The 1,097,830-nt window shown below is 40.3% G+C and overlaps 58 protein-coding genes, 5 long non-coding RNA genes and 4 pseudogenes across 123 annotated transcripts; 61 read left to right on the plus strand and 6 right to left on the minus strand.

Annotated features, from left to right (window-relative positions):
* Nucleotides 1-108,813: 108,813 nt before the first annotated feature.
* Nucleotides 108,814-109,485, plus strand: LOC120432837. Its single transcript, XR_005608123.1, has 3 exons — nucleotides 108,814-108,869; nucleotides 109,046-109,097; nucleotides 109,450-109,485. It is a non-coding gene; the product is annotated as an uncharacterized LOC120432837 (long non-coding RNA).
* Nucleotides 109,486-201,474: 91,989 nt separating this feature from the next.
* etf1a (eukaryotic translation termination factor 1a) lies at nucleotides 201,475-208,301 on the plus strand. Its single transcript, XM_031759811.2, has 11 exons — nucleotides 201,475-201,638; nucleotides 202,023-202,133; nucleotides 203,497-203,672; nucleotides 203,926-204,065; nucleotides 204,219-204,357; nucleotides 204,453-204,643; nucleotides 205,226-205,355; nucleotides 205,438-205,611; nucleotides 205,716-205,780; nucleotides 205,874-206,021; nucleotides 207,564-208,301. Exons 2-11 carry the CDS (start codon nucleotides 202,048-202,050, stop codon nucleotides 207,644-207,646), a joined length of 1,332 nt encoding a protein of 443 aa, XP_031615671.1. The 5' UTR covers nucleotides 201,475-201,638; nucleotides 202,023-202,047; the 3' UTR covers nucleotides 207,647-208,301.
* A 1,364-nt stretch (nucleotides 208,302-209,665) lies between these two features.
* fbxw11a (F-box and WD repeat domain containing 11a) lies at nucleotides 209,666-223,304 on the plus strand. Of its 2 annotated transcripts, none has more exons than XM_031759815.2 (13): nucleotides 209,666-209,818; nucleotides 214,552-214,620; nucleotides 215,358-215,577; nucleotides 215,844-216,030; nucleotides 216,286-216,376; nucleotides 216,845-216,982; nucleotides 217,701-217,819; nucleotides 219,320-219,569; nucleotides 219,777-219,895; nucleotides 221,040-221,150; nucleotides 221,230-221,308; nucleotides 221,653-221,817; nucleotides 221,926-223,304. In XM_031759815.2, the coding sequence occupies exons 1-12, from the start codon at nucleotides 209,780-209,782 to the stop codon at nucleotides 221,812-221,814; spliced, it is 1,584 nt and encodes a 527-aa protein (XP_031615675.1). In that variant the 5' UTR covers nucleotides 209,666-209,779; the 3' UTR covers nucleotides 221,815-221,817; nucleotides 221,926-223,304. The 2 variants fall into 2 exon arrangements, with proteins under 2 accessions (XP_031615675.1, XP_039473966.1); XM_039618032.1 differs by lacking the exon at nucleotides 209,666-209,818 and adding an exon at nucleotides 212,231-212,326.
* A 2,899-nt stretch (nucleotides 223,305-226,203) lies between these two features.
* Nucleotides 226,204-235,620, minus strand: fgf18a (fibroblast growth factor 18a). 4 transcript variants are annotated; one of them, XM_039618053.1, is made up of 6 exons: nucleotides 235,011-235,619; nucleotides 234,004-234,867; nucleotides 230,579-230,618; nucleotides 230,309-230,489; nucleotides 228,515-228,621; nucleotides 226,204-228,386 (listed from the first exon to the last, which is right to left on the minus strand). In XM_039618053.1, the coding sequence occupies exons 2-6, from the start codon at nucleotides 234,033-234,035 to the stop codon at nucleotides 228,114-228,116; spliced, it is 633 nt and encodes a 210-aa protein (XP_039473987.1). In that variant the 5' UTR covers nucleotides 234,036-234,867; nucleotides 235,011-235,619; the 3' UTR covers nucleotides 226,204-228,113. The 4 variants fall into 4 exon arrangements, with proteins under 4 accessions (XP_039473987.1, XP_039473993.1, XP_031615679.1 ...); XM_039618059.1 differs by having other exon boundaries at nucleotides 226,204-228,383; nucleotides 234,004-235,620; XM_031759819.2 differs by having other exon boundaries at nucleotides 230,309-230,486; nucleotides 234,004-235,619.
* A 39,158-nt stretch (nucleotides 235,621-274,778) lies between these two features.
* On the plus strand, nucleotides 274,779-281,492 carry si:ch73-233f7.1 (uncharacterized protein LOC100537710 homolog). Of its 2 annotated transcripts, XM_039618069.1 has the most exons (5): nucleotides 274,779-277,287; nucleotides 277,378-277,491; nucleotides 279,982-280,040; nucleotides 280,251-280,378; nucleotides 280,687-281,492. In XM_039618069.1, exons 1-5 carry the CDS (start codon nucleotides 274,969-274,971, stop codon nucleotides 280,989-280,991), a joined length of 2,925 nt encoding a protein of 974 aa, XP_039474003.1. In that variant the 5' UTR covers nucleotides 274,779-274,968; the 3' UTR covers nucleotides 280,992-281,492. The 2 variants fall into 2 exon arrangements, with proteins under 2 accessions (XP_039474003.1, XP_031615681.1); XM_031759821.2 differs by having other exon boundaries at nucleotides 274,779-277,491.
* Nucleotides 281,493-284,803: 3,311 nt separating this feature from the next.
* Nucleotides 284,804-287,853, plus strand: LOC120432848. Of its 2 annotated transcripts, XR_005608134.1 has the most exons (3): nucleotides 284,804-284,860; nucleotides 285,491-285,602; nucleotides 286,167-287,853. It is a non-coding gene; the product is annotated as an uncharacterized LOC120432848 (long non-coding RNA). The 2 variants fall into 2 exon arrangements; XR_005608133.1 differs by lacking the exon at nucleotides 284,804-284,860 and having other exon boundaries at nucleotides 285,154-285,602.
* Nucleotides 287,854-289,780: 1,927 nt separating this feature from the next.
* LOC120442188 lies at nucleotides 289,781-293,761 on the minus strand. The gene is made up of 6 exons (XR_005614554.1): nucleotides 293,725-293,761; nucleotides 292,922-292,982; nucleotides 291,107-291,860; nucleotides 290,606-290,705; nucleotides 290,406-290,501; nucleotides 289,781-290,263 (listed from the first exon to the last, which is right to left on the minus strand). It is a non-coding gene; the product is annotated as an uncharacterized LOC120442188 (long non-coding RNA).
* A 1,446-nt stretch (nucleotides 293,762-295,207) lies between these two features.
* Nucleotides 295,208-298,725, plus strand: LOC116336029 (protocadherin alpha-C2-like). Its single transcript, XM_039597961.1, has one exon. It carries the CDS (start codon nucleotides 296,308-296,310, stop codon nucleotides 298,723-298,725), a length of 2,418 nt encoding a protein of 805 aa, XP_039453895.1. The 5' UTR covers nucleotides 295,208-296,307.
* A 333-nt stretch (nucleotides 298,726-299,058) lies between these two features.
* Nucleotides 299,059-301,643, plus strand: LOC116336030 (annotated as a pseudogene).
* A 2,748-nt stretch (nucleotides 301,644-304,391) lies between these two features.
* On the plus strand, nucleotides 304,392-307,056 carry LOC120432788 (annotated as a pseudogene).
* Nucleotides 307,057-308,428: 1,372 nt separating this feature from the next.
* On the plus strand, nucleotides 308,429-310,830 carry LOC120432854 (annotated as a pseudogene).
* Nucleotides 310,831-311,164: 334 nt separating this feature from the next.
* On the plus strand, nucleotides 311,165-313,753 carry LOC116336031 (protocadherin alpha-C2-like). Its single transcript, XM_039597975.1, has one exon. The coding sequence runs from the start codon at nucleotides 311,354-311,356 to the stop codon at nucleotides 313,751-313,753; it is 2,400 nt and encodes a 799-aa protein (XP_039453909.1). The 5' UTR covers nucleotides 311,165-311,353.
* A 1,071-nt stretch (nucleotides 313,754-314,824) lies between these two features.
* On the plus strand, nucleotides 314,825-317,319 carry LOC116336032 (protocadherin alpha-C2-like). The gene has a single exon (XM_039597981.1). The coding sequence runs from the start codon at nucleotides 314,899-314,901 to the stop codon at nucleotides 317,317-317,319; it is 2,421 nt and encodes an 806-aa protein (XP_039453915.1). The 5' UTR covers nucleotides 314,825-314,898.
* Nucleotides 317,320-317,689: 370 nt separating this feature from the next.
* Nucleotides 317,690-320,248, plus strand: LOC120432793 (protocadherin alpha-C2-like). The gene has a single exon (XM_039597984.1). The coding sequence runs from the start codon at nucleotides 317,798-317,800 to the stop codon at nucleotides 320,246-320,248; it is 2,451 nt and encodes an 816-aa protein (XP_039453918.1). The 5' UTR covers nucleotides 317,690-317,797.
* A 784-nt stretch (nucleotides 320,249-321,032) lies between these two features.
* Nucleotides 321,033-323,456, plus strand: LOC116336033 (protocadherin alpha-C2-like). Its single transcript, XM_039597991.1, has one exon. It carries the CDS (start codon nucleotides 321,033-321,035, stop codon nucleotides 323,454-323,456), a length of 2,424 nt encoding a protein of 807 aa, XP_039453925.1.
* Nucleotides 323,457-327,285: 3,829 nt separating this feature from the next.
* On the plus strand, nucleotides 327,286-340,291 carry LOC116336034 (protocadherin alpha-C2-like). Of its 4 annotated transcripts, none has more exons than XR_005614560.1 (3): nucleotides 327,286-327,453; nucleotides 336,668-336,703; nucleotides 338,556-338,597. XR_005614560.1 is itself a non-coding variant. In XM_031759826.2 (3 exons), exons 1-2 carry the CDS (start codon nucleotides 327,488-327,490, stop codon nucleotides 336,677-336,679), a joined length of 2,352 nt encoding a protein of 783 aa, XP_031615686.2. In that variant the 5' UTR covers nucleotides 327,468-327,487; the 3' UTR covers nucleotides 336,680-336,703; nucleotides 338,556-340,291. The 4 variants fall into 4 exon arrangements, 3 of the variants coding, with proteins under 3 accessions (XP_031615686.2, XP_039474018.1, XP_039474013.1); XM_031759826.2 differs by lacking the exon at nucleotides 327,286-327,453 and adding an exon at nucleotides 327,468-329,827 and having other exon boundaries at nucleotides 338,556-340,291; XM_039618084.1 differs by lacking the exon at nucleotides 327,286-327,453 and adding an exon at nucleotides 332,567-335,699 and having other exon boundaries at nucleotides 338,556-340,291.
* A 9,932-nt stretch (nucleotides 340,292-350,223) lies between these two features.
* LOC116336037 (protocadherin alpha-8-like) lies at nucleotides 350,224-352,593 on the plus strand. Its single transcript, XM_031759828.2, has one exon. The coding sequence runs from the start codon at nucleotides 350,224-350,226 to the stop codon at nucleotides 352,591-352,593; it is 2,370 nt and encodes a 789-aa protein (XP_031615688.2).
* A 1,069-nt stretch (nucleotides 352,594-353,662) lies between these two features.
* LOC116336038 (protocadherin alpha-8-like) lies at nucleotides 353,663-356,586 on the plus strand. Its single transcript, XM_039598009.1, has 2 exons — nucleotides 353,663-356,020; nucleotides 356,500-356,586. The coding sequence occupies exons 1-2, from the start codon at nucleotides 353,663-353,665 to the stop codon at nucleotides 356,584-356,586; spliced, it is 2,445 nt and encodes an 814-aa protein (XP_039453943.1).
* Nucleotides 356,587-357,239: 653 nt separating this feature from the next.
* LOC116336023 (protocadherin alpha-C2-like) lies at nucleotides 357,240-545,937 on the plus strand. 15 transcript variants are annotated; one of them, XM_039618150.1, is made up of 4 exons: nucleotides 357,240-359,597; nucleotides 530,478-530,542; nucleotides 534,275-534,360; nucleotides 542,888-545,937. In XM_039618150.1, exons 1-4 carry the CDS (start codon nucleotides 357,240-357,242, stop codon nucleotides 543,193-543,195), a joined length of 2,817 nt encoding a protein of 938 aa, XP_039474084.1. In that variant the 3' UTR covers nucleotides 543,196-545,937. The 15 variants fall into 15 exon arrangements, with proteins under 15 accessions (XP_039474084.1, XP_039474063.1, XP_039474038.1 ...); XM_039618129.1 differs by lacking the exon at nucleotides 357,240-359,597 and adding an exon at nucleotides 442,106-444,542; XM_039618104.1 differs by lacking the exon at nucleotides 357,240-359,597 and adding an exon at nucleotides 458,742-461,227.
* On the plus strand, nucleotides 360,750-363,119 carry LOC120443523 (protocadherin alpha-8-like). The gene has a single exon (XM_039622377.1). The coding sequence runs from the start codon at nucleotides 360,750-360,752 to the stop codon at nucleotides 363,117-363,119; it is 2,370 nt and encodes a 789-aa protein (XP_039478311.1).
* Nucleotides 363,812-366,300, plus strand: LOC116336041 (protocadherin alpha-2-like). The gene is made up of 2 exons (XM_039622420.1): nucleotides 363,812-366,166; nucleotides 366,259-366,300. Exons 1-2 carry the CDS (start codon nucleotides 363,812-363,814, stop codon nucleotides 366,298-366,300), a joined length of 2,397 nt encoding a protein of 798 aa, XP_039478354.1.
* LOC116336042 (protocadherin alpha-3-like) lies at nucleotides 366,941-373,248 on the plus strand. Its single transcript, XM_039622426.1, has 4 exons — nucleotides 366,941-369,271; nucleotides 371,855-372,193; nucleotides 372,481-372,610; nucleotides 373,201-373,248. Exons 1-3 carry the CDS (start codon nucleotides 366,941-366,943, stop codon nucleotides 372,586-372,588), a joined length of 2,778 nt encoding a protein of 925 aa, XP_039478360.1. The 3' UTR covers nucleotides 372,589-372,610; nucleotides 373,201-373,248.
* Nucleotides 385,733-388,231, plus strand: LOC116336049 (protocadherin alpha-8-like). The gene is made up of 2 exons (XM_031759838.2): nucleotides 385,733-388,099; nucleotides 388,187-388,231. Exons 1-2 carry the CDS (start codon nucleotides 385,736-385,738, stop codon nucleotides 388,229-388,231), a joined length of 2,409 nt encoding a protein of 802 aa, XP_031615698.2. The 5' UTR covers nucleotides 385,733-385,735.
* LOC116336050 (protocadherin beta-15-like) lies at nucleotides 388,535-394,066 on the plus strand. The gene is made up of 3 exons (XM_031759840.2): nucleotides 388,535-390,892; nucleotides 393,523-393,967; nucleotides 394,053-394,066. Exons 1-3 carry the CDS (start codon nucleotides 388,535-388,537, stop codon nucleotides 394,064-394,066), a joined length of 2,817 nt encoding a protein of 938 aa, XP_031615700.2.
* On the plus strand, nucleotides 395,035-401,756 carry LOC116336053 (protocadherin alpha-3-like). The gene is made up of 3 exons (XM_031759843.2): nucleotides 395,035-397,392; nucleotides 399,865-400,620; nucleotides 401,733-401,756. Exons 1-3 carry the CDS (start codon nucleotides 395,035-395,037, stop codon nucleotides 401,754-401,756), a joined length of 3,138 nt encoding a protein of 1,045 aa, XP_031615703.2.
* On the plus strand, nucleotides 401,828-404,673 carry LOC116336054 (protocadherin alpha-8-like). The gene is made up of 2 exons (XM_031759844.2): nucleotides 401,828-404,185; nucleotides 404,662-404,673. Exons 1-2 carry the CDS (start codon nucleotides 401,828-401,830, stop codon nucleotides 404,671-404,673), a joined length of 2,370 nt encoding a protein of 789 aa, XP_031615704.2.
* On the plus strand, nucleotides 405,060-430,568 carry LOC116336055 (protocadherin alpha-3-like). The gene is made up of 2 exons (XM_039618169.1): nucleotides 405,060-407,417; nucleotides 430,521-430,568. Exons 1-2 carry the CDS (start codon nucleotides 405,060-405,062, stop codon nucleotides 430,524-430,526), a joined length of 2,364 nt encoding a protein of 787 aa, XP_039474103.1. The 3' UTR covers nucleotides 430,527-430,568.
* Nucleotides 418,630-421,176, plus strand: LOC116336060 (protocadherin alpha-3-like). The gene is made up of 2 exons (XM_031759848.1): nucleotides 418,630-420,984; nucleotides 421,159-421,176. The coding sequence occupies exons 1-2, from the start codon at nucleotides 418,630-418,632 to the stop codon at nucleotides 421,174-421,176; spliced, it is 2,373 nt and encodes a 790-aa protein (XP_031615708.1).
* On the plus strand, nucleotides 423,005-428,399 carry LOC116336061 (protocadherin alpha-8-like). Its single transcript, XM_039622446.1, has 3 exons — nucleotides 423,005-425,350; nucleotides 428,192-428,248; nucleotides 428,355-428,399. The coding sequence occupies exons 1-3, from the start codon at nucleotides 423,005-423,007 to the stop codon at nucleotides 428,397-428,399; spliced, it is 2,448 nt and encodes an 815-aa protein (XP_039478380.1).
* LOC120443570 (protocadherin alpha-3-like) lies at nucleotides 446,886-447,857 on the plus strand. The gene has a single exon (XM_039622452.1). It carries the CDS (start codon nucleotides 446,886-446,888, stop codon nucleotides 447,765-447,767), a length of 882 nt encoding a protein of 293 aa, XP_039478386.1. The 3' UTR covers nucleotides 447,768-447,857.
* LOC116336065 (protocadherin alpha-10-like) lies at nucleotides 455,400-458,022 on the plus strand. Its single transcript, XM_031759853.2, has 2 exons — nucleotides 455,400-457,889; nucleotides 457,993-458,022. The coding sequence occupies exons 1-2, from the start codon at nucleotides 455,511-455,513 to the stop codon at nucleotides 458,020-458,022; spliced, it is 2,409 nt and encodes an 802-aa protein (XP_031615713.2). The 5' UTR covers nucleotides 455,400-455,510.
* On the plus strand, nucleotides 461,971-464,385 carry LOC116336067 (protocadherin alpha-3-like). Its single transcript, XM_039622466.1, has one exon. The coding sequence runs from the start codon at nucleotides 461,971-461,973 to the stop codon at nucleotides 464,371-464,373; it is 2,403 nt and encodes an 800-aa protein (XP_039478400.1). The 3' UTR covers nucleotides 464,374-464,385.
* LOC116336070 (protocadherin alpha-8-like) lies at nucleotides 472,639-475,074 on the plus strand. Its single transcript, XM_031759857.2, has one exon. The coding sequence runs from the start codon at nucleotides 472,639-472,641 to the stop codon at nucleotides 475,072-475,074; it is 2,436 nt and encodes an 811-aa protein (XP_031615717.2).
* Nucleotides 475,946-476,826, plus strand: zgc:123181 (uncharacterized protein LOC735300 homolog). Its single transcript, XM_039618176.1, is given in 2 exon segments — nucleotides 475,946-476,667; nucleotides 476,669-476,826. Coding segments are annotated over 2 exon segments (627 nt in total). The 5' UTR covers nucleotides 475,946-476,067; the 3' UTR covers nucleotides 476,696-476,826.
* On the plus strand, nucleotides 492,661-494,088 carry LOC120443583 (protocadherin alpha-10-like). The gene has a single exon (XM_039622478.1). It carries the CDS (start codon nucleotides 493,342-493,344, stop codon nucleotides 494,086-494,088), a length of 747 nt encoding a protein of 248 aa, XP_039478412.1. The 5' UTR covers nucleotides 492,661-493,341.
* LOC120442231 lies at nucleotides 511,143-515,780 on the minus strand. Its single transcript, XR_005614577.1, has 3 exons — nucleotides 515,562-515,780; nucleotides 511,360-511,474; nucleotides 511,143-511,264 (listed from the first exon to the last, which is right to left on the minus strand). It is a non-coding gene; the product is annotated as an uncharacterized LOC120442231 (long non-coding RNA).
* A 12,320-nt stretch (nucleotides 545,938-558,257) lies between the features above and the next one.
* Nucleotides 558,258-562,644, plus strand: LOC116336077 (protocadherin gamma-A11-like). Its single transcript, XM_039598019.1, has 2 exons — nucleotides 558,258-560,645; nucleotides 562,582-562,644. Exons 1-2 carry the CDS (start codon nucleotides 558,258-558,260, stop codon nucleotides 562,642-562,644), a joined length of 2,451 nt encoding a protein of 816 aa, XP_039453953.1.
* Nucleotides 562,645-562,676: 32 nt separating this feature from the next.
* LOC120432813 (protocadherin gamma-A12-like) lies at nucleotides 562,677-565,206 on the plus strand. The gene is made up of 2 exons (XM_039598027.1): nucleotides 562,677-565,162; nucleotides 565,201-565,206. The coding sequence occupies exons 1-2, from the start codon at nucleotides 562,778-562,780 to the stop codon at nucleotides 565,204-565,206; spliced, it is 2,391 nt and encodes a 796-aa protein (XP_039453961.1). The 5' UTR covers nucleotides 562,677-562,777.
* A 168-nt stretch (nucleotides 565,207-565,374) lies between these two features.
* On the minus strand, nucleotides 565,375-566,171 carry LOC120442268. Its single transcript, XR_005614609.1, has 4 exons — nucleotides 566,098-566,171; nucleotides 565,900-565,973; nucleotides 565,736-565,808; nucleotides 565,375-565,598 (listed from the first exon to the last, which is right to left on the minus strand). It is a non-coding gene; the product is annotated as an uncharacterized LOC120442268 (long non-coding RNA).
* A 2,195-nt stretch (nucleotides 566,172-568,366) lies between these two features.
* Nucleotides 568,367-850,247, plus strand: LOC116335353 (protocadherin gamma-C5-like). Of its 37 annotated transcripts, none has more exons than XM_039618250.1 (4): nucleotides 568,367-570,792; nucleotides 841,998-842,056; nucleotides 845,909-846,006; nucleotides 847,528-850,247. In XM_039618250.1, the coding sequence occupies exons 1-4, from the start codon at nucleotides 568,387-568,389 to the stop codon at nucleotides 847,809-847,811; spliced, it is 2,847 nt and encodes a 948-aa protein (XP_039474184.1). In that variant the 5' UTR covers nucleotides 568,367-568,386; the 3' UTR covers nucleotides 847,812-850,247. The 37 variants fall into 37 exon arrangements, with proteins under 37 accessions (XP_039474184.1, XP_039474284.1, XP_039474219.1 ...); XM_039618350.1 differs by lacking the exon at nucleotides 568,367-570,792 and adding an exon at nucleotides 574,253-576,709; XM_039618285.1 differs by lacking the exon at nucleotides 568,367-570,792 and adding an exon at nucleotides 583,933-586,343.
* LOC116336081 (protocadherin gamma-A12-like) lies at nucleotides 578,533-581,069 on the plus strand. The gene has a single exon (XM_031759867.2). The coding sequence runs from the start codon at nucleotides 578,541-578,543 to the stop codon at nucleotides 580,950-580,952; it is 2,412 nt and encodes an 803-aa protein (XP_031615727.2). The 5' UTR covers nucleotides 578,533-578,540; the 3' UTR covers nucleotides 580,953-581,069.
* On the plus strand, nucleotides 601,340-604,538 carry LOC116336085 (protocadherin beta-15-like). The gene is made up of 2 exons (XM_031759872.2): nucleotides 601,340-603,809; nucleotides 604,527-604,538. Exons 1-2 carry the CDS (start codon nucleotides 601,407-601,409, stop codon nucleotides 604,536-604,538), a joined length of 2,415 nt encoding a protein of 804 aa, XP_031615732.2. The 5' UTR covers nucleotides 601,340-601,406.
* LOC116336086 (protocadherin beta-16-like) lies at nucleotides 608,680-611,290 on the plus strand. Its single transcript, XM_031759873.2, has one exon. The coding sequence runs from the start codon at nucleotides 608,771-608,773 to the stop codon at nucleotides 611,183-611,185; it is 2,415 nt and encodes an 804-aa protein (XP_031615733.2). The 5' UTR covers nucleotides 608,680-608,770; the 3' UTR covers nucleotides 611,186-611,290.
* LOC120443587 (protocadherin gamma-A11-like) lies at nucleotides 617,695-620,170 on the plus strand. The gene has a single exon (XM_039622495.1). The coding sequence runs from the start codon at nucleotides 617,747-617,749 to the stop codon at nucleotides 620,168-620,170; it is 2,424 nt and encodes an 807-aa protein (XP_039478429.1). The 5' UTR covers nucleotides 617,695-617,746.
* On the plus strand, nucleotides 669,011-672,313 carry LOC116336093 (protocadherin gamma-A7-like). Its single transcript, XM_039622499.1, has 2 exons — nucleotides 669,011-671,422; nucleotides 672,305-672,313. Exons 1-2 carry the CDS (start codon nucleotides 669,011-669,013, stop codon nucleotides 672,311-672,313), a joined length of 2,421 nt encoding a protein of 806 aa, XP_039478433.1.
* Nucleotides 672,715-675,165, plus strand: LOC116336094 (protocadherin gamma-A2-like). The gene has a single exon (XM_039622503.1). The coding sequence runs from the start codon at nucleotides 672,715-672,717 to the stop codon at nucleotides 675,163-675,165; it is 2,451 nt and encodes an 816-aa protein (XP_039478437.1).
* LOC116336095 (protocadherin gamma-A3-like) lies at nucleotides 676,193-679,596 on the plus strand. Its single transcript, XM_031759882.2, has 2 exons — nucleotides 676,193-678,715; nucleotides 679,570-679,596. Exons 1-2 carry the CDS (start codon nucleotides 676,268-676,270, stop codon nucleotides 679,594-679,596), a joined length of 2,475 nt encoding a protein of 824 aa, XP_031615742.2. The 5' UTR covers nucleotides 676,193-676,267.
* Nucleotides 679,614-683,237, plus strand: LOC116336025 (protocadherin beta-16-like). Its single transcript, XM_039622512.1, has 2 exons — nucleotides 679,614-682,217; nucleotides 683,211-683,237. Exons 1-2 carry the CDS (start codon nucleotides 679,767-679,769, stop codon nucleotides 683,235-683,237), a joined length of 2,478 nt encoding a protein of 825 aa, XP_039478446.1. The 5' UTR covers nucleotides 679,614-679,766.
* On the plus strand, nucleotides 683,289-686,621 carry LOC120443597 (protocadherin beta-16-like). The gene is made up of 2 exons (XM_039622522.1): nucleotides 683,289-685,902; nucleotides 686,615-686,621. The coding sequence occupies exons 1-2, from the start codon at nucleotides 683,414-683,416 to the stop codon at nucleotides 686,619-686,621; spliced, it is 2,496 nt and encodes an 831-aa protein (XP_039478456.1). The 5' UTR covers nucleotides 683,289-683,413.
* On the plus strand, nucleotides 686,970-689,772 carry LOC116336096 (protocadherin gamma-A10-like). The gene is made up of 2 exons (XM_039622529.1): nucleotides 686,970-689,507; nucleotides 689,752-689,772. Exons 1-2 carry the CDS (start codon nucleotides 687,069-687,071, stop codon nucleotides 689,770-689,772), a joined length of 2,460 nt encoding a protein of 819 aa, XP_039478463.1. The 5' UTR covers nucleotides 686,970-687,068.
* On the plus strand, nucleotides 705,156-708,059 carry LOC116336102 (protocadherin beta-16-like). Its single transcript, XM_031759888.2, is given in 1 exon segment — nucleotides 705,156-708,059. A coding segment is annotated over 1 exon segment (2,430 nt). The 5' UTR covers nucleotides 705,156-705,629.
* On the plus strand, nucleotides 709,094-711,639 carry LOC116336103 (protocadherin beta-16-like). Its single transcript, XM_031759889.2, has one exon. The coding sequence runs from the start codon at nucleotides 709,198-709,200 to the stop codon at nucleotides 711,637-711,639; it is 2,442 nt and encodes an 813-aa protein (XP_031615749.2). The 5' UTR covers nucleotides 709,094-709,197.
* On the plus strand, nucleotides 712,168-714,701 carry LOC120443613 (protocadherin gamma-A11-like). The gene has a single exon (XM_039622544.1). It carries the CDS (start codon nucleotides 712,272-712,274, stop codon nucleotides 714,699-714,701), a length of 2,430 nt encoding a protein of 809 aa, XP_039478478.1. The 5' UTR covers nucleotides 712,168-712,271.
* On the plus strand, nucleotides 715,164-717,772 carry LOC120443614 (protocadherin gamma-A1-like). Its single transcript, XM_039622547.1, has one exon. The coding sequence runs from the start codon at nucleotides 715,313-715,315 to the stop codon at nucleotides 717,770-717,772; it is 2,460 nt and encodes an 819-aa protein (XP_039478481.1). The 5' UTR covers nucleotides 715,164-715,312.
* On the plus strand, nucleotides 721,924-724,483 carry LOC116336105 (protocadherin beta-16-like). Its single transcript, XM_031759892.2, has one exon. It carries the CDS (start codon nucleotides 722,084-722,086, stop codon nucleotides 724,481-724,483), a length of 2,400 nt encoding a protein of 799 aa, XP_031615752.2. The 5' UTR covers nucleotides 721,924-722,083.
* On the plus strand, nucleotides 731,487-734,124 carry LOC116336107 (protocadherin beta-16-like). Its single transcript, XM_039622576.1, has one exon. The coding sequence runs from the start codon at nucleotides 731,704-731,706 to the stop codon at nucleotides 734,122-734,124; it is 2,421 nt and encodes an 806-aa protein (XP_039478510.1). The 5' UTR covers nucleotides 731,487-731,703.
* Nucleotides 739,059-745,512, plus strand: LOC116336109 (protocadherin beta-16-like). Its single transcript, XM_039618373.1, has 2 exons — nucleotides 739,059-741,620; nucleotides 745,114-745,512. The coding sequence occupies exons 1-2, from the start codon at nucleotides 739,236-739,238 to the stop codon at nucleotides 745,228-745,230; spliced, it is 2,502 nt and encodes an 833-aa protein (XP_039474307.1). The 5' UTR covers nucleotides 739,059-739,235; the 3' UTR covers nucleotides 745,231-745,512.
* LOC116336117 (protocadherin beta-16-like) lies at nucleotides 763,125-767,109 on the plus strand. The gene is made up of 2 exons (XM_039622584.1): nucleotides 763,125-765,679; nucleotides 767,071-767,109. The coding sequence occupies exons 1-2, from the start codon at nucleotides 763,217-763,219 to the stop codon at nucleotides 767,107-767,109; spliced, it is 2,502 nt and encodes an 833-aa protein (XP_039478518.1). The 5' UTR covers nucleotides 763,125-763,216.
* On the plus strand, nucleotides 766,685-773,379 carry LOC116336118 (protocadherin beta-16-like). Its single transcript, XM_039622595.1, has 3 exons — nucleotides 766,685-769,664; nucleotides 771,941-773,032; nucleotides 773,374-773,379. Exons 1-3 carry the CDS (start codon nucleotides 767,286-767,288, stop codon nucleotides 773,377-773,379), a joined length of 3,477 nt encoding a protein of 1,158 aa, XP_039478529.1. The 5' UTR covers nucleotides 766,685-767,285.
* LOC120443628 (protocadherin beta-16-like) lies at nucleotides 776,202-779,155 on the plus strand. Its single transcript, XM_039622631.1, has one exon. The coding sequence runs from the start codon at nucleotides 776,750-776,752 to the stop codon at nucleotides 779,153-779,155; it is 2,406 nt and encodes an 801-aa protein (XP_039478565.1). The 5' UTR covers nucleotides 776,202-776,749.
* Nucleotides 803,303-805,829, plus strand: LOC116321917 (protocadherin gamma-C5-like). Its single transcript, XM_031741893.2, has one exon. The coding sequence runs from the start codon at nucleotides 803,343-803,345 to the stop codon at nucleotides 805,827-805,829; it is 2,487 nt and encodes an 828-aa protein (XP_031597753.2). The 5' UTR covers nucleotides 803,303-803,342.
* On the plus strand, nucleotides 807,223-809,754 carry LOC116321814 (annotated as a pseudogene).
* LOC116321733 (protocadherin gamma-C5-like) lies at nucleotides 810,468-813,247 on the plus strand. The gene has a single exon (XM_031741691.2). The coding sequence runs from the start codon at nucleotides 810,684-810,686 to the stop codon at nucleotides 813,198-813,200; it is 2,517 nt and encodes an 838-aa protein (XP_031597551.2). The 5' UTR covers nucleotides 810,468-810,683; the 3' UTR covers nucleotides 813,201-813,247.
* LOC120442260 (protocadherin gamma-C5-like) lies at nucleotides 814,086-816,786 on the plus strand. Its single transcript, XM_039618380.1, has one exon. The coding sequence runs from the start codon at nucleotides 814,268-814,270 to the stop codon at nucleotides 816,737-816,739; it is 2,472 nt and encodes an 823-aa protein (XP_039474314.1). The 5' UTR covers nucleotides 814,086-814,267; the 3' UTR covers nucleotides 816,740-816,786.
* LOC116319445 (protocadherin gamma-C5-like) lies at nucleotides 817,649-820,753 on the plus strand. Its single transcript, XM_039618382.1, has 2 exons — nucleotides 817,649-820,258; nucleotides 820,687-820,753. The coding sequence occupies exons 1-2, from the start codon at nucleotides 817,805-817,807 to the stop codon at nucleotides 820,696-820,698; spliced, it is 2,466 nt and encodes an 821-aa protein (XP_039474316.1). The 5' UTR covers nucleotides 817,649-817,804; the 3' UTR covers nucleotides 820,699-820,753.
* A 16,871-nt stretch (nucleotides 850,248-867,118) lies between the features above and the next one.
* LOC116335261 (protein diaphanous homolog 1) lies at nucleotides 867,119-962,598 on the minus strand. 2 transcript variants are annotated; one of them, XM_039618410.1, is made up of 28 exons: nucleotides 961,819-962,598; nucleotides 939,427-939,453; nucleotides 938,158-938,319; nucleotides 937,468-937,569; nucleotides 936,004-936,134; nucleotides 933,798-933,875; nucleotides 933,648-933,711; nucleotides 932,753-932,892; nucleotides 932,359-932,464; nucleotides 932,085-932,195; nucleotides 931,722-931,840; nucleotides 929,846-929,962; nucleotides 927,639-927,754; nucleotides 925,805-925,869; nucleotides 923,999-924,178; nucleotides 921,327-921,878; nucleotides 919,837-919,951; nucleotides 919,671-919,679; nucleotides 885,124-885,222; nucleotides 884,926-885,020; nucleotides 884,442-884,543; nucleotides 883,817-884,056; nucleotides 883,280-883,409; nucleotides 882,933-883,057; nucleotides 882,579-882,743; nucleotides 881,973-882,105; nucleotides 877,868-877,957; nucleotides 867,119-869,650 (listed from the first exon to the last, which is right to left on the minus strand). In XM_039618410.1, exons 1-28 carry the CDS (start codon nucleotides 961,915-961,917, stop codon nucleotides 869,463-869,465), a joined length of 3,660 nt encoding a protein of 1,219 aa, XP_039474344.1. In that variant the 5' UTR covers nucleotides 961,918-962,598; the 3' UTR covers nucleotides 867,119-869,462. The 2 variants fall into 2 exon arrangements, with proteins under 2 accessions (XP_039474344.1, XP_039474351.1); XM_039618417.1 differs by lacking the exon at nucleotides 939,427-939,453.
* Nucleotides 962,599-983,806: 21,208 nt separating this feature from the next.
* Nucleotides 983,807-1,041,260, minus strand: LOC116321639 (short transient receptor potential channel 7). The gene is made up of 12 exons (XM_031741578.2): nucleotides 1,040,655-1,041,260; nucleotides 1,035,470-1,036,232; nucleotides 1,024,966-1,025,148; nucleotides 1,018,365-1,018,529; nucleotides 1,010,801-1,011,017; nucleotides 1,009,267-1,009,500; nucleotides 1,006,416-1,006,680; nucleotides 989,743-989,938; nucleotides 988,763-988,981; nucleotides 986,494-986,574; nucleotides 985,469-985,544; nucleotides 983,807-983,980 (listed from the first exon to the last, which is right to left on the minus strand). The coding sequence occupies exons 1-12, from the start codon at nucleotides 1,041,140-1,041,142 to the stop codon at nucleotides 983,841-983,843; spliced, it is 3,027 nt and encodes a 1,008-aa protein (XP_031597438.2). The 5' UTR covers nucleotides 1,041,143-1,041,260; the 3' UTR covers nucleotides 983,807-983,840.
* Between the last annotated feature and the right edge of the window lie 56,570 nt (nucleotides 1,041,261-1,097,830).

Genomic DNA, 1,097,830 nt, shown 5'->3' on the forward strand with positions numbered 1-1,097,830 from the left:
CCTGGAGAAAGGCTGGACTCTGTCTCAGTCTGGAGTTGCCCTTCTTATAGACCCTGTGCATGAGAAAATGCTAACTTCCTGGTTTGAGACCGGATGTAGGGTTGTACATTTCCAGTAGCTTTACTTTGCAGTCAATCGCTACTGCGAAGATATACTCCAAAATCATGTCCAAAACTCGAAAACGGAAAGATCGCATTAAGTTACAAAGAGCAGAAGGTGGGAACACTCACCACTGTTGTGTCATCAAAAATCTAATGATCAATTTTGACGTTTAAAGAGTTTAGATCAATCAGTTGTTTACATCACTCAACACAAGCAGAACTGCATTACAAAATCAGAAGACACATCGTCCACATTCAGAAGCACATCTCTGTATAGTGACTGGTCTTATGATTTAAACAGGCAAATGTTCAGCATTCAAGCTACAGGTGAGGAATAGTCAAACCAGATGTTTCCCCCGTTATGTTGATATTAGCTAGTCAAGTACACACCTACACAGCATGTTAACAAACCGTGACAAAAAGCCACACAAAAAATGAATGATTGCTGGTAAGGGTTTCTATACATTAGTATTTACGAAGGGTATGTTGTGACTTACCTTCAAAATTACAGTGGTCCCTCGCTATAACGCGGTTCACCTTTCACCTCGCTGTTTTGCAGATTTTTTAGTGCAAGTTTGCATGCTTTTTTATTTTTTTTTTACATCACATTGTGTGCTATGTCCTGATCGCTACAGATTATCTCTTCCGTGACATCTCTCCTGTACAGTACAGAATCGCTGCATCGATCGCTAGCAGTGTGACTCTGAAGTGCAGTACTGTATGTCCACGATGTCGACGAAACGTTTTGCACCGTCAAAAAATAAAATTGGCTACTTGATTTCACCTATCGCTGGTTATTTTTAGAACATAACACCCGCGATAAACGAGGGACCGCTGTTTACAGTTACTGAGAAATATAAAATTTGAATTCCTTTTCTCTTTTGCTCTGAGGCGCGGAGGGAAAAATATCGACAAGTCAATGAACATCATTTACAGATATATTGGGTAAATGCCCAAGACATCTTTAGAAATGTAAATCGCCTTGTTTGGAAGGTAAACAAGGCGCGAATAGGACACCGGAAACAAAGCTCCCCACAGGAGTTTCCGCATCGGAAGTAGCATATGCTAACGTGCACATAGTTTATTATCTCCTCAGCTTGCTTCCTGTACGTTGGGGTTTTTAACCAGTGGATGACAGGATTTGTTCCTTGCACCTTGGGGTTGGGGAATGGGTGGCTGTTCTAAAATGGCTGTTGGTGTGACAGTAGAAGATTATCCGTCTCTGCCTGTTAGCCTGTTAAAAAAATTAGAGGTTTAAAAATGTATTACAGGGTGCATCGCATAAGACAGCTTAAAGCTACATCCATTGAACACATGAAATTAATTGAATTGCATGGGAATACATTGGTACTAGGTGAACATTAAATGTCAGAACCAAGCTGGATATAAGAGGTAGGGCAAACACTTGAATTACAGTTGCTGTTGGATCATTGGAACAACATGTAATATATATGTCATTACATTTTAATTATTTTTCACCTTGAAACAAAGAAGCTCTGAATAAATTTTTAAGGTATAAATCTGTCTTAAATCCAAAAGCATAAAAGTTTATAGCAAAACCTCTGTTTAACCAGTGGTTGAAAATCTGTAGCAAAACAGATGTTTGTTGAGGTGGAAATTATGTCCAAATTGGAAAAATTTGAATTTTTAAAAAGAATTCAAGCAGCTAGAGGAACTTTTTAAACTGGTAGCTCCAGAGGGACAAACATGGAAATTATGACACACATATTCAATTTTTAAATATTTTTTTGTTATATGCTACATTATTTTAACTGACTGCATTTGAATAGAAAAAGAACACAGATATGGCCCCAACCCTAATCACACCAGCTTGACTCATATCTAATGTCTATCATTTAATATATAAACTGATCCAATGCTAACCTGGATTTTTTTTTTCCTTCTACGGCATCAAGCAGATTTGAATCATTGTTGTAGTGAAAAGTGAACCTATCTAGACACTTTGACTCTTTTTGGTAACCTGATTCTGTCTTTCAACAGTGGTTGTGGTTTAAAACTAGTAACAACATGACTTCTCACATACTTGTGTTAAGGATGTTGTACTTTATATCAGCATTTCTCTTGAGCATATCAAGACAATCAATACTCTTTAGCCAGATCCCCAAACCCTACCCATTAGCCACAAGGATGGTATTTATTACAAATGATAATGGTCTAAGTGCTAGCTTGCATGTCATCTGCTAAGAAATCAATGATAGAATTGTAGCTGTTACTGCACATTTCCACTCTCAGAGGAAAAAAAATGAAATAAAAACACATTTTCAACAAATATAACCATAAAGAAGCTCACCAGCATGTAGTGAGCTAATAGGGTAATAGGGTAATGTAAGGGAAAGCCTTTTGAACCGATATGGGTTCCACTCAGGTATGGGTCCTTTCTTATTCATTTGCTTGCCTAATCTAATACACAAACAGGCATGTATAATTATCATCCTTGCTGAGAAAAAATAAAAAAACATGGTCATTAATACTAAGAGTGACTTGCTTCTGTTTCATTTGGAAATCTGGACAACACACAAACCGTTCACACGACAGCCACACCTAAACAAACACACACACACACACACACACACACACACACACACACACACACACACACACACACACACACACACACACACACACACACACACACACACACACACACACACACACTTATCTACATAACCAAAAATCCATACAGTGATCAATTACTTAATCTCTGACTGACAGCCTTGACTGGAACCTTAATGTAATCAATAAGTGCCTGAGAAAGTTGGGATGCACACATACTTGTGCACACTGGAGGACAGATAAAGGGTAATATATCATGTGACCACTCCAGGTTTTGTCTTTTAAAATTATAACACTTGCAAATGTTTGGCAGTTGTTAGTTTAGGACAAAGTAGTTTTTTGGGCATGATGTTGTACAAGAGTACTTCACTAGGATATTTATTCATTGTATTTTGCCAGAGATATGTTCATGTAAGGACTTACATTAGTCTGTAAAATTGAGAGCCATTAGGTTCGTAGTAACATTTGAACAGAGAGTATGTGTTTGACCTCATACTATTTCAGGTCTTTTCAGCTAATCCCTTCTGAAAACAGTGCATCACAAAGTGTTTTATGGATCACCACAGCCCCAAGCTCTAAAGAGAAGCAGCAGTGACTCTACTTTAAAAGGAAAGTAAAATACATGAGAGGATGACATATGCTAAGCTTTCCCTGTTCACTTCTTTCTTTCTTTACTTTACTGTCACCTTCAACTTATCCTCTCTAATTGCATACCTTTGTATAATATGGTGGTCTGCAGATAGTGTGTAATAGATAAGGGCAATTTAGCAAGAAGACGAACCAGCTTCAGATAGGCTGCTATAAAAGAGCTGACTAAGTCACTCCAGGTTGATCAAATTATCCACAAAACCACAGACTTCACAGGTGATCCAGAGGTACTGCCCTAGATACAGTAAATAGAACACAGAGTAAAATACAGACAGTAATGTCAGGTCATAGCATTTTAACTGAAGAACATGTTGTAGTGCCCTATGATAAAAGAAGAAAAAGAAAAGTTAAGGCAAAAAATTAACATGGTTTTAGTTTTCAAATTATTGTCTAAAGGTAAAAAAATAAATGTCCATTGTTATCAATAGACTGTCTCCAATCAGCTGTACAGCTGACATAAATTTATATTAAGCCTGTGTTATCACACATATGAAATTTTGCTTTGCTTGCATTATTTTCCATTGACATACAATTTATTTTCTTTTTACTATGAAAATAAGCATTGGCAACAAAAAAGCCTTCACACCAATTTCTGTCCACCACATTATCCACAGATAATTTCACACTTGCAAATTCTTATTTGTTGTGGGTTACAACCCCAATTTGATCAAGGGAGGGTAGGAAGGAGACTATCGGAGAATATCAGGAGTCAAGCAGGTCAGTATTTCAGTCTTCATTGTTATGATTGCAAACCTATGTGCATGTGTTTAGGACTAATAACTAAAACATGGCTTTACACTGGCGAGAATACAAGAGGGATTTAAAGTAAATAGCATAAAAAAAGCATTATTCTGAGGGTAAATAGGTAGCAAGACTAGCCAAAGGACCCAGAAGTGCAGCTCTTCAGTTTTTATCTATCACGAGTGGATGGCGATTGACTACAGATCCCCTGCTTCAGCCAAGAGTGTGAGGGAAGGAAGGGCTACAGCTGAGGCCCACAAAGCCCATGGAGTGTCTTTACTAGCAGGAGGCAGAAATTTCCTCAAACAAACTCTGACACAATGCCCTGAGGCACATGCTAGACAAAGTTGGTGAACATGGTATTTCATTTATTTATTTATTTATTTGGCTTCCATGTCTCGTGTGGATTCAGAAATTTAAAGTTATAAATGTGCATCCAATTTAAATTTCTGAACAGTTTGATAGGATTCCCAAGCAATGATTCTCCAAAAGGCCACAAGGAATGATTTATGTTAAATCAATGCTTGCAGCCTTTTTGACACTCTTTGGATTTCAGTGTTGAAAACTTTTCTACAAGAATCCAGTTTGGGTCACAGAAGCACATTCTTCACTAGCTTTTTGCAAAGGCTCTTTGTTTTGCTTGCAGCTTGGTGGAGAATCAATAATATCTACAGCACACTTAGATAAACTCATATATATAAGATGAGCACTCCTTGATGTTTCTCTAAGTATTTTATCTACCAGCCCAACGTATGATTGTGCTCCTGGTGGTATAATATGGTGCCTAGAGTTTGCAGTTTCCTGTGATGCCCATACAGGACAGCAGATCTCTACCAGCTTCAGGTTAATGACTTTTTCTCAACCATCTGGAAAGCCTCAGGAGGAACAGTTTTTCCTCTTTTCTCTTGTCATAACAGAAGTCATTGTATCAGGGTGACAGCCATGCTGTCGTTTTGACAAGCGTCACAGGCAACAATGTAATGAGACGTGAAGGGAGAGCAGAAATGTTTGGCACAAATGTTTGGAACTCAAACAATATCAATCACAGTCAGCTTCTCATGTCTGCCCGTGTTTCTCTTTGTGTGGGGATTTGTGTGTCTGTTACACAGCTGCTACATCTCCCAGGGATAGATCCCAGGATAGCTCATCAGATGCAATGCTGAGGAGAAAAGAGGAATGCACAGTGGAAATGATTTCTCTATCCCTTGCTGGTCAAGGAGTGTTTGGGTAAATTCATACAGTGTGTACAGGGATTGCTCTGCAACAATTTCCTTAGCTGAGGTGACAAGAAGCAATTGTTTATAACAAAACTACGGTTTAGATTCTTCAGATTTATTTATAAAGTAGCAAACCTAGTCTGTTAAGCACATTTACAGGCACCACTGTGGTTTTTAAAGTTGACACTAGTTTTAAAAGGTTATATCAGAGGTTATGTTCTTTGGTTTGTGGCCAAGCAGATATAAACCAGTAATAAAATGAAAGTCAAGCAGAAAAAAAAATCTCAGCTCACATTCCTAGTCTATGGGTGCACTACTCCTATAGGCATCCCCATACAGCAGGGGTGTCCAAAGTCCGGCCCGCGGGCCGCGTCCATTTTTAATTGGCCCTCAAGTAATTTTATAAATAGAATAGAAAATGGCCCGCACTTCAACTTTTGCTTGAGTGTATTGCACTTCTTAGTTTTAACACCAGGGGGAGCTACTGATGATCAAGGCAGTTGCTCTACCAAAAAGGACAATCACAGAAGAAATTTACCCCAAGTTACCAAACATGGCAGAACCAAAGAAGCGAAAGGTAGAAAGTGAGTGCAGAAAATTTCAGACACGGTGGGAGAGTGAATATTTCTTCAAAGAATTCAAGGGGAAGTGTGTCTGTTTGATCTGCACTGAAACTGTGGCAGTTATGAAAGAGTATAATGTCATTATGAAACCAAACATCAGGCGTATGCATCATACACTGGTGCTGAGTGAGAGCAGAAATTAAAGCAAAGGGTAGCTATCCTGCGGGGTCAGCAACAGTATTTTTTCGTGCTCAAATTGTCCAGGAAAAGGCTCCAATAGCAGCCATGAGGTCGCCCAACTCATCGCAAGACATGGCAAGCCTTTTTCAGATGGAGACCTCATAAAACGCTGCCTCGTTAAAGTCACCGAAATAATGTGCCTGGAAAAAGTGCAGGACTTCAACAACGTCAGCATGTCCAGAAATACAGTTGTGCCACGCATTGAAGACTGTCAGCCAACATTAAACTGCAACTGTCTGATAAAGCTGTGCTTTTGATTTTTACTCCATCGCATGCGATCCGAGCACCGATGCTACAGACACCGCACAGCTGCTATTTTTTAGTGGACGAGAGCACGAGCACTTTAGGTGAGTAAAAAATATATTCCACAGTACCGGTGTGTTAATATGCATGCATGTGCAGGTACACATGCTTCAAATATCAATAATGCGCATCAATTCTGTCGTCAAAGGAGTTTGCAAAGAAAAGCGTCTGGACTTCTTTAAGTTGCTTGAAGATGTTTCACCTCTCATCCGAGAAGCTTCTTCAGTTCTAAGGTCAAATGGCCGAGAGTCCCAGATTTAGACCCATCAATTCTGTCACTACCCTGCTTTTGCGCACCACTTTCTTATATGCGTTTTTCTTGTTAACACACAGAGTACACACCGCTGTGCACAGCGCACGCACACGCAAAGTCAGCTGATCTCATCTGATGCAGATTTGCTCCTTGATCAAGTGACATTTATCTGGAGTTTTGGCACGAGTGGCGTCGGATCAGCACCGCAGCTGGATGGCCCGATTTACATACCCAGCACAGCTGATACTCACCAGAATAATTTACTAAAATTATATGCACTCCTGTTATTAAGTCCAGTTCAGTCTGTTAATGTTGATAACCGTTTCAAACGAACGTTAATAGGTGTGTTGCTAAGTCTAATAACTTAAATAACAAACTTGAAATGTCCCCGTCCCATTTTCCCCTTTATTGTTTTTTCTCTGTGCTGTAAATCTTCTGTCCAAGAAGAAATCTGCTGCTGTTCTGAGAATGAGCTACCAACGCTTTTCCTTAATAAATCAATAAAGATCCATTCATGGAAAGCTGTGATGAAGGCAGTTTTGTCTTTAATTATATTCAACAATATAACACATTTGACCACTTTTAAATGATTTTTCTAACTTTAATACACAACAGTTAAGGTTATATACCTAATTTCTAGTAAGTGGCCCAGCCCCTCCTATATTTTTATGTATGTGGCCCTCAGTGAAAAAAGTTTGGAGACCCCTGCCATACAGTATGATATGTATTTTCTCACTTTTTTGTTTCTTGAAAAGTGGAGAAAAAACCAAATTTATTTCCAAATAGATGAAAATAATATTCATTTTCCTGTTGCCTGGATACATACTCAACATAAAAGTCCATGTTATGTGTTATGTGTTATGTTGCATTAATTAACAACACTAACTTTATATAACCTGCAAAAGTGATGGCAAATTCAATGAAATTCTAAAAGTCAATATCTTCTCAATCGCAAGCACTTAAGGATTGATTATTATCATTTGGTTATTTTTCCAGAGGTTTGTTAAACTATGCAATACAACCTCAGTGTTAGCAAGCAAGCAAGCAAGCAAGCAATTTATATAGTACTTTCAGAACAACACAGCTGAGCACAAAGTGCTGTACACTTGGCATGCCAAAAATGATACATGAATAAGTAAAAAAAAAAAAAAAAAAAGATTTATCCAAAATAAATAAATAAATAAGAGTGACAACAAATAATAAAATGAGCACAAATAGCGCAAAATAAAAAAAGTATAAAATGATAATTAGAATTAAAAACAATAAAATGAGCACAATAGATTAAAAACAATAAAATCAATAAAATCAGGGTCATACAGTCTCATATGCCAAGGAGTAAAAATCGGTTTTAAGACACGTTTTAAAAGTGGACAGTGAAGGGGCCTCTCTAATGTGCTGGGGCAGATTGTTCCAGAGATGAGGAGCGGCAATAGAGAAGGCCCTGTCCCCTCTGAGCTTCCTCTTGGACCTGGATACCTCCAGGAGCAACTTGTCAGCTGACCTGAGAAACCTGGGGGGGGGAGTAAGGATGAAGAAGCTCAGAGAGGTAAGGTGGGGCAAGACCGTTTAAACATTTAAAAAAGGAAAATTAGAATTTTAAAATGAATTCTAAAATATACAGGCAGCCAGTGGAGTGAGGCGAGGATGGGAGTTATGTGCTCTCTTTTACGATTTCTGGTTAAAAGTCGTGCAGCAGCATTTTGGACCAGCTGCAGAGAGAGAAGAGAAGACACTGACTAATCGTGGCTCAAGAGTTTGGAGTCCGCCTTGTAATCGGAAGGTTGCCGGTTCGAGCCCCAGCTCGGACAGTCTTGGTCGTTGTGTCCTTGGGCAAGACAGTTCACCTACCGCCTTCTGGTGTTGGCCAGAAGGGCCGATGGCGCGATATGGCAGCCTCGCTTCTGTCAGTCTGCCCCAGGGCAGCTGTGGCTACAACTGTAGCTTACTGTAGCTTGCCTCCACCAGTGTGTGAATGGGTGGATGACTGGGTATGTAAAGTGCTTTGGGGTCCTTAGGCGGGGCTAGTAAAATACAAATACAGGCCATTTACCATTTACTAACTCCAAAATACAGTGCATTACAGTAATCTAAACAAGATGAAATAAAAGCATGGATTACTGTTTCAAAATGCGGCCTGGATAAAATAGGTCTTACCTTTGCCAAGCGCCTTAAATAATAAAAAACTGGACTTGACAGTAGCCCTAATTTGAGTGTCCAACTTACAATCACTGTCCATCTTAAAACCCAGGTTAGTAACAACAGGTTTATAATACTCTGCCAGGGGTTCTAAGTCAATAGCGGATCGGTCACAAGGTCCGCTAGGACCAAACACAATCACTTCAGTTTTGCTTGAATTACATCTTAAGGAGTTCCAAGATTTAATGTCTTCTTGACATGCTAGAAGTGGCTTAATAGAGGAGGCATCTTTCTGCTTCAGAGGCAGATAAATCTAACAGTCATCAGCATAACAGTGGAAGGATATTCCATGCCTTCTGAGGATAGTTCCCAGGAGCTGTAAATATAATGAAAAGAAAAAAGAGGCCCTAAAATTGAGCCCTGCGGGACCCCAAACTGAAGAGCAGCAGAAAAGGACTCATAAAAAAAGAAAGATAAAACCTAAACCAATTCAAAGCAGTACCACGAATGCCTGCAAGAGGGTGTAAGCGAGACAGTATAATTGCCAGAATCACAGGTAAGAAGGACATCATTAAAAGTGCTATAAAGCTTTTTAAAACCTGATTGAAAGACCTCTCGTTTAAAAAATCCATCAATTGGCAGTGTACAATTTTCTCTAAGATTTTAGACAGAAAAGAGAACTTGGAGATAGGCCTGTAATTAGCCAACACAGTGTGGTCCAGGGCAGGTTTCTTAAGCAGGGGTTGTACTACTGCATGCTTGAAATTAGCAGGGACTACACCAGATATTAAACTGCTGTTTAAAACAGTAAGAACAGCCTGCCCTATGCTAGGAAACATCTCCTTAAAGAGTTGTGGTGGGACAGGACAATTTGGAGAACCAGGGGCCTCAGGTGGTCAACCACATCCTCTAAATAAGAAAGAGTCACAGGCTCAAACTGGTTAAAAACAGTAGAGAAAGGGATCGAGACAGAGGGGTCAGACTCAGGGGAAGAAATGAGAGCCCGCCTGGTTGCAACCTTCTCAATGAAAAAACACATAAAATCATTAGACAGCCACAAAGTGGCCTCCAAACAGCCACTTTGTGGAGCATTTAAGACTAAGTCAATAGAGTTAAATAACACACGTGGATTGTGACTGTTGGATGAAATGATTTTAGAGAAGTATTTTCTTTTTGCCTCTTTGACCGTATCCTGATAGAGGCGCCAGCAGTCCTTTAGGATTTGAAGAGACACCTGCAACTTGTCCCTCTTCCATCTGCGTTCAGCTCTACGACACTCCCTCCTCACAGCCCGAGTGGCATCATTAAACCAAGGCTCAGTTTTAGTCTTGGGCTTCCTGGTTTTTAATGGTGCCACAGAGTCCAGAATAGTTAGGCAAGAAGATTGAAACCAGGAGCTGAGGTCCTCTGTGTCCAAGGGAGTGAGATCAGTGGGGACAGACAGCTGGCTAAAAGAAGTGGAGAACTGGGCAGCAGTGGAAGGGTTAATAATCCGACAGCGGCAAACAGGAGCGCTGGTTTGAACTGTAGTGCGTGAAAACACAGCATCAAATAATACAGCCATATGGTCAGAGAAGGCAGTGTCAGTCGCTTCCACGTCAGACACAGGTAGACTGTGTGATAAAACCAGGTCTAGTGTGTGTCCGTGTTCTTGTGTGGGACCAGTTACGGACTGGACCAGATTAAAAGAGTCAATAAGGCTTAAAAACTCCTTCACCAGAGGTTTGTCAGGACAGCAGACATGAATATTAAAATCTCCCACAATAAGAACATGACCGTAGTTGGGCATAATCTCAGCTAGACATTCTGAGAAGTCATTTATGAAATTTTTATTGTATTTAGGGGGACGATAAATAACAGCAAAGAGCACGGAGTTAGAGCAATTGACCTTAAAACATGTGAGCTCAAAGCTGGAAAATAAGGGCTGTAAAAAACACTGTTTACATTTAAAATCCTTTTTAAAAACATCCGCCGTACCTCCTCCTCTCCCTGATGTCCTTGGTGTGTTAAAATAGGAACAACCCCCTGTTAAAAGTTTGCATAAAATACTGGACTCACCAGTGTTAAGCCAAGTCTCAGTGACACACATGAAGTCCAGGTGATCTGGTGTTTACCAGGCCAATCCTCACAGGAGCTGGGGCAGAGGCCTGAGACCCAGGGGCACAGGGAGCCCGACACAGCGGCCTCGGATTGCAGAGGTTCGCCTGGCGCACATTGAGCCGAGGAGGACAGGGGTCACGGAGGTGCGGAGCGTCATCCTGGCCGACCAGGAATCCACAGGGTCCAGGAAATGTCAGTGCACAAAAACTCCAGGAAATAGTCTCTGTATTCCTTTGACCGTAGTGAGATGCTGCACCAAGGAGAGCTTGAGTTTAACCAGCCGGCCGCTTCGCCTACCCCGACGCCTACGCTGGGGAGGTAGCATGACAGCACGGCATAGGCCGGTTGGTATTTGTGACAGCAGCGGGTACCAGGAATTCTGTCCTCCATTAGAAAATGGAGCAGTATTTTGTCCAGAACTTCAGAGATTCAGAAGATCGTACACTAGTAAAGACCCGATTTCTTGAGTGACACATGACAGGAGCAAAATAAAAACAAACAAAACTGACAGTGACAGACAAGCAGCCACGTACACCGGTGCCATCTTGAGTGGACAGACGAGACTAAAGTTTAGATGTTTGGTTTCCTCCTAACGTGCTGCTGTGACAAACAGCATATCAGCACGAACACCAGCTGTCAGCACGGCGGCGGAGGGATGATGATTTAGGCTTGGGCACCTTACGATCACAACCGTGAACTCTGTATACCAAAGTAAAATGGAATCCAATGTGACAGCATCTGTGTGACAGTGACAGACTATGGCTGTGTCCCAATTCATAGTTTGTGTTTTTAATAGTTAATCGTTTGTGGGGTTTTTTAGCTTCGGTTAATTAATCTTAAAATCCTATTCTAACACGACAGAGATACAATTGTCATTTAAATGTCATTTAACTGATTTTTCTACCAGTACAACTCTTTGTCACAGACTGAATTATCACCTGAAAATGAAGAGAAGAAGACACATTTTTATGAATTCTAATGGGCACATTAAAGTTTATTTTGCAGTAAATAGTTTAGAGTTACAAAGTTTTTCTGCAGTTAAAACAGGAAGTTCAAAGAATGCTGCAGACTCTATTACTTGAACTCACTTTGAACACAGGTTTGTGACCTAAGACCTTCATGAAGTTGGGATGTTTTTGATTCCATGTGTCTATCATATTCAAAAACTTTGAAATGAGCTAAAAGACAAATATAATTAACATATAACTAAAAGTGGGAAATCATATTGAAACAAGATTATTTTTTGCTAAATCATAAATAATCTTAGCTTTGTATCCCAGCTTTGTCTGTCTTATAAAGATACGTTTCCAAACAAATAGTGATCATTTTATTTATTTATATGTATAATTTACACACTATTATATTTCCATGATGCATGCAACACACAATAAACAAAAATTAAGCTGACTGCATTTTTAAAATATCTTCTAAAGATATTGCAATAGTGCTGCTTTTGGCTGCAACAATCTGGACACTGTTACAGCCCTAGTGCTTGCATGGTGGTGTACATGCACATCCATTCATCTACATGCAAATATGCCTCACAACTGAATTCATCAAACAGCACCAGGCTAAACGAATCTCTGGCAGCAATAAGGACAGTATCTTTGAAAGAAATCCATGTCTACAAGCAATAGTCCAAGATGGCCCACTGCCAAATTGATGGGCACGTCAAGAAAAAATCAAAGATCCACATCAGTTTGAGTTTCATTGTGCTCCAAGTATTGATCAGCAATAACCCTGTTCACCTTAACGCTCGTAGTCTTTCGAAAAGTCACAGTCTGTGTCTCTGTAGAGGACAGATCGAATCCAGTGCACAGGACAGCCATAAACACCCAGATTCACTTCATTCATACTGGAAAACTCTGAATTTTCACTGGAATAACAGCACAAAGCCATTTGTTGCATTTAGATAATGTTACAACTAGCGTTGACTGTTTTTTCCCCCCGTTTACTCATCTGACCACCAGCTACAGTTCCCTTGTGTTGAATAGTTGAGAAGGCGTGCTTAAAGAAGACAAGGTGTTGATTGGTGAAAGATGTTGTTGATCTGAGAAGAAACACACTCTCTTTTAACAATGCTCTGCTCTGTGCCCCAGGTTTTCACTTCTGTTTGTTCGCTTTTTAAAATAGCCCAGTTTGTGTACAATGGTGAATCTCCCTCTGCATTTCAATTGAAAGCCTCTACAGTTTCCCCAACAACAACAACCCCTTGTTGGCTTTTATGTATTGCAAATAGTTGTTATAAGTAACTATGTGCAGTATGCATCTCAGTGGCCCTAAAACCATGACATGTTTGCACATCTCCACTCTACTGGAGTGAAACACACAACAGAAGTAACCGGTGCTGCTACAATTATGTTTGGAATGGAAAAACATCACCAAATGGCACAAATGGGTAACCCTGCATGTTTGAGAGGTATTTATTATGCCTTATTAAGCGGGGCCATGCAATGAACGTTTGTTAACTCATGGAGGATTGAGCCAGCTGAAGTGGAAAGAGCAGAGCAGCGTGGTGCTAGGGTCACAAGTGTGTCCAACAATTACACACGAAATGGTTCGGCTATCTCTAACACACACACGTGATAAAATGCCCCGGGAAATGATGTGTCAGACAAACACAGCATGGAAGCAGTGGCAAGCTCTGACTTTACTGTAGATGCATAGTGAAAGAATGACACCTACACTGTAAAAAAGAAAATGTTGAGAAAACTTAAAATTTCAAGGCAACATGATGCAAGAGATTTTTGAGTTTTCTCAACTTTTGCCAACTGTTGTTGACTCAACTAAGATTTACAAGTTCTGCCAACTTGGATCTTCTTGTTCACCTAATTAGGATAATCCTGGAAGTCTAACGAAGAAATTCTGGTTTCAATGCCATGTATTTCTGCCTTCACCAAACACAGATATTCTTGTTGAGTAATCATACAATTCTTACTCCAGTGAGTTGAAAATTTACCTATATAAACAAAGGAAAATGTATGTTGTTATTATACTTGAAAAAACACTTAATAAATAGATATAGAATAAAACAAAGCACAATTCAATGTTATCTAAAAGCTTATTTATTTTGTTCAACAGTCTTTTCAGTACATTTCAGAATGTCATGGGTAGTAGGGTGAATTTCTGTTAAAAAAACAAAAAGAAAGAAAGAAAAGAAATAACAAACAAACAAAAACGTGTTGCCAGTTTCTTTTGGGTGCTTTGAGCACCCCAGCAGAGACGTTAAAATTCCAGAGTCCAGAACCAAAAAGAAAAGTGTCCAGCAACTTAATAATTCATGCACACACACACACACACACCCCCTGACCGTCTTGTAAAAGCTGAACATAACTATTGCACATTAAATAGGGTAGTGCCACAAACGATTGCCTATGCACCCAGACATTGACATTTTACACAGGCTTACTATGATGAACTATGGAAGTTAAAAGGTATTAGAAATGTTACCATCAATGAAGAGGAAACTAACACTATAACAAATCTTTTAAAATACTACAAGACAAATTTTCACCATATATTCTCAACAATACAGATTCATCTGACTAAAATTTACATTTCGAATAATGATTTATCCACTTCACCTTCATATTGTCCGACCAGGCCAAAATAAGATGGCCTGAATTGCTTCAAAGGTAAAACTCATCTGCTTTGGGTAATCAATGTTGAGGGCATACAGAAGGCCAAAGAGGTGTGCCAGGGCAGTAGAGAGATCTGGAATGTTATGTAGCACGATGTCCCCTTCCAACACAACTGGATGTTCTCGCACAGACGTATCAGCATCGTCATCTTGTAGGATGGTGAGGATGGCAACTGATGCACCGTTCAACACTGGTTCCAAAATGTCAGTGTCCTGAAGAAAAGTAAAATAAGAATTATTGAAAGCTAAGAAAAACTAAAGACAAAACAAATTTCTAAAGATTTTAACTTTAACCTCTATACCATGCTGGTCGTTTGACCCATGGAGGTTTTAAGAAGAAAAAGCTTATTTTTTTTTAATTAATGCCACCTTGTGAGTTTTGTACAAAAATATTTTCTGCTATGGAACAACCACTAACAATGCCCAGCAGCTGCTCAGCAGAAAAAAAGGAGTGAGAGTTATGACAACTGCAATCCCCACTATAAAATTATCTGGACTGCACTGAGAAAGTGTACATTTCCATTTTGGATAAACTCATCCTTTAAAACATCTCATAGCAATTAGTTTTACTTGCATTAGTTTTTGTACTTACTAAGCACTTCAGGAAAACCTCTGTTGCATCTTGTCTTGAGGAAAATGGGCAGGCCTCTCAGTGCCCGTTGGACACAGTGTTGGATGTCTAAAGAGTGTTCAGTGGAAAACAAAAATTTCAATTAGTGAAGTAACATGGTGTACTATACACAATGCAAAATCAGAACTCTCATAGTAATGAGAGTAAAGCACAGGTCAGACCCAGCAACACGCAAAACGTACAACCCCCCCCCCAAAAAAACAACAACACCACCATGTTAACAATTTTACTTTCTTTTTACAAATTAAATAAAATACTGCCAAATAAGAACAAAGCAATGACTCATGACATTCATTTTTACGGACATGTCCACTGATGTGTGTTTTATTTGAAGCCAACATCTTTTCAGTTTCTGTTAAGAGAAAAGTATACTCTCTTCTGCAAATGTCAGATAAAGGAGCACTTCACTCACCTGTTCATCAAGTTTATCCAGGAGGTCTTCCATCTCCTCACCAAGAGCTCCTTCTTAGACCAGTACAGTTTCAGCAGGCCAGGCACAACTTTGTCAAGGGATGCATTGAAGGTCCCCAGGAGGTCTTTGCTTGTGATCCGATGAAATGTTCAGATATCTAAACAATACATTCACCAAAATATTGTCATTTACTCAGCACAGAAAATTCCTGGGTAGCTGTCTTGGACAGTCTGCACCATGTTATATGCCTGACTGTGTCATCAACAGCAAAACCTACCTACTTCAAAAATCTCTCATGAATACGTCTTTTGCACTGGAATAGAAACACCTCCCACAAAACCCAGTATCAATATGAAAATACATATTATGTTCTAAGTTGCACCAAAATCTGTGACCAATCAGATTCTGTGACCTGCCTTAGTATTCTTTCCCTAACAATCTCAGACTATAGAAGTCCTATTTCTAGCACAAAAGAAAAAAAAATACATGCTAAGTCAAAATTATGAGATTGCCTTTCTGTTTCACAATTTCGATTTAGCATGGGGACTCTTGTACTGGCAGAAATGTTCAGGGTAAGGATTTCAATATAACACTGGCAAGGGCCTTGACTGGAGTGGTAGCACAAGATAATAAAGTTGGCCAATGCATTACCCCAGCAAATACCGTACTGCTTCAATATAAGTATAAATCATGCCCAATTTGAATAATAATTAAATTATAAATAAATTAGGACAGTCTTACCTCCTCAGAGGAAAACAGCGCAGGTCATCTCTCCTGGACCTCAGATACCATAGGCTGACACTCCACGACCTCTCTCCGCCTGAGAGAAAATGTTTGCAATAATGAAACATTTCAATATAATGTAGAAAAAAACGAGAAAAAAAAAATTACGGATCGGACTCCACGATCCTTACTGCGCACGATGCAAAGTCGGACCGTACAGATCGCGTCTACCCGTGGAATTGTACATAAAATCAATACTTAACTCCACCAACAAAAAGGCTCTCAAAACAATACAATACTTTCCACAGCTTTGAAGGATGGGTCAGGTGTATCCTTCGTGGCCCACCCTATGCCAGAATTCATAGCGCGCGGCCAGCCGATTCTAGTTTCAAACAATGGCGGCAGCCACTTAGTTTTAATATTACTCTTATTACTCTTTCTGGGTCACAAAGTAAACTTTTAAGGTATTTTCAGGCGAGAATGTAGCTGTGTAAATTTCAAATATCTGCTCAGTTTATTAAGACAACACATTTTGCAAAAATGCTTCTACGTTTTCGGAGACGTCTGTTACCACCAGCTTCGATAGCTAGCTGGGATTCAAGGCTCGCTAGAGCAGCGAGAACAGCGAACTCCTGGCATATCATTTTCAACCCCCGCGCGGTCCTTCGCTAGCTTAAACATGATATATAAGTCCCTTAGATGACTTAAATATGTTATTGTTTGGCTTTTTTTTCAGTGCTTTACTCGTTCCACCCTCCTGGGTCCTCAGGAGGATGCAGCCTAGCGCTTGTAGAAAATCCTAATAACAGATGTCGTTAGCTTACCTGCTAGGGCAAATGGCGGCAGCTCCGCACCTGTCCAAAAAATGGTCAAATAATACACTCCAACTTCAGACCAGGTAAAATCTGTAATGGTCGAAAAATTGTAATTTTCATCCAATTTTGGCCACGTTTGTTCAAAGTTTCTTAGCAGGTTTTCAGTTCAGAACACATCGACAAACCACTATCACACAGTCTGCTCAGACTCGTTTGGTCTAGTTCAAACTTATTCAGACCACGACGTGTGCCAGTCACCTACGGGGTTTCCACGGTTCCCAACTCGACTCAAAAAATCTACTCAAAAGTTGATAATCTTTGTTATGCTCGCTAGAAAATCTTAGTTAGGACAACAATGGAAGAAATTTGTTGGGCAGACAAGCTATTTTAGGTTGTAAATGGAAAGTTTTATTTCTAAGTCAGTTTAATTTGAAAACTTTACTCAAATCAACAATTACTAGTTATCGTTTTTACAGTGTAGTTCCTGCTGTCAGATCCGATGTGGTAACAGACAAACCAGTACCATCACTTTGCATCGTCCACCAATAATTTCATCAAAATTGAGATACAGATGATCAGAGCTTTTGTTAATTTTTTTCAAAATACAGTTCACTTTTTAGTGTAGTATGTAAGTCTTTTACTGTCACACAAACCCCATTCTCTCATGTGCGATCTGTGTTTTGGTAAGACTTTGCTTTCCTCTTTCTTGGAGGACTTCCTGTTTATTGTTGTAAACAGGCTCGTTTCACTGAGGGTTTTTTTTTGTTTTGTTCTTTTGGTCACAGTTACACACACAGCTATAGACATTCACACCTGGAGGCAGCTTAGTACAACCACAGTGTGATCTGTCATCTGAGTAGCTCCACTGGAGCAGTAGGGGATTAAGGACCTTGCTTAAGAACAACACAGTGGTTGACCTAGAGGAAGGGAGGAGGCTTTTCACTATTCTCACCCAGTTTTTTCTTGCTGGTCCAGGAGTTAAAGCAGTACATCTAACATCTGTATAATAGGAGAGCATCTGGTCCTTGAAGTATTAAAGTGAGATCTGTGTGTACAGTCTATCAAAACCCATTATTTTGTGGGTGTTGGGGCGTGTTGTTTCAGGGTGTGATCTGTCATTTTCTAGCCTGTGACCTTCACTGACAGACACAGTCATTGATTGCAGAGTGTCTACTCAGGTGACCTAAGCAGCTTCTTTTTGATGATGGTGTAGTTTTGCTGGTTAAATCAGACAATAACCTCCAACACGTGCAAGGCTGATTTGCAGTCAAGTCAATTTTTGTCTAGTTAAGATTGTGATCTCATCTGATCCTTTTCTCTTCACTACCTATTGCTTCTCCAACTCTTCATTGTCTCTTGGTAGAATTTTGTTTATTAAACCAAAGACAGAAAGCCTGCTGCTGCTCAACACACCTACTTCAATCCTAAAGAAATTTAAAAAAAATCTCTGTCTGCCTCTCAGCTCAATGTTTGTTTGTCCTCCAAGTCATTTTTCTCCTCACTTCCTCTGCTCCTTCCCTCTCCAATCTTGCCGATTCTTCCTTTTTCATGAAGTGCTGACACTGACTGGTACTGATTAAATGCTGCCAAGTAAAGTAGGTGCCTTTATTAGTAATATTTCTGGATCTACCTCTCTAACTGTGTGTGAGAAATTCTCTTTCTAACAACCATATGTCTGATCGCCTGCTGTGGCAGTCACTAGCTCTAAAGCCGTGTCTGCTCTCTGTATGTATAAAAGAGACAGCGAGCATGTCTCAACTGAGTCACTTGACGAGGATTAGATATTGTCATCTTTTATCAGCAGTGATTTCTTTGCCAAGCTCTGACAGTCTCTAAGGGGTTGCCATTTTGCAACATCTTTTCTCTTGAGTGTGTATTTAGGGAGAACACACACGCAAATGGATTCTGCATAGTTTTATCTCCGATCTTGAATTTTCAGGTATTAAATGCAGAGCAGATTTTGATCAGCTTGTAGATAACCTTCCCTGTAAGTAGTAGTAAATTGGTCTCTCATTCGTCAGGGGAACCCAGGATTGCACTGAGAAAAACAAACTATGACAGATATAAGAGATGCATATTAATTAACCATGTCAAAAAGATGCACATGAGGGATAATCATTTTACTGTACACTAAGTCACCTTGTGTATACATGTCTCGTTCCATTAGAAGCATATAGACGTTGATTATTGTGCCAACACACTTTTGCAGGGAATTTGCATTTTAGTTGTTGAGCTGTAACATAAAGAAACAAATTAGATGAGATGATGCCGAGCAACGGGGGAAACGAGGTCTGCAGCAGAGGTAATCTAATTCCCAGAGGCTTCACTGGGAGGGCGAACAGTCAGGCATGGGATGGGGGAAAGAAAACACTTGATAGCGCATCACTAAGCCAGAAGTATTAGAGTGACAGTCTCGAACAACAGCATATAAATATACAGTGCAATTTAAAATACATCCACATTTAGTTTGTATGTGATAAATTGAGACAATGGCATGAGACATTTTCACATAAAGACACAATGACATATTCAAATGGATTGAAGAAGCAGTACCAGCAACCTGGGGCCTTCTTAGATTGACTTTGCATATTATCCTCATGCTTATGTAACCCTGGTTAACATAGTTGTCAATAAACAAAAGCCTGTTAGTAAAAACAGTCATAAGAAACATATTACAGGTGATAAATAGAACATAATGGTTAGAAAATTCATTAAAAACATCAGCAATGATATAATTCATGGTATAAGATTTCATTTGTGTTTAAAAACATGTTAAAAGGTTTAAAAACTTGCTAATTCATGGTGTTTCATGTTAATTAAGGTAAAATGGCTAAAATATGTGTTCAGACTCTTATTGTGAAAGGGTACGCTGCAGCGTGACTCCTGTGATAGCCACACCCAAGCGGGTTGTACCTTCTTTTTGAAGCTGGAGAGGGAGAAATGCAGACAGTTCTTGCGGAGCTGCTGCCTAAACGAGTGAAAAAAATATTAAAAAACAAGCCAGAAGTCTACATAAAGCCATTGTTGTACTCTGGAGAATATATTTTTGTTTTTCCGACCTGTCTTTGCCTTGGTGACGTTGTGAACGTAACGAGAACGGGACTTGGTGAGTTCAGAAATTGTATTTTATTTCATGCAAGAAATGTTTTGTTGTATTATATTGCTCATTTCATGCAAATGGAGAGTCAAGGTAGCAGATTTATGTTGTTTTATGTTAAAAAACGGTGGATTGGTGCTTAACCGACACACAGGCTGTAGTTCAAAGGCCTTTGACGGTGTTTCAGCGCGCCATATTGGCGTCGCCTCATTTAAGACTGAATAAGCTGGAAAAACGGACTTTTACTGTTATTTAAGGGCTACCCGTGTGTTATTTTCAAATGTTTATGTATATTGCTTTGTTGTTATGGTAGGCCATTAAGGTTTGGATCGGGAAATGCCGAACTAGAATCGGAGTTTGATCCGCTGAGCGAGAAACAAGATGGCGAGCCACCCAGGGACCCATTGAACTGTACCGAGCAGGAAAAAGGAAACTGCCCCCTGCTGGACGTTGAACTCTTTCACTAAAAAACTGGTAGGATTAATCCATACACCTCTGCAAAAGAACAGTGGACTTTCAAAGCACTGGATAATCGTTCAGAGCAATTCCAGGATTTATAGTTAAAGGACACGGAGACAATTTTCTTTTGTTTATTTGTTTGTTTAAGGGATTTGTTCAGCCTTTTGCTGAATTGTTTTCAGTTTTTACATGTTTTTGTAATTTATTTTGGACAACCAATTTTAATGCTGTAATGGTGTTAATGGAAATGTAAATAATTTTGTTGGGTTTAAAACAAAATAAGAACGGGTTGAAATTTAGAGGTGAACTTAGACCAAGATTAAATTAAATCTTGGGCTTAAAAGAACTAAACTTGATTTAAAATAACACAGTGTTAATGCAAATAGATCAAAGGATAAACTTGAACTTAGAACTTGAAATGAATAAAACAATAACCTAGGTTGAAAATAACATCCCTTTAAAGCCAAATAAAAGGTTTTGAAATAAATAGGATAAATTAACAGAAATTACTGAACTAAAAGGGAAAGAAAATATCTTGTTTCCTTAAAGGTGTGTTGAATGTTTTATGTAATGTGTCTATAACTGTCTTTTCTCTGTCTTTTTCAAAATAACAAGCCGGCAATTTAAACGTATTTTCTGGTCTGTGGTCTTTATCACATCCTACACTCATTACTACTCTAGTAGCCGAACCTAACTGGTCCTAGTATACTGTAACGACTCCAGAAGTGTTACAGAAGTGGCGAGCCAGCCAGGAGTAGTAATTGATCCCCAAGCTTGTTTTCCTGACCCAGACCTCAAAAATAGGCCAAGTCCGGCAAAATGGAAATAGTTGACAGAGAGAATGTTAAAATCCCAAACTCAGTTATTGTTAGTGGGATTACAGGCACAGACGCTGATGAAGCTTTAAAAGACTTTTTAAACAGATATGGTCGAACAGCGAGAACCCTTAAGATAGATGATCCCAAGTCTTCTTACCACAAAAATGTTATTGTGGAGTATGAGAGTGGGGCTGCTCTGTCAACACTTGAACCCTTACTACCTTACACACTTGAATGTCCGAATGAAGTCACTTATCAGATACGAGCCCTGTCACCTGAGTACATCGCAGCTGTTACCAACGTCGCCACCAACAGTTTTTTCAATGAACTGCAAAGCATTGCTAAACTTAGTGGCAAATCTTTTGAAGCTGTTCTGCATGAACACCTTTCCCAATGTGCTCAGTCAGTCACACACAGCATAGAAGCTCCTACCCCAGATGCACAAAGTGAACCAACAACCCAGGTACAAGCAAATGACCAACCTATCCAAAGTGAAACTGCAGAACCAATCAAAGCTAACGAACGCATCAGCGATTCTGAGTCAGTCAACCAGACACAACCAGATCTACAAACTACCATTCCACAGAGCTTTATAACACACCCTGAGGTGCAAAAGGTTGTAGTAGAGCACATTGTGCGGTGAAGCTCTTGTCTCACCAGTGAACGCCTCTTTCCGCCTCAGAAATTTTTCAGGCAAACTGCCCTGTCCTAGTCATGAGGTGGACTTTGATACATGGCGCCACAGTGTAGAGCTCCTACTTCAAGATCCCAATCTGTCTGACTTGCAACGCCATGGAAAATCTTAGACAGTCTTGTACCGCCTGCTGCCAACGTGGTGAAAACTCTCTGGGCCCTGAAGCTTTGCCTTCAGCTTATCTTGAACTACTCTATTCAGCTTTTGGCACTGTGGAGGATGGCGATGAGCTTTTCGCCAAATTCCTCAACACATTGCAAGATGCAGGTGAAAAGCCTTCACACTACCTCCATCGCTTGCAAACAGCTCTCTCAGAAGCTCTGAAAAGAGGTGGTGTCGTAGCTGGTGAAGTAGACCGACACCTTCTGCGTCAATTCTGTCGGGGGTGTTGGGATAATGCCTTGTTAACAGATCTTCAGCTCGAAAGGAAAAAGACAAACCCCCTCATTCACTGAGCTGCTGCTACAGTTGAGAGTGGAAGAGGACAAGCATACTGCAAAAGAAAACCGAATGAAAAACATTTTGCTGCCACCAGACCAAAAGTAGCCTCTCACTCTATTGCTGCAAATGCTGACTTTCCTGCGCTCACCATGCAAAATGATCTAACTGAAATGCGAACACAAATAACTGCGCTGCAGAGTGAACTGACAAGATTGAAACCCCAGAAAGTAGACCCACCAGTAGATGCTCAAAAGATCTGGTCACAGAACTAAAGGCACAAATCAGTCAGCTCCAAAGCCATCTCGCAACATTAACCCCGAACCCTCCTAGGAAAAAGTCCAACCCTCCAAAAGCTAATGCTAAGACCAACTCTAAAGTACCAGAACAAACCCCTTGACATCCCAAGCTGCGAAGAGTAGGCCCAAGCCTGGATACTGTTTCCAGTGCGGCGAAGACGGCCATATTGCCTCTGTGTGCCCAAATGACCCAAACCCGTCTTTAGTCACTGACAAAAGGAAACAGTTGAAAGAAAAACAGTTACTGTGGGATAGACAAAACAAGCAAACACAGCCTTTAAACTAAAGGGAGCCCTCATTGTGGGACAAATGGGTGCTACGGATAAAACCAGTCCCACCGAACCTTCAGATAAGCCCAAAACCGATTCTCAAACAGTAAATCAGCCACTGTGAAACTACCCAAAGGTCTAATTGGAGCTAAGTACACTGCTCAAGTAAAAATCAATGATCAAGCTTGCAACTGCCTTCTTGATACCGGATCGCAAGTGACCACAGTGTCCCGGTCGTTCTATGAAAAGAATCTTGCAGACCTTGAAATCCATCCAATACAGGACCTGCTAGAAGTCGAAGCTGCAAATGGTCAGAATGTCCCATATTCAGGCTATATTTGTGTCGACATTACCTTTCCAAAGAGCTGTTTTGGTACTGAACTTGCTGTGTCTTCTCTTGCATTAATTGTTCCAGACACACGCTCTAGTGTTCAGTCTTCTCTCTTAATTGGCACTAACACTCTTGACCTTGTCTTTGAAAGCCTCTCCTTGGCTGATACAGACCTCAGTATCCTGCCTTATGGTTATAGAGTAGTACTGAGCGTGTTACAACAAAGACACAAGCAAAAAGAGGACGACAGCCTTGGTCTTGTCACTCTGTCAGGAAGGAGCCTGAAGTCATTCCTGCAGGCCAAAGTCGAGTCTTAGAGGGTTTGGTGCACACAAAAACTGAACACTCAGGCAGGTGGGTAGTGGTCGAGACCCCCTCTACATCCTCCTTGCCAGGTGGTGTCTTGGTCACCAACTGTCTACTTACCCTTGCTGAGAAACCCTCACAAAAGCTTCCAGTGGTCCTGCGAAATGAAAGTAAGCATGACATAGTTATCCCTGCGAAAAGTGTCATTGCTGAAATGCATGCTATTCAAGAGATCATACCAAACAGTCAGATCACAGAGCAGTCTAAACAGACTCCCAGCTCAAACCCTGCTGAGCTTAACCTTAACTTTGCTGATTCTCCAGTCCCTGCTGAATGGAAAGAACGAATCACACAAAAGTTAAGTGCTATGTCGGAGGTTTTCGCACTACACGATACAGACTTTGGTTGCACTAACAAAGTGAAGCACCAAATCAAACTGAGCGATGAAACCCCTTTAAACACAGACCCGTCCCGTTTAACCACAAGATCTTGGCGCTGTGCGGAGGCATTTGCTGGAGCTAAGCGATGCAGGTGTCATTCGTGAATCCGAGTCGCCATTTTCCTCACCGATAGTGGTGGTAAGGAAGAAAAATGGAGACGTAAGACTTTGTGTAGATTACCGCAAGTTGAATCTGAACACCATCAAAGACGCCTACGCGCTTCCTAATTTGGAAGAAGCGTTCTCCGCCTTGACAGGATCGAGTGGTTCTCGGTTCTTGACCTCAAAAGCGGGTACTACCAGATCGAAGTGGATGAGGCAGATAAGCACAAAACAGCCTTCAGATGTCCGATGGGGTTCTTCGAGTTCAACAGGATGCCCCAAGGCATAACAAACGCTCCCAGCACATTTCAAAGGCTGATGGAGAAATGTATGGGCGACATCAACCTTAAGGAAGTCCTGGTCTACCTAGACGACCTTATAGTTTACTCCGAAACCCTCGAACAACATGAGACCCGCCTTCTCCACGTGTTAATCGTCTCAAAGAATACGGTCTGAAGCTATCGCCTGAAAAATGTATGTTTTTTCAGACGTCAGTTCGGTACTTAGGGCACATTGTCTCCCAAAACGGTGTCGAAACAGACCCCGAAAAAGTAGCGGCGTTAAAAACATGGCCAAGTCCCAAGAACTTGAAAGAACTCCGCTCCTTCTTAGGGTTTGCGGGGTATTACAGACGGTTTATTAAGGACTTTTCTAAGATCGTAAAACCCTTACCAACCTAACTGCTGGATACCCCCACTGCGGAAAAGCAATGGCTCTAAGTCCAACTACATCCAATACTTTCAGCCAAAAGCTCCTTTCGGGAGAGATGGACAGAGAGTTGTCAGAAAGCGTTTGAGGCGATTATAGACAAACTGACTTCTGCCCCAATTTTAGGCTTTGCCAACCCCAAGTTGCCTTATGTATTACACACAGATGCAAGCACAACTGGGTTAGGGCAGCTCTTTATCAAGAGCAGGAGGGAGAGTTATGGTAATTGCATACGCAAGTAGAGGACTATCGAAAAGCGAAAGCCGTTATCCTGCTCATAAGCTTGAGTTTCTTGCCCTCAAATGGGCTGTAACGGAAAAGTTTTGCGATTACTTATATGGCAGTCCTTTCACAGTAATAACTGACAGTAACCCTCTAACTTACATTTTGACCACCGCTAAGTTAGATGCGACGAGCTATCGCTGGTTGTCCGCCCTGTCCTCTTTCGAGTTCCAGCTTAGGTACAGAGCAGGCAAACAAAACATGGACGCAGATGGCCTGTCTCGTCGTCCGCATCTCGAGCCATTAAATGACCTTGTCTCTCTGAAGGAACAGGAGCGGATCCGTCAGTTTGTGCAACACCACTTGCCTGGCACCGATCCTTTCACTCACGTTCCCACTCAAGCTGTCAGTGCAATCTGTGAGAAACATCTAGTCCTCCAGTCTCTTGACACAGACCGTGCTCTCGCCTGCCCACTCGTGACATCTCTGTCTATGTCCGTTGATGCTGTTCCCGACAGTTTCGACCAGTGTGATGCTTTTCCTGTCATTCCAAGCTTGTCAGAAGAAGAGTTAAGACAAAGTCAAAGAAACGATCCTGCTATCAATGAAATCATACACCAGCTTGAAACAGGTGAAACATCTCCTCCTACTGTACGCAACGAGATCCCACAACTTAGCATCCTTCTGCGTGAGTTAAACAAACTTGAGTTGCAGAATGGGATTTTGTACAGAAAAAGGCAAGTAGATGAAGAGGCCCAGTACCAGCTGGTTCTTCCTGAAAGTCTAAGACCTATGGTGTTCAAAAGCCTTCACGATGACATGGGTCATTTTGGTCTTGACCAGACCCTTGATTTAGCCAGAACCAGATTTTTCTGGCCAAAAATGGCCTCAGACATAGAACAAAGGATCAAAAGCTGCAGCAGGTGTATTTGCAGAAAGACCCTGCCAGAGAGGGCGGCACCCTAGTAAACATTCAAGTCACCAGACCTCTAGAGTTGGTGTGTATTGATTTCTTGACAATTGAACCAGATCGCAGCAACACTAAAGATGTCTTAGTTATTACAGATTTCTTTACGAAGTATGCTGTAGCCATGACTACTCCCAACCAAAAGGCTAAAACTGTAGCCAAGGCCCTGTGGGAAAACTTTATAATCCACTACGGTTTTCCCGAGAAGTTGCATAGCGATCAGGGAGCAGACTTTGAATCAAAAACGATCAAAGAGTTATGCGACCTAGCTGGAATTCAAAAAGTCAGAACTTCACCCTACCATCCCAGGGGAAACCCTGTGGAGAGGTTTAATAGAACCCTGCTAAACATGTTGGGTACACTCAAAGACGAAGACAAGAAACATTGGCGTGACTTTAAGCCTCTTGTGCATGCGTATAACTGCACCAAACATGAAAGTACAGGATTTACGCCGTACGAGTTAATGTTTGGCAGGCAGCCTAGGTTACCCATTGATCTTGCCTTCAATGTCCCCCTGAACCATCGCCAGCAGCAATCTCACTCACAGTATGTTAAAGCCCTCAAATCTCACCTTCAGGAGAGCTACCAACTGGCTACCAAAAATGTTAACAAAGTTGCTGAACGTAACAAAGCTAGATATGACAAACATGTAACGGAATCTGTCTTAGGTGTTGGAGATCGCGTGCTTGTAAGGAATGTTCGGATTAGGGGAAAAAACAAATTGGCTGATAAGTGGGAGTCCATCGTCCACGTGGTTGTAAGTCAAAAAGACAACCTCCCAGTATACACAGTCAAACCCGAGCATCACCATGGTCCCACTAGAACTCTCCACAGAGACCTTTTGTTACCTTGTGGGTTTTTGCCAACTGCCCCTGAAAATCCTCCAGCAGTCCAAGTAAAGCCTCATCGGCCAAGCACACGTCAACACCCAACAACTGATCCTGATGAACCTGAACTTGAATACCACTCTGAGGAGGATAACTACCCTCTGTATTACCCTCCACCTCCTCCCAAGGAGATCTCAAGGTCGATTGAGGAATACAAAGTAGTCTTTCCTCCCAAGGCTAAGTCAAACCATGCTAATGAGCAACCCAAATCAGACAATTCTCAAGTCTCAGAACATGTGACAGTGTCTGATATTGCTGAAGAGCACATGGACATGACGGAAACTGTAAACTTACCTGACTGTGGAAACCTACCGGATATGGAAAACTTACCTGAAAATGACAAAATACCTGAAATGGAGAAACCACCTGAATTGGAAAACGTGCCTGAACCTGCAAAGGAAGGAGCTCAAATGACTCAACAAAATGAAATGGACAATGCGTCGGATTCATCGAAAACTAATGATGAGGAAGCAACTGAACCTCAGGTGAATGGAACTGAACCTGTAAACAATGAAACTGAAAGAAATGACCCTGAAGCAGAGCAATCGGTCAGAAGATCATCCCGAGAAAGAACAAAGCCCAAACACTTAACCTACCCTCAATTAGGCAACCCTCTTGTTGGCATAGTTCAATCTTTGTTCCAAAGCTTAAGTGAAGCTGTGACAGGCTCCATTGAAATCCATGATATCCAGGTAGTCTGATCTATGCATTATGCAAAGGGACTTGCATACATTTAAGAGGGGAGGGTGTAACCCTGGTTAACATAGTTGTCAATAAACAAAAGCCTGTTAGTAAAAACAGTCATAAGAAACATATTACAGGTGATAAATAGAACATAATGGTTAGAAAATTCATTAAAACATCAGCAATGATATAATTCATGGTATAAGATTTCATTTGTGTTTAAAAACATGTTAAAAGGTTTAAAAACTTGCTAATTCATGGTGTTTCATGTTAATTAAGGTAAAATGGCTAAAATATGTGTTCAGACTCTTATTGTGAAAGGGTACGCTGCAGCGTGACTCCTGTGATAGCCACACCCAAGCGGGTTGTACCTTCTTTTGAAGCTGGAGAGGAGAAATGCAGACAGTTCTTGCGGAGCTGCTGCCTAAACGAGTGAAAAAAATATTAAAAAACAAGCCAGAAGTCTACATAAAGCCATTGTTGTACTCTGGAGAATATATTTTTGTTTTTCCGACCTGTCTTTGCCTTGGTGACGTTGTGAACGTAACCGAACGGGACTTGGTGAGTTCAGAAATTGTATTTTATTTCATGCAAGAAATGTTTTGTTGTATTATATTGCTCATTTCATGCAAATGGAGAGTCAAGGTAGCAGATTTATGTTGTTTTATGTTAAAAAACGGTGGATTGGTGCTTAACCGACACACAGGCTGTAGTTCAAAGGCCTTTGACGGTGTTTCAGCGCGCCATATTGGCGTCGCCTCATTTAAGACTGAATAAGCTGGAAAAAACGGACTTTTACTGTTATTTAAGGGCTACCCGTGTGTTATTTTCAAATGTTTATGTATATTGCTTTGTTGTTATGGTAGGCCATTAAGGTTTGGATCGGGAAATGCCGAACTAGAATCGGAGTTTGATCCGCTGAGCGAGAAACAAGATGGCGAGCCACCCAGGGACCCATTGAACTGTACCGAGCAGGAAAAAGGAAACTGCCCCTGCTGGACGTTGAACTCTTTCACTAAAAACTGGTAGGATTAATCCATACACCTCTGCAAAAGAACAGTGGACTTTCAAAGCACTGGATAATCGTTCAGAGCAATTCCAGGATTTATAGTTAAAGGACACGGAGACAATTTTCTTTTGTTTATTTGTTTGTTTAAGGGATTTGTTCAGCCTTTTGCTGAATTGTTTTCAGTTTTTACATGTTTTTGTAATTTATTTTGGACAACCAATTTTAATGCTGTAATGGTGTTAATGGAAATGTAAATAATTTTGTTGGGTTTAAAACAAAATAAGAACGGGTTGAAATTTAGAGGTGAACTTAGACCAAGATTAAATTAAATCTTGGGCTTAAAAGAACTAAACTTGATTTAAAATAACACAGTGTTAATGCAAATAGATCAAAGGATAAACTTGAACTTAGAACTTGAAATGAATAAAACAATAACCTAGGTTGAAAATAACATCCCTTTAAAGCCAAATAAAAGGTTTTGAAATAAATAGGATAAATTAACAGAAATTACTGAACTAAAAGGGAAAGAAAATATCTTGTTTCCTTAAAGGTGTGTTGAATGTTTTATGTAATGTGTCTATAACTGTCTTTTCTCTGTCTTTTTCAAAATAACAAGCCGGCAATTTAAACGTATTTTCTGGTCTGTGGTCTTTATCACATCCTACACTCATTACTACTCTAGTAGCCGAACCTAACTGGTCCTAGTATACTGTAACGACTCCAGAAGTGTTACACTTATGTGGATTCTCTCTAGGTGCTTTCGCTCCTTTCCACAGATTAATGACTCAGACGTTTTGCAGGCTGGATTAATTTGTGCCTACCAGTAGGTGGGATTGTTATTGTGAATGGATGTCTTTCTTATTGTGTCAAGCACATGAACGTAGGTGGTAATGCTATTGTGAATGCATGTCTTTTTCTTCATGTAAGCCCTGTGACTGACTGGCAACCTATCCAAGGTCTATCCGCCTCTGCCAACTGTCACCTGGGATAAACTCTCTTACTTTGAAATAGACGACTATAGCTAATGAATAGATGATAAATTACCCCCCCAAAAACCCATAGCTGCTGTAGCTTTTCCGTAATGCAATTTTCCAACATCGTCTGTTCTTTTATGAACTATTATAGCAAGCAATATTAAGCACTATAAGAAAAAAGCTAATAAAGCATGGTTCCCTGAACCATATATCATCATAACTGTTAAAATAGTACCAACAGTACCTATAATGTGCACTTTATGGCTGACCCTACTGTATTTCTCTTCTAATGCATTGTATTTTATGATGATAGCTAAAAGTTCAAGAAAAAGTCCAATTTGGTACCGACAATGTGACTTTGCATTATCTTTAGATCAGCTCAGAATTGTAATCAAACATATATTCACCATCCATCCATCCATCCATCCATCCATCCATCCATTTTCTTCCACTTATTCAAAGTCAGCTCTGTGCAGCAGGCTAAGCATGGTAATCTAGACTTTCCATTCCTAGAAATACTTTTCATTTTCTCCCTTAGGGTATCCCGAGGCATTCCCTGGCCAGACAAGATATGTTTATATTTATATATTGCTGCCATATTTGATCCCAAAAAGCCTTCCAAATCATACTCTTCTTATTTCGGTGTGTGTATTTCTTTTTGCAGTTTTAGATTCATGGATGACAGCTTAAAGCATGTTTTGTGTGCGTGGTCATTTTGTGTGCATCCTAAAAAACAACCTCAGATCCAGTATGTATAGTGCTCAAAAAATCACAACTGCTCAAAATGTTTTTGCTATATGATAAAACCAAAGACAGTGACAAAATGCATGTATGTAACAACTTACTATTGTTATTATAAAGTTATTAAAGTCAGTACATGAAATTTATTTCCTTGCAGATATCCCACGAGTAAGTGGTATTATTGCAAAGTGGAGCAAAAGCCATGAAGTTGCAGTTACAGAGCAGGGTCGCCAAGTGCTGAGGCGTATAGTGTATAAAGGTTATGCCATGGTCTTCTAGTCCTCCCGGGCTTCCTGCCGAGGTTTATTTTCTCTCTCTCTCCTTTTCTCTCTCTCCCTCCTCTCGCCTTTTGTTTATGTTGATCTCCCCACCAGGGTGAACTCATTGTGAGTTCCCGCTTTTGGCCCACACACCTGTCAGCAATCAACTCACCCGTGACTCATGAGCTCGTCAGCCATCTCTCTCCAGCAGAGTGGAACTATGACGTGGGGGACTGAGAACTGCTGGCTATTAAACTTTCCTTGGAGGAGGGGCGACACTGGGCCCTGTTCTTTACCCACTTTCACTTTTCTATAGCTTACAGACACACCCAGTTCCCACAACATCAAGCCCAACACTCTATCCCGGCAATACTCCATCTCCAAGGACACGACCGAAGAGGCCACTGCCCTACCACCACATTGTTTTTCATGTTTCTCAGCTAAAACCATATCTCTCCAGTCCTTTCCTGGATCCTCTCCACCCACCCGGATAATTGACGGCTATCCTGCCTTTTCCATCACCAGGATTATGGATTCTAGATACTGTGGGTGGGAGGGGTGTTCAGTACCTAGTGGACTGGGAGGGTTATGGTCCTGATGATGGTCCCCTGTAACGGGTAGTGTTATGGTCTCCCAATTCACCCAGGCTTCCTGCTGAGGTTTTCTCTCTCTCTCTCTCACTCTTTGTTTATTCCAGAGTAGCTTTTTCCACATTTTTGTCCATGTGTGGATATACATCCTTGGCAGTGTCTGCAGTCGTGTTTGTACAGTGTGTATTGTTTAAAAAAAAACAGCCTTCAAAAGAACAGGACAGCAAGCTGAATTTCTCATCAGCAAAATTTTGAGAAAAAAGCAGCTAAGCTTGAATAACATTATGACCACATTGTCTGAAGGTAAATATGAATGCATTAATGTTTTCAACTCAGAGCTGCTTTTCAGTTGGTTGGGAAAGTAAATAAGATAAAAGTGTAAAAAGTAATGGGTGTAAAAATAGTATTTTGAGAATTGACATCTGACAGTTTTCACATATTTACACTTAATGATTGGTAGTATGTTATATTTCTGCATGTAGAACAATTTTTGAGTATTGTTGTAATTATGAATAACTAAATATTTTAATAGAGCATTTCAATAAATTATTTGATTTGATTTGTTGTTTTATTTTTTTCAGCAGTATATTTAAAATAGGAAAAGAAAAAAATACTGTGCACAAATGCTACAATCATTAACTTTACTTTTATGATTTTCTTTTTTTCTCTATGTTGAAAATATCAATACCAGAGCCTGGTTAATTTTCAATTTTAACTATGTAATTTTTTGCAGTTTTTTTTTTTTTTTAAGATTTGTTGATAGAGTTGCAGAGAATAAAGAGAAATTAATTAATAATCCTTCTTATGCATATTCTAAAAATAGTCTGGTCTATTATTAGTTAATTCTCAGTTTTACTCTTTCAGTCTCGGTTCCTCTTTTTCTTTCTTTTCCCCTGCTTTTATTAGAAACATTTCATTCTTGGTCACCTCCTACTGAGTTTTTTTTTCTTTTTGTCTGTCTTTTCACCTTTGCCTCCTGTCTGTCTCTTTCTCCATCTGACGTGTATGTTCTTGAGAACCATGTCAGCTTGAATTGGTCATTATCTGCTTTTATCCCTCAAGGGCAGGTATTCAGGTTTCCTGGAGTTATGTCAGTGTGTGTGTTTGTGTGTGTGCGTGTGTGTGTGCGCGTGTGTGTGTTTGTGTGTGTGTGTGCGTGCGCGTGTGTGATAGAGAGAATGAGCACTAGAGAGGGAGACATGTCTGCTTCAATAATTCAAGGGATTGTTGTTCTGTGTTGTGAGTGTCTATGGGAAGAGAGAAAGAGAAGGACAAGAGGGGAGAGCAAGAGCAAGAGAGCAAGAGAGAGATTGGGATGGGCAAAAAAAAGAGCAGCACAAAAAGACGAGGTACAGAAAGACATGCCAAATATGATCACTGTAATCTTTAGTTCTAAATTACCCCAAGGTTTGTTACTACCTAATGGAGTGTTAATAGTGGAGTAAAAGTGTGATGATGACAGTTTTATGCATGTTTCAGCGTTACAGCCTGTCAAATTTTAATTCTTGTAATCTCTCCTAAATTGCGTTAACCAGGCACAAAGATTTTGACCACAGAGCACAGAGCTATGAATGTATGTCGCAATTGAATGTAACAATGTCTGTTGGGCTGCACTAATCATACTGTAGCTAGAGACAAACTTAACAAACTGGGTGCCAAAAGGTTTGCTGCTCCAATCCCCAGCAAACTGAGCCCTGGACCACAGCACATAGACACAAACAACTGCAAAAAGACTCTCAGTTCCATTTTATACTCAATGGATATCTAGCCGGCCAACAAATTTTGTGTCCTTGATGAAAAGGCCTTTGTTCAGTAAGGAGAATCTTCCATTTTCAGGCCAACAGAAGGATTTCAGCTGCACTCACCTCCAGTTACTCCACCTCAGCAAAGAAATCCCATGGTTTTAGCTTCTCCACTTACCTGCTGTACTGTTTTCCAGCTATTGTGAATATTTCTAGAAGCATAGGCAGTTTTACTAAAGGGATGATCTCCTAATCAAGCACACTTGTACTCAATTAGGAGATCATATAACACTTCCCACTACGCAAAGTTTTATACACATATAATAAATTCCCCTCTCGCCCCTGCAGGTGGTCTATCCTTCAAGCTCGGGTCCTCTACCAGAGGCCCGGGAGCTTGAGCGTCCTGTGCAGTATCTTATCTGTTCCATGACTGAGCTCTTTCAATGTTGATCCTGGGATCTGCTGGAGTCACTCGCCTAGCTTGGGAGTCACCTCACCTAGTACTCCGTTTACCACTGGGACCACTGTTACCTTCACCCTGCACATCTTCTCGAGCTCTTCTCTGAGCCCTTGGTACTTGTCAAGCTTCTCGTGTTCCTTCTTCCTGATGTTGCTGTCATTCGGTATCGTTACATCTATCACTACAGCTGTCTTCTTCTGCTATATTATATATATGTGTGTATATATATATATATATATATATATATATATATATATATATATATATATATATATATATATATATATATATATATATATATATATATATATATATACATATATACATATATATATATATATATATACATATATACATATATATATATATATATATATATATACATATATATATATATATATATATATATATATATATATATATATATATATATATATATATATATATATATATACATATATATATATATATATATATATATATATATATATATATATATATACATATATATATATATATATATATATATATATATATATATATATATATATATATATATATATATATATATATATACATATATATATATATATATATACATACATACATATCTATATCTATATATATATATATATATATATATATATATATATATATATACAAATATATATACACTCATAATACATATATATATATATATCCTGATGATACAGAACACTGCATTTTTTTTCAAAATGTATTTTGGATAATATTATATGGAAGTCAAAAATTTTTGACTAACCAAGATAAAACCAAATTTTTAGTAAAAGAAGTAATAGGGTCTAAAGCATAGGGTTAAATATTGATCATAAAATTGAATTCCGTTAGGCATATTCCAAGCCATCAAGCGAGAAACCTAGGAGTGATCTTTGACTCAGATTTTAACTTTGGCGCTCATGTGGGGTCTGTAACTAAATCCACCTTTTAGCACTTTAAAAATATAGCGATTTTGAGAAACTCGCTTTTATATCAACTAAGCTCGACTACTGCAGTGCTCCACTATGTGGTCTACCACTTCAATTGATTCAAAATGCTACAGAATGTGACTAGAGGCAGAAGAAGAGAATAAAATTTTTTTTTTTTCAAAAATTCAACAGGTAATGTTGCATTATATCATAGTCACAATCATCTTGGCTAATTTAATTTGTTTTGTTGAAAATGTTGCCTTCAGTGTGTTGTATGAAATTTATAATTGTATCTCTGCAGCTTACTAGAGTTTAGAAACTGAAATATTCCAACACCACGGACAGCTCCTTGGTGTTGGAATGTTGTTTTTGGCTGCTCCGACTGAAAAAAGCTAATGATTTTCCCATGCACTGCACGTGCACATCAACATCTTTTCCCCCTGAGGTGATGTGGTTATATTACAAAAAAAAAACAAAAAACCCAACAACAACAACAAAAAAAAACACAAACTAAAAACTGACTGATTTGAATTGAAAAAGATATTGTGTGATAAATTGTACAGTTATTGTTAAAAACCATGTAATTTAATCTTGCGATTAAAGCAATCGAGGTGTTATTTGTATAATTTATAGAAATGTGTGGTGTGAGACAGTTGCTTAATTTAACTGCTTCTGTCACTTTACCGTGTCTCATTCTACCTTTCTAACGGTGCCGGAGAACTTGGGCTGTAAACAATGTGCTGTGTGCTCATGTGAGTGTTGCTGACTCTGCAAAGTGTGTTTGTGTCAGAGGTAAATTGCCGTAGCCCCTTTGGTGTGGAAAGCAGCAAAAAGAAGATAAAATATTCAAAGCTGCTGTCCTGTGTGTGTATGTGCCTGTGTGCATTGTGTGTTATTGTGTTTGTTGCAGAGCGGCTCCTTGGAGCAACACTATAGGAAAGCCTTTGATTTTAGTTTCAAAGCATCAATGTGTGCACACACATAAGCACAGTGGCCAGTTGTCTCCTGGTTGTGCCTGACTTGTAAATCTCTTCATTAGTGGAAGTCCAATAGAGAAATCAAGGGTTCTGATTGGAGTGTTGAATCTATCATCACGACCCCCAACATGACTCACTTGAGCCTCTAATTAAAGCTCTAAATCACTAATTCCCTTAAGCCTCTCCTCTCTTCTCCTCTACTCAACATACCATCAACATTTTAGGGATTGTTTGAGGTCAGACAATTTCACATATCACCTTGTTGTTTGACATGTAGCTTTAATGTGCTTGCCACCATTTCTCTGTCCACTGCAGCACTCAGCCTGCCTTACTGGGATATATTTCACTTTATGCTAACCAAATCATTGTTATTGTTTAATGGGTTGATTTGATGGCTGAATAATGAAGCCCAATCAATGCTTTTTTTTCCTTCACTAACCTTAAAATTAAAAAATAAAATTACCTGCTGATCAAAATTAGTACAGTTAGTTCATCAAATAGTTTTAGAGATAGTTCACTCTAAGTGTTCAATGTCAAAATGTCAACCTGATGGTGGCACTACAGGAAAGGACGACCACAGTTAAATCAATAGAAAAAATAACATGAAAAGGAATTCTTTTCACACGTTTGTTTAAATATATGTTTGTTTAAACATAATTTTATCTTGTTTCTTTGTTTTGTGTATGTAGGGAAGCACACATATCTGTCAGCAGCAGTGAATTGTTTTGTCATCAGCTTACATTGCTGCATGACCGACAATTTCATTTACCTAATAATCGAGATAATGACATCATTCATGCGGTATATGGAGGGTTAAATAACCTTGTTAGGAAGTGCCAAGTGGAGCTGTCAGCACGCCAAGCTGTACAATAAAGCTGTCACCCCACTCTGTGATAAATCAAACTGGTGCAGCATAACATATGTCAGCTCTGTGTTGATATGAAGTAAATGACCAATATAGCCAATGATTAAGCTATAGGACCTGTTTTTAATTAATTCAAGGTGATTTTAATACTTGAAGTTTTAATACCCCATGCATTCAGTGTCTAGTGTTTGTATTTGGCATACAACATTTGCACAGATGTTGTCAATACACACAGTAGTAATCAGAAAGTGTTTGGGATATTTGCAGCACGCAGATCCAAATCACTGAGAAAACATCTAAGAACATCAAACACTCGGGGATATACTCTGTGAGATAGATCATTCGGTGACTTTTAGGTTTTTGTTTTACATTACTTTTTGCAATTTTGCCTCCAGATGCCAGATATTGTAGTATCCTAAAAATGTGTTGAGAAACTCTTTTATGTCTGGATTTATAAACCATGTAATATTGCAATAAACCTGTGGCCTTTTGATGTCACTGGTCTCTAAGCTTTAACATACAACAGCAAAAAAGCTGCAGTGCAGCACAGAGAATATTCATTTTCTATTCTTTCACTGTAACTTGTCAGCTGCCACTTTCACTCTGCTTGTTCTATCAGGTACATTGCTTTGTGTCTCAAGAGGGTGTGTAGTTGGCACTGCAGACTATAATCATTTTTTCTAGCGTTAAAAAACAAAACAAACAAATAAAACTTTTTTAGCTCCTGAAATGACACTTTTCAAAAATATGATAGAACTCAGCATGGGTTTGGCAAGTCATCTGGCAAGTCAAAAGAGAGAAAAGAAACAGAAAAGAGGTGTAATAGCTTGTTAGCTACACTCGTTATTTACTTATCTATCTGTCTATATGTCTATCCATCCATCCATTGTTACTGAGTTCGTCTGAGTGTTGAATCTTTGGGGTGTTTTTCTTGTATGTTTTTCTTTGGGTTTCTTATTGTTCTTACACCCTGAGCTTTTGAAAAACTCCCTTCAGGGTGAAGATTTTCAGAAACTCCAAGAAGTTTTCTTGACTGCACCTTTTTCTCCTTGTTTTATGTCAGACTGTGTGCCATGCTATTGTTTATAGGCTTCTGACTGGCTAACATTTCTGTGCAGTTAGGGTTATATTGCAGCATGCTCTTGACAGTGTTTGATATCAGTTTGGCATTTTCACATAGATGGGAGATCATCAAAGCAAAAATGGAAAAATCCCTGCTTGAAAAAAATACCTATATACACGTTGACATAACCTCAGATTTTTATTTTGAATGGTTACACTGAGTTTTTGGTTTAGCTATTCTACCCCCCCCCCCCCCCACACACACACCAGTATCCCTTGTTTCTTCTCAGTTGTGAGTTTTTGCCTCAAATTATGTCGTTGCCTCCTTAATTCCTGTTTTACTTTGTTTGCATCTCTTTTGTCTTGTGTGAGTTTTACACTTTGTTCTTGACTACCTTAATTCCGTTTAGCTGTTTGTTGTTTCCCTGTTGTTTCTACCTGCCCAATTAACCTCAAGTGTATTTCTAGTCCTGTGTTCCTTTTAGTCCTTGTTAGAGTCTACTTATGTACCTTGTGACATCCCTGGTTAATGTCTTGAATATTTAAATGATTTCTGATAGTTTCCTGCTTTTCTCTTTTCATTATTACCCTGGATTTTCTGCAGCAACCTAAATAAAAGGTTTGTTTTCAGTAACTTTTTGCCTGCATTGCGGTCCATCTTCGCTGAACGGGATGTGCTGAATAAAAATGAAACTATAAACTTTACCATTGAGCATTGAGGCACTTTACTAACTGTTGACCGAGCATATGGAGGTGTTTCTTGTCACGCTAGTTTGACAGCTATTGTGTTATCATTAAGCACTGAGATTAAACATTGACTTCTGTTGCTATTTCTTTACATTTTTATGCAAATACATTTGTCCTAGTAAATCTTCTGATTTTCTTCACACTGAGTCTAAAGCAGTCTTTCTATTACAGTACAATATGCTTTACGTGCGCTTTTGGCCAGATTTGTGAATTTGAAGAAAAATAATTAACTATGAATCATTGCTGACAGATTGGAGTCGTGTAAGCTATGATTCATGGTTAACTGTGGGATTGAAAGCAGCTAGGTGTCCCTAATCAAAAAATCTCATCCTATTTACAATGAGGAGGGTGGAAGGCAAAAGGCACAGTGAGGAGAAGCAGCTGCTAAAATGTGTGGCAGGGAGTTGTGGAAGATTGTCAAAAAGACCCTATCACCTGACCAGACACTTTCACCCCTTTTTCTTTCGTTACTTTTGTCTTTGATCCTGGTACCCTGTGTTCTTTTACCAAAGGATACCCCCTCCACTGATTAATGCCATCCCTCCCTTCTTTTTCTTTATAAATGGTATGCTTGTAGATTGTCCATAGTCAGCTTACCTGCCCTTCACTCTCTGGGTTGGTAAGCCCACTGTATACTAGAATACTTAATAACACACCACCACAGCCAACCCTGGAAAAACAGGACATGCAGTCATTTGTTTGACAGAGCAAACAAGGGTGATAGAATATGGAAGGGGGAAAAGACACACAGGAATGTTTGTAGTTCATCCTGCTGGTTTTTCTGTTCTCTGTTTACCACCCTCCAGTTTCCCTGCCTTTTCTGCTACCTCTTTTTGTTTCATGAATATTTTCCTGAAGGCATGTTTTCATTATTCTTTGCTTTCTCCCATATCCTCACAGCATCGACTCTTTGACCTATTGTCATCGATTCTCTCTTTTCTTCTGAAACTGTGACAGATACACTAGCATGAAGGGATTACTTTGAATAACTTTAAAGCAGCGTTAGAGTAATATTTATCAAGTCAAGAAAAGTATCACCCAGGTGTGTGTGTAGTTTGTGAAATTTAAATTTATTTAAGGTCAAGGAAAAAGGAAGGAGGAAAAACAGAAAAGAAGAATAATGGAAAGAACTTTACTATTTATATATATATATATTATTTGTATTTTTTTTTCACAGCTATTCTGCCCAGAGACAATAAAACTGCATTCATAACCATGACCATGGCATTATAAATTCACTTCTGTGGGGTTTTTTTTTCTTGAGTGTCTCAGTGTTCATTCTGGTGGGTGTGTCTTCTGGGCTGGCAGACAGTGCAGCATATTGATAAGCAGAGTAGAGCCTATTATCTTGTTTGGCCTGCAGCCTGAATGCCACTGGTGATTTTCTGTTTCTGGTCATAAACCACATTCACAGTTATCACAGAGCCAGCGGGGCGCAGGGTGGTTTACGTCACGTGATGTCTGCAATTTCTTTATTCATTAACTCCAATCTTCACAGCCACAAGTCTGGTTTGTTGTCATTGTTTCTTTTCATTCAGTCATTTCTCGCTCATGTGTTTGCTGTGTGCCTCTAGCAGGCTTCCTCCGGGACAAAATTTGTCATCTAGAGAGGAAATGAAACATTCTTTATTTTATCTGCATTTGAAAAAGAGAAGTCCCAATATTTTTGCTTTTTGTAGCCTCCTCGTCTTGGCACAGCAGCAGCAGCAGTTCAGATATCTTGCTCTGTTGTCAATGTGTCTGGTTCCGTTGTATTAAAGGCACAGTAATTCAAAATCCCATTTTGTGCCATTTTGTGTCAAATCACCATGGCAACAGTCACAATTATTGACATAATCTTCCATATTTTTTCTGTTTTTAGGAGATGTGTCACAAGAGTCTTTGGTTTAAGAGTTTAAGTATGAGGACTGGCAACATATTTGATTTCATCCAATAATAAATGGGTGAGGACGCTAAGCAGTAATGTGTTTATGCTCCATCTAGCCCCTTCAGTGTTCATCACACAGCAGTCTGTCTTTATCCACTATTTCATAAGCCTTTAATACTCAAAAGAAAAGCTGAGATGTAAGAGATTTGTTTGGATCTCAGCATAACTCCACCCTGAATTCTTCTTCACCTCGATCTACAGCCTTCGTTTAACTCGCTCTGTCGGTGAATATATCATCAGGGAAACAGACTGAAGAGTGAAACAGATGGACTACCTATAACTGAGGCATTCAAAATAATATAATCTTACGGAGTCCCTGTTGTTTGTTTAGCAGGTGGCCATTATCAGTTCCTGTGCCAAAGACAATCCAAACCAGCAGCTGGTGTTAGCTGAATAGTAATTTGGGACTCTGATGTATCCATTTTAGAAACATGTTATTAACTGAAGTTTGTTGTTTGTTATCTGTAAAATGCAGCCAGCGTTGTAGTAAACAGCTATTTATTTTTTATAGAAAACCCCAAACAGAGTAAAGAAAAGAGTAAAATACAAAATCATGTCAAATTCAATTTTAATGTGAACATCTTGATTAATGCTTGTGTCATCTCTGTAATTATGGTGATCATAAATGCTGTGACGATGATGGTTGTGGTTTGGATTACTTTGCTTACTGGCTGAAGCCGTGCTTGTGATTCAGTCAGACAACTCTGCCTGCTTTTGACTCATTCAACAAATAACAGCATTGCGCAGAGGGAGAGAGGAGCTTAATAAGATTGTGCCAATCTTAAAAAATGTGTTTTTATCTCTGTGTGTTGCACAATGCAAAATAAGCAAAATATATATAAAAAAATCACCTGCTGAATAAAAAGCAGAAATGTCATAATTTGTAAGTAATTTGTTATTTTGAAATTACTCTCCAAGTTATGGAAAAAGAATGGAATTATGTATATTTCTCAAAATGAGGATGTCTTATCTTAGGAATATCTCATTTAAAAAAATAATCAGCAATATTGTCTATATTATCTATTCCAATGAACTATTTTGTAATTCCAAAAATGTCTTTACATAATATAAGGTGGATCACTTTAGCATGAAAGTCACTGAAAGGCGACCAGCAAAAAAGAAAAAAAAAGTGTTAATTTCCCTCCTAATTAACAAGTTCAGTCACCAAAGAGTGGAGCCTGAGAATATGAGGCAGGTGTGACTCGGGAAGCCCTCATGTGACATAAGATTAAAAGACAAAATGTTCATCATGCAGCAGATCTAACAAAAGTCACTGGATTAATTCAAGGAGAGTGAATCGGTTTGGTTGAGGCTATGTAGCCTCACTCTCAACCAAAACTGAACCCAAAAACGCTCATCTAAACTTTGAAGCGATTCATAGTAAGTTAAACTCTGGTGTGTACTTTATTCTATTTTCAGCACACTACAACATAACAAGTATAATCCAAATGGATGATAAAAGAATTTTTTCATAATGAGGTACTAAATGAAAAGGGTATGGTTATTTTTCCAGCACCAAGCTCGCCCAGGCAATACATATTCACGATTTTACATACACCTCTGTGTAATCTGAAGAAAACAAGTGACTAGCCTTGTTTATTTATTATTGATCAGGGTAAAACACCAGAGGTGCTCTTGCTGCCTGTTAAGTCAGAACACGATAGATATGGCTAAAGGGAGCATTGATTTTTTTTTCTTCTGCCTGGAAAGCTTCTTATAATCATTAAAGTGCAATGAGACCTCAATTTGTTTTGGTGACATTAATATTTGTAAGTGGTGGCTCTTTGCATTTTCTTCTGCCCTCTCCTCATTGTATTTATGTTCAAATGGTTTAAGCAGTCTATACAAAGTCATATCTGTATACATAAGCCCACGCAAAATATCAGATTGCTTGTGTAGAGAAGAGAAGAATTTTTTAAAAAAAGAAAGAACTACTGTGTATGTTGTGTGTTTCTTGGTGCTGAAGTAAATGCAAACAGGCTGTTTGGTGAATTTAATTTAATGTTTTCTTAATTTAAGCAACTACTACTACACTGACACAGTTGGTACAAAGGTGCCAAACCAATTAGTGGTTTAATTGGTTAATTTCAAATTCTTACATGTTCCAGGTTCTCACAGGATCTGATCTATATATGCTCTACCCTACAAATATGTCCCACCTGCCATCAGATACCCTGCTGCAATAATAGGCTGCCTACATGAGGGGATAGATGCCACTGATGTCAAGATATGAGTACTCCTTACAATGCACACAGCTTTTCACCCAAAGTCCAGCACCCTGAGGCTATATGAGCAACAGAAGGGGGAGGGCAAGGATTAGTGAGTGTCAAAGACACAATCCAGGATGAAATGAGAACCGTCCATGAATACATCAGGTAGATGGCCCTGTGAGATGAGCTGTTACACGAGTGCCTCAGGCTGCTGAGGGCTGATAAGGCACAGCAGAAGAAAATACTGTAGATCAAGAAGAGGACCAGGCTGCTCCATGGAATGCACCATCAACAGATAAAGGAACTAGTTGGCATGTGTGGCTAGAAAAGTCTGACCTAAAGGACTTGTGGTGCCATGATCAGAGCCTCTTTCTTGTGCATGGCGGCACAAGAAAAGATTCGAAGCACGAGATCGATAGAGACAGGAGTCCCACAGCTGAGACAAGCCAAGTTGCAGGATGTGTAAAGGTGCCTTTGAGATTCATTAGCTTGAAGTACCACATTTAGCAACAATGACTAAAAGTAATGGTTTTCTGTATGACTTTATCGCAGTTTATCACGTAATGTGGAGAAATTTAGGCCCACTCTTGTTCAAAATGTTTCTTCAATTCAAAGAGTTCACTTCATGTTTGTCTTTGTTTATTCACAGAGGTCTGGCCACAGCATTTGTTTAATGCTCCAGATCAAGAAATGGACAAAACTTGTGCTTTTATACAGGTGCTCAAACTTGCTGATGATCAATTAATCAAGAGCATTTGATTAGCAGAACCTACTTACCCTCTATTCTTGTGGAGGCGGTAAGGTTGTAATTAGTTTTCGTAGCAATGAGTGCTTTCTTTTTCATATGACTGCATATTTGTATGTGTGTCTCTGTGTGCATTTGGGATAAAAATTAACAAATTAAAAGAGCATTTACCCTGCATTTTGAAAAATTACTTAAGCAGTGCATCTAAGTGTGAAACCAGGGGATCATTTACATGTGTGCACATGTAAAACATTGGGAGTGACAGACCTGTGCAAAATGAGTGTGCCACCTCATTTCAAAAGCTTTTTGTTCTAAGTTATGAAATAAAAAAAAAAAAATGAAGTAGGAGGAGAGTCATGCCATGCACATTTTTAGCATTTTCTGATTTTAGATCAGTTAACTGGGTTCAATAATCTGCAAAAGAGGTTCACAGTTTATATCCAACATAAAAAAACCCACCCTGAAAGCAGTGCTATTCTATTCAGTTTGGCCATTTATGTTTCTCAGCTTTTCTGTAGAGCACCATTCGCATAAAAGTCCTGTTTACTGTACATGGGCAGGCAGTACACAGGCACAGTGGGGGTGGTTTAGTTAGTTAAGATGCCTCTGGATTTACTTGCTAGCATTTAACACAGAGTGTCTTTTTTTAAATGATCCCACTGACTGTTTAAGCGGCTATTAGTCTGTTTTGTTATTCACATCAGGACTCTAAAACTCTGGAGTACCTTCAGCAGCAAGCTGTGCTTCACAAAGCTTCATCCAAGATAAATCAGCATTTGCAGCATGATTCCGGGACACTTTTCTAAGTTTGTGTGTTAACTTGGGTAATAGGAAAGTAGAAAATTAGTCATTCCAGTGGTCCTCAGCACTTGATTTATTAATAAAGTTTTTTAATAGTTAGGTTACTTTGGGTGTACACACTGATTGTTTCAAAATCTATATCACATGTATCCAAATGCAATGTGGGTAATGAAAAGCAAACTTCAACAAAAATTACTTCTGCTGAATGTATTAAACAAGACACTCGACTCCAGTGAGGATATGACGGAGTGCCGACTTGATGATGTAATAAAAAACTAAAATAGCCTCTCTGGAGCCTGTCTGAAAGGCAGAACTGACTGATGCTGACAATGAAAAATGTATTTTCACTTCCAGTGTCATCAATACTTGTTTTTTGCAAAATGACATCACAGCTGTTCGGTACATTCATGTACTGAATGTGATGTCATATTTACTTCTCCTACAGAGCTCTTGCTGTGAAGCTGAAGAAATGCACTAAATAGACGATTGGCACTCCATGACCAGGCCGATCAGACTGAAGATAATGCAACAGGAAGACAGGGAGTTGTATTCTCAAGAGGACTCATTAGATTCCTTGTAGCACTGGTTGAGAGACACTGGGAAAGATTTTGAAATACTGTGGGATTGCTATTAAGATGATTTGAGAGATTTTATAAGAAGCAACACCACTCACTGAAGTGCAATGATAGAATTGGGAAAATTGTAAATAAAACTGGGAAATAATGAATTATGTGATTTCCTTCTTTGTTTCTGAAGTAAGACATTCAGCTTCCTCTAAGATGATGTGAAACGAGATCACAGCTGCTGTGTTTCTGAGAGTCGAGCATGTGCACGTGTTGAGCAGGAATTAGTCTTTGAAATCTTGACTCTTTGATCAGTGATAATGCGGGTGCTGCGCACGTTCTCCTCCTCATGTTTCCGACAATATACAGTCGACAACAAAACCACATCTTTGGTGTTCTTTGGCTGAAGAAACTGAAACTTAAAGTTGAAATATGGCCTTTAGTGACAAAGATGAAACAGATAATAATACGCCTGATAAATTAAATCCCTTGTTTTTCAATTCTTACTCCCAGGAAGGGATTAAATGTGCTAAATGCGTTGTCTTCTTTTTGGGGGGAAGGATGGATTGCTACTTTTTTATGGTGAAGCACTGAACATTAGGGCCAGCCTTGATGAAACTGTAAAGGAGAGATGATGCAGCTTCTTAGCTGCTGACCTGGGGGCCTGCATCATTCATGGTTAATATGGTTCACACAGTGTGGTTGTTGTTGTTTTCTTGTATTCAGCTTATTCCTGTGCAGTGTGACTCTCCCTCTTCCCTTGGGTTTACTCAGGACAAGAAAGTGAGTAGAATCCTTGATTTGTTTGTGCAGGCTTTGGCTTTAAAACAAACCACGCTACTGATGCATACACACATGCACAGGATGTGGCATGGCAGCTAATATGTTTATTGAGGTGACATCATGACGTGATTGTATTTTATATTAAAAAAATTAAAGGTCAACTTCAATGCAACATGAGTCTATTCATCTGGAGAGTTGTGGCCCAGGAAGCTGTGTGGGATGTTGCCTGCTGGGCATAGCAGCTATGTGTATGCCAGCTCAGTTGTAAATTACTTTTTTTATATATACTTTAAGTACATGCACATTTTATGGCTCCAAAACAACTGCTCACTATTTAAATAAATAACAGAGTAAGAAAAGAATGAAATCATAGTCCCTCTGCATTTTGGTAACCACACAGTTCCTGTCTTTAGAACTACTTCCACTCCCTTGCAATAATAAAGAGACTTGAGAATGACCTCTGACACCGCATTGTAAAACAGAGATACGAGGCCTGTGTGCTCAGCTGCAGGGAAACTTTTTAAACTTTTCTCCACTAAAGAATCCACATTCTTCAGCTAAAAGGTCACTGACAAAAAAGAGAAAAACACTAGCACTACCGTGGCTTCCCTGAGGTGGAGGCCTCTAGGAACTACCAAAGAACATCATGGTGATTATGTTTGTTTGTTTTTTTAACTGATTTTGTCTCTGCATGTGAGAACAAACTGGTCAGCATCCCATACGTACAGCACAAAGCCTCTGCTAGTGGGGCACAGATGACCACAGAGAAAAATATAGAGTGAAAGTGGTTGAACTATGACTATGATTAATGTATTTAGAATTCAACTTGAATCCTGTTTTTGTTTGTTAATGAAATAAAATTTACAGGAGTGTGGCTGTAAACTTTTCCCAGCTACTGAAGTGGGGCATGCAAGGGAAAGTTTGAGAACCTACAGCCTAGAGCAGGGGTGGGCAATCTCAGTCCACGAGGGCCGGTGTCCCTGCAGGTTTTAGATGTGTCCCTGAACCAACAAAGCTGATTTAAATGGCTAAATTAACTCCTCAACATGTCCTGAAGTTCTCCAGAGGCCTGGTAACGAACTAATCATGTGATTCGGGTGTGTTGACCCAAGGTGAGATCTAAAACCTGCAGGGACACCGGCCCTCGTGGACTGAGATTGCCCACCCCTGGCCTAGAGGAATGTCCCCTGGCTCAGTTATACTGTTACACTGCACTTTTAAGGTTAAAAAAAGTGTTATGCAATTGGAGTCAATTTGCAGTTTTCCATAGGTATTGATTTGAACTTGCACCTGCTTTTCAAAACAAGTGCACTTGGCTGTGTTTATTATGACTGTGCATTTGTGTGTATATTACACTATCTACTAATTAAGTATTGATTACTGCAGCAGTTTGCTTCTCTTCAAAACCAGATGCAAAGCCATGTGGCTGTGAGTGAAGCTTCATCATCTTCTTGGCATCACATCTAATATTTAGCACTATACCTGCCTGTTCATATAAATGAGACACTGCCTGTCAAAGCTGTAGACATGAATATGGGATTGAATCCAGATGAGCTCTACTCCAGGAAAGCAAACACCATTTTATATTAACTTTCTCTTCTTTCCTCCTCTCCCATCTCAACGCATTCCCTTAATATCTTCTCACCTCTGTCAGTCCATATTTCTTCTCTGCGGTGTATTTGTTCTCTTTTTTTTTTCTCTTTCTCAGAAATCCTTGAAACTGACGTACTTGCCATTCATTCTGATTCCAGTCATCATCCATCCTATCATCTACACATCCCTCTTTCCATTAACATTGTTTTCACCTTTGCCTGTTTTTCCAGCTGTCCTCCAGGCCTATTATTGGATAACTGCAATCCCACTGACAAGCTTGGAGGGTGAAAATTCACTTGTTGCATTGAAATGCAGTTTTAGAGGCAAACTTTGTTAAGCCAAGTTCAGAGAGTGAGAGCCTTTGCACATCCAGTGATAAATAATATTCATTGTCCCTTTCTGCAGAAATACATTGTTTAGTACTCTACGTGTACTCAAAATACGAGTTGATTCATGTGTATATGGCAATGGTAAGCCAGGCAAAAGCATTTCGTAGAATGTGTAGAAATGTTGTATTCAATATTAGAGGAGTGAAGCTGTGATTTTTTTTAGATGTTAAGAGTGCTCTCCAAGCCAGAGGTGGCTCTAGTGTGCTATTCATTTCAAACTTAGAAAATGCTACATCCCAGTAGAGCCAGTGTTTGTGTGTTTATATAGTATACAGATATCAAATATTAATACGACATAGTTCACCATGTTATTTTTCAGGCTGTGTGCAGTACATCTTAAAGATTAGTCGCATATAATGCTTGCATAATCTGTGGGTAAAGACACTGTAAAACATACATATAAGTGATATATATATTTTTGTAACCCTGTTTACTTTTGTCAAACCAAAAGAGCAACAAGTGCATAGCTTTTTTAGTGATTTAATTCTTCTTCCGTTTAATAAATATCATTCATGTATTTAAGTAAAGCCCCCCGGCAAAAAAAAATGAATAAATAAAAACCAGCCCAAAGAGACTTTAAATAATCACAACTACTATGCTACTGTGGAAACATGGCCCTAAGAGGTCAAACACACTGCTACTTCAAAAACACCAGCAAATAGAAAAATGCTGCAAAAGAACACAAAACACATGTACGCTGAATTAATTAAACACAACAGAAACAGAAAAAGTACCACAGAAGAGGTGTTTTGTAGGAGGCAATAACATGACTGTCCAGCAACAGAGGTAACAAGCTAACAGTAAACTGCTACTAGCAAGCAAGTATCCACAGTATTGTATGAATCCCATGATTAAAACACGTATTACCTTGTGTCTTTTTCTCCCTCACAGCACCAATGAATCCGTTGTTTCTTTCAAGCTTGTCTCAGTGCAATCCTTTGCATGTTTTGGTTTCTGTCACTTCCACAGCTCTTCTGCCATGTTGTTGTCCAAAAACATTTCCATTGTGTTTTGTGAGCTTTTGCATCCTTTTACTATTTGCGGGTGTTTTTTTTTTTAATTTGCAGTGCATTTGACCTCACAGGGCCACCACACTACAATGCAATGAGCCTTACTTCTCATACTTTTTGGCTTTGGCTTCTGGGCTTTGGTCATACTGAGGTTTATCATTGCCCAGAGTTCTTTGCTGCTTTGTGTTAGCATGCTGCCTGTAAAGATGCTTACAAAGAACCAGTATAAGTAGAACCAGCTGTTTCTGTACTGGACACAGTTTGCACTTTACCATCACACTCTTGTTGTTGTTTTTTTGCAATAATAATAAAATAAAAGTCATGTCTGCACTGCTCAAAAGTTGTTGACACTACCGATTTCTTCCTCAGTATACATGAAGTGGATTTAGCAGATTGTAGCGCTAGTGTGTTGGAAGAAAAAAAAGGTATGTTTAATGTTTTTTTTCCTTTTCAACCTCAACTTTCAACATTTTTAATGTAACTAAAAACACAATTGCAACTGTAATGTGATTACTGAATTTAGTACAGTGATTTGTTAGCTTACTGCTGAAAAATATTATGTAATTTTGTACACCTGCATTTATCTAAATATGGCTTGAGTGCCAGCAGCTCAGTTGCAAACTTGGTGAATTCTGTTAGCAAAAGGAACATATGGATTTTTAATCAGTCCCCATTCTGAGTCTCTGTGATGACATGAACGTCACTGATGTAATCCCAAAAGAAGTTGTTATGTGTTTTGATTGTCAGCATGTATACAAATGAACATGTATACACACTGTCAGATATGTACACATATCATTAGGAATAAAGCCTATTAAGGTTTTGTTTATCCAAATGATGAAGGAGAGTCAAATTAACCTAACAGATATTCTATGCAAACAGCTTACACGGTTGCTTTTTCAATCATTTTTAAGCCGTCGATGCTGCACTGCAGAGACACCATCCTACTCAGGTTAATATTTAATATTTACTCATTTATTTTCTTTTTCTCAAAATAAGGACTATTGTAGTTACTCTGGTATTTCATCAACAACTTTCACTGAGACCTAAACAGAGATATGGCTTTTTAAATATCTAACAGTTAACAGAAAAGAGAGCTATATCTACAGGAAATGACACAAATAAAAACTCTAATACAGTTTAGTACAGTTTTTATTTAATTTTATATGCCAAAAAATGCAAAACAGTCACTCAAGACTTAAAGAATTATAGAATGTTGATAGTGATATTTGATCTGTTTGGCATTTGGAAAGGCTTGTCAATGTAAATGAAGAAAAGAAAAACATTATACAAAATCTAAACTTTATCTACATTTGTACTCTTTCTCTAGTTGATTGGCATTACATAAGTAACCAAACCCCAAACCTCTTAATTTGATAAAGCTTCATGTTACAGTCATACTGAGAAATGTATGAAAATGATCCACTCCTGTCTGTATGTGCCGTGTATAATACCTTTGTTTTGGGTTCTTCATATGGACGGTTCAGTTTCCTCTTCTCTATTCATTTAACTGTTGTTTTTGTACATAGATAAATAGAACAACAAAAACTTGTCCATCGTCTTTCCTGTTAAACTTGTCCTTTCCTTGCTCCTCAACATCTTGAGATAAAATATCACTTTATTCTTGTATGTGTCACACAGCACTGAATCAGCTGTTAAATGACTTCCTTGCCTTAATTCTGGATTCAGAAGAAAAAGCTCAGCACCTTAATCAGATCTGATGTACATAGCATACACCATTACCAATGACCTTTACTTCTTTTCCTCCTCTTTATTCCCTCCAGCTCTCTCATCTGTCCTTAACAATTATTTAAAGTATGTGCAGTTAAGTTATTAATTCACTGTTGTTATGCTTTGATAAGTATGTTAAAATTCACTGCAGGATCCTGCCAAACCTAATTCTTCTCTCCAGTGGGGATGTTGTCACAAGAGATTTGTGCAGAGCTTCAGACCTGTGGCTGATTTGAATGCACAGCAGGTGTTGGTGGTTAGCCAGATATTATCATTTTAAACAGCTTGCTACACATTATCAAAATATCAAATGGCCAAAGAAAAAATAATCCTGTCAATAATCGTGTATGTGTTCAGCAGCACTCACATTATTGCTGTGAAGTATTACAATTCTGACTTACATCATAAAATGTATCAGATAAAACATAAAACATTTAACGATTGCTTATGATTAAATGCTCCCTTGCCAACATGCTGCAGAATGGCCAATTTTGTAACTGACTGAATGTCTATAATTATTCTATGCCCCTAAAAATAATTAATCCCCAGTTTGGGAGATAATAGCTTTTCATTTGCCTCAAGACATGTTAGTGGATAGAGAAGTTATACTGTTATTTGAAATTTACTCCACTGATTGTCAATGTTTTACAGCAGGTTTTGCTTCATATCCCATTAGAAGAGTCTGGATTGATCCATTATTTGTTTGTCTTTTACTACAAAAATTGGAAATTTTAGATGTTTTTAGGAGCAATATTTATTAAAACATCTAAAAGCATACATAAAAATACAGTATATAAGGCAAACACAGAGGTTTTACACTTCTTACAAGCTAAAAAGCCTATGAGCACCTTTATCCTTCAATACAACTTGAGCTCTCTTAGGTAACCTTTATGTAAAACTTTTAAGTAGTCTTGAAGAACAGCTCTCTTGAAGGACATTCTTTAAATGTTGGCTGCCTTTTATCCTGTTCTTTGTCAATATGATCCCACACTGCTTCAAAAATCTTAAGATCCGAGTCCTGGTGGGGCCAATCCATGACTGAGAGTAATCCTGACTAACCAGGTACGTTTTACTGCAAGGACACTCACTGTTGCACCTCTCACCTGACTTCCTCAGTACACACTGATGATAATTTGAACCAGAAATGTCACATTTGGATTCATCGGTCCATAACCTGTTCAGTCTAGCTCTTATGTAATTTGGCATACCTCAGCCTTTTCTCCATGTTTCCCTTGCTGAATTATTGGTTCTTGACAGCCATCTTTCTACTGAGACCATTTCTGATGAGGCTTCAGTGAACAGCAGATGTGTCGGGCTGAAAGGGCCAGGTCCATCTTTCAGCTCCTGTATCAGGTCTTTCCTCCTATTTCTTAAGGGCATGACTCATATACTGTTCCTCTGCTTTTGCAACAGGCTGCTAGCAACAAAATGACACTTTATTAATAACTGTGAGTTTACTTTGTCTGCCACTTTTGAGATAATGCGGGTCATAAGAAAATGTGCATTATTTTTCAATCAAGAAATATTTTCCCCACCAGACTAACAAAGTAGACCAACTCCCAAAATGCTTAAAAGTTCAAATAGGTTCCTGGAATAATTGGCTTTCACTTCCTTAACTGGCAGTGTACTTCTTTTAGTGAAACTTCAGCAAGAACTCTAATTGAATCGGACTATAATGCCTTGATAATATTGCACTTCACATTTCCATAAAGGTTAATTAAGTCTAGCTCAGTCAGAGGAGAGTTAAATGAGACTGAGAAAATCAGAGTGAAAATAATAGCTGAAGTGAAAGATTTAAAGTCAGTAAGAAGAAAAAGAAAGAGTAATGTAAGATCTTCATAAAGTTTGAAGTTTGTGTGTATATGCACAAGGTAGAGTTTGTTTCTTTTGGTTCATTTTGTAAAAAGTTGCTGCTTAGTCAAGGTTGACCTTCAGGTACAATATCCTTCCCCTTACTACATGTATCTAACTATCATTCCATCAGCATTAGACTGAAAGCATTTCTTTTATACTTTATATCTCTCATAATTAGACAGATTGAAATAGTAAAAAATAGACAGAAAACGAAATGGGGACATTGTACTGATTCCCTTGTGGTCTGTTTTGTTTGGTATAAAGAAGAGACAGGCTCTGATTTCATGAAATTTAGGGCAAACATTACTGCAAGCACAAGACATAAAGAGAGAGTGCAGTAACAATGAGAAAAGTATAAAACATTTAACATCTAAGGAGGAAAAACAGTAAAGAGTCGCAGTTAGAAGAGCATTTTTGTATTTTTCTTCTTTAAATATGGAAGTATTTTTTGCTGTTTTGCTGCGTGTGTGAGACTGGATTTTTGTAATAAGCTCTCAGCGTTGGTTATAGCACACAGTGGCATTTCTTTGAATAAATGTGGAGGTGCCTTTAAATACAGAGAGTTTGCTAATATAAAGAAATACACAGAGTTGTGTAGACTTAAAACAAAAACTGATGGCAAAACCATGAAACTTGTGTGATCCTCTGCTCAGAGTCTTAATAAGTAGACTGTGGATTACTGCGCAACTGTATTTAATTAGGGTGACTTTCCTTCTATTGCTCACACCACACAGCGGTACACAGAACTAAACTCGTCTCTAGACTAATGAAAAAGAACAGATCTGCATAATAGCATTCATTTACAGTTTAGAGAGTTAGATGGCATCCATTTGCAACACTTTCCTAGAAACTGTGTTTATATTCAGCTAATTTATTTTGCCAGTTACATTTTGATAAGTAATGTAGTGGCTGAGCTGATTATATTTACTTGCTTTTTGGGGAAGGGATCAGAACAATATGCAACTGCAAATGAAGGAAGGTGGTCAGGATCAACACTTTCTCCTAGAAATGTTCCTTATATTCAGCTAATTTTCAGCATGAAATACATTCTGAAGTAGAATGGATAATGCTGGTCAAAATGCATTTTCCATTAACACTATGAGAAAATCATAATAGTTTGGAGGGGGGTATATGTTTTCCTTTGTTTTTTCTTTCCTTTCAAGATGGCCTGCTCAGCCTTTTTTAGTTTCACCTGTATCTTCTTTCTAATGAGTTCTTTGTGTATTTATAGCCCTTCCCCTTTGTTTGTCTTTATGCATCGCAGTATACATGTCACAAAGTTTATCTCTGAGTGGGGCATGCTTTCTTTGATCTCATTTTTCATTTCTCATTCCTCTTCACAATTGTTTGCTTTATCAGGCTATTTCTGTGTGTGCATATGAATGCTATTTTCCCCCCTCAAAATAATAGAAATATAATTAACAAGCTGCAAAGCTGTTTGTATTAACTGTAGCAGAGCAGCAACATATCCACATAACTATTTTGTCTATAGTCTACCAGAATATCCAAGTGGGTGGCGATCAGTCTCACTCTCTTTAAACAGAATGGTAAACGGCCTGTAATTGTATAGTACTTTACTTAGTCCCTAAGGACCCCAAAGCGCTTTACACTACATTCAGTCATCCACCCATTCACACACACTGGTGATGGCAAGCTACATTGTAGCCACAGAGCTGACAGAGGCGAGGCTGCCGGACACTGGCGCCACCGGGCCCTCTGACCACCACCAACAGGTGAAGTGTCTTGCCCAAGGACACAATGACCGAGACTGTCTGAGCCGGGGCTCAAACCGGCAACCTTGCGATTACAAGACGAACTGCCAACTCTTGAGCCACGATCACCTGCCTCCAACAAAGAATGACTTTGTTGCTTTAGTACCTACAGATAGGATTAAGTGTTTTAGTGTGTCAGTGGTGATTTGAACATAACCATAGATCTTTTGAAAAATAACCCTGACAAATGTGGTGCTTCACTGCCTAAAAAATGGATGGATTATAAGCATAATCTGGTAGCAGTTACAACTGAAACTAATTTAGCATCCAGTAAGTAGATATGACTTGTTGGGCTGTCATATTGTTATGAGCATTATTACAAGACAAGGAAGAAAATGAGTTTTCCCATCCATGCATTGGCTGTTCTTTTTTTTTTTCCTGTGTCCATGTTATCACGTATATTTGTGAGCAGGATAAATAATTTAGTGCTAATAAATGTGCTAATAAATGTGCTTTAAATACCCTTTTAATTGCCTTTATCCTACTTTACATTTCACATCTAGATTGACTTTGAATGTGCAAACCTGGATTACTTTTATTTAGTTGGAGCGCTTTGAGATTATTTCATTTATATGAACTCCTGCTATCATGCTAGAGTATCATGCACCTAAATATCAAATGGACGTGCATGGGTGGGTGGCTGGGTTGCTGAGAGCTCAGTTGTTCTGTAACAGATGCTCGCTATGGCAACAGTGAAAGGTTCTTTATCTTAATTACATATACATAACCTCCCTTTACGCATTTGCAGACTTTAAAAGGATAATTGCTAGATTGCTATGCAATATCTTCATGAATGCAATAACTATCATTAATACTGTTGCTTTTTAAAAATAACCATTTTCCACTGAGACAAAGCGAAAGTTGCCATTCCTAGTGGAGCTTGACACATACTGTGAGTAAAAGTTCCAATAATATATGTCATCTGATATTTTTAAAACAAACAGTGTGTTAAATCATGGGATCATTTTCCTTAAAACAGAGCATACTGGGAAGACAGAACCTAACTTTACTAGACAGCGCTGGGAGCATTGTATATAATAGAGTCAGAGCTGCTTTGCTGGACAAACTATTTGACACTATTTCAAAATTAACTCTCGCATATTTTTCTGTATACCATTATCCTGCTAAAAAAATGTTTTTTTTCCCCTCCTTTTTCATTATGCTGAGTTCCTTTGACTTTATATTTACTTTGGTTTGTAAGGAGTGTTTCAGACTATAACAGATTTTTAAATGGGAAAAGTCTTTACACGGGCTCCTGTTTATTTTATAAAAGAATCAGTCTCTGTCTTGTTGTGTAGATTTTTAATTACTTTACTCACAGCCAATGTTTTGTTAATGTGAACTGCCTTGCAAGCACTACATTGTGTTCTTTTCATGGTGGGCAATTTATTAAATGGGCGCTACCTTAGTTACAAGAGCTTATTTGTGTAGTTTGCTTTGTTATATAAAGAGGACACTACATTAGGCCTGTGGCCTCACTCATCTGTTCTTTCCGCTCATAGTCACTCTTCTTTTGTACCCTCATTTAACACCATGCCCTTCACACACATATTTTCCAGCTTCCATTTCTTCATTTTTTACAATTGCTTTCTTTCTACTTGTGGCTGTCCCTGCCCTGCACACCCCAATTTTTTTTCTTTTTTATATACCTGTACAGCTTTAGATTTAACAGTTTTGAAAAAAAACTAAAAGGTATTATTTAATGAATTTTGCAGGGAGTGATAATCATATAACAGAGATGCTGTAACAGCCTGTGTTAACTGTCTGTGTCAATCGCTGTCATGTTGTTATGCCATCATATTCTTAATGAAGAACTTGATAACTTCTTATATGTCTGTTACGGTTTAAGTCTATTCATCAATATGATTTATAGCCCTGCAGCAAATACTGGCATTTCTAGCTAGTATTAGCAGTACTAGCGGAAAGTTGCATTGCAGGTACGGGATATTTAAGGTAGAGTAAGGGAGAAACCAAGTCCATGAAATAATTAGTTTTGTTATACTCAAAAAACTTTTGAACAAATTTTTGAGGGAGCTATTATTTTATCATCTGTTTGAACAAATGTATTATAAATGTAGGTCCAATGCCACACTCCTAGTGTGTGCCACAGTCCTTTTGATCAGTAAGGTACATTAAAAGTAAAGCAAGTTTCAGATTTTTTTTGCCCGGCAACCCTGCAGGCTACTGCACAAGTGTCACTGAAATCGCCAGTCATCTCCTAGTTGACTTATGATATAGCTTCTACAGCTCACCTACAATGCAGTCTTCTTTTCTGTCTTCACTCTGTTTCCATTCTTTTATTTGGTATATTCTTCTAAACTAAAATAGCCTAAAACTATACAAATTATGAAGGCTTAAATAATGCAAGGTTAGTGTGCCTCACAAAGGTGAACTCTTATTTTTTTTAAAGAACAAATATATTATGAAATCAAGATGTCCTATTTGATTAATGTCTTTTCTCTTTCATTTCTGCCTCCTTTTGGTCTTATGTGTCGAGTTATTTTTTAGTCTCGTTTAGTGCTTTTACTGGTTGTTTGAAATGTTTTTGATCTAGTAGGTGAAGGTCAGACCAGTGCTATACTTTCAACAGCTGGATACAAAGATCATAGACATAAAGTCGAAATGGAGTTACTCGTTGTAAAAGCACAAATGGAAATAAGCTGTGTGTGTGTTCCTGTGGAGAGAGATAAGGTGACAGGCAGAGGTCATTCTGGCCATATCTTGCAGACAGCCTTGCTTGCCCTGTAGGTGGTTTAACCAGACATCTGCTGAACTCACATCAGATCCTGCAGGGCGTCATGTCTGCCACCATTCCCCTCAGCTGACCTCGATCAGCATGCCAAGATTTTCATAACATACGACAGAATAAGAGATGTAGCTTTTGTGCCAGAGGCTGATATCAGATCAGGTCTTAAAGGTTTGGTGATTATATTGTTTCCCTCACCATGAGCATTTCCTTTTAAACAATGATTGGAAAATAGAGTTAAGGGAATTTACAAGCTACAGCATACCAAACAGTTTTGTGGGTCAGTGAGAGGATTAAAGGGGAGTTGTAGCCTCTGGTTTCCCACTTATATATTCCACGGATGTCTCACGTTGATATTGAAATGTTAAGTGAAATTAAATTTCTGTCTGGATCCAAGGGGCTATGTAGTTATAATTTCAAGTTAGGGCTGGGAAAAATGGAAAAATAATCTTACCACAATATAGTTTTTTTTTTATATCAGTTGATATCGACAAATATCACACTATAAATCAAATCACTATTTCCGTCAAGCTTAAAGGTTCCTCTTTACTCCTCAGAGAAGATATAAGGTTAACAAGGGTTACATACTTCAGTTAGCTGCTTCTGACATGTCTGATTGTGGTTACTACTGCCATATCGTTTACAATAAAATAAGCTGTCGCATTCATGATATCACTGTCTCTTCGTTTTCTTTCATGATGCATAGCACTAGAAAAACTACTCTTGGATTGTGCACAGTCTAAAGATCAGACTAGTTCAGATAGTAAAAATGATTTATGGTGTCTTTGGGGAAACATGCTTTTAACACAATTTGAAGTACATGTTACTCTGCTTCTTTAAATATTATTTATTTTCTTTAAAAACGGAACATGATAAAAGTACTGTAGAACATTATACAGCTGTCTTTTAAATAAACATATATACCAGTTACACTAGCTTCTGTTTAAGATTCATTAATTGGAAAGTAACATCTAACATCATGACATCTGACATCATCTGGAGAAAGGAATTATCACTGGAACTATCACAGTGGCAGAGTTGGAATGTCGAGGGCCCCGTCCAGATCTGGCAGCCCCCAGCTCATGGTTTCATAAATGATCTTACATTCATATCTACATCAGTGGCAGGCTATAGTTGGCTCCTTCGTGGACTGGAGAGACTCTGACTTGAGCAAGCATATCCTTTAAGTTGGCTAAGACCAGATCCCTGTTCCTAAAGAAAGGGAAGGTGGAGGACAAGCACAGTTTCTATGCAGAAGGACCCCAAGTCCCATCTGTGGGAGTTCCCCTTGGATGAGGCAGGCCCTCAAACAAAATATCAGGAGCTTGCTAAAGTGAACCCAGTGAGGTGTGCTGCAGGAGGTTACTGGAGTAGTCTCTGCACTACAGACTTAGGCTTCTTGGCATTAGAGGATTACTGGAGAGAGAGCCACCAAAAACATCAGTGAAGCTTTTTAGAGGCCTTCCAGGTGGCTGTGAATAAAGAGAGGGGAACCTCTCTTGAGAGGCACAAGCCTGGGCCTGATCACCCAGGTGATGGTGTCTGAAGACTAAAGACCCAAAACACCCGATGACCCTGAGCTCTTCACTAATGATGCCTCCAAGCTGGCCATCTGTGCCGATGGTGTTTCTTTAACCATGAAAAACTAACATCTTAATCATGAAAGGTCAAAAGCTTTAAGTGGTACCAAAGAACAAACAAACTGAAAAACTACAGTGCTGTGAGAAAGTATTTGTCCCCTTTCTGGTGTCTTATTTCTCATATTTTGCATATTTGTCATATGCAAAACATTTTTATAAATAAAAATATAAAAAAGACATGGCCAGTGAGCCTCATATATGGATCAGATGTGTGACTTAAACAAAAATCTAATCTGGTAGAAAAGTATGGCAGAAAAGTGTTTCTCTACACTGGATTTCCTGACAGGAAGACAGCAGACAGTACGGGTCGGCAGCAACACCTCCAGCACAAGAACACTGAATATGGGGGCTCCCCGTATTCAGGATGTGTGTTGAGCCCCCTGATCTTCACTCTGCTGACCCACGACTGCACACCATCACACAGCTCCAACCTTTTCATCAAGTTTGCAGATGACACACCTGTGGTAGGTCACATCAGCGACAATGATGAGACCTACTACAGGAGTGAAGTTAGCCATCTGGCCGAGTGGTGCAGCAACAACAACCTGTCCCTGAATGTGGAGAAGACTAAGGAGATCATCATAGACTTCAGGAGAACTCACACCCTGCACACCCCACTAACCATCAATGATGGTGCTGTGGAGAGGGTAAACAGCACCAAGTTCCTGGGTGTGCACATCTCAGAAGATCTCTCCTGGTCAAAAAACACTGCATCACTGGTCAGCAAAGCCCAACAGCGACTCTACGTCCTCCGCAAACTGAGGAGAGAAAGAGCCTCAACCCCCATTATGAGCACCTTCTACAGAGGTACTGTGGAGAGCATCCTCACCAGCTGCATCACTGTGTGGTATGGCTCGTGCATTGGGTCCTGCCAAAAAAAATTACAATGGGTAGTGAGAGCAGCGGAGAGGATCGTGGGTACTTCTCTTCCCTCCCTCCAGGACATCTACTGCACCTGCCTCATCCGGAAAGCCCTCTGCATTACAGGTAACTCCACTCATCCGTCCAACAGCTTCTTCAGTTTGCTGCCATCAGGAAGGAGACTGAAGAGCCTCCGGGCCAGAACCAGCAGACTGAGAGACAGTTTCGTCTATCAGGCTGTGGGGATGCTGAATTCACTCCCTGCTCTCACACACACGAACTCCAGACCTGCATTCACCTCTTCCCTCTGAACCCCCCACCCCCCAAACACACAAACTCTGACCCACAACCGTTGCCCTTTCACTGACTGCCCCACTCCCATTCGCACATGAACTTGCCCACAATCACTATGATTGTGTTGGACACTGCTGTTTAAATAACTGTATAGTATTTTATTGTGTTGTACATAAGGCTTTTATTTTATTTTATTTTTTCCTTTTTTTTATCTTTATAGTTTTAGTGTACACTGAGGGCCATATTAAAATATAAAAACATAAAGTTAAGTTTTAAAAAAGTAAAATAAATGGATAAAACTTTACACTCAGTTTGACCATTCAGACATTTTACACTGCAACTCACCAAAACTATTTCCAGTAAAAGGTTTATCATTAATCCTTTTTTAAATCTAATCTAATAAATAGATACAATTTAAAAGAAAATTAAATGGAAAAAAATAGTATTCTTGCACACAAGCTTCCTCATAGATTGTGAACTTAATTTTTCATTTAGCCTATTGTTTGCTGGGTTGGTACTTCTTCAGACCTCTGTTTGAATTATGAGCATGTCCTTCATTTTTCTGTTAGGTTACAACTTAAGATTTTTGATTTATTCTTTACATTTCTTTAAACTCTTAAAATTTGCAGAAGTCTTGAGCAACCCATAATTTCTTTATATTTTGCCTAAGACAGGCCAGACTTTCACCTAGTTTTTCTTTTTTTCAGTGGTCTCCAGGTTTTATGAAGGTATATCAAGGTTGTTCTTTGGACATTGGGTGCTTTTTAAATCATTTTCCGTCCTGTCCTCGTACCTTAGAAGAGAATGATTTTCATGCTCTGTTTTAACCTTCCAACCATGCAAATTAAAATGTATTCGACCAGCATTAACTTGATGAATGTGTGTGGGTGTGTAACTTATCAGCTGTTTGGGCTGAGTTTTATGGGGGCTGGGATGATGTTTTTGGATTGAACAAACAGAATCAAACTCATGGTGCTTTCCTGAAAACGGGATATTAGCAGACTTCCCAAAAAAATGCAGTCTATACTACTATGTGAATTCCTTAAATTTAAGGTTTTCCTACTTGATATTCAGTTTTTGTTGTTTATGTTAAAACCTTTTAATTTGTTTCAAGGAGGAGAGTAGATACTCTTACAGTTATCCCAAGATAAAAAATACTGATATTCTGATGTTAGCGTTTTCATGAATGCAGCTCTGTGCTGAAAGCTGTTTCTCTGACTGAGTAGACCTACATAAACTAGGAACAGGATCAGGACCACTGGAAAAAGAAAAAGTGGGGACATTTTTTTTCTCAGTTCTGAGAAAAAACTCATTAAGACCAGGTTGAACGTTAATAACTGTTAATTCTCTCCTATCTGTCATCACATGGACTTTTTCCACTTATAAATCAATAAATAAATACTGCAGGTTAAACACTTACTCGCAGGACATGCACCAGTTGTTGGATTTGGAGTGTCTCTTTCACAGTGCCAAATTTTTAAAACCAGAGTATTAAAATAAATGGCAAAGTTGATGTAGTAAAATTAGTGGCAGACAGCTTGAGTAAGGTACTGGTATCTATATCAATATTTTGATCTATCAGGGTCCTGTCATTAATGAAGCCATTTTAAGTGGCTGTATCTACTGTATACTACTCTGCTTCATTGTCAGATTTCAAAAAGTCAAAATATCCCCACACTACTGAAGTCCTCTGACTCTTCTTTCCATCAATATCTTTGAGTTTTTACCCTCAGGCTATGTCTGTTGAAATGCCGTGTTCAGTAACCCTATTGTTCAAGCTTTGCTTAACATTTTCTGTTGTCAATTTGTCTTTTACCTTGTCCACACTCCTGATGTACTGGTGTGTACCGCTGCAGTAACCCTAACATTAGCACATGTGCTGCTGTGGTGGCTGTTCCTCTTATGCTGTGTACATCAAAATAACTTGAAGTGGCGTTAACCCTATTTCAACCATGTGATTTGTTAGGTGGTACTCCTCTCATTGTCTTTGGCCTTTTGTGTTTTCTCTGAAAACATGGATGGAATGAATTCTGGCAACTTTATGAAGACGTGATCTCACATTTCTATCAATGAAAACATATTTTGCAGTAATTGTCTTTTTTTAAATCACCCAGCTCTATTTTAACCATAAGCATTCCATTTGCAGTGACCGGTTTTTAGTAATATGTACCGTATATGAGCAGTAAAGTTTTCTCGTTAAGCTTGTTCTGTATTATCTTCAACTACTCCCACACACTGATCATGACCTGCAGTGCCTGGTGTGCTGTTGTTGCCAAAACTACTCCACCTCACTGAGAAATGGACTCTGAAAGAGCTCTAAAGGTGTCCTATAGTATATGGCACAAAGTAAGCTGGTGGATACAGCCGCACTTTAAGCAGTGGCAGCAGACTGAATGTAATTTGGATGCAACTGTATAACTAGGTAATAAATTATGCCTTCAGACACTAGACATAACAAACAGTTGAGTTATACATTGTACTGTTAATAGGCACAGTTTTAGAGACACAAGCCTAGACTACTGCATGTCAGTAAGTGAAATGCTTTTGTAATTTTACTGTGGCTCACGAGAATGGTTCCTAATTGATTAAATTAATATTAAAATGGTTAGTTTTATGTCTCTTATGCCAAGTCTTACTAAAATCTTGAAGTAATCCCTAAGGAAGAGAAACATTCATCTAACTGTGGAAAAGACACTTGATTAAGTGTAGGCAGACATCCCTACCCAGCAAACTGAAAGCTTTAATGGGAATTTTGAATTAAAGGTATTGAAACTGATATATTTTCTTGATCTAAAAAGTATGATAATACCTCTGTTATATAATTTTTAGTTTATGAACCTTTCTCTCTGTTTAATGGTTTTTATGCAAATACTGTATAAATAAAATATTTTGCTGGGTATTTTGTTGTGTTTTTTTTTAATGTGATTTGCTGTTTGGAATTGTATAACTGCAGATTACAGGGCACTGTAAATCTCTCTTTGACATTACACTCTTTAGACAATACCTAGAACTACATTCAACATGCACTTTACAGCTACATGTTTCAGAAAATTACTTGCATAATCATTATTACAAGCAGAGCACACAGCCTCCACACTTCATAAGTTTTGTGACCCTAACATAAAAAAAGTACAATGTATTGTATTAAAAAGAACAAGAACAAATTTAATTGCTATATGTAATTGTAATAATCCACAGGTTTGCAGCTTTCTCTGTGGGTGTTCTCTACTTATTGTTTACAATGGCTTGTTAGGCACATTAAAAAAGTGACTAAGGCGACTAAAAGACTTGTTTTTATGTGCTTATGAAACATGCACATCTTTTTTTCTTGGGAGGATGGCTGAGGACTTCATAATGGGACACGGATTCCGTTTTTTTCCCCATTAAGTCTTTTTGTCTCATGCACATGTATGGTGATGCAGATAAAATTGTACAATGCATACTCAAAGGGTGTCACATTATTTCAGTGATGAACATGTGGGGATGATGGATCAAGAAACAGAGCAACTGACTAGCAAGGGCAGGAGACATTGCTTTAAAAAACATGCAAACTTTAGATAAAGACAGTGAACTGCAAAGCGAGACTCTTAGTTTTTAATAAAATTCTACACGGTTTCTCAACTCTTGTATTGGTTTTTCTAGTGGTATAGTGGGTAACACATCTGCTTGGTAAGCTGAAGGTTGCTAGTTTGATTCCAGCTAGAGACACCAACCCTTTTCGTGTTGTGTTGGGAAGGGCATCTGGGTTAAAACTCTTGTATCTAAATGTTAACAAACTGTTTGGATGGAATATCTAAACTTGGCTCTAGAAAAAATGGATCAACAGGTGTTGTTGGGTCTGTCTAGCACAGGCCCACCGCTGGAACGAGACAATTTAACTACACCGCAAAAGCATTAAACACCAAGTAGGCAAAGTTCGGTGGGCTACTCATGCATGAGGGAAGCCTGCCCAGAGCCAAGTGTCGTTCCATCCACTTGACCTCCGTCAGACTCTCAGCCAGGTTCCCCATAGCACTCCTTTTATTGTGGTTACATGAATATGCATAGGCTCATTAACATATGACATCTACATACACACAAAGAGTACCTTGCCTGTGGTTTTGTAAGTATGTGTGTGTGTGTGTGTGTGTGTGTGTGTGTGTGTGTGTGAGAATGTGAACCTGTGAAGACTCCCCAAAGCTGGTGCCAGGAGTCTAGCGGTCCATCTAAACAAAAGGCTCTTATACTTAACCAGATACAGAGTGGGTGTCCTCCCATACCATAAATCAGTAAGAGCAAGATATAACCTCTCTCCTGAGCTTAAGTTGTGTGTGCATGCCAGAGCACTCTGGAATAGTGATGGGATTTCCGGCTCTTTTTAGAGAACCGGCTCTTTCGGTTCGGCTCGCTAAAAAGAGCCGGGTCTTTCGGCTCCGAACCGGCTCTTCAGGTTGTTTTGTTGCTTTAATTAATTTATTATTAACAATAATATAAAATTATGCACAAAAGAAATTACTAATGTAAAAAAAAAGTGGTTTTATTTATATATAAATATATGCGGTGGCCCCTAGAGAGAAAACACGTACAAACTCCAAAGCACATGTCTAGCATGAACTGAACTTCCAAAATAGAGCTACTTAGATCACTTAAATTACTGTTGTTTGTGTATTTATACACAAGCATTCATATGTAATCAAATAATTTAAAAAAAATGTTCATTTACCTGCTACTACCACACACCAAATCCGGTCGTTAGTACTTGCTGGCTTGTGTAGCCACTAGGTAACAAAAGCTCAACACTGCGCCTAGCATCCTGGAGCACTTTTCTTTTGTACGTGTTTTGGAGTTTTTACGTGCTACTGAGTTTTTACGTGTTTTAGAGTTTGTACGTGCGTCGGGGTTTGTACTTGCTTCGGAGTTTGTACGTGTTTTGGAGTTTGTATGTGCTTCAGGGTTTGTACGTGCCTCAGAGTTCGTACGTGTTTTGGAGTTTTTACATGCTATGGAGTTTTTACGTGTTTTACAGTTTTTACGTGTTTTACAGTTTGTACGTGCTTCGGGGTTTGTACGTGCTATGGAGTTCTTACGTGTTTTGGAGTTTTTACGTGCTTTGTCTCTGGGGGTCACCGTAGATATACTTTTATTTATTCACTCCACATAAAATGTAATAAATCATATAATACAAAAACCAACTAGTCACATTTCAACTATTTAAATTTTCAGCTTTTTCCTTTTACAAATTTAAACACTGCAAACCACAACACAATTAAATATAAATTAAATATAAATTAAAAAATGAAAAACAAAAAGAACATGCATATTCTCTGTCATATGGGCCTGCATGAATAAACTTTCTGACTCCTTTATCATCTGCAACTGAAAATAGCTGTGGATGATTACTATACCTTTGTAATGTGACGTTGTTGTCCCTGGCTCTCTTTCTCTCTCTCTCCCTCCCGCTCTGTTCCTCTGCTAGTGAGTGTAATTACCGCCCCTCCCCCCAGCGAAAAGCACAAGGCTCGCATGCAGAGTGAAGCGGAAAAAAGGGCGAGAGAGAGGGTGAGAGAAAGAAAAAAAACCCCCGACGGCTCGCGATAAGGAGCCGGCTCGCGTCGTTCACTTCAAAGATCCGGCTCTAAGAGCCATTTCGTTCGCGAACGACCCATCACTACTCTGGAATGCACACAAAATTTGCTGACTATTAAGGATCAAACCTCTACCAATCTACAACTAATTATAAAACTCTAAGCATATATACGTAGATATTTCTAAGCATAAATGACAATCAACAATACAAAACCTAACAGGTGTTTTGTATTTTTAATTCACTTAAACATGTGTGGACGTGTGTATGGTGGACCCTGATACTTAACGTGGCAAGTAGAAAGTTGGAAATGAATATGACAGCAGCCTTCAGTCCAAATACTGGGAAGTTGACCAACCTATGGATAAGAAAAAAGAGATACCCAGGGATATAAACAGGCTTGTAAAAGTCATCTAGTGACGGATTACTCGAGCAGAGGATTTCTCTGATATAAGAGAGAAATACTCGCACATGATGAGAAAAAGGATTTTGGAGAATGGACACAGAAAGATGCTCAGAACAAGAAAGAAACTGTGGCCTTTTGAAAAATAAAATGTATTATCCCACATCTCTTACCAACAAAAAACACGACCCCGTCACATTTCTCTGGCACTATTTTGTTACTCTCTTTTCTCAGCCCCTCTTTTTTCTTCCACATCAGTTTTTTATGCCCCTACCAAGTCCTCGGGGTGGAGACCAAAGAGTAAAAGAGATCCATCAGTGTTTGCTAAAAAGCCTTGCTGGCTCATAAATAAAGAAGGTGGATGAATTAGGAAGTTAAATCATGTTTGGTTGTTAATGTCATTGCCTACAGACAAACATGAAATACTCTGAGTGTTTGGCCGCTTTGCTCCCTCCCTTAGGCTCTGCCACCACCTTATTATATGATGAGACGTCATAGCATGTGTGCGTGTAAAAAAATGGTGCTGAAACATCATACCGTATATTTTGGAGTAAGCAGAAATATATATTTTTATACTGAAATATAATAACTGCACTTGATATTTTGGAGTAGCTCTGTGTTGCTACTGTATGGCTCAAATAACAGAACTTAAACATTTTTTGGTGATTATTTATTTATTTATTTTTAATATTTTAGAAGTTGTACCACATGTAATTGATAATACAATATCACAGTTTTAGAGCAGCCTTTGATCATATAACAGGAACAAACCTGTTGATTTTACTTATACTCTATCAAGTACTATATTTTTTTCCTTTTTATTTATTTTCAAGTTTGTTGAACAAACAAATTGTAAGGAAATGCATAGTAATCAGCATTTTACGCATTTGTTTTTCTCAGTTAGGTAAAACTTTGCGCACTTCAGCTGGGAATGCAGAAAATCAAACACTACTATGAACTGGAAATGCCAGCAATCAGAACACACACTATAGCATAGCAATATAGCAATATTCTAACTTTTCTATTAAATTCTACCTGGTTTTGAGGTTACTTTTGATTTTATTAACTTTAGTCCAAACACATTTAGACATAGTAGTGCACAGTAGTCATCTCAAACAAGTATCACAAAATTATTTCACTTTAAATTGAAAAAGTAAACTTGCATGGACCAACCACCACCAACACTTTAATCATCACCCACCACGATAACGTCAAGCTGGACTTTAAACAGTTTGAATTCTGTGTCTCTCTACTCTTCCTCCAGACTCTATGATCTTGATTTGCAAATGAAATACAAAAATTACTTAAACTGAAAAGAGGACTTTTGACAGTCCACTTCTTTTCCTTAGCTCATGTAAGATTCTACTGACACTGGTTTAGGACTGGCCTAATATCAGTAATGCAGCAGCTTTTGCCCCTTTCCTGAAGACAACTGCTTGTGGTGGCTCTTGATGCACTGACGTCTGTCTCTGTCCACTCATGAAACTCTCCCTCTCAGCATTTCTTGACAGTCCTCTCAAGGCTGGGATGATCCCTGCTGCTTGTGCACCTTTATGCTTTTCCCTCTCAGTGGTGAAAGGCAAAAAGGCGGGGTGGATGTAGCATCTACTAAACTGAATGTTGGCGGTTCTGTGGCTGCTTGGGTCTGCACGCCAAATATCCTGGATATTTGCAAAATACCAAGTTGCTCTCCAAAGCACCCATCAGAGTGTCAATGTTAGCTATAAAGCACTTAAGGATAGGAAAAGAAAAATAGTCCTTGTAAGAATGGACGTGAATGTGTGAATGAGGCATACTGTATAAAGCGCTTTGAGCGTTCAGGTATAGTAGAAAAGCACTACCAGTCCATTCCAGTCATGCTTTGATAAAACACTCTGTGAACAGACTCACCCTTCTTGTGGAGTGTGTCAGTGATTTTCATCTGGACAATTGTGAAGGCAGCAGTCTTCATCAAATCAAAAAACTTCTTCATGATATTCACAATTAAAATAGGAAATTCATTATTAAATAGATTTGAGGGATTAAAACATTTTGCTTAAATTTTGAATGCTTGGTTGACAGCAGTCACATAACGTTAGGAGGCTCAATATATTCTTCTGTGTAAGTCTCCAAAAGTTGATTCTGTTCATCTAGATGCAGAGTTTTTAATGGAAACACTGAAAACGCTACGTCCAGATGAACAGAAGCAACTTTTGGAGATTTACTTACCTGGATGATTGAGCATGCATCAAGACATCTTCTGTGTAAGCACTTTTGTTATATGTCTGCAGTAGAGAAAGCAATAACAGACGTCTATACTCTGAAGTTGTCTTACCATGTACATCTGCCAGCTGTTTTCTTGTGCAAGCTTAAACACAGTAATTTCATTTCTTCAAATATAACCCAGACATTCACATGGATATGAGATGATGCTGAAAGGTTACTGTGACCTCAGAAAACACAATTGTTTGTGACAACTTTGGCTGTAAAAACGTAGATGTCACTTATGAAGTATGAACAAACTAACACTAACAGAAATATCAAAAAGGGCCAAATGTGTGCATTAACTCTTTAAAACCGGTCGGAGTGGGCACGCTCCATTTTGCGTAACTATTTTTAAATCCCTGCAGAACCGGAACCACCTAAGTAATTTTTTTTCATATGAAACCGGAGGAGTTGTACTTACCATCAGCTTGTCCTAGGTCATGGTTTCCTTTGCAAAAATTGCATAAAAAGCACTGGCAGCAACAAAAACATAATAATCCAGAAACAGGCTTTGCCGATCCGATCAGCTGTTCAAAACACTTCCTATGTTGGAATAGACGTATGCAGGAACTATCGCATGTCCGCCATTACTTGCCCAAAACCGGAAGTGATGTCATTTTCGCGGAAAATGTAGTTTTTTACCTTCGAGGCCTTATAGGCCTTATAAGCCTTATAAGCCTATAAGCTGGTGTTTTTAAAAGTCATGTTTGACTTTATGCTTTTCTGAATCGTTTCTGGGATACTTAGAACTCAAATTGCACTGCTGGAAATAGTTTATTTTGATGCGCATGCTGGTTTTTTTGCAAATTTGGATTATAATATTTATTTTGGTTTTTCCTGCAGTATATAAAAACTATAAAGACGCTCAAATTAAATTTCCTGTGGTTGGAAACTATTTTGTGCAACTTTTTTGTATTCACAGTTTTGAGGGATAAACCTCTTAAATTTCTCTAACTAGAAATATATGTAAAAAAAAAAAAAAAAAACGATTTTCAATTTTTTTTGTAGTTTATTGCATTTTTTTTTTGCAATTTATGTAGTTACTATGGACTTAATGCATACATATTATTAAAATTTGGGCTATAATGGTTGTATTGATGTATAGCAACTTGAAATGCTCTCAAAAATGCCACTACTGCATGTAAAAATATAAAGATAAGCTCTGGCGGACTTGGTTCTATGGTAGGTCTTAAAGGGTTAAGTATAAGTATCACTTCAAATGTGTCAGAAATGTACAGAGTTGCCAGGATGAAGAAAAAAAGATAACCAAGCCTACAGCTTGTCATTTAAACCAGATAAAGATACCATAGCTAATGCACACAGAAGGATCAAAGCTCAGCCCTATGGTAACATTGAGCTATTTCTAGAGTTAGGTTCAAATCTGACACCATGGTCTGTTAGTGTATGCTAACATGAAAGCTTTAGCAAGGGACTTTGCAACACTATAAATGTATAGGCAGCATATTAAAGATCAGTCTCTTCAAAAAAGCATAAAAATATTTATAGTTGCCTCAAATTATGATTATTCCTTCTTGTGTGTCATGTGATTATAGTTTATAGAGTCTTGGGGAGATATTTGTGCACTTTGTATTTCTTGTTTGAACTTGCAGTAATATACGATATGATCTATACAATAGAATAAATACCTCAGTATACCCACTGAAATTCCCGCAGTTATATAAGTAATAAGTAACATCCCATTAACAAGGGATTTCAAAACAAATTTGTTTTGCTTAGACTTTTCAAAATAAAATCTCAAAATTGTTTTTACATTGTACATTGATGAGTCATTTGTTCAACTAATAAGTATTCTGGGTGCTGTGCCAGGAGCAAAAAAGATTGCTAGGAAAGAAAAGCTGCCCTTTTCTGAATTTTGTGTTACCTTATTTAATTTGACCAAATGGTTCAGTGGCTTTTCCCGTTTGTTTTCCTGCTATGCCTCTGTTTCTGACCATTATTATGATTCAGTAGCCTAGATGAGATACAAATGAGATGAATTCTAGCCACCAATGGCATTACCTGCTGGCAGTATGTGTGTGTGAGAGAGACAGAGAGAACCACTGAAATTAACTATCTGCTGGTTGCTTGTGTGTATCTTTGTGATGAATGTGTGATTATCAGAGAACCGCAGCACTGGGGTGTTTCTGAGCTGCAAAAAAACAAAGCACTCTGGCCATTTACTTAGATACATCTCGCTGGACTGGGCTGGATTCCCTTTCACCTTCAGAACTGTTAGTTCTTCATGGCTTAGATTCAGCAAGGTGCTGGAAACATTCCTCATAGATTTTGGTCCAAATTTACATGGTACCGTCACACAGCTGCTTCATTAATTTCATACTGATCGTTCCTAATAGTTAGGAGCAGGGGATTTCTGTTTGGTTACCATACAACAGCGAGGTTTGGACTGCTTGAATGGCATTTGTGTTAACTGTGCTGCAAAAGGGTGGTGAAAATGTGTCAATCCAATGAGAAAGGGTTAACACATTTCCAAGAGGTGTCTTCTGTACTACTGATATAATGATGATGAAAGCTGAGTGGATCCCAGTTTCTTTAGGTCGGTCAAAAACTATAATCTAGGCCTTAACTTTATAGTTGGTTTATGTGATGGTTGCTGCTGGCTGATCACGTGATCTACATAAAATGAATAATTTAAATAGCTTGTGCTAAGTCCCAATAATTGCTTCTAACAGTGAATTCAGTCATTTAAACACTGTCACCAAGCTCCAGTTTTTATTTTTATTTAATTTTTTTTATGTCTCTACTGGATGTAATTGTTCACAATCTGCAGTGGCATTATGTAGCCTTGAGGCAGAGTGGTCACACATTCACTCTGCTGTTCCTTCATTAACACGAGAGCATAGAAGACAGAGCCTCACTGTGACACCAATAGAGCATTTATTAGCTATACTCAGCTGGCCCCCTTTGGCATTAGTCCACCGGCCCTCTGGCATTATGTCTGTCTGCAGCTTATTAGCATTTCAGTACTTCAGGACGCACTGCAGAGGGGCAAGATTAGGGTGAGACACACAGAAAGCTCAGGGCAAGGGAGGAGTGTCATGATGAGTTAAGCTAAAATAAATTTAAGTCCAGTGAAGTCCAATTGAAAACAACATTTAGTACTCTTATTGGCAGTCATAATTATGAAACTTACCAATTAAATTTGTCTATCTAGTTCATTTTGTGCTGTGGATCATAAGCTGTTGGCTTATGAATTTTGTGATGAATGTTGATTAGGTTTATTGATCAAGTTAAGGTGTGTAACAGAACCTGTGTCCTTTTCCAGGAAACCTAACTGTTGTTAAAGTTGGTGGCTCTTGTGTAACATGGTGCTTTCTCATTGTTAATGTCACTATTTTTTTGCCAAAAATGAGGCAAAATGCAGAAGCAGTCCTGTGAACAATTAAAAACACCCCATTATTCAGTAACTTGTAGACCACCAAGGTACACTGATGGAGCTGAGGCATTGAACTTCCACTGTAGTCAATGAATGTGGGTAGGTCAGGGACATATAGTAAAATGAAAAGGTTTTCACAGGACTCTGTGCAGTAGACTCCATGATTTGGAAGTTTGAAGGAACCTGAAGTAAATGTTTTCTGTATGACTTTATCAGCCTCTTAAATCTTTGTGTAAGGATTTTGGCTCACTCTTCTTTACAACATTGCTCCAGTTCATTGAGGTTGGTGAGCATTCATTTCTGTACAACACTCTTAAGGTCCTTTTCGTTCAACCCGAGGTCTGGACTATAACTGGCCATTGCAGCCTCTTTATTCTTTCCCTTTTTATCCTCTCTGTTGTTGAATTGAGGGTGAGCTTGGGGTCATTGCCTATTTGCTTGACCCAATATGGACCCAACCTTATACATCATATAAATGGCCTCGGATTTGACTCAAGAATATTTTTGTATACAGAGGAGTTCATGGTCAACTCAGTGACTGCAAGGTGCACATGTCCTGTGGCTGTAAAACAAACCCAAATCATCACTATGCTTGACAGCTGTTATGAAATCTTTGTTGTAATATGCAGTGTTTGTTTTTTGACAAACACAGCACACTGTGTTATGTGTGTTATCTCCACTTGGTTCTTTGGACAGATGAGAGTGTTCCAGTGGCGGTGTTGTGTTTTTTGTTGTTGTTTTTTTCAGATTCAGTTTTACAAACCTGAGCCGTGTTCTCTTTAGAGAGAAGCAGCTTTTTCCTGGCAACCATTCCAAACAAGCCACACTTGTGATGATCACGAAATTTTTAAAAATCTAACTGAAGCCTGCAAAGTCAGACATGTATCTCTTTGTTTTTGTTTTGCACTTTCTCTGAGCATTGCACAGTCTGACCTACAGTAGCGGTGAACTTGATGGGATGTTCACTCCCAGGAAGATTGGCAGCTGTCTTGAATGTTTCCCATACAGGAATATTCTTTCTCAGTGTACAATGATGGACTTCAAATAGTTTGGAAATTACCATATAACCCTTCCCAGATTGGTGGGCAACAATATTTGGTTCTCTAAGATCACTGCTGATGTTTTCCACACCCTCGAAGGTTCGGTTAGTATAGAGGTGATCATACTTGGCGATAATGAGTCAAATCAAATACATTCATTTTTCACACACACGCAAAACATCTGAAAACTTTACTGATCACTTTTGTGAACAAAGGATCGAATCGAGTTTGCATAATTTGAAATGAATGTTCATGAAGACATATAAACTACTGGAACTTGTCTGGCTGTACTGCAATTTTCTGTGGCTTTCTGTGGCTTTTCAGTTGGTAAGTTCAGCCTCTGAATTCAACTTTTTCAGTAAATTATTTTCCCATTAGTTTCTATGACAGATATATTCTAACTTTACAAGAGCCTCTGGCTAAATGTATGAATTTTCTTTGATGACAGAACTTTGATGAATCAGACATGCCTGAATGAAAACTTGAATTGTGCCACAAGGATTTGCACAGCAATTGTGTGAATTTATTTGTATGTAAAATGTCAGCAAATCAATCCAGAAGGCCACAAAGAATCAATGTACACTCTGTATCTTAATCTTTAGATTAAAGTTAGGTATACAGTCATGTTTACTCTTTTTAAGTGGTTCATCTCCCCTCTCTTCTATTCCTTACTTTCGGTTATCCCTCAGTACCTAAAAGCTAGAATCACATTTTGGAGAATATTTTAAGAAGCGCTAATTGCATCTTGTTTTGCACTTTGCTTTCTTCTATTCCCTCAAGAGCTTGAGTGGAATACCTTTAATTGTGTACCAAACAAACCCCAAAAGTCTCCTTTGTTTAATCTTCTCCTAAAACCTCCTTTGAAAACAATTAATGTGATAACGCAGGCATTTGGTGTAAGCTACTGCTGTCCTTTTAACAGACATACACAAACAGCAGTCACTGGCATAGCACTGGGATCGTCTCCTCATTTGATTCCTTCATGTTTCAGATGACACTAGAGTGAAAACATTCAGTGCGTTTATTGTGCTTCAAATGAACAAACAACAGCTCGAACCTTGTGCACAAGCACCAAAGTTTAGAAATAACTAGCAATGGAAGAAAAAAACGGTTTAAGATAAGATAAGATAACCTTTATTAGTCCCACATGTGGGAAATTTGTTAAATTTGTTTAAATGAGATGGCTGATTAACTGAGGCAATGTCCTTCTAGAAGAAAATCTCACCTCTTGGCAACAAACATGGTAACAGCTCCTATGGGCAGAAATCTGTGCCATCAGAAACTGAATTTGAATAAGTTAAATTTGAATTTGAATTACTCAGATTGAATCTGAATTGTAACTTGAATGAAAGCTTTTGAAAACTGAATTTGAATTAGTCTAATTTGAAATTGAATTTATAGTTTGAAAATGAATTGATTTGCTTTGAAACTGCATTTTATCCTTTAAAAATTCAGCTCTCGAATAATTTCAGATTCACTTCTCACCATTCAGTTTCAGTTCTACAATTCAATTTCAGTTCCAAAATTCAGTTTTTTGGGACTTACATCCGGTTCCGGTTCAAGCGCAGATTAATAGAACTACGGACTGATAGCGTTACTGACGGAATCTACAGCGTCTTGAGCTGAATTAAGACTTCAGAAGTCATTCGTCATGTCGAATGACCAGCGGATAAACTCTCAGGTTGGTAATAAATGTATTACATGTATAAGAACAAGTGTCATGTTAACAAATGATAGCCGTACAGTAACCTTTATGCTTATTGTAGCTGCTAGCTAAAAACGCTAATTTAGCGTAGTTTGCCCTGGATTCAGCTTTGACAAACAAATATGATCGACTGTTTCTAGTAGAATTCCAAAGTTGTCATCTTGTACCCTCTCAGAGCCCTGTATGCTTGCAGAGACCCTACAGTAGGGAAACATGCAAAACGCTGTCCAAACCTTTGTATTTTAGCTTTATTTATGTCTTACACAGCATCCCAACTCTTTAGCGAACTTAATAACTTTAGCTAAAGTGAATAGTTAGTCTAATTCATTAGTGCAGCATTACTGGATCACCTCTGTTTGAAGTAATATAATATGATATACAACTATCACTGTGTTTAACTACCATGATAATTCTTAGGGTACTGAGTGCATGCTTAATTAGATTTTTTTTTTTTTTAAACATACTGCTCCATTGCTATGTTTGACAGGCTGAAGTTGTCGGGTCACCTCCTAAATCGACCATCTTTTACAGGTGTTTTGTGCCAGAAATGGAGTGTCCACTGAAGACTGAAGATACTGAATCTCTCGCCGTGCCATTGATCCCTCCTGTGCCTTCATCTAGACAAGAGACATTAACTTAACCACTCTCACATGCTCTGTACCTACATCACCTTCCCTGACAGTCGTAGCTTGGCTCATCTGAGGGTGAAATTATAAGAATGTGTTATTTTGCAAAGTGCTCTCTAGGGTTCCTAAATAAAATATGGCATTGAGGTCATTTCTTTTGAATTAATCCTTCTTCTGAAATATAAGAACCTCTCCTGGTTTAAATGGCACTTTCTGTTCCTTACTTCCTGTTCCACTCCCAAACCCAAATAGATGCTGACAAGCTGACACAGTAATATGGAAGAGGGAGAGAAGCTGGAAAGGACTACTACAAATAAACCCAATGCCTAACAATGAAAAATGTAAAATAAGAACAATAATAATAATAAAGATAAAAGATGAAGTAACAAGTTTTTTTGTTTATTCCAAATGATCATCCAGATGTCTGTGACATGTGATGACAAACACCATAATGGAAGGCCTTTGTCATCACATGCTTAAACTCATCATATATTTTTGCATATGCTGAACAGGCAGTCAGACATGCTGTAACTGGGGTAGAAAACTGCATGAACACCATACAGCAGGGTCTCAAACTCCAGTCCTCGAGGGCATGGAAAAGTTGCATGACACCGCCCTCGAGGACTGGAGTTTGAGACCCCTGTCATATTCCATATGACAGGTGTGGTTGAACTTCATGGAGACTCTGAAGTTTCTCTTCTCTTCTGGCAGGACAGGAATGTGGCCTTGTCCTGTGAGCCACCGTAAGGATGTACTTAGAGTAGAACTGGACTGTCACCGGCCTCAGGCTCTTCACCTTTTCAAAGACAAAGCAGTCATTTAGATAAAATATTAGATATTGTTTACCTGTAAATGCACAAAGAGAATTTAGAAATGTAATTATTGTCAAGAGTGAACAAGCACTGATAGTGTAATTTACAGCTGTGGCCAAACGTTTAGAGAATGAGAAGTGTTGTTTGTTTATTTACAAAGTTTGCTGTTTCAGTGATAGTTGTATATCATATTATATCACTTCAAACAGAGGTGATCCAGTAATGCTGCACTAATGAATTAGACTAACTATTCACTTTAGCTAAAGTTATTAAGTTAGCTAAAGAGTTGGGATGCTGTGTAAGACATAAATAAAGCTCAAATACAAAGGTTTGGACAGCGTTTTGCATGTTTCCTTACTGTAGGGGTCTCTGCAAGCATACAGGGCTCTGAGAGGGTACAAGATGACAACTTTGGAATTCTACTAGAAACAGACGATCATATTTGTTTGTCAAAGCTGAATCCAGGGCAAACTACGCTAAATTAGCGTTTTTAGCTAGCAGCTACAATAAGCATAAAGCTTACTGTACGGCTATCATTTGTTAACATGACACTTGTTCTTATACATGTAATACATTTATTACCAACCTGAGAGTTTATCCGCTGGTCATTCGACATGACGAATGACTTCTGAAGTCTTAATTCAGCTCAAGACGCTGTAGATTCCGTCAGTAACGCTATCAGTCTGTAGTTCTATTAATCTGCGCTTGAACCGGAACCGGATGTAAGTCCCAAAAAAACTGAATTTTGGAACTGAAATTGAATTGTAGAACTGAAACTGAATGGTGAGAAGTGAATCTGAAATTATTCGAGAGCTGAATTTTTAAAGGATAAAATGCAGTTTCAAAGCAAATCAATTCATTTTCAAACCATAAATTCAATTTCAAATTAGACTAATTCAAATTCAGTTTTCAAAAGCTTTCATTCAAGTTACAATTCAGATTCAATCTGAGTAATTCAAATTCAAATTTAACTTATTCAAATTCAGTTTCTGATGGCACAGATTTCTGCCCATACAGCTCCACCAGCAGATTTTAATCCTCTGTATCTAGAATAAGAATAAGAATAAGAATGTGAAAAGTTAATTACCATTGTGGCTTCATTAACAGCTCATTCCAGAGTATTTTCATGAATAGCATGAATGCTATGTAATCATCTTTGTAAACTATCTGATCTTGTCAGACTCACAAACCCCAAATGAATGCAATCATGTAGACACTGTACTTTTATCTACATAATAATCATGATTATCAAAGATCAATGAGAGTCTGAATCACCTTTAGTGTGAATAAATGGGCATGTTTCTGGGTTTGTGAGATAGTTCAAAAGTCTCTGATCCTTGTTACCTTTTCTTTGAGTCAACTGTGTCTCATTAAGCTTATCATTCCTTTTCCCCCTTTTTTCTCTTTTTGTCTCTTTGTCACTTTAGGAAAGTTATTAAATACGATAATATACCAAAATACCAAAGAGCAGCAGTTTGTTATACTTTTAAAAAATCATGCTGCTTAGCCATAAAAGAAGTAATGTCAACTTTAACGCTCAATTTGGATGTAGCTGTTTAAGGGCCATATATGGGATCTTGTTTGTGAATTGAAGACTGCTTATTCTTTTCAAATTCCCATAAGCGCCAACTTTTGTCATCTTTTTGGCTTTTGCCATATTGCTTATTCATATTGCCTTAGATGCCCTTCACAGCCTTTATCAAGATTAGTATCTGTTATCATCCACTGTAGTCAGTGTAATCACATCAATTTTTTTACATTCTGTAACTGATTTCAAGTTTTTACAAAGACCAGCTGGTTACACATATACCCTCAACCTGTAGGCTACCACTTTAGATCGTGAGGCAATTGTACAGGTAACCTGGTGGAAGGCAAAAAAGTTTGTTTCCAAACACGGTTCAACTTAGACTGACTGAAAAAGATACAATAAAGAAGGTTTGCAATTAACTGCCTTCTAATTTATAAACGCAGTGGGATTGTTAGCAAGTTGCAATCAATCTCAGTGAGTCTGTGCCAATGACTGCAACGTGTTTGTGATGCTTTTCTTTGTAATAGGGGACTAAGCTGGTTACACTCTTATACAAATGTTCTCATCTCATTTTGCAATTGCTATAGTAACTTTGTCACTATTTGTGGAGGAATTTCTGAATTTCTGTTTCAAATTAGCTACTTAAATGAATGTAAATAGGTAATTTGAATTTCTCTATATGTAGAGGGAAACAAGAAAAAAAGTTATTATCACAAACAGATTGTATGTAATTACTGACATGACCCCATTCAATTGCAACTTGACTCCATCTTATTTCGCTTTTATTGCTCTCTTGATGACCACTAGAATTCACAGACCTGATTCCCATCTTCCATCAACAATTTCAAATGCAACAAGGTGGCAAGTTTATTGCACATGGTTGTGATCATTTTGGTCAAGCTGCGATCTCCAACCACTGTTTTCTCTAGTATGACTAAAGCATAGCAAATGGAGCTTTGTAATATTATATTCTTGTACAAACAGGAATACCACAATTGAATTACATTGTATGCATGCAGGGGAGAACGCATACTACTGGATCAGCTTATAATTTTAAAACCTGATGAATTTAATCAAAATTGTTTTTACATAATGGCACATTTCAGATCTTCCTTTTACTTGTGTCTAAAAACTCAGCTTCTGACATGCATTCAGTATAGTACTGATCATACTAGATATTTGATCACTTTACTGGTAAATAACAAGTTAATTAACATCTACTCATTCACAAATAAAACAAATACGCACTTTGGCCAAGAATATAATCAATTTTCATACGTAGTTTTGTAAAATTAGGGCAAAAGCAAACACATTTTTATTTTAAATATAAAAAAAAGAACCTTATTAGTTTTTCTTGGTTGCAGTCACATGGAGCAGGAGCATGAGTATAGTCGGCAAAAGCATGGCCAAGTGTGCAAAGAGAACCTAATGAGTCATTTTCCTTTTTTAAAAGCAAGAGTCAATTGTTCTGATATTTAGGGGTGAAATTGTTGTCCTCCCACGCGCTGCAGTTCCAGTTATCACGTCTAAACCTGCAGTCACGAATAATAACCAGTCTCTTCCACACATCTTTGTAGAATATGGCCTCAACAACCCCGACAGAGCAGATGACTAAAAAATAATAATAATAATAATAATAATACATAAAAGCAAGTCTTCCACCACCCCCATTTGGGCATCTCTGCTCTCTCCTCATCAACATCAAATTAGTTATGCAATTAAAAGGAAATAAGTGCTCATTTTTATGCTGTTGCTGCTGAACATGTACCTTCATATCTTACTGAGCAGAAACACTTCATAGAAAAAAAATCATGGAAATTGCCAAGAAGAATGTGTTAACCACTACACCATTATTTTAGAATTAGACGACTGAAAACTAGTCATTAATGATTTTATTCAGGTAGACATGAAATTGACAAATGCTGTCTCTACTCAGGTTTCCTCTCCTCACTCTTCAGGAACTCAACTTCTTAAGCTAAATTTACAAATCCCCAAATAATATTAATACATTAAAAAAAAAAAAAAAAAGCTTTGTTGGCGTAAACACCGAAACTATGGACCCGTGAACAACCTTTGTCTCTATGGTTAGAAAACACATCCTGGAGAAGCTCACAATATCTGACTTTGGAAAAAACAAAACAGAAATTGGACAGAAGTGGACAAATGCCAAAAGAGAACCGCTCAAGTATGCTTTGAAAATTTTCTATCTACAAGCTCAGATGTTCTTCTTTCCTCTGAATGTAGTTTTACAGATGTAAAAGCAGTTGTACTACTGTGGTATGCTCACCTTTTCACTTCAGTAGTGGATGGGATGATTCTTATCCTCTTGCTGGACAGTCAGGAGGTAGCAGGGTGTTCTGTGAGGGAACTCGGTCAGGAAATTTCTTTTAGTTTGAATTTTATTGCATTCACAACCGAGAAGACCTCGAGTGAAACCTGCACTCTTGAAATTGATTTATTACTGAATATAAAATCCCACCTATAACCATTTTTGAAGGGCCAATTCTTTAAAAATTAAAACTCTGTTTCTCATGGGTCCTACTTTCTCATTCTTTTGCAAGTTTTAGTTGGCATGTTTGATATAAATTCTTTAGTCACTCTCTTTTGACCTTTTGCTCAAACTAAATTTACCCTGTTTCCATCTCTTTTATTTAATTCCAGCTTCTTACAACTCATATAGCTCCTGATAATGTCTGCCTTGTTTTGTCTCCTCTTCCTTCCTGCCTCATTTTGTCCTTTATCCATCTCATCACTCTTGTTCTTATGGAACTTTTTTTCCTGTATAAATTGCACATCTACTCATACAAACGAATACAAGATCCCATTAATATGACAATGCTCTCATCACTGAAGAGACTGCAGCCCACTGAGTATAGTACATTACTCCTCGGCTCTCTTAAATCATCGTCCCTCCTCAGCTCTCTTCTCTTCATCCTCCAGTTAAGTGGAGCAGCTCCAGATTGAACCCCTTAGCAACTGTCATCGTTCGCTTGCTCTCCCATCAATTTTCTGTTCATGCAGCATTAAAACAGTGTATCAAAACCATATTAATGCACAGAGACAGACCCACAGCTACTAGAGAAAACTGCTTATCATTTGGAAGCATTTAAATTACTGGTAAAGTGATGAATCCCCTGTTTTATGCAACAATCTGGCTCACTTGGTGCTCTATGCTGTTATTACATATCAAGCTACACTCTCCTCATTTGTGGTTATATTTCATTGGTATTTAAAATGGACACTGGATCTCTCTGTCACTTCTTGCTCGTTTTTTTCCCCATTACATAAACTGTTGTAGGAGCAGGGTCTCATCAAGATCACATTAACCCTCAGAGGAAAAAAGGAAAGAAAGAGACGTGCTAGTGACTTCAAGAGGTCATCTATCTCCTGGGTTTTCTCTCATTTTTCCTCTGCCGGCTCAGCTGGATAATTCAATATGTTCAAGCCAGGACAAAGTGGTGTTCTTTTGCATAATTTTATTAAACAACATTAGCTGCACGATGAGGGACGTGACAGGAAAGAAAGAGATTTGAATTAGAATGTGATAAAATCCATGAGAGAAAGGTGAGGGTGTGAGTAACGTGTGCTGTGGTACTGCCAACACTTGGCTTCAGCCTCTTAGAGACAAGATTTTACATAACATACTCAAGTTCCCATTAATTCTATTGAGGTCACCCTGTGATTTCATACTTCTAAAATCATCTTCTGATTTCATGAGTATGAACCCCTCCCTGGTTTCAGAGGGGCGTGATCCTAATAAACTGCATTCTGAAGCAGATGATTTATTTTGCCCCAGCTGTGCGAAAATGTGCTTTAGTGTGATTACCATGGTTATAAAAAAAAATGGCTGTTCAGTTATCAAATGCCTATCTCTAAGATAAAGAGCTACTGCCTGTGATGTGGACGTGCTACCTAGATATTGCCGGGCTCATCTTGGCACTCAGTTACCACCTCTGCAAAATTACTCCTGGACAGAACTGGGATGCCCCAGTTTTGCAGAATTACACATGTGTACACACTGAGTGTATTTGCTGGTCTTTTTGTCTGTGTGCTGGTGTTAGAAAGCAATTGGAATGAGAGTCAGCACCGAAAAGTCTCAGGTCATATAAAAAAGGCTACTCTGACTGAAAGAGGGAACAAATATATCTGAGTCTTAATTTTGACCAGAATGGCCAGAATGCAAAAATCAGCAAAGTCCAGAGGCAAAGTTACTGATATATGGTTTGATCAATGGTGGAACCTGTGGAAACCAATAGACTGAGGAATTAAATTCTTGCAGAGCGATACTGAAAGGACAATCCCTGTCCGAGCTTTGCTGGTAGATCTATGCAGTTTTCACACAATCCTAGTCCAGTCCAGTTTAAGTAACAGATCAGTGAATTTAAGAGCTGTGCAGCTTTCATGATGCTATCTTCTGTGGTGATTACTTTTATAATGATATCAGTCAAGTTCTTACAGCTCTTGAAGGTTTTAACAGCAGTAGCTGTTTTGTTTTTTGTTGCACTAAGTATGAGTTAGACTTTATATATTTCTTCTGTCTTCTAATCAGCGTAGCCCAGTTACTGCTTCACAGTTTGTAGGCTACAGAGAAGACAAACGTCTGATACTGTGCAGAGTAGGTCAGTCAGAGTTGTGATGAGAAGGTTTATTCCTCGGTGAGTTGCTGCTGTGAGCGATAGCACTGATTGTCGAACGATTGCTCCCACGGCATCCGCTCCAGCTCACTTTGATGTTTGAGGACAGGGGTGTTGTGACAGCACATGCTGACTTCACATCTGGGTCCCATTCCCTGTATACGGATAACTGAGTTATAGCTGAGGTTGTTGACAGTTTGGAAAACGCCCAGGATTTTCTGTTCCCTGAAGCAAACTTTGGGTCTATCTTGTTACCAGAGCAGCATCTCAAATCTTCAAAGTCACCGGTTTAGTCAGAGTTTAAGCTTTTTTTTCTTCTTTTTTCTTAATCTGTGAACGTTTTCAGATATCGCTGGCCTTTTCAGTAAAGCACATGGTCCGAGTGCTAATATTGTTACACACATTCTCAAAGAACAGCAAGATCCTAAATGCACCACATGAATTGTATAATCGAACATGCAGCTATATTAACAACAGCACTCGACATTTAACATTGCAACATTTATTGAACTAGAAGGAACCCAGTACAATTTGTTTTCATAACAAAGACTAATTATTTTTATTAATAGACAAATGAAAAACCAAATGTTATTATGCCAGTAATATAGAGGTCAATTATTTGTTGGCGGTTAGTTTCATTCATAATTAATTCATTGTAACAGACATTATTATATATGTGCATACTACACTGCATTAAAAGAAGTAGATGTCATATGAACGAGGTGTCGTTTAGTGTCTCTGATGTGACACACTCATTCATGGCCATAGTCAGATGGGTGACATATGAATGTCTGTAGTGGGTACCTTTAGGCATTATTTTTCAACTTTGATGGTTACCCATTGAATAGGCATATTTTACCCTAAATACGAATTCCCAATTTATTATTAAGTATTTCTGGTACCTAAACCTAATCAAAGCCACTGAAAGGAAAAGGAAAAAGAGACTGAACACAAAACTAATCACCCAGAGACTTGAAACACGGTCTGCTGGCTTAGAAATTTGGGCTCTATCCCATTACATCCCCCCCCCCCCCCGCCCAACCCCTTCTTATGCAAAGCCTGTTAATTTTAAAAACCGGATGTCACCTCCTAGCGTCCAGTATTGCAGCTGGTTTGTCAAAGCACTGTTACCAAAGGACGCCTTATGCATATCTCTGTGACCCCCATCAGCTCAAGACAACAAGGCAATGTTGGACTCACTGGGATGAGAATGCATTGAACCACCCATCATAACAGCTACTTCACATTCACCACTGTATTCACTCTGGTCTCTGGCAATACATCTGCCGAGTTTGAAGTAGATCACATGAACAACTGTTGAGATAAGTGAAGAGACAGACAGACACAGAGAAGCTTTTTAAAAACATTTATTAGTAACATTATATAAGAACCAGAATTGCTTGTCTTCTCCAACCTCGTGATTTGTAATTCTGCTCCATTCCTTGTTCGTCCCATTCCCTGGCAGCTACAGGCAGAAGAGATGGAGTGAGTGTGTCTGTCTTATTGTTTGTCATGAAAATAGGATTTCAGCAGATGGATGGAGAGATTCTGAAGGAGAAATGTAATCTAAAGGGAGCAGCACAGAATGGATGGATTGTTGCTGCAAACTTCCTTTCTCCAAACTCGGGGTTTTGTGGCTCTTAGTAGTCTCTAAGTATAATGTTTCTGCACATTTAATATACAAAAAGACTGCACAGAAGGTATCTTTGACTTCTTCTTAGTCTTCTTTTTTTTCTTTCTTTTTTCTGGGAGGGGAATCAACACCAGGTGGGTTCTTAGATGCTGTTGAAATATAATTTTTCAGGCTGTCAATTTGAATCTCAATAAAAAACATTAAATAGAAGATTATCAACCAATCACACAGAGTTTGACTACATAAAAGTTTTTGGGAAACTTTTCAAAAGTTTTTTTAAGAGCATACAGGCAGTGTCATCACTATGTGCAGACATTAGCTCTATGCCTTCCAGTGACATTCGATATTCATTGATCTAGCCTTTCTTTAGACATCTAAATCTCCACATCTTACATTTTTTCTTTAATGAGAGTGGAAAAGAAGAAGCAGTTGAGTCTGATTATTAGGCTGTTATTGACTGGACACTGAAACTCTCAGACATATTTTCCACATTCAAGCAGAAGGGAAATCACTGTTATTTATCGAAAGCTTTGTGCTTTTGGTAATGGAATATTATCAGCAATTAATATTATCCTAAGTTCCACTAGTTTTATTTCTCTTCAAAGAAGAGAGCTGTTGTGGAGGTATGTTTACTGTGCAGTTTGCTTGCCTATTTGTTAGAAAGATTATCCACGTATCTTTCTTGAAAATTGGAAAATAGGCTATTCCAATTGCCCTTCCAGTTTTCTGCTTGGTTCAATCTTCAAAGATGGCCTGCTATTCCCCAGGAAAGCAGTGACTGCACTGTGCCCTTCAATTTACAGGAATGGCAGAGCTGCTGTGTTTTTACAGTACCTGAAATATTGTGCTTTTGGGAGAACTAATCCATACTTTATCTTACCTTTCTTCCATCCCAGCCCTATCCAAATTTTAAGGTCTTAAAAATGCTCTTATTTCTCTTACTGCATTGATCTTCATTTGTCTGAAACAATCACCTCCCTAGATAGCAGTAAGATCCAAAACAAAACCTGCTTAGCTTATAAATGAGCCAGAACAATATCAGATTTATTTCTTGGTGATCAACTTAAAGTCGCTCCTGTATTTTATCTCCTCTGTTTTTTGTGATTCTCATATTATTCAGAAACTGGACAGGATCATTTGTCTTCAGCTGATTTATACTCTATAATTCTTCTGAGATGGAGGTAAGGAAGAACAGGTAAGAATTCAGTCATGAAATCACACGTTGGCTTTTGAAACAATCCATCCATCCATTCATTCAGAGTCTTTCATTTCTATTTACTGTCTTCATTGACAGGAAATCGTGCTTGCCAGATAAATAAATAAAAAAAATACATTGATTTAAAAAATCAAGACTTTGAGAAGTTTACATATTAGAAAACTTGCTTGGAGTTAGTGTACAAAATTAGTTTGTGAAACAGATGCCACATTTGCTGATTTGAGGTACTCATCTTCTGTGCACACAGCTTTACAAAGTAAGTGATAATTAAGTACAGACTGAGATTTCCAATATATTCATCCTTACTTAAAATTCAAGCGTAGTGGTTTAGTGAGTTAGATTAAAATCTGAGTTTAAAGCTTGGCCATCATCTACTATCCAGATGCTTGAGTCTGTAAGTACAATGTGACATAGGTAAAGTATGACTTCCAAAACTATTAAAAAAATATGATCCGTGATATAAAAACACAGAACAAGACTAAAAGAACAAAGTGACGCTACAACTTAGTAATCTTGTCATCTTCAGAAGTCTGCTGCCTAATTAATTTGTTCTTGTATTTGATCAGTGATTACTATTCGGTTTGCTTAAAGCTTAAGAACGTGGATTTTTCTGAAAGAAGATCTATTCCCAGGTCTTGAACTATGTAAATAGCATTATGTTGCGTGACGTTCTGCTTCTGCTCTTATCTGTGTGCTTTCTATTCTGTCTCTCTCTTGAAAAATAACAGTCAGTACTTCAGATATTAATTTCGTAAGTAAAAAGACGTGTGTTGATATCCAGGCAGATGAGCTCGATGAGCAGAACTAAACTCATTAAGTCAAAAGTCTGCTCTGCTCGTTCTTTCACATCATTCCCCAGTCTGTCTTTTCTTTTTTCTTCCTGGCAGCTGTCTTTAATATCCAAACTCTAGTCACAACATTCCCGCTAATTAATCTGAGCATTCATTCTCTCTTTTCTCACTCATTCAGTGCTTGATGAAGTAAACTTTACAGACACAGACCTTTATTCCTCATGTTTTGCAATAATATAATGTGACATTTAACCACTAACTCTCTCTTTCTCTTCTCTCCAGCCAGTCTTTGTCTCTTTGTCATTTTTCTTCATCGTAATGTGGAGACTCTTCCATTGCTCGCCCTGCCCACACTTCATGCTTTGACAAAACACCATTTGGAATGACTGACAGCCAGGCAAATAAGGCCAATATTTAGTGCAGGGAGATGTTCATTCTTTCACTCACTCATATTTTTCAGTGCAGAAAACTTTCTTCAGCTTTTTTTTTCTTATCTGACTTCCTCTACCCATATGGGGATGGACTGATGCATGCTGGGATAAGACTGTAGTAGTAAAACTGTCTTAAACCTTTGCACCTGTTACCTCGGTGCAATGGGACCTTCTCCGTGGTTATGGTGGGTGGAGGGAGACAGGCGGTATTGTTTGTGAAGGTATGCCCTCCTCACCCCCAAATATATCTACACACAAGAGAGATATCTATGCTTTGCAAGAAAGAAGCTACGGCTGTTTCATTCTTCACAGATTTTTCCAGAGATTTATTGTGAACTGAAACCAGATGCTCCGTTTTATCCACAAAGCGGAAATCGTACATAATCACTGCCTGGCTTCTATATCTGTCATAAGCATGAAATGCATATAGGCCTCTTATGTTAGTAATAATTCAGTATTTCAGCATATTGAAAATAAGTGTAATTACTGCAGTAAAATATCCAGCAGTGTTTTAATTCTCCAAATTGTCTCTGTGGCTAATATGAACTAATTACACCATGAAAGTCTTTTGCCGTTGTAAAGTTAATGGGATGTTCAAACTAAAGCCACAAAGGTAAATAGGTTCGGATCAGTTAACTCTGGTTCTTCATCAGCACAGAGCAGCCAAATAAAACTAGACATTCACAAAGCAAAAGCAGCGACCGAATAGGCTAAATCCCCTGACTAAATTAAATTTGTCCTTGCAACATCGTCTGACAGCCGCACAGAGCTCACAGGAGGACGGATTATGTTCCTACTCTCCGCTCCTTTTCCTCCCCTCCGTTCTCTCTGCTCTCCTATAATGGAGTGTCTTTGAACCTGTGTTATTAAACATTCGCCTCAACCGCTGTAGGGACATGCCCATCATTGTGGACACGCACACAATCGCTATGAACATCCTATTATGAGACGGCAAAAGACTGTTACAGCGTCATTAAAAATTCTTTAAAACAGCCTTTTTGAATTACTTCACTGTATCAAGCTTGAGGAAGGCAAGTTTAAATTTCAGCAGTGTACAAGCTGATATCTGACATTTGATGAATGCTAGATAACAGTAATTTGAAAAATGTTTTAATGGTTTGCTGCTCCTATCAACATATGAGCTGATAATCAGATTTGTCCAAATAAATGAACTGGAATAAAGGAAAAAACACAAAGCACAACAACAAACTGCTCATGCTTGCAAAATTATAAATCATGTGTCATCACAGAGACAATGCAGGTCATCATTAACTAGTAGAGGAGTTCAAAAATAAAGAAAAAAGGTATTTTGTAAGTTATTTTATTCTTTATGCACATGATGCATTATGACCTTAGTTACTTGTCAAATTTGGTAACCTTGTGTGAGTTGGAGACATATGATCATAAGACAGCCATATTAAATGTGTCATATTTCATTTTTAAAAAAGAGAATTCAGAATGAGAAAGGGTTGTGCAGGCGTCCTTTTTTTCTTTTCGTTTTGAGTAGAATATGGTTACAGCATCTGCAAAGAATTCATGGATATAACTGTGCCTCTTTATAACAGCAGGTTTGTAAATGAGTAATAAAAACTTTCATGTTTTGTTTACTTACAGAATACACTCACATAACTGAAGAGGAAAGAGTGTAGGGAGAAGAGGAGTGAAGGCACAAAAGGGAATTCCACTAAATGAAGAGCTTGTGAAACTGATGGATGTTGCCACTCTGAAAGATGTATGTGACAATCTTGATCCTCTGTGTTCCCCTGACGATAGCTGCCACATCCTCATCCTTCACATCTAGGTGTCAGAAACCCCAGGCGATGCTGGTAATCTGTCTGAGAACAACACAGCAGCACATCCAGAGCTGCTGAATCATACAAGCAAGTTATTACAGGCACATGACCTCTGTTTGCCCTTTTAGCTTCATGTCATTCTGGTGTGTGTGTCTTCTTCTTGTGTTTACCCATACTATCTTATGTTCACGTATCGCTCAGTTTACAAAGAGCCTGCTTTATCACTTATTTGGCTTGTGCACTAACACCACCTCAGAAATACAACGGGCTAATGTCTCTGATGTCAAATCTTGAGTGCAGTTTGCAGACTTCCTTGAAATATAGACTTAGTGCTATTTTAAGTAGCACGTAGTAGGGAACAGCTGCAGGACCACTTGTGAAACACACTACTATGCATATGGTAGAACTGCAAACTTTGTCTTGAGGTGATTTGTTGAGTTCTGGTGTCCTGTTTTATGTGTGGATAATTCATATAATAATAATACTTCAATACTTTAATACTTTATACTTTTCAATAATACTTTACCCAGTATGGTTAAGGTTTTGGCTGGTATGGCTGGCTCAGAACTAGAATGTTTTTTCTCCTATTTGTTTGTAAGGATTTTTCTGTTTGAGCAATTTCTCCTCTAGAACTGCTTCTCTAACCTGTGGGATTCCACAAGGTTCAGTGCTCGGCCATTTATGATTCTCCTTTTACATCCTTGATTTAGCCAGCATTATTCAGTCTTTTTCTGGCATTTCTTATCATTTCTATGCTGATGACATTAAGCTGTATGTGTCTTTTAAGCCTCAGCAGCTGCATAGGCTGTCTGCCCTAGCTGACTGTTTATCCCACATAAGTGACTAGCTCTCCAACTATTGCCCTGTTATAACACAGTATAAATGAAGTCATGATTATAGCTCCTGCTGAAATACATTTAGTAATCAAGTCAAGTTATTCCTCCCTTTTGCTCATCTGCCAGCAAAGTGTTTATAATCTTGCCATAACATTTGGTTCTTCTCTGGAGTTTGATGTAAAATCTTTCTTATGTTCCTGTTTCTTTCATTCAAGGAACATTTAAAAATTGTGAGCTACGGTGTCCTCTACTGAACTGGAGAAAATAGTTCATGCATTCATGTCATTGTGCCTAGATAACTATGCCTTATTTACCAGCTTGTATAATTAATCTCTTTCATGCCTCCAAGTAATCGAAAATGCTCCTACTGTATTCCTTACATGTTCTAGTAAGCACACTCACATTATGCCTATTATATACTCTTCACATTGGCTCCCAGTTCATTTTATCATTTGTTTTTAAAATGATCAAACTTACATAGAGAGCACTAAATCAACAAGCTGCAGACAATTTATCTCAACTTCTTGATAAACACACAGATTAAAGACTAGGGGGAACAGAGGTTGTCCGTCCATGGCACCTAGTCTTTGGAACAATCTACCACTCGAGCTACCTTTAACTCTCGAAACCTAAGCTTGTGAATTCGATAACTCGAGAACAAGCCAGTGTAGGAGCTTTAAGTTGATACCATAGGTGTATCTACTTAAAATCATGGGTTTGAATCTCAGTGATCTCAGTGAAGGAAGTCAGGTTAAACTCATGCCTTAGGCGCATCTACTGCAAATCTCTGAGTTTGAATCCCAGTGACCTTGACCTCAAGTTTAGGGGTCAAGCTTTCTGAAAATCTTGTGAATGTGATAACTCAAGAACAAGGCCATGTAGGGTTTTGACATTGATGCCATAAGTATGTCTACCCAAAGGCTGAGGGGTAGCACTGGCGGTTGCCAGTATCTGGGCGTTTGGGCTGTGAGTCTATTCTTTAATTTACTTATGCGTTTTAAAATTTTTATTTCAGATAAAGTCATAATTTTGTTTCTTTTCATCTGTGAGTGGGTCTAAGTCTTCATTGTTATTCAGGATATGGCATGTTCATATATTGGGAAGCCAAAGATGACCTGTCTCCTCCCAGGAGTATTTTTAATTTTGAGGTTATTAGCTCAATAAAAGTTAGAATTAAAGTAAATTTGTTAAAGTGTTCCTTACTTTCATTTTAGAAAGAAGTACATCTCTGTTTCAACCTCAACTGTAAAATGGTGATCACATCTTGTGTTCTTCTAGCTCCAATGACTTTTTGTGACTCCTTGTTCACCAGTTTGTGGTCACTCAGCCAATTAGGTAAGGGTAGGTAACCTTAGATAGCATCCTAATCTGCTTTGGCCTTTAGTTTCTTCTTCCCCTTCTTCCTGGCTTTGTTGTGAGACTGATCGGGATGCATTTGACAGGGGCCAGTTAGCAGCACCAAATGGCATACGGGACTCTTTTCTGGGCTGAGCTCTTGAGTTTGGAAAGCTTTGGGAGTGGAGGATGTCTTGAGGGCTGGACTAAAGGTGATTAAAACTTTCAGTGCCCTCTTTTGGATGTTAATTATCAGTTGGTATTTGATTATTCTGCTTTATAACCAATTATTGGTGTTTTTCTGTGTCTGTGTAAACTATATCTACAGAAGTCTATATATACTAGAGATGCTGTTGGGTGTTTAGTCAAATCAGTATAGCTCTGGTGAATGAATAGATCCATAATATTTTACTGTGAAATAGGCAGGATGATACTATGAAATATTTTATTTAATAATATATTTTGTAATGTATTTTATTATATTTTATAATTATTTTATTGTATTTATTTATTTATATATTGTATTTTAGAATAGTTCTCTCTCTCTCTGAATTTATTCATCAGACTCTATAAGTTGTCTTTTATTGATACTGTGTATCCACCAATTTACTTGAAGGAGGTATTCAGTAAATCAATGCATGTGTATTCAAGTGTATATTTGACCTAATGTGTGTTGGGAAAGCGAGAACTGCTGGGTTTTGTCAGCTCTGTTTCCCAGGAGTGTGTATCGATCTCAGACAGCAGACATGAAAAACTTAGGGAGTGAGGGAGTACGGGAGACAGGTGCAAGGAGCGAGACAGGAAGCAGAAAAAGAAAACAATGTCAACAAAGCAGTTTTTCATAGCTGACCTGCAGCTGATTGATAGAATTTCCTATGAGAGGCTCACTGCCTGCAATCCCTAGGTATGTAGTAGGAGACACATTCCCCCAACTTTAATCACACGTGGAAACAAATCTGTGAAATAGTTCAGTAAAACAAGAATACAAAAAGTTTACAAAATCTCTATCGAGCCTGTCGATAGAGATTTTGCACAACAGCTATCAGTTGCAAATCACTATTTGCTGCATGTCTTTTAGAGCTGAGACATGAAGTTTTGGCTGCATTTGGAAAATTCATGGTCAGCCTGATTCAAATGTGAGTTTTAACTTATGATTTAGCTGACAGAACTAACTTGAAATAGCAATTTCAGATCAATTAACAAATACCTGGAGGCCATAATAAGACCAAATTTTCACAGATCCACAAAATGAGGGAAAAAAAAGAGAAAACAAAGAAATGCTCCCTTGAGGTTGAACCCTCAAGTTTGATTTATATTTTTCATTAGTTTTCCCCTTTTGCCACTTCAAGTCTGAAATGTCAGCTGTCTTAAAAGATATTTCATGATTCCAGTACATTTATGGTCCAGGGAGGTTATAGTAACAAAACCCAGATATTGTAAAGGCGCTTTCTTCAGGGTCAGCTATGCCCCTTATGAAACTCATAAGCCCTTTCCATTAAAAAAGGGAAGAAACAAAAAAAGCACTCTGCTCATCGTTCATGTCTGTAGCTGATGGACATTCAAGGTTCCACCTGCGCAGTTAACCATATAATATATATATATATATATCCATAGGTCCCTCATCCTATTCATGTAACCCCTTCCGCCAGGGTTACTTGCGTAGTAGCATTCCAACAACGCCCTGTTTTCGTCTCTTGCCCACCGATGCCTTCTTGTTCCAGTAGCCCACTTGTCGTCAGGGTGCCCTGGTTCCTCAACACCTCAACACGCCCCAGGCAGGAATCGAACTTGTGATCTTCTGCTCCAAAGGTGTGTAGTTTAACCACTACGCTATCCAGCTGCTATGTGTTTCCTTGGAGTTTGTTTTTGTTGATCTTGTTTTTGTTTTGTGTTGTTGTGTTGTTGTGATATTGTGTGCAGCAATATCAGGAAGAAGGAACACGAGAAGCTGGAGAAAGGGCTCAGAGAAGAGCTCGAGAGGATGTGGAGGGTGAAGGTAACGGTGGTCCCCGTGGTAATTGGAGCACTAGGTGCGGTGACTTTTTTTTGTTTTTTTTATATATATATATATATATATATTTCTGTGTGTGAAGTGCAAATTCAGCAGTATGTTGCCCATTTCATTTAACATCTTATTACTAACATAAACTCTCAAAGGAACTAAACATCTTCATTTTTTTAACTGCTTATCTAAATCAGGGCCACAGGGTTGCTGGTATTTATCTTAGATGACAGTGGAGAATAGATGGGCTACATCCTAGACATACTGACCACATAAAATGTGGTCAGTATGTTGTTCACAAAACCTCCACTGATTAAGAAAAGCAATGGGATCACTGACTTAACAAAAAATAAGTAAATAAAGTAAGGGCAGTATGGCCGCTGCAGATGAATAGTCTTATATTTAGTAATGGGATATGATGAAATAATAATTATGCTAAGTTCACAGCTTACACTGCATTAATAAGAAAGCATAAAAGAGGCTTTGGGAAATTTAATTAAAGCAAAAATATGGCCCATTCTGACACTGGTCTAGTTGGACTGTGATTGTGGGGTGCAATCACTAAATAAAAAAAAATAATCCGCACCAGAGGTATCCATAGTAGCACTCCTGTTATATTAAACATAAATCCAGCTTAACATTTTAGTGTGACTTTGGCACTTGCTCTACTATGAGGAACATCCTGTAGCTTTTGTCTTCTCCTGGCTGTAAATGTTATCATAAAGACTTCCTAGAAGTTGATAAGGGGTCAACCTGGCACCTCAAGGTCTGGCTATCTTTTACTTTGACTCCTTTCCCTTCTTTGTGTAATGGGTTTTGTCGAACAGAGAGAGAGAGGACCGGGGTAATTAGAGTGCTACTTTTATAGCTGAGGATTCTACATGGCCATAACATTCAAGCAGTGTTTAAGATTCACAAAAAAATGTGACACTTATTATAGTGCTGGCATTTTGTCTTATCTATAACAAAGGATGGTCTATTGATTTCTGACTTTGTCCAGTCTGAGCATCAATGTGTTTGTTTGTATCTGTGTAATCTGAGGTGTTCGTTGGTAATCCCTGTTTCTGATGGTCTGCGTCTGTGTGTTTGTATATGTGTTTGCAGAAAACTCATTTCTCAGTGTGTGATAAGAGACTAGAAAATCCTGTTCAGAGCCCGAGGCAGAGTTTATCAGTGCCTCTAAATCTAAGTAAGACACAGGAGACTTACGGTTCATAACACATCCTGACAGAGGGGTATCTACTTTGCCCCTTCTCTCACATTGTCTCTTTAAGTCTCATTGTAAACATTTGAGCATCTTTCTCGGATCTTTCGGATCCAAAGGTAAATATATGTTTCACAGATAAGTCTGTTTTGGTTCCCCAGTGGCAGTATCCCTGATTAGCTAATTATAGATCGATCTCCAACCTTCTTTTTATTTATACCAAAAATTCTTGAGTAGTTGAATGGGAGACAAAGCCTTCAGCTTTCAGGCCCCTCTTCTGTGGAACTCACTCCCAGTTTGGATTCAGGAAGCAGACACTCTCTCTCTATTTTAAATATTAGGCTTAAAACTTTTCATTTTGGTGAAGTTTATACTGTAGATAGGGCTGGATTGCAATAGGCCTAAGCTGCTGAGGGCTTCCCATAATACACTGCGCATTTCAACTTCACGCACCTCTTTTCAGTTTCTGTGTGTCTATGCACCACTATGCATTTAATCATTAGTTATTATTAATCTCTGCCTGTCTTTCATAGTATGTCTTTTGTCTTGTCTACCTTCCCTCACACCCAGCCAGTAGTGGCAGAAAGCTGTCCCTCCATGAGTCTGGTTCTGTTGGAGGTTTCTTCCTGTTAAAAGGGAGTTTTTCCTTTCCAGTGTGACCAAGTGCTTGCTAATTGCGCGTGTTCTGATTGTTGGGATTTCCTCTCTATTTATTGCAGGGTCTTTAACTTACAATATAAAGCACTTTGAGGAGACTGTAGTAATGATTTGGCCCTATATAATTGAACTCAATTAAACTGATTAGGTCCCTCATGAAATTGTGGTCTGCTATAGTCCAGTTTTTTCATTCAAATGGCCCCGCAGTTGCCGTTTTTTAGTACTTTCTGACACATACAATTGCAAGGACCAAAACTTTTTGAACCTTTTTCAGATATTTCGGCAAAAATCATCAAGTTCTTGCAGGCCTTCAGTTAGCCTTTTTTTTAAATTTGAAGAACAAAGATCCATCACATTTTGATCTTTACAACACATGTTTATTGACTCCAATAACTGCATGAACAACTGTGATATTTGAGGACTTCACAAAAAGAATTATTGATGCTCATCGGCTTAGAAAAGATTATAAAACCATCTCTGAAAATCAATAGTCAGATAGACTGTGTACAAATACAGGAACTTGAAGATCACTGTTACACTTCACTGGAGTGGGCAACCAACACAAATCACTCCAAAAGCAAGGCATATAACAGGCTTAGAGTTCTCAAAGGGACCCTGGGTAACTTCCAAGAAAGTAAAGATGACTCTCTGAATAGCTATTGTTAATGTCCATGAATCCACTTGAGAATACTAAATGAACAATAGTATGCATTGCAGTGCTGGAATGAGAAATTGCTGCTCTCCAAAAATAAAAAGTAACACTTCCGCCTGTGTGCAATTTATTAGAAACTGTTTAGACAAACCAGAAGGCTATTGGAACAATATTTTGTGGATAAATGGGACCAAAGTAAAAAGTTTTAACTTTGGAGAAAAGAAAACATTTTATTTTATTATCAACCTGAAACATGGTGGTGTCTTGGTTTTGGTTTCCTTTGATGCACCTAGGCCAGGACAGATTGTTATCACTGATGCAAAAATGAAGCCTGAATTATACCAGCTAGCTCTAAAGAAAAATATATGAACATCTGTCTGTGGACTAAATCTAAAGAGAAAGTGGGTCATGCAGCAAAACAACCCTCAGCATTCAAGACGATCTACCAAAGAGTGGTGAAAGAAGAAGAAGAAGGCGGATGCTGTTTTGAAATGGCCAATTCAAAGTCCTCACAGTAATACAGCAAAAAAGTTGTGGAATGACCTCAAGCGAGCAGTTCATATGAGGAAACCCTTCAACATCCCCGAGTCAAGGCTGAAAACAATTACTTGCAGATATTGCTGTGCAAGGGGATCACACAAGACATTGAAAACAGTTCACATACTTTCTCCCTCAGAGATATTTAATATTGGATTATTTTTCTCAATAAAATGACCAAGAGTAATATTTTCATTTCATTTGTTTAATTAGATTCCCACAGAACTTGTGTAAAAATGTTTTAGGTCATATTTATGCAAAAATATAGGAAATTACATAAAACATTTCTCCTGCAACTGTAATAAACTATGATTATTATTCATTGCTTATTTTCCTCTACTGTACTTTATGTTAACAATTTATGTTTAACACACTTGGCATTTGCCTGGTATGCCAAATGAATAAATTCCAAACAGAGATGAGTGGGAGTGAGGAGAAGGAAAAATTGGATAGTGGAGGCAGTGAGTATCAACAAGAAATGTATTTCAACACTTTAAAGTTATAGAGAGGAATGGAAAAAAGAAAGAAACCACTCAGATCAGCCTTGAGCCAACAAAAGAAGGCGTAAAAGAAAAGAGAAAGAGAGATGGTGTAATGATCTAAGGGAAAGGTATTGTTGGGATAAGTGGCATTTATTGACTGACGGGAGATTGACAGTTCACGCAGAGAGAAATTGAGAGAGGACAAGCAATATAGAGAAATGAATGTCCTCACAGGCAGCAGTGGAATGAAAAAGGCTCAGAGTGAGTGAAATGACAGAGAGGGAAGAAACACTGGATGTGAGAAAGAAGTAGAGACAGATAAAGGGGGGGAAAAAGTGATGGAATTTCCAGAGGTTTGTATCTGGAAAAGGGCACCACGTTACAGATTCACTTCAGCCTGAGGAAGAATGATATTTAGAAGGTGAAGGCAGATAATGTTAGGATCCTGCTCTCTTTCTCTCTGCACCACACCTACGGAAATGAAGGGCTCAGAAATGTTATCTGTCTACACTGGTCAAAGGATTTTCTCACACACACGCGCGTACACACATGCATGTGCACAGGCGCACACAGACAGACACACAAATACACACGCAATCCTGTCTTTCAGACTATGCAGACATGTGCTTTCAAAACTGATTTTAATTGGTCTATAGAAGAATAGAAAGGTATTCACACACATACAAATTCACGGATGACACACGCAGACCGCCTTTAATTTGAGAAAAATTATGAACTCAGTTCCTAGACCATATAATTCTGTTTTCATTTCTCCTTCTCAGGTCTAGTGTTTTTTCACAACTCCATTATTTTACAGCAGCCAAAATAAAGTGGCTTTCACCAACTTTAATACATGTAATTATGACTTGCGTGTGGTTGTGCTTCTCTGTATTTTGACTTGAGTGTATGTTTGATTTAGGAAAGTTAGACTGTTGGACAGATTTAAACATTTTACAAATTGAAAATCCTTTTTATCTTCATGCAGCACATGCAAAACAGGCTAATATCTGAATGAGCAGGGATGCTGCAGCATACCCCCTCCTACACAAACAGCCTTGGGGAATATTAACATATGGTTATCTGTATGATTTGCCAAGAATATTGAGTTTTTGTTTTGTCTCAGTGGGAGTCCGAGAAGATTGTTTTGCTGATAACCTTGTTATGACCTTTTCAAAACAGTACTCATAGGAAAAATCTGCAAGTCACATCCAGCATCTCCTTACAAAGAAAGAAAAAGTTACATTTCAGAAAGTCTGAATTATTGTAATGATCATTAAGTTTTTAGCAGCATTATCAGTTAAATTTAACTTTGATTAAATTTAGTAAAACTAAATTTAATAAAACTTGTGCCCTTGTGCCTTTTAGTTCTCTCTCTACACCGAATCTTTTCTATATGCAGCTTTCAGTTTTTCCAGCAGTTTTGCACTCAGTTTCATTGACAGTGTTAGCAACATTTCCTCCCCACTGTGTGAGCATTTTGATTGCAAAACTGTTCATCAGACTGACCCAAACTGCCTGGCCTCAGATGGATCTATAATGATCATTTTCTAGTTCTTTGAGCTGTCTTCACATGTTTTGGTTTGTTTTATCCATTTTTCCACACATCTTTGTCTTTCATCCTTCCAGTGACCATCTCAAAGATCCTTCCTGTTTCTGAAAACTCACCAAGATGGAGAATCAACAAGTTAAAGCTAAACTTTAACCACCTGCTGTGTTGTCCACTGCCTGAAGAATGGCAAAGTCTTCAGTAAGTAGTGGTACTGAACCAAAAACCCTGGGGGAAAGGAAGGACAGGTGAGATCAAGGGGGTGGGGGTGGGGGTGGGGGGTAAAGAAGGGAGAGATAAGTGAAAACCAGACATGTGTTGCCTCGAGCAAGTGACAAGGGAGGGTTGGTAAGATGAAAAATTAAGGCCACAGAGACGATATGAGTGCAGGCCAAATTCATGGAATTCGTGTTGCACAGCAGTTTTTCGAATATTGATGTTCAAAGAGGTAGAGATGAAGGAATGTAAGAAAGAAAGAAAAGGGAAATGAATGAAAGAAGAGATGTAAAAAACAAGAGAATGAAGAAAGTAAGGAGAGAGAAAGAGAGGTTGTAAAGCTAGATAGAGAGAGCTTGGTTGTACACTGAGCAGAGTGTTGCAATGACTCTAAAGAATAAATCCTGTAGCTGTCAGAATTAGATGAGTCCCATTCAGGGTCACTGGAAAAGTCTCACCGCTCAGGCTGAGTTGCTTAATTGCTGTTCACAGATCTCCATACCTGCGTTGTATTTTTATAATTTAAGCCAAAGAGACTGTATTACAAATGCACAAAAAAAATATAGAAGGAACAAAAAAAATAAAAAACAGGTCTAGCCTTATATTGGGACAATAATCTGACTCAGTGTCATGGCTATAATTGTTTAGTAGTCATGAAATGAGATCTGTTTGCCCATGCACATAGACATAAGTTATCCTCTTTTGTAACAGGCAGTATGTCTAAAAGGGTGATTCAGACAATTTTTGAGACACATCTGGCAGGGCCCAGGTAGAAAATAAAGCTTTGAAAATTGTGGTTAAAGTTTAATTTGAACCCAATCCATGACCTTTTTCTGAATCTAACAAAGTTTATTAGCTGCCTAAACTTAACAAAGGAACGGGGGAAAATAAAAGTGAAGAGCCACCGAAGGGTAAAAATAATAAAAATCAAAGTGTAAAAACATTCGCCCTGAGAGGGATTTGATCTGTAGGCTCATAGAAAAAAGAAAAGAGGAAGAGCTGCAATTCATTTCAATGAAGACAAATGAATATATAGAATTTTGTGTTTAAGTCACTAACCATTTCATGACAGTTTTCAAATGGCTGTTAGACTGTGTCACATCATAAGAAGTGGTGTAGTAAAGGAATAGTAGAAAAGCACAGGAAGGCTTTTAGTTTTGTTCTCCTGTGCTTTTCTCTCAGCTCTGATATTTATTTGTTTTGTTTAATGTCTCAGATTGTCTCCCACTAGCCTCCAGCCGCGTGCTTCTTTGCATTTTCTTTCTCTTCCTGGTCATTGTTTGAGTGCAGACAAATATGGCAAGGAGACTGACCACAAATCAAGCCCTTTTTCTGTGCCATCTGGTCTGGAAGGGTTTGCCTTTGTTGTTGTTGTGTGTGAGTGTATGTGTGCATGTTTGGCTACACAGGCTCCCATTTGTCTGGCTGTCTTTCAGTGTTAGCACTTTGATCTAGTTGGACTGCTGTGTGATTGTCTTTTCTCAGCCTACATAATCTGAGCTGCTGGAGACGGCCTAAAGAACACTTCTTTAATTTTGAAAGCTGTGGAACATCACAGTAACAAGTGCACTGTCTGACTGACACAATCCCTACAGTATTATATTTTGGGTGAACATTGAATATGTGATGATTATCTTCTTGGGTTTTCACATGCATCACTATCACAAAGCAGCATTTTGTCACTTTTCTACTTTCATTTTATTTTTCTAAAAATTCTTTTGCACAAAAATATGTTAGGCTCTGCACTCTCTGCTGTGTCCACTGGCCACCACCATTAACACCTTTAACCTTTTTAAGCCCAGACATCCGATTTAATACATCAAACCACAGAAAAAAGATGTCATAACTATTAGAGTTGAAATTCAGACACCAAAGACTTGGACTTCATAAGTGACATCAAGCAAATGTGCAGTTATTGTTAAACCAGTGCTGAATCTGCTAAAGAAAATGACATGATTTTGGAATCTTTTCATGCCCTGTATAATTTATTTATTATATATAATGTAACTGGCTATTTGTGGCTTTACTGTGAGTATGTTGTGTAATATCCTCATCTAATGCTATTATCTGTCAAGACTGTCAAAACTACAAAGGAATCTTAATTACTCTGACCTTCTTTAAATCTTGGCAAAGCAGCATCCTTCTGGAGACAGACACACACATAAAGGGTAACAGCAGCAGTGCGCTTATCTCTTGGCTTTGAAAAAAAATGGGTACATAAAAGCAGCAGTGGCTGACTGCCTGAGAGCATATTAAATCTTAATAAGGGTTGTTTGTAGAAGAGTTAGGGGTCTGAGACCTATGAAACCTATGAGACCTATGAACCTTAGTTACTGACCTCTTAAAGTTGAACCTGTCATTTTTTTAGGTGCATATGGAGATTAATATTAACTAACTTGCTTTGTAGATACAGTAAGTTATTGCAATATTTCATTTTTTCATAGAAGCATTTTCTTGTAAATACTGCTTTTGTTTCAATGGCGCTGTACCAAACTCCTACAACAAGCAGGTATGGTGATCCAAACACCATGATTCACTGATTTATCTGACCCTTCTTTTATAAATGAGCCAGTTAATATACCTGCGTGGGCTCAGTCTCTCATTTGCAAGCTGGATACACTGGCAACAAAGGTAAAAAATACAATTACATTTAAAATATGCTCAGTTACAGTCATAAAAACATTGCCAGGTCAACTGTATTAATAAGAGTTTCTGTAACATGAAGCACGGCTAATATAGTCTACAAGAAATAAAAATGTACAAAGAGTGTTACAAGGGTGAAAATAACAGAAAAGAAGCACAACCCCAATTCCAAAAAAGATGGAAGGCAGTCCTGCTCTGCACTTGGACACTTCTACTATCAAGCCATGCTGGTTAGTAGATAAAGTATGTGGTCTAACGTTGGTTTGGTGAACTCTGCAAGGTCTTACTTGAAAAAGACATCATCTGAATGGGACCATATATTGATTTAAAACCTTTATATACCCTTCAGCACTGACGGTACCTTTCCGGATTTGCAAGTTGCCAATTTCATTAGCACTATTCCCCCATACCATCAGGATTGCAGACTTTTGAACTGAACACTGATTGCAAGCCCAATGACCACTCATCTTTAGTCCAGAGGATGTGGTGTCCATGTTGTCCAAAAGAATTTGAGATTTTGATTCGTGTGACAGTGTAACAGTTTTCCACTTCCTCTTTGGTCCATTTCAAATGAGCTTTGCCCCAGAGAAGACAACAGACTCTCTGGACCATGTCCATGTATGGCTTCTTCTTTGCATTAAAGAGTGCTAACCTACAATTGTGGATAGCAAAGATTTCTGGACATGTCCCAGAGTCCATGCAATGATTTTCATGACCAAATCATTCCTACTTTTAGTGCAGTGCCGACTAAGGGGCCCAAAGATCACAGGCATACAGTATAGATTTTTGGCTTTGCCTGTTGTGTACAGGGATTGCTCCAGATTCTTAATCTGAATCTTTCGATGATATTATGTAATGTAGATGGTGATCTATTTTAAAGTCTTTGCAATTTTACTATGAGAAACATTTTGCTAAAATTGTTTCACAATTTTGAAGATTAGTGAACCTCTTCCCATCCTCCTGCCTCTCTGACATGCTCTTTTTGTAGCCAGTCACCTTACTGACCCATTTCCAGTCCATCTAATTAGTTGCGAAATGTTCCTAGAGCTCTTTTTTTTAGTGCAACTTGCTTTTCCAGCCTTTTGTTGGCCCCATTCCAACTTTTTTAATGGCGTTACTGCCATCAAATTCAAAATAAGCTAAGATTTTTTATGAAATAGTAAAAAAATTCACTTTAAACACTTAATGTGTTTTCTATATTCTATTGTCAATAAAATATGAGTTAACAAGATTTGCAAAGCACTGCACTGAGTTTTTATTTACATTTTTACATTACACTTTTATTCTACACGTGTTGCATTTACTTATTTATCCAAGGGGCTCTTTAAACCGCTGACTAAAAATCCAAACATTTCTAATTTGTTCAAGATGGAAACTATTTATCCCACCTTGCAGTGATATGGCATTGTTAATTACACACCTAAAATATCTAAAGCAGAAGTAATCGTTAACCTGAATGACACAATTCAGTGTTAAATGTCACATTATTTAGATATTATTTATTCCAATCACAAAGCTATCTGTTTCCACTTCCCAGAACCTTTATCAAGCTTCTTTAGTCTGAAAAAAAGAAGGTAAAAATGTTTGAGGAAAGAAAAGAAAGATGAAAACTCCTTTGGTTTACCCACACCAGCACAGATGAATTATGCATGTACCCAGGTCTTGAGCCATCTGACTGACAAGCTCTGCCCGTGGTACTGAAACAGCATTATCTGCATGTAGCTGCAGGACTAATGAGCACCTTCAGCCAACATTATAATGCAGTGTAATCCAACAACTAAGTAATACAATACCACCAAGTTTATAATTCTTTTTTTCTGTCCACAATTTGTTGGAAAAGTGTTGTCATAGTTATTTTCTATAGCGGCCTGATGGTTAATGGCTGTGTGACACACAAAGGACAAACTTACAGAACTGATAAACTATGTGTGACATGTTTTTGTGTCAAATAGTGGAGGAAAATAACTAAGTGAGCAGGTACCAATTTCCCAAGCTACGATAGCTGTTTTCCACTGCTGTAGCCCGCAGTCTGCCATCTTTATTTTGATTCAGAACAAACACCATGGGAAATAATTTAAAACCTGTTCTAAAAAAAAAAAAAAAAAAATCCTCCATGGATTGAAATACTTTTTAATCTAGTTAATGAAAAAAGTGTTTGAGGTCTTGGACCTTCAGAATAAGAGTCATTTTATTTGCATGTTGGTTTTCATCAAATATGGCTGGCTAATTTACGTGCTGAAAAAATAAAAAACAAACCAAAACTCATAAAAATTGTTAGCACTATGGTTACACCCACAGCTAAGAAATAAAAGGCTCAACAAAACTCAGTGACTACAACATGAACAGATGATACCACACCTGAGTTTAAGTTCACAGACAAGAACCATTTTATTATAAACAGAAATTATAGCAAATTAAGGGTCTGGAGGCCTGGCAAAAAGTAATGAAAAAGGTGGAAGGAATCTGAGCCAACTGTCCAATGGGCTGTAGGACCTAGAAAACTAATGACATAAGAAAGACTAAACAAACAAACAAGAAAGCTCTATGAAAACATATAAGTTTGATCTAATTTCCTTGCCTTTCTTTCTGTAGCTCCACTGGGGTTTCCATCCTGCACCTGTCTTTTTATACGTCGTTTCTTATTTTATAAAGATGGTACAGCACCTTTCTATTTTATAAAATACATAGCACCATAAACACAGACGGATGAGGCACGAGCAGAGTAACATTCAGACCAGCTCTAAGTTACGCCATTCATTTTGGCTTTGTTAATTCGTTACATCCTCATGGGAATGCACCAGAGCATTATTGCAGCCTACTGTACTATTAAAGCAGGCTAAGCTTGGTATGTTTATCACAGTCAGTGCTGGAGAGTTAGTTTGTTTTGCAGAAGTGTATAATTCAGTTACATAGTTTCATTTTTTTGAGTAGCTATCAAGTAAAACTGCAACATTTTTTAGTCAAAGAAAAATTATGTTTTTTTTAAATCATTTTTAGTTGACCTTTGCTTCACTGTTTTCTTTTACTGCAGCCCCTTTTGACAAGCTTTGGCCTTTTTTGTCATGTCTCTGACTACAGGTAAGACATGCCACTGGAAGATGTCCTGAGCAAGAGTTGCTCATGCAGTAATAACATTATTATAAAATCATCATAGAAAAATCTCCAGAAACTCTTAATTACTGCTATTTATGAGAAATGTTCTTAGATGTTGTCATGTGCTGTTTTAGAAAAAGCCTAGATACCAGAATAATCTTGCATGAAAGGAAGGTGCTATTGTCAATTTGACCTTCTTTAATTAGGAAGAATTTTGAAAAGCATTTTCTAGATTTCTCCTTCATTTTTCTGTAGTTCAAAAAATTTCAAAGTCAGGTAGCTGTGTGTGCCACTTCAACGCTTCAGTTTGCTTTTGTTGAAGTAGTTAATTTCACATTTTGATTTATCATGTGGATCATTATCCTATTGTAGAAGCTGGACTCTTTTCAATTTTAGTGACTTGGGTGACTGCAGGACATTGGACTAGAATTTGCTGATATTATTGAAATTCATGCTGCTTTTCTCTGTGGAAATAGTGAACAAAAGCCATGTTTTTTCCCGAACAAGTAAAAGTGATTTCACCCACAATAGGTGGACAAGCTATTTTGTAGTTTTTTACTGCTCATGCTGTTCTCCTGTAAAGCTTGTCCTTTTACCTTTCCTTTTCTTTGTGTCTCCTTCTGATGATAGAAATGTCTCTGATTTCCTTTTTTTAATCATAATGCATCACTGCAGCACTTATGAATAGAAATAAGATTGTGCACAGTATGCCTAGATTATTCTTTCCTTCTGTTTGCGTTTGCTTGCCTTATCTTTCATGGTCTATTTGACCAACTTTTAACTTTATTTGACTCCCAGATCTTCTATTTTTCTCTTTGGATGAAACAACCATTAAGTCAGAACATAGAGAAACTTTCCCTCTTTCACTGGGGTCTTCAGTTGCTGCTGGCCAGCTAAGTGGTGGATTACTCATTATTAACTCTATTCTGCCACCTATTAATTTCCTTATTCATCTCTTCTCCTTAACTCAGCTCTCCTTAATCTTTGTGGGGACCAAAATTTGGAAGTTTACTATACTTGTGGGGACCAACAGCTGTTATGGGGGACAAAATCCCCATTTCCACGAGTTTAAAGGCATTTATGAGACTCAAAATGTGGTTTTAGTATCAGAGTTACAATTGGTTTAGGGTTAGGCATTCATTTTTGATGGTTAGGGTTAGGGTAAGCAGCTAGGGAGAGCATTATGTTAATTAGATGTCCCCACAAAGATATGAAAACACGACTGTGTGTGTGTGTGTGTGTGTGTGTGTGTGTGTGTGTGTGTGTGTGTGTGTGTGTGTGTGTGTGTGTGTGTGTGTGTGTGTGTGTGTGTGTGTGTTGTGTTTCGTGACATCTGAGGACAATTTTATGATAACACACTCACAAAATGAGGACGCTTCGGAAAAATGAGGACATTTTGAGGTCCTCATTTTCCGAGCCTTCTAAAGTGTTCTAGAGGCCCCCAACATGCTCCCAAACCAAAAATCTCGAATGTCCTGAAATATCACAATTTTATGAAAAGTGTGTTTAAGTGTGTTTAGCGCTTTTGCTCACTTTCAGTTTCGCCGCCTACTGGCCAGTTTTGGAACAAAACACACTTTTAACACACTTTCAGTGACGTCACTCTGTGAGTCCTCATTTTGTAGGTGTGTCAGACACAATAACACATTTGACCCAGGTTATAGTGACGTCACTCTGCGAGTCCTCATTTTGTAGGTGTGTCAGACACAATAACACATTTGACCCAGGTTATACCCTTCTTGGGGCTTAAGCAAGGGTAACAACAGTTAAATCAGGCAAATCTTGACAAAATGAAGGTCTTTAGATTCAGTTATTAGTGCCTGCACATCTTGGGGTTTTTGTTGTTGACAAAATGTCTCAAAATATAAAGTTTCAACATTTGTGTAATTATATTACTGTTATTTAATGAGTCTTACTTCTCAAAATCAATGCACAAATTGTCTGACCTTCACTAAGCAGAATGATGTGTGTGCAGATTTTGACCCTTGAAGAGTTTATATTAATCTGCATTAATATAATTGCATCTGCAATCTGCAGTTGAACTTAGAGATTCCTGCCGCTGTCATGTGATTCAGTATGATCATCAGGCTCAGTCTCGACTCTGAATTCCAAGAGGGCAGCAGCATGTCTCCTTGTTGAATGTCTGCTTTGAATTTTGGGTTGTTTTTTTTGTTTTGGTTTTTCTCCTCTGCTACTACCAGAAGTTGTCTGCACCACACCAGGGCCTGTGCTGCTAGCATAAACCAACTGAGCCTCAACCAGGGCCTGTGCTGTTTTCTGAGGCCATCTGCACCGCACCAGGGCCTAGCTAGACCCATAGGCACCACACCAGGGCCTTTACTGCTGTGTAATCAATTACTGTAAATGTACATGTTATCAGGAAATGATCAGACGGCAGAGGGTTTTCAGGAAACACTGTTAAATGTTCAGTTTCTATTTCATATGTTAAAACAAGATCTAGAGTGTGATAAAAGTGGTGGGTGGGTTCTTTTACATTTTGAGAGAAGCCAATTGAGTCTAATAACAGATTAAATGCCATGTTGAGGCTGTCATTTTTAGCATCTACATGGATGTTAAAATCACCCACAATAATTATTTTATCTGAGCTGAGCACTAAATCAGATAAAAAGTCTGAGAAATCAGACAGAAACTCTGTAAGGCCCAGGTGGACGATAGATGATAACAAGTAAGACTGGTTTCTGAGTTTTACAGCTGGGGTGGACGAGGCTAAGCATCAGGCTTTCAAATGAATTAAAAGTCTGTCTTGGTCTTTCGTTAATTAATAGGCTGGTGTGAAAAATTGCTGCCACACCGCCCCTCCGCCTGTGCTTTATGCATTTCTGGTAGTTAGAATTACTCGGGGTGTTGATTCATTTTAACTAACATAATCATCCGACTGCAACCAGGTTTCTGTAAGGCAGAGTAAATCGATTTGTTGATCAATTATTAAGTCATGTACTAACAGACTTGGAGGAGAGCGCCCTAATATTTAATAATCCACAATGTTTTACTCTTTGGTTCAGATGTGGATACTGTATTGTTCTTTCTTTTGATTTTTTTATGTTTAAATTGTTTTTGCTGGTTTTTAGTTTGTTTTTGTCTGTTTGGGAGCTGACACGGTCTCAGTGGAGATGGGTTTTGGGGGTAGCAGGAGGAGAGAAGCTGCAGAGAGGCGTGTAAGACTGCAACTCTGCTTCTTGGTCCCAACTCTGGATAGTCATATTTTGGGGGCTTTAATAAATTTGTCCATATTTCTAGAAATGAGAGCTGCTCCATCCAAAGTGGGATGGATGCCGTCTCTCTAACAAGACCAGGTTTCCTCCAGAAGCTTTGCCAATTATCTATGAAGCCGACATCATTTCTGGGACAACACAGACAGCAATTTAAGGAGAAATGCAGCTAAACAGGTCACTCCTGGTCTGATTGGGAGGGGACCAGAGAAAACTACAGAGTCAACATTGTTTTGGCAAAGTTACACACTGATTCGATATTGATTTCAGTGACCTCCGATTGGCGTAACTGGGTGTCATTACTGCCGATGTGAATTATGATTTTACTGAATTTACGCTTACCCTTATGTGGTGGCGCGAATGAGGAATAACCGGGGACGGTAACTAAGATGTTGACAACGCCACCTGGGGAGGGAGTTACACCCCAGGAAAGATATCTCTAGCCAATGTAAGTGTTACACTGGCAACCAAAGCCCACAGACTTGTTATTAACGGCAAAGGTGAGGCAGGTGAATTTTACAAATCAAGGTTTATTAAGAAGAACTACTAAAAACATAGAATTATAAAATCAAAGAGGCACCTAAGGTAGCAGGGTTGAGACGGCAAAATAGTTAATTAAAACGACCAGACTCCCTACCACGATGCTACCCTAAAACAATCACAACATGATAAAAGAGCAACTAAACAAAATGGTGGAGACCGGCCACTTGAGGAGGCAACCTACAGGAGGAGTGCCCAAGGGTGCCACCAATTACTCACCCATGTGATTTCACTGCAGACCTCACTCACACTAAACGGTGCAATCTACCTATGCCCGGTGTGTACACTCGCATGCATCGGGAGGATTCCACCTCACGTGCCTAGCCCCTCAACAAGCAGCCACACCTCCACTAAAGCAATAAAAGAAAGCATAAAACATTAAACAGATTAGTAAAAGATCTACATAAAACAAATACACCCCAAATTACTGTTTGTTATAAAAGCATTGCGTAACAAACAAAACAGCATATGACAAGACAGCAGTAGTATAGTGCAAGCCTGCAACAAAAGAGGGAAACAGTTGTCAAAGTCCACCCTACTATGCCACGTTATGATGAACACAAGAGTCCCACTTACCACTCTCTAAAGGGCAATACTAAACTGAGTAACTTTCCTGGAGATCTGCAGCGCTTAACTGCCTAATGCTCGCAGCCACCTTGGATGGACAAGACTACCAAATGACTCCTTCTGGTAGTGAAGCGCAGCTGTTTCTTATAAGCCTGCTAATTGTCAACTGGGAAGGTGTGGATGTTAGTGGTGCGTTTGTGGACATCATGTAAAATCCTACCCCAGAATCTACTTCACTACACTTAGCCAGCAGTTTTAAATTTCCTTCAATGTCGCCTGCTCTGGCCCCTGGAAGACAATTAACTATGGTTGCCGGTGTCTCTAGCTTCACATGTCTGAGAACAGAATCACCAATTACCAGAGTTTGACCCCGACGGTGTGTCGCCGAGTGGGGAAAAACGGTTAGACACATGTATGAATTTGAGGAATGGACCCAAAATGCAGACACAAAGGAACGTGAAAGAAAATTTTAATATTAACAGAAAGCAAGCTGTTTATTAAGGCTGGTAAAATAGGCAGAACCAGCTTCCAGTTTGGATTCGGGAGACAGACACTATCTCTACTTTTAAGATTAGGCTTCAAACTTTCCTTTTGCTAAAGCATATAGTTAGGGCAGGATCAGGTGACCCTGAATCCTCCCTTAGTTGTGCTGCAGTGAACGTAGGCTGCCGGGGATTCCCATGATGCACTGAGTTTTTCCTTTCCAGTCACCTTTCTCACTCACTATGTGTTAATAGACCTCTCTGCACTGAATCATACTTGTTATTAATCCACAGCATGTCTTTATCCTGTCTTCCTCTCTCACCCCAACCAATCACAGCAGATGGCCCCGCCCTCCCTGAGCCTGGTTCTGCTGGAGGTTTCTTCCTGTTAAAGGGAGTTTTTCCTTCGCACTGTCGCCAAAGTTCTTGCTCATAGGTGGTCGTATGATTGTTGGGTTTTTCCTCTGTATCTATTATTGTGCGATCTACTGTACAATATAAAGCGCCTTGAGGCGATTGTTGTTGTGATTTGGTGCTATATAAATAAAATTGAATTTAATTGAATTAAAAGATTACAAAACAAAAGGCAGAAGTGAAGCTAAACAATAACCTAACCTGGGGACAAACCATGAAACCTGACATGGATACAAACATACCTGGAACATGGAAACGTGGCACCAAAGACAACAGATGACCTGACACTGAACAAATGAGGACAGGACTTACAGTGGCTTGCAAAAGTATTCGCCCCTTGAACTTTTCCACATTTTGTCACATTACTGCCACAAACATGAATCAATTTTATTGGACTCGCACATGAAAGACCAATACAAAGTGGTCTACACGTGAGAAGTGGAATGAAAATCATACATGATTCCAAACATTTTTACAAATAAATAACTGAAAAGGGGTGTGTGCGTAATTATTCAGCCCCTGAGTCAATACTTTGTAGAACCACCTTTTGCTGAAATTGGATTCCATTAAAATTGATTCATGTTTGTGGCAGTAATGTGACAAAATGTGGAAAAGGGGACGAAATACTTTTGCAAGCCCTTGTAAGTACACAGAGAGACAATGAGGGGATGAGGAACAGCTGGGACAAATCAGACCTAACAAGACAAGGGAAACAAAACTAGACTCACTGCATATAGGACAAGGACTTTCACAATAAAACAGACATCACAAGGGTAATCTAATAAACAAATGAACTTAGCTAACCTAAAGAACTTATAAATAAACATCGACATCCAAACAAACTAAAACTTAAAATGCTGGGTCAACAAACCCAGGAAAGTGACAGTAAAATCATTTATTATACACATTATACTTATTTTCTTAAATTGCTTATCTATTATCTGTATTTTCACTTGAGGGTCTAGGGTACTGCTCTTCTTTTCATGACAAATTAGGACATGTTTATGATAACACACTGACAATATCAGGCCAATTTTGGCATTACTCCATCAGTGAACAGCATGCCCATGCTAACTTAAACTAGACCAGCAAGCTAACCACATGTGTATTTAAGTGTTACTTAAGAATAGGAACCAAACAAATTAACGGAACGAAATTAACTGTAACAGCAGTTTGCAAAACACTGTGACACTTCTCAAGTGTTCCTACCTCAAATACAGCGAGTGTTGCTGTGTTTTTGTTGTTAAATGGACGAGGAGAGCCCGTGGCTGGTGAGAGGATGCGGCATTTCGTCAGTGGAGCATAGAACGACGTCTGTGATTGGACAACAAGTGAGTAACGCTGCATCTGATTGTTCGAAAGCCTCAACCAAAGAGCTGCTGGTCACGGCAAGATACAAACTCGCCGGAGCTCTGAGTGAACTGCACATCCGGGACCTTCAGCACTCAGCAGAGATTTGTCTTGACGTATGTATTTACCTTTGATATCCATGACTCGACGCACATTTAGCAAGGTAAAGTTGTATGTTTAACAAGCTAATTAACGCTAGTTAAACGGAACTAAAACAATACACAATCGATTTGAACAAACTGTGTGATGAATGATGATAAATGCTAAAAATTACTTAAGATTTATCTTCAACAATAGATATTAGAAGTTTAATTTAACTGTTTTAAATTCCCACTGGAGTTAAAGGGACCTGTGGCCTTGCACGTGCTCTGCATCTTCAACTGCACAGACAGTCAGTCTAAGCTCTTTTTAAGTGTAGCTAACTGCAACACACATTTTTTTTTTCAACACAAGATATGTTTGGGGGATTTAAATGTTAATAATAATGTTTTCGTATTTAGCACAAACCAATAGGGTCTGGGTCTCTGGCCCAGCGTTTCTGACGTTATTCTAAGGTTTTTGAGTTTCTTATGTTTAGTGGCGGGTTAGTTGAGTTTGGCTTAACGTTATTAACATTGTTTTAAGGAGTTTATGTTAGGGTTGTATATTACAACGTTTGTATTTTCATGCCATTTTTCCTGTTTTATTTTGAAAGAGTCTGTTGTGTTCAGTTCATTAATCTCACTGACCTGTTGTGTCAATAGAATCATTTGTGCCAGCTACTTCCCTGCTCTCCTTCCATCCTGTCTCAACCTCCAACAGGAAAGTAGAAGTCCTCATATGGTAGGACCAGTGATTGTAGTGTGTGTGTTACACTGTCCTCATATTGTTTTAAGCTGTGAAGGACATGAGTGTGTTTCAGTTGCCTTCCTCATGTGGTTGGATCAACAACTCTAGTGTGTGTTACACTGTCCTCATATTGTGGGTAGCAGAACTGTACAGTGTTAAGTTTCTTTAGAATCTGGTATAAGGAAGTCGGATCCTTCTGTAATAATGTTCACTGATACAAATATGATCTGTAGTTAATTATCTAGTCGGGATTTATACTAGAGAATGTTTCTGACGTTATATTGTTGTCTTTTGTTGCAGACACCAAGTGCTGAGGTCCTGTCTCAGCCTCATACTTACCCACTTCATTCTTCCAACAGGTTACACATCATATTTTTGTATTTGGTATCAAGTATATGTGTCAGATGGGCCTAGTGCATAAATGAAATGCACTTTAATTGTATTAAAACAATCAGTTTCAGTCAAAGTTAACCAAAATCAACATTAGCATTAGGAGAAAGTAATTGTCTATACCATTTGTTAGTCCAAACTTTCCCGTAAAGCATCAGCGTGATCTTTATTCTGACTACATTTGATATTTTGTCCTTTTACACATGTTTTTGTCCATTTAACCTCCCGCTGATCAGTTTACATGATTTAATTTCTGGGGAAATAGATGCCTTTAAATCAGTGTTGGGTTTGGAGCTTTTATTGACAACAGCAGAAGAAGTTAGAAGTCAGGAACATGAACTCTACATGTGTTCAGTCGTCATGTCCTCATATTGTTTTAAGCTGTGAAGGACATGAGTGTGTTTAAGAAGAAGTCCTCATATGGTAGGACCAGTGATTGTAGTGTGTGTTACACTGTCCTCATATTGTTTTAAGCTGTGAAGGACATGAGTGTGTTTCAGTTGCCTTCCTCATGTGGTTGGACCAACAACTCTAGTGTGTGTTACACTGTCCTCATATTGTTGGTAGCAGAACTGTACAGTGTTAAGTTTCTTTAGAATCTGGTATAAGGAAGTCGGATCCTTCTGTAATAATGTTCACTGCTACAAATATGATCTGTAGTTGATCATCTAGTCGGGATTTATACTAGAGAATGTTTCTGACGTTATATTGTTGTCTTTTGTTGCAGACACCAAGTGCTGAGGTCCTGTCTCAGCCTCATACAGACCAATCGGTGAGTGACATACCCACTTCATTCTTCCAACAGGTTACACATCATGTTTTTGTATTTGGTATCAAGTATATGTGTCAGATGGGCCTAGTGCATAAATGAAATGCACTTTAATTGTATTAAAACAATCAGTTTCAGTCAAAGTTAACCAAAATCAACATTAGCATTAGGAGAAAGTAATTGTCTATACCATTTGTTAGTCCAAACTTTCCCTTTAAGCATCAGCTTGATCTTTATTCTGACTACATTTGATATTTTTGTCCTTTTACATGTTTTTGTCCATTTAACCTCCCGCTGATCAGTTTACATGATTTAATTTCTGGGGAAATAGATGGCTTTACATCAGTGTTGGGTTTAGAGCTTTTATTGACAACAGCAGGAGAAGTTAGAAGTCAGGAACATGAACTCTACATGTGTTCAGTCGTCATGTCCTCATATTGTTTTAAGCTGTGAAGGACATGAGTGTGTTTCAGTTGCCTTCTTCATGTGGTTGGACCAACAACTCTAGTGTGTGTTACACTGTCCTCATATTGTGTGTAGCAGAACTGTACAGTGTTAAGTTTCTATAGAATCTGGTATAAGGAAGTCAGATCCTTCTGTGAATAATGTTCACTGCTACAAATATGATCTGTAGTTGATCATCTAGTCGGGATTTATACTAGAGAATGTTTCTGACGTTATATTGTCTTTTTTTGTTGCAGACACCAAGTGCTGAGGTCCTGTCTCAGCCTCATACAGACCAATCGGTGAGTGACTTACCCACTTCATTCTTCCAACAGGTTACACATCATGTTTTTGTATTTGGTATCAAGTATATGTGTCAGATGGGCCTAGTGCATAAATGAAATGCACTTTAATTGTATTAAAACAATCAGTTTCAGTCAAAGTTAACCAAAATCAACATTAGCATTAGGAGAAAGTAATTGTCTATACCATTTGTTAGTCCAAACTTTCCCTTTAAGCATCAGCTTGATCTTTATTCTGACTACATTTGATATTTTTGTCCTTTTACACATGTTTTTGTCCATTTAACCTCCTGCTGATCAGTTTACATGATTTAATTTCTGGGGAAATAGATGGCTTTACATCAGTGTTGGGTTTAGAGCTTTTATTGACAACAGCAGGAGAAGTTAGAAGTCAGGAACATGAACTCTACATGTGTTCAGTCGTCATGTCCTCATATTGTTTTAAGCTGTGAAGGACATGAGTGTGTTTCAGTTGCCTTCTTCATGTGGTTGGACCAACAACTCTAGTGTGTGTTACACTGTCCTCATATTGTTGGTAGCAGAACTGTACAGTGTTAAGTTTCTTTAGAATCTGGTATAAGGAAGTCGGATCCTTCTGTAATAATGTTCACTGCTACAAATATGATCTGTAGTTAATTATCTAGTCGGGATTTATCCTAGAGAATGTTTCTGACGTTATATTGTTGTCTTTTGTTGCAGACACCAAGTGCTGAGGTCCTGTCTCAGCCTCATACAGACCAATCGGTGAGTGACTTACCCACTTCATTCTTCCAACAGGTTACACATCATATTTTTGTATTTGGTATCAAGTATATGTGTGTCAGATGGGCCTAGTGCATAAATGAAATGCACTTTAATTGTATTAAAACAATCAGTTTCAGTCAAAGTTAACCAAAATCAACATTAGCATTAGGAGAAAGTAATTGTCTATACCATTTGTTAGTCCAAACTTTCCTTTAAAGCATCAGCGTGATCTTTATTCTGACTACATTTGATATTTTTGTCCTTTTACACATGTTTTTGTCCATTTAACCTCCCGCTGATCAGTTTACATGATTTAATTTCTGGGGAAATAGATGCCTTTAAATCAGTGTTGGGTTTGGAGCTTTTATTGACAACAGCAGAAGAAGTTAGAAGTCAGGAACATGAACTCTACATGTGTTCAGTCGTCATGTCCTCATATTGTTTTAAGCTGTGAAGGACATGAGTGTGTTTAAGAAGAAGTCCTCATATGGTAGGACCAGTGATTGTAGTGTGTGTTACACTGTCCTCATATTGTTTTAAGCTGTGAAGGACATGAGTGTGTTTCAGTTGCCTTCCTCATGTGGTTGGACCAACAACTCTAGTGTGTGTTACACTGTCCTCATATTGTTGGTAGCAGAACTGTACAGTGTTAAGTTTCTTTAGAATCTGGTATAAGGAAGTCGGATCCTTCTGTAATAATGTTCACTGCTACAAATATGATCTGTAGTTGATCATCTAGTCGGGATTTATACTAGAGAATGTTTCTGACGTTATATTGTTGTCTTTTGTTGCAGACACCAAGTGCTGAGGTCCTGTCTCAGCCTCATACAGACCAATCGGTGAGTGACTTACCCACTTCATTCTTCCAACAGGTTACACATCATGTTTTTGTATTTGGTATCAAGTATATGTGTCAGATGGGCCTAGTGCATAAATTAAATGCACTTTAATTGTATTAAAACAATCAGTTTCAGTCAAAGTTAACCAAAATCAACATTAGCATTAGGAGAAAGTAATTGTCTATACCATTTGTTAGTCCAAACTTTCCTTTAAGCATCAGCGTGATCTTTATTCTGACTACATTTGATATTTTTGTCCTTTTACACATGTTTTTGTCCATTTAACCTCCTGCTGATCAGTTTACATGATTTAATTTCTGGGGAAATAGATGGCTTTACATCAGTGTTGGGTTTAGAGCTTTTATTGACAACAGCAGGAGAAGTTAGAAGTCAGGAACATGAACTCTACATGTGTTCAGTCGTCATGTCCTCATATTGTTTTAAGCTGTGAAGGACATGAGTGTGTTTCAGTTGCCTTCTTCATGTGGTTGGACCAACAACTCTAGTGTGTGTTACACTGTCCTCATATTGTGTGTAGCAGAACTGTACAGTGTTAAGTTTCTATAGAATCTGGTATAAGGAAGTCAGATCCTTCTGTGAATAATGTTCACTGCTACAAATATGATCTGTAGTTGATCATCTAGTCGGGATTTATACTAGAGAATGTTTCTGACGTTATATTGTCTTTTGTTGCAGACACCAAGTGCTGAGGTCCTGTCTCAGCCTCACACAGACCAATCGGTGAGTGACTTACCCACTTCATTCTTCCAACAGGTTACACATCATGTTTTTGTATTTGGTATCAAGTATATGTGTCAGATGGGCCTAGTGCATAAATGAAATGCACTTTAATTGTATTAAAACAATCAGTTTCAGTCAAAGTTAACCAAAATCAACATTAGCATTAGGAGAAAGTAATTGTCTATACCATTTGTTAGTCCAAACTTTCCTTTAAGCATCAGCGTGATCTTTATTCTGACTACATTTGATATTTTTGTCCTTTTACACATGTTTTTGTCCATTTAACCTCCTGCTGATCAGTTTACATGATTTAATTTCTGGGGAAATAGATGGCTTTACATCAGTGTTGGGTTTAGAGCTTTTATTGACAACAGCAGGAGAAGTTAGAAGTCAGGAACATGAACTCTACATGTGTTCAGTCGTCATGTCCTCATATTGTTTTAAGCTGTGAAGGACATGAGTGTGTTTAAGTAGAAGTCCTCATATGGTAGGACCAGTGATTGTAGTGTGTGTTACACTGTCCTCATATTGTTTTAAGCTGTGAAGGACATGAGTGTGTTTCAGTTGCCTTCTTCATGTGGTTGGACCAACAACTCTAGTGTGTGTTACACTGTCCTCATATTGTTGGTAGCAGAACTGTACAGTGTTAAGTTTCTTTAGAATCTGGTATAAGGAAGTCGGATCCTTCTGTAATAATGTTCACTGCTACAAATATGATCTGTAGTTGATCATCTAGTTGGGATTTATACTAGAGAATGTTTCTGACGTTATATTGTTGTCTTTTGTTGCAGACACCAAGTGCTGAGGTCCTGTCTCAGCCTCATACAGACCAATCGGTGAGTGACTTACCCACTTCATTCTTCCAACAGGTTACACATCATATTTTTGTATTTGGTATCAAGTATATGTGTCAGATGGGCCTAGTGCATAAATGAAATGCACTTTAATTGTATTAAAACAATCAGTTTCAGTCAAAGTTAACCAAAATCAACATTAGCATTAGGAGAAAGTAATTGTCTATACCATTTGTTAGTCCAAACTTTCCTTTAAGCATCAGCTTGATCTTTATTCTGACTACATTTGATATTTTTGTCCTTTTACACGTTTTTGTCCATTTAACCTCCCGCTGATCAGTTTACATGATTTAATTTCTGGGGAAATAGATGGCTTTACATCAGTGTTGGGTTTAGAGCTTTTATTGACAACAGCAGGAGAAGTTAGAAGTCAGGAACATGAACTCTACATGTGTTCAGTCGTCATGTCCTCATATTGTTTTAAGCTGTGAAGGACATGAGTGTGTTTAAGTAGAAGTCCTCATATGGTAGGACCAGTGATTGTAGTGTGTGTGTTACACTGTCCTCATATTGTTGGTAGCAGAACTGTACAGTGTTAAGTTTCTTTAGAATCTGGTATAAGGAAGTCAGATCCTTCTGTAATAATGTTCACTGCTACAAATATGATCTGTAGTTAATTATCTAGTCGGGATTTATCCTAGAGAATGTTTCTGACGTTATATTGTTGTCTTTTGTTGCAGACACCAAGTGCTGAGGTCCTGTCTCAGCCTCATACAGACCAATCGGTGAGTGACATACCCACTTCATTCTTCCAACAGGTTACACATCATGTTTTTGTATTTGGTATCAAGTATATGTGTCAGATGGGCCTAGTGCATAAATGAAATGCACTTTGATTGTTTTAATACAATCAGTTTGAGGAAAAGTTTCCAAAATCAACATTAGTATTAGGAGAAAGCAATTGTCTATACCATTTGTTAGTCCAAACTTTCCTTAAAGCATCAGCTTGATCTTTATTCTGACTACATTTGATATTTTTGTCCTTTTACACGTTTTTGTCCATTTAACCTCCCGCCGATCAGTTTACATGATTTAATTTCTGGGGAAATAGATGGCTTTACATCAGTGTTGGGTTTAGAGCTTTTATTGACAACAGCAGGAGAAGTTAGAAGTCAGGAACATGAACTCTACATGTGTTCAGTCGTCATGTCCTCATATTGTTTTAAGCTGTGAAGGACATGAGTGTGTTTAAGAAGAAGTCCTCATATGGTAGGACCAGTGATTGTAGTGTGTGTTACAATGTCCTCATATTGTTTTAAGCTGTGAAGGACATGAGTGTGTTTAAGAAGAAGTCCTCATATGGTAGGACCAGTGATTGTAGTGTGTGTTACACTGTCCTCATATTGTTTTAAGCTGTGAAGGACATGAGTGTGTTTCAGTTGCCTTCCTCATGTGGTTGGACCAACAACTCTAGTGTGTGTTACACTGTCCTCATATTGTTGGTAGCAGAACTGTACAGTGTTAAGTTTCTTTAGAATCTGGTATAAGGAAGTCGGATCCTTCTGTAATAATGTTCACTGCTACAAATATGATCTGTAGTTGATCATCTAGTCGGGATTTATACTAGAGAATGTTTCTGACGTTATATTGTTGTCTTTTTGTTGCAGACACCAAGTGCTGAGGTCCTGTCTCAGCCTCATACAGACCAATCGGTGAGTGACTTACCCACTTCATTCTTCCAACAGGTTACACATCATGTTTTTGTATTTGGTATCAAGTATATGTGTCAGATGGGCCTAGTGCATAAATTAAATGCACTTTAATTGTATTAAAACAATCAGTTTCAGTCAAAGTTAACCAAAATCAACATTAGCATTAGGAGAAAGTAATTGTCTATACCATTTGTTAGTCCAAACTTTCCTTTAAGCATCAGCGTGATCTTTATTCTGACTACATTTGATATTTTTGTCCTTTTACACATGTTTTTGTCCATTTAACCTCCCGCTGATCAGTTTACATGATTTAATTTCTGGGGAAATAGATGGCTTTACATCAGTGTTGGGTTTAGAGCTTTTATTGACAACAGCAGGAGAAGTTAGAAGTCAGGAACATGAACTCTACATGTGTTCAGTCGTCATGTCCTCATATTGTTTTAAGCTGTGAAGGACATGAGTGTGTTTCAGTTGCCTTCTTCATGTGGTTGGACCAACAACTCTAGTGTGTGTTACACTGTCCTCATATTGTGTGTAGCAGAACTGTACAGTGTTAAGTTTCTATAGAATCTGGTATAAGGAAGTCAGATCCTTCTGTGAATAATGTTCACTGCTACAAATATGATCTGTAGTTGATCATCTAGTCGGGATTTATACTAGAGAATGTTTCTGACGTTATATTGTCTTTTGTTGCAGACACCAAGTGCTGAGGTCCTGTCTCAGCCTCATACAGACCAATCGGTGAGTGACTTACCCACTTCATTCTTCCAACAGGTTACACATCATGTTTTTGTATTTGGTATCAAGTATATGTGTCAGATGGGCCTAGTGCATAAATGAAATGCACTTTAATTGTATTAAAACAATCAGTTTCAGTCAAAGTTAACCAAAATCAACATTAGCATTAGGAGAAAGTAATTGTCTATACCATTTGTTAGTCCAAACTTTCCCTTAAAGCATCAGCGTGATCTTTATTCTGACTACATTTGATATTTTTGTCCTTTTACACATGTTTTTGTCCATTTAACCTCCTGCTGATCAGTTTACATGATTTAATTTCTGGGGAAATAGATGGCTTTACATCAGTGTTGGGTTTAGAGCTTTTATTGACAACAGCAGGAGAAGTTAGAAGTCAGGAACATGAACTCTACATGTGTTCAGTCGTCATGTCCTCATATTGTTTTAAGCTGTGAAGGACATGAGTGTGTTTCAGTTGCCTTCTTCATGTGGTTGGACCAACAACTCTAGTGTGTGTTACACTGTCCTCATATTGTTGGTAGCAGAACTGTACAGTGTTAAGTTTCTTTAGAATCTGGTATAAGGAAGTCGGATCCTTCTGTAATAATGTTCACTGCTACAAATATGATCTGTAGTTAATTATCTAGTCGGGATTTATCCTAGAGAATGTTTCTGACGTTATATTGTTGTCTTTTGTTGCAGACACCAAGTGCTGAGGTCCTGTCTCAGCCTCATACAGACCAATTGGTGAGTGACATACCCACTTCATTCTTCCAACAGGTTACACATCATGTTTTTGTATTTGGTATCAAGTATATGTGCCAGTTGGGCCTAGTGCATAAATGAAATGCACTTTGATTGTATTAAAACAATCAGTTTCAGTCAAAGTTAACCAAAATCAACATTAGCATTAGGAGAAAGTAATTGTCTATACCATTTGTTAGTCCAAACTTTCCCTTAAAGCATCAGCGTGATCTTTATTCTGACTACATTTGATATTTTTGTCCTTTTACACATGTTTTTGTCCATTTAACCTCCCGCTGATCAGTTTACATGATTTAATTTCTGGGGAAATAGATGGCTTTACATCAGTGTTGGGTTTAGAGCTTTTATTGACAACAGCAGGAGAAGTTAGAAGTCAGGAACATGAACTCTACATGTGTTCAGTCGTCATGTCCTCATATTGTTTTAAGCTGTGAAGGACATGAGTGTGTTTAAGTAGAAGTCCTCATATGGTAGGACCAGTGATTGTAGTGTGTGTTACACTGTCCTCATATTGTTTTAAGCTGTGAAGGACATGAGTGTGTTTCAGTTGCCTTCTTCATGTGGTTGGACCAACAACTCTAGTGTGTGTTACACTGTCCTCATATTGTTGGTAGCAGAACTGTACAGTGTTAAGTTTCTTTAGAATCTGGTATAAGGAAGTCGGATCCTTCTGTAATAATGTTCACTGCTACAAATATGATCTGTAGTTGATCATCTAGTTGGGATTTATACTAGAGAATGTTTCTGACGTTATATTGTTGTCTTTTGTTGCAGACACCAAGTGCTGAGGTCCTGTCTCAGCCTCATACAGACCAATCGGTGAGTGACTTACCCACTTCATTCTTCCAACAGGTTACACATCATATTTTTGTATTTGGTATCAAGTATATGTGTCAGATGGGCCTAGTGCATAAATGAAATGCACTTTAATTGTATTAAAACAATCAGTTTCAGTCAAAGTTAACCAAAATCAACATTAGCATTAGGAGAAAGTAATTGTCTATACCATTTGTTAGTCCAAACTTTCCCTTTAAGCATCAGCTTGATCTTTATTCTGACTACATTTGATATTTTTGTCCTTTTACACGTTTTGTCCATTTAACCTCCCGCTGATCAGTTTACATGATTTAATTTCTGGGGAAATAGATGGCTTTACATCAGTGTTGGGTTTAGAGCTTTTATTGACAACAGCAGGAGAAGTTAGAAGTCAGGAACATGAACTCTACATGTGTTCAGTCGTCATGTCCTCATATTGTTTTAAGCTGTGAAGGACATGAGTGTGTTTAAGTAGAAGTCCTCATATGGTAGGACCAGTGATTGTAGTGTGTGTGTTACACTGTCCTCATATTGTTGGTAGCAGAACTGTACAGTGTTAAGTTTCTTTAGAATCTGGTATAAGGAAGTCAGATCCTTCTGTAATAATGTTCACTGCTACAAATATGATCTGTAGTTAATTATCTAGTCGGGATTTATCCTAGAGAATGTTTCTGACGTTATATTGTTGTCTTTTGTTGCAGACACCAAGTGCTGAGGTCCTGTCTCAGCCTCATACAGACCAATCGGTGAGTGACATACCCACTTCATTCTTCCAACAGGTTACACATCATGTTTTTGTATTTGGTATCAAGTATATGTGCCAGTTGGGCCTAGTGCATAAATGAAATGCACTTTGATTGTTTTAATACAATCAGTTTGAGGAAAAGTTTCCCAAAATCAACATTAGTATTAGGAGAAAGCAATTGTCTATACCATTTGTTAGTCCAAACTTTCCCTTAAAGCATCAGCTTGATCTTTATTCTGACTACATTTGATATTTTTGTCCTTTTACACGTTTTTGTCCATTTAACCTCCCGCCGATCAGTTTACATGATTTAATTTCTGGGGAAATAGATGGCTTTACATCAGTGTTGGGTTTAGAGCTTTTATTGACAACAGCAGGAGAAGTTAGAAGTCAGGAACATGAACTCTACATGTGTTCAGTCGTCATGTCCTCATATTGTTTTAAGCTGTGAAGGACATGAGTGTGTTTAAGAAGAAGTCCTCATATGGTAGGACCAGTGATTGTAGTGTGTGTTACAATGTCCTCATATTGTTTTAAGCTGTGAAGGACATGAGTGTGTTTAAGTAGAAGTCCTCATATGGTAGGACCAGTGATTGTAGTGTGTGTTACACTGTCCTCATATTGTTTTAAGCTGTGAAGGACATGAGTGTGTTTCAGTTGCCTTCTTCATGTGGTTGGACCAACAACTCTAGTGTGTGTTACACTGTCCTCATATTGTTGGTAGCAGAACTGTACAGTGTTAAGTTTCTTTAGAATCTGGTATAAGGAAGTCGGATCCTTCTGTAATAATGTTCACTGCTACAAATATGATCTGTAGTTGATCATCTAGTCGGGATTTATACTAGAGAATGTTTCTGACGTTATATTGTTGTCTTTTGTTGCAGACACCAAGTGCTGAGGTCCTGTCTCAGCCTCATACAGACCAATCGGTGAGTGACTTACCCACTTCATTCTTCCAACAGGTTACACATCATATTTTTGTATTTGGTATCAAGTATATGTGTCAGATGGGCCTAGTGCATAAATGAAATGTACTTTAATTGTATTAAAACAATCAGTTTCAGTCAAAGTTAACCAAAATCAACATTAGCATTAGGAGAAAGTAATTGTCTATACCAGGGTGCCCAATCCCAGTCCTCGAGAGCTACTGTCCTGCAGCTTTTAGATGCATCCCTACTCCAACACAGCTGAATCAAATAGTTGGATTACCAATTCGGCATGCCATCAAGTCTGGCAAAGGCCTGATAACGAGCCATTCATTTGATTCAGGTGTGCTCGAACAAGGACGCATCTAAAAGCTGCAGGGCAGTAGCTCTCGAGGACTGGGATTGGGCACCCTGGTCTATACCATTTGTTAGTCCAAACTTACCCTTAAAGCATCAGCTTGATCTTTATTCTGACTACATTTGATATTTTTGTCCTTTTACATGTTTTTGTCCATTTAACCTCCCGCTGATCAGTTTACATGATTTAATTTCTGGGGAAATAGATGGCTTTACATCAGTGTTGGGTTTAGAGCTTTTATTGACAACAGCAGGAGAAGTTAGAAGTCAGGAACATGAACTCTACATGTGTTCAGTCGTCATGTCCTCATATTGTTTTAAGCTGTGAAGGACATGAGTGTGTTTAAGTAGAAGTCCTCATGTGGTAGGACCAGTGATTGTAGTGTGTGTGTTACACTGTCCTCATATTGTTTTAAGCTGTGAAGGACATGAGTGTGTTTAAGAAGAAGTCCTCATATGGTAGGACCAGTGATTGTAGTGTGTGTTACAATGTCCTCATATTGTTTTAAGCTGTGAAGGACATGAGTGTGTTTCAGTTGCCTTCCTCATGTGGTTGGACCAACAACTCTAGTGTGTGTTACACTGTCCTCATATTGTTGGTAGCAGAACTGTACAGTGTTAAGTTTCTATAGAATCTCTTGTATAAGGAAGTCGGATCCTTCTGTGAATAATGTTCACTGCTACAAATATGATCTGTAGTTGATCATCTAGTCGGGATTTATACTAGAGAATGTTTCTGACGTTATATTGTTGTCTTTTGTTGCAGACACCAAGTGCTGAGGTCCTGTCTCAGCCTCATACAGACCAATTGGTGAGTGACATACCCACTTCATTCTTCCAACAGGTTACACATCATGTTTTTGTATTTAGTAATCAAGTTTATGTGTCAGTTGGGCCTAGTGCATAAATTAAATGCACTTTGATTGTATTAAAACAATCAGTTTGAGTCAAAGTTTCCCAAAATCAACATTAGCTTTACTTCTTTGTGAAGATCTTAGGAGAAAGAAATTGGCGTACCATTTGTTAGTTCTAACTTTCCCTTTAAAGCATCAGCTTGATATTTATTCCTACTAAATTTGATATTTTTGTGTTTTTGTGTTACATTGTCCTCATATTGTTTTAAGCTGTGAAGGACATGAATGTGTTTTTGTAGCCTTTCTCAATTGGTAGAACCAACAACTCTAGTTTGTGTTACATTGCTCCTTTAAAGTGCTCCAGTAGAAAGCAAGGTTTAAGAACATTTTGTATTCACATTATAAACTATAAACTAGAATATTTTCTATCTTTTCTTGCATTCACATTAAGATATTTTCTTTTGTTTCCATTTATGACAGCTGGGAAGGTGAGAAGCAAGTGGACAAATGATGAAGTAAAGGTTGCTGCAAAGTACCAGGTAAAAGGAATGTGACTGCTGCTTCCAAGCAGAGCCGGCAGCTCGTAAAGGCAGAGACTGGGTTGCCATAAAGTACTACATCCACAACAGGATCATTGCATTAAAAGAAAGATGCAAGGAAAAAAAGAAACAACCAAGAGAGATACTTTGTTGCTTCCACAGTTATGTCAATATTGTAGTTTTCTGTATTGCATTGTTCTTACTCATAAATCTGTGGTTTATGCTGGGTGCTTTTTCCAATTAAATGATAAGAAAGGCAGATAATGTTCCACGTTTTTATTGACATGAACATTCACTACAAAATGAATTAATGCATTACAATATTAAGACTTAAAAAGTAGACTGACCACATTTGACCTATGTCTTTTTTTAAGTCTCTACACAGCTCATATTTACTGTTTTATTAACACATAAATGTCTGATATTTCTGTCAGAAGTTACCCGACTGGTGAGCATTACTATTGTGCATCCATGCCTATTATATTGTAATCTCAAAAGGAGCCAAGCTTAAAAATACAGAACCTACCCTTACCTGGTCCTTATAAGTCATATATACTTGAAAATTATGTGTTTCCATGGGCTTCACAATTCACCTAAACATGAAATATCAGTGTGTGACCTTATGGTACTCATAAGTCACATAAACCTGACAGTGTCCTCACAAGTAGCATTAAATTCAGGTTTGACCAAAATTTCACCCTAGCCAAAATCTCAACAGATGGGCGTGTTCCTGGAAGCATGGGTCAAACTTTGTGTGATTCCCATGCCTCTAGGACCTTCAGAAAGGCACGTTCCCATTTGTCACATTTTTGTCATAGGTCCTGATATTTCACGAAAACACGTATGTGTGTGTGTGTGTGTGTGTGTGTGTGTATACAGTACAGTCTTGTGTATCTGATACTTTGGTTGATCCATCTACTGTCCACTGAGGTCTATGTGGGTGGCTGACAATAAGCCTTTCTTAATGACAAGTTACAAATAAAAAGTATTCCTGAAGACTACTTAAAGGAATTGCAATTTCATAAAGAATTTCATACTGTTTTGGCACAAACACCTCCCATTTTCCTAACAAAATGTAAAGAAATGAGGGGTAATTCAAGACTTTTGCACTGTACTGTACACTTACTGTAGGTGGTTGGTATGCTAAGCACTGGCACTGTTGTTTAAACAGTAAATAAACAGTAGAAGTAACCAGTGTCAAAGAACCACTGTTAGTGGTATCAAAAAGATTAGAGTAAAATCCGATCAGATTGCTATCTATTCACATCAGTTCACTTCAGTTCAATTTAATTAAATTTAATCTATAATCACCTTAAGGTGCTTTACTGAGGTTGAGACCATAAAGTATTACCCCACCAAACAGACGATCACCTATGTCTCTTCTGTTTACCAGCTTACATTGTGAGAATCTGTAGACAAACAGATAAAAAGATAGCACGCCTCCCTTGTTTAATATCCCCTCTCACCATAACACATAAACTCTGTGAGTTTGTTGATTTCACTATTAACATTCACAGTTTTTACCCTGCTTACCATAATCTTTTTAATCAGCCCCTCCTCCTCTTAAAAGGCTGGCTGGACGTCATGTTTCTGGCTGACCTTCCAGCCCTGTTTGTTTTCATGAGTATATGTGTGTGCGAGAGCGAGTGAGTTGCTGGCAGCTGATCTAGTCTGGAAACAGATGGTGTTTGATATTGTTGCTGTATAAATTTTTTGATGTCACTCATATTGAAATTTGTCAAGTTGAAGCCAACATTTAAAGGTTGTTAAATGTCCACAGCTACAGCTGTGCTTTATTATATTTATCATCTACCCATTCACTTTTGCTTAATGAAAGAGGCTTGAAATTTAGCTTGAAATTGTCTCAACGAATTGGTTTGCAGTTTTTGACGTCTATCTGAAGACAACAGTCAAGTACCCATGTGAACAATGACAAATTTCACTTGTGGCCAATCTGAGTGGATCCACTCTGAGTGGAAGAGATAGTGAGCACTGTGAATATAGCCTATGTACTCTGCAGTATTACTGAAGGGAACATCAGGCTTTGGCTGTCTTAATTGTCAAATCAAGCCATTTTCTTCTGAATTCGAAGAATAAAATTCCCATTTGCGTTTCCTCGGACAGTCTTTCTTGACGAGCTGGGAGTAACTTTGGAAATTATCCACTTGATTTGATTAACTCACCACTTGCTGCTAGGCCTCATTTGTTATTGGGCACATTTTGGAAAATAACTTTGCACAGAGCTGTGAATTTTTGGGACGTTGACAATTCTTGTCAGACCACGGCTACATGTGTACAGCAGTACTCCATGTATCCACATGACTATCACATAGAAGCAAAATCCTAAAAAAAATTATTGCAAAACATTTGTAACAAATCATTTATACAGTAATAGAGATAATTGTTGCAGAAACTCTTCTTATGCACACCTTACAGGTGTGCTTTAAAATTGACTTGCATAGTTACCCTGCAGTGCCATTTATTGTTCAAATGTGTGAACTTTTTAAAACAAACTTTTTAAAGTCAATAAAGAAAACTTTGCAAACAAAAGAGATATTTTTCTGTTAGAGAGAAAGAGAGAGAGAGAGAGAGAGAGCGAGAGAGAGAGAGAGAGAGAGAGAGAGGAAGAGAGACTTCAGGGTAGAAAATAATTGATGAGGCTGAAAAACATGTCTCTTGCCAAGCAGGGTTGAGACCGCAGATACCTGACACTGCAATTTGTGTGTGTATGTGTGTGTGTGTGTTGGTGGTAAATGGCTGTTGTTCACACTAGTGTTGGGAGCAGCTTAAATAATATTTAAAGTGACAGTGGATATAGAGTCTTTGTCTATATTACAGTAGCATATTAGCTGTTTGTCAAAAAGTAATAATTATGTAACATATGTCTAATTTTATGAAGCAACTTGTATGTAACTGAATCACTTTTCTGATTTTCTCTTTTTCAGTACCTTGAAGTAAGAAGATTAAAAGGTTAAAGTCAAATAATAAAGTCGGTACCCTGCCATATATATTTACACAGAGTTTTTTTTCCATTGTTAGACTAAATTATCAATGCCTCTCTGCTTTCTGGTCAAGTCCCTGTTTTTTGTAAAAGTGTTGTTATTCACCCACTGCTAAAAAAAACCCAAACTTGATGCTTCTCTGCTTATCAACTATAGACCTATCTCAAAATTAACATTTATTGCCAAGAGAACGTTGTGGCCAAGCAACTCACAGCGGTTCTTGCTGAACATAACTTTCTCGATCATTTCCAATCTGTTTTTCGTAGAGCTCATTCCACCAAAACTGCACTTCTTAGAGTGTCCAGTCATATATTGATGAATTATGATGCTGGTGAGTGCACTGTTCTATACTGTTGTTGGACCTGACCTCTGCCTTCGATACTGTCGACCATCATATTCTGTTAGATAGACTAAAACACTGGGTGGGTATATCAGGAACTGCTTTGGAGTGGTTTAAATCCTATCTGTGTGAACGATCCTTTTCTGTGGCTACCTCCAAGTTCAGGTCCTCTCTCACTTCTCTTGCCTATAGTGTGCCACAAGGTTCTGTCTTGGGACCCATACTGTTTTTGTTGTATCTACTCCCTCATGAGCAGATTCTCAGCACTTTTAAGGACATTTTGTATCATTGTTATGCAGATGATATTCAGCTATATATCTCCTTTAGGCCACATGATGTTGAAGTCCTTGTCTTTGCTCCTAATAAATTTGTACCTTTGGTAGTAAAGAATCTAGGCCCCTTCGCTTCTTTTGTTAAATCTTCTATCTTGGTGTTACATTTCACTCAGCTCTGTCCTTAGATATTCATGTTAAATCTCTGGTCTCTGGTCCAAGCAGAGTCCTATTGTGTCATGTTCCGAACTTGAAATGATTATACATGCTTTTGTAACTCGTTGTTTACCTGTCTAAGTAATGCCTCCTTGGAATGTCTGCAGGGTGTTCAGAATGCTGCTGCAAGGCTTTTGACCAAGGCTTCACTCCCCTGCTGATCCAGCTGCATTGGCTCCCCATTAAATTCAGGGTCCATTTTAAGATAATAATTCTGACCTTCGGGGCTCTGCACAGACTAGCTCCAATTTACATCAGTGATCTGCTTCATCCTTATATTCCCAGCAGGTCCCTGAGGTCTTGTGACCAGGGCTTGCTGGTTGTCCAGCACACCAGAATAAAAACAAAAGGTGGCAGAGCCTTTGTTTCTGTGGCTCTCAGACTCTGGAACTCTCTTCCATTGAGTCTGAGATCTGTAGACTCTGTCAGTTCTTTTAAAAAACAGTTAAAAACCCATCTTTTTAAACTTGCCTTTGGTTGATGTTGTTTTATGTTCTAGCTTCTGTCAAGCACTTTGTGATTTTATCTTGAAAGGTGCTACATAAATAAAATTTTACTTACTTACTTTACTTTACTAAATATACCAAAGGTAGTAGCAAATATCTGCAATGATATGAACTGTGGCAGAATTTAGAATGTTAAAACAAATAGCAGAACTTCACACCACATACAGTATTTGAACACTTAAACCAGGTTGGGGTTGAATACCGAATTCTGCTTAGAAAGTGAGTAATTTGACCTAAATGTAGAGGTAAATATAATTAATATAAATAATAATAATAATAATGATATAATTTCTCTAGTTTTCTCTAGTAGAAGGGTCCTTCTATTACATCACTTAGCTTATTCTAGCAACATTGGACCATCCTTTATGAAGGAAAGGAGATGGCTGGCCCATAGTTTTTCTGTCATGACATAACCTGTTAATTTTTTAAATGTTAAACCCATTTAAACATTTTATTCCACTTGTTATGATGTTGCTGCTTTGTGTGAAGCAAATTGAGTAATGGGTTTAACAAAGAACTACACAGTACATGCAAAGATAATTAACCATTATTTGACTAATGAATGCGAAGAATATGTTGTGTTTATGCCCTTATTCTGGCTGTGACTGACTCTCAGCTTTTAGGATTATTATAAAATTAACTTTGCTTGAGAGATGCTGAAAGTGTTACATAATTTACCCCAAAAATACAGCAGACAAAGCTGCATCACACTTTAGCTCCAACCCAGTCAAGCAAATGATTAGGTCAGAAAGTCAGACACAAGAACATATTTCAGATAGAGGCTGGTCAATTTTCAAAATAAAAGACTAAACACTCTGTTTCTCAAACACACTCTTTACTTCCTTTGAGCACCTTGGTTCTTCTTTCTTATAACCTTAATGCTTTCAATTAAGGTAAGGATAAAGGGATAAAGAAGAGGTATTGCAAATAATCTCTTTATAGCAAACATAGTAGCTAATTAAACTTTAGCAAATAGTGTTTTCTAAACATCAAAGCAATGATATAACAAAATAAATTATCATTTCCTTGATTTCCTTGACCTTTCAGTTCAACTGTAACTAAAACTTAGTATAGTCTTGTTCATTACTTTTCTTTCTTTTGCTCTTATTTGTCACATGTTGTTAAAGCAATGTTTTCTTTATAACGTTGTGTTTTCTCAAGTTTCTGTGCCATTTTACTATCTACATGAGTGTATTTTTTTTATTTTATAAGAGCTTTGAACACTTCAGTGGTGTTTTATCATTTTAGAAAAGAAAACATTAAAGCACAATAGTTTTCCCAAACAAATCTTCTTACCTTTGTTAGGAGACCATTATTTCCTAATTCAGTAAAGGTGTTTCGCCCTGCTGAACAGAAGTAAGGTGTCGCTTTCATTCAGGTTAAAATAAAGGCTGAAAGGTTGGCTGTGGCTGAATCTACTCGACTCTCATATTTGGTACACAAGTTCAGGATGCATCTTTTGGACTTTCAGTGTGTTAAAATAGTTTGCTGAGTGAACAAACCATGAACAGGAAATGCGCAGCTTTCAATCATTAATCCAACTAATTATTTTGCATCACATCAGATATTGCTTTATGATGGTACTGTTTTGTTTTTCTTTTTATTGTAGCCTCATAAGTTTTCCTTTGCTTTAAGTTCCTCTTTGTATTTGGTTTGGTTTTTAATTTCTGGCTATTGTCCTTATTTTACTTTGAAAGTTGTTTTTTTCATATATCTGACTTTGAGTTTGACTTCTTCTTCTGTGGTTGTCTTTCTTTTCTGCCAGTGTTTCTAGTTTTTCTCAAGTGCCTTATCTTCCCTGATTACCCTGTGTGTATAAATAGTGCTGTCCTTCGCCTCAGTATTTCTTGTAGTTGCTATATATCCACCCCTATGTGCTCCTTGTTTTTTTGTTTGTTTGTTTTTTGTCTGCCTCTAAGTCCTGCATTTAGGGATTATATCCACAACACATGACAGCCATGCGTCTTACACGGAAAATGTATTTACTTTATCCACAGAAGAATGTAAAGTTGATACATTAGTTAAATATCAGTGGATGAATATTCTTACTTTTGGTGTGGTTGTTGTTGTTGTTGTTTTTTAAAAAAAAAACTTTATATGTAGACAGTTTTTTAAAGTTTTGTTCAAAATAGTCAGAAATGTCATTGCTGTTTACTTATTTACTCAATGCAGATGCATTAAGACTTGTGTAGCCTTCATCAGCTTACCTGCTCTATGGAGAGGAAATGTTTCATTTCCAGGTTATCCATCACCTTGTCATGATAAATCAAAGGTCATCTAGTCGACCAGGTGGGCAGGGTCACTCTGCCTTCCAGAGGACAGCTGGACAGTGGTTTGATTGATGGACAGCAGTGGCCTAGAGATTCTTCTACTACCTGGCAGTTTGATGAATGGTTTATTTTTTCACAAGGACAAACACAAGACAGATTTGTTTGCAAAATGGGGAGCGCTGTATCATTGTTGGACTCAAGTGAAATGGGGACTATGCACATCTGGTTGTAAAAAGTGTATGTACTTGTCTTTGTGTTTCCCAGTTGGTGGTCATAGCTTTTTGCTTTGGCTTGATTTCGTTTATTTATTTTACCCTGATTTGGTATTAATGTCTATACCTGCACAAGCTACACAAGTAAAGAGGTTTTGTTTCTTATGTCATAGCTGCTGGTTTCCTAAAAAAATCCAAATTGCTGTAGCACTCAGTTTTACAGTTTGGTAATAATATGGTCATATCGGTGTAATAAGGGTAAAACGGCGCAGTTATAATGTAGATGTTATTATCACTTAATTAGCAAAGCAACATCGACGTAAACATAAGTAATACCGGCAACTCTTGGATGATACTTTCACATATTAGAGTAATGTTATTAGATTGTAGTACTACATTTAATCCTACCTTATGTCCCCAGCATCATTGTTACCTTGTTTGTTTGAAGGTAACAATGATATTACTTTAGTAATGTTATTACCTTCTTGTTTCCACCTTATTACTGAGCCGTAACAGAACGTGCTACCCAAATCACTTATGTTTAATTTTATGTGGTGTTTTCTGCTCACACCCTGTTGTGGATATGTTAGTGTAGTGTTACCACAGTCTATATGTTACTTTCAGTGCTACCTGTTGCATTATTGTTGGTTTTAAAGCCAGATTTACATGACTATGCTGTAACTGTATTGTCATTTACTGGGAGAGGCTGTCACCAGAGCATTATGTTTAATAAAATGCCCAGCTCATATTGCTATCTGAGAATCCATTAAATATGACATAGCCTCTAAGGACAATGGCCATTTTGTGGGTTTCTAATGTGACCAGCCGATATAACTGAAATTCAGTTTTTGTCTACAGACTTTAGAAATGTAGATACATTTGAAGGCTAAAAAAACCAAACAAAAAAAAAAAAAAGCCAAATTTTCATTAAATAATTCCCAGTGTTTTTGAGGTTGAAACTAACTGTTACCAAGTTTAAAATGGATTTTAATGCTCAAATATCCAAATATCACATCCCATTAGAATGCCATCTTAATTTATAAAGAGTGGGAGCAATAACAGTGATTTTTTCCTTTCCTGAGTGTGGAAATCTCCTGCTCTATTATCCATTGCTACCCAACAAGTCATTAGCACTAGAAGTGAGTCCTACTGGACAGAGATAGACATAGTGTTGATCTCAGGCCTCAAACACAATGCAATTCAACAGGTATATGTGTTTTAATGAATGGTAATTTAAGTGTGAGAGGGAAAGAAAGGAAATAATGTCTAGGGCCTTTCCAATATGTGCTCTCACTGCATCATTACCACAGTAGATGCAATTGCTTGGATTATAGACAGATTAGGTCTCTGGCTTCCCCTTGGTATTTTACCTACAGAGAGTAACTCGCATACTATGTTCTTTCCTCACTTTTCACAATTGTGACCTTTTCTAATTTGAAGTAGCAATTTGATCACTATATAATAAGCATGCACTACATGCTAAACTATGAACAAGGCCTTTTTTGTCCCCACAGCAGTATCTTGGGAAAAGGTGATACTCGCTTTGTTTGTTTTTTTGTGGTTTGTAGAGACATTGCTGTTCTGTCTGTCCAAAAGCCAATGAGAAAGTTTTAAGCTGCTCTGTCAGCCAGAAAAGTAGTTATTATATGCTAAGGTTATAATAAATCAAGTGTGAAGTCCTTTCCACTGTTTCCTGTGTGAACAGTCCCAGGTCCAAATTCCCTCTTTCTTACCAATTTGGCTCGGGCTAGAAAGAAACGAGAAGAATCCACACACAAAAGGGTTTCAATTTCACATTTAGTTTATCAAACCAAATATGGGTAATAGAAGTGTTAGACATGAGTAGTGAAAAGAGTGAATGGATGATTGAAAACATATGTAGGAGTGTTAGGTAAGGCTATAAGAACTCCTGCGCCCTTTAGGATTTGCCACAGCAAATCCTCTAAATGTCCTCCATCACTATATCCATAAATCTTTTCAAAACACCTTAACAAGCCAAGAGGATCACATGGATCGCATGTGGAAGCTACCCAGAAAGATGTAGTGAGGATGGAGAGCAGGCTTTATATCTTCACCCACTCCCACCTCTCAGGTGCAGCCGCTTCTTGGACAGCTCACCCAAATTGGTGCCAACAGAAAACAAGGGGAGCAGAAAGCAATGAGGCTGCCAGACATTGCCACCAACAAATTGATAATTATTGTGATGCTAACAACTCACAATGATTAAGCTTTAAAATGACTGAAATACAAAAAATCTAATATTGTGCCCATTTAGCTCATTTGATAATGTCTTTGAAAATAATTTAAAACAAAAACTGTGTAGTGTGCATGACCTTTTTTTAAATGTTGTTGACAGCGTAGACACTGCCTTATTTAAGCCTGCATATCCTTTCATTAGATTATGACATCTGTTTAATGAGTGACATTTTTTTAATATACAGCACAAAACATAGAAAGAAATCAAAGATATTCACAAACATTACATGAAGTGTTGTCTCATTGTTGAGACAGTTCAAATACATAAAAAACCTCAGATGACAGCCTAAACAACAGTAAACTGTAGTGTAGGGGGTGGGCGGGGGAGCAGGTAGTTAAATTTCTGTCAGATTAGTTTAAGATGACAAGAGTAAAGAAAGAAACATGATGAAAACAGAGTTGACAGCTGTGCTCGCAGAAGTGAGGCAGGGCCAACTCCTTCAAATATGAACGAAATGCCACCTTTCACCACAGCAACAGATTTCCATTAATTAAAGGCAGTGCCCTTTGATAGATTTTCTGTTTTACCAAAGAAGAGTTAAGGAAAACATTCTTAGTTTAAAAAAACCTTCTATTTAAAGATAAGTACATACAGATTAAGTATCTGAACTTAATCTGACAAAATTGTCATCTGTGTACTGTATGTAGAGGAACTTTGCTAACTTTTTTCCATTTTATATGCATTCCCATGAATATTACAAAGAAAAAAATGATAGAGACTTTCACAGACGCTTGCACAATTATTTTTTCTGCCCTCTTCACACAGTAAACACCGTCAGACATGCGCATGCAGGTGCTGTTTGTATTTATGCAGGCTCAGGTTCACAGGTGGAGCTCTGAATCGCTGTGTAATTGCATTTTTGAACAGATTTTTGCAGCTTATCCAAGCATTCAGGTTCTGAGTGGGAATATTCGCACATGCATACAGATTTATGACTGAGTCCTGAATTGGCTTCGCTTAATATATGGCGCAGACCTTTCCTCTCAGCCCCTTCATCTGCCTCCTTATCAACAACAATATGGCACTTAACTGGCTTAAATTGTAAAGCTCTCGGCTCTAAACAGGAGAGGGAGGTTCATCCAGGACTGGGAGGCAAAAGAAGAAGGGAGGCCTCCTGTGTGTGTGGGCTGGCAGACAGTGCAGTGTACTGATAAGGGGGTGAAGCTTATTAGCTGTTTGGCCTGGAGCCGAAATGTCACCGGTGATTTTTTAGTCTCTGGCTGGAAACATAGTCATTGTTTCAGGGCTAGAAGGATGGTTTCCATCATGTATTCATGTAGCATTTGTTTTGGAAGAAGCAGGTCTAATGATTAATGTATATGTGGATTAAAGATAGTATGTAAAGTGACGCCTTAGTTAGATGTGTATTTGCACATATAATAGACCAATATAGATGCACTGCACTCAACCTTGTTTGCCTAGTGAATACTGAGAACAAGCGGAAAACACAGAAAGTTTAAAATACTTCTCAGATTAAATAAAGAAGTGGTATATTATGATCTTTCTTATGTATCTAAGCACAATATGAAAAGCAATTATGAAATGGACCATACGAAAGAATTGTAAGGTACTGTGCAGTTCTTTAAAAAATTATGTTATTATTATTATTTTTTATTTATCAGAAAATCACAGAGCAGTGAGGAAAGGTGTTTTATAGAGTTGAGGTCAGGAATCTGTGCAGGCCAGTCAAGTTCTGCTACACCAAACTTGCTCATCCATGTCTTTATGGACTGCTTTTTGCACTGGTGTCATGTTGGAACAGGAAGGGGCCGTCCCCAAACCGGTCCCACGTGAAATTATCCAAACTGTCTTGGTATGCTGAAGCATTAAGAGTTCATTTCACTGGAAGGGACTCCTGAAAAATAAACCCACACCATAATCGCCCCTCTACCAGACTTTACATTTGGAGACTAGTACCATTCTCAGTTAACTGTAGAATATTTAGGAAATTTCATGACTAGACTTGTTACACAGGTGGCACCACAGTACCACGCTGGAATTCCCTGAGCTCCTGAGAATGATCCAGCCTTTCCCAAATGTTTGTAGAAGTAGTCTGCATGCAGATGTGCTTTTATACACCTCTGGCCATTGAAGTGATTGGAACACCTGAATTCAATGATTTGGATGGGTGAGGGAATAATTTTGGCAATATAGTGTACCTGCCTGGATTGTATATTTAAACATTTTAGCAATATATCAATTATACCAAATATTTATGTAGAAAACAAAGAAATTATTTGGGTTTGCCACAAAATTCAGAATGTAAAACATATGACCTAACATAATGTGTTGTTAATAAGGGAAAAACCCCAATACTTTCTCAATTCTTTTACTGTTTTAGGACATTTATGATACACAAACCCAATAAACCGTGTTTTTGAATACAGAAAACTGAAACAAAACAATCACTTAAAGATTGCTATAAATCTGTATTCCATCGCACTTTTTGACTGATTGTTGTATTCCAGTTTTCTCCTCTGACTTTGAACAGCATGAGCTACTTTTGGCTGCTCCCTTATTCACAATGGTTTGCCACAGTGGGGAGCGCCACATGTTTGATTTGGCAGCTTTTTACACTGGATGTCCTTCCTGGTTCAACCCCAAAGGGATTTGAGTCTCCTCCTAGGATGGAACCAGCATGCTTTCACTTGATGGGTGAATAATTGCAGATGATTTTTACAATTTTTTTTTAAACAACCAATTTTTCTAAAACAACCAATCAAAAAATGATAAAAAATAATGATAAACAAATGATACTCCGTCCTGATTTTCTACTAGTATTGCAAATCATTCAAGTTTACACCACTTTGACTGCCATCACAGCAAGACAGTCAAAGGCTTGAATCCGCCAGCCAGCTTTCACATTTCTTTTTAAAGTTTGCATGTTCTCCCTGTGCTTGCGTGGTTTCTGCCCAGGTAATCCTGCTTCCTGACACATTCAAAAGACATGCATAGGTTAACTGGTTATTCTAAACAGACAATAGGTCAGTGTGTGTCACTCTGTATTATCCCCACAACAGACTGGTGAAGGACTGTTGACCCGTCCAGGGTGTACCGTGCTTTTCGCTCTGTGACATTTGGGATAGGCTACCATTGCTCTGAATTGGATAAATGGAAGATAATGGAAATATACTAGTATTTGCCATGTACCATAAAATCTACACATAATATTCTATGTCTTGTTTAGTGAAGAAATTGCAGGTCTAATGAGTTCTTCTTTAGTCAGACTTTGTTTGCATGCATGTTAACCTAACCACAAGCAACTAAATCTTTCACTCTCAGTTATTCAGTGCACTATATTTCATTCCTTTCAAAGACCAAAGGTTGAGGCTACTGAGTTTACATCTATAATTATGCAGTTAAAATATCAGGTCCGCTGTTTGTGCCTGCTGAGCCAGAATAGGATAGATACAGCTGAGAGGGAGATTGATTTTACCTACCTTTGCAGTTCTTCTGTTTTCATTTAACTGCAGAGGAACCTCAGATTGTACTGATGTCATTAATATCTGCAGTGCAGTGTGACTGTGGTACAAATGGTAATAAGATATTGTTGTGAAAAGAGAAACTATCCTGCTTCCACATGATTAGTTTTACACCTTTTACCTCACCATGTTGATTATTTGTTGCACACAAAGCACCATACATTCACTAAAACCTACTTTCAGTAGTGTTTAATTTTTGGGCTGCATATATTTCAGCGCCATATGCTTTACCACTGCATAGAAGATAATGGATGGGTAGAGCCAAAGAAACAAAGAGCTGAGGTATGCCGTATGATGAGGAAAGAAAAGAAAGAAAAATGTGAAAAGAAAGCCATGCGAGAGGGTGGACTGCTGTTTATCTAATAAATTGGTAGGAAAAATGGCTTCATGCAGTCTTTTCCTCTTTGTTCAAACGTTGCTTTATAAAGTGACTTATGTTGCACTGTCAGAAAGCGCGTGTGTGCACTGAATAGTAATGCTGTGTGTACACTGTATAAATGTGACCTGGAACATATTTTTATGCTTCAAGAATATTTTTCTGCACTTTGAGTGCGTAACTACATTGATTGTGTTTTGAGCACCTCCACAATGCAAGCTGTTTAGTCTTCTGCCTAAATGGCTCCAGTGTAGATACAGAAACAGACAAATTCTACAGCTACTGCTCTGTAGACACGGGAAAAGTTTGCATCCATATATTTTGGATTACCTTACAGACAACTGATTTACAAATAATATTTAAGAATAAAGCAAAGCAAAACAATCCATGTTTTCAGACTCAGCCATGTCTAATGTAGCTTGCGTCAGACTAAAGGTCTTTAAACACTGGACTCGTAAAATCTGTGTGAATATTTGTACATCAAAAATATTTGGGGGACTTATTTATTATTAATGCAGCTGTTTACCACAACTGCGTAATTTCGCTGAATGAATTTGCAGCATTTATTGTTTTTGAATGAAGCTTGATTTTTTTTATTATCTTATTAAACAGATCTGTCCAATCAGGCCAACAAGTGGACTCATAGCTCAAAACATGCACTGTTACCGAATATACAAATATTAAAATAGCAATATTTTACTTAAGATAGACAACTAGACGCTGGTCTGGGTCAATCAGCTTACTGAAATTGTTATTCTCCCTCCTCAGATGTGGTCCCAACTCCGCCAACAAGAGCTCAAACTGCCCCACTGACAGCCTGAAATATGTATGAAAGCGGCCTCAATACAGCATCAACTCCTGGATCAAACCATGAAATTCTCCCTGTTGCTGTCTACACTTAAGAATTGGATGAACCCAGAATTTTTGTTTTTTTCATTTACTTATATAGAACCATCAGGATCACTTCATCTTCGCTTGATGTCTGCTTAATTTTTTTTTTCACAGTGCACTTTTTGAGAACGATTATTGTACAAAAACGGAATGTATTCAATGTAAATATACATTAGAAGGCAAGTTTGGATCTGTGAAATTTGGAATTTCGTGTTGCTTTTTTTTTACAGTGTGCTTGTTATGTAATAGACTTAACAGATCAGATTTTCTTTAATAGCTTTTACTGTTTAAATACTCTCACAGTAAACAATTTTTAAGAAAATCCAAAATATCACTAAATTATCATAAATCAGAGTGAACTGTCCCACATTTTTCAGTGCTATTGTTTTTTATGAAACAGTAATGCAAAAATAATTAGTTTCTTGGTCTACTGTAGTTTAATTACAGCTCTCTCTTATGTCTACACCTGTCACTTTACAGTTGAATGCCAACGCTTGAGGGCAAGACTATGACCTAACAAGTGAAGAATGCATGCCTTCCTTGAATCCCTGGTGAACGTGACTGACCTGACTCACATAGATGAGTGGCTGGATGGTCAACCTACACAGATCCATTTAGGTCCTCTTCACCAACAACAGCACAGTGAACTCACCAAGTGTGCATAGGCTGATGTACTAAGTCAGAGCACTGGTATGCTGGTATAGTACAAAAAAAAACTTTGAGGTTTTTTTTTTTGTAGAGTGAAACAGTCACTCATATTATAAGCCTTTTATGTCACTTTAATACATGGTAAAATAGTGTTTGGCATGGCTGTGCCTTCACACAAAGATAAAGTCACTAAATTTATGATAGTTCATGAACTGAATCCTTCCTGGCTTTTGGAATTAACCTCACATGTTGTCTTTCTACTGACTGAATTAAAAGTTGACACTTCGGGTTTCAACGCCAAAGGAAACAAACCCAGAGGGTTGTCTGCATGACTAAAATCTTAATGCAATTTTTTTATTTTTATTGATTTAACATATTGAAGTTATTTCTTCAGTTAAGTCAGATCTTCTTGAAATTCAAAAACTCATAAGGCAAGTTTGAACTAATTATTTAGCATCAGTTAACTCACATTTCTAACATAGCAGGGGACTAAATAATATGTTATCACCATATAAGCAATGAATATGGAGATAACATATTATTGTGCTTTCCATATCTGTTGTAATTAATGTCAGGGCGCTGTAGGGTAGCAAAGATGCATGCATGAAAATCTAATAGGGAAGAATGTGATGATAGAAAAAGACTTTCTTTGTGTGGAATTTCTGCTCATGTCTGAAAGATGGAAGCTTCTGCACAACATCACAAAAATAATTTTGCTGAGTAGCAGTTTCTATAGTAACGACCACACATGACACCTCCATTTCTTGCTGGAGGTCTCCTAAGCTCTGCTTGGTAGAGCAATTTTTCCCTGCAAATCCCCTTTGGGAAAATTCCATCCCGGCAGGATTCATTAGCGTCTCAAGATGTTTTGCGTTTGATTGACAGTGAGACCAGCAGAGCTGGTCGAGAAGAAGTGGATAGCTGTTAAGATAGATGATGAATCTTCTTGTATTCCTGTTTTAAGGAATTTGGATTCAGGTTACCTCTCTGCTTTCTGGCTTTGGATAAATGTTTATAAAAGAAGTCATATACTAGATCTGAATATGGAAACAATAGCCATTTTTGTAATTAAAAAATGGGAGCTTTTTCAAATCTGTAGCCTCAAACTGTTAAAAACTCAGTGGAGACGGACCCAAGAGCAGGACAGGACAAATTTATTGCAACTTCCAATTGGGAATTTAGCTTGTAGCTGTGAGTGAGGCAGGCAACCCGAGACAGCTGCAGGCTCAAAGAAGGCCATCAGCAGCCTCCAGCTAGTTAGTAGGTCCTGAGGCACAGAGATAATAACTTACTAAACTGTTCTTTTTTTTTTCAGAGTGAGAGTAGCTGTAAGCATCATACTCGTGTCCCAAAGAGTCTAAAAGTTATATCAAGTATGTTAAAAAAGCTTCAGTAGTAAATGGGTATAAGTTATATGGGGGCGGATCAAGTGCAATGTGTGTTTAGGGTTTTTATTTCCAAAGTTGATTTTTTTCTTCTAGTTTTCATTTACTTTTCATCCTTGTAGCAAACAAATTGGTCTGTTGATGAAGAATGCCCTGTTTGCCAGTTGGGTGTATTTTTGCAATAAATATCAACAGAGTGAAAATTGATAGTTGTGTACATTTATAACAAGTAGTTATTCAAATATTGAACAAAATTAGTAAAAATTGTAGTATTTACTGATCATCCATAATATTTTGGTTAGCTTGTCATTATGTTTGTATAAAATAATTTCAATATGTATATTATATATTATATACAGGATGATTTTTTTTTTTTTTTTTTTTTTTTTTAAGAGGGCTGTGATTTTTTTTATTTGTCAAATGGAAAAATAATGTATGCACCACAATGAGCCCATATATTCCTTTTTATTTAGTAGTGCTGTTGCTGTAGAATTAAAAGAATAATTCTGTGTCATAGTGTTGGTTGAATACAAATTGTGTGGTTTTTCCCATATTTCTAACGTGCCAATTTATTTTGTTGTGATTTATTATTAGCCAGACCCAAATTTGCTTTAAATGACAAATTTATTTAAGATGGAGTGATTTGTGCAAGTCTGGGATGGTATGTGTTAACAGCTGCCCATAGATCCTACCTACCGGATCTTCTTTTCATTGATATTGCTGTTATGACTGATGAAGCCGAGCTGTTGATTACCTGGCTTCTGTAAAGGCACGGTTACTATACTGGTGTTAGCTTATGCCCGTGCAATAAAGCTTATAAAAGGCAGCAATCAGATGTCCGAGCCTGAGTACGACACAGTTTCATCAGTTAAAACACACCCTTACGGTGGGAGTTTACTAAATTAAAGGTAGTTAGCTTAGTAAAAACCGTACACAAATTCAAATGCAGATCAGGAAGCAGAGTAATATAAAAGGCAAGCTCTACTGCAAAGTTGATGGAAGTCAATGGAAAAAAAAAACCAAACAACCCCAGGTAAATAATCTAAAGGAACTCACGAAGAAGACAGAAGTAAAAAACATTAGACACTCTAACAGGGAGGACTGGACTATTTATACACAACCAGTTGATTACTGATGGGAAACAGGAGAGAGGGCTACACAGGTGAACCCGATTAAAACTACTGGAAATAATCAGAGAAGACAGAAAGGAGGCAAGTCTAAAGCAGGACATAAAAGAAAGCAAACCTTCAGAGTAAAACAGGAAACAGTGATGACAACCTGAATACAAAACACTTGACAACAAGAACAGGACAAGAAAACACCAAGTGACTAAGGCATGAACACAGAACGGGACAGCGAGGAAACAGATATCAAAATACGAATGCAGGCTTAATGCAAATCACAACACTAACACTAGCAGCAAGTAATCTAGACTTCTATTCAAAACTTCACAGAAACTCAAATAAATGTCCCACTGCAGTGAATTCCTTGGAAAATAGTCTGCTTTGATGACTGATTTTTTTCTGCTTTCCTGTCAAGGGTCATCTGAGGCATTTCAGCCTATTTTTCTCACATCTGTTCAAATTTCTGCACAGTGAAGGAGAAAACCACTGCTCCACTGATAGAGCTCAACAGCAGACTTCGCAGTGTGAGAGTCAGAGAATATGTGAAAATGACTGAGCTCTGTGTTCTGCGCCATCATTAACCACAAGTTCTAACTTGTGATTGATGCAGTAAATGATAGTCAGGTTAGGGTTGATCTTTCACACAGGAGTGTGGATGGATCCTCTGTATGCGCCCGTTAAATCTGCTGTACCATCAGTTGAAAAGAAAACAAACCGTTCCCATAGCATTTCTTCAGAGATGCCCTTCATAGCAAGGGGTTCTAGCAGGATGCCAAAGACAGTAGCCCCAAGCCATGACTGCATTTCAACAAGTTGAAGTAAGAAGCTGCAAATCTTAACTTTGTAGGGAATTCTGATGAAGAGGATCAGTATGTGTTGAACAGTCATTTGTATCATTTTTAGGATATTTTGTAGGAGTGTCTTGTAAAAATTATTTTTCTGCTTTTAGTGAAAGTCCGAAAGTGAAAGCCCCCAAAAAATATTCGGTTGTTTTGAATTTGTTAGATGCAGCATGTCAAAAATGTTGGAATGGGACAACAAAAAGCTGAAAAGTAAATGGTACTAAAAGGAAAAATGTGGAGGAACATTTTGCAACTAACTAGGTTAACTGGTAAAAGTGACTGGGTATAAAAAGAGCATCTTGGAGACAGAGTTTCTCAGGAGTTCACTAGTCTGCAAAAACTGTGTCTATAAATAGAGGAAACGTTTTCAAAATAATGTTCCTCAACTTAAAATTGTGAAGCCTTTAAATATCTCATCATCTATAGCACATTATATTGTACATATTCATCAAAAGTCCTTAGCAGGGGCAGATCTACTGTGGTGGCATGGGGTGGCATGTGCCACCCTAAAATAATCTCTTGCCACTCCTAGTGCCACCTTAGTTTTGCTTATGGCAATGTTGTTTATTAAAACAAGCTAGCATTAACACTTTGAGCCTAGCTACAATTAATAAAAAAATTCTAAAACTGAATATATTGCATATGTACTTTAAACATATACAGATGTTTGCCCCCTACCTGATTTCTGGTTTTTGTGTTTGTCACACTTAAATGTTTCCGATCATCAAACAAATGTAAATATTAGACAAAAGTCTGATAACACAATAAACACAAAATGAAGTTTCTAAATGAAGGTATTTATTATTAAGGGGGGGGGGAATCCAAACCTACATGGCCCTGTTTGAAAATGTGATTACTATCTATACTCTATTGTGAATAAAATATGGCTTTATGGGATTTGTAAATCAGTGCATTCTGTTTTGAGTTACATTTTCCGCCTACACATGCACATGCACTTATCTACACAATCTCATACACGCACATTTTCATACACCAAGTTACCTTTTGCACAATGCTCAATCTTTTGCACAACCCACTGTCATTGTTGCACTTTTCTGTTGCACTGTTGTGTCTGCACTGTCTTGTGTCTGTATAGTTCTGTTCTGTCTGGTGTTGTCTTTGTTTAGTTTTTTTGCAGTTTTTGCACTTTATGTAGTCCTGTGTTGATTATCTGTTATATGTAGCACCATGTCTTGGAAGAACGTTGTCTCGTTTCACTGTGTACTGTACCACTGCACATAGTTGGAATGACAATAAAGTCACTTGAAACTTGACACTTGACATGATCCCAACTTTTTTGTAGCAGTGTTTGTATATGTAGCAAAACTTTATTTTCTTCATCATATTACCTTATATCCAACAATTATAGTAATCAGCACATATCAAGTATTCATAGCTTTTCTCTGTTACTGTTAAAACAAAGGACCAAGAAAATTTTGAAAAAATAAAGAGTATTGGAGCTGATTCAGCATTTGTTTTCTACAACTCCTGAGGTTGTTTATCAAAAGTATTGTAGGTTACATCAATAAAAAAAATGTATTAATGGGTTCCCAAAGGAAAGTAAACATAGGGTGGTAGGATTTAGGCTGATCTCAGCATTTGTTGCAGATTTATTTCTCTGACTTCCAGAAAAGCCTACGCATTAAAAAAAATACTTATTTTCTGTTCCTTTTTAAATAAGATTGAAAAATCATTGTAAGGAGTTTAAACTGACATTGATCATGGCCTGGAATAGTCTTTATATCTGCTTTTCTTTAATCAGCTTGAAAAAGCTTTATAGACAGATACATTGGAACAAACGTACATCAACTTTCTTTCTTTGTGTTCCACAGTCATTTTCTCCTTCACGCTTTTTCTGTTATCAGCACATATCATGCTCTGGGGTAACAGGTGGGCAGTTGACAGCTTATAATTGTCACTCTAGTCTATAGCCTGATCTAATGTGATGATATACCAACAGAGATGAGAGAGGGACAATAAAATTGAAATGCTCAGAGGAAGCTGAACACTTTCAGAAGCGGAGTGAAAAGGGGAAAAGGCAGCTACATCTTTGTTTTCACACCATGGAGAGGTTATCTGTGAGAGCAGTGTGTGAAAACTGGAGCAGAAAGCTGAGACTCACACATATACTCTACAGTTAACATCTTAATATTAGTCCTCATGTGAGCTTTTCTCTTGAGCCAAATCAAGTTTGTGTGACTGATATGATATGGCAATAGCAAGTGTTTAAGTAAGCACACTTCATTATATGTAAACGCAATGGGCTTAAAACATGTATACACACATGTTTTGTGTACCACAATGTATTTGCCTTATGTTAGAACCATAATAATTACTTAAACAGGAATAAAACATGGAAATATTCAATCAGAAGAGGTATAGCTGATACATAAGAGAAAGGTAAAGGTCAACAGTTTAGCAGTTTGGAGAACTCTTCTCTCACTTCATTCTCATTATTTTCTGAACTGTACAAGTTTCAGTCACACTCATGTCTGTTGGCAGTGAAGTAATCTTGTTACAACTTTTTGGTTAATTAACTTGAGAGACGAGATATTATATTATTTATCTGTCTACCCTCATTATTTTGTGCCATTGTTTTGAAGCAGCCGCCTGCCAGTTGCTAAGATATCCCTACTCTTCCACTTTGTTTTGTTCTCATTATCTGGTTTTTTTTTTTTTTTTTACCCTTGCTCATCTTTCTGTCACTTTAGATTCTTTCTCCACACTTTGTCAAGTCATCCCAGAAATGGATTTAATTTTCTTACTCAGTCTTCATATTTTCAGCGAGAAAACTAGTATAGTATTCTTACATTGTAAGTCCTCTGTTTTTCTATTTAACAGTGCTCTTCTTCCAAAATGTTTTTGCCCTTAGACCAAATCTTAATTAAAGCTCTCTTATAGACTAAAGAGGAAATGACAATGCACCTTCACAACTCTGAAATACAGTGTGTCTTGCATTTGGACTGCAGACTGTCATTTATCTGTTTCACTTTGACTTAGAGTTCCTTTGTGTTATATACAGTGAAACTAACACTATATTATACTTTGCAGTAATACCACTTACAGCTGATTGGGAAATATCTAGGAGAAAAGACATTTACCAAACTGAATTCTTGCAGTGGTAGCATCCTATTACAGAGCCACACTCAAATTCAGTGAGCTCATTCTTTCACAAATGTTTGCAAAAGCAGATTGCATGGCTTGGTGCTTGATTGTATACACCCTTGGCAATGGGATGACTGAAGACACCTGAATTCAGAGATTAAGCATTGTGGCTGCTTTTGTCTGTGTAGTGTACGAGCAGAACAATCTCATCCACAGTGAGAGTACCGGACTCCACCAAAAACAATGCTCAGGGAATTGGCAGTGTGATTAAGAGATGTGGCTGAGTACTTTTGTCCATATTGCGTTTGTGTGTGTTTGTGCATACTGGTAAGAACACCACACTGTTAACATAAATTAATGATTTCACACAGGCAGTCAGCCCCTGTGTTCTGGAGTTGCTTTAATGAATCAAAGGTTCGCCTCCCAATAAACAGCCAGCCTGTGTTACTCTGTGCTGGTGATCCTTGTTATGTCCACATGCACACACAAATGTGGCTGGCATGATTGCTCCTAGATATCAGCTAGTGATTTTTAACCAATATAATTGAAAATATGGGACAATAGGGACAGCTCAGTGTCACAGATTGGGATCTTGTGCTACACAAAAAAGAAAAAGAAATGGCTTGGGCAGACTTTGGCTTCAGTAAACATGGTACACAGCTGAAGAAAATGAATAAATACTGCAAGGAAACACATATGTCACTCCAAAAGAAACACAATTTTTTGTTTGGTGTTAAATTATTACTCGATGTCCCGCTCCATTATTTTATGCTTTTGCACTTCCTGCTGTCACAGATGTGCATCAGCAAAAGTCACAGAACTGGTGGTATTAAAGGTATTAGCAGAGTGTGACATCAGCTGTGAAGTCACAAATCAAGCACAAGAGCCATATATTGTACATAAATGATGGCTGCAGCCTCTGGGTCTGAAGAATGAGGCCAATACGAAAATGCCATAAACCTACATTCTTTCTAATAACAAGCAGGTGGTGACTCGTTTGGTGGCAGAAAGGAGTTCAGTTGTATAGAGTTTGGAAAAAAAAAGTTATGTACTTTTCATTCCCATATGTAGACAGCTTTCCACAATTTAAAGATCTAAACCATTTTAAGGGCCCAAACTTTTTTACTGCTGAATTGAACTTGCAGATTATATTAAGTTCTATGTTTTTGCCCAGCAGTGATATATCGGTTGCTCTACAAAGTCTAACTACAGTGTTTATATTTGAACACAAACCATATGATTACATCACTTGACAGAGACCTAATTTGTATTGTGTTGTGGAGTACGTAACCTACTTAGTGGGAGTTATAGCTCACTGTAATGTCTCCCCAGTGGCCTTCTTGAGCTAAGGAGTGTCTGTGTGTGTGTGTGTGTGTGTGTGTGTGTGTGTGTGTGTGTGTGTGTGTGTGTGTGTGTGTGCGTGCGTATCATAATCATCTACCGCTAAGGCAATGCGAACCACCAATCATTAAACTTCCAACACAGCAACACCCACACATTTTCACAGTTTTTTGTCTCCCTTGTTCTCCCACAATGAAAGAGACACAAACAAGTAAAACAGAGCTTATAAAGTTAGACTTTTTTGTATTGCAATTGTATTATTTAAATTATACACATATAATGAATTATAAATTATTATTTGTATGGTCTAAGTCTACTTCTTCAGTGTTGTGATATGCTGCAAAACCATAGAATTTCTAAGGTTAACGAAATGTCCTTTTGAAGAGATCATCTTTTAATCCGGTATCTCTGCAGCTGTGCAAGCCAGACACTGTGAAATCCAGTCATCTGTCTTACAAAATCCATGCTGTCGCATCTGCAAATCAAATCTACCTATTAACTGTACCATGAAGACAGCAAATGAGCTACTCCCGAATGGCCTCCACAAGTCTATCACCTAATGGATACAGAGGACTGCAATATTCTCCACAGTATCCCAGGACACTCTGTCCAGCTGATGCAGCAGCTGTTATCAGAATGCAGCGGATGCATGTAACCAGCACAAGCGCCGGAAGGATGTCACCTGGGCCATCTGGCTTATACAAATCAGTGGCACAACTCAGTGGTTGAAGTCTTGCGACTGTGCAAACGCAGGGTAGATTTAGTGTTCCATAAATTCATGACAGTCTTAGTACCCGCTCTCTTTGTCAAATGAGTTTCACTTAGCTTTGGAAAGTTGGCAAAGTGCTTTAAATAGTGTTTTTATTAATTATATAGTGATAAAGAGCATTTTTACTCTAATTTATTTTATTCAAGCCTAAGTGACACATTAAATTTAAAAAAAGAATCCTGACTGGCATCTGTTATTTATTCCTGCCTGGCCTCACTACGCCAGGAATCGGTTTGTGCAATTACTCTAATACTTAATTAGTATAATTTTACACACTTCCCTCTGTCAGGTACAGTCTCGGTGCATTCATTTCCATAAAATGTACACCGAAGATAGCAAGAATGACCCTGAATGCTTCTAATTGCAAATGTGTCTCTGTTTCTTATATTTGGATTTTTTTTTTTTTTTTTTTGTTAACAATGTGATGTAGCAATTGCATTATACATTTTGATGGTCTTCTAAATCTAATTCACAACTGCCCGGGCTTTGTAGACAGTGGGATGAAATATACACACATAACTCTTTTACCCATTAGTTGTGAGAGAGGAAACAGGGAGGAGCAATAAAAAGATGATTAGATCACAAAAGACAGTTTTATGTTCTTTAAATCACCTTAAAGGGTTTAAGTGACATCAGGGTGACATGGGAAGAGTTAATGCTTTTGAAAAGAGCATATGTAAATAATAATGAGGTTCTTCCTCAGACTTAAACCCTTTTAATACCATAATAACCACTAGTGTTGTGACACCTAAGTTAGGAATAGTAAGTCAAACTGTGCAACCATTGCAGCAGTTTTGTGTTGAATGACAATTTTGCTCTTAACTGAGTTTTTACTTGTACTATACTTTTATTTTGTGTACCTTTTTTACCTCTTACTTTAAACATGAAAACTCTTGTTCTGATGGGAGCTCATTAAAAGCTCTAATGATCTTTTACCACGCTAATGAAAGTTTATATCTTTACATTTGGTATTAAATTTCAGGTTTTCTCAGCTTGTGTTGCATCAGTTTAACCATACTTGAATCTATTATCCATGGCAAAGGATCTGGAATACAGAGTGTTTAACACGGTGCTAAACAATATTTTTAGACAACCACCCAATGTAAGGTTCACGGCACAGCTGCCCTGAATTAATAATATTGGTAATTATCAATAATCATTTTTTTTACGTTCCAACATACACAAACACACACACAAGATTTTTAATACTAAAATATAACTATTTTTGTTATCCATGAGTTTTCAAATTCACAATTTTACAAAACAGCTGAAAAAATAGTAAAGCACGTTGTTATTTTTTATTCAGATGCTAATTACAGTTATTTACGTGCATTCCTGAAAAGCAAAGTAGTTTTATTGGTTGAATCTTATTTTATCTTTTTCAAATTTGGGTATAAAAGCATAAATTGAATTTCTTATTTGCCTGATAAACAACTATATTAGTTTTAAAGTTTTTGACAAATTTGAATAATATAAACAAATTCTGACAGGTGATCTGATCAATTTATTAAGTACTGTATAACCATGAAACGTGTGCATTTTTATGTACCAGCTGCAAGCACATAACCCTCCCACAGAATCCAGAAATCCACTGACAGTTCACTACATTGCCCTTGTAAGCGCTATTGAATTAAATAGAACTTGCCAGCAGCTTTTCCATACACTGATCCAGCACATCATCAAAAATCAGTTTGGTTTAACAAAGTTAAGTCATTATTGAGAACATGCACAGACATACCATCAATTATTCATAGTGAGTTACCTTAAAGAGCTCCTTAATTTGCATAATGGGCCATGATCATAGCTCTGCGTTATTGTGCACTGAAGATACATTTTAGCCAGAGGAATAGGTGAGGGCAGGATGGGAAGCTGCTTCTTCTCTTCTTGAATTTATCTTTCACTCTTACTCTATATTTATCACTCTCTCCACCCTTGCTGTGTTTGGAATCACATGTCACATCAAATAAAGCTATCTGGCTTGTGCAGCTTTAGTACGTGTGTGTGTGTTTGTATATGTGTGTTTATACTTTTACTACTCAAATTATAGGGCTATTCCTCTGTTTGGCGAAGGTAACCAGTCTCCCTGTCCTCTAAAGTGACAGGAACGTGACTGTTTGGCAACTTGTAAGCATATGTATTCTGGCTAGAGTGAAGTTCACAGCCAACACCAAATGCCCATTACACTTTTCCCTAGTTTGACTTCAGTGTTCAGAATCAATAGTAGTAGATAGTTTACAATAGAAACTGTATAATTATTTCAGACCTTTCTTCCTTATAGCATCTATTTAAAGAAATGAGATAATTAATTTAGAGAGTTTCTCTGACTATTAATGCAGCATTACCATGTATTAAGTGCCTATTACTTACATATTTCACTAGTGTGTTGAACTATTAAGAAATATAAAATATTCAACATACATCTATGAAAAATGCACTTTTTTGTGAGCTCAGTACAATTTTTATACATTTGACTTTGACTTATTTCATGGTGCTGCACAAGCATATTGTCTGTTACACACACATTTCATTTCCCAGTGAGAGCTAATGTGTATTGACATTTTGAATTTCTCATATATAGACCTACATTTGGCAGCATACCGGATAAGTATTTGTAAAAAAAATAAAAAGTGAGAGGTGGTCAGTAAACCCCACTATCACATTCACAACAGCAGCGACACCTAACACATAGTTTATAAAAGTCAAACACTAAAAGCAAAGTGGCATTACTGATAAAAAAGGTATCAGTTAAGTTGATTTTAATTCAAAGATCAAATAAAGCTCTTTCATACTACATGTGGCCATTTAAGTTCTGTATATTTATATTTTCAACATAATTGTCTTTTCATTTCTTTCTCCCTCTCTTTTTCATCTGCGTCCTTAACCACTGCTGTCTCCAGCCTCATCTACACCTCACCCTCCTCCTCCTCACCTGAAACCTCATCTCCTGACATAAGAGAATTTGCATTTTTAGCTCCAATATTATTCCATTTACTTATTGTCAGCAGATGACTTATAGTAGAAGGTAGAGCAGGTCCACTACCAATTGGAAGGTCAGAGGTTTAATCTCCAGCTCCTGTTAGTCTGCATATTGAAGTGTCCTTGGGCAAGATGCAGAACTCTGAGTTGCCCCTGATGCATCCATGGAAGTGTGTGAATGTTAGATTAGAAAAAAAAGCACTAATTTGAAAGTGTGTGTCAGTGAAAGAAAGAAAGCACTATGAGTAAAAAAAAACATTAGAAAGGTACAAGTCCATTTAGTTTGCACAAGCAACCCTCTGAAGAGAGCAAGCTGCGTCAGCTGGTTATAAGCTAATTATATCCTAGCTAACGTTAGGCTTGAGGTCGCTTGAGTGTCCTAAAAATCATACTTTCCCAGTTTGATTGCATTTTCACACCATATGAGAGTTTATTCGCTAATTGCCCAAGTTTGACAGGACAATAGTTCCCTTCAGTAACACTGACTAAAAGTGCCTAACACTGCCAGCAAAAACAGCAGAATTTACCAACATAAGGGACATTAACTCATCAAAGTTTTAAAGCCACCTCAAGAGTAAAGTGCCATGGATGCTTCACACTAGGGATGTTGACACCTGAGACAGTAAACTAACAACCTTTTTACTACAGATGAACCCTGGACAGCGTTTGGTCTGAATCAGGAGTAAAAATGTAGTATACTGTAAAACATATAATTAGCAAATATCAATTTTTCATTCCTGATTTATTGTTTGGTGTTTATATGTTAAACTATGATGTGTACAAAATTTCTTTTATATAAGACCATCCTTGGCCATTATGATAAATGCAAAGCAGATGACGGCCATCAAAGGTTACAGAGGCACTGCCATGATGATACATAGCTGTACTTTGCTCTCCTACCTCAGTAAGTGTTTCACTGCCATTGCTAATTAGATTTCAGATTCCTGGTTTTTATTTCAAAACCAGGCAACCATGTTTTTCAGGTTGTAGCTCCTGTAACTCCTAAACTGAAACAACTTTCCTCAGTCCATTGGCTGACTCAGTGGTTTGTTTAAAAAAGCTGCTGAAAAATGCTCTTTATAGGTTAACTTTTCCTTAATTTCCACCCATTGATGCAGTACAGTTACCTTACACTTATGTATGATTTTATTAAAAACTGTGAAGCACTTTGTGTGTGTTTTAAAATGTGCTTAGAAAAAGTTACTAATAATTAGTATGAAGTTTGTCTTTCAAACAAATCCAGTCCCTGAAAAACCTACATGGATTTGACCAGTCTCAGTTGCTTGTCTCTTTTTATGTATGTCTTTTACTGACTCCATTATTTTGAGATCCAGGTGTAGGCTTTGTTCTTTCCTTTGTTGATGACAGCTCCATATTTCTTGATTAGCCTTTGAAATATAGATTTGATTAAAAAATACAAAATTGCGTGAAATGTTTAAACATTTCTAAAGTATTAAAACAGTACCCACATCCTTTTTAAACCCACATCCTGACATAAAAAGCCCCACATAATATTCAATATCAGTACTTATGCTATGAATTAATAGCTCTTATTTTTTTGTTAATAAAACCTACTTAAATGAGAAAAGAGAGAGTGTAAGGTAAGAGATGAATAGAGGAAGGATTTTAAAAAGGGTGCTTTATTTGTGGTTCATTACATGCATTAATCCATCTTTCCCCTTATTTCTTCAGGCTCGCTCTCGCTCTCTCTTTAGGTCTGATTGCATTTGATGTTTTATAATTTCCACTGTAAATAGAAACTCCACCCTATATGCATATTCTTTATTATCTACAATATATAGTCCGTATATTGGTGTGTGGCTACCATGAGTAACACTGGCCAGAATCTGCACAATGGCACTTGTTTTACATTTATCAGAACAATGCAACAAAAGTTTATTGTCTAGCTCTATTGTGACAAAACTGTTAGAAGCACTTTTTATCTGCTATTTTCTTCTAATGCATTCAACTCACTTTCTGTGTATTACTATTTATCTCTAGCTGCTCTTGAATTTCATTCACTTCTAGTCCTATTTGTTGACTGATATTTTAAACAGTTGCATTAGCTGCTGTTTAATACAGCAGGTCCAGTTCTTTTATTGTGGTAAAGTGAAACAGAAAATAGCCATCTCATGCTTAAATAAAGGGAAAAGATCGCATAAGAAAAAATAAAATATAAACCATGTTGATCCAGTGCACATAGACATTCCTCTACACGAAGCACCTGTCATGGTTTGTCCCTGTTCATAAGCAGACCCATAATATCACAGGTCAGCACAGTTATCATTTTCACAGTGGCAATACCTACCATTATCGTGAGACTAAAGTGTGTAATATTGAGCCAGTGTACATTGAGTCAATGTCATGTGACTCTGTCAAGATGCTACTTGAAGTGTAGACATTGCCTGTAGAGCTGTGAGGGAGTGTGTGTGTTAAAAATTTAGTTTATTGAAATTATGAAATTTTTTTGGGCTCCCAGGTGAGCTGATGCATTGTTCTCCTTGTTTGGCCTCTGTTCAAGGAGGTTATTTGTATGTGAATGTCAGTGCAAATGGGTACGTGGAGCTTGACAGGAAATGTTTAAGGCAAAGCAAAAACAAAATAGAGCCTCAAAGAGACAAAGACACACTGATGATGACAAATGAATCAGTTGAAGAAAGACTGAAGCTTTGGAAAGTCAGATTGGTGGGGGGGGGGGCACTGAGTGAGCTGCTGTGTGTATCTCACAGGGAAAGAGAGCTTTTTCACGAAGCTCCAACCAGCTGAGCTCACTTTGATAAAGTAGGAGGACTTTAGCTGTGGGTTACGATTTGGATCGGGTGTGGGTGATGAAGCAGTTTCTCTAGTAAAGCGTGTGCCTGGCAGCACACTGGCTTTGGATTTTGACACAAAAGTATCTCTCTACGTGTTTTCTGAGTTGGACGTCAGCAAGTTATTCAGCACATACACAATCAGCTTTATTTATATTTAATGTTGTTGTGAGCATGTTTTGACTGCAGTCGTCTTCTCTCATGTTAACCTTCTGGTACAACATTTTGCTAGTAATTAAATGTATTTTTCAAGCCAAGGCATGACTTTTATTTCCACTACAGCCTCAACGCAGGGAATACACATGGAAATGGGCTGTGCTATACCAGTTACATGTTTTTATTATTGTCCTCTTCTCTACCTAAATGCTCTTGCTTCACTCCTTTGTTCATGCTCCAGATATAAGGATTATTTTACTGTCAAAGGCTCCAGCCCTCCCACGACCCTGAACTGGATAAGTAGAACAAAAAAAATGGATGCATTTCAGCAAGATTGGAACTATGTTAGCTAAGGCTTTTATTGAGAAGAATTCACAGGAAATACAACAGCGTTAGCATTAGCAATTCATTTAAACAGTGGCCCTCCAGTGAAAATCACTGAACTCCATTGGTTGTAGCTTTTCACAGCGTGGCTCAGTGCAACTAAAACCTGATGATGGAAAAGCAGTTTTAATCCTCTGCAGCGCATCACCACATATCACACATCTGTTTGCCAAAATCCCATTTGTATTGCATGCAACATGAAACTGCGATTTATTAGAAATATTTTGGCACTGATGTCCCTACTTTGATCATGCACCAATTTGACTATAATTACGTTAACACTCTGCCCTAGGAGAAGGGGAAAAAATGCATTGAAAGCTACATTACATAGAAGATTGCTGTGTAGGTGGGTGGAGAGGGGGAATCATTTTCAGAGTACAGCCCTCTAATCAGTATTTAACTTCAAACATTTGCTTGTGTGGCTAATTGAGGATGACAGATGAAGAGAGGCTAGCTGGCTTGCCGAGTGTAATTGGAGGCTAATTCTCTGTGATTTTTCTCATCTCAATGGGACAGATCAGTGGTCTGGGGAGGGGAGATAATCAGGTGAACAAATCACTGTAGTCTGTCTCTAAATTCATGTTGAACTGCTGGACCTGATAAGCCAAGCTGATTACTAATGAGAGCAGCGCAAAATAACTACATGCTACATCACTGATTTTCCTTTTCTTTTTTTCCTCCCTCAAAAGCCATCTCAGTCAGACAAAAAAAATTGACTATGTGCCGCAAAAAGCATTATGCTGCATTAAAAGACGCTCCATGCTGGTTTGAGTGATCGTGTGTGCAAGTCTATGCACACTCCCCTCGTGTTTTGAAGTCATAACACTAATGCCACCTGGCATCCATTTTATTTTGTGGTGTGGTTTATTGATGCATTATAAAAAATTTATGATTTAGGATTTTAGGTGAAAAACTACTGTGCTTCTTGAAAAATTACAGTTCTTAAGGCTCCTTAAATATTTGCATTTTAGTCACAGAAAGAGACCAAAAGAGAAATTGGATCATTTCAAAGGAGTAATGCTTTATTTTGATTCTCAATAGCCTGGTGACGAATATATATATATATATATATATATATACCTGAAAATAATCAGTTTAGCAGGCATGCACATAACTGTACATACGCATTTCTGCTGCCTGTCTCTGCAGAAATATATATATATATATATATATATATATATATACATATATATATAATTTTATTTTATTTTTGTCTTACTATTATTCTACTGTGTTTTTCTTAAGGCTAAGATCCAGTGACAAATTCCTAGACCAAGTAAAATGTATGTTTTTGATTTGTTTTTCATTTCACGTACGCTTATGGGCAACTTACGAACAAAAAACAAAAATAAATCTGTGGCGATGTAAATTATTGAGAACAAAAGCCAACATTTTTAACACAGAGGGTAGTTGTCCCAGATGGCTCTGCATGTTGACTCATGTCCACCTGTCACATCGATAATGTTCCAGTTTACATGATCACAGTCCACCACAAGCAATGATTTATTTTTGTAAAACTTCACAAATAACAACTTTAAAGAATTAGTTCATCTACAAAAGAAAAAAGGAGGGTTGAAAAGAAAGCAAAAGAATAGAACAAAAGAAGTAATTTGAGGAAGAAGAGCTAAAGGATTTTGAGCACCCTTGCAAGGTTCTTGCAGCTGAAGGACTACACTATGATTCACTTTAACAGTTTAAGTAAGGGTAGTAGCAAGCACAATGGGCAGGTTTACCCCTTTAATCATATTTATAGTTCATATACATAATGAAAAAAGTCTTTCTCATCAGTTAGATGTTTACAGTGATGCTTATAATGAAAAATGTAACAGTAATGCAACTTTTTACACTTCCGCATTCATACACTATCTTTGGTTATCACTAGTACTAATTTGAAAATCTTTGATGTTTTGTAGAACATAGCTGAAAATCCTCTGAGTGGGCCCATGATGGCACAGTTTCATGTGTTATGGTTTGTGGCATTTGTGCCCCTCAGGCAGTTACAGCGGAACTCACTGTTGACACTTTGACCCTGGGGGAAACACTGACAGTGCACAACCCTGTGAATAACAGAAGAAAAACAAAAAGCCGAGCTTGCTTTTTGCTTTTTATAATCCTGACCTAAAGTGTGCTACCTGCAGGCTGGTAACCTACATGCTATTTCACTGCAGTTTTGGTCTCTGGCTCTTATCGATAAAGATAAAAACATAAAAATATGATCAGTTTGAGAGAAGCTGATGTTTTAACTGAAACTGGATATTCTCAAATGCAAAGGGTCAGAATGAGGCTTCCTTGTAGTGATGGAGCAACTTTAAATAAGATAAAATTATCCCTTTTTATGGTTTGTGCTCAAGAACTCTTCATTCAGACCTCATGTTAAGCGGGCTGTTTTAATCTTACCAGCTTTTATTTTGGTCTGAGTTAAATAGAAACAATTGTGTTTGGTCAGTAGATAATTATTCATACAAAATTTGAGAACAGGCAAGTATATCTTTTGGAAATGATGAAAAGTAGAAGTAGTTTGTAAGAAACAAAATTGATTTATCCAACACCCACTACTGTTCCCATACATAATTTCTTCTGTCACTTTTTTCCTGTATCTAATTATCCCTTCTCCTACGATTGTTATTCACTTTAATTCGGTCGCTCGCTCTTGTCTGGCTTATTATCCTCCACTCTGCACTGTGTTTCAATTTGTCTTCTTTTCTTTGAGGTACTTCCAGTTTTTTCCCTTTACCAGTAGAAGGACAATTGTGAATAAACATAGTTAAGACCTGTTGGGTTTAGCTGTTAATTATTTGCATGTATTTCACACCTAGTTGAACAAAATGGTTTGCTCATTATTATCTCATCACTCTTTTGTTTCATATGCACTTGTTTGAATCTTCATTAGAGCAAACAAGCACTGTAACCATCTGCCCAGTTTCTCATTTCCTCATTTGAATTCAGGCCCAAACACAATGAGTATGCATATTTATGGAGTTTTTGGCTGAAGATCTATGAATAAGCTGAGAATCTGCTGCTTTTTTTCTAAACCTTATTCTGAAAACATAGTTGAGATATGCCATTGTGTTTACAGTGGGTTTCTGGTACTGCTTAATAAGCTTGTTTACATTGTAAATAAATGAAATCTAAAATGTTTCCATCAACTGTAAATTTAACTCCCAGATCAAGTGTTTTAGTCTTCCTACATTCATATTGACCTTATTGTAAATATTTAGAATCGACCAAGTTTCTGCACATGCTCACTGTCTTGATAAAAATGCCAACTTGAAAAATGAACTTGTTTATCCTTAGTAGAGGCATGTTAAGAGTTAAGACCAAAACAAGAACAACAGTTGGTCTGTTGGACAGGCAATGGACATACATCTTCAGAAAACTGATCCAATGTCTGAGAAACAATCACTTTTGTGCATGATCAAATTCATGTGCATCTATGCTTGTAAACATGAAAAAATGGAAGTTTCTGCAGCCACTGATTGGTCTGATCGGTCATTCCAACCTGCAGTGGTGGTAAGAAATCCTGTCCATGTATTTCTTTCACATCTTTGTTACTGTGGACAATATTATTCACCACCACTCTCCACCTTGATTTTACTTTTTATCATTACAGTGGGCGACAATACAAGATGACTATTTACTTTAAGTATTTTTCTGTAACATAGTGCTTTGTGGGCATTGTTGCCATCAGCAACAATACAGAGGCATGGTGACCTCAGAACCAAGTGTTTGCCGAGAAGACTTAGATTTTTAGAAAAAAAATATATATATATATGTTTAAACAGTTGCAGAACTTTTTTACAGGACCTTTGAAACCTTGAACTATTTGAATTCTTGTACAGTCTCTGTGATATTTAAAATATAACGATAACAATGTTTAATACCATTGTGTTGCCATGGTGATGGTCTCCTGGCTAGCAGATTTTATTTGACATTCAGCTGAGCGTGCCTGTAGCAACTACAGCTGGTCTTTTGTGTGTGGATGTGTGGGTTTGACAGTCTGTTAAATGAATGTAATACTTCACACTTAGGGACATGGTAGCTCCGGCAAGCATACGTCGACCATGTGCATAGAGAGCGAAGTGAGAGAGATGAGGCCTTGAACTGAAGTTGTAGTTTCAATGTTTGTGTAAGAAACTGTTATCGGATAAGGTCTTCAATTCCTAGCTGTAACTCTGTTATCACAAGATTGATTATATCTGTTGCAGGACCGTTGCACTGAGCTTCATAAGAAAGGTCACACAGCAGAGGATGTGTTGGCCCAAGTGATGAGACCTACCTACTTTCTACACTTTAAAATTTTTTAAACCTAATACAACATTTTCTTTTTGATCACCTTCTTTTCAAAAACTTCCAACATGGACATGTGGGCAGCAATCCCACACAGACACAAGTTAGTGCAGGCTTATTAGTGCACACAGCTGTATACACAAACACACACACTTAACACAAACCTACACCAAATACAAAAGTGGCTGCCCTTGCTCTCAGCTCCACGGACATGACTGACTGGCTGCTGCAATTCAGGTTGGAGCAGCCACCTTGTAGTCATTAAAATGTCAGTTGTTTCTTGACATTTACTTCCTTTCCTATTTACCAGCAAGCGAAAAACCTTCTCAAAAAATCTGATACACTTGCTGCAAAAAAGTGAGAGAAATATGCAAGGACATTTTAAAAAGTCACTTATTCTTTTTGCTTTCTATTCAGTGCCATGTGGATTCCAGTGTCCCGCTTCATAATGTCCTCTATAAGCTTGTACTCCTTTCTTTCAAAGTCAAATTATGTTTTCATCACCTGCATTATTTTCTGCTCTGTCCCATCAGTAATGGTTGGAGAGTTGCCCTGAAAAGGTCTTTAACCCTAAACAAATAGATGAAAAGACATGAGGGGAGGAAGAGTCCTTTGAAGCAGATATGAGTGGTGCTGTCAGCAAGGCAAATTTCACTCAGCATGCCCAGCAGATTTATGAGTTTGTGATTGTAATGCATTATCTGGTGAAGGCAGCCAACATGACGATTGCAAGCAGCAGACAGTGTCCCATTATCATGGGAAATCCAGAGGAGCATATGAGAGTCAGACTGGGCAAGGAGACACAACTAGAATGCACACTATACAGAAATTCACACACAGAAAGACATGTGGCTGTAGCCACTGGTAAGCATGGAGTTTATACATTATGAGTCATCTTATTCTCCACACAAGCTGCATTTGCAATAAGATGTTGCTGTCTGGTGTTGGGGTCAGCAACCTTTACTATCCAAAGAGCCATTTTTAAGCCATTTCTGATAAAGAAAAAAACTGGATGGAATCTCAAAACATATTTAGGCCACATAATAAAGCTGATACAGCTTGTACATATAAATGAGTTAGTCAAGATTAGCAATAAGTGCAGTTATTTTACATGTAACTACTTTATAGTAGGGCTGTGCGATATGACCAAAATCTCATATCCCGATATTAAGACATCTATCGTCCGATAACGATATAAATCCCAAAAATGTAACATTTTCTGTAAATTCTGTGAATGTCGGGCAGCTCGACTTGCCTGAAGTGTTTCCAGCTGGGCGTCGTGTACCTGGAGTCGAGTGTTTTAACTGATGCATGAAACGATACATTTTTAGACATAGGTTGTAATGGCCGCCGTTTTCTTTGTGAGTATTTATTACACAGCGTGCTGCGGGGAAAAGCCTGTTCTAACGTTTGAGTCTAAGGTTTATTTTTTAGCACCTGACGGCTCTTTTTTTGCTTCTCATCCGTAAATACTCTGCATCTTTCACGTGATTCAGTTTATTTTGAAAAGTCTCAACAGGATCTTGAGCTTTATTGTGAAAGGTTTATGTGGAAAATAAACAAGCGGACACGAGGTGGTTTTACCGTCGTTGTTGCTAACGACAACGCATAAAAACAAGCGCTTGTCCGTCTGTAGTGTGGTTATATTAAATATAAGAGAAAGAGAGAACTTTAGGAAATTGATATAGCCACTACAGTGACCATCAAAATAATGAAAAAATATTGCCGTAAACAGTTTATTTTGCGACACCACGAAACAAACGATAGCGTAAAATGAAACGATAGACGTTTTTATATCGTCATCCGACATATATATCGTTATATCGAACAGCCCTACTTTATAGTGTGCCATTTATGATTATGTGGCATTGAAACTTTGTATTTCAGTTTGCATTTATGAAATTATGAAAAAACTGATGTGGGTTTTTTTTCATTTAAAACTTTTTATTAGTAATAATAATAATAATAATAATGATGATGATCCATTAGCATACATATGTCAATTTTAAAATAGAATAAAGCTATGCAGGCCACTTTAACTCCTAGTTTAAGACCAGGTGAGTTGGAGAAGATGTGCATTTTAATATATGTGCTATATGAAATGAGTCAAATCAAAAGTAGCCTACTTTGATAATAAATAAAACATACAGTGGACTAATAGATTTAGAAATAATAAAGGTTTTAAATAAAGGCCAGGACCTTTATGATCTTGACTGATAGCCAGATGCATATGATGCTAAATAAAATAAAAGTGTTATAAAACAACAACAACAACAACAACATTGATTTGTTTTCAGATTTGTTGTCATCAAGGTGTTTAGACATGATCAGGAAGGGACAATTTCCAAACTGTTCCCATAAAGTTGGGAGCATTGTGCCAACTTTAACAGGTACAGTTCTCCCAGCAACTCCGAAACCCAGAGTCATCCATCAGATTGCCAGTCAGCGAAGTGTCATTTGTCACTCCAAAGAACACAGTCTGATGGCGGTGTGCTTTACTGCAACGATACTTTGCATTGCGCTTAGTGACATGAGGCTTGGATGCAGCTGTTAAGCCATGTAAACCCATTCCATGAAGTTCTCTACGCACTGTTATTGAGGTAATCTGAAGGCCAGATGAAGTTTGAAGGTCTGTAGCGATTCACTCGATTAACTCCACTGACCCAGCTCTGTGATTTTACATGCAGTATCGCTTTGTGGTTGAGTTGCAGTCGTGGCCAGTTGCTTCCACTTTGTTATAAAACCACTAACAGTTGACTGTGGAATAGTAGTGAGGAAATTTCATGACTGGACTTGTTGCACAGGTGGCATCCTATCATGGTACCACAGTGGAATTCATTGAGCTCCTGAGAGCGACCAATTCTTTCACAAAGGCTTGTAGAAGCAGTCTGCATGCCTAGATGCTTGCTTCTATACACCTGTGGCCATGGAAGTGAATGTAATACCTAAATTCTACAATTTGGAGGTGTGAGTGAAACTTTTGGAAATATAGTGCATTACATTATTTCTATTTACCTAAAGTTTTAAACTGATATTATTTTTTAGCATAACCCTTGTGAACTCATTATGCACAGAAATAACCTGAAGGAGAAGCTCTCACACACATCACATCTTCCAGTCATACATACTATAATCAAAGTGTCTACTGAGAGACACACTGAGTCAATGCAGAGCAGGGTAAAAGAGGCAATGCTGCACTGAGGAGTGAGCAAGCAGACTTCTCAAGGGGGATAAAGTCAATTAAATACTCATCAAACAAAAGAATAGCAGGAATTTGATTCTGGCAAGGTAGTAATGTCTCTCTTCCTCTTACCCTCTGTGTGTGCGTGTGCGTACTGATGATAATCAATGGGATGGATAAGATGGAGCAAGTGCTAGAGAAGATACAGTAGAGCTGCTGATGTAGTTGAAAATTCCTGATATGCACAAATAGCAGAGTCAGAGCCTACAACAATGAGCTATGAATCAATGGGAGTCTGACTGTGGTGTGTAAACAGTGCTGAACTGGACATTTATAGAGGTAAATAACACAACACGGAACAAAAGAAAGCTCATTCATAATTGTGTGAAGGACATTAGCCAGGTTGTGACAAACAAATTTTCAGTCGGGTGTGTATCTGATTTTGGAGTTCAGCCCCAAAGCCATGCATTCTTTCTCTGGAGGAAATATAGAGCCTGCAGCCAGAATTGCTCCCCTGCCACACTGTTGTACCTTAATTAGCACAGGGCTGAGTTAAAGCATGGTGTGCTAACCTCCTACAGCAAAAAGGGGAATAACATCTGTGCCAAAGAATCAATTTTTCAACCCACTGCCCCTGTGTTTTCTGCTGATTAGAATTTTGTTAATCAAGCCTGCTCTGCAGACTATTGCAGCTGGACAACAAAGACAGGGGGAGTGTTGATCTCAGATAGACCAATAATGCCATTTAACGTTGATCAAAGAAAATGCAACTACTTAACACAAATTCACATCAAATCATTGATAAACACTGAAACAATGTAGCTTTTTCTCTAAATTTTCTGGAATAAATTCCAGATTTGGAAGTTCTAGCTTTTAATTGTTACAACTGATTTCTAAGTTTTTATATAGCTTTTAATTAAATGTTATTGAACTCAAGATACTAAAGGGTGTCTCAGTGGATTCCTTTTTAATATTCTCTAAAAGATTTTATGATTAATGAGGAAGATAAGTTGCAAATTAGTTATATTAAGGGCAGCCATTGCTATTCCTGGTATAATGAGAGTTCATTGAGAGTTCACATGGAACACCTTATACCTTTTTACTGTGTTGTTTTATATAGGATAAATGAAATTCAACAACAATGGGATATAGGATGAGCCACATATTTGTTTTATCCTGCTAAAAAGAAGGTCCTGTTTAATTCCTGACTTTATTGAAACAACATGAGCATTTAGAGCAATATATAATTAATGCTAGTGGATGGCAATATAGCAATAGTCTAGAAGGAAGGCATAACTAACGAATGCTACTACATTGCACTATTAATGTAGCTCATTATCTTTATTTATAGATCACTTAAAAAATCTTGTTTAAAGCTTTACATAAGGAAATTACTTAAACACATTTTGCTACCGCAGCATTATATTCATAGTTCCTGTGTGACGAACCCTGGTTTTTTGATTTGCTTTGGAGTATTTGGGTTCTTATTAAGAGCATTCTGTTCATTTTTTCTCACTGATGTTCATTCTAACTGCTACTTAAGTTTTTCATTATTGTTAGGTTGACACTGTCATGGTCTCCTGTCCTGGCTCACAATATTCTCTTTTTCTCCTTCTTGCTTATATCTCTCTCTGTCTCTGTCGTCCTCTTTCCTCTCAACCTGAAAGTCTGTGCGACAAACCACCAGATAACACCAGCATTTTGTTTCATGGCCAGGGTCTGTTCCAGGGCTCATGCCCTCTGATTTTACACACCTGGGGGTAATGGTCACACCTGCTTGTAATCACTCATCACCAGCTATTTAAGTTGGAGGAATTTCTTCAGCTGGTCCCTGAGTGTTGAAGTAACCACATTAGTGAATGCCTCGTTGTCCACTGCAGTTTAGCGTTTGTGTTGCATGGGACGTCAAAGTCCCATGTTTGAGTCCACCCTAACCCACTGGTTGTGCCAGACGTTCTGATTGCTGTTTTAATTGTATTATCATCCTAGTAATCTTGAGTATTTAAGTTCTAGTCATTAAGTACTTATGAAGTTTTGGATTCCTGATTTAATGCCTTCATTGTCCTAATACCGAGTTAGATTTGTTGCTTTATTGTCCAGTCTTTGTCTTTTACTTTACTTTATATTTCAGTTCAATTCAATTTAGTTTTTTTCTTGTTGTGCCATATCACAACAACAGTTGCTACAAGAGCTTAATATCGATAAGGTCTGGTTTGTTATTTTAGTATGTTGAGCTTTAGTTTTATCTTAATATTTGATTTCTGATAACTATGTAGTTTGCTGATAGTTTCATAAGCCCATTTTAATACTGTACACCACTAAAGCAAGTTTTGTATTTTTGGTCCTTAGTCATTAGTGTAGTGATTTACACATTCACCTAACAAGTCAAAGACTCCTTGTCCAATCCTGGGAGGACACAAATTCCCTTACGGTTTGTGTTAAAGAAGGACATCTGTTGAGAAAATCTGCCAAATCAAATATGTGGAGCTACCTTCTGTGGTGAATAAGGAAGCAGCCAAAAGCAGTAGCTTCATTTTCTGCTTTGAGTTTATTTGTTCTCTGCTGTTACCTGGTCTCTGTGGTGTTAGTGTAAGTCTTCTTTTATCCATGTTTAATTATGTGTTCTTTGGGTTGTTTCTTAATTTACTTTTCATGGATGGTTTGGCTAGTGTCTTGCTTCGTGTCTGTCTCTTCCTGATTGTCTGCACTTGTGTCTCGTTCCTCCAGGTGTGCCTTATCCCACCAATCCTTCCTCTCTTCCTTGTAATGGTTTCTCTTGTGTAATCCTCAGTGTATCCTCTTATGCTCCTTCACATTTCCTAGTTCACTGAATTTTAGTTTTGTTGGAGTTTTATATGAAGTTTGGTCTTTATCAGCCTCCTATAAACACACACCTTTTGTGGAATATTCTGCCTGGAGTTTTCTGTATTTGGGTCTGCCACATCCAAACTATAATCTATACTACAATGAATTTATCATCAAGTTCTGCCACTTATTGCCAAGTTATTACATAAGATGGAAAATACAGCAGTAGTTTACATCATCTCATCTAATTAGCTGTGTTCTGGGCATTGAAGTTTGTTTTATCATTGACTGCATGGTGCATGTCTTTGTCATGGAATTGCATTTTTTTCCTTTAAAAAATGTCCATGTTCAATTTATGAAATGTTATTTTCAGTATAGAAACATGAACAGAAGTTGTGAAAATGGCAGTCGTTCCCATGCTATCAGTTTTTTTTTTCACCATTTTTTTTTTTTTTCATGTATTTGGTCATTGAATTTTTCATCGTCACTGAACAAAAAGTCAAAGTAACACTTCCATCTTTTCTGTCAGCAGCCGAGAGTCAGTTTCTTCCCTCTGAAGTCAGTGTAGTATCTCTGGGATTTTTGGCTATAGCTGATATCAAAGCTCACTGATAAAATGATATAAACCTTCTACTCGCTTCCATGCATGAGCACACACATACAAACACACTCTGCACCAAAATATATCCTGCCTTAGGCATCAGTCTCAAGCTCACCACACATACCACACAGACTCACAAGTTCAACTTATGTCTTTTTATAAATCTTTTAAATGGTCAACCTTGACAAGCCTCCTGTTTTATAGAAGAGCCCCCTCTTAGCTTTGCAGTTTTGTTATGTTTGGGGGGTTTTTTCTTTTTCAAAAATACAGAGTACTTCCCAGACGGTTTATGATGAGGAAGTTTTGAATCCTTCGTTCTGACCTTGAGTGTTTGAAACACACGAGGGTTTTTGTTTGTAGAAGAGCTCTCAATCAGTGCTGGATGGTGTATGAGTTCAATTTCAGTGTGTGGGCTGAATTATGTCAGTGTAGTTTCAAATTTGCTGTTGATTGATGTCTTTTTTTTATTAACCATGCTTTAAGCCACATTAACTTTATTACTGTGCTATACCTACATTTAAAAAATTTGTTTTTTAACTGCTAAATTAATTTTGGCATAGAATAATGAGCATCTAATTTCTTTCATTTGATTTGACTGCTGTAAAAGGCTGGTAAAAGGTGAGGAATAGAGGGTGGATGAGGACTTCTTAACAGCTATTCATTGTCTTTCATGAGTGTCAGAACTACTAATTTGGTACATTCTAGTTGGCCATCTTATCAACTTAGGCAAAAAATTATAACTGGAAGACTAAAAATTATTATTGGAGGTCCTCCATGCTGACAGCAGTCAGACTGTAAAATGAACACATGCTATATAACTCTTTATGTACATATGTAAAATTCTCTGAGTGCATTTACTGTTTATAGCAACTATTTGTAAATAGTAGCAATTACCCATTGAGTTTTTTTTTTTAATTTATGCACTTTTTTATTTTTATTTTTATTTCTTTTCTACTTTTTCAATTTTTTTCATTTTTCTAATATATCTCTAATTCCATTTGTCTTGTTGACCCTTGTGCTGCTGTAAAAACACAATTTCCCCAGTGTGGGATTAATAAAGTCTATGTCTGTGTCTGATCTGCGGGATCTTATGTTCTATCTTGAATCATCTTGCTGTGGTCTGCCATAAAAATGAGTGAATTTGGTGAAATGAATAAAGAAAATTGACTTGTAATATAAAAAAAAATACAAAGCAAAGGAAATACAAAATCTGGACATGGTCAGCAACAATACTAACGTATTGTGTGCCAAGAAAATCTCCCACACACCATTTCACCACAACCAGCATACTGTCGCTACAAGAAAGGATGAATCCACGTTTTTATGTTGTTCATGTCAAATTTTGGCCCTACCATCTGAATGTTGCAGCAGAAATCAAGACCCGTCAGACCAGGTAAGGGTTTTCCCATTTTTATTTTCCAAGTTTGGTGTGCCCGTGCAAATTGTAGCTTCAGTTTGCTGCTCTTAGCTGATTAGTGGTTATTTGAGTTACTGTTGCCTTCCTATCAGCTCTGAACTGTGGTATCAACAAGGCATTTTCCTCCAGAGAACTGCCGCTCACTAGATATTTTCTCTTTTTCAGTAAACTCTAGAAATGGTTGTGTGTAAAAATCCCAGTAGATTGATAGCTTCCGAAATACTAAGAGACAGCCATGCGGTGTTTAAAGTCACAACTTTCTTTGCCAAGTTTAAACATCTGCTGGTTGTCCTGACTATGTCTACATACCTAAATGCATTTAGTGACTGCAATTAGATTTTATAGATGTTTCACCACAACAGTACATACAAAGTTTTGGAAGAAGTTGCACACCTTTTGGGGGCAAATTAGTTGACACATACTGCACATAGTTTACAGAAGACCAAACATCTCCCCCAAAATGTCCTGAACAGTTAAAATTCCTTAAACATCTAAAAAGTCAGGGTGACTTTATACAGAGAACAGCGAGAGCAGGTAACTTTATTCCTTCTCAAGCTATTGATTACTATTGATTACTATTGGAGTCCTACTAACAGTCTGACCCCTGTGTTTGTGTTGTTCGTAAAACATCATTATTGATGTTATTCCAGCACAAAACTCTTTGGTGTGAAAATGCTACTATTGGTTCAATAAAGAGGCACAGTGTGAGTTCTTTAACTGAAAAGTCATTCAATGGGTTAGCTTTATTGGATGTGTGTTTGTAGGAGTGTCCTTTTTTTAAAGTACAAAATTTTGGGAGAATATTTAAATAAATCATGCAAATATGATTTGCTGAGGTTTGAGGGAAGCTGTGTAATGCTGAATCTGATACTGAAAAAAGCATATATTACTGTGGTCATGATAGTTAATGGGATTTGTGATAGTTTGAGTGTTCATTTATGGCATGTTTAGAGCTGAGTTCCTTTCTTCTTCTCAATAATAACACCAGCATTTTATTGAAACCAAGCAGAACTGAACTTAACTGAACTGTTTCACGTTTTTAATCACATTTCTAAATGGAAAATGGTACATAATTAAAATGTCTCTGCATACAGAGAGATTTTCATGCAGTTTCTCTTTTTCTTTTGCTTTGCTCTTTCAGAGCCATACATATCATGTAGGAATGTTTGATGGGTTATGTAATATTGAGTTTAATAAGTTCCTCCTGCCTCAGACAGCTTACCTTCAGCCAAATCACGATGACAGCTTGGACGACTCATTTTTTTCTTTGGCTTACTTGTACAAAAATCAGTTAAAGTGACGACTGAATTTCAACCACTTACAACAGCTGTAAATATTTCATTTCCTTCCTTGGAACAAAAATTATGGAGTATCACTCTACACCTCTGTATTTGTGTTGAATAGATGTGCCTAACAAAGTGGCCAGTAAATGTAATTTTTAAAATGTAAATACAATATATAGGCCAACGTGAATTGTTTTTAGTAATGTTGTTTTATGCACAACATTACTATCAACGATTCTGTATAAAGACTGAAGGTTGGACGTATTTTCTTGGTGTCCATTGTGTGTTTAATACCACGCTTGAAGGAACATGTTTAAACAGCCAGCTGATCCCAACTCTTTGAGGACAATTATTGATTAAGACATTGGCTTAGATTTAGTTCAGCTGATTTTGTTGCTGGATGTGTAAAATAAGAATTTATTGATTAGAAAACACATTGCTGGAACAGTAATTTGTGGGCTGCTTGAGATCAATAATAAAAGATGCTTATGCTCTTCATATCTGCTTTAGTACCTCTGATGTAATTATGTATTGGAAAGGGGAGTGGATTAAGATTGATCGCAAGTATAAGAGGGTAGATAGATGCACCTTTTATGCATTAGTGATAATTTGATCCTGTACAAAGCTTTCTTGTCATCTTCTCTCTAACTGTCAACACTTTAGGTTTACTGATGAAAAAGGAGGGATTTCTTACTCAGAGTAATCATCTGATTAAAATGCCACTACTGCTTAACTGGAAAACACACATAATAGATGTTTATTCCTTTATCAGCTTGAAAAAGATGCATCATTTGCATCCAGTCTGATATTGGACAATTTCTGTGGCCACGGGAATGAAAACAGTGGTAATGTTCAATACTTAATTTGCTGGACATTAAATTGGTGCTATCACGTTATCTTCCCGGAGGCAGTCTCTGTTATTTCATCCCTTTATCATTCCTCTCTGACATCACTGGCTCCAGCGTTTCTCAGTGAAGGAGACTTTATCTCCTCCTGGTCTGGTATTCTTTGAGGTTTTTCATTCTCTCTCTTTTAGTTCTTTTTCCATTTTGTCTAGCCTCCAAGGTAAAAGAAAAGAAAAGACAGTTTTAATTTGTTTATGAAGCTCTGAAAGTGATACAAAATTTAATTTAAAAAAAAAAAAAAGCAGAAATATGTCCTTTGGTAATGGTGGTTAAACCACCTGTTTATTTATGTTTGCTCAGTTTTTCTTTTAATTTAATTAGACACTTTAATTAACTTTAAAGTCTATTTTTCAGGAGCAGACTGAGAATCACAAAAACACAATTACCACACTAAAACAATAAAACCGTAGATTAAACAAGGAATTAATAAACGCAGTTACAAGAATAATAATAATGAAGCTTTAAGGCTATTTAAAGAAGCATGCTGTATGAAAGCAATATGCAGTTAAATGTTCATCTGAACCCACTTCCACCAGCTAGTTTCAGGAATTCGCTGTGAGGAGTTTTGGTACAACGAGAAAGTACAAGCAAGCTAACGGCTGCCAAAATTATAATAATGCATGTTATTTTATTCCTATTTTAAGGCTAAAGGTGTAATCTGTACATGTATGCAGTGTAAAAAAATCAAATTAAAAAAAAGAGTTGTTGGTTCTATGAAACACTTTTGTTGTCTTTATTATGACTGCAGTTTCCAAGAGGAGAAAAATATTTCACATTTAAATTTTCTTGCAATTAATTTTTTTAAGCTTGTGCTTCTTTTTTAATTATTTATGTTTTCTGCTAGAAGTCTAGTTCAAAGTGTTGCTGTCACTAAAAGCAGTAAGCAGTTTTTTAACACCTTGATTCAGAGACAAACAATTGCACTTCTAGCTAAATCACTGCCAGTAATGAGTGTCATCCACATTGCATTGCATTACGATATTATGTAATACCTAAGGTGAAAAAAATCTAATTCTAATTACTTTTTTATTCCTTGCCATAAAATTGCATGATTGGCAGATTCAATAATAATACGTTGAACGGGGTCTGCTGTGAGCTGCTTAATGTCAGCAAAAATAAGTAATCAAGCAGAAAGCCCCTGAACAACAAAAATAATAATTTGAAAAGTAGCAGTTATTGCATGCTGGTATTTTTGTTTGCGTTGCGGTTTTGTGAAGCTGAACAAAATTCCTATCAAATATACTTGATGCCGTTTTTCTTTTCTGCTGTCACTTACTGTATGTAGTTCTGTTGTCAGCACTCTACACTTTAGCTGAAATATCTCTATATAATTCCTTCATGTTACTCTGTAAATGTGACCAGTACAATAAGGGAATGCACAGGCCCACAACGGCTACCCTCCAAGTAAAATCTCCTAGACTACTGAAAGAGAAAATTATAACGCTCCCATAATGCAGGATCTAATTAGTTGCTGGCACTGAAAAAAAAAAAAAATTATGCAAACTTGTTGCCTTAGAAAAACTAAGTACAGTTTACAACTGAGTTTACAGTTTGCAATATAAAATAATTAGTTCAACTGACATAAACATTTAAATTTCATCTTAATTAAAATACATAATTTGTGGTAACTTTATTTAAATTTTGCTTGATTAAAAATTCTGTGCAACTTAATCATCACATTACACTTTGTCATCCTTGAATTTAGTTCTAGTTCAATAACACAAATTAATTTATCAATGAACACTGCACAAAGTATAATAAAAATAAAAGTTAAATTAATAATTAGAATGTTTCTTGGGCTGATTTACCAACTTTTATTTTCAAATGCAAACAAGTGCTTCCAACAATACCAAATAAACCAATACTTGATACTGATCTCGTCTATACACTGCATTATAATGTCATGCTAAAAAAGGATTTGAGAACAGCAATAGAAAAAAGAGAAATCCTTGGAATTCTGAAATTTCAGTGGACTTACAGAATAACAAACAATCACTGAGCAGCTCAGTTTTTGACGTAAAGCATATCACTTCTGTCAAACATGGTTTTACTATAGCTAGTATTAATGATTTCAAAGCTAACAGCAGCAGCAGCAGAATAAATGTGGGGGTGTAGTGGAGCATACTGTGTGCGACACTCCCATGGTTCTAGGTCTTGAACCCAAGTTGGGGGGGGGGGGTTCCTTTTAAATTCTTGGTTATTCCAGTGTTCACATTTTCATAGTTTTGTAGTTCTAACTTATGTTTGTAATTTTATTTGTTCCCACAGTGTTTCCTCTGTCTCATCCTTCTGTGCCTTTCCCCCTGTCAAGTTTACCCATGTGTCTGTATCTCCCTATTTATTGTTTCTCACTTGTGTTTTGTTTTGATAGTTATTTGTCCAGTGAGTCAAGTTTTACTTCTCTCCCCCTGTCTTGTTGTCTTGATTTAACATTAACATCTGTGTCACTACTCTCTTATTTCCTTGATTTATTTCATGTGTATAAATATTCTGATTAAACCCGTGTGTATAAATAGTCCTGTCCTTCCCCTCAGTCTTTGTCTTGGTGTCTGTTTCCTTGTGTATGCCCTTTTTGCAATTCTTACTTCTGTCTGTCTGTAACAGACATTTCCTCATTCAGAAGTACATTCAACCTAAACATTTAACCAAAGTAACAAAAGAAGGTTATTAAGATAAAGAGGTGGGATATCTTTGAATGAGTTAATTATTTGATCTCAGTCTGACTAAGTGTTGGTTAGCCTGTGCACCAGAGAGATCTCCCGTCATACGAAGTTGAATGTGCCTGCAGTAAATGGTAAATGGCCTGTATTTGTATAGCGCTTTACACAACCAGTCATTCACCCATTCACACACTGGTGATGGCAAGCTACATAGTAGCCACAGCCACCCTGGGGCGCACTGACAGAGGCGAGGCTGCCGGACACTGGCGCCACCGGGCCCTCTGACCACCACCAGTAGACAACGGGTGAAGTGTCTTGCCCAAGGACACAACGACCGAGACTGTCCAAGCTGGGGCTCGAACCGGCAACCTTCCGATTACAAGGCGAATTCCCAACTCTTGAGCCACGATCGAATTTTAGGCAATCACTGACTGCAAATGATTTAATAAGAAGGTTGTGATAAGCACTTACTATACTACTGTAACTCTACAGAAGCCACATACTTAGTGGTATCAGCACAATGAGTAAAAAGTCTACCTTAGTTGGTTCAATCCTGGTGGCAATGGAAACTTTAACACTGGAAGCTTATTAATTTAATGTAATATCCATTTTTACATTGAATATGCTGACACACAGAGACTGGAAGATCACAAAACCTTTAACAAGCCAAGTATTTTCTATTCCAGGATGAATGGAAAAGGAGTGAAGTGTGGAATTACTGAAAGTGTACGGTAGCAGATGGTTGGAGTGATCCTTGCATTACAATTGATTGGTCAATTACTAAGTCAGTGCTGCTCACTTTAGTTCAGAATTGATCAAACTCTTTGCTTCTGTCATTCTTCAAAGGCTCTACTTCCATTTCCTTTGCCCTTTCACTACACTTTCTTTCTACTTCTTTCTTCTTCTCTTCTGACCTCTCCTGTCATCTTCTTTCCTCGTCAGTTGCTGCATCTTTCTTCTCATCTCACTTTTGTGATTAAGTCATGCAGTCATTTTTCCTCTCAGCTTTCTTCACTTTTCCTTCATTCAGAGTAACTCTATAACTCAGTCTGAGGCGTAAGATGACATTGTGCATTCAAAATTTTCTGAATCTCATTTGATTATTTTGGTATTTGTTTCTGAGCAGGTGTGAGTTGATGCATGCCCATCTTAAATTGCCTTTAAATGTAATCCTTATCCTTTCATTCCTTTTATTTTCTGGCAGGGAAAGAGATGTTGGTCAGATTACATTGAGCACTGCGCCTAACCCTAAATTCATAGAAGATTTTTTAAAATGTGATTTGAGTTTTCACTGTATGTCACAAAAGGATAGAACATTTCAGTGTTATTTGTCACGGTCTGGCTGGCAGACCGTGGGGATGTAGGGGACCCAGGCACGGAGCTCTGAATAACAACAGTGCGTTTATTTACAATGTGGTAAATAACGATGCACAATTAATCCCCGTGCTCCCCAAGACTCTCGTGCGTGTCTTCCAGTGGTGTCCGTGTTCGTGCTCCCCGCTGTCGTGACTGTGCACACCCTGTGCGTGCTGCCCTTCCTCTCCACGTTCCTCCTGTAGGAAAACAATAGAGGCAGACGTTAAACACTGACCCCCGCGGGCACACACACGATCGACACTTCCTAACACACACTGACTTGGGAGTCTAACGCAATGATCCCGCGTCGGTGGGAGCTCCAAGACTCTCCCCCGACGAGGCCTGATCAGCAGCAGTTGCGTGGCTTCGGGTGTGGCCAGTCCCCTAGCAGGGCCACACCCACCAGGCCTGAAGGCGCCTGTAAACAAGGGTTCAGATACACCTGCACCCATACACACACACACACATATTCATATCTACAAGGACGGAGAAGAGGGGGCAGCAAAACACCAAAAATACATTTAATATAACACAAGTCCATGACTGCCCAGGGATCCTGGGTCGCTCAGACCCAGGACCCTGACATTATTGGTGATTTTAAAAAGGACTTTGACAACAAATATGTGTCTCTAATCTTCACTTTTTGTATCTATTAAGCAGTATCTGCTGACCAGTTACAAACACTCTAGTATTGAGTAAAAAGCTGTAATTTAAAAACATTATTCATGTGCAGGCTTTTGTTCAATGATCCGTGTTAATTACCTTGACCGAGGAGGTTATGTGATTGTTTTGGTGTCTGTTTCTTTATTTTCTCTTTAGCTGATTTATTTGAGAAAATCCACAAAATGAATTTGCATGTGAACTTTAACAATGATGGGGTTTGATCAAACTTAGAAGTAATAAACTTTTGGAATTGATTAATCAGGAAACATTTTTTATCTCCACAAAATATTTTGCAACAAATTCTCACAAATACATGTCCAAATTCAAATAAGAAAAATTAGGATCCATCATTGGCAGACCAGATCCAGATGCATTTATGGATCGAGGGAATCAATTTGTCCATGATGTACATTTTCATTTTTTTCAGATTTATGCAGACTTGGACTGCTGTCGTCTATTCATAATTCCTGTGTCATTTCATCAGGGTAAGAGCTCAAAGAGAAAAGGGGCAACAAGGGATGATGTGATTATTCTGCATGATCAGAAAGAAAATATGTACACTTCTATAGCAGTAACTTAGCATGTATACAACTGCACAAGGTGTGATCAGGTCAGGGATTAGTTGATGTTTGCATCAGACACCAGCTGTGGTTCAAAAACAACCCATTAGGCACCTAATGGAGACAAGGCTGCTCTCTTTTTGCAAAGTTCCCAGCCACATGCTAATGATCTGTACACAGCAACTTAATCTCTAAGTAAGCAACCAAGAAGAACCTTACAGGAAAAAACATGTTTTTCTTTTTACTTTTCATGCACTCTCCATTCTGAGGGTATATATAATATACATATAATTTTTTTTTTATAGCAGTACAGTGAACACCGTTCTGTGACAGTTTACACCACTGTCCTAATATATAGGGTTGTACCTTTGCTTCCTCTCTGGTAAGCTGATAGTACATCTCACTCTATGGTCTTGTAGCTATTATACACTGGAGTTGTGCACCGTTAACAGCTACATTTCTGTTTTGTCCCCAATCTTGTTGCTGTTTTACTGCAGTTATCTTCTTCTAAAAGTTCTTTCACCTTCATTTGTTTACTGTGCCACTGTGTATGCCACGTGAGAGTGGGTCTGTGTTGTTAGTCTAGTGATGGAGCAAAATGTGCTGTGCCTCAGTGCCAGATTGAGAAACTTGTGGCGATTTCTGTGGAGGAACATATGTGGAGGTGCTTTAAACAAAATCATGTAGTTTTATATAATGAAAATAAAAAGGGGGGGTAATCACCATGTGGAAATGAATGAATGAACTGGCTAAATCCTTAAATGTTTGATTATGAGAATATGAACAAGAAATACTTATTATTATTATTTAGTCAGATGCATGCCTTTGTAATGCATGTTTGTGTAAAATAGTATGAGTTACTGGTAAAACTTCTGAGCATGAATTCACTACCAAAATCTACATAATCAATCTCATCCTCATTCCTTGAATGTAAATAGGAGTTTTTTTGCACTGCATGTGAGCTACAGTGAATAATAGCATGTCACTGGGCATCTCCGTGTCAAATGATGTGTCTAAATGCCTGCATAATGGACGCATCTGTTTATTGAAGATAATCCTATCCATCTTTCTCTTGCCCTTATTCTGTGAGGACTTCCCTTTGTATACAGTTTTTATTAAGATTCGATCCATGATGTTGCATATTTTTATGCTTAAAGTTAGACTACAGAGCTTACTTTCTATAAAAACAGTCTAATGAAGGATTGCATTCACACAATAGAAGCTAGTAAATATTTTTGTTAAAAAAATTTTGTTTACTTTGGATGGAGGAATTTTTTTTTTAATTTTAATTTGTACTATTAACCTAACCACATGCTTATTTAAATACCGGTATTATTGATTACCAGACATGATATGTCTGTATTTATACATGTTTGCATGTTTGTATGTGTGTGCAGCTGTTCTTGGACACATCTAATGTAGTGGAAACTCCGCAGATGGGGTCTTGAGTACTTTGGCAGACAGACAAACCTGTTTGTCTGTTAGCATATTTTGTCAATGAAATCTCACCCATGCAAACATAAAACTTGCATATGTGTAGTTTGCATTAAAATGAACACTGTGTTCATTAAGCTCATCACAACCTGGTCTCTAAGTGTAATTCTGAAAGCTCAGCATTTGAGCTATTTTACAGTGCAGCTGACTTAAGATCAGTATTATTTTACATCTCTTCTTTTTTTTTTTTTACTAACTCAGCCTTTTAAATCAAGTACTCATTCATTAATGACTTTTTTAGCTTGACTGTCTAAATGGTTGACTATCTAAAGAATATTAGTAGTGTCATCAGCAGTTAAACAGATCTTTTACTATCTGAGTGAACAGATTGGGCTCATATATAGGTAGTTACAACCAAAATTGGTTTGACTTGACTGTGTCTGTACCATAGCTTTCTTTAGGTCAGTGGTTCAACCCACTGACCTAATGTGCCCTGCTACTGGTGGACCCCACAAGCAGGGCACAGAGCCAGCGCAGGTGGGATGTAGTCCAAGTGGTGGAGCAGGTCGTCTACTAATTCGAAAGGCCTAATTGGAAATGATTGATCCCGACTCCTCCAGTCCATTTAGACTAGATACTGAACCCCAAGTTGCCCCTGATATATCCATTGGAGTGTCAGTGTTTGTGTGTGTGAATGTATCATTTTGTTATAGATAAAAACACTGTATGCATGTGTGTTTGAATGAGTGAATGATATATATATATATATATATAGTAAAAAAGCGCTTTAAGTGCTCAACTTTTATTTAACTAAAATTCAATTTGCCCTCTGTTTTTTTTATTGCTAATGATAAATAAAAGAAAGAAAAGAAATTAGGCATGTGGAGCATTACCTTTTTTAGCTTCCATGTGAGTCAACACATGTTCTCAAAAGTGATCAAAACCAACATGAGTCAGGTTGTGTCAGTGACTGAGCTGCGTAACATGTTTTCTTTGCTTTGTTTGATGTGATTTTTTTATAAACCCAAGTAAACAAAACTGTAAGACAGAGAAGAGACAGAGGAGTGAGGGGGGTGAAGAGAAGAGAGAAGAAAAGGCAGGAGGGTAATTCCACACTATGATCCAGTGTTTGATATTTAACTTGTGGCTAAAATCAATACTTTATGTTTGATGAGAAACACACAGCCTTCCAGCTTGACTATTTACTACAGCTTCCTCCTAGCTGCCACACAAACAATGACTAAAGACATATTTACTACTCAGTCCAATAAACAGTCTATAAAATTGGCTCCATAAGTATTTGGTTAGTGATATCATTTCCATAACTTTGCCTCTATTCATCACTACAGTATAAATTAAGCAAGCCAGATGGCTTCAGATTTACTTTAATTAAAAATACTGTCCTAACAATTTAGGAATCACAGCAATTGTACACATGTAGCCTTGACATTTTCATAGGCTCAAATTTAAATGAACAATTAATGCATGAGCAGCTTCATGGCCGGGTGTTACCTGCTTGTCTTTTGATTTCATGGCAGATTCACAGCTCCCCAATGAATGCTTCCATATGAAACATAACTGATGTCAACCATGTAATGTTAGCAACAAAAATTTCTGGCACAACTTCACCTACTTTCAAGGTGCATAGAGAGGATGAGAAACTTACAACGCAGGAACTCCAGCAATACTTAAAGGTAAAGAGGAACAACTTGTACCAACTATGTAATGTTTGACGACTTTTTATCATTTTATCCTTAGGGTTTGGATCTGACTCTGTCATTATAGTAACTGCAATTTAGGGTTTAGGACAAGAATAGCGTTCTCCCTTCTGGAAACACTATATAGTTTTGGTAACAGAGCTGCATGATAAGAACTAGAAGAAGTCACGACACAGGAATCCCAGTCAGCTAGCTGTGAATGCACTGGACTATTCCTGGCACTATTTTCACGTCAGCACACATCAGTGCAATCAGACATCACACAGACTTTGTAATAGGGGGCTGTGCTGGACATTTGGGTTTTCACATGCACCTTTTTCGTTTGATGTCTGGAAAAGTTCACTGCTGGAGTGCATGTGTGAAAATGGCTATAGCTAAGGCCTAAGACCTTACACTATATGTCATTTTTAGGCAACGTGATGCCTTGATTATATAAGGAAAATCACAAAGAGACAGGAAGAGGTGATGACACTGCAGCAAAGGGACCAGGGAGCACTCAAACATGGGCCAGGGCAGTAAGGACTGGGCCTCAGCATAAGAATCTTGCAGTCCTCAATCAGAGCCATACAATATTATATATATTCAACATCAAAGATTTTAGGAAGGGTATGCAGAAAAGCACACTTACAGAAACTGTGAATTAAGGGCTCCAAGTCCCTTTGTGCACTTGAGGCTGTTTCAAATCCTCATGGACATGGGTGTCTGTGAGTGTGGACATTAGAAATGGGTCATTGTCTGAAACAGTTTTGTTGATATCACAAAAATCCTGTAGATGTCACTGTCTCTACAGTTGCAATTAAAAAAAAAACAGATCGGTAATCATAGTTGGGATCAGATTCATTACTCTATCTATTCTTTAAATATCCCTGCCTCTTTTTCTGCTTCCTCTATAGCTCTACTGCTCCATGCCATCGTCCCCTCTCCTTTTTCTGCTGCATCCTTATTTTTCATAGTGACACTTCTGCGTAAAGGGCAGATGGATGACCTACACATCTTGACTGTAAAGATGAATCACCAGCCTTACCAAATCACTCTTGTCCCATTTTATGAAAGCTCCTTCAAATACAATGTTTTCTCTCTTTTGTCTTTTGCTTTACTATCAGCACAGTAAAGCTTTCAGATTGCTAAAGGTTAGCAGGCAATATATATGAAGGTTTACTAAGATATCTGCAACTGTAAGTTGCTTTATACAAACAAGAAAAATACAAGCAAGTATACATGTGTATATATGTCAAATGCAGTGAGACTTTTGTATATAAAAGTGTATGCTATGATATGGGGTGAATGGCACTGATGTATATTTGCTCACATAAGTTCTGCTTCTGCAGAAGAACATTAAACATCCTGCTCATGATTTTGTACTGACACAGTGACACCATCCACAATATTTCCATTAATTTTCTTCTATCCAATTTACATTAACATAACCAGTGTTGGTCAGTTACTTGAAAATAGTAATTAGTTACTAATTACTGATTACTTCTCCAAGAAAGTAATCCTGTTACTTTAATGATTACTTATTTTCAAAAGTAATTAGTTACTTTATAACTTAGTTACTTTTTAAAAACATGATACACAACCTTAATACGTAATAAAGCAGTAGACCTTTCAGCCTAATTCTATTTCTTCTGCATAATGCATCATATAAAATTGAATCAAAGGAAAAATTCTCTTCTTAAAAAATGTTGTATTAGTTATAATCTTTTAACTTTATGCATCAAGCAAAAATTAAATTATATGCAACAGTCTTTGACTTGAAGAAATTTGTTTAACATTAAAACCTATTTTCTGCATATTCTAGAATATAAAATAAAATAATTTTTTGTGTTCACACTCACTCTTTCAAATAGATGCAAGTGGAACACAGCAAAAAAAAATAAATAAATAAAGTCAAAGTTTTATTGGCATTAAGTCCTGTTGTTCTTAAATCTATTTTCACCTGTTTAGCAGCAGTGTGGCGGGCGGAGATTTGCCCGGTGCCACAGCGGTCATGTCAGTGGGGGGATCCGGGGGTGTCTCTGTGAATTTCACATTCCCGTGGCAGCATACTAGGTGCTTGCTCAGATTTGAAGTTTAATTTTTCACCCTAGAAAAAAATTTTCTACCCATGAATCTACAACGGACGCTAATGGGTTTTTTTTTCACTTTTTACGAAATCAAACTCAAAGTAATGTCAGTACTTCCAAGCTTTAAACATGGCCGTATTCTCGCTCACACTCCATATTATCCATTGTTGTTCTACCCAGGTGTCTGTTGCTGCCACGGATGTTGCACGCTCTTACGTCATTGTCATGAGACACTCTCATAAACAAAATTGCAGTTTAGTAACGCGGTAATGCAGCGTGCTTACGGGAAAGTAACAGTAATCTAATTAGTTGGGGTTTTTTGCAATAGTAATCCCTTACTTGTTACTTGAAAAACGTAATCAGATTACAGTAACACGTTACTTGTAACGCATTACTGCCCATCTCTGAACATAGCACACATCTGTTAAGAGTGGAGGATGAAGCCTGAGTACCCAGAGGAAGCCCAACAAGGACAGGAAATGTCCACACAGAAAGATGGAAAAGCTCCAGACAACCAGGTTCAAACCAGGACCCTTCTTGCTGTGAGTGCAAAAACACGGTGCCATACTTTTTTAGGGTAAATAAAATATATCATGTGATGCACAATGCTCACATCATTTACAAAAAGCAGAAGTGAAAAGACAGCAGCTTTAAGGGACATTATCAGTGATGGCCCAATCCATAATTAACTGTATGGTATGGATTTACAAAAATATGTCTTGTCTTTGCTCTGTCTATTCAGAGAATGAGATCAGCCAGAGTGCCTCAAGATGACTTCAGCTTGATAAACGCTTATTTTCACAGGGGCATCTACTGAAGGAAATCACTAAGCCCCTTGTGCTCTGAAAGTACAAGTGTTCTCTATGTATTCCCGGCAGAGTAACGTCAACATTTATTACGTGTCTGGCTCATCCTTAAGTGGACCTGAGTCTGTAGTGTTTCTGAAACAAACAGTTAACAGGACATTTTGTCTCCTCATATTGTGTTGCTTTGTGTGCATTCCAGAGTGCAACAGTCTTTTCGCTCCAGCTTTCTTACTGCCAAGCAAAATCACTTCCATCACAGGCAGCAGCATTGTCTCTGTCCACAACAATTTGGGTCACAACAAGTGAAACAGAAAGAAAGGCTTTTTTTTAGGCTCATCCTGGGCCACAGTGCAAAGCCAAGGACAGAGGCAAAAATGAAGAGAGGCAGAAAATAGCTGAGAATGACACAAGGAAAGACTAGTGCAGAAGTGAACAAGTTCTGTTCTTGGTTTTGTGTGTGTGTGTGAGAGATATGCCGCTTGCCTGATGACTCAGTGGTGGATGTGTTAACTGACACACTGAATGTTTGCAATACTTGCTAACTACTAGCCAAGCAGTCATAAAATTTGAAAAACTGCAATGTAAACTGGAAATGGAGAAGGTTTGCTTTAGTGCTGCAGCCAACGTGTTTTATAAGTCACAGTTTTTATGCACCTTTTACTTTAAAGGTAAACAGCATCAATTTCCAGTTGCAGTTTGTGTTGCATGCTTTCTCTACCACTACCTGCCTCCAGAGTAGCTAGACAGTGTTTGTACAAAAGTTAATCACTTCCATTTCCGAGTAGGCAGGCAGCAATGTACTTCAACTAAAGCAATCACAACCAGGTTTTGCCTGCCAGTTAGAGAATACAGATTTATCCCTAGCAACAGGTGGTTTCCAGGGAATCATTGGCCGCTATGTAACTTTCCCAGCAACTACCAACAACCTAATTTTTCCCTCACAATCGGTTGTTGCCAGACGGTCAGGAATGGTCTCTGGATGGGCACTATCTGATATCCTCATGATGGTGTCTTTCCTACATCATCATAACAATCAGGGATCGACATTGCAGCTGACTAGTTATGTTGTCGGATCATTCAGTTAGCATTAGCCAAAAAGCTAGCCAAAGCTATTAAAAATCATCTCAAGCAAACCAACATGAGTTACCAAACTTTGGTTAACAAACCTAACATATAGCCTCACATAATATTTTTTATATTACATGAATTAATAAAGAAAACACTTGAAATGCATGTGCAAACATTGCCCCCCCAACAATAAGCTGTACAATTTTCATTGTTTCACAGACACACACACACACACACACATATGCTGTATGAGAGAGAGAGAGAGCTCGATTGTGTTCCTATGGTAACATTCAAGACTTTGTATTGGTTTTCTGTTGACAGATTGAGCAGCTGGGTTAGTCCAGTCACATTTAGGAGCAGTTATTTGATAAAGCAAAATAAGGAAAATGGAAAACACTGAAAATGTTTTTCTGGTGAATCTCTTACACAAATACATTGTTCTCTTGTGGCATGGAGATTGACTTGATGGAAGCAAAACAGTCTGAAGTCAATAATGTAGGTAATGCAGAGCTGTCCCTTTTGGAAAACAAAAGCTTATTGCATTTTATTGTTATTTGTTCCTTCAGCCTTAATTTGGGCTCGATAAAATGACATTTTAGAGAGCAGAATAATCAGTTGGGCTTTCTGCAAAAAGCACAAAAGCACAACTGCAGCCCTCAATATGTTTTTTTTATCTAATATGGGCAGCTAACCCGTTTGAAGTGCCATTACCTAAACAACTATGGGCATAAAGACCTTCTTTAACTCTTGTCACTTTTTCCAGGATGAAAAGCTGTCAACAACAAGGTGTGCTAATGCTTCTAGAAACAAGGGGTGTGAGAAAAGAATGTGTTTTCAAAAGCCTGATTAGTCTGACAGAGGGAATGATAAAGTTAGAGGTGAACAGATATGATTTTGCCCAAAACCCAACTTGGGCTCTTTTGTACATCCTAAAATCATCAAAAATTAGGTCTGTGGACTTGGTAGATTTGGTTTAACTGCCTCTCACAGCAGGATGCAGAAAGAGTTATGGTAAAAATGGAGAGAAATATAGAATTAAAAGGGAGTGAGGAAAGCAAGGCAAACAGGAATGAAACCAGGTAATTATACCAGGTTAGTATAATAAAATTGAGTTGTGTGTAGAATTATAAAAAGCTAACAAAATGTCTGGTATGTCTCCAGTACTAAGCATGCTTCATTGCACCTTCCCTCTAGAGAAGAATATAAGTCCCAATGGGTCTCTCTCTATAGTTTCCATGGTGTCATTGTGTGTATGTAGAACTCAGCTTGCTGAGTAGAACTCAGCTGCCATTTTTAAAAAATTAGCATTTGTTAACAAAAACAACAAACTGAGCCAATGTTCTGATGCTGCATAAACCTCCACACTCGCATCCACACTTACTGAGATTGACTGAATTAGGATGTTTACATTATAGCAAGCCATCAGAATTCCCTGGCCATTATAATGACTGTAAAGCTTTACTAACACTGAAATGTCAGTATGCTGACACACTTGCATAACAACAGTATATGATGTTAACAGGGTTAGGGAGTAAAGGAATACATGTACTGGCGTTACATATTTAAAATACAAAATATGAGTAACAGTATATCGTTACAGTTACTGCTTAAATAGGTGATAATTAGAATACAGTTACTTTGCTGAAATAAATGGATTACACGGCGGTCATTTATTCTTTTATATGCTAGGCTATCCCCTCTCTAATTTTGGAAATTCCATGCATTGCCAGAAACCCAAACAAAACACCCAATAAGAGGCTATAATGTAAGCGTCCTGCTAATGTTGGTGGCATCAGTTACACAGTGGACCCAGAGCCAGCACAACAGAGCCAGCACTGTGCGGACAGGAATGCATTTCTTACTTGGAAATTCCGACACCACTTCACATTTAAAGACGAAAGGAATGGGCGAAATCTGACCATGCAATGCAAACTCTGTTGCTCTCAGCGTCAAAAGACTCCAACCTAAAGAAACATCTAGAAATAAGTTCTTTTTAAAAAACTAACGTTAGCCTACTGCAACTACCTTTTTTTAGTTGTGGTACCTGGGTTATGTGCCACTTCAGTATCTTTGATGTAGTATTGCTGTGTGATTTATTACTAGTACTATTACTGAAGGCTGCATTACAACCTACTAGCTGCAAATAATCATATGCAGATCTGAAAGCAGACAGAAAGAAAACATATTACTGATACAGAAACAGTTTTCTATACGAGATCACTGCAAAAAGTGCAGCCTTACCTAATGTCCACCCTACTGTTACTCGTTTTATATTAAGATTTAAAAATCTACTTGGGATTGCTTTCAGAACTGCACATGATTATTTGCAGCTAGCAGGTTGTTAATGCTATCCATCAAGTCTAACAGTCTGCGGTCTATGAACTAACCTCAGCTAATGCCAGCTAACAATGTTAGCTCGGTGGCGAGTAGCCTTCAGTAATAGTAATAAATCACACAGCAATAGTACATCCATGTAGTTGTAAAAGCATGACAATATATCAAGTAATCCAAAGTGTTCAGAATACGTTATTCACATTGAGTAACCTAACAGAATATGTTACAAACTACATTTTGGGGCATGTATTCAGTAATCTGTAGTGGAATACATTTTAAAAGTTGTGTTGGTTGTGTATCATGGACAAATCTTCTGGTATTAGTCAAAGCCATAAATATTTGCTTTCTGTCCAGATAGTTATAAATATTGTATGTTTCTTCCAGGAAGCCTAGATGCTGATTTACATTGGCTGTCTTTCCATGAGACATTCACTCTATATTTCAACACTGGGCTTCTAGGGTTTCACAGTAGTGTTGATCTTGGCATCTGTTTCCTCAGCAATTATATAATTTTTTTTCCAATGCACTGCCTGCTGGCATAGGTGATACTACAGTTTTGACAAAGTCCTTTATTTGGGAATTTCTCATACCTATGGTTTGCTTCAGCTATCTGCTCCTGCTCCGCACAGGAGATGTCTTAACAATTCATCTTTGATCCCTGATTGAACAGATGCAAAGACTTTCATTTAGTAGTTACATCTAACTACTGTCTTTATGTTCTCTTCTAAATTCCTGGTTACTCTTGCATTGCATAGTGGTTGAAGCACTATGACATTTCCCAGGGTCCTGACGATCATTTTGGCCTTTCAACTATCAAGTTGAGCTGGACCAGGGGCGATTCTAGGTTAAAACTTTTAGGAGGGCTCAGCTCCCAATCATAGTGTCATGCATGCATTGCCTTGTGATTAATAATATGCTGTTTGCAAATGTAGTCAACCCTTTTCACATTTGCAAACCTAAATTCAATTGCATAAACATTACAATGTTATCTTCAAAAGCAAGCTAATTAGTTGGAAGAATAATTCTAGAATTTTAAAATCAGAACAGGAACAGGATTTTTTTTACAAACTAAAATAATAATATACATCAGCTCCTTTGGCTGGCAACTCCCAATATACCGGCAGACTAGTGGATCAGAATGTTAAAATTAGCTAATAATCTCAAGTGATAACAGCTACATTAGCTAACATTTTTGAGCCTTTTAGAGAACAAATAAAAATAAGCAGACACTTTATAAGTCACAGCAATGTCCCCGCATTATCAGAACAGTTTGACCTTTTGCTATATTTCAGCAAAGTGTGTTCCAAATCTGCATCACTGATTTTGTGCCATGAAATTACCTCTTTAATAACTGTTTAGGCTAGTGATGACAAACCACAGTCTGTGTGAGCGCACTGTAACATGACATTAACAACACTGGGCATACAACCTGTTTTCATTCTATCCTGTGCTGTCATCAGTAGAAACATTAGAAAAAGATAACATCTGAAGATAATTCAAGAAAATAATACTAAAATACGCTATTATTAATAATATTAATAGTTATTTTTGAGGTGCTCTGAAAAGGGTCTAAACTCGCCTATGAGCTGGACTATTATAAAAAGCAAGAATGAGTTAGCAAAACAGAATAACTGCATCACCCTGTATGCTCTCACCACAGTATCCATGAAGCATGAGTGCACACCCCAGAATACACTAATCTGAGCAGGCAGTCAGCCCCACTCTACCTGCTTTACTACACATAATGTTAGACAAGTCGCTAATAAATGATCAAAAGATAGATATCCAAGGGATAGAAATCAAAATAAACAAACAAAAAAAGGCACACTTAACTTATTTATATTGTTGTAAGTTCAGTTTTTTGATACTTTTGCTTGCTGCAGGAATATAAAGATAGCCATATGAAAATTTTATGTTCCATCGAATTCTATGTTTAAAAAGCTAATCTAATGGCTGTTAATGTAGTTTGTCTTGTGCATTTTGTAGAAAAAAAATCCAGCATAAGGATTATAAGAATGCCGATTACATAGAAAATAACACACTATGTCAGACTCATTTCATGCATATAATATTTTGCTTGTCATACATTAAGTGCAATGCCAAAAGGGTGATGTATTTAAACATTGCAGGTGTGGCATGTGCTAGGTGCTATCGTGTGCACCCTAACAGCATGCTGGACATTCCAAAACAGTAACACTAAACATACTCGCCAGTCAGCTTCAGGTGGATGCTGTCTGTAGAAAAAATCCCCAGTTAATGCACTTCATTTGCAAAAGTTGAGGTTTCTACACTGACAGCAACTTTATATTGTCTTCCTGTTTTATTAAATCTGTCCACAACTCTCTTTTGTCAGCCTTACCTGAAATATAAGAACAGATTGAATAGTGTGGCTAGAGTGTTTTTTAAAAAATTGACGTGTTTGACCTTGAAAGACTTTTCTTATCTGTGCTGGTTAGGACAGATAAGTCTTTCCTAGATGATCCTAGTCACCCCTTGTCTAAGGACTTTAAGTTGCTGCCATCTCACCATGGACACATTTTGCCAGTATGCTTGATATTTGGCTCTCTGTGATTTTGTCTTCTCTTTCCAAATTAAATTAAGTTTAAGGGTCCCAGTTTTGGCACACACAGTGATCCAAAGAATATCAGACATATGAGGTATGGTGTAATGCACTATAATGGCACAATATTTAGTCTAACAATATTGTTTCAGTACAAGGACACTAAATATCATTATTTAAATATATAAATTGCGAATACAAATTTAACCTTTTAGTATTAGAATAAAATCTACTACTTTTTCAGTCCATCAGATGGTGCTGTTGAGTCTTTTATGTTTGTTTGTTTGTTTTTTCTTGTGAGGTCACAAGAGGTTATGATCAGTATGCAGGAGGAAGTTAGTAACACAAAGATGGAAACGTTGGGGAAGAAATCTAAAGAGACTTCCACATTTAAATGAAACAGTTGGGCATATTTCCAATTTGAATATGAGACAAAAGATATGATACATGGGATTTCCGAGGAGTATTATATAATTACTATGAACACGAAGGTTCATCTGGGATAACTTAAGCAAAGATGGAAAAGCTAGCAGCTAGCCTCAGTCAAAAAAAATCCAACCAACATTGGATACACTTAGCTTGACAAAGCTACCTCCCAATTCAAAGCGAGCAAAGAGAATAACACAATCCATCACCTACTTTGTGTGCAAAGACCTGCATCCATACAATGTTGTGGAAAATTGGGGCTTTCATACATGTTCAAGACACTGGAACTCTGGTACGTGCCACTGCAATGTATTTTAAACATAGCTGTACCCAGGCTCTGCAGAGTAGTGAAGTATAAAGTATATAAAATTTGGGAAAGTTTAAGTACAACAGAAGCAATTGCATTAACCTGCAATGTGTGGACATTGCAAGTTAACACTGCAAGTTAAAATCATAAGTGATGACAATACAGCTCATGATCTACTGACTGATGTCTCACATTCAGAATATCCTTAATGGTATAGTAGTCCAAACATGTCTGCATTCAGTTAAGCTAGATTAGAATGTAATATAAACTGTTTGCCCAGTTTGTCAGATTCATGCAAAAGTAATGATAGGCTTTAGTGACAATATTGGTCAGTTTGTCTGTTATACAATGACGGTTTGCACCAATACGATGACTTAAGATTTAACTGGTAACTCATTTTCATCTACAGTCCCTGGGCGGGTCAAACAGTGACTGCAAAATCACATCATCAGGGAACAAGTTATGCTAATACAAATGCAGATTGGCAACCAACATAATAGGCTAAGCGCTTTAACTAAAGTTGATTTAAAACAGACTCTAACAGCACCCGAGTCACATGTAACAACCACATCACATATAAATATAACACAGCATAATAATAATAATACATCTAAATATAATATATGTCATAAAATATAAAGTAAACATAAGAATTTCAAAGTGGTAGGTGATTAATGTTGGCAGGTATGATTTCGCAAAATCTGCCTTTTAACACTGTCAGGAAAAATGAAAAGATGTGTTAGTTTTCAAATATTCACAAAACTTGTTCCATTCCCCGATAGCTTTATAATATTAGATAAAACAGATACTGAGAACGTTTACCTTTGAGGACATAAGTTACAGCTGATAAAAGCTGATAAATTGCATTATATGTTATTGTTATAGTAACTAACTACAGTAATATAGTCTTATGACTTAAAGAGGACACGAAACACTACACATTGTTTCGTGTCCTCTGTCTGTTGTTTGGCTAGCTGCACTCAAACAGAGAATCCACCTGTTAGTCATAATGTTTGGGTTTGTGAAGGGCTTTATAAATGAGGACTCTGTGGAAGAGAGGCTGTTGGAGTCACCAGACCGACAAGCTGGAGTCAACACTACAGCTTTTCCTTACTAGGCCGGGTGTACTGAGCTGTGGAATCAGCTGGCAAGGCAGAGGTTCATATGATGCAATCAGTTCTATTTTATGCAATAAAATACTATAAAATATTTCCTCTTTTCCCAAACACAACCAAACAGTTTGCTACGTAACACGTTACTACATGCATATCACACCAAAAACATAACTGTTTCTTACCAAAGACAATTGGAAATCCTAACATCCATCAGTATGTCCACAGGAAAAAAAAATATAAATATCTCCGCATTACAGTCTCCTTCACTGGGTGTGTGAGATGATGCGAGGGAAAAAAGGTCTCTAAAAAGTGTTGTATCTCTTTCTCGGAGCCTCCGCTTTGTTTGTTTTGTCCATCACACATATCAACCTATTTTTCCTGCAGCGATACAGCTGATGAGATTCCCAGTCATGCTCCTGTAAAAAAAACTTAGCCTTGTTTGTGGTGTTGTGTAGTAATGTATGTAGTAAACTGTTTCAATGTACTTGGGCAAAGAAAGATTATTTTATTGCAGAAAATAGTGCCGATCGCATCAGCTGATTGCACTGACTCCAGCCTGCCAGTCTGGTGAACAACCTGTTACCTGACTTAAACAGGCTGTCTTCCAAACAGTCTTCATTCATAAAGTGTTTTACAAAGCCAAACATTATGGCTAACAGGTGGATTTTCCTGTTTGAGTCCAGCTAGCCAAACAACAAGCTGCCAGACAGAAAGGGAAAGTGGACAATATATCCTCAGTTTCTTAACATAAAACTCATTGTTTCAGCCAGGGGCAGCACAAAAGTGGTCCACTTGAACTGATTTTTATTTTTAGTGTCCATATTTTCCTTTGAGTTAACTATTCTGTCTGCAGTTAGCTAATATAAGCTAACATAAGTCTATCCGGTCTTTAAGTGATGGCGTATGAACCCTGCTTCCGGGTCCAAACTACTCTGTGTTTATCAAGGCTGTTGTGTTTTTAACATGTTTTGTATCTTGCTTTGTATCTTGTTCTATTTAATCTGAACAATCCCCTAAAAAATTGTCCATAACCATCTGGAACCGTCACGTTAACTTTTATTGAGTGGAAAAAAGTTTGCGTTCATCCTCCAGCTTCACTGTGTTTATATTATGCTAACCATAGCTGTGTAGCTAGCGATCACGTAGCACATCATTATATACCAGCTAGCCCAACTTCAGCAACCCTACAAACATCACTATGTTTAGTTTTCTGTCTTCAATTATGTCTGAAGTGATAGCAGAGCTGTACGTTTTCATTTTTCAGAAATCCTTCAGTCAGAACATGGTATATCATCTTTAGATGGAAACTAGCAAGCTAACTCCCTGCTAACTTCTAACTCTGTTAAACTTCATAAATCCTGTTTTCATGGATGCCTGGATGTTAAACTTAGTTGTTACAACTGGTAGAGCACCCACACTGATCATTTTATTAAAGATGAAAGAATTGAGACAGTTTGTAACTCTCAGTGATGCTGCAGTGCTTGTTTGACTTTGGACTAGGAAACAGCTAATGACATGAGACTTAAAGACCAGATTACATTAATACCACCAACCAACCACATGATGTAACATTTTGTACTGACAGAAGATGGCGCTACACATGTTCTCAAACTTAACCTTTAAGCACTTATTGTCATGGTCCTCGGTCATGCGACCCAGTGTTTCTGAGTTTCATGTTGTTTTGTTATTTCATCTGCATTCCAGTTTTTTTTCAGTTATCTAGTTATTCGGCCATGCCTAGTTTGCAGTTTAGTTCATGGTTTATCAGGTTCCCCTTGTGTCATGTCTACGTCTCCATATTTCCTGTTTTACTTTTAAAGAGTCCAGTAGGTTCTTTGTTCATTGTATTTAGTTTCACTTCCCCTGCCCTGTCATTAGGTTCATGTGTATCAGCTGTCCTCCCATGTGTGTCCACTTCCCCTAATCACCTCCTGTAGGTACTTAGTCTGTATGTTTCAGTTCAGTCTTTGGTGATGATAACAGACGATCTGACATAGTCACAGTCATAGTGTTTCATAGGTTTGCCTCTAAGTTTTGTTGTGTTACATAGTTTACTTGCGGTCTTATTTAATGAATCATTTCAATGTAAGCAGCTATCTCCTGGAAGTTTTCAGTCTTTTGAATATGTGGCTTTACAACTGAAGGCCCCATCCAAAGTTGTGTTTCTTAATGTTTACAGGCCTCCCAAATACTGCACAGACTTTTTTAATGACCTCAGTGAACTGCTGTCTGTGATCTGTGTTGATTTCGACTGTGTAATTATTGTTGGGGATTTTAACATCCATGTGGACAAGCCTCAGGACAAAGGGACTAAAGACCTGAGTAACACTCTGGGCAACTTTGGGCTGACTCAGCATGTAACAGAGGCCACACATAATAGAGGACACACTCTTGACCTACTGATCTCCAAGGGCCTGAGCATTTCAAACGTTACTGTGTCTGATGTGGGCCTGTCTGATCATTACTGTGTTTTCTTTGAAAGTAAAATCTCAGCCCACACAAATATATCAACAGCAGTGATCACAAAACGGTGTATAACTGAACACAGTAGTGAGATCTTTAACCAGGGATTCCCATTAACACCTGACCTGTCCAGAGGTTCAGTCAATGAGCTCGTCAATAGCTTCAATGCTAAAATGTTAAATGTAATGGATACTATTGCTCCCATTAAGGTGAAGGTTATCTCTGGAAGGAAAAAGTCTCCATGGAGAAACTCCACACTGGTGAAAAATGAAAAAGAGAGTGTAGGAAAGCTGAGCGCAGATGGAGAAAACAAACCTCCAGTTTCATTATGACATCTATAAAGAGAAACTTCACAATTATAACTTACAACTGAGGAGTGCAAGGAGGTCCTACTTCTCTGACATCATCACCAAAAACAGTCATAACGCTCGGGTCTTATTTTCTACAGCTGACAGGCTAACAAACCCTCCTGTGTCAGTTGCAGCTGAACTTCATTCGACCATGGCCTGCAATGACTTTGCCAAATTCTTCACAGACAAAATCCAAAAGATTAGACAAGCAATTAATACATCAACAGCAGATCCAGGAAATGTACTGTGTCCACCGAAAAACTGTTTAAACACCATCAAACAGTTTCACCCTATTAACAGCAAAGACCTGGAGGACATCTTAGGTCAACTGAACTCCTCCTCTTGCTGTTTAGATGTCCTGCCAACAAGTTTTTTCAAAAAGGTCACAAAGACTTTGGAGTCAGACCTGTTACAGATCGTCAACTTTTCTTTAATATCAGGTGTGTTTCCAGAATCACTAAAAACTGCTGTAATTAAACCTATACTGAAAAGGACAATCTTGACAAGACACAAATGAACAACTACAGGCCGATCTCAAATCTCCCATTTTTAAGTAAGATTATTGAAAAAGCAGTTTCTCAACAGCTCAATTACTTCTTAAAACAGAATAACTGCTATGATGCCTTCCAGTCAGGTTTTAGACAGAACCACAGCACTGAAACCGCTCTGACCAAAGTGTTTAATGACATATGTCTGAACACAGACAGTGGAACAATGTCAGTCTTAGTTTTACTGGATCTCAGTGCAGCATTTGATACAGTTGACCACAACATATTACTCAAACGACTGGAGAACTGGGCAGGTCTTTCAGGAACCGTACTAAACTGGTTCAAAAAATACTTAGAAAACAGGAAATACTTTGTATCAATAGGTAACTTCACATCTGAGCAGACAAGTATCACATGTGGAGTTCCCCAAGGTTCCATCTTGGGACCCCTTCTGTTTAACATTTACATGCTCCCACTGGCACAGATTATAAAGAACAACAAAATAAACTATCATAGCTACGCAGATGACACACAAATATATATCACAATGTCACCAGGAGACCGAGGCCCTGTACAGGCTCTTGGTAAATGCATTGAGGAAATTAATGACTGGTTGTGCCACAATTTTCTCCAGCTAAACAAAAATAAAACTGAAGTAATAGTCTTTGGAGCCAAAGAAAAACGATTACAGGTCACCAGAGAACTTCAATCTATACACCTAAAAACCACAAACCAGGCAAGAAATTTGGGTGTAGTGATGGATGCAGACCTAAACTTAGAAAAACACATTAAGACAATAACAAAATCAGCTTACTATCACCTCAAGAATATTTCAAGGATAAAAGATCTGATGTCTCAACAGGACCTGGAAAAACTAGTCCATGCATTCATCTTTAGTAGGCTTGATTACTGTAACAGCATCTTTACAGGTCTACCTAAAAAATCAATCAGACAACTACAGCTCATTCAGAACTCTGCTGCTAGAGTCCTCACTAAGACCAAAAAAGTGGACCACATCAGTCCAGCTCTGAGGTCTTTACACTGGCTGCCTGCCCGTCAGAGGATAGACTTTAAAGTTCTGATGCTGGTCTATAAAGCTCTGAATGGTTTAGGACCGAAATACATCAGTGACCTCCTGACCCAGTATAAACCTTCCAGATCCCTCAGGTCATCTGGATCCGGTCTGTTATCAGTCCCCAGAGTCAGAACCAGACACGGAGAAGCTGCATTCAGCTTTTATGCTCCTTATATCTGGAACAAACTCCCAGAAAGCCTCAGATCAGCTGAAACACTCAGTTTATTTAAATCCTAGTTGAAGACTCACCTATTCTCAGCTGCATTTGAATAAAGCACCAAATCCACACTTAAGTTTAAATTTCGAAACCTACTTTTTAACTACTGATTTTATCTACTGTTCTGATTTTATCTACTGTTTTGATACTTGATTTTATATACTGTTTTGTTTGTTTGTTTGTTTGTTGTTTTAATCAAATTTAAATCATGCTTTTTATTTGTTTTTGTTTTTAATGTCTCTGTAAAGCACTTTGAATCACCTTGTTGTTGAATTGTGCTATATAAATAAACTTGCCTTGCCTTGCCTTGCCTAGTGTTCATAGTTTCTTTATGGTGTTTTCACTGAGTTTCATAGCCCTTAGTTTACTCAGCGTTCTCAGTCTTCTTTGTTTCTTAGTTCCATGTTCTGCTATTGCTTACAGCCAAATAAAGGCTCGCTTTTTGTTAACACCTGCAACTACTCTCTCTGCCTCTGCTTCTGGGTCTCATAACAAACACACCGATGCACCCCGCCGTGACACTTATTTCTTAAGTCCAGCTTCACAGACAGTGTTACAGCTATGTCAGGTTTTGAGAGCAGGGATCCATGATGCAAGTTAGCCTTTATATGTGTAGCGTTTCATGTCCTCATTAAATATCATGATAATATATTATGGGATCTTTGGTGATGTTCACCTTTATTTGACATTGAAGTGAGCAGACTGGGATTTCCACTGAGGCTCAAAACAGTAAGTGTCTGGAAGCAGGTCAGAGCTGCACAAAGAGATGACCCTGACCAGGGCCACTGCACATCAGCTACAATACAAAATGATACATATCTTTTCTTTTATGATACAATGAATGTGAGGAATATTTTAGGCAAGATTTGTACCAATCTGATACTAAGATGTGTTCATGTTACCCAAACGACATCCACTTTTGATCATTCCCATTATCATCTTTCAAAGTAAGTTTGCCTCATGAGACACGCCTTTGTCTTCATTTAATGCACTATATTAAATCCTTTGAACTGATAATGCCTTTTCTCTAGTCAATTTGATTAATGCAGCTCAAAGAAAATCAATTTTCCACCATCTTTCTGCCCTGTTTCATCCCCTCCCCCCATCTTCCATTCCCTATCAGTCTATCTGTGAGGTTGTCATGGTGGTGGCTCCAGTATAATGATTTCAGACTGGTTTAAAGCTGCACTGCATGAGTGAGGGCATGGATTACTGTATGTACCAAACTCACTGACATGAAAACTTGATTTTCCTGGGGCGTTAGAACCAGGCCTTGACTCTCTGCAACAACCAGGAATGCTGTTACAATAGATAAAAATGGTTATCTTTGTTGTGTGCATGGATCACAAATGTTAAAATAACAATTCAAAATAATTTCACTCTTTATTTATTGTACTAAGGCATCAAGAAATCTTGGTATATATACAAATTGCTGTGATATTTCTTTTGAACAGCAGATATTTATGCAATAGATGTTCCAAAATAGCTGCATTTGGTGCGTGTCTGCAGCCACTAATATGTATTTCAATGAATGTTCACATGAGTATATTCAATTTTCGAAGGTTATATTGCTGGTACACATCGATATACCATCAGACTGCAGAAAAGCTGAAAAATTTATGAGAGGACCTGTTAATCCCTCCTTTGGGAATACTATCCAAGCTTTTGTTTGCTCTAGCTATTCCAGCTTCCTTTAATATTTATCAGTTTACATTATAAAAACAAAAAATAAGAGTCTAACTTAAACGACAAAACAAACCAAAATTCTCACTCCCTGAGGTGTGAAAGACTATTGGATTATGCCCTGGGTCAGTGAGTGGTTTAGGGAGGCCAGCTGGTCCATATTACCTTTGGGCTTAACCCCTTCCCAATGCATCATTAAGACTGACTGAGTGTCCTGGCCTCTAAATTGAGGTTATTGGTCTTAATTCACTGCGCTGATAAACTCCTAATAGCCTACATTGTGTGGACATGAAGCATGTCTTGTCCTATGCCTCAAAAGACCTCATTTATATTTATGACAACCTTGAGTTTCCATTCCCGATTAATCCACTTAATATGAGAATGCAGATCCGTAAATCTCCTTCTGCCTCTTTGGTGGAATGTAAGAGAGCCAAGGATGTGACAAAAATGTCAACTCAGAGATTTGCAAGACCAGAAAAGACATACTTGCACCCAAACACCCCTTGTATTGCAATCCCAAATCTTTGCGCTTGTCTCAGAACCAGAAACTCAGAGGCACAGCAGATGGCTGGCAGACACCAACATATATCCGCATACCCATGCAGCTCTTCCTAAGAAGATTGGTTTAAGTCATAAGCAAGCTATTGAAGTGCCGATGATCATGATCCTCTCTTTCACTATGGAGAACAGAGAAAGAGAGCCTGAGAGACAGACACATACTGAGCCACAGATTAGCTAGTCAGCAGAGAATAAGTGCTGCTTAATTCCCTGTGAAGAGTTCAGAGGTTTCTGTCTGTTGTGAGCTGCAATGCACTCAGTGGAGGAGCAAATGTTTTTATGGGTGGAGAAGCATCAACTCTTTTACATTTCAGTGACAGGAAGGTTACAAGAGTCACAGAAACAGGTGTCACAGTGCTTTGATTTGTTTTATGCTTTTAGAAGTTTCTTTTAAGTCTGATTATGTAAAAGCCTGATTTTGATGCATCCCCACTCCTACTGTATTTGCACCCCACTCACATCTTTTAAAGATGACAAGCAAGTCTGTGTCCTTTAGTACCACTGAGAGTCCCTCATCCCACCTTCCCTTCAACTCAACTTAAGCAGATGGCCACAGATGGGAAATAAAGCCACAATAAACCTGGCTGCATCTGTTTTAGGACGCAGTCCTGGTAAAAAGAAAGTACACCCCTTTTCATTTCTAAGGTTTTATGTATCAGGACATAATTGAAAGTCATCTGCTCCTCAAAATTAGGTGAATAAAACCTCAGATCACACCCAGCATATGACATTGCTGTGTCACATTTATTTAAATATCTAAGCAAAAATACAGAAGCATTGTGCGAAAAACTAAGTACACCCATACTGCTTCCAAGGACTTCAGATGGTAAGTAGAAGCCAGGTGCTGCTAATCAGATGCACTTTACTGATTAGTCATTAGCAAATGTGAGTTTAGAATGATCAAAATCTGCAAACTGCAAAACTTTCTGCTTTCATAAAGTGTGTTAACACAATACCAAGGAGGAAAGACATCAGAAATTATCTTGAGGTCCATCAATCTGGGAAAGGTTATAAGGCGTTTTTCTTAACAGTTTATAGTTCATCATGCTGCAATGAGAAAGGTTATTCGCAAGTGGAAAAACATTTAGGACAGCTGCCACTCTTCCCAGGAGTGTATGCACCAGCAAATTCACCCTGCATGTTGCAGTGCAATATATCACATTCAAGAACTACATCCTTTGGACAGATCAGACCCAAGTAGAGATATTTGGCCATAATGCATAGCATGATAAACCAAACACCATATCAGCACAAACGCCTCAGTCCAGCTGTCAAACACAGTAGTGGAGGAGTGATGATCTGAGTGTTTTTTTTTTGTTTTGTTTTTTGTTTTTTTTACAGCCACAGAACCTGCAGCCAGTCAGGTGACCATGAACTCTTTTGTATTCCAAAGTATTCTATAGTCAAATGTAAGGCCAGGAATATCTGTTCAAGAGCTAAAGCTTGGTGTAACAAACAAATTTCTTCTACAGTGATGTGAGAGACTGATAAAGTCATGAGGTAAATGATTACTTCAAGTTATTGCTGGTAAAAAAATAGTTATACAAGCTATTGTATAATATCAGGTATGTTTAGATTCCACACACTGCTTCTGCATTTTGGCTTAGATTTTGTTAAATAAATATTGACACACTGTAAAATGTCATGTGGTGTTGCTTATCTGAAGTTGATTTTAAGACATGCTAAGCACTAGATGATTTTTTTGTATTAAGTCCTAAAGTGTAAAACATATTAAATCCTAATATGTAAAAATGACAGATGATTTGCATTCTTTTACCATGACTGTAACCTATCCAGACTTGTACTTACACTGGTAACTATAGGTCACTAGTACATACACAGATGTAACTATGACAACACAGACTGTCACTCTTTCCCTTGATTACATTATTACCTGCATAGGGTAAAGCTTGCTGTAAATACATTACCTTAAATGTTATAATGTCCTGGAACTCTCTGGCTCTATGTGAAAAATATCCGAGTATCCGAGGGCAGAAAGACTCATTAACCACTTTGCTTTAAGCGTCAACTATTGGTTTTAATTTACAACATTAAAACTACATACAGTGTTGTCTGATTTATTTAAGAGAGAACAAATTCTTCATTCAGAATCTGGATATAAAACCTGATGAAATGTCAGAAAAGACAGCAAAGCAAATTGTAAATTTATCTATATACTTAAAGTAAATTCAGTAATACAGTAAAAAAAGAAAAAATATATTTTTCCCCTAAATTTATTATGCTTAATATTTAACACTGTGAAAATTAGCATAATTATTGATCATATTACTTTGTGTAGTCCACTGTACAACACAGCCACAGGGGGGCGCACAAGCCAGTGAACTCTTGGTGCCATTCCCAAGCCTACATAAATGGAGTCTGGAAATCAAAGACATGATGTTGAATGTTGTCAGTATGCATGACCCACAAGTTGGATATCAGTTAGGAAAAAAAGGAATTTTGAAATAAGTTGGATGAAGTGGTGGAAATCAACAGAGACTTCAATCGACATGTAGGTGAAGGGAACAGGAGTGATGAAGAAGGATGCTGAATAGGCAGCTGCCAGGCAGGAGGAAAAGAGGAAGATAACAGAGAAGATTCATGGATGTAGTGATATAGAGGCAAATGATCCACCGTTGTGACCCTTAAAGGGAGCAACCAAAAGAGGAAGAAGACTGTAATGCACTGCAGTCTGTAAAGCAATGCATAAAATAAATAAATATTTTTGCACATTGCTTTCATACAGTAAGTTATTCTCTGCGTATCTGTGCTTATGGTACTTGCAGTACTTGCTTCCACTTTGTTCTTTTATGAAATACACTGAAAACCAAGTAAAATTAACTGTTCCCATAACATGATATGTTGTTGGCTGTTGATTTATCTTTCAATGATTTCACTGAATAATGAAATCATTAAAATAACTACAAACAACATGTCTTTGAAATGTTTGTTTACTTTTAGTCAGTATGGTGCTTTCCACATCCCTGAAAATCAGAAATACAAACTTATGATTTAAAAATATGAAACAGAATTAGAATCATTAAAACATTGGAACGTGTGTCATGATGTAACTTTCTGACTGGTAAAACCCAATCATAAACCCTGGAAAAGGAGAGCACAGGAGAAAAAAATGTTTTAAAACCTGAATTTGCCACTATTATCATGATTTTAAAAATCTAATTTTTAAACACTTTAGCTAAAATATAGGGAATCAACAACCTGTCAGCCTTCTGTCCTCATCTCATCTCCTCATAATGCTCATATCTGATGACCAGGTGAAATAAGGACTAGCTTGCCTGGCCAGGAGAGCTCCCATTCACAGCACAGCAAGCACCATCCATTTCCAAGTGACAGATCATTACAGCTCTGATGGTCGACAGATGGTGATGAATTGGCACTGATACCAGAGCTGGACAATTTTAGAGGCAGTCAGTTGCGCAAACTGCTTTATCACACTTTCTCCATGATGTTGCCATCCAGAGGGTGCCAAATGATGTCGGAAACACCACAAACCTCCTCCCACTCTCCAAGCTCCCAAGAGAGTAATACTGAAGGGATCATCCTTGAGCTTGTTATTTGAAGCACAAACAGATGTTTGATCGGATAGAAACAGTCACAATTCACTAAAGACGCTGAATAACATCCACCATATGGCAACCTAATAACGTCTAACAAATTGCATGCCACATTGATAATACAAACACACAACAAAACCTGACCTCATCCCGCTGAGTAATGCAAAGAAACAGAAGCTCTAATGATCCCATGTAGTTCACCAGTTAAAAGGAATAAGTAAGACGGTGTGGAAGCCATTTATTTAACCAATGCTGTCATCTAGTGGTCTAAATCTGTTTAGGCTTGAGTATTTCTTAACTTCTATTTATGTTTTTTTTTCTGTGTAGATCTTGTACTGATGAAGGAAAAATCTCAGATTAACTATCCTGCATCTATTAAGCATATTTATGTCACGGTTTGTGGAGACAGACCGTGCGGAGGAGGGTGTGGTGGACCCAGGTGCGAACACAAGTGAGGAGACGGGAGTGAACTTAAACAAAAAGCGAGCCTTTTATTGTGGCTGATGAACACGAATAAAGCAAACAAGAACGAGAGCAGCACAAGAGCAATAACTAAACAGAAACCTAAACTGGGAACAAACTATGAAAGCTAACTAAGACAGTGACCGTGACTATGGCGAGGAAAACAGACGACCTGACAACGACACACTGAAACAGAGGACTTAAATACACAGGAGGTGATTAGGGGAAGAGGAAACACACAAGGGCAAACAGCTGACATACATGAACCTAATGACAGGACAGGGGAGAGTACAACTAAGCACATGAACACAGAACACAAGACCTTTTACAAAATAAAACAGGAAAGAAGGAAACTAGACATGACACAAGGGGAACCTGATACACCATGAACTAAACTGCAAACTAGGCCTGACCGAATAACTAGATAAGTGAAAAGAAACTGGAATACAGATGAAATAACAAATTAACATGAAACTCAAAAACACTGGGTCGCATGACCCAGGACCATGACAATTTATATATATGTCATTTAGGATTTCTTCGAGACTTTTATTGCCGCTCAGTTTTCATATATATTGTTTGTAAATACATGGTCTTTTTAGAACAATAGTGATGATGTCACAGTGAGAAATCATCTCATTTATCCTACTGGACTATACAGATTGGATTACTGCTACAATACATGCAATATATTGATTGTAGAATTTGTTGTAGAACATATTTTAACACACACACAGACACATGCACACATGAATATGAACCTGCTGGGCTCAGTGAATAATCATTGACTTGACCTAACCACACAATGGTTACTCTGCATTCACACTACAATTTTAGGCTTACACATAGCTCACCCAGTAGCCTACACCTGCGTCATCAACCAAAATGGCAGAAACAGATCAGGTGACTGACTTGACACACCATTTTTTTAATGATATTATTTGGAAAAACAGTTCTGTACTACCACTCATGCTAACTGAAAGCCAATCTCTCTCTGGTGCACGTAATGGGTGTCATTACCTATATGGGTCATTATCCATATGGGACAGCATTGCTGCAAAATTGCTGAGGGAGCCATCTTAAGCCAAAGTGGCAGTTAAACGTAATATCTGGTTGATGAGTATCAACACTAGGACAGAAGACAATGAAAAGACTTTTGATGTTCATTAACTGTATTACCTATGTACTTACCAAAGTGACTTAATTAAACACTGATAAACAGCATGTATGGACAGTCTTGTTATGGAGTATATGCGGTGTCAAATCATAAACTACCATCTGAATCATGATATTAAGCATTGTAGAAGAAAGTGAATAAAAATGTAATTGTTTTTGTTCATTTTCGAGTGTTGGCCTTATAAAATGCAATTAAAAGTCAAAGGACTGCTGTAAGTAGAATACAGTGGCAGTATATAGTAAGAGTTTCAGGATAAAAAAGCCCAGCTGAAGAGTACATTTGTTCTTTTTTGTTAACTCCAAATACAATTCTTCAAACCTAAAGTCATCAGAACTCTTGTGCTTAGCAAAGGAAACATTTGATTATAAGGTTTTAGTTGAAAATCTATCCTATCCTTTAAACACCCCAGTCGGAGAGATAAATGTAGGTTAAGTGGTAGGTTGTTATGTAATTTTCTGACTGGTAAAACCTAATGATTATGGTTAAAGTTGCAATATGTAGACTACTTTACCGGACAAGGGGGTCGCTGTTGTTTCGCACCAGTGTGCAGTGGCCACTCTGGATTCAAAGGTTTTGTTTTTTAACCATAACTGGAAGCAAAACAGGGTGAGGATTATATCTGGTGCTGGACATGGGCAGTTGCAGATACCATAGACATGTCCTTATCCCTGTTCTATGCTTAAAGTCAGCCTGAATGACTGATGCACCGATGTCCACACAGAGCTTTACACCCACCATCTGTTGATAAAATTCACATTATTCGAAACCAAGTGGACACTTACAGATGTGGCAAATGCTGGTAAACTAAAAACAGCCACTGTTAATTCTGGTCTTGAAGTAACTAGCCAGAGGGTAAATCACTCAATGCAGTTATCCACCTGCTATACAAAGTGCGCGTGTCACCATTTCTGTGCAAACAGGTTAGTAAGGAGAGAGAAGGAGCCACATACTGTTTGTAAAAGATAGAGCTAGCCATCAATACATCAACCATTAGCTGGTAAAGTCCCACTACGAAGCTTTAGTCTGAGTGGTTTGACCATCACCATTTGCATTTGGCTGAGAAGATGAGAAAATCTATCATTGACTTGTCTATCACAAGGCAAGGCAAGGCAAGTTTATTTATATAGCACAATTCAACAACAAGGTGATTCAAAGTGCTTTACAGAGACATTTAAAATGGGAAAAAAAGAAGAAGAAAGGAACAGTAGATAAAATCAGTAGTTAAAATGTAAGTTTTAGAATTTAAGCTTAAAAGTAAAACAGTGTGGATTTGGTACTTTATTCAAATGCAGCTGAGAACAGGTGAGTCTTCAACCTGGATTTAAATAAACTGAGTGTTTCAGCTGATCGGAGGCCTTCTCGAAGTTTGTTCCAGATATATGGAGCATAAAAGATGAATGCAGCTTCTCCATGTCTGGTTCTGACTCTGGGAACTGATAAAATACCGGATCCAGATGACCTGAGGGATCTGGAAGGTTTATACTGGGTCAGGAGGTCACTGATGTCCTAAACCATTCAGAACTTTATAGACCAGCATTAGAACTTTAAAGTCTATCCTCTGACGGGCAGGCAGCCAGTGTAAAGACCTCAGAGCTGGACTGATGTGGTCCACTTTTTTGGTCGTAGTAAGGACTCAAGCAGCAGAGTTCTGAATAAGCTGTAGTTGTCTGACTGATTTTTTAGGTAGACCTGTAAAGATGCTGTTACAATAATCAAGCCTACTAAAGATGAAAGCATGGATTAGTTTTTCCAGGTCCTGTTGAGACATCAGATCTTTTATCCTTGAAATATTCTTGAGATGATGGTAGGCTGACTTTGTTATTGTCTTAATGTGTTTTTCTAAGTTTAGGTCTGCATCCATCACTACACCCAAATTTCTCACCTGGTTGGTGGTTTTTAGGTGTATAGATTGAAGTTCTCTGGTGACCTGTAATCGTTTTTCTTTGGCTCCAAAGACTATTACTTCAGTTTTGTTTTTGTTTAGCTGGAGAAAATTGTGGCACAACCAGTCATTAATTTTCTCAATGCATTTACCAAGAGCCTGTACAGGGCCTCAGTCTCCTGGTGACATTGTGATATATATCTGTGTGTCATCTGCATAGCTGTGATAGTTTATTTTGTTCTTCTTGTATCAAATGCAGCACTGAGATCCAGTAAAACTAAGATTGACATTTTTCCACTGTCTGTATTCAGACATATGTCATTAAACACTTTGGTCAGAGCAGTCTCAGTGCTGTGGTTCTGTCTAAAACCTGACTGGAAGGCATCAAAGCAGTTATTCTGTGTTAAGAAGTAATTAAGCTGTTGAGAAACTGCTTTTTCAATGGTCTTACTCAAAATTTGAAGATTTGAGATCGGCCTGTAGTTGTTCATTTGTGTCTTGTCAAGATTGTCCTTTTTCAGTAGAGGTTTAATTACAGCAGTTTTTAGTGATTCTGGAAACACACCTGAAATTAAAGAAAGGTTGACGATCTGTAACAGGTCTGACGCCAAAGTCTTTGAGACCTTTTTGAAAAAACCTGTTGGCAGGACATCTAAACAGCAGGAGGAGGAGTTCAGTTGACGTAAAATGTCCTCCAGGTCCTTGCTGTTAATAGGGTGAAACTGTTTCATGGTGTTTAAACTGTTTTTCGGTGGACACAGTACATATCCTGAATCTGCTGTTGATGTACCAATTGCTTGTCCAATCTTTTGGATTTTGTCTGTGAAGAATTTGGCAAAGTCATTGCAGGCCATGGTCAAATGAAGTTCAGCTGCCACTGACACTGACAGGTAGGGATATTTTAAGCATAACATTTACTTTTGATTGGAAAAACCTCTTGCACTCTCTTGCTTTTGTACCTTAGTATAACAACTCCTCTGTAGCCACCACACTGCAATAAAACATGTTTCCCCTGTGTTGCCATTTTCTATACTGCCCTGTATTATGTTTTTCTACAAGCTAAATAGTTGAGTTTAATCCTATGACCCATTGTTAACCCAGAAAATATGATTCCTTCCCTTCTGTTTCTCCTTATTGTCTTGAATTGATCATTTTTCCTGAATACTGTTTTTGTCCCTGTGTCCCACCTGTGCTGCCATTTCTTTTTAGTTTTTTAATAATATTAGTGCATTTACTTCCAGTTTACAAAATGCCACCTCCACCTTGTCTCATTTAAGTGACTCTTTGGCCAAAGCAGCTCCCATCTGATTCCCCCTAATACCCAAATGTGCCAGTACCCAAATAAACTTAATTTCCCTCCCCTCCTCCACTAGGTAGAAATACAGCAGGAGTGCTTCTGTAACAGGCCCTGTTGCAGTGAGTGTGAAGACGGATTACAGTCCTGTAAAACTTGAGAAATAATGAACAGAGGAGACGTGCCTCCGCTCACCTGGTCAGTCTTGCCAGAATTTATTACACAGGCACAAGCAAACATCTTTGCTTCTTTTGTTACTTAATTTAACTACAGCTATCTGGTTTCCATCAGTTTTGTTCACCATCAATCAACAGTATGAACAAAGAAGGCAAATTTGGTTTAAAAAAATTCATCCATTCTCCTCTGCTTATCTGTATCAAAGTCACAAATACAAATACAAATACAAAAAGGAACCCACATTATCATGCTAATGGTTTGTTATGAAGGAAGAAATCCACATCCTTATATACTGAACTTTCTAACATTTCTCATGAAACCTAGAAGAAATGAACCAAGTGGACTGAAACTGTAAACATTAAATGAACTGAAGCTTTGGATCGTATGGGAGTGAGAGTGAATACTAAAGGACAATAGTGTCTGCCATTACCCACACCTATAGTGTACTTACTCAAAGTGGAAGAGCCGACGTAGCCTAGATAAACACAGTGAAATGCACTGCACGTCATAAACTCAGCCTCAAATAACATGAGACAAACTTCACAGTATTCAGTGTCTGAGTGAAGTCACTTGGGTGAGTAATGAAATGTTTCTCCCATCTAAAAGAGGCTGCACAGTTTTGAAGATAAATAAATAAACAAATAATAAAAAATCTTTGAACAGATGAAAACAAGAGTTACTGAAGACAAAACTAAAGGAAGATAGACCCACAAACAAGCAGCAATTAAAAGAAGCTGGAGTAAAGGCTTGGCACGGAATAAAGCATTTTGGTGATGTCCATAGGTTCATCCAGTTATTCAAAACTATCCTTATATTTAAAATTAGTTCATGTTCATTTACTTTTAAGCCCCTGGAAATAGAGGGCAGTGTATAACAAATGGTTAGAACTAAACAACAAGAGTCATGTATGGACATATTAGTTTTGCAAAATCAGATAACTTGTTTTGCAAATCAAGTTCAACTGGCAACTAGAAACTGCAACTGTAGTCTTCGGGTTTTACGACTTTGACTACAAGCCCCATAATCCACCTCTTACCAGCTTTGGCGATATTCTTTAGGTTCCGTCCAATTGTTATTGAGATTCCTGCAATTGACACGGCAGCTAAGGCATTTCATTGGTTTCTAAGTGGTTTCCAGGAAGTGAACGCCACCGATCTAACCACCTCCCACATGTGAGCCCCCGTCGTTAGCACCACGCGCAGCGTGTAGAGGAGAGAGAAACCGGTCGGGAAAGCAACGTCATTCCTCGGACCACCGACTTGACGTAGCGCAGCAGACAGAGAGCGGAGCGGAGCCGCGTTGTCCGAGGCAGGTAAAGTACCACCCAGTATATGCCGATATTCATAGGGTCTAAAAAGCTGGCAGTTGGTTTCCATATTGTTTCCAGGGGAACACGAGGAAAGTAGGTCGTATTAGATAAGAACAGGGTGGACGCTAGGGCCTGGTACACTGTAGGCCTGGTTTCCCCCGCGCTCTGCATTGAGAGACACATCCCGGTTAGAGTCTTTCCTTTACGGTCAGTCCAGCTGCCAGCACTGGCAAGGTGCCTTAACGGACACCGCGCCACTAGTTTGGAGAGGTACACGGTTCCGCGATAGATAAATTAATCTATCCGGTAACACTGTAAACGATAGTCAGTTTGTTAACCGGCGGGTTCAGCGCAGATGTTTAGCTCTTCTTTTTCCACGTCTTTCAGGTGCTGAAGCGATCACAGCAGAAAGATGGCGGACGACCCCAGCGCGGCGGATAGGAACGTGGAGATATGGAAAATCAAGAAGCTGATCAAAAGTTTGGAAGCTGCCCGTGGGTAAGTAATACATTTTTGTTGCATTTCGAGGTAATTGTCTGGCCAGCAGTACTTGTGTTTAAGGGTTCGGGTGATTGTGTCAATGTATACCGCCGCAGCAGCTGGAAATGGTATAAATGGGGCCGAATTTGGGAGTGGTTAGCTTAGCATAGCTAACTTAGCTAACCGTTGCTTTTGCTTGTCGCTAGTTAGCCAATTGCTAGGCGCTAACGGATGTCGTATTTAATCTCCCTGGAAGTTGAAAACATTGTTTATTTTGGACAAAACACATTTTGTTTTTGTCAGTGTTTTTATGTTGTAGCTGGCATTCCGCAGATTTTTATTCAGTTCAAGCTAGTAAGGTTGATGCTAGTTTTGTTGCTAATAAGAACCGCTAATAGACGTCATCTTTGGAGAGAGGCCGGCATGGGTGTCTTAAACCAAAAAAAAAAAAAAAGCACGTTGACGAGAAAGGGAAGGCCGGCTAGCTTGTAGTTACAGTTTCACATGCTGTGATACAGTCCAAATGACGTTCGTCTGCTCTTTTTACGCGCAAATCATACGACAGAGCATCTTAATTTCCTCTAGAGTCCACTAAGTTAGTCACCTCATGGCAGCCGAACTGCCTGACGGTTCATTAAAGCGTTACTGGTTTCAAACTGGTGAGGTCAAAAAAAATTCGAGATCAGTTGTTGGCCGACAGGGTCATTGAGTGCCTCTCGAATTATCAAACAAGGCATGTGAATGTGGGTGTTACTTAACTGGCTTGTAGCTTGCTCTGCGACAGTTTGACGTCTAGTGTTGCGCAGAATTCGCTGTCCTGTGCTCCCCTGCCTGCCATGTCACACACTCTGTTGACTGTTTGCCCTACATTTATCCAGCCTCTTCTACCTGGGTGTGTGTGTGTGTGTGTGTGTGTGTGTGTGCGCGCGCGCGCGCGTCCAGTGTCAGCCTGTGCTGCTGTGATTCATCTGTTGATTGGTTGTAAATGAAAGGACAACAATGCAAAGTAGCAAGACTTAAACTTAGTCCTTGTTTCAAGGACAAAGATTGTGTACTGTGTAACCGAAAGCCCATACCATTTGTCCCTCAACCTGCCAGACCTTGTCAAGGTGATATTTTGCCAAGAAGTGCTGTGTATTTACAAAACTAAATTAGAGCAAACAATTACGCTATCTTGGAGGTATATTACATGGCTCAACTGGTTTGGCGTAATCAAAGTTGATTATTATATTGGCTTGATATTAGATGCCACTTTCACCATGGCATACCTAGGAGTGGCATAATTGTCAGTTATTCAGTCTATTCCATCACTTCTATGGCTTCTTGGCTGTGTACAAATGCTGTTATATGCACTAACATTACATCCTCACTCTCTCTATAGTAATGGCACCAGCATGATCTCTCTGATCATCCCTCCAAAGGACCAGATATCAAGAGTGGCCAAGATGTTGGCTGATGAGTTTGGCACGGCTTCCAACATTAAGAGTCGAGTCAACAGGCTCTCTGTTCTCGGGGCCATCACCTCTGTACAGCAAAGACTAAAACTCTACAACAAGGGTATGCATTTAAAAGAATGCCTATTTTCTTTTGGGAAATGGTAGTGGTTCTTGGGGGCAACAGAAAAGAAATTCATATTGGCATATCATTTTATTATTGTAATATTTAACGCTATTGTAGCCGATAATTGTTCCAAGGGGGTTTTTTGAAAAAAGAGACAACTTAAAACATAGGATGTATTTACTTTCAAAACATTCAGCTGCAGTCCTCCTTTGAATATTTATGGTCTCTGGCTTTTTTCTTCCCTTCCCAGTGCCACCCAATGGCTTGGTTGTGTATTGTGGCACAATTGTGACAGAGGAAGGCAAGGAGAAGAAAGTCAATATCGACTTTGAGCCTTTTAAACCAATCAACACCTCCCTGTACCTCTGCGACAACAAGTTCCACACCGAGGTGAGAGAATTTCCTTAGTATTTTGATGCACATGCAAAATGTTTCTTTTAGAGAAACTCTGTGGTATGTAAACCTCGCCTTGGTCTTTTTATTATTCTTTCTGTCTTCCACATTCTTATGATCCATTCTTCCCTCACTAACGTCCCAACACAGGCATTGACAGCCCTGCTTTCTGATGACAGTAAGTTTGGCTTCATTGTGATCGACGGTAGTGGGGCACTCTTTGGCACACTGCAGGGCAACACCAGGGAGGTGCTGCACAAGTTCACTGTGGACCTACCCAAGAAACACGGTACTGAACTGGAATGTTTAGAAAATACATTTTACGTTGTTTGTTTTGTTTTTGTTTATTTGTTGTTTTTTTTAATCTTTGCTTTGCTCTTTCAGGCAGAGGAGGACAGTCTGCTCTGCGTTTTGCTCGACTGAGAATGGAGAAGAGACACAACTATGTGAGAAAAGTAGCTGAGACAGCTGTCCAGCTCTTTGTGTCCAATGACAAAGTTAATGTGGCAGGAATGGTCTTGGCTGGCTCTGCTGATTTCAAGACTGAACTCAGCCAGTCTGACATGTTTGATCCAGTAAGTATGATGTAATGAAACAACATTTTTTTTTTTTCTTTCACAAAGTTCTCACTGCAGTGAATAGATGTCCAAAAGAAGGCTGGTGACCTTTTAAAAGTTTTTGTTCCGAGTTGTATAAATATGTATATTTAATAACTATCTAATATTGTAAGAAATAAACACTGGTATTTGGTAGTAGTGATGAAATAGTTACATAGCAAGTTTATTTTAAACTTGGCACGTGATGTGTGCAGCCATACTGTAAATGGAAAGTGCCTTCTTTAATTTGCGAGTAAGCCACTGATATAGCTAAATCTTATGTCTTTACAATCAATAATGGAATGTGGTTGCACAAACAAAGAAAGAGACAGATATGAAAATCTGCATATCCCACACTTTACTGCAAGCTTTGGTTAGCAGTTAATGAGTTTGAGGGACTTTCCAAGGCTTTGGGGAATATAACCAGCAGCATAGTCTATCATTATTGTCAGCATATTTATTGTGGTAGCTTTCTCCATTTTCTTTATCTTGTCAGCAAGTTTATTTGGTTCCTACTCTGTCTGTAAGTTAAAGTTACTCACGACTGTTTAATTTCTACAGAGGTTACAGGCCAAGGTTCTGAAGCTAGTGGACATCTCCTATGGAGGAGAGAATGGTTTCAACCAGGCTATTGAGCTTTCAGCAGAGGTCCTGTCGAATGTGAAGTTCATCCAAGAAAAGAAGCTCATAGGTGAGTGTGTGTGTGTGGTTTTCTTTTTTTGTTAAAGGTAAAACCTTCAAACTTTTTCCTGATGATTCTTCTGTTTTTACAGGGCGGTACTTTGATGAGATCAGTCAGGATACAGGGAAGTACTGCTTTGGTGTAGAGGACACACTGAAAGCCCTTGAAATGGGAGCTGTGGAGATTCTCATAGTTTATGAGAACTTAGACACCATGCGTTATGTTCTTCGTGTGCATGGGGCAGAGAGCAATGGAGCAGAGAATGGTAAACGAACGACTACAGTGTTATCTGCAGTAGCTGAGACAAAAAGCAGTAAATGAATTCAAATTGTGATCCTACAGTTCTAAAGTTTCTCATTTGTTCTTCAGATGAGAAGACTTTGTACTTAACGCCAGAGCAGGAGAAAGACAAGTCTCACTTCACAGACAAGGAGGTACGTGCTGCAGAAGAGGAACTGATCTCTGGGAGTTAAGTTGGACCCATTCCCTGTGATGTGATGCCTTATTAACGCTGATTGTGTTTCTAGACGGGGCAGGAACATGAGCTGATTGAGAGCATGCCACTGCTGGAGTGGTTTGCGAACAACTACAAGAAATTTGGAGCCACGTTGGAGATAGTAACAGACAAGAGTCAGGAGGGGTCCCAGTTTGTCAAGGGCTTTGGAGGCATTGGGGGTGAGCACACCGTTGTTTAATAACAGTTAAATGTTTGATCAAAATAATTTTAGGAATATATTTGATATATGTGGTTCAGTGATTATTTCGTCATTGGGTTGTTATGATGATCTAGTAATTGTACTTGAGTATAATTCATGTATTATGCACTTGAAGATAGTAGCAGTAGAGAAGACAAACAGTTCCTCTTCTGCTTATTCTGATTCATGCTTCATCTTGGTACAGGTAAGGCCTTGTATAGACACTGTTGTCCAGTAGAAATTTGTATTATAGAGGGCTTCACCATGTAAAATAGGAGAATTGGGGCAGAATTGTTAGTTCTATAAAAAGTAGAGATACTTGTGGCAATTTAAATTGGTTAGAGGTGTAATACATTTAATGAGGATCTTAAAAGGATTTCAGGACTTTGTGCTTTTCACAATAGAAACACCATCATTCCAGAACCCCTAAAAGCACTGTTGTTGTTTTTTTTTTTTTTGAAGAAGTAGTAGTAGTTAAGTTGTTAATTTTCACATAATATTTTATATTAGAAGTAATTTTAGACACAGGAAGCATTTAACTATTAGTGGTTTTATTAGTTACGCAAATTGTTTAGGTTATTTAATTATAGGTAATAAACATAAAATATATTTTAGAATTCAGTAATAAACAAATAGTACAAAAATATAATGCCCAACACATCTAAATAATTGAATTATTGTAGAAGAAAACTGTTATGGACAAGTTAAAGGAATTTTGAGTAACAGGTTATGGTCGTTATGTTAAAACAAAAGCATTTATTAGAAAAAAGAGCACTATTGTGAAACAATTTGAACATTGTAAAACTGACGTCACAGTTGGCTGAAATAAAACAAACACAATTTCATTAATTATTGTGAAGTTTTATCGCAATCCACCTATATCTGTCTTACCCATCATCCACACTGTTCCACCTCAGTTTGTAGCTCTGCAGGCCTGGGACTCTTTTAGGTATTCTGCTCTGGACTTCGCTTTTTATTAGGCCCGAGTAGATCGCCATACTCAGGGTTCTCTGCTCAGTTCAGCAACCCGCCTGGTTCTCCACATTCCACACTTCTCCGGCTCCATATCCCATCCATGACCTGTTCAGCCTGGCAGAAATTCCTCATCTTCTATCCAACTACAGTCCCCTTTATATTTATCTATCAATGACATCTAGCCAGCTCTGGCTTATGCAGTCTTCATATCAAAATGAGTGTAAATGATACATGTTGCTAGGCAACCAGGCAGGGTGAGTGGATTTTACATTAATTTCTGTGGGGTCAAAGTGACATGTGGTAGGTACATCTTTTTATTCCACACACTCCTAAATGATGAGTGAATCCATTTTTAGTTAAAGTCATGAAATCTTTCTGTCTTTAGAGTTTTGTTTTGTTTTTTTGTAACCCCAAAATGACCACCTTGGCACTTCTAATACTAAAGTCTAATACTTTCAGAACTTCATGTTTTTCCCTGCCACTGTTTAGCCAAAACAAGTTGCCATCATACCACACTACTTAATCTCTCATGTTTTGTATTCCTCAGGTATCTTGCGGTACAGGGTGGATTTCCAGGGCATGGAGTACCAAGGAGAGGACGATGAGTTCTTTGATTTGGATGACTACTAGGTAGTCTTGGACTGATATTGGGAGAAAAAAATGAATGAAGAAATAAGGAAATAAAAATGCCACCTCTCTTGCAGCAAGCGAGAGGTGCAACTGTGTTGACCATATATATGACAGACACACCTTCCAGTTCACCTGTTGCATACACAAACTTGCACATACTTACACAACAAAATGCATCACACAGGCCGAAGAGGAGTGAGATTTTCTTTCATCCAGAGAGGGAGAAAGCCCTTCCTGAATAAATCCCTGCCTTAGAGTGCTGGTTCCTTCCCCTAGTTGGATTGGACTTGACTCATTTTTGTTCTTTTCTTTTTTCTATTGTTTTTCTTCCTCCCCTCGATTTTGAATGAACACAACAGCAAGTTCCCAGATTCCTCGTTGCCGCTGACCCCGGTCCTAAGATGAACTTTGGATTCACTCCTGACATACAGAAAATATATTTTCCTTTAATGCGTCATCATGTCCCTATCCTCCCTCTCCCTCCCTTCTATGCTTTCTCTCTCTCTCTTTTTTTTCTTTTTTGCATTTCATTTTTTTTACTGGTAACTGCTGCTGTTGTATTTTATGAGAGTGGGGGATTTTTTTTACCTGGGTTTCTGTAGAGAAAGGGGGACAAAGTATTAAATTTCAACTGCTGAAAACCATTGCTACCTCCTCATCTGCTGTGGTCTCACTCCTGTGCCATCTTATTTACTTAAAAGGCTGACCTTTTCCTGACAACAAATTGATATGTTGAAATGCTCCGTTTGTGAGTGACGCGTGCATGACTTTTAGAGAATTTAGTTATCTTATTCAATCGTCAGACTTGCCACGTAATGTTAGTTTTCTACATTTTAAATTGCAAAAGGTAGTAAAATCACATCTTTAATATAGCTATTCATTATAAATCTTGGCCTTTACATGCAGTCATTTCTTTAAATGAACTTCCCTTAAATGAAATATCCCGTGTACACATTGGATTGCATTTGTACATTTATCTGACCGCTTTTATAAATCTAAATTAATTAAAAATCTCAATTTGTCATTGCATTCCTGCTGACAGTTTTTATAGGATGTGTTGGTCTAGAAAATTGGTTTTAACATTTGCGTGTCTAATAGGGGAACAAAGGTAAGAGCTAATGGCCAGGTTTTCATTCATAATGCAAAGAGCAGAATTCGTGAAGACGTGTTCTCTAAACATTTGTAGAGAATGACCTTGGTAAAGTATGCCTTAAATTATAAATATAGCAAGCTGAGGAAGTAAACCTACACTGGTGAATGATGAGTTTTCTGGCTCCAGTTGCTGAGAAGGCAAACAAACTGACCTGCTTATTATGGTATTAAAACAGTGATGGCGTAATAGACCGGAGGGTTGGGGATGTGAGTAATTCAAACCCATACACTTCAGTGCCTAAGGGATTCACGGGAACTCAACAACAGTTCAGCTAAGGTGAAGTTATCCCGAAGATCCTGGTTTATTGCCTTGTCTGGATTACTCGGCCTAAAAAACAAAAAAGCCTGGACCAGGCTTTGCTGTGTCTGTATTGATGGAGTTTCAGGTTTTAAGCTGCAATGTTAAGTAATCATTTATTGAACTGGTTTCTGATTGTTATAATACTTGTTAGTGGTTCTTGTTACCACTTTTGATTATCTATCACTACTTAGTTAAATTCATTTTACCCATGCATAATCCTTCTGAGTTAACTAAAATGTGTATTTGAAAACTTTAAATTAAGCTTCATAAAGTATCTGTTTCTGTCATGCCGCATATTTAAAATAGCCAACATCCTGCAGCATCTCAGAGAAAAGCTATGCGGATGATTGATTTTGCCTTGGTGTATTCCTCTTCAGGATAGCAACAGCATCTTCATCAGTTTGCCTTTTTGTTTGGGGGAGTCACCGGGGAAGCCTTGGTAGCACGGCAGGCCAATCAATAAAAGGCAAAGAGGCGAAACCACGCCTACTTAGCCAAAATCTGTCCAATCGGCGTGTTATTAAAGTCCATGGGCGTTACCACCCCCCCCACCACCCTTTTGACACTGCCCTACCAAAGCTGTGTGGCTGAGCGAAGTGGATGACGTCTCTGAATTTGCGGGCCGCCGACGCAGGGCTGGGTTTCCATTTTCATAGCGAGTTTCGGGGGGGATCATCAACATGGAGCAGGAGATGGAGGACAAAACGGTGGAACTGGTGGTAAGATCTTTTTCTATATGGCATTATGAACAACCGAATTAATCGCTGTCAGTGTTTTGTTGAGGAAATCGCCGAGGCTCGATTCGACGGCAGGAACGGGCTGAAGCGACTTGTCGGGAGAGGTGGAGGAAAAAGGAGGGGGAACCAGAAATCAGAGGGAGGGCCTGAAATTATCGATACATTTTGCTACGAATGCTCCACATACTGGTTGGATTGATTAACAAGTCCCAGACATCTTTCTCTGATAGATTTAAAACCTATGTTGGTTTGGGTACAGTTTGTACATAATGGGAAAAATTAATAGGTTGATGTGCAATCGTCGGTCGAAGGCAGACGAGAATTCTTGGGGTAGCGTTTACTGCGGTGACGCTGCGCCACTTTAACTGGGCCCTGTCTGAGTCTTAGCTAGCCGCCATGCTAATACTGACTAGAATGTCGTGAACTACGTAAATTTACGGGCAACGCGATGTTATATCATGTAGATTTAGGGTAAGACTGCTTACTCGGTAAATGGTGTGTCAGTCACATCTTTATATTTTATGTGAACCTAGCTAAAATCATAACAATGCGCTGCTTGTGTGTTTATATTTTTTAAAGTGCGTAGAAGGAAGTGTATTGCTTTTTCATTCACACAGCGTTACCTCCACTAGCGAGCATTAGCAATTAGCTTAATAGCTAGCTTGCTAAATGCGCTGCTTGACACCAATTTCTACATTAAAAACAAATGGCTGACTATGTCTAGCAAAACTATTTTCGTAACATCAAACATAAATTAAGACGACGGTATTATTTTCATTTTTAGTCAATTAGATTTTGCCAAAAACTATTGGGTTTGTTGTACATTGATTTTCTGCCTCGATAAACTAGCCAGCTAGGCTAACTGTAGCCTACCGACCGCTAACATTTACTCTGTGGGGTCAAAGTGGTCGTAAGGAAGACGTCAATTAATACGAGGATCTGATCTGTTATGTCAGCGAAACTGACCTTTAAAAGAATTTCAGTTTACACGTGTTTGGAAGATCTATCAGTTTGTGCAACAAATGCAGTGGTACTGTACAAATTAAAGGTTGAAACCCGGGCCTAGTAAATAATGTCTTATATTCCTTAATAGAAAATAAGATGTATTCCTGTTAAGTTGGAAAAAAGTTTCCTAAAAGAGCACCTAATACATACTTGTACTAAAGAGTCATTTGCTTAAGCATTACAGGTGTCTATAGCTGCTGTCTACCAAAAGTGATTCCCTAGATGTTTGCATTAGTTTTTATGTCTAATATACTTCTTATCTGTTGCTTTCTTGGCCAGATGTCTTAAAAAACGTTTTGTTAATCTCAATTAGACTTTTTAAAGGAGGGATAAAAATCACCAGACATCACTAAGGGGCTTAAAAGTTTATCAGGAAAAATTGGAGGTCTAAATTGCAATGTGGGTAAATAAAGTGAAATTTTTGTATGGTTTGAGTAGTAATTTGGCCTTTCATTTGAAGTAAATGGTAAACCTTAAAACAGAATTTAAGTGCTTGAAGAGCCTTACAACATGTGTCCTGTAATAAAAGCTATTTATCATATATTCAGCCCATGGATTTCAATTCAACGTTGGTCATAATTTTCTTGAGTCACAGGATGAGGAAAAAAAGCTTAACATGCCATTAAAGTCATTAAATTACACTAAAAGATAAGACAAAGTGGAGCATAAATTGTTTACCTACACAGAAAATTGAGAATTTTGTCTGGGTTGTGTCCATGTATTTTATTTAATTTAATTACTTTATTTATTTATTTATTTATTTATTTACTTGTCCCAGTGTTATTCACTAACCTCTCATGAGAGTGGGGATGGCAGAACAGTGGGTGGGGCTCATGTCAAAGCAAGAGTGACATTAATTGACGATTGATACCATTGCCCCTCCCTCTCCTCTACCTATCCCCACCCAGTTCATGTCTAATAATGCTTCCGTGTGTATGTTTATCAGTCTGTATCTGTGTGTGACGGGGTGTGTGTTCCTGCGCTCACCGTGCCAATCTGTGTAGCTCTAATACTGGTTTTTCCCCCTCACTATCCCCCACCTCCTCTCTTCCTCCTCTCTCTCCACCTTTGATGGTTACACGCTCACTTCCTCTCAATTTCAAACCAAACCATATTTATTTATCCATTCTTTTTGTCCCGTTACACACATTTACACTCCACTTGTCCTGCTCCTCAATCCCCACCACTTCCATCCATCTATCCATTCATTGATCCATCTATTCACTCACCCTTTTTGGTTTCCACCTCCCAACTTCCCTCATCTCCCCCCCCTTCCTTTACTTCCCACGTCTCTCTTGCTCTTCCCTTTCTCTTCCTCCCTCACCCTGTCCACTTCGTTCTCCTCCTCCCTTCCTCCCTTCCTCTCTCTCTTTCACACAGTGCTCTGTGCCTCGCTCTCTCTGGCTGGGCTGCTCCTCGGTGGCTGAGAGTTTGTGTGCACTCAGGTGCCTGCAGAGCATCCCCTCCACCCGGGCTCACAACCAGGTTCTGCCTCTCTCCTCTTAATTCTGCTGCTCCTCCTCCTTTCCCTTCCTCCCTTGCCATCTCCTCACCCTTTACTTTTTCTTTGTCCACCCCACACAGCTCCTCATACCACCTTGGTGCACACAGCACCCACTCAACCCCTCACCCTCCTACCTCCTCACCTTTCGTTGTCCTGTCCTCCCTGTTCGAAGCACTCTGCTCTTGGGTTCTTCTTTGGTGCCTCCTCAAACACTCTCTGCTTAAAAGTAATTTTATTTATACAAAGTACTACTTTCAGATCTTTTGAAACAGAACAGTGAAAATGATAAAGTTGCCAGTGCTTTGTCTTGTTTAACCAAAGAAAAAAAAAATCTGGATATGCCAAGTTTGGATATTAAACCATTTCCTGACTACTTTGGTATGGTAAGAGATAGGATGCAAGGGTACCAGAGAATAACCATGCACTGAGGAGTATTGTTTTCTCTCCTTCTACCTGGAGGTGTGAGGGACGAGGTGGGGGTCTTCCTTCAAGCTCTGAGAGGCTATATGTTTGCTTGCTTGCCTGCCTACCTAAACCTGGTGTCTTTTGTGTCTGTGTGTGTGTGTGTGTGTGTGTGTGTGTGTGTGTGTGTGTGTGTGTGTGTGTGTGTGTGTGTGTGTGTGTGTGTGTGTGTGTGTGTGTGTGTGTGTGTGTGTGTGTGTGTGTGTGTGTGTGTGTGTGTGTGTGTGTGTGTGTGTGTGTGTGAGAGAGAATTTTATTTCTTTTTGCTTCTTCTTTTATTCTCTGCATGATCATTAACACTAGTAAGACCACCATGCCCTCTTATCCTGTCTGCTTTCGTAATTGAGAAGACCAGTATGGCTTCTTATCCCGTTTGACTTGGTACTTGGAAAAAAATCCAAGTACCAAGTCTTGGTATTTGGATCTTTTTGTTTGTGTGGTTGTACTGATTGCAGCCACTCAGTTCTGTTGATTTTGCTCAAGCTCTTCCTGTAGCAGCATCACCAAAAGATGGTTATCTGCACTGAGCAAACTTGCAACAGCTCACACTTGAAGTATAAAAAAAGTAAAATAAACAACAGTATCTACATGACCGTGCAAGCAGCTTTCAGGATAGAACTTGTTTATACTGCAAAGAAAACTTTCAGCTCCTGAAAAAAGCTTTAACAGATAGGCTTTTATAATATATGGACCAACAGGTACACACTGTAGATTTGTCCCCCCAACATTACTGTTTTCAGATGATACCTATGGGTCATTCATCACCCACACATGTATACAATAGCACTGACCCGCTCTGAAGTAAACCTCTTTTGTATCCCCAGGTTCCCAAACAGGAAATGTGTACATTAAGAAGTATAGCAGTAAACCTATAAATTGCATTGATTAATTTGTGTGTTTCAAACGTAGATATGATTTAGATGGTTTTTGCTTTTTTTATTTCTGCCGAGTGTACAGTTTGTTTTGAAGGCCTGTTAGTTCAGGAATATGCTTTTTTTCTTTTTCTTTTTTTTTTTACGGTTAATCTTACAGAGTAGAAACAAGTCTCCTAACATCGGCAGTTCAAAGTGTATTTGTAACAACTCTAAATGATAAACCAGGAGCCCCCAAGAGTACAGTTGGTCTGTGATTTTTTTTGCTGGACGTGTCTAATTAGGAATAAAAATAGTTGTCTGCCGTTGGCTTCCAAATAAGTATACATACTCTAAGAAGGCTAATAGTTTTAGTTGAATGTACAGAACATGTCAGTACATGAGCTGTGGATAACAATGTTAGTATTAAAGTTTCTATGGCATGTTTGCAGTCCATTTACAAAGGATGCTAGAAATGGCTTAGATCTTATTTTCTTTCTATCATTTGTATCTCTAAGACCAATATCTCTTTTATTACACTTATACCTGAGCTGAGTGCCAGTGACATACCCAAGATTTTGCCCTTTAATTTCCTGTCCAGACTATTTGACCCACATCGCAGACAAGCAAGAGGATAGATACTTTGTTTTTATCTTCTTTATTTTTTTCTTTCCTCACTTTGTGTGTGTGTGCGTGTGTGTGTGTGTGTGCACGGCTGTTTGTGCGTGCACTTCTCAGAAACTTGATGGTTACCCCCTCCTTGGCTGTGTTTGTTGCATTCTTGCGTCAAGCGCTATCCACACTGCTGCCTCAGCTCTCAAAGTGCCTTCAAACACAGAGTGAGAATGAAACACTAACCTGTGGCACGTCTTTGTTTTGTTCTTTATCCGCAGAACACATCAGGGATGGAGTCACAGAACCTTGTGGACGATCTGTCGCCAAAGAAGAATACAGTTCTCAAGGTGTGCTTTATTACAGTATTTCAAATGTACATACAACATTGGTATGGTTTATTATTTAAGAATTGTTTTAACTTTTGTTAAAGCTTCAGCTGACTTTAAAACATTACAATTTGGACATTTTTGGATTCTTAAAATACAGTAACCATTGATATTTACATTAAAGGTTTTGCTGTCTTCTGCTGCAGTTCAAATGAAAAGACACCACTAATCAGTCTCTCTCTCTCTCTACTGTGTGTCTGGAGCTTTATTGTGTGGCAGTTAAAATTTATTTTTAACTTTCAGCAGCATTAATCCCCTTCATTCACGCCTATACATGGGCTTCAATAAGCACCGCAACTTTGAGCTTCAGTGTCTCCCCCACCTTCTTTTCTCAATGTATTTATTTTTATTTAGAAAGCTTTCTAGACGGGGAAAAATAAAATCATTTAAAGTAACATTAGATTGCATTACTTGAAAAACTACATTTGAGTTCAAGTCATTTTTAATGCCATAGTGTTGGAAACTTTGCACTGAAGAACTTCAAGGAAGTTCACCAATCCACAGGTGACACTCCCAGTCAGCATTTTCTCTTCATACAAAAATGAGCTGCTGCTCAAAGTTTGGTATACATTTCCTGTGTAACAGTGGGAGCCTAAAAGATTTAACTGACTGGATTTGTGTTATGTGACTATTTATCAACATCTTCTCAGTCTAACACAACTAGACATTTCATCTTCATGTGCTCCTGATCTTTACAGCTTAGTAACGGTCCTGTTGTGGGATCTCGTAAACGCCCGTCAGAGGGGAACTATGAGAAGGAGAAGGAGCATTGCATCGCGCTGTTTGACCAGTGGTCGGAGGCCGAGCAGGTGGAGTTTGTTGAGCGCCTGATTTCCCGTATGTGCCACTACCAGCACGGCCACATCAATTCCTACCTCAAACCAATGCTGCAGAGGGATTTCATTACTGCGCTGCCAGGTACGAACAGAGATTAGCGGATGTTTGTTACCCACAGGTTTTGCGTGTGTGTGCGTTTAATTTAGAATATTTCTTATTTTAAAAAGTAAACAGAAATATAAAACCCTTTTTAACCTTTTATAAGCATTTTTAAGGAATAAACACAACTTGATTTATTGATCGTCTTTGAACATTTCTGAATAAATGAGCTCTGGGGACAGATAAACTAACGAGATGAGGTAATGTCACTGCTTGCACTTGGTCACCTCTTTTCCCCCTCTGTCTAGCCCAAGGCTTGGATCACATAGCGGAGAACATCCTGTCTTTCCTGGATGCACGCTCGCTGTGTGCAGCAGAGCTGGTATGTAAGGAGTGGCAGAGGGTCATCTCTGAGGGTATGCTGTGGAAGAAGCTCATTGAACGCATGGTCCGAACTGATCCGCTCTGGAAAGGCCTGTCCGAGAGACACCAGTGGTAAGAACGTATGCAGGCACTCCCAGATGCAGATTAATAAGAAAATGATATTGTAATGTGTATTGAAAGAAATCTGTTTAAAATAGGGGTAAAAGAATTTAAAAGGTTAATTTTACATAAAGGAAAGCCTGAGGATAAAGTGGAAAGGTTATTCTTGGCTGGGCTTTAGTGTCTGCCTCATGTGCAGAATTTCCCAGTGCACAAAGGTGAGTGTCATTCTCTCTTTTTTTTTTTTTTTTTTTTTTTCCCCCTCAGGGAGAAATATCTGTTCAAGAACCGCACCTCAGAAATCCCACCCAACTCTTACTATCACTCCCTCTATCCCAAGATCATTCAAGATATAGAGGTAAGTCATAACGCTTGATGTGATTACATTCTCATTATCTTTATGACTTTAGTTTTTTTTCTTTTTCTTTTTTTTTTTTTAATCAGTTTGTATTATTGCACCAGATATCATTTGTCATCGTGATTTTAAAAAATGGACTTAAGTAGGTAAACCATTTATAGGCATAACTGTATAAGTTTGAAAGTAACAAAATTCGTTACTGAGCTTCACATGGATTCTTATTTTGGATTCAGCAAAGAGCAATGTGAATGTAATTATCCTCTCGAATGATTAACGTGTGGAGTTTTATTTTCACTTTCACATTTTGGTGCACTCGTACAAATGCATGCTCATAATGATTATGAGTAATAAACGAAAAGATGATTATTGTTTTCGTGTTAAATTATCATGACAATAATGCTGAAACCATTTCGTAGCCTGGTAGATGTTTCATCCGTTACAGACCTCTTTGTTTCTCTTTCCCTCTAGACTATTGAGGCTAATTGGCGATGTGGCAGACACAACTTGCAGAGGATTCAGTGTCGCTCAGAAAACAGTAAAGGGGTTTACTGTCTCCAGTACGATGACGACAAGATCATCAGTGGCCTTAGGGACAATTCCATCAAGGTAACCGAGACTTGGTTATAAATAAACCGTACTGTTTACGAATGGAACAAATTCAGAATTCTTCCTATAAGTAAGGAAACTACTAAGATGATGTAACACAATGTACAATTCAGAAAGAGGTGAGGGGGGGGAAACAAAATGACCAACAAAATTGACATGCAGGAGTAATTATTATTGATCCTATTTTGTGTTTAAACACCAGCAGCAAAGATGGGGAAAAATTTGGTGTGGGTGTGTGTCGTTTGTTGTTTTTTTGGGGGGGGTTCCCCTGGGGGGTGGGGTGGGGGCTCATTATGGCTTACCATCTTGGTCTGAACCAGCAGAGAGTGAGACAGAGAACAAGTGAATTATAGGAAAGAAAGTCTCAACTCCAGACCTGCTGTGTGTTCCACTTATCTGTCTGTCTGTGAGGGGCCCGTGAGAAGATGAGGATGAAGAGAAGGGGTGGATAGAGGGAGGAGAAGAGCAGATTTGTCATCTTATTGTTATGTAGGAGGCTGACGCACAGCAAGGGAACAGCTGAATGGCTCTTATGTACATCTAGAGCTCAGTGCAGCAGTAGGGAAATGGGGCATGAACAGTGCATGAACGTTGCTGTGAGACTGGGCCAGTCTTGGCATGACCCAAATCTGCATTCTTTTAAAAACCATTTATTCTTTAATTGTTCATATCTTCCTGTGCTTCACTCATCTCTTCAATTTTCTTCTGCTCCTTTTAGATCTGGGATAAACAGACTCTGGAGTGTCTGAAGATACTGACCGGTCACACAGGCTCAGTATTGTGTCTCCAGTATGATGAGAGAGTCATCGTGACCGGGTCTTCTGACTCAACTGTCAGGTACAGCGCATCTTTTTCCAGAAATAACACAGGGCGTTTTTTGGAGTAGGTCAAAGCTATGTCAGCAAGATGAACAAATGGTTCAAGTTACTGAAGAGAAAGTTGTGGAAGTCTGAATAAAGCAGAGGACACCACTCGGTGTGAATACATCGTATCACTCTATTTACTTCTGTTTTTGCTACGTTTTCATTTTCAACACTCATAATTTTGTTTAACATTTAAAAACTGTCTGAAAATGGTTTTTGTTTTTTTTTGTTTGTTTTTTTTTTTTTTACACAATCCCCTGACATGGATATCTATGTAGATAATTGGAAGGCATTCTTGGTTTAAAGCCATAGGAGATCCTATGTGGTACAAGGATTTTCTGTCTGCATTTTCTTTTTAGAGCTCTTAGATTGGTAAAGTAAAATGTAAAGTTCAACAAAGCTGAAGAACATCACCTAGAACTTGGACTTTTTTCCAACAAAGAGCTCCAATTTGATTAGAAAGAAAAAGCAACCACTCAGAATCCTTTACACTGTTCTCCCATCCACACAGCAGTTTATGCTATGAGCTTGAAATGCTTGTCTCATATCTACATTTACAGCCAGGTTAATATTGCCAGCTAACCTAACTTGCATGTCTTTGGACTGCAAGAGGAAATAAGAGCACCTGGAGATTTTTAGTAGTCTTATATTTATTTTTTTTTTTTTTAAAATTTGACATAATTTAGTAATATGTTTGGTTAATTTGCTTTTCTAACAGCATCCCATCAATCTTGTAAAAGCTTATAATGCTCAAAATACTTTATGCATGTATTCAGGAATCCTAATGTATGCTTGTTTCACAGCCAGTCATGACTAAAATAAAATGAATATAAAAACTTTAGCATATATCCTATCAAAATGAATTGGATTTACTGTCATTATTGGAGATAGTTGGATGCGTTTCATTGCAGATATTGAACGTTTTGGCTTGTGGTGTATAGGTTGACTCTTGTTTGGCTACTGCACACAGAAGCTCAACATTATTTCTCTTATTACTTCACACTTCAGGCATACTCACTGGGCAGTATCCAAGGAAAATGTGACTTCACTTCCTTAGCAACAGTTTGACAGGCACTTTGTTTGTGGGTTTGGTTGTCAGCTTTTCCAGAGTGTTGTGCGTTTGACTCTTAGCGCCTTAGTGCAGCTCAGTGTGTGTACATGTGTGCACTGTGAGATGCTCTCTATTACAAATCTAGAAAAAAATTAAAATCTCTTGTGTCTCTATTGTTTTTCATTTTCCTTTGTTTTACTTCCATGTCCTTTCCATCTCCTTTTTGACCTCTCTTCCTGTTGCCCCCATCTCATTTTTCTTTCCTTCAATCATTTTCCAATGTGTCATTTCTTCTTTCTTTGTTTTTACACCCCATCCCTTGACATGTCTGTTTTTCCTTCTTGCCATGTTCTGTTTTCTTCCTCTTTCTGTCACCTTTGCCTTTAACATTCGACCCTGCTGACATCTCCCTCCACTCTACAGGGTGTGGGAGGTAACGACGGGTGAGGTGCTGAACACATTGATCCACCACAATGAGGCAGTTCTTCATCTGCGTTTTGCAAATGGGTTGATGGTCACCTGCTCCAAGGACCGTTCAATCGCAGTCTGGGATATGGCCTCGCCTACTGACATCAGTCTACGCCGCGTCCTGGTGGGACATCGGGCTGCCGTCAATGTGGTTGACTTTGACGACAAATACATTGTGTCTGCCTCAGGGGACCGCACTATAAAGGTGACGACAGTTAGAGAAATGTTCCTTTACAAATCATTTCATTTTTTTCTTTTTCTTTTCCAGAAATATTATCCATCTGATAAAATTTGGATTAATTTGATGTTTTAGTTTTATTTATCAGTACAACAGATGTACATGATTTAAAAACCCTCTGACTAAAAACTTCCTTAAATGTTGTTACAAACTTTGTGTTGTCCCCCTGTCTAGGTATGGAGCACCAGCACCTGTGAGTTTGTTCGTACTCTAAATGGTCACAAGCGGGGAATTGCCTGTCTACAATACAGAGATCGTTTGGTGGTCAGTGGCTCATCTGACAACACAATTCGGTATGTGTGTGTGTGAAATTCATGGCTAAACTAGCAAAGATATGTCCTCAAATTTAAAATCCGATAGTCAGTTAAAACCGGAGTCTTTGTTAGCAGATAAAGTCATGCTATGTAATACAGGCAAGCAAAGTAATTTTGGATTATGTAGAATACATGTTAATGTTTCACTATTAAACACCTCTTAAATAAATGTGTCTGGCTAACATGTTCAGCCTCCTGATGGGGCAAGATTACAGTAGCTGAGGTTATGATTGGTTGAATATGCAAAAAACAATATCTGATATGTTCAGTTATGTTTACATCTTTTATTTGTATTCACCATCAAATGACAGAATGAGTGTAGAGGGCAGCCAGTGTAATGAAGATCCCAGAGTTGGCTTGCTTATGCTCAGTTTTGGCAACAGATATATTTGTTAAATACTTTGATGCAGCATCATTCTATGAGCAGACATCATCATTATTATTTTAGTGGTGTACATAAGTGGAAATCTTAGGTACATCTTGGAGATGTGCACCCAATCACCTGACTCTTACCTGCAACCTGTCACCTAACAGCTCCGTCTAATCTCTCCGTCTTATTTGAATCCCTGCAGTACTCTACAAACTGATTGCAGTTGAAAAATCTTTGAAACTTCCTTCTGTTATTTTGATGCATTTTTGATGTACAGTAGAATTTGGTTCCAAAGCTCAATGTCAATAATGTGTTGCATTTATATTTCTTAACTTGCTGTTTTCACAGGTGAGATTTTTATGTGATTGCATCAGCAGTGACATAATACATAATCAGCAGACACGTTAGGGCAAATGGATAAATATTGAGTCTTTGGTCTTAGCAGTCACTTTATTTGGCAACTAGATTGTGCCTTCATGACTGACTTAAACATAAGGAGTTGCACAACTGTTAGTTGTCTGTTTTGAAGTCTGTCAGTTTCAGAGGTTGTAATATTTTACCTGAATTTAACATGAACACTTTTTATTTACAAGCATTTGCAATTTCTTTTTTTCTCAACAAGTGAGCTGAAAGTTTAAAAGTCCCACTTTGACTTGTCAGTGTTTGATATTTGATATTTTGGCACAGATTGCTGTGTAAACACTGCAGGGTCTGGATCTTGGTGTTTGTTTACAAAGGCTTCTCTTTCTGCAGGTTATGGGACATAGAGTGCGGGGCATGCTTGCGAGTGTTGGAAGGTCACGAGGAGTTGGTGCGCTGCATTCGCTTTGACAACAAAAGGATTGTCAGCGGCGCCTACGACGGGTAAGTCATGTAAATACACAGTTTTGTGCACAGACTTTTGTTTTGGGTTTGTTTTGTGACATTTTGATTTGCCGTCCAGCAAAATTAAGGTATGGGACCTGCAGGCAGCCCTGGACCCACGAGCCCCAGCCAGCACATTATGTCTGCGCACTCTAGTGGTGAGTAACAGCGATTTAGCAACCCAAGTGTCTGACTAATGAAGTGAGTGCAGCACATCTGGGTGAGGGGGGAAAAAAAAATGTTAATGTTTGCTTCTTCTTACTTAAAAATACAAGGAAATTTTATAAAGAGCATTATGAATCCTCTTTATTAAATAATTGTGTATATAGAGCACTGGGCATGGATGATTAATTACAAATTAACGGTGTGACTCTGGTGGAAAACCCATTGTTTGAACTTCTAGTCGGGCCTCTTTAATTTATGGAAAACAGTAGTGCTATTAATAATCTAGCTCTGTGCGCTCATCATGTTAAAATTATTTCCTAATTTGTTGTGTTTTCAGGAGCACTCTGGTCGCGTGTTCCGTCTGCAGTTTGATGAGTTTCAGATCATCAGCAGTTCTCACGACGACACCATTCTGATATGGGACTTCCTGAACGTCTCAACCAACGGCCAGTCAGAGGGACGGTCTCCGTCGCGTACCTACACGTATATTTCTAGATAGCAGGTACCTAGATACACCTGGTTCCCTAAAACCTTTCTATAAAAATCCACCATTCTGTGTTTACCCTTGTGGTGCAGACTCATTGTGTGACACTCTGGCTTTCTCACCCAGGTGTCACCATCAACCGTACCCTTTCTTGGAGGAACCCAGGGCTGATTGGTTGATGGGTGCATCCGTCATGGAAAGGAGCCCATCTCTTCTCGTTCCTCCTTGTCATCTCTCTGTCCATCTCCCACTCAGACCCCACCAACTCCTCCTCTCTGCCAGTTCTGACAGACTCTAAGCTTGTGCCCATTGCCTGCCAGTAAAGCGACATACACACACAGGTCAACACTGATGAGGATTCCCTACTACAAAACCAATGCAGCGCTCCCAAGAAGCTCACCTTCTACTACTAATTTATGTTTTGTAAAGTACACTAATGACAGTATTAACTTAGATCTTATATAAGTCACAAGCTTCCCCACCCCCCCACCCCCAACCCTTCTTTTTTTTTTTTGTTTTTTTTGTTGTTGTCCCCTTGATACAAACTTAAAGCAGCTTCTTCTCCTCAATTTCAGTCCCAGCCAAAACTGGTTTCCACTGATATGGAATCGCTTATAGATATATATTTATAAATATATATTACATAGACACACACATGCGCACACACATATGTACACACACACGCACAGTGGCACAGTTGGACAGAGGATGACCGGAGCTGTGATGCGGGAGACAGAGACTCTTTACTCAGCTCTAGGAAAGAAGGGAAGGATGGGAGCTGGAGGGAGTGAATGAGGGAGAATTGTTTGGGATTGCATCCCTTCCTCCCTTTCACTCTCTCTTATGTCTCCCTGTCTCTCTCTTTCTCTCCACCCACCCCACCCTTCCCACGCTCCCTCTCCCCCAACCTCCAGAGATGCACACTCGTTTGGAATATGGGGGTGCGCGCGCATACACACTCAAAGTTTGCAAGAGTGTGTGTGTATGTGGACTTGTGAAATGGCAGAACGGAGCAGAAGCGTCACAGACATGCATGTGAGGGTGCCTTGGATACAGCATCCTGGTACACCTCTGCTCTTTTTTTTTTTTTTTTCTTTTTTTTCTTAAACTCTTCTCTTTTCTTTTTTATTACTGTTATTTTCTAATTTTATTTGAGTATTTTTGGTTCTTAGTACAAAAAAAAAAATCATACTAAGCGTAGTCCTCTTTCTTCCCACCCTCTTGCTCTTTCTCTGTCTTCTTCCTCATTCTTTCTTCTAATCTTGACCTCTTGTCCTTCTGTCCCTTTCACACCATCTTTCTCTCCTTACATCATCATCATCATCATCGTGCTTGCTTTGGTTATGAGAGAAGCTGGAATTCAAGAGCTCAAATTTAGCTGTAAACGGAGTTGTCTTGTCAAAAATTGTGTTGTATATTAAAAATGATTTTTTAAAGAAGAAAATGACCTTATTGTGAATAAAGTACTTGACAGTGGTGGAGTGTTGAGCCAACTGTAACATGAATGAGTGTCTAGTTGTCTATCTGTTCTCGTCTGTGTGGATGGTACGTGTGGTGTATGTGTGTGTTGCACTGCCTCTCCATCTGACTAAGAGTTCATTAGGCCTTTATCTAAAGTATATTGTAAACAGGCTAGATGGGATGGAAGTAGCTGTTCTTACCTACAAGAAGACAAAAATACCCTTACACACAATGACACTTAATGTATTTTGATCAGATTGCTTGCAGACACACATTGTTTGCGATACATGCAAATCTGAAAGAATGCTGCATGTAAATACTGTCTGTCAACATGGAACATAGCCCTTTGGCAGGTACTTATCTTTTACCCCATTGCGTTTTCTTTTTCCTGTTATTTTAAAAATTTAAAAGGATGGCAAGCATTATAAGAGCACACCTCGTCCTCAACATGTACATTAGGTACTGTACAAAATGTGTAACTTAAAATCCATGGGGAAATGATCAGTTCTCCCTACTAGTGATCACTTATTAATTTCAGTCTCCAATTAATGCAGGCACTCAGAAAATGAGTGCCAGTGGCTGAGAGTTTTGAATTTAACGGAAGCCAGTTTGCATCTTGGCAAAGATATAGATTTTTTTTTTTTTTTTTTTTTAAGAAAGGAATACATGCTGGTGAGGTTGTATTCCCTGTTGCTACTGTTCAAGTATTGAATGCAGCCACCAGGTGGGGGTATAAACTCAGCTTTCTCCTACAGGCCAATCTGTTTATGAGACTGTGCCTCTCTGACTGTTGGGTAGCCAGGTTTGGAGTCTAAACAACCTGTTACAGCAGATCACATGCCCACTGTTGTAAACACTAACTGTGAAGGAGGGATGTATACTTTAAAATGCTTACAGTGGAAGATTTCTAGCAAAGCTCTGGGTAGTGTAGTTGAGTTCTATAATACATTTGTTATTGTGCAGTGTGTTTTCTCTAGGAGGAGGAGAAGGAGGGGAGGTGGCCTGCTGAGGGGGTTGGTTTTCTTCATTTCTGGGTTTAGTTCAGTATAGTAGAATGTTTCAAATTCTGGGAATAAGTTATGTGGGATGGATTTGTGCTTGGTGGAGCACCATTAATATATGATGTGTGTATGTGTTGGATATGGGTGTGTGTGCTTCCTCTGGGTCTGTGGGATTTTGGCCCATAATTCCTGCAGCTCTCAGGTCACAGCTCCGTTCTCACGCACATATTTGGCATTCCTTCCTCGACATGATTACCATACACCTTCCACTCCGGGTTTGGCTATGCGGAATATTTCCATCATTCCCGAGTGGAACTGGAGCAACGTTCCAAAAATGAACAGCTCGCCCCGCCGCCACCACCCCCTACTCACTTGTCTTTATCCTATCCTATCCCTCCCACCTCACTGTCTCCTCCTTGTACAGCCCCCCAGTACAGATTCCTGCTGCTTTGCAACAGGAATCCTCTGGTACAACCCTTTCCCCCCTGAGTCAGCTGTTTGTGTCTGCAGACATGATTGGGTCATTTGGCAGTGACATCTTTTCACTGACCTCCTGCTAGGATAGGGAAGGAAGGGGAGGGATGGGGGATAAGATGAGCAAAGAAGCAACTATGAAACTGTATCTCACTACTGCTTCTTGTCTGATCCTCCATGATGGAAATTGACTGCAAAACTTTACAGCAGGGAAGTGACTGCTGGTTTCTGCACAGCAACTAATGCTCAGTATGTTTTTTTTTTAAAAGTATTTTCAAAGGGTTCCTGTGTTAGGCTGGTAAATCTTAGAGATGTATTTTCCATGCATTTTAATGTCTGAGCTACAGTGACTAATTCAGCCCATACTGACTATGAAAACTTAAGAACCTGTTCTGCCGAGGTTTTAGTCCCCTGCACCTTGACTCTGTTAGAAATCTGCTGGTAAAAGAACTTCTACTTTGGACGGTGTATTTTTGTTGCTGTATTTCAACTTGCATTTGAACTTCACTGTACCTCCCAAACCTCGCTGGTGAAAAAGAGGCAGGTTCTTGCCATTACTCAGCATTCCTGTGGTATTTGCTCAGAAACCCTTTCAAAACTTTTATAGTTTAATAAAAAAAATGAATAAAATAATGTGGGTGCTATCAACAAATTTTAATTTGCAGTCAGTATCTTGTTATAAATGCAAAAAGTAAGCCTCATACAAATAGGCAAAATTGGTTGTTGTAAGTTATAATTTTATATCAAAATACTTGATACTGTTATTGTGATATTTATCTCCTGCATGCTTAAAACATTAAGTTACATACTGCAAACCCTGCTCGTCTCAGGTTTACAGCATTAGATCACGAACTCTCCCACAAACATAAAAAAGAGATTAAACCTATGACTACATAGTGTAGTGGTTTACACATTTGCCTAATAAATAAAAGATAGCTGGTTTGATTCTGGGAGGGCACACAAATCCCTTGAGGGTTGCAAAAAGCAGGGCATCTTACATAAAAACAAAACAAACATGAGGATTGACCTGATCATAGCTTATGGAGCTCAAACCTAATGCCTTCTAAAGCTCTTCAATCAAAGGTGTTGTCTTGAGATTTAGCCTTTTCAATCAGTCCAAAAACCAAACAGTGATGAATCTGTTATTTAAATCCATTATTTTATCATAGTTTTATTTAGACTATTTTGTCTTTGTGTGTGTGTGTGTGTGTGTGTGTGTGTGTGTGTGTGTGTGTGTGTGTGTGTGTGTGTGTGTGTGTGTCATGGTGTGAATATTCATCTGTAAAGAACAGAGCTCATACTCAAATTGTTAAATTGTCTCAGAGGCTGATTGGTGACCCGCAGTTGAACCCAGATACCGGTAGATGTGGCCTAGACAGTTACAGTGGTTAGCTGGGTCCTGGTGTTACTTAACCAGTTTGCATAGTGAGTTTCTCTTCCTCTTGTAGAAAGGCTTCTAATGCCAAAGTATAGAACAACAAAAAACAGCTTTATTCCAGCAGCTACCACTCAGACGAAGAAGTCATAATTTTGCAATCCTACATGATGCTGCATAGGTTCTGTTATAATTTATCTATCTCAGTGTGTTGTATTTAGCTTATCTTTTGTCTGTTTGTTCAGAAGATCTGCATGTGAGGACCCTTAATGCAGACCAAATCTACGTAGAGGTGAGCCTGAACCTGAACCTGAAAAAACACGTTCTAAATGATATAAAACACAGAAAGCTATCAACCCATTGTATTACAGTAGCTAGAACTTACAAAACTTTTAATATTTGGCTAAATAAATTACTTAGATATTTAATCTTTAAATTAAAACAAAAAGGCTGCCAAGTGATAGGTTTTCAAACAACGTATTAATCACTAGAAGATCAGATCAGGCGTGTCTGTGAAAGTGGCCCTTTAAACAGAACGTAGCAGGTGAAGAAGAAGTTGAATGAGGACGGGAGACAAAGAAAATGTTTCTGTAAGGTTTACTGAGTCGAGAAAGACTGCTGCACACAGAGCTGAAATAAATAAATGAAATAATTTTATCATAATAATTATAGTAACCATCATAGTAAGATTGCTTATTTAGGGTTTCTGTCTTCTTTTATATATATAATATATATATAGAACTTTCAATAAATTGTTCCCTTTAATATTTTTTTCTCCTGTGTTTATGCATGAGACTTTGGTTTGTTCCACTGAATGTCCTGGTAGCAGCACTCTGTATCCACGGTATCGCACAGGAGCATCATCCCCTGGGTCGTTTCCATAGCGATGCTAAAAGAAAAGGCACCCTCCCCGGCGGGCTCGGCCCCGGCACTCATCATCCTCTCTGCCTAAAGGCTAAGGATGTCATGTCCTGTTGGGGGGGAGGATTCATGAAGAAGGTTGTCTTCCAGTTGTCTTTGGTCAGTTGTTAGTTTGGTTTTGCTGTGATTTTGCTGGCTGTTTTTGGTGCAGCTTGTTTTTTTTGTGTATTTTTTTTCTTATACATTCCAGTTCCTAAAGCTTCAGTCCCTGCGGTGAGTTGTCACAGGTTCATGCAGGGACTACATGGTCCCTTTCCAGAGTCCCCCGTGATCCAGCTTCACTCATGGTTGTTGCACTCGCTCACTCACAGACACACACACTCTAACATACATTTCTCATTGACTTCTTGCAAACATGCAATTATTCAGGAAGCCACTCATTCGAACATTCCCTCGTTCACCCTGCCATTCACCCAATAGCCTCACAGGATGGCACTAATTTAGCAGTGAGACAAATAAGTGCGACACATGTCAACAGTCCATTACTGGTCCCTTTGATCTGAGCAGATCACTATATCCCTTTTGTCCATTCCACCATTTTCATGTCTTCTCCATCATTCTTTCCCTTTATCTGCAGGCTAAGCACCCACTCTCTTGTTCAGTCAGTCTTTCTCACCCTTGTCCGTTTTGCATGGTCCAGTTGTAATCCCATACTTGACATTGTCCAGCTGGTACAGAACAGGAGACACAAAGGCCTTGTGGTTTTTGTGGTTGTGAACTAAAGGCCTTTGTAGACCCCACGGACTCTGGCTGCCCTTCAGGTTCACTGTCAGTGTATCTAGAAAATGAAGGGAAGCATACCAGGTCCAAAGAGCTTCCAGCATGGGACCAATTATTGGTCTCGTTGGTCCAGTAAGGGGAACTTAAACTGAGAGGAATGATCATTAACTAGGGAGGCTGTAGTGGCAAATCAGGTGTAGAGCTAAACCCCATGAATGATTCATTAATATTCTGGTCAATGTTTTTCCCAACAAAGGGAAGTGTTCAGTCGTGTGTGACAGAAGGAATGAAAGGGTTAGCTATTGGCAGGCTCAGGTCAAGGCTTTGGATGACAAGACAGTGGGTGCTAGAGTTAGCCACAACTAGCGGGGCCCAGTAGCGCGCACCCTCTTGCCCCGCTTGCTGACGGTGGTGAAGCGAAATGGAGTGGTGAGGTCAGGCTGCTCTCCCGGTGGGAAGCGTTTCATGAAGTGTACATCCTGCTGGTTGGGAAGCGTCTGCGGACCACGGCGAGGACGCCCTTTTTTAGTAAAGCCAACATACCAGCCCGTGTAGCGCGCTGACATTAGAGCTGTGTAGTGGTTTTCTAGGACCTTTTCCACAAAGACACAGTCTGCACTTCGATTACTGGCCTTCTGAGAGAGCAGAAAAACCACAGGTATACACACACACACAGAGGGAGAGAGAAAGAAAAAAAATGGCTGGTCAGAAACAAATAAGAAGATATTCTGGATTAACATGTATCTAAAAGAAGAAGTCTCACCTTTCCTACCAGCTTCCCACGGCGGTTCATGCACAGGTAGAAATTGGTTTCTTTGCCACGGATTCTCACCTGGCTACCAAAGGTATCAGCCTCCACTACGAGCTGGGCTTGTGAAGGGACATACAAAGGGACATACAGACATTAGAGCCATAGGTAGTGGACACATTATGTACTTTTATATAGTCAACGTTTAAAAATTTTCACCCCACAAATAACAAGACAGAAAGCTCACGGCGTCCTAAATTTAGGGCTTGTTTAGTTTTGCATATCGGCCTAGCCAAGAACAACATTCAAGCTGACACTGACAGACCTTTTGTTGAGGACCGTAGATTACTGACTGCTGTTAAATCTAAACCAGCCCTTTAAAGCAGATAAGGCATTCATACTGAATCACAGTTGTAGGATTCATAGTTGCTATTAAACACACTGATAAATCACAGACAGATGTAAATGTCTCTGGCTGGACAGATGGTTGTCAGATAAGCCTGGTCACACACATGGATGTGAGCCCGCTGACCAGAAATGGGCCTTGTAAAAAAGATAAGAGCCAAGACTAGATGGAGCACCGTGAGCAGAGAGGAGCGGGAAAACACTCAGACTGAATGTCTGTGATATTGTTGTTTTAAAGTGTGTGCATGCGCTCTTCTGCCTCTGTGAGAGTGTGCAGGTGCATGTGTGTTTATCCTTCATCCTTCCAGGCAACAGCGCTTCACTAACTACGCATCTTTAAAGAGCGTTTGCGCCTGTTTAAAAATAAAATCCCTAAAACGGTTCCTACATGACCTTAGTCAACAAAGGGGTCAAGAGAAATCAATACCTCCCTCCCTCTTGCCCCCTTCGCCTCTCTTCCCCCAACTCTCTTCTCATCTCCCTTCTGTTCTTTCACTTAATGTTTAGACTTTCGTGCACTTGCTTCATAGCTTCTCTCTCTGCGCTTGGTTCCCATGTGTAATGCCTTGATGCCACAGTTGGTTAGATTTAGGTGGATTTGCTGTCTTTCAGGTAGTATTTGTCCAAAGAAAATCCTCCCTATCTCTTGTATCTGGAGTCTAGTTACTAGCTTGACATGGTGTGTTTGTGACCTGGCATCCATATCAATGCAAAGGATGTGCTGCTGAGCCACATGCAGAAATGTGAACTCCACTTTTATGGCTTGGCTTTCTTCTTCCCATTGATTCACGGGGGTTTAAGAATGGGTTAGCCATCATTACAGACAGAGGAGGAAGTGGGGGATGGACAGGGACAGTGTTAGAGGATGGATGGAAGAAGAAGGGGGGTGGGTGGGGGGGTTCCTGCTGTTTTAAATCCAGAGGAGATAACAGTGAGGATGCAAAATCAATGGAGGGATCGATGAAGGAGATGAGTTTCTAACACTCAGCCAGTCACTCTACCTGCCAGGCTTCTCCATCTAACTCACACTTTATTTCACACACCAACTTCTCTCTCTCTTTCTCTCTCTCTCTCTCTCTCTCTCTCTCTCTAACTTTCTTTTTCTCTCTAGTGAATCATTGAGTCAGCAGCCAGTCGATGAGGTCTTTGTACTCCCAAGACAAGCTCCACTGCCCCTCTGCCAAAGCCTGGGGAGATGTGTGTGTGCTTTTGTGAGTGTGGCTGCACAGTTGCATTCTGTCTCCATTCATGCATGCACTTGGTCAACCTTTAAGTCTTTGTACTTGCAGCTGTTAGATAGTGTGAGTGTGCACTTCGGTGCGAGTAAGCATCTTTCTCAACGTGCATACACACACATAACATTTAAGCTTGTCCACTTTACACCGTGTGTGTTGTGTGTATTACCATATTTGTCTCCATCTTCACCCCGGGCACTGATTTTGCGTCCCAGCACCTGGACGTGCTTGCCGCTGGTTCGGCTGTAGAGCTGGTATACTCGGTGGTGTCGCCGACTCATGGTGTCTCGCACCTGTGTCTGGTTCTCCACATGCACACTGAAGTTGACTCCATCCATACCAAGTACCTGCTGGAACACCCACACCCACCCATGAGTAAAGATAAATATACAACTTTCATGCCGCACAATCACTCTTTGTCATGCCTGCTGTTTCTCACCTGTAATGGATTGCACATCACCAGCAACATCTGGATACATCTGAAATAATATAAAACAGATGAGCTTAGAAGAATGTAAGCAACACTGAATGCTGGAAGAGTCAAGCATGACACCATCATTTCCATCTCTTTCTTCTCTGCCGTTCTTTCTGTTCAACATCTCATTTCCTTATTGGGTCATTACTCACAGTGCTGGGTGTGCTGCTGGCACAGCAACTTGACATAAAGACAGGCAGATGTCCAAGGATCAGCAGACAGACAACACCCAGAGCAGTGTTTATTGTAATGCTACCAGCCTTTTGCCCGAACCCAATTTCTGACCCGTCTGTGACTTTTGCCACACCAAAATCTGGCCTGCAAATGACCTGATTGGAGCATAGCAAAAAATGGCAAACATGCCAAGACAGCTAGAACATGTTTTGGTTTGGACATCTAAGGGAGTGGGCTTGCATATTTGGCTGCTCTGCATATGTAGACAGCTGAGTTGGACTACAGGTGTACACTCTACTGTGATGTGGCTTTTAAGAGCTGTGGACTGTGGTTAAATTTAGAAATGAATAGACGAGAGCAAGAGCTACTGAAACACGTGGAAAGATAATTTATGAAGGAATTGACTGGTGGTGATGCTGCAGGCAGAAATAATAAATACTGCACACGTAGAAGTATACTTTTGTGTGTTATTTCTTATTTGTTATCACTCTCTAGCTAAACCTTTAAATGATGTTTAGATTTAAACACTTGGTTACAGTTACAATTATAATTTTTCTCACTTCATCACATTGCTTAATTGAAGCCTGGACCTTGACCTTGGATATATTGAATGTTATTTACAGCCTCAGAAAGGGAGTGATTGTGTTGCGCAAAGCCTACTTTGGCAGTCCTTGAACTGCTCTAAATTAGTGGCTGAAGACTTGATGAAGTTCAGAACCCAGTGTGTGGGCTGAAAAGCAATTCTACGAATTTTGTCTTTCCCCACCTCATCTTATGCTATCTCTCTGCGTGCCTCTTCTCTCTTTCTGCTCTGCTCTTTTTCTCCCCTATCTCTCTTCAAACTTCATGGTTTCTCTGCGAACTCTACCTATTCCTATCCATGCCTGCCTCCTATCTTCCTTTATGTTTAGGGTTAGCGAGGTGACTCCTCCACACTGTCATGGGCATGCACACAGATGTGCAGATGTGTGCATGGTGTATGTGTGTGTACAGGAGAAGCAGGCAGCTGACAGCTGGGCTAAAGCAAAAGGCATACACTCTGCTGAGAGAGGAAGGGAGCAAGGAGATGAGAGAAGTGCACGACAAGGGAGGAAGGTGAACTGAGGAAAGAGAAAGAGAGACAAACTCAAAGAAGGCTGACAGAGAATAAAAGAGGGGAGATAAAATCAGAAAGAACAGGCAAATGCGCAGATGTGAGGTGGAGGAGACACGCTGAAAAAAACAACACAACACAAGGTTATGCATCTCAAAATGAGAGACAGACGTGTAACCACAGTGTAGACTGATGTGAGAAGTAGACAAAGAGATAAATAACAGGAAAGAGAAGAGGTGTTCAGCTCATGCCCATGGTAACACGCTACTGCCTCCTGCCACACACACATGTATAAACAAAACGCCATCACAACCCTTTTGTTTCCTTTCTCTTTTCCTTCTTTCTCAGTATTGCCTTGCGTTGGCTTCTGAGTCGTTCTAATAGATGCAGACATCCTGGGAAATGCAGTAGAGCATTGGCCCTCACATTTTGCCTGCGCAGGCGAAAAAACCTGAGCGCCTGTGCATTGTGAGGACTCTCAGCTGTTAAAACACCACGGCTGCACTGCTGCCGAGGACACTGTAGGAAAAGTGCCTCAGCACTGGATTCTCCCGCTCCCACAAAAACCACAGACACTCCATATTATGCCAGCCACAGAGAGAAAAAGAAGCAGAGAGGAAAGAGGGAGACAGGATCAGCCAGGAGTGGGGGGAGGGATGAGAATAGGAGAGAGTAAAAGTTGGGGAGAGTAAAGACAGAAGGAGGTATGGAGAGAGGGAAAGCCCGGTACACCTTGGCCAGTTGCCAAAGCAAGCAATGATCTGACATCATAAACGTGCGTCCCAGCAGATCTACCATATGGAGGCTGTGGTTAGACGAGCAGGCCTTAGCACTGAGGACTGGGCACCGGTGTGGAGTGAGAGTGGTCGACCTGGTGGGACTTAGCACAGAGCAGCGGTTTCAGCTGTGTGTAGCAGTGGTTAACGTGGTAGGCCAACGCTGGAGCAGTGGGCTTCAGCACAGTGCAAAGAGTTTCAGATGTTCTGCGGCAGGCCTTCGTTAAGAATACTGGTTCAGCGAGTGGGTGTGTGAGTGGTATTGGCAGTAACAGGACTTACAGCGCAGCATTTGCAAAAACCAGAGGGCCTAGACATTGCTCTGTGGCTTTAGAAGAAGAGCAGTAACAGGTTGTTGTGGCTAAAGGCCCTTGGTTTTTCTCACTGGCTGAAGAATTATGATGAAGTTGGTTAAACAGTATGTGGATGAATAAATGGAGCTGTGGTAAAAATGATAGGTGAAGCAGAGATGAGTGGAGAGATGATTGGCTCAAGGAGACCTAAACTAAAACCAGCAGACTAAACAGTGAGCCTGCTCATCTTCAGACACTGCCAGGGGCGTCATCATTCATCGGTTATTAATTCATACTTTTTTTCTTTCTTTTTTTTTAACTGAGCAAGTATCTATGGAAAAAGCATTATAGGCAAGAAAGCAAGAGAGATGTATGTAGTTAGATGGGTAGGTGGAGAAAGGGTGAGGGAGACACACAAAGAGAAGGAAAGTCAGGAAGACACCAGCAGCAGCAGCACACACCCTGTCCAGGTTGTGTGAGGAATGAGAAGTATCTGGAGATGACTGCCATCTGGGAGAACACAGCCGACACAAAGAAAGAAAAATAAACCCTTGGCTTTTAACAAGACACACCTCCAATAGGCAAACTCGAGCCCCTTGAGCCCATATCCTCCTCCCTTAGATTTGCTCTTGGCACTTTATCATTTTCCTATTACACTAGATAAAGCTTGTGTTATTTGACTTCTGAAATATTTTCAATAGGAAAAAACATTTTCTTGGAGATGAGAAATGGTCTTTTCTAAGCCAGCCTGGCCATCCCTGAAGTAAGTGCAGATGGTGATGGAGATGTTTATGGCAGGTTTTATGAGTTACAGGGCCCTGACTCTGACCCAGTGACCCTGAACTGTCAGCCAATCAAAACAGAGCTCTATGGCATGTTTTCTATGGGGACTGATTAGGAGTGATGTAATCGCTATACTCTGCAACCTTTCTCTCCATCGTCTTCTCGCCTACCCAGAAACTAGTTTAAACAACTGAAACACAATAGAACCTGAGGAGTGAAGCAATAATATTTCATGATATTATGATGATATTAGTAATAGAAGTGACTTACAAGACGGTCAGCGTGGAAAGAAGGGACCACATTGCTTCCCCCCTCCACTATGGAACTTGTCCCAGAGACAGTCTCCTTGCTCGGTTTGAGCCAGTCCGACAGAGTGGCTCAGAGTCCCCCTCTGTGTTTTGAATCCGGTGGATGTTGTGCAGAGTCAAAGAGTGAGCGGACACTCCCGTTGGCATCGGCGGCGTTGTGCCCCGGTTGCCCCGGCGTAAGTAAATGTGCGGGCACGGGCAAGTTGGGGTCTGAAGCTGGGTGAACTGTGCCACTGTGACCGCCGGGCAACCTCTTAACAGCTGTCCAGACCGGGGAAGGAACGGATGGGCGGGGGAGCAAAGGGTTAGAATTTTAAACGCTCGCTGCGCGTACCCGACAAAGAGAGGAACAGGTGAAAGCGCGCTCACGCCTTACAGATAGCCAATTCCAATCGACCCTGTTGACCCTCAGAGTGATGCTTGGCCGAGTGAACAGATGCGGCGCGTGCGTAATCTTTTGTGTAATCCAATGCGTAACGTTTAAGCGTAACAGCAGGCTCCTGGACACCAAAATGAGTTATGTGGTTGCTGGGATGAGACGGGTTGTTTGCCACGCCGCAGACGGGAGCAGGAGGCAGGTTTAGTCCCAGTAGAGCAGGGTCAGATGCTGTTGGAGGTGGGGTACCTGGGCGTGCTGGTGGAGGAAACTGCGACCTGGAGAAGGTTGCTCTGCGGGCGCAGGGTAATGCAAGGTGGGCACGGTCATGTCTGCGCCCCCACGCTGACTCAACTGGTCTGTGGCTCAGGTGACACCGACCAACAGCGTTTGACAAAGTGGGTGATAAGGTCCCGGAGCGGTCCAGCTCAGAGGGGTATATGGAGAGTGCTGAATGAGAATGGGAGGGGAAAATAAAGGGGAAAGAAAGATGAGTAAGGGAGGGGTGGCTGGAGATGATGGGAACAGCTGTGACTGGGTGGCGGACTCAGCCACCCGCGACACGGCGAGGAAATGACAGCCGCACTTTGCACCTGATTTTCCGGACTTCCCCGCTTTCCTCAGCCGCTGGTTACCGCCTGGCTGCAGTAGTCCTCCCTGCGCCCTCTCGACACAATACCTGCCAAAACACAGCACGATGACATCACCTCCAAAATGTTTGAAGGGGGAAAATGCAATCCGATCTTTTTATTTATTTATTTTTTTCAAACGCAGAAAGTTTAAGCAGTTTCTCTGAAGGGGGGAAAACACCAAAGTCTCTTCGTTCCGAGAAAAACCAACTCCGCGGTGGAAGAGGAACGGAGTCGAGTTCAGCAGTTTGAGAAGTTAACGCGAGCTCGCAGGAAACATGTTTACGCAAAATCTCACTGACAGATCGACTCCCAGTGCAAAACCTGCACAGCTCCTCTTTCCCATATATCTGTTTCCCTGTTTCATTCAGGCACCAGAGGAGGAAACGAATGAGGGAACGCAAAAAGAATCCAGCCGTGCGCTTTTATCCACTTCACTGGTATTATGTAGATTCTTCTCCCTTTCAAAAAATTCCAAGGTTTCTTTTCTTAAAAAAAAGAAGCTCTTCTCGAGGGGGGCTGCACAGGAGAGGCGCGTCGGCAGGCACAGACCTCACTCCAAGAAAAACCAGAACAAGATTTTAACAGACGCGGATCAATCCTCCCTCCCTCCCACCTCTCTCTCTCTCTCTGCCTCTCTCTCTTTCTCTCTCTCACACACACACACACACACACACACACACACACACACACACACACACACACACACACACACACACACACACACACACACACACTTATTGGATCAAAATGGGATTAGTTAGTCGCTCTGCCCTGCCGACCAAAACTCACACTGCACAAATATCCATTTTAACAAGTGCTCCGTTCCATGTGAAAACATCTGGTAATGAGGTGAGATAATTTCAGTTGTTTACAATACAAACCGTTTTGTTTCAATAATTTTCTCGAATCGGGCACTTTTACTCTGTACTTTGTCTGTCCTGTTACAGCTAATATTTGTTTGTGGCAATTCTTGAATCAAGTCAAATGCATTGGAAACAATTAGAATGATGTCATAGTACCGGGAGTAATTCGCTTTTCAAAAAAGAAAAAAATAAGTCCCTTTCAGAACAAATTGGCTTGTGAAAGTATTTTTGGCCAAAGAGAATGTATTAATAAAAAAGTGCATTTAAAAAAAATCTCACAACATAAACACCTGCCTTAGCCAGGTGAACAAATCTCTGATGACCAAAGCAGACTTCTTGCCCTCCGTTATCTCTCCAAAAGATAACATCACCTCCGTAGCCTCAGTGGCCCCGGATTTTGGATAAAGGTTGTAAGGTGGAGAGGGCAGAGCACCATCTCTCTCTCTCTCTCTCTCTCTCTCTCTTATTCTCGCTCAAACACGCGCACGCGTTCACACACCCTTCAGAGTCGCCGCACTTTCAAGTGATGTATTTTGACTCCCAATTTCATAACTTTTAAGTTAAACCTTAAGAAGGAAAAATGAAACGGAGAATGAGAGACAGTCGGGAGGGCGGTATGTAAGCACGGACACGGATCCAAAACGAACATTTCTCAGGGATTTCGGCAGCAACGCCCGCTCTGCGCTCCCAAAACTCCCTCTCACCGCCGCACAACCGCAGACGGTCAGCCAAGCCAACACAACACTCCTGCCATACCTTTCACACACACACACACACACACACACACACACACACACACACACACACACACACACACACACACACACACACACACACACACACACACACACACACACACATAGGGAAATAATAGAGAGACAGAGTAAATTTATCCTTGTGTGTGTCTGTATCTGTGTGTGTGCAACAGAGGTTGGTGGGTGTTGGCTTTATACATCAGGGACACTTATCTTGGCTCCAAGTGCAGGCTTATTCTTTTCAACATTGTAGGCTACTTTCAAATCACACACACATGCAGAGACTTCTGCAACTGGACAGAGTTGAGCTGGGCTGGGTAGGGGTTGACTGTGGTTGAATGCCTTTCCAGTCATGCTCCATAGACAAGCCTCTGGCCTTCTTTCCTACTACTGGCTCTCTCTGTCTTTGCACCTGTGTCTGGGCTCTTTTTCACCACTCACCACAATGCTGCAAGGGACACGAGTGTAAATGTTGTGAAGAGGGATTTGAACCACATTTTGGTGATGAGGTATGGGCCTGTCTGGTACTCTTAAGCCCAGATGGAAGGGTTCAGAGCAGGAACTATAGCACATCTTGAAGTAAGAAAAAGCAGGCAGAGTAGCTCAGCTCTATTCATTTACAGTATAAAAAAAGCCTAAGCATAGTAGGCCTTTTGGCTTAACAGTAGAAGGAGATTTGTATTTTGTAGTAACAGATTTTTCCAAAGGTTCACATTGTGAAATGAAATTTATGCTACACAAATGATCTATTGGAAACGAGCAATAATGTATCTTAGGTCATCAGTACAAACTGGGTGCAAAGAGAAAAACAAAAGACAACTAAAAGGCAGTAGAAGGCAAATCTGGGGTATGTTCCCCAGTTTTTTCAGGTTTGATACCTTCACTCATCAGACACTGGGACGATTTTATGTTGTCCTTTCACGTCAGGGACCAAGGGAGATGGAGCTCTGTATGTCTGTATGTTCTCAAACTTTGGACCTGCCCCTCTGTTCTGACATCAGAAATGTTGACATAAAAGAACAATTTTAGTCATTACTCAAAATCCGCGTTTTAAGACTAGACTTTGGTGTCCCCCAGAACTTTGCATTGTCTTAATTTCACTTTTATTTACATTGTCTTTCACGCAATAGGCTTTAAACTATGTTGATATTGTTAGGAACTTCCTGTATGTTAGGCGCTTTAAAAAGAATAAAAAATTAAGGCCAGTCTTCACAATAAGCAGTTACATCAATGTACGTTACCTTTGCATGCCGCTGAAATAAAAAACCTACATCAACAACCTTTAAAATAACAAACGTCACATGAAGCCAACCAGACCTTTTCTTTGCTCTTCTCTCCTTCTGTCACCTTTCTTTTGCCCATTCATTTTCTGCCTGACCTATCTCTCTCTTTAATCTCTCTGGCTGTTTTTTTTTTTTATCTGCTCACTCTGTCCCTCCCTCTGTTTGCAGCCAGCATATTGATTGCCCATGTCTTTGCCTCTGCAGCTCCTGCTTATTGATCCTTAACTAAGACACACAAACTTGTATGCACAAACATCCTCAGATACATGGATGTACCTTTCCCATTTCCCAATAGCCCAAAAACCATCTTACTTTGCAGCCCAGCTTTGTCACACACATTGTTCATACATGTACATGTGCATGTGCTCCCATGTGCATAAACAGAACCAAAGCAGCACTCACCAGGACACCAGATATTTTTTGCATATACCCTCTGTTGTGTTGAATAGACTTGGCATTGATGGACGTTATGCCTTTGTGCTCCTCTCGTGACTCATTAAAGTGAATGAGACCCGTGTGTGTTTGTGTTGGTGTGAGTCTGGGGCCCTGTAGCTGCTGTAGGTCTGGGCCCAGCTCTCTCTTCGTATTTTTCTCTTTCTCTTTGACTGGGCCTGCAGGCTTCTTCCAGGGAGCCTGGTCAATATGGTCATTCTGTCAAGCAATTAACATCGATCAGCGCTCGTCAATACCGTCAGCACCCAGACAAAGACCCAGGGTGCATTGCGTGCGCTCGCCCTTTCTCTATCACAGTCCAACAAATCCCCAAACAGCACTCTCATTATATGAGGGCATTCTGCCCTGACCCCAAGGTCATCATGCAGGATTCAATGTTATGGGTGACTGGAGTACAACCTAATGCAGAGCTCAGAGGGTTCTGAGCCGCAGGCCAGTTGTTGACTCATTATTGCAGTTGTGCATACATGTGTGGAGGTGTGGAGAGGGAGTCAAATAGTTTGGTTTAGATATAGGCAAAGACAAGTTGGCAGGCATGCAATATCGTCCCCCTGCTGTTTATTCCAAAGCGCTAGACATTTTGAAAACTTTGAACAGTATAAATGCAATCCATCATTCTGGTGACATACTGTGCGGACTTGGAAATTTCAGATGTGTCAAGTGCAGTGGATTGTGTCCAATTAACTTTGTCTATAAGATATGGGCTGTATATGTTAGCATGTGAAGAGGGATCAGGCCTGTGTGTATGTGGGATCTCAAAAGGGAGAAGAAGACTTGTGGCTTTGATTAATACCTGCAGACATGGACCCTAAACTTCACATCAGATGTTGAGATGTCAGCCTAACATTGGTTTCTGGTATAGATATCCCTACTCTGTTAATCATGGGCCAAGTTTAAACTGTTCCCCAATGTGTAAATGTATGAGACACTTAATAAAGGCCCTTTGATGACAGGGGGCCCATGCAAAGTCAAGGAATGTGTACAGTGTGCCTGGCTTTGAAATGAGAACCTGTTCGCCACTTGTCTGCATCTGCAAGATGAGAGAATCGACAGCTGCAACTAAGCAAGAGCAGGAATTAATTAGTGGAGAGCAATAGCGAGCCATGGCTGAGATGAAGAGAAGAGCAAAATATTGTTTTTATTAGCAGCGATGTTGGTGGTGCACAGCCTGCTCCCTTCTCTTGCTTAGGAAGATTAATCCAGTGAATATGAACGTTTACTCCGCTCCATCTCAGAATCCATTGCAGCTGTTGTCTCTATACATAGCCCAGCTGAGGCACTGGAATAACTTTACTTTGACACTTTCAAGTTGGAGGGTTTGATGCTGCTTTGGACTCATGTCAGGGTAATTATTCACGCAATCTATCTTGTTACTGTTAGGCCAAGTCCTAGTCCTACAGAGTGAATTGTGCTCAGGTAGTTGAGTTTCTCAGACACCTGTATTCTGGTCAGCAGTACAGTTTTAATTATGTAAGTTATTTAGTGGTTTATTGTCATTATTCTGAGTGAGCTTTGACAAAGTACGTAATAATACAAAACATGTGTACCTTGATTAACAAAGAGCATAACGCTGCCTCTACAGTATATCCAGAAACATATCAAATCCAGCAGCGGGACTGTCTCATCATTGCCTCGGTGCCATCTGGCAAGACCACTTGTTGAAGTTTGGATATTTTGCACTGATGAAGTGGTATGTGAAAAAAAAAAAACATAAACAAAACAAAACAAAACAAATACATAAAGACATCAAACTTGGAAGGCGCCATCTTTATGCACCTGGATCATATATCAATAACATAAGGAACTCATGACAGAACCTCATACCAGAGGCCAACTATTCAAAAACGTTTGACCATCCCAATAGAATTAAACTGGAGGCTGAAATGAATTTCATCAACAACAAGGAACAGCTGAACATTTAAATTGCCAGTGATGTCCAAAACTAGCGATATATGCTACAAAACTACAAGATAAACTAATAAAAATCAAGTGGCGAGATGTACGACAGGAGTGGCACTGCACTCTGTGACGCAGCTGGGGCTGTTTTGTGTGCTCTGCGAGGATGTACAAGTTAATTGCTTTTGACCAATGATGTTTTACATAAATATGCAATGCTCTGCGACTGGGTGGATGTTTGTTTAATTATGGTCCTTGTGGTTGTGTGTGTTTGGTTGAGGGAGTGTGCCATGACCCTCAGTGACAGCCTGTGCACAGCTGAGCGCGTGGGGTTTGTGGCTATAGTGTGAATGGTTACTGGTTATATGAAAAGATTGTGTCAACAGGGGTATGCATAAAGTTGTACGTTCCATGGCTGAAATGTGTGTAAGAGAGTTCTCCTGCTTCCCATTCACTGTGATGTGAATTGCAGCTGTGGTTTGTGTTGGACGCTGATGTGGCGTGGCTGTTTTTTTTTCTTCCCGTTTCATGTTCAGATGCTCAGTGATGGAATCCATGAGCATGGTAACCTTCACTCCTGTCATCTTTTTCTGTTCATGTCTTCCACACTCCTCCCTTTTCTCTTCCTCCCCCTTGTTTTCAGTAAGTGCCCTTTACTCTTCCCTTCTCCTCTGCTCTGCTCTCCTTTGTTCTGCTTCAACTCCTGCTCAGTGGGTCCATTTCTCCCATTCTGTTTTTTCCCTTTCCCTGCCTCTTTAGCCTTGCCACTGGGCAGAGGAGGAACTGTAATGTTTATGAAACCCTTTAATGTGCTATGTAATTACCCTGGCAACACCTCCCATCATTACTCATGCCAATAAAGCACCTTCAAATTGACATGTCAGAGTCGGAGAGAAAAAGAAAGAGCGAGGGGGCATAGCACACACTTTCCATCATCTGCCCTCTTTTACCATTAATCTCTCTCCTTTTCTGGTCTTTCCGCAGTCTCCATTTGTTCATCTTTGTTTTGTCATTTCTTTCATTCTTTCCATCCACAGTTCCTTCCTCTCTGTCTGCATTGCCTTCACTCTGGCTATCTGTGACTTCTTCCAGATGCCCAGGTGGCAGGCAATTACAGCAGAACTGCTTTTGGAATAATAATAATAATAATGATAAAAAAAACATTCTTAAACTTCCTCCACAGAGTCTGTTTTAGAAATACTTCTCTGCATGTTGGAAAGAGAGTGAATGGGGAAGAAAGGAGAGGAAGAGAGTGCAAATTATAAAAAATAACACTTAAGGTAGGAGTGTAAATGAGGATGCATAAAATAGGCAGGCAGCTGCTGAAGCAGGCATGAATGATGCATTCCAGAAACTAATTGTTGTGAGTAATGCAGAAATGTTTGTTTATGCTAAAAACTTCCATATGCAATTAACACATAGTCTTACAGCAGTCCCTCCCTTTCCAGCGCACCCACCCATACTAGTCCTCCGGTCACTATACCTCCCACTTAGACAGCTGAGCCCCTAGCCCTTCTTGTATTAGCACTTATGCTAAGACCCCAAGGTTTTTCCAAACTGTAATGTGAATGCTAAAGCCCCCTTTAAGCTCTTACCCTAATACCCTTTGCACACCTTCTTTTCATTATTGTCTTATTCTTCCTTTGTCCTGGCAAAAATCATCATTTGTAAGACAAATATTATAACAAATTAAGCAGCAAAAACAATGGGTGGGTGTCTACCTGACGTCAGCCTGCATTTCATTAGCAATCGCTAGGCTAACACATTCCATATGGAGTAGCCTGCAGGGTAGCCCCCTGCTGCCCAGGCCCAGCCCAGCCCAACCCAGCATGGCCCAGCTCAACTTGGTTGCCACAATCTGCCCCCACCCTCATTCTCAGTCGGCCCCCAGTTTGGACCCCATCCGGGCCCCCACCATTATGTCATCTTTAATTTGGACTTGTCACACATCACCTGACACCTACCCCCGTCATGCTGTAACCTTTTGTCCCGTTGGAGCAAAAAAGCACTCCGGAGGATTTCTCCCCTCTCTTTTTCTCTCCCACTTTGCCTGTTGTTTTATTCTCCCTTTTCTTCTCATTCTTCCTCTTTCTCTCACGCTCTCTCCCCTCACTCACACTCTCTCTGTTGCTTCTGTCACTTTCTCCCTTTCTCTCCTCAGCCTCTCACTCCATTTAGGCCCACCTGCCTTTCACCATTCAAACACAGGTCTGATGTGTGCCCGTGTGTGTGTTAGAATTGGTAGGAACAATGAAGAAAAATTGAGACAGGATTTTGATGACACATCGGCTCAGTCACCCAGAGCCCTTTTTCCTAGACCCCCGACAAATGAGCTGAATGACGATGATGTATGGGAAGTGACAGTCACAGGGAAAGTAAAGTGTTCTGGAGAGAGCTAAATTATAGAGCATGACAGGATTCTGGAGTGAGACGAGTGTGTTGGACAGAGTGGTGGACTTCTGGAGAGCGGCACGGCCTTGGAGCTGTCTCCTGTGATGGAAACATGGAATGTGATGGATCTCTGGAATTTGCTTGAGGAAGAACAATAGACAAAAAAATGCAAAGAAACATAGAAATAAAGAAGAGATGCATGACAATAATCAGGAAGTTATGTGTTCAGTGTGTTCTGAAACAAAGCTGTGCTTATAGCATTTTGTTCTTGGGTCTGCACATACTTATACATACTGAGCATCGCTTGTACGTGTGTGTGTGTGTGTGTGTGTGTATGTGTGTGTGTGTGTGTGTGTGTGTGTCTGTAACCATGTGTGTTCCATAAGGCCCCAGTGCACTAGCGTTGCCTTGCACACACCCATGTGACTTGCTGGGTGTCTCTGGTAGCCATCCCTCATCACTGCTCTGTTCCCTCAGGTTTCTGTTGTTGGCTTAAATCTCCTCTTCTGCTATGCTGCTTTATTCTTTGTGTTAAGCACTATTCTATTGTACTCTAATCTATTCTATTGTTTAAAGCGTAACTACCTGGGGCACTGATATAGTTTGTTACAAATGATACGATACATTTTTTATTATCTTTGACTGCTTTGAAAGGCTAAGAAGGACTGATGGAGGATTAAACTGTAGTGACAATAAACTGAGTTTTTAGAGCTCTATTTTTGTATCGTGCAAGTCATGGGTTCAATTAGCCTCTGTAATAAAAAGATGAATGAATCAAGTAGTGACAGCTGGTAGACAACTATTAGGTTAAATTATTCTCTTCAGCTCAATAGCCTGTATTCAGCCGCGTTGGGGGAAAGTAATTTTTATTATGAAGGAACTATTTTGGACCCTAATGATCCTGTGAGAACTGCACTGACCCAAGTGAAAGGAAACTTCAGAGGCTATAAATACCCAAACAGCTACACATTGGATAAAATACTGAAAGTGGAAAAAGAACAGAGAAACACATAACAACAACATTAAATTGACTTGTTGTTTTGATATAATTCTTTAGTCTGGCTATTAACCAAAGCCAAAAAATATTCCCACACAGCCACCAAATGCTAAAGAAATCAAACAAATAGATGCTTTCATATAAACCCATGGGTCACAGCATGGAAATCATGGCCTTTATAGGCACAATGATTATCTTTGAGAGGTTTTTGTTGAATAGGGTAACTTGTCACTACTGAGAAAACGAAAAATGAGAATAACCTGCAAGAAACTGTATACAGGTACGTAACAAAGAATGTTTTCACTCTACACTTCTTCTTTTAGTTGCTGCTTTTAGAGGTCACCACAGCGGATCATCTGCCTCCATCTCACTTTATCCCTCTTCTGCCACACCAACACTCTGCATGTGCTCCATCACTACATCCATAAATCTTCTCTGTGGTCTTCCTCTTTTCCTCGTGCCTGGCAGCTCCATATTCAGTATAATTTGTTCAGTATATCCACTAACCCTCCTCTGCACATATCCAAACCACCTTAACCTGGAAAACTAAGTACATCCCATGATTCAGTAGCTTGCAGAACCGCCTTTAGCAGCAATAAATTTAAGTAATTGGTTTTTGTTTGGCTTTATCAGTCTCTCATATCTTTGTGGAAGAATTTTGGAAAACTACCCTTTACAACATTGCTTCAATTTTTTTGCAAGCATTCATTTATCCATAGCTCTGTCATGGTCCAACCACAGCATTACAGTTGTGTTGATATGTAGACTTTGACTAGGCCTGCAGTCAAGTTTTTTTTCCTTGTAATGCTGTACTTGGGATCATTTTCCTGTCCAGTTTTAGCCAAGCTTTACCTGCCAGACAGATGGCCTCACATATGATTCTGGAATACTTTGGTATACAGACAAGTTTATGTTTCACTTAATGGCTGATGGCATCCACATTCTGTGGCTGCAAAACAAGCCCAAATCATCACCCCTCCACCGCCATGTTTTATAGTTGATTGAAGATGTTTGTGTCCTCATACTATGAATGGTTTTCTTCAAATCTAGCACTGAGCATTATGGGCACATATCTCGACTTTGGTCTTGATGTCTCCAATGGGCAATGTTCCAGAAGTCTTGAAGTTTGTTCAGATGCAACTTTGCAAATCTAAGCCCTGCTACCCTGTTGTTTTCAGAAGAATTCTTAAAGGCTCTTTCAAAGGAGATTTTCTCCTTGAACTCCTTCCAAACAAGCCATACTTGTTCAGTCTTTTAATATTTGTGATGTCATGAACTTTAACATTTAACATGCTGAGGCCTGTAGAGTCTTAGATGTAGCTTTTGGCTTTTTTGCAATTTCTCTGAGAATTGCACTGTCTGACACTGGAGTGTATTTGCTGGGACGTCCACTCCTGGGAAGATTGTGGTATTTAGGTGTGCTAACAAACACACCAGGCCAGCACCCTGCCAAAATGTCTGTTTTTATAGGGCTGCTAACACTTGCTGATGATAAGTTAATCAAGTGGTTTTGATTAGCAACACCTGGCTCCCACTGACCTTTTTAATTCCTGTGGAAGCTGTAAGGGTGTGCTTAGTTTTTCACAGAACTGCAAAGAATCTTACGAAAAGTTTCTTTTTAAGATGAATGAACAAATGCATAAAAGAGGAATTTAAAACAAATATCTTCCAGTAGTGCAGGCTTTAGAATGTACAGCATAGGTAGGTGATTACAGACTGGTCCAAAAAAACAACTCTATCGCTAATTTTCTCACTCATGACAAATATACTTTGGATAGACTTTAATATTATTCACTTTTTAAAACTGGCTGCTTTGATTGACAGATAGTATCAATCAAAGCAGCTTGCTAATGTTTGCTGAAAACTTAGCAGTTTGCTCTTTTATCCTAAGATGTTTACTTTTGATCCCAGTGATGGGCATGGAGTTTCCAAACTACTGGGTGATATCATGGTGGCTATTTGCACCTTTAAAAAAAAAAAAATCCTATCATATACCATAAATGGACCCAGGACAACTGTTTTCAATTCACAATTCCAGTATTTGGACTGCAGTACACTGAGTTGTCTTTTCACATAAAATAAGACAATGATTATGAATCTGTTCTTCTTTTTTTGTATCATTAGTTTCTGAGTTCTGTTTAGTCTACATCACACTTCATTTATAGATCTCATATAGGTAATACATGAAGGTTTTCACCTTTTTTCTGCAATGAAACAGAGATGTAGCACTGCAGCTGTGTTTCCAACCAATAACTGTCACATTATGTGAGCTGTACTTTCAACACACAGCTAAAATCACAATGCTTACGTATTCAAAGTAGTGCGACTGGCTTATAAAATGACAGTGGTGGAATGGTAAATACCAGAGTGACAACATCAGACGTTTGTTTAGTGAGTTTCGAGTGTCTGGTTGCACAGTATGCTCAGTAGCAGAGTGTTTTCAGTGGCTGTGGTCTGTGTGTGTGTGTGTGAGAACGTACAGTTTGCTCATATGAGTGCACTTTATAATAAGCGTGTGTGTATGTTTGTTAATCGAGTCAGTAGCTTGTTCATCCAGTAGCTCTGTGTGTGCGTGTGTGTGCGTGTGTGTGTGTGTGTGTGTGTGTGTGTGTGTGTGTGTGTGTGTGTGTGTGTGTGTGTGTGTGTGTGTGCTGGCTCTCTGTGGGGTTGTCGGTTTTTCATGCTGGTTGGAAGTTTATGATCAGTATTTTCCGGCTTGCATGACTTAGCGTGTGAAAATCCATTCACACCCAACACAAACACACACACACGCCTACACACAAACACCCATACATAGACACACACACAGTAATGGTGTGGATCTTGATGATATTCCATGTTGTGTCCCTTACAGTATGGTAGTCTTGGTAGCGGTGCTTTGTGGGGGGAGTCAGTGCGTGTGTGTATGTAACTTTGTGTATTTGTGAGTGCAGCTGCATGTCGGTGTGTGTGGAATGAGTGTAAAAGACATCAGACACCGCCGTTAATGGGTTTAATCAATGACAGATGAAATTCTTGTTGTTTTTCTCACCGCAGCACCGTCTGCTCCAATAGAAACAAGGCACAGAATGTGCAGAGAGGTTGATGGGGAGGACTGAGTTTGGAAATCTCACTTATACGTTCAGCCGCCATACATATACATACAAACACTTGCACACATATTCATAAACCCAGAGAGGAAAGTCGCTCTATTGGCATGAACTGGCTTGCATTTTCCTCTGCCATAGAGTTTACGAACTGCATGAAATATGCATATTACAAATAAACTATGCATAGACTGGTTACTCATATATGTCCACACACACTCACTCACATACACGCACTTGCCAAAGTTTTTTCTGTGCTCCAGCTGGGGACCCAGCTGCAGTGATGTCATTGCTCGCTGCCACTTTGCTGATTGTGACTCTTATTGAAAGCAGAGCAATTTGATTCAGCTTCAAGAGCGGTCACAGTGCAAAGACATGCACATGCATACACACAATGCACCAAAACTAAAATAGATTATGCACGTACGCCCCCGTCAGTTCATTCCATCAGCATATTTTGAGTGTGCGCACACATGGACACACAAAGTGCTTTAATGTTGGATCATAGTGGCCACATCACTTTCACAGCACTTTTCCAAAGTAGACAAACAGATTGAATGCTCAGGAGATGAGATGGAAAGCAGGGTTAGAGAGAAGGAAAGAAAAAAAAATATGCCCTTGAAGACTTGATTTTGACAAAGAGAAAGATAAGAAGAGAGAGAGGTAAGAACGCAGTATTGACAGTTTACTTTGAGAGTTGAGATAAGAGAGATGAATTTACGCAATGAGGGAATGTCTCCTTCTCCAGGCTATCCCCAAATACATCCATCTCCTTCACACATACACGTTTATGCACACAAACAGCTACTACACTGCACACTGACAAATAAAATCTCATAACTGTGTGCAGATTTGCGTACGTACAGGCACACACCCCAAATAGTTCACCAGAACTTCTTTTAAACGATCAAGCTTTTCTTCAATCTTCAAAACATCATTCTCTTAACCTCCTCATCAGACACACACACACACATTGACAAAATCAGTTACAAGGCTCTCTGAAAGTCCTGCCAGTGTAAAACCTGCAAACATATGAGAACAGGCCTGAACATCTGGAGTTGTCCCAGCAACCCCCCTTTCTGGTCTTTGCACTGTGTCCTCAATGCCAGTGGCACAATTTCAAGTTCTTAACCCTGCATCAGTTCCTCCGTGAGACCTTTCTACCCATTCATGTCCTTTTCGCCTGGTCCCCTTCACCGTCCCCCTTTTGCTGCCACCCCACCCCACCCCACCTATCCCCTCCTCCCTCCCTCTGCCTTGTATACACTCGTCTGTTGGCATGTCCTCTGTCTTTCCAACCTTTGAAGGCTTTTCAGGCTGCTAATAAAAGACAGGTCCCCACCACAACAAAAGAGCTCAGCGCTGCCTTTGAATAAACAGTTTATTTCGCTTCCCCCCTCCCTCCTCATCAGCCCCTCACCACCCCCACCCCGCCTCCCATGCACCCTACCCCACCCCTGTGTGTGCTTTTTCACTCTTGGCTAAGGGGGAAATATGTGCACTTGCTATGTTTTTTTTCCATGTGATCACAATGCTCTGGAACAGATTAACAGAAGACGAGGGAGGGAGAGAGCGATGAAAAAGAGCAGAAGAACAGAAAGAGAGAGCAGGTAACTGTGGCAAAGTTGGCTTTTTTGTATGTGTGTATGTCTGTATCTATCAATCTATCAATTGCATATTGGAACAGATGCTCTCCTCCCATCTCAGCATCTTATCTTCAGAGCACAACAGCACACTCCTACAAGCACCTGTAGTCTGCACTCTGAGGTAAACTCCCTAAACCACATTAGGCCTGTGTACACTGGCAACACCTGGCTTTTCCCAGTGGGATTCAAATAAACATCTAGTTGAAGAGAGACCTGTTTTGTTGGATAAACTGGAACAACCTAGCTTTGAATCTGAGCGTAATCCACCACATCCAGGAGAATCACGTCAAAGTTAAGTTGACAATTTGTGCTGTTTACATGTGTAGAAATATTTCTCTGGCTAGAAGTGACTTGTAAGGCATATTTGAAAAGGCGTATTTTCCCCCAAATGTAAATAAGTTCTCAGTTTGTTGGACCTGGACCGAGTGTGGCCCTGCAAGCTGGAAAGACACTCAGCTACTGAACGGAGCCCCAACAGCTGGGCCAGGAGCAAGCTGGGTAGGACAAAATGCTCACTCCAGCAGACCTGTACAAACATAAATATGATTCAAAATATTTGAACTGCTTGAGGTGAACCTTAATTTGCCTCATCAAGACACTTATACAACCTCAACATGGCTGAAAATCACTTGGAAGATAAGTTTATTAAGCACTTGTTATATGTGTTTTTTGAGCAAATTCACCTACTTTTTTCCCCCTACTCATTGCAGCCCAACCCACACAAGCCACAGCCAGACTGTAATACAACCAAATGCTGCACTGGACCAAACCACAACTCACTACTTAACATCCACCAGCAAACTCTTTCAGTCTCTCATAACCTTTAGCTCTTTAGGGCTCTTTCTTTTCTTGTTTGTCCACTGCTCCTCCCTCTGCCTGCTTCTGTTTTAGCCTACCTTTGGCCTTCCTGTCCTCTCCTCTGGTTCACTCTTTGAGTCTTTCTGTCTTTCTTTATATAGGGTTGCACAAGAACACTGCCAGTTTTCCCAAAATAAACTTTTTTTTGGCTATTTTGACACTATAATCAAACCCATAAAGGCTAATGCTCTCAAATAGCCAGATGCATTTCTTCTTTAATGAGCGCAAAAGTTTTCAGCTGTGCTAACATTGCTGAAAAGGGGTTTTCTAATGATCAATTAGCCTTTTAACATGATAAATTTGCATTCGGTAACAGTGTGTGCCATTGGAACAGAGAAGCAATGGCTGCTGAAAATGGGCCTTTGCACAGCTACATAGATATTCCATTAAAAATTATGAATGATTTATAAATAATTATGTCATTAATCATTAATTGCCATGTACATGTCTGATCAATTTTATGTTATTTTAATTAAAACCAAATGTGTGTTTCTTTCAAAAACAGCAACATTTCTCAATAAGTAGTTTTCAGTGGTAGCATAGATACTTATATAAGTATGTGTTCGTGTGTGCGTGTGTGTGTGTGTGTGTGTGTGTGTGTGTGTGTGTGTGTGTGTGTGTGTGTGTGTGTGTGTGTGTGTGTGTGTCTGTATGAGCCACCACAGGCTTGTTGGAGCTATTAGAGTGCTGGCTGAGGAGCACAGCATAGACGCTCCAGATGGGCAACTTGAGGTAGACACATGTAGATTCACATAACACATACACACCGTCAATACACACAAAAGACATACAATGTCCACAGACACACTGTGCATATTAATGATGACAGAGTGACCGAAGGAAAATTAATACCTACAATACGCACAAGTTCATAAACAGACTTTGAAATGTATGCAAGCAGTTGATTGCACACACACGTTTACTTGCACACAGCTGGTATGCACAGCTGCTGCACACTCGCCCCATGATGCTCGCAGTGAATGATGGACAGAGTGAAAGTGAGGACGGGTGACACAAAAGAGCATCCCTTCATCTCTGTCACTCAGCTAATCCCTCTCCTCTCTCGCCCATTACTTCACTCTACTTCCCGCCAGCGAACCCCCTCCCCCAAAACCCTCGCCCTGTTCTGTGCGTCAGCCGCTAACTCTTTTCCTTTTCTGTTTTCCTACTTTCCTCTCCAACATCTATCTTTTTCTCTCTTTTCCTTTTTCCTACTCCTACTTTCCTTTGTTTGGTGCTATATTAAAAAAAAAAAAAAAAGAGGGGAAATTTGGCTTAAAACCAAAGTAAAAGCAGTGATGTACTACAATGGTAGTGGGCAACATTTCAATACTGTAACTGCAACATTTTTAGCTACTATTTTATAGAAACATTACATTAAAACTAATTGCCAAATGCAGCTGTCAAATAAGTTAACTTCTATTAAAAGTAAGATTGCTCTTATGAATTTAAAGTATACAGTACAGTACCTGAGCAGATCTCATTTTCCAAAATGGGTTACTAGCACCTGCACAGACAGGGATGTTTTGAAATGCTTACAAATCAGTGTGTTTTTCTCTGTCCTATAATTTGTAACATTTATTTGCCTCTATAACCCAATCTCTTATAGTTGTGCACTATGATTTGTTGCATAAGGGATTTTTTTAAACCAAACGTTTTTGAAAATATGATTCTCTCCACCTTTCTGCTTTGCAGTGTTCATTGTGTTGGTGTAAACTTTTTAAATTCAGCTTTTTTACTCTCATAAAAAAATACTACAGCTCACACTTATTTTTTGCACAGCAGCCTGGCTAGAATTTCATATTTTCCCAGCAACATTCATTTTGCATCTCCCTCTTGGCCAACAGGAATTTACTGCTAGCTACAGTGTTACCCCTATGGTTCTCCCATTTGTCATCCGTCAGGCCCAGCAAAGTTATTGGAACGTTGCAGTTGTGCTTCCCGTGGCATGGATGCGGCTGGCGGGCACGTTCTTGGGGTTACAGTAAAACAAGCATCTAATGACACCCCCTGTAACCACAGCAAAGGGGGGGCACGCGTCACCAGTGCTAACCCAGGAAATGCTTTGGTTGGCCACAGGGTAATTGGGACTGTCCCATGTAATTTGGGCAGAGAGGCAGGCAAGTCTGGCCAGAACTCCTGCACTTGTCTCTCCCTGGCTGTTGGTCAACCCCACAGCACCACAGAAATGACAAAGAGATGGAGAGCTGAAGTAGATAGGGTACCGAAAAGAAATTGAAAGAACGACTTGAGACAGAATACTGAGAGGCCGCATGAAAAGAAATCAGTGAATAGAGCAGAAGGAAAGTGCAGAGATTGACAGACTGGATTAGTGGTGTGTTGATGTGTGTGTGTATGTGTTTAAAGAAGTGTCACAGCAAAGGAAGAGAAAGTGAAGCGTGGCGTGTGTATGGTGGGCATTATTTTTCCCTGTGCAGGTTCCCCTGCGCTGAGGCAGATGGAAAATAGGAAAGGGGAGCAGGGGGAAATTCAGCTTAGTCAGGTCTTCTGCTCCAGCAGTGTACTCATCAGTGTGTGTGTGTGTGTGTGTGTGTGTGTGTGTGTGTGTGTGTGTGTGTGTGTGTGTGTGTGTGTTTTCTCTGTCTGTCAGGTCCTCTTCACAAGCTCCGCTCACTTTAAGTGGGACAGACAGCTCAAAGACTAAAGAGCTCTCTGTGTGCTGGCCTGAAACCACAGGTGTGTGTTTGTGCACAGACACTTGTATGTACTGTATGTGTGTGTGTGTGTGTGTGTGTGTGTGTGTGTGTGTGTGTGTGTGTGTGTGTGTGTGTGTGTGTGTGTGTGTGTGTGTGTGTGTGTGTGTGTGTGTGTGTAAAAATTTTCTGTGCATATATTTCTGTTTTCTGTGCACAGGTTTAAATGTGGTTATTATGCATCTGTGTGTATTTAGACATTTTTTGTAGTGTGTGTTAGTGTGTATGCCTTCATAACACTGTTTAGCTTTGATGTGACTAGTTATCAGGTGTTTCTGTGTATGTGTGCATAGCTGTCTGCATGTGCACCTACGTATGTGTAGCCTTAAACCTCACTAAACACAGAACTACGTACTAGAGTGTGTGTAATGTCTCTCTGTGTGTTTGTAATGGCTACTGTGTTATACCTGTCTGTCTCCAAAGATCTTTTCGTATTAGTGGAATTAGACAGCTTCTTCCGCATGTTGTCTGCGTGTGTGTGATCTGTCTGTGTTTCTTTAGCTCACTTGTGTGTGTGTTTGTGTAGCTAGGGAGCAATATGTCTGCTTACTGCGTATGCATGTGCATGAGTGTGCATATAGAAATGTGCAAGAATGTGTGTTTCAGGCATCGGGGTCACCGACAGGTCCTCATCTGCTCAGACCAGACCAGACAATGAGGAGGGGAGCGGCATGGTGTGGTGCAGAGTACATCGGTGTGTCGTGGAGCAGCCTCCAATCTGGGACATGGCCTTGGGCTGTAACTAAATGAAAAATGAAAGAGCACAGCAACAGGGCCTTAAATGTTTCCAAATCTGAGACTGACTAAACCGTGCTAAACATAAAAACATACACAGAGGAGACTTTAAGCAGATCTCCCGCAGAACAGCACCCCATGACCTGCTTTCAGGGCCTTGTTTTGGCTCAAGTCCAAACCCGGTCAGGTACACACCGAAGGCAAATTCCCTACTAGCAGACTCCCTTTATTTACCTTTCCAATGCTGCTTTGTTTTCAGGATTAATCAGAGTGTAGCGTTCACAAGAAGAATCCATGACTGTAATTGAATGCATTTTTAACTTCAATAAACAACATATTTAGCAAGTGTTGTTGTTGTTTTTGCCCCAGATGCTTGCGTAACAGTAATATGTTTAACAAAGCACAGATGCTGAATTAGCCTGAAGACATAGGTCTGCATTACAGAGGGAGAAAGACAAGGAAACAAACTTTTTAAGAATGTCCCTACCTTTCACATTGCTACAAAACACACTACCTCATCAAGCCAAGGCCAAAGGCTGAGTCCAAAGAAAGCGAAAACAAAAACCCCAAAACACTCTGACCTTTCTTGAGATCAGGCTGACCTATTAAACTGGTATCATGTTTTGTTTGTGACATTTGGGCTGTGCACTCCACATGTAGCTCATTGGGGGTGGGGGTGGGGGGGTTACAGGAATAGGCTTAAGTGAAAACACAGGGGAGGCGGAGAGAAGGAGATGGTGTAAAATGTGATGAAAGAGGAGATGAGAAGGAACACAAAGGGAGAAATATACAGAGAGAGAGTCTAAATGGCTTGGGATGAGGCAAACGTGTTCTGTCATACAGAGGGAGTACGAGGTACTAATACAATTTTAAGCCTTTTGTGCTGCAGTTGAGGTTACAAGTTCTTTCAATTCAGGAAGGACTCTCCAAAACTGTTCCAGTACTCCTGCACCAGTACAGCAGACAACGCCAAAGCTCTGCACAGCTGGGAAAGTCCAATCTGACTCATTTGTGGACTTCATTCAAATTCTATGCATCTACAGATGGAGAAATAGTGCTGCAGTGCAAATAAGTTTGGAATACTGAAATGCAACGGTGTGCAGCTCACATTCTCTTCTCGTCTATTTTGATGGTTAACCCCGGTGATGTGAAACAAAAGTAGTAGCATCTTTGACTCTTTTTGGGTTTTTTGGCTTGGGTAAAGAATATGAGGAAAATATAAAGGAAGCAAGAGTAATTACTAGAACACACTATATGCTTTGCAGATGAGACTTATTGATTATGTGGGCCCATCCATCCATCCATCCATCCATCCATTCATGCTCTTCCATTTCTCCTTTACTCCTCTTTCTACACTCTCTTCCCTCCCTCCTTCTCCCTCATTCGCTGTCCTCTTTCATCTCAGGCCAGACATGCCCAACTGCAGCCAATTAGCATTTTTCTCCCTCTTTTCTTTCTCCCCCTTATCCCCTCCGTTTTTGCCCTCTCTTCTCTCCTCTCTGTTTGTTGTGTAAATTAGATTTGGGGGCTCTAGACAGATTTTGTACTGTTTAAGCTCTCTCTTTCTTCTGCTCTCTCTCTTTCTTAACATGTATAAACCTGCTGGCAATTAAACATTTATAGAACTGGCATGCCCCCATTTATCCCATCTCACTCCGTCTTTTCTCTCGCTCCCGCCCACCCTCCTGAGCCATTCACCTCTAACCTGCTTTTATCTTGCTCTGACACTCTCTCTTTCTTCTTGAATTTTCAGCCTGACACTTGTATTGTGTCCTGCCTCCTCACCTTTCAACACCTGCTATACAGGTCGTGCAGTCCCCGCGTTGGTCCGTCCTCATCCTTTAGTTCTCCCCATCGCTCTCTCTCTCTGGGTGGAATAGGGGACTGATTAGTGAGAACACATTCAGATTTTCCTTCCATGTGTCGTGCCAGTGAAACGCCTGTGTGCCCGCAGCATTTAGGACAGCTGTGCCAGGGAAGAAGTGGTGTTTGTGTGTGTACGTGTGTATGTGTGTGAATGTGTAGTCAAGCATGATAGTGTGGATCTTAAGCGTTTGAGAAACAAGGGTTAAAAAGCAACAGGGCACTAAAGAGCAGTTGCATAAATGAGGAACTATGTAACTGGTTGTACAATGTGTGTGGTAGCTGAGTGTGTGTGCAGGCAAACTGTATGTTGTACATGCTGACTGCTTACACATCACAGATGTTTGTGTACCAATAGTGGTTTATCAAGGTGTTTGTCGATGCATGTGAGTAGGTGTAGGCTACGTGTTTTCAATTGTGGGAACTTTCATTCAGCCCTTGCAGTCTATGTAATGCATGGTACTGTGAAATCTGACCCCCCCACTCAATGCACACACCCTCACTTACACACCAACTATAGCAGCCCCTCTCCTTGCTTGTCCTCCAGAGCCGCCCAGAACTCTGCATTAAGGCACATGTGGAAACAATTCAGTCAATGCTCTGAGCAGGGTAGCCCTCACACACACAAACAGACATATACACGCACTTCACCCCCCCCACACACACACACACACACACTGACACAAGAGATACGCTCACCCTTTACATATTCTACACACAGACATACACACACTCAGCATGCGATCACATGTTACTCTTATCTGTTCCTTGTTGAGGTGCTCATTGCTTGGCATTTGACAGTGTGTTAACTCTACTGTGATCCTAAACTGCTATCAGGTTGTCTTCACTCAATCATTGAGTCATGAGTATCCCCAGGATTTCTCAGGGTTTATGGCGGAGGTGAGCAAGAGGTCTACCCATTCAAAATCATATGTGCCGAAGGAAAACTATAGGTTTTAAGTGAATTTCTAACACTGTAATTGTTGCTAGCTATGCTATGCTAGTTTCCTGGGTCACACTGCAGTCTTTGACAATAGCATGTTTTCTGCTGTGGCAGAAAAGGTATTTCTTTATTGAATATCCACATCATTACTGGCATACACATTACTAAACACCTCACTAAAGGATGAAGGCTGTGTCATATCGGATGTATTGCTGGGGACACGGCTAAGGGCAGTGTTGTGACTGAGATCATTTGGTTGAGGGTGGTCTCATTTTTGGGGTTTCCTTCCTGTTTCAGGCTTCATCATCATCAAAACAGATGATGTCACACTTCTGTGTAATCTCATAATGATCAGTTCAGATAACATAGAATAAACCTCCACTGGCTATGTCATCTACCTTTGCTGATACTCGCATGCTTAAGGCGACAAGCAGTGTACTAATAGACAAAACTGCAAGCAACAAAACATTATTCAGAGGAAGCAACTGGAGATCTAAAGTGGTTTAAAAAAGGGTTGTGAAATGTTAAAAAATTTGTCATTCTGGTTTGTTATTTTTTTCTGTTTTTGTATTTTTAAATTCTGCTGTTTGACTTGAAACTCTATTATTTTACTCTTGTGTCTAATAAGTTTTACTGTGGATGTAATTGCCTAGCCTTCCTGTGTTATGACACTGGATTTATAACTTATGCGATATGCTGAGTTATTGTAGCATGCTGAGTTTTGAAGACATGATCGCTAACTATGTGACGTTAACTATCCCACCACGGCACGTGTGACAATGTAGACATTGTAACACACAAGCCTAGAGACTCATCTGCAACCATTTGACAACCACCGGTTGTGGGGGGAAAATGTGTATTTCCCCAACTCGTTGCGAGTGATTGATGGAGATTGATGGCAGTCACTGAGAAAATTATTGCTAAAGACCCAGCCATTGAGGCCTATAGACATGGTCAGTGACTCTGTGGTAATGCCCTGTCACCAGGGAAAAACATGTATTCCCCAACTGATTGATGAAAACCTCCTTATGATTGCTTTGGTCGCTAAGACATTGCTGCATTCTGAGTTTGAATGGAAGTAGTGAGCTGGTCTACAAACACTGTGCACATACTCGAGTTACAGTGAAACTGTAAAAAGTGTGACACAACTGGAAATTAGAACTGTTTGCTTTCAAAGTAAAATCTGCAGCTTATGAAACATGTTGGCTGCACTGTTGAAGAACACATTTTACTTTGAAGGTGAACCTCTATTTCGGTTTGCATCACACTTTTTTATTACCACTGGGCGAGTAGTTGGCAAATATCTACAGACACACATGAAAAACTACAAGCAACCAATGCAAACAGGTTTTTGATGCAGCACTTTCTTTGCAACTGATTTCACCCAGTGACAACCAGCAGTCTACATGAATCACTGCCAAGCAACCAGTGATTGTATCATGTTCTATATGTCACTGCCTCAAAAAGTGGCAGTTATGAATTTGATTTGATTCGACTTGATCTGACTTTAATTTGATTTGACTGATGGCACCTCCTTTAAACTTGATATAGATATATTTTGGCCATGGTGATTCTGGCGTACAGTGTAAAAACTGTGACTGGGGTTAATTAGTGTCTAATAGGAAAGTAACAGTAACTATTACTCAGTAAAAACCTGTATGTGTAGTTTTACTTAAATCTAAGCATAATTAAACATTTTTGAGATTTTCAGTTATTTAAATTTACACACTTTTGTTTGGGGTAAATTAAGCAATGGTTTGTTGAGCAGATTTAACAAAAACATATGAGTACCATGAAAAATCTAATGGATTTAACTGATGAAAGCATTTTCATTTCAGTCATTGTACACTTCTGCCCATAGTTCGTTGTGCCACGTGCAGGACATACACGCTTCAGCAGTGGACAATCTCCATTTTGTACGAGGTAAGACAATCTTAATTTGTTCAAATATACCACACGTTTTAAACAATAACGTATAGCAGTTTTGAGTAAAATTTCTAAACAGTATGATATGTCAAAATTAGATTAATAATGATCACTGTAATGATAGTATTGTATTTTTAAGCAAAATGACACAAAAGGGACTGCTCATGTAGTTTCTTTTATGTTGCTATTGCTCTGTACACAGAGCTGTGTAATAATCTGTTTATTACACTAAAACAAATTTACATCAGGGGAATGTATTTAGGAGATCATAGGAGATTATGATCTACTGAAATGTATCAGTTAAATTTAAAAAAGAATTCTTACGATTTTATATTGCTTTGTATACTAGCATTAGCCCTCAAGCACTTCGGGATTTCTCTGCACAACTGGTTATGCACTTCTTTGCTGGAAATCAAATCTGATTTACACATTAGCATCACATTAGTTGGCATCTCTAGTGATAATACGCTTATTCTTTTATTATTATTATTATTATTATTATTATTATTATTTATAAAGAAACAGAATTCACAAGATGTTTTGGGGGTTTTTTGTGGATGATTCTTCTTAATTTCTAGATCACAGATTATTTTGGACTGCTATTGATAACAGCAATAGTTAGCAGCATGGATAATGCTAACAATACTGCACAAAGCAATATCAAATCCCTAGAAATCCCTTTTAAACTCCAGCTACACATTTCAGTAGTATGGTCATATGAAAGTACTAAGCTAAGGCTTGTACTATGAAGCATGATTTCAACATATTCAGTTATATTAGCCTTTAATGGTGTACCTATTTGTAGTTGCTGATCTCATTTGTCATCTGCAGTCTAAGCATATATTTGAATTCTGTTTTTTTTTTTAATTCTTTACTCACACTCTGTTAAACACCACTGTGGCTGTAGCTGACAGAATAAAAACTAAATGTGTTTTAATGTTAATTTAATGAAATATTACCCCATTTTTTAATGATAGAGCTGTGATACTACATTTTTCAAGTAACGAGTAAAGTAAGGCATTACTATTGCAAAAAAAGTAATTAGTTACTTTCTCGTAAGTACGCTGCATTACTGCGTTACCAAACCGTGATTTTGCTTGTGAGAGTGTCTCATGACAATGACGTATGAGCGTGTGTAGCAACAGACGTGTGTAGAGCAACAATAATATGGAGTGCGGGAGAGAGTGCGACCATGCAGTGTTTAAAGCTTGGAAGTAATTAAATTACTTTGAGTTTGAGTCGGTAAAAAGTGACAAAACATTAGCGTACACTCTGCGTGGGAAAAAAACTTCTTTCTACAGTGAAAAATCAAACTTCAAATCTGAGCAAGCACCTAACACGCTGCCATGGGAATGTGAAATTCACAGAGAAACCCTCGGATCCCCCCCACTGACATGACTGCTGCGGCAACAGGCAAACCTCCGACGGCCCCACTCTTGCTAAACAGGTGAAAATAGATTTAAGAGCGACAGGACTTAGTGCCGCTGAATCTTTGATTTTAGGTATTTTTTTTGCTGTGTTTTACTTGCATCTATTAGAAAGAATGAGTGTGAACACAAAAAATAATTTTATTTTATATGTTGGAATAAGCAGAAAATAGGTTTAAATGTGAAATAAATTTCTTCAAGTCAGAGAATGTTGCGTATAATTTAATTTTTGCTTGATGCATAAAGTTAAAAGTTTAAAACTAATAAAACAATTTTTAAAAAGAGACTTTTTCATTTGATTCAATTTTATATGATGGATTATGCAGAAAAAATAGAATTGGGCTGATAGTGAAGTGATAAGTAACTAATTACTTTTGAAAATAAGTAAACAGTAAAGTAACAGGATTACTTTCCTTTAGAAGTAATCAGTAATTAGCAACAAATTACTATTTTCATGTAACTTGACCAGCACTGCTCATAACTCACAGAGTTGGCATTTTCACTGACTTTCATTATTCATTTTAAATGGCTAAACTTATTATAAACTTTCATAATAGGAGCTCTTTTCCGGCATTACTGTCCAAAGCCCAGAAAGTGCACATCTTTAAAACCACTCTACAGTGTTTTTCATGCCCCACACACTACTGTATTGCTTTCAATCTGTTCAGTCTGGGTGTTCAAGCTCTTTATATTTTTCCCAAATTATAGTTTAATTTTGAGTTAAAAAATCAGAAGCTCTGTTGCCAGTACACATATTAATAATTGTGAACGGTGTTGCTGTATCTTTAAAGTTTATTTTTTGTCACAGAAACAGTATTATGTCAAACTTTACTCACAGTTTTGGCCATTGTTCTCTCCCATTGCGGCTGTTTAGTTTCGGACGAAATGCATCCTGGGATACTTGGCTGCACCTGGTGCACACAAGTCACTACCAATGCATCCTCAATAGAATAGGCGGTGCAACAACACATCTTTTCATTGTTAGCATTTTTGTCTTGAATTGGAACTGTACTTAGGCTGTGACTGGTGACATTTCACAAGTACATAAGATCACAAGTATGAATTTTGAGAAACCAAAAGGTACCCTGGGTGTGTTGAACTTTTTTTGTAGTAGAGGCCTCTCTTTAGCAGGCAGACTTGTTTTGTGACTGATCAGTAGAAATAATGCCAGTTGGCTGTCTGTTTTGAAGCACCTTAAATCCCCAAATTCATCATGTAAATGCTTGTCCCAGATTAACTGTTTCTTTGTCCCATCTTCTTTCACCCTCCCACTTCTCGTTCTTTTGATAAAGGAGCTCTTTTTCTTTGGGGTGGTTGCATTTCTAACAGTAGAACTATTCATGTATCTGTAAAGCAAATTAACTGAAGGTACCAAATGTACCAGTATCTGTAAAATTGATTATCTAGCAGCTTTAATAAGTAAATTAGCTCTAGAGATTTAAAGCCATAACCAGTCACTGTAACAATTAGTTAGCCTGACTGTTAACCAACTCTGTAATTTCATATGGTAATAGCATACTACTGAAATGTATCTGTAGAGTTTAACAGAGAATTATTAGGGTGTTGTGTTGCTTCTTACAGTAGCAAAGCTGCTAGCCTCTGAGCGCTTGTTAGCTTCGAAGTGCTAGCTAGCCACTAAATGCTTCCAGATTTATTTGTGCACTTCGTGACATTTTCTTCTTTGCCATAAATTACATCTGATTTAGTGCAGGGATATTCTAACCTGGCAATCTGATGGCAGCTGTGAGAGAAAGATTTATGGGGAACTAATCTAATGATGTCATTTTTCTGATGATGTCATTTTTCTATGCCGTTTACAAAAACAAACGGAAATAGATTTCATTAAAGACAGGTTTGACAAAAACTGCTATCTAAAGCTTCTTTAAACTGGGGCCTGACTAGGCTGGCCCCACTCCACCTTCAGCTGTCAACAAGATAGTGCCATACTAAGCAGTACTGTGGCACTAACAGTTCGTATAATCATTGTTATTGTAGCCATGAGGGATATCTACCCTTATCTACCTGAATGCATAAACAATTCTATTTGGACTGTAATTCTGTTGTGGCAAAACCTTTTGTGTTACAATCAAGTTTCTCCTTGGCTGGGTCATAGCTATTATAGGCCTGCATAGTCACTGTCTTGTCTTATTTGTCTTTTTTTGTAAATTAAACAGTTATAGCAATTAGTACTCATTATGAGAGACTGGACAGTCTGGAAAGTCTTACCTTTTGAAATGCCCTTGACTTGTGATGTTCATCAATTAGCTGCTTTTGTTAAACATACTGACAGTGACATTGATTTTGGTACAGAAACAATCACTAAACAAATTTCTATATTATTTTTGGCTTTATTGATGAGTAAAACTATATATTTTTATGTGAAACATTGTCATGTGTATATTTATTATTATAACCAAAAGAACCTATGTCATAGTACATTATGTATATCTGGAGAATTCTATGTTCTATTGTTATTTTATTGTTGTAGTGTTCACCTTCAAGGGGTGTTACTGTCAGCAAGGGTAAATTAGTGGTTAATCTCTGATGTCTTTGACTTCAGGTAGTGTTCTGGACTTTAACTGACTATGATCCCAGTTATACGTTTAAAATTGATACTGATTGATTGATACTACTATTAAAATGTATTAAAAGTAAATAATTAGAACTAAAAGAATTGTCTTAGACTGTACTTCATAAAATTTTGTGTTATATTTTGCAGTGATAAAATCTATTTAAAACATGAAAAAGGTATTTTAAAAACTTTCAGAAAAGCGCTGAAGGGAAAATATTAAAAAAAAATATGTATCAAGAAATCTCTGTATTTATTTGCATACAGTGCTTTATCTTACAGACATCGATTGCCCATCTGAGTTAGTTTTGTGGGGTTCACTATCTAACCCAAAGTTTCCGACAGACCTTATGATTAGTGAACAGCCCACTCTCTTGCCACAGCCTTCCCAGGAGGAAGCTAAGTAGCGTAAGGGCAATGTCAAGTTGGTGGTCTCATTTTTGAAATATTCTCTTTTTTTGCTAGAAGAAAAGACTTAATTATTAATATAATGGCTCGACAAGAAAAAAAAAGGAAATCCACAAAATCTAAAATGATCCTCCTTAGAGTTTCACCGAGTTCATCTGACTTTCCTATTGTTCTGAGTATTGGTCAGTTTAATGAGTGCTGTCAAACAAATCCTGCTTATGCTGGCAAAGTTAAACTACCAGCTGTAGTCAATCATGATCGCTAATGAGAAGCTAACAGCCATTGGCCCTTTTCAAGTTAAAAGACATTGTATGGATATATTTAAACCTGTATGTATACTGTTGAGCCTGTGTTGATTACAGAAAATCAAATATAAATTCAAACCTGTCCACCCAATTCTTGTTTTTTAACTTATTAAAGTTAAAGGTGTATCATTCGACCCTGGAGAAAGAACTTTTCAAATAAATCATTAAAAGCCCTAAATTACCAAGACATCATGCGACATTACATACGCATGATACATTTATGTAAATTCCATCCATAACTGTAAATAATATATGAATTAATACATTAATAATGAAGCTTACCCAGACAGCACCCTCAATCACTGCGACATTGGCAGTATTCATTCAATCATGCTCCATCCAACACAGCGCTGTGACATGGTGCAGACATAGCATATTTGCCCTGTGTGGGTGGTGTTAGCCCCTACATAGCAGAGACATGTGTTTGCTCATTGGGAAGTTTCTACATCACTTAGCGCTGCTTTGCCTACATTCTACCTCTCTCTGCATGACCCACATGAAGAGGGATTCGGTAGTGCACTGGGAGATTGCTTGGGGCTCATAAATACTGTATTTGAAACAACAGATTGGGGTTCGAAACTCAATCAGGGAATCCAACAATGGCTCCCTCCATGCTATCCAATGGTACTTGGGAATATGAGCAAGAGATAACTAAAGCTTACCAGCTTGGACATCGCCCAGATTAACAAGGTTTGTGTCAGGTGTTGAGGAACAAGGATATGCTGATGAGAAATGGACTACTGGAATAAGGCATACATGGAGAGGGGTTATATGTAACACATGTGGGAACTATGGCTGGATAGATCATTTTTTAATACTGAACAGATGTTTGTAGTAGCCTACACATTGAATTTTAGCATGTAACTGTAAAAGTATTTAGGTGTTATATTTCTCTATTTGTTCAATTAATATTTAAAGATTATTACCATGTATGTAGATGGCATAATATAGGAAAGCTTGATGCATTTATTAGACAATAGTTTTGGTGAGATACAAGGAAGATCATTGGCTTTTGAATATTACATAGAGAGCAGTAGGAAGTTGCTGTTACATGTTACATCTTTTTCGTGAGAAAACAATGTCAGTGCTATCTGATGCCTCCCTTGTCAGATTGCGCAGGCAGCGTCAGTGAAGTGGAGGTAGGTGACACTGCCCCGACGTCTTGCCCATTAAAAAGATACATTAATGCTACCGAATCCCTCTGTATGTGGGTTACGCAGAGAGAATTGGAATGTAGACAAAGCAGTGCTAAGCGGTAAAGAAACAACTTCTTTCCAATGAGCAAACATGTCACTGCTATGTAATTCCTGCCACTACCCACACAGCAGATATATGTCGGTAATACATTGCTGTGCTGTCTGGGTAGGCATAGAGATAAATACTACTTCCATATACGGATCAGTTACAAATGGTGGCCTGATGTTGCGGTGGTTGTCTCACAGCAAGAGGGTCCTGGGTTTGAATCCATTGGCTGACTGGGGCCTTTCTTGTGTGGAGTTTTCATGTTCTCCTGATGCCTGTACGTTCTCTCTCTGGGTACTCCTCTTACAAAGACATTATGTTGTTCGGTGATTCTAAATTGACCGTAGGTGTAAATGTGAGTATGAATAGTTTTCTGTCTCTTTGTATTAGCCTACGTGACAGCCTGTCCAGGGTTGTCCTCTCTCCTCCTTTGACAGTTGGGATAGGCTCTAGCCCTCTCATAACCCCTGAATTCGATAAGCGGAAGAAAATGGATGGTTACAAATGAAAGGAAAAACCTAGTGAGGGGATGGATCCATTAGCTAGAGTATGCTGTCTGGGATCATTTTTGCTAAAATGGTTTGGGTCCGCTTGTCCCCTTAGAGAGGCAGTTTGAATGGGTTCTTTATCCATGATGAAACTCTTCTCTCCTGATATAAATTCCAGGATAACAATCGATCCACGAACAGGTCACCAGGGGTCAGTGAGCAGTTCACTGAGTGTAAAAATGATGTGAATCATATGCCATGGCCTTCCCAGTAACATCCCAACCCAACTGAACACCTATGAGAGTTTTGGGACTCATGTGTGAGCCAATACTCTCCACTCCCAGCATGTAAGATGATCATCAAAAATGATTAGATGCTGGGGATAATATTCTCAGTGAGGGAATATCTTTGAGAAAAATAGTGCTCAATCTCTCAAGCTGTGTTCCAGAGACCTGGAGAATTAATAACAAGGCTCAGTGAAACTGTTCTGGTGGCACACGGCAGGCCAAAACTTCATGTTGGTTTTTCCTTCAATTTGTCACCTATCCCCATATACAATTTCATCTGAAATGAATTGGCTTGAAACACACAATTTTAGGCCTAACTTTATTTCCAGAACCTCCCAGTTCTGGGAATAAACATGAAGTAAACTTTCAATGATGTTTCATTTCATGTTTTTGTTCCAAACCTGCAACGATGAAATGGTCGTTTGACTTAAGCTTAGTAAGCGCTTACATGGAGCTGGCATTTAGAGGGACTGCATTTCAATACACTTTTTCAACTCCAAAATCCGTGCAATGATTGCTGCTCGTCTCTGATTTTAAGCTACGTCAAATGAAAGCTTGAACACATAGTGATGGCTCTGTTTTCAAACAAATGATAAAGGCCCCGGACACAAGAATTACTACACTTTGCACTTTTACCTGTGTTGAATAGTCACACGTATTTCAAATGTTGTTATCTAAAAGTGTGAATGTGTGTGTGGCAGGTCAAGAAAGAGCAGAGGCTGAGTTGTTTTTTGATGTAGCCAAAGTGCAGAAACAAGCCAATTTCTATAATTTAATATTTCACTGCCTTCACATCTGGAGCTGCATGTAAAAATGGAAAATAGAGGGGTGGGATAAAAGACTGACATGAAGAGAGGGGGGAAGAAAGAGTAGAGAAAAATACACCCGCTTCTCCAGCACACACATCCCTAACCTTCATTCACTCACCACATGCTTGTCTGTGCACACACTTTTCACAGTAACAGAGGATGCATACTTGCTGCATATACTTCTTATATTTCGTTTTTCTTTCCCTCTCTCAATCTCAGTCTGCCTTTTTTTTCTTAGACATACATACACACACCACTCTGGAGTGACTGGTGTTGTAAGTTGGCGTGAGCGTGTAGGTGATCTGGGTGTGATTACTGCTTGGCTCCCCGACAACTCTGATGATGACATTCAGTGCTTTGAGCTCCTCTGGCCTGGGCCTGCTCCAAACACAACCAGGCAGAACAGTCTCTCTACCTCACAACCATGCATACATATGGCCTACATACTACTGAAATGCACATTGTCTGTCTGAAAGCTATAGCGTTTAGATGTCCTTTCGGGTTTTGGTATGACAGTGTGAAGTTTGGCGGTTTCAAAAAGAGGGGAAAAAACAAAATGGCAAGAACAACAACGAGCAAAAAAAATCGTGTCACCTTTCTCTGTCTGAAACTTTACTCTCTATGCACATCACTGTTTTGTTGTTTACTCAAGTTCAACCTGCTCTTGAGTCCACTGCTGCTCCTCAAATCTCTTCGATCTGTCTGTGTTGTCACCGCCTCTGTCTGTATTCCATTTGCTTCAAGTGTCTGTTTGCCTCATTGAAATGCCAAGCTCAGAGAGCAGCTGTGTGTTGGATCGTTGCTATCAAGACAGAGTCATTATATGTACACACACACACTACTCTCTAAGTTGTAGGGCTTTATGCCCAGATTGTGTTAATCCTCTCTGTCCTCCACACATTTCTCTACACCCATCAACGTCAACGCCGCTTTGATGAAGACACACACGCACACACACACACACGTACTACTCTCCATCATTATCATTGTTTCAGCTGGAGAAGAGTCAGCGCTTTTGTTTGTAATTACAGGGGTTTGAAGTGAGAGGGAAGAATTTTCAAGAAGAGAGAAGAGGATGGATGGAAAAGAGGAAAAAAGAAACAGCAGGTCAGAAAAAAAACACACACCAGTATGTCTGTGACATATTAGTCACATTTTACCGTAATTGTTGTTCGACCCCATCCCACACTTGTAAAAAGAAGAGAAATACTTTGGGAATGTGCTTTGCAGTGGATGGCTTCCAAGGTTTTGTCTGGTGTGTTTCTGTACAAAGGGCAAAGGAGCTTTGTGGCTGGCTGGTATGGCTTTAAAAACATTACAGCTAAGGGCAGAGGCCTTTTCGCTTCCTAAGCCGAGGGCTTCAGTTAGGATTGACCCCATCAAAGCAGAATAGATTGTGCCATTTGTAAAGGTACTAAAGAGTCTTCAGCTTTTGCTTTCCCTAAAATCTAAATGAATCCCTTAGTGCAAAACCCAAGATAAAGGAAACATGAAACCAGCTTGGTTCTTTTCCATCTGGACATGAAGAGATAAGCCAACCTGAGGATCTTGAAGACAGAAAATCCAATTGATTGATGAACAGGGTGATTTTTCAGCAAATCTATTGATTCATCCACAGAAACAGTCTGTTTGGCAGGAGCATGTTTGACTGAGCCACAAAAATGTTCAAAAACAACACTGCTGAATGATGACAGGCACGTGGCACAGTGCAACATCCACACAGCTTGTTGCGATCCCTCAGGGTTCATAAAACACAAGCCTCGTTAAAGCCAGCGCCCCCACTGTGACAAGCAAGCCAAGTTCACAGTTGAGGGATAAGGGTCGCCATGAGTAAAATCAGAGGACAAGGGAGACTTACTGTAGTAAACACTACTTGTCAGTCCTACCACTAATCCATCTCTTTGGGATTTTCCTGCTGTGAATATAACATCATGCCAGATTTCTGCACTTGGTGTGCCTTTGCTCTCTTAGATCTTTAGTTTTTTTGGACAGTTTTGCACACTGCTATGCTACATTCATCGTGCAACAATTCGTGCAACATTTTGTAAAATAAGCATCGGTTTCACTTTTTTTGTCCATGAGCACTGTTCTAGAAAGTGTAACGTGTTATGCAAAAGCACAACAACCTACAGCAGAAGCATATGTACAAAATGCATACATTCACACATGCATCTGTTTTCGAACTGGGGAGGTGTGTGACCAATGTACGTCCTCTCCTGACTCCCGATGTTGCCCAACAGGGAGTGTTTGTGTGGTTTCCAAAGGCAACGGTTAGAGAGGGTGGGGGAGGCTGAAGCAGAGAGGCAGGGCTGCAGCCACACGTTCTACTCTGGTTTGTTTGCATGTCTGATTGCTGTATACATGTGTGTGTGCCTGTAGAAGCTGCAGGTGGGCTTTTTGCACGATGTCACTGAGTGGCTGTGTTTGTGTATGGTTGTACGTGCACGTGAATTTCTATGTGCATGTGTGTGTGCCTGAGCACAGTGTGGAAAGTGTTGTTGTCTACAGGCTAACTGTTACTGACAAGCACACACTGACTACTGGAGTCAAAAAGTTAAATGCACTCTATGCTCTTTTCTTTCCCCGGAGGCTCCCTCTTTCTGCCTCTCTAACTTTCTCTCCTCCCATTTTTATTTTCTATATTTTTCTCTCTGTCATTCTCTCCTGCTTTTTCTCTCTCCCTGACGATTTCTTTCTTTTGCTCCCTCCCCTCTCCCTCCATCTCTGATGATTTTAGCAGAGGTGTGACTCATTGGGCATCGAGCCACAATGTCAGGTAGTGAGGGGAGGGCGGGAATGAGGTGGCGAAAAAGACAGAGAAAAAGAGAGAATGGGGGGGGGCAAGTTGTGTTAAGAAGTGGTGAGGTATAGTGGAGGGGGGGGGAGTCAGAGATATGCAAAATGGAGTGGAATGTGCAAGAGGAAAAGAGTGAGAGTGAAAGAAAGAGACTGGGGAAAGGGAGGGGTATAGTGTCAGCATAAGGAAAACATAAAAAAGGAGGGAAATGAATAATTTCTGCAAACAGTTTCCGTCACAATTGAGTTTTTTCTCCTCCTTGCATGTTTTCTCGATTGCTGTGCATGTTTTGGCCATGCAGCACACTCTCTGAGCTGACCAACGTGTTTATGTGCAAACCTGTTCATAGCTTAGTCTCCATTCATGACTTTTTTATGCTTTAAAGTAGCTAATTACCATGGGGGTCATTAATATACTCTCAGTAAAGTAGGCCAAGAGGAAGCAGAGAGGTGGTCAAAAGAGTAAGAGGGTAGAAAATGATGGGGACTGGAAAGAGGGGAGCTGGAAGTAGGGACAGGTGGAGTGGAAGCACAACAGAGGAAAGGTGGTGTGAATACAAGAATTTAATACAGAGAGGTTTACACAGGCACATTCATGTTCATGCGGCTTGTCAATCAGCTGTCTTTGTTGCCCCTAAGGCAGGGGCTCTCCACTCTCATCTCTGCCTTGGCACTCACCCACTGACACACACGCACATGCACACCCAAACACAGACACACACACACACACAATCTTGGCTGATGTAACGGACATTCTGGAATTTTCTGTTTTGTAATGAAACATTGTACTGAATGATTTTTTTAAAAATAAGTCCTTAAGTTCAGGTCACCCTGAGAACACACACATAAACGTGAACAAACACACACATACTTAACCTTTGGCTTCTGTCCTCAGTAGACACTGCATTTGTGCCAGCTCTGTGTCTCTGTCTCCTCTCTGTCTCTTCCTTGTTTCCTTCCTCGTGTTTTTCTTCCCTCCCTCCAACCTCAGATCATCTTGTTGACAATCTTGGGAAAAATATAAACATTAAAAGATCAAAGGCGACTGTGTCAACACTGCTGTTTTATTTCACCTATTACACTCCTATTAAGGTATTTGTAATGTTTCAGGTGTAACCCAACTCAGCTCCCTTTGGGTTCCCTCAACACTGCCCCCTTCAGACAATTTTCTCTCACTGAAAAAAAACCTCTCAAATCTGTGATTTACTTTGGCAAGAAAACGCAGGGACGAGTGGGTAGAAAAACATTAAGCATAGTATAAAAAGAATTCTTTGCCACTTATTTTCATCTTGCTCCACAAAAGCAACATTTTTACTGTGCAATTAATTTGCTGCGGTGCTGTACATATTGGAATAGATATGCATTATGATTAGCATGTCCTGATCCATCCACTGTACTTCAGTAGTGGTGACAGAGGCACGAGGAAGATCAAAGTCATCCTAATAGATTTCTATCACCACTCCCACCTGTTCCCTCCGGAATTTCCTCTCTTCCCAGCATGTGTGCATGCGTGTGCACGTCTGTTATGTCTATCAGTCTGTTTGTGTTTCTGCATGTGTGCTTGAGTTTGCATCTGTTACCAAGTGGTTATGGACCTGTATGCCAGTGTGTGTGCATATATCTGTGTGTGTATGCATGTGTATGTGTGTAGTCTGTTTCAACACGTCTACTACTTGCGGGAATCTTATAATCTGGAACTGGAATATGTGCTCATGTCTGTGTCTGTCTAGCCTTGCTCCACCTCTCTCTTTCTCTTCCTTTCTCTTACTCTCACTCCTTGACAACTCTAATAAGTTTGGTAGATCAGGTTACACCCCTTGATACAACATGCCAGCTTCTCCCTTTTTTCCCCCTGTTTTCTCTAATTTGGTCTTCTTTTTCTTGCCCATTTCATATAACTGCTCTGTCTCAACAACAGACAGTTTCTCACGAACATGAGGAGACACACGCACAGCAGACGCACACAGACACAGACGGGGAGTGAGACAGACTACATGCACACGTCTGTCTCTGTAGGCCTCTCAGGTTGCTGACATTTTCCATTTTTGCGCATATAAAGTAATAATAATAATATTAGTGGGTGTGACAGAGCAAGGGTCCATTCACTACCACTGCCAGCCTCCTATAAATATCCCCCTTCTTCGGGGGAATCCGAGAAGCAGCAGAGACCTTCAGTTTACACAGCTGAGGAGCATGTGGAGGAAAACCTCTATTCTTTCTCTTTCCCTCTTTTTCCTGCCTCTCCTTTCCCCTATTCCTACTCTTCATTTTCCCATCACTTCACTGCTTGGTTATGCGACCATGTGTCTTTAACATTTTTTCTGATCTCTTTGTCCTCGCTTGTCTCTTCTCACCTGTCTTCCTCCCTCATGATTTCATACTCATATCTCTCAATCTCGCATGACCTCCCACCTTTCCTGTCACCTTTACATCTGCACTTTTCTGTTAGTCTTCTCTGATGGATATTATGGAGAAGCACCAGACAATATACAGCAGGTTATTATGGGAACTGCAGAGTGATGAGGTGAAGCTAACTGCAGGTGGAAGTCATCCTCCCTTTCATCACATCTCTCTATTTTGTCTCCTGACTCACCCACTTCCCTTTGCCCCCCAACACACGTGCCGACACTTGTTGAGCAACATCTGCTTAAGTAATCAAAAAAATCTCTTTCTCTCTCTCTCACACACACACACACACACACACACACACACACACACACACACACACACACACAAACATACATAAGAGATGTCCAAAGTAAGATGTCCAAATATGATATGTATTGGCCTTATTTCACGTGTGTGTATCAGATTGGGAGACAAAATCTGGAAAATAGACTTCGCAGGTACTTTGTTGGTCTTTGGCTCCTCCTAGTGGATATTTGGTGTTAACGTGGCTCTATTGTTTCCTTCACTTTCTTAAAAGGAAGACGTCATTGAAAGCCCACCTGTGAAATGTCATCACCTTTAAAGAAACTAGCAGTTGACGTGTAAAAGTAAAGGGGAGTAGAGAAATTAATGAGGTTTGTTAACCATTGTGATACCAGTAAATCAACCAAAACGCTAAGCCGTTTGTCTGCGCTCAGTAACGTGATCACCCTAACCCTGGCATTAACCCCGAAAATCAGTTTACACCAGCCATGACACAGCCCGAGACGTGCTCATACAGATAAAGAAGTCGTATCGTACTCATAAATCCGTCGCATTCATAAGCCTGACGACGATATTTTTTCATCTCTGTAAGGTGTTTTTGCAGTGCCTTACTTTACGTTTTTGTCGTTCAGCTTCTCTTCAAAACTACAATAAAATTCCTTAAATGTGTAACTTTGTGACGTAAAACACAGATCTTATACAATTTTCCTTGACAATGTATATAAATTATTTACACCATGCGTACATCATGCATGACAAAACAGCGTGACACGACTATAATTAATGATAATAGACATAGAGTGGTTAAAAAAAATGATACCTAAAAAAATTAGAAAATTATTCTCTGACACACACAGATTAATGAATCAGACAATAAGTAAGATCAAAGGAAAGTAAGTGTATAAAGTGTATACAGTTTGGTTCTCTTTTGTTCCTGTTTCTCTGACTGTTATGCCGATGAATATCCGGTAGATGGCCCCCTAGGATCACAGAAAAAAAAACAGAAAAGCAGTAAAAGTCTCAAGCCAGAGAATAATGGCTTCTGGAGCGAAGTGACATGGCTCCAGAAACCTTTGACAATTTCACATTGGTGCTTCGCTCCTTTAGCAACTTTTAACTGAGAAGTAAGTTCTGTGAGAAGGACACCATTGCAATGACTCTCATGTAATCCTGTTCAATATGATCATTTCACCTAACCTTCAGTGTTGACTAATAGTCACATCCAGCTTCAGCTCGTTGGGCTCCCCAATGATGGAGAATACAGGCGGAAACACGTTGGTTTCATTAATAAACTCCTTCAGTTAAAACCATGAACTGGTGTTTTCTGAGCCAACTTATTAATGTGGTATTATCTTTATCACCGAAACACAGATTGCTTTGATGATTGAAGAAAATATAGTTAAAAGACGATGCTATGCTTTTGTAGAAGGGTGATTTGGGGGCCATCATTACCTAAAAACACACAAGGTGAATAAATAATGCTTTATGCTTTAGGGTGAAATGTTCAGAATTAATTGTATAGAGTAGATACTGATAAGGGTTCATTTTTAATAATTCTAAAGCTATGTGAATAACACTGTGAGCAAATATGAGCACTTTAAGACTAAACACATTATGGTCTCCACTAATAAACTGATGTTCAGTCTTGCTTGTGTTTCTCTTGGTTTCCTGTGTGGTGCAGAACTACAGATAACCTTATCCGAGTTAATTTTGTATCAGCATAAAATTATCCAGTGCTGTTAAAGAGAAGCAACACTTTTCTTTGGCACACAATAAATTTTAAACCGTTCCATTTATTGCGGTATCGCATATTGTCCAATAGATGGCGCCACAAGATCACGAATGGAAAAGAAATGTAGCGTTTCAAGTGCACTTACATGTGGACATTATGAGCCAAATAAAACATAGACTGCACTAAAGTAGAACTGAAAGCGCTTATAGAGAAAACACCCCCCTTTATTTCAAGTGCATAAAAGAACAAATGAGTTTCTAACTACTTTACCATCCTTCATCCACCCACCAGTACTTTTTCATTCTGTGGGGAGGAACGGGTCACGGTCAGATGGCTTCTGAGCGGTAGTTCAGAGAAAGTAGTCTTTTTGTCGGACAATTGGGTGAGCGAGGCGATAGGGGCGGATGAGTCCGGCTTAATGCTGCGTGTAATGCATGTTAATGTTACAGGCACCGAGGGACCGCCGGCCCGAGTGCTCTGGGATTATTTATCACAAAACATTTGTATTCTTCCGTCGGAGAACGGTTGATCCCGGATAGCTGCACACTAAGCCTTCACTCCGTTAATTAAAAAGAAGAGAAAAGCAATGGAACTGGTGGTGGTGGTGGTGATTTTTTTTCTTTTCCAGAAATGTAATCATTTCTGGAGAAGCTTAACCATCTGCTTGAGGTTAAGTCTACAAGCAGATTGTATTTTCTGCTTATTTAAACCTGGGGATTTTAGTTTTTCCTGAAAAGGGGAGGGGAATGCATGTCAGTGCTGCTTATTGGAGACATAGAAGTGCCGCAACTTTAGTTCCCAGGGGAAGTAAATGTAATGTTTTTTTTTCCTGCGATATCTTCCTCCGGGATGCGGATTTATGGTTTGATAGCATTGCGGTTTTATTAAAAAAAAAAAAAAAAAAAAGCAGTGACCTTTGTTACCTCTCCTTTAAAAACCCAGCTGAATAGGAAGAGGGAAAGTTATTCTCTCAGTTGCTTAAGAGAGACATGTCAGACACAACCATCGTCTTCAAGTGGAAGTATTCCCTTTGGCCCTGTTTGATTTGTTTTGAAAGTGAAAAGATCGCAGCAACATTAGACTTTGTTTCCCTGATCACCCTCAAAGAGGACCAACCATCAACACGATTTTCCACAGAGGTCTCAGTCCTCAGGTTGTTGGGAGCAATTTATAGAAAAATGAAGCGTCTAGTGTAAAAGAAAATGCTGCCCCTAAGAAGCAGAAATGTTTGTTTCTTGTTCTTTCTCTCTCATCTCCTTCTCGCTTCTTTTCCTTTTTAGTTGCTAACAAGCCCAATGCTGCCCGGGGGCCAAGGCTGTGTCGTCAGTCCCATGAAGAGACTTTCAGATTTCCACCATTTTTTTTTTGGCATTAGGATGCTAGTCGTGTCTGTCTGGAGAAGAACCTGAATTCACAAAGGCAGCCTTTGGTCGCACTCTAACTCTGTCTTTAACTGCTCCCTGCCTCTCACTGCTTGTCTAACTGACCAGGATATACAGGAAAGCGATTAGATGTGAACAAACATGCGCGGTGCTCTAAAGAGTTGTTCTCTTTATCTCAAAACTATAATGGCACTCTGATCCTGCCTTTTCTGTTTATGCCAGTCTGTAAACAAATCACCTATGAGATATTTATCTAATCCCAACCACAGTATAATACCTGATTAGAGACAAGTATGATTGAGGCTTTGTGACACTGCTTTTACGTTGATTATGTTGATACATGTACAGACCCACTTAAGTGAATTAAAGGCGTGTAATGCCTATTTGTATGGGTCTTTTGTCCGTTTATGATTCTCAAAGTAATCGTTTTAAGTTCCAGAACCTGTAGCTCACGCTCATTTAAACACTGATTAAAAATGAATACTGTGACCTATCAAAGATTCTTTTTGGAAAACCCAATTTCGTATGTGATGATTAATGAATGGGACTGTTTTATAGTGTGGGCATTCATCTTCAAAGGGCTCTAATTAAAAAGCATTATGAAGTCCCAGGAGCCTACTGTTAGTGGCCACGGGGCCATTTGAGGCAGAGCGAGTGAGTGCTTAAGCTTGTGTGTTTTGTTTACTGTATTTCAACAAGTAGTCATGGGACCTCAGAAGAATAGTTTATTATTTTTCTGAAGGTGCAATGGGGATTGCAATAAAACAATAAAACGATGTTGGCTATCACCACGGTCCTGGCGCAGTAAGGCACTGGGAACACCAAGACAAATCCTTACTCATCCTCATCTAGTAAACCCAGCCTAGGAAAGGACACCCGTGACACACTTTGACTCCTAATCCAAATCTGGCTCTGACGTCTGGTATCAAACTTACGCCCTGTCCTCAATTTAATGGGTCAGGCAAACAGACACGCGGGTGTGAAAGGGTTAAACGTCTACAGTAATTAGAGTCGCATTTCGCGTCGGCGTCCTCCAATACGGAGCTGCGAGAAGCCACGTCCACCCCCTCCATCTCTCTTTCCATCTCTCTCTCTTTCCCTCTCTCTCTCTGTCACACACACACACACACATACACACGCACCTCCCCACTCCTCCAAGTGCCTAATACACTGTAAAATCAAAGCGCGAGCCTCCCCCGTTCATACCGGTGTTGCGCGTGGAGCACAACACCGAGAGAGGTGCTTTCACTCTGCTCCCGCTCTCTCATTCTAAGTGTTCAGCAAAGTTACCCATACAGATAAATGTGACTAACTTCAATCTTAGGACAGGCTCCTTTTCTCTATTATGTACAGCTGAATGTCTTTATGAGGCGAAAGATGTCCGTGTGAGGTGCTTTTACGCACGGGGCTGAAATGGATCACATTCTCTCCAGAGGCAGCTGGGTGCCGGTGACTGGCCTGGTTATATGTCTGCTTTTGTGCGCGTGTGTCGTGGACTTGGTTCTCGCGCAAATTCGCTACTCCATCCCAGAAGAGCTGGAGCATGGAGCTTTTGTGGGCAACATCGCCGAAGACCTAGGTTTGGATGTGGCAAAGCTGTCAGCCCGTCGGTTTCGTATCGTTTCTGGCGCAAAGAAACAGTACTTAGAAGTGAACTTGGAGAACGGGATTCTCTTCGTCAACGAAAAGATAGACAGAGAAGAGCTTTGTGAACGAAGCCCAAACTGTTTTTTGCACTTACAAGTAGTCATAGAAAACCCGTTAGAACTATATAGAGTTGAAGTGGAGATTTTAGACGTGAATGACAACTCCCCCAGTTTCCCGTGGAGCGAGTTTAATCTTGACATCACAGAGTCTGCTGCGCCCGGCTCTCGTTTCCCGTTGGAGAGCGCCCAGGACCAGGACGTTGGCACCAATTCTCTGCGCTCATACCTGCTGAGCGCAAACGAGCACTTCGCACTGAACATCCAGACGCGCAATGATGGGAGTAAGTTTGCTGAGCTCGTGCTGGACACCCCACTGGACCGGGAACAGCAGAAAAAGCACGAAATGGTTCTGACTGCTTATGACGGGGGCTCACCGGAACGCTCCGGGACAGCGCTGATAACTATTACAGTTTTGGATGCCAACGATAACGTGCCTGTGTTTGACCGCGCAGTTTACCGCGCGAGCCTGGTGGAGAACGCACCGAGAGGGACGCTGGTGCTGAAACTGAACGCCACAGACCTGGATGAGGGCTCGAACGGGGAGGTTACTTATGCGTTCAGCGGACACGCACCACTGAAGGTGCGCGAACTGTTCAGCGTGGACCCGTACATGGGTGAAATCCGAGTGAAGGGTATTGTGGACTACGAGAAAGCAAGTGTGTATGAGTTGTATGTGCAAGCGAAAGACAGGGGACCCTCGGCCGTGGCCGTACACTGCAAAGTGCTGGTGGACATCATGGATGTAAATGACAACGCTCCCGAAGTTATCCTCACATCAGTGTCCACTCCCGTTCAGGAAGATGCGCCAGCAGGTACGGTGATTGCGGTTATCAGTGTTATGGACCGGGACTCGGGAGAGAACGGAAACGTTGACTGCCAAATTCCAAACAACGTTCCCTTTCAGCTCCACTCATCTTTTAAAAACTATTACACTCTAGTGACAAGCGAGTTTCTGGACAGAGAGACCGTGTCCGAGTACAACATCAGCCTCACAGCACGAGACCTGGGGTCTCCTTCGCTCTCCACCAGGAAAACCATTCTCGTTCAAGTGTCTGACATTAACGACAACCCCCCGCGGTTCTCCCAACCTTCATACACAGTTTATGTGACCGAGAATAATGCCCCGGGCGCTTCCATTTGCTCTGTAACTGCATTCGACCCCGATTCTAACCAGAACGCCTATCTGTCTTATTCTATTCTGGAGGGTCAGATTCAGGGCATGCCCGTGTCCACTTATGTCTCAATCAACTCTGACAACGGCAACATCTACGCACTACGCTCCTTTGATTACGAACAATTAAGAAACTTTCAGATTCTGGTACAGGCACAGGACGCAGGCTTCCCCCCTCTCGCGAGTAATGTCACAGTTAACGTCTTTGTCTTGGACCAGAACGACAACGCACCTGTTATCGTATCCCCACTGCCCAAAAACGGCACCATGGCCACAGAGGTGGTTCCGCGCGCAGTAGACGCTGGCTATCTGGTTACCAAAATAACAGCAATAGACGCAGATGCGGGGCAGAACTCCCGCTTGTCCTATCAGGTGCTACAGGCTACAGACCCGGGGCTGTTTAGCGTAGCTCTGTACACGGGAGAAATCAGGACTATTCGTCGAATAGTAGAAAAAGACGCAACAAGACAGAGACTGGTAATATTAGTCAAGGACAACGGGCAGCCACCGCTTTCTGCCACTGTCTCCATTGTCCTCACAGTGGTAGACAGCGTGCCCGAGTCCCTGTCAGATTTCGGGGACCTCACACTCAGCCCGCAGCCCCCTTCAAACCTCGCTCTCTACTTGATCGTGTCCCTGAGCACGATATCCTTAATATTCCTGGTGGCTATCATCGTGCTGGCTGCAGTAAAGTGCTACAAGGATAGCGAGACTCTCAGCGGGTACAACCTGCCCCCCTTATCCTGCTGCTGCTGCGGGGGGTTTCAGCCAGAGCCGCCCCCGGAGATGTTCAAAAAATCCAACCTCAACCTGCAGATTTCATCCGCCGCCAAAGTGCCCACGAACTGCATGGAGGTGAATGGAAATAGCAGTCTCTCTCAATCATATTGTTATAAAGTGTGTCTAACCCCCGAATCAGCCAAAAGTGACTTTATGTTTCTGAAGCCGTGCAGCCCGAGCAGCACACCGAGGAACAACGAGGCAAAGAGCGCGGAAAACTCGTGGAACGCGCAAAGCCGGAGCGCATCTGTGAACAACGGAGCAACTACTCCCAGTGAGGTAGAGTTAAATCAGCATATAGTATAAAACAAAGGAGAGGGAGCTGCTCGTTTAATTCCACCCCATTCCACACACTGACACAATAACAACTATCAACTCAGTTTCCATCAGATGTGAATCTAGACTGTGACATTCTTCCATGAAGGTCAAATCGCGCATGCCATACAGGCTTGTACTCAACTTGAGGAAAACCTCAGTAAAGTCCCTCTTTTCTTCTATCACTCCCTCGTTAGTGTTTTCGCACAGCGTGTCGTCTCGACAGCGTTTTAATATAATTGTGGCAATAATGAATTCTAATTGTGTTGCCCATGTTAATGTTTTGCACCCGGGAAATGAAATGAGACGACGTGAGATTACATTTTAATTGACATGTTAATGAAAGTGTAAAGCCCCATCTTGCGAGGAGCATATGCTGCGCAAAAAACCGTGTCTGAGAATGAAGTGAGATGTCAATTACTGTGCGAGAGGAAGATGAGATGTAGTTCAGGCAGTCTCCTCCGTTCAGTCTTGGTATCAATTCAAGCATTTAATAATAATTCGAGAACTAATTATAGAGATTGTGACCTGCGAGAACAATGTCTACATCATCCAGTGTTGTTGCCACACAGTTTTCATGCAGTGACGTGGCGCCTGCACACACCTGCTTCCAGCGTATCTACCTGAACAAAAAGTCAAGGTTACAAACATGAAGGTGAATGGCAGCTGTTTGGAATTGTCAGCCTTGGGTTCAGGCAATCCATGTCACGGGCACCCGGGTTTGCTAACACGCCTTCTTGTTTTCAAACTAACAATATAGGACAGATAACCTCACTAACTATGCCTCAAGGGCACAAGGACGACCGAACCATTATACCAGACACAATGTGGCGTATTCGCAAGAGGGGGGTGGGGGGTGGCTGTCCATTATTGATGAAAAATGGCAAATGGTCGGTTTTGGGGAGACAGGGGAGGACATCGCGAGGGGAGGGGGCAAGGAGAAGGAGGGGGCGCAAGGACATGGCTGGACTGAGACGTGGACAGCCTGTAGATCGGCCCCAGCACTGTCCTCTGAATGCGAGGAGAGAAAGAGAGATGTGGCTTCATATTTGTCGAGCAAGGGTGGGGAAGAGGAGGGGGTGAAAGGGAAGGAAGGAGAGGGGAGAAAGGAGACGAGGAAGGGGGGGTAGTTTACAGAGGCAGGGTGTCTACGCCCGTGTTTATATATATATATGTGTGTGTGTGTGTGTGTGTGTGTGTGTGTGTGTGTGTGTGTGTGTGTGTGTGTGTGTGTGTGTGTGTGTAATCTTAATAGACGGAGCAGCAGACCATAAATGTGTGCGTAATTCCGATTCCGGTATGAATCGGCCCTGACTCTTTGTCCCCTCCGCGCTTTGATTAATAGCGTGGAGGGGACAAAGAGTCAGGGCCTTGATACCAGACTCCACCAGGCTGACTGAGAAATGTCAGCCCGGTCACTGACACATACACCTCTGGCCACAAGAGGGAATTCGAGGTCACGGTGAATGTGCCGCCTGTAGCTAAACTCCTTCAGGAGAAAGTGTCCTTCTTGTTATTAATTGGCTCCACCAAATCACCCGGTGGTGCCCCTCGGCGTGCTCACGTGAGTCACAGTGAGGTCGTCTCTGTCGCGTCAAAGACAAATCACAACGAATCACAAATACTCGAAGCAAGCGCATAACCGCGCTTAAGTTGACGGATTGAAGGTGAAAAGGGAGATTAAACACACATCCAAGCGTGCACGACACACAGGACAGGTAGGCGAATGTGTGCCATGAATGCGTGGCGAGACGTGCTGGGTTGCTCCACTTACAGCTGCGAGAGCCGCAAACTTTTCAAGGCTCTCTGCGAGACTTTTAATTAAAAACCTTGCTCGAGGAGCGTCAGGCAAATATTAATGTAAAATGATGCATAAAATCCACAAAACAATGACGTGTGTAATTTTCTTAATTTCCTCCCTGGCACGGTTCCCTTTGAAGATTAAAATCATGTTTCGTTTCATCCCGGTGGGGTTCTAATTGGTTTTGTGCATAGCTGGCTGAGGAGAGTATTTTGAATACCGATTCTAATAATAGCTTACGTCGCATTCTTCTCGTTAACAACTTTAGGTGAATTAATGGAGCGTGGAATCCATAGTATGAGAATCAAACTGGAATAAATATCACTCGGGTGCTCTCTTTCACCCTTCCCGCTGCGCCACGGAGGATAAAAGCAAAACTAAGTGACAGGCGAATCATAGCTGGAGGCGTCACCACCTCCACTCTTGAAATGAGCATGTTCTGCCAAACATCCACGGGGCGGCAGCCACGATCCATCTGAAAAGAATCGTGTCTTCAATTCAGGAGGGATCCCAAGAAAGTCTACTCCTGTCAGCTATCAGTGACCTCTATCATAACAGACATCGTTTGGATGAAATTAAAAATAGAGCCACACGGAACTGATCTTTAACATGAATACCCTTCCATTAACTCTGACAATATCTTCCCTCTGCAGCTAAAGCAGCCAAACACAGACTGGACTCTCACGAAGAACCAAAACTCCTCTATTAAAAGGTATAGTTCTGAACTCTGACCTGATTTCTGTAGAGCAGCATTATGCCCCCCCCCCCAACACACACACACACACACACACACACACATACGTATGTGCTCAATAAAGCTGTAAAGCATACAGTCTGCATAAAAAATGCTCATGTCAATATGATTTGCATTTTCATAAATATGAGTCAACAGTGCTGTTACACAGACTTATTTCGTTTGTAGTTACAATTCCATAAACATGGATGGCACCCTCATGCGAAAAGCCATGCATGCAGACCCAGAAAACTATGTCACCTCAATGGCACCTGGACAATACTGGACCTGGGGTACTCACATGAGAGGCATGAAAGGTGAGAGAGGCTAAATGCATTCCTGCTTATGTATGCATATGGAGTATTTCATCTATACTATAATATTCTACTCGCAGCGCATCCTCGTTCTTTAATTTTTTGACTTTTTTTTGTTATTCTCTTAACTCACTTGTAGCTGACGGCTTACCTCATCCTCACTAAACTGACCACTAAACAGATCACTGCTCCTTTTACTGCATTTAATCGTTAACAGTCCTTACAGCAATTTTTTTTTAAAGCTGTAAAGACATGAGTCAATATTGGATAATAAGCAGTTGTTTCTTCTCTCCGTTCTCCTCATGTTATAGATTATAAAATGTCTCCTTCACCCAGTGGGATCCCCTCTCGCCCCTGGACTCCTCGGTGTACACCTCCTCCCCAGCAGCAGCAGCCTTCAATCCCCTCCCACCCGCACCCACACCCACCACCCGATTACCACCACAATGTGTACATCCCTGGGACGCCATCAGGCTTTTGCACCCTGAGGCCCGCCGCACAGCGAAGCGACCTAGATGTCCACAATTCATTCTCAACTTTTGGCAAGAAGCGACGTCTCCAGATGTCCCCCCAGGGAGAGACTGCGATCATAAATAATGACCTGTACAATGACTGACTTTTCAATAACTGCCCTAGTGGATGATTAAAAAGATGGATAACCTCATATGAAAACAGAGGTAGAGCCCATCCAGTACATAAATTAATGAACATATGATTTATAAGTGGTATGAAAATAGAAAGGGAAAGAGGAATAATGAATGGACAATCTGTTTTGAAGAAGGATAATGAAGGTCTGATGGCTATTTATTTGACATGCCACTGCAACATTGTCAGCATATGTGTCTGTTTTTATTATTAGAATTATCATTATTATTATTTAGACAATCAAACTGGAGCAGCAGTTACATCCAAAATAGTTTTCGAAAAAGCATTCGTGGACAATAATTTTGCACATCTTTATGAATTTATATTTTTTGGTTACATGAAAAAGAAGACGTGCTTTTCCTTTTTGTATCTTTGTTTGCTAACAGAGCTTGTGTGAATATGACAAACAGTAAGTATGTATATGCAAGCTGCACCATGAAGCAGACTACTGTAATGGCAGGGGAGGGTTCCTTCCTTTACACATGTACTGTATACATTTATGAAAATAAAGTATTTTTTTCATATGGCCTTGCTCTTTTCTTTCAAGCAAGCGTTTGTGATCTGCTGTAATTCATAAAACACAGTCCCTGCACCAAAACGCAGATTCAGTCGATGTGCACGCATAAATGATTTAGATGTAAGTTTTCCAGATCTATGTTTAATTAGCCTGAGTTAATTATTTTGAGGTGAAAAAGTTCCAGAGCTACTCGTACAAGGGTGAAAAGCTTTTCGCCTTGGTAAGCTGTTTTCCACGGTGAGGAATAAACATAGTAAAATGCTAACATATGCTAATTGGAGTGCTTGCATTTCCATTTGCCCGCAGAGAATAGTGGGGTTCATTAACTGAACAAACAGAACCTCCTCTCTCGAAATATCACTTTAATTAAGACCACGAACAGGAATACAAGAGAGGAAAGGGTGGTGGTGGTGAGGGGGGGCTCTTAACTCCAAATGCCACACCTGAATCTGAGCAAGGGGGCCTGTGGCTTCTCTCTCTATGTATGCCCTTTTATTTCTTTCTTCTCTGGGAATTAGTTCACAGCATCAACAGATGGGAGCTGGCCACTGGCCAGAAATGAGCAGGGTAATTAGGTTGTCCTATGGCTCAGACTGAAAATAATGTCGTTAATAAGGAAACGGGTGTCCATAGAGAGCATGGAGGGGAGCAGACTAACCTTCTCTGTAGTAAGGTGATCCACAGGGACAATGGAAGGGGCAGCCATTTTTAGATCGGCTTGGCTCATTTTCAGGTTTTGATCCTTGAAATAAAGTGGAAGTTGGACTTTTCTTTTCTTTTCTGTTTTAAACACGTTCAGAAAAGCCAAATTAATGTATATAAAATAGATCACATACATATCAGCTTCCTTTAAAGTCAGCAACTGGTGAAATTGTAGTTAAATGATAAAGTATAAAATCTCAACGTTTCTTCTCTTACAGCGTAGCAGGACTTGTAACGCAGACAAACTCGCTTCATTTCCACATCATTTAACCATTACTGTCGGTCGCACTGGGAGCTGTCCATTGTCATAGTGCTGAAACTGCTTTGTCCATGTGTTCTTTTCAATCCAACAGCAATGTTTTCTGTTGTCCACCAGAGGGCGCTTCGAGCACGGTGCAGCAGGCTGGATTTAATGCTTTCACAGCAGCCTCTCACATACATAAATCATGACCCCTTAAATGTTTTATTTTCTCATTTTTAAGTAGTAATAAGAAAACAAACCCATGAGGTGTAAATTATGCACGTAAAATACAAATAAATTACATACCCCCCCCCCCCAATGTCAGTGGTAGGTTTATCCCAAAAAATACCAATAATGCAACAACATAACATAAGATGAAAACACTGTTACAACAACCTTGCATTCATTAATGTCAAAAATGCACTACTTAGATGAAGCAATTGAATGTTGCAGCTTGCTGTGGTGAAAAGCTTTAAATAATGTTGATTACATTAATCTCTGTTTGTTTGTTTTTTTAAATCTTACTCTGCAAAATAACTACTACAGTTTCCCCCAAAATATAAATAAATAAATAAAGTAGTTGAGTAAAAAAACACACAATTACACAAAGAATGAATAGATGAAATGTGGTTTAATAATTCAAGTAAAGGACAAAAAAAAGAACAAGTGCCTCCGAACACTACTTAGTAAACTGTAAGTTAAGTTATTGTTAGGGACAAAAGAAATATTTTTTTAATGTGTATCTGCTCATTATATTGTTTTATGTACTTTAATAATGAAGGCTTGTACAGCAAGGCCACTTTTGACTCACAAACTAAGTGCTCAGCCAGACTGAAAAACAGGAAGTTTTAGTGCACAGGCATATTAATAGATAAGACACAGAAAAGAGGAACTTTCCATATAAGTAATGTTTGAGACTGTGTGACATGTAAAGTACCAAAATAACACCTATATGAGACACAGTTTATGATTCTAATGTTAGAGCTCTTGCAACTGGCGTTTGAGCTGTGCAGGGCTCTCTCTCTTCCGGAAGATGATTGAATAAAAAGAAATATAAATGTTTTAACACACTATGAGTCAGTTTTCTCTGTTCTATCATGGGGACAAAAGGATCGGGGTTTAATATTATTTATATATTATAGATGTTTAAATTTGATTAATTTATGATCACAACGTTTTCACAGTAAATATACTGACCAGTTTTTCACAAAACAGTTCCCCAGTAGAGGGCATCATTGAGTAAAAATTATTTTAGTGATCCACTTTTTTTTAAACTCTTATCCAACCCAGGGGGAATTGTTCGCCTCCAAGCAAAACTTGTTGGACAGAAAATATAACAGAACATATTTTATTTTGTAAAATTATTAAGTGTTTGGCTGGGCAGGTACAAATGACTTAATGTAGAACTATAGCAAAAACAAAATTAAAAAAAAAATCTGGCTAAATGCATTAAGACAGGTGGGTGAGGACACCATGTAATGTACAAACAAAACAAACAAACAAAAACAAAAAATCTGGTCGAATTTCAGTGGGAGTCATGCTGTCTGTTGCATGGGCCCCCACTGTTGCTCATCTTTTGTGTCTCTGAAGCCCTTTATGACTCTGTTTGCTTAGGGTTGTTGTCATGTGGGCAGATCAGATGCTTCACTAATGGTCTCATGTGTGATAACATCTGAGCCTATATTGCAAAGCCTAGTGCGTTCTTGGCGCAAAGCATAATGAAAAGGTAATTTAAAAAATTTTAATAAAATGTAATAAAACTTTGCCAGTCGAGGAGTACTACCACTACTACCACAGATATTAGTAAGCCACCATTTTCAACACGTTCTCACTCCAAACTCGTCAAATGTGTGACGCATGGTCAGGCTCCCTCTGCTTCACTTATCGACGCGCAGGGCACCCCCCTCGCATTGAATACTATAGCGCTCCCTAAACGTTGTTTATTGACGACAAGAGATTTCCGCTGAAGAGCCTGTTGTCCGTATATTTATACATTTTCGAAATCACATTGTAGTGACGTGTACTGAACACAATATATTATATAATGTAAGCAACTACCTGAGAAACAGCAGATGCAGCAGATACATTAATTATAGGCTATTACTTTTGTATCGTTTATTGCATTTATGGAGGGAGAGGTGTATGCTGGGTAATGGCACAGCTAGCGACTGGGTGACTTTATTCACCCGCTTCGGCTGTTATCAGTCCATACAAGGGGCGTTAATAGCAGAAATCAGTCCCATAGATATGGGCCATCTCCACCTGCTACATTGTTCAGAAGGTTGTTATCATCCATCCAGATGGAGGATCACTAACAGGAGCGTGGGAAGACTCCAGAATCCACTCTGGGTGGAATCCGGTGGATACAGCAGTGTTACAGGTAAGGCCATTTAAACGGACAGCATTTATAGAATGACTATTAAAAGTCAGCGAGTGTCAATAATGTTAATGTGGTTATGTTAGTAATACACCGAGTGCTAATATAACAGCTTTAAGATGCATTTGTAGATATTATTACGTGTTTTACCGTCTTTATGGTGCTAGCTTAAAGTTACGGTGTAAACGTTAGCTTATATTGTAGTAGAGCTGTTACTGTTTAAACGATGTTAGGACAGAAATATTATTACATTTGAAGATTAAAATTTAGCATTATGGCTGCTGGTGGTTTGTAAAGCCTTTACTCAGCTGTATTTTTGTTACTAATTTATGTTTGTTGTTGTTTAACACAGATTTCAGAAGAGCAAAGATGAGCACTGTTGCTTAATCCTTAATAGTTTAACTGGATTGGAAATCAAAAAAATCCAGATTCTTCTTCTACAGAAGTTTCATTTGTCAGTGTGGATCTGCTGAGTCACCTGAAGAACTCATTTCATTCATTCTCCACGATGTTGATTTACAGAAATGTTTCACAGGAACTGATTCCTCCCAAAGGGTGAACTAGTGTGTTTCCATAGATTATCTCTGTATGAATGTACTTCTTAAATGAAGGCAAGTGTTTGTCCTTTTTTAGTTCCTCAGGTACAGTACGTGATATTAAGGACAGCGGTCATCACCGGGGGAAGACAAGAAGCAGACGTACTTCCAAGAGGGAGCTGCAGTGAGGACACAGCCTGATCACTGAGGTCAGAGCTCAGAATCTGAAACAGCTCAAGTTTATATTCTAGGGGTTAGAAAAACAAAAACAAAATCTATTTATAAAGAAACCTTTAAATAATATTTCAAATAATAGTCATAATTATGATTATTATTAGAAATATCATTTAAGTGGATGTTCTGTCACACGTATTGTCTTAGCCCTGCGATAAACTGGCAGCCTGTCTTTGTCCTGTATCAGCTGGGATAGGCTTCATTCTCCTGCGACCTTGAATTGGATACATGAATTGTACTGAATTGTATTCCAATTATGTAATCTCATCATTTACAAACTCAAGGTATCTAATCAAAATGTAAGTAATAATGATAAAAATGGGAAAGCAGAAATAAGTGTGACATGAATGTAAATGTGTGAGCTGACATAGAGGACAGCTACATGTAGTCTGAAAACCTTTGTTGTCAAGTTTGCAGGTCAGCACGAGACATTCTTACATAGAAGAGTCGGTTAAAGTCTCTAACTCAGTGAAGCATTATTGGTCTAGTCTGTTTGGATAACTCATCTTTTTTGTGGTTTATTGTCTTCAAACCAGCAGACAAAGCTGATGGCAGAAGATGTTTGGAGAAGAACTTCAGGCCGTGTACTGAAAAGGTATTTTTTTCTTGTTATCAAAAGACATTTGGAGTGACGGCTTCTACAACTGTGCTGATGTAAAGCTTACTGTCTAAGAAGTCACAGTGTTGATATTCAGCACAAAGAGAAAAGCTCACTAGTTTGAATTTATTTACAATCATAGTTTTATAAATTCTGACTGTAAACAGCTTTTACAGCTTTGATATTGTTTGACACTCGATATCAGGTGATGGGATTTAATTTAAAGGTTTCTCTGTCCCAATGAGCCATTTACACTGACCAGTGTTTCACTTGAACTGTAACACATTCATTATTTAGATCCAACATTTCTGAGAGAAACAACTGAATGTAAAAAGTGGCAGCCCTCAGGCCAGGTTTAATTGATAGAGATATATGCATGCATTATGAAATTTATGTATCCCAGATAATTGTTATTCATCTAGCCCTGACAGACCCACCTCTTCCTCCCAAGTTAACTACAACCCAAAAGAACTAGTGGGGGTATTTACACACTCACAACTAGTGTGGGGTAAAAAGAGCCACCAAAAACCTGTCAGCCTGCACAGCTACAGATGTGCTAGAAGCTATAAGAGTTAGAAGCTCTGCTTATCGAGAAACTTTCTAAGCCTTACAGGGGACAGGTACTCCAGCCCAAATAACATGATATCACCCCACATACAGCCCAGCCATAAAGTGAACCAAGTCATTTAGTTAAAGACAGCATGGGACCAAATGCATGTAACCAGCCTGCATCAACCTGACATTTCTTCCTCCTGAATTAAATGAATGAATGGATGAAAGTTAAATGACTACAAACCTAAAGCCGCTAGTTCCCACACTGGAGTTCCCTGACACTGTGTTTTAACTGTATTTAGCTTGTATTAACAGTTGTAACAGGGTAAGCTACCTGAGACACTGCATTGAACGATTGTTTCTATCTTAATGGTTTCAGCTCAGATGTTCTGCTTTTTCCTTTCAGTAGATCAAAGCAGCTCGTGCTCTGTCTGCTTCCATTTTGATGGCAAGAAGAAGTTGCGTTCATGGTCTCAGTGGACAGTCATGGTCACACACTGCATGTGGTTTTAAAAGCAACATGTCTGTTCACCATAACAATGGAGATGTGTAATATTAGTGCAGCTACGGTTTGTTCTTGAACATCAGTTCTGTTTTCTACTTTGACCACTTAGACCAAAAAAGTGTTGTTTTCAGATCCTTTCTTTTAAATCTATAAAGCACCTGTTCATTTTTTATTACAATTAGTTTCACATAAATGTTAGTGTTTCCTTTATGATCTTTTAATGCTTACACTACACTGTACACGTCTACATTAGAGACATTTCTGTTATCTATGTATGAGACTGGGCTGCTTGACTACAATTTGGAAGTGGATGCAAAATCACACGGATCGTGCTATTGTTTGTTTTTTTAATACGATGGACTGAACGCAGGAGGTATCTGACTAAGCAAAGATTAATCTGATCCCATTTCTACCTGTCTCTACTGTTTCAACTGTAACTGTCAGGATATATATTTATTCCAGCTCTCATAGGGCAAAGGAATGACTCAGACTTGTTAAATGTTCTTTGATTAGATACACAATATGAAGTTCACAATTTTCTTACAATTAAAACTATAATGACAAACATGAACAGGTGTCCTTATTTCTGAGACATGATTTTTTTGAATGTGTTCACATTTAGACAGTGTGCATTTGTATGTTGAAACTGTAATGGTGAACCTGAGGTGATGGTCAACAGAAGGCAAATATATATAAAACAATATTGAAGTAATCTCTTTACCCTCTGCAGCGTGTGGACGCTGTGCACGCAATCACCTTATTCACTGTAGTAAACGTGCACCGCTAGCTCACGTGACTGACTGTCTCCATGGTTACATCGTATATTATTAGCTATGTAAACAGCTTCCAAAGATACCGCCATAGCTCTCTGCAGCTGTGACATTTTCACGCTTTGCAAATCATTTCACGTTTTTGATAGTTATGAATAAAGAATGTGTTTTTAAAGACATGCTAGGCGGTTGCTATGGTGGTTGCTGTGGACTAGGGTGGACCGCGCGTCCGATTCCTGTTATTAGCTGTCCGCCGTAGGAAGGCTGCGTTCCATTTAGAAGTAGCGACAGTCTGCCGTAACTCGAACTCAAACCCCGCTTTGTTCTGCAATTAAAGGCGTTTTATAGCCGTTCATGATACGCATGCACACATATAAAACACTTTGCTTCACCATGAGAATGCAACTTTACTAAAACCTTTAAAGTATCTGATATGAGATAGAAAAATGAAGCAACCAAAGATTTAATGGTGAAGACTCTGGGTTCTGTAGTTCACGTTTTACAGTCCTGAATGACTCACTGCACATCCATATAATTTAATGAAGTTTAGAATGCACTTTAAATTTAGACTGTTGCTGTTTAATTTTTTACATTGTTACTGTGTTATGTCATGAATAAGGTTCACCTGCTAGGGGTTTGATGGATCAGCTGGACAATACAGTCAAAGACAGACTTCATTCATCATATGCAAGAATCCTAGTTGGATTTTTGTTTTCACCCAAATATTGAAAACAACTGTGACAGACTGGATACCTGGTCAGGGTGTACATTACCTTTCACTCAAGCATCCCAGGACAGAGCCCTGCCCCACCATGAGCCTGGGTGGATACGTGGTTATAATATAAAATGACTGATACTGAATATGAATATTTCATGAAAATCAAATTATAATATGAATTCCTAGGTTTTTGTTATATCCAGCAAGAGTAATATTGATTACATATGTCTGAATTGCTAACCCTAACCCTAGCTCAACAGACCACAGTGCCCTGGACTGTCAGTATTATTACATGCTGTGAACATAAGTAGCTTTGATCACAGTTTATGTTATAAAGGAGAAGGAATATTGAAAAAAAGATCAACATTGTGATATTATTTCTTCCAAACTGACCAGAAACATGCTTGTCAGACTCTCACAGCAATGGATCAGACTCACTCTGCATGACGGCTCAGGCCAATGATGTTTGTTAAATTGTCAGTTGTTTAGTGCTTCTGTACAGTTAGGGTCACCGTCTCTATTTCAGTATAATTAATATGCAGAAAACACTAAAAGTTGATTGTCTTCCAATATTCTAGCATAATTAAAAAACTTTGACTTTGTAAGTACATATTGTTACAGTCCTAATGCCAGTATGATTCTTCATAACGCCTGCTTTGAAATACTGAACTTTAAAATTTACCTGATGAAAGATAATTTACAGTGGCAGTCTGTCAGGATAATTCTGACTACAAGATCACTGTATTAATCTGAATCCTTCTGAAATGTGCTGTGAATGAATGCTGATGCAACTCACTGTGGGAAAGCTGTTAATAAAATGAAACTGTGACACATGCAACACATTCAAAGAGGAAGAGGACACAAAGGGAGGACACGCAGAGGCTGTGTTAAAGTCAGAAATCCAAATCTTTAGTCAAAAACAGGCAGTGGTTACAAACAGGAAGACAAGCAGTCCATTAAACAGTCTACAGGGTCAAACATACATTGAATTCAAACAGCAGTAAAAAATAACTGAACACTGAAAAACTTAAAGCAATGTGTGATGCAATAAAAGGAAGCAGCGCAGTATATTCACTGAATTATCATCAATTACAAAAGAGAAAAACAATGATTTCTAAGGATTATTTTCTTAAATGCAGTTAGAGTGTGGCTGGTAAAGATGGAAACATACAGAATGTAAACTGTGTGAGTTTGGTGAACTTTGTTAGTAACAAATGAGGTAAAAAAAAAAAAACCCCAAAACAGACAAAACACAGAAAGAGGCTCTCAGTATTCATTAATAATTAGAAAGCATCTAAACATTCTGGTCGTGGATTTTTACAGTCTTAGTTCTACTCGCTGTCATCATTATAATCATCATGATCAATGGCGAGGTCCTGAGGTGGGCGGGGCTGTCTCTGGCGATGAAACCATGAAGAAACAGCATCTGGCACGTGTTGGTTAAACAACCCAGTACTGGTGTAGTTTCCTCTCCAGCTGTTTGACATTTGACACTTCAACATTAAAGGGAAGAAGAAGAAACAGTGTTAGGTCAGGTGACCACATGGTTTCTAAAATAACTGACAGGAAGTAACCAGGCTGTTAGAAATGGATGGCATGTGTTTAGCGTTACTGTAGTTAGGTAACTCTACTTACCAAAAACAAAGCTGCTGAATGTTGCAGGAACATGCTCATGTGTGGTGATCATTCAGTGCTGCAGGTCAGACAGTCCAAGACTGATATCCTGCCCATCTGAGAGTTTGAAAACACACATGCAATGATTTAATTGTATTACAGTCAAAGTGGGATGTTCATTTTTGTCCTTTAAAAATGTTTGTGTATTTGAAAGTACTAACATTTAAGGATGACTCGGATTGTCTCCTGTAAAGGGGAGACAACTGATCCACGTCACTTTACCTGGATGATGACTCCTCTCTCCCTCACTCAGAAACACTCCTAATATAACCAAGCAAATAAATAATACTGAAGATTTACTCACAACATTACAAAAACATCAAACACATCTCCCTTTGATTCCATTTCTCCATTCCTGCTGAACATCAGGCAACAAATATCACAGTAAATCACAGTAAAATGTGATTTCTCTCTCTCTCTCTCTCTCCATATATATATATATGTGTCAGGAGAGATCATGATGACAGAAAACTGTAAACAACACTCTGAAGTCAAGCTGCTTTTCTTGTTTCTGTGACCTCAGCATGCTGACAGACTTGATGTTGCTAAAGATTTTAAAAAGTGATAATTACAGGGAAGAAACTTCTCTTTTTCATCCAGTTAATCAAACATATGATGCCTCAGCTGTCTCAGTCCTATAGCGTTCTGCAAATACAACTAACCTGAGGAGGCTTGGATTTGGCTGCATGTGCCCCTGTACATCCTTCTCAGCAGCACACATGTGGGTACCATTTAATCGCACTTCTTCCTGAGCTTTGCTTCATCACAAGACTAAAGGTGGCATCCCGTGTCACAGTCTTATCATCATCCAGTTGAGGAAGAAACATTTACAGGTCTCCTAGTTTTGTTTTCTGATCCTGCAAAAAGACTGAGGACAGCAAAGCCCAGAGAACACGAGATACACAACATCCAACATTCAGACTCAACAGCCTCCATAAATGAAGAGCACTAGGTTGGTCCAGTTATACTAGATATAAGCATGCTTCACATTACTGTGTATGAATAATAATCAAGAGACAAACTTTGAAGATACAGAGCATGATGTCCCATAATCAGATTGTAAACAAATATCCAGCAGGCTTCTTTGTTGCCAGAGGTGATGATTCTCCCATCAGGGATCAGTAGCGTGTGGTATAGGCAGCAGTCACTGAAGTGTTACTGTTTCAGATAAGAAAATCTAGCACATAAAAGCCAGGGTGGGAGGGATCTCTACAAACTGACTTACCTCTGCAAGTGTGAGGCTGTTCCTCCAGCTTCAACAAAAATCTGACTCTCCAGTCACAAACAAAAAACTCCAGCTGGGAGATAGAAAACGGTGTCTGGGTCTTGCTGGATGTTGCTGGTCAGAGTCCACACATTAGCAGAGTGCTTCTTGGTCCCACTGACCCATGTGGACAGCGACTGTGGAGAACTGTTCTGGAAAATGGAAAAGAGAATTAAAATGACAAAAAGCCAAACAGGATTTCCACAAAGACTCTCTTGGAATCAGCAATCAGAAAATCTTTGGTTCATATTATAATTAAATATGACCCGACTCCTTAACTGTAAGCAGTTAAGATCTGATTTGATTTACATCCTTTACGCAGCACATGTGTCCAGGCTGTCAGGTAAACATAGAATTAATCTCAGGTAACATGACTCACAGTAGAGATTCAGTAGGAAAGATTGCCAGCTCTAATATTATTGCCACACCAACAGCTCAGATTTCTAGAAGTATTTAAACAAATGTCAGTCTATCCATTCATTTTCTTCTGAATATTCAATTCAGGTTCACAGTGGGAGGGTGGGGGGTATCGTGGAATTTTGTAAATAAAGTCTGCAACACAGAAAGAGCTGTGATCAAGCTATTTATTACTGCGCGCAGGAGAGCCAACACACATCAAACATCACAGTTCACAGTCATGCCAGCTCTGCCACAGAAGTGGTGCTCCTACTCCTTTATGCATTCCAAGGAAAAGGGAGGAAGTTACAAACTGATCATACCACACTTCACGCGCCTCGCTATGAAACCTAACGGATCAATGGTTATGCTGTTTTGTGCCCTTGGCCTTATCAGCACCTGTAAAGGGAGTTGTTTTCTCAAACTCCTGATGCTGAAGTAAGTTCATCTAGTTTTAGAAACTTTCACTGAACAGTCTATAACCGTGTCACAACTAAGCATATGCATAAGCATTAAATACTTTAAATGAGAATAATAGAAAATTTCTAATACAGGAGCCAGAGCCTGTCCCAGTAGTCATAGGTAGAGCACACCTGGACAGGTCACCAGTCTGTCAGAGGACTAACAGAGAGACAGACATCAGAGTAACAAATCTATTTAAAATTAATGTAAGCTTGCTGCAGCTGTATGTATGAACATGTGTTTCTGTGCTCGCAGTCCACCTCTCAGGAACCTGCAGTTCATTTTTAGTCTACTTTAAACAGACCTCACAAAAGGCTGATGTGGCTGGATCAGTAGTCTGATTTAAGTACGATACCTTTGGCCAGGGATTAATCTGGTACATCGCTTCACTGCAGTCTTATGTATTTTCCCCACACCTGAAAAAAAAAATAAAAATTGATATTTACAAATAACAGATTCAGCTGTTGCAGCCTGACTCAATCTGACTCTAGATGTTCAGCACACACAGAGACACAGAGGGACTGTTCAAAGTTTAGTGTTAACCTGAGTCACTGATCATTTGCAGTATTACAGAGTCTGGCAGTCTTTGCATGATGTCCACGTCACTGTAAGTTTCTAGCTGACTCTCAGGTGTGACAGGTGTGCCAGCAGGAAAGAGTAATAATAACCTGCATCCTGAGGTTTGTCATGCAGGATTAAAGGAGCCAGGCTTTGTTCACACAGCTAGGATTGTATTTTATACTGACCCTGGGTCAGTATAAGTATCATACAGTTTAAACGAAGCACTGAAACTTGCACATATTTATTACAGATGCATTGAAGCTAATCGGGATATTTACTGTCAATCTGTGGCTGCGATTAATCACTTTACTGGAAACTTTATTAACTAGTAACTTCATCAGTCATGACAGAAGCTAATATTTCTGTCCTAACATCGTTTAAACAGTAACAGCTTTACTACAATATAAGCTAACGTTTACACCGTAACTTTAAGCTAGCACCATAAAGACGGTAAAACACGTAATAATATCTACAAATGCATCTTAAAGCTGTTATATTAGCACTCGGTGTATTACTAACATAACCACATTAACATTATTGACACTCGCTGACTTTTAATAGTCATTCTATAAATGCTGTCCGTTTAAATGGCCTTACCTGTAACACTGCTGTTCTCGACGCGAGGGGGGTGCCCTGCACGTCGATAAGTGAAGCAGAGGGAGCCTGACCATGCGTCACACATTTGACGAGTTGGGAGTGAGAACGTGTTGCCATTTTATGTGTAAGATGGCTCCATGTACATTTTTAAACTTAATTTTTAATCTTTAAGATAATTAAATAAATGTAACGATCACTTCCATCAAATCTTTTATATCAGGTGTGCATGGATCTTTTAAATGTAAAGTTGTGGCTTCAGATAATAAAATGTTTTGAATAAAGCATTCGAAACCATGAAGGTACATAAAGTAGTGACTCAGACACATTCACATTCTAGTGACCAGTGCTCTTTCTAAATTAGTTTCATCTTCAAGAAGTCTAAAATTATTTTGACCAAGACTATTTATTAGAGAAAGTCAGGTTTCACATTTTCAGAGGCATTTTTTAGCCAATCCTTACAGTATATGTACAAGGGCAATGGCATTTTAAGCAGTGATTGATTAGAAAATAATACATGTTGAATTAACACAAAAAGCTACAAAAAGTGAAGATTACAGTTGGGTGTGACCTGCTTAAAGCACCGCAAGGAGGCCTAGAAGCATCCATAGTTACAGGCCAGACTCACCTAGTCCACTTGTGGGACCAGAAATAATAGATAATCAGATAACTGAGGTTAGAGTGTTAGAGGCTGTGATGATCTCTGGCACTCCTTTTGGCTCTTTTAAACACAGGGTTCTCCTCATCATGACGAACTGTCAGCTTAGGTCTTCAAAGGAAACTTCAAGGATTCAAGGAGCTTTATTGTCATTCGCATCGCATGTTTACATGAGGTGGAATGAAATTACATACACATGGTCCCGGAGCGAAAAGAAACAGAATAACAAAGAAACAGTATTCAAAATAGTAAGTAAATTAATAGTTAAAAAACAAAAACAAATACCAGTACCAGTCGGGAGTGTGGATATAGAAATGTAGGTATAGATATAGGTATAAATACTTTAGCAGCAAAAGGGCATGATGACCAGCATTGATAAAGTGACGGTGTCAGTAAGTGTCTTATTGTAAACTGTGATGTAATCCAGTAGCAGTACAGAAGGTAAACCACAATACCCAGGCCGGTGATGTGTAGCTCTCTCTCTCTTCTGTGAACATGATGATCCATCCATCCATATACCGTGGAAGTCGCCAGTGAGCTTTTTATTACATTTTATCAATCCCAGCCTCCTTTGCCTTAAAACTATTGCACAATAACACCTTTCCTTCTACAGGCTTCTCACAAGAACAGTTATGAGTGTATTTTAATGAGCAGATAATAATTTTATTGCAGCCCAGGCATACTTCCAGGCACTAAGTGTACTGAGTGTATCCTTGACTATCATAGAGCTCACACTAATTAGAACATTGCATAACATATTTTTTCCATCAGTAAGATCTGTCTGTGGATTGCAGCTTGTACTCTGGCTTGCAGAGTACAACAGTCAGACTGAAATCAGGAACATAACGGTGCATGATAACTGTGTGGAAACATTTCACATACACAGCCAGTGGTGGGAGGTAAAAAGCTGACCTTAGTTCACCTTTTTGTCAAGAACTTTGACAAAACAGTAATCTAAAAGGAGACAAATTGCATGGTGACAGATTTTGCTAAGGCAGCTGCAGTAAACTCTGACACATGCTCTCTATCTTTCACTACAATTTGGCTGCTATGTTGTAGAGACCAACTACATGCGGATTTCTTGACTGTTTCCATATTACAGGCAAAACAAAACAAAACATGTTTTAAACTTTTAAAAATTAATATAAAAGTGAATGGAAATAAAAGTCACAAACTACAAACTGTAAAGTAGCATAAGCACAGGTCATTTGCCAGCTTAGGGCAGTAGTAGGCTGGTGTCAAGTATTAACAGCATTAACAGGCTTGTGTATAAAGGCACAGAAAGCTAGAAAGGGTTATGACTTTATTATACAATCATATACCTCAGTAATGTAGGAGCTGTTGCATACAGCTGTTTTAAATCATCTAGTGGCATGTAAATAAAATAAAGACATGCTAACTTACAGATAGTAGATTGTTTTATCCTCCATGATTTTTTCCCTTGTTATAAAGACTAATATTTGAAATTAATACTTTACTATTATAAAACAAACAAAGAACTGGCTTTTGAAGACATGCCTGATGAATGAGAGATGTTTTCAGGATAAAGCACGCAGTGCTGCTCGTACGCCTGTGTGTGTGTTTGGGGATGTCATTCCGTGCGTCACTGCCTTGCGAGGCCACAAAGCTGATTTCAGAGCTGAAAAATTCAATACACTATGTTCAGCGTGTATCACACGGTGTCACTGTTGACCACTAGAGCACACTACCTCTGCTTCTCTGAAATCATGACACACCCATTTGTAAAGGCAAAGGACACTGCTTTCTTAAATGGGCGCTTATGATTATTTACACACAGAACCTTAATTCATTCATCTCTATTGTTTTTCTGGATTTTTTTTTTGCAAAGATATTCTGTGAAATCTTAAGAATCACAGACATAAAACGGCTTTTAGGATCTGGCTTATTTTTTTCCTGCAAAGGAAAGGATGAGATTTTGCATTGCCGTCTTTGTCTTGTGTGCAACATGGCCACCCGCTTTGTCGGTGACACGGTACTCCATACCCGAGGAGAAGGAAAGGGGATCTGTTGTGGCTAATCTGGCTGCAGATCTGGGACTTGAGCCTGGAGGTTTGGCGCAACGAGAGGTAAAACTTGATATTTTTTCCAACAAAAAATACCTGGATTTTAACAAAAAGACGGGCGAACTGTACATCGTAGAAAAAATGGACAGGGAATATCTTTGTCCGGCGAAACCCGCGTCCTGCTTTTTAAAGCTCGATGTGATCATAGAAAGCCCCTTACGTATCTTCAACATCGAGCTTGGAATAACGGACATAAACGATAACGCTCCACATTTCCGACGGGACAGAGTAGAACTCGACGTTTCAGAATCTGCAACGCCGGGCGAAAGGTTCTCCCTCCCCAACGGCGTGGATCCAGATGTCGGTATAAATACAATTAAAACGTACAAACTCAGTGTTAGTGAACACTTCACAATCGAAATTCAGACAGGTAGCGACGGAACTCAGTATGTAGACTTGGTGTTGACCAAATCGTTGGATAGAGAACAGACTGCTGTTCATAATTTAATACTGACTGCAGTGGATGGCGGTGTCCCGGTGCGCTCTGGCACTGCTAATATTATTGTAAGAGTACAGGACACAAACGATAATCCCCCACGGTTTGATAAGCAGACTTATACAATTAACATGACGGAAAACACCCCAATAGGGACCTTAGTGATGAAGCTCAACGCCTCGGACCTTGACGAGGGTTTGAATTCAGAGATTGTGTACTCATTCACACTTTACACGTCGGAGAAAACACAAGAGGTATTTTCACTGAATCATAACACTGGAGAGATAACTGTGAAAGGAACTATAGACTATGAAGATATGAAATTCTATGAGATGCACATCGAGGCCAGAGATAAAGGCACGCATCCTTTGCTTGGTCAGTGCAAAGTGGTCGTTAATGTGAAGGACATGAATGATAATTATCCGGAAATCATCATACAGTCTGTTAAAAACACAGTGGAGGAGAACGTAGCAGTAGGAAGTGTTATTGCACTTGTAGACATAAGTGATAGAGACACGGGAGATAACGGAAAAGTAAGCTTAAGTATACATCGACCCATGCCCTTTACAATTAATACATCTTCAGATCGACCGATGCATTACAAGCTCATTGTGTCCGAGCCTTTAGATCGCGAAACAGTACCTGAATATGACATTACTCTAATTGTAACAGACGCAGGGACGCCACCTTTATCTGATAATGAAACAATAACTGTCCATCTGCTCGATGTTAATGACAACGCGCCACAGTTCCCCCAGTCATTTTATACTATACGTGTCATGGAGAATAACGCACCTGGGGCCTTGCTCAGCTCACTCACTGCCTTTGACCCAGACCTCCATGAAAACCAGTATCTAGTTTATTTCATAATAGAGAAGGAGATAGCCAACACCTCCATGTCTATGCTGTTCTCCATCAATCCAGAGAACGGTAATCTTTACGCGCTCAAAACCTTTGATTATGAGATCGAGAAGGAGTTTCTGTTCCACATCGAGGCCAGAGACTCTGGCTCTCCTCCTCTCAGCAGTAACGTGACCGTCCACATCATTATTGTGGACCAGAACGACAATGCTCCAGTTATTGTGTCTCCTTGGCGTGCACAGGGCTCTGTGGTGGAGGAAAAGATCCCCAGATCCACTGATAAAGGATCCCTGGTTGCCAAGGTGATAGCCTTAGATATAGACTCAGTGCACAACTCTCGGATCACCTACCAGTTTCTACAAGTGACTGACGCCACCTTGTTCAGTCTGGACCAATACAATGGAGAGATCCGGACTATGAGGATGTTCAGTTACAGAGATCCACGCCACCAGAGACTGGTTGTTGTAGCCAAGGACAATGGAGAGCCTGCTCTCTCTGCTACAGTCACCATCAAGCTGACCACAATGGAGACTGCTGTTAAAGCCTACTCTGACATGACTGAGGAGCCTCTGGAATATGACATCTTCTCAGACATCAACCTGTATTTGGTCATCGGTCTGGGCTCGGTGTCATTTCTGCTGCTCATCACCATATTGGTCACCATCGTGATCAAGTGTCAGAAACCCAAGCCCAGCAAAGCAGCTCCTCCCTCCAGGAACAGTGTGATCAGTGAGAGGAACTCCACCATCGCAGACTCCACTCTGGTCTCCAACGATGCCTACTGGTACAGTCTGTTTCTAGCAGAGACCAGGAAAGGAAAGCTGGTGGTTAGACAGCCTCTGCCAAAGGGCTCCAGGTACATTGTGTCCAGCATACCGAGAGGGACAGGGCTGACAGACACTAGTGACTCAGCAGCTTCTACTCTGCAGGTGAGAGTTCAGCGTCGATACTTGTATTTATGTTGATGATTTTTTTATATTCATTATTCATTCATCATATAGAGTAGACTCCTTTCACGATTTAAAAGTTCAGGAGTGATTTACTTTTATTTAAGCTCATTAATAGTATCTCTAAATGCACCTTTTATTTTTTGTACTATATATATATATAAATTATATTTATTGATTTTATACATTTTCAAATTGAAATTTATTAAAGAATATTCGGGGAAACATTCAAATCTCTGATATAATATTAAATATCATCGGTGTCGCTGTTCCGTTAGTAAAAAGTCGAACTACGAACGTAACCAGCATTAACCGTGGAAGTCGGGATACGACCAGACAACTCAGTGGTGCTGAAAGTGCACTGCGAAAAGACGTATGGCCATTTTACTGCGGGAACAACATAGCGGGAAAATTTTTGTGTGAAAATATTTGTCGTCAAATCTGGTACAGGAAATTTTTATATTATTGGAAAGTAAAGAATATCGTTTAAACTGCTGCAAGTCCGTGAACAACAAAGGGTTCCTCGTAACAATGGAGTCAGAGAAATGGTACGTGCTGTTCATTGCTCTTCTGTTTTCGATCGTGGATCAGATATCGGGTTCAGTAACTCATTATTCGATGCCCGAAGAAATCAAAGAAGGATCCGTCGTGGCTAATCTCGCCACCGATCTCAGTCTGGATGTTAAATCACTGAATCAGAGGAAGATGCGTCTTGATATCATCGCGAACAAGAAATATCTGGATGTGAACAAAGAGACTGGTGAGCTGTATGTTGTTGAGAAGATTGACAGGGAAAATATTTGCACCACCAAGTCGTCAGCGTCTTGCTATCTTAGACTGGAGGTTATATTAGAAAACCCTTTACGAATATTTAATATAGAAGTAGAAATTCTTGATATGAACGACAACGCCCCACAATTTCGAAGAGACGCCATACATTTAGATATATCTGAAGCGACGGCAAGAGGAGAAAGATTTTCTCTGAGTAATGCAGTCGATCCTGATGTCGGGTCCAATTCAGTGAAAACATATCATTTGAGTGAAAGTGAATATTTTAATATAGAAGTTCAGACCGGAAGAGATGGAACGAAGTTTGCGGATTTGATTTTAAAACAGACATTAGATCGAGAGCAGCAGGCTGTTCATAATTTGATACTCACAGCTGTAGATGGAGGAACACCTGCTCGTTCTGGCACTGCCAGTGTTATTGTTCATGTTCTGGACACAAATGACAATCCACCTACCTTTGAAAAAGAAAATCTTAGTGTTAAAATATTGGAAAACTCTCCGATTGGAAGTCTTGTTATTGATCTTAATGCAACAGACTTAGATGAAGGGTCAAATTCTGATATAACATATTCATACAGTTTATATACGTCAGAAAAAACACAGGAAACATTTAATCTGAATCCTGCCACTGGTGAAATTACAGTTAAGGGAATGCTGAACTATGAAGATTTCAGGATTTATGATATGGAAGTTATAGCTACTGATAAAGGAGCGAACAGTTTATCAGGGCAATGTACCATAAAGATTCTAGTAGAAGACATGAATGATAATCACCCAGAAATATCAATTAAATCATTTCAGAGTCCAGTGACTGAAAACATCGAGTTAGAAACAGTGATAGTTGTAGTTAGTGTCAGTGATAAAGATTCAGGTGATAATGGAATAGTTGATCTTCGTATTCCAGATAAAATGCCTTTCAAACTGAGGGAGTCCTCTGATAACTATTATGAATTAGTAGTGTCGGAGCCGTTGGACCGTGAGAAGGTGCCAGAATATGACATCACTTTCACTGTGACAGACAGAGGCTCTCCTCCTTTATCTGACAATGAAACTATGAGTCTAGAGCTGCTGGATGTTAATGACAATGTCCCACAGTTCCCCCAGTCATTTTATACTATACGTGTCATGGAGAATAACGCACCTGGGGCCTTGCTCAGCTCACTCACTGCCTTTGACCCAGACCTCCATGAAAACCAGTATCTAGTTTATTTCATAATAGAGAAGGAGATAGCCAACACATCCATGTCTATGCTGTTCTCCATCAATCCAGAGAACGGTAATCTTTACGCACTCAAAACCTTTGATTATGAGATTGAGAAAGAGTTTCTGTTCCACATCGAGGCCAGAGACTCTGGCTCTCCTCCTCTCAGCAGTAACGTGACCGTCCACATCATTATTGTGGACCAGAACGACAATGCTCCGGTTATTGTGTCTCCGTGGCGTGCACAGGGCTCTGTGGTGGAGGAAAAGATCCCCAGATCCACTGATAAAGGTTCCCTGGTTGCCAAGGTGATAGCTTTAGACACTGACTCTGTGCACAACTCTCGGATCACCTACCAGTTTCTACAGGTGACTGACGCCACCTTGTTCAGTCTGGACCAATACAATGGAGAGATCCGGACTATGAGGATGTTCAGTTACAGAGATCCACGCCACCAGAGGCTTGTTGTTGTTGCCAAGGACAATGGAGAGCCTGCTCTCTCTGCTACAGTCACCATCAAGCTGACCACAATGGAGACTGCTGTTAAAGCCTACTCTGACATGACTGAGGAGCCTCTGGAATATGACATCTTCTCAGACATCAACCTGTATTTGGTCATCGGTCTGGGCTCGGTGTCATTTCTGCTGCTCATCACCATATTGGTCACCATCGTGATCAAGTGTCAGAAACCCAAGCCCAGCAAAGCAGCTCCTCCTCCAGGAACAGTGTGATCAGTGAGAGGAACTCCACCATCGCAGACTCCACTCTGGTCTCCAATGATGCCTACTGGTACAGTCTGTTTCTAGCAGAGACCAGGAAAGGAAAGCTGGTGGTTAGACAGCCTCTGCCAAAGGGCTCCAGGTACATTGTGTCCAGCATACCGAGAGGGACAGGGCTGACAGATACTAGTGACTCAGCAGCTTCTACTCTGCAGGTAGGAATTTGATATACATATATGGTATTTTATCTACATAACTAATACATTTAAATTAATTATCTTTTTTTTTTTTTTTTTAATTTTCCCTTTAACTTAATCCACAAAAAATTCAGTGAATTATTCTAAAATCTCAGAAATTATCATGAGGTACCACTATCAAATGCACTATTTAGTACATAACCAACATAGCAATAATCCATCATCATGATTTAGCAGCTTTTAATTGTGTTCAGGTCTTGTCCTCAAAAGTCAAGTCTGCAGTTAAAAGAACAATCTAAAAACCTGCGTTGTAATAGCAGTATGCAGGGCCGTTGCTAGCCATTTGGGTGCCCTAAGCACAAATGCTTTATGGTGCCCCCCCCGCCACTTAAAAAAAAAAAAAAAAAACATTAATACTTTTGAATTTCTCAGTGGAATTTGTTTAATTAAATAACAACAAACATGACAGTTAAACAAATAAATAAGGTTAAAGGAGGTTAAAAATACTGTTACAAATAAATACTCAGGCCCCTTTGGAAAATTAAAATCAGAGCTGACATTAAAAGGACCTCTCCGCACAATTTCAACACGATCAGCATCTACAATGTGAGCTGGCCAAAGAGCAGGATCGGTTGAAGGGGCACACATGTCTCCACAGTGTCACTTTCTGATAGTCTCTCAGTGACAGGACTCTCAGTGGTACTTGTGTATGGAACTGTACCTGAACTGGTGGTTGATGGTTCTTGTTCTTCTTGGCTAGGGATTGTTGCAGGGTCTACAATGGCTGGTGGTTGATGTCCAGGGATGGCACTACTACTGGATGGTTCATCCTGTCCTTGAGATCCTCCTTGAACATATTTAAGCATTGACCCTGCATACAAGAGAAAATATTCAGGGATTTTACAGAAATACAATTTTGAATCTACAGTAGGCTCTACGAAAAATTGCATTATAAGACTAATAAATTAAGTAAGTCACTGGTACATTTAAAAATTACTAACTATATTTTACATGTATAGATTTTCATAATGGCAAATGGCAATATAAACATGCTGTACATAATTTGATATAAATGCTAAAGTAGGAAATCTATATTACTGGAAGATATAGGTTTCATATTACACTGTAATATGAAACCTATATCTTATTTATGCCGCATAAATAAGATATGCGTCTTTATAGATATCCTGAAATGCAGCAACATACAAAGTAATCTTGTCTAATCTGATAATAATACTTGACTGCATCACTGACCTATCCCAAAGTTAAGGTTAATCAGTAGCATGCATGACGTTAGCCAGCTAGCAACCTGAGGAGGGAAATGCTAGTCTCACGATTGCTAACGTTATCTGAAAACCGTCAATTGAGTGACCATGATGAGTTGCTTTTAGTAGTCCATTCTATATTCATATCCACAACGTAAACAAACTACCCAACATCAATCATTTGCAACATTTGTTAACACAGTATGAACACTGCTAACAGGAGCTATCACAGAGTTGACGGACATGAGCGTGCAAGCAAGGGCTACAATAATGAACTTTTTATTGTTATTATTTAAACATTGCCTTACCGGCAAGCGACGCCTGAGTTTCATCACGCTTCCTCTTCTTCTTTCTTTTCTCCGCTCCCGACTCCTGTTGCCGTTTCGAGGCCATGTTCAAACAGGTGTTTACCAATACCGAATTGAGGCATTATAGAACAGACCACTGGGAGTGGGGGCGGGGGCACCAGGAGGAGACTGGAGACAGGGCACAAAGCAGATTCACCCCTTTTCTCGGGAAAATTGTTTTATGTTGCTTTTGTATTGTTTAACCATATTAATGCATATGATATTTATAGTATTAATATGGTTTACTTTTTTTTTTTTTTTTACCCTGATTTTTTGGTGCCCTACCGGCCATTTGGTGCCCTACGCAGTGTGCGTTATGTGCGTTTGCGGAGCTACGGCGCTGGCAGTATGAATAAAGTATATTTAATAAAAGAAATGCAGTATTCAGGATCCACAAAGCTTAACTTCTTCATGAATTGTTCACGTTTATTGATTCTTATATACTTTTATGTTAGTACTGTTAGCACAGTTGTTTTCCTCATTTAACAATCAGTTTTAGGTGCGCCGTTATCTTCATGTTGTTAGAGTACCTTAATCTAAACTAACTTATCTGGCTGTGGGCATTCTTTACAGCCATTTCCTCCGTGTTCTTGTTTTTGTGTAAATAAAATGTAATATCATGTATTTTCAATATTTTTCCTGTGCATTCTGTATATGTAATATTGGCAACTCGTGCATTTATGATTAATACAATTGAGTAATTTATTATCTCTAATAATTTGTATTTATCAGTGGTAAAGAGCGACCAGATCACTAAAGTACCATGGTCACAAAGAAATGCGTAGAGAATCATTAGATCTATAATGAGACATTATAGAAAGTTAATGATAACTCAGAGTGCTACCATATTTGAAAATCGTCTGCAGCATTTTAGTAATATCTCGTTTTATAATGTAGAAATCGTGAGGTCATTAATATTCATTGCTTTGACTGGTGGATTGTGTCTGAAATTTGATTGTTTTTTCAGCAATAATCAATTTGAACTCATTACATTTAGTAAACGTCACTTTTTATGTTTTGGGACCATAATTAACGGTACCCAAGTCAGTGTGTATCAAAAACATAAATATATGCAAAAACCAACGAAAATCAAGGATAATTTGAAGACGTATGGTGTTCATTGCGGCTCAAAGACTGACAAAATCTCAGGGGTGGCGCTGTTCTATCAGTAAATTGCAAAGCAAAGAACATAAAAGCAGAAAAGCGTGATGGTCTTGGCACGTTTAGAAGCAAGCGGACAGCGTCGTGGTGCTGAAACTCCGTTGTGAAACGCGCTGGCCTTGATTTAGGTTAAAATGTGCTTTGGAATTCATAAAATGTGTCTTTGGCTCAGAAGAAACAGGGAATTTTTTTAAATGAATATTTCTAGAAACAAACATTATATCGTTTGAAGTATGATGAACTCCCATACAAGACGGCTTTCCAGAACAATGGAGTCTTACGAGAGGTACGTGATCCTCGCTATTATTTTTTCTTTTGCTCGGTACACATCGGCCTCTGTGGCTCATTATTCAATACCAGAAGAAATGAAAGAAGGATCCGTCGTGGCTAATCTTGCCACCGACCTCGGGCTGGATGTGAAAACACTGAATCAGAGGAAGATGCGTCTTGATATCATCGCGAACAAGAAATATTTAGACCTAAACAAAGAGACTGGTGAGCTGTATGTTGTAGAGAAAATCGACAGGGAGCATATTTGCCCTACAAAGTCATTAGCGTCTTGCTATCTAAAATTAGAGGTTATACTAGATAACCCAGTAAGAATATTTAATATAGAAGTAGAAATTCTTGATATGAACGACAACGCCCCACAATTTCGAAGAGACGCCATACATTTAGATATATCTGAAGCGACGGCAAGAGGAGAAAGATTTTCTCTGAGTAATGCAGTCGATCCTGATGTCGGATCCAATTCAGTGAAAACATATCATTTGAGTGAAAGTGAATGTTTTAATATAGAAGTTCAGACCGGACGAGATGGATCGAAGTTTGCGGATTTGATCTTGAAAAGACTTTAGACAGAGAGGACCAGCCTGTGCATAATTTGATACTCACAGCTATAGATGGAGGAACACCTGCTCGTTCTGGCACTGCCAGTGTTATTGTACGAGTTTTAGATACAAATGATAACGCACCGGCCTTTGATAAAGACAATCTGAATTTAAAGGTAATGGAAAATTCACCGATTGGAAGTCTTGTTATTCGTCTCAGTGCGACAGACTTAGATGAAGGGTCAAATTCTGATATAACATATTCATACAGTTTATATACGTCAGAAAAAACACAGGAAACATTTAATCTGAATCCTGCCACTGGTGAAGTTACAGTTAAGGAATACTGAACTATGAAGATTTCAGGATTTATGATATGGAAGTTATAGCTACTGATAAAGGAGCCAGCAGTTTAACAGGACAATGTACCATAAAGATTCTAGTAGAAGACATGAATGATAATCACCCAGAAATATCAATTAAATCATTTCAGAGTCCAGTGACTGAAAACATCGAGTTGGACACAGTGATAGCTGTAGTTAGTGTCAGTGATAAAGATTCAGGTGAAAATGGAATAGTTGATCTTCATATTCCAGATAATATGCCTTTCAAACTGAGGGAGTCCTCTGATAACTATTATGAATTAGTAGTGTCAGAGACATTAGACCGTGAGAAGGTGCCAGAATATGACATCACTTTCACTGTGACAGACAGAGGCTCTCCTCCTTTATCTGACAATGAAACTATGACTTTAGAGCTGCTGGATGTTAATGATAATGTCCCACAGTTCCCCCAGTCATTTTATACTATACGTGTCATGGAGAATAACGCACCTGGGGCCTTGCTCAGCTCACTCACTGCCTTTGACCCAGACCTCCATGAAAACCAGTATCTAGTTTATTTCATAATAGAGAAGGAGATAGCCAACACATCCATGTCTATGCTGTTCTCCATCAATCCAGAGAACGGTAATCTTTACGCACTCAAAACCTTTGATTATGAGATTGAGAAAGAGTTTCTGTTCCACATCGAGGCCAGAGACTCTGGCTCTCCTCCTCTCAGCAGTAACGTGACCGTCCACATCATTATTGTGGACCAGAACGACAATGCTCCGGTTATTGTGTCTCCGTGGCGTGCACAGGGCTCTGTGGTGGAGGAAAAGATCCCCAGATCCACTGATAAAGGTTCCCTGGTTGCCAAGGTGATAGCTTTAGACACTGACTCTGTGCACAACTCTCGGATCACCTACCAGTTTCTACAGGTGACTGACGCCACCTTGTTCAGTCTGGACCAATACAATGGAGAGATCCGGACTATGAGGATGTTCAGTTACAGAGATCCACGCCACCAGAGGCTTGTTGTTGTTGCCAAGGACAATGGAGAGCCTGCTCTCTCTGCTACAGTCACCATCAAGCTGACCACAATGGAGACTGCTGTTAAAGCCTACTCTGACATGACTGAGGAGCCTCTGGAATATGACATCTTCTCAGACATCAACCTGTATTTGGTCATCGGTCTGGGCTCGGTGTCATTTCTGCTGCTCATCACCATATTGGTCACCATCGTGATCAAGTGTCAGAAACCCAAGCCCAGCAAAGCAGCTCCTCCCTCCAGGAACAGTGTGATCAGTGAGAGGAACTCCACCATCGCAGACTCCACTCTGGTCTCCAATGATGCCTACTGGTACAGTCTGTTTCTAGCAGAGACCAGGAAAGGAAAGCTGGTGGTTAGACAGCCTCTGCCAAAGGGCTCCAGGTACATTGTGTCCAGCATACCGAGAGGGACAGGGCTGACAGATACTAGTGACTCAGCAGCTTCTACTCTGCAGGTAGGAATTTGATATACATATATGGTATTTTATCTACATAACTAATACATTTAAATTAATTATCTTTTTTTTTTTTTTTTTAATTTTCCCCTTTAACTTAATCCACAAAAAAATTCAGTGAATTATTCTAAAATCTCAGAAATTATCATGAGGTACCACTATCAAATGCACTATTTAGTACATAACCAACATAGCAATAATCCATCATCATGATTTAGCAGCTTTTAATTGTGTTCAGGTCTTGTCCTCAAAAGTCAAGTCTGCAGTTAAAAGAACAATCTAAAAACCTGCGTTGTAATAGCAGTATGAATAAAGTATATTTAATAAAAGAAATGCAGTATTCAGGATCCACAAAGCTTAACTTCTTCATGAATTGTTCACGTTTATTGATTCTTATATACTTTTATGTTAGTACTGTTAGCACAGTTGTTTTCCTCATTTAACAATCAGTTTTAGGTGCGCCGTTATCTTCATGTTGTTAGAGTACCTTAATCTAAACTAACTTATCTGGCTGTGGGCATTCTTTACAGCCATTTCCTCCGTGTTCTTGTTTTTGTGTAAATAAAATGTAATATCATGTATTTTCAATATTTTTCCTGTGCATTCTGTATATGTAATATTGGCAACTCGTGCATTTATGATTAATACAATTGAGTAATTTATTATCTCTAATAATTTGTATTTATCAGTGGTAAAGAGCGACCAGATCACTAAAGTACCATGGTCACAAAGAAATGCGTAGAGAATCATTAGATCTATAATGAGACATTATAGAAAGTTAATGATAACTCAGAGTGCTACCATATTTGAAAATCGTCTGCAGCATTTTAGTAATATCTCGTTTTATAATGTAGAAATCGTGAGGTCATTAATATTCATTGCTTTGACTGGTGGATTGTGTCTGAAATTTGATTGTTTTTTCAGCAATAATCAATTTGAACTCATTACATTTAGTAAACGTCACTTTTTATGTTTTGGGACCATAATTAACGGTACCCAAGTCAGTGTGTATCAAAAACATAAATATATGCAAAACCAACGAAAATCAAGGATAATTTGAAGACGTATGGTGTTCATTGCGGCTCAAAGACTGACAAAATCTCAGGGTGGCGCTGTTCTATCAGTAAATTGCAAAGCAAAGAACATAAAAGCAGAAAAGCGTGATGGTCTTGGCACGTTTAGAAGCAAGCGGACAGCGTCGTGGTGCTGAAACTCCGTTGTGAAACGCGCTGGCCTTGATTTAGGTTAAAATGTGCTTTGGAATTCATAAAATGTGTCTTTGGCTCAGAAGAAACAGGGAATTTTTTAAATGAATATTTCTAGAAACAAACATTATATCGTTTGAAGTATGATGAACTCCCATACAAGACGGCTTTCCAGAACAATGGAGTCTTACGAGAGGTACGTGATCCTCGCTATTATTTTTCTTTTGCTCGGTACACATCGGCCTCTGTGGCTCATTATTCAATACCAGAAGAAATGAAAGAAGGATCCGTCGTGGCTAATCTTGCCACCGACCTCGGGCTGGATGTGAAAACACTGAATCAGAGGAAGATGCGTCTTGATATCATCGCGAACAAGAAATATTTAGACCTAAACAAAGAGACTGGTGAGCTGTATGTTGTAGAGAAAATCGACAGGGAGCATATTTGCCCTACAAAGTCATTAGCGTCTTGCTATCTAAAATTAGAGGTTATACTAGATAACCCAGTAAGAATATTTAATATAGAAGTAGAAATTCTTGATATGAACGACAACGCCCCACAATTTCGAAGAGACGCCATACATTTAGATATATCTGAAGCGACGGCAAGAGGAGAAAGATTTTCTCTGAGTAATGCAGTCGATCCTGATGTCGGATCCAATTCAGTGAAAACATATCATTTGAGTGAAAGTGAATGTTTTAATATAGAAGTTCAGACCGGACGAGATGGATCGAAGTTTGCGGATTTGATCTTGAAAAAGACTTTAGACAGAGAGGACCAGCCTGTGCATAATTTGATACTCACAGCTATAGATGGAGGAACACCTGCTCGTTCTGGCACTGCCAGTGTTATTGTACGAGTTTTAGATACAAATGATAACGCACCGGCCTTTGATAAAGACAATCTGAATTTAAAGGTAATGGAAAATTCACCGATTGGAAGTCTTGTTATTCGTCTCAGTGCGACAGACTTAGATGAAGGGTCAAATTCTGATATAACATATTCATACAGTTTATATACGTCAGAAAAAACACAGGAAACATTTAATCTGAATCCTGCCACTGGTGAAGTTACAGTTAAGGGAATACTGAACTATGAAGATTTCAGGATTTATGATATGGAAGTTATAGCTACTGATAAAGGAGCCAGCAGTTTAACAGGACAATGTACCATAAAGATTCTAGTAGAAGACATGAATGATAATCACCCAGAAATATCAATTAAATCATTTCAGAGTCCAGTGACTGAAAACATCGAGTTGGACACAGTGATAGCTGTAGTTAGTGTCAGTGATAAAGATTCAGGTGAAAATGGAATAGTTGATCTTCATATTCCAGATAATATGCCTTTCAAACTGAGGGAGTCCTCTGATAACTATTATGAATTAGTAGTGTCAGAGACATTAGACCGTGAGAAGGTGCCAGAATATGACATCACTTTCACTGTGACAGACAGAGGCTCTCCTCCTTTATCTGACAATGAAACTATGACTTTAGAGCTGCTGGATGTTAATGATAATGTCCCACAGTTCCCCCAGTCATTTTATACTATACGTGTCATGGAGAATAACGCACCTGGGGCCTTGCTCAGCTCACTCACTGCCTTTGACCCTGACCTCCATGAAAACCAGTATCTAGTTTATTTCATAATAGAGAAGGAGATAGCCAACACCTCAATGTCCATGCTGTTCTCCATCAATCCAGAGAACGGTAATCTTTACGCACTCAAAACCTTTGATTATGAGATTGAGAAGGAGTTTCTGTTCCACATTGAGGCCAGAGACTCTGGCTCTCCTCCTCTCAGCAGTAACGTGACTGTCCACATCATTATTGTGGACCAGAACGACAATGCTCCAGTTATTGTGTCTCCGTGGCGTGCACACGGCTCTGTGGTGGAGGAACAGATCCCCAGATCCACTGATAAAGGATCCCTGATTGCCAAGGTGATAGCCTTAGATATAGACTCTGTGCACAATTCTCGGATCACCTACCAGTTTCTACAAGTGACTGACGCCACCTTGTTCAGTCTGGATCAATACAACGGAGAGATCCGGACTATGAGGATGTTCAGTTACAGAGATCCACGCCACCAGAGACTGGTTGTTGTTGCCAAGGACAATGGAGAGCCTGCTCTCTCTGCTACAGTCACCATCAAGCTGACCACAATGGAGACTGCTGTTAAAGCCTACTCTGACATGACTGAGGAGCCTCTGGAATATGACATCTTCTCAGACATCAACCTGTATTTGGTCATCGGTCTGGGCTCGGTGTCATTTCTGCTGCTCATCACCATATTGGTCACCATCGTGATCAAGTGTCAGAAACCCAAGCCCAGCAAAGCAGCTCCTCCCTCCAGGAACAGTGTGATCAGTGAGAGGAACTCCACCATTGCAGACTCCACTCTGGTCTCCAACGATGCCTACTGGTACAGTCTGTTTCTAGCAGAGACCAGGAAAGGAAAGCTGGTGGTTAGACAGCCTCTGCCAAAGGGCTCCAGGTACATTGTGTCCAGCATACCGAGAGGGACAGGACTGACAGACACTAGTGACTCAGCAGCTTCTACTCTGCAGGTAAGAATATAATCAACAGATATGTTTTTCTTCTTTTTTCCCCCAATTATTGACATCGATGGTTTCTCATCAATTGTCTCTTTTATTTGTGGGAGGTAATTAACAAAAATAAGCGAGGTCATGAACAAACCTTTTCATTATCTTAAAAAGCACCTGGAGTCAATCAGTCACACCTGACAATACAAGAAAGACATTAAAATATTTATAACTTATCTTCATGCCAAGCATTTCAAAACATTATAAAATCCAAAAGGTGGCGCTGTTTGGTCAGGAACAGCTCAGACCATAACGTCATGACTGTGTGTCGTCGCCATTATTGCGTGTAGTAAGAGAAGCGACAGTTTCCAGGTCCCGAAACACCCCTGTTAAACCCGTCTTGGTCATTTTACCCTGGGATATAGCTGGGAGTGAATCGGCTGCATATTTTTTAATCAAGGAGGGAAGAGAAATACTGAAAACTGCTCCACACATACAGTATATCTTTTGAATTGCAGTGAACCCTTAAATAACGGGAAAAAACGGGTCCCACGAAACAATGAGTTCATTTAAGAGGTATGTGCTGCTCGCCGTTATTTTTAGTTCTGTATATAGCGTATGGGCCTCAGTGACTCATTACTCCATACCCGAAGAAATGAAGGAAGGGTCAGTTGTTGCTAACCTTGCTACTGATCTCAGCCTAGACGTTAAATCACTCGGTAAGAGGAAGATGCGGCTTGATCTTATCGCCAACAAAAAATATCTGGATGTGAACAAAGAGACTGGTGAGCTGTATGTTGTTGAGAAGATTGACAGGGAATATCTTTGTACAAAAACGCTGACGGTGTGTTACTTAAAAATGGAAGTAATACTAGAAAATCCTTTGAGAATATTTAATATTGAACTGGAAATTTTGGATATAAACGACAACGCCCCACAATTCCGAAGAGACGCCATACACTTGGACATATCTGAATCAACGCCGACAGGAGAAAGATTCTCTTTGAGCAATGCCGTTGATCCTGATGTGGGCAGTAATTCAGTGAAAACGTACCATTTAAGTGAAAGTGAACAATTTACAATTGAAGTTCAGACCGGAAGAGATGGGTCGAAGTTTGCGGATTTGATATTAAAACAGACATTAGATCGAGAGCAGCAGGCTGTTCATAATTTGATACTCACAGCTGTAGATGGAGGAACACCTGCTCGTTCTGGCACTGCCAGTGTTATTGTTCATGTTTTAGACACAAATGACAATCCACCTATATTTGATCAATCAATCTATAATGTAAAAATAATGGAAAACTCTCCGATTGGAAGTCTTGTTGTTGATCTTAATGCAACAGATTTAGATGAAGGATTAAATTCGGATATATCATATTCATACAGTTTATATACGTCAGAAAAAACACAGGAGACATTTAATCTGAATCCTGCCACTGGTGAAATTACAGTTAAGGGAATGCTGAACTATGAAGATTTCAGGATTTATGATATGGAAGTTATAGCTGCTGACAAAGGAGCGAACAGTTTATCAGGGCAATGCACCATAAAGATTCTAGTAGAAGACATGAATGATAATCACCCAGAAATATCAATTAAATCATTTCAGAGTCCAGTGACTGAAAACATCGAGTTGGACACAGTGATAGCTGTAGTTAGTATCGGTGATAAAGATTCAGGTGATAATGGAATAGTTGATCTTCATGTTCCAGATAATATGCCTTTCAAACTGAGGGAGTCCTCTGATAACTATTATGAATTAGTAGTGTCGGAGCCGTTGGACCGTGAGAAGGTGCCAGAATATGACATCACTTTCACTGTGACAGACAGAGGCTCTCCTCCTTTATCTGACAATGAAACTATGACTTTAGAGCTGCTGGATGTTAATGACAATGTCCCACAGTTCCCCCAGTCATTTTATACTATACGTGTCATGGAGAATAATGCACCTGGGGCCTTGCTCAGCTCACTCACTGCCTTTGACCCTGACCTCCATGAAAACCAGTATCTAGTTTATTTCATAATAGAGAAGGAGATAGCCAACACCTCCATGTCCATGCTGTTCTCCATCAATCCAGAGAACGGTAATCTTTACGCACTCAAAACCTTTGATTATGAGATCGAGAAGGAGTTTCTGTTCCACATCGAGGCCAGAGACTCTGGCTCTCCTCCTCTCAGCAGTAACGTGACCGTCCACATCATTATTGTGGACCAGAACGACAATGCTCCGGTTATTGTGTCTCCGTGGCGTGCACAGGGCTCTGTGGTGGAGGAAAAGATCCCCAGATCCACTGATAAAGGTTCCCTGGTTGCCAAGGTGATAGCCTTAGATACAGACTCTGTGCACAACTCTCGGATCACCTACCAGTTTCTACAAGTGACTGACGCCACCTTGTTCAGTCTGGACCAATACAATGGAGAGATCCGGACTATGAGGATGTTCAGTTACAGAGATCCACGCCACCAGAGGCTTGTTGTTGTAGCCAAGGACAATGGAGAGCCTGCTCTCTCTGCTACAGTCACCATCAAGCTGACCACAATGGAGACTGCTGTTAAAGCCTACTCTGACATGACTGAGGAGCCTTTGGAATATGACATCTTCTCAGACATCAACCTGTATTTGGTCATCGGTCTGGGCTCGGTGTCATTTCTGCTGCTCATCACCATATTGGTCACCATTGTGATCAAGTGTCAGAAACCCAAGCCCAGCAAAGCAGCTCCTCCCTCCAGGAACAGTGTGATCAGTGAGAGGAACTCCACCATCGCAGACTCCACTCTGGTCTCCAACGATGCCTACTGGTACAGTCTGTTTCTAGCAGAGACCAGGAAAGGAAAGCTGGTGGTTAGACAGCCTCTGCCAAAGGGCTCCAGGTACATTGTGTCCAGCATACCGAGAGGGACAGGACTGACAGATACTAGTGACTCAGCAGCTTCTACTCTGCAGGTAGGAATTTAATGCAAAGATATGCTATTTTATTTACACAATAACATATAAATATTAAGTTTTTATTATATTTTTTCTTTTAACCCTTGCCTTCATTTATTAAAACATTCTAGTGAATTATTCTAAAATCTAAGAAATTATCATGAGGTACCATTTTCAGATGCATTGCAAACGTAATATTTTGAACTATTCTCCTAATTTTTCTAAATGAACTATTATTATTGTTTTATTAACTCGTGTTCATGCATAACTTAGTTTCAGTGAATTCACATAAACTTTCAAAACCGTCCAGGAGGCAAAGGTGTCGCATGCACAACCTAATATACAACGAAGAAATTAATAACTGCAATAAATACGTTTTTTTTAATCATGTTTCTTCAATAGGGGTGAATAAGACTTTTCTAAAAAATATATATTTAATTTAATACTTGGTACTGATTAGTGTTAACAAAAAAACAGGAGTGACTCACTGCTTTATCTAAAGGGTCACCAACATGAATAACTAGAAACCCATAGAACACAGGATAATAAGTGGAAAAGTAAATAATCTTAAGTGAATTATATTTGCAAATAATCTGCACATTTTCAGTGACATGTCGTTTCCACTGTTACATTTTTGAAGCGATTGGATGTAACAATTTGCACGCATAAACTTTGTATTAACTATGAATGTAATTTTCAAAATTACCAAATTTAAGCCCACTGAAAGGGAATAAACGAATTTAACCCAAGTGATCCCACCTCATTAGTTGTGATATATATATAGCAAGGCCTGGTTGTTTACGGTCCGCACTGCATACATACATGAAAAAAGTATGAATCGAAAATAATTTTTTGGCATATCATGTTCAACGTAGTTAGCAAGATCTTGTAAAATCAAAGGGGTGGCGCTATTCTATAAGTAAAAAGCCGACACACGGACGTCATGTAAGAACACCGTGGTGGACTGAGAAAAGAGATGAGCAAGCGGACAGCTCCGTAGTGCTGAAGGTCCCCTCCGTGGGGCGCTGGCATTATTTTGACAAGGAAAAGGTCGATATTGAAATGCCTGTTTGCCTGTGATGAAAGACAGAATATCAAAACTGAATATTGCTGGAATCATATACTTGATCGTTCGAAGAGCAATTAACTCACTTAAAAGACGGGTTTCCAGAACAATGGGGTTCCATAAGAGGTATGTGCTGCTTGCTGTTATTTTCTCTTTTGTTCGATACACATCGGCCTCAGCGACTCATTATTCAATACCAGAAGAATTGAAAGAAGGATCCGTCGTGGCTAATCTCGCCACCGATCTCAGCCTGGATGTTAAAACACTGAATCAGAGGAAGATGCGTCTTGATATCATCGCAAACAAAAAATACCTGGATGTGAACAAAGAGACTGGTGAGCTGTATGTTGTTGAAAAGATCGACAGGGAACATATTTGCACGACCAAGTCCTCAACGTCTTGCTATCTACGATTAGAGGTAATACTAGAAAATCCAGTACGAATATTTAACATGGAAGTAGAAATTCTTGACATGAACGACAACGCCCCGCAATTTCGACGAGAGACTATACACTTGGACATATCTGAATCAACGCCTACAGGAGAAAGATTCTCTTTGAGCAATGCCGTTGATCCTGATGTGGGCAGTAATTCAGTGAAAACGTACCATTTAAGTGAAAGTGAACAATTTACAATTGAAGTTCAGACCGGAAGAGATGGATCAAAGTTTGCGGATTTGATATTAAAACAGACATTAGATCGAGAGCAGCAGGCTGTTCATAATTTGATACTCACAGCTGTAGATGGAGGAACACCTGCTCGTTCTGGCACTGCCAGTGTTATTGTACGAGTTTTAGATACAAATGATAACGCACCCGCCTTTGAAAAAGACAATCTGAGTGTAAAAGTAATGGAAAACTCTCCGACTGGAAGTCTTGTTGTTGATCTTAATGCAACAGACTTAGATGAAGGATTAAATTCGGATATATCATATTCATACAGTTTATATACGTCAGAAAAAACACAGGAAACATTTAACCTGAATCCTGCCACTGGTGAAATTACAGTTAAGGGAATGCTGAACTACGAAGATTTCAGGATTTATGATATGGAAGTTATAGCTGCTGATAAAGGAGCCACCAGTTTAACAGGACAATGTACCATAAAGATTCTAGTGGAAGACATGAATGATAATCACCCAGAAATATCAATTAAATCATTTCAGAGTCCAGTGACTGAAAACATCGAGTTGGACACAGTGATAGCTGTAGTTAGTATCGGTGATAAAGATTCAGGTGATAATGGAATAGTTGATCTTCATATTCCAGATAATATGCCTTTCAAACTGAGGGAGTCCTCTGATAACTATTATGAATTAGTAGTGTCGGAGCCGTTGGACCGTGAGAAGGTGCCAGAATATGACATCACTTTCACTGTGACAGACAGAGGCTCTCCTCCTTTATCTGACAATGAAACTATGACTTTAGAGCTGCTGGATGTTAATGACAATGTCCCACAGTTCCCCCAGTCATTTTATACTATACGTGTCATGGAGAATAACGCACCTGGGGCCTTGCTCAGCTCACTCACTGCCTTTGACCCAGACCTCCATGAAAACCAGTATCTAGTTTATTTCATAATAGAGAAGGAGATAGCCAACACCTCCATGTCTATGCTGTTCTCCATCAATCCAGAGAACGGTAATCTTTACGCACTCAAAACCTTTGATTATGAGATCGAGAAGGAGTTTCTGTTCCACATCGAGGCCAGAGACTCTGGATCTCCTCCTCTCAGCAGTAACGTGACCGTCCACATCATTATTGTGGACCAGAACGACAATGCTCCGGTTATTGTGTCTCCGTGGCGTGCACACGGCTCTGTGGTGGAGGAAAAGATCCCCAGATCCACTGATAAAGGTTCCCTGGTTGCAAAGGTGATAGCCTTAGATACAGACTCTGTGCACAACTCTCGGATCACCTACCAGTTTCTACAAGTAACTGACGCCACCTTGTTCAGTCTGGACCAATACAATGGAGAGATCCGGACTATGAGGATGTTCAGTTACAGAGATCCACGCCACCAGAGGCTTGTTGTTGTAGCCAAGGACAATGGAGAGCCTGCTCTCTCTGCTACAGTCACCATCAAACTGACCACAATGGAGACTGCTGTTAAAGCCTATTCTGACATGACTGAGGAGCCTCTGGAATATGACATCTTCTCAGACATCAACCTGTATTTGGTCATCGGTCTGGGTTCGGTGTCATTTCTGCTGCTCATCACCATATTGGTCACCATCGTAATCAAGTGTCAGAAACCCAAGCCCAGCAAAGCAGCTCCTCCCTCCAGGAACAGTGTGATCAGTGAGAGAAACTCCACCATCGCAGACTCCACTCTGGTCTCCAACGATGCCTACTGGTACAGTCTGTTTCTAGCAGAGACCAGGAAAGGAAAGCTGGTGGTTAGACAGCCTCTGCCAAAGGGCTCCAGGTACATTGTGTCCAGCATACCGAGAGGGACAGGGCTGACAGACACTAGTGACTCAGCAGCTTCTACTCTGCAGGTAGGAATCCAGTGTCCGCCTTTGCAGTAATTTCTGTGCTTTATAAACTTTATTATTTGTATTTGTAACATGTACAAAACAGCGGATTCTTGCTTTACATGCTCGACTTTTTCAGGTAAATAAATACAATTTACTTTGGTAAAAATGCAAAATACAATTGTTTCATTATCAAAACTAACCTCACGAAATATAAAATGAATACTTCAGTATTTTCTTTTTCACTTTTCCCCCTTCCGTTAACACAGGTAAAATATGCTATGATGTTTTCGGTGGCGCTGTTCCGTCCATAAAAGGCCAGCCCATCAACGTAGTCACAATGCTAACTACGTGTGAGCGAATCGGAAAAAGACCAAACAGCTCCGTGGTGCTGAAAGTGCGAAAACGCACTCGCAAACTTTACCGCGGAAAAAGCGGTGCGATAAAATTATGTTTGAACGTGTTTCGGGTCCAAGAGCTTTCAGCGCAAATTAGTATTGTTAGAAACGTCAAATATTCCGAGTGAAATGATATGATTCGATACAAAACCAGGGGTGATTTTGTAACAATGGAGTCGTTGAAAAGGTACGTGCTGCTCAGTCTTTTTCTGTTTTCGATCGCCAATCCACTCTCGGCCTCAGTGACCCATTATTCGATACCAGAAGAAATGAAAGAAGGATCCGTCGTGGCTAATCTCGCCACCGATCTGACCCTGGATATTAAAACACTGAATCAGAGGAAGATGCGTCTTGATATCATCGCGAACAAGAAATATCTGGATGTGAACAAAGAGACTGGTGAGCTGTATGTTGTTGAAAAGATCGACAGGGAACATATTTGTAATACCAAGTCGTCTTGCTATATAAAACTAGAGGTAATACTAGAAAGCCCGTTACGAATATTTAATATAGAAATAGAAATTCTTGACATGAACGACAACGCCCCACAATTTCGAAGAGACGCCATACATTTAGATATATCTGAAGTTACGCCAAGAGGAGAGAGATTTTCTCTGAGTAATGCAGTCGATCCTGATGTCGGGTCCAATTCAGTCAAAACATACCATTTGAGTGAAAGTGAATATTTTAATATAGAAGTTCAGACCGGAAGAGATGGATCAAAGTTTGCAGAATTAATTCTAACAAAGACATTAGACCGAGAGCAGCAGGCTGTTCATAATTTGATACTCACAGCTGTAGATGGAGGAACACCCGCTCGTTCTGGCACTGCTAGTGTTATTGTTCATATTCTGGACACTAATGACAATCCACCTACGTTTGATAAAGAAAATCTTAGTGTAAATTTAATGGAAAACTCTCCGATTGGAAGTCTTGTTGTTCATTTAAATGCAACAGACTTAGATGAAGGGTCAAATTCTGATATATCATATTCATACAGTTTATATACGTCAGAAAAAACACAGGAAACATTTAATCTGAATCCTGCCACTGGTGAAGTTACAGTTAAGGGGATGCTGAACTATGAAGATTTCAGGATTTATGATATGGAAGTTATAGCTACTGATAAAGGAGCCAGTAGTTTAACAGGACAATGTACCATAAAGATTCTAGTAGAAGACATGAATGATAATCACCCAGAAATATCAATTAAATCATTTCAGAGTCCAGTGACTGAAAACATCGAGTTGGACACAGTGATAGCTGTAGTTAGTGTTAGTGATAAAGATTCGGGTGATAATGGAATAGTTGATCTTCATGTTCCAGATAATATGCCTTTCAAACTGAGGGAGTCCTCTGATAACTATTATGAATTAGTAGTGTCGGAGCCGTTGGACCGTGAGAAGGTGCCAGAATATGACATCACTTTCACTGTGACAGACAGAGGCTCTCCTCCTTTATCTGACAATGAAACTATGACTTTAGAGCTGCTGGATGTTAATGATAATGTCCCACAGTTCCCCCAGTCATTTTATACTATACGTGTCATGGAGAATAACGCACCTGGGGCCTTGCTCAGCTCACTCACTGCCTTTGACCCAGACCTCCATGAAAACCAGTATCTAGTTTATTTCATAATAGAGAAGGAGATAGCTAACACCTCCATGTCTATGCTGTTCTCCATCAATCCAGAGAACGGTAATCTTTACGCACTCAAAACCTTTGATTATGAGATCGAGAAGGAGTTTCTGTTCCACATCGAGGCCAGAGACTCTGGCTCTCCTCCTCTCAGCAGTAACGTAACCGTCCACATCATTATTGTGGACCAGAACGACAATGCTCCGGTTATTGTGTCTCCTTGGCGTGTACACGGCTCTGTGGTGGAGGAAAAGATCCCCAGATCCACTGATAAAGGATCCCTGGTTGCCAAGGTGATAGCCTTAGACACTGACTCTGTGCACAACTCTCGGATCACCTACCAGTTTCTACAGGTGACTGACGCCACCTTGTTCAGTCTGGACCAATACAATGGAGAGATCCGGACTATGAGGATGTTCAGTTACAGAGATCCACGCCACCAGAGACTGGTTGTTGTAGCCAAGGACAATGGAGAGCCTGCTCTCTCTGCTACAGTCACCATCAAGCTGACCACAATGGAGACTGCTGTTAAAGCCTACTCTGACATGACTGAGGAGCCTCTGGAATATGACATCTTCTCAGACATCAACCTGTATTTGGTCATCGGTCTGGGCTCGGTGTCATTTCTGCTGCTCATCACCATATTGGTCACTATCGTGATCAAGTGTCAGAAACCCAAGCCCAGCAAAGCAGCTCCTCCCTCCAGGAACAGTGTGATCAGTGAGAGGAACTCCACCATCGCAGACTCCACTCTAGTCTCCAACGATGCCTACTGGTACAGTCTGTTTCTAGCAGAGACCAGGAAAGGAAAGCTGGTGGTTAGACAGCCTCTGCCAAAGGGCTCCAGGTACATTGTGTCCAGCATACCCAGAGGGACAGGACTGACAGACACTAGTGACTCAGCAGCTTCTACTCTGCAGGTGAGCCACTTTTTTGAGACACGTTGATTGGGTGTAATATCATTCAGAAAATGTTCATTTTACAACCCAGTACTGGATTAAATAGCTCTATTCCTATACATTAATTTAGAAATGCTCCCTTTGTTTGAGATGCAAGTTTTAATCAAATGTCATCCTTATTATTCACACTCATGTTACTCTTTTATATGCAGCACAGTTCAGTGATGTCCTATCCTAAAACCTTTATTCGACATTTAGTTCAATTTAGCTATCTAAAGGAAACTGATGAAACATACTATTTTAGGTGAAACAAACGTTTTCCCTTTTTGCAGTTTAAATAAAATGGTTTGGAAATAAAACGCCACGTTTTACAGAAAATGATATGAATATAATTATTCTATGTTGTGCAGCGACCCATTCAAGTGAAAGTAAAAAAGTAAAATACTCCCACGAAAACGCATCTTCCACATCAGCCGTGTAAATCATTACCAATAAACGTCCTAAGCATTTTTTTGTGTTTAAGTTTAATCTCGGGGCAAATTAGTAAATTACTTTTGCATTAAAAAAAATATTGCGTGATGGCCATTTTATTTCAGGCAGAGGCGCTGTTTCCCAGTCTAACTTACGGGACAATAGTGACATCACGATCGCCACCACAGTGAAATTTTAAATAAAAGGAAGAGAACGGAAAATGAGCAGCTTCTGTTGAATTTGGATTTCAAGCATTTCCAGACATTATACTTGCATTTTCGGGGGAAATTTAACTGACGCCTACCTTTTCTTTAAAGTCCACTTATTTTAAATTGCTTAAGAAAAAAAGGTCGTAGTAAGAATGAAGGGTTTTGTCTGCTTTGGACACTGGAGAAGGTATGTGTTGATATTTATTCTTTTCGCTTCCCATATAACGTACACTGCAGCTGTAACACACTACTCTGTTCCCGAGGAACTGGAAGAAGGCTCTGTTGTAGCAAATCTAGCCGGGGATTTGGGAATAGATGTGAAGACACTGGTCGAACGGAAAATGCGTCTAGAGATCATTGCAAATAGAAAATATATGGACGTGAACAAAGAAACAGGGGAGCTGTACATTGTTGAACGAATTGACAGAGAATCTCTCTGTCCCGCTAAGACGTCATGTTATCTGAAAATGGAGGCAATAATCGAAAATCCCAAAAGAATTTTTTATATAGAATTGGAGATAATGGACATAAACGATAACGCGCCCCACTTCCGAAGAGACACCATAGATTTAGACATTTCAGAAGGGACAGAGGCTGGAGAGCGTTTTTCAGTGAGCAACGCAGTTGATCCAGATGTTGGATCGAACTCCGTGAAAGCCTACCACTTGAGTGATAGTGATTATTTCACAATTGAAATTCAAACAGGAAGAGATGGATCAAAATTTGCTGATTTGATCCTTACAAAAAAACTAAACCGAGAGGAACGCGCTGTTCATAATTTAATTCTTACAGCCGTAGATGGCGGTATACCGCCTAGTTCAGGAACTGCTACTGTTTTTGTTCACGTTTTAGATACAAATGACAACGCCCCTAAATTTGAAGAAGACAGTTATCAGGTTAGTGTACTGGAGAATTCTCCAGTTGGAAGTATTGTTATTTATCTTAATGCGACAGATTTAGATGAAGGCTTAAATTCAGAAATAGTATATTCATATAGTTTGTATACATCGGAAAAAACACAGGAAACCTTTAATCTAAACCCTACGACGGGTGAGATTACTGTAAAGGGGGTGTTAAATTATGAAGATTTCAGGATTTATGATATGGAAGTTATAGCAACCGATAAAGGGGTTAGTGCATTATCAGGCCAATGTAAAATTAAAATTACTGTAGAAGACATGAATGATAATCATCCACAAATTTCTATTAAATCATTTCAAACTCCAGTCACTGAAAACATCGAGTTGGACACAGTGATAGCTGTAGTTAGTGTCAGTGATAAAGATTCAGGTGATAATGGAATAGTTGATCTTCATATTCCAGATAATATGCCTTTCAAACTGAGGGAGTCCTCTGAGAACATTTATGAATTTGTAGTGTCGGAGCCGTTGGACCGTGAGAAGGTGCCAGAATATGACATCACTTTCACTGTGACAGACAGAGGCTCTCCTCCTTTATTTGACAATGAAACTATGACTTTAGAGCTGCTGGATGTTAATGATAATGTCCCACAGTTCCCCCAGTCATTTTATACTATACGTGTCATGGAGAATAACGCACCTGGGGCCTTGCTCAGCTCACTCACTGCCTTTGACCCTGACCTCCATGAAAACCAGTATCTAGTTTATTTCATAATAGAGAAGGAGATAGCCAACACCTCCATGTCTATGCTGTTCTCCATCAATCCAGAGAACGGTAATCTTTACGCACTCAAAACCTTTGATTATGAGATCGAGAAGGAGTTTCTGTTCCACATCGAGGCCAGAGACTCTGGCTCTCCTCCTCTCAGCAGTAACGTGACCGTCCACATCATTATTGTGGACCAGAACGACAATGCTCCAGTTATTGTGTCTCCATGGCGTGCACACGGCTCTGTGGTGGAGGAAAAGATCCCCAGATCCACTGATAAAGGCTCCCTGGTTACCAAGGTGATAGCCTTAGATACTGACTCTGTGCACAACTCTCGGATCACCTACCAGTTTCTACAGGTGACTGACGCCACCTTGTTCAGTCTGGACCAATACAATGGAGAGATCCGGACTATGAGGATGTTCAGTTACAGAGATCCACGCCACCAGAGGCTTGTTGTTGTAGCCAAGGACAATGGAGAGCCTGCTCTCTCTGCTACAGTCACCATCAAACTGATCACAATGGAGACTGCTGTTAAAGCCCACTCTGACATGACTGAGGAGCCTCTGGAATATGACATCTTCTCAGACATCAACCTGTATTTGGTCATCGGTCTGGGCTCGGTGTCATTTCTGCTGCTCATCACCATATTGGTCACCATCGTGATCAAGTGTCAGAAACCCAAGCCCAGCAAAGCAGCTCCTCCCTCCAGGAACAGTGTGATCAGTGAGAGGAACTCCACCATCGCAGACTCCACTCTGGTCTCCAATGATGCCTACTGGTACAGTCTGTTTCTAGCAGAGACCAGGAAAGGAAAGCTGGTGGTTAGACAGCCTCTGCCAAAGGGCTCCAGGTACATTGTGTCCAGCATACCCAGAGGGACAGGACTGACAGACACTAGTGACTCAGCAGCTTCTACTCTGCAGGTATGGAGAAACAAGGAGTGAGATTTTTACACTTGTTCTATGTTTTTACTTCTCATTCTCTGTTTAATCAACACCATTAAGACTGTTAATCCATTATTTTTTAAACCCGCTCAACCAAATACCAAGAAGAAAACAAATTATGTGTTTATTAATCAAACTGATTGTCTTGCTGTGCTTTTGTTGGCATGTAGTAACTGCAGTTGAATGCTACAAATTATCTACATTTTAGGTAAATTAGGAGGACAGCTGTAGGAACAGCGACACTAACAACTATAACAACTACCTTTGTAAAGCATATCAGCATTATACTTTCGAACTCAGTTAATTCAAGCGAGAGATAACACAACGCGTCGCTCTTTACCACAAAAAAAAAAAAAAAATTAGGTCCACGTGACGTCACCATCGAGATAACTGAGCAAAGTAACAGAACCTCCATTTTTACATGGCTCTTTCTTCTAGCAGCCCGAGGTCATAGTACATAACCTCTTTGTTGATTTTCATAGAGGTGTGCTTTCTTGGAACCGAGACATCGATTTTGCGCATCCAGAGGCGTTTTATTTGTGAACGAGACAAACTAATAATCATGGATTTTAAATTATGTCATCGCTCTGGGATGAGGTACGTGTCGATGCTCATTTTTTTCTGTGTGGCCGTCTCCGTTATATCTGCTGTTACACACTACTCAATCCCCGAAGAGATGGAACAAGGTTCCGTGGTCGCTAATCTAGCATTGGATTTGGGTCTGGACGCAAAATCACTGGGTAGACGCAAGATGAGACTGGATGTCATCGCTAGTAAGCGATATCTTGAAATCAATAAAGACACAGGAGAGTTATTTGTTTCTGAAAAGATTGACCGCGAATACATATGTAACAGCAAGAATCCATCGTGTTTTCTTAAAATGGATGTAACGATCGAAAATCCAATTCGTCTGTTCAACATTGAGGTTGAAATAATGGACATCAATGACAATGCGCCTTTTTTTCGTAGAGACACGATGCATTTAGATATATCCGAATCGACCTCGCCAGGGGAGCGCTTTTCCCTACCTAATGCTGTGGATCCCGATTTCGGTTCAAATTCAGTAAAAAATTACCATCTTAGTGAAAATCTACACTTTGCGCTTGAAATTCAGACCGGGAGAGATGGTTCAAAGTTTGCAGACCTGATTTTGAAAACATCTTTAGACAGGGAGAAGCAGGCTGTTCATAATCTAATACTCACTGCTGTGGATGGTGGAGTCCCCACCCGCACAGGTACAGCCAGCATTATTGTTCGCGTGCTTGATGTCAACGACAACGCCCCTTCTTTTGAAAAAGCAAAATATGTCGTAGATGTGATGGAAAACTCTCCAATTGGGAATCTAGTAATTAAACTGAATGCCACTGATTTAGATGAAGGATCCAATTCTGAGATTGTTTATTCATACAGTTTGTATACATCAGAAAGGACCCAAAAGATGTTTAACCTGAATCCAGAAAATGGTGAGATCAGAATCAAAGAGATGATAAATTATGAAGATTTAAAACTTTATGAAATGGAAGTTATAGCCAGTGATAAGGGACCTAACTCATTATCTGGACAGTGTAAACTTACAATACAGGTGACAGATATGAATGATAATCACCCAGAAATTTCCATTAAGTCATTTCAAAGCCCAATAAAAGAAGACACACCCACAGACACAGTGATAGCTGTAGTTAGTGTCAGTGATAAAGATTCAGGTGATAATGGAATAGTTGATCTTCATATTCCAGATAATATGCCTTTCAAACTGAGGGAGTCCTCTGATAACTATTATGAATTAGTAGTGTCAGAGCCATTGGACCGTGAGAAGGTGCCAGAATATGACATCACTTTCACTGTGACAGACAGAGGCTCTCCTCCTTTATCTGACAATGAAACTATGACTTTAGAGCTGCTGGATGTTAATGATAATGTCCCACAGTTCCCCCAGTCATTTTATACTATACGTGTCATGGAGAATAACGCACCTGGGGCCTTGCTCAGCTCACTCACTGCCTTTGACCCAGACCTCCATGAAAACCAGTATCTAGTTTATTTCATAATAGAGAGGGAGATAGCCAACACCTCCATGTCTATGCTGTTCTCCATCAATCCAGAGAACGGTAATCTTTACGCACTCAAAACCTTTGATTATGAGATTGAGAAGGAGTTTCTGTTCCACATTGAGGCCAGAGACTCTGGCTCTCCTCCTCTCAGCAGTAACGTAACTGTCCACATCATTATTGTGGACCAGAACGACAATGCTCCGGTTATTGTGTCTCCTTGGCGTGCACAGGGCTCTGTGGTGGAGGAAAAGATCCCCAGATCCACTGATAAAGGATCCCTGATTGCAAAGGTGATAGCTTTAGACACTGACTCTGTGCACAACTCTCGGATCACCTACCAGTTTCTACAGGTGACTGACGCCACCTTGTTTAGTCTGGACCAATACAATGGAGAGATCCGGACTATGAGGATGTTCAGTTACAGAGATCCACGCCACCAGAGGCTTGTTGTTGTAGCCAAGGACAATGGAGAGCCTGCTCTCTCTGCTACAGTCACCATCAAGCTGACCACAATGGAGACTGCTGTTAAAGCCTACTCTGACATGACTGAGGAGCCTCTGGAATATGACATCTTCTCAGACATCAACCTGTATTTGGTCATCGGTCTGGGCTCGGTGTCATTTCTGCTGCTCATCACCATATTGGTCACTATCGTGATCAAGTGTCAGAAACCCAAGCCCAGCAAAGCAGCTCCTCCCTCCAGGAACAGTGTGATCAGTGAGAGGAACTCCACCATCGCAGACTCCACTCTGGTCTCCAATGATGCCTACTGGTACAGTCTGTTTCTAGCAGAGACCAGGAAAGGAAAGCTGGTGGTTAGACAGCCTCTGCCAAAGGGCTCCAGGTACATTGTGTCCAGCATACCGAGAGGGACAGGACTGACAGATACTAGTGACTCAGCAGCTTCTACTCTGCAGGTATGACAAAAAAAGGCACTTAAAGACACTTTCAGCACAGATATATAAATCTTTTGGTGCACTTTTATGAAATATTGGCATAAAGGAACATGTTGAACAGAAAATTTCAGAAAATATTTTTCCTTTTTTTAAACATTGAAATGTTAAAACCCCTGTTATGCCTTCTTTTTAGCACCCAAAGGTGCATCTATTGTGTATAGAAAAACTTCCAAAACTTATAGCTTTAAAGGTTAGAAATGTGCACTGAGACATAGTGTCTTCATTCTGATTCTGGTCAAAGCTGTCATTTAGATATAATTTGAGCATTATCAAATTTGTTTTTATTAAGAGTTGATATTTATAACCTTTGCATTGTTTGGATAACACTTAAATATGGGTGGATTATAGTAATTTCTCGAAATTTAACTAAATGAATTCCAGAGGCCCATCACTTACACCAGAAAGTCATTTTAAATTGCTGGGATGTATTTTTCAGAAGTCCCTGATGGAAAGCCTAATGCAGAGTCATTTGTTGTGTCTTTATATTTTACATGATGCAATTTAGCCTATGTTTAAATAAAATTATATATCATTATGACAAACACGAAGAATAAAAACTACAGTGAGAAAACAGAATAAACAGGAAGTATTTTCGCAGTATGAAATTCAAATCTTAAAGCAGGCAAAAACACAATTAAAGTATTTTATAATATTATTGTTTTTTGTTTTTAATAAAAATAAATTTCGAGTTGTTTAGGACTCGGAAAATTTTCTAAATACTGTTGATGTCGCTGCTCTTCAGTAAAATCTAATCACATGTGACGTCATAATTCTCACGATACTTCATTGTAGGCGTTGTAGACGGCATATTTTACTCGAAGCTCGGCAGACAGCGGCATAAAGATCTTTTCTCAAGAAATTATCGTGTTGCCTTTCGTCAGAGATTTGAGGATTACTTCACCTTGTCTGAACATAGGAGAAATTATAAGATTTTAAATACGCATTCTTTTCCTTAATGGCTCACCGTAATCTCAAGTTTTCCCGAAGATGGTATGTCTCAGTATTTCTTTTTCTTTTTCCCATCATGAATCCGGTATCGACAGTCACCCATTATTCGGTTCCCGAAGAAATGGACGAAGGTTCTGTTGTTGCGAATTTAGCAACGGATTTGGGATTAGATACAAGGAGTCTGAGTAACAGAAAAATGCGCGTTGACGTTGTAGGCAATAAAAAATATCTTGACATAAAAAAAGACACAGGAGAGCTGTTCATTTTAGAAAGGATAGACAGAGAGTTCTTATGTCCTCTAAAGACCACCACCTCTTGCTTTCTTAAATTAGACGCTTCCGTTGAGAATCCAGTGCGAATGTTTAACATTGAAGTGGAAATCGTGGACATTAACGACAACGCTCCACATTTTCGAAGGGGGACGATGCATTTGGACATTTCTGAATCAAGTCCAGTGGGGGAGAGATTCTCACTGAATAATGCTGCAGACCCAGATGTTGGAACAAATTCTGTGAAAAATTACCATCTGAGCTCAAGTGAACATTTCTCAGTTGAAATTCAGACCGGGAGAGACGGGACAAAGTTTGCAGACTTGATTTTAAAAAAACCTTTAGACAGGGAGAAGCAGGCTGTTCATAATCTAATACTCACTGCTGTGGACGGTGGCGTCCCCACCCGCACAGGTACAGCCAGCATCATTGTTCGTGTGCTTGATGTCAACGACAACGCCCCTTCTTTTGAAAAAGCAAAATATGACGTAGATGTGATGGAAAACTCTCCAATTGGGAGTCTAGTAATTAAACTGAATGCCACTGATTTAGATGAAGGATCCAATTCTGAGATTGTTTATTCATACAGTTTGTATACATCAGAAAGGACCCAAAAGATGTTTAACCTGAATCCAGAAAATGGTGAGATCAGAGTCAAAGAGATGATAAATTATGAAGATTTAAAACTTTATGAAATGGAAGTTATAGCCAGTGATAAGGGACCTAACTCATTATCTGGACAGTGTAAACTTACAATACAGGTGACAGATATGAATGATAATCACCCAGAAATTTCCATTAAGTCATTTCAAAGCCCAATAAAAGAAGACACACCCACAGACACAGTGATAGCTGTAGTTAGTGTCAGTGATAAAGATTCAGGTGATAATGGAATAGTTGATCTTCATATTCCAGATAATATGCCTTTCAAACTGAGGGAGTCCTCTGATAACTATTATGAATTAGTAGTGTCAGAGCCATTGGACCGTGAGAAGGTGCCGGAATATGACATCACTTTCACTGTGACAGACAGAGGCTCTCCTCCTTTATCTGACAATGAAACTATGACTTTAGAGCTGCTGGATGTTAATGATAATGTCCCACAGTTCCCCCAGTCATTTTATACTATACGTGTCATGGAGAATAACGCACCTGGGGCCTTGCTCAGCTCACTCACTGCCTTTGACCCTGACCTCCATGAAAACCAGTATCTAGTTTATTTCATAATAGAGAAGGAGATAGCCAACACCTCCATGTCCATGCTGTTCTCCATCAATCCAGAGAACGGTAATCTTTATGCACTCAAAACCTTTGATTATGAGATCGAGGAGGAGTTTCTGTTCCACATCGAGGCCAGAGACTCTGGCTCTCCTCCTCTCAGCAGTAACGTGACTGTCCACATCATTATTGTGGACCAGAACGACAATGCTCCAGTTATTGTGTCTCCTTGGCGTGCACACGGCTCTGTGGTGGAGGAAAAGATCGCCAGATCCACTGATAAAGGCTCCCTGGTTGCCAAGGTGATAGCCTTAGACACTGACTCTGTGCACAACTCTCGGATCACCTACCAGTTTCTACAGGTGACTGACGCCACCTTGTTCAGTCTGGATCAATACAATGGAGAGATCCGGACTATGAGGATGTTCAGTTACAGAGATCCACGCCACCAGAGACTGGTTGTTGTAGCCAAGGACAATGGAGAGCCTGCTCTCTCTGCTACAGTCACCATCAAGCTGACCACAATGGAGACTGCTGTTAAAGCCTACTCTGACATGACTGAGGAGCCTCTGGAATATGACATCTTCTCAGACATCAACCTGTATTTGGTCATCGGTCTGGGCTCGGTGTCATTTCTGCTGCTCATCACCATATTGGTCACCATCGTGATCAAGTGTCAGAAACCCAAGCCCAGCAAAGCAGCTCCTCCCTCCAGGAACAGTGTGATCAGTGAGAGGAACTCCACCATCGCAGACTCCACTCTGGTCTCCAATGATGCCTACTGGTACAGTCTGTTTCTAGCAGAGACCAGGAAAGGAAAGCTGGTGGTTAGACAGCCTCTGCCAAAGGGCTCCAGGTACATTGTGTCCAGCATACCCAGAGGGACAGGGCTGACAGACACTAGTGACTCAGCTGCTTCTACTCTTCAGGTATGGGACAAGTTTGCATTCAGCATTTTTTGTATACTGATGTACTCTGTCAATGTCCACCCCTCCACTTACAATTGATCAGTGTTGGACTGAATCATTAATTCAGCTTTGGAATTTGAATCCATCCCAGTCTAGTCAGTTTACTTAAATGTACTGACCTCTATTTTTTTAAGTGTTATATTTGGCATTTGGGTCAATAAGCAAATCAGAGTTTCTCTCCATCAACATTAGTGTGGTCAAAGGAATAACTTTGTTAATCTGACTGCATATCTACTAAAGGAATATTTGTTGGGAAGAATGAAAAATAGCTTATTGTTCAACTGTACGTTTTGTGTGTACATTTTTTTTAAAGAATTACACCCAAAACATGTAACAAAGGAGGATGAGAGAGTAACAGTATACAAAAGTTGTCTAAAAAGAAAAATTAGACATGTTTGAGGAAATTAAATGTGTCATAAATGAGATATTTACATTTTGTTTAAATATTTGCAATATTCTGACCATATAGCAACACACCTAATGGTGAAACCTGTCCACTATGATTTTTGGGAGGAAACTTCTACACAGTATACATGCATAACCACAGAGACTTACAAATGAGCCTTTGTGAGAACTGAGATTTTAAGTAGGCTGTGCTAATAGAGCCAAGGTCCAAAACTCAGTAGAAACACTGCAAATAGAGTGCATAAAACCACAGACAGTAACATGCCCCACCCCAAAAAAGAAAAGAAAAGATAAGAAAATATTACATAGTCAGTTCAAGCGTTCAAATAAATATATTAATAATCGAGCATGCACAAACATTTAAGAACGAAAACCTTCATATATAGACGCACTGAAACTGTACATAAACTACAAAAATACAGACATGCTTGGTGTGTTTGTTTAGTTTTGTTGACTGGTCTGATCACTAACTGGCACTTACTTTTCTGTACTTGGCTGAAATTCTTCTTCTTCTTCTTCTCATCATCATCATCATCATCATCATCATCATCATCATCATCATCATTATTATTATTATTCCTCCAAAAGTTGAATCTGTTCATCTGGACGTAGCGTTTTGTGGGAGAAACGTTTCGTCACTCATCCAAGTGACTTCTTCAGTCTCAGCTGACTGCAGGTTTCCCCAAACCTCATAAACAGTACATTTGCATAATGACTGAAACCAGCCCACTGAAGGAACAATGGGCTGTGAGGTCAGTTCCTTAATCATAATTATGCAAATTCCCATGACCATTGATCAACAATCACTGACCAAAGCCCACTGATCAAAGAACACTGATCAATGGCCATGAGTACCATTCACAGAGAGTTGGGGAATGGCTGCAATCACAGCATTGTAAGATGGCGAAAGATGTACCCTTAGGCCCCTCCTCGATTCAGAGATGGTCTTTCCTTTTCACGTAAATGGCCTCCTTGAATCCGCGCTCAAAACAGCATTCCTCCCTGTCCAGGATGTGTACATCCTCATCGTTGAAAGAGTGTCCACTGGCCTGTAGGTGTAAATAAACTGCAGAGTCCTGGCCTGATGAGGTTGCTCTTCTGTGTTGTGCCATCCGCTTGCTAGAGGTTGTTTGGTTTCCCGATGTATAAATCCTGGCAATCCTCCTGGCACTTAACAGCGTACACTATGTTACTCTGTTTGTGTCGGGGACCCGATCCTTGGGTGGACCAGTTTTTGGGCGCAGCGTGTTTTGGGGTTTAAAAGCCACAGAGACCCGGTGTTTAGAAAAATGCGTCTCAACTGCTCCGATACTCCTGACACATATGGGATCACTACAGGTTTTCGCCTGGGCGGCGGTTGTCCTTCTCTCCTGGATCGGCTGGAGCTTTCTTTAGGTGCCTTCCCAGCTTTGACAAAAGTCCAGCTGGGATAACCACATTTACTCAGGGCCTTCTTGATGTGCTGTCCTTCTGCCTCCCTGGCCGCTGTGTCAGTGGGGATGGTGTTCGCTCTGTGTTGTAGCGCCCCTGATGACACCCAGTTTGTGCTCCAGTGGATGATGAGAGTCAAACCTTAGATACTGATCCGTATGTGTAGGTTTACGGTACACGTCAGCTTTTAGATGTCCCCCATTACTGATGGAAATCTCACAGTCTAAGAAGGCTAACCTGCCACTTTTCATATCCTCCCTGGTGAATTTGATGCATTTGAGCATCTTACAATGCTGTGATTGCAGCCATTCCCCAACTCTCTGTGAATGGTACTCATGGCCATTGATCAGTGTTCTTTGATCAGTGGGTTTTGGTCAGTGATTGTTGATCAGTGGTCATGGGAATTTGCATAATTATGATTAAGGAACTGACCTCACAGCCCATTGTTCCTTCAGTGGGCTGGTTTCAGTCATTATGCAAATGTACTGTTTATAAGGTTTGGGGAAACCTGCAGTCAGCTGAGACTGAAGAAGTCACTTGGATGAGTGATGAAACGTTTCTCCCACAAAACGCTGCGTCCAGATGAACAGATTCAACTTTTGGAGATTTACTTTCCTGGATGATTGAGAATGCATCAAGATATTATTATTATTATTATTATTATTATTATTATTATTATTATTATTATTATTATTATTATTATCATCATTATCTTAACTCTTTCCATTGTCTGTTTGAGTGCACACTATATCGAGTAGCTTGCCTAAATTTTATGTGTAAAGCAGCAGGCAGGCATTGTGTACCTTGCCAAAAGCGAGAGCAAACAGTCTTTAGGTGAGTGTGACAAACACCCGGGTGATGTATACAGTTTATTAAATCGCAATAAAGTTTTATGGCACAAAACATGTAATATAATTTTAGCGCCGTTTCAAAAGTAGATGTGTCCTGCAATTTAAACGGCCTTTATTTCATTCCTTAGGCACTGAAAACAGACAGAAAGGACGGGAAAATCGGTAGTAACCGCCATTCGCAAAGCGCAGTGATACATTTGATGTCATTATGTGTCCAGTATTGTTTCGTGCATCAGCGCAGGAACCCTCGCACTCCGCCAGGCAAACGGGATACTGTGTTATAAACTCGGTGTTTTCGTAATGATAATTGCGTAATAAAGAAAAAAGTGCGTGAAGAAATGCAAAGATACCGAAAACTGGGAAGTACTTCACGTGCAATCACTAATTCACGTCCCGCATCAGCAACTTCTTAAACGGGGATTGAGACCCCCTGATTCTGTTGTTATTTAATGAAAACAACTGTATTTTATTTTTGTTTTTTTTCTTTTTCATTGAAAAAGTTGCACAATTGTTTCAGTCGCTGTTTTGCAGAAAAACACACCCATTAGTGAGGTCATCGATTTCACGTAAATGTATTGGAGGAAGGAGAGTAGGTGGTCCCATTTAAAATGTACGTCACGCGTGAGGAAGAAACATTTTCTCTCATGGTGTCCGTTTCGTGTGTTTAGTCAACAAGAGGACGATTTACCTGCGTTTCTCCAAATTTCAAGGTGTTTCAGAGTTACGGAAGCTTCAGGATGATGCACCATCTCAAACAGTCATGTGGGACAGGGTACGTTTCCCTGATTTTCTTTCTTTCTGCTATCGTGAATACTGCGTCTTCAATCACCCATTATTCTATTCCTGAAGAAATGGAGGAAGGTTCTGTTGTTGCAAATTTAGCAACCGACCTGAGATTAGATGTGAAGACGCTGAATGAAAGAAAAATGCGCGTGGATGTAGTAGCTAACAAAAAATACCTCGACATTAACAAGGTAACGGGGGAGCTGTTCATTTTAGAAAGGATTGACCGTGAGTTTTTGTGTCCATCGAAGACAACATCATACTGCGTTCTTAAATTAGACGCTACTATCGAGAATCCTGTGCGGATGTTTAATATTGAGGTTGAAATAACGGACATTAATGACAACTCTCCACATTTTCGAAGGGGGACGATGCATTTGGACATTTCTGAATCAAGTCCAGTGGGGGAGAGATTCTCACTGAATAATGCTGCAGACCCAGATGTTGGAACAAATTCTGTGAAAAATTACCATCTGAGCTCAAGTGAACATTTCTCAGTTGAAATTCAGACCGGGAGAGACGGGACAAAGTTCGCAGACTTGATTTTAAAAAAACCTTTAGACAGGGAGAAGCAGGCTGTTCATAATCTAATACTCACTGCTGTGGACGGTGGCGTCCCCACCCGCACAGGTACAGCCAGCATTATTGTTCGCGTGCTTGATGTCAACGACAACGCGCCTTCTTTTGAAAAAGCAAAATATGACGTAGATGTGATGGAAAACTCTCCAATTGGGAGTCTAGTAATTAAACTGAATGCCACTGATGTAGATGAAGGATCCAATTCTGAGATTGTTTATTCATACAGTTTGTATACATCAGAAAGGACCCAAAAGATGTTTAACCTGAATCCAGAAAATGGTGAGATCAGAGTCAAAGAGATGATAAATTATGAAGATTTAAAACTTTATGAAATGGAAGTTATAGCCAGTGATAAGGGACCTAACTCATTATCTGGACAGTGTAAACTTACAATACAGGTGACAGATATGAATGATAATCACCCAGAAATTTCCATTAAGTCATTTCAAAGCCCAATAAAAGAAGACACACCCACAGACACAGTGATAGCTGTAGTTAGTGTCAGTGATAAAGATTCAGGTGATAATGGAATAGTTGATCTTCATATTCCAGAAAAGATGCCTTTCAAACTGAGGGAGTCCTCTGATAACTATTTTGAATTAGTAGTGTCAGAGCCATTGGACCGTGAGAAGGTGCCAGAATATGACATCACTTTCACTGTGACAGACAGAGGCTCTCCTCCTTTATCTGACAATGAAACTATGACTTTAGAGCTGCTGGATGTTAATGATAATGTCCCACAGTTCCCCCAGTCATTTTATACTATACGTGTCATGGAGAATAATGCACCTGGGGCCTTGCTCAGCTCACTCACTGCCTTTGACCCAGACCTCCATGAAAACCAGTATCTAGTTTATTTCATAATAGAGAAGGAGATAGCCAACACCTCCATGTCTATGCTGTTCTCCATCAATCCAGAGAACGGTAATCTTTACGCACTCAAAACCTTTGATTATGAGATCGAGGAAGAGTTTCTGTTCCACATCGAGGCCAGAGACTCTGGATCTCCTCCTCTCAGCAGTAACGTGACCGTCCACATCATTATTGTGGACCAGAACGACAATGCTCCGGTTATTGTGTCTCCGTGGCGTGCACACGGCTCTATGGTGGAGGAAAAGATCCCCAGATCCACTGATAAAGGATCCCTGGTTGCCAAGGTGATAGCCTTAGATACTGACTCTGTGCACAACTCTCGGATCACCTACCAGTTTCTACAGGTGACTGACGCCACCTTGTTCAGTCTGGATCAATACAATGGAGAGATCCGGACTATGAGGATGTTCAGTTACAGAGATCCACGCCACCAGAGACTGGTTGTTGTAGCCAAGGACAATGGAGAGCCTGCTCTCTCTGCTACAGTCACCATCAAGCTGACCACAATGGAGACTGCTGTTAAAGCCTACTCTGACATGACTGAGGAGCCTCTGGAATATGACATCTTCTCAGACATCAACCTGTATTTGGTCATCGGTCTGGGCTCGGTGTCATTTCTGCTGCTCATCACCATATTGGTCACCATCGTGATCAAGTGTCAGAAACCCAAGCCCAGCAAAGCAGCTCCTCCCTCCAGGAACAGTGTGATCAGTGAGAGGAACTCCACCATCGCAGACTCCACTCTGGTCTCCAACGATGCCTACTGGTACAGTCTGTTTCTAGCAGAGACCAGGAAAGGAAAGCTGGTGGTTAGACAGCCTCTGCCAAAGGGCTCCAGGTACATTGTGTCCAGCATACCCAGAGGGACAGGGCTGACAGACACTAGTGACTCAGCAGCTTCTACTCTGCAGGTATAGGTCTTTAATTTTTTTGCATTTTCAACAAACTCTTTTTACCAAATGATACCTACTACTTACTACATTTTCTTGTTTAACAAACCCCAAAGTGGAAAAAAAAATGCAAACCTTTAATCACTGGTACATACTTGCAATATCTGCCATGGAAATGTTTTTCTCTTTGCATGAGAGACATTGCAACCTTTAGAAAATGACTACAGATTAAAAAATGCCAACAATAATGTTTCACATGTGTGAAACCCAAATATGTTTTTGCTCTGGTGTCAATGTGTTTAGTTTTATGTTAACTGGTCACAGGCACATGAGCAAAGGCACACGAGTGAAATAAAATTCATTTTGAAACAAACAGGAGAAATTTATTTTGAGATCAGGTAGGAGTGTGACTTTGTTTGCAGGTTTAGAAGGAGTTATATTGTCCTTACCATTTTGTTTTGTTTGTTTGTTTTTTGCTGTTGATGACATGACTTTTCAACATGAAGAAGATACAGAATATGAGATTGCTGGTCATCAGAACAACTTCAAACTTAAGTCTGCACTATGTTTGCAGCAAACTATGACCTTAGGGCAGGCACTGCATCTCCAGTAGTTGAGATGAACAGGTTTTGAGAGAAGAAACAGAAATCTCTTAATTTATTGGTTAGAATAAATGACCTAAATATGATACAATTTTTGCCATTATTCTATGTCATATCTGTCTGTCTGTCTTTCTTTCTTTCTTGGTAAGTATGGTACTCTAAATGTAAAACTGTGTTTTGACCTACTTCTGTAGCACACATTGTAACAGTATTCCCTTCTAAGGTTCACACTAACCATGCTTATTCTGTGCTATTTATAAGTCATAACATTCAGTTTATAGTGCCAACTCTGTGATCATTGGATTCATACACACATACACAAAGAATCCTTCTGTGCTTGTACTGACCTGACCACTGAATTGCTTTTTTTTTCTCCCCACTCTAAAGTACCCTAAATGAAGGAAGTCCGCTCTGCAGTTGGAGGTATGCAGAAGTCTCACTCCCCCGCCCTGGATAACTTTTCTATTAATTAGTACAGAACTATTGTTTCAATTTTTTTTGTGTTTGTTTTGTTCTCGGTGGATGTTAGTATTATTTAATGTCTTGTATTTCATTTTCTTTGAGGAGGAGATTTTTTTTTAACTGGCTAAAGATCACTTGACTTAACATTACATGCATTTTGCCACTTTTGTGTCAGCTTTAATGCTTACAGTCTCATCCATTAGGCCTAATGAAAGCTTCTTATACAGTCTAACCAGCACAGTGATTAACAGCATGCTAATATATTTGAGTACTATGTTTTCCTCCTTAATACCTTTATATTGTTTTGGTGCATAAAACATTACTATCATGACCTTTATTGACCTCATACAAGGAAAAAGATTAAACGAAAATAATCGTAATGGCTTACAGTCTTGCTTACAATTCAGTGAATACAGTCATCCAAATTAAGTAGTATTAAATTAGTATTCCTGTCATAGTCATTGCTTTTGGTGAACAAAGTGAGACTCATGTTGAAAAAGTAAACAAAAACAAACAAAAAACCCTTCACTTCAGTCAACATTGTTGTCATTTGCTGGCTTAGGTTCTGGCCTTTGCTGTTACAGGTTTTTCTCAGTTGCTTTGGTAGATTTCTCAAAACATTTTCAACACTCTCTGCATTGAAGATTAATTACCAAGAGCAGCACATGCATGCAGCAAAAAAACAAAACAAAACAAAAAAACTCACTCAAAACCTATGTGAAAATTAACTTCATGTGCTAGCAAAAATACCTCTGACATCAACATGGAAAGTGTGAACCAGGGATATTTTGACCAAAGACAGTGGGTTGTTATTTCGAATTTCCTCACTTCTAGTCTTTTCCTCCAATTTTTTTCACTTTGTATCAAAGTGAAAATTCTGTGTTTGTAATGAGCCACTTACATTTCCATGTAGTGTGAGGGTAAACTATGTTTTTCCTGCAATTGTCACAATATAAACTATACTAAATGGGGAAAAAAAAAACAAAAAAACTCTGGCCCCAGGTTTTCATACTTCACATATTTTTCTGACAGTTCAGCTCCATTTTTTTTATTTTAAGTTTAAAGTGTCATACTTGTAACATACACCTATAATACAGTTTAAGATTAAAAACTATTCCATGGAGCAAAAGAATAATTTATATTGATGACAAAGACAAATACAACCCATGAGCATTCAAATTGTCTAGACCTGCTGAAAGATTTGGATAAGCAGCAGCACAGTGCTGTGAATGATTCTGTATATTGCTTTGACAGCATTAACTCTGAGCCTAAGCAACTGAGAAAAACTGAAATATATGCCAAGAAAAAAAAATGCCCTTAATTGAATCACTATGTTCTCAAAAGAATCGTGTGTGCATGTCTGTTCATCCCCTAATGATCCATCACTTCTATATTAGGACTATTTCCTGTTTTTGAATGTTTGTAAGTGGAATTGGGCTGTGCTGTTAAACCGGTGATTCTACTAAATGTTTCTGACTTCACAGAATGACACGTTTGAACATGAATGACACAATGTCTGTTGTAGACTGAACTGTGACCTAAATCTTTGTGCAGGAGACATGCAAAGAGAAACCAGTCACCGAGTTACCTAGCAACCACTCTCCTTCACATAATTTTGCAGCATGGTATTCATAGACCTGCCACTTCCCCACTACATGTTCAAGGATCCGCCCAATCCCTCAACCCAGTCTGTCCTCTGCTTGAAGCCCCGTATAAGCGACAGACGTCGGCTGCATGAGATGTGTCAGTTTGCCCAGTCCCAAGTGCTCTTGTTCTTTTTTTGAAATTTATCTAATTTTCATCTTGTTGGCAGGCATCCACAACCAGCAGCAGTAGTTCCACATAAGACCCCCATCCACCTGAGGCGTACAGGATTAACACTGACAAGAATGGCTTCACAGAGGAAAGAAGAAACCTCTAACCATACACCCCCCTCCAGGTCTGTCCTGCTGAGTCTGTAAAAAAATGGCCCAGCGCTTTGTCTTTGAACCCATGAAAAGCCAGTCAACAATGCATCCCTGTCCATTCAGTATGCATGATAAGACAGCATGGTTTCAACCACACTTCAACTGTCATATATTAAAAAGAAAATTTCAAGAGAAGATGCAATGAAATGGACTATCTGAAAAACTGTGCCAGGGGATATTAAAAGAAGCCACATCAAAGAGTAAAAAAGTGGACATGGAAATGTTGAAATGCCTTGAAAATACACTCTCTCTCTCTGTCTCTCTCTGTCTCTTCAAAAAATGAAACGCATAAGATATCATATTTTTAACTGCTCTGCTTTGTCTTGGTCCACTACAGCTTTGTTGTATGATAAATAGGGTAACTAAGGTGTGAAATAGCACAATTAACTAAACATCAGAAAAGCACCAACCTACAGTTTTAATGTATGAAATAAGAGAAAATCAGTATTTTGTAAATGTGGTAACTTTGAGTACTTTTATGTTTTGTACTTAACTTTGTGCTTTATATGTGAACTAGGCCTGAAGATACTGTATGACTTAGAGTGCTGAGAGATAAGATCAATAAGTGTACATAACAGAAAAGATCAAGGCCTTTAGCCATTATGCCTTTAAGTTGTTTTTGCATGGAAGAATTCAAGTACTTTTGACAGCTTTAGTTATTTTATTATATTAAGCAACATTTTTGCAGTTAAGTCTCACTGTTTCACTTGATTTTTTTTAACAATATGGAAAGATTTTAATGGGACAATAATGGCAGTAAATCAGTGTAACACCTTTAATCATGATGTCCTAAGAGGTTTAGAAGATGTCAAAAAAATCTATAAAACAGCTGACAGCACAATGACATTGCTTTGGACTCAGAAAATGATTTAATCAAAGCCTAAATTAAAATGTACAATATCCCTTATTGTTTATTTTATGAGCTCCTCCAGAATGACGCTTGGATTTTAAATGCAACACAAGTGAATACAGTGAGCCTTTAGCACTCTGTACAGTATATGCACCACAAACATGAACATGTACAGTCACCTGTCAATGTCTAAATCCAAGTTCTGGCTGTTCCTTCATTTTGATGTCTTCTGCAGTGTTTAAAACCGAAGAACCAAACATGTTCGTTTAATCCTTACACTTCAGAAACAATGTTGTTATGGTTGATTTCACTCAATGAAAGCTGTTCTAATGTTTATCACTGACTAACTGTATGTCTTTGGATATGCATATGCAGCACCTTATCTAGGATACAGATATAATTCATATATACAGTATCTCATTTGTATGTATCTATGAATATGCCTTTCATTTTCAGTACCAGTGCTTTTGCAACTTTTAATGTGAAAAAAGTGGAACTCCTGTGCCATAAGATTTATGACCCCAACTAGTATGTTTAGCACAGCTCATAAAGCATTACTTTTAAGAAGCTCAAATATCTTAAAAACATATGCAGTAAGGGCCTTTGTACAGTGGTACTTTTATGGTGCAATATATGGTAACTTGTGTAATGTGAGCTAAATGTGATCTGTGGTTTGGTCTGTAAGATTCATTAAATACGAAACAGAATAAACTAAAAGGCATTTAGTACTCATTTTGGATAACTGGATTATTTAATAATTGTTTAACACTCGTCTATTATAATAAAATCCCAGCTGTCTTAGGGCGAGAGACAGGGTACACCCTGGACAGGTCACCAGTCTGTCGCAGGGCCAACACTTAAACAAAGACAACCAATCGCACTCACATTAACTCCCCCATTCACACCTATGGGCAATTTAGTGTTTCCAATTAACCTAACCCACTAACTAACTATTTAAAACACACACACATATATATACATATATTACATTGAAATGGGACTATACAATGTATCATGCTGTGTAGTAATGATATCAAATTACAATTTGCATGTTATGTACTGTTCTGTGTTTTCTGATCACTGAAGTGAATTGAATTTATCTCCTTAATTCATGAACACTACAATGTTGGTTTCAAAGTACAATAAAACAGTAACAAGGTAAGGCGAGCGATAAAGAATTCACTATAATTTATTATATATATTTTTCTGTAATTCCTTCAGCAATATAATAAAGTTATTTTATATCAGAATAACTCTTGTTCCAAAAAAAAATAAAAAATCAAGAAAACAAACTCACTAAATGATGCACTAGTGCAGCAATGGTTTTCTGCAACAAAGATAAGCATTGCTGCATAAATAACTGAAAAACATCACTACTGCATATGTTAGTTCAGCTCAACAGTCTTATCGTAAATTTTCTAGGAGCATGTCATGGTGCACAGATGGATGCTACAGATACAGAGCATTTAATTGTATTTCCATAATGAAAAACCTAAACTATTAAAAAGTTAAAGCTGTCTTTAATGGAAAAATGTCACAATGTACTTTGATCTTTTTGCTTTATGGTATTTTTGTACTAAACTAACCAACTTTTCTTGATTTTATCTATATAACAAAAAACAAACAAACAAAAAACTTTAGATATTTAAAGAATATAACATGTGAAGTGAAAGCAAGAGGGACATTTGGACAGGTAAGTATTTCAGGAAATCTATGAGGGTTCCTCTGTCATGATGGCAAAGGGAATGGCTCCAGCTATGTGTCTGTACTGCGCTGCCTTCTATGAGCCTATATATGCACGATGTGTTAATATATGGCCAAACAAACAATCATAAGAAAAGAGCAATCACATCATGACTCTTCAGTATATGAATCTTTAAACAAAGCCTTATGAATCATGATAAATGCCACGAGCTGTGTAATAAATTAAGGGCATATAAAAACATTTTGTTATAATGCAAGATGTTTTGTTTATCATGAACACTGTTTTAAAGATAATGAGTGTATTTGTATTTTATTCAGTGGCTGGGTGAAAGCAGAAGGCTGTCTCTCTTCGAGACTCTTTGTGTGCAGACATGACCTCATCTCCCCTGAGAGATGAGGTCATGAGGAGGTAATAATAGTATTCAGGCTAACAGCACTAGTTATTTTAGCATCTTCTATTCACACTTTAATTTCATCACATTTTAGTCTAACCAAGCAAAACCTCCATATATGTCTGCGTTTATATATGCAAAACAAGAACAAAGGCTTCTAAATTGACTCTAGTTATGATTAAATTGTGTTGGAGCAAATTGAAGTAGGAAACAGGATGAGAAAAGAAACATTTCTCCGCCTCTTTCTTCATTGATATGGTTTCTGTTGTCCGCTGCTCTGCTCCACTAACAGACTAGCACAGTGATACATGACACAGCAATGCACCAGTGTGTAACAAACGCACTGGAACAACAACCAGCTGGCACTAGTAGGTTAACACATGCACACCACACATCAGTGGTTTTTATTTATGTCTGGTGTCTCAGTTGCTATCTATCTATATATGTATATATATCTATATACATATATATAGATATATATGTATATATATATATATATACACACATATGAATTAAGACTATTGAGGTACATGGATGCAGTGTATTTGTCTGCAGAATTCACAGCTTCCGCACCCCTCCCCCTCTCCTTCTCGCGAGGGCGCCTGCTTGCTGTCAGCACCACGGACAGAGACCCACCTAAAAGAGCTGCGTTGCCATGGCGACCTGCTCTGCTCACTGGAGTTGTGAAGGTGCCTGTAATGTAATATCCGCAAGACTGCACCACTCCCTCAACTTAAGCATGCACAGCTTCCAGGCTTGGCTGTGAAAATATAACTGCAACCTTCGTTTAGCAGGGGTTTATAATAAAACAGAGAAAATATGTGCTTTGTAACACTCTGCATCACTGCTGCAGCAAGGAGGGGGTGGTCGAGGTTGAAAAGGGAGGAAGTGATGCAGAATGCTGCAACATTCGTGCACGCGCACGTATATATTTAGCGTAAATCCAAAACCAATACGTGGGGTAGCAAGTGGGAGGGTGCGAGTATCTGAGTGTATATGTAGGTCACTTGCTTTTCTAATTGTTGTAAGGAGAATTGTTGTGTTCTTCTTTCTCTTACAATTCCCCACGCATTTCTATATGCATTGCGGTAGAGAGGCAAGACTGCTGTAAGGGCAATGTGTTATTATCAGATAAGATCAATGTGTTCCACGTGAGTGGACTCTTAGCTGTACTTGCAGGTTGATTCCATACGATGTCACTGCTCACATCTGAAATAGGCTAAACACTGTGGGTGTGTGCTGGAAGACCGCATACAGTGTAAGCAGAGAAAATGTGTTCAGCTTTAAAAATAACATAAAAAATTAGTTAAACCCTTGTTTTACATGTCAGTCCTTTTAGAATGTTTTCCTATTGTTTGCATGGACATTTCCTCCCAAAAAAGATGTAGTTTGCCAGAAATCTAAAAGAGAAGAAAAGCTCAGAATAAATAGTTCAGCTTACTATTTATTGAGAGCAGTTAAATGCAGGGATCACAAGAAAATCTATTGGTTACTCCACGATGGTCAGCTGAAACGCAAGAAAGTGAAATCTGTCAAGACTTAGGACGATATTCAGGACTTACTGGGAGTAAAACTTTCAATTCTTAAGAACTATGTGTGTGTGTGTGTGTGTGTGGGGGGGGTGTTGTACTTCACAATGTACTTCACAATGTTCTTGTACACTTTAAAAATAAAAAGGAAATACGTGTCGGCTCATACTTTCTATTTAGTGTTGTGTAAAATGCTGATGTGGTTTAAGCATCAATATTCGGGCTAAATGGAAAGGGATGGGTTATATAGCCACTGCAGCATCGTTACAGTGACAGCGGGTGGTGCTATTACACTACATATCACCACACTGACGGCGTGTGAATGGCCATCTTTTCTTCTATATGTATACTCAGTAACAACCAAAGAGACGGGTTGACAGAACGACCTAACAGACGCCCTCCTGCTAAAATTACGGCTTTCGCAGACTTTTAATCTTTATTTTTCGTTCGAGGGAATTAAAAATTTCTAAATAAGCTTGTTTAAGGATTTTTTCCACCGCCAATTAAAAAGCTTTTGATAAACAATGTGGATCATGGACCTGAAAGCACGATGGAAGGATGTGTGGTTTTCTTTTTGTCTGGCGCTGCTGATTCTGACCAAATTAGACGGAATCTCTGCTCAGATAAGGTACTCCATTCAGGAAGAATTAAAACCAGGGACAGCGGTTGGAAATGTAGCCAAAGACCTCGGACTGGATCTTGGGAGACTGGCGGATAGGAATCTTCGTGTTGTGCAAGGAACAAAGCGAGATCTGTTCGAGGTAAATCCAAGGGATGGAGTTTTGTTAGTGAACCAGAGATTAGACAGAGAGGAGCTGTGTGCAAAAACTGCCCCATGTGTCACGAATTTAAAAGCAGTTGTAGAAAATCCACTCGAAATGCATCAGGTCGTAGTTGAAATCCTCGATGTAAATGACAATTCGCCGAAATTTCCTGAAGAAAATTACACACTGGAGGTGCTCGAGTCTGCCGTAGTTGGGTCTCGATTCCAGCTGGAAGGAGCACACGATTTAGATGTAGGTTTGAATTCATTACATTCATATAAGCTAAATTCAAACCAGTATTTTCGTTTGGAAACAGAGGAATTTGGGGACGACGGGAAGGTTCCGTTCCTAGTATTACAAAGACCTTTGGATAGAGAACATACAGCTCAGCATTGGTTACTATTAACAGCTACAGATGGAGGAAAACCATCAAAATCTGGAAATATGAATGTTACTGTTATTGTATCTGACATTAATGACAACCCACCAGTGTGTGAAAAACAAAAGTACACAGTAACAATAAAGGAAAACGCAACTGCGGGAACATTTCTGCTGACAGTAAATGCATCTGACTCAGACGAAGGGCTGAACGGTGAGATTGAATATTCTTTAAAGAGTAAACTTAGAGGACTCTCGTCCGATACGTTTGATTTGGATAGTAAAACTGGAAAACTAGCTGTGAAAGGACGCCTGGACTACGAGGAAACCCAAGTTTACGAGATTAAAGTACTGGCTGCGGACAAAGGTGCTGTGGCTCTTTCCACACTCTGCAACGTAGTTATTAGAGTGGAAGATGTGAATGATAACCCACCAGAAATAGAAATCACATCTTTTTCGAGTCGCATTCCAGAAGATGCACCCCCTGGAACCGTGGTGGCATTGATGGGTGTGACGGATCTTGACTCAGGTGTGAACGGACAGGTGGTTTGCAGCGTGCCCCTTCATTTGCCTTTTGATTTGAAGCCCTCCCCTGACGGTCAGTCATACTCTTTGGTTACCAAAGATTACCTTGATAAGGAAACAACGCATATGTATACCATTACAGTAACAGCTAAGGATTTAGGAAGCCCAACTCTGTCATCAACGAAAGTAATACAGGTAGAGGTGCAAGATGTTAACGATAACAGGCCTCTTTTCACTGAAAGCCCGTATACCTTTTATGTACCTGAAAATAACAAGGCAGGAATGTCCATTTTCTCAGTCAGTGCTACTGACGCGGATGGAGGTGAAAACGCGGCAGTGACATATTCACTTGTCCGTATGAGCCCGGGGCTCACTATAACCACGTTTTTAAATATAAACGAAGCAAACGGAACGATTTCAGCACTAAAAAGTTTTGACTTTGAAACACTGAAAACTTTCCAGTTCCAAGTTGTTGCCTCAGATTCTGGAACTCCGTCATTAAGCAACAACGTCACAGTCAACGTCTTCATCCTGGATCAGAATGACAACGCTCCAGTCATCCTGTATCCACTCAGCTCCAACGGTTCTGCTCAAGGTGCGGAGGAGATTCCCCGAAACGTCAACGCAGGACACTTGGTGACTAAAGTCAGAGCCTATGACGCTGATATAGGATATAACGGCTGGTTGCTCTTTTCACTGCAAGAAGTGACTGACCACAGTCTCTTTGCTTTGGACCGCTATACAGGACAGATCAGAACACTTCGCTCATTCACAGAGACAGACGAGGCTGAGCATAAACTGGTAATACTGGTCAAAGACAACGGCAACGTTTCTCTCTCAGCAACAGCTACTGTGATTGTCAAACTTGTGGAGCCCAAAGAGGCTTTTGCAGCTTCTGATGTTAAAAGTACAGCAAAAGATGACGAGGACAGCAATGTCATATTTTACCTCATGATAACTTTGGGCGCAGTTTCTGTACTTTTTCTCGTCAGCATCATTGTGCTGATTGCAATGCAGTGCTCTAAATCCACAGACTATACTTCTAAATATCTACCAGAGACTAATTATGATGGGACACTGTGTCACAGCATCCAGTACAGATCAGGAGAGAAGCGGTACATGCTAGTTGGACCCAGAATGAGTATAGGATCTACTATAGTACCAGGAAGCCATGCAAATACACTTGTGCTTCCCGACAGAAGAGGTGCTACTGAAGAGGTAAGACCTTAATACCAATCTTATGCACAACCATGTTTATCCTTGCGTTCCTCTAAATTTTTTGCTGTAATGCTGTCTCTGAAACTCTTGTCACAATGTGGTCTTTTAAAGCATGTGTTTCACTTTTGTTCAAATGTTCCAATTATGTAACTGACATATATGTATTATGGAACATCGGTTAAAGTTAGCAGTAAAAAATTTATATGCTTCCGAAGCCAATCTGTTCTCTTCAAGAAAGTCCCACTGTTTGCCTTTCTTGCTGCTGACAAACATTAATCAGTTTAAGTAAGTGAAGACAGTGTTATTAAAAATAGAAAAACAAAAACGATAAATACAGTTATCGTTATAGACATTTCCTCTTTTGACTGTGTCAGCGTAACTGCGCTGTCCAATGTGCTGAAATTGTTTAATTCTGGGGAATTAACTATTTAAGACAACAGTCATTTCACCGGTCTTTCAAAAAACGTTTAGATGTCCATTTCTCTCAGCATTCTTACGCTCCGCTTCTGTGGAACATACAGTATATCTCTCCTGTCTGCCCTGACTTAATTATATCACTATCAGAAAGTCTGTAGTGGGCGGGATTGCGTGCCCTTTAAGTATTTTCCACTGAAGGCATTATTATTGATCCTATTTACTTTCTAATAAAAGCCATTTGACTGACATTTTTGAGTTTCTGACAGAATACCAGATATGACGGCGACCAGCTGTAACAGGCAGGCTTCAGTTTCCTCCAAAGCGTTAGACATCGAAAAGTCAAAAGTAAAGTGGCAGGAAAAGGGAACAGGTGAACTGTAGTGGTTTTGTATCATACTGTACCACTTGGTGTCGGTATGGCATAGGGAATGATTGTGCGCTTCATTCTATACAGGCCCTGCCCATCTGTGCTTCCTATCTGGTGGAGGTGTACACAGGGAGTGTGCAAAGGAGGCTAGGTATCAAATAAAACGAACAGTGGTTAATTTTTATCAATGGAATTTCATCTTTTAGAGATTCGTGAACATATTCTAATAAGACTGACTCCATAAGCGATGGGATCACTGAGTTTGCCTCCGAGAAAGCCCTTATATATTTACCTCGGGATGAAGGAAGGAGGACAAAGACACCGTGCGAATTGCTGGTGGGTCGCCGTGATTGTGTTGCTGTGCTTTGCGGAGAGGATTTTGGCCCAGTTAAGATACTCCGTTCCAGAAGAAGTTCAGGTGGGATCTCCTGTTGGAAATGTTGCAAAGGATTTAGGACTAGAGATCAGCAGTTTAACTGGCAGGAAATTTCGTATTGTTTCGGGTCCAAATCACGATCTGTTTCAGTTAAATCAGAACAATGGAGTGCTGTATGTTGGGAAAAAGATGGATCGTGAGGAGCTCTGTGATGGAAGCAAGGTTTGTTTTATAAACCTGAAAATTGTTGTTGAAAGCCCACTGGAAATACATTATGTTGGAGTTGAAATAACCGATATTAATGATAATTCACCGACCTTTCCAGAAAGCGAACAGCGACTGAAAATCGCGGAGAATACTCCTCCAGGGAATCGTTTCCAAATTCATGCCGCCCGAGACCCCGATTTTGGTGCACATTCAGTTCGAAAATACATACTGAGTCACTCGGATTTCTTTGATATTGAAGTCAGAGACAGTGAAGAGGACAAGATGCCGTTTTTAGTGCTAAAAAAGCCTTTGGATAGAGAGCAAAAGGCAGAGCATCGTTTACTGTTAACAGCCGTTGATGGGGGGAATCCAGTGAAATCAGGAAGCCTTAATTTAACCATCACCGTGCTAGACGCGAATGATAACCGACCTGTGTTCAGCAAAGATGTATATACTGTGTCACTGGATGAAAATGCACCAATAGGAACATTTGTTGTAAAATTAAATGCTACAGATTTGGATGAAGGTTCCAATGGCAACATTGAATACACCTTTGGTAAAATACAAAAGAAAAAAGTGCACGACACCTTTGAATTAGACAGCATAACCGGTGAGATTCGTGTAAAGGGAAACGTAGACTTTGAGAAAACGGAGCTGTACAGGCTAGATTTGCAGGCTTCAGATAAAGGTCAGCCACCCTGGACAGCCGAAAGTAGAGTTGTGATTAAAATAAAGGACGTGAACGACAATAAACCAGACATTGAAGTAACGTCACTGTCCAGCTTAATCCCAGAGGATTCAAAGCCCGGCACTGTCATCGCTCTCATAAACGTTGTGGACAAAGATTCAGGCGTTAATGGGAAAGTTATTTGTAAAATATTACAGGATGTTCCATTTGATCTGACGCCATCACTTGAGGAAAACATGTACTCGCTCGTTACAAAGGGCCGTTTAGACAGAGAAACTGTTTCCCGCTATGATATCACAATAACAGCTACTGACTGCGGTAAACCTCAACTTTCAACAGTGAAAACACTGAGTGTTCAGGTGTCAGATGTAAATGATAACACACCAGTTTTTAGTCAGAATCCATTTGAGTTGTATTTGATAGAAAACAACACCCCGGGCGCACCAATATTTTCTGTAAGCGCAGTTGATGATGATTTGAATGAAAATGCAGCAATTACATATCACATCCTGAGAGGTGATGGTCTACAGGATGCTATTACATCTTTCCTGAATGTACATTCGGATAATGGACAAATCACTGCGCTGAAAAGTTTTGACTTTGAAACACTGAAAAGGTTTCAGTTCCAAGTTGCTGCCTCAGATTCTGGAACTCCGTCATTAAGCAACAACGTCACAGTCAACGTCTTCATCCTGGATCAGAACGACAACGCTCCAGTCATCCTGTATCCACTCAGCTCCAACGGCTCTGCTCAAAGTGTGGAGGAGATTCCCCGAAACGTCAACGCAGGACACTTAGTGACTAAAGTCCGAGCCTATGACGCTGATATAGGATATAACGGCTGGTTGCTCTTTTCCCTGCAGGAAGTTACTGACCACAGTCTCTTTGCTTTGGACCGCTATACAGGACAGATCAGAACACTTCGCTCATTCACAGAGACAGACGAGGCTGAGCATAAACTGGTAATACTGGTCAAAGACAACGGCAACGTTTCTCTCTCAGCAACAGCTACTGTGATTGTCAAACTTGTGGAGCCCAAAGAGGCTTTTGCAGCTTCTGATGTTAAAAGTGCAGCAAAGGATGTTGAGGACAGTAATGTCATATTTTACCTCATGATAACGTTGGGCGCAGTTTCTGTGCTTTTTCTGGTCAGCATCATCGTGCTGATTACAATGCAGTGCTCTAAATCCACAGACTATACTCCTAAATATTTGCAAGAGACTAATTATGATGGGACACTGTGTCACAGCATCCAGTACAGATCAGGAGAGAAGCGGTACATGCTAGTTGGACCCAGAATGAGTATGGGATCTACTATAGTACCTGGCAGCCATGCAAATACACTCGCACTTCCCGACAGAAGAGGTGCTACTGACGAGGTAAGGCCATGTTTTCAATGAAACTGTTTCGGGAATGAAAATAAAATTCCCTCCTGGCAAACACGACTCTCTAAAACATGCGACCCATTTTTACTATGCAAAGCAAATAAGTTTAATCAGTGTTTTTTATGTCCGTATTGAAGTTGTGTAGTGCAGAAAAGTAACATGATATATATATAGATAGATTTTGTAATGGTATGTTTTAAAAACGGTACATAATGATGTCAACAATTTTGCTCGCTGGGTTAAGTAGACGACTCAGATGGAGTAAGCCCATTGCAGAGGGCCGCGTACGAAGCCACTCCAGTCCTGTTACTGCGTCAGTTCTCAACTATCTTATCATACAAAAAACAAACAAACAAACAAACAAACAAACAAACAAACAAACAAACAAACAAACAAACAAACAAAAATCAAACAAAAATCTTCAAATGATGAGAAAAGTCATAACTTGGTCCACATGGTGTCAGTGTCATATCAGCATCCAGTTTTTGTGTTATAGTACTGGCCCTGCCCCTTCGACAGAGGTTTTGTTCTGGTGGACAGAGGGGAGACGGCATCTTAAACAGACATAAGTGTAGCCGAGATTTTTACGTGGGAAGCTTCGGAATATGGGGTATATTTCTGACTCGATGTTTTGTTTTGATACTTTAATGTTAGACCATTATCTTGGATGTAAAGACCTGTGAGTGGATACGCTGTTTGTTATCTAACCGAAAGATGGAGGCAGGAGGACAAAGACGAGGAACGCAATGTTGGTGGGTTGCTATCAGCTTTTCTCTGATGCTCAGCTGTGTGGAGCGGGCATCAGCTCAGATAAAATATTCGATTCCAGAGGAAGTAAGGGTAGGAAGTGTTGTTGGGAATGTGGCAAAGGATCTGGGACTGGACATCAGTTTACTGGAGGAACGACGGTTTCGTATTGTCTCTGGAGCTGAAGATGCTCAGTTTGAAGTAAATCCGAACAATGGCCTCTTGCAGGTTCATGGAAAAATCGACCGAGAGGAGCTCTGTGAAAACATTTCCCCATGTTTGATAAACCTAAAAATGGTAGCTGAGAACCCCATGGAAATACATTATGTAGGAGTGGAAATCATAGATGTAAATGATAATTCACCCAGCTTTCCTGATGAAGAAAAAGTATTAGAAATTTACGAGTCCACTCTCTCGGGTAAACGATTCCAGTTGCCAGCTGCACACGATGCAGATGTTGTTAGTAATACTGTACGCATGTACAAACTAAACCATAATGATCACTTTAGTTTGCAAATTCGAGAGAGGGGAGAGGACAAGATACCATTCTTAGTTATACAGAAGCCTCTGGATCGGGAAAAGGAGAATGAGCATAAATTGATCCTGACAGCAGCTGATGGCGGAAATCCACCGAGATCGGGGACTCTTAATGTCACAGTCATAGTCCTCGATTCAAATGATAACCATCCTTTTTTTAGCGAAGAAGTTTATTCAGTAACGATACCAGAAAATGTAGAAAGGCACACAAGTGTAATTATGATAAAGGCGAATGATCTGGACGAGGGTGTAAACGGAGAAATTGAGTATTTTTTTGGAAGCGAACTTGACCCTAAATTATATGATACATTTAGCTTAGATAAGAATACTGGGGAAATTCGAGTGAAAGGAGAAATTGACTTTGAGAATATTGAGGTATACAAGTTGGACGTCCACGCCACGGACAAAGGACAACCGCCAATGAGTACCGACTGCAGGGTGATTATCAAGGTGCTGGACGTAAATGATAATAAACCTGAGATAGATGTGACATCTTTGTCAAAGGTGGTATCAGAAGACTCCAAACCTGGGACTGTGGTGGCTTTGATCAGTATTACAGACCAAGACGCGGGTTTAAACGGTAAAGTAATATGTAGTCTTTCAGACAATGTCCCATTTGATTTAAAACCGTCATTTCAAGATAATATGTACTCTTTAATTATTAAACATAAATTAGACCGAGAATCAGTTTCCCATTACGACGTCACAATAACAGCTACAGACTGTGGCGTGCCTCCTCTGTCCACATCCAGAACTTTGAGTATTGATGTGTCAGACGTGAATGATAATGCGCCACAATTTGCACAGAATCCAGTTGAACTTTACCTGGTAGAAAATAACGAGCCTGTAAAGCCGATTTTTTCAGTTTCTGCCTCAGATAAAGATGTGAATGAAAACGCGGCGTTAACTTATCGTATAATCAGAGATGAAAGCCGTCAACAGAAAAACGCAGTATTTTTAAATATTAATTCTGATAATGGACAAATCACTGCGCTGAAAAGTTTTGATTTTGAAACGCTGAAAACTTTCCAGTTCCAAGTTGTTGCGTCAGATTCTGGAACTCCGTCACTAAGCAACAATGTCACAGTCAACGTCTTCATCCTGGATCAGAACGACAACGCTCCAGTCATCCTGTATCCACTCAACTCCAACGGTTCTGCTCAAGGTGTGGAGGAGATTCCCCGAAACGTCAACGCAGGACACTTGGTGACTAAAGTCAGAGCCTATGACGCTGATATAGGATATAACGGCTGGTTGCTCTTTTCCCTGCAGGAAGTGACTGACCACAGTCTCTTTGCTTTGGACCGCTATACAGGTCAGATCAGAACACTTCGCTCGTTCACAGAGACTGACGAGGCTGAGCATAAACTGCTCATACTAGTCAAAGACAACGGCAACGTTTCTCTCTCAGCAACAGCTACTGTGATTGTCAAACTTGTGGAGCCCAAAGAGGCTTTTGCAGCTTCTGACGTTAAAAGTGCAGCAAAAGATGATGAGGACAGTAACGTGATATTTTACCTTATGATAACTTTGGGCGCAGTTTCTGTACTTTTTCTGGTCAGTATCATCGTGCTAATTGCAATGCAGTGCTCCAAATCCACAGACTATACTTCTAAATATCTGCCAGAGACTAATTATGATGGGACACTGTGTCACAGCATCCAGTACAGATCAGGAGAGAAGCGGTACATGCTAGTTGGACCCAGAATGAGTATAGGATCTACTATAGTACCTGGAAGTCACTCAAATACTCTCGTGCTTCCTGATAGGAGACGTCCTTCTGAAGAGGTAAGACCATGATTCAGTTTTAACTCTCTTACCGGATGTGACTCTCTTTAGAAGCAAAACATATAATGCTCTGGATTTAAAGCAAATATAGCACCTGAATTGTAGCATTTTTGTTAACACTGTTCATGGTCATGATACGTGGTTAAACTATTAAAATTTATGTTATTTTGTATTCTTCTTAATATGATAATGCAGTTTTCTGTGATCTCTTTTTTCTAAAAGTTTCACGTGTTTATTTGTTGATTAAATTACACAATTCTGTGGCTATATTTATTTAGGCGTCAACGAGTTTTTTGTTTGTTTTTATTAGAAATCTATAGGTCCCTTGTAGATGATTCTTATTTTTCCCCTTCCATTAGAAAAACGGTGATACATGCCTTCAAACCTGGTCATTATTCAGTTTCGTCAAAGTCACAGTTTTTGTTAAGGGGAGTCATGGCACACGAAGCTAAATTGCTTTGACCTAAAGAAAAATATGACATTGACATATACTAATACAAATATGATGTTGACTGGTACGATCAGGGAAGATGATATAAAAGCTCTGAAGTGCGTTAACTGATCACCACACTCTTTTGAACAAAGAAAAAGAAAGAAAGAAAGAAAGAAAGAAAGAAAGAAAGAAAGAAAGAAAGAAAGAAAGAAAGAAAGAAAGAAAGAAAGAAATTGCTTCGTAGAAGTAATTCGTTATTCGGATGTATTACTTTAAAACACATACGTTAGCAAAAAGTTGAAACATTTCTAGACACGAAGCGACAACTTGCAGACGGGCTGATTTTGCAGTTTATGTGATGGTTTTGTTTATGAACATATTCTCATGTGTTCAGTCCACAAGGTGTCAGTGTCATATCAGCATCACATTGGTAATTTTAGTGCTGGCCATGCCCCTTTCATAGAGTTCTTGTTCTGGTCGACAGAGAGGAGATGGTACCTTCGACAGAAACAAGTGTAGCAGTGATTCATACATCGTTTGGTTTGGATTATGCGACATATTTCACACTGGATATTTTGTTATTTAGACTACTTCCATTGCTCAAAGGACTTGTAAGTGGACATATATTTGAAAATATAAAGCGAAACGATGGTGGCAGGAGGACAAAGACGAGGAACGCAGTGTTGGTGGTTTGCTCTCAGCTTTTCTCTGATGCTGAGCTGTGTGGAGCGGGTTTCAGCTCAGATAAAATATTCAATTCCAGAGGAAGTAAAGGTAGGAAGTGCTGTTGGAAATGTGGCAAAGGATCTGGGACTGGACATCAGTTCACTAGAGGAAAGACAGTTTCGTATTGTCTCTGGAGCTGAAGATGCTCAGTTTATAGTAAATACGAGAAATGGCGTCCTCTCTGTGCAAGAGAACATTGACAGAGAAGAACTGTGCGAAAGCATTTCTCCTTGTCTGATAAACCTAAAAATGGTAGCTGAGAATCCCATGGAAATACATTATGTAGAAGTGGAAATCATAGACGTAAATGATAATTCACCCAGCTTTCAAGAGGAAGAAAGCATACTAGAGATTTCAGAGTCTACTTTCCCAGGTAAACGATTTCAGTTGCCAGCTGCACATGATCCAGATGTTGTTACTAACACAGTACGGATGTACAAATTAAACCATAACGATCATTTTAGTTTGCAAATTCGAGAGAGAGGAGAGGACAAGATACCATTCTTAGTTTTACAGAAGTCTCTGGATCGGGAAAAGGAAAATGAACACAAACTAATCCTGACAGCAGTTGACGGAGGAAATCCACCGAGATCAGGGACTCTTAATGTCACAGTCATAGTCCTCGATTCAAATGATAATAACCCTACATTTAGTCAAGAAGTTTATTCAGTAACAATACACGAAAATGTAGAGGTGAATAAACGTGTAATTACCGTAAATGCAACTGATTTGGATGAGAGTTCAAACGGAGAAATAGAGTACGTTTTCGGTGGTCAGCTTGACCGAAAGATTTATGAAATGTTTAGCTTAGATAAAAACACGGGTGAAATTCGAGTAAAAGGAAAGATTGACTTTGAGAAGGTGGATGTTTATAAGCTAGACGTCCACGCCACTGACAAAGGACAACCTCCAATGAGTACCGACTGCAGGGTGATCATCAAGGTGCTGGACGTAAATGATAATAAACCTGATATAGAGGTGACATCTTTGTCAAAGATGGTATCAGAAGATTCCAAGCCTGGGACTGTGGTGGCTTTGATCAGTATTACAGACCAAGACGCGGGTTTAAATGGAAAAGTAATATGTAGTCTTTCAGACAATGTCCCATTTGATTTAAAACCGTCATTTCAAGAGAACATGTACTCTTTAGTTATTAAACATAAATTAGACCGAGAATCAGTTTCCCATTACGACGTCACAATAACAGCTACAGACTGTGGCGTACCTCCTCTGTCCACATCCAGAACTTTGAGAATTGATGTGTCAGACGTGAATGATAATGCGCCACAATTTGCACAGAATCCAGTTGAACTTTACCTGGTAGAAAATAACGAGCCTGGAAAGCCGATTTTTTCAGTTTCTGCCTCAGATAAAGATTTGAATGAAAACGCGGCGTTAACTTATCGTATAATCAGAGATGAAAGCAGTCAACAGAAAAACGCAGTATTTTTAAATATTAATTCTGATAATGGGCAAATCACCGCGCTGAAAAGTTTTGATTTTGAAACGCTGAAAACTTTCCAGTTCCAAGTTGTTGCGTCAGATTCTGGAACTCCGTCACTAAGCAACAATGTCACAGTCAACGTCTTCATCCTGGATCAGAACGACAACGCTCCAGCCATCCTCTATCCACTCAACTCCAACAGTTCTGCTCAAGGTGTGGAGGAGATTCCCCGAAACGTCAACGCAGGACACTTGGTGACTAAAGTCAGAGCCTATGACGCTGATATAGGATATAACGGCTGGTTGCTCTTTTCACTGCAGGAAGTGACTGACCACAGTCTCTTTGCTTTGGACCGCTATACAGGACAGATCAGAACACTTCGCTCATTCACAGAGACAGACGAGGCTGAGCATAAACTGGTAATACTGGTCAAAGACAACGGCAACGTTTCTCTCTCAGCAACAGCTACAGTGATTGTCAAACTTGTGGAGCCCAAAGAGGCTTTTGCAGCTTCTGATGTTAAAAGTACAGCAAAAGATGACGAGGACAGCAATGTCATATTTTACCTCATGATAACTTTGGGCGCAGTTTCTGTACTTTTTCTCGTCAGCATCATTGTGCTGATTGCAATGCAGTGCTCCAAATCCACAGACTATACTTCTAAATATCTGCCAGAGACTAATTATGATGGGACACTGTGTCACAGCATCCAGTACAGATCAGGAGAGAAGCGGTACATGCTAGTTGGACCCAGAATGAGTATAGGATCTACTATAGTACCTGGCAGTCATGCAAACACGCTTGTGCTCCCTGATAGGAGACGTCCTTCTGAAGAGGTAGGTCCATTGTGCGATTTTAAATCAAGGTTGTTTTGGTTGTCAGGACCTAATTTCTTTTACGATGTATCATTAACTTTTGAAACATATGAAGTACATGATGTAAATGTATTTAAGGTTTTTAATCATTTTATTTTATTCTTCTCTTCTTTTTTTACACACTTTAATTTCAAACAGTATTTTAATTGCTATCACCATTATTTTGAAAGACTGCCCATTATATTCTGTAGTCTTTTGACACTGCACAAATTGATATCCACGTATGCATGGGGCGGAGATTAGTTTAGAAAAGTTAAGTAACTAAATAAAGGAGGTCACGCCACTCAGATTGGGAAACTGCGGCAAAACACATGCATATTCATTAGCGTTGTCCATGGGCCGGTGACTTTCAGACATACGCTCGTGGTCTTCAAGTTCAAATCTATTTTTCCTTTCAGACCTTTCTGTGTTTAGCGCTAATCCTATGTTTTCTGTCACAGTTATTAGAAATCACTAATTGTGTCATATATAACTGCGTCGTGGAAATAGTAATATACCTGTCCACTGTTCGAATGGGATCCTGTTAATTCATCTGAAAGGTGAAACTGAGCAATACAAGCCTGAAACTCGCGTGTGCTGTGTCCTCGATTATTTTTCATCCAGTCTGCGCGCAGTTTTATCAGAATCACATGTGCGTTTGGCTAATCCTGCATCATTACACAGCATTAATGTAATACTGACAAATATCAGAATTCACTGTTGCAATTAGTCATTATGATATACTGTACGCGTCTATCAGCTGATCATCATATGACGCAAAAATACATGAAACTTGCTTCCTGAGACTCTGAAATATGTGACAAATTAAATCCATCACGGTACAAAAAATTCTTAAGAAAACATTTTTAGATTTGTTTTAGTAGTGGCTGGGATACATTTGGAAACATACTTGTATATTACATGTAGATTTTTGCTCTAAAATTAGTCACAATATGTTCAGTCCACAAGGTGTCAGTGTCATATCTGCATCAAACTAATATGTTTTTGCGCTGGCCCTGCCCCTTACACAGAGGTTTTGTTCTGGTTGACAGAGAGGAGACGATACCTTAGACAGAAACAAGTGTAACCGTGATTTTTCCATGAATACGCGGGGAACATGGGAAGAAGTGTTGATTTAGGCTACTTCCTTTACGGTAAACACCTGTGAATGGATACAGTATTTGTTATCTAAACGAACACGATGGAGGCAGGAGGACAAAGACGAGGAACGCAGTGTTGGTGGTTTGCTATCAGCTTTTCTCTGATGCTCAGCTGTGTGGAGCGGGCATCAGCTCAAATAAAATATTCGATTCCAGAGGAAGTAAAGGTAGGAAGTGTTGTTGGGAATGTGGCAAAGGATCTGGGACTGGACATCAGTTCACTGGAGGAACGACGGTTTCGTATTGTCTCTGGAGCTGAAGATGCTCAGTTTGAAGTAAATCCGAACAATGGCGTTCTGTATGTTCACGGAAATATCGACCGAGAAGAGCTGTGCGAAAGAATACATCCATGCATCAAAAATATAAAATTGGTAGCTGAGAACCCCATGGAAATACATCATGTGGGCGTGGAAATCGTGGATGTAAATGATAATTCACCCAGTTTTCAAGAATATGAAAAAATATTGGAAATGTCTGAATCCACTATAACAGGCAGACGATTTCAGTTGCCAACTGCGCGAGATCCAGATGTTGTTACTAATACTGTGCGCATGTACAAATTAAACCATAATGATCATTTTAGTTTACAAATTCGAGAGAGAGGAGAGGACAAGGTACCATTTTTAGTTTTACAAAAGTCTCTGGATCGGGAAAAGGAAAGTGAACACAAACTGATACTAACAGCAATTGACGGCGGAAGTCCACCAAGATTGGGGACTCTTAATGTCACAGTCACAGTCCTCGATTCAAACGATAACCATCCTACATTTAGTCAAGAAGTTTATTACGCTACAATAAGTGAGAATACAGATGCGGGTGCGTTTGTAATTAAGCTAAATGCGACTGACCTGGATGAGGGAATAAATGGACAAATTGAATACTTTTTTGGTGGAGAACTTAAGGATAATTTATATGAGATTTTTAACATGGATAAGGACACTGGTGAACTTCGAATCAATGGGGGAATCGACTTTGAGAAAACTGATATTTTTAAGTTGGAAGTCCATGCCACGGACAAAGGACAACCTCCGATGAGTGCGGATTGCACAGTAATCATCAATGTCTTGGACGTAAATGATAATAAACCCGAGATAGAGGTGACGTCTTTGTCAAAAATGGTATCAGAAGACTCCAAGCCCGGGACTGTGGTGGCTTTGATCAGTATTACAGACCAAGACGCGGGTTTAAACGGTAAAGTAATATGTAGTCTTTCAGACAATGTCCCATTTGATTTAAAACCGTCATTTCAAGATAATATGTACTCTTTAATTATTAAACATAAATTAGACCGAGAATCAGTTTCCCATTACGACGTCACAATAACAGCTACAGACTGTGGCGTGCCTCCTCTGTCCACATTCAGAACTTTGAGTATTGATGTGTCAGACGTGAATGATAATGCGCCACAATTTGCACAGAATCCAGCTGAACTTTACCTGGTAGAAAATAACGAGCCTGGAAAGCCGATTTTTTCCGTTTCTGCCTCAGATAAAGATTTGAATGAAAACGCGGCTTTAACTTATCGTATAATCAGAGATGAAAGCAGTCAACAGAAAAACGCAGTATTTTTAAATATTAATTCAGATAATGGGCAAATCATCGCGCTGAAAAGTTTTGACTTTGAAACACTGAAAACTTTCCAGTTCCAAGTTGCTGCCTCAGATTCGGGAATTCCGCCACTAAGCAACAACGTCACAGTCAACGTCTTCATCCTGGATCAGAACGACAACGCTCCAGTCATCCTGTATCCACTCAGCTCCAACGGTTCTGCTCAAGGTGTGGAGGAGATTCCCCGAAACGTCAACGCAGGACACTTGGTGACTAAAGTCAGAGCCTATGACGCTGATATAGGATATAACGGCTGGTTGCTCTTTTCACTGCAGGAAGTGACTGACCACAGTCTCTTTGCTTTGGACCGCTATACAGGACAGATCAGAACACTTCGCTCGTTCACAGAGACTGACGAGGCTGAGCATAAACTGCTCATACTAGTCAAAGACAACGGCAACGTTTCTCTCTCAGCAACAGCTACAGTGATTGTCAAACTTGTGGAGCCCAAAGAGGCTTTTGCAGCTTCTGACGTTAAAAGTGCAGCAAAAGATGATGAGGACAGTAACGTGATATTTTACCTTATGATAACTTTGGGCGCAGTTTCTGTGCTTTTTCTCGTCAGCATCATCGTGCTGATTGCAATGCAGTGCTCCAAATCCACAGACTATACTTCTAAATATTTGCCAGAGACTAATTATGATGGGACACTGTGTCACAGCATCCAGTACAGATCAGGAGAGAAGCGGTACATGCTAGTTGGACCCAGAATGAGTATAGGATCTACTATAGTACCTGGCAGTCACGCAAATACTCTCGTGCTCCCTGACAGGAGACGTCCTTCTGAAGAGGTAAGAACATATCTCGATTTAAACTGAAGGTCCTTTTGCTTGTAAAGAATATAAAGATGAAACGTCCTTCTACCAGAATCATTTTTTCCTTTAAACATATAATACGATTAGTGTTTAGAATATGGAAGAAATGTGCTAAAGGTTTTTGATTTGTATTTTTTTTTTTTTTTTGGAACTGAATTAGAAAGTATTTCACTTACTACCTCTAAAAGTTGTCTCAAGAGGCTACCCATTATCATAACTAGTAGCACAAATTTTTGGAAAATAAATTGTTAATAGGGCGGAAAGTGCTTCATAAAAAAACCTCAATGAATAAAGAAGATAACCCATATATCGGGAAACTATGGGCAAAACAGCGGTATTCTTAAGCGCTGTCCGTGGTTCTGATAAGAGATCGCGTTTAGTCAGCTAGTGGTGGTGTTCAAGTTCAAATCTGATGGTTTCACATTAATTTATTTGCACTGTGAAAGTGATTAACACAGCCCCTAAATTTACTTGAGTCATGCTATCTTTTATTTTCATCCAGCCTGCCTGTAATTTTGTCTAAGTCACATTTTTGTTAAGGAAATAGAGTACGCATTTGGCAACTACTGCAGCGTTACTAAACAATAATGTCACACTAACAAATAGAGTTCCCTGTTGCAGTTAGCCCTGCATGATATATTAGTGTGTTTACTAAATGTCACAAAAATACTAAGATAAACAAAAAGGACTCCAGAAACTGCACAAGTACTCCATCATTTGAACATATTGCTGTACAAATAACAAAGAAACAGCAAATAAAAAAAATGTTCAGTAAGAAAGAGTGTTCATTTTTAGTGAGCAGACTACATGTTGGAAACATATTTGTGTAACACATGTAGCTGTTTGCTTTAAAAATGAGTCACAAGATGTTCAGTCCACAAGGTGTCAGTGTCATATCTGCATCAAACTGATATGTTACAATAGTGGCCCTGCCCCTTCCATAGAGGTTTTGTTCTGGTTGACAGAGAGGAGACGGTATCGTCCAGAGAAACAAGGGTAGCCGTGATTTTTCCATGAATACGAGGGAAAATGGGATGCATTTCAGACGGGATATTTTGTGATTTATGCTAATTTCTTAACGATAAATACCTGTGAGTAGATACAGTATTTGTTATCTAAACGAACACGATGGAGGCAGGAGGACAAAGACGAGGAACGCAGTGCTGGTGGGTTGCTATCAGCTTTTCTCTGATGCTCAGCTGTGTGGAGCGGGCATCAGCTCAGATAAAATATTCGATTCCAGAGGAAGTAAAGGTAGGAAGTGTTGTTGGGAATGTGGCAAAGGATCTGGGACTGGACATCAGTTCATTAGAGGAACGACGGTTTCGTATTGTTTCTGGAGCTGAAGATGCTCAATTTGAAGTAAATTCGAACAATGGCGTTCTGTATGTTCAAGGAAATATCGACCGAGAGGAGCTGTGCGAAAGAATACATCCATGTATCAAAAATATAAAATTGGTAGCTGAGAACCCCATGGAAATACATTATGTAGGAGTGGAAATCGTGGATGTAAATGATAATTCACCCAGCTTTACTGATGAAGAAAAAATAGTAGAAATTCCTGAATCCACTCTTCAAGGAAAACGTTTCCAGTTGCCAGCTGCACGGGACCCAGATGTTGTTACTAATACTGTACGCATGTACAAATTAAACCATAACGATCATTTCAGTTTACAAATAAGAGAGATGGGAGAGGACAAGGTACCATTTTTAGTTTTACAAAAGTCTCTGGATCGGGAAAAGGAGAATGCACACAAACTGATACTGACAGCAATTGATGGCGGAAATCCACCGAGAACGGGGACTCTTAATGTCACAGTCATAGTCCTCGATTCAAATGATAACCATCCTACATTTAACCAAGAATTATATTCAGTTACAATACCTGAAAATGTTGATAGGGATACTAGTGTAACTACGGTAAAGGCAACCGATCTGGATGAGGGTGTAAACGGAAAGATTGAATATTTTTTTGGTGGCGAACTTAACACTAAATTGTATGATACATTTAGCCTAGATAAGGACACTGGTGAAATTCGAGTGAAAGGCGGAATTGACTTTGAGAATATGGAGGTATACAAGTTGGACGTCCACGCCACTGACAAAGGACAACCTCCGATGAGCACTAACTGCAGGGTGATCATCAAGGTGCTGGACGTAAATGATAATAAACCTGAGATAGAGGTGACATCTTTGTCAAAGGTGGTATCAGAAGACTCCAAACCTGGGACTGTGGTGGCTTTGATCAGTATTACAGACCAAGACGCGGGTTTAAACGGTAAAGTAATATGTAGTCTTTCAGACAATGTCCCATTTGATTTAAAACCGTCATTTCAAGAGAACATGTACTCTTTAGTTATTAAACATAAATTAGACCGAGAATCAGTTTCCCATTACGACGTCACAATAACAGCTACAGACTGTGGCGTGCCTCCTCTGTCCACATTCAGAACTTTGAGTATTGATGTGTCAGACGTGAATGATAATGCGCCACAATTTGCACAGAATCCAGTTGAACTTTACCTGGTAGAAAATAACGAGCCTGGAAAGCCGATTTTTTCAGTTTCTGCCTCAGATAAAGATTTGAATGAAAACGCGGCTTTAACTTATCGTATAATCAGAGATGAAAGCAGTCAACAGAAAAACGCAGTATTTTTAAATATTAATTCAGATAATGGGCAAATCATCGCGCTGAACAGTTTTGACTTTGAAACACTGAAAACTTTCCAGTTCCAAGTTGCTGCCTCAGATTCGGGAATTCCGTCACTAAGCAACAACGTCACAGTCAACGTCTTCATCCTGGATCAGAACGACAACGCTCCAGTCATCCTGTATCCACTCAACTCCAACGGTTCTGCTCAAGGTGTGGAGGAGATTCCCCGAAACGTCAACGCAGGACACTTGGTGACTAAAGTCAGAGCCTATGACGCTGATATAGGATATAACGGCTGGTTGCTCTTTTCACTGCAGGAAGTGACTGACCACAGTCTCTTTGCTTTGGACCGCTATACAGGACAGATCAGAACACTTCGCTCATTCACAGAGACAGACGAGGCTGAGCATAAACTGCTCATACTAGTCAAAGACAACGGCAACGTTTCTCTCTCAGCAACAGCTACTGTGATTGTCAAACTTGTGGAGCCCAAAGAGGCTTTTGCAGCTTCTGATGTTAAAAGTGCAGCAAAAGATGATGAGGACAGTAATGTCATATTTTACCTCATGATAACTTTGGGCGCAGTTTCTGTACTTTTTCTCGTCAGCATCATCGTGCTGATTGCAATGCAGTGCTCCAAATCCACAGACTATACTTCTAAATATCTGCCAGAGACTAATTATGATGGGACACTGTGTCACAGCATCCAGTACAGATCAGGAGAGAAGCGGTACATGCTAGTTGGACCCAGAATGAGTATAGGATCTACTATAGTACCTGGAAGTCACGCAAATACTCTCGTGCTTCCTGATAGGAGACGTCCTTCTGAAGAGGTAAGAGCTTAAAAGTGTGATGTCACATGTTTTTGTGCATTCTTTTCCATCAATTAGACTTTTTTGATATCGTCTAAATTTTCTTTTCTTTTTTGAAATTACAATTCTAAAGTATCATACCTAAAGACCACAGTGCTCACACTAAAGTTAGTTTCATTGACATTTTGGTCACGATAAATGGTGATTCATAATGCTTCTACTCAATCGAATATGGGTCTAGGTCATGTGGGCGATCCTCATGAAAAACCAGTGGAATTGCACGTTACCAGATATCTTGCATGCTACTTTGGTGAACGGCACTTTTTTTCTTAAATCAAATATGTGCTGCTGAATAGTGTTGGTCAGGGGTGACCTTCTTTATTCAGAAGTGGGTTAAATAACATCTTCTGAGATAATCAACATATGGAACAAAATTTAAACCCCCTGATAACGTGTTTTTCATTGTTGGAATAACGGTTTCTTTTTATACACTGTAATTTATAATTCTGTACTTCTCCAGTAACCTCTGGGTGTCAGTATTACATTGACATACTGGAGACCACTTTATCCATCCTCTCACAAAGCTTTTGTTTGCCACTGCTAAAAGCAGAGAAGACGCTTGAATCGAGCTCGCAATCTTTCCAAATCGTGCTTTATACATTATATACAACAGGCAATGAGCTAGGTAGTCCAAACATTGTTTTGTAATCTGTTGTTTGATTACAATGGAGAACGAAAAACGAAGTCGTGGAAGGAATGGGGTCTGGTTTATTCTCCATGTAGCTTTGCTGCTGTTTGTCGGGAAAGGGGCTTCGGTAGAAATAAGATACTCTGTTGCAGAAGAGGTGAAAGATGGAACTGTTGTCGGAAGTGTTGCAAAGGATCTTGGTCTTGATATCAGCTCTTTGACCAGCCGGCGGTTCCGTGTTGTGTCTGAATCTAAGGATGCGTTTTTTGATGTAAACCAGGACAATGGGGATCTCTATTTGCTTAAGAAAATCGACAGAGAGGAGCTTTGTCTGGGCAGTGGGGCATGCCTAATGGAGCTAAAAATTATAGCAGAAAACCCTTTGGAAATACACTACGTGGTTGTAGAAATTATTGATATTAACGATCACTCCCCTGTTTTCCCCGAAAAAGAACAGAGGTTTGAAATTTTTGAACAAACCATGGCAGGAAGACGATTTCAGCTGCACAGTGCTCGGGACCCCGATTCTGGAATTAACGCAATTCGTACATATACTTTAACGTCAAACGAACATTTTGAAGTAGCAATCCGTCAGAGCGATGAGGATATAATACCATTTTTAGTGCTGAAGAAATCGTTGGATAGAGAAAAAATCAACAAATACACGTTAACTGTCACTGCAGTTGATGGAGGAAAACCTCCGCGATCAGGCACCATAAATGTTACTATAATCGTTCTTGACACAAATGACAACCGTCCAACCTTTAGTCAAGAGAGCTACCAAATAGAAATAGATGAAAATGTTCAAGTAGGGACTTCAATATTTAGAATGAATGCGACAGACCCAGATGAAGGTTCTAGTAGTGAAATTGTATACAGTCTTGGAAAAACACTCAAGAAAAAAGTTTATGATATATTTGAACTGGATAAAATAAGTGGGGAAATAAGAATAAAGGGAATAGTGGACTATGAAGAAAACGACGTTTATAAATTGGATATCGAGGTATCAGATAAAGGAACACCTCCACTAACCGGTGAGTGCAGATTAATTATAAAGATAAAAGACATCAATGATAATCCGCCAGAAATTGAAATCACATCGCTTTCAAATACAGTGTCTGAGGATTCAAAGCCCGGCACAATGATTTCACTCATCAGTGTGCGAGATAAAGACTCTGGTGTGAATGGGAAAATTATTCTCAGCATAACCTCAGACTTACCTTTTGAATTAAAACCATCATATAAAGAGAACGTTTATTCCGTTGTCACTAAAGATCTTTTGGACCGAGAGAATGTATCTCAATATGAACTGACAATAAAAGCCACCGACTGTGGAGAGCCCCCTTTATCTACTTTTAAAACTTTGAACATCCAGGTAGCAGACGTAAATGACAACAGACCACATTTTCCGATAAATCCACTACACTTTTACCTGTCCGAAAATAACGTTGCTGGGAAATCAATATTCTCCGTAAGCGCAGTGGACAATGACTTAAGTGACAATGCAGCCATTTCATATCGCATTGTGAAAGAGGGCAGCCAAAATGACATTATGTCATTACTAAGTATAAACAGTGATAACGGACACATTTCCACGCTGAAAAGTTTTGATTTTGAAACGCTGAAAACTTTCCAGTTCCAAGTTGTTGCCTCAGATTCTGGAACTCCGTCATTAAGCAACAACGTCACAGTCAACGTCTTCATCCTGGATCAGAACGATAACGCTCCAGTCATCCTGTATCCACTCAGCTCCAACGGTTCTGCTCAAGGTGTGGAGGAGATTCCCCGAAACATCAACGCAGGACACTTGGTGACTAAAGTCAGAGCCTATGACGCTGATATAGGATATAACGGCTGGTTGCTCTTTTCACTGCAGGAAGTGACTGACCACAGTCTCTTTGCTTTGGATCGCTATACAGGACAGATCAGAACACTTCGCTCATTCACAGAGACTGACGAGGCTGAGCATAAACTGGCAATACTGGTAAAAGACAACGGCAACGTTTCTCTCTCAGCAACAGCTACTGTGATTGTCAAACTTGTGGAGCCCAAAGAGGCTTTTGCAGCTTCTGATGTTAAAAGTGCAGCAAAAGATGATGAGGACAGTAATGTCATATTTTACCTCATGATAACTTTGGGCGCAGTTTCTGTACTTTTTCTCGTCAGCATCATCGTGCTGATTGCAATGCAATGCTCCAAATCCACAGACTATACTTCTAAGTATTTACAAGAAGCAAATTATGATGGGACACTGTGTCACAGCATCCAGTACAGATCTGGAGACAGGAAGTACATGTTAGTTGGACCCAGGATGAGTATAGGATCTACTATAGTACCAGGAAGCCATAAAAATACTCTGGTGATGCCAGACAGAAGACGGCCATCTGAAGAGGTAGGATAAATTCATGATGATCATTTTAATGCAATTGCCTAATTTTGCCTCACCTATTGGATAATCTTTACTACTCCCTGTCGTTTTTTAAGATAATGGAAGTGCTGGCACGTGGTATTGGCGAGGCATCTTAGTAGTTTTGAGTGATGTCCTTCTATTTGTGCTGTAAATGTGTTAGCACTGTTACCACTGAACACATTTTGTTTTCCTGTCCGATGTGGTTATTGACCATCGAAGAGAGAGGGCATCGAGCACGCTGTTGTTAATGATGTGATTTTAAGACTTTTCCACTGTCCATGGTGCTGAAAAGCTCTTATTAAGGTATTTAACTGTGCTCGGTTATCACAGGGCACTGAACGATTAAGCTCTTTACCTACTACATTGCAAAGTCAGTGCTTGTGATGATGCCCTAGGATATTTTTGCCTTGTCACACGGATAGTCATTTGAATAAAAAGTGTAATATAGTAAATGACAAAAGTTTCTGTTTAGTCGAATCTGTTTTTCCCCATTTCCTACTAAATGTAAACGCTGAATGATCCTGTGGGTGTCAGTGTTACTATAAGGAAGTGCGAAATTCCACTCAGCCCCTTGTAATGTGTGTGTTTTCACCTCGGCCACAAAGAATATCAACGTTTCGATTTTCGCCTGTGTATTTTTCTTTTCGCGAAAACGGACGTCTGGAGTAAAATCTCAGGAAAACTGGATGATTACTAAGTGGAAAAATACGCGTGGATTTTATTACATATGATTTTGCCAAAGGACAAAGAGGCAGAATGATAACTTGGCCTTATCCTCTGGTTTTCGCCGCGCTCTTCTGCTGTGTGGAAGTGATTTTAGCTCAGATTAAATATTCGACTCCAGAGGATGTTAAAGCGGGAGCTGTTATTGGAAATGTTGCCAAGGATCTGGGGCTCGATGTCGGTACACTGAAAAGCAGGCGTTTTCGTATTGTGTCTGGAGCCCAGGGTACGCTGTTTGAGGTAAACCCGAACAATGGGGCGTTGTATGTACACGAAAATGTGGACAGGGAACAGCTGTGCGATAGAAATGTTGCCTGTTTATTAGATCTAAAAATTGTTGTTGAAAACCCCCTTGAAGTCCACTATGTTACTGTTGAAATAATAGATACTAACGACAATAGACCCAGTTTTGCTGAGAAAGAGAAGGTAATAGAAATAGCAGAGACCACACTGCCAGGAGCACGATTTCAGTTACCAGGCGCTCGTGACCGAGATGTTGGAGTAAATGCGGTGCAGCTTTATAAACTCAGTCAAAACGATCATTTTCATCTTGAAATTCGAGACAGAGGGGAAGATAAAATCCCTTTCCTTGTACTGCAGAGAAACTTGGACAGAGAGCGGAAAACAAACCATAGCTTGATTTTAACCGCTATGGATGGGGGGACGCCGCCAAAATACGCAAATCTGAGCCTTAATATAAAGGTTCTTGATATCAACGATAACAGACCAGTATTTTCTCAAGAGGTTTATTCCGTTACATTGCAAGAAAATGCCCCATTAGACAAGACTATAATCAAAGTCCAAGCAACAGATCTAGACGAGGGTATTAACGGGGACGTCGAGTATACTTTTGGGGGTGATATTACTTCCAGTGTGTTGCGACTATTTACTTTAGACAGACTCACGGGAGAAATTCGAGTTATCGGAGAAATTGATTATGAGACAGCCAATGTTTACAATTTAGATGTCCAAGCCTCAGACAAAGGTCAGCCGCCAATGACGACTGACTGTAGAATTATAATAAAGATTCAAGATGTCAATGACAATAAACCAGAAATAGAAGTGACTTCAATATCCAGCATGGTCCCCGAGGACTCAAAACAGGGTACCGTGGTCGCTCTCATTACTGTTACAGACGCTGATTCTGGTTTAAATAGCAAAGTCATATGTCATCTAACAGAAAATGTGCCATTTGAATTAAAACCGTCATTTAAAGAAAACATGTACTCGTTAGTAACAAAAGAATCACTAGATAGGGAAACTGTGTCACATTATGACATTTCAATAACAGCTACAGACTGTGGTGAGCCGCCTCTTTCCACCTTTAAAAAGTTGATCATTCAGGTGTCAGATGTGAACGATAATTTTCCGGAGTTCTCACATAATCCACTAGAATTATACTTGACGGAAAATAACGCGGCTGGCGTGTCAATATTCTCTGTCAGTGCATTTGATAAAGACTGCAACGAAAATGCAGCAGTGTCCTATCATATACTCAGGGGGGGAGCTGGCCGCAATGTTATGGCATCCATTGTGAATATACATCCCGACAGCGGACAAATCACCGCGCTGAAAAGTTTTGACTTTGAAACGCTGAAAACTTTCCAGTTCCAAGTTGTTGCCTCAGATTCTGGAACTCCGTCATTAAGCAACAACGTCACAGTCAACGTCTTCATCCTGGATCAGAACGACAACGCTCCAGTCATCCTGTATCCACTCAGCTCCAATGGTTCTGCTCAAGGTGTGGAGGAGATTCCCCGAAACGTCAACGCAGGACACTTGGTGACTAAAGTCAGAGCCTATGACGCTGATATAGGATATAACGGCTGGTTGCTCTTTTCACTGCAGGAAGTGACTGACCACAGTCTCTTTGCTTTGGACCGCTATACAGGACAGATCAGAACACTTCGCTCATTCACAGAGACTGACGAGGCTGAGCATAAACTGGTAATACTGGTCAAAGACAACGGCAACGTTTCTCTCTCAGCAACAGCTACTGTGATTGTCAAACTTGTGGAGCCCAAAGAGGCTTTTGCATCTTCTGATGTTAAAAGTGCGACAAAAGATGATGAGGACAGTAATGTCATATTTTACCTCATGATAACTTTGGGCGCAGTTTCTGTACTTTTTCTCGTCAGCATCATCGTGCTGATTGCAATGCAGTGCTCCAAATCCACAGACTATACTTCTAAATATCTGCCAGAGACTAATTATGATGGGACACTGTGTCACAGCATCCAGTACAGATCAGGAGAGAAGCGGTACATGCTAGTTGGACCCAGAATGAGTATAGGATCTACTATAGTACCAGGAAGCCATGCAAATACTCTCGTGCTTCCTGATAGGAGACGTCCTTCTGAAGAGGTAAGAACTTAACACTCTTTTGTAAAAGCATTTTCCCTTTCCGTTTTCGGCTTGCTTTACAATATCAGTTGTAATGGTAGCAAGTAGCATAGTGGTGCAGTGGTTCGCGCTATTACTTCAAAGCAAGAAAGTTTGGGTTTGTCTGGCTGGGTGGAGTTTGTACACTTTCCGAGCCACTGTGGTTAATGTGCTAAACACCAGCTTTTTTCCTGCTGTTTCTATTTAGATCACATTCACTGCAACTATAAAGCCATACATATACAAATAACAACAACAATAACAATAATAATAATAATAATAATAATAATAATAATAATAATAATAACAACAACAACAACAACAACAACAACAACAACAATAATAATAATCATAATAATAATCCTTTGTAGGTTTGTAGGTTTTTTCCCTTTCTTTTTTTTTCTTTGAGCATGTGTTGGGAACCTTGACTGGCTCTATTGGTAGTTGTTTATATGTCACTTTTTCCAATTAAAGTTCTGTGGGAGAGCCTGTGATCGCTATCCATGGTGCCAAAAACTATCAGGCTATCCAGTGAAGGAATGTTAAAGAAACACAATGATTGATTAATGCCATTATCTGTTGGAGCAAGTTATCAGCAAGTTTTTATGGAGTAAACCGAGAGAAAGACCGGAAGAGACTAGAACAATGTTAAAATACTAAATATCTATTGGTTGTTCGAGATCCAGTCAACTTTAATTCAGTTCTCAAGCCTAAAAGAGGATTCAATCAATGGGAAAAAGAAAAAACAAGCATATGTGGTCCTTTCTCAGCACAGCCTCTGGGTGGCACTATGAAATCAGAAAACCTTTAAGAACATTGTCCCTCCCCTTGCAAACCCTTTGTCTGAGCTGAGCAAAGCACTTGGACCAAATATACCAGCCGACAAAACCCTGTTGTTGGTTTTGTAAATGTGTGGCCGTAAGCGAGTCGGTTATTGCTCTTAGCATTAACTGTGGATTTATATGCTGTTGAAAAATGATGGAGACTCCAACAAGTCACTACTCCCGGTTTGCCTTTTATTTGGCGTTGATGCTATTTTCCGGAAGAGAAGCTTTGGCTCAAATAAGATATTCTGTTGCAGAGGAGGTGGAAGATGGCACTGTTGTTGGAAATGTTGCGAAGGATCTCGGGCTTGATGTAACCTTTTTGGGTGACCGACGGTTCCGCATTGTCTCTGGAAGTGAGGACGGTATTTTTGAGGTAAACCAGAATAGCGGGGCATTGTATGTCAGTAATCATATCGATAGAGAGGAGCTCTGTCAGGGCAGCGGTGCTTGCCGCATGGAGCTAAAAATTCTTGTAGAGAACCCTTTGGAAATACACTACATAATCGTAGAAATTACTGACATAAATGATAATTCTCCTAGTTTTCCTGCAAGAGAGCAGACATTTGAAATAGCTGAACACACACTGCCAGGGAAGAGATTTCAGCTGCACACTGCTCGCGATCCCGATGCTGGAATTAACTCTATTCGTACATATACTATAACCTCAAATGAACATTTTGAAGTAAATATCCGTCAAAGTGATGCAGGAAAGGTACCGTTTTTAGTGCTTAAGAAATCACTAGATAGAGAACAAAATAATGAACACAAGCTAGTGATGACAGCTGTCGATGGAGGAAAACCTCCAAGATCAGGCACATTAAATGTTACCATAACTGTTCTGGACAGTAATGACAATCGTCCAATATTTAGTCAGGAGATTTATCACTTGTCTATAAAAGAAAACATACCCGTCGGTGCATCAGTATTTAGAATGAATGCGACAGATTATGATGAAGGTGCTAATGGAGAAGTTGAATATACTCTCGGAAAAACTTTATGGCAGAAAGTTTATGATATTTTTGAACTGGACAAAACAAGTGGAGAAATTACGGTCAAAGGAGTAGTGGACTATGAAGACAACGACGTGTATGAACTGGATGTTGAGGTATCGGATAAAGGAACGCCTCCATTGATGGGCGAGTGTAGACTAATTATAAAAGTACTAGATGTCAACGATAACCCGCCTGAAATCGAAGTTACATCACTTTCAAACACAGTGCCTGAAGATTCAAAGCTTGGCACCGTTATTTCACTTCTTAGTGTGAAAGACAAAGACTTCGGTGTGAATGGAAAAATAATATCAAGCATTATTAATGAAGTGCCTTTTGAATTAAAACCTTCTTATAAGGAAAACACATTCTCATTGGTCACTAAGGATGTTTTGGATCGAGAGGTGTTGTCCCATTATGAAATAACAATAAAAGCCACCGACTGCGGTGAACCTCCACTATCTACTTTTAAAACTCTGCGCATTGAGATATCAGATGTAAATGACAACAGTCCACATTTCAAACAAAGTCCTTTAGAGTTTTATCTCGTAGAAAACAACGCTGCTGGAAAGTCCATATTTTCTGTAAGCGCTTCAGACAATGACTTAAATGACAATGCAGCCATTTCATACCACATTGTGAGAGAGGGGAGCCAAAATGACATTATTTCATCCCTAAATATAAACAATGATAACGGACAAATCACTGCGCTGAAAAGTTTTGATTTTGAAACGCTGAAAACTTTCCAGTTCCAAGTTGTTGCCTCAGATTCTGGAACTCCGCCACTAAGCAACAACGTCACAGTCAACGTCTTCATCCTGGATAAGAACGACAACGCTCCAGTCATCCTGTATCCACTCAGCTCCAACGGCTCTGCTCAAGGTGTGGAGGAGATTCCCCGAAACGTCAACGCAGGACACTTGGTGACTAAAGTCAGAGCCTATGACGCTGATATAGGATATAACGGCTGGTTGCTCTTTTCCCTCCAGGAAGTTACTGACCACAGTCTCTTTGCTTTGGACCGCTATACAGGACAGATCAGAACACTTCGCTCATTCACAGAGACAGACGAGGCTGAGCATAAACTGGTAATACTGGTCAAAGACAACGGCAACGTTTCTCTCTCAGCAACAGCTACTGTGATTGTCAAACTTGTGGAGCCCAAAGAGGCTTTTGCAGCTTCTGATGTTAAAAGTGCAGCTAAAGATGATGAGGACAGTAATGTCATATTTTACCTCATGATAACTTTGGGCGCAGTTTCTGTACTTTTTCTCGTCAGCATCATCGTGCTGATTGCAATGCAGTGCTCCAAATCCACAGACTATACTTCTAAATATCTACCAGAGACTAATTATGATGGGACACTGTGTCACAGCATCCAGTACAGATCAGGAGAGAAGCGGTACATGCTAGTTGGACCCAGAATGAGTATAGGATCTACCATAGTCCCGGGAAGTCATGCAAATACTCTAGTGCTTCCTGACAGGAGACATCGCTCTGAAGAGGTAAGACGTTGCCCATTATTTTTTTAATTCGTTTAATTCCTATTTCACAAACAGACGCCCTGAAACAGTACTTACTGGGTTAGTTTAACATCTATGCAAATATAAATACACGTTTTCTTTTAATTATTTTGGTCTCAGCTTTTGAGAAGTTTCCCTTACAAAGTTGAAAAAAAGTTGAGAAATGTATATTTGTGACGCGTGGGTCTTACACGTTCCCATCTTTAAATCTAGAATTAGTTAACTTATGGGCAGTATGCATCAGCTTTGTTGTTTTAACACATATCTACTTTCGCTGTGTGAAAGAAACTCTGTATAACTACTTGATGCCCATGGCGATCAAAGTATGTCAAAATGAAATTCATCCCATTCAATCTGAGTAGTGTCAGATCCATGTTTCCTAATGCTTCTTCGTGTGCATTAAGTTCTATGGCAGGAAAAAATAGTACAGTCGCTTTAATTTGTAAGGCGGAAAGAAAGCATATAGAGAAGACAAAATATATTTATAATATGAATGACGTTTTGTAACACATCTCCTCTGGGTGTCACTCTTACATCGGAAGAAAAAAATGACTCCGTCCCTCCTCTTTCAGGGCTTTTGTTTCAGATTGAGGAGGGGAAATCGCATATTAAAACCAAACCCACCAGCTGATGGACGGTTTATATTTTGCAAATATGCTATAACTTGCTGTTTGTCGACCCAGGGAGCTTCTGTGTATGTAGGTACTGTTAAATAGCTATGAAGATCACTACAGGATCACGAACGATGAAGGGTTACTGGTTTGTTTTTCATGTGGCGGTATTGCTGCTTTTTGGGAAGGAGGCTTTTTCTCAGATACGATATACGGTTCCAGAGGAGGTTGCAGATGGAACTGTAGTTGGAAATATTGCGAAAGATCTGGGCCTTGACATCAATTCCTTGGCTGATCGACGTTTTCGTGTTGTGTCTGGAAATACGGACGCCTTTTTTGAGGTAAACCAGGACAATGGGGCTCTCTATGTTCGCAAGAAAATCGACAGGGAGGTTCTCTGTCAAGGAAGTGGCGCATGCTTACTGGAGCTTAAAATTCTTGTTGAAAACCCACTGGAAATGCATTATGTAGTTGTGGAAATTACTGATGTAAATGATCATTCTCCTAATTTCTCCGAAAGAAATCAGAGATTTGAAATAGCCGAACATACACTGCCAGGAAGGCGGTTCCAGCTACACACCGCTCGTGATCCTGATGCAGGACTTAATTCCATTCATACCTACACCTTAACACCAAACGATCATTTTGAATTAGATGTCCGCCAAAGTGACGAGGACAAAATACCATTTTTAGTGCTAAAAAAGTCGCTGGACAGAGAGCAAAAATGCAACCATTCGCTTGTGGTTACAGCAGTTGATGGGGGTAAACCTCCAAGATCGGGAACCCTAAATGTTACCGTTATTGTTCTAGACAGTAATGACAATCGCCCAATGTTTACTAAGGAAATTTATGAAATTTCAGTCCCAGAAAACGTTTTGGTCGGCACCAAAATATTTAAAATTAATGCGACAGATCCAGATGAAAACTTAAATGGAGCAATTGAATATAGCCTTGGAAAAACTCTGAAGAAGAAAGTGTATGATATATTTGAACTGGATAAGTTAAGTGGGGAAATTATAGTACAGGGACTGATTGACTATGAAGAAAATGACGTTTACAAACTTGATATTGAGGCGTCCGATAAAGGAACACCCCCACTGACGGGTGAGTGCAGAGTCATCATAAAAATCACAGATGTTAATGACAATCCACCAGAAATAGAAATCACGTCACTATCAAATTCAGTATCCGAGGACTCCAAGCCTGGTACAGTTATTTCTCTACTCAGTGTAACAGATAGAGATTCCGGAGTGAACGGAAATATTATTACAAGCATAATCTCAGACGTGCCCTTTGAATTAAAGCCGTCGTACAAGGAAAATATATATTCACTTGTAACCAAGGGACTTTTGGATCGAGAAAAAGTGTCTTATTATGAAATAACAATGAAAGCCACGGATTGTGGTGAGCCTCCACTATCTACTTTTAAAATCCTTAGCATTCAAATATCAGATGTAAACGATAACATCCCACAATTCTCGCAGAATCCACTACAGGTTTACCTGTCAGAAAACAACGTTGCTGGAAAGCCAATATTTTCTGTAAGCGCGACGGATAAAGACTTGAACGACAATGCAGCCATTTCATATCACATTGTGAGGGAAGGAAGTAAAAATGATATAATGTCTTTCCTAAGTGTGAATTCTGATAATGGACAAATCATTGCGCTGAAAAGTTTTGATTTTGAAACACTGAAAACTTTCCAGTTCCAAGTTGTTGCGTCAGATTCGGGAACTCCGCCACTAAGCAACAACGTCACAGTCAACGTCTTCATCCTGGATCAGAACGACAACGCTCCAGTCATCCTGTATCCACTCAGCTCCAACGGCTCTGCTCAAGGTGTGGAGGAGATTCCCCGAAACGTCAACGCAGGACACTTGGTGACTAAAGTCAGAGCCTATGACGCTGATATAGGATATAACGGCTGGTTGCTCTTTTCCCTCCAGGAAGTTACTGACCACAGTCTCTTTGCTTTGGACCGCTATACAGGACAGATCAGAACACTTCGCTCATTCACAGAGACAGACGAGGCTGAGCATAAACTGGTAATACTGGTCAAAGACAACGGCAACGTTTCTCTCTCAGCAACAGCTACTGTGATTGTCAAACTTGTGGAGCCTAAAGAGGCTTTTGCAGCTTCTGATGTTAAAAGTGCAGCAAAAGATGATGAGGACAGTAATGTCATATTTTACCTCATGATAACTTTGGGCGCAGTTTCTGTACTTTTTCTGGTCAGTATCATCGTGCTGATTGCAATGCAGTGCTCCAAATCCACAGACTATACGTCTAAATATCTGCCAGAGACTAATTATGACGGAACACTGTGTCACAGCATCCAGTACAGATCCGGGGAGAAGCGGTACATGTTAGTTGGACCCAGAATGAGTATAGGATCTACTATAGTCCCGGGTAGCCATGCAAACACATTAGTTCTACCCGACAGGCGGAGAGCATCTGAAGAGGTAAGACGTTTTCGTGAAAACTTTAGCTTGTTTTCAGTACCAGTGTTACTCATCTAGTCACACTCAGGTTATACATTTGCTGCATGTGTTACCGTTTCCTTGAAATCACACTGAAGCAAAACAGTCATCTTTATGATATGTCCCGCTTTGCATTGTGGTGTTTTTGAAAATGAAGTGCTTTAAAACATGATTACATTTCATTTTTCACTGTAGTTACCTTTGAGACCGTTTTAATTACCAATACTATTACCGATATTATAGCTAAGCTGCAATAACCAGAATACTTTCTTGTGAATAGGAGAAGTGTTTTTGATATTACTATGTTACATTTTCCGGTTACGTTTGTCAACCTCCGCTTTCTGTTGGTGTTACAATTACAGGTATCTTTGGTAACGAGAGCAGCTATGTCAAGAGCAGCTATCGCTGTCTGTAGTGCTGAAGTATACTGTGGTGCGTTGCCGGTTCCATTCAAAGTAGGGTGTCAGATTAATATACTGTTATGTAAAAGCAGAAAAATTAAATCTTTCTTCAGTATTATTAAAAAATGAATACAAAATTCAACTGGTGAAATTCAGGGGAAAGAAATACCTCAAGTATCCTTAAGTAAGTGGATAGAACTCTTTTATCGCTATTGTCCTTAGTGACAAATTTTGCACATAAAATACATACCTGTAATGGTCCTTACTTAAAATCATCAGAAATAAACATACAGAGTTGTCCTCTTGGTGTCACTATAACATAAATGGCCATAAAAACACAGTCCCTCCCCTAACAAAGCTTTTTGTCTGGTGGTTCACAGCAAAGAATGCATAATATCTAAAAACGGGAGTCGGATGAGACCGTGGAGTGATCGTAATCGCAAATATAATTATTATAGAAACAGATTCAGGTGTTGTCGTGTGCAACTGGACAACAATGAGGAATGGAAGACCGTATCGATGCTGTGAGTGCTTCTGGGTTGCTTTTTATTTGACACTGCTGCTGGTTTTCGGAAAGCGGGCTTTGGCTGATTTGAGATACTCTGTTCCGGAGGAGGTCAAAGAGGGAACTATTGTTGGAAATGTGGCCAAGGATCTTGGTATTGACAAAACCTCTTTGACTGATCGTCGCCTCCGTGTTGTTTCTGGATTTAAGGACGCGTTTTTCGAGGTAAACCCGGACAATGGGGCTTTACAGGTTCGTAAGAAAATCGACAGAGAAGAGCTTTGTCACGGTAGCGGTTCATGCCTTAATGAGCTAAAAATCCTTTTTGAAAATCCCCTGGAAATGCATCATATTGCTGTAGAAATTGCTGATGTGAATGATCATGCCCCCAGCTTTTCTGAAAAGGAGCAGACCTTTGAAATCGCCGAGCATACATCACCGGGAACACGATTCCAGCTTCACGCGGCTCGTGATCCTGATGCTGGAATAAACTCTATCCGCATATACACACTAACGTCAAATGAGCATTTCGATATTGAGATTAGTCAAAGTGATGAGGACAAAATACCATTTCTAGTGCTGAAGAAATCTTTAGACAGAGAACAAAAGACTAAACACTTGCTAACTGTAACAGCAGTTGATGGAGGTAAACCTCCAAAATCAGGCACGCTTAATGTATCCGTTATTGTTCTTGACATTAATGATAATCGCCCGACATTCAGTCGGGAGACTTACCAAATTGAAATAAAAGAAAATGTCTCTGTTGGTGCTGTTGTTGCAACTGTAGCTGCTATAGACCCAGATGAAGGCACTAACGGAGAAATAGAGTACAGCCTGAGCAAAACATTAGCGCGTAAAGTTTATCACATATTTGAACTAGATAGTGTAAGTGGACAAATTACGCTAAAAGTAACATTAGATTTTGAGGATTCTGAGATTTATAAACTAGACGTTGAAGCATCTGATAAAGGACAACCTCCATTAATCGGAAGGTGTAGAGTAATAATAAAGATACAAGACATTAATGATAATGCACCAGAAATAGAAGTCACGTCACTGTCAAATACAGTAACCGAAGATTCAAAGCCTGGTACAGTTATTTCACTTATCAGTGTAACGGATAAAGACTCGGGACTTAATGGAAAAATAATTACACACATGACCGAACACGCACCTTTCGAATTAAAACCTTCTTACAAGGAAAACATATATTCCGTGGTCACCAAGGGAGTGTTAGATCGGGAAACTGTACCAGAATACGAAGTAAAAATAATAGCTACAGACTGTGGTGAGCCTCCTTTATCCAGTTTTAAAACTCTTAGCATTCAGATAGCAGATGTAAATGACAACAGTCCACAATTTCCCCAAAATCCATTACAATGTTATCTGTCAGAAAATAACTACGCAGGTGCGCCAATATTTTCTGTAAGTGCAGTAGACCTCGATGCAAATGAAAACGCAGCTATTTCATATCATCTTCTGAGAGAAGGTGGTGAAAATGATGTAATATCTTTTCTAAATGTGAATTCAGATAATGGACAAATCACCGCGCTGAAAAGTTTTGATTTTGAAACACTGAAAACTTTTCAGTTCCAAGTTGTTGCCTCAGATTCGGGAACTCCGCCACTAAGCAACAACGTCACAGTCAACGTCTTCATCCTGGATCAGAACGACAACGCTCCAGTCATCCTGTATCCACTCAGCTCCAACGGCTCTGCTCAAGGTGTGGAGGAGATTCCCCGAAACGTCAACGCAGGACACTTGGTGACTAAAGTCAGAGCCTATGACGCTGATATAGGATATAACGGCTGGTTGCTCTTTTCACTGCAGGAAGTGACTGACCACAGTCTCTTTGCTTTGGACCGCTATACAGGACAGATCAGAACACTTCGCTCATTCACAGAGACTGACGAGGCTGAGCATAAACTGGTAATACTGGTCAAAGACAACGGCAACGTTTCTCTCTCAGCAACAGCTACTGTGATTGTCAAACTTGTGGAACCCAAAGAGGCTTTTGCAGCTTCTGATGTTAAAAGTGCAGCAAAAGATGATGAGGACAGCAATGTCATACTTTACCTCATGATAACTTTGGGCGCAGTTTCTGTACTTTTTCTCGTCAGCATCATCGTGCTGATTGCAATGCAGTGCTCCAAATCCACAGACTATACTTCTAAATATCTACCAGAGACTAATTATGATGGGACACTGTGTCACAGCATCCAGTACAGATCAGGAGAGAAGCGGTACATGCTAGTTGGACCCAGAATGAGTATAGGATCTACTATAGTACATGGCAGCCATGCAAATACTCTAGGGCTTCCTGATAGGAGACATCGCTCTGAAGAGGTAAGACGTTGCCCATTATTTTTTAAATCCTTTAATTTCTATTTCACAAACAGACGCCCTGAAACAGTACTTACTGGGGTATTCTAACATCTATGCAAATATAAATACACGTTTTCTTTTAATTACTTTGGTCTCAGCTTTTGAGAAGTTTCCCTTACAAAGTTGAAAAAAAGTTGAGAAATGTATATTTGTGACGCGTGGGTCTTACACGTTCCCATCTTTAAATCTAGAATTAGTTAACTTATGGGCAGTATGCATCAGCTTTGTTGTTTTAACACATATCTACTTTCGCTGTGTGAAAGAAACTCTGTATAACTACTTGATGCCCATGGCGATCAAAGTATGTCAAAATGAAATTCATCCCATTCAATCTGAGTAGTATCAGATCCATGTTTCCTAATGCTTCTTCGAGTGCATTAAGTTCTATGGCAGGAAAAAATAGTACAGTCGCTTTAATTTGTAAGGCGGAAAGAAAGCATATAGAGAAGACAAAATATATCTATAATATGAATGACGTTTTGTAACACATCTCCTCTGGGTGTCACTCTTACATCGGAAGACAAAAATCGACTCCGTCCCTCCTCTTTCAGGGCTTTTGTTTCAGATTGAGGAGGGGAAATCGCATATTAAACCCAAACCCACCAGCTGATGGACGGTTTATATTTCGCAAATATGCTATAACTTGCTGTTTGTCGACGCAGGGAGCTTCTGTGTATGCAGGTACTGTTAAATAGCTATGAAGATCACTACAGGATCACGAACGATGAAGGGTTACTGGTTTGTTTTTCATGTGGCCGTATTGCTGCTTTTCGGGAACATGGCTTTTTCTCAGGTACGATATACTGTTCCAGAGGAGGTTGCAGATGGGACTGTGGCTGGAAATGTTGCGAAAGATCTGGGCCTTGACATCAATTCTTTGACTGACCGACGTTTTCGTGTTGTGTCTGGAAATACGGACGCCTTTTTTGAGGTAAACCAGGACAATGGGGCTCTCTATGTTCGCAAGAAAATCGATAGAGAGGTTCTCTGTCAAGGAAGTGGCGCATGCTTACTGGAGCTTAAAATTCTTGTTGAAAACCCACTGGAAATGCATTATGTAGTTGTGGAAATTACTGATGTAAATGATCATTCCCCTACTTTCTCCGAAAGAAATCAGAGATTTGAAATAGCCGAACATACACTGCCAAGAAGGCGGTTCCAGGTGCACACCGCTCGCGACCCTGATGCAGGAATGAACTCTATTCGTACCTACACCTTAACACCAAACGATCATTTTGAAATAGATGTCCTCCAAAGTGACGAGGACAAAATACCATTTTTAGTTCTAAAAAAGTCGCTGGACAGAGAGCAAAAATGCAGCCATTCACTTGTGGTTACAGCAGTTGATGGGGGTAAACCTCCAAGATCAGGAACACTAAATGTTACCGTTATTGTTCTAGATATTAATGACAATCGCCCGATGTTTACGAAGGAAATTTATGAAATTTCAGTCCCAGAAAACGTTTTGGTTGGCACCAAAATATTTAAAATTAATGCGACAGATCCAGATGAAAACTTAAATGGAGCAGTTGAATACAGACTTGGAAAAACTCTAAAGAAGAAAGTGTATGATATATTTGAACTGGATAAGTTAAGTGGGGAAATTATAGTACAGGGACTGATTGACTATGAAGAAAATGACGTTTACAAACTTGATATTGAGGCGTCCGATAAAGGAACACCCCCACTGACGGGTGAGTGCAGAGTCATCATAAAAATCACAGATGTTAATGACAATCCACCAGAGATAGAAATCACGTCACTATCAAATTCAGTATCCGAGGACTCCAAGCCTGGTACAGTTATTTCTCTACTCAGTGTAACAGATAGAGATTCCGGAGTGAACGGAAATATTATTACAAGCATAATCTCAGACGTGCCCTTTGAATTAAAGCCGTCGTACAAGGAAAATATATATTCACTTGTAACCAAGGGACTTTTGGATCGAGAACAAGTGTCTTATTATGAAATAACAATGAAAGCCACGGATTGTGGTGAGCCTCCACTATCTACTTTTAAAACCCTTAGCATTCAAATATCAGATGTAAACGATAACATCCCACAATTCTCGCAGAATCCACTACAGGTTTACCTGTCAGAAAACAACGTTGCTGGAAAGCCAATATTTTCTGTAAGCGCGACGGATAAAGACTTGAACGACAATGCAGCCATTTCATATCACATTGTGAGGGAAGGAAGTAAAAATGATATAATGTCTTTCCTAAGTGTGAATTCTGATAATGGACAAATCATTGCGCTGAAAAGTTTTGATTTTGAAACGCTGAAAACTTTCCAGTTCCAAGTTGTTGCGTCAGATTCGGGAACTCCGCCACTAAGCAACAACGTCACAGTCAACGTCTTCATCCTGGATCAGAACGACAACGCTCCAGTCATCCTGTATCCACTCAGCTCCAACGGCTCTGCTCAAGGTGTGGAGGAAATTCCCCGAAACGTCAACGCAGGACACTTGGTGACTAAAGTCAGAGCCTATGACGCTGATATAGGATATAACGGCTGGTTGCTCTTTTCACTGCAGGAAGTGACTGACCACAGTCTCTTTGCTTTGGACCGCTATACAGGACAGATCAGAACACTTCGCTCATTCACAGAGACAGACGAGGCTGAGCATAAACTGCTCATACGAGTCAAAGACAACGGCAACGTTTCTCTCTCAGCAACAGCTACTGTGATTGTCAAACTTGTGGAGCCCAAAGAGGCTTTTGCAGCTTCTGATGTTAAAAGTGCAGCAAAAGATGATGAGGACAGTAATGTCATATTTTACCTCATGATAACTTTGGGCGCAGTTTCTGTACTTTTTCTGGTCAGTATCATCGTGCTGATTGCAATGCAGTGCTCCAAATCCACAGACTATACTTCTAAATATCTGCCAGAGACTAATTATGATGGGACACTGTGTCACAGCATCCAGTACAGATCAGGAGAGAAGCGGTACATGCTAGTTGGACCCAGAATGAGTATAGGATCTACTATAGTCCCTGGAAGCCATGCAAATACATTGGTGATGCCAGACAGGAGGAGAACATCTGAGGAGGTAAGACTAACATATAGCACATACCGTGCATCCAGCTCAGATGTGTCTCAGCTGTTACTTGGTCTGCAAGATTAAACCTTTTGATAACTCATGATGAATGAATTAATGGGTTCGTTGCTTTTTGTATCCATATCAATACAAAAATGTGTACAAATACAAAATAATTACGAATACTATGAGTTTGTTTGTTTTTAGATTTTTTTTAGTAGAAATATCGGAGAAATATATACAACAACAAGCACTACTACTGCTACTAACAACAACAACAACAACAACAACAACAATAATAATGCTGAGAAGAAGAAGAAAAGAAGAAGCAAACATTGCGCAGCGTTTTGTGCATGTACGTTCCTCCATGTACGTTCTTCCGACTTGACGTGTTAAATTGTTACTGTGGCGGAGTTTACTAATATACACCGTTTATTTTCTCAATAACAAATGAGACTAATAAAAAGTCTCTGACTGTAAAGATGGCGGAGCCCTGCCCTTAGCATATTATAGTGTGTTTGCTGCAACTTGAGTTTATCTGCTGACTTATGTTGAGGTGGCTGTTGTTACTAACATATAGAAAAACCTTTCAGAGTATAAATCGTCTAAAATGTTGTCCTCTTGGCGTCACTGTTACACCGAGCATTCCATAAAGGAATTAGGTCCTCCCCTAAGAAGGCTTTTGTTTGATACCGCACAGCAAAGCGGATGTGAGTCGGATGAGACGGTGCCATATGTTTTCTTTACATACTTTACGAAAAGCCAAGGATATATAAACTAAGCTTCCTTTAGAAATAGGTTTTATGTGTAAATGTGTTGTTTGAGAAGGATGGCCGAGAGAACACGCAGCAGATCAGGCAACTGCTGTTGCTTTGCTTTTCATTTCTCTTTGCTGCTGATTTTCGGAGAGCAGGCTTTCGCTGAACTGAGATACTCGATTCCAGAGGAGATGAAAGAAGGGACTATTGTTGGAAACGTTGCTAAGGATCTTGGTCTTGACAAAACCTCTTTGGCTGATCGTCTGTTACGTGTTGTATCGGACTCTAAGGATGCGTTTTTCGAGGTGAATCCGGACAATGGTGTGTTACTGGTTCGTAAGAAAATCGACAGAGAGGAACTGTGCCATGGAAGTGGTGCATGCATGATAGAGCTAAAAATGCTTGTAGAGAACCCACTGGAAATCCACTATGTAGCTGTAGAAATTACTGATGTTAATGACCATTCCCCGAGTTTTTCTGAAAAACAACAAACCTTTGAAGTAGCAGAACAATCATCCCCGGGAACACGATTGGAACTGCATGCGGCCCGTGATCCTGATGCTGGCATAAATTCTATCCGCACATATTCATTATCTTCAAATGATCACTTTGATATAGAGATTAGTCAAAGTGATGAGGACAAAATACCATTTCTAATTCTGAAGAATTCCTTAGACAGAGAAAAAAAACATAAACATTTCCTCTTTGTAACCGCGGTTGATGGAGGTAAACCTCCGCGATCAGGCATGCTTAATGTTTCGATTACTGTTCTTGATACTAATGATAATCGCCCGACGTTTAAACAGGATACTTATCAAATAGAAATAATTGAAAACGTTTCGGTTGGAACGACTGTTGCAAAGGTAAATGCAACAGATCCGGATGAAGGGGCAAATGGGGAATTAGAGTATAGCCTTAGTAAAACATTAGCGCGTAAAATTTATGAAATATTTGAACTGGATAGTGTAAGCGGAGAAATTACACTGAAAGGAGGGTTGGATTTTGAAGATTCCGAGGTTTATAAACTAGATGTGCAGGCATCAGACAAAGGAACGCCTCCTTTAACAAGCAGGTGTAGAGTGATTGTGAAAATTAAGGACGTCAATGACAACCCACCGGAAATAGAAGTCACGTCACTGTCAAATACAGTGTCTGAAGATTCAAAGCCTGGTAAAGTTATTTCACTTATCAGTGTAAAGGATAAAGACTCTGGAGTTAATGGGAAAATTATTTCACGGATAACTCAGGGCATTCCCTTTGACTTAAAACCATCCTATAAAGAAAATACTTACTCACTTGTTACTAGCGGGTTTCTGGACCGAGAGGTGGTGTCACATTATGATATTACAATAGAAGCTACAGACTGTGGTGAGCCTCCTTTATCCAGTTTTAAAACTCTTAGCATTCAGATAGCAGATGTAAATGACAACAGTCCACAATTCCTGCAAAACCCATTACAATGTTATCTGTCAGAAAATAACTTCGCAGGTGCGCCAATATTTTCAGTAAGCGCATCGGACAACGATGCAAATGAAAACGCAGCTATTTCATATCATCTTCTGAGAGGAGGTGGTGAAAATGATGTCACAGCTTTCCTAAATGTGAATTCAGATAATGGACAAATCACCGCGCTGAAAAGTTTTGATTTTGAAACGCTGAAAACTTTCCAGTTCCAAGTTGTTGCGTCAGATTCTGGAACTCCGTCACTAAGCAACAACGTCACAGTCAACGTCTTCATCCTGGATCAGAACGACAACGCTCCAGTCATCCTGTATCCACTCAGCTCTAACGGCTCTGCTCAAGGTGTGGAGGAGATTCCCCGAAACGTCAACGCAGGACACTTGGTGACTAAAGTCAGGGCCTATGACGCTGATATAGGATATAACGGCTGGTTGCTCTTTTCACTGCAGGAAGTGACTGACCACAGTCTCTTTGCTTTGGACCGCTATACAGGTCAGATCAGAACACTTCGCTCATTCACAGAGACAGACGAGGCTGAGCATAAACTGGTAATACTGGTCAAAGACAACGGCAACGTTTCTCTCTCAGCAACAGCTACTGTGATTGTCAAACTTGTGGAGCCCAAAGAGGCTTTTGCAGCTTCTGATGTTAAAAGTGCAGCAAAAGATGATGAGGACAGTAATGTCATTTTTTATCTCATGATAACTTTGGGCGCAGTTTCTGTGCTTTTTCTCGTCAGTATCATCGTGCTGATTGCAATGCAGTGCTCCAAATCCACAGACTATACGTCTAAATATCTACCAGAGACTAATTATGATGGGACACTGTGTCACAGCATCCAGTACAGATCAGGAGAGAAGCGGTACATGCTAGTTGGACCCAGGATGAGTATAGGATCTACTATAGTACCTGGAAGTCATGCAAATACTCTAGTGCTTCCCGACAGGAGAAGAACATCTGAAGAGGTAAGATGCTTTAAATGGCCAAAACTCTAGTTTTGCTTTAAGTAGAGATTGAGAACAAACTTGTCTTGATTTGCCATTTAGAGGTGTTGGTGAATGCTGTCAGTGGTGATGAAACCACGCGCTATTTATCTTCTTCTTTCTTTCCTAACACCATGAAATTTGACATGTCTTTCTTAACACAAGTGCAAGTATTAACTTAAAGATGAGATATTTTCAGATGTACTATTATCCAGGGAAAGAAATTCTTTGATAGTCACTTGGTGTCACTATCTGAGCAGAAAAGTGTTTAAAGATAAGCTCTTTGTCAGCAGTATGGGACCTCCTATTTGTGGGATGGGTTTCACTCGATGCTTCCTCTTCATTTAGAGCATATATTCAGCTTATGTGAACCTGATACTGCACGGTAGCCTGTCTGGTGATATGAATATTTTTTATTATTTTTCTCAACTCGTGGAAAACTCGGTATTGTAAATCACAGAAGAACATTTTTATCTCCTAATTATGGAGCGAAAACGGCCTGGAGCATCAAAAGACAAATTGCGGTGGATCGCTTTCATTGTTGTAGTTATTCTAGTGTGGAGCAGCGCTTCGGCGCAGATCAGATATTCCATTGCCGAGGGAGTCAATGAAGGAACTGCTGTTGGAAATATAGCGAAGGATTTGGGATTGGAGAAGAATACATTGAAAGAGAGAGGATGTCGCATTGTTGAGGGTTCATCGGAGTCGTTTTTTCACGTTGACCAAAACGATGGAATATTATATGTTGACCGTATTATTGACAGAGAGAAGGTTTGTGAGAGAAACATTGCGTGTTTGATCAACCTAAAAACAGTGCTTGAAAACCCTCTTGAAATTCACTATGTGACTGTGGAGATTCAGGATGTGAACGATCATGCTCCTAGCTTTTCAGTTAAACAGTACCGTCTCGAAATTTCGGAGTCAGTTTTACCAGGTTTGCGCCTCCAGCTGCAGGCAGCGCATGACCCCGATGTTGGTCAGTTTTCTGTCCAAGAGTATAAGCTCAGTCCCAATAATCACTTTCGATTAGAAGTTAAAGATCGCGGAAAAGAGGGAAAAATACCCATTTTAGTCTTACTCAAGACGCTGGACAGGGAAACAAAGAAAATTCACAAGCTACTTCTTTCAGCTATTGATGGAGGGAAGCCAAGTAAATCTGGAACAGCTGAAATATTTATTGATGTGTTGGACGTTAATGATAATATGCCAGTTTTCAATGAAGACACGTACTCGGTACTTGTGAACGAAAACACTCCCACCGGTACAACAATAGTAAAAGTAAATGCTTCTGACTTAGACGAGGGATCAAATGGTGAGCTTATCTATTCTTTAGGTAGCAATGTAAACCACAGGATACGCGAACTATTTCGTGTTGATCCAAACACCGGTGAAATTATTATTCAAGATGTGCTAGATTTCGAATCAGAGGAAAGTTATGAAATTGATATACAAGCGTCTGATAAAGGCTCGGCTCCGTTAAGGACAGACAAAAGTGTGTTGGTGAAGATTGTTGATTTGAATGATAATGCCCCTCAGATAGAGGTCACTTCGTTTTCAAAGGCATTACCCGAGGATGCAAGACTGGGAACTACTGTGGCATTAATCAGTGTTATCGATAAAGACTCTGGTCTTAACGGGAAAGTAATTTGCTCATTTAATGAAGAAGTCCCTTTCAAACTGTCACCTTCAACACACGACAACATGTATTCCATAATTACAAAATCGCCCCTGGATAGAGAAAAGCAGGCCATATATGATGTAACAATAGTTGCAAAAGATGCAGGCACACCCTCGCTGACTTCTGTAAAAAGCATTACTATTATTGTATCGGATGTGAATGATAACAGGCCGGAGTTTTCGGCGAACCCTTACACTTTTTATGTTACTGAGAACAATTTACCAGGAGTTTCACTGTTTTCTGTGAGGGCATCAGACCACGACGAGGGTGAAAATTCCCATATTTCATATCATATCCTGAGAGACGAAAAAGAGAATAGTAAACTTTCTTCATACAGTCTTAATATCAATTCTGATAATGGGGAGATTTTAGCGCTGAAAAGTTTTGACTTTGAATCGCTGAAAACTTTCCAGTTCCAAGTTGTTGCCTCAGATTCTGGAACTCCGCCACTAAGCAACAACGTCACAGTCAACGTCTTCATCCTGGATCAGAACGACAACGCTCCAGTCATCCTGTATCCACTCAGCTCCAACGGCTCTGCTCAAGGTGTGGAGGAGATTCCCCGAAACGTCAACGCAGGACACTTGGTGACTAAAGTCAGAGCCTATGACGCTGATATAGGATATAACGGCTGGTTGCTCTTTTCACTGCAGGAAGTGACTGACCACAGTCTCTTTGCTTTGGACCGCTATACAGGACAGATCAGAACACTTCGCTCATTCACAGAGACTGACGAGGCTGAGCATAAACTGGTAATACTGGTCAAAGACAACGGCAACGTTTCTCTCTCAGCAACAGCTACTGTGATAGTCAAACTTGTGGAGCCCAAAGAGGCTTTTGCAGCTTCTGATGTTAAAAGTGCAGCAAAAGATGATGAGGACAGTAATGTCATATTTTACCTCATGATAACTTTGGGCGCAGTTTCTGTGCTTTTTCTCATAAGTATCATCGTGCTGATTGCAATGCAGTGCTCCAAATCCACAGACGATACTTCTAAGTATTTACAAAAGGCAGATTATGACGGGACACTGTGTCACAGCATCCAGTACAGATCAGGAGACAGGAAGTACATGCTAGTTGGACCCAGAATGAGTATAGGATCTACTATAGTTTCGGGCAGCCATGCAAATACATTGGTGATGCCAGACAGAAGACGCCCACCTGAAGAGGTGAGTAATAACTTGTTGCCATGTATTCTACCCCGAGTAATGATTTTTGTCATTATTCTTAATGGTGGTGAAACTGGATTTGGATAGAATTTCGACAATGACCTCAAACACGTCTGTTTAGTGATGCAGTAGCGATAACTATTTGTCAGCTTGATATCATAAAATGTACTAATACACATATTCACGAGGTGGCGGTACCTTGTCAGTATAACGCCTTATAGCGTCTCTGCACGTCATAACCGAGTCCACCGCGCTACATGCAGTCTGGTTTGAGAGTGTTTAGTTGAAAGACTTGCTCTAAGCGTGTGGTGACTATTATTTTATACTGACAAATAATATACGAGAAGTGGATTTATTTCTTGCTGCTATGGAGACAAAAATCTAAACATGTGGCGAATGATGGAAGCGTTTGGATTTTTACGTTTACCTCACAGTATGAAACAAAGGCGACGGGAATCATGGCGACAGCGATCACCACTCATCAGCGTTTTTATTGCGCTTTTATTTTTCACAATCGCTTCGGGACAGCTGAGGTACTCTATATCAGAAGAGCTAACAGAAGGGAGTTTTGTTGGGAATATCGCTAAGGATTTGGGAATAGATCTGAATATAATGAAGCAGAGGGGATTTCGTATTATATCTGGCTCGACTGAACCTCTTTTCAATTTAAATGAGGATGATGGGGTCCTTTACGCAAACCGCAAAATAGACCGAGAGGAAGTATGTAAGGATAATAATGTTTGTGTAATTAGTCTCAAAACTGTGCTTGAAAACCCGCTAGAAATACATTATGTCACAGTGGAAATAGCGGATTTAAACGACCACTCTCCTGCATTTCCCGACAAAGCTCAGAAACTAGAGATCTCCGAGTCTGCATTACCAGGAGCACAGTATCAGTTACAAAACGCTCACGATCCGGATAGTGGCACAAACTCTATCCAACAGTATAAAATAAGTCAGAACGACCATTTTCGTTTAGAGATTAAAGACAGAGGCAAAGATGGTAAAACTCCAACTTTAACGTTAGGTAAACAGCTAGACAGAGAGGTTAAAAGTAGCCATAAATTGGTGCTCATGGCTATAGACGGTGGAACACCTCAAAAGACGGGCACAGTTGAAATATGCATAGATGTTTTAGACGTTAATGACAACATGCCAGTGTTTATCCAAGATACATATTCAGCAGTACTACAGGAAAACACCCCGGCTGGCACAACAGTCATTCAGGTTAACGCAACCGATTTGGATGATGGTCCCAATGGGGAAGTAGTTTATTCATTTGGCAGTGGCGTAAAAGCTAAAATTCGAGAGCTTTTTGATATAGACTCTGTTACTGGGGAGATAATTGTCAAAGGTCACATAGATTTTGAAGAACAAGACAGCTATGACATTGATATACAAGCCTCTGATAAGGGAAGCATTCCATTTAAAACTTATAAAAGTGTGATAATTAACATTGGAGACATAAATGATAATCCCCCTGAGATAGAAGTGGCATCGCTGTCAAGTGCAGTTTCAGAGGACTCTAGACCAGGAACAACGGTCGCGCTTCTCAGCATTACAGATTCAGACTCTGGGTTAAATGGAAAAATAATCAGCTATATCGCAGGGGACAGCCCTTTTACGCTAACTCCGTCAATACAAGATAACATGTTCGCCGTGGTCACCAAGTCACAGCTGGACAGAGAGCAACAATCAACATATGATATAACAATAATCGCAAAGGACGCTGGTGAGCCAGCCTTAACATCGGAAAAGACAGTAAATGTGTTTGTGTCAGATACGAATGATAACAGTCCGCAGTTTTCAGCGAGTCCCTATAAGTTCTTCATTAACGAAAATAACCCACCGGGAGCTTCTGTGTTTTGTATAACCGCATACGACGGTGATGAAGGAGACAATGCGATTATCTCATATCATATTCTTAGGAATGTGGGTCATGAAAATAAAGTTACATCATTTCTAAATATTAACTCCGAAAATGGGGAGGTTTCAGCGCTGAAAAGTTTTGATTTTGAAACACTGAAAACTTTCCAGTTCCAAGTTGTTGCCTCAGATTCGGGAACTCCGTCACTAAGCAACAATGTCACAGTCAACGTCTTCATCCTTGATCGGAACGACAACGCTCCAGTCATCCTGTATCCACTCAGCTCCAACGGTTCTGCTCAAGTTCTGGAGGAGATTCCCCGAAACGTCAACGCAGGACACTTGGTGACTAAAGTCAGAGCCTATGACGCTGATATAGGATATAACGGCTGGTTGCTCTTTTCACTGCAAGAAGTTACTGACCACAGTCTCTTTGCTTTGGACCGCTATACAGGACAGATCAGAACACTTCGCTCATTCACAGAGACAGACGAGGCTGAGCATAAACTGGTCATACTGGTCAAAGACAACGGCAACGTTTCTCTCTCAGCAACAGCTACTGTGATTGTCAAACTTGTGGAGCCCAAAGAGGCTTTTGCAGCTTCTGATGTTAAAAGTGCAGCAAAAGATGATGAGGACAGTAATGTCATATTTTACCTCATGATAACTTTGGGCGCAGTTTCTGTACTTTTTCTCGTCAGCATCATCGTGCTGATTGCAATGCAGTGCTCCAAATCCACAGACTATACTTCTAAATATCTGCCAGAGACTAATTATGATGGGACACTCTGTCACAGCATTCAGTACAGATCAGGAGAGAAGCGGTACATGCTAGTTGGACCCAGAATGAGTATAGGATCTACTATAGTTCCGGGTAGCCACGCAAATACACTAGTGCTTCCTGACAGGCGGAGGACATCTGATGAGGTAAGATGAACAGTCTACCTCTGTTCTGTATTTTAACAACTCAAAATGGTCATTTTTACTTTAATGATATGTTCACGGATCAAAAATTAAATCTATTATAATCAAATCATCGTCCTCTAGTTTATATTTTTCGAACTGAAATTATTAAAATCACCTGCCTTCATACAGTTGTTAAAATCTTCTTTGCCACTATATATAGAACTTGTTTCAAATATACAACTTTTTTCTCGTTATGTACTATCAATATTGGAACAATGGGTCATGATTATAGGTCCTTTATGTACATCACTTATATTGCTGCTATGTTGTAGCTAGCATTAGCATACATGAGGATCCTAGACTCGTTAGCTTCACAGCTTCAGCTTATCTGTCCGTTTTATTACCCTCTAAAAAAGCCAGTGTAAATACTCCTGGTATTTCAGTCGGATTTGTATTTGTTTTGTGTTTGTCTGGAAGTTTACCTTTTAGTGTACATTGTCGCTTTCCGCGGTGCTGAAATTTTCTGGGGCAAATTCGTGTCCCTCCGAGTGGAATTGCATTACAACAACAAGCAGCGTAATCATGAACAGCAACAGCACATGCATGGAGTAATGTCAAAAGAAATTTGGATAGAACGGTTTTGCTTATCTTTGTTTTAGAATGGTGAAAGTGAAGTAGGGTGAATGTTTTTCTTTTTCTTTTTTTCTAAATTTGGTTACATTTATTATCTCGACAAGTTTGCTGTTTCTAATGCATGCTTCTTTTTGAAGTCTGCAGTGTGATTGTTTGTCACTTGGTGTCAGTGTAAGGACAAATAATGCTTCCACAAGGTTACAATTATATACACAAGAGCCATCCCCTTCCTTTAAAACAGTCGAATGGAGGACGTTTCTGTGTGTGAAGGACCAGACACAATTTAATCGCTAAGAATTTTTATTCTGAAAAACTGTCAGATTGTAATAATGGGTGTGGCGGAACAATCCTATTTGAGTGTATGAGTCTAGCGATTTGAAAGTTGCTTCATTTCGCTGTTTCATCTTTACGCCATGGAACAAAGGCGATCCCTAACGTGGAGAACGAGGACAATATGGATTGTATACATTTTGGTTTTGGTTCTGGTCTGGAAGACCGCTTTGGGACAATTTAGATATTCAATTTCAGAGGAAGTTAGAGAAGGAACTGCTGTTGGAAATATCGCGAAGGATTTAGGTCTCGATACGGCTACACTGAAAGAGAGGGGGTACCGCATTGTCTCCGGCTCAGCAGAGCCTCCTTTCCGAGTAAACACAGATAATGGGATCTTGTATGTGAACCGAAAAATCGACAGAGAGGAAGTGTGTGACCGAAACAAGATGTGTGTTATCGACCTAAAAACAGTGTTAGAAAATCCACTCGAGGTGCACTACGTGGCAGTGGAGATTCTGGATGTAAACGACCACGCACCGATCTTTCCTGAAAAAGAAAATACGTTGGAAATTTCTGAATCTGCACTACCAGGAGCACGATTTCAGTTACAAGCAGCCCGTGATGCCGATAGTGGTTCGCTGTCTGTCCAGCAGTACAAGCTGAGTCACAATGAACATTTCCGTTTAGAAGTGAAAGACCGGGGCGAAGACCGTAAAACACCGAGTTTAGTCCTTCAAAAATCACTTGATAGAGAATCTGTTAAAACTCATGTGTTGCTTCTGACAGCCTTTGATGGAGGCAAACCTCCCAGATCTGGTAACATGACAATAATTGTTAATGTTTCCGATGTTAATGACAACCCTCCTGTTTTCAGTAAGGAGGCATATAGTGCGCACCTCAAAGAAAATTCTCCTTTTGGTACGACTGTGATTCAAGTTAATGCAACAGACCTGGATGAAGGATTAAATGGTGAGGTTGTGTATTCATTTGGAAATGACGTGGAAGCACGGGTACGTGAACGTTTTGACTTAAATCCGGTTACTGGAGAAATTATAGTGGCGGGACTCATAAACTTTGAAGAAAGCGGCAGGTATGAAATCGACATTCAAGTATCCGACAAAGGAGCAGCTACAATGACAACAGACAAAATCATCATTATTAATATAATTGACGTAAATGACAATGCACCAGAGATTGAAGTGACATCTTTTTCTCATGCACTCCCTGAAAACTCAAAACCAGGAACCACAGTGGCGTTAATTAGTGTCAAAGACTCCGATTCTGATTTGAATGGAAAAGTAGTATGTTATGTAAGCAAAGATGCACCCTTTTTGCTCGCACCTTCTTTACAAAGTAACATGTATTCTCTAGTAACGAAACATGTTTTAGACAGAGAACAACAATCCCAGTATAATGTCCTGATAGTTGCTAAAGACGCAGGCGAACCTTCCTTATCATCGGAGAAAAGTATAAATATTGTTATTTCAGATGTGAATGACAACAGCCCTGAGTTCTTACAGAATCCATATACTTTCTACATAACTGAGAATAACAGCCCAGGGGCGTCGATCCTCTCAGTGGCAGCCCGTGACAATGATGAGGGAAGCAATGCTCTTATTTCATATCTTATCTTAAGAGAAAGGGGAGGAGAAAATACGCTCACCTCTTTTCTAAACATTAATTCTGAAAATGGAGAAATTGTGGCACTGAAAAGTTTTGATTTTGAAACACTGAAAACTTTCCAGTTCCAAGTTGTTGCCTCAGATTCGGGAACTCCGCCACTAAGCAACAACGTCACAGTCAACGTCTTCATCCTGGATCAGAACGACAACGCTCCAGTCATCCTGTATCCACTCACCTCCAACGGCTCTGCTCAAGGTGTGGAGGAGATTCCCCGAAACGTCAACGCAGGACACTTGGTGACTAAAGTCAGAGCCTATGACGCTGATATAGGATATAACGGCTGGTTGCTCTTTTCACTGCAGGAAGTGACTGACCACAGTCTCTTTGCTTTGGACCGCTATACAGGACAGATCAGAACACTTCGCTCATTCACAGAGACAGACGAGGCTGAGCATAAACTGCTCATACTGGTCAAAGACAACGGCAACGTTTCTCTCTCAGCAACAGCTACTGTGATTGTCAAACTTGTGGAGCCCAAAGAGGCTTTTGCATCTTCTGATGTTAAAAGTACAGCAAAAGATGATGAGGACAGTAATGTGATTTTTTACCTTATGATAACTTTGGGCGCAGTTTCTGTACTTTTTCTCGTCAGCATCATCGTGCTGATTGCAATGCAGTGCTCCAAATCCACAGACTATACTTCTAAATATCTGCCAGAGACTAATTATGACGGGACACTGTGTCACAGCATCCAGTACAGATCAGGAGAGAAGCGGTACATGCTAGTTGGACCCAGAATGAGTATAGGATCTACCATAGTTCCGGGCAGCCAGGGAAATACACTCGTGCTTCCTGATAGGAGACGGACACCTGAAGAGGTAGGGTTATTTTACATTAGCTAACAGCTGCGTAATTGAGGTTTTTGAATGGTATATGGGAGAATTTCATTTCATTTAAAGCGTTTTTTAGTTCAATTTTTATTATATTTAACAAGAGAAATACTTTTACCAGTACTCTGTGTTCACTCTCCATGGTGCTGATTTGTTGGTGCCACAAATGTCAGGCATTAGTAAACACTGCAAACCGTTTTCCTCTCCCACTTGTGGGTTTTTGGTAAGGTTATTTGTGTGGTATTTTTTGCTGATGTTTCCTACTTACTATATGCTAACTACACAGTTACAGTAAAGTACAACACATATTGTGTATATTTCCAAATCCATTCGAGTGTTCAGAGTTGGGTTTTGTGCAAATTCCGGTCCTATCGGTCAATGAAGACCTGTTTACGTCAGCGTGAGAATATAACTCAACTGGGGGATTTTAAGTTGTTGTTTTTTTTAACAGTAGTCTGTGTAAATAATAAATCCTAACGCTTGATGTCAGTGTAGTTCAGTGGTTCTCTGTATTTGGCAGTACCTTACGTCACGAGTGGTATTTCAACCGAGCCGATATGCTATTTTTCTCTCAAATAGCAAATTTCAAGGTAAGATCGTGATTCACGGCAACGAGTGTGTTTTATTTTCAGAGCATTCCCCCAAAACAGATCCTGGTTAACGTACAGCATCATCCGGCACTGGCTGGCTTTCCAAGCAGGGATTTTATGGACTATTTTCAGTCATCTTTCAGTCATCTTTGTCATGGAACAAAGGGAAGGCAAAGCACGGAAGGACCGGCGGTGTTGGTTCGTCTTCATAATTGTTTTGGTTATTTTATGTAGCGGAGCTTTTGCACAGATCAGATATTCCATATCTGAGGAGGTTCAAGAAGGAACCATCGTGGGACATATAGCTAAGGATTTGGGGCTTGATAAGAGTGCACTCACAGGCAGAGGATACCGCATTGTAACAGGCTCAACGGAATCACTGTTCCAGGTGAATCAAAACGATGGCATCCTGTATGTGAAAAGAAGGATAGACAGGGAAGAGGTGTGCGAACGAAGCAGTGCATGCACCATCAACCTAAAAACCGTGCTAGAAAACCCACTAGAGATTCACTATGTGGCAGTGGAAATACTAGATATAAATGATCATTCTCCCGTTTTTCCAGAGAAAGAGAAAAGGCTTGAAATTTCGGAGTCGGCTCTACCGGGAGCGAGATTTCAGCTACAGGCCGCGCGTGACCCCGATGTGGGCCAATTCGCCATTCAGCAATATAAACTCAGTCATAATGAATATTTTAGAGTAGAAGTAAAGGACCGTGGCAAAGACCACAAAATACCGTTCTTAGTTCTGCAGAAGCAGTTAGACAGAGAAACAAATGAGAAGCACAAGTTACGTTTAACAGCCGTTGATGGAGGGAAACCGGCGAAATCAGGTGATATAGAAATCACTGTGGATGTACTTGATATTAATGACAATTCCCCAGTGTTCACCAAAGAGCTGTATTCTGCTACACTTAAAGAAAACATCCCCACTGGCACTGTAGTCATTCAAGTGAATGCAACAGATTTGGACCAGGGTGCAAACGGTGAAATAATATATTCATTCGGTAACGAAGTCGATCCAAAAATAATGGAGCTTTTTAGTATAGATGCAAACACTGGCGAAATTCATGTAACAGGTAAATTAGATTTCGAGAAAAGTACAAGTTATGAAATTGATATTCAGGCATCTGATAAGGCACATGTTCCATTAAAAACTGGCAAGAGTGTTGTGATAACCGTTGCTGACGTGAATGACAATGCACCTGAGATAGAAGTGACATCATTTTCTAGTTCTATCAAGGAAGATTCAAAGATAGGAACTACAGTGGCCCTCATTAGTGTCACTGATTTAGACTCTGGAATCAATGGTAAGGTCATTTGCGCAATCAAACAAGGAGTCCCGTTTACGTTATCTCCATCATTACAAGAAAATATGTACGCTATAGTTACCATCTCCCAGTTAGACAGAGAAATTACTTCGCAATATGATGTCACGATTATTGCAAAAGATTCAGGTGAACCTCCCCATTTAACTGAAAAGACTATAAGCGTGGTTATATCAGATGTAAACGACAACAGTCCAGAGTTTTCAACAAGTCCTTACACGTTTTATATCACAGAGAATAACAGCCCAGGAGCCTCCGTATTTGCGGTGACAGCCTCTGATCGTGATGAAAATGACTGTGCACGCGTTTCCTATCATATCATCAGAGACGGAAGTGAAGATAATAAAATCAGTTCATTTCTAAATATAAACTCGGATAATGGGGAGATTTTAGCGCTGAAAAGTTTTGATTTTGAAACGCTGAAAACTTTCCAGTTCAAAGTTGTTGCCTCAGATTCGGGAACTCCGCCACTAAGCAACAACGTCACAGTCAACGTCTTCATCCTGGATCAGAACGACAACGCTCCAGTCATCCTGTATCCACTCACCTCCAACGGCTCTGCTCAAGGTGTGGAGGAGATTCCCCGAAACGTCAACGCAGGACACTTGGTGACTAAAGTCAGAGCCTATGACGCTGATATAGGATATAACGGCTGGTTGCTCTTTTCACTGCAGGAAGTGACTGACCACAGTCTCTTTGCTTTGGACCGCTATACAGGACAGATCAGAACACTTCGCTCATTCACAGAGACAGACGAGGCTGAGCATAAACTGCTCATACTGGTCAAAGACAACGGCAACGTTTCTCTCTCAGCAACAGCTACTGTGATTGTCAAACTTGTGGAGCCCAAAGAGGCTTTTGCATCTTCTGATGTTAAAAGTACAGCAAAAGATGATGAGGACAGTAATGTGATTTTTTACCTTATGATAACTTTGGGCGCAGTTTCTGTACTTTTTCTCGTCAGCATCATCGTGCTGATTGCAATGCAGTGCTCCAAATCCACAGACTATACTTCTAAATATCTGCCAGAGACTAATTATGATGGGACCCTGTGTCACAGCATCCAGTACAGATCAGGAGAGAAGCGGTACATGCTAGTTGGACCCAGAATGAGTATAGGATCTACTATAGTCCCTGGAAGCCATGCAAATACACTCGTGCTTCCTGATAGGAGGAGAACATCTGAGGTAAGGCATAACTTAATATATGACGTTCTTCCCCTAAGTTGTACATTTATTTTTAATCACTAGTCATACAAAAATGCATCCTTTTCATCTCCCTCACCTCGATCAGAGCAGCTTTGATATTTTAAAGTGTCTCCTTGGACATGTTGAAATTCGACTGCTGCAATTTGTTGACATGTCATTATATAGTATTACTCTTTTGCTCCATTTATTATAATACCTTGTTATTCTGAAATTATTGAGCAACAAATCAAGGTTGATTTATTTCAGACAAGTGAGTATTTTTAGCTACCAGTCAATTAATGAGATACAAAAATGTGCGGGACTCACTCAGTGAAAGCAATTTGCAAACTAAATAACTATCCTTGGTGCTGAAAAGTGCTTTGCTTCGTTTCAAGGCAATTCTGCAGTGACGCGATTTGCTTAACTTGTGAGATAACAACAATAGAAATTTACAATACTCGCTGGTACTGCGTGAAATAAAGAGATTATAGTTTTTTAATTTGTGTTGGATTTGTAATCTTCTGATGGACACTAAATCTCTTCTTCGCTTTTCATAAACCGATCACACTGCTCTAATAATCCAATATGTAGCCAATTTTCTGTAATGAGAATAAAACTCGCATGGTGTCAGTGCGACATAGAAAACCTTCCACCCACAAGCTTGTCCTTACTGCTTTTTGGTTCCACCTCTTAACTATTTCACATCGACAAGGGGAGCATCGTTTCGCGGATTGTTCTCTGGGTTTACACCAGTTTTTGCATGTACAAATATCACAGGAGTGTTTGCAAGAACGAGGTTGTTGGGTTTTTTTGCATTTCCAAGAGATTTATAGTCATTGTAATGGATTATTGAAAAATTTCGTTTTCACCATGGAACAAAGAAAACGCCAGTCGGAAATGAGGAGAGGATATCTGGTCGGATGCGTATTTGCTGTGCTTTTGTGGACTGTAACATCAGCGCAGTTGCGATACTCGATCTCCGAGGAGGTTAACGAAGGAACTGCCGTTGGAAACATAGCAAGAGATCTGGGATTAGATAAAAACACGTTGAAAGACCGGAAGTATCGGATTGTTTCAAGTAATGCGGATCCCCTTTTCTATGTGAATCCAAACGATGGTGTTCTGTATGTGAGCAGAAAGATTGACAGAGAGGAAGTGTGTGCGCAGAGCAGTGTGTGTGTAATAAATGTTAAAACTGTGCTAGAAAACCCGCTGGAGGTCCATTATGCTAGAGTAGAAGTACTGGATATAAATGATCATTCACCCAGCTTCCAAGACAACCAGACAACCCTTGAGATTTCAGAGTCAGTATTACCTGGGACACGATTTCAGCTCAAAGCAGCACGTGACCAAGACAGTGGACAGTTTTCCGTGCAGCAGTATAAACTTAGCAACAACGATTACTTCCGACTGGAAATTAAGGATAAAGGAGATGATGGAAAAATACCTATTTTAGTTGTTCAAAAATCCTTAGACAGGGAAACTGCAGGGAGCCATGTATTATCACTGACGGCGCTGGATGGGGGTAAACCTCCGAAATCAAGCGAAATGAATATTCTGGTGAATGTTCTTGATATTAATGATAACGCTCCTGCTTTCTCTAAAGATGATTATTCTGTTACGCTCAATGAAAATACACCACTTGGTACAATAGTCGTACAAGTAAATGCAATAGACTTAGATGATGGACCAAACGGAGATGTAGTTTATTCATTTGGTAAGAGTATAAATCAAAAAGATTTAAATCTCTTTGCTATCAGTCCATTAACAGGAGAGTTAAGCGTTAAAGGATTGATAAACTATGAGGAGAGGGAAAAATACGAAATAGAAATCCAGGCGTCAGATAAAGGTATGGCTCCTCTAACTACAGAAAAGAGCGTAAAAATAAAGATTGTTGACTTGAATGATAACGCACCTGAGATTGAGGTAACATCATTTTCAAGCTCAATACCAGAAGATTCCAGACCTGGAACTACAGTAGCTCTTATTAGTGTAAACGACTTGGATTCTGGTCTTAATGGAAAAGTTATTTGTTTCGTAGGTGAGGATGTTCCGTTTGCTTTATCACCATCTTTACAGGATAAGATGTTTTCATTAGTGACCAAATCCCCTCTGGACAGGGAAAAACAGTCACAATATGAGTTGACAATAACGGCAAAAGACGCAGGTCAGCCACAGTTATCATCTGAAAAGACAATAAGCGTTACGGTGTCAGATGTGAATGACAATAGTCCAGAGTTTTCACTGAGCCCATATACTTTCTATGTTACTGAGGGGAATAATCCAGGAGCTTCAGTGTTTTCTATTAAAGCCTCTGATCGTGATGAAAATGACAATGCGCGCATTTCCTATCATATTATCAGAGACGGAAGTGAAGATAATAAATTCACTTCATTTCTAAACATAAACTCTGAAAATGGCGACGTTTTAGCGCTGAAAAGTTTTGATTTTGAAACGCTGAAAACTTTCCAGTTCCAAGTTGTTGCCTCAGATTCTGGAACTCCGTCACTAAGCAACAACGTCACAGTCAACGTCTTCATCCTGGATCAGAACGACAACGCTCCAGTCATCATGTATCCACACAGCTCCAACGGCTCTGCTCAAAGTGTGGAGGAGATTCCCCGAAACGTCAATGCAGGATACTTAGTGACTAAAGTCAGAGCCTATGACGCTGATATAGGATATAACGGTTGGTTGCTCTTTTCACTGCAGGAAGTGACTGACCACAGTCTCTTTACTTTGGACCGCTATACAGGACAGATCAGAACACTTCGCTCATTCACAGAGACAGACGAGGCTGAGCATAAACTGCTCATACTGGTCAAAGACAACGGCAACGTTTCTCTCTCAGCAACAGCTACTGTGATTGTCAAACTTGTGGAGCCCAAAGAGGCTTTTGCAGCTTCTGATGTTAAAAGTGCGACAAAAGATGATGAGGACAGTAATGTCATATTTTACCTCATGATAACTTTGGGTGCAGTTTCTGTACTTTTTCTCGTCAGCATCATCGTGCTGATTGCAATGCAGTGCTCCAAATCCACAGACTATACGTCTAAATATCTGCCAGAGACTAATTATGATGGGACACTGTGTCACAGCATCCAGTACAGATCAGGAGAGAAGCGGTACATGCTAGTTGGACCCAGAATGAGTATAGGATCTACTATAGTTCCGGGCAGTCATGCAAATACACTAGTGCTTCCTGACAGGAGACGCACATCTGAAGAGGTAAGGAATATTCAACATTTTCCAGTTAAATAAATGCACAGTACTTTCGCATTCATGCACTGATTATAATTTTTGAAAATTTGTGTTTACAACTTATACTTATGGAAACAACTTGAGCGATACCCGAGAACATCTGCCAAGATTTTATTCGTAAGAATTATTCGTCTCTCTCTGTGTCAGTATAAAATTAAATGAGCTAGGCTTTTCTTTAAAATACGAGAGATACGTCATTTTAGCCATAGAGTATGTTTAATATATTAAATGCCATTCTGAAGTCAAACAACTTTTAAAAAACATCCAGCTACAAAGACAGATCAAGGAACTAAAACAAATTTTTTTTAAAAAATCAGTCTTTTAATTAGGGGTGTTTTTACGTTTTTTTTTTTTCTTTATAAAAAATCTCAACGATAACAACGCATAACTCAACTGGACCAAGGTGAAGTTTCTGACTATCGCTATCCATGGTGCTGAAAATCCTGTTTCAAGGATGTGTAGTTGTAACTCATATAACGAACCAGGAATCTTAACGTGTTCTTAGCAACAATTGTAACGATACAGAGTAAACATTTAATATTCCTACATGATGAGAATACAACAAAAGAAGCATTGGGTTGGTATTACCCCAGGGTACTCATTTTACTTATTTTTAACTAATGCATTACTAGTGTGTTGTCTGCAGTTAGACTTTTGGTCATGTGGTGTCAGTATAATGGAAGCAAAGTCAGGATTAGTCGTTTGTCGTTACTGTGTGTATGTTTAAGATGCTTGGACTCATAATTTAAGCACACAAGAAGGAATAGCCTCAGCCAGAGTAGCGTGTGATTGAAGGTGAAGGTTTGTCTCTTTTCAACTATCGATCGCGTTTGGTCACAGATTTACAGGCAGATAGATACAGAACAGTGTACCATTTAGCTGGTACGCTAATACTTCGTTTCACCGAAGAGAAACTCTTGGTCTCATGGTGTCAGTACAACATCACAAGTCAGCAGTGTGTGACGTTGTCTTATTGTAATGTGGTTCCTCCTCCTGATAAAGCTCTCACTTCGACGTTACCGCATTCTCTTCTGTTCTCATTCTTCCCTGTAATTGCGATCATTTTTTTTCCAATGTAGGAAGAACAGGACTGTTTACAATAGGGAAAAACACTGTTCTATCACGACGTCGCGATGTTTTCTGTGATAGATTTTTGAACATTAAGGATAAGACCATGGAACAAAGAAAACGTGAACGAGAAATAGCGAGAGGATATCTGTTTGGATGTGCAGCTGCTGTGCTTTTGTGGACTGTAGCATCAGCGCAATTACGGTATTCGATCTCTGAAGAAGTTGAAGACGGAACTATGGTTGGAAACATAGCAAGAGATCTGGGATTAGATAAAAACACGTTGAAAGACCGGAAGTATCGGATTGTTTCAAGTAATGCGGATCCCCTTTTCTATGTGAATCCAAACGACGGCGTTCTGTATGTGAGCAGAAAGATTGACAGAGAGGAGGTGTGTGCGCAGAGCAGTGCGTGTGTAATAAATGTCAAAACAGTGCTAGAAAACCCGCTGGAGGTCCATTATGTGGAAGTGGAGGTTGTAGATATAAATGACCATGAGCCCATTTTCCACGAAAAAGACAAGAAATTGGAGATTTCAGAGTCAGTGTTGCCCGGAGCACGAATCCAGCTAAAAGCTGCGCTTGATCGAGACATTGGTCAGTTTTCCGTGCAGCAGTATAAACTTAGCAACAACGACCATTTCCGTTTGGAAGTTAAGGATAAAGGAGACGATGGTAAAATACCTATTTTAGTTGTTCAAAAATCTTTAGACAGAGAAATAGCAGGAAGCCATTCACTAATACTGAGGGCCCTTGATGGGGGCAAACCTCCGAAATCAGGTGACATGAATATCCTGGTAAATGTTTTGGATATTAATGATAACGCACCTGCTTTCCCTAAACATGATTATTCTTTTACACTCAGTGAAAATATTCCCCTCGGAACAATAGTCGTACAAGTAAATGCAACGGATTTGGATGATGGGCCTAACGGAGAGATAGTTTACTCATTTAGCAACAGTATGAATCAAAATATATTAAATCTATTTGACATTAATTCAATGACAGGGGAAATAACTGTTAAAAATTTAATAGATTACGAAGAAAGGGACAAATATGAAATAGAAATCCAGGCATCAGATAAAGGTTTGGCTCCTCTTAGCACAGAAAAAAGCGTCATAATCAAGATAGTTGATGTAAATGATAACGCACCTGAGATTGAGGTTACTTCGTTTTCAAATTCCATCCCTGAAGATTCCAGGCCTGGAACTACAGTAGCTCTTATTAGTATAAATGATTTGGACTCTGGTCTTAACGGAAAAGTGATCTGCAGTCTCAATAAAAATGTACCCTTCAGCCTGTCGCCATCTTTACAGGACAAAATGTTTTCATTAGTGACCAAATCCCCTCTGGACAGAGAGAAACAGTCACAATATGAGTTGACAATAACGGCAAAAGACGCAGGTCAGCCACAGTTATCATCTGAGAAGACAATAAGCGTTACGGTGTCCGATGTGAATGACAATAGTCCAGAGTTTTCACTGAGCCCATATACTTTCTATGTTACTGAGGGGAACAATCCAGGAGCTTCAGTTTTTTCTGTTAAAGCCTCTGATCGTGATGAGAATGACAATGCGCGCATTTCCTATCATATTATCAGAGACGGAAGTGAAGATAATAAATTCACTTCATTTCTAAACATAAACTCTGAAAATGGCAACGTTTTAGCGTTGAAAAGTTTTGATTTTGAAACGCTGAAAACTTTCCAATTCCAAGTTGTTGCCTCAGATTCTGGAACTCCGTCATTAAGCAACAATGTCACAGTCAACGTCTTCATCCTAGATCAGAACGATAATGTTCCAGTCATGCTGTATCCACTCAGCTCCAACGGCTCTGCTCAAGGTGTGGAGGAGATTCCCCGAAACGTCAACGCAGGACACTTGGTGACTAAAGTCAGAGCCTATGACGCTGATATAGGATATAATGGCTGGTTGCTCTTTTCACTGCAGGAAGTGACTGACCACAGTCTCTTTGCTTTGGACCGCTATACAGGACAGATCAGAACACTTCGCTCATTCACAGAGACAGACGAGGCTGAGCATAAACTGCTCGTACTGGTCAAAGACAACGGCAACGTTTCTCTCTCAGCAACAGCTACAGTGATTGTCAAACTTGTGGAGCCCAAAGAGGCTTTTGCAGCTTCTGATGTTAAAAGTGCAGCAAAAGATGATGAGGACAGTAATGTCATATTTTACCTCATGATATCTTTGGGCGCAGTTTCTGTACTTTTTCTCGTCAGCATCATCGTGCTGATTGCAATGCAGTGCTCCAAATCCACAGACTATACGTCTAAATATCTGCCAGAGACTAATTATGATGGGACACTGTGTCACAGCATCCAGTACAGATCAGGAGAGAAGCGGTACATGCTAGTTGGACCCAGAATGAGTATAGGATCTACTATAGTTCCGGGCAGTCATGCAAATACTCTAGTGCTGCCTGATAGGAGAAGGACATCTGAAGAGGTAAGAGATATTAAAAGTTTTTATTTTGTTTTACGAAATAAGCATATTTCTATTCATGAATTTGTGATGGCTTAAGAAAGGTTACGTATTCATAACCAGACCTCTTACAAAAAACCCTAATGTGTTTCTGGCAACATATGCAGTATTTTATGTCCTAAAACATTTTTCCACGTTTGTCATATTTTGAAGCTTCTTAACCTGACACATTTATAATATACTTATGTTTATCTAATATATGTAAATATCAATCCTTATACAATCATCTTAACCGGCCGTAGTTTTCCTTGTGGTTTGTAATTGCTGTCCATGGTGCTGAAAAGGATTCCCATGCTTTCTCTGTTCCTCGAATATTACAAGTACAAAAAGACAAACGTACTGTTTGTAGATAATTTAACGTATTGTTTTGGCTTTAGAAAATAACGTTAGATCATTTTCTGAAAGGCCGTGTTTTTGGTTTTTGTTTTTGTTTTTATTAGGGGAAGCATTGAGATCTCTTATTGACTCTGGACACCACATCTTTATCTTGTCTTGTGGCTTGACAGTAAGAGTTGTAGCCAAGTATAAAACAATTTTGCATTAAACAGATGTGATAAAAACTGGACGAATTCTCTGCTGTGAGACACCTGCTCGCATGGTGTCAGTGCGATAACAAAAATCAGCAGCTCAAGCTGTTGTCGTCATAACTTTGTAATCCGTCCTCCTCACACCAGTCTCAGTACAACATTAGCACGGTTTTTCTGTTCTTATTCTAGTCTGCGTTTGCCTCATTTTACCTGTTTAAAAAGGGAGTATTTGTAATCAGGTAACCCCTGGAGTCTTTTTTAAACGTCAAAGAACTATTTGTGATGGATTACTGGTGATTTTGGATAGAACCATGGAACAAAGAAAACGCCAGTCGGAAATGAGGAGAGGATGTCTGGTAGGATGTGTAGCTGCTGTGCTTTTGTGGGCTGTAGCATCAGCGCAATTACGATATTCGATCTCTGAAGAAGTTAAAGAAGGAACTATAGTTGGAAACATAGCAAGAGATCTTGGATTAGATAAAAACACGTTGAAAGACCGGAAGTATCGGATAGTTTCAAGTAACGATGATCCCCTTTTCTACGTGAATCCAAACGATGGCGTTCTGTATGTGAGTCGGAAGATTGACAGAGAGGAGGTGTGCGTGCAGAGCAGTGCGTGTGTAATAAATGTGAAAACAGTGCTAGAAAACCCACTGGAGGTCCACTATGTTGAAGTGGAAGTTTTGGATGTAAATGACCATTCACCTACTTTTTCGGAAAATAGTGCTACACTGGAGATTTCAGAGTCAGTGTTGCCCGGGACACGATTTCAGCTGAAAGCCGCCCGGGATCGAGACAGTGGTCAGTTTTCAGTGCAGCGATATATAATTAGCAACAACGAACATTTCCGTTTGGAGGTTAAGGATAAACGAGATGACGTAAAAATACCAATTTTAGTTGTTCAAAAATCTTTAGACAGGGAAACTGCAAGAAGCCATTCACTAATAGTGACAGCACTTGATGGGGGTAAACCGCCGAAATCTGGTAACATGAATATTCTCGTAAATATTTTGGATATTAATGATAACGCGCCTATTTTTTCTAAAGATGTTTATTCAGTGACACTAAATGAAAATGTTCAGGTAGGAACACCAATTATTCAGGTAAATGCAACAGACTTGGATGATGGCCCTAACGGAGATGTGGTTTACTCATTTAGCAACAGTATGAATCAAAACATATTAAGCATTATTGATATTAATTCACTAACAGGACAATTAACTGTTAAAGGTTTAATAGATTATGAGGAGCAGGACGGATATGAAATAGAAATCCAGGCATCAGATAGAGGCCTGGCTCCTCTAACTACAGAAAAAAGTGTAAATATTAAGATAATTGATGTGAATGATAACGCACCTGAGATTGAAGTTACATCATTTTCCAGCTCAATACCAGAAGATTCCAGACCTGGAACTACAGTAGCTCTTATTAGTGTAAATGATTTGGATTCTGGTCTTAATGGGAAAGTGATCTGCAGTGTAAATGAAGATGTACCGTTCATTCTATCAACATCCTTAAAAGACAAAATGTTTTCATTAGTGACCAAATCCTCTCTGGACAGAGAGAAACAGTCACAATATGAGTTGACAATAACGGCAAAAGACGCAGGTCAGCCACAGTTATCATCTGAAAAGACAATAAGCGTTGCGGTGTCAGATGTGAATGACAACCGTCCAGAGTTTTCACTCAGCCCATATACTTTCTATGTTACTGAGGGGAACAATCCAGGAGCTTCAGTGTTTTCTGTTAAAGCCTCTGATCGTGATGAGAATGACAATGCGCGCATTTCCTATCATATTATCAGAGATGGAAGTGAAGATAATAAAGTCACTTCATTTCTAAACATAAACAATGATAATGGGGACGTTTTAGCGCTGAAAAGTTTTGACTTTGAAACGCTGAAAACTTTCCAGTTCCAAGTTGTTGCCTCAGATTCTGGAACTCCGTCACTAAGCAACAACGTCACAGTCAACGTCTTCATACTGGATCAGAACGACAACGCTCCAGTCATCCTGTATCCACACAGCTCCAATGGTTCTACTCAAGGTGTGGAGGAGATTCCCCGAAACGTCAACGCAGGACACTTGGTGACTAAAGTCAGAGCCTATGACGCTGATATAGGATATAACGGCTGGTTGCTCTTTTCACTCCAGGAAGTTACTGACCACAGTCTCTTTGCTTTGGACCGCTATACAGGACAGATCAGAACACTTCGCTCATTCACAGAGACAGACGAGGCTGAGCATAAACTGGTAATACTGGTCAAAGACAACGGCAACGTTTCTCTCTCAGCAACAGCTACTGTGATTGTCAAACTTGTGGAGCCCAAAGAGGCTTTTGCAGCTTCTGATGTTAAAAGTGCAGCAAAAGATGATGAGGACAGTAATGTCATATTTTACCTCATGATAACTTTGGGCGCAGTTTCTGTACTTTTTCTCGTCAGCATCATCGTGCTGATTGTAATGCAGTGCTCCAAATCCACAGACTATACTTCTAAATATCTGCCAGAGACTAATTATGATGGGACACTGTGTCACAGCATCCAGTACAGATCAGGGGAGAAGCGGTACATGCTAGTTGGACCCAGAATGAGTATAGGATCTACCATAGTACCTGGGAGTCATGCAAATACACTTGTGCTTCCCGACAGGAGGAGAGCATCTGAGGAGGTAAGACATTTGCATCACAGTTCCTGGTATCAATCCTTACTTACATTTGTTGTATTAGGAGCGCGTCTGGAATGAAATTAATGGCTTGCTTTCGTAAAGAAATAACCATTTATGAAGACGAAAAGGTCGTTTACAATGAATATTTACTATTCTTAAAATAATTAAAAACAACTTGTGAAATTTCTCTTTGAACAGTGATGAACGTGCGAATTTTTTTTCACAATCTCGACTGTTTCTCTTCTTTTAACAGTTTTCTTCTGTTCTATTCTCAACCTTCTTTTGCTTAAAATACTGACATAAATGAAATAAGGGGCCTGAGCAATCCAAAAGCCTCAGCATTTGTCGGGCAGCACTGGAGTGCACATCATTAGCAGTTCTTTATTGGACTCGTTTGAGTTTCTATTGAGCTGAAATATTTTTTTAAAACTTACTGATTTTAACGCAGCGTGTTGACTCATATCACTTAATTTTGTCGTGTAATAACTGTTTCTTGTATAATGTTATGCAGACCCTTCTGATGTTTTTGACATTTGTGTCACTTTTTTTGTCAAACATGAAAAAATCTGTTATAGTATTTTTCCCTGCAGTGAGAAAGTAGATCGCGTGGTGTCAGTGTAATCCAAACAGGAAGCCTTGCATGAGTTTCCCACCAGGGTTGTTTGGTTCCACTTCTTTTTCTCGCGGCCGTTGTTGAGCTTACTACCGTGTTTCTTTGGCATTATGTTCGTCATTGTAGACAGAAGATGAGTATTTTCATATAAGGAACGTTTGGATTTTGTCGTTATGTTGCAGCAATCGATTATCTGAAGGTATACTTGTGATCTGGGGTGTAACCATGGAACAAAGAAGACACGAGAGGCGAAGTGGGAGAGGATCTTTCCTTGGCTGCATGGCTGCTGTGCTTTTGTGTACTGTGGCTTCGGCGCAGATGCGATATTCAGTCTCGGAGGAGGTTAACGAAGGGACTGTGGTAGGAAACATTGCAAAAGATCTGGGAATAGATAAAAGCACGTTAAAAGAGAGAAAGTATCGGATTGTTAATAGTGATGTAGATCCCCTTTTCCATGTAAATCCAAATGACGGCATCCTGTATGTGAGCCGGAAGATTGACAGAGAAGAGGTGTGCGCGGAGAGCACTTCGTGTTTAATAAATCTGAAAACTGTACTAGAAAACCCGCTGGAGATACATTACGTTGCAGTGGAGGTGTTGGATGTAAATGACCACTCTCCTCGTTTTCCACAGAAAGAGAAAACGCTGGAAATTTCAGAGTCTGCGTTACCCGGTGTACGTATACCGTTACAGCCCGCACAAGATCCAGACGGCGGTCCTTTTACCATTCAGCAGTATAAACTTAGTTCAAACGACCACTTTCGGTTAGAAGTAAAGGACAAGGGAGAAGATGGGAAAATACCAATATTAATTGTGCAGAAATCTTTGGATAGGGAAGCAGCGGGAACCCATTCATTAGCACTGACGGCCCTGGATGGGGGCAAACCTGCTAAATCTGGAGAGATGACAATTCTAATATATGTTTTGGACATTAATGATAACGCACCTGTTTTCTCCCAAGATGTTTATTCTGTTACGCTTAATGAAAATGCTCCTGTGGGTACAGTAATCGTCCAAGTGAATGCAACGGATTTAGATGACAGTCAAAACGGAGATGTCGTTTACTCATTTAGCAGTGTTGTTCATTCTAGGTTATTGAAGCTTTTTGACATAAACCCTGTGACAGGTGAGATAACTGTAAAAGGGCAGATAGACTATGAGGAGAAGGACAAATACGAAATTGAAATTCAAGCATCAGATAAAGGTCTTGCTCCTCTATCAACACAAAAGAGTGTAAATATTAAGATAGTTGATGAGAATGACAATGCGCCTGAGATTGAAGTTACTTCATTTTCCAGCTCCATCCCAGAAGATTCCAGACCTGGAACTACAGTAGCTCTTATAAGTGTAAATGATTTGGATTCTGGACTTAATGGAAAAGTCATTTGTTCCTTAGGTGACGATGTTCCGTTTGCATTGTCACCGTCGTTACAGGACAAAATGTATTCATTAGTGACCAAAGTCCCTCTGGACAGAGAGAAACAGTCACAATACGAGTTGACAATAACAGCAAAAGACGCAGGTCAGCCACAGTTATCATCTGAAAAGACAATAAGCGTTACGGTGTCAGATGTGAATGACAACAGTCCAGAGTTTTCACTCAGCCCATATACTTTCTATGTTACTGAGGGGAATAATCCAAGAGCTTCGGTTTTTTCTGTTAAAGCCTCTGATCGTGATGAAAATGACAATGCGCGCATTTCCTATCATATTATCAGAGATGGAAGTGAAGATAATAAAGTCACTTCATTTCTAAACATAAACACTGAAAATGGCGACGTTTTAGCGCTGAAAATTTTTGATTTTGAAACGCTGAAAACTTTCCAGTTCCAAGTTGTTGCGGCAGATTCTGGAACTCCGTCACTAAGCAACAACGTCACAGTCAACGTCTTCATACTGGATCAGAACGACAACGCTCCAGTCATCCTGTATCCACTCAGCTCCAACGGTTCTGCTCAAGGTGTGGAGGAGATTCCCCGAAACGTCAACGCAGGACACTTGGTGACTAAAGTCAGAGCCTATGACGCTGATATAGGATATAACGGTTGGTTGCTCTTTTCACTCCAGGAAGTGACTGATCACGGTCTCTTTGCTTTGGACCGCTATACAGGACAGATCAGAACACTTCGCTCATTCACAGAGACAGACGAGGCTGAGCATAAACTGGTAATACTGGTCAAAGACAACGGCAACGTTTCTCTCTCAGCAACAGCTACTGTGATTGTCAAACTTGTGGAGCCCAAAGAGGCTTTTGCAGCTTCTGATGTTAAAAGTACAGCAAAAGATGATGAGGACAGTAATGTCATATTTTACCTCATGATAACTTTGGGCGCGGTTTCTGTGCTTTTTCTCATAAGTATCATCGTGCTGATTGCAATGCAGTGCTCCAAATCCACAGACTATACTTCTAAATATCTGCCAGAGACTAATTATGATGGGACACTGTGTCACAGCATCCAGTACAGATCAGGGGAGAAGCGGTACATGCTCGTTGGACCCAGAATGAGTATAGGATCTACTATAGTACCTGGGAGCCATGCAAATACTCTAGTGCTTCCTGATAGGAGAAAGACATCTGAGGTAAGGCATATTTAAAGAACCTTTTTCCCAAAACCTACTCTAAATGCATCAATATGCACCAGGCACAAACTGATTTGTTTAGTGTAAACCTTTATTATATGACAAATGTATGTCAGAAAAAAAGACATTATTATTTTAACAGAGACTAACAAAAAAAAAAGAAAAAGAAAGAAAAAAAAAACCTTTTTTAAATTTACCTGAATCTATAGGTTTCACTGAGTCTGACTGAGTTGGACAACTTTTTAGTTAAAATGATGACGAGATTGTGATCATGGTAAAACTAAGAATTCTTTTGATGATTTGGCATGACATGGATTTGCTGCTTTTAAGTAGAATATTGAAAAGTATGCACAATAATGTTTATTTCTTTGACAAAGCATACTTTATGGTATATACTTTTCTATGGCCTTAGCATACTTTTAGAAAAAGGGGTACTCATTTGTTTAACTTGGCAAACTTTGTGTGTTGGTCATTACATTTTCCTTTATGATTAGAAGGTTAGTAGGTCTCAGTTGCTTGAACTGGACAAGAACAAATAGACGAAAGGTCATTGTCTGTCTTTTCATGCTGTCTTGCCAACTTCATGTCCTTTTTCTTGAACATTATCTTTCATAATCCAAGAAGACCATATTTTCTCTGGTAGTAGCAGATAAGATCAGTCTGCAAAAAAAACTGACTGAATGTACTGTAGCAATAGATTACAAAAAGTTAAAATTCCTCTGGTGACTTGTGTAGGAAATGTAATATTGTCACAAAATGTAGCTAGAAATTCTTGAAGTTTATGGCAAGTGCTGTCCATGGTCCTGACCATGTTTATGCTCACTTCACACTAAACAGTCCCAACAGAGCTCTATTAGCTGTAACTGATATGACATATAAATCAAATTTAATGACATGAGGTAATTTAATTTACTGGTGATTTAGAGGAAATCTTCTCCACACTTTCAGATACTTTTTTCTTTGAGCGTTTTTTCAAGAGTGCACTACCTTATAATTTATTTACAAATACCCCTCAATTTATGTCGAGAACTTCAAAATAAGAATAACACATGAGTTTGAACTTTCGATTAAAGTTTCACATAGTTCTGATTTTCTGTAGTGATTGTTTTGCTCACAAGGTGTCAGTATAGTGAAAAGAGGCAGCATTAAATGTGTTTTCTATCGTTGCATTTTGGTTCAGCCTCTTGATAGCGTCCCGGTTTGGATATTACAGCAGTCGTTTCTGAGCTTGGGAATACGCTGTTCGTGCTTATGCTCGTTTTAGGAAAAGGGTGATTATTCTTTACTCATGGACGATTTGTGATGGATCGCTGCAGTGCCGGTTTGCTCTTATAAGTGACACTGATGCTTTCGGGTGTAACCATGGAACAAAGAGGACATGAGAAAGGAATGGGGAGACGACGCGATGTCATCTGCATTGTTGTCCTGTTTTTGTGGAGCTTGGCGTCGGCACAATTGAGGTATTCGATCTCAGAGGAAACTAACGAGGGAACGGTTGTTGGAAACATCGCAAAAGATCTAGGATTAGATAAAAGCACACTGAAAACAAGGAAGTACAGGATTGTTTCTAGCAGTGCTGAACCCCTTTTCCACGTAAATCAGAACGATGGTATCCTGTATGTGAGCCGAAAGATCGACAGAGAAGAGGTGTGCGCGAAGAGCAGTACGTGTGTGATAAATGTTAAAACTGTGCTAGAAAACCCACTGGAGGTCCATTACGTAGGAGTAGATGTGCTCGATATAAATGACCATGCTCCAGTTTTTCCAGAGGAAAATAAAATACTGGAGATTTCAGAATCCGTTCTACCCGGAGCACGATTTCAGTTAAAACCTTCACGGGATCTAGACAGTGGTCAGTTTTCTGTGCAGCAGTATAAACTTAACCACAACGACCACTTCCGTTTAGAAGTGAGGGATAAAGGAGACGATGGTAAAATACCTATACTGGTTTTACAAAAAGCACTAGATAGAGAAGCAGCGCACAGGCACTCATTGGTGCTGACCGCACTAGATGGGGGAAAGCCACCAAAATCTGGAGACATGAACATTTTGGTAAATGTTTTGGATGTTAATGATAACACGCCCATTTTCTCAAAGGATCTTTATTCGGTTAAGCTTAATGAAAATGCTCCAGTGGGTACAGAAGTCATACAAGTGAATGCAACTGATCCAGATCACAGTCAGAACGGAGAGGTAGTTTACTCATTTGGCAACAGTGTGAGTAATAATGTCTTTAACCTTTTTGATATTGACCAGTCAACAGGAAAGATAACTGTAAAAGGTCTGCTAGATTATGAGCAAAAGGATAAATATGAGATTGAAATTCAGGCGTCAGATAGAGGTTTGGCTCCGTTAACTACGGAAAAGAGTGTAATTATTAAGATTGTTGATGTAAATGATAACGCACCTGAGATTGAAGTTACATCATTTTCCAGCTCCATCCCAGAAGATTCCAGACCTGGAACTACAGTAGCTCTTATTAGTGTAAACGACTTGGATTCTGGTCTTAATGGAAAAGTCATTTGTTCCTTAGGTGACGATGTTCCGTTTGCATTGTCACCATCTTTACAGGACAAAATGTATTCATTAGTGACCAAATCCCCTCTGGACAGAGAGAAACAGTCACAATACGAGTTGACAATAACAGCAAAAGACGCAGGTCAGCCTCCGTTATCATCTGAAAAGACAATAAGCGTTACGGTGTCAGATGTGAATGACAACAGTCCAGAGTTTTCACTCAGCCCATATACTTTCTATGTTACTGAGGGGAACAATCCAGGAGCTTCAGTTTTTTCTGTTAAAGCCTCTGATCGTGATGAGAATGACAATGCGCGCATTTCCTATCATATTATCAGAGTTGGAAGTGACGATAACAAAGTCACTTCATTTCTAAACATAAACTCTGAAAATGGGGACATTTTAGCGCTGAAAAGTTTTGACTTTGAAACGCTGAAAACTTTCCAGTTCCAAGTTGTTGCGGCAGATTCTGGAACTCCGTCACTAAGCAACAACGTCACAGTCAACGTCTTCATCCTGGATCAGAACGACAACACCCCAGTCATCCTGTATCCACTCAGCTCCAACGGCTCGACTAAAGGCGTGGAGGAGATTCCCCGAAACGTCAACGCAGGACAATTGGTGACTAAAGTCAGAGCCTATGACGCTGATATAGGATATAACGGCTGGTTGCTCTTTTCCCTCCAGGAAGTTACTGACCACAGTCTCTTTGCTTTGGACCGCTATACAGGACAGATCAGAACACTTCGCTCATTCACAGAGACAGACGAGGCTGAGCATAAACTGGTAATACTGGTCAAAGACAACGGCAACGTTTCTCTCTCAGCAACAGCTACTGTGATTGTCAAACTTGTGGAGCCCAAAGAAGCTTTTGCAGCGTCAGATGTTAAAAGTGCAGCAAAAGATGATGAGGACAGTAATGTCATATTTTACCTCATGATAACTTTGGGTGCAGTTTCTGTACTTTTTCTCGTCAGCATCATCGTGCTGATTGCAATGCAGTGCTCCAAATCCACAGACTATACTTCTAAATATCTGCCAGAGACTAATTATGATGGGACACTGTGTCACAGCATCCAGTACAGATCAGGAGAGAAGCGGTACATGCTCGTTGGACCCAGAATGAGTATAGGATCTACTATAGTACCTGGGAGTCATGCAAATACTCTAGTGCTACCCGATAGGAGACGAGCATCTGAAGAGGTAAGACATTTATGTTGGAGAACGGAATAGTTTGCAGTCATGTGATATTACTTCATTTACCTTCTATAACGTCACAGAAAGGCATTTTGAGCGGCCGTTATTCACTGTCCGTTTTCCTGACATAGTATTCATGTCCCGATTTGAAAATTATTTTAAAATAAATTTAAATACTATAAATATTTTGTATAAAAATATCAGAGTATTAGTATGTAAAGTTATTATCTGGAAACATCTAACGTTTTTCGGAATCTAATTCTACTGTCTCCACTTAGAACCTTCTAATTAGCTAATGAGGAAAACTTATTTTGAGATTCCTCTAAGCCTGTAAGTCAAAGTAAATAAACATGCTCCTTTAGAATTTCCTGGAAACAGCTGCAGTATTTTGACTTTCTTGCAATACGCAACGAATTCGCACGGTGTCAGTGTGTTGGCAAAAGACAGACTGTATCTTGTCGTCATTGCATTAGGGTTCCACCTTTTTATTATCTTCGCAGTTCCCTACAGACAGAATAAGTCGAATGGGTGCAGCGATCGTTTTACAAATTGTCCGGATTTGTTACGTCTTTTGAAATAAGCATCTCATTGGTATGTGCGTGTTGGACTCTTTTCTTATGACACTGTGACTGACACCGCGAAGGATTGATTAGTTTTGTTTTAATGATGGGACAAAGTGGATGCGAACGAACGTGGATGAAAGGACGGAGGGTTGTGTGCTTGATCGCTATGCTTCTGTGCGGTGTGGCATCGGCTCAATTAAGATATTCCATTTCTGAGGAAGTTGAAGAAGGAACTGTGGTTGGAAATATAGCAAAAGATTTGGGATTAGAGAAAAGCACACTAAAAGGCAGGAAATACCGGATTGTAACCAGTGCCACAGATCCTCTTTTTAATGTGGATCAAAACGACGGGATCCTGTACACGAGGAGAAAAATCGACCGGGAAGAGGTTTGCGAGCGGAGCAGTACTTGTACAATAAATCTCAAAACGGTGCTAGAAAACCCACTGGAAGTCCATTATGTTGCTATAGAAGTGGTGGATTTAAATGATCATTCTCCCACATTCCCTGAAAAAGAGACAAAACTGGAGATTTTTGAGTCTGTGCTACCAGGCGTGCGAATCCCGCTGCAACCCGCACGAGATCCAGACAGTGGCCCCTTCTCTCTTCAGCAGTATAAACTTAGCTCTAATGACCACTTTCGTTTGGAGGTTAAAGACTCAGGAGACGACGGTAAAATACCTATACTGATTGTTCAAAAATCTTTAGACAGAGAGACTGCAGGAAGCCACACGCTCATACTAACGGCCATGGACGGGGGTAAACCTCCGAAATCGGGTACTATGAATGTTCTAGTCAGTGTTTTAGATGTAAATGATAATGGCCCCGTCTTCTCTAAAGATGCTTACACAGTGACGCTTCATGAAAATGCTCGGGTAAATACAACAGTCATTCAGGTAAACGCAACAGATTTAGATGATGGACCCAACGGGGATGTGGTTTATTCATTTAGCAATGGCGTGAATCGTAAATTCTTTAAGCTTTTTGATATTAATCAGAAAACTGGTGAGATCATTGTAAAAGGTTTAATAGACTACGAAGAGAGAGACAGATACGAAATTGAAATTCAGGCATCAGACAAAGGCCTGCCTCCAATGGCTACACAAAAAAGCGTGATTATTAAGATAGTTGATGTGAATGATAACGCACCTGATATTGAGGTTACCTCATTTTCCAGCTCTATCCCAGAAGATTCCAGACCTGGAACTACAGTAGCTCTTATCAGTGTAAATGATTTGGACTCTGGGGTCAATGGAAAGGTTATTTGTAGTGTAATTGGTGATGTCCCTTTTATTTTATCACCATCTTTACAGGATAACATGTATTCATTAGTAACCAAGACCCCTCTAGACAGAGAGAAACAGTCACAATATATAATAACAGTAGTTGCAAAAGACGCTGGCCAACCATCGTTATCATCTGAAAACACAATAAGTGTTACGGTGTCAGATGTGAATGACAACCGTCCAGAGTTTTCATTCAGCCCATATACTTTCTATGTTACTGAGGGGAATAATCCAGGAGCTTCAGTGTTTTCTGTTAAAGCCTCTGATCGTGATGAGAATGACAATGCGCGCATTTCCTATCATATTATCAGAGATGGAGTCGAAGATAATAAAGTCACTTCATTTCTAAACATAAACGCTAATAATGGCGAAATTTTAACGCTGAAAAGTTTTGACTTTGAAACGCTGAAAACATTCCAGTTCCAAGTTGTTGCCTCAGATTCTGGAACTCCGCCACTAAGCAACAACGTCACAGTTAACGTCTTCATCCTGGATCAGAACGACAACGCTCCAGTCATCCTGTATCCACTCACCTCCAACGGCTCTGCTCAAGGTGTGGAGGAGATTCCCCGAAACGTCAACGCAGGACACTTGGTGACTAAAGTCAGAGCCTATGACGCTGATATAGGATATAACGGCTGGTTGCTCTTTTCACTGCAGGAAGTTACTGACCACAGTCTCTTTGCTTTGGATCGCTATACAGGACAGATCAGAACACTTCGCTCATTCACAGAGACAGACGGGGATGAGTATAAACTGGTAATACTGGTCAAAGACAATGGCAACGTTTCTCTCTCAGCAACAGCTACTGTGATTGTCAAACTTGTGGAGCCCAAAGAGGCTTTTGCAGCGTCAGATGTTAAAAGTGCAGCAAAGTATGAGGACAGTAACGTCATATTTTACCTCATGATAACTTTGGGCGCAGTTTCTGTACTTTTTCTCGTCAGCATCATCGTGCTGATTGCGATGCAGTGCTCCAAATCCACAGACTATACTTCTAAATATTTGCCAGAGACTAATTATGACGGGACACTGTGTCACAGCATCCAGTACAGATCAGGAGAGAAGCGGTACATGCTAGTTGGACCCAGAATGAGTATAGGATCTACCATAGTTCCGAGTAGCCATGCAAATACTCTTGTGCTTCCTGATAGGAGACGCACATCTGAAGAGGTAAGAAAGGCTTTATTTAAACAGTTGTTTTGAGAGTAGTTCACAATTCTCAGACATTCCAAAAAATACTGACTCAACATATTTAGAGCTTGAATTCCGTTGACATAAATATGTTCAAAGTGCTGCATTAAACTTTCTCTTTATAACAGCTGAATAGAAATAGAACACAAATGTGTAGTGTGTATTGATCACCCAAACTAGCTGTGTGTGTGTTAATGAGATGGTTGGTGTGTGTTTGCTAACAAGTAACGAGCTGATCTGTTAAAATCATAAATTAAACTACAGTTAGTGTGCTGTGGTTTTATATTAATGTTTATCCCTTTTGCATTTGAAACTGAAATTATCTAATAAATCAGAAACAGACAACCTTTCGACTGAACATGATAGATTTAATTTTAAAAATTCAAGAAAGAAATAATTGCTTTTCAGAACTAGAACACCTGAAATATTTCTTTGGAAATTTTCCCACTTTAGAGGCCCCTGACAAAACTGTAGCAGATTTCAAGGAATTGCAGGGAACCGAATTGTATCACTTAAGTTACTGGGTGTTATATATTTTCCAAATGGGGAAACCACAGTGATGACCTTTTAGAATGATGAGCGTGTTCAGAGCAAATTATGGCGCAATTTCTGACGTTTAAAAGACATTATCGACAATGACACCGTGTTTTAATACATATAATGTTGTCTTATTGTCGTTGGATAGTTAAATCTATAACGCGCATGTTTATTTAGTTCTCATAACATTTATGTGTGCTGAAAGTGTATCAGACTTTGTCAGTGTGCGTCTGCCTGTGGTCGGTAGTGTTGCTGTCCGTAGTGCTGAAAGTTGTTTCAGTACTACAAGCCTTTTTATTAGAAATAAAACAGAAATAACTCATATAGATTTCCAAAGAAGGAACCTTACAAATCACCGATAATATATCTTATTCTTAGCAGAACGCTGTTTTGCTTGCTGCAGTTGCCAAATAGTTTTGTTGCTTGAATTTAGTTGATTTTATTTTATTTCTTAGGTTCACGGTGCTGCAATAACGTTGTATATCGCATGGTGTCGGTGTAATTACAAATGTTTTCTCTAGTGTCTTTTTGTCGTCACCAACTGGTGCAACCCTGTATTTTGGCATTTCGTGCAACGAGCTTAAATAAGAAATCAGCTGTTTATCGTTCTCAGTGGTGTGCACAGATAGGTTTAAATTATGGAGAGCAGGTTAAAAAAGAACCCTGCTGCATTTTATTTGTAAACGACACAATAATTGATCCTGAGGTCATAATTTTATTCTGCACATAATGGAACAAAGAGGACGGCCGACGTGGATCGAGCGATGGAGATGCATAGCCTACGCGGTGGCATTGGTGATGTTTTGGAGCGAAGCCTCGGCTCAGATCAGATATTCCATCTCTGAAGAGGTTAAAGAAGGAAGTGTTGTTGGAAACATTGCGAAAGACGCGGGGATTGATAAGGTTACGCTGAAGGAAAGAAAGTACCGCATTGTTGGCAGTTCAAAGGAACCCCTTTTTCATTTGAATCAAGACGACGGTGTTCTGTATGTGAGTAGGAAAGTGGACAGGGAAGAGATTTGTGAAAGAAGCATCGATTGTGTAATAAACCTTAAAACAGTGCTAGAAAATCCTCTGGAAATCCATTATGTGACCATAGAGGTGGTGGATGTAAACGACCACTCCCCCGTCTTTCCAGAGAAAGAGAAACGACTTGAAATATTTGAATCGACGATACCGGGTGCAAGATTTCAGCTCCAACCTGCACGAGACCCAGACGGTAGCCAGTTCTCTGTTCACCAGTATAAACTAAGTCACAGTGATCATTTTCATTTGGAGATAAAAGATAGAGATGAAGGTAAAATGCCATTTCTAGTTTTACAGAAGCAGTTAGATAGAGAGGCTGCGAGAGAGCAAAAGCTTCTCCTTACCGCCATTGATGGGGGGAGACCGCCAAAGTCTGGGACAACGCAAATACTGATTGAGGTACTTGATGTTAATGACAATGCACCTGTTTTTACAGAAGATGTATACTCTGCTATGTTAAATGAAAACGCAGCCCCCGGCACGCTAGTCATTCGGGTTAATGCCACAGATTTAGATGAGGGAGCAAACGGTAAAATTGTTTACTCTTTTGGTAAGGAAGTGGAAATAAAACTGCAAAAACTGTTTTATATAGACTCGACCACGGGCGAAATTAAAGTGACTGGTGAAATTGATTACGAAGAAAATAAACGCTATGAAATTGATATAAGAGCGTCTGATGAGGGCACTATCCCTTTATCAACAGACAAAAGTGTGATAATAAAGGTAATCGACCTGAACGATAACCCACCCGAGATTGAAGTTACGTCATTTTCTAAGTCAGTTCCCGAAGACTGTAGGATTGGAACAACAGTAGCTTTGATCAGCGTGAATGATTTAGATTCAGGTCCCAATGGAAAAGTCTCATGTTTCATACCTGAGGATGTTCCTTTTGCTATATCGCCATCCTTCCAAGATAATATGTACGCCATAGTGACCAACTCACTGCTGGACAGAGAAGAAAGGTATTTTTATGAACTTACAGTTGTTGCAAAGGATGCTGGTGTTCCATCACTCTTAAGTGAAAAGACAATAACTGTGGCGATATCAGACGTGAACGACAACAGGCCTCAGTTTTCAGTCAGTCCTTACATATTTTACATCACTGAAAATAACGATTTAGGTGCACAATTATTTTCAGTAAAGGCGTCCGATTGTGATGATAGTGATAATGCGCGCATTTCATATCACGTTTATCGGGACAACAGCGAAGGCAGTATGGCATTGTTTTTAAATATTAACTCGGAAAGTGGAGATGTTACGGCGTTAAAAACCTTTGACTTTGAAACACTGAAAACTTTCCAGTTCCAAGTTGTTGCCTCAGATTCTGGAACTCCGTCACTAAGCAACAACGTCACAGTCAACGTCTTCATACTGGATCAGAACGATAATGCCCCAGTCATCCTGTATCCACTCAGCTCCAACGGTTCTGCTCAAGGGGCGGAGGAGATTCCCCGAAACGTCAACGCAGGACACTTGGTGACTAAAGTCAGAGCCTATGACGCTGATATAGGATATAACGGCTGGTTGCTCTTTTCACTGCAAGAAGTTACTGACCACAGTCTCTTTGCTTTGGACCGCTATACAGGACAGATCAGAACACTTCGCTCATTCACAGAGACAGACGAGGCTGAGCATAAACTGGTCATACTGGTCAAAGACAACGGCAACGTTTCTCTCTCAGCAACAGCTACTGTGATTGTCAAACTTGTGGAGCCCAAAGAGGCTTTTGCAGCTTCTGATGTTAAAAGTGCAGCAAAAGATGATGACGACAGTAATGTCATATTTTACCTCATGATAACTTTGGGTGCAGTTTCTGTACTTTTTCTGGTCAGTATCATCGTGCTGATTGTAATGCAGTGCTCCAAATCCACAGACTATACTTCTAAATATTTGTCAGAGACTAATTATGACGGGACACTGTGTAACAGCATCCAGTACAGATCAGGAGAGAAGCGGTACATGCTCGTTGGACCCAGAATGAGTATAGGATCTACCATAGTTCCGGGTAGCCATGCAAATACTCTAGTGCTTCCTGATAGGAGAGGCACATCTGAAGAGGTAAGAATGTCTCTCTTAATTGGAATATCTCATGAAGTAAAATTAACATTAATATATTTTGGAAGTGCTTGAACGAGATGATTTTGTTTATGTTGAAATGATTTCGAGTGCACTTTTCCCATGTTTTGCTTGACCCCTCGACACGAAGTTGAAGCTTTTAAACACTATTTACAGGGAGTGCAGAATTATTAGGCAAATGAGTATTTTGTCCACATCATCCTCTTCATGCATGTTGTCTTACTCCAAGCTGTATAGGCTCGAAAGCCTACTACCAATTAAGCATATTAGGTGATGTGCATCTCTGTAATGAGAAGGGGTGTGGTCTAATGACATCAACACCCTATATCAGGTGTGCATAATTATTAGGCAACTTCCTTTCCTTTGGCAAAATGGGTCAAAAGAAGGACTTGACAGGCTCAGAAAAGTCAAAAATAGTGAGATATCTTGCAGAGGGATGCAGCAGTCTTAAAATTGCAAAGCTTCTGAAGCGTGATCATCGAACAATCAAGCGTTTCATTCAAAATAGTCAACAGGGTCGCAAGAAGCGTATGGAAAAACCAAGGCGCAAAATAACTGCCCGTGAACTGAGAAAAGTCAAGCGTGCAGCTGCCAAGATGCCACTTGCCACCAGTTTGGCCATATTTCAGAGCTGCAACATCACTGGGTGCCCAAAAGCACAAGGTGTGCAATACTCAGAGACATGGCCAAGGTAAGAAAGGCTGAAAGACGACCACCACTGAACAAGACACACAAGCTGAAACGTCAAGACTGGGCCAAGAAATATCTCAAGACTGATTTTTCTAAGGTTTTATGGACTGATGAAATGAGAGTGAGTCTTGATGGGCCAGATGGACGGGCCCGTGGCTGGATTGGTAAAGGGCAGAGAGCTCCAGTCCGACTCAGGCGCCAGCAAGGTGGAGGTGGAGTACTGGTTTGGGCTGGTATCATCAAAGATGAGCTTGTGGGGCCTTTTCGGGTTGAGGATGGAGTCAAGCTCAACTCCCAGTCCTACTGCCAGTTTCTGGAAGACACCTTCTTCAAGCAGTGGTACAGGAAGAAGTCTGCATCCTTCAAGAAAAACATGATTTTCATGCAGGACAATGCTCCATCACACGCGTCCAAGTACTCCACAGCGTGGCTGGCAAGAAAGGGTATAAAAGAAGAAAAACTAATGACATGGCCTCCTTGTTCACCTGATCTGAACCCCATTGAGAACCTGTGGTCCATCATCAAATGTGAGATTTACAAGGAGGGAAAACAGTACACCTCTCTGAACAGTGTCTGGGAGGCTGTGGTTGCTGCTGCACGCAATGTTGATGGTGAACAGATCAAAACACTGACAGAATCCATGGATGGCAGGCTTTTGAGTGTCCTTGCAAAGAAAGGTGGCTATACTGGTCGCTGATCTGTTTTTGTTTTGTTTTTGAATGTCAGAAATGTATATTTGTGAATGTAGAGATGTTATATTGGTTTCACTGGTAAAAATAAATAATTGAAATGGGTATATATTTGGTTTTTGTTAAGTTGCCTAATAATTATGCACAGTAATAGTCACCTGCACACACAGATATCCCCTAAAATAGCTCAAACTAAAAACAAACTAAAAACTACTTCCAAAAACATTCAGCTTTGATATTAATGAGTTTTTTGGGTTCATTGAGAACATGGTTGTTGTTCAATAATAAAATTATTCCTCAAAAATACAACTTGCCTAACAATTCTGCACTCCCTGTATATTTATCTGCATTGTAACGTCAGCTCGCATGGTGTCACTGCGTGTGAAAATGAACGACTCCCGACTGTACGTCTTCTACGTCAGTAGTTTTGCGCTACAGTATTTCTCGACAGGGTGCACTTGCGCTTTGGGGCAATGGCTTTAAATCTTTGATATCCTCAGAAACATTATGTTTAGGTATCCTGGAATATTTGGTTTTCATCAGTTCCCGTGTTTCGGTGTAAATTCATATTTCAATGTTTAACCGTCCTGTTCGTACTACTTTGCTTATTCTGTGAATTCGCCATGGCACGACGGGGATGCGGAGTATTGTTGGAGCGCCTGGTCGTCTTTATTGTTTCCTTGGCTCTCACTATGTATTCTTCTTCCGCACAGCTGCGATACTCTATTCCCGAAGAGCTTACGGTGGGTTCTGTTGTTGGAAATATCGCTAAAGATTTAGGGCTGGATCAGAGTGCTTTGCATGCTAGAGGATTTCGCATCGTTTCTGGATCGACTGAACCCCTGTTTCAACTCAACAGCAACGGCATAGTACACGTTAACAGAAAAATAGACCGAGAAGAGGTGTGTGAACGGATATCCACCTGTATTCTGAACATAAAGACTGTGCTGGAGAATCCCTTAGAGGTCCACTATGTCGGCATTGAGGTTTTAGATGTAAATGACCACTCTCCCACCTTCACGGACAACCAGACGCATTTAGAGATATCCGAATCTGCTTTACCTGGGGCGCGATTTCAGCTACAAGGCGCCCGTGATCCAGACAGCGACATGTTTTCTGTTCAACAATATAAGCTCAGTCAAAATGACCATTTTCGTTTGGAGGTTAAGGATAGAGAAGAGGATGGCAAAATTCCTGTTTTGTTTTTACATAAAGCGCTGGACAAAGAGGCTGCGCGAAGTCACAGATTGCTGCTGACAGCAGTTGATGGAGGAAAACCCGCTAGATCAGGGACGATGGAAATTATTGTTAATGTTTTGGATGTGAATGATAATATGCCGGTTTTTGCCAGAGACTCATACACTGCTGTACTTGATGAAAATTCCCCAATTGGCACAACTATCATACAAGTAAATGCCACAGATTTAGATGATGGTTTAAATGGGGAGGTGGTTTATTCATTTGGGAGTAATGTAAATAAGAAATTACGTCAACTTTTTGAAGTCGATAGCAATACAGGTGAAATTATTGTGAAAGGGCCCATAGACTATGAAGAAAAAGACCGATATCAAATTGATATTAAAGCTTCTGATAAAGGGACAGCCCCCCTGGCAACAGAAAAAAGTGTTAAAATAACTATTGTGGACTTAAATGACAACACACCTGAAATTGAGGTGACATCCTTTTCAAGTGCAGTCCCTGAGGACTCCAAACCAGGAAGGACAGTAGCACTGATAAGTGTGAATGATAAAGATTCAGGTGTCAATGGAAAGGTGATGTGTTCTGTAAGTGAAGGTGTACCTTTCACATTAACGCCTTCATTACAAGAAAATATGTACTCTTTAGTCACCAAGTCACTGCTGGATAGAGAGCATCAACCGAAGTATGACATTAGAATTGTTGCAAAAGATGCTGGTAACCCGCCATTGTCATCTCACAGGATAATAAGTGTGACAATATCAGATGTGAATGACAACAGTCCAGAGTTTTCAACAAACCCATATATGTTTTATGTGACTGAAAACAAGGCTGCTGGAGGATCTTTATTTTCTGTCAGTGCTCATGATTGTGATGAGGGAGATAATGCCCATATATCATATAATATTATGAGGAATGCTGATGAAAAATTGACATCATTTCTAAGTATAAACCCTGAAAATGGAGAAATTGTGGCACTGAAAAGTTTTGATTTTGAAACGCTGAAAACTTTCCAGTTCCAAGTTGTTGCCTCAGATTCTGGAACTCCATTACTAAGCAACAATGTCACAGTCAACGTCTTCATACTGGATCAGAACGATAATGCCCCAGTCATCCTGTATCCACTCAGCTCCAACGGTTCTGCTCAAGGTGTGGAGGAGATTCCCCGAAACGTCAACACAGGACACTTGGTGACTAAAGTCAGAGCCTATGATGCTGATATAGGATATAACGGCTGGTTGCTCTTTTCACTGCAGGAAGTGACTGACCACAGTCTCTTTGCTTTGGACCGCTATACAGGACAGATCAGAACACTTCGCTCATTCACAGAGACAGACGAGGCTGAGCATAAACTGGTAATACTGGTCAAAGACAACGGCAATGTTTCTCTCTCAGCAACAGCTACTGTGATTGTCAAACTTGTGGAGCCCAAAGAAGCTTTTGCAGCGTCAGATGTTAAAAGTGCAGCAAAAGATGATGAGGACAGTAATGTCATATTTTACCTCATGATAACTTTGGGTGCAGTTTCTGTACTTTTTCTCGTCAGTATCATCGTGCTGATTGCGATGCAGTGCTCCAAATCCACAGACTATACTTCTAAATATCTGCCAGAGACTAATTATGATGGGACACTGTGTCACAGCATCCAGTACAGATCAGGAGAGAAGCGGTACATGTTAGTTGGACCCAGAATGAGTATAGGATCTACTATAGTTCCCGGTAGCCATGCAAATACACTTGTGCTTCCAGATAGGAGACGCACATCTGAAGAGGTAAGAAAGACAATTTTATATCTAGGTAGTTATGCTATAATGTTAAGGGGTAAAAAGAAGCTGATCTTACAAAATAATCTACTCAACAGGAAGCATCAAGAAGCATAAAAAAATATTCACTGTGTGAAATAAGTAGGCTGTGTGTTGATAAAACGGCTTACATGTGGTTTTCTGGTTGGTTCTCACACATTCCAAACTGCTAATTCATAAGCAAATTGAACTGCATCTTCTATGCCGTGTCTATACCATAATACGGTGCTCTGCTTTTGAAGTTTAACATTATTTATAATACTAATATCACCCAAATATCCAACAGATACTTATTATGGTTTGCATGTATTTATGTCTGAGTCTGAATGAAAAACTGTGAGCTTTGTGCTGTATACACTTGTTTTGTTTTTTTTTTCATCTTTAATTGCATCTATATATCTTTCCTGTCTATGAGGTTTCTTACATGGGTTTAAAGCAACTGAATGACTGGCTATGAGATTTCTTGTGGTTTGTGCTTGCTGTTGCTGTTGAGGTGATTCAATGGGCCATGAATGGCTGGAGCTAAGACAGAGAAGAGCAGAGAGTGCCTGAGGCGCGTGTGCAGTGCATCACAATGTGCAGCAAGTCAGGTGGGGTTGTTTCAGCAGGGATGAGAATTCATTCCAGGAGTGAAAAACAAGCAATATAATTTTACTTATATTTACTTTTTATTTGATTGGCTTGTTGTGCTTTGGAATTGAGAAATACTGATGTAGAAGACTGTATATTTAGCACACTGCACACAAGCTTCAGAGTGCATGATCCCCTTTGACTTACTGAAAATAGGTCACATTCTATGACATGTGTGAAGGTCTGCAAGCTACAGTCTGAGAGGTGATTCTCTATCGAACATTGTGTGTTGCCCATAGCAACACACTGGGAGATCCACCTCTCAGACTCTACTGGTTTCCACAGACTAGCATGCACTCAACGGTCTTAGCAACAGCAGTGGAAGAGGATGAACGAGGGAGGGATGGAGAAAGCAGTAGAGTAGGGGGAGGGGATGTGGCTTTTGTACAGCTCATCTATAGAAACCTCACAATATTTGATGAGAATTGGTTTATTTCTATATAAACTCATGGATTATAATGCCACATTCAGCACTGTAAACTAGGAAGCACATGCTGCAGATAGTAAAGGAATAGCACAGGCAGGTATATTCTAGCTTTTAATTAGATATTTCATATTATGGGGGATAATCTATTCACCCAAAAAACTGGGTCAGTGTTAGATTCCCTACACAGGAAACTGACAGAAAAAAAAGCATATTTTAAATTATAAACATATATGTCTGTGCTGAAAACTGGTGCTGTATGAGAAGCTACTGAGCAACATGTGAAATAAAGCAGCAAGCTAAAGCTTGAATACAGGAAGGTAAAGGATTTGTTCAGATTCAGAGTAAGAGAGGCTGGCCACACTTTCTCTGTAGTTCATCTGTCCAGATTTATTTAGCTCTGCTAGCAATAACTGCCCCTCTGAGCGTATGTGTGCATGAATGAATATTTTATATGCACGTGTCTGTGCGTGAGTGTGAGAGAGATAGAAATCAGGCTTTGTGTGTGTGTGTGTTGCAGTACAGCAGCAATGCTAAGCTGTGCCTGGACAGCAGATGCCCAGAAAAGATGTGATTAAAAATGAGAGCATCTCATTAAAACTAATAAGTGCTTGGAAATGTCATTGGATCACACAGACTGTGAGCTGACTGCATGTCTTTTAAAGAATTATACTGTATTTTTATTTATTTTATTCCTGCGCCATCATAGTTTGCTTTTTAATAGTTAGGAAAAAAACAAATGGAAAGAGGAGTGGATGAGCTGCAATTACTTTAATGCAAACACATGGGATGCACCTTTGTTGTACAGTAAATCAACATTTTTTATTATGTATTGTACTATTGCAAAAACAGATGAAAAAAATTTTACTGCTGCATTTGAAACTTGCTGATCTTAATTTAGTTTGATGTAAGCATTCATTCTGTATGCTTTCCTCTGTGGGGGTGTGGCTGCTTACTCCAGTGGCTTTGTCTGTTTGCTTGGCTGGCTCAGAAGATCTCTGCAACTGTGTTTGCATGCGGAGTGTCTACACAAAATATTATCTACAGTGCAATTACCTAAGTGTGTCTGTATACATAGCTTTTATTAAATAGGTGACAGCACGTTCGTCATTAAACTGCATTCATTGCAGTTTGGGAATGTAAGAAGCCAATGTACAACAGGAGTGTGTAGTCATTTACCTTCTATTTACCTTTCTTTTTGTGTCTTTTCTTCTAAAGTAACACATAAAATGCTGACAGCTAAACACACTCATATCATGCTTCACTCTACTTGCCTTTGTGTTTGAACTTATTCTCCTCCTAATCCCTATCTCAAATTTTATGAAAAATAACCTGCATTCTTTTTTTTCATTGTTAATTTGCCATAAGTTTTGTTTTTTGCTTTTATAGCAATGAGTGTTCCACCAATATACTACTCCATGCAGTACTCACTGTTCTGCCTCTGCTCTGAGGACTGCTTATCCTTCCTCTTTTTTTTTGCAGCTTCTCTCTCTCTCACTCTCTCCCCTTTCATACTGATTTTGCTCTCAGTAGTTCCCTTCCCCCTTCCCACTCTTGGCCTCCTTTTCCCACTTCCTTGTTTCTGTTCTTCCTCTTCTCCTTCATACGGTGCACTTCTTTATTTCCCGGGCAATATCTGACTTGCTTTCTGCAATCTCTCTCTGGTTATGCCACATGCTCTTAAGCTGTGTGCTGCTGCGCCTCATGCCTGTAGGGTCATAGCAGTGGATGCTGAATGTGCTGTTGTATGTCAGTAGGGCACATTCTCCCTTATTGCTCCAGCTTTGTATGAGGACGCCGCCACTCACATTGAGGTCAGAAGCAGTGATGGTAATCTAATTTTGCACACATAGTGCAGTACAGCAAAAACAGCTACCATCTTCATGTTCACACTTCACACATGCACACTTGTCCCCATAGATGCACATCCAATATCACATCACCGATATCACATACTGTGTCTAATCCTCTTTATTCAAAGGCACTTTCACAGATAAACTGATTGGTGTGTGTGTGTGTGTGTGTGTGTGTGTGTGGGCAACGACTTAGTGAGTTTCTCCCAAGTAAGCTTTCATGTTCTTTAACAACTTCCAACTTTTCTCAGATGGTGCCGTTGTGGATAGTCATATTACAGCACACAATTCTTTCTTAATAACAGCCTTTATTACAGAAAGGCAAGGTCTGAGTCTTCACCAAGTGCCATTACACTACTTGAGTGTTTTACTCCAAAATGGAAAGGGGGGACAAAACATGATCACAAATATTTGTTTGTTCGGGAAATAAGAAGGCATGCACAATTTTAACTTTGCTAAATCTGAATTGTGAAGTTGAGTAATGAGAAATGTATTTTTTGTTTAGCAAAAACTTAGGTACCTGGAACTGTATTTAAAACAATCAGGTTAACTTATGACAACTTCGGCTTTTTAAACTGATCAAATGCATCTAATATTTTTGTATAGTTAGACTTTTCTTGAACTAGTGCAGACAACACTCTGTAACAATACCTAAAATACAATGCAAAAAATAACTTTCATGCTTTTTTATATTTTATGATGAGCATACTAAGTAGATTCACATTGATTTTTATTTTTAAGGTGCAATCACTCACTGTTGATTGGAGATTTGTTTTTCACTATAGAAAAACTGATGTGGCTCAGTGGAAGAAGTCAAGCAACACATTGACTTTGACAGTCTGGTTTTTATTAGTGTTGAACTGAAGCACGTGATTTGTAGATGTTTCCAAACAAGTCATTATCTGAGCTGCTATTTACTACGTATCTCTGGTAATAGTGAGTGCTTGTGTTTATATCTGTATTTCCTCTTAGTAAACATTTAGGCAATATGGTGCTGGTTAATCAGGAGATTGATGTCAATATCAACAAGCATTGCAGCAATGCATCTTTTAGTGTTCTTAGTAAATAATCTGTTTGTTGACCTCAGTGTGCTGCACTTTGAACACAGAATGGCGGAGAAGGGCTGAACGAAGATGTGTTTTGTGTCAAGATGTTTTTATGTCAAGTTAAACTCAATTATTTAACTTTACCTTTGAGTCTTGTATATTCAATTTTAAATTTTCCACTTTTGTATGATTAATGCATGACACTTACTGCAGTTTCGACCACATGAACCACTCACACAGTACAGAAAATACCCTTATTTGATTAAGCTCATTTAAAAAACACAATAAATCAACTAGAAACATGACAAGAAGATGCCCTGGATTTTTTCAGTTGCCTCTGGACTAACAGGGCAAAAATAGAAGTCAATGGGAAAAAAATTTAATTGCAGGCTGCATTCACATCTGTGTGGCAACACTGCTTGGCACAACTCCTTTAGCTCTTGTCATTTGCACTGACATGACTGAGTTAGAGCCATGTGTAGCTTTAATGTCAGCTGGCAAAAGCTAGGCAGTACTCATCAGTATTTGGGTCAAACTTTCTTTAGTGTTGATAAAGATACAAATAGAATTTATCGGGTGTCCAGCAAAATTTGACACAGCAAATCATAAAGAATAATAGCAAAAAGAAAAAAAAAATCAACAGAATTCCTATGTCTTTTATTTTTACTGTTTGAAAAGGTCTGACCCTTTGCCATCTCTACCACTTGGTTATATAAGCCATCAGTTTCATTATCTCTCAGTCCATTGACTCATGAGTCCCATAGATTGGTTCTTGCTACTCTTATTTTAGAATCACTCTAGTGCAGCTGAATCAGTCCACGGAGGCCTTTCTCTGGAGCTTTAGCCGGGTCAGCTTCTCTAAGTATTAAAAACATTGCACCAAAAAAAGGCATTTGCATACACTATATCCATGTGTCCCTTTAACTCCTTGATGGATGATATGAGCCTAGCTTAGTGTACTGCATTGTGATGATTTGTTCACTGTCTTTATCTCAAGCTCTCTTAGCAATGCTTTACTTTCCTAACAATAGTCATATTAATAGTATCATAATGCTTAACTGTACTTAAGTCTAGCCATATATGTCTGTTTGTTGTAATGCAGAGTGATTGGTAGCTTTGTTAAGTGCATTTAGCCATGTGCAGTGTTTACAAGTTGTTGTTTTTCCTCTTTTTTTCTGAATCAACAGAGATAAGAACAGATGCTGGTCTGTGCTGCTCTTGTTTGGCATCAGTGCTCATACAGCCAGAACATCTGCTGCTGTGCTTAGGTCATCATGCCATGCCCGGAGGTCAGGGCAAGGATACACACAAGACAGCCAGCCATTAAGCAGAAAACTAGTAAAGACACATATGGCTTAAAATCCACTTTTAATTTATCCTGTACCAAAACCTAAAAACAGCATAATGAAGTGTCCTGAGACCTAGATTTAGGAAATAAGAATTTATGGAATTGTGAGAGAAAGCATGAATGAGTGAGGGAAATTCAGAGTCTGTTGTTTAGATGCTGGGTATAGCCTTGCTAAGAGGATTGCCTTCTTATCCTTGCACTGCTCACTGTGGGGTAAATGGGGTAAATGAGGTATACGGTCACAAATGACATATACTTGTCTAATTAATACCGTATTTGTTGCCACACATGGATGGAATCAAATCTTGGCCATTAGAGGGATTGAGTCTGTAGCTGCAGGGTTCCTCTTCCCCCGTGTGGCTATTTGGCCTGCCTAGTTCCCCTACTAAACATCTTGAGTAAAGTCAGTGCCTTGTTTATTCTTATCTTTCTGAATGTTCCAGCCCAGCTTTCAATGTGCAAATGTTTTATTCAATGCAACCAAAACGCAACACTTTTTTTCCCTGCAATGTAGATCTGGCAATGCTCTGTATTGCATGTCACACCCCTCTTTCACTCTTAATGTTCTCAATCTAATTTGTCTTAAATAAAAGTTCTACATTGTTTAATACAACACAAACCACACATTATCCCATTAAAATAGGTCTTATTAGTTATATTATTAAAACTTTTTTTTGTGTGTGTGTGTGTGTTTATTTATGATCATATGACTGATATGGTCATGCAGACACAGTAAGAAAGCCCATTTTAACAGTGATTAAAGCTACAGTGTAAAAAAGTCTCCTTGTATTCGCTGTGTTTTTAAAATGGACATTCAGCTCCTCCAGGTCATTTTTCTTAGTGTGTGATGCAGTGAGTTTTTCTGTTCAGGACGTGAGTCATCTCATCCCACATGTAGCTTTTCATTTTGCGAAGTAGGTCTGCTGGGTTTATTTCAGGAGGAACCATCTGTGATAAAAAATGAATCAGGAATGTGGGCATTTAGGGTTGGTGCTAGTATTATTTTAACAAAGAAAGATGATAGGCTATGTCATTCCCTGTAGTCACACAGACAGGCATACACACACACAGCAGGCTGTGTTTTTGTGTTTACATGTCTGTTCATTCCTAGACCTTTCTCTGTGTTTTCTCTGTGTTTCCCGCCATCCAATCTAGTAGTGTATGAATAAAACAATAAGACACGGGTGTGGAAGATCCGTGATGATGCTGTGGCTCATACCACACACTCTCCTCCCACTAACTGCCCCCCCACACCCCCACCCCCTCTTTGTTCTCTTCATTACTACCCCATTTTTCTCAGCCTCATATGCTTTCCTTCTTATCTTCATCTCTCCCTCAGTTCCTTGCCATTTCTAACTCAATTCTTAAATCAGTGTATTTGTCTTCATATCTCTTCATTTCATTTCTTAAACAAAGAATCTCTTCTCCTCCTCCTACGCATTCTGATTTCTTTTTGCTGATATTCTTTCTTATGCCCTCTCCTGTCGCTTTGTGCAACTGCAGGCTCACAGAAAATGGCTGACACATTTTGTAAGCTTGTTTACTCTTTCTTTTGTTATCCCCCAGTTCTCTTTTTTTTGCTCAGCCTGGTGTTCTTTTTGGTTTGACTTGGTTGCTAACTGCTATTACAAAGCTTAGTTGAAGCTATACAATCCTTCCTTGCCTCTGAAAACATTGGTGGCCTCTTTTCTCAACTCTACCTCCTCTTTCTCTATAAACTGGAGCTATGAGCTGAGTTTGTTAGAAAACCTTTTTCTCTCTCTTCGTTATGGCTTTAGTAGGGACACGTGAAGCATAGCCAAGTCTGGTGTTGCTTTTCAAAGCCAGGTCCTAGAGGAAAAATAATAATAATTTTCCCCTTCATATGAATCCAAAGTAACAATTTTTCAGCTTGTTGCTGTTGACTTAAGTTAAATACTTTTTATACAGGAGGATGAAAGATGGGATTACATTAACAATGTTGTTAGAATTTGGAGTTGCTATTTTTATGTGGCTATTTGCTGTGGAATTGAAGTAGCATGTTTTCCAAGTGAAATATCCTGCTTGTTAAACATAATATATAACGAAAGATAAGAAAATTAAATAACCCAAGTTTGTTTCTCTCTCTGCAGTTATACAAATCACTACAAAAAGTGACCTCTGGCACATTGCTATTCAATTTTGTTAGATTTAAGGTAAGGATGGGTATTTTGGTTAATGTTAGGGAATATTTTGGTCACAGCATTATTTCTTAAGTTTGTTCATGATCTGCATAAATAATCATTATGCTGTTCACAATTACTATTGTTCCTGTTTTCAGAAAACAATACATTTAACAATAATGTGTTTCATTTATTATTTTGTGGTTCATAAACCTACAGCTATCCCTTATTTGGGGGAAATGGCTATCAGAATTTATTAATTATATTTGTTTCATGTTTTTTCATGCTTGTTGCTATTATCAAAATGATAGGTATAAGTGTTGTGTTCAGTCAGACATTGCATTTCTCATTATTTTGGTTTTAGTCACAAAAGCATGTCACTCATTCAGAGACTATGAGCCTAAGGGCCTTTTAAACATTAATCCCACACACTGAACAACAGCAGCTGTACAATGGCTAGTGCAATTAATTTCTTATTTATATTATACTTTAATTGCAGTACCACATAATTGAGATGTACCATTAGTTTCAACAAGAGTGTCACTCTGTGTAGCTCTGCTTCATTGCTTATAGTGTGTCAAATTATGTTAAGGCTTGATTTTATAGTAGATAGTAAGATCAGGTAGCAAGGGATTTAGCAAACAGATGAACTCAGTCTTTCATGCAGACCAAAACTCACAGTAGATACTGGGCCAGATAATCTATCCATCACATTAAAGATAATGAAGTGAGAATCTGCTTAATGGGAATGAGGGGAGCAAAGTTGTGCAGAAACAAAAAATGTGCTAAAAAAATGATACCAAAATAACAAGATGTTTATTCTGCTTGTTAACAGACTGCTATAAATGAGGTGCTCATAATAAGGCTGGAGTGTAATTGCTCCCTAAGCCCTTTACTGCCTGATGTTTGTCACTTTGTTTTGTTCTCTAGCAGAGAACTAAAGTAATGAATTATAGTGATAATGCTTCTTATAGAATAATGATAGAAATAGATAGAACGTGTGAAATGGCATGAAAATAGTCAGTACTTTGGAAGCAGTATAATAGAAACAATCCAGTGTAAACCTGCAACGCATGACCTTTGTGAAAGCATCATGTTAGATCTCCATGCATTATATAAAAAGCTGTACATTTGGCAGTTTGTTATGCCAAATGTTTAAAAGTGCCAAAATATTGCTGCTGTTCCTTCAGGTGTTTTCAAAAGAGAATTCCTATCCAAGGAGTTTTTCATCTGCTATAACTGTCACTATCCCCATTTGTGTTGGATTAGGGCTTCTGTAAAGTATGTAAAGTGATAATTCTACTATGTTGCTCCTCCAATATGATTAGGTGGAATCATCTTAACGATGCCATGAAGAGCAGCTGTGAAAGACAGCAGCGCATAAAGTAACCTAGGATTTCACTCAGCTTTAAACTTCAGGCTAATGGCTAGACAGCATTATTATCATTATTATTATTATTAGTATTACTATTATTATTATTATTATTATCATCATTATTATTATCGTTATTATTATTATTATTATTATTATCCCATTCATGCATCCATTCTCTTCCGCTTATCCTTGTCAGGGCTGTGGGGGGCTGGAACGCCCTACCAACTACCATAGGGCGAGAGGCAGGGTACACCCTGGACAGGTCACCAGTCTGTCACAGGGCTAACACATAGAGACAGACAACCATTCCCACTCACATTCACACCTATCGGCAATTTAGAATTACCAGTTATGTAATTCTAGCTGTCAGTAGCTGACATCCCCATCTAACCTAACCTCACTAACTGCATGTCTTTGGACTGTGGGAGGAAGCCGGAGTACCCAGAGAGAACCCACACAAACACAGGAAGAACAGGCAAACTCCACATAGAAAGGCCCCGGCCAGGTGGTGGAATAAAACTCAGACCTTCTTGCTGTGAGGCAACAGTGCTAATCACCGTGCCACCGTGCTGCCACCATGTTGTTTTCTTTAATTTGGTATGTATTTGCTTTGTCCTTGACTTTAGACTTTGCATTCTCATACCCACTTAAAAAGATCTGTCCCATTAAATTACTTTTTTAAGCTGCATGTATTGTATGCTAAACATATGGTGTGAGAGGACTGTGAATTCAACTTTATAGTCTGTAAGAAGCTGTAGTTTGTGTTGCTGTTGGATTGTACTGAACAATACAGAGGTATGTTTCTGATATTTAATTGAATAAAAAGGGCCCGACATATTAAAAACACAGCTTCAAAAAGGCAACTGAATTGAGTAACACTAAAGCAGAATGCCATAACAATAATGAAGGTGGCACTTATTTCAGCAATCATGTATCAGTGAGTCTTAGACAGAAAACATGTGGGTAAACATTAAACTAGCAAGTGGCAATAGGTTTTTCTTCCCTCACTGTTCAACAAACTCCTCAGCCAAAAACACACATGCATGCAAACTAACATGAACACTCAAACAATATGTGACACTTAGAGCATATAATTTATATCCCTATCATCACACCTTAAGAAGGAACATTATTTTGCTGCTTCACAAGTAGATGTTTAAGTTTTGATGTTAATGAGAGTGGAAATTGGTGTTTGCTATTCTCGGTAAACGGAAGCATAGGAGCCCATGCTTAAACGATTTCTAGGCAAGTTATTATTTTATACATAGTTATCTTCATTTCTGTGGAAAGTGGAGCAACCTCACAGAACCATCTCACTCATTTCTCAGTGTCAGATTCTCTGCAGGCCAGCGCTCTCCTCTATAATTCATTTTTTTTATGCCCTTGCACCGAAGCTCTGCACTTCGAATGCACCACTGAATGATGCATGTTCCATGCTGGATGGCTATTAAGAAAGTAAAAATAGACATTACACAAAGCTGAAATGGTGTGCAGGTGTAATGTGCATGTAAAATATATATGAGACACTTAAGTATGGATAAATTATGCCTTGCAGCTCTTTGTGTGTAAATTGTGTACAGTAGAAATGTCCAATGCTTGCCATATATTCTGCATAATCTTTACTTGTTTTAATTTGTAAATGATAGAAGCATTTCTCTGTTTTCCTCTTCCTTTTCTTTGTTTTGATATGTATCAGGCTGGATGAGATTGTGCAGGTATTGTTAGACTCAGTAGCTGACATCAGCATCTTCTTTCCCATCTGGGAGAGTTGACATTTTAATTTCCGCAGGCAGAGGAAATGTGTAGTAGACACACAGCCTGCTAGTGTATCTTTAGCAGTGATACAATTTTTGAAGTGTGTGAGGGTGCTAATCTAATTTAAGGCTTTATAGCTTTCCCTGCCTCTGATATCAGTCTGTCTGTCTGTGGATATGGAAACTGCAAAGGAGAACAAAGAGAGTGATTTTTTTAAAAGGCTCCCCCTTGTGGCAACAAGTGGAAACTACCAGCCTGTGTAAATATCAATGCATTCAATGATTTAACGTGTTACCACTGCACATACCACTGCATGTGGTAGTATATTGAATAGTATTTTTACTGAGTTTCTCATGCAGTATTGATCTGCAGATAGCAGGTCTGTCCCCATTTTCCAGCCATACACAAAAACAGTACACTGACCTATTCCCCAGTGAACTGTTTGATTGACAAATCTAGGTTATCCATGCATATGAAGCCAGATTTATTCTTAATCCCACTGAGAATTGTTTGAGTCAAGTTATTTCAGTGTGTGAGTGAGGGAGAAAAAAAGAAAAGAGGAGGAGATGACAGAGACAGACTGTACCAGATGCTGTCTGTGCTCTATGTTACACTCCATGGTTGAATTTAATGTATCATTTTTTTTTTTTTTTTAGTTTATATGGTTGTGTTTAAATGCCTTGTCCTTGGCTTATGTACTGACGGCTCATAAAGAAGGGTGTGGTGGAGGTAGAGGGGGAGGCAGGGTGGGGCATAGACAGGGGCTGCATCTGCGTCACCATGGGTACCAGAAGGGAGATAGTGAATCAATTCTGGGTGCTTTCTATAGCACTGCCTTTGTCGCTAGGCACAATACTGAGCCAATCAGAGTGTCCATTTCAGCCACAGTGACCAATCAGATTTCTGTGCTACCTTTGCTGTTACCAAAGCCTGTTGAAGCTCCTGTATATTGACAGCTTTGATTGATGCTCTGTTTTTGCAAATTAATCCATGGCTGTTTTTCTGCTTGCACAACCAGTTACTGAATTACACATTTTAAAATCAGAGTCACAATGCTGAACTATATGTGAATGGAATTCATGCTGTCTCTCATACCTTTTATATTTCTCACTCTCACACCTCTCTCACACAAACCACATAAAACACACAGAGTCTGATCAGCCCTTCATGTATTTGAACTCCAAACTGCAATGTTGCCATTCATGCTGTGCAGATGCTTGTTACTAACTAGATACAGTGTCACATATTCAATAACACATCATCTTTGATCAGCCCTGCTCTGCACGTTAGTGATCATTTCCTAACTGATCAAACTTACGGAGGTTCTTACACTAAATGAAAACATTGCTAGTGTAAATGCATTGTTGAATACATTAAAACATAAAATGAAGAGTGAAGTTTTTTTACATTTTAAAGAAAAATACACTATATGGAAAATGTTTTCTAAATACTAAATAGTATATGGGATCCCTAATCCTTAGGGATTAATAAAGTATGATGATTCTGATTATGGTTATGTTTAATATTTACTTAGTTGATAGGTCACTATACTGTATTAATTCCCCAGCTAGTCTGTGACAAATCATGACACAGACAGAAATAATCACACTGTAGCAGTGGAAGGATGTTGCTCCTGTCTGTTGTTTTACAGTAGAGTAACTAATTATGTGATATTTGGGCATTGTGCCATTGTTTTCCAAATGAGTGAACACTGTGTTCTATTGTGTTGGTGTGCCTCTCAGGGCTGTGTGCATGCGTATGTTTGGGCATGCTCCATATTGCTGTGTCCCGGTTTTGATCTTGTTGCGGCTCATGTTTCCACGGACCCGCCCCTGTCCTACTTAGTCCAGAAACCAGTGAAGGCAGACGCAGATTTGGAAATAAATGATTAAGTGGTAGTTGGTTTTAAAACTAGGAGTGATTCATCTTTTCTTGCATCCTTCCTCGCTTTATTATATTTGAAATAGATTATTTCACACATTGTGTAAGTAGATAAACAGCTGATTGCATGCCCAGCTTTCCAGTACATAGATATTATTACAGTTATGCCCATATGCACATAATTGTATGCACAGGTGTCTAGTAAGTGGATATTAGTCTATATAGTAAATTTACATCTGAATATGTCAGAGCTAAAATGGATATAAGATAATTGAAAAGTAATTTTTCCATTATTGCATTATGTTACACTATTGCAATAGTCAAGTGCTGGATAACTCATATCACACCTGCTTTTCTGAGAATAAGCAAACACTGCATATTAAATGGGTCCAGTGCATAAAGTGCACAAAGTGAAATGGATTTGAAAAGTGAAAAGCATAATATAGTAGTACTAGAAGTACTAATGACTTATACACAAGGAGTAGGTTGCCCTCTTGTGTCATGATGAGATATATGCCACATAAAAACCCCACTATGACATCAGTATCTCATCATATGAAAAGGGTGTAATGTGCAAATGGCAGAAGGGACTATGTTTGTGTGTTTGAGGTCTCCAGAGGCCTGGCACCAAGAAGGTAGGATGTGCATGGCTGAATGCAAAGGTCAGGCTCTCTGAGGGTTTGTGGGGGGTGGAAAGAGAATCAGACACTGCTGTAAAAGTGCTGTGACAGTAAATGTGCTGCTGCAGTGCTACATTACCAATGTACAACTGCAACCCTGCACAGTCTGGTGAGGTATGGTTCGTGTGTGCTTGAGTGAGTTTGTGTGTGTGTGTGTGTGTGTGTGTGTGTGTGTGTGTGTGTGTGTGTGTGTGTGTGTGTGTGTGTGTGTGTGCATATGCATTCATGCCTGTGCCCAAGATGGCGTTGCTATGGAGACGAGAGCTGTGCAGAGGGAGAGAGGAAAAGTGGGGGTAGGACTCGCCTTGAAGCATTTTTAGATCACACCCTTCCCCTATCTACTCACGCACACAGATCAACAGTACAGTATACATCCTTAGGACATACACACACTTACTCATGAACACGCACACAAAACCGATGGCTATGTGAAGGTGTGAGATGCTTAGATGCAGGCAATATAGAAGCTAATGTGGTGGCTGTACTGTATGTGGTAGTATCCCTTTAATAATGCAGTGAACACGCCTAAAACAGTGCTGCTGACTGCTTCCGCCCCTGCAACCCCCTCCCTTCACCTACCTCTCACTGCTTTATCTGACCCTTTCATCACACTGCCAGTGGTGATTCTAGTTTCACCTCTAACATTATCATGTTATGGGCAAACAACAGACAGAGAAGAAGGTTAAGTACATGTGTACTTAACCACTAGACTTATTTTTAACAGCTCTCATATTTTAGGAAGCAAATACTATGATTTTTTTTATACAACAGTTTAATCACTATTAATTATTCAGAAGTTTCAATTATTATACCCAGAGGAAGAGTGACTTTTATCAATGCATGCATGCATCGGTTTTAAAAACAAATCAGCACATCCTCCATCACCTCTCTCGCCTCAGGGGTGCCACAGCATTCTGTCTTGGGACCGTTACTGTTTCTGTTGTATTTAGTCCCTCTTCTTCAACTTCTTACCTCTTTTATGGATATTTCGTATCATTGTTAGGCAGATGATATTCAGCTATATATCTCTTTTAGGCCACCTGACGTTTCTAAGCTTTAAATCTTGCAGTCCTGCTTAGATTCCATCAGAGATTGGATGGCTGATAATTATCTTCAACTAAATGCTGATAAAAATGAAGTCATTGTCTTTGCTCCTGAGAAATTTGTTCCCCTCGTGGTTAAAAATCTAGGCCCTCTTGCTTCTTATATTAAACCCTCCATTAGGAACCTTGGTGTTACATTTGACCCAGCTCTGACGCTGCACACACACGTTAAATCTTTTGTTCGCTCTTGTTTTTACCATTTAAGAAATATTGCTAAGCTTAATCCCATTGTGTCACGCTCTGAATTGGAAATGATTATTCATGCTTTTGTTTCATCTCGCTTAGATTATTGTAATTCCTTGTTTACTTGCTTAAGTAATGCCTCCCTGGAATCACTGCAAGGTGTTCAAAATGCTGCTCCTCGGCTTCTGACGAAGTATCCCAAATACTCCCATGCCACTCCCCTGCTGATTCAACTGCACTGGCTCCCTGTCAAGTTCAGGGTCCATTTAAAGATTATAATCATGACCTATAGGGACCTGCACAGTGTAGCTCCAACTTACATCAGTGATCTTCTTCTTCCTTATCGCCCCACCAGGTCCCCAAGGTCTTGTGACTAGGGCTTGTTGGTTGTCCAGCATACAAGGTTAAAAACAAAAGGTGACAGAGTGTTTGTATCAGTGGCTCCCAGACTCTGGCACTCACTCCCTTTGAGTTTGAGATCTGTGGACCCAGTCATTTCTTTTAAAAAGCAGTTAAAAACTTATCTGTTTAAACTTGCTTTTGGTTGATTTTGTTTGTTTGAGGTTGTATGTCCGTTTCTGCTTCTGTGAAGCACTTCGTGATTTTTATCTTGAAAGGTGCTATATAAATAAAATTGTACTTTGCTTTACTTTACTGCACGTGCATTTACCTGTCTAGGTGTATAAAGTGTTAAAAAATCAATTGTTAATTTTGCATTAGTGTTTAGACAACTATGTTTTGATTAACTAAACATTCTGCATGTTTCCCAAAGTAACTCTATCACCGGATGACGAGGTGTGGATGGCCTTATGGATATGCTCAGTAACCCACCACTAATTCCGGGGTGTATTCAGAGCTGCTGGCTCCTATACTGTGTTTCATCTATGTGGAACTAGGTTTTCTATAATTACAGAAACCATGGATTTGTTTCTTTTAAAAATGTATTGTTTGTTTAGCATAAGAAAAAAAATGGTTCATCCTCCCACTGGGCCACAAAGAATACAAAGTGTGACATTTATGCAACATTCATATGTGTTTCATGGTGACTTTAGGAGAATGATAACCCAGACTGAAGTCCTGTAAGGTCAGAGTAGTGTAGTCTGGCCCTAAAATAAACCATGAATAATAGAATTTCATCACGGGTTGTATAATTCCGATGGTGGATATGTATGCATTTGCTTGTGTATGTTAATAAACCGCAAGAGCACTATACTCTCTCTTCTATATTCTACCTACTGTTTTCTATTACATGCATTAGGAAAATGAGCACACAGATCATCCTATGTGAGCCATTATTATTATTAATATTGTCTATGGGGGCTGACAGATGATTGTAGTTGTGGGATAATATTTTCAAATCAAATCATGTTTTCTGAGGAATGGAAATAGGGCAGGAGTTTCTGAATCTAGGGCTTAATCATGGGATTACAAACAACGGAACTTTCATAAGCTCATGACTACTGTCTCTGTGAAAATGCGGAGTAACAGTAAAATGCAACAAAAATACAACACGAGACGCAGACACCCCTTCCTGTGCTCATATGTGCAGAAGAATAACTAGGTACAATTAAATATATTTATTGCCCAAAAGGCTGAAAGAGAAAAATTTAGTAAAAGATAAATAAAGAAGCCATTGATTTGGGTGCAGAAGAAGAAACTGTACTATTTTTTATGGCTTGGGGAGGGATTTTTTTTACTGTTTTTGTTTGTTTGCTTGCTTGTTTGTTTGTTTTTACGCACTCTTAGGAAAAAAATACATACAAATTTGTAGACATAAAACTTGTGGTGAAATTCACACATTGCTTTATATGCATGGCTGAATGCTAAAAAATATCAGGCAGCCTCCAACTTTTTATCCATTTATTAAAGCTCACATTAGTAGTTAATAGAATCTACAAATAACTCTTAAATTGAATGGAACAAAGAGGTTTAGTGAAAAAAGGTAGAGCAAAGTGGGATGTGATATATTTGATACTATCACTTTATACAAGGACACTCATTCGGGTGTTGTCCATGGTGCAGAGAAGAGTTGTTCCGAGTTCTGATGTCAGTTAAGCTTTTCAGATACTTTTGGTGTGACCTGATGGCTGCAGGAGAAGCAACTGTTTTCACTGGCCTCTGCATTGCGCTCTTTTCACCACGTGGCCTCGCTGTTGATCCATTAGTTACAGCCCTACTCTTTAATAGAACTTGGCCCCTCCCGTTTACAAGCGATATGAACAATTTCTGTCTTTGTTATAAGATTCAAACGACGGTGGAACAAACAGAATACTACAGTCAAAAAGCTCCCTGATCGTCCATTATTTTCAAAATATCTGAATGCCACTGGAGCTCAAATTTATGCTTTGTTCATACTGAACAGAGATGTCGCCCTTTAAATTGAGCTATTTTGGGATGTATTTGTGCCTTTTTCTACTGGATGTTTACTGGCAGACGGTGGCTGGGCAGCTCTCCTATTCCATCTCAGAGGAGGTAAACCCGGGGACCCCTGTTGGGAATATCGCTAAGGATCTAAACCTGAATTCACAAGAGTTGGAATCTCGTATGTTTCAAATCGTTACTGGATCAAAGAGACAATTTTTCGAGGTAAATCTAAAGACTGGTGTTCTGTATGTAAGTGATAGAATAGACAGAGAGGAGCTCTGCTCGGAGGAACTAAAATGTCCAGTAAGTGTAGAAGCCGTAATAAATAACCCATTGAAGCTTTATCGTATTGATGTAGAGATCTTAGATGTAAACGACAATGCTCCTTTGTTTACAACCAAACTGCAAAATTTATATATTGCAGAGAGCACATTGCCTGGAGTGAAATTTGAATTATCGGAAGCAACTGATGCGGATATGGGGAAAAACGGGGTAAGCACTTACAAATTAAGCCAAAATGAAAATTTTTCGTTGGCCGTGCACAAAGCAGGTGACCGTGTGTCTGCTGAGTTGGTGCTGGAGAAAGCCTTAGACCGAGAAAACCAGGCAGTCATCACTATGACTCTGACGGCTGTAGATGGAGGGACCCCACCGAAATCCGGCACCTCGCAGCTCGTTATTAATGTATTAGACAATAATGATAATATTCCGATCTTTAGTGAATCCTTGTATAAAGCAAAAATTCCAGAAAACATTCCCCTGGGGTTAAATGTAATCACAGTGAACGCCACTGATGCAGATGAGGGTTTAAACAGTGAGATTGTATATTCGCTGAGAAGCAAAGACCAAGATCACGTACTTGATATATTTGAAATTGAACCTCAGACAGGTGTCATTAAGGTCAAAGGGAAAATAGACTTTGAAGAGAGGAGGGCTTTTGAGGTACGTGTTGTGGCCAGTGATAAAGGGCATCCTCCGATGTCCGCTCACTGTAAAGTGCTGGTAGAAGTGGTGGACTTAAATGATAATGCTCCTGAGATCACGGTGACGTCCTTACATAGGAAGGTAAAAGAGGATGCTCCTGTAGGCACCGCAGTTGCACTTGTATCTGTCCTCGATAAAGACGGTGGAAAAAACGGTGATGTGGAGATCCAAATTAAAAATAAAGCGCCATTCAAACTCGAAACTAACTACAAAAATTATTATTCGCTGTTAGTTGATGCACCTCTGGACAGGGAGACAGTCTCTATTTACAATGTCAATATAATCGCTAATGACAAAGGGATTCCACCACTTACCAGCACAAGTGTAGTTTCCATACACGTTTCTGATGTCAATGATAATGCACCTTTGTTCACGGAGGCCGTAATTAATGTTTATGTGAATGAGAACAGCCCAGTGGGAGCAGTGATTAAAAGAGTGACTGCAACTGATGCAGACATAAACCAAAATAGCCAAATCAGCTATTCATTGTTAAAAATTGGCAATAACCAGCTGCTGTTATCTACAATGATTAATATCAACTCGGAGACAGGAGATATAATCAGCCTGCAGTCTTTTAATTACGAGGAGTTAAAAACATTCCAGTTTAAAGTTCAGGCCACAGACTCTGGTGTTCCTCCGCTCAGCAGCAACGTCACTGTCAACGTTTTAATCCTGGATGAAAATGACAACAGTCCCACGATTCTCGCGCCATATTCTCAGCACGGCTCCGTTAACAGTGAGAGCATCCCCTATTCTGCTGAAGCAGGATACTTTGTGGCAAAGATCAGGGCTGTAGACGCAGACTCTGGATACAATGCGCTGCTTTCGTATCACCTGTCTGAGCCCAAAGGAAACAACCTGTTCAGGATCGGAACCAGCACCGGAGAGATCAGGACTAAGAGGAGAATGAGTGACAATGACCTCAAAACTCACCCCTTGGTGATCTTGGTCTCTGATAACGGAGAACCCTCCCTGTCAGCTACAATGTCTATTGATGTGGTGGTGGTTGAAAGCACGGCTGAAATCCAGACTCAGTTCAGACATGTGCCTGTAAAGGAGGACAGCTTCTCGGATTTGAACCTGTATCTGCTGATTGCCATTGTGTCGGTGTCCATCATCTTTCTGCTCAGCCTCATCACTTTAATAGCAGTCAAATGCCACAGGACAGACGGCACTTTCAGCAGGTATAGCGCCCCCATGATCACCACCCACCCTGACGGGAGCTGGTCTTACTCTGAAGCTACTCAGCAGTATGACGTGTGTTTCAGCTCAGACACGCTCAAGAGTGACGTAGTAGTTTTCCCCGCCCTGTTTCCACCTGTAGATGCAGAACTGATCAGTATTAACGAAGGAGACAATTTTACCGGGACTCAGACTTTACCTACCAACGAAAAGGTGAGTCCATGAAATTTTAAAATACTTGCACATTGTCATTCCTCGTCATTGCAGATTAAACGGTACCAATTTTTCTTATCTTAGCATGGTGATTCTGATCTTCTGATTTAAACTAGATTCCATATATATATATCTATATGTTTCATCTTTAAAATGTTTACTTGTGCTAATTTAATAATATCCATCATTTGGACAGCATTGTGGTGCGTTTATGTAGCTGTCCATGGTGCTGGTGTAGGCATTCTGGTATAATAGATGTGATCTGGAGGCCGCAATAATTATAAGTCACCTTTCTGATATGTGCATTGCTCTTTGTCTCTGGTTACCCAAAGGACAGACAGAAAGCACATTAAGCTGATATACGCCTTGACAATTGTATTACTCATGTTTGCAGTTTTGTGAAAAGGAGATAGGGCAAGGTTTAATTCCTTTTGGTTTATATATATTCTACATCTGTCTTTAAATAAATATATGAGGGAGCTGGACATTATTTGCCATTACCAGATTGGCATCTTGATGCATTTATCTTGAAGGCTTAAACAAACTTATGAGATTGTTTTGTGATAATGTAGTATTTTTAAATAACCACATGGGGACATTGTAGACCATCACATTTCATAGTGCTCTTGTTTGTTCGAAGCTCCTCCTAGATTTAGATGATGGTGACGATGATGCTTTGCAGGGCTTTGTTACAAGAGGGGCAGTATGAGAATACATTGTGCGATCATCGCTTTGTCCTTTACTTCTTATATACACGGAAATCTGGATTCTTCCACTCTATTTTCACCTTGAAGACTACGGTCCATATGCTGTGCTCGCACAGGATAGAAAATGTCGACAATGAGGATACGCAGTTCTTTTGGGATTTATGTAGTCGTTGTTCTTTTGGATTGCTGCTGGCAAGTGGTGACTGGGCAGCTCTCTTACTCTGTATCAGAGGAGGTAAACCCGGGGACTACTGTGGGAAATCTCGCTAAAGATCTAAATCTTAACGTGCATGACTTGAGGACACGTATGTTTCAGATTGTTAGCGGATCAAAGAGAAATTATTTCGATATAAATTTGAAAACGGGTAGTCTCTATGTCAGTGAAAGAATTGACCGTGAGGAGCTTTGCGCAAAAGCTGCAATATGTACTGTTAGCGTAGAGGCCGTGATCAACAATCCACTGAAGCTTTATCGTTTAGATGTAAATGTAGTCGATATTAATGATAATGTGCCACATTTTCCTGAGAATTTGCAGTATCTTAATATTGCGGAAAGTACTGTGCCAGGGGGGAAATTTGGATTTATAGGGGCATCGGATCTCGACGTTGGAAAGAATGACGTTAGCTCATACAAGTTGAGTCCAAATGATTACTTTTCTTTAGAGGTCCACAAAGGAAGGGATAGTGTGTCTGCCGAGCTGGTGCTACAGAAAGCTCTAGACCGAGAAACACAACCTACTCTTAATCTTACCGTGACTGCTGTCGACAGCGGAAACCCACCCAAGTCAGGAACATTGCAAATCATTATAAATGTCTTAGACATTAATGACAACGCTCCGGTTTTCAGTAGCGCTTTGTATAAAACACAGATTCATGAAAATCTTCCAATGGGTAAAACAATTATATTTTTAAATGCAACAGACGCAGATGACGGATTAAATGCTGAAACTGAATATTCTTTTAGAAGTAAAGGTCAGGATCATGTTTTAAATGTATTTCAAATAGACTCTAAAACGGGAGCGATTTCAGTTAAAGGTAAAATCGATTACGAAGAAAATCCTGCATTTGAGATTCATGCTGAGGCCACTGACAAAGGCCAGCCTCCGATGTCTGCTCATTGTAAAGTGTTGGTAGAAGTGCTGGATCTAAATGACAATGCTCCTGAGATCACGGTGACGTCACTACTAAATACAGTGAAAGAAGACGCGGAAGTAGGTGCAGCCATTGCACTTGTCTCGGTTTTGGATAAAGATAGTGGGAATAACGGGGCAGTGAAAGCTGTGATTGCAAGTAAGACTCCATTTAAATTGGACACAAACTACAGAAATTATTACTCTTTAGTAGTTAATGGTCCGCTTGACAGAGAAACTACAGACGAGTACAATGTTACTATAATAGCAACTGATGAAGGAGCTCCTCCTCTCTCCAGCACCAGCATAATTAGCGTTCATGTCTCTGATGTCAATGACAACTCGCCTCGCTTCTCTGATCCGATACTTAATATTTATGTTAAAGAGAACAGTCCAGTAGGAGCAGTCATTAAAACTCTGACTGCAACTGATGCTGATGTCGATAAAAATGGTCAAGTGAGCTATTCTTTTTTAAAAAGTAGCAGTGACTCACTACCGTTTCCTACAATGATTAACATCAACTCAGAGTCAGGAGATATAATCAGCCTGCAGTCTTTTAATTACGAGGAGTTAAAAACATTCCAGTTTAAAGTTCAGGCCACAGACTCTGGTGTTCCTCCGCTCAGCAGCAACGTGACTGTCAACGTTTTAATCCTGGATGAAAATGACAACAGTCCCACGATTCTCGCGCCATATTCTGAGCACGGCTCCGTTAACAGTGAGAGCATCCCCTATTCTGCTGAAGCGGGATACTTTGTGGCAAAGATCAGGGCTGTAGACGCAGACTCTGGATACAATGCGCTGCTTTCTTATCACCTGTCTGAGCCCAAAGGAAACAACCTGTTCAGGATCGGAACCAGCACCGGGGAGATCAGGACTAAGAGGAGAATGAGTGACAATGACCTCAAAACTCACCCCTTGGTGGTCTTGGTCTCTGATAATGGAGAACCCTCCCTGTCAGCTACTGTGTCTATTGATGTGGTGGTAGTTGAAAGCACGGCTGAAATCCAGACTCAGTTCAGACATGTGCCTGTAAAGGAGGACAGCTTCTCGGATTTGAACCTGTATCTACTGATCGCCATTGTGTCGGTGTCCGTCATCTTTCTGCTCAGCCTCATCACTTTAATAGCAGTCAGATGCCACAGGACAGACGGCACTTTCAGCAGGTACAGCGCCCCCATGATCACCACCCACCCTGACGGGAGCTGGTCTTACTCTAAAGCTACTCAGCAGTATGACGTGTGTTTCAGCTCAGACACGCTCAAGAGTGACGTAGTGGTTTTCCCCGCCTCGTTTCCACCTGTAGATGCAGAACTGATCAGTATTAACGGAGGAGACACTTTTACTAGGACTCAGACTTTACCTAGCAAAGAGAAGGTAAGAAATTAGCAAAAACAATGCAATGCATAAATTCATGCCTAAGACCTTAGGTAATCTCCCTGTTTTGTTTCTTTGTTGTTCTTGTTTTTAAGTGGAATATGTTAGTAGTAAATTCACAAACTATTTAAAGATGTGATTTTTTTTTTTTTTATCGGTTTGGAGTTGAGTTGAAATGTACAGTTGTTAATAAGCCAAAATAAACAAAGTTCATGAGCCTTTCAAGTTTCGACAGAACGTTATTGTCGTTATCCGTGGTGCTGAAATCAGAAAGGTGCGTGTTGCCGGTCATTTGGAGGGTGCATCAGGGGACTTAATTGGGGCACGGTCGACAAAGACAAGTGTTTTTCCCTGGAAACTTGGCATACAATTCATGATAGATCTTTTTATTTAGTGGAGAATGGTGTAAAGTTTCTTTTATCACATTTAGGAAGGCAATTCAACCGCTTATTCAATCACCTTCGCTCTCATACTTTAGAAATTAGGAAAATGTGTTTATTTTATGTCATAATAGTAGTAAGTTCTTGCTGTATCTTTCTGGTGTCGAAATATTTTCAATAAGGTCTGTCAATTCTAACTCGTGTACTTTTAGGCGGGGTATCACCAAGAGGAAACTTGTGATTTTTTTTCTTTGTTAACTGAGAATTAATCAGAATGGGAAAAGGAAAAAAAAAATCCTTTGAAATGCACCATAACATATAAGTTAACAGGGTTATGTTCATAATTAATGAGAAGTTGATCGCCTTGGACGGGTGGGTAGTCATTTAATTGTTGCTGTTCCTAAAGCTTAAATGCAGTTATTTTACATTACCAGATGGCGGCACTGAAGACCATGGCATCTAGATGTAATTTCTAAAGGCATAAGACTCCACCCAGAAACAGAGGATGATCTTTCTCTGGGCTTTGTAACAAAGAGGCGCAGAGCGAGAGAGAAAGGGCGAAAAATTTATCAGGCTGACTTGTGGTTGCCTTTGTTTGCGGATATCTGACGGTTGGTGGTGGACACAATGTGTGCCTGATTTCGGTGGATTTAATCATGCATTTCCCAACAAAAACAGATATTTTGCGGGCTTATTCTGTGGCCGTGCTGCTGAATTATTGCTGGGAAGCGGTGTCTGGACAGCTCTCGTACTCTGTATCGGAGGAGGTAAATATTGGGACATCTGTTGGAAATATTGCCAAAGATCTAAATCTCAATGTACAGGATTTAGAGTCTCGTAAGTTTCAGATTGTTAGTGGATCACAGAAGAAGTATTTCGATGTGAATTTAAAAACGGGTGTTCTTTATGTCAGTGAAAGAATCGACCGCGAGGAGCTTTGTGGTAGGGCTTCAAAATGTACTGTCAATGTAGAGGCGGTGATCAACGTCCCCCTGAAGCTTTATCGCTTAGAGATAAACATAAAAGATATAAACGACAACGCACCTGTTTTCTCTGAGAAGCTGCAATCGCTTGATGTTCCAGAAAATACTTTACCGGGAGTCAAATTTGGACTGATAGAGGCATCAGATTTGGATGTCGGTAAGAACGGTGTTAATACATATAAACTTAGTAATAACGATTATTTTTCATTAGAAATTCACAAAGGAGAAGACAGCGTGTCTGCTGAGTTAGTACTGCAGAAATCGTTAGACAGAGAGCAGGATTCTGTTATAAAACTCACGCTGACTGCAGTAGACGGAGGAAACCCACCCAAGTCAGGGACATCGCTTATTATCATTTCCGTGATGGATACTAATGACAACCATCCCGTGTTCAGTAGGTCTTTGTACAAAATTAAAATTCCTGAAAACTTGCCCAGTGGGTCTACAGTGCTTACGCTGAATGCAACAGACACAGATGAGGGTTCAAACAGTGAAACTGAATACTCTTTGAGAAAAAAAGGCCAAGATCATATTTTAGATTTATTTGAAATTGATTCAAAAACGGGAGCGATTTCAGTTAAAGGTAAAGTCGATTATGAAGAAAATCGTGCATTTGAGATCCATGCGGAGGCAAGTGACAAGGGCCAGCCTCCGATGTCTGCTCATTGTAAGGTGTTGGTAGAAGTACTGGATTTAAATGACAATGCTCCTGAGATCATGGTGACGTCACTACTAAATACAGTGAAAGAAGACGCGGAAGTAGGTGCAGCCATTGCACTTGTCTCGGTTTTGGATAAAGATAGTGGGAATAACGGGGCAGTGAAAGCTGTGATTGCAAGTAAGACTCCATTTAAATTGGACACAAACTACAGAAATTATTACTCTTTAGTAGTTAATGGTCCGCTTGACAGAGAAACTACAGACGAGTACAATGTTACTATAATAGCAACTGATGAAGGAGCCTCTCTCTCTCCAGCACCAGCATAATTAGCGTTCATGTCTCTGATGTCAATGACAACTCGCCTCGCTTCTCTGATCCGATACTTAATATTTATGTTAAAGAGAACAGTCCAGTAGGAACAGTCATTAAAACTCTGACTGCAACTGATGCTGATGTCAATAAAAATGGTCAAGTGAGCTATTCTTTCTTAAAAAGTAGCAGTGACTCACTACCGTTTCCTACAATGATTAACATCAACTCAGAAACAGGAGATATAATCAGCCTGCAGTCTTTTAACTATGAGGAGTTAAAAACATTCCAGTTTAAAGTTCAGGCCACAGACTCTGGTGTTCCTCCGCTCAGCAGCAACGTCACTGTCAACGTTTTAATCCTGGATGAAAATGACAACAGTCCCACGATTCTCGCGCCATATTCACAGCACGGCTCCGTTAACAGTGAGAGCATCCCCTATTCTGCTGAAGCGGGATACTTTGTGGCAAAGATCAGGGCTGTAGACGCAGACTCTGGATACAATGCGCTGCTTTCTTTTCACCTGTCTGAGCCCAAAGGAAACAACCTGTTCAGGATTGGAACCAGCACCGGGGAGATCAGGACTAAGAGGAGAATGAGTGACAATGACCTCAAAACTCACCCCTTGGTGGTCTTGGTCTCTGATAACGGAGAACCCTCCCTGTCAGCTACTGTGTCTATTGATGTGGTGGTGGTTGAAAGCACGGCTGAAATCCAGACTCAGTTCAGACATGTGCCTGTAAAGGAGGACAGCTTCTCGGATTTGAACCTGTATCTGCTGATCGCCATTGTGTCGGTGTCCGTCATCTTTCTGCTCAGCCTCATCAGTTTAATTGCAGTTAGATGCCACAGGACAGACGGCACTTTCAGCAGGTACAGCGCCCCCATGATCACCACCCACCCTGACGGGAGCTGGTCTTACTCTAAAGCTACTCAGCAGTATGACGTGTGTTTCAGCTCAGACACGCTCAAGAGTGACGTAGTGGTTTTCCCCGCCCCGTTTCCACCTGTAGATGGAGAACTGATCAGTATTAACGGAGGAGACACTTTTACCAGGACTCAGACTTTACCTAACAAAGAAAAGGTAAGCGCACATTGGTCTTAAAAATTCTGCAATGTTATTTAGTGTGCAAAACTACGATCGAGACCCGAGTATGAATCAATAGGGTTTCACCCGAATTAAATTAAAAGAACTTCATTGCCACGGAAAAAAATGGGGATAAATCCAGTTCAAGTTAACTAATAAAATAAATCACTTGGATATATTTTGTTAGGCTTCTTTTATACATACTAATAGTTAGTGGTATTTACTTCTAGCAAAAGATGTGCAGATTTTGAATCATGCCCTACATGTTGTTCTTCATAGTACTGAACGGACGATTATGCACGATGTCAACATGCTGGGCAGTTATACTGTACTTTACTGTACTAGTTGCCCGGACACCGTTAACATCTAGAATATTTATTTCTAAGCGACTATACTAGTTTAAATAATGTCTCGCTAAACATGTGTTCGAGTATTCATATCCTTTGTTAACCTTAACAGGTTGGACCCATGTTTATTCAAAACAATTCTGAAAAAAAACTCTTTTTACTTAGCTTGATTCTGTTCATTTCTGAGTTTTGTATTGTGAATATTTTAATTGTCTCACTCATGTAGAAGGTATCATTTATTACACTATGTGTCTATGAGAGTTCATTCATAAATTTTTATGAATGTATGAATTTAAAAAAACTGAATGAGAACAGTATTCAGAATAATGCCAGAATGGCAGCACGTCATGGTTATTGTTCCGCAAAACACACAACTGTTTAGCTAGATAATAAAGGAAACTTAATTTCCTGATATTGAATGTACTTCTTGAAAATGTCCACACGGGGACATTGTAGACCATCAGATTTGAATTTCATCTCTGGTGTCTCGGACTCCTCCCAGAGTATATTTCTCTGGAATTCAGACAAAGAGAATCAGAGGGCGAAAGAGAACGGCGCGACAACCATTTTCTGGTTCATGGGAGATGAGCCAAAAAGCATCACTCTCATGTCTTACTCTATTTAATTGTTTGACTTTCTTAATGTAATATGCGGGTTTGAATTAATTCTGCTTCCCGCTGAATGTAAGAATGAATATACTGGGTAAATCGAGCTGTATATGGATATATCTCGTCTTCGTGCTGCTGGATTGTTACTGGGAAACGGTTTCTGGGCAGCTCTCTTACTCCGTCTCAGAGGAGGTGAATCTGGGGACTGTTGTCGGAAATGTCGCGAAAGATCTGAGCATCAATGTCCAGGATTTGGAGCCCCGCATGTTTCAAATCGTTGCTGGATCAAAGAGGAAATATTTCGAGGTAAATCTAAAAACTGGAGCCCTCTATGTTAACGGGAGAATAGATCGAGAGGAGCTTTGTGGTAATGACGCCAAATGCTCACTCAGTATAGAAGCTGTTATTAATAATCCGCTGAAACTGTACCGTATGGAAATTACGATTTTAGATGTAAATGATAATTCTCCTTCATTTGAGAGTACGTTGCAATCAATGAACATTACTGAGAGCACAGCGGCGGGAGCAAAATTTCCTCTGCATCAAGCTCACGATGCAGACGTGGGTAAAAACACTGTAAACACCTACAAGCTGAGTCAAAATGAACATTTCTCTCTTGATGCACACAAAGTTCAGGGTGTAACTCCTGAGATGGTGCTTCAGAAAGTTTTAGACAGGGAAAAACAGTCTGTGATTACGCTCACACTGACTGCCATCGATGGGGGAACACCTGCTAAATCCGGAAGCATGACAATAATAGTTAATGTATTGGACAGTAATGATAATCCTCCGGTTTTCAGCCAAAGGTTGTATAAAGCCAGAGTCTATGAAAATGTTAAAATAGGCACATCAATAATTACATTAAATGCGACTGATTTAGATGAAGGACAAAATGGAAAAGTGATATATTCATTTAGTGAAGTCGGTCAGGGGAAACAAACTAATTCATTTGTTATAGATGGGAAAACAGGAACTGTAACGAATAAAAGGAATATTGACTATGAAGAAAGTAATGCTTTTGAACTTCGAGTACAAGCCAGTGATGGAGCCTCTTCCCCTCTCACGTCACATGCCAAATTACTGATTGAGGTTTTAGATGTCAATGACAACGCACCTGAAATTTCACTCACATCGTTGTTGAACACTGTTAAAGAGGACGCATCAGTTGAAACAGCCATTGCTCTTGTTTCAATATTTGATAAAGATGGAGGTAAAAATGGGATGGTGACATGTAAAATTTCCAATACCGTTCCTTTTAAATTGGAGTCAAATTACAAGAATTCATATTCATTAGTTGTGGACGGTCCTCTTGACCGAGAGACTGCACCTCAGTACAACATCAGCATCACTGCTACTGATGAGGGCAGCCCACCTCTCTCCAGCACGAGTGTTATAACTGTTCATGTGTCTGATGTAAATGACAACAAACCTCAGTTTTCAGAAAGTGTGATCAACATCTACGTGAAAGAAAACAGTCCAGTAGGAGCAGTTATTAAAACAGTGACAGCAGCTGATGCAGACATTGATCAAAATAGTCAGGTGAGTTACTCTTTTTTACAAAGCAGCAGTGACTCAGTGCCGTTATCTACATTATTAAACATCAACTCAGAGACTGGAGACATAATTAGCCTGCAGTCTTTTAACTATGAGGAGTTAAAAACATTCCAGTTTAAAGTTCAGGCCACAGACTCTGGTGTTCCTCCACTCAGCAGCAACGTGACTGTCAACGTTTTAATCCTGGATGAAAATGACAACAGTCCCACGATTCTCGCGCCATATTCTGAGCACGGCTCCGTTAACAGTGAGAGCATCCCCTATTCTGCTGAAGCGGGATACTTTGTGGCAAAGATCAGGGCTGCAGACGCAGACTCTGGATACAATGCGCTGCTTTCTTATCACCTGTCTGAGCCCAAAGGAAACAACCTGTTCAGGATCGGAACCAGCACCGGGGAGATCAGGACTAAGAGGAGAATGAGTGACAATGACCTCAAAACTCACCCACTGGTGGTCTTGGTCTCTGATAATGGAGAACCCTCCCTGTCAGCTACTGTGTCTATTGATGTGGTGGTGGTTGAAAGCACGGCTGAAATCCAGACTCAGTTCAGACATGTGCCTGTAAAGGAGGACAGCTTCTCGGATTTGAACCTGTATCTGCTGATCGCCATTGTGTCGGTGTCCGTCATCTTTCTGCTCAGCCTCATCATTTTAATAGCAGTCAGATGCCACAGGACTGACGGCACTTTCAGCAGGTACAGCGCCCCCATGATCACCACGCACCCTGACGGGAGCTGGGCTTACTCTAAAGCTACTCAGCAGTATGACGTGTGTTTCAGCTCAGACACGCTCAAGAGTGACGTAGTAGTTTTCCCCGCCCCGTTTCCACCTGTAGATGCAGAACTGATCAGTATTAACGGAGGAGACACTTTTACCAGAACTCAGACTTTGCCAAACAAAGAAAAGGTAAGGAAGTATTAAATTTCGTATTCACTGCTGCAGTTCTTTGTTTGGAAATCTTAAAAGCCTAATGTAATTTAGCTTCATCTCGTAGTTTTCATCATCTTTAGCAATACATTTACACACTTCTTAGCTGTGACTAAAATAATACAAATGGGAAGAAATCACTGTTGCTGAGTTTACAGCACGACAGGATCTTCTCCAACGCTGTGTTGTTGTTCTCTTTTCTGTTGTCACGTGAATTTTTCATGGTAGATTCGCATTATCATGCTTTCGCCGCTCTCCGTGGTGCTCAACGTATGTGTGCTTGTCGGGTTCACGTGCACGGTTATGGATGTGTTTTGGCATATTTAATAGACGTTAAACAACGTATCACAACATAGATAACGTGTTTAAACATACCCCTATATATTTAACATTTGTGCTCGCTTCTCTCTTCACTTTAAACAAACAAGTGTATTTGCCAAATTATTTTTTTAAATTTAGCCTTTAAAATATCACATACCTTAACATCTTTCCGTAATAAAATGTTAACTGTAATCATTCGTTTAACTGATGAACTATTATTTCTAACCTCTAATCTAGTGATTTACACCACCCTTTTTAAACACTAGGAATATACAGTGCACCATTGTCCGCCGGTTTTGGTGACGTGTAATGCAGTTAGAGGAAGTGACCACGTGGGGACGGTACAGACCGTCACATTTAGACGTTCTGGTCGATGACTTAGGGCCCCTCCCATCCTACATTCAGCAAATGATGCATTTGTGTGCTTTGTTACAAAGAGAGCTCGGACGACAACGACTGGTGGTCTTTATTTGAGAACATAGAGAAGATTGCTTTGGAATAATTAAACATTCATTTCCATTTCTTGGTTGCTGTGACATATTATCTGGAGTTATTGTGCCTTCGCCTGCTGTGTAAATATGCATTTACCGCATAGCAGAAGCTTTGTGTGGATTAATCTGTTATTCGTGCTGCTGGATTGTTATTGGGAAACGGTTTCTGGGCAGCTCTCTTACTCCGTCTCAGAGGAGGTCAATCTGGGGACTGTTGTCGGAAATGTCGCGAAAGATCTGAGCATCAATGTCCAGGATTTGGAGCCCCGCATGTTTCAGATCGTTGCTGGATCAAAGAGGAAATATTTCGAGGTAAATCTAAAAACTGGAGCCCTCTATGTTAACGAGAGAATAGATCGAGAGGAGCTTTGTGGTAATGACGCCAAATGTTCACTAATTGCAGAAGCTGTTATTAATAATCCACTGAAACTGTACCGTATAGAAATAAATGTTTTGGATGTGAATGACAATTCACCCTCATTTCTCAGCACATCCCAGACAATTAATATTACCGAGAGCACAGCGGTAGGAACAAAATTTCTGCTGAAACGAGCTCACGATGGAGACGTTGGAAAAAACTCTATAAATGCCTACAAACTGAGTCAAAATGAACATTTCTCTCTAAATATACTTAAAGGGGGTAGCATAACAGTCGAATTGGTGCTTCAGAAAGTTTTAGACAGAGAAAAACAATCTGTGATCAAACTCATACTACTTGCAATTGATGGAGGAACACCTCCTAAATCTGGAAGTATGACCATTATAGTAAATGTCTTAGACATTAATGATAATCCTCCTGTCTTTAGTCAAATGCTGTATAAAGTCACCATACACGAGAATGTGAATATTGGGACATCAATAATCACCCTGAATGCGACTGATTTAGATGATGGAAAAAATGGGCAAATATCATATTCTTTTATGGAAATAGACGAAGGGAAACAAACAGATGTGTTTTCTATAGATGAACAAACAGGGACTGTAACAAATAAAAGGAATATTGACTTTGAAGAAAATAATGCTTTTGAACTTCGAGTACAAGCCAGTGATGGAGCTTCCTCGCCTATGAGTTCACATGTTAAATTACTGATTGAAGTCTTAGACGTTAATGACAACGCACCTGAAATTTCAGTCACATCACTGTTGAACACTGTTAAAGAGGACTCATCAGTTGGCACTGCCATTGCCCTTGTTTCAATATTTGATAAAGATGAGGGTAAAAATGGGATGGTGACATGTAAAATTTCTAATAATGTTCCTTTTACATTAGAGTCAAATTATAAGAATTCATATTCATTAGTTGTGGACGGTGATCTTGACCGAGAGACTGCACCTCAGTACAACATCAGCATCACTGCTACTGATGAGGGCAGCCCACCTCTCTCCAGCACTAGTGTTATAACTGTTCATGTGTCTGATGTAAATGACAACAAACCTCAGTTTTCAGAAAGTGTGATCAACATCTACGTGAAAGAAAACAGTCCAGTAGGAGCAGTTATTAAAACAGTGACAGCAACTGATGCAGACATTGATCGAAATAGTCAGGTGAGTTACTCTTTTTTACAAAGCAGCAGTGACTCAGTGCCGTTATCTACATTATTAAACATCAACTCAGAGACAGGAGACATAATCAGCCTGCAGTCTTTTAACTATGAGGAGTTAAAAACGTTCCAGTTTAAAGTTCAGGCCACAGACTCTGGTGTTCCTCCGCTCAGCAGCAACGTCACTGTCAACGTTTTAATCCTGGATGAAAATGACAACAGTCCCACGATTCTCGCGCCATATTCTGAGCACGGCTCCGTTAACAGTGAGAGCATCCCCTATTCTGCTGAAGCGGGATACTTTGTGGCAAAGATCAGGGCTGTAGACGCAGACTCTGGATACAATGCGCTGCTCTCTTATCACCTGTCTGAGCCCAAAGGAAACAACCTGTTCAGGATTGGAACCAGCACCGGGGAGATCAGGACTAAGAGGAGAATGAGTGACAATGACCTCAAAACTCACCCCTTGGTGGTCTTGGTCTCTGATAACGGTGAACCCTCCCTGTCAGCTACTGTATCTATTGATTTGGTGGTGGTTGAAAGCACGGCTGAAATCCAGACTCAGCTCAGACATGTGCCTGTGAAGGAGGACAGCTTCTCGGATTTGAACCTGTATCTACTGATCGCCATTGTGTCGGTGTCCGTCATCTTTCTGCTCAGCCTCATCAGTTTAATAGCAGTCAGATGCCACAGGACTGACGGCACTTTCAGCAGGTACAGCGCCCCCATGATCACCACCCATCCTGACGGGAGCTGGTCTTACTCTAAAGCTACTCAGCAGTATGACGTGTGTTTCAGCTCAGACACGCTCAAGAGTGACGTAGTGGTTTTCCCCGCCCCGTTTCCACCTGTAGACGCAGAACTGATCAGTATTAACGGAGGAGACACTTTTACCAGGACTCAGACTTTACCTAACAAAGAAAAGGTAAGAACACAGTGTTTATAACAGCTTACAATTTTACACAAAAGAAGCGCGTCATCTTACACTGAACTTGTCTACACGTGGTTAATTTCTCCTGCTTTCAAAGATTACCCTTTACAACTGTCCGCAGCTTTAAGCCAGTCTTTTCCATTTAAATACTCGCTGTTTAAATGCCACAGAAGAGAAGCCAGCATGCAGATAAGGAGCTTTTGGTGGTTTTGTTTAAAATTAATATAATCTCTGCATGTGACAATATTTATTTGATTTTCCTTTCCGATTGTTTCATATATATTTGCGCAGTTTTGGGGTTCGTTTCCTTCTTGTTTGCGTTTTTTTTTTTCGTTCATCGTTGTCTTGTTGCTCTTTAACAGTCATTTCACTCGATGTTGTAATAATTCAGATTTTGCTTGTGTCCTTACAATTTCTTTCAATATACCCTTTGCATATACCTAAAAGATAGCGATATTTTGTGAATACGCCGTTTTCGACACACCGCAACGGGTTTCACGCCTTGGGTGGTATATTTCATTTAAAGGCTGAAACAAGCGAAAAAAAAGCAAATATGTTCTAAAATTAAAACAAATAAATAAGACAGTGTTACACACTAACAATATAAGCAGTGTTTTTTTTTTTTTCTAATAAGTCAACCTGATGTTTTCTGGTTCTGTAAAACTGGACTGATGATATTTATGTTATTTTCCCTTGGTTTCTGTTGTAATTGGTGTAGAGAGCCATAAGAGGGCGGTGTAGACCATAAATCAGAGACATAAGTCCCGACGCCCCTCCCAGATTATTAACGTAATGATGTCTTGTTGGGCTTTGACACAAAGAGACACAGAAGCACGGAGAAAAGGCTCGAGCATGATCTGCGCTGAGGACGACACTGAAGAAAATTGATAAAATTTCCTGTCAATATTTGACATAAACGGGACCCATTTAAAGTTGGTTTGATGTCCTTTTGGATTATGGCTTCAATTAACACAAGTCCTGTGGTGATATACTTGTTTTTCGTCCTGCTGGATTTTTATTCGGAAACGGTGTCGGGGCAGCTCTCGTACACGATATCAGAAGAGGTGAATCGAGGGACTTCTGTAGGAAACATAGCCAAGGATCTAAACCTAGATGTCCATGAGCTGGAGTCTCGCATGTTTCAGATCGTTAGCGGATCAAAGAGAAAATATTTCGAGGTAAATCTAAAGACGGGCGTTCTCTTTGTCAGTGATAGGATAGACAGAGAGGAGCTCTGTGGAAAGGCCACGAAATGCACACAGAGCGTGGAGGCTGTGATAAATGCCCCACTCAAGCTATATCGCTTAGAAATAAATATTCTAGATGTTAATGATAACTATCCAGCTTTCAGTACTGACTCGCAAAGTATTGAAATAGCAGAAAGCACATTACCCGGGACTAAATTTCTTGTATTGTCAGCCTTTGATGCCGATGTGGGGAAAAATGGCATCAGTATGTACAAATTAAGTGCAAATGAACACTTTTCATTAGCAGTGAATAAAGGAGAGAGCGTATCTGCTGAACTAGTCCTCCAGAAACCTTTAGACCGAGAAAAACAAACAGTAATAAGACTCACGCTGACTGCTGTAGACGGCGGAACACCACCGAAATCCGGAACCTCACAGTTAATAATCACTGTCTTAGACAATAATGATAACGTCCCAATATTTACCAAACCACTGTATAAAACAAGTGTCACTGAAAACACGCCGCCAGGCACATCAGTGATAACTGTGACGGCGACGGACAGTGATGAAGGGCCAAACGGGGAAATTTCATATTCACTAAGCAGCAAGGACCAAGACCATGTTCTCAATATATTTCAAATTGATGAGCACACGGGATTATTGACAGTTAAGGGGAAGATTGACTTTGAAGAGCACCCGGCTTTTGAAATCCGCGTGCAAGCTTCTGATAGAGGCTCTCCTCAAATGACAGCACAGTGCAAAGTATTAATAGAAGTAGTGGATTTAAATGACAATAGCCCTGAAATATCTGTAACCACCCTCGGTAACACTGTAAAAGAGGATGCAAAAATAGGTACTGCTATTGCACTTGTGTCAGTCGTGGACAGAGATGGGGGTAAAAACGGAATAGTCCACTGTGATATTAAAAGTGAAAGCCCCTTTAAGTTGCAAACGAATTATAAAAATTACTACTCATTGGTAGTAGATGGTCAGCTAGACAGAGAGAGTCATTCCCAATATAATATCACTATCACAGCTACAGACGATGGAATCCCAGCTCTCACAAGTACGAAGGATTTTAATGTTTATATTTCAGATGTTAATGACAACCCCCCTAAGTTTTCAGACACTGTGTTCAATGTGTATTTAAAAGAAAACAGTCCACTGGGAGCTACTCTGCAACGAGTATCTGCACTGGATGTAGATATTGATCAAAATGGACAGGTAAGCTATTCCATTGTTGAGAGTAAAAGTAACTCCTTGCCAATCTCGACAATGGTAAATGTAAACTCTAAGACTGGAGATATAATCAGCCTGCAGTCTTTTAACTATGAGGAGTTAAAAACGTTCCAGTTTAAAGTTCAGGCCACAGACTCTGGTGTTCCTCCACTCAGCAGCAACGTGACTGTTAACGTTTTAATCCTGGATGAAAATGACAACAGTCCCACGATTCTCGCGCCATATTCTGAGCACGGCTCCGTTAACAGTGAGAACATCCCCTATTCTGCTGAAGCGGGATACTTTGTGGCAAAGATCAGGGCCGTAGACGCAGACTCTGGATACAATGCGCTGCTCTCTTATCACCTGTCTGAGCCCAAAGGAAACAACCTGTTCAGGATTGGAACCAGCACCGGGGAGATCAGGACTAGGAGGAGAATGAGTGACAATGACCTCAAAACTCACCCCTTGGTGGTCTTGGTCTCTGATAACGGAGAACCCTCCCTGTCAGCTACTGTGTCTATTGATGTGGTGGTGGTTGAAAGCACAGCTGAAATCCAGACTCAGTTCAGACATGTGCCTGTAAAGGAGGACAGCTTCTCGGATTTGAACCTGTATCTGCTGATTGCCATTGTGTCGGTGTCCGTCATCTTTCTGCTCAGCCTCATCACTTTAATAGCAGTCAGATGCCACAGGACAGACGGCACTTTCAGCAGGTACAGCGCCCCCATGATCACCACCCATCCTGACGGGAGCTGGTCTTACTCTAAAGCTACTCAGCAGTATGACGTGTGTTTCAGCTCAGACACGCTCAAGAGTGACGTAGTAGTCTTCCCCGCCTCGTTTCCACCTGTAGACGGAGAACTGATCAGTATTAATGGAGGAGACACTTTTACCAGGACTCAGACTTTACCTAACAAAGAAAAGGTGAGTCCATAAAATCTACAGATTCCTTCTCTTGGTTCTGATTGCATCAGTTTCCATAGCGTGATGCTTTTCAGTTACTGTTTTTAACAGAAAATATTTAACAACTGACATAAGAGTGGTCTTGACTGTTTCATTATTTTTTTAATCACTGTTGTTAGAAATTCTGTACCTTTAAATTCATTTGTGCAACAGAAATGTGTGAAATATCATACCTTTGCTCCATTATTTTGTCTGATTTTATATTTTACTATTCATTTTTCTTTAGCTACTTTCCTTTAACTACACAGCATGTAGTCTCTTCCATCAAGATGAAAAGTCAAACGGTGCTCTCCGTGGTCCTGAAATGACAACTAGTTTAGTTTTGCGATCATCTCATTGATTGAGCATCTGGGCTTTCTCTGGGTTGTCTCTTTGTAAGCTGTAATGCACTCTTAACTATCTTTGTATCACAGAAAGAAAAATTATATCAATTTTGTTCTTTTTCATGAGCCAGTAGGTGTGGACAATCACAGTCACCACAAGGAGACGGTATAGACCGTAACACGACAGCTTCCGTTTTGTGTTTAACGCTCCTCCCAGAGACAGTCCACACGGTGTTGTAACAAAGACAGTAGTAGGTGTGGATACATTGCGACAACCACCCGTCTGGTCTGAAAATTGGTGGTATATGTACTACATTTGTTTGAATTTTTTTTATAGGAATTTCAAATTCGAATGTATGCCGTGTTGTGCTGAACGGAATTATGCCTTTATCGTGTCGCAACTGCTTTTCGTTGATATACTTAATACTTCTGATACTGGATTATTGTTGTAATGAAGCGTCTGGGCAGCTCTCTTACTCAGTCTCAGAGGAGGTAAACTCGGGAACAGTTGTTGGAAATATCGCCAAGGATTTACATTTAAACATACCAGATTTGGAGACCCGTATGTTCAGGATTGTTGGAGGATCTAAAAGAAAATATTTCGAGGTAAATACGAAGACTGGAGTCCTCTACGTGAATGAGAGAATAGACAGAGAGAAGCTCTGCGGGAAAGCTGTGAGATGTGCCGTAACTGTCGAGGCTGTGATAAACGAACCTTTAATGCTGTACCGTATAGAGATTAATATTCTTGATGTCAATGACAATTTTCCGCATTTCATTACAAAATCACAGAATATAGACATTCCCGAAAGCACATTACCCGGGATAAAATTCCCCCTACTGCAGGCCTACGATGCAGATGTTGGAAAGAACGGCATCAACACATACAGGCTGAGCTCGAATGAACATTTTTCATTAGCAATAAGCAAATCAGGAGAGAGTATTTCGACTGAGTTAATGTTACAGAAAGTCTTAGACAGAGAAAAGGAACCTCTGATTAAGCTCACGTTAACAGCCTTAGATGATGGAAGTCCACCGAAGTCTGGAACATCAGATATTATGATTAATGTTTTAGACATTAATGATAACACACCAGTGTTTGCAAAGTCGCTGTATAAAGTGCGTGTGTTTGAAAACGTACCGATAGGCACTACAGTCCTGACTTTAAATGCTACAGATGCAGATGAAGGAACAAATAAAGAAATCATATATACACTTAGCACAAAGGAGCAGGACCACGTGCTGCAGATTTTTAAAATCGATCCGAACACAGGCACGCTGACGGTGGAAGGAAATGTGGATTTTGAAGAACACCCCGTGTTTGAGATTCGTGCACAGGCCAGTGATAAAGGCCAACCTCCGATGTCCGCTCATTGTAAGGTGCTGGTTGAAGTGTTGGACCTAAACGACAATGCGCCTGAGATTTTTGTGACGTCATTACTGAATACTGTGAAGGAGGATGCCAAAGCAGGCACCGCTGTTGCACTTGTTTCGGTGATAGACAAAGATGGCGGTAAGAACGGCGAAGTGCATTGTACGGTAGATGAAGATGCTCCCTTTAAATTGGAAACAAACTATAAAAATTATTACTCATTGATAGTGATTGCCCCCCTAGACCGAGAGACGATCTCTGGCTACGACGTCACCATAATAGCAAGCGATGGCGGTAGTCCCCCGCTCTCTAGCACCAGTATTATCCCTATTCAAGTTTCTGATGTTAATGATAACGCGCCTCAGTTCTCATCATCGATACTTAACATTTATGTTAAAGAAAACAGCCAGGTGGGGACAATTCTAAAAACAGTAACCGCCTTTGATGCAGATATGAACAAAAATGGTGAAGTGACTTACAGTTTTTTGCAAAGCAAAATTAATTCTGTCGCACTGTCTACATTATTAAACATCAACTCAGAGACTGGAGATATAATCAGCCTGCAGTCTTTTAACTATGAGGAGTTAAAAACGTTCCAGTTTAAAGTTCAGGCCACAGACTCTGGTGTTCCTCCACTCAGCAGCAACGTGACTGTCAACGTTTTAATCCTGGATGAAAATGACAACAGTCCCACGATTCTCGCGCCATATTCTGAGCACGGCTCCGTTAACAGTGAGAGCATCCCCTATTCTGCTGAAGCGGGATACTTTGTGGCAAAGATCAGGGCTGTAGACGCAGACTCTGGATACAATGCGCTGCTTTCTTATCACCTGTCTGAGCCCAAAGGAAACAACTTGTTCAGGATCGGAACCAGCACCGGGGAGATCAGGACTAAGAGGAGAATGAGTGACAATGACCTCAAAACTCACCCCTTGGTGGTCTTGGTCTCTGATAACGGAGAACCCTCCCTGTCAGCTACTGTGTCTATTGATGTGGTGGTGGTTGAAAGCACGGCTGAAATCCAGACTCAGTACAGACATGTGCCTGTAAAGGAGGACAGCTTCTCGGATTTGAACCTGTATCTGCTGATTGCCATTGTGTCGGTGTCCGTCATCTTTCTGCTCAGCCTCATCACTTTAATAGCAGTCAAATGCCATAGGACAGACGGTACTTTCAGCAGGTACAGCGCCCCCATGATCACCACCCACCCTGACGGGAGCTGGTCTTACTCTAAAGCTACTCAGCAGTATGACGTGTGTTTCAGCTCAGACACGCTCAAGAGTGACGTAGTGGTTTTCCCCGCCCCATTTCCACCTGTAGATGCAGAACTGATCAGTATTAACGGAGAAGACACTTTTACCAGGACTCAGACTTTGCCTAACAAAGAAAAGGTAAGAATATGGATGAATTAAGTATTTCTAATTGCGCATCTTGTGTGATGGGTGTAAATTAACGGTCAATGGATAAAGTTTTCCTAGGCTATCTAATTTTTGGTATATCCTGCCTAAGTAGGGGGGAAAAAATCTGCAATTTGACTTAAATACAGAAATACTACGAGTGTAGTACCTTGGAAGAAACTGTAACTAGCTCTGGTTTCTTGTGATACTTTTCCCATCTAAATTAGTGGTACATGCTGGATCATATTTTTTCCTTGCAAATTTTAGTGCACTTGGGGATTTGGTGCATCCATCTGTCTTGTGGGGCTTGGAACACGGTAGTCTTCAACGTAGCGCAGTAGAATAAAACTCTAGTTTTAATGTCTAACATGGAATTTTTAAATTGATTTTTGTGTAGCCAGAGTGACGTTCTAACTGAGAACCGTAAAGAGCATCGAGAAATCATGCATGTTACTCCCAGAAACGTGTGGAATACATGTTAATTAATGAAATTTTCAATTAGCAAATAATGAGGCAGATCTGCTTTTTTGTATTAATGTACAGTATTTTCAGATTAAATCACAATTTTTATATTCAGTATCCCTGGTTCTGAGTGGACTTCGTGTGTGCTAGGACTCCACAGACGTGAAAAAAGACTGATTTGATGAACCCTGAAAAACGGCAAAAAACGTTTATCGATTTTATTTGTGTCGGAAATTGTCTTCGAATTTCAAAGCTCTTTAGTTACAGGAAAATCGCTCAGCAGTTTCCTTTAGTTAACTTTAGCGTGAAAAGACCATCTTGAAAAGTGAGTGGAATGACATGCGGTCACAATGTTTCCGCGGTGAATGTTTCAGCGTAAAGGCAGTAGGACTGGCATCTACACTGCTGTAGAACTGACGTGTAATGACATATTGGAAGTTGAGTGTAGTCCTTCCGATTGTCCACACGGGGACATTGTAGACCATCACATTTAAATTCTCTCTTTAGGGTCTCGGGGCTCCTCCCAGATTCAGAGGATGATGATGTTTCTCAGGCGACTCAGACAAAGAGATTTAGAGGGCGAACGAGAAAGGGACTGAACACTGATTATGTTTATAGGAAATGTGCCAGAATAAAGGGGGGCGCCTTTGGTTTTTTGGATGTTTAATTGTTTCATGATAAACGCCGTGACTATTTGACACCTTTTCTTGTTGAATGTAATTATGACTGGACCCGGCAGATCGAGCTGTGTGTGGATATATCTCGTCTTCGTGCTGCTGGATTGTTACTCTGAAACGGTTTCTGGGCAGCTCTCTTACTCCGTCTCAGAGGAGGTGAATCCGGGAACTGTTGTCGGAAATGTCGCAAAAGATCTGAGCATCAATGTCCAGGATTTGGAGCCCCGCATGTTTCAAATTGTTGCTGGATCAAAGGGGAAATATTTCGAGGTAAATCCAAAAACTGGAGCCCTCTATGTTAATGAGAGAATAGATCGAGAGGAGCTTTGCGGTGATAAACCCAAATGCTCACTCAGTGTAGAAGCTGTTATTAATAATCCACTGAAACTGTACCGTATTGAAATTATTATTTTAGATGTGAATGATAATTCCCCTTCATTTGAAAGCACGTCGCAAGAAATCGACATTTCTGAGAACACAGCGGCAGGAATCAAATTTCCTCTGCATCAAGCACACGATGCAGACGTGGGAAAAAATTCCGTAAATACCTACAAGCTGAGTCAAAATGAACATTTTTCATTGACTACAAATAAAGAAGAGGGTGTAACTCCTGAGTTGGTGCTTCAGAGAGTTTTAGACAGAGAAAAACAGTCTGTGATTAAGCTCACACTGACTGCCATCGATGGGGGAACACCTGCTAAATCCGGAAGTATGACTATAATAATCAATGTGTTAGATATTAATGACAATCCTCCAGTTTTCAGCCAAAGGTTGTATAAAGCCAGAGTCTATGAAAATGTTAAAATAGGCACATCAATAATTACATTAAATGCGACTGATTTAGATGAAGGACAAAATGGAAAGGTGATTTATTTATTCAGCAAAGTAGGTCGTGGGAAACAAATAGATGTGTTTTCTATAGATGAACAAACAGGGACTGTAACGAATAAAAGGAATATTGACTTTGAAGAAAATAATGCTTTTGAACTTCGAGTGCAAGCCAGTGATGGAGCTTCCTCGCCTATGAGTTCACATGCTAAATTACTGATTGAAGTCTTAGACGTTAATGACAACGCACCTGAAATTTCAGTCACATCACTGTTGAACACTGTTAAAGAGGGCGCATCAGTTGGCACTGCCATTGCCCTTGTTTCAATATTTGATAAAGATGAGGGTAAAAATGGGATGGTGACATGTAAAATTTCCAACAATGTTCCTTTTAAATTGGAGTCAAATTATAAGAATTCATATTCATTAGTTGTGGACGGTCCTCTTGACCGAGAAACTGCACCTCAGTACAACATCAGCATCACTGCTACTGATGAGGGCAGCCCACCTCTCTCCAGCACGAGTGTTATAACTATTCATGTGTCTGATGTAAATGACAACAAACCTCAGTTTACAGAAAGTGTGATCAACATCTACGTGAAAGAAAACAGTCCAGTAGGAGCAGTTATTAAAACAGTGACAGCAGCTGATGCAGACATTGATCAAAATAGTCAGGTGAGTTACTCTTTTTTACAAAGCAGCAGTGACTTAGTGCCGTTATCTACATTATTAAACATCAACTCAGAGACTGGAGACATAATCAGCCTGCAGTCTTTTAACTATGAGGAGATAAAAACGTTCCAGGTTAAGGTTCAGGCCACAGACTCTGGTGTTCCTCCGCTCAGCAGCAACGTCACTGTCAACGTTTTAATCCTGGATGAAAATGACAACAGTCCCACGATTCTCGCTCCTTACTCTGCGTTTGGCTCCACTATCAGTGAGAGCATCCCCTATTCTGCTGAAGCAGGATACTTTGTTGCGAAGATCAGGGCTGTAGACGCAGACTCTGGATACAATGCACTGCTTTCTTATCACTTGTCTGAGCCCAAAGGAAACAACCTGTTCAGGATCGGAACCAGCACCGGGGAGATCAGGACTAAGAGGAGAATGAGTGACAATGACCTCAAAACTCACCCCTTGGTGGTCTTGGTCTCTGATAACGGAGAACCCTCCCTGTCAGCTACTGTGTCTATTGATGTGATGGTGGTTGAAGGCACGGCTGAAATCCAGACTCAGTTCAGACATGTGCCTGTAAAGGAGGACAGATTCTCGGATTTGAACCTGTATCTGCTGATCGCCATTGTGTCGGTGTCCGTCATCTTTCTGCTCAGCCTCATCACTTTAATAGCAGTCAGATGCCACAGGACTGACGGCACTTTCAGCAGGTACAGCGCCCCCATGATCACCACCCACCCTGACGGTAGCTGGTCTTACTCTAAAGCTACTCAGCAGTATGACGTGTGTTTCAGCTCAGACACACTGAAGAGTGACGTAGTGGTCTTCCCCGCCCCGTTTCCACCTGTAGATGCAGAACTGATCAGTATTAACGGAGCAGACACTTTTACAAGGACTCAGACTTTGCCTAACAAAGAAAAGGTGAGTCCATGAAATTTTTAAATTCTTGCACATTGTCATTGCTCCTCATTGCAGTTTAAATGGTCCATTTTTTTTTCTTATCTTAGCCGTGGTGTATCTAGTGATTTAAACTACAACTGTCAGATGCTGTGTATTTGATGCTGAGTTTTCATCTAAATCACAGCTGTCTATCTGTTAGATATTTCAACGTGTAGTTCAGCATTTGTGGTCTTGTGTTTTTTCCTTTTTCTTTTTTTCTAGAAGATCTTACGATATGTGTGTACTATGACTGATAAATTGATACATATCTTGTGCAGTGTAGAAAAGGTTATCATTGTTCTTCAAGGTTGAGTTGTGATTTACATATTCAATTGAGCATTTTGAACAAAAAAATTTCAGTTATTGGATTTAATTAAAGAAAATATAGAGAAAATATTAACGAATACTGAATGTGTATTAAAATGCAACGTTTTTTGTTCGTGTCATTTTTAAAAGGGAGAATATGCTAATGTGGGCCTGCTCCATTTTTGTGCCGTGTCTAAATTAAACTGGTTTTGCAGCGTGAAAATCACTCTCCATGTAGCTGTGATGACGCTTTAATAAACACAGAAACATTCAAATTAGCAAAAGAATATAGAAAAAAAGTGTTCGGATGATTAATTAATATCCTGCTTAAATTTTTTTTAGTTGTTTGTTTGTTTGTGTTTTTTAAATCTCCTTAATCGCAATAAGACGGTTCATTTTTTACCTTTACTTCTAAGTTAGCTTCCAACAGAAATAGTACTCATAAAAACACAGAATAGCCGAATGGCATACATAATCATGATGGCAACGTCTCACACTGGGGTTAATATTTGACTGTTCGTTTATGAGGGTCAAGTGTATTAATACGTTTGATGATGTGTGTAGTTCTCGCAAATGCCCACACGGGGACATTGCAGACTTTTACATTTGAGCTTCCTCTTTGAATGGCTCGGGGCTCCTCCCAGATTCAAATGACGATTATGTGTATCAGGCGATTCAGACAAAGAGAATCAGAGGGCGAAAGAGAACGGTACGAGAAACGCTGATATTCTGCTATAGACCTATTGATTTTTTTCTATTTATGCCGTTACACACCGTGTCAATTTTTATGCTTTTTCTCCTTGAACATAATTATGACTAGACCGAGCAGATCGAGCTGTATATGGATATATCTCGTCTTCGTGCTGCTGGATTGTTACTGGGAAACGGTTTCTGGGCAGCTCTCTTACTCCGTCTCAGAGGAGGTGAATCTGGGGACTGTTGTCGGAAATGTCGCGAAAGATCTGAGCATTAGTGTCCAGGATTTGGAGCCCCGCATGTTTCAAATCGTTGCTGGATCAAAGGGGAAATATTTCGAGGTAAATCTAAAAACTGGAGCCCTCTATGTTAACGAGAGAATAGATCGAGAGGAGCTTTGCGGTGATGAACCCAAATGCTCCCTCAGTGTAGAAGCTGTTATTAATAATCCACTGAAACTGTACCGTATTGAACTGTTAATATTAGATGTCAACGATAATTCGCCTTCATTTGAACGCACGTCGCAGGTAATCAACGTAACTGAGAACACGGCAGCAGGGGCAAAATTTCCTCTGCATCAAGCTAACGATGCGGACGTGGGAAAAAATTCCGTAAATACCTACAAGCTGAGTCAAAATGAACATTTTTCATTGACTACAAATAAAGAAGAGGGTGTAACTCCTGAGTTGGTGCTTCAGAGAGTTTTAGACAGAGAAAAACAGTCTGTGATTAAGATCACACTGACTGCCATCGATGGAGGAACACCTGCTAAATCTGGAAGTATGACTATAATAATCAATGTGTTAGATATTAATGACAATCCTCCGGTTTTCAGCCAAAGGTTGTATAAAGTCAGAGTCTACGAAAATGTTAAAATAGGCACATCAATAATTACACTGAATGCTACTGATGTAGATGAAGGACAAAATGGAAAAGTGATGTATTCATTCAGTGAAGTCGGTCAGGGGAAACAAACTGATTTGTTTTCTATAGACGAACAAACAGGAACTGTAACGAGTAAACGGAATATTGATTTTGAAGAAAGTAATGCTTTTGAACTTCGAGTGCAAGCCTTTGACAGCGCAGTTTTTCCCATGAGCTCACATGCTAAATTACTGATTGAAGTCTTAGACGTTAATGACAACGCACCTGAAATTTCAGTCACATCACTGTTGAACACTGTTAAAGAGGACGCATCACTTGACACAGCCATTGCCCTTGTTTCAGTATTTGATAAAGATGGAGGTAAAAATGGGATGGTGACATGTAAACTTTCCAATAACGTTCCTTTTAAATTGGAGTCAAATTACAAGAATTCATATTCATTAGTTGTGGACGGTCCTCTTGACCGAGAGACTGCACCTCAGTACAACATCAGCATCACTGCTACTGATGAGGGCAGCCCACCTCTCTCCAGCATGAATGTTATAACTGTTCATGTGTCAGATGTAAATGACAACAAACCTCAGTTTTCAGAAGGTGTGATCAACATCTACGTAAAAGAAAACAGTCCAGTAGGAGCAGTTATTAAAACAGTGACTGCAGCTGATGCAGACATTGATCGAAATAGTCAAGTGAGCTATTCGTTTTTACAAAGCAGCAGTGACTCAGTGCCGTTGTCTACATTATTAAACATCAACTCAGAGACTGGTGATATAATCAGTCTTCAGTCTTTTAACTATGAGGAGTTAAAAACCTTCCAATTTAAAGTTCAGGCCACAGACTCTGGTGTTCCTCCGCTCAGCAGCAACGTGACTGTCAACATTTTTATCCTGGATGAAAATGACAACAGTCCCACGGTTCTGGCACCATATTCTGAGGACGGCTCTGTTAACAGTGAAAGCATCCCCTATTCTGCTGAAGCGGGATACTTTGTGGCAAAGATCAGGGCTGTAGATGCAGACTCTGGATACAATGCGCTGCTTTCTTATCACCTGTCTGAGCCCAAAGGAAACAACCTGTTCAGGATTGGAACTAGCACCGGGGAGATCAGGACTAAGAGGAGAATGAGTGACAATGACCTTAAAACTCACCCCTTGGTGGTCTTGGTTTCTGATAACGGAGAACCCTCCCTGTCAGCTACTGTGTCTATTGATGTGGTGGTGGTTGAAAGCACAGCTGAAATCCAGACTCAGTTCAGACATGTGCCTTTAAAGGAGGACAGCTTCTCGGATTTGAACCTGTATCTGCTGATCGCCATTGTGTCGGTGTCCGTCATCTTTCTGCTCAGCCTCATCACTTTAATAGCAGTCAGATGCCACAGGACAGACGGCACTTTCAGCAGATACAGCGCCCCCATGATCACCACCCACCCTGACGGGAGCTGGTCTTACTCTAAAGCTACTCAACAGTATGACGTGTGTTTCAGTGCAGACACACTCAAGAGTGACGTAGTGGTTTTCCCCGCCCCGTTTCCACCTGTAGATGGAGAACTGATCAGTATTAACGGAGGAGACACTTTTACAAGGACTCAGACTTTACCCAACAAAGAAAAGGTAAGGCTGAACCTTAGATAATGTAAGGTGAGCTGTAACATGCAATAAAAATTTCTACTTCATGTTTTGTTCAAAAGTTTAGTTAATTTTCCACTTATTAATTTTATAGTGTATTCAGATTTCATAGGTTTTGTACTTGTGTTTTATGTCAAAGGGTAAAAAATGTGTTACGGTAGAAACTTTTACAGTAAAAGCTTAGACATGAGCTATACAACATATTTTGAGGGTTTCTGGAGAAAACAAAACCCTTTTAGCTTGTTGTCATTCAAATGGTCTGCAAGGGACTGTTCACTGACATTTCCCCTGGGCTCTTTTTGCAGTCTTTAGAAAATCTAGCCTTTGACATGATAATTTTGCCAGCAATCACCAGTCATTTTGAAACAAATCACACAAAAGTGAAATATATCAAACAGTAACTAAACTCACTGTACCTGCATCAAACTGATCAAGATTTAAAATAAGCACTTCCATTTAACAAAAGTTAGAGTCAGATTTTGTTTTGTTTTTTGGGTTGTTTTTTTTTCAAGCAGTCTTGATATAAACTTTTGTTTGTAAATATACATGTTATCTATTCACTTTTAAATTAAATTAATATACACTAATAAAAATTTTTCCTGGATTAAAGCTGTGGCTAGAAGACAAAACTAGAAAACAAAATCACATTTTCAACTATGTCTATTTGTTGACTTATGAAGCCTGTTTATGTTTTCATTTGTAATTTGTTTAGAAATAACCTTTTAACAGCGTGTCCCTTAAGGTCAAATAACTAAGGTCTAATGAGTGCCTGCATCAAGATAATGATACTCTCTCCATGGTTCTGAAATATGTGGCGATTACATTATACTGTATTATTAGGATCTCACAATATAAAGGAAGAAGGTGTGAGTGACGCGATTAAGAACAAGTCTTATTATTTCAAACACAACAGCAGGATTTGATTGCATTTATTCCTTAACTGTAGTTACTTAAAATGACCGTGGGGCGACAGTCTAGATCGTAACACCGCCGGCATGTCGCTGATGGTTGAAGGCCCCTCCCACAATAGAAGGATCATTTTGTCTGTGCTTTGTTAGAATGAGAGGCAGAACGAAGTGGGGAGGCTTGAGAAAAATGCACTGGCATTTACTTTAGTCTCACAAAATACATTTCGCCGCCAAAAAGCGAAAAACAGATCGACATAAGGATCTATGTTGTATGGAATTATGCATCTGCCAAGAAGAAAGGCGTCCTTCGGCATATATCTAATGCTTGTTGTCTTGGAGTATAACTGGGGAGCGGTGTCCACTCAGCTCTCATATTCCGTGTCTGAGGAGGTGAACCTGGGGACTTCCGTTGGAAATCTCGCCAAGGATCTGAACCTAAATGTACAGGATCTGGAGTCACGTATGTTTCAGATTGTTACTGGATCAAAAAGGAAGCATTTCGATGTAAATTTGAAGACAGGTTTTCTCTACGTGAGTGAGAGAATAGACAGGGAAGAGCTCTGCGCTAAAGCTACAAAATGCACAATAAACGTGGAGGCTGTGATAAACAATCCGCTGAAACTTTACCGTATTGAAGTCAATATTCTTGACGTAAATGATAACCCCCCGTCTTTCAGTGCCAAATCTCAAACTATAGACATTGCAGAGAGCGTGTTGCCGGGAGCTACGTTCCCCGTGCTGTCGGCTTACGACGCCGATGTGGGGAAAAATGGTGTTAACACTTACAAGCTGAACCAGAATGAACATTTTTCTTTAGCGGTGCACAAAGGGGACAGTGTTTCGGCAGAGATAGTTCTTCAGAGATCGTTGGACCGAGAAAAGCAGGCTGTAATTAAACTCACACTGACGGCTATAGATGGAGGGACACCTATTAAATCAGGCACGTCAGAGATCATAATTAATGTGTTGGATATAAATGATAATATCCCAACTTTTAAAAAATCACTGTATAAAACAAGTATTAAAGAAAATGCACCATCAGGCACTACAGTAGTAACAGTGTCTGCAACTGATGCTGACGAGGGTGCAAACAAAGACATCGTATATTTACTTAATTCGAAAGATCAGGATCGTGTATTAGAAATCTTTGAAATTGATTCGCAAACAGGAATGATAACAGTTAAAGGAACTATTGACTTTGAAACAAACCCTGCTTTTGAAATCCGTGTGCAGGCTACGGACAAAGGCCACCCTCCGCTAACAGCACAATGTAAAGTACTCGTAGAGGTGGTAGATCTAAATGACAATGCCCCCGACATCACCGTGACGTCACTGCTCAGTACAGTTAAGGAGGACGCTGAAAGTGGCACTGCTATTGCACTTGTTTCGGTTCTCGACGAAGACGGGGGCAAAAACGGTGAAGTAAAATGCGAGATATTGAATTCGGTCCCCTTTAAATTGGAGACAAATTATAAAAATTATTATTCTTTGGTCATTGGTGGCGTTCTAGACAGGGAACTTATGTCGCACTACAACATCACTATTAAAGCTACTGATGAAGGCAGCCCCCCTCTCTCTAGCACCAGTGTAGTTACTATTCAGGTTTCTGATGTAAATGATAACGCACCTTTGTTTGGAGATACCGTAAATAATATATATGTGGCAGAAAACAGTCCTGTCGGGACTGTTTTAAAAACAGTATGTGCAACTGACGCTGACGCTGGCGAAAACGGGCAGGTGAGATATTCATTAGTCAGTGATAACGCAGGGCCGCTCTCTACAATGATCAGCATTAACTCAGAAACTGGAGGCATAGTCACTCTACAACCTTTTAACTACGAGGAGTTGAAAATGTTTCAATTTAAAGTTCAGGCCACAGACTCTGGTGTTCCTCCGCTCAGCAGCAACGTCACTGTCAACGTTTTAATTCTGGATGAAAATGATAATAATCCAACAATTCTCGCTCCTTACTCTCAGCACGGCTCCGTTAACAGTGAGAGCATCCCCTATTCTGCTGAAGCAGGATACTTTGTAGCAAAGATCAGGGCTGTAGACGCAGACTCTGGATACAATGCGCTGCTTTCTTATCACCTGTCTGAGCCCAAAGGAAACAACCTGTTCAGGATCGGAACCAGCACCGGGGAGATCAGGACTAAGAGGAGAATGAGTGACAATGACCTCAAAACTCACCCCTTGGTGGTCTTGGTCTCTGACAACGGAGAACCCTCCCTGTCAGCTACTGTGTCTATTGATGTGGTGGTGGTTGAAAGCACAGCTGAAATCCAGACTCAGTTCAGACATGTGCCTGTAAAGGAGGACAACTTCTCTGATTTGAACCTGTATCTGCTGATCGCCATTGTGTCGGTGTCCATCATCTTTCTGCTCAGCCTCATCACTTTAATAGCAGTCAGATGCCACAGGACAGACGGCACTTTCAGCAGGTACAGCGCCCCCATGATCACCACCCACCCTGACGGGAGCTGGTCTTACTCTAAAGCTACTCAGCAGTATGACGTGTGTTTCAGCTCAGACACGCTCAAGAGTGACGTAGTGGTTTTCCCCGCCCCGTTTCCACCTGTAGACGCAGAACTGATCAGTATTAACGGAGGAGACACTTTTACCAGGACTCAGACTTTACCTAACAAAGAGAAGGTAAGGCCAATGGCTAATTTAGTTTTATTTTTATTATTCCCCTCCAATTATTATGATCATTAACAGTGAAATAAAACTTTACACACTGTACTACAAAATATTCTCTTTGTAGTAGGCTGGTTTAAGTTACAAAAAAAAAGTCGCTGTGGCTGTAGTTTAGACTTTTGCGGTGTCCTTTCTTTTGACTGCATATTTCGCTGTCGCTGTCTATGGTACTAAAAAAGTTTACAAAACTTGCCCCATGACATATCCGTAGCTGTAGGGAGTTATTGTCTTTTTCTTGACAACAAATTCAGGTAACAGTGTCTTTTTTGTTTTGGGGGGGGGTTTTGGTTTGCTTTTGGTTTTTTGGTTTTTTAAATTTAGGCAGTTTTTAAGTTTACTTGCTATAAGCCTGTAAGTCTAATTGCAAACGACTAAGTGTAAAGAAAAACTGGATTTCTTGCTTTGTCATTTCAGATGAATACAATTAATAATTTGAGATTTGATACCTGATTATCTGTCTTACTTTGAAAATGGAGTGCAAACGTTAGCACCTGCAATACTGCTTGGTGATTTCAAATGTAAAACTTGCGGTGTTTCACCTGAATGAGAATAGTGACCTTACTGAATATATATTGTTTGGATGAATCAACAAAGAAATGCGACAATAAATACTACGATGCCATTGTCGGTGATGGCGTAACTTCAAATACAGCGTTATTTTTTAACGTACGTATAAAAATCTTTTAAATAACTCACTGTATTTTGGAATTGTGTGATTATGGGCGTGTCTGAGTGAACAGGAATAATTTAGTTCTTACCAATGTGTGTAGTTTCTTCATATTACCACGTAGCGACGCTGTAGACCGTGGCACAGAAAGGTGGACGCTCCTCCCAGGGTAAAAGCGGAATAGCTGTGGTTTTCATTACAAAGGGACGAGGGAAGGGAAGGAGCGGCATAATGGAGCATTTCTCTTTAAAAATATCACAATCGCCTTGATTTTTGTCACATCCTATCATCTACCGCTGGGAACGGATTTGTGGATATATTATTTGCTATATTCCGGCGGAAGTATGCATTTAACGACGAGAAGAAGCGCTATTGTCACATTTCTTTTGATTATGCTCTTGGCTCATTATTGGGAAGCGGCGGCTGCACATCTCTCCTATTCCGTCTCAGAGGAGGTGAATCCGGGGACTAATGTCGGAAATATCGCCAAGGATCTAAACCTTAACGTGCAGGAGTTGGTCTCCCGTTTGTTTCAGATCGTTGCATCTAAAAAGAAATACTTTGACGTAAATCTAAAGACCGGATTTCTGTATGTCAGTGAGAGGATAGATCGAGAGGAGGTTTGTACAGATGAGCCCAAATGCACGGTTAACGTAGAGGCTGTGATAAACAATCCGCTAAAGCTTTACCGCGTGGAGATAGAAATTAGAGATGTGAACGACCACTCTCCATCCTTTAACACGAAATCTCAAATACTGGAAATTGCAGAGAACACACTGCCTGGGTTTAGATTTGCGCTATCGGAGGCAAGCGACGCTGACGTGGGTAAAAACAGTGTTAGTGCATATAAGCTGAGTACTAATGAATATTTCAGTCTTGCCACACATAAAAGAGGAAAGAGCATATCTCCGGAGTTAGTGCTGCAGAAAGCCCTGGATCGTGAGAAACAAGCAAGTATACAGCTTTTGTTAACTGCAATAGACGGAGGGTCTCCACCAAACACGGGGACATCAGAAATTGAAGTACGTGTGTTAGACATTAATGATAACGCACCAGTGTTCAGTAGTACTCTTTACAAAATTAAAACACTGGAAAATAGCCCGATTGGCACTACGATCTTCACCTTAAATGCGACTGACGCTGATGAAGGAACAAATGGTGAAATAGTGTACTCCTTACGAAGTAAGGATCAGGATCATATTTTGGATATTTTCCAAATTGACCCTGAGACAGGGGTTATTTCAGTCAAAGCCAAAATCGACTATGAAGAAAGAAAAGCTTTCGAGATCCGAGCAGAGGCTAGAGACAAAGGCCAGCCTCCCATGGCAGCCCATAGTAAGGTGCTGGTTGAAGTAATAGACTTAAATGACAACGCTCCTGAAATCAAAGTGACGTCACTTCTCAATGCAGTGAATGAGGACGCTGAAATAGGCACTGCTATTGCACTTGTTTCAGTTCTAGATACAGATAGTGGTAAAAACGGTGAAGTTGAATGTGTAATCTCAAATAAAGTTCCGTTCAAACTGGAGACAAATTACAAAAATTATTATTCTTTAGTTGTTGACGGACATCTAGACAGAGAGGAGACCCCTCAGTACAATGTCACAATTTCAGCTACAGATGAAGGGAGCCCTCCTCTTTCTAACACTAGTGTTATCACTGTTTACCTTTCTGATGTTAACGACAACGCGCCATGTTTTTCACAGTCTTTAATAAATGTTTTTGTGAAAGAAAACAGCAAGGTAGGAACAGTTATAAAAAGGGTGACTGCAGTCGATATTGACATTAGCAACAACGGTCAGGTGAGCTATTCACTATTAGATAGTAATAGTAAATCACTTCCTCTCCCCACAATGGTAAACATTAACTCAGAAACTGGAGACATAATCAGCCTGCAGTCTTTTAACTACGAGGAGCTGAAAATGTTTCAGTTTAAAGTTCAGGCCACAGACTCTGGTGTTCCTCCGCTCAGCAGCAACGTGACAGTCAACGTTTTAATTCTGGATGAAAATGATAATAATCCAACAATTCTCGCTCCTTACTCTGAGCACGGCTCCATTAACAGTGAGAGCATTCCCTATTCTGCTGAAGCGGGATACTTTGTTGCAAAGATCAGGGCTGTAGACGCAGACTCTGGATACAATGCGCTGCTTTCTTATCACCTGTCTGAGCCCAAAGGAAACAACTTGTTCAGGATCGGAACCAGCACCGGGGAGATCAGGACTAAGAGGAGAATGAGTGACAATGACCTCAAAACTCACCCCTTGGTGGTCTTGGTTTCTGATAACGGAGAACCCTCCCTGTCAGCTACTGTGTCGATTGATGTGGTGGTGGTTGAAAGCACAGCTGAAATTCAGACTCAGTTCAGACATGTGCCTGTAAAGGAGGACAGCTTCTCTGATTTGAACCTGTATCTGCTGATCGCCATTGTGTCGGTGTCCGTTGTCTTTCTGCTCAGCCTCATCACTTTAATAGCAGTCAGATGCCACAGGACAGACGGCACTTTCAGCAGGTACAGCGCCCCCATGATCACCACCCACCCTGACGGGAGCTGGTCTTATTCTAAAGCTACTCAGCAGTATGACGTGTGCTTCAGCTCAGACACACTCAAGAGTGACGTAGTGGTTTTCCCAGGCCCTTTTCCACCTGTAGATGCAGAACTGATCAGTATTAATGGAGGAGACACTTTTACCAGGACTCAGACTTTACCTGAAAAAGAGAAGGTAAGGAAATGCTGCTCTGAATAAGTGAGATTTTTGTATATCATTGAATGTCAGATAATGAATTAATAGATGTGTTAAATATGTGTTAAATATACGGTGGCCCTGAGAGGCCAAACGAACTGGAACTTAAGAAAACACCAGCAAAAAGAAAAACACTGCAAAAGCAACAAACACAACGGAAATAGGAAAAACGACAACAGAAATAGGAAAAAAGAAAACACAAATAGGAAAAACGAAAACAGAAATAGGAAAAAACAGATTTCCAAAGGCAAAAGGGAAGTGTTTCTGGGGAGACAATAACCCGACTGACCAGTTGGAGGAACCCAAAACAAGCTAGGTGTGTTTTTTCATGATTCATATAATACTGACGACGGATTTTTAGGCTAATAGTTAGGCTAACACAATTACCTCTCATCTTTTCTTTCCTCACAAAACCGATAGATCCTCCACTTCTTGTAAGTATATCCCAGCGCAATTCTTAGCATATTTTGGTTCCTCCAACTGGTCCGTTGGGTTATTGTCTCCCAGAAACACTTCCCTTGTGCTTTTGGAAATCTGTTTTTTCCTATTTCCGTTGTCGGTTTTCCTATTTCCATTGTGTTTTGTGTGCTTTTGCAGCGTTTTTTTTTATTGCTGGTGTTTTCTTAAGTTGCAGTCCGTTTGGCCTCTCAGGGCCACCGTATAAATATCAAAAACATGTGTCAGAGTAAATCGATAAATTCTTCTTAAGAACGTTAACAACTTTTAAAGGGCATCCTAAGATTTTTATTGGTTTACGGCCACATAAAAATTAGTGGCACATGGTTTAATAGCTGTATTTTGGTAAATTAATGGGTACTAATTATGTTTAGCAGCTGCACCGCATGCATTCAAAGTGCACTGAACCGCTGTCCATGGTGCTGGCAGCAGCTTTCTTCTGTTTTGTGTCGTTATAGTCAGGTGCTGTCCGTTGTGCTGACTATTCGGCCGTGTACAAAAATAAAGATGAATAATAATAATAAAAAAAGATGATTAAAATTACAAACGAATTTATTAAACTGTATATTTCATCCAAAAAACCGTAACTTGTGGATTATTCTGACATGGATTTTAATTCTGTTATATCTTATATTAAAAAAAAACATCTTCTATTTCGGGCCATGTAACCGAATATGTCACAAGATGCCGCTAGAGACCATGCAAAAAAATACTGTCGTTGGTGTTTAGAAACTCCTCCTCATTTAATGACGAAAAGATGAAACGTCACCATCTGGCATTGCTTTGTGAAAGAAGCGCACAGACGATCAAGGCCCTAATGAGTGAGGATCCTTGGCGAGAGTGGATACATGAAGGGATATTTTTCATACTGGGCGTTTCTTTCCAGGAAGTATAAATCAGGATTTCATACTTTTTGTATAAACAGCGATGGCTGCTCGAACACAATGGGATAATATTTGGAGCCTGTTGTTCAGCCTTCTTTGTCTCTGTGAATGGTCCGTGGCTCAGATATCCTATTCCATTTTTGAGGAGGTGGACAAAGGCGCTGCGGTGGGAAATCTAGCGAAGGATTTAAATCTCAGTGTGCAGCAGCTTCAGTCAGCGGGTCTTCAGATTACATATGGGTATAAAAAACCGTATTTTGATATCAATCTTGAATCTGGAGTACTTTACGTTAGCGAGAGAATAGATCGGGAGGAGCTATGCCCTAATACGGTAAAGTGCTCTTTAAATATCGAGGCCATATTGAGTAACCCTCGCAGTCTTCATCGAATTGAAGTTGTAATCAATGATATTAATGACAATGCCCCGTCTTTTCAAGAAGATATATCTACAATTGATATGTATGAGTCCTCATATGTCGGAGAAAGGCATCCACTGCCGATAGCGCATGACCCAGATGTTGGCGCTAACTCAGTGAAGACTTATAAATTGAACGCGAATGATTATTTCTCTTTAGATATACAGAGTACTGGCGACCAGAGTGTGTCTGCTGAGTTGGTGCTGCAGAAAGCCTTAGATCGAGAAAAACAAGCTGTTATTGAACTCACTCTGACTGCGATAGACGGAGGAAAATCTCCCAAAACGGGGACTTTGCAAATACAAGTTAATGTTCTGGATGTGAACGATAATTCACCCGTGTTCAGTAAATCTCTCTACAAAGTCCAAGTAATTGAAAATGCAAATATTGGCACACCGTTACTAACACTGACTGCGAGTGATTTAGATGATGGTATTAATGGTCAGGTTGTGTACACATTTACAGAAAGAGGACGTTTAAACCCTGATGACAAATTTTCCCTGAATAATAATACTGGGGAAATTACTGTGCGAGGAAATATTGATTATGAGGAAAACCAGGCATTTGAGATCCGCGTTCAAGCCCGAGACAGAGGAACTCCTCCTCGCAGTGCACATGGCAAAGTTTTAGTTGAAGTCATTGACGTTAATGACAATGCTCCAGAAATCTCAGTGTCTTCAATCATGAGTTCAGTGAAAGAGGACGCTGAAATAGGCACAGCTGTTGCTATGGTGACTATCACCGATCAAGACGGGGGTAAAAATGGCCTCACAAACTGTAAGATAACAGGTTCTGTGCCATTTAAATTAAAATCCAACTATAAAAACTATTATTCTTTGCTAGTGGACGGGCTTCTTGACAGAGAGACTGTTTCCCGATATGATATATATATTGTAGCTACAGATGAAGGGACGCCCTCTCTGTCCAGCACAACTGTTATCACTATTCACGTTTCTGATGTAAATGACAACCCTCCTAAATTCCCGAACTCTCCAATTACTCTGTATGTGAAAGAGAATAGTCCGATTGGAACTACTATTCATAAACTGACAACGACAGATTTGGATTTAAATGAAAACGCAAAATCAATGTATCATTTAATTAGCAGCTCTCCCAAGACCACGCAAATGGCTTCAATGGTAACTGTTAATTCAGAGACAGGAGATATAGTCAGCCTGCAGTCTTTTAACTACGAGGAGTTAAAAGATTTCCAGTTTAAAGTTCAAGCCACAGACTCTGGTGTTCCTCCGCTCAGCAGCAACGTGACTGTCAACATTTTAATCCTGGATGAAAATGATAATAATCCAACAATTCTCGCTCCTTACTCTGAGCACGGCTCCATTAACAGTGAGAGCATCCCCTATTCTGCTGAAGCGGGATACTTTGTGGCAAAGATCAGGGCTGTAGACGCAGACTCTGGATACAATGCGCTGCTTTCTTATCACCTGTCTGAGCCCAAAGGAAACAACCTGTTCAGGATCGGAACCAGCACCGGGGAGATCCGGACTAGGAGGAGAATGAGTGACAATGACCTCAAAACTCACCCCTTGGTGGTCTTGGTTTCTGATAACGGAGAACCCTCCCTGTCAGCTACTGTGTCGATTGATGTGGTGGTGGTTGAAAGCACAGCTGAAATTCAGACTCAGTTCAGACATGTGCCTGTAAAGGAGGACAACTTCTCTGATTTGAACCTGTATCTGCTGATTGCCATTGTGTTGGTGTCCGTCATCTTTCTGCTCAGCCTCATCACTTTAATAGCAGTCAGATGCCACAGGAATGACGGCACTTTCAGCAGGTACAGCGCCCCCATGATCACCACCCACCCTGACGGGAGCTGGTCTTATTCTAAAGCTACTCAGCAGTATGACGTGTGTTTCAGCTCAGACACGCTCAAGAGTGACGTAGTGGTTTTCCCAGGCCCTTTTCCACCTGTAGATGCAGAACTGATCAGTATTAACGGAGGAGACACTTTTACCAGGACTCAGACTTTACCTAACAAAGAGAAGGTAAGGGTAAACTTTCTTTTGTGAAGCTTTTAGGTCAACCGTAGCATAAAAAAATTGCACCTGTACTTCACGGAGACACTAACAAGGACCCAGGCTGAACCTGTTAAAGCGGTATTTAACATTTCCAGTTGTGTTATTTCATTACAGAAATTAACCAGTATATTAAGTACAGTTTGGAGAACATTTTATATTTTCTGTTTTATTTTCGTTTTATACATGAACACTGTGGATTCGGTGGTGTGTATATGTGTTTTTTCTTCTGTTCATTATCAGACAAAATCAATCAACTTATGAAGTTGATTTACATATAGTATTAAGTTAATTTAGTAACATTTCAGATGCATTTTACCAACAGTACAAACGAATGTGAAATACTAAGAATCGCTCACAAACATCCGTTGACTTTTTATGAAAGAGATATCGTGACAGTTGTGGCAGATCTCCACGTGGTGGCACCGCAGACTGTGACACTGAGATTTCTGTGTTGTAGTTTCATGCTCCTCCCAGTTGTACAAGAGGATGTGGCTCTCCGGGCTTTTTGACAAAGACGGTGCGAAAGGACCGAGGGTGTATATATTATTTTGTACATGTACATGTACGCTATAATTTAGCGCATATCTGAAATTGTATTTTTAGTAACTATAGAAATTGTGAGAAGGTGGCCTTGTTGGGATCTGCGTTTCAGTTACGTTGTGGATTTATGCATGTACCAATGAGGACGTCTATTGTTTCATATCTGGTGCTTGTGCTGCTGGAGTGTTCTTGGGAAGCGCAATCTGTGCAGCTCTCCTATTCCGTGTTTGAGGAAGTGGATGTGGGGACTTCTGTCGGAAATGTCGCTAAGGATTTAAATCTCAGCCTTCAGGAATTGGAATCTCGCATGTTTCAGATTATCAGTGGCTCTAAAAGAAAATATTTCGAGGTAAATCTAAAAACCGGTGCTCTCTATGTGAATGAGAGAGTAGACAGAGAGGAGCTCTGTGCGAAGACCCTAAAATGCACAGTCAATGTAGAAGCTGTGATAAACAATCCTTTAAAGCTCTATCGCGTAGAAATAAATATTCTAGATGTCAACGACAACGACCCGTTATTCACGGAAAGATCTCAGATTATAGACATAGCAGAGAATACTCTGCCTGGGATGAAATTCGCTTTGTCTGAGCCTATTGATGCAGATGTGGGGAAGAATATGGTTAACGCTTTTAAGCTGACGCCCAATGAATATTTTTCTCTCGCTACAATCAAAGGCGGAGAAAGCGTCTATGCCGAACTAGTCTTACAGAAAACGCTGGACAGAGAGAAGCAGCCTGTGATAAATCTCACAGTGACTGCTGTAGATGGAGGGACTCCATCCAGATCTGGCACGTCACTAGTTATTATACATGTTTTAGATATAAACGATAACCCACCAGTGTTTAGTACCCCCTTGTACAAAACTCGTTTATTCGAGAATACACCAATCGGGACAAATGTGGTTACGCTAAATGCAACAGACGCAGATCAGGGAACAAACGGTGAGATAATGTATTCTTTGAGAAGTAAAGGGCAGGATCGTATATTAGAGATTTTTCACATTGATCCTGTAATGGGGGTGATCACGGTCAAAGCTAATGTTGATTATGAGGAATATACAGCGTTTGAGATCCGCGCAGAAGCTTACGATAAGGCCCAGCCACCGATGTCTGCTCACTGTAAGGTGCTGGTTGAGGTAATAGACGTAAATGACAACGCTCCGGCGATAGCAGTGACGTCACTCCTCAGCAGCGTAAAGGAGGACGCAGGTGTAGGTACTGCCATAGCACTTGTATCCGTACTCGACCGCGATGGCGGTAAGAATGGTGAAATTAAATGTAAAATAAAAAATGATGTTCCCTTTAAACTAGAAACCAACTACAAAAACTATTATTCTTTAGTCGTTGACGGGGCCCTTGACAGAGAAATTACCTCCCAATACAACGTTACAGTTTCAGCGACCGATGAAGGGAGTCCGCCCTTAATGAACACAACTGTGATTACTGTTCGCGTTTCTGATATAAACGACAATTCGCCTAAATTCTCAGAATCGGTGGTTAATGTCTACGTCAAAGAAAACAGTAAAGTTGGGGAGATTATTAAAAGGGTAACTGCACATGATGCGGACACTGACCGGAATAGTCAGGTGAGATATTCATTTTTAGAGAGTAACAGTAAATCAGTGCCGGTGTCTACAATGGTAAACATTAACTCAGAAACTGGAGACATAATCAGTCTGCAGTCTTTTAACTATGAGGAGTTAAAAACTTTTCAGTTTAAAGTTCAGGCCACAGACTCTGGTGTTCCTCCGCTCAGCAGCTACGTGACTGTTAACGTTTTAATCCTGGATGAAAATGACAACAGTCCCACGATTCTCGCGCCATATTCTGAGCATGGCTCCGATAACAGTGAGAGCATCCCCTATTCTGCTGAAGCGGGATACTTTGTAGCAAAGATCAGGGCTGTAGACGCAGACTCTGGATACAATGCGCTGCTCTCTTATCACCTGTCTGAGCCCAAAGGAAACAACCTGTTCAGGATTGGAACCAGCACCGGGGAGATCAGGACTAGGAGGAGAATGAGTGACAATGACCTCAAAACTCACCCCTTGGTGGTCTTGGTCTCTGATAACGGAGAACCCTCCCTGTCAGCTACAATGTCTATTGATGTGGTGGTGGTTGAAAGCACGGCTGAAATTCAGACTCAGTTCAGACATGTGCCTGTAAAGGAGGACAGCTTCTCGGATTTGAACCTGTATCTGCTGATCGCCATTGTGTCGGTGTCCGTCATCTTTCTGCTCAGCCTCATCACTTTAATAGCAGTTAGATGCCACAGAACAGACGGCACTTTCAGCAGGTACAGCGCCCCCATGATCACCACCCACCCTGACGGGAGCTGGTCTTACTCTAAAGCTACTCAGCAGTATGACGTGTGTTTCAGCTCAGACACGCTCAAGAGTGACGTAGTGGTCTTCCCCGCCCCCTTTCCACCTGTAGATGCGGAACTGATCAGTATTCACGGAGAAGACACTTTTACCAGGACTCAGACTTTACCTAACAAAGAGAAGGTAAGATGCTTTCAACCACTAATTCCGGTTCAAGGGATACCACCCCTGTCTGTATTTTGATACCCGCACATAGCATAATACTGTAACATCAGCATACATGGTTTAATGCAAAATTCGTAAATTCATGCAGAAAAGTAGATTACATACGTTTTTTATTAGAGTAATGCTGCAAATATGACTGACCTCACTGAAGTATTTTCTTAATCAATCGACTATATGAAAAGTCCTGGTTTAATACCGTAAATAACTAGTAATTATATGGTCTGAAGCTGCATAATGGGAATGGCGCTCTCCCCGGTGCTGATTTCTCTTTGTCTGCGAGTCTTTGGTGTTTAGCTTCATGTCCTGAAATAGCTTATTTGTGAGACTCAACACCATAGGCTTGTATAAATAACATTTTGAAGTTACATGCCCATAAATGATCAGCTGGTCCATAATTTGTACCATATAATTTAGAGTACCTAATATGTTCACCTGGAAAGGCAAAATCGTTTGGTTATATAACTTATAATGTTTTAACCTAATGTGAAGATTTTCTCTGTTCTACTTAACAAAACTCTTCTCTGATTGCGTAGTTCCAATTTACCTGGCTTCTTTTAGTGTGCACGACGTTTTCTGCAACACAGAAAGTTAATATCTTATGACATCTGATATTCGTGATCCATTTCTTGTGTGTTTGGGAAAACAAACAATCTCTAAATATTAAATTGTTGTCAATAAAAGGAACAGTAGATGTCGCCCTAGACCACAAACTCACTGATGTAAATTATGAGTTAAAGCTCCACCTTCACTGTTGGTGAAATAAGAGACAGCCTCTGCATTTCTGTCCGGGTTAGTAAATCGCCTCGTCTTGAACGATGGTATCTACGTGTAGAGAGCTTGGCTGTCTTTCGGATATTTGTCTGCATTAGTGAATGAAGTGCGTTTATTTCCCTGGAATAATATCTACAAAACAGAATGAGTCTCCGACACCACAGAGAGCGGGAATGGATATGGTGCGCCATTATTCTTTGTTTATCCCGCTACTGTGTAGCTCAGATTTCCTACTCTGTTTCTGAGGAGGTGGACAAAGGCACGGTAGTGGGGAATATCGCGAAGGATTTGAACATTAATACACAACAACTGGAGGAACGAGGATTTCGGATTGTATCGGGATACAGTAAGGCATATTTTGAGGCTAATTTACGGACAGGAGCTTTGTTCGTTGGGGAAAGAATAGACCGAGAAGAGCTTTGTCCTAATTTACCAAAGTGTTCTTTAAATATGGAGGGACTGTTAAACCATCCCATGAATATTTATCGCATTGAAGTCAGCATTGTGGACGTCAACGATAACGCTCCGACATTCCTTGAACAAATCCATGTGTTTAATATCTCCGAATCGTCTTCAACGGGAGAGAGGTATCCGCTCCCGGCAGCTCAGGATGCAGACACTGGCAGCAATTCAGTGAAATCCTACAACTTAAGTCCAAACGAGCATTTCTCCATAGACGTCAGTAGCGGAGGAGACCATTTGTCTGCTGAGTTAGTGCTGCAAAAAGCTTTAGATCGAGAGAAACAATCCGTTATTAAATTAACATTGACAGCCGTTGATGGGGGAAAGCCTGTGAGATCTGGCACCATGCAGATTTTTGTGAATGTCATAGACGTTAACGATAACACGCCTTCATTTAGCAAGCCGCTTCATAAAGTAATCGTCAGTGAAAGTGTGCCTATAGGTACAACAATACTCAAATTAAATGCAACAGACTTGGACGAGGGTTCAAACTCAGACGTCAGGTATTCTTTAATGAAAAGAGGAAATGTAAATTCCCCTGAAAAGTTCATTGTTATTCCTGAGAGCGGTGAAATCATTGTGAAGGGTAATCTGGATTACGAGGAAAACACCGCATATGAATTACGAGTGCGCGCTACCGACCAAGGCTCTTCCCCTCGTAGCGGTTATTCTAAAGTGCTGTTAGAGATTGTTGATGTCAATGACAATGCACCACAGATTTCAGTAACTTCACTTATGAGCCCAGTAAAGGAAAATGCTGAAATTGGAACAGTAGTTGCATTTGTGACTGTAACGGATAAAGACGGGGGGCAAAATGGCCTCACCACTTGTAAATTGAAAGATTCCGTCCCATTTAAGTTAAAGTCAAATTACAAAAACTATTACTCACTGATAGTTAACGGTCAGCTTGACAGGGAGACACTATCACAATACAGTGTAACTATAATCGCTACCGATGAAGGCACTCCGCCTCTTTCAAGCACTGCTGTAATCACTGTGCACATTTCTGATGTTAATGATAATGCACCGAGTTTTCCAGATGGCTATATAAATATTTACGTGAAAGAGAACAGTAAAGTGGGAGACATAATCACAAAAGTGACAGCATGTGACGCTGACACAAATGAAAATGCTAGATTAACTTATTCATTAATGGAAAACTATCCCAAAGAATTTTCGATTTCAACTGTTTTAAACATCAACTCAGATACTGGAGATATAATCAGTCTTCAGTCTTTTAATTACGAGGAGCTGAAAATATTCCAGTTTAAAGTTCAGGCCACAGACTCTGGTGTTCCTCCGCTCAGCAGCAACGTCACTGTCAACGTTTTAATCCTGGATGAAAATGACAACAGTCCCACGATTCTCGCGCCATATTCTCCGCATGGCTCCGTTAACAGTGAGAGCATCCCCTATTCTGCTGAAGCGGGATACTTTGTGGCAAAGATCAGGGCTGTAGACGCAGACTCTGGATACAATGCGCTGCTTTCTTATCACCTGTCTGAGCCCAAAGGAAACAACCTGTTCAGGATCGGAACCAGCACCGGGGAGATCAGGACTAAGAGGAGAATGAGTGACAATGACCTCAAAACTCACCCACTGGTGGTCTTGGTCTCTGATAACGGAGAACCCTCCCTGTCAGCTACTGTGTCGATTGATGTGGTGGTGGTTGAAAGCACGGCTGAAATCCAGACTCAGTTCAGACATGTGCCTGTAAAGGAGGACAGCTTCTCGGATTTGAACCTGTATCTGCTGATCGCCATTGTGTCGGTGTCCATCATCTTTCTGCTCAGCCTCATCACTTTAATAGCAGTCAGATGCCACAGGACAGATGGCACTTTCAGCAGGTACAGCGCCCCCATGATCACTACCCACCCTGACGGGAGCTGGTCTTACTCTAAAGCTACTCAGCAGTATGACGTGTGTTTCAGCTCAGACACGCTCAAGAGTGACGTAGTGGTCTTCCCCGCCCCGTTTCCACCTGTAGACGCAGAACTGATCAGTATTAACGGAGGAGACACTTTTACCAGGACTCAGACTTTACCTAACAAAGAGAAGGTATGTGCTTTTGAGTTTTTATTTTAGTGCTTTCTGTTTACAATTTAGATTTTATATTCACTTCATTTCAAAAAGTCATCAGACTCTCAAATTAAAGCAACAAAAAAGTAGGAATCCCCCGGTTGTCATAGCCGTTAATATCAGCGCTTATTGTAATATCAGCACTCGCGATTAATCTTCTTATCTACTACACCTCGAGAACAAAATGATCGTGCCCATTTTTTCCCTTGTTTTTTTAGATTCCTGTCTGCTTAACAAAACATTGCTCATACTTGTGGCTACAGCGCTATCCGTGGTGCTGAAACAAAGATGCAACGTTATGATTGAACTCTCAGTGCCAGTATATTCATAACCTTTTTTTTTTTAATTAAAATTAGTTAAAAGCACAAGGTCATATGTTGGCGAAGAGGTGTTTTTTTCTGATTATTGTATCACTTTGGTATTATTTCGTTTTAATTTGCTGTGAATTCACCTTCTTCCTAAATACACTGCACCACTGAGGTAAAATTCTAGCCTTTAATGGCTCTTCAGAGTTTCGGATTTATGTCTAAAAACGGATATGCGCAAATATTTAAGTATTATATATAAAAACTGACAACTGACCAAGACAAAAACTACAAGACTGCAAATGTAATTGTAAAATATTTGTAATGCAACAAATCATGGGGGCTTAATGTTGCTCATATTTCTCTTGGGTCGTCTCACATTTGCCACACGGTGTCGTTGGAGACCGTAGAAACAATTGTATATCTATAACTCCACCCTGTACGGGAAAACTGAGGCTGTCATTGGACACCAGTTTAAAGACACACTGGGACTGTACTGTGGCGAGAAGGGCTGCTTCTGCTCGATAATGGTGTTTATAGCGGATATTTACAGGATATAGAATCATCTGGATTTACAGATTTATGCGTTGACTGTTCAACTATGGGAAACCGAGATTGTGCATGGATTCATATGGTTGTACTTCTTTGTCTCTGTCACTGGTCTGCTTCACAATTATCGTACTCCATTTCCGAGGAGACGAACAAAGGCACTGTGGTGGGGAATGTCGCAAAGGACTTAAACCTCAATGTACAAGAGCTGGAAACCAGGGATCTGCGTATTATTTCGAGTTACAGTAAGAAATATTTTGACGTGAATTTAAGAACCGGAAGCCTCTTTGTTAACGACAGAATTGACAGAGAGGAGCTTTGTCTAAGCACGGCGAGGTGTTCCCTAAGAATACAGGCTGTTTTAAGCAATCCAGTGAATGTGCATCGCATCGAAGTGACCGTGTTAGATATAAATGATAATTCACCAGAATTCATTGAAAAGTCATTTTCGTTAAATATATCCGAAACAGTCTCAGCAGGAGAACGATACCTACTGCCTATAGCGGAAGATGCAGATTTAGGCAGTAACTCGGTGAAGGCCTACAGGCTGAATCAAAATGAACATTTCTCACTTGATGTACAGAGTGGCGATGAACATGCAATTTCTGCTGAATTAGTGCTGCAGAAAGCTTTAGATCGAGAAAAACAGTCGGTAGTTAATCTCATTCTGACCGCTGTAGATGGAGGAAAACCTGCCAAATCAGGAACACTTCAAATAACAGTAAACATAATAGATTCCAATGATAATGCACCGGTGTTTAGCAAATCTCTTTATAAAGTGAGAGTGACAGAAAATTCTACACCCGGAACCCTTGTGGTTAAGTTAAATGCCACAGATTTAGACGAGGGCATGAACAGTAAACTAATGTATTCTTTCATCAAAAGAGGCAGCAGTGATCCATCAGATATGTTTGATCTCAATTCAGAAACAGGAGAAATTACAGTGAAAGGTGGATTAGATTATGAAGGGACGCATGCTTATGAAGTGAGAGTACAAGTAAAAGATCACGGCATCTCTCCTCGTAGTGCGCATGCTAAAGTGCTTATAGAGATATTTGATATGAATGACAATGCCCCACTGATATCAGTGACGTCACTAATGACACCGGTAAAAGAAGACGCTGAACTGGGGACTATCGTTGCTTTGATTACAGTAAGTGATAAAGATGGAGGGAACAATGGTGCAACTAGCTGTAAGGTAGTTGGATCTGTTCCGTTTAAACTCAAGTCCAACTACAAAAATGATTATTCTTTAGTTGTAGATGGACTGCTGGACAGAGAAAGCACTTCTGTTTATAATGTCACCATTACAGCCACAGATGAAGGAAATCCACCTCTGTCCAGTAAAATGGTAATTACTGTTCATGTTTCTGATGTTAATGATAATGCACCTCGATTTACGCAACCTGTTATTGATGTGTATGTGAAGGAAAACAGTCCAACGGGCTCAGTAATTTATACAGTAAATGCCTTCGATGCTGATCTAGATGTTAACGCAAAGGTGACTTACACACTGTTAGCTAGCTCTCTTAAAAACATTCCAGTTTCATCTGTTTTAAATATAAATTCAGAGACAGGAGATATAGTCAGCCTGCAGTCTTTTAACTATGAGGAGTTAAAAACTTTCCAGTTTAAAGTTCAGGCCACAGACTCTGGTGTTCCTCCACTCAGCAGCAACGTCACTGTCAACATTTTAATCCTGGATGAAAATGATAATAATCCAACAATTCTCGCTCCTTACTCTGAGCACGGCTCCGTTAACAGTGAGAGCATCCCCTATTCTGCTGAAGCGGGATACTTTGTGGCAAAGATCAGGGCTGTAGACGCAGACTCTGGATACAATGCGCTGCTTTCTTATCACCTGTCTGAGCCCAAAGGAAACAACCTGTTCAGGATTGGAACCAGCACCGGGGAGATCAGGACTAAGAGGAGAATGAGTGATAATGACCTCAAAACTCACCCACTGGTGGTCTTGGTCTCTGATAACGGAGAACCCTCCCTGTCAGCTACTGTGTCGATTGATGTGGTGGTGGTTGAAAGCACAGCTGAAATCCAGACTCAGTTCAGACATGTGCCTGTAAAGGAGGACAGCTTCTCGGATTTGAACCTGTATCTGCTGATCGCCATTGTGTCGGTGTCCGTCGTCTTTCTGCTCAGCCTCATCACTTTAATAGCAGTCAGATGCCACAGGACAGATGGCACTTTCAGCAGGTACAGCGCCCCCATGATCACCACCCACCCTGACGGGAGCTGGTCTTACTCTAAAGCTACTCAGCAGTATGACGTGTGTTTCAGCTCAGACACACTCAAGAGTGACGTAGTGGTTTTCCCCGCACCGTTTCCACCTGTAGATGGAGAACTGATCAGTATTAACGGTGGAGACACTTTTACCAGGACTCAGACTTTACCTAACAAAGAGAAGGTAGGACATTTGTACTTGTCTTGTAAAACGTCATCGTGCAATCATAAAATTATAGCTTCTGCAATTTCTTGTGTAGTTGGTGTAGACATACATACACATTCTGCACCTTTAGTTGAGCATCAGTTAGGCACTAGTACACCAAGTCTTATTCCCTGTCCTCAAGACTTCCAAACTGTTTGAATAACCTTTGTGGCATTATGCTGAAGATGAGTAGGTCACCTTAAGCTGTAGCATCACTTTTAAGCTTTTTCAGCATTTAAGACAGCGTCTTGTTTTTTTGTTTTGGGTTGTTTGTGGGGTTTTTCCTTTTCTGTTTTTTTTTTTCTTCAACCATTTTTATTTTCGTTTTGAACTTCAATAACAAAACAGAAAACAAACAAACAAACAAATAAACAAACAAAAATAAAATGATTAGATTTTTTCTTCACACACCAAACCCCACAGCAACCACTCTCTCATTACTCCTCTGCCCCTCAAGTTACAGAAAGCCAGTTAGTGAAGGGGACCAAATGGTACAATTTATCTAATAAATCATAGGTCACTTTTTTCGTAAGATGCCAACTTAACCATCGTCATTAGCCATTCCTCATAGTGAGGGGTTTCTTTATCCGCCAATGTCTTTACAAGACCCGCTTTTGCCGTAGTAAGAGCTGGGATAATCCTTTTTTTTTTTTTTTTTTTTTTTTTTGTATTGCAGGAAAAGTCTCTCAATCGGAAAGTTCTGTAGTTATACCAAGTATGGACAGTTTTGGTGAGATACCAAATCTTCTTTTCAAAACACTGAAAGTGACCTCCATTATGTTTTCCCACCAGTCCCGAAGTGTCAAACAGCTCCATAGGATATGTAAAATCGAAGCATTTTGACCATCACATCTCCAGCAATCGTCTGTGGGGGCCAAGTTCCATTTATACAATTGTTGCAGTGTTCGATGCCACCTATGGATTATCGTAAGTTGGATAAATCTACTGCCTATTTCTTTATACATAGTATTAACGTTATGGAGACATGAGTCCCATTCAACTGAAGATATATCCAATGCCAGGTCCTGGGCCCAATAGCCCTTAACTTTAAGAAGAGGGTCAGCTAACCGATCCTGCAATAAATGATAAAACTTAGAAGTGATACCTTTACCCAAGGATGATCTCGAGAGCAGTACGTCCACAGGGCTGCCCACAGGACAACACAAGGGGGTTCCCAGCCACTTCAATAGTGAGCTGTGTATTTGAACATATCATAACATATAAATTCAGAGACTGGAGATATAATCAACCTGCAGACTTTTAACTACGAGGAGTTAAAAACTTTCCAGTTTAAAGTTAAGGCCAAAGACTCTGGTGTTCCTTCGCTCAGCAGCAACGTCACTGTAAACATTTTAATTCTGGATGAAAATGACAACAGTCCCATGATTCTCGCACCATATTCTGAGCACGGCTCCGTTAACAGTGAGAATATCCCCTATTCTGCTGAAGCGGGATACTTTGTGGCAAAGATCAGGGCTGTAGACACAGACTCTGGATACAATGCACTGCTCTCTTATCACCTGTCTGAGCCCAAAGGAAACAACCTGTTCAGGATTGGAACCAGCACCGGGGAGATCAGGACAAAGAGGAGAATGAGTGACAATGACCTCAAAACTCACCCACTGGTGGTCTTGGTCTCTGATAATGGAGAACCCTCCCTGTCAGCTACTGTGTCGATTGATGTGGTGGTGGTTGAAAGCACGGCTGAAATCCAGACTCAGTTCAGACATGTGCCTGTAAAGGAGGACAGCTTCTCGGAATTGAACCTGTATCTGCTAATCGCCATTGTGTCGGTGTCCGTCATCTTTCTGCTCAGCCTCATCACTTTAATAGCAGTCAGATGCCATAGGACAGACGGCACTTTCAGCAGGTACAGCGCCCCCATGATCACCACCCACCCTGACGGGAGCTGGTCTTACTCTAAAGCTACTCAGCAGTATGACGTGTGTTTCAGCTCAGACACACTCAAGAGCGACGGAGTGGTTTTCCCCGCCCCGTTTCCACCTGTAGATGCAGAACTGATCAGTATTAACGGAGGACACACTTTTACCAGGACTCAGACTTTACCTAACAAAGAGAAGGTAGGCAACAAAACACCACCCTTAATCCATCTTAACAAGACTGTTTGACCTCGATACATTATTTTGAACATGACAGGAATTAGGCTTTGTTTTAGCTTTCTGTATTTTCAGCATTTAGCCAAAAAATATTTAAAGTTAATTTCTGGGCGCAAAACTTCAATGCTTAATGATATTTTGAGATGTAGTTATTAGTTTATTTATTCGTCTTCACAGTTCATAAAAAAAATAGCTGATCTTTTCTGGCCCTTGATGTCGTGCTATCACCTCCTTTCTTGGAATAATTCTCAGTCATGTTTATGTAATCAACACGGTTCGCCATGTTGACCAAAACCACAAACTCAAATATGTGACAGCTGCTGTCGTTTTCTTGTGATGTGAAAGACGTGAAATTTTATGTCGTGAAAACTCACTGTCCGTGGTGCTAGACATCGTGTACCAAGCTCAATACGAGGTGATTGTGTAGAATCATTCAATAACACTAACAAGATTTTCCCCTTACATTCTAAATACAACAAGTTTTTATTTCCACACAAAAATGAAACATTCACTATTGCTTGAGATATTCGGCTATGTAGTATGCTGTTAGTAGTCTTTGTCCACATGATGTCGCAGGAGACCATAGATGAATGTGTTCATGTAGTTAAAACTCCTCCCTGCACGGGAAAAAAAATGAAATCCTCATCGGCCATTGCACACACGCGGAAGGTGCTGTGTCCATGAGAGTAGGAGCTCCTTATATCACTTATTGCTTTGGGTGTACATATCTCGAATGAGGATTAATGTTCACTTGTGTTCACTTCTTTTTGTGGATCAACAATGTATATTCGACCAAAGGAGGAACACGTCTGGATTCGCATTGTTGTGTTTCTTTGTCTTTGGCACTGGGCTGCTTCGCAGTTAGCCTACTCGATTTCCGAGGAGGTGAACAAAGGCACAGTGGTGGGGAATCTCGCAAAGGATTTAAACATCAATGTACAGGAACTAGAAAACAGGGATCTGCGTGTGGTTTCCAGTTACAGTAAGACATATCTTAACGTTAACTTACGGAGTGGGAATCTCTTAGTCGAGGAGCGGATAGACCGAGAGGAGCTTTGTCCACTGACTATAAAATGCTCCTTAAACTTACAAGCTTTTCTAAGCGATCCAATGACTGCACATCGCATCGAGGTTAATATATTAGATATAAACGACAATTCGCCTGCATTTCTCGAAAACAGGCATGACTTAAATATTTCTGAATCATCGTTAACGGGAGAGCGATATTTTCTCCCTGTGGCTGTGGACGCAGACATAGGAAGCAACTCAGTGAAGACCTACAAGCTCAGTCAAAATGAGCATTTCTCACTTGATGTGCAGAGCGGCGGAGAGCACGGTGTGTCTGCTGAGCTGGTGCTGCAAAAAGCTTTGGACCGAGAAAAACAGTCAGTAATCAATCTATTACTGACCGCTGTAGATGGAGGAAAACCTCCAAGAACGGGATCATTACAAATACATGTGAATGTAATCGATGTAAATGATAATATTCCCGCTTTTAGCAAACTGCTTTATAAAGTGCGTGTCAAAGAAAATGCCACTCCCGGAACACTTGTTATCAAGTTAAATGCCACAGATTTAGATGAAGGCATGAACAGTAAAATCTTATATTCCTTCATCAAACGAGGGAATATTGATCCATCAAATATTTTTGATCTCAATTCAGAAACAGGAGAAATCACAGTGAAGGGTGGATTAGATTATGAGGAGACGCCTGCTTATGAAGTCAGAGTACAAGCGACGGACCAGGGTCCCGTTCCTCGTAGTGCACAAGCTAAATTACTGATTGAGATCATTGATGTGAATGATAATGCCCCACTGATATCAGTGACGTCACTGATAACGCCAGTAAAAGAAGACGCAGAGCTGGGGACTATCGTTGCTTTTATTACAGTAATTGATAAAGATGGAGGGAAGAATGGTGTAACTAGCTGTAAGGTAGTTGGGTCTGCTCCGCTTAATCTCAAGTCCAACTACAAAAATGATTATTCTTTAGTTGTAGATGGACTGCTGGACAGAGAAAGCACTTCTGTTTATAATGTCACCATTACAGCCACAGATGAAGGAGCTCCACCTCTGTCCAGTAACAAAGTCATTACTGTTCATGTTTCTGATGTTAATGATAACGCACCCAAATTTATGGAGCCTGTTATTAATGTGTATGTCAAAGAAAACAGTCCAACAGGCTCAGTAATTTATACAGTAAATGCCTTCGATGCTGATCTAGATGTTAACGCAAAGGTGACTTACACACTGTTAGATAGTTCTTTTAAAAATATTCCAGTTTCATCTATTTTAAATATAAATTCAGAGACTGGAGATATAATCACTCTGCAGTCTTTTAACTATGAGGAATTAAAAACATTCCAGTTTAAAGTTCAGGCCAAAGACTCTGGTGTTCCTTCGCTCAGCAGCAACGTCACTGTAAACATTTTAATTCTGGATGAAAATGACAACAGTCCCACGATTCTCGCGCCATATTCTGAGCACGGCTCCGTTAACAGTGAGAACATCCCCTATTCTGCTGAAGCGGGATACTTTGTGGCAAAGATCAGGGCTGTAGACGCAGACTCTGGATACAATGCGCTGCTTTCTTTTCACCTGTCTGAGCCCAAAGGAAACAACTTGTTCAGGATCGGAACCAGCACCGGAGAGATCAGGACTAAGAGGAGAATGAGTGACAATGACCTCAAAACTCACCCTTTGGTGGTCTTGGTTTCTGATAACGGAGAACCCTCCCTGTCAGCTACTGTGTCGATTGATGTGGTGGTGGTTGAAAGCACAGCTGAAATTCAGACTCAGTTCAGACATGTGCCTGTAAAGGACGACAGTTTCTCGGATTTGAACCTGTATCTGCTGATCGCCATTGTGTCCGTGTCCGTCATCTTTCTGCTCAGCCTCATCACTTTAATAGCAGTCAGATGTCACAGAACAGACGGCACTTTCAGCAGGTACAGCGCCCCCATGATCACCACCCACCCTGACGGGAGCTGGTCTTACTCTAAAGCTACTCAGCAGTATGACGTGTGTTTCAGCTCAGACACGCTCAAGAGTGACGTAGTAGTTTTCCCCGCATCGTTTCCACCTGTAGATGGAGAACTGATCAGTATTAATGGAGGAGACACTTTTACAAGAACTCAGACATTACCTAACAAAGAAAAGGTAGGTAATTTGAACTTAAGTCTTGTAAAACGTCACAGTGCGATAAAATCATTATGTCATTTCCTGTTAACAGTTCTTACATATATACAAATTATACACCTTCAATTGAACAATCGTAAGAACCAAAACACTAAGACTGACTCCTTCTTTTTGAGTTTGCTTGACAGAACTTTGGGGCATTTTGCTTAAAATGAGTGACATAATCTGTCGAATAGCGTTTAACCCTTTCACTCTCTTACGAGCGATTTTTAAACTTAAATTAGTGCGTACAAAACTAGGAGGCGTCAAGAGTACCTTTAGTCACTTATTTATTTAAGTAAACAATTCATGTCCCACAGTGGGTGATCGGTGTTGGTACTTGTCACTGTACTAATAGGCTTGTTTACTCTCGTTGACATATTTATATTTTAATGTTTATATAACCTACAGTGGCTGCCATGGTGACTCAACGTGCAACACACGGTGTAGTACCAGGTATCTTTTTTTATTCAAGACGAGTATAGAATGTCATGAAAAGTCGCTGTCCGTGGTGCTAGATTGTATGGTGCCATATTTAGAATATGTGCATTTTGTGTCATCATGAAGTGAGCAAAGGTTTTGTTTTTTCTTCTTCCTCTTCTTTTTGATTCTAATACATGTGTACGACTGAAAAATAAGCAATAATGGACTTTGAATAAAAGACATTATGTGTGTTGAATTGTTATAACGTCACACGTGCTCGTTAGCTCACCGAAATACCGATTTTTTCTTTTTTATTGACCGGGTTTCACACAACACAATCTAATTTTTAGATATTTCCATGTCCACACTGACAGTAAATATTCACGGTTACTATGTAGTATGCTTTTAGCAGTCTTTCGCCACATGATGTCGCAGGAGACCATACACCTGAATTTGTTTGTATTGTTAAAACTCCTCCCTGCACGGGAAAAAATGAAATCCTCATCGGCCATTGCACACACGCGGAAGGTGCTGTGACGATGAGAGCAGGAGCTCCTTAAATCATTTATGGCTTCGGGTTTACATATCTCGAATGAGGATTAATGTTCACTTGTGTTCACTTCTTTTTGTGGATCAACAATGTATATTCGACCAAAGGAGGAACACGTCTGGATTCGCATTGTTGTGTTTCTTTGTCTTTGGCACTGGGCTGCTTCGCAGTTAGCCTACTCGATTTCCGAGGAAGTGAACAAAGGCACAGTGGTGGGGAATCTCGCAAAGGATTTAAACATCAATGTACAGGAACTAGAAAACAGGGATCTACGTGTGGTTTCCAGTTACAGTAAGACATATCTTAACGTTAACTTACGGAGTGGGAATCTCTTAGTCGAGGAGCGGATAGACCGAGAGGAGCTTTGTCCACTGACTATAAAATGCTCCTTAAAACTACAAGCTGTTCTAAGCAATCCAATGACTGCACATCGCATAGAGGTTAATATATTAGATATAAACGACAATTCGCCTGCATTTCTCGAAAACAGGCATGACTTAAATATTTCTGAATCATCGTTAACGGGAGAGCGATATCTTCTCCCAGTGGCCGTGGACGGAGACATAGGAAGCAACTCAGTGAAGACCTACAAGCTCAGTCAAAATGAGCATTTCTCACTTGATGTGCAGAGCGGCGGAGAGCACGGTGTGTCTGCTGAGCTGGTGCTGCAAAAAGCTTTGGACCGAGAAAAACAGTCAGTAATCAATCTAATACTGACCGCTGTAGATGGAGGAAAACCTCCAAGAACGGGATCATTACAAATACGTGTGAATGTAATCGATGTAAATGATAATATTCCCGCTTTTAGCAAACTGCTTTATAAAGTGCGTGTCAAAGAAAATGCCACTCCCGGAACACTTGTTATCAAGTTAAATGCCACAGATTTAGATGAAGGCATGAACAGTAAAATCTTATATTCCTTCATCAAACGAGGGAATATTGATCCATCAAATATGTTTGATCTCAATTCAGAAACAGGAGAAATCACAGTAAAGGGTGGATTGGATTATGAGGAGACGCCTGCTTATGAAGTCAGAGTACAAGCAACGGACCAGGGCGCCTCTCCTCGTAGTGCACATGCTAAATTACTGATAGAGATCGTTGATATGAATGATAATCCTCCACAAATATCAGTGACGTCCCTCATGACACCGGTAAAAGAAGACGCAGAGCTGGGGACTATCGTTGCTTTGATTACAGTAAGTGATAAAGATGGAGGGAACAATGGTGCAACTAGCTGTAAGGTAGTTGGATCTGCTCCGTTTAAACTCAAGTCCAACTACAAAAATGATTATTCTTTAGTTGTAGATGGACTGCTGGACAGAGAAAGCACTTCTGTTTATAATGTCACCATTACAGCCACAGATGAAGGAAATCCACCTCTGTCCAGTAAAGTGGTAATTACTGTTCATGTTTCTGATGTTAATGATAATCCACCCCGATTTACGGAGCCTGTTATTAATGTGTATGTCAAAGAAAACAGTCCAACAGGCTCAGTAATTTATACAGTAAATGCCTTCGATGCTGATCTAGATGTTAACGCAAAGGTGACTTACACACTGTTAGCTAGCTCTCTTAAAAACATTCCAGTTTCATCTGTTTTAAATATAAATTCAGAGACTGGAGATATAATCAACCTGCAGACTTTTAACTACGAGGAGTTAAAAACTTTCCAGTTTAAAGTTCAAGCCACAGACTCTGGTGTTCCTCCACTCAGCAGCAACGTCACTGTCAACATTTTAATTCTGGATGAAAATGACAACAGTCCCACGATTCTCGCGCCATATTCTGAGCACGGCTCTGTTAACAGTGAGAACATCCCCTATTCTGCTGAAGCGGGATACTTTGTGGCAAAGATCAGGGCTGTAGACACAGACTCTGGATACAATGCGCTGCTTTCTTATCACCTGTCTGAGCCCAAAGAAAACAACCTGTTCAGGATTGGAACCAGCACCGGGGAGATCAGGACTAAGAGGAGAATGAGTGATAATGACCTCAAAACTCACCCTTTGGTGGTCTTGGTCTCTGATAACGGAGAACCCTCCCTGTCAGCTACTGTGTCGATTGATGTGGTGGTGGTTGAAAGCACAGCTGAAATCCAGACTCAGTTCAGACATGTGCCTGTAAAGGAGGACAGCTTCTCGGATTTGAACCTGTATCTGCTGATCGCCATTGTGTCGGTGTCCGTCGTCTTTCTGCTCAGCCTCATCACTTTAATAGCAGTCAGATGCCACAGGACAGATGGTACTTTCAGCAGGTACAGCGCCCCCATGATCACCACCCACCCTGACGGGAGTTGGTCTTACTCTAAAGCTACTCAGCAGTATGACGTGTGTTTCAGCTCAGACACACTCAAGAGTGACGTAGTGGTTTTCCCCGCACCGTTTCCACCTGTAGATGGAGAACTGATCAGTATTAACGGTGGAGACACTTTTACCAGGACTCAGACTTTACCTAACAAAGAGAAGGTAGGACATTTGTACTTGTCTTGTAAAACGTCATCGTGCAATCATAAAATTATAGCTTCTGCAATTTCTTGTGTAGTTGGTGTAGACATACATACACATTCTGCACCTTTAGTTGAGCATCAGTTAGGCACTAGTACACCAAGTCTTATTCCCTGTCCTCAAGACTTCCAAACTGTTTGAATAACCTTTGTGGCATTATGCTGAAGATGAGTAGGTCACCTTAAGCTGTAGCATCACTTTTAAGCTTTTTCAGCATTTAAGACAGCGTCTTGTTTTTTTGTTTTGGGTTGTTTGTGGGGGTTTTTTCCTTTTCTGTTTTTTTTTTTTTATCTTCAACCATTTTTATTTTCGTTTTGAACTTCAATAACAAAACAGAAAACAAACAAACAAACAAATAAACAAAAAATAAAAATGATTAGATTTTTTCTTCACACACCAAACCCCACAGCAACCACTCTCTCATTACTCCTCTGCCCCTCAAGTTACAGAAAGCCAGTTAGTGAAGGGGGACCAAATGGTACAATTTATCTAATAAATCATAGGTCACTTTTTCGTAAGATGCCAACTTAACCATCGTCATTAGCCATTCCTCTTAGTGAGGGGGTTTCTTTATCTTTACCTATGATTTATTTATCTAATAAATCATAGGTCACTTTTTCGTAAGATGCCAACTTAACCATCGTCATTAGCCATTCCTCATAGTGAGGGGGTTTCTTTATCCGCCAATGTCTTTACAAGACCCGTTTTGCCGTAGTAAGAGCTGGGATAATCCTTTTTTTTTTTTTTTTTTTTTGTATTGCAGGAAAAGTCTCAATCGGAAAGTTCTGTAGTTATACCAAGTATGGACAGTTTTGGTGAGATACCAAATCTTCTTTTCAAAACACTGAAAGTGACCTCCATTATGTTTTCCCACCAGTCCCGAAGTGTCAAACAGTTCCATAGGATATGTAAAATCGCAGCATTTTGACCGTCACATCTCCAGCAATCGTCTGTGGGGGCCAAGTTCCATTTATACAATTGTTGCAGTGTTCGATGCCACCTATGGATTATCGTAAGTTGGATAAATCTACTGCCTATTTCTTTATACATAGTATTAACGTTATGGAGACATGAGTCCCATTCAACTGAAGCTATATCCAATGCCAGGTCCTGGGCCCAATAGCCCTTAACTTTAAGAAGAGGGTCAGCTAACCGATCCTGCAATAAATGATAAAACTTAGAAGTGATACCTTTACCCAAGGATGATCTCGAGAGCAGTACGTCCACAGGGCTGCCCACAGGACAACACAAGGGGGTTCCCAGCCACTTCAATAGTGAGCTGTGTATTTGAACATATCTCCACAATTGATCAAGCTGCAAATTATCTCCACAACTTGATCAAAGGTTAAAAAACATTTGGTCCCACAGTCAACCAAAATCTGATAGATAGAGGATGCCTGCCTTACGCCACTGTAGCCAGTCAACCGGTGTCCCTCCAATTAAAATTCTTTTATTCCCCCATAAAGTTGCTAAAGGAGATTTAATAAAATCCCAACGACCCGCCTTATGTAATTTACACCACAATATCTTCGCATTTGCAATTATAGGATGGGTGAGTTTGTGGCTGGTGTCAAACAGCTCCTTTCAAGGAGAAATACCGCCATTAACTTCCGTCTCTATTTGGGACCAAATGGGTTTGACTGCTGCAGTAGGTAACCCAGCTCTAAGTTGTTTCACATTCATCACCCAATAATACCATTTGAAGGTAGGCAGTAAAAATCATCCGCTCTTTGCACAGGCTTGAAGTTTTTTAATTCTTTTGTTCTTTTTTTAATGTGACATGGTGCGTGTAAATTTACCAGGCTTTAAATGCCTATATGTTTTCTGTCACTTCTGTATTTACATAAACGGTTCATTTATTACTGAGTGATAGAGGTTCGTGGCACTATGCTAATATGCTACTTTTGACTGCTGAACAACGTTTCAGTGACATTTTATAGTCTACGCTGATTACCATGGTGGCTGAGCCTTAAACGTTGACTTTTTGTAGCAGTTGTCAGTTTGTTGTAATGTTCAGTGACTGTGCTTGAATGTGGTGAAAACTCGCTGTCCGTGATGTTAGACGGTACGTTCCCCTGTTTAGGACGTATGGATGTTGTGTTTTCATACACTAAAAATCAAAACATTTTCCTTTCATGGTTTAAAAAATTCATATTAAAACAGAATAACAATTTCTGGAATTTGAATCACAGTAATCATTTAGTTGAATTTTCATAATGTTACAGATGTTCCTTTAGTCACGAAACTAGCGACCTTTTTATCAACCAGATTTCTCGCTTACAATAGCAATAATATATGTTTTTATTTCAATATTCACAATTTTTAAGAGGTATTTAGTACTCTTTATTGTCTTTTGTTATCAGTCTATCACCACATGATGTCGCAGGAGACCATAGACCTAAATGTATTTGTGTAGTTAAAACTCCTCCCTGCACGGGAAAAAATGAAATCCTCATCGGCCGCTGCACACCCGCAGAAGGTGCTGTGATGATGAGAGCAGGAGCTCCTTATATCATTTATGGCTTCGGGTGTACATATCTCGAATGAGGATTAATGTTCACTTGTGTTCACTTCTTTTTGTGGATCAACAATGTATATTCGACCAAAGGAGGAACACGTCTGGATTCGCATTGTTGTGTTTCTTTGTCTTTGGCACTGGGCTGCTTCGCAGTTAGCCTACTCGATTTCCGAGGAATTGAACAAAGGCACAGTGGTGGGGAATCTCGCAAAGGATTTAAACATCAATGTACAGGAACTAGAAAACAGGGATCTACGTGTGGTTTCCAGTTACAGTAAGACATATCTTAACGTTAACTTACGGAGTGGGAATCTCTTAGTTGAGGAACGGATAGACCGAGAGGAGCTTTGTCCACAGACTATAAAATGCTCCTTAAAACTACAAGCTGTTCTAAGCAATCCAATGACTGCACATCGCATAGAGGTTAATATATTAGATATAAACGACAATTCGCCTGCATTTCTTGAAAGCAGGTATTATTTAAATATTTCTGAATCATCGTTAACGGGAGAGCGATATTTTCTCCCAGTGGCCGTGGACGGAGACATAGGAAGCAACTCAGTGAAGACCTACAAGCTCAGTCAAAATGAGCATTTCTCACTTGATATGCAGAGCGGCGGAGAGCACGGTGTGTCTGCTGAGCTGGTGCTGCAAAAAGCTTTGGACCGAGAAAAACAGTCAGTAATCAATCTAATACTGACCGCTGTAGATGGAGGAAAACCTCCAAGAACGGGATCATTACAAATACATGTGAATGTAATCGATGTAAATGATAATATTCCCGCTTTTAGCAAGCTGCTTTATAAAGTGCGTGTCAAAGAAAATGCCACTCCCGGAACACTTGTTATCAAGTTAAATGCCACAGATTTAGATGAAGGCATGAACAGTAAAATCTTGTATTCCTTCATCAAACGAGGGAATATTGATCCATCAAATATGTTTGATCTCAATTCAGAAACAGGAGAAATCACAGTGAAGGGTGGATTGGATTATGAGGAGACGCCTGCTTATGAAGTCAGAGTACAAGCAACAGACCGGGGTACCGTTCCTCGTAGTGCACAAGCTAAATTACTGATTGAGATAATTGATGCGAATGACAATGCCCCACAAATATCAGTGACGTCACTAATGACACCTGTAAAAGAAGACGCAGAGCTGGGGACTATCGTTGCTTTGATTACAGTAAGTGATAAAGATGGAGGGAAGAATGGTGTAACTAGCTGTAAGGTAGTTGGATCTGCTCCGTTTAATCTCAAGTCCAACTACAAAAGTGATTATTCTTTAGTTGTAGATGGACTGCTGGACAGAGAAAGCACTTCTGTTTATAATGTCACCATTACAGCCACAGATGAAGGAGCTCCACCTCTGTCCAGTAACAAAGTCATTACTGTTCATGTTTCTGATGTTAATGATAACGCACCCAAATTTATGGAGCCTGTTATTAATGCGTATGTCAAAGAAAACAGTCCAACAGGCTCAGTAATTTATACAGTAAATGCCTTCGATGATGATCTAGATGTTAATGCAAAGGTGATTTACACACTGTTAGATAGTTCTCTTAAAAGCATTCCAGTTTCATCTGTTGTAAATATAAACTCCGAGACAGGAGATATAGTCAGCCTGCAGTCTTTTAACTACGAGGAGTTAAAAACTTTCCAGTTTAAAGTTCAAGCCACAGACTCTGGTGTTCCTCCACTCAGCAGCAACGTCACTGTCAACGTTTTAATCCTGGATGAAAATGACAACAGTCCCACGATTCTCGCGCCATATTCTGAGCACGCCTCCGTTAACAGTGAGAACATCCCCTATTCTGCTGAAGCGGGATACTTTGTGGCAAAGATCAGGGCTGTAGACGCAGACTCTGGATACAATGCGCTGCTTTCTTATCACCTGTCTGAGCCCAAAGGAAACAACCTGTTCAGGATCGGAACCAGCACCGGGGAGATCAGGACTAAGAGGAGAATGAGTGACAATGACCTCAAAACTCACCCCTTGGTGGTCTTGGTTTCTGATAACGGAGAACCCTCCCTGTCAGCTACTGTGTCGATTGATGTGGTGGTGGTTGAAAGCACAGCTGAAATCCAGACTCAGTTCAGACATGTGCCTGTAAAGGAGGACAGCTTCTCGGATTTGAACCTGTATCTGCTGATCGCCATTGTGTCGGTGTCCGTCATCTTTCTGCTCAGCCTCATCATTTTAATAGCAGTCAGATGCCACAAGACAGATGGCACTTTCAGCAGGTACAGCGCCCCCATGATCACCACCCACCCTGACGGGAGCTGGTCTTACTCTAAAGCTACTCAGCAGTATGATGTGTGTTTCAGCTCAGACACACTCAAGAGTGACGTAGTAGTTTTCCCCGCACCGTTTCCACCTGTAGATGGAGAACTGATCAGTATTAATGGAGGAGACACTTTTACAAGAACTCAGACATTACCCAACAAAGAGAAGGTGAGTTGGTTTTAGTCTTTTAGTCCATACTACAGATTTGTACACAAACAAATGGACACATTCCTTGTCTAATTTCCTTTTAAAAAGTCCTATCTGTAGTATGTGTAAAATTAGTCTCTATTCTTGCTTTTGCAAAAATGAACTGGCAGAAATCACAATGGTAACTAAAGATTGCTAATTAAAATACTAAACTAAAAAAGTTTCCTGGATGACAATAGCCTAGTTTCTTTGTTTTTGTTAAGGAACACTGACATAAATCAACCAGTGCTCTGTCTTGGGTTTTTAAGTAGTATAACAGTTAAACTTGCTTGATGTTAAGATTTTTCTTTTGTTTTATTTTATCCATGTACAATAATCTCGCCCTGTTTTATTCAGTGAAATTGGAGGAATTAATGGTAATTCTTCACACTTCTTCTATATCTTAACAGAGTTATTCATTCTGTGTTGTTAGCCCGTTTAAAGGGTGTTTTTGGTCAGTAAAACTGCATCTGAGAATAAACTATACTGATTGTGCTCCTCTATTTTTAAACCATAGTCATATCTAATTTGTAACGCATGGGGTCGGTATTGACCACATGTTTTAGAAAGCTGCGATTTTTTCAGTCTCCTCCTTTACGTATGAAGCGTCAGCTGGGTGGCAGTGCTTTGTGGGAAGGACAGGAATGGCGATAAAAAGCAGAAAACCAGAGAGGATAAAATTTTACACGTCGGCTGGTTCTTTGGTGTTTTGTAGATGAAAATACTTTGAATCGCGTCTCCGTCTTTAAAAGCAGCGATGGGAAGTGGAAGGAATAATGAAATTCTGTGTTTGCCGATCGTCCTGCTTTTATCCGGCTGGTCTGCGGCTCAGATATCGTACTCTATTTCTGAAGAGGTGGACAAAGGGACTGTGATTGGAAACCTCGCAAAGGATTTAAACGTCAATGTTCGAGATCTGCAAACGAGGAATCTAAATGTTGTGTCTGGATACAGTAAGAGATATTTCGAAGCTAATTTTAAAACAGGGGATCTTTATGTTAATGAGAGAATAGACCGCGAGGAGCTCTGCCCAAACGTGATAAAATGCACACTAAACTTGGAGGTTATACTGAGCAATCCTATGGTACTCCGACGCATCGAAGTCACGATTGCTGATTTAAATGACAATGCGCCGACCTTCGTAGAGAAATCGTTTTCACTGAACATTTCTGAATCTTCACCCGCGGGCGAGCATTTCTTGCTTCCGCTGGCTCTTGATGCAGACACAGGCAGTAATTCGGTAAAGACTTACAGGCTGAGTGCAAATGAATACTTCTCTCTAGATATACAAGGAGGCGGAGAACACACTGCATCCGCTGAATTGGTGCTGCAGAAGGCTTTGGATCGAGAGAAACAAGCCGTCGTTAAACTAACACTGACCGCTGTAGATGGAGGCAAACCTCCTAACACCGGAAGCGTACAAATTATAGTCCATGTTCTGGATGTAAACGACAACACACCAATGTTTAGCAAAACACTTTATAAAGCACGTGTAAATGAAAATGCTCCAGCCGGATCATTAGTAATTCATCTCAATGCCACAGACTTAGACGAAGGGGACAACGGGAGAGTAATTTACATTTTTGTCAAACGTGCAAACTTCGATCCAGCTGATTTGTTTTTTATAAATGCCGAAACTGGTGAAATCACTGTTAAGGGTCATTTGGATTATGAAGCACAGTCAGCATATGAAATTCATGTGCAAGCAACAAACAGAGGTCCGTCACCTCGAAGAGCAAATGGGAAGCTATTGGTTGAGATAGTTGATGTAAATGACAATGCCCCAGAAATTGTGGTGACGTCACTCATGAACCCTGTCAGAGAAGATACTGCAATAGGAAGCGTTGTCGCTTTGGTGACAGTGACTGATAAAGATGGAGGGGAAAACGGTCAGACTCGCGGTAAACTTGCTGGTTCCACTCCTTTTAAGTTGATTTCAAATTACAAAAACTATTACTCTTTAGTTGTAGACGGACCTCTTGATAGAGAGGAGCGGTCTGTTTACAACGTCACAATTATAGCTAACGATGAAGGTATCCCGTCTTTATCCGCCTCCAGTGTTGTTAATGTTGAAATTTCTGATGTCAATGATAACGCGCCTCGTTTCGCTGAACCTGCAATTAATATTTATGTAAAAGAAAATAGACCAGTTGGTGCTCGTCTCTATACTATCAATGCAGTCGATCCCGACATAAATGAAAACGCTAAAGTAACGTATTCGTTGGAAGGCGATTCAAACAGTATCCCAGTAAATTCATTTGTAAGCATCAATTCAGAAACAGGAAATATAATCAGCCTGCAGTCTTTTAACTATGAGGAGTTAAAAACTTTCCAGTTTAAAGTTCAGGCCACAGACTCTGGTGTTCCTCCGCTCAGCAGCAACGTGACAGTCAACGTTTTTATCCTGGATGAAAATGACAACAGTCCCACGATTCTCGCGCCATATTCTGAGCACGGTTCCGTTAACAGTGAGAGCATCTCCTATTCTGCTGAAGCGGGATACTTTGTGGCAAAGATCAGGGCTGTAGACGCAGACTCTGGATACAATGCGCTGCTTTCTTATCACCTGTCTGAGCCCAAAGGAAACAACCTGTTCAGGATCGGAACCAGCACCGGGGAGATCAGGACCAAGAGGAGAATGAGTGACAATGACCTCAAAACTCACCCCTTGGTGGTCTTGGTCTCTGATAATGGAGAACCCTCCCTGTCAGCTACTGTGTCTATTGATGTGGTGGTGGTTGAAAGTACGGCTGAAATCCAGACTCAGATCAGACATGTGCCTGTAAAGGAGGACAGCTTCTCGGATTTGAACCTGTATCTGCTGATCGCCACTGTGTCGGTGTCCGTCATCTTTCTGCTCAGCTTTATCAGTTTAATAGTAGTCAGATGCCATAGGACAGATGGCACTTTGGGCAGGTACAGCGGCCCCATGATCACCACCCACCCTGACGGGAGCTGGTCTTACTCTAAAGCTACTCAGCAGTATGACGTGTGTTTCAGCTCAGACACACTAAAGAGTGACGTAGTGGTTTTCCCCGCTCCATTTCCACCTGTTGATGGAGAACTGATCAGTATTAACGGAGTAGACACTTTTACCAGAACTCAGACTTTACCTCACAAAGAGAAGGTGAGTTCACCAAAACCTTGGGTTTGGTCTTTGATTTAATCGTAATATTTATTTGTATAGCACTTTTTAGCACACAGCTTATGAAACGGTTACTGAATGGTACTGAAAGCCAGGATTCAGTCGAGCTCCTAAATGACTTTGTACTGAGTACGCTGTCTATGGTGCTGAACTGACCATCGACCATCATTTATTTGCCAACCTTTTGTATTATAAAAAGTTGAACAATATGTTGTGAATTTTACACTGAAATTTTCTACAGCTTTGCCTATTTTTACAAATAATAACCGTTTCAAAGATCCAATTACGACACATGTACTAATATTTCTTATGCTTGGTAAATATCATACATATTTGGACCAAACAAACAGTTGGTGTCGCTCGAGGCCATAAATGTATTTATGGGTCAGGGTTTTTTGGGGGGGGGGTTTGTGGGGTTTTTTCCCCAGACTCCTCCTCTCCCTGCGAGTCTGCCGTGGTCCACTAGTGCTTTGTCAAAAACAGAAAAGTAGCCACAAGACGGAAACGGCTTTCTCTGTTGGTCACCTCTAAAGTGGATATGTTCCGAAATTATTATTTCGTTCATTGTGTGACAGCGACGAGGCATGGAGGACAAAGACTCACAATGTGGATAAAAATCATAGCTTTGCTCTGTTTGTGTGACGCGTCTGCAGCACAGCTCTCGTTCTCCGTTGCCGAGGAGGTTGACAAAGGAACGGTGGTTGGAAATATCGCAAAGGATTTACACATTAACGTTAACGAGCTGGAAAAACGGGACTTACGAATTGTCTCCGGGAACTCAAATAAGTATTTTGACGTAGATTTAAAAACTGGTGCTCTGTATGTTTGCGATAGGATTGATCGTGAAGAGCTCTGTCCAAATACGGCGAAATGTTCCCTGAGCGTAGAAGCCATTCTGAGCAACCCGATGCATCTGCATCGCATAGAGGTGCAGGTTACTGATATTAACGATAATGCTCCATCCTTCATTGAAAATGAGAAAATTTTAAATATTTCAGAGTCTTCTTCCACTGGGGAGCGATATCTGCTCCCAGTGGCAAACGATGCAGACACGGGCAGCAACTCGGTAAAAAGCTACAAGCTCGGTCCAAATGAATATTTCTCATTGGACGTGCAGAGCGGCGGACAGCACAGTGAGTCTGCTGAATTAGTGCTGCAAAAATCTTTAGACAGAGAGAAAAAATCTCTTATTCACCTTGTTTTAACAGCTCTGGACGGAGGAAAACCTCCCCGATCTGGAACATTAAAGATAGTTGTGCATGTTATGGATATAAATGATAATTCTCCAGTATTTAGTCAGACTCTGTATAAGGCCCAGGTAAGTGAAAATGCCCAGTTTCAGACCTCTATAGTTACTGTAAGTGCCACAGATTTAGATGAGGGAATAAACAGTGAAATAGTGTATTCGTTTATTAAAAGGGGAAATTTCAAGCCAGAAGCTTTATTCTCAATAAACCCAGGCACGGGGGAAATAACTGTAGTAGGAGAAGTAGACTATGAAGAGAATACAGCATATGATATTCGTATACAGGCAAGAGATAAAGGTACACCATCACAAAGTACGCATGGTAAATTGTTAGTGGAAGTAATTGATGTGAATGACAATGCGCCTGAAATCACTGTAACTTCTCTTATGAGCCCAGTTAAAGAAGATGCAGAGATAGGTACAGTTGTGGCTTTGGTGACTGTAACAGACAAAGATGGGGGCAGTAATGGACTCACCAGTGCTAAACTTCTTGGGGTGGTGCCTTTTAAACTCAATGTAAATTACAAAAATTATTATTCATTAACAGTTGATGGGCCTCTTGACAGAGAGAGTATTTCTCAATATAATGTAACCATGATAGCCACTGATGAAGGCACTCCACCTCTTTCTATTAGTAGTGTTATTCCTGTTCACATTTCTGATGTGAATGACAATGCCCCTTTATTCTCAAAACCTGTTGTTAATGTATATGTAAAAGAGAATAGTGCAGTGGGAGCTATTATATCAACAATTACTGCCGTTGACCCTGATATAGTGGAAAATGCCAAAGTGACATATTCCCTACTCAGTGACTTTTCAATAAGTATTACAATAACCTCTGTTGTAAATATAAACTCAGAGACTGGAGATATAATCAGCCTGCAGACTTTTAATTATGAGGAGTTAAAAACTTTCCAGTTTAAAGTTCAGGCCACAGACTCTGGTGTTCCTCCACTCAGCAGCAACGTCACTGTCAACGTTTTTATCCTGGATGAAAATGACAACAGTCCCACGATTCTCGCACCATATTCTGAGCACGGCTCCATTAACAGTGAGAGCATGCCCTATTCTGCTGAAGCGGGATACTTTGTGGCAAAGATCAGGGCTGTAGATGCAGACTCTGGATACAATGCGCTGCTTTCTTATCACCTGTCTGAGCCCAAAGGAAACAACCTGTTCAGGATCGGAACCAGCACCGGGGAGATCAGGACTAGGAGGAGAATGAGTGACAATGACCTCAAAACTCACCCCTTGGTGGTCTTGGTCTCTGATAACGGAGAACCCTCCCTGTCAGCTACTGTGTCTATTGATGTGGTGGTGGTTGAAAGCACGGCTGAAATCCAGACTCAGATCAGACACGTGCCTGTAAAGGAGGACAGATTCTCGGATTTGAACCTGTATCTGCTGATCGCCATTGTGTCAGTGTCCGTCATCTTTCTGCTCAGCTTTATCAGTTTAATAGCAGTCAGATGCCATAGGACAGACGGCACTTTCAGCAGGTACAGTGCCCCCATGATCACCACCCACCCTGACGGGAGCTGGTCTTATTCTAAAGCTACTCAGCAGTATGACGTGTGTTTCAGCTCAGACACACTCAAGAGTGACGTAGTGGTTTTCCCTGCCCCGTTTCCACCTGTAGATGCAGAACTGATCAGTATTAACGGAGGAGACACTTTTAAAAGAACTCAAACTTTACCTAACAAAGAGAAGGTAAGAATGTTGACACATTCAGTGCAGAAAGGTGAATGATTTTTTCCCTCCCAAATTATCCTGTATCAGCTTTTTACTTAAAAAAAAAAGCTTGCAACACATATTAACTTCATGTAGGTAGGTAGGTAGGTAGGTAGGTAGGTAGGTAGATAGATAGATAGATAGATAGATAGATAGATAGATAGATAGATAGATAGATAGATAGATAGATAGATAGATAGATAGACGCTAGGACTGTTTGTGTCTTTTTAGCAAGTGGTAAATCAAAATTTGTTTTATTCTATTAAAACCCTTAATGCGTTCAGCATCTCTTTTTATGCTGGTTTGTGTTGTTTATGATTACCACAAGATGTCGCCAACAGCTCATGACGATTGGGAGTTCTGTTTAACGCTCCTCCCTCTACAGCGGGTTTGTAATTCTTTCTTTGTCACAGCAGTAGCAGAAAATCCACCCTGTATTGAAGAGCAATAGACTGGACGTACTCTTATGGAGCAATGTTACCGTCGGCGTAATTTTTTTTCTAATTAACTTGATTAGTAGGATATGAAGAGAATGCTACAAGGGACTATTTTCCGGAACTGGATTTATTATTTGTCCCCTGTATTTTACATATGGAGTGAAGCGGCGGCACAGATTGTGTACACTATTACGGAGGAGTCGAGCCAGGGTAACAGTGTGGGAAATTTGGCAAAGGATTTACATCTAGATGTTAATGAACTGGAAGCCAGAGGTTTTCAAATTTCAGGACCTAATACGAGGTATTTCGAAGTAAACGTTAAGACGGGAGTACTGTTGGTAAAAGACAGAATAGACCGAGAGGAGCTATGTTCTCGAAATGTGAAGTGCTCACTGGAAGTGGAAGCCATTGTGAGCTCCCCGCTGAATCTATATCGATTCGAGGTTAAAATTTTGGATGTAAACGACAATGCGCCCTCGTTTCGGATACCGGAGGTTGTTTTGAACGTGTCCGAGTCAGCATTTCCTGGTGAGAAATTCGCTCTCCCAAAGGCATTTGATGCAGATGTCGGAAGTTATTCAGTAAAGAGCTACAAGCTGAGCCAAAATGAACATTTCACACTGGATGTGCAGAATGTTGGAGAGCCCACTATGTCTGCTGAAATGGCACTGCATAAAAACTTAGACCGCGAGAAACAGGCTGTTATCAAATTAACACTGACGGCTACAGACGGTGGAAAACCTCCTAAATCAGGCACGTTACACATCACCGTTAATGTGCAAGACGTCAATGACAATATTCCAGAATTTGACAAACCCCTGTACAAAGCCACAGTGGTCGAGAACACGCCGCGCGGTGCAAGCGTAATTTCCGTGCATGCTCGAGATTTAGATGAGGGTCTTAATGGAGAAATACAATATTCTTTTATTAACCAAGACAATGATAACGATGTCGACAAATTTGCCATTAATCCCATAACAGGGGAGATCACAGTAAATGGGGAGCTGGACCACGAAAAACACAGTGCAGTTGAAATCCGAGTCCAAGCGAAAGACAAAGGGCAAAACCCAAGAGCATCTCATTGTAAAGTTCTCATTGAAATCACAGATGTTAATGATAATCCACCAGAAATTTCAGTTACATCTTTAGCCAACCTGGTGAGGGAGGATGCATCCCTAGACACAATGGTTGGGCTTTTAACGGTGAAGGACTATGACGCAGACAAAAATGGCATCGTTCAGGTTAGAATACTTGATTCTGTTCCCTTTAAAATTAAGAACACATATAAGAATCATTACTCTTTGGTCGTAGACGGAACTCTAGACAGAGAACGGGCTTCTCAGTATAATTTAACAATAATGGCGACAGATGAAGGGCTACCGCCTCTTTCCAGCACGAGCGTGATTACGGTTCACGTTTCTGACGTTAATGATAACGCACCACATTTTACAGACCCTGTGATAAACATTTTCGTAAAAGAAAACGGTCCAGTCAGCACTGTTATTTATACCATGAGTGCAGATGATCCTGATGTAGACGAAAATGCAAAAGTAACTTTTCAAGTCATAAATAATAACAAACACGATGTTATAGGGTCAGTTATTAACGTGAACTCTGAGACTGGAGATATAATCAACCTGCAGTCTTTTAACTATGAGGAGTTAAAAACGTTCCAGTTTAAAGTTCAAGCCACAGACTCTGGTGTTCCTCCACTCAGCAGCAACGTCACTGTCAACGTTTTTATCCTGGATGAAAATGACAACAGTCCCACGATTCTCGCGCCATATTCTGAGCACGGCTCCGTTAACAGTGAGAGCATCCCCTATTCTGCTGAAGCGGGATACTTTGTGGCAAAGATCAGGGCTGTAGACGCAGACTCTGGATACAATGCGCTGCTTTATTATCACCTGTCTGAGCCCAAAGGAAACAACCTGTTCAGGATTGGAACCAGCACCGGGGAGATCAGGACTAAGAGGAGAATGAGTGACAATGACCTCAAAACTCACCCACTGGTGGTCTTGGTTTCTGATAACGGAGAACCCTCCCTGTCAGCTACTGTGTCTATTGATGTGGTGGTGGTTGAAAGCACAGCTGAAATCCAGACTCAGTTCAGATATGTGCCTGTTAAGGAGGACAGATTCTCGGATTTGAACCTGTATCTGCTGATCGCCATTGTGTCGGTGTCCGTCATCTTTCTGCTCAGCCTCATCACTTTAATAGCAGTCAGATGCCATAGGACAGACGGCACTTTCAGCAGGTACAGCGCCCCCATGATCACCACCCACCCTGACGGGAGCTGGTCTTACTCTAAAGCTACTCAGCAGTATGACGTGTGTTTCAGCTCAGACACACTCAAGAGTGACGTAGTGGTTTTCCCCGCCCCTTTTCCACCTGTAGATGGAGAACTGATCAGTATTAACGGAGGAGACACTTTTACAAGAACTCAAACTTTACCTAACAAAGAAAAGGTAAGATATAAAATCGAGTATTGAAATCAATTGCTCTATCTGAAGGCGTTTGGTATGAGCACTGTCCTTGGTACTGAAATCATGGGCGCCTGTTAGAACTGTTTTGCAATATTTACTGCATCACGCTACACTGGGGGTACATAGCCATTTAAATAGACTAATAGCGTAAATTAAGCAATTAGACTGCATTGCATTGCAGAAAGAGTTCGTTTAAAAGCTCACCGAGAGCCCAAGAAGTCTAACTTGGATACAATAAGTCTTACTGTTGGTGTTGTGTGGAATCTCATCACAACAGTAACATTCAGTGAACTCACTCCATTCTCAATGCAGGACAGTGCTCGGACTCGGTACTTACGAAGGGAGCGTTCACTGACCATATACATTTTAATACCGGTTTTGTCACAGTTTTAAGGGGTTTCACGAGAAATTAGGGGATCAGGATCTAGCAGAACCTTATCAATAACAAAACACGTGGGGAACAATGATGTCATAGTCTCCGCTACCGACATGGACTTTTACTAAATCGGTTGCTATAGCACCTAGGTTACGAAAAAATTAGCCAGAAGAACAATAGTAACAATATTCACAATCTATGGAGCTTGAAATGTCCTTTCTAACGTTGTTTGCTTATTCACAACAGGTAGACAGATAGCCCCAGCAGCCGCACTCACTGCAAAAGGGATCAAAAATCTATTTAAACATAAGACAACTTATAAAAACAACTAATATGCTATAACCAGCTTTGATTTACAAATTTGCTTATTTGAGATTTCGCTTCTACCAAAGAGAGCAAAGAGAATTTGAACACACTTACTGTTTTCTTGGAGTAGAAAGTGATTTTGCAGAGGTGGTTGTGATGAGTTACTGTCCTGACAAGTCTGAAGCAATCTTCTGATAATCCATCATAGTTCGCGGTAATTCGGTTACTAACGGAAGCAAAGAGGAAGCAAAAACTTATCGGAAGAATTGAATGAAGCAGAAAGTCGTCTGCGTTCTTTCTGTCATGCAGAGAAAATATTCTCCGTGAGCGCGAATACAGTTCGTATGTGATTTTTTTTTAAAACTTCTTCGCTTGGCAACACACCGTTAGCAGAGCAGAGCTGACCGATACTGAGCTCAGTGCTGCTGCTGGTGGCTCCAAGCTGTATTGCAACTATTCTCTCAGCTAATACTGTTTAGAAAATGTCTAAATTGAGATCCACTATTGCTGATCCGACTTTTCTCAGTTTAGCTCAGTAACTCCTGCTTCTTTGTTTTTATTTACTTTTATTTTGTGTCTATTTGTTTAACTGTGCACTCCACATTGACTTTTAGTCACATCTTCATTTTGTCTCATTTTGAAATAGGACCCTTTCTTGTCTATTAGTATTTGGTTCTCATGTGGTGATCTTGTTTTTTCCATATTCTGTGAAACCTAGTTGGCAGACTACAGCTTGAAGTGAACGTGTTTTGTGATAAAGCACTTAGTTATTGATTATACTTGTGTTTTGGATGGGATGTTGATTCCACTCAGTTTAGTTTCCATTTGGAGTCCATAGATGTACCCTATCCTGTTTTATGGCTGTTCTGTAATCAAGATTTGGCTACTGAATCAAATCAAAAGCATTTTGATTTCATGATTTTGCATTACCCAAACAAGATCGAAAAGGGTGATGCTTTTATGGAAATGCAATCACGAAACCAGTATCTATTTCCTGATCATGATATAGATTATTATTAGCCTCATAACATTTCTTTACATCTTTATAGAATGTTTAAAGAGGTTTTGAACTGAATATCTGCTTCCAGAGTGCAGTTTCAATGGGGGGTTTTTCTGATGAGGTGTCTTGCTTTGTTTTTTGTTTTTTGTGGGGGCGGGGGTTGCTAGGCAGTTAACAGGCAGAGTCTGTCACTCTTAGCACTAGTCATCATCATTAAAAGTATTATTGAAATGTATGAAGTCAGGCCATGATATTACTATTCAGATAGTATTTTTGGCTTTTACCGTGTCTGTGACTGATGTTGCTACAAAATGAGATGCCAGAATAAGAAGGCTTTAGCTGAGAATAAAGAGACAGTAGTTAGATCTAACAGCCAGAGGAAGGAGACTCTGTATTTGTCTATTTGCACCGACATCAAAGTTTAAGCACTAAGTGTTACATCTGCATCTGCTGATGCTAACATGTCCAAAAATAGCCATGCCAATTAGAAGCAGAAATGTCAGTGGCAAGTTACAAGGATGTAAGTTCTCATAAACACAACTGAATCACATCAGTAATGTATGCCTGCACCAGCAGCACTGTACTGATAGATATAATCAAGGCATTTGTTTTCTTGCTTGCAGTTAATTCATTAAGCTCTCTTTGCATTTTGTTCACCTTTTGTCTGAAAATATCCACAAACTTCCACACAGATGTTTACTTTTGGAATTTGCTGGTGAATCTGATGCCTTAGTGGATTTGTTAGCCTTTTCTACAGTTGACATTTAGACTGGTAGCAGCAGAAGCACGGGTGTTACTCATAAGTGTAACTAATAGTCAGTTATGTTCAAGTATCAATAAGAATGTTGCATTTGCATCGTCAAGAGAGGAGGTTAAACAAAAGTCAATGTAAGTAAAAATACCCACGGAGGATTCTAGACATGCAGGGCCTTTAATTCTCTTGGGCTGTCTCAGACATTTCAGTCAGTCACTCTATCAGCCATTAGAGCTCTTAATTTTCCACTGTTTGTATTCATACTGTCACTGCAATATACCCAAATTAATTGTTTATTAGATATTTTGAAAAATTAATATGGCTACTTTTTAATGGATTGGTATGCAATGTGTTATTGCCCTCATACTACTGTCACACCTCCTTGCTTTAATATTATAGTTGTCAAGCTCTACACTTGCACTCGATGAACTGTTAAACACAGTTAAGCTTTTATAGGCCACTGTGATAGTTTGTTTAATAATAGATAGGCATTTAACTGTGTATATACACATATATATATCCATGAAGCAAGATCCTCTTTCCCCTCCCCCCTCTTCCTCTTCTCTGAAGAATCAGAGAATTACCGTCCATTTTTCCTGACATGTGGAGCACTGCAAATACGATCTAATATATTTTCATAAACATCCATAATGTGTGCATAGAGCCCTTATCAGCTAGTGTCAAGCAGCAAAGAAGCCCCTCGTATTCTTTGATCCCATTAGATTTTTAACATCTGTTCGTGACATTGTATGCATTTGATATCGCTTTTGCTTTAAACTGGTGGAATATGTTCAGATAATGCAGGTTACGTTTGGTAGTACACTGTGTAACGCCGGATGTGTGATCCTTTGAGTCACTGAGACGGTATGACCTCATTTCAGGGAGTGGTTCAGCCCAAACAAGCGTGGCCTGATCTGTCAAAACTCCGTTCGTTGGCTGGCTCACCGTGAAGACGACTGATCCAGGGTTCCCCCCCTCTTTTTTAAATCTCTTAAACACACTTTGAATACTGTGAGCGAATAGTATGGGATGTGCAGCTTATAAGTGGGTCAGCGTGTGATTTAAATATGACAGCGCTATGTGACTGAACCTGGCATTGGTGATTGCGTTGCTCTGTGTGCGACACAGTCTCTGCTATATGCACAAACTCTCCGCACACCGTGGATGCTGAAACAATGTCTGAAGCTGTCTCTCTGCGGTAAAGGGATCTACTAGCTTGTGTGCTCTTTATGCTGCAGCTCTCTGTGAATGTGTATGAGAGAGGAAGAGATGGGGGGAGGGGCAGGTAATTTTCCGCTACTCGTTGCAGTGGCAGCAGCGGCAGGGAGCTTCAGTACCGATCGAGGTATCAGCTCCGCTAGGCTCTTACACCCCCCACCCCCCAGCTCGGCTCTGCGGCTGGGCGGGGCCGACAACACCCAGTGTCAATCACAGCTAAATCGGTTGGGTGGGGCAGAAGCTCAGAGAGGATGAGGAGGAGAGGCTTTTATCCAGGCAACCATCCAGACAACCATCAGAACATGTGTCCCCTGGTGCTCCAAAATCTATTAAATTATTGATTCTGAAGTACATTATCGTTGTTGAAGCTAAGTATTTATGGCTTGCAACATGACAACAACTCATGCCGGATGAGTTCAGCAGTTGGATAGAAGGCATTACAAAGAAATGCCCTCGCCTCAGTTATAACGAGGGTGACTGACCAGCACAGATTCATTCGTTGTTCTTTATTGTTCTCTCTTTGTCTGTATGTCACACAGACACACATCTTATGTAGCACTTCCTGTTTGTCTCCTTTGCAAGGGTGTGTCCTTTGTGACAGAGTGAGGTTAGTGCTGCTGTCTGTGGTTACCATGACGACTGTTCTGAGCCATAATGAAATGATGAACTAGTCTGTTTCCAGGGAGCTGCCAGTATACACCCGCCCCCACCCAGGCATCCTTCCCAGCATGTGTTACATAGATGCAAGCACAAAACAAACATGGTGGATATGTTGAGAGAAACAGAGAGAGAGAGAGAGAGAGAGAGAGAGAGAGAGAGAGTGAGAGGAAGGGAAGGATGCAGTCCTAAGATGCAGTGCATCTTCAGCACAAATGTCTAGTCAGACAAAGCAGGGAGCAAAGTGAGTGAGGGAAAAGCGTGTGAGATTAGAGAATCTGTTCCAAAATAGGAGAGGATTTTGAAGGAAGTCACATGCAGAAGCACAGACAAGAGCCTTGAGCATGAGATGGTGAAAAGAAACGGGAATTTGTGAGGATGTGATGGACAAAAAAAGCGCATATAATAAATGCCCTGCAGCTAACTGAGGACACCATGGGCTTACAATTGGTCACAGATAAAAGGAAGAACTTATCACCACCCCTCCCCTACTCACCCTCTTCCACTAACCCGTCTTCCCCACATGCTCCCTCTTAGTGGCATTTGGATGTTTTTCGCTGTCGTTAGATTAGCTTTGTCATGCTCAGAACCATGGCTTCCATCCTCCCATATGGGAAGGATAGAAAGCCAGGGCATCCTGAGAGGGAAGTATCCAAAGCCTGCCTGCATTTTCTGATAGCTTTGTTCAGTGCCACAAGGAAAATCTGTTTGATTTATGCATAGCCTGAATCAGGACAACCAAGAACCCTTGCAGGGTCCCACAGGGATGGATTGGTGTTCTCTTAAACCCTTTATTTTTTTTTAGAAAAAAGGTACACAAGAGATCCTACCCAGAGAATGCCTTTTACACCCACTTACTGTGTCCACCTGAGCAAAAGGATTGGCTTATCATGGGACTTTTGTTTTGAAGATTTTAAAATGGGAAAGTTCTTGAGCACAGGGGAGAGAAAGCATGAGAATTCAATTCTGTCACAGTGTGATAAGCCTATATATTCAGCAGTAGCACTCATCAGCCTCTGCTTTTTGTATTTTTGCATTTTATACAAAACACACATCATGAGCATGTGTGTGTGTGTGTGTGTGTGTGTGTGTGTGTGTGTGTGTGTGTGTGTGTGTGTGTGTGTGTGTGCGTGTGTGTGTATTTTGAAATCTTTTTAATTATGTATGTGTGAGATTGGCAGAGATACTATAGATTGTGACATTGACAGTCTCTGCATTGCTCTATCTCATTTTACCTCTGCAGGGTGCCTTTCCTTTATAGCTTGCTTTTTCCATTGAGGTCACTATACTGAAAACGATAAAGAAAATGACTGCCACTGCAGCTTGACATCTGTGCCCTTGCTCCCTCCCTCCCTCTCGAACACACGCACACTCATATATGGGATTAGACTTTAGTGCTTTGGCTTAATGAGAAAGCCTGGGGATGTGCGGTGGGGCGATAGTCACGTGTCCTACCCTTGTACTACCAATTTATTCCAACAGAGGGACCAATTTCACTGTCTTTTCCACCTCTATTCGCTCCTGCCCAGACTTCCTCTTCCACATGGAGAAGGTTTAGATGTGTAACACTAATGACCTTGCCTTTTAACCTATCCTAAATATACTGTTTTGTTTTTTTAATTTAATCAGTAGAAGAAGATATTCTTTTACTCACTTCCTCTGTGTTAAGGAAGTATATTTTTATTTTATACACCCACCAAAGGCAATCAAAATCTTTTAAAATAATATTCTTTTAGACACAGGCTTATGATACTCCCTCTTCTTAAAAGAGCTGTTTGCGATATTTATTTCAGAACATTTTAAAAATTCATGACAGACATCTGCTCTATTTTTTCTTCTCACCTTCTATGTGAACAAGCATTAAGAAAAATGAAAATCTTATAAGTGTCTTGCCTCCATCTGCAAATACTAATATAATGTGACTATGGTCATATTGCACAAAGAGACTTCAAAGCAAAGTTTTGCACCTCTTCAGTTACGTAAGGTCATATTGTCAATGATACTTCTCTGGCATTTAAAAAAAAACGAGAGAAAAGCATCAACAGATCTTCTGACATCCTTTCAGACACAGCCATGTTATTATAGAGTGGTATTTTTCCTTGTAAATGCCTACAGCCACAAATGCCCTTTAAGCTTGAATGACTGCCTTTATTTGTATGTGTTTACAGAGGGAATGATGGAAGGACTTATACTTAATGATTGCCCAACTGTGACCATTTTCTATGAGGGTCTCTGTTGTCAGCTCTAATTCACTAAAATGGGGTGTCCCATATGAAAAACTCTTAGGGCAAGTAATATGAATGGCTTTTAGAGTACCCACTTACAGTAGTAATGAGGTTGAAGAGAATGTTATTAATATCGTGATCATCTTGCATAATTGATTTAATGGGGCTGTTAATATTCTGCTACAACAAAAGGAACAAAGGCATAGTCAGAATTTTTCTCTGTCACAAGCTCGCACGTTGAAAACTGCTGCAAAAGTCACGAAACGCGTAAGAACCCAATATGTCCCTCAGCCTCATCAGCTGGAACAGCGGTTGTCGGACAGAAGCCCAGCTTGAGACATCCCAGATTGGAGATTGCAGAACGTGTGAATATTTAGGGAGAAATAAATGAAAAAAATAGATGAAAACCGAATCTTTGATAACCTGTGATTTTTAAAAACTGTGCAAACTGCAGTAAAAGGAAACACAAATGAGCCAATTAGCGCTTTGAAATCAGTATTTGTTTAGGCGTGACAGACGTCTGTTTGCAGGTGGGACATTGTTGATAACTTTATCTGCAGCACCCTTGAGTGAAAAAAGAAAGAAATAATCTAGAGCTCAGAGGCACGCAATTAACGCTGAAACAGATGGGCGTATATGAAGTAGGAATGAATATTAGACAGCTGTAGAAAAAAAAATTGCGCTGGGAAAAATAGCGAGGAGGGCGGAAAGGAATGTAAAAGATCGGTGCAGAGAACACGTGTAAATTCAGCTCTGTGTTTGTTGTTTATAAGATAAACGTCGACTCTCTCCGTTTTTGTATCATTGCCAGACTAGAAGGTTTAAACACCCCAGCGGGAAAATCTGCTAAATGTCACGGTTAGTGTGGCAGACCCATATAAACCCAGTGATGCTGCTCGCTCTCTTGATAATGCACATGTAGGAATCCACTAAGGATTTAGCACTAAAAATATTAATATTCAAATGATGTAATGTGAAAAAACATTTGTTAACAGAACGTCTGACTTTCGTACATAACAGTTGACTGCTTCTCCAATTACGCCGCCTATTCGTGTCGTCTTGGAGTGTGAAGAATCGCTCTGTATCCGTTCATCCACTAGCAGCATCCCAGTGAGTCACTGTCTTCTCTTTGTCTACCGAGATGCCAAGCGCTGTCATCGCCGTGGGCAGACCGGGCGTGGGTGACAGTGGCAGAGCACCAAGGAAGAGAAAAGATTATGTGGGCGGTAGACGCTCATCTTGGCCCTGTGGCCGTGTTGAAGAGGATTCGGGGTTTCACAAGGCCAGATCTTCACACTTTACAACTTTACACAAGTTAGTGTTTAAAGAGTGCGGACAGATCACATCACCACTTTTTAGATATCGGTACTCTACTGGATCCATCACCGAATTTGCTCCTCTTGATTCGCGTTTGGCCCAAGGCTCCACCCAGTTAGCTTCAGTTAACTTGTATACTGGGAACCAGAGGTGAGCAGATCGAGCCAAATATCATATTGATTCCAACTGGTATTGGTATCAGATCCATACTAGCGCGACAGGATCGATACTTCTCATCTTCTAAGTTCAGTAAGTAGCTCACTGAACTGTGGGCTACTTACGTGGGTTTTAAAAAAAACACCACATAAAATACACACTGCTCTCGCAGTATTATAGGTTAGAAATATCGGTATCAGTATTGGTATTGGCAGTACTGACATTTGTTTACTTGGTCTTGGATCGATACCAAAATATGCATCATTGTACTGGGCTACTAAGCACCGAGCTAGCAAAGTAATTTAAGGGCACCCTGCGAAAGATGTTAACCTTACCACCTGCTACACATGCGCAGTTTATTCCGTCACAAAGTTTGGTCTGGAAACTTAGGCACCAAATGTGAAATTGCATTTGTGTTTCGTTTTCTTGGATGAAACTTAAACCATGTGTTTGGTGTAGTGTTTTAGTAGCTGCGAGCTTTATGCGCTATTAATTAAGGACGTGATGCTGATAACCGAGGGAAGGCGTGCATGTTGGCATCCTTCTAACGCTGTAAGTGCTTCACCAAATCCTTATGTGATTACTCAAGAATACTGTAGTTTAATTGTGCGCATAATCTGTACTGCCTATTAGGGGAGAGTCCTGCCTTTTATTTTGCAGATGTGGAATAGGCTAATATCTGGAGCATTTCTCTGTGACCCGGTTAGTCTGGTCACCATTGAACAACTCTGTATGCTTTTTCTTTTATATGGGACTGAACTACGGTGCTAATGGCTCTGCAGCTCCGATGTTAAAGTGCAAAACATTGTCAGCTGTCACTGAATGGCAGAGCGGTAAGGAAGGAACAGAAATGTGTTTGTTCTGACAGAAGTCACCTGTCTCGCAGCACTTAACACGTGATCAGGACGGGGTTAAAAAGACAAATCGTGGTCAGTTCACCCGTCACCTCCTCTTACCCCCACTGCGTTTTTTGTGATATAAAACTGGACTTAATAAATCCCTCTTTATATTGAACAAATACGCTTAACATTGTGTCACACCTTTATGTGGAGCCCTTCTAAAATTGTTGCATTTATGTGTTTCTTTTATTCCAAAACATATCTCTTTTCGTTGGAGTAAAGCGTTTTTGTGTTGTTCTGGATTTGCATCAGCGAGGAAGTCTAATTTCCAGGCTGCTTCCTAAATCAGTTTCCCAGCACACAATGAAAAGGGCGGTGGCACTCACAAAAAAGAGGGAAAACGACTGTGTTCATTTCTTCGAAATCGGTACACAGATACCGCTGCAGGTTTACCTTGATTTGTAGATAGATACATCGATAAAACTCACAAGGTTTGGTCTTTTGAAGTTTAATTTTATTAGACGGTGTTTGATTATTTTTGTCGGAGGTGCTGAAATGCAGTCAGCGTCGTTTGAGCGAGAAGCTCGCCCTCCCCCTTTGCCCACAGACAGCATCGCCACATCGCAGGGAGAAAGAGAGAGAGCAATAGGCGGCATCTGTGAAAGGAGTCAGGCTTGCTAGAGGGATAGATTCGTTTAATAACACCACTCAGACAGACAAAGCAAAATATGGATGCGGAGGAAAAATTTTCATTTATGCAGGCACCTAAAAAGATGCGGTGTTTATCCTGCACATAGTCGGAGTTATGCGCCGTCTGTTCCCTCGTTTTTAATGAGGCGGGTGGGGACCCACAGCAAGCTGAAAAGGCGGAAAGATTTATCCAACCCGTCCGCAAATTCTGCCTGCCTGCGATGGCTGTGACGGCGCGATGCTGCTACAGTGTAAAAGGGAATGTGCCTTTTTCTTTATATTTGGTTATCGTCGTACTCAGTGGCCTTACAAATGCACAAATTCGATACTCCATTCCAGAGGAGCTGGAGAACGGAGCACTGGTAGGTGACATTGTCCGAGATCTGGGTCTGGATCTAAGAAAACTTTCCACTCGACGCATCAGAATTACATCGGACAGTGGACGGAGATATTTCACCATAAACCACAAAACCGGGAAACTGGTGGTGAGTGACCGCATTGACCGAGAGACATTTTGTGAATTCAGTGGCACCTGTTCACGCAGCCTTGAGGTAGTATTAGAGAATCCGCTTGAGGTGCACAACGTGGAGGTTGAGATTTTGGACGTGAACGATAACGCGCCACAGTTCCCTCGAGATGAATATCAGCTTGAGGTGTCCGAGTCCGCTGTGCCCGGGTCGCGGTTCCACATCGAAGGCGCTCAGGATGCAGATGACGGTTCCAACTCTGTGAAGCAGTATCGACTCAGCCCAAGCGAGCACCTCACTCTAGACTCAATTAAAGCCTTCTCTAATAATAAGCAGATTGAGCTCATTCTCAAAAAGTCCTTTGACCGGGAGCAGATGCCCTCTCATCAGCTTATCCTGACAGCAATGGATGGAGGCACCCCACAGCGAACTGGCACGGCCAAAATTAATGTCCGTGTGCTCGACGCTAATGACAACTCGCCCACATTTGACAGCTCTGTGTACAAAGTAAAACTGTCTGAAAACTCTCCAAAGGGTGCACTTGTAATCAAGTTAAATGCAACAGATCCCGATGATGGCTTAAATGGCGAGGTTTTTTACTCCTTCAGCAGTTACACGCCAGAAAGAGTCAGACAGATGTTTTCTATGGACACAGACACAGGGGAAATTAGGGTAAAAAACAACATAGACTACGAGGAGACAAACTCCTATGAAATGTATATACAGGCAATGGACAAGGGGCCAGCCCCCACAGCAGTGCACTGTAAAGTAGTTGTAGAAGTTTTGGATGTCAATGACAACATTCCTGAGATTGTACTGTCTTCACTCTCCAGCCCTGTACGTGAAGATGCCCGGGCTGACACAGTGGTAGCATTGATCAGTGTGATTGACCGTGACTCTGGACCAAACAAGCAAGTAACTCTGGAGATCATGCCCAATTTGCCTTTTAGGATCAAGTCCTTCCGCAATCACTATACTATTGTCACATCAGCTTTCCTGGATCGTGAAACCATCTCATCCTACAATGTCACAGTCAATGCTGTGGATGGAGGCACACCACCCCTGTCATCTCAGATGACCTTTAAAGTGGATGTTGCAGATGTTAATGATAACCCACCTCGTTTTGAACAGACGTCATATACTGTTTATATTACAGAGAACAATGCTCCTGGTGCATCTCTCTGTGTTGTTAAGGCCACAGACGCTGATGCTGGAGAAAATGCACGGATCACCTATACCGTCCTCAATGACAACAACCATGGCATCCCTATAGCCAGCTATGTCAGCATCAAACCTGATAAAGGTGAGGCCTATGCCCTGAGAGCCTTTGACTTTGAGAAGCTGCGAGAGTTTCACTTTCAGATTAAAGCCCAGGACAACGGTGTACCTCCCCTCAGTCGTGTGGCCACAGTTTATGTTTACATTATGGATCAGAACGATCATGTGCCCAGGATAGTGTACCCACCTGCCAATGGAAGCCGCACCATGGAGACACTAATGAAGAACGTTGAAGCAGGAGTGTTGGTTAGCAAGATTACTGCATGGGATGGTGATGCTGGCCAGAATGCTTGGTTGCTTTATTCCCTGGAGCAGACCAACACAGATGTTGATCTGTTCAAGGTGCATGAGTACACAGGTGAGATCCGCACCACACGGCGTGTCATAGAAGATAACTCCACCTCCTTCATTCTGACCGTACTGGTGCGCGATAATGGACTACCCCCACTCTCCTCCACCGCTACAATCTATGTACACGTGATGGAGTCCCCTCCAAAGTTGGCACCTGAAACCAAACGCATCATCAGGGCTGACAGTGGCCTAAAGCTTTCCAGTGTCACTATCTACCTCATCATTGCCTTGAGTGCCACAACCTTTGTATTCCTGGTCACTGTCTTTGTGCTGGCAATTGTGCGATGCCATGCCTATTGTACCCAGCCTGGCTCCTGTTGCCCTTGTTGTGTGTCCAAGAAAAATGTGCCAGAAGGAGGCGCTGCAGCAGCTGGAGGTGGGGGTGCAGCAAGAGCTGCAGGTGGAGGCCAGCAAGTCAACAATGTGGCCCTGCGACGTGACCTCAAAGTGGAACCGCATTATATTGAAGTGCGGGGAAATGGGTCTCTCACCAAAACATACTGTTACAAGACATGCCTGACTGCCACGTCAGGAAGTGACACTTTTATGTTCTACAACACTGGACGGCCGCATAGTGGCACTTGGGGTTCAGGCTACGTCACCAGTCACAGTGGACAGAGCCAGATATTTGTACGGCGTCTCAGTATGCCAGATGCAACAGCAATTCAGGTGTGTTTGTGGTCTGATCTGTGTGTTTGTTATTTTAGATTTCTTTAACACTAAATGAAGCACACCATAAAAAGAAAATCTCAGGGTTTGCTCTTGGGCAGTGTTTTAGCAGTGGGCTTGCAGCTGAAATTTGGGGCTGTGGGGCTGTGATGTTCTAAAAATATATTGCATGGTGCCACTCCCTGTGATTGGTTAGTTCTCTTAGACTAACTTTTTTGATCTATGTCTGCTAGGAGTAAGAAAGTGTTTTCATCATGATGTTAATGCACATAGTTTTCATCTTCACATTCCTTATCTTTAGGTGTTGCATCTTGATAATGGTTTGGTATGACAATGTGGATTGCTTCCCTGGATTGTGTGGTTATTTGAGTGAATGGGTGGGAACATTTTGAATTGAATATTTGGTAGACTACATTTTTTTTCCTGTGTGTCACATTGTTTGATGATTCATGGTTTAAAATCTTGAAGTGTGTCTGTCCTCCACAGTAAACACTGAGTCTGTATATCAAGATGCAAATCCTCCTCTCACTGACTGTATCTTTCTTTCCCTTTACTTATTTTGTTTTCAAAACAAACTGGTAGATTTAGCATTGCTTGTTCACCTGTGACCCCACACAGTCTGTGCTGTTTGTCTAAGGTCATCTTTGTGCCACAGTATTCAGTAGTTTTAGAGGGCAATGGGTGGTCATCTCTAAGGACTGAAAAAAGGAGAGAGAGAATCTGTGAAATAGTGCAGTTTGCCAGCTGCAAGAGCCCCCAGTTCCACTGCACCAAAATATCCTCTTCTGGTCACGTACTTCTTTGTTACTAAAGAATAAGCCGGGCTCTGGGAATTGGTAAAGAATACAGAAATGAGACAGAGACTGAGTTTCATTCAGCATAGAGCTTCATTTTATACATTTATTTCTTTTCTCTTCTTTCTTTTTGTTAGGTGGAAGTTTGAACTGTTTGCCTCATTTGTGGTTAAAGTGAAATGGCATTATTTTGGATGCATATTATTTGTTTTTTTTGTTGTTGTTTTTTTAGTAATTATGTTTATCTCAGAGCCTGTCTGAACAGTGCCGAGAATGCAGGAGAGAATAGGTGATAAAAAGAGAGCTGGAGAAAATGGTAATTGTTCAGCTATCACTTGAAGTGTTCCTCATTAAATGCCAGTCATGTTCGTTCTTGATATGTAATTAAATGGAAGCGATGTGTTTCTCAGTGCCGTCTGTGGATTGGCTGCCTCCACACAGATGAGGCGGGGGATAAAAGGTGATTGGACACAGAGTTGATGGCGGAGGTGTGAGCTCTGTATCCATGCTAGGAGTGTTCACTCAGAAGGAGAGGGAAGAATGAAGGAAAAGGCGAGAAAATGGGAGTCCGACACTATTCCTGTTCCTTAATTCATCACGTATTGTGAGGCAAGGAAATTAAAATACCGAAAAACCCCATGGGAATTTTTTTTTCATCTTCACTTAATTCATATTCTCCCTTTCAAGTGATGAAATAGGATGCGTTGATTTCTCATTCTCTTAGGTTTTTATTTCTTCATTGTGTTTGTTTTTGTTTACATTTACTGTGTGAATGCTTTAGTTTTGTGGGTTTGTTTTACCTTAGGAGGAATACTAACTAAATTACAGACATATTTATGTTCCAGATGTTTCTATTTAATGTGTGTATAGTTTACTGTGTGTGATTTCATTTACCCCCATAAACACCATACGGCCAGGCAGACCAGTTTCCCTTTGGCCACTGCTGTGTAGCAACAGGGCGAACATTAAGCAAAGCTGTTTAGTTCCATTTTGTGGACAATCTGGTCTTATTTGTAGGGGTTATTTATTTATTTATTTCTTGTTCCACCCTCTTTATTTCAATTATTTACAAAGTAAAATGAGCAAAATAACCTGTGTTAACTGTGTATTTAATGCCAAGCTAATGTCTTTTCCTTCCTTCTAAATTACTGATCTGTTCACCGATTGCTTTTTGGTGAGCAATTGTCTCCATATAATTAAGTTCACCTTTAGTTTCTAGTATGAAAAGATGCTACAGCACTCTATATCCCTGCAGACATTATGCTCTGTTTGAAAGACTCCAGGAGGAATACCAGGCTTCTCTCATTAAGACCAAATATTGGATTTCAAGGGTGATGAATGTCCACTGCAGACTCATGGAGGTCAATGCAGCTTCAGTTGCAAGTGAACATCTGTCATATTTGAAAGGAAATGGGATTGTAAATGGGTCTCTTATGAGCTGCATGGCCAGTCAGGGGGAATTTAGTGTCCTTGGGCAGGTTGGTTTGTCTTTGTCAGTGGTTTAGGATGAGATCTGAGAAAATGCTATCTCATCTCGGTTATGTGGTTGCTGCAAACTGCCCATTTTGACGCATTGTGAGCCTCATCTTAGGAAGCTGCAAACAAACAATTAGTACTATAATCGCTTTTTTCAGGATATATGTTGTTTTACCTTTGTGTCTGAAGTCTCATATTAGGATCTCATTAACAAATTGCACCACTGACAGTTAATCCAAGATTGTGGTGCTCAGTTATCCCTCTTTTGTAGAACTGTATGAGTCTAAATGCAGAGGGACTTAATCTGATACCTGCCCCCCCCCTCTTCCTTTCTCCACCTGTGACCTTCACTGGGCTGAACTGACAGAGGGAGGTGGGTGTAGAGTAAAATATACACTGGGCTCTTCACAGTTACCATGGTGAGATGTGTCAGACTCACTCAAGCAAATTGTGTGGCAGTGAAACTCAAGGTTTTGATCAGCGTAAAAAAGACAGAACAGAAGGAACTGAAATACAGAAGAGTAGGTGGTGAATATATAGAGGCAGGGTAGAGAAAGGGTGGGTCTTTGGTGAGAAGGAAAAATCTAGCTGATGATACCATCTTAAAAACATACTGATTAAGCATTGCTGAAAAACATGCCCAGTAATGGTCTGGGAATGGAGAGGAAGGAGAAGAGACATTGGGTTAACAGCTGAAATTTGAGTCCATCATTAATATATAAAATGAAATAAGAGTTCTAGTGGTGATAAACACACAACACCCAGCTGAGTCCAAGAGGACTTATTCTGGCTGTGTGGCTTCAGGTCTTTTGTGAAACACTACAGGGTTGGTAGGCTGCTGGAGCTGCTCTCAAAGTCATTTTTCCTTCAAAGTCATGGATGAGAGTAGGGAGGGAGGGGGGAAGAAACTAGTGTGTGAGGATAGGAGGCCATGAGCACACCTACATGATTCAGTCCATCAGTCATTTTTTCTGCAAACGAAGAGGCAAGCTATCGCTGCTATAGATTGTGGTTGGGTGCCTTAGCTTGTGTGTTAATGTGTGTGTACTGCACTAGGAGTTGTTGCCATGACTTATTAATGAGATGGTATTGGCTTTCACCTGTACTTAAGACTAAATTTCTCTCACTCTCTCTTGCAGCCCAAGGCACCGAATTCAGACTGGAGATATTCAGCCTCCCTGAGAGCAGGAGGTGTAATGCAGAGGTAAGAATCCAATTTTACTTTTTAAGTCTCTTCATACCTCACTAGTTGATTTCCAATGTTTGGTGAAAAACAAAAGGCAAACAAAGAAAAAAAAATCATATTTTTCAAGATTTAAGCCAATAATTAATTCCTGCACAGTTTTATAAATGACTGATCTGAAGTAGTTGACAAATTTTATTAATCCCTATATATGGAAGTTGCATAACCTATTCCCAAATAGTATATAGAAAAAGATTAGTGTCATATTTAAATTCTATCCGATGTAACATCTAAACATTAAATAAATTAATGCAAACCCAAGTTAAACCTTTCTTTCTCCATCAGAGGCCAAAAAAAAGTTTTGTTGGTGTCATTATCCCTCCAAATATCTGCATATATAGATATTGATCTAGCATGCTTCCGCATATTATGTGGAGTAATTTTAAAATGAACAAAGACCTGCAAGTACATTGGGGTTACTTATAAGTTTATCAGTTGAAGGTAGTCTGTTTGCAGTGATGTGAGTGCTGCCTTAAGTGGAAGGATTTACTCTTAACATCACCCATTAATTACCATTTTCCACTGTACAATATTTTTATTAAACATATAGTTAAGGTGAATTTAGAGAAGTACCTTAGATTTGATTTAGGCATTTTGTTCAAATAAGCAGAAATAATTAATCTTTAATACTGATAATTGTGAGGAGAACCATAGTCAGTGCCAAAATTTGTATGGATCAGTGGACTGAATTAAAGTAGAAGCAGGTTGAGATGCAGAATAAAACGATGCTTCAGAACAGCAAATTAAGATGGTATGTATATTTTTGTAAAATCATTTTATATTGGTAACTCCGTGCTGTGATAGCCTGCCATGGGATAATGAATCACAGGTATGTAATTGTACAGTTTAGGTGAATTTTAGGCAAATTCACCCTTGAACAGAGGCTCTGCCATCCTCCCATCCTTAGATAACAGATATTTGGGACACCTTTTAAAGACATGTAGATATAATGAAACTGTGCCCTCTTTTTTAATTAATTAATTATTTTTTTAGTAAAACCACAATGTCTTAGCCAGACAGTATAATCTTCCTCTTTTCAAGAGGAAGTGAGACACAGTGAGATTGGACCATGGTTTGTAGTAGCATTTCTGTTGCTGCTGTTTAACACTACACAGAATGTGGTGTTTTTCAGTAGAGCAAGGGGTGTTGAAGTCCCACAGAGTTGGTGTGAAAATGTAAGAACAGCCATCTGTAATCCATAATCCAGAACATGTTGGGAAAATGTGGAGTAACTACTTTAATCCTAATCTGAATGAAGCTGTTCTGGGATTTCTGCACCATTAACCAACCCCCACTGTTATTATAGTGTGTATTAAAAGAAACATATGGAGATAAGAAAATTGTGTTTTGAATCTATACCTTCAGCTCTATAGGAAAAGAGTGATGCAGCAATAAGAAATGCACTCAGGGATTGCTCTATGTTACCATGTCCAGATGGGGACCTGATGGGAGGGCAGCAGAATCAAAGAGGGGTCGGTGATGAATGAAGGGCAGGTTATTTAGGTGGAAACATAGCTAAAAGGAGACACGGATTGTGCTGCACGACCACACTAGTGATCACATTACAAATTACAAAATCGAGGGTCATGCTCATGAGATGGCACCATAATTACAAACAGTTACATGTTTAATGAGGTAGGAAAGTTATCTCTATCTAGCCATCTCATTTATTGCTTGACTAAATTAATCTGTCCACATCTTACAGATGGTGGCATTTTAAAAAATATCAGAAGTGTTAATGCCAAACAACCAGAAACATTGCTTAAGACACCCATGCTGAGAGACACTGGTCTCCTAAGGCCCTTGTGCATATGTATATGCATGTCGTAGTGTGTATAATTAAAACAGCTCCAATCATTATTTATACTTAGTGCTATTGTCCAACCTGTAATTGAATGGAGTGGCACATCTGTCCTAACACAGATGCAACCTGAAACACTGAATCCAGTTTTGGTTTCTTTTTATTATTTAAACATCATCTCTGTAGATACAAATATGTATGTACTCATGTATGCAATCTGATGCCAAATTATTAACATCGCATCATCTGAGTGTCATTAATGTTCCACAGATTCCCTCATAATTACAGCAGAGATTATTGAAGTTAATGTGTCTGAGTGAAACAGTCTAACCTAGTTAATCTTTCTCATGACTGACTCTCTCTGATGTGTTTCAGGTTGACTATCACTGACTATCACTAAGCATCATGGAATTTTCATCTGTTTATACAGTATCAGAATCATATCTTGTATGAGAAGTTTTGGATACAACACCCGAAAAACCATTTAATAGCAGTGACCTATTTCATTTTTTTTTTAAATCTAATCCATGGGGAAAGCACATTTTCCCCTGTGTATTTTTAAAAAGTATGAGAGTATGAGTTAATTTTGTGATCATAGTAGCTATGAAATAAAACAGTTAGTGGCTGAAAAAACCTGAAAATGGATAAGAAAATGGGTGGTTGCAGAGACTATCATTAGCTGAAATATATACTGTCTGCCTATTGTCACTGTATTGTCCTTTAATATTTAATCAGTGTACCCTGTTAATGCTGTTTCTTAGCAGCGCTTAAAATTCTATCCATCACCAAATCGCTTCTCTTCATGCATCAATGCATAATCTAGTTCTAGTTGTATACTATTTTAACTGTTCACGGTATTTAAAAGAAAAGAAAACTACAATATAATCAGTTGCAAAACTTTACTTTATTACACTGGTTCTGGTTCAGATTTCTGACAGACATTAGATTTCTTGTTTTAAAACACAATTACTGACAGGTTTTTAACCACAGAAAATACTGCACATGGATATTTGTAAAAAGAAAGAAAAAATTTTCTATATATCTATTTTTTAAGCTGATAATTGTGAGGAGAACCATAGTCAGTGCCAAAATTTGTATGGATCAATGGATTGAATTAAAGTAGAAGCAGGTTGAGATGCAGAATAAAACGATGCTTCAGAACAGCAAATTAAGATGGTATGTATATTTTTGTAAAATCATTTTATATTGGTAACTCCATGCTGTGATAGCCTGCCATGGGATAGTGAATCACAGGTATGTAATTGTACAGTTTAGGTGAATTTTAGGCAAATTCACCCTTGAACAGAAGCTCTGCCATCCTCCCATCCTTAGATAACAGATATTTGGGACACCTTTTAAAGACATGTAGATATAACGAAACTGTGCCCTCTTTTTTTAATTAATTAATTATTTTTTTAGTAAAACCACAATGTCTTAGCCAGACAGTATAATCTTCCTCTTTTCAAGACAAGGCAGACACAGTGAGATTGGACCATGGTTTGTAGTAGCATTTCTGTTGCTGCTGTTTAACACTACACAGAATGTGGTGTTTTTCAGTAGAGCAGAGGGTGTTGAAGTCCCACAGAGTTGGTGTGAAAATGTAAGAGCAGCCATCTGTAATCCATAATCCAGAACATGTTGGGAAAATGTGGAGTAACTACTTTAATCTTAATCTGAATGAAGCTGTTCTGGGATTTCTGCACCATTAACCAACCCCCACTGTTATTATAGTGTGTATTAAAAGAAACATATGGAGATAAGAAAATTGGGTTTTGAATCTATACCTTCAGCTGTGAAATTCAGATGTGAAATCTTAACATACTATTAGAAAAAACAATCTTAATGGATATTGTTTATAATATGTGTGCAAAATATGTGTGTGTGTTTTTCAGTTCAGTGCATATGGAGGAGTCCTCAGTAATGCAGGGAGCCCAGGGGGTTCTGGTTCAGAACTGGCCCACTGCATCTAGTGCTGCTGGTAAGAATCTCGCAAGCTACTTCCACCTAGAATAAGCACAGTTAATTAAATCTCTGGCTAAAGATTAAAAAATTACATATATATATATACTGGGAGGTCTCCATGATACACATAGTGCTAGTTTAGTCCAGAAAGTCTAAAACAGTGCTCAGTGATTCTGTGTCAAGCACAATTCTTGACACAGGTTCATACAGGTATGATGGAATTTTCTGTTAATAAAGTATGTAATTAAAACATCCCAGTTCTACAGTCATGAGAGCTCTGTCCTTGGGACGTCTCAGCTCCTCTTTTATACCCTGACAAAACAACTCCCTGTATCTCTTCAGTTACGACAGTTGCTTATCCGACCCAGGTTGTTGCTGGGCAGGGAGGACTCGGACTCTCTTTCTCCAGGAAGCACCTGGGCTGGTCTTGAGCATAGCAGTTGAGCATAGCTAAGCAGTTACACCAGGTCATATTGACACACGTGTCCTTCACCTAAGAAATAAAAGGTTATACAAAATTCTACAGTGAAATTCTAAGCACCTAAATCTAAATGTGATAATAAACTAGAATGTTTCCCATTATAATGTGCAGTTAAGATTGTCATACACCAACAACAGCACATCATTTAAAGCTTATCAAGGAGCGTGTACAGTGGTTATCAAGTACAGGACTGTAATAAAATGATCAAGACAGAGATACCATCTACGAGATTGCCTGACCATCGCTTACCACTTCCTACTGCCAAAGGGAAAGGAAATGACATGTGCTGGGTAGGTGGAGATGGATATCTCTGCTCTCTTGTAGCAGGAAGAGAAAAAATTTAGAGAAGGAGAGGAAGTCAGAGTGACAATAGTTGATTTAATTATCAGCAAGATGTTTAGGGAAGCATAAGCTACTGATTCACAGAGGACTAATATTAACATAAACACATTAGTGAAGCGTAATTATAAATGATTACAGTCATCCTCCTTTAAATGTGGATTAGGGATGAGCTAAATGTAACAGCATTTTTCAATATTTAAATGCATTTGTAATCTTTTAAAATTAAGATAAAAAAATGAAATTGTATCTGTGCATTGTTGCTTGCACTGAATGCAATCACATGCAAGTCATCTATTGTTGTTGTCAGGTATTATACAGATCCTGCAAGAGTGAAAAAGCCTCAAAAGGGCTACTATGCCATTGTCATTCATAAAGTTAGGAATTTATCCTAAATGTGCTAAGCAATTATGACAATAGAGTGTTCCACTCAAAGATAAAAGTCCTTTTACTTACAGAAAACAGGAAATTATACATTTTTAATATCTGGCCTTTATTAGGGTGAAAAGACCTTGTTAATTATTAAATGAAATACTGCAAAGAAGATTATAGGCAAACAATTCCTGCAAACAGTAAGAGCATGATAACAAAAATGCTAAATGACAGCTTTTATGTGAGCTCTTACAGGTATTGTAATGCCAATCGCAGTGCATTTCCAGTGCCCATAACTAAAATTTAAGACCAAAGTAGGACTGCATACACAGAATTAGCACCCTCAACGGAGGGATTTCAGTTGTGAACTCTTGACTTTTGTCATGATCAATGGATCCAAAAAGATTAGGAGTTAAATAGAGGAATGGTGGAAGTGAAGACAGGCGAGCAAATGAGACTGACGTATGTACATTAAGAAGGTTATAGCAAGGATGAAATTGCAATTAGATTTAGATAAAGGGGTGATTTGTAGTAATTAAGAATGTGGAGCTGGCCTGGCCTGGTATCTTTTATAGACAGGAGGTGGTGGGCTCAGCAGGCAGACAAACTACCCACACAGTGACTACTGTTTCTTCCTATCCACACGCACGTATGCACAGCCTCCTCCGCTTTGCCATCGATTTCTTGCCTTGGCTGAGGACTTACAGCCTGCTGGCACTTAAAAACCTGCGAGATAGAATAGAGAGGAATAATTCAGGGACAAAAATGTCAGATAATATTTAAAACATTTTGTTTTAGTGGAGGAAAAGAATGAGAATGATTCGTGTTTTTACTTTCCTGTTGTTTCTGTTTATAATATCTCAGAAATGAGACATTGTGAGATAGTGATTTAATGTGGCCTGTCATATCAGTATGAGTCATAGGCTGTACTGTTTATAATAAAAATAATGTTTGTTAGGCCAGCTTTAGAGTGGATTGTTAAGAGAATTGTTTGGGTGGTGAAAGTACAGGATGCTGTTCTATCACAAAGTCTGTTTCATTGCTCCAGTGTGAGACGCAGAGGGACAGCCGACAACGCCCCTGTTTTTTCTTTTTTATTTAGTATATACGGATTTGCAAAGCGGTATCAATTTGTGTGTCTGTTTTGTTGTCTTGTGTTTTCATGTGAATGTGTCTGTGAGTACTTGGCTGTGCTTCTAAGTGTGTTTTGGCTGCCTGCTTTGTGTGCTGCTCCTGCTGTGACAGATGGAGAACAGCCCACGCCCAGATTAACAGGCCCATATTAATGAAATCAGGGTTCTGGTTGGTGTGTAACTCTCCCTCTTCCTCTCCTTTGTCCATTCTCTCTCGGTCTTTGTCTTCTGTCCCCGTCTATTTCACAGCTTAGTCACTAAACCAAGCACTCACTGGGACTGCACAGAGAGCTGCACAGCACTGCAGCAAGGGTGATGGGAAGGAGATGGGTAGGTTGTAATGTAAAGGGTTTGAAATAAAAATCCTATCAGACAATAACGGACAAGGTGACGATGAAGGTAGGATCAGAATGATGGAGAAGAAGTGAGAAAGAAATATGAGTCTCATGTTGCTGGGGAGTGGTTTGACTAGACAGAAAGGGAGACAGTGCTTCCAGTATTATTCTCCATCACCATAAGCACTGTCACCATGACTCCTTCTTATGTCCTACTGCTTCACTGGAGGATGTAGTTTCCATAGCAACCATTCATGGCTGCTAATATTGGCAGGGCAGGCAGGAAGGTGGGGAGAGCTGTTATGTTTGGGGGGATGGGAGGGTGCAAACATATGGTATGGGACAAAAGATAATGGAGAAGAGAAAGCATACTGGGGGCAAAGGAAAAAAAGCACCCTGTAGCATCAGGTGAAGGGCAGTGGGAGGTGAAATGCAACACCATGAGCAAAAGGGAATGACAGAGTTAAAGGAGGAAGGGATATGTTTAGATAGTGAGAGTTGGAGTGAGGAGGGTGACCTACATTCATTGGGGCGGTGGTGTACTGCAGAGGTGGATGCAGGTTTTGTGTTTTCTGTATTACGCTAGATCTTGCATGCAAACTGAAATGTCTCATATACACAGAGGAACAGAAAAATGTTTTAGACTTAATAGTGGCCAACTACAGTGGCAACAATTAACTGAAGAGTGAAGTAAAAAGGACAAATCTGAGGGAGACAGTTTAGAGAGACAAGATGCTGCATTATACTCATTTAGTGCCTCTTTCCCTAATCCTAGAATTGCTCTCCAGAATATAGGGGCATAAAATCATCATTTACATTCACTTTGTTAGTCAGTCTCATTTGAAAGGAAGTGTGAATTTGCATAAGTGGTAAGTAAAGAAGACTTTCCGACAGACCAATGCTCAAATTCAAGCCCATGTGCCATAATTTCTTGATGCAGTTTTTTGGTTAAGGGAGTGGTCTTAAAACTGTAATATAATAACCAGAAAAAAACATGTAGTGAAAGTAAGTTGACTTAATATGAGTTTAGTATGAAAAATAGGAAATTTGCTGATAGTATTATACTGACCATAGAATTAGGCTAGACACTTTTGTTCTGCAAATTTTTGGATTAAAAAAAACATATTGGCCTTGGGAGATGGAAACTGAAAGGTGGCATGCCATAACACTGTAAGAAGAACTATTTTAAGGTGTATCTAATGTTTTGTGTGTGCGTCTGTGTGTGTGTCTGTGTCAGATTAAAGGTAAGGTAGAACAGTCGAGAAGCTATGTGGGACTGTTTCTGAATTTCTACTCACCATCTGCCTTCTATTCCTAGCTCAGACATTTGCTTTCCTTTACTGTCAGTCTGTTCTTTTATTCCATCCCGTCTTTAAATATCTTGCCAGTTCTTTCTTTTCTCCCTCTCTGGAGAATAAATTGATATCAACTTTTTAAATATTTTTGTTATACCACCTGCATGGCTACATAAACCCTATATACACAAATAAGAATATCTCAAACTTCCACTCATACACTGAAAATTATTGTTATTTTACATTAAATTTAAACCCTGTCTCTGGGGACTTGTGTCCACCATCTGCCACATGATCTAGGTGGGAGCAAATAGCATAGTCGTCAATCTGGCATGAAACCCAAACAGACACATCCACACACATACATACTGTATATTAATGCATAATGTTGTTGAATACCTGCAAACACCTGCAGCTGCATAGTATTTTTACCCTTAGCTGTATCCTTATTTCATTTGCTGTCAGCACAGTTTAGAATGTATGGTGATTTATTCAGCTACCCAAATGTATTTTTCTATCAAAACAAAGGCAGTAAAAAAACAAAACCTGGATGCATGAATTAGAAAGGCTTTTAGGTATACTGTATTATCACATTTTGTTTTTATTAAAATGTACACATGCTCAACGCTCAGCACAGAACAGTAACAGAGACTGGTGCAATTTTGGAAAAGGGTGTGGTCCCACTGCAGTATGGTAAAAGCAAAACAAAATATACCTTGAGGATCTTTTAATCCATTTTTTTTCTCTGGTCCCACCCTCCGTTTTGGTGGTGAGTGCTTCATATCTGCATCCATCCTTGCACATTCTGGCTCCCTTTTCTTCCTCCTCTTCCTCCTCCTCTTGCTTCTCAGCTTGTTATGTAACACTGCACTGCGCTCCACTGCGCTTCTGCCCGAGTGGCCGATGGTAAGGCAGGACAAGCGGATGAATAAAGTAGATGTGGCAAAATGGAGCTGGGGTGATTTGAGTGGCTGTGAAAACCTTTGGCTGCACAGGGGGAGCAATAGGACATTTGCATGCAGAGATGCTGGACTGGGGACTCCAAATATCAGCTCAGGAGAGCACCGACAGTAACCCAGACCTCTAATCCAAAATTATTAATTGGAGTGGCTTGTATCTTTCTAGCAGTGCAAAAGCAGGAGGTTTGCACACAGGGGCAATAGTCATCACTAGTAAATTATGAACATCCTCATCTCTAGTTATCACTGATGGACAAACTGTTTAATACCCAGTCACATTAATGTTACTGTAAACACTGTTAGACTTGATTAAGACTCTTGTCATTAACTGGAGGAATGGCAGTTGGATGACTGAATTTCCATGCTACATTAGTTGAAAGGTCAAGGGAAATGAGAGATAAACAGAGAGGAAAGAGGGTGTGGCATTTTAGTCTGCAAAAACCATGAACATTTAAGATTGATGCAATAATGTTTAGATCAGTGTTGAGTGAGGCGAGTGTGTCACCACTGTGAAGCTAAAGAAGATGGAATGAATAAAAACAATTGAAGAGACATACAAGAGGACACATTGAAGTGCTAAATATAAAAGTGACAGATGTGCAGTTACATCTCAGGTCTAATACACATCACTGTCTACTGTAGTTAGTAACATCAACATGACCTATGAGCCTTACAGAGTTGGGATTCTGTTATGATATTACCTTCTTAGTTGCACCAAAAGCGATCATGACCAGACTATAGTCTCACTTCACCCCACATCCTTATAATCCCACATAACAGTGTCTTTTTTTTTTTTTTTTTTTTTTTTATTAGCGTCACTCTGCTCAGCCTTACTGTTTCCCATCTGCGTGCTCCCAGCGTGACTCATCACTCTCCAGGGTGTTATTCCATTTATGATTGTAACTTTGCATGGAGGCACTGCTGTCTCATCAAATTCACACATTGAATTAGACAGGTAATTTCTTAGAGGCAAAAGACTGGACACTTTAGAGCAAAGCTTTGCCAGTATTTCAGTGTTATGCATTTTCATTTAGCTCTTCAGTTTTTCTTTTCTTTGTTTCTCCTCTGCTTTTGTGATTATAAAATCAGTCTTATATTTCTGCTGGGGGGAAAGGGACAAGGGCTTGTCCATGGGAGAAAGGCTGTCATCTTAATGAATGTGACTTTTTCTGTCTCTCGGTCTACATTTAGAGAAAGCCTGTCTGCCCTGATCTTCTCAGTCTCTTTGTCAAGTTCTGTCTTCTCTCTATAGCTCTTACAGCTGTGTTGTCATAGTCAATGAAAGCATAATATTTGTGGGCTATAGCAATGGGGAATGATGCAAATACATGGCCCACTTTATATTTTTCATTTTTATTTCAATTATTATTTTTTAGTGTATTACTATTCATTGTTTCTTAAAGCCCAACCAACTGTCTAAAACACATATATTCAAATTCCAGTGTAATAAAGTGCAAATGAATATGCAAGTTTTTACACTGGAGAATCTAAAACTTTAAATTGCTTATTTGTTTTGCTTGAAAATTACTGAAATGTTGAACCGATTGTTAGTAGGTGCCTGGTAGTTTCTCTGTACCACCTAATTATGTCAGCTATTATTCAAATTTGGAAAAAAAAAAATGCTGTTTTCTGATTCAGCTTGGGCAGTTTCCCTACAAGACACGCTTTAGAGGAGTACCTGCCTCAATCATATCTCTTTGTGGACACATCTCATCCCAACTATTAGCACATGTTGCTCATAGTTGGTAATGGCAAATGGTAGAAGTTTAAAGGAGGGAACGAGTCTAAGGAATAATGAAGGAAAAAAATGTAAATTAAATAGAAGATAAGAATTGGATTTGGTTTATTCTTCTTCAACTTGATGGAACCCAAGTGTTTGGGTGTATCACTCTTTCACTATAGCTGCTTTAATTCCTATCAATGTAATGTTTATGTGGGTTATTCGAATGTATTGAAACAGTTCCTCCAGTTCTGCCTTTGCTCACATCTACTGTTACATTCATAAAGTGAGAATTATGTTTTTATGTCTGAGGTTCTTTTTTAACTACACAAGCATACCGACATAATCAGAATTAAAAAGTTATATTTAGTGTATTTAAAAGTTTTCTGTCCCAGTGGCTTAGTATTACGTTTTCAACTGCAGATTAATGTTATGGTCCTGCAGGCCTCTCAGGTCTTACTTTGGTAAGACACATTTTTACCAAAGAACAACAATTTTCTTTCGCTGCCTCAGTTGAACCTCCCATGTGTTTGTGCATCTCTTCTGGCCTGTGCATTAGGCCTCTGTATTAGGCATTGAAAAGCCACAAAGCAAATTTAAATGTCAGGAAATTACCAAACAGTGAGTGCTGTTGAGTGCTTTCTGTAATAGTTATAGAACTGCCACAAAAACAAAGCCTTTCATGTCTGTATTTAGGCTGACATTTGACTTGAAATAAAAAAATGTAAGACATAGTGTGTAACATGAAAACTCAGTAGGTAATAAAAGAATAAGCTAATTTTGGAAGCTGGTATTCTTTTCTCTGGGTACTGCATGAGGTCACACTTCTTTTCCCAGACTCTGTTACTTTTGGTTGAATGGACCGTGTTCAGTTTATCTCCTCTTTGCAAAGAACACAGAAAAGGAGTCAGAGTAATATAAGGAATATGAAAAGCAAGTGTGGCAAGTAGGTCATTTCTGTGATGAAAGAACCAAAGTGACTGCTTTATGTTATCATATTCTGTGCAATAACAAAGTACCAACCAACTAAGTAAGGATGTGATCATGCATTGGAGCATGGTCAGGCTGGTTGTCCAGGCCTTTCAAAATACAGCTGTTTGTGACTGAATAATGGTGTGTTATGTCTGCATCCATTCATAAACATGCTTCCATTTGTTTAACTTCTTGTTCATCCTTACCATAAATGTCTCTCCTCTAACAGTGCAGTGTATAACCCAAGAGCTGGATGCAGCAGCTAATACATTATCTAATAAAAGTGAAATGTTTCTCCAAGGTAAATTCCTCTCACAGCTTCAGTTCAAGACCTTTCTCAGCTTTTAACATAGTAATTAAAGCCATATTAGCTTGGATAGGTAGGGAGATTTTAATTTACTGCCCACTTCATATTCTTTTTCTTTAAACCTCCCACAAAGTTCAACCACTTCCCACCTTTTATATCATGTCATGTCTATTGTTACCAATAATTATGTACTGATAAGATTTTTTTTCATTGACTGCTGTGGAGATCATTGACATTTAATTGCATTTCAACTTTTAACCTAGTAAATCTGATTAATGTATATGAATGCGAAGGACAGATTTTCCCTGTGCTTTTCATTTACTTTACAGTAGCAGACTACACAGTGATTGCCTCTTATAGGCATGCTCTATAAGCTCAAATGATTACTTTTATCTGATATCATTAAGAAATTAAGAATCAAAAATAGAAATCTGATGACATGAAAACATTTGAAGGACACAGAATAATGGAAAGGATGACCATAAAATACCACCATAATTTACCATGATTTATTTATTTATTTTTTTTGTAGCAAACCTATAGTGTGGTTGCACACAGCCACCACTGAGTCATTTCAAGAAAAAAAGAAATGTGATATAAACTATTATTCCATCTCTTATTTTCTTACAGATGGTGAAGGAGGAGAGGTTTCGCCCCCAATGGGTGCTGGCGTAGACAGCAACAGCTGGCACTTTCGCTATGGCCCCGGTGGTCCCGGTGCACCTCCACAACACCTAAAACCTGGAGAGGTTCCCCCAGAAGCTTTCATTATCCCTGGCTCCCCTGCCATAATATCTATCAGACAGAACCAAGGAGGAGAGGACGACAAGAGTGATTTCATTACCTTTGGAAAGAAAGAGGAGGCCAAGAAGAAGAAGAAGAAGAAGAAGGAAAAGAAAGACAAGAAGGATAAAGGAAAAGATGATGGAGATGAGTAGGAGAGAAGATAATTAAAACTACAAAGTGGAAAAGGGTGTTGTTAAAACAGAGGTATCAACTAAAGTCCACTGGGAAAAATACATTGTCAAAACTATTTCCTAATTTCACATTTTAATCATAATATTAATTAAAAAATCTCTCTCCTTTGTGAACCTGGCCTTTTCAAGAATTATTTTACCTTCAGTTCCTGATTGTGGTAAATTACTGATCTTGCCTTGATTGAACAAATAATGCAATACCTAATAAAATTATAGAGTTTTCCCCACACTCCTATGTGCCTACACACCCCAAGTCAACTCATGACATCCTTTCAACTCCTTTAACCCACTGGGCTTATTGGCACCTCTGTCTTACCCCATCCAAACTAGTGTATAAATCACTCCCTCTCTCTCTCTCAGAGGAGACGAGATGCTTTTACGAGAACAACTAAAAGCTGTGCCAGCAAAGGAAAAGAAGAAACATAAAAAAAAAAGACTGAGACAGATTTCAGCAGTCTGGAGCTGGACACACTCTACTTGTAAATATCATGGGCGAGAGTCACCTAAATTAAGGCTAACAAGAAACTGCTGCAGATTCCTCTGGTAATTACCAACAGTGTTTCCTGAGATCTCAATGAAACCACATGCACATACGCATGCTCACATATTCAAACATGCAAACACAAACTTATCAAGAAAAAGTGGACACAGAAAGCACTTGACACTAAGAGAGAGGGAGCAAAAAACAGCTGGCATAAAAGAAAAGTGCTTGAAACCAGACACTGCAAGCTTTTTGCCCTGCACAGTTGCCTATGAGGTGCACATCAACTCTCTCAGGATTGATGCAGCATGATTTGCAATCACTCTGTATTTGCTCACTGCATTGAAAGAACACATCTTCTATCAGAACCCCAACTGAGGAATGCAGAGAACACTGGAAAGATGGAGAGAAGACACCTCACATTCTCCTGAGTATCACCAAGGGGAGAGTCCAGCAGGGCTGGCACATGACTCCATGCTGAGTCAGTGGACTCTAATGAAAACTTTGAGTTCATCAGGAGAGTCTTTGATAACACCATCTTTCCTCCCCCCACTGCAGCAAAAGCCTAATGCTTTCTGCTTTGAATGTTTGGTAGCAACCAGTCCTTACCCAATACCTTGAGTTTACAAATGCTCACCTGCTTGTACTTGCCCCATGCTGCCAGGAGCCATCTTCTCCTGCCCAAACCGCCTTTTTTTGTGACAATGAAGTTTGTAAACATGTTATGTTTTCATTCATTTTCTGAAGAGATTCATTATAACATACTCTTTTCTTTTTTTTTTTCTTCATAGCTTTAAATGATTTTTGCTTGACATACCCATCACCGTTTATCCTCAAACACTGACCCTAACCCCCTGCCCAGGATCAGTCCTGGGAGTGGCCCGTTCTGAACATTGTGGTATGCTGCTGAGAGCAGCATGGAGTAATGTGGATGAGGCCTGGGGAAACCCAGTTGGGGAGAGGGGCTATGCCCTGAACTCTTGTCAGATGTTTCTTAAGTGCAAAACGGTTTAGCGCTTTTAACTTGTGAATAATACACTATGTGGTTCATTTCCTGTTTGTAGCCACTAATGAGAGGGGACCAGGTGGGATGAGGCTGATTACAGGGACCCTGGAGGACTGAGATAGAGTGAGGAGACAGGTGCCGTGGGCTGGCCCTCCCTCTCCATGTACAAGAGAAGTTCTCCAGCTGATTGTTCTCATATTAGCTTGTATGTACGCTGTAAATGTAGCGTAGACTAGATTGTCTCTACATTAGCAATTGAAACTTGATAAGAATATGGGCAACTAAGGACTCTGATCCCAGAGCTATATCCCACCAATCCTCTCTCAAGAGGTTTTGAAGTAGGGGCACACACACTAGCCTCAAGGTCTGCTTCTGTTGGTTCCCCTCCCCCTGCCTGTAACTTGTTGCCACATCTCCAGAGTTTTGCGGCTCAGTATGACGTCACTCCATTAAGTGGCTGCTGCATGTACTGCTCTAAGGAAACACATACTATATAGAGAAATATATATAAATAAATAGATAGATGGCTATGATTTTATTCTTTTGTATTATCATTTTTCTTCATTACTTGCACAGGAGATATTTGTATGTACTTCTGTCTCTGCCAAACATCGATGTACTAAAACCTTCACGCTCCACAGATGTTGTATGGCATCCACTAAACCTCTTTAGATATTTGTAAATGCTATAGTGTGATACCTTTCAACGCAAGTTTATTATTTTTTCTTTTACCAATGATAATTTTGTTTTGGAGAACAAACAAAGCAAGAAAAAATGAAAAAAAAAATCACTCTGTCTGGCTTTGACATGATGACCTAACTAACACTGTATTATTGTAACTGAAATATGTATGATCCTATGATGAGCTATCACTTCCCTTTCACTCTTAAAAAATAAAAAAGAGAAAAAAAATCCAGTGTAAAAAATAAAAGGATATATGTAGTGTATGCTTGTGTTTAGTGCGTGTTCATGCTGTCATTCTTTTCCAATGTATGGTGGTGAATTATGGTGGCTATGTGCTGTTCTGACTGGATCAGCCAAGATCTGTTGTAAAACCCTTTTTTGTACACCCTCTCATCAACTGTGACAGTGATGTAGTGAATTTCATTTACTTCATTTATTTTTTTGACTTTTTATTTTCCATAAATGGATACAGTGGTAATGTGTTTGGTTTATAAATCACTAATAAAATTTGCTTTATAAAAATACATGTGAATATATTGTCTTGTGTGTGTGAGAGAGAGAGATAGCTCTGTGCTTTTCCCCTGTTATTTGAAGGTCAATTAAACAGTGACCAAGTCTATTTCAGGTTTTTAGGGAAAAAAATAAATTTTTTTGGACCCAATTCATGTGCACTTTTAAAATACTACACCTATTTAAACGTTGCCTTTACAATTAGAAATTTTTGGCTCAGCAAGATAGAAAGCAAGTGCATCTCCTTACAGAGGGCAGGGCAAACAAAATATCTGCAGGCAGCTCTTCTCTGTCACACATGCTCACATCCTTCTTTCTCTGAACTGACATGCAGTCAGGTACAAAGACTCGTTCCCTGCAGAGATGAAAGACAAGCACATTGAGATACTTAGTTTGGGTGCCTAATTTCTCCTCATTAAAAGCTTGGTCACAGGTGATCCAAATGGTCCCATGTGAAAGTAAGCTTCCAGATGCATCATAATTTAAGAGAGTGGCTAAGTAGATTTGCTGTATCCCAGTGTGTGAGTTTGTCGAAACACCTACACAGTAGTGAGCCATTACTCATTCTGGCCTAGATAAAATGCAGCATTGATAATCAATACGTTTATCCAGTGTGTCAGGAAGTTCAATAGTTTCCTACTTTAGATTGTTTAAAAAAAATCAAATTTCCTACTTTGCTTTTATCTGTAGTCTTGGTTGAACAAAATATAAGACTTTTTCAATGCTGAGTTAATAGCCCAATACTAATGCTAATAAAGTCTCCTTCTTTTCAGTTTTCATCCAAAGAGGGGAGACTGTGATGAGAGAGGTTCAAGAGTTCATGTTTTTAAAAAAAATGCTTGCAAAGATGCAACATCCTTTTCTTTATTTCATTCTCTCCGGGAGACAGTTTCCATGGTTACGGCTATTTGGGGAATAGTCTCTATAGCAACAGCCTTATATACTTAGCAAGCACAGGAGGGTTGAAACAGCAGGGTGCCCTGGATGGGTGTGTCCTTTTATATGCCACAGACAGCATTTCACAAATGACTATAGCTACTGATTTGAAGACTCAATACAGTAACTCAAATTCCTTTTCTGACAGGAACAACAGATAAGAAAACACTTTAACCAAAAGACCTATGCCCACACATTCAAAATGCCTACAGTAACACATTCCCATGAGGATTTAGAAGATATGTTGTGGTATTTGTATATTTTAGCTCATTTGAGGTATACAAACAAATTAGCAAACAAAACAACTGGATTGGTTGCAGAAAAGTAGCCTGCAGTGTTTGGTCTGCAGAGCAGTGAATCTCTGGCTAATGAATATGGATATATATTATGACATAGCAAACAGAAAGAAGCACAACAGAGGGCCACTTGCTCACACTATTTACACACTGTACCTTTCAGACACAAATGTGAATGAATTAAAACACAACATAAACAAAGACAACACAATATTTTATAGGTCATGTAAGGAACTAATGGATGAAGGCCAGAACAAAAAAATGTCTATAACATAACAGAAAGGAAATGCCATATAAATGTGCACTTATCTGCAGTGACTCAGGAAAATCATCCTGTCAAGAAAGCAAAATTGAGTGACTTGAGTTAAGATGGTGAGATTAATGTGCGGAATAATTTTGGCCTGTGGCAAAAACAGAGCTACAAGTTATAACTTGGAAAGGCAGTGCCTCTGAGAAAGTGCAAAAGAGTTAAGGAAACTGGATTAGACAGTAGGTTGAGAATTAGGAAAAAAAATTTCAGCCTGATTAAGACAAATGATCTTGAAGGGCTTACTGGTAGCTGAAACATTTATAGCACCCAAGTTGCAATTTGTACTTAATAGGCTGAGTTTCTCACAGCATTTACCATACTTTAATTAAATGTATTTATCTTTCAGTCCTGCACCTTACATATGGCTCACATGCACAGACCACAAGTCGAAATCAATCATCCAGGGCCAGCACTGAATCCCATAAAAAGCATATAAACATTACATGAGCTCCCATCAGAAACTGTAGCGATTTGCAAGTGTAATAATGGGAAAAAATGCTTCAAAACAATAACTGATCCCCATCAGTCACAGGACGCAGACAATCATAGATCACATGATGGGCTAATATGCCAACAGCTCTATGTTCTGTACATTTGTGAGGGTAGGAGCCTGATTCACCTTCTAATAAAAACTAGCAAGAGTATATAATCAACATTACTGCTATATGCCAATTCATATGTGAAATATGTGCAGAACATAAACAGAACTGCTGGACTTCATTAACCATCATGCAGTGTGTGTAGAACGTCTCAGTGCTTGAGAAAGTCCAGCATGAAAGTGTTAATTTCACCTAAATGCATAGACTATTATATGTTGGCAATGTCAGACATTTCCAGAATTTTTTACAGTGAGGACATACAGTGAACACATATGAACACATAGTGGGGAAACACTACACGAATAGCCCACTGCACTTGCCACTTATTCATTAGTGTTGCATTCTTTTCATAGGCAAGAGTACTAAGTAAAAGGCGCCATCTACTGGTTAAAATATGACAGCACGTTTGACCACAATTCAACCAGACAGGTAAATAAAGCTAAGCATTTTTACATTATTTGAAATTTCACTCCTCTCATAATCAAAATTGGCATTCATTATGGAAAGATAATTGTTAGTATTTCTAACATTCATGCAACTGAAGGGTTTCAGTTCAGTTTTGATTTTAAATCATTATTTAAATTATTAACTTGCTGTTACCTTTTTCTTTCTTATTGAATAAAAAAATTCCCCCTAAAATGTGGTTGTTTTCTTTTGATCAATTTGCCATTTATTGTTAGTGTATTGTATGGATCAAACAAAAAAGATAAGCAAATAAACAAAAGAAAGAAAAGAGAAAATGTTTTAAGAAAAAGGTTGGGTCAAAATGCACATATTTAGTGTAAAATCAAGCACAATGTCTACTAATATAGATAATATAATTAATTTTAGGAATAGACATGCATGTTCCGTTTACTCCTTTCCATATAATTCCATTCCAATTTCCACATTTTACATGCAATAATATTTGGCTTACATTATCATGCATAGACCAGCTCTCTCTGGGTTTTTGAAATAATATCTAATCAGTAAGATTAATCAGTAAGATTAATCAAGGGCTATAATTTGTAAGGAGGGTTTAAGAAGGCTTTGTAGATATTTAAGACACTAATTCACATTTATGTTCCAGGATTGTTAGAAAGGTTTTTGGTAAATGTTGTGCTGAAAGGTTATCTGTTGCTTCAGTCATCCCAGAGCAAGCGGTTTTTATTTTGTTTTTTGTTTTTTTGTTTTTGTTTTGTGCATGCATCTGCCTCTCACTTCTGACCCATATACTTCCTTCTACTGCCAAGAAGCATGCACATTTCATAATTCTGCTATAGTGACAGTGGTACTTTGGCCAGCCCCAGATCTGTAACTCTCTTTTTCACTTTCAATCGTGATATAACATTTTTAACAATACTAACTTTCAGCCAAATAACTGACATTATATATATAGCACAATATACAGTGATGCAATTATAATCATAAAATGTCTCTATCGCCCACTGGTGTCTGGCTGCAGTATAGGTCATAAACCTCTCCTCGGATGGGACCGGGGACAAACTAAGATAAAAAAAAGTTCTCCTCAGATAGTTTTTTTTCTCCAAAGATGCTTACTTTCATTATCAGTAGTTCTCATCACGCTGATTTGTGTTTAAAGGATCTCCTTTCTTTCTCTCTCCACTGGGTCCAGAGGGCATCAGAGCTGACCCTCTGGATCACCCTGTTCAGTCTTTTTCTGTCTCAATCTCAGCCTGAAAGACCCCGACAAATAACTGCGTAATTGGTTCGAATACAGTGTAATTTAATGACCACATTGTTTTGAGGCAACATGGGCTAATTTGCTGAATTGTGATAATTTCCATAATACAAAAAAATTGAAATGCCTTGATAGAGTTATTGTTAAAAGTTTTCAAATGACTCATGAGTATAGGACTGTTTTTGATTTATATTTAGGATTTTATAGTGGATATATAGACTTAGAAATACTGTTTACATTTGAAGCAACCATGTGGTGAAATTTCTTATTTTGGCATTCAAAGGTCATTATGAATACAACAGTGCTATTCAGGAAATTTTGCACAGCCTGAGGGATTGATAGAGAAATGTAATAAAAACATAACTATGAGAAAGTGAATGAGCTGCTTTCTTTTTGTTTGTACTGAAGCTAAAATATCAAGTAATGAAGAGTGGATATGGTAGAAAAACTGGTACACTGAGTTTAACTCTAGTAAGCAATATGAAAGACAGTCACAGGGCATACTTGTGACATCCAGAAACAAGAACAGAAAAAAAAAAAAACACAACAGGTGAATTGGTCATATACTGCACAAACTGAAACTGCCATATGATACCAGAGAGGCTTACTGTCTGCTGTCCTTTGTTATAACCTTAAATACTGTTAAAGGGGAACTTGGGAAGTCTTGGGGAGTTCTATTTTCATAAAAAGCTACAAAAAATGAGTCATTGTTGGCTTGTAGAAGACTATAAATCTGAAAAAAACAAATCTGTCTGTGGGTGGACTTAGAAAGTGAGTAAGGTTGCCAGACTCATCTCTGCTTAAAACTTATGTAGCTGCTAACACCAGAATTTAAGATTCAAAAAATTTTTTTTTTTACCCTCAATAAGCAACATGAAGCAATAATTTTGAATAAAATGCAGTGAAATATTTAAAATCAAGGGTTTATTTATCCAAACACTTAATCTTTGGGGGAAATGTGTCTGGTATAAGCTAAATTTATATCAATCAAATAAATGTTATTTGATCAGATTCCATTAAATTTAACATTTTGCATTGTACTTGTGTAAATAATGCAGTCATAATGTAGATTTTAGTACACTTTTGTTTTAACTAAATATATATCTTCTTTATTTATTTAAATGAATTATTTTTATGATTTTGAATCCGTTCAAAGGAGGATACAAAAGTGAGCATAGAAAGGAGGCAAACAAAAAGGTTGTAACAAAAGGTTATTTCATTGAACTTATGGATGACAGAAAAAAGTCACAGAGGGGGAGAAGAATGAGTCCAAACAAGAGTCCAACGAAGGTGATTCAAACAGAAGAACAATGCAAATCCAAAAAGAGAACAGTTGGACAAAGACAGCGGCAGGAAGTAAAATGAGCTAAAACATCTCATATTTATTGAATTTATTTTTGCCTCCTCATTACCTCTTTCCTCCATCCTGTCACCCCAAAATTATTCTTAGTACACCCTGACAAACAATGACACACAGCTGAAATAGTCTTCATACTACTGCTTCTTTGTATTCAAAAGTAGTTTCAGTTATTTGACCTCAGATCAAAGTTTTCCCCTTCAATATTTGTCTGTATCTGTGTCTCTGTTAAAGCTGTAATCTCTCTCTCTCTCTCTATATATATATATATATATATATATATATATATATATATATATATATATATATATATATATATATATATATATATATATATATATATATATATATATATATATATGGGCTGGCCAAAGGAGGAGATAGAAGCCACTGACATAAAGACATGGAGGGTTTCACCCCAAGTCCAGCACCCTGAGGCTGTACGTTAAGCGGAAGGAAGGGGGCCGGGGACTGGTGAGTGTCAGCACCACAGTCCAGGATGAGACAATGAACATCCAAGAATACATTGGGAAGATGGCCCCAACTGACCGAGTGCTCAGTGAATACCTCAGGCAGCAGAAACCCAAGAAAGAGGAGGGAGACGAGGAACCATCATGGAAGGACAGGCCCCTGCACGGTATGTACCACCGGCAGATAGAGGAGGTGGCTGATATCCAGAAATCCTACCAGTGGCTGGACAAAGCTGGACTGAAAGACAGCACAGAGGCACTAATCATGGCAGCACAAGAACAAGCTCTGAGTACAAGATCCATAGAGGCTGGGGTCTATCACACCAGGCAAGACCCCAGGTGCAGGCTGTGTAAAGATGCCCTGAGACAATCCAGCACATAACAGCAGGGTGCAAGATGCTAGCAGGCAAGGCATACATGGAACGCCATAACCAAGTGGCCGGGCATAGTGTACAGGAACATCTGTGCCGAGTATAACCTGGAAGTCCCGAGGTCAAAATGGGAGATGCCCCCAAGGGTGGTGGAGAATGACCGAGCTAAGATCCTGTGGGACTTCCAGACACAGACGGACAAAATGGTGGTGGCTAACCAACCGGACATAGTGGTGGTAGACAAACAGGAGAAGACGGCCGTAGTGATCGATGTAGCGGTTCCGAATGACAGCAATATCAGGAAGAAGGAACACGAGAAGCTGGAGAAATACCAAGGGCTCAGAGAAGAGCTCGAGAGGATGTGGAGGGTGAAGGTAACGGTGGTCCCCGTGGTAATCGGAGCACTAGGTGCGGTGACTCCCAAGCTAGGCGAGTGGCTCCAGCAGATCCCGGGAACAACATCGGAGATCTCTGTCCAGAAGAGCGCAGTCCTGAGAACAGCTAAGATAGTGCGCAGGACCCTCAAGCTCCCAGGCCTCTGGTAGAGGACCCGAGCCTGAAGGATAAACCGCCCGTAGGGGCGTGCTGGGTGTTTTTTTTTAATCTATCTATCTATCTATCTATCTATCTATCTATCTATCTATCTATCTATCTATCTATCTATCCAGCAGCTCAGACCTGACCGAATCCTTTTTTCTCTTTAATATATGTTTCTCTGTTGTTTTGTGTTTATTGTTTTTGTTTTTCTGTTGTGGACTGCTGTCCCCCACGATGGAGCTCAGAATTCTATGGACAATGGTGTTCTTTATTACATTTTTTACAGCGTCTTTGTCCGGAGAGCGCATGGAGGTCCGACCTCCCATTGTTTACAGCAGCCCTCGGAGCCTCCGCTGCCATGCCTACCGCCGAGCAAGCTAACATCCCCCGCGAGGTGAGGAGGAAGAGACGCGGTACTCGGGCCGGGATCGGGCGTCGCAATAAAGTTAGGAGGTACCGGCCAGCGATTCCATCTATTATTGTGGGGAATGTGAGATCTCTCCCCAATAAAGTAGACGAACTGGCAGCCCTTACCCGACATCAGAGGAGCTACAGGGAGTGCAGTCTGATGTGCTTCACAGAGTCGTGGCTAACTGCGCTAACTCCGGACTCACACATAAACATGGATGGTTTTCATCTGATCCGGGCCGACAGAACAACAGAGAGTGGTAAGAAGAGAGGAGGGGGTCTGGCTGTGTTTGTGAACGATAGATGGTGTAACTCTGGGCATTTATCTATCAAAGAGACGCTATGCTGTAAGGACATTGAGCTGCTAGCGGTTAGCATGAGACCGTTCTATCTACCGCGAGAGTTTACACACGTGATTATGATAGCTGTGTATGTCCCACCCTCTGCTAGCGCTGCAGCAGCCTGTGAGGTCCTGCACACTGTAACCAGCAGACTCCAAACACAACACCCTCAGGCCCTTTTCCTGATCTCTGGGGACTTTAATCACATCTCCCTGTCCTCCACTCTCCCCACCTTCACCCAGTATGTTACCTGCCACACCATATACAATAAAACATTGGACTTATTGTATGCCAACACCAAGGAGGCATACAGCTCATCACCTCTTCCTCCCCTGGGGGGCTCAGATCACAATCTGGTTCATCTCCAGCCTGTGTATAAACCTCTAGTACACAGAGAACCAGTAGTGAAACGCACAGTAAGGAAATGGTCAGCAGAGACTGAAGAGGCCCTGAGGGACTGTTTCCGTTCTACTGTGTGGGACAACCTCTGCAGCCCCCTGGAGGATGACCTCAACAGCATCACAGACTGCATTACAGATTACATGAACTTCTGTGTGGACAACACCGTACCCATCAAAAAGGTACGTTGTTTTTCTAACAACAAGCCATGGATAAATCCTGAAATTAAGGCTCTCCTCAAGGAGAAGAAAAGAGTCTTTAGATCTGGAGACAAACAGGAGCTGAGAGTTGTCCAGAAGAAGCTGAAATGGAAGATAAGGCAGGGAAAGGAAAACTACAGGAGGAAGATGGAAGAGCAGCTGCAACAGGACAACATCAGAGGGGTTTGGAACAGCCTGAAGACAATCTCAGGACAAAAACCAACCCCCCATGCTGCAGGAGACTTGGGGTGGGTGAATGACCTAAATAAATATTTTAATAGGTTTGATCAACCACCCACCCCTCCCACAGCATCATCCCCCCTGCTGCAATCTCCTTCATCTTCAGGGACTGCCTGTCCTTCATCTCAGGACTTCACACCTCTCAGCTTCACACCTCCCAGCTCCCAGTCATTACACCCACCCCCGGCTTCTGTGGACTCCAACATACACACCCCTCCCCAAAATCCACTCTTTCTATCTCAGCACTTCAAGTGAGGAATGAGCTTCGCAAGATCAAGGTGCGGAAGGCTGCAGGTCCAGATGGCGTCAGCTCCAGGCTCCTGAGATGCTGCGCAGATGAACTGTGTAGCATCCTAGGTTATCTGTTCAACCTGAGCCTGTCACTGGGGAATGTACCACAGCTGTGGAAGACCTCCTGTGTGGTACCGGTACCAAAGACCTCCCATCCCAAGGACCTCAGCAGCTACAGGCCGGTAGCCCTGACATCCCATCTGATGAAGACCCTCGAGAGGTTGGTTCTAAACCATCTCCGCCCCCTGGTGAGGTCTTCATTGGATCCGCTGCAGTTTGCTTACCAGCCTGGCATCGGGTGGAGGACGCCATCATCTACCTCCTGCACCGAGCTCTGACTCACCTGGAGAAGCCTGGAAGCACTGTGAAGATCATGTTCTTTGATTTCTCCAGTGCTTTCAACACCATCCAGCCACGACTTCTGAGAGACAAGCTGGAGCTATCGGGAGTGGACCACCATATGTCCCAGTGGATACTGGACTACCTCACAGAATGTCCACAGTATGTGAGGTCACAGGGCTGTCTCTGACACGCTGGTCTGCAGTACGGGGGCCCCACAGGGAACTGTGCTGGCACCGTTCCTCTTCACCCTCTACACTGCAGACTTCTCCATCAACTCCCCACGCTGCCACCTACAGAAGTTCTCTGACGACTCTGCCATAGTTGGTCTCATCACAGGTGAGGACGACTCAGAGTACAGACAGTGGACTCTAGACTTTGTTGACTGGTGTCAGCAGAACCACCTGCTGATCAACGCCGGGAAAACCAAGGAGTTGGTGGTGGACTTCCGGAGACGCAGACCCACCACACTGACACCGGTGAACATCCAGGGAGTGGACATTGAGATAGTGGACTCTTATAGGTACCTGGGTGTTCACCTGAATAATAAACTGGACTGGAGCCACAACACTGATGCTCTTTACAGGAAGGGTCAGAGCAGACACTACCTGCTGAGGCGGCTGAGGTCATTTGGAGTACAGGGAGCGCTTTTAAAGACCTTCTATGACTCTGTAGTGGCATCTGTCATTTTTTACAGTGTGGTATGTTGGAGCAGCCGTTTATCGACAGCTGAGAGGAAGAGGTTGGATAAACTCATCAGGAAGGCCAGCTCTGTTCTGGGATGCACCCTGGACCCAGTGCAGGTGGTGGGAGACAGAAGGACTCTGGCCAAAATAACATCTCTGATGGACAGAGTCTCCCACCCCATGCATGGAAATGTTGCTGAACTGCAGAGCTCCTTCAGTGACAGACTGCTGCATCCTAGATGCATGAAGGAGCGTTTCCGCAGGTCCTTCCTCCCCGCAGCTGTCAGACTGTACAATCAGAACTGCTCCCAACAAACATAGATGTTTACATCTGTGCTGTAACTGCAATAAGTTAATTAACCGATTCGCACTACAACCTGGTTTGCCTCTTATCTGTAGTTATTTATATTTAATTTAATAACTGTACAGTACTCTCTGTATATAGTAACCATTGTCCTTAATGTAAATATGTAAGAAAAATTGTGTATGTTTCTGTTCTGTGTACTGTGTACTGTTTGTTTGTATATGTCTTTTTGGCTGCTGTTACAACCAAATTTCCCCTTGTGGGACAATTAAAGGATTATTCTATTCTATTCTATTCTATTCTATTCTATTCTATTCTATTCTATTCTATTCTATTCTATTCATCTATCCATCCATAAATAAATGTATGTATGGTATGTATGTATGTATGTATGTATGGTATGTGTGTGTGTACACACACACACACACACACACATACATACACATATATATATATATATATATATATATATATATATATATATATATATATATATATATATATATATATATATATATATATATATATATATATATATATATATATATATATATATATATATATATATATATATATATATATATATATATATATATATATATATATATATATATATATATATATATATATATATATATATATATATATATATATATATATATATATGTATATATATATATATATATATATATATATATATATATATATATATATATATATATATATATATATATATATATATATATATATATATATATATATATATATATATATATATATATATATATATATATATATATATATATATATATATATATATATATATATATATATATGTATATATATATATATATATATATATATATATATATATATATATATATATATATATATATATATATATATATATATATATATATATATATATATATATATATATATATATATATATATATATATATATATATATATATATATATATATATATATATATATATATATATATATATATATATATATATATATATATATATATATATATATATATATATATATATATATATATATATATATATATATATATATATATATATATATATATATATATATATATATATATATATATATATATATATATATATATATATATATATAAGGTAATGATGTTGCATTTTGTTTAATGGTTGTTGTCTCTACTCCTTTTTCATTGTCTGACTTTGTGGCTCCTTCTGCTCACATTTCTGGTGCAAGGTACCTAGAGAAGAGGAGAAGAGGGACAAGAGCAATCGAGAATGCAAAAAGTAAGAAATAAGAGAGGGGTAGATTGAAAGGTTAACCTAAATACTAAAGACAAAATAGTTACCATCACCCTTTAATTGAGTCCATAGTGCTATCTACTATTCAAAAGAATCTTCAGACTCTCCAAAGGCAATTTCAGTGCTGTCAGAGTTTTGTTTTCTGTTTTTAAATTTACTAGATGACAACTAGTATTTAGGGGAAGGAGGAAGAAGAAATGTTTTGGCGTGGTGAAGATGACATGGCATAGAAGCAGCTCAGAGAATTGTTTCACACACTGTTTTCTGTAGAGAGATAGAAAGAGAGAGAGAGAGAGAGAGAGCAAATCTCATTTCTCATTATGGAACCTGGGATTCTGTAACAGCTAAGGGCCCCAACTGGGACAAAGTGTGAATTCAGAAAAAGCAGTATTGATAATTTTATAGTGGAAGTGGCTCCCAGTGCTACTGGCTACTTGGCACTCTGCTGTCTCTGTCCATGGTGCTGAAACAACTAGGCACAATTTGTTCTTTTCTAAATTTGTTTTTATCTCTGATATTACTACTTCCACTCAGTTCTAGTACACAAGTCCTTTGCTGTTCCTGCTTGTAGTAATAATCGTGTAATATTTTAAATGTTCATTCAATCAAGTCCTGCAAACACTTTATTAAAAATGGAAATGGAGAAGTAGAATTCCTTAAGCACATCATGCATATCTTTTATCAGAAGAATTTTATTATAAATATATTACCTAGATTACATTTCAGGAACACAATATGATTTCATAGATTTCTCAAGAGTTAACACTTGTAACAAAATGATTCAAAGTGAGCACATTTTGCACATGATTGCCTCGGGATCTGTAATGAGTCAAACCTACGGAAAAGAGACAGCTGTAACCGTGGTGCTGAAACGTTTAGTTTTGTGCCATAATTAAGCCTTAATATTTGACACCATAATGTATGCGATGCTCATCAATGATGAAAAAGCATTCCGAGAAAGATTTGTTTTACGTATGATTAAAAAAAATATGGGTTTAGAGACTCTTCATATGATGACATGTAAGTGTAACTAGATAGAAACAACTCTTGGTGCCGCTGTGGGCTAGCACAAAAGCAGCACATTCATCTCCACCCACTATTACTGCATAAATATCAGTTATAGTTGTTCAGAGGAATCCGCTCGTTACACGAATTCTGTTTTGTTTCCATCCTTTAAGAAATCTTTAATTTTTTGGAATAACACTTTGTTTTTGTGGACTGCAATTTCTTCTTCTTCTTCTTGCGGGTCTTTTGTCCCATGATGGCAGACGGCAAAAGATTTCCGGCGGTAGACCCGATCTTCTGCTTTGCTTGCTTTATTGTAACACTGCAGCTCGCTTACGGAGATCTGAGCTATTCTTTTCCCGAGGAGATGAAACGAGACTCCGTGATTGGAAATATAGCTAAGGATCTCGGTTTTGATCTGATGACTTTATTTTCCCGGAAAGCTCGTGTTGATTTTGAGGGAACTCGTAAAAGCTACTGTAATATTAATCTGAGAACGGGGGATCTGATCACATCGGAGAGAATCGACAGAGAAAGCCTTTGTGCCAAGAAACCTTCATGTGTTGTGCAAGTGGATCTGGTGTTAGAAAATCCGTTAGAGCTTCATCGTGTAAGTCTTCATATACAAGACGTGAACGATAACTCGCCAAAATTCAAAAAGAATTTGATTGAGATGGAAATACACGAGTCGGCAGACAGAGGTAACCGCTTCTCAATAGAGCAGGCCCATGACGCAGATATAGGTCAAAATGCTGTGCAAAGGTACGAGCTTCAAAAGAACGACAACTTTATTCTGGCTGTTGACAGCAACAAGGTTGAACTCGTACTAGAAAATACTCTTGATAGAGAGAAACAAAGCGTGATGAATTTACTTCTCACAGCTTTGGACGGTGGATCTCCTCAGAGATCCGGTTCCGTAGTAATACGCGTCACTGTGCTGGATGCTAATGATAACGCCCCAGTGTTCAGCCAGGCCGTTTATAAAGCCAGTCTGCCTGAAAACTGTCCTTTAGATACAATAGTGATTAAAGTCAGTGCCACAGACGCAGACGAAAGACTGAACGGAGATGTAACATATGACTTAAGTCACGTGTCTGAGGATGATATAAATGTATTTTCTATTGATCCCAAAACGGGAGAAATTAAAGTAACTGCCATGATTGACTTTGAAGAAAGAAATTCTTTTGAAATGAGAGCAGAAGCGAAAGATGGTTTAGGTCTAACTTCTTACGCCAAAGTGTTAATAGATGTCACTGATGTAAATGATAATGCACCAGGGATATATGTAAAATCACTCACTAACCCCACAGCGGAGAACGTGCCAACTGGTACAGAGGTGGGCATCATTAATGTTCAGGACAGAGACTCTGGGAATAACGGGCAGGTCCGCTGTTCGATCCAACAGGGTGTCCCCTTTAAGTTGGTTCCTTCTATTAAAAACTATTATTCTCTGGTGACCACAGGACAACTGGACCGTGAACTAGTGTCTGATTACAACATTACAATCACTGCCACTGATGAGGGCTCTCCACCTCTGTCCTCCTCTAAAAGTGTTCAATTATCTGTAGCTGACATCAACGACAACTCACCTGTGTTTGATGAGCAGTCGTACAGCGCATATGTGAGTGAGAATAACAAACCGGGCTCCACTTTATGTTCCGTTAGTGCTCGAGACCCCGACTGGAGACAGAATGGTACAGTGGTGTATTCTCTGTTAGCTGGTGAGGTGAACGGTGCCCCGGTGTCATCCTACCTATCTGTGAACGGAGACACGGGTGTGATCCAAGCTGTGAGGTCGTTTGATTACGAACAGTTCAGGAGTTTCAAAGTCCACGTGATGGCCAGAGACAACGGTTCTCCTCCTCTCAGCAGCAACGTGACCGTGAGTGTGTTCATCTCAGATGTGAATGACAACTCTCCTCAGATCCTGTACCCATCCCCGGAGGGCAACTCCTTCATGACCGAGCTGGTCCCCAAAGCTGCACACGGAGGCTCTCTGGTGTCCAAAGTGATCGCGGTGGACGCGGACTCCGGACAGAACGCCTGGCTGTCCTATCAAATAGTCAAATCCACAGATCCGGGACTTTTTACCATTGGTGTCCACAGTGGAGAGATCAGGACACAGCGGGACATTTCTGAATCTGACAGCATGAAACAGAACCTTGTAGTGGCAGTGAAAGATAACGGACAGCCCTCTCTGTCTGCCACCTGTTCCATGTATTTACTTATTTCTGATAACTTGGCTGAGGTGCCAGAACTGAAGGATCTGTCTTATAATGAGAGCAATTCCAAACTGACCTCTTATCTGATCATCGCGCTGGTGTCTGTGTCCACGTTTTTTCTGACTTTCATTATCATCATCCTGGGATTAAGATTTTGTCGCAGGAGAAAGCCCAGACTGTTGTTTGATGGAGCAGTCGCCATCCCCAGCGGTTATCTTCCTCCTAATTACGCAGATGTTGATGGCACAGGAACTTTACGCAGCACTTACAATTATGATGCCTACCTGACCACAGGTTCTAGAACCAGTGACTTTAAGTTTGTGACATCATACAATGACAACACGCTGCCTGCTGACCAGACTCTGAAGAAAAGTCCATCAGACTTTGCTGATCCGTTTGAAGTTGTGGAGACATTTGAAGAGGTAGGGATGCTCAGAACTTTTCCATTTTACTTAAAGGTCTTTAATATTTCTCTGGCTACATTGTTCTTTCACGAATTACAATCGAAGAGGCATCGTTACACTGTCAATCGAAATTGTTTTTTGCAACACGAGAGTATGAAACAGTGTATTTAATGTTTATCCCTTAAATTCACTATTCCCACAATAGTTATGGCAGCAAAAAGTTGCCACCATCGCCAGCTCGGGAATTTCACCCAACGAAATAACTAAAAGCACCAGTAAGGCGCACAGGTTCATTCCACTAAAGATGTGGCAGGAGACAAGGTTCCGAAATTCGGAAATGCAATTTTAGTATTCTAAAACAAAGCAATACAACGCCCCCACCCCCCCAAAAAACAAAAAAACCCCAAAACAAAACAAAACTAGTTTTTAAATTTCTATACATTCAACCATGGGGGGTGGGGTGAATGCTTTAATGTAACTTTACACCAAGGAAATCCTATAATAGGCTACATTAACGTAACAACAGTTCTAGCGAAACAAATTAAACGATTCTTGGTGAAATAAATATAATTAGAACATTAACCTTACCTCAGATATGTACACAAACTTACATAAATTAAAATAAGGCCTCAATTAGGATGTCGAACACGGTCCCAGCTGAAGTGGCAGAGCGATGAGCAAAGCACCGCTGAATGCCGCTGACGCAAACAATACCAGTGAACAAATCATAACATAACAAAAAAGAAATAAAGCAGCATAAACGAGAACCAAAGAGAAGTACAAAACGGAGAAACACAACAGCGAGGCATCCCGAAGAGAGGCAGCAGCTTTAATATATGAAAAGTGACATATTACATTTAATAAATCGGCAATTTAAATTCAAAGCCGAACGCAGAGGAAAGGGCAGCTAATACATACCAGGCCCACTGAACTACTCCACCTAGACAGGAGAGGAGTGCTTCCCGACCCAGCAGCAACAGATAACACAACATGCCAGCAATTTCTACCTTGCAAACAGCTCGAGGCAGACAATAGTTTGTGTCCTAAACTACCAATATTGAGAAGAGCGCGATACATACCTCTTCTGTTGTATCATGCTCGCCTGGGGGGTGGGATGGTTAACTGTGGTTAACTTCACACCCTAGCACAAAAAGGAGACGCCACAAGTAAGAGGCTTCTGGACTGATGGAACATTTTTACAAGACCTCGCCATGTTTAATCGATGGTAAGGTCTTAGGAAGTGTAATTAAAAACGGGCTATTGTCTCTGTGTCAGCCCAGGCATGGTTTTCGCTTCATGACTATGAATGGACGAATTATTATTATTATTATTACTACTACATACTCTTGGAACAGTGGGCCCTAACAACATAAAATGTAAAAACAGCTCTGTGTGGCACTGAAAGGCTCTTCTGGTGTTCTCGCGCAGCCCCGTAGGAAAATGTATTTTTGTGTCTCGGCTATTCAGAATGCATTTCTGTCATATTAGTTATTTTCATATGTAACAAAATGTATAATGTATTGTAACTCATCCAAATGCCCTGACGCACTTTAGGATAACATGTTCTTTTACTGTTAAAAATGTACAGTGTTTATATACTCAAAGTTAAGTTGGCCCTCTCTTTTGGAGATTTAAACATTTTGCAATAATAATGTTTAGGAATACAGTTTATACAAAGTTTTACCTAGCAAAAGCAAAGGCAATATATGTATAAATTACAATCCACATCTCGTTTACACGGACAGGCATACGGTATACCTGTGAAGTGAAGACCTTCATCCCGTGCTTAGTCTATTATATTGCAGAAATCACACGGACGTTTTAAGCTGATAAGCACAGGTAATTTAAATATGATGAATTGCTGCCACAATCCGGATTTAAATTGTGAAAATATTTCAATGCGTTCTGGTGTGAAGATGATAAAGTAACTCGTGGTGTCGCCCTTGTCTAACAGAAAATAATCTCTCGCCACTCCACCCACTATTGCATCGAAATCAGTTGTAAAGTGTCTGGATAATCTGGTAAAATCCCGGATAGAGATGGCGCAAATTCTTACCAAATAACCGAACATTTAGTTGTTTTGGTCCGACCTTCTTTTTTTGTGCTGCACAGTACATTTTGTTTGAAATTGACGGTCGATCTTTGTCAGAATGCGGGACAAAGGATTTTCGGCGCAAGGCCCGATCTTCTGCATTTCTTCCATTTTTGTAACACTGCACCTCGTTTATGGAGATCTGAGCTATTCCTTTCCCGAGGAGATTAAACGAGACTCAGCAATTGGAAATATAGCCAAGGATCTCGGTTTTGATTTGAGGACTTTATCTTCCCGGAAGGCTCGTGTTAATTTTGAGGGCACTCATAAGCGTTACTGTGATATTAATATGAGAACGGGGGATCTGATCACATTGGAGAGAATCGACAGAGAAAGCCTCTGTGCCAAGAAACCTTCATGTGTTGTGCAAGTGGATCTGGTGTTAGAAAATCCTTTAGAGCTTCATCGTGTAAGTCTTCATATACAAGACGTGAACGACAACTCGCCAAAATTCAAAAAGAATTTGATTGAGATGGAAATACGCGAGTCGGCAGACAGAGGTAACCGCTTCTCAATAGAGCAGGCCCGTGACGCAGATATAGGTCAAAATGCTGTGCAAAGGTACGAGCTTCAAAAGAACGACAACTTTATTCTGGCTGTTGACAGCAACAAGGTTGAACTCGTACTAGAAAATACTCTTGATAGAGAGAAACAAAGCGTGATGAATTTACTTCTCACAGCTTTGGACGGTGGATCTCCTCAGAGATCCGGTTCCGTAGTAATACGCGTCACTGTGCTGGATGCTAATGATAACGCCCCAGTGTTCAGCCAGGCCGTTTATAAAGCCAGTCTGCCTGAAAACTGTCCTTTAGATACAATAGTGATTAAAGTCAGTGCCACAGACGGAGACGAAGGAGTGAATGGAGATGTAACGTATGACTTAAGTCCAGTGTCTGACGACGACATAAATGTATTTTCCATTGATCGTAAAACGGGAAAAATTAAAGTAACTGCTGTGATTGACTTTGAAGAAAGAAATTCTTTTGAAATGAGAGCAGAAGCGAAAGATGGTTTAGGACTAACATCTTATGCTAAAGTGTTAATAGATGTGACTGATGTAAATGATAATGCACCAGTTATAAATCTAAATTCAATGTCTAACCCCACACCCGAGAATGTGCCAACTGGTACAGAGGTGGGCATCATTAATGTTCAGGACAGAGACTCTGAGAATAACGGACAGGTCCGCTGCTCCATCCAGCAGGGTGTCCCCTTTAAGTTGGTTCCTTCTATTAAAAACTATTATTCTCTGGTGACCACAGGACAGCTGGACCGCGAACTAGTATCTGATTACAACATTACAATCACTGCCACTGACGAGGGCTCTCCACCTCTGTCCTCCTCTAAAACTGTTCAGTTATCTGTAGCTGACATCAACGACAACCCACCTGTGTTTGATGAGCAGTCATACAGCGCATATGTGAGTGAGAATAACAAACCTGGCTCCACCTTGTGCTCCGTTAGTGCTCGAGACCCCGACTGGAGACAGAATGGTACAGTGGTTTATTCTCTGCTAGCTGGTGAGGTGAACGGTGCCCCGGTGTCCTCCTATCTGTCTGTGAACGGAGACACGGGTGTGATCCACGCTGTGAGGTCGTTTGATTATGAACAGTTCAGGAGTTTTAAAGTCCATGTGATGGCCAGAGACAACGGTTCTCCTCCTCTCAGCAGCAACGTGACCGTGAGTGTGTTCATCTCAGATGTGAATGACAACTCTCCTCAGATCCTGTACCCATCCCCGGAGGGCAACTCCTTCATGACCGAGCTGGTCCCCAAAGCTGCACACGGAGGCTCTCTGGTGTCCAAAGTGATCGCGGTGGATGCGGACTCCGGACAGAACGCCTGGCTGTCCTATCATATAGTTAAATCCACAGATCCGGGACTTTTTACTATTGGTGTCCACAGCGGAGAGATCAAGACACAGCGGGACATTTCTGAATCTGACAGCATGAAACAGAACCTTGTAGTGGCAGTGAAAGATAACGGACAGCCCTCTCTGTCTGCCACCTGTTCCATGTATTTACTTATTTCTGATAACTTGGCTGAGGTGCCAGAACTGAAGGATCTGTCTTATAATGAGAGCAATTCCAAACTGACCTCTTATCTGATCATCGCGCTGGTGTCTGTGTCCACCTTTTTTCTGACTTTCATCATCATCATCCTGGGTTTGAGGTTTTGTCGCAGGAGAAAGCCCAGACTATTGTTTGACGGAGCAGTGGCCATTCCCAGCGGTTATCTCCCTCCTAATTATGCAGATGTTGATGGCACAGGAACTTTACGCAGCACTTACAATTATGATGCCTACCTGACCACAGGTTCTAGAACCAGTGACTTTAAGTTTGTGACATCATACAATGACAACACGCTGCCTGCTGACCAGACTCTGAAGAAAAGTTCATCAGATTTTGCTGATCCGTTTGACGATATCACCACATCTTCTGAGGTAGAAAAACGTAACTTCTTTCCCACATATACAATTAGACTTAGAACTTTTATTGTCATTGTACATATGACAATTGTACATATTGTACATATACATCTTACATATGTATATATGTATACATGTATACAAATACACACACACATATATATATATATATATATATATATATATATATATATATATATATATATATGTGTGTGTATGTATGTGTGTGTGTGTGTGTGTGTGTGTATATATGTACATATGTGTGTATATATATGACATTTTTCCACCAACTGTATTCAGGAAAGCACAGTTTTAAGTTTATATTTTTGAGTGAAAACAGTCACATTTAACTATTCCACTGGCTCAACACAAAACTGCCTTTCAGTGTCTGAGACAACAGCAACATCAAAGTCCATATCAGAGCTCAATCAGTATAGACAACAGTAGTGACCTGTCAAGAAACAAATATACAAAAAGAAAACAAATTGTTCTTTGGAACCCATAATTCACAGTTCAGCTGACAAAGAAGTGCACTGTAAACTCTCTTTTTAACTTGTACATTTTTAAGAGGGAACATCATGAACTCACTTTGATTTCTCTACACAGCCGTTGTGCCAGGACAAGTACACGCGCAGGAATCACACAGCAAGTGATCTCCCCTCTGAATCAAACAGAAACATAAAAAGTTGTGCAAAGTGAGTAACAGTGTAAACTTAAAAACTTTGAAATCTCTTAGGACACTCTGTCATTACCCACGCCAACCCGCTCTTCAGTCCTGCTCACAGCACGTGACCCTTGAACATACACCCGTGGCACGTTCAGAACTCTACAAAAATCATCACAAACACGGAGTCATCGCATAATAAACTTAGCTTCTTATGCTAATTACCGTCTCCGACAAAACCGACGACAAAATTTTGCAATATTTTACACTTTTCTAGCACATTTACCTCACGTGTAGATAGAGGCTGCAAAAGTTTGAGTTGCTAACTCTCCAGTGCTCCGACTTGCAGTGCGCAGTGCGTGACGCAAACCTGAGTACATGCATGCTTTGGCTTAAGGTGGCTCTTAAAGGGACAGTGTACCCCCAAACAGTGTTGCCAACTCCTCAGTAAGGAAAATCGCTATTGGCTGTCCTAAAAGTCGCTAGAAGTCGCTAAATGACGTCATCACCTAATTTGCATAATTGGTCACGCTAATGTAATTGTAACCTATGTTGTTGGAGAGAGAAATAACATCGTGGAAGAGACCTAAAGTGAGTAAAAAACGTCCTACATGCATTTAGAATTTATTTAGAACTACAAATTAAATTTCTTTTAGCAATTATTGTTTTTTTAATGTCACAATTCCAACCCTGCTCCTTTACCCGGGCTTGGACCGGCAAAAGTGACCCGAAATAGGCACTCTGGTGGAGTTACTTTGTGTTTGTGTGTGTTTATAAGTAGTTTTAAACCTTGTGATCCACAAAACAGCATAAGAGTAAAAGATTAAAAGAAGAACTGACTGCGTTACAGCACCCGCTGCTTGTTGAGAGTAAAAGCGATACGCGCTTTCACGTCTTTTTTTAGCGACTTTTTATAGAAAAAAAGTCGCTAGGGGGTCTGAAAACTCGCTAAATATAGCGACAAAGTCGCTAAGTTGGCAACACTGCCCCCAAAACGCAAGGTCTAGTCATCACCATGACAACTCTACAAACAGGCTGTTAAAACACAATCACCTCTTCTTAAACCTTGTTTTTATGTATAGTGTTAGTTCGCTTGGCTACAGTCTCCCCTGCTACGAGTCAACGTCCTCGGTGACCCCCTCCACATCCACCATTCCCCTAAATTTGGTGGCGTAGAGAACCATACCAGCTAAGACCTGGGAGACTACATCTGGACTTCAAAAGTAAACTCCCAGCCCATTGTTCCTTCAGTGGTGCTAGTTTCAGTCATTATGCAACAGTCATTAAGAACAACAACTCAGCGTTTAAGAAAAAATTGGGGCCATTTTAGCATTAATTAAACCCACAGACAAATAACTCAATTTATTTTCCAAGTAATGTAACAGTTTTTGGCTTTGCTAACATAACTGAATTTGGGATGAATTTGAACTGTGATTTAAGAGTAACAGGTGAACACATGCAATTGAAACAGATATTTTACTTGCAGGAAATGGACCTTTGTATAGCTACACAGAAATTCCAAGAAAAAAAACATCTAATTATTTCCAATAATTCATTTTTTTTTAAATAAAATAAAATTTGTAACAATTCTAATTTAAAATTATATTAAATGAAAATAATTTGCTTTTCATTCAAGCAAAACGACATTTCAACATGACACTGAAACTTTTGAGCAGTGGCATTGAGCGCCAATGACATTTTGTTTAAAGAAAAGTGTATTTAAATTGCAGCAGTAGCCTGCTCATTCTTTTATGATGTCGTTTCCAGGTCTCGGCAGGGTCAACTGATTCACTTTTTAGGCAATATGATGGAAACAAAGCTTCAGTTTCGGATGCAGCCTTGCAGTAGTTAGCTTTGGGTAGAGTTTTAAAAATAAATTAGTCTTTACAGTTGTATAGTTATCTCTCATTGATTTTAGGAGACAACACATTGCGCAATAACCATGCCAAATCTTACAGTGCCCGTCCATGGTGCTGAAACGATTCAGGGTTTCTTGGAGTAACTGGATCTGGAGACTTGTTTGGTATCTCCGACATTCCATGTGAATTTCAGTAATCAAAACTGTACGTTTGTGTAATTCAGTTACCTAAGCTTATTGTCTCAAAAAGGAGAACCTTAGAACTTTTGTTTATTACAAAAATGTAAAATAAATTCAAGAATGTAAGGGTTTGTTGAAGCTCAAACAGTATACATTTGAGGGTAACAAACCAAATATCATTTTAAATGACTGTTGTGGCATGACATCGGCATCTTACTCAAGCATTCTTTGCTAACTGTGCCTAATGTTTTTTTAAAATAATATTCGCAACTGTTAAATATGGCCGAGAGCGGTCTTGGAGTGATTTACTTTTTTATGAATAATAGGTGACTCGTGGTGTCGCTGTTGACTAACGGAAAATAAGCACTCGCCACTCCACCCACTCTACTTACTGATTAGATATCAAATGCAGACTGCTGGAAAAACGCATATATCCGAACCTTCCGAACCCCATACCTTGCTGTAAAGTTCTAAGGATTGCTGTGTATTTTGGAATAGATTTCACTTTGCCACTGTGGACAGTATAATTGCTGCAAGATGGGCTCTTTTCGAGTCAGGATGGGAGACAAAGGATTTTCAATAGCAGGGCCGATCTTCTTCTTTGCCTCCTTTATTGTAACGCTGCGCATCGCTCATGGAGATCTAAGTTATAATATTCAAGAGGAGATGAAACGAGACTCCGTGATTGGAAATATAGCTAAGGATCTTGGGCTTGATCTGAGGACTTTATCTTCCCGGAAGGCTCGCATTGATTTTGATGGATCTCGTAAGCGTTACTGTGACATTAATATGAGAACGGGAGATTTGATCACATCGGAGAGAATCGACAGAGAAAGCCTTTGTGGCAAGAAACCTTCATGTGTTGTGCAAGTGGATATGGTTTTACAAAATCCTTTGGACCTTCATCGTGTAAGTGTTCATATACAAGACGTGAATGACAACTCGCCAAAATTCAGAGAAAATTTGATTGAGATGGAAATAAGCGAGTCAACCGAGAAGGGTAGCCGCTTCTCAATAGAGCAGGCCCATGACGCAGATATAGGTCAAAATGCTGTGCAAAGGTACGAGCTTCAAAAGAACGACATCTTTATTCTGGCTGCTGACAGCAACAAGGTTGAACTTGTGTTAGAAAATAAACTTGATCGAGAGAGACAAAAAGAGATGAATTTACTCCTCACAGCTTTGGACGGTGGATCTCCTCAGAGATCCGGTACCGTAGTCATACACGTCACTGTGGTGGATGCCAATGATAACGCCCCAGTGTTCAGCCAGGCCGTTTATAAAGCCAGTCTGCCTGAAAATTCTCCTTTAGATACACCAGTGATTAAAGTCAGTGCGACAGACGCAGACGAAGGAGTGAACGGAGATGTAACGTATGACTTAGGGCACATATCTGATGATAATATGAATGTGTTTACTATTGAACACAAAACGGGAGAAATTAGAGTAACTGGTGTAATTGACTTTGAAGACAGAAGCTCTTTTGAAATCCCAGTGCAAGCCAAGGATGGTTTAGGACTAAAATCATATGCCAAAGTTACAATAGAGATTACTGACATAAACGACAATGCACCAGCGGTTTCTCTGGAATCGCTGTCTAACTCCATTCCTGAGAACGTCTCGCCTGGTACAGAGGTGGGCATCATTAACGTGCAGGACAGAGACTCTGAGAATAACGGACAGGTCCGCTGTTCGATCCAACATGGTGTCCCCTTTAAACTGGTTCCTTCTATTAAAAACTATTATTCTCTGGTGACCACAGGACAGCTGGACCGCGAACTAGTGTCTGATTACAACATTACAATCACTGCCACTGATGAGGGCTCTCCACCTCTGTCCTCCTCTAAAACTGTTCAGTTATCTGTAGCTGACATCAACGACAACCCACCTGTGTTTGATGAGCAGTCGTACAGCGCATATGTGAGTGAGAATAACAAACCTGGCTCCACTTTATGTTCCGTTAGTGCTCGAGACCCTGACTGGAGACAGAACGGTACAGTGGTTTATTCTCTGTTAGCTGGTGAGGTGAACGGCGCCCAGGTGTCCTCCTATCTGTCTGTGAACGGAGACACGGGTGTGATCCACGCTGTAAGGTCGTTTGATTACGAACAGTTCAGGAGTTTTAAAGTCTACGTAATGGCCAGAGACAACGGTTCTCCTCCTCTTAGCAGCAACGTGACCGTGAGTGTGTTCATCTCAGATGTGAATGACAACTCTCCTCAGATCCTGTACCCATCCCCGGAGGGCAACTCCTTCATGACCGAGCTGGTCCCCAAAGCTGCACACGGAGGCTCTCTGGTGTCCAAAGTGATCGCGGTGGACGCGGACTCCGGACAGAACGCCTGGCTGTCCTATCAAATAGTTAAATCCACTGATCCGGGACTTTTTACTATTGGTGTCCACAGCGGAGAGATCAGGACACAGCGGGACATTTCTGAATCTGACAGCATGAAACAGAACCTTGTAGTGGCAGTGAAAGATAACGGACAGCCCTCTCTGTCTGCCACCTGTTCCATGTATTTACTAATTTCTGATAACTTGGCTGAGGTGCCAGAACTGAAGGATCTCTCTTATAGTGACAGCAATTCCAAACTGACCTCTTATCTGATCATCGCGCTGGTGTCTGTGTCCACCTTTTTTCTGACTTTCATCATCATCATCCTGGGTTTGAGGTTTTGTCGCAGGAGAAAACCCAGACTGATGTTTGACGGAGCAGTGGCCATCCCCAGCGGTTATCTCCCCCCTAATTACGCAGATGTTGATGGCACAGGAACTTTACGCAGCACTTACAATTATGATGCGTACCTGACCACAGGTTCTAGAACCAGTGACTTTAAGTTTGTGACATCATACAATGACAACACGCTGCCTGCTGACCAGACTCTGAAGAAAAGTCCATCAGGCTTTGCTGATCCATTTGAAGATTTCGATACTTCATTGGAGGTAGGATTCTGAAATATCAAATTTGCAGTGTTTTGTTATTTCTTTAAGTTTTTACATTTATAGCACCGTCTTTGATAAGTAGAACCTGAGGCTTCTTGTTATTTACAGGGTCTTTCCTACAGTACCTCACCTTTCTTGCATTTATTTAGTGTGTTCGTGTATGAATTTTAATGTTTTTCAAAATAACGCCTTTCATCATATACAAACAAAGTCAATCTGCACTGTTAATGATCTTTCGCATAAAAGACGAATAAAGGTCCTATATTCAAGATTTACTTATTAGTTCATGTAAATTCGGAAGTCCGTGTTTAGTTCGTGTTGTAGTGATTAACGCATTCGTTGTTTAAGGAACGGAAACCTCCTTCCATTTTTAAAGAGGCACAGCGGGGAAATCCCCGGCTTGCGTCAGGAAGTGCATCCGACGTCAAATCCGTCAAATCAAAACCTTCAGCTATCCGCGGTAGCGATAGTCGGGGAAGTAAGTGACCAGTCGAAGGGACGTTCTGTGCGTTAAAAATCACAATTATAGTTAATGGGCATTATTATCAGTGTAGTATTAAAATGACTAAATCACCTTTTAAACTACCGAAACAATAACCATCACATATTAATCACTTCCTGCTGTCAATATTGATAATCTCATTTCTTGTGCTCGACTCATTGTCATCTCATGTACATCCACATTGCACTTCGGTATACATTAGTGTTACCGCATGTTACAATGTTGTTCTCAAAGGTGTGTTGACAGTCTGGTGGATGGTGAGCGCTACATGTTTATTTCTATTCCGTTGTGACGCCAGAGAAGGAGACTGAAAATGTAACTCAACTGATAACGCCACCTGGGGTTGGAGTTGCACCCCAGGAAATTTCACATTAACCAGTGCAAATGTTTTACCAGTTACAAAGACACGCGGGCTGATTATTGACAAAGAAGAGGCGTGGCAAGTCATTTTCAATAGGTTTATTTAACGAATTAGCTGAATAATGTGGAGATACAAAGAAAACAGCACATTTAGTGGCAGGACTTCCAATACCACCGTACCTTTAACTAAAACACCACTACCAGACATTGTTTAAAACTACAAGACTCACTGTCACTGTGTTGTTCCAAGTAAAATAGCAGCTCAACAAAATAGCCAATTAATATGGTTAAATACAGGTCACTTTGGGAGTGCCCAAGGACTGCCACCAGTTCCTCACTCGTCACCTCGCATTGCAGTTGTCACTGCAACTTAAATGGCGCTTTATAATCGTATCCCGGCGTTAACACTCGCATGCATAAGAAGGAACCTGACCAAACGTGCCTAGCCCCTTAGCAAGCGTCCGTGTCTAAAACTAAAGTGAAATAAACCTATAAATCAAGCAAGAAATAGGGAACAACTCAGTGAAAAATAAACAGAAGAGGAGTGTATGTATCTACATATAAAACCTTTAAGATACCACATAAATGCACCATGAGGCGCGCCCACGCTGGATCCCAACAAAGTGCGAGGTGGCACAAACGGCACAGGACAAGATTAAACATGATAAAGCAAAATTAAAACAAAACAAGACACTAGAGGACACTGAAAACAACAACGAGAAACAACAAGACTCAACAAGATGGCAGGAGGGTACCTATAACAAGAGAAAAGAACAGTTATCCTTGGTCCACGCTATTATAAACCAAACTGCAGACTTCATACGAGGATCCTACTCACCACTCGACTGAATCTGATCTGCAACATTAAGATCAAGCTGTGATCGTCACCATATATGAGAGGAATTAATACCAAACGCTAAATCAGTGAATAGACCACAGCTGCTCCTCATAACTAACCTCTGATTAGATCGCTGGGGGACCATTAAATGTTCACGCTGCGTTCACAGACACCATGTGGGAACAAAACATCTTCTACAAAATCTAACCCACTAGACTAACATGAAACTTCAAGCCAACAAAGACACTGATTTGTTAGGTGGTTGTCAAATGCCCGTGAGCTCATTAATACTGGTTAGCTACTAACATTTGCAGCACTGACTAAGTAAAAATGAATAGGTGTCGTGTGTTCCCGGTGGGACTGTTGTAGTCCACAACTCATGGATGACATTAAGAAAGAAGTTCAGTTTCAAATTCAAAGAAGTGCAGTGTTGACTGACGTGTACTTTACTTTGATATTTCCTTTGCTGCTGCTTGGATATGGAACGCCAGGACTGACATAATGAATTAATTAAATACACCATTAAATAATGAATTAAATGTGGCAAAAATTAATTAAAATGTGAAATAAATAAATAAATAAATAATTAAATGTGGCAATAATTATTTAATTAATTAAACGTGTCAAAAATATTTATTTAATTAATTATTTCCAATTTTAATTAATTATTGTCACATTTAATTCATTATTTAATGGTATAATTACTTTATTATGTCCGTCCTGGCGTTCCATACTTGGACAAGTAGTACTTTGTTTGCTTTTTGTCTCAGATAAAGAAATGCCATATGAAGCTTGTACAACACAGTGTATTATTGCAGATTTCATAAAGGGACTGTCTTGTCTTCATGGTTATGAATAGCTGGAGTTTAGCCATTAAGAGATTTCCCTTTCAACGCTTCATGTTGTTTGTGCTAAAAGTGGTGTCATCACTTCAGTATTTAAAAACTGAAACATAACACCAAGTTCACATATAAATGTGTATGTGTGTATGTCCGACCGCGTGCGTGCGTTTCCGTTTTAAGTTACACGACCTCAGGTTTATCTCGTGACCTCCTGACCTGTGTTGAGCATATGTTATGAAGCTGTGAGTCAATGTACAAAAATGCATGTAATGTGTTTAATTATAATCATGTCCATCAGCAGTAAGATGACACGTACATCGATGCATCATTCTAATAATGTCTACTCTAGTATAAAGGCTGACTTTTCGTAAAAAGACTATGTCTACTTCTGATTTGTTGCTTATCTATATTTTAAAGAAGTAGTTGCTATAAATCGGAAATAAATAATTGAAATTGCCATTTCAATTACTTTTTTTTTCTGTGTCTGTGTGAGTGTTGCGGCATTTGTCTTCTTTTCTGTATAAAAACGGTCTCAGTATTTCCTCTGCCGCTGTCCATGGTTCTGAGCCTTGTCATTTACATTCTGTAGCTATAATTACTGATATTTCATGTACTGTCTAGTTTATTTTCATTATAATATACCGAGAACATAATTCGATATTCCAATTTAGTGTATCGACGGGAGTAAAAACTACCTTCATGTGATTTTTTTTCTTTCTTTTTTTTGGACATGAAGACGTTTTATTCAAACGCGGATGTGAAGTTAAAAAGACACATGGTGTCACTGTTGGCTGGAAGAAAAAGAACATGCAGCACTCCACCCATCGTGAATTCAGTTTTTTTGTTTTTTTTTCATTTATCAGAAGCGCTAAATCCTGGGACATAGTTCTGTAAAAACTGGTGTGGACTATTGGATTTCTGACTGATTTGGGATACATATGTTGTTTCTCTCTGAATAGCCAGATAAACAAGCGGAAGACGTTGTTTCATTTCAGGATGAGAGACAAAGGATTTTCAGGCCCGATCTATTGCCTTGCTACGTTTATTGTAACGATGCGCCTCGTAAGCGGGGATCTGAGTTATTCTTTTGCCGAAGAGATGAAACGCGACTTCGTTATTGGAAATATAGCTAAGGATCTCGGTATTGACCGTGGAGGCTTTTCTTCACGACAGGCCCGTGTTGATTTTGAAGGATCTCGTAAAATGTATTGCGACATTAACATTAGTACTGGGGATTTTACTACGATGGACAGAATTGACAGAGAAAGCCTTTGTGGCAAGAAGCCTTCCTGTGTGTTAAAAGCAGATCTAGTTTTGGAAAATCCGTTGGAGCTTCATCGTGTAAGTCTTCATATTCAAGACATAAATGACAACTCTCCACAATTCAAAGATCATTTAATTGAAATGGAAATAAGCGAGTTAGCAGATAGGGGAACACGATTTCCAATAGAGCAGGCCCATGACGCAGATATAGGTCAAAATGCTGTTCAAAGGTACATCTTACAAAAGAACAACCATTTCATTTTATCAGTTGACAACAACAACGTCGATCTTGTACTGGAAAATAAACTCGATCGAGAAAAGCAAAAGGAGATGAATTTACTCATCACAGCTTTGGACGGTGGATCTCCTCAGAGATCAGGTACCGTAGTCATACACGTCACTGTACTGGATGCTAATGATAACGCCCCAGTGTTCAGCCAGGCCGTTTATAAAGCCAGTCTGCCTGAAAACTGTCCTTTAGATACAACAGTGATTAAAGTCAGTGCCACAGACGCAGATGAAGGAGTGAATGGAGATGTAACGTATGACTTCGGTCATATATCTGACAACGATGATAAAGTTTTCTGTATTAATCCTAAAACGGGAGAAATTAAAGTGTGTGGTTTGATTGACTATGAAGAAAAAAATTATTTTGAAATGAAAGTGCAGGCTAAAGACGGTTTAGGGTTAACATCTTATGCTAAAGTGTTAATAGATGTTATTGATAATAATGACAACTCGCCAGTTATATACCTGAAGTCACTGTCAAATCCCATTCCTGAGAATGTGCCACCTGGTACAGAGGTGGGCATCATTAACGTGCAGGACAAAGACTCTGAGAATAACAGACAGGTCCGCTGCTCCATTCAGCAGGGTGTCCCCTTTAAGTTGGTTCCTTCTATTAAAAACTATTATTCTCTGGTGACCACAGGACAACTGGACCGCGAACTAGTGTCTGATTACAACATTACAATCACTGCCACTGACGAGGGCTCTCCACCTCTGTCCTCCTCTAAAAGTGTTCAGTTATCTGTAGCTGATATCAATGACAACCCACCTGTGTTTGAGGAGCAGTCATACAGTGCATATGTGAGTGAGAATAACAAACCTGGCTCCACTTTATGTTCCGTTAGTGCTCGAGACCCCGACTGGAGACAAAACGGTACAGTGGTTTATTCTCTGTTAGCTGGTGAGGTGAACGGTGCCCCGGTGTCATCCTATCTATCTGTGAACGGAGACACGGGTGTGATCCACGCTGTGAGGTCGTTTGATTATGAACAGTTCAGGAAATTTAAAGTTCACGTGATGGCCAGAGACAACGGTTCTCCTCCTCTCAGCAGCAACGTGACCGTGAGTGTGTTCATCTCAGATGTGAATGACAACTCTCCTCAGATTCTATACCCCTCACCGGAGGGCAACTCCTTCATGACCGAGCTGGTCCCCAAAGCTGCACACGGAGGCTCTCTGGTGTCCAAAGTGATCGCGGTGGACGCAGACTCTGGACAGAACGCCTGGCTGTCCTATCAAATAGTCAAATCCACTGATCCGGGACTTTTTACTATTGGTGTCCACAGCGGAGAGATTAGGACACAGCGGGACATTTCTGAATCTGACAGCATGAAACAGAACCTTGTAGTGGCTGTGAAAGATAACGGACAGCCCTCTCTGTCTGCCACCTGTTCCATGTATTTACTTATTTCTGATAACTTGGCTGAGGTGCCAGAACTGAAGGATCTGTCTTATAATGAGAGCAATTCCAAACTGACCTCTTATCTGATCATCGCGCTGGTGTCTGTGTCCACCTTTTTTCTGACTTTCATCATCATCATCCTGGGTTTGAGGTTTTGTCGCAGGAGAAAGCCCAGACTATTGTTTGACGGAGCAGTGGCCATTCCCAGCGGTTATCTCCCTCCTAATTACGCAGATGTTGATGGCACAGGAACTTTACGCAGCACTTACAATTATGATGCGTACCTGACCACAGGGTCTAGAACCAGTGACTTTAAGTTTGTGACATCATACAATGACAACACGCTGCCTGCTGACCAGACTCTGAAGAAAAGTCCATCAGACTTTGCTGATCCATTTGACACTCTGGGTCAATCTATAGAGGTAAGACACTCACAAATCTTTCATCTGTTTCCTACACTTTTTGTTGTGTTTCTTTTTCTTTTTTTAAAATTTATTTGTAAGACCGTTGTTCATGTCTTTATCTTGCACATGTAGTATTGTCGTTTACTATGAATTGCTTATCACATGATGAAAACTGCGACAGACTGGCGACCTGTCCAGGGCGTACCCCGCCTCTCGCCCTATGAAAGCTGGGATAGGCTCCAGCGCCCCCCGCGACCCTGAAAAGGATAAGCGGAAGCGAATGGATGGATGGATGGATGGATGGATGGATGGATGATGAAAACTTTCATTCAGAAATACCGTATGGCATGTTGATCTCGACTATTTTACTGTTTTTCTTTACTTATTGTGTAACTTACATCTTAGTTTGTTATTTGCGGGTGATATTTTACGTGATTTTGTATACTGTTGTTATGTTTTTCTGGGTCCTTGTGTCAAAAAGAGTTAATGAAATAACTCACTCTTTAGCAAACTATACCATATAAAACAATGCAGACTGATGCCATGGTTAACTTATTGTAATTGTTTGCTTTTATCAAAATAATTTATTCACACTATTGAAGAGCACGTGGCTGCGCGTATAGCAGAAACACATTTTGTATCTTTGCGTGGTTGGTCCTGCCAAATCTCAAATTAACTGTCCTTGGTGCTGAAATATTCCTCAGGGCCTCAGAGACCCACTCACTGTAATTGTTCTTTCTCTCTCCCCCCCTCTCTCTCTACCTGTCTTTCCCTCTCGCGCGCGCGCCCTCTCTCTGTAGTTGTGCTCTTTCATTTAAATCGACGTCATTTCTAGTAATTGTCTGCGACCATGGATAATATTAATAATAATGATAATAATTATAAAAGTCATTAGTGTTGTTACTTACGGATTATACTGAATTCTTGTTATTTTGCTGAGCTCAGCTCAGAATATGAAGTAGTCAGGTATACCATTTTACATTTGAGTTTGATTTTTAACCTGGTATTAGCGTACGTAAAACAGTCTCAACAGAATTTTCTGTCATGTTTATCTATGTGACCTTCAAAATAATAGCAATATCTACATACAACAGTTTGTTTTTCATTTCTTCTTTCTTTGACAACGGTGAAGAAACATTAGCTTAATTGTATCTAGAACATTCGTCCCGCAAATCAAATGTTCTTCAGTTCAGTTGTATTCTGTGAACGAAGAACACAAGATGTGTTATATGATGAGCCTGTTTATAGTTTATGTACCTGAGGTAAATGAATGACATTTTATCACATACAGCGCATGTGTGTAGGGATTTCTTGTTTGCCAGTATATACACTCGTTAGTTGTTTGTCGTTACAAACTGATTATAAAATGGTTACTGGGGAGGTACTTGTGACCGTTCTTCATGCACAAGTGGAATGATGTTCCTTGTCATCAGCAAATCGTGAAACACTATTTTTTTTTCTTTTAGTTAGTGTTCGACGATTTCTCGTAGTTTTGGTGTTTTCAATAAGCTCGTGTTTTGAAACGCCAATTCAAAGTTTATTTAACGATAAGTGAACATGACTTGTGTTTTCAGACATCGACAAACATATTTAATCACCTAGTGTGAGGATAAAAGGCAACTCGTGGTGTCGCTGTTGGCTGATAGCACACTGACACACACCACTCCACCCACTGCTACTACACAGATGTCGACTGTAATTCCCTGAGAACCAGTTACGTTTGCAGACATGTTTCACCGTGTTTCATCGTAATATTACACTTTGGATTGTTGAATCGTTTACGAATCACGTTGTTGTTTTTGCTCTGGAAAGTGCATCAGAAGCACTGCGGTCACGTTTTTGTATCAGGATGGAAGACAAAGGATTTTCAGGGTTAGGACTGATTCTCCGCTCTGCTTTGTTTGTTGTAACGCTGCGCCTGGTTTATGGGGACCTGAGTTACTCTATTCCAGAAGAAATGAAACGAGACTATGTCATTGGAAACGTTGCGAAGGACCTCAGTGTTAATTTTGGAACCTTGGCTTCACGACAAGCTCGTGTTGATTTTGAAGGATCTCGGAAAAGGTACTGTGATATTAATATGAGAACCGGAGATTTGATAACATCGGAGAGAATTGACAGGGAAAGCCTTTGCGGGAAGAAACCTTCTTGTGTTTTAAAAGTAGATCTGGTGTTAGAAAATCCTTTGGAGCTTCACCATGTAAGTCTGCATATTCAAGATGTGAACGACAATGCACCGCAATTTAACGAAAATTTGATAAGAATGGAAATAAGCGAGTCAGCAGAGAAGGGTAACCGCTTCTCAATTGAAGAGGCCCATGACGCAGATATTGGTCAAAATGCTGTGCAAAGATACAGCCTACATAAGAACGACAACTTTATTCTGGCTGTTGATAGCAACAGAGTTGAACTCGTTCTACAGAATAAACTTGATCGAGAGAAACAAAGGGAGATGAATTTACTCCTCACAGCTTTGGACGGTGGATCTCCTCAGAGATCAGGTACCGTAGTCATACACGTCACTGTACTGGATGCTAATGATAACGCCCCAGTGTTCAGCCAGGCTGTTTATAAAGCCAGTCTGCCTGAAAACTGTCCTTTAGATACAACAGTGATTAAAGTCAGTGCCACAGATGCAGATGAAGGAGTGAATGGAGATGTAACATATCAGTTTGGCCATGTGTCTGACAACGACATAAATGTATTTTCCATTGACTCCAAAACGGGAGAAATTAAAGTAACTGGTGTAATTGACTATGAAGAAATAAGTTTTTTTGAAATGAGGGTAAAAGCAAAAGATGGTTTAGGACTAACATCTTATGCTAAATTGTTAATAGATGTGACTGATGTAAATGATAATACACCATTTATATACCTGAAGTCACTGTCAAATCCCATACCTGAGAATCTGCAAGCTGGTACAGAGGTGGGAATCATTAACGTGCAGGACAGAGACTCTGAATATAATGGACAGGTCCGCTGCTCCATCCAGCAGGGTGTCCCCTTTAAGTTGGTTCCTTCTATTAAAAACTATTATTCTCTGGTGACCGCAGGACAACTGGACCGCGAACTAGTGTCTGATTACAACATTACAATCACTGCCACTGACGAGGGCTCTCCACCTCTGTCCTCCTCTAAAAGTGTTCAGTTATCTGTAGCTGACATCAACGACAACCCACCTGTGTTTGAGGAACAGTCGTACAGTGCATATCTGAGTGAAAATAACAAACCTGGGTCCACTTTATGTTCCGTTAGTGCTCGAGACCCCGACTGGAGACAGAACGGTACAGTGGTTTATTCTCTGTTAGCTGGTGAGGTGAACGGTGCCCCGGTGTCATCCTACCTATCTGTGAACGGAGACACGGGTGTGATCCACGCTGTGAGGCCGTTTGATTATGAACAGTTCAGGAGTTTTAAAGTCCACGTGATGGCCAGAGACAACGGTTCTCCTCCTCTCAGCAGCAACGTGACCGTGAGTGTTTTCATCTCAGATGTGAATGACAACTCTCCTCAGATCCTGTACCCCTCCCAGGAGAGCAACTCCTTCATGACCGAGCTGGTCCCCAAAGCTGCACACGGAGGCTCTCTGGTGTCCAAAGTGATCGCGGTGGACGCGGACTCCGGACAGAACGCCTGGCTGTCCTATCATATAGTCAAATCTACTGATCCAGGACTTTTTACCATTGGTGTCCACAGCGGAGAGATCAGAACACAGCGGGACATTTCTGAATCTGACAGCATGAAACAGAACCTTGTAGTGGCAGTGAAAGATAACGGACAGCCCTCTCTGTCTGCCACCTGTTCCATGTATTTACTCATTTCTGATAACTTGGCTGAGATACCAGAACTGAAGGATCTGTCTTATAATGAGAGCAATTCCAAACTGACCTCTTATCTGATCATCGCGCTGGTGTCTGTGTCTACGTTTTTTCTGACCTTCATCATCATCATCCTGGGTTTGAGGTTTTGTCGCAGGAGAAAGCCCAGACTGTTGTTTGACGGAGCAGTGGCCATCCCCAGCGGTTATCTCCCTCCTAATTACGCAGATGTTGATGGCACAGGAACTTTACGCAGCACTTACAATTATGACACGTACCTGACCACAGGTTCAAGAACCAGTGACTTTAAGTTTGTGACATCATACAATGACAACACGCTGCCTGCTGATCAGACTCTGAAGAAAAGTCCATCAGACTTTGCTGAAATGTTTGATAATCCAGATGAGTCTGTAGAGGTAGTACACTTTTTAAAAAAAATCTAATTTAACGTTGCAGTGTAATGTTATGCACTTCAGCTACTTTCTTCTCAGTTTTTAAATCTGGTAGAGGTGTTGATTCATAGGAATGTATTCACTGGCACGCATTTTCTTAATATTCCTTTTTTTGGCACAGCCCTCTTGAAGTGACTGATGTGTACCTTTTGTTTCGAAATGTCACTAGTTATGCAGTTATTTTACTGGCTTTTGCCATTTTAAAAAAGATTAAAATATTAAAAAAATATTTTACGATTATTACTTGTCTGCACCTTGTTGAATTATAACTTTAGTCATGTTTAAGTGAAAATTGTCAGTCATCACAAATTGACATTCTGAAATACTGAGTGGTCAATAACATTTATCAATTTAATTATCAGTTAATTCTCTGTAGGACATCCGGGAGTTCAGTGTGCCTAATGAGTCCATTGCTTGCTGTTAGATGTGAAGTTCCACTAGTCAATTTAATATTTTGAATGATATAATTCGTGTAATCACGAGCTCGTTAAACTTGTACTTGTGCTACTGATGAAATGTTTTAAAAATAATTTTAGTACATTTATAGCAACTGGTTTTAAGTGGTGTTCACTAACTACGTTTAACACACGTCACATTTACTTAATGGAAAAATAAGCAAATTCTCTCTCAAATTTCAAGAACACTTAGAATACTGATTAGTTTTGTCCGTGGAAATTGTGTGTCTACTGCAAACGCCTATTAGATGTTGTAGTTCCAGGCGCTTTTTAATCATCAAACAATAGACTAAATAAAATTATTATTCTTTTATTCTTCGTTAAAAATGTCTTTCACTCATTTTCTGTGCCTTATGATTAAACACCCTCTTGTTTTTTTCTTTTGCGGGACTTTAGATTCTCCAATAAATATTAGTTTTTTAAAAATATAGGACTAGTGTTATTTTGATGTGTTTTTAGAAAAGTCCATCATGTTGTCACTTTCAGAAAATTTAAATGAGGGATGTATGTACAGTTAAGCCCATAATTATTCATACCCCTGACAAATATTGACTTAAAGTTACTTTTGTTCAATATGCAAGTTCTTTTTTGAGCAGAAATGACACAGGTGTCTCCCCAAAGATAATAAGACGATGTACAAGAGGCATCATTGTGGAAAAAAATATTTCTCAGGTTTTATTTATATTTTAGCAAAAAGTATCATGTCCAGAATTATTCATACCCTTCTCAATAATCAATAGAAAAAAGCCTTTATTGGCTATTACAGCAATCAAACGCTTCCTATAATTGCAGACCAGCTTCTTGCATGTCTCCACAGGCATTTTTGCCCATTCATCTTTAGCAATGAGCTCCAAATCTTTCAGGTTGGAGGGTCTTCTTGCCATCACCCTGATCTTTAGCTCCCTCCACAGATTCTCAATTGGATTCAAGTCAGGACTCTGGCTAGGCCACTGCAAAACGTTACTGGTGTTGTCTGCTAACCATTTCTTCACCACTTTTGCTGTATGTTTTGGGTCACTGTCATGCCGAAATGTCCACTGGTTCCCAAGGCCAAGTTTTTCTGCAGACTGCCTGATGTTGTTGTTGAGAATCTTCATGTATTGCTCTTTTTTCATGGTGCTGTTTACTGTGATTAGGTTCCCTGGTCCATTGGCTAAAAACACCCCCAAAGCATTAGGTTCCCACCACCATGTTTGACAGTGGGGATGGTGTTCTTTGGGTTGAAGGCTTCTCCATTTTTATGCCAAATGAAGGCAACATCATTGTGACCAAATAATTCAATTTTTGTTTCATCTGACCATAACACTGAAGACCAGAAACCTTCTTCTTTGTCCAGATGAGCATTTGCAAAGGCCAAATGAGCTTTTGCATGCCTTAGAAGTGCCTGGAGAAGTGGCGCTTTTCCTTGGTCTGCATCCGTGGAACCCAACAGTGTCCGTTGGACTGTCTGGCTTGAGACATTGCCACCAGCAGAGCCCAGATTCACCAGAATGGCCTTGGTGGTGATCCTTGGATTCTTTTTCACCTCTCTCACTATTCTCCTGGCCAGCACAGGTTTCACTTTTGGCTTCCGACAACGTCCCTCTGAGATTTTCCACAGTGCGGAACATCTTGTATTTTTAATAATACTTTGCACTGTGGCCACTGGAACTTGAAAACATTTGGATATGGCCTTGTAGCCCATTCCTCACTTGTGAGCAGCCACAATGCACAGCTGCAGGTCCTCACTGAGTTCCTTTGTCTTAGCCATGACTGTCCACAGACCACCTGCAGAGAGCTGCTGTTTTTCACCTGTTGAGTTGATCAAAACAGCTATTTCCAATTAATCAGGGTAATTAGGATGCTTTAGAACAGCTTTGACTATTTGGAATGGTATGGAACCTTGGATTTTCCCAGAGACTGTGACAGTTTGTAAAGGGTATGAATAATTCTGGACATGATACTTTTTGCTCAAATGTAAATAAAAGCTGAGAAATATTTTTTTTCCACAATGATGCGTCTTGTACATCATCTTATTGTCTTTTGTGAGACGCCTGTGTCATTTCCAGTCAAAAAATAACTTGCTAGTTGAATAAAAGTAACTTTAAGTCAAAATTTGCCAGGGGTATGAATAATTTTGGGCTTAACTGTATGTCTTTTCCTCACCCTTGAAGCGCTGTCTGTGGTGCTGAATGAAACGTTGTGCTTTTTTGTACTTTAACACAAAATCCAAGTCCAAACTTGCAGGAAAAAGCGGTTTCTTTTGTGAATTAAAATGGGCAACAAAACGATTACGGTGGTCGTTGTGGCTGTAACTGTGGCATTTTATACTAGCTTATAACACGTTTATTTGTAATATCTCAAATTAACTCACAGCGTCGCTGCTCACTAGCAGATACGAAGAGGCTCAATTCCCCACCCACTACCAACGAAGATATTAGTCTAAAACTAGAGCTGCCATTGTTGTAGTCGCGGTATACGTTGTTTTGTTATCACTTTGTGTAATATTCCCAGCGGACGGGGCAGTTTTGTATTCGTGTCTTTCTTGGGTGAAAAAATGGCCCTAAAAAGACAAGCCTCACTCTGTTTTGTGTTCGGCTTTGCTCTGTTTTTCGAGATAACCGCTGCAGACCTCAGCTATTCTGCACCGGAGGAGATGAGACCGGGATCCATTGTTGGGAATATTGCCAAGGATCTCGGCCTGGAAGTAGCAAAATTGTTCACTCGTAAAGCCCGGATTGATACAGAGGAAAACTACCAGCATTACTGCGACATTGACCTCAAGACTGGAAATTTTGTCATCAGGGAGAAGATTGACAGGGAGGAGCTGTGCGGGGAGAGGGTTTCGTGCATGCTTAAATTTGAATTAGTCGTGGAGAGCCCTTTGGAGCTGCACCGTATTTCACTGCTTATTCTGGATGTAAACGACAATTCACCTGTTTTCCCTAAAGATACAGTTAAGTTGGAAATAAGAGAATCAGCACTTAAAGGAGCTCGATACCGCGTCAATGAAGCACATGATGCAGATATTGGGCAGAACGCAGTCAAACAATACAGTTTACAAAAGAATGACCATTTTGTTTTATCTGTTCGAGAAGATGTTGATGGGACTAAGAGCATCGAGCTGGTGCTCGATAAAGAGCTAGACCGCGAAAAGGAGCACGATTTAAATTTCATCCTGACTGCAGTCGATGGTGGGAATCCACAGAGGTCAGGAAGTGCCGTTATACACGTTACTGTGTTGGATGCTAACGATAACGCGCCAGTGTTTGACCAGGCCGTTTACAAAGCCAATCTACCTGAAAATTCTAATCTGAACACTTTAGTTGTAATTGTAAGCGCAAGTGATGCAGATGAGGGAGTGAACGGGGAGGTGTCGTACGAATTTAATCGCATTACAGAAAGAGCTAAAAAGGTTTTTTCTCTGGACAGTAAAACAGGAGAGATAAAAGTCATAGGAATGGTTGATTTTGAGACAAATTCAAAATATGAGATGCGTATAGAGGCCAAAGATGGTTATGGGCTTTCATCTGACGCTAAAGTAATGATCGATATCACCGATGTTAATGACAATGCACCAGTAATATATATAAAGTCAATGATGAACCCCACTGCAGAGAACGTGCCAACTGGTACCGAGGTGGGCATCATTAACGTGCAGGACAGAGACTCTGAGAATAACGGACAGGTCCGTTGCTCCATCCAGCAGGGTGTCCCCTTTAAGCTGGTTCCTTCTATTAAAAACTATTATTCTCTGGTGACCACAGGACAACTGGACCGCGAACTAGTGTCTGATTACAACATTACAATCACTGCCACTGACGAGGGCTCTCCATCTCTGTCCTCTTCAAAATGTGTTCAGTTATCTGTAGCTGACATCAACGACAACCCACCTGTGTTTGAGGAACAGTCGTACAACGCATATGTGAGTGAAAATAACAAACCGGGCTCCACTTTATGTTCCGTTAGTGCTCGAGACCCCGACTGGAGACAGAACGGTACAGTGGTTTATTCTCTGTTAGCTGGTGAGGTGAACGGTGCCCCGGTGTCCTCCTATCTGTCTGTGAACGGAGACACGGGTGTGATGCACGCTGTGAGATCGTTTGATTATGAACAGTTCAGGAGTTTTAAAGTCCACGTGATGGCCAGAGACAACGGTTCTCCTCCTCTCAGCAGCAACGTGACCGTGAGTGTGTTCATCTCAGATGTGAATGACAACTCTCCTCAGATCCTGTACCCATCCCCAGAGAGCAACTCCTTCATGACCGAGCTGGTCCCCAAAGCTGCACACGGAGGCTCTCTGGTGTCCAAAGTGATCGCGGTGGACGCGGACTCCGGACAGAACGCCTGGCTGTCCTATCAAATAGTCAAATCCACTGATCCGGGACTTTTTACTATTGGTGTCCACAGCGGAGAGATCAGGACACTGCGGGACATTTCTGAATCTGACAGCATGAAACAGAACCTTGTAGTGGCAGTGAAAGATAACGGGCAGCCCTCTCTGTCTGCCACCTGTTCCATGTATTTACTTATTTCTGATAACTTGTCTGAGATACCAGAACTGAAGGATCTGTCTTATAATGAGAGCAATTCCAAACTGACCTCTTATCTGATCATTGCACTGGTGTCTGTGTCCACGTTTTTTCTGACTTTCATCATCATCTTCCTGGGATTCAGGTTTTGTCGCAGGAGAAAGCCTAGACTGTTGTTTGATGGAGCAGTGGCCATCCCCAGCGGTTATCTCCCTCCTAATTACGCAGATGTTGATGGCACAGGAACTTTACGCAGCACTTACAATTATGACGCGTACCTGACCACAGGTTCAAGAACCAGTGACTTTAAGTTTGTGACATCATACAATGACAACACGCTGCCTGCTGATCAGACTCTGAAGAAAAGTCCATCAGATTTTCTCGAGGCGTTTGGGGAGTCTGACGACCCTCCCCAGGTAAGAAAAGACTGAAATAAGGATTTTTTTGACAAACGTGTCATGTCAATTTCTACATGGTACTTGCCAATTTCGAGCAACGTTCTATTGCAGTTAGTTTTTTTTAAATACTATTATATCAAATGTTCTTAACTAACATTTATCATATGAAAACAATTAGTTCACATCCCATTCAAAATTAACTTGCCAGAACATATTGTCAGAAAATATTCAACCATTATTATTATATGTTTATTCTTCTTCTGCAGTATATTTTAAACTTTTAATTAAGTCTCAAGTTACATGGCGGAGGTTGTAAATGAAATTGCCGATAGTGACACTTGATTTGTCTTTTATAGCTGAAGTTTCACAGTTAGCCCTGTTTTAAAAACTTATGGACCCCATGTTCCAGTCAGAAATTACTAATTACTACTTATTAGAATTTGTTTTGTATTTGCTTTCTGTATATTTTATGTTTCAACTTATCACGTTTTACAACAATAGAATGCAGACCTTAAAGATGCACAGTACTGTCTTATGAGCATAAATACGTTTTTCTGCCATCAACCCTTATTTCTTATCTATCAGATCCGTTTGCTTTTAGGTGTTGTTGCTCCACTGGCATCAAGTTACTGATTTATCTAATAACTTAGTATGTTATATGTCAATTAGAAATAGTGGAATTATATTGTTTTGTCTTCCAAATATTTTTCTCATTGGAAGATGAAAAAGTTTAACTGTCTACTTACTTTTTAGAACCCCATCCCTTCTTTATGATGTTACTTGTTTTCCTTTCAGCAATGGATCATCTTCAGATTGATTATTATTGCACTCTCAGTAGAGAATTATTTGAGTAATAACTCACTTTGAACAGATACCGTAAGGCCATAAACAGACATAACACGAGCCAACAGGATTCTCCCAGAAAGCTTTAGCTCATCTGTTTATGGAGAAATGTTTAAAACAATAGGTATTGTGCTTTCAGAGGAGGATCATTGGTAAATACAAGTATATTGTGTTTCTTTTTTGGCAAGTCTGCTAAAATGGCCCTATAGCTACATGCATCCCTTGAATAGTTTGATTCCAAGTTAGTACAGTATTACAAGTTTATTAAAGTTATTTATTAACTGCGACCAACAGTAATGGGCATGCTCTTTGGACTAGAGGTGCTGCCATATGACTAGTGATTTGCTACTTTGACTTTTCTTCTTTTAAAATGTTGTAACTTACTGACAAAGACTGTATTTTTCTTTTATACAAGCTGAGTGTGAGGACTCATTTGAGTAGACTCTGTCCATGGTGCTGAACACATAGAAGTCGACCATATGGAAAGTAGTTTGGAGACAAATTTTACATGCTGCTATTTTCATTCAAATTTACTCGCAGAGAAAATGTAAAGTTTAATCGCAATTTAAACTAAATAACACAATATTGCAATTTTGTAGGTAAATGCTAAATCCTGCGGTCACTGGCGTTAAAACAACGTTATAAGTGTGCACTGCAACATGGTTTTACTTACTTCCATCACAGTACTCAACAGATTCTTTGATCCTAGCAGAAACTGTGGCTGTAGTTACTTGCTTTAATGAAATTAATACAATTTAATATATTAAGGTGCTTAATCGTGTTTATATGTGAAATAGTTGCATCACGTCATTAACCTGTCAATCTGGTATTTTACCAGATGTTCTGTCTGAAATGAACACATTGTGTCGCTGTCTACCAGATTACTTTGAAACATTGTAACGCCAACGCCATCGTCTCCACCCATTGTTCCTACGCTTTGTGTTGGAAGGAACCATTGGAATGCATTGCTGATTTCTGTATTTGGATTTGTTTAATTCACTCCATCGCAAACGCGTTCGAGAGGTGAACTAACTCCGTTAAAGCTTTTCTTTGCTGGCGGATGTTTCTGTTTTTGTAATTATGGAATACAGTGGATTTTTAGAGCCTGGCCTGATTACCCTCTTTGTCGTCTGTATACTTGCGCTGCAATCCGTGTGTACTGAAGTAAGCTATTCTATCCAAGAGGAGCTGAAACCAGGAACTGTCTTTGGAAATATAGCTAAGGATCTCGGTCTGGATATTACTACATTGTCATCTCGCAAGGCCCGTGTGGACGCAGAAGGAGATAACGAACGATTTTGTGCCGTTAGTTTACAGACGGGAGATTTGAGCGTTGCCGAGCGGCTTGACAGAGAGAGTCTTTGTGACACGAAACCGTCATGCATTTTAATCCAAGAACTTGTACTGGAGAATCCTTTAGAACTACATCGTATAAATCTACACGTTCAAGATATAAACGACAACTCTCCACAATTCAAAAGAAATTCCATTAAAATGGAAATAAGTGAGTCAGCAGAAAAGGGGACTCGTTTCCGAATAGAGGGCGCGCACGATGCGGATATAGGCAAAAATTCTGTTCAGAGGTACAGTCTACAAAAAAATGATAACTTTATTTTAATGGTTGATGCAAACAAAGTCGAGCTTGTTCTTGATCACAAACTCGACAGAGAAACACAGCGAGAGATTAATTTACCTCTCACAGCTGTTGATGGTGGTTCACCACAGAGATCAAGTACTGTTATGATACATGTCACCGTACTGGATGCTAATGATAATGCTCCAGTATTCAGCCAAGCCGTCTATAAAGCCAGCATACCCGAAAACTCTCCTCTTAATACTGTAGTGGTTAGAGTCAGCGCTACAGATGCTGATGAGGGGGTGAATGGCGAGGTGTCCTATGACTTTGGCCATGTGTCAGATATCGATGAAAGGGTGTTTTCTATTGATTTTAAAACTGGCGAAATCAGAGTAATTGGTACAACTGATTTTGAGAAAAAGAATGCATTTGAACTGCCAGTCATAGCCAATGACGGTCTGGGATTAAGTTCGTCTGCAAAAGTTTACATAGAGCTAACTGATGAAAATGATAACGCCCCTGTAGTTTATTTAAAATCACTGTCTAATCCCATACCCGAGAACGCGCCAACTGGTACAGAGGTGGGCATCATTAACGTGCAGGACAGAGACTCTGAGAATAACCGACAGGTCCGCTGCTCCATCCAGCAGGGTGTCCCCTTTAAGTTGGTTCCTTCGATTAAAAACTATTATTCTCTGGTGACCACAGGACAACTGGACCGTGAACTAGTGTCTGATTACAACATTACAATCACTGCCACTGACGAGGGCTCTCCACCTCTGTCCTCTTCTAAATGTGTTCAGTTATCTGTAGCTGACATCAACGACAACCCACCTGTGTTTGAGGAACAGTCGTACAGCGCATATGTAGGTGAGAATAACAAGCCTGGCTCCACTTTATGTTCTGTTAGTGCTCGAGACCCCGACTGGAGACAGAACGGTACAGTGGTTTATTCTCTGTTAGCTGGTGAGGTGAACGGTGCCCCGGTGTCATCCTATCTGTCTGTGAACGGAGACACGGGTGTGATCCACGCTGTGAGGTCGTTTGATTATGAACAGTTCAGGAGTTTTAAAGTCCACGTGATGGCCAGAGACAACGGTTCTCCTCCTCTCAGCAGCAACGTGACCGTGAGTGTGTTCATCTCAGATGTGAATGACAACTCTCCTCAGATCCTGTATCCCTCACCGGAGGGCAACTCCTTCATGACCGAGCTGGTCCCCAAAGCTGCACACGGAGGCTCTCTGGTGTCCAAAGTGATCGCGGTGGACGCGGACTCCGGACAGAATGCCTGGCTGTCCTATCATATAGTCAAATCCACTGATCCGGGACTTTTTACTATTGGTGTCCACAGTGGAGAGATCAGGACACAGCGGGACATTTCTGAATCTGACAGCATGAAACAGAACCTTGTAGTGGCAGTGAAAGACAACGGACAGCCCTCTCTGTCTGCCACCTGTTCCATGTATTTACTTATTTCTGATAACTTGGCTGAGGTGCCAGAACTGAAGGATCTGTCTTTTAATGAGAGCAATTCCAAACTGACCTCTTATCTGATCATCGCGCTGGTGTCTGTGTCCACGTTTTTTCTGACTTTCATCATCATCATCCTAAGTTTGAGGTTTTGTCGCAGGAGAAAGCCCAGACTGTTGTTTGACGGAGCAGTGGCCATTCCCAGCGGTTATCTCCCTCCTAATTACGCAGATATTGATGGCACAGGAACTTTACGCAGCACTTACAATTATGACGCGTACCTGACCACAGGTTCAAGAACCAGTGACTTTAAGTTTGTGACATCATACAATGACAACACGCTGCCCGCTGATCAGACTCTGAAGAAAAGTCCATCAGATTTTCTCGAGGCTTTTGGGGAGTCTGACGACCCTCCCCAGGTAAGAATACCACGTTGACGCCGTTACACCTATGTTATGCAACAAAATTTCAACTTACTTCGGAAACACATCTTCGGTATCATTTTCTTTTAATCAAATTAACTATTTTCATAAAACTTTTTTCTTTTCATAAATGAAAATACTGTATATTACAAAATGCATGAACTTGAGTTAGTAAAGCTCCCAATAACATCATTAACCGAGAATTTCACTACTAACTTGTCATTTTTGTTTTAATATCAGTTCATGTCATTGGCCTGATTTCAACTGAATGAATATATAAATTAATTAATTAATTAATGAAGAAAAAAGAAACAAAAATTACACAAATAAACGACACAATACTGGATTTTTCACTGTGAATGTTCCTAAGGTTCAACTCTTAGTTTGGTAGAGCGCATACTGTAAACGTTTGCCGTCATACATCATAAAACTCCGTTTTGTTTGTTGTGATTATTATTACAATGTTTTCTTGAATATACTCACAGTCAAATATGTTGTGTTAATTATTCAACGAAATTCTGCAGTTGGATTTACCAATTCATTAAAAAAAACAAAAAACAAAAACAAAGCAAAACAAAAAACTTTGCAGAATAATATAATAATGAGAAAAAAATATTTTTTCCTTCATAATAGTTTCGTCTTTTGTTACAGAGCAGAATTGTGTATTCAGCAACTCTTTATTTTAGGCCTAATTTTTGCTTGGATGTTGTTTCAGGTTGACGATTTTTGTTATGAGTTTCTACAGGTTTTTGCTCAATTACATTTATAAACAAGAAATACATGTTTGTAGCAACAGTATCATACAATCCAGTAGTACATTATATTGCTAACGTACCGTGGGGTTGATGGCTCTGAACAGATAAAACAGAACCAAATTAATCAATAGAAAGTGCCTTTTGTCGTCTGTCATTCTTCTTGGGATAAAGTCTCTTTCGATTAGCTGAGTTTCTTGCTTTTCATCAACTTGAGGCTATTTTGTAATGCTTGTAGGATGCAGCGAGTGTCGCTGTCTACCAATCGAAAATTGTAAAACAGGCTACAGATGAGACAATCAAGCGTCTCCACCCACAGTGTTAAAGCTTATTGTTTGCCACTGCACTGTACTCCTTGAATTCAGTTTATTTTTTGAGTGATGGCATATTTCGTGTTTTCGGTGAACCTTGTCTGGACTTTCGTGTGTTTTCTTCTGGCAGTAGAGCTGTGTTATGGCGATGTGAGCTATTCTTTCCCCGAGGAAATGAAACACGGATCGGTGATTGGAAACATAGCCAAGGACCTTGGGCTTCAAGTAAGCAGTCTTTCTGCTAGGAAGGCTCGGATTGCTCTTGAAGGAAACCGTAGACGTTACTGCGAGATAAACGTTGATGCTGGAGAACTGGTCGTTGGTGATCGGATTGATCGAGAGGAGCTATGCGGAGCTAAGGTTTCTTGCAATTTAAAATGTGAACTTGTACTCGAAGATCCACTCGAATCGCACCGGATATCTTTGCAAATTCAGGATGTAAATGACAATCCACCAGTTTTTGTTAAAGATGTCGTTAAATTGGATATTGGTGAATTAGCTCCGAAAGGTTCTCGCTACAGAATAAATGCGGCACGCGATGCAGACATCGGACAAAATGCTGTTCAGAATTACATTTTGCAAAGGAATAATTATTTTGCTCTGAACGTACTAACGAATGCCGTCGGCACAAAATACAGCGAGTTAGTTTTAGACAGGGAATTAGATCGTGAAGAGCAGCAAGATGTGGTTTTATTGCTGACAGCCGTCGATGGTGGTAATCCTCCTAAATCAGGCACAGCAGTCATTAAAATCACAGTACTGGATGCTAATGATAACGCCCCAGTTTTCACTCATACAATCTATGAGGCTTCTCTTCCTGAAAACTCCCCTATAGATACAGTAGTTGCAACAGTGAGTGCTACAGATGCAGATGAAGGAGTTAATGGTGAAGTAACATATGAGTTCAGCGGAATAAGTAATACAGCAAAGGAAATATTTTCTTTAAATGAAAATACAGGAGAAATTATACTTGCAAGAAATGTTGATTACGAAGAAGAGTCGAAGTTTGAAATGCTAATTGAAGGGAAAGATGGTTATGGCCTTTCTACAGAAACAAAAGTTGTAATAGATATAACTGACGTCAATGATAACGCCCCAGTCATCCATATCAGTTCTTTATCAAACCGCATACCCGAGAGCATATCATCGGGTGCAGAGGTGGGCATCATTCATGTGCAGGATGCAGACTCGGGGGAAAATCAACAGGTCCGCTGCTCCATCCAGCAGGGTGTCCCCTTTAAGTTGGTTCCGTCTATTAAAAACTATTATTCTCTGGTCACCACAGGACAGCTGGACCGTGAACTAGTGTCTGATTACAACATTACAATCACTGCCACTGACGAGGGCTCTCCATCTCTGTCCTCCTCTAAATGTGTTCAGTTATCTGTAGCTGACATCAACGACAACCCACCTGTGTTTGAGGAACAGTCGTACAGCGCATATGTGAGTGAGAATAACAAGCCTGGCTCCACTTTATGTTCTGTTAGTGCTCGAGACCCCGACTGGAGACAGAACGGTACAGTGGTTTATTCTCTGTTAGCTGGTGAGGTGAACGGTGCCCCGGTGTCATCCTATCTGTCTGTGAACGGAGACACGGGTGTGATCCACGCTGTGAGGTCGTTTGATTATGAACAGTTCAGGAGCTTCAAAATCCACGTGATGGCCAGAGACAACGGTTCTCCTCCTCTCAGCAGCAACGTGACCGTGAGTGTGTTCATCTCAGATGTGAACGACAACGCTCCTCAGGTCCTGTACCCATCCCCGGAGGGCAACTCCTTCATGACCGAGCTGGTCCCCAAAGCTGCACACGGAGGCTCTCTGGTGTCCAAAGTGATCGCGGTGGACGCGGACTCCGGACAGAATGCCTGGCTGTCCTATCAAATAGTCAAATCCACAGATCCGGGACTTTTTACTATTGGTGTCCACAGCGGTGAGATCAGGACACAGCGGGACATTTCTGACTCTGACAGCATGAAACAGAACCTTGTAGTGGCAGTGAAAGATAACGGACAGCCCTCTCTGTCTGCCACCTGTTCCATGTATTTACTCATTTCTGATAACTTGGCTGAGGTGCCAGAACTGAAGGATCTGTCTTATAATGAGAGCAATTCCAAACTGACCTCTTATCTGATCATCGCGTTGGTGTCTGTGTCCACGTTTTTTCTGACTTTCATCATCATCATCCTGGGTTTGAGGTTTTGTCGCAGGAGAAAGCCCAGATTGTTGTTTGATGGAGCAGTTGCCATCCCCAGCGGTTATCTCCCTCCTAATTACGCAGATGTTGATGACACAGGAACTTTACGCAGCGCTTACAATTATGACGCGTACCTGACCACAGGTTCTAGAACCAGTGACTTTAAGTTTGTGACATCATACAATGACAACACGCTGCCTGCTGACCAGACTCTGAAGAAAAGTCCATCAGACTTTTTTAAAACTATTGAAGATTCTTTGGACCCCCTGGAGGTAGGCTTTTTGCTTTTGAATCCGAATTAAGTCACTTGTTCATGTTCCTCAGTGTTCAGCAAATTGATATAAATAGTGTTGAAAGTCTATAATATTCCACTGTTAATATGCTAATTTAATTATTTATTTATTTATTTTTTTTAAATAGGGCTGATACAGAAACAAAAACTAAAAAATGTCTTAACTTTGAACTGGCCTTGAAACTTAACGGCCAGTCTCAAACTTTCAGTTATTCTTTTGTGGTTTTTAAAATAGGGAAAAAATTAAGAAAAAAATTAAAATGAAAAGCTTTATAAACTTTTGGAGATATGAGATAACATATCCATATAGTTTCTCTTGTGGCTTTTTGGTTTAGAATAATTAAAGACACTTTATATCCGCTCATTCAAGCGCTGTTTTTTCTTCTCAGTACTGTGTTTGAATGCCACATTTCTTGTTGAGTTGTCACTTAAATCTAGCAGTAAATATAGTGTATATTTGAATTTCTTTCTAATCACTTAAGAAGTATGAGATTCGATTAACATCAAATTCATCTACAGCTGAATATATGCAGCTTTAGTCCAAATAAATTGCAATCAGCGTATTGATGTAGGCCTTGTAAAGTGTACAGTTCAATTTTTGTTCGTTTTTAATTTTGGTTGAACCGTTATATTCCCCTCCCTCGTGTAATTCTTCAGTGCTGTCACCAATGCCCATATTATCTCCCAATGAGCATTTGGAATGCTACTGCTGTTGTTTTTATTATTCTGATTTCACCATCGTCGCAAATAAGACCGCTATTTTTTTTTTTTTTTTTTATCCTTACGTTAATTTGTCAGTATTCAACTTCGTATGGCAGTTTCTTCAAGCATGGCCCTGCTGCCACGCAGGCATTGATGTGTACCTGTCCATGTTGGTGAAGCTAACTTAGATTCACCTTCTCCTCTTTTGTTTTAACTACGTGCTTTCCAAACATGCCAATATTAATATGTACAGCAGAAATCTCCTACCTGAAGGTTATGTGCTGATAAAATAAAATAAAATAAAATAAAATAAAATAAAATAAAATAAAATAAAATAAAATAAAATAAAATAAAATAAAATAAAATAAAATAAATGTGTTTGTAGGGCGGGATACATTTCTTCTTTATCCTGAGAGGACTCTCATGATTTAATGCGTTTGCAATACTAATATTTCTCTCATAGCGTCGCTGTCCACCAACATACATAGTAGGGTCATATTTGTTATTCTGCACAGTGTAAACGTTTCTAGATCTTGACCGATTTTTCAAAGACAAAAGCAGCGAGGTAGCAACGTTTCTAGTTGGAATTGCATACATAGTCCGAAGAGGATTCTGGTGACTCCTCATTTTTATTCCAAAAGGCTTGCCCTTGGCGGATTCCTTATCGATTTAAAAGGAAAATGGAAAACAAAGCATCTCCGGGGTTCTGGCTCGTCGTCTTCTCGGGAGTATTTCTACTGGCGCTGCAAACGGTTTGTGGAGATGTTGCTTATTCTTTTCCGGAAGAAGTTAAACGAGGCTCTGTTATCGAAAATATCGCAAAGGATATAGGAATTGAGGTGGGAAAACTGGCTACTCGAAAGGCTCGTATTGATGTTGACAGGAAGAACAAAGGGTATTTTGATATTAATACGAGTACTGGAGATGTGATTGTTACCGAGAGGATTGACAGAGAGGGTCTTTGTGGCAAAAAATCTACTTGCATTTTAAAACAAGAGCTTGTGTTGGAGGAGCCTTTAGAGCTGCATCGCATTAGCTTCCACATTCAAGACATCAACGACAATTCACCGCAGTTTAAGAAGGATACAATCAAATTTGAAATAAGTGAATCTGCAGCGAAAGGAAGTCGCTATCGTTTAGATGAAGCCCATGATGCTGATATCGGACAAAACGCAATCCAGGGATATAGTATTGAAACAAATGAATATTTCCGATTGAATGTTATTGAAAAAGGTGGAGGAGGAAAATACAGCGAGTTAATTCTACAAAAAGAGTTGGACAGAGAACAAAAACAAGAGCTAGCGATTGTGCTTGTTGCAACAGATGGGGGCACGCCTCAGCGATCGGGTACTGCCGTTATTCATGTTAGCGTGCTGGATGCCAATGATAACGCACCAGTATTTAGTCAGGCCGTTTATGAAGCCAGTCTACCTGAAAACTCCCCGTTAGACATAGTTGTGATCACAGTAAGCGCGACTGACGCAGACGAAGGAGTCAACGGAGAAGTGACGTACGAATTTGATCACATTTCAGATGAAAGTCATAACGTGTTTTCTATTGATCAGAAAAGTGGTGAAGTCCGAGTAAGTGGACCGATAGATTACGAACACTTGTCGTCATATGAAATGCAAATTACTGCCAAAGACGGTCTTGGGTTGGTCTCATCCTGTACCTTAATTATTGACATTACAGATGTCAATGACAACGCCCCCATAACGACTATTAAGTCCCTGAAAAACCCAGTACCAGAAAATTCACCAGCAGGTACAGAGGTAGGAATCGTTAACGTGCAGGACAGAGACTCTGAGAGTAACGGGCAAGTCCGCTTCTTCATTCAGCAGGGTGTCCCCTTTAAGCTGGTTCCATCTATTAAAAACTATTATTCTCTGGTGACCACAGGACAACTGGACCGCGAACTAGTGTCTGATTACAACATTACAATCACTGCCACTGACGAGGGCTCTCCACCTCTGTCCTCCTCTAAATGTGTTCAGTTATCTGTAGCTGACATCAACGACAACCCACCTGTGTTTGAGGAGCAGTCGTACAACGCATATGTGAGTGAGAATAACAAACCTGGCTCCACTTTATGTTCCGTTAGTGCTCGAGACCCCGACTGGAGACAGAATGGTACAGTGGTTTATTCTCTGTTAGCTGGTGAGGTGAACGGTGCCCCGGTGTCCTCCTATCTGTCTGTGAACGGAGACACGGGTGTGATCCACACTGTGAGGTCGTTTGATTATGAACAGTTCAGGAGTTTTAAAGTCCACGTGATGGCCAGAGACAACGGTTCTCCTCCTCTCAGCAGCAACGTGACCGTGAGTGTGTTCATCTCAGATGTGAATGACAACTCTCCTCAGATCCTGTACCCCTCCCAGGAGAGCAACTCCTTCATGACCGAGCTGGTCCCCAAAGCTGCACACGGAGGCTCTCTGGTTTCCAAAGTGATTGCAGTGGACGCGGACTCCGGACAGAACGCCTGGCTGTCCTTTTATATAGTCAAATCTACTGATCCGGGACTTTTTACCATTGGTGTCCACAGCGGAGAGATCAGAACACAGCGGGACATTTCTGACTCTGACAGCATGAAACAGAACCTTGTAGTAGCAGTGAAAGATAACGGACAGCCCTCCTTGTCTGCCAGCTGTTCCATGTATTTACTCATTTCTGATAACTTGGCTGAGGTGCCGGAACTGAAGGATCTGTCTTATAATGAGAGCAATTCCAAACTGACATCTTATCTGATCATCGCGCTGGTGTCTGTGTCCACGTTTTTTCTGACTTTCATCATCATCATCCTGGGTTTGAGGTTTTGTCGCAGGAGAAAGCCCAGACTGTTGTTTGATGGAGCAGTTGCCATTCCCAGCGGTTATCTCCCTCCTAATTACGCAGATGTTGATGGCACAGGAACTTTACGCAGTGCTTACAATTATGACGCGTACCTGACTACAGGTTCTAAAACCAGTGACTTTAAGTTTGTGACATCATACAATGACAACACGCTGCCTGCTGACCTGACTCTGAAGAAAAGTCCATCAGGCTTTGCTGAAGCTTTTGGAGATTCTTTGGAGACTCTGGAGGTAGGAGGACATATTTTGAACCAGGCTCTTGTGTGCATGTCTTCCAGCCTTACTAAGTCATATCAACTTATTTTCACCATCAAATATCACTTTAAATAACCAGTTTAATGGGGTAGGCTGATACTGAAAACAAGGCAGGCTATGCTCCTGAAATTTGGCTTTTAATTCTAAATCGACAAATTAAAATCCCTAAACTGAGGTGTTTGTGTTCCTTAAAACGAAAAGAAAAATGTTAACAGGACTATAAACTTTTCTGGGATATGCAGTTATATTTTCCTACGCTGTGTGGCTCCTACGCTGTGTGGATTGTTTTATGCATAAGAACAATTAAATTTTAGTTTAAGAGTATAGGATATTGTTTCTATAGAGGTTTATAATGCATCATCGATTAAATGTTATGCACACTTATCTAAACGCGTAACTGACTTTTCAGTGCTGGCTATGAACATCACACTGCTTGTTAAGTTGTCTGTTGAAGTTACTACTGAATGTAAATTGGATTCAGAATTGCTTCATATGCACCTCAGACATGAGATTTGGTTGACTTTAGAGTTTGGATTTTTCATGTGTTACAACTGCAGTCTGCTGACTAGACTCTGAGGAAAAGTTCATCAGAGTTTGTAAATTATTTGGTTAACAACAAGATTCCCTAAAAGTAAGGCCCTGTTATGTTTTTGTCATTGATGGCATATCTTTATGCTTCTCTATTGATCTGATCTCTTTGACTTTATACAAAATTTTAGATGTTCCTCTAGAATAGTGTTCTGGTATCATTTCATGGTGTTTATTAATTTGTTGTTTTGTTTATCCTCTCTGCTCAGAAAGTTAAGAGGTTATGAGACAAGTTTTTAATATGCATCTACACTAGAGTCTTATTTGCAAGAGCAGCTTTGAAATACATATGAGAGAAATCATTCTTAAATTACTGAATATTTGATGTTGTAATATGTTTTTTTTTATAGCATAATGTTCCTAAGTAGATTCCTAGTACTGAGGCATTATTCCTATTCTTCACTATACTAAATCTATTTTCAAGGGTTAAGTTTTGTTAAAATTTCACAAATACAAGGTCTCTGTTGTTTTAAATAGGCTATCCCTGTATTTATTTATTTGATATCCACCCAGTTAAAAGCTATTTGTTTATGCTTTGATCATCCCTGAAGAAAAAAATAGCTCCTGATCCACAAAGTATGGTAGGTGTTGAGCTAGTTTTTAATTTCTTGTTTATATATGACATGTACATACAGCAACAGCCATTTCAAAATAGTGCTATTGTCCTCATTGATTTAGTCGTATAACCTCACTCACCACGCAGTGGTCATATAATTGAACTTAGTCTATACAATCGAATATTGTAGTATCTTCAAAATGGCTTACAAAGTCTTTTGTTTCCAGGCCACTGGCCGCCATGCTATAAAAGTATATTATTGCTATTAGCTGCATAAATGCTCATAATAAATGTTTAGGGGTAGTTTTTATGCCTTGCCAATTTAAAATCTTTACATGCCAAATTTGGCTTTTGATGATTACTCAGACATTCAGTATTAGCTTTTGTCACAGCAGGTGCATAACAGTTCTGACCTCTGAGGGTACAATGAGTTGGGTCAAAATTATGCCATTATCAGTGGTGTTACCTGACTTTGTGTAAAGTCTCAGTTTTCACCCAAATGACTAATCACTGCAATGCAGATGAAGCTGAACTATCAGTGCCGCCTTTTCATAGTTTTATACTACAAATAAAGTGCAACAATTGTATTCCTCTATACTTTTCTCTATTCTGTAACCTCTAACTAAGAGAACAAATTAAAAACAACAGATGCATAATTCCACTATCAGCATGCCATACTTTGAGAATGCACAGTCTTGTCTGGAGTTGGAGAACTATAAGACAATGCAAACTGCTAAATAATATAATTTCAAATCACATGCTGCAAGTTAATCCCTGTTGGAATTCTCAGTAGCAGCTTTTCCTTTCTACTCAGTGACCAACCCTAACATTCAGACCACTGAATAGTGCTGTTAATAATACTTTGATGTTGTGAAACATTTTGTTTTTTTTAATATAAACTGGTAAGTTATGATGTTACACCAAAATCTTGCATAGGAAGGTTTTCATCATTAACAGCAAAGGAAAAAACAAACTAACAAAAGTCTTAACTCATTCCAGAGCTGCAGACATTATTTTACTATTTAATGCTTGGTGTTTTTACATTAGGTTATTACCAGACATTCAGTGAGACAATCTTTGTTTACTAAGAAAAGAAGATACTTTAGTTATTACATGATACAGGATCTAATCTCTCTTGGTAATTTAAGATGTACAAAAGAACAAGGATGCATTTCTCTAAGTTGTTGGTCTTTTCTTTTTTTTTGAATACACATGGCAACAGCATTGGTTCATTCCTACCTGCTTGAATTTAGAAGTGGACTTAAGAGTTAATACCCTCACAAATCATGAACTTTATGCGAGATATTTGTTTCTCCGAGGTATTACCTTATTTTGATGGTGATACTGGAAAGTCATTGTTCTTTTTTCAGATATTTTAGGTTGTTTGTTAAAGAAATTCAATGAAACAAGTTATATAGAACATCCTTTAGCTACTAAATTTGATTCTGCTGTATATTATCCAAGGGTATCACTTGTAATATTTGTTTTTGGCATTTTTGAATCAAATGTCTTATTTTTCTATGCAAAAGAAAGATGAAAAAAAGAAAAGAAAAATGTAGCATTCATTGAATAAGTAAAGCAGTTTACCTTAGGGCAATATTTGTGGTTCCCTTTTATTAATTTCTCAGGAACTTATTTTATGTCTGATGTAGAAATGGATTCTAGAGGTCTTCCTTGAAGTGTGCTTGAGAGATGGTTGATAATGAATATAGTATATTGCTTTTATCCCTTAAGGTCTTTGATTTTGGCTCATGTGCACAGAAGTTGCTTTCTATAGATTTCGTAACAGCCCTTGCAGATGGATTATGATCTTTTCGAATCCGTAAGCAACTATAGCTTTTACTTGTCTTTTGCAGGATTACATATGGATTTGTTTTACATATGGTTTATTATTTCATTGAAAAGCGCACCACATGTGGAAAAGAAAAAAAAAAGAAATCAGTATAAATGACCAAATAACAGCGAAGTCCCTAGAGTGTCATTATTTATATTGATTAATAACGGCGATATAAGGCGAAGCTGGCCCCTTGTTTGGGTTTGCAGTGCTATAATTTAACGAAACTCTTGGTGTCACTGTGCACCAACAAAGACAGGAGGTCTCTATTCTTCATCCATTCTTTTCTGCCATTGCGAAGCCTTATTTTGGTGTAGCGTTTCTAGGTTAAGGACGTTACAAAAGGCAAACGCTGGGATTATTTAGAATATTCACAAAGAGCACTACTTTTGATCACTTTCAAGGAATTTCAGGAAAGGATTAAAGCGTGATTGATCATGGGAAGTGCAGTATACGGAAGATCGGCTATGAATTGCTATTGTGTGGTTTTCCTTTTCGTGGCCTTGCATTTTGCCCATGGAGACGTGAGCTACACTATCGCCGAGGAGATGAAAGGCGGATTTGTGATAGGGAATATCGCCAAAGATCTGGGTCTTGGGATTGCGACTCTTTCCTCGCGTAAAGCCCGCATTGACACAGACAGGGACGATAAAAGGTATTGTGATATTAATCTGAGCACCGGAGATTTGACTGTCAGTGACAGGATCGACAGGGAAAGTCTTTGTGGTAAAAAAGCCAGCTGCGTTTTAAAAGAGGAGCTTGTGCTGGAAAACCCTTTAGAGCTTCATCGCATCAGTATTCATGTGCAAGATATAAATGATAACGCGCCAGAGTTTAGTGAGGATCTGATTTCATTTGAAATAACAGAATCGGCAGACAAAGGAGCGAGATTTTTACTTACGGAAGCCCGCGATGCCGACATAGGCACAAATGCTGTGCAACGTTACAATTTACAAAACAATGAGCATTTCACCATTAATGTAAATACAGATGTTAGTGGGAGGAAACATTCCGAATTGGTTTTGTTAAAAGAACTAGACCGAGAAAAAGCGAAAGAGCTGAAATTAGTGCTTACAGCTGTAGATGGTGGGTCTCCTCAGAGATCAGGTACTGCAATTATTCACATCACTGTGCTGGATGCTAATGATAACGCCCCAGTGTTCAGCCAGGCCGTTTATGAAGCCAGTGTGCCTGAAAACTCTCTTTTAGATACCGTAGTGGTTAAAGTGAGCGCAACCGATGCAGACACTGGCCCAAATGGTGACATTACATATAACTTCGATCATGTCTCTGATGAGCATGTATCTTTGTTTTCACTTAATCATAAGACGGGAGAGATAAAAGTTATCGGGTCACTTGATTACGAAACGGAGACTTCAATAGAGTTGCGAGTAAGAGCAAAGGACGGACCGGGTCTTACCTCTTATTGTACAGTAATTATAGATATAACTGATGTCAATGACAACCCACCCGCCATCAATATGAAATCACTAACTAACCCCATACCCGAGAACGCCCCACCTGGTACAGAGGTGGGCATCATTAACGTGCAGGACAGAGATTCTGAGAATAACCGACAAGTCCGCTGCTCCATCCAGCAGGGTGTCCCCTTTAAGTTGGTTCCTTCTATTAAAAACTATTATTCTCTGGTCACCACAGGACAACTAGACCGTGAACTAGTGCCTGATTACAACATTACAATCACTGCCACTGACGAGGGCTCTCCACCTCTGTCCTCCTCTAAAACTGTTCAGTTATCTGTAGGTGACATCAACGACAACCCACCTGTGTTTGAGGAACAGTCGTACAGCGCATATGTGAGTGAGAATAACAAGCCTGGCTCCACTTTGTGCTCCGTTAGTGCTCGAGACCCCGACTGGAGACAGAACGGTACAGTGGTTTATTCTCTGTTAGCTGGTGAGGTGAAAGGCGCACCGGTGTCCTCCTATCTGTCTGTGAACGGAGACACGGGTGTGATCCACGCTGTGAGGTCGTTTGATTATGAACAGTTCAGGAGTTTTAAAGTCCACGTGATGGCCAGAGACAACGGCTCTCCTCCTCTCAGCAGCAACGTGACCGTGAGTGTGTTCATCTCAGATGTGAATGACAACTCTCCTCAGATCCTGTACCCCTCCCCGGAGGGCAACTCCTTCATGACCGAGCTGGTCCCCAAAGCTGCACACGGAGGCTCTCTGGTGTCCAAAGTGATTGCAGTGGACGCGGACTCCGGACAGAACGCCTGGCTGTCCTATCATATAGTCAAATCCACTGATCCGGGACTTTTTACTATTGGTGTCCACAGCGGAGAGATCAGGACACAGCGGGACATTTCTGAATCTGACAGCATGAAACAGAACCTTGTAGTGGCAGTGAAAGATAACGGACAGCCCTCTCTGTCTGCCACCTGTTCCATGTATTTACTTATTTCTGATAATTTGGCTGAGGCGCCAGAACTGAAGGATCTCTCTTATAGTGACAGCAATTCCAAACTGACATCTTATCTGATCATCGCGCTGGTGTCTGTGTCCACGTTTTTTCTGACTTTCATCATCATCATCCTGGGATTGAGGTTTTGTCGCAGGAGAAAGCCCAGACTGTTGTTTGATGGAGCAGTGGCCATCCCCAGCGGTTATCTCCCTCCTAATTACGCAGATGTTGATGGCACAGGAACTTTACGCAGCACTTACAATTACGATGCGTACCTGACCACGGGTTCTAGAACCAGTGACTTTAAGTTTGTGGCATCATACAATGACAACACGCTGCCCGCTGATCAGACTCTGAAGAAAAGTCCATCAGAGTTTGCTGATGTGTTTGGAGATTGTGGTGGTTCTCCTGAGGTAAGGGTGTCAAATGTTCGATACGATATCTTAACAGATAAAACGTTCACTCTTTCCTCCAGTCTTTATTTTTTTCGCTTATAAATGTAACTATTTAAAACTTACACAAAACGATTTTCCTTAAATGCCGTTATAGTATTTATCACACTTTGCCTATTGCCTCTGACATTATTTTTACTGCTACTTTTGAAAGGAAAGTTTCTTGATGTTGTTGACATTATTTGGGCTGCTGTATTTACGGTCCTCTACATCAATGAAACGTTTACATTTTGACATGGGGGGAAAATTAGTATGTCTTACAAAAGTAAGCATTAGATGTACAAAAATAAGTACTGATAGTACTATTGTGTTTAGACACGCTCCCCCTTTTTGTTTCAGCTGTACTGCTTCTTTTATCATTGTATATTACGCAGATCTTCCCATGAGCTCATTTTAAAAGTGCTGTCGCTCACATGTTAGCTACAGTTGCTTCATCTAATGTATATATGCTCTTCAGATTTGGGTCTTCGTGTGTATCATATTCTCCAAGTTTCTTTTGAAGTTGTTCTTTGGAGTGTAAACCCTACATATATATGAGCTACATAATATGTCACCCATATTTTAGCAAACCGTTTATGACCCGAGGGAGGTACCTATTTCAGTAGAAATGAGCAGTAGGCATACAGTCAGTTCACAAGGTTTTTAATGCTAATGCAAAATAATGTTTTCCTCCTATAGGGGTACCAGTAACTTTAAACCTCTACCAAACTACCAAAACTTAAGCGGAACATTTTCTGTGACCTACCACTCCTATACAAGGCTATGGAACCCACATATAGCTGTCATAGAAAAGTTAAAAAAGCGAAACAGCACGGCTTAGACCTGGGGCCTGTTCTTCGTACCTCGCTAAGCAAGTTAGCCGGATTTGAATGTTGACGATTTGGCGTGATCTTGGATCGTTCGGTTCTCCGAAGCTCATCTGGGACTTGCTGTCATAGCAACAGAGCCGTAAAAGTAAGCCTGCTCGGGAGCAGGTTTACTTTATGTAAACAGGATTAGATCGCGGCCACTCAGGTATGTCCGCTGCAGTTATATGAAAGCAACAGCGATATTTCGCCACTGTTTTACCATAAATAAATATTATCAATGTAACTAAAGATAATGTATTTGATTCTTTTATTGATTTCATACAGATACATACAGGTCATTTCCGAAAAAAAGGGAAATGTACTATTAATCATTCTATTACATGTAGTAGATCATGTCAGATGTAATTCATATGTTAGAGTAGTAATAGTAAATTACTACGTGCAATCAAGATGAGAGACCACGGCTAAAAAAGCGAAGGTGGATTTGGGAAGTCTGTCGCAGCCATGTCCTGTCCGTTTGTACGCGAGCAAGGAAGGTGCAAGATTGATAAGGAGAGTTTACAGAATTTAGCGTATATTGCGGGATAGACGGGATCCTTTAGCTCAGCGCGACGGTGTGCTCATAGAGAGATATCGATTCTCCCGTGAGGGTATTATTTACTTTCTTCCTCTCTCTCTCTCTCTCTCTCTCTCTCTCTCTCTCTCTCTCTCTCTCTCTCTCTCTCTCTCTCTCTCTCTCTATATATATATATATATATATATATATATATATATATACTACTGTACTGTATATACTTACTCCCGACTTACTGTGCATGCTTCAGTCACCCCTTGCATGGGAACAGGTAAAAGTGATGGAGTGTTATGTCAAACTACACACAAAAAACCCACAATGTCAATAAATGTCACAGTACAAAAAGCGGTGTGACGAGGGGGTGCAGGACCACCACCTGTCTTTATTTGCTCTGCCCTTTTCTTGGTTGCTGTTATAAACAAACAAACAGATTATTCCAGGGTCTCTTGTCATAGACTAAAAGCAATATAAGTGATAAATATTACCATTCTGTGGAATATTTTTATATTTCACTTTTACTTTTTCCCATGTTCTAGTGGGTCCTGTTGTGGCTCTAATGTGAAAGAGGATGTAATACAATATAATGTGGAATAAAATAATATCACATGATATAATGTAATATCATGGATCACTTACGAGTTTAATTTGTCAGCAACTTTCTGCCAGCCCTCTCTCCTTGCTTTTGCAGCCTTTGCAGTGTTCCCCTGCGTTTTAATTAAACTCTGAAACTCCTGATATCCCTCAATCAAGAGTTCTTGGTCTGCTGCCGTGAAATACTGTGCGCACTCCTTCGACATCTTCGCCGACCAATCACAGGGTTGCCGATCAATGTTTCTACTATCGATGCGTAGCCCCTTTTAAGCCACCCAGTGATCTCAGATTACTTCATCCAGCTATACTAATCGTCAACAACAGGTGCGTTCGGACAACCGGATTAGCGAGCTCACGGTTAGCGCGATGATTTGATCTTGGATGTGTCATTTGATCTTGGATGTAGTAAGCGAGGTACGAAGAACATCCCCCAGGGGCCCGTTCTTCGTACCTCGCTAAGTAAGTTAGCCGGATTTGAATGTTGACGATTTCGCGTGATCTTGGATCGTTCGGTTCTCCGAAGCTCATCTGGGACTTGCTGTCATAGCAACAGATCCGTAAGCGTAAACCTGCTCGGGAGCAGGTTTACTTTATGTAAACAGGATTAGATCGCGGCCACTCAGGTATGTCCGCTGCAGTTATATGAAAGCAAGAGCGATATGTCGCCACTGTTTTACCATAAATAAATATTATCAGTGTAACTAAAGATAATGCAGCATTTGATTCTTTTGATTTCATACAGATACATACAGGTCATTTCCGAAAAAAAGGGAAATGTACTATTAATCATTCTATTACATGTAGTAGATCATGTCAGATGTAATTCATATTTTAGAGTAGTAATAGTAAATTACTACGTGCAATCAAGATGAGAGACCACGGCTATAAGAGCGAAGGTGGATTTGGGAAGTCTGTCGCAGCCATGTCCTGTCCGTTTGTACGCGAGCAACCCATTGCGGAAGGTGCAAGATTGATAAGGAGAGTTTACAGAATTTAGCGTATATTGCGGGATAGACAGGATCCTTTAGCTCAGCGCGACGGTGTGCTCATAGAGAGATATCGATTCTCCCGTGAGGGTATTATTCTCTCTCTCTCTCTCTCTCTCTCTCTCTCTCTATATATATATATATATATATATATATATACTTACTGTACTGTATATACTTACTCCCGACTTACTGTGCATGCTTCAGTCACCCCTTGCATGGGAACAGGTAAAAGTGATGGAGTGTTATGTCAAACTACACACAAAAAAACCCACAATGTCAATAAATGTCACAGTACAAAAGGGGTGTGACGAGGGGTGCAGGACCACCACCTGTCTTTATTTGCTCTGCCCTTTTCTTGGTTGCTGTTATAAACAAACAGATTATTCCAGGGTCTCTTGTCATAGACTAAAAGCAATATAAGTGATAAATATTACCATTCTGTGGAATATTCTTATATTTCACTTTTACTTTTTCCCATGTTCTAGTGGGTCCTGTTGTGGCTCTAATGTGAAAGAGGATATGATGTAATATAATATAATGTGGTATAATATAATATCACATGATATAATGTAATATCATGGATCACTTACGAGTTTAATTTGTCAGCAACTTTCTGCCAGCCCTCTCTCCTTGCTTTTGCAGCCTTTGCAGTGTTCCCCTGCGTTTTAATTAAACTCTGAAACTCCTGATATCCCTCAATCAAGAGTTCTTGGTCTGCTGCCGTGAAATACTGAGCGCGCTCCTTCGACATCTTCGCCGACCAATCACAGAGTTGCCGATCAATGTTTCTACTATCGATGCGTAGCCCCTTTTAAGCCACCCAGTGATCTCAGATTACTTCATCCAGCTATACTAATCGTCAACAACAGGTGTGTTCGGAGAACCGGATTAGCGAGCTCAAAGTTAGCGCGATGATTTGATCTTGGATGTGTCATTTGATCTTGGATGTAGTAAGCGAGGTACGAAGAACGGGCCCCAGGCAGTCAGCTCTGGGTTCACACAAGAAATTGACTAATTACCTGCACCTGTGCTTATAAAAGGAAAAAACTCAGCCCCGCCTCCCAGGGTCGGTTCCCAGACTCAGGTCACACCTGTCACACCTTTATCAAGTTGCTGATCTTTCACCAATAGTGGAAGTGCAGGTCTTTGTTTAACTTTCTCCTCTTCCTTTTCTTTTCTTTTTTCAAATCTTGCAATTATTGACTCACATTTTTATTGGAACTGATCACAGCGATAAATTTCTTGAATATTATAAAACGTTGTGGCCATTATAATCTTCTTGCTTTTCCTTCTTGAGTCTCTGGTCTGATGCAGAAATGTCAATTGAGATTAATGTTTAATTTAAATATTTCGAAAACTACTCAAGTATTTTTTAGTAGATTAAAAAACACCAAGTAAAAATATAACTATTTCAGTAGTTTGAAGCATTTTTTAAAGCTTTTCCACCGTCTACAAACATTGAATTGTTTTTCAAAAGTTATCTTGTGAATCGTGGCCACACATTTTCAGTGAACACAGATATTTAAACTTTAATTTGTATCACTTTTTCTATAAAATAATGATTTAAACGTTCTCAGATATGAGTTTCCATCGGAAACATTGCTCAGTATACAGCGACCTTTCGGATTAATGCAATTTTTTTTATCTGTCAGCACACTTCAATATACACTTTTAGTTTTAAATTAACGTTCAATTTTCGTCCATAAACGCGTCCATGTGCCTTATAGAGCACTGCTGCTCATTGTAATTTTTAAATTAGACTCACGATGTCGCTGTGCACCAGCTGAATTTGCTTGTCTTCCTACCCACACCTATTTGTCGAGGCAGAATGTGTTTTAATGTCATGCAGTTGGTCATCGAAGGACGGAGACGTGGTTTTAGATTGTGCTGATTTTGGTTCAAATAATTTTTGTGTGTTGGCTGTATTCCTGCGCATTACAGAGGACAGATTTACACGTCATGATGGTTAACGCAATATTTGGAATACACACCCTTGTCGTTGCTTTACTCTTCTTTTGTTTGCATTTTGTCAGCGGCGATATAAGCTACTCTTTTGCAGAGGAAATGCGACACGGATCTGTGATCGGAAATATCGCCAAAGACCTCGGCATCGACGCAAATACACTGTCTGCCCGAAAGGCTCGCATTGATACAGAAGGAAGCGACAAACGACTTTGTGAAATAAACCTCCGTAACGGAGATCTGATTGTTGCCGAAAGGATTGACAGAGAGGGCCTGTGTGGAGACAAAGCATCCTGCGTTTTAAAACAAGAACTCATGCTGGAAAATCCATTAGAATTGCAGCGAATCAGCCTACATGTCCAGGATATTAATGACAACTCCCCACAGTTTAATAAGGATTTGATCCACATAGATATTAGTGAATCTGCGTCAAAAAGTGCTCGTTTTCCAATAGAAGAAGCGCACGATGCCGACATAGGTAAAAATTCAGTTCAATCATACAACCTACAGACGAATGAAAATTTTGTCCTTGGAGTTGGAACCAATTCTGTGGAACTTCTCCTTAACAAAGAGCTCGATCGTGAAACATTAAAAGAAATCAATCTACTTCTGACGGCTTTAGATGGTGGTTCCCCTCAAAGATCAGGTACCGTGGTCATTCACATTACTGTGCTGGACGCTAATGATAACGTGCCAGTGTTTAGCCAGGCCGTTTATAAAGCCAGTCTGTCAGAAAACTCTCCCATGGGTACTGTTGTGCTGACAGTAAATGCAGTTGATGCAGATGAGGGACTAAATGGAGAAGTTACATATGATTTTGGACACGTTGCAGAAGACGTAAAGTCAATATTTGCCATAAACTATAAAACAGGAGATATAAAATTGTCCGCCACAGTTGATTATGAAACAGTGAGATCGTTTGAGCTTCGCATAACTGCGAAAGATGGTTTAGGATTAACATCCTATGCTAAAGTCATAATAGATGTTACTGATGTGAATGACAACCCACCTGTAATATATCTAAAGTCACAGTCGAACCCCATACCCGAAAACGTGCAACCTGGTACAGAGGTGGGCATCATTAACGTGCAGGACAGAGACTCTGAGAATAACAGACAGGTCCGCTGCTCCATCCAGCAGGGTGTCCCCTTTAAGTTGGTTCCTTCTATTAAAAACTATTATTCTCTGGTGACCACGGGACAACTGGACCGTGAACTAGTGCCTGATTACAACATTACAATCACTGCCACTGACGAGGGCTCTCCACCTCTGTCCTCTTCTAAAAGTGTTCAGTTATCTGTAGCTGACATCAACGACAACCCACCAGTGTTTGAGGAACAGTCGTACAGCGCATATGTGAGTGAGAATAACAAACCTGGCTCCACTTTATGTTCCGTTAGTGCTCGAGACCCCGACTGGAGACAGAACGGTACAGTGGTTTATTCTCTGTTAGCTGGTGAGGTGAACGGTGCCCCGGTGTCCTCCTATCTGTCTGTGAACGGAGACACGGGTGTGATCCACGCTGTGAGGTCGTTTGATTATGAACAGTTCAGGAGCTTCAAAGTCCACGTGATGGCCAGAGACAACGGTTCTCCTCCTCTCAGCAGCAACGTGACCGTGAGTGTGTTCATCTCAGATGTGAATGACAACTCTCCTCAGATCCTGTACCCATCCCCGGGGGGCAACTCCTTCATGACCGAGCTGGTCCCCAAAGCTGCACACGGAGGCTCTCTGGTGTCCAAAGTGATTGCAGTGGACGCGGACTCCGGACAGAATGCCTGGCTGTCCTATCATATAGTCAAATCTACTGATCCGGGACTTTTTACTATTGGTGTCCACAGTGGAGAGATCAGGACACAGCGGGACATTTCTGAATCTGACAGCATGAAACAGAACCTTGTAGTGGCAGTGAAAGATAACGGACAGCCCTCTCTGTCTGCCACCTGTTCCATGTATTTACTTATTTCTGATAACTTGGCTGAGGCGCCAGAACTGAAGGATATCTCTCACAATGAGAGCAATTCCAAACTGACTTCTTATCTGATCATCGCTCTGGTGTCTGTGTCCACGTTTTTCCTGACTTTCATCATCATCATCCTGGGATTGAGGTTTTGTCGCAGGAGAAAGCCCAGACTGTTGTTTGACGGAGCAGTTGCCATCCCCAGCGGTTATCTCCCTCCTAATTACGCAGATGTTGATGGCACAGGAACTTTACGCAGCACTTACAATTATGACACGTACCTAACCACAGGTTCAAGAACCAGTGACTTTAAGTTTGTGACATCATACAATGACAACACGCTGCCTGCTGACCAGACTCTGACGAAAAGTCCATCAGATTTTGCTGATGTGTTTGGAGATGGCGATAGGTCTCCTAAGGTAGGAATATATCTCATGCCCTATTTTCAATAATTGTAAAGCTTGTAAATATTGGTGTCATTGGTTTGGAAGCGTTGGAGACTGTGATACTTTTGCCAAGGAAGGAACTTGAATATTTTCTTTTTTTCTTTTCGATAATACTGAGCAGTTTTTTTTTTCACAAATGTTTCTTAAACTTTACTTTTACAAAAGAAACAGACCGCTGTACAAGTAAAAAAAAAAATACTTAGATACATTCACTTGATGTTAATCCTGTGTTTCATGATATGATAGTGGTTTTTAGTCTTGTTAGTTTTTATTCTTGTATTTGTACCTTGATTTTCTTAACACTTACTTTGTGTGGTGTTATGTTCTTGAGAGTTACGGTCTGTCAAGCATAACGTTTTGAACAGAAGAGTTAAAAAGTAAACTCTTTATTTAACAGGTTTCTGAGTATGTGTATGATAGTATTAAATAAATAGTATTAAATGAAACGTTTGGTTAGGCATTCTTTCATCATTATGCTCAAAGCCCAGACAAAATATTACCTTGGGCTGTTAAGATGTTAAGGGTTCTTGGAGAAAAGTTCACAAAAAATGCTCTAATGTTCTTACTTATCACCTTCAGTATGAATCAGATTATGACACATGCCCATCTCCTCTGTTGTCATCAGATATCAACTTAGACCTCTTTCAGGACATTTAGTATATTTTAGACAGTTCCATCACAACAATAAATAAAAGAATAACTTTCGGAAGATTTGTGTTTTCTGACACCAGGACAATTCTACAAACCTGTCAAATGAATGGCAGGGTGCGTTGAACCTGTACTGTTGGTACATGTTTGCTCAACAGCTTTGAAACACAGTCTATGTTGTCTTGCTTTATTGTTTATTTATTTATTTAATTGGCCAAAAGTCTCTGTGTTTCAATTAAAGTTAGCCAGCATGGTTCAAACTTGTAATACTTTTCTTGTTCTTCTGCTAGAGAGGCAGAGAGGCGTTTGGAACTGCTTTTTTTCCACCTTGCAATGAGTTTATCAGTTGCCCCTGTCTGTAGCTTTGGAGCCGACATGAAGCTGGTGCTCTGTGTCTCTGTCCTTGGTGCTGAGCAGGCTTAGTCTATGCTGTCGTTGGTGCTGAACCTTTTGTCTCCTCTTGTGACGTATTTTCATGGGGAATGCGCTGCTATGCCGCTATGTTTTATGTATAACTTTTTAAAATTTTTAGGTTACACTTTGACACTTTCTTTTGTTCTTATGGAGACGTACGCTCCATTTTCCTAACAAGATTTTGCTTTGACGTCACATCTATTCTTAGCTACAATTAAAAATAAGGAAAAGTAGAATCACAAGTGTAACTGCATAAAATTGTTTGTGGTCACAGAGTGACAATTCACATTATACATGACTCTTGGTAGCGAATTGTACATATTTATAGAAGTTGTTTCTTCATGAAAGAAGTATTAATATCCCTCCTTTTTTTAAATCTCATGGTAACTGAGGTAATGCTTGTATTGTCATATTTTACTGAAACACTGAAAGCACTGGTTTGGTTCTTTTGTGTTTACTGTTATTACTCATTGCATATTTTAATGAATTAATGTTTCTTTACAGGTATTTATATAAGTTAGGGGAATGGGTTTTTGTGCGTCTCAAGATAAAATTCTAAAAGTTATCCAGACTATTTAGGGAGAGTTAAACAGGAAAACCAAGACTGACTTTTAAGCAACGGCAAAATGTTAAAAATGCTGCCCTAATGTAACTGATGCGTGGAAAAATATACGAAGCATTTGTATGTTTTCAAAGTTTTTTTCGGATGAGAGATAATGCCATTTAATGGAGCCTTTAAACATCAATGAAAGAAAGATGTCACATAAAGAGTAGTGAAGAAAAAATTACACAATCCTGCCTTCATACAGCGGTGTATGAAAACCCGCGTTGAAATATTTTTGTTAAAGTATGAGAGAGAAATGATATCTTCACGGATCAAGCAAAAAAGTTTTCTGCAAAACTGTTATATGCTATTTATGCTCAGGGTGTCACTATAGACCAGCAAAGCAGGAGAATTTCAACCTACTTTGCACACCACCCATCAGTGGGTTCGACCATTCTATTCTCTGCAGTGTACAATACCAGCGACAAAAAATAGAAATAAATTGATGAAGTGACTTGTTTTTAAAGATTTAAAATAACGTGTTTTAACTTCTGTAGTGCTGTCATAGGATGGCGCACAGACAGCGTCTTTGTCAAAGCCTTTATTTTGTTTTTCTCTTTTATATGGTGCAATACGCACACGGAGATCTGAGCTATTCTGTACAGGAGGAGCTGAAACGCGGATCTGTTATTGGAAATTTCGCTAAAGATCTCGGGCTGGATCTGGGTGAGCTATCTGCTCGAAAACCTCGTGTTGACTTGGAAGGAAGCGAAAGACAGTATTGTGGAATAAACCAGAGAAGCGGAGAGTTATTCGTTGCGGAGAGGATAGACCGAGAGGAGCACTGTGGAGAAAGGCCTTCGTGTGTTCTCAAATTCGATTTGCTATTAGAGAATCCACTGGAGCTGCACCGGTTGTCCCTGCAGGTCCAGGACATAAACGACAATGCGCCAATCTTTCCGAAAGATATTATAAAGCTGGAAATTACAGAATCAGCGGCCAAAGGAGCCAGGTATCGCATTAATAGAGCACATGACGCAGATGTAGGTCAAAATTCCGTTCAAAACTACATTTTACAACAAAACGCTCACTTTGTGTTCAGCATTCAGACGACAAGTTCTGGCAGTAAATATGGTGAGCTGGTTTTAGATAAGGAGTTAGACCGAGAGGAGCAGCAGGAAATGAAATTACTGCTCACAGCCGTGGATGGTGGCTCCCCTCAGAGATTAGGGACAGTAGTCATACACGTAATTGTTCTTGATGCTAATGACAACGCCCCCGTGTTCACAGAGGCGGTATATACAGCCAGTATACCGGAAAACTCACCTTTGAAAACTCCAGTTATCAGAATAAACGCATCAGATGCAGATGAGGGCGTTAATGGAGAGGTTACATATGAATTTAGTCGACTTTCTGATAAATTAGAAAAGCTTTTTTTGCTTGATCACAAAACGGGAGAAATCCTTGTGACAGGTGATATCGATTATGAACAAGGCTCGAAATACGAATTGCTTGTTGAAGCAAAAGACGGTTATGGCCTTTCTTCAGAAGCAAAAGTCGTTATTGATATAACTGATGTGAACGACAATGCACCAGTTATAAATCTGAAATCACTAACTAACCCCATACCCGAGAACGCGTCACCTGGTACAGAGGTGGGCATCATTAACGTGCAGGACAGAGATTCTGAGAATAACCGACAGGTCCGCTGCTCCATCAAGCAGGGTGTCCCCTTTAAGTTGGTTCCGTCTATTAAAAACTATTATTCTCTGGTCACCACAGGACAACTGGACCGCGAACTAGTGTCTGATTACAACATTACAATCACTGCCACTGACGAGGGCTCTCCACCTCTGTCCTCTTCTGAAAGTGTTCAGTTATCTGTAGCTGACATCAACGACAACCCACCAGTGTTTGAGGAACAGTCGTACAGCGCATATGTGAGTGAGAATAACAAACCTGGCTCCACTTTATGTTCCGTTAGTGCTCGAGACCCCGACTGGAGACAGAACGGTACAGTGGTTTATTCTCTGTTAGCTGGTGAGGTGAACGGTGCCCCGGTGTCCTCCTATCTGTCTGTGAACGGAGACACGGGTGTGATCCACACTGTGAGGTCGTTTGATTATGAACAGTTCAGGAGCTTCAAAGTCCACGTGATGGCCAGAGACAACGGTTCTCCTCCTCTCAGCAGCAACGTGACCGTGAGTGTGTTCATCTCAGATGTGAATGACAACTCTCCTCAGATCCTGTACCCCTCACCGGAGGGCAACTCCTTCATGACCGAGCTGGTCCCCAAAGCTGCACACGGAGGCTCTCTGGTGTCCAAAGTGATTGCGGTGGACGCGGACTCCGGACAGAACGCCTGGCTGTCCTATCAAATAGTAAAATCCACTGATCCGGGACTTTTTACTATTGGTGTCCACAGCGGAGAGATCAGGACACAGCGGGACATTTCTGAATCTGACAGCATGAAACAGAACCTTGTAGTGGCAGTGAAAGATAACGGACAGCCCTCTCTGTCTGCCACCTGTTCCATGTATTTACTTATTTCTGATAACTTGGCTGAGGTGCCAGAACTGAAGGATCTGTCTTATAATGAGAGCAATTCCACACTGACCTCTTATCTGATCATCGCGCTGGTGTCTGTGTCCACGTTTTTTCTGACTTTTATCATCATCATCCTGGGATTGAGGTTTTGTCGCAGGAGAAAGCCCAGACTGTTGTTTGATGGAGCAGTTGCCATCCCCAGCGGTTATCTTCCTCCTAATTACGCAGATGTTGATGGCACAGGAACTTTACGCAGCACTTACAATTATGACGCGTACCTGACCACAGGTTCTAGAACCAGTGACTTTAAGTATGTGACATCATACAATGACAACACGCTGCCTGCTGACCAGACTCTGAAGAAAAGTCCATCAGACTTTGCTGATGTATTCGGGGACTGCGATACTGCCACTGAGGTATGATGCATAATTATTCCCTTCAAAGTAGTCCCAATGAGACAGCCACGCTTCTCTCAATCTTATTTGCCATTCAAGTTTTATTTTGGTGTTTACTTTTAGACGGTCGAGGAATGTTCATTGAAAATTCGCATTGCTGACTCAAGGTTACCGTTGTTTTTTTCACATTTCAACTTGTTTTATTCACTTATTTGATAGTTTTCACACGGAAGAAATTGATGGGGTTTACACTATTTTAAAATTAATTTCTGCTGCCATACAGGTTAAGTTTGATTAGAGAAAGTATTTTGTGTCTCTCTAACTCTATCCATGGTGCTGAAGTTTTTTGTTTTGTTTTTTGTTGATATTAGTAGACATTGAGCATAGCTGATTTTTATACATAAGTCCTTGTACACCTTCAACAAGAAGACTGAATGTCTTTGTTTGCTTCGGTGTAGTATGCCTTCGTGTAGTTGTGATTTTGTTAAAGAAATTGCCTCCCTCCAGTGAGAGTGTTTCTTTAAAAAAGGTGCCAGTTGTACATTTCATGATGATTTCCTAATTATTTGTTTTCTTCGCGCGTGTCGTTCTTTTGTATGTTACGCGATATTTGAAATACCAGAAAGACCCTCCCCACATACATCATGCTCTTTGCGCTGTATAAATTAACGTTTCAACCAAAAGTTTTGTCTTACAGAACTTGAAATTTTTTTGATGGTGTTAAATAACATGTTATGACCTCAAATTTCACCGACAGCCAGCCGGTACATTAAATGAAGAAACCTCCAGCCAGCATATGAATTTCACAAATGCACTGTAATTTTTGGTTAAACTAAACATCTTATGTGATGCATTTGCTGTATCCACGTGGTTAGTGAAATGATATGGTCTCTTTGCTTAGACTTGATAAAGATTATTGATCAGTCTGTCTTTAATTATGTCTAGCATCAGCATTAAATCGGTTCGTAGTTTCACCACATGTAAACCTTCATCTGAAAAACACAGTCCGCTGTCAGAAAACCGCAACAGCTTAAACATTTTATTCATCAGGACAGATTTAAGCAATCAGAGAAAATAGTTTTTTCTCTGCACAAATGTATGACTGATGTTTCTACAGCTTCCACGCTGTTAAAATGTTCGCTGAACAATAATTATTTAAAAGAAATTTGTCTCTAACTGCAGTGTTTTAGAAGAGTAAAAACTGCAGTGGGGAAAATGTAAAGTCAGGATTTACAGTCTAAAAAAACAGAATAATACAGCAAGTTTACTTTAAAAGGAAAATCCTTACGTTTTATTTTTGACATTTTTCACCTCTAAAGGTTTAAAACAACAACACCTTTGTAGGTGTTGTTGTTTTAAATAATGTAACTGTTACAGGCTACATATGAATTTATTCAATACAGTTTTTTCTCAGTTTTACTTAATATATTTTTTTAAACAGGAAGGTGGAAATGTAAAACAGGAAAGTGCATTAAGAATGAAAATAACGAACGCAGTTTCATTAGTGAGAGAGAGAGATGACATCATGGAATATAGGTTTGGCACTTGATATAATATCTATAATTTAAATGCTCCATCTTATAGTTTTTTGTGGAATGACCCGACATATAAAAATAATCTGAAAACATGAAGCTCTTGAAGGAAACATAGTTTAGTTTGGTGATGACCTACCCTGGTAGCAGTTGTATATAATTATCTGGCAAACTTATCTCTTTGTTCTTACGAAGTTTTTGTAGATTCGACTGGCAAATTTCTCTGAATGTGTCTCTGTTTGAAATTAAATCATACTGTTGTGTTGTTATACCTAGAGAAATACTCATGGTGTCAGTGTGTACCAGCAAATGAGAGACTGCAATAATACCCCACCCCTCACTATCTACGACTTTCAACCTCGGATCTGTAGTTGCAGTTATTTTTCGCAAAACGTTCGGTGATTTTTTTCGCGTATGGAAGGATATTGGTCATTGTAGATCTTACTTTACAAAACTGCTAGCAGAATTTGTTTTTTTCGCAGTAACAATGGGATACAGCGTATTTGCGCTGCACTGCGGCCTTGCTTTTCTGTCTATTGCCTTCGGGACCGTTAGTGGAGACATGAGCTATTCTATGTCAGAGGAGATAAAACGTGGATCTATAATTGGAAATATCGCTAAGGATCTGGGACTCGATTTGGGCAGACTGTCCGCTCGAAAGGCTCGTATAGATACGGAGGATAGTGGTGTAAAGTATTGCAGCGTAAATCTCAATACTGGCGAGTTAATTGTACAAGAAAGGATCGACCGAGAGGGGCTTTGTGCGAAAAAGGCGTCGTGTGTTCTGAAACAGGAGCTAGTGCTGGAAAATCCTTTAGAACTGCACCGCATTCATATCCGCGTTCAAGACATCAACGATAACTCACCTCAGTTTAAAGAGGAATCACTTAAAATTGAAATACAGGAGTCAGCGGATAAAGGCGAACGTTTTCTTGTCGGAGAAGCTCACGACGCGGACATCGGAGAAAATGCTGTTCAGGGCTATTCACTTCAGCAGAATGATCATTTCAAACTAAATGTGAACACAAAGGCGAGTGGTCGCAAATACTGTGAACTAGTCTTAGACAAAGAACTGGACAGGGAAGACAAAAAAGAGATTGTGCTGTTACTTACCGCCTTCGATGGAGGCTCTCCACAGAAATCGGGCACTCTGGTCATACACGTCACTGTACTGGATGCTAATGATAATGTACCAGTGTTTGGTCAGAATGTCTATAAAGCAAGTCTGCCTGAAAACTCTCCACTGGAAGCATTAGTAATCACAGTTAGTGCCACTGATCCAGATGAAGGTTTAAATAGCGAAATTACTTATGGATTTGATCATGTCTCAGATGAAAACAGCGATGTGTTTTCATTAAACCCCAAAACTGGAGAAGTGAGAGTGGCTGGAGCAATTGATTACGAGAAAGTATCATCATATGAAATGCAGATAAGCGCTAAAGATGGATTAGGCTTACTTTCATATTCAACATTAAGTATTGAAGTCACTGACGTGAACGACAATGCACCAGTAATATATCTTAAATCAATGTTTAACCCGATACTAGAGAACGCGTCACCTGGTACAGAGGTGGGCATCATTAACGTGCAGGACAGAGACTCTGAGAATAACCGACAAGTCCGCTGCTCCATCCAGCAGGGTGTCCCCTTTAAGTTGGTTCCGTCTATTAAAAACTATTATTCTCTGGTGACCACAGGACAACTGGACCGTGAATTAGTGTCTGATTACAACATTACAATCACTGCCACTGACGAGGGCTCTCCACCTCTGTCCTCTTCTAAAAGTGTTCAGTTATCTGTAGCTGACATCAACGACAACCCACCTGTGTTTAATGAGCAGTCGTACAGCGCATATGTGAGTGAGAATAACAAACCTGGCTCCACTTTATGCTCCGTTAGTGCTCGAGACCCCGACTGGAGACAGAACGGTACGGTGGTTTATTCTCTATTAGCTGGTGAGGTGAACGGTTCCCCGGTGTCCTCCTATCTGTCTGTGAACGGAGACACGGGTGTGATCCACGCTGTGAGGTCGTTTGATTATGAACAGTTCAGGAGCTTCAAAGTCCACGTGATGGCCAGAGACAACGGTTCTCCTCCTCTCAGCAGCAACGTGACCGTGAGTGTGTTCATCTCAGATGTGAATGACAACTCTCCTCAGATCCTGTACCCATCCCCGGGGGGCAACTCCTTCATGACTGAGCTGGTCCCCAAAACTGCACACGGAGGCTCTCTGGTGTCCAAAGTGATCGCAGTGGACGCGGACTCCGGACAGAACGCCTGGCTGTCCTATCATATAGTCAAATCCACTGATCCGGGACTTTTTACTATTGGTGTCCACAGCGGAGAGATCAAGACACAGCGGGACATTTCTGAATCTGACAGCATGAAACAGAACCTTGTAGTGGCAGTGAAAGATAACGGACAGCCCTCTCTGTCTGCCACCTGTTCCATGTATTTACTTATTTCTGATAACTTGGCTGAGGTGCCAGAACTGAAGGATCTGTCTTATAATGAGAGCAATTCCAAACTGACCTCTTTTCTGATCATCGCGCTGGTGTCTGTGTCCACGTTTTTCCTGATTTTCATCATCATCATCCTGGGTTTGCGGTTTTGTCGTAGGAGAAAGCCCAGACTGTTGTTTGATGGAGCAGTTGCAATCCCCAGCGGTTATCTTCCTCCTAATTACACAGATGTTGATGGCACAGGAACTTTACGCAGCACTTACAATTATGACACGTACCTAACCACAGGTTCAAGAACCAGTGACTTTAAGTTTGTGACATCATACAATGACAACACGCTGCCTGCTGACCAGACTCTGAAGAAAAGTCCATCAGACTTTACAGATGCGTTTGGAGATGGCGATATGTCTCCTAAGGTAGGAAGATATCGCATGTCCTATTTTCAATAACTGTACAACTTGTAAATATTGGTTAATTTCGAAGCGTTGGAGACTGTGATACTTTTGCCAAGTAAGGAACTTGAACATTTTCTTTTTTCTTTTTGATAAAACACTTATACTGAGCAGTTTTTTTCCACACGTGTTTCTTAAACTTTGCTTCTAAATAAGAAACAGACCGCTGTACAAGTAAAAAATTAGATACATTCATTTGATGTTAATCCTGTGTTTCTTGATATGATCGTGTTTTTTCTTTTTAGTTTTTATTCTTGTATTTGTACCTTGATTTTCTTAACACTTACTTTGTGTGGTGTTATGTTCTTGAGAGTTACGGTCTGTCAATCATAACGTATTGAACAGAAGAGTTAAAAAGTGAACTCTTTACTTGAGAGGTTTCTGAGTATGTGTATGATAGTATTAAATAAATAGTATTAAATGAAACTTTGGTTAGGCATTCTTTCATCATTTTGCTCAAAGCCCAGACAAAGTATTATCTTGGGTTGTTAAGCTGGTAAGTGTTTCCTAGAGGAAAGATCACAAAAAATGCTCTAATGTTCTTACTTATCACCTTCAGTATTAAACAGATTATGGCACATGGCCATCTCCTCTGTTGTCATCAGATATCAGCTTAGATCTCCTGAAGGACATTTAGTATATTTTAGACAGTTCCATCACAACAATAAATAAAAGAATAACTTTTGGAAGATTTGTGCTTTCTGACACCAGGACAATTCTACAAACCTGTCTAATGAATGGCAGGTTTCGTTGAACTTATACTGTTGGTACATGTTGACTCAACAGCTTTGAAACACAGTCTATGTTGACTTGTTTAATTGTTTATTTATTTATTTAATTGGCCAAATGTATCTGTGTTTCAATTGAAGTTAGCCAGCGTGGGTCAAACTTGTAATACTTTTCTTGTTCTTCTACTAGAGAGGCAGAGAGGCGTTTCGAACTGCTTTTTTTCCACTTTGCAATGAGTTTATCAGTTGCCCCTGTCTGTGTCTTTGGAGCCGGCATGCAGCTGGTGCTCTGTGTCTCTGTCCTTGGTGCTGAGCAGGCCTAGTCCCTGCTAGCCTTGGTGCTGAACTTTTTGTTTCCTCTTGTGACGTATTTTCATGGGGAATACGCTGCTATGCTGCTATGTTTTATGTATATATATATATATTTTTTTTTAATTTTTAGGTTACAATTTGACAGTTTTATTTGTTTTTATGAACACATGCGCTCCATTTTCCTAACAAGATTTTGCTTTGACATCACATCTATTCTTAGCTACGATTAAAAATAAGGAAAAGTAGAATCACAAGTGTAACCGCATAAAATTGTTTGGGGTCACAGAGTGACAATTCACGTTATACATGACTCTCGGTAGCGAATTGTACATATTTATAGAAGTTGTTTCTTCATGAAAGAAGTATTAATATCCCTCCTTTTTTTAAATCTCATGGTAACTGAGGTAATGCTTGTATTGTCATATTTTACTGAAACACTGAAAGCACTGGTTTGGTTCTTTTTTATTTTCTGTTATTATTCATTGCATATTTTTAGTGAACTGATGTTTCTTTAATGGTCTTTGTATAAGTTAATTGCAGGGTTTTTTGTGCGTCTCAAGACAAAATTCTAAAAGTTATCCAGACTATTTAGGGAGAGTTAAACAGGAAAACCAAGACTGACTTTTAAGCAACGGCAAAATGTTAAAAATGCTGCCCTAATGTAAATGATGCGTGGAAAAATATACGAAGCATTTGTATGTTTTCAAAGTTTTGATTCGGATGAGAGATAATGCCATTTAATGGAGCCTTTAAACATCAATGAAAAAAAAAGTCACATAAAGAGTAGTGAAGAAAAAATTACACAATCCTGCCTTCATACAGCGGTGTATGAAAACCCGCGTTGAAATATTTTTGTTAAAGTATGAGAGAGAAATGATATCTTCACGGATCAAGCAAAAAAGTTTTCTGCAAAACTGTTATATGCTATTTATGCTCAGGGTGTCACTATAGACCAGCAAAGCAGGAGAATTTCAACCTACTTTGCACACCACCCATCAGTGGGTTCGACCATTCTATTCTCTGCAGTGTACAATACCAGCGACAAAAAATAGAAATAAATTGATGAAGTGACTTGTTTTTAAAGATTTAAAATAACGTTTTTTTTAACTTACTTCTGTAGCGCTGTCATAGGATGGCGCACAGACAGCGTCTTTGTCAAAGCCTTTGCTTTGTTTTTCTCTTCGATATGGTCCAATACGCACACGGAGATCTGAGCTATTCTGTACAGGAGGAGCTGAAACGCGGATCTGTTATTGGGAATATCGCTAAAGATCTCGGGCTGGATCTGGGTCGGCTATCTGCTCGAAAACCTCGTGTTGACTTGGAAGGAAGCGAAAGACAGTATTGTGGAATAAACCAGAGAAGCGGAGAGTTATTCGTTGCGGAGAGGATAGACCGAGAGGAGCACTGTGGAGAAAGGCCTTCGTGTGTTCTCAAATTCGATTTGCTGTTAGAGAATCCACTGGAGCTGCACCGGTTGTCCCTGCAGGTCCAGGATATAAACGACAATTCGCCAATCTTTCCGAAAGATATTATAAAGCTGGAAATTAGAGAATCAGCGGCCAAAGGAGCCAGGTATCGCATTAATGCAGCACAAGATGCAGATATAGGTCAAAATTCCGTTCAAAACTACATTTTACAACAAAACGCTCACTTTGTGTTCAGCATTCAGACGACAAGTTCTGGCAGTAAATATGGTGAGCTGGTTTTAGATAAGGAGTTAGACCGAGAGGAGCAGCAGGAAATGAAATTACTGCTCACAGCCGTGGATGGTGGCTCCCCTCAGAGATCAGGGACAGTGGTCATACACGTAATTGTTCTTGATGCTAATGACAACGCCCCCGTGTTCACAGAGGCGGTATATACAGCCAGTATACCGGAAAACTCACCACTGAAAACTCCAGTTATCAGAGTAAACGCATCAGATGCAGATGAGGGCGTTAATGGAGAGGTTACTTATGAATTTAGTCGACTTTCTGATAAATTACAAAAGCTTTTTTCACTTGATCCGAAAACTGGAGAAATTCATGTTACAGGTGATATTGACTATGAAGAGGGGTCGAAATACGAAGTAATTGTTGAAGCAAAAGATGGTTATGGCCTGTCTTCAGAAGCAAAAGTTGTTATTGATATAACTGATGTGAACGACAATGCACCAGTTATAAATCTCAAATCATTGTCTAATCCCATACCTGAGAACGCGTCACCTGGTACTGAGGTGGGCATCATTAACGTGCAGGACAGAGATTCTGAGAATAACCGACAGGTCCGCTGCTCCATCAAGCAGGGTGTCCCCTTTAAGTTGGTTCCGTCTATTAAAAACTATTATTCTCTGGTCACCACAGGACAACTGGACCGCGAACTAGTGTCTGATTACAACATTACAATCACTGCCACTGACGAGGGCTCTCCACCTCTGTCCTCTTCTAAAAGTGTTCAGTTATCTGTAGCTGACATCAACGACAACCCACCAGTGTTTGAGGAGCAGTCGTACAGTGCATATGTGAGTGAGAATAACAAACCTGGCTCCACTTTATGTTCCGTTAGTGCTCGAGACCCCGACTGGAGACAGAACGGTACAGTGGTTTATTCTCTGTTAGCTGGTGAGGTGAACGGTGCCCCGGTGTCCTCCTATCTGTCTGTGAACGGAGACACGGGTGTGATCCACGCTGTGAGGTCGTTTGATTATGAACAGTTCAGGAGCTTCAAAGTCCACGTGATGGCCAGAGACAACGGTTCTCCTCCTCTCAGCAGCAATGTGACCGTGAGTGTGTTCATCTCAGATGTGAATGACAACTCTCCTCAGATCCTGTACCCATCCCCGGAGGGCAACTCCTTCATGACCGAGCTGGTCCCCAAAGCTGCACACGGAGGCTCTCTGGTGTCCAAAGTGATCGCGGTGGACGCAGACTCTGGACAGAATGCCTGGCTGTCCTATCAAATAGTCAAATCCACTGATCCGGGACTTTTTACTATTGATGTCCACAGCGGAGAGATCAGGACACAGCGGGACATTTCTGAATCTGACAGCATGAAACAGAACCTTGTAGTGGCAGTGAAAGATAACGGACAGCCCCCTCTGTCTACCACCTGTTCCATGTATTTACTTATTTCTGATAACTTGGCTGAGGTGCCAGAACTGAAGGATCTGTCTTATAATGAGAGCAATTCCAAACTGACCTCTTATCTGATCATTGCTCTGGTGTCTGTGTCCACCTTTTTCCTGACTTTCATTATCATCATCCTGGGTTTGAGGTTTTGTCGCAGGAGAAAGCCCAGACTGTTGTTTGACGGAGCAGTGGCCATCCCCAGCGGTTATCTCCCTCCTAATTACGCAGATGTTGATGGCACAGGAACTTTACGCAGCACTTACAATTATGACGCGTACCTGACCACAGGTTCTAGAACCAGTGACTTTAAGTTTGTGACATCATACAATGACAACACGCTGCCTGCTGACCAGACTCTGAAGAAAAGTCCATCAGATTTTGCTGATGTATTCGGGGACTGCCATACTGCCACTGAGGTATGATGCATAATTATTCCCTTCAAAGTAGTCCCAATGAGACAGCCACGCTTCTCTCAATCTTGTTATTTGCAATTCAAGTTTTATTTTGGTGTTTATATTATTTTAAAAATAATTTCTGCTGCCATACAGGTTAAGTTTGAATAGAGAAAGTCTTTTGTGTCTCTCTAACTCTATCCATGGTGCTGAAGTTTTTGGTTTGTTTGTTTGATATTAGCAGACATTGAGCATAGCTGATTTTTATACATAAGTCCTTGTGCACCTTCAACAAGAAGACTGAATGTCTTTGTTTGCTTCGGTGTAGTATCGCTTCGTTTATCTGTGATTTTGTTAAAGAAATTGCCTCCCTCCAGTGAGAGTGTTTCTTTAAAAAAGGTGCCAGTTGTACATTTCATGATGATTTCCTAATTATTTGTTTTCTTCGCGCGTGTCGTTCTTTTGTATGTTACGCGATATTTGAAATACCAGAAAGACCCTCCCCACATACATCATGCTCTTTGCGCTGTATAAATTAACGTTTCAACCAAAAGTTTTGTCTTACAGAACTTGAAATTTTTTTGATGGTGTTAAATAACATGTTATGACCTCAAATTTCACCGACAGCCAGCCGGTACATTAAATGAAGAAACCTCCAGCCAGCATATGAATTTCACAAATGCACTGTAATTTTTGGTTAAACTAAACATCTTATGTGATGCATTTGCTGTATCCACGTGGTTAGTGAAATGATATGGTCTCTTTGCTTAAACTTGATAAAGATTATTGATCAGTCTGTCTTTAATTATGTCTAGCATCAGCATTAAATCGGTTCGTAGTTTCACCACATGTAAACCTTCATCTGAAAAACACAGTCCGCTGTCAGAAAACCGCAACAGCTTAAACATTTTATTCATCAGGACAGATTTAAGCAATCAGAGAAAATAGTTTTTTCTCTGCACAAATGTATGACTGATGTTTCTACAGCTTCCACGCTGTTAAAATGTTCGCTGAACAATAATTATTTAAAAGAAATTTGTCTTTAACTGCAGTGTTTTAGAAGAGTAAAAACTGCAGTGGGGAAAATGTAAAGTCAGGATTTACAGTCTAAAAAACAGAATAATACAGCAAGTTTACTTTAAAAGGAAAATCCTTACGTTTTATTTTTTGACATTTTCACCTCTAAAGGTTTAAAACAACAACACCTTTGTAGGTGTTGTTGTTTTAAATAATGTAACTGTTACAGGCTACATATGAATTTATTCAATACAGTTTTTCTCAGTTTTACTTAATATATTTTTTTTAAACAGGAAGGTGGAAATGTAAAACAGGAAAGTGCATTAAGAATGACAATAACGAACGCAGTTTCATTAGTGAGAGAGAGAGATGACATCATGGAATATAGGTTTGGCACTTGATATAATATCTATAATTTAAATGCTCCATCTTATAGTTTTTTGTGGAATGACCCGACATATAAAAATAATCTGAAAACATGAAGCTCTTGAAGGAAACATGGTTGAGTTTGGTGTTGACCTACCCTGTAGCAGTTGTATATAATTATCTGGCAAACTTAATTTATCTTTTTGTTCTCACAAAGTTTTTGTAGATTCGACTGGCAAATTTCTCTGAATGTGTCTCTGTTTGAAATTAAATCATATTGTTGTGTTGTTATACCTAGAGAAATACTCATGGTGTCAGTGTGTACCAGCAAATGAGAGACTGCAATAATACCCCACCCTTCACTATCTATGACTTTCAACCTCGGATCTGCAGTTGCAGTTATTTTTCGGAAAAGGTTTGGTGATTGTTTCGCGTATGGAAGGATATTGGTCATTGTAGATCTTACTTTACAAAACTGCTAGCAGAATTTGTTTTGTGTTTTTCGCAGTAACAATGGGATACAGCGTATTTGCGCTGCACTGCGGCCTTGCTTTTCTGTCTATTGCCTTCGGGACCGTTAGTGGAGACATGAGCTATTCTATGTCAGAGGAGATAAAACGTGGATCTATAATTGGAAATATCGCTAAGGATCTGGGACTCGATTTGGGCAGACTGTCCGCTCGAAAGGCTCGTATAGATACAGAGGATAGCGGTGTAAATTATTGCAGCGTAAATCTCAATACTGGCGAGTTAATTGTACAAGAAAGGATCGACCGAGAGGGGCTTTGTGCGAAAAAGGCGTCGTGTGTTCTGAAACAGGAGCTAGTGCTGGAAAATCCTTTAGAACTGCACCGCATTCATATCCGCGTTCAAGACATCAACGATAACTCACCTCAGTTTAAAGAGGAATCACTTAAGATTGAAATACGGGAGTCAGCGGATAAAGGCGAACGTTTTCTTGTCGGAGAAGCTCACGACGCGGACATCGGAGAAAATGCTGTTCAGGGCTATTCACTTCAGCAGAATGATCATTTCAAACTAAATGTGAACACAAAGGCGAGTGGTCGCAAATACTGTGAACTAGTCTTAGACAAAGAACTGGACAGGGAAGACAAAAAAGAGATTGTGCTGTTACTTACCGCCTTCGATGGAGGCTCTCCACAGAGATCGGGCACTGTGGTCATACACGTCACTGTACTGGATGCTAATGATAATGTACCAGTGTTTGGTCAGAATGTCTATGAAGCAAGTCTGCCTGAAAACTCTCCACTGGAAGCATTAGTAATCACAGTTAGTGCCACTGATCCAGATGAAGGTTTAAATAGCGAAATTACTTATGGATTTGATCATGTCTCAGATGAAAACAGCGATGTGTTTTCATTAAACCCCAAAACTGGAGAAGTGAGAGTGGCTGGAGCAATTGATTACGAGAAAGTATCATCATATGAAATGCAGATAAGCGCTAAAGATGGATTAGGGTTAGTTTCATATTCAACATTAAGTATTGAAGTCACTGACGTGAACGACAATGCACCAGTAATATATCTTAAATCAATGTTTAACCCGATACCAGAGAACGCCCCATCTGGTACAGAGGTGGGCATCATTAACGTGCAGGACAGAGACTCTGAGAATAACCGACAAGTCCGCTGCTCCATCCAGCAGGGTGTCCCCTTTAAGTTGGTTCCGTCTATTAAAAACTATTACTCTCTGGTCACCACAGGACAACTGGACCGTGAATTAGTGTCTGATTACAACATTACAATCACTGCCACTGACGAGGGCTCTCCACCTCTGTCCTCTTCTAAAAGTGTTCCGTTATCTGTAGCTGACATCAACGACAACCCACCAGTGTTTGAGGAACAGTCGTACAGCGCATATGTGAGTGAGAATAACAAACCTGGCTCCACTTTATGCTCCGTTAGTGCTAGAGACCCCGACTGGAGACAGAACGGTACAGTGGTTTATTCTCTGTTAGCTGGTGAGGTGAACGGTTCCCCGGTGTCCTCCTATCTGTCTGTGAACGGAGACACGGGTGTGATCCACGCTGTGAGGTCGTTTGATTATGAACAGTTCAGGAGCTTCAAAGTCCACGTGATGGCCAGAGACAACGGTTCTCCTCCTCTCAGCAGCAACGTGACCGTGAGTGTGTTCATCTCAGATGTGAATGACAACTCTCCTCAGATCCTGTACCCCTCCCCGGAGGGCAACTCCTTCATGACCGAGCTGGTCCCCAAAGCTGCACACGGAGGCTCTTTGGTGTCCAAAGTGATCGCGGTGGACGCGGACTCCGGACAGAATGCCTGGCTGTCCTATCAAATAGTCAAATCCACAGATCCGGGACTTTTTACTATTGGTGTCCACAGTGGAGAGATCAGGACACAGCGGGACATTTCTGAATCTGACAGCATGAAACAGAACCTTGTAGTGGCAGTGAAAGATAACGGACAGCCCTCTCTGTCTGCCACCTGTTCCATGTATTTACTTATTTCTGATAACTTGGCTGAGGTGCCGGAACTGAAGGATCTGTCTTATAATGAGAGCAATTCCAAACTGACCTCTTATCTGATCATCGCGCTGGTGTCTGTGTCTACGTTTTTTCTGACTTTCATCATCATCATCCTGGGTTTGAGGTTTTGTCGCAGGAGAAAGCCCAGACTGTTGTTTGACGGAGCAGTTGCCATCCCCAGCGGTTATCTTCCTCCTAATTACGCAGATGTTGATGGCACAGGAACTTTACGCAGTGCTTACAATTATGACGCGTACCTGACCACAGGTTCAAGAACCAGTGACTTTAAGTTTGTGACATCATACAATGACAGCACGCTGCCTGCTGATCAGACTCTGAAGAAAAGTCCATCAGACTTTGTTGATGTGTTTGGGGACAGCGATGGTTCTCCTGAGGTAGGATCATTTCATTGTCACCAAAAAATATTTTCCTCGTCCCAAAAATACATTTGAATGATTCTGCAACCTCATTTGATTCACCTTGTTGCTTTTGTTCATTAGTGATGTAAGCATCTTGCAATTTAATTATTGTTTTTCTCTGTCCTTGGTTCTGAACTGCGTTTTTGCGCTGTTCCTAGAATTGTTTTATGTGAGTTTTAAGTCCGTCTTTCTTTTTTTTCCTGATGCATTTTTTTTAATACAGTTACAAATTTGAGTGACCACCGATGTGGTTTGTCCAAAGTTGCGTTGTTTCTGGTTTGTGTAGTAGTATAAACACCTTCTTATTTACATCATTCTTGTCTGTCCGTGGTCCTGAAGTCGGGTTGACATTTTGATGCTCTTTTAAAGATATATTTTGTTTTGTGCTTTCTTCTTCTCTTTACCTTTCTTTGTTTCTTTGTTTTAGAAACACAGTCACCGTTATATCACACCTAAGTACAATATTTTTAGTGATCTATAATTTTCGTATAAATAAGGATTTCTAATTGATAATAAAGCTGTTCCTTTTACGTTTGTGTTGGCCATTAAAAATATTATTCTTTTTTCACTTTTTTTTAAAATTGTTACTGAAAAGAAGACGGTATGGACATGTCTCTATTGCTCATGTTCTAAATGAACGTGATAAAGAGCGCACATTCTATTACTCTTTGTTCTGTCTTACATTTTAACTTTTTACATATTTTATTTAAAGAAATCTTCTTTCAGTCATGATTGTTCCTTACTTATGAATCCTCAGCGTTGATAGAAATCGGACCCTTCAATGGCCTTTCAAAATTCTTGCAGCAGTGTTCATAGTCACTTTGTCGTTTTTGTTTCGTTTTCTATTCGTTGTATCAATTTTAAAATGGTTACTAATACTTCTGAAAGGGCATTGTGTGGATCACTGTTTGTTCACCCTCAGTTAATTGGACGAATACATTTGAGCCTTGTTTGACCCTCTCTATCTATTACAATGAGAATCCCAAGACTCTTCAGAAATACAAAAACGATTTCAAAGCATGTCATCAAAAAGTAACGCTACGTTTTTGCACATAAAACAACACGAAGAACGTAGAATTTTGATAAAAGAGAAACTAACAGGAATAACAACAAAAAAAAAACGAGAGAGGAAAAGCTCTCTCCCCTTTCAAGTTAAATCATAGTGCAGAGTCTGTGTCTTTGACTCGTCAAAGCTGTCTCGAAACAGAGAAACGGTTAATTTTACCTTTTATTTTAGTTTCCATCGCAGCTGGATCATTACCTAATTGCATTATATTTTATAACTACTTATGTTTTCAGCCATTGAAAGTAATAATAAAATAGCAAAGCAACTATCTATATATTTTTTACTCGTCCGTTCACAGTGAATGGCTCTACAGAATATCTAAATTTATTACATATTAAATAAAAAAAAAAACTTCGCGTTGCCATACCTCAGTAAATACTCATGGTGTCAGTGTGCGCCAGTAAACGTGAAGACTTGATCATTCTCCACCCTTCTGTCTCAGCGAATTCAAAGCCCGGTTCTCCTTTTGTAACGCAGTTGGAAAAAATCTCCTCGCGTATGACTCCAGTTTCACAGTGACTTTAAAGATTCTGTGGAAATTGTTACTGTCTTGATTTTATGTTTACCTCTCATGTGCCATTTCTGATGGTAACAATGGGATACAGCATATTTGCGCTGCACTGCGGCCTTGCTTTTATTTTTCTTTCTCTCCGCTTTGTCATCGGAGACATGAGCTACTCTATCCCGGAGGAGATGACACGTGGATCTATAATTGGAAATATCGCTAAGGATCTGGGACTCGATTTGGGCGGACTGTCCGCCCGAAAAGCTCGCATAGATACAGAGGATAGTGGTGTCAAGTACTGCAGCGTAAATCTCAATACTGGCGAGTTAATTGTACAAGAAAGGATCGACCGAGAGGGGCTTTGTGCGAAAAAGGCGTCGTGTGTTCTGAAACAGGAGCTAGTGCTGGAAAATCCTTTAGAACTGCGCCGCATTCATATTCGCGTTCAAGACATCAACGATAACTCACCTCAGTTTAAGGAGGAGTCACTCAACTTTGAAATAAACGAACTGGCAGTCAAAGGTACAGGCTTTCCCCTAGATGAAGCTCACGACGGAGACATCGGAGAAAATGCTGTTCAGGGTTATTCACTTCAGCAAAATGATCACTTCAGATTAAACGTTAAATCTAAAGGTGGTGGGAGAAAATATGGCGAACTAGTCTTAGAGAAAGAACTAGACAGGGAATACAAAAAAGAGATTGTGCTGTTACTTACCGCCTTCGATGGAGGCTCTCCACAGAGATCAGGCACTGTGGTCATACACGTCGCTGTACTGGATGCTAATGATAATGTCCCGGTGTTTAGTCAGAACGTCTATAAGGGTAGTCTGCCCGAAAACTCCCCTCTGGATACTGTTGTTCTCACTGTTAGCGCCACAGATGCAGATGAAGGTGTAAATGGTGAAGTTAATTATGGGTTTGACCACGTCTCTGAGGAAAGACAAGATTTTTCTTTGGACCCTAAAACAGGAGCAGTGAGAGTGGCTGGAGCTATTGATTATGAAAAGGAATCGTCGTATGAAATCCAGATTACTGCGAAAGATGGTTTGGGATTAGCATCATATGCTACTCTATTAATTGAGATTACGGATGTAAATGATAATGCACCAGTTATAAATCTCAAATCACTATCTAACCCGATACCAGAGAACGCCCCACCTGGTACAGAGGTGGGCATCATTAACGTGCAGGACAGAGACTCTGAGAATAACCGACAGGTCCGCTGCTCCATCCAGCAGGGTGTCCCCTTTAAGTTGGTTCCGTCTATTAAAAACTATTATTCTCTGGTGACTACGGGACAACTGGACCGTGAACTAGTGTCTGATTACAACATTACAATCACTGCCACTGACGAGGGCTCTCCACCTCTATCCTCTTCTAAAAGTGTTCCGTTATCTGTAGCTGACATCAACGACAACCCACCAGTGTTTGAGGAACAGTCGTACAGTGCATACGTGAGTGAGAATAACAAACCTGGCTCCACTTTATGCTCCGTTAATGCTAGAGACCCCGACTGGAGACAGAACGGTACAGTGGTTTATTCTCTGTTAGCTGGTGAGGTGAACGGTTCCCCGGTGTCCTCCTATCTGTCTGTGAACGGAGACACGGGTGTGATCCACGCTGTGAGGTCGTTTGATTATGAACAGTTTAGGAGCTTCAAAGTCCATGTGATGGCCAGAGACAACGGTTCTCCTCCTCTCAGCAGCAACGTGACCGTGAGTGTGTTCATTTCAGATGTGAATGACAACTCTCCTCAGATCCTGTACCCATCCCCGGAGGGCAACTCCTTCATGACCGAGCTGGTCCCCAAAGCTGCACACGGAGGCTCTCTGGTGTCCAAAGTGATCGCGGTGGACGCGGACTCCGGACAGAATGCCTGGCTGTCCTATCATATAGTCAAATCCACAGATCCGGGACTTTTTACTATTGGTGTCCACAGCGGAGAGATCAGGACACAGCGGGACATTTCTGAATCTGACAGCATGAAACAGAACCTTGTAGTGGCTGTTAAAGATAACGGACAGCCATCTCTGTCTGCCACCTGTTCCATGTATTTGCTTATTTCTGATAACTTGGCTGAGGTGCCAGAACTGAAGGATCTGTCTTATAATGAGAGCAATTCCAAACTGACCTCTTATCTGATCATCGCGCTGGTGTCTGTGTCCACCTTTTTCCTGACTTTTATCATCATCATCCTGGGTTTGAGGTTTTGTCGCAGGAGAAAGCCCAGACTGTTGTTTGATGGAGCAGTTGCCATCCCCAGCGGTTATCTCCCTCCTAATTACGCAGATGTTGATGGCACAGGAACTTTACGCAGCACTTATAATTACGACGCGTACCTGACCACAGGTTCTAGAACCAGTGACTTTAAGTTTGTGACATCATACAATGACAACACGCTGCCTGCTGACCAGACTCTGAAGAAAAGTCCATCAGACTTTGCTGATGTTTTTGGAGATAGTGATAGGACTCCTGAGGTAGGAGGATGCCCTTTGTCCTATTTTCATTTTTTTCTCTCACTTGTATTACATTTTTGTTGATAGATATTTAAATAAGTCAACTTTCTTTCCTAACAATAACGGTGTTAATGTACAAAAAACTACAATCCTTTTATTTTGGTTCTACTTTCATTGTTATTTAGCCTGTGTGTTTCATATTGTCTCTGTCTCTCTTTGTTGCATTCTCCCTCACACATGTGTCCTTCCCTGTGGTACAATTTTCTAGAAGAGTAACATTCTCAGTTAACATTTTCATGTTTTGCTTTATTTTGGTGTTTTGGTTGAAGCACAGCCATAAAGCTGGTTTTTAGCATTTTTGGTCCAACTCCTGCCTCCCACAAAATCTACCTTGAGAGAAAGTTTCATCATATTGCATTATATCTATAGGCTTGACTTTTGTCTTGGTATTCATTTTCCTGTTAGTCCAGCAGTTCTTTTACTGATCAAGTGTGTTTGAACTTCTACAGGTATTATTTTTTTTATCTAATTAGAGACTTTAAGGTTATGTGGTTGAAACATTAAGTTCTATATAAGCTATTTTTTTTCTCATATAGATGATGGAATTTATTATTTTAATTCCTTTGGCCTACATAAAAGTTGACAAGTTGACAGTCACTTTTTAAAGTTTAATATGTTTTCATGTTTTTTTCAGTTTGTCTTTATCATTTTACTGCTCAATCACTTAGAAGAATAACGATTGGAGTCACATGTTTAGGAAAAAAACAAATGCAACAGGTCTGAAGACTTGACAGAAAGAAAGCCTTCTCTAATAACAACATAAACTAGTGATTAATAGGCTTAGTAACACCATACAATGTAACTCAGTGTAAGTAATCAGCTTCACTATACTGCTAAAATTGTTAATACATTCTCCTAAATAGTCCTTGATCATTATTGAATAGAAAAGATTATCACTGGCCATGTTTACAAAAGTATATTATTTCTCATAGATGACACAGTTAATAATCATTCTATTTACTTATTTTATATAACCATAATCCTGAGAATTATGTTTTGTTTTGTTTTTTGTTGTGTAGCACATTGTTATATACAGCATGGTCCAAAAGATGGATGCATACACCTTCTTTTTTGTTAGGAAAAGTTGGTCTTTTAGTGGTCTTTCAAAGCTTTGCTGTTGACAAAAATAGTTATTGACATTTCTCTTGAGAGTGGCTTAATATTTTTCCTTTGTCAGAGTGAAGTTGGTTCATCACAGGTGTCCAACCCCAGAGTAGGCACTCCCACAGAGTTTATAATATTCTCACTCATATTGTACTGTAAATATGATATACTGCATTATGATTTTCTCTCCTATTGTGATACTTACACACTCTTCTTTTCCTGAAAGAAATATCACACTTAAATTAACTTAAAAATAGGACTTGCCAGTTGTCCAATACAAAATGTATTTATGTTTGAAACAGACCCAAACTGTGTATCCTTGTCTTGCACTTGCTCTTTCTCTCTCTCTGACTGTATGCTTGTGTTTTACTTAGCAATTCTGCGTCTGATGAAGTTTCTTTTCTGTCTCTCAGCTGAGTGTAATAAGCGTTTGATGATACGGTCAGTTTAGTGATCAGGCTTCATATGCAACTTGTTAACATCTAGTTCAAAGTGTTTTTGAGTGTAGTTACCTGTTCTAGAAAAACATTCAGCCTAGCCTAGCAACAATTCAGTGCAGTTAAATCCCCACTTTGTTTTAGAATTTCAGTCTGACTTGTGACACTTTTACTCAGTTCTGATATTACCTCAAAATCACAGTACTAATAAGTAAATTCTGGCCTAATGTAAATTTGAGGTACCATCACATTTATGAGATTAGCAAAGGCTGCAGGGACTTTGTTAGTTTATTTTAAAAAGTCCAGATGACTCAGTAAAATCCACATAAATTTCACCTTAATGCATGCAATAGTAGCTGGGATATAACTGAAAGAAATCTGACTTCCAACAGAAACATTTACTGAATAATTGCTTAGTTGCTAACACAAAACTAGTTTTTTATGAAAGGATACTAAATTTCAGACTGCATCCTCTATCTTGAGTCAGTTATTTAAAAAAAAAAAAAACAAAGATTAATTTTCTTCTGTCTGAGAAGAAAAAAAACAGGTGAATCGACCAGTTTCCTTTTCAGTGTACTTTAAAAAAAGACGTTTTTTTTAAGCAGTCTTAAAGATTCAGTTTGATGTTAGTATACTGAACTTGGATAATATGGGGTTTTTTAATCTTTCTGTCTTGATTTTTCATGTAATTTCCAATTTTATTTATTTTTTTCCTGTGCTTTGTGTCCTACGGAACATTAACAACGTTAACCTTGGTCATAATTTAAATAGGTAAACTCAATGCGTGTGATTACGTTGGAACCAGCAAAATGAAATTTTTGTTAATACACAATTAGGCTGATTTCCGAAAGGCTACAAAGAGGGGGAACCCACAGTTTGTTGTTCAGTTGTAAACATATAGTGATATCAGTGTTTCTAGACCCTACAGACATAGATTTATGCCATATGCCATTAAGTAATAATATAGTCACTAAACGTGTATTCAAATAAAACACTCCGATCTTGCAGTATCTATTGAGTGCATTTAGGCATTTAACTTGGACAAGCATGGGTCAGTGTCATTTTTGAACTCACGGTGTCGCTATACACCAGCTGTAAAAGACTGAATTACTCTTTTCTTTGTGGACTTTCTGCCTTGCACGCCCGTTGCCTGCTCTAGGTTTAGCCCGAGACGCGCTGAATTGCAGTTCCTATTTCTGTCATGGTTGTGTGCTATCTTTGCTGCGTTATTGCTTTAACATATTAGAGGCGTATCATTGAAGATGGAATTGAATATTATCGCGTTTCAGGCTTGGAACATTTGTTTCCTCCTTCTGCAGCATGTTGCTCATGGAGACATGAGCTATTCTTTACCAGAGGAAATGAAACCAGGATCCATTATTGGAAACATAGCCAAAGACCTCGGGATGGAAACGGGCGCGCTGTCCAGCAGGAGAGCCCGCATCGACGCCGACGGAACCGACAAACGTTACTGTGACATAAACATGAATAACGGAGAGCTGATTGTTGCAGACAGGATTGACCGCGAGGGGCTTTGTGGAGAAAAGGCTTCGTGCATCCTAAAACACGAGCTTATGCTGGAGAATCCGCTCGAGCTTCATCGTATCAGCCTTCACATTCAAGATATCAATGACAACGCACCACAATTCAATGAAGAACGGATTAATATAGAAATTCGAGAATCTGCTGTGAGAGGAGCTCGTTTTGTGATAGAAGAAGCGCACGATGCGGATGTAGGGCAAAATTCAGTGCAGCAGTACAACCTTAAAAAGAATGAAAATTTTATTTTGTCTGTAAACGGAAACACCAGAGAACTCGTTCTTGAAAAAGAGCTTGATCGTGAAAAGCAACAGGAAATGAATTTAATTCTCACAGCTTTAGATGGTGGATCTCCTCAGAGATCAGGTACATTAGTGATACACGTCACTGTGCTGGATGCTAATGATAACGCCCCAGTGTTCAGCCAAGCCGTTTATAAAGCCAGTCTGCCTGAAAACTCTCCTCTAGACACTGTAGTGGTTACAGTAAGCGCAAGTGATGCAGATGAGGGAGTTAATGGAGATGTGACGTATGACTTTGGACATGTTACTGAAGAAGTGAAGAAGATATTTAGTATTGATCGTAAAGTAGGTGACTTAAGAGTAATTGGTGCTGTTGACTATGAAACTACTACATCATTTGAAATACGCGTTAAAGCAAAAGATGGGCTGGGGCTGTTATCCTACGCTAAAGTAATAATTTCTATCACTGATGTGAATGACAACGCCCCTGTAGTTAATCTGAAGTCACTGACGAATCCGATACCAGAGAACACCCCACCTGGTACAGAGGTGGGCATCATTAACGTGCAGGACAGAGACTCCGAAACTAATGGACAGGTCCACTGCTCTATCCAGCAGGGTGTCCCCTTTAAGTTGGTTCCGTCTATTAAAAACTATTATTCTCTGGTGACCACAGGACAGCTGGACCGTGAACTAGTGTTTGATTACAACATTACAATCACTGCCACTGACGAGGGCTCTCCACCTCTATCCTCTTCTAAAAGTGTTCAGTTATCTGTAGCTGACATCAACGACAACCCACCTGTGTTTGAGGAGCAGTCGTACAGCGCATATGTGAGTGAGAATAACAAACCTGGCTCCACTTTATGCTCCGTTAGTGCTCGAGACCCCGACTGGAGACAGAACGGTACAGTGGTTTATTCTCTGTTAGCTGGTGAGGTGAACGGTTCCCCGGTGTCCTCCTATCTGTCTGTGAACGGAGACACGGGTGTGATGCACGCTGTGAGGTCGTTTGATTATGAACAGTTTAGGAGTTTTAAAGTCCACGTGATGGCCAGAGACAACGGTTCTCCTCCTCTCAGCAGCAACGTGACCGTGAGTGTGTTCATCTCAGATGTGAATGACAACTCTCCTCAGATCCTGTACCCCTCCACAGAGGGCAACTCCTTCATGACCGAGCTGGTCCCCAAAGCTGCACACGGAGGCTCTCTGGTGTCCAAAGTGATCGCGGTGGACGCGGACTCCGGACAGAACGCCTGGCTGTCCTATCAAATAGTCAAATCCACTGATCCGGGACTTTTTATCATTGGTGTCCACAGCGGAGAGATCAGGACACAGCGGGACATTTCTGAATCTGACAGCATGAAACAGAACCTTGTAGTGGCAGTGAAAGATAACGGACAGCCCTCTCTGTCTGCCACCTGTTCCATGTATTTACTTATTTCTGATAACTTGGCTGAGGTGCCAGAACTGAAGGATCTGTCTTATAATGAGAGCAATTCCAAACTGACCTCTTATCTGATCATCGCGCTGGTGTCTGTGTCCACCTTTTTCCTGACTTTTATCATCATCATCCTGGGTTTGAGGTTTTGTCGCAGGAGAAAGCCCAGACTGTTGTTTGATGGAGCAGTTGCAATCCCCAGCGGTTATCTCCCTCCTAATTACGCAGATGTTGATGGCACAGGAACTTTACGCAGCACTTACAATTATGACGCGTACCTGACCACAGGTTCAAGAACCAGTGACTTTAAGTTTGTGACATCATACAATGACAGCACGCTGCCTGCTGACCAGACTCTGAAGAAAAGTCCATCAGACTTTGCTGATGTGTTTGGAGACCTGGACAGGTGCTCAGAGGTATGGCCCCTTCGCAATAAGCAAGTCATGTTTTAATCTTGTGCCAGATGAACATCAACAATTCAGTTTTCCTCTACTTTATCATCACAAAATTGTTTCTTTAAATGCTTGGAGCAAAAATTGGTTTATTAATTCTAACATTTTCTTCTTTCCTCTAAAGTGTTTCCTAGAGGTGTAGCTCTTTTTCTCTGGTAGTGGCTAAAATATGTTTAATTTCAACATGATAAATTTCATACTTTCATACTTATAGATTTATTGTGATATGTTATTTTTGTGTGTTCAGTTTAGTGTAGTTTTGCAAGCTCATATGATGTATGTTCATCAACACAATAGATATTTCTGCATCGTGCTTGCGGTGGTCTTTGTCTGTACACTTTATTTGTTTTTTTGTTTTGTTTTTTAACTAATTGATTACTTTTATCCTCTATCTGAAGCTGTGAGAGCAACTTTTACTCTTAGGAAGATACAGTTGCATAATGTAATCAAAATTTCATCTTATTTTTTCCGGTACTACCATTTATTAAATAACACTTTGTGAATATACCACTTTCCAAATTATTATGCAAATTGTGTTTAAGTGTCATGAAGATTAAATAAGTTGATTTTCAATTAAACCCATGGATGGAATTGTGTCTCAGGGCTCTTTGGATGACTGAAATCAATCTCGGACACCTATGATCATTAGTTTGCCACGTGAGCCCAAATGAAGGAAAAACTACTAAAGAAGGATGTTCCACTTTATTAAGCAGACCACCATTTTCAAGCAATATAGGAAGGAGAAATGATCTCTCTGTTGCTGAAAAGCGTGAAATAGTTGAATGCCTTGGACACGTAATGAAAACCTTAGATCTTTCACAAAACTTAAGCGTGATCAACATAATGTAAGAGATTTCTGGCTGAGTCAGCGCACACATGGGTTCGTGCAGATAAAGGTACAATGAGGAAGGTTTCTGCCAGACAAATACATCAGATTAAGAGAGCAGCTGCTAAAAGGCCATTACAAAGCAGCAAACACATATTTGAAGCTGCTGGTGCCTCTGGAGCCCTGCAAACATCAAGGTGTAGTATCCTCCAGAGACTTGCAATTGTGCATAAATCTTATATTTGGCCACCGCTAACCAATGCTCACAAGCAGAAACAGCTGCAGTGAACCCAGAACTACAAAAAGACTAATTTTCAAACAGTCCTGTTCACTGATGAGTGCATTGCAACCCTGGATGGTCCAGATGGATGCAGTGGTGGATGGTTGGTGAACAGCCACCATGTCTCAACAGGGCTGCAACGTCAGCAAGGATGTGGTGGAGTTTCTGACTGACTCTTCCATGGTAGAAAGAGAAGAACTGTGCCTTCTGCAACAAAACAATCTTCATGCAAGACAATGCACCATATTATGCTACAAGGAACACCTCTGCATAATTGGCTGCTCAAACAAAAAATTATGAGGGTGGGAGGCAGTTCACATCCAAACAGCAGCTCTGTGAGGCTATTCTGACATCCTGCAAAGACATTCAAGTAGAAGCTTTGCAAAAACTCACAAGTTCCATGGATGCAAGAATTGTAAAACTGCTATCAAATAAGGGGTCCTATGTTAATATGTAACTTGACCTGTTAAGATGTTTTTGATTGAAATAGCTTTTGATTTCAGTAAAATTGATCTACTAATGCTGCAAATTCAACAAATTACCATTTTTAATTCTCTAAAATCTATAAAATGTTTTGAAACTCTGTGTGCGTAATAATTTGGAACAGTCCATTTTAAGTTTTTTATTTTTGAAAAACATACTGTTTTCATTGGCAGTTTTGTTGAGTAACATTTGAATTATACTCTAATGACTGATGACTCGAAAATTACGCTGACTGTCATTTGAATCGACTATTTAGGAAAATCAGAGAAAAATATCATTTGCATAATAATTTGGAACGCGGTGTATATGCCCAGTGCTTTAGCTGTGTTGTTACTGATATTTTATCAGTAGTTCTACTCCGGTTTGTTGACACAGAAGGTCAGATGCTGCAGAATTTTACAGTTGGTCTGTTCAAGTAGTGTATATTTGTCAGCTACATGTCATACTGTAAGTTTATCTCAATGCTAAAGCACATATTTATCTTTAGCACAATATTATCAGTGTAGTAATAAAGACAGTGATGGGAATAACGGCGATACAAGTAACAGCGTTATTACCGGCTTTACTTTTTTCAGCAACGAGTCTAATTAATTACTATTTCTATCGTTACAACGCCGTTACCGTTACTAACAAGAAAATGCGGTGCGGTCGCGTTACTATTTTTCAACAAACACGGTTGAAGCTGTCTTCAGCCTTATATCAGTTGCACGGAAGTAGCTGTCTACATGAGTAATCTGGGCGCTACAGCTTTAAGCAGCCCCGCGTGCTCCTGCGGGTGGCAATCACTTTCTGGCACAACACCTGGAGCTAAGGGGGCAAAACAATCGCATGAGTGCTGCTGTTTGACTGAGGAAGAATAAAGTAGTCCTGGTAAGCCAATCACATGACTACTTAAAGATGACAAAGCAACAAGGTGATATATACCAGTTTTTCAATTGTGTTGATAGGCCATGTAAAACCGGAGTCATGATAAACAATATATATGCAGTGTTTTTTCCTGTATAGTTTGGTCACGTTTACTGTCTAAGGATGGCGCTAGCAAGCACTCTCTGCTTATGACCAAAAAAAAAAAAAAAAAACCAGCCCGTTGGTGTTGGTGGAAAAATGCACCATGTCGACCAATCAAAAATGATATGGCAACATGACATTGGGTTGTTTAGGAAGAGGGGGAAGTTTTAGGAGTGATGGCGAGACAGAGAGAGAGAAAAAGAAAGACGGCAGAAAAAGAGAGAGAGCGAGTTTTGAGATGTGAGAGATTTGTGACATTTAGCGTGTTTGAAGTCTGTGTTGTCTTATGTAGTTTGTGTGTAGTGTTGTGGATAGTTTTGTGTTGTGTGTCAGAACAATGAGGCGACTGCTGTCTCCAGGTAGAAAACAGGAGTGATACACCTCCTGCTGTCAGACCTGCAGGTATCAGGCTGTGATGTTCTCCTTTATAGTGGACAGAAATCATTGGAGTGGCACAAATAATTTGTGTGGCGTCTTACTGAATGCAGAACACCTGATTGTTCTGTAAATAGTTTGAAATGGTTATAATAAAGGATAAAAGGTAAATGGCTGCAAATAACTTTGTTGTTTGCAAAACTTGTGCTTATGATTTTAAAATTAACAATTTATATTTGCATTTGAAGTTATGAAATATGATTCATTAAACATGTTTGTGGTTGTTACAGTAAAAAATATAACTTTTTCTACTTGGATTTTATGTTTTTGTCTGATTTTAGATCAATTGTGTTAATACAGTATGTCAAAATGAAAACATAACTGTAAATTCAGACACGTGAGGTTGTGCTGAAAAGAATGATACCAAACATGGCAAAGTAAATAGTTTTTAAAGGTGAAATGTAGATGGAATATCAAAAGTAGTTAAAAATGGCTAATTTACCCTGGACCCCAGAGGGTTAAACTTTTTTTTTTCAAGTAACGCAATAGTTACTTTTCAATTAATTAATTACTTTTAGAATCTTGTAACTCAGTTACTAACTCAGTTGCTTTTTTGAAGAAGTAACTAGTAACTATAATTAATTACTTTTTCAAAGTAACTTGCCCAACACTGAATAAAGATCGTTGCCCATTCTTACTATCATGTCACATTTTCAGTATGAGACTCATGTCCCAACCTGTATTTGTTCCTATGTCTGCCTTATCTAAAATAGGAGATGCACAAAAAGCATCTATAAAAGCTCGCTTGTACATTTATTTCATACTTCTCATACCTGTGATGTTTTCCTATCACATGTCAGACAGTAATTTTGTGAAATTTTGTAATCTGATGGCTGTCATTATATATTCTTAGCACTGGACAGAAGTAGCTGTCAAATGATGAAATGCAATTCATCTTAATTGCAAGCAATAGCAATTTAGATTATAATTACAGTTTTTCACACTAAAGGAGTGAAAACATGTATACCATTATTACCCAGTGGGGGGTTAAATGTATTTAAACACATTCCATCACACTTGACTAGTAGAAGTGTTTCTTTAACAGCTTTGTCTTTGATCTTCATTTTAAAATATGTGAAATTTGATTTCTAATTCATGTGACTAACAAGTTGTAAAATGAGGCACTGTGTGCTTTAACTGGAGATCTTGAGTTTGCACTGTCTCAACTGAGATTTCTTTAGCGACTCTGGTGACCGCATGGCACACTTGCTAATTTTTAAAAAAGCAACAAATCAAACTAGATAAATCATTAGACTGTAAATTTATGTGCAATTCTGAAATCCAAATGTGACTCCTGCTTACTGAATAACAGGATTTAATCCCAAAAATATCAACATAGCAATAGTAGACATAAGAGTAAAAACATACTGAAAGTACATAAACATTTTCCTGCAACAGTCTTATACAGGTAGCTACATTTGAACCTTTAAGTTGAGAGGGTCTAGTATGAAAACAGTTATGCAGAGCAGCAGATTAGCAGTATCTACTGGATGGAGACAAAAAGCACAAAATAGAGTCATCTGGAGTACAGTAACGGACTCAGTGTAACTAAACAACCTGCATGTGTGTGTGTGGTGATGAGAACAAGGCAGTGATCACTATCACTATCCTATTGTAAAGTGTCCTTGGGTGACTTGAAAGGCGCTCATAAATAAAATTTATTATTATTATTATTATTATTATTATTATTATGTGAAGAACAGTCCACAGCACACAGCCAAGTCTGAATCCTCCTAGTAGAAACAACAACATACAACTAAAGATATTATAATTTTATGAAGACAAATAAGCACATTTATATTTGTCTTACTGACTGAACGTTTTTCTTCTTCTTTTTTTTCTTTTTTTGATTTTACAACGGTTTACTTGATTCACATTGTAAAACTCTTTTCTCCAATTGTCTCTTTTATAGTAACTGAAGTTTTGCATATTTATTCTAGATAGAAATACTTAATTTTTTTAAAAGAAGATAAAAATCATGCACTGAACATTAGTTGTAGTTTGCTTAGATTTAGTGTTTAGGTGTTTCCGCAAAACCTAACTCACGGTGGCGCTAGACACCAGCCCTAACAGTTTTCATTTCCTGTATTCATCGGTGTGGACGCGCATTCTTGCGCTCTTGTGTCTCAGTTGGGGCAACCTCCCGAGAATTGCAGTTGTGATTTGTGTTTTGGGGTACAGGTCATTTTTTTGTTATTCTTCAGCCTCTTAATAACTCATCTCTTATGATGGATTCGAAGATATTCGTGTTTCATTGGCGTCAGTTTTCTTTCTTCCTTCTTTTGTTCCATGTCGCTCATGGAGACATGAGCTACTCTTTCCCAGAGGAAATGAAACGAGGATCCATTATTGGAAATATAGCCAAAGACCTCGGGATGGAAACGGGCGCGCTGTCCAGCAGGAGAGCCCGCATCGACGCCGACGGAACCGACAAACGTTACTGTGACATAAACATGAATAACGGAGAGCTGATTGTTGCAGACAGGATTGACCGCGAGGGGCTTTGTGGAGAAAAGGCTTCGTGCATCCTAAAACACGAGCTTATGCTAGAGAATCCGCTCGAGCTTCATCGTATCAGCCTTCACATTCAAGATATCAATGACAACGCACCACAATTCAATGGAGAACGGATTAATATAGAAATTCAAGAGTCGGCTGACAGAGGAGCTCGTTTCGTGATAGAAGAAGCGCACGATGCGGATGTGGGGCAAAATTCAGTGCAGCAGTACAACCTTAAAAAGAATGAAAATTTTATTTTGTCTGTAAATGGAAACACAATAGAGCTCGTTCTTGAAAAGGAACTTGATCGTGAAAAACAACAGGAAATGAATTTAATTCTCACAGCTTTGGATGGTGGATCTCCTCAGAGATCAGGTACATTAATGATACACGTCACTGTGTTGGATACTAATGATAACTCCCCAGTGTTCAGCCAAGCCGTTTATAAAGCCAGTCTGCCTGAAAACTCTCCTCTAGACACTGTCGTGATTACAGTGAGTGCAAGTGATGCAGATGAGGGAGTTAATGGAGATGTGACGTATGACTTTGGACATGTTACTGAAGAAGTGAAGAAGATATTTAGCATTGATCGTAAAGTAGGTGACATAAGAGTAATTGGTGTTGTTGACTATGAAACTACTACATCATTTGAAATACGCGTTAAAGCAAAAGATGGGCTGGGGTTGTCATCCTACGCTAAAGTAATAATTTCTATCACTGATGTGAATGACAACGCCCCTGTAGTTAATCTGAAGTCACTGACGAATCCGATACCAGAGAACACCCCACCTGGTACAGAGGTGGGCATCATTAACGTGCAGGACAGAGACTCTGAGAATAACAGACAGGTCCGCTGCTCCATCCAGCAGGGTGTCCCCTTTAAGTTGGTTCCTTCTATTAAAAACTATTATTCTCTGGTCACCACGGGACAACTGGACCGTGAATTAGTGTCTGATTACAACATTACAATCACTGCCACTGACGAGGGCTCTCCACCTCTATCCTCTTCTAAAAGTGTTCCGTTATCTGTAGCTGACATCAACGACAACCCACCTGTGTTTGAGGAACAGTCGTACAGCGCATATATGAGTGAGAATAACAAACCTGGCTCCACTTTATGTTCCGTTAGTGCTCGAGACCCCGACTGGAGACAGAACGGTACAGTGGTTTATTCTCTGTTAGCTGGTGAGGTGAACGGTTCCCCGGTGTCCTCCTATCTGTCTGTGAACAGAGACACGGGTGTGATCCACGCTGTGAGGTCGTTTGATTATGAACAGTTTAGGAGCTTCAAAGTCCACGTGATGGCCAGAGACAATGGTTCTCCTCCTCTCAGCAGCAACGTGACCGTGAGTGTGTTCATCTCAGATGTGAATGACAACTCTCCTCAGATCCTGTACCCCTCCCCAGAGGGCAACTCCTTCATGACCGAGCTGGTCCCCAAAGCTGCACACGGAGGCTCTCTGGTGTCCAAAGTGATCGCGGTGGACGCGGACTCCGGACAGAATGCCTGGCTGTCCTATCATATAGTCAAATCCACTGATCCGGGACTTTTTACTATTGGTGTCCACAGTGGAGAGATCAGGACACAGCGGGACATTTCTGAATCTGACAGCATGAAACAGAACCTTATAGTGGCTGTGAAAGATAACGGACAGCCATCTCTGTCTGCCACCTGTTCCATGTATTTACTTATTTCTGATAACTTGGCTGAGGTACCAGAACTGAAGGATCTGTCTTATAATGAGAGCAATTCCAAACTGACTTCTTATTTGATCATCGCGCTGGTGTCTGTGTCCACCTTTTTCCTGACTTTTATCATCATCATCCTGGGTTTGAGGTTTTGTCGCAGGAGAAAGCCCAGACTGTTGTTTGACGGAGCAGTTGCCATCCCCAGCGGTTATCTTCCTCCTAATTACACAGATGTTGATGGCACAGGAACTTTACGCAGCACTTATAATTACGACGCGTACCTGACCACAGGTTCTAGAACCAGTGACTTTAAGTTTGTGACATCATACAATGACAACACGCTGCCTGCTGACCAGACTCTGAAGAAAAGCCCATCAGACTTTGCTGATGTCTTTGGAGACCTGGACGGGTGCTCAGAGGTATGGCCCCTTGGCAATAAGCAAGTCATGTTTTAATCTTGTGCCAGATGAATATTAACAGTTCAGTTTTCTTCTACTTTATCGTCACAAAATTGTTTTTTTAAATGCTTGGAGTAAAAGTTGGTTTATTAATTCTAACATTTTCTTCTTTCCTCTAAAGTGTTTCCTAGAGGTGTAGCTCTCTTTCTCTGGTAGTGGCTAAAATATGTTTAATTTCAACATGATAAATTTCATACTTTCATACTTATAGATTTAGTGTGATATGTTATTTGTGTGTGTTCAGTTTAGTGTAGTTTTGCAAGCTCATATGATGTATGTTCATCAACACAATAGGTATTTCTGCATCGTGCTTGCGGTCGTTATTTGTCTGTACATGTTATTTGTTGTTTGTTTTGTTTTTTACCTAATTGATTACTTTTATCCTCTATCTGAAGCTGTGAGAGCAACTTTTACTCTTAGGAAGATATAGTTGCATAATGTAATCAAAATTTCATCTTATTTTTTCCGGTACTACCATTTATTAAATAACACTTTGTGAATATATGCCCAGTGTTTTAGCCGTGTTGTTACTGATATTTTGTCAGTAGTTCTACACCTCTGGTTAGTTGATACACAGAAGGTCAGATGCTGCAGAATTTTACAGCTGGTCTTTTTAAGTAGTGTATATTTGTCAGGTACATTTCATACTGTAAGTTTATCTCAGTGCTAAAGCACATATTTATCTTTAACACAATATTATCAGTGTAGTAATAAAGATCTTTGCCCATTCTTGCTATCATGTCACATTTTAAGTATGAGACTTACGTCCAAACCTTTATTTGTTCCTATGTCTACTTTATCTAAAATAGGAGATGCATAAAAAGCATCAATAAAAGCTCACTTGTACATTTATTTCATACTTCTCATACCTGTGATGTTTTCCTATCATATGTCAGACTGAGTAATTTTGTGAAATTTTGTAATCTGATGGCTGTCATTATATATTCTTAGCGCTGGACAGAAGTAGCTGTCAAATGATGGAATGCAATTCATCTTAATTGCAAGCAATAGCAATTTAGATTATAATTACATTTTTTCACACTAAAGGAGTGCAAACATTTATTATTATCTGTTTGTAGCTATTTATATTTAAACACATTCCATCACACCTGACTAGTAGGAAAGTGAAACTAGTGAAAGTTGAGTTCTAATTCATGTGCCTGATGAGTTGTAAAATGAGGCAGTGTGTAGTTTGATTGGAGCTCTTGAGTTTGCACTGTCTCAACTGAGATATCTTTAGCGACTCTGGTGACCGCATGGCACACTTGTTAATTTTTAAGAAAGCAACAAATCAAACTAGATAAATCATTAGACTGTAAATTTAGGTGTAATTCTGAAATCCAAATGTGACTCCTGCTTACTGGATAACAGGATTTAATCCCCAAAATATCAACATAGCAGTAGTAGACATAAGAGTAAAAACATACCGAAAGCACATAAACATTTTCCTGCACCAGTCTTGTAAACGCGACCGTGGTTCAGGGGGTTGGGAAGCTCATGTTGTAACTGGAAGGTTGCCATTTCGATCCCCAGCTCTGTCTGTCCTGGTCGTTGTGTTCTTGGGCAAGACACTTCACCCTACTGCCTACTGGTGTTGACCAGAGGGACCAATGGCGCAATATGGCAACCTTGCTTCTGTCAGTCTGTCCCAGGGCAGCTGTGGATACAACTGTCGTTTGCCTCCACCAGTGTGTAAATGTGAGAGTGAATGAATAGTGGAATTGTAAAGCGCTTTGTGTGTCTAGAAAAGTGCAATATAAATGCAATTCTTTATTATAAACGTAGCTAGATTTGAACCTTTGGGTTGAGAGGGTCTAGTATGAAAACAGTTATGCAGAGCAGCAGATTAGCAGTATCTACTGGATGGAGACAAAAAACATAAAACAGTCACCTGGAGTACAGTAACTGACTCAGTGTAACTAAACAACCTGCATGTGTGTGTGGTGATGAGAACAAGGCAGTGATCACTATGTGAAGAACAGTTCCAGGCATACAGCCAAGTCTGAATCCTCTTAGTAGAAACAACAACAACATACAATTAAAGATATCATAATTTTATGAAGACAAATAAGCACATTTATATTTGTCTTACTGACTGAACGGTTTTATTCTTTTTTTTTTCTTTTTTTTTTTTGATTTTACAACTGTTTACCTGATTCACATTGTAAAACTCTTTTCTCCAATTGTATCCTTTATAGTAACTGAAGTTTTGCATATTTATTCTACATAAAAATATTTTTTTAAAAGAAGATAAAAATCATGCACTGAACATTAGTTGTAGTTTGCTTAGATTTAGTGTTAAGGTGTTTCCACTAAACCTAACTCACGGTGGCGCTAGACACCAGCCCTAACAGTTTTCATTTCCTGTATTCATCGGTGTGGACGCGCATTCTTGCGCTCTTGTGTCTCAGTTGGGGCAACCTCCCGAGAATTGCAGTTGTGATTTGTGTTTTGGGGTACAGGTCATTTTTTTGTTATTCTTCAGCCTCTTAATAACTCATCTCTTATGATGGATTCGAAGATATTCGTGTTTCATTGGCGTCAGTTTTCTTTCCTCCTTCTTTTGTTCCATGTCGCTCATGGAGACATGAGCTATTCTTTCCCAGAGGAAATGAAACGAGGATCCGTTATTGGAAATATAGCCAAAGACCTCGGGATGGAAACGGGCGCGCTGTCCAGCAGGAGAGCCCGCATCGACGCCGACGGAACCGACAAACGTTACTGTGACATAAACATGAATAACGGAGAGCTGATTGTTGCAGACAGGATTGACCGCGAGGGGCTTTGTGGAGAAAAGGCTTCGTGCATCCTAAAACACGAGCTTGTGCTCGAGAATCCGCTCGAGCTTCATCGTATCAGCCTTCACATTCAAGATATCAATGACAACGCACCACAATTCAATGAAGAACGGATTAATATAGAAATTCAAGAGTCGGCTGACAGAGGAGCTCGTTTTGTGATAGAAGAAGCGCACGATGCGGATGTAGGGCAAAATTCAGTGCAGCAGTACAACCTTAAAAAGAATGAAAATTTTATTCTGTCTGTAAACGGAAACACCAGAGAACTCGTTCTTGAAAAAGAGCTTGATCGTGAAAAACAACAGGAAATGAATTTAATTCTCACAGCTTTGGATGGTGGATCTCCTCAGAGATCAGGTACATTAATGATACACGTCACTGTGCTGGATGCTAATGATAACTCCCCAGTGTTCAGCCAAGCCGTTTATAAAGCCAGCCTGAGAGAAAACTCTCCTCTAGACACTGTAGTGGTTACAGTAAGCGCAAGTGATGCAGATGAGGGAGTTAATGGAGATGTGACGTATGACACTGTACATCTTACTGAAGAAGTGAAGAAGATATTTAGTATTGATCGTAAAGTAGGTGACTTAAGAGTAATTGGTGCTGTTGACTATGAAACTACTACATCATTTGAAATACGCGTTAAAGCAAAAGATGGGCTGGGGCTGTCATCCTACGCTAAAGTAATAATTTCTATCACTGATGTGAATGACAACGCCCCTGTAGTTAATCTGAAGTCACTGACCAATCCGATACCAGAGAACACTCCACCTGGTACAGAGGTGGGCATCATTAACGTGCAGGACAGAGACTCCGAAACTAATGGACAGGTCCGCTGCTCCATCCAGCAGGGTGTCCCCTTTAAGTTGGTTCCTTCTATTAAAAACTATTATTCTCTGGTCACCACAGGACAACTGGACCGTGAATTAGTGTCTGATTACAACATTACAATCACTGCCACTGACGAGGGCTCTCCACCTCTGTCCTCTTCTAAAAGTGTTCAGTTATCTGTAGCTGACATCAACGACAACCCACCTATGTTTGAGGAACAGTCGTACAGCGCATATATGAGTGAGAATAACAAACCTGGCTCCACTTTATGTTCCGTTAGTGCTCGAGACCCCGACTGGAGACAGAACGGTACAGTGGTTTATTCTCTATTAGCTAGTGAGGTGAACGGTGCCCCAGTGTCTTCCTATCTGTCTGTGAACGGAGACACAGGTATGATCCACGCTGTGAGGTCGTTTGATTATGAACAGTTCAGGAGTTTTAAAGTCCACGTGATGGCCAGAGACAACGGCTCTCCTCCTCTCAGCAGCAACGTGACCCTGAGTGTGTTCATCTCAGATGTGAATGACAACTCTCCTCAGATCCTGTACCCATCCCCGGAGGGCAACTCCTTCATGACCGAGCTGGTCCCCAAAGCTGCACACGGAGGCTCTCTGGTGTCCAAAGTGATCGCGGTGGACGCGGACTCCGGACAGAATGCCTGGCTGTCCTATCAAATAGTCAAATCCACTGATCCAGGACTTTTTACTATTGGTGTCCACAGCGGAGAGATCAGGACACAGCGGGACATTTCTGAATCTGACAGCATGAAACAGAACCTTGTAGTGGCAGTGATAGATAACGGACAGCCATCTCTGTCTGCCACCTGTTCCATGTATTTACTTATTTCTGATAACTTGGCTGAGGTGCCAGAACTGAAGGATCTGTCTTATAATGAGAGCAATTCCAAACTGACCTCTTATCTGATCATCGCACTGGTGTCTGTGTCCACCTTTTTCCTGACTTTTATCATCATCATCCTGGGTTTGAGGTTTTGTCGCAGGAGAAAGCCCAGACTGTTGTTTGATGGAGCAGTTGCCATCCCCAGCGGTTATCTCCCTCCTAATTACGCAGATGTTGATGGCACAGGAACTTTACGCAGCGCTTACAATTATGATGCCTACCTGACCACAGGTTCAAGAACCAGTGACTTTAAGTTTGTGACATCATACAATGACAACACGCTGCCTGCTGACCAGACTCTGAAGAAAAGTCCATCAGACTTTGCTGATGTCTTTGGAGACCTGGACGGGTGCACAGAGGTATGAGCTGTTGGCAGTAACCCAGTTATATTTCAATCTTGTGCCCACTTCCTTCCTGAAAATCATTTTTTTGTTTGTACTTCATCTTTACATAATTGTCCTTTTGTTTGACTTGTACAAGAGGTAGTTCATTATCTTTCAAGTTGTCTTAAAGTTTTCCCATTTTTATCTTCCTTTAAAGTGGCTAAAACTGGTTTAATTTCAGCATGGTCATGCTTCTATACTGTTTGTGTGATCATATTTTTCATACTTTAGATTTAAGTCTTTTTTAGTGTAATTTTGCATTCTGTCCTGACATGTTTTCATTCACACAAGGTATATTATTGCCTCTTGCTTGGACTTTTTTTTTATCCATCCATGTCATTTTTCAATTGTTAGTCAGTTTCAACTACATTTATTGTTAATTGAAATTTGTGAAAGTGCCTTTTTTCCCCCAGGAAGATTATTCTCATATTATAATCAAAACCTCAATCTTAACCTTTAAGCTAATGTTGTTTATTAAATAATACTACTTGGAAAAAAAAAAACTACATAAAAGGCACGGTGTGCTTTAGCTGTGTTGTTATTATTGTTTTTATGCAATTTAGTTGTGTTTTGGAGCAAAACAGGTTCAGTTCTGCAGAATTTAAGTGTTGACTTTTAAAAACCATTACACATGTGAGCTGCATTTCATAGTGTAAGTTATTCGTATTGATTAACCACATCTTGATCTTTAACACAACATTATTACACTAGCAGTGAACGTCTGTGGCCATTCTTGCTAACGTGTCATTTTGGCATGAGAATTGTGTGCCAAACTGTATCCATCTTCAAATCTAGCCCATCTAAAATAACAAATGCCTAAAAAGCAGCTGTAACAGCTTGCTTGCACATGTTATTTGTATGTATTGCACCTGCAATGTTGTGCTACTGGGTGTCAGACTGAAAGTCTTTGTGACATTTTTGTCACAAAGCTGTGAATCTTTGGGATGTCATTTTTCATCCTTTGATTTGGACAGACGTTTTTGTCATATGATGGAATGCAATTCATCTTACTTTTCAGCACTACAAATATGTTGTGTAATTATATTTTTAGATTCACTGATGTATCCACTAAATGACTGAAAATGTGAATACCATTGTTTCCCACTGGTGTTTCTTCGGAAGATGATACCATCCGAATGTAGGTCTTTATATTTTTGCACATTTCATCGCACTTTATTAATAGCAATATTTTATAACAGGTGTGCAGTTGGTCTTTATTTGAGTTTTTGTGACAGCTGATATTAGTCTCACCTGCTTTCTGTGATTGTAAAAAGGAGATTTTGCTTGAGAGGAAAAAATACAAAGAATATATAGTGTTAATTGCAGCTTTTCAATGTGCACCCATTGTGACTGTGCCATGGTGATCTCTGTAGTGATTGCACTGAGAGATACACTTTATAAATGACCTTTGTTTTACTTTTAACATTAATTATAAGTTCGCTGTTTTAACAGAAAAGATTCATGCTTTGACTTTTGCTGTCCATGAAAAACTTTTTTCTTTAACTTGTGATTTTACCAGAATATTGGTCATATTGTTTATCATAACTGAGTCTGATTTTTCACAAATACAGTCTAGATATGTGTTATTAACAAACTGTTACGCTTATTACAAGTCATCCAAATAACATGTCTGTTAAAGACTGATTTTAGACTAATTTTACCTTTATGATGTTGTGTATTTTCTTTGGATTAACTTGATTTAAAGTGATTGCTTTTCAGTGTGTGTGTCATTGCTTTGCTGCTTTGTCTGGTTGCTTATTGCATTCTGACAATAATTGCTGGATGTAGAGCATAGTTGCTGTCTTGGTCATACTCAGTGACACATTGTATGATGTATCTCTGTTGCCATTAATTTAGAGGATGTTGCTTCATCTTTTCAAAGTAGTGCAAAGTGTGGTTCAGGGAATCCTTCACTGTATATGGTACTGCAAGTTTTTGTAATCACTTTTAATCGCCATAGTTTTTTTTTAAAGATATGCAGTAATAAGTAAGTGTGTCATAGTAACCTTAATACATGTTATCATAAGGATTTGTGGCAATTTTTAAAATGCATCAGCAAATACAATGCAACACATGTCTCCTCAAAGCTTTAAGGATGCCATTGATTGAAAACATACATTCAGTTTGTCTATTTAATAAACAGTTTGGCCCCTGCAGTCTCTAGGCGCAGTATGGATTCTTCTATAATGAAAGAGTAGTATGCATGATCTATTTTTTCAGACTATTTTGAGGTCATGCTTTATGCATATGCATAGAATGATATACATCATGGCATCTGTAAATGTTTTTCTTATTAGGAATTTAAAATGAATTGAAACAAGAGAGACACCGAACTGAATCTCTCTCACTCTGTATATTTTTTTTTTTGTAATAATTCACTGACTTTGGTGCAACAAAGGCAAAAAAAGTAGAAAAGAAAAAGAGTCAACTGGTATCATTTCTATAGTGTTTTAAACAGTGATTAAATTTTCTTTTAAACACCCTAAAAGCACATAAACACGTTTCCATACTCTCTTTTGGCAAATGCCTGAGGCTGAATATTTAGGTCCAGACTGAGCAGTGTGAAAATATTAATTCAGAACAGCAGATTAGGATAACATGCTGAATGAAAACTAATACAATCATAATAGTGTCACTTGGAATGCAGTAGCTACTAAATTTATCTTAACTACCTGCTGTGTGTAAGTGTGTTGGTGATTATAAGGTAGTGTGACTGGATGATCGCTGTGTGAAGAACAGTCCACAGCACACGACAGAGGTCTGAATCCTCTTAGTAACAATACATGAGATTACATTTTCAAAGACTTTTTGTGAAGACAAATAAGGACATTCAGAGTACTCTCACAGGCTATTTTTAAACAAAACTCTGTCTAATGCACACTGTAGGACTCTTTTCTCTCAATTTGAACGTCGCGGATAACTACATGCAAAAATAAAGCACTTGAAATTTGTTGTCGTTTGCTTACACTTATTATTTAGGTGTTTCTGCATAACCTAACTCACGGTGGCGCTAAACACCAACTCTATGAGTTTTTATTTCCTGTATTCGTCGGTGTGGACGCGCATTCTTGCGCTCTTGTGACTAAATTAGGACGACATCCCAAGAGACCTCCGGAGAATTGCAGTTGTCATTTGTGTTTTGGGGTTCAGCTTCTTTTTTTCGTTATTCTTCAGCATTTTAATAACTAATCGCGTATGATGGGTTCGAAAATTTTGGGGTTTCATTCGCGTCAGTTTTCTCTCCTCCTTCTTTTGTTCCATGTCGCTCATGGAGACATGAGCTATTCTTTACCAGAGGAAATGAAACGAGGATCCATTATTGGAAATATAGCCAAAGACCTCGGGATGGAAACGGGCGCGCTGTCCAGCAGGAGAGCCCGCATCGACACCGACGGAACCGACAAACGTTACTGTGACATAAACATGAATAACGGAGAGTTGATTGTTGCAGACAGGATTGACCGCGAGGGGCTTTGTGGAGAAAAGGCTTCGTGCATCCTAAAACACGAGCTTGTGCTGGGGAATCCGCTCGAGCTTCATCGTATCAGCCTTCACATTCAAGATATCAATGACAACGCACCACAATTCAATGAAGAACGGATTAATATAGAAATTCAAGAGTCGGCTGACAGAGGAGCTCGCTTTGTGATAGAAGAAGCGCACGATGCGGATGTGGGGCAAAATTCAGTGCAGCAGTACAACCTTAAAAAGAATGAAAATTTTATTCTGTCTGTAAATGGAAACACAATAGAGCTCGTTCTTGAAAAGGAACTTGATCGTGAAAAACAACAGGAAATGAATTTAATTCTCACAGCTTTGGATGGTGGATCTCCTCAGAGATCAGGTACATTAGTGATACACGTCACTGTGTTGGATGCTAATGATAACGCCCCAGTGTTCAGCCAAGCCGTTTATAAAGCCAGCCTGAGAGAAAACTCTCCTCTAGACACTGTAGTGATTACAGTAAGCGCAAGTGATGCAGATGAGGGAGTTAATGGAGATGTGACGTATGACTTTGGACATGTTACTGAAGAAGTGAAAAAGATATTTAGCATTGATCGTAAAGTAGGTGACTTAAGAGTAATTGGTGCTGTTGACTATGAAACTACTACATCATTTGAAATACGCGTTAAAGCAAAAGATGGGCTGGGGCTGTCATCCTACGCTAAAGTAATAATTTCTATCACTGATGTGAATGACAACGCCCCTATAGTTAATCTGAACTCGCTGACCAATCCGATACCAGAGAACACCCCACCTGGTACAGAGGTGGGCATCATTAACGTGCAGGACAGAGACTCTGAGAATAACCGACAGGTCCGCTGCTCCATCCAGCAGGGTGTCCCCTTTAAGTTGGTTCCTTCTATTAAAAACTATTATTCTCTGGTCACCACAGGACAGCTGGACCGGGAACTAGTGTCTGATTACAACATTACAATCACTGCCACTGACGAGGGCTCTCCACCTCTATCCTCTTCTAAAAGTGTTTCGTTATCTGTAGCTGACATCAACGACAACCCACCTGTGTTTGAGGAACAGTCGTACAGTGCATATATGAGTGAGAATAACAAACCTGGCTCCACTTTATGTTCCGTTAGTGCTCGAGACCCCGACTGGAGACAGAACGGTACAGTGGTTTATTCTCTATTAGCTAGTGTGGTGAACGGTGCCCCAGTGTCCTCCTTTCTGTCTGTGAACGGAGACACGGGTATGATCCACGCTGTGAGGTCGTTTGATTATGAACAGTTCAGGAGTTTTAAAGTCCACGTGATGGCCAGAGACAACGGTTCTCCTCCTCTCAGCAGCAACGTGACCCTGAGTGTGTTCATCTCAGATGTGAATGACAACTCTCCTCAGATCCTGTACCCATCCCCGGGGGGCAACTCCTTCATGACCGAGCTGGTCCCCAAAGCTGCACACGGAGGCTCTCTGGTGTCCAAAGTGATCGCGGTGGACGCGGACTCCGGACAGAATGCCTGGCTGTCCTATCAAATAGTCAAATCCACTGATCCGGGACTTTTTACTATTGGTGTCCACAGCGGTGAGATCAGGACACAGCGGGACATTTCTGACTCTGACAGCATGAAACAGAACCTTGTAGTGGCAGTGAAAGATAACGGACAGCCCTCTCTGTCTGCCACCTGTTCCATGTATTTACTTATTTCTGATAACTTGGCTGAGGTGCCAGAACTGAAAGATCTGTCTTATAATGAGAGCAATTCCAAACTGACTTCTTATCTGATCATCGCGCTGGTGTCTGTGTCCACGTTTTTTTTGACCTTCATCATCATCATCCCGGGTTTGAGGTTTTGTCGCAGGAGAAAGCCCAGACTGTTGTTTGATGGAGCAGTTGCCATCCCCAGCGGTTATCTTCCTCCTAATTACACAGATGTTGATGGCACAGGAACTTTACGCAGCACTTACAATTACGATGCGTACCTGACCACAGGTTCAAGAACCAGTGACTTTAAGTATGTGACATCATACAATGACAACACGCTGCCTGCTAACCAGACTCTGAAGAAAAGTCCATCAGATTTTGCTGATGTGTTTGGAGACCTGGAAGGGTGCACAGAGGTATGACTTAATATAGCAATTATTTTGTCAATAGCCTTTATTTAAAAAAATAAAAATAAACAAACAAAAAAGAAAATAAATAGTTAACATTTAAAAAAAAATTGTTTTAAACCCTCGCATAATTTCCTTACCCAATAGTTAAACTTAAAGAAGATATTTTGTGCAAAATATATTTAGTATTCGGTTTCTATACACACATTTGGCCAATCTTTCTTTTTTTTTTCTCTGTGTAGGAAAATGTTTGAAAACTTTTGCTTTTTTCTATCTCCTTGGTGTTGCGTGGTTTCTTGGCTATGCTTTACTCGTATTTTTTTTTTATGTTGTTATTTTACTTTATTTTTCAATTCATCTCATCATTATATTTTATTTTATGTTATTGTATTTATTTTTTCATTTCATTTTATTTTTTCATTTTGTTTATTTTTAATTTATTAGGCTTTCAGCTGCACAAAAAAAAAAAAAATGTTATAGAACAGGGGTGTCGAACTCCAGGCCTCGAGGGCCGGTGTCCTGCAGGTTTTAGATATCACCCTGGGTCAACACACCTGAATCAAATGATTGGTTCATTACCAGGCCTCTAGAGAACTTTAACACATGTTGAGGAGGTCATTTAGCCTTTTAAATCAGCTGTGATGGATCAAGGACACATCTAAAATCTGCAGGGCACCGGCCCTCGAGGCCTGGAGTTTGACCCCTGTGTTATAGAATAACACAAGTTACTTACTGATGAAAATATGACAACTTCACAAAAATGTCTTGCCCACTCACACAACACTGTTCACTAATATTAGCTTAATTTTATTTTATTTTATTTTATTTTATTTACACCGACTAAACCTGTACAACGTGAAATGGCATTGTTGTAGTGTTATTTAGTTTGAGACTTCATAGCTGCATGATCATCCAATCCAGCTACTTTTTGTGAGATTAGTTTATTTTGCATATATGCCTTTGTTTTATGCCCCATGAAGCCAAATTCTCTTTTGAAATATTTTAACACGTTATGAACCCTCATGTATCAAGCTGTCATATTTTTCACAGTGCAGAGAGGGAAAAAGCCCTTAGCCACTGCATTTCCCTCAGACTTGCCACCTTTTAATACTAGACTTCCCTGTTTATCTGAGATAAGCATGTAATAGCTACTGTTCTGTGATGTATGGATAATCACTTAGTCACAGTTCTTTTCATATGTGGATATATTATTGTTAATCTGTAGCTAGAGTTGCAGTGCATGGATATGTTTATGTGTATGTTGCTGGATGGTGTTGCTGTTTCAGCAAGAGGAAATAGAGTGATTCATCTGTCTCTTAGTGTCATTACTTATGGAAATAAACTGGATTCTGGAGTGCTCCGTAGCAGCCACTAGAGGGATTAAGTTGAACAAAGTAACGCCAAGCGTGCGAGATCATCAATAAATTCTTCTGCTTTTCATTTCATGACTGTGTGTGTGTGTGTGTGTGTGTGTGTGTGTGTGTGTGTGTGTGTGTGTGTGTGTGTGTGTGTGTGTGTGTGTGTGTGTGTGTGTGTGTGTGTGTGTGTGTGTGTGTGTGTGTGTGTGTGTGTGTGTGTGTGTGTGTGTGTCTTTCTGTTTGTTTAAGCCCAAATGATTTGCCATAAATAACATTTTGTGTAGAAATAACTCCTGTCCCTGTCCTTTTGGGACAATGTGTTTAATAAATAGAGAATAAATTGAGTGGTTGTAGGTCAGAACTACTTTGTCTATCAAAATACTAATCAATCACATAATCAATCGGGGCCCACATCAGATCCTGGATAATATAAATGTTGCTTTAACTGTGTCCATATCGTGTTGTTTCAAATACAATGATCATATTTGTCTTATTAGTAGTTATAGCAGTTAATGTTCAGCTCCCAACTTGAGCTCACTTTGGTTACGTGGTTCAAGGTGATATTACAGACACCTGCAGTTATTCTCTCAGTCTCTTGGTGACGCTCTTTTATAAAGTCTGAGTCATGGATGCTCATGTCTACCTCTATCTGTGTCAGTGGAACTAGAGTATTGGGTTAGGACCGGCGGCTGTGTATGCATGCGCATTTCTCTTTTTATCGTGTGTGTATGAGGGGAGAAAAGGAGAGCGGCTGTATGTGGAGCTGTCTGAGAGAGGGAGTTAGAGAGAGGGAGAGAGAGAGATGAAAAAAGAGGTTAGAGAGAGAGAGAGAGAAATCCGAGCTGACAGCTTTCTTAATAGAGCATGATTAACTCAGCCAGAGAAGCAGGAAATCGTAGGATTGCAGTTGCATTTTCAGTTCGGTATTTGGATGTATGTTAACGACTTAGCTATAATGTCGACAGTGCATCCATTTCTGAAAGAATGTTCATTGATGATGCATCGACTTCAGTTAAAGTGGTGGCTGCATTTTTCATTTCTTAGTCTCCTTTCCGCTGTTTCGTTTGGAGAAGTCCGTTATGTTCTTCCAGAAGAGATGCAGAGGAGCTCTGTGATTGGAAACATTGCGCGGGATCTGGAGCTGGAGGTGAAAGAGCTTGATGCTCGTCGAGCCCGTGTTGTTGCAGAAGGAACAAGCCAGCTGTGTGAACTGGACACTGCGTCAGGCAATCTTTTGATCAGCCAACGGATAGACCGAGAGGAGCTCTGCGCACAAGCCACTGCCTGCATTTTACAGTATCAGCTTTTACTTGAACAGCCCCTTCAAGCATTCAGCATAGTTTTGGACATTACAGATATAAATGACAACAGCCCAGTGTTTCCTACGGAGGAGATAAAATTGGATTTAGTGGAATCCACAGTTCTGGGGAGGCGCTTTCCCTTAGAGAGCGCGCATGACCCCGATCTCGGCACGAATTCTGTCCGTGAATATACACTGAGCCAGAATGACAATTTTGCACTGGAAATGGGTAACCAAATGAACGGAAATGCTTATCCTGAGCTAGTTCTTAAAAATGCATTGGACCGGGAGGCACAAGTTGAACATGTACTGAAAATCAATGGAATTGACGGGGGAAATCCGGCTAGATCAGGAACTGCTTCTATCCTTATCCGTGTTTTAGATGCCAATGATAATGTCCCAGTTTTTAGCCAGCGAGTTTACAAAGCCTCTGTGCCAGAGAACTCAGCCATAGGGACTGTCATAACCACGCTACAGGCCACGGACCTGGATGAGGGGGTGTATGGGGAGATAACTTATTTCTTCAGTCATCTGTCTGACAAGTTGGGAGGTGTTATTGAAATTGACCCTTTAAGTGGAGAAGTTCGCGTATCAGGTGTCATTGACTATGAAGAAGCTAGCTCACACGAGCTAGATGTTCAGGCTAAAGATGGCGGTGGCCAGGCTTCACACTGTAAACTTATAATTGATGTGATTGACGTGAACGACAATAAGCCCGTGATAGAAGTAAAGTCGGCCTCTTCTAACGTGGCTGAAGACTCCAAACCAGGGACTATGGTTGCTCTGATTAATATATATGATATGGACACTGGGAGCAGTGGGCGTGTCACCTGTACGACCTCAAAAAATGTTCCTTTTAAATTAGTATCGGAGGTCAAAAACTATTACATGCTAGTGACTGATGGAATATTGGACAGGGAAGTGCAACCAGAGTATAACCTCACAGTAACTGCCACTGATGCGGGCTCTCCCCCACTTACTAGTGTAAAAGTTATACCAATCGTGATTAGCGATATAAATGATAACCCCCCGACATTTATGCAAAGCGAGTACAATGCCAACATCTTGGAAAACCAACCCGTTGGCACGTTTGTCATTAAAGTCAAAGCGGAAGACGCTGACGACGGGTATAACGCTAAAATTCAATACCAAATATCAAAGGACACAAACTCAAAAGTGTCATCTTTCTTAAGCATCAACTCAGACACGGGGGAGGTCTTTACCTCACGCATGTTTGACTACGAACAGTCAGTTTACTTCCAAATTAAAGTGACAGCTAGAGACGGCGGTGGGCCTTCACTTTCCACCACCTGCATTATAAATGTGTTTATTAAGGACCAAAATGACAACGCACCTGTGGTCTTATATCCTGTGCAAAGTAGCGGTTACATTGCTGAAGATATGGTACCAGCTGAAGCGCCTAGAGGTTACCTGGTTACTAAGGTGGTGGCTGTGGACGCTGACTCAGGTCATAACGCATGGCTTTCTTACAGAATAATCAAAGCAACACGGCCTAACGTGTTTATGGTAGATCTGCATACAGGGGAAATCAGAACAACGCGAACATTCATAGAAGACGATGAACCAAAACATACTATTGTTGTATTAGTAACGGATAACGGGCTCGAATCTCTCTCTGCCACTGCGACAGTCAGCATAATGCTTGGTGACGAGCTCCCCGTTTTAAGCGAACTTTTAGAGTTTGCAGATGAGTCACAAGAGAGCGATAACTTAACGCTCTATTTGATAATCGCTCTTTCAACCGTGTCTTCTATGTTTATCCTTCTAATCAGTGGCGTGTTTTATTTTAAGCTCTGTCGGCGTGGCTACGTTTACCGTTCAACCACAGCCAGTCTGCCCGTTTTCCCCACGACCTATTGTCCCTCTAGTTTTGCAGATTTTAGCCGTTGCGGCACCTTGCTGAATGATGAGCGATATGATTCCTTTATGACCACTGGGTCGTGGAGAGGCGATTTTCGTTTCGCATCAAATACAGACACCGACACGCTTAAGAAAAGAAGTGCAGCTTATCAGAAAAACACACTGAGGCGCCTCAGTGCAGACAGGGCCACGCTGAAGGTGAGGGCAGGTGCACCGCATCCCTGTTATGTGATCAAATGAGAGTGTGCCATAGCATGTTTTAACATGTTGAATTTGAGATGGACCTTTTTAACAAAAATGCTGTAACTGAGGTTTCTTTAAAAACTAAATAAATAAATAATGCTTCTATATAATTACTTAAAATATACACGCAATGGTTCTCCGTGATCCAGTGGTTCTAAAAGATTTTGTCTTATATATGGGTGTATTTGTGCACGAATATGTTGTCTTTTATATATAACCTCAACTTCACCGCCACATTGACACATTGGACACAGGTAGCAGTCTCGAACTTATAGGTGTTTTGTTTTTGACATATTATTAGACGTAGTATCACAGAAGTGTAACTAAAGTATTTGTTGTATTTATCTATATTGCCTGTGACAGTTCAATGTAGCGTTTAGTAACTTTATAAATTTTCTGTAATTTTTTACATTTATTTTCTGTTTTTAATCTAAGAAAAAAATATTCTATGGTTGATCCCCTTTATCTTATCTGCACAAGTAACAGACACAACATAATATTTGTAATACCTTTCAGTGTGGAAAAACATATAACTGATTAAATACATTAGTTGAAATTTCTCATTTTCTGCATTCAAAATGCAGGGCAGACCGTTATGACTTCATTCATCCCTATGTCTTCTGAGAGTGATATAGTTGAAGAAAAGTAGTCTTAGGTCTAAGTCTTTTGCTTTGTCTGTGGTATTTTTGTTTTTGCCTGAGTAAAAACATTATTTACAATTGTAATTTTCCATATTCAGACTGTTTTTTTTCTCTCTTTGTTCTACTGTAGCCAACTTTTGTCATTGTTTTCATCCTTCATTTGCCCATCTATTATGTTAACCACTTATCCAGCTTGGGGTCTCGGGGCTTGAACCTATCCCAGCTGACATAGTCAAACATCAGTATCCCTGTGAGGTTGTCAGTATTTTTATTTATTTATGGGGCGGGGGTTACCACAAAATTATTGTAACAGAGATCAAATAAAAGCTTTGCACTACATACCTTTTATTGAACCATATGTCAACAGATTTTGTGCATTTGATGAAAAATAAACTTTTAGAAAAGCATCCCTTTTCCTTTTTGACTAATTTTCCCCCCATAAACAACAACAACAATAATAATAACAGAGCAGTTCCTGCTTATAGTGGTCACAAGTGAGGTGATCAGAATAACAAGAAAAAGAAAATTCCCTTTGTGTGTCACTAGAATAACTAGTTCATGATTTGTTGCTTCTTAACTTCTGCTTTCAGGTAACCCGTTTTAATTTTTTTTAATTTACTCCTCTAAATGGAAGTGGGTGACCGCTTGCACACTCAGAATTCATGAGAACATGGTCACATATTTTAAATTTAGCTTATGGGAGATTGCCTGCCTTTTTTGTGTGACTCTTTTTTTTCCTCCTGTGCCTTTGTCTACCAGATGTGCATTAGTCTATGTAAGAGCTTTACAGTTGCCTTTCATAGTTCTTCATTGCCTTTGGTAGACTGTATATCAAGTGCAGGAACTTGTAAAAGAAGGAAGTGGGGGATTTGGGCACAAGAGGGTAGACTGAACAAAATAATATTATTATATTCTTAAAAGGTAAATGCAAATTTAATAATAAAATACATGTGGATAACTACATACTGTTATAGTTTAGACTTTAATTTGATGTATTTGAATGATTTGGTAATTGTCTAGTGACAGTTATTTCTCAGTGTGAAAGATCATCAGTAGTCATCAGTGACCATATTATACCTGTTTTTTGATTATCACTCTGATCGCTTACATGATATGGCCACTGCTGAACACATCAAAAGGAAACAAAGTAGTGTTAGTGGTGTTTTTCTTTCTTTTTTCCCCCTTTTTTTGTTATTAGACTCTACCTTGGCCTACTTAACATTAAGTTTAAAACATAAAACCGTAAACACACAACAGTAAAAGCAAATCATTTTTATTCTTACATTAAAAAACAAGTATATATATGTTTAAATGTTTAGCTGTGAGCTTTATTCAGGTCAGTAGTTAAAATCTTACACAACACCTAAACTGTGAAATGTGTGCATGTGTTTCTGTGTCGCATAAGGTGCCTGAGTGTGCCTACTCCTGCATACTGCAGAGTGCCATGATGATGAAGCAAAGAGGGTTTGTGTTAGGTCTAATTGTTGAATGTTGCCATTGTGTTTCTTAAATTTGTACAGTCTTAGTTCAAGCAGTATTATCAAAGCTATTCCTTTGATCCTGAGCACCTCTAACCACTTTGTGTTGGGGGAGGTTTTATAGCAGATACATCCTATCTGGAAGATCTACTTCCTTTGATGTAAGCTTCCTGCGTTTACGACCCTTTGGTCAGCAGGAGGACACACACACACACACACACCTGCATGCATATACATACAGTGCCTTGTCTTTGTAACCAAAGGGGGTTGCGAGGGGAGGTGTTTTGTAAACTATTGTTTGAAGTTTGTCAATAAAAGCCAGCGAGAGGAGGCCCTCATCGGGGTCACTTCCATGCTGGACATAGACGAGGCCTCCCTTGCGCAAGTAATCGATCGATCGCTGACTGTCTTGTTTTCATTCATGATGAATAAGTCTCTAGAATTAGCGGGGTTTGTGGGAACAGACCCAACAGTTTGTCGTGAAAAGAATACCCTCATGAATTCATATGTGTTTCTCTTATCGCTCTAGGCCCATTTGTGCTCTTTCCCCCCCTCCGCTTAGTAATAATTCAGCGGGTTGTCTCGTCTGATCTGAGGTCGTAAGGGGGGGTGGCTGTAGCTCAGGTGGGTCACCTACTCACCGGAAGGTTGGTGGTTCGATCCCAGGCTCCTCCAGTCTACATGCCAAATATCCCTGGGCAAGATATTAACCCCATGTTGCCCTCCGATGCATCCATCGGAGTGTGAATGCGAGTGAATGTTAGATAGAAGCACTAAAAACCTTAGATAAAGTGCTTGTGTGAATGGGTATGATTGGGTGAATGCACAAGTTGTATAAAGCGCTTTGAGTGCTCAGTGAGAGGAGAAAAGCGCTATATAAGAACCAGTCCATTTACCATTTGTGCTCCTAATTTCATCTGTGCTAGGAGTGGAGGAGTACCCAAGATGGCGGCGCGAGCAGTTGCAGCAGCCGGTGCTCTCCTCAACTTAGCGGTTTTCTTTTTATTTAGTTTATTTTTGTTTCACTTTTCCTCCGACATGCAGGAGCACATATGCAATACAGCAAAACTGAACTGCTTGCGGTTCTAAACCACAAAAACCTGCACACCTTCGCTGACAATGACTGGGACTCAATTCCCCCTGAGATCCGGAGGGTCACTGACTCCAATTTTACCATACCACCGCTGAAATGGCGTAGGCGACGGAGGCACAGGAAACAGAAGAGAGGGAAGAGAGCGGGGCTGAGGGCTAGGCTACGTGCTAACCCACACGGACCGGCTATTCCGAGCCTCTTCCTCACCAACTCACGGTCACTAAATAACAAGATGGATGAGCTACGACTGCGGATCACCTCACGCTGTTTGGATTACTGTGTTATGATCATCACAAAGACTTGGTTGGACTCTTTTACCCCAGACACTGCGATTGAGCTAGCGGGCCACGCTACATTCACAGCGGACAGGAGCAAAGAGTCCGGTAAGAAACACGGAGGAGGTCTGCTAGTGTTTGTAAACAATAACTGGTGCACCAACAACACAGTTAAAGTCGTCCACTGCTGCCAGGACATAGAATACATGATGGTGCAGTGCAGACCCTTCTACTTGCCGAGAGAGCTCACAGCGATCACAATAATAGCAGTTTATGTGTCGCCGCAAGCTAATGCTAAGTCAGCCATGGAGCTACTCGAGCGCTCCATTAATAAACAGCTTACAAAGCACCCGGACTGCGCTGTGATCGTGGCAGAAGATTTTAACCACGCAAACCTGAAATCTGTCCTGCCTGGATTCTTTAAAAACGTGAGCTTTCCGACGAGGGAAAACACCACACTAGACCAGGTCAACGCCAACATCCCAGATGCCTACAAAGCCACCCGACTGCCTCATCTCGGACTCTCTGACCATCTCTCTCTGTCCCTGATCCCTGCTTATAGACCTCTAATTCAAAGGTAAAAAACCATCGGTAAAAGCAGTACGAGTGTGGACCGCGGAAGCCACCACGGCCCTACAAGACTGTTTTGATAACACGAATTGGAGTGTATTTGCAGAAGGAAGGATCAGACTTTGAGGGCCACACATCTGCCGTACTCTCATACATACGCTTCTGTACTGAGAGTGTAACAACAACAAAGACTTTTAATGTGTTCCCGAAACAGAAGCCATGGCTCAACAGTGAGGTGAAAGCCCTACTAAGAGCACGTGACAGCGCCTTCAAATCAGGAGACCAACAAGTCTACAAAGAGGCATGCCAATCTCTGCTTAAAGGCATAAAAGAAGCCAAGTGCAAATACAAACAGCGCATCGAGGAACACTTTAACACAACAACGATGATTCAGCCTACAGAGAGGAGGTTCAGCATCTGAAGCAATGGTGTGATGACAACAACCTGCATCTGAACACAGCCAAGACCAAGGAGATGGTAATCGACTTCAGAAGAACAAAGCGATCTGAGCACTCTACCCTCTACATTGATGGGGAGGAGGTAGAAAGGGTAGAAAGCTTTAAGTTCCTTGGAGTCCACATCTCGGCCGACCTTACCTGGTCCACAAACATCTCCCACCAGGTAGGGAAAGCACAACAAAGGCTGTACTTCCTCAGGAAACTACGTCAGGCCCAATTACCCCAGAAACTGCTAGTAAACTTCTACCGCTCCACCATCGAGAGCCTTCTGACCTACTGCTGCACACTCTGGTTCAACTGCTGCACCGCGGAGGACAAGAGGAAACTGCAGCGGGTGGTGAGGGCAGCAGAGAGGGCAATAGGCACTTCACTAACTCCCCTCAGAGACATCTATACTGGCAGACTTCAGCAGAAAGCCAGTATCATCATCAAAGACCCCTCACACCCTGGACACTCACTTTTTTCCCCCCTTCCCTCTGGTAAACACTACAGGTCCATCAGGTCGAAGACAAACAGATTCAACAGAAGTTTTTACCCACAGGCTGTCAAACATGCCCTACCTCCACCCTGATTGGAGGATAACTGCACTGCCAACACTCATGGACATTACACTTTATTTATAAACCGTATTTCTATTTATACTTCAATGCAACCAACACCCCTACCTCTTTAAACTGTATTTATTATAACCTTATTTAGTATAGTTGCAACAGCCCCCCCCCCACACACACACACACACACTCAATGTGCAATACCACTGCTCGCACTGCACCTCTCAATGCACCTGCTCCTCAGATGGCATGTATGTGTATTTATATATATATATGTAAGGTTGTATGTGGAAATATGTGTATGTGTGTGTGTATGTATGTATGTAAGCATGCATATATGTTTATATACATATATGTATGTATGTGCGTGTATGTTTTTATGGGTGTATCCGCATGTTTGCAGGTGGATGTATAACTTGTACATATCTTTCTTGTGTAAATGTAAATTTGTCTGTTATTGTGTAAATACTTACGCTGTTGTGTACTTCACACACATGGAGAAATGCCAAACTGCCTTTCATTGTTCTTGTAACAGTGACAATAAAAAGCTATTCTATTCTATTCTAAATGCAGCACATATTTTTTTGTTTAATTCTATCTAGGTCACAAGAACATTGTTCAAAGCTCTGTTTCAGCAGTGCTGCTGTAAGATAGGAAAGAATTTCCAGTTTACATAAGGGCTTACTTTAAATATTGAAAGTCTCACAAAGATTCAGTGATTCTAAAAACTGAGGGTAATCTTGTTTTGTCTTGCTTTGGCTTTCAGAATCATCTTGTCCAGAGGGGACATCAACGTTTTAGTTGATTAGTTTTAGTTTGTTTTTTTTCACCAGGTTCTTAAATCATGACCTTCTTAAATGTTATCACATACTGTCACTAAAATATCTAGATTTTGCACCAAATCCTTAGTGTTTTATGTGATAAATTGTCACAGATTTTCTTTTTTTTTGTGCACAGTAGTTGCACAACAGTGTTCTAAACATGAGGAGGAACATTCAGTGCAATTAAATTCTCAAACACTAGATTATTAAATCTAAAATATTTTGGTCTGGGTATGCTGCTTTAAAAACTCAAAAGATCAAATTATGGTATTCCATTGTATCAGTATTGCACTTGCAGTGTGTAAAACCAATAAATATGCATGAATTTTATTTTATTTTATTTTATTGCTGTTGTTCTTCAGGATACATACTAACTACTGTCTTTTTTTCTTCTTTCTTTCTTTGGTGCATGTCCTGGATGAATCTTCCACTTCAATCTAATAGGTAAGATTATTTTGATTTCCCCTTTTCCCTGAAATCTCACCCCAAACACCGTAATCCTTATCATTGCAATATACATCCACAATTAATATGAAATTCACAGTTTTCTTTACACAGTACATGATAGTATTTCACCACAACCCATGATCTACATTGACACTAGATATGAAATGTTATGAGTGTTTATACAACAAATATCCCCAGAAATGTTTCATTGAAAGTCATATTGGTGCATGACTGAGACTGCAGGTAGCAGTCTTGAAACACAGCAGCAACATTACTCTAATTTGTGTGCGTTGTGTAGTTCTACCCTAGGCTTTATGCTACATGAATATTCATGTGAATATTTCTGGCTTCTGCTGTGGAGTCTTTGCCTAAATAATGCTCAATCATGGTGCACAAAATATTTTGCTCTTCAGCAGGATATGCTAATATGTGTGAGGAGGGAAACATGCAAGGAAGTATCAAAACCTATCAAATTTATCCATTCCTTTCAGCTCTACAAAAAAGAAAACAAACCAAAAAAAAAAAAAAAAAACCCATACTGCTCTGAAATGTGTCATTATTTTTTCATGCCTCTGGATGAGTGTAGACTTTGAATGTTGATTCCACTGCTCAAATCTAGGTCATTGGACTCATCAGTTAGATTAGATCAGATTATCTATCCGTCTATCTATCCACTCATTCTCTACTGTATCTTTGTATACATTTGTTCATTTATCTATGTAACCATCTGTCAGCCTGCCTCTCTGTCTGCAGATATGCAGCTCAATATGGTTTTACACAGAATCTGTGTGTTTGTCCACACTTCAGTCTCAACATAATGTTTCTCAAATGAATTCGCTCAATCTCTTATATTTTTTAGTTTGCTGAATATATTGTATCAGAAAACTTTGTCGTTGCTGTCAGCCCACTCCATTCACGGCAAATTTTGGACCTATGGTGGTCATAAGATGACTTGTAAACAGAGATGATAATAAAACAGACAGTATATTAATCACCTGTTATGGAAAAAATATGCTTAATTTATTTAACTTATTCGTTTATTTTTTAACTTATGCTTATCGAGATTTTGCTTTCTTTTGCATGAATAAAGGTTGGGTGTCGCTAAAAAACAATGTATGCAGTAGTCAGGAAAGGCTAAACAGTGGAGCATCAGTGCTCAGACACCTGCGATGATGCCGTTTTAATTCATCACTGCTGGTGGTGCTGTTGCCTAAGCAGACTTGTGCAATGCGTATTAAAGACACAAAGTCACCACCCGTCTTTAAAGGAAATAGGCGATGGCTATTAAGCCATCGCTTTGGGTAAATTTAAAAGAAGACTGTACACACTGCAAAGCCTCTATGATAAATAGCTGGAGCTTTCTGTACGGATGACTGTGTTGTTTTGGACCTGATATTACTGGGAAGAAATGGATAATATGAAGCACAACGGTACCCTGCGTCAGTGGAACGTCTCCATTTTGCTTTTCTTTGTGGTTGCTGCGGTCAATGGACAAATCCGCTATTCTATACCAGAAGAAATGAGGAAAGGACTCTTTGTCGGAGACATTGCAAAAGACCTGGGCTTGGATGTCAGACGGTTGGTATCTGGTCGAGCTCGACTGGTAATAGAAGATGATAATCAATATGTCGTGCTGAACCAGAACAAAGGCCATATCGTTGTCAATGAAAGAATTGACAGAGAAAGATTATGCGCTAAGAAATCTCCGTGCAGCTTTAGTCTGGAAATTGTTCTTGAAGAGCCGCTCGAATTGTTTTCCATTACTATCGAAATACAAGATATAAATGACCATGCTCCCGTTTTCCCCAAAAAAGAAATTAATTTAGAAATTAGCGAATCGACGCCAACTGGGACTGTGTTTTTGCTTGATAGTGCAGCTGATCCTGACGTAGGGACAAACTCACTGCAGAGTTATTCTTTAAAAGCAAACGAACATTTTGTTCTCAAACAACATACTCGAGCAGATGGGAGTAAATATGCCGAAATGGTGCTTCAGAGTGGTTTGGACCGCGAGAAGCAAAGCAAACATGCGCTCATATTAACGGCTGTCGATGGTGGGGAGCCGCAGATGTCCGGAACGGTAAAAATACACATATCTGTGCTGGATGCAAATGACAACTCGCCTGTTTTTACACAGTCCATATACAAAGCCTCTGTACTGGAAAATGCTTTACGAGGCACAATTATTGCCACAGTCAGTGCAGTAGACGCTGACCAAGGTTACAATGGTAACGTTACATATACATTCACACACCTAGAAGATGGTTCCGCTTGTCCTTTTGAAATAAATTCCAACACGGGTGAGATTAAACTCGTCGGGGATATTGATTATGAGGCTTCTCCAAATTACGAGATAAACCTCCAAGCAAAAGATCCATGGGGTGTCACAGGAGCCAGCAAGTTAGTGATCGAAATTGTAGATGAAAATGATAACAGTCCAGTAATCACAATGGCTTCATATTCGGGGAAGATTTCAGAAGATTCTCCTCCTGGCACAGTTGTGGCGTTAATTAGTGTCCAAGATAAAGATTCTGGGAAAAACGGACAGGTGCATTTAACTATAGATGAACATCTGCCTTTCAAAATTAAATCTTCTCTCAGAAACTATTATACATTAATCACTGCGCAAACTCTCGACCGAGAAAAGCTTCCCACGTACAACATTACTCTCACTGCCACTGATGAGGGCTTCCCAGTGTTATCGAACAAGAAATCTGTCTATTTAGAAGTTAGCGATATTAATGACAACGCTCCAGCTTTTAGTCAAAGTCTTTACAGCGCTCAGGTAACGGAAAACAATTCTCCGGGTGTCCCTCTGTTGCAGATTCGTGCTACTGATTTGGACCAGGGCCAGAATGCACGTATATCATATTTTCTTTTTGAAGACGAGCTGAATGGAAATCCGGTATCCGCATATTTCTCCATTAATACAGAGAGTGGAGTCATTCAGTCTCTGCGTTCACTGGACTATGAACAAGTCAAAGAGTATAAAATACGAGTTAAAGCACAAGATGGTGGGTCACCCCCACAGAGTAGTAACACATCAGTTATTGTACATGTACAGGACCAGAACGACAACCCCCCTCAGGTTCTGTATCCGGTCCAGACTGGTGGCTCTCTGGTGGCTGAAATGGTGCCTCGTTCAGCAGATGTGGGCTATCTGGTGACGAAAGTGGTGGCTGTTGATGTGGACTCTGGACAGAATGCCTGGCTCTCCTATAAACTGCAGAAAGCCACAGACAGGGCGCTGTTTGAAGTGGGCTTACAGAATGGAGAAATCAGAACTATCCGCCAAGTCACTGATAAAGATGCTGTCAAACAAAGACTGACTGTTATAGTGGAGGACAACGGGCAGCCCTCTCGTTCAGCTACAGTCGTTGTTAACGTGGCGGTGGCGGACAGCTTCCCTGAAGTGCTGTCGGAGTTCACTGAGTTGACACACGACAAGGAGTACAATGACAACTTGACTTTTTACTTAGTCTTGGCTCTGGCTGTAGTTTCCTTCCTCTTCATCACGTGTTTAGTGGTTATTATATCAGTCAAAATCTACAGGTGGAGACAGTCTCGCATCCTGTGTCACTCCAACCTGCCTGTCATTCCATATTATCCACCACGTTACTCAGACACTCTGGGGACAGGGACTCTTCCACATGTGTACAATTACGAGGTGTGCAGGACGACTGACTCCAGAAAGAGTGACTGTAAGTTCGGCAGAGCTGGTAGTCAGAACGTGCTGATAATGGACCCCAGTTCTACAGGAACGATGCAGCGGATACAGAGTGAAAAGAGCATTCTGGATGAACCAGACTCTCCGATAGAGGTTTGTTTATGTTTTACATTTGGGCGCTTGTGTATCAGTAATTTAGCATTGCTAATAAATAGTTGTAAACTACACTTTTGCTTTAACAATCATGAAGAGAATTTCTTCTATCATTCCTTAATAAGTATCTGTCTGTAAAACAAAGTGTAACAATAGCTCCTCATTTGAAGATGGTTATACAATTTCATCGACTCAAGACAAAGTAAACACACCGACAGCCTAATTTTTGAAAACCTTTGGACTTTGGTTAGTATGGATGACGCTGGAAACTTTGTAGGATACAGTGCAAACATCACGTCTCCGGTTGATTATATTGGCTTGTGCGAACACTAAAATATATATATATATATTTTTTTTTTCATCAAATGACAATGTTTGTTTTTATGCAGGGTTAATATAATTACGTCTAAATACTGTAGTAGTTACATTCTGAAATGGAAACGGCTCCACTGTCCTGTCACTGTCCTTGGTGCTGAAGTGCTTTGCTCTGAGATGCAGTCGTCATTATTATCGTTGAGATTTCTAAGACTTTGAAGAGGCCATTCATTTAGGATCCACTTGTATGTTTTATTTATAATGCAGTTAATTATATAAATAATAACAAATAAATAAATAATAAAAAACGACAACCCATAACTCTATTATTACCAGTCCAGATTCATTTAATAGCAAGCAAGTTTTGCTTTATTATCATTCGTTATTCTTTAAAATTTACAGGTCACCAGCAATGTGTATTTTTTATGTCATAAGGGGACATATGACGGTAACTTTGAAATCCGCGGTTATCAAAAAATGTTTTAAAAAGAAAAAGAAAGAGAAAAAGAGAAGAAAGTGCCAGTGGTCGTTTTGCTTTGTGTCACACACTTTTTTGCTTTTTTTCAGTTGAATTAATCTTAACAGTCAAAGTCAGTATTTTCTGCATTCTTTAATTCGCTTAACAGACGTACGTGCCTTTAAAGTGAAATCATTACTTCGTGCAAATGCGTTATTTCTACAGAGATAGTGTGCAGAGTGATGAACGTGGACGTTGGCTTTTCTAGTTTCATATTTTACCCTCTAAGTGACGCTGTTGCCTGGTAAATCTATTCTGCCATGCATTTCGAGACAGGGCTGTTTCCTCCCCCATCACTAACGGCAGATGATCTGCTTTTCATAGGAGCTGGATCAAATAGAATACACACCTGCTTTTTTATTTAACGTCATATATCGACCTAGGATGTGTGAGTCTTCCTCTCTAAGTTAAAGCCCTCGATCCATTGCTCGGTTTTGGTTTTTAAGTCCTGTTTTCAAGAATGGCATTTGGAGTAGAACATCGAGACCGAGTTGTAAGATGGCGAATGCGACTTACAGCCAGCCTGTTTGTTTTTCACGTCCTTTTTCTTTATCGAGCGGAGGCACAGATCCGATATTCGATCCCAGAGGAGCTGAAAACGGGGTCCCTTGTTGGAAATGTGGCACAAGATCTTGGCTTGGATCTAAAAAGGCTTCGTTCTGGACGGGCCCGTATCGTTACGGGAGAAAGCATTCAGTACACAGAGCTGGAAACAGACAAAGGGACTTTAGTTGTGAATGAGAGAATAGACCGAGAGCAGCTTTGTGGGGATTTGACTCCATGTAGCTTTACCTTTGAGATTTTATTGGAAAAACCAATGGAGCTGCACCCTGTGACGATAGAGGTATTGGATGTAAATGATAACGCTCCCACTTTTCAGAACAGTCACTTGGAATTTGAAATAAGCGAATCTGCTGCGCTCGGTTCCCGTTTTGTGCTGGAGAGTGCGGAGGACGCTGATGTTGGGCAAAACAGTCTGCAAAACTACATTTTAACTCCGACAGACAATTTTGTGTTAAAAGAATATGTTAATCCGGATGGAAGTAAATATGCTGAAATGGTGCTTCAGAAACCTTTAGACAGAGAGGCACAGTCACGCCTATCTTTAAAACTGTTGGCCGTTGATGGTGGAAATCCACAGAAATCTGGGACAGTAAATATAGAGATAAACGTATTAGATGCAAATGACAATGCTCCGGTGTTTAATCAATCCTTATATAAGGCCGCAGTGATTGAAAATGCCCCAAAAGGCACGCATGTTGTTACAGTGAATGCGAGCGACATTGATACCGGTTCAAACGGAAAAGTGTCATATTACTTTTCAAAATCGAAGGCAGGGATAGCTGATTTATTCGATATAGATGAAGCTACTGGTCGAATATATGTGGCAAAGGAAATCGATTTTGAAAAGGACAAAAAGATTGAGTTCAGGGTTGAAGCGAAAGATCAAGGGGGGCTGATAGATTCTAGTAAAGTTGAAATTGAGGTCTTGGATATAAACGATAATGCACCGATCATTAACGTGATGTCATTCACTAGTCCTGTGTCAGAAGACTCAGCTCCAGGTACCACTGTTGGCATTATTAACGTGAAAGATCTTGATTCGGGTGAAAACGGACAGGTAAGGTGCACGATCGAAGGCAGTGTTCCTTTTAAAATTAAATCCAATGTGAGAAATTATTATACACTGATAACTGATGCTGCCTTAGATCGTGAAAGTTTGTCAGAATTTAACATCACCGTTATTGCCTCAGACGCGGGCTCCCCTCCGCTGTCAACCAGAAAAACTTTTAATCTAAAGGTGTCAGATGTTAATGACAATTCCCCAAAATTTCCTCGAAATTTTTACACGGCTTGGATTGAAGAAAATAACTCTCCTGGTCTTTCTGTCATGACTGTTAATGCTAAAGACCCCGATGAAAACCAAAACGCCTGCGTTTCCTACATATTGGAAGAATGTGAGATTAATGGGTCTCCAGTATCTGAATACGTTTCTGTTAATGCAGAAAGCGGAGTGGTGCATGCAGTGCGTTCGTTTGACTATGAGCAAATCAAACAACTGTCATTCACTGTAAAAGCGCAGGATGGAGGATCTCTTCCACTCAGCAGCAATGTGACTGTGAAAATAATGATCCAAGACCAGAATGACAACCCCCCACAGGTTCTGTACCCAGTCCAGACTGGTGGATCTCTGGTGGCTGAAATGGTGCCTCGTTCAGCAGATGTGGGCTATCTGGTGACGAAAGTGGTGGCTGTTGATGTGGACTCTGGACAGAATGCCTGGCTCTCCTATAAACTGCAGAAAGCCACAGACAGGGCGCTGTTTGAAGTGGGCCTACAGAATGGAGAAATCAGAACTATCCGCCAAGTCACTGATAAAGATGCTGTCAAACAAAGACTGACTGTTATAGTGGAGGACAACGGGCAGCCCTCTCGTTCAGCTACAGTCATTGTTAACGTGGCGGTGGCGGACAGCTTCCCTGAAGTGCTGTCGGAGTTCACTGAGTTGACACATGACAAGGAGTACAATGACAACCTGACTTTTTACTTAGTCTTGGCTCTGGCTGTAGTTTCCTTCCTCTTCATCACGTGTTTAGTGGTTATTATATCAGTCAAAATCTACAGGTGGAGACAGTCTCGCATCCTGTATCACTCCAACCTGCCTGTCATTCCATATTATCCACCACGTTACTCAGACACTTTGGGGACAGGCACTCTGCCACACGTGTACAATTACGAGGTGTGCCGGACGACTGACTCCAGAAAGAGTGACTGTAAGTTCGGCAGAGCTGGTAGTCAGAACGTGCTGATAATGGACCCCAATTCTACAGGAACGATGCAGCGGATACAGAGTGAAAAGAGCATCCTGGATGAACGAGAATCTCCTCTGGAGGTTTGTCATTTCCTATAGACACATTTGTTCTTTATCCTTTATTTAATTGCTTCAGTGAAATAGCTTCTCAGTGTTGCATAATTTCCAGCAACAAGGACAGAGTCTTAGTTTACATAAGTAGTCAGGTAATACTAGGTTACCACAATTGACACATTTTCCACACATCCTCCAAAATAATCAGTGGTAGAGGCCAATATTTTCCTTTTAGTATAAATAAATGATCGGTTTTAATGTTCTAAACATGTCTGTGCAGTGTCTTCTGACATTTTGTTTAATGATGTTATTTGGTGTCCACAACATTCAAAAGAACGAGACTACCCTAAAAGTTGAGTAAAAACCATTTTAATGTTAAGCGGAGCAATCATTCACACATATCTTAATAGCATTCTTATGTTATGTCTTTCCCATGAAAACATTTGATGACGAGATGGTTGCATGCCAAAATATTTTCTAGTGATTCTAAATTAGTCATTATAAGATCCTGAGGACACCTGAATTATTTTAGCAACTGATATAGATTTATACATGTATATTTTCCTTAAAAGTAATACTTCCACTTTCTTTCTTTTTTTCCCTTGGTTTTTATTTTTTATTTTATTTTTGTTGCAACGGTTGCTTCTGTTTACTGGGTTTAGAAATTACTTGAATGATAATCTCTCATTATTCTAGTGGGTCCATTTTAACTGTATTTCCTCACAAAATTCGTTACGACATACATGCTGAAGTGAAAATATTTTATTGAGAAGGTAGTATGGTGTTTTGATATCATTTCATATTGATCTCCACGCAAGATAAAATATGTTGATGTTGGGGTTGGGGTGTTGCTTCTGAAATTCAGGAATCATATGACTTCCACGTTTTATACTCTAAGGGACGCTGTTGGCCAGTTAAATATTTTCCGTCTTTCGTTGTTATCCAGTCCATCCCCTCAGTGATCATACACTGAGGGAAGCTCATTGTGTTTTTTCAAGATTTCGTTTGAACGCGGACTCACAACCTTCTATATAAAGCTTGAAGAAAATTGTAAATGTAGCTTCGGGGATGATAGACTAGGACATTTAAACTGCCTGAACGGAAAAATCGTTCGTTCCATATATTTTTTTTTTTTTCTGTCTGAGTGATGGCGACTTTAAGATGCCTGAGTTGCGTATCCCAATGGCGATCACTTTGTGGAGTACGACGTCACATAGGAATGCTTCTGTTGCTGCTTCTTGCGGTTAACATGGTAGGTGGTCAAATTCGGTATTCTATACCTGAGGAGATGAAGAAAGGCTCTGTTATCGGTAATGTGGCGCAGGATCTTGGCTTGGATCTGAAAAGGCTCCGCTCAGGGCGGGCCCGTATCGTAACCGGAGAAAACGTTCACTACACCGAGCTGCAGAAAGACAAAGGGATTCTGGTCGTGAATGAGAGAATAGATCGAGAGCAGCTTTGTGGGGACGTAACGCCGTGTAGTTTCAGCTTTGAGATGATTTTAGAAAATCCGATTGAACTACATAGAATAACTGTCGAGGTTTTGGATATAAATGATCACGCACCTGTCTTCCCAAACAAAGATAAACCCATCAGTTTTGAAATAAGCGAATCAGCTGCAGTTGGAGTGCGTTTCCCTCTGCAGAGCGCGCAGGATCTAGATGTAGGCCAAAACGCACTGCAAAATTATATTCTGTCCCCAAACGACAATTTTATATTGAAACAACATTCAAATCCAGATGGAAGAAAATATGTTGAAATGGTTCTCCAGAAACCTTTAGACAGAGAGCGACACCCGCATTTCTCTTTGAAATTAATCGCAGTTGATGGAGGAACACCGCAGAGATCTGGTACAGTAAATATAGATGTGACTGTGTTAGACGCCAACGACAACGATCCAGTTTTTAATCAATCGGTGTACAAAGCATCTGTTTTGGAAAATACAAAAACAGAGACTAGTATCATTACAGTAAATGCCACAGACGCAGATAGTGGATCAAATGGACAAATTACATACGGTTTGTCCGAAATGAAAGAAAGTGCAGCGGATATTTTTAGAATTGATGAAAACACCGGAACAATTTACGTGTCTGGTCAGATTGACTACGAGAAAGACAAAAAATACGAGTTGAGGGTAGAGGCAAAGGATCATGGTGGATTAACTGGGACAAGTAAAGTTATATTTGATGTTATTGATGTTAATGATAATGCTCCTATTATAAATGTAATGTCATTTTCTAGTCCCCTGTCAGAGGATGCCCGACCTGGTACAACCATAGCCGTTTTAAATATAAAAGACGCAGATTCTGAGAGAAATGGACAAATTAAATGTTCGATTGATGGTAAACTTCCCTTTAAAATTGAAACATCTCTGACCAACTATTACAATTTGGTCTCAGATCAACACTTTGACAGAGAATCCATCTCAGAATATAACATAACAATTACAGCCACCGATTTTGGGTCTCCCCCTCTGTCTAGTTCAACAAAATTGCATCTAAAAATCTCTGACGTCAACGACAACGCACCATTATTTGATAAAAACAGCTATACTGCTTATATCACAGAGAATAACTCTCCTGGATTTTCCATATTTACTGTGAGTGCGCGGGACTCTGATTGGAATCAAAACGCTAGGATCTCATATCTTTTAGAGGAACAACAGGTCAGTGGGAGTCCAGTTTCTACTTATGTGTCTTTAAACTCTGAAACTGGAGTTCTTAGTGCGGTTCGCTCCTTTGATTATGAGCAAATCAAACACATTGCGTTAGTAATTAAAGCACAAGATGGAGGCTCTCCTCCACTTAGCAGCAACGTGACTGTGAAAATGATAATCCAAGACCAGAACGACAACCCCCCTCAGGTTCTGTACCCAGTCCAAACTGGTGGCTCTCTGGTGGCTGAAATGGTTCCTCGTTCAGCAGATATGGGCTATCTGGTGACTAAAGTGGTGGCTGTTGATGTGGACTCTGGACAGAATGCCTGGCTCTCCTATAAACTGCAGAAAGCCACAGACAGGGCGCTGTTTGAAGTGGGCTTACAGAATGGAGAAATCAGAACTATCCGCCAAGTCACGGATAAAGATGCTGTCAAACAAAGACTGACAGTTATAGTGGAGGACAACGGGCAGCCCTCTCGTTCAGCTACAGTCATTGTTAACGTGGCGGTGGCGGACAGCTTCCCTGAAGTTCTGTCGGAGTTCACTGAATTGACACACGACAAGGAGTACAATGACAACCTGACTTTTTACTTAGTCTTGGCTCTGGCTGTGGTTTCCTTCCTCTTCATCACGTGTTTAGTGGTTATTATATCAGTCAAAATCTACAGGTGGAGACAGTCTCGCATCCTGTACCACTCCAACCTGCCTGTCATTCCATATTATCCACCACGTTACTCAGACACTTTGGGGACAGGGACTCTCCCCCATGTGTACAATTACGAAGTGTGCAGGACGACTGACTCCAGAAAGAGTGACTGTAAGTTCGGCAGAGCTGGTAGTCAGAACGTGCTGATAATGGACCCCAGTTGTACAGGAACGATGCAGCGGATACAGAGTGAAAAGAGCATCCTGGATGAACCAGACTCTCCTCTAGAGGTCAGTCAAAGGATATTTGTGTATTTATTCTCCTTCTTTGTTTGATTGCTCTGATGAAAAGCTTCGCAGCATTACACATTTCTCAGCACCAAGGACAGCGTCTCAGTTTTCCTCTGCATATAGGTAGGCCTTTAAAGCTTCTCTAAAAGTTCTTACATAGTTAATTTTTAAAAGAAAGTTCTCCCTAAAAGTCCCTAATAGTTTCCAGTATTTCATAAACAGAAGCTTTGTTGGGTAAAAGATTATTGATCATACTCCAGGTGTTTGTGCAATGTTTTGTGCTTGCTTATTGCATCCTCATAAGACGATAAAGAAGACATTGTCAAAGTAAAATACTAAAAAGAAGCAGAAATAAGTCAGCCACGTATTTCTGAAGAGCAACGTTATTTTCCTGAAGCCTGCAAAGAAACAAAAAAAAATTATATTTTCTATCACTCATCTCGACATCTTAATCTGTTTAATTATGCTGATATTGTTATTTACTCTTTCTAAGATTTTAAAGCCAGGGAATTATTTTAGTTTCCAGTTATCATGATATTTCTTTTCTGAGAGTAGGAGTTCTATTCGAGTGATTTTGTTCCCCTGGTTCTCGGCACTGTTGTTCTGCTGGTAGATAATGTAATTGAAACTTCTCTTGTTTGCGGTAGATCGTTCTCAATTTAACTTTTCCACTCACTATTAGTTGTATACACTCTTCAGTGAAAAATTATTTTATTAATAAAAGTAATTTCATATTGATCCCCACGGCTTAGATCGTTGTCACAAAGATTCAAGTCTCGTGTGATTTCTACCTTTTAGACTCTAAGGGACGCTGTTGGCCGCTGAAATATTTTCTCTGTTATGTTGTCATTCAGTCCATCCTCTCAGAGATCACACGGTGAGGAAGGCTATCTGTGTTTTGCCGAGGGTTCATGTGAACGAAGTCTCACAGATTTCCATTTAACGCTTGAGAACAATTTTATAGGCCAACCAGCTGCTGGTATACTAGGGTCTTTTTGTTACTGCCTAAAGAGACAAATCTTTCTTTCTTTGTGTCTTTTTTGTCTGAGTAATGGCGCCTGTAAGATGTCTACCTTACATGTCACCAGGATGGCGATCATTTTGTGGAGTACGACGTCGCATACGATCGCTTCTGTTGCTGCTTCTTGCGGTTAACATGGTAGGTGGTCAGATTCGGTATTCTATACCTGAGGAGATGAAGAAAGGCTCTGTTATCGGTAATGTGGCGCAGGATCTTGGCTTGGATCTGAAAAGGCTCCGCTCAGGGCGGGCCCGTATCGTAACCGGAGAAAACGTTCACTACACCGAGCTGCAGAAAGACAAAGGGATTCTGGTCGTGAATGAGAGAATAGATCGAGAGCAGCTTTGTGGGGACGTAACGCCGTGTAGTTTCAGCTTCGAAATGATTTTGGAAAACCCGATGGAACTACACAGAATAACTGTCGAGGTTTTGGATATAAATGATCACGCACCTGTCTTCCCAAACAAAGATAAACCCATCAGTTTTGAAATAAGCGAATCAGCTGCAGTTGGAGTGCGTTTTCCTCTCCAGAGCGCGGAGGATCTAGATGTAGGCCAAAGCGCTCTGCAAAATTATATTCTGTCCCCAAACGACAATTTTATATTAAAACAACATTCAAATCCAGATGGTGGTAAATATGTTGAAATGGTGCTCCAGAAACCTTTAGACAGAGAGCGACACCCGCATTTCTCTTTGAAATTAATCGCAATTGATGGAGGAACACCGCAGAGATCTGGTACAGTAAATATAGATGTGACTGTGTTAGACGCCAACGACAATATTCCAGTTTTTAATCAATCAGTGTACAAAGCGTCTGTTTTGGAAAACACAAAAACAGGGACTAGTATCATTACAGTAAATGCCACAGACGCAGACAGTGGATTATATGGACACATTACATACGGTTTGTCCAAAATGAAAGAAAGTGTAGCAGAAATATTTACGATTGATGAAAACACTGGAACAATTTACGTGTCTGGTCAGATAGATTATGAAAAATACCGAAAATACGAGTTGAGGGTAGAGGCAAAGGATCATGGTGGACTAACTGGGACAAGTAAAGTTATATTTGATGTTATTGATGTTAATGATAATGCTCCTATTATAAATGTAATGTCATTTTCTAGTCCCCTGTCAGAGGATGCAACTCCCGGGACAACTATTGCAATCTTGAATATAAAAGACACAGATTCTGAGAGAAATGGGCAAATTAAATGTTCGATTGATGGTAAACTTCCCTTTAAAATCGAATCATCTCTGACAAATTATTACAATTTGGTCTCAGATCAACACTTTGACAGAGAATCCGTCTCAGAATATAACATAACAATTACAGCCACCGATTTTGGGTCTCCCCCTCTGTCTAGTTCAACAAAATTGCATCTAAAAATCTCTGACGTCAACGACAACGCACCATTATTTGATAAAAACAGCTATACTGCTTATATCACAGAGAATAACTCTCCTGGATTTTCCATATTTACTGTGAGTGCGCGGGACTCTGATTGGAATCAAAACGCTAGAATCTCATATCTTTTAGAGGAAAAACAGATCAGTGGGAGTCCAGTTTCTACTTATGTGTCTTTAAACTCTGAAACTGGAGTTCTTAGCGCGGTTCGCACCTTTGATTATGAGCAAATCAAACAGTTTGAGTTAGTAATTAAAGCACAAGATGGAGGCTCTCCTCCACTCAGTAGCAACGTGACTGTGAAAATAATGATCCAAGACCAGAACGACAACCCCCCTCAGGTTCTGTACCCAGTCCAGACTGGTGGCTCTCTGGTGGCTGAAATGGTGCCACGTTCAGCAGATGTGGGCTATCTGGTGACTAAAGTGGTGGCTGTTGATGTGGACTCTGGACAGAATGCCTGGCTCTCCTATAAACTGCAGAAAGCCACAGACAGGGCCCTGTTTGAAGTGGGCTTACAGAATGGAGAAATCAGAACTATCCGCCAAGTCACTGATAAAGATGCTGTCAAACAAAGACTGACTGTTATAGTGGAGGACAATGGACAGCCCTCTCGTTCAGCTACAGTCATTGTTAACGTGGCGGTGGCAGACAGCTTCCCTGAAGTGCTGTCGGAGTTCACTGAGTTGACACACGACAAGGAGTACAATGACAACCTGACTTTTTACTTAGTCTTGGCTCTGGCTGTGGTTTCCTTCCTCTTCATCACGTGTTTAGTGGTTATTATATCAGTCAAAATCTACAGGTGGAGACAGTCTCGCATCTTGTATCACTCCAGCCTGCCTGTCATTCCATATTATCCACCACGTTACTCAGACACTTTGGGGACAGGGACTCTGCCACATGTGTACAATTACGAGGTGTGCAGGACGACTGACTCCAGAAAGAGTGACTGTAAGTTCGGCAGAGCTGGTAGTCAGAACGTGCTGATAATGGACCCCAGCTCTACAGGAACGATGCAGCGGATACAGAGTGAAAAGAGCATCCTGGATGAACCAGACTCTCCTCTAGAGGTCAGTCAAAGGATATTTCTATATTTCTTCTCGTTCTTTATTTAATTACTCTGATGAAAAGCTTGGCAGCATTACACATTTCTCAGCACCAAGGACAGCGTCCCAGTTTTCCTCTGCATATAGGTAGGCGTATAAAGCTTCTGTAAAAGGTCTTACATAGTTAATTTTTAAAGGAATGTCCTCTTATAAAGTCCCTAATAGTTTCCAGTTGTTTTTTATATCCAAAGTCTTTGTTTATAGAGTATTGATGATCACACTCCAAGTGTTTGTGCAATGTTTCCTGGCAGTGTTTTACTTGCTTACCATTCGCTTGCCATAGTTATCAAGATATTTCAAGGGGACCCTGGAAAGGTAAAATATTAACACAAAGTAGAAAGAAGGTATGTGTTTCTTAAAAGCATTCTTACTTTCTTGTGGAGTCCATATGCTCATCCAAAGTCTATTCAATTACTCGACTCATTCATACCGACTTATTTTATAGTGCTTATGCTTTCGATGCTGTCTGAGTCGCCGTATGACTTTGCATTCACTGACTTATGTCAGAATCATATAATCATTACATTAGGACTTATACATCTATAGTTTCCTCTAAAGCAACACTTCTATTTAATTTCATTTTCGTTTGTTTTTGTTTTTTTCTTCCTGTGTGAGTCACGGTAGTGTTGGTGTGGCGTTTAAAAATTCTGTTGAAACTGCGGTTTCTGTTAGGTCGTCCTTTCAAATTCTCCTACTATTTTGTTGTTGTTGTTATCTATATATATTCTTACTTGAAAAATGTCTTCATTAAGCAGAATGGTGACAATAAAAGAAATTAAACATGCCCCCCCCCCCCACACACACACACACACTAACACGCACACACATCACACACACACTTACAGTCATAACAGTTGTTTAATATTCATTTGTCAAATCTCGTATGATTTCCACCTTTTAGACTGTAAGGGACGCTGTTGGCCAGTAAAATATTTTCGATCTTGCGTTGCTCTTCAGTTCATCCCACCAGTAATCATGCAGTGAAGTGGGCGCTCTGTGTTTTGTCGATAGATCGTATGAACAAGGTCTCTCAGAGTTACATTTACGGCTTGAATTAAATGTAATTTGGACGCTGATATACCGGGAGCTTTTTTGTTTTCTAATTCCTAAGGAGATATATCTTTTTATTTTTAATTTTCTTTTTCTTTTTTGTCTGAGTGATGGCGACTGTAAGGCGTCAAACCCGCGTCCCATCAAAATGGGAATCATTTTCTGGAGTACGACGTCACATAGGAATGCTCCTGTTGCTGCTTCTTGCGGTTAACATGGTAGGTGGTCAGATTCGGTATTCTATACCTGAGGAGATGAAGAAAGGCTCTGTTATCGGTAATGTGGCGCAGGATCTTGGCTTGGATCTGAAAAGGCTCCGCTCAGGGCGGGCCCGTATCGTGACCGGAGAAAACGTTCACTACACCGAGCTGCAGAAAGACAAAGGGATTCTGGTCGTGAATGAGAGAATAGACCGAGAGCAGCTTTGTGGGGACGTAACGCCGTGTAGTTTCAGCTTTGAGATGATTTTGGAAAACCCGATGGAACTACATAGAATAACTGTCGAGGTTTTGGATATAAATGATCACGCACCTGTCTTCCCAAACAAAGATAAACCCATCAGTTTTGAAATAAGCGAATCAGCTGCAGTTGGAGTGCGTTTCCCTCTGCAGAGCGCGCAGGATCTAGATGTAGGCCAAAACGCACTGCAAAATTATATTCTGTCCCCAAACGACAATTTTATATTAAAACAACATTCAAATCCAGATGGAAGAAAATATGTTGAAATGGTTCTCCAGAAACCTTTAGACAGAGAGCGACACCCGCATTTCTCTTTGAAATTAATCGCAGTTGATGGAGGAACACCGCAGAGATCTGGTACAGTAAATATAGATGTGACTGTGTTAGACGCCAACGACAACGATCCAGTTTTTAATCAATCGGTGTACAAAGCATCTGTTTTGGAAAACACGAAAACAGGCACTAGTATCATTACAGTAAATGCAACAGACGCAGATAGTGGATCATATGGACACATTACATACGGTTTATCCGAAATGAAAGAAAGTGCAGGGGATATATTTAGAATTGATGAAAACACCGGAACAATTTACGTGTCTGGTCAGATTGACTACGAGAAAGACAAAAAATATGAGTTGAGGGTAGAGGCAAAGGATCACGGTGGACTAACTGGGACAAGTAAAGTTATATTTGATGTTATTGATGTTAATGATAATGCTCCTATTATAAATGTAATGTCATTTTCTAGTCCCCTGTCAGAAGATTCCCGACCTGGTACAACAATTGCAATTTTGAATATAAAAGACACAGATTCTGAGAGAAATGGACAAATTAAATGTTCGATTGATGGTAAACTTCCCTTTAAAATCGAATCATCTCTGACAAATTATTACAATTTGGTCTCAGATCAACACTTTGACAGAGAATCCGTCTCAGAATATAACATAACAATTACAGCCACCGATTTTGGGTCTCCCCCTCTGTCTAGTTCAACAAAATTGCATCTAAAAATCTCTGACGTCAACGACAACGCACCATTATTTGATAAAAACAGCTATACTCCTTATATCACAGAGAATAACTCTCCTGGATTTTCCATATTTACTGTGAGTGCGCGGGACTCTGATTGGAATCAAAACGCTAGAATCTCATATCTTTTAGAGGAAAAACAGGTCAGTGGGAGTCCAGTTTCTACTTATGTGTCTTTAAACTCTGAAACTGGAGTTCTTAGCGCGGTTCGCACCTTTGATTATGAGCAAATCAAACAGTTTGAGTTAGTAATTAAAGCACAAGATGGAGGCTCTCCTCCACTCAGTAGCAACGTGACTGTGAAAATAATGATCCAAGACCAGAACGACAACCCCCCTCAGGTTCTGTACCCAGTCCAGACTGGTGGCTCTCTGGTGGCTGAAATGGTGCCACGTTCAGCAGATGTGGGCTATCTGGTGACTAAAGTGGTGGCTGTTGATGTGGACTCTGGACAGAATGCCTGGCTCTCCTATAAACTACAGAAAGCCACAGACAGGGCGCTGTTTGAAGTGGGCTTACAGAATGGAGAAATCAGAACTATCCGCCAAGTCACTGATAAAGATGCTGTCAAACAAAGACTGACTGTTATAGTGGAGGACAACGGGCAGCCCTCTCGTTCAGCTACAGTCATTGTTAACGTGGTGGTGGCGGACAGCTTCCCTGAAGTTCTGTCGGAGTTCACTGAGTTGACACACGACAAGGAGTACAATGACAACCTGACTTTTTACTTAGTCTTGGCTCTGGCTGTGGTTTCCTTCCTCTTCATCACGTGTTTAGTGGTTATTATATCAGTCAAAATCTACAGGTGGAGACAGTCTCGCATCCTGTATCACTCCAACCTGCCTGTCATTCCATATTATCCACCACGTTACTCAGACACTTTGGGGACAGGGACTCTGCCACATGTGTACAATTACGAGGTGTGCAGGACGACTGACTCCAGAAAGAGTGACGTGAAATATATGCAACCGATGAGTCAAAGTTTAGTGAGTGTGGATGGAGTTGTAGACGATGTACCACAAGTGGATAAGCAACTGTCAGGCAACTGTTCCCAAATGCCTACTTTGGTGAGTGATAATCTAATCTTTTCTGTTCCATTTTCCCGTTCTCAGCACGCACCTTTAACCTTCTATGACCCGAACTCATTCATGGCATGCATGTTTAATTTCTCTTTGCTGTTTGAGCTGATTGGGACCTGATGAATATAAAAACAAAGAATCATCTTTTTACATGATGTAGTTTCTGAGAAAAATGATATCCACATACGAGGACATTCGTTTTAAATTTTGATAGAACACTATTAAGTCACAACTGAGTAATGTGCAAAACTCGTTATTTGGTGTCTGACCACAGCAGTATTTTTCCTGAGTACAAAAACAAAATGAGAAACAACAATTGTGCCCCTTTGAGCAATATAGCTCACTGGAAGTGCTGTTAACAGTTCCAGGAAGACGTATGTCTGTAACAAAGTATGGATAAAAATATCAGACCCTTGTAGAGCAAAATTTAGTATTGTGGTCTAGACAACCCAAAATGTGATGTTCACATATATAGACGCCATGTCCTAGGAGGTTAAATGTTGGTGAAAGTTTATCAAAAGCCACTTAGTGTAGCTGTCTGCCTTTGTTCCCCCCCATAATATTCTCTGATTTCTAACTTATTTTTATATTTCTTTTAAACCACCATGAGCAACATCTTTATTGCACCTTTGTATTACTTTGATGTTCTACATTTTTGTGGTATTTATATCTCTGTTTGACTGCTCAGACTTACTTTTACCTTTTTTTTTATTAAATCGTACTCAAAATCTCATCTTTTTCCAGGTTTTGAATGTATTATACTTTCATCTTTATAATCTGACTTATTAGATATAATAACAACATAATTGCACCAGTAGCAGTTCTACTCATTTGTTATTTTTGTATTTAAGAATAATATAAGAATCATCATTTTAAGTTCATCTTATTATACATTTTTTTAAAGTATTATTATTTGCAGAAGAATTTGCTTTATATTACTCGTTGTTACTGACTATGGACTCTAAGGGACGCTGTTGGTTAACTCACATATTTTGTAACCTATTATGTCAGGATCCTCTCCCTTTTCTCCCTGCTTCCAAAAGAAAGGGTGTTAACGTTCATTATATAGGTGGCAGTGGAATAGAATAGATGTCTTTCATTTTACTTTAACTGAATGAAAAAAAAAAATTAGGCTGTCTTTGCATATTCAGTTCTTTTTTCCTGAATAAGAATCATACAAAGATCGATTTCTTTTAATATGGATTGTGGATATAAAACCTACGCCCTGTGTGTAAAATGGCGCTTTTCCTGCAAAGGCAATTGGCAGATTCTGTTCTTCATGTTTTATATGATCCATATGGTCACTGGACACATTCGATACTCTATCCCAGAGGAGATGAAGAAAGGCTCGCTCATCGGTAATGTAGCACAGGACCTTGGTTTGGATCTCAAAAGGCTCCATTCAGGTCGGCCCCGTATCGCGACCGGCGACAGCATCCAGTACACCGAGCTGCAGACAGACAAAGGGATTTTAGTCGTCAAAGAGAGAATAGACCGAGAGCAGCTCTGTGGAGACACAACCCCGTGCAGTTTCAGCTTTGAAGTGATTTTAGAAAATCCTATGGAGCTACACCAAATCACAGTTGAAATAACGGATATAAACGACCATTCGCCAACCTTCAAACGAAAGAGTATCAATTTTGAAATCAGCGAATCAGCCAGTACTGGCGCTCGTTTCCCTTTGACGATGGCAGAAGATCCAGATGTGGGTGTTAACGGACTTAGGGAGTATTTTCTGGCCGAGAATGACAATTTTGTTCTTAAACAAAACTCGAATGCAGACGGGAAAAAATACGCAGAGTTGGTGCTTCAGAAACCGCTGGACAGGGAGACAAATCCTAATGTGTCTCTAAAGCTAATAGCTGTAGATGGTGGGACTCCGCAGAAATCCGGTACAGTAAATATCGATATAACTGTTCTCGATGTAAATGATAATGCTCCAGTATTCAATCAATCTGTATATAAAGCCACAGTCATGGAAAATTCTCCCCGAGATACTTACGTTATCACTGTTAATGCCAGTGACGCAGATTTCGGATCAAACGCTATTGCAAGTTATATTTTTTCAGATCTCAACAGTGGTCTCAATGATGTATTCATAATTAACGAAAAAACTGGTGTCATTTCAATAACAGGCTCTATTGATTATGAAAAAAACAAAAAATACGAACTTCGAATCGAGGCAAAAGATCAGGGAGGTTTAACAGATTCAAGCAAAGTGATAATTGAAGTAACTGATGTTAATGATAACGTCCCTATCATAAGTGTTATGTCATTCACTAGTCCCGTGTCCGAGGACTCTCCTCCTGGTACCACTATTGGCATCATAAATGTAAAAGATCTGGACTCGGGTGATAACGGACAAGTAAACTGTAGAATAGAACAAAACGCGCCTTTCAAAATTAAATCTAATTTAAGAAATTACTATACGTTGGTAACAGATACTGTATTAGATCGTGAAAGCGTTTCAGAATATAACATCACAGTTGTTGCGACAGATGCAGGAATACCTCCTCTTTCAACAAAAAGAACCTTTCATTTAAAGGTCTCTGACGTGAACGATAATGCTCCAGTGTTTTCTCAAAGTGTTTACAATACGTTTATCATAGAGAATAACTCTCCAGGCATTTCTGTTCTCACTCTCGGGGCTAAAGATCCCGATGAAAACCAAAACGCCCGGATATCTTATATACTGGAGAAGACTAATATTGGTGGAGCTCCAGTTTCTGAATATGTTTCAGTAAATGCAGAAAGCGGAATCGTGCACGCTGTGCGCTCATTTGATTATGAACAAATCAAACAGCTGGTTTTTATTGTCAAGGCGCAAGATGGAGGCTCCCCTCCTCTCAGTAACAATGTGACTGTGAAACTGATAGTTCAGGACCAGAACGACAACCCCCCTCAGGTTCTGTACCCAGTCCAGACTGGTGGCTCTCTGGTGGCTGAAATGGTGCCTCGTTCAGCAGATGTGGGCTATCTGGTGACGAAAGTGGTGGCTGTTGATGTGGACTCTGGACAGAATGCCTGGCTCTCCTATAAACTGCAGAAAGCCACAGACAGGGCCCTGTTTGAAGTGGGCTTACAGAATGGAGAAATCAGAACTATCCGCCAAGTCACGGATAAAGATGCTGTCAAGCAAAGACTGACTGTTATAGTGGAGGACAACGGGCAGCCCTCTCGTTCAGTTACAGTCATTGTTAACGTGGCGGTGGCCGACAGCTTCCCTGAAGTGTTGTCGGAGTTCACTGAGTTGACCCACGACAAGGAGTACAATGAGAACCTGACTTTTTACTTAGTCTTGGCTCTGGCTGTGGTTTCCTTTCTCTTCATCACGTGTTTAGTGGTTATTATATCAGTCAAAATCTACAGGTGGAGACAGTCTCGCATCTTGTATCACTCCAACCTGCCTGTCATTCCATATTATCCACCACGTTACTCAGACACTTTGGGGACAGGCACTCTGCCACATGTGTACAATTACGAGGTGTGCAGGACGACTGACTCCAGAAAGAGTGACTGTAAGTTCGGCAGAGCTGGTAGTCAGAACGTGCTGATAATGGACCCCAGTTGTACAGGAACGATGCAGCGGATACAGAGTGAAAAGAGCATCCTGGATGAACCAGACTCTCCTCTACAGGTCAGTCAGAGGATATTTCTATATTTATTCTCGTTCTTTACCTAATTACTCTGATGAAAAGCTTCGCAGCTTTATGCATTTCTCAGCACCAAGGACAGCGTCTCAGTTTTCCTCTGCATATAGGTAGGCCTACAAAGCTTCTGTAAAAGGTCTTACATAGTTACTTTTAAAAGGAATGTCCTCTTATAAAGTCACTGATAGTTTCCATTTTCTTTTTTTTATATCCAAATGTCTTTGTTTATAGAGTATTGATGATCACACTTAAAGTGTTTGTGCAATGTTTCCTGGCATTGTTTTACTTGCTTACCATTCGCTTGCCATAGTTATGAAGATATTTCAAAGGGACCCTGGAAAGGTAAAATATTAACAAAAGTATAAAGAAGGTATGTGTTTCTTAAAAGCATTCTTACTTTCTTGTGGAGTCCATATGCTTATCCAATGTCTATTCAATTACTCGACTCTTTCATACCGACTTATTTTATAGTACTTATGCTTTCGATGCTGCCTGAGTCACCGTAAGACTTTGCATTCACTGAATTATGTCAGAATCAGATAATCATTACATTAGGACTTATACATCTATAGTTTCATCTAAGGCAACACTTCTATTTAATTTCATTTTCGTTTGTTTTGTTTGTTTTGTTTTTCCTGTCTGAGTCCCGGTATTGTTGGTCTGGACTCTGGCGTTTAAAAATCTGTGGAAACGTCGGTTTCTGTTCGGTCGGTCGTTTCAAATTCTCTTAGTATTTTGTAGTTGTTGATATTGTTATCTATATATATTCTTACTTGAAAAATGTCTTCATTAAGCAGAATGGTGACAATAAGAGAAATTAAATATTACCCCCACAGTCAGTTATATGTTTTGGCGGTGTACGTTTCTCGTATTTAGTTATTTCGCATTTATGTTTATCCGACTGTCATACTTTTTGTGAAATTGGCGAAAAATTAACTGTGTAGCTGTAGCAGTACATCCATACCTGAACACAGTGCCGTATTTCCTGAATCAACTTATGTGAAGTGACTTATTCGAGATGGTTGGAACACTAGTACCAATATTACTTGTATTTGTAATTAAAAAATCGTCTTTATGTGAGTTTTCACCGTCAGCTGGCTTTGCCAACCTTAAATTTCGTGCCTTTTAGCTTTACGGCTCTTTTTACTGTTGTACTTTTGTGTTTTCATGGAGTGTGTTCTGTTTTGATAATGCATATTTAAATTTAATTCATATAGTATTTTAATATACATTTTTGGGAACCTTTGTTATAATTATTATTATTAGAAGTAGTAGTAGTAGTAGTAGCGGTAGTATTTTCCTCAACACCTATTGTAGCAGAACATCTTGGACATATTTGTATTTATTTGATTGTACTAAGTGTCTCATGATATTGCCAAAGAAAGAAAGAAAGAAAGCGCATGGTGTTACTGATTGTGGACTGTAAGGGACGCTGTTGGTCAATATAACATTTTTTTCTAAAACATTATGACACAATCCCCTCCCTTACCGCCGTTGCTCATCAAGAAGAGCCGATAGTATTCATTATATGGGCTCACAATCGAAGAAAACGCACATCTCCTTCTTTATATCTAAAAGATAGAATACAGTAGTTTATCATTGGTGATATATTAACTTTAGAACCCAGAATAAGTGAAGGGATTTACAATTGCCTTTAACTATGGACTGTGGATTAAAAGGATACACCCGGTGCATAAAATGGCGCTTTGGCTGTGGACGCAATTGGCATTTCTTCTTGCTCATTTTTTGTCTGATTCATATGGTCACTGGACATATTCGATATTCTATCCCAGAGGAGATGAAGAAAGGCTCGCTCATCGGTAATGTAGCACAGGACCTCGGCTTGAATCTCAAAAGGCTCCGTTTGGGTCGGGCCCGTATCGTGACCGGCGACAGCATCCAGTACACCGAGCTGCAGACAGACAAAGGGATTTTAGTCGTCAAAGAGAGAATAGACCGAGAGCAGCTTTGTGGAGACACAACCCCGTGCAGTTTCAGCTTTGAGGTAATTTTAGAAAATCCTATGGAGCTACACCAAATCACAGTTGAAATAACGGATATAAACGACCATTCGCCAACCTTCAAACGAAACAGTATCAATTTTGAAATCAGCGAATCAGCCAGTACTGGCGCTCGATTTTCTTTAACCAGTGCAGAAGATCCAGACGTGGGTGTTAACGGACTTAGGGAGTATTTTCTGGCCGAGAATGACAATTTTGTTCTTAAACAAAACTCGAATGCAGACGGGAAGAAATACGCAGAGATGGTGCTTCAGAAGCCGCTGGACAGGGAGACAAATCCTAATCTGTCTCTAAAGCTAATAGCTGTAGATGGTGGGACTCCGCAGAGATCTGGAACAGTAAACATCGATATAACTGTTCTCGATGTAAATGATAATGCTCCAGTATTCAATCAATCTGTGTATAAAGCCACAGTCATGGAAAATTCTCCCCGAGATACTTACGTTACAACTGTTAATGCCAGTGACGCAGATTTCGGGTCAAATAGCATTGTGACTTATTATTTTTCAGATCTCAATAGTGGTCTCAGTGATTTGTTTACAATTGACGAAAAACATGGTATAATTTCAATAACAGGCTTTATTGATTATGAAAAAGACAAAAAATACGAACTTCGAATCGACGCCAGAGATCAGGGAGGTTTAACAGATTCAAGCAAAGTGATAATTGAAGTAACTGATGTTAATGATAACGTCCCTATCATAAACGTTATGTCATTCACTAGTCCTGTGTCCGAGGACTCTCCTCCTGGTACCACTATTGGCATCATAAATGTAAAAGATCTGGACTCGGGTGATAACGGACAAGTAAACTGTAGAATAGAACAAAACGCGCCTTTCAAAATTAAATCTAATTTAAGAAATTACTATACGTTGGTAACAGATACTGTATTAGATCGTGAAAGCGTTTCAGAATATAACATCACAGTTGTTGCGACAGATGCAGGAATACCTCCTCTTTCAACAAAAAGAACCTTTCATTTAAAGGTCTCTGACGTGAACGATAATGCTCCAGTGTTTTCTCAAAGTGTTTACAATACGTTTATCATAGAGAATAACTCTCCAGGCATTTCTGTTCTCACTCTCGGGGCTAAAGATCCCGATGAAAACCAAAACGCCCGGATATCTTATATACTGGAGAAGACTAATATTGGTGGAGCTCCAGTTTCTGAATATGTTTCAGTAAATGCAGAAAGCGGAATCGTGCACGCTGTGCGCTTATTTGATTATGAACAAATCAAACAGCTGGTTTTTGTTGTCAAGGCGCAAGATGGAGGCTCCCCTCCTCTCAGTAACAATGTGACTGTGAAACTGATAGTTCAGGACCAGAACGACAACCCTCCTCAGGTTCTGTACCCAGTCCAGATTGGTGGATCTCTGGTGGCTGAAATGGTGCCTCGTTCAGCAGATGTGGGCTATCTAGTGACTAAAGTGGTGGCTGTTGATGTGGACTCTGGACAGAATGCCTGGCTCTCCTATAAACTGCAGAAAGCCACAGACAGGGCGCTGTTTGAAGTGGGCTTACAGAATGGAGAAATCAGAACTATCCGCCAAGTCACTGATAAAGATGCTGTCAAACAAAGACTGACTGTTATAGTGGAGGACAACGGGCAGCCCTCTCGTTCAGCTACAGTCATTGTTAACGTGGCGGTGGCGGACAGCTTCCCTGAAGTGTTGTCGGAGTTCACTGAGTTGACCCACGACAAGGAGTACAATGACAACCTGACTTTTTACTTAGTCTTGGCTCTGGCTGTGGTTTCCTTCCTCTTCATCACGTGTTTAGTGGTTATTATATCAGTCAAAATCTACAGGTGGAGACAGTCTCGCATCCTGTATCACTCCAACCTGCCTGTCATTCCATATTATCCACCACGTTACTCAGACACTTTGGGGACAGGGACTCTTCCACATGTGTACAATTACGAGGTGTGCAGGACGACTGACTCCAGAAAGAGTGACTGTAAATTCGGCAGAGCTGGTAGTCAGAACGTGCTTATAATGGACCCCAATTCTGCAGGAACGATGCAGCGGATACAGAGTGAAAAGAGCATCCTGGATGAACCAGACTCTCCGCTAGAGGTTGGTTTGGATCATTTTTGTTTCCCTCTTTCATCTTTTCTCTGTCTATGCAATCTTACAGTGATAGTCATTTTCAACACCATGGACAGAACCTCACTTTGTTTCACTTCGTAGGATTATTGGACATCTGAGCCTACTAAGAAATTTAAGGAAATACTATTTCTTTCTATCCCCAGTCAGTGAAATGTTTTGGCGGTGTAAGTTTCTCGTATTTAGTTATTTCGCTTTTATGTTTTTCCGACTTTGTCATACTTTTTGTGAAATTGGCTGAAAATTAAGTGTGTAGCTGAAGCAGTACATCCATACCTGAACACAGTGACTTATTTCCTGAGTCGACTTATGTGAACTGACGTATTCGAGATGGTCTGAAAACTAGTACCAATATTACTTGCATTTGTAATTTGAAAAAAAAAAACCCTCTTTATGTGAGTTTTCACCCTCAGCTGGCTTTGCCAACCTCAAATGTCGTTCCTTTCAGCGTTACAGTGTTTGTTTGTTTTTTACTGTTGTACTTTTGTGTTGTCATGGAGTGTGTTCTGTTTTGATAATGCATATTTAAATTTAATTCATATAATATTTTAATATAATTTTTTGGGAACCTTTATTATTATCATTATTATTATTATTATTATTAGTAGTAGTAGTAGTAGTAGTAGTAGTAGTAGTAGTAGTAGTGGTAGTAGTAGTAGTAGTAGCAGTAGTAGTAGCGGAAGTATTTTCCTGAACACCTATTCTAGCAGAACATCTTGGACATATTTGTATTTATTTGATTGTACCAAATGTCAGGAGACATTGAGTCGTTGCCAAAGAAAGAAAGAAAGAAAGAAAGAAAAAGAAAGCGCTTGGTGTTACTGATTGTGGACTCTAAGGGACGCTGTTGGTCAATATAAAAAAAAATTTCTAAAACATTATGACCCAGTCCCCTCCCTTACCGCTGTTTTTCATCAAAGCAAAGCCGATAGTATTCATTATATGGGCTGACAATCGAAGAAAACGCACATCTCCTTCTTTATATCTAAAAGATAGAATACAGTAGTTTTTCATTGGTGATATATTCACTTTAGAACCCAGAATAAGTGAAGCGATTAACGATTGCCTTTAACTATGGACTACGGATTAAAAGGATACACCCGGTGCATAAAATGGCGCTTTGGCTGTGGACGCAATTGGCATTTCTTCTTGCTCATTTTTTGTCTGATTCATATGGTCACTGGACATATTCGATATTCTATCCCAGAGGAGATGAAGAAAGGCTCGCTCATCGGTAATGTAGCACAGGACCTCGGCTTGAATCTCAAAAGGCTCCGTTTGGGTCGGGCCCGTATCGTGACCGGCGACAGCATCCAGTACACCGAGCTGCAGACAGACAAAGGGATTTTAGTCGTCAAAGAGAGAATAGACCGAGAGCAGCTTTGTGGAGACACAACCCCGTGCAGTTTCAGCTTTGAGGTAATTTTAGAAAATCCTATGGAGCTACACCAAATCACAGTTGAAATAACGGATATAAACGACCATTCGCCAACCTTCAAACGAAAGAGCATCAATTTTGAAATCAGCGAAATAGCCAGTGCTGGCGCTCGATTTTCTTTAACCAGTGCAGAAGATCCAGACGTGGGTGTTAACGGACTTAGGGAGTATTTTCTGACCGAGAATGACAATTTTGTTCTTAAACAAAACTCGAATGCAGACGGGAAGAAATACGCAGAGATGGTGCTTCAGAAGCTGCTGGACAGGGAGACAAATCCTAATCTGTCTCTAAAGCTGATAGCTGTAGATGGTGGGACTCCGCAGAGATCTGGCACAGTAAATATCGATATAACTGTTCTCGATGCAAATGATAATGCTCCAGTATTCAATCAATCTGTATATAAAGCCACAGTCATGGAAAATTCTCCCCGAGATACTTACGTTACCACTGTTAATGCTAGTGACGCAGATTTCGGGTCAAACAGCATTGTGACTTATTATTTTTCAGATCTCAACAGTGGTCTCAATGATGTATTCATAATTAACGAAAAAACTGGTGTCATTTCAATAACAGGCTCTATTGATTATGAAAAAAACAAAAAATACGAACTTCGAATCGAGGCAAAAGATCAGGGAGGTTTAACAGATTCAAGCAAAGTGATAATTGAAGTAACTGATGTTAATGATAACGCCCCTATCATAAGCGTTATGTCATTCACTAGTCCTGTGTCCGAGGACTCTCCTCCTGGTACCACTATTGGCATCATAAATGTAAAAGATCTGGACTCGGGTGATAACGGACAAGTAAACTGTAGAATAGAACAAAACGCGCCTTTCAAAATTAAATCTAATTTAAGAAATTACTATACGTTGGTAACAGATACTGTATTAGATCGTGAAAGCGTTTCAGAATATAACATCACAGTTGTTGCGACAGATGCAGGAATACCTCCTCTTTCAACAAAAAGAACCTTTCATTTAAAGGTCTCTGACGTGAACGATAATGCTCCAGTGTTTTCTCAAAGTGTTTACAATACGTTTATCATAGAGAATAACTCTCCAGGCATTTCTGTTCTCACTCTCGGGGCTAAAGATCCCGATGAAAACCAAAACGCCCGGATATCTTATATACTGGAGAAGACTAATATTGGTGGAGCTCCAGTTTCTGAATATGTTTCAGTAAATGCAGAAAGCGGAATCGTGCACGCTGTGCGCTCATTTGATTATGAACAAATCAAACAGCTGGTTTTTATTGTCAAGGCGCAAGATGGAGGCTCCCCTCCTCTCAGTAACAATGTGACTGTGAAACTGATAGTTCAGGACCAGAACGACAACCCTCCTCAGGTTCTGTACCCAGTCCAGACTGGTGGATCTCTGGTGGCTGAAATGGTGCCTCGTTCAGCAGATGTGGGCTATCTGGTGACTAAAGTGGTGGCTGTTGATGTGGACTCTGGACAGAATGCCTGGCTCTCCTATAAACTGCAGAAAGCCACAGACAGGGCCCTGTTTGAAGTGGGCTTACAGAATGGAGAAATCAGAACTATCCGCCAAGTCACTGATAAAGATGCTGTCAAACAAAGACTGACTGTTATAGTGGAGGACAACGGGCAGCCCTCTCGTTCAGCTACAGTCATTGTTAACGTGGCGGTGGCGGACAGTTTCCCTGAAGTGCTGTCGGAGTTCACTGAGTTTAAACACGACAAGGAGTACAATGACAACCTGACTTTTTACTTAGTCTTGGCTCTGGCTGTAGTTTCCTTCCTCTTCATCACGTGTTTAGTGGTTATTATATCAGTCAAAATCTACAGGTGGAGACAGTCTCGCATCCTGTATCACTCCAACCTGCCTGTCATTCCATATTATCCACCACGTTACTCAGACACTCTGGGGACAGGGACTCTTCCACATGTGTACAATTACGAGGTGTGCAGGACGACTGACTCCAGAAAGAGTGACTGTAAATTCGGCAGAGCTGGTAGTCAGAACGTGCTGATAATGGACCCCAGTTGTACAGGAACGATGCAGCGGATACAGAGTGAAAAGAGCATCCTGGATGAACCGGACTCTCCTCTAGAGGTTAGTTAATCCGTATAACGGACTGTTTTTTTGTTTTTTTTTAAAAATATATATATTTTTCCCCTATATTGCAGTATTAAATAACTTCCAGCACCAGGGACAGCGCCTATGTTTTCGTAATGTACTCACGATTATAGTTTCCCTATCACATCTTCCGAAGTAATCACTCGCCTCTTCGTATGTTTCTTTCAATTATATGAAGAAATCCATGCTCAGTTTTTTCGTTCATACCCCCAAACAGAGTTTGTCCACATTGTTTTTTTCCTTTTATCATTATCACTGTTGTTATTTGTTGTCCAGGCTGTGTTGGTTTTCTTGACACGGAAATGAACAGTGCTACAAACGTTTGCTAACACAAAATATTAGCGTAAAGCAGAACCCAGTCATATACTCATATCTTAATAATTTCCTGGCTTTCTTTCATATTACGTATTTCCAAATACTTAATCTCATTACAAAACCGTTTCATACGAAAGTTCTCATCAGACCTTACAACAACCGAATTGCTCAGTCATCTTATTTATATGATTTCATTGTACATAATTGTATATTTCCCTTAAAAGTAGCATTTTCTTATGAGTCAGGTAATATTTTTATTTTATTTTGTTAATGAGCGGCACAGTTTTTTGTGCAGTTATTTGAATTAAAAAAAAAAACATTTTAAATTGAATCTGGATAGATTTTAATTCCCTTTCTGTGAAAATGTGTTAAAACATTGATGCTGAAGTATTTCAGTCAGTCGATAGTATTGTCTTTTTCAACTCATTTCATATTAATCTCCATGCTAGATAAAATGCATTCATTTCCGGATTAACTATTGTTATTTTTAGTTTTATTCAAGCCTCATTTGATTTTTCACATTTTCGACTCTAAGCGACGCTGTTGGCCAGTAAGATGATTTTTTGTGTTACGTTGTCATTCATTCCATCCCCCCATTGATCATGCCGTGAGGAAGGCTCTCCGTGTATTGTCCAGTGCGGACTCACAGACTTTCATTTGAAGCGTTTAAAGCTTGAGGACAGTTGTAAATGTAACACCTGCGCTTATACTGGGACGTTTCCTACTACCTACAAAGGAAAAAGCTTCCATCGTTTGATTATTTCCATCGGAGTGATGGCAACATTAAGATCTCTGACCTGCATTTCTTCAGAATGCCGATCATTTTATGAACTGCGACGTCACATAGAACTCCTTCTGTTGCTGCTTCTTGCGGTTAACATGGTAGGTGGTCAAATTCGGTATTCTATGCCCGAGGAGATGAAGAAAGGCTCTGTTATCGGTAATGTGGCGCAGGACCTTGGCTTGGATCTGAAAAGGCTCCGCTCAGGGCGGGCCCGCATCGTCACCGGAGAAAACGTTCACTACACCGAGCTGCAGACAGACAAAGGGATTCTGGTCGTGAATGAGAGAATAGACCGAGAGCAGCTTTGTGGGGACGTAACGCCGTGTAGTTTCAGCTTCGAACTGATATTAGAAAATCCGATGGAACTACACCCCATAACAATAGAAGTCTTAGATGTTAATGATCATTCTCCGATATTCAAGAAAGCAAATATTATGCTAGACATTAGCGAGTCCGCAAATCTCGGTGCCCGATTTGTGTTAGATAGTGCAGAGGATCCTGATGTTGGAGTAAATGGACTTCAAAATTATGTTTTAACCTCGAACGACAACTTTGTTTTAAAACAGCATGTAAATCCAGACGGGAGTAAATATGCAGAGATGGTGCTTCAGAGGCAGTTGGACCGAGAAAAGGTACCACATCTATCTTTGGAGCTTATAGCAGTCGATGGTGGAAATCCACAGAGATCTGGCACCGTAAATATAGACATTAATGTTTTAGATGTAAATGACAACGCTCCCGTTTTCAAACAGTCTGTTTATAAGGCGACGGTGCTAGAAAATGCAGCAAAAGGTACTAATATTGTCACGGTGAATGCTACAGACGCAGATAGTGGATCAAATGGTTACATCACATATTCAATTTCAAATGTGAAGAGCAATATAGCTGATTTATTGTCCATAGATCAGTTCTCTGGTTCGCTGTTTGTCTCAGGCCTCATAGATTTCGAAAAGGATAAAAAATATGAACTCAGGATAGATGCAAAAGATCAGGGCGGACTAACAGATTCAAGCAAAGTGATAATTGAAGTAACTGATGTTAATGATAACGCCCCTATCATAAGTGTTATGTCATTCACTAGTCCCGTGTCCGAGGACTCTCCTCCTGGTACCACTATTGGCATCATAAATGTAAAAGATCTGGACTCGGGTGATAACGGACAAGTAAACTGTAGAATAGAACAAAACGCGCCTTTCAAAATTAAATCTAATTTAAGAAATTACTATACGTTGGTAACAGATACTGTTTTAGATCGTGAAAGCGTTTCAGAATATAACATCACAGTTGTTGCGACAGATGCAGGAATACCTCCTCTTTCAACAAAAAGAACCTTTCATTTAAAGGTTTCTGACGTGAACGATAATGCTCCAGTGTTTTCTCAAAGTGTTTACAGTGCGTTTATTACAGAAAATAACTCACCCGGCGTTTCTCTTCTTACTGTGGGAGCAGAGGATCCCGATGAAAACCAAAACGCCCGGATATCTTATATACTGGAGAAGACTAATATTGGTGGAGCTCCAGTTTCTGAATATGTTTCAGTAAATGCAGAAAGCGGAGTCGTGTACGCTGTGCACTCATTTGATTATGAACAAATCAAACAGCTGGTTTTTGTTGTCAAGGCGCAGGATGGAGGCTCTCCTCCACTCAGCAGCAACGTGACTGTGACAATAATGATCCAGGACCAGAACGACAACCCCCCTCAGGTTCTGTACCCAGTCCAGACTGGTGGATCTCTGGTGGCTGAAATGGTGCCTCGTTCAGCAGATGTGGGCTATCTGGTGACTAAAGTGGTGGCTGTTGATGTGGACTCTGGACAGAATGCCTGGCTCTCCTATAAACTGCAGAAAGCCACAGACAGGGCGCTGTTTGAAGTGGGCTTACAGAATGGAGAAATCAGAACTATCCGCCAAGTCACTGATAAAGATGCTGTTAAACAAAGACTGACTGTTATAGTGGAGGACAACGGGCAGCCCTCTCGTTCAGCTACAGTCGTTGTTAACGTGGCGGTGGCGGACAGCTTCCCTGAAGTGTTGTCGGAGTTCACTGAGTTGACACACGACAAGGAGTACAATGACAACCTGACTTTTTACTTAGTCTTGGCTCTGGCTGTAGTTTCCTTCCTCTTCATCACGTGTTTAGTTGTTATTATATCAGTCAAAATCTACAGATGGAGACAGTCTCGCATCCTGTATCACTCCAACCTGCCTGTCATTCCATATTATCCACCACGTTACTCAGACACTTTGGGGACAGGGACTCTGCCACATGTGTACAATTACGAGGTGTGCAGGACGACTGACTCCAGAAAGAGTGACGTGAAATATATGCAACCGATGAGTCAAAGTTTAGTGAGTGTGGATGGAGCTGGAGACATTGTACCGCAAGTGGATAAGCAACTTTCAGGCAACTTCTCCCAAATGTCTACTCTGGTGAGTGATACTTCAATCTAGTAATCTCTCTCTCTCTCGCTCGCTCTCGCACCGACCCCCACGCGCGCGCTTTTTTTTTCTTTTTTTTTTGCTCCGGAACGTCACATTCCTTTACTGTCTTTCACTCACTCGCCTTTAGTGTCGCTGTCCCTTGTGCTGAAACGGTCGGTGGTCAGTTTTGAAATTTGTTTCGAAAGGGGAGCATTTAACAAAAAAAATCCAAAATAGAATACACGATGCAGACGCAACAACAAGAAGAGAATTACAGATAAAATAAAATAACCACCGTCCGTGGGTCTTGTTTTTCACGGGAGGATTTAAGCGCAGAATTCTAATCCCAATCAGCTAAGAGCTTAATCAGTGGTAAAATGTTTTGAAACAGTTAAACAATGACAATACTTAAAGTTTTGCAACTTTAATACTCTATGAAATGAAATAATATACTTCATATCTTTATTACAATCAACTGTGGTACAATAAGAAATGGAGCAACACTTCAACTTTCGTTAAAAGAATGAAAGAAAAAATATCTGACACTCAGCAGTGAACAGAAATAGCACAGCTCACTATATATTTAGTTCCGCGTTTTCGTTAAGTTTGCAATTTGTTAAGTCATTTAAATTTCTTATGACGTATCAGCAGTGATCTAAAAAAATGTAGCTGAACTGAATTTTTTTTTAAAAAGACTTGCAAAATGATTCTGTGGCGCACAATATTGTTAATGTAAGAGCACAGGCTTTATTGATATGGTTAAATAATACAGGATGTATTATTCTTTTTCGATTTACAAATGGATCAAAACTTGCCTTCACTGTTGGATACAACGATTACATGTGTCCTGATCATGCTTATAACACAGACATTACCGTAAATGGGCTCTAAGTGCCGCTGTTGATACATCACTGACTTTCCGTCCAAATCGGTGATGCAGCGGTCCTCCCCTACTCAGTGTTTGTCTGCTTGAACGAAGCTGCTCTGATCCGTTACGGTAGGGTGTAGAATTCCTGCTGGAATATCCTTGCCTGAAATATGGAAATGTGATTTTTTTTAAATTTTATTTAAGTGCATCTGTTTGAAATTAAGAAGATTCACTGTTACTGCACCGTTTTATTTATGATGGTCTCTATGTGGATAATGGCTGACAGAGGCCGACGGCAAGCGCTGGTGTTGATTCTTTGTCTCATCGAGCTGAGCGCAGTGGCTGGTCAGGCTCGGTATTCCATCCCGGAGGAGCAGGCCGAAGGATCGTTTGTCGGAAACATTGCGAGAGATTTAGGCTTGGATGTTACGAGGCTGATTTCAGGTAAAGCTCGAATTATTACAAAAGGAGGCCGACAGTATGTGGATTTGAACAAAGACAAAGGCATCCTTGTTATTAAAGAGAGAATCGACCGGGAGGAACTGTGTGGAAAGACGACGCCCTGTAGCTTCAGCTTCGAGGTGATTTTAGAAAATCCTATCCAGCTTTATCGTGTGACAGTGGAGGTGACAGATATAAATGATAACAGTCCGTCGTTCCCGAAAGATGAAATCATCTTGAAAATTGCTGAAAGTGTAGCATCAGGGACCCGCTTCTCGTTGGAGAGTGCAGATGACGCTGATGTTGGCTTTAATGATATTCAAAGATACGGACTTAAACCCTCTGATCATTTTAAAGTAGAAGTACAGAACCAGTCGGATGGAGGCAGGTTTGTTGAAATGGTTTTACAAAACCCGTTAGACCGAGAGAAAGAGGAGACTCACAGTCTCGTGTTGATTGCTTCAGATGGCGGGGAGCCACGGAGATCAGGGACAGTGCGTATTCATATTACTGTGCTGGATGCCAACGATAACGCGCCTGTGTGCAGCCAGCCTGTTTATAAAGCAGAAGTCAAAGAGAATTCTCCCGAAGGAACCGTGATAACCACTGTGAGTGCAAATGACGCAGATAAAGGAGCAAACGGAGAGGTAACATATTCTATAGCTCATGTCGTCAAAGAGACGAAACAGCTTTTTGAAGTAAATGTTCAAACAGGAGAGATTAAAGTAACAGGTAAACTCGACTTTGAAAAATCTAAGACTTATCAACTCAACGTGCAGGCTAGTGACCACGGAGGGTATTCTGATACATGTAAAGTTGTCATTCAAATAACTGACGAAAATGACAACGTCCCTACAATACAGCTCATGTCATTTTCTAACTCGATATCTGAGGATTCTCCTCCAGGTACAACTATAGCTGTTCTTAACGTGGATGACGAAGACTCTGATGGTAACGGTGCTGTCAAGTGCTCCATTAACTCTGACGTACCTTTTAAAATCGAGTCTTCACTAACGGGATACTACACCATAGTAACTGAAGACTTTTTAGACAGAGAGAGTAACCCTGAGTATAATCTCACCATAACTGTGTCTGATCAGGGCTCCCCGCCTCTGTCAAGCAGTAAGAACATCAATGTACAAGTATCTGATGTCAATGACAGTCCACCCAAATTTGATCATTCAGAATACACTAAAACTGTCGCAGAGAACAACTCTCCTGGACTTTCTGTGTTTACTGTGAGTGCTAATGATGCAGACTGGGGCCAAAACGCCCGAGTTTCTTACTTTTTGCAGGAAAGGGACATTAATGGGCTGGCTGTGTCTTCGCTGGTTTCAGTAAATTCAGATACCGGTGTTATTCATGCAGTGAAATCGTTTGATTACGAGCAGATCAAGTGGTTTGAATTTAATGTAACTGTGCGCGATGCTGGATCCCCTCCTCTGAGTTCAGTGGCGATAGTTAAAATAATAGTTCAGGACCAGAACGACAATGCCCCTCAGGTTCTGTATCCAGTCCAGACTGGTGGCTCTCTGGTGGCTGAAATGGTGCCTCGTTCAGCAGAAGTGGGCTATCTGGTGACGAAAGTGGTGGCTGTTGATGTGGACTCTGGACAGAATGCCTGGCTCTCCTATAAACTGCAGAAAGCCACAGACAGGGCGCTGTTTGAAGTGGGCTTACAGAATGGAGAAATCAGAACTATCCGCCAAGTCACTGACAAAGATGCTGTCAAACAAAGACTGACTGTTATAGTGGAGGACAACGGACAGCCCTCTCGTTCAGCTACAGTCATTGTTAACGTGGCGGTGGCGGACAGCTTCCCTGAAGTGCTGTCGGAGTTCACTGAGTTGACACACGACAAGGAGTACAATGACAACCTGACTTTTTACTTAGTCTTTGCTCTGGCTGTAGTTTCCTTCCTCTTCATCACGTGTTTAGTGGTTATTATATCAGTCAAAATCTACAGGTGGAGACAGTCTCGCATCCTGTATCACTCCAACCTACCTGTGATTCCATATTATCCACCACGTTACTCAGACACTTTGGGGTCAGCGACTCTACCACATGTGTACAATTACGAGGTGTGCAGGACGACTGACTCCAGAAAGAGTGACGTAAAATATATGCAACCGATGAGTCAAAGTTTAGTGAGTGTGGATGGAGCTGGAGACGATGTACCTCAAGTGGATAAGCAACTGTCAGTCAACTGTTCCCAAATGTCTACTTTGGTGAGTGATAAGCTAATATTTCCTGTTCCATTTTTTCATGCTCAGCACGCACCTGTAAATGTTAGTGAATATTTGTCTAAAGCGGCTTAGTGTAGCTGTCTGTGGTTCTGAAACTTTAATTTGACGCATTTCAATGTAATTTTCAGTACTTACAATCGTCATTCTTTGTATGTTCGGATATTGTTTGTATTTGTGCCAGTATTTGATTTTTATTTACTAACGCATGTCACGTGAGGCTGATCTAAGTTTAAAATGGTTTTACTTCCGTGTCCATAGTACAAGTCTTGACCTTTCAAAGGCCCACTCTCTGTGTATTCATAAAAAAACAAACAAACAACAACAACAACAACCACAAAAAAACAAAAAAAACAAAAAACTGGCATTATGGTAACACAGGCCACATCATTTTTTTAAATGAAGATCACATTGTCCACAGTTTGTGTAATATCTTTGACTGGCCTATTCATCAATATTATAATCAAATTGTGAAATACGCATTCACCAGTAAACAGCTCATAAATAATTATCCATTCTTATTTTCTCAAATTGTGTTTGTGATTAAATTAATAATAAGTGGATCTCTTTAACACGACGTCATTTGTATTACTATAAGAAAAGGAACAGCATAGACCCTTTCAAAAGAAAAAAATGAAAATAAACGTGAATTCTAGTAAATCAACAGAATATAGAGGAAGAAGCTTCTCGGATGAGAGGTGAAACGTCTTCAAGCAACTCAAAGAAGTCCAGACGCTTTTCTTTCCAAGCTCCTTAAACTTCTTTTCCTTCGTCTTTCCCCTTTAGCCAAAGAATCCGTAATTGTATAGAAATAACTACTTTTTCCTCTTTTTTCGTGTTCGCACTCTTTTTATTATAATTGATTGTACAGATAATTTTCAGTATTTTGTTATAAGGTATCTAGGGTGGTTATAACGAAATTAAGTTTGTATGGAATTTGAATAAAATGTGATATCACTGTCATGATGTACTTAAGGTACTTGGGTAAACAGGCCCTGGTTATTGTATGCGCATGATACTGTTTTCTTTAGCTCTATATTCGTTCATTCATTTTATTTAGTAATAAAACTGCTTTTACATCTAAGCATTTTCAATAATACTGTATTTCAATTACATTACCTTGTGTGGGCTCTGAGTGCCGCTGTTGATACGTCACTGAGTTTGTGTCCAGACCCCTGATGCAGCGGTCCTCCCCTTTATATTCACTCAGTGTTATAATACTTGGATCGACGCTTCTCCGTTCCATGACGGATTTAAGTGTAGAATCTCTCCTGGAGTCTACTTGCGGAAAATACAGAAGTGTGTCCAGTTTTTGGATTAATAATATCAGTTTGAAGTTAAAAACAATCACTCTGTCTGCACCGTTGGATTTATGATGGCCTCCATGTGGATGATGGCTGACAGAGGCCGACGGCAAGCGCTGGTGTTGATTCTTTGTCTCATCGAGCTGAGCGCAGTGGCTGGTCAGGCTCGGTATTCCATCCCGGAGGAGCAGGCCGAAGGATCGTTTGTCGGAAACATTGCGAGAGATTTAGGCTTGGATGTTACGAGGCTGATTTCAGGTAAAGCTCGTATTATTACAAAAGGAGGCCGACAGTATGTGGATTTGAACAAAGACAAAGGCATCCTTGTTATTAAAGAGAGAATCGACCGGGAGGAACTGTGTGGAAAGACGACGCCCTGTAGCTTCAGTTTCGAGGTGATTTTAGAAAATCCTATCCAGCTTTATCGTGTGACAGTGTAGGTGACAGATATAAATGATAACAGTCCGGTGTTCCCAAAAGACGAAATTAGCTTGAAAATTGCTGAAAACGCTGCATTAGGCACTCGCTTCTCTCTCGAGAATGCAGATGACTCCGATGTTGGCGTTAATGGTATTCAAAAATACACCCTCAAACCCGCTGATAATTTTAAACTAGAAGTACAAAACCAGCCAGATGGAGGCAGGTTTGTTGAAATGGTTTTACAAAACCCGTTGGACCGAGAGAAAGAGGAGACTCACAGTCTCGTGCTGATTGCTTCAGATGGCGGGGAGCCACGGAGATCAGGGACAGTGCGTATTCATATCACTGTGCTGGATGCTAATGATAATTCGCCTGTGTGTAGCCAGCCTGTTTATAAAGCAGAAGTCAAAGAGAATTCTCCCGAAGGAACCGTGATAACCACTGTGAGTGCAAATGACGCAGATAACGGAGCAAACGGACAGGTAACATATTCTACAGCTCATGTCGCCAAAGAGACGAAACAGCTTTTTGAAGTAAATGTTCAAACAGGAGAGATTAAAGTCGCAGGTAAACTCGACTTTGAAAAATCTAAGACTTATCAACTGAACGTGCAGGCTAGTGACCACGGAGGATTTTCAGATACATGTAAAGTTATCATTCAAATAACTGACGAAAATGACAACGTCCCTACAATACAGCTCATGTCATTTTCTAACTCGATATCTGAGGATTCTCCTCCAGGTACAACTATAGCTGTTCTTAACGTGGATGACGAAGATTTTGATGGTAACGGTGCTGTCAAGTGCTCCATTAACTCTGACGTACCTTTTAAAATCGAGTCTTCACTAACGGGATACTACACCATAGTAACTGAAGACTTTTTAGACAGAGAGAGTAACCCTGAGTATAATCTCACCATAACTGTGTCTGATCAGGGTTCCCCGCCTCTGTCAAGCAGTAAGAACATCAACGTAAAAGTATCTGATGTCAATGACAGTCCACCCAAATTTGATCATTCAGAATACACTAAAACTGTCGCAGAGAACAACTCTCCTGGACTTTCTGTGTTTACTGTGAGTGCTAATGATGCAGACTGGGGCCAAAACGCCCGAGTTTCTTACTTTTTGCAGGAAAGGGACATTAATGGGCTGGCTGTGTCTTCGCTGGTTTCAGTAAATTCAGATACCGGTGTTATTCATGCAGTGATATCGTTTGATTACGAGCAGATTAAGTGGTTTGAATTTAATGTAACTGCACGTGATGCTGGATCCCCTCCTCTGAGTTCAGTGGCGACAGTTAAAATAATAGTTCAGGACCAGAACGACAATGCCCCTCAGGTTCTGTATCCAGTCCAGACTGGTGGCTCTCTGGTGGCTGAAATGGTGCCTCGTTCAGCAGATGTGGGCTATCTGGTGACTAAAGTGGTAGCTGTTGATGTGGACTCTGGACAGAATGCCTGGCTCTCCTATAAACTGCAGAAAGCCACAGACAGGGCGCTGTTTGAAGTGGGCTTACAGAATGGAGAAATCAGAACTATCCGCCAAGTCACTGATAAAGATGCTGTCAAACAAAGACTGACTGTTATAGTGGAGGACAACGGGCAGCCCTCTCGTTCAGCTACAGTCGTTGTTAACGTGGCGGTGGCGGACAGCTTCCCTGAAGTGCTGTCGGAGTTCACTGAGTTGACACACGACAAGGAGTACAATGACAACCTGACTTTTTACTTGGTCTTGGCTCTGGCTGTAGTTTCCTTCCTCTTCATCACGTGTTTGGTGGTTATTATATCAGTCAAAATCTACAGGTGGAGACAGTCTCGCATCCTGTATCACTCCAACCTCCCTGTCATTCCATATTATCCACCACGTTACTCAGACACTTTGGGCACAGGGACTCTGCCACATGTGTACAATTACGAGGTGTGCAGGACGACTGACTCCAGAAAGAGTGACATGAAATACATGCAACCGATGAGTCAAAGTTTAGTGAGTGTGGATGGAGCTGGAGACGACGTACCCGAAATAAACAAGCAACTGTCAGGCAACTGTTCTCAAATGTCTACTTTGGTGAGTCATTTTTAAACTATTAAGATCCTTTTTTTTTCCTTGTATGTGTGTGTGTGTGTGTGTTTGTGTGTGTGTGTGTGTGTGTGTGTGTGTGTGTGTGTGTGTGTGTGTGTGTGTGTGTGTGTGTGTGTGTGTGTGTGAGAATGTGTGGCGTTAAGGTTGAATCTGTCAGACGCGCTTTAGTGTCGCTGTCTGTGGTGCTGAAACGGTCAACTGACCCATTTTATTTCGACACGTGTTTAAATGGCCCAGTTATTATAATATTTTCTTTAATTTAACCTCGCTTATTATTACCAACGGAAATACAATAAATATTTTGTTAAAATGGCACTTTATTGTCCCTGTGTTCTTTTTGGAAGACATATTTATCCATTTTATGATATTATTTAACAAATACTTTAACCATTAAAGGGTGTGTTAATGATTTTGCAACTTTTTTTAATGAAGTTTCTCTGATTTAATCAATAAGCTATATATTTCTGTGTTTTTGTAGCAGTAAGAAAGGAAAAAAAATAGACCCTTTAAATAGAAAAGTTGTTAAAAGAGAGCTTAGCCTCACTTCCAGACTATCCGTAATCATTAAGACTTTACTACTTTTTTGTCCATTTAACGTTCATGCTGTTTTATATCATTTATTGAAGTGTTAATATTCAGTGTTGTTGGGTTTTGTTTTTTTGTTTTTTTGAAATAATGAATTGAGATGATGAGAAAATTAAAGTTAAGTTAGATTTGGTAACATTGTCATCTCATACTGAAGACACTTTGTTTTAACAGGACCTGAACATTGTTTGAGAATCTAATGCTCCTTTTTCTTTCGAGCTCTTCTCTAATTATCCTTCACTTTGTCAATCAAATATTTCTGGAATATAAAAGTATTTAAGCTTCTACAAGATACATTACCGTAAATGAGCTCTGAGTGCCGCTGTTGATGCGTCACTGAGTTTGTGTCCAGACCCTTAATGCAGCGCTCCTCCCTTTTATATTCACTAAGTGTGATAATACTAAGCGAGACGCTGCTCTGTTCCATCACGGATTCAAGTGTAGAATCTCTCCTGGAGTCTACTTGCGGAAAATACATAACTGTGTCGAGTTTTTAGATTAATAACATCAGTTCGAAGTTAAAAACAATCACTCTGTCTGCACCGTTGGATTTATGGTGGCCTCCATGTGGATAATGGCTGACAGAGGCCGACGGCAAGCGTTGGTGTTGATTCTTTGTCTCATCGAGCTGAGCGCAGTGGCTGGTCAGGCTCGGTATTCCATCCCGGAGGAGCAGGCCGAAGGATCGTTTGTCGGAAACATTGCGAGAGATTTAGGCTTGGATGTTGCGAGGCTGATTTCAGGTAAAGCTCGAATTATTACTAAAGGAGGCCGACAGTATGTGGATTTAAACAAAGACAAAGGCATCCTTGTTATTAAAGAGAGAATCGACCGGGAGGAACTGTGTGGAAAGACGACGCCCTGTAGCTTCAGCTTCGAGGTGATTTTAGAAAATCCTATCCAGCTTTATCGTGTGACAGTGGAGGTGACAGATATAAATGATAACAGTCCGTCGTTCCCAAAAGACGAAATCAACTTAAATATTGTTGAAAACGCTGCATTAGGCACTCGCTTTTCTCTGCTGAGTGCAGATGACTCCGATGTTGGCGTTAATGATATTCAAAAATACACACTTAAACCCTCTGATCATTTTAAGCTAGAAGTGCAAAACCAGTCGGATGGAGGCAGGTTTGTTGAAATGGTTTTACATAACCCGTTGGACCGAGAGAAAGAGGAGACTCACAGTCTCGTGCTGATTGCTTCAGATGGCGGGGAGCCACGGAGATCAGGGACAGTGCGTATTCATATCACTGTGCTGGATGCTAATGATAATTCGCCTGTGTGTAGCCAGCCTGTTTATAAAGCAGAAGTCAAAGAGAATTCTCCCGAAGGAACCGTGATAACCACTGTGAGTGCAAATGACGCAGATAAGGGCCACTACGGAGAGGTAACATACTCTATCCCTCCTGTTGCAAAGGAGACGAAACAACTTTTTGAAGTAAATGTTCTAACAGGAGAGATTAAAGTAACAGGTAAACTCGACTTTGAAAAATCTAAGACTTATCAACTGAACGTGCAGGCTAGTGACCACGGAGGATTTTCAGATACATGTAAAGTTATCATTCAAATAACTGACGAAAATGACAACGTCCCTACGATACAGCTCATGTCATTTTCTAACTCGATATCTGAGGATTCTCCTCCAGGTACAACTATAGCTGTTCTTAACGTGGATGACGAAGACTCTGATGGTAACGGTGCTGTCAAGTGCTCCATTAACTCTGACGTACCTTTTAAAATCGAGTCTTCACTAACGGGATACTACACCATAGTAACTGAAGACTTTTTAGACAGAGAGAGTAACCCTGAGTATAATCTCACCATAACTGTGTCTGATCAGGGTTCCCCGCCTCTGTCAAGCAGTAAGAACATCAATGTAAAAGTATCTGATGTCAATGACAGTCCACCCAAATTTGATCATTCGGAATACACTAAAACTGTCGCAGAGAACAACTCTCCTGGACTTTCTGTGTTTACTGTGAGTGCTAATGATGCAGACTGGGGCCAAAATGCCCGAGTTTCTTACTTTTTGCAGGAGAGGGACATTAATGGGCTGGCTGTGTCTTCGCTGGTTTCAGTAAATTCAGATACCGGTGTTATTCATGCAGTGATATCGTTTGATTACGAGCAGATTAAGTGGTTTGAATTTAATGTAACTGCACGTGATGCTGGATCCCCTCCTCTGAGTTCAGTGGCGACAGTTAAAATAGTAGTTCAGGACCAGAATGACAACCCACCTCAGGTTCTGTATCCAGTCCAGACTGGTGGCTCTCTGGTGGCTGAAATGGTGCCTCGTTCAGCAGATGTGGGCTATCTGGTGACGAAAGTGGTGGCTGTTGATGTGGACTCTGGACAGAATGCCTGGCTCTCCTATAAACTGCAGAAAGCCACAGACAGGGCGCTGTTTGAAGTGGGCTTACAGAATGGAGAAATCAGAACTATCCGCCAAGTCACTGATAAAGATGCTGTCAAACAAAGACTGACTGTTATAGTGGAGGACAACGGGCAGCCCTCTCGTTCAGCTACAGTCGTTGTTAACGTGGCGGTGGCGGACAGCTTCCCTGAAGTGCTGTCGGAGTTCACTGAGTTGACACACGACAAGGAGTACAATGACAACCTGACTTTTTACTTAGTCTTGGCTCTGGCTGTAGTTTCCTTCCTCTTCATCACGTGTTTAGTGGTTATTATATCAGTCAAAATCTACAGGTGGAGACAGTCTCGCATCCTGTATCACTCCAACCTGCCTGTCATTCCATATTATCCACCACGTTACTCAGACACTTTGGGAACAGGGACTCTGCCACATGTGTACAATTACGAGGTGTGTAGGACGACTGACTCCAGAAAGAGTGACTGTAGGTTCGGCAGAGCTGGTAGTCAGAACGTGCTGATAATGGACCCCAGTTCTACAGGAACGATGCAGCGGATACAGAGTGAAAAGAGCATCCTGGATGAATCAGACTCTCCTCTAGAGGTTAGTTTATTGATCCACTGATTTTATTAACGTTCAGTCAATTATATTGGAATAGTTTAATACTCTTTAGTTTGTTTTCTAATCAGTTTGACTTCAGTTACATGAGTCACTATAAAAGTTGATTTCCTTAAAGTATGTACGTTGTTTCTTTAAGTTTTATTAATTTTGCTGGCGGCTACAAACCACTCTCAAGATGTCTACTGTAATCAGAGTATATGTTTGAGTTTATTTCTTTTACAGTGGACTCAAATTGTATTACTCATGACTGTGCTGCACTACTCTTTTTCTGTTTGTCACATGAAGTATTTAAGCATCATCTATTGTTTTCATTTTAGTGTTAATTCACTCCTGAATTGTTGCTCCTATATAAGTTTATTTTTCTTTCCTTGTTCACATCACTTGTTATTTTTACTTTGGACTCTAAGGGCCGCTGTTGGTCTTTACAGCACATGTAAAGCTTTACACCCTCTGTACTCTTCTAAATATACAGTAGGAGAGCAAGACATTCGCTTATTTTCGACACTGATTTTAGGCGGATACATTCGGTCTCCAACTGTGGATTACAACTGCATAGAGAGAAGGACGATATCGACAGTTTAAAAGCCTTTTGTCGACATTCTTCTATGTGGACTTGGATTAATTGATTGAGAAATATGCATTCTTTCAGGATGGCTCGCACGGTTAAATGGCAAGTACGGGCCTTCATCCTTGTTTTTCTCATCGACGCGACAATTTGCCAAATCCGCTACTCTGTTCCAGAGGAAATGAGGAAGGGCTCGTTTGTGGGAAATGTCGCTGAAGATTTAGGTATCGACGCTAAAAGACTGAAATCAGGCGGTGCCCGAATTGTTATCAGTGACAGCAGTGAGTATATTAGGCTGGATGTAGACAAAGGAAATCTGGTCGTGGGAGAGAGAATAGATAGAGAGCAGCTTTGTGGACAGACATCGCCTTGCAGCTTGAATTTGGAAATGATTATGACAAATCCAATTCAACTGCATAGCGTTGTTGTGGAAGTACTGGATGTTAATGATAATGCCCCTGCGTTTCAGGAGAAGGAAATGCATTTAGAAATCCTGGAATCAGCTCTTCCAGGAACCGAAATATTGCAAGTGAGTGCAACAGACCCCGATGTTGGCATTAACGCTTTACACGGCTATACAATACACCCCAAAACACATTTTAATATAAAGGTCTCGTCCAGCCCAAATGGTCATAAATATGCACAGCTTTATCTTTCTGAACCTTTAGATAGAGAGAAAGAAGGAAAGCTGCTCCTCACGCTAACTGCTGTGGACGGAGGTGAACCACAGCGTTCAGGCACCTTAAAAATACACGTAACTGTGCGAGACACAAACGACAATGCTCCCGTATTCATGCAATCAATTTTCAAGGCTTCTGTTAAAGAAAATGTCCCAGGAGGAACGTTAGTAGTGAGCTTGAGCGCAACAGATGCAGATGAAGGGATAAATGGCCATGTTACTTATCATTTTAATCGAATGTCCGGTAATGTTGCCGAACTATTTCATCTGGACGAAAATACCGGCGATTTAACAGTAACTGGTATAATTGATTATGAAGAGAATAAATTATATGAGATTGGGGTACAGGCAAAAGATCAAGGTGGACAGAGCACATCAACAAATGTGATAATTGAGGTTATAGACGTCAATGACAATCCTCCTTTAATAACACTAACCTCGTTTTCTAATGCTATTGCCGAGAATTCACCTAGTGGGACTACCGTGGCTATCATAAACGTCAAAGATCTGGATTCAGGCAAAAATGGAAAAGTAGACTGCTCAGTAAACAGCAATATTCCGTTCGCAATTCATTCATCTCTAAAAAATTATTATACTCTGGTCACAAACGGTGTGCTCGACAGGGAGCGTAATCCTGTTTATAATATCACTTTCTCGGCAGTGGATGAAGGGAGCCCACCCCTCTCAACAAACAAGACAATAACACTTAGAATAGCAGACGTAAATGATAATGCCCCGATATTTGAACAGAGTTATTATGAGGCTTCTGTTATGGAGAATAACTCACCGGGATTGTCTGTGTTTTCCGTTAAAGCACGCGATTCCGACTCAGGACAGAACGCACGCGTGTCTTACCTGCTTATTGATACCGAGTTAAATGGTAGTCCTATATCTACTTACATATCAGTAAACGCAGAAAGCGGAGTTATACAGGCACTACGATCATTCGACTATGAACAAATTAAAACTATACACATTTTTGTAAAAGGACAGGATGGGGGTTCCCCTCCTTTAAGCAGCAATACCACAGTTAGAATAAATATTGAAGACCAGAACGACAACTCCCCTCAGGTTCTGTACCCAGTCCAGACTGGTGGATCTCTGGTGGCTGAAATGGTGCCTCGTTCAGCAGATGTGGGCTATCTGGTGACTAAAGTGGTGGCTGTTGATGTGGACTCTGGACAGAATGCCTGGCTCTCCTATAAACTGCAGAAAGCCACAGACAGGGCGCTGTTTGAAGTGGGCTTACAGAATGGAGAAATCAGAACTATCCGCCAAGTCACTGATAAAGATGCTGTCAAACAAAGACTGACTGTTATAGTGGAGGACAACGGGCAGCCCTCTCGTTCAGCTACAGTCATTGTTAACGTGGCGGTGGCGGACAGCTTCCCTGAAGTGCTGTCGGAGTTCACTGAGTTGACACACGACAAGGAGTACAATGACAACCTGACTTTTTACTTAGTCTTGGCTCTGGCTGTAGTTTCCTTCCTCTTCATCACGTGTTTAGTGGTTATTATATCAGTCAAAATCTACAGGTGGAGACAGTCTCGCATCCTGTATCACTCCAACCTCCCTGTTATTCCATATTATCCACCACGTTACTCAGACACTTTGGGGACAGGGACTCTGCCACATGTGTACAATTACGAGGTGTGCAGGACGACTGACTCCAGAAAGAGTGACTGTAAGTTCGGCAGAGCTGGTAGTCAGAACGTGCTAATAATGGACCCCAGTTCTACAGGAACGATGCAGCGGATACAGAGTGAAAAGAGCATCCTGGATGAACCAGACTCTCCTCTTGAGGTGAGGACTTTGACTTAATTAAGTTTATGCCCACATTCTTTAGCGGTTTATTCTACGTTATACCACATTTCATCGCTCACATTTCTGGTAACCCGTGGTGCGTTTTCAGAACCACAACTCTTGGACAGCTCAACTGCTTGAAGGTTCACACTCCCTTTTTAACGTGCTGCTTAATTTACTTTGAAAAGAGGAGCAAGATCTATTGTTTTAATTTAAGTAGTTATTGTTATATTTTAAAACAACTGTCCCACTGGTATTTCTGCATAAGACTTCATGGCATTGTAGTTAAAAGACAGATGTGTGATTGCTGATTAAAAATGTAAAGCAGAAAAGTGCTTTGAAAGCACTTTTTTCCTTTTCGTGTTTGTGATATTCGTGTATTTGGACAGTAAGGGACGCTGTTGGTCAGCGAAACTAGTATTCAGTGCTGATTTGGTGGAGGCAGAGGCTTCCTTTTTCCCGTTTGCTGAGGATCGAAAATAAACGGTGGGCTTCGCATTCAGAGCTGCAGTCACAAATCCGTTAAGAGCAAGGACTTCAAAATCAAAGGATACTGGATATAACAGCCTTTGTTCGTTGTGGATCGTTTACAAAAGGATTTTGTGCAATTTTCGTTTTTTGTGTGTGCAATGGCGTTTAAAAACTCGCCTCGGTCGTGTGTAAAATGGCGTTTGAATTTCAGGTCAGTATGGCCCTTTCTGCTGTTTCTGGGCTGCCTCAGTCACATCGTGTTTGGCCAAATCAGGTATACAATCCCAGAGGAGCTAAAAAGGGGCTCTCTTATTGGAAATGTAGCTCAAGATCTCGGTCTGGATGTGCAAAGGCTTCGTTCTGGCCGTGCCCGTATTGTGACCAGACAAAGCATCCAGTTCACGGAGCTGAAAACAGACAAAGGCATTTTAGTCGTGAACGAGAGGATAGACCGAGAGCAGCTTTGTGGAGATGTAACACCATGTAGCTTCAGCTTTGAGGTTATTTTAGAAAATCCTATGGAGCTGCACCGAATAACAGTAGAGATAACTGACATAAACGACAACTCCCCGACATTTAGGAAGGAAGAAATGAAATTTGAAATTAGCGAGTCTGCGACACTGGGATCGCGATTTTTATTGGCCAGCGCCGAGGACGCAGATGTGGGCAGTAATGGTCTACAAAAATACATATTAAACACAAATGACATGTTTGATCTGAAACAACACTCAAGTCCGGATGGTCGAAAGTATGCTGAGATGGTTTTACAAAAACCGTTAGATAGAGAAAGTGAGCCAAAAATATCACTGAAGCTCATCGCTATAGACGGTGGAACTCCGCATAGATCTGGTACTGTAAATATAGATATTACAGTGCTGGATGCTAATGATAATCCTCCAGTGTTTAACCAGTCTCTCTACAGGACTGCCGTTTTGGAAAATTCATTAAGAGGTACCTACATCACGACAGTGAATGCAAGCGATGCAGACATCGGGTCAAACGGTCTTGTTACATATAGATTTTCAAACATGAAAGAACAGCTGGCTGACATATTTCATTTAGATGAAGCTATGGGAACTATAACACTCGCAGGGCACCTAGATTATGAAAAAGAAAAGAAACACGAAATTATGATTGAAGCTATGGACCAAGGAGGTCTAACAGATTCGAGCAAAGTTCTAATTGAGATTATAGACGTCAATGATAACGCACCTGTTATAAATGTGATGTCATTCTCCAGTCCTGTACCGGAAGATTCTCCCTCTGGCACCACAGTCGCAATAATAAACGTAATAGATGCAGACTCAGAACAAAATGGTCAAATTAGCTGCGCAACAGACAGCGCTCTCCCGTTTAAAGTGAAATCCACAATAACTAATTACTATGCATTAATAACAGTGTCAGCTTTTGACAGGGAACTTGAACCTGAGTATAACATAACTGTAAGGGCGAGTGACTCAGGAACGCCATCTTTGTCAAGCACAACAGTTTTACGACTGAGAATTTCAGATGTTAATGACAATGCGCCATTATTTGATAAAAACAGCTACCTTGCTTACATTACAGAAAACAATTCCCCGGGAATGTCCATATTTTCGGTCAGCGCACGAGACAGTGACTGGAATCAAAACGCTAGAATATCATATTTTCTCGAAGAAACACAGATCAGTGGCAATCCAACCTCTTCTTATATATCCATTAATGCCGAAACTGGAACTATTCACGCAGTTCGCTCATTTGATTATGAACAACTTAAAGAGCTTCAGTTTTTAGTCAGAGCACAGGATGGAGGCTCTCCTCCACTCAGCAGCAATGCGAGTGTAAAAATAATTATCCAGGACCAGAACGACAACCCTCCTCAGGTTCTGTACCCAGTCCAGACTGGTGGCTCTCTGGTGGCTGAAATGGTGCCTCGTTCAGCAGATGTGGGCTATCTGGTGACGAAAGTGGTGGCTGTTGATGTGGACTCTGGACAGAATGCCTGGCTCTCCTATAAACTGCAGAAAGCCACAGACAGGGCGCTGTTTGAAGTGGGCTTACAGAATGGAGAAATCAGAACTATCCGCCAAGTCACTGATAAAGATGCTGTCAAACAAAGACTGACTGTTATAGTGGAGGACAACGGGCAGCCCTCTCGTTCAGCTACAGTCGTTGTTAACGTGGCGGTAGCGGACAGCTTCCCTGAAGTGTTGACGGAGTTCACTGAGTTGACACACGACAAGGAGTACAATGACAACCTGACTTTTTACTTAGTCTTGGCTCTGGCTGTAGTTTCCTTCCTCTTCATCACGTGTTTAGTGGTTATTATATCAGTCAAAATCTACAGGTGGAGACAGTCTCGCATCCTGTATCACTCCAACCTCCCTGTCATTCCATATTATCCACCACGTTACTCAGACACTTTGGGGACAGGGACTCTCCCCCATGTGTACAATTACGAGGTGTGCCGGACGACTGACTCCAGAAAGAGTGACTGTAAGTTCGACAGAGCTGGTAGTCAGAACGTGCTGATAATGGACCCCAGTTCTACAGGAACGATGCGGATACAGAGTGAAAAGAGCATTCTGGATGAACCAGACTTTTCTCTAGAGGTTAGTTTTTCCTTTTCAGCGCTTTAGCTTAGTGGCACAGTAAGTTTTCGTTTTCAGCACCATGGACAGTAAACTTTTTTTCCATCAGTTGACATAGTTTTTGCATTCACATGAACAACTTTAAAAATTATTATCTTACCCATATTCTCAAACAATATCGTGATATTATATTTTCTATTTACATATTATCAGTATTTTCATTATAATTATTACACTGCCAAGCGAAGTGGGATACACAAATTATGCCGATGTTTTTCCACATTTTAAATGTACTAAATATTATTCATAAATATTTACAGTTTCCTCGTGTTTTTGTTCTTTTGAGGTTTGTCTACTAAATATACCGGCTTTTCTTTGTAGTCACTGCTCTTCTTTAACCTTTGTATTTATTTCACTACTTCGACTTTAAAGCGTTTAGAAGTTTAGAGCTAATTAAAGCTTATTCTTCTAAAGTTGTTATATATCGCCTTTGGTCTCATTTGGTATACAGTATGTGTCTTTATGCTACATGTGGTGCTATATATTTCTTCAGTTAATATTATTTGCAACTAATTAATAGTTGAGTTGTTCTGTTCCCGCAGTATGTTGCATAGTTGTTTTTTATGCATTTGCAGTGTATTCGCTTCTCTACTCGGTTTGGACTCTAAGGGACGCTGTTGATCAGGAAAACGTTGTGGTGTTGTTACAGACAGCCGAGAGAAAGAGGAGAGGTCTAAAACCACTCTTTATTCAGAGACACGTTGGAGAGAGTCGCAGTGAATCTGCCTGTTTAATAGCAATCCAGCCGTTTTAACAATTAAAGGCGCATCTCCATTGAACTGGGATCCAATTTGCTTTTTTTATGTGTGACCGACTGATCTCAAGTCGTGTTTTGGATTTTTTTTAGTAGCAACATGGGGATACAGCAGCAGCCATTCCGAAAACGGCTGATGTGTGAAACGACGACATGGCTTCTCTTCATCTTTGTCTTCATGATTTCCACCATCAGAGGCCAAATCCGTTATTCAGTATCAGAGGAGATGAAGGAAGGTTCTCTTATCGGTAATGTAGCTCAAGACCTCGGTTTGGATCTGAGAAGGCTCCGTTCTGGCCGGGCCCGGATCGTGAGCGGAGAAACCAGTCAGTACACAGAACTGGAGGCAGACAAAGGAATTCTATTCGTGAAGGAGAGAATTGACCGAGAAGAGCTTTGCGGAGACGTAACGCCGTGCAGTTTAAGCTTTGAAATTATTTTAGAAAATCCCATTGAACTGCACAGAGTGACAGTAGAAATATTAGACATAAACGACCATGCACCGACGTTCAAAAGTAAAGTGATTAACCTAGAAATTAGTGAATCTGCTACAGTGGGGTCTCATTTTGATTTAGAAAGCGCATATGACCCCGATTCAGGAATTCACAGCTTGCAAAATTATGTTTTGTCCCCTGATGATCATTTTGTCTTAAAGCAGCTCTCTAACGCCGACGGAGTTAGATTCGCTGTAATGATTTTACAGAAGCCTTTAGACAGAGAGTTGAACCCACACCTCTCCTTAAAGCTGATTGCAGTAGACGGAGGAACTCCACGGCGATCTGGTACAGTGAACATAGAGATCACTGTTCTTGATGTCAACGATAATCCTCCTGTTTTTAATCAATCGCTGTATAAAGCTACTGTAGCAGAAAATGCGCCAATAGGCACCTATATAACTACAGTGAATGCTTCAGATGCAGACAGTGGTTCAAATGGCTTGGTTTCCTACACGTTTTCTAACGTAAAGGGGAAATCCGCGGAAAAATTTGAAATTGATAGTTCCTCCGGAAAAATTACTGTTGTTGATAACATTGATTTTGAAAAAGACAAGAAGTATGAAATAAGAGTGATCGCCAAAGACCAGGGAGGACTGAGTGATGCAACCAAAGTTGTCGTTGAGGTCCTGGACATAAATGATAATGCGCCACTTATAAGTATAATGTCATTTTCGAGCATCATTTCAGAGGATGTTTCTCCGGGTACAACTATAGCTGTTTTTAATGTTAAAGATGCAGACTCAGAAAGAAACGGTCATATAACGTGCTCAATAGATTCTAATCTCCCATTTAAAATCCAGTCTTCTTTGACCGATTATTACAATTTGCTCTCAGATGTAGCTTTTGATCGAGAAACAAAACCTGAATACAACATAACAATAACTGCAACCGATTCAGGGTCACCCCCACTTTCTACACAAACAAATTTGCATCTAAAAATTTCTGATGTGAATGATAATGCGCCGCTCTTTACCAAACCTAAATATTCGGCCTATGTCGTTGAAAATAATGTCCCGGGGGGGTCAATATTCACAGTCAGCGCACGAGATCATGATTGGAATCAAAACGCGAGAATCTCATATTTTATAGACGATGCCGAGGTCAGTGGAAGCTCAGTTTCTTCTTTTGTGTCAATAAATTCTGAAACTGGAGTGATACACGCAGTACGCTCGTTTGATTATGAACAAATTAAACAACTTAAATTCAAAGTCAAAGCGCAGGATGGAGGCTCTCCTCCACTCAGCAGCAATGCGTCTGTAATAATATTTATCCAGGACCAGAACGACAACCATCCTCAGGTTCTGTACCCAGTCCAGTCTGGTAGCTCTCTGGTGGCTGAAATGGTGCCTCGTTCAGCAGATGTGGGCTATCTGGTGACGAAAGTGGTGGCTGTTGATGTGGACTCTGGACAGAATGCCTGGCTCTCCTATAAACTGCAGAAAGCCACAGACAGGGCGCTGTTTGAAGTAGGCTTACAGAATGGAGAAATCAGAACTATCCGCCAAGTCACTGATAAAGATGCTGTAAAGCAAAGACTGACTGTTATAGTGGAGGACAGCGGGCAGCCCTCTCGTTCAGCTACAGTCATTGTTAACGTGGCGGTGGCGGACAGCTTCCCCGAAGTGCTGTCGGAGTTCACTGAGTTGACACACGATAAGGAATACAATGACAACTTGACTTTTTACTTAGTCTTGGCTCTGGCTGTAGTTTCCTTCCTTTTCATCACGTGTTTAGTGGTTATTATATCAGTCAAAATCTACAGGTGGAGACAGTCTCGCATCCTGTATCACTCCAACCTCCCTGTCATTCCATATTATCCACCACGTTACTCAGACACTTTGGGCACAGGGACTCTGCCACATGTGTACAATTACGAGGTGTGCAGGACGACTGACTCCAGAAAGAGTGACTGCAAGTTCGGCAGAGCTGGTAGTCAGAACGTGCTGATAATGGACCCCAGTTCTACAGGAACGATGCAGCGGATACAGAGTGAAAAGAGCATCCTGGATGAATCGGACTCTCCTCTAGAGGTTAGATGGCTTTAATATATTTTAAGTGTGTGCAAGATGTTTTAAATCCACTAAAAAAATCTCTTTGCTGATAATGACATTTTAGATCTCAAAGGTAGCTGCTATGTTGTATGTGTTTATATACGTTTCATTTTATGTCACATGTTATCACTACCTTCGTGTTTAACTTCACAACAAAAAAGAACAACACTAACAGGTCTTATAAATGACTTTTCACTTTTAAAGGCATCTAATGGAAGTCATTGTGCTTCAGATATCGAGTTCTTTCACTTCAGAACAACGGACAGCAACATTAGTAGTATTGCTTCCTATAGCCTCATTTCCACATGTTAAAAATTCGGTGCGGTGTCCATACTTTAAATACCAGAGGATTTTTATCGTCTTCAGTTTTTATTTCTTTATTTGTTGTTCACAGTTATCAGTATTTCAGAAAACGTATTAGTTCCGCTCTCATTTTCCTCTTTCAGTCCGTCGGCTGACTTTTTTTTTTTCAACACTCTATTTTGATAGATTTACAAACTCAATATCATATTCTGTGTTACTGCCTGTTTTTCCTAATATACTGTTATTGTGATCCTCGAAATTAAACACAATAAATTCTCGATTGTTCTTTTTTCAAGTCCAAATGACAGTGTTAAGGATTTTGTAGGCTGATATTACTGAATTTGCACACATTTGACAGTAAGTTGTCCTGCGGATGAATTTTAGATGATATTCTGCAGTTTTGTAGTGCGGACTCTTAGGGCCGCTGTTGACCAGAGTGTTGAGGACTGAGACCATGTTTGTAGCAGCACCGCCCATGTAACATCAACATTATAAAGAGGGAACACGACGCACAAAGATCGAGCGATTCTGATCAAGGAGGATAAATACTGAAGAAATATTTTTATTTTGGAGAGATATGCTTTCGCTGACCGGAATATATACACTTGAGTTTTGACTTTGGAATACATATCTTCTGTTGTGTGGAATATAAGTAGATTGGGACTCTACGTTGGGTGAGAAATCTGAAAGAACAATGAAACGGCAAGTACTGCTATTTGTCTCTCTCCTTTCCTTCGGACCAGTCTTCGGGCAGGTCAGTTACTCGATTCCGGAGGAAATGTCTAGAGCCTCTTTAGTTGGAAATATAGCACAGGATTTAGGTTTAGAAATTAAACGTTTAATATCAGGAAAAGCCAAGATCTATAGCAGAAATAGCGACCAATACATCGAGTTGAACAGAGAAAGAGGAGTCCTCCTCATCAAGGAGAGAATAGACAGAGAGGCGCTGTGCACAGAGAAAGCGCTTTGTGCTTTGGATTTTCAGATCCTTTTGGAGAATCCGATGGAATTTTATACGGTTACAGTCCAGATCATAGATATTAATGATAATGCACCAACCTTTGAAAAAAGCGAAATGAATTTCAAAATTAGCGAATCAGCGGCAACAGGAGCAAAATTCGACCTGGAACGGGCTGTGGATCTGGATGTTGGTATTAATGATCTCCAGAAATACGAACTAAAACCAACTGAAAATTTTGGTCTAAAACTGCACAGTAACCCCGATGGACAGAAAAACGTTGAGATGGTACTTCTGAAACCTTTGGACAGAGAAAAACAAGAGCAGATCTCTCTCGTGTTAACAGCTGTAGATGGAGGAGAGCCACAGATGTCAGGAACAATGCAGATTTTCATTACAGTTTTAGACGTTAATGATAATGCGCCGGTTTTTACACAGAAAACATACAAAGCTACAGTCACTGAGAATTCACCTAAAGGAACAGTTGTTGCTACTGTTACAGCGTCAGACGCTGATCAAGGCTCTAACAGTAAAATAACATATTCAATCACAAATACGTTAGACAATGTCCGGAAAATGTTTTATGTAAATGAGGAAAACGGGCAAGTTTCATTAATTGAAACCATTGACTTTGAAAAGTCAAAACGTTTTCAAATAAATCTCCGTGCTAATGACGATGGAGGACTAACAGACTCATGTAAGCTGATTGTTGATGTTCTGGATGTAAACGACAATAAACCTGAAATCAACATAATGTCCAAATCAACTGTAATATCAGAGGACGCTAAACTCAATATGGTCGTCACGATGATTAATACTGAGGATTTAGATTCCGGAGACAACGGGAACGTGAAATGCTTTATCAGCGACAATGTACCATTCATTTTAAAATTAACAAGAAATAATTTCTATAATTTAATAACAGACAGTGATTTAGACAGAGAGAAATCCTCTGAGTATAACATCACTGTGACCTGCTCTGATGAGGGAGTGCCCTCCCTCTCCAGCAGTGTCACTTTCACCTTACAGATCTCAGACGTTAACGATAACGCACCTGTCTTTGAGAGGAGCTCATATGAGGCCTATATTGTAGAAAACAATACACCTGGCCTCTCTATATTCACAGTCAAAGCCACAGACGCTGACTGGAACCAGAACGCCCGTGTTTCTTACATACTGGAGGGCTCCTCCGTTAACGGAGTGCCAGTCTCCTCGTATGTGTCCGTTAGTGCTGATAGTGGAGTCATCCATGCAGTGCGCTCTTTTGATTATGAGCAGATCAAAGATTTCCACTTCCATGTAAGAGCGCAGGATGGAGGCTCTCCTCCACTCAGCAGCAATGTGACCGTGAAAATAATGATCCGGGACCAGAACGACAACCCCCCTCAGGTTCTGTACCCAGTCCAGACTGGTGGCTCTCTGGTGGCTGAAATGGTGCCTCGTTCAGCAGATGTGGGCTATCTGGTGACTAAAGTGGTGGCTGTTGATGTGGACTCTGGACAGAATGCCTGGCTCTCCTATAAACTGCAGAAAGCCACAGACAGGGCGCTGTTTGAAGTGGGCTTACAGAATGGAGAAATCAGAACTATCCGCCAAGTCACTGATAAAGATGCTGTAAAGCAAAGACTGACTGTTATAGTGGAGGACAGCGGGCAGCCCTCTCGTTCAGCTACAGTCGTTGTTAACGTTGCGGTGGCGGACAGCTTCCCTGAAGTGCTGTCGGAGTTCACTGAGTTGACACACGACAAGGAGTACAATGACAACTTGACTTTTTACTTAGTCTTGGCTCTGGCTGTAGTTTCCTTCCTTTTCATCACGTGTTTAGTGGTTATTATGTCAGTCAAAATCTACAGGTGGAGACAGTCTCGCATCCTGTGTCACTCCAACCTGCCTGTCATTCCATATTATCCACCACGTTACTCAGACACTTTGGGGTCAGCGACTCTTCCACATGTCTACAATTACGAGGTGTGCAGGACGACTGACTCCAGAAAGAGTGACTGTAAGTTCGGCAGAGCTGGTAGTCAGAACGTGCTGATAATGGACCCCAGTTCTACAGGAACGATGCAGCGGATACAGAGTGAAAAGAGCATCCTGGATGAACCAGACTCTCCTCTAGAGGTTAGTCTTCCATAAACCACAATGTTATAGTAATGAATATTCATGTATTAAATATTAACTTCTTTTTCCTGTTTTCTGGTGGGAGCTGTCCATAGTGCTGAATTCATTAATTACAATGACACATCATGACAGTTCATGGAATATAAAAAGGCGTTGACGCAAGGTAGTTCAACAATTTGAAGCAGCTGAGTTTATCACCTTACTGTATTTTTTGTTTTCGTTTAAACGAAATTATTATTATTATTATTATTATTATTAGTAGTAGTAGTAGTAGTAGTAGTAGTAGTAGTATGAAAAAAAGCAAGCGTTGATCATTTAAAGAAATGTAATCATTTTAAAATAGAAACCACTTGTTCTCATTTTCAATCCTTGATAATATTCTGTAGTTCAGGAAGATGAACTCTTAGGGCCGCTGTTGACCATCCTTTGTTATATAGGAAAAGAAATCAGCAGTGCCATCCCCATCCTTTACGATACAGAACGAGAGAAAGACACAATGAGCAGTACAGGACACGAAGATCAGCGTATTAAGCTTCAGTTTGGACTGGAGCTGTTATTTTAAAGTTGCAATTTTCGATTTTAAAAGTGGCTACATACAACATGATGATATAAACAGGATTACTTTTCAAGTGGAATCCATTTTTTACGGCAATATTACACGGCTTATTTTACTGGAACATGGCGGTTAGAACAATGCAACGGCAAGTGCTGCTTTTCACCTTGTTTTTCTGTTTCTGCTCAGTGACTGGGCAGGTCAGTTACTCCATTCCAGAGGAAATGCCGAAAGGCTCTTTTGTGGGTGATATTGCACACGATTTTGGTTTGGATGTAAAAAGGCTGAAATCAGGGAAAGCTCGGATTTATACCGGAGACAGCGCAGAGTACATTGAGTTGAACAGAGAAAGAGGAGTCCTCCTCGTCAAAGACAGAATAGACAGAGAGCTGATCTGTGCGCAGACGGCGCCCTGTGCTTTACACTTCCAGGTTATTTTAGAGAATCCGATGGAATTTTATAGCATTACCGTGGAAGTGACAGATGTTAATGACAACGCCCCAATTTTCAAAAGAGGTGAGATGAAATTCAAAATAAGTGAATCAGTTAATACAGGAACTGTGTTTATGCTCGAACAAGCAATAGATCTCGATGTGGGTGTAAACGGCCTTCAAAGTTATCTGTTAAAGCCCACTGATAACTTCGTTTTGAAGGTGCAGAATCAAGCGGATGGAAGTAAGCTGGTAGAAATGGTTTTGCAGAAACCTTTAGATCGAGAAAAACAGGAACATTTGTCGCTTGTTTTGACTGCAGTAGACGGCGGTGAACCGCAGCTCTCCGGAGCAGTTCAGATAAACGTAAATGTGCTTGATAGTAATGATAATGCTCCAGTTTTTCCTCAAAAAATATACAAGTCAACCTTAAAAGAAAATTCGCCCGAAGGAACTGTACTGATTACAGTTAGTGCTTCTGATTTAGACGACGGATCCAATGGAAAGATATCATATACAATATTAAACTCCGTGGACGATGCTTCGGAAACATTTGACGTGAACCGAGAAACTGGTGAAATTAAACTGGTCGGAAACACCGACTTTGAAAAGAAGCGACAATATCAAATACATGTTCAAGCCAGTGATGAAGGGGGATTGGCCGATACCAGTAAAATTGTTGTAGAAATACTTGATACAAATGATAATGTACCTGTTATAAATGTCATGTCAAAGTCTAGCATAATAGCAGAAGACATTACACCTGGCACTGTTGTGACAATCATAAATATCCAAGATCCAGACTCAGGCGAAAATGGAAACGTTCAGTGTAATATTAACACGAATATTCCATTTTTAGTTTCTTCCACATCAAATAACTTTTTCAGTATAGTAACAGACAGTGATTTAGACAGAGAGAGAGCCTCTGAGTACAACATCACTGTGACCTGCTCTGATGAGGGAGTGCCCTCCCTCTCCAGCAGTGTCACTCTCACCTTACAGATCTCAGATGTTAATGATAACGCACCTGTCTTTGAGAGGAGCTCATATGAGGCCTACATTGTAGAAAACAATACACCAGGTCTCTCTATATTCACAGTCAAAGCCACAGACACTGACTGGAACCAGAATGCCCGTGTTTCTTACATACTGGAGGACTCCTCCGTTAATGGAGTGCCAGTCTCCTCGTATGTGTCTGTTAGTGCAGATAGTGGAGTCATCCATGCAGTGCGCTCTTTTGACTACGAGCAGATCAAAGATTTCTACTTCAGCGTAAAAGCGCAGGATGGAGGCTCTCCTCCACTCAGCAGCAATGTGACTGTGAAAATAATGATCCAGGACCAGAACGATAACCCCCCTCAGGTTCTGTACCCAGTCCAGACTGGTGGCTCTCTGGTGGCTGAAATGGTGCCTCGTTCAGCAGATGTGGGCTATCTGGTGACTAAAGTGGTGGCTGTTGATGTGGACTCTGGACAGAATGCTTGGCTCTCCTATAAACTGCAGAAAGCCACAGACAGGGCGCTGTTTGAAGTGGGCTTACAGAATGGAGAAATCAGAACTATCCGCCAAGTCACTGATAAAGATGCTGTCAAACAAAGACTGACTGTTATAGTGGAGGACAACGGGCAGCCCTCTCGTTCAGCTACAGTCATTGTTAACGTGGCGGTGGCCGACAGCTTCCCTGAAGTGTTGTCGGAGTTCACTGAGTTGACCCACGACAAGGAGTACAATGACAACCTGACCTTTTACTTAGTCTTGGCTCTGGCTGTAGTTTCCTTCCTCTTCGTCACGTGTTTAGTGGTTATTATATCAATCAAAATCTACAGGTGGAGACAGTCTCGCATCCTGTATCACTCCAACCTGCCTGTCATTCCATATTATCCACCACGTTACTCAGACACCTTGGGGACAGGGACTCTGCCACATGTGTACAATTACGAGGTGTGCAGGACGACTGACTCCAGAAAGAGTGACTGTAAGTTCGGCAGAGCTGGTAGTCAGAACGTGCTGATAATGGACCCCAGTTCTACAGGAACGATGCAGCGGATACAGAGTGAAAAGAGCATCCTGGATGAACCAGACTCTCCGATAGAGGTTAGACCACTTTAATATGGTGTCAGTGTATTTATTACATTTTTAAATAATGCTCAAATCTGTTTGTTTTGAGAGAAGTTTTTCATTGTGGGACTAGAGTCGTATATTGAATTTGTTGGTAAATTTCTTATGTTTACTTAATCTTTACTTAACATAAAATAAAAATAAATAAATACAATTTTATTTTTATAGCACCTTTCTAAACAGAATCACAAAGTGCTGCACATAAGATAACAAATCATAAAAAGGTAAAACAGACAATATAAAACAGGGAGATATTAACCAAAAGCAGTTTTAAAAAGGTGAGTTTTGAGTTCTTTTTTAAAAGCAGCTACTGAGTCCAGAGTTCTTAAGGTTTTGGGGAGAGAGTTCCACAGTCTAGGGGCCACAATGGCAAAAGCTCTATCACCCTTAGTTCTCATTTTAGTATGTTTTATATCAAGTAAGCCCTGATCAGATGACCTCAGGGACCTGCTAGGGACATAGGGCTGTAGCAAATCAGAGATGTAGGCTGATGCCAATCCGTACAAAGCTCTAAAAGTCAAGACCAGGATCTTAAATCGGACTCTAAATTCAACAGGAAGCCAGTGTAGCTGAGATAGCAACAGTGTCATGTGTGAATGCTTAGAGGATTTTGTCCAAAGCCTAGCTGCACCGTTTTGCACAACCTGCAGACAATCCAGAGAACCTTTGCTTAGACACATAAACAGTGAGCTACAATAGTCCAAGCGTGAGGAGATAAATGCATGTATAGCAATCTCCAGTTCAGAGCGAAATAAAATAGGGCTTAACTTAGCCACATTTCTTAAATGATAAAAACAAGACCGAACCAGAGATTTAACATGACCATCCAATGTGAGAGTCGAGTCAAAGGTGACACCTAAATTCCTGACAGAGGATTTAACATAAACTGAGAGAGGACCAGGGGTTTCACTATCTGGGATAAAAATCTGTCAGGAGCACATACAAGGACTTCAGATTTCCCCTCGTTGAGTTGGAGGAAATTTGCAGCCATCCAACGTTTAATCAAATCTAAGCAGTCATTCAGAAGCTGAAGCTTAGATAAATCATGGGGCTTAAAAGAAATGTACAGCTGAATATCATCAGCATAACAGTGATAAGAAATGTCCTCAAAAGAGCTGATAGCCGAAAGAAGATATATTAAAAACAGTAAAGGCCCCAAAACCAAACCTTGAGGGACACCATAAGTAAGGGATGTAGAGGATGACCTAAACTCGGAGACCACCACAGAAAAGGATCGGTGATGTAGATATGAGCAGAACCACTCTAAGGCAGTTCCAGATACACCAACCCAATGTTTTAACCGTTCAAGGCGGATGTGGTGGTCAACTGTGTCAAACGCCAACGTGAGGTCCAGCATAAGTAGAACACAGCATTTTCCTGCATCATTACTCATCAAAATGTCACTAGAGACCCTAAGAAGGGCTGTTTCCGTTGAGTGACCTCTACGAAAGCCGAACTGAAACTTATCGCAAATTCTATGTTTGTCCAGACCCACTATAAGTTGCTTAGCCACAACCTTTTCTAGAAGCTTAGCGATTAACGGTAATTTAGAGATTGGTCTGTAACTGTTCCAAAGAGAGAGGTCTAGCTGAGGTTTTTTTAAAAGTAGGAGAATAGCAGCATTTTTAAAATAAACCTGAACTATGCCAGATGCCAGTGAAGAGTTGATTAAAGTGAGCACACATAGACCAATAGACTGAAAGACATTTTTGAATAATGATACAGGTACAACGTCAAGTGAACAGGAGGATGCTTTCACTGAATTCATAGAGGAGATGAACATTTAGATGTGTTTTCCTCCACCTGCGCTCCGCTTTTCGACAATCACGTTTTAGACAAGGAATACTGCCATTTAGCCAAGGAGGAGATTTGGAGGCAGAAACTCTCCTCGTTTTAACCAGACAAATTTCATCTAAAATAGAAAGGCAATGATTATTAAAAAAGATTGGTTGAGAAGTCGACACCATTATGAGGAGATAGCTGTAAGTTAAGCGCATCCGCAAATTTCTCCGCTGTGGAGGAGTTTAAGATGCGAGAGTTAACCATCCCTTGAACAGAGATTAAACGACACGTTAAAAACAATAACATGGTGATCAGAAATAAAAATGTCCTCAGAGCAAACCCAAAGTAAGAACAAGGTCCAGTGTGTGACCTTTGCTATGTGTAGGACCGGGCACATGCTGAGCAAAATGAAAAGAATCCATAATGTTGATAAAGTCTCTGGCAAAGGGGTCGGAGTCATCATCAACGTGTACATTAAAGTCCCCAACTATAAGCAACCTAGACAGCTTTATAGTAGAGGATAAGAAGTCACTGAGCCTCGATAAAAAAGCCCATTAGAGCCAGGTGGACGATATACCACAGCAAGGTAAAAGGGATCCTTGTTTCCAATTTTAAGCAGCTGCATCTCAAACGAAAGAAAATGTCCAATTTTCACGGAGCGGCAGGAGAAACGGTCCTGGAAAGCCGCAGCAAGCCCACCACCCCGGCCAGATACCCCAGGCTGGGTTATAAAAGTATAGCCATCCGGGCAGAGTTCAACAAATGACGAGTAGTCTACGTCCCGCTGCCAGGTCTCAGTCAGGGGGGAAAAAAAGTCTAGTTTTTTAGATAATATAAAATCATTCAACAAGAATGATTTATTAGACAGAGATCGCGCGTTAAAAGCGCCATATTCAGCGAGGTAGATGCCTCATTATTTGCAAAGGCTCAAGTTAAAGGACGTAGGTACACAGGGTTTGAGCCACCACGCTCGTAGAATCCACTCACCGAGCGAATAAAGAGTCAGCCGGCAGAAGAGTCTGGATAAACCCTCCTAAGGCAGCACGGTCTCAAAGAGCCGGGCCCAGCGTATCCAAACAGGGACGTGGAAAACAAGTCCCCCTCCATGGAGCTTTTCTGAGCACAGGAGACAAGGCACTCTCGACGTCGCTTACCAGCCAAACCCCGCCGCCAGTAAAGCCTGAGCTTTACCTGAATACCTCCTCTTCTCCCTCTCCTTCTCCGTGGTCTAGAGGGACCGCCGAAATAGTCTGACGAAGATCCAGCTAATGGAGGAAGGTGGAAAATGCCGAAGGAGGACGAAGAGAGATCGTGAGGATCGGATGGATAGCAAAGCCAGGCTAGCATACACCAAGGCAGCCAATACATCCTTAAAACTAAGTGAGAACAGTAGAGTAGAAGAAAATAACACAAAAAGTAGTAGAGCGCGACAAACTGCACCCGGCAGCGGCAGAGCCAAACACAGGCGCTATCATAACATAGCACAACAATGAATAACTAATACATCAATTTTACACATGCGCAAAACAAAAACAATGTTAATATGCTTGAGAGATAAATTTTTTCTAAACAGAATCTTAATGGCATCTAATCAATATTAATATACCTCAAATGTTAACCACATTCACTTCAGAACCACGGACAGCAGCATTAGCAATATTAATTTATGTTACCTCGTGTCCATTTTGTGCTGTTTCCACAATTCAAGCGCCAAAGTTTTTTGTTTCTTTGTTTTGTTAAATCTTCACTTATTTCACAGTTATCCATCTTTAAGTAAACTTGTGTTTTCCCGACGCATTTTCCCTTTCGTTCGTTCAGCTGACTTGTTTTATCGGGGCTAACCACTCTTACACCATTGATATCTTAACATCACAGTCACTGCCTGTTTTTCTTAATATACTGTTATTGTGAGCCTAGAAATTAAACACAATAAATTCCCGATTGTTCTTTTTACAAGTTCAAATGACAGTGTTAAAGATTTTGTAGGCTGATATTACTGAATTTGCACACATTTGACAGTAAGTTGTCCTGCGGATGAATTTTAGATGATATTCTGCAGTTTTGTAGTGCGGACTCTTAGGGCCGCTGTTGACCAGAGTGTTGAGGACTGAGACTATGTTTGTAGCAGCACCGCCCATGTAACATCAACATTATAAAGAGGGAACACGACGCACAAAGATCGAGCGATTCTGATCAAGGAGGATAAATACTGAAGAAAGATTTTTATTTTGGAGAGATTTGCTTTCGCTGACCGGAATATATACAGTTAAGTTTTGACTTTGGAATACATATCTTCTGTTGTGTGGAATATAGATTGTGAATCCACGTTGAATGAGAAATCTGAAAGAACAATGAAACGGCAACTACTGCTGTTTGTCGCTCTCCTTTCCTTCGGACCAGTCTTCGGGCAGGTCAGTTACTCGATTCCGGAGGAAATGTCTAGAGGCTCTTTAGTTGGAAACATAGCACAGGATTTAGGTTTAGAAATTAAACGTTTAATATCAGGAAAAGCTAAGATCTATAGCAGAAATAGCGACCAATTCATCGAGCTGAACAGAGAAAGAGGAGTCCTCCTCATCAAGGAGAGAATAGACAGAGAGGCGCTGTGCACAGAGACGGTGCTTTGTGCTTTACATTTTCAGATCCTTTTGGAGAATCCGATGGAATTTTATACGGTTACAGTACAGATCACAGACATCAATGATAATGCACCAACCTTTGAAAAAAGCGAAATGAATTTCAAAATTAGCGAGTCTGCAACTGCCGGCTCAAAATTTGTTTTGGAACGGGCTGTGGATCTTGATGTTGGTATGAATGCGGTTCAAAACTACGATTTAAAGTCGACCAACAATTTTGCTCTGAGACTGCACAGTAACCCCGATGGACAGAAAAACGTTGAGATGGTACTGCAGAAACCTTTAGACAGAGAGAAACAAGAGCAGATATCCCTCGTGTTAACAGCTGTAGATGGAGGAGAGCCACAGATGTCAGGAACAATGCAGATTCTCATTACAGTTTTAGACGTTAATGATAATGCTCCGGTTTTTACACAGCAAACATACAAAGCTACAGTCACTGAGAATTCACCTAAAGGAACAGTCGTTGTTACTGTTACAGCGTCAGACGCAGATCAAGGCTCTAACAGTAAAATAACATATTCAATCACAAATACGTTAGGTAACGTAAAGAAAATGTTTGAAGTAAACACAGAAAACGGGCAAGTTTCATTGGTTGAAACCATTGATTTTGAAAAAACAAAACGCTTCCAAATAAATATAGGCGCAAGTGATGAGGGGGGACTCACGGATTCTTGTAAACTGATTGTTGATGTTCTGGATGTAAACGACAATAAACCTGAAATCAACATAATGTCCAAATCAACTGTGATATCAGAGGATGCTAATCTCAACACAGTAGTTACAATGATAAATGTTGAGGACTTAGATTCTGGAGACAGTGGGATCGTGAAATGCTTTATCAGCGAAAATGCACCATTTATTATAAAATCATCAACAAATAATTTCTATACCTTAGTAACAGACAGTGAATTAGACAGAGAGAGATCCTCTGAGTATAACATCACTGTGACCTGCTCTGATGAGGGAGTGCCCTCCCTCTCCAGCAGCGTCACTCTCAACCTACAGATCTCAGACGTTAATGATAACGCACCTGTCTTTGAGAGGAGCTCATATGAGGCCTATATTGTAGAAAACAACACGCCAGGTCTCTCTATATTCACAGTCAAGGCCACAGACGCTGACTGGAACCAGAACGCCCGTGTTTCTTACATACTGGAGGACTCCTCCGTTAACGGAGTGCCAGTCTCCTCGTATGTGTCCGTTAGTGCTGATAGTGGAGTCATCCATGCAGTGCGTTCTTTTGACTACGAGCAGATCAAAGATTTCCACTTCCGCGTAAAAGCGCAGGATGGAGGCTCTCCTCCACTCAGCAGCAATGTGACTGTGAAAATAATGATCCAAGACCAGAACGACAACCCCCCTCAGGTTCTGTACCCAGTCCAGACTGGTGGCTCTCTGGTGGCTGAAATGGTGCCTCGTTCAGCGGATGTGGGCTATCTGGTGACTAAAGTTGTGGCTGTTGATGTGGACTCTGGACAGAATGCCTGGCTCTCCTATAAACTGCAGAAAGCCACAGACAGGGCGCTGTTTGAAGTGGGCTTACAGAATGGAGAAATCAGAACTATCCGCCAAGTCACTGATAAAGATGCTATCAAACAAAGACTGACTGTTATAGTGGAGGACAACGGGCAGCCCTCTCGTTCAGCTACAGTCATTGTTAACGTGGCGGTGGCGGACAGCTTCCCTGAAGTACTGTCGGAGTTCACTGAATTGACACACGACAAGGAGTACAATGACAACCTGACTTTTTACTTAGTCTTGGCTCTGGCTGTAGTTTCCTTCCTCTTCATCACGTGTTTAGTGGTTATTATATCAGTCAAAATCTACAGGTGGAGACAGTCTCGCATCCTGTATCACTCCAACCTGCCTGTCATTCCATATTATCCACCTCGATACTCAGACACTTTGGGAACAGGCACTCTGCCACATGTGTACAATTACGAGGTGTGCAGGACGACTGACTCCAGAAAGAGTGACTGTAAGTTCGGCAGAGCTGGTAGTCAGAACGTGCTGATAATGGACCCCAGTTCTACAGGAACGATGCAGCGGATACAGAGTGAAAAGAGCATCCTGGACGAACCAGACTCTCCTCTGGAGGTCAGTTATAAATGTGACTTCAACTTTCTGTCATAATGTCTTTTTAAATTATTCAGTATCCGGTTATACTGTTGAAATTATCCTGCTATTTTACCAAACCACCGATCTTATATATAATTTAAATTTTATTCATTGATGACCTATTAGAACTATAAAGGGAAATTACTTTACCGTTGTGAAATTGTGCGCTAAGTCTTCTCTAAGTTTTCGTGCAAAAGGTTTTAATGCTAATTATTTTAAATTGTTTCTATGTCAAATATTGTTATATGAAACGGTGAATCAATTTCTATTTAGTCGTTAAATTTTCCTCTAAAAATATGATGTAAGTAAACTTTAGTTAAAATTATTTCATCACCTCTTTTCTTATCGGTACCAGAATTTTCAGTCATTCATTTCACTCTTTCATAAGATTTTGCTAAAGACATTTGACTAAATACTCAGCACTGACAATGTTATAATTTAGTTATACTGTCCAGAAAGGGCATAGCGTTTTATTTATTCTTTTTTTTTTCATTTATTTATTTTTTTGTTTTGTTTTCCTTAATGTAAAACAGTGGTGCCCCCACTCATCTTGATCGTCTAGGATAGTGATTTCAGGACCGCAGACAGCGACACTATTGAACTTATTTGTACTCTTCTTGTATTTTACATATCTTTTTATTATTCCTGTGGGATTTTGTCTTCACAAAATTTGCTTATTTAATACTTTGAGTATGCTGTGGTGGTTACTTTCACGGAATCATTTTCATGACTGATAATTTTAAGAAAGAAAACACTGTTAGTTGGTTTGGCTGTAGCTCCCGAGGTAGAGGAACTCATGTATCAATGGGACGTGTGGTGTTGGATCAATAGCTTCTCCGGTCTGAGTGAAAATTACCTTTGGGCAAGATATTGAACCCTGAGCTTCTCCCGATGCGTTCATTGGAGTGTGACAGTTAGAAATGTATTAGCGCAAGAAAAAAATGAATAAATGTGTGAATGAAACATGCTGGACAAGGCGTTTGAGTGTTAAAGCAGGTGTTTTTTAAGTGTTTTGTAGAAACCAGTATATTTACCATTCACACTACATTTGGAGCTAAATTATATTGAAGTGGGGAATCAACAGCGTTGAAGAAAACTTTTGTTGTTTGTTTGTGTGTGTGTGTTTTTTTTTTTTAAATTTAATTTACGTTTCCCGTGATAAATATCTCTGATTGTAAGGCTTCTATTACGGATTGCCTGACGCTAGTGTTCTGCAGTTTTGTGTTTTGAACTCTTAGGGCCGCTGTTGACCAGAGTGTTGATGGCTGACAGTAGGGTTGCAACAGCAGCGTATCTCACATAAACGACGACATAACGAGCCCGGGGTACGACGAGACAGAGCGGATATTCTGGATGCGCAGAATATCTGATGAGAAAGAGGACAATTGTTTTTCAATTTTCCGTTGTTCTGGGAGGAGTATAACGCTAAAAGATTGTTGTGTCTACCAGGAATTGATTTCACTTAATGGAATATATTTTCGCGTTGTGGAGCCTCGCTGATAAAATAGTAGGGTAGAACAATGAAAGGGCCTGCGCTGTTGTGTTTTGCTCTCCTTTCCTTTGGCTCGGTAACTGGACAAGTCAGCTATACAATACCAGAGGAAATGACTAAAGGATCGTTAGTCGGTAATATAGCACAGGATTTGGGTTTACAAATCAAACGTTTAATATCAGGTAAAGCTCGAATTTATACCCGAGACAGCGACCAGTACGTCGAGCTGAACAGAGAAAGAGGAGTCCTCCTCGTTAAAGAAAGGATCGACAGAGAGGCGCTGTGCAGACGGACGACACCGTGTGCTCTACATTTCCAGATCATTTTGGAGAATCCGATGGAATTTTATACGGTTACAGTGCAGATCACCGATATCAATGATAATGCACCAACCTTTGAAAAAACAGAGATGGAGTTTAAAATTAGTGAGTCGGCGGTAACTGGGGCAAAATTTGTTCTCAAAAGGGCTGTGGATGTTGATGTTGGCACCAATGATCTTCAAAGGTACGAACTAAAACCAAGTGACAATTTTGCTCTAAAAATGCATAATAATGCTGATGGAAATAAAAACGTTGAGATGGTACTGCAGAAACCTTTAGACAGAGAGAAACAAGAGCAGATATCCCTCGTGTTAACAGCTGTAGATGGAGGAGAGCCACAGATGTCAGGAACAATGCAGATTCTCATTACAGTTTTAGACGCTAATGATAATGCGCCGGTTTTTACACAGCAAACTTACAAAGCTACAGTCACTGAGAATTCACCTAAAGGAACAGTTGTTGCTACTGTTACAGCGTCAGACGCAGATCAAGGCTCGAACAGTAAAGTAACGTATTCAATCACAAATACTTTAGATAATATCAGGGATGTCTTTAAGATAAACCAGGAGAATGGCGAAGTGACTTTAATTGGAAATATTGACTTTGAGGAGTCACGAAATTTTCAAATAAATTTACTTGCTAGTGATGATGGAGGACTAACAGACTCTTCTAGGGTTATTGTTGATGTGTTCGATGTCAATGACAACAAACCTGAAATTAGCATAATGACGAAGGCGACGGTGATTTCAGAGGATGCTAAACTCAATACAGTCGTTATGATGATAAATATCGAAGATAAGGACTCTGGAGAAAACGGAAAAGTTTATTGTTCAGTAAGCGAAAACATACCGTTCATGCTAAAAAAATCTACAAATACTTTCTATAATTTAATAACAGATAGTGATTTAGACAGAGAGATATCCTCTAATTTTAACATCACTGTGACCTGCTCTGATGAGGGAGTGCCCTCCCTCTCCAGCAGCGTCACTCTCACCTTACAGATCTCAGACGTTAATGATAACGCACCTGTCTTTGAGAGGAGCTCATATGAGGCCTATATTGTAGAAAACAACACGCCAGGTCTCTCTATATTCACAGTCAAAGCCACAGACGCTGACTGGAACCAGAATGCCCGTGTTTCTTACATACTGGAGGACTCCTCCGTTAACGGAGTGCCAGTCTCCTCATATGTGTCCGTTAGTGCTGATAGTGGAGTCATCCATGCAGTGCGCTCTTTTGACTACGAGCAGATCAAAGATTTCCACTTCCGCGTAAAAGCGCAGGATGGAGGCTCTCCTCCACTCAGCAGCAACGCGACTGTGAAAATAATGATCCAAGACCAGAACGACAACCCCCCTCAGGTTCTGTACCCAGTCCAGACTGGTGGCTCTCTGGTGGCTGAAATGGTGCCTCGTTCAGCGGATGTGGGCTATCTGGTGACTAAAGTTGTGGCTGTTGATGTGGACTCTGGACAGAATGCCTGGCTCTCCTATAAACTGCAGAAAGCCACAGACAGGGCGCTGTTTGAAGTGGGCTTACAGAATGGAGAAATCAGAACTATCCGCCAAGTCACTGATAAAGATGCTGTCAAACAAAGACTGACTGTTATAGTGGAGGACAACGGGCAGACCTCTCGTTCAGCTACAGTCATTGTTAACGTGGCGGTGGCGGACAGCTTCCCTGAAGTGCTGTCTGAGTTCACTGAATTGACACACGACAAGGAGTACAATGACAACCTGACTTTTTACTTAGTCTTGGCTCTGGCTGTAGTTTCCTTCCTCTTCATCATGTGTTTAGTTTTTATTATATCAGTCAAAATCTACAGGTGGAGACAGTCTCGCATCCTGTATCACTCCAACCTGCCTGTCATTCCATATTATCCACCACGTTACTCAGACACTTTGGGCACAGGGACTCTGTCACATGTGTACAATTACGAGGTATGCAGGACGACTGACTCCAGAAAGAGTGACTGCAAGTTCGGCAGAGCTGGTAGTCAGAACGTGCTGATAATGGACCCCAGTTCTACAGGAACGATGCAGCGGATACAGAGTGAAAAGAGCATCCTGGATGAACCAGACCCTCCTCTTGAGGTCAGTTATAAATCTGGTTTCACGGCATGTTAAGGTATTTTACAAGATCATAGATTATATATAATATACATTTTCAATCAGTGATGGTTTAAAATAACTGCAAAGGTACATTGCCTAAGTATTTATTGATTCAGTGCATTAAACGTTGAGCACATTTTCAGTGGGCAATCTGATTTTTCCTGAAAGTTTTTCTAACGCAGCTGTTACGATTTCCATATAAAATATTGTTACATTCTCTCTTTAAAAACTTCTGACTGAGAAATTTTATTAGTCCCTTCATCGGCAACAATGTTTCATGCACCGATTTCTTGCTCTTCAGTGACAACAGGCTGAATCATCACCTCACTTTTTTTAAGTAATCACTTCAATGTCTGGATAGATAATACGGTTTCCCCAAAGCACAGAATTTGTTTTGCCTGAATTTGCACATTCATTATCTCTTCACGAAGGCACGGAAAATCATTTTATAAATCATTCCCATCGATTGGGATTTCATCATTTCAGCACCACGAACAGCGATATTATTAAATTTTCTTTTTTCCTTCCCATGCCCAATTATATTTTTAGTGAGGTACTTATACATTTTAACGTACGTTTATTCTTGTAGTAGTTTTTTGTGAAAATGTACTTCTTGTAGTAATTGACAGGGTGCTTTGACTGATTTTTTGATTAAAAAGAAGAAAAAAAGAACAAAATTTAAATACATTTAAACCATGAACTGTGTTGTAGTGTGCAATCGGCGATTACAACGTGGATTGTGTTGTTTCTCCCCCGCACTCTCTGTCTCTCTCTTTCTTTCTCTCTCTCCCTCACTCTTTCGCTCTCTCTATTCCTTTCTTGTATTATTTACTTATAGTCTTGCTTGTTACACTTCGCTAACAGCAAGTCTTTTGAAGAGTGTAATTTATCGTGGTGTTGTGCAGTTTTCTGTTATGAACTCTTAGGGCCGCTGTTGACCAGAGTGTTGACGGCTGGGAGCAGGGTTACAGCAGCTGAGTACCTCCCATATACGCCCACATAACGAGGACGGGGTATTACGAGAACGAGCAGGCATTCTCGATCCGCAGAATTTCAGATAAAAAAATATGACGATTTAAGACTATTCAATGTACAGAGGACTGTAAAGTTACAAGGCTGACATCTCACTTTGGAACTCCTTTCACTCACCTGGATGCATTTTCGCATTGTGGAGCCTCGCTGATAAAATAGTAGGGTAGAACAATGAAAGGGCCTGCGCTGTTGTGTTTTGCTCTCCTTTCCTTTGGCTCGGTAACTGGACAAGTTAGCTATACAATACCAGAGGAAATGGCTAAAGGATCGTTAGTTGGTAATATAGCACAGGACTTGGGTTTACAAATCAAACGGCTGATATCAGGTAAAGCTCGAATTTATACCCGAGACAGCGACCAGTACGTCGAGCTGAACAGAGAAAGAGGAGTCCTCCTCGTTAAAGAAAGGATCGACAGAGAGGCGCTGTGCAGACGGACGACACCGTGTGCTCTACATTTCCAGATCATTTTGGAGAATCCGATGGAATTTTATACGGTTACAGTGCAGATCACCGATATCAATGATAATGCACCAACCTTTGAAGAAGCTGATATTGAATTTAAAATTAGTGAGTCGGCGGTAATTGGGGCAAAATTTGTTCTGGAAAGGGCTGTGGATCTTGATGTTGGCACCAATGATCTTCAAAGGTACGAACTAAAACCAAGTGACAATTTTGCTCTAAAAATGCATAATAATGCTGATGGAAATAAAAACGTTGAGATGGTACTGCAGAAACCTTTAGACAGAGAGAAACAAGAGCAGATATCCCTCGTGTTAACAGCTGTAGATGGAGGAGAGCCACAGATGTCAGGAACAATGCAGATTCTCATTACAGTTTTAGACGCTAATGATAATGCGCCGGTTTTTACACAGCAAACATACAAAGCTACAGTCACTGAGAATTCACCTAAAGGAACAGTTGTTGCTACTGTTACAGCGTCAGACGCTGATCAAGGTTCGAACAGTAAAGTGACGTATTCAATCACAAACAAAGTGGATGATGTCAGGAAAGTCTTTAACATAAACAAGGAGAACGGCCAAGTGACTTTAATTGGTAATACTGACTTCGAGGATTTACGAAGTTTTCAGTTAAGTTTACGTGCTAGTGATGTTGGAGGACTAACAGATTCCTGTAAACTGATTGTTGATGTTGTGGATTTAAATGACAACAAACCTGAAATCAACATAATGTCTAAGTCGACTGTGATTTCAGAGGATGCTAAACTCCATACAGTTGTTACAATGATAAACATTGAAGACAGAGACACTGGAGAAAACGGGAATGTTCAGTGTTCAGTTAGTGATAGTGTACCTTTCATTTTGAAATCATCAACAAATCACTTCTATACCTTAGTAACAGACAGTGATTTAGACAGAGAGAGAGCCTCTGAGTATAACATCACTGTGACCTGCTCTGATGAGGGAGTACCCTCCCTCTCCAGCAGTGTCACTCTCACCTTACAGATCTCAGACGTTAATGATAACGCACCTGTCTTTGAGAGGAGCTCATATGAGGCCTATACTGTAGAAAACAACACACCAGGTCTCTCTATATTCACAGTCAAAGCCACAGACGCTGACTGGAACCAGAATGCCCGTGTTTCTTACATACTGGAGGACTCCTCCGTTAACGGAGTGCCAGTCTCCTCATATGTGTCCGTTAGTGCTGATAGTGGAGTCATCCATGCAGTGCGCTCTTTTGACTACGAGCAGATCAAAGATTTCCACTTCCGCGTAAAAGCGCAGGATGGAGGCTCTCCTCCACTCAGCAGCAACGTGACTGTGAAAATAATGATCCAAGACCAGAACGACAACCCCCCTCAGGTTCTGTACCCAGTCCAGACTGGTGGCTCTCTGGTGGCTGAAATGGTGCCTCGTTCAGCGGATGTGGGCTATCTGGTGACTAAAGTTGTGGCTGTTGATGTGGACTCTGGACAGAATGCCTGGCTCTCCTATAAACTGCAGAAAGCCACAGACAGGGCGCTGTTTGAAGTGGGCTTACAGAATGGAGAAATCAGAACTATCCGCCAAGTCACTGATAAAGATGCTGTCAAACAAAGACTGACTGTTATAGTGGAGGACAACGGGCAGCCCTCTCGTTCAGCTACAGTCATTGTTAACGTGGCGGTGGCGGACAGTTTCCCTGAAGTGCTGTCGGAGTTCACTGAATTTACGCACGAGAAGGAGTACAATGACAACCTGACTTTTTACTTAGTCTTGGCTCTGGCTGTAGTTTCCTTCCTCTTCATCACGTGTTTAGTGGTTATTATATCAGTCAAAATCTACAGGTGGAGACAGTCTCGCATCCTGTATCACTCCAACCTGCCTGTCATTCCATATTATCCACCACGTTACTCAGACACTTTGGGGACAGGGACTCTCCCACATGTGTACAATTACGAGGTGTGCAGGACGACTGACTCCAGAAAGAGTGACTGTAAATTCGGCAGAGCTGGTAGTCAGAACGTGCTGATAATGGACCCCAGTTCTACAGGAACGATGCAGCGGATACAGAGTGAAAAGAGCAACCTGGATGAACCAGACTCTCCTCTTGAGGTTAGACTGCCCTTAAATTTTTTCTACATCATCATACAAATTTAAGATTTTCTTCAAGCCTTATAGATCATATATAATACAATTAAAATAACGTTATCGTCCATATGATCTCAAATTTTAATTTCCAGTCGCTTATATTTCCACTAAAACAAACTGTTCTTCATAAATGTTTGGATTTTTTTTCGTTTCAAATTTTATATTTGAGGAATGACAAATACCCACCTCATGTTTATTACATGTTGACTTTACATGTTCTGTGTAAGTTTTTTCCAGTTCAGTACTCACTTCTATATACATATGTATGACCCGTTACTTTGTGAATTGTCAGTAAAACTCTTATTGTGGTTCAATCTAGCTTTTTGGTTGAGGAGATTAATATTTTATGTCCACTCATTTTATAGATTTTGTTTTAATTGTTGCAAATAAATGCCCCTCATCTGACAGCATTTGTTTCGTGGTGCCTGCCTAACTGACGTAGAGGCAAGCACCACGAATCTGGCGTTGTCCATTTCAGAACGCTGGACAGCAACAGTAAGTCCATCGCCTTCTACTGACCCCGTTAGTGTTTCCCCATTGAGTTTTGTTTCTATGCGACATACACACACACACACACACATATATATATATATATATATATATATATGTGTGTGTGTGTGTGTGTGTGTGTGTGTGTGTGTGTGTAAATTACTTTAAAATGTCTCTAAACCAATCCGTATTAATTAGTAATGGATTTCCGTGTGCGTTTTCAGTATAAATTTTACCATTTAACTTGGTATTTTTGTGACTTATTTTAAAAAGAAAAAACCTTCATGTTGGCTGTCTGCAGTTTTCTAAGGTGAACTCTTAGGGCCGCTGTTGACTAAATTGTCAACAGCTGAGTAGGGTTATAACAGCAACTCCCTTGTAACGTCGGCATAACGAAGAAAGAACAGAACGACAAAGGACGGCCTCGAGATATACACAGTATTTAGAGGCAAAGGACATCGACCGTTTTAGTACTTTTTCTCATGTGTGGATGATAAACGTGCGAAATTGATGATTGACGTTTAAAGCGTGATTTGTAGGATATTATCACAGTGAATATCCATTGGCAAAATCGCATAAAACAATGGCAAGGCAAGTGCTCCTGTTTATCTCTCTTCTCGCCGTCGGCTCGGTGCTCGGACAAGTCAGCTATACAATACCAGAGGAAATGATCAAAGGATCGTTAGTTGGTAATATAGCTCAAGACTTGGGTTTACAAATCAAACGGTTGACTTCAGGTAAGGCTCGGATTTATGCTCGAGACACCGATCAGTACGTCGAGCTGAACAGAGAAAGAGGAGTCCTCCTCGTTAAAGAAAGGATCGACAGAGAGGCGCTGTGCAAACAGACGACGCCGTGTGCTCTACATTTTCAGATCATTTTGGAGAATCCGATGGAATTTTATACGGTTACAGTCCAGATCACAGATATCAATGATAATGCACCTACTTTTAAAAAAACTAAAATCACTTTCAAAATTAGCGAAACGGCCCTCATCGGGGCAAAATTTGTTCTGGAAAGGGCCGTGGATCTAGATGTTGAAATTAATAGTGTTCAGTCATATGAATTAAAACCAAGTGAGAATTTTGCTCTCAAACTGCACAGCAACTCTGATGGAAATAAAAATGTTGAGATGGTACTGCAGAAACCTTTAGACAGAGAGAAACAAGAGCAGATATCCCTCGTGTTAACAGCTGTAGATGGAGGGGAGCCACAGATGTCAGGAACTATGCAGATTCTCATTACAGTTTTAGATGTTAATGATAATGCGCCGGTTTTTACACAGCAAACATACAAAGCTACAGTCACTGAGAATTCACCTAAAGAAACAGTCGTTGCTACTGTTACAGCGTCAGACGCTGATCAAGGTTCGAACAGTAAAATAATATATTCAATTACAAATGAAGCAGATGATGACACCAGAGTATTTGAGATTAATGAGGAAAACGGGAATGTTGTATTAATTGGAATAATTGACTTTGAAACGTCAAGAAATTATCAAATAAATTTACTTGCTAGTGATGAGGGAGGACTCACGGATTCGTGCAAATTAATTGTCGATGTGCAAGATGTGAACGACAATAAACCTGAAATCAACATAATGTCTAAGTCAACTGTGATATCAGAGGATGCTAATCTCAACACAGTAGTTACGATGATAAACATTGAAGACAAGGACTCGGGGGAAAACGGAAAAGTGCAGTGTTTTATGAGCGATAACGTACCTTTCGAATTAAGAGCATCATCAAATAATTTCTATACCTTAGTAACAGACAGTGATTTAGACAGAGAGAGAGCCTCTGAGTATAACATCACTGTGATCTGTACTGATGAGGGAGTGCCCTCCCTCTCCAGCAGTGTCACTCTCACCTTACAGATCTCAGACGTTAATGATAACGCACCTGTCTTTGAGAGGAGCTCATATGAGGCCTATATTGTAGAAAACAATACACCAAGTCTCTCTATATTCACAGTCAAAGCCACAGACGCTGACTGGAACCAGAATGCCCGTGTTTCTTACATACTGGAGGACTCCTCCGTTAACGGAGTGCCAGTCTCCTCATATGTGTCCGTTAGTGCTGATAGTGGAGTCATCCATGCAGTGCGCTCTTTTGACTACGAGCAGATCAAAGATTTCCACTTCCGCGTAAAAGCGCAGGATGGAGGCTCTCCTCCACTCAGCAGCAACGTGACTGTGAAAATAATGATCCAGGACCAGAACGATAACCCCCCTCAGGTTCTGTACCCAGTCCAGACTGGTGGCTCTCTGGTGGCTGAAATGGTGCCTCGTTCAGCAGATGTGGGTTATCTGGTGACTAAAGTGGTGGCTGTTGATGTGGACTCTGGACAGAATGCCTGGCTCTCCTATAAACTGCAGAAAGCCACAGACAGGGCGCTGTTTGAAGTGGGCTTACAGAATGGAGAAATCAGAACTATCCGCCAAGTCACTGATAAAGATGCTGTCAAACAAAGACTGACTGTTATAGTGGAGGACAACGGGCAGCCCTACCGTTCAGCTACAGTCATTGTTAACGTGGCGGTGGCGGACAGCTTCCCTGAAGTGCTGTCGGAGTTCACTGAGTTGACACACGACAAGGAGTACAATGACAACCTGACTTTTTACTTAGTCTTGGCTCTGGCTGTAGTTTCCTTCCTCTTCATCACGTGTTTAGTGGTTATTATATCAGTCAAAATCTACAGGTGGAGACAGTCTCGCATCCTGTATCACTCCAACCTGCCTGTCATTCCATATTATCCACCACGTTACTCAGACACTTTGGGAACAGGGACTCTGCCACATGTGTACAATTACGAGGTGTGCAGAACGACTGACTCCAGAAAGAGTGACTCTAAGTTCGGCAGAGCTGGTAGTCAGAACGTGCTGATAATGGACCCCAGTTCTACAGGAACGATGCAGCGGATACAGAGTGAAAAGAGCATCCTGGATGAACCAGACTCTCCTCTTGAGGTTAGTCCTTCTGTTGTACAAAAAAAAAAAAAAATAAAAAAAAAAAAAATTAAATTAAAATTTAAAAAAATGTTGTTTTTAAGCTTTACAATTAAAATTAAAATAAAAATAATATAAAATGGTAGTTCAAATTTGCGTATCAACGTTCAATACTGTCTCAGTGATCATTTTCAGCACCACAGACAGCGGAAAAAAAGAACCTTTCTGCCTGAACCCCAAACATGCAGAATTTATGTCATTTCTTTAGGGAACAGTCGCGCACTAATATGTACTTATTTTTAGTGTTGACGTTTTTGATTTGTTTTCTCTCTTTCTTTTTTCTTTTATTTCTCTTTTGTGGTCGTGGTGGTGCCGTTCTTCCTACTATCCGACTTCTAAAAAAAGAAATAGCTTGAAGACCACAGCGTTTTTTGTTTGTTTTTAAAATTTAAACGTAGTACTGCGTTTTCGCTTCTGTTTTTCTTTTTTTTAAATATTTTCAGTAATTTTTTTTTAAAATTGTCTTCGACGAATTGGGTTTAGCGGTACTATTTTTTGTCTGTTTGCTTGTTTTTCAAACCTCAAATATTTGTTTAACCTTGCACTGATTTTCCTGTCATAAATTAGTGTAGTGTAGTGTCATGTTTTGTACTCCTAGAGACGCTGTTGGCTAGTCTGTGGTAGTTTCGCTGCTGATAACAGCAGCACCTCCCAGATAATTTAGATCGGAGGAAGTATTGTCGACACAATAGACATTTCAGGTTTCCGAGAATAATATAGCCTACATGGACATTGTAGCAGTCGGTTTTTTGATCGACCTTTATTATTGTGGGGCTTTTTCATTTTTACTCCAGCTGTGTGTGGAATTTAGCTGTTTTTCTAGACTGCTTTGATTCGTCATGATATTACAAAGCCGTTGGACCGAAACAATGAAATGGCAAGTGATACTGTTTTTCTCAATGCTCTCTCTCTGTTATGTGTTCGGGCAGGTCAGCTATTCTGTTCCAGAAGAAATGTCAAAAGGCTCGTTAGTCGGTAAGATCGCACAAGATTTAGGTTTGGACCTAAAACGGTTGAAAACGGGAAAAGCTCGCTTGCATGTTGGAAACAGCGCTGAATACATTGAGCTGAATAAAGAAAGGGGGGTGCTTCTTATCAAGGAGAGAATCGACAGGGAGGCTTTATGCAAACAAACGACTCCCTGTGCTTTACACTTTCAAATGATTTTGGAAAATCCCATCGAGTTCTACCGTGTTACTGTAGAAATAACAGATATAAACGACAACGCCCCTATATTCAAAATGAACGATATGGTATTTGAAATAAGCGAGTCGGCAGTGAAGGGGTCAAAATTTATATTAGAGAAAGCACTGGATTCTGACGTTGGAATAAATGGGCTTAAAAGCTACTCCCTTAACCCAACAGATAATTTTGCTTTGAAACTCAACGACAACACTGATGGGGGGAAAGAAGTAGAGATGGTTTTAGAGAAACCTCTTGATCGAGAGAAAGAGGAGCAGCTGACTCTTACACTAACAGCCGTCGACGGAGGTGAACCTCAGCTCTCGGGGACAGTGCAAATTCATGTAACTATATTAGATGTCAATGACAACGCACCGGTTTTTACGCAGTCAACGTACAAAAGTAGTTTAATGGAAAATTCTCCAAAAGGAACTCAACTGATTACTGTTACAGCCACCGATAAAGATGACGGAACAAGTGGTTTCGTAACATATTCGATATCAAATAACATTGATGGGATTTTGGATTTATTTGAAATACATGAGACAAGCGGGGAAGTGCGGTTGATCGGAAATGTAGATTATGAAACATCGAAACATTATCAGCTCAATATTAAAGCCAAAGATCAGGGTGGACTCAGTAACTCGTGTAAGATTATGTTTGATATTACTGATGTAAATGATAATAGCCCAATAATAGATTTAATGTCGACTACTCAATCGGTTCCAGAAGATTCCACCTTAAAAACCGTTGTTGCAGTTATGAACGTGCATGATGCTGATTCAGACGATAATGGAGTAGTTAAATGTTTCCTAAATGACAATGTACCTTTTAATATTGAGAGTACATCAAATAGCTTCTACAGCATCATAACAGACAGTGATTTAGACAGAGAGAGAGCATCCGAATATAACATCACTGTGACCTGCTCTGATGAGGGAGTGCCCTCCCTCTCCAGCAGCGTCATTCTAACCTTACAGATCTCAGACGTTAATGATAACGCACCTGTCTTTGAGAGGAGCTCATATGAGGCCTACATCGTAGAAAACAACACACCGGGTCTCTCTGTGTTCACAGTCAAAGCCACAGACGCTGACTGGAACCAGAATGCCCGTGTTTCTTACATACTGGAGGACTCCTCCGTTAACGGAGTGCCAGTCTCCTCATATGTGTCCGTTAGTGCTGATAGTGGAGTCATCCATGCAGTGCGCTCTTTTGACTACGAGCAGATCAAAGATTTCCACTTCCGCGTAAGAGCACAGGATGGAGGCTCTCCTCCACTCAGCAGCAATGTGAGTGTAAAAATAATTATCCAGGACCAGAACGACAACCCTCCTCAGGTTCTGTACCCAGTCCAGACTGGTGGATCTCTGGTGGCTGAAATGGTGCCTCGTTCAGCAGATGTGGGCTATCTGGTGACGAAAGTGGTGGCTGTTGATGTGGACTCTGGACAGAATGCCTGGCTCTCCTATAAACTGCAGAAAGCCACAGACAGGGCGCTGTTTGAAGTGGGCTTACAGAATGGAGAAATCAGAACTATCCGCCAAGTCACTGATAAAGATGCTGTCAAACAAAGACTGACTGTTATAGTGGAGGACAACGGGCAGCCCTCTCGTTCAGCTACAGTCATTGTTAACGTGGCGGTGGCGGACAGCTTCCCTGAAGTGCTGTCGGAGTTCATTGAGTTGACACACGACAAGGAGTACAATGACAACCTGACTTTTTACTTAGTCTTGGCTCTGGCTGTGGTTTCCTTCCTCTTCATCACGTGTTTAGTGGTTATTATATCAGTCAAAATCTACAGGTGGAGACAGTCTCGCATCCTGTATCACTCCAACCTGCCTGTCATTCCATATTATCCACCACGCTACTCAGACACTTTGGGGACAGGGACTCTGCCACATGTGTACAATTACGAGGTGTGCAGGACGACTGACTCCAGAAAGAGTGACTGTAAGTTCGGCAGAGCTGGTAGTCAGAACGTGCTGATAATGGACCCCAGTTCTACAGGAACGATGCAGCGGATACAGAGTGAAAAGAGCATCCTGGATGAACCAGACTCTCCCATAGAGGTCAGTTATATGGGTTAACTGCTGTTGTGAACGGCTTTCATGCAGTGATGTTGTTGTAATACATGCAATGTTCCTTCTTATTGGATGGAGATAACTACAGCACATTTGAAATAATACGTCACTATTTCAAAATATCTTGTTTCAATTCTAATCTGATCGTTTATTACTGATTTCAGCACCACGGATAGAGACAGCATTTGTCCCTCCTCGCATTTCTCTTTAAAATAGATTTAATACTTGCTCTGTCTTTTGTTCCTTTGTTTGTTACACATATCAAAACATGTCTTCTATATATCTGTTTGAGTTTTTTAGTTCGTCAGTGCAGGCCTCTAGATAATTAGCTTTTAAGGTGTTTTTTCCTAACATTTTTATGAAGTATATTAAGTTAAATAATTTTATTGTTCTTGTAGTTCTGCTCTATGGACTCAATGGGCCGCTGTTGGTCAACGTGTTGCAATCCTGTAGACAGGATTTGAAGCAGATCCTCCCATTTCATGTCCGTATTTTAGAGAAAGGAAGGGAGACAAAGCACTGTTCACTGACCGGGAATCTTTTAGATGGATACAGTGATCTGATGGACTATTATTCCACTGTTTGGGAGTAATATATGTTCCTTTATCTATATCTTTTCATGTGGAAACATTATTTTTTGTCGTGATTCCCTTTGCAAAAGATATTCTGTGGTGCAGCGTGTATTTTGAACAGAACAATGAGACGGCAAGTACTGCTTTTTATCTCGATCTTCTATATAGGTTATGTTGTCGGTCAAGTGAGCTTCTCTATTCCGGAGGAAATGCCAAAGGGGTCTGTTGTCGGAAATATAGCTCGAGATTTGGGCATAGATGTGAGGAGACTAAAGTCAGGTAAATCTCGTATATTTACGAGCGACAGCACAGAATACATCGAGCTGAGTAGGGAGAGAGGAGTCCTCCTCGTCAAAGAGAGAATCGACAGAGAGTCACTCTGCAGACAGACGACGCCTTGTGCTTTGCATTTGCAGATTATTCTAGAAAACCCAATGGAGCTTTTTCGAATAACGGTCGAAATTACTGATATCAACGACAACAGTCCAAGTTTTAAAAACGATGAGAAACGTTTTGAAATAAGCGAATCCGCAGTTACAGGATCGAAATTCGTGTTAGAAAGAGCGGTCGATGCAGATATTGGAATAAATGGCCTGAAAAATTATAGCCTGAGACCTACAGATAACTTTGTTCTGAAAATCGAAAATCAGGCTGATGGACATAAAAAGGTTGAAATGGTTTTACAAAAGCCGTTAGATCGAGAAAAGGAGGAACAAATATCATTGTTGTTAAACGCCGTAGACGGAGGGGATCCTCAAATGTCGGGTACGGTAAAGATTTATGTGACCGTACTCGATGTGAATGACAACGCTCCGGTTTTCACGAAGTCGGTTTACAAGGCGGCTATAGCCGAAAACTCTCAGAAAGGAACAACAGTGACAACAGTGAGCGCTTCTGATGCAGATAAAGGGACAAATGGGGATGTTTCTTATTTAGTATCAGCTACAATGGATAGTGTATCTGACATATTTACAGTAAATCAAAATGGTGAAGTAATATTAGTTGGTGAAGTTGACTTTGAAAAAGCCAAGTATTACCAAATTGATATTGAGGCCAAAGACAGTGGTGGTCTTTCTGATTCCAGTAAGGTTATAGTTGATGTTATTGACATTAATGATAATGAGCCTGTAATCAGTATACTTTCGAAATCAGATTCTATTCCTGAAAACTCTCCCCATAATACAGTTATAGTTATGTTCAGTGTCTTTGACCCAGATTCAAGTAATAATGGTCAAGTAAACTGCAGATTAAATAGTAACATACCATTTACTATTACAGCTGCCTCAAGTGATTTCTACAGCTTAGTAACAGATAGTGATTTAGACAGAGAGAGAGCCTCTGAGTACAACATCACTTTGACCTGCTCTGATGAGGGAGTGCCCTCCCTCTCCAGCAGCGTCATTCTAACCTTACAGATCTCAGACGTAAATGATAACGCACCTGTCTTTGAGAGGAGCTCATATGAGGCCTATATTGTAGAAAACAACACACCAGGTCTCTCTATATTCACAGTCAAAGCCACAGACGCTGACTGGAACCAGAACGCCCGTGTTTCTTACATACTGGAGGACTCCTCCGTTAACGGAGTGCCAGTCTCCTCATATATGTCAGTTAGTGCTGATAGTGGAGTCATCCATGCAGTGCGCTCTTTTGACTACGAGCAGATCAAAGATTTCCACTTCCGCGTAAAAGCGCAGGATGGAGGCTCTCCTCCACTCAGCAGCAACGTGACTGTGACAATAATGATCCAGGACCAGAACGACAACCCCCCTCAGGTTCTGTATCCAGTCCAGACTGGTGGCTCTCTGGTGGCTGAAATGGTGCCTCGTTCAGCAGATGTGGGCTATCTGGTGGCTAAAGTGGTGGCTGTTGATGTGGACTCCGGACAGAATGCCTGGCTCTCCTATAAACTGCAGAAAGCCACAGACAGGGCGCTGTTTGAAGTGGGTTTACAGAATGGAGAAATCAGAACTATCCGCCAAGTCACTGATAAAGATGCTGTCAAACAAAGACTGACTGTTATAGTGGAGGACAACGGGCAGCCCTCTCGTTCAGCTACAGTCATTGTTAACGTGGCGGTGGCGGACAGCTTCCCTGAAGTGCTGTCGGAGTTCACTGAGTTGACACACGACAAGGAGTACAATGACAACCTGACTTTTTACTTAGTCTTGGCTCTGGCTGTAGTTTCCTTCCTTTTCATCACGTGTTTAGTGGTTATCATATCAGTCAAAATCTACAGGTGGAGACAGTCTCGCATCCTGTATCACTCCAACCTCCCTGTCATTCCATATTATCCACCACGTTACTCAGACACTTTGAGAACAGGGACTCTGCCACATGTGTACAATTACGAGGTGTGCAAGACGACTGACTCCAGAAAGAGTGACTGTAAGTTCGGCAGAGCTGGTAGTCAGAATGTGCTGATAATGGACCCCAGTTCTACAGGAACGATGCAGCGGATACAGAGTGAAAAGAGCATCTTGGATGAACCAGATTCCCCTCTTGAGGTTAGCCTCATGAAATTACAAATGATTTTAAATGCCTGTTATTTTGCATGCATAGTATTCTGGAGGTTATCAGAGAGCTAGCAATACACATTTTATTTCTTCCATAACAATCCACTGTTCATTAAACCACTTATGCACTTTAACAGAATCAGCCTTTCATCCCACAATATATATGTTTCCTCTCTATTTTATCTAAACCTAACAAAGTCATCTTAACCCTAATTTAGTTTTAGTTTACGTATATGAAAAGAGTCTCCATAATCAGCATCCTGTTCCAGCACTTTTTTTCAAGAAAGCAGGATTAATTATTGACAATTATTCAATAATATGTTAACCTTTTAAGTATTTGGAACATTGTAATTGCAGATTGTGTTTCACTGAAATGTCTACTAGCACTGTTTACATTGCAGTAGAGTGCAACTTTCAGCTCTGAAAGCAACTTTTTAACAACAAGCTTTAGTTAACTAGTGAACCAAAACTTAAAACACTATGATCAAAAAATTAAAGCAGACAGCTTGGAATACCAGAAGCAACAAAATGTCTACTGGTGGTCTTCCCTGTGATACTTTTTAGACTTAAACTATTTAAGTCAGCTATTCTCCCACTTGGTTTTAATTTTTCTTCCAGAAAACTTACAGAAAACTTATACTTTTCAAGTTGTGTTAAGCAAATAATTACTTTCATCTGGGACCTGTGCAATGCAGTTTTGAAAATTACTACTTATTCTTATTGTTTACTAAAGGAGAAGATTAACTAAATCAAATAATTACCAGTTTATGTCTTGTGCTTCTTCTAAAGCTGTCTCCACCCTGGTGCATTTTAGCAGGAACTGCATACTTATACACATTCATTGATCAGGAAAACCCTTGAAATAGAATGATTATTTGTAAAAAATGGCATTTTTGTCCTTTGTAATCACTACATTTTTTCTATTATCTGTATTTATCATTTTGGAGCCTTACTTCATGGTTAAACTAATTTTGTGTTTAACATCATTATCACAAATCACTATCTATACAGGAAGATTTTAAAAGGCGCAAGTGTAACAGGTAAAGAAATACACCCTATCACTTTTGTAATCTTTTTTATGAAGTTCTCTTTACTTCAGATATATACTGTTACTAGATCTTTACCTTGTTTTACTGTTCCTTAGAATCTCATGCCATATTACAAGGGAAAGTGTATTGTGTTATTAAAGATGACTTGACATTGTACAATAATCAAAATATACCCTTCAGAATAAGATGTCAAGGCAGGTGGTGAGGTTGTCCTCTGTATTATTTTGTATTTGAGTTATAAGTACCCTAGACAAATATTTTATTATTGTGTAATGAATTAAACTCCTATTTATTTTTTTCACTTTGAACCTGCTAGCTGATGTTGTAATTTTCTGCAGTGCACATGTTTGGACTCTCAGGGCCGCTGTTGACTAATGTAGAGAATTTCCCTTCATTTGATACGTTGCACACAGAAAGAGACGCACATACAGCACACAAGCGTAGCTGATAAACACCGGAGATATCCGCGCTGTGGTTTATTTATTTCGAGTTCAAGAAACACGGACAGAATCAGTTTTGCTCTGGAGTACTATCTATTCGGGAAAACCAGGCGCTTTTGAGTACAGCAGGCTTTTTTTCTCCAGCTTTTAACGAAGAGAAAATGTCGGGCAGAACAATGAGATGGCAAGTACTGTTGTTTGTGTCGGTCTCTTCCCTCGGCACAGTTTTCGGGCAGGTCGCTTACTCGATTCCCGAGGAAATGTCAAAAGGCTCTGTAGTTGGTAATATAGCGCAGGATTTAGGTATAAATGTAAAGAGACTGAAATCGGGTAAGGCGCGTATATATACAGAAGACAATGGAAAATACGTCGAGCTGAATAAAGACAGAGGCGTCCTGCTTGTCAGAGAAAGAATTGACAGAGAGACGCTCTGCGGGCAGACAACACCTTGTGCTTTACATCTTCAAATTACACTTGAAGACCCGATTGAATTCTATACCGTTACTGTCGAAATTAACGACATTAACGACAATGCTCCGAGCTTCAAAAAGGATGAAATAAAATTTAGGATTAGTGAGTCGGCTGTGATTGGAGCAAAATTTGTGCTAGAGCGAGCAATGGATCCAGACGTAGGTGTAAACGGATTGCAGAGTTATTCGCTACAACCTACTGACAGTTTTAATCTAAAACTCCAAAATCAGCAAGACGGGAGTAAAAAGGTGGAGATGGTGCTGCAGAAACATCTAGACAGAGAGGCACAACAGCATCTCTCTTTAATTCTCACAGCTGTTGACGGTGGTGAGCCTCAGCTGTCGGGAACAGTGCGAATAGAAATTTCCGTGCTAGATGTCAACGACAATGCTCCAGTATTTACGCAGGAAGTCTATAAGGTCACTATAATGGAGAATGCTGCAAAGGGTGCAATTTTGTGTACTGTTAGTGCTACAGATGCAGATGAAGGTTCTTATGGGAAGGTTATTTATTCAATAACAAACACATTAGACGATGTCCCTGTAATGTTTCACATTGCCGAAGAAAGTGGTGAGGTATCCCTAACTGGAAACCTGGATTATGAAAAGGCACAGCTCTATGAAATACATGTACAGGCTAGTGATGATGGGGGACTAACAGATTCCGCTAAAATTCTTGTTGAAGTAACCGACACAAACGATAATCACCCATCTATTAATATAATGTCTAAAACGAATTCCGTAACAGAAAATTCAAGGCCAGAAACAGTTGTAACAATTTTCAATGTTCAAGATCCCGACTCTGGTGAAAATGGCAAAGTAGCATGTAATATCGAAGGACATGTGCCATTTATGATCAAATCAACATCTAAAAAGTTCTTTAGCCTAGTTACAGACAGTGATTTAGACAGAGAGAGAGCCTCTAACTATAACATCACTGTGACCTGCTCTGATGAGGGAGTGCCCTCCCTCTCCAGCAGCGTCACTCTCACCTTACAGATCTCAGACGTTAATGATAACGCACCTGTCTTTGAGAGGAGCTCATATGAGGCCTATACTGTAGAAAACAACACGCCAGGTCTCTCTATATTCACAGTCAAAGCCACAGACGCTGACTGGAACCAGAATGCCCGTGTTTCTTACATACTGGAGGACTCCTCCGTTAATGGAGTGCCAGTCTCCTCATATGTGTCCGTTAGTGCTGATAGTGGAGTCATCCATGCAGTGCGCTCTTTTGACTACGAGCAGATCAAAGATTTCCACTTCCGCGTAAAAGCGCAGGATGGAGGCTCTCCTCCACTCAGCAGCAACGTGACTGTGAAAATAATGATCCAGGACCAGAACGATAACCCCCCTCAGGTTCTGTACCCAGTCCAGACTGGTGGCTCTCTGGTGGCTGAAATGGTGCCTCGTTCAGCAGATGTGGGCTATCTGGTGACTAAAGTTGTGGCTGTTGATGTGGACTCTGGACAGAATGCCTGGCTCTCCTATAAACTGCAGAAAGCCACAGACAGGGCGCTGTTTGAAGTGGGCTTACAGAATGGAGAAATCAGAACTATCCGCCAAGTCACTGATAAAGATGCTGTCAAACAAAGACTGACTGTTATAGTGGAGGACAACGGGCAGCCCTCTCGTTCAGCTACAGTCACTGTTAACGTGGCGGTGGCGGACAGCTTCCCCGAAGTGCTGTCGGAGTTCACTGAGTTGACACACGACAAGGAGTACAATAACAACCTGACCTTTTACTTAGTCTTGGCTCTGGCTGTAGTTTCCTTCCTCTTCATCACGTGTTTAGTGGTTATTATATCAGTCAAAATCTACAGGTGGAGACAGTCTCGCATCCTGTATCACTCCAACCTGCCTGTCATTCCATATTATCCACCACGTTACTCAGACACTTTGGGGACAGGGACTCTGCCACATGTGTACAATTACGAGGTGTGCAGGACGACTGACTCCAGAAAGAGTGACTGTAAGTTCGGCAGAGCTGGTAGTCAGAACGTGCTGATAATGGACCCCAGTTCTACAGGAACGATGCAGCGGATACAGAGTGAAAAGAGCATCCTGGATGAACCAGACTCTCCTCTGGAGGTTAGCCTCATGAAATGATACATGGTTTTTTCTGCTTTTTATGCTTCATGATATTCTGGAGGTAAATAGACAGACATTCCATTAGATATTAGGAAACTACATCAGTTACAGTTACAATTTTAAACATAACCAGTATCTTTTAGCGTTGATGCGTTGCAAAGTTTTTATCAACTCACATCGCAGTTCAGCACCACAGACAGCGACACCTTAATTGTTCAACTTCAGCATTCCAGAGTCCTTTTCATTAAGACTGGACTTAATTTCTGTAATTCGTGTCAGCTTTAATTTAGGATATATTTATTTTGTAATTGCACAATGTAAGTTTTTTTACTAATATGCTTCAATATATAATTAAACTATATATGCTGTAAGCTGCAGATATCCTAAAATCTTTAAATCTAGGGTACTCGAGGTTTAGATGAGCCTTAATAGCGTGGCTTTACACTGAATTCATTGTTTTTGAGAATTAATGTTGTAATCTGTATTTTCAACTCAAAGGGTCGCTGTTGGCAAGGGTGTTGCGATTTGGCTGGATGTTTTTTATTCCTCTGTGTCTTCCCTTTTGCGTGGAAATATTCGACGTACAGACAGAAAGACTGTTCGGGTTTATAAAAAGCACTTCAAGGAATTCTATACCCGCATTCACCGTTTGATTCTTATAATTGGAATGCGAACGATTTTTTTTTTCTGTCTTCATACTCTCTCCATGACAAATGCTTCTTTTTTTAGTGGAGAAGGAACGGAAATCGTGTCGTGCAGAACAATGAGACGGCAAGTACTGTTGTTTCTCTCAGCCCTGTGTCTCAAATACGTGCTCGGGCAGGTCAGCTACTCCATTCCCGAAGAAATGGCCAAAGGCTCTGTAGTTGGCAACATAGCTCATGATTTAGGTTTAGATCTTAAAAGGTTGAAATCAGGTAACGCTCGCGTTTACACGGGCGGCGGTGTCGAATACATAGGGCTGAATAAAGAAAGGGGGGTCCTGCTTGTCCAGCAGCGGATAGACAGAGAGGCTTTATGCGGAGAGGCGACGCCTTGTGCTTTACATTTCCAGTTAATTTTGGAAAATCCATTGGAACTGTTTCGCGTAACAGTGGAGGTTACAGACATAAATGATAATACCCCCACTTTTACCAATTCAGAAAAACGTTTCGAAATTAGCGAGTCCGCTGTGATAGGATCGAAATTCGTGTTAGAGAAAGCAGTAGATTCCGACATAGGGATGAATGGTTTACAACAGTACTTACTTGCTCCAAGTGATCATTTTGTATTAAAACTAGAAAGTCAGCCAGACGGAAGTAAAAAGGTGGAAATGGTTCTACAGAAGCCTTTAGACCGAGAAAAGAAGGATTATTTGTCCCTGCTGTTAACTGCTATGGATGGAGGAGAGCCGCAGATGTCAGGGACAATGCAGATATTTGTCACTGTATTAGATGTGAACGATAATGCACCGACATTTGCCAAACCGTTATATAGAGCAAAACTGCAAGAAAATTCTCCTAAAGGCACCAGTGTTACAACTGTAAGTGCATCTGATAAAGACATCGGTTCAAACGGAGAATTATCATATCTGATATCTACAAGCAAACGTATTCTATCCGAACTGTTTAATATCAATCCAAAGACTGGTGAAATTATCCTAGTCGGGGAAATAGATCATGAAAAAGCAAACTCTTATCAAATTGATATTGAAGTTGTAGACAGCGGTGGGCTCTCTGATTCAGCGAAAGTGATAGTTGATCTTATTGATGTAAATGACAACAGTCCTCAAATAAACATTGTTTCTAAAACAGAGTCCATATCAGAGAACTCACCAACAAATACTGTAATTGCTATGTTAAGCATAAACGATCCAGATTCCGAGATTAACGGGAATGTTGTGTGTGATATAAATGATAATATTCCCTTCAAAATACAGACTACTATAAATGGGTTTTATACCCTAGTTATGGAGGTTGCTTTAGACAGAGAAATGGCTTCGCAATATAACATCACTGTGATCTGCTCAGATGAGGGAGTGCCCTCCCTCTCCAGCAGCGTCACTCTCACCTTACAGATCTCAGACGTTAATGATAACGCACCTGTCTTTGAGAGGAGCTCATATGAGGCCTATATTGTAGAAAACAACACACCAGGTCTCCCTATATTCACAGTCAAAGCCACAGACGCTGACTGGAACCAGAATGCCCGTGTTTCTTACATACTGGAGGACTCCTCCGTTAACGGAGTGCCAGTCTCCTCGTATGTGTCCGTTAGTGCTGATAGTGGAGTCATCCATGCAGTGCGCTCTTTTGACTACGAGCAGATCAAAGATTTCCACTTCCGCGTAAAAGCGCAGGATGGAGGCTCTCCTCCACTCAGCAGCAACGTGACCGTGAAAATAATGATCCAAGACCAGAACGACAACCCCCCTCAGGTTCTGTACCCAGTCCAGACTGGTGGCTCTCTGGTGGCTGAAATGGTGCCTCGTTCAGCAGATGTGGGTTATCTGGTGACGAAAGTGGTGGCTGTTGATGTGGACTCTGGACAGAATGCCTGGCTCTCCTATAAACTGCAGAAAGCCACAGACAGGGCGCTGTTTGAAGTGGGCTTACAGAATGGAGAAATCAGAACTATCCGCCAAGTCACTGATAAAGATGCTGTCAAACAAAGACTGACTGTTATAGTGGAGGACAACGGGCAGCCCTCTCGTTCAGCTACAGTCGTTCTTAACGTGGCGGTGGCGGACAGCTTCCCTGAAGTGCTGTCGGAGTTCACTGAGTTGACGCTCGACAAGGAGTACAATGACAACCTGACTTTTTACTTAGTCTTGGCTCTGGCTGTAGTTTCCTTCCTCTTCATCACGTGTTTAGTGGTTATTATATCAGTCAAAATCTACAGGTGGAGACAGTCTCGCATCCTGTATCACTCCAACCTGCCTGTCATTCCATATTATCCACCACGTTACTCAGACACTTTGGGGACAGGGACTCTCCCCCATGTGTACAATTACGAGGTGTGCAAGACGACTGACTCCAGAAAGAGTGACTGTAAGTTCGGCAGAGCTGGTAGTCAGAACGTGCTGATAATGGACCCCAGTTCTACAGGAACGATGCAGCGGATACAGAGTGAAAAGAGCATCCTGGATGAACCAGACTCTCCCCTGGAGGTTAGTTATATAATGATTTTGCCAATTTTGAAGCGTAAACTTTTTTTTTTTCTATTGCTCATAGTTTTTACTAAGAACCAACTAGCGCTAGTCAAGAGTCAGCACCATGGACAGAGGCACTTTACTTGTTCCATCGCTTTTGACAGTGGGTGTCTATCTTACACCTTAACATATAGATGTTTTGTCAACATGTGAAGGTATATTAGTATTTGACGTTTAGTTATTGGTGATGGTGTAAAATTTGAACATAAATCGTTTCGTCTCATTTTGCCAAGACACATCGAAAGACTGTAACTCAATATCATTTTTTTTACTTTTTATTTTTTGGGGGTGGGGGGGGTGGGGAATAATGTCTGTCTATCTCATGTATTTCGCTTGGTTGAATTTGTGATGTTACAATATTTTTAAGTAACTCATCACATATCATCATGACTTAATAGTTCAGTTCAGTGGTATACGTAAAGAATATAGACTCTGTGATCTGTTCAACTAAAATACTTTATAAAGGAATTCGTATTATCTAGTGTTGCAGACGTTAACTCTATTATGGGCTCTGTTATTCTGGTATTTGTAAAAACAATTAGCCTTCGTGCATAACAGGATTTTTCTTTAGTTTTTCCAGGCGTTTTCTGTAGTTCCTAATTATGTACTCGTAGGGCCGCTGTTGGCCAGTGCGTTGATATTTCAGGGCACGTTTAAAGAGAAACCTCGCTTGCCATGATGATATCACAGAGAGAAAGTCGTCGTGTTCAAACGTCGGAGATCATTTTAACTAGAGCCGTTTTAAACCTTTCTTTAACCGATTCAAATGGTTTCGGAGTGATGTCTGTGTTTTATCACCTGTAAGGGACATTCGGTAATTGTGGATAATAATTTTTTCCTGCTAATTTTCCTGGGGAACAGTTCGAACAGAACAATGAAATGGCAAGCGCTGTTGTTTTCCTTGGTCTTTTATCTCGGTCCAGTCATCGGCCAAATCAGCTACTCTATTCCCGAGGAGATGCCGAGTGGCTCTTTAGTCGGTAATATTGCCCAGGATTTGGGTTTGGATACAAAACGACTGAAATCTGGAAGAGCTCGCGTTTATACGGGAGACGGTGTGGAATATATTGAGCTAAACGGGGAACGCGGAGTTCTTCTAATCAAAGAGATGATCGACAGAGAAGCGATTTGCAGGCAGACAACGCCTTGTGCTTTACATTTTCAGATCATTTTAGAAAACCCTATGGAGTTTTACAGTGTCACAGTCGAGATCATAGACATAAATGACAACCCCCCCACCTTTGAAAAAAGCGAGGTAACCTTTAAAATCAGTGAATCTGCTGTAATCGGAGGAAAATTTGTTCTGGACAGAGCAATAGATCTTGATGTCGGCAAAAATGGTCTTCAGAAATATGAGCTTAAACCTACCGATAATTTTGTACTGAAAGGGGACAGTCAAGGTAGTGGAACGGAAAAGGCTGAAATGATTTTACAGAAGCCTCTTGACAGAGAAAAGGAAGAGTCGATATCACTAGTTCTAACAGCCTTTGATGGCGGAGATCCGCAAATGTCAGGTACAATTCGAATTTTCATCACGGTATTAGATGCTAATGATAATGCGCCTGTCTTCACACAGTCCACCTACACAGCCACTGTTTTTGAAAACGCCCCGGAAGGGACAGTTGTCACGAGTGTTAGTGCGTCAGATGCAGATCACGGATCAAATGGTAGAATAAAGTATTCCATTACGAACAGTTTAGATCAAGCGCATGCCTTGTTTCAGATACATGAAGAAAGCGGAGAAATAAAATTAATTGGAAACATTGATTATGAAAATGCACGAAATTACCATATTAACATACGTGCAAGTGATGATGGTGGACTTACAGATTCGTGCAAAGTTATCGTTGAAGTGGTGGATATAAACGACAACAAGCCAACGATTAATATAATGTCAAAATCAAATATGATATCTGAACACTCTAAACCTAACACTGTTGTTGCGATGATGAATGTTCAAGACCCAGATTCAAATGAAAACGGCAAAGTCCACTGTTTTATCAATGATAATACACATTTGTCTATTAAGTCAGCATCCCATAATTTCTACAGCTTAGTAACAGACAGTGATTTAGATAGAGAGAGAACCTCTGAGTATAACATCATTGTGACCTGCTCTGATGAGGGAGTGCCCTCCCTCTCCAGCAGCGTCACTCTAACCTTACAGATCTCAGACGTTAATGACAACGCACCTGTCTTTGACAGGAGCTCATATGAGGCCTATATTGTAGAAAACAACACACCGGGTCTCTCTATATTCACAGTGAAAGCCACAGACGCTGACTGGAACCAGAATGCCCGTGTTTCTTACATACTGGAGGACTCCTCCGTTAACGGAGTGCCAGTCTCCTCGTATGTGTCCGTTAGTGCTGATAGTGGAGTCATCCATGCAGTGCGCTCTTTTGACTACGAGCAGATCAAAGATTTCCACTTCCGCGTAAAAGCGCAGGATGGAGGCTCTCCTCCACTCAGCAGCAACGTGACTGTGAAAATAATGATCCAGGACCAGAATGACAATCCCCCTCAGGTTCTGTACCCAGTCCAGACTGGTGGCTCTCTGGTGGCTGAAATGGTGCCTCGTTCAGCAGATGTGGGCTATCTGGTGACGAAAGTGGTGGCTGTTGATGTGGACTCTGGACAGAATGCCTGGCTCTCCTATAAACTGCAGAAAGCCACAGACAGGGCGCTGTTTGAAGTGGGCTTACAGAATGGAGAAATCAGAACTATCCGCCAAGTCACTGATAAAGATGCTGTCAAACAAAGACTGACTGTTATAGTGGAGGACAACGGGCAGCCCTCTCGTTCAGCTACAGTCATTGTTAACGTGGCGGTGGCGGACAGCTTCCCTGAAGTGCTGTCGGAGTTCACTGAGTTGACACACGACAAGGAGTACAATGACAACCTGACTTTTTACTTAGTCTTGGCTCTGGCTGTAGTTTCCTTCCTCTTCATCACGTGTTTAGTGGTTATTATATCAGTCAAAATCTACAGGTGGAGACAGTCTCGCATCCTGTATCACTCCAACCTGCCTATCATTCCATATTATCCACCACGTTACTCAGATACTTTGGGCACAGGGACTCTGCCACATGTGTACAATTACGAGGTGTGCAGGACGACTGACTCCAGAAAGAGTGACTGTAAGTTCGGCAGAGCTGGTAGTCAGAATGTGCTGATAATGGACCCGAGTTCTACAGGAACAATACAGCGGATACAGAGTGAAAAGAGCATCCTGGATGAACCAGACTCTCCTCTGGAGGTTAGACTTACATGCTGATATTTCATGCTTTTGGAATCTTTGCACTGTTTTCGATCTGTCAAGTGACTTATGACTTTTTCAGTATCTAGGTTCATTTGTGCTTTCTTATTTGTTTTGTTACCACATGTCAGTGTCAACCAGTACAGACTGCATATATTCCATGTGCTTGTCTTTGGAGTTTTAGCATTACTACCTGTAGGAGCCATATGTGAGTCTTTCCTTTTTTGGATTAAGAGGGTTGGTTTAAATGCACACACTGTATTGGTGCACGGTTCTGGGGCGTGACTCATGGGTGTGTATTAGATGATAAATGTGGTTGCACTCACCTGTTCAGAGCACCTGCTGTTTGATGAGCAGAAAGGTAGGGTGGGCATTTGGGGAAACTTTCTGTTGACCGCAGCTTGATGTATAGTTTAATGCACTAGTTGATGCCGTAGTCTGATGTTGCAGTTTGGCATAACAATTGGTATAATATTTTGTCAGTTGCAGTCCTGTTTGTTTGTGCAGTCTCTGCATTTGTAATACATTTGATCCAATGTACTGAGTTGTGGGTTTGGACAGTACAATGTGGAATAAAAGGAACAAATAGCTCAGAAGTGCATTTTATATGTTTATTGTTGCGCGTAGTCAGTATCCTCATGTTTAGCCCGCCGCGGCCGTTGGTGTTGGAGGAGCCGCAACACCACCAGTGAATATGCTTACATGAAGTCACTAACCTTTGAACCTATTAGGCATTAGGTATGAAGCATTAGTTTTAATTATTAAAACACTTAAATGGTTACATTGTCAGTTGTGTGATCTAATCTAATCTGTAACAGATTAGATTATCTAAAAGCTTTAAAGTTTATTAGTCATAACAATGATAATAATAATAATAATAATAACAATAATAATAATGATGATAATAATAATAATAATAATAATAATAATAATAATAATAATAATAATAATAATAATTGTTGTTGTTGTTGTTTTCCATGAGCATCATCATCCTCATTCCAGATTTTGCTGTTTGGTCTGTTGAACAGAAAGGGCCGCTATTGGCCTGAGTATGGCAGCGTTCGTCAACGCTGAAAAATGTACCTCCCCTTTAGATTTGCACACTGGTAGACAATGAAACGCACAGTAACCGCCTGTTCTCTTTTATAAGGAATACCGCTTACGGAGATCGAAAACAGTTATTCTTTTTTCGCTGAAACTGTCTTTGAGATATGTTCGGAATTATTATCATGATTCGTGTGGATTGCAGTTTTACTAAAAGGACACAGGATTATTCCTGCAAAGCAATGAGGCGGCAAGTACTGTTGTTCTTCTTCTTGGTTTTCTCTCTCACCTCGGTGTTCGGGCAGGTCAGCTACTCCATTCCTGAGGAAATGGAGAAAGGGTCTTTAGTGTGTAATGTGGCTCAGGATTTAGGTTTAGACATTAAAAGGCTGAAATCCGGCAGAGCGCGCGTTCATTCTGGAGATAGTGCCGAATATATTGAGCTGAATAGAGACCGTGGTGTCCTTCTTATAAAAGAAAGGATAGACAGAGAAACGCTGTGTGGCGACACGACGCCCTGTGCTTTACTTTTACAGATGATTCTGGAAAATCCGATGGAACTGTTTCGAATAACAATAGAAATCACAGATATTAATGACAATGCTCCCAGCTTTGCATCGAGCGAAAAGCGCTTCGAAATCAGCGAGTCAACCATCATTGGGTCTAAATTTGTGCTGGAGAAAGCCATCGATGCTGACATCGGTACAAATGGTCTCCAGAGCTATTCGCTTAATCCAACAAACAACTTTGCGCTGAAATTAGAGAACCAAGCGGATGGGAGTAAGAAGGTGGAAATGATTCTACAGAAGCCTCTAGATCGAGAGCAAGAACAACATATATTGTTATTATTAACTGCTCTGGATGGCGGGCAGCCGCGTATGTCAGGTACAATGCAGATCACTGTTAACGTGTTGGATGCAAACGACAATGCACCAATTTTCACTAAGCCAGTATATAAAGCAACAATAACCGAGAATTCACCGGCTGGAACCAGCGTTATAATTGTTAGAGCATCTGACAAAGATGGAGGCTCTAACGGAGAAATATCATACGCAATTTCAAACAGCAAACGTCGTTTGTCCGATTTATTTCAGATTGATAGAAAAACTGGAGAGGTTATCGTGATCGGTCAAATAGACTATGAAAAAACGAAGCTCTTCCAAATAGATATAGAAGCTACGGACAATGGTGGGCTCTCTGATTCCAGTAAGATTCTCTTAGATGTTACTGATGTCAATGACAACAGCCCTCAGCTGAAAATACTCTCTAAGTCAGATGCCATTTTAGAAGACTCGCCTGAGAGTACTGTAATTGCAATGCTAAGCGTAAATGACCCTGACTCTGACAGGAATGGAGAGGTGAAGTGTAATATTAATGATAATGCTCCTTTTAAAATACTGAACACCATGAATGGCTTTTACAATTTGCTGACAGAGGTTGCTTTAGACAGAGAAGTTGCGTCTCATTATAATATCACTATGACCTGCGCTGATGAGGGAGTGCCCTCTCTTTCCACCAGCGTCACTCTCACCTTACAGATCTCAGACGTTAATGATAACGCACCCGTCTTTGAGAGGAGCTCGTATGAGGCCTATATTGTAGAAAACAACACGCCAGGTCTCTCTATATTCACAGTCAAAGCCACAGACGATGACTGGAATCAGAATGCCCGTGTTTCTTACATACTGGAGGACTCCTCCGTTAACGGAGTGCCAGTCTCCTCGTATGTGTCCGTTAGTGCTGATAGTGGAGTCATCCATGCAGTGCGCTCTTTTGACTACGAGCAGATCAAAGATTTCCACTTCCGCATAAAAGCGCAGGATGGAGGCTCTCCTCCACTCAGCAGCAACGTGACCGTGAAAATAATGATCCAGGACCAGAACGATAACCCTCCTCAGGTTCTGTACCCAGTCCAGACTGGTGGCTCTCTGGTGGCTGAAATGGTGCCTCGTTCAGCAGATGTGGGCTATCTGGTGACTAAAGTGGTGGCTGTTGATGTGGACTCTGGACAAAATGCCTGGCTCTCCTATAAACTGCAGAAAGCCACAGACAGGGCGCTGTTTGAAGTGGGCTTACAGAATGGAGAAATCAGAACTATCCGCCAAGTCACTGATAAAGATGCTGTCAAACAAAGACTGACTGTTATAGTGGAGGACAACGGGCAGCCCTCTCGTTCAGCTACAGTCATTGTTAACGTGGCGGTGGCGGACAGCTTCCCTGAAGTGCTGTCGGAGTTCACTGAGTTGACACACGACAAGGAGTACAATGACAACCTGACTTTTTACTTAGTCTTGGCTCTGGCTGTAGTTTCCTTCCTCTTCATCACGTGTTTAGTGGTTATTATATCAGTCAAAATCTACAGGTGGAGACAGTCTCGCATCCTGTATCACTCCAACCTGCCTGTCATTCCATATTATCCACCACGTTACTCAGACACTTTGGGGACAGGGACTCTCCCACATGTGTACAATTACGAGGTGTGCAGGACGACTGACTCCAGAAAGAGTGACTGTAAGTTCGGCAGAGCTGGTAGTCAGAACGTGCTGATAATGGACCCCAGTTCTACAGGAACGATGCAGCGGATACAGAGTGAAAAGAGCATCCTGGATGAACCAGACTCTCCTCTAGAGGTTAGAATAATTATTACATCACAAATGGCACAATATAACTTTATAACTTGTTATTTTAGTTAGTCTTTCTTTTTTCAGCACCTTGGAGAGCAACATGTATAAGTATATCATTTAGTTTGTTATGAAAAGAGTGCTACGTATTTAATGTGATCTGAGGATCGTTTTCAACTTTTGTGAGATTCTTCTTTTATTTTAGACAGTTTTTATATAAAATGTTATACACACCATTTAAATTTAAGTGGCTTTCTGGGTATTTACACTTTTGTCGTCTTTCTACATGCATACATCTATTCGCTTCCGCTTGTCCTTTTCGGGGTTGCGGGTGGTGCTGGACCTTATCCCAGCTGTCATAAGGCGAGAGGCGGGGTACACCCTGGACAATAACTTGTTATTTTAGTTAGTCTTTCTTTTCTTCAGCACCTTAGAGAGCAACATGTATAAGTGTATCATTTAGTTTGTTATGAAAAAGACTGCTACGTATTTAACATGATTTGGGGACGGTTTTCAACTTTTGTGAGATTCTTCTGACTCTCCTCTGGAGATTAGTTATAAAATGATCTAGCCAACTTTGAAGTGTTAACTTTTTTTCTGTCTGAACCAGATCGATGATTCTGTTCATCTTGACGTAGCGTTTCAGTGGGAGAAACGTTTCGTCGCTCATCCAAGTGACTTCTTCAGTTCCTAGGAACGAACCTCCCAGCCCATTGTTCCTTCAGTGGTGCTGGTTTCAGTCATTATGCAAATGTACTGCTTATAAGATTGGGGAAACCTGCAGTCAGCTGAGACTGATGAATGACGAAACGTTTGTCCCACTGAAAACGTTATGTCCAGATGAACAGAATTAACTTTTGAGGATTTGCTTACCTGGATGATTGACCATGCATCAAGATGTCTGAACCAGACTTGTGGTTCTGCATGAACCAGACTCTCCTATAGAGGTCTGTCTTTTGGGTTTAATATTTTTTTTTTAATCTGCGTACATGCGTGAGGTACTATTCTGTGAAAAATAAACGCGAGTCCGACAGCGATTCAGCACCTTGGACAGTGACAAATAGGGCACAGTTCTACATTGTTAGTCCTTTTTATGCGCCTCTTGTATATATTTGTATGCCTGGAGTAAATTCTTTTTTTCAACAATCTCGTTTTCATTCTGTGTGAATGAATTTTCATTGTTACGTTCATTCCAGTGTTGCTTAAGATGAGAAAACGCCGTTTGGTTTTTCTGTCATGCTCCTCATTTTCATTATAGACATGCACTGGCTTTTTTCTACTTCTTTTTTGTCCTTCTTCTTCTACTGTTTGCCTCGTGTACTTTCACCTTGTGAACTCATCGCGCCGCTGTTGTACAATGTGTCGAGTTATTGACTCTCTTTAATAACACATCCATCCAGTCAACATCCCGGCATATTGCGAAGCACACTCAGACATAGAACGCACAGTTTAGGAATCAGATCAAATTCACGGGCAGCTTAAAACGGATTCCTACTATAACGGGTGGATTAAAACAGATTCCTTTTTATCTTTTCTATTCATTTTGGCGGAATTGTAATCGTGAAACGGAGTAAAACAACATAGCCGTGGTGTGACAGCGGTGTCGGACAGAACAATGGAACGGCAAGTACTGATAATCTCCATTTTCTGCCTCAGTTATGTGGTCGGGCAGGTTAGCTATTCAGTTCCAGAGGAAATGGCGAAAGGATCTTTGGTCGGCAATATAGCCCAAGATTTAGGTTTAGATGTCAAACGTCTTAGGTCAGGTAAAGCTCGTCTCTATACCGGAGACAGCGTTCAGTACATTGAGCTGAATAGAGAAAGAGGAGTCCTCATCATTAAAGAAAAAATAGACCGCGAAATCCTGTGCAGACAGACAACGCCTTGTGCTTTACATTTTCAAATAACGTTAGAGAGCCCACTGGAATTATTCCCAGTTACGGCTGAAATTACCGATGTTAATGATAATGCTCCCGTGTTCCAAAAGGAGGAGAGAGTGTTTGAAATCAGCGAATCGGCGATCGTCGGCTCTAAGTTTATGCTAGAAAAAGCAATAGACCCAGATATCGGACTGAATGGTCTGCAGAGATACACTCTTAAGCCGAGTGACAATTTTGTTCTTAAATTGCACGCACAAAGTGATGGAAGCAAGAAAGTAGAAATGATTTTACAGAAGCCATTGGACCGAGAGAAACAAGAACATATATCTTTAGTTTTGACTGCGGAAGATGGAGGTGAACCGCAAATGACAGGAACAATGAAAATCTATGTTACCGTATTAGATGTAAATGACAATGCACCTGCTTTTAGTAAACCCGTTTATAAAGCAAGCATTACGGAAAACTCTGTAAAGGGAACACTTGTTACTAAGGTCACGGCTTCTGACGCAGACAAGGGCACAAATGGAGAGGTGACCTATGTAATCGAAAATAGTATGGACACAGTTTCAAAGTTATTTCATATTAATAGTGAAGGTGATGTGATTTTAGATGGTCCGATTGACTACGAAATTGAAAAAACTTATAATATAGACATAGAAGCAATCGATCAAGGTGGACTCTCTGACTCAAGTAAACTAATCATCGATGTAATTGACGTGAATGACAATAGACCCGTTGTAAATATGATTTCAGCGTCAGGCTCAATACCGGAGGACTCAGCCCGCAAGACAGTAATAGCTTTAATGAGCGTAAATGACCCTGATTCTGAAAATAATGGGAAAGTGAATTGCGTGATAAATAAAAATATTCCATTTGAAATTAAATTTACATCTAACAATTTCTATAGTTTAGTAACAGACAGTGATTTAGACAGAGAGAGAGCCTCTGACTATAACATCACTGTGACCTGCTTTGATGAGGGAGTGCCCTCCCTCTCCAGCAGCGTCACTCTCACCTTACAGATCTCAGACGTTAATGATAACCCACCTGTCTTTGACAGGAGCTCATATGAGGCCTACATTGTAGAAAACAACACGCCAGGTCTCTCTATATTCACAGTCAAAGCCACAGACGCTGACTGGAACCAGAACGCCCGTGTTTCTTACATACTGGAGGACTCCTCCGTTAACGGAGTGCCAGTCTCCTCATATGTGTCCGTTAGTGCTGATAGTGGAGTCATCCATGCAGTGCGCTCTTTTGACTACGAACAGAGCAAAGATTTCCACTTCCGCGTAAAAGCGCAGGATGGAGGCTCTCCTCCACTCAGCAGCAATGTGAGTGTAAAAATAATTATCCAGGACCAGAACGACAACCCCCCTCAGGTTCTGTACCCAGTCCAGACTGGCGGTTCTCTGGTGGCTGAAATGGTGCCTCGTTCAGCAGATGTGGGCTATCTGGTGACTAAAGTGGTGGCTGTTGATGTGGATTCTGGACAGAATGCCTGGCTCTCCTATAAACTGCAGAAAGCCACAGACAGGGCGCTGTTTGAAGTGGGCTTACAGAATGGAGAAATCAGAACTATCCGCCAAGTCACTGATAAAGATGCTGTCAAACAAAGACTGACTGTTATAGTGGAGGACAACGGGCAGCCCTCTCGTTCAGCTACAGTCATTGTTAACGTGGCGGTGGCGGACAGCTTCCCTGAAGTGCTGTCGGAGTTCACTGAAGTCACCCACGACAAGGAGTACAATGAAAACTTGACTTTTTACTTAGTCTTGGCTCTGGCTGTAGTTTCCTTCCTCTTCATCACGTGTTTAGTGGTTATTATATCAGTCAAAATCTACAGGTGGAGACAGTCTCGCATCCTGTATCACTCCAACCTCCCTGTCATTCCATATTATCCACCACGTTACTCAGACACTTTGGGGACAGGGACTCTGCCACATGTGTACAATTACGAGGTGTGCAGGACGACTGACTCCAGAAAGAGTGACTGTAAGTTCGGCAGAGCTGGTAGTCAGAACGTGCTAATTATGGACCCCAGTTCTACAGGAACGATGCAGCGGATACAGAGTGAAAAGAGCATCCTGGATGAACCAGACTCTCCTCTAGAGGTTAGCATTTCTGAATAATATGTTTCTGAATAATCGTTATGTTGCACATTAAAGTGGTTGGAAAGATAAAACTACACTTGTATTTTCTCCCATTATCTTGCTTTTATCATTTTAGCCATTGCATAAGTTGATAAAAGTATTATAAACCAATTTACATGTTGCAATTTTTGTGCAAAACTAAGCAATATTGCTGTGTTGATCTATATTTACCAGGGTTTTCCAAACCCAGCTAAGCCATATTTTAGTACTTATTTTTCATATTAGTAGTGTAAATATTTTAGGACATTTTAATAGTGTATTGGAATAGTTATTGAAAACGGCATTTTATTGCCTAAAAAAGTGATATCAGTTATAACAGGCTTTCCTGTAAAGATGAGAATGTTACAACACATAAGCCCCATTTCTGCTGCATTTGCTCACCATGTTGTATTCAATCGCTGACAGCGTGTTTATCCTGTATGTGTACATGTGTGTCAATTTCTTCTGTTTTTTTGTTTGTTTTTTGTTTTGTTTTTTTCAATCTTGGGGAATTCCCTACACCAACCTTTTTTTCTTGCGATATCTTTTATGCACTTTCAATTGCATTTAACGACATAGAATACCAGTTGACAGTATAAAATCGTTTAACTTTAATATTTTTGAGATCGCTCCAAATGGGGTTATTATTATTTATTTATTTTATCTTTTCTCCTGTAGTTTTGCCTTCTGTACTCTTAGGGACGCTGTAGTCCAGCATGTTACTCTGCAAGCGTACGTTGTCAACAGTTCCTCCCCAATCTTAAAACCCCAGCGACAGGAGGCACATACTGGATAGAGGACACGACGTTTTCGGGTGGATGGGAAAACATGTCTCGGTTATTGTCTTGTTCTTTGTCGAGGAATATGCATTGACTTTCTGACTTTCCTTGGGAATAAAGGTTGACGCATTTTATTCAGCAGAAAAAACGTGTGTTTCTGCCTGTGTCATATTACCGAGGAGAACAATGAAACGGCAAGTACCGTTTTTTGTCTCGTTCCTTTTTGTCAGCTCCGTTTTTGGGCATATCAGGTACTCCATTAACGAGGAAATGTCAGTGGGTTCCGTAATTGGAAGAATAGCACAAGATTTGGGTTTGGACGTAGAGAAATTAAAATCACGCAAGGCTCGTGTGTTTTTTGGTGATAGCAGAGAATATATTGAGCTAAATAAAGACAGGGGAGTCCTCCTTATCAAAGAAAGAATAGACAGAGAGACGCTCTGTGGTCAGATGATTCCATGTGCTCTACAATTCCAAATTATTTTAGAGAAACCTATTGAATTTTACAGAGTACATGTTGAAATTGTGGATATAAATGATAATGCCCCCCTTTTCGAAAAAGGGGATATTAAATTTAAAATAAGCGAGTCTGCAATCATCGGGTCGAAATTTGATTTAGAAAGGGCGGTGGATTTGGATGTGGGAATTAACGGTCTCCAAAACTACATCCTCAAACCGACTGATAATTTTGCTCTTAAATTACACAATCAGGCAGACGGCTCCCGAAATGTTGAGATGGTTTTAAAACAGCCTCTTGACAGAGAGAAAAATGAACATTTATCTTTAGTGTTGACGGCCGTAGATGGAGGAGAACCTCAGCTGTCAGGGACAATGCAGATTCAGATCACGGTGTTAGATGTTAATGATAATGCACCCGTTTTCACGAAGTCGGTATACAAAGCTAATGTCGCAGAAAATTCACCAAGAGGCACAGTTGTGACTATAGTCAGTGCATCAGATGCTGATTATGGATCAAATGGACGAATAACGTATTCGATCAGAAATACTTTAGACGATGTCAGACAATTGTTTGAGGTAAATGAACACACAGGCGAGGTTAGATTAACAGGAAATATTGACTACGAAAAGTCAAACAATTATCGGATAAATGTGCGTGCAAGTGATGACGGAGGACTAACGGACACATGCAAAGTAATAGTTGACGTTATAGATGTGAACGATAATCACCCTATTATTAACATAATGTCTGAAACAAATGTTATATCTGAAGATATCAAAAGCAACACTGTAGTGACAATAATTAATATTCAAGACATAGACGACAGCGAGAATGGCAAAGTCAGCTGCACAATAAATGAAAATATTCCGTTCATATTACAATCAACGGAAAATAATTTCTATACTTTAGTAACAGACAGTGATTTAGACAGAGAGAGAGCCTCTGAGTATAACATCACTGTGATCTGCACTGATTACGGAGTGCCCTCCCTCTCCAGCAGTGTCACTCTCACCTTACAGATCTCAGACGTTAATGATAACGCACCTGTCTTTGAGAGGAGCACATGTGAGGCCTACATCGTAGAAAACAACACACCGGGTCTCTCTATATTCACAGTCAAAGCCACAGACGCTGACTGGAACCAGAATGCCCGTGTTTCTTACATACTGGAGGACTCCTCCGTTAACGGAGTGCCAGTCTCCTCATATGTGTCCGTTAGTGCTGATAGTGGAGTCATCCATGCAGTGCGCTCTTTTGACTACGAGCAGATCAAAGATTTCCACTTCCGCGTAAGAGCACAGGATGGAGGCTCTCCTCCACTCAGCAGCAACGTGACTGTGAAAATAATGATCCAAGACCAGAACGACAACCCCCCTCAGGTTCTGCACCCAGTCCAGACTGGTGGCTCTCTGGTGGCTGAAATGGTGCCTCGTTCAGCAGATGTGGGCTATCTGGTGACTAAAGTGGTGGCTGTTGATGTGGACTCTGGACAGAATGCCTGGCTCTCCTATAAACTGCAGAAAGCCACAGACAGGGCGCTGTTTGAAGTGGGCTTACAGAATGGAGAAATCAGAACTATCCGCCAAGTCACTGATAAAGATGCTGTCAAACAAAGACTGACTGTTATAGTGGAGGACAACGGGCAGCCCTCCCGTTCAGCTACAGTCGTTGTTAACGTGGCGGTGGCGGACAGCTTCCCTGAAGTGCTGTCGGAGTTCACTGAGTTGACACATGACAAGGAGTACAATGACAACCTGACTTTTTACTTAGTCTTGGCTCTGGCTGTAGTTTCCTTCCTCTTCATCACGTGTTTAGTGGTTATTATATCAGTCAAAATCTACAGGTGGAGACAGTCTCGCATCCTGTATCACTCCAACCTGCCTGTCATTCCATATTATCCACCACGTTACTCAGACACTTTGGGGACAGGGACTCTCCCCCATGTGTACAATTACGAGGTGTGCAGGACGACTGACTCCAGAAAGAGTGACTGTAAGTTCGGCAGAGCTGGTAGTCAGAACGTGCTGATAATGGATCCCACTTCTACAGGAACAATGCAGCAGATACAGAGTGAAAAAAGCATCCTGGATGAACCAGACTCTCCTCTCGAGGTTAGACTCTTTAAATTTTTGATAAACCTATACAATACTATTCCCCGCTGTTTTTACTGCCTGTCCAAGTCATTTCAGTACCTTGGATAGCGAAGGGATTATCGCTTTTATTGTTATTTCTCTCTTTTTTTTCTAAGCGTTGTCCTATTTTGCTTACACTTCATTTGTGTAGCTTTATATTGAATTAATATTTTATCAATGAGGAAACTTGTTGTCTAGTTTACTATTATCTCATTTATCACTAAAACGGAACCATTAATGTGTTTTGTCTGGTATTTTCGCTAAGAATCTTAGGTATAGTGTTAGAGGCACTTTTAAATCCTGAACATTGCACTTTCCAGTTTTGAACTCAGTGGGCCGCTGTTGACCAGCGCCAGCGTGTTTTAAATGATTTGAAACACGCACATCTTCCGTCCTCTCAAAGAAGTGAAGGACTCGTGTGCGTACGGCATACACTGTAGTGCATAAGGTAGAAGGCACGAATAATCGTCATGGAATAACCGTATCGCTGGATTTTGATTGATCAAAGCTTCGCTGTACATTTAATTTTTGCTCGATACCGCGGATTGCAAAACAAAGAGAGAACATTAGTTCTGTTCGACGGATGTGCTTAACAGAACAATGAAACGGCAAGTACTGTTGTTTTTCTCGGTCCTCTTTCTTCGTTTTGTGTTCGGTCAGGTCAGCTACTCTATTCACGAAGAAATGCCGAAAGGTTCTTTAGTGGGTAACATAGCTCGGGATTTAGGTTTAGATGTTAAACGATTACAAGCTGGCAGAGCTCGGATGCACACCGGAGACAATGTAGAGTATATTCAGCTTAACAAGGAAAAGGGACTACTCGTCATCAAAGAAAAAATTGACCGCGAGGCTCTCTGTGAACAGACGATGCCTTGTGCTTTACATTTTCAAATTGCTTTAGAAAATCCAATAGAAATATTTCCTGTCACTGTGGTAATCACGGACATTAATGACAACGCTCCCGTATTTGAAAAGGAAGATAGGCGCTTTGAAATCAGCGAGTCTGCAGTCGTCGGCTCTAAATTCATGCTAGAAAAAGCAATAGATCCAGATATAGGATTAAATGGTCTTCAGAGCTATACACTGAAGCCCAACGACAATTTTATACTTAAAATGAACAGTCAGTCTGATGGTGGTAAAAAGGTCGAGATGATTTTACAGAAATCGCTGGACAGAGAGAAGCAGGAGTATGCATCATTGCTGTTAACAGCCGTAGATGGAGGAGAGCCGCAAAGGTCTGGGACTATGCAGATTCATATTACAGTGTTAGACGTTAATGACAACGCTCCTGTTTTTACACAAACCGTTTACAAGGCTGAAATCAAAGAGAACTCAGTTAAGGGGACAGTCATTACTAAAGTGAGCGCCTCCGATGCGGACAAAGGCTCTAATGGGGAGGTTAGCTACGTAATTGGAAATAGCATGAGGGGCCTTTCAAATGTATTCGTCATTACGGAAGACGGGCATCTTGTACTAAATGCCCCTCTTGATTATGAAAAATCCCAAAAGTATGAGATTTACGTAGAGGCAGTGGACCAAGGAGGTCTCTCTGATTCGAGCAAAGTCATTGTTGATGTAGGAGACATTAATGACAACAGTCCAGTTATAAAAATAATATCATCGTCAATTTCAGTAGGAGAAGATTCGCCTTCGAGCACAGTGGTAGCTGTAATGAGTGTTAATGATCCTGATTCCGACGTAAATGGTAAAGTCGAGTGTACTATTGATAAAAACACACCATTTGCAATTACTTCTACATCCAGTAATTTTTATAGCATTATAACAGACAGTGATTTAGACAGAGAGAGATCCTCTGAGTATAATATCACTTTGACCTGCACTGATGAGGGAGTGCCCTCCCTCTCCAGCAGCGTCACTCTCACCTTACAGATCTCAGACGTTAATGATAACGCACCTGTCTTTGAGAGGAGCACATATGAGGCCTACATTGTAGAAAACAACACACCGGGTCTCTCTGTGTTCACAGTCAAAGCCACAGACGCTGACTGGAATCAGAATGCCCGTGTTTCGTACATACTAGAGGACTCCTCCGTTAACGGAATGCCAGTCTCCTCGTATGTGTCCGTTAGTGTTGATAGTGGAGTCATCCATGCAGTGCGCTCTTTTGACTACGAGCAGATCAAAGATTTCCACTTCCGCGTAAAAGCGCAGGATGGAGGTTCTCCTCCACTCAGCAGCAACGTGACTGTGAAAATAATGATCCTGGACCAGAACGACAACCCCCCTCAGGTTCTGTACCCAGTCCAGACTGGTGGCTCTCTGGTGGCTGAAATGGTGCCTCGTTCAGCAGATGTGGGCTATCTGGTGACTAAAGTGGTGGCTGTTGATGTGGACTCTGGACAGAATGCCTGGCTCTCCTATAAACTGCAGAAAGCCACAGACAGGGCGCTGTTTGAAGTGGGCTTACAGAATGGAGAAATCAGAACTATCCGCCAAGTCACTGATAAAGATGCTGTCAAACAAAGACTGACTGTTATAGTGGAGGACAACGGGCAGCCCTCTCGTTCAGCTACAGTCATTGTTAACGTGGCGGTGGCGGACAGCTTCCCTGAAGTGCTGTCGGAGTTCACTGAGTTGACACACGACAAGGAGTACAATGACAACCTGACTTTTTACTTAGTCTTGGCTCTGGCTGTAGTTTCCTTCCTCTTCATCACGTGTTTAGTGGTTATTATATCAGTCAAAATCTACAGGTGGAGACAGTCTCGCATCCTGTATCACTCCAACCTCCCTGTCATTCCATATTATCCACCACGTTACTCAGACACTTTGGGAACAGGGACTCTGCCACATGTGTACAATTATGAGGTGTGCAGGACGACTGACTCCAGAAAGAGTGACTGTAAGTTCGGCAGAGCTGGTAGTCAGAACGTGCTGATAATGGACCCCAGTTCTACAGGAACAATGCAGCGGATACAGAGTGAAAAGAGCATCCTGGATGAACCAGACTCTCCTCTTGAGGTTAGAATAATTATTACATCACAAATGGCACAATATAACTTTATAACTTGTTATTTTAGTTAGTCTTTCTTTTTTTTCAGCACCTTGGAGAGAAACATGTATAAGTATATCGTTTAGTTTGTTATGAAAAAGACTGCTACGTATTTAATATGATCTGAGGATCGTTTTCAACTTTTGTGAGATTCTTCTTTTATTTTAGACAGTTGTTATATAAAATGTTATACACACCATTTAAATTTTAGTGGCTTTTTGGGTATTTACACTTTTGTCATCTTTCTACATACATACATCCATTCTCTTCCGCTTTTGCTTTTCGGGGTTGCGGGGGTTGCTGGACCTTATCCCAGCTGTCATAAGGCGAGAGGCGGGGTACACCCTGGACAGGTCCCCAGTATGTCGCAGGGCTACATTTCTTTCTACATTTCTTCTGTAATTTTGCTTTTTGAACTCAATGAGCCGCTGTTGCCTTCTTTGTTGCAGTTGTGGTATATTTTCTGCTGCGCCGCCTCTCCTTTTCGGTGTATTAGAGAGAAAGGGCAGGACTGACCGCATTGTCTTCGTTTGTCAGGCGGATATGCACAAAGGCGACGCAAATTGTAATTATTTTCCTTCGGTTCTTGGATTTTTTTTCTTCATATTAATTGTGATTGTCTGTCTACAATCGAAGGGGATTTTTAGGAGTCTTTCGTTTATTCTTACTGACACACATACAAAATGAAACGGCAAGTACAGCTATTTATTTTACTTCTGGTTGTCTGTGATGCCTTCGGGCAGGTCAGCTACTCTGTTCCGGAGGAAATGGCGAAAGGTTCCTTGGTTGGAAATATATCTCAGGATTTAGGCTTAGATGTTAAAAGGCTAAAGATGGGCAACGCTCGTGTTTATTCCGGTGATAGCAGAGAATACATCGAGTTAAATGTCGAGAGAGGAGTCCTTCTAATCAGAGAGCGAATAGACAGAGAGACGTTATGCGGTGACACCACGCCGTGCGCTGTGCATTTTCAGATTGTGTTAGAAAATCCTATGGAGTTTTACAGTGTTACAGTTGAAATAACAGATATTAATGATAATCCGCCAACTTTTGAAAAAAATGAAATTAAATTCATCATTAGTGAGTCTGCTGTTGTTGGGGCTAAATTTGATTTAGAAAGAGCTGTGGATTTGGATGTGGGTACAAATACTCTCCAAAGTTATGTCCTTAAACCAAGTGATAATTTTATACTTAAATTGCACAACCAAGCTGATGGTACAAAAAATATTGAGATGGTCTTACAAAAGCCCTTGGACAGAGAAAAAAATGAATTTATTTCTTTAGTGTTGACGGGTGTAGATGGAGGAGAGCCACAGATGTCAGGAACAATGGAGATTCTCATTACAGTGTTAGATGTGAATGACAACGCACCCGTTTTTACGCAGCAGGTATACAAAGGCACTGTATCCGAAAATGCTACAAAAGGCACTACTGTGACTTCTGTTAGTGCGTCAGATGCAGATCATGGATTGAATGGTAAAATAACATATTCAATCACAAATACGTTGGATGACGTCAGACATATGTTTGAAATAAACGATGAAAACGGCGAAGTTAAATTGATTGGGTGGTTAGATTATGAAAAGAAAAGACATTTTCAAATCAATGTACGGGCAAGGGATAACGGAGGACTCACTGATTCTTGCAAAGTTATTGTCGATGTCGTTGATATAAATGACAATGAACCAACGATTAAAATTATGTCTAAATCGACAATTATATCAGAGAATGCAAACCCCAATACAGTTGTTACAATGATTAACATTCAAGACCCTGACTCAGGTGAAAATGGTAAAGTTCAGTGTTTTATAACCGATAATATTCCTTTCGTGCTGAAATCCCCAACTAATAATTTTTATAGCTTAGTAACAGACAATGATTTAGACAGAGAGAGAGCCTCTGAGTATAACATCACTGTGACCTGCTCTGATGAGGGAGTGCCCTCCCTCTCCAGCAGCGTCACTCTCACCTTACAGATCTCAGACGTTAATGATAACGCACCTGTCTTTGAGAGGAGCTCATATGAGGCCTACATTGTAGAAAACAACACACCGGGTCTCTCTGTGTTCACACTCAAAGCCACAGACGCTGACTGGAACCAGAATGCCCGTGTTTCATACATACTGGAGGACTCCTCCGTTAACGGAATGCCAGTCTCCTCGTATGTGTCCGTTAGTGCTGATAGTGGAGTCATCCATGCAGTGCGCTCTTTTGACTACGAGCAGATCAAAGATTTCCACTTCCGCGTAAAAGCGCAGGATGGAGGCTCTCCTCCACTCAGCAGCAACGTGACTGTGAAAATAATGATCCTGGACCAGAACGACAACCCCCCTCAGGTTCTGTACCCAGTCCAGACTGGTGGCTCTCTGGTGGCTGAAATGGTGCCTCGTTCAGCAGATGTGGGCTATCTGGTGACTAAAGTGGTGGCTGTTGATGTGGACTCTGGACAGAATGCCTGGCTCTCCTATAAACTGCAGAAAGCCACAGACAGGGCGCTGTTTGAAGTAGGCTTACAGAATGGAGAAATCAGAACTATCCGCCAAGTCACTGATAAAGATGCTGTCAAACAAAGACTGACTGTTATAGTGGAGGACAACGGGCAGCCCTCTCGTTCAGCTACAGTCATTGTTAATGTGGCGGTGGCGGACAGCTTCCCTGAAGTGCTGTCGGAGTTCACTGAGTTGACACACGACAAGGAGTACAATGACAAACTGACTTTTTACTTAGTCTTGGCTCTGGCTGTAGTTTCCTTCCTCTTCATCACGTGTTTAGTGGTTATTATATCAGTCAAAATCTACAGGTGGAGACAGTCTCGCATCCTGTATCACTCCAACCTGCCTGTCATTCCATATTATCCACCACGTTACTCAGACACTTTGGGCACAGGGACTCTGCCACATGTGTACAATTACGAGGTGTGCAGGACGACTGACTCCAGAAAGAGTGACTGTAAGTTCGGCAGAGCTGGTAGTCAGAACGTGCTGATAATGGACCCCAGCTCTACAGGAACGATGCAGCGGATACAGAGTGAAAAGAGCATCCTGGATGAACCAGACTCTCCTCTAGAGGTTAGACTCTTTACATTCTGATGAACCTATACAATTCTATTCCCCGCTGTTTTTACTGCCTGTCCAAGTAATTTCAGTACCTTGGATAGCGAAGTGATTATCGCTTTTATTATTGTGAATCTTTTTTTCCCTAAGCATTGTCCTATTTTGCTTACACTTCAGTTGAGTAGTTTCGTATTGAATTAATATTTTATCAATGAGGAAACTCGTTGTCTAATTTAGTATTACCTTATTTGTCATTAAATCGGAATCATTAATGTGTTTTGTCTGGTATTTTCGCTAAAATTCATAGGTGTAATGTTAGAGGGACTTTTAAATCCTGAACATTGCACTTTCGAGTTTTGAACTCAGTGGGCCGCTGTTGACCAGCGCCAGCATGTTTTAAATAATTTGAAACACGGCACATCCTCCTTCCTCTCAAAGAGCGAAGGACTCGTGTGCATGCCGCATAGACTGTAGTGCATAATGTAGAAGGCACGAATAATCCTCATGGAATAACCATATCGTTGGATTTTAATTCATCAAAACTTAGCTGTGCATTTAATTTTTGCTCTGTAACGCGGATTGCAAAACAAAGAGAGAACATTAGTTCTGTTCGACGGATGTGCTTAACAGAACAATGAAAGGGCAAGTACTGTTGTTTTTCTTGGTCCTCGTTCCTCGTTTTGTGTTCGGTCAGGTCAGCTACTCTATCCCCGAGGAAATGGCGAAAGGTTCTTTAGTGGGTAACATAGCTCAGGATTTAGGTTTAGATGTTAAACGATTACAAGCCGGCAGAGCTCGTATCCACACCGGAGACAATGTAGAGTATATTCAGCTTAACAAGGAAAAGGGACTACTCGTCATCAAAGAAAAAATAGACCGCGAGGCTCTCTGTGGCCAGACGACGCCTTGTGCTTTACATTTTCAAATTGCTTTAGAAAATCCAATAGAAATATTTCCAGTCACCGTGGTAATCACAGACATTAATGACAACTCTCCAGTATTTGAAAGGGAAGAGAGGCGCTTTGAAATCAGCGAGTCTGCAGTCGTCGGTTCTAAATTCATGCTAGAAAAAGCAATAGATCCAGATATAGGATTAAATGGTCTTCAGAGCTATACACTGAAGCCCAACGACAATTTTATACTTAAAATGAACAGTCAGTCTGATGGTGGTAAAAAGGTCGAGATGATTTTACAGAAATCTCTAGACAGAGAGAAGCAGGAGTACGGATCATTGCTGTTAACAGCTGTTGATGGAGGAGAGCCGCAAAGGTCTGGGACTATGCAAATTCATATTACAGTGTTAGACGCTAATGATAACGCCCCTGTTTTTACACAAACCGTTTACAAAGCTGAAATCAAAGAGAACTCAGTCAATGGGACAGTCATTACCAAAGTGAGCGCCTCCGATGCAGACAAAGGCTCTAATGGGGAGGTTAGCTACGTAATTGGAAATAGCATGAGGGGCCTTTCAAATGTATTCGTCATTACGGAAGACGGGCATCTTGTACTAAATGCCCCTCTTGATTATGAAAAAGTCCAAAAGTATGAGATTTACGTAGAGGCAGTGGACAGAGGAGGACTGTCTGATTCGAGCAAAGTCATTATTGATGTAGGAGACATTAATGACAACATTCCAGTTATAAAAATAATATCATCGTCAATTTCAATAGGAGAAGATTCGCCTTCGGGCACAGTGGTAGCTGTAATGAGTGTTAATGATCCTGATTCCGACGTAAATGGTAAAGTCGGGTGTAGGATTAATAAAAACACACCATTTGCAATTACTTCTACATCCAGTAATTTTTACAGCATTATAACAGACAGTGATTTAGACAGAGAGAGGGCCTCTGACTATAACATCACTGTGACCTGCACTGATGAGGGAGTGCCCTCCCTCTCCAGCAGCGTCACTCTCAACTTACAGATCTCAGACGTTAATGATAACGCACCTGTCTTTGAGAGGAGCTCATATGAGGCCTACATCGTAGAAAACAACACACCGGGTCTCTCTGTGTTCACAGTCAAAGCCACAGACGCTGACTGGAACCAGAACGCCCGTGTTTCTTACATACTGGAGGACTCCTCCGTTAACGGAGTGCCAGTCTCCTCGTATGTGTCCGTTAGTGCTGATAGTGGAGTCATCCATGCAGTGCGCTCTTTTGACTACGAGCAGATCAAAGATTTCCACTTCCGCGTAAGAGCACAGGATGGAGGTTCTCCTCCACTCAGCAGCAACGTGACTGTGAAAATAATGATCCTGGACCAGAACGACAACCCCCCTCAGGTTCTGTACCCAGTCCAGACTGGTGGTTCTCTGGTGGCTGAAATGGTGCCTCGTTCAGCAGATGTGGGCTATCTGGTGACGAAAGTGGTGGCTGTTGATGTGGATTCTGGACAGAATGCCTGGCTCTCCTATAAACTGCAGAAAGCCACAGACAGGGCGCTGTTTGAAGTGGGCTTACAGAATGGAGAAATCAGAACTATCCGCCAAGTCACTGATAAAGATGCTGTCAAACAAAGACTGACTGTTATAGTGGAGGACAACGGGCAGCCCTCTCGTTCTGCTACAGTCATTGTTAATGTGGTGGTGGCGGACAGCTTCCCTGAAGTGCTGTCGGAGTTCACTGAGTTGACACACGACAAGGAGTACAATGACAACCTGACTTTTTACTTAGTCTTGGCTCTGGCTGTAGTTTCCTTCCTCTTCATCACGTGTTTAGTGGTTATTATATCAGTCAAAATCTACAGGTGGAGACAGTCTCGCATCCTGTATCACTCCAACCTGCCTGTCATTCCATATTATCCACCACGTTACTCAGACACTTTGGGGACAGGGACTCTCCCCCATGTGTACAATTACGAGGTGTGCAGGACGACTGACTCCAGAAAGAGTGACTGTAAGTTCGGCAGAGCTGGTAGTCAGAACGTGCTGATAATGGACCCCAGTTCTACAGGAACGATTCAGCGGATACAGAGTGAAAAGAGCATCCTGGATGAACCAGACTCTCCTCTAGAGGTTAGAATTAATATTACTTCACAAACGGCGCAATATAACTTGTTATTTTCGTTAGTCTTTTTTTTTTCAGCACCTTGGAGAGCAACATGTATAAGTGTATCATTTAGTTTATTATGAAAAAGAGTGCTACGTATTTAACATGATTTGAGGCTCGTTTTCAACTTTTGTGGGATTCGTCTGTTATTTTAGACAGTTTTTATATAAAAAATGTTATACACAACATTTAAAATTAAGTGACTTTCTTGGTATTCACGCTTTTGTTATGTGTCATCATTTCTCCTGTAATTTTGCTGTTTGAACTCAATGGGCCGCTGTTGCCTTCTTTGTTGCAGTTGTGGTATATTTTCTGCTGAGCCGCCTCTCCTTTTCGGTGTATTAGAGAGAAACGGCAGGACCGACCGCATTGTCTTCGTTTGTCAGGCGGATATGCACAAAGGCGACGCAAATTGTAACAATTTTCCTTCCGTTCTGAGGATTGTTTTTCTTCGTATTAATTGTGATTGTCTGTCTGCCATCCAAAGGGATTTTTAGGAGTCTTTCGTTTAATCTTAACGACCCACATACACAAAATGAGACGGCAAGTACAGCTGTTTATTTTACTTCTGGTTGTTTGTGATGCTTTCGGGCAGGTCAGCTACTCGGTTCCGGAGGAAATGGCGAAAGGTACCTTAGTTGGAAATATAGCTCAGGATTTAGGATTAGATGTTAAAAGGCTAAAGCTGGGCAACGCTCGTGTTTATTCCGGTGATAGCAGAGAATACGTCGAGTTAAATGCCGAGAGAGGAGTCCTTCTAATCAGAGAGCGAATAGACAGAGAGACGTTATGCGGTGACACCACGCCGTGCGCTGTGCATTTTCAGATTGTGTTAGAAAATCCTATGGAGTTTTACAGTGTTACAGTTGAAATAACAGATATTAACGACAATCCGCCAACTTTTGAAAAAAATGAAATTAAATTCGTCATTAGTGAATCTACCGTTGTTGGGGCTAAATTTGATTTAGAAAGAGCTGTAGATTTGGATGTGGGTACAAACACTCTCCAAAGTTATGTCCTCAAACCAAGCGATAATTTTATACTTAAATTGCACAACCAAGCTGACGGTACAAAAAATGTTGAAATGGTCTTACAAAAGCCCTTGGACAGAGAGAAAAATGATTTTATTGCGTTAGTGTTGACCGCTGTAGATGGAGGAGAGCCACAGATGTCAGGAACAATGCAGATTTTTATTTCAGTGTTAGATGCCAATGACAACGCACCCGTTTTTACGCAGCAGGTATACAAAGGCACTGTATCCGAAAATGCTACAAAAGGCACTACTGTGACTTCTGTTCGTGCTTCAGATGCTGATCATGGATTGAATGGTAAAATAACATATTCAATCACAAATACGTTGGATGACGTCAGACATATGTTTGAAATAAACGATGAAAACGGTGAAGTTAAATTGATTGGGCGGTTGGATTATGAAAAGAAAAGACATTTTCAAATCAATGTACGGGCAAGGGATAACGGAGGACTCACTGATTCTTGCAAAGTTATTGTCGATGTCGTTGATATAAATGACAATGAACCAACGATTAAAATTATGTCTAAATCAACAAGTATATCAGAGAGTGCAAAGCCCAACACAGTTGTTACAATGATTAACATTCAAGACCCAGACTCAGATGAAAATGGTAAAGTTCAATGTTTTATAAGTGATAATATTCCTTTCGTGTTGAAATCCACATCTAATAATTTCTATACCTTAGTAACAGACAGTGATTTAGACAGAGAGAGAGCCTCTGAGTATAACATCACTGTGACCTGCTCTGATGAGGGAGTGCCCTCCCTCTCCAGCAGTGTCACTCTTACCTTACAGATCTCAGACGTTAATGATAACGCACCTGTCTTTGACAGGAGCTCATATGAGGCCTACATTGTAGAAAACAATACACCAAGTCTCTCTATATTCACAGTGAAAGCCACAGACGCTGACTGGAACCAGAATGCCCGTGTTTCTTACATACTGGAGGACTCCTCCGTTAACGGAGTGCCAGTCTCCTCATATGTGTCCGTTAGTGCTGATAGTGGAGTCATCCATGCAGTGCGCTCTTTTGACTACGAGCAGATCAAAGATTTCCACTTCCGCGTAAGAGCGCAGGATGGAGGTTCTCCTCCACTCAGCAGCAACGTGACTGTGAAAATAATGATCCAAGACCAGAACGACAACCCCCCTCAGGTTCTGTACCCAGTCCAGACTGGTGGCTCTCTGGTGGCTGAAATGGTGCCTCGTTCAGCAGATGTGGGCTATCTGGTGACTAAAGTGGTGGCTGTTGATGTGGACTCTGGACAGAATGCCTGGCTCTCCTATAAACTACAGAAAGCCACAGACAGGGCGCTGTTTGAAGTGGGCTTACAGAATGGAGAAATCAGAACTATCCGCCAAGTCACTGATAAAGATGCTGTCAAACAAAGACTGACTGTTATAGTGGAGGACAACGGGCAGCCCTCTCGTTCAGCTACAGTCGTTGTTAACGTGGCGGTGGCGGACAGCTTCCCTGAAGTGCTGTCGGAGTTCACTGAGTTGACACACGACAAGGAGTACAATGACAACCTGACTTTTTACTTAGTCTTGGCTCTGGCTGTAGTTTCCTTCCTCTTCATCACGTGTTTAGTGGTTATTATATCAGTCAAAATCTACAGGTGGAGACAGTCTCGCATCCTGTATCACTCCAACCTGCCTGTCATTCCATATTATCCACCACGTTACTCAGACACTTTGGGAACAGGGACTCTGCCACACGTTTACAATTACGAGGTGTGCAGGACGACTGACTCCAGAAAGAGTGACTGTAAGTTCGGCAGAGCTGGTAGTCAGAATGTGCTGATAATGGATCCCAGTTCTACAGGAACGATACAGCGGATACAGAGTGAAAAGAGCATCCTGGATGAACCAGACTCTCCTCTGGAGGTTGGTTATTTTAGTTTCATTTCCGTAGCAAATGCAGGCCCGTTTTATTATATAACCTGGTTGTGATTCTTTTTCCGTCTTCAGTCAGAACCATGGATAGAGATTACCTTTGTAACTTATTTCATAGATTTAACCTAAGGAGATTTTCGTTTTCATTTAATTTGTTTGTTGTTGTTTTTTTGTTTTTGTTTTTTTGTTTTTTGTTTGTTTGCTTGTTTGTTTTTAATGTCCAGCCTTTATATTGTTTCTAGTTCTCGGTATTGATTGTAATTTTAGGTATACGGAGTTTTATTGATGGAAACATATTATTCTCGCCTATTCCCACTCTAGGTTCAAAACATCTTTCAGTATTTCAAAACATTCTCATTTCTATCTTAATCACCTGTTCAAAATAGGCTCGCTCATTGCTCTTTCTTATTTAATGGAGATGGATTTCCTCATTCTAAGTTTTGCTTATCGTATTACAATCAGTCCTTATACAGCCATTTCATTTCTACCTAAACATTACTCTTCAGTTTTCAGGAGTAATTCTTATGTAATTTTTTACTTTGAACTCAGAGGGACGCTGTTGACCAGGATGTATCAGTTCGTCGCTTATGTGTAGTAGTACCTCCCTCATCTCCTTCTATTTTATCGAGAAGCACAGCGGAGAGATTCAATAAAAACCGTTTGTGGGAATGTAACCGAACGCAGATACACAAACCTTGGGCTTTCTGTTACGGATTTCTGTTCAGTTAACGTGAATCGGGACAAAGGGTTTACATATGGATATATTGATGATGGCAGGAATAACAGCGAGACGGCAAGTACTATTGTTCATTTCGGTCCTCTCCCTCAGTGCAGCTGTCGGACAGGTCAGCTACTCTATTCCTGAGGAAATGGCGAAAGGCTCTTTCGTTGGTAACATAGCTCAGGATTTAGGTTTAGACATCCAAAGACTGAAATCCGGCAGGGCTCGGGTTTTTACTCGAGACAACACAGCTTACATCGAGCTAAACAGCGAAAGGGGAATTCTCCTACTTAAAGAAAGGATAGACAGAGAGGCGCTGTGTGGACAAATGACGCCTTGCGCTTTACATTTTCAGATTTTATTAGAAAATCCGATGGAATTTTATAGTGTCACTGTTGAAATCACAGATATAAATGACAATCCTCCGACTTTCATCACGAACGAGGCACATTTTAATATAAGCGAATCTGCGCTGAGTGGCACAGCATTCGTTTTAGATCGGGCGACCGATCTTGATGTGGGCGAAAATAGTTTAAAAGCATATGCTCTTAAACCAAGTGATATATTTTCTCTGAAAATAAATAATCAGGGACAGGGTAGTAAAAACGTGGAGATGGTTCTGAATGCACCGCTCGACAGAGAGAAAAATGAACACCTACGTTTGGTTCTGACGGCGGTGGATGGTGGCGAGCCGCGGATGACGGGAACGATGCAGATTCACATTAATGTTTTAGACGCTAATGACAATGCTCCCGTTTTTACACAGCCCGTTTATAAAGCATTTATAAAGGAAAATGCACCAGTCGGAACTGTTGTAGGGACAGTTACTGCAACTGATGCAGATGACGGGTCTAATGGCAGAATAACTTATTCAATTTCAGCTATGCTAGATCATGCCTATGGGATTTTTGAAATCAATAAAAGAAGCGGTGAGGTCACTTTGATTGGAAAGGTTGATTATGAGAAAACCAGAACTTTTCAGATTAATATTCGAGCGAGTGATGACGGAGGTTTAAGTGGTTCATGCAAATTAATAGCTGATGTAATAGACACGAATGACAACCGCCCCGATATTCATATCATGTCTAAATCAAATGTTATATCAGAAGATGCGAAGCCTAACACCGTTGTAACAATGATAAATGTAGAAGATGCAGATTCCTCTGAAAATGGAAAAGTGCAATGCGACATCAATGACAGTAATAGTTTCATATTGAAGTCAGTTTCAGAAAAATTCTATAGTTTAATGACAGACAGTGATTTAGACAGAGAGAGAGCCTCTGAGTATAACATCACTGTGACCTGCTCTGATGAGGGAGTGCCCTCCCTCTCCAGCAGCGTCACTCTCACCTTACAGATCTCAGACGTTAATGATAACGCACCTGTCTTTGACAGGACCTCATATGAGGCCTACATTGTAGAAAACAATACACCAAGTCGCTCTATATTCACAGTGAAAGCCACAGACGCTGACTGGAACCAGAATGCCCGTGTTTCTTACATACTGGAGGACTCCTCCGTTAACGGAGTGCCAGTCTCCTCGTATGTGTCCGTTAGTGCTGATAGTGGAGTCATCCATGCAGTGCGCTCTTTTGACTACGAGCAGATCAAAGACTTCCACTTCCGCGTAAGAGCGCAGGATGGAGGCTCTCCTCCACTCAGCAGCAACGTGACTGTGAAAATAATAATCCAGGACCAGAACGACAACCCCCCTCAGGTTCTGTACCCAGTCCAGACTGGTGGTTCTCTGGTGGCTGAAATGGTGCCTCGTTCAGCAGATGTGGGCTATCTGGTGACTAAAGTGGTGGCTGTTGATGTGGACTCTGGACAGAATGCCTGGCTCTCCTATAAACTGCAGAAAGCCACAGACAGGGCGCTGTTTGAAGTGGGCTTACAGAATGGAGAAATCAGAACTATCCGCCAAGTCACTGATAAAGATGCTGTCAAACAAAGACTGACTGTTATAGTGGAGGACAACGGGCAGCCCTCTCGTTCAGCTACAGTCATTGTTAACGTGGCGGTGGCGGACAGCTTCCCTGAAGTGCTGTCGGAGTTCACTGAGTTGACACACGACAAGGAGTACAATGACAACCTGACTTTTTACTTAGTCTTGGCTCTGGCTGTAGTTTCCTTCCTCTTCATCACGTGTTTAGTGGTTATTATATCAGTCAAAATCTACAGGTGGAGACAGTCTCGCATCTTGTATCACTCCAACCTGCCTGTCATTCCATATTATCCACCACGTTACTCAGACACTTTGGGGACAGGGACTCTGCCACATGTGTACAATTACGAGGTGTGCAGGACGACTGACTCCAGAAAGAGTGACTGTAAGTTCGGCAGAGCTGGTAGTCAGAACGTGCTGATAATGGACCCCAGTTCTACAGGAACGATGCAGCGGATACAGAGTGAAAAGAGCATCCTGGATGAACCAGACTCTCCTCTAGAGGTTAGAATTTCCCAACCGTTCAAAATTAATATCAAGGAATTAATGCTTGTCATCTTATTTTCAGCACCTCGGATAGCGACATGATTTTTTTTTCATAGTAAAAGTAACTTACAGTTCATAATTTAACTGATTATTTCATGCAATCAATACAGCTCGAGGAATTCACGTCACACAATCTTGTAATTCAGATATCTGTATTACTTTGAATAACATTTTTGAACCGTAAACTCTTCGAATGTTTCCCACATGCTAAATGTTTAGTTTTCATGTTTAGTATATGTATGTTATTTCATTTTGAACATTTAAAATGCAATGATAGTTCATGAACTCAAAGTGCCGCTGTTGCCTAGTCCGTTTCAAATTTAACGGCGACTCTTGTACCTCCCATCATGGCTTTATTTTACAGAGAGAAAGAGGGAGAAGCAACCTTCACTGTCTACAGTTTACTGGACAGAGGACGTCGTGTCTCTTTTATGTTTTGGAAATATGATTGAAAATCATCTTTAACCTCTTCATTTGGGATTAAAAATCAGTCGCATCCATACGTGCTTGTCATCGGGATATCTTCAGAGGGAACAATGGGAGGGCAAGTACTGTTGTTTTTCTCGGTCCTCTCTCTCAGCTCGGTGCTCGGACAGGTCAGCTACTCGATTCCTGAAGAAATGTCGAAAGGCTCTCTAGTTGGAAACATGGCAAAAGATTTCGGCTTAGATGTTAGACGATTAAAATCGGGTAAAGCTCGTATTTTTTCTCCAGACACCGATGAATATTTTGAGCTGAATAACGATAGAGGAGTCCTCCTCATCAAGAATAGGATCGACAGAGAGGCGCTCTGTGGGCAAACAACGCCTTGCGCTTTGCATTTTCAAATTATACTAGAAAATCCAATGGAATTTTACAGTGTGACAGTTGAGATAACAGATATTAACGATAACCCGCCGTCCTTTGAAAAGAATGACGTCAAATTTAAAATTAGCGAATCCGCCGTCCGTGGGGCTAAATTCATTTTAGATCGTGCCGTCGACCCTGATGTAGGCTTAAATGGACTGCAAATCTATAAACTTGAACCGTCAGGGAATTTTGTGGTTAAATTGCATGATCAGGCAGATGGAACGAATAACGTTGAAATGATCTTAGACAAACCTCTTGACAGGGAAAAACATGAACACTTGTCTCTGATACTGACGGCGCTGGATGGGGGAGAGCCGCAGATGACGGGAACAATGCAGATTCTAATCACTGTTTTAGACGTAAATGACAATGCTCCTGTCTTTACGCAGTCAATTTATGAAGCTTCGATAAGAGAAAATTTGGCAGTCGGAACTACTGTAATGAGAGTTAGAGCAACAGATGCAGATCATGGATCTAACGGTAGAATAACTTATTCAATTTCCAGTATATTAGACAATGCCCGTGGTTTATTTGAAGTAAACGGTGAAAGTGGTGAAATTCGGCTTATAGGAAATGTTGACTATGAAAAAGCTCGAACATTTCAGATAAACATTCGTGCAAGTGATGACGGAGGACTAGTTGACTCCTGTAAAGTGAAGATTGACGTGATTGATATGAATGACAATAAACCTGATATTCACATCATGTCTAAATCGAATGTAATAACAGAAGACGCAAAGCCCGGTACTACGGTCACAATGATTCATGCTAAGGATGCAGATTCAGGTGAAAATGGAAAGGTCCAGTGCACAATGAATGAAAATATTCCTTTTGTGATGAAGTCTACAACCAGTGATTTCTATAGTTTGATGACAGAAAGCGATTTAGACAGAGAGAGCGCCTCTGAGTATAATATCACAGTGACCTGCTCTGATGAGGGAGTGCCCTCCCTCTCCAGCAGCGTCACTCTCACCTTACAGATCTCAGACGTTAATGATAACGCACCTGTCTTTGACAGGACCTCATATGAGGCCTACATTGTAGAAAACAACACGCCAGGTCTCTCTATATTCACAGTCAAAGCCACAGACGCTGACTGGAACCAGAATGCCCGTGTTTCTTACATACTGGAGGACTCCTCCGTTAACGGAGTGCCAGTCTCCTCGTATGTGTCCGTTAGTGCTGATAGTGGAGTCATCCATGCAGTGCGCTCTTTTGACTACGAGCAGATCAAAGATTTCCACTTCCGCGTAAAAGCGCAGGATGGAGGTTCTCCTCCACTCAGCAGCAACGTGACTGTGAAAATAATGATCCAGGACCAGAACGACAACCCCCCTCAGGTTCTGTACCCAGTCCAGACTGGTGGCTCTCTGGTGGCTGAAATGGTGCCTCGTTCAGCAGATGTGGGCTATCTGGTGACGAAAGTGGTAGCTGTTGATGTGGACTCTGGACAGAATGCCTGGCTCTCCTATAAACTGCAGAAAGCCACAGACAGGGCGCTGTTTGAAGTGGGCTTACAGAATGGAGAAATCAGAACTATCCGCCAAGTCACTGATAAAGATGCTGTCAAACAAAGACTGACTGTTATAGTGGAGGACAACGGGCAGCCCTCTCGTTCAGCTACAGTCATTGTTAACGTGGCGGTGGCTGACAGCTTCCCTGAAGTGCTGTCGGAGTTCACTGAGTTGACACACGACAAGGAGTACAATGACAACCTGACTTTTTACTTAGTCTTGGCTCTGGCTGTAGTTTCCTTCCTCTTCATCACGTGTTTAGTGGTTATTATATCAGTCAAAATCTACAGGTGGAGACAGTCTCGCATCCTGTATCACTCCAACCTGCCTGTCATTCCATATTATCCACCACGTTACTCAGACACTTTGGGGACAGGGACTCTGCCACATGTTTACAATTACGAGGTGTGCAGGACGACTGACTCCAGAAAGAGTGACTGTAAGTTCGGCAGAGCTGGTAGTCAGAACGTGCTAATTATGGACCCCAGTTCTACAGGAACGATGCAGCGGATACAGAGTGAAAAGAGCATCCTGGATGAACCAGACTCTCCTCTAGAGGTTAGAATTATTATTACAATACTTTATAAAATGTCCAGTACCTTGGACAGAGACACAACATCTATCTATCTATCTATCTATCTATCTATCTATCTATCTATCTATCTATCTATCTATCTATCTATCTATCTGCTAATTCTGCATTTCCCTTTTATGTCCCTAAGTGCCGCTGTTGGTTAGTATCAGTAAAATCAGAGCTTTTTTTCTAATCGAGGTCCTCCCTCGCCATTCTGTTGCTTTATTCGGAGCTAGACTGACAAACCACACACCCCGTACTCAGTTGTTAACTTGTGACCAAATATTTGGTCCGTTTTCCCACCGTGTTTTTTTTCTCTTTGCCTCATTCAGATATTGTGAACAATTTCGTCACTATGGGTGTTTTTTGTTATTTCGCCGAAAAGAAAATTGTTTCATTGTTGCCGCTGCTTGTCTGCATCTGCGTCGCAGAAATGGCTGACGGTCAGGTCCGTTATTCTATACCAGAAGAGATGGCGACGGGCTCTGTTGTCGGAAATATAATTCAAGATCTAGGTTTGGATATTAAGCGATTGAAATCTGGGCGTGCTAGGATATTTACCGAGGACGACAGTGAGTACATTGGTCTGAATTCAGATAAAGGGACTTTAGTAGTGGCTAAAAGGATAGACAGGGAAGAATTATGCAAGCAAGTGTCTCCGTGCTCTCTTCATTTCCAAATAATCCTTGAAAATCCAATGGAGCTACACAGAATCGATGTAGAGATTTTAGATATCAATGACAACGCTCCGTATTTTTCCAAGAAGGAATACAATTTCCAGGTTATTGAATCTGCCTCACCGGGGGCTCGTTATTCCTTAGAGAGTGCCAGTGACCCCGATGTAGCAATGAACACCATTCAAACGTACAAACTCAACCCTTCAGATAATTTCAAACTGAACGTTGTATCTCTTCCCGATGGTACAAAATATATTGAAATGGTTCTTCACACATCGCTTGATAGAGAAAAACAAGAAGAGCATAAATTAACTCTGACAGCATTTGATGGAGGTAATCCTCAGAAATCGGGTTCAGTCAAAATAAACGTCATTGTTCTGGATGCAAACGACAATGCGCCAGTATTCAGCCAGTCTGTTTACAGGGTTACCGTTCCTGAAAACACACCGAAGGGCGCCGTTATTTTAAGAGTCAGTGCCTCTGATAATGATAAGGGAACAAATGAAGAGATAACATTTTCGTTCTCACAGCATACCAGCAGTGCATCTTCCCTGTTTATTATAGACCCCCACAGCGGAGAAATAAGTGTAACTGGTGTTTTAGATTATGAAAAAGCTAAACATTATGAAATAAACATTGAAGCCACGGACAAAGGGGGGCTTACAGACACAAGCAAGCTGCTAATTGAAGTGACCGACCTAAATGATAATGCCCCTATAATTAGCATCATTTCCCTCTCCAATGCAATACCAGAAGATTCCCCTCTAAATACCGTCATAGCAATGATCAATATTAAAGATTTGGACTCAGGTAAAAATAGTCATGTTAGGTGTTATATTAGCCAAGATTTGCCTTTCAAAATCAAGTCCTCCGCACCTAATTTCTATAGTCTGATATCTGACGATATTTTGGATCGTGAAACAGTACCAGAATATAATATAACTATTACAGCAGTAGATGAGGGTTCCCCTCCTTTTTCCACAAACAAGAGTATTAATTTAAGAATATCGGACGTAAATGACCACGCACCAACGTTCCCGCAACAGTTTTTGACCGCTTTCGTCAATGAAAATAATTCACCTGGTATGTCACTCCTCACCGTCAAAGCCAGCGACATGGACTATGGAAGCAATGCGCGCATTTCGTATTTTCTTGAGGATAGTCAGCTGAATGGGATGTCAGCTTCTGCTTATTTTTCAGTGAATGTAGAGCGGGGGGAGATAGTTGCTGTGCGCTCCTTCGACTATGAGCAAACAAAAGAGTTCCATATTCGCGTAAAAGCGCAGGATGGAGGTTCTCCTCCACTCTGCAGCAACGTGACTGTGAAAATAATGATCCAGGACCAGAACGACAACCCCCCTCAGGTTCTGTACCCAGTCCAGACTGGTGGTTCTCTGGTGGCTGAAATGGTGCCTCGTTCAGCAGATGTGGGCTATCTGGTGACGAAAGTGGTGGCTGTTGATGTGGACTCTGGACAGAATGCCTGGCTCTCCTATAAACTGCAGAAAGCCACAGACAGGGCGCTGTTTGAAGTGGGCTTACAGAATGGAGAAATCAGAACTATCCGCCAAGTCACTGATAAAGATGCTGTCAAACAAAGACTGACTGTTATAGTGGAGGACAACGGGCAGCCCTCTCGTTCAGCTACAGTCATTGTTAACGTGGCGGTGGCGGACAGCTTCCCTGAAGTGCTGTCGGAGTTCACTGAGTTGACACACGACAAGGAGTACAATGACAACCTGACTTTTTACTTAGTCTTGGCTCTGGCTGTAGTTTCCTTCCTCTTCATCACGTGTTTAGTGGTTATTATATCAGTCAAAATCTACAGGTGGAGACGCGAGAGGTTGTTTTATAAATCCAGCGGGAATCTTCCTGTTATTCCATATTATCCTCCCCTTTACGCAGACGTAGGCGGCACCGGTACGCTGAAGCAGGGGTTCAGTTATGAGGTCTATGGTACTACGGACTCTCGAATGAGTGATGTGAAGAACTTCAGCCAAAGCACTATGAGTATTGACCAAAGTGCTACCAGGACAGTTCAAAGGCATAAAACCGAGTCAGAGAATATACCCACCGAGGTGAGATCATAAATTCATGAAAATCTATATTCCCATACATATACATATTCCATACATATTAGTTAAGCCACTGATCAGTGATTATTTGGACACTTCTGATACTGTATTTATATCATCAGGTCTGCTCAGTTTCAGTCCTTACTGTTCCAAAAGTAGTCAGCAGGTATCTAACTAAGTTAAGATTATAGACATTTGTTCAGGGGTATAAAAATTAAACAATGCAATAGGATGGTTCAGAAAATGTGAATTTAAAACTATACTGAATAAAAATAGTTCATTAGTTCCCACCACACCTTACTATTTAGACATGCATAACAGTGGATTTTTTTTCTTTTTTTTTTCTTGACTGGTATAGTCTACAAGCCTAAACAGATACTTTTCAGTTGTTTTGAAAATGAATCAATATTTTTTGTTACTGCACATTCTCTTATGCTGATACAAAGGGTATACTTTTGTCTTTGCTTTATGACACTACAGTCATCTTATTGAATTACTATTTCCACCTTGTTTTCATTGTTTCTTTATCATATTAATTATTTGTTAAATTTGTCATATAGTAGTGCTGGCAAATGTTTGCCTCATCTTGTAGTGAAAGTTGATGTTATGTGCTGAGGAAAGACATAACAATGTGCTTTCCATGTTGAGACCTCTTACTGTGAAAAATGCGAAAAGGAGTTATAATGTGCTGTATGGCTATCAGAGATAGTCTTCTTACTATCTTGCCATAATAAAATAAAAATAATTCAGGGCTTCATCCCTGCTAAAGCTTTGCTACAGATTGCTCTCACAGCGAAAAACACAACCATGCAGTGGACTACTTTTCAGTGACCTAGTTCCCTTCATAACAGTTTACAGCCGTGGGTTTTGGGCTACACATGTTACAGCAGCAGTTGTGATTGCAATACAAAAGGACCCAGGGTGGAATTCCTCTTGAATATAACAAAGTTAGTTTATTCAATTCAATAAATATGATCAAAGAATGATACAGTGTTTTGGGGTTTAACTGTTTAAAATGTACTGCAGGTGAAAAGGGAACGGTCACAATTTATCCTAAGGAGGTTGAGAGGAGATGGAGAGAAAGAGAGAGGCAGGAGGGGGAAGGGAAGAAGCACGTGGTAACCGGCACAGTCTCATCATCCTCTGTGCAGCATTTGTGTTTGTGAAGCACAGCAGCCATTTTGGTCTGCAGCCCTTTTTGTCTGCTGTAAAAAGGTGGAAATAGAAAACTGAAACTATTATGTCAGGCTGCATTTACTACGTGCACTGTAAGTAACACAGACAGTGAGACTGAAGTATGTTTTGATCAAAAATAAATAGAAAACCAGCAAAACCATAAAGCTAGAGATAAATGTTGTATAAAAAACAACTAGAGGCTGAATCTGACTGAACAACAAATGCAGTTACACAGGACAACTGAACTAAATTATATTGAAATCTAATTAATCTGTAATTAATTATTCAGTATCTTGTGAGCATTACATAGCAACTGAGTGGATTTTCTTCTTTCCACATGATCCTCCGTAAGTTTTTTTTTAATATGAAAGCTCTGTGCTGTTTTGGCACAAATAACCCTGTTATTATTACAGCGCCTGCCATGAGAAAAATAATAATTGCCTTTTCTTTTTTCCACATTTGGTGAAAATTAGACTTCACTTTAGATGTGGGGTCCATAAAGCTTCTTTTAAATATCATGGTTATTGCATGAGTGGTGACTTAATATTGGCATGACGTAATTAAAGATAATCCTTCAGCAGTTCTGTTTGTTCCATGTTCTCCAGTTTCGAATGAAAGTTGTGGATCTTTATTGTCTGGTGTCTATAGTCTGTTTTGTTTTAAATATATATTGTTATTTCTATATTTTGTATACTTATATCTTGAGGTCAGGGTTTGTGCATGTAAAAATCCAAGTTCAAAACTCTAAGAACATGAGGTTAATTGTGTTAACCCACATACCCTCTGGAAGCAGTCTGCCATTATTATATGCCTACATCTGTGTCTGCTTTACCTGTTTTTAACTGTCTTTACGCCATTATGTCTTTCCTGTTTATGCTGGTGGCATTTTTTACTGAGTGTCATAAATTCTTTTGTCTGGGTCAAAGCTCACAGAAATGTCTTTGCAACCACTTAAATCATTCAACTAGTTTCATGCCATTTACTAAATCCGTATGTTCTTTTATCTTTCTCCTTTTTAAGAACCCTCCCTTGAAGCTGCCATCAGCCATTTTAGAACCTTCAAACCTACACAAACCCCTGGTTATTACTTTGATAAACTTCTTACTGGCTACAAAACTTTAATCACATGCAGAAGCTCTTGGTTCCCACAGATCTAAGCTGTTTCTAAGTGTCCTGACTTCCTTGCCAGGCTGTCTGGTGAGCAGCTGTGTGCTCATGTTTATGCCTGTGGGGGCTATCAACACATTGTGTGTTCTCTTTGAAGATGAGGATGTATATATTTAAGTCCCCTGTTGTATTTCTTTTACAGTATTGGCCAGATAGCTGAGTTATTGGTGACTTATAAGTATGTCATAATATCCTTTGGGCAGACAGTGTAATATATTGAACATGATACTAACAGGGAAAAGATAAAAGCTACATATCTCTCAAAAATAACTCTCTCAAACCCAGTGTGCTCTGTCCCTGTGGGAGAGTTCATTTATTGCTTTGTGGAAGTATACACCTTTAAAATTTGCAGTACATGGCTAAGAAATTTGAGAAAATACATTAAAAAGCAAGCACACATAACGTGTACATATATTTCTTTTAACCATTCAAATTTAATTAGTAAACTCAAGTTAAAGTGGTGTGAAATTGTAGCTGGACGCCACTCTTTATCAGTTATTCTGTCTACAGCACTCTTTCATTTTCCTCCTGATCTCATTTTCTGCATCCCTCCCCTCCCCCTCTCCAGCTGCACCACTCTGCTGCAGAGAGAGGAAAAAAAGACACACAGAGAAAGGGAGAGGAAGATTGCTCAATGTAGGACATTTTATCCAGTCTATAAAAAGGAATAACAAACCATTGGGTGTCTTTTCATCTGTGCATTTGGCTGCTATGTTTGTGACAAGAAGAAAAATCTCTTTTGTCCCACTTTTCTGCCAATTGCCAAGAGATTTGTTTGTACCCAGCAGTCTATAAATGTCTGCTTTAGCTGAACATGTTATGAGTGTGAATGTGCACGTGTGTGAGAGCATCATTTCCCATCTCCTCTTCTGCTGGCGATTCATTCTCCATATTGTTTTTTTCTAGCTCCTTTTTTTGCCATCCCTGTTAGGCTGCAGGAAGCAGGGTGGGATGCAAGCAAAGGAGGTGGGATGTGTTACCATAGCAACAAGCTGACTCACGGGCAGGACTGTACCATTTTTTATGATGCCACAGGGGTTCGGCAGCAGATGTACCCTCTGGTACTTATTGGCTCTTTGGATTTGTGGCTAGAATGAGGAAAGGAAACACCCCTGTTATGGGAAAATAGGTGCAGCATCCTCAGACCTTGGGTGGCTAATGATGGAGAAAGGGGAGGGAGAGAGGGCTGTCATGGCTGTTTGTGATATTTTTTCTAATCTGTGCTACCCTGTGTGTTTTCTCACAACCTGTTTCAGCAAAATGTTGTCTCTGATGACTATAATTCAACTGAGAATGACCCACTGAATGACGTGATTTCTATTTAATTTTTTTGTGTGTGGATTTTTAAAAGGAACAACAGCATTTTGGTGTCCTTTTGTCATTTCTTTGTGCACTTGCTAAGCTGTTTTGTGTTTCTAAGCAACACTGATCATGTATTACTTCCTGAAATGTGTTCATATGCCTAAATGGCAAGGTTATATAATGTACAGTTTAATGTATAATCCCAGTGTAATGAAAAGCAGTTGATGCTTTGCTTTGTCTTAGAAACTCAGAGTTCCCCCGCTAAGACACTCATCACACATGTCAGATGTGACAAACATGGGGCACAGTGCAAAGAATCTCATTAATATGCCATGGATTTAGCTCGGCATCGCCTTGAGGCCCTCTGCTGTTGTTATGGGGGTAGTGGCAGTTTTTGCACCAGTGCAGTGGTGTGATTTGATTCCTTTGACCTATTATCCCTCAGTAATGATCACAATAGTGTTCCTATTTGGGCTAAAATGGTTGTTGTAGTATCAAAGCATGTATGTGCCATGCATGTGCCTCTGTTTGAAGAGGTTAGCTGATTGTTTTGCCTGTAAATTGTTTCATGAATACTGATCAAAATGGATATTTTAGCTAAAACTGCTTGTGACAATGGTCTGTTTACTGTTATTACATATCCAACAGAGGTTATTTTTTATGTTATATAACATGATTTATTTTCTGATTTTTACAATAGTATCATCTGTTTTGGTTTTGATTTTTGTTAAACTAACAATATAGATATACTTTAAGTTTGTATCTGTAAATATCCCTTCTCTCTCCTTCACTCTCATACACACATTGGATCTTTTTATTAATACATACTTCAGACTCTGAGTACTAGATTGATACTTAATTGTTCCAGTCTTTTATCATTTAAGGTTACAGCCTCCTTAATGTTTAATACTGTTTGAAAATATGGCACTTATTTTTATACATTTTTAAGATGGTATGAGGAAAACTTGTATCATGCTTTGTATTTCTTTTCTTTTTTCTGTCTTTTGATGTTTGGTACAATACATTGTGATGAGCACTTAATCATATCATTACCTCCCATGTAGAAATTTAATAGTTTGTGCGCACACAGAGCAGATAACACAGTCTATCTGAATAAATAGTTATTACACTCTTATTCACTGCACATCATTATAACCCCAGTTTATAGAATTAGTACTTTATGACTCACCACACAATCTTTTCACCCTGTTTTTTTTTGTTTGTTTGTTTGTTTGTTTGTTTTTTGTAATGGTAAGTATGCTGGTAACCGTTCTTCCCACAGCCAGACTCTGGATAAAGACACCAGTCTAACTGATATCTTGTCTCTCTTGTTTTTCTCTTTCATGTTTTTTTTCCACTCATTGCTCTGCGCTGTTCCTGTTTCCTACCTCAATCCTGTTAAATCATGACTCACCAAATAAGGTAAGAAATATGTTTTATTCTTCTTGTACACTATTGCCATCAAAGACTTACATCCGTGCAAATTCTTCTGATTAAACAAGCAGGACAGAGTACTGATGCACTCACACAGGCACATCTTTTCAATCACATAAAACAACAGACTTTAAACACAAAATGGAACAATAACTTATTTTGCTGCAGTGTCCAAACACCACATAAGCAGATAATCATTCTTTGTTTGTTTGTTTTTGTTTTTTTACAAGCAACACATCTCTTTGCATACGTCACAAAACATTTACCTCCACTGATTCAATCAGGCATCCATGGATGTGGCTTTTGTGACATCTGAGCACGTGTGACGGTGTGACTGGTTTATCGCTTAAGTAGCTTATCAATAAAATATAATTTGATTGTTGACTGGGGGCAAACACTTAATCACATTAATGCGCTCATAATTTAAGATCTCACTGTAGATTAGTAAGCCGTCAGCTCCGTTATAGATTTTAAAGGCTTCAAAGTGTTTTACATTTAAATAGGATATTTGTGCAGTACCTCTCACTGCAAACAAGTTCATTTGGTTTAAGGAATGTATTAGCAGGGAAGACCAGCTGCTACAGAACTCATGCCAGAATGAAGTTGCACGGATTATGCTGTCCAGTACCAAGAACTTTAGTCACTGGATTGATACTCTGGACCATCGACCACTATATAAGTAAGAAACCATTACATCATAGTGATTAAATAAGATATTGCAATCCAAATGATGAAGTACAGCTCAAGTAATAGGACAATAACCTACTAATGATGTTAGGCAATGTCTGTCTGTTTAGAATGATCAATTATGACTAGCTTGTTTTCAGTATTCTATTACCGGAAATTAACTCAAACTTTGTTAGGAGATATCAAAATAAAGATCAATAAACTGTTCTGCCGATTCAGCGCCTGGAGTGGGTGTATTGGATTTTATTTCATGAGGTGTCCTGTTTATGTTGCATTACACAGATAGGCATGGCTTTTATCAAGCCTACCTTATAGAAGGCAGGCTTGCCCCTCTTCTGATATAGAAGAGGGTCCAAAGTAACAGAAATATGCCACAGGGTCACAAACTGTTTCCCGCCAAAAGCACTATAAAGTTGTCACAACACCTGCCTACAAATAATTAAAGGTGCTGCTTTACAGTAACAGTATTTACATGACTTAATGCTTTAAAAAGCATTCATTTGTTTATGTGGGGTCACATGAACTATCAGAGGGGCATGAATTAATAATATTCTGACATATGTCTAAATGTCAGAACAATGCACTGATCAATACAACATGTAAAGGATTTTAGTCATGATTTCTAAATATTAATCATGTTCAAGTCTTCTTTGTTGTCAAATCTGCAGTTGCTGGAATGAATAAAAACAATTCCGCAGCAAATTTGTGCATTTATTAGAAATCTAGTTAATGCAATCGTGATTAACAAAGGATAAATAAAAATAAAATGGTGTTTTAAGAGTGATTATTAAAAAATGGAAAATGGTCTCAGAAATCTGAATATACTGGGCTTTAATGGAATGTGTCTGTTCTGCAATAAGTATAAAAACATACAGTGTAATGTTTTGACAACATGACACATAATCAACAAGGAGAAATGCCTTGGAAGATTCCACAGATGTATATTATTCACATTTGGTTATTTTTACTTTTTAAAAGTGTAAAGAAATGTTCATATATGTACATCTGAAACTACTATTGAAAATGAAATATTATAGTGAACTCCAACTAAACAAAAAAAACAACAACTTTGCATTAAAAACATTTAAGTTATCAAATAAAAATAAAAACTACACTTCTGAAATAAAACTTTTATATCTTTATTGCTTAACAAACAACTGAGCAGATGTCAGTTTTTTTTCTTCTTGTTAAGTTTTTTTTTTTTTAATTTGTAATTACAGTCAGAGATGCATGTGCTTTTTTAAGACTTTGTACATCTGCATGCCAGTGAGTCAACTGCCTTCAAAAAGTGTTGTATTTTATTTGTAATAGTTGTTCTGAATAGGTTAAATCACACCTCTGTTAAATACCCTCCATATTATTATACTTCAGAAGACTAAAACTAAGAATGAAGCTACTGAAAAATAAGCTTAAATCTAACATTTTAAATCAGTAAACAGTAAACTGAAAGGAGAAACTTTGGAAACTAACGTAAAATAGATGGAATTGAAAACTTGAACGTTCTTTCATTAAGCTACAGTTAGTTAATGTAGATTCATAGTAGTAGGTATACTACTACTGTCATTAGTCTTTCACTGGCATTATTTAATGAAACCTGCAGTAATATTTCCATATTTTATATAGTGACTATATAGGAGAGTATCCAGCTTCCCATCCTGTGTGTGATGTAGAAACTGATCCATTGATCAGCATTAGATGTGTACTGTGTGCTGGACAGTGAACACATGGAATATGGGGATTTTTAAGAGTGATTTCATTTGCAGAACTTTGCTTCCAGCTGTGTAAATCACAATTTCACTTTGAATAAATTCCTTGATCCTTGCAGATTTAATTAAATAACTTTAATTTACTAGCAGCTAAATACCAACCACAATAATTTAACTTTTGTTGAACAAGAACTGGTTTCAGAATTTTTAAGTTATCTTATGTCTCCGAGCCTTGGTTTTGCCCCATGACTAAATACTATAATATTAATATAACATTTAATACTATATGTGGCCAGATATTTTTTTTAAATAAACGTCTAACCATACATTTTTTAAGCTTTTTATTTTACTGTTCTATCACCTTTTATGTTTACGTTTATTTATTTATATAGCACATTATGTAGATAATGTGTGCTGTAAACACACATTATCTACATGTGTGTTTACAGCAGTAAAATTTCATGGGTTGTGTTTGTGACGCAGTCTAGTCCTGTGTATTTTTGTGTACAGCTGAAAAAAATATCGAGTAGGCTGAGGTTTTATTTTCCAGTTCCGTCTTCAGTGGGAGCCTTGTAAGCTGGCTGTCTCTTCAGCAGCATGCAGCAGCAGCAGTTGGCCGCCTGTGTGGCGCTGTCCACACTGCTGGTGCTGAAAATAGCTCCAAAGAGCTCTCCCTCCTTCTCCTTCTCTCTCACACTGACTCTCTACATCTCCCTCTGTCGCCCACTTCTTATTAGAGAACATGACTATTTCAAATACTACAGCTTTACTCTTTCTTGTTTTTCGTATCGTACTGTAGGTATTTTTAATTGATGTGTTTGCAGTTTTTGTTAATTAATGTCGGCGTTTTGTACAATATTTAATATTGAGGGTTGTATTTTAAGCGCATAATGGCTATTTTCAGTAAAGGGATGGTGCACATAGATAGGGATGTCTATAAAAATCTCTAAAATAATTTGTGAATAGTTTTAAGTGTAGTATGAGTGTAGCATGATGCTCGCTCTCTATTAGTGTGTGTGAGAGAGAGAGGATCAGGCTGTGTTCATGTGGAGAGACAGAGAGAGAGAGAGAGCGGCTTCCTACGCCATCAACGCTCCCCTCCCCTCGCACTTGCTCTACCGACCTCCATACGGGTATTTTACGTTGGCTGCCGTCAGAATTATTTCTCTGAGGCGTGAGTTACTGTCTGCAGGCTGCACTGGCTTGCTCTGGCCACAGGAAGGCAACGAAGAGCCTTGTCTGCCACAAAAGCTAGTGCATGCAGGCAGGTACATACAGGCAAGATCATTAACAAGAATAAGATACATACAATCAATAGATTAATGCAAATCATTATATTAATAATTTTGAAGTGATCACTCACTAAGTAGCTCCGATGACGCTATACATATTCATCTGTCAGCTATTAATAATAGCATAAAAAAGATATAAATATAATCACTGGATTATGTAGAATTATATTTATAGCCCCCAAAAAACATTTTTAAGATGACTGCAGATGCTGGATATACGGTTTCATTCATAGTAACTATAACGATGTTTGATAATGTGTTTAATAATGGGAAATTCGATTATTTTTTTGTAGCTCGTGCTTTTGCGTCACTCCTTTGAAGATGTTCAGTGATGCCATGATTGGTGGAAATAGCTGTACTGCTCCCACCAATGAAATCCAGAGCTGTACAAAGAGATCTACTCCGTCTCACCGAGTAGTATCACCCTCTTAACCGTTACAATGTTCTGCACTGGAGGGGGAGGATGCATATCCAGACACAAAGCATGACTTTCACTGTTATGTTTGAGGACGCATCTACCTTGGATTATAAACCTTCTATACTTAATCGGCTGAAAAGTTGGGACTGGAGTGAAAAGATATGGGATATACTGAACGTGAAATGATGTGGAACAGATTACCGACATGGCAGGTGTTTTTGTGGTGGCATCATTTCTTTCTTTTGTGGACTACAATAGACGGACAGACTCGCTACAGCATACCAGAAGAACTGAAACAGGGCTCTGTGGTAGGAAATATAGCCAAAGATTTGGGTTTGGTTGTGTCTGAACTGCATAGGCGTAAATTGCGGTTAACCTCGGAAGCTGGTAAGCAATATTTTAGTGTGGACTTGGGGAAGGGAGAACTGGTGGTCACCGATAGAATAGATAGGGAGGAAATGTGTGGGCAAAAACCATCGTGTTTATTGCCTCTGGAACTAGTTATTGATAACCCTCTACAGCTGCACAGAGTCGAAATTGAAATACAGGACACCAATGATAATGCTCCTAGTTTTCTTACAAAAGAAAAGGTGGTAAAAATTGCAGAGCTGGTAAATCCAGGTGCGCGATTTCCTTTAGAAAGTGCGCAGGATCCCGATGTCGGCGTTAATTCTGTGCGTTCTTACATGCTAACCAAAAACGACCATTTCAAACTGACTGTTAAAACTCACAAGGACGGAAGGAAGATCCCTGAATTAGTGCTTGAAAAACCTCTTGATCGAGAAAAGATGCCTGTACATAATCTCATCCTCACCGCTGTAGATGGTGGAGATCCGGTGCGTTCAGGGACATCTGAAATTACAGTTATAGTACTTGACATCAATGACAATGCTCCCCAGTTTGAAAAACAAGTGTATGAGACTAATGTTAGTGAGAAAGCAACACCCGGGACTGAAATACTGCACGTTAAGGCCACGGATGCAGACGAAGGAGTAAATGGAGAAATCGAATATATTTTTGCAGAGCAAACATCGGATTTGGTTTTATCGTTATTTGCCATTGAATCTTCTACTGGCACTATAGTTGTCAGAGGAAATTTAGACCATGAAACAAACTCTTTACATAGATTTGATATTACTGCCAAAGACAAAGGAAATCCTCAAATGGATGGGCACTGTGGGATCGAAATTAAAATACTTGACATTAACGACAATAATCCTGAAATCATTGTTACATCTTTAACATCTCCTGTTCCAGAAGACTCTGCAGTCGGGACAGTTATTGCATTAATAAGTGCAAAAGACCCAGATTCTGGTGACAATGGCAAAGTTATGCTGACCTTATCCCCCAAATCCCCCTTTAAGTTAAACCCTTCCGTTTCTAACCATTATTCATTAGTGACAAATGGGCGACTTGACCGTGAAAAAAACGCCCAATATAGAGTTAAAATAAGTGCTTCTGACTCAGGAAACCCCGCATTAACAAGTGAAAAAATAATACTCGTTGAATTGTCAGATGTAAATGACAACCCACCAGTTTTCTCCAAGCCCTCTTATCTCATTTATGTAAAAGAAAACCATCCTCCTGGGAAAATTTTGTGCTCTGTGTCCGCAACTGATCCTGATGCCGGTGAAAACGCAAAGATCTCTTACTCCATATTGGATTCTAAAGTGCAGGACGTTTCTGTCTCGTCGTATGTTTACATTAACTCAGATAACGGCAGCATCTACAGCATGCACTCGTTTGACTATGAGAAACTGAAGGTGTTTCAGATTCAGGTTCAGGCAAAGGATCAGGGCTCTCCGTCTCTCAGCAGCAACGCCACTGTCCATGTTTTTATCCTGGACCAGAACGACAATGCCCCCGCTGTTATTTACCCCTCCTCCGCTGCAATGGGCTCCCTCTCTCATCAGAGGATGCCCCGCTCCGCGAAAGCGGGTCACCTGGTTACCAAGGTGACGGCCGTGGACGCTGACTCGGGCCATAACGCCTGGATCTCCTACAGACTGGCGGAGGCCACAGACGCCTCTCTCTTTACTGTCAATCTGTACACAGGGGAGGTGAGGACTAAACGCGCTGTGTCCGAGCAGGACGACTCCTCTCAGAGGCTTCTTATAGAGATCAAGGACGACGGGGAACCGATCCAGTCCTCCACAGTCACGGTGTCCATCATTCTGGAGGACGGCCTCCATGAGCCCATCTTAGACCTCCGACATAAAGTGGCCGAGCCCAGCAAGAAAACTGGAAGAATCACCCTTTATTTGATTCTCTCTCTGGCCTCGGTGTCCGTGCTGTCTCTGGTCACTCTCCTCATCTTAGCGGTTAAATGCATCAGGAACAGCAGGAGCAGCAGCACGTGCTGCATGAGACGGACCGACTCTGATGATTACAAGAACCCCAACAGAAATTTGCAGATTCAGCTCAACACTGATGGACCTATAAAGTACGTGGAGGTCCTGGGAGGAGACATGCTGTCTCAGAGTCAGTCCTTCAGGTCCTGTATGTCCCCGATGTCAGAGTACAGCGATTTCACTCTGATTAAACCCAGCAGCACCACAGACTTTAAGGAGGTGATCAGTGTCCTGGATGCTTCTTTACCCGACAGCACCTGGACCTTTGAGAGCCAGCAGGTGAGCATAGAATACTAAGAGAAGTGATAAATAAAAATTTGAAAGATCACTGATTGTGCTGCAGCAGAATTTAAAAAAGAGTCATATTTTACTTACAAGTTTTGAATGAGTAAAGAGCTTCTTATAAACTTATAGACTGTACTACGTAGTGTAGAACACCAACGGTGATTTTTTTTTTTTTCAGTATACTGGCAACATTAGATGTAAGCTATGAGTTCTTTTGAGCAGAATATAGATAATAAAACCGCATCCGGGCAGATAACAATTTATTTTAAGGTTTGCATATTTAAATGACACACTGTGTTTTAAATATGCAAATCTAATATTCGTGGTTAGAGTAAAGTCTTTCAATAAACCCAAAACAATGCACAAAGGCTCTTCCAAATTGTTCAGCACCGTGAAGGTGGACAGCGACGCTTACTGGAATGCATGCTCTGTTTGAAACACACATACATTTTACACCTGGCTGTAGTACAGACATGCACTTACATGGGATGGCCATTAATTACACATCTTCCACTAAATTTCGTTGACTGGATTAATTAATAATGGAATAGTAGAAAAGCAACGGTGATTTTTTTTTTTTCAATCTACTGGATATGTTAGATGTAGGCTCAGAGTTCTTTTGAGCACAAATATAGATAACAAAACGCAAGCGAGCAGAACAACATATTTTAAGGTTTCATTTTAAGGTGGCACGCTGTGATGTTTTATTCCCATCTATTATTCGTGGTTAGAGTAAAGTCTTTCAATAAACCTTGAACAGTGCACAAAGGCTCTTCCAAATAGTTCAGCACCATGAAAGTGGACAGCGACTCTTTCTGGAATGCATGCTCTGTTTAAAAAACAAGAAGGCAGTTGAATCGGATGTCTATCAAATGAATGTCTTTCTCTAAATTATTTTATGGGATTAATTAATAATGTTATTGTGGGGGGAAATGTTATTCTTATATTAAGTTTATAAGACGGGCTTTATTTTTTCATTCTTACATTCAGTCATTCATTCATTTATTCGTTCATTGACGATATCGCATGTTTGCTTTACATTCCGTAAAATCCAGTAATGCGTGATTATTGCCTGTGATCAAAGTGAATCCACGGAGAGAGAGAACAGATGCTGTGACTTTAAGAGTGTCGATCGGTTTCCTTTTTATTGGATGACAGAGGTGGATGATGCGCACCAATAGGATTCAGAACTGTACAAAGCAATCTAGTCCCTGCCCCCATTCATTCTCGGTACTCCAACACTTACAACGAAGAGAGGCAGAAGACCGAAGGAGCAATGTGCTCATATTTTATAATGTTACGGTTTTATATGTGTCCTCAATAATATGTGGGAATGGTTCTATGGGAATCATACCTGCGATGATGGATTTCAAAATTTTTCAGTGCATTATGTCAATTGGAATTAATGTTTTATAACGGACCAAGGATGACAAAGAGAAAGGGATGTCGAAACTGGAGATGGCTGGCTCTTTGGTGGCATCATTTCTTTCTCTTGTGGAGTACAATAGACGGACAAACTCGTTACAGCATCACAGAGGAGCTAAAACAGGGCTCTGTGGTAGGAAACCTTGCCAAAGATCTGGGTTTAGGATTATCTGAAATTTTTGACCGTAAGCTGCATGTCGCCTCCGAGGCTGGTGAGCAGTATTTCAGCGTGGATGCGGGGAAGGGCGAGCTCGTGGTGAATGACAGAATAGACAGAGAGGCTTTATGCGGACAAAGCGCCAACTGTGTGTTACCTCTGCAGGTTGTAATTGAAGACCCGCTGCAACTTTTTCGAGTTGAAGTCGATATTCAAGACATTAATGATAATGCACCGAGATTTCCGTCGAATGAAATTATATTGGAAATTGCAGAATCGACAGTTGTGGGGGTTCATTTTCCACTAGAAAGCGCAATAGATCCAGATGTTGGCAGTAATTCCCTGAAGTCATATACTCTTAGTAAAGACGAATGTTTTAGTATTAGAGTGAAAGAAGTTGCTGGTGGAAGGAAGGTCCCTGAATTGATTTTAGCAAAAGTTTTAGACAGAGAAAAGAAGGCTGTTCACAAGCTTCTTTTGACAGCTCTGGATGGAGGAAGCCCGGTAAGATCTGGGACTGCACAGATAACTATTAGTGTCCTTGACAATAACGATAATGTTCCCGCTTTCGAAAAAACGTCATATAAAGTATCTGTTAGTGAAAATGCCGTAGAAGGTGCGTTAATTGTACAAACAAAAGCGACAGACATGGATGATGGCCAAAACGGTGAGATTGAATACTCGTTTGGAGCACACACATCAGATGCAATGATGTCTATTTTCACTATCGATCATATATCTGGAACCATATTTCTTAAAGGAAAGTTAGATTTCGAAGCGAATGCAAATTATGAATTAGACATAAGTGCGAAAGATAAAGGCATTCCGAGAATGGAGGGGCATTGTACTGTTCATGTGGAAGTTATAGACGTCAATGACAATGCGCCAGAAATTATACTCACCTCTCATCCTAAGCCGGTGCGAGAAGACTCCCCAAATGGCACAGTAGTGGCATTAATCAGTGCAAGAGATCTTGACTCTGGTGATAATGGTAAAGTAAGATTACAGCTCCCTAAAACCTCTCAGTTTGCCCTGAAACCTTCTTTTTCCCATAATTACGCACTGGTTACCAGCGGTCCTTTAGACCGAGAAAAAGTCTCGGAATATAATATAGAAATAACAGCTACTGATTCAGGCTCTCCCCCTCTGTCCAGTAAGAAAATCATACCTGTCACTATCACTGATGTTAATGACAACGCCCCCGTATTCACTCAGAAAATCTATCATGTGTATTTAAAAGAGAATGGAGTGCCAGGCGCTATCCTGTACTCAGTATCAGCATCTGACCTGGATTTCGGTGAAAACGCAAAGGTCTCTTACTCTATACTGGACTCTAAAGTGCAGGACGTTTCTGTCTCATCGTATGTTTACATTAACTCAGATAACGGCAGCATCTACAGCATGCACTCGTTTGACTATGAGAAACTGAAGGTGTTTCAGATTCAGGTTCAGGCAAAGGATCAGGGCTCTCCGTCTCTCAGCAGCAACGCCACTGTCCATGTTTTTATCCTGGACCAGAACGACAATGCCCCCGCTGTTATTTACCCCTCCTCCGCTGCCATGGGCTCCCTCTCTCATCAGAGGATGCCTCGCTCCGCGAAAGCGGGTCACCTGGTTACCAAGGTGACAGCCGTGGACGCTGACTCGGGCCATAACGCCTGGCTCTCCTACAGACTGGCGGAAGCGACAGACGCCTCTCTCTTTACTGTCAATCTGTACACAGGGGAGGTGAGGACTAAACGCGCTGTGTCCGAGCAGGACGACTCCTCTCAGAGGCTCCTTATAGAGATCAAGGACGACGGGGAACCGATCCAGTCCTCCACAGTCACGGTGTCCATCATACTGGAGGACGGTCTCCATGAGCCCATCTTAGACCTCCGACATAAAGTGGCCGAGCCCAGCAAGAAAACTGGGAGAATCACCCTGTATTTGATTCTCTCTCTGGCCTCGGTGTCCGTGCTGTCTCTGGTCACTTTCTTCATCTTAGCGGTTAAATGCATCAGGAACAGCAGGAGCAGCAGCACGTGCTGCATGAGACGGACTGACTCTGATGATTACAAGAACCCCAACAGAAACCTGCAGATTCAGCTCAACACTGATGGACCTATAAAGTACGTGGAGGTCCTGGGAGGAGACATGCTGTCTCAGAGTCAGTCCTTCAGGTCCTGTATGTCTCCAATGTCAGAGTACAGCGATTTCACTCTGATTAAACCCAGCAGCACCACAGACTTTAAGGAGGTGATCAGTGTCCTGGATGCTTCTTTACCCGACAGCACCTGGACCTTTGAGAGCCAGCAGGTGAGGCGAAAATGAAATACTTTTTTTTCTCATAATCTTCAAAACCTCACCATTTGAAGTCTGTACCATCAAAGCAATTGAATTGATATGATGTTTTAAGTGGTTCAAAGCAAAATCTTATGCTTACACATTTGTCACGATTATATATATCATTATTTGTCATGATATATATATATATATATATATTTTGTTTCTTCACAAGACTGAAATACAAGCACATTCTTTAGACAGAGCTGTCTGAGTATTATGCACAAATTGAAACCATTCTAACTGCTAATAACTTTTAATCCTCATAGGATATTTGACATATTTCAGTATTAGAGTTGTTGAATACTCGGCGCGATTCGATTGTTTGGATGTTCGGTATAGGACAGTGACAAGCAATTGAACAGCTTCAAAAAACAGTGTAAAAAGATGTACGTTTGTTTTCAGAATACAGCAGTGGTACATATTTCAATTTAATCTAACATTTTACTGTAGTGAATATTCCATTTAATGTTATTTCTTAGGTTAAATTTTTAAACAACTTGTCAATTTAAAGTTAATGTTATTGTAGAAACTGTAATATAAATTAAATAAGATTAATTATTGTAAGAACGCGTTAAAATAAAAAGAAGAACGGTGCTTATTTTTGAGTTAACTGTTCAGTATTATTGAATTTTTCATCTTTGATCACCCGTGTGTGTGTCCTGTGTTATAGTCTTTGTGCTGGGTCGATAATATATATTTCTCTGTCGTATTGGATGCGGGGTCAGTGTTGTGAGCCAATAGCATGGGAGGCTGTACAAAGAGATCTACTCCCTCCCCCATCCATCCTCCTCACTGTAGCCAGTGCTTCTAGCGCGAGATGAGAAAAGGATGCGATTAAACACTGGGATTAAATAATATACCATTACTACACTTCTCATGATGTATGAACGACTATTTATTTCGCGTTCCACGAGTTCCTCGTTAATGGATTTCTCACCAGTCTGTTTTTTTTCTAAATGATGTTTCCATGGGGAATAACGCTGAATTCTAGCGGATCGGGGATGACAAAGAGAATGGGATACAGAGACTGGAGATGGCTGGCGCTTTGGTGGCATTATGTGTTCTTTTTATGGAGTACAGTAAATGGACAGACTCGCTACAGTATCCCAGAAGAGCTGGAAAGAGGCTCCTTGGTTGGAAATCTTGCCAAAGATTTGGGTTTAGGACTGTCAGATATTTTTAACCGTAATCTGCGTGTCGCCTCTGAGGCTGGTGAGCAGTATTTCAGCGTGGATGCGGGGAAGGGTGAGCTTTTAGTGAATGACAGAATAGACAGAGAGGCTTTGTGTGGACAAAGCGCCAGCTGTGTGTTACCTCTGCAGGTTGTTATAGAAAATCCGCTACAGTTACACCGGATCGAAGTGGAAATTAGAGACGTAAATGACAATGCCCCTAGTTTTCTAAAAAGTGATCACATAATTGAAATAGCCGAATCCACAGCTGTAGGTGTTCGTTTTCCCTTAGAGATGGCAGTGGATCCCGACGTAGGGAGTAATGGACTAAAAACATACACACTAAGTAAAGATGAGTGCTTCAGTCTAAAAGTTAAAGAAATTGAAAATGGAGGGAAAATACCCGAATTAGTATTGAATAACTCTTTAGATCGCGAGAAAAAATCCACTCACAATTTATTTCTTACTGCCATAGACGGAGGTAATCCTGTCAAGACCGGAACTTCCAAAATAATTATAACTGTGCTTGACGTCAATGACAATGTGCCATTATTCGAAAACAGTTTTTATAAAATCGCTGTTAAAGAAAACATTGCAAATGGCTCTTTTGTTATTACAACAAAAGCAACAGACATAGATGAGGGTCCGAATGGAGACATTGAGTACTCGCTTGGTATACACACGCCGCCATCAGTGGTCTCGTTGTTTTATATTGATACTGTAACCGGGGATATATATCTTAAACAGCAATTGGACCACGAAACTCAGACATCATATCGTATAGATATTAGTGCAACAGATAAAGGCTTCCCTAAAATGGAGGGTCGCTGTACTGTCCAGGTGGATGTATTAGACGTAAATGATAACGCGCCAGAAATTGTACTCACTTCAAAATCAACTTCTGTGCCCGAAGACTCTCGCAGCGGCACTGTGGTGGCTTTGCTCAGCGTTCGTGACCTCGATTCCGGTGATAATGGCAAAGTCACGTTACAACTTCCCAAAACGTTTCCATTCACTCTGAAACCTTCGTTTTCTAATAATTACGCACTGGTTACCAACGGCCCTTTAGACCGAGAGAGATGTTCAGAGTATAATATAGAAATCAAAGCCACTGATTCAGGCTCTCCTCCTCTGTCCAGTAAGAAAACTATACCTGTCACTATCACTGATGTAAATGATAATGCTCCTGTATTCACTCAGAAAACCTATAATGTGTATTTAAAAGAGAATGGAGTACCAGGCTCTATCCTATACTCAGTATCAGCATCTGACCTGGATTTTGGTGAAAACGCAAAGGTCTCTTACTCTATACTGGACTCTAAAGTGCAGGACGTTTCTGTCTCATCGTATGTTTACATTAACTCAGATAACGGCAGCATCTACAGCATGCACTCGTTTGACTATGAGAAACTGAAGGTGTTTCAGATTCAGGTTCAGGCAAAGGATCAGGGCTCTCCGTCTCTCAGCAGCAACGCCACTGTCCATGTTTTCATCCTGGACCAGAACGACAATGCCCCCGCTGTTATTTACCCCTCCTCCGCTGCAATGGGCTCCCTCTCTCATCAGAGGATGCCCCGCTCCGCGAAAGCGGGTCACCTGGTTACCAAGGTGACAGCTGTGGACGCTGATTCGGGCCATAACGCCTGGATCTCCTACAGACTGGCGGAGGCCACAGACGCCTCTCTCTTTACTGTCAATCTGTACACAGGGGAGGTGAGGACTAAACGCGCTGTGTCCGAGCAGGACGACTCCTCTCAGAGGCTCCTTATAGAGATCAAGGACGACGGGGAACCGATCCAGTCCTCCACAGTCACGGTGTCCATCATACTGGAGGACGGTCTCCATGAGCCCATCTTAGACCTCCGACATAAAGCGGCCGAGCCCAGCAAGAAAACTGGGAGAATCACCCTGTATTTGATTCTCTCTCTGGCCTCGGTGTCCGTGCTGTCTCTGCTCACTTTCCTCATCTTAGCGGTTAAATGCATCAGGAACAGCAGGAGCAGCAGCACGTGCTGCATGAGACGGACTGACTCTGATGATTACAAGAACCCCAACAGAAACCTGCAGATTCAGCTCAACACTGATGGACCTATAAAGTACGTGGAGGTCCTGGGAGGAGACATGCTGTCTCAGAGTCAGTCCTTCAGGTCCTGTATGTCTCCAATGTCAGAGTACAGCGATTTCACTCTGATTAAACCCAGCAGCACCACAGACTTTAAGGAGGTGATCAGTGTCCTGGATGCTTCTTTGCCCGACAGCACCTGGACCTTTGAGAGCCAGCAGGTGAGCAGAAGAGAATAAGGTCTTACTTTAAAATGTTTTTGTTCAATAATTAATTTCTTTGTAAATTGCGGACAATATTTATTGGTGTATAATTGCAATTATGATTTTGTCTTAATTTAGCATAAAGAATAAATAGCCTACAGAATAAATAAATAACAAATGTGAGCAATAGTCGTTTATTTTAAGATTTCAAATTAAAATGGTATACTGTGATGTTTTGTCGTCCTCTAATAATTTTGTTTAAATTTTAAATACGGTTCATGAGGCTGTTTTTATCAGCCCTATATGCCTAAGTATGTCGCCATACCTGTATTCGTTGTACATTCAATGCTCCCGTAGGTGAGACGAGGGATTTAGCCACTCACCCTTTCTCTGTCGGTAGGAAAATCGAAATACCCAGAAACCTGGGCATAGGTCTAATGACAAAAGAAACTGAGCTGTGTGGACTGGGTTTGTTAAAGTGGAAACAATATTATTTTGATGTACAAATGGGGTCATTTTAATTGGCTGAACATTACAACCTCTCATGTTTGTCTTCTTAGAAAGAATGGAGATTTGACCGTCATCTATTTTTTTTCCTTATTAGATTTTGTTTTATGTAAACGTCAGTTTACTTTGATTATGTGAATAGAAGCAATCTTCCATCATATAAATACTGTTACGTGTCAGCAGCAATATTTCTCATACAGAAGGACAATTTTGCTGTATCAGTCACACAACCAGCAGTGCATATGGGTGTACGGATTTGATCTCAGTGCTGTTGCTGTGTCTTTAACGGCACTGCTCAGCTTTCTTCCTATTGGATGTTACTGAGAGACGCTCTGCTCCAATAGTACACATAACTGTACAAAGAGATCTACCTCCTCCCCCCTACAGCCTCAGCATCGTAAATGTTAACAATGCAACGAGCTGGAGGACGGTGTGATGCGCTCGTATTTCGAAGCTGGGAATAAAATCAGAAAATTAAGCGTCAGACATGAAAAACATTGGGTGTTATATTTTTACAGCTATAGCTAACACTCACTGGAACTGGATATTCACTTTGCTTTACTTGATGGGAAATAACATGTTGTAACGGACCGGGGATGACAAAGAGAATGAGATACCGAGACTGGAGATGGCTGGCTCTTTGGTGGCATCAATTCTTTCTCCTGTGGAGTACAATAGACGGACAGACTCGTTACAGTATCCCAGAAGAACTAAATCAGGGCTCTGTGGTAGGAAACCTTGCCAAAGATCTGGGTTTGGCGTTATCTGAAATTTTTGACCGCAGGCTGCGTGTCGCCTCTCAGACTGGAGAGCAGTATTTCAGTGTGGATGCGGGGAAGGGCGAGCTCGTGGTGAATGACAGAATTGACAGAGAGGCTTTATGTGGACAAAGCGCCAGCTGTGTGTTGCCTCTACAGATAGTTCTTGAAAAGCCCCTAAATTTACATCGAATTGAGGTGGAAATAAAAGATATGAATGATAATTCTCCAAGCTTCCAGACAAAGGAGCTGTCTTTGAAAATTGCGGAGTCGGCAGCAGTGGGAACTCGATTTGTTTTGGAAAGCGCAGAGGATGCAGATGTTGGGAGTAATTCAGTAAAATCCTACACGTTGACTAAAAACGAGTGTTTTACATTGAAAATGAAGGAAGTTGAAGATGGCAAAGCAGTGCCCGAGTTAGTATTAGAGAAACCTCTTGATCGAGAGAAGAAGGCCGTTCATCAGCTACTACTGACTGCATTAGATGGGGGTAACCCAGTATTGTCTGGTACCTCACAAATAACAATCACAGTGCTCGACGTAAATGACAATTTTCCAGTGTTTGAAAAAAACACGTATAAAGTTTCTTTACAGGAAAATACTGCACAAAATACATTTGTAGTTAAAATTGCGGCGACTGATGCTGACGAGGGGCCAAACGGAGAAGTTGAATTCTCTTTTGGTTCACGGACGCCAGATTCCGTGTTATCAGTATTTGAAATCAACCCACTAACTGGAGAAATACATTTGAAAGGAGATCTAGACTATGAAAAAGGCTCGTCCTACAAAATTGAAATTGCGGCAAGAGATAAGGGTGTTCCTGAAATGGAAAGTCACTGTCGTCTACAGATAGATATTGTGGATGTAAATGACAACACTCCAGAAATTGTTCTCACCTCTGAACCGCAGCCAGTTCGCGAAGATGCAGCTAGTGGCACAGTTGTGGCTTTGCTCAATGCACGTGATGCTGACTCCGGTAATAATAGTAAAGTAACACTGAGAGTACCTAAAGGCTCTCCTTTCACTCTGAAACCATCATTTTCTAATAATTACGCACTGGTTACCAGCGGTCCTTTGGACCGAGAGAGTTTCCCAGAGTATAATATTGAAATCACAGCCACTGATTCAGGCACTCCTCCTCTGTCCAGTAAGAAAGTCATACCTGTCACTATCACTGACGTTAATGACAATGCTCCTGTATTCACTCAGAAAACCTATAATGTGTATTTAAAAGAGAATGGAGTACCAGGCTCTATCCTGTACTCAGTATCAGCATCTGACCTGGATTTCGGTGAAAACGCAAAGGTCTCTTACTCTATACTGGACTCTAAAGTGCAGGACGTTTCTGTCTCATCGTATGTTTACATTAACTCAGATAACGGCAGCATCTACAGCATGCACTCGTTTGACTATGAGAAACTGAAGGTGTTTCAGATTCAGGTTCAGGCAAAGGATCAGGGCTCTCCGTCTCTCAGCAGCAACGCCACTGTCCATGTTTTTATCCTGGACCAGAACGACAATGCCCCCGCTGTTATTTACCCCTCCTCCGCTGCAATGGGCTCCCTCTCTCATCAGAGGATGCCTCGCTCCGCGAAAGCGGGTCACCTGGTTACCAAGGTGACGGCTGTGGACGCTGACTCGGGCCATAACGCCTGGATCTCCTACAGACTGGCGGAGGCCACAGACGCCTCTCTCTTCACTGTCAATCTGTACACAGGGGAGGTGAGGACTAAACGCGCTGTGTCCGAGCAGGACGACTCCTCTCAGAGGCTCCTTATAGAGATCAAGGACGACGGGGAACCGATCCAGTCCTCCACAGTCACGGTGTCCATCATACTGGAGGACGGTCTCCATGAGCCCATCTTAGACCTCCGACATAAAGCGGCCGAGCCCAGCAAGAAAACTGGGAGAATCACCCTGTATTTGATTCTCTCTCTGGCCTCGGTGTCCGTGCTGTCTCTGCTCACTTTCCTCATCTTAGCGGTTAAATGCATCAGGAACAGCAGGAGCAGCAGCACGTGCTGCATGAGACGGACCGACTCTGATGATTACAAGAACCCCAACAGAAACCTGCAGATTCAGCTCAACACTGATGGACCTATAAAGTACGTGGAGGTCCTGGGAGGAGACATGCTGTCTCAGAGTCAGTCCTTCAGGTCCTGTATGTCTCCAATGTCAGAGTACAGCGATTTCACTCTGATTAAACCCAGCAGCACCACAGACTTTAAGGAGGTGATCAGTGTCCTGGATGCTTCTTTGCCCGACAGCACCTGGACCTTTGAGAGCCAGCAGGTGAGCAGAAGAGAATAAGGTCTTACTTTAAAATGTTTTTGTTCAATAATTAATTTCTTTGTAAATTGCGGACAATATTTATTGGTGTATAATTGCAATTATGATTTTGTCTTAATTTAGCATAAAGAATAAATAGCCTACAGAATAAATAAATAACAAATGTGAGCAATAGTCGTTTATTTTAAGATTTCAAATTAAAATGGTATACTGTGATGTTTGGTCGTCCTCTAATAATTTTGTTTAAATTTTAAATACGGTTCATGAGGCTGTTTTTATCAGCCCTATATGCCTAAGTATGTCGCCATACCTGTATTCGTTGTACATTCAATGCTCCCGTGAGGTGAGACGAGGATTTAGCCACTCACCCTTTCTCTGTCGGTAGGAAAATCGAAATACCCAGAAACCTGGGCATAGGTCTAATGACAAAAGAAACTGAGCTGTGTGGACTGGGTTTGTTAAAGTGGAAACAATATTATTTTGATGTACAAATGGGGTCATTTTAATTGGCTGAACATTACAACCTCTCATGTTTGTCTTCTTAGAAAGAATGGAGATTTGACCGTCATCTATTTTTTTTCCTTATTAGATTTTGTTTTATGTAAACGTCAGTTTACTTTGATTATGTGAATAGAAGCAATCTTCCATCATATAAATACTGTTACGTGTCAGCAGCAATATTTCTCATACAGAAGGACAATTTTGCTGTATCAGTCACACAACCAGCAGTGCATATGGGTGTACGGATTTGATCTCAGTGCTGTTGCTGTGTCTTTAACGGCACTGCTCAGCTTTCTTCCTATTGGATGTTACTGAGAGACGCTCTGCTCCAATAGTACACATAACTGTACAAAGAGATCTACCTCCTCCCCTACAGCCTCAGCATCGTAAATGTTAACAATGCAACGAGCTGGAGGACGGTGTGATGCGCTCGTATTTCGAAGCTGGGAATAAAATCAGAAAATTAAGCGTCAGACATGAAAAACATTGGGTGTTATATTTTTACAGCTATAGCTAACACTCACTGGAGCTGGATATTCACTTTGCTTTACTTGATGGGAAATAACATGTTGTAACGGACCGGGGATGACAAAGAGAATGAGATACCGAGACTGGAGATGGCTGGCTCTTTGGTGGTATCATTTCTTTCTCCTGTGGAGTACAATAGACGGACAGACTCGTTACAGCATCCCAGAAGAACTAAAACAGGGTTCTGTGGTAGGAAACCTTGCCAAAGATCTGGGTTTGACGTTATCTGAAATTTTTGACCGCAGGCTGCGTGTCGCCTCTCAGACTGGAGAGCAGTATTTCAGTGTGGATGCGGGGAAGGGCGAGCTCGTGGTGAATGACAGAATTGACAGAGAGGCTTTATGTGGACAAAGCGCCAGCTGTGTGTTGCCTTTACAGATAGTTCTTGAAAAGCCCCTAAATTTACATCGAATTGAGGTGGAAATAAAAGATATGAATGATAATTCTCCAAGCTTCCAGACAAAGGAGCTGTCTTTGAAAATTGCGGAGTCGGCAGCAGTGGGAACTCGATTTGTTTTGGAAAGCGCAGAGGATGCAGATGTTGGGAGTAATTCAGTAAAATCCTACACATTGACTAAAAACGAGTGTTTTACATTGAAAATGAAGGAAGTTGAAGATGGCAAAGCAGTGCCCGAGTTAGTATTAGAGAAACCTCTTGATCGAGAGAAGAAGGCCGTTCATCAGCTACTACTGACTGCATTAGATGGGGGTAACCCAGTATTGTCTGGTACCTCACAAATAACAATCACCGTACTTGATAATAATGACAATTTTCCAGTGTTTGAGAAAAATAACTATAAAGTTTCTTTACAGGAAAATACTGCAAAAAATACATTTGTAGTTAAAATTGCGGCGACTGATGCTGACGAGGGGCCAAACGGAGAAGTTGAATTCTCTTTTGGTTCGCGGACGCCAGATTCCGTGTTATCAGTATTTGAAATCAACCCACTAACTGGAGAAATACATCTGAAAGGAGACCTAGATTACGAAAAAGCCTCGTCCTACAAAATTGAAATTACGGCAAGAGATAAGGGTGTTCCTGAAATGGAAAGTCACTGTCGTCTACAGATAGATATTGTGGATGTAAATGACAACACTCCAGAAATTGTTCTCACCTCTGAACCGCAGCCAGTTCGCGAAGATGCAGCTAGTGGCACAGTTGTGGCTTTGCTCAATGCACGTGATGCTGACTCCGGTAATAATAGTAAAGTAACACTGAGAGTACCTAAAGGCTCTCCTTTCACTCTGAAACCATCGTTTTCTAATAATTACGCACTGGTTACCAGCGGTCCTTTAGACCGAGAGAGTTTCCCAGAGTATAATGTTGAGATAACAGCCACGGATTCAGGCACTCCTCCCTTGAGCAGTAAAAAAATTATACCTGTCATTATCACTGATGTGAATGATAACCCTCCTGTATTCACTCAACGAAATTATAATGTGTATTTAAAAGAGAATGGAGTACCAGGCTCTATCCTGTACTCAGTATCAGCATCTGACCTGGATTTCGGTGAAAACGCAAAGGTCTCTTACTCTATACTGGACTCTAAAGTGCAGGACGTTTCTGTCTCATCGTATGTTTACATTAACTCAGATAACGGCAGCATCTACAGCATGCACTCGTTTGACTATGAGAAACTGAAGGTGTTTCAGATTCAGGTTCAGGCAAAGGATCAGGGCTCTCCGTCTCTCAGCAGCAACGCCACTGTCCATGTTTTTATCCTGGACCAGAACGACAATGCCCCCGCTGTTATTTACCCCTCCTCCGCTGCCATGGGCTCCCTCTCTCATCAGAGGATGCCTCGCTCCGCGAAAGCGGGTCACCTGGTTACCAAGGTGACGGCTGTGGACGCTGACTCGGGCCATAACGCCTGGATTTCCTACAGACTGGCGGAGGCCACAGACGCCTCTCTCTTCACTGTCAGTCTGTACACAGGGGAGGTGAGGACTAAACGCGCTGTGTCCGAGCAGGACGACTCCTCTCAGAGGCTCCTTATAGAGATCAAGGACGACGGGGAACCGATCCAGTCCTCCACAGTCACGGTGTCCATCATACTGGAGGACGGCCTCCATGAGCCCATCTTAGACCTCCGACATAAAGCGGCCGAGCCCAGCAAGAAAACTGGGAGAATCACCCTGTATTTGATTCTCTCTCTGGCCTCGGTGTCCGTGCTGTCTCTGGTCACTTTCCTCATCTTAGCGGTTAAATGCATCAGGAACAGCAGGAGCAGCAGCACGTGCTGCATGAGACGGACCGACTCTGATGATTACAAGAACCCCAACAGAAACCTGCAAATTCAGCTCAACACTGATGGACCTATAAAGTACGTGGAGGTCCTGGGTGGAGACATGCTGTCTCAGAGTCAGTCCTTCAGGTCCTGTATGTCTCCAATGTCAGAGTACAGCGATTTCACTCTGATTAAACCCAGCAGCACCACAGACTTTAAGGAGGTGATCAGTGTCCTGGATGCTTCTTTACCCGACAGCACCTGGACCTTTGAGAGCCAGCAGGTGAGGAGAAAGCAGTCGTTCTTTTTACCCCTTGTGTGCTTTACTGGCTAGTTTAATTTAACGTACAAGTAATCAGTCGATTTGTTCGATTTTATTTTATGTATATCGGTGCCTATAGTTTGACTTTTTGGCAACATATTTATACTGGTATACGATGAAATGTAATTTCCTTATTAAATAGTGCAAGTCTGTTTGTTTGTTTTGTTTTTCAAATCTCCTATTGTCAGTTTACTTCACTTAACCAACACACCATCATCATCACTTGCTCTGCTTAAATACTTTAAGCCAGCGAATTCAGACCTTCTTCCTGTCTAATATTGTTTTGCGATGTCAAGTTTAAATAAAAACAGAAAGGGTTTCAGACTGACTGTTTGTAAACAATCCATTTACTTGGTTTAGACTGCGTTTGTGTGTTACTCTTCCCACAGTTGTTAGAATGACATTTCAGGACCACAGAAGCGGACAGCGACGCTTTTAAAGTTTTTTACAGAGGAGCCAAACTGCTTTCATTTACTGCAAGCATTTTCACCCAAATCATAAAAAAATAAACAAAGAGTTTGAATAAGAAGACAACTTTTATATTTTTGTAATAAGAGCTTATTTACCCGCATTAAGATTAATGATAACGCGGATATTCTACTATCCCGTTATTCCTTTCACAAACTGTTACTTATTTATATAGATTTTTTTCCCCATATGTGGCTGTGCCTTTAAAAGCACTCCTCACCTCCCTTGTTACTGGGTAGCATAGATGAATTGTGTGCACCAATGAATCGTGCAAACATACAAAGGGATCTAGTCCCTCCCCCATACACACACAGCACCCGAAACAGTTATATTGCAATGAGCTGGGTGAGAAGAAGCGATGCTCTTAACATATTTAAATCAATTTTGTTCTTCTGTGAGGAGATTTTGGATATTTACCTTGGATTAAAATTTTATAGCCATGGATGGTAAATTTCGTTTTTTTGTTTCCTTCTCTGGGAAATAATTATATCGGATCCGGGGATGACAAAGACAATAGGATACCGAGACTGGAGATGGCAGGTGCTTTGGTGGCATCTTTTCTTTCTCTTATGGAGTACTATAGACGGACAGACTCGTTACAGCATCCCAGAGGAGCTAAAACAGGGCTCTGTGGTAGGAAACCTTGCCAAAGATCTGGGTTTGGGACTGCCTGAGATTTTTGACCGTAAGCTGCGCGTCGCTTCTGAGGCTGGTGAGCAGTATTTCAGAGTGGATGCGGAGAAGGGCGAGCTGGTGGTGAATGACAGAATAGACAGAGAGGCTTTATGCGGACAAAGCGCCGTCTGTGTATTGACGTTGCAAGTGGTCATTGATAAACCTTTACAGTTGTACCGAGTGGAGGTGGAAATACAAGATATCAATGATAATTGCCCTACATTCCCATCGCCAGAAACAACATTACAGATAGCAGAGTCGACAGCGGAAGGGGCACGTTTTCCTTTGGAGACCGCGCAAGATCTTGATGTTGGAGGGAATTCTGTAAGATCGTATAGTTTAAATAAAGACGATTTTTTTACTTTAAAGCTTAAAGATGTCTCAGGTGGAAGGAAGGTGCCAGAGTTAGTCCTCTCCAAATCCCTCGACAGAGAAAAAAAGCCTACACATCAACTCCAACTAACAGCTATAGACGGAGGAAACCCGGTGAAATCTGGGATATCTCAGATAACCATAAATGTATTGGACATTAATGACAATTTCCCTGTTTTTGAGAAAAATGTTTACAAAGTCTCTGTAAGCGAAAATAGTGTGCAGGGTACACCTATCGTTAAACTGATAGCAAAGGATATTGATGAGGGTCTCAATGGAGAAATTGAGTATTCATTTGGGGGGCACACACCAGACAGTATCTTGTCTTTGTTTGATATTGATTTATTAACCGGGGAAATTAGTCTGACAGAGAGTTTAGATTTCGAATCAAATGCTAATTATGAAATAGATGTTTCCGCTAGAGACAAAGGGACTCCGAGAATGGAGGGGCATTGCTCTCTCCATATTGAAGTATTAGATGTTAACGATAATGCTCCAAATATATTTCTGACCTCCCAACCTAACCCTGTGCCTGAGGATGCACCAAGTGGGACTGTAGTAGCGTTGATCAGTGCAAGAGACATGGATTCCGGTGACAATGGTAAAGTGACACTGCAGCTCCTTAAGGGCTCTCTTTTTAAACTGAAACCATCTTTTTCTAATAATTATGCACTGGTTACCAGCGGTGCTTTAGACCGAGAGAGTGCCTCAGAGTGTAGTATAGAAATAACAGCTACTGATTTAGGGTCCCCTCCTCTGTCGACAAAAAAGACTATTAATGTCACTATCACTGATGTTAATGACAATGCTCCTGTATTCACTCAACGAAATTATAATGTGTATTTAAAGGAGAATGGAGTACCAGGCTCTATCCTGTACTCAGTATCAGCATCTGACCTGGATTTCGGTGAAAACGCAAAGGTCTCTTACTCTATACTGGACTCTAAAGTGCAGGACGTTTCTGTCTCATCGTATGTTTACATTAACTCAGATAACGGCAGCATCTACAGCATGCACTCGTTTGACTATGAGAAACTGAAGGTGTTTCAGATTCAGGTTCAGGCAAAGGATCAGGGCTCTCCGTCTCTCAGCAGCAACGCCACTGTCCATGTTTTTATCCTGGACCAGAACGACAATGCCCCCGCTGTTATTTACCCTCCTCCGCTGCAATGGGCTCCTCTCATCAGAGGATGCCTCGCTCCGCGAAAGCGGGTCACCTGGTTACCAAGGTGACGGCCGTGGACGCTGACTCGGGCCATAACGCCTGGATCTCCTACAGACTGGCGGAGGCCACAGACGCCTCTCTCTTCACTGTCAATCTGTACACAGGAGAGGTGAGGACTAAACGCGCTGTGTCCGAGCAGGACGACTCCTCTCAGAGGCTCCTTATAGAGATCAAGGACGACGGGGAACCGATCCAGTCCTCCACGGTCACGGTGTCCATCATGGTGGAGGACGGCCTCCATGAGCCCATCTTAGACCTCCAACATAAAGTGGCCGAGCCCAGCAAGAAAACTGGGAGAATCACCCTTTATTTGATTCTCTCTCTGGCCTCGGTGTCCGTGCTGTCTCTGGTCACTTTCCTCATCTTAGCGGTTAAATGCATCAGGAACAGCAGGAGCAGCAGCACGTGCTGCATGAGACGGACTGACTCTGATGATTACAAGAACCCCAACAGAAACCTGCAAATTCAGCTCAACACTGATGGACCTATAAAATACGTGGAGGTCCTGGGAGGAGACATGCTGTCTCAGAGTCAGTCCTTCAGGTCCTGTATGTCTCCAATGTCAGAGTACAGCGATTTCACTCTGATTAAACCCAGCAGCACCACAGACTTTAAGGAGGTGATCAGTGTCCTGGATGCTTCTTTGCCCGACAGCACCTGGACCTTTGAGAGCCAGCAGGTGAGGCGAAAATTGAAGAAATACCCTGCACACACTTTTCATTATTGCTGTCATACATTTCTGACTTAATCTTTTAAAAAATATATAATTTTAAATGAAAATTTAACATCAAATTGGTTTCAAGTGACAGCAGTAATTTATTATTCGTGTGTTTTGACTCTAGTATGATTAGGGGGAGAATAAATTGATACTATTGAACTGTTTTGCCTTTGCCTGATATATTTTAAATGACACCGAAGTGCAACTTTGAAAACAAATCGATTTTTGTGGCTTCCAAAAAAAGCTATTTAAAATATTGTTTAGAATAAGATTGTCGGAATTGCATCTAAATATCTTATTAACTTTTTTTTTTTTTACCAAAGCATGAGCTCTAAGTGATTTTTTTTATATTCAAAATTTATCTTTGTTAAGCCTACCAAAACTATATTTTATTGTTTTTTTCTATAACACCACAGATGTACAATTTGTGAACTCATACTAAGCTGAACTGACAATGCATTTTTTATGTGGTCTTAATTCGTTGCAGTAATCATTAGAAAACCTTTTGCCCTTTCAAATTAATATTCTTATGTATTTATATTTATATTCATTTTTTATTTATATTTAATTTTCTAGAGAAAATTATCACACAGACCGGACTTGAACTTTCATTTGTACAACTTCTCTTCTGGCAGTGTGTCCTGGCTTCATGAATAGGCTTAGCTCTCTGTGATTGGATATTTAAAATGGATGCTGTGAACCAATAGCATACAGAACTGTACAAAGAGATCTACTCTATCCCCCATTCACTCGCATCACAGTAACCCTCACTATGCTCGAAGGTGGAGAGGACATGCGCTTATCCGATGGCGTCCGGAATATATATTTTGTTACAAATAGCTTAAAGATTTTTCTATACAGTATCCATTCTGGTGATGGCTTTATATGCTGGGCTCTGTCGATGAATATTTCGATGGGAAATAATATATTCTAACGGACCAAGGATGACAAAGAGAATAGGATACCGAGACTGGAGATGGCAGGCGTTTTGGTGGCATCATTTCTTTCTCTTGTGGAGTACAATAGACGCACAGACTCGTTACAGCATACCAGAAGAACTAAAACAGGGCTCTGTGGTAGGAAATCTTGCCAAAGATCTGGGTTTGGCATTATCTGAAATTTATTATCGTAATCTGCGTGTAGCGTCTGAGACTGGTAAGCAGTATTTCAGCGTGGATGCGGGGAAGGGCGAGCTGGTGGTGAATGACAGAATAGACAGAGAGGTTTTATGTGGACAAAGCGCCCGCTGTGTGTTACCTTTACAAATTGTAACAGAGAATCCCCTGCAGCTGCATCGGATAGAAATAGAAGTAAGGGACATAAATGACAATTCTCCGGTTTTTATAACAGAGGAGAAATATTTAAAGATAGCAGAATCTACTGCCACAGGCATTCGCTTCCCTTTAGACATCGCGCAGGATCAGGACGTTGGAAGTAATTCCGTTAAATCGTACACATTAAGTAAAAACGAGTGTTTTAGTTTGAAACTGAAAGAGTTGTCTGGCGACCGACAGGTTCCGGAGCTGGTCCTAGAGAAACCGCTTGACAGAGAGAAGCAAAGTGTACATCAGCTATTACTGACAGCGTTAGATGGAGGTAATCCTGTAAAAACTGGAACAACGAAAATCGTAGTTACTGTACTTGACATCAACGACAATGTTCCTGTTTTTAAAAAACCTTTGTATAATGTATCAGTACATGAAAATATTGTTTCTGGTTCTGTACTCGTTAAAGTTGAAGCAGCAGACGCAGACGAAGGCGTTAATGGAGAGATTCAATACGCATTTGCTGAACACACACCAGAATCACTGTTATCTGTTTTTCAATTGAATCCAGACACAGGTGAAATTTCCTTGATAGGGCCTTTAGATTATGAAAGCAATGCAGTGCATGAAATACGTATTACTGCAAAAGACAAAGGTGTTCCTGAGATGGAGGGTCATTGCCGCGTGCAAATAGTTGTCATAGACATGAATGATAATGCTCCAGAAATAGTGTTGACTTCAAAACCAAACCCAGTACGCGAAGATGCACCAAAAGGCACTGTTGTAGCATTAATCAGTGCACGAGACCGCGACTCTGGTAATAATGGAAAAGTTTCATTAGAATTGAAAAGTGGGCCTCCATTCACTTTGAAACCTTCATTTTCTGACAACTACGCACTCATTACAAGTGGTGTTTTAGACAGAGAGCGATTTTCAGAATATAATATTGAAATTACAGCCACTGATTCAGGCTCACCTCCCTTGACCAGTAAGAAATCTGTACTCGTCACTATCACTGATGTGAATGACAACCCTCCAATATTTGGTCAGCCTTCCTATGATGTGTATTTAAAAGAGAATGGAGTACCAGGCTCTATCCTGTACTCAGTATCAGCATCTGACCTGGATTTCGGTGAAAACGCAAAGGTCTCTTACTCTATACTGGACTCTAAAGTGCAGGACGTTTCTGTCTCATCGTATGTTTACATTAACTCAGATAACGGCAGCATCTACAGCATGCACTCGTTTGACTATGAGAAACTGAAGGTGTTTCAGATTCAGGTTCAGGCAAAGGATCAGGGCTCTCCGTCTCTCAGCAGCAATGCCACTATCCATGTTTTCATCCTGGACCAGAACGACAATGCCCCCGCTGTTATTTACCCCTCCTCCGCTGCAATGGGCTCCCTCTCTCATCAGAGGATGCCTCGCTCCGCGAAAGCGGGTCACCTGGTTACCAAGGTGACAGCCGTGGACGCTGACTCGGGCCATAACGCCTGGATCTCCTACAGACTGGCGGAGGCCACAGACGCCTCTCTCTTCACTGTCAGTCTGTACACAGGGGAGGTGAGGACTAAACGCGCTGTGTCCGAGCAGGACGACTCCTCTCAGAGGCTCCTTATAGATATCAAGGACGATGGGGAACCGATCCAGTCCTCCACGGTCACGGTGTCCATCATACTGGAGGACGGTCTCCATGAGCCCATCTTAGACCTCCGACATAAAGTGGCCGAGCCCAGCAAGAAAACTGGGAGAATCACCCTGTATTTGATTCTCTCTCTGGCCTCGGTGTCCGTGCTGTCTCTGGTCACTTTCCTCATCTTAGCGGTTAAATGCATCAGGAACAGCAGGAGCAGCAGCACGTGCTGCATGAGACGGACCGACTCTGATGATTACAAGAACCCCAACAGAAACCTGCAGATTCAGCTCAACACTGATGGACCTATAAAGTACGTGGAGGTCCTGGGAGGAGACATGCTGTCTCAGAGTCAGTCCTTCAGGTCCTGTATGTCTCCAATGTCAGAGTACAGCGATTTCACTCTGATTAAACCCAGCAGCACCACAGACTTTAAGGAGGTGATCAGTGTCCTGGATGCTTCTTTGCCCGACAGCACCTGGACTTTTGAGAGCCAGCAGGTGAGAACAAAAAAAAAAAGAACAGTAGATGTAAGCTAAATGTTTTAGATCATTATTATTCTTCATTGTCGTTTTTAAGTCACTTTGAAAAATCAGCGGTGTTTGTTAAATTCTTGAAATGTTTTTTTGCACAGTGCAGATATTCTTTTTTAGTATAGATTTTTTTTTCTATTAGCATTGTAAAGACTGTGGTATCGAATCGGAATTTATTGCAACTTATCTTTCCGTTAAGGGTTATTACTATCATCCTTTTAACTCGTGATCTATTAGCATTAAAACGAGCGTTCCCATTTCAATCGAAAACCACTTAATTTACTTTTCTGTCTGAATCACCCTAAAATAATAACGCCCTTTCAAAAAAATGTTGTGGGTTTTTTGTTTGTTGGTTTGTTTTTTGTTTTTGCGTCTGTATATTTTTTTCCTTCCACTCAGTCATGATTTTTTTTTTCCATGAGTACTCTCTGAGGATCTTGAAATATTCACAATTGTTTCATTTTTCTTGGACACCTTTCTACTGTGATAGAAAATATCACAAACACTGAAAACTTAATGATGGCAACATACTTAAAGAATCGAATTATTTCTTATCACGATCTAGTTCGTTTGATTATGTTCTCTTCTATCTGCGACAGCAGTACACAATAATGTAATGTAAAGTATATTTTTTTCTATTACTTTGGAAACAGGGCATTTTTCATGTCTTTCCACTCTATTGTGCTTGTATAACACCAATATGAATTCCCCTCTCCTGTTTGTATTGTGAGAGAGGCGGTGCAAAACCCTAACAGCAATGTTAGTGCTCCTTCATTGGATAGTATAGATGAATGCTGTGAACCAATGGCATACAGTATTCCACAAAGAGATCTACTCCATCCCCCATTCAGTCGCATCACAGTAATTCGCACAATGCTCCGAGATGGAGGTGGAGAGGAGATGTGCGTATACACAGATGTCCAAAATTTAGACCTTTGTTATTAACGTGCATTCGTGGATTAATCTCTAGCATCATATCCATTCTGGCGCTGGAATTATTGTCAGGGTGGTTATGTGAACAATATATCGATGGGAAATAACACATCCTAACGGATCGGGAATGACAAAGAGAATCAGACACCGAGACTGGAGATGGCTGGCGCTTTGGTGGCATCATTTCTTCGCTTTGTGGAGTACAATAGACGGACAGACTCGTTACAGTATACCAGAAGAATTAAAAAAGGGCTCTGTGGTAGGAAATCTAGCCAAAGATCTGGGTTTGGGACTGTCAGACATGTTTGACCGTAAGCTGCGCGTCGCTTCTGAGGCTGGTAAGCAGTATTTCAGCGTGGATGCGGGGAAGGGCGAGCTGGTGGTGAATGACAGGATAGACAGAGAGGCTTTATGTGGACAGAGCGCCAGCTGTGTGTTGCCTCTTCAAGTAGTAATAGAGAATCCACTACATCTATATCGTATAGAAGTGGAAATTAGAGACGTTAATGACAATGCACCGAAATTCCTTAGCAAAGAAAAACATTTGAAAATTGCTGAGTTGACAGCGGTGGGTGCGCGCTACCCTTTGGAGACAGCACAAGATCTCGATGTGGGTAGTAATTCCCTAAAATCATACAGTCTTAGCAAAGATGAATGCTTTAGTTTAAAGATTAAAGAACTTGCGAATGGCAGAAAAGTACCGGAGCTTGTACTGGAAAAAACGCTTGACAGAGAAAAACAAGGTATTCATCAATTACTGTTAACAGCATTAGACGGAGGGAATCCTGTCAAAACGGGAACATCAAAGATCACAGTGACCGTTCTAGACAATAATGACAATGTTCCTGTTTTCAAAAAACCGTTATATAAAATTACGGTGCCTGAAAGCAGTCAAAGTGGCTTAATGCTTGCAAAGGTAGAAGCAACTGACCAAGACGAGGGTGTGAATGGAGAAATTGAATATTCATTTGCTGACCATACACCAGAGATATTGCGCTCCATTTTTCAGATCAACTCTGCAACAGGGGAAATTTTCCTTAAAGGAAAATTAGATTATGAAAACTTTGCAACTCACGAGTTAGATATTAGTGCAAAAGATAAAGGAATTCCTGAAATGGAAGGTCACTGTCGCGTACAGGTGGAGGTAATAGATATAAATGATAACGCTCCAGAAATTGTTCTGACTTCACAACCGAGCCCAGTACCAGAAGATGCACCAAGTGGTACAGTAGTGGCTCTGCTTACAGCTCGAGACCTTGACTCCGGTGACAATGGTAAAGTGACATTAGGGCTCCCAAAGGGCTCTCCTTTTAAACTGAAACCCTCTTTTTCTGACAATTACGCACTGGTTACTGGCCGTAATTTAGACCGGGAGACATTCTCGGAGTATAATATTGAGATTACAGCCACTGACTCAGGCTCACCCTCTCTATCATCTAAGAAGACTATTAATGTCACTGTCACTGATGTAAACGACAACCCCCCTGTGTTCTCGCAGCCCTCTTATGATGTGTATTTAAAAGAGAATGGAGTACCAGGCCCTATCCTGTACTCAGTATCAGCATCTGACCTGGATTTTGGTGAAAACGCAAAGGTCTCTTACTCTATACTGGACTCTAAAGTGCAGGACGTTTCTGTCTCATCGTATGTTTACATTAACTCAGATAACGGCAGCATCTACAGCATGCACTCGTTTGACTATGAGAAACTGAAGGTGTTTCAGATTCAGGTTCAGGCAAAGGATCAGGGCTCTCCGTCTCTCAGCAGCAACGCCACTGTCCATGTTTTTATCCTGGACCAGAACGACAATGCCCCCGCTGTTATTTACCCCTCCTCCGCTGCCATGGGCTCCCTATCTCATCAGAGGATGCCTCGCTCCGCGAAAGCGGGTCACCTGGTTACCAAGGTGACAGCCGTGGACGCTGACTCGGGCCATAACGCCTGGATATCCTACAGACTGGCGGAGGCCACAGACGCCTCTCTCTTCACTGTCAGTCTGTACACAGGGGAGGTGAGAACTAAACGCGCTGTGTCCGAGCAGGACGACTCCTCTCAGAGGCTCCTTATAGAGATCAAGGACGACGGGGAACCGATCCAGTCCTCCACAGTCACGGTGTCCATCATACTGGAGGACGGCCTCCATGAGCCCATCTTAGACCTCCGACATAAAGCGGCCGAGCCCAGCAAGAAAACTGGGAGAATCACTCTGTATTTGATTCTCTCTCTGGCCTCGGTGTCCGTGCTGTCTCTGCTCACTTTCCTCATTTTAGCGGTTAAATGCATCAGGAACAGCAGGAGCAGCAACACGTGCTGCATGAGACGGACCGACTCTGATGATTACAAGAACCCCAACAGAAACCTGCAAATTCAGCTCAACACTGATGGACCTATAAAGTACGTGGAGGTCCTGGGAGGAGACATGCTGTCTCAGAGTCAGTCCTTCAGGTCCTGTATGTCTCCAATGTCAGAGTACAGCGATTTCACTCTGATTAAACCCAGCAGCACCACAGACTTTAAGGAGGTGATCAGTGTCCTGGATGCTTCTTTACCCGACAGCACCTGGACCTTTGAGAGCCAGCAGGTGAGCATAGAATATTAAAAGATGTGACAAATAAAAATACATTTCAAATATCACTGATTGTGCTCCAGCAGAATTAAAATTATGGCTTTTTTGTGTGAAATCATAACGAGAACTCAAAATCGACTGCAATTATAAATAACTTGTTATATATTTAAATTAAAGCACTAAATTTAAATTTATTTTTAAATATCCGATCACTTAACTTTTAAGTTATTTCCATAAGTTGTGGTCCTCAGCTGGTTTTATCGTTCACCACTGTGTGTCTGATAGTGTGCAGGTTTTCGAGTTGACCGTTTCAGCACCGCTCAAGTGGACAGCGACTCCCACATAGGCCACGCTAATCGATTTTGAAATTTAAAAAAAAATTGACATTTCCTCAAGACGGTAACAAATGATAATACCTAAACCTTTATATAACATATTTATCTGTTAGTAGATGTTTTATCTTTGTTTTGTTTTACATTTTCCAGAATTATTGATCTTCCCACAGACATCCTAAATTTGTCTCAATAAACAGAATGTTGTGATTAATATGTTCTATGATGAAAATACTGTGATGATATATGGAGTTTCGAGTGTTTTCAATCGTTCTATCATGGCAGTGCAAAAGCCTCATTGTGTCTTTAACTATGCTGCACCGTTGCCTTCTCATTGGATGTCGACGATGGATGCTGTGCACCAATAGCATTTAGAACTGTACAAAGAGATCTACTCTCTCCCCCATGCAGCTGCAGCCATCACAATGCTCAGAGAGGATAGAGAGTAGCCAAATGGTTCATACACTTGGAGTATAAGGTTAAATCTTAATTTTGTCTTTAGCTATAAAAACGTATCATTCTAATGGGATATGTCGCGCTTTTGGAATACGGATTTTTGCTTTATGGGCTCCGTTCTTTTTGGATATTGTGTTTTTTGTTAATCCAGGGATGACAAAGAGAAAGGAATATCGAGACAGGAGATGGCTGGCGCTTTGGTGGCATCATTTCTTCCTCTTGTGGACTACAGTAAACGCACAGACTCGTTACAGCATCCAAGAGGAGCTAAAACAGGGCTCTGTGGTTGGAAATCTTGCCAAAGATCTGGGTTTGGGACTTTCGGACATTTATGACCGTAAATTGCGCGTTGCTTCTGAGGCTGGAAAGCAGTATTTCAGTGTGGATCCGGGGAAGGGCGAGCTGGTGGTGAATGACAGAATAGACAGAGAGGCTTTATGTGGGCAAAGCGCCAGCTGTGTGTTGCCTTTGCAGGTGGTCATTGAAGATCCGTTACAGTTACATCGAATTGAGGTGGAAATACGAGATATTAATGACAATTCTCCACGTTTTCTTTCAAATGAATTGTCTTTGAACATAGCCGAGTCAGCAGCGGTGGGAACACGCTTCCCTTTAGAGAGCGCATCTGACCCAGACGTTGGAAGCAATTCCCTTAAATCATACACACTCAGTAAAAATGAATGTTGTTCCCTTAGAATAAAGGAAATCGAGGGTGGGAAGACCGTCCCGGAACTTGTATTAGAAAAGCCTCTAGATCGAGAGAGAAAAACAGTTCACAAAATATTACTAACAGCATTAGATGGGGGAAATCCAGTAAGATCAGGAACCACACAAATAACCATAAGTGTTCTTGACATTAATGACAATTTTCCGGTTTTTGAAAAGAATCTTTATAAAGTGTCCCTGGGTGAAAAAAGTATACAAGGAACTGTTGTTATTCAACCCAAAGCGTCAGATGCAGATGAAGGTTTAAATGGGGAAATTACATTCTCATTTGGCTCTCGGACGCCAGACTCGGTGTTGTCGGTCTTTGATATTAACCCTTCAACCGGTGAAATAATTCTGAAAGGGGAGTTAGATTATGAAACTGCCAAGTCATATGACATTGATGTGACTGCAAAAGATAAAGGTAGTCCTCAGATGGAGGGTCACTGCCGCGTGCAGGTTGATATTACTGATTTCAATGATAATGTTCCCGAAATAGTTTTCACTTCTCAGCCCAAGCCATTGCGTGAAGACGCACCAAGTGGGACAGTTGTGGCTTTGATCAGTGCGCGAGACCTCGACTCTGCTGATAACGGTAAAGTAACGTTGCAAATTACCAAGGGCCCTCCTTTTGCGTTGAAACCTTCTTTTTCTAACAGTTATGCGCTGGTTACCAGTGGGACTTTAGACAGAGAGCGATTTTCAGAATATAATATTGAAATTACAGCCACTGATTCAGGCTCACCTCCCTTGACCAGTAAGAAATCTGTACTAGTCACTATCACTGATGTGAATGACAATGCTCCTGTATTTACTCAGAAAATCTATGATGTGTATTTAAAAGAGAATGGAGTACCAGGCTCTATCCTGTACTCAGTATCAGCATCTGACCTGGATTTTGGTGAAAACGCAAAGGTCTCTTACTCTATACTGGACTCTAAAGTGCAGGACGTTTCTGTCTCATCGTATGTTTACATTAACTCAGATAACGGCAGCATCTACAGCATGCACTCGTTTGACTATGAGAAACTGAAGGTGTTTCAGATTCAGGTTCAGGCAAAGGATCAGGGCTCTCCGTCTCTCAGCAGCAACGCCACTGTCCATGTTTTTATCCTGGACCAGAACGACAATGCCCCCGCTGTTATTTACCCCTCCTCCGCTGCCATGGGCTCCCTCTCCCATCAGAGGATGCCTCGCTCCGCGAAAGCGGGTCACCTGGTTACCAAGGTGACAGCCGTGGACGCTGACTCGGGCCATAACGCCTGGATCTCCTACAGACTGGCGGAGGCCACAGACTCTCTCTTCACTGTCAATCTGTACACAGGGGAGGTGAGGACTAAACGCGCTGTGTCCGAGCAGGACGACTCCTCTCAGAGGCTCCTTATAGAGATCAAGGACGACGGGGAACCGATCCAGTCCTCCACAGTCACGGTGTCCATCATACTGGAGGACGGCCTCCATGAGCCCATCTTAGACCTCCGACATAAAGCGGCCGAGCCCAGCAAGAAAACTGGGAGAATCACCCTGTATTTGATTCTCTCTCTGGCCTCGGTGTCCGTGCTGTCTCTGGTCACTTTCCTCATCTTAGCGGTTAAATGCATCAGGAACAGCAGGAGCAGCAACACGTGCTGCATGAGACGGACCGACTCTGATGATTACAAGAACCCCAACAGAAACCTGCAAATTCAGCTCAACACTGATGGACCTATAAAGTACGTGGAGGTCCTGGGAGGAGACATGCTGTCTCAGAGTCAGTCCTTCAGGTCCTGTATGTCTCCAATGTCAGAGTACAGCGATTTCACTCTGATTAAACCCAGCAGCACCACAGACTTTAAGGAGGTGATCAGTGTCCTGGATGCTTCTTTACCCGACAGCACCTGGACCTTTGAGAGCCAGCAGGTGAGGACAAAATCCGAAGGGAATTCAGTAAAATTATATCCCTAACCTTGAATTTAAAATTAACTTATCCTGATTTTTTTTATCCTGATTTTCATTTTGCAGTTCCTAGCTTGATTATGTCTAGCGAGGAGTGTAGTTCAACAAGTTCCCCTGCTCGCAGTTTTTTGTTTCTACACTTTCTTGTTTGATTATCACTATGGAATGTAATCACTTTAACAAATCCGGGTATATATTTAATTAAGTGATAATATACATAATCGCTTTCACTCTCTCTACCATGCACTGCGTGTGTGTTTGTGTGGTACTACTATAATGGTAAAAGTAAAATTTTACCACTACTATTGGTTTCAATTTATTATTGCATATCTTTTTTTCCAAAAAAAGTTATCAGTTTCATGTTTTTTCTTACTTTAAAAAGACACAAGTTTAATAGAATTAAGGAAAACTTACAATTCAGTTGCAACAATTATTTTAATTTACTCTAATATATGTTAGCGTTTTCAATAAGTATAATCAATTATTAGTTTTCGGTCTTTATGTTAATGAGGCGTATCAAATATAGAAATCCCCTCTAATTCAAATTGCCAGGATCTTCAAAATGCCTTCCGTGTGTCGTTTTATAGTTAAAAAAAAATGTGTATTTATTTTATTTTATTTTTATTTGTCTAGAATTACTGAGCTTTACAATGAAGCCTGTTTTTAACCTTTGATCTTCTGATAAACTGTATTGTTTGCCCTAAGAGGAAAATCCGGTTTGGAAACCATGCCCCCATGCGGGCACAAACGGCATTGCGTTAAATGACATAAGGCTGATACGCTACTGTTTTGACAATGAGAACTCTCTAAGAAAACCACGTGGGGGTTTTTTCTATATAAAGATGTCTTATCCTTTGCATTTATGACTTCGATCTTCGTTATACGTTTTAACAGACACTTGGCGTGCTGTGTTGTTTGTCTTTCGGTGTAATTTCAAACTTCTGAAACCAAATATTTTTTTTTTCGAGTTGATACTCGTATGTGGAAGTGAAGTCACTAAAAAGTTTTCGGTGCATGTGTGTGAGAGAGATGACAACACTGATCCAACCCTGTCTTCCAATGAGAGGGAAGGCCTGAGTTGCCTCTCCCCGCCCATGAGGGGAATCAGGCGGAGGAGACACAAGCAGAGAGTGGAGGCAGAAAATACTTTGAGTTTTCGCTCTCGTTTATTTTTTCTTTTTTTCTTTAAAGACGGCCGTCATGGTCACATCAAAACATCCCATCGCCCTTTTTCTAAAATGGAAATGTTTAGGAGTGTGGACGTCGCGTTTTAATTCTATCATGGATACGCTACAGTGAAAGAAGTTAGAAACTTTGCCGTTCCCTGATCCTCGGAGCGCAGTACAATGGACTCCGCGCAGAGAAAGTACTCGGGAGGAGGGAGGCTGTGGAGGGTTTACTTTTATCTAGCATGGGTCTCCTGTGCGTCCGCTCAGCTCAGCTATTCCGTATCGGAGGAACTAAATCCAGGCTCTGTCGTGGGGAATATCGCTAAAGACTTGACTCTCACTGCTCAGCGGATTGTTCAGAGGAGGCTGCGGGTGGTCTCCGAATCATCAGTGCAGTACTTTGAGGTTAAGCAGACGACCGGCGATTTGATTATTAAACAAAAAATTGACAGAGAGAATCTGTGCGATTTAAGTTCAGCGTGTTCACTACACCTTCAAATACTTATGGATGATCCTTTAGAGATCCATCGCGTCGTGGTGAACGTTCTGGATGTGAATGACAATGCGCCGCAGTTTTCAACCACTAACATTTCTTTGGAGATATCTGAGGCGGCCGCACCTGGCACACAGTTTCGTTTGGAGAGCGCGCACGACCCTGACGTGGGTACCAACTCGTTACGCACGTATCATCTCGCAGCAAATGACTTCTTTACTTTGAATATGGAAACTAAAAGTGACGGCCGCAAGTTTCCAGAGCTAGTGGTGGATAAAGCTTTGGACAGAGAGAGGCAGGCCTCGTTTCGCCTGCTGCTCACTGCTGTGGATGGGGGTCAGCCAGAGAAATCTGGCTCAACACTTCTGCTCATTGACATTCTGGACGTAAATGACAATGCGCCCGTCTTTGACGAACCTGTAAAGAAAGTTACACTATTAGAAAATGCTGCGCTGGGCACTTTAGTAACGAAAGTAAACGCCTCAGACGCCGATTCGGGTAGCAACGGGGACATATCGTATCTTTTTAGTAAATACACACCACAGCACGTTCTCAATCTATTCACTGTGGATTCTAAAAGCGGGGAAATCCGTGTAAAGGGTGTTGTGGATTATGAGGAGATGAATGCATATCACATAACAGTGCAGGCCAGAGATGGTGGCTCTCCCGCTATGGAGGGCTCCTGTAACGTCATTGTGACCGTCGTTGACGTGAATGACAACGCACCAGAGGTGAAACTGGTGTCACTGACTGAGTCTATCAGAGAGGACTCAGCACCAGGGACCGCTATAGCATTCATAAACACACGGGACCCAGACCCTGGTCTGAATGGAAATGTTAAGCTGACCATCACGCCAGGTTTACCATTCAAACTCATGTCAACTTTTGACATGCATTACCGCCTGGTCACAGCTGGCAACCTGGACCGTGAGACTGTCCCAGAGTACTCAGTTGTCATCAAGGCCACTGATGCTGGTTCCCCTCCCCTTTCATCACAAATCAACTTTGTGGTGAAGGTGTCTGATGTAAATGACAATGCCCCCACCTTCTCTCAGCCTTCATACTCTGTGGACATCTCAGAAAACAATGCTCCCAGTGCCCCCATCGCTGTCGTTTCTGCCACTGATCCAGACCTTGGTGAAAATGCACACGTCTCTTATTCAATCCTTCCAAGCATGGTGCAGGGCTCACCCATATCTTCTTATGTCTACATCAACCCGAAGAGCGGTCACATCTACAGCATGCGCTCTCTGGATCATGAACAGCTTAAAGCTTTCCGTATTGAGGTGCAGGCTGAGGATGCTGGAGTGCCGCCACGGACATCCAACGTTACTGTGCACGTGTTTGTTGTGGATGTGAATGACAATGCACCAGTGATTGTACACCCCTCCTACTCAAAAGACAAAAGATTAGAGCTCACTGTGGCCCCATCTGCCAGTCCAGGGCACCTTATAAATAAACTGGTCGCAGTGGATGCAGACAGTGGGCACAATGCTTGGTTGTTTTACTCAATTGCTCCTGGACCAAATGCTGGTATGTTCCGTATTGGGGCACACACTGGGGACCTCCGCACAGCTCGAAAGTGGGACGAGGAGGAAAGTGGTTCAACTTATGACATTGTGGTCATCATTCAGGATAATGGAGACCCACCCAAGTCCACTTCTGTGAACATTACAATAACTGTGGATGAGAAGGCACCAGCCAACGATGCTCCGATTATCCCTCACCACATACCTTTCTACCAACGCAATGGGATGCCAGATATCACTTTGTACCTTATCATCTCTCTAGCCTGTGTGTCAGCGGTGTCCTTTATCACATTTGTTGTTCTCATGGTGCGCTGCCTGAGACACCGTGGCCCAGGGCTGGGAGGCTCTGAATGCTGCTGCTATGGTCACCACAGGTCCAGCCGCTACCATCAGAGGCCTAGCAAGGACCTCCACCTGCAGCTCAATACTGATGGACCCATACGATATATGGAGGTTGTGGGAGGTCCCCAAGAGCCACATACACGGACCTATAGGCCCTGCTACTCCACTATATCTAGCCGAAGTGACTTTGTATTTATGAAATCACCCATGCTGAGTCACAACAACACACTCAACATGACGCTCAGCAAGAAGTACCTTATGAACTCAGCCAGTGAGGTGAGAGATTAAGTGGGAGAGTGAGCATATACTTTTCACTATTAACATTAGACTTGTGGAAATGCATAAACATCCCAAAACATGTCTCTGTTTTGTTATGCACTGAAAAGTTCCCCAGTGACTTGCTGTATTCTATCTTTTACTCCATTTGTTTTGTTTTACCCAGAGGACCAGTCTCTCTCTACATGGTGAAAGGGCTCTGAGAGTGTTATTGTTCTGTTAGATAGGTTTGTGAAGAGTGAAAAAACATCTTAATATTTAATCTGACCCGAGGGCAAATGTGGTTACTATCTCTGGCTTGAAGCATTTTAAGTGACAGAATGCTGCTATTTATGAAGAATAAAGCTGTAGTTATAAAGGAAAAAGAAGCTAGCTGGAATAGCAAAAAAGGGGGAAAGGGGTAAAACATAAGTGCTGTTAACAGATGGAGGGGAGGAGACAACCAGATGAAAATGGGTACTGCAGAGTTGGCTCAGTGGAATGGCTGGAAGATAGAGGGGAACAGGATGACAGAGGGAGAGATGGGGGTGACGGAGGAAAAGAGCCAGGAAAGAAAAGGGTAAGAAGGGTGGAGGGAGAGAGCCAAAGAATAAAGCAGTAGTTGAAAAACAGGAATTCGTGGGGTCAGTGGCCTGAACCCTGACTTCCTGTTGTCCTCTGAACCTTTGATGATTGGTTCCATGACTCAGCATCACATGAGGTCGCTCTTAGTGATTAGTGGGGAATTCAGTGGAAAAAATAGAAAGTTTTTTTTTTCATCTTTAATCAGTTTATCCTCAGTATTCCTCATCTAGCATTTCACATCTATGTGAGGTTGCTCTGTTATTTTGATAATGATTTTTACCCTTGACTCTATTTAATATATATTTTAAAAACCCTCATATTTCTACCAACTCTGTTTTATAAAGACTCTGCACAGAATTAGGTTGTCTCTGAGGTCAGCAGCGTACCATCTGTCTCTCTGCTCTAGTGACACGTGTGCAACAAGGACAGCAGAGCAAAAGAGATAGAAGGACTGATAACTGAAAAGGAAGGATGGCTTTATGCATGTGTGGCACAGTGACAGACGGCACAGGCTATAAAGCTTTAGAGTACCACTGCAGGTCTTTGTGTGCCTGCATGCATGAGATTGTGTGTAAAAAGCATCAGGCACGAGGACGCCTCCAGTAGTGTGTAATTTTAGCAGGACCCTGGGGCCTTAGATCCTTCCCACTGCCCCTCTTTGTATCCTTTATTCATTTGCAGTGTGCTCTCTTGGCACACTCTCTTCAATAACGTGCGTTCACATAAGACTTGGGTTAAAATTACAGTATATTAAAGGATGTGAAGCATTTTGACCTACTGCAAAGTCATAACCCACTTTTTCCCTTTTTTTTGTTTGTCATTTGCATCAAGATCTGAATATTACCATTTAGTATTTCAGTCTTTAAGCTTGTGTGAGTTCATAAGGGTTGGCACAAAGTTAGGCCAAGTGTTTTTTGTAAATATGCTTTTTTTATGGATGACAGAGCTGTGCATGGGACATGCTGGTTCATGCGGTTCAGTAAAACTGTCCTCAGAGGTTATGATTAGTTGAGTCATGATGTTTGTTTAAAGGAGAGGAATATCAAAGTCAAACACTACGCATTGTGATCCTTTCTTGTGACAGTGCAAAGCCTACAGTAAATTAAAACAGTATTGAAGTCGGCAGTTTAAATACCATGATTTCGACCTTCCTGTTTCTAAATCTAGTTGTCTTTATATTTTTGAGCTTTTATGCACATTACTGTGAGGTAGCTAAGGAATCCAGCCAGGTTCTAATTCACCTGGAGATCCTTCAGAGCTCTTTGGTTCAACTCAGAGATGTAAGGGGAAGTAGATTGACCCATTTTTAAATCTTCCAGGTCTAATATGATCGTCTTTCTGTGGGATGAGAAGCCGGGCCCACAGAGCTGTAATCTGTCTCTTCATTGGCAGCATGTCTGGATAGTCTGTCTGACCTTCTCTCTCTCCATGCTTACATTTAACTTGCTCTCAAAAAAAGAAAAACAGCTTGTGAATTTTTAATAACCTCATTCATATTTCTTTAGTGACCGACTGATTAAAGAGAACAAATCATAAAGAAACAAGCACAGCTAAAGCTCCTCAGATAATTGTAGATGAAGTCAATTAGATTTTGTCTCTGTAAGCCGGTAATAGGTTTTACTGTTGGGATTTGTTTTCCCTAGAAACTGTTGTTGTTGTAACCACCTTAACTTAAGACCTTGGCAACACACATCAGTTTGTTGAAAGTCTTCAGTTTTTAAAAAAAAAAAAAAAAAAAAAACTCAAGCAGATAAGCATTGGAGACTTATAAAATAGCCTAGTTTTATCTGTCTGCTTATACCCGGCTTTCCATAAGGAAGCATACAGGAAGATATTCCAGTACAGTCTGTTATCCTTCCTTCCACATGGCTGCAGTGGGATTTGACCTTGAAAATGATCAGTGTTTGTCTGTGAAAGTGTGTGGTGAGAACAACTCACGCAGCTGGAATGCTGGGTCTCTCTCTCTGTGGATGTTTGCTTCCCCTCACTGCTGATATTTTTTTTCTCCCTACAACTCAGACAGATTTACATGCCCACGCACACATACACATCTCTGTGTCCAATTTTAGACTTTAACCATCAACCGAGCTCTGCCGTGAAGGAGGATGAGAGTTCATTTTTCACCCTCCCTCTCATCTTCACCCATTAAAAACATTTCACGCTGTAATAAAAAGCTTGTGAGTTACGAGGAATAACCAAGCAACCCTGTCTGTAACTGACCTTGTTTTTCTCTTCCGGAGAGCTGACTTGTGTGCAACATGAAAACAATACTGAAACTGAATCCACCAACAGCTATTTTCACTCAACGCTACATGCATGTTCAGCAACTGTACTACTGCTTCCATCACTTCTTCATCGTGCACACTTAACTCTGTTAGGAGTGTCTTGAGGTCCTGCGGTTACATTCACTTGTTTTGTCTTCAGGCTGTTTCAACAAACTGTATTTCCCTGTTTGGTCCTGTGTGGTCACTAACCTTTATTCCTTTATTTACCTGTATTCTAACAGATTCTCAGTCAATACTGCTCCTTGCGTGTAGCTGTCTTTCACTTTTCTCTGCTGCTCTCTTGCTTCTTTCCATCATTCCCTTGGGTAGAACAGCTCTTTTAATAATGCAGCACATCATTCTGCTGGCCTCTCTCTCCAGGGAGCTCTTGTGTCGATTAGGCAGCAGAATCTGGAGCCAAGCCACGGGTCTATTCACCGCATCACTGCACAACAAGAGAGTCAGAGAGAGTGAGGGAGGGAAAGAGCTAGAGAGAGACATGGTGACATGGCCCGTGAGGTAGAGATGGACAAAACTGCAATGGGGTTGAAGACATTAATAGACAGCAGAAGCATGCAGAGATGGGAGAGGCTTTTATCACTGCTTCTAAGTTTTGGTATCCAACTTCTTTTGTCCTCCTACTCTTTAAAGGAGATTTTTATAAGAAGCAGTGTGGGAAGCTAATCAGTCTGTCTGTGTGTCTCTCAAAAGTCTTGTCACTGTCATAGTTTTGGTTTGCCTTCATTTTTCCACTCATGAGCTGGCAAGCTCAGTATTTTAGACAAATCTCTATGTGTACTGTCATCCTCTGAGATAATCCTTCCAGATGCAAGTCATTTAGACGTCCAGTTCAGCTTCTGGCCGCTTTGGTGCAAAGCCGATTGCCCATTTAAATTACCAGTCTTTTGATTTTAGTTTTGAGGGTTTTCTTTTTTTTCTTTTTTTAAGCAGGTCTGTAGTTTTTGTGTATGTGTGCGTGCTCCTCTGCAGCAGTTTATGCCCCACAGTGTTTGGGACAACATGGATGCCTGAAGGTACAGTTATTCGTGGCCATCTGTAATGCTTTGATGAGCCTCAGTGAAAAACTGTAAAGACATGCCAAATGGTACACACAGACATACATCATCATTGCACACATCTCAACTACAAACCAAATACGTAAAAACACTAAACTGCACCTTAGAAACTTCTTGCTGTTTTTGCGATGAAACATATATTTCATACTGCATCTTCTGTTCTCTTCACAGCAAAAGCCTCCCAACAATGACTGGCGCTTCACACAGGGACAAAGACCCGGACCTAGCGGGTGAGTAAGCAGAGTAACACACTGATTCAGCTGAAATACGCAATAATATCTAGATCATGTTATTGCTTTTCAAGGGGAAAAAGAGTACAAGGGGTGAGAGAATTTTTTTTTTAAAAAGGGGGGATGGTAGTGAACGCTGTAACCATAATAACTTGCTACCTGCAGTGTGCTGATTTTAAAATGCAGATGGCATCACAAGCGAACATTGTTTTGTGACTTCAAATTTGATTCCAGTGGTGATGAATTTCTTGTTCCATCTGATTGCATGGTTCTGCTCAGTAAGGTTGTGATTTACAGCATCTGAACCTGAAAAGCATCTCTGCCTGTTTCCAGGCTGCTTTATAAAATGGCTGCCGCAGCTTCCACTCCCCCTCCCCCTTCCCCTCCCCTGCTGTTCCTTTCCTCTCTGCGCTCCCTGAGCCTGTGCGCCATCGCTCAGTACTACTGATGAGGGACGGTGACCAGAGCTAGCAGGGGGGATGGGATAGTGCATTTATCTTTCTTGCTCTCTTCATTTTTTCCTGCCACGTCAGGATGTACCGAGTGCTCACTTGAAAACACGTTTTCTTGACGTCAGTTACTTGCCTTATTAAATGTCATTTGTGTTGTTTAGTTTACATTCTGTGTTGATTGCTTTGTCACTGATATTTGCCCATGTAGTGTACGCAGTTGTGATTGTGCAACAGATCTTATGAGTCAAGGTTTGTCCCTGAAACACACAGGCACTGTTTTCAGGAAAATGTTAGGCACAAACACAGGCTACTGCTCTTTTAGAAACCACTGGGTTTGTAGATACATTAGACTCAGTTCATTTTACTTCTCAACAGCTATGTCATTCACATCCTGTATTTGAAAAGTATCTGGCTGACTCAGCATTTTCCAAACAAGATCTCAAGCATATACAAATACACAGTAGTTCTTTTCAGGGTGTATAACTTGTTGTGTTTTTAGTCCCCACATGCCGTACGGTACACACATACGATGGACGCCGAAGAATGGGACAAGGTACCGATTTAGACGTAGGCCCTGTATGGTCACTTTATGTCCTCAGCAGCTGATCAGGGATCACACTTGCCACTGTTCAGTGAAAGAGGAACTTGGTCAGCTGATAAGGGCAGAGAGTGACTAAAATCTTTTAGTTAGTGCACTGCAGTCGCGTGCTGTGCTGTGTGTAGCTGTACCTAACCCATAGCTTCTGTTAGTCTCCCTGAAAGTTTGATGGGATTTGTTGATCGATGTGCATAGGCCACAATGCCTGCTGTGGCGTAGAAAGGATTGTGACACTTTTTTTCAGTTTGTGTGCAGTGTTTTGTAGATTTGCTATGCCTTGTATGTGTGCTATACATATAGTCGTTATAGTCTGAGAACTCTTCTTTTTCTCTCCTTCGAGATTTGCCTACCATACAGTGTTGCCTTTGATGTATGTCTGTGATGGTTGTAGCTTAACACCACCACATGCAGCTTTTTCATGTGACTTATTGACCAGAGGACAATGACGACATCTGTGTCATGACTGATAGTTTAAAACGCCTGTTAGAGGTTGAGACGTTCCAGGATGGAGTAATCGGGAGTCTGTTTTAAGCACTAGAGGTTAACATGCAGATATAATAGATGTCAGCATGTACACCATGTGACTAGAGGAATGGGTTTAAATTATAAAATCTAGCCTGTGATGGGGAAGAAGGTAAAAAAGTAACACAGTGGAATAAATGGTTAAATAGAGTGGCATTTGAATTCTGTGTGAAATCAAAACATTAACCACTGATTCTGTGCTTCGTTGGTTGGAGGGGATTAAAAAGAAGCAAAGAGCTGCAGGAGGGGTTTTTTTTTTAACTTTTTCCTACTGTGGCTTTAATTTCTTCAAGGTTCCCTGAAAAGCGACAAGTAAAGGCATCTATTAAGATGAAACATGTCATGTAAGGAAGCCAAAGGAGAATGATAGCCCAGACTGGCCAGCTGAGGACATCATTCTGAACCACAATGTACAACTTTGCCCACAGGAAGTGATAATCCTGACCACAGGAAACACTTAACACAACTAGAGGATATGATAAGAAAATGAATGCTAATTTAGCATGAAGGGGCACAAAATGGCTGCTTCTGGCCTTACCAAGGGTGCTCCTATCCAGTCTGTTTCTCATTGGCTGCTTGGCACAAGACATACATGTTTCTCTTCCTCGGTCTCTCTCTGGCACTGAGCTGAAAACCACTTCAGTGCTTTGGCAGTGCAGTCTGGCAACCTGCGCTTAAACAGAGCCGAGCTTTTGTGTTCAAACTCCTTTTTCACTTTTTCTCTTAATGTGTCCTTTATTTTCTCTTTATTCCCCAGATCAGGCCAATTTGTCTGAGGGCTTTTTTAGTTGGGTTTAAGTAGAAAGGAGCTTTCTTGTTTACATCCTATGCATTTAACACACTGTCTATTGTGCAGAAGTTTTAGATAAGCTGCGAATCCTTAAATATATTTACATTTCATAAAGAGGAATGCAAACATTGAAAAATCATTTGGCATAATCACCCTTTAAAATAACACCAGTCCTGCTAAGTACAAACATCTTGGCTGTCTCATTTTCTTCTGCCCGTCCATAATAGGCCAGACCGATTTGGTGTTCATGGCTGTGTGGGGGCTATAGCATCCTTTGCATTACTGTAAACAGTTTTTTATGACTCTGGTTATTGCTTTGAGGTTAATGTTATGCTGTAGGATGAGCCTACAACTCTGTTCTTTCAAGCATAAAAAGTTAAACTTAAAACTGTAACCATCTTGAGTACTATAAATGTTTTCTGTGTGCTGTAACACTGTACGGACTGTCTTGCCTTGCCCCTTTATTACTAAAATTTTTGTATTAGGGAAGTAGCACTTGGGACCTTAGCTTCACTATGTCACTGTCATTTCCAGCTGCGCATTCCAACAGAATCTTTTACCCATGGCCTCCACTGAGTGTCCTGAGGGGTTTTATTAGCCCATACAGTCAAAAAGGCTTTGTTTCAACACTCTGACCCACTGTTTACACGGCTGAGAGTAGTTAAATATTACTTTTTTTTTTAATGCAGTGCTGGTGAGGAATTAGCCATACTACTGCTATAATGGTTTTAAATGATGTTTGAGTCTCGTGCAGGACTTGTAATGAAGTGAAATGACATTTATCTATATTTTATGATCGTTTACCAGTAGCATGAAGATAGCACACTGTTGTTTTTTGACACTAAAAATCTAAAATTGGGGGTTTATTAGCACTTTGGGAACAGACTCAAACATTGCGACCTAGTTCTCAGTTGCAGAGCTTGTGTTGCCGTGTTACATGCGTGGGAATAGAAATACGTAGGTGAGCATACTCAAAGCATACAAGTCTGCTTTCTCCGCTGTTACCCCCACATGCAAATTACAGCTTTTAAATAAACCAGCCTTTGAACATGAAGCCCGTCCAGATGGAAATGTTCAGCACTCACTGAGCGCTGCATGTGCCACTATGCAGACAGCTATTTCCTTTAAAGGTGGGATCATTAAATACGTTTAATCAGATTTACTAGACGGCGCATTGCTCAGGGTCATACTGGCGAGTGTGTGACCGCTGTACAATTAATGTGTGAACACACTTGCTACCATGTGTGTGTCCAGAAGCATTTGCACATGCCTTTACAATAATCTATTAAGTGTGACTGTGTGTGTGTGTGTGTGTGTGAGACACACCCTGTTTTGCGTACTATACATCCTGTATTATTCTCCTCAGGCTGTGTATTTCACCATCAGCTGCTCTGCTTTACATCATCCTGTCAAGCTAAACACACATAGATCCACTGGAGAGGAGAATTTATTTACATGTGTTCTTTCCCAATGTTTTTTTTTTTCCACAGGGCAACTGGAGGACCTGAGGTTGCCATGGGAACTGGCCCCTGGCCCCAGCCCCCTACTGAAGCTGAGCAGCTCCAAGCCCTGATGGCTGCAGCCAACGGTGAGTCCTATACCTCGTCACCTCTTTCCTCCCTTCTATGAGTTCCACCATCTCTTTTCCAAGCCTATTTATTGCTCGTCTTCTCATCAGGATGCGTGGGAAGTGGTGGTTTGTTTAGCTTCCTGTTTGGTTGGAGAGCAACAAGCCAGACTCAGTCATTGATAAAGCTCTGTCTGTCCACGCTGGCGTTTCCATTTAGTGGACGTGAACCTAGTATTACTACCCACAGTTTCCTTGATGTAGTAAAGCTGATTTGTTGAATATAATAACACAACAGTGAGACACGTTTCCACTGTACACACTTATCACATGTTTAATGTTTTACTATAAGCAGTGAGCTATAAGGGCTACTCTTACATTTATGTAACATTAAAGCCTATATGATTCCCATATGTTACAACACACATCCTCCCCCTCCTGTCCTGTCCCTTCTGTCCCTGCAGTGACTGCTTAGGCAGCACTGAGGCGAATTCACGCAGTGACTCATCTTCAGGCTTTGTCATCGCATAGAAAAGTACGCAGCAAATAGCAGGATTACCAAGACCAAATGTAGCGTCAGGCAAACACAAATTATGCAAAGATGGTGATGATGGCGAGACGAATGTGATGAGGTTTATTGGCAAACAGATTCAAGTCGTCACTTCCAGTGTTATTTCACCACCAACCCATCCCCCCCCCCCCCCTTTCTTGGACACTGGGAACTGGGCCCTGGTGTGTGACATTTTTTTCCATCACAGGGAAATGGCGAGATGGTCATGTGGTGGTAACCTGCATGTTAGACAGAATGAACAATTTGAGCCATCAGGGAGGAAGGAACAAACTGAGCGTGTGATAAATACTGAAGGTCATCTCTCCTTTGTGCTTAATGTCACTGTGCCGATAAACACAATGCAGGAACAATTCATTTAATTAGCGCTCCACTTCAGAGGAGAAGGTAATAAAAAAGTGTTCTCTCTAATGACTTTAGCTCCAGCACAGTTAGCACTGCAAATGTCATGTGCATGTGTGTATTTATGGAGGCTGAGATGAACTAGAGAATGGGGGAGGGAGGGTTTGTGTCCCTGGCTCTGCAATGCAGGGGCTGTGGGAGAATTATGGGCTGAGCAGCTATGTCATGCGCACTCACAGAAACAGGGCATGCCTGATTTTTTTTTATTTTAAGAAAAAGGAAAGGCAGATAAACAGAGGAATAAGACATTTTCAGCAACCACGTTAAACAAAAAAGAAAATCCTCTTCACTCTTTTGTTCATATTTCTTCTTGTTCATATCTTCACTTTTTAGGTTCACTTACAGTCTCTTTATGTTTTTGATTGAACTAAACCTGATGTTCAGACTGAATTTCCTTTTACTCTCCTGTACAAGGTTTAAAAAAGTAGTATAATTTCCTTTTATGTCCCATTTAATTTCACCACTTCTGTTTATACTAGATATTCTTCCAAATGCTTTTCTAACAAGTTTCATCCCTCTGTCCTCTTCCCTCCTCACCCCTTGTCCCCCAACTTTGTCTCTCTTCCCCCTAGAAGTGAGTGAGGCTACAGCCACCCTCGGGCCCGGCACTATGGGCTTGAGCACCCGCTACAGCCCCCAGTTCACCCTGCAGCACGTGCCAGACTATCGTCAGAACGTCTACATCCCAGGCAGCACGGCCACCCTCACCTCAAACCCCCAGCAGCAGCAGGCCACGGCCCAGCAGGCCACCCAACAGGCACTGCCCCCTCCTCAGGCCTCGGCTCAACCAGAGCCCCCCAAGGCCGCCCAGACTCCAGCCTCCAAGAAGAAGTCCACCAAGAAGGAGAAGAAGTAGATGTGAATAGGTGAAGGAATGATAAACCTGGGCCTGATCTGATGAGAAATTAACCCTCCACACCCCACCATTAGATATCTTAAATATTGACAGCAAATCACTTGTGACCACATGGGCGATTTTGAAAGTTCTTTGAAAGTGTCTTGAATGCCTCAAAGAATCTGAATGTGTTGAAAGCTGTTAGTGTTTCTAACTTGTGCTGTGCTTAAGGTCTATTATTGTTCACATAACCGTTGTTGGTAGATATATTTGGCTGGGTGTGGGGGGTTACTGCCCCCCGCCCATAATTCTTTTTTCTTTTTTTTTGGCAAAAATACAAAACAAAAACTTGGACAAAGAGATTCAGTGTAAGCAACCTTGCTGGGATGACAAGGCTATACGCAGCGATGTATTCAGAAATGAAATGTTAATGTGTTTCACGTTGGATTTTTTTGTGCACTTTCCATGAGGTGGAAAGTCACCTGTTGTAAAGTACGTTAGTTGCCATCCATTAGATTGCTAATAGGGTCAGCATTGCTGGGTCTTAAAGCGTTAAGTCCTTTGACTTTAAGGCTGTTGTTTGACAAGTATTACAAACTCTTCTGCATGCTCATTAAGGTTCAAACCACATATACTAGTTTAGAATTGCAAACTATGCATTGCAAAAGCAGAGGAGAAGGACATCTTGAATCTATTATCGTCCCTCCAATCGCAGGTCAATATAATGCACATGTAGCATTTACTTGACACAAAATGAAAATTACTTTTGTAATCGCAGTTTAAAAAAAAAAGATTTTAATCTTCTGATATTTTTATGACCTGAGCATGCACCCAGAGGAAGGGCTGGCAAAGGGTGGGGGTTGCATGGCGCTGTGTCGTGGAGTCACGAGCCATGCTGTCCATATCAGTGGTACAGCAGCAGGGACTGGCTTCTTCTGCAACACCTCCAGATGGACACAGACATGTCTTGCTGCCCCACACCCCCCTGCCCTCCCCTCCTCACACTCAGCTCGTGTCCCTCCCTCATTCACCACCCCCATATTGAGAGCCAAACAAAAAGAAATGCACTGTTAGTATTCTTAAGATGATGTAGGAGTTGTAATCACTTCAGTCTTTAGGGAAACATGTAGATGTGGTAAACTTAAGTGCTTAGGAGTTTCTAGACATCTTGCGGGCCTTTAGGGCCTCGATGGAGTATTTTCCTTCATCATCCTTAAGTGCTGAAGAAACGTCTTGATGTGGCACAGTATCATGTCTTTTCTTTGGGAGATAACGATTCGATAGCATAGAGAAAGTGTTTGTATAAGATATGAAGTTTTTACGTTGCCGTCTATCCTTCTGTCAGACTCCTGGACACGTACAACAGCATGAAGAAAAAAAAAGGCAGCTTGCAGGGTGGGTTAGGGAGAGTGGAAGTGATATGGTGAGAGGTAAACAGACTGAGGTGGCACCATTGTATCGATCAGGGGGTGGGAAACATCCTTGGCTCTACCCACTGAATGTACAGAGGAACCACAGTTGACCTGCCCACCCCAGAAACTCTCTCAAATGCACTGACTGTAGTAGAGGTCAACAGAGCCAAGCGCAGTTGTCCCTGTTGGTGAGGAGATGCCACTCACAAGCCCTTTGAAATCTCTCTCTTCCATTGACACCAATGGGAAACCTCAACCTCTTCACCACTCACCTCTCCCCCTCTACTCCCTAGTCCTGTGAGGCTCTTCCCCACTGTAAATAAACACGAGTCCTGTCGATGGTATGAGCCAGGTGTTTGTATAGTAGGGACCATGTCCAACATTTTCAAAATAAAAGTCCCTCTCCACAAGGCGTGGCTTACTACTGGAATGTGTTGCATTTTGTTTTTAAGAAAAAAAAATTAAGAAAACCACAGTTTAAAAAAAAAAACAATAATAAAAAAAATTTGAGATGTTCTTCAGCAGTTTGTGTTGCAATGTAGTAACTAAGCACCATGGAAGCCAACTAACACTTAAGTGTAAATAAATGATAAAGATAACTTTAGATAAGTAAAAGAAGTGACACACGTAGACTAGTTAACTTGTGGTATGTGTTGCGCATATTTTTGTGTTTATTTTCTCTCTACTATCTTTTATCACCCTGTAAAGATACAAAACAAAAGAAAAAAAATATGGAAAAGTTTCTATCCTTCTGTAACCTCTTAATGTTCTTTTGCGGTGATTTTATCTTGTGCATTTGTGAAAGAATGCCTCTCATTCTCTTTCTGTCCATATGAACAAATGATTATAAATATTATATATGTGTAAGTCCGTCCGCTGCTGAATTAATCCTACTCTATCCTGCTGTATTATCTTTCTTATCAAATGCTTAAACCCCACGCTATACCCCTGTGTTACTCTCTTATTTTTATGCTAATATTTATATTGCTGTTTTATTTTCTCTTGAACACTGACATTTCAAATAAAAAGATTCATTTTAAAAATACTTATCGTGTGGTTTGTGTTAATGCTGCTGTTTCTCATTTCTCTCACAGGCTAGAGACTGAGTGAGGTAACTCTGAGCATCATTACACTGTTAACAATATTAATGGCACTCGCTAAACAGTTTAAATGCTTTTTGGAGTTTTAACGATGTGGCTGCAGCACTACTAATTAACCCCGGAAGCCTTTTTTCTTCTTTAATTTCTGGTTTCTTTAAAAAGCTAACTATGAAGCTACAAATAATTTACAGGAACTAGAATGGCTTAATCAAAAACATGTTAAATTGATTATATAAATTCTGATCCTTTTTCAATAGGACTCACAACTACAGCTGCCAAAAAAAGTATTCCTTGTTTAAAAAGAAAAAGGACGGCACAGCTTATTAAGTAAGTCAGTAAAATTAATTTATTTAGCATCTTTCTAGATAAGGATATGCTTCACAAAAACAATTAGCAAGCCTATACAAATAAGTATTAAACTGCTCTTTAAAAGTTTCAATAGAGTCCATTGATCTCAAACGTAATGGTAATGGATTCCATTGTTTCATAGAGCTTATTCTATAAACTGTTTCCTTCTCCAACTCATTGATATTAGAGCTACACGCTCTTCTATCTTTCCTCTTGCAGAAGTTGGGGCCACCATAGGGAACATGCCTGCACATGCTCTTTGGGCCTTTCAATAGATCTTACACAATAACACGTCCCTATAAATAGCTCATGGGACGTCACTAAGCAAAACAAAAGGAGCAACCCACTGCTGCAGATGTTGGGGGATGGAAGGAGGGACTGAGAAACTGGAGGGATAGAGAGGATGTGTCGTCCATGAATCAGGTCGTTATGCCTGCTGTTGTGGGTTTTCTGAGTCAAGGTTACTGCCTGAAGATTATGCAAGACCAGCGGCTAGTGGAGCTATTTAATCATACCTGAAATGACAAAGAACAAGCCAGTTTTTCCACACAACAGCATTCCACCATCAATCACTGTAGATTCACATACCCAAAATGGCCGTCTCCTCTTGCCACTTTCTTCTTGAGTTATATGGTTGCCACAGTAACCATCAGCCCTAGCGCTGGATGCTTTGCTCTGTTCAACACATCTTCATTACAGATATATCCAGTGGCCATTATTGGCTCTGCTCAGGGCCTGGCTGAGCTGAATGACCTGCGGAAAGATAAACATATTCAGCAATTAGTCAAACCTGGCAACCGACTGAGCCATATGTAGAGAACATGGCAGAGCTGATTGGAGAATATCCCACACACACAGACACAAGGAGATGAGTCAGAGGTAATAAGGCACTGTGGGTTTGTCCCCATTTGGAGAAATAAAGTATGAGCTTCCATTTTAGAGCCTATTCTGGTTCTAACAATGAAAGGAAACTGAGGTGCTGTTCATATGGGTATATAATGCATATACAAGTAGGACTTAAAATAGCTTTATAGTCTCTTTGTCAGCTGATGTTTGTCATCCTGTGAGTCATACAGACTCCTGCTGCCCTGACTGTCCCCATGTGTCACAAATTTCCCCAAGGGGAGACCCAACAGAATGAGGAGATTGTTCTTCTGTTGCCCCTTTATGTCCCCCACCCCATCTCGCTTAATTGAGCACATTCCTACTGATTATACACACACAGAGATGCACAATAGTGTGACACACAGTTACACACGGGCAAAAAACTTCAAATCAGTGATGTATAGCAGTCGCAGACTAGAACCTGACAATGGGCAGCCTGTGTACGATAACAACATTAGTGACACAGCCTGGATGCAAACCAGAATACCAGGCTTCGTCATATCCTCAAGTGTGACACATGCACATGGAAGCAGAGATGTGGCAGCCCACAGAGACACTTACACACCCAGACATTCAAAACATACCCACAAGCACCCACAATAATTAAAATGTATTGTAATTTGAGCTATAATTCCCATCACACGTCTAGATAAGAAAACGGAGGTTTCTCTCTTCCTCCTCAGTGTGGGAGCTGCCAGAAACTTCCCGCGCAAGGAAACAAGGATCTCATTTCAGGCCAAGGAAGACTTAATCAGTGTGAGGAAAGAGCAGGATGTGACGTAATGGGTTGCTAGTGGCGGGACAGGAAGTGAGTTTCCGCGCCCGTTTACTGTTTTTTTTTTTTTACCTCACAGTAGTGAAATCAAAGGAAGGAAGGAAGGAGTCCCCCCATCCTCCTTCACTGGCTTCCTCTCTTCTTCCTTCCCTGCCCCCCCTTCTCACTCCAGCAGCTGTCTCTGCAGATGTAGGGTCACCACATGTTGGAGGACAGAGGTCTGTTTTGTGGATATGCACACTGGAAGACTGAAAGGATAGGGGGGAGGGGGAATTAACAACCAGTCATCATAAGCAGAATCTAAATCCCGATGACACACTTATTGAAAATTTCATCTGAAAGTTTCAGAGACCCAGAAACAGCAGCAGGAATCTTGCAGTGCAGAGCCAGAGAAAGAGAGAGAATGCTGTTTTTAGGATGAACGTTCCTTATAAAAGATTAATTGACAGAAAGGAATGGAAAGTTAGTTTTCTGATGGCACTCTCCGCCAGCTCTAAAAATAACCCCTGAACAAAAGCGTCGGATAACACCACATAATTTGTCACGTTTGAACACACACATATCCATACACTTTATTGCTCTTTAAAAATCATATTTTAAAGACAAATATCCTGCTAATTTTGAAAGAGTCTGCTTTCATTTATTATTTCAGCAGAGAGGAATGTGTTCATAGGGCAGTGTTAACAGGGAATCTGCTGCTCTTAGGCAGAAAGAAGAAGGGGAGGTCATTGAGAAGGAGCATTGGAGCGCTGGAGCCTGAACGTTGCTAAGGCTAACACTATCCTGATTTAAAGAGACGCAGTAATGTGCTGGCTGCTGGCTCGACTAAATCACAGAGATGGAGCTGTAGCAATGTGGAGGAAGAATACAATGCTCCCTTTCAAAGCCACAAACCCTTTTTCTCTTCATCTGAAAAGCCCCCTCTCTCCTCATCTCTCTCTCCCCTCATCTTCTTTGCCAAGTGTTCTCGCTCCTGTTTTCTCAGCTGGGAGGATGGAAATGAGACAGCGGGGAGACAGGAATTGAGAAGGGAAAGACAGACTGAGGGAAAGAGAGGGCTGACATTAGGCTGATACAGACACAGGGTTAATTGCTTTGTAAGCCAGTGAAAGAGAAGAGGGAGAATATGAGGACTGCATCAAGTCAAAGGTCACAGACAACATGAAATAAGAAAGTGCAGTTTGTTTTTAATTTCCCCAACAGGATGGAACAATGTGTGTGTGTGTTATTTTTTTAGGAGATCAAAAGCTTCCATCTGGTGTAAAGTGGTTTAAGGGCATCCTCTCCCCCCACCTTGTTTTTTACACACTCTAATACCCACACACACACTAAAAACACACACACAACACTCTAGCATAACCCCAATCCCTTTTAACAACCATACACCCCATGAGCAGTCCTCTACCCCGCTCCCTATGCAGCTACCACACCCCCAGCACAGTGCAGAGGATCTAATCCATTGCCTCCACCAGCTGCGGTTGTCATGGTAACCGAAAATTCCAGATTTCCATGATGAAGGCTGGAACAGAGAGGAAACCAGAAAATAAAATGTTCAAGGATTCAACAAAGAACGCTAGTTTACTCTTTGTTGTTTTCGCGGGAGTGTGTGTATGTCTGTGTGTGCATTTGACACAGCTGCATGTGAAGGATGTTGTGTAGCATGTATTAGACTTTAGACATACCAGAACATTAACTGAGGAGGTTAAGTGTGTGTTTGGGAGAGAGGGGGGTCTGAAAGGTCGGACACGCTGTGAATGCGCAGCTCCTCCAGACATGCAGACATTGACACAGAGGCATGTCGACAACTCAGCACCATGGCGACAGGTGTTGCCGCGGAAATAGTGCAGCTGCTGCATGGATATTTCGGGCTAATAAGCGTGCATCATCAAGCAAGTCTCTACTTTTCCCCTCTCTCCCCACTGCACCGCTGTGTCCCCTAAACTGCCCCTGTAACTGATCCCCTTTCCAGTAGAGTCATGCAGTATTGTTTAGAAAATACGTCCAATTAAGAGAGAATCTCACGGTCTTCAGGGAGCATACACATCAACAAATTTATTACATGTGCTGACATAGCTTGCACAAAAACCAAAAAAAAACTAACTTGCTCAGTTCTTGAATTGCTGTTGGTAATAACAAGGTGTGAAACCAGATGGTTTCTGTCTAAAACTAACTGGGACACAAACCATGTGTCAAATTCACCCACTAATATCAAGCACCGGCTATCAGGGTGAATGCTTTCCCTTCTGGAAATCCCACAAGCATCTCCAGAATGAGTAGAAATGCAGCCACAGGCTTTAGACAGAGAGCCTACAACACACACACACACACACAGAAAATATGAGAATGTAGCATATTTGTGAAACCCCAGGGAAAAGCAAACTGGGCATCAACACTTGAAATCATCAACTGGGATCATGGGAATGTTTTAAGAGCCATATCTCACATTCTGACAGTCATCTAAATGTCACCAGTGTTGGTGGGACATTCTGCTGCATGCCACAACCTCTGGGACAGGTGTTAAACCCATCAGCAGAGGAGGAACCTCTGAATTTACTCTGGAAACATGGGAAATCAACTCGAATACAAGACATACCAGAGGTTCTAAGTGATCACTGTACCAGATAAAAATGTAGAATAAAAGCCAAGCACATTCCTACAGAAGAAAAGTGCATTATCTGTTATAAAGATATATTAAAGGTGCCAGGAGAACCTCATAAAGGGAGATAAGAGCTAAAAGCCAGTGAAAATATTTGTTCTCTTGTCTTTGCTTTCTGATGCAGTGCAGTCAGACTGTGCACAATTAAACTTCCCAAAATGGTTCACTGCCTCATTTGGAAATTTGCAGGAGTTGTGACTAGCTTGTTTGCATGGAGGCGTGTGTGCATCAACAGCAGGCAGAAAACAAACCTCTGAGAGGATTAATTAGAAAATACTGCAGGATGTTCTGGGAAATGAAGAGGAAGAAGACAGAGAAGGGGGGGCAAGTTCCAGTGCCCTAATTTACTGCTCTCATGATACGTCACTACCATCCCTCTCCCTCCCTTCCCCAGTCTCTTTGTTCTCTCCCCTGATCATATTCTCCACATTTTTGGCAACACACAAACCTAATTTATTTGGTCAAATTCTTTCAATGTTTCACCATTATTTTTATCTCTATTATTGTCACTAGATCCATTTTCTTCTTTCTTTATTGCTAAACCCAGATAACCAGACTCTCTGCCCTAGATAAAAATGGAGGTCTGTCAGTCTGCCTTTGTGACTCCGCCTGACGTCCATCCATCTATTCATCCATCCACTGCTTCCCTCCACTCCTCTCTTTCCATTTGAGTGGGTAGTGGAAGTCCACAGAGTTCAGTTTGTGTCACTCGTCTGTCGGTGTCCATAAAGCTCAAATATTCATGCGCCCGTTCCGCGCCATGCAACAACAGATGATGTCGGAGTGCGAAAGACTCCCAGTTTCCATGGCAACCTCCAACATCCATTCCCCTCTTCCCCCTCCCCTCCGCATCCCCCTCCTCTCTGAAGTCAGTTGGGTGGTAGCGCGGGATGGCGGCGGGGATGATTACCTCTCTGAAAACATGCAGCAAAGCGGGGGGGCATTACAGGGAGTAGCTTGCTAGGATGTGAGGGATGGAAGCAGCAGATTTTTAAAAGGTGGAAGCCAGAAAGAAAAAGAAAAGGTCTGGCCGGTGTGGATTGGATGACAAAAACAAACATCTGTCTGCTGATGACCAAGATAAATCTTTATGTTCTCCTTCACTTCATGTGTTCCCTCTTTGTCCTTTCCCTGCACTCCCACCCATAAAGATGCAGAACAGCACACAGACTGTAAGCAGCTTACTATAATACAGCTCCATAAAGGCTTCCAATACTTCTCCTTTACCCCCCACCCTGCCTGCCTACCCGCCTGTCTGCAAAATGAAAGGTAATGCAGCACACTGCCCCCTATGCTTCAAAATCAAGCTTGTCTGGACCTTTCTGTTCTACAGAACACATTTGGAGTAGTTGCTGAATGGAGCACTTGATCCACCCTATCCTCTTCATTATTAGTAAAGCTGTGCCTCATATCATCTGCACTGTAACTGTCCACCAATCTCAGCTTAGCTGTTTACAGGCCTGATCTTTCCTTCTCATCACCCCTGCTCTGGTCTTTATCCTATGCCTGACTGAGCATCATCCGCAGTGTTCACTGCCCTCTGTTTAAGATATCATTCCTTTCCAGCTGCAGCCATTTGTCCACATCTGTGTTCTCTCCCTCTATGTGGGTCATTGTTTGCCATGGTTGCTTTTGTCTTTGTTTTCTTTGTCCCTCCCTTTACTCTTGTTATGCTACTCCAGCTCTCACTTTAAAATGAGAACAATCCCTTGTAGGCGCAAAGAAAAAATAAACCTTCTTAAAACCCATGTTTTAAGAAAGGGGAGCTGTTGGAAATACATGGCAAAGGATATAGAAAAGAGAAATAGTGTATATATGGGGATGTTGAAACAAGCAAAAGAAAGGGAAAACATTGAGGTATAGCAGTGAGAGGTCAGGATGGCATATAAGGCACGCAAGAAGGCTTAAGGAAAATCGGGTATGGGTACTGATTTTTGCCAGCAGGAGGTTAAAGTAACCACGGTAACCACTCAAAGAAGTGATGTCATTGTATCTAATAGGTGCTTTGCATGGAGGTGGGATTTTCTGTGTCTTCATCCTCAGCAGTTTGTTACATATTAAGAAAGAAAGGTGCTGAGGTGCTGACTGGAAACATCTGTCCTAATGAATCTTCTTCAACAGCTGATTTTTCTTTTATTGCAATAACCTATTTGGTCTATAATGTGCTCCTTTCACCACTAAAGTAAAAGAATAACTTGTGTGTCTGATCTGGTTTGACCTTATAAATAAAAGCACATACAATTATTTTACCATCAACATCAAAAAATACAGTCAACTTCAAATACAATATAAAGCATCACTCCAGAGATTTATCTGTAAATAAAGATCAGTATCATCTGGACTAGGAACAGTAATGCGAGTGTGAGACTGTTTAACCTGTAAATGTCACTGCAGATGTAGGATTGTCATCCCCTGAGCTGTAGGACACACACATGGGCACACAAATATAAACATAAAAGAGATGCATGAGCAACAAACACACTTATGTACCACACCCACAGACTTACTGCCCCCAGAGGAAATCAGAGGGCTGCAGGCTCAGCTAATGTAGGTCAGCTGACTGACAGCTTACCTACATCACACCAATGTGTATGGACATATAGGGGGCAGGAGGGAGTGGTGAGCATGCATGTGTGCACACAGAATAAAAAAGTTATTACTGGTCAAGACAGTCTGAGGGGTTCCATGTGGACACGAATATTCTTTCAACTTCAGTCATCTTTTACTGCAACCGACTTCTCATGCGAAGGTCTGGGATAGTTATCAATACCCAACCAAAGAATTACACCAACAAAAACCAAAAAAGACTAGGATTTACAGATCATGAGTAGCATCTCCTACAGAATAAATACTACTCACCCACCATAAACATCCAGGAGAATCCACAGAACACCTCCAGTATTTCAACATTGCATATCTTCTATTTGGTGGTGCTATTAATATACATGACTACATTAAAAACTAATGACAAACACTGTTGGAAAAAAAAAATCAACAAACAATGAGGTCAAGGGAAAAAAATAAACAACAAAATAAATAGAATAACTATCAGAAGTGTCTACAAATAAACAATCATAGAAAAATTAATTTAAATGAACCCAGTCAAGGAAATCAAGGATTTTAGTACCTGTTTAAGTACCTGTTTGTTCTACACTGGGGCACACGGTAACAGCAAGCTGAGAGCAACTTCCTGAACACAAGAACATGGCCTCAATGATTAATAATGTTTCTTGCCTTCTTTATCACCTAATTTTCCCAGAGAGAACACAAATCTCTGCCTGACCCCCATAATTTTGAAGCAGGTGTTAACAGTGCTGCTGAAGGAGTTTCAGCAATAAAACAAATGTCCCTACCATCAGTAGTTTTTACTAAATATATAAAAGGAATTTGTGAAAGTATACCCACTGCCTATGTGCATGTGAGAGGGAAAAATTAAAAAAAATGAGGCAGTAGAGTGAACACTATGGCCAGTGCATGTGGCTGTATAACCTCTGGTGCTTATTAATATTCTGTTTGCATCACCTTTTCACACTGCCTGCAAAGCAGACTACCCTCTCTCTCTCTCTCTCTGTGTGTGTCCCCCTTAAATCTGGGGTGGAAAGACATCCACAAAGACATTATGATCTGGTGGGATGAACCATGCGTTGGATTTCGAGCACAAAATGAAATGAAAATTGTGGATTGCATGTGATGTTACTGCTAGTTATCATGGCAGTAGCAGAAACAGTTTGCTTCTGTGCTATTACTAAAGATAATGAGAGGAAAGACGCAATGGATGGTAAGCAAGAAAAGTGAAGAACGATAAGAAGGTCAAAGCTGATAATAAGAACAGTTCTTCTCTCTGGGTAACGCCTCAGGCTAGGGACTGCTTAGTAACCATCTGGACACCACCAGTTTTGAGGAAAATGTGTATTTTCCAACCAGTTGGTGAGGGTTCTACACCAAAACCCTTCTTGTGATGCCAACTACTCTGAAAATACTCACCATTTTACTCTCCGAGCTGTTGAAACTGGGAAAAGTGGGCGCGGTAGAGAATATTCTCTACCACTTCGTAGATAGTTTGCTAATGTTTGCAGGCACACCAGCATCCAGTGGTTGTCAGAGGGTCACTGATCAGTGTCTAGGCCTGCGTGAATGTGGCTCCAGCAATCACTCACAGTCGAGGCATACACATCTTTCCTCTCACTACCAGTGGTTCCCAAATGGTCTCTAGGCCTGTGTGACAGAGGCCTAAAATATGAGCACATATCAAAACTTTTCTCTAAACAACAACAAAGAAGCCAGTTTCAGACAAAGCATTCTTTACAGAAGCCCCATCTGCTTCATAATGGGATTTAATGCTTAGGTTGTCTCCATTTGGACAATGTCTTAAGCTCTGAAACAGAGCGGCACACACAAACGCCAAAGTCAAACACAGTCATGCTGATATGGAGGACTTGCTGACAGTTCTTCTAGCAGAAACATCACATTGTTTTCGCACAAAGCATACTTCACTTTCAGATGAACATGAAAAAAAACCCGAGCAAAATCACTTGGCAGGTATATCCTCAGAGGATAGACAGAGAGATGGACAGAGAGAAACGAAGGATGGGATGTGGAAAGCTAAATGGGTGGGGGCAACTCAATATTCACATTGTTTGAAAGGCATGGACATTGAAGGAAAGAGAAACAACAGACACAACAGAAAAAAAATGGACTCCAATTTTGACACAGATTTCATTTGCTTCAGGGTGACTACAGGAGGTGTGATGATGGCGATGTCACTCAGCGGTGTGATGGCACAGCCAATCGGTTGACACTCCTTTGCCCATGTTAATTGTCTGCTAATTATGTGTCACATGGAGAGTGTTATACAAGTAGCCGAGAAATTTGATCAAGGGGATATCATTAAGACATGATAGCCGAAGCAGGGAGGCCGAATGAAGCAGACAGCAGCTAAATGCGCAGATGTGTATTTATGCACTGGGTTGTAGGCAAATGCAAAATAATGCAAATAGGCACTTTTTACTCCATATTCAAATATGTACTATAACCTCACGCATTCACATGCCATCATTCAAAAGCACCAGAGAAGCCCTTTTTGTTTTTTTGCGTTTCACCAGTCACTCAAACTGTTTCTGTGGAGTTTAAATGCCACAGTAGTGTGCATTTCTCTCCTGAAGCAGCAGGAAAATTGAGAAATGGCCAGTCTAAATAACAATTCTCAGAACTGGAGACAGAAAGAGGGAGCTGTGGAGTGTACAGCCAAGTTAAAGACAAATGAAACACTTATTTCAGAGTCCTGGCATGGTGATGTTAGTAGCAGTCAGAGATATGCAAACACACACACACACAGGCAGAAACTTCTAGGTCAGGAGAAGAGAAGGAATGAGGAAGCAATGGGGGAGACGATACAGAAAATAAAAGCTAATATGCTCTCTGAATGTAAATTAATTGTTTTGTTTTCTCCACAGCCGAGGTCACATCTACTCTTCTATGTAACACTCCCTCCCTCCCTCCTCCTACAGGAGGCAGAGGGGTGGCAGATACGCTCAGAGGTTCACTTTGCTACCTGGAGACCGACAGTCTCTGTCGTCCAGCCAATCAGAGGCTGTGAAAAACAGCCTCCCGCTCCTCAATTGGTCCACTGCTCCCGGGAAACCATTCCACTATCAATGGCTGTGTCATTGTGTCGTCTGGCAGTGCTGAAGCCAATTATACTGCCCCCTTTCTTTGTTCAGACCTCTTTTCTCCAGCATAACCTCTTCACGCATATAAGGGCATAGACAGACAGGCACACACACACACACGCAAATCTCCCCCGACTCCCCAAAATGTCACAACAAGAGCCTGAGGGAGTCTGGGAATCAGGGGGACTTGAATCTCATAACAATTAGACATCACTACAGATCAAATCACAAATAAGCTTATATCAATACACTGGCCTTAACTAGAATAAGTTAACTCTTTAAAAATACGTTCTTAACCTAATAAATAATACAAATATTTTCACTTAAAGTGAGGTAAATGAATATGTTGTTTTCGTAATGGAAAAATAACACAACAGCCAGCTTATAAACACATAGGTGTCCAGTAGCAGCAGTTTTAATTGTTGATTTGATTTCAGTTATGTAAAAATGTTCAGCAGAAATAATTGAGCAGCAGCTTTGTGGGTGAAAATGTCTTGTTGATGCCAGAGGTCAGAAGCAAGTGCACAGCCTGCCTTGAGCTGATGGGAAGCCTACAGTAACTAAAATGACCACTTCTTACAACCAAGGTATGCAGAAAAGCATCTGTAAATGCAGAATACCTTTAACCTTGAAGCAAATAACTACACTGGGCGTCTCTCCTGTCAGCTAAGATTTGAAAAATGTTTGCTAGTTTGAGCCACAACTTCTGCTGTGACATTTGGATGGTAGGGTCGGAATTTAGTGTAAACAACATGAAAGCATGGCTCCAAACTGCCTTTTATAAACAGTTCAGACTGGTGGTGGTGGTGTGATGACGTGGGTGATATTTTCTTGGCACACTTTGGGTCCCTTAATATCAACTGAACACATTTAAACACCACCTGAGTATTGCTGCTGACAATGTCCATCCCCTTGTTACCACGGTGGATCAGTCTAGTGATGACTGCTTCCAGCAGCAAAGCAACATCGTGGTTGTGGAGCTAACAAATGTGCAGCAACTGTGTGATGCTAGTTTACAACAACTTTTTGGATCTGTACCATGTAGAATTAACACAGTTCTGAAGGCAAAAAAGAGGGTCCAATCTGATACTTGCAAGGTGTGCCTAAAGAAGTGCCCTGTGAGTGTATATTTGAGCTTTTATCCTGCTGCACCTTGTTTGTGAAAACTGATCATGACTCACACTGGAGAAAAATTGAAGCTTTATTGATTAAGTTATGATCTAATAACAGAAGATAACATAGTTTCACAATTAAAACAAAAAATAAAGGGGCCTAATCAGCCAGAACAGGTGGACCTGTAACAGACAAATATGAAACAGTTACCAAACTATGCAGACTTGCTGCTGTAGCGTCACAAATGTTCTGCCCTATTGCAGTGAAACTTTAAGCTACAGCCAAACCTACGTCACTGCTGACGTTCTTCCAGATCCTCATGGCTAAAAATGAACAGAATATGGTAGCATGTTTATGCAACTATGTGCGATGCATAAACACAGTCACAAGCATGAGTGCAACAGAGCATAACACACATTCAGACACACCCACAGAAGATGGCAGTTAAAGTCTACATCCACTCTTATCTAGGATGCAAATATGTCAGACTAGAGTCAACAAACATGCGCACACAGTGGGGCCAAAGTCCACAACACACACTAACACACAGCCAGGTTGTCTATTCTTAGACGCTCCCACAATGCTGTCATTTTACGCAGCTTTTTAATCGGGCCACCTTTTGCTTTTGTTCGACTCCTAATCACTGTTTATTTCAGTTTCCCCAACTTCTTTCATATGGTCTTCTATACATTCTTCATCTTATTCCTTGTCCAACTCCCCCATGCACTCTCCATGTCTTCCAAACGGTATGCTGCTGTGTCCTACTTGCTACATAAAGCATCTGTTTGTACAGAGCTTTTCCCCCTCATTGCTTTTAAAAGCCTTATTATCCCCATCATCTTATTCCAAAAGACTTGAATGCTTTCATTTTTTTTTAAAAATGGACATCAAGAGAAAAGGTTCAGTTCATATGAGGACAGAATTTAAAGTAGGTTCATGCTTGTATGCAGGGAAATGTACAGTGGAGAAAAGGGGAGCAAATGAAAGAAATTGCATAAACCACAAATAGTAAAGAGCTTAAAGGTGGTGGTGGTGGTGGTGGGGATGTATGAACTTATGAACTCATTGAAAGAAGTCTGTTTTAAAGTTAAGATTAAACATTCACAGTGCAGTTATCCCCACAGACAAACTACCAAAACGTTATAAACACATGAAGATAAATACTGCTGAAAAACAGAGCTACAGGCCTGGTCCGATTTGATTAGGATCAGATGTGTTAGAATAGCTGAGCCTAACTCTGTGTTCAAAGAGACAGGAAGTGTGACCAACACACACACACACACACACACACACACACACACACACACACACACACACACACACACACACACACATGCGGAAACAAAGAATGGATGCACAGGTTTTTTCAATTCATTTTCTTCTGTTGTCTTGAGTCAGAATTGTTACTGATCTCTGGTCTACATATGTGTGCGTGCACAAAGAATAATCCTAAATTAGATATGAGACTTCCTTTCATCTCATTAAACCATACAACATTATATTATATAACAAACAAACAAAGAGGGTTATTCAATACACATCATCATTATCAAAAGGAAATATAAATAAATATCTGTCAACAAATCACCCATGTCCAAAAACTTGCAAAATTCACATAATTTTGCAAGTTTACGCAGTATAACAGTACCTTAGCATTAAGTAACTTCTCCATCAGTTATCTTTGCAACTTAAAATGTTCAAATGAATTCAATTAAACAACAACAACTTCTTTAAAAATTTAACATGGAAAGTTTCAATAAATGAAATGTCTTCATGGGCCCACACTCTGACCCATACAACAATACAGCTAAGACCAACTCATCAAACAACCGCCAGTAAATTTCAACAGATAATCCCAGATCTCCAGTTTTAGTTAACAAACTACAGTGAGCTTTCCAAGCCTGCCCCACTTGTTTTTTTAAAAGCCTGTTTCAAGTGATTATTGTAATTGACACCAAGATAAACATAATCATCCAATTCATGTAATACAGAATTTTCACATTTAAAGTCAAGGAACTTTTTTAACTTTATTACCAGTCAACACAATATTTTTCTACTGCATCTTAAGTCTTCTGAAGCTGTGTTTCTGATTCTGACAATACTACAGTGTCATCTGCATACAGACGGACAAAAAGTCTTAGACAGACCTCAACATCCTCATCACCTATTTCCATAATAAATTTCACAGCCAGAAATGATAGCCCATTATAATATCACGCATGACTTAGCATTTTGGTATAAATTATACAAAACTGTATAAATTCTCCCATTTATATCTGATGCAAATTAACTTTTGGCATAATAGGCTTCTTTCAACCAAATCACATGCTTTGTTGTAATCAATAAAAGTGCAATATAGTCGGTTCTTATAGATGCCACATAAATCAATTACAATATGTAAAACAAATATATGACCAATTGTTGAGTAACCCACCCTAAAACCACCTTAATGACCTCCCAGTAAGTCCACTGCACATTTTGATAAGTAGTCAAACACTCATTACTTAGGTAAACAGATTTCCAAAACAACTAAGTAGCTTAATCCTTCTGTAACTTTCTGTACAGGTCCTAAAACCTTTATTCATATACAAAGGTTTAATTATTTCCATTGTCTAAGTTGTTGGTATAATGCCTGTCCTCAACACCAAGTTAAACAATTTGGTGACCAATAAAATCAAGTCTTCAGGACTAGTATTTATATATTAATTGAAAATCAAATCACAACCACCTGCCTTATTATACTTTAAATGTTTTATCTGAACTTTGACCTCTTCTTTAGAGAAAAAGTAATTAATAAACTCATTAGGTGAACATATATTGTCTATAAAATCAGACAAATTAATATCACACTCATTTAGATGTTTAATATGTTCACAGAACCCCTCTACGGTTATTCCATCACAGGTATCTGTAGTAAAACGGTTCCTATTTATTATCCTCCAATACCCTTTAGTATCCTTAATTTTGAGTGTAGTCAGCTGCATATTAATTTCTTTACTATACTTACGTTTACACTTTCTAATAATGGTCTTAAAGCAGGGTCTGGAACTTATTAGGTTTCTAACACTTCCCTAAGTCGTTGCCTTAACGCAATTCCTTCTTTCCTTCTTACACTCAATGTTAAACCAATTCTTACTTCGTCTTCTCTTCATAATAGTTACACTAGCATTTTTCAACATACCAAATCAAACCTCTGCAATTTTATATACATCGTCAAGGTTTGTTACTAGTGAATCCATTTTTTCTCGATTAACAATCATATCCTCAATTGCATCCAATTAATTTAATGTACTGCTAATTAAACTCTGATCTAGACTATCAAGAAAATCTTTTGTCTGGTCTGGCCCTCATTATTCTTTAAATTTATTTTTTCCTTACTGGTACTTCATTTGTAAGCTCAACACAGATAGGACAACGCTTATCAGATGACAATATATCCAAAAATATCAATTTCAAAATCTACCACATAAGGGAGAAATGAGGATGACATAATTACATAATCAATAACGCTGCTATCACTGATGAACGGAAGTTGAGGCCTTCTGGTTACATTATCAGAGCCAGTTAATGAGACTACAGGATGGCAGTGTCAGCTCTGGTTTGTTAAACTGCTGAGACTCTCATTCACAGAGCACAGGAGAGTTGAATTCTCCAGGTATTTCAATGTGAAATTAATTCCAAAAACAGAACTCATTATATTCTCAAAGTCTCTGTGACACAGCATTCAGCAGATGCTCCAATTAAAGTGAAAAGCAAGCTAATTTTGTCCAGATGATGAATGTTATTTTTCACATCTGGTAGCATTAAAATGAAGATCTACACAATATTAGTACAGTGGTCCCAGGTATTTAACGATAAGCCCTCAGAGTTTGGAACTAAACTCCTCCAGTCTCCACATTGAGGTATACTACAGACTAACTAAGGTTCCATTCAGCTTTTTACTAGAAGATTTATGGACTAATAAAGTTCATCATCTTTTTTGGAAGGTTGACTTGTACACAAACAAAGCGATAAAACAGAACTCACTTTTCAGATGGATTTAAACCCCAAGACTATAGTATAAGATTGATGCCTTTTTCTTTGTTTTAAATAAAACGCAGATGCTCAGGATTCGTCCTGAACAGGCTGTAACCAACGAGGATATCCTGTCAGTGAAATATGAAGGAGAAATGGACAGAAAGAAAAGGGGAATCAATCAGTCGTGTTACAGAACAAACGGGAAACTACTTCAGCTGTTTTAGCAGGCCTACATCTGAATAGCTTGTATGATACAGATGAATTTTTAAGGCATTCCCCCACACCAGGCCACTCATAGGGGAAGATCAGTAGAAGTCATAACTTATAGTTTACCTCCGTAAGTCAGTACTGGTGTCCAACAGAAAATGAGATTGAGATACAAGCTGGTGTTCTTCCTCCCAAGGCTTTAGAGTCGCCATCTTAGAGGGAAACTCAACTGATGTCGTACATGAAAGTCTGCTTAGAGGTCTTCACATGTCCTTGTCTTGCTGAGGCCATGGAACATCTAATGACACGACACTATCAATGGCAAAACAGTTCTCTCCCATTTGGGTTCCTGTTTATAGGCAAACCCCTGTGTAAGTGTGGTATGGAGGAGGTTATGTTTGGATTAACAGAAATAGTTGGAGATGTTTATTCTGTCATTATATTTAATAAAAAAAAATCCCCCAGTTTAATAATAATATAAAAACTGATAGAGGGACGGGAAGAAGAAGAAGTAAACTTGACAGATCTCTCTCTGGTTGGAGTTTTATTAGGACTAAATGATTCAATTTAAGCTGCATTGTGGTGGAATAAAACTTTAACATGTGAATGAACAGAAAAAAAAAATACTCTGTTCCTGCGGCGTCACTTCTATTACTGACAGCATGGTGCTGGTTTAAAACACAAATAAAAACAGGGTGCAAAAAGGGACCCCCCCTCCAAAAAAACAAAAACAAAACATGACATCAACTGTCCTCTGCATCTTTAAGACACACAGATCTTGCTGTGTACTGGCAATTTTAGCAGTATACTGTTGGAAAGTTTCTGTGGAAACCCTGAAGCCATGGAAAATCCTGGGACGTATCTGTAAAAATAACTAACTCCACTGTTTATTCATTCTTTTGCTGCTTTTTGGCAATAAAATTGCAGTATCAGAGTGCAGTGCCTGTCTGATGCTTTACTGCACAATGTGTGTGTTTACATCAGGAGGAGAGGGGAGCAGCGGAGGAGATAAAGTAGCATCGGCCAAAGTGCACCGAAGAGAGTTTACTTTGGCAAACATACAGGAATAGAACCAAGCTGGAAATTACACCAACAGACTGTTACATAAAAGAGTGACATAATGAAGAAAAAAAAAAGACACACCGATAAATTACTTAAGACATTTTTAATAATAGTTCAGCGTAACAAACAGGACAACTGGGTGCATTGTTATATATCCATACAGAAATCTCTGGAAAAAAAAATTACATTAAAATAATCAATCGTTTAAAATTCATATAGAAAACAACATCTTAAAAAAAAGAAAAAAAAAAGTTGTTGAGAAAAGGAAGAACTCAAATTTGCAAAAATATTCCAGTGACATCGTTTACCTCCTAGTTTTCCCTTGCTCCTCACTTCAAAAACATTCGTTTTTCAGGGTGCATTACACACAATCAACCTACAGGTATGCACTTGAAGTCATGGGCAGAATATTGCAGACATAAAACGGCAACCGTGTCGACCACTTAAATACAACTACGACATATTTGTGCTTGAGATGAGGCGCAACAAACTATTTGTTATTCTCAGTGTTACTTGATTAAAAATGAAGCACCATCAGTGGAGGTGCTCCAGTGCTTCATCTTATTTCTTTTTATTGTGTTTAATTACCATTTAGTCCAAAGACAGCACTTTCTTATAGGAAGATGGAATTAACAATGCTAGTGATGTCATGAAATGCTGAAGTTTTGGAGCAAAAAGGATTTTTCTCAGTCATCACTGCCATGAAGCACTGACCTTGAACCAGCAGGTTTATTCAAGAGCGTGCGAGGTGTGCCAGCGGTTTGTACATCCTGAGACTGGCTAGGTATCAAGTCTGGGGAGCGTGCTACAATAATGTGCTTGCATAGTAATAAATATTGCATGGAGCAGCTTACATCGTCTCACCAGATTCCTGTCAAATAGTACACCACAACATCATGGCAACATGTATGCTGATGGCTGAATACAAATAGAAACGGGGCCAGACATTCAAAAACTACTGCTGCAGTTCAGTGGGAGGGAGAAACACACACACACACACACACACACACACACACACACACACACACACACACACACACACACACACACACACACACACACACACACACACACACACACACACACACACACACACACACACACACACACACACACACACACACACTTACTTCTCAGCAGTTTTTGGGCAGTTTTCCAGTGCGCTTTATCTTCAGCAGAAAGACCAAAACGCTGCTCATGAAACCTAGCATTTATGACAGCATGGTCGGTACCGTACAGTAATTATGGATGGCAGTACACACAAACCTACAAGCACAAACACACACATGTAGGAAGCTGACTAAATATAGGCAGCGACTTCACACAGACTTTTTCATATACAAACACACAGGCATGTAAACTGCTCAGGCTGGGTGTGTATGGAAACACCCTCTGAAAAAGCAATATTTGTTTTGGTTGGACTCTGTGGAAGAACAATTTTGCTCTCGATTATCTCGCCTTTAGATTTTGTGTGAATAATCATGTTCATGTTTCATATAAATGATATGGGCACATATGGTAACAGACAAGTTTATATAATTAATCTCTCCCTTTAATCACATGGACACCCGTGCGCTATGCCCTTTCTCGCTAAAGAACATGCTGAAATATAAACCCAGGTGATAACTGCTGTTGATGAGGTGTCAGACAGGACCAGTGCAAACTGTGACCGGATTAAACCCAGAAGTGAAATGATAAGACTGGATTTCTATCAGTTGGCACTTTGAATAATACAGTAAAATGATTACAAGCAGTAACATATGGAATATCAAATAATTACAAAGAAAATTGTTTCATCTCTTTAAAAACAGAAAACATCAACAAAAAACAGAAACAGCGCAAAGTGGTCTTGGCTGGAACATCCTGACAAGATGATGCAGGATGTGCCAAAATCCACACATTCTCAGTCTAAATCTGGGAATAACCAAAAAAGGAAGGGGAAAAAAGATAAAAGAAACAAAGTGGATCCTCCTGAGTAAGTCTTTGGAATGGCTAAAGATGCCCTTTGAGTGACAGGTGAACCGAGTGATGTAGAAATAAACAGAAAAAAAATAAACATGAACACCTTATGTGCATGTGATGGAAAAAGCAATTCAATCTTTATGACAGTGTCAGAGTTCTCAAGGCTGGTGATGACCATGCGGAGGTTGAAACTGAGGTGAGAGCAGCGCCCTTAAGTTCTGCATCTCTCTGTCGTCTCAAAAGACAATGCTATTCTAAAAGACGGTCCTTTTAAGACATTTGTGGAAAAGAAAGCAGATCTTTATTCAGTAAACTAATAGCAGATGATTATTGGCCCCTGGAATGCCTAAGAAAGATAAATCTGACTTTAGATAGACTGGCTGTATGTGTTTAAAAAAAAAAAAAAAAAAAAAAAAAAATCAAAACTAAACATAAAGAAAACAAAAACAAACTTCTACCTGGGTACCTAACTAGACCGAGAAGCCGCAGCCTCAAGCAAGTCCTCTAATGACTCTGCTCCTTCTAGTTTTGGCTCCACTTTATCATCTGACTTTAACTTTTTTGCAGAAGGTTTACTCGATGAAGGCTTATCTTCCTGCATCAGCTCTTTGGCCAGAATGTTGGTCACCGCATTTCCAGCTCGTCGGTGGTTGGCTGACAAGAACAAAGAAACAAAGACAACACAACAAAGTCAGACATCATTTTAATCATACCAAACCCATAAGGAATATCAGCGCATGCCATGAGGTGACATATCAGATAAATACCATGATGAAATCAGCAACCATTCTGCAAATGCAATCACAAGTATGTACCTATAATAACGCACGCACGCACGCACACACGCACACACACACACACGAGTAGTGTGGCTGTGTATGTATGTGGATTAGCGTCATATTTGGAGCAACTCACTTCTAATGTCAGATTACTCACAACATGGTCTTAAGCAGTGAAAAAACTGGAGAAAGAAGTGTAGAAATGTATGGAGGAAGGAAAAGCAGGATGATGAAATGCAGAAATGGAGAATGTGTGTGTAAATGTGAGGAAGGGAGAGTAAAAAGGGGTAAGACACCATGAAAAGCGGGATGATTCATACTGTGGGAAGATTAAAGAGCAGGGATGAATGAAAATGAGACTGAGAAGAAGGAACTGAGTCAGATGAGGAAAAGCTGCAAGGGGATGACTTGAAGTGACACAAATAGGAAGTTATGCATAAATTATTTATATACATGAGGAATACTGGAAGCAAAGAGAAGAGCTTAGATACACAGGGACAGACAGAGAAACAGAACAAGCGTGACAGATTGTGCCCTGAGGATGCTTGCGTTTTTATTCTTCTACCTGCTTACCGTTTTTTCCCTTTCCTCCCACACAGGCACCAGCAGCAGCCTGGCTTTATCTCTCATTCCCTCACTCTATCCTTTAGCACTCCTCACTCTCAAGTGTGGGAGGACAGCTGTGCAGCAGCAGCCATTTTGAATTATATAGGTCAGTGGGAGATTGTGTTTGCTGTTATTTTATGCTTGATGTTTATTCAGAAACTCCAATCCTCAAAAAACATCCATAAATCCACACGTGAATGTAATGTTGACGAGACAAAAAAAAAAACGCAGATTAATCCAGCACACCAACAGGCACACACATGCAAATTAATCATGGCAGCACATACAACATATCGAGACTTGTTGCATGGTTCTCACACGAGAAGAACAAAAAGCACCACAAAAACACACACACACACACACACACACACACACACACACACACACACACACACACACACACACACACACACACACACACACACACACACACACACACACACACACACACACACACACACACACACACACACACACACACACACACACACACACACACACACACAGAGTTACCAAGCAGGTCTCCAGAACTAGTTGTGACAAAGACACAATTGAGTCTGGGGAGAAAGAGGAGAAGGAGTATTTGTAGATTTAGGCTTGACTTGTCTTCTTTGTGAGTCTCAGCTGGTCTGAGCAGCACACAGACAGCTAGTGTGTCAAATTATCACCTTACACCCTTTCCTATGAGATTTCTCCCCTGTCATAAACACCGGGTGCACTTTATCTCCTCCTCAGTGTACTTTCATACTTCCTCCGTCTCTATTTTTGTTCCTCACTTATAAACTTACTAATTAGAAATTATGCAAATGATCCAGAAACCAAGCGTGTGTGTGTGTGTGTGTGTGTGTGTGTGTGTGTGTGTGTGTGTGTGTGTGTGTGTGTGTGTGTGTGTGTGTGTGTGTGTGTGTGTGTGTGTGTGTGTGTGTGTGTGTGTGTCCCCTATGCTGAGCTTGTCCTAAAAATTCTAGCCTACAGAGAAAAGCTCTTCAAAGGCTGTCAGACCTAGCTCCTTGCTTCTCTCATCCTCCTCCACTTCCCTCCTGAGAGAGAAGACAGAGAAGAGGAGGAGAGAAGAGGCGATACGAGACAGGATGAGAACGTTGTTATATTGGAAGCAGGATGAGAAAATGTGAATGTAGACAGAAACCTACTGATTGAAATATGGAGAAGAAACTCTGAAGCTAACTACATTTAAACATAGTTAACATGTGTGAACTAATATGTGTAAGGAGTGAATACATGAACAGACTGAAGTTTTAAAAAGAACATCAAAGTATTTTTAAATATAACATAAACACAAGTAATAAAGGCTGGAAATCTACATGATATATTGAAATGTTTTCAATTATAACCCAAACCTAATGAGTTTAGTGGGCATCCCTTTCTTCCCACTGAACACTGCTTAGAAGAACTTCTGATGCCACTCTGGTTTTACCCAGAGCCAAAAGAAAATCAACACAATTATATATAGTTTTTTTCTCAACCAAATTTCCATGATGGATGTTTTTGTTCACGAAATGGTCCAACATGGCATAACATGCAAAGATTTCTGCCACATAAAGTTATAAAGATGTATAAAGTAAAAACAGATAAATATGCAAATCTGTGTCAAGATGTAAGTGAAAAGATCTTACTGTTTAAAGCTTTCAGATCCAAACTACACAAAGAGATATTCAATTCTCCATGACCAATCAGATCAACAAATAAAAAGCAAACAACTGATTTCACGTGTCAAGATTAATACTGTGAAAACAGCTGTTCGATATCTCATAGATCTCTGGAAGGAGCTGTTTCAAGCGTGAGAGAAAACATGCAGCATTTTTTTGATACTGAAGCATATCAAAGAGTTAAAATCTCTCACAAGCCTTCATACTTTTCAGAAATGCAACAGTCCTTCACCAAATGCCATTATAAACGAACAGGAAGTTTTCAGCATGTGTGTTGCATAAACATACTAGATCTGATATTGACTAAATGATCCATGCAACTGTTATGAGGGCTGGTTGTTACAACAGGAAATGAGATATCAGGACTTGCACAAAGACTGTTTTGGGGTTTATTTACTGATGGGTGTAAGATTGAATTTGTGTGTTTGGACACAGGAGGTTGGTCAGTGGCACAAAAAGCATAGTGAAAGATCATCTGTAACAAATTACACCGCAGGAGTCTTAATAATGACTACCCGATTAACATAAGAATGCTTTGTTGTACAGTGCATACTGCTGCCTTTATGAGGGGAAAATAGAGAAACAGGAAGGAAAGTGATGAGAGGATTTGCAGACGGGCAAGTGTAGGACAGATGGAGAGGAGACTGTAACAAGAACTAGCTTAGCTCTTTTGGTAAGGTAAAAATATCACCCTTATCTCTCATCACAGATTTAACTACCCGACTATAAAGAGTATGAAATCCATATGGCGGTATTACAAGGAAGCAGCCATCTTCACACCCTTTGTTGACTGTACAGAATCTTCAGAAAAACCACAGTCACAATACAACATGGTGCCACATGTAGGATGATGGTGTGTTTGCAGATGCAGACTAGACCTCCATCAGTTTCTCAAACTTAGCAGGGACTTGTATCGCCCTCCTCAGGTTGCACTATGTAACACAGCGCTGCTCTGCAATAAAGTACTGTGGGAAAAGTGACGTCATCTGGCACCACTAGTGGCTGTGGGTTAAGTATTGATGCACAAGCTTGATTTTTAGGTCACTGTCAACTGGTGCATACTGGTGTGGTCGACCTTTATTGCCTCAGTGGGTATTAATCAAGCATGTGACCTCACCAGTTTTCTAGTTATGGCTTGACATTGATATTGATGAGCACCCTCCTATTGTTCTAAATTGTCTCACTACAATGACTGCGTGTGTGTTTGTGAACATCTGTGAAGGGGTATTTTTCTGTTTTTGTAGGAGTGGACCGTCTGTAGAGCTGGCGTGTGCCTCTATTGTTGCTAAGCCCTTTATGCCTGTCTCTCTGTTGTGATTGGTGCTTTGTCAGCTAGTTGCTACTGTGATTGGTTGCTCTAGGAGGGGTCATGACCCAGCAGATGGGTTTCTTGTGTGTCCACAGACACGTCATTCCTCTACTTAAATGGCTCTGAACACAACGAAATTAGCCCGATGTATCCAAGCTGTCTACGTTTCTGCAAAGTAACAGACAGACGCTGAGCTAACAACCTAAAGCTCAAACCAAAACACTGATAGTGCTACATGCAAGTCTGTCTGTCTTCTGGAATCAAATTTGCCAGTTTGAGTGCATGTATTGGTATGCAAACATCCATGTGTGCCTTTGTGTTGGCATGCGAGCATCTGGTGTGTGTGTGTTTGTTTAAGAAGGGGATAGACAGACGGAGGGCAGACAGCTGAGGATCCCCCATACAGTCTGCTCATTCTACGCAGCCAACACTCCCACATGGACAAAGTGAGCTGAGGTACAGGTCAAAGGTGATGAGTTTTATAGCTTCCACAGCCTCGTGGCTACCCATTCAGTCACGCTGTGAAAAAATGAGCGTGACAACACACTCAATACGTCCCCTTAGTAATCTTTTAAAACTGAGTTTGTGAGGTCTACAGTTGCAGCAGCTGTAAGGGTAGGAAACAAAGAGAAGAGGAGGGAGGAAGGTCTCCACAATAGCAATCAATCAATAGCTCCATAGACAAAAACAGTAAACAAAAAATAACATTTTTGAGCACTGTTGTATTTCAACTAAATATTTTTATATAAGTATAAATCTTTGTTATGCATTGGAAAGAGTATGTGTTGTTGTTGCCACATTTTCAAATATGATCTATAAACACCAACTCTGTTGTAATGAGACAGTCTTTCATGTACTTTTCACAAAACCCAAACTTTTTTCTCTATTACCTGCCAATAACTGCAAAACGGATAAATAACTTCAGTAAGTTAGCAGTGTAGAAACCCTACAGCCATGTCGAAATTCTTTCTGTACCTGCAACAGTAATGACTGAAACTGAACCAATAATGTTAGACTGGTAGCAGTTACTTTTATTCAAGAGTAAAGAGTAAAGATGGAAATCTAGACATGAGTATAGATAAAGTAAATATCATTAGACTACAGTGGCTTGTGTTACGACAGTGAACAAGCCTGAATGACTTACAGCCCCATTACATATTTTATTTTGTTTAATGAAGGGCAATCAATGCACCATCTTAAGTCTATCTGCGGATGAGGGTTACATCTGGCAAGAAGAATATAATGTAATTCACTGTGCTTTACATTTGAACAAACAGTAAAAACTTCAGTATTAGTAGCATATTTAGACTGAAAGTGAGTAGACACATACATGTATTCTGTCTTATTTATTGTGGCTTTGATTATCACTTTTCAGTGTTAAGCTAATCAAGTTTTCTTTGCCTCAGTCCCTGTTTCCCATTCAAAAAAAAATTATGAAATCAGGGTGTGTTGCAGCAGGAACTCCTTTTTAGGGTTTAAATGTTGGGCTTCATTGTGACTACATTTTATAACCTAAGAGAAAATACTTATAAGGACATTAATGATTGGACCCATTTCATAACATCCGATCTGTAATAACACTATTTGTGCTTTAACTGCAAGGAAAAGAAAATACTTGGAGGCAAAACCTGCAACCAAGTGCCCCACCTACTGGTATTTGTTAATGAATGTCAAAACAAGAGAGGATGGGGGATTTGAGAAACTCAATGATGCCACTTTTATGAGTCTTTACAGTCTTAGATGCATCTACCTCACATTATCTCCCTGTGACAAAGCAATAATGTCACTGTCACATTTTTAAAAAGATTATGAATGACCTTTTCCCAGAACTGCGTTTCCTTAGTGATGTGTTACTACATAACAGAGACAGAAAAAAATGTACTTGTACTCTGATTTGTATTTATGTTTTTTCAATTTACCCTGTGTGCAACATTTTTTAAACACATTATACATAACATCTGTGAAGGGGTTATACATGCATACAATATTTTTCCCTGCTCTGTAAGGCTGCCTGTGGCTCCACTGGTGCCAGATATGAATCAGTCGAGCCAGAGTCAGGATGTGCCTCCTACTTCAGCCTTACTAAATTAAGACTTATGACTCAATTGGCTAGTCAAACATGTGTGCACACACATATACACATACAGATACACTTCCTGCTGTGTAGGTGAAAGACTCAAGGCTCTTCCTGGCATTAAGAAGCAAAGTGGGCATAGTGGAAAGGAGAAACCTTTGAATATCAGTCAGGAAAAACTCCTAACAAGGATAAGAATGCCACAAAAAAAAATTTAAAAAAAAGAAAAAAAAAAGCACTGCTTCACACCCTCCACATTCTCCATGGAAAAGCCTGAACTTTGGCAAAACAAAAACAGAAATGACACCACAGGGTAAGAGAGGAGACAGGGAGGAGGGACTAAGCAGAGATGTGATACATCCAGCCACTTATATTTTCCGACAATCTCCTACCACAGAAGTATGTGCAGGGAGGAAAGCTCTTTCCCCCCCTTTCTTTCACATACACATGTTCAGGTATTTCCTGTTGGGAGTGTGAGGTGGCCCAACAGCATTATGGATGACTGACTGAGCCCTCAAGTGGGCCCCATTCTTTCTTCTCTGCTCCTGCTTCTCCCTTCATTTTAATTTTCACTGCTGTCTCAGCCAGTTTAGTGGTGATGAGCCTGAGCTATTTGTTACTTTATTTGTTTTTTTTCTGCTTTTTTTCCCTTTTTAGTCTGAAAATTACATCTGAGAGGTAACTGAAATGTGGAAAAAAAGAGAGAATAACAACAGCTTAAAAAAATAAGGGACAAATATCTATAACCGTATTTATTTGAAAAAGCTATTCTCATTGTAAGTAAAACTTGAGATACTCCTTTAAAGTCAGGGAGGTTGGACCTGCCTGACTTCAGATCTTTTTCCCTGGCAGTCCAATTTAGTACTGTGGTGACACGGAACAGTCACAAAATTTAGGAGGATTTATACAAGGAACAGCTCAGCCCCAGGGATGTTTATTTGTTCTACTTTTCACAAACAAAGTGTCTGGAGGAAATTAAAGAATGTTTTGGTTTAACATACACTGATGGTCAAGTAGTTTTTATAGATGGAAGTGGGGTCCAAAAAGAACCCAAAAGTTCTCAATGATTATCAATTCTGAGTCGAAAATAAAGAATTGAAAGAGTTGTATAAAAACAAAAAACAAAAAAAACCCAACAGATTAGTAGAAAGAGAAAAGAGCAGAGTCTACCTTCTGGGTCTGAGTCACATTCGGGACCAGTGCTTCACATCTGGCTTCTATTGTGAAAGGGATCGAGTTGCACAAACTCTTCCACAACCCGGCTTATGTGCGAAAACTGAACCCACACAAGAGTGCGTGTGAACCAAAAAAACACACACACACACACACACACACACACACACACACACACACACACACACACACACACACACACACACACACACACACACACACACACACACACACACACACACACACACACACACACACACACACACACACACACACACACACACACACACACACACACACACACACACAGGGTCTCTCTAGAGTTTTCTCTTTCTTAGCTAATGGGCAGCTGGACACTTTCCCACTCACATTGTTACACACGAGTTGCCCAACACCAGGAATCATGTTACAAAGTTACTATACTAACAGTTCCTGCTGCCTCACACAAGCCACAGAATGGCAAACAACATAGAAAGGTGGGAGAAAGTACTTTAGTGTCTAATAAGTCAATGAAATTTCATCTGGCACTGGGACAGATGAGTGAGGAGCTAGCACACTACTGGTCTGTCACTTTAAGCTTACTGAACAACATAGCCTGAATTGAAAATCTGTGCAGGTTGTTGTTGTACTTCTGGATGCCCTGGTAATAAGGGAGCAACAAAAGCAATACTCCACTGTATTTGTAACAGCATGGGGGGGACTTTTGCATTTTCTCCTTTAGAAGAGCAAAACATATCTTGACTTGAAGTTGCTAAAGGCACCCATGTCCTCATACTTACAATAACCTACCACAACTTTTGTATTGCCCACTCACGTCAACAAACTTTCTGCCTACGGGCTGGTTTCATTCCCCTCCTACATTCATTATTTATCATATTTTCCTACTCCACCACCACCACACCCTCAGCAGTTGTTTCTCCCTAAAGTATCCTACTGTCCACACCCACCCTTGGCACTCTCCCTCTTCTTTTGTTGTTGTGCCAGCCTCTGATTGCATTGGCTTTGCCCCTATAACCATGGTGAAAGAATATTACCACAACTCAGCCTGTGAGCAGAGCAACAGATGGAACAAAGGCAAAGGAACATAAACAAATCTGTTGTTGTGTTGAGAGAAGATTGGAGACAGAATGGAAAGTGAGATAGAATAAATGAGTCTTATATACCTGTGGAAGAAAACTGAAATCTGTAAAGCAAGTAACGCATGAAACATGGAAACATATGCATGTTTTGTGAAGATTTACTGTTTTGCTTGTATGTGAGTACCTGCTTGACGTGGTCCTCTCTTTCTCCTGAAAGCAGCACCGGACTGCAGCGCCTCCAACAGGCCATCCATGATACCAGTTTCATCACCCTCTGTAAACACCATCAAAAAGCATAATCAGTAATAAATCAAGAAACGATAGATCAGTATTAATACGTAATGAAGCACTTTAACTTCTATGCATGGCACACACATACAGTTCCATTATAACAGCCTTATTATTTTTAATCAATACTAGCCTTCTAACAACAGGAGAGAGAGACTGGTGCTTTTACACAATTTTCTGTGTTTTTCTAATATAGCACTACACACATGGGCAGTGTGGATCTTCACCAGCCACGTGGCTATTTTGGTAAATTAGCTACATTAACCCAGATAAGCAGTGACCTACATCAGCTACTTCCACAGCTAGGGGCTACACTATGTATTTCAGGGAGACAGCTTCAGATTTACACAAGCCCACACTTATTGGAAAAAACAGCCACTGAAACCAAATCCAGATAAACAGAATGAATGCATAATTGTGGCTTCCAGTTAAACTGGTACCAACTGGAATTAACCTTTTATCTGTGTAAGTTTACAGGTACAGGTTACATGGGTGGTCTCTTTTTGTTTACAGCTACATTTTCAACAGAGCTTCAGTGTCAGGTGGTAATAAATAAAAGAAGGTGGGCTAAACCAAGCAGGATACCCAATCTCAAAGCAGCATGTGAGAGTACTACTTTGACCATTTTGTGGGCAGCATTCAGTGGCATGGCTCAGCACTCACGCAGATGGCTTTAATTATTTTTGTTTGAACCTGAATGGAGACAGAGGGGTCTGGGGAAGGGCAAGCGGGGTTGGGGGTTAAAGGTTTATGCTGTCTCCCTGTTTGTTCCCCAACCCCCACACCCAAACACAGCTCTGCTCACACGCACAATATTTAATCCTGCAGTAAGCCATGAAGCAGATGGCCTATGGTCTCGCCTGTCACGTCAGAGAAAGTCTCTCTTACACACATCCCAAGACTACCATGGCTCATATACACCCTTTAATATCCATGTCTTAGAACTGCACACTGGGATCAAAATCCGAGTTTTCTTCTTCAAGGGAAACACATCTGGCAAATTTCCGCTTGCGTCAATCACATGGCTGGCTTAAAACATGCTTGCAAGCACACAAACACACAAATGCATTGCATTGAAGGCACTGAAGGACCAAACAATGACCTAGCTGTGTATAAAACATATTACTGAATTAATGAACATTCAGCTTACAGGCCTAGGGGCCTGTGGTCTCAATAGTATTGAGCAACACTATCAAATCAAAACGCAGTTTTACAAGTTTACTTTGTTAGCAATAAGGGACAGGGACAGGACATAAAGGGGAAACGCAAGACACTGGTTGTCATTGGTACTAAATGGTACTGAAAAGTCAATTAACTAATTATTATACAATGAAATGGGCCTAAAAAGAATATAAGATTCAATAATGCTACTGATCATATGAAGCAGAAGGAATACACACATATTTAGTGCTTGACACTAACAGTAAGTTACTGACTAAAGCATGTAAGAACATAAGATGGATTAATTAGGGCAATGGCATTAGACCGTGAGCTCTTAAAGATGTCTCTTTGGATCCGATTTGCAATAAATGCGCACACGCTCTGACACGTCTCACGTCTCTCTCACACGCACACACAAATACAGCTCCGTCACCACAGCATATAATCTTGTGTAGATCAATAGCACCCCTAATGGATGTTCACACAACAACAAATGAAAATAGAATTGGAAACATTTATCTGTTGATGATGACAAACGCGCAGATGACAGCATGTTAAAGAAAATCAGTGAGTGGAGAGATCTTTTTTCTAATGTTTTTCTAATGTGCCATGATTCTCTCCATTTTTCACAGTCACCTGCAGTGAAGACATCAGGCAACTCAGGCTTATCCCGTCTCATCCGCTCTTGTGGCTTGCACCTTTCTCCTCTAACCCCCTTTTCTAAGAGACAACAGCAGTCTAATCCCCACCAGAGCATCTGCTGCCCTACTATCCTCCTTCCTCTACCCTCCCCCACACTACTGTTTCCTCACTTGCTCTCTGTGTGGAGCACGGGCACTCCCAGTGGTAGTTCCCATACAAGCATCTATGTGAGGATAAACCAGACATGCAAACACCCTTTGCCACATAGATAAAAACAGTCTCAGGTATTCTTTTACAGACTGTACTGACACCTAGCTGTAGAAATAAGGAATAGTAGCAGCAAGCTTTGGCGTATAGCCAAAGATGGCCCAGGGATAGTAGTAGACTGTATTTAACAGATAAAATTAGAGCAAAAATCTAAAAAGCTTGGAATGTCAAGTACTGGGTGTGGCAACAAAATACTCTGCCAGTTTAGTATACTGACTGCTGTATTTATATTTTCTATGAGAGTCAGAAAAGGCAAGTCAAGCACTTAATGAGTCAATTATTTTAAAAAAAACGACATGTAGTGATTTACAAAGAATCTCAAAATGATTTATACACAGTAACTAGCATCACATGCTTAGAATATGTGCAAACTGAGACTCCACTAAGTCTCACTCACATGGGAATGGCAAGGCCACAAACTGCAAACACACACTGACCTTCCAGGGTTTAACCAACAACTGGTATTATATGTTTACAGAGACAGAAAGTCAAAGGAACATTCAGAGAATTCATGAGATAGTAAGGGTATGCAAGCAGATTCGTGAGAGACAGAAAAAAGGGAACCAGGAACATGTCAGCGTGTGAAAGCACAGCTGCTGAAAACAGCCATTGTATAGCAGCCAGTATGAGGGTTATAAACAAATACAGAACAAAGACCAGGTGGGTGTGTGTGCCAAATTTGTGTGTGGTTAAATTCAAATAGGGGGTGTAGAACGACTCCAGGCTATAGGACAGTCAAATATGCCACCTGTATGTAAATGATCACTGTCCACTAAATGTGTGCACACAGACACTAATCTTTGAAGCACTATTATGTTCCATGTGTGCACGTCCCGAGAGGCTGAATATGAAACTTTATTTTCTGTTATATATCTTCCATACTTTAAACACTGAGGCAGAATTTTCTAAATGGAGTTTTGGTGCCTTGAACTGCCCTTTAAATGAACTGCATACAAAAGGGGAGCTAAAGGGGAAAACCTGGCAGTGGTAAAATAAAAGCAAGAAAGGGAGAAGAGAAAAGAAGCCAGCTGGAACATGCACTACTAGAAGAAAGCCTAGAAAGACTTTTTGTAAGAGTTTGAAAAGCCATCACACACACATATATTTTGGCCAGTACAATGTTTCTTCAACACATGGCAAAGCAAAACAAAAACATTCACAACAAAATGACACAGTAATTTGTAACACACACACACACACACACACACACACACACACACACACACACACACACACACACACACACACACACACACACACTTGAGAGCACCAAGGCTATAGCACATTTCTACAGTGAAAAAGCAGGGGCTCTGCAGAACCAAAGTGGAGCCAGAGAGAGGAGGAATGCACTGAAAGTAGGTCACAGACTGAGAGAAGGGGGAAAAAGTCTCTGTGTATAAATATGCGTCTCCAAGGCAGGATTTGAGTGCTTACTGTGTAGACAGGGATGAGAGAGTCAGAATGCATGTGTTTGTTAAAGGGAACAACAATGCTACTAGCAATTTTTTAATGTGTAATAGCATTATCAGAAGAGTGGAAACATGTTTTTTTCCTGATAAGGAGAGTTGTGAGCTATTTCTGTTTTCTTTTGAGGGTGGAAAATTTCATGATTACTGGAGGAGTGAAAAGAGGTCAGGCACTTCCATGCTGTCCTCAGTTTATGTGGAGCATCATTGTTTCTTGCTTACTTTAAAACAGGTCATCAACATTAGATTAACTTCGGTCAATAAATGGGCTGGGCTGCTCTTTCTCACACACACACACACACACACACACACACACACACACACACACACACACACCCACCACAGATGTGTGGACTCTGACTGCCCCCAACAGGAATCTGAGGGGAATGCAAAGGAAGAGACGTGGCAAGTGTCTCTCCAGTTCATTGACATGCACATAAATATATAGGATGCAGCAAAGGTGACCTGCGTTGATGTCAGGGAACTGGTTCTTCTTAAGTTTCTCCTCTTTTTCCTTTTCTGCTTTCTCTCTTGCCAGCTTGGCCCTCTTGATCTTCTCTTCAGCCTCCTTCCTTTTCTGATTCTCCTTCACTGCTTGCTGTTGGGTAAAGAATTAGAAAATATGACAAGGTCTAGCTACATAAATTCAACACAGAAATCATTTAAGAATATCTTACATATATTGAAAGAGTGAAAGTGAATAAAGCAACCCATGTATGATGGATATGATGGATGAAGTTTTGTACACAAAACTTCAAAACCAGTACTGGCCGTTATTCTTTATAACTGGCAAAACAAGTTATCTAAGGTGGAGCCCTCCCAAATGGTAAAATTACAGTTAATGTTTAAACAGATAATATAATGGAGTGACTCATTATTTTGTCAACACAGTCAGATGTACAGTCAATCCTTTTGATATTTGCCTTTGATGCATTACATTATTTGCAACTGAACTTGTGTTTAATTTTGTTTGTAATACATACATTCATTTTGTAGGTTGGTAAGAAAAGACTGAAAACCATAACAATCTTGTTTTTACTTACTTACTCATTTAGACTTACACATACACACCTGGAACATGTTTTTGAAGTTGTTGAGATCCCCAAATAATTCCTCGACAGAGATCTTTTTCGGGTCAAAGACAAAATAGTCTCCCAGATCACTGTATTGCTTTTCCATATTCTTGTGCATCAGATCCAGTTTCTCATACTGTTCTTGGGCATGGCTCACAAAGCTGTAAATACATTGTGTTAAGGCACACAGGAGTGTCATTCAAACACAAGAAAACACAAAAAGCACTGTCATCATGACATGACATTTCCATTGATTTCTTAAAAAAACAAAACAAAAAAAACAAAACAAAAACTCAGTAACTAAATGAGGCCAACTGAGCAATTATATTTAATAGCTGAATAGAAAGGATATCGACATCTTCTCCGCGAACAGGTCCTTATCATTTTGTGGAGGAGGAAAGGTTTCCAGATCTTTCTCCAGGCTCTTGATCTGACGGCCCATCATTTCTAGGTTCTTCTGAATTGTCTCTGCAGAAACTGCCATGGACAAGAAAAATGTTGTCATTGGTAAGCACCCACAGATGAAGCTTGTCATATTGGTATTGACTTGAAGTGACTGACACAGTGAATAAGAGCAATAAATAGATCTCGGGTACGGTGTGCTATTTGCTGAAACAATATAAGCACTCTTTATTTAAAGAAGATCTGCATTACAAGATTAAAATAATATGTATAATATGGGTTACATGTCCCACGCACCTCTGCTGGCCTTTTCGACATGAATGAGCTCATCTGTAAAGCTCATGACATCAGGATACTGCTCCTGGCACACGTCAGCAAGGAAATGGAGCAGTGTCTGTTTCAGATCAGCTGATTTGGTGTCACGAAGCTAATTAGAAGAAAGATTTATTTAAAAAGGGTACAATGTCAACATAAGTGTGAGTAGTTTCCAATCCTGAATGTACATTTTGACTGGGCTTTTATTGCCCAGTTCCTATTATTAAAAATGTGATAAAAGTACTACTATAAGTACAGTATAGTGTTTATACACTTAGTGTAGCAATATTTAAAGATGAAGAATTTACTATGTCAAGTCTTTATGCTAGTAATAGCGGTATATATCCTGTATTTGACACCAATATTAAAAAAAAAAAAAAAAAAAAAAAAAAAAAAAAAAAAAACAAAACAAAAAAAAACAAAAATGTCAGTATTTCTCCAGTTACATACAGGATTTTCAGTAGATTAATTCAGTTTTTATTGTGGGTGTGTGTGTCATATGATCCCCCTTCACTTCACCTTGCACAGGTATGATATGGAGAAGCCGAATGCTGCTCCATTGCGAGAGCCAGAATTCATATAATTCCCAACAAGGAGGATGATCTGCAGCAACCTGGCGAATGTCTCACTTTTCCTAAGCTCTTCGCAAGCTGCTGTCACAGACACCACATCTGGCTTGATGTTGTTCAGCTGTTCCTCAAACTGCAGCTTGAACAAGATGGCCTGAAGCCGTGGCATCAACCGCTTCACACCGGACATCTGGAAAAAGAAGAGAGGGGCATACGAGACCATTCCCTGTTTGTTGCTACAGTGAGTGTGTGACAGTGTGTGTGTGCGTGCACGTGTCTGAGAGCACGCAGTTGTGGGTAAGTGCAGTGAGTTCATCCATTACCGAAATCTACAGTTGAACAAAGCTCCTTTGTTTAACAGCATGAGGACATTCTGTGTGTCTAATTTACTGACAAACCATCTTAGAAAACGAACCATCTCAACACTTTCTACAACTCATACTGACACCACAACAAGTTTGTGGTTGGTTAGCTTCAAGTCAGCTGACAATTCAACAATAACCATCTTATGAAAGAGAAGTGTCTATTTTTTTTCCTGCGCTTTCCTTTGCACATGTATATGCAAGTTTCCTTACCACTACTCCAAACTGTTCAGACTCAGCCAAGTCATCGTATTCATCCTTCATTTCTGCCAGGACACCCAGCTGGTCTGGTCCTGGCAGTTGCTTGATCAGGTTCTAAGTGACAATGAGAGAAATTTATACCGGAAGACACTTACATGAAGAAGCTTGAAAATGTTGGATTTTTATTTACTATGTCATAAGGATCTCAACATGACTTCAGGGTAACTGAAAGTTTTATAAAGTTAAATAAAAATGTCATTTTGCTGAAAATCATCAACAAAACAGGCACTATGAAATAAAAGTCTAGATGAAGCACACACTATCATCCAGTTCATTTTTTCACTTATTCTACAGACAGTCAAACACATTAAACCTATAAATCTAGTACGAGAGGTAACACACAGGAATAAAGGAAAGAGAAAATACTTTTTATCAAATAACTATATTTTATTTCATAATACAAATGAACAGATGCAACACAACACTCAGTCAATACCTGAACCATGGACTCTGTGAGGACCTTCTCATTAACCTGCAGGATGGCATTCTTGATCTCCTCATAAGGGATACGGAACGATCCCAGGAAAATAGCTTCATGAGAAAACACAAGAAGCATGACTTACTTAATTATGGCCCATTTTTATGCATAAAAAGCAAGGTCATTAATATAGTCGTATCAGGATAGTGGACTTACAGAGATTCTGTGAAGACTTTGTGTCAAGAACCTTCAGCTCTTTCACCTTCTTCTTCTGCGCCTGTTTCTTTTCATCCCCACCATCCTGCTCCTTTTTAGCTGTAGAGGTGGACAGAGATGAGGGAAACTTTATATTCACTTACAGAAAGCAAAAAGAGAGCCTTTGTAACAAAATTAACTTCTTGTTATCTTTCATAATTTTAAATGACTTGTACACTTATACAGAAATAACACTGCGGAAAAAAAGAGTAGTGAAATTAGTGGGTTAAAAGACAGAAAGAAGTGGATTAGATTGACAGACAAGAGGGCACATGTGATGGCTATAAAAACTGACAGACTTGGCACAGCTTTTACTTTTTTCATTTTCTCCAAACTGTATGGTGTCATGGAGGTGTCAGGAATATCACATCAGTGGTTTGGGGTACACATGAACTAACATGAAATGGTTGTAGCACCAGGGGACACATGTCCCTGGAGTGTGTGGGCCTTTTAAATATGGTCAGACAGTTGTTCGCTGTAAGGCATTTGAAGTTTGGATTCACCACGCTGCACATAGACACACCCATCTATTGCACACTCTCACACTCAGCAGAGGCATTTTTCATTAACTTATTTTGACAAGGTCAGGATTGTGACTGTAAGGATGTGTCAGAGTGTGGGGGAGGATGTGAACTAGATTAGAATGAAGAGTGAGTGATGAACACGGGTTTGACCACATAGCAGCCCACTGTACACATAGCCAGGCACATTAGGGTCAGCAGAGATTCGGATGTCACAACTGTTGTTTCCATCAATATCTAACCACTTGTACTTGATTTACTGCACGTCACGATCCAAGCTAAATACTTATATTTATAAGCAACTTGTATCTCATTATATTGTTTAAATAACCCTGAGTTTATCTTTTCCAATTAAATCACAATTTGAGACTTATCAGCCCGTCTATAGCTGCATCTTTGCCTCATCTTTGTAAAGCTGAGATACAAGAACTCCACACATATACAAAAAGAAGCTACTGCAAAAAGTCAACAATGGTGCTGGCATGACGTACAGGGTGAGTACTTCCTTTTACGGCAAACAATACAAAAAACCTTTCATCATCAGCAGACTACCCGCTTCAACTGCCTAAAGATGACCTGATGCAGTGTGTTAGTAAAATCTATTTTCAGTTCCATTCCGTTACCTACCCTACCCCTACTGTATATGCAGTCTAATTTCTTAATTTCCTCAGTGATTCCACCGTATCATACAAGAGTGTTTACCTTCAAGTGCAGTTTATTAGAAAAGCAAAAGATGACTTTGGTTAAACAGCAGCACTGTAATCTATTCTCCACACAGACAACGGCGACAACAACAACAGCTTCACAGTTCTTTCCTTCATCTGTCCACTCATCCATATGTCCAGTCAAACAGTGCTTTGTCTCGATGTGAGACACCTATCAGCCAAGCAGGCTGTTAATGAGCCAGGCTCCTAATGAGCTCCTCATCTCTCAGTTTAGCCACTCATTCAGGACGCACAGATATACACAGAACAGTCAGTTCAGTTGACTGTGGCCTTAAAAGGGCCCATTGTTTCTTTCAGTATTAGCTTCAGCTTTATGAAACTCCCTACTGATGGTCAACCACCATTTGTATCTTAGGCTTCGACTTTGTAAGTTTGTTTGTGTGTGTTTTCATATAGTTTGCATTATATCAGTATATTCAGTTGTGTGTTTCACTGCCACCAGCAGTACTACTGCATGTTCAGTGTTTCATTACTAGTCCCTGCTGAGGCCAGGAAACCAAAGCAGGAAGCCAGGAATCACAGATACACACAGGATAGGAAAATCCATCAGGACATCTGAGCGGAAATGACTGTCTTGCACAAACACAAAGAGCAAGTCACAGCTGACATGTTATAAAGAAAGGAAGTTGCAAGCTTATACAAATAAACATCATCAGAGTGACAAACAAGGAAACTGACAGTGACAGGAAATAATTCACGTATTCAAGATATGCCATCTAAAAATGGAAGAAATTAAGATAATGCTTAAAGCCCAACATCAAATCCCTGAGGTATATATATACACACTACAAAGAAGATTAATCTGGATAGTAACCTAAACAGCTCGGTTTGATGAGTGACCTGGTAGCAGCATCATGTCACGAGGTCAGTGTGTGTGTGTGTGTGTGTCTGTCTTTGGGAGCAACAGAGACCCGGTGAGGGAGCATGTGTCTTTGTGCATGTGGAAATCTACAGTGCTTCAGTGCCAGCTGCGCTCTAGCCAATAGAATCGGTCCTGGCTATGTTGACATCATGGCTGATTCATAAAATGGGGTCTGGTGTTCACATTGTAAAATGGCTGCTCAGTGGTTTCCACAGACACAGCCCACTCTTTTCATTTATGAGCAGATGGCACCTCTAGTGGTTGCTATGGAGCACTGCATCGTGCTACTCTTAGTCATTGTGGGGGAGGAAAGGAGATGACTGGGGCAGAACACACATGTGTGACTAGGCACACAAACATACACAAGCCACATGTACGCAGTTGTGGAATACTGACATCTTAACATCCACATGTTTTATTGTCCCAGCTGCCTTTTTGTTAAAACCATGATACACAGAAGGACTCTTTTCTGGAAACAAAACACTACCACCAATTGCGCACACGCACACACACACACACACACACACACACACGCGCTTTTTTCTCATCATCTGTCAGTGCCAAGCAGCTGTTGGGGAGACAAGGGGGGAGAGTTCCAGGAAAAGCTGTGGTGTGTGTGTGCATGTGCGTGCACAAACACACATGTGCAATGAAAAGACATTCTTCCATTTCTGACTTCTGTTTCTAATTAAGTGGGAAGGGGGAAAAAGCAGAAAGGTGGGGGATGAGAGAAACTAAAGAAAGAGTACTGAGGATCATGAGAATCCAAGTCATGCTGCGGTCTTTGTCAATATGTAACTAAGTGTCTGTGTATGTGTCTGTCTGACCGGAGCTACACAAAGGGAAGTCTGTTATCAGTCAGCAGACCTGAGTGTCTACTTCACCACCCCTTCCTATTCCCTTCTACTTCATCCCTCACTCCTTAAAAGGAGAAAATTTGTAGTGGAGATGGTGTCGAGTAGCCAGAGTAGGATAGGGAGAAAATATAAATAAATAAATATATATATATTTTTTTTTTAAAAAGCAAAAAAAGATCAAATGAAGGAAAAAGATCAAGCTTAGTAGGAATAGAGAGAATCAAAGAAAGGAAAAAGAATCAAGTACACTTTGATCCCTTTAGCTTCAACTCAAAGAATAGCTTTAGCCCGCTCTCAGAAAGCATAGCCTCTTCTCTTTACTATCGCCTTTTCAGTCTTTTCATGTGGTCTATTCATCCTATCATCACCACTCCCTGTTTGTGGAGTGCTGGCGTTTATTTTTAACCCACTAAAAGCTTTCAGATGATGTGCTCCATTGTATATTTGTGACATCAAGACTATTTTTCATAGTCCCTCTGGTGGTGAGATAGAAAACATTAACTTTATATAGCTTCAAACAAAAGTGTTTTTTTTGTTTTTTTTTTCCATTTAGCATTCCAGGGCTGCTGGAGATCAAATAAAGTGGAACAGAAGAGAGGGAGTATAGTTTCAACATCAACATCTGAGTTGAGTGGTTCTGCTGGAAAAAGTTGCTGAAAATGCTCCAGAGAAAGAACTAAAAACAGATCTTCTGCCAACCTCTAACATCAACAAAGACTGAATGTATTACAGGCAAACGTAATGAGAACATTATGTTTTTAGCTTAAGAAGTTTACTTACATAACGCTAAACTAGTCAAAATAAAAATGAGACAAAGAAGAAAAACATGAGGAGGGAGCATAAAGTTCTTTGTCTAAAGTAAACAAAGCCAAAACTATGGCAGACAGATGGACAGCTGTAGCCATGGTCCCTTTAAACTTTAAATGTCCCACATTCTGTCACTTTCTACATAAGAGTGTGTGTTACAATGTAAGAGTGTTTGACAGAAGAAGAATAAGGGGGTTTCCACGGTAACCTTGGGTCTGAAAGAGCCCCTTCATCCTGTTTTTCACTGTGAAAGGAAATGAGGAGAAAAAAATTCCTGACTGTGTGTATGTGTGTGTGTGCTTGCACAATTGTGTGAAAAGGACCAGATGGCAGGGTGGGGCAGTGAGGAGGGGGGAGCAAGGCAGGATGTGGGCAGGGCCAGAATCCAGAGGGAGGGCATGTGGGAGGGGCCAAGACTGTGCTCCCTTGCGCTCCCCTGGTGCATGAATGCTGCAACTACAACTGAGATTTTTGAAATAATTCCTATCATTCAATATTTGCTTTAGAAACACTACAAAACACTGTTTTTATGACTAAAAAATTCATAAAAATCCCCAAACTATCCATTTAATGTTTGGTCATTAGAAATGACCCACTGGCTCAAACTTTACAAACATTTAAACAAAAACAGACAACTTGCATGGCCTCAATTTTAATAATGTCCGTTTCACTTCACAACATCCTCTTACTTCCTGTTAGCTGAAGAACATTGTATATTTAAGTTCAAACAATTTTCTCATTTATTGCTTTTAACTAGTTGCTTTTAACAAATGATAATTTTTTACAACACCTTTAACTTTTTAAACATTTATGACATCAATTTTAAAACAAGGGGTCTTTGTCAGAATAACAGCAGGAAAACAGTTGTTTTTTTTTTTTTTTTTTAAATTCTCCACAAATTCTAAATATTTTCTGTTTTTAAATTGGACAAGAGGGACAAAATGACATTTTCATATACCTCAATAGGTTTTAAACTAGAATACCTTGGTGAGTTCACAGCTGGAACAGTTAATTTTGAATATCTGCACGAAGCAGGAAGCACCATAATCGCATCTGTATTTTTTTCATTTTAATTCTTGGATTAATTAAAAGTAATTTTTTTAAATTACAATGTAGAGTATGGAGGCTAAAAGTCTGATTCCTTCAGTGAGGCCAGGATTTATTCATGGAGTCACAGTGCCCTCCATTGGTGTACTTGGTGAACTGCAGCTTGATGACAAAAGGCTGGCAAACCTCTGCATCCAGCTGGCTACACTGTTTATTACCTTCGCACTCTGTCCAAGTTGTGTATTTGTGCATGTTAATGAATGTGTTTGTGGACAAAGAAGGAGGAAATGCTGAAAGAAAGAACATACTGCTTTGTTTTATGTGTATGTGACGATGGAAAGCGTACAAAACACGTGTCTGTGAGTGTGGTCATTGGATCTGTACGTGTGGATTTGCGTGGTAATGTTGTTCTCTTAGGGCCAATCTGACCTCTCTGTGCTCTTCTGGCCATGAAGGTCTTTGGTGATGACGCACACATGGCACGTAATGAGACACACTCTTTCTCTCTCTCTGTCACACACACACACACACACACACACACACACACACACACACACACACACACACACACAGTACGCTGCCTGCATTGCTGATAAGGTGCACTACATTCGACACACCGACACAGCACTACCTTGAACTCGAATTCACACTTGCTGAAACCACACAAAGAGCCAATAAATCCCCATAGCAAATAACAGAGGACACAGACAGAGCTCCCCCCCACCCAACAAACACACACTCACGCACAGAGAGAGGTGAGCTGCTATGGTGTGCTTATTAAATCAGTCCTATATCAGCCAGTCTCCTTGGGACATCAGAAAAGATTTACTACTGCAATTACACCAGCTAATTACAAGGAGGAGAGATAGAGGGAGTGTAGGGGAGCTACAGAGTGTAAAGGGGAGAAGAAAATCAAATCAGAAAAGAGCGAGAGCAAATAAAGGTGTGAAAACTGAGACGATGAGAGAGCAAATGAAGGAGAGAGAGCGAGAAGGAAAGAAGTTTAAAAGACAAAGATGATGACAATGCGACCTTGAGCCACCCATCACACCTGAGCCTCAAATGTTGTACAAATACACAACTGGAGAACACAAAAGCTTCATTGTTTAAAGTCACAAACCACCTGTGTGTGTCTGACTAACTGAGTAACTCACTGGGTATGCAAGTAGTTTTTTGTGTTACTCTGGCAGCCTGTGTGGTGCTTTGGTGTTTGTTATTCACAGTGTGAATGTCCTTGATGCTACACTGGCCTTCACAGCACAGTGCTCCCTCTACGGAGAGCAAAGTGAATTACATCATTAAGCAGGCTCGCTTCTATGCTGGGTATCAATCAACTCTCAACCTTGTTCCTAGTGTTGTGGATGGCATGCAGTGACATTTGCAGTCACTGTTCATATCCATGTGTATAGGGCTGACAGGCAAGATTAGTGACTCTAGAGACAGCTATCTGTGGAGGTTGGACAGCCTCTCATTCGCAATATAGTCGAGGAGCAGAAATTAAGAAGAGCTAATAATTTAATACTACATCATTTCCAGTACAGAAATAATTTACGCCCAAATCTAAGCTGTTCTGAACAAAGGATTCACAAGCTCTTGCTCGTAGATACTGAAGCTTAGACAGAAGTCTTGGAGCTTTATGTTACTCTCTGTACAGTGCCAGTGGCCTTCCTAATGTACTGGCATTTCTGCCCATCTAGACCGCTACTATCATATATGCACGGCCATGCAGTGCAAGTCTCATTTATATGAGCATAGCGGTAGAAATGGAAACTTAAAAATTGGGTTTCTATCTCAATTAAAAAGTTAGATGAACTCTAACACACATGCACCCCATGAGGCGTATTCTGCCCCGGGCAAAAAGGATTAGGTACTGCACTCCTGTCAGAACTCAAATATTCATTATTACCTTATGGAAAGATAGCAGACAGAGAGTGAGTGGGAGCAAGAAGGAGCAAGAAAAAGGAGGGAAAAAAAAGGAGCATGAGTACGTGATAGAGAGGCACTTTATGAATACAAGCGGTTCAGACTTATGCAAAGCAAAACAGATGAAAGGAGGACAGAGAAAAATGGAGGTCTACACGGTGTCATGCCATGGAGGACAGTTAAAAGCGCATAACTGTGCTGGTGCACACACTCATCCTGTTAATCCCCAAGTTCTGTCCTCTCGTCTCCAACCATCCATCCCTTTACTCATCTTTATCTCTGCTTCAGTGATGAGGACAAAGGAAAGCACTCAATCACTGGCCCACCCTTCCTCCCTTGTCGCCTTCTCTTGGTCTCTGCAGGCAAGGCCTAGAGGCCTGATTAGTAATTGTGACTAGACCACATGGTGAAAAGACTAGCACACACATGCACACGCACATAGGAGCATGTTCACACAAATATGTATATAAAAGGCACACAAATGTGGCAAAGAGGAGGACGAGCGCCAGTTCTGCTAGATCTAATTATCCCTCGAGCAAGGCACAATGAGGGGGCTGAAAAGGAGTAAGGAATTTTGCCTTTTCTAATGTCAGCCACCGCTTGCAGGACATATGCACATACACACTTGAGTGTCTGTCTCGAGGCAAAAAAAATTGGGTTATTTTTTGGTGTCTGTCATGATTTTTTCTTTCCCAGCCAACATATTAACATGATCAAGCCGAGGAAACAATGACAGAGGAGAGGCAAGGAGAGAAAAAGTAAAGAAAATGAAAAGTGGAAAAGATGTGAAGAGCAGTACTTGAGGAGAGATGAAGGAGATGAGTAACAAAGTCAAGCAATTGCGAAAGGAAACAGTACTGTGGGGGAAGAGTGTGGGGAAAAACATGAGATTGAAGAATGGGGAGAAAGAAAGCGATATTGTCAATAGAATACGAATAAAGATCCCAGTTCGAGAAAGACTGTCACAATTCTCATGATTAACACAGTGGAAAAATAGTCATCTCCATATGCATGATTGAGAAAATAACCAGACCCCTTTTTAGCACATCAATCTACATTCAATAAAAATAAAATAAAAATATTTTTTGTCTTATTTATAGTAAACTCAAAACTTAAATCTCACATTCATGTACAAAGCATTCAAACCTTCAGTATTTTAGCCTCAACAAAAACTTCTCAGAGATAAGTCTGCAAAAATAAGAAGCAACTGTGAAATAAGATTTTCAGGTTCCTCCATAAATATTTTGGACTGGTTTAGGGTTTGAATGGCAAACTAAAGTACAGTCAGAGACTTCTCAAGAAGCCACTCCACATTCATCTTGGATGTTTGCTTTGGGCCAGTATCACAGGTTACGGTGAAATGTAATTTCAATCTTAGCTGATTTGTTTTTTAAATTAAAGGCCTCTTTGTATTTGCCTGAATTCATCCTTCAGTTCTGATTATTTTCCCTGTCCATGCCACTAACAAGCAACCAAACAGTATATAAATGTCACCACAATTCTTCATTGGAGGAATACTATAACCCAGATGATGAGCACTGCCCAATTTCAGAGAGGTCATTTTTCTTTGTTTTATTTACATTAGACAACCTTTTTCCTCAGCATATGGACTTGCTAACTTTAAGCTTTCTAGTAACAAGTGGTTTTCACCTAGCCACTTTAGGCCTGAATGACCTAGCACTGTAGATATGGAAGTCCTTTTAGCAGGTTCTCCACTCTATGTAAGAGACTTCTTACATAGAGAGACTGCAATATTCTTGGTCAGCTCCTTGTTACTCACTTTGTCTGGAAAGCCAAGTCTGTGAAGACACACACACACACACACACACACACACACACACACACACACACACACACACACACACACACACACACACACACACACACACACACACACACACACACACACACACACACACACACACACACACACACACACACACACACACACACACACACACACACACACACACACACACACACACACACACACACACACACACCTACCTACGTACACATTTAAACTTGTGTCTTACAAGTTTAGTTTGTCTCTGTTTGAGAAGTCTAAACATCTCAAACAGAGACCTAACTAGCATGGTGCACTTGAATACTATTCTACCTGCTGCAGAACAGGGTCTGAATTCTTTTCCTTCAGTTTGATTTTTAAATCATCTGCAGCATGTTTTTATTTTTCTATTAAGGATTACTGAGTGTAGAGTGATATCCATTGAAGAAGCTGCATAAAATCCAATGCAAATTATTTGTAAAGAACAAAGTGTGTAAAAGGTGAAGGGGTCTGAATATTTTCTGAATACACAACCCAAACAGCAGTGACCTGGAATTTAGTGCATTTTATTCAATCCTTTTAAATAACGGTAAATATATTGCAGTTCATACTGTGAAGAACGCAACGAACACTTATTAGCATTTGTGTATGTGAACCTTTTTCTTTGTTGCGCACACTTTAGGAAAACTACTGCAGGTGTTTGAAATACATCAAAACACTGGATCAGAGTCAAACTAAGTAGCTGGAGGGGGATGACAACTATGATCTGGCAACCTCCACTTCTGCGTGGGAACCTGGGGAAAAGTCTATCTCACCAAAGATCCACTGGAGTGCTGCAGGGTTTTTAGTTTGTGAAATCCATTTTAACCCCTCCCCAAAAGAGAGGAAAAAAAAATCCCCAACCCCCCAAAATAAACAAAACAAGAGAAATAGATATTTAAACAGAGAAATAGACATGCAAATCCTCTCCTAGAACATCTGTCTGCTGGCCTCTCACAGGAATTGGCTGTAGCTGAGGCTGGTGAAATGCAAGACACACATGCATGCACACAACGACACAAACAAAAAACAAATTTCACAGAAGTACACACCTAATCCCTCTATGTGCTTAGTGAGCCATCAGGGGACGTGTTGCCAATCAGACAGCTATGTGAGGCTGGGTGAATGAAAACAATCAAGAAATAACACACAATATGGCTCAGAGAGTGTTTATGAGTATTTATGTGCATGAGTGTTTGCTGGACTGAATTCACAGATTCATACACATAACCAGAGACCGGACTCTCTACTCGGCCAACACATTCCTAGAGTGACTGCATGTGGAGAAATTTTCTAGATCTTCTGTAACTAAAAAAAAAAAAAAAAAAAAAAAAGACTGACGGCAAGGATGACATATTCAGGAAAAGAATTAATCTTAACACTCATCATGCATCTTTTGAATCTGAATCAAAGCTTCTCTAAAGTGAACGTATGTAAAGATTATCTTCTGCACTGGGGAGCTTCAACCTCCAGGGTCACCTGGAGGTGATTTGTTTTATTATTTAGAGCTCTAGAGTTCACAGTCTCTACAATGCCAGTAGTAAGGGCAATGTTGTGCTTTAAAAAATAGTACCCAAGGAGAGGAAGTCAGCAGACTTCTCTGCAAATTATTGAAAAGAAAAGAAAAAAAAAAGAAAAAAGAAAATGTAGTGCTTTTTTCTTCTACCTGTTGTTTATACAGTGGACTTGTGACCTAGCATGTGTGTTTATGTCTAGCAAGCTATCGCTCTCTCTCCATCTTGTCTCTTCTCACGGCTCAGTGAGTGTGTCAGTCTGCATTGGCCCTCTTTCAGAAGCTACTGAGAGATGGCAGCACCATTAAAATTTAACCCACTATCTCACCACTCACCACATATTGACAAGAGAGAGGAGAGAGAATGGCAGATAGTCATGCAGGCATACAAGGATATACAAAAATGTATCTAACCACAGATATGGGCGCACACACACGCGCACATCAATGCACGCACACTAATTTCCAAGGAGTCAGTCAGATGTGATTGCAAAAGATGGGGAGCGATGGAGCGAAAGATCCTATACAGATGGAAAGTAAAGAATAAGATTGAATAGATTACCACTTGAAAACTGCACACATACACACGTGATGCACAGACAGTTATGGAAATGATTGGCATCAATTTAGCGAGGGAAATGGAGAATGTGTATAGGCCTAACGCCCTATCAGTCCACACTATCCCTTCTCACCAAATCCACATTTCTACACTTTCTATTACTTGCTCCCTCATCAGCTCTGGCTTTTCAATCCCTCACAAGAAATCCTTCTTTTGTTTCCCTCCACCTCCTTTCTAAATGTATCACTCTTTTTCAGTTTAATATTTTTGACACATAGCTTTTTCATTTTTCTGTCCTCTCTCTCCATCTAGCCTTTCTACCGCTCTCCTTCTCTTGTGCTGTTCCTGTCCTTTTCTGCCCCAGCGGAGTGTGGGATAGCAGGCAGTGCTGGGAGGCCTACGGTCTCTTAATTAGGAGGCAAGGCGGAACGAGGACACAGTTAACAAGGGCACACACACAGACCTTTGCATTGCTTTGCTTGTAAGAACCCACATTGCCTACAGGCCTCAGTGAGAAAGTTAACCATGTCTTGAACCTGTACCCTCTAACACTTATCTTGACCAGGTTCAGATATTAACAATAAATCCAAATCCTAACCTTTACTTTGCACTTTGCAAAAAGTGTCAAGAACTCAACTTGTGCCTCACAAAGACCGAGGCACAGCAATTCACACGTACATATAAACAAGTGAACTGAATAAGCTTACAAAACTCAAAGAAAAAGCAATAGGCACTGTAAAAGAGTGCTGTGCTAAAGTTTCTCACACACACACACACACACACACACACACACACACACACACACACACACACACACACACACACACACACACACACACACACACACACACACACACACACACACACACACACACACACACACACACACACACACACACCCCTAATCAGACGATGAGGACCTGGGTTGAAATCTGCAGGGCTAGGACTCAATCAGCTAGTGCAATCAGACACAGGGCACACCCACACATTCACCCACATTCTTACACACACGCACACGCACACAAACACACACACCTACAATTACGCACAGGGATGACACACTCGTAATAAACCTTGTGCTGACGGATGAGAGGAAGGCCATGATATTATTCAGTCTACCTCATCACGACTGTAACAAACACACATACATACACATAGAGGAGGCGGGATGGAAGTAGCTATTTTGAGGGTGCGTGAGTCCGTTGTCTGCGAAGGTGACTTTGGGCTGGCTGGAGTGGTAATTGGGTACACATACCAATGGCTTTTTCTTCCTCTTCCCTACATTCTCCTCAAACTCTCTCTTTTGGCCCCCTCTTTCCCCTCCCACCCGGCTCCTACTCCTTCCCTTAGTGCAGCCCCTGAACGTGATTACATTTCTGACATGAGTGAGGAGTGAAGATGGAGCGCTAGAATGAAGTAGAAGTGAGAGAGACAGATGATGGAGTTGAAAAACAAAAAGGGTAGAAAACAGGTCTTGCGCTGGTTTGAAAAATAAGACGCATAACATGCCTACATTACATTTGCCCCCCGCTCATAAACACAAACGAACACTTAGATACACACATATATATCCAAATATACGTATATATCATTTCCTCAGCAGGGGAGTGAGACAAAGCAGAGGAAAAATACACAAAATGTCACTCAGACTGTCAGCCTGATCTTTCCTGTTGAAACACGCACCGACACACACACACACACACACACACACACACACACAGTGCAATGGCCATCTCATTTCCTCAGACGAGTGACATTTTCTTTCTCTCTCTTTTTCTGTCTCTCCTTTGCACTCCGTCACTGTGGTGATAAAATTAGCATTCCTTTCCTTCCTCTGCTTCTCCCTCCCTTGACGCCTGGACAAGAGGTGAGGACCACAGGGACGGAAGAAAGGAGAGACAAAAAGAAACAAGAAGAAAGATGAGAACAAAAGACGACGTTAAGAAAACAAGACGGAAAAGCCTGAGAGAGATGTGAAGACAACAAACAAATAGAGCAAAGTATGACAAGCAGGTAACGAAATGGTGTAGTCAGACAAAGATGGTAAGATTAAATGAAAAAGGACGATGGAAAGAGTATTATATAGCTAGTGGACAAGATGCAGACTTGTGGAGCGAGTAAATGAGGGGGGAAAATATACCCTCGAGGGATTCATATCACCATGACAACCCTTTCCTTTCTCCTTTGCTGTCCAGTTGTATGATGAACTCCTGCTACTTTAGTGGACCTCAGCATGGACGAAATATCTGCTTACTTTCACAACCCAATAATAAATCTCCTCTCAAATAACATTTTCTAACATGCTTTTAATAACTAATATCAAATTAAAAGTATTTTTTAAAGGGAGAATATACAAGGTTCTTGACTTAAAACCAGGAAAAATTATGGTGAAGGTTTTTTTTTTTTTTGTTTACTCTGCGTGAGCACGTTCTGCCTCTGTGCGTATCAGTGGGTGCACAAACTCGCTTGTGTGCAGGTTTCTACAGGGAGAGGGTAGAGGGCCCACAGAGTATAATTAAAAGCTAGAGACAGAGTCCTTGGGAGCAACTGCAGCAAGAACTTTATGGGGAGAAAGGAGAGAGGGAGGGGGGGGAAACTGACCTTTAAAAACAGAGTGAGACACGAGAGAAACTGTGAGAAATGAGAGGTGTAATGGAAGATGGGATGGTGGGAGATAGACTGAATTAGATTATGCTGAATTGAATGCAGCAAAGGAATGAAAAAAGTGAGAAAGAGGAGGAATGGAAACATTATTGGAGTGAGATGTTTGTGGGGGAGGGCCAGAGGGAGGGACAGAGGAGGACAGAGACAAAGACAGGGAGAGGGACCATGATGGAGAGAAAGAGAGAGAACGATAGAATTCTAATCAGAAATGTGAAGAACAAAATAATAAGGCTGCCTGACAGCAAATGTCAGCTCAGGGAGGGAAGCAGATGGCAGGAGCATAGGAGAATAAGAAAGAGGTAGAGAGAAAGATACGGGAGGAAGGGAAGAGGGAGTAGGAACAAGGTAGGAAAGAAATATGCACAATAAGACAGGTGGGGTGTGAATGATGGAGACACTTCACCATCATTTCTCCTTTCCACAAGGAAGGAACACAATCTTTTTTGATGCTAAGAATTAACATCTCCAGGAAAGATATTCCCCTTCTCCCACTGGAGGGAAACAGATCTGCCAGGTCAGGCGGGTGAATCCTCATATGAGAGTGTATACATGTGTGCGTATATTTGTGTGCTTCTACACTAACACTTTCATTGCCTGGCTGTAAAAACGCCGCCCTTGAGCCAACCTTGACTGCAGTTTCATTGGGTTTCAGCTAAGCTCTGCTTTAATTCAAATCAAAAGCAATTTCTTTCTCTCTTCAGTGTTACTTCATGACTTGATAAGAACACTGAGCCTTTAAGAATGATCTTGTAGCTTTTCACTTAAGCTCTTCAGTACTTTTATATCTTACTTCCACAGATGCAGAGCAAAAAAAAAAAAAAAAAAAAAAAGGAAGGAAACTCATCAATGTAACCAATCTCACTATCAAAACAGAAATCATCCTAGACCATATAGGTAAAATTATGTCAATGTAATTTAAAAGGTTCTAAACATGCTGGACCTGACTGATGTTAAAAATAACCATCAGCTAATAAATTAAGTGTTTCAGTACAATAAACATGGAAATACATACTTCAAAGTGGCTCAACTTTTACTATGAACTTTAAAATTTAAAAACACTCAACAGTGTCAAGAAGCCAGGCCAAAGCCAATAGTGAATTAAGATAATATATGCATTCTGTCAGGGCGACTGAGTGATGTGAATCTTAAAAGGAAATCAAAATTTAATGAGTTAAACTGTTCTTTTGAGTCAACCTAGGGTCAATAGAGGAGAGCCAGGGTTACTGAAAAATAAAACCTCCAGATTTCATTGCAGTCAGATGTTATAAAGAAGTGAAATTCACCCCAGCAGTCTGACTGTTTAAAGATGTTCAGCATTTGTTGCTATAATCCTAATATTGCACAGCTAGCCACACCATACAGCAGGGCTATATCTGCTGAACCCATTTAAAAATATTCTCACACATATGTGCAGCATTTAACTGTGAAATTTGTAGCTGTATGCACCTACATTGTTGTGTTATGCTAGGTCAGGTTAAAAAATGATCACAAATGACTAAAACTTATTGAATATAATAATCAGTCTGGGAACCACTAAGCTACTCTGCTGACTTCGCCTCTGTTGCCAGTGGTCAATTTTTCCAGTAAAGCCAAGATATCTTGATAGTGAAAACTGATATCTATTTTCAGACTTAATTTTCGGATAGAAAAATTTAAAAAAAGAAATTGATGGCTGACAGTTTTGAGGTTACATTAATTCAGCACCTTGACTGCTCTCCGTGCAGCCTCGCATGCAGAGAAGGCTTGCTCAAATAGGACTGCTTAACAGAACTTTGTCTGCATATGAACTACAAACAGAAAGCATAACTTTGAATATTTATATGCATACATTCATCTAACATCTCATTAGGTAAAGTTGTTCAACTCCTTGTTAACGCAAATATCTAAGCAGCCAATTACATGGCGCAATTCAGTGCATTTAGCCATATAGACATGGTCAAGACAACCTGTTTCAAGTTCAAATCAAGCATACGAAACTGGAAGAATTATGTGACTTGGGATGTGGCATGATATTTGATGCCAGACGAACTGGTTTGAATATTTCCAAAATTACTGATCTACTGGGAACATGTATAGGATTTACAGAGAATGACCCAAAAAAGATAAAATATATGCAGTGAGGGGCAGTTCTCTGGGTGAAAATGCTTTGTTGAAGCCAAAAGGCAGAGGAGAGTGGCCAGACGGTTTTGCCTGGAGAAAGCAATAGTAAGACTAATAACCATTCTTTATAACCAAGGTATGTAGAAAAGTTTATCTGAATGCACAGCACATGAAACCTTGAAGCAGATGGGCTACAGCAGCTGAAACCACACCAGGTGCCACTAAGAACAGGAAACAGACTACAATTTGCACAGGCTCACCAAAATTAAACAACAGAAGACTGGAAGAAATTGCTCTGCCTGTTGAGTCTTGGTTTCTGCTGAAACATTCAGATAACAGGGAAAGAATATAGTGGTGGTGTGGGGGCCATGTTTTTGGAACATGTGTGGTGTTGTTGATGATCATCAGCATCCTTTTAGAACCAGTTTATACCCATCTCTTGATGGTGTGCTATCCTGCTAGAAGCAGCTATGTCACAAAGCTCAAATCGCTGTACTCTGATGACCTCCACGGTCACCAATGTATGCCCACAAAGGAGGACAGCTCTGAAGGCTAAAGTGGGTCCAACTCAGTACTAGCAAGGTATACCTTAAAAAAAAAAAAAAAAGTGGCTGCTGAGTGTAGGCTCAAACTGCTACAGAATTAGTGGCTGTCATCGCTCAGTCAATCACTGTCAACTATTATAGTACATGTAATAAATTCAAATGACAGCTATTCATGTGGGGATTGCATGCCATTACATCACTATTACAAAATGAAATGTCTGACTAACCATAGCACTCACATTTCCCTTGTAACTGTGACGACATTTTACTAGATTTGAAAGAAAAGGCTGTGAATATGAAGCGCATGTAGATATCCTAATCAAAATGACAGCCTAGTACATGTAGATTTGGATTAAGGGACTGGTATTGTAAATTTCAACTAGGATTAGATATGTTGACAATTATCTAAGCTTTTCCTGGGGTAATAGAATTTTTTTTTTCCCCTGAGTTGCACTGTCTATAAGAAGGACAAAACAGATCCTATCAACGAGGTAGGCTATCAACTATGTGAAAAGCTGCCCCTGCATTTCCCCATAAACCATAGCGTTTCACCATAACACCTCAACTGTCTTCTACAGTAAGGACATCTTCCCAATCACTTGTTCTCCCATTTTCTCCCTCTCCTCATTCTCTCTTTCTCGCTACACCCAGTGAGTAATGGCGAGAGCAAAGGATAGTGGCAGAGAGCTATAAAAGTGTAATTTGCTCCATTTTCCTCGGGAAACCAAATTCACTTTCTGTCCTGCGTTACAATCTGTTAACATTCAGATGGCCGGCATTACAGACAGCGTATTACCCGCCTACACTTGCTACTAATAACCCTCACACGGAACACACACACACACACACACACACACACACACACACACACACACACACACACACACACACACACACACACACACACACACACACACACACACACACACACACACACACACACACACACACACACACACACACACACACACACACACACACACACACACACACACACACACACACACACACACACACAGGGAGCAAGGACACAAAAGCTATGAGTGTCTTTTTTTTTTTTAAGTGAAAAGTGTATGTGTGTCATGTACAAGCAAACACATAAATGCTTAAATTCTGGCTGTAATGGACTGATAAAGGGCAAAGAGGAAAAGGGGAAGAGAATGGTAGATGGGATGAATCTCTGCATAGCTGGGAAAAGTATGGTTCACTAAATAATTTCATTATTTAGTCCCGTTCCTGAAAAAAAGCCAACCAAGCTACCCTACAAGCCTTTCTACTCCTCTAATCTGTTTCCCCTCTAATTCTCTGAAAGTCTTTTTCACTTTTTCTCTAGCTTTTCTTTCCCTTCCTTCTCCTCCCTTTTTTCCATGCCCATCTCTTTCCATCCCTTACTTGTTCAACAATTCTCTCCCACACTCATCATCCCACCCTTACAGCAATCCTTTCTGTTTTTCTCTATCCCTATCCTCCATTTCCACCACTCCTCTCTCAGGGAGCTAATAGCCTCCTCCTTTGTTCTTGGAGAACAGCGGGGAACAATGGCGGAGTGGGGCTTGTCGTTGTGGCAACAGGCATGAGACAAGAGAGAGAGAGGGAGGGAGACAAAGAAGAAAGGCAGAGAGAGAAAGAGCAAGCACAGAGGGGATGCTGGTTGTTAGCCGGGCGGCAGGGAAGCGAGCGCTGGCTAATTACACTCGTTTCTATGCACACCGCAATTAAACCCTGATGCACACACATACACCATCAATGCTCAGAATATCCACCGCCAGACACACACACAGCCACACATACACTTGCTCTACAACATCAGAGAGAAAGTGCAAGCAAGAGAAGAGGTGGCAGAGAGGCAGAAATGGGGAGGCTGGGAAGGGTAAAAAAGAAATGACAAGAAAAGACTGAGGCTATTTTAAATCAATGCTACTGTTCTCTCAAGTAGCACAGTGAAAGTTCATTAAAGTTCTAGTTCAAATACAATCAGCCTTATCAAATCTATTTAAAAACTAAGATGACATTACGGCACAGGCTGGCTCAGTGACCTCATCACACCCCAACACTCACCAACTTAATCTAATAGTCAAACATCAAATATCAACCCCTCTCTTTCGGTTGTATTCCTCCCACTCGGCATTGAACGTAAATTCATCTTTATCCATCTAATCAGCTCATCTGGCTTCATCTCTCCACAGGATGATCGTTCTCTCCTCAGAGATGAGGTGGTTTAACTTCACACAAATTAACAAAGTGGGGAAAATGGAGGAGATATTGAGATAAATGTGAGAAAGAGAGAGATGGAAATGTGGAGACACATATCCAGGTCAAGCCCCCCCCCCCAGTAGGGTAGAACTTATCCACCGTCTCATGAACACGCCTTCCTAGCTTCCATCATCATCCTAACACACCTTTCCATTAACACATGTCTCAGAAAAACATGTGTTCCATGCCGTCTGCCTGTCTGTTTTATTATTCATGCAGTTTAATGCTTGTGCAGAGTGTGCATGTATGCATTAGTGTTGGAAGTTCATGTTAAAGGGCATGAACGTACCACTACATGATGCGTTGGTCACATTGAGTGTGCATGTTAAAAGCAAAAAAAGCAAGCAAAGAATGTTCACGTGTGCTCGCACACATACCAATATGCACACAAAACGCACAACTTCACACGGCAGTAAGAAGGCACACACACAAATGCATGCCGCCAATGAGGCAGATGAGGAGTGAAAGGAGTCACATTAAACAGCCAAACTTGTCCTGTTTCGCTTTCATAGCCCCAGTCCATTTTCATAATGCATTAAAACCACAGCTGAGAAGACAGGAGAGGAAAAAGATGAGGAGGGGGGTAGAGGGAGACACAGAGAGAAATGGAAAAGAAGGGGGACAAGAAACATTCTCAAAGTAATCTAAAGCTGGTGGATGTATGGGTGTGTGAGGAAACAAGATACGCATGAAGGGAGTGGGGGTGCAAGAAAAGAGTGCTCATCTCAGAGGCAAGATATGGGAATAGAAAGTGTCTGATAGAGGCACAGACAGATTAGGGAGGTGGATAAAGGAAGATGGGATGCACTGATAAAACAAGTGAGGATGACAGAGAGAGATGGGGGAGATGATTTAGGCACAAACTTTGATTGTGTGTGTTATGAATGCATGTGGGTTGGTTTGTATTTTTTATTTTTATGTGCGCATATGTATTTGCAGTGCTCTCTGTGTGGCTATGTGCTCGTGCCTGTTTGTGTGTGTGTTTGTGGTTATATAGTGGCAAGGGGCAGAAGGTTCTCTGTTTCAGCACCAGCAGGCTGATGAGAGTTTGGGGCCAAACAGCCTGGAGGCAAAGCTGGCCTTGTTACTCTCTTCACCCCCCCTCCTTCTCACAAACACACAAAAACAGACACAATCTCAAATTTTACCCAAACAGAGGTACAGCCACAGTAACAAGCTAAGTATTTGAAACACCAAACCTCAGATCATAATGCTATGACTAACACATGGAAACAGTTGAGTTAAAATATTTCAAGTGTATCCACATGCTTTATTATTTTTTCTGTTAAAAAAGAAAAAAAGGAAAAAAAGGATTTTGAGAGAATATTTTATTAACCTCGCCAATAATTTGTGGATTTGCATGTTTTAGAGGGTAAATATCGACTGTTGTATTTTTTTAATAAATATAGAATAATGTGTTCAGTGTATGAAGAATTTTACTAAATAGGTATCCTAAGGATATTAAACGGTTATTCAACAGTTATGTACTGCTTTCAGTTCATTTTAGTACACCGCTTTGTCACTATATCCTTTCAGCTGTCTGCTTAAAACTGTGGGCAGCTCTGCTATCTTACAAACTCTGACAAGGCAACTATGTGTTATCTTGTCAGCACAACGTATCGGTGGAGACAAAGTAAACGAGTGGCTAAACATTATCAGTCAAACATCTGACAAGCTGGAACACTTTTTTCCTAAAATAAATGGTCTTATACTGTTTAAGGTTAGTACGTTTAACATACGTGCATCAGGTGGTCCTGTTCTAGCCACCCATGTTACTTTATATACTATGTGTGTGTGAAGCAACTGTAGTAAAAAGAGTTTGAAGTAGAGAGTATAGCAAGGTTTGGTGTTCTGGGTTGGTTTTGAAACTTTTTGATTCAGTACAGGATGAAAGGAAACTTGTTAAGACTGGAATCTTGCTTGAGATACATATTTCATCACAGCCATCATTACGGATGCTTTTTCCCCTCTGAGGAAGTTACACTATGGCTATCAGTGACACTGTCATGAAACTACAAGTGTGAAGGGTTTTTTGAACTGAAATAAGCTTCCAACCCATTACTTTACATTTCCTGTACATTACACTCATCCTATTGTTTGTCTTCAAAGTTTGCTGACAGCCTTTTATATGCCATGGATAAATGGATGTGCAGTAGACACTATAATCAAGTTTTTTTATTATTATTATTTTATTACAACTAGAATAGGAAAAAAACAAAAAAAATGAAAAACAGATGATGGTAACTGATGTTATGGCAGTGAGCCAAGCTTACACATAATAGGAACGACTGTCTATAAGTCTTCAACTCCAATCAAATCAGCTTAAAAAAACTAGAACAAGAATATCTGCTTATTGCTCGGAAAAGGAAGAGTTAAGGAACCAGTTGAATGGAAGCTGAGACATCCAAAAGCTTATCTCCTCCAAGTCAATGGCGTGAAGGCTATCTCACACACACCTGACAGAGACAGAGTGCTGCCAATAGTGCCAGAGGGAACAAGTGAGATGGAAGGTGGCAGGCAGTGAGAAAGAAAAGGGGATAGAGGGAATAGAAGACAGCCAGAGAAAGGAGACAAAGAGAGGTAGCATAAATCACCAGCATGAAAATATGGGTATAATGGATAATGGTGAGCACAGTGGTTACAGGATGACGAATACCATGTCTACTATTGCTTGAGTGATTCAAATGATTGTCTGTTATGGGACAAACAGAGGGGCGAATTAGAGAGGCTTTATTTTTGTATTTGTACACTGGGACGCCTAAAGACAGAGCCACAGCATTATAAAACCACTAAAAGTTCCAGCAGTGACACACTAAAAATTTAATCAGGCATTAATAAAAACAATATCATTACCGTCTGCTTAAGGAAGCATCAACACACACCTCACAGATTTAGGCAGGCAGGCATACACAGAAAATTACAGTCACCGAAACACTAATGCAGACATAAACAGCCTCATCACAGTTTTTCCTGTTTTTAGTTTATATCCATTTCCCTCCTTCTCATCCTCAGGCTTACTTTAGTTCCTTTAATCTACCACTCTCTCTTTAAAATCAGTGTTCAAGCTAAAGCACAAACAGAGGATGGGGCATAGTACTGCACATACATTCATAAATTGGTACCTAGATGGCAGGAGAAGGGAAAAAAAAAAAAAAAAGAGCGAGTGAAAGCATCGTCTCAAGGACAAAGGTAAGCCACTCAACTCTTCTCTGAAAACAGAGCTACTTCATACAGCAAAGAGGCTGAGACTTGAGTCAAGCAATTGTAAGTAGCTCGGTTCCCCAGTCGCACTCTTCACTACAGAAATAAAGAAAAACTATGAAAAATGGGAAGGCAGACACAAAATGGACATCCGGAGTGGCACACCTGAATGCTGTAGCCTTCTTGAAAGAGTAGCAGAGCAATAGAAATCTCTCTCATCTTTCTCTCTTTGACAAAGCTAGGCAGGAAGGATGAAAGCACTGAATGAAAGCCTACACATAATGGTGGCACAGAACGCAGAAAGGAGTAGCTGAAAACAAGGGCAAGAGGGAAAAAAAAAAAAAGTTATTTTATGGATGTTCCTAGAACATATGAAATGAAGGAAGTTGAAGGAAAAAAAGAGTGCAAGGATGGATGAAGAGCTAGAGAGGGTAATAAGTAACAAGGAGGATAATAAGTAAGGCAGTCAGAGAAGGAGGGAGAGGGCAGAGAGAAAGTGAAAAGTGAAAAACCGAATGAGAAAGTAATAAAGTAAAAAAAAAAAAAAACTTTACTTTTCCTTCTTAGTTCTGAATAATCTGTGCCCTACATATACACTCTCAAACAGAGTGAAATATGTGTATGTGCATGCATGTGAATGGATCATGCACTGATAACATTACACTCCTTAATTCCTAATTAATCCTTCTAAACTGGATTATGGCACAGAGCATGACAAGGCCAGGATTCCACCCTTCACCCTGATGAGCGGGGGCGTGTGTGAGGATGTGTGCGCGTGTGTGTGAGAGAGAGAGAGGGAGATTTTAGCCGTTTTTCAGCTTGAGGTCTCATAAGGCTGACCTGTCCTCGGTTACATGATGTTGGGAAATGAAGCTGACAGTGTCTGCGGTCCCCTATGACACAAACGCACATACACATTCACTTACATCATCTCTCACACATATACAATGAGTCTTGTAGACACACAAGGAAACACACATGCGCAAATGTGCAAGGAGTCCCTAGACCACAGGTCTTGAAATGCTTGAGTGGCAAGAACTCTTAGCATTACTTTACACACTTTAAGTGAGGACTCACAAGGGCCTTTGTGCTTACTACATAACAGAATCAGGTCCCCTGACACACACGCTTGGTTTGAAAGCTGCCACACAAACTGTCCCCATGTGATGTGTTCTGCATTTCACTGCAGTCTGAAATAAAACCAGAGCGCTCTACAGACACTAAAGCTAGTGAATTAATTTTATGCTCTATTCTAAAATAAAATAAAATCTGCTTTGTAGATGTGCTGAGAAGTAAAATAGTACCACTGATTCCTTTTGTTCAAGAAAGACGTATTATATGCCATCATAGTAGACTGCGATTACTTTCAAGAGAAATTCCTAGAAAACAGTCAGTAATACTGCTTGCAGCATGATGAAATAAAGCAAAACTTTTGGCCACCCCTCTCTTCTTCCAACAAATCCTAAAATATATAATCTGTACCCGAACCTTTTATGACAGAAAATACAGAAAATGCCCCCAAACGCATTTAAATTTAGCTATTAAGTCTCTGTTATGGTGTACTGTGCTTAGCGTCATGAACATGAACTAACTTTTGCAAAAGTATCAACATTGTTTTTTATAACACAATGACCCACTTTATAACCATTAGCCTGTTGTAGACAAGCTATTGTAGTGCTCTAACAATTTCTCATTAATCTGTTATTCATATTTTAAGAGCCAGGTGTACAGTAAAGTAGTTATATAAGGTTTTTCACAGTACCAGAGGTAATTATGATGAGACCAGAGTGGCAAATGTAAAGTGCACACCATACCAAATGGTTCAATAACATTTCCTTTTATCTTCGTGCATATATGACATTAAGTATACTCACGGTACATAAATATAATAACGTGATTTTAGCTACTAGTCTAAAGAAAAACTAGCTACATGTAGATCAGAGAATAAATTAGTACAGTGAAACTTACTTCATTGTGTGTCACTGTGTGCGCACAGTGTTGAGTTCTCTGTGCTCATTAAACCATGCTGGCTACAGAGAAGATTTGGAGGGGCAGAACGTAGAAGTAGTGTGATGGATGGATGGATGGTGGTGCTGGGGGGGTAAGGGGGCGGGAGGGGGGGGGTCACAGAGGGATAGATGGAGTGCGTTGCGGGGAATTAGCATGCTTTCATGCCTTCTACGCCTCAGTGGAGCACCACGGGGCTTGTTGATGCCTCTAAGTGCTATGCAGTATTAAGCAGACGATCTCTAAGGAGGCCCAGTAGCATAGTGTGTGTGTGTGTGTGTGTGTGTGTGTGTGTGTGTGTGTGTGTGTGTTTGTGTGCGGTGTGCTGACTGACCGCTAACTGTGTACAGTTAAGTACAGAGCCCCAAATAACCTATTTGGAGAACAGAAAGAGGAAAGGAAAGTGGAGAGATTCAGTGGAGAGCCAAACACTGTTAGAGGGAGTGGAGTGCAGCATTAAAATGCTTGCTATGATGTATTCCACCCCACAGAGACAAAAAGCACAGACAAAGAAAGACACAGTATAAGATTAAAAGGCAGAAAAAGGTCTCTGCCCATCACATCTGTTTTCTCACATACTGTATGCTGACAAAGAAAAGGGCATTTAGGACACATACACACATTTATGAAGTCACCTTTTGTTAGGAGCATTGGTGTCATCTTTCCTAGCTGAAAAGTCAGAGCTACAATCAACTATTACAGCAGCCAACAAGCAATATGTCATTATGACCAACCTGAACACCTACACCCTCCGTCCAGTGCTCTTATTTCACCTTTTTTCACTCTCACACTCTCGCAGCTAACTTGACTCAAGTTTCCTCATTTTACCTTACCCCAATACCCATCTCCTCAATCACTGTAGTCGCTTCATGTCTCTGCACCTTTTGATCATTTGTCATTCTTTCATTCCCTTCCTCAGTTCTCTCTTCAATCGTATACAGATCCCTCCTGCCTCCATTCGTCCTTCTCTGAGCCTCATTCATTCTGCACCTCTCTCCTCTTCGCCCAAATACTGCCATCCATCTTCTCATCTACTGAACTAATAAGTCTCCATCCACCTATACCTTTGAAAATAATCTCTGCTACTCCCCCCCCCAATTAGTACATGCAGGTTTCAAATATAAAATGAATACCATGTACATTATACACAATTTAACAAATTGTGGCCTTAAATAGGGCATTAAAACTAAACCTTACAACAACAAATATTGATCTACTTAATAGTAGCAAATTTTCAGAATGCAGGTGTAAACCCTCCACCATCAACCTCAACCGAGTGTTGATGTCATTTTCTGGGAAAAACAATGCAGTCGTCTACATTGTTGTTTCCTTCAGCTGGCTTCAATCAAGCATCATTGTTCCATTACTCCAGCTCCCAAAATATGCACTGTTCCATACTGACGATAAGTGTTTATCTTTCATGGGTGAACCAACTACCTTATAAGACAACAAACAGCTATGTTTTTTAACCGACTTTCTGTCTTAAAAGCCCTACTGTTACATCGAGCCCTACCAATGGTTCTCAGAGTCTGGAAAAAAGGCAAAGCTGCATTTCCGAAGCTCCACACAATGTTGTGCAGCACAGAATATTTATTTTTTATTTATCAGTTAAAGGAAATTTAACTGATAAATAAAATCCATCTTTATGTGTATTTTCTTTTCAGAATCCTTTTTAAGGGAAACAAATGTGGCTTTATATTTGTAAGTCATTACTGGTAGCAGTTTGACTGATTTTTGCTCTTATGGTCCATTGCTTTCACAGTGCTAAACCCTTCTCTTTTTTTTAGGCTAAAAACAAAGAAAAAAGTAAGATGGAAAAAATCAACATGAAAGTTTGAAAGCGTGCACTTTGTGGGTTGTTCAAAAACTTTCACAACTAGGCTTTAAAAAAAAAAAAAAAAAAAAGTAAAAAAAGAAATCTCCTTGGAGAGATCTTTAGAAGTCTCTCCCGTACCACTCCATTCACCTAAACAGATAGGAGTTGCTGCTGAAGCCATGTGAAAGCACAACAAGTTCTGAATGGTTCACTCTGCTCACTACTGATCTAGAACATAACAGTTCAGGCAGACAAAGCATTTCTGAGAACAATGCACACAAAATAAAAGACAAAGGCTGTACACATGCAAAAATATTTGACTTGCTTTAGTTATAGGAGCTGTATGCACCACATACTGCTAGCTTATTATGAAATTTAACATACCTTTCATTAATCTTAACTGAAATGGGGGTTTTTTGTTTAATTTTTTTTTTTGTATAACTAGAACACTTTGACTGCTTTTCAAGGCTGTGCTGTGTCCACACTGATATTTTCATGTTTTAAAGGAATGGGAACAGACAGTTTCGGGGTTAGTCAGGGATGGATTTGTCTATCAAAATGAAAACAAGCTGAAAAATGATTAGAGAATTCAATCGTGTTTTAGACACTCCACAAGCTTTGTTCAAGCAAAGAGGGAATTTTGGGGGGTTTCAGTTGGAGCCTGACTTCAATTTTGAGGCCCAGTCAAGCTCTACAGTCTCTCTGAAATAGTACAACTTCAAAGCCCACTCGCTCAGATCAATACTTTAACTAGTAACTCTATTCACAAAATGACAAATGACTCATCTGCTCTCCTTCTCTCTCTCGATCTTTTTTTTCCCACTTTTTTTTTTTTTTTTTTTTTTTTTTTTTTTTTTTTTTACTGTTAGTCCCCAGCGTCCTGCTACCATCACCCCGATTTGTCAGTCTCAGTTTCACCCTGGAGTTAATCTGCTGGGGGAACCAACAAGAGAAGATGAAGGAGATGAAGGAAATAGGGAATAAGAACAGGGGGAGGGCACAGGGTGTGAGAGATTGCCATGCATTATTGAGCACACAGTACAGGGTTTTTAGGGGATAAATGTGAAAGCGTGTTTAGGGACAACGTTTTCCCTTCTGCCTCCCCCGCACCCTCCCTTCCTTCAATCTTTGCCCTGCCTTCAACATTCCTTTCCCCATGAGGATGGCCACATCTCTTATTCAGTGGGGAGGTTAAAAATTCAAAGCTAAGGAGGAGGTGATGGGGGAGAAGGAAAGAGAGCACCTGAAAACGACCAAAATGAAGGAATGTCGTTAGGGAGTTTTCTCAAGTGCTAATCTAGAGTGCTTCTAGCTTTGATTAGACGTGCATGTGTGCGTGACAAGAGGGGGAGAGGGTGGCATGTTGGTTGTGGTACAGGGAGTCGGGAAGATGGGAGAGGCAGATCAAGGGAGAGGAAGATCGAGATGGTGAGGGTGTAGAACTAAACTTTCATGCAGTGCATGGGATAGTGAAAAATTAAGATGCTGGCTAAGCGATGCAGAACCCACATTGCACAGAACATGACACATGCAGACACTGATTAATAGAGTAAAGGTTTCAACATGCGAATACACATAAACAGGCAAATATGACAGAAGCCCTAACCAACTGGAAATGACCAAAAAGCACATACACACACACAAACTGTGCATACAGTTTCGCACTTCTTGGCCTCAACATCCATGACATATAAACATACATTTTGACACTGACACCCACACACACACACACACACACACACACACAAAAGCAGATTAAGGTCAGAAAGTGGAGCATGGCCTAGCCCACCAAGTCTTCTAAATACCACTGTTGTCTGGTGTAAATGCCACTGGGTTATCTATATTACACACAGCCTTCAGAGCTCAAGACCAGAGCACCATGTTACACCAGCAAATGTAGAAATAAAAGCTTGCAACACACTCGGAGCTTACATTCACTGTGCCGAGGAACAAAGCAAAAGCACACACACAGTTACGCCTACATCTGGAAAAAAAACAAGTACTATGCACTTTAAGAAAGTGTGCAAAGTTTGGGTGAAATTGATAGTCTTAATATGCGTGGTTGTATAAGAAACCCAAGGACATGGTGTGAGCTATTAGCACAACAGTCTAATAGCCTGGTAGGACCCTAATAACTCACTAGCTAGCTAACACAGAATTTTCAGCAGCAGCAGCTGCTTAAGGCTACTGTTAACCAATTTTGACTTAGGAGATTTGGACTATAAAGGATACCTTCAAATGCCTCTGTTGCTGCAATCTATCTTTCCTTTTCTCATTTTACAGCTTGGTTTATCTTCACCCCAACCAGTCTTCCATCATTTTTCTTGTTCCATCGCTCATTCATTGTCTCATTTCATAAGAACCCTTTTACCAAGCAGAGATAAGAGAAGAGCGATGAGGAAATCAGAAGAGAAAAGAGAAGTAGAAGGCAGATGGGGGTTAATGCTCCTATCTTGTCAACTCTATCTTTGAAGTTGCTGCTCTATACAGCTTCATTTTTTTTATGAATGCTATCAGTGACATCAAAGTGGGCTAGCTCTCCTGTGTGTGTGTGTGTGTGTGTGTGTGTGTGTGTGTGTGTGTGTGTGTGTGTGTGTGTGTGTGTGTGTGTGTGTGTGTGTGTGTGTGTGTGTGTGTGTGTGTGTGTGTGTGTGTGCGCACGTGTGCACCATGGCCCTTAGGAATAGGTAGCTTATATCGCAAAAAAGTAAACAGAGGGAGCAGCTGCCACAGTCAACTATAATCGGCTCTTTGCCTCTTTCTTCTCCTCTCTTTATCAGTCTTATTTCTCATTAACATGCTTTCTAATCATAGATACAGCCTCACTTTGACTTTCCTCCCTCCTCAGCACCAAAGTTAAAGCACTTCAAGTTGACGCTTTAGAAATCGCAAATGCACAGGCACACACACATGTAAGAGAAGTGGAGGGGGAGGAAAGAGCAAGAGTATGCTGTTGTGACCAAGAGAAGGAAAAACATCAGGGAAGAGTGGGTGGAAGGATTGTAGGTGTGCATACATATATGCCTTCATCCTTCCATTTCTGTTCATGTTTATTTCCCTCTTGGCCTAAGTAAAAAAAAAAAAAAAAAAAAAAGAAGAAGAAAAAAAGACAAAAATCGCACAACTGAGGACACTTAGCATCTGTAACAAGCTTTAGAGCTTATCACCAATCCTTCAATTAAACACACACACACACACACACACACACACACACACACACACACACACACACACACACACACACACACACACACACACACACACACACACACACACACACACACACACACACACACACACACACACACACACACACACACACACACACACACACACACCAAATGTGCTGGAAACACACATACACAGATTTTTTTCAACTGCTGCACAGTTGTCATATCACTGGGAACATTTAAAATGCTAATGGTAGTGGGATGCGAGACTGGGATGCTGGCAGGTTGGCTTCTGGCTAACTGACCAACTGGCTGGCTGCTTGGGAGAGGAGCCGAGTGAAGCGTAGAAGGCCTATTCTGTCTAAAAACAGGATAATCTCCAGGAAAGAGAAAAGGCAGCAAGGAGATTAGGCACACACAGCAGTAATGCTAGGGCATAAGTACACTTAGCTCATTTGCATGTAAAACAGTGGGGAGAGAGCTGTAACGAGGGAGGGATGGAGGGAGGAATGAAATGAAGAGAATGAGTGGGACAAAACTGTGAGAGAGTGTGTGTGTTTGTGTGAGCATGCTTACATGTGTATGCATAAGCGTATGCTTCTGTTTGCGCATACAAGTGAGCTGTTGCAGTTGGCAGTGAGAACCAACGTGAGCATGCACAGATGTGTTTGAACCTGATAAGGCCTGATGAATAAGCCGCATTTTGCGGCTGTTCCGTAACCATAAAGAGTATGAATAAGGGAACGATTGCTATTGACGAACTGAGAATACACATCGAGGCTTAGAGACAAGCAAAGCCAACCTGATGCACCGCTGCTGTTGAGGGCTTAAGAGGTATAGTTTGGATTTAAACTTAAGCACTGGTAGACAAACACAAAAAAACCAAACATAACCTATAAACATCAAATCCATCATTTGAAGATCACACCTGCTCATTGAAAAGCTAGAAAATATTTTGGTCTAAATATGGGATATGGGCGCCGTTTAGACAATTCTGTCTATGATTAGCATGACCATATTCAAGTCACTGCAAATGATGTGGTCTGATATCAAAATGTGTCCTCAGCATGGACTTGAAGGTTTGCAACAGAATGTGAAGCACTTGGGATGAGAGTACCAAATCTTAAGTTTGGAGCATAAGATCAACAAGCAGCAACAATATACAGAGACCTTCACCTACTAAAGTGGTTGGTCCCCAAATGCTCTGCAGGATGGATGGGCTCACCCTTGGAGATGGGCAAACAAACCCATCATACCCTTTCACATTAAAAGGAGACCGGGTTATCCTTACACTGACTGGAAACGCTGTTCGGGAAAAAATATTTGTCTAATTTGAAGATCCAGTGGGACTCTAGTGAATTACTAGAAAATGGACAGATTGGAGCTGTTTAGATTAGTGCACTTCACAGGTACCACTGTATGAAGAGCCACAGTTATTCAATCATTTAACTATTTGTAGCAAAAAGGTTGAGACAGGAGATATAATTAGAGAAATGGCTACATCCAGAAATGAAATGGATAAGGAAGAATAGAAGGAAAGTGTGGTGTGATATTTTTTCTGTGCTCCATACACAGCATTAGTGACCCTTGCATTAACCCGCTTCTCTTTATGTAACCCCAACCTGAGCACTGCACAATTAACAAGACCTGTAGTAGGCTACACAAGTAAAAACATACACACAGAGATATACCCATACTCAATGAGAAGTTAAAACATATTGCACACAAGCTTTTCAAAGCCAATACTAATTTAGCACAACTGCACCGGCGTACACAGGCATGCACAAACACTTTTGTCTTCATTCAGTATGCCCATCCCTCATTTACTCATCTAACTGGCTTGTTAGTACATCTTTTAAACAGTCTCAGGAGACTGCAGCTCTGACGCTCAATAACCCATAAACCACCATCTAAAACTCTGCCTAATTATAAATAATCATACATACAATTAAACACATACACTGAACAGCTCGAACATTTCTTGCCCTTGACCTAGAGAACAGGCAGCGGTGCAAAAGTAAATCATCTTCCATAACTACGTTCTATTATAATACTCTATTATAGGGAGATCATAGTGAAGGTATCCATTCAGTTTTCCCATCTTCTCATCTGAAATGATTTTCATGTCATGAGGCCTGTCAAATCTGAAGGAGTGACTACTTGCCAATTAGATTTAAAATTAGAAGACACACTAAACTGCCCCCCCCCCCCCGACAAACTGTCTTTGGCCTGTGTTCTCAAAAAGGTTCAAAAAGGCAAATTTAGACTGACAATCATGTAATCACACAGCTGCCATTTTTTCTACCAGTCAAGCAATCAGACTGTTGTAAACAACTGTGCTGTAGGGGCAGGAGTCTGCTTAAGTCATTTCATTAGTATGGAAATATTTCTTCAACTTGCAATGACCTTGAGCCCGTATACTGTAACACAAACAAGTAACAAATGTTGTGAACTCTGTCTAGCAGAAGATGTAATGATCTAATCAACACGGCATCATCATTCTCCATGGCTCTTGGTCTTTTATTGCTGATATATTACATCTCTCATCCCTTTAACTGATTGGTCTACAACCCTGGTGAGGGCCCCAGGCATGCATGCAAACAGACACGTGGACACACACACACACACACACAGACACACACACAGCAGGCACTTTCTTGCTGATTTCTGGCTCATTAAAGTGAAAAGTGAACAGAGTAGACCCCAAGTTAAAACTCAGCTAATACGTGCATGCATTGACACACAAACACCTACAGAGAACACATACACACACCTACAGAGAAGGAAATTGATTTCGTCAGAACACAGGGAGATCAAAAGGCTTATTATAATTGGTCTGTAAATGTGGCTGAGCTCACCCACCCACTCTCTCGAGCACACCAGCATACAGGGACCCTTGTGCTGACAAACATGCATTCATCCGCGATAAACGTTTTTGTAATTTATAGAAAGTGAATGCGATACATAAAGGTGCAGTTATATGTGTAGGTGTGTTATGCAGCGATACACAGTGGATAGCATGACAATGGGCCTCCTTAGGGTGGGAGAATCTCCACCATAATGACAAATGAGGACGACATACCACAACAGAGCACAGAAACACAGCAGTCGAGACTGAGACAGAAGAGGTAAGGGTGTAAAGGCTGGAGAATTGGGATATGAAAATGATCCTCCCATTATGAGGATTAATAACTATATATGCTCCTGGCCCTTTTCTCTCCCGAATCAAATTAATCACCACCGCTCCCCCTAGTCCAGCCTTTCCCTCTGCTCAAGCTTCTTTTATTTCACCCACCACCTCCTTTCTGTCTCCCACTCTCTCTCTCTCTCATTCTTTCGCTAATTGGGCTATCTGAGGTGCCGACTTCAAAAGGCACCTGCTATCAAACACGCTGACTGCAAAAGTGAAAAAAAAAAAAAAAAAAAGGACAGTTCAGGTTATATATACTAATACTAGATGAACAGTGTCTGAACTCTGGTATTGTCACTGTCCACCTGCACTTTTCCAAAAAAGTATTCATTAAAAAAAAGGAAACTTTTTTTTTGATCCTCCAATAGTATTAGTTTAAAAAATGAATTAAGAAAAGAAATAAAAATAAGTAGAAAACCAAGATAAGCATTGTTTCTCACTTTGAAATGCTTAAGGGAGAATGTGCCAAAAAGTCTCCTGCCAAAACTCCTTTATACTACACTAACAACTTTAAAGCCAAACATAGGTCACAGTCTGATCTTTGTACAAGCCTTTACACTTGCATACAACAATAAGGGAAAAAAATATAACTTTCTGGCAGTATAATAGCACTAGTTCTCCACTAATACATCAGTAGAATGTGGGTAGTTACTTATTAGTACATTTTGGTGATGATTCTAAATAAAGCTTACAAAAATCAATGTCAAGCTGTAAAGCTGTACAATGTAACAGTGAAGTGTCTCGTACCAAGATCAGCCAAACTCCACAGTTACATGATAAAGTACAGAATGCATTCTTAGTGAAACAAAGACACCAGTTACTTTAAATGTACCTCAAATCATAATATCAGGCACTGCAGAATCTCAAACACTTAAACTACCTTTAGCTGCAGACAAATTTTAACATAACTGATATTGCTGCAGCAAAATCCAGCTTAAAGTGGACAATTAAGATCACGTCACCTGATCTAAACCACAAAGTTTTCGCTTATCTCTGAAATTTGTGCAGCATTGTGGCATATATTTAGTTAAATTCTGACATTCACTATCTAAAGAGAAAGAAGACTGATAACAGGCCTAAGCCGATTTCCTGAACTTCACCCTGTTTTCAATGCGAGTAAACAGATATATATAGAGAACAAAAAGGGAAAACATCAAAAGTTAAATTACATTTCCATACATTTTCATATCTCTGTCCAGACAAAACAATTTATAGGTGAGCTAAATCTGTTCTCATGTCTTATGGATGCAAAAAAAAAAAAAAAAAAAAAAAAAAAAAAAAAAAAAGCTAGTTGCCATATTTTAAAGCATTAAATCTTAGGGTGAAGTCGTGTTGAGGTTAGGTGTATGATAGGATTTTGGATAAGGTTAGACAAGTAGCACTAATGCTTAAGCATAGTCAAGTCATGGATACACAACTGTGTTAAAGAGCACGAGTGTGTGAAAGTGTTGAATTTTGTCCATGAGAGCTGTGTGCAGCCAGAGGGCGTGTCTCCCACCATCAGCTCTCTGCTCTTCGAGCATGCAGCAGAGGTCAACACCTCTGACCCTGCCCTGAGCGCACTACCCGCCCCCCTGTGTTGTTTTTCTGTGTGGGTGTCTGTGTGCTTGCAAAATCCAGCTGCTGGGCAGCTGATGGAGAAAAGGGTCAGAGAGGGTCAGCGGTGGCTCAGTGTAGTGTCGGTCTGTTTTTAGTGGCTAACGAGGAATGGACGGCACAGGAGGAGGAAGAAGAGGCAGATGAGGAAGAGTGAATCTGCGGTCTCAGAGGTAAAGGGTAAGAAGGGTGAGGTCAAAAGGAATGTCGATCTTGAGGGGTGTATTTAAGCAATTATTTATTTATTATTTACGTGCCCACTAAGTTGGTTGTTTGATACTGATAGGCATGTGCTATGACAAATACACCAACATATATGGAAAAGAGACAGCATAGAATAAATTGATTAAAAGGGCACAAATTCCCAATTTAGTCCCAATGAATGTTTTATTCGTAACTATCAAAATAGATTCAAAACACGCCCAGGAAATCAACAACTCCCCACCCCTCACCCACACAGGCAGACATACAGACAGGTGTGTGGCTATGAAAAGGCCACGGTGTCTTTATACCCAGCACTCAGGAAAGGTTATTAGACATCATCCAGAACAGGCGGCTGTCTTGGCCAATAAAAAGAGGAGGCATGGGCGCATGGGCCAAAGTGAGTTGGGGAGGGGTCAAATTATGGAGTGACAGGCAGGCGTTAGAACTTGCCATACAGGTGAATGCAGATGGGACAGCTGCCAACCCTGACATTTAAGCCACATCATGAGCTAGCATCAGCCAAGCGTGCAAGGACCCTCCTGTTTATGTATATGATATGAGCAAGCGCTCGTGCATGTGTGCGTGTGTGCGTATTTGACATGTGTTCAGACTGAATGTGAAGGTCAGATGGCCTTAAACGCACAGCACATACTGTCCGGGAGTTCCGGGTGTCCTGGTTATGATTTGAATATGGAGGAGTTGGACCAGAAGGCTCTGTGACACTGGGACAAGGTGATAGGAGTGGACAGGTGTGTGTACACCCATGTGTCAGCGCTTTGTGCCAGGACAGCAGGTGGCAAGTCAAAGGACATCAGTGACCTTCTCCTTATTTCTCCCTTTGTTCATTCTCCCTCTATGACCCCAAGTACCAATGCATCTCACCCAGTAGTGAGTCTCAACAAAACAAGTCACGGGCACATTGGGGAGATGAACACATATACAGATAAAGGTGTGATTGGTTTATTCATGAACTAATGTGAGATGCTGTATTTGACATGGCATTTATGAATAATATATGTGCAGTGTTTCCTCCAAGGAGAAAAAGAAAAGGTGAGAAACGCTGGACAAGATGTATGAAGAAAGGACTAAAAGAAAAATGGAAGTGTGCATCTGTTATTCTTACCTTTAGTGGCTGATGGAAGCAGAGCAGGAAGATCGAAATAGACATGAAGCCCATTAGAGAGGGGGGCAGACGTGGGAGAGGAGAGAAGCAAAGTAAGGCATTGTTCATTATTATGAAACACAATATGATAAAAGTGAGCAGTTAAAAAGACAAGTTGCACACTTACTTTTTGTCTGCGAAGAAAACGTTAAGGTAAGTTTGGCAAAGAGTTCGTTATTTTCAAATTGGTCTTCTTTCGCCTTGATCCAGAAGCTATTTTCTGAGAGGTCCTCAGGTCCGATCTAAAAGAGGAAGGGGTCATGTTTAAGGTGTGAAAGAGAGGGCCACTAAATGAGTAACAAATTAGTTGTGTTAGATAATGATAACAAATTGACTCAATTTTCACAAAAATTGGTCATCTATGCACCTTGTGAACAATGAGGAGATAAAGAAGCTCATTAGAAGAAAAGGAAGCGGCAGTAGTGTGAAAATAGAGGGAGAGGAGGAGAAAGGAAGAAAGACACAAAGGGCAAATAAGTACTCATTTTCGTTAATCGTCCCACACTGTCTTGACCAAAAAGCATCTATAGCTTCAGAGCCTTGTGCACCAAAATGCAAAGACTTCTACTTTTTCCCTCCCCCCATTTGGTGCTTTCTCACAATTAACTTTGCATACATTTTCTTCACTTTCTAAACGCTCTTATTAAAAAAGAGAAAGAGAAAAAGGGAAATGGAGAGCAAGTGAGAAAAAGTGGTAGTAAATTTACAGATATCAGGCCTTTCATTATGGACAAAGCCTCAAGGATGGGTATAGGACAGAAAAGAGAGTAAGGAAAGGAAATGTGATATGGGGATGAGCTTAAGGAGCAAGAAAGAAAGCAAGAGAGCATGCAAAAAGGAGGATGAGACCAAGCCTGGAAAAAAAAAAAGTTAATTTAAATTACAAAAGAATACTGTCCTTTCTAGCAGCAATTTAATTATCTTTCAGTGGTGCAGTTAAAAGAAGAAGGCTTATTAAAAAGCAATTTCTGTGACATCCTCGTCAAACACTCTCACCAGAGAGAAAGTGAGGGAGAGAGAGAGAAGCTAAATGCTGATGAAGTCTGTTGAAGCCATTAAACAGTAGCTTTAGGCTAAAGAAAGACAGAGGGCCGTTTTGATGTTTTAACCATCACAGATGAGAGGGAGGAGAAGAACATGAGGCACATAGTCATGAGATACACGTATGAATGCAAGTCACTTTAGGTCAAGATCCCGCTGTTTAAGCTCCACTTTTCATTTTTCGCACGCTGTGACATACAAACTGAATTATTTAGATTGCCTGCCCATTTTTACTCAAGCAGTTTGTGTGATAATGAGGAGCTGAATAACAGCATGTTATGTTAGCTGACAAGCAACACATTTTGAAAATTGGCATGATTTTTGGCATCAAGACAGAAGATGATGATCAAAAGCAAAGACAACTTCTTCTATTATGCTTTATTTTTTGGGCCATATTCAAACATATGTGGAAGGAATTACCCACGCTTTAACTTGTATTTTAAGTAATCTTGGTTAATCTACAATGAAAAAAAGTGTGAAAAACCACCTGCATTGCCTTTTACTCAAAATTTGCAGTATAACATAAGTGATGGACAATTGAAAATTAAAAACAGAGTGAACTGCTGTAAGACTGACCTTACTCCAGTTGGCTCTCTTCAACTGAACCTCAGGCTTGTACTCCTTCTTAGGCTTGAGCCCAAATGGCAGTGCTGGTGGTGCAGGGGCACCCCAGCCCCCCATGCCAAATGGTGAAGCCATCCCTGGACATGGGAGTGGAGGAGGAATACCAGGACCTCCAGGTGGTGGGGGTGGTGGTCCCATCCCAGGTAATGGTGGAGGCGGTGGTGGTCCTGGCATGCCAGGGAGAGGTGGAGGTGGTGGGGGTCCTGGCATGCCAGGGAGAGGTGGAGGCGGTGGGGGTCCTGGCATGCCAGGTAAAGGGGGTGGAGGTGGAGGAGGTGGAATACCAGCATGACCCGGTAAAGGAGGAGCCTGCGGGGCTTGGGGAACAGTTAAGTTTGCATGCCCTGGTAGAGGTGGTGGAGGTGGAGGTGGAGGCATACCTGCATTTTGGCCTGGCAGCGGAGGGGGAGGTGGCGGAGGGGGAAATACAGGTGTTGGCACAGGAACGGTAACAGTGACCACCTTAGTTTTTGCCTCTTCCAAGTCCTTCGACAGCTTTTCAATCTAAAGGGAAATAAGCACATTTAACACAAATAATGATACAGGTTTTTACAACTATTTAATGCTGTGATTACACTTTACCAAAGTAATGCCATTAATACATAGGTTTTTTTGAAAAATAAAACGAGTCATTGAAATGTTTATTTGCTTGCCTAATGAATATTGTTTGTTAATAACTGTGTTGTAGTCTCCTGTCGGTTTACATAAGTAAGCCCATTGCAAAATGTGATTAGTATCCCTGATGACAAGTCAATAAAATGTCCTATGTTGCTGGAATTTACATTAATTTTAATATTGAACATTTTCATATTTGCAAGTTTTACTTCCAATATAAAGACAAGAAAGGAAACAAAAATAGGGAAGCATGATCAGAGCCTGGGTCTGATAAAGTTTCATGAGAGATTGAGACAAATGAGGCACATAGAGAAAACCAAGGCAGGAAGGAATTAAGTCCACAGAAAAATTCAGAAGAAAAACTTTTAAAAAGGAAGACAAACTTCTGAATTATAAGTTGGCTGAAATCAATTTTTCATTTCAACATTAAAATACTGACTACAGTATTTACATCAGTGAGGTGACAATTCTTGAGAAAACTGCCCAAGTCATTAAAGTTGGCAGCTAATAAGAGCAGATAATGGTTCTGATGGAAATCTATGGATTTAGTATTGGGGAGTTTATTTCCTTTATAGGTTCTTAGGTGTATCAAGTGTACATAATGTGTATGGGTGTGTGAAAGAATGTCTGTATGCAGTGTAACAAATTGTCCATGTCATTCCCTTGGACTTTGAAAGGAAGACAGTAACAGACAAAGAGGTTCTGAGGCAGGATTTCTTAGTGAGGCAGCAGATGAAAAATTGGGCACAGCATCACACGAAGGCACAGTGAGAGATCTCTACATGTGAAGAAATCTTCGATGGGCAGTACCTCAAACACAGACAAAGTGAGCCATCTTAGTATGAGAAGCTTGTTTGATGCCTGGCTCGTGATGCTGTTAATGCTTTGGACAACTGTGTATGTGTGTGTTTGTGTGTGCATGTTTGGGCTTTTGTGTAGTGAGATGATGACTCTGCTGGCACCAGCCGCACTGGATGAAGCTCATTTTGGAAGTTGTGTTGGTCTCTAACCGACAGATAAACACAGGCACACACACAAACACAGGAACATCATCATGTGGTTACGAGCACACATGCACAGAGGCAGACTGTTCTGGGTCACTTGGTGTGTTTGTTAGTTTGGGTGTCACTCTGAGGCAGAGTCCAGCTGGTGTGGCAGCAGGACACTGACAGCCAAACAATCCTCATCTTTGCCTCCCTACTGTATGTATGTGTGTGTGTGTGTGTGTGTGTGTGTGTGTGTGTGTGTGTGTGTGTGTGTGTGTGTGTGTGTGTGTGTGTGTGTGTGTGTGTGTGTGTGTGTGTACACGTGCACACAGACACACAGCGTGTTTATCTTGGACTTAAAAATTCTGTTTTGCCCATCGCCATCATTTCCCTTTCTTCTGCTTTCTTTTTAAAAGTTAGTCTTTATAGTCTCATTCCCCTACTTTCCATGTTTTTCATTGAGATTCCTAATCTGTAAAGGATTTGGCTTACTCTTACAATATAATGTTAGTTCTTTCACTTTTTTTTAATGCCAATTGGCAAAATAATTCAAGGCCAGGGGCTTCTGTGTTTGTGTAGGTGTGCATAGATGTTGCAAAACTTTGTGGTGCTTAGACTTACAATACTGTGTTTCTCCAAGCCTTGAATATTTTACTTCATGCAGCTTTAACATTCATTTTGTGTGTATGACCTTCCAGCACATTAAACAGCACTGATTCGATTATCTGACTCAGTCTTTATTTATCCTGTCCTTAAGTTTTGTTTGCTTTTACGAAAAAAAAAAAAAAAAAAAAAAAAAAGAAAAAAAAAACTGGCAAGAAACAGTGATGCTAATATTATATGAGGTGCTTGTGCCAGTCAACTTGTCACAAAGAAGTTTGACACTGGGTTCTACATGACTTCACTGTGCAGTTGGGATCAATTTTACATATGTAAATGTGAGAGGAGTTAATACACTAAAATGCAAACATCTTATACTTAAAATCACCTCTATACAGATTGTGTGTATAGGTTTGTGTGTACCTGTGTTTTCAAGTTGCCTAGCTGTTCCTGTAGTCCCTGGTTTTCCTTTTCTCGCTCCTGCTTAGATGTGGCAAGCTGTTCCTTCTCTTGGCTCAGGTCCTGCAACTTCTGTTCATAGTCGCTCTCCAATTTCTTCAGCTCCACCTGCAACTCGTGGCGTGCCGTCAATTCTGCATCCAGCTAATACATATGTAAAGGGTCATAGTTAGAAACAGACTGTCTTAGTTATCCTAAAAAGCGATGGATAAATGGCTTTACAATTTTTACGTAGTGGTCAATTTCAAGGTTCTTTATCCTCACTTTTTTCTCAATTTTCACTGAAGACACTTGTCTCACTCGTTTCTGGATTGCATTGTCTTATTACTGTGAAAGTTCTCGGCCTAATATGTTTGCAATACATATTCAACCACATGCTACTAATTTTAAAAAGCATGAACATAGCATCACAAAATTAATAGTTGCATACTTAAGCATAAACTCTAATGCAAATATTCTTTAGTATTCTCTGTTGTGCTTAACAGAAGAGAATACTTAACACTTATGCAGACCTACAAAAAGCATCCAACATGACAAGTTTTTATGCCCTGGATTTTGTGGCAAATGAAACAGGCAGCAGTCTCCATATTTCAAAGACCTGTTGAATCCATTTCTTAGTCTAGAGCCTTCAGTTTCATTGTATAATTCACACTGCAAATTAGTATCAATTACTGAGTTAGGATGCTTGAGTGCATTTGTATGAACTCACTTCTCACTTTTATTTCAAACCATTCACCTCCATGGGGGAGAACCAAAAACTACTTACATTAAGAAAAAAAAAAAAATCTCCCATGTATAAATTTGCACAGATTTTTCAGTCAGGACACTTGACAAACAGGATAAGAGTATTTAAAGAGATGAACACATGAACACACAGACACACATGGCTGTTTAATTTGCAGACAGCAGATCCGTTACTCCCGCTGTCATCCTTTTTCCTAATTCCTGCCAAAGAGACTGCCTGCAATTACCCCATCATGCACAACTAGAACTGTGGTGTGTGTGTGTGTGTGTGTGTGTGTGTGTGTGTGTGTGTGTGTGTGTGTGTGTGTGTGTGTGTGTGTGTGTGTGTGTGTGTGTGTGTGTGTGTGTGTGTGGTCAATGCAAATGAATCCAATGTTGCTGAAGTAATGGATGCTTTTGTGGATGTGGCACATTCAATTGATATGATCCCGTGTGAGACTGCACGTCTTTATATGTGCATGAATGAAGGCTAGTTTGAGCTCTCTCTTTGCAATTATGCTGTCACTGAGACAGAAACATCAGGGTAGCAGCACACCACTATCAAGGCATTTACCCCTCTTGTGTGAATGCATGTGTGCTGTGTACGTTTTCTGCTTGCCTGTAAGAATACTTATCTGTCAGGTGGCTGTTAGACATATGTATGCTTATTTTCTTAGTCACATTCTGCACCCCCCCTCCACCAACATCCCCCCCCCCCCACCTACCTCCCTCTTTTTTTCTTTAAAGATTTGTCAGCCCATGTCAGACAAACAGTGGTTGCACAGGATTTCATTTCAATCCCATTGTGTTTGCATGTGTAAGGGGAAATGTTAGCTTTGACAATGTGTGATTTTCTTTTCTGTCTAATATGACTGTAATCGCTTGCAGGCCTCTGGGTTGATCCGTTAGAGTGTGCGCGTGTGTGTGTGTGTGTGTGTGTGTGTGTGTGTGTGTGTGTGTGTGTGTGTGTGTGTGTGTGTGTGTGTGTGTGTACACGTGTGTCAGGTATTCCCATCTATGTATGTGTATAATCTGTTTGTATTTCACCTTCTTTTCCAGTTCAGAGGCTTTTGCTTCGCTGGTTTCCACCTTGGTCTTGTCCACCATATTGTCTGGGAACAAAAAAAAGATAAGGACAGAGGATAGGAGAAGATAAGGAGGAAGAGAGGTGGTAGATAAGATAAGGGTCTTGACAGCACACCTGCACGTGTCTGACCGTGAAGACATCGTACCTTTCAGTCTGGCACATGCTGTGTGTTCACATGAATTTACAAACAGATGCGCACGCACACACACATCCCATCTGTCTCCCTATTTTTTTCCTCTTATCACACTACTCCACGTTAAGATCTGAGACGATTGTGGAGGCATCTCATTACAATCTGATTCTTTGTGTTGCATGCATGCTGCTTCTACACAACATTAACTGCTAAGCCTTTAGTACATACACCTTTGTTTGACAAAAGGTCAGAGCCCATCAATTTCTCTCCGCGAAACACAACGCTTTACTTAGAATTCTTACAGTTACCAAGACTGATAAAATAAAAGACAGATAATGTCTTACTTCCAGACTATTTTGCAGGGGACAGGGTGAGAAGGACACAGACTGACCAACAGGGTACTTTTACAGAATAATTGCAGGGTCTACAGGTGGTTCAGTGCTGAAGGGCTTAACAAGCATGTGCAGTAAAAGAGCTAATTAACATGAAGATGAATGCCACAATGTCACAGGATCAAAGAAAGCTAATCATGATGCCCAGGAGGGAGAGGATCAAGCAGAGAGATAGAAAAGATAGAAGGCTGTGAAAAGCTAAAATAGAAATTGAAGAAGTTATGTGAACTGAAACGTGAACCCTACAGACTGGAAGTGTGAAGTGTGAATCTTCAGCTGCAATGAAAATTGGGCTGCAGAAAAAGCAGCTGAATCTTTGAAAGATACTGCATATCTATATAAGCAAGCAAGCAAGGCAGGCAAAATGAAACTGAACGATTTTCGCAGTTGAAAGAACCTCACAATAATATACTTACCCACATAAAAATTACAGTGTGCATTTGTGTACGAGTTTATTGTGCAATGGATTTTTTTTTTGTGTGTGTGTGTGGGGGGGGGTGAGTGTGTAATGGTAGCTAGGCTAAATGGGACAAACTTCGAATAGAGAGCACTAAGGGAGACAGAATGTAGGAAAAAACTGTGCTGAATTTCAGAGTTCAAAGAAAAACACTAAATAATGCATGCAGGGCAGAATTGGGCTGCTTTCCACCAATAATAACTCTGGCAGCCTTAAAGGAGGCCAGCCAGCTTGTGTGTGTCTCAGGACACATTTAGAAGCAGTGCAATTAGAGCCTCCTGCGGTGAGCAAAGGAAACCTGCCATAAAGAGCACTGAACTCCTGAGACATGGCCCACACCTTTATTTTGTTGTGGTTTAGGTTACTAAAGTCATTGTTTACAACCACCTCTCAAGTCAGCAAATCCAAGTGCACATATACTAGTGCTCACCACTTAACTTTCCAAAAGAACTAAACTGAAATTCATACCCATTTCAAACACCAATTTACTTTTTACTGCATTTTAATGTTTTTTGTTAAATGTATGGTATTAATACATTTAAAACCACGCCTACCAAACCTAAAAGTTACCATGTAAGCAAATTCAAACTTTAGAACAACTGAGTGAAAAAAGTCACTTGAAAAATTGTGCTAAAACCTCTAACACAATTTACCCCAAACTAATGCAGACTCACTCTCTGGCGCCACCCTGTGGTGTTTCTGAGACTCGTGCTAAGATGTAAATGAATGGATGAGGTATACTGCCATTGATACCAACACAGCAACTGTGGCACTGGGGGCAGGAACATGTATGTTTCTGTTTAACAACCCACCTATCAAGCCTTCGATGTTGAAGCTGAGGTTACGACACTTGAAGTCAGGGTCTGTTCCATTCCTGTGCAGTACGATCTGAGAAATACACTCATCTATCAACTTGTAGTATTGAGGCCTGCGGGAAACAGGGAGAGATGGGTTTACAGACAAATGGATTAGGAGAGAGAAAGAAATAAAGAGAGCCATATGAGGATAACATTTGATGAGAGGACAGGGAAAATCAGAACTCATGTGTGATACTTGGAAAAAACAAAACTGTCACACAGAATACACATATTTCATAAGTTTCAACAAATGTATGTGGTTAATGATACCAGTCTCAAACCAACTGCTCTATAAGAAATCTAGCACATATTTTTTTTAGGACTGGACTGACAAAGAACAAATAAGTTCATCTGTGCAGACAAATGTGTGCACACACATCCTTTGTCACTTTGTCTTAGCAACTGAGATTGGCTGTCTGTGTGAGGATGACAGTTTGAGTTTCTTGTCACAAAGATTGATTGTGTTCAAATGTTTTCGTGAGAGTGTGCTGGTTTATGCCCAGCGCCCCATGTCTGATGAAGCCAACTTCACACAGACACTCAATTTTGGAGGTGTCTTATCCCCTGACCCCATTAGATGCTGGCAGAGTCAAAACTCAATACTTTATTTATTCTGTCTCCTTCCCTCACTGGTCTCTCTCTTAGTCACTCTGCCTTTGTCTAACACTTATTCCACTCCTATACTTTAAAGAGGTTTTTTTTTTTTTAAAGCTCAGCTTTATCCATGGAGCGAGAGAGACATCTAGTGTCATTTCTTAAAATTGTTTAAGCGAAAAGAAATAAATTTGTATTTGGCTGCATCTGAACTCTGTCATTCTTCATGAGGTCAAATTTATTACATTTAGACATTGGGTTTAATCAGACAAGGCAGTTTTGGTTGTTCCAAACCTATATTTGGGTAAATTACAATCAAATGAGCATAAACTAAAAATAAATATTAAGCCCTACAGTCTGCATACACAGTATTTTCAGTACTACCAGTGTAATCAGCTACACTTGAGACTGCCCATTTTAAATTCTTGGTGGTTTTTCAAAGCAGCAGGTTCTCTATGTAGCGTTTTACCTCAACTCTCAATTTCTTCTTGATTATTGTCTCAACCTCCACCTTCCTCCTCTTTTCATCTCTATAATTACCAAGTTGTATTTTCAGGCACTCTACAGCTCTCCCTCCCACCCTCACTTCCTGTCTCTCTGCGGAGTCCATTAGAGACCACCTCTATTGTGTTTCTCTAGATCACCTGGACGGAAAAAGCTGAATAGGAGAGAAACGTAGGATGGAAGAGATGGTGGGGGAGCTGAAAAGACTCCAGCTGGGACTATTTGTTTGGACCGGCCTACCTTTTCCATCTTTGCAACGTATCCCCCAAACTGTGTTAAAAATAAACCACAATTTCCTGCCTATCTGATACCATCAAGGAAAACACTAGACAAACACCACCACCACCTCAACTGAAATAGGTGCATCTCTGCACATTTTTGTTCCAAGTGTTAAGGTGCACATACACAATGCAGCACAACTCCTGACTAACAATATTCTACTCCAGTCTTGTCATTTAATCATTCCGTTTCTTTAGCTAAAACTCCAAGGGCTTTGGAAAACACACAGAGGCATTAGCATATTTCTTGTGATAAGAGTTGATGGTGCTCATTTCTATTAAAATGGAATTGGACTTCTTCTTTGCATTTGTATTAATTTTCATGCTTTAGAAGAGGGGTCTTGAAAACAAACAAGAAACGGAGGAAGGTGCTGAAGGGTGGAAGACGTTAGTGAAAGGAGAGAGAAGGAGAAATGAAAGCTCCCTCTCGCTCTTTGTTTTCCTGGCATTTTGGAAGCTTTGTTTCTCTTGCTCGCAGCTTTTCACTGTCCACCTGGGAAAACTGATTTATTAACTTTGAGACGTGTTATATAGCTTCCTGTATGTTGGGGAAAAAATCCATGGACTTTGTTGGGAGTGAAAATAAACTAAGAAAAATAAACTAAGAAATTCAATTTCTCAGTCATTCTAGGGGAAAAAAAGCCTTCTTTTATATTTCATTAAACATAATGGCAACTTATTTTTCATAACAAAATAACATCAATAGGCAAGTGCCAGAAAACAACAGCTTAATTTGTGTAAGTTTGGGCAAGAGAATATGTGAGTGTATATGTGAGTGCGTGCTACCTGGCCAAGTAATCATTACGGATCAGTAGTAGATGCTGCATCAGGGACAGGAAGTGGCCCTCGGCCTTGGAGTCCTTCACAGTGTTGACCAAGATTTCAAATATATCCCTCACATCATTGAAGCAAAAACAGTTAAGGCCCAACAGACACGATCAATAGAAGAATTTAACACAAATATGAGAGTCACATACACAACATCTAAAGAGATGACAGTCAACAACTGTGCACTGTTCTGCACCAACATCAGCTGCATTTTATTTCCACCAGGCTATTGAAGCAAAACATTCAGGCACACAGAAATGTCCTTGAAAGAAAAGCACATTTGTTATTTTAATTAAAAACAAATTGATCAGAAATGCTGTAAATAACAATGAATAATGAAACAAATCATTAATCACTTATCATTTTAAATGGAATATCTACATCAGCGTACAGAGCACCATTTTCAGCTGTATTCCAAAAGCACATTGTGTTACTAATCATTTTTTGGCCTTTTTGAGACTATAATCAAACCTACAAAGGCTGTCGCTGCAGACACTCAATTAGACATTTTTTGATTCTTTAATCAGCACAACAGTTTTCAGCTGCACCAACATAATTGCAAATGGGTTTTTTTTCTTATGGACAATTAGAAGCAATTTTCTAATAAACTTGCATTAGGGAACACAATGTGCCATTGGAACACAGCAGTTAAGGATGCTGAAAATGGGTCTCTGTACGCCTACGTAGCCATTCCATTAAAATTCATACGTGATTCATTTAATGATTCCATTAACTGTCATTACCAAAATTTCTGATCAATTTAATGTTATTTAAGATTTTTTTCCCCCTTCAAAAACAGAAATGTACATTTCTAAAGCACCCTAATCTTAATAACACTAGTGTATAGGATAGGATTTAATTTTAACACCCATTTAGTTCTCTGACATGTTTGTTCATGTTTTCAGATGTCTGTACTGCAATATTCCTGTGTTTAATTCATACCCCAGCACACGTCCTTGATTGTAACATTCTGTATGCACTGCGATGGCAACCCCTGGGAGACATCTGGTGTTGAAATTCAGAACTGCATGTCAAGAGCAGCAGGGAGAAGTACATTGTACTTTGTGAGGTTGAATTCTTTTCAAACTATCCACCCTGGACACTACCCTCCTTAGAAAGGAAAAGAGGAAGCACTGTGAGAGGTAGACGATAAACATCCTGTGTTTTTATAGTGTGGTTCATTCAGATTATACCAAAATTGAATAAATAAAATACCAATTTTCAGGCACTAAATCCAGGTCTAATGTTCCCACATTGTTAATGCATGAGCAGTAACATGAACCATCAAGTTCAGATACATTAATAGAAATGAATAGGTACCTTTTGGGCAGCCAACTAAGTGCTTAGTTATTTATAAAGAAAGAGTAGCAACAGAACAAGGTTGGTAGGATGGTTTGCCTTTTTTCTCCCTTCTTACAGAATTAGATGTGCCTAAAAAGTTCCACTAAATGTACCTGATAAAGCGAGATACACATACACATCAGAAATACTCAGTATTACATTTAAGTCTTTGAAGAAAATGGCCAGGTTGAGTATAGGTAAAACAAACTGCTCTAGTGAGGACAACTAGAGGAACTGCTTGACTAAAGAAAAGTGTAAAAAAAAAAATTTTAAATTAAAAAATACAATTGCTTATACATATACTGGTGGACCGGATGTAATTAAGAAAATGAAGCAGGTGAAGGTTTTCACTTTCCAATGAAACTAATAAAACACTAAACTTGAAAATTACAAGAAGGCCCAGATTTTATCATGCTGATCCTCTTTGTTTTGAAGGACAAAAAGCAAACATGACAGCTGCACAAAGGAACAATTTTGCCCATTGGAAGGATATTCCATTTCCATTCGGATGTCATCCAGACGTGCTTTGAGGTCCTCAGAATCATCTTCAGCCTGCTCATCAAACACTGTGAGTTGCACCCTCAGCTCTTCATTTTCTATCTTTCGCACCTCCTGCGGGGAAAGGAATGGGATGCAGGCGGAGAGATGAAAAATCACGATGGAGAATAGCAGGAGGAAAGTGACAGTCAAACATTTTTAGTTTGAATGCTTGTAGAAAAAGTTTTTACAGCATGAGTGTGTGTTAGCCCATCAGGGAGACAGAGGCATCAATATAGGGAGACACAAACATTAAAGCTGTGAAAATGTATGTTATTGCAAAGTCACCTTTGAAAGAAATCAAGTGGGTTTTCTGTACCTTCAGCTGATCTCTAAGACCCAGTCTTAGCAGTTCAGAGCGAATATGGATTCTGAAGTCCAGTTCTTCTGCACGGCTGATCAAGGCGTTGATTAACTGCATGCAGCCACCCTGCCAAAAACACATCACAAGTCAGTTTCATAGTGTCTTTATACAACATAACCCACTTAGAAGTGCTGTCGATCAAAGACACCCGGGCTGGGTCATTTGCCAAACAAAAGCACATGTGAGAACCTATAAGTGGTGAAATATGGGTACGCATTTGAATATGTACCTTAAGTGCAATGCTGGTGCTCCTCATTCCAGTAAGAAGTGGCTGAAACCTTTCAATGTCCTGTTTCTCTGCCTCCTCTGTAATGGCCTCTAAAACACGCTCGTGACTGCAAAAACAAACAAACAAACAAACAAAAAAGGACAATCATACACTTTATCTAAAGCTTCACTACATGCTACATTTTAAATCAATACATGAATACAACATTTACCCTAAAAAAAAAAAAAAAAAAAAAAAAAAAAAGAATGGAGACTGAGAATATGTCACTTCATTAAAACAGATGAAGAGAAATATGATGATAAGCAATTACTGATGTCAGCAGAGCAGTTCATCACTGTCAGCTGGTCTAATACAAGCCTAATATCCAAACTGTAACAGTTTCACTAATACTTACAGGTTTTCAGGATGCTCCAAAATGGAGATGGCAGAAAGAAGCTTGACAGCATCCACCATCATATGAGGCACCTTTGGGTTGATGGCTCTGGTTAGCAGAGGAATTCCCTCAGGTGACTCCAACATGGATTTCAGACCATGCTAAGCAGAAAAGGAAAGAGAGAAAGTAGACTGAGGTAAAGACTTCCATTTTTCAGATTATAGTCTTCATATCAGAATTTAGTCCAGATGAAATGTACTCCACTGCAACAACTATGGAAATTGTATACCAACGTTTTGTTTTGATGAAAGGGGTGGAACAATCTGACAAAAGCTGGCACTTTGAAAGCCATGCAAAAATAGCCCAAGTTACCGAAGTGCTATCCATCTGGATATTATTACTACAGACTGTTATTAGGGACAGCAACCACACAGGCAATGACATTTATTATGTCAGTACCCTTTAATACATTCAAAAATTATTTTGGACCAATAATGTCATATTTATAACTAAATTATGCTTTCTTCTATTATTGAGTAATCTTCATCGATCCTCAGCCAGACAATGCAAATTAGCTTGACCAAAATTAAGCCAAATTCAAAAATATATATATATATCCATTTGACATGTTATGTTTTCTCCAGAACTGGCTTTGGCTTTACCTTTGTATTATTAGCAGGTGGATAAATATAAAATATTCCAGAGTCTGGAGAAGTTTCTATAAAATTTCTTTTTTCCTAGGATTACATACATTAGTAAACTCTATAGATACACCATTCTCGACCTTCACTGTATTGAATTTAGAGTGCCCTCTGCTACAATGATAAAAGAAAATGGGCCATTAATTATTGTATAGTTATATTACTTCTGATACGAAACAAAGGATTAGGGATTTAGATGTTAGAAATTTTCTTACCTTGTTGTTCATAAAGGCTTTAAGACAGCGAATGATTTCATGTTGGCATTTCGTTCCAATTGGCCTGGTTGGTGAAAGACCAGAAAGACATTTCAAACACACTGCTAGAATATACAGTTGTTGTTTTTTGGGGGGGTTTAAGTAACTTACGTGTATTCCTCTTCCTGGAGTTTTCTCAGCAGATTCAGAAGCAGAGCCAACCCTTCATCTCCAAAGTTCTGTACCCAACTGAAAGTGAAAGATATATTTTCCCATACATTAAGAAAAACTGTCTGTCACAGCATGCATGAATTCATGGTTAGAACAAATCCAGAGAGTAAATCTATGTGCACACTTATTTTGGTAACAAGATAGGAACATTTCTATATAGTTATAGGTGAATGAGGCTGATTAGCATTAAACATCAGATATAATGCAGAATTAATAGTTGATATAAAAAAAAGTTAACGTCCTTAAGACAGTGATGGAACTCCAAGCCATAACATTACCACCATGATTTATAGTGAATATGAGGTTTTCCCCCTAAAAAGCACAGTACACTGTGCAGTACACTTTAAATCCTAGCTGAGAGCATATATTGAGAGCATATATTACAAAATGCCTGGGGTTTCATTTCTAAAACTTTATACGTTCTTCAGTAAGTGTGTGTGTGTGTGTGTGTGTGTGTGTGTGTGTGTGTGTGTGTGTGTGTGTGTGTGTGTGTGTGTGTGTGTGTGTGTGTGCGCATAGAAGCTCCCCAGCACAAACAAACAAACAAACAAACAAACAAACAAACAAACAAACAAACAAACAAACAAACAAACAAACAAACAAACAAACAAACAAACAAACAAACAAACAAACAAACAAACAAACAACACTGCTGTTTGAATGTTGAAGCATCATTATACTCCACTCTCGCTTTACATTACATTTTGACAACCTGGCAACATTTCACCCTCTCAGCAAAGTGTTGCCAGTTTCCCCCTTCACCAAGAGTGTCACACAGGTAGATTCATATACATCCTAAAATTTGTGTGGGAAATGGTGTACACCATTCACAAAATGCACAAACCAGAACGGAATTAAATCCAACATCTGGTCTAAATTTTCGGTAGCAAACTGTACACCCCCCCCCTCTCGGGGTAGCAACGGCTTTTCCCCGCTCTCTCACTCTCTCATTCTAAATATATGTTGCAAGAGCTTACTGTATGTGATGAAATTTTGAATGGGAGAAAAAAAAAGAAAAAGAAAAAAAAAAAAAAAAAAAGATGGTGCTCTCAGGCAAAGTTTTCTGGAGCAGCCAGTCTTGGATGAATTGGTAGTTGTTTGTAACCTAAACTATAGATGATTTTCCTCAATGATGAATGACTTTCAATAGAATGTAAAGAACCTTTAAAACCCCTTGCTAACCCACAGGCATCGATAAACCGAGTACAAAGTCTCAGATGTAATTTGAGTAGATTTATGTCAAAATTCATATGAGTTTGAGTGTGATATTGATACTTTACACCAAATCCCCAAATTGCCAAGGGTAAACTGTAGAGAGACGTTACAAAATGTTTCGTAAGTAACAATGTGTTTCAATGGCCATGCAAAAAGGTGCTGGGCATAGCTAAGAGTTAACTAAAGGTTGACATTTAGATTCAGGTGAAGTTATGCATCAGTACAAAGACTAAAGACTTGACCATGCAAGGTAAAAAAAATTTAATTAATCCAAGTATTTGCTTTGCCACAGCTGGGTGGCTTCCAAAATAGCAAGAGATAGATAGACTGGGAAATTGAAATACACACAAATGTTTTAGATAGCAGAAAATTGCTTGTGAGGTGAAGAAATAATGTTTATGATTGCACAGCGAGTGAAAAATGCTCCCCTGGATGTAGGCATACATGTTTGCTTGTCAATAACACAAAATAAGACTTCTTAAGGATAACTCCAGAGGATTTACTGCAAGATTTAAACCCTAGTGAGCTTCAGATCCTAAAAGCTAAAGTTGGAGTTCACAAAAACATGAAAAAATGTAGCGTTACAAAACAAAGTTTTATGGACTACTAAAGCAAAAATCAACCAAGCATCAACTACCTTGCAAGCATGGTGGTAATTTTGTTATGGCTTGAGTATGCATAGCTGACAGTGGCGCTGACACCACCCACAAAGTTCTTATTATATCACTGTAAACCTACACTGATTCTATACTGAGCCTTGCTATATTATTGTAGTTAGTATAATTTATTTTAACCTGAAGCACAGAGCAACAAAATTGGGTCCTTGTCAAAATCCTTTTTTAAAATATGTGTGTGTGTGTGTGCGTGTGTGCGTGTGTGTGTGTGTGTGTGTGTGTGTGTGTGTGTGTGCGCGCGCGCATGTGTATTTTACCTAACAGGGTTGTTATTGAGTGAAACTCTTAGAGATTCAAGACAGCTCAGCAACTGTGACTCTCGATAGTCTGCTTTTAACTCCTGGATGTACATCATGGCTGACTTGGAACTCTCCTTCTGGCTCTGACCCTAATCAACAAACACAAACAAACACAGCAGGCACGTAAACACAAAATCACTTAGTGTTCTGCATTTACATATTTCTTGTTACAGGATATAATTGCTATTATTTCTACACGAAAGCACAACAGTAGAGCATCAAGGGCAAAAGTCAAGAGTAATTTGAAATTTTGATATGCGAATTAAAGGGTACTGTGTGTAGGGTTTTTCTCCTAATAGGCTTATTTTACAGTTAAATGAACTGTATTAGCAGTCATCTGTGTATGATTATGTAGGGCCTTTGAGCACTTTGAGTTTGTGAACCCTTTGGAATTGCCAGGATTTAAAAGGAAGAAAAGACTTAAATAATTTCTAAAGGTCTGGGTTCTCATAAGTCCACTACATACTTCCTGATACATTTTCTGGAAGTTGTTTGCTCTTGTTGTAAATGTGACATCAGCAGCTAAAGGTCAATGGAGGTTGTTGCTTCTATATACAGTTCTACTATTACTGAAGAATTCACTCATTTTTTCAGAGTTTGAGTTTGTTTTAAGATGGGCATAAAATGTACAGCTGTTGTTTCAGTATTTTAATTGTGTTTGTGTTTAACTAGGATTTTGATGAAAAAGAAAATCTGGAAATTTCAGAAGGCTTCACTTGCAAATGTGACTGGCTCAACCAAAAGCATTGAAATAGTAAATACATTTGTGTTACATCTAAGCCTATGACAACAATGAAAATAACGCAGACTTATGTTGCATAAACTAACGCAATTCTCTTAAGGCTCACTTTTCAACTGTATGACCAGCAATGACTATACTTTAGTTTTGCTTCAGTTTTTTTTATGATAACACTTGAGAATAACTGTTAATAAACAGTAAATGGATCATTAATACCAAATAGTTACTGTAAAAAGTATAATTAGTGTTTACATGCCATTATTAATAACACAATTTGCACTTTACTTCTAATTTGTTATATTTAATCCAAGTCAATCCTTTTCTAAACCCAGTTAAATAGCTTTTCCTAAAACTACCTTTTGTTCTTTAAAAAAAAAAAAAAAAAAAAAATAGATCAGTCACTACAACTTACTAACATTTACAAATGTTATAAACATCAACAGCAACATAACTATAACCATCCATCAATTTAATGTATGTAAACAGTAAATACATATTAGATTAGTTATTAATTTACTATTTATTAATGACTATAATGGCCAAAATGCTTTGGAAAATGTATTCATTCTAGCCAAAGAGGGAAGAAAAAAAAAAAAAAAAAAAGGACTTGCTTTAAACCGCCAGCACATTCGCTCTAGCACCCTGTACTGGCTATATTTATTTTAGGTATTTGAGGTACTGACAGCTTTAGATGTGTGGAGGTACTGGGAGACCATCTCTCGTTTGATCAAAATGTCTTTCTGTCTCAGAGGCTGCTGCTTTTCCTCATTTAGGTTCATATCCACCTAGAGTAAAAGACAGGAGGAAAGAAAAATAATCAAGTGGAACAGAAATAAACATTTTGAGAGATTTAGCATAAAAATCCATTTGTGTACTCAAGCAATAAAAAAATAAAATGCGGAAATATAATCCATATATCTGATTAATTACATTAGGGGAGACAACCATCTATTAAGAGTCAGCTGTAAGACACAATTTCTTACTTGTTAAAAGAATCACTGGATGTGACTATTTAAAAACCTTTTCCTTTCAGGATTTCAATCAGTGCCATTTGCTTGTCTCAGGAGATCAGTTATTTGTTTTTTTACACGTGTGTAAAACAAACTTTGCATAAATGTTTATTCTGTCAGCAAGACAGAATAAACTTTTATGCAACTTCACGGTTCTACTGACAGTACAGCAAAGGAAATTTGAGGCTTAAGGGTAACTCCACATGAAGGGTGTTTAAACTGTGAGAAATTCAGTACTTTTGATTGGAATAGGCCAAGTTTCTGTGGCTGTACAGGCAAAGTAATGAATACTATATGACACCTCAAAAGCCAAATAATTTTTTTTACAAAAGTGTGCATATACTCTTTTACTGTCTTTCTCACCAGCATCTGTTCAAACAGTTCCAGGACATATTCATCAGAATGATCATTCATCATGCCACTCTGAGCACTGATCTCATAGCTGGCAGCTGAAGAGTGTCGGTGACCTGGCGGTGGTCCAGGCTTCTCCTTGTCCTTTTTCCTCATGCTGGTGAAACGCTCCAACTGGATTAGCAAACAACATGACAGAAGAACATGACAGAGAGAAAAGTGGTAAGAGGAAAACTACAGAGAGTAACCACTGCTCTTATGTTAATGTTAGATATCAAACCATATGTAGTGTTAAAAACTCAAGGGACATTTCTCCCTTAGTTTGATATTACATTGCCCCTTTCAGACATGTACCACTTTCCAAAGACCAGGCAGTAATTTTACTTTGTTTCAATCTAAACACACAACATTGACACTGTGCAGTGCTTAAACAATATCAGCCAGCAGCACAAGATGCAAAAATAAAGTAAAAATACTAAGAAGAATTGTGAATGCAAGGGACACATAACTTGAAGGCAATCTTACTTAATCTTAATGCTAACTTTAACCCACATTTCCCCCTTTTATCTCATCTTCTCCACTTTCTACAAGCACATAGTTCTTTCTCTAAATGTGTCTCCACCATCTCTGAATTAAGCCGAATTAAGTCACATATGGCTGATATAACACAAAAATGCCACTTTAATAGGTCAATGGAGCCAACTATCTTACGTATTCATGTCTGAAAAGGGAAATTGTTTACAAGAGCAGAAACCTTTTTAAAACTTGAGATTATTATAGATTAGAGAGCTCAAAAGTGGTTTTGCCGCACAAAGTCACCATGCTGACAGAGCATACTCAAATTTTCCAAGAGTCTGGTAGATCTCACTTTCTGGCTTTAATGACTTTGAGTGGTAAACATTCAGTATTACCATCGAGTGTTATTTAATGTATTTAATACATTAAAAAAAAGCAAAGAACATTAGCTTCATCATGCATGTAAGCTTGGCACATAATACAGTGACCCTACATAATGACTCAAAGAAAAATCTGGCATCCTAGCTGCAGGCACATGAAGGCATCACTAGTTTATGTGCCAAGCATTTCATGCTGTCAATGCACATCTTGAGAACATGTACATTTAACTTCAGTATAGCACAGGACAAAACACAGATACCAAACAATTGTGTTATGGTGGGTTAGGCTTGTGACAGACAGTGAGGTGACATTAAATGCACAACAGTTTTATCTGACACACAAGTCAAGCACACGTTTGACAGTGACAAGCTGTAACAAACCTACCTCATCAGGAATCAGCCGTTTGAGTGTCTGTAGAAGAATGAATGAGAGGGAGAAAAATGGCAAAAAAGGGGGAAGAAAAACCAACCAGATGGCAGGTAAAAGAAATGAAAAAGAGGAGGGAGGAAAAAAAAAATAAAGAACCCATTAGATAGAAATCAATGATGGGAAGAAGCAGCTCCAGGAAATCATCTACAGAAGTAGATGATTTCCTTCATAAGTAATTAAGTAATTAAGAAAAACCCAGAAAAAAAAGAAAAACTTAATCATTAGCTCTTTTCGCATCTACTCAAAGACCAATGCATCTGTCAAAGACAGTCTAAGCTGAGGTAAGGAGGACATTTAGAAACCTGCAGGTCATAGGCAGTCAATCATCAACAAAGGTGAAGCATGGGGGGTGCAGCTTCCTATGTACAGTGAAGCTGCACCCCTATTAAACTGTACATAGGAAAAGTAGCACATTTGTATTTTAGAAAGAAAGGGAAAGCATCATCATGTCTCTGCCACTAGAGGTCAGGCTACACCCATTAATGTTTCTGTAGGGAATTAAAACAAGTGGACTATATAGCCCTGACAAGCTCTATGTATGAGTAAAACTGAATTGAAATCAGTATAATAAACCAAATATCAAACACTAAAGGCATATAGAAAATTGATGCTTTCCAGAATGTCATCAGTATTAAAGTAACACAATTTCAATATTCAGCTCTTAATATCAAATTTCTGATTTAATATGTTGGGCGTTTTTTGTTCTTTTACAAATTACAAAAAGTATTATGGACTTCCAAGTGTTATGTTGCTAACCTACAACACAAACACTTACTTATGCCTGACTGATCCTACTTAACTTTCAGTTTTGTTCTGAGCTAAAGTAGTAACAATGACCAACACAGAAAAGCTTAACCTTTATGAATTCGTTTAAGAAGAAGCACAAACAAAGAGCAAAGCAGGACAAATTTCTTGGACTTTCTTCTATAGTGGAAGAATAAGAGGTAAAGAGCAGGGAGGGGAATAAGAAGGCACATTGATTATGGGGAAGACAGTTGAGAAAAAAAATGCTTCCGTTTTCACAGCTGCCATTAAATAACAGACCCTCAGCTCATGCACACAGGCACACACCATGCAGATGCCATAAAAGAAGGCTCGTACACATACAAACAAATGTTGTGGTGCTACAGTACTCCGCCCACAAAACGGAAATATACAGCTGACAGGAGGCACAGTGGATTCTGGGTAATTGCATGGGAAACTGAACAGTAGTCAGGAAGAAAGCAACACAGATACATGTGGGAGAGAGACACAAAAAACAAGCTTGAATTTGACAAACTGTAAGGTTCCGCTTTACAAACCACACGTACAGTTAGGGAAATATGCAATGACAGACACAACCAACTACATTTTTTTGAGCCGGAAGAGTCATGAAGAGGTGGGCTGGACCAAAATAAACAAAAGCATCACTAAGTTAGAAACACTAAACTGTTTAATGAAAGAGTAACAGTAACATCACACACTAGGCCACAGCAATAGGACGCCTTTTAATAAGCAAGGCAAGTGTTAAGTGATGAAGACATACTACTACGAGTAACAGTGGATCTGAGTCATAACGTATATAGAGCAAACGATTCAATTATTTACACCGCCCCACTAATCCTTAACATAACACCAAATTAATCCACTTTGTTTTTGTTTGTTAAACAGAGCCTAACAAAAACAGAAAAAAGGCAATTCAATTAAAGCAAAACGCATAATCACTAAGATAGTAACACTGACTAAAGTGTTTGGTGATGATGAACAAAATTTTAAATCAACAACCCAAATGACGGAAATATTCATATACCAACTTTGTACTATTTTTATTGTATTGTTACTGTAATACTTGTGGGTTTACCCTGCTGCCCAGACAAAACCACCAAACCAAGGCATCTGGTTGGAAACTGACAGACATTTTCTACAAATTTGCAACATACAAAAAAAAATTATTAGATTGTCAAGAATTAGCAGAAAAATCTGTAATGAGAACTCCCTCTCACAGGGCACTAAAGGTTTTTTCCTCTAATGTAAATCAAACAGCAAACTCAACTCAAATTGCTTAATTATAATTTAAAGACCTCCCCTAAGCACAGGCTGCTAGTTAAATGAGCATCTTACCATCTACAGTGAGCTCATTAGATAAAGTAGTACATTTTCGGTTTCCTCTTTTTGTAGTCTGTGTAAAGCATTAAGCTGCCAACACATCCCTAAGCAAGTTTTTGTAAACTGTCATAACATGGACACATGCTTTGACAAAAAAAAGAAAAAAGAAAGCATGGCAATTAAGTCCTTTTGTTCAAGACACTTTATTCAACCTATCCTGTGAGTTATGTTTAATCAACAGTGATGACAGTTGCCAGCGAACTACTCCGTACAGCGGATCTCCTAATGATCACTTTTCACTTAGGGGTGTTCCATTTTTTAATGATTTTAAAATCTCTAGAGTGTTCATTATTTATTAGAACTGTATTGTAAAATTCTGTCAAGTAATACTTCTCCCAGTATATTGACAACTGTAGACCATACCAATTCCCCCAGTGTTGTTAACTCCCATCAAGAATCTGCAGCAAAAACAGCAAGTTTTCTCAAATTCAGCTGATTAAGTGGTGACTGGTGTGATCATAAATAACTATAAATTATAAGGAGTAGGCTGAAAGAGGGAAAAACCTGAAGACTTAATGTGTATGGGTGTCTACATTTCTGATTACATGCGCAATCAAAAACCAAAACTCAACAGTTATAAGTGAGGAGAGATTTACAAACGCAAGACGTCAAGAGTGCTGCACTGATTGCTCATTTGCAATTTTAAGTCCAGAACAGACACTCTGTGATCCCTCAATGAAATGCCCTTTACAAAATGCCAACACAACTGGTTACACATACAGTATATACATAGTAAAGGGTACATATTATAGAGTCCTAAAGCCAGTGGCAAAAATAAAGGCAAACAGCTTTTTCTGCGTGTGTCTCAGAGACCAGGCAGCTGGAGAGAATCAAATCAGCAAATGCATTTGGCTTATGACAGCAAAATAATGAGCCAGTCACACACTGTTGCCATTTCTGTGTATGTGTGTACCTGCACATACACATTTAAGGAGACCCTGAGAGAGGTGAGAAAGATTATGTAAATCAGATGAAGAACAAAAACCAAGCAAATGCAGAATGAAGGAAAGCAGACTGGACACTTTTACTGATAAGTGAACACAAGAGTGCTGTCAGATGGCCAATTTGAATTAAGACAGTAGGTTAACTGAAAGATCAAGATCATATGAAAAAAAAAAAGATTTTTTGATAGGTTTTGCTAATGTGTTATGGGCATGGGGCATGTATTGTACTCGTGTCACCGAAAAAAAATACGGTAATCTTATCAAGTTATTTTAGGGCCTTGGACTTGCCCTTTTTCAAGTCTCTCAAAAGAAGTTCTTTGAGTGTGAGCTTTGACAGGTCCGTTCAAGAACAGATACTTGTCCTGAAGCAAAACCAATGTTCTCATAGCTAGGTACTTTGAATCAGTTGCACTCAAAGGTGAATGTCATTCAGATCATTTTGATGATTTGCATCAAGAACTTTACTGGGGTTAATCAATTATCAATTCTGAACATAGGCATGTATAAGAGAAGGACGCAACAACCATGCCATCACCTACTGGTTTCTAAAGTACCGTCCTGAAGCTACAAGATTTTTGCTGCCGCCATGTCGGTTGCAAAAAAAAAAATGTTTTTGAAAATTAATGTGACAAGAGGTCTCAGTCTGACTGTGAAACCATATGCTCATTGGCTCAGTGACTGAGGTTATAAGCTCAGCATGTTGTTTACAGAGGTCAAGACATTTTCCATAGGCTCAATAACCAAGTGGCACTTAAAAGACCAGCAGTACTTTCCATCTGACCATCTAACAAGTTCTACTCGGTAAGATGAAACTGTGTCATGCTCATATTGTACTTTACATACAATTTACCAATTAAACATCATTCCACTTTTACTCAGGAATGGCTTCCATCCAGTAGCACACAAAGTGTGCAAAAATGCAGGGTATGAATTCTCTGTGTATATGTACATTGTGCAAGTTATAGTTTCATTTAAATAAATTAGTTGAACAGCAAGTTATTTTTAATTCACATCTACACATGCAGGCGTGATGCCAGCATGGATCAAACTGAACTCTTGCAAACTGATTAGAATCTGTGAGGCACGTTACATTTGGGGGCATTTATATTTTCTTATCAAACTAGAATTATAGCCACTGGTTGGTGCAGTATTCTGGAAGTGTTGAAGCACTGGGGGAAGGCTTTTGCAATTAAATATGTTTAAATCAATAGCCTAAGGATCTTAAACAGAAACTTAAGCTGGATTTACATAATTTTTGTTTTGTCAGCATGATTTACTTATCAGCGGTCACCAGCTACGGATCACTGTCAAGCCCTGCCTATTTTGATTTTTCTGATTGTGTCTCAGGCTTGTCTTTGAGTCTATGTAGTCCAACTAAATAGCTTTGCATAAAGCATCTTGCCCTGTGCAAAAAAGAAATCAGGACAGGCCAGGGGCTTATCATGTGCCTGTATCTATATTCCATCTAATAAAAAGGCAAAAAATAAATATATTTAAGTAACTGTGGGGAAAGAACTGCAAAATAACATAAATACGCCAAATAAATCACAAAAACATAATTCTACCAAAATATAACATACATGGTCGCCACCCGTTTATTGCCGTCTGCCTTTTGAATGCACAACGCACTCACTAACAGCACAGCAATCATTTTTGTCTCATGGCTTTATAGAAAGAGAAAAATGAAATAATCTGCATGTTAAGACGGATACAGTGGATTTGTGGGGGGGTTTTTTATTAGTTTTTTGGGTTTTTTTACCCATTTTAAATTGCAAAAGCAAATAGGAGCCCCCAAATCTTTTTACTAAACCTGTGAAGTTAAATGTCTACAGCACCTTGTCAAATTGGATGTCAGCAAATTGAATGTCTCTAAGCCGCATTTTTTTTTAATGCTCCTAGTTGCCTCACTGACCAACAGACTCAAGATGCATTTAAGTGCACTGATGGGCTATGCGCAGACGACATAATGATTGTATGTCAGTTCAAGTGGGGCATGTTTACTGCATGACTGCTCCTCATCCCTGCACCAGTGTTAATGGAGACAAAACCCAACCACCCCAACCCACTTTCCACCAAGCAAGTAACAAGAATGTGAGTATTATTCAACATAGTTTTAATAAATGTTTAAAACTGCCAGGACAATTCCATCTACTAAATGAGATACAGTCAACACTGCAACACAGAAAAATACAGAGAATAGCCTGTGAGATGGAGCTGTTAACGAGACATGCATTTGCCAAACCAACAATGATCTCATTCCTTGCTTCAACGGCAATTACTCTGACATAGACACCAGACAGAATTAACCAACTTTTAAATATGAATAGGGTTTTTGTTGTTGTTGCAGTATTCCTTGGTTCTAACAGTTTACCTCTCTAATAAATTTTAATACACAGTGTTGTATCTTTTTTCCCCATCAAAGTTCTTTCTGTTGTATTTTTATTAACTTCAAAGGCCTGATGGTCACAAAATGCCTTGCAGTAAGAAAATTAAACATATGGACATGACCTTCAGGCCCTTATACAATGAAACAGCATCAGATGGTTGAAGAGGAACCCACTCAACCAACAGTTTTCCAACAGACAACTGCAACATTCCATACATCAATTGATAATTAGGGCTATATCTGGTGATAAAACTCATACAGTTACAACTGAAATTATAATCCCATTCTTCTTAAGTCAATATTCCCAATAATTAACCCTAGTATTACTTCTGGGCAGTAGCATTGGCCTTTGAGTGCTCTTGGAAAAGAGTTTAACTAAGCCAAACAAGTGCACATGAGGGAATACAAAGACAAAAACACACATTAGCAGCCATACAAAGCTCTATGTAGGGTATAATGGGAGGAGGGGAGAATAAACAACTCACATTTACAAAAAAGAAAGCCCATAATTTAGAAAGGACAGATTTTAGATATGTGTTTCACATAAAAAGTTATTTAAAGGCAGAAACTCTGAGTCACAGATACTAATAGCACACAATTCAATTGTGACCTCAGAGGGAGGAGGGTGGAGGTAGGTACTCTACATTCACATGGGTCAAAACAAAAACAAACCAAAAGCACTAACATAATACAATCAGCGCCCAAATACCACCTTTATCTTGATCACCCTGCAATATTAGCAGCAACCCACACTTCCCCACCCACTGTCCTTACTTATAGCAAAGAAGCTTGAATGAGGCACTTTTATCCTCACTATTCAAAGAACCAAACTGTAGTGTCAACCCATTTCTAATATATAATACATATATTCCCATTGTTTAACATTTTATATTTCAAAAATTATATTCTTCTACTCATTTCCAAATTTCAAACTTTCAAGATATTATTTGGTTGCTATTAATCTTTAAGCCTATTTTTAATTTATGGAACAAGTGCAATATGTAACAGCCATTAACTGCTCAAGTACCAATTAAGATTTCCACTGGTTCACTGGAAATTCAGTCACTTAGCCTGGTGCTATAATGCCTCCAAATGAGCAGTACCTTTGCAAGCTGATTTGTTTCATGACTGAACGCTTCAAAGACCTTAGCAGACTGCACACTTCTTACCACATTTTAACACAGACTTAAAAAAAAAATAAATTAATTAAAAAAAAGCCTCTGGTGAGATATAGTTATATCCAGACCAAGTCTCAAGTAATGCTCTGACACACAGGACATTTGAACTCATAACAAGAAAGGAATGTCAATTGGCACCCACAACAGCATCGCTAACACACAAACCCAAATTCACATATTGTTTACAAATCTCAAGCTATAATATTCATCTTATGACAAGGAGACAACTATCAAACCTATAAAACCTATCTGTACTCCCTTAGCTTACATGGAGATATAGGATGTGATTTCCAAACAACTGATTTAATCTTTGAGATCCTATTTTAAATACAATGCTTTTTTATATGCCTGGGCATATTCTGGAAATTCTATGTTCTGTGTCATGTTAGATATCCAAATTATATTCAAATGTCAAATGCACAAACTGACAAACCTATAATTGACTACACTGTATGCAAAGGCTTGTATATAACAATGTCCCTGTAAGAAGGCAGTTGTGGTTCAGTCAAGGAGTGGTTTTTACAGTTTTTGTTCCCCAAAAAACAAAAGGAGAAGACAATATTTCAAATTTCACATCATGTTGCAGTTTTTCATTTGCCTATATTGCCAGAAGGCAATTTCAGAGACAATTTGCAACATTTAGATTTAGCATGTCATCACTAAATGAATATATTATTCATTTCGTTGCCTTATCAGACCAATTCACACAACAACAACAACAACAACAAAAAAAAAAAAAAAAAAAAAAAAAACACTTTTTGAAGTAGGCCAGAGTGTTTTTCTCTTCCCCAGAACAGATGCGTCCATTTCCAAGTGCTTCTTTAGCTCACCAGACACTGTTGACACATTGACAATGTTAGCATTAGCCAACTTCTCCAGACAGATGGCATATTTGTGCTTAGGGCTGTTCATTTCAGCTTGAGCAGAACTTCCAAGACAGCTAGCTTTTGCAACAGTTTCAACTAAGAGTTTCCTTTTACACTTTCTTTAAGTGGTGGATTGTCCGCACTGGTGGTTAATCATGCTCCACGCAAGAACTCTATTTTTTCTTCTTATTAACATCCTCGCTTTGATTTAGAACTTTTGATGTTCCTTATAAACTCCACCATCTGGCACTTGCAGAAACAAACCAAGATCTCCTATGACCAATGTTTTATAAAGGACTTTTTAGGAAAAATGAGAGCGTATAAAATAGGGTTGTGCACGACTGACTAATCATTGCTACTGTCACTACTCTGTACCACGCATACTAGTTGTTTAATCCATTTTTAATTATTTTTTTTTTAATTGATACCCAATGCTGGTAAATAGTGGTGTCCTAATGTTATGCAGCTATCTGCCACCAGATGGAGCATCATTGGTGAGAAAAAGCCATAAATCTGTTATTCTCGGCCTGATCTTTTTGCTAACACCATTATTGCTAGTTCTCTTAAAGACAAAAAAAAAAAAAGAAAAAAAGAGAGATTACAGATACAAGCGGCAGAAATTAGCTTTGTCTAAAAAGTGGATGGGCTTTTCCCCTAGCAATAGGGTAAGGAGCTCAGTCATTCTGGTTGGGCTCAAAGTAGAATACCGTTTCTCCATATCAAAAGGAGCTAGCTGGGACAGACACCTGTGTAACTTGTTCCAACTGGGCATGTCCTACTGGGAGGAGGCCCCAGACTGGTGGGGTGATTATTTCATTCAGCCAGCCAGGGAATGCGTCAACGTTTCCCCGGATAAGCCGGAGGCGGTGGCTGGCGAGAGGGAGGTCTGGGCTTCCCTGCTTCTGCTCCTGCCCCTGTGACTTGACTTCAGATAAGCGGAAGAAAATGCCTGGATGATTTATCATTCGTTTTATTTTAGAGTTCAACTTTTATTGAAGTGCTTGTCATGAATTTTCCAACAGCATGCATCATTCATAATGCACGGCATGGTGCGCCACACTTTTCAGTGGCAGTTTATTCATTTTTCAGATGTTAATTTGTCACATTTTAATAATACTTTAACATTTTTTTATAGTTTAAATATGGTATAAAAAACATGTTACATCGGTTTATTTTAAGTGTTTTTCTTCTTTGTTGCCAATTGTCATGTCGATGATGCAAGCTGCCACACAGTTAAGTAGCATGATTCATTGTTGAAGAATGTGACTAATGCTTTAAAATACTTTTGTTTAATGAGCTTTTGACATTACACATTCTCAAATTTAATGGGAGTGTTTCTTAGTTTTAGACTTGTCGGCTAGTGTAGTTTTTTTTTTCCTCTCATCTTGTCCACTAAGAAATTAGTCACCAGGAGCATAATTAGCACATATTGTTGTATATTGCATTAATAAAGTATGTGTGTAGGGCACCTGGCAACCACAACACTACAGGACATGTAAACACAGCCAATAAACATTCAGAATTCTCAACAGGTGATACGTTTTCTTCCCTAGTATAATTAACCTCAGAGACAAAATGAATAAAGTTAACTTGTCTGTTATCACCAGTTGGCAGGTAGCTGTAAGCTCTCTGATGAGGAGAACAGAGGCTAAAAAGAGGTAATTCTCGTTGACCTTATCTGTAGTTCTTCGGACTCCAGTTCCCCTGGCTTCCCAGGGTTCTGTGTTATCAGACATTCTTCCATGTTGCTCATTGTCACAATTTAAAATTGGGTCATATTCTACAAATAACTACCTAAATAGCCAAACATTCTACTTGTCACTCCTTTAATGTTCACGTTCTCTGATTTCTGCAAGACTGTGGTTCATTAAACTTCATTCTTCATGTATGACAAAAAGATCATTTTCATTTTTAGCTCGTCTCCTGTTAGTTCAGCTTCTCTATTGGTAAACCTGAGCACCGTGAGAATCAGTGGGTTCTCAACCACACACTGCAGTCCCCAATACATTAGCTCCCTTGCTTACTTAGCCACTAAAAACAGATCCCAAGACCTCATCATCTTCAAGATCTGTAGGATGTTGACCAAGAAAATTTGCCTGAGCTTATCACTGAGATGTTCCAACTGCTGATAACCATGTTAAAGATGCTCACTGTCATGACATGACATTTGAGAGTTGCATGACCCCTTTTCAAGACAAACTCCTCTATATGCCTTTACTTGATACTACAAAAACAGAACAAAACATAATTAAAAGAGACCATTACTAAGTACAAATGTGGTTGTATTTCAGATGGTCCAACCCACAGATTAACTACCTAACATTAGGTGGAAGAGGTTTATTATTCTGAATAACTGGTAACATTAATGTGAGAAAACAAAAACAAAAACTAGGAGACAGAGTAGCTACTTCTGTTTAATCTAAAGATCTTAGAAAGAAAAGCATCTGGTCTTCTTTAAGTTCAGTTCTTTAAGTTAACTTAAAGAAGTCCAGATGCTTTTCTTTCCAAGCTCTTTAGACTACGATGACCTGGATGACTAAGAACATTCACAGACATACCTACTCCTGTTTAATGGTTTACTATCGCATTTCACTCACTAGCTAAAAAAAGCAAATAGTGTTTACTTGGTAACCATCAGTCATAATAAGTTTCCAGCAGGTAACCTAACATAAACATTACTGTACAAACAATAACTTAAACAACACAACGCAATAACTTTATAACTGACCCTTTCAGAGTTGACATCACAGCTCCAGGGTGCCAGTTTTTCAAATGCTTGTGCACTGCAGTAGCGCTATCATTGAAGGAAAGTGCCGCTTTGCACAGTCTGCATTCAACTTTGTGAAAATGCTTTCACTTTTTTTTTTTTTTTTAAAATCTCCATTTCCATGTACTTCTGTCATCCTGTTTTACGATTCAACATTCTTCAGCACTCTTTGCAGACGATAAGCAGCAATACTGCTGCCATAGCTTCCTGTAGTCTACTGCAGTTAGAAATGACGCGTCAACAATAATATTTTGCGTCATTGATTATGGCGACGAATCATTGCAGCCCTAGTAAACAGCCCATGTGGCTCACTCCTTGGCCCATGCTGCTGATGTTTCAAAGAGAGGGGAACTTTATATGCACTGGGGTTTTATAAAAAGGTAAGGCAGGTGTTTGTCCTCCACAAATATTTGTCAGAACAACATGTAGGCCCATGCTGTTTACAGTCATGGTAATGGCACAGAGCAGTCTGAGATTAGCTATAATCTCTAGGTGAAGACTGGGGAGAGTCAAGGAGGACTAACATGGTAATCCTGACTAAGCCCCCCGTACATACAACAAGTATGACACAAGAGTTGGGAGGATTCATATCTGTGTATGATATTACCCATAGATCATGTTTACCACTGTATGACTAAGGCTACGTTCACACTGCAGGTGAAAGTCCATCAAATCTGACTTTTTTGACCCTATGCGACCCATATCCATTCATGGTATGACAGTTTGAACAGCACAAATCCGATATTTTCAAATCCAACCTAGGTCACTTTCGTATGTGGTACTGAATCCAATACATATCTGATGTTTTAGAAAGCGACTGCTGTTTGAATGGTCATGTCGCATTAAATCCGTCTTTTACGTCACTGACACAAGACAGACGCCAATTATCAGCGCTGGAGAAGACAAACGAGAAAGCATGGTGGCCATTGTTAAAGCACGGGCTCTCTTTTTTCTCAGTGTCCTTCTTTCTCTAATTAATTTGTCAAAATTCTGTCAGTTACGACTGTGCAGAAATTGATAGACTGCTGCAACAACACCTACTAGCTCTGTAGCCGCCATTTTTACTTCCGTAAATAGAGAGCGTTGTGTGTGACGTCTTCTTTTGCGCATGCGGGCTGCTTTGAGGGCCGTGAACCCTTCACACTACAGTGTGTTTGCTGTCACATTTTGTTTGTAGTGTGAACAACCAGACGAAAAAAAATCGTATTTGATCAAAAAATCGGAATTGAGCATTAAGTCCTGCAGTGTGAACGTAGCCTAAGAGACAATAGTACTGTGATGAGGCAAACGCATTTCTTCTTATATTTCTAGAGGATCTTCTTTATTTTCACTGGGATCACTAGAACAGCAACTGTCCTAGTGATCCCATTAATTAGATCTGAGTTTTCAACCCCAATATCCTCAGCTCAACAAACTCAAAAAGCATCCTACTATAGTACAGAGGGGAAAAAAAAATCCTAAGAGACATACTCTTAGTGTCACAAATGCCAGAAAAGACCATCTAGTGACACCTTCTAAAAATTCTGGCAAGCTATTCAACAATCCAACAGGCAATTCAGAAGAAGCATAGTGACAGCTTAAGAAGCTACATCTTTCCCAGTCCCAATCCTAGCCCTATCATACAATAAGCTTTTGACTGACACACACATTCACGACAATCATTAAACAGCTCATTGACTGACTGGCCTATAATTATACACTACAGCCAGAAATGTTTTAAGATTTAAATTCAGCTAAACATTAATATAGTAACAAGTTTTTAAAAGCTTATTAAAAGAGAGAAAGTCAGGAAAAGGCTCTAGTTCACACCATCAGAAAGCCAAAAGCAACATGTGTCAAGCTTTAAAAAGGCATTATGAGAAGTGGTAGCATCTAAGAACTCTACAGTATGCTATTTTCACACTTCTGTCTTTCACTAACACTAGAGGAAACAGCTAATTAGACACGCCACATATACAAAGTGCAAAACAAAATGTGGAACTTCATCATTAAAAATTAATAGAAAATTTATTGTATTACTGTAACACCTTTTTTAAGTAGTTATCAGTAATCTATTTAAGATTTTGTTAGAGTTAAAGGTTAGGGACTGCCACTTCCTATGTATGTGGCACATTTTGGGGTAGACTTCAGTCAAAACACCATCATAACAAATTCATCTGGATTATATTTTGTAGAGTCCAGAATATTAAAAATGTCTAGATCTTGAAACTCAACAGTAGAAAATCCTAATTTTCTCAGGACATACAGTTACTCGTCCATCTCAAACCTGTAAAACATGTCAATTTGGTTCCATAGATAAATTCCTTTCCTGCATTTTTTTTTTAAATTAGTAAAGCCTTTGAGAGAGACCATCAACATATCTGCTAGCCCACTGGTAGCTCCTGGCACAATTGATGGAAAGGGAGGAAAGAGAGAGATAAGGTTAAGTTATAATGGGGACGAATAAGGAAGCATCCTGTTCGCTATTTTGCACAACTTCCTGCCACAGCCCTTAGAATTTGAGAAATAATACAGCAGGGTGGAAACACTGACGTTTCCATATGTGTATATGACTGAGCATGCATGCGTGTGCACACAATGTGAAAAAAAAAAATGATTAAAAAAATAGGAGAAGTAAGAAGTAACAACTGACAAAATAAGCGTGAACACCAACTGTGATGAGGCTATTTAAGTAGCATGCAACAGTGGCGCCTGTTTAATAAGTTTCAACTGAAAAGCCTTCAAGTTTCAGTGGATTAAAGTGTTGTAAATATTCAACAGATGTAAGCAGCATGTGCACATGGGCATTTGGTGAAGTGATATAAGTGAGGAAAAATGAGCATGACAAAGAATGACACAGAAACAGAATGCTCAGTTTGCCCTACTGGCTCTTTCGATCATACTACAAAACACAAGCACACCAGCAGACACACCTCTAAGCCACTGCAGACCGGAAGGCGTGTTCCTGTACAGACAATGCACACTACTGACACCCAAAAATGAAACCTACTCCATCTGACAAGAACAAGATGGAGTTGTGATGACAGTTTGTTTCTCGTGACTGACAGTTGACCGTAGTACATCTATTGAACTAGTACATCTATATGGAATGCAAAAGACTAACACTTGATGACAACCACAATTCTCTCCTTGCAGTTTTGTGGCCAATAAAAAAAAATAAAATAAAATTTAAAAAGAAATGTTAGCTTACATGTCGAAAACTTCTTACTGATGATGCTTGCTAAGCAAACACCATTTCGGGTATGGAGTGAAAATGCGAAAGTAAACCATTAAACAGGAGTAGCTACATTTTTTTTTTTAGATTAGTTGATTAACAAAATAATCTTTAGTTGCAGACAGAGTGGCCAATATAGATCAAGTCTCCCACTACATGTTGTTTTAAAGCTGCATCTTAAGATTACTGTCATTATGTATTCATTGTCTGAAGTGATTGTAACTCTGTTAAATCATAAAAATAGACAAATACCCACAAAAACTTTGAAAATAAGATAATGTAATCTAATGTTTGTCTGTCTTCAGAGTAGCAACACAAACACTTTGATTTATAACACTTGAATACATTTGTGCAATATAACAATTATCTTATCTTAGCAGTTGGTTTAATTTTTATATTATTTTGTTTGAAAAATGCAAACAGAAAACAGATAAACATGCTATTCTGACAGTAACTATCATACGGGCATACGCGACAGACACTTCATGCTGAACCAAACTCACTCAGCCATATGCATGCATCTGTAACACTTCTACTTTGCAGTTTTATGTTAATATGCTCTATTTTTTTTCTAAGGCAAAAAACACATTAACAGGAAAAGTCTCTTTTACAAAAGTGACCTTTAATCAAAAAAAGCCTCACAAAGATAATAGCAGAAGTCTGAGAAAAAAAAAAAAAACAACAACAACAACAAAAAAACCAAAACACACACACCCAACAACCCAGATGAGATTATGTTCTAAGTATTTGTATTTCAGTGGTGTACCTGCTCTGCATTCCAGTGTGTGTTTCCCAGAATTTTTATTACACAACTCAGCTCTCACATCCAGTTGGAACAGGCTTCAGAGAAAGCAGCTGCTTTCTGATCTGTGCAACAGCAACAGAGCAAACAGGGACTACAGTACATATGCTCACCCCTTTAGGATCATTCTAGTGATGTGGCTAATGTGGATGCTAGATAAAAGGTACATTCGGCTGCTCCCTTATTTCCACAGGTTTTGCTCCAGGGGATGGACCAGCACATTTTATTTGGCAAAGACATGTCAGACGCAACCTTCCCAATTATCCAGACTTGGAACACCAGCAGTACACCATCTTGTGACAACCTGTGGCTGGGTTTGTGGTTATTGGATAACTGCTATCAGATAAGCAGCTATGATAATTGTTTAATATTATTATTTAGAGTTGTGAATGTCAACTACTGCTAGTGAAGATAGAGGTTGTGTGCTTGCCTGGCTGCAACAGTGCTGTGTGCAGTTGATTTGTGAATTTTTGGTTGTACAAGATTTATTCTTCATCAGCGTAGAGTGGATATCTGTCAGTTAGCAGAAATTTCACTCTCTTGTAGTTGATCCAGAGTGTGTTGTATAGATTCTACCTCATTCACTGTTTTGTTTGGCTCAAACTAGTTAACAAGCTTCCTATAGCCAGGCTGATGTCAACAACACAGTGTAAACAGCAGGGAGACTTTCAGTTTCTCACCTGTCTGTGGTCAAATTGATCTTCTTAATTAAGCATAAAAAACTATGCATTTTGACAAAAGGTACAGTGTCATTGCCGTTTCTCAGTTGTAGGCCTAAAAACAAAGATTCTGCACTTGGCCAAATCATCAGAGAAAGTGCTAACAATTTAGTCTGTATTTGGTACATATACAGTTCTCTATTGGGGTTGCTTGGTCTAGAAGAAACTATCCTTTCTGTATTCTTCTTCTTTTTTTGTTCTTTTTTTAAAATCTAACATAATTTTATACTTTTCACTGGGTTACTTGTTAAAATAAATACTAGGGGTGAGGTGAAAAATGGCTAGAGCATGGTATCGCACTATTTTGTGTGGTGATATTGTATCGATACAGGGACACCAAATATCTGTATTTTATCAAATTAATTAAAGTACTTTGGGAATACTAAAAAAAAAGATGGCTCATCGCTGCTGACAGGAGGTAAACTTTCTGCAAGCAGTTGCAGTCTGACTCTGTCTGCAATCACTCTGAGATTGTCCAAGGTTTGCAAATAATTGTTGTCTAATTTATGAATGTATACAGATTACCTGTTCCTATCACAAGTCTTAATGAATCCTAGTGAGTTAGCACAATTCGAGGGGACTTGAATTAACTGGCTTCCAGATGTGAATTTAACAGCAACAGATATGCGATTTTCAATCATTCAATCACAATAAACTGCTGTATTATCAGAAACCTATTGCATCTGACTGACCAAGTGAATACATTCAAAAGCATACTGATTATCACACTAACAGCAAACTGACTGTCTCATGGCAACATTTATATCAAGTTTTCGCGATAGTGTTAGTATGCTTGACAATCTCACTCTGCACTAAAAAAAATTAATTATCTTATTGGATAAAACAGATATCGACAACTTTGAGGACTTAATTTCCAGTTGAAACAGGCGATAAATTGCAGCATATTACTCCAAAACTAAGCATGTCACAAAAATTGTTTAAAATCACAAAAATATCATACTGTGATTGAATTATTTCTATAATATCGTATTGCGAGGTGTCTGTCTGGGTGAGCTGAGTTGAGTTATAAACAAACCACCAATTTAGCATGTGATCACAGGTGCAACATGATCAGACATTACAACCACATAAAGAGGGGCTACAGAGATTTTCTGCTCCTAGTTTTTCAGCACCCATTTACCTTGCAACTGTGTTTGTAGAATCAACTGACTCATTTAAGCTTCACACCACCTGTAACTTATTATAGCTGACTGCACACCCAGTGCACATTTTCTGCCCTACTTAATCTCCTTATCTATATATTCACCTTTCTGGCTTCTTTCTTTTGGTTTTTGTCACTCCTCCCTTCATTCATTTCTTCCTGTCTCTCTCTCTCTCTCTCTCCCCTTCTGCCTCCCCCAGTCTCCACTCACTGATGGCTCACTTGCTTTCCCTGCTCAGCCTTACTCTGTAAAATACTGCTGTTCACGCTGAGCCAAGAGGCCCCTGCCACTACCAGTCCATTAACCACTCCAGTTTCATGCTGGCACTCAGTCATCCTATTCTTCATCTCACAGTAGGCTCTTCTTCCCCTGTGATGCATGGAACAGGAACCCATGTGTCTGGGTGTACCTATAGCCCTTTTAAGACATAGGATAAGCAACACTGTTGGCTTAATTAATTCTTTAAAATTGGAGAATCATTAAGAGCCCAAGGTCAGTGATGAGAGCACTACATATTACACACAATTATTTGCTATAAGTATGATTTTAGACAATAGGAACATGGGGACACATGCATGAGGTCAAACATATCCTACGCTGTGCTGAATAAATGTGAGCATTTTCCAATCAACTGGTTTCTCCCCCCCCCCCGACATGTTATTGCTGTTAAGGGCAGCTTCCATAAAAGAAAGGTTTTAGTAAGCTAAATTGCTTACAAGAGACGTTCACAGGTGTAATCGTGTGCATGCCAGCTTATCAGCTGCAGACAGTTGACACTGTTTTCTGGTGAACAGGATAATGCAAATGTAAAATAAACCTATTAAGATTGTTGTCATGACTTTTACATTAAATTGACCAGGATATTCATTCAGACCTGAATCCATCACATTTAAATGCAGAGAGATTAATAAAAAACAAAAACAAAAAAACACATGTCTGAAAGAAAGTGTGGGCAAAGCAGACCCACTGTACACCAAAGCAGTCTTAACTACTGTACTTGACACTGAGCCAGACTTTATGTGTGACTAAAGAGTCATGACCTGACTTGCTTAATTTGTGCAGTTATGGTAAATTACACATTTGCTGAGGTGGTTTCCCCAGGATGTTGGTGCACTGGTGCACAAAGGCACCAGCAGGCATGAGATTTTATGCTTAAAAGAAAGATCCACTTATCTTTGCTATTAATCAGACTTTTAATGATTAAAAAAACAACAACAACATAATAACCTGCATTTAACTCTTCAAACCCATGTCCAGTGGGGCAAACAACTACCTCGTTGTTCTATTCTATTGTTCTATTCTTTTCTATTGCTAGAATAGAGGAGAATAGTCCTTTATTGTTATAGTGGTTGAGTGTATTACAGTTGTCCTCAGAATGGGCAACAAGTGTGTTAATATAGTTAAAGGGACAGAATAATCAGTATGAGACTATACATTTTGTAATAAGAGACTAAGGGCATTATTGCTATACATTTCTCCTCATAAGTGAAATATTTAATGACGAATAATATCAAAAACTTAAAGAAAATCGCATCCATTTATAAATATTTACATGACAAGTAAATCAGCTGGCAAATTGAGGTTGGAAAACTCCAACTTCCTCAACTATAGAGAAATATAATCTAACTAGCCACTTTCTTAGGTACACCTGCTCATAAACACAGATGTCTAATCGCATGGAAATAACTCAATTCATTAAGGCAAGAAAGGTGTTTTAATAACTTTGAACATGGCATGGTTGATTGTAGCAGATGGACTGGTCTAAGGATTTCAGAAACTGCTGATCTACTGAGGTGGTTATGTGGGATAATCCCACATAACCACCTCAAGGGTTTACAGAGAATCGTCAGAAAAAGTGAAAGTGTCCAGTGACAGGCCGTAGGTGAAAAGGCCTTGTTTATGCCAGAGTTCAGGGAAAAATAGTAAAACTGCTTTGAACTGATAGGAAGGTAATTCAAATAACCACATGTTAAAACCAAGGTAGGCAGAAGAGCATCTCTGAACACATCTCTGTCCACCACAGCTGGTGTCAAACCTGTCAGCTAAGAGCAGGAAACTGAGGCTACAAATCATATGGGCTTATCTAAATTGGATAATAAAAGACTTGAACAAAGCTATCTGATCTGAAAAAAAAGGGTCTTGAGACTTGTAGCTTGCAAACCTGCAGGAAGGTATTATAGCATCATGCCAATAAGGACAAAAATATCTAAGGATTGTTTCCAGCACCTTGTTAAAGCTATACCGTAAAGACTTACGGCAGTTCCAAAGGCAAAAAAGGCCCAAACCACTTTAAATGAGGTACACATAATAATTGGGTGCAAATGTATATTTTGGTAGTATAGTACGTTTTTGTTTTAAATTCAACAGGTCTGTCTTTTTCCACTTTCAGGAAAAATATAAAATCTACATCTCTTTTATGCCATAAATTACTAAAGAAACATACTAAAACATTACATAGTTTGCAATGATGATTAAAGTAAAAATAGGAAACAATCATTTAAATTCTAGCATAAGACATCCTCTCACATAGTTTCAAATTTCAGAAACTTAAAACCCTATTATTCTGTCTTAACACTTTACCAACTGCAAACCCACATTAAACTAGCTAAAATGATCACATAAAATGCCAACATCCAGTTATCAACAAACGATTTATGAGAAAATCAGAGAGATATCTCTGGAGCCCCAGAACAACATGCAAGTTACTGCCAAACTCAATGGCCAGAGCCAGACTCTGATCTAGAATTCACCTTGTATTACAAACAGCTATCCAAAGGCAGTGATCCCTGGCTAATCCACACCGTGCCTTCCTGCTGGGTTGAGTAAGCATGTTTATGTCAACAGCAAAGATGCTGCTCTTTTCTGTCTCGCTGGGCCTAAAGAACAGAGATAGCTCTTCAGGGAGCACAGCTAAAATGATCTGCTTGGATCACCTTGGGTAAGTTCACTGTAGGCACACTGACTCATATTTTTAACACTAATGATAAACCTAACTGCAGGCTACATATGCCTAACACAGTCTGTGTGAAGTGAAATCCACTGAATCACACACACATGTTTCAGCTTACAGTCACGCCCACACACAGCCTTACATCACTACAGTATGTATCTGTGGGCCAAGCCGTAGTAAACATTACACAAGTTGAGCTCTAGGTTAGTAAACATCTAAATAATGAAAATTATTGTGATGAGTACAATAGAAAGATTTCCATTTTGAGGATATGAAAAAAATAACCATCTGTCACAACTTTAGTATACTTGAATAGCCAGATTTTGTATAGATGTGAAATATAGCTGAAGCTATTCCAATAACATACTACGTGAAAAAAAATATACATCTCATGCCTCATTTATTGTCATTGCACTGGTTATTGTGGATGTCTGTGACATCACCACAGCCCCATAACCATTCATACTGAGACCTGAAGCATGATAGACACGCTGCAGTCTCCTGAAATCTCAGAAGAAAACCTTTGCATTACGAGTAATCCAAATGATGTTACTACTACTCTTGTTGTTGTTAAGATGATAATGAAGTTATTTTCAAAGTTTCTCCCTCTCTGTAATCTGCACGGTCCTGCAATAATATATCACTGACTTGATGGTAAAGGCATAACTTCTTTTACAAACATGTCTCCAAACCAGTTGCACTGGGTTACAAAAAGATCAAGAGGCGCACATCAAGTAGAAATTACACCAAAGTGTGGTGGGTGTCCGTTGTTGTGATGTCACTTTTGACAGGCACTGTTGTTTGCAAAGTGACAAGGGAGAGTATAGACTCTTCCAAAAACCATGACACAGTCTAGCAAACTATATCATGTTTAAACTGAGAGATCGCATCCCAGAAGACACACAAAAAAAATATTCATAAACGGATAAGTATTTATAAGAATACCAAAAACAAGCTCAAAGGACAGGACATGGTCAAGGTGACCTGCTGAAGTTCAACCCAAGCGTCACAATGGGAATGAAGGGTGATTTTTAATGACTTTGCAAGTGACATTGTTGAAACTGCTGATCTACTGAGATTACTACACACAACCATCGCAAGTGCTTAGAGAAAATGGTTTTTAAAAAAAAAAAAAAAAGGAAAAAGAAATCCATCTAGTGAGTGTCCGTTCTCTGGGTGAAAATGCCTTCTGGATGCCAAAGGAAAATGGCCAGTCGATTCAACCTGATATGAATACATGGGACATCAAACCTTGAAGCAGATGGCTACAGCAGCAGAATAACACACCATGGTCCCACTCCTGTGACTGTCAGCTAAGAATAGGAGACGAAGGCTACAATTCACATGGGCTCACCAAAATTGGACAACAGGAGATTTAAAAACAGTTTCCTAGTCAGAGGAACCTGAACTTCAGCAGGTTGCCAGAAAGGGGTCCAATCAGGTACTAGCAAGGTGTACCTAACAAAGTGGCCAGAAAGTATCTATTATTTTACTTAAACAAATGCAGCTGACTATTTTGTAGGTCAGATTTTAATTTTCAAAGTCCAAATACCAGTAAAACAAGCCAGCATTCCTAAACAGAGTTGATGGGTTTGGCGGCATTCTAACAGAAGCCAGTTTTTAAATGCAACCGGTTTTCAATTCTCATTCCTAGTCATAAGTCTAACGTACTCCATCATGTATCACTGATATGTCTAAAATGAGAACAGGAACATGATGAAGTCATAGACAAGACAAAGCGAAAGACAGAAGAGTTGCGAAAGCTGATGTCACACTGTAGATCAGGTAGACCAAAGAATTCTAAACTCTCACAGCGGTGTAATCAAATTCTCTCCCTCTCCAAAAAAAAGGGTTCCTATTTCAGAAACAGAAGTGCATTGTAGTCAAGGACATAAATTATTCTAGGCATGCAGAAGCTAACTTACACTTTCAGGCATACTCAGTAAAAAATGGACTCAGTTATGTACTGTTATCTCAGGTGATTGCACAATTGGTTTCTGTCTGTGACTCATATTTACTTTAGGTAGGCCTAGCCTACCTAACCCTGTGTGTACATCAACACTGCTATAATACTAGGTGTTAATGGCCACAACAGTTTCCTTAATTTGATTTCAAACAAAAATATTTTTTCCAAAGCTGCATAAGCACAAAACCAAACATTTGCTCTATATTATATTCAGCTTGTCATTACACCACCTATTTGAGCAGGCAACTTTGCAAGGAAACGTAAAATGCCCTAATATGCTGGTCTTTGTCACAAAAACAGGGCCTCAAAGTTCAAATGCTTGCTGTATGTACCTTTGGTCACACGTCCAACTGATTCTACCCACACACACACACACACACACACACACACACACACACGTTTTAAAGAAAAGACATAGGGGGGAAAAAACACCTGCTCTATGAAACATTTTCCTTTCACTTGGCTCTAAAGCACCAAATATTTAATTAAGTGGGCTCTAATATGGACTGAAAACTCTTTGAAACTAACCGTTTACTTGGTCTGCATCCTCTATGGTTACCGTTTGTCACTGTATCAGGTTTCACCTGTTGCTAGACATGACCAAGTGTTCTATTACAAAACAGTTTGCTGATGACAGACATCACTACTGGTAACTATGGCAGGCACGCACCACGCTGAATCATACATGCTGACAAAGTCAAGTAGAAACCACCTACAGTAATTTAGATTAAGTCACCTTGGGAAAATTTAAGCCCCACCTTATCACAGAAAGTTATTTCATTCGAGTACACAGTTCTATTTAAATACTTTTGCTTTAAATAGCAACTCCATATATAAAACCCATTCTGCAGAAGAAAACACAATAATTATTAACTGCACATGTGCAAATGAAAGGTTTGGTGCTTGGGCTGCTGGGAGCTCGTCGGGATTGCAAAATATAAGGTTTATGGGAGAGTTTATGTCTTCGGAGTTAAAGTGCCAGTTACTTCCTCATTTGCTGACTTTCTAGTACTTTGACCTCAGTCGTGAATCCTATTGAGCACCATTTCAAGCTGCACTGACAGCTGGTGAGAAGCCAGCTCCAGGGGGCGAAAGTAATTACAGGTACGGTGGCAGCTCGCCGCTTTGTAGCTTTACTTAAAACTTTAGAGGAAGACAATCAGTGGTTTAGTGCAGCAGTTTGGTGCCCACCCCCACTGATGGTTACATGATAAAAGTGCAGGAAGTTGAACCAGTGGGATACTCACAAATTTCTTTTTTCCATCTCCATCATCGTAGCTCTTCTTTGATTTCTTGTCCTTCTTGGGACCAGCAGCTGAGGCAGAACTCCCCGTCTGTTGATCCATATTTCTACCTTTTAATCCGTTTCCTTGAATTGGATGTCAAAATAAACACGTGGAACAGTAATCCCTTTTTTTAGATTTTAAACGCCAATGGAAAATGCCAACTCCTTATTCCCAGGGGCCTAGGCTGGTCCGCAGGCTAACTAGCTACAATTAGCGCAGTGCTGCTAATAATTTGGTAGAAAGCCAACAGACAAAACGAGCCCCTGGTTAAGCCGCCTCTCGGTATCACTGAAGGAGGGAAATTCAAAGCACAGCCCAACACAACTCCTCGAGACGAAAAGTACGAAAACAACCTGTTGCGTTAATAAAATATAAAGTGAGGACGCCACTCTATTATTTTCCACATGCAACACAGGTCGAAGTTTTCAGGAATGTGGATTTTAGGTCCTGAATGTATACGGTACTATCTGAGCTAACCTTAGCTTCAGCTAGGCTAGCTTGTAACAGTAAGGTTAGGTTAGGTAAAGGAAAACACAAAACAAAAAAAACTTTCCGCTTCCACGAGTTGTTTCGACGACCACAGCGCGAGCGGTAAGTTGGTGTTATCAATGACCTAGGTCGACGGTGTGTCCCAAATTTGTTTCCATGGCTGTTAGAACTTAGAAACTTTTTAACCCCTGGTTGACAGAGGGGAAGCGAGTACGTCTTTAGCAATAAAGGCGTCTTCCTGTTCTGACAGTCCGCTCGGCAGTAGTTGGAGGGGGAGGAGCCTGTGTTCTGCCACTTCACCTGAGAGGATTTATCTGACAGCTCTAACTCCACCACATGCAGCTGATGGGCCAGACAGTTTCCAGGCATGCCGTACAAGATGAGACTAATAAATATTTACATGACAAAGACGGGAGAAACAGAGACAGCTGTGTATTGTGTCATAAATGGAACCTACCCCCCCCCCCCCAAAAAAAACCCACTTCAGACGTCAGGTAAGAATACGGAAGAATAACAGTTTTTGGTAAGTAGTAATGTTGAGGGAAGTAATGTCGTATCTAGTAGTCAAACTACATGTTGCAATAGCTTGCTGGAAGTTCCATTACAGATACAGAAACAATATAATGGTTAAAACAGAGCAATTACTTTAATTAGCTTTTTTATGTATACTGTAGAATGCAAGCAAATTCAGGCTTTTCTATACAGTGTTGTGCAAAAGTCTGTAGCCAACCGTCAGTTCTTAATGTTTTGCTAGGAAAATGGAAAATATGTGCAGAAATCTATTAAAATATGTGCAAATGTAGATGGAAGTACAGTATATAAGGCATCAAGATCATGTGTACAATTCTAACAAGCTTGACAATCAATGTTTAGTATGACCACCTTTATATTTCAACACAGCTTTAACTTTTATACAGTTATTTTCTTTATGTAGTTTCTCTAAAATTAAATTTAGCCTCTGTCCAGGCTTCTTAAAGGATGCTATCCAAAGCTTGTGTTTGGATATTGGCTGCCTTTTGTTCAATTGTCTGTCAAGATGATCCCACTCTGCTTCAACAATGCTGAAGTAATGATCAAGCAATCACATTCTTTCCAGATGGTATTACATGGTCAAACTCTGACGGTACTTTTATGCATTTATAATTACAAATGTTTTGACAAAATTTTCAATACCACTGGCAGAAATGCATCCCCAAACCATGGCAGCCTTCACTTGGGTGTGGACACTCACTCTTCTACTTCTACATTTGACATTCTTCAGCCTTTTAAACCTGTTTTGCTTACTTAAAAATGACACCTTTCCACTGAGATCATTTTGATGACTCCTTCTTCTTTTGCAACTTCTTTCTCCACTTGTTCAGTTACTATTTCATCTGGGGAAGGTATCCAAGAGGCGGCCTACTCTGATGCCTGAACCACATCAACTGGCTCCTTTCAATGTGGTGGAGTAGTTAATACTCTGAGGCCCTCTTGTATGAGCACTAACACTAGGCCCCCGTGCTACCCAAGCCTACCTCAGAATATGAACAACAGATATATAACGGAATTATTATATATATTACATGTGGAATGATATATAGTGTGTGTGTGTGCGCGTGTGTGACACAATGTAACTCAATGCATTTATAGTGAAGATGACCTGCTGAAGTTCAAACTGAGCATCAGAATTAGGAAGAAAGGTAATTTAAGGAAGTTTGAATGTGCCATGATTGTTGGTGCCAACAGGGCTGATCCGAATATTTCATGATATTTCAGAAAAACTGCTTGTCTACTGGTACTTTCCAACACCACCATTTCAATGGTTTACACAGAATGGTCAGAGCGGTAGTTCTCTGGGTGAAAATGCTTTGTTGATGTTAGAGGTCAGGGGATGGTCATGCTGCTTAAGCTGATAGGAAGGCAACAGTAATTCAAATAATCACTTGTTACAAACAAAGTATTCAAAAGAACATGTCTGAATGCACAGCACATTGGACCTTTAAGCACATGCGCAGAAGACCACACTGGGTACCACACTAAAGCTTTAGGCAACTGAGGCTATAGTTTTCACAGGACAATAGAAGATGGTCGGGTCCGAGTTTGGTGCACACGAAATGAAACCATGTGTTCATCCTGCCTTGTATCAACGGATCAGGCAGTTCTAAAAGCAAAAGGGGACGTAAACCAGCACTAACAAGGTGTTCCGAATGAAGTGTCCTGTAAGTGTAAGTAGCGTTACAGTCCAGCATTACATCGGTTCAAGAGAGGTATGAAAAAACTTTTTTTTTTCTCTCCAGTAAAACCTTCTGAATTTCATGTAGCCTACAAGCTAAGTGTTCTTTTAGGGGTTTATATTAATATCATAATTCTAAGTCTTTGAAAATCTAGGTGTAGGACTGACCTAAAAACTGTTACTCTTTTATTGATGCACACTCTTTGTTAATACGCAGGCAGGTTATCTTATTCCCACAGGCTGGATCTAAAACAGAATTTGGTTAATGACGTAATGACGTCGTTCTTGGTCCTCTGCTTGTTGCTTTTTTTTTTTTTGCTTCGTAACCACATTGTGCATACAAATAACCAGACTAGGGGTCCACCTAGCGGTAAAACATATCAACTTCAGGCGCTGTAGTGTGTGACCAGAGCCAATAGGCTACGGCTTGTCAGACAAAGTTAATTGACTAGTAGAAAGCAATTGTGGTGTTTCCTGCTCTGTACTCTTCTTTATTTTTGATTTCTTTTCATACACAAATGCAGTTGGCACAGGGCAATGATTAGAAAATGGATACACAATGCAAGTGCAGTGAATCACCGCATAAATAAGGAATATAACCCATTTTCTGAGTGTGCTAAATAATTGCCCTTTTCTTTTTTTGCACAGCATCTTCCAAATAAGCACGACGCTGAGCAAATGTGGCCCTCTGTCTCCCACTTACATGGTGTGATTTCAGGGCTGCAACACAGACAAAAATAGTCACCACGTTTAGCTCTCCGGTGCAGTTTCACATCTCAAACGAAGTATTCAGTAAACACTGACTGAATATCCTAAAGATAAACATTTAAGTTTCCCTGGCTTGGGTTATTTTGAGATATAACGCCCAACACTTGAAATTCAGCACTCGGACTTGCACAAACCTGTGCGCACATTACACGCGCACAAGTCCCGCACTCACACGCGCGCGGGCACAGGATTACAGAGATAGGCTCGTTTTAGCTGTCCTGGTATGTGAGAGATGTTTTCCAACAACAGGATTGGTGAGGATTTGCGCATTACCAGTGGCACTGAAACAGACAACAGTTTGGTTTATCGCAAAGGACTCGCCATACTTTTCAGCCTCGAGTCTTCATTCTTCAGAATATTAGGGCTATAAATTGCGAGAGAAAGGTTAATTAAAAGTGAAGGTGCACGATAAGAATAGCAGCCCTGTGGCACTCGTAAAAGCGCCTCTACGGACGCTTTGGATGATAAACAGTTGGCCCTTCACATCGGCCGCTGCAGCATCGTTTTCAGCTTTGCTATTCATTTACAGGCGCACAGACGAGAATATTGCCACTTCAGAATACATTTGAATATCTTTATGCGACGATATAGGTCAACGATCTGGCATTTAATAATTTTACAATGGACAAAAGGTTGGAAATCGTCTGGTGACTGTTTCGTTTCACAAGACAAGACAGTTAAGTTACAGTCTTACAAAGTATTTCACATACAGACTACTGTATAGATCATTTCTATGTTGGCAAAGTGAAACATATTTTAATTAGACAAATCAAATAAAGAGAGAGAGAGATGGGGAGAGAAAGAGAAAGAGAGAGGTTCACTTCCACACAGTCAGTGCCAAAATGTGAAGCCAATTAAATGAGGTAACACAAGCTTGGGAGCATAGCTGTAAAGGAATACGTATTGATTGCGCTTTGTGTACAAGAAGGTTTCAGCAATTATTTATCAGTAAATACAAGGTTGTGGGTCTCTAATTAGATCAGGAATGATTGGCCACTTATCCTTCCACCAGCCGTAGACCTGCACTCCTCCTTGCCATCTTTTTGATTTGGTATCATGATTCTTATAACTAAAGACGTGGCATCATATAACATAAACAAGTAGTTGACTGAACAGATTCCAGGTTACTGAGGCCTTAGGTTGTCCAAGACAGCTAACAAAGGCAACAACTTCATTTGTCCAATACTGTATGTGCAGCAGCAGCAGTTCAGGGGTCGTCCTTAACCCCCTTGACACGAGTCAAATAATCCAAGAAATTGGACCTTTGGGATCTGGCCTACTTGTAGGAGGTCCGAGCCTCTCTCAGTGATCTGTCATATGGCATGGAGGCGAAGAAAGAGTTCCGGAGCTGACAGTTGATGAAGAACACAATAAGCAGCACCAACAGGAAAAGCAGCAGGCACATGACTATGTAGGTGATCAGGTCCGGTTTGTGGAGCTCGCCCTCCCGGAGTTCTCCTCCCCCTCTTCCCGTGGTGGGTCTCAGGAGTGCGGCCACGCTTACAGAGCCACCGTGGGAGGCATTCAGGGAGGAGGGGGCGTGTGTGGTGGATTGTGCCATGAGCACCAGGTCGAAGTCTGGGGTGTCGGTGGAGTTGAGGAGGATCTGCCTCAGCATGGCGCCTCGCGAGCTCACCGACAGCGTTGGTCTTCTGGTGAATGAAAACATGTGGATAAGGTTATGGAGTCTACTAACCCTTTCTTTATTCAGTCTGCCCAGTTTTCTATTTATGATACAAAAAAGCAATACAAAGAATCAGCAGATGTCACTTTGCGGCCAATTTGAAAATAGTGTTTTAGTATAAGAATATCAACGTGCGCTTCTGTTAGTCTGACAAGGTCACGGATACAAAACGCAGGACACAGGATCAGGACATGGTGATGCCATCACGAAAGCAATACAAAGTAGACCGGAGTGACACTAGATTTCTCGAAATACTGCGTGACATTGGGATTTCGCTCTTTGCGGAATCCCACAGCGACGTTACTTACTTTGGTGTGAGCTGCGAAGAGTTCCGCAGGTGAGCTGAAGAAGACAAGATCTCGGCTCCGCATTCCTCAGCGTCCCCAGCTCTGTCTGCTCCAGCGCCACCGAGGACGCGCCGTGAAAAAGCGGCGGGTCGATAGTTTCAGATATGCCCCCACAGACCATATGTCGCCGGGTATGATTATAGCGCAGGGTCTCCTGTCACATCAAACCGAACTGTTTAAATCCGTATCAGCGCGGATCAGACATCTACAGCAAAGCGACACAGCGCGAGTTTCCACTTGTTGGCTTTTAAATCCAAATCGACTCGCTACGCATGTGGTTGCGCACAGACTGTCTACTGTAGCACTATCCAAGTGACTCTGGGTTCTGTCAGAGGTGCTGAACTTCAACGACGATCGCTGGTGCGCACACGTGTGCTTGTGCGTCGCTGTGCGCAGTCGGCTAGAACTACTTAGCCTGTGCTTGTACAGCGCGCAGAGGAATCAGAAGGGATGCCCGCTGTCGGACTATTTGACTCTCCTTTTATCCAGTAAAGGATCGATAGTTGCTGAATTCACACTACAGACTGTCTGCTCTTACGGGTGTTCCGATCCAGTGCCACTAAAATGAGATGAAAGGCGATATTAATGGGAGACGAAATGCAACAGCACACAGCTTCCCATCTTCTGCCTGGGTTGCAAGTGTGTGTGTTTGTGGAAGTGTGTGTGTACGTGCGTACGCGTGCGTGTGTGAGAGAGAGAGAGATTAGGAGAGGGCAGGGACAAAGCTAGAGACACGTCACCGGACACGGACGTGTGTTGTAAAAATCTATCTATCTATCTATCTATCTATCTATCTGTCTGTCTGTCTGTCTGTCTGTCTGTCTGTCGTCAGTGTCCATCCGTATAATTTTAGTCGGTGGTGAGACAAATCTGACTCAGTGCCATTTCTGGCCTGGCGTGGGGAATGTCTCACACTGGAGTGATGAGAGAACAGGGAAAAGGTGTGAGGTTGGAGAGTGCCTGTAAGAACTAACGGGGTTATTAAATCGTAGGATAGGTCCACCTATTCTATAATTGTCTTACAGTCTTAGCACCTGAGTTATCCAAAATGTTAAACATTAAATGCATTTAAAAAACACTGCTGGTCTATTGCAGTTTAAAAAAAAAAAGAAGATCTATTTATTCAAATTTGATTTATTTGTTTTGAAACCTGTGTGTGTCTATGAAATATGTTTGACATTAGTACTCGACACTAAAAAAGTGTTCTAAAGATGGTGATTAGAGGACAGTTTGCTCCTACATGATGTTTCTGAAATGGGTGTGCATACAAAGTGAAAGTCCCCTAAAAGCTGTGCCGACCTGTTTCATATTCATCTGCACCTGTTCCGTCACAACAGAATGGCTGGCAGGCATCGAGAGCAAGGACAGAGGGGCACACACACATGCACATACACACTGTATGCAAAGAGCAAATTAGAAAATGACTTTGATGCCGCATTGACACAAACTTGCATGCACACCCACACTCATACATTTGAGGCAAACTACAAATAAAAGACAAACACCCAGAGGTGTCCTGGTGTCCCACATCAACTTTGTATTCATGGATAAAGCGGATTACAGTGAACCACAGTTTGATGGAATGTTAGTGTCATATGGGAAATCTAAATACAGCCTAAAGTCTTGTTTACACAGTGGAGGGACAGCAGTAATTGTGACAGAAGACTCCTGTTTATTTTTCATTTTTTAAATATATATGACAGTCTGCATCCATGCTGTATTTTCTCTCCATGAGCCACCTCATCTCCATCACACATTCAAACACAAATGCACATGTGAATCTGCAAGCACAAAGGAAATTTGACCCATTTTGTGTGAGTCTCTTCAAGTGGTCATCAGGTTGACAAGTGACCTACTAACACCACTTAATCAGGTGGTGTGGTTTAATTGAAAGGAGGATAAGCAAGGGGAGAAAAAGGTTGTGACGTCCTTTAATATATATGTTGAATTATGTCTCACTCTGTGGCTACTACAATAATTATCAGTCTCCGAGTCACAAAGAGTTTTCATTAGGAATGTTGAATTGTAAGTCTCCACCAACTTCATTAAGTGTCTTTGCATATGAAACTTTTTCTTTGTGTTTGTCCACGTGTCCCTTTAAGCCATATGTGCACACGCAAACACTAAATAACACACCACTGCCCCTATGCATCATATTTTTACATCCCACACTTTGAGTTGTCTTTGCCTCACTAATTCCCCCGTGTCTCTTTTCCATTTCTCTGTTGTGTGGTCCATTTCTCCCCAACTTCTTTCCTCTCTACACCCTCTTTCTCCATCTTTTTCTATTTCTTAATCCTTTTAATCCACAAAAAAGAGAGGAAAGACAACTCATCCATGAAGTACTGTGAACTCAGAATGGAGATAAACAAGAAAACTAAAAGTTTGGGGATTTTTCTGACTTTAATAATGTTGTTTTACAAGAAGAAGAAAAAAAAAGAGAGAGAAAGGCGCTTAAAAAGAAGCTTAATGTTCCTATTGATGGGGACCTAACCAAAAGCAAATGGCAAGCCAAGCAAGTCAACAGGGATTATGTATGTGTAGCCTACACAGTCCAGCCACACCACCCTCTCTCTTTCTCATTAACACACACAGATAAAACACGCAATGATACACACTCCTCTGCGCTGTCAGCTAACTGGAGAATTGGGTCTGCTCACGGGCTGTTATTATTTTCTGGATTTTCAGCGGGAAAGATGAACTTCTATAAAGTCCTTCCTCAAAGCTTTCTGCCACTGTTTTACATCAGTAAGTCTCACTCACCATTAATTATTGCCATGTCAAGCGATTGTGAAGAAAAGGGCACCAACAAATGAGGTGGTAATCTGTACTCCTGGCAATGCTTTACTCAGCTGTTACTGCTAATTCCTTTGAGGCTAAACAGCTAAATAGACTCCGCTGAGTTTTGTTTATTTTTTGCTTCATGAAAGAGTAATATTGTTTTCTTGCTTTCACAGCATGAGCTCCAATGTGCAGTGCAGTCATTTGCTGCAATGGCAGAAGTCCAACAGCCACACAAACATACTGTCTGCGGAGGCCATCCATCTCTGCTACACTAACACATAAAAACAATGTTACCAAAGCCCCCAAATCATCAATGATCAATATTTCTGAACAATAAAACCCCATCCGTTTGTGAGTTACGACAGGCACAGGCAGATCCACATGACACCTGACAGCGGCGATGTTCCCAGACACATTCTCTAGACTACAAGACAGAAATGACAGAGCGAGACGGATTACAAGAACACTGAAACACACGTGTAGGAGACATCTGGCATGTGTAAACCACAAGGAGGAAAATACACACCCAGCTACACACTCGCATAAACACAGACAGAGAAAGGAAAGCACAGCACAGACGAGATGATCACTGATGGGTGTACATGTAGTTAGGGTTCTTTATTCTCTTATGTCAATGCACCTCCATTATTAGTGGGACTGATTGCCAACAAGAACCTAAAACAAGCTAAAAACATGACAGACAGACATCTCCCGACTTTTATTTGCTGTAATTGCGCTCATTTTCTTCCAACTATCTTCTCTTTAACCTCTGAGGGAAAAATCATCTGGCAAAATAGGATTTCTCCTTGCCAGCGGATAAAATGCCCCCCCTTTGGCAGAAATCAGACGCCGCACAATTAGTCACTTGATTATCTCACCAGCACACCAAATGCTGCTTCTCATTTAAGAGAGAATTTATAAGAGATGGTTTTAACTTGTCTTAGAGTAAAAGGGCAAAAGTACTCAATATGAGGAGAGGCTCTCACATTGCAACATTTTAAACTATATATACTCCTTCAGGAGTATTCTCCTGAAGGAAATAAAATGAAAGTCCACAGTGAAATTACAATAACATTTTATATGTGGACTCACATTCTAGTCCAGGTCAAGTGGGCTGCACTAAGAAAGCAGACTCAGCCTTTACGGGTCATTTCAAAGTGTAATCTTAGGAAAGGTAAGAATGCAAAGATGCTGACTCGGAGATAGCCTCGCTGTTTCATTCTTTTTCATCTGCATTTCAAATGTGAGTAATTCTCAGGAAGTTGTGTTCAGGATCAGTGAAAAATCCTTTTAGGACAGAAGAGCGGGAGCACCTGAGGTAAGCTATTCCCTGGTCCGATATCTGTGCAACAGAACAGAGTTTCACCTTCCTCACACTTGAAACACAAATAATCTGGACGGAGGAGAGGGATGAAGGTGTGGAGAAGAGTGGCACCGTGAGCAGGAAAGAAAACAAACAGATCAAGTGGAAAATAACAGAACCAGTGTTCCTTACTGGACATAATCTTTGATCCCACCGTAAGAGTGTTTGTGTAGCTGAGTATTACTCATGCTGTATTGCTCTGTTTACAGTCACATTCTGGGAATATGGCCTCTGTATGGAAAAAAAATAAATTCCTGTAACCATAAAGTTTTAAAGTATGGAAGTTTTAAGTTTAGCTTCTGGATGAGGAGAGGAAAGGGGATAAAACCCCTAAAGGTAATTATGTCTTCATCTTTGGGTTCACAACCCAAGGTTTAGAAAAAACTACAGATGGACGATAGAAGATTTAAACAGACATGTGAAACGTGACGGGAATGAGGCAAACAGTAAGTGGACAGCTACAAACAGAAAGTGACAGAGAATGAAAGAGATGCTGAAACAGACCGAAACAAACAGCAGATCGAAAAATGCAAACAAGTAAAAACACGAGGGTGGGTGAGTAAGTAAAGAAAAAAAGAACAAAAAACAGGATCCAAACAAAAAATGACAAAAGGGAAGGAGAGGAAAAGTGAGTCAGAAGATGAATGATAGAGCAAAAGCTATGACCAGCCCATAAAAGGGAAACTATGCTGTAGGTACATAAATAAACTGAGGGGAAATGTTGCTGCAGCAGCTCTGGGATTTTTATAAACATAACTTCCTCTCTACGTCTCTTTTCTTACTCACAAATGAGTCTTGCAGAAGACTCATTTTTCTTACGGAAAATGAGTCTTATAGAAAAGTGAATGGGAGAATGTTTGCAATGCAGAAAATGTAGCACCGGGTCCACTAGACTCCTTAGTGGTCGTTCCATAGGTGTTGTTCACTGTCACGATTCCAAAGTGGATAAATGATAAGAGCCGACTGCTACTAAGCTGTTGATGCTGATGATGTTGATAATGAAATACCGAGTCATGCTGTTCAGTGCTGTATATGACTGCTGTCAGATTTTCAGCATTTATACAAGTCAGGTGGACTGTGGAGTGATATTTTTGCATCCATTTGCTGACTCTGATAGTTGAATATTTACCCTGTAAGTTAACAAATGCTCTGATCGCTGGAAAATCTTGTAGATTTTGAAACTACACAATATTGTTGAGCATTTGTTATAAGGTGGTGGTAGCAGGTGGCGGTAACTAGTGTTCAGGAATTAAGCTAATCTCTCAGGATCAATACTTTTTTCAGGACAGAAACCATGGCTCTTCTCAAGCGTGACTTTTTATTTTTAATGATAAACCTAGAAAACTGACTGATTTCTAGCTTTACTGCTACAAAAACTTTGAAAATGGTGCAATTAAATGGTATTTAGTGCTTTAGTTGAACTAAGAGGCAGAATAATTAAAATCCCAGTAAAGTATCTGTCTGTAGGCACTTAAAGAGAAATTCTGTCAGATGGTCAGGGCAGGAGCGGTAAATTAGTTTAATTGTCCTTCAGATTATTTTAAATAGCAGGCCAATAAAGCCCTCACAACCCATTTCTATCTAGAGCCTTAAATGTGGTCGACAGAAAGAGCTCTTTCTGGGGGAAAGATCTTCTTATTACAGAGATGCACACCTGACACATTTATCTTGTGTGAGAGCATTTCACGCTCCTCACTTTGCAATTATGAGTGCTCTCATGGCTGCAGACACTCTCATTCCTCAGTGCAGCAGCTCACGCGCCTTAAGGCCCAGTTGAGCCACCTGGAGAGCTCGTCAGAGTTGTCGTACGAGTCCCCTCATCCATCTTGAACCAGCGCAACATTGCTTTAGAGAATTGGTAAAGACTTGGCGAATCTTTCCTTTTGAAACCCCCCGCACCACGCCCACCCCTGAAAGGCCTGTACTTCACTACTCCGTCAGACCCCTCGACTTATCTAGAAATTGCATATTTGGATTTCATCAGTGATGAGAATTCGTAATAAGCCCCCCCCCCCCACACACACACAAAACTGTGGATATTAACAGACTCTCGTGTCAGCAAACAGGAGAAGAAGCACAGAACATTCTTATGCTGTCTTTTATCTGAGAAATGAGTATAATTCTAAGACTGTGGTTACATGCTGTACAGCTGAACTTTGGTTTGTTTAAAAGGTTTTTCTTGATGAGCTTCTCTCCAGAGGGCTTTCCTCTAATGAGGATTGTGATGGGAAAGTGAGAGGGCCTATGGGTGTGAATGGTGCCTTGGACAGGAGCTGTCTTTGGGCGTTATCGTGCAAAAACGATGAGCAACACATGCTTGTTTTTGAAAGCAGGAGTTACTTTTGAGTTCAAGAACGCTTCGGTGTCCCATTAATATATTCGTGCAAGCTTTTGTTTGTGTACAAGCAAGCTAGCATTTACTGTTTAAACGTGAGTCTTTGTAACAGACAGTCTGGTGTGTATGCATGTGAGAGTATTCACACTTCAGTGTGTAATGTGTGCAGATTTCTGGCAAAGATGGCATGAGTGCCCGCCTACGTATGTATTCAAGCTTCTAATATTATATCGTATGAGGAAGAGTAAGCTTCTACATAAGCTTGTGTTTATACACGTATTTTTTCTGTGCGTGTGCATGCTGCTAAGTCTGTCTTCTAAAACGGCTTCTAGGCAGTAGGATGGGGAACATGGGAGAGAGTGTAGAGTCTCCTCCAAAATCCCTGGAATCTCTGCCTTTCGGAGGCAGGAGGTCACATTGTTCACTGCTTTGCCGGGAGAGAGAGAAGGACTGATGAAGGAGGTGAGAAGGATGGAGGGTGAGGGAGAAAAGGAGTTAAAAGGGAAACAGACAACAAACACTTCCTGGCCCTGGGCTTCCGGGACAAATTACACCACAGAGGGGATGTCAGTTATACTGTGTTGCTCTAAGACACACATATGTGCACACACACACACACACACAAATGTCCTCATTGTCATTAACGCAAGCTGATAGGCCAGTGATAGCCTACAGATCATACACAAACAAGTATCAAGATACACACTTCCATAAAATGTTACCTCCAGATTTAAACACAAACATGGATACACACAAACACACACCTAGCCTGACAGGGTGTGTTATTGAGTAATACCCTTTAGGCCCAAAACATATCAAAAGTCTCAGGGAGAGCACTGAAGGAAATCAGATAATAGAATTTCCCGTGAATGTCCAAAAGCACATATCCCTCTGAACTGACTTTGTTGCTATGGAGATAGTCCAGTAAGGGTCTGGGCTGCTGTTTGTGTTTTTGTGTGCTTTACAGCATTTCTGTGCAGGATTAAATGAAGTCTTTTTTTAAGCATTTTGGCTTTAATGGTCTGCATATATAAAGAGGCAGACACTGTGAAAGAGGGAGAAAGACCAGAGAAAACAAAGTGAGGAGTTGTCGGAGGTTATAATTCAAGGTAATGGATTCTCCTCCGTAACTACTTTTTTTCCTGCAAGTTTAAAGTTGTTCCTAGAAACATTTTGCCCAAATGATTAAATTCTATTACATGGGGTGGAATTTTAGTAGTGGGTATTGTCAGGGTCAGAAAATTTCTTTTGAACTGTAGCATAGCCAGCGTGAGCACATAACAGACCTCCTTCACTGCCTACACCATCATGACTCCCAAAGACGAGGAAAAGTCCAAGGTATCAATGAGAGTAGTCAAGACAGCAAAGGACCCAGTGTGCAGGCAATCAGATTTACCACACCAAGTTTTTTCCACAAAGTAAAAACAGTACAAGCCATCTAAATGCAGAGAGCCAGCTGGAGAAAATTAAAACAGGGAACGCTTAACAACAAAAGTTAGTAATGACAGCCTGACATAAGACTGAAGGAAGAAACATCCATCCATCCATCCATCCTCATCCGCTTTATCCGAAGTCGGGTCGCGGGGGCAGCAGCCTAAGCAGAGAAGCCCAGACCTCCCTCTCCCCAGCCACCTCCTCCAGCTCATCCGGGGGAACACCAAGGCGTTCCCAGGCCAGCCGAGAGATATAATCTCTCCAGCGCGTCCTGGGTCTGCCCCGGGGCCTCCTCCCGGTGGGACATGCCCGGAACACCTCACCCAGGAGGCGCCCAGGGGGCATCCTTGTCAGATGCCCGAACCACCTCAACTGGCTCCTTTCGATGTGGAGGAGCAGCGGCTCTACTCTGAGCCCCTCCCGGATGGCCGAACTTCTCACCCTATCTCTAAGGGAGAGGCCAGCCACCCTTCGGAGGAAGCTCATTTCTGCCGCTTGTATCCGCGATCTCGTTCTTTCGGTCACTACCCACAGCTCGTGGCCATAGGTGAGGGTCGGGACGTAGATCGACCGGTAAATTGAGAGCTTCGCTTTTACACTCAGCTCCCTCTTCACCACGACGGACCGGTGCAGCGTCCGCATCACTGCAGCCGCAGCACCAATCCGTCTGTCGATCTCCGGCTCCCTTCTCCCATCACTCGCGAACAAGACCCGAGATACTTAAACTCCTCCACTTGGGGCAGGAACTCATCCCGACCCGGAGTGGGCATTCCACCCTTTTCCGGCTGAGAACCATGGCCTCAGATTTGGAGGTGCTGATCCTCATTCCCGCTGCTTCACACTCGGCTGCGAACTGTTCCAGTGCGCGAGCTGGAGGCCCCCACCCGATGAAGCCATCAGAACCACATCATCCGCAAAAAGCAGAGATGAGATTCTGAGGCCACCGAAGTGAAAGCCCTCCGCCACTTGGCTGCGCCTAGAAATCCTGTCCATAAAAATTATGAACAGAATCGGTGATAAAGGGCAGCCCTGGCGGAGCCCATCACCCACGGAAACGAGTCCGACTTATTGCCGGCAATGCGAACCAAACTCTTACAACGGTTGTATAGGGATCGAATGGCCCGTAGCAGTGGGCCAGACACCCCATACTCCCCCATAACACCTCCCACAGGACACCCCGAGGGACACGGTCGAATGCCTTCTCCAAGTCCACAAAACACATGTAGACTGGTTGGGCAAACTCCCATGCACCCTCAAGTATCCTCGAGAGGATAAAGAGCTGGTCCAGTGTTCCGCGACCAGGGCGAAAACCGCATTGTTCCTCCTGTATCCGAGGTTCGACTAACGGACGAACTCTCCTTTCCAGCACCCTGGCATAGACTTTCCCAGGAGGCTGAGGAGTGTGATCCCCTGTGGTTGGAGCACACCCTCCGGTCTCCCTTCTTAAAGATGGGGACCACCACCCGGTCTGCCAGTCCAAGGGTACTGCCCTGATCTCCACGCAACATTGTAGAGGCGTGTCAACCAGGACAGCCCTACAACGTCCAGAGCCTTCAGGAACTCGGGGCGGACCTCATCAACACCAGGGGCTCTGCCACCGAGGAGTTGTTTAACTGCCTCAGTGACCTCGACCCCAGAAATTGGCGGGTCATTCCCTCATCCCCAGACTCTGCTTCCTCCTCGGAAGGCGTGTCAGTGGGATTAAGGAGGTCCTCAGTATTCCTTCCACCGTCTGACAATTTTCTCAGTCGGCGTCAGCAGCGCCCGCTAGCACTATACACAGTGCAGGTAGAGCACCGCTTTCCCCTCCTGAGACGCCTGACGGTTTGCCAGAATCTCTTCGAGGCAGTCCGAAAGTCTTTTTCATGGCCTCTCCGAACTCCTCCCACACCCGAGTTTTTGCTTCAGCCACTGCCCGAGCCGCATTCCGCTTGGCCTGTCGATACCTGTCAGCTGCCTCTGGAGTCCCACAGGCTAACCAAGCCCGATAGGACTCCTTCTTCAGCCTGGTGGCTCCCTTCACCCCTGGTGTCCACCATTTGGTTCGGGGATTACCACCACGGCAGGCACCAACCACCTTGCGGCCGCAGCTCAATGCAGCAGCCCGGCAATGGAGCGCTGAACATGGTCCATTCGGACTCAATGTCCCCAGTCTCCCTCGGAATGTTGTTGAAGCTCTGCGGAGGTGTGCGTGAAAGATCTCGCGGACTGGGGCCTCTGCTAGGCGTTCCCAGCACACCCTCACTCACGCGTTTAGGTGCACCGGGTCTGTCCAGCGTCCTCCCCGCCACCTGATCCAACTCACCACCAGGTGGTGATCAGTTGACAGCTCAGCCCCTCTCTTTACCCGAGTGTCCAGAACATATGGTCGCAGGTCTGGTGATACGATTACAAAATCGATCATCGACCTGCGGCCTAGAGCATCCTGGTGCCACGTGCACTTATGGACACTCTTATGTTCGAACAAGGTGTTCGTTATGGCCAAACTGTGATTTGCACAGAAGTCCAATAACAAAACACCACTGGGTTCAGATCAGGAGGCCGTTCCTCCCAATCACGCCCCTCAGGTCTCGCTGTGTCGTTACCCGTGAGCATTGAAGTCTCCCAGTAGGACAACAGAGTCTCCAGGTGGGGCACCTTCCAGCACCCCCCAGGGACTCTAAGAAGGCTGGGTACTCTGAACTGCCACTCGGCGCATAAGCGCAGATGACAGTCAGGACCCGTTCCCGACCCTGAGGCGCGGGGAACAAACCCTCTCATCCACCGGGAAAAACCCCAATGTACCGGCAGCAAGCCGGGGATATTAGAATACCCACCCCAGCCCGCCGCCTCTCACCAGGGGCAACTCCAGACTGAGACAGAGTCCAGCCCCTCTCCAGGAGACTAGTTCCAGAGCCCAAGCCATGCGTGAGGGTGAGCCCGACTATATCTAGCCGGTGCTTCTCAACCTCACGCACTAACTCAGGCTCCTTCCCCACCAGAGAGGTGACATTCCATGTCCCTATTGCCAGTCTTGGCAGCCGGGGATCGGTCCGCCAGGTCTCCGTGAATCGGTCTCCGTGAATCGCTACCTTATCGTGGTGGAGGGGTTTGTGTGTCACAGGGATCCCAGGGGCTATGTTGTCTGGGGGCTTTTGCCCCCTGGTAGGGTCTCCCATGGCAAATTGGTCCTGGGTGAGGGACCAGACAAAGAGCGATTCAGAAGACCCGTATGAAAAGAACATCGAGGGAACAGTTTACCCTGCCGGGATAGGGTTACGGGGCCCCGCCCTGGAGCCAGGCCGGGGAGGGTGCCCGAGGGCGGCGTCTGGTGGCGGGCCTTAGTCCATGGGGCCCGGCGGGCACAGCCCGAAGAGGAGACATGGGCCCATCCTCCCGCAGGCCCACCACCCGCAGGAGGCGCCATAGGGGTCGGGTGCAATGTGTGTCGGGCGGCGGCCAGGAGCGGAGGAAGAAACACATATACACAAAAACTCACTCAGACACTAATGAGGATGGAAAAAACAAAAGGAGGGAAGTAAAAACACAGAAAGTCTCTTAAGGAGCTAATCTTCAGAATAAAGCCGAGTAAAACACACACACAGAGGGAACACAGGCGTCCCGTAAAATGAGCAAAACCTTCAAAAACACAAAGGAAGCAAAAAAACCTAAACAAAAAAATCCCCCAAAACAAAGGAAGTCTAGGAGAAAACTTTACAAAGATCATGACAGGCAGAAAAAGGCAAAATGAATGGAAGACTTTTTAATCAAAATATTTCTTCTCCTGAAATGACATCTTCTGTATAAACCAGTCGTGTCTCAATAGTCACAAAAATAAATTTCAGTGGAAACAAGGACACCAAAATCTGCTGTTTGTCATCTAAAAGACGACCATTTAAGGCAGGTTTTAGTGAAAACTAAAGGTGTTTGTTGGCGTTTTTATTATCGCAGTAGAGGCAGTAAAAGTTAAAAAAAAAAAAGTGACAGCCTGAAACAGTGCAGAGAAAGTGGTGAGTGAATATCATGGAAAGACAGGAGCCTAATAAACATCTGCACTTATGTAGGAACCGAGTGTTTGCTGTGCTGTTTTAGAGGGCAGCTTTCAGGATGCGTCTGTCACGCCAAGTGCACTGGCGAGGTCAACACTCAGGTGCAGGAACACAAGCACACACACACACACACACACACACACACACACACACACACAGCGGCTTAGAGCAAAGCCAATTTCCCAGTCACAGTGGGGTTCCTTGGCTTTTAAACCCTCTTCATAGTCAGTCTAAAATATTCTATATCAAGGCAGCATTAGCTTCATGTAACGCTTTTACAGTAGTAAGACTTTGCTGTGGTTTTAAGAAACTGTTCCTGAGGCGCAGCTCATTATCACAAAAGAAACATTACAGCAACTTGGGTGTTTACAGAGGTTTGAGGGCAGTAGGACCATGAGGGTGGAAATCTGGCTAAGATGTCCTCAATCTGGCACTATAGCTAAGCTCTAATACCTGACTGATGGACTTTGATTTATGTCATTAGTGTTTCCATGACATCACATAATCATTAACTATAATTGTGGGCAAAGACTATTAAATACGTATTAGATGAGTTTGCATGCTAAGCTGCATAAAATACAAAAAATTGTGGAAACAGAAGGGCAGCACACTGCTAGTGCTCATCACTGTCACCCCTTCCTGCCACTGTCCAGGTGCCAGTAGTTGTCTGTCTCTCCATGTTATACCTGTGAAAGAGTGGCAACCTGTCCATCACTTGTCCCCGCCTTTTACCCAGTGTCAGCTGGGAAGGCTCCAGCCTCATTGTGATCCTGGTTGGATAAGTGGTCAACAAAATGGATGATGGATGGATGTAAAGCAGACTATCATGTTGAGATGCTTATATATATGTGTACAACACAACACGAAGTATATGGATATATTTCATTATACATATAATGTTTTATTAAAAATATTATGTGTATTATACATTTGTCACACTGTGTGAAAGTGTACATTCTGTCTGGGGAACTCCCAGCTGTTCAAATGTGTTGTGAACAGTGTTGTTGGAGCACAAAACAACGCAGCAGCCACATGTTTATTTTCTTGCTCCAGCACCTCTCATCCACTAGTGGGTAAAGGTAAAGACAAATGCTGAATAATTAAATTCCAGAAGCAGAAACATACAAGCTAAATAAAAAAAACAAAAAAACAACAGTCAATATAGAGCTTACTCTGTTTAATTTAAGGATCAAAAATATGACAATATACCATACAAGATTTTGATTTAATCATTAATTCTTGTGTAGAAGTTAAAAATACAGTATTTGAGGAAATGTTCTCTTTCTGGTGGTGGGTCTTTTCATCATTTGCATGGTTCTACAAAAAGGAAACTAATTAACAGCCCTAACACCTAATACAAATAAATAAAGAAATAAGGTCGAGTCCATTTAATTGAAATGAAAATCTGTCTGAAAAGCCTTTATGTATCTGAAACAAATTAAAAAATCATATCCATAAAAACGGCATTTTAATTATGTTTAAAGCCTTCTGATTAAATACTATCTATTTGAATTAGAAATATACTTGGTCGTATTTGCCTACTAGCGAGTTTAAGCCCTATCTATAAGAATGAAGCCCTATCTGTAAGAAACAGTAGTGTGTATATATATATATATATATATATATATATATATATATATATACACACACACACACACACACACACACACACACACACACACACACACTACTGTATATTTTAATTATACATATATATGCAGGTTTTAGGTTTTACTCTCAAAGATGACTTGATGGTTTTGGGAACTACCTGGGCTCTGCCTGGGAACTACCCACTTTCAAAGCTGTTTGTTCAAGCATTTGTTTAACTTGGACCACTATTAGGAATTCTAAAGTGATGCAATAGCAATAGTAATTTATCATCAGCTCTTGCTGTGGTCTTTTATTTTCCTGCAATCCTGTTTCAGCCTCTTTTCTGTCTACGTGGCTTTTGTTCTGTGGTGGATGCAAAGTAGAAATTTAAGAGGACCTGCTAACAAAAGATTTTTCAAATTTTCTTTGACAATTTAAAAACATGCTGTATTCCCTCTCTCGTATAGAGGCTAGAGACATTTTCTAGGCTAATATTTACCAGTGGTTACTTTCTTTTTCTTAACGCCAGTTGCTGCGTTCATGTTTTGAACTAGTGAATAAACACTGCTGAACCAATTATAGTTCTTAAGCAGAAAAAACACTTACTCTGTAGCAGGAGATTAGAAAATATCTTTAAAAAGCCCTCTAACTCCTGCAATGTGTACTTGCAGGAGAAATAGTGCATACTACCTAGGACAATTACTAGGACCATATAAAAAAAAATTGGGGAGTCCAAAAGCACCTAATGACACTGTTGCTGATGGCTGCAATAGGCCCATCTTGACTCTTCCATCTGAGATCAAATAACTACTGTAACCAGCCACACAATAAAAGAATGGTAATATAGTTCTGCTTTAGCTTAAATATATTTAAATTTTATCTGATTAATTTCAAGAAGGATTGATGGAAGTGAATGTTATATTCTAATTTTCTGAATTCATAGAAAAAGCCTTGGAGGAACCAGTCCAATCCACTGATTAATTTTCCAATACCGAAACTTTCTCATGAAACATGGCGTTTATAAACTTAAACGTGGAAAAATATGCAGATTGGTGTGACTGCCAGCACTGGATGTTGATGTTTTGAATGAAATATATTTTCAAGGATTCAAAAAAGAACTTTGAATTTAGTGATTAATTAATAAAAAGAATGAAGGACAGGAGCTTCTTAACTAGATCTACTGGTGTGTCTTTCAGCTTTGGGATGCCTAGTATGTTCATATTTGCTTTAAATCAAAATCTGGGCCTCAGTCACAAAAGGGAACGATGATGCATCTGATCCCACAGGTCATCATAGATTTTAGCACCCCATTTATATCTACATTACTCTGGACAATAATGTCCAGATTTAATAACTTCTTAAACTGTTTTATACTTCTTTGTTTTGTTTGTTTAAACTATTGTTCAGCTATAACCAATGTCTAACACAACACTTCAGTTTATGCTGTTGTATGTCAAATATGTCTCCAAAATAAAATAAAAGAAAGACCATAAAATAACTCTGCACAGCTTCTGCAGCTGAATTCCAGTTTTACTGCCAGATCACTGCATACATAAATATATCTCTGCATCTCAGAGATTTTCTCTCCTCACAAATGTCTGGCTGCCCTGGAGCAGACTCAGTTTTGCTACCTTCACGGGCTTAACCTCAGTGCTGACCTTCTGGATTTAGAGCTGTAAACATACTCCTCGAGGACCTGTCACTTTTTTGTTACCATTTTAGAAAACATGAGACACTTAGTGCTCCAAACACAGTGGAGAGGGGAATATCTAAAGCAATTATCTCGGCCATACTTCAACACGCTGGTTTAAAGTTGTTGAAACAAGAAAGGCCCCCTCAATTTTAAAGAATGGATGAGAGGTATTGTGAAAGCCTCAGATTAGTTTCTGTTTATCTTAATTGTCATTTTCTTTTCTGGCAGCATGAATGAGGTAAAGAAGAAGCTGTTTGAGGGTTTTTTTTCTTAAATTACAGTAATTTTGTTCTAGCATGGATCTTCTGGATCTGCTGGACCGAACACTGTCTGTGCTATGAGGACAGAATTCTAAATGACATTAAGATAATACGATAATGTTTAATATTTTAGTGGTTTCTTTAATGACTTTCAAATAGGTGCATTTTTCCTGAATCCACAGAATCCTGATCATAGGTTGTGCACTATGAATGGATATGCATTAATTAGACAGCCTGCTGTATAAAGGTGTGTGCAGTATTCTCACAGGCATCTATGCTTGTCCCAACAAAGTGAGGACTCAGAAGCAATGCCAGCGTTTCCGGTGTAAATAACAGTGGCAGTTTTTTTTTTTTTAAAGATATTTTTCTCACTTGTTCCTCTCCCCCTCCAGCCCTCTCTCTGTGTCATCCCGTTTCTGGGTTTCCCTCTCCGAGTTGGCGATACATTGATATATCTTGGCAGTGGGTGTGGGGGCTTTTACTGCCTCAGTCTTATGCCCCGTGGTGCCTCGTCATATCTCATGGTAGTTGTGTTTTCCTCCTCATTCGTCTCCCTCTGCCTCCCACCCAGCCTGCGAGGCTCTTTCTTCCTCTCCTTTCTCGCGCCTCGTGAAAGACTTTGCTTTTAATTAGAATTGAACTGTCAGCACAAAGCCCCTCTGACTCCCTTTACTTCACCTCTGACCCTCTCGTGTTCACTTGTGTTCACAATCTGCTTTTCACATTCCTCCCTAATTGTGTCCCGGCATATCTAAATCAGCTGTTTCACTCTGCCCAGTTTCTTTATGTCATGTTTTTCTTCCACTGTCCTCCATTCATCCTGTCTATCTCATAAACATCCTGCTTCCCCTGTCTCTTTTCTCTCCCTCTTGTACTCTCAAGGCCTTAAAAATACCTGCGCTGACCCAGCTTTCTGCCCCCCCAACCCCCCCACCCCCGACCTCTTCCTGATTTCACCCTCTCTCACATTCTCCCCATCCCTTCTTGCAAGTCCTGTCAGTGTCTCATGGTGTTCTTGCCAAACTTGTCGCCAAGTTGCTGGATGAGCAGAGCCAGCTCGCCTGCGGCCTGGGACTTCTCCTCCAGGAGTTCATAGCGGAGGCTGGAAATGTCTTGCTTGATCTCCTTCAGCTCGCCTACAACATAGTCACACACGGACACAGGTACAAAAGAAGAGCTGAGGTATGGCACAGCAATTAGGGCACATTAGTATGAATGAACAAAGACATGCATGCAGGTAGGCAGTTACCTACGGGATCACACAAAAAGTGTTGATGCATGTGAGCAATGACATCATTTTACACTGAAGTACACACAGTATAGTCTAAAACGCAGTAACGCATACCTCTTGTCCCTCACGTACAGTGCATTTAGAAAATGTTAAAACCTTTTCAAAGCTTCAGTTTCATCTAAAAAGTTATTCAGCTCTTTTTTTATTACTTCAGTAAACACACAATACTCCATGGTGACAAAGCCATTTTTTCAATTTAATAAAACTAAGAGGTGAATATTAAATTTTGAATTTTTTAGGACCTTAAAATGTTGCTGCAACCAAAACGAAGACAGTCGCACCTAATTCACCTGAAATAATTAGTACATAAGGTCTCACAGTCAGAGTGAAAACCAACCCACTATGTTCACAGAACTGTCTGCACAATCATCACAAAAGCCTGTCTAAAGTAACAATTGGGGGAGGATCCAAGAAATTTTCTGCAGCATTCAAAGTGTTCATTGTTCTCTAATGGAGAAAAGTTTAAAACGTATGAACAGTCTCTTTAGATCCGGCCACTTAGCCAAACAGAGTAATCAGAGATGAAAGGATGCCGATGCAACATGTAACCAGAAATCAGGTGATCACTATTAATGAGTTCCAGAGCTCCTTTGTAAAGATGGGATAACTTTACAAGACATATTCAATGCAGTAGCCACCAATTAGGCTTTTGTGGTAGAGTGGCCAGACAGAAGCCATTCCTCACTAAAAGGTACACAGCAGCCCGCGGGGAGTTTGCCAAAAGGCACTTGGATGTCTTTCTGACCATGCAAAGCAAACTCCTCTGGTCTAATGACAGGATGATTAAACTACTGGCTGAAATTCCCAGTGGAGTGTGTATAGAAAACCAGGCACTGAGTGTTACCTCATTAATACCATCCCTACAGCCAAACATGATGGGGGAGCATCATACTGTGGGGATGTTTTACTTCAACAAAGACTTAGGAGTTTAGAGATACCTGAAAGTGGCTCCCCCATCCAACTTTGTTGGAAATTTTCCAAAAATAATGGTATGCCAACCTTGTGCAAACCTCTCCACACTCCGAATACTTATGTTAAAAGCATATTTCAGCCTTTTATTTTTTAATTTACAAACACACACACACACACACACACACACACACACACACACACACACACACACACACACACACACACACACAAGCATTTTTACTCTGTCTTTTTAAAGTGTTACAACTCCATTTATATTTTTTAAATGAACTGAACCCATCTATTTTTTATACATACCAATATGCAGAAAAGTTTAAAGTGTCTGAAAACTTTCCAAACACAGTGTTCCTTAAGCACATAATGACACAATGAAAGTGGGCTTTAATGAAGAGGGAATTTTTACCTTCATTAACTTCATCACTCTCTCTGTCCACTTGAGCCTTAAGCACATACCGCTTAATCAGGCGCTTCATGATCTTCTATGAGAAAGAGAAGAAAAAGAAGATTAGACAAAGAGGACGTGTCAAGGGGATGTGACGACGGATGCTATATTTACCCAGTAAACTTCTCTGATTGCATATTTCGAAACTCATCCATGCTTGTGTGTAAACATAAGCACAAAGCTGTAAGGACAGTGAGTGAGTACTGTGCCTTTGAGATAGTAAGTGAGACACTGAGAATAAATCTGTGGCCAACAGGGATCTGCTGCAACTGTTTCCAAGCTTCAAGCAGTCAATTTCTGCATGTAGGGACTGTGAACATGGGTCAATACTGGTCACCCCACATGTAACATACATGCACACCACACCAACTGACATCTCACTTTTGTGTGTGGGTGTGTGTAGTGTAGTCTAGTAAAAACACACAAAATAGGAGGCTTAAGACAAAAGTGGAGTCAGTCTATCAAGGAAGCTAGATTTCCCTCAGGGGAGAGGTGAAGAACAGTCTAAGGTGGAAAGCATCTTTTCCCTTCTCAGTGTTATACTTTGAGCTCATTTACTGAGTGCCTACCTTCGATCTCTTTCAAACAGCTCATTAGAGGAATTTTCAGCCTTACCCTGTTGCTCTCTTCTCTTTTTACCTCTTCCTAGCAGTCAGTGCCCTTCCATTGAAACTTGAGAGATTTCTTCCTCTCCACCATCTCTACCTTATCTTTGTGTCTCCCTCACACCTTCTTTCTTCTTTCTTTTGTGTCAGAATTTCCTCATTGCTTCCCTCTCCTTTCTCCTTCACTGTCATCACCCTGCAGCGAACCTCACTCTCGCTATAGTTCTACACCCATCTAATACTATTCTCTTACATATTCGTTATGTTCTCTCTTTGTCTCCCATTTGATTCCTTTCTTGCCTCCATCAAATTTTTAAGTCTTGTCTCATCATCACTCCACACATCCTGTGCTCTCTGTATCCAGTTTGGTCTCCATCTTACCTGGTATCTGGTGGGGTGTTTTCTAGCTTTTCTTTGGGTGAACTCTTCTCCAGGCCGTGGATAAGACTTGAAGCGTTCATCCTACAAGAGCAAGAAACAGATAGAAGAAGTCGAGTGTTAATGTCATATTTTAGGTTCTATGGATCATGCCAGACGGAAGCATTTGATAAGGGTGTTAACGGAGGCATCATAGTGGCAAGACGGCAATAAAAGAAAGGCTAGGGCTTAGTGTTTATTAATATCTGCGGTTGAGACGTTTTAAAAGAGAAGGCAAAGAGAGTTGACTGCATACCCTTGCCAGAAAGAGTCTTTATTAACTCACTCCTACGTGCCTTTCATGTCTACGACCTTGCTTTGTAGCATGTGTGTCACTTCAACACTGCAGTGTAAAAAAATAAAGGGTTTAAACTGAAGTGTGAACACACGCAACAAGCTGGTCTACAGTAAAAGCAGGAAACATCAAAAAGACCAAATGCTCAAAAGGAGACTAAGTTTAGCAATAAACAGATGAATAATAAACAATATTCCTCTATCCTAGAACTTCCGACAAGGTTTCAAGTTATGAAGCATCTGATCACAGTGGATTCCAATAATCTTTTTTCTCCAAGAACAGATGAAATGTTTAACTGTAAAAAGACAACCTAAATTGTCTGAATAAAAATAAGACCATGCAAATAACTACTGTAACTTAATAAAAATTGATTCCCTTTAAAATGAAACCAGAAGAACCCCTTAGCTAATGTTCATTATGAGAGGGCATTTATCAAGATGAAAAGGTTGATATTTCAGTTGTCAGTTTGAGCTCTCAGTGACTTGTGAACTGGAGGAACAGCACATACAGCATTTTTGTGTGCTATTGTGAGGCAAATAAATATATTTTTAATCTATTTTTTATCATTTCTTTATTGTACCATACACCCAGACAGCTACTATTGTTTCAGACTCCGTGAGTGTGAGAAACACATATCTTATGCAGAGGTTTTCCAAAGGCCAACTGACAAAGCTGAAATCTCTTTGGTGTGTTTTCTGTGATCTAGTCCCCATGCAGTAACCTGCTTTGTGGTTTTTTGCTGCCTCCAGCTACCTCATATTGAAATTAATTATCCCTACTGCTGTGAAAGGCAGTTAACCAAAGAGCACAAGAACGAACATGAACACCACCACAAAACAAACACTTACCGAATGAACGCAAGTACACACTATTTATGAGCATATGCTTTTTGAAACTAAAGTGATTAGCTTCACGTTTGTTAAACAGCAGACGAAACACGCACCATCCACTACGAAGATACAGACACAGAAAGAGCAGGCTGCCTTTTCCTAATCTCAGCTGACATTTTCCAACACTGTACTGTGGACTGGTGCAAGCTTTTGTATCGATCGCTTGCTGCACTTCCTTGGCTCGGCTGTGAAACTGTCAGAAAACTTTAGGCGCTCACAGAAGCACCAGGGCGTAACCCATCTTGTCCTGCCTGAGCATTTGAGCAGACGCGGGTAAAGCTAATGGCCTGCCTAATAGCCTAGCTGAGGTGCTGAGGTGAGCCATTTGAGCTTAGGGATCAGGCAGCAGAAATGCCTGCAGAAAACACCAGCACCAAGACTGATTGCGCATTAAATGGTCTATAATATTTTTGTCACACGAGGCATTTTTGTCATTGCAGTGATTTTTATTTAGAAACACAAATCGTATGAGGGACAAAGTGTGAAACTGAACTAGATTTAATTTCTAGACTTGCAGTGGGAATATCCTACATTTCCTCAGCCATTCCTGGGTTGCCTGTGCGCATTCTCCAATTACAGTTGCTAAAGATTCAGTATTTGATGATCATTATACAAATAACTGACCCATATGGGCAACTCCACTGAGGATTGTGGTGGGTGTAATCAGTGTTTATTGCCCCTTCACTGATTTTTAGCAGTTTAACTACTTCCATGTAGGAAAATAACAATTACGCTTTAGCCAGGAAGGATCCTCTCAGCAGAAAAAATATGGATGGAGAAAGCACTGCATTTGCACTGTTGTAAATTTAGTGCTAGAAACCAAACCAAACCAAAACTTGACTACAGTTGTCTGGCAATGAAATGTTTTGTTAAAAAAGCTGAAACAAGGTGCTTAGAAAATGTATCACTAACAATCAGTTTAAAAGAAATAGTCTATTATTAAATGGCTTTGGCAGCTAGGTTTGGAAAATCATTAACTAGCCACGAATCAAAATGTCATAAGCAGTTCGCCAAACATGTGTAAAATAATAAAATATAGTAAAAACACCTTGGCCTGGGAGTTGAGCATGCCCATCTCCAACTCATTATGGTGATGGCCGTTGGCCTTGCAGAGGCGAATCAGACAGGACTTGATCCTTAGCACCAAGTAGTAGAAGGACTTAGGGCTGGGAACGAGGTTAAAGGGGGCGGGTAAGGTGCGGCCCTCATCAAAGTAGGAGAGCCAAAGCTTAGCACGAGCAAACTTCCACTCCACATCGGCATCCTCCTGCAAAGGCAGACAGAAAGAAGCAAAGGGTGTATCTGGTGATAGATGAAGACTACATGAAGAATCAATAAATGAACTTGCTGTACTGTAGCTTTTTAAAATACAATCAATACGGACAATGAAGTCCACACACTGAAAGCTGTGAAAATACAGGTTATCGCACTAAACTTGATGTTTACTGAACAGGTACATCTTGAAAATTTTTAATGTTATCAAGGTTTTTTGTAATTTAATTCAAAAATAGAATTTTTCAGCATAAAATGAAATATTTCAAGTATTTTTGCTTTAACTTTGATCATTATGGCTTAGAGCTTTTTTTGTAATGTGTTCAAATGAAGTATTTTAGATGGGAATATATACCAAGCACATTTTTGTTAATGATTATTTGATAAATAAAGCTTTGATTTCATATATTCCAGTTGCATTTCACTCAAAATTATTGCTTAATGTTTATTGAGGGTGAAGAATAATTTTTTAGCTTAAATATCTCAGGTAAGAAAGTAAGTGTTCATTTTTAGAACAAGCGTGACAAAAATCAGAAATGTAAAAATTATTTTAAAACCTTTTTGTTTTATCTGGGATACTCATTTTATTATGCGGGTGATGTTTTTGCTTATTGCCACTGTATTGATCTCTTTGTTTTTTTAAGTAATGGTGCAATTCTCCTGCAGGCACAATCAGACACTCATACAAATGAACCTTATTGACTTGTTTACAATATCACACCCTTTTTCTATTGATCAAATATCCTGTTTTTGTACCTCTATCTCCTGGTAAGAGCTGTTGATCATGGCAATGAGCATGTTGAGAAGAACTACCACCATAGTGACATTATAGACTCCGTACAGCACGTAGCCGATGTTCTCTATGAACTTATGGTCATACTTCAGCACCACCGAAATCACTTCAGACAGCCCGAAGATTGACCAGAAGAGAGTCTTGAAACTCTCCTCTACCCTGCAGGAACAGAGAGAGATGTTGTAGCAGTCAGGAAATCAGCACATGCCAGTGACTACACACACAAAAGCCCAATGCGTTACCAGCTAATTGCTGTTTCAGTCACACACATGCAAACACATGAAATGCATTTTAATGTTGTGGGATTTATGAGGTGGCACTGATGAAATACCTGGTGAGTCATGTCCAATTTGAACACATTGCTACCCCATTTAGATCTCTCTCACACACAAACACACACAAACACACTTACTTATAAATACACCCATATGGCACTGTACCACACAAAGCAACACATCGAAAAAGCAGGGAAAGGTTCAGCTCCACAGTTTGAGAGATCGGTTTATAAATCTCTATTCATTAAATTCTCAGCCTAGTCCTTCGTCGACCTTTATTCAAAATAGAAACGTTGCTGCACTTAATAGAAAAAAAAATATGATTTAAGATGAATGTGCATGTGATCCTTTCGGGGGTGTCAAGGTTATATCTAGAAAGAAAACATTTAAACTCAAATGCATTCAACATTTTTAGGAATAATGGAAGTGAAATAAGTTTTGCACATTAAATGTCATACTGAATTATACTTCTCACTCTTGTGGTTGACGTATATGAATAATTCTTAACTCCACTTGACTCTACCTCTGACATTTAAGTACGATAACTGAAGCATGGCTAATGTTTCATTTAAAGCGTACAGTGCTTTGCTGTTTCTACTGAAATCCACACTCAAACTCTCAGTTCTGCCTGGAGGATCATTCTCTCACACTGACCCAATATGTGTTTGAGGGCCAGAGGGGTGAGAAAGGAAAACAAGGTAAAAAGAAAAAAAAGCACAAAGCTGTGAGATCTCTGAACATTGACATTCACGAACATGTCTGCTGTTAAATATTCCACGAGTGGTATGCATGGGCTTGAGATGGCAGAGGGGGGCTCAGTGGGGAGGAGGGAGACGCCTGGTTGGATTGCTGGAGGGGTTGGTGGTGGGAGGAGGCTGTGGAATAGAAGATCTGTAGGTTCCTGGTTGAGAGCTATGGGTGCCATCCAAATTATCTTCTTTCAAAGAGACAGTGTTTCATTGGCACACAGAAAGGTAGGTGATGGCACCTGCTGGTGGCAAACAAGACACTCACATGCATACTGAGATAGAAGCAGACAGAAACACACACAGACAGACTTTTTCCTCCTCTCTATCACACACGTAAAAAACAGACTCCTTTGGGTACCGCAGGAATAATCTTTCAAGAAGAAAGCCAAACATACTCTTTAACCTTCAACACCAGATCAGTGAATTTGTCTGTGTGCTCTCTCTCTTAAACTCAGATATAAGATATCTAAGAATATCTTCTATCATTGCTCTCCATACTTACTTGAAAGTACACAGCTTCCAGAAAACTTTAACCAGTGCGCAAAAATAACCTGAAAACCATTCTGGAATTACTTAAATACTACGAGAAACTGTTACAGTCTCATTGTTGCATCATGTTTTGCGTCGATCAACCTTGCACATTGTTGCTGCTGATCAGAAATGCTCCTCTTTAATGAATAGTTTTATCATGCTGGTCTCTAAATACTGGCATGCAGTCACTATTGTTTTGTGCTGTTCTGATGATAGCTGAATAGTGTATATATGAGCAGCTAACCGCATGGCAACAACTTAATGCATTTAGACATGTAGACATGGTCAAAATGACATCTTTAGGTTCAAACTGGGCATGAGAATGATGGGAAAAAAGGTGATTTAAGTGACTTTGAATGTGGCATGGTTATTGGTGTCTGAATGGCTGCTGTGAGTATTTCAGAAACTGCTGATCTACTGTGATTTTTCCACAAAACCATCTCTAGGCTTTACTATAAATGATCCAAAAAAGAGTAAATATCCAGTGAGGAGTAGTTCTTTGGGTTAAAATGCTTTGTTGATGTCAGAGGTTGGAGGAGAATCACCAGACTGCTTCGACCTGATAGGAAGGTAACAATAACTCAGATAACCACTCTGCATACCAAGGTATGCAGAAGAGTGTCTCTGAACCCACAACACGTCAAACCTTGAATCAGACCACACCACCTGCTACTCTTGACAGCTAAGAACAAAAGATTGTGGCCAAGAGTGTACCCAGGGCTAACCCCTTCCTATTTATTTTATATATCAACAGTCTGACTCAGTGTTATAAATGCTCATTTTCACTGTCATGCTGATGTCATAGCCATGTACCGATCTTGTGATGTATGCATCTGTTTATCATGGAGCACTGAGATTCATCCCAAACCCTAAAGCTACAGTTTGCTAACAATTTTCTGTGTTATTGTTATGGCTCATTTATTTAACATTATACCCTTTTCAGTAAGTTGCATGAGGCACTTTAGAGTTGTCATGATTCAAGCAAATGGAACTTTTAACAGGTTCAGGAGCATATCACTATGCATCAAGTTAGTAATTTCCTCTGTGCACTCAATGTAAATATACACATCAGGAGCAACGTGGAAGCATGCAAATACTTGCCCCCATCTCATCAGGATACTTAATAAGTACTTGGAAAAATGTGCACCGTACAGAGGGGTACAAATTACTGGCATAAGCATCAACATATTGCAGTGCCATCAATGACTGAAGGTGTATGTAAAGAGAAACATATTCAAAAGCATTTATAGCAGTTCTTAGGTGGTTTTCTTCTTTGTGTTGTCATGATAGAGGCCCCAGGCATCAGACAGGCAATTGCTCTGAGGGGAAGGCTCTTTTCAACAGCATCATCTCCTCACTCACTATTCACGTCACACACATCCAGAAGCCAATCGTGCAATCAGGAGAAGAGAGGAAGGTGATTTTGGTAGACTTCCCTTGAAAACCTGTTATTTTGATCCTTCTCTGTTTCAATAATGACTTGTCACTTACCTTAAGCCTCTCTTTCAAGATAAAAAAACACACACACACACACACACACACACAAAAACTTTCCTGTCTTTGAAATTTGAAACAAAACAAAAAGGAGGACAATTATCTTCTCTCAATCATATTGTATCCCAATTATCTTTGAAATCAAATTATTCTTCCAATTATTCTTCCAGGTCTCCTTTCTGGCTCTGTGAAATGTTCACTCGATTTAGATTTTCATGTCCCTAAAATTCAAGAACAGATAATGATGAAGGGCATTGTTCCAGCTAACATTGAGGCCCCATTATACCAGACATTCACAGGAACACACACAATTAAAATCTAGCACTCATTACACAGCAGACTATTTATATTCCATGTTCATCTGTTCGCCTAGGCAGATTGTGAGTTTAATATAACATCCAAAAATGTGGGTGATATTTACAAGTGGGCAGCGTCAGTGAAAGTGAACCCCTTCTTGTCATGTCAACTATGTAAAAATATAAGGCTACATACATGCCCCTCACTTCTATCAACCCTTATGTGAATTGAATGTGGAGTCGCATGTAGAGTATTTAAGCGAGCGGCATTTCTTCTTTTATACTGGATTATATTGATGCATGGGCAGCCAGTGTCGCTGTGCATCCTCATTTGTTTTGCTTGCTTTGTTTTCAGCTTATTTAATTCACTCAAATCTGTGTGAGATGCCTCTCAGGGAGAAAGTGCAATTATGGAAAATTTTAATGTATCCTTGGAGATCAACGGGACTGATAAATTTGAATTTGTGTTTCGCTAATGTCAGCTAAGGTTCCGGTCATGTGTGTATTATTTAATACCCTGTTACGGAGATGGATGAGATGCTTGGTGCTCTGGATAATGGAACATTTTTTAGCAACCTAAGAATCAGATTATTTCATTTCAAACCAGTGTGCCTGTATGTGTGTGTGTGTGCGTGTGTGTTTTACAATAGGGTTGTACAATAGGCAGTGAATCAGCAGGGACAGTCGGCATCTGGAAACGGCTATGAATTGTGTGTTATTATCTGTTATTAAGAGTGGCAGCTCCCTGTAGGCTGCATGCAGCATGACGACTACACCACACATGTACAGACACTCACACACACCAGTGTTTCCATCACGCCAACACTCTTCTCTGACTTGTATCCATCACTTTAAAAGACATTACATTAACATTTAACCTCATTCATATCCTGGAGAGGTGCTCTAACCTTAAATTAAGTCTTCAATCTAAAAATTTGTTATCGGGAGTTTTTGTCCCCAGAAAGACACTCATTCGCCGCAGTGTGTCCGTGTAATCAGATTTATGTCCCCACAACATCAGCAGTGCAAGTACACACACACACACACTCACACACACACACACGGTTAACCCTGTAAGACATTGACAGAAAAGAGCTGAATCTCTCTCTTTCTCTCTCCCTCCTTACCACACTCATGCTGCATACAGCCTGGCGTGTGCCTGGGTATGTGTGTGGGAGACTGGTGAGTCACCTCGGCTCTGCAGGAGCAGCCCCAAACCCAATCACCAGCAGGCCCAAATCAACCTCTCCGCCCCAGAGACATGCTCTCAGTCTCTCTCTCTGTCTCTCTTGCTTTATGCTTGGAACTCTCGTTGTCTTTGCTCCTCCTCTCCTGCTATCATCTTTGTCTCTTGTTTGGCTGCTCTATCACTCTCCCCTATTTTCTCATTATATTGCCATTGCCATTGCTTTTATATCTTTCTCCACATCGCCCTCTCTCCCTCCCACTCGCTATTTCCATCGTTCATCCCTACAGCTTTTAGCTATTTCTGTCACTCAATCTATTCTTTTGATGTATACGTTTCTTTTTTCAATATTTTTCTCCTCATGTATTTCTCCTCGTTGTTTAATCTGCAGCAATACTTTCACTGTCCAAATGAATAAATGTAAATGTAGCCAACTGTTCCCCTTTTTGTGTCTCTGAATCTCTCTGACTCTCTCTCTCCGTCTGTCTGCCCTTCAGTCATTAGTAAGATATTAAATTCTCCTTCCCAATCACCACTCCTCTCCTCTCCTCAGTTCTCCTCTCCTTTCCTCTCCTTAGTTCTCCTCTCTTCTCCTCTCTTGTTCTGCAAACATATAAATACTCAGACAAATACAGATTAAACATCTTTAAATAGAAAATTCTGTTTAACTTTCTACCTATTATACCAAAAGAGCTGTCACCATGGTGACAAAAGGGTGGGGCACTTTCCACCTTGGGTTTTAATGACTGAATGAATGCCACTCCCAAGAGATTCCTGCATGTGTGTGCGTATGTTTATTGTTGTTTCTGATACACAAACAAAAAAGCAGTGGGAAACAAATGCATGAGGAAGTGAACGAAAACTAATTTGTGTGTCTGTTTATGAGTGTGTTCACAGTGGTGTGACAGACAGTGAGATACAAAATGAGGCAGAAAGTGAGCAACGCAAAACAGGGATGTGCTGGTGTGTATCTTCAGGCAAGCTGTGAGAGAAATCTTATTAAGCGGGGAATACAAAACCACAAGATGAGCAATTAAGAGGCTTTTGCTAGTGAATCAAGCACAACATCAACTTTTTTAATTTGCCTGTTCCCTCAATGTCTGTCTGTTTTTCTGCCTCTGTGTCAGTATGTGGTTTATACTATTTCATAAGCATTGGCATTGTTTGGTTATGAAAATCTGTGATATCAGTTACGTTCTTTCTTTGCACTTTTCATTTACCAGTAAAAATGTGAACTGGTCGTTTGTTAATTCTTACAAGGCAAGCTTTGAGTTTCTCCACATGTTAGAGAAGTGTGTATTAGACAAAGGTCTAAGAGAAAGAATTATATTTATTATGATCACAACTCTAGCAAATTAATTACCTTCATAAGAAAAAACACCCTGCCATTTTTGTTGGTCAGTACTTTCTTTGTTTTTGTTTAAGTAGCATAGTCAGTGTGGACATTTGTATATATATGTTTCTTGTTGAGGAAGAAGAGAACCCCCCAGCACAACAAAAGCTACAGAATGAAGATGGAGACCAATACAACTGCCGCGATAGCACCTACACAACTCACTGATCAAAAAATCTGTATTGTACTAATAATAGTACCAATGTTAAATCCTATTGTAACATTAGGATGCTACTCAGCAACCATTCCAGCATTTTAGTCTGTGTTTTCTAAATAAAATATAATGATAATATTTTAACTAAACAACCTGATTTAAAATTATTTTAAAATCAAGGAGTTTATGTCCAATTTTCTGTTCAAATTCAATTGAATATTTTTTATAATGCACCAAATCACAACATCAGTCACCTAAAAGCACTTTATATAGTAAGGTATAGACCCTACAAGTACAAGTATGTGGGATAATCCTTTTGGTTGTGTTGTTTTAAATTAGGGGTTTAAAATTCATAACAAAAAATCAAGTATTTGCTGGTATTGATATAGGCCATTACATTTCTGCTATCATTACATCCTTTGTTTACAGGCAATGTAAAACAAAACCACAACTAACTCATCGCCCATATGCAGACATGCACTGCAGGCGAATTACAGACTAGATAACATTTGTGTATGTGCCCTGCTCTTTACTGGATTTACAGATGTTTACCAGAACTGCAAAGGTTAACATCAAACCCTTAACAAAAACTTATTGAAAAGTTTCTTTTTTTTCAAGCTGTTTAGCACAATGTATTGAACGCGACCATCATATGTGAACTTAAGATCCTATTTACAGCACATTTGTTCAAAAACTTCAGCTGGACACTTTAAAAAAATCAGCCTGAAACATCATCATTCAAAAGGGCTTCGTCTTTAAAAATCAATAGCAAATGTCTGGAAATTATACTGGAGAGTTAGCCTAATGAAATGTAGTGTTTCCATCATCATATGCAGTGTGATCCGCCTGAGCAGAGCTTCTTAGCGTAGCTAAAATTAAATGAATTTCATTGCAAACAATTATTGTCAGACATCAAAATTTCAGATGGACTAAATCTCACCAGAGGGAAATTGAATGCTTGACATAATTTGTCATGATAATGGAAGAAGTTACTGAAAAACACTGAATACTGCCAGAAAGTCTAAAGCATTGCCACTGACATTTCAAATCCCTTACTGGTCACAGCACATGAATGAATTCTTTCTCTGTTACTTTTGTGCCTCTCTTCTTTCTGTCGGGCTCGCCTTAATTATAATTGTGTCTCCCCTTCTTATTTTGACATTCAGATGTGCTTGACTGGTAAAGGCTGAACATGACACATCTGCCTTGCCTTTAGAGCTAATAAATTCTCCCTTTTGCTCTCACTTTGACTCTGACTTCTCTCACACAACCTCTTATCTTCTATACACACATCCCCTTTCTTCCACAAAGATCCCTCTCTCCTCTCTACCCCTCCACTCCCGTACATCACCTCAGACCTTCTTTCATGGTTCCTTTGTTTTTTCCTCTTCCTCTCCAAAAACCCCCCCAGTCTGCACTTTGTTTTCAAACTCCTGCCTGCATCTTCGGGCATGTAAATCTAAGTGCTATTTTTTACTCTCCTCTTTGGCCTGATTCTCATCACTGCCGGTTCTTCTCTGTTCACACTGCATTATACCTTATGCATTATCACTTTATATACACGTTTAGTCTCAGATGCCTCTCATCTTGTATTTATGTATGGCATTACAAATGAAATGCACACTCTTATAAAAGCAACTTCAATATGGTGACATGTCTTTAAAGGTCATTATGGTATATAAAATTTAAGTGAATTGGCAATAATGATCAAATGCTGAAAAAAAATCAGGTAACAGGATTTATTTCACAGTACTTGTATTCTGATTTCTTCCCACCTTGTCAAACGATAATGCTGAGTCTCTGCTAAGCCTGTGTGGTTGCTCAGTCTGCATGACCTTCTCTCATTCTCTCCTGTTCTCTCTCTCCCTTCTTCTTCTTCCTCCTTTGTCTATGTATTCTGGCTGGTCTCCCGCGTTTTGCCTGAACAAAGAGCCAAACCAAAAACACCCTCCTCTGCATCGTTCCCTATGGTTCTCTTCTCATCCCTCATCCCTGCCATCTTCCTCTGTCGTCCTCTTCTGCATTCACTTACTTTGTTGCACTGCTGTTAGCCGTCCCTGTGATTCTGCTACATTTATTCCACTGTTTTACTTCACCATCAGTATACTGTAATCGACATTTTGATTTTGATTTTCAAGGTCCTTGACACACCGCTATGTCTTTCTGTTTTAGTCTTCCCGTAAGATTTAATCCCATCTCCATCCATCTCATTTTATTCAGCTTTTACCTTCCCTGCCCTTCTCGCCTCTGTTTTCCTCCATCTCTGTGCGGTGTTGTCATGCATGACTGACTGGAAAATAGAGACAGGTCCAGGGCTCCATCACCACTGCCCAAATCAAAAGTGTGTGTGTGTGTGTGTGTGTAAACTGATTTGTACATAAATGTTTGCATGTCTGTATAAGCACCTAGTATGTAAACACAAACACAGCAAGGATGTGTGTGTGTATGCGTGTGTATGTGTTACAGTGTATTTGCACTTGTGAAAAAATTACTGTGTGGGCACTTAACAAAGAGCTTTTTGTTTTTTTTAAACGTGTGAGTCAGAAGTGTCTTCACACCTCAGGAGATCGGGTCGGGGTGTGGCTATTACAGCTCAGTCCCCATTAAGCCTTATCAAGCTGTGTGTTTATGTGTATATGCGAGTCAGTTTTTGCTCTAGTGTCACTGAGTATATATGTGTGAGGAAAAACGATATCCTCAGCTTCACTCCTCTCTCATATGCTGCTTCTTCCTTTCACATCCCTCCCGCTGCGCCCCAGCTTGAGTGGTACACCTTTTGCCGCAGAGACTAGCAGAGTACTTAAATTACATTTTCGTTGTAATGACTAACACAATAGTTTTACAATTTAAATGAGCAGTTTTATACTTTTTCAAATAAGAAATCTGTTACTGTTAATATTTGCCCCCATTGTCTCTTTTGTAGCAGACAGGCAGAAGATATCCAATTTTGCTCTTGTGTCAGCGCACATGTGTACTTCAGCCAGTGATATGGGACAGATAAAAGCATTTATGTAGTTGAAGTATTAGCTTCATTTTAGAGTTTCTGAGTGGAAACTTTACAGTGAAATGTAAATTATGTCGAGGTGATAAGTATCTGCCAGCTGAGAGAGCTGAAAGAGAACCATTGCTAATTTTTAAGAAGCACCAGTAAACTAAGCACAGCTTCACAACACAAGTGGAGAGGCCCATTGAGTATAACAGCTACCTTTTAGAAAGCTAATGCTGTTACTTTGAGGGCAATTGAGATCCTTGACACTCATCACGTGGTGGAGAAGATGCTGCCATTGTCAACTCGCCATTTAGTAGTGTAGAGTTACAGGAGAGAAGATTTTTGCCAAAGATCTCTTAATAATATGAACATAAATTAAGTGTGTCCTTGCTACTATCTAAATGCTCAGATGCCCTCAGAAATTCATTTACCAGCCACTGTGTTTAGGTACACCTGCTAAGCTGCTCATTAATGCAAATGTCTATCAGCCACGTGGCAGCAACTCAATCCATTTAGGCATGTAGACAAGATCAGGACAATCTGCTGAAGTTCAAACCAAGCATCTAAAAGGGGAAGAAAGGTGACTTTTAATCTGACTATTTCAGAAACTGCTGATCTACTGGGATTTTTCCTGCACAACCATTTCTATCGTTTACAGAATGGTCTGAAAAAGAAATATCCAGTGGGTGACAGTTCTCTTGGCAGCCTTGTTGATGCTAGAGGTCAGAGGAGGATGGAAAGACTGCTTCGAGCTGATAAGATGATAACTCAAATAACTACTTATTGCAACCAAGATATGCACAAGAGCATTGAGTGCACAGCATGTCGAATCTTGAAGCAGATGGGCTACATAAGCAGAACACATTGGATGCCACTTCTGCCAGCTAAAACAGGAAACTGAGGCTACAATTTGCACTGACTCAATAAAATTCAACAACAGAAGATTGGAAAAATGTTGCCTGGTGGCAAGGATCCTGGACGCATGGAATCTGGCTTTATGAACAATTCAGGCTGGCAGTGGTAACGATGCGGGGGCTTTTTTTTGGCATACTTTGGGCCCTTAGTACAGTTTAAGAATTTAAATACCACATCCCACCTGAGCATTGTTGCTAATCATGGCCATCCATTTAAAAAAAAAAAAATTATTACTTTTTAAAAATTCTGTTTTTTCATTATTCTGTTTCTTTTCGCTCCGGGACCATGTGTACATAATTTCGTTCTACCTCATGTAAACATGTGATGCGAATGACAATAAAGCTCCTTGAATCCTTGAATGAGCTCAATATACTGAAATGGCTCTTTTAGACAGTGTCACCTGACTTCAGTCTAATGAGAGATTCACGTTCTCAAAGTACAGTCGCCAAATCTGCAGCAACTATGTAATGCTATCATGTCAATATGTTACAAAATCTGTGAGGAATGTTTCCAGCACCTTGTTGAATCTGTGCCATGAAGAAATAAGGCAGTTCTGAAGCAAAACAGGGCTCAACCCCTACAAACAAGCTGTACATAAGAAGTGGCCGGTGACTGTATTTCTAAAAATGTCACGAGTCTTGGGTTCTGTTCATTTGGGTTTTGGATTTTTGATTAATATAGTCTTATTTGTGATTCCTATTTTGATACCTTTATTCTGTCAGATTGTGAGCTTATTTCTTGTGATAAAACTGAGTCTTTGATTCCTGATTTTACTGTATGGTTATTCTAGTGATGGCTGTTTTGGTTCATGTTTTGGTTCTCGTCTTGATCTTTATTAGTAGTAAATTTGGTGGCTCCCATTGTCTTCTCTCTCTGTTAGTGGCTCTTTTTCCTGTCTCTATTACCATGCTTATAGTGGGGTTTTTAGTTATTTCCTGTTTTACTTTGAAGGTCGGTTTTCTTTCATGCCTTGCATTAGTTTTAGTCCCTCCTTTGTTTTCACCCGTGCCTCACCCCACTCATGTTTCTTGTTTCAAATCAGCCCTTGTTGTATAAATAGCCCCATCTTCCCCTTTAGTCTTTGTCAAAGTGTCTGCGTGCACTCCCTTGTGTGCTGCTAAGAGGTGTTCCTTTTAACGCCCTTTTTACACCCTTGCATTTTTTGGATCTTTGTTTATTTAGGGCTTATAAGCGATTGAAGGTTGCTTTTGTTTAAGCGATTTCACCTCCTGCATTTGGGTCCATACCACTGACATGATCATTATAGATATTAGATAACATGTGGGGAGTATAGGACACAAGACACTCGTTTTGTTTGTGTTCTTAAAATGTTTCCCACACCTATTGGTCGTATGCTGATCATATGCTATTCCCTGCAAAGTTTTGAGTTACTTTTAGGTGGTCATACTAGAATCAAGCTACTGTTAATCCATGACGATGCTTAGTGTGTGAGCACTAAGCAACACCTGCCCTTTTGCACAAGTGTGCAATGGTGGCTTCCTGACAAATACATTGCCTGGGCATGCCTTCACAGCTGTCAGAAACATGACAGGAAGGGGAGAGAACAAGGATGGTAAAGAAGAAATGGAAAAACAAATCTTTCATTTTATGATCCCAAATTGTTTGTAGTTTTGGTTGGTAAAAACACAAAAAAGTGCAAAGAAAGGTTATGAATTTAGTTAAACTACCCACAAGCTGCTGCAAACAGCAAGTTCTCTGCTGGATGGTAAGGAACAAAAGAGATGGATGGGGTAGTGTCTTTTGAAGGGAGAGAAAAGCATAGAAAATACATAATGCACAGATAGATGGCATATATATATATATAAATAATAATAATAATATTAATAACAAAAACAAATAGTGTCTCTCTGCACAGTTCAGTCTTGGCATTGCTCTGACAAGTGCTCTTTGGACTAGGTGAGAATGTGAGACTGACCTCTGGTGGCTGAACTGACAACAACAGAATTTAAGATTTTTGTCATGTGAAAAGCATCTTTATACAGCTCCCCCAGTCGGAGTATGCAATCAAGAGTCCAGAATTCATGGACAACCTCCCCCCTGCTCCCTTCCACCCACCCACCCAAATGCAGCCAGAGGTTGATAAAATGAGTAGAAGTTGAGAGATTTTTTTTTTTTTAAATCAGCCTTGATGTTGATCTCTAAAGCAGAGGAGTGAAGTGATAAGAGGACAATGGACAGAGCTGGATCACACACTCGCAAAGGAAATGACTGTGTAATGGTGATGATAAGGCACTTTCATCTACAGGTCCTAGGGTCTTTTTTTGTACTTGTTCCTGGGTTTTTGAGAAGTCTTCATTATGTCAGCCTGTTGGGTTGTGGCCATCTTTCGCCATTTCAACTCCATTAGACTCTGTTTCTACAGGTGAAATCGCCTTTCTGTCAGCTAACTCTTTGCTCTGTCTGCCTGCTCATCACGTTGCCTGAATCTCTGGCTCCAAGCATGCAGCCAAGCAGAACTCACAGCCTTATGAGACCCTATGCTGAGGCTCAGCAGAAGGCTTACTGTTTATGCACAGCATAGAAGTGTAAAGTGAGTCAGCATGGAGAGGCAGAGCCCGCACACTAGAAGTCTGATCACACACCTTTGATCATCAGGGATTCTATCTAAGGTAAGGCATTTAAGGCAAATGCTCAGTGGGCCATAAAGTTGGTAATTACTCCCAGGGTACACATACATCACGGCTGATAGGGACATATGAGGACAGGGTGTAAACAAATAACAGGTAATTCCTATCACTGCTTCTGGTATTTGATATCATCTGTTTTTATGTTTCAACCCCAGCTAGTTTTAGTTTTTCTTTGAGATATTTGACTGTTTTTATTTGGTTTTATCTATAGCTTATGCATTTTTATTATTTAGTTCCAGTGTACAGCACTTTGTGTCACCTGTGGTTGTTTTAAAGTTCTCTATAAATAAAGATGAAATGGTATGGTATGTTGCTTTAAGCTGTGAATACTAATCTACACTGTGTGAATTTAATAGTTTTCTTTCCAGTGGTTAGCAGCCGTTCTCTGTCCATTAAAAGATGTCAAAAAAACAAAGCAAAAAAACCAACTTAAATTTCACTTGTTTTATGAGCTTCATTAAGATAAGATGACACTTCTCAGTCAGATCACCTGTAGCTCATCTTGTCCAGTTTAAAAAACACAGTGGCGGTGACCCAAATGTTTAGTTTAGAGCTTCAAAAGGGACTTTACAAAACGGTGGAGGGTTTTATGGTGGCTAAAGCCAGGTTTTGTATGCAATCTTGCCAGGTTCAGAGCCAATCTGACGAAGAGCAGGGAAAAAATGAAAAATGAGGACGAAAACAGTGTCAGCAAATGACATCAAAATAAGGCAGAACTGTGCTCTTAGCGTAGCTTTTATTACATTACAATCTGGGTAAAAACATTTATCTGGCAGGGAGGAGGGTAGCCTATTGAGATTTACTCCCTGAACAGATATTTTACCTGCTTTTGGCACTTGGCAGTGTTCATTCTGGATTTTGTAGACTGATACTTTTGTACCAAATGGACATGTAGACCTAAAAGCACGGTGGTGGACTGACAGGTGTACAAGCAGATTAGACGGCAGGCAGGCAGATGAATATCAAACAGTCTGACATGGTTGATTCTGCCAGGGACACTGAATTATAATCACTGCACAGCTGGCCAAAACGAAAACGGTAATAATACTCTGCTAAGGTTATTCTAACAATATGCAGTCTAATTTTTCATCTGTGGTTGTGTTGCGGTGATGAACTGCTGTACCAGCAACAGCAAATAAGATCACAGCACAAGCTGGCAAAAATCATGCTGCACTAAATCTACAAATTAGATTTGGGCTCGTTAGCAAAACTCAACAAATATCCCAGGCTCTCTTTCAACTAGGAGGTTGAATAAAGCAAGACAAAAAAAAAGCAATGAAAGAATTTTCCTGTATTTTCAGTAAATAAGAGAACAGTATATACCAGAGAAATTACAAACCAACTTGTAACACATGATTTGCTTTACTGGATTGAGCAGATATATTGTAATGTGAGCTATTTAAATCTGTAGATGTCTTTCTCTCAGAAAATGAGTAATGATAGGTGACAGAGCGAGACCTCAGAGAGTGTTTTCTTTCTCAGATGAGTGATGATAAACAGAATGATTCTGTCAGCAACCTAAGACAGATAACTTTCCTCCAAATATCCGACAATGACAGTGAAACATCCGCTGCCACTTTGATCGCAGCTGATAGGAAAGGATGGGTGAGCAGAGACACGGAGAAGCTAAAATGAAGAAAAAAAGGCAGAATAACTGAGATTGAGACTGATTTGTTGAAGCATGCAGTTGCTTTATAAGCAGATTTATATTGCAAAACAAATGATTTGTATGAAAGTGAATTAACAGGGGTGGCTGATACTTAAAAAGTGAAGTGAAAACGTATTTAAAAAATTGTATGGGTGGTTTATGGCACTAGGCGGTTAGTACAAGTTGTTCAGCTAAACGGTGCACTTCCATATTTAAAATGAATGACCCTGATAATACCATGAATGCAGCACTTAAGGAAGTGAAGTGCATTCAAAAAGCGCAATTTCAACTGCATGATTTTTAATTATGGAACATCAGAGTTCATCCTGGTTAGTTTGCTTGTGCAGAATGAGGACTGCTGGCAAGAGGGTGCAAGAGGATATGTACATACAGTACATACTTAAAAAAAGGTTCATTTCTAAATAATTACATGTGAATTACATGTAAAGTGAAATATTCAAGGATTTTAAAATTTTTAGATGATTTATAAATCATTCAGATGGTGTAAGTAATATACTTCTCTTGGGCTTGTTCAGTAGACGCCACATATCACAATCATTGGGATGACTGCTGATTTGATACCTGTCCAGATGATGATGATCATTATCGACCTCTCCACATGAGGGTAATTGCTGAAAAAAGGCTGGCTGTTCAGAGAGTGCCCAATCGAAGAATATTAATGTTGAAAAAAAAAGCCTATAATCTGGAGAGCTTCATGCGGGTGGTTTGAGGCTGGTGTCAGTGCAACAAGAGCCACCATACACAGACATCTTCAGGAGAGGGGCAACAACTGTTGCATTCATATCAAGCCAGTCCTGAATGAGAGCCTGAGCCAGAAATGTCTGTCGGCTAAGGATGAAAAGAACTGAATTGCTGGTGAAGTCCTCTATTCAGATGAAAGTCAGTTTTGCATTTCATTCAGAAATCAAGGTCCTAAAGTCTGGTGATCAGAGAGGCACAGAATCCAATGTGTTTTAAGTTTAGAGTGAATTTTCCACAGTCTGTGATGATTTGCAATGCCATGTCATCTGCTGGTGCTAGTGGTGGTTGGTCCACTGTGTTTTAAGTCCAAAGTCAATGCAGCTACCAGGAGATTTTAGAGCATTTCATCCTTCAAGCTGTATGGAGATGGAGGTTAAAGTTTTCAGCAGGACTTAGCACCTGCCCAGTGTGCCAAACCTATCACCACATGGTTTCCTGACCATGTTATTACCATGCTTGCTTGCTATCTCACCTGACCCGCATCACATAAATAATCTGTCGGGCACTATTAAGAGGAAGATGAGAAACAGCTGAATTACAAATACAGAGAAGATGAAAACCAGTATCAAAGCAGCCTGGACATCAGTATCAGGGCCACAAGCTGATCGCCTCCAATTAATCATAGTAAATACTCTAATAATCTGAGATACTGGATTTATGATTTGCAGGAAGCTATAAGCCATAATCATATCCAAATTAAAACAAAAAAAGCTTGAAATATTTCACTTTGCATAAAGAATATAGTGTAAAGAACAAGGATGCAACATTATGGGGATACAGACAGAACACTGTCTACTTTCTGGTTAATAGAGCCCACTGCGTATTGCCTGGTACAAATATGGAGCAGGGTCTCCTTGCTGCTTTTGTTGCTTTGATATGCTCAAATCTTATAGTGGGTCGAAATGCTTGGCCTCATAATTAACCAGTTGCCGTATCATTTTTCTTCCGGACAGTACTGGCCTTGAAATGATATCAATATTGATGCAATTCCCAGAGCTCAGATTGAATCTGGCATTGATATCTCTTACTGTCATGTCAGTTTCATTTCATTTTTCTTTTGGTCACGGTAGCAGAGTGGTTCGCTCAGTAAACACAAAATGGTGATAGGGAAATGACTAGTGTCATATCCACAATTTTGTTAAAGCTATGAAATCAAATCACAGTTCACCAGTGCCTTGAGATTTTAGTAACAGCGTATCCAATTCACTTTCTCCTTATTATATTTAACCAAATAGCCTGATTGCCTGAGGGTAGATTAAAGTTCGATCTCTGCTTCTGATAAGACGCCACAGATTTAATGAACAACCTCAGTCAAAAGGACATGTCTTATACTGTCCTTGGGGTTTCATCTTGCTGTAATAAAAACATGGTGTCGAAATCAAATACTTTGACAGATTTGTTTTTTCCCTTTTGCAGTCTTATGTAAAATGATCAGTGCGGGGTTGTGTTTTAAAATGCTGCACCATATTTCTGAAAAGTTTTGGAGAAGTGAAAGTGACAAAATTTCAGAAATGGAGAGAGATGGTCAGACCACACATAGTCACACACATTCTCCCAGCACATACTACTCCACTCTGACAGCCAGGTATAACTCACGTGGTGAAGGCAGGGTTGTACTTTGCTCCGAGGTAATATGAGTACAGGTTGAACATGCCGATCATGAAGGCCACAAACACCATGATGAAAATGACCATAAACTTGAAGATGTCCTTGACTGTGCGCCCCAGTGAAATCTGCAGGGGTCCGAAGCTCTCATTGGCTGGCAGTATGTAGGCGATGCGAGAGAAACTCAGAACGACGGCAATGGCGTACAGGCCTTCTGAGATGATCTGAGGATCTGATGGCCGCCACTTGTTTCTGGCTGGAGGGAGAATAAGCCACAGAATGGTTGCTTTGTAATATTATAATTTTATTAGCAAATCAGACATTAAAAGGGATCTTTGGCCATTTTTTTCACCTAATTAACTACACTAAATAAAATCTGATATGTTAAACAAACTCTGTAATTAGTGCTGAAATTATATTCACATTTTAATTCATAAGCCAGCTTGGAGGGATTCAAGATTTAAATATCTGCTAATAACAGTTTCAAACTGTTGCTGATGCTAAATATGTATTAGCATTTTATAAACCACATATTAAACGTTACATAAGAAGGGGTTAAAGTGGTGTTACCTTAAACTCTACTGTGCACATGCAGTTTGTCACTCATCGTCACATTGCTTGCTATTCAAAGTCTTTCTGGCTACAGCGCACTGAGTAAACCTCTGGTTGTAGTGCGATCCAAATGTTTGTAAGAGATGTTTCTATGAAGAATAATCTCAGCTTTAAGAAGCACGGATTTTGACGAAGGAGACGGTGCAGTAAGAAGATGGATTAAGTGAGGAATGGAAAAACGAAAGTCAGACTAAAAGTTTGGAGAGAAGAGCGAGTAGAGCAAGGGGAGGGAAAGAAATTAGTCTGAGCTGTGTGGACGGCAAAGGGAAGGGATAAAGGGATAGTGTGTCCAAGGAGAAGTAAGGACACATAGAGAGAGGGAGATAAGGAAATAACTGAGATATCAAAGGAGACTGATGTGGCTAGGTGGCAACATAAGATACAAGAGAGATGAGTCAAATAAAAGAAAAAGAGCTTTTATTTCACTATTTTATTAAAGTCATAGTTTCTTAGTATAACATTTTCATGCCTTTACAGATATTGGGACATTTAGGGGAAGGTTTATGAGGATTATATGTGAGAGTGCAGTAATAGAAACCTTTATCGATTTATTGATATGTCATGACAGAGTCAGACCACCAGATGACAGCACTGATGAAGGTTCTATTAGTGGGCTGCTAAGTGCACAGTGCAGTGGGCTGCAGCCTATGACAGGGTTTGCTATGGTGGAGGCATGTTTTTGTCCTGGTGTTTAACTGAATGCATGCTTATCACTCAGGGATTAAGGATAATGTTGATTTTTTTGTCATTCTGTTTTTTTTACTCATTCTGGTCATCTGACTGCAGTAGCATGTGTGTAGCAGCAAATCAAGCATTGCAGGGATTGTTAAGTATATTACCGTGAAGATCTCCAGGTGACAGATGAAACAATGACATTTAAAACCCCAGTTCTGAAGGAGTAGTGATGATGCATAAAATGTAATTAAAAACAGAGTGCAATAATTTGCGCATCTCGTAAACCCAGATTTTATTCACAACAGAACAAACAAAACGTATCAAAGTTTAGAGGGAGAAAATGCAGTGTTTTAGAAAAAATATTAGCTCATTTTGAATTTGATGCCAGCAAACATGGCTCAAAAAAGCCGAGACAGGGCGATATTTACCACTGTGTAGCATCCACTCTTCTTTTAACAAGTAAACATCTGGTAACTGAAAAGACCAGTTTTCTGTTCCACGATGTGCCAAGTTTTTTCAGTTCCTGAAAGGTCTGAAAGGTCTGTACTACAGAGTTCAGCATCTGGATTCGTCTACTATGAAGTTGTAATAGCTTTAATATGCAGTTTATTATTCTCTCTCATAAATATGTAAGGCCTTCCCTGAAAAAAAATGTCATCTGGATGGCAGCATATGTTGATTTAAAACCTGTATATAGCTTTTAGGACTGATGGTGCCTTTCCAGATGTACAAGTTGCCGGTACCACAACTAAAGCAACCTCATAACATCAACAAGATGGCACATTTGTTCACATATGGTTTCTTCTTTGCATGACAGACCTTTAACCTGTCTTGTAGTTGGCTATTGAGCTAGTGCATGTCATGATTTCCATGGCAGAACAACACCTTGTTTGAATGCAGTGCTGCCTGAGGGGCTGAAGATCACAGGCATTCCAATATTGATTTTCAGCCGTGTCCCATTTTTCTAGACTCTCTGACTCCTTTGATTAGATATTCGAAATCTTCACAATTTTCCACAGAGGAGCATTATTCTGAAATTGTTCTACAATTTGTAGATGCAGTTTTTTTGCAGATTGGTGAACCTCTGCTCATCTTCTGAGAAACTCTGCCTTTCTACGATGCTCTGTTTATACCCACTCATGTTGCTGACCTGTCGCCAGTTACCCTAATTAGATGCAAAATGCTCCTCAAGCTGTTTCTTTTTACAACCACTTCCCTTTTCAGCCTTTTTGTTACCCCCTGTCAAATCTTCTTTTGATGATGCCATCAAATTCAAAATGAGCCAATATGTATTGGAAAATGGTTGCAGATCTAAAGAAATACATTTTCAGTTTCAAATATCATGAGCAGTCCGGGTTTTTGTAATTAATGGTGTTTTTGCACTCATCTAATTCGCTATTCCTTATCAGTGACTGATGTAGCAAAACACTGATTCAAGTACCTCTATATAATATTGGCCTTTTTTTGCAAACATGACATCTTAGTCTGATCAAGCAATCTTTAAAAAAATGTAGCTTATATTTAACTGATATGATTCTTCTTATTGACTACTTACCGTAAGTGAAATAAGCCACTTCATCAGGCAGTGAGGCGTTGCTGAGGTCGTCATCTGGTACATGCATGTCCACATATTGCTGGGCCTTGGATGCCTTCAGGAATGCCATGAAGCGTGCCGTGAAGGATGCCACAAAGATGGATAACATACCAAAGTCCAGAACATTCCAAAGATGCATGACATACTCCCTGGGTCCATCACTCCAGATCTCCTTGCACTCTGACCAAATCATGCCTGAACATAAAAGACACATATAGACAAAAATAACACAAAAATAAGGAGGCCGTTGCCGGCACTTATATAGGGATGCATAAATGAAGCACGTACAAACGGATGTCGACAACAAAGCTTGTAATTAAAAATGAACCACTCAGACGTGTGGCACTTACAGATCAGGTGGATGCAAACACATACACACTCCATTCTCTATTTGGAGCCAAAACACAGTTAAAATTGCCTAGAGAGAAGGCGCCCTGATCAGTATCATCTCTCTAACAATTACTGGGCCTTCAAAGCATGCTACCGGAATTACAATTACCACATCTAACTAAGCCACCACTCAATGCACACACATACGCTCACAGATTCATATAGATAAACAGTCACATGTGCAGCGGCTGCTAAAGATTTACTGTAGATGGGAAAAAATGATGCCATTACATATAAACAAATAAAAACAGAGGCACATGTGCACCAACATACACAGACCACACACATAATATTGTTATAAGTGTGTGCATGAGCGGAAGCAGATGGGAAGCAGCCGAGCTCTGACAGATACTGCTGTGGGCTATTTATCCACCAAGTTTGTCTTTGTCTGCCTGTCTGTCACCCTCTTCTATCTCCTTCGATGCCTCACGCCTGCCTTCCTGTATTCCACGCACACACCTTATTCTGCTTTCTTTTGTCGCCCTCAACTACTCCCAACTTTCCTTCCATTTTTCTTTCATTCTATTTCTCCCTCTAATATTTCCTCTGCACAGCCTCCCAGGTCAACCTCCCAATTTCCCTCCAGGTTATCGTTAGGACTCAGCGGGGCTACTGTTTGCGCTGTTCCAACCAGAAGATTTCTTTTTGATCTTCGGAGGATAAAAGAGCATGATTTGTTGTGTTGCTGTAACCTTGGCTTTCATTCACTTGGCTCGTAGGGTACTGTATTAAACTTGAATTATACCTCATATCAAAGGCGGGCAAAAAGTTTTCTGACTATTTCCAGACTGTTTACTGATTTATGGTGCAGGTGTATGTAGAAAAAAACTTGAAAAGAAACTTTGGATTAGCATAGAAAAATGTGCAAACCTAGGACACAGTATATTCATGGTTAACAACATAATAAACTGCATGCACTAAAAAAATAACACGCTTAGCTCTGCCTTGCTTACTTGGCACATCAAGGTTATTTTTTATCACGTTGGACAATCTGCTTTGACAGGGACAATCTATTCTAATCTAATCAACTGATGTGCATTTTAATTGGCTGTAACTGTGCAGAGCCACACTGTGTGTGTATGATTTGATTGAAAGGGTGACTTACCCAATACCCACTTCATGATCAACATCTCTGTCCAGGAAAACTGGGTGGTTTTGACCCTGAACACCTGTCGAGGATGGTCTGTGATGGTCTCGTTGGGAAGGTTCTTTACTCCTTCAAAGCGGTCGGAAGCATTGACGACCAGGAGACCCAGGAAGATGGTGAAGGAGACAGCGTGAGCCACAAACTTCATGAAGGGGCTTCGCAGGATCTGACCAAGCTGGAAGTGAAAAGATTCATGACATAATGCAATGTATGTTCCAATGTGTTTACAAATATTAAGAATCAATTATGGTAATATAGATATAGATTAATAACATCAATTTAAACTTGCATTTACTGATCAGAAATTACAGCAAATTGTAAAAAACAAAAACAGTGGGGTGTTGAAACATTAAGCAAAATTTCCCCATCTATCTGTGATTACAATAGCCAACAAATTCTCTTTTACAGTAAAGAAACATGTTTGAGTGCTTTTTGGACAGACAAAATTGCAGCCAAGCGCAACATCTGTTTTTATTTACCGAGATGAATCATGCTTTCTGCAGAGTTCCTGAGATTTTGGTCCTCAGAGAGAGAAAAAAATGCTGCAAAGCACCACTACACCACCATTTTAGCAGACAAACAGCAGCTGTTGTAATTCATGAATTTGCGTAACCACCGATCACTCTCACACACACATAATGCCAGAGCAACTAGATGCCAAACCATTAGCAGAGCCTGTGAAAATGCACTGCATCAAGAGAAAGTAATGCAAGACGGTACAGCACAAATAGCATTTAACAAGCCACCACACAGAGGGGCATTTTTGTAATTGCACAAAAGTGTGCCAAGTCACACAAATGCACTTACACACTTAGACACGCGCACACTTCTAACCCCATACGGGCATTTGAGATCCCAACATTTGCTACTCTCTGAACCTGCTGTGTTCAATATTAACTACCCACAGGATATCTCTACTCTCTGCATGAACAATAATACATCAGATTCAGTAGCTCTTCCCATGCCACACACACACTGCTAAATCATGGGGGAAGAGGTTGTCTGGTAATTCTTAACCTTGCAAAACCTCCTTTAAACCTCCTCATGACACCTTCATCCCTCCCAGCATCTGTGCTGATAAGGCCGATCCATTTCACTCCTCAGGTTAAATAAGATGGTCATCTCAGATCAGACCTTCTGCTGTGTGGCAACTACAAACTCCAAGGGTTTCTTTAGTGTGATGGTGACAAGAGCTCATCTCCTCCAACAAAATGGCAGCTGCTAGCAGGAGGCATGTGCAGATTAAATAAGTAGAAGCCTGGTGTGAAAATCATCCAAAGCCAGGATGGATCTTCGTTTTCTTATTATAAGGTCTTTTTACCTGGGAGAATACATAATGTTTCTTAAGTGTGATCAAAATGTTCAAAAATTTTGCCCATAAAAAAATTATCCAATTTAAGTTTGGCTAATTTCCTGTTCAAGATAATCATTTTGGGTGTACCCAGACAGCTTCCAGTGCAGCAGAAGCTCCCAAGATGTCAATAAAGATCACTTGTGGTTTCATCTCAAACCTGCACAGACAGCAAACTAGAAGTTCTTTTTAAAACTGATGTGTATTACCCATGAAGGTCCACTGCTGGTGTTAAGAGCTGGACCTCTTACTAAAAACAAGCAGCTGAGAGCAGTTTTCAGCTGAAGGGTCAGTGCTTTAGATGAGGAAAGAGATCTGAAGGATGCTTTTTTCCCCCCAAACATTCACATGGTTCTGCACCGTGAATTGATCCCTCAGGGAGATGCCGTCAATGTGGAGCTTTACTGTAACGTCTACTAAAAACACACTGAAAATGCAAACAAGATTTTTGACCACAGCCACATAATCTTTACTCACTGTCAACAGTTCTTTAAGTCCTGTTCTGGGTTCTTTTTTGACCTCCTGGATGAGTCAAAGATGAACTCTCTATTTGTGGAGATGATGATTCACTGGAGTCTCAAAGCCTTAAAAAGTGGCTTTGTAACCCTTTCCAGACTGCTAGATGTCAATGACTTTGCTTCTCATCAGGTTTTGAGTTTCTTTAGATCGTGGCATGATGTGTTGCTTTTTGAGATTTTTGCTCCGGTTTTACTTTGTCAGACAGGGGTCGCAGTAGCTCAGGAGGTAGAGCAGAAGATGATCAGAGGATTGGCTGCACCAGTCTGTGTGTTAAAGTATCCATAGGCAAAATACAGTTGCTCTCGGATGCACTCACTGGAGTGTGAATGTTAGATAGAAAGCACTTAAGTAATCAGTAATCAGGCACGGACTGGTGAAATTGAACTCAGCTTTCAAAAAAATATGGTTAATCACAGTTAATTCATAATTTAAAAAGGACAGATTTTTTTGCTTAACAAATGAAATGATTATTTACAAACTACATTTTGTATTTATTTGGGTTATCTTTATCCAACATCAACATTATTTGAGGATTTGAAACATTTATATATCAGTAATATACAAAAACAAAGACACCAGGAAGGGGGGGGGGGGCAAACACCTTCTGTAAAACACCCTTTTTCACAGCACCGTGGCATCCACACTGAAAATGACTTAGAGGTGCAAAAATGGCAATGCTTTTGATTTTTTTCTAGACATTTCCTGGAACTTTTTGAAATTCTTGTAAAGAAATACTCTGAATAATTTATAAATTTACACCCATCTAATCAATTCAGGGTCACTAGATAGACTAGAGCCTATCCCAGCTACCAAAGGAAAAGAGGCAAGGTTACACCCTGGACAGGTCATCAGCCTGTCGCAGAGCTAACAGAGAGAGACAGACAACCATTCACACTCACATTCACACCTATGGGCACTTCAGAATCTCTAATTAACCTAACCTCACTAACTGCATGTCTTTGGACTGTGGGAGGAAGCTGGAGTGCCCGAAGTGAACCCACACCCACATGAAAAGATCTTATTTTTTCCTAAAATACACAAATATATATATATATCTATATATATATATAGATATATATATATATATTAATATATATAATCCTATAGAGGACCTTTACTAATGTGTACATTTTCACGTCTATACTCTGCAGCTCTCTCTTTAATTCAAACTAAAGAGATATTTCCAGCAATGCAGACTACAATGCATTCTGGTTAGTGGGCCTTAAATTGAACAGTCCTGCATGGTTCTAGCAAACAATATTAATCAAATAACTTCCTCATGTTATATTGGACTGAAGTAAATATTTAAATGAATATGCTCAGTGCTTGGAGGTAAAATAAATGAAGTCTGCTATGTTGCTTGCTTTACCCTGACCTACATTAGCTGTAAAAAAAGAAAAAAAGAAAAAAGAAAAAAAAAGGGGGGCACAATGGTTTCTCTCTGTCACTTCTAACATATTTGCAATACATAATAACTCACAGCAGCATTGTTTACTGATATTCAGCCATTCCATAAATGTGCTGTGAACCTGTCCTTTGTATACTGATAAGGATTTTTTCTTGTACTGGCTTTGATTTGAATCTCCCATGAGACGAAAGGAGGCCAAGAAAAGCTAGGAAGGAAACAAAAAATCTCAAAGTGTGTCCAAAATTTTAAAACCGCAGGCAGCCGTGTCAGAGATAGCATGCAAAAATATATTTCAGCCAATTAAATAGATGATGGACTGCAGAAAAGTAATTAATGAAAAAATAATTACTTAATATCGGCGCAACATGTAGCATTTGGAAATGTCAGCGTATCATTGCCAAATTGATTGTCATCATCGGTATAATTACCATCAATAAAGAGCCTCGTCATGCCTGCAGTACTCTGTGAAAATAAGGACAAGGTTTACCATAGTTTCAGAATCATAAGCTACCGTTTCACTATAAATCTGCAAAGTTAGTGAATTAAATGAATCCTTGACTAACATGTGAAACTTGGTTCATCAAGTCTCTGAGGCAATTTTCCTCTTCATTACTTGTTATTTCTCTTTTTTTGACTTTTTATCTATTTTCGGTTACTCGCGGAAGGCTGAAAAATGTCACGTCATTCACCATATTTTAACCTCTTCAATCAATAAGAAGCATTCTATCTCTGATCGCACATCTGCTTTTCATCACTTCTGAAGCATATCACTGCTATTTTTCTCCCAAAGAGCATTTTCAAAGCAATTACAGTATCCATGTTTTTTCTGCCTGCTCTCAATGACTTACTGCTTCTGTTACAGGAACAAAAACACTGTCTTTATCACCCCAGGCTGATATGAAATGTAATATGATGTGGGATTTTAATAATTGTGTGTTGTAGTGTTGTAAAATGGGGCATATTATGGGCTGTAAAAGACAAGCAATTGATGAGATGAGAAGAGAAGAACTAGATGATTAGCTGCAGGTGCAGGAGGCCACACTAAACACAATCAACCAGAACACATCAAAGCTTTCTCTGTGCGTTTGTCTGTCGAACTGTATTTTTTTTCTGATTTACAATGTCTTTATCTATTTCATTATCAAATCCATTCTACTTTTTGTTTCTGATGAGCTGCGGTCACATTGTCACAAAGCATGCATAAACATCTGTTTTGTCTCTCGGTCATTTTTTTGATTAGGCTGCTTTTATTATTCTACCCTCTGTAATTCTGCTTTATCAACATCACACATGTCCCTGGTCTCTTAAATCAACGTGCACATAAAAAAATAAACGTGGCACAGCAACAAAAACAGTAACAGCACAACTACAAGCTGTGCATCCCATATTTGCTTCTCTGCTCTGCTTCTTTTGCTCAGCTGTCTCACACATGACACGAAACGTCAGACTGTCACATGCAGTGTCATGATTTGATTGATTAATAAGTAGATGTAATCATACATGCACACATATGCACACATGTGAATATGCACACAGAAACACACACATTAACATAACACAAGTGTTTTTTGCCACTAGCGCCTCATGATTGGTGGATAACCTCTAAGTGTTATGGTTCTCCATCTTCTCATGCACAGTTAACATCCGGTGCTCTCTCGCTCTCGCTCTCCCTCTCTCTCAGTCTACAAAATGACTAATTCATCAGTCACGCCTACCATGAACTGCTCAAAGGTCCTCAAACCTGAGTGCAGACACACACACACACCACTTGGTGATGATGAGGTGCAGGATTATTCAGCCTGATGAGAGGATTTGCATAACCGCTTGCTCAGCTCCTGTGTCTGAGTGTGGCCGATGTCATATTGTGTCACTTTAGAAATTACAATCTGCTTGATGAGAATGAAGAAAATGTCAGAAAAGGTCCCACATGCCCTATAATCAAACAGTTATTATATTGTGTTCTGAAACTGTAAATCTGTGAGGTTTGACATTTAATTTGGCCATATCTTTAGAGTCTAGTGCATATATAGTCCTGTAATCATCCTAACAAGGTTGTAAGGTTTGTGTCATTTACAGAAGAACCATATTTAGTATTTAGGGGAAAAAGTGGATTATTGTCTGTAGCAACAGTGGCTGTAAAAAGGTTACAACTGCAGAGATGAGGTGGAATCAAGAAGACTACAGCTTAAGAAATTGGAAAAACCTATATTAAGTGCTTATGGTTTATTTGTGATGATTCTGTATTGTATTTTTATATTCAGGCTAATTAATAATAATGGATTGCATTTATATGGCGCTTTTTGAGACACTCAAAGTGCTTTACAATTCCACTATTCATTCACTCTCACATTCACACACACTGGTGTAGGCAAGCTACAGTTGTAGCCACATCTGCCCTGGGGCAGACTGACAGAAGCGAGGCTGCCATATCGCGCCATCAGCCCCTCTGGCCCTCACCAGTAGGCGGTAGGTGAAGTGTCTTGCCCAAGGACACAACGACCGAGACTGTCCGAGCCGGGGCTCGAACCGGCAACCTTCTGATTACAAGACAAACGCCCAACTCTTGAGCCACAATCGCTCAAGATACCCTGTATTATAAGAATACAGGGTATTAGTTAATAATTCGGGACTATAAAAAATCTGTCTGTAATGTTATACACAATTTAAGAAAACCTTTTTTATACTGAATGAGCTTAAAATGTCTTATAACATGCTTGGGGCCTTAGCTTCATGGATAGTAACAATTGCATCTCTACGATCAGTGGTGATGTCTTTACCCCTTGGCACTGTGTAAACACAACAATGCTCAAGATGAAACAAACTGCCAAAATTTCCTTGATTTTAAGACTTGCTGGGCACCGAATGATTTTAAAAGTTTTGATACCTAAAAACATTTAGAATTAAAAGAGGTACGTTCTTTTTAACATGACTGTATCTTTTCACGTGACTCTATCACGGGCTGGGTCTGTGACCCAGCATTTTAAGTTTATTTTGTATTTTTGAGTTTCTTATGTTAAGTTGATGATAGTAAGTTCTTGTGTTATTATTAGTTAGGATTTAGTTGAGTTTTATTCTAGTTTTTGTTTCATCTATGTCTCTTTGGTTATGTGTCTTGTTTCCTGTCCAGTCTGTCATATGTTTCGTGTCTGTGTTGTGTCCATGTTGTAGGTCATATCTATGTCTCTCCATGTTTCCTGTTTTATTTTGAAGAGTCTAGTGTTTCCATGTTCAGTGTGTTTTGTTTTACTTCCCCCTATGGCATCATGTTCATCTGTGTCAGCTGTGCCTCCCCAGGTGTTTCCACTTCCCTCATTGCCCTTCTGTGTATTTAAGTCCTCTGTCTCCTGTTCTTTGTTGGGTCATCTGTTTATTGTCAAGTCAAAGTCACGTCAGGTCACAGAGTTTGTCCCTACTGCTCAGGTTCATGTTTATGCTCATGTTTATGCTTGTTTCATGTTTATGTTTGCATGTTCCTGTTTAATTCCTGCTCTCGTCTTTGTCATCATTTTCAGAGTCAGTCATAGTTTTTCCAGTTTATGTTTTAGTTTAGTTCCACTTTTTTACCTTGCCTCGTTTTTCTGTTTTTGTATCAGTTTGTTTCTCCTGTGTCTGTTTTTGGGTCCGTTCCTTAAACAAACCGGCAATCCCCGCCGTGACAGTATCTGCTTCCATTTTTGTTTTCCATATGGACTGACTTATAAAAGGTACTGCACATTTGAAATGGCATATCATACAGTACGCAGTTACTATGCACTGATAGGGCTCTAACAAGAGTGCAGACAGACACGTTAATATTCACACTTCAAGTTCAGCTCAGTCTGAGAGTAGATGATGATGAAGCTAAGATTAGAATAATAAAAGCTGAGCCTAAATGTTGAGCTGAGAAGCGAGTCTGAGATGTCCTGAAATGAACTAATGCTAAGTTAATATCAAGGCCTTTGCTGTCGTTCCAAACTTTACATTCTTCCCAACTTGTGGTAAAGTCATATGAGCAAGAAAGAACAATAGTGGGAATTGTGTTTCCTGGTGGGTAATGAGCCAATAAGCTGCATGATGAGACTTCAAGTGCAGTTTGAAATACTTTAGTTGGCTGCAAATAACAGGTGGAACAAGAATAGAAAATAATATTTTTCTGAGAAGCAATAGTGCATAGATAGAGCAATAAGTTCCCTAAATTATATGTGTGTGTTTTATTTTAACTGTAGTTTGCAATTGTGTTTGCGCATGTAGTTATCTGTTCATACCTTGCTACATGGCATTATCCAGTAGGCAATAGCCAGGAATGGGAGGCCTACAGTTACTCCCAGCACTGTCCAGCACTTCACACCAATGGACTGCTGCCTCAGGCCAGGCAGGTTCTCATACCAGATAGTCAGCAGTTGCTGCTGGCAGTTCGGATGAGCAACAAACTGAAACAGAAGAAAATAAACAAGAAACTTAAATCAGTGGAGAACGAAGGAAGACGAGACAGTTTGGGTACAGGGCAAGGATAAAGGATGAGAAAGACAAACAGGAAAGGGCGAGTGGTGCTAAAAGCAAACAGCTAGTAATGCCAGGACTTTTAAGGAACAACTCACACTAGCTTCACATGACAAAAAGCTGCTTACATGGTTACGCTTTTTTATTGAAGAATATGCATAGAAAATACTACAGTATTTTTGTTACTGAGAGGCTGAATACAGTGACATAGAAGTTTTACATTAAGGCAGGTCGTCTTTAATTTAAACCAGAAACAAACCTTGAATGTTTTTCTCCAACTTTAGACATGACTCTACTGTGACAGACCCCTTGTAATCTCAGTAGCTCTAGTTATCTAGTTATAAGTCCCACTCATGAAAATCCTCTCATCCAAAATGTGCATCTGTAATAATAACAAAGGTATACAGTTGCAGGACATAATTTCAGCCAAGGCCTGACTCACCACACCTGGGACAGGTTGTCGGATGTTGAAAGTCGTTAAACATTCAGTGACTGCAGGATACATCAATGATGTGTTGTATGTATTTTATAAAATGTGGGTTTTGTTTTGTTTGTTTTATTAGCACACAAAGAAGATGAGTATAACTAAAAACGCTATTTCAAATATGCTACCCAGGCACACACAAGAGGCCAACGCTGATACTTTGGTTAAAGTGGAAATTTAGATGCATTGGGAAAAAGGGATATCTAAGAGTGAACAAAGTGTTTGTAAATATCTGAAAAAGCAGACTGTTAAAGTCCCAAGAAAGCAGCAGCAAAGCATTCCTGTGTGAACGTCTTTCAAGCTTTTAATGAATTTCCTGTGCCAGTGTGTGTTCTTGGTATGTTACATTTTTAATGGATGGAATAAAAAGATGGTTTCAAGCAATGGGTCTTGAAAAAAAGAAAGTGGGAACATTGTAAGACATGAAATGTTTTTTTTTGCCTCAATATCACGAATTGATGGCAATTATGTGTCTTTCAAAGAGTTTTTAATCCTTATTATCTTAGTGAAAGAAAGGATATAATGATAAATAGAAAGCTGAATGAGAGTCGAAAGAAGTCGCTGTAGCCCATGTGTTCTGTGTGCTTAACGTTCAGTCACCAAGTCAATCATGGTATGTTTGGTTGTTTTTTCAAAATATATGACACCTTGGTGACAGAAGTTTCCTTTATGACAGAGTCCAAACTAATAACCCATTCACTAACATATGAATGATAAGCAACAATTAGACAAGAAATAATCACAAAAACTGAATTGTGGCAAAGGCAGGATAAAATATGTTTGTGTGTATAGATTTTTACAACATGTAAGCTGATATCAACCACAAAAAAACAAAAAACAAACAAACTGAGAACATCATTTGAATCAGCACTTTTGACACATGCATTTGTATACACTATTTACAGCTGGGCTAATTGCTGTATAACACATATATAACGTTTAAAACCATAAAACAAGGCAATTAAAGTCCAAAGTCCAAAAATTACCTTTGACACAAGATTTATTCTAGTCTCTGAGAGACCACCTGCAGAGAGTGTATCTCAGTACGCTGAACACTTACAGGGTTTGTGTTATATTACAGAATGGACATCAGCGAGATCAAGCCCAACATTTCGATTATTCATATACTTTGTCTTTAAAGTGACAAATGCTGAAAATCCAGTGGTAGTAAAAGGCAACAGAGACATTAATGCCTTGACGACAGATCAGTATGTTTTACGTTACAAAGATCAATTTCAAAGCAGAACCACAAGACAATTCCACCTGGCTGTCCTGCTGCATACAATGGAAACCTGCCCATTACGGTGGGGAAATTGATTCTGTATGAAGCCAGGTTGCACACTGAGCACAGAGAAGTCCTCCTGGAGTTGGCCCCTCAGGGTTTGCAGGTTTCTCAGATGACATCTGTCAGGGACTTCAGGATCTAACCCTCCTCTTTGCTGAGAAATTCACACCTATTTTCAAAGAACTCAGAGCTGCTCTGAAGCCTCCCACTGTCTCTTCCATAGTGTGGCTTCCGTCTTACTGTGGACATAAAATATAGTCGCTGCTTTTCCTTGGAAGAACAGTTTGAGTTCCTTACATAGTTGAAAATGTCACCAAATATGTCAACTCAAAAAGCAACTTAAAGCCACAGTATTGATCTAACAGTCCACAATAAATGTCCTGACTTCCTCGCCTGGTTTAAAACATCAATAGAGCACCTTAAAATATGAAAACCGGCAGATTTCAGTATGCAGTGTGCAGGGTGGTCATTTTCTATCTCACGTGGATAATATGTTAAACAGCCATGACTACTGTGGACGACAAAAATGTATTCCTCTCAAGCTTCATCTAAAATTCTCCTTGTCATCTTTGTGATCAGTGTCTCTCTGTGGACACAGCTGTGGAAAGCAGAGCCATATTTTTGACCTTTTCACAACTCCAGTGAATTATCCAATCCCAAATTATCCAAAAGAAATTGTGTTATTAAGTATCGCTTGAAGGTCCAAGATTCAAGTTTGTTATCATGCGCTTTCAAATAGTTCAGTGCTTATTTAATGTCCACACAGAATCTGATGGAACTGTATCAGCAAAATTGTTCAGTGCTGCAGTCAATGCTCTAGTTAAGCTATACACATTTCATTCTCCCAGCATTCCAGCTTTTGTGCTTTCATGGTTTTTAAGCCTTTAATTTGTTATTAAAGTTCTAGAATTGATCTAAATGCAGGTCAAAATGGATGCAGACAAAGTTTAATTTAACAAGAAGGTATATCACAGGATATAACATGAACTGACAGGTAAATGAAAGAAAATGCAAAACAAGACAGCAAAGAAATAGGAACAGGTGGTAGTTAGCACATTGAATTAACAAAGATAGATGGAAAGACAGGACTTTATATGCACAGAGGGAGATGGAAGTATTTAAGCCTGGACAGCCAATGAGAAGGTGGGAAAGACAAAGAAGTAAAAAACAAAGTAAAGAGACAGGTTACAAAATTAAAGAGGACACAATAAATATCAAATGTCTCAAATCCAAAAAGTGTTTTAGAGAAGGCTAAATGCTGGTGGTATCAGGGAGAACATTTTTCAAGTGTCCCATTATGTTAATCAAAAACGTCTGGGTTATAACCCACAGGGAAACATAAACAGCAAACAGGAAAATCCCCTCAGCGGGTGCAGTGGTCTGCACTTCCTTTATGGGGAATTACTGTTTTTAATTATGAAAAGTATGCATACTATACATGGTACTTCAATGCAACTGAATTAACAAATGCCAAGAGGGTAAAATTGATATGATTAAATATTATGTATTCGCAAAAGGGCATCTGGTGCTAATTTACTTTTCCAAGTATCTCAAGTAGCTTAGTGTCCATTCTGAATATCTATTTATAGTACTTGAGTATTTTGTATTCATAAAAATCTAAATATATTACTACCTAAATGAACTCAAGTGGCAACCTTTAATACATTTGTATTTATGGTTTTTCACTTGAATTCATTTAAAAAGAAAAATGGCAACAAGCGGGATGGAAAATCAATTTAATATACAAAGTGCAAAAGAAAGAAGGCAATAAGAAGTGGTGCATTTTCACATTAATTACAGAGTTTATTCTAAGTAAGGAAGTGATAAATGAAAGCCAGCAAAGGTCTTACGACGAAGGAGAGGATGGATGTTTTTCTTCCAGCTGGAGGAAGGATGTGGACAACCAAGCAATCAATGTTCAGTCAGCAGTCAGCTAGTGGAACAATCAAACGCTGTGTTTGTGTATTGTTTTTTGTATTCACGTCTAAGATTTCAGCAACACCTCACTTTTGGTCATGCATGCTCTCCCTCGATTTCTGTTCACTTTATTGGGTTCACCCAGTCAATCAATGCCTATCCATCACTTCACCAGTGACCCTTGATCGTCACATTCGAGGAGCATTTATCTGAGCTGACAATTGACATTTTCTGCTTCCGCCACCGATCGAAACAAACACATACAATTTGCATATGGGTGAAAAGCCTCAAACAGTAATACATACACCACCACCCATCCAGTTACTATAGCTTACCACTGATCAGTCCATCAAACCAATGACCCGTGACATGAAATCTGCCTGTGTCCATCTACATGCACTACATGCAGTCACGCTCCACCTGGTTTCCATGGCAATCACTCCCTCCCTCTCCTCTTGCCTGGTGTAATTAGCTGCCTGGTATTGGTCATGCTCTCTTGTACAGGATACAAAAAAAGCAGCCTGTTTAATGCCCAAAACACACGTGCTTGCAGACACACACACCCACACACACACATACAAATACACCTGTACGCATGCACAACTACACCAGGGAATTACCTGATTAAAGAAAACATGAGACACATTAGGATCAGACAGGAACACGTGTGAGTGAGAGAGAATGGCAGGGCCAAATGGGGAAAAGGGATTTGGTTTGACATTTTCCTGAGCACCTCTGCACAGCAGGGATTAACTTTTACACACAGGCCAGTGAGTTGTTTACAAAAGGGTCCTGTGAGTCCACATTCACAACAACACTCAAGCATACTGTACTGGAAATATACTGCACAAACAGATCAGAGACACTAGCTTAGTTAGAAACAAGTCTGGTTACGTGTTAAACTGCAATAAATAATGTATTTCTATCCATGCCATAGGAATTAAAGTTAGTGTGCTGCATTGGTTTGAATCATATCGGTCTAATAGACTCCACTTTGTTCATGTAAATAAGGAGTCTTCTTTACACAACTACACAAACTAACGTTTATTATGGATTTCCAATGCTAGTTCCTTGCTAGGACTAATTCTGTTTACATTACTCATACGTCCCTTAGGCAGTATCATTAGAAGGCATAGTATACATTTTTATGCTATGCAGATGATACCCAGCTTTATCTATATATGATGCCACACACCAGTTAGTTAGCAATGTCTTAAAGACATGAAAACCTTGATGACCTCTGAAGTTTCTGCTTCTAAATTCAGACAAAACTGAGGTTATTGTACTTGGCCCTAAAAATCTTAGAAATGTGGTGTATAACTAGATACTCTTGGCGTCAAGTAACAGAAAGAGGAATCTTGAAATCAATCTTTTCACCAGGATTTGTTCTTAAATGTCAATATTAAACAAATATGCAGGACTGCTTTCTTGCATTTGTACAAATATTTCTAAAATTGGAAACACCCTGTCTTAGAGTGGTACTGAAGAAGTACAAAGCTAGTTCATCCATTTATTATTTCTGGACTATTCTAATTCATTATTATCGGCTGTTCTAAAACCTCTCTGAATTTCAATTTATCCAAATTCCTGCTTTGAGAGTACCGACAGGAACTAGAAAGAGAAAGCAGATTTCTCCCTTATTGGCTTCTATTCACTGGCTCCCTGTTAAATCCAGAATTGAATTTAAAATCCTGCACCTCATTCAAGGTTATAAATGTTCAGGCCCCTCATAATACCATATCACGCCAACAGGGCACTTCGCTCTAAGACTGCTGGCTTACTTGTAGTTCCTAGTGCTTGCTCAGACAATAGTTGTCTGACTATTTCTTTAATCTGCAACTTAAAATATAAAGTGCTTTGAGGCGACTGTTGCTGTGATTTGGAACTATATAAATAAAATTCGATTTAGCCGAATTGCCAAATCTGCACTTATATTAATGTGTCCATGTTAACACAACACCTAAAAAGTATGTGGCGAGTCTCATTCCATTTTTTTTTACTTCTGGTCCCAGGTTGCTTTGAAATTTTCTTCTGCAATACCCAAGTCGATGCGAAAAGACATGGGCAGGGCTGATAATACACGAATTCCTGTGTGTGTGTAATAACCTTAATGGAAATGTACAGGTCCAAAAGGTCAAAGTTACAAAGCAGTCAAAGTTATTATACAACAAAACGGTCTCCTTCCAAACAACCAACGGACCTTAAAGTTGAGATGACGAGAGGATTATTGGTCATGTTTTCTTGTGTGGTCCCATGTGTTTTGGGGATTGGGTATGGATTTTTGGAACTGTAAAGACCCAAAAATGAACTCCAATGATATCTCAGATGTACTGCCCTTTCGAAAAGGTTAAAGAAAAAGAAGTTGACATAGTACATGAACACCAGTATTAGGTGTCAAAGTCAAACACACTGTGTGACAAGCCTTTTCACCTTTAGAAACCTATAAAGCTGCTGAGACAAACAATTACAATTTGTTTTTTCTCGCAGTCTTTTGTATTATGTTGACATTTTGTTTAGTTATTACTTACAGAAAATGTTTTCATAGTTCCTGCAAAAATAATTTAATCCCACAAAAAAGGCATTACATACTACATTACTAATTCTTTAAATAATTTTTACACTAAGTTTTAATGTTGCAAATTAATGCAATTTTTTACTGGCTAATCGGTTTTTGTCTTACCTTCTTGACTTCATACTTGATAGCCAGTTTGACACGGCTGAGGCAGGGACGGTTGTAGGGACTCGGCGGGCACTGATCCACGTCGCCATTCAAAATCGCCTCAACTTCCTCTGTGTCCCGACAAAGGTCCAACACACCCACCACAAAGTCTTTACACTGCATGGACAGCTTACGGTAGTCATTCTGCATGAGAGTGGATGATGTGAATATATTTCAGAAGGGAAGAAAGAAAGAAATATTTTATTTTAATTTTCACATATGTGTTACCAATGGATGCAGAAAATGTACAATTCTTCAAAGCCTGAGAATCATCCCTGTCCCTACATAATAATCACCGCCTCTTTTTATGTTCTCTCAGGTAGTTAGAAATCTTTTACGATGTTTAACAATGGCTTGTTAGCATTGTGTCTTTTGGCTTGAACTGGCTTTTCCTACCTTTTCACACAGAAAAACAAAAAAACATAAAACATTTGCTGTTATAATAGACTAATAGATACAATTATAAAAGATTGAAAAATCTTCAGTTTGTTTTGTATGAATAAAAAAGCTAAGATCCTGTGGGACTTCCAGATACAGACGGACAAAATGGTTGTGGCTAACTAACCGGACATAGTGGTGGTAGACAAACAGAAGAAAACGGCCGTAGTGATAGATGTAGCAGTTCCGAATGACAGCAACATCAGGAAGAAGGAATACGAGAAGCTCGAGAAATATGAAGGGCTCAGAGAATAGCTCGAGAACATGTGGAGGGTGAAGATAACAGTGGTCCCAGTGGTAATCGGAGCACTAGGTGCAGTGACTCCCAAGCTAGACGAGTGGCTCCAGGAGATCCCAGGAACAACATCGGACATCAGAAGAGCACAGTCCTGGGAACAGCTAAGATACTGCGCAGGACACTCAAGCTCCCAGGCCTCTGGTAGAGGACCCGAGCTTGAAGAATAGACCGCCCGCAGGGGCGAGAGGGGAATTTTTATAGATATATATATATATATCTATATATCTATATATATCTCTCTATATATATATATATATCTATATATCTATATATATCTCTATAAAACACCCAGCGCGCCCCTGCGGGGCGGTTTATCCTTCAAGCTCGGGTCCTCTACCAGAGGCCTGGGAGCTTGAGGGTCCTGCGCAGTATCTTAGCTGTTCCCAGGACTGCGCTCTTCTGGACAGAGATCTCCGATGTTGTTCCCGGGATCTGCTGGAGCCACTCGCCTAGCTTGGGAGTCACCGCACCTAGTGCTCCGATTACCACGGGACCACCGTCACCTTCACCCTCCACATCCTCTCGAGCTCTTCTCTGAGCCCTTGGTATTTCTCCAGCTTCGTGTTCCTTCTTCCTGATATTGCTGTCATTCGAACTGCTACATCGATCACTACAGCCGTCTTCTTCTGTTTGTCTACCACCACTATGTCCGGTTGGTTAGCCACCACCATTTTGTCCGTCTGCATCTGGAAGTCCCACAGGATCTTAGCTCGGTCATTCTCCACCACCCTTGGGGGCATCTCCCATTTGACCTCGGGACTTCCAGGTTATACTCGGCACAGATGTTCCTGTACACTATGCCGGCCACTTGGTTATGGCGCCCATGTATGCCTTGCCTGCTAGCATTTTGCACCCTGCTGTTATGTGCTGGATTGTCTCTGGGGCATCTTTACACAGCCTGCACCTGGGGTCTTGCCTGGTGTGATAGACCCCAGCCTCTATGGATCTTGTACTCAGAGCTTGTTCTTGTGCTGCCATGATTAGTGCCTCTGTGCTGTCTTTCAGTCCAGCTTTGTCCAGCCACTGGTAGGATTTCTGTATATCAGCCACCTCCTCTATCTGCCGGTGGTACATACCGTGCAGGGGCCTGTCCTTCCATGATGGTTCCTCGCCTTCCTCCTCTTTCTTGGGTTTCTGCTGCCTGAGGTATTCACTGAGCACGCTGTCAGTTGGGGCCATCTTCGTGATGTATTCGTGGATGTTTCTTGTCTCATCCTGGACTGTGGTGCTGACACTCACCAGTCCCCGGCCCCCTTCCTTCCGCTTAGCGTACAACCTCAGGGTGCTGGACTTGGGGTGAAACCCTCCATGCATGGTAAGGAGCTTTCTTGTCTTGATGTCAGTGGCTTCTATCTCCTCCTTTGGCCAGCCTATTACCCCAGCAGGGTACCTGATCACGGGCAGGGCGTGGTGTTGATGGCCCGGATCTTGTTCTTACCGTTCAGCTGACTCCTCAGGACTTGCCTGACCCTCTGCAGGTACTTGGTGGTTGCAGCTTTCCTAGCGGCCTCTTCATCGTTCCCATTCGCCTGTGGGATCCCCAGGTACTTGTAACTGTCCTCTATGTCTGCAATGTTGCCTTCTGGTAGTTCAATCCCTCAGTTCTGACTACCTTCCCTCTCTTTGTTACCATCCGACTACACTTCTCCAGCCCGAATGACATTCCAATGTCATTGCTGTATAGCCTGGTAGTGTGTATCAGTGAATCGATGTCTCGTTCACTCTTGGCATACAGCTTGATGTCATCCATGTACAGGAGGTGGCTGACAACCGCTCCGTTCCGTAGTCGGTATCCGTAGCCAGTCTTGTTAATGATCTCACTGAGGGGTTCAGGCCTATGCAGAACAGCAGTGGGGACAGAGCATCTCCTTGGTAGATCCCGCACTTGATGGTGACTTGTGCTATGGGCTTGGAGTTGGCCTCTAGTGTTGTGTGCCACATTCCCATTGAGTTCCTGATGAAGGCTCTTAGGGTCCTGTTGATCTTGTACAATTCTAGGCATTCCAGTATCCAGCTGTGGGGCATTGAGTCATAGGCCTTCTTGTAATCAATCCAGGCTGTGCACAGGTTGGTCAGTCTGGTCTTGCAGTCTCGGCTGACTGTTCTGTCTACCAGTAGCTGGTGTTTTGCGCCTCTGGTATTCTTGCCAATCCCTTTCTGTGCCCCGCTCATGTATTGACCCATGTGCCTGTTCATCTTAGCCGATATGATGCCTGACAGGAGCTTCCATGTAGTACTGAGGCAGGTTATTGGTCGGTAGTTGGATGGGACCGGTCCTTCTTGGGGTCCTTGGGGATCAGGACCGTCCGACCTTCGGTTAGCCATTCCGGTGTCTCTCGTTAACTAGCAGCTGGTTCATTTGTGCTGCCAGACGCTCGTGGAGTGCAGTCAGCTTCTTCAGCCAGTAGGCGTGAACCATGTCGGGCCCTGGTGCTGTCCAACTCTTCATACTGGAGACCCTTTCTTGGATGTCTGCCACTGTGATGGTTACTGGACCCTGTTCAGGGAGGTCGCTATGGTCTGCCCTCAGATCCACTAGCCACTGAGCATTGCCGTTATGGGTTGCGTCCTTCTCCCCTATGCTCTTCCAGTATTGCTCCGTCTCCAGCCTTGGTGGTGCTGTTCTGTTATTGTTCCCTTGCCACTGAGAGTACACCTTTGCTGGTTCTGCGGAGAACAGCTGGTTTATTCTCCTGCCTTCTATCTCTCTGGTGTACCTCCTCAAGCGGCTGGCCAAGGCTGTGAGTCTTTGCTTGGCAGTTTCCAAGGCCTCAGGTATGGACAGCTTGCTGTATTTCTTATGTACCTTCTTTGTCGCGCCTTTCTGCAACTCCGTTAGTTGGCTAACCTCCTTCGTGCTACTTTGATCTTGCCCTCTAGCCTCCTTCTCCATGGAGGGTACTGCCCTTGTGGCTGTTCAACTTGTAGCCAAGCATCTCACTGATCACTGCTGCCGTAGTGTAGATCAGCTTGTTAGTGTCGGTAATCGTGGTTGTAGGTATCATCCGTAGTGCTGCATTAACATCATCTAGCAGACCTTCTGAGGGTACTTCACGTAATCTTGGTAACCGGCTAGGGGGTCCAGGTTTCAAGCTTGGCCATGATCCTATCTTTCAGGTCAGTTCCTCTCGCACTCAACGATCCTTCTCCTATCGCACTTGGGGCTATGTACCCAATCTCGGGTGGGGTGATGATATCTCCCCTGACCTGGCGTCCTGACTCCTCCTTGCCATAGCATTTATGTTGTACCTCGTCAATCTCTAGCTGTGAGAGCAGTCCCTTCTTTCGAATGTTGGAACACTGAGCTACTAGTTGTTTCGCCGTCATTGTGGATGTTGGGTATCAAAGAATCCATAGGTCCCTCATCCTATTCATGTAACCCCTTCCGCCAGGGTTACTTGCGTAGTAGCATTCAACAACGCCCTGTTTTCGTCTCTTGCCCACCGATGCCTTCTTGTTCCAGTAGCCCACTTGTCGTCAGGGTGCCCTGGTTCCTCAACACCTGACGCGACCTTGTTGATCCGGGCGACGTCCGAGCCGGCATGCCTTCATATTTATCTGTCTCGCTCATGTCTGCGGTAGGCTCACTTTAGCATAGGGGTCTAGCCTTAGGACCCTTACTGGATATATATATATATATATATATATATATATATATATATATCTCTATATATATATATATATATATATATATATATATAAAAATTTTGAATTTAATTGCAGTACATACATTAACAGAAATGGTCCTCAAACAACTGAATGAAGGCATCTAGATGTTTCCTTTTGCAGTATAATTTTTTTAAATGCTCAATCAGTATCTTCCCACGCATCTGATTTTACTTGCACACAATTCTGCCAAAAAAACAGAATTCTTCTACATAAATCCACAATATTTCAATTTTATTTCAGATAAGACTAAAAAGTTAAAAACAGAACAGAAGAAGAGCATAAATGAGGATAAAGTAGGCCAATCCACTCCTTTAATCTGTTCTTTCAGTGAACATACTGTGTTACCCCAGCTGGGAAGCAGCAAAAGAATGCTCTAGATATGGCACAATGATAGAAAAGTTATTACTGTACTTTCTTACATAGCAGTTGTGGATGGATGTCTTTTTTCAGTGTTTTCAAAAGTCACTTCAAAAATTATGAACTCAGCTCAGATAAAGCTGAAACGTTCATGAATTTCCTAAAGCTGTTAAACCCTAATAACTGTGTAATTACACTAAATGAATACTCTGAAGTAGCTAGTTTTATTTTTTTTTAACTTTCAGTCGCAGTTTATTACAAACTGAAACAATTAATTAAAAGCTTCGTTAAAATGAGCACAATTGATTCTTTCAATAAAAGTTCAAGTTTCAATCTCTCACCCCGTGGCTCTCACTGTGCATTCTTAGCTTTCTTTCTATCAACCACTTTTGCTTGATTCTGTTTAGCAACAGTTGGTTGAACAGGAAGCAGTCAGCAGGCTGGAGCTTCTGGCAGATTTAGAGTCCCTGAGGAATGATTATCATTATGCATTCACCGCCATGTTTGTGCTCTGCTCAAGCAAACTATTACACCGTGTTGAGGCAAAAGCTTTTACATTGTTCTTTTCAGTAAAATAATTAGCATTAAACACAGCAGGAAATTATCATCTCCACTTTCTCAACTTTCTTTTAGTGCATCTTTTTAAGCAGGTAGCACAAAGTACTTATGTGTATGTCTGTGCCTTATATTAATATACGTACTTATCAAGAACATCATTTATATTCCTCCACAGTTTGGTCTTTTTAGCACAACTTGGACAGTGCCAGTCTTGAATATAAAACTGTGACCTTCCTTCCATAGAATCTGTGTGTTCACATTCTTAAACCCCATTCAGCTCCAAAATATCAATACATTTTCAAATTTGGTCCATGTTGCTTACATTTATTATTTTAAAAAAAATAAAAGAAGCCAACCCTTTGGCAACAAGAAATAAAGGTGTTTTTTTCCTCTTTCAGGCTGCTAGATGAAAGAAATCAATTACGATCTCAAGCCTATTCAAAGACAGGACTTCAGGCTATAAGAAGTACAAAAATATTTTCTTAAACAGTGGTATTTTTATTGCTAAACAGACATCAAAAATGCACACACACAGATAGTATGCATGCATGAAAATCCAATCACAGTTATGTGGGTTTTTACCTTGACAACTGAGACTGAGGACAGTGTTGTGAGATTGAAATTGGAGACAGAGCGGTGTGAAACCGAGTGAGAACGGTTACAGATGAGTGAACTGAGGGGTACGTGAAGAGAAAGAGAGAGGACAGGGGAGGTAATGTAAGATGGAGGCACTCTCCTTCTTGGTGTCTTTTGTCTCAGTTTTGCTCAATATTTTATTATTTTAAAAAAACACGCAAAATTATATTTCAAATAAAAGTTAATTGACACTTTCCACTGCCTGATTGTATCCTCTCTTACTCCTCACTTACTTTCTAAAAGGTCTTTGGAGCTTATCTATGTGTGTCTACAGAGGCTCAGATGACAAACTGATGGGTTTCTTGTGGAGTAAGGTTCAAATATAAATATTTGGTTTGTAAAACAGTTCTGATGGATCCTTAGCGGTCCCCACATAACAATTCAATATGCGGTGCCACTATTGCTTCTGCATGGAGACATGTTGTGCATCTTCTCCAGTAGATGAGAAGTTTTAACCTAACCCACATTGAACATCCAGTTTGATTTAAACAAATGAACTTGTGTCTTACACTACATTCAAAATGTATGTGTAGAGTCAGGGGGCTAGCTAGTACATACCATCAATATGTCAAATAAAAGCAAAAAGCTTTTATTTTAATCTGTCAAACAGTTTAATTTCAGTTTGTCACTTATGTAGTGGGCGAATAGAATGATAATGACAATATACAGCACTGACAGTTGCTGTAAAGCCAGGCAATTGTTATTCTTTAGGAGAAGTGATACCTGAACCTAACACCTAATGCAGAGAGGGGGGGACACTTGACTTCAGCTTTATCTTTAACTCAGTTTGTGATGGTGACCGAATGCATTTTATTCTTTTATGTGAGCGAAAAAAAAAAACGCCAGCCACTGAAAATGCTGTTAATAATAGCTGCTGAATATTGTTTAAGTAAAACAAGTGCAAAGAAAACAGACACACAGAGGAAACAAACAATAAGGAAAATAGGGTCTGATGATTTGAATAATGTGAATTTAGAGGCTTCTTGAATAAATAGGATGCTGACTGGCAGCTTATTTCTAAGTCTTGGAAAAACATGTACCTTTCAATTATGCTTCTCTGAGAATACACATGGATAAATCCACAGACCTATGCTTATAAAGATGTTAGAGATTCCCATATGTCATAGAGGCTCACAAAAGCACTAACGTGGTCATTGCCTTGATCTCAAAAACGCATTATGTATACTTGTACAGCACTCCAAGATGGCTGATTAGATTATTCAGCTCCTTTCAGGATACTAGCTTTAGAGTGAGATGAAAGAAATAAAAACTTATGGCATAAATTCTAAATTAATTCGCCAAGGAAATGGTGAAATGCCATTTTGATTCATTGGCCCAAGTTATCTTATATAAATACAGAGAAAAGAGTTGTTCAGGATTGTGAGGACTGGGCATACTAACTGAGATTTGTATGAATAGATAAATACACCTCTGAAGTCATAAAAGTACACTTAATAGCATAGAAAAGTTCATATGTAACATTTTGTGTTAGCAACAAAATGCCCCAACTTTTCCCGCCCACATTTGAACGCTCCATAAAAACACATAGCTGACTTAGGGCTATTGGCATATAACATTATTTGATATTTTAAATTAATGAGAAGATGATGCGAGAAGGGACAAGAAAACAAATAAAGAGAAAAAAGACAGAGTGGTGATAATGAGATGGTAATGAGACAGATGAGCTCCAACACAACTGTGGTCCCTCAGGTGAGCCCTTCTCATTAACTTGTCTGGAGACAGAACAGACTGACAAGCAGAAAGGCTGAATATCAGACACAAATGGGGGGTAGAAAGCGGAAGGACCAGAGAAATAATGACAGTTATTAAAAAGAGTGTTGAGGGTAAGAGAATGAAGCACTACATGGGTGCACAAAAGCATCCCATTTTCTAGTTCACCAGATGCTTCAGTACCATCTAATGGTAATCACACCAGTGCACATTTTACATGCACTTATTCACAGTACTGCTAGAATTTCTTTAAGATGTACCCATAGGCCATTACTAATAGCTTGCACAAGCCACTCGTGCAGTCAGTCTCTGAAGAAAGACAGGCGACTGAAACTTGCATACCCTCTAGCTCCTTTGCACAGGTCTAAGCAAGCTTACAGACAAGACAGATCCAATATCACAGCGAAAACAGTTCTCACAGCTTTTCTTTGAAGACAATTTTTCACTTATAAGTGAATCTGACTTGGAAAAACAAGAAAATCGTTCGAAATTTTATTTAATTATCAAGTATAAATGTATACATATAATGTTCGAGTCTAATGGACGAGTGTCTCTGGTTTTCCAGTGAATGCCTCACCCATTATATCCAACGCTAACTGATTTGGGACTTGTACACAAGCTGACGCAGTAGGGGGAAATCAGCTTCCTCTCTACCTCAAGCTGCTGCCCAAAGCATGCCCACCTGACCACACAGTGTAAAGTGAGCACAAACCAATGAGCCTGCCTTGACAGAGATGCCAGCAAACAAATTCAGGTTCGATTTTTTGGTTTAAAAATGGATGAAAAATACATTTTCACACAAGCTACAGAAAACAAGGGAACATCAGTTAGGCATACTGTCTGAGGTTCTCCTTTCCCTCATTTAACACAGAAAATAATAGTCCTCTTTAGATATGTTCTCACTTGTGGAAATACTCTTTTTGATTTAGATGAGAGAGCTGCCAGTGTAGTGTAGTGTAGTGTACACAGGAGGAGCACGAGCTGCTCTATTCTCAGTTTGGACTTTGATCTAGGGACTTAAAGGGTGTTTATTGTCCAGTCCAACTGCGTCAGACATTGATGTTTCCACATGCATCTCCATCATGTAATGTTTAGAAAGGTTCAGGGTTGGAGTACATTAATGATATGGGCTTTACATTTTTAAGAAATAATATTAAATATTACACAAGCAAAATAATCCATTTAGAGGTCACTCACCTCCAACCCTGATCCTAACTTCCAATCTTTAAACCTCAAATATCCCTTCGAAGATATGATATTTACAAGCTTTTGAAATTAAAATGATTCCACACCAAGACAGCGACACAAATACTATCGTACATTCATGTCAGTATTTTTATATTAGTTTCATTATCATGGAAGCAAGGTCTGTTTTGGTGACTGCAGCACAGATGGGAATTTTTACCTCACAATGCAAAATGCTTCATTTTAAACTCTTTTTTTCCCAACAACTTGAGGGCACATTGAAATACTAACAGGTAGTTCAGAAGGGTAATAAAAATCTACAGCGCCCAGGGAAATACATTCAAGATGTGATCACTGGTAGGAATGCGGGGAAGAGTCAGATGCATATATTTTCTTAAAGCAGCATATTCCTGATCTACATAGCTTTAGCTTTAGTCAATCAAAATACCAGGCTCAGGAAAAGATAGATCCCTGAAAATAATGTTCAATGTGTTGTTTTTACTAAAGCATCTGCACTGATGCAGCTGCATTCAACAAGGAGCTTCCCCTTGGAGCAAAACTAGAAAAACAATTCAGGACAGGGTTTATAAATTTTATTATGAAGAGCTTACAAACCTTCAGTGAAATGAAAATATAGGTATATTTTCTAAACTATTTAAAACTGTCAACTTATCTCACACTTGATTTAGAGTTGATAAATGCTACTGAATCGACTTCTGGAGGGCATATTCGAGGTGATTAAAGAGGTAGTGGATGCTTAAACAAACCTGAGCTGTGAAATAACTGCTGTGTTCTGTGATAAAACAGATACATGAATAGGTTAATGTTGACATTTCTAGCTCATCTTTAAACACTGGCAGTTAATGAGTTGAAAATATCTAAAATACTTATTTAATATTTAAAGTATGCTAAAGCTTGCAAAACCAAGTTTCATGACTAGATGGTGGCCACTCTCCCTTGGCCCCATAAAGCAGTTAAGTTTTAAACCACCATCTACTTTAATTAATTAATAGAGTTTTGGTGCAGTGCTTCTGACTCTTGCTTTTGTAGTTGCACTTTAGGAGAAACACTGGATTACATTCTTTCCCTTTAATGCCTTATATGGCTTGACAGCTGCAGATGGCAGGACAATCCCTTGATACCAAGAGAAAGACAGAGTGAGAGAGGAACATTACTGGGGCTGGTGCCAACTGCTCAAGCTGATATGGCATGGAATCACCATGGTGCTCCACTGCACTAATGTCAGTTTTTGGATTCTGGAGGGGAGCAGTCGCTCATTTCAAAAGAGCCCTTTGAGATCCCTTGTGATTCTGTGTCACTTTTCTTCTCTGGCCTGAGGATCACTGAACACATCCCGGCTCACACATCTGTTCCTCCTCCTCAGCCCTTTCCTGCCACCCACTTATGTGCTTTTTAGCATTTTTCAAATTTAAGCAGCGGGTAAAATAAGGTTCATAGCTGGGGGTTGAACTTATAGACACTAGTGTACATTTGCAGTATGACATCTGTATCTCTACAAAACAAATCTTTATTTTTAAACTAGTAAAATATGAATAAAGAGAAGAATGAAGAAAAGCCAATAGGACATCTCACCTTAAATTCTGTCTCAATGTTGGCCAGTCTTGCCAGTTCGTTGCTGAGCTCGAGGGCGGTGAGCACAGGGTCTTCACTGCTGAGCGACAGGTAAGCTGCGCTGGCCAGGGCCTTATATGCATTCATCCTGGAGCGTGAGTGGCTGAAGGAGTCTTTCTTCTGTTTCTCCACACATTCTGAACATTTACAGAAATAGTCATGGGGCCTTTCAATGCGAGCTCCCTTTGTCAGGAGGATGTGGACAATCTCGTATTCCTGGCAGTGAGCAGCCAGGACGATGGGTGTGATGTCATGCGAGAAGCGTGTTCCGTCTTCGTCGTAGGCGTAAAAGTCATCATCCCGCATCTCTTGCTCCAAAGTGCTCAAAGCCAGTCGCAGACCTCCACCAAAAGCAGGATGGGCAAGAATGGCTTCAACGATTCTAACATAACCTTTTGAGATGGCCAAAAGGAGGCCATCACCAATCCTAGCCAAACCATCCTTCTTTAGCAGCAGCTCGGTCACTTCTAGGTGTTCGTTACCCACTGCGAGCTGCAAAGCATTCTGGCCCATGTAGTCCACACAATTAAAGTTAAGGGTTTTGGACTCTTCCAGCATCTTGCGGACCACAGGAATGTTTCCGTATTCAGCAGCATCCAGAAAACGCTCCTCCTCTGCAGTGAGGGGCGAGCCACGCTCATTGAACATATAGGCTGGGCCCCGCACTGCCTGGCGACGCCCCTTCTCCCTCAACGTCGTGTGGCGGCGATGCATGGCTTCCACCCTGGAGACAGTAAAGGCCATTAAACACACTACATCATTGAAAAACACAAGAATTATTAAGATGGCAATGTAAGTAGAGCACAACAAAGGAATTCAAGAGCCAGAGAAAGAAGCAACAAAGTGATGAAGAGTAAGTGACTGAAAAATACAGAGGAAGAAAGGAAATGTTGAAGACAAGCAGAAAAAAAGCTAACATCAATGTGCATCAACGGTGTATCATACCAAGTCCTCCATGGACAGCTAGTCTGCCACAAACGGCTGTGCTTAACACAGACTTCTCCAGTGACTGTACAGAAAGCACCACCAAGATGCTAGTGATTTATCTGCCCCCAGACAGATCAATACACCACTATAATGGGTCAAATCTCTTTGTTGGGCAGGTCAACAGCTGTGATTGCCAAAGCAGAGATGAAGCTGTCAGCTTAACTAGCTCTAGAATGACAAACTTGTACTGTGTCATCCAAAGTGACCATTTGAACAGTGGTAAATATGAGTTCATCACTTGGAAATTTGCATGGATACAGATTTAAAAATGCACGTCCTGCTCTTTACAGTGTCTTTTTCTGCCTTTGTCCAACCATCCGAAGTAACACAGTGCCAGTAGATTGCATAGAACTGCTTTTAATCATGTCTATTAGTGTAAAACAGTTTTCATCAGGACTATTGTGCTTCAACTACTTTGTTACAAATTGTCCAAATCAGCACTATTGTACTCCACCCACTGCAATTAAATCCACCGTAGCATCTGTGTCTGCTGTATGATTGGACAGTCGGTGAAACCCAGATAATGAAAAAACCTTGAAACTCCCCAGAGAGAGAGAGAGATAGCAGAGGTGAGGTACCGTTTTTAAAGCCATAATTGGGTAGTATTATCCAGGTACAAGACTGTCAAAGGATTTTCAATATAATGCTGCTATTATGAGTTAAATGGCTGTAAATGATACAGTGACCTTATAAATGACTAGGGGTCCAGATTCACATTAAGACCTGCCAGCAAAATGAAAAAAAAAGTAATAAAAATACCATGTGAGGTTATTTTGAATTTGAGTTATTTGTAATTGTGTGTGTGCGTGCGTGCGTGTGTGTGTGTGTGTGTGTGCTCGTGCATGGACAGAATGCAGGACATTGAAGGAAATGGTGAAAATGGAAACTTGTTCAAGGTAGAAATATTCCCCAGGGGTGTCAAAGGATGTGGAACTGAGAAGATGAAGAGAGCTCACCAGGACAAATCTTGTGTGTACACGTGAGTGTGTGTATGGGTTTAACAGGGGGGGAGAGAGAGAGAGGGAGAGAGAGAGAGAGAGCGAGGGAGAGAGGGAGAGAGAGAGTGTCAAATGTGATTAAAGGCAAGGTCCTTATTTTTTCAAATTTTCGATTGACACAATCAGTTGTGCATGTCCTTGGCTGCCAATCAGTGGGAGTAAGCAAAATCCCCCCCATACAGAAACATGACACACATTACACATTAGGGCACCACAATATGAACAAAACCTACATTAACTATAGAATGTAATGTAAGCTAACATTATACAGTAGCTCTAAAGAAAGTACTATTAACTCCAGCACAAAAGCATCTTTTCCTATTGGTCATAGCGTGTTTTGTTGATTCAATGCTTTACGCTGTAAGTTGTGCCTAATGTGCCTAAGAGGGGGATATTCTTACAGAGATATTTGTAAACATTGGGAGGATTTCTCATAAATGAAGAAAGAGGCTGGCTGCCAGCCCATTTAGATAACCTTATAGTCAGGTAATGAATCGCCATTTTCTGTCCCTCTCTAGCTCCCTCTCCATCCATCTTTGGCTGTTTGTGATTTGGATCTGAAATAAAATTTACCGTCATCATTTTAATGCGGAACGAGAGTCACACAGACAAGAAGAGGCAGACACAATTGAGATAAACAGGCAGAGAGAAGCAATGTCTACATGGTAGGTACAGAACAAGAAGAGAAATTACCAAAACATGGCATGTGTATATATGTGTGTTTTGGCTTATATAACTAGAGTCTGAGACTAAATTCCTATGTCATAGAGTGGTAATTCTAAAGAAAGACAAAAAGGACTTAATGCATTTAACAAAAGAAGAAGAAGGGAAGAAAAACTACTTTTTAAAGCAAACAACATCTGACTACAATTGTCCTCTTGGAGAGTACAATATTTACCCAATAACTTTGGTTAAGAAGCATTTTATAGATCTATGACTTGCTTTACACTGGAGTACTTTAATGTCATTTCAAACTATTTTATTAAATCTACCCGCCTCAGTTTCATACTAAGTATACACTGCATTTTGTAAAGTGGACGGGGCTTCAAAATCGAGAAGTTTAGATTCAGTGGGTAGAAACAGATCTTGATTCATGCTTTGAACAGTGGTGATGGCACCTATTTTATTTTAATTTAATGTGATCAGACTATTCATTATAGTAATGTAAGTACTGTTTTTATAATCCTGAAACTGCAGCTGTTACTGAGTCTGCCCAATTTGCTGGTGGATCCCAGTATGAGCCTCCAGCAGATCCCTGAGAGCGGCTGTCCAATCATGCAGCTCCCTCTTGTACTAGCAACAAAACTGACAGAAAAAGAGAAAAAAGCAATCTTGCACCATTGCCGCAAGTATCTCTAACACAGCAGTGGTGCTTGTTCAAAAAAACTTCTCAAACTACAGTTCTTTGAGGTCTCAGACACTTAATTGGCTTGAGTCTAGCTCACTGGATTGTAAAAGTGCAACCTGGGTGATGCACAGGTGGACAGACCAGATTTTTAAAGAAAAAGATCATATGTGGCTAAAAAATGTATATTATACAAGCATTATTGGAAAACTAAGCCAAGAAGCCAAGCTCAAAGTGAATAGCTAGAACATAAATAAAAAAAAAAAAAATCAAATACATGGTTGGACGGGTAGTAATATAAATGCTTTCTGGAGTAAATATGCAAAACCACTCACAGGTGTCAAATGTAAAACGTTTTTATGCTTTTTCCTCACAAAGCAGCAAAAAATGTTTTGGAAATGTACAATGAAACTTTAGCACAGAATGAAAATACAATAAGATAACTGTCACTACGAGCTTTTCAGCCAGGTAAATTGCATGATTAGTTTTTACGTGTACTCTTTGTCATACTTGAACTTTCCATGGTTGAGGCACTAAGTCATTTATAATCTGTGCAGGCAATCAATTAGGTTAGGTCATTTACCGGTGAACTAGGGAGAAGGAAGGAAAGAAAAGATTAATCAGGTTTGAAATCAAATTTTATAGAAATGACTAATGAGTTAGTGTTTTATCATTGGACAAACACACACAGACATAGACACACACACACACACACACACACACACACATCTGAGAAAAGTTACACTCTTGGCTCTCTGTCTCTGCTTTTGTCAACCACACACAGAGTTCAAACAGTAAATTGCCATTTTTTTTAAAGATCAAAGTCCAGTTACTCAACATAATTTAATGGTAATGAGAAACAGACATGTCCAGCCTCTCTAACCAGCTCTTTCACACAAAACCTGAGCACACAGGTGTCCAACATTTCACCTAGTGAGCCATCAGTGAGAGCTTCTTCCATGTTAGGCCTGTTAAGCTGAACACTGGTATCAAAAAGCCAGACCAGGGAAGATCAAAGTCCAAACTCTGAGGCCTGTTATTCTCAATATCTGATAGTCATAGCTAAGCTGGCAGTGTAACATTAATATCCATTAAGTATTGTCACGTATGTCCCACTTTTTCCTCTCTGGACATCTTCTAAATTGATGCAGTGGGCTGCATGCACCAAAATTGTGTTCCTTTGTTTTATTGAAACAATTCAATACATATGAAGTTATACAGGAAACAGCTAAACATAATTCTGTACACTGTATTGTGGAAATCAATCTCTGCAGCCTGCTCCAGCTCTGTGTCACATGCCTTAATTTGCCCCTGTTTCCTATTTAACGATCTCTGAACACAAGGAGGTAGTAAGGGCTTCAATTCCTCACATATGTATTTTGCACATACATGACTTCACAGCTTAATAGAGGTGGAGATGGAAGAGAAAGAATATGGTTTACAAATTCCACTTACTGACTTACAGTGAACTAATACTTCAGATAACAGCACATCTCAGCATGTGATGTTAAAAGCACAGTAAGTTCAGATATGTCACCATTAACATTACTCAAAGCATTTATTAGAAAGGTCTGCTAGTCTTCTGTCTATGTAGTGTCAGTCTGTGCCTCACAAGCTAGGTGCACCTGGTTTAGTGTAAATCCTGCCTGCCTCCACGTTTCTCAAAACTGACCTCTACTTGTTGACATTCCAGGTGGATTAAGGTTTGTGGTTATAGTTTAGAAATAAGTCCACGGACTATGCACAAGGCCAGTGATCACAGGACACGCGAATTAATTTTCTGGGTTAATTATATAAGGTGAGGGGGAGGACTCACGTTTGCCGGGTTTCGGAGTTGAACTCGGTGTCTATGTGCTCAACAGTGTAGTGGTTCCCATAGTCCGAGAGCTCCGGAGCCCGGTGCAGTCTCTGTCCGCGGTGCTGAAAGCGCTCAGCGTTGGCCGCTCCACGTCCCCTCCACTTGGGAAACGGGTCATCGTACTGGTCGTAGACCGCATCTATGTGTATACCCGGCCGCGAGAGAAACGGCGAGCCGGTGTCCCCGGTGCGCTGGGGGAACTTTGGCGGTGTAAAGTGTGTGGAACCCCCGGTTTCCTGGTACTCTGGAGACGGGTGAAGACATTCCGGAGAGGCGAGGTAAGGTGGGTCGGTGTCCCCAAGCAGCGGAGAGGCGGAGGAGAACAGGTCTAGGGGCCGCGGAGAGGAGGGAGATCCTCGGGGAAGTCTGAGAGAGAGAGGCGAGGAGGGAGACTCGGAGAGGTGCCCCCTCTCGCCGCTGTCGCTTTCCTCACCCTCGTCACACATTGGGAGAGTTCCCGTCCACCATATACTTTAAAATATTTAAGCTATGTGACAGACATTTAACAGTGTTTGTCAAAGTTGCCACCGCACAAGTTTCTTCTGAGCAGCTCCGTGGCGACGAGCCAAGCCTCCACCTTTGCCTCTGAGTGCGCGCGCTAATTAGAAGGCAGCGAGTGCGCGCGCAGGGAAAAGCCAACCCTTTACAAAATGGAAGGAAAAGAGGCAACACCATAAAGTAGCTTAACTTACACATAACACTGGCAAAGACAGACGATTACACCTCAAGGTTGCGTTTGCTAATTAGAAAGTACAAATAAGCTGTAATTTTGCTTTTTTAAATCTGTTTATTAAAATAAAAAAATCTAACTTTAGGAGTAGACGGACGAGAGAGAGAGGGAGGGAGAGAGAGCTTGTTTAGGATGTGAAGGGGTTAATGAGAATGCCCACCTGTTATTGACCAATTACTGGCACTGGCATAATCTCATCTTGTTATTGCTTTAGAGAACAAACAAGCGAGTCTTAGCTTACAAGTAATATCAGTGGGAGCTTTACTTTCATATAAAAAGCCGTTACTTTCTCAAGGGTTTGGCAAACCTGAACAGCACTGAAATTACATATGAAGAGCAGGGATATACAGGCTGTGACTGTGTGTATGCGCGTGCATGTTCGGTCTTCTAATTAGTGGCAGAGACACATTAGTCACGATGGAGACTTCCTGCAAACCCACACAGACACTAACCAGTTCTAACCCAGCACTTTGATCTTAGATCATTCTTGTATTCATGCAACAAACACATCCACACACAACAAGCCCTCTTTTCTCCTGTTGGGTGGACAATAGTTAACCTACAGTGTGTGAATTATCCTACATAAAAGTGTTATTGAGTTTTGTTAAATTAAAGAATACAAATATCAGTAACTTACCAATGCCAATTTAAATATATACTTAAAAATAATAAAAATATTTGCCTAATGATTGAATTCCTTAAGTGTGAGTTACAAGAAGATAAGCAGACACACGCTGGAGATTTATGTGTTTATCCTTTGATAACCAATCACTTTTGCACATGCTACGGTTTAACTGGCTTCTTTTAGAGGTTTGAGATCGATCAACCTAATGACAGTCATATAGGGAAAATTAAAAGTTACATACCCATAACTTCCTTTTCTACAAAATTAAGAAACTAAGTGACTCATAAATATTTTAATGTCAGATTTCACATCTTTTTCACATTAGAGTAAAGGGATTAAAATGAAAAAAAAAAAAAAAAGCCAGTGAAGCAGCCATGCAGGATATATTACACACATAGAAATTCAGATTTTAATGAAAGTGTAGAACTGCTACAGCACAAGCCTCTCTCTTGGAAATACCAAAATATTTTTTATTTTTTTTTACCAAGTAGTCTGTATGATCAACACAGTGACCTTGAATGAAAGAACATTTTATGCATAATACATTATCAGTGATAAAGCTCCTGTCTAATCTATATATTTTGATTCAGCAGTTAAATAAAAGCTTAATTAGACAGGGATGACACTGAAATATGTGTGCATATCATTTTAAGATAAATTAGGCTACAATTGTAAACAGCTTTTTCCATTTGCTTTGACATTTACCAAAACACACATTGCATAAAAAAGCACTGTATGATAAAAATGCTCAAGAAAGGAAAGAGCAAGTATAAAAATGTAAGTAACAAGTACAAAAGCTGATTATTCAAATAATCTGCTGCAGCTTTTCACAAACACATAAATATGCAACACTCTTTTAACGTATCGTAAACAGTAGATTATCTTTTTGGTTTTTAAAAAAATGGAAATCAGTTTTGCATGATGTAATGCCTCTGCATGGGTTTGAAATTGCCTGGCCTCAGCCCAATCACTGTGTCACTGCAGGTGTTTCTATTGTCTGTCAGAGGCAGAACTCTTGCTGTGAAATCACTGATTGGGAGTGTTTAGAAAAGCCACATAACTGTGTAAGAGCGATTTGGTGTTCCATTTGATTCAGAGTGAAACTACGATTTCAAAGTAAAGGACACAACTCGCTAATAGTGAGTTTAACAGTATATTAAATGCTTATGTAAACTCCAGTGTGTAGATTTAAGATGATCTACTCACATGTTCAAGATAAACAGACAAAGACAAAGATGAAAGGCAGACAGACAGCAATAGAGAAGTTTGATTGAATTACATCTTGCAACAGAACAAAGGCCAAGTATGATCATATTAAACACCAATCCAGTTCCTCCCAGAAGCCCAAACACTCTTTCATTTTGCACAGTAGCAAAATTACAACTCCTTCCTTCATAAAATCTGACAGAAAAATGTTTCCCATTACATCGTGCAAGCGACCAAACTGGAAATAAACCTATCCAAACACGCCTTAGCTAAGATGCAATGTTACAACAGCCTAATTTTAACAAGCTCCACTTTTAACAAATACTACTTCTAGCAGCCAAGTCAGTCCAGTTTGTTGGACAAGCTGTCAGGAGGTTTCCATTCTCTTGTGACAGGGGATGGCAGATGTGCCAGTTTGATGATGCCAGGCATCACTTACTGTGTTTGAGTTATAGAATAAATGTTTTCAGTCTGGGCTCCACATCTGACAGGTTTTCACCTCTACAAACCCGTGGCATCTGGAGAAAAAGTCCACTGGAAAGAGTTGATAGTTTCCGAAACCTTGAGCTGCTTCTAGCATTGGCTGAAGAAGGTAAATTGCAACCCTGCTGCCCCATCAGGTCATTATTTCCTCCCTCTTCAGGTAATTAGAAGGTAGCAGACCACATTAATTTCTGCCACTAATAATGTCTGAATATATTTTTAAGGATCTCTGTTTTCTGTCTGTACATTTTAAAATCATAAGCTCTCATTTATTGGCATGTATTGCTTTGGGTATACTTACAAATAGCAAAACCATAGATTATATAAATATAAATTAGAAGAGCACACAAACTAAACTATAGAAAGGTATTCCAGACTGTTTAGACACGCACATTCACAAGATTTGATCCTGAGTCAGCAAAAAAAAATGTCATATGTCCACATTTTACATATATGTTCATACACAATGGTAGAACATCACATACATATATTCAGGTGAACAATATACATCCACCCATCCATCATCTTTTATTTATTTTATTGCATAGAGGCATTTTTGGCACCTCGGAAAAAGGTTTTGGCCACTGCAAGAGGTCAGTTATCAGTGCTGTATTAAAATATTCATTAAAAAAAATCCACAACAATCAATAAAATACACAGATTTATGTTAAATTCATAATACAACCACTGGTTTCACTGACTGCGGACCAACAGCGTCTTTATCTTTGTAGACATCTCCACAGTGCATCTTTGAGTAAAGAAAGACTTGCATTTACTGAACGAGCTAGCTATTAAGAATGTTTGACAGCAAAGAGCAGCAATTTTTCTTATTTTTGAAAGTACCGACATCTCTGCTAGAGAGCATGATTTACATCCTACAGTTGCAAATGTTTCTAAGCCTGTAAAGGAACTTTAAGGTTAGAGATTTCTCAATTAATTTTCCAAGTTGGCACTGGATATCTCAATATTTATGCAAAAGCATGCTGTTTTCCCAACATTTGCACAGTGCTTTTTTGATGCCTGAGCATAACCAGCTAAATGCTAATCTGCCAGGAGATGATACAAATTAAATATGTCATCAATTTGTTTTGCAGAGGCAGTTAGTCTGAGCATTTTGCATTGGAAGGCAGTTTGAAGATATATTCAATATAAACTTGTCATGTTGATTACAAACATAATCTATACATGTCTGCTAATGCAAATTAGCTGCATGTAAATGTATTTGTTATAAGACAGTGAAAATCAAAATCACACAGAAGAGTAAACAATGACAAACATCAATCGTTCAGTGGGTTCCAGTGTCTTTTCCCATCCCTGTGTACTGAACAGTCACCTCTTTTTTCACACCCTGTCATCTGCTCATTCCCTCGCTGTCAAACACGCTGGCTCTCAGCTGTTTCTTTGTCTTAGTTCACTTTTTTGTCCACTATGAGGGTATAAGATTTGGTCACATTTGGTTAGAATCTAGACTTCTCAGATTTGGTGAAAGTATTTGTGTTGAGTGGAGTGAAAAGTGATTAAAACATGAAAGACACAATAAATTACTTTAAGATAATGTAAGAAGCATAAAGTTCAAAGTCATTTTTTGGAGGTCCTTTATTTTTGGTTTTAACATTCTGTTCTATGTGGTAGGAAATTGGATCTATGGGTTAAAGAGGGAAGAAATTGCCAATAAAAGTCATCAGCCCTAATCAGACCTCACTGTTCGAGCCGTCTATATGATTGATTGGGGCTAAAAGTGGTACAATCGTGCTGCCTGTCACAGGTAAACAAGGCCAGACTGCCACCAGGCTTCCTGTCTTTGTGAATTCACTGGGCAAAATTGACACTGCTAATGTGTCAGAGGAGGAAGTGCACAAAAGCCAACTGCTTACACCCTCCATTGACCTCGTGATAGTTTTATTGGTCACTGAGTCAATCATGCACCATTCCATCAATGGAAGCAGCACTCTAACAAGGACACTGTTTTTTTCTTTATCTTACTTTGAATACTTGCTTCTCTTGCTCTCCTCCGACCAGCGAGATCTTTCACAGTTGAGTTTGTTAATAGCTGGCAGATAATGGAGTCAATGCATACTCTATGCATGTTTTATTGGCACAGAGCAGCTGGATAGGCACTGAAATGTTTAAAACTTTTATAAAGTCTGCTTGCCGAAGTTTGATTAATGACTTGTGACAGAGCATTTAATGAGATATTCTTCCAACTAGCCTTTATTAAAGATATCAGATGCTGTGTAGTTGTATGCAGCTGTCTAAACCACACGCATGGACACAAACAGGCAAAACAATGCAAATTAATTCAAATAAATGCTCTAAGAATAATTTCTTCTCCCCTGTTTCTTCTGTTATTGCACACTGTGACTATACCCTTATTGTTAACCAAGACATTCTGAATTTTCAGTTTTATATACTGTGTTTACTCATGGCTATTTATCATTTAAAAGCAATCATATTCATGGCTCCCAACAAGCCAAACTCCCTGCATAGAGTGTAATGCCAGAATGCTGGCTATATGGAACTAGCTGACATATACATTTATTTACAACCTTGTGGTTGTTACTTTGTGTGAAATGTATTAAATGCTTCAGTGCATTTAATACATTTCCAACTTGATCCCCATCTCTAAGTCATTATGGAATAGTGTGAGCAAGTGTTTTGTGGTTCAACAATTTGTACGTGTGCGTGTGTGTCTGTGAGTATCTGGCCTTGGGAGATTCAAATTTAGCAGATGGTGGAACTGAAAGGGAGCAGTAAAAGCCTTAATTTAAGCTACGACAAGGGAAATGGAGCCTTCTCATGGCCAATCTGGATGTTGACATTGGGTCTCTGGTGGTGTCAATAGATACTTGCTACGTTCTCCAAAGTCTGGCATTTCTCTTTTGGCTTAGATAATGAGAAAGCGAACTCAAAGGACCTAAAAAGTCAATGATTTGAACCGACACAATTGAAGTTGAATTTCCTTGCTCTTTACAGTAATTTGAGCCTCTGAAGGTGTCTTCTTGGTTCAAAAATCAATAATGAAGGTTATCTACAAATATCATTTTAAAGTAAATGTGCCTTGACATTACTGCGTGCTGACAAGTAGAAATCTTCTCATTTGATCTGACTGATTTTTGCCCTCTGAAGTTGTGAGTTGTAACAAACTCTAACTAGCAATCCATATAAAGTGGGGACTGCAGTGTCATTACCTCATACAGAGAAGATCCATGGAACTTGCCATTAATTATCCCCACCAGTGGCCTGTGCTGGGACAATCAACACAGTCGCTGGCACTGGGTCTGCTCCCTTTGCTTAACAGCTGGAGAGCCGAATGCACCCACTGTGTCATCTTGAGTGAGAGGAGGCCCCCTACTAAGTAAACAAATCACCTGTGCTGAACTTAAATGAAAATGTTCTGAGGTCTACTTGAGTAAAAATCTAATTTCCAAATCTTTATCGGCTGCACAGCAAGAGTTAAGGCCAGTGTAAGGCTAAAAGCCTGTGAGGAACACTTGAATACAGTAGGTTGAGAAGAAAGCATAATTCCTCTTTAATTCTTAATGGTTGTGATAGTGCAAATAAAGCTGAATTCATCCTTTTTTTTAAATAAACGAAAGTATAAATAAAACACTTAAAAAAAAGCTGATACTGCCAACAAAAACCTAAAACACACCCTTCATAAATCCATAAACCGATGAACGGATATAAAAAGTGAGACCGACAGATGCTGCTTTTCTTAAACAAGAATAGCAAATGTGGAAGTATTCAACAGTATTCTGATGTGAGGCTATTTTCCATTTGTCTATATCCATACATATATAAAGAAATGTACAGTTATACCAAGGTGAAATGGCTACAAGACTTGCCTATTTCCCCTGAATCGAAAAAAGGAAAGAAAAAGAATGACTTGGGTAATAGTTTTTAAATCTCACAGGAGACCAGTATGTATGCATACAAACACACAAACATACATAATCTAACCACTGGAAGGGTGAGTTATTGACCCACAAGGAATAGATTTTGGTGCAGAATTACTTAAACTGCCCACATCAACATTCTGTGTTTCCCCAAAACATATCCCACCTACAGCAGCATGCCGGTTCTCTCACTCTCTCCCTGAACTGTAAATGACTTCACGGTACATCCACCTCTAACCCCCTGGTGAACCCACACAAGCCTCACCAGTGCCTTGTTACACACCAGGTTTCTTTTCCAAACCCCTTCATCTCAGTCTCACCCAGCTTTGACAACCATGGGAAATCCATGCTGTAAATTGAAAAAGGTCCCGAGGGAATGATGGGGCTGGTTAGATTTCCCCTTTTCACGCTCTAAACAAAGAAGTTAACTGACACAAAACTGTGATAGGACTGAGGACTTTTTCATGATAATTTAAACTGAAAAAAAAAGACACATGCTAAATGCATTTATTAGATTAGAGAAAACACATGCACACACAAAGAAAAAATATGAGGCCCACCCAACTGATTGACATTACCAATTAATTTCTTTTGCATTTAACATGCTAACGAGGATAGACACAGATGCTGCCAGCCACTGAGCTACTATCTGACATTTTATGCAGCTGCAGAGATGGTTCAGAAAAAAGAATATTCAAAGCTCAGTAGACTGGCGGGTTTTTTTACATTTGTTTTGGACAACAATGTGGTTCTGAGGTACAGATGAGAAGCATAAACCACATCAGGCTGTGGTTACATAAACATACTTTTTATCCATACCTCAGTAGAGCGAATGGAAGGAATTTCTAATATATTTAAACAAAATGATGACAGAATTATCCTCAAACTGAAACACATGCATGATTTCTAAGTGCAGGTTTCAAGAGGCATGTGGATTTTTGCTTTACATTAAACTTGCCATGTGGGGTATAGCTAGGTAATGATGGTCATTCCAGCTTGCCTGGAGAGCTACAAACACACTGCAAATACAGTATACCTTTCAGGAAGCAGCTAATGTAATAGTTTCCACCTGCCCAAGTAGCTGAGGGGGATAATATCTCTAGCTAACTGCGAGCTTATGAAAATCTATCATTCAGCAAAAATTCATAAAAAATACTGTAAAACGAATAAATGTTGATGTTATAATAGTCTCTTCATTTCAACAGTCGGGGGGAAAAAATCCTGCAACTGAATATGAATGGGTGTTATGGTGGTTCAGTAGTTAGCACTGTCACCTCACAGAAAGAAGGATGTGTGTGTGTGTCCCTTGGTGGGTGTTCTGCCACTGACCAAAGACATGCCTGCTGGGTTGCTTGGAGATTCCAAATTGACAGTTTGTATGGATGTGTGTGTGGAGTGATGTCCTGACTAGGGCGTAGCATGCCTTCCACCAGAAGACAGCTGCACAGTCACCAAGATCCACAGACTGAACTAACTGCTGCTTCACAAAATACCATGGTCCAGGACTGGTCAGGTTTTATTTTTCTGTTTAGTTGATTTTGCTGACTTGCTGTTTTATGGAGGGGATGCCCAGGTCTCATGTGGCTCTGGGTGGAGTCTTCTGCTTCCCTCACTTCCCCACTTTGTGGCGTTTAGGCCTATAATAGGATAGGGCGAAAACCTTTTATTTGCCATCTGCACACATATACTAGGTCTGGGTACATAGGAAGTGTTGTGCAGAACTGAAAGTCAGGGTCGTATAAATACAAACAAATGCATAAATTAAAAATGTGCACACTGCAGTAACATGAGGTTTGTTTGTTTTTTTTCTTTGATGTCTCTCATGCTCTCAAGAAACTTCTGCCTGCAAGTGTTTCCATTTGTCTGTTCTTCAGGAGCAACTCTGGTTTAGCTAAAGTGCTTGAATTCCCTGTTGAAAACTCCCCTGCTGTCTTCCTGCTGGTCCACTCTCCTTCTGAAGGAACTGCTCAGTACTCACCTATCAAACTCACCTGCCTGTCCATTATCCACTGTTGCTTTCCAATGGAGGAACCTTGACCAGTCACTCCCTGGAATGCCCAAGTAAAAATCAAACCCAATACACATCTTAGATCTCTTGCTTCCAAACTTCTCAGGTTAACCTCCCTCTTTTTTTTGACAGACCTCACCTCCTGAGTTTTGTTTCCAAGCCCCAGTTTAAAAGACTGTTGCCTTCTGAGACTCCTTGTCAATAAAAGCTGTCAGTCTCCTTCTTTATAGTCCTGCAGGGATTGTTGCCTCACCTGGCTATGACACAATAACAGATTTTTTTCTTTAATCAGTAAAGAAGTAACAGACAAACAAATGCTATGTTTTGCATGCAAAAATTGTTGCATTTTTCATCATTCCATGATCTACGCATGGACCATCTGGAATTTAAGGCCCTTTAATTACAAATAAAGCAGGTCTCCTTTTACCACAACTGACAGGGATGTCAATCACAACACAGGCAATTCAATCTAAATTAATAAAATGTTAAGAGTGGATGAAATATTAAAGCCATATCATTATAATTCTCTCACACACACACTGTCACACAAATTTATGTACATTAATATGGTGACAAAAGTCTGCAGAGTCAATATTCTCTGCAGAAGACCCCGTTATTATGTCAAGCTTGAGTAATTATTTCATATACACATGAGCCACTGCTCCACTGCCTACCTGGCAGAAAGAAACCACTTTGTGGTGACGACTGAAATTCAAATGAGATGTCATGTTTTTCTCAGGCATTTAAATTAGATGAAAAGTCGTCAGCTAATGGCAATATCAGTAGCCCGAGGCATTTAATGAAAGAGAGTGAAGGCCAGTACTTTATAACTGAATAGTACATACTGTCACAGTCTGGCTTGAGGGCCATGCAAATTAATGGGAGAGTCGCCACCTAACCAAACGTTACCAATTTATCAATCAAATGAGGTGAAAAACTTTAATACTCCATGAGATGTGTTAATCAGTGTTATCAAAAGTTGGACAGTTAGATGAATGCTGAGGACTGATAACTTGTACTTACATATAATTGTTTGAACCGAGGATCTCGGAATCAGCAGAAATGGCTCCAAGACACCTTTGCAACTTGTGTAACTCAGTTCTTCTGAGTTATTCACCGAGGTCCTAGGACATTCCCATTGTTCTGAGTATTGGTTAATCCAATGAGTGCTGTCAAATAAATCCTTATTATGCTGGCAAAGAACTTCAGTCATTTCAGTATGAAAAAAGAAGAGCTCAATGAAATCATTAAAAGACTCAAAATTCCATGACATTCATAATGAATGTATACAAACTTCTGACCACAACTATATCTTTAAGTTGCAACTGAATGAATTGAATCTGTCAAAAGCAACCTTTGAATTCTATTTAAAAAGCAGAGAGATGTCTGAATCTCTGAAATTATAAGGTCCTTTTTATTGGATTTAGTTCAAACATTTCTGCACTTTAAACAAATGTTATGATTTTATGTCCTGATGTGGATCTATCTGATTACTTGCCAAAACATTAAGGATTTAATACTTTCAGCAGACTCTCTAAGACCATCCCTACTGGATCCTTCAGAGGTTTGAGTTTTTGAAGAGATGTTTCTGTAATGTAATGTAAATATGACTAAAATACATCTTTAAATACAGACATAGTACATCCTTGTCCAAAAATGTGCAACTGAAGTAACATGCTTCTGTCTTTGAAGGATAGAAAATGCTGATACACTAAGTTTTGACAAAAGGGCTTTTGTTCCTTTCAGACACTGATTTCCATCAGCAGATGCAGGCAGGATTTCATCGCACATTGTAGTTAAATATTTAATTGTATCTCCGCCATCACACGTTCCTTTTTGTAAAGTGTTGATCGTTTGAAGATGCATACATTTTATTGGACAGTTTTTAAGTTTTTTCACAAATGAACTCCATGCATAGTTACATGCTATATTCAGACAAAAGATTAAAAAAAAATTATATAATGACCCAAGACGAAAAACAAAGAATGTTTTAAACACAGTTATAGACTGATATAATATATCTGGATAGAAGCACTAGCAGGAATAATGGCAGCAAAATTATAATAATAAATCAATCAATAAAAAGCTGCATAAATCTTTCAGAATCTGCTCTAGGGATTTACTACTACACTTGAGTGACACATGACAAACGAACAGAAAGAGTGGAAATCCACCCTGTATACCTGACAACGTATATGCCAGCTTGTAATGTGTGTACCCATTTTACATTATGAGCACAGTGTAAAAGTTCATAATGAAGACTCCTTTGTCTGAGGCAGTAAAAGCACGAATATCCACACACAGTGTGTACAGTGCGTTTTACCAAAGTAAACATCTCCCCATAAAACAGCAGCATTGTTCATCTTGCCAACTTGCTGCCTGGTTTCTGCTTGTTAAACATGACTGTGAGTGTGTGTTTGCACTGCAGGTTTATCAGTGGAGCAAAAGACAGCAGCTGACTCTTACAAGCCAACTGCTGCTGTCAGAAGGCAACTCTTACAAAACTTTAAAAAGAAGACTTGTTTAAAGTTAGGTGAGATTTTCTGAGTTGGGCTCTGTCAGGATTAAAACTAATTTGAAGAAACAATCACTATAATTGATGCCTTATTACAGTGCCGTGAAAATGTATCTGATTTCTTAGTTTTCTGCATATTTTTACACCTACATGTTTAATATAATCACGTTTCAAGTTTAATATTGGACAAAGACGCCCTGAGTAAATACAAAGTGCGGTTTTTAATCAATGATTTCATTTATTAAGGAAAAAAACTTTTCCAAACCTACCTGGACCTGTGTGAAAAATACAATTAACCACCTTTAACCACCGGTCACATCCAGGCCTGATAACTGCCAAGTATGTTGTGTCAAGAAATAACTTGAACAGAACTTGTCCAACAAAGTAAAACAAGCTAAAGAATCTCAAAAAGCAAGGCATCATGCTACGATCTAAAAAAAGCAAGTCAGTGAAATCTATAAGTGTGGAAAGGCTAACAAAGTCATTACTCCAAGAGTGCATCAATGACTCATCCAGGAGCTCACAGAAGAACCCAGACCAGCATCTAAAGAACTGCAGGCCTCACTTGGCTCAGTTAAGGTCAGAGTCTATGATTCAACAATAAGAAGGAGACTGGGCAAAAATGTCATCCATGGGAGAGTTTCAAGGAAAAAAACAACACCGCTAACCAAAAAGAACACAAAGGCTTGCATTGCATTTGCAAAAAAAACCCCATCTTGATTATCCCAAAGACTACTGTGAAAAAATTCTATGAGACAAGAATTGAACTTTTTGGAACGTCTACATCCTGTTACATAACATAAAACAAACACAGCATTTCATAAAAAGATCATACCAAGAGTCAAGCATGATGGTGGTAGTGTGATGGTCCAGGGCTGCTTTGCTGCTTCAGGATCTGGGGACTTGCAACAATTGATGGAACCATGAGTTCTGCTCTATCAGAAAATCCTGAGGGAGAATGTCCAGCTATTGAGTCATATTCTGAAGATCAAACCAACTCTGGTTATGCAGCACAACAATGACCTAAAACACACCAGCAAGTTCACATGTGAATGGCAAAAAAACCCAAAGAAAAAGACAAAAAACAAACTGAAGGTTTTGGAGTTGTCTAGTCAATGTCCAGACTAAAGTCAGAATTACATGACAGGCCATTCAAAAATCGCTATATTAAAAAAAATTATGCAAAGAAGGGTCGGACAAAATTCCCCCACAGAAATATAAAAGACTCGCTGCCAGTTATTCCAAATGCTTGATTATAGTTCTTGCTGTCAAGGAGGGCACAACCATATTAAACCATACTAAAAATCTAGTTTGTTTATTTGAAACATGTATGTGTGACAAATATGCAAAAGCAGAGGAAGCAAATACTTTTTCACAGCACTCTATATGCCTCTCAGGTGGAAAGTTATGCTCACCTCTCATTTGAAAGACAGACTTTCTTGAGTCATGGAAACATGCCCCATGGTATTGTAGCCATTGGAGCAGCGCAGTAATTAAACTTTGCCTTCATTCTCATTTTAGCATGACTGCCTGAAATAAGTTCATTTCTTTTTGTGAAACAGAAAAAAAAAAAGGATTCTACTGTGTTACTTGAGTTGTTCATTTAAAAACACAGACTGCATGCATAAAAATTTATGTAGTTTATCACATGAAGCCATAGGAAAAGGTTTTTAAACCTGTATTTTTTTTATAATAGCTAGAAGTAGGCGACTCTTCTGGTTACAAATGAAAGACTGACTGTCATTGTCGGGTGACAATTTAAGGTGATTACAATATGGCATTCCAGGTCATGTTGTAATACAGAAGAAATGTAATGAATAGTGTAACAAATGACTTTCTACAGGGAGAAATAAAGTAAAAATAAATAATTAATACACATGATGACTAATGGAAGGTTGCCGGTTCGAGCCCCGGCTCGGACAGTCTCGGTCGTTGTGTCCTTGGGCAAGACACTTCACCCGTTGCCTACTGGTGGTGGTCAGAGGGCCCGGTGGCGCCAGTGTCCGGCAGCCTCGCCTCTGTCAGTGCGCCCCAGGGTGGCTGTGGCTACAACGTAGCTTGCCATCACCAGTGTGTGAATGGGTGGATGACTGGATATGTAAAGCGCTTTGGGGTCCTTAGGGACTACAAAAGCGCTATATAAATACAGGCCATTTACCATTTTAATGTGTAATACAATGCTTTTTTTGAGTGATCATATGGCTTATTTGATGTGACCAGCTGATGCACATTCATTTTGTTTTGATTCATTTAATCACTTTTTAGAGTGACATTAATCCCTGGAATTGTCAAAATATTACTCGAATGCCTCTGGGAAAAATTAGTATTGTTACTGTGATTGTTACTCCAAAAGATATCCTGAGTTAATAGTTGGTTTTTTTTGTCTTCCTGGAGTCAACGGGGTTAAACACGCTGATGTTTTGTTTTGGAGGGGTTTTTATTCCAGCAAATCTTCACCTGATCATAGAGTTAAAGAAGAGTGCTGTGTGTGTGTGTCTGTGTGTCTATACAAACAAACAGGAAAATCACAGGATGTGCCTGTAATTGGGCTCAGGTGCTCATAAGTAGAATGGGGGAAGCACCTTTCTCACATACTTTCGGGCAAAGCAATAACAAACATACAAACATACACACACAAGCTTTCTATTTGGCTTCAGTGCTTTTCAACCCTTTTATCTTTACCTCACTTTCCCTCTTCCTCCAGGTTCTACTGTGGTTCCCCTTAAGCCTTGTGTGTCTATCACACTCACAAAGCATCCATGCTGTTCTTTCTCCTCATTCTCATTGTCCTCAATGAGCCCTTGAACTGAGACAGCACTGGACAAAGGCAGGGTGTTTTGTAAAATATGGATGAGATCATGCTGTGAAGGTTGAGTCTATCTGAGCTCCAAGATAACACAGGGGAGGCTAAAAGGAAGAGAAGGACTGAGAATATAACAATGTAAGACTTACTCCTTAAGCCAGGTGATACATGCTATAATCTACAGAAGCCTTTTGGCTGAATCAGAGTTTGGTAGTGGAAACTCAACCACAGAAAGGATGCAAGGATAGGAAAAAGAAAGAGATTTACAAGCTTTCTAAATGTTTATATGCTTAGTGTTGAAAGAGGAAAGAAGGAAAAGCATATTTTTACATGACAAAAATGTTAATCTCCCCTTACACGTTGTCATGATATTAACAGGTTTATTTATATAGAACATTTGAAAATACACAAATGCATATAGCAATTAACCATTTATAGGTAGTGGACAGCCCACTTGCATTTCCAGGCCAAAACAAAGACAGGTGTCAACTATCAACTTTTCACAGCTCTCTATCTCAAATCCAGTCCGCAGCTTAGAGGCAAATTTACGTTAGGTGTTAACCTCAAAACCCTGTTTTGGTATTAAAAAGGTCCTTTGCCCATTTACTAAAGAGGCGCAGTGTAAATGTCACAGCTAAAAAGGCTGGACATCGTTGGATATATGCAAGATGGTTGAGGTTGACCTTCTTGCATATGTCTCTGGAAAAGTTTCCTTTTCAGAGCACAAAATTAGATTTTGAGATCGATCAGTGACAGTTGCTAAGTAAAAGTAGGGATTACTTGACCTGTTGGTGAGTGTTTGGTGGCTGGTATTGAGTGAAATCAGTTGCAAAGAGGGTACAGTAACAAATCTCCTTGCCATTGCTTTGGTTGCCTGCACATTGCCACTGTCGACCATAGTTTTAATGGAAGTTATCTTTTTCCAATCATGCACTAATTATCAACTTAAGGATAGTGACACAAATTGGAAATGGAGAAAGTTTACTTGCAAGGTAAGTGCTGTGTCTTACTACTACAGCAAACACATTTCGAAAGGTCCACCTTTTAATTTGAAGGTCACAGTTTTCCATTTCAGTTTAATAACGGCGAATAATTGGTGAGTGTTTGTAGTCAAGTTAGTGTGTTCCACACAAAATATGTGAGACTTTGGGAATTTGCTAGTGATCAAAGAAATCACAAGGAGGTTTTCACTGCAGCATTGTGTGGTTAATCTACAGCAATTTCACCTAGTGACAGCAAGGAACCTTGTGTCAATCGGTCATCAGGAGTGCACGTTTTTGCCCAGCAACAGGTTTTTATAGGGGTTTCTAGGCCTGCATGAATGGGGCTTTAGCAGCTGATTTCAAAGTGACTGCTAGCAACCACTTGCAAATCTCATCAGCCATTTTTTTAATTCACTGGTGGCTCACAGTTACCAATAGCCTGCACAAACCAAACAAAGCTAAAGATCTGACAACCAGACTTGCCAATGTCCTAAAGTTTAAAATATGCAATCTATAGATGTCACGGTTCTGGGTCAGTGTTGACCCAGCTTTTTGAGTTTCTTATATTTTGGTTTAATTTTGTATTATGGATTGTTTTCTTATTCTCTTGTAGTGCTGATGATGATGATTATTTAGAGTTTCATGTTTCTGTTTATTCGTGTTTTAGGAATTGTGGTCATGTATTGTTTGAGTTCCATGTGTTATATTCTGCCTCTCAGTCTGCGTCCTTGATTAGTGGTTTATGGTTTCCTGTTTTGTTTTGAAGGAGTGTGCCTCATGTTAGTGTGTGCAGCTTTGTTCCCCCTGTCTCGTCAGCCCTGATCTCTCCCAGCTGTGTCTGCCTTCTGTTGCCCATTCCCTCATTACTACCCCGTGTATTTAAGCCCTGTGTTTTCCCGTACCCGGTGTCGCGTCGTACCATCAGATTATGCCTGTGTGTTTCCGTGTCAGTGTTTCAGTAGTTTCATGTCAGTACCATTGCTCAGTTAATGTTTTGTTTTCTGCCAGCGAATAAAGCTGTGGTTTTCTGTTGACATTTGGCTTCACGAGTCCTGCGTTTGGATCCTCACCTCCACCTGCCGCACACAGAGCCCTGACAATAGAAAACAAAACTTCATTTAATGCAGATAAAAAAGACAACTCTGGTCTGAATGTTTATAGCTATAAATGGTCTACTGTTTAACAGTGAAAACTGAACAGCAGTTTTACTTGAATTCTTCACCCAAGTAAAGCACAAATAACCAAGCAGGACACAAACCATGACATCCTGACTGACAAACATTTGAGTTACTCAACCATCTTCAGCCTTGAGATTTTTCACAGTTTTCTCATTATTCTCTTCCCTCAGTCTTATTTTCAATTACAGGAACTTGAGAAGAGCAAATTACTAATGGGAGAAGATTACTTCACTATGAATTACAATAATCATCTTCTCATTTCGGTCTCCTCTTTCTCAGTTGCCCAAACACATTGATCCCTCAACCACAATGCTTCTCCCCAAGGTCCTTGATAATAAGATCGCCTCACACATTGTTCGTGATTTAGTTTAACATATTTGTCAGGAATTCAATAAGAAGAAAAAAGGCTGATTGGGAGCAGCATCAAAAAACTAGACTAAGGCACAAGGAATTAAATCCAAATAGCTCTCAAGTTTATTAAAAGATTCAGTATTCAAGTCTAAATTGAAGGCTGAAATGAAAGACGGAGTGGATACTCCCGAAAGGTTATTCTGTTCCCACAATCAGACATAAGCGGAGATACGAGGATGTGGCAAAGAATTACATGGTTTATCTATCATAGTGCAGTGCACTCACTTGCCCGTGTCACATTTTCTCTTTCTCTGCCGGTCTTTGTTTTGCAAGTGTCGCACAGTGTCTCCTCATTTATAAATCCAACTGTCTCTTATCGCTGTCTTTCAGTGACACTTCAAAAAAGGAGGAATATGTTTTGTGCTTGATGTTGCACTAAGCAGGTACCACCAAAGCAAATTATTTTGGCCATCACCAGCATGGCTTTTTAGCATGGCTCTGTCATTCAACCTGGAGCACATGTATCCACAGCTAGAGCTCAAAACAAAGCAGTTAAAAATGTGAAATTATTTTATGACACAAAGAAAATGTATGGCACCAAAACCAAAACTTACTCTCAAATTAGACATAATTCTCCTGGAGAAATGACAAATTGCACATTTTGACCTCAAGCAGGCCTTCAGCTCACCTTCATTTTTCACTGCTTTAGATAGTTAGCGAGAGTGACACCCTCTCAAAGAGATGGCGAAGGTGAAAGAAGCCAGTAAGGAGAGAGCAATGCATGATTGAGGGTTATGAAACATATATCCACTGCATGACAGCCACACACACACACACACACACACACACACACACACACACACAATGTGATCTTTTCAAATGTATTGATTTACAGAGTGGGCAGCTGCCAACCTGTAATGACTCCACAGGCTGACACCGTAGGACATCAAACTTCTGACATTTTAAGAGAGAAAAGCTTAGTTCCCAGATAAAGAGTGTGTGGTCAAAAATACAAGCGCTCAGGCTTTCAGTCTTTTATTAAATCCTCTGCATTACTTAGCAGCATTTAAAAGGGAAACGATCTTCTTGCCTCCCAGAAATAACAAACCAGCCAACAGTATAGACAAATGGAAACCTCCAAGGTGTTTGAAAAAAATATGTACTAGTAATCAGTAAGTCAAAAAAGATTTTTTTACCTTGATATGAAGTGTTCATTTTGAGATCAATATTTAAATGCCAAAAGGTATTTTAATTACACATCCATTAAATATTGAAAGCAACTCCTTTCATTTTAGACTGTTAAGAACTGTTGAAATGGTAATTTTGCTCAAAAAATGACATTTGATTGTAAAATACAGTCACAAACAAAATGAGTGGCCTTCTGCTTTATTTGCACACCTCCCAAAATAATGCATGTCATTATCTTAAAGCAAGATTAAAATTGTCTGAGCTCAAAAGACTGCTTGTTCCCAGTTACATTTGCAGAAATTGCTCTTTTTTGGAGCCAACAAACCTATCCCCTCACCCCCACCCCCAGAAAAGGACTGTTGGGATAATAAAGTGAAGCAGCACCCCTTGCCCCTCTCTCTATTTGTCTCTCACTTTATAATAGCCTTACTAAATTATTTAAAATGTTACACAGGACGCAAAGTTTAATTAACTTGGTTTGCCACTGCCAAGCTGGGAAATTAAACTTTTTCATTGCTTCCTCTTTTGTCTCCTCTTAGTAATGCTCAAACATTACATTTCCAAATGTTCTTGTTTAACATAGGGATGAGATAGAGGATGAATACTACAGCTAATCCTCTGCCTCTTGTCACATAAATGAATTTAATAGAGTTTAAAGTTACACCAAGGGCCAGGAGGCAAATAAAGAGCACAGAAGTTTGCAGAATGTACCTTATCTTTATGGTGTCAGAGCAAGAGAGTTCAAGGACACAATATGTAAAAATTACAATTTTCTTATTGGATATTGTCATGGTTGGCATCTAGGATTTAAACAAAGTAACCCAGAATATAAAGAGTAGGTAATGCATAATGAACCACCTCTTCATTCTTCTTACTCGGTATCTATCCCAATTTATCTTTAATGGTAAATATCCTTCATAGTAATATATCATCTAGCAACATTTCCTTGCTGCAAACACTGTTTAGGCTTTAAGAGTGTTTGCTCCAGGCTCTGCTGTAAACTGATATTTCTAAGAATCCAGTGTGTGCTGCTACAATAACAAAAAGTCCAGTGTAATGTTTTCTAATAAGACGGTACACTCCCTTCTTCAGTATGCACGGAGCTATAAATATGTAAATTGGTCCCATCTCTATCTCCACCAAGTGAAATGACAGAGGTGGCTCTGTATGGCAGGAATGTTATGAAGTGAATAATTTCTCTAAATATGGACTATGGAAAAGAGGTTTAATTCCTCAGCGGGTTTTTTTGGTTGTTTGTTTGTTTTTAACCCTGAGCCCTCATACTTAATGTCTGATGCTTTATAATCTATGCTACCCAGGCTGTGGGTGGCCCTTGGTGGACCCAGGTGCCTGTGGCTAAATAAAATCCTTCAGAGAGGTCAATCAATTTGTGAGAGACTGAATGACTTGCCACTCTGGCTCGTGACATGAGGTGATGTTTAGTTTTCCATTACGCAAGGAAAGATTTTCATTTTGTTGCATTTCTAGATTTACTCTCCTGGCAGATGAGTGCTTCGATCTCAAGCTAGTGATGTCATCTGTAGCCAGATCTAATTTGGAGAGATAATATTACCGGTCCTCTCCATGCGAGATGTTCTATCAAAAAATAAAACCAAAATAGCTCATTTAGCCATGAAGAGCAGATATTAGTCATTTTATCTAGAAAACTGAAACTGTACAACAAAGTTTCACAAAAGTCATGATTAGTAGGTGGAGGGCAAGGACTCTCATCTGCCATCTGGATACAGTTATGCACTTTCGCAGTTTTTTTTATTTAGTGTGTATCACATTTATGGATCAAACTAGGACCCTTTAGATCTTCAGTCTAATATCCTCTCATATTTCCATTTACAATATATAGGCCAAAACCCAAATTATATATTATTTATCATGTATACCTGTGGTCCAACTGCACTGCAACAGACTGACTGATTGAGCTGAGTGATTGACTTTGCTTATTGTCCCAAATATAGTAGAACAGACGATAAATGAAGGTATGTTTTAACAGATGGATACCTAATGCTGTAATTACCAAGTCAATAGGGCAGCACAGTGTCCTTAGATTCTCAAAGGGTGGCTTTAATGCTGAAATATTTCACAGAAAAAAAAAATGCAGATACCTCACAGGGAATGGAGGGCAAGGAAACACACAACCATGAGGGATGATGTGACAATGAACAGAGGGAGATTCAAACAATATAGACACACCAGATAACAAGTGAACTGGGGAACAGGTGGGAAAACAGCTGAGGACAACAAACATAATGACTCAAACGGAAGTAAAACTAAAACACAAAACAGGAGAGACAAATAATTACCAACATAAAAACTGGATGTAACCTATCACATCGATAGAAGCTACACACGCAGAAATACACAGGAATGCAAACAATAGTCATGAGCCAAGAAAACCTGAGAATCTAAATATAAAGACATTAACTACAAAATACAGATATAAGACAATTACAAAACTCAAATTCATGACACGTAGTTTGAGTCCAGCACAAGTTCTTAATGATTTGTGTTGACATCTTTTTTTTTTTTGTCCTCATGTTGGTTGTTTTCTATCACACGTAAGGAAAATTGTATAAAAAAGTTTTGTTTTTTTTACTATTTTAAACTGACACATATGAAAGTTGGCTGTATCATCCATTATTTTGTGTACTCTCATTCTTAAGATCAGAGCTTTGAATTATGGTCATTGTAATTCTGTTTTTTTTAAGTGAGATGCAGTTACCTACATCTGTCATCTCTCCCCCCCCCCCAGAAATATTCTTTCATGGAGGTACTGTTTTTTTTCCATATGACATGTCATCTATCATATAACAAACAACATGTGGACATGTTACCAGGGTAAAAAAAAAAACTACTTTGTCTCCTGTGGGGGTCAGCATGCACATTTAATGACAATAATGACAGCAATATCAGTCATGTGTTTCTCTTACAGCAATTGTCCATTTATATGTCTGGATGATGACAGGTAGTAAGAAAAGCTTGATTTAGAGCAAAATGTCATAAGAATATAGCTATCAGTCTTATGGAGGACTGCTTTGAGATATATAGAGTATTGTGCAAAAGTCTTGAGCCACCTCTAATTTCTTTATATTTTGCTTTCAAGTATCCATTTTTTTTTAAGTGTGAGCAATAGCACTAATGTCTTTGGACATTGGTTGCATTGCATCAAAAAGCACTGTGTGTGTATACTTAAACATGCAGGGAAACTGGACAGGCCACGTCTAAAAAGAAAAAACAAAACAAAAAAAACATCTGCAACACATGAGCAGTATCTGAAAGCCATGTCCTTAAGAAATAAGGGAAAAGACCTGATGACAGGACCTGAGGTGGATCTGACTCTTCACTTGATCCATCTACTGTTCATCAGCCTCATCAGAATTGGTCTCAGCGGAAGAGTAGCCGTCAAGAAGTTATTCTTGAAGAAGGCAAACTGGGGAAAAAGGCTAAAGTATGTCAAATTCCAGAAGAACTGGAATGAAAGTCAGTGGAACAGGTCTTATGGTGTAGTGAATCCAAATTTTATTCACTAGCTGATGTCAGTATGCACAGAAGAGGTTAGGAAAAACGTGTCACAGCGAGTTGTATACCTGTAAAGCCAGCCTCTGTCATGGTTTGGAGCTTCATTTCAGCTAGTGGTGTTGGAGATCTTCATAAATTGATGAAAATATGAATGCAGAAAAGTTCAGACAGATTGGTCCACCATGAAATACCACCTGGAAAGTACCTGACTGGCAAAGGCTTCATTTTTTGGTACAATAATTATCCCAAACACATTGCCAATGCGCTGCACAGCAAGAAGGTCCTGAGTTCGCTTCCACCATCAGGCCGGGGTCTTTCTGTGTGGACTTGCATGTTCTCCCCGTGTTTGTGTGGGTTCCCTCCGGGTACTCCGGCTTCCTCCCACCGTCCAAAGACATGCAGTTTGTGGGGATAGGTTAATTGATTAATCTAAATTGCCCATATGTGTGAATGGGGGAGTGAATGTGAGCACGAATGTTTGACTGTCTCTGTGTGTTAGCCCTGCGATGGACTGGCGACCTGTCCAGGGTGTACTCTGCCTCTCGCCCTATGACAGCTGGGATAGGCTCCAGCGCCCCCCGCGACCCTGAAAAGGATAAGCGGAAGCGAATGGATGGATGGATGGATGGATGGATGGATGGATGGACATTGCCAGTGTAGAGAAAGTTTGGACCAACATTCTGGACCTCAACATTACTAAGCAGTGTGGGATCATCTTGACAGAGGAAAGACCAAAAGGCACCTAGCATCCAAAGAAGAGCTCTGGAATGTCCTTTAAGAGGCCTGGAAAACAATTTCTGAAGACTGCTTAAAGAAAGCTTGAGAATTCAGTTTGTGTTGAAGAACAAAGATGGTCATACTAAACACTGACCTTCAAGCTTGTTAAAATTGTACAGATTCTGTTTTTGTCCTTCCATGTATGTTTGCAGGTTTCAATAAATCACACACATTTCCCATTTTGTAGCACAATACAAAGAAATACAGGTTAGCTCAAGAATATTTCACAGTACTGTACCTAAGCGACCAAAGACATATATCTATGTATCTGGTAGTTTACACCATGGCTACTATTCACTGCTGCGCACCCTTTATTTATTCACCTTCAATAGTAGTCATTAGTGTGCAGTTTCATTCAGGCAGGCAGGCAGGCAAGCAGGCAGGCACTATATTGTTCCTGTGGGAAATTTAGGCAGGAATTATGATTGTTACCTTATGTAATAATGTAGATGCTTCTTTGAGAAACAAAAAGGGGATTTAAAACCACATCAAAGGAGGAAGTGAAGTGCAGTTCCTCAATGCAAGCAGAGAAAAATAGCATTAACAGCATTTATACTAAGTACTGAAAGGGTCTTTCCTTGCTGTTAATTAAATTTGTCAAGCTTGGTCTCCAGCCTGATAAATATAATAACACATTCAGGGGTATTAGGAAACCCTCAGTGCTTGCCGCTACTTTCCCCATTATCTGCTTCTGGCCTTCAAAGAGAGAGCTAGAGACAGAAACGGAAGGACTTTATGATAATGGGAGGAAGGAAGGAAGGAAGAAGGGAACATGGGAGGAATGACAAAAGAGGTAGGGGATAAGACAAGCGCTTGCTGTGTCTTGTCTATAGTCCCATCTTATTTTAAGCTGGAATTACTTTTCATTAGCCCTCATCACCGACTTATGATTCGCTGGCAACCTGTCGTTTCCTCATTTCCACTCTTTCGCACATTTCTTTAACTACTCCAACACATGCACACATAAGCTTCCTATATCTTAATTAACGAGAAGGATTGTACAATCTCTCTCATGGGAGAATAAACACAAATAGCCTCTTCAGAAAAAGACGTGTCAGTGTCTAGCTTGTGTGGGAGCCACTGCACTAAAGAACATAAGGTGAGAAGGGATACGAAACAAGGCCTTCAGTTTTATATATAGCATCATCACGCTAAGGAGAAGTAGTTTAGGAAACCATCTAAACAATATAGACAGGAAACACAGGCGCTGCGAAGACACCAATAACCACAATCACAGCCTCCCACGGTGATAAATAGCACTACATGAGTGCAATAATAGCGTTATCCAACACCTCCAAGCTTGGAAGTCACCAGAATCTGTCAGTGTTGAACCCTTGCACCTTCTCATTAAGAGCTCATCTCATGTTTCTATTTATGACACTTGCTGAAGTTAACTGTCACTCAGTCAGTCCCCTGCAGCAGCAACAAAATTTATGTTTAAGGGCAAATACACAGAGACACTGGAAAACAAGGGGATCAATAGGACGAATAATCAATAGTGAATGGTGACTTGGAGATGGGTATCTAACTATCATTTCTTCACTTTCAGTTTAGTGCAGGAAAAAAACTCTATTAAATATAAATATTTTCATGTCTCTTTGGTTAGCTGAGACTTCGACTGAGCGCACTGTGCTGTATATGATCACCACATCGTCTATGAATTTAAAGTTCATATTTCTCCAGGTACAGTATGCATATGATTAGCGTACGCAATGTTCTAACAGCAACATGAACAACTGTACTTCTCTGCACAGGACACTGGTTGTGTGTGAGTTGACAGCAGGTGAAAATCATGTTCAAGCATATCAATCTGGGCATTTCATTTTCGTCAAAGATTATTTGACGAAACAAACTCTAAAGTGAACAGACTAAAGACTATGTTGTAATGATGGGTTGAACGGGCTTTTATCTCGCATTTCTCATAGAGGATTGTTTGCTGCAGGCAGCTCCAGTTGTACTGCTGAACCAGAGCCAAAGCTAGCCATAATTACCTTTATCGTTTAAGCAAGGAGAGTCATCAAATATGAATGGGAAATTGGACAGAGCTGTACAAACAAAGCACGAGTGTGTTCATATTAAAAACATGTTTATAAATGGAAAAGCAGCCTGGCGAAAAGGAGAGAAAGAGGGAGATTAACGAGGTCAGAAATCACTTTGTACAGGAGAGCCAGTGGCCATAGTTGCACTGGTTCACACTGTTTATTAGCGCGTTTCTCTCTGTGTGGATTCTCTTCAACTTCATAACAGACAAGCGTGCTTGACAGTTTATTAAAATACACATCTTTTTAGGAAAAGAAAAAAAACAAACACTGTTTCTCAAATCTCCATGGGTACCATTATAAGCCCAAATTGTATTTCCTTTGAGTAACCTTGCCACCATAGAAACAGACAGTGATAACAAAACATGATTAAAATTACACTTTCGGATTTGTCTTTATGCTCTTTTCATGCTCCAGGTGATCCAGGAGAGAAGAAAGACAACTGCTACCTAAGCAAAAACCCTTAGTAATCCCTTATGTGTCAGGAGTATCAGAACAGCTGAGACGCACTTTGTCTAAACACTGCGTCTCTGTGGCTTTCAAACCCCAAAACACGCTGCGCTAGGGCTGGGTGATATGGCCCAAAATTCATCGATATTCTTTAGCTGGATGGCAATATACGATATATATCTCGATATTTTTTTAAACCCATAAAGTAAGAACAAAAAGAGAGTTCTTGGTCAAAGCTAGATGTGTCCCAGATGTTAGACAGGCACTTTTATTAACATACAGTGTAGATGTACATCAAAAATTACTCAGAAATAATTATCAGCATTTATTAAATAATAATGCTCCATGAATAAAATAAAACAATGTTGTTTTCGTGAATAACAAAAAGCTCTCAATTGTGCAGTCAAAATGTAAACTAAAAAGACGCTGAGCATAATAACAAAGACAGATTTCACAGCTGCTCTGTTCCCATGTTCTACTGCATGACTGATAGCTTTGAGTTTGAAATCCGCTTCATAAGCATGTCTCTTAACAGGTGCCATTTTGGGCTCCTTATACACACACAATACAGTAATATTATGTCGAAGCACGGTATGTATTACTCCACGAGGGTCCTTACTACGGTAGCCAGGATGCTCCGACAATCCACCAAGCGGTGCGGCTTCGTAGCTTACCAAAGTCGTACTAAAACATTTTTTGACAGATTTCTGAGCGCTGTGTACCACATAAAATCGGTTCGAGGTCAGTAAGCACAACCAGAATTGATACAAAAGGCGCACTGTCGATTTTTGAGAAAATTAAAGGATTTCAAGTGCGCCTTATGGTCTGAAAAATACGGTATATGAGTTTTGTAAGGTGGTTTGTTTCAGGGAAGGAGGCTGGGATACAGACTGTGAAGAGAGAGTTTCACACACTCTTCATTCTGCATTTTATGGCATTGTTGTAAATGGTGAAAATACTAGTAGTGCCCAAACCTGTAGTCGAACGCTTTCCTGACATTCTCTACAGAATACATTATTCTGCTGCTCATCTGACACTTTGAATCCAAACCATCTCCAAATAATAGAAATAATAACGATAATCTCCAAATGTTTTCTTTTTACCGACCAGCTCCTCTTTGATAGCTGCCGTGTCCATCTTGTCACTGCCTGCAGGTGAAGCGATGGGGGAGGGGGAGTTGTGTTCAGTGAAGGAGAGAGGTGGGGCAGAGTAATGTTGCGTAAAGACAAAAGTGGATGACAGAGAGGCAAACTTGCAGCTCCACAAATATAATTATAACGCAACATAGACTTTATCGATATAAACGATATTGTCACATTTTATATCTCAAATAAAAGTGTACTGATATTTTTTAAAAACTCGATTTATCGCCCAATCCTACGCTGCCAAGGGAAAGACCATCTCTGAATTGAGAAGGGAGCCTAAGGGTACATCTTTCACCATCCATGCTGTGACTTCACCCATTCCCCAACTCTCTGTCAATGGTACTCATAGCCCTTGATCAGTGATCAGTGGTCATGACAATTTGCATATTAATTATCAAGAAACTACCAGCCCATTGTTCATCAGTGGTGCTCATTATGCAAATGTACTGTTTATAAGGTTGGGGAAACCTGCAGTGAGCTGAGACTGTCACTTGGATGAGTGACAAAACGTTTCTCCCTCTGAAAATGCTACATCCAGATAAACAGAATCAACATTTGGGACACTTTCAGATTGTTTTTCTCATTCTAATCATATCATCTTCAATCATGTCTAATCTAATCTTTCCAATCATAACCTGTGAAAAAGCTCCATGCAACAAGTCACAAAATTATAGAATAGAATAGAACAGAAAACTTTTTCTGTAACATAACATGTACAATCTTAACAGTATAAAAATCACTCACAAGAGCCATAACATACTATGTAAAAATGATATAAAACTACATAAAACAAAAAGACAAAGTAACCTTTCTCCCAAATGGCACAACCCGTCATCGCACAGAGCACATTCATGTGGACACTGACTCACTTAATGCTTGTACCAATATGATGGCTTCCTGCTGTGTTGAGTTTCCCTGAAAGTTTTGTTCCGACCACTTCACAGCAGGTGTCTACTCTGTGTATATCTGATGAACAATATGAGAACACACATATCTTATAAATGTAAAAAATAATCTGTAAGAAAAAATAGATGCAATACAATATACAGCACAAATAAATCAGATTCCTTTGGCTGCTCCCTTTAGGGGTCGCCACAGCAGATCTCTGCCTCTGCCTCACCCTATCCCTAGCATCCTCCTCTTTCACAACAACCCTCTCCATGTCCTCCTTCACTACATCTATGAACATCCCCTGTGACTCATTCTTGATTATCTGCATGTTTGCTTGCTTGATTTGGCAAAGATTTCATCCCAGGTGCTCTTCCTGACACAGCCCTCTGTATTAATCCGGGTTTAGGACTGACACTAAGAGTACACTGGCTTGTGACTGAACCGTTGCTGGCTTATACATTCATGTAAATATTTGGAACAATAAGAGAATACCGTTACAAACTCTAGCTCTGTACTTGTTAGAACTTGGATACATCTGTGGCTGCGTAATTTGTCCTTGCCAGAAAGGACATATAATGAGAAGTTAAATTATCCACTGCACTGCACAAACACAGTTAGTTATATAATTTAAAAAACACAATTTAAATCACTTTCATAAAAGTGACATTTTGGCTCTGAGACTTCTTAGAGTTCAGTTTGTTCACACCACTCCAATATTTTAGTAAATCACACTACATTATAATCTATCACCCACAGAGAGTGATTCTGGGTAAGCAGATAAGAAGGAGCTATATTGTTTAGAAACAATCTAAACATTTTTATCTTAGCATCCAGAACAAGTTCTCACTGAAGGGGACCTCATCTCCTGGTCAGTTTTTTCCCTGCTGGCTGCAAGCAATTTTAAAGCTATTTGCTCCTATGCAAATCATCCAATTTGTTTATAATGCAGCAGTCATAGTGACAAGATGATTAACTATCACTTATTTAATTTCATTTATTTGTCAGTATTCCTGGCTTAAAGTTACTGCATTTATATATTTGTGAATTTATTTTTCTGACCACATTTGTTTTCTATTAAAGATGCATGCATACATTGTTGCTCTGGCTGCGGCAACTGCACTGCTATATAGCACACTGTAATATGTGGTAGACATTTGCTACGAATAACTGATTACAACAAACCTCTGTACATACAAGGTAGATTCTTGCTGTGAAAGGCTGACAAAAGATCACAATCATAAATCATAAATCAAGCAAGTTTTTATTCATTGAGTTACTGAAATTTGTAAACACATCTCAAAATCAGTGTATTAAGCTGGCCAAGAAAAACTCCAGCACCTAGCACTCTATAAAACATTAATTTATTTACTTTTTCCTTTTATGCTTTGGATTTTGCACAGATTAAAGAAAAGAGAAACCATTTAATATGATATGTCTTAATTTGTGAGCTTTTTTATGTTTGGACATAACCACACCAGCTGCACGTTGTTTCCAGTCTTTAAGCTATGCCAGAGTCAGCAGCTCAGCATAAAGCTCCTGGCTCCAGGCCTTGGAAATATTGTTAGTTATCCCACAGTAATCAGGCCAAAATGTGACAGATGCACTACAGAGTTTTCCCAATCCTCCTGATTACCCTTCTGCCAGTAACATTTGTCTGCTTTAGCTGGCTGAAATGCAAGCCAGCATAAAACAGAATGGGAACTTTCCTAAGATGAATAGGCCGTATTCAACTCCCCCAGTGAAAGTCAGGGATGTGTTCTATCTGGTCTGATGTTAGCTAGGGTTAATGTAATTTTAGTATTACTTAGACATGAGACACAAGGAGCAGATATAGTTTAGCAGAGATGAAAGGGGCATATCTCCCGGTTTAAAAGTGAAAGACATCAGAGAGCAGCATCAGTGATACCAATAACACCCCCAGGCCTCATTTCTTAATAACAACTCTAATGAAGATGTATCTGTAGCATGTGTGTGGGTACAGGCACGCACTTTTATGTTTAACGAGTAGGAGTATTTCCAAGCACTTACTCTGATAAATTATCTCTATATAAAAAACGATCATGTCTACATTTGTAAGTTAATATCATATTATCCGCGTTTACCAGCGTACCTAATATATGGCTTTGTGCACTGTATGTAGTAAATATTTGATAATCTCCTGCATGTATAGCAGTCTAACTGACATAACACAACAAGTGTTATAGCATTCACTGTAAATTATGAGCTTCACTTTCACTCATATGCTCCCATAGTTATTCATTAACCATGCGAGAGACTACTAAAGCAATGTATTGGCAAACCACCTGATTAGACAACACAAACAAAGTAAATGTCACATCAGCTCCATGGTTAAGGAACCTTAGCAGCTCTAAGGTTGACTGCTCATTAGTTTACTGCTAATGCATAAATCCTGCACAGCACTCTGACTCACACGGTGCGCAGTGTAAACCAATATGTGAAAATCAGCAACGTAAACTCACACACGCAGAATACAAATCAAGCTACTTTATGTTTCTGTACCTGAAGCCGTTGCCTTCTCTTTCTCCATTTCTTGTTACATAGATGGATTCGCAGTCCAAAACCAAACCCAAAAACCCAAACACGCAAACAAACAAAAAAGATTAATTATGAACAAATGCAGATGTGGAAGAGGGAAGAATGCCAACGCACATGTTCTATACAAACTTAGGGAAGTGCAAGCTGTAAACACATATTTTCAAAGACATAGCTTACCTACGGGCACCCACTGACAATGGGTAAGGCAAGGAAGAAAATCCACAGATGTGAACAGACAACCAGTATACATCATTGGACTGTTCAGATTTGCCAATGGCTCTATGCACACAAAAGACTAGATTATAATACTGACGTGTTATAGTATATTTACATGCTCCAGATGGTTATTCATAAATAAATGACATTTAGAAAAAAAGCATGCATGCTTGACAGAATGACTGAGCTGACAACCTCATTATTCACTTAGAAGAAAACGCAGAGAAAGCAGCAAAGCACAGGGAAATATAAACAGGAAGTAATTACCAGGGCAATAATTAAGAAAGCAAGACATCACACACTACTACTGTATGCATGATCTAAAGGTTAACAGGTATTTTGAACTTACACACCATAGTTATCACCATGCAGTATAGCCAAGTCACACATTTCTGTGTATACAAACACACAGGCACACACACTCAGCTGAAGTAATCATTTGTAAGTGCTCATAACCCCCCCAGGGAGGAATATAACAGCTGATTAACCAGCTATCAGGCCCTATGAAGACCTACTGCTAATTTATGACAGCCATTACCACAGTCAGGTAGCCAATACACACATGCAGAGACACACAAACACACACACTGCTTGTACACATAAACAAACAATTGTTCACTAGACCTTCCTGTTATAAATAAAGCTTTAATGGCGAAAGCAAAAATATACTTCCGTATGTTAGTCTAAAAATACACCTTTAAAACAAGATTTATAAATCATATCATTCAGAAAACTCACACAATTCTATGCATAGTGACATAGTTTCTAATATAATTACAGATTTTACACTCAAGGGCCAGGAGTGCACTATTCGTTTGTGTAGCCTGACAATTTTATAAAAAACTATGTGCTAGATATAGCTCTTTCAACACATTTGTCACATGCTACAAATCAGATTCTTTTTCAAATCAGATCAGGGTCACTTATATACGTGTGAATCATATCTGATCTCCTGTTTTATAGCAGCACGAGTCTGATCAGATATCACATGTGATTGTAATTTCTCAATTTTCTGTTCAAGCGCATATTGTGGCAGCTTTTGACTCTAACCACGCCAAAGAGAGAAGTATTCTGCTTCTTTTATTCATTCAAGCTTTGTGAATGAAAAGAAAATAATTTAGACTGTGAAAAAACCCTATTATTTCACAGAAAGTAAGGCATATTTTCCAGGACGTAGGTATTCTTCTCTTTCTTTGTCAATCAAGAGAAGACTTCATGACCATAGCCTCAGAGGATTCAAGCTAAGATGCAAACCTCTTTCAATCCCCAGAGACACTGCAGATAGATGATTTTTTTTTAAATGTAGGGCTGTGGAAAGGAATCTGCCAAAATGATGAAAAAAGAGAAGTGTCAAGAAAAAAAGGAGACATAATGACCAAAAACAAACCACCTTATCTACTGACTATACCTCTATTGCTTGTGCAGATATGAATTCCACAGATCCATTTACTGATGATTTCATCTCTTCACAGCAGCACTACAAATGCAGAAAATACAGGCTGACTGTCGCAATTTTCCTGATTTACAAAATTTCTTCAGTCACAAGGATAAGAATCACTAACACACAGACAAGTCTACCACGGAGCTTTGCTAGCCATAACAGACTAAATGTCTTTTTCTGTCTCGACCAATCACCTCACCCCACCAACTGAGTTGTATTTCACTGGCTGAAGACAAGACTACAGACTCCAAAACAAGCAAGATCTGAAGGTGGCTGCAATGATGGCTTGGAAGTGTGGTGTGATGTCCCTGTGTCACAGACTTCAAACACTTTATGATTGCAAAAGCCTTTCCACAGTACGATGAGTGTTTAAGGTTAGATCTATCTTGCCAATTACTCATAGAGCAAAACTTTGAGCATCCCCCACATACTTGTTTTATACTGATGTATGCACACAAATATCTGGCACAAGTATTCCTTATTTACAGTAGCCTTTTTTTTCAACTGCAGTGTACTGAAGCACAAAGCTCATAGAACTAAAATGCATTTTATGAATACACAAAATAATATAAACAATATGGGCTGTGCTACCAGTAGTGAAGGGTGCACTGGATTTGATCCTAAAAGAAATGAAACAGAACTTTCAAATTGAGCGCACTACTTTGTTGTGTGGCTCTTGACTTAGCTGACAAGCCTTACGCATCAGCAGAACTACAGTAAATGTACTCTATGTACTCCATGTACTGTAAACATGCACTCAATACGCAATGCATGCTTGTGTGTATTGAATACAGTCGTTTCACTTTATTCTTTCTTCACTTTGGCATGCACAGAGGATGAATTTCATTTGCATTAATAACATAAATATTGTGGTCTTTGGTTCACATTTATACAGTTTCTCTCACGCAAACATAAAGGGAGGGAAACCCAAAGGGCGTTGCAATACAAATTATTTGAATCTCCTTTTGGTACTAGAGGAAAATCATTAAAAATACAGAAAATACATGTGCTCTGTCACTGCTGTAGTTATATTCCAATTATGGAAAGCTGCAGAAGTTTTGCTTGTTTGTCAGACCGCTGAGAACAATCCTCTAGTGAATAACAGTCAGCTGGAAAAATCATACAGAACCACAACTCTCGCTGCAGCTTTCAAAACAATTCAATAAAGCCCGGAGGGAAAGCAACTATTGCAAAAGAAATTGGAAATTATAACAATTATTTCCTTGACATCACATGATATATTGAAAGAGCAAAAATACTGCAAAAACACCCCAAAACAACCCTATTAGATGTGGACTTTGGCTACACCCGCAATTGCTTTCCCATGAAGTGTGCATTACTATGGCTAATAGTTCTTTCTTGTTTTTGATGTCTATGTGTCGTTCTTACCAGGGGTCAGGAAACAAAGATTCCCCAGACTGGATATTTCATTAAAACAGGAGGCTTTTAAATAATGTGGGCTAAAGATTGATGACCACACCACATATTTATTAAAATACAATTTTACCTTTTTTTCTACTGTAATTACATTTTATTTTGGGGTATTTTATAAATACTGCACATATGCTTTCAGGCACATACCTTTTAAGCTACTGGATGCTTACTGGTCATTTTTATACCCCTTCTATCCCAGTTTTTGGATTTTTGAATACAAAAATAGTCTGAGTGCTTCTGCCTTTACTAATAGTGTCAGTTAAGTAGAAAGATAGACTCAATAAAGTTAAACTCATGAGTAGAAATGTGCTGAGTTGGGGGGGGGGGGTCTCCTCATATTCAAGGTGCTGGAAAGAATTTGGGGCAAAAAAAAAATCCTGTTTATTTGCAGTTTACTGTATGCACTAATAGTTTTGCATGAAATTGCATGAAATTGTTTTGAGGGGTGTTTGCAGATAGTAAAATGAAGTTACCATAACAAACACTGGAAATCAAGTCCAGTTGGTTTTGATCCTGGCATTGCTTGGATGTTTTTTGTGTGCAGCTTGGATTCTCCGTCTTCATTCTGGCCAGCTTTTCACGTGACAGCAAGGCCACTTAAAGCGGTAATGCTGGTAGCAAATGTCACCCTTTTGTCGCCATGGTTTACTTCTTTGGCTAACCTACTGTAAGATCCGGGAATGGATTTTTATAGTAACACTCGTTCACTGTGTTCTCTCTCGCTACCAGCACTTAATCCCTGATTCATGACTTTGACTATGAACTTTTATCTATCCACCTCTCATAGTTTTCCTTCTCTGCATCTCCACTCATTTGTCTCTCTTTCTGCTGCTCACTCAGGCTTCTAATAACATTGTTCCACTGGGACTAGATAAGTGTGGCTGTTGTGATAAGGAGTTGGGAGAGGGAACGATGCAATCTGTCTCCATCTCCTCCCACTGTCACAGCAGTTCAGATCCACTAGTGGATAGGAACATCGTCTCTATTGATGTGCAGTACAGCATGGCTGGTATCTGTGATCTACAGCGGATGCAGTCTTTCATCGACACATACTTATGTTACTCCCTTGCTTAACCATTCACTGCTTCCATAACCATTTCTAACAGAGAAAGTTTGATTATGGTAATCTTGGTCGCCGGTGAAACTTTTTCAAGGGTTTAATAGGTTAAATGTTTATTGAATGGTCTTTTTGAGCTAACCTTGTATCTGCAGGGTGTGTAACACCTAATCCAAATCCATGTGATATTTTACCTTAATTTATTATTGCTCCAAGTCTGCCCAAGATACTCTGTTTGCATCCAAAGGCAAGGATGTGCATTTCCAAACCAAATTAGTTATTGATCGTGGTATGCTGATAGATTCAGCTACTTTTCAAGCATTAATGCCATTTATCTCAAAGAAACACTTTTTGTATGAAACTGCTTACACAATACGTGCACCAAACACACCAAAACATCAATCCTCACTGTTATCAGTACTTTAGATTTAACCCATGTGAATAGCTTCAACCTGATTTGTTCAGCCATCACTGCAGCTTTTCATTTATGTCTTCAAGATCTTGATGGCTTCAGACTGTTGCCTGACTTTTAGCCAAACCTATATATTAAAGAGACTTTGACTTTCTGTGACGCTGTATTTCTTATTTTTTTTGCAATTCTATCCCATCTTTTTCTAAGACAGGAAAAAGAGAAGCTGGGACACATTTTCCTCTCCTCATCAACTTATCTCTAGTGTAGCTGAAAAACAAGTAACATGAACCATATAAATTTAATTAGCGCTGAACAATTATGGCTTTGTCCAGCTCTAGCAGACACAGTACAAACAAACAGCAAGATACTGTAAAGCATATAGAAACATTCAGGCTTAAAATAATCTTAAATGCTCCCTTACTTTTCCCACTGAGTCTGAGATCTGTAGACTGTGGTTTCTTTAAAAAAAACAAAACAACAACAACAAAAAAAAAAAACACCAAAAGACTATTTCCCAAAAAAACTTGGGTAACTTTTTCTTTTGATGTCCTATGAATTTTGTTGTAAAGCACTCTGTTATATCTATCTTAAAAATACATTTTTACTTGCTTAGTTTTATAGGTGTAACATTTATTTGACTTATTTTGATGATTAACATTAATCATTTCTTCTTTACTCATCATTTACCTTTCCTCAATCTGGTACAATAAGAGCTAGCTTATGAGCACATTCTTTGTTATGTTTTAGTTACAAAAATACTGTACATCTCTGAGCACAACGTGAGAAAACGGTAAACAGGACAATATGAAACGTGCCTCGCCTGTTAGTCAGGCATACCTTCACTTCTACCAGTGAAAGGCATAAATTACTCGTGTGACCTGGTCTACAATCTAACAGATGTTTGTGCATGTTAGAGATATTCCCCTTCCTTGTTGTGATCAGTGTTGCAGTCATTGCTCAAAAAGTAATGTATTCCATAGAACACTTTTCTTTAAAGTAATGCATTAAGTGCATTTCACCGTAAAATGACCTGAAAAACATTGTCTCATGTTTCATGATTACCATTTAACAATATAAACCTATAGTCTGCAGTCCCACACACCAAAACAAATCCCTATCCTAGTGAGGACACATATGTGCTTTCTCTTAGTATTTAGTTATGAACACAAAGCTGACAGCACAAAGTAAAGGTGAAAACCAGCACAAGGAGACTTCAAAGTGATCGCCGGAGTGATTCTACTGAAGAAACATAAACTGCCTGACAGCTCATCAGCTTGTTAGCTGTTGAAGTTCAGGGCCTGGCTGCTGTGCTGTGGTTAGCATTCACTGGGGTCTGCTAACAGCACTCTGCGTTCTTGGCTAGCTTAGCGTTAGCATGCCGTCTTTTCAGATGGTTGTTGTGTTTGAAATACAATGTAGTTTTTTCTGTCCTGGAGGCAGTTTCCACTTTTTTTGTAGAATAAAAATAAAAGATATTTCCACAGACTCCGTCACTATTTTCCTACTCCGGCACACAAACTGAAATCAGCTGATTGCAGTACAAGTGCATGTGGAAACGATAAGTGGAAAATACTTATCGGCAAGTATCCTAACAATTCCAAGGAATTGAACTACTCTCCATTCCCATCCCTTCACAAAAAACACTCAGTATTTAGCAGCCTAACCAGTATATGCTAAGGCCTCAATATTTCTATTTTGAAGTATTCAGTATAGAAAAGGGGAAAACGTTAACATGGGTAATCATATAAGGTTAACAGTTTGCTATTCTGGAGTATGTCTATATCTGAGAACCAAGAAGTCAGACTCTTTGGATTTCCAGTTTCATAGCAGGCACTCAGCAGTCTTGTGATAGGAGTCACTTTTGACCAACCCAACCAGCTTCTCTAAGTTTCTTACATCAAGAAAATATATGTGTGTGTGTGTGAAAGCAAAGAAAAGTAAAAATCAAGTTAGCAAAAACAGTAAGAGTAAGACTGACATTGTAAAAGTGTAAGAGAGAGGTGCAAACTCCATTAATAATAATATTTACACTATAAATCTAAAAACAGATGCTTTCTGTAAAACAGGATTAATAGAAAGTGAAATGGATAATTTGATCAACATAAAAATGTCTTAAAATATTTAGTAAAAAAAATAAATGTTTTACAGCAGAGTAATGGGATGTTGGGACATCTGTCCATGCTATCTGCTCGAGTAAATTTTTGTTTCCTCAGAGTTTTGTTGTTGGTTGTTCTTCTTTTTCTTTTCATCTTTCATTCTACCTTGAGTACCAGCTAGAAAGCGTTCTGCTCTGCTGAATTTCTTTTGAATGACCACATGGCACTCTACCACCTGCTCTCATTACTTCTATGCTGATCTTATTTTGTTATTTGACATACTGTTATTATTTTATTTGTTGGGGCCTAAAATTGAAGGGCATTGCAGATCAGAAATTGGATCCCCTGTTCCTGAAATGTGATATCAAGGGCTTGAAAATCTTGTCACCAATCTGACGACACCTGCTCCATAGGTAATTGCTTTCGAACACACCGATGTCCTGCTACACGTAAAGTCCCGTCCTAAAACACAAACAGACATGCACACACACACACACACATAGACACTCACTTACAATTTCAGTCTTATAGTCACAGCAGGATTTTGTCAATCAACCAGATCAGCAAGTAAACATACACCTATCATTTTGTTGATTTTTCACTGTCATTTGTCTTTGAACCCGTTTTCGTTCAGCTCCTGTTCATGCCTTTCTGCCTACCTCCTTTCTTTCTGGTACTTACATTTTCATCCCATCTCCTCTCCCTCACAACTTCAACTTGTTACTTCAGCTTTCTTAATTTGACACATGACTTCCTTTATCCATGCTTTGGTCCCCTTAACGTTACGTGTATGTGTCGCTGTAATTTGGCCAGCAAACAAGTTGTCACTGAGAGAAAGACACTGGTGTAACTAATACAGGTCTAAGTGTCTAGGTGAGACATCGCAGTGACCGACACTGACCGTAATTACAGCAGTCATTCTCAGTCTCGTCTGTGTTTTTTAAAATCTGAAGCTGTGCATACACCAAATAAAATGAAAAAGTGACTTTTTTTTAATTTACACTTGAGAAACAACAACAACAAAAAAGTCAATGCAGACACAGTGCTGAATAAATATGTGCATATAACTAGTGCATTTTTTCCACTTTCACGGTTAAGAGGATTTGCTGCTTGGTGCAGATAGTGTACAGTAGGTTTATCGAAACTTCTAAAAAGACATCTGCCTGCTGAAGTAAAGAAAAAACAGAGTACTTGTCACGTCCGATGTGGCAGACGTGTGGAGTGTAGATAAGGACCCAAGATGCAGACTGCTTAAGTGGTGAGCGAGCTTTAATAACCAAAGGATGACACAAACGGAGAAGAGGTGGGCGAAAACCCAAAACCTAAGAATGAACTAAACTGGGAAAAGCTAAGCAAAAAACAAACCTGAAACCTTGAAACATGAAACGGAGATGCAGGGAGAATAATGCGGCCAGAATACGCAGGAAAATGGAGGGGAATAACACAGACGAAAACAGCAACTAACAGAGGCAGACACGAGGTTTAAATACACAGAAGGATAACGAGGAATGAGACACAAAAGGAGGGCACAGCTGGGAGTAATCAGACCTGACGAGACAGGGAAGAGTAAACTGAACACACTGAGATAAGACACAGACCGTCACAATAAAACAGGAAACACATACACACAAAGACACAGACTAGCAACGCGGACTTAACACAGGGGTAGACGGCAGAACAGAACAACACTAAACCGGAGGAAGAACAGAACCAAAATGACACTGGTAGAAAACACAAAACGCTGGGTCAAAAGGACCCAGGATCGTGACAGTACCCCCCCGTCAAAGGCTGGCCCCAGACAGCCCAACAAGGAAACAAAACAGCCAGAGAGAAAAAAAAAAAAAACAAAACAACAAACAACCCGACCAGGGCGGGCGGTGGGGGACCAGGACGGAGGGCTCGAGGCAAAACCAAAACAGGAGCACAAGAGGGACAAAAAACCAAAAGCAAAACACGAGCCAGCACCAAAAAAACAACAAAAAAAACACACTGGAGCCCAAGGAAACAGAGTCCAAAACAGAAAAGTTCAGGGGGCCGGCCAGGGGGCCGACCGCACAGGAGTCCAAACAGTTCCGGGGGCCGACCGTGCGGAAGGCCACGGTGGCGATGTGGACCCAGGTCAGGGGGCCGGCCCGGGGGCCGACAACCCAGGAGCCCGGACAGTTCAGGGGGCCGGCCGTGAGGACGGCAGCGGCGCCGACGTGGGCACAGTTCAGGGGGTCGGCCGTGAGGACGGCAGCGGCGGCGACCCAGGTGGAGGCGGTCCGGGGCCGCCCACGGCGGCGATGTCGCCTGGCCAGTGGCCTGAAAGGTGGCCAGTCAGCTGCGGACCCCGACGGGGTAGGACCAGGCGACGCTGAAGACTCGGAGGCTGGACCAGGCGACGCTGAAGACTCGGAGGCTGGACCAGGCGACGCTGAAGACTCGGAGGCTGGACCAGGCGACGCTGAAGACTCGGAGGCTGGACCAGGCGAGGCTGAAGACTCGGAGGCTGGACCAGGCGAGGCTGAAGACTCGGAGGCTGGACCAGGCGAGGCTGAAGACTCGGAGGCTGGACCAGGCGAGGCTGAAGACTCGGAGGCTGGACCAGGCGAGGCTGAAGACTCGGAGGCTGGACCAGGCGAGGCTGAAGACTCGGAGGCTGGACCAGGCGAGGCTGATGAGGCCGCAGGTGACGGCGTGGAAGCCGGAGACGATGAGGCCGCAGGTGACGGCGTGGAAGGGAGACGATGAGGCCGCAGGTGACGGCGTGGAAGCCGGAGACGATGAGGCCGCAGGTGACGGCGTGGAAGCCGGAGACGAAGAGGCCGCAGGTGACGGCGAGGAAGCCGGAGACGAAGGCACTGCAGCTGGCGGCGTAGATGGTGAGGCTGCAGCTGGCGTGAATGAAGAGGCGGCAGCTGGCATGGAAGCCAGAGACGGAAGCGCTGCAGGCGGCGGCGCTGCAGGCGGCGGCGTGGAAGCCGGAGGCGGCGGCGCTGCAGCTGGCGGCGTAGATGGTGAGGCTGCCGCTGGCGTGAATGAAGAGGCGGCAGCTGGTGTGGAAGCTAGAGACGGAAGCGCTGCAGGCGGCGGCGTGGAAGCCGGAGGCGGCGGCGCTGCAGCTGGCGGCGGCGTGGAAGCCGGAGACGGAGGCGCTGCAGCTGGCGGCGGCGTGGAAGCCGGAGACGGAGGCGCTGCAGCTGGCGGCGGCGTGGAAGCCGGAGGCGGAGGCGCTGCAGCTGGCGGCGGCGGAAGCCGGAGGCGGAGGCGCTGCAGCTGGCGGCGGCATGGAAGCCGGAGGCGGAGGCGCTGCAGCTGGCGGCGGCGTGAAGCCGGAGGCGGAGGCGCTGCAGCTGGCGGCGGCGTGAAGCCGAGAGACGAAGAGGCCGCATAGCGGCGGCGTGGAAGCCGAGAGACGGGCGCTGCAGCAGGCTGGACGGATCCTCGGACCCTCCAGCGGAGACAGGAGACGAGGCCGGCGGTCCCTCGGACCCTCCAGCGGAGACAGGAGACGAAGGCCGGGCGGTCCCTCGGACCCTCAGCGGAGACAGGAGACGGCAGGCCGGGCGGTCCCTCGGACCCTCCAGCGGAGACTTGAGACGGCGGCCGGGCGGTCCCTCGGACCCTCCAGCGGAGACTAGAGACGGCGGCGGGCGGTCCCTCGGACCCTCCAGCGGAGACTAGAGACGGCGGCCGGGCGGTCCCTCGGACCCTCCAGCGGAGACTAGAGGCGAAGGCGGAGCGGTCCCTCGGACCCTCCAGCGGAGACACGAGACGAAGGCCGGAGCGGTCCCTCGGACCCTCCAGCGGAGACACGAGACGAAGGCGGAGCGGTCCCACGGACCCTCCAGCAGAAGCCATCACTAAGCCAGCAGCCATGGAGGCCACTAGCACACATGAAAGCAACTGGCACTGCCCAGAGCACTGGCCCTGCCCAGGCAACGCTGACATGAGGTGGTACTCAGGGGCTGCTTAAACTGCAGGGGTCCAGAATTAGCTGGGGCCTGACACCCTAGCCTCTGGGGGAGCCCTGGGTGGCAAACTGTACCAACGGGCGGCTAACCCCTGAAAAGTACACTGAGAAGACGTAAGACTTCCTCCCTGCGTGGAGTGAACGGGTGAACCAGGTGGCCCTGGGGCCTGAACTACAAGTAACGGTGACACTGGAGGCACTGGGGCCTGGACTACAGGCGGCACTGGGGCCTGGACTACAGGCGGCACTGGGGCCTGGACTACAGGCGGCACTGGGGCCTGGACTACAGGCGGCACTGGGGCCTGGGCGACAGGCGGCACTGGGGCCTGGACGACAGGCGGCACTGGGGCCTGGACGACAGGCGGCACTGGGGCCTGGACGACAGGCGGCACTGGGGCCTGGACGACAGGCGGCACTGGAGGCACTGGAGACTGAACGACAGGCGGCACTGGAGGCACTGGAGACTGAACGACAGGCGGCACTGGAGGCACTGGAGACTGAACGACAGGCGGCACTGGAGGCACTGGAGACTGAACGACAGGCGGCACTGGAGGCACTGGAGACTGAACGACAGGCGGCACTGGAGGCACTGGAGACTGAACGACAGGCGGCACTGGAGGCACTGGAGACTGAACGACAGGCGGCACTGGAGGCACTGGAGACTGAACGACAGGCGACACTGGAGGCACTGGAGACTGAACGACAGGCGACACTGGAGGCACTGGAGACTGAACTACAGGCGACACTGGAGGCACTGGAGACTGAACTACAGGCGACACTGGAGGCACTGGAGACTGAACTACAGGCGACACTGGAGGCACTGGAGACTGAACTACAGGCGACACTGGAGGCACTGGAGACTGAACTACAGGCGACACTGGAGGCACTGGAGACTGAACTACAGGCGACACTGGAGGCACTGGAGACTGAACTACAGGCGACACTGGAGGCACTGGAGACTGAACTACAGGCGACACTGGAGACACTGGGGGGAACTGAGCCGAAAGGGGCACTGGAGACTGCACTGAGGGTGAAGCTGGGGGCACTGGAAACTGCACTGAGGGTGAAGCTGAGAGCTCTGGAAACTGCACTGAGGGTGAAGCTGGGAGCTCTGGAAACTGCACTGAGGGTGAAGCTGGGAGCTCTGGAAACTGCACTGAGGGTGAAGCTGGGGGCACTGGAAACTGCACTGAGGGTGAAGCTGGGAGCTCTGGAGACTGAGCAGAGTGTGGCACCGGAGACTGAGCAGAGTGTGGCACCGGAGACTGAGCAGAGTGTGGCACCGGAGACTGAGCAGAGTGTGGCACCGGAGACTGAGCAGAGTGTGGCACCGGAGACTGAGCAGAGTGTGGCACCGGAGACTGAGTGGAGAGCGGCTGCGTAGCAGCTAACTGAGCTGAGAGTGGCAGCTGGGCAGCTAACTGAGCTAAGAATGGCTGAGCAGGCGATAAGCTGTTTACATTGCTATCTGCAGCACAAAACACTGCCCCAGAACAAACAGTTCCACAATCCATAACGGAAAAAGAGTCCTCACCCACCACAGCCGACGATGTAGAAGTCCGAATGTCCGGCTGTGGGGTGGCGCGCCGGCGGCGCGATCGACGCTTCTTCCCGCAGCCGGCACCGACAGGCGGGTAAACTTCGCATCCGGCAGGTGAGGCTGACGCGGCTGCTCGGGTGGCTGTTGGCTGTCGCTGCTGGACGCCCGATATTTCCCAAGCTCGCGCCGCCTCCCGGCTTCATACAAGTTGGCCAATAAGTCCGAACATCCTCTGACCTGGCGGAGATAGGGATTTCCTTTGAGGATCTCCTCAATGCCATTTATCCCCACGATCCTAGCTCTCATATTCGAGGTGTGGGTTATCCACTCAACCAGGCGTTGGACTCGCATCAGATCGCTCTCCCGGTAAGTCTGCTGGATCCATGTGTTGGCTGTTTCGTGCTGTCACGTCCGATGTGGCAGACGTGTGGAGTGTAGATAAGGACCCAAGATGCAGACTGCTTAAGTGGTGAGCGAGCTTTAATAACCAAAGGATGACACAAACGGAGAAGAGGTGGGCGAAAACCCAAAACCTAAGAATGAACTAAACTGGGAAAAGCTAAGCAAAAACAAACCTGAAACCTTGAAACATGAAACGGAGATGCAGGGAGAATAATGCGGCCAGAATACGCAGGAAAATGGAGGGAATAACACAGACGAAACAGCAACTAACAGAGGCAGACACGAGGTTTAAATACACAGAAGGATAACGAGGGAATGAGACACAAAAGGAGGGCACAGCTGGGAGTAATCAGACCTGACGAGACAGGGGAAGAGTAAACTGAACACACTGAGATAAGACACAGACCGTCACAATAAAACAGGAAACACATACACACAAAGACACAGACTAGCAACGCGGACTTAACACAGGGGTAGACGGCAGAACAGAACAACACTAAACCGGAGGAAGAACAGAACCAAAATGACACTGGTAGAAAACACAAAACGCTGGGTCAAAAGGACCCAGGATCGTGACAGTACTACAAGTTTTTTCCTTTAAAAACCAAACCAAGAGATTGAAAGATGATCAAATATTACATCAGAAAAGTTTGGTTTTGATTCTGTTGATATTCACACAGAATTATTTGGATTTTTGTAACAAAAAATATTGCTGAAGATTTCGTATTCATTGTTGTAAGAGCAAAACGGTGCAAGAAATTAAATTTAGGCTCAAACACATATTTTCCTTTGTGTTGGTGTAAAAAGAGCCCTATGCTCTATTACGACCTCAACTCAACAGGGCTTTTTAAGTGCTCCAAGACAATATCACCGAGTAAGAAACAAGAAGAAAAAGACAATGTCTGTGAGGACTCCCCTGCTGATCTCAACATGAACCAGTTCTTTTTATGTTTTTAATCTCCCTGAGTTATTCTGCTATTCTAAATTATTACTGCTCTAACTGTGTGTTTTATTTATAGGAATTAATTTTGCTAAGTAAGATCTCATTTAAAATAATTCCTTTTATGATAGCGTGAAGAGGTAATCAAAATAGCAAGGTACTGTAATTTTTTACTTACAAATATTATTTATAATATTTAAATTAAAGTGTGCAAATGTAAGTCCAAACCAAACTCTAAAGTAAAAAAAAAATGCAATGGGAATGTGTGCAAAACAATTTCTTTTCTTTCTGAGTTTAGGTTTATTTATTTATTTATTTGTTTTGATAAATGTAACTTAATGCATCTGGTCATGTAGACATCGTCAAGGCAACCTGCTGAAGTTAAAATCAAGCATCAGAATAGAGAAGAAAGGTGATAACTTTAAACATAACATGGTTATTAGTGTCAAACAGCTGGTCTTTCTGGTCTTTCAGCCTCTTCACTTACTTCCAAAACTGTTAATTTACTGGCATTTTCTGACACAACCATCTCTAGGGTTTACAAAAAACTAAACAGCAGTGACGTTTGTAGGGTTACTGAAGTTGGACTAGCAGGTATATAATGATATGCTACGTGGTGGCTAGCTACACAGCTATGGTTAGCATAATATAAACACAGTGAAGCTGGAAGATGAACGATAACTTTTTTCCACTCGATAAAAGTTAACGTGAGGGTTCCCGATGGCTAGGGACAAATGCAGTTGCATGGCAGCATCCTGTAAGTGGACCAAACTTCAGTCAGGAGAACAACTGAGATAATCTATCCACGATACGAGGTTAGTCATTAATATACTGCTGCATGGGCTGGACTGTAGTTACATCGTAAGGTTTTAAAAACTGAGCTTTAAAACGTGCTATTGATGAATAGTGGTAATAAAAGCCAAGAGAGGCTGAAGTTGAAAAGAGTCAGTAATCACTGACTGTTTTTAGGGGCTTGTTCAGATTAAATGGAACAAGATACAAAGCATTAACCTCCTAAGACCATGGCATGGATTTTTAATTTCTCTTTGATATTTGGGCATATTGGGGCCCGATGAATGTAAAAACAAAGAATTACCAGATTTTTTTTTTTTTTTTTACCTTATTTTTGTTTTTACGGAAAATCAGAGCCACATATGAGGTTATTCATTTAAAATTTTGAATGAACAGTATCAGTATAATGTCCTTGTAAATGGATATCAGGCCCTTGAAGAGCAAAATTGAGTATTTTGGTCTAAATAACCCAAAATGTGATGTCCACATATGTGGACGCCAGGTCCTAGGAGGTTAAAACGTGTTAAAAACACAACAGCCTTAATAAACACAGATTAGTTTGGACCCGGAGGCATACATATGTCATCACTTAAAGACCGGATATCCCACCTGCTGTGAATGTTTTAATGTAGTACAGTTGTTATTATTATCACTTGTCACATCCTGTTTATGACAGTTAAAATAAATAACATTCATATAAAGGAATAAGATTGTCTTGTATATGGTGTTAAATAGGCCTGTATTACTGTACTTTAATGTTACTCATAATAGTGGTACTTTAAGAGCCATATATTTTATGAGGTGATACTCATTGTGAAAGTTCGAGAACCACTGCAACAGAGCACCTTTGGGATGTGGTGGAACAAGAGATCCACATTATATGCAGCGAATAAATCTGCAGCAAGTGTGTGCTGTCATGACAATATGAACTAACTAAAGTACTAATAAAGTAACTCTTCTACTTTCTGGTGATGGATGTTTTGTTTATAATCCATATCATTGCTGTGAAGATCATTTAAATACACAGCACGGGCTCAGAGGAAATCATGGAGTGTTTTAAGAAATAGAAGCAGTTGATTATCTCATCTCAGTAGACATACTAAGGTCAGACAGCACCCCAGAAACTTACTTTATCTTATCTAAACCGAAAGGACTGTGAGACATCTGTAGTGTAATCTGTGGAAGTTCCCCTTTTCTCACTTCTGATGTGATTTTAATTTAATATCCATCAAGTGGATATTAGCCTTTTATTCAAGAGTGTATGTGATTGATTACGATTGACTTTCATATGTTATGTTGCAACATATGAAGCCATGACTTAGTGCTTTCTAGTCATGCTTTTGTCTGAATAACCCTTTTGTTAGCACCTTTCTTTTTTGTTCTCTACCTTCCTCCTTTTATCTTTCTGACTGTTGTGGAAGATAGGAGATGGGTGTGTACTTGCCTCGCAATCTAAGAGAGCCGGGATAGTGACTGCACCTTTGTGCTCCACGCTCCACATCAAAGTGGTACCCACACTCTCGCTTACGGGAAAACACAGGAGAGAACCATCAGGTTAGAAAAAAAAAATAAAAACATAACCAAAAGGTCATTTGGCAGCCTTTCATTAATACAAATACAAACAGAGGGTCAGCACCACTGTACAGAATGGATAACCATGTGTACCCGTATGTTCATACACTGGATGACAAAAAGACAGAGCCTGCTGATCTGTAAACTCCTGAGTAATTAATAAGCCCACTGTGCATCACAGGGAAGTGAGAAGAATAGAAAGAAGCTAGAGGAGGAGAAGAAGGAGGGGCACCAATGAGAAAGCTGTGTTTAATTAGACTCATACAGAGGAGTGGCCATCCTGTTGGATCTGCCAGTCTTTTATGAACATTCTGCTTGAGAGAAGTACATGCAAATGAAAAGAACAGAAGAGGAAACAAGCGCGTTAAAAGCAGGGAGACTGGCTATTATAGGTTTTATGGGCACATTCACAACATCCTGGATTTAAAATGATTTCCCCCATATCATTGCATTTGCAAATTCATGTTGTTGCATTTGTAATGTCGTAATATTGCGAGCATATTTTATTGTGAGGTTTACAAATAACATTTTAAGATGGTGATCATCTAAACAAATAACAGCTGGAGAGCAGAAATATAGTGTGCAATGCACACACTTCCAGGTGATTAGCCGTGAGTTAAGGTCTGTATTGCTCTGATACAGGGCAGACAGAGCTCAGCATCCATCTGGCAGCCAAGCACACACAGATGGAAGGGGAGGGGGGGCCCTCTGAGGCTGAGGGACCGCCGCTCCTGGATCTAGATGCCCTGGAGGTGTGACTCGGAACTCACACCAAGGCACAGACTTCTCTTTCTCTGTCTATTCTTTATCTCCCTCCAGGTTGCAGTCATTCGCAAAAGTGTGTGTCAGTTTATCAAAAGTAGTCTCCCTCCCTCTCATGTCCACATACAGTTCAGATATCGGTCTATGCCCCATTCTAGAGAATTTAGTTTTTTTTATCCTTCTCCGGTGGGGAAAAACTAATTGTTATATCAGCTACATTTCTAGACCTTTTTCCCTTTACCTTCTAGTTTTAACATATGAGAAGAAAACAGAGGTGGAGAGTAAAGAGGCAAAGGAAATGAAGGAGGATATGAAATAAAATAATATGTAAGGAAGGATTGTGATATCTTGGAAGAAAAGACTAGAGGAAAGTGAAGTAAAGATCTTGGAGGTAGGGTGGATGATCTGAGAGCAGCTCTTTTTTCCCTTTGTGTGTCCTGCTCAGTACTGACAGACTTGTTGTTGCAACAGATTGGTATCACAGTCCATCACCAGGGGAGACAGTGGCCACACTGCGTGACTGATAACGCAAACACCCTGTCACTGACACACCGAACTTTACAATCGTACACACTCCCTGATAGTTGTGTGCACGGAGACACACAAACACACAGCACACAAGAAGTTTGCAAGCTCTTGCCCTCAGAAAAGAAAAAAATCCAAAATGAGTTCATGGAGTGAAAGCAGGAGCGAGCAGGGAGCGGAGAGCAGCAGGAAACGAATCAGAACGGGAGGTGTCAGAGGACAGTTACCTTGGCAACCGGGCCTCATGTGACAACTGCCTAATCAGTCGGTGGACATGGTGATTCTCCTGAGATGTATGCTCATTCTACCAGCGGATCAGTGGATCAGCTGTTTCATAATAACTTTTTACAAAATCCCTTAAGAACCCCAGAGGCTTTTGACTCACACACTGGACACTGGATGAAAGTTTAAAATAATATATAACTTTGTAAATAATATTTTGTTTAATCTGCTGGGAAAGAATGTGTTTAAATGAAAATTTAGTAGATAGGAAATGCTGTTAAATGAATTGCAAGATGTAGATATGTAGTACACACAGGACATTTGGTGTGTTTTAGAGTCATAGCTCAGATTTTGTTTGTACCTCTGAAACGTTACCATTGCAACCACCACATCACACAGTTTGTTCATAATGAAATGGCACACATATGTCTACATATGTGCACAGTGCATTTTTAGAAACTATTGAAAGTCAGAAGCTAAGAAGTAATCAACAATAGTTTTGTGTTCCTTAACATCGCCACTTGTTATGTACCTTTCTCTAGCAGTATACGTGATTACAAACAGGTGGAAAGGGAACATAGGTGAAACTGATGAGGTCTGAGATTGCATTGACAAAGGAGGGGAAGAAACAGCAAGTAAAATCCAAAATCTATATGTGACTATATGTGATGAAGACTAAAACTAAAGATGAAGACAGCCACAGGGGAGTGCAGGAGGCAGGAGAAAGGAGGAACTGGATTATAGTCAAATAACAGTAACAACAATAGATACAATAAAAAACACTCATTAGCAGACAAGTAAATAAGCACAAAAGATGATGATCACAATGTTGGGGATGACGTTGATTTTTATTATTATTATTATTAAAAGTATTTATTTATTTGTTTGTTTGTTTATTGTAGTTGTTAACATCATTGCATTGCTTTAGATACCTTACCATGCATCTTGCGTGGGTATTTATTAACCAAGCAAAAAATGCAATTTTATGCAAATGATCCAAATATCCCAGATGTCCAATATATATCTACAAAACTACAATTGAATACTAAATGCAGATGGTTATCCTAGTTGGAACAATTTGGTTGTGCTCTGTATTAGAATAAAGCTCAAAATGAATTTATGTTGCAAATAAACATTGGATTGGAATTTTTATTTATTTGTTTGCTTCCATATTTTACTAATCATTTTTCAAAATGATCTAACAAAAATGTAGCATTACTGTTTCTGACAACAACAAAAACTATATTAGTTGAATGGACTACTAAATAGTATTAAACTACTTTTAATGAGTTTTGAATTCTATTTGATCGTTACATCACTTGTGTTCACAATAAAACAAAAAATGGAAAAAAATAACAAAATTAAAGATCTTCATAAATTATACTAATAGCTATTCATGCGAGATGGGATGGGAAATGAAAGCAGTACATAAAACAGAGGTCAGTTGAAAACCATTAAAGCTACATTTTAATCTGAAAAGTGAACTCATACAGGCAGCATCATTATTGTGCAGCAACAGTCATTTGTGTTACTGATGACTGTGTCATTTTGTGATGTGAAAGCCACCATCACCACATTCCCCAGTGAGCCATCCACTAGAAATCACTATCATCTCCTAAGCAGAAGTCGGAGGTCAATAGAACTTTTTGATTGCGACAGGGCCATAAAAGCTGACATCACAGCTACATAGAGAGAGACATTTAGATGTGCTTATTTAAAATGAAGAAAAAAAAACCATTCTAACAGTTGTGGCAACACGAAGGGTGACTAAGCCCAGATGCTTTCAGTTTTAGCACCACTTAGCCCTTCGGGGATTTTAATTTTGTAAAGTGAGGTCCTGATCTTTAGTGCTGTTGCTTATTGTAATGATTCTCCCCTGACATGGGGTGAGGCAGAGGTCAAACCCTTGAATGATAGCACAAAACACACACATGCAAGATCCATCACTAAAAAACAAATGCAGTTTTGCACCACTATGTAAGCATGTTTGCATACGGAAGGTGTATATATAAGAAAGACATGTGAAGAACAGCAGGCAGCTCATGACTCTTTCCACCAGCTACGTCTTTCTTCTGATAATATATCTTCTCCTGTCCGTCTCCCGCCATCGACTTCCTTCCCAGTCTCCTCTTTTTCTGACATTGTTTTTCAGGCACACAAAGTGTGTCATTAGTAGATATCTGATAGCAAATTTAGTGTTACAGACAACACACACAACCAATGTGGCATCTCATGTGACATCCAATGAGCTCACAGCATCACCAATTAGGTGCTCGATGTCAAGCTCACTCATTATACTCTGCTGCTGCCTGCCCTGTTGCTAGTGGTGAATGTCATGCTCGTTAGTCAAACTTTTAAAAAGCGTGTTTCAGGACATGGATTGAGCGTACCAAACTTTCATTTCAACCACCAGTGAGCTGTGCGATCAAACTACGAAGGAACTGCCAGCCTCACAGCTCTGACTGTTTGGGTGGGGAGATCGGCTAAAATTTATGGCCTTAGTCTCGATATATACCTTCCATAAATTCTTAACCACATAATTTATAACAAAAAATTTTGTCTTTATTTTTTCAAATAGAGGTGAAACTATTTCTTCTATGTTACTCTGCACATACAGCAGTATAAAGGCTAAGCATTTATTCTTGCTGTTTTAAAGCATGCTTGTTGCAAATGGAAACCAAATTGATGGCAGGGAGACATTAAATTCAGATATATATTTCTATCAACCAAAGACAAGACAAAGGGAGCTATAAATGTAAAGACTTGGGGTCACAGTTGCACAGGATAGATTAAATATATTTCTATAACTCCGGCTCTTAATTGCTCAACAGTTGCAAAAATGTTCATTTTCTCTCTTCCCTACAATCAGATGAGGGTATCTCACAGTATCTCGCGTGTGTACAGTAAACATAAAGCTAAGATAATGTTGGCGTTAATGTCAAGAGTAAAATCAGAATAGCGCTAAACCACTGGGAACAAGTTTTTTTCTTTTTCTTTTCTTACTTTTTTCTTTGCTTTTTTTGGTGCTAATCCATTGAGAGCTGGACCGTTGATCAGCCGACATCATTATCCCAAAAGCAGTGACTTTCAGCAACTCTGCGGTGTTGCCTACTCGGCTCCAAAGATTTGATGTGAACAGTACTGACCATTTATCCACTCCCCTACCACCTACACCATCCTAATTAGGAATTCTGGTGTGTGGACATTTGTTTTTGGGCTCCTCTTGTGTTATTTTCCTGGCAGTAAAATAGTTATAGGAGTATGGCGATCTGTTCAGCTGAAGGAAATACTAGTCGGCTTCCTCTGCTCAGAAGGGGAATCAGCCTAAATGAAACGACACATTTTTAGGTACTGAATTAATTACTTTAAGTTACTTGGTATGAACACTGAAGTGTTTGCATGTATGTGAAGTGCTTGTTTTTACACTCTTCCCTCTGAAGGAGTGCTCCTCATTGTGGTAGCTTGCAGCACCCAGGGTGTGCACAGATGTACAGCCATTTCAGCAAAGATGAAAGATACATTATATGTACTGCCAGTGATGTTTTAGAGGTCAGTTGCTGTTTTGGGAAACACAGTGTCAGACCCAGGCAACCTATATAAGGGTTATCAAGCCCCAACATGCACCTCGGCAGCATTAGTGCACCCCTCTTTAGCTACTGCCATCTAAAAGCTATCTCTGCTGCTGTCCTTGTTCTCCTAATGACTGTTTTTGTTTTCAAAGGCTCAAACGCTGCCCAGCAGTTTGTAGACTCCATAGCAAAAGTGACCTGTGGACCTTGTGCAGACGTCAATGGGACAGCAGTATGCTTGCCAAACCTCTTTTCAGCATTCATACATTATTTATGATCAAGGCTTCATGAAAGTTATGCTTTTTAGTCATAACACCAACACAAATGACCATCTCCCAGGCCCTAATCCCCCCCTCCCTTTTCAGTTAGGTAATATCCTAAATAGCTTGTTTTTCTTATTTATTTAATTTTATGATCTCTTTGTCAAATGTAAGTTTTTGTTCCTTTCTGCCTTTTATGTTGTGATGGAAGTAGTGTGGAAGGTTGGTGGTTTGATCTCTGACTCCTGCAGTCCATTTATTGTGTGTGTGAATGCAGCTTGTAGTGGGGTTGTCAGTAAGAGTGGAAAAGGGCAATATACTGTAAATATCAGTCCATTTACTGGCTGCCCTTGGCAATGTCTTGCCCACCATATGCCAGATAATGTGCCCAATTTGCAGCCAAATGATATGTTGTGATATGTTGAAAAGACAAGTTCTATTGTAAGGGTATTGTTTTTATTTTACACATCTTAAGACTTGTTAACTACACACTGCTCACTTTTTGTTCCCCAAACCCAATTAAGCTGAAGAACCTCCTGTAGAACCATGTTACTAGCACAGCTAAAAATCTAACCTATCACTAAAGCTCACTCATTAGCACTTTAAACACTGTTGGGACTGTGAAGCTGCCAGGCAACCAGCTAAGATGGCAAGAAGTTGCTCATCTCAGTGAGGGGTTGCTTCCTGTCTGGTCCCCTGCTGTTGCCTGTTCACAAGGGCACCTATGTTTCAGCTCACTGCTAACAGAGATGTTCATATCACAGCAGTTCTCAGGATCTACTGCAAGTCTTCTTCTACACAGGCTTTAGTTTGTTCATTTTATGTACCTTTAAAACATTCACACATCATCATCACCCTGTATTTACATAATAACTCTGATACCAGTGCTGTAAATATAACACTTGCATGATGTCTGGGTATGAAGTTCATTTAATTGGGCTTCTTCTATTAAATTATTCATGTTATCTGTTTTTGTGTCCTTTATCACTCATTTTTCTCACGCTCCAAGATCCATCACTTTACAGATTACAAAGTGGTTTGAGGTATTTAACAGAAAACTATGAGCCATGCCAATAAGTTCCAACACCAAAGCTTTATTGTTATCTGCACCATGAATGCAAGCCAGTGATTCAAAAGAAAGCGGGACAGTCAGATGCTTTTACTGTATTATTTGTAGTATAGTATAATCAGGTGGAGGCAATACTCAGCTCCAGCACATCCAAATTAACCTACTTTGTTTTATTATGTATTCATCAGCTTGACTTGCTCATTAAATCAAGTCCATGATCATTCCCGCCCCTTTAACCCTCGCTGCTCACCAGATCCAAAAAAGTTTGGTAATGATGAATTTCCTGAATCATGGTTACACATACTCTACTTTTTTCATCATCTGACACTTTGCTAAATGTAACTTGTGGTTTGCATTGATTTCTTGTGTTACTTTTGCTCACACAAAATTTCATCTTAGCAGGGAACTGGATGAAATAACTATTGCACAGAAAAAAAAAATCAATATTTCCACTTCCTACTTCTACTTGTTATCACTTAATGTTCCTGTACTGTGAATGAGTTAAGAAACTGAATCCCATTAACCTGACGCAGTTACAAATGTCTGCAAAATGGTAAAATATAAATGCAAACAGGTGGTAACAAATTTAAAAAAAACAAAACACTTAGCATAGCATAACCACTGTATCCCCTCATTCTTTAGTTCGGGTTTCCCCTTAGTCTGTTACTTATCTGGAGATGCCTTCTGAACTATCATTAAAGTATGCTGAGACCAAACTGTGTCTGAAATATGTCATTTGTTCTGCAAATACTGGAACACTGTAACACCTTTCACCTGCCCATTTTTCAGCATCAAACTCCACCACTGTAGCTCCTGCAATTTCAGTCAAACCTCTGTGCTCCAGTGAATCATACAGTAAATGTGCTATATAAGCAATACACACTATCAAAGCTGTAGGCACAGATGACTGTTTTACATTACATTAACATGCAACCTGGCAAATGATCCCTGAAAGACAGAATGTGAACAGCATGGTCGCCTTTGATGAGCTGTCAGATTAGGGATTATCAGGGAGCCCCATTAAAACTCACAGCACTGTTCCACTTTCTGCTCCCCTATCAGCTCTTTGCAAAACCTGTCAGAGAGATGGAGAGACTACCAAGAGCATCAGAAAGAGGGCAAAAAAAGGGGCTGATACGAGTGAGGGGGGGGTTAGAGCAAGGCAATTACAAAGAGGCAGGAGGAGAAAAGTGCAGCAACAGTAAAAGATTGCAGAGTGAAAAGGAGGGAAGGATTGCTGATAACTAGCATGTTATCGGTCTGGATTTACAGAGTTGTGTAGGTTATTCAGCACTCTGTGTCTTAAGCTTAAATAAATACAGTAACGGTCTCAAAGCTGGTACATTTCAACACTGCCCTCCACAGGCTGGAGTTTGAAGTTGATATTACTGGATCTTGAGAAAGGTGCGTGTATATATATATATATATATATATATACACACACACACACACACATATATATATGAAAAGCTGGGAAATATGAGTGAATTTTGCATACTGCAGTAATATTCAGCTCTACAACAGCTCTCTCTCAAGGACAAACTCTTTAATGTGACAAATATTCATAGTGTTCACTGACCTAAGCTGACTTCAACTCCAACTACTACATACTTCTGGATTCAATTTAAACACCTTGACTGGAACAGGCGAAAAGTAGTTCGCAACACTGCTGGCCAAAGGTAAACTGCTGGAATGGAAAAACTGTCCTTGAGCCAAAGTTTTATTTTGTAGTGGGAAAAAGTCCAGACCTCATTTTAACCATTTAACTGAAGGTTCAACACAAGACTGAGAGAGTAAGATATTTTGTATATAGACACTATTCTACTAAAGAAAAGTTTATAATGTTATATTACATTCTGTTATCAGTCATTTAAAAGGTGTTTGTCGTGATTGTGCTTAATATAGAGAAATATGTGCACAATTGTGTGCCTCCCATCACTCTATCTAGTGTTTATTTACCTGTCATAACTTAGCTGAACGGCTGCCATCTTGGGTAAAAAATAAAAGATGTGGGGAATGTGAAGAAAGTCTCTGTCTCTTCGTGGAGGCTGAAATCACAGGTACGACTTCCCTCACTAGTCTTGCGCCATATCAGAAGAAGACTTTCTTCTTCTTCTTCGTCTTTTTTAACTAAAAAAATTCTAAGAGTTAAAAACTTTATATCCCCAAAGGATTAACAAAAACCACGCCAGTGGTTAGTGATTAATATGACTTGAACCGTTTACACCTTAAAACAATGTTTTACTGCCCCCTAGTGGGTTAGGATTATAATCGCATTTGACGCTCACATCAGCCTGTCAGCCTCTGCTAGTGACAATCAGCACAGTAGCGAGTATATCTTTGCACTGCCATAATTTCAACAGCGATGACAGTGCTCAAGAAGGAATTGTCTGATCTCTAATTTGCTTGAAATTAGTTGCAAATGAGCCTGCCAAGACCGCAATAGATGTCAGAATTACTGTTTTTCAATTATCACCTTCATTACTTTGCCATCAACTGCTCATTCATTATGTATTCTGACAGAGTTGAGCTGCTCAGCCATGTCTATCATCCTGCAGTCAGACTGATACAGAGCCAAGCTTCAACAGCATGGAACAGCCCCCTGATCTCAGGCCCAGTGATACTGTCTACACCAGCAGTCAGTGTGGAGAGATACTGAAAAGCCCACAGTGCATTTGTAATTTACCGCCTATTTTACGCCATCCTAAATAAACTAAAGAGCCTTTTATGTCCAACTGTGCTGTCCCTGAAACTAATCACTTTAAAATAATTCACCCATATTTAGAAATCCTTGATGGATTTAGCTCTGTGGGGAATATTTAAAGAGCTACGGTTTGTTTATGTACTGAAATAATTCTTTTATAAAATGTGTGTTTAGACTTTGTGTCTTTTCATTTGTATGGGTCTACTGATTCATTAGACGTTTCCTTTTATGTGAATGACAGGATCGTGTCCAGATGCTCCTCCAACGCCATTCCACATGCAAAAGCCATATGACAATATAATTTAACATTACAAGGACAATTTCATTTACATTTTGTACAAATATCATAAGTAATATCTAGGTCTTGAATTAAAAAAATGTGATGTCAACAGATAAGTGGTTGTGTATTTGATTTAATGGTGCTTCCTTTAGTAAAGTGAATGATGTCATGTGCAGCGTGACACCATGTAATTTGATCATTCCAAAGCTTAGAAATGAACTACATCTCCAGTCAAGCTTAAGTTCTGTGCCTACAGTTTATTAGTGGAGACTTAAAAAAAAACAACCACAATTACTCTTAATCTTAAAGTCCCCAACACAATTATATGAGAGGATGAATAGGACTGGAAGGTGCTAACTGAGGTTTAATGTACTTGTACTTTATGTACTGTAAGTATTTCTATGACATGTTGCTTTCTGCTTTTACTCCACTATATTTTAGATACAATTATTGCACTTTGCAATTCATATTATTAATTTTAAAGCTTTAGTCACTTACAGTGGTTTCATAGTGTAGTAGCTGACACCTGCATAATAAAAGAAAGCTTCCTGGTGCACGACCAAGAGGACACACAAATCTGCGAGGAGTTATGCCAGGAAGGACAACCAGCTTAAAAATTTGTGCCAAATCCAACACGTGGTGACCTCTTGTGAGCAAATAAGTACTTCCTATTTTGCAGATAAACTGGATCATTATATTAAGTAATTAAAATGATCAACATCTGCAATATTAACAAAAAACACAGAATAATAATACTGTACCATGCATATAATTCTGAAAAGCATCTTTCCACATAATGTGTACTTTGAGTAATTTAAATATATCTGGAATTCCTGATTTAATAATCTTTATTTATTTGTATTTTTTTTTCATGTGGGCACACCTTGTTATATTCTTGGTCCCCTGGAAATGCCCCGGTGAATGAATGACAGAATTACAAGCTAAAAAAACAAAAGAATGAGAAAAACGTAATGTGTCAATAATGCTTCGTGCCTTTGTTGAGGGCACACAAGCACACCCATGAATGTGACTCAGAGATACACATCTAGTTAAAAGAAAGGCAGTCACGCTGAATTTATAAGGGTTTTTTTTTCAGGTTTGGGATATTTTTTTTCATACTTAAAACAATTTAACACTGATAGTTAGTGTGTATTATTCACAGTATCATCTAAGGAAATACAGCCCTGAAGCTTTGATGTCAAGTCTTCAAGATCCACTGTAAATATGTCTCCCAAGCACATAAGTTGCACTAGTTAATATGACATCCAAGTTATAGTACCAACCACAGTGATACCTCTAATAAAACCTTCATCCGCAAAGTGTCTTTACAGGCAACACTTATTATAACAGGAGTTGTGTGTTTGTGCTTTTGATTGGTTTGTCCATCAGGAGTCCTAAAGGAGCCACAGTGGAGGATCATTAATTTGACGTGCTTCTTGCTGTCACAGGCCATAACTAATGAGTCATATTTCCAAACAGGTTGCTGAGGCTTCTCCATTTCAAAATGCAATGTTTGGAACACTTCTCCATTTGTGCACCAGACTTTACCAACGTGTAATTTGGTAACTTTACACACGTTCCAGAAAAGTCTTAGCATTTTTCAGTGTGAAGCAGTCTGTTAATCAGTCAAGCAGTGCTGTCCTATTAGTTCCTATGGGAATTCGCAGCATATCATTTACCCTCACCACTAACCCAATCCATCCTTTTTTGCATAAATGAGATACATGACTCCGGTTTGAAATCACTCCGTGGTCACGGGGCTATGGTTCTGTCTGAAAATTCACACTCCAGACTGAAGTATAGGAGTACAGGAATGAGTTTAAAAGGTTATTCTGCAACTTTAAATTGGCCATGGAGAAACCTGGTGGTCGGTGTGACACCAGATAATGGCAGTATTAATAAGGAAGAGGAGAAATATCTCCATTGTTCTTTACAACCTACTGACTGTCTGCACTCCCGCAGATAGGGCTCAAAGAGAACAAAGAGGAAATACAATATGAGATATTCATCCACATCTGCCAATAATGGAAAAAAACAAAAAACAAATTATAAATGATATTTTCTAACATAAGGCCCTTTTGTTTATTTAGGACTACAATTGCAACTAATTTCTATTCATTAAATGCAGCTGCCCTGTCTGCACCTTTAACAATTAATCTTAATGTTTTCATTAAAATGTCACTACAGTCAACGAAGAAAGGAAGACTTGCGCTCCCTCCTGACTTCACTTACTCATAATCTGTCAGGATTTTGAAGGGTTTAGTTGTGTTGTTTCAGAGTACGTTAAGCAGATCCCAGGGGTTAAAGAAATTAAAAAGCGAAGCTACAACAGGCCTGAAGGCTGTAGTGTTTTGTTTTTCTCTGCTGTAGGAGAACAGAGGAAATCTGCTCACCACCCTAGGTGCATGTTGTTTTGTTTTCTTCCTCTGGGTCAGTACAGTTCTTCAGAACCTGGATGCTGTACACGCACTGCCCCAGCTGAATGGATGATCTGGGGTTGTTCATTCATTATCCATGCTCTCTCTAGC

Source organism: Oreochromis aureus, linkage group 2, assembly GCF_013358895.1.
Source record: "Oreochromis aureus strain Israel breed Guangdong linkage group 2, ZZ_aureus, whole genome shotgun sequence".
Lineage (NCBI taxonomy): Eukaryota > Metazoa > Chordata > Actinopteri > Cichliformes > Cichlidae > Oreochromis > Oreochromis aureus.

Bases quoted from the DNA above. Each gene is read 5' to 3' on its own strand.
- LOC120443523 (XM_039622377.1), top strand. From the start codon at position 360,750: ATGGAGGCAGGAGGACAAAGACGAGGAACGCAGTGCTGGTGGGTTGCT.
- LOC116336031 (XM_039597975.1), top strand. From the start codon at position 311,354: ATGAGTTCATTTAAGAGGTATGTGCTGCTCGCCGTTATTTTTAGTTCT.
- LOC116336053 (XM_031759843.2), top strand. From the start codon at position 395,035: ATGGAACAAAGGGAAGGCAAAGCACGGAAGGACCGGCGGTGTTGGTTC. The intron at 397,393-399,864 runs GTAAGGCATAAC...AAAACTTTCCAG, and splicing joins ATAGGAGGAGAACATCTGAG to TTCCAAGTTGTTGCCTCAGA. The intron at 400,621-401,732 runs GTAAGGAATATT...TTTCCAATGTAG, and splicing joins GGAGACGCACATCTGAAGAG to GAAGAACAGGACTGTTTACA.
- LOC116335353 (XM_039618183.1), top strand. From the start codon at position 756,224: ATGCGAACGATTTTTTTTTTCTGTCTTCATACTCTCTCCATGACAAAT. The intron at 758,705-841,997 runs GTTAGTTATATA...TTCTCTTCACAG, and splicing joins AACCAGACTCTCCCCTGGAG to CAAAAGCCTCCCAACAATGA. The intron at 846,007-847,527 runs GTGAGTCCTATA...TCTTCCCCCTAG, and splicing joins CCTGATGGCTGCAGCCAACG to AAGTGAGTGAGGCTACAGCC.
- LOC116336054 (XM_031759844.2), top strand. From the start codon at position 401,828: ATGGAACAAAGAAAACGTGAACGAGAAATAGCGAGAGGATATCTGTTT.
- LOC116336086 (XM_031759873.2), top strand. From the start codon at position 608,771: ATGATGGTTAACGCAATATTTGGAATACACACCCTTGTCGTTGCTTTA.
- LOC116336094 (XM_039622503.1), top strand. From the start codon at position 672,715: ATGGCATTTGGAGTAGAACATCGAGACCGAGTTGTAAGATGGCGAATG.
- etf1a (XM_031759811.2), top strand. From the start codon at position 202,048: ATGGCGGACGACCCCAGCGCGGCGGATAGGAACGTGGAGATATGGAAA. The intron at 203,673-203,925 runs GTATGCATTTAA...TTCCCTTCCCAG, and splicing joins ACTAAAACTCTACAACAAGG to TGCCACCCAATGGCTTGGTT. The intron at 205,356-205,437 runs GTGAGTGTGTGT...CTGTTTTTACAG, and splicing joins CCAAGAAAAGAAGCTCATAG to GGCGGTACTTTGATGAGATC.
- LOC116336050 (XM_031759840.2), top strand. From the start codon at position 388,535: ATGAAACAAAGGCGACGGGAATCATGGCGACAGCGATCACCACTCATC. The intron at 390,893-393,522 runs GTAAGATGAACA...AAAACTTTCCAG, and splicing joins GGCGGAGGACATCTGATGAG to TTCCAAGTTGTTGCCTCAGA.
- LOC116321917 (XM_031741893.2), top strand. From the start codon at position 803,343: ATGGGATATACTGAACGTGAAATGATGTGGAACAGATTACCGACATGG.
- LOC116336025 (XM_039622512.1), top strand. From the start codon at position 679,767: ATGGCGCCTGTAAGATGTCTACCTTACATGTCACCAGGATGGCGATCA. The intron at 682,218-683,210 runs GTCAGTCAAAGG...GTTGCTCTTCAG, and splicing joins AACCAGACTCTCCTCTAGAG to TTCATCCCACCAGTAATCAT.
- LOC116336109 (XM_039618373.1), top strand. From the start codon at position 739,236: ATGAAAGGGCCTGCGCTGTTGTGTTTTGCTCTCCTTTCCTTTGGCTCG. The intron at 741,621-745,113 runs GTTAGACTGCCC...TCTCCTCTTGAG, and splicing joins AACCAGACTCTCCTCTTGAG to GTTAGTCCTTCTGTTGTACA.
- LOC116321733 (XM_031741691.2), top strand. From the start codon at position 810,684: ATGATGTTTCCATGGGGAATAACGCTGAATTCTAGCGGATCGGGGATG.
- LOC116336055 (XM_039618169.1), top strand. From the start codon at position 405,060: ATGGAACAAAGAAAACGCCAGTCGGAAATGAGGAGAGGATGTCTGGTA.
- LOC116336042 (XM_039622426.1), top strand. From the start codon at position 366,941: ATGATAACTTGGCCTTATCCTCTGGTTTTCGCCGCGCTCTTCTGCTGT. The intron at 369,272-371,854 runs GTAAGAACTTAA...AAAACTTTCCAG, and splicing joins GGAGACGTCCTTCTGAAGAG to TTCCAAGTTGTTGCCTCAGA. The intron at 372,194-372,480 runs GTAATACTGGTC...ACTGTGTCACAG, and splicing joins ACGAGGCTGAGCATAAACTG to CATCCAGTACAGATCAGGAG.
- LOC116336032 (XM_039597981.1), top strand. From the start codon at position 314,899: ATGGGGTTCCATAAGAGGTATGTGCTGCTTGCTGTTATTTTCTCTTTT.
- LOC116336105 (XM_031759892.2), top strand. From the start codon at position 722,084: ATGAAACGGCAAGTACTGCTATTTGTCTCTCTCCTTTCCTTCGGACCA.
- LOC120443614 (XM_039622547.1), top strand. From the start codon at position 715,313: ATGGCGTTTAAAAACTCGCCTCGGTCGTGTGTAAAATGGCGTTTGAAT.
- LOC116336065 (XM_031759853.2), top strand. From the start codon at position 455,511: ATGCATTTACCGCATAGCAGAAGCTTTGTGTGGATTAATCTGTTATTC. The intron at 457,890-457,992 runs GTAAGAACACAG...CTGCTTTCAAAG, and splicing joins CTTTACCTAACAAAGAAAAG to ATTACCCTTTACAACTGTCC.
- LOC116336029 (XM_039597961.1), top strand. From the start codon at position 296,308: ATGAGATTTTGCATTGCCGTCTTTGTCTTGTGTGCAACATGGCCACCC.
- LOC116336060 (XM_031759848.1), top strand. From the start codon at position 418,630: ATGGAACAAAGAGGACGGCCGACGTGGATCGAGCGATGGAGATGCATA.
- LOC116336081 (XM_031759867.2), top strand. From the start codon at position 578,541: ATGGAAGACAAAGGATTTTCAGGGTTAGGACTGATTCTCCGCTCTGCT.
- LOC116336061 (XM_039622446.1), top strand. From the start codon at position 423,005: ATGGCACGACGGGGATGCGGAGTATTGTTGGAGCGCCTGGTCGTCTTT. The intron at 425,351-428,191 runs GTAAGAAAGACA...GTATGTCAGTAG, and splicing joins GGAGACGCACATCTGAAGAG to GGCACATTCTCCCTTATTGC. The intron at 428,249-428,354 runs GTCAGAAGCAGT...TTGTCCCCATAG, and splicing joins ACGCCGCCACTCACATTGAG to ATGCACATCCAATATCACAT.
- LOC120432793 (XM_039597984.1), top strand. From the start codon at position 317,798: ATGATTCGATACAAAACCAGGGGTGATTTTGTAACAATGGAGTCGTTG.
- LOC116336041 (XM_039622420.1), top strand. From the start codon at position 363,812: ATGGAGAACGAAAAACGAAGTCGTGGAAGGAATGGGGTCTGGTTTATT. The intron at 366,167-366,258 runs GTAGGATAAATT...TCGTTTTTTAAG, and splicing joins GAAGACGGCCATCTGAAGAG to ATAATGGAAGTGCTGGCACG.
- LOC116336096 (XM_039622529.1), top strand. From the start codon at position 687,069: ATGGATTGTGGATATAAAACCTACGCCCTGTGTGTAAAATGGCGCTTT. The intron at 689,508-689,751 runs GTCAGTCAGAGG...CTTTGTTTATAG, and splicing joins AACCAGACTCTCCTCTACAG to AGTATTGATGATCACACTTA.
- LOC116321639 (XM_031741578.2), bottom strand. From the start codon at position 1,041,142: ATGTGTGACGAGGGTGAGGAAAGCGACAGCGGCGAGAGGGGGCACCTC. The intron at 1,018,530-1,024,965 runs GTAAGACAAAAA...CTTCTGTTTCAG, and splicing joins TCAAGTATGAAGTCAAGAAG to TTTGTTGCTCATCCGAACTG. The intron at 1,011,018-1,018,364 runs GTATGAACAGAT...TTTCACTTCCAG, and splicing joins GGATAATGCCATGTAGCAAG to CTTGGTCAGATCCTGCGAAG.
- LOC116336037 (XM_031759828.2), top strand. From the start codon at position 350,224: ATGGAGGCAGGAGGACAAAGACGAGGAACGCAATGTTGGTGGGTTGCT.
- LOC120432813 (XM_039598027.1), top strand. From the start codon at position 562,778: ATGCGGGACAAAGGATTTTCGGCGCAAGGCCCGATCTTCTGCATTTCT.
- LOC120443570 (XM_039622452.1), top strand. From the start codon at position 446,886: ATGATTAACATCAACTCAGAGTCAGGAGATATAATCAGCCTGCAGTCT.
- LOC116336049 (XM_031759838.2), top strand. From the start codon at position 385,736: ATGGAGCGAAAACGGCCTGGAGCATCAAAAGACAAATTGCGGTGGATC. The intron at 388,100-388,186 runs GTGAGTAATAAC...GGATTTGGATAG, and splicing joins GAAGACGCCCACCTGAAGAG to AATTTCGACAATGACCTCAA.
- LOC116319445 (XM_039618382.1), top strand. From the start codon at position 817,805: ATGACAAAGAGAATGAGATACCGAGACTGGAGATGGCTGGCTCTTTGG.
- LOC120443587 (XM_039622495.1), top strand. From the start codon at position 617,747: ATGGGATACAGCGTATTTGCGCTGCACTGCGGCCTTGCTTTTCTGTCT.
- LOC116336107 (XM_039622576.1), top strand. From the start codon at position 731,704: ATGAAACGGCAACTACTGCTGTTTGTCGCTCTCCTTTCCTTCGGACCA.
- LOC116336038 (XM_039598009.1), top strand. From the start codon at position 353,663: ATGGTGGCAGGAGGACAAAGACGAGGAACGCAGTGTTGGTGGTTTGCT. The intron at 356,021-356,499 runs GTAGGTCCATTG...TTTCTGTCACAG, and splicing joins GGAGACGTCCTTCTGAAGAG to TTATTAGAAATCACTAATTG.
- LOC116336034 (XM_039618079.1), top strand. From the start codon at position 333,291: ATGATGCACCATCTCAAACAGTCATGTGGGACAGGGTACGTTTCCCTG. The intron at 335,700-338,555 runs GTATAGGTCTTT...TCTTGTTGGCAG, and splicing joins CAGCAGCTTCTACTCTGCAG to GCATCCACAACCAGCAGCAG.
- LOC116336103 (XM_031759889.2), top strand. From the start codon at position 709,198: ATGGTGGCCTCCATGTGGATAATGGCTGACAGAGGCCGACGGCAAGCG.
- LOC116336023 (XM_031759817.2), top strand. From the start codon at position 524,525: ATGGCTGTGACGGCGCGATGCTGCTACAGTGTAAAAGGGAATGTGCCT. The intron at 530,543-534,274 runs GTAAGAATCCAA...TGTGTTTTTCAG, and splicing joins GCAGGAGGTGTAATGCAGAG to TTCAGTGCATATGGAGGAGT. The intron at 534,361-542,887 runs GTAAGAATCTCG...ATTTTCTTACAG, and splicing joins CACTGCATCTAGTGCTGCTG to ATGGTGAAGGAGGAGAGGTT.
- LOC120443583 (XM_039622478.1), top strand. From the start codon at position 493,342: ATGATTCTCGCACCATATTCTGAGCACGGCTCCGTTAACAGTGAGAAT.
- LOC116336118 (XM_039622595.1), top strand. From the start codon at position 767,286: ATGGAACGGCAAGTACTGATAATCTCCATTTTCTGCCTCAGTTATGTG. The intron at 769,665-771,940 runs GTTAGCATTTCT...CTCACCTTACAG, and splicing joins AACCAGACTCTCCTCTAGAG to ATCTCAGACGTTAATGATAA.
- LOC116336070 (XM_031759857.2), top strand. From the start codon at position 472,639: ATGCATCTGCCAAGAAGAAAGGCGTCCTTCGGCATATATCTAATGCTT.
- LOC120443597 (XM_039622522.1), top strand. From the start codon at position 683,414: ATGGCGACTGTAAGGCGTCAAACCCGCGTCCCATCAAAATGGGAATCA.
- LOC120443628 (XM_039622631.1), top strand. From the start codon at position 776,750: ATGAAACGGCAAGTACAGCTATTTATTTTACTTCTGGTTGTCTGTGAT.
- LOC116336093 (XM_039622499.1), top strand. From the start codon at position 669,011: ATGGATAATATGAAGCACAACGGTACCCTGCGTCAGTGGAACGTCTCC.
- LOC120443613 (XM_039622544.1), top strand. From the start codon at position 712,272: ATGCATTCTTTCAGGATGGCTCGCACGGTTAAATGGCAAGTACGGGCC.
- LOC116336077 (XM_039598019.1), top strand. From the start codon at position 558,258: ATGGCAGACGGCAAAAGATTTCCGGCGGTAGACCCGATCTTCTGCTTT. The intron at 560,646-562,581 runs GTAGGGATGCTC...CTTGTCTAACAG, and splicing joins TTGTGGAGACATTTGAAGAG to AAAATAATCTCTCGCCACTC.
- LOC116336033 (XM_039597991.1), top strand. From the start codon at position 321,033: ATGAAGGGTTTTGTCTGCTTTGGACACTGGAGAAGGTATGTGTTGATA.
- LOC116336085 (XM_031759872.2), top strand. From the start codon at position 601,407: ATGGGAAGTGCAGTATACGGAAGATCGGCTATGAATTGCTATTGTGTG.
- LOC116335261 (XM_039618410.1), bottom strand. From the start codon at position 961,917: ATGGATCAACAGACGGGGAGTTCTGCCTCAGCTGCTGGTCCCAAGAAG. The intron at 929,963-931,721 runs ATATCCTTCCAA...TTTTTGCTTCAA, and splicing joins GACATCCGAATGGAAATGGA to TGATGTGAGGGATATATTTG. The intron at 869,651-877,867 runs GTACTCACATAC...TGTTCTTGTCAG, and splicing joins GAGAGGACCACGTCAAGCAG to CCAACCACCGACGAGCTGGA.
- LOC120442260 (XM_039618380.1), top strand. From the start codon at position 814,268: ATGACAAAGAGAATGAGATACCGAGACTGGAGATGGCTGGCTCTTTGG.
- fbxw11a (XM_031759815.2), top strand. From the start codon at position 209,780: ATGGAGCAGGAGATGGAGGACAAAACGGTGGAACTGGTG. The intron at 216,031-216,285 runs GTAAGAACGTAT...TTTCCCCCTCAG, and splicing joins CTGTCCGAGAGACACCAGTG to GGAGAAATATCTGTTCAAGA. The intron at 216,377-216,844 runs GTAAGTCATAAC...CTTTCCCTCTAG, and splicing joins AGATCATTCAAGATATAGAG to ACTATTGAGGCTAATTGGCG.
- LOC116336117 (XM_039622584.1), top strand. From the start codon at position 763,217: ATGTTCGGAATTATTATCATGATTCGTGTGGATTGCAGTTTTACTAAA. The intron at 765,680-767,070 runs GTTAGAATAATT...ACATCCATCCAG, and splicing joins AACCAGACTCTCCTCTAGAG to TCAACATCCCGGCATATTGC.
- LOC116336067 (XM_039622466.1), top strand. From the start codon at position 461,971: ATGCCTTTATCGTGTCGCAACTGCTTTTCGTTGATATACTTAATACTT.
- si:ch73-233f7.1 (XM_031759821.2), top strand. From the start codon at position 274,969: ATGGATCACATTCTCTCCAGAGGCAGCTGGGTGCCGGTGACTGGCCTG. The intron at 277,492-279,981 runs GTAGAGTTAAAT...TTCCCTCTGCAG, and splicing joins GAGCAACTACTCCCAGTGAG to CTAAAGCAGCCAAACACAGA. The intron at 280,041-280,250 runs GTATAGTTCTGA...TTTCGTTTGTAG, and splicing joins CAAAACTCCTCTATTAAAAG to TTACAATTCCATAAACATGG.
- fgf18a (XM_039618053.1), bottom strand. From the start codon at position 234,035: ATGTGGTCCCTTCTTTCCACGCTGACCGTCTT. The intron at 230,619-234,003 runs GTAAGTCACTTC...ATATTATTTCAG, and splicing joins CTTTCCACGCTGACCGTCTT to ATGTATCCAGATGTTGCTGG. The intron at 228,622-230,308 runs GTAATACACACA...TCCCTTCACAAG, and splicing joins TGAAGATGGAGACAAATATG to CCCAGCTCGTAGTGGAGGCT.
- LOC116336095 (XM_031759882.2), top strand. From the start codon at position 676,268: ATGGCGACTTTAAGATGCCTGAGTTGCGTATCCCAATGGCGATCACTT. The intron at 678,716-679,569 runs GTCAGTCAAAGG...GTTGTCATTCAG, and splicing joins AACCAGACTCTCCTCTAGAG to TCCATCCTCTCAGAGATCAC.